Consider the following 1,153,433-nt stretch of genomic DNA (forward strand, 5'->3'; position numbering starts at 1 on the left):
AACCCCTTTGTGAGGGGATCTCCAGTGGACATAAATGGGCTTTGGGTCTCCACTCTGCACTTCCCCCTTCATTCACTATGATATATATATATATATATATATATATATATATATATATATATATATATATATATATATATATATACCATATATATGGTATATATATATTTTTTGCATAATACCTTATACCTGGTCCCTTTGGCACCATGTGATCGCACAGGCTGGTGTGCTTCTTCCATGTGGGCTTTTTTGCTTCTGAGCTAGATGGCCGCTTGTTCACCTTCAAGCCTTTAAGACCCCAGACACTATCTCTTTTGATAGCCAGGCACCATCAGCTTTCTTCGCCACATTTGCTTATGCACCCGTTTGTCTTCGCCAATCGTATCATGGAGGTGTGCAGCCAATACTGTGATTTTTTTTTTTTTTGATGCCTGATAACTGATCCCTTCGGGACCTCGTGATCACACAGGCTGGTGTGCTCTTCCATGTGGGCTTTGTTGCTTCTGAGCTAGATGGCCGCTTGTTTATCTTCAAGTCTGTAAGACCCCAGACACTATCTCTTTTGATAGCCGGGCACCATCAGCTTTCTTCACCACATTTACTTGTTCACCAGCTTTGGCTTCAGCAGTTGTGTCGGGAGGATGAGCACTGTAGAGTGCCAATTTAATAAAAGAAAGTATTCATGCATTGAGGGAGTGCTTGAGTTAAGGCCCAAGGTCCTGCCACCACCTTAATACTAAACCTATAATGATAGACACAGAGATCTATTTCCCCATACATATATATATAGATATATTTGCATGTACATGTCTTTGTCTAGACCTCTATAAATGCACTTTGACTCCTAGCTCTCTCCTCCATCTCCCTTGACTTTCCTCCTGTCCCACTACCATGCTCCGTCCCAACCTGGGTTACAGCTATACCTCTTCTTTACGTAATCTTACCCTTGATCATTCCCTACCAGGCCTGCCACTTCCCCCTCACTACCATTTTGAGTCCCATGTTGTTCCCTTGTCCCTGTGTTTGTTAACACCACTTCCTTGCCCCCCCCCCGCACCTCCCCCTATCCCAAGTGTCCCCGGAACTGTTGGTGCTGTTGTTTTTCCTCCAGATAGTTCATCCAGCCTGTCTTATTTAGACAGACCTGTGGAGACACTAACATGCACGAAAACAAGACAGAGGAAAACAGAGCAACAGTATACAACCAGACAACAAAACAACAAAAACAAACCACTGACAAAGAACAAAACAAAACACATCAAGAAAGAAGAGCTTATAGTTAGTTCAAGGATCATTTGTTGGACCTTAGGAGTGTTTTCCAATCCAGTCTGTTGAGGCACCACAACCTGGCCCCAAAGTCCACTTTCAGCATTCCCTGGGGACCTTGCCACTCCATTCCCTTGCTGTTCCACTGCACTCCACCACACTTTGCCTCGGTGTGGTGGAATCAGGTTCGGTGCAATTCGCACACTGTGTCTCCAGTGCTGTCCCCTGTATCACCCTTGGTCACTGAGGGGCATCATGTCTCATAGTGGGGCCAGCCATGTTGTTCTCTTTGTGGACTGGCTGCTCTGAGACTAGAACTCTTTAGGGGAGTAGAAAGCCTCATCTTTCTCCCTTGGAGTGGCTGGGGATTTCAAATTTGCCATTTCAGACATTGCGTTTAGCAGCCCAACACATAACCCCTATACCCCACCATAGCTACAGAAAACAATAAAGAAACAAAATCCAACAACACTCATTGCCATTGGGTGCATAACAATCCTATCGAGAGAAAATACTCCGGCCTCCTGGGTTTCCAAGGCTATAACTCTTTGTAAAAATAAAATTGTGTTATGTTTACAGTGAAAGTTTATATAACCGATTAGATTCTCATTTAACAAATTCTCTACTTGGTTAGTGACATTAGTTACTTTTTTCAATAAAAAGGAAAGCAGAATATTAAAAAAAGAACAAATGAAAACGTGTTAAGAGTAAAGACAAATGATAAGATGTTAATGTTTAACCTAATCATATCTGCAACAATACACTTTCTGATGTACTGACGGTGAGCAGGGTTTAATCCCATCCCTGGTGAATGGTCCCAGGGGATTTAATGGAGGCTTATTCTCTGTGGAATCTCTGCCAATGCATTTTGAGTTTTTATACTCATCTAAGGCTATAACTCTTTATGGGAGAAGAAAGCCTCATCTTTCTCCAAAGGAGCGACTGGTGAATTCCAACTGCTGACCTTGCAGTTAATAGCCCAACACATAACCCATTATGCCACCAGATGAGAGATTTGTCTCTGGGTGCCTTCCAATGCAAGCACTACAATTATGCAAGGAGGATATTTTTTTCTGTACTGGAGCCAGGTCAAGTCAGAACCAGTGTGTCCATGGTTTGCAGCGAAATCAGAGGAAGAAGAGGGTAGACTGTCTATAACTTCTCATAGTCCAGGGAAATGCTAGGCCTGGAAGGGGGCATGCTGGCTCAACCATGTTCAGAAAGTCTGCAAACTAACCTCCCCGGCTCAAATAATTACCAGCACCATGTCTCTGAATATCACCTAAAAGCAAAATAGTGAAAGCACCATTTCCATTTCATAATACTTTTATTAAAAGTAAAGTTCAATTCAGTGATGTGAAGAAGCTGGGAAAATTATCTTTTCATTTCTTTCTTTTTCTTTCCCTCCCTTTCCCCTTCTTCTCCACAGAACTGAGAGGCAGAGGGAATAAAGACAGCATGGCACCAACTGGAGGACACCGTGGGGTCAAGGTCACCATTTAAGTCATGCTTGTCCAGTTTGGAGGGGCAACTGGATGTCCTCATTTGTGAAATTGCTTGTTAATCTTTTTGAGTTAACAAGGTATGGTAAAAAATGATTGTTGGTGTTTTTGTTAGGAACCGTCTAGTCCAGTCCAACTCATAGTGACTCAATGCATCAGTGCAGAGCTCTCTAGACCAATGGTTCTCCACCTGTGGGACCCTTGCACAGTGTGACTGTAACAAAATTACAGTTATGAAGTAGCAATGAGAATATTTTTATGGTTGTGGAGGTCACCACAACATGAGGAACTGTATGAAAGGGTTGTGGCATTAGGAAGTTTGAGAACCACTGCTCTAGGCTTTTCTATGCTGTAATCTTTACAAGAATGAGTTGCCTGGCTTTTCTTCCAAGAACAGAGCCACTGGTGGTTTCAAACCTTCAACCTTTTGGATAGCAGCTGAGCACTTAACCATTGTGCCTCCAGGGCTCTTTGATAAACTCTATTAGAGGGTCTTAACCATTGCAACCCCATGGATCCTTTTTGCATTTAGGAAAGGCTATGGAACACCTGCCCACTCCCCAGAATAATATTTCCAAATACCTCCAATGAAATACAGAATCACAAAGGCACAAATTGTATTGAAATGCAGTGATAAAAATAAAAGACATTGGATTTGTGGCAAATATACATGTTAATAAAAACATTAAATATGATCTGATAGTGGGTCTAATAAACCAAACCAACACCATTGAGTTGATCCTGACTCACTGTGACCCTATATAAAATTCCTCAGGCTAAATCTTTACAGGAGCAGATCATCTCACCTTCCTCTCAGTGAACAACTGGTGCCGTTGAACTGCCAACCTTGAGGTTACCTGCCCAACGGCTCGCCCACAGCGTCACCGTGAGTTCTAGATAGTGATGAGCATGAACTGTACTCAACGATGGCTGCAACGACTAGCATGGGGTGTGAAAGCATGTAGAATTTCTCTCGGTGGTAATCGCATGGCTATTCTGAACACAGCTGTGGACATGCTAAACTGCCCTGCGAGCTTAGGGAAACTAACTCAACCAGGATTGTCCCTCATCCAATTTGACATTGCTCCCCAGCCTGCTGGGGCTCAGTGGCTCAGTGTTAGGGTCCCTTGTCTAGATACCAGGGCTGGCATGGAGAAAGTCATTCCTCTGCAGCCTTCTAGTGTGTGGGGGAAGATATTAGTGTTCAGCCTTGGCAGGAAATTGCTGGATTTTCCTGGCAGCCACATTCTTAATAACCATTTACTGGATACATATTATATTCTGAGGGTAAATTGGTGGTTCAGTTGTAGAATTCTCCTTTTTCATGTGGGAGATCTGGGTTTGAGTCCAAGACAATGAAACTCATGTGCATCCAACACTCATTTGTCAGGGGGATGCTTGGTTATTGCTGAGGTACTGAACTGATTCTGTGTTGCTATGATACTGAAATGGGGAAGCCTGGTTGGGTGCGGCTTTGAGACTGAACCTGTTTCTGTGATGTGTCCAGACTAAGATGAGCGATGAAGAAGAGCGTGGCTTTCTTCTTCTGAAAACCAGTTAACGAAAACCCCTGTGAATCACAATCTGATGCACAACCAAAGAGATGGTGCAGGACCAGAGAGAATATTGCCCATGGAGTCACTGGGAGCTGGTTGTCACAGTGAGTTGGAATGGAGGCTGACTCAACAGCAGCTAACAACCATTGTGTTCCAGGCACTCGATTTGCTTTAAAAATCTAGCTCAGCCTTCTGGTACAGGGAAGTGATTAATCATGCCTACTTTATAGCACACCGTGAACCCTGATCAATGTCAGGCCCTGCTTGTGTTTTGTCCCTCCTTTTCCACATTCACATCACTTCCATTCCCCTCTTCAGACTAATACCCTCTGCTGGGTGCTTGGTGTGTGTGTGTCCTTATAGGCATACAGCCATGTGCACTAGACCATGCTGCTTGGTGAATGGGCTTTCAGCTTCCATGAATGGTACTGCAATATAAATCTCATTCCGTTTCTGACCTTTTCAACTCCTTGCAATGTCATTAAGATTTATTGCCATGCTGCATATCAATTGTATGTGCTGCTGCGTGCCACTTGGTCATGAGCAATCATCATCTTTCTTTTGTTTCCTTCTTCAGTTGTCTGTTGATTGGCATCCAATTCAGCTCCAACTCTTCTCTACTGCAGGTATCAGTATGGTGACCATTCTTGTAAAAATGTCCCAAGGGCCCTGTGAATTGGATAAATAGCTTGGCCTATATACCCAGGAATTATGTGTTGGGCTGCTAACCCCAAGGTGAGCAGTTCCAACCCACCAGCTATTCCATGGAGCAAAGAGAGGCTGTCTGCTGTCGTAAGAATTTAGTTTTGTTAACCTAAAGCAGCAATTCTACTGTGGCTTGTAGGGTTGCTAATGAGGAAGAATCAACTGGGGTTTTGTTTGTTTTTCTACATCCAGGAGAGAGCTTTGATGGGGGAGATATTAAGTGCTTGGCTGCTAACCCAAAGGTCAGTAGTTTGAAGCCGTCTTCCACACACTGTGGGATAAAGGCATGGCTGTCTACTTCCCAATAGAAGCCTTGAAAACATCATGGGACCATTCAGCTTTGTTTGATAGGGTCACGAGGAATGAAAGTCAACTCAGTGACTGCGCTTCTTTGGTTGTACGTCAAGGAGGGGCTCACTAGGTCCTAGGGTCCATTCAATGGACTTTCACTAAGCTCTGCCAGATTGCTGTGCAGCAAACCTGAATCATTAGCAGTGTTTCTCTGCTTTCCCCAGATCTCCACTGACACTTGGTATGTTTGACTTTCTAACTGTTGCCCGTTTGATGGTTTTAAAAGGCCAAGCACAATAAACTCATCTATCCCAGGCACTTTCTGGTTCTGTAGCAGATTCTTAGGGTTGCCATGCCACATTCCTTTTACCCATCTCTGACACAATCTCACTGCCTTCCAGTCAATACCGACTCATAGCGATCCTGTGGGGCAGTGTACAACTACCCCCTGCGAGTTTCAAACACTACAACTCTTTATTGGTGTAGAAAACCCCATCTCTCTTCCTTGGAGCTAGTAGTTTTGAGCTGCTGACCTTGAAGTTAGCAAACCAACTTGTAACCACTGCACTTCCAGGGCTCCTCCTGATATCCATCATAGCAGTGGCGAACGGCTCTATGTAAGTGCAGGCTCCTGCTGAAATGGTGTCTTATCACAACTGTGCAGCACGCAGCTCTCCATGTCCTTCTGCCTCGAAGCCTTTTCAAAGGCATGGAAAGCCAAACCCAGGAAGGTAGGAGAGGTCACCTTACTAGGAGGAATGCTCAACACCACTACAGGCGAAGAAGAGCCCAGCCTCCTGTTTCTGGTAGACAATTCTAGGACAGAACCCATGTTCCTCAGAAGTCCTGGGGGAATCAAGCCCCTGTATCCTACATTAAAAGCCTCAACACCCCGTTCCCATTGTGATTGCTTCTCCCCCTAACTCAGTCTTGCGTCCGCTTTCCTATTCCCACTCCCTGCCATCAGATCTCAAATAGACTCCCTGCACCCAGGCCTGAGGAATAAGCTCGGCATGCACGGGCACTCAATCAAAGACACACATATTACTCTGAATCTCCAAAAGAACCCTGTGGGCTACGTGTGTAATCCCCAGTTCACAGATGAGAAATGGATTGAAAAACAGTGACACACCAATGATCACACAGGCAAGGGTTCAAGTCTGTGTCTATCAGTTATTCTTTTATTCAAGTATGCCTGAGAAGACTGGGTCTTAACACTTGAGGAATCTTCTTGGAAGAATAAGGCAAACTACAGAAAACACAAAATGAATATCGCTTTTGTTCGTTTACCCATTTGCAAAAGACATAATACCTATAGTGCTAAGAATAGTATTCAAAGTATCTATTACTACCCCCTCAAAGCTTACATACTAGTCACCAAACTCAAACAAATACAATGCTATCAAGTTGATTACAACTTATAGCAACCCCATATAGGGCTTCCAAGACTGTAAATCTTTACAGAAGCAGAGAGCTTCACTTTTCTCCCCCTGAGTGACTGGTGCATTTGAACTACTGACCTTGTGGTTACCAGCCCATTGCTAAATGATTAGTTCCATAATCATTACGCTTACTTAACTCTACATTCTTTTAATTATTTCTCTATCAGTCCAAATTGCATCTGGCTACATGGGAAAAACAAAAACAAACCGACTCTAGTGGTCTAATCACAAAAGCTTCATTTTTCTTATATTAACAGAAAAAATACCAAACCAGTTGCCACTGAATTGATTCTGATTTACAGTTACCCCATATGATTCAGGGTAGAACTGTGCTCCATGAAGTTTTCAAGGGCTGAATTTTTAAATGTAGATTGCCAGGTTTTTCTTCCAAGGCATCTTTGGCTTAGCAGTGAATTGTGTTAACCCTTTGCACCACACAGGGGTTTGTCTTATACAATAGTAAGTCTTGAAATAGGTAGCCTAGGTCTGGCGTATTTGCTCAGGGACTCATCTTGGATATAGGAGAATGCATGCTTTTTGGTCTGCCAAACTCATGTAGCCTATGTGACTCTCCCATCTTTCAATATTCTGACTAGGGAGCATGACAGCAGAAGAGCCAAGGACAAAAATGAAATGGGTTATGCCAGACAAGTGTTTTGCCTTAAACAACAACAAAAACTTTCTTGGGAGTCCTACTCAATATCTTTCACCTACACATATTTGGCCCAAACTGGGTCAAATGTTTATGCATAGCTGCAAGGCAGCCTAGGAGTGAGCGATTTAAGTAGGTACATTATCACCCTAAACAAAATTGAGCTTCTATTAGTAGTAAGAATGAGAAAAATGGATACTGTTTAGGCATATAGCAGGGTTGGGTAGAATTCTATTTTGTGTCTTAATTTATATTTTGAATGAACTCAGAAAAAGTCATAGAGAGTAGAACAAAGGGATGGATGTGCATCCAACCACCTCAACTACTCATTTCTTTTCATGCTCTCCCTCTAGCTTCCCTGAATAGTTCTTGGTTACACATTGGGCTGCTAATTGCACGGTCGGTATTTTGAAATCACCGGCTGCTCTTCGGGAGAAAGATGGGACTCTACTCTGTAAAGAGGTACAGTCTCAGAACCTCACAGGTACAATTTTACCCATGTCCTGTTGGGTCGATATGAGTTAGCATTGATTCAATGGCAGTGAGCTTGGTTTGGATAGATCTGTAGAATCTTAGCATGTAATAGTTTGAATACACAGAAAAAAATTCAGTGGAATCATAACCCTCTAAATAATTACCCTCTAAAGCCACAAAGATCAACTGTGTCCAGCATGGTGACAGTTTAGCATATGACATGGGGACATTGCTCATATCCCAGTGTTGTTAATCAACAAAAACTCACACACTGCCACTTATAGTGACCCTATGCACAATAGAATAAAAGCCTTTCTAGTCCTGTGACATCCTCACAATGGTCATATTTTAGCCTATTGTTACAGCCACTGTGTTGATCCATCTCATTCCGGGTTTACCTGTTTTTTGATGATGCTCTACCAAGTATTTTGTCCTTTTCTAGGGACTAATATCTCCTGATACCATGTTCAAAGTATATGAAATGAAGTTTTACCATCCTCACTTCTAAAACACATTCTGGCTGTACTTCTTCTGGGACAGACCTCTTTGTTCTGCTGGGCATTCGTGGTATATTCAATATTATTTGCAACATCATATTTTAAAGGCATCATATTTTCTTCAGTCTTCCTTAATTATGGTCCATATTTCACATGCATATGTCAAACATTACCATCAAGTCTATTGTTATTCATAGTGACCATATAGGGTTTCCAAGGCTGTAAATCTTTACATGGTCAAATAGCTTCCTCTTTCTTCTGTGGAGCAGCAAGTGGGTTGAACCACCAACCTTGCTGTGAGTCATTCAACCCATACCAGACACTTAAATTAAGAATCCTTTCACATGCATCTAAGGTGATTAAAAATATCAAGGCTAAAAGCAGGCATAACTTGCTAATCCCCAGAGTAAAACATTTGCTCTTTCACATTTTAAAGAGGTCTTTTACAACATATTTTTTCCAATGAAATACGTTGATTTATTGACTGCTGCTTCTGTGAGTATTGATTGTGGGTCCAAGTAAAATAGAGTTTAGCTACATTTCTCTATTTGTAATGATGTTGTGTGTTTATATTTGTCAAGTTGAGAAGACATTTGTATTCTTAGTGTTGAAGACTAATTTATATGAGCTTTATCAGTAAGTACTTCAAGGCCTATTGACTTTCAGCCAGTAAGATTGGGTCATCTGCATAACACAGGTTGTTAATGATTCTTCCTCCAATTCAGATGCCTCAACTTCTTCATACAGAGCAGCTTCTCAGATTATTTGAATAAGTATAGTGTGATAGATAGGTAGGTTTATAGTGCCAACCTGGCCAATAAGAACATGTGGGATTAATAAGTTCGCAGTTTGATTAGTGGGCAAAGAGATAAATGGCTCAGCAAGCCACACCTATCTCTCAGTTGCTCTCTGGTGATCAGACCAGTGTGTGGCTGCCTTACCTAGTTCTGCAGTTTGCTGCTTGGCTGTACTGCCATATTTACTGTTGCATGGAAGTGAGTTAAACTGAGTCCTCTGTACTGCTATGTGGACTAATTAGCTGTTATATTCCTTCGTGTTCTATCTATCAAATCATAAATGTCCTGGTTTTGTTTCTCTAGAGAACCCTGTCTAACACATATGGTGAAAGGATATAACCACAACACACACTCTCCTGATTTTAAACCACGCAGTATCCCCTTGTTCTATTCGAACCACTTCCTGTTGGTTTATGTACAGGTACCACAGGAGCACAATTAAATGTATGGGAATTCCCATTGTTCTCATATGTATTCATATGCTACCCAAAGTTTGTTATGATACACAGTAAAATCCTCTGAATAGTCAATAGTACATAAGTAAGCATTTTCCTTGTATCCTCTGTTTTCAGCCAAGGTCCATCTGAAATCAGCATTGATATACCTTGCCTCATGCCCTCTTTTAATACAGCCTGGATTTCTGGCAGCTTCCTGTTGACATATTGCTATAACTACTTTTAAAGTTATCTTCAATAAAGTTGTACTTGCATGTCATATTAATGTTACTTTAAATTAATTTGCAGATTTTGTTGCGTCATATTTCTTTAGAATGGACACAAATATTAATCACTTCCAGTTGGTTGGCCAGATAGCTATCTTCCAAATTTCTTGACATGGACTATCACTGCATGAGCGTGTTGAAATATTTCCATTCCTATCCCTTCCTTGCTTTTCACTAATGCTTACATTGCAGCTTCAACTTCTTCTTGGCCTTTTGAACTAGTAGAACCTCAACTAATTCTTGGGTACAGAGACTCTGTATACTCCTTCCATGTTCTTTGGATTCTCCCTGCATCATTCAGTAGTTTGATAAGTAATCCTTCAACATTTTAATCCAAGGCTTGGATTTTTTCTTCTGTTCTTTCAATTTATGATATGCTGACTGTACTCATTTCTTTTGCTTTCCTAATTCCAGGTCTTTACACGTTACAATATAATTCTTTACTTTATCTTCTCAAGCTGCCCTTTCAAATTTTTCTGTTCAACTCTTTTATTTCATCATTTCTTCCATTTGCTTTAGCTGCTTTAGGTTCAAGAGCAAGTTTCACAATCTCCTCTGATATCCACTGTAGTATTTTCTTTCTTTCCTGTATTATTAATGATCTTTTTGAGGAGCCCCCAATAAAATAATTTATGATAAATAAATAAATAGCCCCAGTTGACATGACAAAAAAAAAAAAAAAGATTGATGACCTTGATGCTATTTCACAAGTCTTCTGGTAGCTGATCATTAATGTTCAATATGTCCGAACCATTCTTGAGATAGGCTCTAAATTCAGGTGAGATATTGTGATAGTAAGGTTTGGTGTCAATTTAGCTTGACCAGGATCTTCAGAAGGTGCAGGTCACAGTCTCCTTGGGGGTGTGACCTATTTCATAGCTATAAGTAGACTGTGGAGAATGGGCTCACTCTTTTTCTTCCTGATGAAAAGACCCTGGACCCTACGTCTGGCTTCTTGGGATGGCAATCACCATGAGACCTGCTGACCCTAAGAGCTGTCTGTGGCCTGCCAACTGCCTGTTGACTTTGGATTCTCCCAACTCTGCCTCCACCAACCTGTGGTTTTCCTGTTTCTTGGGCTATTCCTCCAACAGCTTCATGAGTCTGGAAGGGCCTCTAGTTTGCATCTGATTTATGGGCTGGAGTTGGACTGGGGTTTCTTGTTGTGTGGACTTCTTAATGTAAAATTCTTTATTGATATAAATTTCCTTCTTCTACATGTATCAGTATCACTGGTTTGTTTCTCTAGAAACCCCAGCCGACCACAGATATAATGTAGGCTGTATTTGGGCTCTTTTGCGTTCTTATTTTAATTTTCTTCAGGTATGACTTGAACTTGCATATTAGTAATTGATAGTCTGTTACATAGTTGGCCCCTGTTCTTATTTTGTCTCAATGATATTGAGCTTCTCTATTATGTCTTCCCACAGATTTAATCAGTTCCATTCCTGTGTATTCCACATGTATATATGCCGCTCCTGTTGTTGAATAAAGATGTTTGCAATGAGGAAGTTATTGCTCTTGCAGAATTCTTTCATGCATTCTTCAGCTTCTTTTCGATCCCCCAAGCCATAGTTTCTAATTACTCTTCCTTCCTTTTTGTTTCCATGTGTGCATTCCAATTGTCAGCAATTATTAATGCATTTTCAGTACATGTGTGATCAATTTCAGACTAAAGAAGTTGGTACAATTCTTCATTGGCTTTAGTGGTTTGTGAGAAAATTTGAATAATGGTTCTATTAACCGGCCTTCCTTGTGTGTGAAGATAGATATTATTCTGTCACAGGCAGCATTGCATTTCAAGATAGATCTAGAAATGCTCTTTTTGAGGATGAAAGAGACATTCTTTTGAATTTGTCATTGTCAGCATAGTCATTCTTATCATTTTAAGATTCAAAGGGACTATTTCAACTCACCAATGCCTAGGATACTGATCTTTATAGGTCAGATTCCGTTTTTTATGATTTCCAATTTTCCTAGATTCTTATTTTTCACGTTTCATGTTCTGATTATTAATGAATGGTTGCAATGATTTTTCTCATTTTGAATTATAATCCATCAGCAAATGAAGGTGCCAGAAAGCTTTAGTACACTTTGTTGCTAGATGCCTTCAAGTCAGTTCTGTCTCATAATAATGCCTACACAACAGAATGAAACATTGCCTGGTCCTGCTCCATACTCAAAAATTTTGTTATGTTTGAGCCCATTGTTGTAGGAATTGTCTCGATCCATTTGATCGGGTGTCTTCCTCTTTTTGCAACCCCTCCACTGTAATGTGTATGATGTCCTCCAGGGACTGGTCTGTCCTGATAACATCTGCAAAGTACAGGAGATGAAGTCTCGCCATCCTATCTGCCAAGGAACATTTAGCTGCACTTCTTCTCAGACAGATTTGTTTGTTCTTCTCTCCACCCATGGTACTTTCAGTATTTTTTTGTCAGTACCTTAATTCAAATGCACCAGTTCTCCTTCAGTCGTTCTCATTCAATGTTCAAATTTCACATGCATAAGAAGTGGCAGAAAATACCATGCCTTGGGCCAGGCGCAACTTAATCCTAAGTGAAATTCTTGATCTTCCGTACTTTAAAGTGGTTATGTGCAGTAGATATGCCTAATGTAATATGTTATTTGGTTTCTTGATTGTTGTTTCCATGAGCATTAGTTGTGAATCTAAGCAACACCAAATTCTTGATAACTTCAATATTTTCTCCATTTATTATAATGTTATCTCCAGCTCCTGTTGTGAGGTTTTGAGTTATCATTAAGGTGGACTCTACTTTGAGGAAGCTCTCTTTCTCGGTGATATTTTGATTGTTTTGCAATCTGAGGGGCTCATTTTCTGGCATTATATCAGACAATATTTTACTGCTATGCAGAAAGTTTTCAATGGTGAATCCCTCAGAAGTGGACTGATTGTTTTGTCGTCCTGTCAGTTCTTAGTCTGGAAGCTGTGTTGAAATCTGTTCACCGTGGGTGATCCTGCCTGGTATTTGAAGTACTAGTGGACTAACTCCCAGCATTACAGCAAAGCAGAAGCTACCACAGTGCAGCAAATTGACAGATGGGGTGGGGGAGGGGAGTTGTCATTGTTAGACACTGTTAATTTGGCTCTAACTCATAGCACCCACATCCTGTTTCCTCACAGTGAATGTTGGAGACCGTTTTTGCAGCCAGTATGCCAATTCATCCCATTGAGGACCTTCTTCTTTTTTTCACCACTCCAATTTATCAAGTATGATATCCTTCTCTAGGGACTATGCTCAGCTGTTAACATGCCCAAAGTATGTGATATGAAGTCTTGCCATTCTCACGTCTAGGAAGCATTCTGGCTCTACTTCCGCCAAGAAAGATTTGTTCCTTCTTTTGAAAGTCCATGGAATATTCAATATTCTTCACCAGCATCATAATTCAAAGACATCAACTTTTATTTTACTTTTCATAATTATTGTCCATTTTCAAGTACATATGAGGTGATTGAAAATGCCATAGTATGATAGTTATATAATTTTATGTCAGTTTGAAGATATGTAAAAGTAAAGGTTGGTATCCAATCTGTCAATCACACCATAGCCTGATGGTGCCTCTTTGTGGCCATGGCCTTCTCATAAGGAGGGCCCTGGGAACCTCCCCTTCTTTTTGCATTCACCTGACTGCTCCCTGCCCACGTTGAGAGCTGCCAGAGTCTTGCCATGCTTCCATCGACCTTGGGTCCACAAGACATTGCAATCACTGGCCTTTGACATCCCTGCATTCTGCATCATTGCATGTAACTGCGTAAGTTGGAAAGGAACTTATGGGCTAGTGTGGACTTATGGACTTGAGTTGGACTGGCCTGGGATATTTCCTTGAAATAGAAATACTATAATGACTTCTTGATAGAAAACTATTTATTGCACATATATGAGTGGCACTTGATTTGTGTCTCTAGTCAGCCTGGCTTACATCCAGTTCACTGCCATCAAGTTGATTCCAACCCTTAGCAACTCTATAGGACAGGGGAGAGATATCCCTGTGGGTTTCCAATACTGGAACTTTGTATGGGAGCTGAACTGTTGATCTTGTGTTCAGCGACCCAACTGGGTTGGTTCTGACGCATTATATTTGTAACCACTATACCACTAGGGCTCAGCTGTGCCTTATTCTTCAAAGTGACATCTTTTAACACTGGAAATTGGTCTTCAGCAAGATCTACCAGTGTACTCGGTCATATGACTTATTTTCTTTTTACACTGTTTTGATTGTGATGTGAGGGAAAATCTACAGAGTAAATTGATTTTCCTTACAATTCATGCAATGTTTTATGATATTGATTGCAATACCTACAATGCAATACTACTTTTCCTATTCCCTCCCTTTGTTTGCCGTTTCCATTGGTCTTTCGTTCCCATTCCTTCCTGCCTTCTGAGTAACTCCCTGACAAATGCTGGGCTCTGAATTGTACATCGTTGACAGTATAGGTCTCCTATTTGGGGGCTGAAAGTTGAGCCATGGAGGTGAGGTCAGGTGTCAAATGGGAATTGCACTAGTGCCTATCATATCCTAAGGTTAGTCTTCTTATTTTGAGTTCTACATTTTCCCAAGTTGATCCAGGGCCTACTACTGTGAGTACCCTCAGAGCAATCTGCAGTGAGAACCCTATGCTATCTTGGTCTTCTGGACTCAGCCCTGTGGAGCCTGGGCTTCATGTGGTCAGTGAATCCCTTTCATCTTCTTTTGATGCTATCTGTGTAATCCTGTATTTTGAATTTCTCTTCCATTTTTTCAGCTAGTGAAATGCACATGCTTTTCATTTTTGCTGTCCTAATTCCAGGTCTTTGCACCTTTTCATATAATTCTTTATTCCATCTTTTTGAATTCCCCTTTGAAATTTTATGTTCAGCTTCTTTATTCAGCGTCTTTACTTCATCAATTATTTCTATATTTCTCTCTCTCTCTTTTTCGTACTTCATCATTTCTTTCATTGGCTTCAGCTACTCCACATTCAACGTGACATCCATTTTGTCTTTTCTTTAGTTTCTATCTTTTTAATTATCTTTGAATTTCTTTATTTATGATGTTCTTGATATTATTGCAGAACTCGTATCATCTCAGGTGATTTGTGTTCAATGTGTCAACTTTCTTCTTGAAGTATCCTCTAATTTAGATGAGATATACTCAAATTCATACTTTGACTCTTGGGGACTTGTTTTAATTTTATTTGAATTCGAGTTGAATTTGCCATTGATGGTTTGTTCCACAGTTGGTCTCCAGTCTCGTGACTGATGATATTGAACTTCTTTATACCGTAAATACTTGAGTATAAGCCGAGTTTTTTTCTGCACATTTTTTATGCTGAAAAAGCACCCCAGCTTTGGGGGGTAAAATTAGTTGCCTTGGGTTATACTCGAGTATATATAGTAGTTTATTTCAACAGATGTAGTTGATTTAATTCCTGTGTATTTCTATCCAATATACATGATCCATGTCTATGGTTACTGTTTACATCACTGAAAAATAAATGTTCAATCAATAAGCCATCCTTATTGGAATATTCTGTCATGAGATCTCCCATGTGGCTTCCATCCCCATGGCCATATTTTCTAACTAGTGATCCTCCTCCTTAGTTTCCAATTTTTGCATTCAAGTCATCAGTAATCTTGATTGCATGTTTCATCAATTTCAGACTGAAAAGGTTGGTAAAAATCCTCAATGGCTTTATTGTTAGCATTAGTGGTTGGTGTGTCAATTTGAATAAGAACTTTATTAATTATTCATCCTTGTAGGTGTAATATATCCTACACCTAACAATGGTGAACATTGGAATCGATGTTGAAACATTCTCTTTTTTAACATGAAAGTCATCCATTCCTTTCAAATTTGTTACTCTGGTATGTAAACCATATTATTATGACATTCAAAATGGCCAATACCAGTCTATTTCAGTTCAATAACACCTAGAGTGTTTGATCTTTATGTGTTTCATTTTTTCATGGCTTCCAATTTTTCTAGATCCATATTTCATGCATCCCATCTTCTTGTTAGTGGTTATTGCAGTACTGCTGTTTCTTCTCATTTTGAGTCATTGCCACATCAACAAATATAGGTCCTGAAAACTTTATATCACTAAGGTCAACTCTACTTTGAGGAGACAGCTCTTCCCCAATTATATTTTGAGTGTCTTCCAACTTGAGGGGTTCATCATCCTGCACTATATGAAAAAATATTCCACTGCTATCAATGTGCTCCACAAACACCACTATTTTTTTCAGATGTAGATTGGCAGGTTATTCTTTCTAGTCTATTTAGCTTGTAAGCTTTTCTGAAAATTTTCCACCACGGGTAACTATGCTTGTGTTTGAAATACCAGTGGTATATCTCACAAGTTATGATAGTGCAAGAACCTGACATGTCTGACAACTTGGCATGCTAGCCTAATTCCGAATGACCAGCATATCTCTCTTCCTGCTTTCTCTAGTTTCTGTAGACCACTGTACCTGAGCATGCATGGCTTAGGAGGTTGTGGAGTTAATTCTTGCTTCCTGGAGTAACCCTTAACCAATGACCCATAGGAGTTGTTGGACAAATAGCCACACTCCCTCACATTCTGGGCAGAATAACTAGTGGATTTTCTAGAGTGTCTCCAGTAAGATTAACCTCCAGTTGCTCACAATTTTAAATTGTTTGATAATGTACTTTTCTTTGGCTGCCTTCTTTCCCTTTTCTGTTTCCCATTTCCTTATTGATATCTCCCCCAAAAATGGCTTAATTAAAACATTTGACTCAGGATCTAATTCTATGGGGAACCAAAACTCAATCACACAAGACATTTGTCAAATCATGGACTTAGTGGTTATATCTATTATATGTGTAGGTCATGGAAGAGGAGAATTCATACCATCACTTTGAATAGTCATTCGGAGTGCCAACTGGGTCCCCAGCATAGATCCTGGACATCAAAACTCACTGTTTCCTGCATCATAACACTTCCTTTTAGACTTCTGTCATTCAAATAAACTCAACAAATAGCTTGCTGTCTCACTTCAAATTTTGTAGTGTGCAAATATGGCTATGTTTTCATTGTGTGTTTAGCACTGGACAAATCAGCTTTGACCAGGAAGGTGAAGTCATGTGGAGAAAAAAATCAAAAACACTAGCAGCTGTGTGTTGTGGAAGAAAACCCTGTGGATGAAGTGCAATTTTTAGGGAACAGAGACCAGCAAGATAAACCAATAAGTGTCCACTGTTCTGATGTTAAGGAGAACCCTGGTGAGGCAGTAATTAAGCACTTAAGGGCTAATCAATCAGCAGTTCAAAACCCCCATCTTCCCCAAGGAAGAGTTACGATGTGGCGGTCTGACCCCCTTAAGATTTACATTTATTACCACTACCAACTGATCTGAGAGGGATAGCATTAGGGAATCCTGGATAGCATTCTTAACGAGCTCTAATGGCAGAGTGGACTCCTCATTGAGCTCCTAACCACAAAGTAAGTGGTTCTAACCTATCAGGTGGTCCATGTAAGAAATATGAGTTTGTCTGCCCTGGTAAAGATTTAAGCCTTGGAAAATGAAAGGGTGAAGTTCTATTCTATCTTGTAGGGTCTCTATGAGTCAGCTTCAACACAATGATAATGAGTTTGCTTTGGAATTTTGGGATAGAAAGGAGAAATATGTGCAACAAAGTTTAAACTTATTTTAAAAGTTCAGGGGTATTGCTCAGAGAGAGATTCTTGGAACCCACAAGACTGTTGTCCTTAGGCACCTTCAGATCTGGAACTGAACTCACTCCCTTGGCTCAATCTTCAGCCAAACAATAGGTAGATCTATAAGGTAAAAAGTAACACTAATCAACTATTTGAATCAAAAGGATATAATTTATTCAAAAATAAAGTTCAGAAGGGTCAGGAAAGAAGGGGGAATGGAAACAGGATATACAAGGAGGAAGTGCGATAAGTGATATTACGTTGAGCAGACTGCAGTCAATATCATGAAGCAAAATATGTGTGAACTGTCACATGGAAAACGGATGTATTCTGTAAAGCTTCACCCATCTCACAATAAAGAGATTTTTTTTCAGCCTTGGAAACCTATGAGGCAATACTATTCTGTCCTATAGGGTACCCATGAGTTGAAATCAACTCAGTGGCAATGGGATATTGATGCTGATGCTTTCTTCCGATTCTAAAAAATAGGGTTATTAGCAATTATTGTGGAAATAGCATGAATGAGACTATGTAAATGGGGTTGGTTACAGATAAATTCTTGTAAATGTTAAAGGATAAGTGATTCAGGATGGACTTACCCAAAAAGAGAAAATTATTGTAAGATTTTGTTCCAGGGATAAAATAAAAATAGGCTTCCTGTGGGTAAGACTTAAGCCTATAGATATGGAATTTAAGGAACTGGTATTCCATGATGGTCACCTTCCCGACACAATCACTCAAGACAAAAAGTGGTTGTATAAACAAATGAGGTGAAGAAAGCTTATGGAGCCTATCTATCAAAAGATAGTCTAGGGTTTTAAAGACTAGAAGGTTCACAAGTGGCCATCTAACTCAGAAGCAATAAAGCGCACATGAAAGAAGCACATCAGCCTGTGTGATCACAAGATGTAGAAGGGATCAGGTATCAGGCATAAAGAACAAAAAGAATCATATCATTGTGAATGGGGGGGGGTACAGTTAGGGGATCCAAGATCTATCTGTAGGCAACTGGACAACCCCTTACAGAAGGGTCGCTGGGAGGAGATGAGCCAGTCAGGATGCAGTGTAGCAACGATGAAACATATAACTTTCCTCTCGTTCCTAAATGCTACCGCGCCCACTATCATGATCCCAATTCTACCTTACAAACCTGGCTAGACCAGAGAATATACACTGGTCCATATAGGAACTGGAAACACAGGGAAACCAGGACAGATCACCCCTTCAGGACTGGTGCTGAGAGTAGCAATAACAGGAGGGTGGAGGAAAGGTGGGGTAGAAAGAGGGATCTGATTACAAGGATCTACATATAACCTCCTCCATGAGGGAGGGACAACAAAAAAGTGGGTGAAGGTAGATGTCGGACAGTGTAAGATAGGACAGAATAATAATTTATAAATTATCAAGGGTCCATGAGGGAGGGGGAGGGGGAAGGAGGGGAAATGAGGAGCTAATACCAAGGGCTCAAGTAGAAAGCAAATGTTTTGAGAATGATGATGGCAACAAATGTACACAGTGGATGTATGTATAGATTGTGATAAGAGTTGTTGGAGCCCCCAATAAAATGATTCTTTTTAAAAACCTCAAAGAGCAAAACACACTATGGTTTATTGTACACCAATGATACTTAAATAAAATTACATAAAAGAGCGGAAAAAGAAATGGAATTTAAGGTAAAGAAAGTATTCCCTTTGAAGACCATATTGCAAATATATATTTAGGCAGGCAATTAGATAAAGACATTTTAAGTCTGGGCTTCTATACCTGCCATCTGTCTGTTATGAAAAGTATAATTAGCAACTAGAATCTCTCATACAAAATCAACTCAATATGGTCTTTCTGGTCTGACCTCCGTGGTGTTCTACTCTGCTTTGATGGAGCTCATCATATCATGACTCTATAACAAGATTGAGGAGTTATTTGCATTCTTATGTGGAAGGTAAATCTGTTTGGCCATTCTGTTAGACTAGTTCATTTTCTTTCCTACCATCCCATCTGCCATTTTAATTCAAAACAAGGAGAAAGGCATGTATGTGCCTTTTGAGGAAGGAGAAGATTTTGGTGTGGAAGAAATTCTCTTCTAGACTGCAAGGTAAGTATTTACCCCCTCTAGCCCTGTTGGAGGAGGGGAAAAGGAAGAGAGACAAGGCAAAGAGAACAACCTAGTTAGCTTCATGCCTCCTTACTTTACCTGGTGATTGAGGGGAATATCAGTGACTATGGACCTGTTGTGCTCCCCATTTGGAAGCATGAAGAATAGAGGCTGCCAGGCAGAGCAGCCCTATGGGAAGTCACTGAAGACAAACATATAGAGAGTGCCATCAAGTCTACTGTGATCCATGGAGACCTTATATGAAATGGAATGGAGTGCTGTCTTATCTGGCACCATTGTCACACATTCCTGAATGTTGAAGTCCATTATTGCAGCGATTAGGTCAATCTGCCTCAACAAGGATCTTCCCTGTCCCTCTATTTCATCAAATATGATGTCTTCCTCTAGCAATTGTCCACTGATAGTGTGTCCAAAACACATTAGTCAGTCAGTGTTCTCTTGTGATCCATAAGGTTTTCTTTCAGTAATTTTTGGAAGTGGACGGTCAGGACCCTCTTCCTTGTCTGTCTTAGTCTAGAAGCTTCACTGAAACCTGTCCACCATGGGCAATCCTGCTGGTATTTGAAATTCTGGGAACAGAGCTTCCAGCATCATAACAATACACAAACCATTATAGTACAACCAACTGACAGATGAGAAGAGGATATCTATATCTATATATCTCTATATCTCTATATATCTATTTCTATATCTCTATATCTCTATATATCTCTCTCTCTATCTCTCTCTCTATCTCTCTCTATCTCTCTATCTCTCTCTATCTATCTCTATCTCTATATCTATCTATCTATCTATCTATATATATATATATATATATATGGAGAGAGAGAGTAAAACTGGCAATGCGGTCTGATTAGGCAGTATTCTGATGATCTGCTGCAAACAGATAGTATCCCCACAAATAACATCTTAAAGTAATGATAACATCAATTTTGCTCACAAATCTGCAATCTGGGCAGAGCTCAGTGAGGACACTAGTTTTGGCTTCATCAAGCATTAGCTGGGGTAGCTCAAAGGACAGAGGCTGCAGCTGTCTTAAGACTCACTCCCTCACACAACTGATACTTCTATTGGTTGGAGCTCAAGAAGAACCCTATAGGTGACATTTTCATTTGGCTTGGTCTTCCTTGCAATATCCTGACAGGGTCCCAATGGTGAACAACCCAATACGACCAGGTGGAAGTCACAGAGCAACACTTCTGCCATAGTCAAAGGCCTGCCAAGATGCAAGGAAGAGGGAAAGCAGGCCCTATTTCTGGAAAAATGAACACAAATTCATCTTTTAACAAGAGAATGTGCGATGTGCAACATTAGGACAGTCATCTTTGAAGGACACAACCGGCCACGAGCCAAGATACAAAGACAGAATTCTACGAAAGCGGAAGGGCAGGACTTATACTTAAAGATAAAGCCACAGACTTCATAGGACAAGAGCAATAGGGAGACAAGCAAAGGAAAGCTCTAGGATGCAAGCCTAACATGGCTAAAGATAGGGACAATGTCAGGACTGAACTGGAAGCAAGCAGACACCTGTGCAAGGCAGAACCCGTGAAGTTGTGAGTGCCTTCAAAGCTAAGTCAAAGTACCTTGGGGCGTAAGAAGGGAAGGAGCAGGAGAAGGAATGAATGGGTAGGTTTATGGAATTTGTAAGTCTGGGGACAGAGCATCAGGAATAGCTGGGTTCTGGCACTCAGTTGATACCATCAGAGTTTGAACCTTATCCTTTCAGTGCTGTTTCCTTTTGAGTTTCACGCAGGCTTCCTGATGACAGCTGTAGTTTTATCTAGAAGCTCAGGAATTCTATTAGAGAGAGGCTCTTTTCCTTTCTAATCATTGGTGGTACTATCAGGTAAGCATTGGATTGCTAACTGCAAGGTTGGCAGTGCTACCCTACCAGCTACCTCATAGGGAAAAAGATGGAACTTTCTGCTCACATAAATATTTACAGTCTGAGAAACCCCACAGGGGCCTTCTATGATTCAAAATGGACTCATTGGCAATGGGGTAATTGTTTCTGGGGCATTTTTAGGGTTAGATATCATTAACCTAGCATGAGTCACATACTGAGTCTGACCAAGTCCCTTTGGACAGAGGAAAGTCATGCCCTGACTAGGCAGGCCTGGAGCTGGCAGATTGGGTCAATGCCAGCAGAAGCATGGAGATGGAGCATGGTGGAAGAGTGATCCCAAAGATACAAGCCATGTGCTGTGAGTGGAAGAAGGGCAAATGAATGCTGCATTAATTAACCAGTCATTGACAAAATGAGGTTGCATAACAAATGGCTCCAAAACCCAGCAGTTCAACAAACAGCCCAACCCCTTCCCTCCCATACACACAGTTCTTAAAATTCAGGATCAGGGAGATTAACTGGAACTTTGAACTTGGCACTTTGGGGCAGTAGAGATCTTGGTGTGACTGAAAGCCCAGAAGAAGACTAATTTGGGGGAGGTGAGATAATAGGAATGAAGTTTTCAGTGAGCATTTCCTTGAGAGCCTTCAAGCAAAAGCGATTTTTCTATATTCATGTTTTAGAAGTAGATCTCTACCCATTGGGTAAAGCTTTGGGTATTGGATTGGTGTCGGTATGCAGGGAAAAAATAAATGGGCTTGTTATGGATTAGGAGCCTGTGGTAGTCATCTAATCTTCTGTCAAGTTAAGGATTAGGAGTGTAGGCGTGGAGTCTAGGCTGCCAATCTGGAAATAGTCAGTGAGAATTTTATGTGGGCATAGCCTTCTCCTGAGAACTCTGAGAAATCTGGTACTTCCTCCTTGGAGGTGGAAGACATCGCTCTCTCTCTCTCTCTCTCTCTCTCTCTCTCTGGTACTCGTTGGGAGACATTGCAGAAGGCAAGCCAAGTGGATGCGACCAGACCTCTGAAGCCAAAGAAGCCTCAGAGAGATCGCTGCCAGCACTGAGATGCTTACAATGCCACTGGATCCACAAGACTTTCCACCCATTGGCCTGTGATTATCCTGCATTCAGCATCACGGCACATGTTTTATGGGTCTGAAAAGGAATTTATAGATTGGTATCAGACATATGGGCTAATATCAGAATTATGGATTTGATCTGCACTGGGCTGGGACGTTTGCTTAATGTACAATTACTGTTCGATATAAAACTCTCTCTCTGGATTTATAAGGTAGAATTAGACCAGAACATGTACTCTGGTACAGACAGGAGCTGGAAACAGGGAATTCACGACAGATGATCTCTTCAGGACCAGTGGTGAGAGTGGCAATACCAGGAGGGTGGAGGGAAGGTGGGGTAAAAGAGTGAACCGATTACAGGGATCTACATAAAACCTCTGCCCTGGGGGACGGACAACAGAAAAGTGGGGGAAGTGAGATGTTTGACGTGTAATATATGACAAAATAATTTATACATTATCAAGGATTTATGAGGGAGGGGGAGGAGGATGGAAGTGGGGAAATGAGGAGCTGATACCAAGGGATCAAGTAGAAAGCAAATGTTTTGAGAAGGATGAGGGCAACACATGTACAAATGTACTTGACACACAATGGGTGGATGGATGGATGGATGGATGGATGGATGGATGGATGGATGGATGGATGGATGGAATGAATGACTGTGATAAGAGTTGTATGAGCCCCCAATAAAATTATCAAGGGTTAATTAGGAGGGGGAGTGGGGAGGGAGGAGAAAAATGAGGAGCAGGTGCCAGGGGCTTATGTGGAGAGCAAATGTTTTGACAATGATGAGGGCAATGAATGTATAAATGTGCTTTATTATGGATGGATGGATGGATGGATTGTTTTAAGAGGTGTATGAATCCCTAATATAATGATTAAATAATAGGGAAATGATTTTTAAAAACCACCAACTCTCTTTCATACACATGAGTCTCCCTCGATTTTCCTCTAGCATACCCAGACTAATACACAGTTCACTCCTGTCCTATAGGGCCGCTATGAGTTGGCATGGACTTGAGGGCAGTGGGTTTGTTAGGGCTTTGGAGTTCAGCAGGCCTTTGTTGGTGTGTTTGAGTCTATTTTTGTAGCTGTTGTGTGCAGGTCAGTGGCTCATCTTCCAGCACTCTATAGGACCATATTTTGTTGTGACCCATAAGGCTTTCATTTGTTAATATTTGGAAGTAGATCACCAGGTCTTTCTTCCTAGTCTGCCTTAGGCTAGAGCAGTGGTTCTCAATCTGTGGGTTGTGACCCCTTTTGGGGTCCAGCGACCTTTTAACACGAGTCACCCGATTCATGGCAGTAGCAAAATTACAGTTATGAAGTAGCAAGGAAAATGATTTTATGGTTGGGGGTCACCACAACATGAGGAATTGTATTAAAGGAAGGTTGAGCACCACAGGGCTCGAGGTTCCACTGAAGCCTGCCCATCATTGCTGACCCTTCTGGGGTTTGTCATATCGGTGACACGGCTTCCAATTTCACAGCAACACTCTAGCTACCACGAACTGATAGACAGGTGGTTGACTGTTCTTAAAAGCCACCTGATTTACGATGCTTTGTTTTGACAGCCCTGGAAAATGGATACAGAATCTAGTTTCATAGTCAATGCAAGACACACCTTGGGGCAGTAGGGATGGCATGAAGTGAATAGATTCAAAGTATATGTTAGGGAGAGGAAGGATGACAGTTAATGCCTTGGGGGGGGTGTGCAAGTAGGAAGGAAGCAGAGACACCATTGATATTAAGTGCCTGAGTTAAGACAGGAATTTCCAGGGAAGCTGGTGAGTCATGATGGGAGAATTTCACACTCCCCGGGGACAGGGGGAGCATTGATTAGTTCACATGTCTGCGCAACTTCTCACACAATAGAGGCTTTGTCATCCTCAAATGAAACATCTAGTTGGAGCTCAGAGAGGGCATGCAGTGCAAATGAAGACTGGGTTGATTGAGATGGGTGGACCAGGACCACTAGTCAATTCTGAGGAGCTTCAGCAAACCTGCCCAGTGTCTCTTGGAGAGTGGGCATGTCTCATGGCCACAGAGGGCCTTTTAATGTTTCACCTCCCACTGCAGCAGCGAGAGGCTCTATCAGCTCATCCTGGAAAGGAAACATACTACCTGCGATCAGGTTCATTTCTTCAAAAAGGAAGGAAGAATACAAATGAAAGACTACAGTTTGAAGGGGTCTTAGGCAGACTATCAGGCTCATTAAAGCTTCATTTATTAAAACTTCATTATTCAGAGACATTCTCCCAGTAGGATGTATGCTGGGGTGGGGGTGGGTATGAGGAGGAAGGCTTGGAGCAGGGTAGGGGAACAACCCCACACCCCCAAAAAATACCTTCCCACGAAGCATTTCCAGTGGGCACAGATTAGATAGAAGTTTCATCCTCTGGTCACTTGATGTTTGTCCCTCTCTTTTATCTGAATGCTCTTTCCACATTGCTCAGATGAAGCATCAAATTTATATTAAAATGCAAGTTAGGAAGCATCATCCCCAACCAACCCTGTTCATCAAAATGGTAGTGCTCTCTCCGGGTACCCTGAGTTCAGTTTGTCAACAAGCTGAAGCAGTTGAGCTGGGGCTCTGTGAGGCCCAGGAGCATGAGTTCATTAATATCCGACCCATAATGCCTTGCTGGGTTTGTGCCAACAAAGCCGTGTCACTCCTTACCTTAGGATTTACTCGCTCCTTGAAACAGGCATTTATTTACACTCAGTTTGACCTCATGATGGTGTTCAGCAGATGTGGATCTTACTTATTTGCATTGTTCTGTGACAGTTGCAAAATTCGTTAGTGGCTCAGGGATCAATCCTCTATGTTCTTCCCCGAAGCTAGATAAAGCAAGCGGGTTCTCGCTGATTCATCCTCCCTCCTTAGCAATGCTTGCTAGTCAGGATAACATAGTGCCCATTAAAGAAACCGCCTGCATCAGTTTAAATTTGTGACCTGGGCGGGAGGGAGGGTCATGATCACAAGTGACAGAAACTGACGCTTGACTAACTTAGGGAAAAAGGCCTAATGGTGGATAAATGGTGGGAAGACAAGAAAATGTGGCAAATGCCTGGGCAATCTCAGAGCTGTGAAGCAGGTACTGGCGAAACACTCCTCCTGAGGCCAAAGCGTGCCCTCTGTAGTACATTAAATCACATTCACACACACCCATTAATGTTCACATGGAACCTGAGGCTATGGCCTTACTTGGAGAGGAGGTCCTGGCAGATGTGCTTAGTTAAGGATTTCAAGAGCTCCATCTTTCTGGGTTTAGATTTCAGATGGATGCTACATGCACTGATTGGTGTGTTCTTATAAGAAGAGGACTGGGCACACAGAGACCCCGTGTGAAGACACTGGCAGAGATTGGATCAGTGCATCTATAAGCCAAGAAATATCAAGGATTAGCAGCAGTGACCAAAAGCAGAGAGAGGATACTTTGATTCTCCTTCAGAGCTCTCAGAAGGAATGAATCTTGCCCACACCTTAATTTTAACCCTTTGCCCTTCAGAAAAGTGAGAGAACAAATGCCTGCTGTTTAAGTCACTCGATTGGTAGCCATTTGTTACAGCTACCCAAAAGAACCATTATGGATTGATCTGTAGCCCCCTCAAAATATGTGAGAAATTTGAACCTTGGTGGACATGATCCTGTTTGAAAAGAAGGGAGTTCTTTTGTAATATAAATGAGGCCGTATGGCCACTGGAAATCCCCTCATTGAGGGGTTTAGAAGAGGAGATGGTTCAGTCAGGGTGCGAGGTAGTACTGATGAAGAACACAGCTTTCCCCCAGATCTTGGATGCTTCCTCCCCCCAACTACCATGATCCAAATTCTACCTTGCAGGGCTGGATATGGCAGAGGTTGTACACTGGTGCATATGGGGGCTGGAGGCACAGGGAATCCAGGGTGGATGATACCTTCAGGACCAAAGGTGTGAGGGGCGATGCTGGGAGAGTGGAGGGTGAGTGGGTTGGAAAGGGGGAACTGATTACGAGGATCCACATGTGACCTCCTCCCTGGGAGATGGACAGCAGAGAAGGGGGGGAAGGGAGACTCCGGAGAGGGCAAGATATGACAAAATAACAATGTATAAATTACCAAGGGTACATGAGGGAGGGGGGAGCGGAGAGGGAGTGGAAAAAAAAGAGGACCTGATGCAAAGGGCTTAAGTGGAGAGCAAATGCTTTGAGAATGATTGGGGCAGGGAATGTGCGGGTGTGCTTTATACAATTGATGTATGTATATGTATGGATTGTGATAAGAGTTGTATGAGCCCCTAATAAAATGTTAAAAAAAGAAAATGATTAGGGCAAAAAATGTACAGATGTGCTTTATACAATTGATGCATGTATATGTATGGATTGTGATAAGAGTTGTATGAGTCCCTAATAAAATGTTAAAAAAATGAGGCCATATGAGAATAGGCTTGAGCCTAAACCTAAACACTTCTGAGTTAAAGGCCAGGATAGACCCAGTAACACACAGTACGGGGAGAAAGATAGCGAGGAATGCCAAGGAACTTTCTGGTATCGACAAAGAAGGACCCTGACCTAGAGTCGCACCCCAAATTTGAACCTGAAAGCTCCAAAGCAGGGGGAAAAGTGTTTTAAGGCTACTGACTTGTTGGATAATTTTTGGTTAAGGAGATTAAGACAAGAACTTAAGACATCCTCCAATCCTTCCTCTGGCTTCGTTCCATTTTTCTCACATTCAAGAGTCCTCCCAGAGGATTCAGTCAGGTGGTGGTTGTTGTTGTTGTTGTTCAGTGTCATAGGGAGGGTTTGGATTCATTGTGACCATACATACAACATAATCATACACTACCCGGTCCTGTACCATTCTCACAGTTGTTCTTAAGTTTGAGCCCATTGTTGCAGCCACTGTGTCAATCCCATTTGTTGAGGGCCTTCCCCTTTTTCATTGCCCCTCTACTTTCCAGTACATGATGTCCTGCTCCAGGGACTGATCTCTCCGGACAACATGTCAAAGTTAAGGCAAAGTCTCATTATCCTTGCCATGAGGAACATTCTGGCTGTACTTCATCCAAGTTAGATGGGTTTGTTCTTTTGGCAGTCCATGGTACATTCATTACTCTTTTACATCACTACTAATCAAATATATCTATTCTTCTTTGGTCTTCCTTATTCAGTGTTCAACTTTCACATGAATATGAGACAGTTGAAAATACCATGGCTTGGGTCAACCCGCCCCAGTCCTCAAAGTAATCTCTTGCTTTTCAACACTTTAAAGAGGTCTCGTGTAGCAGATTTGACTAGTGAAATGTGTCATTTGTTCTCTTCTCTGCTGCTTCCTTGAGAATTGATTGTGGATTCAAGCAAGACAAAATCCTTGACAATTTCGATCTTTCCTCCATTTATCATGATGTTATCAATAGGTCCAGTTGTGAGGGTCTGGGCTTTCTTTACATTGAGTCATAATCCAAACTGAAGGCTTTAATCCTTCATCTTCATCAGCAAGTGAATCAAGTCCTTCTCATTTTCAGCAAAATTGTGTCATCTGTATAATGCAGGTTGTTAATAAGCCTTCCTCCAACCTGATGCTCCATCAGGCACTTCCCCTTAATGAGTTTAGGTCATGAAGGATAGTCCTCCATAGGCACATTGATTATTACACTACCCCCCTCACATAATAAATTCAGAGAGAGAAAATTTCCCCAAAGCAATGGAAAGCTTACTAGAGAAGTGGAGGGTGCTCAAAGCCAAAGGTGACACAAACTGGAAATCAATACTAGTTTTCAATACCTGCAGTTATCTAATAGTTCACTGCACTATCTAAGGAAAGGTGAGGAGAACTGGGGCAATTCCATTAAATAAAGACAATGCAGGGTATATAAGTCCGTCATTCCTCTGGAGAAGAAAAACACATAGTTGGGTTATAGAGCTTTGTTTGCTAATCAACCGAATGAAGTTATAAGGCAGGTGTGTGTGTGCGCGCGAGTGTGTGCATGCGTGCGTGTGTGTGTTTGCATGTGTGTGTGTGTGTGTGTGTATGTGTGTGTGTGTGTGTGTTGAAGGGAAGGGCTTGCCATTCTATTTCATAGCCAGGAGAAAGATGAGCCTCTTCCCATATCTTTTGCTCTGTGGCAAGTTACTGATCTACAAGGAACTTTTATTTGACAAGGACATTGCCGAGAAAAAAACGGGAAGCTTGTGTTCATCTCTGCTGAGAGGTGGAGTCAAAGAGATGGGCTTTATGACAGACACCCTGATCGTGCAACCAAACTATGAAATGGCCTCATACATTCAACACACATTTGCTGCACCTTCCCAGTGTGCTGCCCACATATTACCAGGCAGAGTGTTTTATGGGCAGCATTTTAGAGTTAGGCAGGCAGAGGGAGTGTCTTTGTGGGTGTTGCCTTTACCAGTCCTTGGATTGTTCTGGGACAGGCATGCCTTTTTCCTCTAAAGTAACTGATCGCGTGTAAAGAAGGAGTATGTATATAATCAGTAAGACGGGTTAAACCAAACCCAACCTATGGCAATCATCTCAATTGGAACACATAGCGACCCTATACAAATACCCGTAGGGTTTCCAAGTTTGTAACTCTTTTGGGGGGTCAACTACCATATCCTTCTCTTGCAGAACCACTACAGAGTTGACCGTTGTGTTAGCAGCTGAATGCTTAATCACTGTGACCATTTTGTTTGCTGAGCCGCCCTCAAAACACTGAACAGGTTTTCTGGGTACCAAGTATGTCCACTTCTATGTCTGACATAGGGTGTTTGCTGAGCCGCCCTCAAAACACTGAACAGGTTTTCTGGGTACCAAGTATGTCCACTTCTATATCTGGCATAGGGTGTTTTCTCCAAGTTGATAGGAGGTGCAAATCAGTTACTAGGGGTTTGGCAGAGTCAGTATGGAAACTGCGAGGGTGTGTGAAATTTGAACCAGAGTAGAACAATTCCAAGACACTTCCTAGGGATTCCTGGCATATAATATGCAAATGATAGTCAAGATATATAACTGTGTCTCTGTTCTTGGTTCTGTCAGTACCTGGTGTGGCCACAAAGGAGAAACCTGTTCTCCTGCTATTTTGAGCATCTAGTGTGAATGACAGGAGATAAGTCACATGCTAATGAACCCTGGTGGTGTAGTAGTTAAGCACCATGGTGCCCGGCTATCAAAGGATATAGCGTCTGGGGTCTTAAAGACTGGAAGATAAACAGGGGGCCATCTAGCTAAGAAACAACAAAGCGCACATGGAAAAAGCACACCAGCCTACCCCGACATGATCGCTGAAGACAAAGCGGGTGCATAAGCACATGCGAGCATGTTTTTGTGATGTGCAATCACCCTTTACATGCAACTCTCTTATACATACGTGTTTCTGTGGATTTGTTTCTCGATTGCACCCAGACTAACATAAGCAGCGTGGAACACATTTAAGAAGCCTAGACAAGGGCAGGGCAGGATATTCGGAGGGACTGGATGCAGAATTAGAGAGGAAGGAGCCCTGGTTGCCAAACGGGCTGCTAGCTCCCTGTCCCAAGGGGGACAATGAGAATGCTGTCTCCCATTAAGATTTACAGTCTTGAAAACGCCATATAGGGTCACTGTGGTAGGAATCCCCTGGACGGCAGTGACCTTTTGGGATTGAAGGTGGAAGCCACCAATGACTTCCTGCCATTGAGCCAAGGAGCCTCCGGAGAGTGTGTGAACTTCTGGAATGCAGTGAACAACCTCTGCACATCTGCTTTTCATGCTGCAAAAAGTCATGCCTTTGCTTAAACATATTCATCCAGAAGTGAATCATCACAGCTGCTCCCTCGGGAAGCTGGGGCCTGAGCTCTCTGGTTCCACTCTGTCAGCATTTCTGGTCCGGGTACCTCCCCTCTGCCCCGGCACAGGCAATGTGCTTTTGGAAGCAGTGCTCCCTGGGTAGTGGGTGTGACTTGCCTCTTCTGGCCTAACATGATGAATGCTGAGAGGGGGTGGATGCTATGGGGTTAAACTCCCTGAACTTTACCTAGCCCAGGGGAAAACTTATTATTTAAAGTAAGTTTTAGACAGAATATTTAGAAAGATAAATTGTTAACTTTATGTACACAATTACTCCCCAACACATAGGCTCAACCTCATAGGCTGTGGATGACCTTGAACAGGTGCTCAGTCACAATGGGTTTCTATCAGGATTGAGAGTTCAGCTCTCTCAACTCTCCAACTGGTTATTAGCACCATAGTCGCGTTTCTATTTATGTGTTTACTTTGTTTTTAGGGGGAAATGACTGCCAATTCAACTATATTTTATTAGGAACTCCATTTCTAAGTTTTACACAAGAAAAAGGCACAAACTGCTGTTCTGGATGGAGGAGAGCATCCTCATGAGGCCACAATGGTGTCAGAAGGACCCACAGCCATAGTGACTTAAATAAAATGACACCCATTCTGTCCTGCTGACTCTGACTCATAGTGACTCTGTGTAGGGATCCTGAAGTTGTTACCTTTACAGGAAGCAATAACCTCATCTTTCTCCTGTGGAATGACTAGTGGCTTTGAACCAGCAACCTTGCTCTTCATAGTCCAACACTATCCAGCATTACCACCTGGGCTCCTGAAAACTTAAATAAGACATAGAAAACAAACAACTTTGTCACAAAAATTGTGACTGAAGACAGATCAATTCATGGTGTTTCAGGAGGGCCTGTGAGAGCATGAGTGGGACCTTCATTGGGATGTGCACACTACCGTATATTGTTGAGTCTGGCCCGGGGAGTGGACCCAAGCACACTGCCTGAGGGACAAGCTTTCCACTGCCAGTCAGCAGTAGGAAAGAACTCAATAGCAGCTGAATCTGTGGCCCCTCAAAATGGATGTAGGGTCTCCACATAGACTCTCACTGTGAGCCACAGCCTATTGCTCAAAATTTAAGCTCAAATACGACTTAAACGCCAAACATTCTGTTTCCTTAAAATAGGGTACTGCCAGGATCAGCTAGAAGTCTGCATGACCTATCAGATCTCAACGCCGATCTCAAATCACTTCACATGATCCCTTCTACCAGTCATGTCAAGGACAACTAGAGGTCTGCATGAGCGAGCCCAAATCGCCTCCTCACTTACCCATTCCAGAGGCTGTGCCTGTACAACCTATCGACTAACACATTCCCATATGCCGTGGTTATGAAACCAACCATCATGCTGGAATAAGGACCAATCACGATGCAAGGGTCAGGGTCAATGGGAAAGCAAATTAGGGGCTGAGGGGAGCTAAGAGGGGTCCCTTCACTCAATCCCTAAACCTGATCTAATGTCACTAGACTGGGGTCTTCCTCACATCTCAAGGGCACCCGATTCATGATTGAAGTGAATTGTGCTTATTCAATCTTTGTTCTGCTTGCTGTCCTGCTGTGCTGCATCCTCTTCTTGCTTTTTTGTGCATGGCTCCCTCTGTTGTGGTGACAAATGGCTCGAGAGGGATTTGGCATAGGGAGAAAGCCCACCCACATCAACTGTCACCAGAAGCAGACACTAAGTCCATTTCTCTCACCTCACAGAACTATGCACACCAGACACTGGTAGGGCTGCCTGGGAGGGGAACCCTTAGTGCAGTGGTTCACAACCTGCGGGTTGCAACCACTTTGGGAGTCATATGACCCTTTCACAGGGCTCACCCAATTCATAACTGTAGAAAAATTACAGTGATGAAGTAGCAAGAAAATCATTTAATGGTTGGGGGAGGGGGGCATCACCACAACAAGAGGACCTGTATTAGGAAGGTTGAGAACCACTGCCTGAGTGTGTTTAGGACTTTGCTGCCCTCAAGGTCATCAGACATTCCTGAAGGCAGAGCCACTGCAGGAAGCCCTTCTGGGAAATGCCCTGAAGACAGGTCTCAACCAACTCAACCCTCACCCTTCGAGATCCTAATCATAGGAGGCATGGAAATGCTCCCTGCCACTTCGAAGACTGTAAGTCCATGGGAGCAGAAAGTCTCCTCTTTGTCCCTTGGAGTGGTGGCTGGTGAGTTCAAACTGCTCACTTTCTGGCTAACATAACCCACAGACCAGCTCCCCCTGAGCTCAGTTTGGTTTGCCACACAGCACACATTGTTTGGAACCTTCTGAAATAGCTATGCACATGTGCAGGTTGGGGGGATTTCGCACAAGATGCAGTTTTCCACCCTCTCTTGGAAAAAATAATTTTTGCAAAAGGCTTGCATTCTCTTCTGGATCTGAGTAGCAGCTACTCTCATGAAGTCATAGCACATACATTCATGCTACAGTCCTCCCAACTCCCTAATGTCTTACGCCGAGTCTGCTCCATGCTTTTCTGTGTCCTACATGGCAGCTGTAGGCACCCAAGGCATGGGCTCTGCAGCCTGGGTCCAAATCTCTCCTTCCCACTTCCTCACTGTGTGGTCCTAGGCTCATGACTTTATCATCCTGTGCCACTGTTTTTTCATCTGTAAAATGAAGCCAGAATAGAGTCCACACATAGGCTTGTTAAGTGGAATAATTGAATTATTATACACAAAAAGCTTAGAACGGTGTTTGGCATCTTGCAAATACTATTAGGTGGTTTAGCATAGGGACTGGGCCATCCATTACATATGCTCAGGTTCAAACTTCCGGCCAGGAAGGGGTGGTACACCTAGGTGGGCATTACACCTGGATTGGCCCATTTGGGCCAGGTGAATTCAATCCAGCCATTGGGGTTGACCATGACCGTCAACCATGCCTCCCTATGGAGGAATTGAAAAGGCAGGATCTTGACCGCTCCGATGTCTCCCTTCACCCACTTTTCTGTTGTCCATCCCCCAGGGAGGAGGTCACATGTAGATACTTGTAATCAGTTCCCTCTTTCCAATCCACCCTCCCAAAACTCTCTCAGTATCACCACTCACAAATTATCAAGGTTTCTTGAGGGATGGGGGAGCGGGGAGGGAGGGGAAAAATGAGGACTTGATGCCAGGGGCTTAAGTGGAGAGCAAATGTTTTGAGAATAATGAGGGCAATGAATGTACAAATGTGTTTTACACAATTGATGTATATATGGATTGTGATAAGAGTTGTATATGCCCCGACAAATGCTGCGAGGAGCCCTGGGCACATCTTGGCTATGGTCCTGCTTAAGGCTGTTTCATTTGAATCCCAGTTTTACCTTTCCTCCTTTCTGGGTTCCGAAGCATCAGATGGGTGTCAAACGCTTCCACGGACAACTAAAGCTGAACAAGGTGGAGGCAGATGAAGAGCAACGGGAGGTTGGTGTTTGGTGTACCCTATCCTATAGTGTTGCCATGAGTCGGCATCAACTGGATGGCAGGAAGGACACATAATGATTCAGACCTGGGCTTAGTTTGGGTTCTCACTGAAGCAGACCCTGGCCAAAGACTTAAAGGCAATGAGCTTATTTAGGAAACTCTGAACATGCAGGTAATGATGTGGGGTTGTGAGCCAGTGGAGGGAAGGCCACCGATAACAAATAGATTGTGAATCCAATTACAAACCTGGGAACATGCTGCTTAATCACTTAGGAAGTCTCCAGGGGTAGGGTGTAGCACACGCCTCTCAGAGTTTTGCCATCCAAGGAGTGAGGGGCCTGGTCAGGGCTGTTCCCAGGGGCATATGTTCCTCAGCACATTCAGCCAGCACCAGCAAAGGGACCTTCAGAGCTGGCCCTCGGTGACTGAGGCGAGTACACGGAATCAGGAATTTGGGAGTGAAGAGATGGAGCACCGGGAGTGTCTGCTACAGATTGGAGACTGGAAAGTCAACTCGTTGCTCCTCAAGGGGACAGGCGCTCCCCTCTCTGGATCTCACTTTTAACATCAATACACAAAGGTCGATTCTGTGAGGGTCACAGACTTGGGACTCCCATAGCCAAATGAGGACCTGTGTGGACTCTGGTTGGCCTGCTTATTCACTGCCATCTAGAAGATTCCAACTCACCGTGAACCTGTAAGACCGAGCAGAACTGCCGCTGTGGGTTTCCGAGGCTGAATTTCTATATGGACTAGAAAGTCTCATCTCTGCACAGCCCCCCACCCTATCCCCCCCCTGCTCCCCCAGTGTGACTGGTGGTTTCAAACTACTGACCTTCTAGTTAGCTGCCCAACACATAACCCACTGTGCCACCAGGGCTCTTTGGCCTACCTGGCTTCTATCCAATGTTATTGAATCGCCTTTGAAAAAATCAGGAGGTTTTTAAGAAAACAGGAATTTTGACTTTCTCTAGAAAAATCGATCTGGCATCACTGGACCTAAACTAGAGGATCCGCAATTCCAAGTGGCTCTGGGAATCTCAACATTTCTTCCTCCTGCTCAAAGTAAAATGGTTTAAGGGGACCTTTCACAACTGGTGGGCTGTTCTCCTTTCTAGAAAGTTGCCTCTGTAAAGAAAATGCATCTTTCTTCCCTTTAACCTAGTTGGGGTTGGTGAGGGTAGCGGGAGCCATTGGGTTAAGAAAAAACAGTCGAGGTAGCTTCAGTCTGCCCTGCCAGGGCTTTAGAGTCCAAGCCTTTTTTGCTCCAGCTGACTGGCCTGCTGTTTCCAGGGCAGCCCCACCATCTGTTCCCAGATGCAGGGAGGGAGCCCACTTTCCTTCATCACACCTGCCCCAAACTCAGGCCCAGAACTACTGTCTAAACACAGAACAACTTTTGTCTGTGGCCAAATGTGGGACCCCAAATTTCTTCCCTCTTTCCCGATACTCCTTCAGTGACTTGATGATCTGGGCCAGGCTGAGATGAATTAGCTTGCTCCTCACAGCTGGCTGCTGGGTTCCAGTCAACTCCCAGAGGCCACTGGCTGTGCCCATAAGTAGAAGTGGGAGTTGAGAACCCTCAGCTCTTGGCTGAGCAGCTCTGTCAGTCTGTAGCTGTTGACTGTAGCTGCTTCTGACAGCCAGTCTAGCTGGTGCTTTAAGTCATTTCAGTCGCTCCACCTCAGCTGTGATTAGTCTAGTCTCTGTAGCCTCAGAGGGAGGGGAAAACAAAACACCTCAATTACTTTGAATCAGAGTGGGTTATCCTCTTTTAAAAGGCAGAAAGTCTGAATTGGAGGATATTTTGGGGGTCTCTTTTATGCATTTCACATTTACGAAATAAGAACTAACAATATTTGTTCCAGTAAGTGGATCAGAACCAACTAAGGGCCCACTCCTCCCACCAGGCCACGCCTCACTAAGAATAGAGGTCCATCACTTGTCTGGCATTTTGTGGTACTGTGGTGACTTTTGTTTTGTGTGATACTGGGAGCTATGTGATTGGCATTTCATATACCAGCAGGGTCACCCAAAGAACTTCCAGACAAAGAACAGACAATGAAGAAGGAATTGGCTGCCCGCATGGGAAGAATGAGCCATTGAAAACCCTATGGATAGCGGCAACACTGTCAGTTACTAGACCCCCCATGAACAACAGAAGAACATTGTCAGAACGTGTGCCAGAAGATGAGCTCTTCAACTTGGAAAGTACTCAAAATACGGCTGAGGAAGAGGAAGAGCTGACTTTTCATAGGCAAGTCGACCATAATGATGCAAATCGAGTATAGCCATCAGGACCTTCATTTGCTGATGGGGCACAACTCAAAATGAGGAGAAACAGTTCAAATCGTCATTAATAATTGAAACTTAGTGTGTATGAAATATGAATCTAGGGACATTGGAAGTCATTAAAAATGAAATGGAATACATAAAGATTGATATTGTAAGCATTAGTTAGCTGAAATGGACTGATATTGACCATTTTCAAACAGAAAATCTTATGGTTTACTCTGCTGGAAATGACACAATCAAGAGAAACAACATTGCATTCATCATCAAAAGGACATTTTCAGATCTATTTTAATGTACAATGCTATCTTTGATAGGATGCTATCTAGCCCCCTTCAAGGAGAACCAATCAATACAACTATTGTTCAAATTTATGCACCAACCACCCAAAGCTGGTGATGCAGAAATTGAATAATTCTACCACCATATTCAGTCCCAAATTTGTCAGACTTGCTATCAAAATGCTATTGGAATGCAAAAGTTGAAAACAAAGAGGAAGGATCAGTAGTTGAAAAATATGGTCTTGGTGATAGAAACCAAGCTGGAGATCGCATGACAGAGTTTGCAAGACCAATAAATTGCTGATAGCATATACTATATTTTCCAACTTCTGTTCTTTCCTTTTAGGCTCCTACATTTGCACTCCAATCACCAATAATTACCAATTTATCTTGATTGTATGTTAGAATTTTGCATGATTAATGATTTCTTCAAACATATGATCAAAAACAAAAAAGGTGACCATAAATGTGGACTTCTCCAGATGGAATACACAGAAATCAAATTGACTACACCTGTGGGAAGAGACAATAAAAGAAGCTCAATATCAGCAACTGAAACCAGTCCAGGGGCTGATTGTGGAACAGATCAGCAATTGTTCATATGTGAGCTCAAGTTGAAGTTCAAGAAAATGCAAACAAGTACACGAGAGTCAATATACAACCTTGATAATAACCCACCAAATTTTGAGAACATCTCTGAATAAAGCACAGTGTCATTTTTAAAAAAAGGAAATAAAGCAAAGATACAAGTGCTTGTCAGAAGAGACTGTGAAACTTACCCTTAATCAGAGAGTAGCTAAGGCAAATGGAAGAAATGATGAAGTAAAGAGCTAAAAAGAAAATTTCAAAGGACAACTCGAGAATACAAAGTAAAATATTATCACAAAATGTGCAAAGGCCTAGAGTTAGAAAACCAAAACAGATCATATTCAGCATATCTTAAACTGAAAGAACTGAAGAAAAATGTCAAGTCTCGAGGTGCAATATTAAAAAATTCTATGGGCAAAATATTGAATGATGAAGGAAACATCTGAGGAAGATGGAAACAATATGGAGTCACTGTATCAAAAAGAATAGACCAACATTCAACCATTTCAGGAGGTAACATATGAGCAAGAACCAATGGTCAGGAAAGAAGAAATCCAAGATGCATGGAAAGCACTAGCCCAAAACAAGATGCCAGGAATTGCTGGGATATCTGTTGAAATGTTTCCACAAGCTGATAAAGCACTGGCAGCACTCACTCATCTATGTCAGGAAATTTGGAATACAGCTACTTGGCTAACGGACTGGAAGAGATCCATATGTGTAAACATACCAAAGAAGGGAGACCAACGGAATGGTCAAATTATGTAACCCTATCATTGGCACCACATGTGAGTCAAATTGTACTGAAGCTAATACAACAACAGTTGCATTAATTCATTGACAGAAAGTTACCATATTCAGCATTCAAGAGCCATCGTGGCACAGTGGTTACAGGTTGGATTGCAAACCCCAAGGTCAGCAGTTCAAAAGCACCAGTCACTCCGTGGGAGAAAGGCAAGGTTTTCTACTCCCATAATGAGTTACAGTCTCAGAAACTCACAGGGGCAGTTAGTTCTACCCTATACTATAGGGTCAGGAAGAGTTGTCATCAACTACAAGGCAGTGAGTTTGGTTTCCCAGAGATTTAAGCCAGATTCAGAAGAGGATGTGGAACAAAGGATATCAGATATCAGATGGATCTTGCCTGAAAGCAGTGAATACCCAAAAGATGTTTACTTAAGTTTTATTAACACCCAAGGTATCTGACTGTGTGGATCATAACAAAACATGGATAGTTTAGAGAAGGGAATTCCAGAACACTTTGTCTTGCTCATGTGAAACTTGTACATGGATTAAGAAGCAGTAGCAAAAATAGAACAAGGGTAGATTGCATGGTTTAAGAATCAAGAAAGGTGTGCTTCCAGGTTGCACCCACTTATTATACTTTTTCAATTTGTATGGTGAGCAAATAATCAGAGAAGCCAAATTATATGAAGAAGAACACAGAATCAGATTTGTAGGAAATATTATTAACAACCTGCTATATGCAGACAACACTGTTTGGCTTGCTGACAAGGATGGGGGACTTGAAGCACTTGCTGGTGAAGATCAAGGATTGCAGCCTTCAATGTGGGATACAACTCAACACAAAGAAAACCAAAGTCCTCACAACTGAACCAATAGGTAACATGATGATAAATCGAGAGAAACTTGAAGTTGTCAAGGATTTTGTCTTGTCTGGATCCACAAGCAATGCTCCTGGAAGCAGCAGTCAAGAGATGAAAAGATACATTGCACTGGGTAGATCTGCTGCATAAGGGCTCTTTAGAATGTTGAAAAGTTAGGATGTTACTTTAAGCAGGAAGTGCACCTGATCCAAACCATGGTATTTTCATTTGCCTCCTCTGCATGTGAAAAGCTTGCCATAGAGTGAAGAAGACCCAGGTAAACTGTATGAATTTGAACCATGGTACTGGCAAAGAATATTGACAGTACCATGGACTGCCAAAAGAACAAACAAAATCTGTCTTGGAAGTACGGCCAGAATTCCCATTAGAAGTAAGGATGGTGAGACTTTGGACATGTTGTCAGTGGAGACCAGTCCCTGGAGAGGCATCATGCTTAGAAAAATGGAAGGGCTGTGAAAAAAGGTTGAAGGTCCTTGAAGAGCTGGATTGACACAGTGACTACAACAAGAGGACTGAGCATAGGAACACTTGGGTGGATGGAGGAGGAGCTCTTATTGTTACATTCTGCTGTGAATAGGTTTGCCATGGACCAGAACCAACTGGATGGCAAACTAACAACAACAACAACAACAACAACAACAACAACAGGGAGAGACATTAAAAAGCCAAACTCACTGCCATTGAGTTGACCTTGATTCAGAGCAACCCTGGAGAACAGGGTAGAACTGGCACCCGTGAGTTTCCAGAGAGTGTAACTTTTCACAGGAGGGGAAAGCCTGTTTAACCTACTACTTAGCAGCCCAGCCCATCACCAGGGCTCCACAAGGATAGAGAGAAGCACTGTTAGGGCTGGATAGGGTAGAGGCTGTACACTGGTACATATGAGGGCTGGAGGTACAGGGAATCCAGGGTGGACGATACCTTCAGGACCAAGGGTGTGAGGGGCGATGCTGGGAGAGTGGAGGGTGAGTGGGTTGGAAAGGGGGAACTGATTACAAGGATCCACATGTGACCTCTTCCCTGGCATAGGGACAGCAGAGAACCGGGGAAGGGAGACTCCGGATAGGGCATGATATGACAAAATAACGATGTATAAATTACCAAGGGCACATGAGGGAGGGGGGAAGGGGAGGGAGGGGAAAAAAATGAGGACCTGATGCAAAGGGCTTAAGTGGAGAGCAAATGCTTTGAGAATGATTGGGGCAGGGAATGTATGGATGTGCTTTATACAATTGATGTATGAATATGTATGGATTGTGATAAGAGTTGTATGAGTCCCTAATAAAATGTAAAAAAAGAAAAGAGGAGAAAAAAATGAGTAGGGCAAAGATTGATGTGCTTTATACAATTGATGTATGTATATGTATGAACTGTGATAAGAGTTGTATGAGCCCCTAATAAATTGTTAAAAAAATGATCCTCAATTCTATCTGAATCCTTGCCAGAGCTGCAAGTTGCCTTAATAAACACGAGCAAAAAAAGTACCTCTGGCAGCAGACCGCTCAGGTTCAAATCCAGGCTCTCTAACTTATTGACTATGTGACCTTGGGCAAACCTGGACCTCTCTGTGCTTACAAAGACTCACTTTCCAAAAGGGATGTCATAAGCCAACTTTTCTTATTCCTCACTGGGTTGCTTTGAAGATGAAATGAGACATCTGTCTAAAAATGCTTCTGACCATCCCTTGGTTCTCAAGATCCATAAATGTTATGGATTATTGTTTTAAGATTATGAATGATTTTTTCCAAGGGTAGTGCAAAGATTAACATCAGTGCTACTACTCTCTGACAAAATATAAATCCAAATTTCTAAATAGCAGGGTCTGAACGGATGCGCTGTTAACAGCATCTTTCTTTTCTCCCATCACTTGTCACAGTAAATCTGATAAGAAATGCTGGGCTAGGGCCTGCAGCCAAGCCCCTCACTGGCAGAGTGCAGGACCTCAGGTTGTTGGCAGGCCAAGGGGCATCACAATGGCAAGAGGAGACTCCACAAAGGGCCCCTGCTTCCTCCCCCACACCCCCCTTCCCCACGTTCAGGGTGAAACGTCAAAATACTATTTTTTTGTCACCTGGTGAAATAATGAGCCCCCATTCCCGTTGCCTTGGCATCATCAGAGTGCAACAGCCACGTGGGGTAATCTCTGTCTCCTTGTTAATGCTGCTCAGTTCAAACATTTTCACAGGCCCTGGCAAAATGAAACCCGTGCTTTCTACCTAGGTGGAGTTTGAGGCGATTCAGCCCATTTGCTTCTGCTGAAGAGGCTACCTCAGAAAAACAGGAAATAAAAACATAGAGGGTGCCATTGACATTAGGTTTCTCGTTTTCTTCCTTTCTTCCCTACCTTCCTTTCTTCTTCTTGCCCTCTCTTTCTCTTTTCTTCCTTCCCTCCCTTTGCTCACGTCTTCCTGCCTGACTTCACCTTCCATCTTCCCTCCCGCACTCCTCCATTTCTTCTTCGCTCCCCTCTACCCACCCCCACCTTTCTCCTTTCCTTCCCTGCCTTTTCCCTTCAGCCTCCCAGTCTCCCTCCTTCACTCTCTCCCTTTCCCCACCTTGTTTTGATCCAGTGATTTGTACTCCTTTCTTCCTCTCATCCCACCCCTCCCCATTGCTGGAGAAACATCAGTTCCTCGTGGCGCTGGTTTCTTGGCGCCAGACCCTGTTCTTTGGGTGTTCACAAGTCTGTGTCCTGTGTGCAAACATAAGACAGACGTATGATCAGGGTTGGACAGAAGATGGGATTTGACAGGTGTTCTGCACCCCACATCACCAGGAGGCAAAGGTAAAGTCAGGCTCCTGCCTTTAAGGTTATGTCTCCCATTGTAACTGATTCCCACAGAGGCTCCTGCCTCCTGGCCACCTGAGGCCTGCTGCCTGCCTTCCTCTAGCTCCTGGGGAATTGGGGCAGCAGTGGCAAGAACAACAAAAATCCCCAGGAGTTGACAAGAAGGGAGGCTGCCTGGCTTAAGAGATGGCCCCCTCACCCACCTGCATGTTGTTGAGATGCAGGTTCTCATCCCTGTGGCTGGGCAAGAAACGCCCCCTCCCCAAACGCAGTGGCTTCAAACAAAGACCATCATCGTGTGGTTGCTGGGAGGCCACTGGGTCGTGCTTGGAGTCTCCCATGAGTTGGCAGTCACATGGGAGCTGGGGCAGGGGCCTCTGGTGACTCCAGTGCCGACACGTGCACTCAGAGGGCTGGCAGCTGAAGTTGGCCGTTAGCTGGGTGCTTAGCTGGGTTGTTGGTTGGAGTGTCTCCACGTGGCCTTTCCAGGTGGGTCAGGCTCCTTTCAGCATAGTGTCCGGGAGCTGAGAAGTGTCCTGAGAGGTAGCACGTGGAGGCTGGACATTCTGAGGGTGAACACTCAAGAAGAAATCTTTGAAGGGATTTTTCAGAAGCTGTGAAGCACTTTGGGGGAGGGAAGGGGGTTGCCCAAACTAGATGTCACAGTGTCATCTTCTCCATAATCTATTGGTTACAGAGGTCATGAAACATCCCAATTTAAGGGGAAAGGGCATAGACTCTACCTTCCCATAGGTAGCCTGTCAAGGAATTTGGGGTTCACATACAAAGACTGTGAGACCCTGGGTGGCACAAATGGTTAAGGACTCAACGTATCAAGAGGTGGGCAGTTGCACCCCTCAGAAGAAATAACTAATGGCCTGCTTCTAGAAGCCCACAGGCTTGAGAATCCTGTGATGTGTAGTTTCTCCCTGGCACCCAGGGGGTCCTCGGGAGCCAGAACCAACATAACAGCAACGGGTTGGGTTTTTGTTGGTTTTGTTTGGGCTAATATTAAAACGACTAGTATGAAATTATATATGTATTGTGTTTAACTCTCAGGACTCTGATTATGCTGAAGTTGAACAAAACTGTCTGCCTCTTCTATGAAAGCCAGCCGATGGAGGCAATGGGTGAGAGTCTAGAGGAAGAATGAATGTCACATTCCCATCCTTATGTTTCAGTTGTCCTTAAAGGGCACAGGGGACAAACCAGATGTCTTTGATATGATTTTAACCTAATGATGTGCTAATATGATGATGAGCAGCCTGAAAAGTGGTTTTAACTAATGTGATCCAATATTTGAAAAGTTGACGATTTCACATCGAATTTTATATTCTCAGCATCTCAGTTACAAACAGAAAATCAGGCCTTAAAATCCTTGCATTTCCCCAAGGCAACAAAAGTCTGGAGCTAGAATTTGAATGTCCCCTGTGGATGAGCTGACACCTGCCTGTTAACCACAGTCCCCATCCTTCCCTATTGCCCCCAACACAGAGGTTGGCTACAAGTATCCTTTATCTATATGGCTAAATAGGTTAGTTGGTTTGGATTGGGTTGCTAGTTTTTCCTGTTTTGCTTTTGCTTACTCTTGATTTTTTGGGGGGCTAGGAAATGGTGTGTATTTTGGTACCATGTCTTCCAAAGCGAGAAAATAAAACCCAGTAAGCCAAGAAGGTCAAACAGTCTAGATTAATGATGAAAGGAGGAGCCCTGTTGGTGAAGTAGATTATGAGTTGGACTTCTAACTGCAAGATCAGAAGTTCGAAACTCCCCCCCCCCCACTCCACAAGAGAAAGATGAGATTTTCTACTCCTGTAAAGATTTACAGCCTTGGAAACCCACAGGGGCAGTTCTATACTCTGTCAAAAGGGTTGCTATATGTCAGAATTGATTCCAGAGTAGTGAGGTTTTCTTGATTGATATAAAATATTTTTTGGTGAGTATTGAAAAAACCAGTCAATATTATTTTTAATACACATCAAAGAAGGTCCACATTAATTGTTCACACAACCCTGCCACCTTCTTTCTTTATTCCCTTGCTTCCCACTCTCCTTTCTTCCTCCGTATGATCTTTTATCTAATTCTTTTTCTTTCAAGGGTTAGCCTAGGAGTGGGAAAGTCTGACTAATTCTTAACCAAAAGACTAAATTGGTTTTATTGTTGGTGTTATTACTTGGGTTAATTTTTTTTCTTTTCTCTTCTTCTATTGGTTTGTGTCATGTAACCCAGAGAATGAGGAAACATTTAGAACATCAAAACACTATCCTCTCTCAGTAGACTACAAGCATTAAAGGCAACAGAGATAAATACTCCAATAATAACAATAACATACAAGGATAGTTAGAGAGATAAATAGATAGATAGACAAACCACAAAATCTGAGCAGTTGTGGGAAGGAGAATGGGACTAAACCCATGAATAAATATAGGTTTGACAGAGAATAGTTCTATATACATATTAGCATATTCTACAAATATGTCCATGAATATAATAGTGCATCCAGGAGGCATAGTAATGAAAATGTCTTAGGTATAACGAAACCCCTTGAGGGAGCGTGTCCTAAATATGGGGGATCAGGAACATAGCTCTGAGAGACCTCAAGATCAATTGGTACAAACTAGCTCACAAAGACTATGTTCTGTATCCATCAGGGAAGTGACTGGGGTCTTCAAAAGCTAGTGAGTAGCAAACTAAAATCGGTTCTTGGTCTCACCCTATGTGTTGGACAGGGTTCGCTCGAGAGGAAAAACCATATTGCTAGTAATTATATATAAATATATTTATAAAGCTAGATATACAATACAAGAAATGAACCACTAAATTATGTACAGATAAGATAACACAAGAAACTAACAGTGAAATTATAAAACAGTGAGACACTAGCAGTCCTTTAAGGCTTGAGAGCCACCAGTTGCCAGTCCCTTTCTGTAGAGAGAGCTTGGCTATATATACCCAGGCAGCAAACAGCATGACAAGTTACCAACTGTCACCAACTGTCGGTCCCCAACTCCAGAGACGAACATACCAATCCTGTGGGATTAAATGGACCTCAACTTACAGCGACACAGTCCACAAGCTAGGCATCCCACAGGTAGAGTACCCCTTTAAATTGAGGCACAGAACAAGCAAGGCAAGGCACACGAAGCCATTTATCCCTCTGCCCTTCGATTAATCCTACTTGTGTTTATCGGCCAGGCTGGCACAATAAACTATGGCACCCTGTCTGGAGCAAATAACAGTGAATAAAATCAAGATGCCTGGCAACAATTAGTCCAAATCAGTAATGGACTATGCGTACCTCAGCCTCTATGATGCTAAGGTCAGAAGAACTAAATGGTGCCTGCCTATCACAAACAGCTGCTCTGAAAGGGATCATGGTACATGATCCTAGATAGAGTGGGGAGTAATGTGTAAGAAAACTGAAAGTCACACTACTACTACCAATAGTAATAATAATAATGATAAAAGATGTGGTTTATTGGTTAGATAGACTAGTGAGATCCCCACTACTATGGTTCTTCATCACCCTTCAGGTCTGGAACTGAATTCCACCCCCTGAAAAATAGACAGGTTTATAAAGTGAACCTTATGAGAATCAAAGGTTGCAGCCCTCAGTATGGATTACAACTCAATGTCAAGAAGACACACACCCTCACAACTTGATCAATAGGTACCATGATAAATGGAGAAGTTTGTTTTTTTTTTATTTGTTGAAGTTGTCACGGATTTTTGTCTTGATGAGGTCTATAATCAATGCTCTTGGAAGCTGCAATCATGAGATCAAATGACGCATTGCATATGGATACATTTGGTGCACAATACGTCTGTAGAGTGCTAAAAAGCAAGGATGTTACTTTGAGGACTAAGGTGCACCTTACCCAAGCCATAGTAACTTAAATTGCCTCATAAGTATGTGAAAGTTAGACATTGAATAAGGAAGGCTGAAGAAGAATTGATATGTTTGAATTGTTGTGCTGGTGAAGAATATTGAAAGTAACATGGACTGCCTAGGGAACAAACAGATCTGTCTTAGAAGAAGTATGGTCAGAGGGCTCCTTAAAGGCAAGGATGGTATGACTTCCTCTCACATACTTTGGTCATGTTATTAAGAGAGACTAGTCCCTGGAGAAGGACATCATGCCAGGTGAAGTAGAGGGACAGTGAAAGAGACGAAGCCCCTTAAGGAGATGGATTGACAGTGACTGAAACAAGGGGCTCAAGCTTGGGAACAATTAGGAGAATAATTCAGGGCTAGGTAGTGATTTTTTCTGTTTGACATAGGGTCAATGTGGGTTGCAACTGGCTCAATGGCACCTGATAAGAACAACTACACCAAAATGAATCATAGCACTGAGGAACACACATTCCTCAGAACCATCAACCATTCAAAAGCAAATAGGCAGTATTTGCCCAAGGCCAAATTCAAAAGGCAGGCAAGGTTAGGGGAGAAGGGTGAATGAAAACAGGAAGCAGAGTTTCAATGGCATGAGTGATATTACATTGCAGGAGATTGTCATCTATGTCACATAACAAACCGTGTATAAATTGTTATGTGCAAAGCTGACTTTCTCTGTAAATCTTAACCCACCTTACAATAAAAAGTTTCTTTTTAAAAAAAAAGACACCATAGTTCATATAATAGACACAGCCAAAGATCTCCTGGACAATCCTAAAATGATCTCCCAAATGATTTGGGTAGTTAGCCCTCCCCAGGGAGTTCTACCCATTGAAACGCTGGGCGGTTATGGCTGCAATTATATTTCAGGCCAGAAGAGGCAGCAGAGGCCTGGTTGTTCAAATGCTGCAAAACTACCAGACAATGGGCAAACAGTTTCTTTCCACGGACGACTAGCGGCTCTGTCATATCCATGTCTGGTGTTCAACACTTGGCGACAGAATACAGCCCGCTGGGTTTGGGTGGGGTCTGTTTCTCACCCATGCTTGGCTTGGGATTGTTCTATGGCATCCACTAAGTGGAGTCCTTTCCTTTCTGATGTCCCAAGAAAGCTGTTTTCTCCTTTTTCTCTCTCTGGCCCTCTTCCCAAGAACCCTGGGGTTCACTCTGCTTTCCTTTGGTTGATGTTTCTCAGGCAGTTACTTGACCTTGGTTCATCTACTGCAGGTGACCATTTGCAAGGAACTGTACCGTCCTTGGATGGTGTTGTTCATGAGCTAGGCTGCGAACTACGGGTTAAAGTTTTGAGTTCATCCAGAGGTGCCTTCCAAGAAGGGCCTGGTGATATGCCTCTGGAAAAAAACCCACACCAGCCATGGAAAATTCTAGGGACCGGACTTCTCTAACACACTTGGGCTCTACATGAGTCCGAGTTGACTCAATGGCAATTGGTTGCTGGAATTCCTGTAAGTAGAAGACAACAATCTTTAAGCAGTCCCTCTTGGATTCATGGGAGGAGGATGGCTTCCGCTGAGAGAACTTCTCAGGGCTCCAAGGGCTCAATGATCTTACATAAAATGAGAGAAACGATGAGCCTGATGACAGATGATATTGCTATGCAGGCCCCGTTTCAGGATGCTCAAGTTTCCAGGTCTTTCCTTGACTCACAGTGGAGCCCTGTGAGGTTCCAAATAGAAGGGCATCCTTGCTCCTAGGACCTGGAGCCTTGTAGCTGAGCAGAGCAGTCATGATGAGAAAGAGGACCCAAGGGGAAGTCAGGGGGCTGCTTCACTTGTCTCGTTGTCAAGCAAACAAATGTTTTGGCAGGAAATTTCTCTTCAAGAGTGTTCTGATTTCTTGAAGGAAATCTTCTTCTGAACCATTTCCTCAGGGGAAAACCACTCAACTACCTCTGGAAGGAAGATTTTTCTCCTTCCAAGCTTACCAGGCTGTGCTAACTCACAGGGGAGGTGTGACTAGCAGGCAATGAAACTGATTTCCAGACTCCTATGAAAACCAGCAAGTGCTCGGCTGCTAAGTGAAAGGCCGGCAGTTGGAAAACACCAGCTGCTGTGCAGGAGAAAGTCGTGGCTGACTGTGTCTGACAAGATGACAGCTTTGGAAACCCAATGGGGCAGTTCTTCTCTGTGCTCTACAGTTGCTTTGAGTTGGAGTGGACTTGACAGTGATAGATCTGATCTTTTTTTCCCCATGGAAATCAGCTTGCAGGAATACATGTGCATTCATGGATGTCTGTGTCTGCTTTGGCATGCATGTGCACATATGTGCCTATTTGCACGTGGATGGAGACGTCTGTGAATGTGGGCGTCTCTATTTACTTTGCCATGTGTGTGCACATGTCTGCCTTTGTCAGTATGCATGCAGGCTCAGGCAGCATAAAGAGATCACAGAGAAACTTGGAGAGAAAGAGAAAAGTAACCTATTTTCTCATGGGTCTCCCATACCTGACGGTCTACTGGCATCCACCGCCACGAAGACCAGAGATCACTTCATGCCATGTGTCCAGCTGCCCATTGCTGGTTGAGGTCAGTCAGCAGGGAGGCAAGTCAGACTGGCCTCGCCAACCTACCACCCACCTGCAGGAGTGATTCCCACCATCTGTCCTGGAGCCCTTCCCACCTTACTCAGCCTCCCTAGACATTGAGTGAAAGGCGTTTCCAACTTTTTACATAAAGATTTCTGAGATTGACTGAAGAAATGATTTCATTTGACAAAACATGAAGCTTTGAATTTAAAGATTTGAGGCAAGTGCCCTCCAGAGAGGGGGACACAGGACGGGGCCATGCTCCCTTCCAGTATGCACGGTGGTTGCTATGAGTTGGAACCAACTTGATGAGCACCTGCCAGCAACAACAACAACCAGAAATTGTCCAAACTTCTGTGGCCTCAACTCGGAAATGAGAATATTAACATTGCCTCCTAGAAATAACTCAAGGTATGTACAATTGGTTAATAGGCGTTTGGAAAGTGAGTACATTAAGTGGACTGATGACATTGATAAGGCAATAAGAAACTGAGAAGGCTTCACTAACAGGTGCTTTCACATCTGTAACCAGTAGATTCTTTCCTTCTTCATCTCTTGCCATCTTAATCAGCTCCCACACTTTCCAGGCAGCTTGAGGGATTAAATGTTCAGTCTGCTCCTATTATAAGCCTCAGCCTCAGAATCAGAGGCTTTACCTGAGTTTTGAGGAGCTATACTGGGAATGAGGGAGAGTAACCTGTCTTTTCTATTGCTCTCCTATCGCTCCCTCTTCCCTAGCCCTTCCCTGTCTCTTGGCCTGCCTTTCCTCCCTAGAGCATTGGCTTCTGGGAGAAGGGGATGGAAACAATGAGCACAATGAGCACATTCCTGACCAGGCCTCTTACCATGCTATCTTCCAACCCTCTCTTGGAAGGGCCTCCACGAAGTCCTCTTATGTCATCTCACAATAACTTGTTAGATACCATTGAGTGAGCTCCTGACTCATAGCAAAAGTACACACAAGAGATTGAAGCACCACATTGTCCTCACACTGATACTCATAACTTTGTAGAATTCCTAGAGGGCTTCTGACTTCCTGTCCTTTTTCACACACACACACATAGATGCATCCTTGCCGAATTTATGGATGGCTTCTGACTTTTTTCCTTTTTAAACACACACACACACACACACACACACACACACACACACACCCTTGCCGAATCTCTGGATGTCTTCTGACTTCATGTCCTTTTAACACAACAGACTCACCATTGCAGAATCACTAGAGGGCTTCTGATTTTGTGTCCTTTTTACACAATACACGTCCACACACACACACACATACACACACACACCCTTGAAGAATCGCTGGAGGCCTTCTGACTTCATAACTTTTTACACACACATACACACAACAAGCACCTTTGCAGAATCTCTGGAGTGCTTCTGACATATTGTCCTTTTTACACACACACATACACACACACACACACACATAGACCCTTGCAGAATTTCTACAAGGATTCTGACTTCATGTCCTTTTACACACACACACACAAACACACACACACACACTCCCTCACTCTCACACTCATACTTTTCCAGAAAACCTAGAGGGCTTCTGACTTCGTGTCCTTTTAACACAACACACTAACCCTTGCAGAATCTCTAGAGGGCTTCAGATATCCTGTTCTTTTGACACACACACACACACACACACCCTTGCAGAATCTCCAGACAGTTTATAACTTCGTGTTGTTTACACACACACACACACACACACACACACACACACACACACTGGCAGAATCTCTGGAGGGCTTCTAACTTGGTGTACTTATTACAAACACAACACACACGCACACACCTTTGCAGAATCAATAGTGGGCTTCTCACTTCGCGTGATTTTTGCACACACACACACACACACATACACCCTTGCAGAATCTCTGAAGGGCTTCTGACTTTGTGTCCTTTTTACACAAACACACACACATACAAACACTCTTGAAGAATCTCTAGAAGGCTTCTGATTTCGTGTCCTTATTACACACACACACACACACACACACACACACACTCACACCCCAAACTCATTCTCTTACAAAATCTCTGCAGTCCTTCTGACTTCGTGTCCTTTTTTAAACACACAAACACACATACACTTGTAGAATCTCAGGAGGGCTTCTGATTTCGTGTCCTTATTACACACGCACACACACACACACACACACACACACACACACACACTCCCTCACTCTCACACTCATACTTTTCCAGAAAACCTAGAGGGCTTCTGACTTCGTGTCCTTTTAACACAACACACTCACCCTTGCAGAATCTCTAGAGGGCTTCTGACATCCTGTCCTTTTGACACACACACATATATACACACACACACACCCTTGCAGAATATCCACATGTATTGTGACTTCGTGTCGTTTTCACACACACACACACACACACACACTCTTGCAGAATTACTGGAGGGCTTCTAACTTGGTGTACTTATTACAAACACAACACACACGCACACACCCTTGCTGAATCAATAGTGGGCTTCTGACTTCGTGTGATTTTTACACACACACACACACACACACACACACACACATACACCCTTGCAGAATCTCTGAAGGGCTTCTGACTTTGTGTCCTTTTTACACAAACACACACACACATACACACACCCTTGAAGAATCTCTAGAGGACTTCTGATTTCGTGTCCTTATTACAGACACACACACACACACACTCACACACATACACTCACAACCCAAACTCAATATCTTACAAAATCTCTGCAGTCCTTCTGACTTCGTGTCCTTTTGTAAAGACACACACAAACACACATACACTTGTAGAATCTCTGGAGGGCTTCTGATTTCGTTTCCTTATTACACGCGCGCGCACACACACACACGCACACAGTCCCTCACTCTCACACTCATACCTTTTCAGAAAACCTAGAGGGATTCTGACTTCGTGTCCTTTTAACACAACACACTCACCCTTGCAGAATCTCTAGAGGGCTTCTGACATCTTGTCCTTTTGACACACACACATACACACACACACACACACCCTTGCAGAATATCCACATGTATTGTGACTTCGTGTAGTTTTCACACACACACACACACACACACACTCTTGCAGAATCACTGAAGGGCTTCTAACTTGGTGTACTTATTACAAACACAACACACACGCACACACCCTTGCAGAATCAATAGTGGGCTTCTGACTTCGTGTGATTTTTACACACACACACACACACACACACCTACACCCTTGCAGAATCTCTGAATGGCTTCTGACTTTGTGTGCTTTTTACACAAACACACACACACACCCTTGAAGAATCTCTAGAGGGCTTCTGATTTCGTGTCCTTATTACACACACACACACACACACACACACTCACAACCCAAACTCATTCTCTTACAAAATCTCTGCAGTCCTTCTGACTTCGTGTCCTTTTTTAAACACACACACACAAACACACATACACATGTAGAATCTCTGGAGGGCTTCTGATTTCGTGTCCTTATTACACACACACACACACACACACACACACTCCCTCACTCTCACACTCATACCTTTTCAGAAAACTTAGAAGGTTTCTGACTTCGTGTCCTTTTAACACAACACACTCACTCTTGCAGAATCTCTAGAGGGGTTCTGATATCCTGTTCTTTTGAAACACACACACATACACACACACATACACACACACACTTGCAGAATCTCCAGACAGTTTATAACTTCGTGTTGTTTTCACACACACACACACACACACACACACACACACACACAGACACTCTTGCAGAATCTCTGGAGGGCTTCTAACTTGGTGTACTTATTACAAACACAACACACACGCACACACCCTTGCAGAATCAATAGTGGGCTTCAGACTTCGTGTGATTTTTACACACACACACACACACACACACACACTCACACACACACAATTGCAGAATCTCTGAAGGGCTACTGACTTTGTGTCCTTTTACACAAACACACACACACACACACACACACTCACAACCCAAACTCATTCTCTTACAAAATCTCTGCAGTCCTTCTGACTTCGTGTACTTTTTTAAACACACACACACAAACACACACACACACACTTGTAGAATCTCTGGAGGGCTTCTGATTTTGTGTCCTTATTACACACACACAAACACACATACACTTGTAGAATCTCTGGAGGGCTTCTGATTTCGTGTCCTTATTACTCACACACACACACTCACACACACACACCCTTGCAGAATCTCTGGAGGGCTTCTGACTTCCTGTCCATTTTACACACACACACACACACACACACACACAAACACACACACACCCTCCCTCACACTGATACTCATGCCTTTTCAGAATTCCTACAGGGCTTCTGACTTCCTGTCCTTTTTACACACACACACACACACACATCCTTGCAGAATTCCTGGATGGCTTCTTACTTGTGTCCTTTTTAAACACACACACACACACATACACACACACACACACACACACACCCTTGCAGAATCTCTAGAGGGCTTCTGACATCCTGTCCTTTTGACACACACACATACACACACACACACAGTTGCAGAATATCCACATGTATTGTGACTTCGTGTCGTTTTCACACACACACACACACACACTCTTGCAGAATCACTGGAGGGTTTCTAACTTGGTGTACTTATTACAAACACAACACACACGCACACACCCTTGCAGAATCAATAGTGGGCTTCTGACTTAGTGTGATTTTTACACACACACACACACACACACACACACCTACACCCTTGCAGAATCTCTGAAGGGCTTCTGACTTTGTGTCCTTTTTACACAAACACACACACACACACCCTTGAAGAATCTCTAGAGGGCTTCTGATTTCGTGTCCTTATTACACACACACACACACACACACTCACAACCCAAACTCATTCTCTTACAAAATCTCTGCAGTCCTTCTGACTTCGTGTCCTTTTTTAAACACACACACAAACACACATACACATGTAGAATCTCTGGAGGGCTTCTGATTTCGTGTCCTTATTACACACACACACATACACACACACACTCCCTCACTCTCACACTCATACCTTTTCAGAAAACTTAGAAGGTTTCTGACTTCGTGTCCTTTTAACACAACACACTCACTCTTGCAGAATCTCTAGAGGGGTTCTGATATCCTGTTCTTTTGAAACACACACACATACACACACACACACACACACACCCTTGCAGAATCTCCAGTTTATAACTTCGTGTTGTTTTCTCACACACACACACACACACACACACACACACACACACACACAGACACTCTTGCAGAATCTCTGGAGGGCTTCTAACTTGGTGTACTTATTACAAACACAACACACACGCACACACCCTTGCAGAATCAATAGTGGGCTTCAGACTTCGTGTGATTTTTACACACACACACACACACTCACACACACACAATTGCAGGATCTCTGAAGGGCCACTGACTTTGTGTCCTTTTACACAAACACACACACACACACACACTCACACCCCAAACTCATTCTCTTACAAAATCTCTGCAGTCCTTCTGACTTCGTGTCCTTTTTTAAACACACACACACAAACACACACACACACACTTGTAGAATCTCTGGAGGGCTTCTGATTTTGTGTCCTTATTACACACACACAAACACACATACACTTGTAGAATCTCTGGAGGGCTTCTGATTTCGTGTCCTTATTACTCACACACACACACTCACACACACACACCCTTGCAGAATCTCTGGAGGGCTTCTGACTTCCTGTCCATTTTACACACACACACACACACACACAAACACACACACACCCTCCCTCACACTGATACTCATGCCTTTTCAGAATTCCTACAGGGCTTCTGACTTCCTGTCCTTTTTACACACACACACACACACACACACACACACATCCTTGCAGAATTCCTGGATGGCTTCTTACTTGTGTCCTTTTTAAACACACACACACACACACACACACACACACACACACACCCTTGCAGAATCTCTAGAGGGCTTCTGACATCCTGTCCTTTTGACACACACACATACACACACACACACCGTTGCAGAATATCCACATGTATTGTGACTTCGTGTCGTTTTCACACACACACACACACACACACACACACACACACTCTCTTGCAGAATCACTGGAGGGTTTCTAACTTGGTGTACTGATTACAAACACAACACACACGCACACACCCTTGCAGAATCAAGAGTGGGCTTCTGACTTAGTGTGATTTTTACACACACACACACACACCTACACCCTTGCAGAATCTCTGAAGGGCTTCTGACTTTGTGTCCTTTTTACACAAACACACACACACACACCCTTGAAGAATCTCTAGAGGGCTTCTGATTTCGTGTCCTTATTACACACACACACACACACACACTCACAACCCAAACTCATTCTCTTACAAAATCTCTGCAGTCCTTCTGACTTCGTGTCCTTTTTTAAACACACACACAAACACACATACACATGTAGAATCTCTGGAGGGCTTCTGATTTCGTGTCCTTATTACACACACACACACACACACACACACACTCCCTCACTCTCACACTCATACCTTTTCAGAAAACTTAGAAGGTTTCTGACTTCGTGTCCTTTTAACACAACACACTCACTCTTGCAGAATCTCTAGAGGGGTTCTGATATCCTGTTCTTTTGAAACACACACACATACACACACACACACACACACACCCTTGCAGAATCTCCAGACAGTTTATAACTTCGTGTTGTTTTCTCACACACACACACACACACACACACAGACACTCTTGCAGAATCTCTGGAGGGCTTCTAACTTGGTGTACTTATTACAAACACAACACACACGCACACACCCTTGCAGAATCAATAGTGGGCTTCAGACTTCGTGTGATTTTTACACACACACACACACACACTCACACACACACAATTGCAGAATCTCTGAAGGGCTACTGACTTTGTGTCCTTTTACACAAACACACACACACACACACACACACTCACAACCCAAACTCATTCTCTTACAAAATCTCTGCAGTCCTTCTGACTTCGTGTCCTTTTTTAAACACACACACACAAACACACACACACACACACTTGTAGAATCTCTGGAGGGCTTCTGATTTTGTGTCCTTATTACACACACACACACACAAACACACATACAGTTGTAGAATCTCTGGAGGGCTTCTGATTTTGTGTCCTTATTACTCACACACACACACTGACACACACACACCCTTGCAGAATCTCTGGAGGGCTTCTGACTTCCTGTCCATTTTACACACACACACACACACACAAACACACACACACCCTCCCTCACACTGATACTCATGCCTTTTCAGAATTCCTACAGGGCTTCTGACTTCCTGTCCTTTTTACACACACACACACACACACACACACACATCCTTGCAGAATTCCTGGATGGCTTCTTACTTGTGTCCTTTTTAAACACACACACACACATACACACACACACACACACACACACACACACACACCCTTGCAGAATCTCTAGAGGGCTTTTGACATCCTGTCCTTTTGACACACACACATACACACACACACACACCGTTGCAGAATATCCACATGTATTGTGACTTCGTGTCGTTTTCACACACACACACACACACACACACACACACACACACACACACACTCTCTTGCAGAATCACTGGAGGGCTTCTAACTTGGTGTACTTATTACAAACACAACACACACGCACACACCCTTGCAGAATCAATAGTGGGCTTCAGACTTCGTGTGATTTTTACACACACACACACACACACTCACACCCCAAACTCATTCTCTTACAAAATCTCTGCAGTCCTTCTGACTTCGTGTCCTTTTTTAAACACACACACACAAACACACACACACTTGTAGAATCTCTGGAGGGCTTCTGATTTCGTGTCCTTATTACACACACACACACACACACACACACACACTCCCTCAGTCTCACACTCATACCTTTTCAGAAAACTTAGAAGGTTTCTGACTTCGTGTCCTTTTAACACAACACACTCACTCTTGCAGAATCTCTAGAGGGGTTCTGATATCCTGTTCTTTTGAAACACACACACATACACACACACACACACACCCTTGCAGAATCTCCAGACAGTTTATAACTTCGTGTTGTTTTCACACACACACACACACACACACACACACACACACAGACACTCTTGCAGAATCTCTGGAGGGCTTCTAACTTGGTGTACTTATTACAAACACAACACACACGCACACACCCTTGCAGAATCAATAGTGGGCTTCAGACTTCGTGTGATTTTTACACACACACACACACACACACTCACACACACACAATTGCAGAATCTCTGAAGGGCTACTGACTTTGTGTCCTTTTACACAACCACACACACACACTCACAACCCAAACTCATTCTCTTACAAAATCTCTGCAGTCCTTCTGACTTCGTGTCCTTTTTTAAACACACACACACAAACACACACACACACTTGTAGAATCTCTGGAGGGCTTCTGATTTTGTGTCCTTATTACACACACACAAACACACATACACTTGTAGAATCTCTGGAGGGCTTCTGATTTCGTGTCCTTATTACTCACACACACACACTCACACACACACACCCTTGCAGAATCTCTGGAGGGCTTCTGACTTCCTGTCCATTTTACACACACACACACAAACACACACACACCCTCCCTCACACTGATACTCATGCCTTTTCAGAATTCCTACAGGGCTTCTGACTTCCTGTCCTTTTTACACACACACACACAAACACACACACACATCCTTGCAGAATTCCTGGATGGCTTCTTACTTGTGTCCTTTTTAAACACACACACACACATACACACACACACACACACACACACACACCCTTGCAGAATCTCTAGAGGGCTTCTGACATCCTGTCCTTTTGACACACACATACACACACACACACCGTTGCAGAATATCCACATGTATTGTGACTTCGTGTCGTTTTCACACACACACACACACACACACACACATACACCCTTGCAGAATCTCTGAAGGGCTTCTGACTTTGTGTCCTTTTTACACAAACACACACACATACAAACACTCTTGAAGAATCTCTAGAAGGCTTCTGATTTCGTGTCCTTATTACACACACACACACACACACACACACACACACACTCACACCCCAAACTCATTCTCTTACAAAATCTCTGCAGTCCTTCTGACTTCGTGTCCCTTTTTAAACACACAAACACACATACACTTGTAGAATCTCAGGAGGGCTTCTGATTTCGTGTCCTTATTACACACGCACACACACACACACACACACACACACACACTCCCTCACTCTCACACTCATACTTTTCCAGAAAACCTAGAGGGCTTCTGACTTCGTGTCCTTTTAACACAACACACTCACCCTTGCAGAATCTCTAGAGGGCTTCTGACATCCTGTCCTTTTGACACACACACATATATACACACACACACACCCTTGCAGAATATCCACATGTATTGTGACTTCGTGTCGTTTTCACACACACACACACACACACACTCTTGCAGAATTACTGGAGGGCTTCTAACTTGGTGTACTTATTACAAACACAACACACACGCACACACCCTTGCTGAATCAATAGTGGGCTTATGACTTCGTGTGATTTTTACACACACACACACACACACACACACACACACATACACCCTTGCAGAATCTCTGAAGGGCTTCTGACTTTGTGTCCTTTTTACACAAACACACACACACATACACACACCCTTGAAGAATCTCTAGAGGACTTCTGATTTCGTGTCCTTATTACAGACACACACACACACACACTCACACACATACACTCACAACCCAAACTCAATATTTTACAAAATCTCTGCAGTCCTTCTGACTTCGTGTCCTTTTGTAAAGACACACACAAACACACATACACTTGTAGAATCTCTGGAGGGCTTCTGATTTCGTTTCCTTATTACACGCGCGCGCACACACACACACGCACACAGTCCCTCACTCTCACACTCATACCTTTTCAGAAAACCTAGAGGGATTCTGACTTCGTGTCCTTTTAACACAACACACTCACCCTTGCAGAATCTCTAGAGGGCTTCTGACATCTTGTCCTTTTGACACACACACATACACACACACACACACACCCTTGCAGAATATCCACATGTATTGTGACTTCGTGTCGTTTTCACACACACACACACACACACACACACACACACACTCTTGCAGAATCACTGAAGGGCTTCTAACTTGGTGTACTTATTACAAACACAACACACACGCACACACCCTTGCAGAATCAATAGTGGGCTTCTGACTTCGTGTGATTTTTACACACACACACACACACACACACCTACACCCTTGCAGAATCTCTGAATGGCTTCTGACTTTGTGTGCTTTTTACACAAACACACACACACACCCTTGAAGAATCTCTAGAGGGCTTCTGATTTCGTGTCCTTATTACACAAACACACACACACACACACACTCACAACCCAAACTCATTCTCTTACAAAATCTCTGCAGTCCTTCTGACTTTGTGTCCTTTTTTAAACACACACACACAAACACACATACACATGTAGAATCTCTGGAGGGCTTCTGATTTCGTGTCCTTATTACACACACACACACACACACACACACACACTCCCTCACTCTCACACTCATACCTTTTCAGAAAACTTAGAAGGTTTCTGACTTCGTGTCCTTTTAACACAACACACTCACTCTTGCAGAATCTCTAGAGGGGTTCTGATATCCTGTTCTTTTGAAACACACACACATACACACACACACACACACCCTTGCAGAATCTCCAGACAGTTTATAACTTCGTGTTGTTTTCACACACACACACACACACACACACACACACACACACACACACACAGACACTCTTGCAGAATCTCTGGAGGGCTTCTAACTTGGTGTACTTATTACAAACACAACACACACGCACACACCCTTGCAGAATCAATAGTGGGCTTCAGACTTCGTGTGATTTTTACACACACACACACACACACACACTCACACACACACAATTGCAGAATCTCTGAAGGGCTACTGACTTTGTGTCCTTTTACACAAACACACACACACACACACACACTCACAACCCAAACTCATTCTCTTACAAAATCTCTGCAGTCCTTCTGACTTCGTGTCCTTTTTTAAACACACACACACAAACACACACACACACACTTGTAGAATCTCTGGAGGGCTTCTGCTTTTGTGTCCTTATTACACACACACAAACACACATACACTTGTAGAATCTCTGGAGGGCTTCTGATTTCGTGTCCTTATTACTCACACACACACACTCACACACACACACCCTTGCAGAATCTCTGGAGGGCTTCTGACTTCCTGTCCATTTTACACACACACACACACACACACAAACACACACACACCCTCCCTCACACTGATACTCATGCCTTTTCAGAATTCCTACAGGGCTTCTGACTTCCTGTCCTTTTTACACACACACACACACACACACACACATCCTTGCAGAATTCCTGGATGGCTTCTTACTTGTGTCCTTTTTAAACACACACACACACACACACATACACACACACACACACACACACACACACCCTTGCAGAATCTCTAGAGGGCTTCTGACATCCTGTCCTTTTGACACACACACATACACACACACACACAGTTGCAGAATATCCACATGTATTGTGACTTCGTGTCGTTTTCACACACACACACACACACACACACACTCTTGCAGAATCACTGGAGGGTTTCTAACTTGGTGTACTTATTACAAACACAACACACACGCACACACCCTTGCAGAATCAATAGTGGGCTTCTGACTTAGTGTGATTTTTACACACACACACACACACACACACACACCTACACCCTTGCAGAATCTCTGAAGGGCTTCTGACTTTGTGTCCTTTTTACACAAACACACACACACACACCCTTGAAGAATCTCTAGAGGGCTTCTGATTTCGTGTCCTTATTACACACACACACACACACACACTCACAACCCAAACTCATTCTCTTACAAAATCTCTGCAGTCCTTCTGACTTCGTGTCCTTTTTTAAACACACACACAAACACACATACACATGTAGAATCTCTGGAGGGCTTCTGATTTCGTGTCCTTATTACACACACACACATACACACACACACACACTCCCTCACTCTCACACTCATACCTTTTCAGAAAACTTAGAAGGTTTCTGACTTCGTGTCCTTTTAACACAACACACTCACTCTTGCAGAATCTCTAGAGGGGTTCTGATATCCTGTTCTTTTGAAACACACACACATACACACACACACACACACACACCCTTGCAGAATCTCCAGACAGTTTATAACTTCGTGTTGTTTTCTCACACACACACACACACACACACACACACACAGACACTCTTGCAGAATCTCTGGAGGGCTTCTAACTTGGTGTACTTATTACAAACACAACACACACGCACACACCCTTGCAGAATCAATAGTGGGCTTCAGATTTCGTGTGATTTTTACACACACACACACACACACACTCACACACACACAATTGCAGAATCTCTGAAGGGCCACTGACTTTGTGTCCTTTTACACAAACACACACACACACACACTCACACCCCAAACTCATTCTCTTACAAAATCTCTGCAGTCCTTCTGACTTCGTGTCCTTTTTTAAACACACACACACAAACACACACACACACACTTGTAGAATCTCTGGAGGGCTTCTGATTTTGTGTCCTTATTACACACACACAAACACACATACACTTGTAGAATCTCTGGAGGGCTTCTGATTTCGTGTCCTTATTACTCACACACACACACTCACACACACACACCCTTGCAGAATCTCTGGAGGGCTTCTGACTTCCTGTCCATTTTACACACACACACACACACACACAAACACACACACACCCTCCCTCACACTGATACTCATGCCTTTTCAGAATTCCTACAGGGCTTCTGACTTCCTGTCCTTTTTACACACACACACACACACACACACACATCCTTGCAGAATTCCTGGATGGCTTCTTACTTGTGTCCTTTTTAAACACACACACACACACATACACACACACACACACACACACACCCTTGCAGAATCTCTAGAGGGCTTCTGACATCCTGTCCTTTTGACACACACACATACACACACACACACAGTTGCAGAATATCCACATGTATTGTGACTTCGTGTCGTTTTCACACACACACACACACACACACTCTTGCAGAATCACTGGAGGGTTTCTAACTTGGTGTACTTATTACAAACACAACACACACGCACACACCCTTGCAGAATCAATAGTGGGCTTCTGACTTAGTGTGATTTTTACACACACACACACACACACACACACACCTACACCCTTGCAGAATCTCTGAAGGGCTTCTGACTTTGTGTCCTTTTTACACAAACACACACACACACACCCTTGAAGAATCTCTAGAGGGCTTCTGATTTCGTGTCCTTATTACACACACACACACACACACACTCACAACCCAAACTCATTCTCTTACAAAATCTCTGCAGTCCTTCTGACTTCGTGTCCTTTTTTAAACACACACACAAACACACATACACATGTAGAATCTCTGGAGGGCTTCTGATTTCGTGTCCTTATTACACACACACACATACACACACACACACACTCCCTCACTCTCACACTCATACCTTTTCAGAAAACTTAGAAGGTTTCTGACTTCGTGTCCTTTTAACACAACACACTCACTCTTGCAGAATCTCTAGAGGGGTTCTGATATCCTGTTCTTTTGAAACACACACACATACACACACACACACACACACACCCTTGCAGAATCTCCAGACAGTTTATAACTTCGTGTTGTTTTCTCACACACACACACACACACACACACACACACAGACACTCTTGCAGAATCTCTGGAGGGCTTCTAACTTGGTGTACTTATTACAAACACAACACACACGCACACACCCTTGCAGAATCAATAGTGGGCTTCAGATTTCGTGTGATTTTTACACACACACACACACACACACTCACACACACACAATTGCAGAATCTCTGAAGGGCCACTGACTTTGTGTCCTTTTACACAAACACACACACACACACACACTCACACCCCAAACTCATTCTCTTACAAAATCTCTGCAGTCCTTCTGACTTCGTGTCCTTTTTTAAACACACACACACAAACACACACACACACACTTGTAGAATCTCTGGAGGGCTTCTGATTTTGTGTCCTTATTACACACACACAAACACACATACACTTGTAGAATCTCTGGAGGGCTTCTGATTTCGTGTCCTTATTACTCACACACACACACTCACACACACACACCCTTGCAGAATCTCTGGAGGGCTTCTGACTTCCTGTCCATTTTACACACACACACACACACACACAAACACACACACACCCTCCCTCACACTGATACTCATGCCTTTTCAGAATTCCTACAGGGCTTCTGACTTCCTGTCCTTTTTACACACACACACACAAACACACACACACATCCTTGCAGAATTCCTGGATGGCTTCTTACTTGTGTCCTTTTTAAACACACACACACACACACACACACACACACACACACACCCTTGCAGAATCTCTAGAGGGCTTCTGACATCCTGTCCTTTTGACACACACACATACACACACACACACCGTTGCAGAATATCCACATGTATTGTGACTTCGTGTCGTTTTCACACACACACACACACACACACACACACTCTCTTGCAGAATCACTGGAGGGTTTCTAACTTGGTGTACTGATTACAAACACAACACACACGCACACACCCTTGCAGAATCAAGAGTGGGCTTCTGACTTAGTGTGATTTTTACACACACACACACACACCTACACCCTTGCAGAATCTCTGAAGGGCTTCTGACTTTGTGTCCTTTTTACACAAACACACACACACACACCCTTGAAGAATCTCTAGAGGGCTTCTGATTTCGTGTCCTTATTACACACACACACACACACACACTCACAACCCAAACTCATTCTCTTACAAAATCTCTGCAGTCCTTCTGACTTCGTGTCCTTTTTTAAACACACACACAAACACACATACACATGTAGAATCTCTGGAGGGCTTCTGATTTCGTGTCCTTATTACACACACACACACACACACACACACTCCCTCACTCTCACACTCATACCTTTTCAGAAAACTTAGAAGGTTTCTGACTTCGTGTCCTTTTAACACAACACACTCACTCTTGCAGAATCTCTAGAGGGGTTCTGATATCCTGTTCTTTTGAAACACACACACATACACACACACACACCCTTGCAGAATCTCCAGACAGTTTATAACTTCGTGTTGTTTTCTCACACACACACACACACAGACAATCTTGCAGAATCTCTGGAGGGCTTCTAACTTGGTGTACTTATTACAAACACAACACACACGCACACACCCTTGCAGAATCAATAGTGGGCTTCAGACTTCGTGTGATTTTTACACACAGACACACACACACACACACACTCACACACACACACAATTGCAGAATCTCTGAAGGGCTACTGACTTTGTGTCCTTTTACACAAACACACACACACACACACACACTCACAACCCAAACTCATTCTCTTACAAAATCTCTGCAGTCCTTCTGACTTCGTGTCCTTTTTTAAACACACACACACAAACACACACACACACACACTTGTAGAATCTCTGGAGGGCTTCTGATTTTGTGTCCTTATTACACACACACACACACTCACACACACACACCCTTGCAGAATCTCTGGAGGGCTTCTGACTTCCTGTCCATTTTACACACACACACACACACACAAACACACACACACCCTCCCTCACACTGATACTCATGCCTTTTCAGAATTCCTACAGGGCTTCTGACTTCCTGTCCTTTTTACACACACACACACACACACACACACACATCCTTGCAGAATTCCTGGATGGCTTCTTACTTGTGTCCTTTTTAAACACACACACACACATACACACACACACACACACACACACACACACCCTTGCAGAATCTCTAGAGGGCTTTTGACATCCTGTCCTTTTGACACACACACATACACACACACACACACCGTTGCAGAATATCCACATGTATTGTGACTTCGTGTCGTTTTCACACACACACACACACACACACACACACACACACACACACTCTCTCTTGCAGAATCACTGGAGGGCTTCTAACTTGGTGTACTTATTACAAACACAACACACACGCACACACCCTTGCAGAATCAATAGTGGGCTTCAGACTTCGTGTGATTTTTACACACACACACACACACACACACTCACACACACACAATTGCAGAATCACTGAAGGGCCACTGACTTTGTGTCCTTTTACACAAACACACACACACACACACACACTCACACCCCAAACTCATTCTCTTACAAAATCTCTGCAGTCCTTCTGACTTCGTGTCCTTTTTTAAACACACACACACAAACACACACACACTTGTAGAATCTCTGGAGGGCTTCTGATTTCGTGTCCTAATTACACACACACACACACACTCCCTCAGTCTCACACTCATACCTTTTCAGAAAACTTAGAAGGTTTCTGACTTCGTGTCCTTTTAACACAACACACTCACTCTTGCAGAATATCTAGAGGGGTTCTGATATCCTGTTCTTTTGAAACACACACACATACACACACACACACCCTTGCAGAATCTCCAGACAGTTTATAACTTCGTGTTGTTTTCACACACACACACACACACACACACACACAGACACTCTTGCAGAATCTCTGGAGGGCTTCTAACTTGGTGTACTTATTACAAACACAACACACACGCACACACCCTTGCAGAATCAATAGTGGGCTTCAGACTTCGTGTGATTTTTACACACACACACACACACACACTCACACACACAATTGCAGAATCTCTGAAGGGCTACTGACTTTGTGTCCTTTTACACAACCACACACACACTCACAACCCAAACTCATTCTCTTACAAAATCTCTGCAGTCCTTCTGACTTCGTGTCCTTTTTTAAACACACACACACAAACACACACACACACTTGTAGAATCTCTGGAGGGCTTCTGATTTTGTGTCCTTATTACACACACACAAACACACATACACTTGTAGAATCTCTGGAGGGCTTCTGATTTCGTGTCCTTATTACTCACACACACACACTCACACACACCCTTGCAGAATCTCTGGAGGGCTTCTGACTTCCTGTCCATTTTACACACACACACACAAACACACACACACCCTCCCTCACACTGATACTCATGCCTTTTCAGAATTCCTACAGGGCTTCTGACTTCCTGTCCTTTTTACACACACACACACACACACACACATCCTTGCAGAATTCCTGGATGGCTTCTTACTTGTGTCCTTTTTAAACACACACACACACATACACACACACACACACACACACACCCTTGCAGAATCTCTAGAGGGCTTCTGACATCCTGTCCTTTTGACACACACATACACACACACACACCGTTGCAGAATATCCACATGTATTGTGACTTCGTGTCGTTTTCACACACACACACACACACACACACACACACACACATACACCCTTGCAGAATCTCTGAAGGGCTTCTGACTTTGTGTCCTTTTTACACAAACACACACACATACAAACACTTTTGAAGAATCTCTAGAGGGCTTCTGATTTCGTGTCCTTATTACACACACACACACACACACACACACGCACACCCCAAACTCATTCTCTTACAAAATCTCTGCAGTCCTTCTGACTTCGTGTCCTTTTTTAAACACACAAACACACATACACTTGTAGAATCTCAGGAGGGCTTCTGATTTCGTGTCCTTATTACACACGCACACACACACACACACACACACACTCCCTCACTCTCACACTCATACTTTTCCAGAAAACCTAGAGGGCTTCTGACTTCGTGTCCTTTTAACACAACACACTCACCCTTGCAGAATCTCTAGAGGGCTTCTGACATCCTGTCCTTTTGACACACACACATATATACACACACACACACACCCTTGCAGAATATCCACATGTATTGTGACTTCGTGTCGTTTTCACACACACACACACACACACACACACACACACACACACACACTCTTGCAGAATTACTGGAGGGCTTCTAACTTGGTGTACTTATTACAAACACAACACACACGCACACACCCTTGCAGAATCAATAGTGGGCTTCTGACTTCGTGTGATTTTTACACACACACACACACACACACACACACACACACACACACCCTTGCAGAATCTCTGAAGGGCTTCTGACTTTGTGTCCTTTTTACACAAACACACACACACATACACACACCCTTGAAGAATCTCTAGAGGACTTCTGATTTCGTGTCCTTATTACAGACACACACACACACACACACACACACACTCACACACATACACTCACAACCCAAACTCAATATCTTACAAAATCTCTGCAGTCCTTCTGACTTCGTGTCCTTTTGTAAAGACACACACAAACACACATACACTTGTAGAATCTCTGGAGGGCTTCTGATTTCGTTTCCTTATTACACGCGCGCGCACACACACACACGCTCACAGTCCCTCACTCTCACACTCATACCTTTTCAGAAAACCTAGAGGGATTCTGACTTCGTGTCCTTTTAACACAACACACTCACCCTTGCAGAATCTCTAGAGGGCTTCTGACATCTTGTCCTTTTGACACACACACATACACACACACACACACACCCTTGCAGAATATCCACATGTATTGTGACTTCGTGTCGTTTTCACACACACACACACGCACACACACACACACACACTCTTGCAGAATCACTGAAGGGCTTCTAACTTGGTGTACTTATTACAAACACAACACACACGCACACACCCTTGCAGAATCAATAGTGGGCTTCTGACTTCGTGTGATTTTTACACACACACACACACACACATACACCCTTGCAGAATCTCTGAATGGCTTCTGACTTTGTGTGCTTTTTACACAAACACACACACACACCCTTGAAGAATCTCTAGAGGGCTTCTGATTTCGTGTCCTTATTACACACACACACACACACACACACACACTCACAACCCAAACTCATTCTCTTACAAAATCTCTGCAGTCCTTCTGACTTCGTGTCCTTTTTGAAACACACACACAAACACACATACACATGTAGAATCTCTGGAGGGCTTCTGATTTCGTGTCCATATTACACACACACACACACACACAAACACACACACACACTCCCTCACTCTCACACTCATACCTTTTCAGAAAACTTAGAAGGTTTCTGACTTCGTGTCCTTTTAACACAACACACTCACTCTTGCAGAATCTCTAGAGGGGTTCTGATATCCTGTTCTTTTGAAACACACACACATACACACACACACACACACACACACCCTTGCAGAATCTCCAGACAGTTTATAACTTCGTGTTGTTTTCACACACACACACACACACACACACACACACACACAGACACTCTTGCAGAATCTCTGGAGGGCTTCTAACTTGGTGTACTTATTACAAACACAACACACACGCACACACCCTTGCAGAATCAATAGTGGGCTTCAGACTTCGTGTGATTTTTACACACACACACACACACTCACACACACACAATTGCAGAATCTCTGAAGGGCCACTGACTTTGTGTCCTTTTACACAAACACACACACACACACACTCACACCCCAAACTCATTCTCTTACAAAATCTCTGCAGTCCTTCTGACTTCGTGTCCTTTTTTAAACACACACACACAAACACACACACACACACTTGTAGAATCTCTGGAGGGCTTCTGATTTTGTGTCCTTATTACACACACACAAACACACATACACTTGTAGAATCTCTGGAGGGCTTCTGATTTCGTGTCCTTATTACTCACACACACACACACACACACACACTCACAACCCAAACTCATTCTCTTACAAAATCTCTGCAGTCCTTCTGACTTTGTGTCCTTTTTTAAACACACACACACAAACACACATACACATGTAGAATCTCTGGAGGGCTTCTGATTTCGTGTCCTTATTACACACACACACACACACACACACACTCCCTCACTCTCACACTCATACCTTTTCAGAAAACTTAGAAGGTTTCTGACTTCGTGTCCTTTTAACACAACACACTCACTCTTGCAGAATCTCTAGAGGGGTTCTGATATCCTGTTCTTTTGAAACACACACACATACACACACACACACACACTCTTGCAGAATCACTGAAGGGCTTCTAACTTGGTGTACTTATTACAAACACAACACACACGCACACACCCTTGCAGAATCAATAGTGGGCTTCAGACTTCGTGTGATTTTTACACACACACACACACACACACACACACCTACACCCTTGCAGAATCTCTGAATGGCTTCTGACTTTGTGTGCTTTTTACACAAACACACACACACACCCTTGAAGAATCTCTAGAGGGCTTCTGATTTCGTGTCCTTATTACACACACACACACACACACACACACACTCACAACCCAAACTCATTCTCTTACAAAATCTCTGCAGTCCTTCTGACTTTGTGTCCTTTTTTAAACACACACACACAAACACACATACACATGTAGAATCTCTGGAGGGCTTCTGATTTCGTGTCCTTATTACACACACACACACACACACACACACACTCCCTCACTCTCACACTCATACCTTTTCAGAAAACTTAGAAGGTTTCTGACTTCGTGTCCTTTTAACACAACACACTCACTCTTGCAGAATCTCTAGAGGGGTTCTGATATCCTGTTCTTTTGAAACACACACACATACACACACACACACACACCCTTGCAGAATCTCCAGACAGTTTATAACTTCGTGTTGTTTTCACACACACACACACACACACACACACACACACACACAGACACTCTTGCAGAATCTCTGGAGGGCTTCTAACTTGGTGTACTTATTACAAACACAACACACACGCACACACCCTTGCAGAATCAATAGTGGGCTTCAGACTTCGTGTGATTTTTACACAAACACACACACACACTCTCACACACACAATTGCAGAATCTCTGAAGGGCTACTGACTTTGTGTCCTTTTACACAAACACACACACACACACACACACTCACAACCCAAACTCATTCTCTTACAAAATCTCTGCAGTCCTTCTGACTTCGTGTCCTTTTTTAAACACACACACACAAACACACACACACACACTTGTAGAATCTCTGGAGGGCTTCTGATTTTGTGTCCTTATTACACACACACAAACACACATACACTTGTAGAATCTCTGGAGGGCTTCTGATTTCGTGTCCTTATTACTCACACACACACACTCACACACACACACCCTTGCAGAATCTCTGGAGGGCTTCTGACTTCCTGTCCATTTTACACACACACACACACACACACAAACACACACACACCCTCCCTCACACTGATACTCATGCCTTTTCAGAATTCCTACAGGGCTTCTGACTTCCTGTCCTTTTTACACACACACACACACACACACACACACACACACACACACATCCTTGCAGAATTCCTGGATGGCTTCTTACTTGTGTCCTTTTTAAACACACACACACACACACACATACACACACACACACACACACACACCCTTGCAGAATCTCTAGAGGGCTTCTGACATCCTGTCCTTTTGACACACACACATACACACACACACACCGTTGCAGAATATCCACATGTATTGTGACTTCGTGTCGTTTTCACACACACACACACACACACACACTCTTGCAGAATCACTGGAGGGTTTCTAACTTGGTGTACTTATTACAAACACAACACACACGCACACACCCTTGCAGAATCAATAGTGGGCTTCTGACTTCGTGTGATTTTTACACACACACACACACACACACACACACCTACACCCTTGCAGAATCTCTGAAGGGCTTCTGACTTTGTGTCCTTTTTACACAAACACACACACACACACCCTTGAAGAATCTCTAGAGGGCTTCTGATTTCGTGTCCTTATTACACACACACACACACACACACTCACAACCCAAACTCATTCTCTTACAAAATCTCTGCAGTCCTTCTGACTTCGTGTCCTTTTTTAAACACACACACAAACACACATACACATGTAGAATCTCTGGAGGGCTTCTGATTTCGTGTCCTTATTACACACACACACACACACACACACACACTCCCTCACTCTCACACTCATACCTTTTCAGAAAACTTAGAAGGTTTCTGACTTCGTGTCCTTTTAACACAACACACTCACTCTTGCAGAATCTCTAGAGGGGTTCTGATATCCTGTTCTTTTGAAACACACACACATACACACACACACACACACACACCCTTGCAGAATCTCCAGACAGTTTATAACTTCGTGTTGTTTTCTCACACACACACACACACACACACACACACACACAGACACTCTTGCAGAATCTCTGGAGGGCTTCTAACTTGGTGTACTTATTATAAACACAACACACACGCACACACCCTTGCAGAATCAATAGTGGGCTTCAGATTTCGTGTGATTTTTACACACACACACACACACACACTCACACACACACAATTGCAGAATCTCTGAAGGGCCACTGACTTTGTGTCCTTTTACACAAACACACACACACACACACTCACACCCCAAACTCATTCTCTTACAAAATCTCTGCAGTCCTTCTGACTTCGTGTCCTTTTTTAAACACACACACACAAACACACACACACACACTTGTAGAATCTCTGGAGGGCTTCTGATTTTGTGTCCTTATTACACACACACAAACACACATACACTTGTAGAATCTCTGGAGGGCTTCTGATTTCGTGTCCTTATTACTCACACACACACACTCACACACACACACCCTTGCAGAATCTCTGGAGGGCTTCTGACTTCCTGTCCATTTTACACACACACACACACACACACACAAACACACACACACCCTCCCTCACACTGATACTCATGCCTTTTCAGAATTCCTACAGGGCTTCTGACTTCCTGTCCTTTTTACACACACACACACACACACACACACACATCCTTGCAGAATTCCTGGATGGCTTCTTACTTGTGTCCTTTTTAAACACACACACACACACACACACACACACACACACACACACACCCTTGCAGAATCTCTAGAGGGCTTCTGACATCCTGTCCTTTTGACACACACACATACACACACACACACCGTTGCAGAATATCCACATGTATTGTGACTTCGTGTCGTTTTCACACACACACACACACACACACACTCTCTTGCAGAATCACTGGAGGGTTTCTAACTTGGTGTACTGATTACAAACACAACACACACGCACACACCCTTGCAGAATCAAGAGTGGGCTTCTGACTTAGTGTGATTTTTACACACACACACACACACCTACACCCTTGCAGAATCTCTGAAGGGCTTCTGACTTTGTGTCCTTTTTACACAAACACACACACACACACCCTTGAAGAATCTCTAGAGGGCTTCTGATTTCGTGTCCTTATTACACACACACACACACACACACTCAAAACCCAAACTCATTCTCTTACAAAATCTCTGCAGTCCTTCTGACTTCGTGTCCTTTTTTAAACACACACACAAACACACATACACATGTAGAATCTCTGGAGGGCTTCTGATTTCGTGTCCTTATTACACACACACACACACACACACACTCCCTCACTCTCACACTCATACCTTTTCAGAAAACTTAGAAGGTTTCTGACTTCGTGTCCTTTTAACACAACACACTCACTCTTGCAGAATCTCTAGAGGGGTTCTGATATCCTGTTCTTTTGAAACACACACACATACACACACACACACACACACACCCTTGCAGAATCTCCAGACAGTTTATAACTTCGTGTTGTTTTCTCACACACACACACACACAGACAATCTTGCAGAATCTCTGGAGGGCTTCTAACTTGGTGTACTTATTACAAACACAACACACACGCACACACCCTTGCAGAATCAATAGTGGGCTTCAGACTTCGTGTGATTTTTACACACAGACACACACACACACACACACTCACACACACACACAATTGCAGAATCTCTGAAGGGCTACTGACTTTGTGTCCTTTTACACAAACACACACACACACACACACACTCACAACCCAAACTCATTCTCTTACAAAATCTCTGCAGTCCTTCTGACTTCGTGTCCTTTTTTAAACACACACACACAAACACACACACACACACACTTGTAGAATCTCTGGAGGGCTTCTGATTTTGTGTCCTTATTACACACACACACACACTCACACACACACACCCTTGCAGAATCTCTGGAGGGCTTCTGACTTCCTGTCCATTTTACACACACACACACACACACAAACACACACACACCCTCCCTCACACTGATACTCATGCCTTTTCAGAATTCCTACAGGGCTTCTGACTTCCTGTCCTTTTTACACACACACACACACACACACACACACATCCTTGCAGAATTCCTGGATGGCTTCTTACTTGTGTCCTTTTTAAACACACACACACACATACACACACACACACACACACACACACACACCCTTGCAGAATCTCTAGAGGGCTTTTGACATCCTGTCCTTTTGACACACACACATACACACACACACACACCGTTGCAGAATATCCACATGTATTGTGACTTCGTGTCGTTTTCACACACACACACACACACACACACACACACTCTCTCTTGCAGAATCACTGGAGGGCTTCTAACTTGGTGTACTTATTACAAACACAACACACACGCACACACCCTTGCAGAATCAATAGTGGGCTTCAGACTTCGTGTGATTTTTACACACACACACACACACACACACTCACACACACACAATTGCAGAATCACTGAAGGGCCACTGACTTTGTGTCCTTTTACACAAACACACACACACACACACACTCACACCCCAAACTCATTCTCTTACAAAATCTCTGCAGTCCTTCTGACTTCGTGTCCTTTTTTAAACACACACACACAAACACACACACACTTGTAGAATCTCTGGAGGGCTTCTGATTTCGTGTCCTAATTACACACACACACACACACTCCCTCAGTCTCACACTCATACCTTTTCAGAAAACTTAGAAGGTTTCTGACTTCGTGTCCTTTTAACACAACACACTCACTCTTGCAGAATATCTAGAGGGGTTCTGATATCCTGTTCTTTTGAAACACACACACATACACACACACACACACACCCTTGCAGAATCTCCAGACAGTTTATAACTTCGTGTTGTTTTCACACACACACACACACACACACACACACACACACACACACAGACACTCTTGCAGAATCTCTGGAGGGCTTCTAACTTGGTGTACTTATTACAAACACAACACACACGCACACACCCTTGCAGAATCAATAGTGGGCTTCAGACTTCGTGTGATTTTTACACACACACACACACACACACACTCACACACACAATTGCAGAATCTCTGAAGGGCTACTGACTTTGTGTCCTTTTACACAACCACACACACACTCACAACCCAAACTCATTCTCTTACAAAATCTCTGCAGTCCTTCTGACTTCGTGTCCTTTTTTAAACACACACACACAAACACACACACACACTTGTAGAATCTCTGGAGGGCTTCTGATTTTGTGTCCTTATTACACACACACAAACACACATACACTTGTAGAATCTCTGGAGGGCTTCTGATTTCGTGTCCTTATTACTCACACACACACACTCACACACACCCTTGCAGAATCTCTGGAGGGCTTCTGACTTCCTGTCCATTTTACACACACACACACAAACACACACACACCCTCCCTCACACTGATACTCATGCCTTTTCAGAATTCCTACAGGGCTTCTGACTTCCTGTCCTTTTTACACACACACACACACACACACACATCCTTGCAGAATTCCTGGATGGCTTCTTACTTGTGTCCTTTTTAAACACACACACACACATACACACACACACACACACACACACCCTTGCAGAATCTCTAGAGGGCTTCTGACATCCTGTCCTTTTGACACACACATACACACACACACACCGTTGCAGAATATCCACATGTATTGTGACTTCGTGTCGTTTTCACACACACACACACACACACACACACACACACACATACACCCTTGCAGAATCTCTGAAGGGCTTCTGACTTTGTGTCCTTTTTACACAAACACACACACATACAAACACTTTTGAAGAATCTCTAGAGGGCTTCTGATTTCGTGTCCTTATTACACACACACACACACACACACGCACGCACACCCCAAACTCATTCTCTTACAAAATCTCTGCAGTCCTTCTGACTTCGTGTCCTTTTTTAAACACACAAACACACATACACTTGTAGAATCTCAGGAGGGCTTCTGATTTCGTGTCCTTATTACACACGCACACACACACACACACACACACACACACTCCCTCACTCTCACACTCATACTTTTCCAGAAAACCTAGAGGGCTTCTGACTTCGTGTCCTTTTAACACAACACACTCACCCTTGCAGAATCTCTAGAGGGCTTCTGACATCCTGTCCTTTTGACACACACACATATATACACACACACACACACCCTTGCAGAATATCCACATGTATTGTGACTTCGTGTCGTTTTCACACACACACACACACACACACACACACACTCTTGCAGAATTACTGGAGGGCTTCTAACTTGGTGTACTTATTACAAACACAACACACACGCACACACCCTTGCAGAATCAATAGTGGGCTTCTGACTTCGTGTGATTTTTACACACACACACACACACACACACACACACACACACACCCTTGCAGAATCTCTGAAGGGCTTCTGACTTTGTGTCCTTTTTACACAAACACACACACACATACACACACCCTTGAAGAATCTCTAGAGGACTTCTGATTTCGTGTCCTTATTACAGACACACACACACACACACACACACACACTCACACACATACACTCACAACCCAAACTCAATATCTTACAAAATCTCTGCAGTCCTTCTGACTTCGTGTCCTTTTGTAAAGACACACACAAACACACATACACTTGTAGAATCTCTGGAGGGCTTCTGATTTCGTTTCCTTATTACACGCGCGCGCACACACACACACGCTCACAGTCCCTCACTCTCACACTCATACCTTTTCAGAAAACCTAGAGGGATTCTGACTTCGTGTCCTTTTAACACAACACACTCACCCTTGCAGAATCTCTAGAGGGCTTCTGACATCTTGTCCTTTTGACACACACACATACACACACACACACACACCCTTGCAGAATATCCACATGTATTGTGACTTCGTGTCGTTTTCACACACACACACACGCACACACACACACACACACTCTTGCAGAATCACTGAAGGGCTTCTAACTTGGTGTACTTATTACAAACACAACACACACGCACACACCCTTGCAGAATCAATAGTGGGCTTCTGACTTCGTGTGATTTTTACACACACACACACACACACATACACCCTTGCAGAATCTCTGAATGGCTTCTGACTTTGTGTGCTTTTTACACAAACACACACACACACCCTTGAAGAATCTCTAGAGGGCTTCTGATTTCGTGTCCTTATTACACACACACACACACACACACACACACTCACAACCCAAACTCATTCTCTTACAAAATCTCTGCAGTCCTTCTGACTTCGTGTCCTTTTTGAAACACACACACAAACACACATACACATGTAGAATCTCTGGAGGGCTTCTGATTTCGTGTCCATATTACACACACACACACACACACACAAACACACACACACACTCCCTCACTCTCACACTCATACCTTTTCAGAAAACTTAGAAGGTTTCTGACTTCGTGTCCTTTTAACACAACACACTCACTCTTGCAGAATCTCTAGAGGGGTTCTGATATCCTGTTCTTTTGAAACACACACACATACACACACACACACACACACACACCCTTGCAGAATCTCCAGACAGTTTATAACTTCGTGTTGTTTTCACACACACACACACACACACACACACACACACACACACAGACACTCTTGCAGAATCTCTGGAGGGCTTCTAACTTGGTGTACTTATTACAAACACAACACACACGCACACACCCTTGCAGAATCAATAGTGGGCTTCAGACTTCGTGTGATTTTTACACACACACACACACACTCACACACACACAATTGCAGAATCTCTGAAGGGCCACTGACTTTGTGTCCTTTTACACAAACACACACACACACACACACTCACACCCCAAACTCATTCTCTTACAAAATCTCTGCAGTCCTTCTGACTTCGTGTCCTTTTTTAAACACACACACACAAACACACACACACACACTTGTAGAATCTCTGGAGGGCTTCTGATTTTGTGTCCTTATTACACACACACAAACACACATACACTTGTAGAATCTCTGGAGGGCTTCTGATTTCGTGTCCTTATTACTCACACACACACACTCACACACACACACCCTTGCAGAATCTCTGGAGGGCTTCTGACTTCCTGTCCATTTTACACACACACACACACACACACACACAAACACACACACACCCTCCCTCACACTGATACTCATGCCTTTTCAGAATTCCTACAGGGCTTCTGACTTCCTGTCCTTTTTACACACACACACACACACACACACACACACATCCTTGCAGAATTCCTGGATGGCTTCTTACTTGTGTCCTTTTTAAACACACACACACACACACACACACACACACACACACCCTTGCAGAATCTCTAGAGGACTTCTGACATCCTGTCCTTTTGACACACACACATACACACACACACACCGTTGCAGAATATCCACATGTATTGTGACTTCGTGTCGTTTTCACACACACACACACACACACACACACACTCTCTCTCTCTCTCTTGCAGAATCACTGGAGGGCTTCTAACTTGGTGTACTTATTACAAACACAACACACACGCACACACCCTTGCAGAATCAATAGTGGGCTTCTGACTTCGTGTGATTTTTACACACACACACACACACACACACACATACACCCTTGCAGAATCTCTGAAGGGCTTCTGACTTTGTGTCCTTTTTACACAAACACACACACCCTTGAAGAATCTCTAGAGGGCTTCTGATTTCGTGTCCTTATTACACACACACACACACACTCACAACCCAAACTCATTCTCTTACAAAATCTCTGCAGTCCTTCTGACTTCGTGTCCTTTTTTAAACACACACACAAACACACATACACATGTAGAATCTCTGGAGGGCTTCTGATTTCGTGTCCTTATTACACACACGCACACACACACACTCCCTCACTCTCACACTCATACCTTTTCAGAAAACTTAGAAGGTTTCTGACTTCGTGTCCTTTTAACACAACACACTCACTCTTGCAGAATCTCTAGAGGGGTTCTGATATCCTGTTCTTTTGAAACACACACACATACACACACACACACACACACACACACCCTTGCAGAATCTCCAGACAGTTTATAACTTCGTGTTGTTTTCACACACACACACACACACAGACACTCTTGCAGAATCTCTGGAGGGCTTCTAACTTGGTGTACTTATTACAAACACAACACACACGCACACACCCTTGCAGAATCAATAGTGGGTTTCAGACTTCGTGTGATTTTTACACACACACACACACACACACTCACACACACACAATTGCAGAATCTCTGAAGGGCCACTGACTTTGTGTCCTTTTACACAAACACACACACACACACACACTCACACCCCAAACTCATTCTCTTACAAAATCTCCGCAGTCCTTCTGACTTCGTGTCCTTTTTTAAACACACACACACAAACACACACACACTTGTAGAATCTCTGGAGGGCTTCTGATTTTGTGTCCTTATTACACACACACACACAAATACACATACACTTGTAGAATCTCTGGAGGGCTTCTGATTTCGTGTCCTTATTACTCACACACACACACTCACACACACACACCCTTGCAGAATCTCTGGAGGGCTTCTGACTTCCTGTCCATTTTACACACACACACACACACACACAAACACACACACACCCTCCCTCACACTGATACTCATGCCTTTTCAGAATTCCTACAGGGCTTCTGACTTCCTGTCCTTTTTACACACACACACACACACACACACACACACATCCTTGCAGAATTCCTGGATGGCTTCTTACTTGTGTCCTTTTTAAACACACACACACACACACACACACACACACACACACACACCCTTGCAGAATTTCTAGAGGGCTTCTGACATCCTGTCCTTTTGACACACACACATACACACACACACACCGTTGCAGAATATCCACATGTATTGTGACTTCGTGTCGTTTTCACACACACACACACACACACACACACACACTCTCTCTCTCTCTCTCTTGCAGAATCACTGGAGGGCTTCTAACTTGGTGTACTTATTACAAACACAACACACACGCACACACCCTTGCAGAATCAATAGTGGGCTTCTGACTTCGTGTGATTTTTACACACACACACACACACACACATACACCCTTGCAGAATCTCTGAAGGGCTTCTGACTTTGTGTCCTTTTTACACAAACACACACACCCTTGAAGAATCTCTAGAGGGCTTCTGATTTCGTGTCCTTATTACACACACACACACACACTCACAACCCAAACTCATTCTCTTACAAAATCTCTGCAGTCCTTCTGACTTCGTGTCCTTTTTTAAACACACACACAAACACACATACACATGTAGAATCTCTGGAGGGCTTCTGATTTCGTGTCCTTATTACACACACGCACACACACACACTCCCTCACTCTCACACTCATACCTTTTCAGAAAACTTAGAAGGTTTCTGACTTCGTGTCCTTTTAACACAACACACTCACTCTTGCAGAATCTCTAGAGGGGTTCTGATATCCTGTTCTTTTGAAACACACACACATACACACACACACACACACACACCCTTGCAGAATCTCCAGACAGTTTATAACTTCGTGTTGTTTTCACACACACACACACACACACACACAGACACTCTTGCAGAATCTCTGGAGGGCTTCTAACTTGGTGTACTTATTACAAACACAACACACACGCACACACCCTTGCAGAATCAATAGTGGGCTTCAGACTTCGTGTGATTTTTACACACACACACAAACACACACTCACACACACACAATTGCAGAATCTCTGAAGGGCCACTGACTTTGTGTCCTTTTACACAAACACACACACACACACTCACACCCCAAACTCATTCTCTTACAAAATCTCTGCAGTCCTTCTGACTTCGTGTCCTTTTTTAAACACACACACACAAACACACACACACACACTTGTAGAATCTCTGGAGGGCTTCTGATTTTGTGTCCTTATTACACACACACACACAAATACACATACACTTGTAGAATCTCTGGAGGGCTTCTGATTTCGTGTCCTTATTACTCACACACACACACTCACACACACACACCCTTGCAGAATCTCTGGAGGGCTTCTGACTTCCTGTCCATTTTACACACACACACACACACACACAAACACACACACACCCTCCCTCACACTGATACTCATGCCTTTTCAGAATTCCTACAGGGCTTCTGACTTCCTGTCCTTTTTACACACACACACACACACACACACACACACACACATCCTTGCAGAATTCCTGGATGGCTTCTTACTTGTGTCCTTTTTAAACACACACACACACACACACATACACACACACACACACACACCCTTGCAGAATCTCTGGAGGGCTTCTTACTTCGTGACCTTATTACACCCGCACACACACACACACACAAATCCTTGCGGAATCTCTTGAGAGCTTCGTACTTGGTGTCCTTTTTACAAACACACACACACATACTGGCAGAATCTCTGGAGGAATTCTGTCTTCATGACTTTTTTACACACACACACACACACACACATACACACACCCTTTTAGAATCTATGGAGTGTTGGGCGTGGCAGGCAGGTGGCAGGGGTGGTAGGTGGCAGAGTGTGTCTAAGTGCTCTGCCCACACCTGCGAACTTGACAGCGGTGATGGAGGAGGAGTGCTCGTCCAGCGTCTGCTGCAGGCTATACTCCCGCCCTGCGTCTAGCACATGGATCAGCCGGTCCCGGCTCGCTGAGGCCAGCAGCTTCAGACCTGGGATGGGATGAACTCCGTCAGCTGATGAGTGCCCAGCAAAGAGCACCCAGAGAAACTGAGCCCCACATCCTTAAGCCACATGAGCCATGGAGTCGGGCAGAGTTGAGATGCAGTCCTCCCCCAAAGCCTTCAGAGACATCAAGAAGGATCACTAACTCTTTTGGTAGCCAAAAGAACGATCAGCCCCATAGTCAAGAGGCAGGACAAGTATCAGTGGCTCTGGCCAGACTGGAGGGGCTCACTCAAGGCCATTCTAGGCCAGGGCCAGGTACCTGTGTCTGGCTTCGAGTACTCCAGGCACAGAATCTCTGACTCATGGGCCTCCTCCTTCAGCATTTCACTCAGGGACTGCAATTCATGGACCCTGCAAAATGAGAAGAGAGGAGAGGCCGTTCAGTGCCAGGCAGCGGGGGAAAGAATCATCACCCACCCCCTTCCACCTTTTCCTCTCCATCAAGAGCTGTTTTACTTTACCTTTTGGGTTGAACCTTTAGACTTAGAAAAATGAGTCAAGATATGTCACATTCAACTCTCTCACCTGGTCTCCCTTCGTATTAATGTTTTATGTACTACAGTACACAGTGATAAGGACCACGGAGGTCACACTGGTACAACATTATTAGACTTTATTTAAATGTCACCAGCGGGGGTTGCTCTGAGTTGGAATCAACCCAATGCCAATGAGTTTGTTTATCCCATGAATGTCCTTCTTCTGCTCCAGGATCCTAGGAGCCCCCACGGCACATGGGTGTCATCTGTCCCAGTCTAGAACGGCTTTCAGTCTTTGCTTGTCTTTCCTACCGTGACACCTGGGAGAGTATGATAAGTTACTCTGGCAGGTGTACCTCAAATGAAGTTTGCCTGATGTTTCCTCATGACTATCCTAAGTTCCTTATACATTTGGGTCAAGAATACCAGACACAATGCTAGGAGGAGGCTGCATGGAAAAACAGAACTAAAAGAAACTTTCCATCAACGTTGGTTGTTGTTCAACATTTTATTGGGAGTTCTTAAGAGTCATAACATTTTCTGGGAACATTTTGAAGCCTCTCAGTGTACCCTCTCACCAGATTCATGCTGCTGCCACGGGATGTTAACCTTAATGACTTGGCTAAGGGTGGGTTTTGCCGTTTCTTCATTGTCAAGTTAGTATCTTTCCCTTGAAGATAATAAATTTTGTCCCCAACCCTTTTGAGCTAAAGCCTCCTGAACCTCTGTCCTTGGGGGCCTAAAGTTCCCCCATCCTGTCCCCTGGAGGCAACGGGTTGCACTCCACATATGGCCTTACCTGAGCGTGCCCATACGGTCCCCTGATGCTAGATGCTGCCCGTTGGGGCTGATGCACATAGAGCGGATGCCCACATGGGGGTCCACCAGGGACCCATCAGCTTTGTCTCCCCCAGGCAGCTCGGTGTCCAGCAGGGCCAGCATGTTCCCATCCATATAGATGATCTTAATGAGGTACTAGTGAAACAGGTCAGGAGAAGAGGTGGGTGAGGAAGTCCTGACACAGGACACCTGTCAGGGAGAGATATGCGGGCCAAGAGGACATCCTTGTCAGAGTTTGTCCAAACAACATCTGGAACAGTCTGGTCTGGAGACCCAGATCCTGAGACTGTGGTGTGGGGGCACCAGGCTCACGTAGCTGAGGATGTTTCGGTGCAGGGTGGAGCCATGCACCCCAGAGCTCTCTGTATTCCACAGGCGGATGGTGCTTTCAGAAGAGCAGGTGATAAAGGAGCTCGGGGGCAGGCAGGCCTGTTGTCTGTCCTTCACCTCAGGGTAGACCTGGAGGAGCACAAGGACCAGAGGGACCCGGGTCAGACCTTGGCTGCCCACAGAGATGGGACAGAATGAGAGTAGAGAAAAGGCTGGTCAAGACTTAGCCCCAGGCTTATCCCATAGCAAGCAAGTCATAATCATTAGCTCTTGTCTTTAACAAGTAAAGGAATATATATTAACCAAGCATCTAGTAAGTACTAGGCATTCTAAATATCCCACTTACATTGTCTCCTTTTCATAAAACTCAAATGCATCAGGTATGTCATTTCACAATTGCAGAAACTAAGGTTTGGTCAAGTTCAGGAACATGTCCAAAGAGGCCAAGCTAAGACTGCACAGGGGCATACTGAAAAACGTCTGAGATGAGTCAGCACTAATATCCCCTCGCATCCTCAGAGCCAATTAACAGATACGAAGGGACCCAGGGGCACTGCTGGGGGAGCAAGGGTGCTGGAGGAAACAAATTCCACACTTGAGGAACCCCAGCTCCTAATGGTAGCCCAGGAAACACGGTCAGTCTCAGCAGACCTGGCCCACGTACCTCTACACTCCAGATGCAGGAGGAATGATACAGAGCTGAATACACCTTGCCCACTTTCTTGGGGTCCTTCACATCCCAGACATAAGTACTATGGTCATTGTACACACAAGACAGCCACTGATTTGCAGGATCAAAGGTCAAGGCGATGGTGTCCTGATACTTCGCATTGGCCACTCCAGCGAAAAGGCGACTGAGGAAAGAGGGGAGCGGGGTGTCCTGGGCAGACAGGGCAAACTGGTGAGTGAGCGCTAATGAAATGGGGCACTAAAGGGAGGAGCAGCAGGTTGGCCAGCAGTCACTGGAGAAAGAACGCAGCGGCTGGCCTGGCATTCCTTGCCATGGGGCTCTCCAAAAGAACACAAGCTATTTCATAGCCCCCAACGTCAGGCGGGGACAGTGTGTGGCCGTGATGCAGCCAAGCAGATGTCAGGCCCTTCTAGACTCACGTCAGAGGACAAGGAAGGGCACTGGGCAAACCACAATCATGGTCATATATCATTTCCTGCCAATTGCAGATTTAGCCCCCTCCTGCCCTGAAAGAGAAATTAATATACCCAACTGCAGAACCGCCCCGCTTCCTGACAGCACTGAAACCAGAGCAAAACTTCACTTCCTGCAATCACCCAACCCAAGGCCCGAGGCTACAATAAGACCCTCCTACCGCACCTGCTACCCAGGACCACCCTGAGGGAGAAAGGCCTGCTCCGTCAGGTTTCCAGTCTCTCTCAGAAACCCTAAGGAACTGCCCGTCTGTCCTAGCTGTGGTCTTTACAGGACAATGCATTACCACACTGCAGACTCAGATTACCACGGTTGCCCACAGTGAGCAACAAATGCTAAAGGACCCACCTGTGCTTGACTGCAAGGGTCTTCCCAGAGGTCTATGTGTGCCCTCCTCTCCTTGCAGCATGCCAGGGATGGCCTGGCACAGAGTGGGGCTCTGACAGGACTCAGGGGCCCACCCACACCGCTCACCTAGCCTCTGTGATGCTGGCAATGTCTGTCCCCAGGGCATGGGGCCGGGGCAGCGTGCTGAGGAAGTGCAGGTTGGAGGGGTTGAAAAGGCGCACAGTGCCATCAGCACAGCCACAGAAGATGTAGTCCTGGCTCACCGAGATGCAGTGGGCCACTGTGGTCTGTGAGCACAGAAGCCCCAGTCAGCAAGGGCGTCTGCCCACTCCTTCACCCGACACCTCAACAGCCATGAGCCAAGAGGCAAGGACAAGCGCAAGGCAGGCCAGCTGCCCTGGCTGGAGCCCCTCAATGCCCCTCCCTCTAACAGCAGCTGGCCAGAGGGCTCACAGCCCCGTGCAATTAGGGGGAAGGAGTCAGCAAGCCTTATAAGGCACCTGAGGTTTGGGCAAAGACACACCCAGAAAAGGCTGGCCAAGAGAAAGGCAGCAGAGGCAGCAGACAGGGCCAGCACACTTACTGTGATGCTGTCTGTGTGCTGAGCAGAAGAGGAAAGCAGAGGTAGAGGCAGAGACAGAGAACACGAGCGAGCAGAGAGGTTCCCAAACACCTTCCTCCGCCTGGGGCCTCCCCCAGCGTGCATGCAGACTCAGGTGCCCCGGAGCCCGGAGGTGACAGACAGGAGGGTGCCGACAAAGCATTCACTTACCCTCAGCTCCACCCACTTGTCCAACAGTCGCCGGTCACTGAACTCACACAGCTGCCCTGAGGATGTGATACAGAAGGTTCTGTCAGTCTTCTTCCCGCGGACACAGGCTACTTCAGTGAACAGGTTGTTCCGCAGGTTCCCCCAGCAGCCCAGAGCGGCCCAGCAGGGGCACAGTGGCATTCACCTGTGGAGACCCACCACAGGTGCCACCCACCCACTCTGCAGGCTATCCCCTGGAAAGCAGGCCCTGGGGAGAGAGGGAGAAGGCTTCCCTTGCAGATTGACATAGCACCTGGCCCAGCTGAGACTTCCAAGCGGCTTTTGAGCATGCAGAAGGGGGCGCAGGTGGAACAGATTTGAGCAGACCCCACCCTAGTGGCTACTTGCTGCCTCACCTTTGAGGTCTTGCTGTCATCGAGGTACCAGAATTTGATGTGCCGGTTGCCTGCAGTGACAAAGTAGCTGCAGTCCTCAGAGAAGGATACTGCTGTCACCCAACTGGACACCTTGTTGGAAGCCACTACAATGTTTTTCTGGAGAGAAAGTCAAGGGAAATCAAGGCTCTGCTTCTAGGAGCTGAGGGAAAAGAAACTTACACACTGAAGTAGGTTAGACAAGCTGTGAACTTGACCTCTCCTTCTGCCCCTTCTTCAGCATCCTAGATACCCAGTTGCTCCTTTCTGCTCAGAGTTCTCTAGAAAGGGACTGAGGCCAGCAGGCGGAAGTGAAGGCCACCGGTCAGCAATTTCTTGGCTCCCCTCCCGGCCCCGTCTGTCCTCAGGCCAGCAGCCCACTCACCTTCCAGGCCCAGACATTGACGATCATGTCATGCTGGTAGCCCACTGAGAAAATGTACTTGGCGCTGGGTGAGAAGGCCACACATGCCACGCCATACTTATGCTCCTGAAGCTCCACCACCTGGCTGCGCTCCGACACATCCCATACCCGCACAGCAGGCATGTGTCCACTCTGCAGGGACCTAAGACCCCGAAGTAAAGGCCAGAGGCAGCCAGCTACCTCCCCATCCACGGAGGCCTGGCCCTCCCAGCCACTGGACAAGAGCCTGCACATAAATGAAGGACACCTAACCTAATGCACCTGCACATGAATCAAGGACATCCCCGGAGGGAATGTGATCAGTGTTGGGGAACAGGGACTCTCAGGGACGGGCTCCTGGCGTGATTTGGATGGGCAAGAACCACCACTCCTGCGGTTTGCTCTCACAGCCTCACAGGGCAAGTCTATGGGAGGGCAGTCCTGTTCCACACTGTGACCAACAGGGGGACTCCAGGGATAAGGGATGTTTTAAGGAGGTGTTTTCCAAAATGTGGTTCCCAAATTGGCAGCTTCAGCCTCACCGGGAACTACTTGTTAGCATTGCAAACTGAAGAGAGCCACCCCAGACCAGCAGAACCCCAGAGGCAGCAGTCTGTACTAAGGGGTGACCATGGCACTTCTGATGCAGGCTACAGCCTAAGAACACTGCTCTAGGGCAGACCAAACACCCAAAGTGGACACCAGTACAGAAAGTCAAAATTGGCACCAGTCCTATGCGGGCCGCAGGCTGTCACTCTCTGCTAAGGCCAGGCCACCCCCTTTGCAGTGCCTGAGCTTCCTTCCTCACTCATCTCACCGGTGACCAGGTACTTGCCATCAGGAGAGAAAGCAAGGGCAGTGATGGTTTTCCTGAAAGGAATCGGGCAGGCTCAAGAGGGGCACTGGCAGCCTGGCCCAGGTCTGGCCTCTCACAGTCCCCTCTCAAAACAAGGGCAGCAAGCCCGCTGTCCCTGTGCTGCTTCCCTCGCATGCCTGGGGCCCAACAGGGCCCAATGCCACAGAGAAGCAGGTGGCACCCCTCTGGCCGTCCCTGGGGAAAGGTGGCACTCCCCAAAGCCCCAGAGCCCATTTACCTGGAGCTGTTGAGGATGTGGTGCTGCTTGTGTTTCTGGGGGCTGAAGAGCACAACCACACACCTGGGGAGAGGGAGAGGGAGAGGGAGAGGGAGAGGGAGAGTGGAGCACAGACTTAGCACCCCACCTCAGCGGCCCAGCCCAGAGGACCCCACCTTGCCAGAGTGCAGCTGGCTTCTGACAGCACTCTTCTGCCTTTCTCCCCTTCTGTAGCCCCACAAGGCGCAAGGTCCTGTAGGGAGCCCTGCTTGCCCAGTGCTCTGTGCACCAGCACCGTCGGGACATGCCCCATAGCGATGGGGTGGCCGGTCTTCCCAGAGCTCTTGTCCCTACCCCAGGGCAGAGGGCAGAGAGAAGGATGCACATGATTTGGGTAAGAACAGGTCTCAGCTGTGGCCTTGTTTACAGACCTGGTTTCCAGGAGAGAGTGGGATCTCTCATGTCTGCACCCATGTGTGTACTTGGCAAGAGCTAGCCCACCACATGTTGGATGAGGAAGCAAGTGGAAGGTCAGGGCCCAGGGCCAGGCCTGCAGGGAGACTAAGTGGGATGGAGGGGCAGAAAACTGCCTGAGGGAGGGAACTTCATGGAGTTGCTGGCCCACGTCAGACTCTTTAGCCCAAAGAGCCTGAGCAGCGCCATTCTAACAGCCTCCAGGCTCCCTCTCCAGTCAGGCAGCAAGGCTGGGTGAGATTGGATGGAGACTGAAATTCAAGAGTGAACTCGAGAGAGGGAGGCAGGTAAGAGTCAGGGACAAGGAGCTGGGAGCCAACAGCTCGCCAGTGTCTCAGGGGCCGTGGCGCTCAGCAGGTTTAGGCCCTCTGCCCAGCTGTCCCCTCTCTTCATTAGCGCTATGCCTACTAATTGCTATTAGCTGGCCACAGCAAGCCTGGAACCTGCTCCCCCAGGTAAGGGGGTCGACTGGGTAGATGGGGGAGAGACTCAGTAGAAGGCTACTTGTCCCAACCCTGCCTTTTACAACAGGAAGCAGACCGCAGGACCCGCATCTGGACCCCACTGCTTGCAGATGGGAGCAGGAGGTGCCGCACAGGGCTTGGTCTCTGCTGCAGACAGAGGCCTCCGGCTCGGCTCAATGAGCCAGTTCGCTATGCAAATTCCACTGTCAACTAGGGATTCTGGGATCTTGGAGGTACACCAGGTAAGCTCACAGCTGGCTACCAGGCTGATTGACAGCCTTAGAAGCCTGAGCAACACCCTCTTCTCCTCAGAGCCCCTCCCCTCCAATCCTTTTTCACCCTCTTTTTCTTTGTTCTCTTTTTTATCCCCTTTCTCTCTTTAAACCGATTTGAAGACCGCTGCTCTCCACATTCCTTGAATGAGAAAAACAAGATAACCTTAGAAACACGCAGACACACACCTGCCCAGTTGCTCTGAAGGAGAGTCTAATACATGGGACTGGCCTAACTCCTCTAAAACAGAGCTGCCTGCACAGAGGATGAAAGGAAGGTGTTCAAACACTCAACCACATTCACTGTCACTGAGTCGATTCTGACTCACAGTGACCCCGCAGAACACAGCAAAACTGCCCCTGTGGGTTTCCGATACGAACTATCTAGGGGACCAGAAAGTGTCATCTTTCTCCTTTGGAGTGCCTGGTGGGGTCTAGCTGCTGTCCTTGCCGTTAGAACCCCAACACAGAACCATGACACCCTCAGGTATCTGGGAGTCCAAAATTGAGAGATAAGGACCACTAAGGAACAGAGCCAGGGCTCACAAACAGGGCTTCTGATTTCGGGTCCTTTTTACACACACACACACACACACACACACACACACACACACACACACACACAGACAAACCTTTGCAGAATCTCTTGAGTGCTTCTGACGTCATGTCCTTGTTACACACACACACTCTTGCAGAATCTCTGGAGGGCTTCTGACTTCATGTCCTTTTTACACACACACACACACACACACACACACACACACACATGGATGCATCCTTGCAGAATTTCTGGATGGCTTCTGATTTTTGTCCTTTTTAAACACACACACACACACACATACACACCGTTGCAGAATCTCAAGAGGGCTTCTGATTTCGGGTCCTTTTTACACAGATATACACACACACACACACCCTTGCAGAAACTCCAGAGAGTTTTTGAATTCCTGTCCTTTTTAAACAAACAAAACCATACACACAAAACCTTTTAGTATCTATGGAGGGCTTCTGACTTCATGTCCTTTTTATACACACACACACACACACACCCTTGCAGAATCTCTAGAGGGTTTCTGAATTCTTTTCTTTTTTACACACACACGCACACACACTCACACCCTTGAAGAATCTCTGGAGGCCTTCTGACTTCATATCTTTTTACACACGCATACACACACACAAGCACCTTTGCACAATCTCTGGAGTGCTTCTGACTTCGTTTCCTCTTTACACACACACACACACACACACACACACACGCTTGCAGGATCTCTAGAGTGCTTCTGACTTGGTGTTCTTTTTACACACACACACACACACACACATACGCACACATACACCCTTGTAGAATCTCTACAAGGATTCTGAATTCATGTCCTTTTTACACACACACACACACACAACCTAAAGCCACTTTCTTGCAAAATCTCTGCAGTACTTCTGACTTCGTGTCCTTTTTAAACACACACACACCCACACACAGACACATACTTGTAGAATCTCTGGAGGGCTTCTGATTTCGTGTCCTTATTACACACACACACTCCCTCACTCTCACACTCATACCTTTTCAGAAAACCAAGAGGGCTTCTGACTTCGTGTCCTTTTAACACAATACACTCACCCTTGCAGAATCTCTAGAGGGCTTCTGACTTCGTGTCCTTTTGACACACATACACACACACACACAACCTTCCAGAATCTCCAGACGGTTTATGACTTCGTGTCATTTTCACACACACACACACACACACACACACACATACACACACTCTCTTGCAGAATCCCTGGAGGGCTTCTAACTTGGTGTAATTATTACAAACACAACGCACACACACACACACACACACACCCTTGCAGAATCAATAGTGGGCTTCTGATTACGTTTGATTTTTACACGCACACACTCACACCCACACACATAAACCCTTGCAGAATCTCTGGAGGGCTTCGAACTTTGTGTCCTTTTTACACATACACACACCCTTGAAGAATCTCTAGAGGGCTTCTGACTTCATGTCCTTATTACACACACACACTCCCTCACTCTCACACTCATACCTTTCCAGAAAACCTAGAGGGCTTCTGACTTCGTGTCCTTTTAACACAATACACACACCCTTGCAGAATCTCTAGAGGGCTTCTGACTTCTTGTCCTTTTGACACACATACACACATACACACACACACACACACACACACTTGCAGAATCTCCAGACGGTTTATGACTTTGTATCGTTTTCACACACACAAACATACACACACACACTCTCTTGCAGAATCTCTGGAGGGCTTCTAACTTGGTGTAATTATTACAAACACAACACACACATACACACACACACCCTTGCAGAATCAATAGTGGGCTTCTGACTTCGTGTGATTTTACATGCACACACACACACACACACACACACACGCATACACCTTGCAGAATCTATGGAGGGCTTCGAACTTTGTGTCCTTTTTACACAAACACACACACATACACACACCCTTGTAGAATCTCTAGAGGGCTTCTGACTTCGTGTCTTTTTACACAAACACACACACACACACAGACACACACACACACCCTGGTAGAATCTCTGGAGGGTGTCTTACTTGGTGTCTTTTTACACACACACACACACACACACACACACACACACACACACACACCAAGAACCGACTTTTAGTTTGCTACTCACTAGCTTTTGAAGACCCCAGTCACTTCCCTGATGGATACAGAACATTGTCTTTGTGAGCCAGTTTGTACGAATTGATTTTGAGGTCTCTCAGAGCTGTGTTCCTGATCCCCCATATTTAGGACACGCTCCCTCAAGGGGTTTTGTTATAGCTAAGACATTTTCATAACTATGCCTCCTGGATGCACTATTATAATCATGGACATATTTATAGTATATGCTAATATGTATATAGAACTACTCTCTGGCAAACCTATATTTATTCATGGGGCGTGTCCCATTCTCCTTCCCACAACTGCTCAGATTTTGTGGTTTGTCTATCTATCTATTTATCTCTCTAGCTATCCTTGTATGTTATTGTTATTATTGGAGTATTTATCTCTGTTGCTTTTAATGCTTGTAGTCTACTGAGAAAGGTTAGCGTTTAGATGTTCCAAATGTTTCCCCATTTTCTGGATTACATGACACAAACCAATAGAAGAAGGGAAAAGAAAAAAAATTAACCCAAGTAATAACACCAACAATAAAACCAATTTAGTCTTTTGGTTAAGAATTACTCAAACTTTCCCACTCCTAGGCTAATCCTTGAAAGAAAAAGAATGAGATAAAAGACCATAGGGAGGAAGAAAGGAGACTGAGAGGCAAGGGAATAAAGAAAGAAGGTGGCAGGGTTGTGTGAACAATTAATGTGGACCTTCTTTGATGTGTATTAAAAATAATATTGACTGTTTTTTTCAATACTCACCAAAAATTATTTATATCAATCAAGAAAACCTCACTACCCTGGAATCAATTCTGACATATAGCAACCCTTTGGACAGAGTATAGAACTGCCCCTGTGTGTTTCCAAGGCTGTAAATCTTTACAGGAGTAGAAAATCTCATCTTTCTCTTGTGGAGTGGGGGTGGGGAGGGGAGTTTCGAACTTCTGATCTTGCAGTTAGAAGTCCAACTCATACTCTACTTCACCAACCAGGCTCCTCCTTTCATCATTAATCTAGACTGTTTGACCTTCTTGGCTTACTGGGTTTTATTTTCTCGCTTTGGAAGACATGGTACCAAAATACACACCATTTCCTAGCCCCCCAAAGAATCAAAAGTAAGCAAAAACAAAACAGGAAAAACTAGCAACCCAATCCAAACCAACTAACCTATTTAGCCATATAGATAAAGGATACTTGTAGCCAACCTCTGTGTTGGGGGCAATAGGAATGGATGGGGACTGTGGTTAACAGGCACGTGGCAGCTCATCCACGGGGGACATTCAAATTCTAGCTCCAGACTGTTGTTGCCTTGGGTAAATGCAAGGATTTTAAGGCCTGCTTTTCTGTTTGTAACTGAGATGCTGAGAATATAAAATTCGATGTGAAATCGTCAACTTTTCAAATATTGGATGACATTAGTTAAAACAACTTTTCTGGCTGCTCATCATCATACTAGCACATCATTAGGTTAAAATCATATCAAAGACATCTGGTTTGTCCCCTGTGCCCTTTAAGGACAACTGAAACATAAGGACGGGAATGTGACATTCATTCTTCCTCCAGACCCTCACCCTTTGACTCCATCGGCTGGCGTTCATAGAAGAGGCAGACGGTTTTGTTCAACTTCAGCATAATAAGAGTCCTGAGAGTTAAACACAATACATATATAATTTCATACTAGTCGTTTTAATATTAGCCCAAACAAAACCAACAGAAACCCAACCCGTTGCTGTTATGTTGGTTCTGGCTCCCGAGGACCCCCTGGGTGCCAGGGAGAAACTACACATCACAGGATTCTCAAGCCTGTGGGCTTCTAGAAGAAGGCCATTAGTTATTTCTTCTGAGGGGTGCAACTGCCCACCTCTTGATACGTTGAGTCCTTAACCATTTGTGCAACCCAGGGTCTCCCAGTCTTCGTATGTGACCCCCAAATTCCTTGACAGGCTACCTATAGGAAGGTAGAGTCTATGCCCTTTCCCCTTAAATTGGGATGTTTCATGACCTCTGTGACCAATAGATTATGGAGAAGATGACGCTGTGACATCTAGTTTGGGCAACCCCCTTCCCTCCCCCAAAGTGCTTCACAGCTTCTGAAAAATCCCTTCAAAGACTTCTTCTTGAGTGCTCACCCTCAGAATGTCCAGCATCCACGTGCTACCTCTCAGGACACTTCTCATCACCCGGACACAATGCTGAAAGAAGCCTGAGCCACCTGGAAAGGCCACGTGGAGACACTCCAACCAACAACCCAGCTAAGGACCCAGCTAACGGCCAGCTTCAGCTGCCAGCCCTCTGAGTGCACGTGTAGGCACTGGAGTCACCAGAGGCCCCTGCCCCAGCTCCCATGTGACTGCCAACTCATGGGAGACTCCAAGCACGACCCAGTGGCCTCCCAGCAACCACACGATGATGGTCCTTGTTTGAAGCCACTGCGTTTGGGGAGGGGGCGTTTCTTGCCCATCCACAGGGATGAGAACCTGCATCTCAACAACATGCAGGTGGGTGAGGGGGTCGTCTCTTGAGCAAGGCAGCCTCCTTTCTTGTCAACTCCTGGGGATTTTTGTTATTCTTGCCACTGCTGCCCCAATTCCCCAGGAGCTAGAGGAAGGCAGGCAGCAGGCCTCAGGTGGCCAGGAGGCAGGAGCCTCTGTGGGATGCAGTTACAATGGGAGATATAACCTTAAAGGCAGGAGCCTGACTTTACCTTTGCCTCCTGGAGATTTGGGGTGCAGAACACCTGTCAAATCCCATCTTCTGTCCAACCCTGATCATATGTCTGTCTTATGTTTGCACACAGGACGCAGACTTGTGAGCACCCAAAGAATAGGGTCTGGCGCCAAAAAACCAGCGCCACAAGGAACTGATGTTTCTCCAGCAATGGGGAGGGGTGGGATGAGAGGAAGAAAGGAGTACAAATCACTGGATCAAAACAGGGTGGGGAAAGTAAGGAGGAAAGGGAGGGAGTGAAGGAGGGAGACTCTGAGGCTGAAGGGAAAAGGCAGGGAAGGAAAGGAGAAAGGTGGGGGTGGGGAGAGAGGAGCGAAGAAGAAATGGAGGAGTGCGGGAGGGAAGATGAAGGTGAAGGCAGGCAGGAAGACGTGAGCAAAGGGAGGGAAGGAAGAAAAGAGAAAGAGAAGGGCAAGAAGAAGAAAGGAAGGTAGGGAAGAAAGGAAGAAAACGAGAAACCTAATGTCAATGGCACCCTCTATGTTTTTATTTCCTGTTTTTCTGAGGTAGCCTCTTCAGCAGAAGCAAATGGGCTGAATCGCCTCAAACTCCACCTAGGTAGAAAGCACGGGTTTCATTTCGCCAGGGCCTGTGAAAATGTTTGAACTGAGCAGCATTAACACGGAGACAGCGATTACCCCACGTGGCTGTTGCGCTCTGATGATACCAAGGCAACGGGAATGGGGGCTCATTATTTCACCAGGTGACAAAAAAAATTGTATTTTGACGTTTCACCCTGAACGTGGGGAAGGGGGGCGTGGGGGAGGAATCAGGGGCCCTTTGTGGCGTCTCCTCTTGCCATTGTGATGCCCCTTGGCCTGCCAACAACCTGAGGTCCTGCACTCTGCCAGTGAGGGGCTTGGCTGCAGGCCCTAGCCCAGCATTTCTTATCAGATTTACTGTGACAAGTGATGGGAGAAAAGAAAGATGCTGTTAACAGCGCATCCGTTCAGACCCTGCTATTTAGAAATTTGGATTTATATTTTGTCAGAGAGAAGTAGCACTGATGTTAATCTTTGCACTACCCTTGGAAAAAAATCATTCATAATCTTAAAACAATAATCCATAGCATTTATGGAGCTCTGAGAACCAAGGGATGGTCAGAAGCATTTTTAGACAGATGCCTCATTTCATCTTCAAAGCAACCCAGTGAGGAATAAGAAAAGTTGGCTTATGACTTCCCTTTTGGAAAGTGAGTCTTTGGAAGCACAGAGAGGTCCAAGGTCACATAGTCAATAAGTTAGAGAGCCTGGATTTGAACCTGAGCTGTCTGCTGCCAGAGGTACTTTTTTTGCTCGTGTTTATTAAGGCAACTTGCAGCCCTGGCAAGGATTCAGATAGAATTGAGGATCATTTTTTTAACAATTTATTAGGGGCTCATACAACTCTTATCACAGTTCATACATATACATACATCAATTGTATAAAGCACATCTGTACAATCTTTGCCCTAATCATTTTTTTCTCCTCTTTTCTTTTCTTACATTTTAATAGGGACTCATTCAACTCTTATCACAATACACCCATATTCATACTTCAATTGTATAAAGTACATCCATACATTCCCTACCCAATCATTCTCAAAGCATTTGCTCTCCACTTAAGCCCTTTGCATTAGGTCCTCTTTTTTTCCCCCTTCCTCCCCTTCCCCCCCTCCCTCTTGTACCCTTGGTAATTTATACATCGTTATTTTGTCATATCTTGCCCTATCTGGAGTCTCCCTTCCCCGGTTCTCTGCTGTCCCTCTCCCAGGGAAGAGGTCACATGTGGATCCTTGTAATCAGTTCCCCCTTTCCAACCCACTCACCCTCCACTCTCCCAGCATCGCCCCTCACACCCTTGGTCCTGACGGTATCGTCCACCCTGGATTCCCTGTACCTCCAGCCCTCATATGTACCAGTGTACAGCCTCTACCCTATCCAGCCCTAACAGTACTTCTCTCTATCCTTGTGGAGCCCTGGTGATGGGCTGGGCTGCTAAGTAGTAGGTTAAACAGGCTTTCCCCTCCTGTGAAAAGTTACACTCACGGGAAACTCACGGGTTGCTCTGAATCAAGGTCAACTCAATGGCAGTGAGTTTGGCTTTTTAATGTCTCTCCCTGTTGTTGTTGTTGTTGTTGTTGTTGTTGTTGTTGTTGTTGTTGTTAGTTTGCCATCCAGTTGGTTCTGGTCCATGGCAAACCTATTCACAGCAGAATGTAACAATAACAGCTCCTCCTCCATCCACCCAAGTGTTCCTATGCTCAGTCCTCTTGTTGTAGTCACTGTGTCAATCCAGCTCTTCAAGGGCCTTCAACCTTTTTTCACAACCCTTCCATTTTTCTGAGCATGATGCCTCTCCAGGGACTGGTCTCCACTGACAACATGTCCAAAGTCTCACCATCCTTACTTCTAATGGGAATTCTGGCCGTACTTCCAGGACAGATTTTGTTTTTTCTTTTGGCAGTCCATGGTACTGTCAATATTCTTTGCCAGTACCATGGTTCAAATTCATACAGTTTACCTGGGTCTTCTTCACTCAATGGCAAGCTTTTCACATGCAGATGAGGCAAATTAAAATACCATGGTTTGGATCAGGTGCACTTCCTGCTTAAAGTAACATCCTAACTTTTCAACATTCTAAAGAGCTCTTATGCAGCTGATCTACCCAGAGCAATGTATCTTTTCATCTCTTGACTGCTGCTTCTAGGAGCATTGCTTGTGGATCCAGAGAAGATAAAATCCTTGACAACTTCAAGTTTTTCTCGATTTATCATCATGTTACCTATTGGTTCAGTTGTGAGGACTTGGGTTTTCTTTGTGTTGAGTTGTATCCCACATTGAAGGCTGCAATCCTTGATCTTCACCAGCAAGTGCTTCAAGTCCCCCATCCTTGTCAGCAAGCCAAACTGTGTCGTCTGCATATAGCAGGTTGTTAATAATATTTCCTACAAATCTGATTCTGTGTTCTTCTTCATATAATTTGGCTTCTCTGATTATTTGCTCACCATACAGATTGAAAAAGTATAATAAGTGGGTGCAACCTGGATGCACACCTTTCTTGATTCTTAAACCATGTAATCTACCCTTGTTCTATTTGTGCTACTGCTTATTAATCCATGTACAAGTTTCACACGAGCAAGACAAAGTGTTCTGGAATTCCCTTCTCTAAACTATCCATGTTTTGTTATGATCCACACAGTCAGATACCTTGGGTGTTAATAAAACTTAAGTAAACATCTTTTGGGTATTCACTGCTTTCAGGCAAGATCCATCTGATATCTGATATCCTTTGTTCCACATCCTCTTCTGAATCTGGCTTAAATCTCTGGGAAACCAAACTCACTGCCTTGTAGTTGATGACAACTCATCCTGACCCTATAGTATAGGGTAGAACTAACTGCCCCTGTGAGTTTCTGAGACTGTAACTCATTATGGGAGTAGAAAACCTTGCCTTTCTCCCACGGAGTGACTGGTGCTTTTGAACTGCTGACCTTGGGGTTTGCAATCCAACCTGTAACCACTGTGCCACGATGGCTCTTGAATGCTGAATATGGTAACTTTCTGTCAATGAATTAATGCAACTGTTGTTGTATTAGCTTCAGTACAATTTGACTCACATGTGATGCCAATGATAGGGTTACATAATTTGACCATTCCGTTGGTCTCCCTTCTTTGTTATGTATACACATAAGGATCTCTTCCAGTCCGTTAGCCAAGTAGCTGTATTCCAAATTTCCTGACATAGATGAGTGAGTGCTGCCAGTGCTTTATCGGCTTTTGGAAACATTTCAATAGATATCCCAGCAATTCCTGGCATCTTGTTTTGGGCTAGTGCTTTCCATGCATCTTGGATTTCTTCTTTCCTGACCATTGGTTCTTGCTCATATGTTACCTCCTGAAATGGTTGAATGTTGGTCTATTCTTTTTGATACAGTGACTCCATATTGTTTCCATCTTCCTCAGATGTTTCCTTCATCATTCAATATTTTGCCCATAGAATTTTTTAATATTGCACCTCGAGACTTGACATTTTTCTTCAGTTCTTTCAGTTTAAGATATGCTGAATATGATCTGTTTTGGTTTTCTAACTCTAGGCCTTTGCACATTTTGTGATAATATTTTACTTTGTATTCTCGAGTTGTCCTTTGAAATTTTCTTTTTAGCTCTTTACTTCATCATTTCTTCCATTTGCCTTAGCTACTCTCTGATTAAGAGTAAGTTTCACAGTCTCTTCTGACAAGCACTTGTATCTAATCTTTATTTCCTTTTTTTAAAAATGACATTGTGCTTTATTCAGAGATGTTCTCAAAATTTGGTGGGTTATTATCAAGGTTGTATATTGACTCTCGTGTACTTGTTTGCATTTTCTTGAACTTCAACTTGAGCTCACATATGAACAATTGCTGATCTGTTCCACAATCAGCCCCTGGACTGGTTTCAGTTGCTGATATTGAGCTTCTTTTATTGTCTCTTCCCACAGGTGTAGTCAATTTGATTTCTGTGTATTCCATCTGGAGAAGTCCACATTTATGGTCACCTTTGTTGTTGTTGATCATATGTTTGAAGAAATCATTACAAATGCAAAATTCTAACATACAATCAAGATAAATTGGTAATTATTGGTGATTGGAGTGCAAATGTAGGAGCCTAAGAGGAAAGAAGAGAAGTTGGAAAATATAGTATATGCTATCAGCAATTTACTGGTCTTGCAAACTCTGTCATGTGATCTCCAGCTTGGTTTCTATCACCAAGACCATATTTTTCAACTACTGATCCTTCCTCTTTGTTTTCAACTTTTGCATTCCAATAGCATTTTGATAGCAAGTCTGACAAATTTGGGACTGAATATGGTGGTAGAATTATTCAATTTCTGTGTCACCAGCTTTGGGTGGTTGGTGCATAAATTTGAACAATAGTTGTATTGATTGGTTCTCCTTGAAGGGGGCTACATAGCATCCTATCAAAGATAGCATTGTACATTAAAATAGATCTGAAAATGTCCTTTTGATGATGAATGCAATGTTGTTTCTCTTGATTGTGTCATTTCCAGCAGAGTAAACCATAAGATTTTCTGTTTCAAAATGGTCATTATCAGTCCATTTCAGCTAACTAATGCTTACAATATCAATCTTTATGTATTCCATTTCATTTTTAATGACTTCCAATGTCCCTAGATTCATATTTCATACATCCCAAGTTTCAATTATTAATGACGATTTGAACTGTTTCTCCTCATTTTGAGTTGTGCCCCATCAGCAAATGAAGGTCCTGATAGCTATACTCGATTTGCATCATTATGGTCGACTTGCCTATGAAAAGTCAGCTCTTCCTCTTCCTCAGCAGTATTTTGAGTACTTTCCAAGTTGAAGAGCTCATCTTCTGGCACACGTTCTGACAATGTTCTTCTGTTGTTCATGGGGGGTCTAGTAACTGACAGTGTTGCTGCTATCCATAGGGTTTTCAATGGCTCATTCTTCCCATGCGGGCAGCCAATTCCTTCTTCATTGTCTGTTCTTTGTCTGGAAGTTCTTTGGGTGACCCTGCTGGTATATGAAATGCCAATCACATAGCTCAGAGTATCACACAAAACAAAAGTCACCACAGTACCACAAAATGCCAGACAAGTGATGGACCTCTATTCTTAGTGAGGCGTGGCCTGGTGGGAGGAGTGTGCCCTTAGGTGGTTCTGATCCACTTACTGGAACAAATACTGTTAGTGCTTATTTCGTAAATGTGAAATGCATAAAAGAGACCCCCCAAAATATCCTCCAATTCAGACTTTCTGCCTTTTAAAAGAGGATAACCCACTCTGATTCAAAGTAATTGAGGTGTTTTGTTTTCCCCTCCCTCTGAGGCTACAGAGACTAGACTAATCACAGCTGAGGTGGAGCGACTGAAATGACTTAAAGCACCAGCTAGACTGGCTGTCAGAAGCAGCTACAGTCAACAGCTACAGACTGACAGAGCTGCTCAGCCAAGGGCTGAGGGTTCTCAACTCCCACTTCTACTGATGGTCACAGCCAGTGGCCTCTGGGAGTTGACTGGAACCCAGCAGACAGCTGTGAGGAGCAAGCTAATTCATCTCAGCCTGGCCCAGATCATCAAGTCACTGAAGGAGTATCGGGAAAGAGGGAAGAAATTTGGGGTCCCACATTTGGCCACAGACAAAAGTTGTTCTGTGTTTAGACAGTAGTTCTGGGCCTGAGTTTGGGGCAGGTGTGATGAAGGAAAGTGGGCTCCCTCCCTGCATCTGGGAACAGATGGTGGGGCTGCCCTGGAAACAGCAGGCCAGTCAGCTGGAGCAAAAAAGGCTTGGACTCTAAAGCCCTGGCAGGGCAGACTGAAGCTACCTCGACTGTTTTTTCTTAACCCAATGGCTCCCGCTACCCTCACCACCCCCAACTAGGTTAAAGGGAAGAAAGATGCATTTTCTTTACAGAGGCAACTTTCTAGAAAGGAGACCAGTCCACCAGCTGTGAAAGGTCCCCTTAAACCATTTTACTTTGAGCAGGAGAAAGAAATGTTGAGATTCCCAGAGCCACGTGGAATTGTGGATCCTCTAGTGTAGGTTCCAGTGATGCCAGATCGATTTTTCTAGAGAAAGTCAAAATTCCTGTTTTCTGAAAAACCTCCTGATTTTTTCAAAGGCGATTCAATAACATTGGATAGAAGCCAGGTAGGCCAAAGAGCCCTGGTGGCACAGTGGGTTATGTGTTGGGCAGCTAACTAGAAGGTCAGTAGTTTGAAACCACCAGTCACACTGGGGGAGTGGGGGGTGGGGGATAGGGTGGGGGTTGTGCAGAGATGAGACTTTCTAGTCCATATAGAATTTCAACCTCGGAAACCCACAGGGGCAGTTCTGCTCCGTCTTATAGGGTCACAGTGAGTTGGAATCTTCTAGATGGCAGTGAATAAGCAGGCCAACCAGAGTCCACACAGGTCCTCATTTGGCTATGGGAGTCCCCAATCTGTGACCCTCACAGAATCGACCTTTGTGTATCGATGTTAAAAGTGAGATCCAGAGAGGGGAGCGCCTGTCCCCTTGAGGAGCAACGAGTTGACTTTCCAGTCTCCAATCTGTAGCAGACACTCCCGGTGCTCCTTCTCTTCACTCCCAAATTCCTGATTCTGTGTACTCGCCTCAGTCACCAAGCGCCAGCTCTGAAGGTCCCTTTGCTGGTGCTGACTGAATGTGCTGAGGAACATATGCCAGTGGGAACAGCCCTGACCAGGCCCCTCACTCCTTGGATGGCAAAACTCTGAGAGGCGTGTGCTACACCCTATACCTGGAGACTTCCTAAGTGATTAAGCAGCAGGTTCCCAGGTTTGTAATTGGATTCACAATCTATTTGTTATCGGTGGCCTTCCCTCCACTGGCTCACAACCCCACATCATTACCTGCATGCTCAGAGTTTCCTAAATAAGCTCATTGCCTTTAAGTCTTTGGCCAGGGTCTGCTTCAGTGAGAACCCAAACTAAGCCCAGGTCTGAATCGTTATGTGTCCTTCCGGCCATCCAGTTGATGCCGACTCATGGCAACTCTATAGTTTGGGGTAGAACTGCACTTATGAGTTTCTGAGACTGGAACTCTTTTTTTTTAAAACATTTTATTAGGGGCTCATACAACTCTTATTACAATCGATACATATACATACATCAATTGTATAAAGCATATCCGTACATTTTTTGCCCTAATCACTCTCAAAGCATTTGATCTCCACTTAAGCCCTTTACATCAGGTCCTCTTTTTTTTAACCTCCCTCCCCGCTCCCCACTCCATCATGAGCCCTTGATAATCTACAGATTGTTATTTTGTCATATCTTGCCCTCTCCGGAGTCTCCCTCCCCACCTTCTCTGCCGTCTGTCTCCCAGGGAGGAGGTCACATGTGGATCCTTGTAATCTGTTCCCCGTTTCCAACCCACTCACCCTCTACTCTCCCAGTATCGCCCCTCACACTCCTGGTCCTGAAGGTATCATCCACCCTGGATTCCCTATGCCTCCAGCCCCTATATGTACCAGTGTACAACCTCTGCCCTATCCAGTCCTGCAAGGTAGAATACGGATCATGGTAGTTGTGGGGAGGAAGCATCCAGGATCTGGAGAAAAGCTGTGTTTTTCATCAGTACTACATCGCACCCTGACTGACCAATCTCCTCTCCTAAACCCCTTTGTGAGGGGATGTCCAGAGGCCAGCAAATGGGCTTTGGGTCTCCACTCTGCACTTCCCCCTTCATTCACTATTATATATATTATATATATATATATATATATATATATATATATATATATATATATATATATATATATTTTTTTTTTTTATTTATTTTTTTTTTGCATAATACCTTGTACCTGGTCCCTTTGGCACCATGTGATCGCACAGGCTGGTGTGCTTCTTCCATGTGGGCTTTTTTGCTTCTGAGCTAGATGGCCGCTTGTTCACCTTCAAGCCTTTAAGACCCCAGACACTATCTCTTTTGATAGCCAGGCACCATCAGCTTTCTTGCCACATTTGCTTATGCACCCGTTTGTCTTCGCCAATCGTATCATGGAGGTGTGCAGCCAATACTGTGATTTTTTTGTGTTTTGATGCCTGATAACTGATCCCTTCGGGACCACGTGATCACACAGGCTGGTGTGCTCTTCCATGTGGGCTTTGTTGCTTCTGAGCTAGATGGCCGCTTGTTTATCTTCAAGTCTTTAAGACCCCAGACAATATCTCTTTTGATAGCCGGGCACCATCAGCTTTCTTCACCACATTTACTTGTTCACCAGCTTTGGCTTCAGCAGTTGTGTCGGGAGGATGAGCACTGTAGAGTGCCAATTTAATAAAAGAAAGTATTCATGCATTGAGGGAGTGCTTGAGTTAAGGCCCAAGGTCCTGCCACCACCTTAATACTAAACCTATAAATATAGAAACAGAGACCTATCTCCATATATATATATATATATATATATATATATATATATATATATATATATATATATATATTTGCATGTACATGTCTTTGTCTAGACCTCTATAAATGCACTTTGACTCCTAGCTCTCTCCTCCATCTCCCTTGACTTTCCTCCTGTCCCACTACCATGCTCCGTCCCAACCTGGGTTACAGCTATACCTCTTCTTTACGTAATCTTATCCTTGATCATTCCCTACCAGGCCTGCCACTTCCCCCTCACTACCATTTTGAGTCCCATGTTGTTCCCTTGTCCCTGTGTTTGTTAACACCACTTCCTTACCCCCCCCCCCGCACCTCCCCCTATCCCAAGTGCCCCCGGAACTGTTGGTCCTGTTGTTTTTCCTCCAGATAGTTCATCCAGCCTGTCTTATTTAGACCTGTGGAGACACTAACATGCACGAAAACAAGACAGAGGAAAACAGAGCAACAGTATACAACCAGACAACAAAACAACAAAAACAAACCACTGACAAAGAACAAAACAAAACACATCAAGAAAGAAGAGCTTATAGTTAGTGCAAGGATCATTTGTTGGACCTTAGGAGTGTTTTCCAATCCAGTCTGTTGAGGCACCACAACCTGGCCCCAAAGTCCACTTTCAGCATTCCCTGGGGACCTTGCCACTCCATTCCCTTGCTGTTCCACTGCACTCCACCACACTTTGCCTCGGTGTGGTGGAATCAGGTTAGGTGCAATTCGCACACTGTGTCTCCAGTGCTGTCCCCTGTATCACCCTTGGTCACTGAGGGGCATCATGTCTCATAGTGGGGCCAGCCATGTTGTTCTCTTTGTGGACTGGCTGCTCTGAGACTAGAACTCTTTAGGGGAGTAGAAAGCCTCATCTTTCTCCCTTGGAGTGGCTGGGGATTTCAAATTTGCCATTTCAGACATTGCGTTTAGCAGCCCAACACATAAACCCTATACCCCACCATAGCTACAGAAAACAATAAAGAAACAAAATCCAACAACACTCATTGCCATTGGGTGCATAACAATCCTATCGAGAGAAAATACTCCGGCCTCCTGGGTTTCCAAGGCTATAATTCTTTGTAAAAATAAAATTGTGTTATGTTTACAGTGAAAGTTTACATAACCGATTAGATTCTCATTTAACAAATTCTCTACTTGGTTAGTGACATTAGTTACTTTTTTCAATAAAAAGGAAAGCAGAATATTAAAAAAAGAACAAATGAAAACGTGTTAAGAGTAAAGACAAATGATAAGATGTTAATGTTTAACCTAATCATATCTGCAACAATACACTTTCTGATGTACTGACGGTGAGCAGGGTTTAATCCCATCCCTGGTGAATGGTCCCAGGGGATTTTATGGAGGCTTATTCTCTGTGGAATCTCTGCCAATGCATTTTGAGTTTTTATACTCATCTAAGGCTATAACTCTTTATGGGAGAAGAAAGCTTCATCTTTCTCCAAAGGAGCGACTGGTGAATTCCAACTGCTGACCTTGCAGTTAATAGCCCAACACATAACCCATTATGCCACCAGATGAGAGATTTGTCTCTGGGTGCCTTCCAATGCAAGCACTACAATTATGCAAGGAGGATATTTTTTTCTGTACTGGAGCCAGGTCAAGTCAGAACCAGTGTGTCCATGGTTTGCAGCGAAGTCAGAGGAAGAAGAGGGTAGACTGTCTATAACTTCTCATAGTCCAGGGAAATGCTAGGCCTGGAAGGGGGCATGCTGGCTCAACCATATTCAGAAAGTCCATACATTAACCTCCCCGGCTCAAATAATTACCAGCACCATGTCTCTGAATATCACCTAAAAGCAAAATAGTGAAAGCACCATTTCCATTTCATAATACTTTTATTAAAGTAAAGTTCAATTCAGTGATGTGAAGAAGCTGGGAAAATTATCTTTTCATTTCTTTCTTTTTCTTTCCCTCCCTTTCCCCTTCTTCTCCACAGAACTGAGAGGCAGAGGGAATAAAGACAGCATGGCACCAACTGGAGGACACCGTGGTGTCAAGGTCACCATTTAACTCATGCTACTCCAGTTTGGAGGGGCAACTGGATGTCCTCATTTGTGAAATTGCTTGTTAATCTTTTTGAGTTAACAAGGTATGGTAAAAAATGATTGTTGGTGTTTTTGTTAGGAACCTTCTAGTCCAGTCCAACTCATAGTGACTCAATGCATCAGTGCAGAGCTCTCTAGACCAATGGTTCTCCACCTGTGGGACCCTTGCACAGGGTGACTGTAACAAAATTACAGTTATGAAGTAGCAATGAGAATATTTTTATGGTTGTGGAGGTCACCACAACATGAGGAACTGTATGAAAGGGTTGTGGCATTAGGAAGTTTGAGAACCACTGCTCTAGGCTTTTCTATGCTGTAATCTTTACAAGAATGAGTTGCCTGGCTTTTCTTCCAAGAACAGAGCCACTGGTGGGTTCAAACCTTCAACCTTTTGGATAGCAGCTGAGCACTTAACCATTGTGCCCCCAGGGCTCTTTGATAAACTCTATTAGAGGGTCTTAACCATTGCAACCCCATGGATCCTTTTGGCATTTAGGAAAGGTTATGGAACACCTGCCCACTCCCCAGAATAATATTTCCAAATACCTCCAATGAAATACAGAATCACAAAGGCACAAATTGTATTGAAATGCAGTGATAAAAATAAAAGACATTGGATTTGTGGCAAATATACATGTTAATAAAAACATTAAATATGATCTGATAGTGGGTCTAATAAACCAAACCAACACAATTGAGTTGATCCTGACTCACTGTGACCCTATATAAAATTCCTCAGGCTAAATCTTTACAGGAGCAGATCATCTCACCTTCCTCTCAGTGAACAACTGGTGTCTTTGAACTGCCAACCTTGAGGTTACCTGCCCAACGGCTCATCCACAGCGTCACCGTGAGTTCTAGATAGTGATGAGCATGAACTGTACTCAACGATGGCTGCAACGACTAGCATGGGGTGTGAAAGCATGTAGAATTTCTCTCGGTGGTAATCGCATGGCTATTCTGAACACAGCTGTGGACATGCTAAACTGCCCTGTGAGCTTAGGGAAACTAACTCAACCAGGATTGTCCCTCATCCAATTTGACATTGCTCCCCAGCCTGCTGGGGCTCAGTGGCTCAGTGTTAGGGTCCCTTGTCTAGATACCAGGGCTGGCATGGAGAAAGTCATTCCTCTGCAGCCTTCTAGTGTGTGGGGGAAGATATTAGTGTTCAGCCTTGGCAGGAAATTGCTGGATTTTCCTGGCAGCCACATTCTTAATAACCATTTACTGGATACATAATATATTCTGAGGGTAAATTGGTGGTTCAGTTGTAGAATTCTCCTTTTTCATGTGGGAGATCTGGGTTTGAGTCCAAGACAATGAAACTCATGTGAATCCAACACTCATTTGTCAGGGGGATGCTTGGTTATTGCTGAGGTACTGAACTGATTCTGTGTTGCTATGATACTGAAATGGGGAAGCTTGGTTGGGTGCGGCTTTGAGACTGAACCTGTTTCTGTGATGTGTCCAGACTAAGATGAGCGATGAAGAAGAGCGTGGCTTTCTTCTTCTGAAAACCAGTTAACGAAAACCCCTGTGAATCACAATCTGATGCACAACCAAAGAGATGGTGCAGGACCAGAGAGAATATTGCCCATGGAGTCACTGGGAGCTGGTTGTCACAGTGAGTTGGAATGGAGGCTGACTCAACAGCAGCTAACAACCATTGTGTTCCAGGCACTCGATTTGCTTTAAAAATCTAGCTCAGCCTTCTGGTACAGGGAAGTGATTAATCATGCCTACTTTATAGCACACCGTGAACCCTGATCAATGTCAGGCCCTGCTTGTGTTTTGTCCCTCCTTTTCCACATTCACATCACTTCCATTCCCCTCTTCAGACTAATACCCCCTGCTGGGTGCTAGGTGTGTGTGTGTCCTTATAGGCATACAGCCATGTGCACTAGACCATGCTGCTTGGTGAATGGGCTTTCAGCTTCCATGAATGGTACTGCAATATAAATCTCATTCCGTTTCTGACCTTTTCAACTCCTTGCAATGTCATTAAGAGTTATTGCCATGCTGCATATCAATTGTATGTGCTGCTGCGTGCCACTTGGTCATGAGCAATCATCATCTTTCTTTTGTTTCCTTCTTCAGTTGTCTGTTGATTGGCATCCAATTCAGCTCCAACTCTTCTCTACTGCAGGTATCAGTGTGGTGACCATTCTTGTAAAAATGTCCCAAGGGCCCTGTGAATTGGATAAATAGCTTGGCCTATATACCCAGGAATTATGTGTTGGGCTGCTAACCCCAAGGTGAGCAGTTCCAACCCACCAGCTATTCCATGGAGCAAAGAGAGGCTGTCTGCTGTCGTAAGAATTTAGTTTTGTTAACCTAAAGCAGCAATTCTACTGTGCCTTGTAGGGTTGCTAATGAGGAAGAATCAACTGGGGTTTTGTTTGTTTTTCTACACCCAGGAGAGAGCTTTGATGGGGGAGATATTAAGTGCTTGGCTGCTAACCCAAAGGTCAGTAGTTTGAAGCCGTCTTCCACACACTGTGGGATAAAGGCATGGCTGTCTACTTCCCAATAGAAGCCTTGAAAACATCATGGGACCATTCAGCTTTGTTTGATAGGGTCATGAGGAATGAAAGTCAACTCAGTGACTGCGCTTCTTTGGTTGTACGCCCAGGAGGGGCTCACTAGGTCCTAGGGTCCATTCAATGGACTTTCACTAAGCTCTGCCAGATTGCTGTGCAGCAAACCTGCATCATTAGCAGTGTTTCTCTGCTTTCCCCGGATCTCCAATGACACTTGGTATGTTTGACTTTCTAACTGTTGCCCGTTTGATGGTTTTAAAAGGCCAAGCACAATAAACCCATCTATCCCAGGCACTTTCTGGTTCTGTAGCAGATTCTTAGGGTTGCCATGCCACATTCCTTTTACCCATCTCTGACACCATCTCACTGCCTTCCAGTCAATACCGACTCATAGCGATCCTGTGGGGCAGTGTACAATTGCCCCCTGCGAGTTTCAAACACTACAACTCTTTATTGGGGTAGAAAACCCCATCTTTCTTCCTTGGAGCTAGTAGTTTTGACCTGCTGACCTTGAAGTTAGCAAACCAACTTGTAACCACTGCACTTCCAGGGCTCCTCCTGATATCCATCATAGCAGTGGCGAACGGCTCTATGTAAGTGCAGGCTCCTGCTGAAATGGTGTCTTATCACAACTGTGCAGCACGCAGCTCTCCATGTCCTTCTGCCTCGAAGCCTTTTCAAAGGCATGGAAAGCCAAACCCAGGAAGGTAGGAGAGGTCACCTTACTAGGAGGAATGCTCAACACCACTACAGGCGAAGAAGAGCCCAGCCTCCTGTTTCTGGTAGACAATTCTAGGACAGAACCCATGTTCCTCAGAAGTCCTGGGGGAATCAAGCCCCTGTATCCTATATTAAAAGCCTCAACACCCCGTTCCCATTGTGATTGCTTCTCCCCCTAACTCAGTCTTGCGTCCGCTTTCCTATTCCCACTCCCTGCCATCAGATCTCTAATAGACTCCCTGCACCCAGGCCTGAGGAATAAGCTCGGCATGCACGGGCACTCAATCAAAGACACACATATTACTCTGAATCTCCAAAAGAACCCTGTGGGCTACGTGTGTAATCCCCAGTTCACAGATGAGAAATGGATTGAAAAACAGTGACACACCAATGATCACACAGGCAAGGGTTCAAGTCTGTGTCTATCAGTTATTCTTTTATTCAAGTATGCCTGAGAAGACTGGGTCTTAACACTTGAGCAATCTTCTTGGAAGAATAAGGCAAACTACAGAAAACACAAAATGAATATCGCTTTTGTTCGTTTATCCATTTGCAAAAGACATAATACCTATAGTGCTAAGAATAGTATTCAAAGTATCTATTACTACCCCCTCAAAGCTTACATACTAGTCACCAAACTCAAACAAATACAATGCTATCAAGTTGATTACAACTTATAGCAACCCCATATAGGGCTTCCAAGACTGTAAATCTTTACAGAAGCAGAGAGCTTCACTTTTCTCCCCCTGAGTGACTGGTGCATTTGAACTACTGACCTTGTGGTTAGCAGCCCATTGCTAAATGATTAGTTCCATAATCATTACGCTTACTTAACTCTACATTCTTTTAATTATTTCTCTATCAGTCCAAATTGCATCTGGCTACATGGGAAAAAACAAACCGACTCTAGTGGTCTAATCACAAAAGCTTCATTTTTCTTATATTAACACCAAAAATACCAAACCAGTTGCCACTGAATTGATTCTGATTTACAGTTACCCCATATGATTCAGGGTAGAACAGTGCTCCATGAAGTTTTCAAGGGCTGAATTTTTAAATGTAGATTGCCAGGTTTTTCTTCCAAGGCATCTTTGGCTTAGCAGTGAATTGTGTTAACCCTTTGCACCACACAGGGGTTTGTCTTATACAATAGTAAGTCTTGAAATAGGTAGCCTAGGTCTGGCGTATTTGCTCAGGGACTCATCTTGGATATAGGAGAATGCATGCTTTTTGGTCTGCCAAACTCATGTAACCTATGTGACTCTCCCATCTTTCAATATTCTGACTAGGGAGCATGACAGCAGAAGAGCCAAGGACAAAAATGAAATGGGTTATGCCAGACAAGTGTTTTGCCTTAAACAACAACACTTTCTTGGGAGTCCTACTCAGTATCTTTCTCCTACACATATTTGGCCCAAACTGGGTCAAATGTTTATGCATAGCTGCAAGGCAGCCTAGGAGTGAGCGATTTAAGTAGGTACATTATCACCCTAAACAAAATTGAGCTTCTATTAGTAGTAAGAATGAGAAAAATGGATACTGTTTAGGCATATAGCAGGGTTGGGTAGAATTCTATTTTGTGTCTTAATTTACATTTTGAATGAACTCAGAAAAAGTCATAGAGAGTAGAACAAAGGGATGGATGTGCATCCAGCCACCTCAACTACTCATTTCTTTTCATGCTCTCCCTCTAGCTTCCCTGAATAGTTCTTGGTTACACATTGGGCTGCTAATTGCACGGTCGGTATTTTGAAAACACCGGCTGCTCTTCGGGAGAAAGATGGGACTCTACTCTGTAAAGAGGTACAGTCTCAGAACCTCACAGGTACAATTTTACCCATGTCCTGTAGGGTCGATATGAGTTAGCATTGATTCAATGGCAGTGAGCTTGGTTTGGATAGATCTGTAGAATCTTAGGATGGAATAGTTTGAATACACAGAAAAAAATTCAGTGGAATCATAACCCTCCAAATAATTACCCTCTAAAGCCACAAAGATCAACTGTGTCCAGCATGGTGACAGTTTAGCATATGACATGGGGACATTGCTCATATCCCAGTGTTGTTAATCAACAAAAACTCACACACTGCCACTTATAGTGACCCTATGCACAATAGAATAAAAGCCTTTCTAGTCCTGTGACATCCTCACAATGGTCATATTTTAGCCTATTGTTACAGCCACTGTGTTGATCCACCTCATTCCGGGTTTACCTGTTTTTTGATGATGCTCTACCAAGTATTTTGTCCTTTTCTAGGGATTAATATCTCCTGATACCATGTTCAAAGTATATGAAATGAAGTTTTACCATCCTCACTTCTAAAACACATTCTGGCTGTACTTCTTCTGGGACAGAGCTCTTTGTTCTGCTGGGCATTCGTGGTATATTCAATATTATTTGCAACATCATATTTTAAAGGCATCATATTTTCTTCAGTCTTCCTTAATTATGGTCCATCTTTCACATGCATATGTCAAACATTACCATCAAGTCTATTGTTATTCATAGTGACCATATAGGGTTTTCAGGCTGTAAATATTTACAGGGTCAAATAGCTTCCTCTTTCTTCTGTGGAGCAGCAAGTGGGTTGAACCACCAACCTTGCTGTGAGTCATTCAACCCATACCAGACACTGAAATTAAGACTCCTTTCACATGCATCTAAGGTGATTAAAAATATCAAGGCTAAAAGCAGGCATAACTTGCTAATCCCCAGAGTAAAACATTTGCTCTTTCACATTTTAAAGAGGTCTTTTACAACATATTTTTCCAATGAAATACGTTGATTTATTGACTGCTGCTTCTGTGAGTATTGATTGTGGGTCCAAGTAAAATAGAGTTTAGCTACATTTCTCTATTTGTAATGATGTTGTGTGTTTATATTTGTCAAGTTGAGAAGACATTTGTATTCTTAGTGTTGAAGACTAATTTATATGAACTTTATTAGTAAGTACTTCAAGGCCTATTGACTTTCAGCCAGTAAGATTGGGTATTTTGCATAACATAGGTTGTTAATGATTCTTCCTCCAATTCAGATGCCTCAACTTCTTCATACAGAGCAGCTTCTCAGATTATTTGAATAAGTATAGTGTGATAGATAGGTAGGTTTATAGTGCCAACCTGGCCAATAAGAACATGTGGGATTAATAAGTTCGCAGTTTGATTAGTGGGCAAAGAGATAAATGGCTCAGCAAGCCACACCTATCTCTCAGTTGCTCTCTGGTGATCAGACCAGTGTGTGGCTGCCTTACCTAGTTCTGCAGTTTGCTGCCTGACTGTACTGCCATATTTACTGTTGCATGGAAGTGAGTTAAACTGAGTCCTCTGTACTGCTATGTGGACTAATTAGCTGTTATATTCCTTCGTGTTCTATCTATCAAATCATAAATGTCCTGGTTTTGTTTCTCTAGAGAACCCTGTCTAACACATATGGTGAAAGGATATAACCACAACACACACTCTCCTGATTTTAAACCACGCAGTATCCCCTTGTTCTATTTGAACCACTTCCTGTTGGTTTATGTACAGGTACCACAGGAGCACAATTAAATGTACGGGAATTCCCATTGTTCTCATATGTATTCATATGCTACCCAAAGTTTGTTATGATACACAGTAAAATCCTCTGCATAGTCAATAGTACATAAGTAAGCATTTTCCTTGTATCCTCTGTTTTCAGCCAAGGTCCATCTGAAATCAGCATTGATATACCTTGCCTCATGCCCTCTTTTAATACAGCCTGGATTTCTGGCAGCTTCCTGTTGACATATTGCTATAACTACTTTTAAAGTTATCTTCAATAAAATTGTACTTGCATATCATATTAATGTTACTTTAAATTAATTTGCAGATTTTGTTGCGTCATATTTCTTTAGAATGGACACAAATATTAATCACTTCCAGTTGGTTGGCCAGATAGCTATCTTCCAAATTTCTTGACATGGACTATCACTGCATGAGCGTGTTGAAATATTTCCATTCCTATCCCTTCCTTGCTTTTCACTAATGCTTACATTGCAGCTTCAACTTCTTCTTGGCCTTTTGAACTAGTAGAACCTCAACTAATTCTTGGGTACAGAGACTCTGTATACTCCTTCCATGTTCTTTGGATTCTCCCTGCATCATTCACTAGTTTGATAAATAATCCTTCAACATTTTAGTCCAAGGCTTGGATTTTTTCTTCTGTTCTTTCAATTTATGATATGCTGACTGTACTCATTCCTTTTGCTTTCCTAATTCCAGGTCTTTACACATTACAATATAATTCTTTACTTTATCTTCTCAAGCTGGCCTTTCAAATTTTTCTGTTCAACTCTTTTATTTCATCATTTCTTCCATTTGCTTTAGCTGCTTTAGGTTCAAGAGCTAGTTTCACAGTCTCCTCTTTCTTTCCTGTATTATTAATGATCTTTTTGAGGAGCCCCCAATAAAATAATTTATGATAAATAAATAAATAGCCCCAGTTGACATGACAAAAAAAAAAGATTGATGACCTTGATGCTATTTCACAAGTCTTCTGGTAGCTGATCATTAATGTTCAATATGTCCGAACCATTCTTGAGATAGGCTCTAAATTCAGGTGAGATATTGTGATAGTAAGGTTTGGTGTCAATTTAGCTTGACCAGGATCTTCAGAAGGTGCAGGTCACAGTCTCCTTGGGGGTGTGACCTATTTCATAGCTATAAGTAGACTGTGGAGAATGGGCTCACTCTTTTTCTTCCTGATGAAAAGACCCTGGACCCTACGTCTGGCTTCTTGGGATGGCAATCACCATGAGACCTGCTGACCCTAAGAGCTGTCTGTGGCCTGCCAACTGCCTGTTGACTTTGGATTCTCCCAACTCTGCCTCCACCAACCTGTGGTTTTCCTGTTTCTTGGGCTATTCCTCCAACAGCTTCATGAGTCTGGAAGGGCCTCTAGTTTGCATCTGATTTATGGGCTGGAGTTGGACTGGGGTTTCTTGTTGTGTGGACTTCTTAATGTAAAATTCTTTATTGATATAAATTTCCTTCTTCTACATGTATCAGTATCACTGGTTTGTTTCTCTAGAAACCCCAGCCGACCACAGATATAATGTAGGCTGTATTTGGGCTCTTTTGCGTTCTTATTTTAATTTTCTTCAGGTATGACTTGAACTTGCATATTAGTAATTGATAGTCTGTTACATAGTTGGCCCCTGTTCTTATTTTGTCTCAATGATATTGAGCTTCTCTATTATGTCTTCCCACAGATTTAATCAGTTCCATTCCTGTGTATTCCACATGTATATATGCCGCTCCTGTTGTTGAATAAAGATGTTTGCAATGAGGAAGTTATTGCTCTTGCAGAATTCTTTCATGCATTCTTCAGCTTCTTTTCGATCCCCCAAGCCATAGTTTCTAATTACTCTTCCTTCCTTTTTGTTTCCATGTGTGCATTCCAATTGTCAGCAATTATTAATGCATTTTCAGTACATGTGTGATCAATTTCAGACTAAAGAAGTTGGTACAATTCTTCATTGGCTTTAGTGGTTTGTGAGAAAATTTGAATAATGGTTCTATTAACCGGCCTTCCTTGTGTGTGAAGATAGATATTATTCTGTCACAGGCAGCATTGCATTTCAAGATAGATCTAGAAATGCTCTTTTTGAGGATGAAAGAGACATTCTTTTGAATTTGTCATTGTCAGCATAGTCATTCTTATCATTTTAAGATTCAAAGGGACTATTTCAACTCACCAATGCCTAGGATACTGATCTTTATAGGTCAGATTCCGTTTTTTATGATTTCCAATTTTCCTAGATTCTTATTTTTCACGTTTCATGTTCTGATTATTAATGAATGGTTGCAATGATTTTTCTCATTTTGAATTATAATCCATCAGCAAATGAAGGTGCCAGAAAGCTTTAGTACACTTTGTTGCTAGATGCCTTCAAGTCAGTTCTGTCTCATAATAATGCCTACACAACAGAATGAAACATTGCCTGGTCCTGCTCCATACTCAAAAATTTTGTTATGTTTGAGCCCATTGTTGTAGGAATTGTCTCGATCCATTTGATCGGGTGTCTTCCTCTTTTTGCAACCCCTCCACTGTAATGTGTATGATGTCCTCCAGGGACTGGTCTGTCCTGATAACATCTGCAAAGTACAGGAGATGAAGTCTCGCCATCCTATCTGCCAAGGAACATTTAGCTGCACTTCTTCTCAGACAGATTTGTTTGTTCTTCTCTCCACCCATGGTACTTTCAGTATTTTTTTGTCAGTACCTTAATTCAAATGCACCAGTTCTCCTTCAGTCGTTCTCATTCAATGTTCAAATTTCTCATGCATAAGATGTGGCAGAAAATACCATGCCTTGGGCCAGGCGCAACTTAATCCTAAGTGAAATTCTTGATCTTCCGTACTTTAAAGTGGTTATGTGCAGTAGATATGCCTAATGTAATATGTTATTTGGTTTCTTGATTGTTGTTTCCATGAGCATTAGTTGTGAATCTAAGCAACACCAAATTTTTGATAACTTCAATATTTTCTCCATTTATTATAATGTTATCTCCAGCTCCTGTTGTGAGGTTTTGAGTTATCATTAAGGTGGACTCTACTTTGAGGAAGCTCTCTTTCTCGGTGATATTTTGATTGTTTTGCAATCTGAGGGGCTCATTTTCTGGCATTATATCAGACAATATTTTACTGCTATGCAGAAAGTTTTCAATGGTGAATCCCTCAGAAGTGGACTGATTGTTTTGTCGTCCTGTCAGTTCTTAGTCTGGAAGCTGTGTTGAAATCTGTTCACCGTGGGTGATCCTGCCTGGTATTTGAAGTACTAGTGGACTAACTCCCAGCATTACAGCAAAGCAGAAGCTACCACAGTGCAGCAAATTGACAGATGGGGCGGGGGAGGGGAGTTGTCATTGTTAGACACTGTTAATTTGGCTCTAACTCATAGCACCCACATCCTGTTTCCTCACAGTGAATGTTGGAGACCGTTTTTGCAGCCAGTATGCCAATTCATCCCATTGAGGACCTTCTTCTTTTTTTCACCACTCCAATTTATCAAGTATGATATCCTTCTCTAGGGACTATGCTCAGCTGTTAACATGCCCAAAGTGTGTGATATGAAGTCTTGCCATTCTCACGTCTAGGAAGCATTCTGGCTCTACTTCCGCCAAGAAAGATTTGTTCCTTCTTTTGAAAGTCCATGGAATATTCAATATTCTTCACCAGCATCATAATTCAAAGACATCAACTTTTATTTTACCTTTCATAATTATTGTCCATTTTCAAGTACATATGAGGTGATTGAAAATGCCATAGTATGATAGTTATATAATTTTATGTCAGTTTGAAGATATGTCAAAGTGTAAGGTTGGTATCCAATCTGTCAATCACACCATAGCCTGATGGTGCCTCTTTGTGGCCATGGCCTTCTCATAAGGAGGGCCCTGGGAACTTCCCCTTCTTTTTGCATTCACCTGACTGCTTCCTGCCCACGTTGAGAGCTGCCTGAGTCTTGCCATACTTCCATCGACCTTTGGTCCACAAGACATTGCAATCACTGGCCTTTGACATCCCTGCATTCTGCATCATTGCATGTAACTGCGTAAGTTGGAAAGGAACTTATGGGCTAGTGTTGGACTTATGGACTTGAGTTGGACTGGCCTGGGACATTTCCTTGAAATAGAAATACTATAATGACTTCTTGATAGAAAACTATTTATTGCACATATATGAGTGGCACTTAATTTGTGTCTCTAGTCAGCCTGGCTTACATCCAGTTCACTGCCATCAAGTTGATTCCAACCCTTAGCAACTCTATAGGACAGGGGAGAGATATCCCTGTGGGTTTCCAATACTGGAACTTTGTATGGGAGCTGAACTGTTGATCTTGTGTTCAGCGACCCAACTGGGTTGGTTCTGACGCATTATATTTGTAACCACTATACCACTAGGGCTCAGCTGTGCCTTATTCTTCAAAGTGACATCTTTTAACACTGGAAATTGGTCTTCAGCAAGATCTACCAGTGTACTCGGTCATATGACTTATTTTCTTTTTACACTGTTTTGATTGTGATGTGATGGAAAATCTACAGAGTAAATTGATTTTCCTTACAATTCATGCAATGTTTTATGATATTGATTGCAATACCTACAATGCAATACTACTTTTCCTATTCCCTCCCTTTGTTTGCCGTTTCCATTGGTCTTTCGTTCCCATTCCTTCCTGCCTTCTGAGTAACTCCCTGACAAATGCTGGGCTCTGAATTGTACATCGTTGACAGTATAGGTCTCCTAATTGGGGGCTGAAAGTTGAGCCATGGAGGTGAGGTCAGGTGTCAAATGGGAATTGCACTAGTGCCTATCATATCCTAAGGTTAGTCTTCTTATTTTGAGTTCTACATTTTCCCAAGTTGATCCAGGGCCTACTACTGTGAGTACCCTCAGAGCAATCTGCAGTGAGAACCCTATGCTATCTTGGTCTTCTGGACTCAGCCCTGTGGAGCCTGGGCTTCATGTGGTCAGTGAATCCCTTTCATCTTCTTTTGATGCTATCTGTGTAATCCTGTATTTTGAATTTCTCTTCCATTTTTTCAGCTAGTGAAATGCACATGCTTTTCATGTTTGCTGTCCTAATTCCAGGTCTTTGCACCTTTTCATATAATTCTTTATTCCATCTTTTTGAATTCCCCTTTGAAATTTTATGTTCAGCTTCTTTATTCAGCGTCTTTACTTCATCAATTATTTCTATATTTCTCTCTCTCTCTTTTTCGTACTTCATCATTTCTTTCATTGGCTTCAGCTACTCCACATTCAACGTGACATCCATTTTGTCTTTTCTTTAGTTTCTATCTTTTTAATTATCTTTGAATTTCTTTATTTATGATGTTCTTGATATTATTGCAGAACTCGTATCATCTCAGGTGATTTGTGTTCAATGTGTCAACTTTCTTCTTGAAGTATCCTCTAATTTAGATGAGATATACTCAAATTCATACTTTGACTCTTGGGGACTTGTTTTAATTTTATTTGAATTCGAGTTGAATTTGCCATTGATGGTTTGTTCCACAGTTGGTCTCCAGTCTCGTGACTGATGATATTGAACTTCTTTATACCGTAAATACTTGAGTATAAGCCGAGTTTTTTTCTGCACATTTTTTATGCTGAAAAAGCACCCCAGCTTTGGGGGGTAAAATTAGTTGCCTTGGGTTATACTCGAGTATATATAGTAGTTTATTTCAACAGATGTAGTTGATTTAATTCCTGTGTATTTCTATCCAATATACATGATCCATGTCTATGGTTACTGTTTACATCACTGAAAAATAAATGTTCAATCAATAAGCCATCCTTATAGGAATATTCTGTCATGAGATCTCCCATGTGGCTTCCATCCCCATGTCCATATTTTCTAACTAGTGATCCTCCTCCTTAGTTTCCAATTTTTGCATTCAAGTCATCAGTAATCTTGATTGCATGTTTCATCAATTTCAGACTGAAAAGGTTGGTAAAAATCCTCAATGGCTTTATTGTTAGCATTAGTGGTTGGTGTGTCAATTTGAATAATAACTTTATTAATTATTCATCCTTGTAGGTGTAATATATCCTACACCTAACAATGGTGAACATTGGAATCGATGTTGAAACATTCTCTTTTTTAATATGAAAGTCATCCATTCCTTTCAAATTTGTTACTCTGGTATGTAAACCATATTATTATGACATTCAAAATGGCCAATACCAGTCTATTTCAGTTCAATAACACCTAGAGTGTTTGATCTTTATGTGTTCCATTTTGTCATGGCTTCCAATTTTTCTAGATCCATATTTCATGCATCCCATCTTCTTGTTAGTGGTTATTGCAGTACTGCTGTTTCTTCTGATTTTGAGTCATTGCCACATCAACAAATATAGGTCCTGAAAACTTTATATCACTAAGGTCAACTCTACTTTGAGGAGACAGCTCTTCCCCAATTATATTTTGAGTGTCTTCCAACTTGAGGGGTTCATCATCCTGCACTATATGAAAAAATATTCCACTGCTATCAATGTGCTCCACAAACACCACTATTTTTTTCAGATGTAGATTGGCAGGTTATTCTTTCTAGTCTATTTAGCTTGTAAGCTTTTCTGAAAATTTTCCACCACGGGTAACTATGCTTGTGTTTGAAATACCAGTGGTATATCTCACAAGTTATGATAGTGCAAGAACCTGACATGTCTGACAACTTGGCATGCTAGCCTAATTCCGAATGGCCAGCATATCTCTCTTCCTGCTTTCTCTAGTTTCTGTAGACCACTGTACCTGAGCATGCATGGCTTAGGAGGTTGTGGAGTTAATTCTTGCTTCCTGGAGTAACCCTTAACCAATGACCCATAGGAGTTGATGGACAAATAGCCACACTCCCTCACATTCTGGGCAGAATAACTAGTGGATTTTCTAGAGTGTCTCCAGTAAGATTAACCTCCAGTTGCTCACAATTTTAAATTGTTTGATAATGTACTTTTCATTGGCTGCCTTCTTTCCCTTTTCTGTTTCCCATTTCCTTATTGATATCTCCCCCAAAAATGGCTTAATTAAAACCTTTGACTCAGGATCTAATCCTATGGGGAACCAAAACTCAATCACACAAGACATTTGTCAAATCATGGACTTAGTGGTTATATCTATTATATGTGTAGGTCATGGAAGAGGAGAATTCATACCATCACTTTGAATAGTCATTCGGAGTGCCAACTGGGTCCCCAGCATAGATCCTGGACATCAAAACTCACTGTTTCCTGCATCATAACACTTCCTTTTAGACTTCTGTCATTCAAATAAACTCAACAAATAGCTTGCTGTCTCACTTCAAATTTTGTAGTGTGCAAATATGGCTATGTTTTCATTGTGTGTTTAGCACTGGACAAATCAGCTTTGACCAGGAAGGTGAAGTCATGTGGAGAAAAAAACCAAAAACACTAGCAGCTGTGTGTTGTGGAAGAAAACCCTGTGGATGAAGTGCAATTTTTAGGGAACTGAGACCAGCAAGATAAACCAATAAGTGTCCACTGTTCTGATGTTAAGGAGAACCCTGGTGAGGCAGTAATTAAGCACTTAAGGGCTAATCAATCAGCAGTTCAAAACCCCCATCTTCCCCAAGGAAGAGTTACGATGTGGCAGTCTGACCCCCTTAAGATTTACATTTATTACCACTACCAACTGATCTGAGAGGGATAGCATTAGGGAATCCTGGATAGCATTCTTAACGAGCTCTAATGGCAGAGTGGACTCCTCATTGAGCTCCTAACCACAAAGTAAGTGGTTCTAACCTATCAGGTGGTCCATGTAAGAAATATGAGTTTGTCTGCCCTGGTAAAGATTTAAGCCTTGGAAAATGAAAGGGTGAAGTTCTATTCTATCTTGTAGGGTCTCTATGAGTCAGCTTCAACACAATGATAATGAGTTTGCTTTGGAATTTTGGGATAGAAAGGAGAAATATGTGCAACAAAGTTTAAACTTATTTTAAAAGTTCAGGGGTATTGCTCAGAGAGAGATTCTTGGAACCCACAAGACTGTTGTCCTTAGGCACCTTCAGATCTGGAACTGAACTCACTCCCTTGGCTCAATCTTCAGCCAAACAATAGGTAGATCTATAAGGTAAAAAGTAACACTAATCAACTATTTGAATCAAAAGGATATAATTTATTCAAAAATAAAGTTCAGAAGGGTCAGGAAAGAAGGGGAAATGGAAACAGGAAATACAAGGAGGAAGTGCGATAAGTGATATTACGTTGAGCAGACTGCAGTCAATATCATGAAGCAAAATATGTGTGAACTGTCACATGGAAAACGGATGTATTCTGTAAAGCTTCACCCATCTCACAATAAAGAGATTTTTTTTCAGCCTTGGAAACCTATGAGGCAATACTATTCTGTCCTATAGGGTACCCATGAGTTGAAATCAACTCAGTGGCAATGGGATATTGATGCTGATGCTTTCTTCCGATTCTAAAAAATAGGGTTATTAGCAATTATTGTGGAAATAGCATGAATGAGACTATGTAAATGGGGTTGGTTACAGATAAATTCTTGTAAATGTTAAAGGATAAGTGATTCAGGATGGACTTACCCAAAAAGAGAAAATTATTGTAAGATTTTGTTCCAGGGATAAAATAAAATAGGCTTCCTGTGGGTAAGACTTAAGCCTATAGATATGGAATTTAAGGAACTGGTATTCCATGATGGTCACCTTCCCGACACAATCACTCAAGACAAAAAGTGGGTGTATAAACAAATGAGGTGAAGAAAGCTTATGGAGCCTATCTATCAAAAGATAGTCTAGGGTTTTAAAGACTAGAAGGTTCACAAGTAGCCATCTAACTCAGAAGCAATAAAGCGCACATGAAAGAAGCACATCAGCCTGTGTGATCACAAGATGTAGAAGGGATCAGGTATCAGGCATAAAGAACAAAAAGAATCATATCATTGTGAATGGGGGGGGGTACAGTTAGGGGATCCAAGATCTATCTGTAGTCAACTGGACAACCCCTTACAGAAGGGTCGCTGGGAGGAGATGAGCCAGTCAGGATGCAGTGTAGCAACGATGAAACATATAACTTTCCTCTCGTTCCTAAATGCTACCGCGCCCACTATCATGATCCCAATTCTACCTTACAAACCTGGCTAGACCAGAGAATATACACTGGTCCATATAGGAACTGGAAACACAGGGAAACCAGGACAGATGACCCCTTCAGGACTGGTGCTGAGAGTAGCAATAACAGGAGGGTGGAGGAAAGGTGGGGTAGAAAGAGGGATCTGATTACAAGGATCTACATATAACCTCCTCCATGAGGGAGGGACAACAAAAAAGTGGGTGAAGGTAGATGTCGGACAGTGTAAGATAGGACAGAATAATAATTTATAAATTATCAAGGGTCCATGAGGGAGGGGGAGGGGGAAGGAGGGGAAATGAGGAGCTAATACCAAGGGCTCAAGTAGAAAGCAAATGTTTTGAGAATGATGATGGCAACAAATGTACACAGTGGATGTATGTATAGATTGTGATAAGAGTTGTTGGAGCCCCCAATAAAATGATTCTTTTTAAAAACCTCAAAGAGCAAAACACACTATGGTTTATTGTACACCAATGATACTTAAATAAAATTACATAAAAGAGCGGAAAAAGAAATGGAATTTAAGGTAAAGAAAGTATTCCCTTTGAAGACCATATTGCAAATATATATTTAGGCAGGCAATTAGATAAAGACATTTTAAGTCTGGGCTTCTATACCTGCCATCTGTCTGTTATGAAAAGTATAATTAGCAACTAGAATCTCTCATACAAAATCAACTCAATATGGTCTTTCTGGTCTGACCTCCGTGGTGTTCTACTCTGCTTTGATGGAGCTCATCATATCATGACTCTATAACAAGATTGAGGAGTTATTTGCATTCTTATGTGGAAGGTAAATCTGTTTGGCCATTCTGTTAGACTAGTTCATTTTCTTTCCTACCATCCCATCTGCCATTTTAATTCAAAACAAGGAGAAAGGCATGTATGTGCCTTTTGAGGAAGGAGAAGATTTTGGTGTGGAAGAAATTCTCTTCTAGACTGCAAGGTAAGTATTTACCCCCTCTAGCCCTGTTGGAGGAGGGGAAAAGGAAGAGAGACAAGGCAAAGAGAACAACCTAGTTAGCTTCATGCCTCCTTACTTTACCTGGTGATTGAGGGGAATATCAGTGACTATGGACCTGTTGTGCTCCCCATTTGGAAGCATGAAGAATAGAGGCTGCCAGGCAGAGCAGCCCTATGGGAAGTCACTGAAGACAAACATATAGAGAGTGCCATCAAGTCTACTGTGATCCATGGAGACCTTATATGAAATGGAATGGAGTGCTGTCTTATCTGGCACCATTGTCACACATTCCTGAATGTTGAAGTCCATTGTTGCAGCGATTAGGTCAATCTTCCTCAACAAGGATCTTCCCTGTCCCTCTATTTCATCAAATATGGTGTCTTCCTCTAGCAATTGTCCACTGATAGTGTGTCCAAAACACATTAGTCAGTCAGTGTTCTCTTGTGATCCATAAGGTTTTCTTTCAGTAATTTTTGGAAGTGGACTGTCAGGCCCCTCTTCCTTGTCTGTCTTAGTCTAGAAGCTTCACTGAAACCTGTCCACCATGGGCAATTCTGATGGTATTTGAAATTCTGGGAACAGAGCTTCCAGCATCATAACAATACACAAATCATTATAGTACAACCAACTGACAGATGAGAGGAGGATATCTATATCTCTATATCTCTCTATCTCTCTCTCTATCTCTCTCTCTATCTCTATCTCTCTCTCTCTATCTCTCTATCTCTCTCTATCTATCTCTATCTCTATATCTATCTATCTATCTATCTATCTATATATATATATATATATATATATCGAGAGAGAGAGAGTAAAACTGGCAATGCAGTCTGATTAGGCAGTATTCTGATGATCTGCTGCAAACAGATAGTATCCCCACAAATAACATCTTAAAGTAATGATAACATCAATTTTGCTCACAAATCTGCAATCTGGGCAGAGCTCAGTGAGGACACTAGTTTTGGCTTCATCAAGCATTAGCTGGGGTAGCTCAAAGGACAGAGGCTGCAGCTCTCTTAAGACTCACTCCCTCACACAACTGATACTTCTATTGGTTGGAGCTCAAGAAGAACCCTATAGGTGACATTTTCATTTGGCTTGGTCTTCCTTGCAATATCCTGACAGGGTCCCAATGGTGAACAACCCAATACGACCAGGTGGAAGTCACAGAGCAACACTTCTGCCATAGTCAAAGGCCTGCCAAGATGCAAGGAAGAGGGAAAGCAGGCCCTGTTTCTGGAAAAATGAACACAAACTCATCTTGTAACAAGAGAATGTGCGATGTGCAACATTAGGACAGTCATCTTTGAAGGACACAACCTGCCACGAGCCAAGATACAAAGACAGAATTCTACGAAAGCGGAAGGGCAGGACTTATATTAAAGATAAAGCCACAGACTTCATAGGACAAGAGCAATAGGGAGACAAGCAAAGAAAAGCTCTAGGATGCAAGCCTAACATGGCTAAAGATAGGGACAATGTCAGGACTGAACTGGAAGCAAGCAGACACCTGTGCAAGGCAGAACCCGTGAAGTTGTGAGTGCCTTCAAAGCTAAGTCAAAGTACCTTGGGGCGTGAGAAGGGAAGGAGCAGGAGAAGGAATGAATGGGTAGGTTTATGGAATTTGTAAGTCTGGGGACAGAGCATCAGGAATAGCTGGGTTCTGGCACTCAGTTGATACCATCAGAGTTTGAACCTTTTCCTTTCAGTGCTGTTTCCTTTTGAGTTTCACGCAGGCTTCCTGATGACAGCTGTAGTTTTATCTAGAAGCTCAGGAATTCTATTAGAGAGAGGCTCTTTTCCTTTCTAATCATTGGTGGTACTATCAGGTAAGCATTGGATTGCTAACTGCAAGGTTGGCAGTGCTACCCTACCAGCTACCTCATAGGGAAAAAGATGGAACTTTCTGCTCACATAAATATTTACAGTCTGAGAAACCACACAGGGGCCTTCTATGATTAAAAATGGACTCATTGGCAATGGGGTAATTGTTTCTGGGGCATTTTTAGGGTTAGATATCATTAACCTAGCATGAGTCACATACTGAGTCTGACCAAGTCCCTTTGGACAGAGGAAAGTCATGCCCTGACTAGGCAGGCCTGGAGCTGGCAGATTGGGTCAATGCCAGCAGAAGCATGGAGATGGAGCATGGTGGAAGAGTGATCCCAAAGATACAAGCCATGTGCTGTGAGTGGAAGAAGGGCAAATGAATGCTGCATTAATTAACCAGTCATTGACAAAATGAGGTTGCATAACAAATGGCTCCAAAACCCAGCAGTTCAACAAACAGCCCAAACCCCTTCCCTCCCACACACACAGTTCTTAAAATTCAGGATCAGGGAGATTAACTGGAACTTTGAACTTGGCACTTTGGGGCAGTAGAGATCTTGGTGTGACTGAAAGCCCAGAAGAAGACTAATTTAGGGGAGGTGAGATAATAGGAATGGAGTTTTCAGTGAGCATTTCCTTGAGAGCCTTCAAGCAAAAGCGATTTTTCTATATTCATGTTTTAGAAATAGATCTCTACCCATTGGTTAAAGCTATGGGTAATGGATTGGTGTCGGTATGCAGGGAAAAAATAAATGGGCTTGTTATGGATTAGGAGCCTGTGGTAGTCACCTAATCTTGTGTCAAGTTAAGGATTAGGAGTGTAGGCGTGGAGTCTAGGCTGCCAATCTGGAAATAGTCAGTGAGAATTTTATGTGGGCATAGCCTTCTCCTGAGAACTCTGAGAAATCTGGTACTTCCTCCTTGGAGGTGGAAGACACCTCTCTCTCTCTCTCTCTCTCTCTCTCTCTCTCTCTCTCTCTCTCTCTCTGTCTCTCTCTGTCTCTCTCTCTCTCCGCTACTCGTTGGGAGACATTGCAGAAGGCAAGCCAAGTGGATGCGACCAGACCTCTGAAGCCAAAGAAGCCTCAGAGAGATTGCTGCCAGCACTGAGATGCTTACAATGCCACTGGATCCACAAGACTTTCCACCCATTGGCCTGTGATTATCCTGCATTCAGCATCACGGCACATGTTTTATGGGTCTGAAAATGAATTTATAGATTGGTATCAGACATACGGGCTAATATCAGAATTATGGATTTGATCTGCACTGGGCTGGGACGTTTGCTTAATGTACAATTACTGTTCGATATAAAACTCTCTCTCTGGATTTATAAGGTAGAATTAGACCAGAACATGTACTCTGGTACAGACAGGAGCTGGAAACAGGGAATTCACGACAGATGAGCTCTTCAGGACCAGTGGTGAGAGTGGCAATACCAGGAGGGTGGAAGGAAGGTGGGGTAGAAAGAGTGAACCGATTACAGGGATCTACATAAAACCTCTGCCCTGGGGGACGGACAACAGAAAAGTGGGGGAAGTGAGATGTTTGACGTGTAATATATGACAAAATAATTTATACATTATCAAGGATTTATGAGGGAGGGGGAGGAGGATGGAAGTGGGGAAATGAGGAGCTGATACCAAGGGATCAAGTAGAAAGCAAATGTTTTGAGAAGGATGAGGGCAACACATGTACAAATGTACTTGACACACAATGGGTGGATGGATGGATGGATGGATGGATGGATGGATGGATGGATGGATGGATGGATGGATGGATGGATGGAATGAATGACTGTGATAAGAGTTGTATGAGCCCCCAATAAAATTATCAAGGGTTCATTAGGAGGGGGGAGTGGGGAGGGAGGAGAAAAATGAGGAGCAGGTGCCAGGGGCTTATGTGGAGAGCAAATGTTTTGACAATGATGAGGGCAATGAATGTATAAATGTGCTTTATTATGGATGGATGGATGGATGGATTGTTTTAAGAGGTGTATGAATCCCTAATATAATGATTAAATAATAGGGAAATGATTTTTAAAAACCACCAACTCTCTTTCATACACATGAGTCTCCCTCGATTTTCCTCTAGCATACCCAGACTAATACACAGTTCACTCCTGTCCTATAGGGCCGCTATGAGTTGGCATGGACTTGAGGGCAGTGGGTTTGTTAGGGCTTTGGAGTTCAGCAGGCCTTTGTTGGTGTGTTTGAGTCTATTTTTGTAGCTGTTGTGTGCAGGTCAGTGGCTCATCTTCCAGCACTCTATAGGACCATATTTTGTTGTGACCCATAAGGCTTTCATTTGTTAATATTTGGAAGTAGATCACCAGGTCTTTCTTCCTAGTCTGCCTTAGGCTAGAGCAGTGGTTCTCAATCTGTGGGTTGTGACCCCTTTTGGGGTCCAGCGACCTTTTAACACGAGTCACCCGATTCATGGCAGTAGCAAAATTACAGTTATGAAGTAGCAAGGAAAATGATTTTATGGTTGGGGGTCACCACAACATGAGGAATTGTATTAAAGGAAGGTTGAGCACCACAGGGCTCGAGGATCCACTGAAGCCTGCCCATCATTGCTGACCCTTCTGGGGTTTGTCATATCGGTGGCATGGCTTCCAATTTCACAGCAACACTCTAGCTATCACTGCACCACGAACTGATAGACAGGTGGTGGACTGTTCTTAAAAGCCACCTGATTTACGATGCTTTGTTTTGACAGCCCTGGAAAATGGATACAGAATCTAGTTTCATAGTCAATGCAAGACACACCTTGGGGCAGTAGGGATGGCATGAAGTGAATAGATTCAAAGTATATTTTAGGGAGAGGAAGGATGACAGTTAATGCCTGGGGGGGTGTGCAAGAAGGAAGGAAGCAGAGACACCATTGATATTAAGTGCCTGAGTTAAGACAGGAATTTCCAGGGAAGCTGGTGAGTCATGATGGGAGAATTTCACACTCCCCGGGGACAGGGGGAGCATTGATTAGTTCACATGTCTGCGCAACTTCTCACACAATAGAGGCTTTGTCATCCTCAAATGAAGCATGCATTTGGAGCTCAGAGAGGGCATGGAGAGCAAATGAAGACTGGGTTGGTTGAGATGGGTGGACCAGGGCCACTAGTCAATTCTGAGGAGCTTCAGCAAACCTGCCCAGTGTCTCTTGGATAGTGGGCATGTCTCATGGCCACAGAGGGCCTTTTAATGTTTCACCTCCCACTGCAGCAGCGAGAGGCTCTATCAGCTCATCCTGGAAAGGAAACATACTACCTGCGATCAGGTTCATTTCTTCAAAAAGGAAGGAAGAATACAAATGAAAGACTACAGTTTGAAGGGGTCTTAGGCAGACTATCAGGCTCATTAAAGCTTCATTTATTAAAACTTCATTATTCAGAGACATTCTCCCAGTAGGATGTATGCTGGGGTGGGGGTGGGGGTGGGCATGATGAGGAAGGCTTGGAGCAGGGTAGGGGAACAACCCCACACCCCCAAAAAATACCTTCCCACGAAGCAATTCCAGTGGGCACAGATTAGATAGAAGTTTCATCCTCTGGTCACTAGATGTTTGTCCCTCTCTTTTATCTGAATGCGCTTTCCACAATGCTCAGATGAAGCATCAAATTTATATTAAAATGCAAGTTAGGAAGCATCATCCCCAACCAACCCTGTTCATCAAAATGGTAGTGCTCTCTCCGGGTACCCTGAGTTCAGTTTGTCAACAAGCTGAAGCAGTTGAGCTCGGGCTCTGTGAGGCCCAGGAGCATGAGTTCATTAATATCCGACCCACAATGCCTTGCTGGGTTTGTGCCAACAAAGCCGTGTCACTCCTTACCTTAGGATTTACTCGCTCCTTGAAACAGGCATTTATTTACACACTGTGTGACCTCATGATGGTGTTCAGCAGATGTGGATCTTACTTATTTGCATTGTTCTGTGACAGTTGCAAAATTCGTTAGTGGCTCAGGGATCAATCCTCTGTGGACTGCCCCGAAGCTAGATGAAGCAAGCGGGTTCTCGCTGATTCATCCTCCCTCCTTAGCAATGCTTGCTAGTCAGGATAACATAGTGCCCATTAAAGAAACCGCCTGTATCAGTTTAAATTTGTGACCTGGGCGGGTCGGGAGGGTCATGATCACAAGTGACAGAAACTGACACTTGACTAACTTAGGGAAAAAGGCCTAATAGTGGATAAATGGTGGGAAGACAAGAAAATGTGGCAAATGACTGGGCAATCTCAGAGCTGTGAAACAGGTACTGGCGAAACACTCCTCCTGAGGCCAAAGCGTGCCCTCTGTAGTACATTAAATCACATTCACACACACCAATTCATGTTCACATGGAACCTGAGGCTATGGCCTTACTTGGAGAGGAGGTCCTGGCAGATGTGCTTAGTTAAGGATTTCAAGAGCTCCATCTTTCTGGGTTTAGATTTCAGATGGATGCTACATGCACTGATTGGTGTGTTCTTATAAGAAGAGGACTGGGCACACAGAGACCCCGTGTGAAGACACTGGCAGAGATTGGATCAGTGCATCTATAAGCCAAGAAAAATCAAGGATTAGCAGCAGTGACCAAAAGCAGAGAGAGGCTACTTTGATTCTCCTTCAGAGCTCTCAGAAGGAATGAATCTTGCCCACACCTTAATTTTAACCCTTTGCCCTTCAGAAAAGTGAGAGAACAAATGCCTGCTGTTTAAGTCACTCGATTGGTAGCCATTTGTTACAGCTACCCAAAAGAACCATTATGGATTGATCTGTAGCCCCCTCAAAATATGTGAGAATTTTGAACCTTGGTGGACATGATCCTGTTTGAAAAGAAGGGAGTTCTTTTGTAATATAAATGAGGCCGTATGACCACTGGAAATCCCCTCATTGAGGGGTTTAGAAGAGGAGATGGGTCAGTCAGGGTGCGAGGTAGTACCGATGAAGAACACAGCTTTCCCCCAGATCTTGGATGCTTCCTCCCCCCAATTACCATGATCCAAATTCTACCTTGCAGGGCTGGATATGGCAGAGGTTGTACACTGGTGCATATGGGGGCTGGAGGCACAGGGAATCCAGGGTGGATGATACCTTCAGGACCAAAGGTGTGAGGGGCGATGCTGGGAGAGTGGAGGGTGAGTGGGTTGGAAAGGGGGAACTGATTACGAGGATCCACATGTGACCTCCTCCCTGGGAGATGGACAGCAGAGAAGGGGGGGAAGGGAGACTCCGGAGAGGGCAAGATATGACAAAATAACAATGTATAAATTACCAAGGGTACATGAGGGAGGGGGGAGCGGAGAGGGTGTGGGAAAAAAAGAGGACCTGATGCAAAGGGCTTAAGTGGAGAGCAAATGCTTTGAGAATGATTGGGGCAGGGAATGTGCGGGTGTGCTTTATACAATTGATGTATGTATATGTATGGATTGTGATAAGAGTTGTATGAGCCCCTAATAAAATGTTAAAAAAAGAAAATGATTAGGGCAAAAAATGTACAGATGTGCTTTATACAATTGATGCATGTATATGTATGGATTGTGATAAGAGTTGTATGAGTCCCTAATAAAATGTTAAAAAAAATGAGGCCATATGAGAATAGGCTTGAGCCTAAACCTAAACACTTCTGAGTTAAAGGCCAGGATAGACTCAGTAACACACAGTACGGGGAGAAAGATAGCGAGGAATGCCAAGGAACTTTCTGGTATCGACAAAGAAGGACCCTGACCTAGAGTCGCACCCCAAATTTGAACCTGTAAGCTCCAAAGCAGGGGGAAAAGTGTTTTAAGGCTACTGACTTGTTGGATAATTTTTGGTTAAGGAGATTAAGACAAGAACTTAAGACATCCTCCAATCCTTCCTCTGGCTTCGTTCCATTTTTCTCACATTCAAGAGTCCTCCCAGAGGATTCAGTCAGGTGGTGGTTGTTGTTGTTGTTGTTCAGTGTCATAGGGAGGGTTTGGATTCATTGTGACCATACATACAACATAATCATACACTACCCGGTCCTGTACCATTCTCACAGTTGTTCTTAAGTTTGAGCCCATTGTTGCAGCCACTGTGTCAATCCCATTTGTTGAGGGCCTTCCCCTTTTTCATTGCCCCTCTACTTTCCAGAACACGATGTCCTGCTCCAGGGACTGATCTCTCCGGACAACATGTCAAAGTTAAGGCGAAGTCTCATTATCCTTGCCCTGAGGAACATTCTGGCTGTACTTCATCCAAGTTAGATGGGTTTGTTCTTTTGGCAGTCCATGGTACATTCATTACTCTTTTACATCACTAATAATCAAATATATCTATTCTTCTTTGGTCTTCCTTATTCAGTGTTCAACTTTCACATGAATATGAGACAGTTGAAAATTCCATGGCCTGGGTCAACCCGCCCCAGTCCTCAAAGTAATCTCTTGCTTTTCAACACTTTAAAGAGGTCTCGTGTAGCAGATTTGACTAGTGAAATGTGTCATTTGTTCTCTTCTCTGCTGCTTCCATGAGAATTGATTGTGGATTCAAGCAAGACAAAATCCTTGACAATTTCGATCTTTCCTCCATTTATCATGATGTTATCAATAGGTCCAGTTGTGAGGGTCTGGGCTTTCTTTACATTGAGTCATAATCCAAACTGAAGGCTTTAATCCTTCATCTTCGTCAGCAAGTGAATCAAGTCCTTCTCATTTTCAGCAAAATTGTGTCATCTGTATAATGCAGGTTGTTAATAAGCCTTCCTCCAACCTGATGCTCCATCAGGCACTGCCCCTTAGTGAGTTTAGGTCATGAAGGATAGTCCTCCATAGGCACATTGATTATTACACTACCCCCCTCACATAATAAATTCAGAGAGAGAAAATTTCCCCAAAGCAATGGAAAGCTTACTAGAGAAGTGGAGGGTGCTCAAAGCCAAAGGTGACACAAACTGGAAATCAATACTAGTTTTCAATACCTGCAGTTATCTAATAGTTCACTGCACTATCTAAGGAAAGGTGAGGAGAACTGGGGCAATTCCATTAAAAAAAGACAATGCAGGGTATATAAGTCCGTCATTCCTCTGGAGAAGAAAAACACATAGTTGGGTTGTAGAGCTTTGTTTGCTAATCAACCGAATGAAGTTATAAGTCAGGTGTGTGTGTGTGTGCATGCGTGCGTGTGTGAGTGTGTGCATGTGTGTGTGTGTGTGTGTGTGTGTGTGTGTGTGTGTGTGTTGAAGGGAAGGGCTTGCCATTCTATTTCATATCCAGGAGAAAGATGAGCCTCTTCCCATATCTTTTGCTCTGTGGCAAGTTACTGATCTACAAGGAACTTTTATTTGACAAGGACATTGCCGAGAAAAAAACGGGAAGCTTGTGTTCATCTCTGCTGAGAGGTGGAGTCAAAGAGATGGGCTTTATGACAGACACCCTGATCGTGCAACCAAACTATGAAATGGCCTCATACATTCAACACACATTTGCTGCACCTCCCCAGTGTGCTGCCCACATATTACCAGGCAGAGTGTTTTATGGGCAGCATTTTAGAGTTAGGCAGGCAGAGGGAGTGTCTTTGTGGGTGTTGCCTTTACCAGTCCTTGGATTGTTCTGGGACAGGCATGTCTTTTTCCTCTAAAGTAACTGATCGCGTGTAAAGAAGGAGTATGTATATAATCAGTAAGACGGGTTAAACCAAACCCAACCTATGGCAATCATCTCAATTGGAACACATAGCGACCCTATACAAATACCCGTAGGGTTTCCAAGTTTGTAACTCTTTTGGGGGGTCAACTACCATATCCTTCTCTTGCAGAACCACTACAGAGTTGACCGTTGTGTTAGCAGCTGAATGCTTAATCACTGTGCCCATTTTGTTTGCTGAGCCGCCCTCAAAACACTGAACAGGTTTTCTGGGTACCAAGTATGTCCACTTCTATGTCTGACATAGGGTGTTTGCTGAGCCGCCCTCAAAACACTGAACAGGTTTTCTGGGTACCAAGTATGTCCACTTCTATATCTGGCATAGGGTGTTTTCTCCAAGTTGATAGGAGGTGCAAATCAGTTACTAGGGGTTTGGCAGAGTCAGTATGGAAACTGCGAGGGTGTGTGAAATTTGAACCAGAGTAGAACAATTCCAAGACACTTCCTAGGGATTCCTGGCATATAATATGCAAATGAGAGTCAAGATATATAACTGTGTCTCTGTTCTTGGTTCTGTCAGTACCTGGTGTGGCCACAAAGGAGAAACCTGTTCTCCTGCTATTTTGAGCATCTAGTGTGAATGACAGGAGATAAGTCACATGCTAATGAACCCTGGTGGTGTAGTAGTTAAGCACCATGGTGCCCCGCTATCAAAGGATATAGCGTCTGGGGTCTTAAAGACTGGAAGATAAACAGGGTGCCATCTAGCTAAGAAACAACAAAGCCCACATGGAAAAAGCACACCAGACTACCCCGACATGATCGCTGAAGACAAAGCGGGTGCATAAGCACATGCGAGCATGTTTTCGTGATGTGCAATCACCCTTTACAAGCAACTCTCTTATATATACGTGTTTCTGTGGATTTGTTTCTCAAATGCACCCAGACTAACATAAGCAGTGTGGAACACATTTAAGAAGCCTAGACAAGGGCAGGGCAGGATATTCGGAGGGACTGGATGCAGAATTAGAGAGGAAGGAGCCCTGGTGGCAAAACGGGCTGCTAGCTCCCTGTCCCAAGGGGGACAATGAGACTGCTGGCTCCCATTAAGATTTACAGTCTTGAAAACTCCATATAGGGTCACTGTGGTTGGAATCCACTGGACGGCAGTGACCTTTGGGATTGAAGGTGGAAGCCACCAATGACTTCCTGCCATTGAGCCAAGGAGCCTCCGGAGAGTGTGTGAACTTCTGGAATGCAGTGAACAACCTCTGCACATCTGCTTTTCATGCTGCCCAAGTCATGCCCTTGGCCTTTGCTTAAACATATTCATCCAGAAGTGAATCATCACAGCTGCTCCCTCGGGAAGCTAGGGCCTGAGCTCTCTGGTTCCACTCTGTCAGCATTTCTGGTCCGGGTACCTCCCCTCTGCCCCGGCACAGGCAATGTGCTTTTGGAAGCAGTGCTCCCTGGGTAGTGGGTGTGACTTGCCTCCTCTGGCCTAACATGATGAATGCTGAGAGGGGGTGGATGCTAGGGGGTTAAACTCCCTGAACTTTACCTAGCCCAGGGGAAAACTTATTATTTAAAGTAAGTTTTAGACAGAATCTTTAGAAAGATAAATTGTTAACTTTATGTACACAATTACCCCCCAACACATAGGCTCAACCTCATAGGCTGTGGATGACCTTGAGCAGGTGCTCACTCACAATGGGTTTCTATCAGGATTAAGAGTTCAGCTCTCTCAACTCTCCAACTGGTTATTAGCACCATAGTCTCGTTTCTATTTATGTATTTACTTTGTTTTTAGGGGGAAATGACTCCCAATTCAACTATATTTTATTAGGAACTCCTTTGCTAAGTTTTACACAAGAAAAAGGCACACACTGCTGTTCTGGATGGAGGAGAGCATCCTCATGAGGCCACAATGGTGTCGGAAGGACCCACAGCCATAGTGACTTAAATAAAATGACACCCATTCTGTCCTGCTGACTCTGACTCATAGTGACTCTGTGTAGGGATCCTGAAGTTGTTACCTTTACAGGAAGCAATAACCTCATCTTTCTCCTGTGGAATGACTAGTGGCTTTGAACCAGCGACCTTGCTCTTCATAGTCCAACACTATCCAGCATTACCACCTGGGCTCATGAAAACTTAAATAAGACATAGAAAACAAACAACTTTGTCACAAAAATTGTGACTGAAGACAGATCAATTCATGGAGTTTCAGGAGGGCCTGTGAGAGCATGAGCGGGACCTTCATTGGGATGTGCACACTACCATATATTGTTGAGTCTGGCCCGGGGAGTGGACCCAAGCACACTGCCTGAGGGACAAGCTTTCCACTGCCAGTCAGCAGTAGGAAAGAACTCAATAGCGGCTGAATCTGTGGCCCCTCAAAATGGATGTAGGGTCTCCACATAGACTCTCACTGTGAGCCACAGCCTATTGCTCAAAATTTAAGCTCAAATACGACTTAAACGCCAAACATTCTGTTTCCTTAAAATAGGGTACTGCCAGGATCAGCTAGAAGTCTGCATGACCTATCAGATCTCAACGCCAATCTCAAATCACTTCACATGATCCCTTCTACCAGTCATGTCAAGGACAACTAGAGGTCTGCATGAGCGAGCCCAAATCGCCTCCTCACTTACCCATTCCAGAGGCTGTGCCTGTATAACCTATCGACTAACACATTCCCATATGCCGTGGTTATGAAACCAACCATCATGCTGGAATAAGGACCAATCACGATGCAAGGGTCAGGGTCAATGGGAAAGCAAATTAGGGGCTGAGGGGAGCTAAGAGGGGTCCCTTCACTCAATCCCTAAACCTGATCTAATGTCACTAGACTGGGGTCTTCCTCACATCTCAAGGGCAACCGATTCATGATTGAAGTGAATTGTGCTTATTCAATCTTTGTTCTGCTTGCTGTCCTGCTGTGCTGCATCCTCTTCTTGCTTTTTTGTGCATGGCTCCCTCTGTTGTGGTGACAAATGGCTCGAGAGGGATTTGGCATAGGGAGAAAGCCCACCCACATCAACTGTCACCAGAAGCAGACACTAAGTCCATTTCTCTCACCTCACAGAACTATGCACACCAGACATTGGTAGGGCTGCCTGGGAGGGGAACCCTTAGTGCAGTGGTTCACAACCTGTGGGTTGCAACCCCTTTGGGAGTCATATGACCCTTTCACAGGGCTCAACCAATTCATAACTGTAGCAAAATTACAGTGATGAAGTAGCAAGAAAATCATTTAATGGTTGGGGGAGGTGGGCATCACCACAACAAGAGGACCTGTATTAGGAAGGTTGAGAACCACTGCCTGAGTGTGTTTAGAACTTTGCTGCCCTCAAGGTCATCAGACATTCCTGAAGGCAGAGCCACTGCAGGAAGCCCTTCTGGGAAATGCCCTGAAGACAGGTCTCAACCAACTCAACCCTCACCCTACGAGATCCTAATCATAGGACGCATGGAAATGCGCCCTGCCACATCGAAGACTGTAAGTCCATGGGAACAGAAAGCCTCCTCTTTCTCCCTTGGAGTGGTGGCTGGTGAGTTCAAACTGCTCACTTTCTGGATAACATAACCCACAGACCAGCTCCCCCTGAGCTCAGTTTGGTTTGCCGCACAGCACACATTGTTTGGAACCTTCTGAAATAGCTATGCACATGTGCAGGTTGGGGGGATTTCGCACAAGATGCAGTTTTCCACCCTCTCTTGGAAAAAATAATTTTTGCAAAAGGCTTGCATTCTCTTCTGGATCTGAGTAGCAGCTACTCTCATGAAGTCATAGCACATACATTCATGCTACAGTCCTCCCAAATCCCTAATGTCTTACGCCGAGTCTGCTCCATGCTTTTCTGTGTCCTACATGGCAGCTGTAGGCACCCAAAGCATGGGCTCTGCAGCCTGGGTCCAAATCTCTCCTTCCCACTTCCTCACTGTGTGGTCCTAGGCTCATGACTTTATCATCCTGGGCCACTGTTTTTTCATCTGTAAAATGAGGCCAAAATAGAGTCCACACATAGGCTTGTTAAGTGGAATAATTGAATTATTATACACAAAAAGCTTAGAACGGTGTTTGGCATCTTGCAAATACTATTAGGTGGTTTAGCATAGGGACTGGGCCATCCATTACATATGCTCAGGTTCAAACTTCCAGCCAGGAAGGGGTGGTACACCTAGGTGGGCATTACACCTGGATTGGCCCATCTGGGCCAGGTGAATTCAATCCAGCCATTGGGGTTGACCATGACCGTCAACCATGCCTCCCTATGGAGGAATTGAAAAGGCAGGATCTTGACCGCTCCGATGTCTCCCTTCACCCACTTTTCTGTTGTCCGTCCCCCAGGGAGGAGGTCACATGTAGATACTTGTAATCAGTTCCCTCTTTCCAATCCACCCTCCCAAAACTCTCTCAGTATCACCACTCACAAATTATCAAGGTTTCTTGAGGGATGGGGGAGCGGGAAGGGAGGGGAAAAATGAGGACTTGATGCCAGGGGCTTAAGTGGAGAGCAAATGTTTTGAGAATAATGAGGGCAATGAATGTACAAATGTGTTTTACACAATTGATGTATATATGGAGTGACAAGAGTTGTATGAGCCCCGACAAATGCTGCGAGGAGCCCTGGGCACATCTTGGCTATGGTCCTGCTTAAGGCTGTTTCATTTGAATCCCAGTTTTACCTTTCCTCCTTTCTGGGTTCCGAAGCATTAGATGGGTGTCAAACACTTCCACGGACAACTAAAGCTGAACAAGGTGGAGGCAGATGAAGAGCAACGGGAGGTTGGTGTTTGGTGTACCCTATCCTATAGTGTTGCCATGAGTCGGCATCAACTGGATGCCAGGAAGGACACATAATGATTCAGACCAGGGCTTAGTTTGGGTTCTCACTGAAGCAGACCCTGGCCAAAGACTTAAAGGCAATGAGCTTATTTAGGAAACTCTGAGCATGCAGGTAATGATGTGGGGTTGTGAGCCAGTGGAGGGAAGGCCACCGATAACAAGTAGATTGTGAATCCAATTACAAACCTGGGAACCTGCTGCTTAATCACTTAGGAAGTCTCCAGGGGTTGGGTGTAGCACACGCCTCTCAGAGTTTTGCCATCCAAGGAGTGAGGGGCCTGGTCAGGGCTGTTCCGAGGGGCATATGTTCCTCAGCACATTCAGTCAGCACCAGCAAAGGGACCTTCAGAGCTGGCCCTCGGTGACTGAGGCGAGTACACGGAATCAGGAATTTGGGAGTGAAGAGAAGGAGCACCGGGAGTGTCTGCTACAGATTGGAGACTGGAAAGTCAACTCGTTGCTCCTCAAGGGGACAGCCGCTCCCCTCTCTGGATCTCACTTTTAACATCAATACACAAAGGTCGATTCTGTGAGGGTCACAGACTGGGGACTCCCATAGCCAAATGAGGACCTGTGTGGACTCTGGTTGTCCTGCTTATTCACTGCCATCTAGAAGATTCCAACTCACCGTGACCATGTAAGACCGAGCAGAACTGCAGCTGTGGGTTTCCAAGGCTGAAATTCTATATGGACTAGAAAGTCTCATCTCTGCACAGCCCCCCACCCTATCCCCCACCCCCTGCTCCACCAGTGTGACTGGTGGTTTCAAACTACTGACCTTCTAGTTAGCTCCCAACACATAACCCACTGTGCCACCAGGGCTCTTTGGCCTACCTGGCTTCTATCCAATGTTATTGAATCGCCTTTGAAAAAATCAGGAGGTTTTTAAGAAAACAGGAATTTTGACTTTCTCTAGAAAAATCGATCTGGCATCACTGGAACCTACACTAGAGGATCCACAATTCCACGTGGCTCTGGGAATCTCAACATTTCTTTCTCCTGCTCAAAGTAAAATGGTTTAAGGGGACCTTTCACAGCTGGTGGGCTGTTCTCCTTTCTAGAAAGTTGCCTCTGTAAAGAAAATGCATCTTTCTTCCCTTTAACCTAGTTGGGGGTGGTGAGGGTAGCGGGAGCCATTGGGTTAAGAAAAAACAGTCGAGGTAGCTTCAGTCTGCCCTGCCAGGGCTTTAGAGTCCAAGCCTTTTTTGCTCCAGCTGACTGGCCTGCTGTTTCCAGGGCAGCCCCACCATCTGTTCCCAGATGCAGGGAGGGAGCCCACTTTCCTTCATCACACCTGCCCCAAACTCAGGCCCAGAACTACTGTCTAAACACAGAACAACTTTTGTCTGTGGCCAAATGTGGGACCCCAAATTTCTTCCCTCTTTCCCGATACTCCTTCAGTGACTTGATGACCTGGGCCAGGCTGAGATGAATTAGCTTGCTCCTCACAGCTGTCTGCTGGGTTCCAGTCAACTCCCAGAGGCCACTGGCTGTGCCCATCAGTAGAAGTGGGAGTTGAGAACCCTCAGCTCTTGGCTGAGCAGCTCTGTCAGTCTGTAGCTGTTGACTGTAGCTGCTTCTGACAGCCAGTCTAGCTGGTGCTTTAAGTCATTTCAGTCGCTCCACCTCAGCTGTGATTAGTCAAGTCTCTGTAGCCTCAGAGGGAGGGGGAAACAAAACACCTCAATTATTTGAATCAGAGTGGGTTATCCTCTTTTAAAAGGCAGAAAGTCTGAATTGGAGGATATTTTGGGGGGTCTCTTTTATGCATTTCACATTTACGAAATAAGCACTTACAGTATTTGTTCCAGTAAGTGGATCAGAACCACCTAAGGGCACACTCCTCCCACCAGGCCACGCCTCACTAAGAATAGAGGTCCATCACTTGTCTGGCATTTTGTGGTACTGTGGTGACTTTTGTTTTGTGTGATACTGGGAGCTATGTGATTGGTATTTCATATACCAGCAGGGTCACCCAAAGAACTTCCAGACAAAGAACAGACAATGAAGAAGGAATTGGCTGCCCGCATAGGAAGAATGAGCCATTGAAAACCCTATGGATAGCAGCAACACTGTCAGTTACTAGACCCCCCCATGAACAACAGAAGAACATTGTCAGAACGTGTGCCAGAAGATGAGCTCTTCAACTTGGAAAGTACTCAAAATACGTCTGAGGAAGTGGAAGAGCTGACTTTTCATAGGCAAGTCGACCATAATGATGCAAATCGAGTATAGCCATCAGGACCTTCATTTGCTGATGGGGCACAACTCAAAATGAGGAGAAACAGTTCAAATCGTCATTAATAATTGAAACTTGGTGTGTATGAAATATGAATCTAGGGACATTGGAAGTCATTAAAAATGAAATGGAATACATAAAGATTGATATTGTAAGCATTAGTTAGCTGAAATGGACTGATATTGACCATTTTGAAACAGAAAATCTTATGGTTTACTCTGCTGGAAATGACACAATCAAGAGAAACAACATTGCATTCATCATCAAAAGGACATTTTCAGATCTATTTTAATGTACAATGCTATCTTTGATAGGATGCTATGTAGCCCCCTTCAAGGAGAACCAATCAATACAACTATTGTTCAAATTTATGCACCAACCACCCAAAGCTGGTGATGCAGAAATTGAATAATTCTACCACCATATTCAGTCCCAAATTTGTCAGACTTGCTATCAAAATGCTATTGGAATGCAAAAGTTGAAAACAAAGAGGAAGGATCAGTAGTTGAAAAATATGGTCTTGGTGATAGAAACCAAGCTGGAGATCGCATGACAGATTTTGCAAGACCAATAAATTGCTGATAGCATATACTATATTTTCCAACTTCTGCTCTTTCCTCTTTGGTTCCTACATTTGCACTCCAATCACCAATAATTACCAATTTATTTTGATTGTATGTTAGAATTTTGCATGATTAATGATTTCTTCAAACATATGATCAACAACAAAAAAGGTGACCATAAATGTGGACTTCTCCAGATGGAATACACAGAAATCAAATTGACTACACCTGTGGGAAGAGACAATAAAACAAACTCAATATCAGCAACTGAAACCAGTCCAGGGGCTGATTGTGGAACAGATCAGCAATTGTTCATATGTGAGCTCAAGTTGAAGTTCAAGAAAATGCAAACAAGTACACGAGAGTCAATATACAACCTTGATAATAACCCACCAAATTTTGAGAACATCTCTGAATAAAGCACAGTGTCGTTTTTAAAAAAAAAGGAAATAAAGATTAGATACAAGTGCTTGTCAGAAGAGACTCTGAAACTTACTCTTAATCAGAGAGTAGCTAAGGCAAATGGAAGAAATGATGAAGTAAAGAGCTAAAAAGAAAATTTCAAAGGACAACTCGAGAATACAAAGTAAAATATTATCACAAAATGTGCAAAGGCCTAGAGTTAGAAAACCAAAACAGATCATATTCAGCATATCTTAAACTGAAAGAACTGAAGAAAAATGTCAAGTCTCGAGGTGCAATATTAAAAAATTCTATGGGCAAAATATTGAATGATGAAGGAAACATCTGAGGAAGATGGAAACAATATGGAGTCACTGTATCAAAAAGAATAGACCAACATTCAACCATTTCAGGAGGTAACATATGAGCAAGAATCAATGGTCAGGAAAGAAGAAATCCAAGATGCATGGAAAGCACTAACCCAAAACAAGATGCCAGGAATTTCTGGAATATCTATTGAAATGTTTCCACAAGCCGATAAAGCACTGGCAGGACTCACTCATCTATGTCAGGAAATTTGGAATACAGCTACTTGGCTAACGGACTGGAAGAGATCCATATGTGTAAACATACCAAAGAAGGGAGACCAACGGAATGGTCAAATTATGTAACCCTATCATTGACATCACATGTGAGTCAAATTGTACTGAAGCTAATACAACAACAGTTGCATTAATTCATTGACAGAAAGTTACCATATTCAGCATTCAAGAGCCATCGTGGCACAGTGGTTACAGGTTGGATTGCAAACCCCAAGGTCAGCAGTTCAAAACCACCAGTCACTTCGTGGGTGAAGGGCAAGGTTTTCTACTCCCATAATGAGTTACAGTCTCAGAAACTCACAGGGGCAGTTAGTTCTACCCTATACTATAGGGTCAGGATGAGTTGTCATCAACTACAAGGCAGTGAGTTTGGTTTCCCAGAGATTTAAGCCAGATTCAGAAGAGGATGTGGAACAAAGGATATCAGATATCAGATGGATCTTGCCTGAAAGCAGTGAATACCCAAAAGATGTTTACTTAAGTTTTATTAACACCCAAGGTATCTGACTGTGTGGATCATAACAAAACATGGATAGTTTAGAGAAGGGAATTCCAGAACACTTTGTCTTGCTTATGTGAAACTTGTACATGGATTAAGAAGCAGTAGCACAAATAGAACAAGGGAAGATTGCATGGTTTAAGAATCAAGAAAGGTGTGCATCCAGGTTGCACCCACTTATTATACTTTTTCAATCTGTATGGTGAGCAAATAATCAGAGAAACCAAATTATATGAAGAAGAACACAGAATCAGATTTGGAGGAAATATTATTAACAACCTGCTATATGCAGACAACACAGTGTGGCTTGCTGACAAGGATGGGGGACTTGAAGCACTTGCTGGTGAAGATCAAGGATTGCAGCCTTCAATGTGGGATACAACTCAACACAAAGAAAACCAAAGTCCTCACAACTGAACCAATAGATAACATGATGATAAATCGAGAAAAACTTGAAGTTGTCAAGGATTTTGTCTTGTCTGGATCCACAAGCAATGCTCCTGGAAGCAGCAGTCAAGAGATGAAAAGATACATTGCTCTGGGTAGATCTGCTGCATAAGAGCTCTTTAGAATGTTGAAAAGTTAGGATGTTACTTTAAGCAGGAAGTACACCTGATCCAAACCATGGTATTTTCATTTGCCTCATCTGCATGTGAAAAGCTTGCCATTGAGTGAAGAAGACCCAGGTAAACTGTATGAATTTGAACCATGGTACTGGCAAAGAATATTGACAGTACCATGGACTGCCAAAAGAACAAACAAAATCTGTCTTGGAAGTACGGCCAGAATTCCCATTAGAAGTAAGGATGGTGAGACTTTGGACATGTTGTCAGTGGAGACCAGTCCCTGGAGAGGCATCATGCTTAGAAAAATGGAAGGGCTGTGAAAAAAGGTTGAAGGTCCTTGAAGAGCTGGATTGACACAGTGACTACAACAAGAGGACTGAGCATAGGAACACTTGTGTGGATGGAGGAGGAGCTGTTATTGTTACATTCTGCTGTGAATAGGTTTGCCATGGACCAGAACCAACAGGATGGCAAACTAACAACAACAACAACAAAAACAACAACAACAGGGAGAGACATTAAAAAGCCAAACTCACTGCCATTGAGATGACCTTGATTCAGAGCAACCCTGGAGGACAGGGTAGAACTGGCACCCGTGAGTTTCCCAAGAGTGTAACTTTTCACAGGAGGGGAAAGCCTGTTTAACCTACTACTTAGCAGCCCAGCCCATCACCAGGGCTCCACAAGGATAGAGAGAAGCACTGTTAGGGCTGGATAGGGTAGAGGCTGTACACTGGTACATATGAGGGCTGGAGGTACAGGGAATCCAGGGTGGATGATACCTTCAGGACCAAGGGTGTGAGGGGCGATGCTGGGAGAGTGGAGGGTGAGTGGGTTGGAAAGGGGGAACTGATTACAAGGATCCACATGTGACCTCTTCCCTGGGAGAGGGACAGCAGAGAACCGGGGAAGGGAGACTCCAGATAGGGCAAGATATGACAAAATAACGATGTATAAATTACCAAGGGCACATGAGGGAGGGGGGAAGGGGAGGGAGGGGGAAAAAAATGAGGACCTGATGCAAAGGGCTTAAGTGGAGAGCAAATGCTTTGAGAATGATTGGGGCAGGGAATGTATGGATGTGCTTTATACAATTGATGTATGAATATGTATGGATTGTGATAAGAGTTGTATGAGTCCCTAATAAAATGTAAAAAAAGAAAAGAGGAGAAAAAATGAGTAGGGCAAAGATTGATGTGCTTTATACAATTGATGTATGTATATGTATGAACTGTGATAAGAGTTGTATGAGCCCCTAATAAATTGTTAAAAAAATGATCCTCAATTCTATCTGAATCCTTGCCAGAGCTGCAAGTTGCCTTAATAAACACGAGCAAAAAAAGTACCTCTGGCAGCAGACCGCTCGGGTTCAAATCCAGGCTCTCTAACTTATTGACTATGTGACCTTGGGGAAACCTGGACCTCTCTGTGCTTACAAAGACTCACTTTCCAAAAGGGATGTCATAAGCCAACTTTTCTTATTCCTCACTGGGTTGCTTTGAAGATGAAATGAGACATCTGTCTAAAAATGCTTCTGACCATCCCTTGGTTCTCAGAGCTCCATAAATGCTATGGATTATTGTTTTAAGATTATGAATAATTTTTTTCCAAGGGTAGTGCAAAGATTAACATCAGTGCTACTACTCTCTGACAAAATATAAATCCAAATTTCTAAATAGCAGGGTCTGAACGGATGCGCTGTTAACAGCATCTTTCTTTTCTCCCATCACTTGTCACAGTAAATCTGATAAGAAATGCTGGGCTAGGGCCTGCAGCCAAGCCCCTCACTGGCAGCGTGCAGGACCTCAGGTTGTTGGCAGGCCAAGGGGCATCACAATGGCAAGAGGAGACTCCACAAAGGGCCCCTGCTTCCTCCCCCACACCCCCCTTCCCCACGTTCAGGGTGAAATGTCAAAATACTATTTTTTTGTCACCTGGTGAAATAATGAGCCCCCATTCCCGTTGCCTTGGCATCATCAGAGTGCAACAGCCACGTGGGGTAATCTCTGTCTCCTTGTTAATGCTGCTCAGTTCAAACATTTTCACAGGCCCTGGCAAAATGAAACCCGTGCTTTCTACCTAGGTGGAGTTTGAGGCGATTCAGCCCATTTGCTTCTGCTGAAGAGGCTACCTCAGAAAAACAGGAAATAAAAACATAGAGGGTGCCATTGACATTAGGTTTCTCGTTTTCTTCCGTTCTTCCCTACCTTCCTTTCTTTTTCTGCCCTTCTCTTTCTCTTTTCTTCCTTCCTCCCTTTGCTCACGTCTTCCTGCCTGCCTTCACCTTCCATCTTCCCTCCCACACTCCTCCATTTCTTCTTCGCTCCCCTCTCCCCACCCCCACCTTTCTCCTTTCCTTCCCTGCCTTTTCCCTTCAGCCTCCCAGTCTCCCTCCTTCACTCTCTCCCTTTCCCCACCTTGTTTTGATCCAGTGATTTGTACTCCTTTCTTCCTCTCATCCCACCCCTCCCCATTGCTGGAGAAACATCAGTTCCTTGTGGCGCTGGTTTATTGGCGCCAGACCCTGTTCTTTGGGTGTTCACAAGTCTGCGTCCTGTGTGCAAACATAAGACAGACGTATGATCAGGGTTGGACAGAAGATGGGATTTGACAGGTGTTCTGCACCCCAAATCTCCAGGAGGCAAAGGTAAAGTCAGGCTCCTGCCTTTAAGGTTATGTCTCCCATTGTAACTGCTTCCCACAGAGGCTCCTGCCTCCTGGCCACCTGAGGTCTGCTGCCTGCCATCCTCTAGCTCCTGGGGAATTGGGGCAGCAGTGGCAAGAACAATAATCCCCAGTTGACAAGAAGGGAGGCTGCCTGGCTCAAGAGTTGGCCCCCTCACCCACCTGCATGTTGTTGAGATGCAGGTTCTCATCCCTGTGGCTGGGCAAGAAACGCCCCCTCCCTAAACGCAGTGGCTTCAAACAAGGACCATCATCGTGTGGTTGCTGGGAGGCCACTGGGTCGTGCTTGGAGTCTCCCATGAGTTGGCAGTCACATGGGAGCTGGGGCAGGGGCCTCTGGTGACTCCAGTGCCTACACGTGCACTCAGAGGGCTGGCAGCAGAAGCTGGCCGTTAGCTGGGTGCTTAGCTGGGTTGTTGGTTGGAGTGTTTCCACGTGGCCTTAACAGGTGGCTCAGGCTCCTTTCAGCATAGTGTCCGGGAGCTGAGAAGTGTCCTGAGAGGTAGCACGTGGTGGCTGGACATTCTGAGGGTGAGCACTCAAGAAGAAATCTTTGAAGGGATTTTTCAGAAGCTGTGAAGCACTTTGGGGGAGGGAAGGGGTTGCCCAAACTAGATGTCACAGTGTCATCTTCTCCATAATCTATTGGTTACAGAGGTCATGAAACATCCCAATTTAAGGGGAAAGGGCATAGACTCTACCTTCCTATAGGTAGCCTGTCAAGGAATTTGGGGGTCACATACGAAGACTGGGAGACCCTGGGTGGCACAAATGGTTAAGGACTCAACGTATCAAGAGGTGGGCAGTTGCACCCCTCAGAAGAAATTACTAATGGCCTGCTTCTAGAAGCCCACAGGCTTGAGAATCCTGTGATGTGTAGTTTCTCCCTGGCACCCAGGGAGTCCTCGGGAGCCAGAACCAACATAACAGCAACGGGTTGCGTTTTTGTTGGTTTTGTTTGGGCTAATATTAAAACGACTAGTATGAAATTATATATGTATTGTGTTTAACTCTCAGGACTCTGATTATGCTGAAGTTGAACAAAACTGTCTGCCTCTTCTATGAACGCCAGCCGATGGAGGCAATGGGTGAGGGTCTAGAGGAAGAATGAATGTCACATTCCCATCCTTATGTTTCAGTTGTCCTTAAAGGGCACAGGGGACAAACCAGATGTTTTTGATATGATTTTACCCTAATGATGTGCTAGTAAGATGATGAGCAGCCAGAAAAGTGGTTTTAACTAATGTGATCCAATATTTGAAAAGTTGACGATTTCACATCGAATTTTATATTCTCAGCATCTCAGTTACAAACAGAAAATCAGGCCTTAAAATTCTTGCACTTCCCCAAGGCAACAACAGTCTGGAGCTAGAATTTGAATGTCCCCTGTGGATGAGCTGACACATGCCTGTTAACCACAGTCCCCATCCATCCCTATTGCCCCCAACACAGAGGTTGGCTACTAGTATCCTTTATCTATATGGCTAAAAGGTTAGTTGGTTTGGATTGGGTTGCTAGTTTTTCCTGTTTTGCTTTTGCTTACTCTTGATTTTTTGGGGGGCTAGGAAATGGTGTGTATTTTGGTACCATGTCTTCCAAAGCGAGAAAATAAAACCCAGTAAGCCAAGAAGGTCAAACAATCTAGATTAATGATGAAAGGAGGAGCCCTGTTGGTGAAGTAGATTATGAGTTGGACTTCTAACTGCAAGATCAGAAGTTCGAAACTCCCCCCCCCCCCACACTCCACAAGAGAAAGATGAGATTTTCTACTCCTGTAAAGATTTACAGCCTTGGAAACCCACAGGGGCAGTTCTATACTCTGTCCAAAGGGTTGCTATATGTCAGAATTGATTTCAGAGTAGTGAGGTTTTCTTGATTGATATAAAATATTTTTTGGTGAGTATTGAAAAAACAAGTCAATATTATTTTAATACACATCAAAGAAGGTCCACATTAATTGTTCACACAACCCTGCCACCTTCTTTCTTTATTCCCTTGCCTCCCACTCTCCTTTCTTCCTCCCTATGGTCTTTTATCTCAGTCTTTTTCTTTCAAGGGTTAGCCTAGGAGTGGGAAAGTCTGACTAATTCTTAACCAAAAGACTAAATTGGTTTTATTGTTGGTGTTATTACTTGGGTTAATTTTTTTCTTATCTCTTCTTCTATTGGTTTGTGTCATGTAACCCAGAAAATGAGGAAACATTTGGAACATCAAAACACTATCCTTTCTCAGTAGACTACAAGCATTAAAGGCAACAGAGATAAATACTCCAATAATAACAATAACATACAAGGATAGTTAGAGAGATAAATAGATACATAGAAAAACCACAAAATCTGAGCAGTTGTGGGAAGGAGAATGGGACTAACCCCATGAATAAATATAGGTTTGCCAGAGAATAGTTCTATATACATATTAGCATATACTACAAATATGTCCATGAATATAATAGTGCATCCAGGAGGCATAGTTATGAAAATGTCTTAGGTATAACGAAACCCCTTGAGGGAGCGTGTCCTAAATATGGGGGATCAGGAACATAGTTCTGAGAGACCTCAAGATCAATTGGTACAAACTAGCTCACAAAGACAATGTTCTATATCCATCAGGGAAGTGACTGGGGTCTTCAAAAGCTAGTGAGTAGCAAACTAAAAGTCGGTTCTTGGTCTCACCCTATGTGTTGGACAGGGTTCTCTAGAGAGACAAAACCATATTGCTAGTAATTATATATAAATATATTTATAAAGCTAGATATACAATACAAGAAATAAACCACTAAATTATGTACAGATAAGATAACACAAGAAACTAACAGTGAAATTATAAAACAGTGAGACACTAGCAGTCCTTTAAGGCTTGAGAGCCACCAGTTGCCAGTCCCTTTCTGTAGAGAGAGCTTGCCTATATATACCCAGGCAGCAAACAGCATGACAAGTCAACAACTGTCACCAACTGTCGGTCCCCAACTCCAGAGACGAACATACCAATCCTGTGGGATTAAATGGACCTCAACTTACAGCGACACAGTCCACAAGCTAGGCATCCCACAGGTAGTGTACCCCTTTAAATTGAGGCACAGAACAAGCAAGGCAAGGCTCACGAAGCCATTTATCCCTCTGCCCTTCGATTAATCCTACTTGTGTTTATCGGCCAGGCTGGCACAATAAACTATGGCACCCTGTCTGGAGCAAATAACAGTGAATAAAATCAAGATGCCTGGCAACAATTAGTCCAAATCAGTAATGGACTATGCGTACCTCAGCCTCTATGATGCTAAGGTCAGAAGAACTAAATGGTGCCTGCCTATCACAAACAGCTGCTCTGAAAGGGATCATGGTACATGATCCTAGATAGAGTGGGGAGTAATGTGTCAGAAAACTGAAAGTCATACTACTACTACCAATAGTAATAATAATAATGATAAAAGATAAGGTTTATTGGTTAGATAGACTAGTGAGATCCCCACTACTATGGTCCTTCATCACCCTTCAGGTCTGGAACTGAATTCCACCCCCTGAAAAATAGCAGGTTTATAAAGTGAACCTTATGAGAATCAAAGGTTGCAGCCCTCAGTATGGATTACAACTCAATGTCAAGAAGACACACATCCTCACAACTTGATTAATAGGTACCATGATAAATGGAGAAGTTTGTTGTTTTTTTATTTGTTGTTATTTGTTGAAGTTGTCACGGATTTTTGTCTTGATGAGGTCTATAATCAATGCTCTTGGAAGCTGCAATCATGAGATCAAATGACGCATTGCATATGGATACATTTGGTGCACAATACGTCTGTAGAGTGCTAAAAAGCAAGGATGTTACTTTGAGGACTAAGGTGCACCTTACCCAAGCCATAGTAACTTAAATTGCCTCATAAGTATGTGAAAGTTAGACATTGAATAAGGAAAGCTGAAGAAGAATTGATATGTTTGAATTGTGGTGCTGGTGAAGAATATTGAAAGTAACATGGACTGCCTAGGGAACAAACTGACCTGTCTTAGACGAAGTATGGTCAGAGGGCTCCTTAAAGGCAAGGATGGTATGACTTCCTCTCACATACTTTGGTCATGTTATTAAGAGAGACTAGTCCCTGGAGAAGGACATCATGCCAGGTGAAGTAGAGGGACAGTGAAAGAGAGGAAGCCCCTTAAGGAGATGGATTGACAGTGACTGAAACAAGCGGCTCAAGCTTGGGAACAAATAGGAGAATAATTCAGGGCTAGGTAGTGATTCTTTCTGTTTGACATAGGGTCAATGTGGGTTGCAACTGGCTCAATGGCACCTGATAAGAACAACTACACCAAAATGAATCATAGCACTGAGGAGCACACATTCCTCAGAACAATCAACCATTCAAAAGCAAATAGGCAGTATTTGCCCAAGGCCAAATTCAAAAGGCAGGCAAGGTTAGGGGAGAAGGGTGAATGAAAACAGGAAGCAGAGTTTCAATGGCATGAGTGATATTACATTGCAGGAGATTGTCATCTATGTCACATAACAAACCGTGTATAAATTGTTATGTGCAAAGCTGACTTTCTCTGTAAATCTTAACCCACCTTACAATAAAAAGTTTCTTTTTTAAAAAAAAGACACCATAGTTCATATAATAGACACAGCCAAAGATCTCCTGGACAATCCTAAAATGATCTCCCAAATGATTTGGGTAGTTAGCCCTCCCCAGGGAGTTCTACCCATTGAAACGCTGGGCAGTTATGGCTGCAATTATATTTCAGGCCAGAAGAGGCAGCAGAAGCCTGGTTGTTCAAATGCTGCAAAACTACCAGACAATGGGCAAACAGTTTCTTTCCACGGACGACTAGCGGCTCTGTCATATACATGTCTGGTGTTCAACACTTGGCGACAGAATCCAGCCCGCTGGGTTTGGGTGGGGTCTGTTTCTCACCCATGCTTGGCTTGGGATTGTTCTATGGCATCCACTAAGTGGAGTCCTTTCCTTTCTGATGTCCCAAGAAAGCTGTTTTCTCCTTTTTCTCTCTCTGGCCCTCTTCCCAAGAACCCTGGGGTTCACTCTGCTTTCCTTTGGTTGATGTTTCTCAGGCAGTTACTTGACCTTGGTTCATCTACTGCAGGTGACCATTTGCAAGGAACTGTACCGTCCTTGGATGGTGTTGTTCATGAGCTAGGCTGCGAACTACGGGTTAAAGGTTTGAGATCACCCAGAGGTGCCTTCCAAGAAGGGCCTGGTGATATGCCTCTGGAAAAAAACCCACCCCAGCCATGGAAAATTCTAGGGACCGGACTTCTCTAACACACTTGGGCTCTACATGAGTCCGAGTTGACTCAATGGCAATTAGTTGCTGGAATTCCTGTAAGTAGAAGACAACAATCTTTAAGCAGTCCCTCTTGGATTCATGGGAGGAGGATGGCTTCCGCTGAGAGAACTTCTCAGGGCTCCAAGGGCTCAATGATCTTACATAAAATGAGAGAAACGATGAGCCTGATGACAGATGATATTGCTATGCAGGCCCCATTTCAGGATGCTCAAGTTTCCAGGTCTTTCCCTGACTCACAGTGGAGCCCTGTGAGGTTCCAAATAGAAGGGCATCCTTGCTCCTAGGACCTGGAGCCTTGTAGCTGAGCAGAGCAGTCATGATGAGAAAGAGGACCCAAGGGGAAGTCAGGGGGCTGCTTCACTTGTCTCGTTGTCAAGCAAACAAATGTTTTGGCAGGAAATTTCTCTTCAAGAGTGTTCTGATTTCTTGAAGGAAATCTTCTTCTGAACCATTTCCTCAGGGGAAAACCACTCAACTACCTCTGGAAGGAAGATTTTTCTCCTTCCAAGCTTACCAGGCTGTGCTAACTCACAGGGGAGGTGTGACTAGCAGGCAATGAAACTGATTTCCAGACTCCTATGAAAACCAGCAAGTGCTCGGCTGCTAAGTGAAAGGCCGGCAGTTGGAAAACCCCAGCTGCTCTGCAGGAGAAAGTGGTGGCTGACTGTGTCTGACAAGATGACAGCTTTGGAAACCCAATGGGGCAGTTCTTCTCTGTGCTCTACAGTTGCTTTGAGTTGGAGTGGACTTGACAGTGATAGATCTGATCTTTTTTTCCCCATGGAAATCAGCTTGCAGGAATACATGTGCATTCATGGATGTCTGTGTCTGTTTTGGCATGCATGTGCACATATGTGCCTATTTGCACGTGGATGGAGACGTCTGTGAATGTGGGCGTCTCTATTTACTTTGCCATGTGTGTGCACATGTCTGCCTTTGTCAGTATGCATGCGGGCTCAGGCAGCAAAAAGAGATCACAGAGAAACTTGGAGAGAAAGAGAAAAGTGACCTATTTTCTCATGGGTCTCCCATACCTGACGGTCTACTGGCATCCACCGCCACGAAGACCAGAGATCACTTCATGCCATGTGTCCAGCTGCCCATTGCTGGCTGAGGTCAGTCAGCAGGGAGGCAAGTCAGACTGGCCTCGCCAACCTACCATCCACCTGCAGGAGTGATTCCCACCATCTTTCCTGGAGCCCCTCCCACCTTACTCAGCCTCCCTAGACCTTGAGTGAAAGGCGTTTCCAACGTTTTTACATAAAGATTTCTGAGATTGACTGAAGAAATGATTTCATTTGACAAAACATGAAGCTTTGAATTTAAAGATTTGAGGCAAGTGCCCTCCAGAGAGGGGGACACAGGACGGGGCTATGCTCCCTTCCAGTATGCACGGGGGTTGCTATAGTTGGAACCAACTTGATGAGCACCTGCCAGCAACAACAACAACCAGAAATTGTCCAAACTTCTGTGGCCTCAACTTGGAAATGAGAATATTAACATTGCCTCCTAGAAATAACTCAAGGTATGTACAATTGGTTAATAGGCGTTTGGAAAGTGAGTACATTAAGTGGACTGATGACATTGATAAGGCAATAAGAAACTGAGAAGGCTTCACTAACAGGTGCTTTCACATCTGTAACCAGTAGATTCCTTCCTTCTTCATCTCTTGCCATCTTAATCAGCTCCCACAATTTCCAGGCAGCTTGAGGGATTAAATGTTCAGTCTGCTCCTTTATAAGCCTCAGCCTCAGAATCAGAGGCTTTACCTGAGTTTTGAGGAGCTATACTGGGAATGAGGGAGAGTAACCTGTCTTTTCTATTGCTCTCCTATCGCTCCCTCTTCCCTAGCCCTTCCCTGTCTCTTGGCCTGCCTTTCCTCCCTAGAGCATTGGCTTCTGGGAGAAGGGGATGGAAACAATGAGCACAATGAGCACATTCCTGACCAGGCCTCTTACCATGCTATCTTCCAACCCTCTCTTGGAAGGGCCTCCACGAAGTCCTCTTATGTCATCTCACAATAACTTGTTAGATACCATTGAGTGAGCTCCTGACTCATAGCAAAAGTACACACAAGAGATTGAAGCACCACATTGTCCTCACACTGATACTCATAACTTTGTAGAATTCCTAGAGGGCTTCTGACTTCCTGTCCTTTTTCACACACACACACATAGATGCATCCTTGCCGAATTTATGGATGGCTTCTGACTTTTTTCCTTTTTAAACACACACACACACACACACACACACACACACACACCCTTGCCGAATCTCTGGATGACTTCTGACTTCATGTCCTTTTAACACAACAGACTCACCATTGCAGAATCTCTAGAGGGCTTCTGATTTTGTGTCCTTTTTACACAATACACGTCCACACACACACACACACACACATACACACACACACCCTTGAAGAATCGCTGGAGGCCTTCTGACTTCATAACTTTTTACACACACATACACACAACAAGCACCTTTGCAGAATCTCTGGAGTGCTTCTGACTTCGTGTCCTTTTTACACACACACACACACATACACACACCCTTGAAGAATCGCTGGAGGCCTTCTGACTTCATAACTTTTTACACACACATACACACAACAAGCACCTTTGCAGAATCTCTGGAGTGCTTCTGCCATCGTGTCCTTTTTACACACACACACACACACAAACATAGACCCTTGCAGAATTTCTACAAGGATTCTGACTTCATGTCCTTTTTAGACACACACACACACACACACACACACACACACATACACTTGTAGAATCTCTGGAAGGCTTCTGATTTCATGTCCTTATTACACACACACACACACACACACACTCACACCCCAAACTCATTCTCTTACAAAATCTCTGTAGTCCTTCTGACTTCGTGTCCTTTTTTAAACAAACACACACAAACACAGATACACACACACACACACTTGCAGAATCACTGGAGGGCTTCTAACTTGGTGTACTTATTACAAACACAACACACACGCACACACCCTTGCAGAATCAATAGTGGGCTTCTGACTTCGTTTGATTTTTACACACACACACACACACATACACCCTTGCAGAATCTCTGAAGGGCTTCTGATTTCGTGTCCTTATTACACACACACACACACACACACACACACACACACACTCACAACCCAAACTCATTCTCTTACAAAATCTCTGCAGTCCTTCTGACTTCGTGTCCTTTTTTAAACACACACACAAACACACATACACATGTAGAATCTCTGGAGGGCTTCTGATTTCGTGTCCTTATTACACACACACACACACTCCCTCACTCTTACACTCATACCTTTTCAGAAAACTTAGAGGGTTTCTGACTTCGTGTCCTTTTAACACAACACACTCACTCTTGCAGAATCCCTAGAGGGGTTCTGATATCCTGTTCTTTTGAAACACACACACATACACACACACACACACACACACCCTTGCAGAATTTCCACACAGTTTATAACTTCGTGTTGTTTTAACACACACACACACACAGACACTCTTGCAGAATCTCTGGAGGGCTTCTAACTTGGTGTACTTATTACAAACACAACACACACGCACACACCCTTGCAGAATCAATAGTGGGCTTCTGATTCGTGTGATTTTTACACACACACACACACACACACACTCACACACACACAATTGCAGAATCTCTGAAGGGCTACTGACTTTGTGTCCTTTTACACAAACACACACAAACACACACACACACACTCACACCCCAAACTCATTCTCTTACAAAATCTCTGCCGTCCTCTGACTAGTGTCCTTTTTAATACACACACACACACACACACACACAAACACACACACACACTTGTAGAATCTCTGGAGGGCTTCTGATTTTGTGTCCTTATTACAAACACACACACACAAACACACATACACTTGTAGAATCTCTGGAGGGCTTCTGATTTCGTGCCCTTATTACTCACACACACACACTCACACACACACACACATCCTTGCAGAATCTCTGTAGGGCTTCTGACTTCCTGTCCATTTTACACACACACACACACACACACAAACACACACACACCCTCACTCACACTGATACTCGTGCCTTTTCAGAATTCCTACAGGGCTTCTGACTTCCTGTCCTTTTTACACACACACACACACATACACACACACATCCTTGCAGAATTCCTGGATGGCTTCTTACTTGTGTCCTTTTTAAACACACACACACACACACACACATACACACACACACACACACACCCTTGCAGAATCTCTGGAGGGCTTCTTACTTCGTGACCTTATTACACCCGCACACACACACACACATAAATCCTTGCAGAATCTCTTGAGAGCTTCGTACTTGGTGTCCTTTTTACAAACACACACACACACACACATACTGGCAGAATCTCTGGAGGACTTCTGTCTTCATGACTTTTTTACACACACACACACACACACACATACACACACACATACACACACCCTTTCAGAATCTATGGAGTGTTGGGCGTGGCAGGCAGGTTGCAGGGGTGGTAGGTGGCAGAGTGTGTCTAAGTGCTCTGCCCACACCTGCGAACTTGACAGCGGTGATGGAGGAGGAGTGCTCGTCCAGCGTCTGCTGCAGGCTATACTCCCGCCCTGCGTCTAGCACATGGATCAGCCGGTCCCGGCTCGCTGAGGCCAGCAGCTTCAGACCTGGGATGGGATGAACTCCGTCAGCTGATGAGTGCCCAGCAAAGAGCACCCAGAGAAACTGAGCCCCACATCCTTAAGCCACATGAGCCATGGAGTCGGGCAGAGTTGAGATGCAGTCCTCCCCAAAGCCTTCAGAGACATCAAGAAGGATCACTAACTCTTTTGGTAGCCAAAAGAACGATCAGCCCCATAGTCAAGAGGCAGGACAAGTATCAGTGGCTCTGGCCAGACTGGAGGGGCTCACTCAAGGCCATTCTAGGCCAGGGCCAGGTACCTGTGTCTGGCTTCGAGTACTCCAGGCACAGAATCTCTGACTCATGGGCCTCCTCCTTCAGCGTTTCACTCAGGGACTGCAATTCATGGACCCTGCAAAATGAGAAGAGAGGAGAGGCCGTTCAGTGCCAGGCAGCGGGGGAAAGAATCATCACCCACACCCTTCCACCTTTTCCTCTCCATCAAGAGCTGTTTTACTTTACCTTTTGGGTTGAACCTTTAGACTTAGAAAAATGAGTCAAGATATGTCACATTCAACTCTCTCACCTGGTCTCCCTTCGTATTAATGTTTTATGTACTACAGTACACAGTGATAAGGACCACGGAGGTCACACTGGTACAACATTATTAGACTTTATTTAAATGTCACCAGCGGGGGTGGCTCTGAGTTGGAATCAACCCAATGCCAATGAGTTTGTTTATCCCATGAATGTCCTTCTTCTGCTCCAGGATCCTAGGAGCCCCCACGGCACATGGGTGTCATCTGTCCCAGTCTAGAACGGCTTTCAGTCTTTGCTTGTCTTTCCTACCGTGACACCTGGGAGAGTATGATAAGTTACTCTGGCAGGTGTACCTCAAATGAAGTTTGCCTGATGTTTCCTCATGACTATCCTAAGTTCCTTATACATTTGGGTCAAGAATACCAGACACAATGCTAGGAGGAGGCTGCATGGAAAAACAGAACTAAAAGAAACTTTCCATCAACGTTGGTTGTTGTTCAACATTTTATTGGGAGTTCTTAAGAGTCATAACATTTTCTGGGAACATTTTGAAGCCTCTCAGTGTACCCTCTCACCAGATTCATGCTGCTGCCACGGGATGTTAACCTTAATGACTTGGCTAAGGGTGGGTTTTGCCGTTTCTTCATTGTCAAGTTAGTATCTTTCCCTTGAAGATAATAAATTTTGTCCCCAACCCTTTTGAGCTAAAGCCTCCTGAACCTCTGTCTTTGGGGGCCTAAAGTTCCCCCATCCTGTCCCCTGGAGGCAACGGGTTGCACTCCACAAATGGCCTTACCTGAGCGTGCCCATACGGTCCCCTGATGCTAGATGCTGCCCGTTGGGGCTGATGCACATAGAGCGGATGCCCACATGGGGGTCCATCAGGGACCCATCGGCTTTGTCTCCCCCAGGCAGCTCGGTGTCCAGCAGGGCCAGCATGTTCCCATCCATATAGATGATCTTAATGAGGTACTAGTGAAACAGGTCAGGAGAAGAGGTGGGTGAGGAAGGCCTGACACAGGACACCTGTCAGGGAGAGCAATGCGGGCCAAGAGGACATCCTTGCCAGAGTTTGGCCAAACAACATCTGGAACAGTCTGGTCTGGAGACCCAGATCCTGAGACTGTGGTGTGGGGGCACCAGGCTCACGTGGCTGAGGATGTTTCGGTGCAGGGTGGAGCCATGCACCCCAGAGCTCTCTGTATTCCACAGGCGGATGGTGCTGTCAGAAGAGCAGGTGATAAAGGAGCTCGGGGGCAGGCAGGCCTGTTGACTGTCCTTCACCTCAGGGTAGACCTGGAGGAGCACAAGGACCAGAGGGACCCGGGTCAGACCTTGGCTGCCCACAGAGATGGGACGGAATGAGAGTAGAGAAAAGGCTGGTCAAGACGTAGCCCCAGGCTTATCCCATAGCAAGCAAGTCATAATGATTAGCTCTTGTCTTTAACAAGTAAAGGAATATACATTAACCAAGCACCTAGTAAGTACTAGGCATTCTAAATATCCCACTTACATTGTCTCCTTTTCGTAAAACTCAAATGCATCAGGTATGTCATTTCACAATTGCAGAAACTAAGGTTTGGTCAAGTTCAGGAACATGTCCAAAGAGGCCAAGCTAAGACTGCACAGGGGCATACTGAAAAACGTCTGAGATGAGTCAGCACTAATATCCCCTCGCATCCTCAGAGCCAATTAACAGATACGAAGGGACCCAGGGGCACTGCTGGGGGAGCAAGGGTGCTGGAGGAAACAAATTCTACACTTGAGGAACCCCAGCTCCTAATGGTAGCCCAGGAAACACGGTCAGTCTCAGCAGACCTGGCCCACGTACCTCTACACTCCAGATGCAGGAGGAATGATACAGAGCTGAATACACCTTGCCCACTTTCTTGGGGTCCTTCACATCCCAGACATAAGTACTATGGTCATTGTACACACAAGACAGCCACTGATTTGCAGGATCAAAGGTCAAGGCGATGGTGTCCCGATACTTCGCATTGGCCACTCCAGCGAAAAGGCGACTGAGGAAAGAGGGGAGCGGGGTGTCCTGGGCAGATAGGGCAAACTGGTGAGTGAGCACTAATGAAATGGGGCACTAAAGGGAGGAGCAGCAGGTTGGCCAGCAGTCACTGGAGAAAGAACGCAGCGGCTGGCCTGGCATTCCTTGCCATGGGGCTCTCCAAAAGAACACAAGCTATTTCATAGCCCCCAACGTCAGGCGGGGACAGTGTGTGGCCGTGATGCAGCCAAGCAGATGTCAGGCCCTTCTAGACTCACGTCAGAGGACAAGGAAGGGCACTGTGCAAACCACAATCATGGTCATATATCATTTCCTGCCAATTGCAGATTTAGCCCCATCCTGCCCTGAAAGAGAAATTAATATACCCTACTGCAGAACTGCCCCGCTTCCTGACAGCACTGAATCCAGAGCAAAACTTCACTTCCTGCAATCACCCAACCCAAGGCCCGAGGCTACAATAAGACCCTCCTACCGCAGCTGCTACCCAGGACCACCCTGAGGGAGAAAGGCCTGCTCCGTCAGGTTTCCAGTCTCTCTCAGAATCCCTAAGGAACTGCCCATCTGTCCTAGCTGTGGTCTTTACAGGACAATGCATTACCACACTGCAGACTCAGATTACCACGGTTGCCCACATTGAGCAACAAATGCTAAAGGACCCACCTGTGCTTGACTGCAAGGGTCTTCCCAGAGGTCTATGTGTGCCCTTCTCTCCTTGTAGCATGCCAGGGATGGCCTGGCACAGAGTGGGGCTCTGACAGGACTCAGGGGCCCACCCACACCGCTCACCTGGCCTCTGTGATGCTGGCAATGTCTGTCCCCAGGGCATGGGGCCGGGGCAGCGTGCTGAGGAAGTGCAGGTTGGAGGGGTTGAAAAGGCGCACGGTGCCATCAGCACAGCCACAGAAGATGTAGTCCTGGCTCACCGAGATGCAGTGGGCCACTGTGGTCTGTGATCACAGAAGCCGCAGTCAGCAAGGGCGTCTGCCCACTCCTTCACCCGACACCTCAACAGCCATGAGCCAAGAGGCAAGGACAAGCGCAAGGCAAGCCAGCTGCCCTGGCTGGAGCCCCTCAATGCCCCTCCCTCTAACAGCAGCTTGCCAGAGGGCTCACAGCCCCGTGCAATTAGGGGGAAGGAGTCAGCAAGCCTTATAAGGCACCTGAGGTTTGGACAAAGACACACCCAGAAAAGGCCGGCCAAGAGAAAGGCAGCAGAGGCAGCGGACAGGGCCAGCACACTTACTGTGATGCTGTCTGTGTGCTGAGCAGAAGAGGAATGCAGAGGAAGAGGCAGAGACAGAGAGCACGAGCGAGCAGAGAGGTTCCCAAACACCTTCCTCCGCCTGGGGCCTCCCCCAGCGTGCATGCAGACTCAGGTGCCCCGGAGCCCGGAGGTGACAGACGGGAGGGTGCCAACAAAGCATTCACTTACCCTTAGCTCCACCCACTTGTCCAACAGTCGCCGGTCACTGAACTCACATAGCTGCCCTGAGGATGTGATACACAGGCTACTTCAGTGAACAGGTTGTTCCGCAGGTTCCCCCAGCAGCCCAGAGCGGCCCAGCAGGGGCACAGTGGCATTCACCTCTGGAGACCCACCACAGGTGCCACCCACCCACCCTGCAGGCTATCCCCTGGAAAGCAGGCCCTGGGGAGAGAGGGAGAAGGCTTCCCTTGCAGATTGACATAGCACCTGGCCCAGCTGAGACTTCCAAGGGGCTTTTGAGCATGCAGAAGGGGGCGCAGGTGGAACAGATCTGAGCAGACCCCACCCTAGTGGCTACTTGCTGCCTCACCTTTGAGGTCTTGCTGTCATCGAGGTACCAGAATTTGATGTGCCGGTTGCCTGCAGTGACAAAGTAGCTTCAGTCCTCAGAGAAGGATACTGCTGTCACCCAACTAGACACCTTGTTGGAAGCCACTACAATGTTTTTCTGGAGAGAAAGTCAAGGGAAATCAAGGCTCTGCTTCTAGGAGCTGAGGGAAAAGAAACTTACACACTGAAGTAGGTTAGACAAGCTGTGAACTTGACCTCTCCTTCTGCCCCTTCTTCAGCATCCTAGATACCCAGTTGCTCCTTTCTGCTCAGAGTTCTCTAGAAAGGGACTGAGGCCAGCAGGCGGAAGTGAAGGTCACCGGTCAGCAATTTCTTGGCTCCCCTCCCGGCCCCGCCTGTCCTGAGGCCAGCAGCCCACTCACCTTCCAAGGCCAGACATTGACGATCATATGCTGGTAGCCCACTGAGAAAATGTACTTGGCGCTGGGTGAGAAGGCCACACATGCCACACCATACTTATGCTCCTGAAGCTCCACCACCTGGCTGCGCTCCGACACATCCCATACCCGCACAGCAGGCATGTGTCCACTCTGCAGGGACCTAAGACCCCGAAGTAAAGGCCAGAGGCAGCCAGCTCCCTCCCCATCCACGGAGGCCTGGCCCTCCCAGCCACTGGAAAAGAGCCTGCATAAAAATGAAGGACACCTAACCTAATGCGCCTGCACATGAATCAAGGACACCCCCGGAGGGAATGTGATCAGTGTTGGGGAACAGGGACTCTCAGGGACGGGCTCCTGGCGTGATTTGGATGGGCAAGAACCACCACTCCTGCGGTTTGCTCTCACAGCCTCACAGGGCAAGTCTATGGGAGGGCAGTCCAGTTCCACACTGTGACCAGCAGGGGGACGCCAGGGATAAGGAATGTTTTAAGGAGGTGTTTTCCAAAATGTGGTTCCCAAATTGGCAGCTTCAGCCTCACCTGGAATTACTTGTTAGCATTGCAAACTGAAGAGAGCCACCCAAGACCTGCAGAACCCCAGAGCCAGCAGTCTGTACTAAGGGGTGACCATGACACTTCTGATGCAGGCTACAGCCTAAGAACACTGCTCTAGGGCAGACCAAACACCCAAAGTGGACACCAGTACAGAAAGTCAAAATTGGCACCAGTCCTATGCGGGCCGCAGGCTGTCACTCTCTGCTAAGGCCAGGCCACCCCCTCTGCAGTGCCTGAGCGTCCTTCCTCACTCATCTCACCGGTGACCAGGTACTTGCCATCAGGAGAGAAGGCAAGGGCAGTGATGGTTTTCCTGAAAGGAATCGGGCAGGCTCAAGAGGGGCACTGGCAGCCTGGCCCAGGTCTGACCTCTCACAGTCCCCTCTCAAAACAAGGGCAGCAAACCCGCCGTCCCTGTGCTGCTTCCCTCGCATGCCTGGGGACCAACAGGGCCCAATGCCACAGAGAAGCAGGTGGCACCCCTCTGGCCATCCCTGGGGAAAGGTGGCACTCCCCAAAGCCCCAGAGCCCATTTACCTGGAGCTGTTGAGGATGTGGTGCTGCTTGTGTTTCTGGGGGCTGAAGAGCACAACCACACACCTGGGGAGAGGGAGAGGGAGAGGGAGAGGGAGAGGGAGAGTGGAGCACAGACTTAGCACCCCACCTCAGCGGCCCAGCCCAGAGGACCCCACGTTGCCAGAGTGCAGCTGGCTTCTGACAGCACTCTTCTGCCTTTCTCCCCTTCTGTAGCCCCACACGGCGCAAGGTCCTGTAGGGAGCCCTGCTTGCCCAGTGCTCTGTGCACCAGCACCGTCGGGACATGCCCCATAGCGATGGGGTGGCCGGTCTTCCCAGAGCTCTTGTCCCTACCCCAGGGCAGAGGGCAGAGAGAAGGATGCACATGATTTGGGTAAGAACAGGCCTCAGCTGTGGCCTTGTTTACAGACCTGGTTTCCAGGAGAGAGTGGGATCTCTCATGTCTGCACCCATGTGTGTACTTGGCAAGAGCTAGCCCACCACATGTTGGATGAGGAAGCAAGTGGAAGGTCAGGGCCCAGGGCCAGGCCTGCAGGGAGACTAAGTGGGATGGAGGGGCAGAAAACTGCCTGAGGGAGGGAACTTCATGGTGTTGCTGGCCCACGTCACACTCTTTAGCCCAAAGAGCCTGAGCAGCGCCATTCTAACAGCCTCCAGGCTCCCTCTCCAGTCAGGCAGCAAGGCTGGGTGAGATTGGATGGAGACTGAAATTCAAGAGTGAACTCGAGAGAGGGAGGCAGGTAAGAGTCAGGGACAAGGAGCTGGGAGCCAACAGCTCGCCAGTGTCTCAGGGGCCGTGGCGCTCAGCAGGTTTAGGCCCTCTGCCCAGCTGTCCCCTCTCTTCATTAGCGCTATGCCTACTAATTGCTATTAGCTGGCCACAGCAAGCCTGGAACCTGCTCCCCCAGGTAAGGGGGTCGACTGGGTAGATGGGGGAGAGACTCAGTAGAAGGCTACTTGTCCCAACCCTGCCTTTTACAACAGGAAGCAGACCGCAGGACCCGCATCTGGACCCCACTGCTTGCAGATGGGAGCAGGAGGTGCCGCACAGGGCTTGGTCTCTGCTGCAGACAGAGGCCTCCGGCTCGGCTCAATGAGCCAGTTCGCTATGCAAATTCCACTGTCAACTAGGGATTCTGGGATCTTGGAGGTACACCAGGTAAGCTCACAGCTGGCTACCAGGCTGATTGACAGCCTTAGAAGCCTGAGCAACACCCTCTTCTCCTCAGAGCCCCTCCCCTCCAATCCTTTTTCACCCTCTTTTTCTTTGTTCTCTTTTTTATCCCCTTTCTCTCTTTAAACCGATTTGAAGACCGCTGCTCTCCACATTCCTTGAATGAGAAAAACAAGATGACCTTAGAAACACGCAGACACACACCTGCCCAGTTGCTCTGAAGGAGAGTCTAGTACATGGGACTGGCCTAACTCCTCTAAAACAGAGCTGCCTGCACAGAGGATGAAAGGAAGGTGTTCAAACACTCAACCACATTCACTGTCACTGAGTCGATTCTGACTCACAGTGACCCCACAGAACACAGCAAAACCGCCCCTGTGGGTTTCCGATACGAACTATCTAGGGGACCAGAAAGTGTCATCTTTCTCCTTTGGAGTGCCTGGTGGGGCCTAGCTGCTGTCCTTGCCGTTAGAACCCCAACACAGAACCATGACACCCTCAGGTATCTGGGAGTCCAAATTTGAGAGATAAGGACCACTAAGGAACAGAGCCAGGGCTCACAAACAGGGCTTCTGATTTCGGGTCCTTTTTACACACACACACACACACACACACTCACACTCAAACGCATACCCATACCCTTGCAGAATCTCTGGAAGGCGTCTGACATCATGTCCTTTTTACACACACACACACACACACACACACACACACACACACACACCCTTGCAGAATCTCTGGAGGGCTTCTGAATTCGTGTCCTTTTTACACACAAACACACACACACACACACATACACCCACCTTTGCAGAATCTATAGAGGCTTCTGACTTGATGTCCTTTTTATACACACACATACACCCTTGCAAAATCTATGTAGAGCTTCTGACTTTGTGTCCTTTTTACACACACACACACACACACACACACATCCTTGCAGAATCTCTAGAGGGATTCTGACTTCGTGTCCTTTTTACACACACACACACACACACACACACACACACACTTGAAGAATCTCTGGAGGCCTTCTGACTTCATAACTTTTTACACACACATACACTCACACAAGCACCTTTGCAGATTCTCTGGAGTACTTCTGACTTCGTGTCCTTTTTAAACACACACACACACAAAGACACACCCTTGCAGGATCTCTAGAGTGCTTCTGACTTGGTGTCCTTTATACACACACACACACATACACCCTTCCAGAATCTCTACAAGGATTCTGACTTCATGTCCTTTTTACACACACACACACCAAATTCATTCTCTTGCAAAATCTCTGCAGGCCTTCTGACATCATGTCCTTTTAAAACACACACACACACACACACACATACACTTGTAGAATTCTGGGGCTACCTAAGCCTTAGAGCTAGGGCTCCCCAGGCCTGGGGCTCCCTAAGCCTTAGGGCTAGGGCTCCCCAGGCCTGGGGCTAAATAAGCCTTAAGGCTAGTGCTCCCCAGGCCTGGGGCTCCCTAGCCTATGGCTCCCTAGGCTTGGGGCTCCCTAAGCCTTAGGGCTAGGGCTCCCCAGGCCTGGGGCTCTTTAAGCTTATGGCTCCCCAGGCCTGGGACACCCTAAGCCTTAGGGCTACTGCTCCCCACACCTGGGGCTCCCTATTCCTTGGGCTCCCTAAGCCTTAGGGCTAGGGTTCCCCAGGCCGGGGGCTCCCTAAGCCGAGGGCTCCCCAGGCCTGGGGCTCCCTATGCCTAGGCTCCCAGGCCTGGGGCTCCCTTAGCCTAGGGCTTCCCAGGCCTGGGATTCCCCAAGCATAGGGCTCCCCAAGGCCTGGGGCCCCCTAAGCCTAGGGCTCCCCAGGCCTGGGGCTCCCTGAGTTTAGGGCTCCGCAGGCCTGGGGCTCCCTAAGCCTTAAGGCTAGGGCTCCCCTGGCCTGGGGCTCCCTGAACGTAGGGCTCCCCACGCCTGGGGCTCCCTAAGCCTTAGGGCTAGGGCTACCCTGGCCTGGGGCTACCTGAGACTAGGGCTCCCCACCTGGGGCTACCTAAGCCTTAGGGCTAGGGCTCCCCAGGCCTAGGGCTCCCTAAGACTAGGGCTCCCCAGGCCTGGGGCTCCCTAAGCCTTAGGGCTAGGGCTCCCCAGGTTGGGGATCCCTAAGCCTAGGGATCCCCAGGCCTGGGGCTCCCTAAGCCTAGGGCTCCCCAGGCCTGGGGCTCCCTAAGCCTAGGGCTCCTCCCTAAGCCTAGGGCTCCCCAGGCCTGGGGTTCCCTAAGCCTAGGGCTCCCCAGGCCTGGGGCTCCCTAAGCCTAGGGCTCCCCAGGCCTGGGACTCCCTAAGCTTAGGGCTCCCCAGGCCTGGAGCTCCCTAAGCCTAGAGCTCCCAGGTGTGGGGTTCCCTTAGCCTAGGGCTCCCCATCGCCTGGTACCCCCTAAGCCTGGGGCTCCCCAGGCCTGGAGCTCCCTGAGCCTAGGGCTCCCCAGGACTGGGGCTCCATAAGCCTTAGGGCTAGGGCTCCCCACGCCTGGAGCTCACTAAGCATAGGGCTCCACAGGCCTGGCGCTCCCTAAGCTTTAGGGCTAGGAATTCCCAGGCCCGGGGCTTCATAGCTTAGGGCTTCCCAGGCTTGGGGCTCCCTATGCTTTAGGGCTAGGGCTTCCCAGGCCTGGGGTTCCTTAAGCCTAAGGCTCCCCAGGCCTGGGGCTCCCTAGCTTTAGAGCTAGGGGTGCCCAGGCCTGGGGGTCCCTAAGCCTAGGGCTCCCCAAACCTGGAGCTCCCTAAGCCTAGGGCTCCCCAGGCCTGGTGCTCCCTAAGCCTAGGGCTCCCCAGGCCTGCGTCTCCCTTTGCCTAGGGCTCCTCAGGCCTGGGGCTCCCAAAGCCTAGGGCTCCCCAAGGCCTGGAGCCCCCTAAGCCTAGGGCTCCCCAGGCCTGGGGCTCGCTGCGCCTAGGGCTCCCCAGGACTGGGGCTCCCTAAGACATATGGCCAGGGCTCCCCAAGCTTGCGGCTCCCTGAACCTAGGTCTCCCCAAGCCTGGGGCACCATAAGCTTTTGGGCTAGGGATCCCCAGGCTGGGGCTCCCTGAGCCTAAGGCTCCCCATGCCTGGGGCTCCTTTAGCCGTAGGGCTATCGCTCCCCATGCTGGGGCTTCCAGAGCCTAGGTCTCCCCAGGCCTAGGCCTCCCTAAGCCTTAGGGCTAGGGCTCTCCAAGCCTGGGGCTCCCTAAGCCTTAGGGCTAGGGTTCCCCAGGCCTGGGGCTCACTAAGCCTAGGGCTCCCCAGGCCTGGGGCTCCCTAAGCCTAGGGATCCCCAGGTCTGCGTCTCCCTTAGCCTAGGGCTCCTCAGGCCTGTGGCTCCCTAAGCCTAGGGATCCCCAAGGCCTGGGGCCCCCTAAGCCTAGGGCTCCCCAGGCCTGGGGCTCCCTGAGCCTAGGGCTCCCCAAGACAGGGGCTCCCTAAGACATAGGGCTTGGGCTCCCCAGACCTGGGGCTACCTAAGCCTAGGGCTCCCCAGGTCTGGGGCTCCCTAAGCTTTAGGGCTAGGGCTCCCCAGTCTGGGGCTCCCCGAGCCTAAGGCTCCCCAGGCCTGGGGCTCCCTGAGCATAGGGCTCCCCAGGCCTGGGGCTCCCTAAGCCTAAGGGCTAGGGCTCCCCAGGCCAGGGGCTCCCTGAGCCTAGGGCTCCCCAGGCCTGGGGCTCATTGAACCTAGGGCTCCCAAAGACAGGGGCTCCCTAAGACATAGGGCTTGGGCTCCCCAGTCTGGGGCTCCCTGAGCCAAGGGCTACCCAGGCCTGGGGCTCCCAAAGCCTTAGGGCTAGGGCTCCCCTGGTCTGGGGATCACTGAGCCTAGGGCTCCCTAGTCCTGGGGCTCCCTGAGCCTAGGGCTCCCCAAGCCAGGGGCTCCCTAAGCCTAAGGGCTAGGGCTCCCCAGGCCAGGGGCTCCCTGAGCCTAGGGCTCCCCAGGCCTGGGGCTCCCTAAGACTTAGGGCTTCCCAAAATTGGGGCTTCCTAGGACTGGGGCTCCCTAAGCCTTAGGGATAGGTCTCCCCAGGGCTGGGGCTACCTAAGCCTAGGGCTACCCAGGCCTAGAGCTCCCCAAGGCTAGGGCTCCCCAGGCCTGTGTCTCCCTAAGCCTAAGGCTCCCCAGGCCTGGGGCTCCCTTAGCCTAGGGCTCCCCAGGCCTTGGGTTCCCAAAGCCTAGGGGTCCCCTGGCCTGGGGCTCCCTAAGCCTTAGGGCTAGTGCTCCCCAGGCCTGGGGCTCTCTAAGCATAGGGCTCCCCATGCCTGGGACTCAATAAACCTTAGGGCTAGGGCACCCCAGGCCTGGGGCACCCTAAGACTTAGGGCTAGGGCTCCCCATGCCTGGGGCTCCCTAAGCCTAGGGATCCCCAGGCCTGTGGCTCCCAATGGTTAGGGCTCCCCAGGCCTGTGGCTCCCAAAGGTTAGGGCTCCCCAGGCCTGGGGCTCCCTAAGCCTAGGGCTCCCCAGGCTTCGGCTCCCTAAGCCAAGGGCTCCCTAGGCCTGGGGCTCCCTAAGCCTAGGTCTACCTAAGCCTGGGGCTCCCCAGGCTTGGGGCTACCTAAGCCTAGGCTCCCTAGGCCAGGGGCTCCCTAAGCCTAGGGCTCCCCAGGCCTGGGGCTCCCTGAGCCTAGGGCTCCCCAGGCCTGTGGCGCCCTAAGCCTTAGGGCTAAGGCTCACCAGGCTTGGGGCTCCCTAATCTTAATGCTAGGGCTCCCGAGGTCTGGGGCTCCCTAAACCTGGGGCTCCCTAGCCTAGGGCTCCCAGGATTGGGGCTCACTAAGCCTTAGGGCTAGGGCTCCCCAGGCCTGGGGCTCCCTAAACCTAGGGCTCCCCTTGGCCTGGGGCCCCCTAAGCCTAGAGTTCCCCAGGCTGGGGTTCACAGAGCGTAGGGCTCCCCAGGCCTGGGGCCCCCTAAGCCTTAGGGCTAGGGCTCACCAAGTTTGGGGCTCCCTAAGATTTAGGGCTAGGGCTCCCCAGGCCTGGGGCTCCCTAAGCCTAGTGCTCCCCAGGCCTGGTGCTCCCTAAGCCTTAACGCTAGGGCTCCCCAGGCCTGGGGCTCACTAAGCCTTAGGGCTAGGGCTCCCCAGGCCTGGGGTTCCCTAAGCCTAGGGATCCCCAGGCCTGGGGCTCCCTAAGTCTAAGGCTCCTCAGGCCTGGGGCTCCCTAGGCCTAGGGCTCCCCAAGCTGGGTCTCCCTAAGCCAAGGGCTCCCCAGGCGTGGGGCTCCCTAAGCCTAGGGCTCCACAGGCTGGGGCTCCCTAAGCCTTGGGCTCCCCAGCCTGGGGCTCCCTAAGCCTTGGGGCTCCCCAGGCCCTAGGCTCCCAAAGCCTAAGGCTCCCCAGGCCTGGGGCTCCCTAAAACTTAGGGCTAGGTCTACCCTGGCCTGGGGCTCTCTAAGCCTAGGCCTCCCAGGCCTGGGGCTACCTAAGCCTAGGGCTCCCCAGGCCTGGGGCTCCCTAAACCTAGGGCTTCCCAGGCCTGGGGCCCCCTAAGCCTTAGGGCTAGGGCTCACCATGATTCGGGCTCCCTAAGCTTTAGGGCTAGGGCTCCCCAGGCCTGGGGCTCCCTAAGCCTAGGTCTCCCCAGGCCTGGTGCTCCCTAGCCTTAACGCTAGGGCTCCCCAGGCATGGGGCTCCCTAAGCCTTGGGCTCCCCAGGCCTGGGGCTCCCTAAGCTTAGGTCTCCCCCGGCCTGGGGCTCCCTAAGCCTAGGGCTAGCCAGGCCTGGGGCTCCCTGAGCCTAGGGCTCCCCAGGCCTGTGGTCCCCTAAGCCTTAGGGCTAGGGCTCACCAGGCTTGCGGCTCCCTAAGCTTTAGGGCTAGGGCTCCCCAGGCCTGGGGCTCCCTAAGCCTAGGGCTCCCCAGGCCTGGGGCTCCCTAAGCCTAGGGCTCCCCAGGCCTGGGGCTCCCTAAGCCTAAGGCTCCACAGGCCTGAGGCTCCCTAAGCCTAGGGCTCCCCAGCCTGGGGCTCCCTAAGCCAAGGGTTCCCCAGGCCTGGGGCCCCCTAAGCCTTAGGGCTAGGGCTCACCAGGTTTGGGGCTCCCTAAGCTTTAGGGCTAGGGCTCCCCAGGCCTGGGGCTGCCTAAGCCTAGGGCTCCCCAGGCCTGGTGCTCCCTAAGCCTTAACGCTAGGGCTCCCCAGGCCTGGGGCTCCCTAAGCCTTAGGGCTAGGGCTCACCAGGCTTGTGGCTCCCTAAGCTTTAGGGCTAGGTCTCCCCAGGCCTGTGCTCCCTAAGCCTAAGGCTCCACAGGCCTGGGGCTCCCTAAGCCTAGGGCTCCCCAGGTTGGGGCTCCCTAAGCCAAGGGTTCCCCAGGCCTGGGGCTCCCTAAGCCTAGGGCTTCCCAGACTGGGGCTCCCTAAACCATAGGGCTAGGGCTACCCTGGCCTGGGCCACCCTAAGCCTTAGGGCTAGGGCGCCGCAGACTTGGGGCTCTCTAAGCTTAGGGCCAACGAAGAATGGGGCTCACTAAGCCTTAGGGCTGGGGCTCCCCAAGCCTGGGGTTCCCAGAGCCTAGGGCTCCCCAGGCCTGGGGCCCCCTAAGCGTTTTTGCTAGGTCTCACCAGGTTTGGGGCTCCCTAAGCTTTAGGGCTAGGGCTCCCCAGGCCTGGTGCTCCCTAAGCCTTAACGCTAGGGCTCCCCAGGCCTGGGGCTCACTAAGCCTTAGGGCTAGGGCTCCCCAGTTCTGGGGCTCCCTAAGCCTAGGGCTCCCCAGGCCTGGGGCTCCCTAAGCCTAAGGCTCCTCAGGCCTGGGGCTCCCTAGGCCTAGGGCTCCCCAAGCTGGGTCTCCCTAAGCCAAGGGCTCCCCAGGCATGGGGCTCCCTAAGCCTAGGGCTCCACAGGCTGGGGCTCCCTAAGCCTTGGGCTCGCCAGCCTGGGGCTCCCTAAGCCTTGGGGCTCCCCAGGCCCTAGGCTTTCAAAGCCTAAGGCTCCCCAGGCCTGGGGCTCCCTAAAATTTAGGGTTAGGTCTACCCTGGCCTGGGGCTCTCTAAGCCTAGGCCTCCCAGGCCTGGGGCACCCTAAGCCTAAGTCTCCACAGGCCTGGGGCTCCCTAAACCTAGGGCTCCCCAGGCTGGGTCTCCCTAAGCCAAGGGCTCCCCAGGCGTGGGCCTCGCTAAGCCTAAGGATACCAGGGCCAGGGGCTCCCTAAACCTTTGGGCTAGGGCTACCCTGGACTGGGGCTCTCTAAGGCTAGGGCTCCCCAGGCCTGGGGCTCTAGAAGCCTAGGTCTCCCTAATCCTGGGGCTCCCCAGGCCTGGGGCTCCCTAAGCCTTTGGCTCCCCAGGCTTGTGGTTCCCTAAGCCTAAGTTCCCCAGGCCTGGGGCCCCCTAAGCCTTAGGGCTAGGGCTCACCAGGCTTGGGGCTCCCTAAGCTTTAGGGCTAGGGCTCCCCAGGCTTGGTGTTCCCTAAGCCTTAACGCTAGTGCTCCCCAGGACTGGGGCTCACTAAGCCTTAGGGCTAGGGCTCCCCAGGCCAGGGGCTCCATAAGCCTTGGGCTCCCCAGGCCTGGAACTCCCTAAGCCTAGTGCTCCCCCGGCCTGGGGCTCCCTAAGCCTAGGGAACACCAGGCCTGCGACGCCCTAAGCCTAGGGCTCCCCAGGCCTGGGGCTCCCAAAACCTAGGGTTCCCCAGGCTGGGTCTCCCTAGGCCAAGGGCTCCCCAGGCGTGGGGCTCCCTAAGACTAGGTCTCCAAAGGCTGGGGCTCCCTAAGCCTAAGCTCCCCAGGCCTGGGGCTACCTAAGCCTAGGGCTCCCCAGGCCTGGGGCTCCCTGAGCCTAGGGCTTCCCAGGCCTGGGTCCCCCTAAGCCTTAGGGCTAGGGCTCACCAGGCTTCGGGCTCCCTAAGCTTTAGGGCTAGGGCTCCCCAGGCCTGGGGCTCCCTAAGCCTAGGTCTCCCCAGGCCTGGTGCTCCCTAGCCTTAACGCTAGGGCTCCCCAGGCATGGGGCTCCCTAAGCCTTGGGCTCCCCAGGCCTGGGGCTCCCTAAGCTTAGGTCTCCCCCGGCCTGGGGCTCCCTAAGCCTAGGGCTCCCCAGGCCTGGGGTTCCCTGAGCCTAGGGCTCCCCAGGCCTGTCGCCCCCTAAGCCTTAGGGCTAGGGCTCACCAGGCTTGAGGCTCCCTAAGATTTAGGGCTAGGGCTCCCCAGGCCTGGGGCTCCCTAAGCCTAGGGCTCCCCAGGCCTTGGGCTCCCTAAGCCAAGGGCTCCCCAGGCCTGGGGCTCCCTAAGCCTAGGGATCCCCAGGCCTGGGACTCCCTAAGCCTAAGACTCCCCAGGCTGGGGCTCCCTAAGCCAAGGGTTCCCCAGGCCTGGGGCTCCCTAAGCCTAGGGCTCCCCAGGTTGGGGCTCCCTAAACCTTAGGGCTAGGGCTACCCTGTCCTGGGACACCCGAAGCCTTAGGGCTAGGGCGCCGCAGACTTGGGGCTCTCTAAGCCTAGGGCCCCCCAACACTGGGGCTCACTAAGCCAAGCCTTAGGGCTAGGGCTCCCCAAGCCTGGGGTTCCCAGAGCCTAGGGCTCCCCAGGCCTGGGGCCCCCTAAGCGTTTTTGCTAGGGCTCACCAGGTTTGGGGCTCCCTAAGCTTCAGGGCTAGGGCTCCATGGCCTGGGGCTCCCTAAGCCTAGGGCTCCCTAGGCCTGGTGCTCCCTAAGCCTTAACGCTAGGGCTCCCCAGGCCTGGGGCTCACTAAGCCTTGGGGCTAGGGCTCCCCAGGCCTGGAGCTCACTAATCCTAGGGCACCCCAGCCTGGGGCTCCCTAAGCCTAGGGCTCCCCAGGCCTGGGGCTCCCTAAGCCTAAGGCTCCTCAGGACAGGGGCTCCCTAGGTCTAGGGCTCCCCAAGCTGGGTCTCCCTAAGCCAAGGGCTCCCCAGGCGTGGGGCTCCCTTAGCCTAGGGCTCCACAGGCTGGGGCTCCCTAAGCCTTGGGCTCCCCAGCCTGGGGCTCCCTAAGCCTTAGGGCTCCCCAGGTCTTAGGCTCCCTAAACCTTAGGGCTAGGGCTACCCTGGCCTGGGGCCCTCTAAGCCTAGGGCTCCCCAGGCCTGGGTCTCACTAAGCATAGGTCTCCCTAATCCTGGGGCTTCCCAGGCCTGGGGCTCCCTAAGCCTTTGGCTACCCAGGCTTGTGGTTCCCTAAGCCTAAATTCCCCAGGCCTGGGGCTACCTAAGCCGAGGGCTCCCCAGGCTTGGGGCTCCCTGAGCCTAGGGCTTCCCAGGCCTGGGGCCCCCTAAGCCTTAGGGCTAGGGCTCACCAGGCTTGGGGCACCCTAAGCTTTAGGGCTAGGGCTCTCCTGGCCTGGTGTTCCCTAAGCCTTAACGCTAGTGCTCCCCAGGCCTGGGGCTCACTAAGCCTTAGGGCTAGGGCTCCGCAGGCCTGGGGCTCCCTAAGCCTTGGGCTCCCCAGGCCTGGGGCTCCCTAAGCCTAGTGCTCCCCGGCCTGGGGCTCCCTAAGCCTAGGGATCCCCAGGCCTGCGGCGCCCTAAGCCTAGGGCTCCCCAGGCCTGGGGCTCCCTAAGCCTAAGGCTCCACAGGCCTGGGGCTCCCTAAACCTAGGGCTCTCCAGGCTGGGTCTCCCTAAGCCAAGGGCTCCCCAGGCGTGGGGCTCCCTAAGCCTAGGGCTCCACAGGCTTTGGCTCCGTAAGCCTAGGGCTCCCCAGCCTGGGGTTCCCTAAGCCTAAGCTCCCCAGGCCTGGGGCTACCTAAGCCTAGGACTCCCCAGGCCTGGGGCTCCCTGAGCCTAGGGATTCTCAGGCCTGGGCCCCCTAAGCCTTAGGGCTAGGGCTCACCAGGCTTGGGGCTCCCAAAGCTTTAGGGCTAGGGCTCCCCAGGCCTGGGGCTCCCTAAGCCTAGGTCTCCCCAGGCCTGGTGCTCCCTAAGCCTAGGACTCCCTAGGCCTGGGGCTCCCTAAGCCTAGGGCTCCGCAGGCCTGGGACTCCTTAAGCCTAGGGCTCCCCAGGCCTGGGGCTCCATAAGCCTAGGGCTCCCCAGACCTGGGGCTCTCTAAGCCTAAGGCTCCACAGGCCCGGGGCTCCATAAGCCTAGGCCTCCCAAGGCTGGGGCTCCCTAAACCTAAGGGCTCCCCAGGCCTTAGATTCCCTAAGCCTAGGGCTTCCCAGGCCTGGGGCTCCCTAAACCTTAGGGCTACGGCTCCCCTGGCCTGGGGCTCTCTATGACCAGTGCTCCCCAGGCCTGGGGCTCCCTAGCCTAGGGCTCCCAGGATTGGGGCTCCCTAAGTCTTAGGGCTAGGGCTCCCCAGGCCTGGGCCACCCAAAGCCTTAGGGCTAGGGCGCCCCAGACTTGGGGCTCTCTAAGCCTAGGGCTCCCCGAGACGGGGGCTCACTAAGCCTTAGGGCTAGGGTTCCCCAGGCTTGGGGCTCCCTATACCTAGGGCTCCCCGTGGCATGGGGCCCCCTAAGCCTAGAGTTCCCCAGGCCTGGGGTTCCCTGAGCCTAGGTCTCCCCAGTCCTGGGGCTCCCTACGCCTTAGGGCTAGGGCTCCCCAAGCCTGGGGCTACCTAGCCTATGGCACCCTAGGCTTGGGGATCCCTAAGCCTTAGGACTAGGGCTCCCAGGCCTGGGGCTCCCTAAACCTTTGGGCTAGGGCTACCCTGGACTGGGGCTCTCTAAGCCTAGGGCTCCCCAGGCCTGGGGCTCCCTAAGCATAGGTCTCCCTAATCCTGGGGCTCCCCAGCCCTGGGGCTCCCTAAGACTTTGGCTCCCCAGGCTTGTGGTTCCCTAAGCCTAAGTTCCCCAGGCCTGGGGCTACCTAAGCCTAGGGCTCCCCAGGCCTGGGGCCCACTAAGCCTTAGGGCTAGGTCTCACCAGGCTTGGGGCTCCCTAAGCTTTAGGGCTAGGGCTCCCCATGCATGGTGTTCCCTAAGCCTTAACGCTAGTTCTCCCCAGGCCTTGGGCTCCCTAAACCTAGGGTTCCCCAGGCTGGGTCTCCCTAAGCCAAGGGCTCCCCAGGCGTGGGGCTCCCTAAGCCTAGGGCTCCAAAGGCTGGGGCTCCCTAAGCCTAAGCTCCCCAGGCCTGGGGCTACCTAAGCCTAGGGCTACCCAGGCCTGGGGCTCCCTGAGCCTAGGGCTTCCCAGACCTGGGGCCCCCTAAGCCTTAGGGCTAGGGCTCACCAGGCTTCGGGCTCCCTAAGCTTTAGGGCTAGGGCTCCCCAGGCCTGGGGTCCCTAGCCTTAACGGTAGGGCTCCCCAGGCATGGGGCTCCCTAAGCCTTGGGCTCCCCAGGCCTGGGGCTCCCTAAGCTTAGGTCTCCCCCGGCCTGGGGCTCCCTAAGCCTAGGGCTCCCCAGGCCTGGGGCTCCCTGAGCCTAGGGCTCCCCAGGCCTGTGGCCCCCTAAGCCTTAGGGCTAGGGCTCACCAGGCTTGCGGCTCCCTAAAATTTAGGGCTAGGGCTCCCCAGGCCTGGGGCTCATTAAGCCTAGGGCTCCCCAGGCCTGAGGCTCCCTAAGCCTAGGGATCCCCAGGCCTGGGGCTCACTAAGACTAGGGCTCCCCAGGCCTGGGGCTCCCTAAGCCTAGGGCTCCCCAAGCCTGGGGCTCCCTAAGCCTAGGGCTCCCCAGGCTGGGGCTCCCTAAACCTTAGGCCTAGGGCTACCCTGGCCTGGGCCACCCGAAGCCTTAGGGCTAGGGCGCCGCAGACTTTGGGCTCTCTAATCCTAGGGCCCCCCAACACTGTGGCTCACTAAGCCTTAGGGCTAGGGCTCCCCAAGCCTGGGGTTCCCAGAGTCTAGGGCTCCCCAGGCCTGGGGCCCCCTAAGCGTTTTTGCTAGGGCTCACCAGGTTTGGGGCTCCCTAAGCTTCAGGGCTAGGGCTCCCCAGGCCTGGGGCTCCCTAAGCCTAGGGCTCCCTAGGCCTGATGCTCCCTAAGCCTTAACGCTAGGGCTCCCCAGGCCTGGGACTCACTAAGCCTTGGGGCTAGGGCTCCCCAGGCCTGGGGCTCACTAAGGCTAGGGCTCCCCCTGCCTGGGGCTCCCTAAGCCTAGGGCTCCCCAGGCCTGGGGCTCCCTAAGCCTAAGGCTCCTCAGGACAGGGGCTCCCTAGGTCTAGGGCTCCCCATGCTGGGTCTCCCTAAGCCAAGGGCTCCCCAGGCGTGAGCTCCCTTAACCTAGGGCTCCACAGGCTGGGGCTCCCTAAGCCTTGGGCTCCCCAGCCTGGGGCTCCCTAAGCCTTAGGGCTCCCCAGGTCTTAGGCTCCCTAAACCTTAGGGCTAGGGCTACCCTGGCCTGGGGCCCTCTAAGCCTAGGGCTCCCCAGGCCTGGGTCTCCCTAAGCATAAGTCTCCCTAATCCTGGGGCTTCCCAGGCCTGGGGCTCCCTAAGCCTTTGGCTACCCAGGCTTGTGGTTCCCTAAGCCTAAGTTCCCCAGGCCTGGGGCTACCTAAGCCGAGGGCTCCCCAGTCCTGGGGCTCCCTGAGCCTAGGGCTTCCCAGGCCTGGGGCCCCCTAAGCCTTAGGGCTAGGGCTCACCAGGCTTGGGGCTCCCTAAGCTTTAGGGCTAGGGCTCCCCATGCCTGGTGTTCCCTAAGCCTTAACGCTAGTGCTCCTCAGGCCTTGGGCTCCCTAAACCTAGGGTTCCCCAGGCTGGGTCTCCCTAAGCCAAGGGCTCCCCAGTCGTGGGGCTCCCTAAGCCTAGGGCTCCAAAGACTGGGGCTCCCTAAGCCTAGGGCTCCCCAGCCTGGGGTTCCCTAAGCCTAATCTCCCCAGGCCTGGGGCTACCTAAGCCTAGGGCTCCCCAGGCCTGGGGCTGCCTGAGCCTAGGGCTTCCCAGGCCTGGGGCCCCCTAAGCCTTAGGGCTAGGGCTCACCAGGCTTCGGGCTCCCTAAGCTTTAGGGCTAGGGCTCCCCAGGCCTGGGGCTCCCTAAACCTAGGTCTCCCCAGGCCTGGTGCTCCCTAGCATTAACGCTAGGGCTCCCCAGGCATGGGGCTCCCTAAGCCTTGGGCTCCCCAGGCCTGGGGCTCCCTAAGCTTAGGTCTCCCCCGGCCTGGGGCTTCCTAAGCCTAGGGCTCCCCAGGCCTGTGGCACCCTAAGCCTTAGGACTAGGGCTCACCAGGCTTGCGGCTCCCTAAGCCAAGGGTTCCCCAGGCCTGGGGCTCCCTAAGCCTAGGGCTCCCCAGGCTTGGGCTCCCTAAGCCAAGGGCTCCCCAGGCCTGGGGCTCCCTAGCCTAGGGCTCCCCAGGTTGGGGCTCCCAAAGTCTTAGGGCCAGGGCTCCCCAGCTCTGGGCCACCCTAAGCCTTAGGGCTAGGGCGCCCCAGACTTGGGGCTCTCTAAGCCTAGGGCTCCACAAGACAGGGGCTCACTAAGCCTTACGGCTAGGGCTCCCCAGGCCTGGGGATCCCTAAACCTAGGGCTCCCCTTGGCCTGGGGCCCCCTAAGCCTAGAGTTCCCCAGGCCTGGGGTTCCCAGAGCCTAGGGCTCCCCAGGCCTGGGGCCCCCTAAGCCTTAGGGCTAGGGCTCACCAGGTTTGGGGCTCCCTAAGCTTTAGGGCTAGGGCTCCCCAGGCCTGGGGCTCCCTAAGCCTAGGGCTACCTAGGCCTGGTGCTCCCTAAGCCTTAACGCTAGGGCTCCCCAGGCCTGGGGCTCACTAAGCCTTAGGGTTGGGCTCCCTAGGCCTGGGGCTCCCTAAGCCTAGGGCTCCCCAGGCCTGGTGCTCCCTAAGTCTAAGGCTCCTCAGGCCTGGGGCTCCCTAGGCCTAGGGCTCCCCAAGCTGGGTCTCCCTAAGCCAAGTGCTCCCCAGGCGTGGGGCTCCCTAAGCCTAGGGCTCCACAGGCTGGGGCTCCCTAAGCCTTGGGCTCTCCAGCCTGGGGCTCCCTAAGCCTTAGGGCTCCCCAGGTCTTAGGCTCCCTAAGCCTAAGGCTCCCCAGGCCTGGGGCTCCCTAAACCTTAGGGCTAGCGCTACCCTGGCCTGGGGCTCCCTAAGCCTAAGTCTCCACAGGCCTGAGCTCCCTAAGCCTAGGGTCCCCAGGCTGGGTCTCCCTAAGCCAAGGGCTCCCCAGGCGTGGGGCTCCCTAAGCCTAGGGCTCCCAAGGCCTGGGGCTCCCTAAACCTTAGGGCTAGGGCTACCCTGGCCTGGGGCTCTCTAAGCCTAGGCCTCCCCAGGCCTGGGGCTGCCTAAGCATAGGTCTCCCTAATCCTGGGGCTCCCCAGGCCTGGGGCTCCCTAAGCCTTTGGCTCCCCAGGCTTGTGGTTCCCTAAGCCTTAGTTCCCCAGGCCTGGGACTACCTAAGCCAAGGGCTCCCCAGGCCTGGGGCTCCCTGAGCCTAGGGCTTCCCAGGCCTGGGGCCCCCTAAGACTTAGGGCTAGGGCTCACCAGGCTTGGGGCTCCCTAAGCTTTAGGGCTAGGGCTCCCCAGGCCTGGTGTTCCCTAAGCCTTAACGCTAGTGCTCCCCAGGCCTGGGGCTCACTAAGCCTTATGGCTAGGGCTCCGCAGGCCTGGGGCTCCCTATGCCTTGGGCTCCCCAGGCCTGGGGCTCCCTAAGCGTAGTGCTCCCCTGGCCTGGGGCTCCCTAAGCCTAGGGAATCCCAGGCCTGTGGCGCCCTAAGCCTAGGGCTCCCCAGGCCTTGGGTTCCCTAAGCCTAAGGCTCCACAGGCCTGGGGCTCCCTAAACCTAGGGCTCCCCAGGCTGGGTCTCCCTAAGCCAAGGGCTCCCCAGGCGTGGGGCTACCTAAGCCTCGGGCTCCACAGCCTGGGGCTCCCTCAGCCTAGGGCTCCCCAGCCTGGGGTTCCCTAAGCCTAAGCTCCCCAAGCCTGGGGCTACCTAAGCCTAGGGCTCCCCAGGTCTGGGGCTCCCTGAGCCTAGGGCTTCCCAGGCCTGGGGCCCCCTAAGCCTTAGGGCTAGGGCTTACCAGGCTTGGGGCTCCCTAAGATTTAGGGCTAGGGCTCCCCAGGCCTGGGGCTCCCTAAGCCTATGTCTCCCCAGGCCTGGTGCTCCCTAGCCTTAACGCTAGGGTTCCCCAGGCATGGGGCTCCCTAAGCCGTGGGCTCCCCAGGCCTGGGGCTCCCTAAGCTTAGGTCTCCCCCAGCCTGGGACTCCCTAAGCCTAGGACTCCTTAGGCCTGGGGCTCCCTAAGCCTAGGGCTCCCCAGGCCTGGAACTCCATATGCCTAGGGCTCCCCAGGCCTTGGGCTCCCTTAGCCTAAGGCTCCACAGGCCTGGGGCTCCATAAGCCTAGGCCTCCCCAGGCTGGGGCTCCCTAAGCCTAGGGCTTCCCAGGCCTGTTCCTCCCTAAACCTTAGGGCTAGGGCTAACCTGGCCTGGGGCTCTCTATGACTAGGGCTCCCCAGGCTTGGGGCTCCCTAGCCTAGGGCTCCCAGGATTGGGGCTCCCTAAGTCTTAGGGCTAGGGCTCCCCTGGCCTGGGCAACCCTAAGCCTTAGGGCTAGGGCGCCCCAGACTTGGGGCTCTCTAAGCCTAGGGCTCCCCAAGACTGGGGCTCACTAAGCCTTAGGGCTAGGGATCCCCAGGCTTGGGGCTCCCTATACCTATGGCTCCCCATGGCATGGGGCCCCCTAAGCCTAGAGTTCCTCAGGCCTGGGGTTCCCTGGACCTAGGGCTCCCCAGTCCTGGGGCTCCCTACGCCTTAGGGCTAGGGCTCCCCAGGCCTGGGGCTCCCTAAGCCTTAGGGCTAGGGCTCCCCAAGCCTGGGGCTACCTAGCCTATGGCTCCCTAGGCTTGGGACTCCCTAAGCCTTAGGACTAGGGCTCCCCAGGCCTGGGGCTCCCTAAGCATTAGGGCTAGGGCTCCCCAGACCTGGGGCTCCTTAAGCCTTAGGGCTAGGACTCCCGAAGCCTGGGGCTCCTTAAGCCTTAGGGCTAGGGCTCCCCAGGCCTGGGGCTCCCTAAGCCTATGTCCCCCTAAGCCTGGGGCTCCCCAGGCCTGGGGCTCCCTAAGCCTGGGGCTCCCTAGGCTTGGGGATCCCTAAACCTTAGGGCTAGGGCTGCCCAGGCCTGGGGCTCCTAAGCCTTAGGGCTAGGACTCCCGAGGCCTGGGTCTCCTTAAGCCTAGGGCTCCCCAGGCCTGGGGATCCCTGAGCCTTAAGGCTAGGACTCCCCAGGCCTGGGGCTCCCTAATACTACGGCTCCACAGGCCTGGGGCTCCCTGTCCTGGGGCTCCCTAAGCCTTAGGGCTAGGGCTTCCCAGGCCTAGGGCTCCCTAAGCCTATGTCTCCCTAAGCCTGGGGCTCCCCAGGCCTGGGCCTCCCTAAGCCTGGGGCTCCCCAGGCTTGGGGCTCCCTAAGCGTAGGCTCCCCAGGCCTGGTGCTCCCTAAGCCTAGGGCTCCCCAGGCCTGGGGCTCCCTGAGCCTAGGGCTCCCCAGGCCTGGGGCCCCCTAAGCCTTACGGCTAGGGCTCACCAGGCTTGGGGCTCCCTAAGCTTTAGGGCTAGGTCTCCCCAGGACTGGGGCTCCCTAAGCCTAGGGCTCCCTAGGCCTGGTGCTCCCTAAGCCTTAACGCTAGGGTTCCCCAGGCCTGGGGCTCACTAAGCCTTATGGCTAGGGCTCCCCAGGCCTGGGGCTTAGTAAGCCTTGGGCTCCCCAGGCCTGGGGCTCCCTATGCCTAGGTCTCCCCAGGCCTGGGGCTCCCTAAGCCTAGGGCTCCCCAGGCTGGGTCTCCCTAAGCCAAGGGCTCCCCAGGCCTGTGGCTCCCTAAGCCTAGGGCTCCCCAGGCTGGGTCTCCCTAAGCCTAGGGCTCCCCAGGCCTGGGGCTCCCTAAGCCTTAGGGCTCCCCAGGCCTTAGGCTTCCGAAGCGTAGGGCTCCCCAGGCATGGGGCTCCCTATGTCTTAGGGCTAGGGCTCCCCAGGCCAGGGGCTCCCTAAACCTAGGGCTACCCTTTGCCCGGGGCCCCCTAAGCCTAGTGTTCACGAGGCCTGGGGTTCCCTGGGCCTAGGGCTCCCCAGTTCTGGGGCTCCTTAAGCCTTAGGGCTAGGGCTCCCCAGACCTGGGGCTACCTGAGCCTAGAGCTCCACAGGCCTGGGGCTCCCTAATCCTTAGGGTTAGGGCTCCCCAGGCCTGGGGCTCCTAACCTATGGCTCCCTATGCCTTGCGCTCCCTAAGCCTTAGGACTAGGGGTCCCAAGGCCTGGGGCTCCCTTAGACTAGGGCTTCCCAGGCCTGGGATTCCCCATACATAGGGATCCCCATGGCCTGGGGTCGGCTAAGCCTACGGCTCCCCAGGCCTGGGGTTCCCTGAGTTTAGGGCTCCGCAGGCCTGGGGCTCCCTAAGCCTTAAGGCTAGGGCTCCCCTGGCCTGGGGCTCCCTGAACTTAGGGCTCCCCAGGCCTGGGGCTCCCTAAACCTTATGGCTCGGGCTCCCCTGTCCTGGGGCTACCTGAGCCTAGCGCTACCCAGCCTGGGGCTCCCTAAGCCTTAAGGCTAGGGCTCCCCAAGCCTGGGGCTCCTTGAGCCTAGGGCGCTCCAAGCCTGGGGCTCCCTGGGCCTTAGGGCTAGTGCTCCCCTGGCCTGGGGCTACCTGTGCCTAGGGCTCCCCAGTCCTGTGGCTCCCTAACCATTAGGGCTAGGGCTCCCTAGGCTTGGGCTCCCTGAGCCTAGGGATCCCAGGACCTGGGGCTCGCTAAGCCTTAAGGCTAGGGCAACCCAGGCCTGGAGCTCCCTGAGTCTAGGGCTCCCCAGGCCTGGGGTTCTCAAAGCCTTAGGGCTAGGGCTCCCCTGGCCTGGGGCTCCCTGAACCTAGGGCTCACCAGGCCTGGAGCTCCCTAAGCCTAGGTCTCCCCAAGCCTGGGGCTCCCTGAGCCTAGGGCTCCCCAGGCCTGGGGCTCCCTAAGCCTAGGTCTCCCCAGGCTTGGGGCTCCATAAGCCTAGGGCTCCCCAGGCCTGGGGCTCCATAAGAGTAGGGCTCCCCATGCTGCGGCTCCCTAAGAGTAGGGCTCCCCAGGCCTGGGGCTCACTAAGCCTTAGGGCTAGGGCTCCCCAGGCCTGGGGCTCCCTGATCTTAAGCTCCCCAGCCTTGGGATCCCTGAGCCTAGGTCTCCCCAGGCCTGGGGCTCCCTAAATCTAGGTCTCCCCAGGCCTGGGGCTCCCTATGCTTTAGGGCTAGGGTTCCCCAGGCCTGGGGTTCCCGAAGCTTTAAGCTAGGGCTCCCCAGGCCTGGGGCTCCCTAAGCCTAAGGGTCCCGAGGCCTGGGGCTCATTAAGCCTTAGGGCTATGGCTCCCCAGGCCTGGGGCTCCATAAGCCTAGGGCTCCCCAGGCCTGGTGCTCCCAAAGCCTAGAGCTCCCCAGGCCTGGGGCTCCCTAAGCCTAGGGCTCCCCAGGCCTTGGGCTCCCTAAACCTAGGGCTCCCCAGGCCTGGGACTCCCTAAGCCTAGGGCTCCCCATGCTGGACTCCCTAAGCCTAGGGCTCCCCAGGCCTGGGGCTCCCTAAGCCTAAGGCTCCACAGGCCTGGGGATCCAAAACATTAGGGCTAGGAATCACGAGGCCTGGGCCTCCTTAAGCCTAGGGCTCCCCATGCCTGGGGTTCCCAAAGCCTAGATCTCCCCAGGCCTGGGGCCCCCTAGCCTTAGGGCTAGGGCTCACCAGGCTTGGGGCACCCTAAGCCTAAGGGCTGGGTCGCCCCAAGCATCAGGCTCCCTAATGCTAAGTGCTGGGGCGCCCTAGGCCTGGGGCACCCTAACTCTAAGGCTGGGGAGCCCAAGGCCTGGGGCTCCCTAAGACTAAGTGCTGGAGAGCACCAAGCCTGGGGCTCCCTAAGCCTTAGGGCTAGGACTCCCGAGGCCGGGGCCTCCTTAAGCTAGGGCTCCCCATGCCTGGGGCTCCCTACGCCTAGAGCTCCCCAGGCCTGGGGGCCCCTAGCCTTAGGGCTAGGGCTCACCAGGCTTGGGGCTCCCTAAGCGTAAGGGCTGGGGCGCCCCAGGCCTGGGCTCCCAAAGCCTAAGGGCTGGGGTGCCCCAGGCCTGGGGCTCCCTAAGCTTAAGAATTGGGGAACCCGAGGACTGGGGTCCCAAAGCCTAAGGGCTGGGGCGCCCCAGGCCTTGGGCTCCCAAAGCCTCAGGGCAGGCGCGCCACAAGCCTGGGGCTCCATAAGCCTAAAGGCTGGGGCGCCCCAGACCAGGGGCTCCGAAAGTCTAAGGGCTGGGGCGCCCCAGGCCTGGGTCTCCCTAAGCCTAAGGGCTGGGGTGCCCCAGGATAGGGGCTCCCAAAGCCTAAGGGCTGGGGTGCCCCAGGCCTGGGGCTCCCTAAGCCTAAGAATTGGGGTGCCCCAGGACTGGGGTCCCAAAACCTATGGGCTGGGAAGCCCCAGGCCTTGGGCTCCCAAAGCCTAAGGCTGGGGCGCCCCAGGCCTGGGCTCCCAAAGCCTAAGGGCAGGGGCGCCCCAGGCCTGGCGCTCCCAAAGCCTAAAGGCAGGACCGCCACAGGCCTGGGGTTCCCTAAGCCTAAGTGCTGGGGCGCCCCAGGTCTGTGGCTCCGTAAGACTAAGGGCTGGGGCGTCCCAGGCCGTGGCTCCCAAAGCCTAAGGGCTGGGGCGCCCCAGGTCTGGTGTTTGCAAAGCTAAGGGCTGGGGAGTCCCAGGCCTGGGGCTCCCAAATCCTAAGGGCTGTGCCGCCCCAGTCATGGGGCTCCTTAGCCTAAGGGCTTGGGCGCCCCAGGCCTGGGGCTCCCAAGGCCTAATGGCTGGGGCGCCCCAGTCCTGGGGCTCTTTAGCCTACGGGCTGGGGCGCACCAGGCCTAGGGCTCCCTAAGCCTAAGGCCTGGGTCGCCCCAGGCCCGGGGCTAACTAAGCCTAATGGCTGGAGCGCCCCAGTGTGCAGCTATAAAAGCCTAAGGGCTGGGGCGCGGCAGGCCTCGGGCTCCCTAAGCCTAAGGGCTGGGGCGCCCAAGGCCTGGGGCTACCTAAGCCTAAGGGCAGGGGCGCCCCAGACCTGGGGGTCCCTAATCCTAATGGCTGGGGCACCCCAGGCCTGGGGCTCCCTAAGCCTAAGTGCTGGGGCGCCCCTGTCCAGTTTCTCCCTAATCCTAAGGGCTGGGGCGCCCAAGGCAGGAGGCTCCCTAAGCCCAAGGGCTGGGGAGTCCCAGGCCTGGGGTTCCTTAATCCTAAGGGCTGGGGCGCCCTAGGCCTGGGGCTCCCTAACTCTAAGGGCTGGGGTGCCCAAGGCCTGGGACTCCCTAAGCCTAAGTGCTGGGGCGCCCCAGGTCTGGGGCTCCGTAAGACTAAGGGCTGTGGCGTCCCAGGTCGTGGCTCCCAAAGCCTAAGGGCTGGGGCGCCCCAGGCCTGGGGCTCCCTAAGCCTGAGTTCTGGGGTGCCCCAGGCAAGGTGTTCCCTAAGCCTATGGGCTGGAGCGCCCCAGGCCTAGGGCTCCCTAAGCCTAAGGGCTGGAGCGCCCCAGGCCTGCGGCTCCCAAAGCTTAAGGGCTGGGGCGCCCCAGGCCTGGGGGTCCCTAAGCCTAATGGATGGGGCGCCCCAGGCCTGGGGCTCCGTAAGCCTTAGTGCTGGGGCGCCCTAGGCCTGGGGCTCCCTTAGCCGAAGGGCTGGGGCACCCCAGGCCTGGGGCTCCCTTTTCCTAAGGACTGCGGCACCCCAGGCCTGGGGCTCCCAAACCCTAAGGGCTGGGGCTCCCCAGGCCTTGGGCTCCTTTTCCTAAGGACTGGGGCACCCCAGGCCTGGGCTCCCAAAGCCTAAGGTCTGGGGTGCCCCAGGCCTGGGGCTCCGTAAGCCTAAGAATTGGGGTGCCCCAGGACTGGGGTCCCAAAGCCTAAGGACTGGGGCGTCCCAGGCCTTTGTCTCCCAAAGCCTAATGGCTGGGGCGTCCCAGGCCTGCGGCTCCCAAAGCCTAAGGGCAGGGGCGCCCCAGGCCTGGCGCTCCCAAAGCCTAAAGGCAGGGGCGCCACAGGTCTGGGGCTCCCTAAGCCTAAAGGCTGGGGCTCCCCAGACCAGGGGCTCCCAAAGTGTAAGGGCTGGGGCGCCCGAGGCCTGGGTCTCCCTACGCCGAAGGGCTGGGGTGCCCCAGGATAGAGGCTCCCTAAGCCTAAGGGCTGGGGCGCCACAAGCCTGGGGCTCCCAAAGCCTAAGGGCTGGGGTGCCCCAGGCCTGGGGCTCCTTAAGCCTAAGAATTGGGGTGCCCCAGGACTGGGGTCCCAAAGCCTAAGGGCTGCGGCGCCCCAGGCCATGGGCTCCCTAAGTCTAAGGGCTGGGGCGCCCCAGGCCTGGTGCTTGCAAAGCTAAGGGCTGGGGAGTCCCAGGCCTGGGGCTCCCAAATACTAAGGGCTGTGCCGCCCCAGTCCTGGGGCTCCTTAGCCTAAGGGCTGGGGCGCCCCATGCCTGGGGCTCCCAATGCCTAATGGTTGGGGCGCCCCAGGCCTGGGGCTCCCAAAGCCTAAGGGCTGTGCCGCCGCAGTCCTGGGGCTCCTTAGCCTAAGGGCTGGGGCGCCCCAGACCTGGGGGTACCTAATCCTAATGGCTGGGGCACCCCAGGCCTGGGGCTCCCTAAGCCAAAGTGCTGGGGCGCCCCTGTCCAGTTTCTCCCTAATCCTAAGGGCTGGGGCTCCCCAGGCATGAGGCTCCCTAAGCCCAAGGGCTGGGACGTCCCAGGCCTGGGGTTCCTTAATCCTAAGGGCTTGGGCGCCCCAGGCATGAGGCTTCCTAAGCCTAAGGGCTGGGGCGCCCTAGGCCTGGGGCTCCCTAACTCTAATGGCTGGGGCGCCCAAGGCCTGGGGCTCCCTAAGCCTAAGTGCTGGTGCGCCACAGGTCTGGGGCTCCGTAAGACTAAGGGCTGGGGCGTCCCAGGCCGTGGCTCCCAAAGCCTAAGGGCTGGGGCGCCCCAGACCTGGGGCTCCCAAAGCCTAAGGGCTGGGGGACCCCAAGCCTTGGACTCCCTAAGCCTAAGGGCTGGGGCGCCCCAGGCCTTGGGCTCCCAAAGCCTAATTGCTGGGGCGCCTGAGGCCTGGTGCTCCCTAAGCCTAAGAGCTGGGGCGCCCCGGACCTGGGGCTCCCAAAGCCTAAGGGCTGGGGAGCCCCGGGCCTGGGGCTTCCTATGCCTGAGGGCTGATGCGCCCCAGGCGTGGTGCTCCCTAAGCCTAAGGGCGGGGGCTCCCCAACCTGCGGCTTCCTAAGCCTAAGGGCTGGGGCACACCAAGCCTGGGGCTCCCTAATCCTAAGGGCAGGGGTGCCCCATGCCTGGGGCTCACGAAACCTAAATGCTGGGGCGCCTCAGTCCTGGGGCTCCATTGCCTAAGGGCTGGGGCGCCCCAGGTCTGTGGCTCCCTAAGCCTAAGGGCTGGGGCGACCCAGGCCTTGGGCTCCCAAAGCCAAAGGACTGGGTGGGCCCAGGCGTGGGGCTCCCTAAGCCTAAGGGCTGGGAAGCCCCAGGCCTGGGGCTCCCAAAGCCAAAGTGCTGGGGCGCCCCTGGCCAGGTTCTCCCTAAGCCTAAGGGCTGGGGCGCCCCAGGCCTGGGGTTCCTTAAGCCTAAAGGCTGGGGTGCCCCAGGCATTAGGCTCCCTATGCCTAAGGGCTGGGGCGTCCCAGGCCTGGGGTTTCTTAATCCTAAGGGCTGGGGAGCCCCAGGCATGAGGCTCCCTAAGCCTAAGTGCTGGGGCGCCCTAGGCCTGGGCCTCCCTAACTCTAAGGCCTGGGGCGCCCAAGACTTGGGCTCCCTAAGCCTAAGTGCTGGGCGCCCCAGGCCTGGGGCACCCTAAAACTAAGGGTTTGGGCGTCCCCGTCGGGGTTCCCAAAGCGTAAGGGCTGGGGCGCCCCAGGCCTGGGGCTCCCTAAGCCTATGGGATGGGTCGTCCCAGGCCTGGGGCTCCCTAAGCCTAAGTTCTGTGGCGCCCCAGTCCAGGTGCTCCCTAAGCCTAAGGGCTGGGGCGCACCAGGCCTAGGGCTCCCTAAGCCTAAGGGCTGGGGCGTCCCAGGCCTAGGGCTCCCTAAGCCTAAGGCCTAGGGCGCCCCAGGCCCGGTGCTCCCTAACCCTAAGGGCTGGAGCGCCCCAGGCCTGCGGCTCCCAAAGCCTAAGGGCTGGGGCGCCCCAGGCCTGGGGCTCCCTAAGCCTAAGGGCTGGGGCGCCCCAGGCTTAGGGCTCCCTAAGCCTAATGGGTGTAGCGCCCCAGGCCTGCGGCTCCCAAAGCCTAAGGGCTGGGGCGCCCCAGACCTGGGGTTCCCTAAGCCTTAGGGCTGGGGCGTCCCAGACCTGGGGCTACCTAAGCCTAAGGGCAGGGGCGCCCCAGGCCTGGGGCTACCTAAGCCTAAGGGCAGTTGTGCCCCAGGCCTGGGGGTCTCTAATCCTAATGGCTGGGGCACCCCAGGTCTGGGGCTCCCTAAGCCTAAGTGCAGGGGCGCCCCAGGCCTGCGGCTTCCTAATCCTAAGGGCTCGGGCGCCCCAGGCCTTGGGATCCCAAAGCCTGAGGGCTTGGAGGCCCCATGCGTGGAGCTCCCTAAGCCTAAGGGCTGGGAAGCCCCAGGCCTGGGGCTCCCAAAGCCTAAGTGCAGGGGCGCCCCTGGCCAGGTTCTCCCTAATCCTAAGGGCTGGGGCGCCCTAGGCCTGGGGCTCCCTAACTCTAAGGGCTGGGTCGCCCCAGGCCTGGGACTCCCTAAGCCTAAGGGCTGGGGCTCCCCAGGACTAGGGCTCCCTAAGCCTAAGTCCTGGAGCGCCCCAGGCCAGGGGCTCCCTAAGCCTAATTGCTGGAGCGCCCCAGGCCTGCGGCTCCCAAAGCCTAAGGGCTGGGGCTCCCTAAGCCTAAGGGCTGGGGCGTCCCAGGCCTGGGGCTACCTAAGCCTAAGCGCAGGGGCGCCCCAGGCCTGGGGGTCCCTACCTAATGGCTGGGGCAACCCAGGCCTGGGCTTCCCTAAGCCTAAGTGCAGGGGCACCCCTGGCCAGTTTCTCCCTAAGCCTAAGGGCTGGGTCTCCCCAGGCATGAAGCTCCCTAAGCCTAAGGGCTGGGCGCCCTAGGCCTGGGGCTCCCTAACTCTAAGGGCTTTGGCGCCCAAGACCTGGGGCTCCCTAAGCCTAAGGGCTGGGGCGTCCCAAGCCGGGGCTCCCAAACCTACGGCCTGGGGCGCCCCAGGCCTGGGGCTCCCAAATCCTAAGGACTGGGGCGCCCCAGCCCTGTGGCTTCCTAAGCTTAAGGGTTGAGGCGCAAAAGGCCTAGGGCTACCTAAGCCTAAAGGCTTTGGCTCCCCACCTGGGGCTCCCTAAGCCGAAGGGCTGGGGCGTCCTAGGCCTGGGCTCTCAAAGCCTAAGGGCTGGGGCGCCCCAGGCCTTGGGCTCCCAAAGCCTGAGTGCTGGGAGGCCCCATGCGTGGAGCTCCCTAAGCCTAAGGGCTGGGAAGCCCCAGGCCTGGGGTTCCCAAAGCCTAAGTGCTGGGGCGCCCCTGGCCAGGTTCTCCCTAATCCTAAGGGCTGGGGCGCCCTAGGCCTGGGGCTCCCTTACTATAAGGGCTGGGTCGCCCCAAGCCTGGGGCTCCCTAAACCTAAGGGCTGGGGCTCCCCAGGCCTAGGGCTCCCTAAGCCTAAGTCCTGGAGCGCCCAAGGCCAGGGGCTCCCTAAGCCTAATGGCTGGAGCGCCCCAGGCCTGCGGCTCCCAAAGCCTAAGGGCTGGGGCGCCCCAGGCCTTGGGCTCCCACAGCCTAAGGGCTGGGCCGCCCCAGCCATGGGGCTCCCTAAGCTTAAGGGCTGGGGCGCCCAAAGCCTGGGGCTCCCTAAGCCTAAAGGCTTTATCGCCCCAAATGGGGCTCCCTAAGCCTAAGTGCTGGGGCGCCCCAGGCCTGGGGTTCCCTAACCTAAGGGCTGGTGCGCCCCTGGCCTGGGGCTCCCTAAGCCAAAGGGCTGGGGCGCCCTAGGCCTGGGGCTCCCTAAGCATATGAGATGGGTTCCCCCAGGCCTGGGCCTCCCTAAGCCTAAGTTCTGGGCGCCCCAGGCCAGGTGCTCCCTAAGCCTAAGGGCTGGGGCGCCCCAGGCCTGGGCTCCCTAAGCCGAAGCGCTGGGGCGCCCCAGTCCTGGGGCACCCAATGCCTAAGGGCTGGGGCGCCCCAAGCCTGGGGCTCCCTTTTCCTAAGGACTGGGGCACCCCAGGCCTGGGGCTCCCAAAGCCGAAGCCTGGGGCACCCAATGCCTTGGGCTCCCAAAGCCTAAGGTCTGGGGCGCCCCAAGCCTGGGACTCCCTAAGCCTAAGGGCTTGGGCACCCCAGGCCTGGGGCTCTCAAAGCCTAAGGGCTGGTGCGTCCCGGGCCTGGGGCTTCCAATGCCTAAGGGCTGGTGCGCCCCAGGCGTGGGGCTCCCTAAGGGTAAGAGCTGGGGCGCCCCAGTCCTCGGGCTCCTTAGCCTAAGGGCTGGGGCGCCACAGGCCTGGGGTCCCAAAGCCTAAGGGCTGGTGCGCCCCGGGACTGGGGCTTTCTAAGCCTAAGGGCTGGGGCGCCACAGGCCTGGGGCTCCCTAAACCTAAAGGCTGGGGCGCCCCAGGCCTGGGGTCCCAATGCTTAACTGTTGGTGCGCCCAAGGCCTGGGGCTCCCTAAGCCTAAGGGTTTGGGCTCCCTAGGCTGGGGCTCCAAAAGCTTAAGGGCTGGGCCGTCCCAGGCCTGGGGCTCCCTAAGTCTAAGGGCTGGGCGCCCTAGGCCTGGGGCTCTCTAAATCTAAGGTCTTGGGCGCCCAAGGCCTGGGGCTCCCTAAGCCTAAGTCCTATGCGCCCCAGGACTGGGGCTCCCTTAGCCTAAGGGCTGGGGCGTCCCAGGCCGGGGCTCCCAAACCTATGGGCTGGGGCGCCCCAGGCCTGGGGCTCCCTAAGCCTATGGGATGGGTCGCCCCAGGCCTGAGGCTCCCTAAGCCTAAGTGCTTGGCGCCCCAGGCCTGGGGCTCCCTAAGCCTAAGTTCTGGGGCGCCCCAGGCCAGATGCTCCCTAAGCCTAAGTTCTGGGGCGCCCCAGGCCAGGTGCTCCCTAAGCCTAAGGGCTGGGGCGCCCCAGGCCCGGGCTCCCAAAGCCTAAGCGCTGGGGCGCCCCAGTCCTGGGGCTCGCTAAGCCTAAGGGCTGGGGCGCCACAGGTCTGGGGCTCCCAAAGCCTAAGTGCTGGGGCGTCCCAGGCCTGGGACTCTCAAAGCCTAAGGGCTGGGGCGCCCCAGGTCTGGGGCTTCCTAAGCATATGGGGTGGGTCGCCCCAGGCCCTGGTGCTCCCTAAACCTAAGTACAGGGGAGCCCCAGGACTGTGGCTCCCTAAGCCTAAATTCTGGGGCGCCCCAGGCGAGGTGCTCCCTAAGCCTAAGTGCTGGGGCGCCCTAGGCCTGTGGCTCCCTTTTCCTAAGGACTGGGGCACCCCAGGCCTGGGGCTCCCAAAGCCTAAGGGTTTGGGGCGCCACAGGCCTGGGGCTCCCTAAGCCTAAGGGCTGGGGCGCCCCAGGACTGGGTTCCCAAATACTAAGGGCTGGGGCGCCCCAGGCCTTGGGCTCCCAAAGCCTAAGGGCTGGGGTGCCCAGGTCTGAGGCTCCCAAAGCCTAAGAGCTGGGGCGCCCCAAGCCTGGGACTCCCTAAGCCTAAGGGCTGGGGCACGCATGGCCTTCGGCTACCAAAGCATAACTGCTGGTGCGCGCAAGGCATGGGGCTCCCTAAGCCTAAGGGCTGGGGCGCCCCAGGCCTGGGGCTCCTAAAGCATAAGGGCTGGGGAGCCCCGGGCCTGGGGCTTCCTATGCCTAAGGGCTGGGGCGCCCCAGACCTGGGGCTCCCAAAGCCTAAGGGCTTGGGCGCCCCAGTCCTGGGGCTCCCAAACCTAAGGGCTGGGGCACCCAGGGCTGGGGCTTCCTTTTCCTAAGGACTGGGGCAGCCCCAGGCCTGGGGCTCCCAAAGCCTAAGGGCTGGGACACCACAGGCCTGGGGCTCACTAATCCTAAGGACTGGGGCTCCCCAGGACTGGGGTCCCAAATCCTAAGAGCTGGGGCGCCCAAGGCCTTGGGCTCCCAAAGCCGAAGGGCTGGGGCGCCCCAGGCTTGGCGCTACCAAAGCCTAAGGGCTGGGGTGCCCCAGGCCTGGCGCTCCCAAAGCCTAAGGGCTGGGGCACCCCAAGCCTGGGACTCACTAAGCCTAAGGGCTGGGGCGCCCCAGGCCTTGGGTTCCCAAAGCCTAAGTGCTGGGGCACCCCAGGGCGGGGGCTTCCTAAGCATAAGGGCTGGGGCGCCCCAGGCCTGGTGCTCTCATAGCCTAAGGGCTGGGGCACCCCGGGCCTGGGGCTTCCTATGCCTAAGGGCTGGGGCGCCCCAGACCTGGGGCTCCCTAAGCGTAAGGACTGGGACGCCCCAGTCCTGTGGCTCCTTAGCCTTAGAACTGGGGCGCCCAGGCCTGGGGCTCCCAAAGCGAAAAGGCTGTCGCGTCCCAGGCCTGGTGCTCCCAAAGCCAAAGGGCTGGGCCGCCCGAGCCATGGGGCTCCCTAAGCTTAAGGGCAGGGGCGCCCAAAGCCTGGGGCTCCCTAAGCCTAAAGGCTTTATCGCCCCAATTGGGGCTCCCTAAGCCTAAGTGCGGGGGCGCCCCAGGCCTGGGGTTCCCTAAACCTAAGGGCTGGTGCGCCCCTGGCCTGGGGTTCCCTAAGTCTAAGAGCTGGGGCGCCCCAGGCCTGGGGCTCCATAAGAATATGGGATGGTTCCCCCCAGGCCTGGGCCTCCCTAAGCCTAAGTTCTGGGGCGCCCCAAGCCAGGTGCTCCCTAAGCCTAAGGGCTGGGGCGCCCCAGTCCTGGGGCACACAATGCTTAAGGGTTGGTGCGCCCAAGGCCTGGGGCTCCCTAAGCCTAAAGATAGGGGCTCCCTAGGCTGGGGCTCCAAAAGCCTAAGGGCTGGGCCGTCCCAGGCCTGGGGCTCCCTAAGCCTATGGGATGGGTCGCCCCAGGCCTGGGGCTCTCTAAGCCTAAGTGCTTGGCGCCCCAGGCCTGGGGAACCCAATGCCTAAGGGCTGGGGCGCCCCAGGCCTTGGGCTCCCTAAGCCTAAGAGCTGCGGCGTCCCAGGCCCGGGCTCCCTAAGCCTAAAGGCTGAGGCGCCTCAGTCCTGGTGCTCCCAAAGCCAAAGGGCTGGGCCGCCCGAGCCATGGGGCTCCCTAAGCTTAAGGGCAGGGGCGCCCAAAGCCTGGGGCTCCCTAAGCCTAAAGGCTTTATCGCCCCAATTGGGGCTCCCTAAGCCTAAGTGCGGGGGCGCCCCAGGCCTGGGGTTCCCTAAACCTAAGGGCTGGTGCGCCCCTGGCCTGGGGCTCCCTAAGTCTAAGGGCTGGGGCGCCCCAGGCCTGGGGCTCCCTAAGAATATGGGATGGTTCCCCCCAGGTCTGGGCCTCCCTAAGCCTAAGTTCTGGGGCGCCCCAGGCCAGGTGCTCCCTAAGCCTAAGGGCTGGGGCGCCCCAGTCCTGGGGCACACAATGCTTAAGGGTTGGTGCGCCCAAGGCCTGGGGCTCCCTAAGCCTAAAGATAGGGGCTCCCTAGGCTGGGGCTGCAAAAGCCTAAGGGCTGGGCCGTCCCAGGCCTGGGGCTCCCTAAGCCTATGGGATGGGTCGCCCCAGGCCTGGGGCTCTCTAAGCCTAAGTGCTTGGCGCCCCAGGCCTGGGGCTCCCTAAGCCTAAGTTCTGGGGCGCCCCAAACCAGGTGCTCCCTAAGCCTAAGGGCTGGGGTGCCCCAGGCCCGGGCTCCCTAAGCCTAAGCGCTGGGGCGCCCCAGTCCTGGGGAACCCAATGCCTAAGGGCTGGGGCGCCCCAGGCCTTGGGCACCCAATGCCGAAGGGCTGGGCGCCCCAAGCCTGGGACTCACTAAGCCTAAGGGCTGGGGCGCCCCAGGCCTAGGGCTCCCTAAGCCTAAGTGCTGCGGCGCCCCAGGCCCGGGCTCCCTAAGCCTAAAGGCTGGGGCGCCTCAGTCCTGGGGCACCAAAAGCCTAAGGGCTGGGGCGCCCCCGGCCTGGGGCTCCCTTTTCCTAAGGACTGGGGCACCCCAGGCCTGGGGCTCCCAAAGCGAAAAGGCTGGGGCGTCCCAGGCCTCGTGCTCCCAAAGCCAAAGGGCTGGGCCGCCCCAGCCATGGGGCTCCCTAAGCTTAAGGGCTGGGGCGCCCAAAGCCTGGGGCTCCCTAAGCCTAAAGGCTTTATCGCCCCAATTGGGGCTCCCTAAGCCTAAGTGCGGGGGCGCCACAGGCCTGGGGTTCCCTAAACCTAAGGGCTGGTGCGCCCCTGGCCTGGGGCTCCCTAAGTCTAAGGACTGGGGCGCCCCAAGCCTGTGGCACCCAATGCCGAAGGGCTGGGGCGCCCCAAGCCTGGGACTCACTAAGCCTAAGGGCTGGGGCGCCCCAGGCCCGGGCTCCCTAAGCCTAAACGCTGGGGCGCCTCAGTCCTGGGGCACCCAAAGCCTAAGGGCTGGGGCGCCCCCGGCCTGGGGCTCCCTTTTCCTAAGGACTGGGGCACCCCAGGCCTGGGGCTCCCAAAGCAAAAAGGCTGGGGCGTCCCAGGCCTGGTGCTCCCAAAGCCAAAAGGATGGGCCGCCCCAGCCATCGGGCTCCCTAAGCTTAAGGTCTGGGGCGCCCAAAGCCTGGGGTTCCCTAAGTCTAAAGGCTTTATCGCCCCAATTGGGGCTCCCTAAGCCTAAGTGCGGGGGCGCCCCAGGCCTGGGGTTCCCTAAACCTAAGGGCTGGGGCGCCCCTGGCCTGGGGCTCCCTAGGTCTAAGGGCTGGGGCGCCCCAGGCCCGGGCTCCCTAAGCCTAAGCGCTGGGGCGCACCAGGCCCGGGCTCCCTAAGCCTAAGGGCTGGGGCGCCCCAGTCCTGGGACACACAATGCTTAAGGGTTGGTGCGCCCAAGGCCTGGGGCTCCCTAAGCCTAAAGATAGGGGCTCCCTAGGCTGGGGCTCCAAAAGCCTAAGGGCTGGGCCGTCCCAGGCCTGGGGCTCCCTAAGCCTAAGGGCTGGGGCGCCCCAAATCTGGTGCTCCCTAATCCTAATGTTGGGGCACCCCAGACTGGGGTTCCCTAAGCCTAAGTGCTGGGGCGCCCCTGGCCAGTTTCTCCCTAAGCCTAAGGGCTGGGGCGCCCCAGGCATGAGGCTCCCTAAGCCTAAGGGCTGGGAGCCCTATGCCTGCGGCTCTCTGACTCTAAGGTCTTGGGCACCCAAGGCCTGGGGCTCCCTAAGCCTAAGTGCTAGGGCGCCCCAGGCCTGGGGCTCCCTTAGCCTAAGGGCTAGGGCGTCCCAGGCCGGGTATCCCAAACCTACGGGCTGGGGCGCCCCAGGCCTGGGGCTCCCTAAGCCTATGGGATGGGTCGCCCCAGGCCTGGGGCTCTCTAAGCCTAAGTGCTTGGCGCCCCAGGCCTGGGGCTCCCTAAGCCTAAGTTCTGGGGCGCCCCAGGCCAGGTGCTCCCTAAGCCTAAGGGCTGGGGTGCCCCAGGCCCGGGCTCCCTAAGCCTAAGCGCTGGGGCGCCCCAGTCCTGGGGCACCCAATGCCTAAGGGCTGGGGCGCCCCAGGCCTTGGGCACCCATTGGCGAAGGGCAGGGGCGCCCCAAGCCTGGGACTCACTAAGCCTAAGGGCTGGGGCGCCAAGGCCTAGGGCTCCCTAAGCCTAAGGGCTGGGGTGCCCCAGGCCCGGACTCCCTAAGCCTAAACGCTGGGGCGCCTCAGTCCTGGGGCACCCAAAGCCTAAGGGCTGGGGCGTCCCCGGCCTGGGGCTCCCTTTTCCTAAGGACTGGGGCACCCCAGGCCTGGTGCTCCCAAAGCGAAAAGGCTGTGGCGTCCCAGGCCTGGTGCTCCCAAAGCCAAAGGGCTGGGCCACCCCAGCCATGGGGCTCCCTAAGCTTAAGGGCTGGGGCGCCCAAAGCCTGGGGCTCCCTAAGCCTAAAGGCTTTATCGCCCCCATTGGGGCTCCCTAAGCCTAAGTGCGGGGGCCCCCCAGGCCTGGGGTTCCCTAAACCTAAGGGCTGTTGAGCCCCTGGCCTGGGGCTCCCTAAGTCTAAGGGCTGGGGCACCCCAGGCCTGGGGCTCCCTAAGCATATGGGATGGTTCCCCCCAGGCCTGGGCCTCCCTAAGCCTAAGTTCTGGGGCGCCCCAGGCCAGGTGCTCCCTAAGCCTAAGGGCTGGGGCGCCCCAGGCCCGGGCTCCCTAAGCCTAAGCGCTGGGGCGCCCCAGTCCTGGGGCACACAATGCTTAAGGGTTGGTGCGCCCAAGGCCTGGGGCTCCCTAAGCCTAAAGATAGGGGCTCCCTAGGCTGGGGCTCCAAAAGCCTAAGGGCTTGTCCGTCCCAGGCCTGGGGCTCCCTAAGCCTAAGGACTAGGGCGCCCCAAATCTGGTGCTCCCTAATCCTAATGTTGGGGCACCCCAGCACTGGGGTTCCCTAAGCCTAAGTGCTGGGGCGCCCCTGGCCTGTTTCTCCCTAAGCCTAAGGGCTGGGGCGCCCCAGGCATGAGGCTCCCTAAGCCTAAGGGCTGGGAGCCCTAGGCCTGCGGCTCTCTGACTCTAAGGTCTTGGGCGCCTAAGGCCTGGGGCTCCCTAAGCCTAAGTCCTAGGGCGCCCCAGGCCTGGGGCTCCCATAGCCTAAAGGCTGGGGCTTCCCAGGCCTGGGGCTCCCTAAGCCTATGGGATGGGTCGCCACAGGCTTGGGGCTCTCTAAGATTAAGTGCTTGGCGCCCCAGGCCTGGGGCTCCCTAAGCCTAAGTTCTGGGGTGCCCCAGGCCAGGTGCTCCCTAAGCCTAGGGGCTTGGGCGCCCCAGGCCTAGGGCGCCATAAGACTTAAGGCTGGTGCGCCCCAGGCCCGGGCTCCCTAAGCCTAAGCGCTGGGGCGCCCCTGTACTGGGACTCCCTAAGCCTAAGGGCTGGGGCGCCACAGGTCTGGGGCTCCCAAAGCCTAAGGGCTGGGGCGTCCCAGGCTTGGGGCTCCCTAAACCTAAAAGTTGGGGCGCCCCAGGCCTGGGGTCCCAATGCTTAAGGGTTGGTGCGCCCAAGGCCTGGGGCTCCCTAAGCCTAAAGATTGGGGCTCCCTAGCCTGGGGCTCCAAAAGCCTAAAGGCTGGGTCGTCCCAGGCCTGGGGCTCCCTAAGCCTAAGGGCTGGGGCGTCGCAAATCTAGTGCTCCCTAATCCTAATGTTGGGGCACCCCAGCACTGGGGTTCCCTAAGCCTAAGCGCTGGGGCGCCCCAGTCCTGGGGCACCCAATGCCTAAGGGCTGGGGCCTCCCAGGCCGGGTATCCCAAACCTACGAGATGGGGCGCCCAGGCCTGGGGCTCCCTAAGCCTATGGGATGGGTCGCCCCAGGCCTGGGGCTCTCTAAGCCTAAGTGCTTGGCGCCCCAGGCCTGAGGGGCCCTAAGCCTAAGTTCTGGGGCGCCCCAGGCCAGGTGCTCCCTAACCTAAGGGCTGGGGTGCCCCAGACCAGGGCTCCCTAAGCCTAAGCGCTGGGGCGCCCCAGTCCTGGGGCACCCAATGCCTAAGGGCTGGGGCGCCCCAGGCCTTGGGCACCCAATGCCGAAGGGCTGGGGCGCCCCAAGCCTGGGACTCACTAAGCCTAAGGGCTGGGGCGCCCCAGGCCTAGGGCTCCCTAAGCCTAAGGGCTGGGGTGCCCCAGGCCCGGGCTCCCTAAGCCTAAACGCTGGGGCGCCTCAGTCCTGGGGCACCCAAAGCCTAAGGGCTGGGGCGACCCCGGCCTGGGGCTCCCTTTTCCTAAGGACTGGGGCACCCCAGGCCTGGGGCTCCCAAAGCGAAAAGGCTGTGGCGTCCCAGGCCTGGTGCTCCCAAAGCCAAAGGGCTGGGCCACCCCAGCCATGGGGCTCCCTAAGCTTAAGGGCTAGGGCGCCCAAAGCCTGGGGCTCCCTAAGCCTAAAGGCTTTATCGCCCCAATTGGGGCTCCCTAAGCCTAAGTGCGGGGGCGCCCCAGGCCTGGGGTTCCCTAAACCTAAGGGCTGGTGCGCCCCTGGCCTGGGGCTCCCTAAGTCTAAGGGCTGGGGCGCCCCAGGCCTGGGGCTCCCTAAGCATATGGGATGGGTCCCCCCAGGCCTGGGGCTCCCTAAGCCTAAGTTCTGGGGCGCCCCAGGCCAGGTGCTCTCTAAGCCTAAGGGCTGGGGCGCCCCAGGCCCGGGCTCCCTAAGCCTAAGCGCTGGGGCCCCCCAGTCCTGGGGCACCCAATGCCTAAGGGCTGGGGCGCCCAAGGCCTGGGGCTCCCTTTTTCTAAGGACTGGGGCACCCTAGGCCTGGGGCTCCCAAAGCCGAAGGGCTGGGGCACCCTATGCCTTGGGCTCCCAAAGCCTAAGGTCTGGGGCGCCCCAAGCCTGTGACTCCCTAAGCCTAAGGGCTGGGGCGCCACAGGCCTGGGGTCCCAAAGCCTACGGGCTGGTGCGCCCCGGGACTGGGGCTTCCTAAGCCTAAGGGCTGGGGCGGCCCAGGCCTGGGGCTCCCTAAACCTAAAAGCTGGGTCGCCCCAGGCCTGGGGTCCCAATGCTTAAGGGTTGGTGCGCCCAAGGCCTGGGGCTCCCTAAGCCTAAAGATTGGGGCTCCCTAGGCTGGGGCTCCAAAAACCTAAGGGCTGGGCAGTCCCAGGCTGGGGCTCCCTAAGCCTAAGGGCTGGGGCGCCGCAAATCTGGTGCTCCCTATCCTAATGTTGGGGCACCCCAGCACTGGGGTTCCCTAAGCCTAAGTGCTGGGGCGCCCCTGGCCAGTTTCTCCCCAAGCCTAAGGGCTGGGGCGCCCCAGGCATGAGGCTCCCTAAGCCTAAGGGCTGGGAGCCCTAGGCCTGCGGCTCTCTGACTCTAAGGTCTTGGGGGCCCAAGGCCTGGGGCTCCCTAAGCCTAAGTGCTAGGGCGCCCCAGGCCTGGGGCTCACTTAGCCTAAGGGCTAGGGCGTCCCAGGCCGGGTATCCCAAACCTACGTGCTGGGGTGCCCCAGGCCTGGGGCTCCCTAAGCCTATGGGATGGGTCGCCCCAGGCCTGGGGCTCTCTAAGCCTAAGGGCTGGGAGCCCCAGGCCTGGGGCTCCCTTAGCCTAAAGGCTGGGGCATCCCAGGCCGGGGCTCCCAAACCTACGGGCTGGGGCGCCCCAGGCCTGGGGCTCCCTAAGCCTAAGTCCTAGGGCGCCCCAGGCCTGGGGCTCCCTTAGCCTAAAGGCTGGGGCTTCCCAGGCCTGGGGCTCCCTAAGCCTATGGGATGGGTCGCCACAGGCTTGGGGCTCTCTAAGATTAAGTGCTTGGCGCCCCAGGCCTGGGGCTCCCTAAGCCTAAGTTCTGGGGTGCCCCAGGCCAGGTGCTCCCTAAGCCTAGGGGCTTGGGCGCCCCAGGCCTAGGGCGCCATAAGACTAAGGGCTGGTGCGCCGCAGGCCCGGGCTCCCTAAGCCTAAGCGCTGGGGCGCCCCTGTACTGGGGCTCCCTAAGCCTAAGGGCTGGGGCGCCACAGGTCTGGGGCTCCCAAAGCCTAAGGGCTGGGGCGTCCCAGGCTTGGGGCTCCCTAAACCTAAAAGCTGGGGCGCCCCAGGCCTGGGGTCCCAATGCTTAAGGGTTGGTGCGCCCAAGGCCTGGGGCTCCCTAAGCCTAAAGATTGGGGCTCCCTAGCCTGGGGCTCCAAAAGCCTAATGGCTGGGTCGTCCCAGGCCTGGGGCTCCCTAAGCCTAAGGGCTGGGGCGTCGCAAATCTAGTGCTCCCTAATCCTAATGTTGGGGCACCCCAGCACTGGGGTTCCCTAAGCCTAAGCGCTGGGGCGCCCCAGTACTGGGGCACCCAATGCCTAAGGGCTGGGGCGCCCCAGGCCTTGGGCACCCAATGCCGAAGGGCTGGGGCGCCCCAAGCCTGGGACTCACTAAGCCTAAGGGCTGGGGCGCCCCAGGCCTAGGGCTCCCTAAGCCTAAGGGCTGGGGTGCCCCAGGCCTGGGCTCCCTAAGCCTAAACGCTGGGGCGCCTCAGTCCTGGGGCACCCAAAGCCTAAGGGCTGGGGCGCCCCCGGCCTGGGGCTCCCTTTTCCTAAGGACTGGGGCACCCCAGGCCTGGGGCTCCCAAAGCGAAAAGGCTGTGGCGTCCCAGGCCTGGTGCTCCCAAAGCCAAAGGGCTGGGCCACCCCAGCCATGGGGCTCCCTAAGCTTAAGGGCTGGGGCGCCCAAAGCCTGGGGCTCCCTAAGCCTAAAGGCTTTATCGCCCCAATTGGGGCTCCCTAAGCCTAAGTGCGGGGGCGCCCCAGGCCTGGGGTTCCCTAAACCTAAGGGCTGGTGCGCCCCTGGCCTGGGGCTCCCTAAGTCTAAGGGCTGGGCCCCCCAGGCCTGGGGCTCCCTAAGCATATGGGATGGGTCCCCCCAGGCCTGGGGCTCCCTAAGCCTAAGTTCTGGGTTGCCCCAGGCCAGGTGCTCCCTAAGCCTAAGAGCTGGGGCGCCCCAGGCCCGGGCTCCCTAAGCCTAAGCGCTGGGGCGCCCCAGTCCTGGGGCACCCAATGCCTAAGGGCTGGGGCGCCCAAGGCCTGGGGCTCCCTTTTTCTAAGGACTGGGGCACCCTAGGCCTGGGGCTCCCAAAGCCGAAGGGCTGGGGCACCCTATGCCTTGGGCTCCCAAAACCTAAGGTCTGGGGCGCCCCAAGCCTGTGACTCCCTAAGCCTAAGGGCTGGGGCGCCACAGGCCTGGGGTCCCAAAGCCTACGGGCTGGTGCGCCCCGGGACTGGGGCTTCCTAAACCTAAGGGCTGGGGCGGCCCAGGCCTGGGGCTCCCTAAACCTAAAAGCTGGGTCGCCCCAGGCCTGGGGTCCCAATGCTTAAGGGTTGGTGCGCCCAAGGCCTGGGGCTCCCTAAGCCTAAAGATTGGGGCTCCCTAGGCTGGGGCTCCAAAAGCCTAAGGGCTGGGCAGTCCCAGGCTGGGGCTCCCTAAGCCTAAGGGCTGGGGCGCCGCAAATCTGGTGCTCCCTAATCCTAATGTTGGGGCACCCCAGCACTGGGGTTCCCTAAGCCTAAGTGCTGGGGCGCCCCTGGCCAGTTTCTCCCTAAGCCTAAGGGCTGGGGCGCCCCAGGCATGAGGCTCCCTAAGCCTAAGGGCTGGGAGCCCTAGGCCTGCGGCTCTCTGACTCTAAGGTCTTGGGGGCCCAAGGCCTGGGGCTCCCTAAGCCTAAGTGCTAGGGCGCCCCAGGCCTGGGGCTCACTTAGCCTAAGGGCTAGGGCGTCCCAGGCCGGGTATCCCAAACCTACGGGCTGGGGCGCCCCAGGCCTGGGGCTCCCTAAGCCTATGGGATGGGTCGCCCCAGGCCTGGGGCTCTCTAAGCCTAAGGGCTGGGAGCCCCAGGCCTGGGGCTCCCTTAGCCTAAAGGCTGGGGCGTCCCAGGCCGGGGCTCCCAAACCTACGGGCTGGGGTGCCCCAGGCCTAGGGCTCCCTAAGCCTAAGTCCTAGGGCGCCCCAGGCCTGGGGCTCCCTTAGCCTAAAGGCTGGGGCGTCCCAGGTCGGGGCTCCCAAAACTACGGGCTGGGGCGCCCCAGGCCTGGGGCTCCCTAAGCCTAAGTCCTAGGGCGCCCCAGGCCTGGGGCTCGCTTAGCCTAAAGGCTGGGGCTTCCCAGGCCTGTGGCTCCCTAAGCCTATGGGATCGGTCGCCACAGGCTTGGGGCTCTCTAAGATTAAGTGCTTGGCGCCCCAGGCCTGGGGCTCCCTAAGCCTAAGTTCTGGGGCGCCCCAGGCCAGGTGCTCCCTAAGCCTAGGGGCTTGGGCGCCCCAGGCCTAGGGCGCCATAAGACTAAGGGCTGGTGCGCCCCAGGCCCGGGCTCCCTAAGCCTAAGCGCTGGGGCACCCCTGTCCTGGGGCTCCCTAAGCCTAAGGGCTGGGGCGCCACAGGTCTGGGGCTCCCAAAGCCTAAGGGCTGGGGCGTCCCAGGCTTGGGGCTCCCTAAACCTAAAAGCTGGGGCGCCCTAGGCCTGGGGTCCCAATGCTTAAGGGTTGGTGCGCCCAAGGCCTGGGGCTCCCTAAGCCTAAAGATTGGGGCTCCCTTGGCTGGAGCTCCAAAAGCCTAAAGGCTGGGCCGTCCCAGGCCTGGGGCTCCCTAAGCCTAAGGGCTGGGGCACCGCAAATCTAGTGCTCCCTAATCCTAATGTTGGGGCACCCCAGCACTGGGGTTCCCTAAGCCTAAGTGCTGGGGCGCCCCTGGCCAGTTTCTCCCTAAGCCTAAGTGCTGGGGCGCCCCAGGCATGAGGCTCCCTAATCCTAAGGGCTGGGAGCCCTAGGCCTGCAGCTCTCTTACTCTAAGGTCTTGGGCGCCCAAGGCCTGGGGCTCCCTAAGCCTAAGTCCTAGGGCGCCCCAGGCCTGGGGCTCCCTTAGCCTATGGGCTTGGGCGTCCCAGGCCGGGTATCCCAAACCTACGGGCTGGGGCGCCCCAGGCCTGGGGCTCCCTAAGCCTATGGGATGGGTCGCCCCAGGCCTGGGGCTCTCTAAGCCTAAGTGCTTGGCGCCCCAGGTGTGGGGCTCCCTTAGCCTAAAGGCTGGGGCGTCCCAGGCCGGGGCTCCCAAACCTACGGGCTGGGGCGCCCCAGGCCTGGGGCTCCCTAAGCCTAAGTCCTAGGGCGCCCCAGTCCTGGGCTCCCTTAGCCTAAAGGCTGGGGCGTCCCAGGCCGGGGCTCCCAAACCTACGGGCTGGGGCGCCCCAGTCCTGGGGCTCCCTTAGCCTAAAGGCTGGGGCGTCCCAGGCCGGGGCTCCCTAAGCCTAAGTTCTGGGGCGCCCCAGGCCAGGTGCTCCCTAAGCCTAAGGGCTGGGGCGACCCAGGCCTAGGGCGCCCTAAGACTAAAGGCTGGTGCGCCCCTGGCCCGGGCTCCCTAAGCCTAAGCGCTGGGGCGCCCCAGTCTTGGGGCTCCCTAAGCCTAAGGGCTGGGGCGCCACAGGTCTGGGGCTCCCAAAGCCTAAGGGCTGGGGCGTCCCAGACTTGGGGCTCTCAAAGCCTAAGGGCTGGGGCGCCCCAAGTCTGGGGCTCCCTAAGCATATGGGGTGGGTCGCCCCAGGCCCTGGGGCTCCCTAAACCTAAGTACAGGGGAGCCCCAGGACTGGGGCTCCCTAAGCCTAAATTCGGGGGCGCCCCAGGCGAGGTGCTCCCTAAGCCTAAGTGCTGGGGCGCCCTAGGCCTGTGGCTCCCTTTTCCTAAGGACTGGGGCACCCCAGGCCTGGGGCTCCCAAAGCCTAAGGGTTTGGGGCGCCACAGGCCTGGGCTCCCTAAGCCTAAGGGCTGGGGGGCCCCAGGACTGGGGTCCCAAATACTAAGGGCTGGGGCGCCCCAGGCCTTGGGCTCCCAAAGCCTAAGGGCTGGGACGCCCAGGTCTGGGGCTCCCAAAGCCTAAGGGCTGGGGCGCCCCAAGCCTGGGACTCCCTAAGCATAAGGGCTGGGGCACGCCAAGCCTTGGGCTACCAAAGCATAAGTGCTGGTTCGCGCAAGGCCTGGGGCTCCCTAAGCCTAAGGGCTGGGGCGCCCCACTTCTGGGGCTCCTAAAGCATAAGGGCTGGGGAGCCCCGGGCCTGGGGCTTCCTATGCCTAAGGGCTGGGGCGCTCCAGGCGTGGGGTTCCCAAAGCCTAAGGGCTGGGGCTCCCAGGGCCTGGGGCTTCCTAAGCCTAAGGGCTGGGGCGCCCCAGTTCTGGGGCTCCTTAACCTAAGGGCTGTGGCGCCCCAGGCCTGGGGCTCCCAAGGCCTAAGGGCTGGGGCGCACCAGACCTGGGGCTCCCAAAGCCTAAGGGCTTGGGCGCCGCAGTCCTGGGGCCCCCAAAGCTAAGGGCTGGGGCGCCCAGGCCTGGGGCTCCCTAAGCCTAAGGACTGGGGCTCCACAGGACTGGGGTCCCAAATCCTAAGGGCTGGGGCGCCCCAGGCCTTGGGCTCCCAAACCCGAAGGGCTGGGGCGCCCCAGGCTTGGCGCTCCCAAAGCCTAAGGGCTGGGGCGCCCAAGGACTGGCGCTCCCAAAGCCTAAGGGCTGGGGCGCCCCAAGCCTGGGACTCACTAAGCCTAAGGGCTGGGGCGCCCCAGGCCTTGGGTTCCCAAATCCTAAGTGCTGGGGCACCCCAGGGCGGGGGCTTCCTAAGCATAAGGGATGGAGCGCCCCAGGCCTGGGGCTCTCATTGTCTAAGGGCTGGGGCGCCCCGGGCCTGGGGCTTCCTATGCCTAAGGGCTGGGGGGCCCCAGGCCTGGGGCTCCCTAAGCGTAAGGACTGGGGCGCCCCAGTCCTGGGGCTCCTTAGCCTTAGAGCTGGGGCGCCCAGGTCTGGGGTCCCAAAGCCTAAAGGCTGGTGGCCCCAGGCCTGGGACTCCCTAAGCCTAAGGACTGGGGAGCCCCAGGCCTGGGGCTCCCTAAGCATATGGATGGGTCCCCCCAGGCCTGGACATCCCTAAGCCTAAGTTCTGTGGCGCCCCCGGCCAGGTGCTCCCTAAGCCTAAGGGCTGGTGAACCCAGGCCTAGGGCTCCCTAAGCCTAAGGCCTGGGGCGCCCCAGAGCCGGGCTCCTTAAGCCTAAGTGCTGGGGCACCCCAGGCCTGGGGCTCCCTTTTCCTGAGGACTGGGGCACCCCAGGCCTGGGGCTCCCAAAGCCAAAGGGCTGGGGCGCCCCAGGCCTGGTGCACCCAAAGCCAAAGGGCTGGGGTGCCCCAGCCATGGGGCTCCCTAAGCTTAAGGGCTGGGGCGCCCAAAGCCTAGCGCTCCCTAAGCCTAAAGGTTTTATCGCCCCACCTGGTGCTCCCTAAGCCTTAGTGCTGGGGTGCCCCTGGCCTGGGGCTCCCTAAGCCTAAGGTCTGGGGCGCCCCAGGCCTAGGGCTCCCTAAGCCTAAGGGCTGGGCGCCCCAGGCCCGGGCTCCCTAAGCCTAAGCACTGGGGCGCCTCAGTCCTGGGGCACCCAAAGCCTAAGGGCTGGGGCGCCCCAGGCCTGGGGCTCCCTTTTCCTAAGGACTGGGGCACCCCAGGCCTGGGGCTCCCAAAGCCAAAGGGCTGGGGCATCCCAGGCCTGGTGCTCCCAAAGCTAAAGGGCTGGGGCGCCCCAGCCATGGGGCTCCCTAAGCTTAAGGGCTGGGGCGCCCAAAGCCTGGAGCTCCCTAAGCCTAAAGGTTTTATCGCCCCACCTGGGGCTCCCTAAGCCTAAGTGCTGGGGCGCCCTAGGTCTGTGGCTCCCTTTTCCTAAGAACTGGGGCACCCCAGGCCTGGGGCTCCCAAAGCCTAAGGGTTTGGGGCGCCACAGGCCTGGGGCTCCCTAAGCCTAAGGGCTGGGACGCCCCAGGACTGGGGTCCCAAATCCTAAGGGCTGGGGCACCCCAGGCCTTGGACTCCCAAAGTCCAAGGGCTGGGGGGCCCAGGTCTAGGGCTCCCAAAGCCTAAGGGCTGTGCCGCCCCAGGCCCGGGCTCCCTAAGCCTAAACGCTGGGGCGCCTCAGTCCTGGGGCACCCAAAGCCTAAAGGCTGGGGCGCCCCCGGCCTGGGGTTCACTAAACTTAAGGGCTGGTGCGCCCCTGGCCTGGGGTTCCCTAAGTGTAAGGGCTGGGGCGCCCCAGGCCTGGGGCTCCCTAAGCATATGGGATGGGTCACCCCAGGCCTGGGCCTCCCTAAGCCTAAGTTTTGGGGCGCCCCAGGCCAGGTGCTCCCTAAGCCTAAGGGCTGGTGCGCCCCTGGCCTGGGGCTCCCTAAGTCTAAGGGCTGGGGCGCCCCAGGCCTGGGGCTCCCTAAGCATATGGGATGGGTCTCCCCAGGCCTGGGCCTCCCTAAGCCTAAGTTCTGGGGCGCCCCAGGCCAGGTGCTCCCTAAGCCTAAGTTCTGGGGCGCCCCAGGCCCGGGCTCCCTAAGCCTAAGCGCTGGGGCGCACCAGTCCTGGGGCACACAATGCTTAAGGGTTGGTGCGCCCAAGGCCTGGGGCTCCCTAAGCCTAAAGATTGGGGCTCCCTAGGCTGGGGCTCCAAAAGTCTAAGGGCTGGGCCGTACCAGGCCTGGGGCTCCCTAAGCCTAAGTGCGGGGGCGCCCCAGGCCTGGGGTTCCCTAAACCTAAGGGCTGGTGCGCCCCTGGCCTGGGGCTCCCTAAGTCTAAGGGCTGGGCCGCCCCAGGCCTGGGGCTCCCTAAGCATATGGGATGGGTCTCCCCAGGCCCGGGCCTCCCTAAGCCTAAGTTCTGGGGTGCCCCAGGCCAGGTGCTCCCTAAGCCTAAGTTCTGGGGCGCCCCAGGCCCGGGCTCCCTAAGCCTAAGCGCTGGGGTGCCCCAGTCCTGGGGCACACAATGCTTAAGGGTTGGTGCGCCCAAGGCCTGGGGCTCCCTAAGCCTAAAGATTGGGGCTCCCTAGGCTGGGGCTCCAAAAGCCTAAGGGCTGGGCCGTCCCAGGCCTGGGGCTCCCTAAGCCTAAGGGCTGGGGCGCCCCAAATCTGGTGCTCCCTAATCCTAATGTTGGGGCACCCCAGCACTGGGGTTCCCTAAGCCTAAGTGCTGGGGCGCCCCTGGCCAGTTTCTCCCTAAGCCTAAGGGCTGGGGCGCCCCAGGCATGAGGCTCCCTAAGCCTAAGGGCTGGGAGCCCTAGGCCTGCGGCTCTCTGACTCTAAGGTCTTGGGCGCCCAAGGCCTGGGGCTCCCTAAGCCTAAGTCCTAGGGCGGCCCATGCCTGGGGCTCCCTTAGCCTAAGGGCCAGGGCGTCCCAGGCCGGGTATCCCAAACCTACGTGCTGGGGTGCCCCAGGCCTGGGGTTCCCTAAACCTAAGGGCTGGTGCGCCCCTGGCCTGGGGCTCCCTAAGTCTAAGGGCTGGGGCGCCCCAGGCTGGGGCTCCCTAAGCATATGGGATGGGTCCCCCCAGGCCTGGGGCTCCCTAAGCCTAAGTTCTGGGGCGCCCCAGGCCAGGTGCTCCCTAAGCCTAAGGGCTGGTGCGCCCCAGGCCCGGGCTCCCTAAGCCTAAGCGCTGGGGCGCCCCAGTCCTGGGGCACCCAATGCCTAAGGGCTGGGGCGCCCAAGGCCTGGGGCTCCCTTTTTCTAAGGACTGGGGCACCCTAGGCCTGGGGCTCCCAAAGCCGAAGGGCTGGGGCACCCTATGCCTTGGGCTCCCAAAGCCTAAGGTCTGGGGCGCCCCAAGCCTGTGACTCCCTAAGCCTAAGGGCTGGGGCGCCACAGGCCTGGGGTCCCAAAGCCTACGGGCTTGTGCGCCCCGGGACTGGGGCTTCCTAAGCCTAAGGGCTGGGGCGGCCCAGGCCTGGGGCTCCCTAAACCTAAAAGCTGGGTCGCCCCAGGCCTGGGGTCCCAATGCTTAAGGGTTGGTGCGCCCAAGGTCTGGGGCTCCCTAAGCCTAAAGATTAGGGCTCCCTAGGCTGGGGCTCCAAAAGCCTAAGGGCTGGGCAGTCCCAGGCTGGGGCTCCCTAAGCCTAAGGGCTGGGGCGCCGCAAATCTGGTGCTCCCTAATCCTAATGTTGGGGCACCCCAGCACTGGGGTTCCCTAAGCCTAAGTGCTGGGGCGCCCCTGGCCAGTTTCTCCCTAAGCCTAAGGGCTGGGGCGCCCCAGGCATGAGGCTCCCTAAGCCTAAGGGCTGGGAGCCCTAGGCCTGCGGCTCTCTGACTCTAAGGTCTTGGGCGCCCAAGGCCTGGGGCTCCCTAAGCCTAAGTCCTAGGGCGGCCCATGCCTGGGGCTCCCTTAGCCTAAGGGCCAGGGCGTCCCAGGCCGGGTATCCCAAACCTACGTGCTGGGGTGCCCCAGTCCTGGGATTCCCTAAACCTAAGGGCTGGTGCGCCCCTGGCCTGGGGCTCCCTAAGTCTAAGGGCTGGGGCGCCCCAGGCCTGGGGCTCCCTAAGCATATGGGATGGGTCCCCCCAGGCCTGGGGCTCCCTAAGCCTAAGTTCTGGGGCGCCCCAGGCCAGGTGCTCCCTAAGCCTAAGGGCTGGTGCGCCCCAGGCCCGGGCTCCCTAAGCCTAAGCGCTGGGGCGCCCCAGTCCTGGGGCACCCAATGCCTAAGGGCTGGGGCGCCCAAGGCCTGGGGCTCCCTTTTTCTAAGGACTGGGGCACCCTAGGCCTGGGGCTCCCAAAGCCGAAGGGCTGGGGCACCCTATGCCTTGGGCTCCCAAAACCTAAGGTCTGGGGCGCCCCAAGCCTGTGACTCCCTAAGCCTAAGGCCTGGGGCGCCACAGGCCTGGGGTCCCAAAGCCTACGGGCTTGTGCGCCCCGGGACTGGGGCTTCCTAAGCCTAAGGGCTGGGGCGGCCCAGGCCTGGGGCTCCCTAAACCTAAAAGCTGGGTCGCCCCAGGCCTGGGGTCCCACTGCTTAAGGGTTGGTGGGCCCAAGGTCTGGGGCTCCCTAAGCCTAAAGATTGGGGCTCCCTAGGCTGGGGCTCCAAAAGCCTAAGGGCTGGGCAGTCCCAGGCTGGGGCTCCCTAAGCCTAAGGGCTGGGGCGCCGCAAATCTGGTGCTCCCTAATCCTAATGTTGGGGCACCCCAGCACTGGGGTTCCCTAAGCCTAAGTGCTGGGGCGCCCCTGGCCAGTTTCTCCCTAAGCCTAAGGGCTGGGGTGCCCCAGGCATGAGGCTCCCTAAGCCTAAGGGCTGGGAGCCCTAGGCCTGCGGCTCTCTGACTCTAAGGTCTTGGGGGCCCAAGGCCTGGGGCTCCCTAAGCCTAAGTGCTAGGGCGCCCCAGGCCTGGGGCTCACTTAGCCTAAGGGCTAGGGCGTCCCAGGCCGGGTATCCCAAACCTACGGGCTGGGGCGCCCCAGGCCTGGGGCTCCCTAAGCCTATGGGATGGGTCGCCCCAGGCCTGGGGCTCTCTAAGCCTAAGGGCTGGGAGCCCCAGGCCTGGGGCTCCCTTAGCCTAAAGGCTGGGGCGTCCCAGGCCGGGGCTCCCAAACCTACGGGCTAGGGCGCCCCAGGCCTGGGGCTCCCTAAGCCTAAGTCCTAGGGCGCCCCAGGCCTGGGGCTCCCTTAGCCTAAAGGCTGGGGCGTCCCAGGCCGGGGCTCCCAAAACTACGGGCTGGGGCGCCCCAGGCCTGGGGCTCCCTAAGCCTAAAGATTGGGGCTCCCTAGGCTGGGGCTCCAAAAGCCTAAAGGCTGGGCCGTCCCAGGCCTGGGGCTCCCTAAGCCTAAGGGCTGGGGCCCCGCAAATCTAGTGCTCCCTAATCCTAATGTTGGGGCACCCCAGCACTGGGGTTCCCTAAGCCTAAGTGCTGGGGCGCCCCTGGCCAGTTTCTCCCTAAGCCTAAGTGCTGGGGCGCCCCAGGCATGAGGCTCCCTAAGCCTAAGGGCTGGGAGCCCTAGGCCTGCAGCTCTCTTACTCTAAGGTCTTGGGCGCCCAAGGCCTGGGGCTCCCTAAGCCTAAGTCCTAGGGCGCCCCAGGCCTGGGGCTCCCTTAGCCTATGGGCTAGGGCGTCCCAGGCCGGGTATCCCAAACCTACGGGCTGGGGCGCCCCAGTCCTGGGGCTCCCTTAGCCTAAAGGCTGGGGCGTCCCAGGCCGGGGCTCCCTAAGCCTAAGTTCTGGGGCGCCCCAGGCCAGGTGCTCCCTAAGCCTAAGGGCTGGGGCGACCCAGGCCTAGGGCACCCTAAGACTAAGGGCTGGTGCGCCCCTGGCCCAGGCTCCCTAAGCCTAAGCGCTGGGGCGCCCCAGTCCTGGGGCTCCCTAAGCCTAAGGGCTGGGGCGCCACAGGTCTGGGGCTCCCAAAGCCTAAGGGCTGGGGCGTCCCAGACCTGGGGCTCTCAAAGCCTAAGGGCTGGGGCGCCCCAAGTCTGGGGCTCCCTAAGCATATGGGGTGGGTCGCCCCAGGCCCTGGGGCTCCCTAAACCTAAGTACAGGGGAGCCCCAGGACTGGGGCTCCCTAAGCCTAAATTTGGGGGCGCCCCAGGCGAGGTGCTCCCTAAGCCTAAGTGCTGGGGCGCCCTAGGCCTGTGGCTCCCTTTTCCTAAGGACTGGGGCACCCCAGGCCTGGGGCTCCCAAAGCCTAAGGGTTTGGGGCGCCACAGGCCTGGGCTCCCTAAGCCTAAGGGCTGGGGGGGCCCAGGACTGGGGTCCCAAATACTAAGGGCTGGGGCGCCCCAGGCCTTGGGCTCCCAAAGCCTAAGGGCTGGGGCGCCCAGGTCTGGGGCTCCCAAAGCCTAAGGGCTGGGGCGCCCCAAGCCTGGGACTCCCTAAGCATAAGGGCTGGGGCACGCCAAGCCTTGGGCTACCAAAGCATAAGTGCTGGTTCGCGCAAGGCCTGGGGCTCCCTAAGCCTAAGGGCTGGGGCGCCCCACTCCTGGGGCTCCTAAAGCATAAGGGCTGGGGAGCCCCGGGCCTGGGGCTTCCTATGCCTAAGGGCTGGGGCGCTCCAGGCGTGGGGTTCCCAAAGCCTAAGGGCTGGGGCTCCCAGGGCCTGGGGCTTCCTAAGCCTAAGGGCTGGGGCGCCCCAGTTCTGGGGCTCCTTAACCTAAGGGCTGTGGCGCCCCAGGCCTGGGGCTCCCAAGGCCTAAGGGCTGGGGCGCACCAGACCTGGGGCTCCCAAAGCCTAAGGGCTTGGGCGCCGCAGTCCTGGGGCCCCCAAAGCTAAGGGCTGGGGCGCCCAGGCCTGGGGCTCCCTAAGCCTAAGGACTGGGGCTCCACAGGACTGGGGTCCCAAATCCTAAGGGCTGGGGCGCCCCAGGCCTTGGGCTCCCAAACCCGAAGGGCTGGGGCGCCCCAGGCTTGGCGCTCCCAAAGCCTAAGGGCTGGGGCGCCCAAGGCCTGGCGCTCCCAAAGCCTAAGGGCTGGGGCGCCCCAAGCCTGGGACTCACTAAGCCTAAGGGCTGGGGCGCCCCAGGCCTTGGGTTCCCAAATCCTAAGTGCTGGGCACCCCAGGGCGGGGGCTTCCTAAGCATAAGGGCTGGGGCGCCCCAGGCCTGGGGCTCTCATTGCCTAAGGGCTGGGGCGCCCCGGGCCTGGGGCTTCCTATGCCTAAGGGCTGGGGGGCCCCAGGCCTGGGGCTCCCTAAGCGTAAGGACTGGGGCGCCCCAGTCCTGGGGCTCCTTAGCCTTAGAGCTGGGGAGCCCAGGTCTGGGGTCCCAAAGCCTAAAGGCTGGTGGCCCCAGGCCGGGGACTCCCTAAGCCTAAGGACTGGGGAGCCCCAGGCCTGGGGCTCCCTAAGCATATGGATGGGTCCCCCCAGGCCTGGACCTCCCTAAGCCTAAGTTCTGTGGCGCCCCCGGCCAGGTGCTCCCTAAGCCTAAGGGCTGGTGAACCCAGGCCTAGGGCTCCCTAAGCCTAAGGCCTGGGGCGCCCCAGAGCCGGGCTCCTTAAGCCTAAGTGCTGGGGCACCCCAGGCCTGGGGCTCCCTTTTCCTTAGGACTGGGGCACCCCAGGCCTGGGGCTCCCTAAGCCAAAGGTCTGGGGCGCCCCAGGCCTGGTGCACCCAAAGCCAAAAGGCTGGGGTGCCCCAGCCATGGGGCTCCCTAAGCTTAAGGGCTGGGGCGCCCAAAGCCTGGCGCTCCCTAAGCCTAAAGGTTTTATCGCCCCACCTGGTGCTCCCTAAGCCTTAGTGCTGGGGTGCCCCTGGCCTGGGGCTCCCTAAGCCTAAGGTCTGGGGCGCCCCAGGCCTAGGGCTCCCTAAGGCTAAGGGCTGGGCGCCCCAGGCCCGGGCTCCCTAAGCCTAAGCACTGGGGCGCCTCAGTCCTGGGGCACCCAAAGGCTAAGGGCTGGGGCGCCCCAGGCCTGGTGCTCCCTTTTCCTAAGGACTGGGGCACCCCAGGCCTGGGGCTCCCAAAGCCAAAGGGCTGGGGCATCCCAGGCCTGGTGCTCCCAAAGCTAAAGGGCTGGGGCGCCCCAGCCATGGGGCTCCCTAAGCTTAAGGGCTGGGGCGCCCAAAGCCTGGAGCTCCCTAAGCCTAAAGGTTTTATCGCCCCACCTGGGGCTCCCTAAGCCTAAGTGCTGGGGCGCCCTAGGTCTGTGGCTCCCTTTTCCTAAGAACTGGGGCACCCCAGGCCTGGGGCACCCAAAGCCTAAGGGTTTGGGGCGCCACAGGCCTGGGGCTCCCTAAGCCTAAGGGCTGGGACGCCCCAGGACTGGGGTCACAAATCCTAAGGGCTGGGGCACCCCAGGCCTTGGACTCCCAAAGTCCAAGGGCTGGGGGGCCCAGGTCTAGGGCTCCCAAAGCCTAAGGGCTGGCCGCCCCAGGCCCGGGCTCCCTATGCATAAACGCTGGGGCGCCTCAGTCCTGGGGCACCCAAAGCCTAAAGGCTGGGGCGCCCCCGGCCTGGGGTTCACTAAACTTAAGGGCTGGTGCGCCCCTGGCCTGGGGTTCCCTAAGTGTAAGGGCTGGGGCGCCCCAGGCCTGGGGCTCCCTAAGCATATGGGATGGGTCACCCCAGGCCTGGGCCTCCCTAAGCCTAAGTTCTGGGGCGCCCCAGGCCAGGTGCTCCCTAAGCCTAAGGGCTGGTGCGCCCCTGGCCTGGGGCTCCCTAAGTCTAAGGGCTGGGGCGCCCCAGGCCTGGGGCTCCCTAAGCATATGGGATGGGTCTCCCCAGGCCTGGGCCTCCCTAAGCCTAAGTTCTGGGGCGCCCCAGGCCAGGTGCTCCCAAAGCCTAAGTTCAGGGGCGCCCCAGGCCCGGGCTCCCTAAGCCTAAGCGCTGGGGCGCCCCAGTCCTGGGGCACACAATGCTTAAGGGTTGGTGCGCCCAAGGCCTGGGGCTCCCTAAGCCTAAAGATTGGGGCTCCCTAGGCTGGGGCTCCAAAAGTCTAAGGGCTGGGCCGTACCAGGCCTGGGGCTCCCTAAGCCTAAGTGCGGGGGCGCCCCAGGCCTGGGGTTCCCTAAACCTAAGGGCTGGTGCGCCCCTGGCCTGGGGCTCCCTAAGTCTAAGGGCTGGGGCGCCCCAGGCCTGGGGCTCCCTAAGCATATGGGATGGGTCTCCCCAGGCCTGGGCCTCCCTAAGCCTAAGTTCTGGGGTGCCCCAGGCCAGGTGCTCCCTAAGCCTAAGTTCTGGGGCGCCCCAGGCCCGGGCACCCTAAGCCTAAGCGCTGGGGTGCCCCAGTCCTGGGGCACACAATGCTTAAGGGTTGGTGCGCCCAAGGCCTGGGGCTCCCTAAGCCTAAAGATTGGGGCTCCCTAGGCTGGGGCTCCAAAAGCCTAAGGGCTGGGCCGTCCCAGGCCTGGGGCTCCCTAAGCCTAAGGGCTGGGGCGCCCCAAATCTGGTGCTCCCTAATCCTAATGTTGGGGCACCCCAGCACTGGGGTTCCCTAAGCCTAAGTGCTGGGGCGCCCCTGGCCAGTTTCTCCCTAAGCCTAAGGGCTGGGGCGCCCCAGGCATGAGGCTCCCTAAGCCTAAGGGCTGGGAGCCCTAGGCATGCGGCTCTCTGACTCTAAGGTCTTGGGCGCCCAAGGCCTGGGGCTCCCTAAGCCTAAGTCCTAGGGCGGCCCATGCCTGGGGCTCCCTTAGCTTAAGGGCCAGGGCGTCCCAGGCCGGGTATCCCAAACCTACGTGGTGGGGTGCCCCAAGCCTGGGGCTCCCTAAGCTTATGGGATGGGTCGCCCCAGGCCTGGGGCTCTCTAAGCCTAAGTGCTTGGCGCCCCAGGCCTGGGGCTCCCTAAGCCTAAGTTCTCGGGCGCCCCAGGTCAGGTGCTCCCTAAGCCTAAGGGCTGGGGTGCCCCAGGCCCGGGCTCCCTAAGCCTAAGCGCTGGGGCGCCCCAGTCCTGGGGCACCCAATGCCTATGGGCTGGGGCGCCCCAGGTGTTGGGCACCCAATGCCGAAAGGCTGGGGCGCCCCAAGCCTGGGAATCACTAAGCCTAGGGCTGGGGCGCCCCAGGCCTAGGGCTCCCTAAGCCTAAGGGCTGGGGTGCCCCAGGCCCGGGCTCCCTAAGCCTAAGCGATGGGGCGCCCCAGTCCTGGGGCACCCAATGCTTAAGGGCTGGGGCGCCCCAGGCCTTGGGCACCCAATGCCTAAGGGCTGGGGCGCCACAGGCCTGGGGCTCCCAAAGCCTAAGGGCTGGGGCGTCCCAGGCCTGGGGCTCCCAAAGCCTAAGGGCTGGGGCGCCCAGGCCTGGGGCTCAATTTTCCTAAGGACTGGGGCAGCCCCAGGCCTGGGGCTCCCAAAGCCTAAGGGCTGGGGCACCACAGGCCTGGGGCTCACTAAGCCTAAGGACTGGAGGCCCCAGGACTGGGGTCCCAAATACTAAGAGCTGGGGCGCCCCAGGCCTTGGGCACCCAATGCCGAAGGCCTGGGGCGCCCCAGGCCAGGGGCTCCCAAAGCCTAAGGGCTGGGGCGCCCCAAGCCTGGGACACACTAAGCCTAAGGGCTGGGGCGCCCCAGGCCTTGGGTTCCCAAAGCCTAAGTGCTGGGGCACCCCAGGCCTGGGGCTCCCTAAACTTAAGGGCTGGGGCGCCCCAGGCCTGGGGCTCTCATAGCCTAAGGGCTAGGGCGCCCCGGGCCTGGGGCTTCCTATGCCTAAGGGCTGGGGCACCCCAGGCGTGGGGCTCCCTAAGCGTAAGGACTGGGGCGCCCCAGTCCTGGGGCTCCTTAGCCCAAGAGCTGGGGCGCCCAGGAATGGGGTCCCAAAGCCTAAAGGCTGGTGGCCCAAGGCCTTGGGCTCCCTAAGCCTAAGGGCTGGGGCGCCCCAGGCCAGGTGCTCCCTAAGCCTAAGGGCTGGGGCGCCCCAGGCCTAGGGCTCCCTAAGCCTAAGGGCTGGGGCACCCCAGGCCGGGGCTCCCTAAGCCTAAGCGCTGGGGCGCCCCAGGCTTGGGGCTCCCTTTTCCTAAGGACTGGGGCACCCCAGGCCTGGTGCTCCCAAAGCCAAAGGGCTGGGGCGCCCCAGGCCTGGTGCTCCCAAAGCCAAAAGGCTGGGGCGCCCCAGCCATGGGGCTCCCTAAGCTTAAGGGCTGGGGCGCCCAAAGCCTGGGACTCCCTAAGCCTAAAGGTTTTATCGCCCCACCTGGGGCTCCCTAAGCCTTAGTGCTACGGTGCCCCTGGCCTGGGGTTCCCTAAGCCTAACGGCTGGTGCGCCCCTGGCCTAGGGTTCCCTAAGCTTAAGGACTTGGGCCCCCCAGGCCTGGGGCTCCCTAAGCATATGGGATGGGTCCCCCCAAGACTGGACCTCCCTAAGCCTAAGGGCTGGGGCTCCCCAGACCTAGGGCTCCCTAAGCCTAAGGGTTGGGGCGTCCCAGGCCCGGGCTCCCTAAGCCTAAGCGCTGTTAGCCTCAGTCCTGGGGCACCCAAAGCCTAAGGGCTGGGGCGTCCCAAGCCTGGGGCTCCCTTTCCCTAAGGACTGGGGCACCCCAGGCCTTGGGCTCCCAAAGCCAAAGGGCTGGGGCGTCCCAGGCCTGGTGCTCCCAATCTATAGGGCTGGGGCGCCCCAGCCATGGGGCTCCCTAAGCTTAAGGGCTGGGTCGCCCAAAGCCTGGAGCTCCCTAAGCCTAAAGGTATTATCGCCCCACCTGGGGCTCCCTAAGCCTAAGTGCTGGAGCGCCCCAGGCCAGGTGCTCCCTAAGCCTAAGGGCTGGGGCGCCCTAGGCCCGGGCTCCCTAAACCTAAGCGCTGGGGCGCCCCAGTCCTGGGGCACACAATGCTTAAGGGTTGGTGCGCCCAAGGCCTGGGGCTCCCTAAGCCTAAAGATAGGGGCTCCCTAGGCTGGGGCTCCAAAAGCCTAAGGGCTGGGCCGTCCCAGGCCTGGGGCTCCCTAAGCCTAAGGGCTGGGGTGCCCCAAATCTGGTGCTCCCTAATCCTAATGTTGGGGCACCCCAGACTGGGGTTCCCTAAGCCTAAGTGCTGGGGCGCCCCTGGCCAGTTTCTCCCTAAGCCTAAGGGCTGGGGCGCCCCAGGCATGAGGCTCCCTAAGCCTAAGGGCTGGGAGCCCTAGGCCTGCGGCTCTCTGACTCTAAGGTCTTGGGCGCCCAAGGCCTGGGGCTCCCTAAGCCTAAGTCCTAGGGCGCCCCAGGCCTGGGGCTCCCTTAGCCTAAGGGCTAGGGCGTCCCAGGCCGGGTATCCCAAACCTACGGGCTGGGGCGCCCCAGGCCTGGGGCTCCCTAAGCCTATGGGATGGGTCGCCCCAGGCCTGGGGCTCTCTAAGCCTAAGTGCTTGGCGCCCCAGGCCTGGGGCGCCCTAAGCCTAAGTTCTGGCGCGCCCCAGGCCAGGTGCTCCCTAAGCCTAAGGGCTGGGGTGCCCCAGGCCCGGGCTCCCTAAGCCTAAGCGCTGGGGCGCCCCAGGCCTGGGGCTCCCTTAGCCTAAAGGCTGGGGCGTCCCAGGCCGGGGCTCCCAAACCTACGGGCTGGGGCTCCCCAGGCTAGGGGCTCCCTAAGCCTATGGGATGGTTCGCCACAGGCTTGGGGCTCTCTAAGATTAAGTGCTTGGCGCCCCAGGCCTGGTGCTCCCTAAGCCTAAGTTCTGGGGCACCCCAGGCCAGGTGCTCAATAAGCCTAGGGGCTTGAGCGCCCTGACCTAGGGCGCCATAAGACTAAGGGCTGGTGCGCCCCAGGCCCGGGCTCCCTAAGCCTAAGCGCTGGGCGCCCCTGTCCTGGGGCTCCCTAAGCCTAAGGGCTGGGGCGCCACAGGTCTGGGGCTCCCAAAGCCTAAGGGCTGGGGCGTCCCAGGCTTGGGGCTCCCTAAACCTAAAAGCTGGGGCGCCCTAGGCCTGGCGTCCCAATGCTTAAGGGTTGGTGCGCCCAAGGCCTGGGGCTCCCTAAGCCTAAAGTTTGGGGCTCCCTAGGCTGGGGCTCCAAAAGCCTAAGGGCTGGGCCATCCCAGGCCTGGGGCTCCCTAAGCCTAAGGGCTAGGGCGCCGCAAATCTGGTGCTCCCTAATCCTAATGTAGGGGCACCCCAGCACTGGGGTTCCCTAAGCCTAAGTGCTGGGGCGCCCCTGGCCAGTTTCTCCCTAAGCCTAAGGGCTGGGGCGCCCCAGGCATGAGGCTCCCTAAGCCTAAGGGCTGGGAGCCCTAGGCCTGCGACTCTCTGACTCTAAGGTCTTGGGCGCCCCAGGCCTGGGGCTCCCTTAGCCTAAGGGCTAGGGCGTCCCAGGCCGGGTATCCCAAACCTACGGGCTGGGGCGCCCCAGGCCTGGGGCTCCCTAAGCCTATGGGATGGGTCGCCCCAGGCCTGGGGCTCTCTAAGCCTAAGTGCCTGGCGCCCCAGGTCTGGGGCTCCCTTAGCCTATAGGCTGGGGCGTCCCAGGCCGGGGCTCCCAAAACTACGGGCTGGGGCGCCCTAGGCCTGGGGCTCCCTAAGCCTAAGTCCTAGGGCGCCCCAGTCCTGGGGCTCCCTTAGCCTAAAGGCTGGGGCGTCCCAGGCCGGGGCTCCCAAACCTACGGGCTGGGGTGCCCCAGGCCTGGGGCTCCCTAAGCCTATGGGATGGGTCGCCACAGGCCTGGGGCTCTCTAAGACTAAGTGCTTGGCGCCCCAGGCCTGGGGCTCCCTAAGCCTAAGTTCTGGGGCGCCCCAGGCCAGGTGCTCCCTAAGCCTAAGGGCTGGGGCGCACCAGGCCTAGGGTGCCCTAAGACTAAGGGCTGGTGCGCCCCAGGCCCGGGCTCCCTAAGCCTAAGCGCTGGGGCGCCCCAGTTCTGGGGCTCCCTAAGCCTAAGGGCTGGGGCGCCCCAGGTCTGGGGCTCCCTAAGCATATGGGGTGGGTCGCCCCAGGCCCTGGGGCTCCCTAAACCTAAGTACAGGGGAGCCCCAGGACTGGGGCTCCCTAAGCCTAAATTCTGTGGCGCCCCAGGCGAGGTGCTCCCTAAGCCTAAGTGCAGGGGCACCCTAGGCCTGTGGCTCCCTTTTCCTAAGGACTGGGGCACCCCAGGCCTGGGGCTTCCAAAGCCTAAGGGTTTGGGGCGCCACAGGCCTGGGGCTCCCTAAGCCTAAGGGCTGGGGGGCCCCAGGACTGGGGTCCCAAATACTAAGGGCTGGGGCGCCCCAGGCCTTGGGCTCCCAAAGCCTAAGGGGCTGGGGCGCCCCAGGCCTGGGGCTCCTAAACATAAGGGCTGGGGAGCCCCGGGCCTGGGGCTTCCTATGCCTAAGGGCTGGGGCGCTCCAGGCGTGGGGTTCCCAAAGACTAAGGGCTGGGGCTCCCAGGACCTGGGGCTTCCTAAGCCTAAGGGCTGGGGCGCCCCAGTTCTGGGGCTCCTTAACCTAAGGGCTGTGGCGCACCAGGCCTAGGGCTCACTTTTCCTAAGGACTGGGACACCCCAGGCCTGGGGCTCTCAAAGCCAAAGGGCTGGGGCGCCCCAGGCCTGGTGCGCCCAAAGCCAAAGGGCTGGGGTGCCCCAGCCATGGGGCTCCCTAAGCTTAAGGGCTTGGGCGCCCAAAGCCTGGCGCTCCCTAAGCCTAAAGGTTTTATCGCCCCACCTGGGGCTCCCTAAGCCTTAGTGCTGGGGTTCCCCTGGCCTGGGCCTCCCTAAGCCTAAGGTCTGGGGCGCCCCAGGCCTAGGGCTCCCTAAGCCTAAGGGCTGGGGCGCCCCAGGCCCGGGCTCCCTAAGCCTAAGCACTGGGGCGCCTCAGTCCTGGGGCACCCAAAGCCTAAGGGCTGGGGCGCCCCAGGCCTGGGGCTCCCTTTTCCTAAGGACTGGGGCACCCCAGGCCTGGGGCTCCCAAAGCCAAAGGGCTGGGACGTCCCAGGCCTGGTGCTCCCAAAGCTAAAGGGCTGGGGCACCCCAGCCATGGGGCTCCCTAAGCTTAAGGGCTGGGGCGCCCAAAGCCTGGAGCTCCCTAAGCCTAAAGGTTTTATCGCCCCACCTGGGGCTCCCCAAGCCTAAGTGCTGGGGCGCCCTAGGTCTGTGGCTCCCTTTTCCTAAGAACTGGGGCACCCCAGGCCTGGGGATCCCAAAGCCTAAGGGTTTGGGGCGCCCAGGCCTGGGGCTCCCTAAGCCTAAGGGCTGGGACGCCCCAGGACTGGGGTCCCAAATCCTAAGGGCTGGGGCGCCCCAGGCCTTGGGCTCCCAAAGTCCAAGGGCTGGGGCGCCCAGGTCTAGGGCTCCCAAAGCCTAAGGGCTGGGCCGCCCCAGGCCCGGGCTGCCTAAGCCTAAATGCTGGGGCGCCTCAGTCCTGGGGCACCCAAAGCCTAAAGGCTGGGGCGCCCCCGGCCTGGGGTTCCCTAAACCTAAGGGCTGGTGCGCCCCTGGCCTGGGGCTCCCTAAGTCTAAGGGCTGGGGCGCCCCAGGCCTGGGGCTCCCTAAGCATATGGGATGGGTCTCCCCAGGCCTGGGCCTACCTAAGCCTAAGTTCTGGGGCGCCCCAGGCCAGGTGCTCCCTAAGCCTAAGGGCTGGTGCGCCCCTGGCCTGGGGCTCCCTAAGTCTAAGTGCGGGGGCGCCCCAGGCCTGGGGCTCCCTAAGCATATGGGATGGGTCTCCCCAGGCCTGGGCCTACCTAAGCCTAAGTTCTGGGGCGCCCCAGGCCAGGTGCTCCCTAAGCCTAAGTTCTGGGGCGCCCCAGGCCCGGGCTCCCTAAGCCTAAGCGCTGGGGCGCCCCAGTCCTGGGGCACACAATGCTTAAGTGTTGGTGCGCCCAAGGCCTGGGGCTCCCTAAGCCTAAAGATTGGGGCTCCCTAGGCTGGGGCTCCAAAAGCCTAAGGGCTGGGCCGTCCCAGGCCTGGGGCTCCCTAAGCCTAAGGGCTGGGCGCCCCAAATCTGGTGCTCCCTAATCCTAATGTTGGGGCACCCCAGCACTGGGGTTCCCTAAGCCTAAGTGCTGGGGCGCCCCTGGCCAGTTTCTCACTAAGCCTAAGGGCTGGGGCGCCCCAGGCATGAGGCTCCCTAAGCCTAAGGGCTGGGAGCCCTAGGCCTGCGGCTCTCTGACTCTAAGGTCTTGGGCGCCCAAGGCCTGGGGCTCCCTAAGCCTAAGTCCTAGGGCGCCCCAGGCCTGGGGCTCCCTTACCCTAAGGGCTAGGGCGTCCCAGGCCGGGTATCCCAAACCTACGTGCTGGGGTGCCCCAGGCCTGGGACTCCCTAAGCCTATGGGATGTGTCCCTCAGGCCTGGGGCTCTCTAAGCCTAAGTGCTTGGCGCCCCAGGCCTGGGGCTCCCTAAGCTTAAGTTCTGGCGCGCCCCAGGCCAGGTGCTCCCTAAGCCTATGGGCTCGGGTGCCCCTGGCCCGGGCTCCCTAAGCCTAAGCGCTGGGGCGCCCCAGTCCTGGGGCACCCAATACCTAAGGGCTGGGGCGCCCCAGGCCTTGGGCACCCAATGCCGAAGGGCTGGGTTGCCCCAAGCCTGGGACACACTAAGCCTAAGGGCTGGGGCGCCCCAGGCCTAGGGCTCCCTAAGCCTAAGGGCTAGGGCGCCCCAGGCCCGGGCTCCCTAAGCCTAAACGCTGGGGCGCCTCAATCCTGGGGCACCCAAAGCCTAAGGGCTGGGGCGCCCCCGGCCTGGGGCTCCCTTTTCCTAAGGACTGGGCCACCCCAGGCCTGGGGCTCCCAAAGCGAAAAGGCTGTGGCGTCCCAGGCCTGGTGCTCCCAAAACCAAAGGGCTGGGGCGCCCCAGCCATGGGGCTCCGTAAGCTTAAGGGCTGGGGTGCCCCAGGCCCGGGCTCCCTAAGCCTAAGCACTGGGGCGCCCCAGTCCTGGGGCACCCAATGCCTAAGGGCTGGGGCGCCACAGGCCTGGGGCTCCCAAAGCCTAAGGGCTGGGGCGTCCCAGGCCTGGGGCTCCCAAAGCCTAAGGGCTGGGGCGCCCCATGTCTGGGGCTCCCTAAGCATATGGGGTGGGTCGCCCCAGGCCCTGGGGCTCCCTAAACCTAAGTGCAGTGAAGCCCCAGGACTGGGGCTCCCTAAGCCTAAGTTCTGGGGCGCCCCAGGCGAGGTGCTCCCTAAGCCTAAGTGCTGGGGTGCCCTAGGCCTGTGGCTCCCTTTTCCTAAGGACTGGGTCACCCCAGGCCTGGGGCTCCCAAAGCCTAAGGGTTTGGGGCCCACAGGCCTGAGGCTCCCTAAGGCTAAGGGCTGGGGCGCCCCAGGACTGGGGTCCCAAATCCTAAGGGCTGGGGCGCCCCAGGCCTTGGGCTCCCAAAGCATAAGTGCTGGTACGTGCAATGCCTGGGGCTCCCTAAGCCTAAGGGCTGGGGCGCCCCAGGCCTTGGGCTCCCAAAGCCTAAGGGCTGGGGCGCCCAGGTCTGGGGCTCCCAAAGCCTAAGGGCTGGGGCGCCCCAAGCCTGGGACTCCCTAAGCCTTAGGGCTGGGGCACCCTAGGCCTTGGGCTACCAAAGCATAAGTGCTGGTGCGCGCAATGCCTGGGGCTCCCTAAGCCTAAGGGCTGGGGCGCCCCAGGCCTGGGGCTCCTAAAGCATAAGGGCTGGGGAGCCCCGGGCCTGGGGCTTCCTATGCCTAAGGGCTGGGGCACTCCAGTCGAGGGGTTCCCAAAGCCTAAGGGCTGGGGCTCCCTGTGCCGGGGGCTTCCTAAGCCTAAGGGCTGGGGCGGCCCAAGCCTGGGGCTCCCTAATCCTAAGTGCTGGGGTGCCCCAGGCCTGGGGCTCCCTAAACCAAATGCTGGGGTGCCCCAGTTCTGGGGCTCCTTAACCTAAGGGCTGTGGCGCCCCAGGCCTGGGGCTCCCAAGGCCTAAGCGCTGGGGCGCCCCAGACCTGGGGCTCCCATTGCCTAAGGGCTGGGGCGCCCAGGCCTGGGGCTCAATTTTCCTAAGGACTGGGGCAGCCCCAGGCCTGGGGCTCCCAAAGCCTAAGGGCTGGGGCACCACAGGCCTGGGGCTCACTAAGCCTAAGGACTGGAGGCCCCAGGACTGGGGTCCCAAATCCTAAGAGCTGGGGCGCCCCAGGCATTGGGCACCCAATGCCGAAGGGCTGGGGTGCCCCAGGCCTGGGGCTCCCAAAGCCTAAGGGCTGGGGCGCCCCAAGCCTGGGACACACTAAGCCTAAGGGCTGGGGCGCCCCAGGCCTTGGGTTCCCAAAGCCTAAGTGCTGGGGCACCCCAGGCCTGGGGCTCCCTAAACTTAAGGGCTGGGGCGCCCCAGGCCTGGGGCTCTCATAGCCTAAGGACTAGGGTGCCCCGGGCCTGGGGCTTCCTATTCCTAAGGGCTGGGGCACCCCAGGCATGGGGCTCCCTAAGCGTAAGGACTGGGGCGCCCCAGTCCTGGGGCTCCTTAGCCCAAGAGCTCGGGCGCCCAGGCCTGGGGTCCCAAAGCCTAAAGGCTGGTGGCCCAAGGCCTTGGGCTCCCTAAGCCTAAGGGCTGGGGCGCACCAGGCCTTGGGTTCCCAAAGCCTAAGTGCTGGGGCACCCCAGGCCTGGGGCTCCCTAAACTTAAGGGCTGGGATGCCCCAGGCCAGGTGCTCCCTAAGCCTAAGGGCTGGGGCGCCCCAGGCCTAGGGCTCCCTAAGCCTAAGGGCTGGGGCGCCCCAGGCCCGGGCTCCCTAAGCCTAAGCGCTGGGGCGCCACAGGCTTGGGGCTCCCTTTTCCTAAGGATTGGGGCACCCCAGGCCTGGTGCTCCCAAAGCCAAAGGGCTGGGGCGCCCCAGGCCTGGTGCTCCCAAAGCCAAAGGGCTGGGGCGCCCCAGGCCTGGTGCTCCCAAAGCTAAAGGGCTGGGGCGCCCCAGCCATGGGGCTCCCTAAGCTTAAGGGCTGGGGCGCCCAAAGCCTGGGACTCCCTAAGCCTAAAGGTTTTATCGCCCCACCTGGGGCTACCTAAGCCTTAGTGCTGCGGTGCCCATGGCCTGGGGTTCCCTAAGCCTAACGGCTGGTGCGCCCCTGGCCTAGGGTTCCCTAAGCCTAAGGACATGGGCGCCACAGGCCTGGGGCTCCCTAAGCATATGGGATGGGTCCCCTAAAGCCTGGGCCTCCCTAAGCCTAAGGGCTGGGGCTCCCCAGGCCTAGGGCTCCCTAAGCCTAAGGGTTGGTGCGTCCCAGGCCTGGGCTCCCTAAGCCTAAGCACTGGGGCGCCTCAATCCTGGGGCACCCAAAGCCTAAGGGCTGGGGCGCCCCAAGCCTGGGGCTCCCTTTTACTAAGGACTGGGGCACCCCAGGCCTGGGGCTCCCAAAGCCAAAGGGCTGGGGCGTCCCAGGCCTGGTGCTCCCAATCTAAAGGGCTGGGGCGCCCCAGCCATGGGGCTCCCTAAGCTTAAGGGCTGGGTCGCCCAAAGCCTGGAGCTCCCTAAGCCTAAAGGTATTATCGCCCGACCTGGGGCTCCCTAAGCCTAAGTGCTGGGGCGCCCTAGGCCAGGTGCTCCCTAAGCCTAAGGGTCGGGGCGCCCCAGGCCTAGGCCTCCCTAAGCCTAAGTCCTGGGGCGCCCCAGGCCAGGTGCTCCCTAAGCCTAAGGGCCGGGGCGCCCCAGGCCTAGGCCTCCCTAAGTCTAAGGGCTGGGGCGCCCCAGGCCCGGTCTCCCTAAGCCTAAGCGCTGGGGGGCCCCAGGCCAGATGCTCCCTAAGCCTAAGGCCTGGGGCGCCCCAGGCCCGGGCTCCCTAAGCCTAAGCGCTGGGGCGCCTCAGTCCTGGGGCACCCAAAGCCAAAGGGCTGGGGCGCCCCCGGCCTTGGTCTCCCTTTTCCTAAGGACTGGGGCACCCCAGGCCTGGGGCTCCAAAAGCCAAAGGGCTGGGGCGTCCCAGGCCTGGTGCCCCCAATCTAAAGGGCTGGGGCGCCCCAGCCATGGGGCTCCCTAAGCTTAAGGGCTGGGTCGCCCAAAGCCTGGAGCTCCCTAAGCCTAAAGGTATTATCGCCCCACCTGGGGCTCCCTAAGCCTAAGTGCTGGGGCGCCCTAGGCCAGGTGCTCCCTAAGCCTAAGGGCCGGGGCGCCCCAGGCCTTGGCCTCCCTAAGCCTAAGTCCTGGGGCGTCCCAGGCCTGGTGCTCCCAATCTAAAGGGCTGGGGCGCCCAAGCCATGGGGCTCCCTAAGCTTAAGGGCAGGGGCGCCCAAAGCCTGGGGCTCCCTAAGCCGAAAGGCTTTATTGCCCCAATTGGGGCTCCCTAAGCCTAAGTGCGGGGACGCCCCAGGCCTGGGGTTCCCTAAACCTAAGGGCTGGTGCGCCCCTGGCCTTGGGCTCCCTAAGTCTAAGGGCTGGGGTGCCCCAGGCTTGGGGCTCCCTAAGCATATGGGATGGGTCCCCCCAGGCCTGGGCCTCCCTAAGCCTAAATTCTGGAGCGCCACAGGCCAGGTGCTCCCTAAGCCTAAGGGCTGGGGCGCCCCAGGCCCGGGCTCCCTAAGCCTAAGCGCTGGGGCGTCCCAGTCCTGGGGCACCCAATGTCTAAGGGCTGGGGTGCCCCAGGCCTGGGGCTCCCTTTTCCTAAGGACTGGGGCACCCCAGGCCTGGAGCTCCCAAAACCGAAGGGCTGGGGCACCCCATGCCTTGGGCTCCCAAAGCCTAAGGTTTGGGGCGCGGCAAATCTGGTGCTCCCTAATCCTAATGTTGGGGCACCCCAGGACTGGGGTTCCCTAAGCCTACGTGCTGGGGCGCCCCTGGCCAGTTTCTCCCTAAGCCTAAGGGCTGGGGCGCCCCAGGCATGAGGCTCCCTAAGCCTAAGGGCTGGGAGCCCTAGGCCTGCGGCTCTCTGACTCTAAGGTCTTAGGCGCCCAAGGCCTGGGGCTCGCTAAGCCTAAGTCCTAGGGCGCCCCAGGCCGGGGGCTCCCTTAGCCTAAGGGCTAGGGCGTCCCAGGCCAGGGCTCCCAAACCTATGGGCTGGAGCGCCCCAGGCCTGGGGCCCCTAAGCCTATGGGATGGGTCGCCCCAGGCCTGGGGCTCTCTAAGCCTAAGTGCTTGGCGCCCCAGGCCTGTGGCTCCCTAAGCCTAAGTTCTGGGGCGCCCCAGGCCAGGTGCTCCCTAAGCCTAAGGGCTGGGGCGCCCCAGGCTCGGGCTCCCTAAGCCTAAGCGCTGGGGGGCCCCAGGCCTTGGGCTACCAAAGCATAAGTGCTGGTGTGCGCAATGCCTGGGGCTCCCTAAGCCTAAGGGCTGGGGCGCCCCAGGCCTCGGGCTCCTAAAGCATAAGGGCTGGGGAGCCCTGGGCCTGGGGCTTCCTATGCCTAAGGGCTGGGGCACTCCAGGCATGGGGTTCCCAAAGCCTAAGGGCTGGGGCCCCGTGGGCCGGGGGCTTCCTAAGCCTAAGGGCTGGGGCGCCCCAAGCCTGGGGCTCCCTTTTCCTAAGGACTGGGGCACACCAGGCCTGGGGCTCCCAAAGCCTAAGGGCTGGGGAACCACAGGCCTAGGGCTCACTAAGCCTAAGGACTGGGGTGCCCCAGGCCTTGGGCACCCAATGCCGAAGGGCTTGGGCGCCCCAAGCCTGGGACTCACTAAGCCTAAGGGCTGGGGCGCCCCAGGCCTAGGGCTCCCTAAGCCTAATGGCTGGGGCGCCCCAGGCCCGGGCTCCCTAAGCCTAAACGCTGGGGCGCCTCAGTCCTGGGGCACCCAAAGCCTAAGGGTTGGGGCGCCCCCGGCCTGGGGCTCCCTTTTCCTAAGGACTGGGGCACCCCAGGCCTGGGGCTCCCAAAGCAAAAAGGCTGGGGCGTCCCAGGCCTGGTGCTCCCAAAGCCAAAGGGCTGGGCCGCCCCAGCCATGGGCCTCCCTAAGCTTAAGGGCTGGGGCGCCCAAAGCCTGGGGCTCCCTAAGCCTAAAGGATTTATCGCCCCAATTGGGGATCCCTAAGCCTAAGTGCGGGGGCGCCCCAGGCCTGAGGTTCCCTAAACCTAAGGGCTGGTGCGCCCCTGGCCTGGGGCTCCCTAAGTCTAAGGGCTGGGGAGCCCCAGGCCTGGGGCTCCCTAAGCTTATGGGATGGGTCCCCCCAGGCCTGGGCCTCCCTAAGCCTAATTTCTGGGGAGCCCCAGGCCGGACTCCCTAAGCCTAAGCGCTGGGGCGCCCCAGTCCTGGGGCACCCAATGCCTAAGGACTGGGGCACCCCAGGCCTGGGGCTCCCACAGCCGAAGGGCTGGGGCACCCTATGCCTAGGCTCCCAAAGCCTAAGGTCTGGGGTGCCCCAAGCCTGTGACTCCCTAAGCCTAAGGGCTGGGGCGCCACAGGCCTGGGGTCCCAAAGCCTAAGGGCTGGTGCACCCCGGGCCTGGGGCTTCCTAAGCCTAAGGGCTGGGGCGCCCCAGGCCTGGGGCTCCCTAAACCTAAAATCTGGGGCGCCCCAGGCCTGGGGTCCCAATGCTTAAGGGTTGGTGCGCCCAAGGCCTGGGGCTCCCTAAGCCTAAAGATTGTGGCTCCCTAGGCTAGGCTCCAAAAGCCTAAGGGCTGGGCCGTCCCAGGCCTGGGGCTCCCTAAGCCTAAGGGCTTGTGCGCCCCTGGCCTGGGGTTCCCTAAGTCTAAGGGCTGGGGCGCCCCAGGCCCGGGCTCCCTAAGCCTAAGCGCTGGGGCGCCCCAGTCCTGGGTCACCCAATGCCTAAGGGCTGGGGCGCCCGAGGCCTTGGGCACCCAATGCCGAATGGCTGGGGCGCCCCAAGCCTGGGACTCACTAAGCCTAATGGCTGGGGCGCCCCAGGCCTAGGGCTCCCTAAGCCTAAGGGCTGGGGCGCCCAAGGCCCGGGCTCCCCAAGCCTAAACGCTGGGGCGCCTCAGTCCTGGGGCACCCAAAGCCTAAGGGCTGGGCCCCCCCCCGGCCTGGGGCTCCCTTTTCCTAAGGACTGGGGCACCCCAGGTCTGGGGCTCCCAAAGCGAAAAGGCTGGGCCGTCTCAGGCCTGGTGCTCCCAAAGCCAAAGTGCTGGGCCGCCCCAGCCATGGGGCTCCCTAAGTCTAAGGGCTGGGGAGCCCCAGGCCTGGGGCTCCCTAAGCATATGGGATGGGTCCCCCCAGGCCTGGGCCTCCCTAAGCCTAATTTCTGGGGCGCCCCAGGCCAGGTGCTCCCTAAGCCTAAGGGCTGGGGCGCCCCAGGCTGGACTCCCTAAGCCTAAGCGCTGGGGCGCCCCAGTCCTGGGGCACCCAATGCCTAAGGACTGGGGCACCCCAGGCCTGGGGCTCCCACAGCCGAAGGGCTGGGGCACCCTATGCCTTGGGCTCCCAAAGCCTAAGGTCTGGGGTGCCCCAAGCCTGTGACTCCCTAAGCCTAAGGGCTGGGGCGCCACAGGCCTGGGTTCCCAAAGCCTAAGGGCTGGTGCGCCCCGGGCCTGGGGCTTCCTAAGCCTAAGGGCTTGGGCGCCCCAGGCCTGGGGCTCCCTAAACCTAAAATCTGGGGCGCCCCAGGCCTGGGGTCCCAATGCTTAAGGGTTGGTGCGCCCAAGGCCTGGGGCTCCCTAAGCCTAAAGATTGTGGCTCCCTAGGCTGGGGCTCCAAAAGCCTAAGGGCTGGGCCGTCCCAGGCCTGGGGCTCCCTAAGCCTAAGGACTTGTGCGCCCCTGGCCTGGGGTTCCCTAAGTCTAAGGGCTGGGGCGCCCCAGGCCCGGGCTCCCTAAGCCTAAGCGCTGGGGCGCCCCAGTCCTGGGTCACCCAATGCCTAAGGGCTGGGGCGCCCGTGGCCTTGGGCACCCAATGCCGAATGGCTGGGGCGCCCCAAGCCTGGGACTCACTAAGCCTAAGGGCTGGGGCGCCCCAGTCCTAGGGCTCCCTAAGCCTAAGGGCTGGGGCGCCCAAGGCCCGGGCTCCCCAAGCCTAAACACTGGGGCGCCTCAGTCCTGGGGCACCCAAAGCCTAAGGGCTGGACCCCCCCCCCGGCCTGGGGCTCCCTTTTCCTAAGGACTGGGGCACCCCAGGTCTGGGGCTCCCAAAGCGAAAAGGCTGGGCCGTCCCAGGCCTGGTGCTCCCAAAGCCAAAGTGCTGGGCCGCCCCAGCCATGGGGCTCCCTAAGTCTAAGGGCTGGGGAGCCCCAGGCCTGGGGCTCCCTAAGTATATGGGATGGGTCCCCCCAGGCCTGGGCCTCCCTAAGCCTAATTTCTGGGGCGCCCCAGGCCAGGTGCTCCCTAAGCCTAAGGGCTGGGACGCCCCAGGCCGGACTCCCTAAGCCTAAGCGCTGGGGCGCCCCAGTCCTGGGGCACCCAATGCCTAAGGACTGGGGCACCCCAGGCCTGGGGCTCCCACAGCCGAAGGGCTGGGGCACCCTATGCCTTGGGCTCCCAAAGCCTAAGGTCTGGGGTGCCCCAAGCCTGTGACTCCCTAAGCCTATGGGCTGGGGCGCCACAGGCCTGGGGTCCCAAAGCCTAAGGGCTGGTGCTCCCCGGGCCTGGGGCTTCCTAAGCCTAAGGGCTGGGGCGCCCCAGGCCTGGGGCTCCCTCAACCTAAAATCTGGGGCGCCCCAGGCCTGGGGTCCCAATGCTTAAGGGTTGGTGCGCTCAAGGCCTGGGGCTCCCTAAGCCTAAAGATTGTGGCTCCCTAAGCTGGGGCTCCAACAGCCTAAGGGCTGGGCCGTCCCAGGCCTGGGGCTCCCTAAGCCTAAGGGCTGGGGCGCCCCAGGCCCGGGCTCCCTAAGCCTAAGCGCTGGGGCGCCCCAGTCCTGGGGCTCCCTAAGCCTAAGGGCTGGGGCGCCACAGGCCTGGGGCTCCCAAAGCCTAAGGGCTGGGGCGTCCCAGGCCTGGGGCTCCCAAAGCCTAAGGGCTGGGGCGCCCCAGGTCTGGGGCTCCCTAAGCATATGGCGTGGGTCGCCCCAGGCCCTGGGGCTCCCTAAACCTACGTGCAGTGGAGCCCCAGGACTGGGGCTCCCTATGCGTAAGTTCTGGGGCGCCCCAGGCGAGGTACTCCCTAAGCCTAAGTGCTGGGGCGCCCTAGGCCTGTGGCTCCCTTTTCCTAAGGACTGGGGCACCCCAGGCCTGGGGCTCCCAAAGCCTAAGGGTTTGGGGCCCACAGGCCTGAGGCTCCCTAAGGCTAAGGGCTGGGGCGCCCCAGTACTGGGGTCCCAAATCCTAAGGGCTGGGGTGCCCCAGGCCTTGGGCTCCCAAAGCCTAAGGGCTGGGGTGTCCAGGTCTGGGGCTCCCAAAACCTAAGGTCTGGGGCGCCCCAAGGCTGTGACTCCCTAATCCTAAGGGCTGGGGCGCCACAGGCCTGGGGTCCCAAAGCTTAAGGGCTGGTCTGCCCCGGGCCTGGGGCTTCCTAAGCCTAAGGGCTGAGGCGCCCCAGGCCTGGGGCTCCCTAAACCTAAAAGCTGGGGCGCCCCAGGCCTGGGGTCCCAATGCTTAAGGGTTGGTGCGCCCAAGGCCTGGGGCTCCCTAAGCCTAAAGATTGGGGCTCCCTAGGCTGAGGCTCCAAAAGCCTAAGGGCAGGGCCTTCCCAGGCCTGGGGCTCCCTAAGCCTAAGGGCTGGGGTGCCCCAAATCTGGTGCTCCCTAATCCTAATGTTGGGGCACCCCAGGATTGTGGTTCCCTCAGCCTAAGTGCTGGGGCGCCCCTGGCCAGTTTCTACCTAAGCCTAAGGGCTGGGGCGCCCCAGGCATGAGGCTCCCTAAGACTAAGGACTGGGAGCCCTAGGCCTGCGGCTCTCTGACTCTAAGGCCTAGGGCGCCCCAGGCCTGGGGCTCCCTTAGCCTAAGGGCTAGGGCGTCCCAGGCCGGGGCTCCCAAACCTATGGGCTGGGGCTCCCCAGGCCTGGGGCTCCCTAAGCCTATGGGATTGGTCGCCCCAGGCCTAGGGCTCTATAAGCCTAAGTGCTTGGCGCCCCAGGCCTGGGGCTCCCTAAGCCTACGTTCTGGGGCGCCCCAGGCCGGGTGCTCCCTAAGCCTAAGGGCTGGGGTGCCCCAGTCCTGGGGCTCCCTAAGCCTAAGGGCTGGGGCGCCACAGGCTAGGGGCTCCCAAAGCCTAAGGGCAGGGGCGTCCCAGGCCTGGGGCTCCCAAAGCCTAAGGGCTGGGGCGCCCCAGGTCTGGGGCTCCCTAAGCATATGGGGTGGGTCGCCCCAGGCCCTGGGGCTCCCTAAACCTAAGTGCAGTGGAGCCCCAGGACTGGGGATCCCTAAGCCTAAGTTCTGGGGCGCACCAGGCTAGGTGCTCCCTAAGCCTAAGTGCTGGGGCACCCTAGGCCTGTGGCTCCCTTTTCCTAAGGACTGGGGCACCCCAGGCCTTTGGCTCCCAAAGCCTAAGCGTTTGGGGCCCACAGGCCTGAGGCTCCCTAAGGCTAAGGGCTGGGGCGCCCCAGGACTGGGGTCCCAAATCCTAAGGGCTGGGGCGATCCAGGCCTTGGGCTCCCAAAGCCTAAGGGCTGGGGTGCCCATGTCTGGGGCTCCCAAAGCCTAAGGGCTGGGGCGCCCCAAGCCTGGGACTCCCTAAGCCTATGGCCTGGGGCACCCCAGGCCTTGGGCTACCAAAGCATAAGTGCTGGTGCGCGCAATGCCTGGGGCTCCCTAACCCTAAGGGCTGGGGCGCCCCAGGCCTTGGGCTCCCAAAGCCTAAGGGCTGGGGCGCCCAGGTCTGGGGCTCCCAAAGCCTAAGGGCTGGGGCGCCCCAAGCCTGGGACTCCCTAAGTCTATGGGCTAGGGCAGCCCAGACCTTGGGCTACCAAAGAATAAGTGCTGGTGCGCGCAATGCCTGGGGCTCCCTAAGCCTAAGGGCTGGGGCCCCCCAGGCCTGGGGCTCCTAAAGCATAAGGGCTGGGGAGCCCCGGGCCTGGGTCTTCCTATGCCTAAGGGTTGGGGCACTACAGAGTGGGGTTCCCAAAGTCTAAGGGCTGGGGCTCCCTGGGCCGGGGGCTTCCTAAGCCTAAGGGCTGGGGCGCCCCATGCCTGGGGCTCCCTAATCCTAAGGGATGGGGCGCCCCAGGCCTGGGGCTCCCTAAACCTAAATGCTGGGGTGCCCCAGTTCTGGGGCTCCGTAACCTAAGGGCTGTGGCGCCTCAGGCCTGGGGCTCCCAAGGCCTAAGCGCTGGCGCGCCCCAGACCTGTGGCTCCCATAGCCTAAGGGCTTGGGCGCCCCAGTCCTGGGGCTCCCAATGCTAAGGGCTGGGGCGCCCAGGCCTGGGGCTCCATTTTCCTAAGGATTGGGGCAGCCCCAGGCCTGGGGCTCCCAAAGCCTAAGGGCTGGAGTACCACAGGCCTGGGGCTCACTAAGCCTAAGGACTGGGGGCCCCAGGACTGCGTTCCCAAATCCTAAGACCTGGGGCACCCCAGGCCTTGGGCACCCAATGCCGAAGGGCTGGGGTGCCCCAAGCCTGGGACTCACTAAGCCTAAGGGCTGGGGCGCCCCAGGCTTTGGGTTCCCAAAGCCTAAGTGCTGGGGCACCCCAGGCCTGGGGCTCCCTAAACTTAAGGGCTGGGGCGCCCCGGGCCTGGGGCTTCCTATGCCTAAGGGCTGGGGCACCCCAGGCGTGGGGCTCCCTAAGCGTAAGGACTAGGGCGCCCCAGTCCTATGGCTCCTTAGCCTAAGAGCTGGGGCGCCCAGGCCTGGGGTCCCAAAGCCTAAAGACTGGTGGCCCCAGGCCTGGGGCTCCCTAAGCCTAAGGGCTGGGGCGCCCCAGGCCTGGGGCTCCCTAAGGCTAAGGGCTTTGGCGCCCCAGGCCTGGGGCTCCCTAAGCATATGCATGGGTCCCCCAAGGCCTGGACCTCCCTAAGCCTAAGTTCTGAGGCGCCCCAGGCCAGGTGCTCCCTAAGCCTAAGGGCTGGGGTGCCCCAGGCCTAGGGCTCCCTAAGCCTAAGGGCTGGGGCGCCCCAGGTCCGGGCTCCCTAAGCCTAAGGGCTGGGGCGCCCCAGGCCTGGGGCTCCCTTTTCCTAAGGACTGGGGCACCCCAGGCCTGGCGCTCCCAAAGCCAAAGGGATGGGGCGCCCCAGGCCTGGTGCTCCCAAATCCAAAGGCTAGGGCGCCCCAGCCATGGGGCTCCCTAAGCTTAAGGGCTGGGGCGCCCAAAGCCTGGGGCTCCCTAAGCCTAAAGGTTTTATCGCCCCACCTTGGGCTCCCTAAGCCTTAGTGCTGCGGTGCCCCTGACCTGGGGTTCCCTAAGCCTAACGGCTGGTGCGCCCCTGGCCTAGGGCTCCCTAAGCCTAAGGACTTGGGCGCCACAGGCCTGGGGCTCCCTAAGCATATGGGATGGGTCCCCCCAAGCCTGGGCCTCCCTAAGCCTAAGGGCTGGGGCGCCCCCGGCCTGGGGCTCCCTTTTCTATGGACTGGGGCACCCCAGGACTGGGGCACCCAAAGCCAAAGGGCTGGGGCATCCCAGGTCTGGTGCTCCCAAAGCTAAAGGGCTGGGGCTCCCCTGCCATGGGGCTCCCTAAGCTTAAGGGCTGGGGCGCCCAAAGCCTGGAGCTCCCTAAGCCTAAAGGTTTTATCGCCCCACCTGGGGCTCCCTAAGCCTAAGTGCTGGGGCCCCCTAGGCCTGTGGCTCCCTTTTCCTAAGGACTGGGGCACCCCAGGCTGGGGCTCCCAAAGCCTAAGGGTTTGGGGTGCCACAGGCCTGGGGCTCCCTAAGCCAAAGGGCTGGGGCGCCCCAGGACTGGGGTCCCAAATCCTAAGGGCTGGGGTGCCCCAGGCCTTGGGCTCCCAAAGCCTAAGGGCTGGAGCGCCCAGGTCTAGGGCTCCCAAAGCCTAAGGGCTGGGCCGCTCCAAGCCTGGGACTCCCTAAGCCTAAGGGCTGGGGCACCCCAGGCCTTGGGATACCAAAGCATAAGTGCTGGGGCGCGCAAGGCCTGGGGCTCCCAAAGCTAAGGGCTGGGGCGCCCAGGCCTGGGGCTCCCTTTCCTAAGGACTGGGGCAGTCCCAGGCCTGGGGCTCTCAAAGCCTAAGGGCTGGGGCACCACAGACCTGGGGTTCCCAAAGCCTAAGGGCTGGGGCACCACAGGCCTGGGGCTCACTAAGCCTAAGGACTGGGGTGCCCCAGGACTGGGGTCCCAAATCCTAAGAGCTGGGGCGCCCCAGGCCTTGGGCACCCAATGCCGAAGCGCAGGGGCGCCCCAGACCTGGGGCTCCCAAAGCCTAAGGGCTGGGGCGCCCCAAGCATGGGACTCACTAAGCCTAAGGGCTGGTGCGCCCCAGGCCTTGGGTTCCCAAAGCCTAAGTGCTGGGGCACCCCAGGCCTGGGGCTCCCTAAACTTAAGGGCTGGGGCGCCCCAGGCCTGGGGCTCTCATAGCCTAAGGGCTGGGGCGCCCCGGGCCTGGGGTTTCCTATGCCTAAGGGCTGGGGCACCCCATGCGTGGGGCTCCCTAAGCGTAAGGACTGGGTCGCCCCAGTCCTGGGGCTCCTTAGCCTAAGAGCTGGGGCACTCAGGCCTGGGGTCCCAAAGCCTAAAGGCTGGTGGCCCCAGACCTGGGGCTCCCTAAGCCTAAGGGCTGGGGCGCCCCAGGCCTGGGTCTCCCTAAGGCTAAGGTCTTTGGCGCCCCAGGCCTGGGGCTCCCTAAGCATATGGATGGGTCCCCCCAGGCCTGGACCTCCCTAAGCCTAAGTTCTGAGGCGCCCCAAGCCAGGTGCTCCCTAAGCCTAAGGGCTGGGGCGCCCCAGGCCTAGGGCTCCCTAAGCCTAAGGGCTGGGGCGCCCCAGGTCAGGGCTCCCTAAGCCTAAGCGCTGGGGCGCCCCAGGCCTGGGGCTCCCTTTTACTAAGGACTGGGGCACCCCAGGCCTGGCGCTCCCAAAGCCAAAGGGCTGGGACGCCCCAGCCATGGGGCTCCATAAGCTTAAGGGCTGGGGCGCCCAAAGCCTTAGGGCTCCCTAAGCCTAAAGGTTTTATCGCCCCACCTGGGGCTCCGTAAGCCTTTGTGCTTCGGTGCCCCTGGCCTGGGGTTCCCTAAGCTTAACGGCTGGTGCGCCCCTGGCCTAGGGCTCCCTAAGCCTAAGGACTTGGGCGCCACAGGCCTGGGGCTCCCTAAGCATATGGGATGGGTCCCCCCAAGCCTGGGCTTCCCTAAGCCTAAGGGTTGGGGCGTCCCAGGCCCGGGCTCCCTAAGCCTAAGCGCTGGGGCGCCTCAGTCCTGGGGCTCCCTTTTCCTAAGGACTGGGGCACCCCAGGCCTGGGGCTCCCAAAGCCAAAGGGCTGGGGCGTCCCAGGCCTGGTGCTCCCAAAGCTAATGGCTGGGGCGCCCCAGCCATGGGGATCCCTAAGCTTAAGGGCTGGGTCGCCCAAAGCCTGGAGCTCCCTAAGCCTAAAGGTTTTATCGCCCCACCTGGGGCTCCCTAAGCCTAAGTGCTGGGGCGCCCTAGGCCAGGTGCTCCCTAAGCCTAAGGGCCAGGGCGCCCCAGGCCTAGGCCTCCCGAAGCCTAAGTCCTGGGGCGCCCCAGGCCAGGTGCTCCCTAAGCCTAAGGGCCGGGGCGCCCCAGGCCTAGGCCTCCCTAAGCCTAAGTGCAGGGGCGCCCCAGGCCCGGTCTCCCTAAGCCTAAGCGCTGGGGGGCCCGAGGCCAGATGCTCCCTAAGCCTAAGGGCTGGGGCGCCCCAGGCCTAGGGCTCCCTAAGCCTAAGGGCTGGGGCACCCCAGGCCCGGGCTCCCTAAGCCTAAGCGCTGGGGCGCCTCAGTCCTGGGGCGCCCAAAGCCTAAGGGCTGGGGCGCCCCCGGCCTGGGGCTCCCTTTTCCTAAGGACTGGGGCACCCCTGGCCTTGGGCTCCCAAAGCGAAAAGGCTGGGGCGTCCCAGGCCTGGTGCTCCCAAAGCCAAAGGGCTGGGCCGCCCCAGCCATGGGGCTCCCTAAGCTTAAGGGCTGGGGCGCCCAAAACCTGGGGCTCCCTAAGCCTAAAGGCTTTATCGCCCCAATTGGGGCTCCCTAAGCCTAAGTGTGGGGGCGCCCCAGGCCTGGGGTTCCCTAAACCTAAGGGCTGGTGCGCCCCTGGCCTGGGGCTCCCTAAGTCTAAGGGCTGGGGCGCCCCAGGCCTCAGGCTCTAAGCATATGGGATGGGTCCCCCCAGGCCTGGGCCTCCCTAAGCCTAAGTTCTGGGGCGCCCCAGGCCAGGTGCTCCCTAAGCCTAAGGGCTGGGGCGCCCCAGGCCCGGGCTCCCTAAGCCTAAGCGCTGGGGCACCCCAGTCCTGGGGCACCCAATGCCTAAGGGCTGGGGCGCCCCAGGCCTGGGGCTCCCTTTTCCTAAGGACTGGGGCACCCCAGGCCTGGGGCTCCCAAAGCCGAAGGGCTGGGGCACCCCATGCCTTGGGCTCCCAAAGCCTAAGGTCTGGGGCGCCCCAAGCCTGTGACTCCCTAAGCCTAAGGGCTGGGGCGCCACAAGCCTGGGGTCCCAAAGCCTAAGGGCTGGTGTGCCACGGGCCTGGGGCTTCCAAAGCCTAAGGCCTGGGGCGCCCCAGGCCTGGGGCTCCCTAAACCTAAAAGCTGGGGCGCCCCAGGCCTGGGGTCCCAATGCTTAAAGGTTGGTGCGCCCAAGGCCTAGGGCTCCCTAAGCCTAAAGATTGGGGGTCCCTAGGCTGGGGCTCCAAAAGCCCAAGGGCTGGGCCGTCCCAGGCCTGGGGCTCCCTAAGCCTAAGGGCTGGGGCGCCCCAAATCTGGTGCTCCCTAATCCTAATGTTGGGGCACCCCAGGACTGGGGTTCCCTAAGCCTAAGAGCTGGGGCGCCCCTGGCCAGTTTCTCCCTAACCCTAAGGGCTGGGGCGCCCCAGGCATGAGGCTCCCTAAGCCTAAGGGCTGGGAGCCCTAGGCCTGCGGCTCTCTGACTCTAAGGTCTTGGGCGCCCAAGGCCTGGGGCTCCCTAAGCCTAAGTCCTAGGGCGCCCCAGGCCTGGGGCTCCCTTAGCCTAAGGGTTAGGGCGTCCCAGGCCGGGGTTCCCAAACCTACGGGCTGGGGCGCCCCAGGCATGGGGCTCCCTAAGCCTATGGGGTGGGTCGCCCCAGGCCTGGGGCTCTCTAAGCCTAAGTGCTTGGCGCCCCAGGCCTGGGGATCCCTAATCCTAAGTTCTGGGGCGCCCCGGGCCAGGTGCTCCCTAAGCCTAAGGGCTGGGGCGCCCCAGGCCCGGGCTCCCTAAGCCTAAGCGCTGGGGCGCCCCAGTCCTGGGGCTCCCTAACCCTAAGGTCTGGGGCGCCACAGGCCTGGGGCTCCCAAAGCCTAAGGGCTGGGGTGTCCAGGTCTGGGGCTCCCAAAGCCTAAGGTCTGGGGCGCCCCAAGCCTGTGACTCCCTAATCCTAAGGGCTGGGGCGCCACAGGCCTGGGGTCCCAAAGCCTAAGGGCTGGTGCGCCCCGGGCCTGGGGCTTCCTATGCCTAATGGCTGGGGCACCCCAGGCGTGGGGCTCCCTAAGAGTAAGGACTGGGGCGCCCCAGTCCTGGGGCTCCTTAGCCTAAGAGCTGGGGCACTCAGGCCTGGGGTCCCAAAGCCTAAAGGCTGGTGGCCCCAGGCCTGGTGCGCCCTAAGCCTAAGTGCTGGGCCGCCCCAGGCCTGGGTCTCCCTAAGGCTAAGGTTTTTGGCGCCCCATGCCTGGGCTCCCTAAGCATATGGATTTGTCCCCCCAGGCCTGGACCTCCCTAAGCCTAAGTTCTGAGGCGCCCCAGGCCAGGTGCTCCCTAAGCCTAAGGGCTGGGGCGCCCCAGGCCTAGGGCTCGTTAAGCCTAAGGGCTGGGGCGCCCCAGGTCCGGGCTCCCTAAGCCTAAGCGCTGGGGTGCCCCAGGCCTGGGGCTCCCTTTTCCTAAGGACTGGGGCACCCCAGGCCTGGCGCTCCCAAAGCCAAAGGGCTGTGGCGCCCCAGGCCTGGTGCTCCCAAAGCCAAAGGGCTGGGGCGCCCCAGCCATGGGGCTCCCTAAGCTTAAGGGCTGGGGCGCCCAAAGCCTGGGGCTCCCTAAGCCTAAAGGTTTTATCGCCCCACCTTGGGCTCCCTAAGCCTTAGTGCTGCGGTGCCCCTGGCCTGGGGCTCCCTAAGCCTAACGGCTGGTGTACCCTGGCCTAGGGCTCCCTAAGCCTAAGGACTGCGGCGCCCCAGGCCTAGGGCTCCCTAAGCCTAAGGGTTGGGGCGTCCCAGGCGCGGGCTCCCTAAGCCTAAGCGCTGTGGTGCCTCAGTCCTGGGGCACCCAAAGCCTAAGGGCTGGGGCGCCCCAGGCCTGGGGCTCCCTTTTCCTAAGGTCTGGGGCACCCCAGGATTGAGGCTCCCAAAGCGAAAGGGCTGGGGCATCCCAGGTCTGGTGCTCCCAAAGCTAAAGGGCTGGCGCTCCCCAGCCATGGGGCTCCCTAAGCTTAAGGGCTGGGTCGCCCAAAGCCTGGAGCTCCCTAAGCCTAAAGGTTTTATCGCCCCACCTGGGGCTCCCTAAGCCTAAGTGCTGGGGCGCCCTAGGCCTGTGACTCCCTTTTCCTAAGAACTGGGGCACCCCAGGCCTGGGGCTCCCAAAGCCTAAGGGTTTGGGGCGCCACAGGCCTGGGGCTCCCTAAGCCGAAGGGCTGGGGCGCCCCAGGACTGGGGTCCCAAATCCTAAGTGCTGGGGCGCCCCAGGCCTTGGGCTCCCAAAGCCTAAGGGCTGGAGCGCCAAGGTCTAGGGCTCCCAAAGCATAAGGGCTGGGCCGCTCCAAGCCTGGGACTCCCTAAGCCTAAGGGCTGGGGCACCCCAGGCCTTGGGCTACCAAAGCATAAGTGCTGGTGCGCGCAAGGCCTGGGGTTCCCAAAGCTAAGGGCTGGGGCGCCCAGGCCTGGGTCTCCCTTTTCCTAAGGACTGGGGCAGCCCCAGGCCTGGGGCTCTCAAAGCCTAAGGGCTGGGGCGCCATAGGCCTGGTGCTCCCTAAGTCTAAGGACTGGGGCGCCCCAGGACTGGGGTCCCAAATCCTAAGAGCTGGGGCGCCCCAGGCCTCGGGCTCCCAAAGCCGAAGGGCTGGGGCGCCCCAGGCCTGGTGCTCCCAAAGCCTAAGGGCTGGGGCGCCCCAGGCCTTGGGTTCCCAAAGCCTAAGTGCTGGGGCACCCCAGGCCTGGGTCTCCCTAAGCCTAAGGGCTGGGGAGCCCCAGGCCTGGGGCTCTCATAGCCTAAGGGCTGGGGCAACCCGGGCCTGGGGTTAACTATGCCTAAGGGCTGGGGCGCCCCAGGCGTGGGGGTCCCTAAGCGTAAGGACTGGGGCGCCCCAGTCCTGGGGCTCCTTAGCCTAAGAGCTGGGGCGCCCAGGCCTGGGGTCCCAAAGCCTAAAGGCTGGTGGCCCCACGACTGGGGCTCCCTAAGCCTAAGGGCTGGTGCGCCCCAGGCCTGGGGCTCCCTAAGCCTAAGGGCTGGGGCGCCCCAGGCCTGGGGCTCCCTAAGCATATGGATGGGTCCCCACAGGCCTGGACCTCCCTAAGCCTAAGTTCTGTGGCGCTCCAGGCCAGGTGCTCCCTAAGCCTAAGGGCTGGGGTGTCCCATGCCCGGGCTCCCTAAGCCAAAGGGCTGGGGCGCCCCAGCCATGGTGCTCCCTAAGCCTAAGGGCTGGGGCGTCCCAGGCCTGGTGCTCCCAAAGCCAAAGGGCTGGGGCGCCCCAGCCATGGGGCTCCCTAAGCTTAGGGCTGGGGCGCCGAAAGCCTGGAGCTCCCTAAGCCTACAGGTTTTATCGCCCCACAAGGGGCTCCCTAAGCCTAAGTGCTGGGGTGCCCCAGGCCTGGGGTTCCCTAAACCTAAGGGCTAGTGCGCCCCTGGACTGGGGCTCCCTAAGCCTAAGGGCTGGGGCGCCCCAGGCCTGGGGCTCCCTAAGCATATGGGATGGGTCTCCCCAGGCCTGGGCCTCCCTAAGCCTAAATACTGGGGCGCCCCAGGCCAGGTGCGCCCTAAGCCTAAGGGCTGGGGCGCCCCAGGCCCGGGCTCCCTAAGCCTAAGCGCTGGGGCGCCCCAGTCCTGGGGCACCCAATGCCTAAGGGCTGGGGCGCCCCAGGCCCGGGCTCCCTAAGCCTAAGCGCTGCGGCGCCCCAGTCCTGGGGCACCCAATGCCAAAGGGCAGGGGCGCCCCAGGCCTGGGGTTCCGTTTTCCTAAGGACTGGGGCGCCCCATGCCTGGGGCTCCCAAAGCCTAAGGTCTGTGGAGCCCCTAGCCTGGGAGTCCCAAGCCTAAGGGCTGGGGCGCCCCAAGCCTGGGGCTCCTTAGCCTAAGGGCTGGTGCGCCCCAGGCGTGGGGCTCCCTAAGCGTAAGGGCTGGTTCGCCCCAGTCCTGGGGCTCCTTAGCCTAAGGGCTGGTGCGCCCCAGGCGTGGGACTCCCTAAGCGTAAGGGCTGGTTCGCCCCAGTCCTGGGGCTCCTTAGGCTAAGGGCTGGGGCGCCCCAGGCCTGGGGTCCCAAATCCTAAGGGCTGGTTCGCCTCAGGCCTGGGGTCCCAAAGCCTAAGGGCTGGGGCGCCCCGGGTTTGGGGCTTCCTAAGCCTAAGTGATGGGGCGCCCCAGGCCTGGGGCTCCCTAAACCTAAAGGCTGGGGCACCCCAACCTGGGGCTCCTTAGCCTAAGGGTAGGGGCACCCCAGGCCTGGGGCTCCCAAGGCCTAATGGCTGGGGCGCCCAGGCCTGGGGCTCCCAAAGCCAAAGGGCTGGGCTCCCCCGTCTGGGGACCCAATGCTTAAGGTCTGGTGCGCCCAAGGCCTGGGGTCCCAAATTCTAGGGGCTGGGGCGCACCAGGCCTGGGGTCCCAAATCCTAAGGGCTGGGGCGCCCCAGGCCTGGGGGTCCCAAAGCCAAAGAGCTGGGGCGCCCCAGGACTGCTGCTCCCAAAGCCAAAGGGCTGGGGCGCCCCAGCCATGGGGCTCCCTAAGCTTAAGGGCTGGGGCTCCCAAAGCCTGAGCTCCCTAAGCCTAAAGGCTTTATCGCCCCACCTGGGGCTCCCTAAGCCTAAGGGCTGGGGCGCCCCAGGCCTGGGGCTACCTAAACCTAAGGGCTGGGGCACCCCAGGCCTGGGGGTCCCTAAGCCTAAGGGATCGGGCTCCCCAGGCCTGGGGCTCCCAAATCCTAAGGGCTGGGGCGTCCCAGAACTGGGACTTCTGAAGCCTAAGGGCTGGGGTGCCCCAGGCATGAGGCTCCCTAATCCTATGGGCTGGGGCGCCCTAGGCCTGGGGCTCCCTAACTCTAAGGGCTGGGGCGCCCAAGGACTGGGGCTCCCTAAGCCTAAGTGCTGGGGCACCAGGCCTGGGGCTCCCTAAGCCTAAGGGCAGGGGCGCCCTAGGCCTGGGGTTCCCAAAGCCTAAGGGATGGGGCGCCAAGGCCTGAGGCTCCCAAAGCCTAAGGGCTGGGGACCCCCAGGCCTGGGGCTCCCTAAGCCTAAGGGCTGGGGCGCCCCAGGCCCTGGGCTCCCTAAGCCTAAGGACTAGGGCGTCACAGTCCTGGGGCACCCAAAGCCTAAGGGCTGGAGCGCCCCAAGCCTGCGGCTCCCAAAACCTAAGGGCTGAGGCGCCACAGGCCTCGGCCTCCCTAAGCCTAAGGGCTGGGGCGCGCCAGGCCTGGGGCTCCCTAAGCCTAAGTTCTGGGGCGCCCCAGGCCAGGTGTTCCCTAAGCCTAAGCGCTGGGGCGCCCAAATCCTGGGGCACCCAAAGCCTAAGGGCTGGGGCGCCCCAGGCCTGTGGCTCCCTTTTCCTAAGGACTGGGGTACCCCAGTCCTGGGGCTCCCAAAGCCGAAGGGCTGGGGCGCCCCAGGCCTGGGGCTCCCAAAGCCTAAGGTCTGGGATCGCCCCTAGCGAGGGACTCCCTAAGTCTAAGGGCTGGGGCGCCCCAGGCCTGGGGCTCTCTAAACCTAAGGGCTGGGGCGCCCCGGGCCTGGGGCTTCCTATGCCTAAGGGCTTGAGCGCCCCAGGAGTGGGGCTCCCTAAGCGTAAGGGCTGGGGCGCCCCAGTCCTGGGGCTCCTTAGCCTAAGGCTGGGGCGCCCGAGGCCTGGGGTCCCAAAGCCTTAGGGCTGGTGCGCCCCAGGCCTGGGGTCCCAAAGCCTAACTGCTGGGGCGCCCCAGGCCTGGGTCTCCCAAAGCCAAAGGGCTGGGGCTCCCCAGGCCTGGGGTCCCAATGCTTAAGGGATGGTGAGCCCAAGGCCTGGGGCTCCCTAAGTCTAAGGGTTGGGGCTCCCTAGGCTGGGCCTCCAAAAGCCTAAGGGCTGGGGCGTCCCAGTCCTGTGGCTCCCTAAGCCTAAGGGCTGGGGCGCCCCATGTCTGGTGCTCCCTAATCCTAATGGTTGGGGCACCCCAGGCCTGGGGTTCCCTAAGCCTAAGTGCTGGGCGCCCCTGGCCAGTTTCTCCCTAAGCCTAAGGGCTGGGGCGCCCCAGGCATGTGGCTCCCTAAGCCTAAGGGCTGGGCGCCCTAGGCCTGGGGCTCCCTAACTCTAAGGGCTTGGGCGCCCAAGGCCTGGGGCTCCCTAACCGTAATTCCTAGAGCGCCTCAGGCCTGGAGCTCCCTAAGCCTATGGGCTGGGGCGCCCCAGGCCCGGGCTCCCTAAGCCTAAGCGCTGGGGCGCCCCAGTCCTGGGGCACCCAATGCCTAAGGGCTGGGGCGCCCCAGGCCTGTGGCTCCCTTTTCCTAAGGACTGGGACTCCCCATACCTGGGGCTCCCAAAGCCTAAGGGCTGGGGCGCCCCAAGCCTGGGACTGCCTAAGCCTAAGGGCTGGTGCGCCCGAGGCCTTGGGTTCCCAAAGCCTAAGTGCTGGGGCACCCCAGGCCTGGGTCTCCCTAAGCCTAAATTCTGGGGCGCCCCAGGCCAGGTGCTCCCTAAGCCTAAAGGCTGGGGCACCCCAGGCACGGGCTCCCTAAGCCTAAGCGCTGGGGCGCCCCAGCCCTGGGGCACCCAATGCCTAAGGGCAGGGGCGCCCCAGGCCTGGGGCTCCGTTTTCCTAAGGACTGGGTCGCCCCATGCCTGGAGCTCCCAAAGCCTAAGGTCTGGGGAGCCCCAATCCTGGGACTCCCAAGCCTAAGGGCTGGGGCGCCCCAGGCCTGGGGCTCCCTAAGCGTAAGGGCTGGTTCGCCCCAGTCCTGGGGCTCTCATAGCCTAAGGGCTGGGGCACACCGGGCCTGGGGCTTCCTATGCCTAAAGGCTGGTGGCCCCACGCGTGGGGCTCCCTAAGCCTAAGGGCTGGGGCGCCCCAGGCCTGGGGCTCCCTAAGCCTAAGGGCTGGGGCGCCCCAGGCCTCGGGCTCCCTAAGCATATGGGTGGGTCCCCCCAGGCCTGGACCTCCCTAAGCCTAAGTTCTGTGGCGCCCGAAGCCAGGTGCTCCCTAAGCCTAAGGGCTGGGGTGTCCCAGGCCCGGGCTCCCTAAGCCAAAGGGCTGGGGCGCCCCAGCCATGGTGCTCCCTAAGCCTAAGGACTGGGGCGTCCCAGGCCTGGTGCTCCCAAAGCCAAAGGGCTGGGGCGCCCCAGCCATGGGGCTCCCTAAGCTTAGGGCTGGGGCGCCCAAAGCCTGGAGATCCCTAAGCCTAAAGGTTTTATCGCCCCACAAGGGGCTCCCTTAGCCTAAGTGCTGGGGTGCCCCAGGCCTGGGGTCCCCTAAACCTAAGGGCTTGTGCGCCCCTGGCCTGGGGCTCCCTAAGCCTAAGGGCTGGGGTGCCCCAGGCCTGGGGCTCCCTAAGCATATGGGATGGGTCCCCCCAGGCCTGGGCCTCCCTAAGCCTAAATTCTGGGGCGCCCCAGGCCAGGTGCTCCCTAAGCCTAAAGGCTGGGGCACCCCAGGCCCGGGCTCCCTAAGCCTAAGCGCTGGGGCGCCCCAGTCCTGGGGCACCCAATGCCTAAGGGCAGGGGCGCCCCAGGCCTGGGGCTCCGTTTTCCTAAGGACTGGGTCGCCCCATGCCTGGGGCTCCCAAAGCCTAAGGTCTGGGGAGCCCCAATCCTGGGACTCCCAAGCCTAAGGGCTGGGGCGCCCCAGGCCTGGGGCTCCCTAAGCGTAAGGGCTGGTTCGCCCCAGTCCTGGGGCTCCTTAGCCTAAGGGCTGGTGCGCCCCAGGCGTGGGGCTCCCTAAGCGTAAGGGCTGGTTCGCCCCAGTCCTGGGGCTCCTTAGCCTAAGGGCTAGGGCGCCCCAGGCCTGGGGTCCCAAAGCCTAAGGGCTGGTTCGCCTCAGGCCTGGAGTCCCAAAGCCTAACTGCTTGGGCGCCCCAGGCCTGGGCTCCCAAAGCCTAAGGGCTGGGGCGCCCCGGGTTTGGGGCTTCCTAAGCCTAAGGGCTGGGGCTACCCAGGCCTGGGGCTCCCTAAACCTAAAGGCTGGGGCACCCCAACCTGGGGCTCCTTAGCCTAAGGGTTGGGGCGCCCAGGCCTGGGGCTCCCAAAGCCAAAGGGCTGGGGCTCCCCAGGTCTGGGGTCCCAATGCTTAAGGGCTGGTGCGCCCAAGGCCTGGGGTCCCAAAGCCAAAGAGCTGGGGCTCCCCAGGTCTGGGGTCCCAATGCTTAAGGGCTGGTGCGCCCAAGGCCTGGGGTCCCAAATTCTAGGGGCTGGGGCGTACCAGGCCTGGGGTCCCAAAGCCAAAGGGCTGGGGCGCCCCAGCCATGGGGCTCCCTAAGCTTAAGGGCTGGGGCGCCCAAAGCCTGGGGCTCCCTAAACCTAAAGGCTTTATCGCCCCACCTGGGGCTCCCTAAGCCTAAGGGCTGGGGCGCCCCAGGCCTGGGGCTACCTAAACCTAAGGGCTGGGGCACCCCAGGCCTGGGGGTCCCTAAGCCTAAAGGATCGGGCGCCCCAGGCCTGGGGCTCCCAAATCCTAAGGGCTAGGGCATCCCAGAACTGGGACTCCTTAAGCCTAAAGGCTGGGGTGCCCCAGGCATGAGGCTCCCTAATCCTAAGGGCTGGGGCGCCCTAGGCTTGGGGCTCCCTAACTCTAAGGGCTGGGGCACCCAAGGAGTGGGGCTCCCTAAGACTAAGTGCTGGGGCACACCAGGCCTGGGGCTCCCTAAGCCTAAGGGCAGGGGCGCCCCAGGCCTGGGGTTCCTAAAGCCTAAGGGATGGGGCGCCAAGGCCTGAGGCTCCCAAAGCCTAAGGGCTGGGGACCCCCAGGCCTGGGGCTCCCGAAGCCTAAGGGCTGGGGCGCCCCAGGCCCTGGGCTCCCTAAGCCTAAGGACTAGGGCGTCACAGTCCTGGGGCACCCAAAGCCTAAGGGCTGGAGCGCCCCAAGCCTGCGGCTCCCAAAACCTAAGGGCTGAGGCGCCACAGGCCTCGGCCTCCCTAAGCCTAAGGGCTGGGGCGCGCCAGGCCTGGGGCTCCCTAAGCCTAAGTTCTGGGGCGCCCCAGGCCAGGTGTTCCCTAAGCCTAAGCGCTGGGGCGCCCAAATCCTGGGGCACCCAAAGCCTAAGGGCTGGGTCGCCCCAGGCCTGTGGCTCCCTTTTCCTAAGGACTGGGGTACCCCAGTCCTGGGGCTCCCAAAGCCGAAGGGCTGGGGCGCCCCAGGCCTGGGGCTCCCAAAGCCTAAGGTCTGGGTCGCCCCTAGCGAGGGACTCCCTAAGTCTAAGGGCTGGGGCGCCCCAGGCCTGGGGCTCTCTAAACCTAAGGGCTGGGGCGCCCCGGGCCTGGGGCTTCCTATGCCTAAGGGCTTGAGCGCCCCAGGAGTGGGGCTCCCTAAGCGTAAGGGCTGGGGCGCCCCAGTCCTGGGGCTCCTTAGCCTAAGGCTGGGGCGCCCGAGGCCTGGGGTCCCAAAGCCTTAGGGCTGGTGCGCCCCAGGCCTGGGGTCCCAAAGCCTAACTGCTGGGGCGCCCCAGGCCTGGGTCTCCCAAAGCCAAAGGGCTGGGGCTCCCCAGGCCTGGGGTCCCAATGCTTAAGGGATGGTGAGCCCAAGGCCTGGGGCTCCCTAAGTCTAAGGGTTGGGGCTCCCTAGGCTGGGCCTCCAAAAGCCTAAGGGCTGGGGCGTCCCAGTCCTGTGGCTCCCTAAGCCTAAGGGCTGGGGCGCCCCATGTCTGGTGCTCCCTAATCCTAATGGTTGGGGCACCCCAGGCCTGGGGTTCCCTAAGCCTAAGTGCTAGGAGCCCCTGGCCAGTTTCTCCCTAAGCCTAAGGGCTGGGGCGCCCCAGGCATGAGGCTCCCTAAGCCTAAGGGCTGGGCGCCCTAGGCCTGGGGCTCCCTAACTCTAAGGGCTTGGGCGCCCAAGGCCTGGGGCTCCCTAACCGTAATTCCTAGAGCGCCTCAGGCCTGGAGCTCCCTAAGCCTAAGCGCTGGGGCGCCCCAGTCCTGGGGCACCCAATGCCTAAGGGCTGGGGCGCCCCAGGCCTGTGGCTCCCTTTTCCTAAGGACTGGGACTCCCCATACCTGGGGCTCCCAAAGCCTAAGGGCTGGGGCGCCCCAAGCCTGGGACTGCCTAAGCCTAAGGGCTGGTGCGCCCGAGGCCTTGGGTTCCCAAAGCCTAAGTGCTGGGGCACCCCAGGCCTGGGTCTCCCTAAGCCTAAGGGCTGGGGAGCCCCAGGCCTGGGGCTCTCATAGCCTAAGGGCTGGGGCACACCGGGCCTGGGGCTTCCTATGCCTAAGGGCTGGGGTGCCCCAGGCGTGGGGGTCCCTAAGCGTAAGGACTGGGGCGCCCCAGTCCTGGGGCTCCTTAGCCTAAGAGCTGGGGCGCCCAGGCCTGGGGTCCCAAAGCCTAAAGGCTGGTGGCCCCACGCGTGGGGCTCCCTAAGCCTAAGGGCTGGGGCGCCCCAGGCCTGGGGCTCCCTAAGCCTAAGGGCTGGGGCGCCCCAGGCCTCGGGCTCCCTAAGCATATGGGTGGGTCCCCCCAGGCCTGGACCTCCCTAAGCCTAAGTTCTGTGGCGCCCGAAGCCAGGTGCTCCCTAAGCCTAAGGGCTGGGGTGTCCCAGGCCCGGGCTCCCTAAGCCAAAGGGCTGGGGCGCCCCAGCCATGGTGCTCCCTAAGCCTAAGGACTGGGGCGTCCCAGGCCTGGTGCTCCCAAAGCCAAAGGGCTGGGGCGCCCCAGCCATGGGGCTCCCTAAGCTTAGGGCTGGGGCGCCCAAAGCCTGGAGATCCCTAAGCCTAAAGGTTTTATCGCCCCACAAGGGGCTCCCTAAGCCTAAGTGCTGGGGTGCCCCAGGCCTGGGGTCCCCTAAACCTAAGGGCTGGTGCGCGCCAGGCCTGGGGCTCCCTAAGCATATGGGATGGGTCCCCCCATGCCTGGGCCTCCCTAAGCCTAAATTTGGGGTGCCCCAGGCCAGGTGCTCCCTAAGCCTAAGGGCTGGGGCACCCCAGGCCCGGGCTCCCTAAGCCTAAGCGCTGGGGCGCCCCAGTCCTGGGGCACCCAATGCCTAAGGGCAGGGGCGCCCCAGGCCTGGGGCTCCGTTTTCCTAAGGACTGGGTCGCCCCATGCCTGGGGCTCCCAAAGCCTAAGGTCTGGGGTGCCCCAAGCCTGGGACTCCCAAGCCTAAGGGCTGGGGCGCCCCAGGCCTGGGGCTCCCTAAGCGTAAGGGCTGGTTCGCCCCAGTCCTGGGGCTCCTTAGCCTAAGGGCAGGTGCGCCCCAGGCGTGGGGCTCCCTAAGCGTAAGGGCTGGTTCGCCCCAGTCCTGGGGCTCCTTAGCCTAAGGGCTAGGGCGCCCCAGGCCTGGGGTCCCAAAGCCTAAGGGCTGGTTCGCCTCAGGCCTGGAGTCCCAAAGCCTAACTGCTGGGGCGCCCCAGGCCTGGGCTCCCAAAGCCTAAGGGCTGGGGCGCCCCGGGTTTGGGGCTTCCTAAGCCTAAGGGCTGGGGCTACCCAGGCCTGGGGCTCCCTAAACCTAAAGGCTGGGGCACCCCAACCTGGGGCTCCTTAGCCTAAGGGTTGGGGCGCCCAGGCCTGGGGCTCCCAAAGCCAAAGGGCTGGGGCTCCCCAGGTCTGGGGTCCCAATGCTTAAGGGCTGGTGCGCCCAAGGCCTGGGGTCCCAAATTCTAGGGGCTGGGGCGTACCAGGCCTGGGGTCCCAAAGCCTAAGGGCTGGGGCGCCCCGGACTTGTGCTCCCAAAGCCAAAGGGCTGGGGCGCCCCAGCCATGGGGCACCCTAAGCTTAAGGGCTGGGGCGCCCAAAGCCTGGGGCTCCCTAAACCTAAAGGCTTTATCGCCCCACCTGGGGCTCCCTAAGCCTAAGGGCTGGGGCGCCCCAGGCCTGGGGCTACCTAAACCTAAGGGCTGGGGCACCCCAGGCCTGGGGGTCCCTAAGCCTAAAGGATCGGGCGCCCCAGGCCTGGGGCTCCCAAATCCTAAGGGCTAGGGCATCCCAGAACTGGGACTCCTTAAGTCTAAGGGCTGGGGTGCCCCAGGCATGAGGCTCCCTAATCCTAAGGGCTGGGGCGCCCTAGGCTTGGGGCTCCCTAACTCTAAGGGCTGGGGCACCCAAGGAGTGGGGCTCCCTAAGCCTAAGTGCTGGGGCACACCAGGCCTGGGGCTCCCTAAGCCTAAGGGCAGGGGCGCCCCATGCCTGGGGTTCCCAAAGCCTAAGGGATGGGGCGCCAAGGCCTGAGGCTCCCAAAGCCTAAGGGCTGGGGACCCCCAGGCCTGGGGCTCCCGAAGCCTAAGGGCTGGGGCGCCCCAGGCCCTGGGCTCCCTAAGCCTAAGGACTAGGGCGCCACAGTCCTGGGGCACCCAAAGCCCAAGGGCTGGAGCGCCCCAAGCCTGCGGCTCCCAAAACCTAAGGGCTGAGGCGCCACAGCCTCGGCCTACCTAAACCTAAGGGCTGGGGCGCGCCAGGCCTGGGGCTCCCTAAGCCTAAGTTCTGGGGCGCCCCAGGCCAGGTGCTCCCTAAGCCTAAGCGCTGGGGCACCCCTATCCTGGGTTACCCAAAGCCTAAGGGCTGGGGCGCCCCAGGCCTGTGGCTCCCTTTTCCTAAGGACTGGGGTACACCAGTCCTGGGGCTCCCAAAGCCGAAGGGCTGGGGCGCCCCAGGCCTGGGGCTCCCAAAGCCTAAGGTCTGGGGCGCCCCTAGCCACGGACTCCCTAAGTCTAAGGGCTGGGGCGCCCCGGGCCTGGGGCTTCCTATGACTAAGGGCTTGAGCGCCCCAGGAGTGGGGCTCCCTAAGCGTAAGGGCTGGAGCGCCCCCGTCCTGGGGCTCCTTAGCCTAAGGCTGGGGCGCCCGAGGCCTGAGGTCCCAAAGCCTTAGGGCTGGTGTGCCCCAGGCCTGGGGTCCCAAAGCCTAACTGCTGGGGCGCCCCAGGACTGGGTCTCCCAAAGCCTAAGGGCTGGGGCACCCTGGGGCTGGGGCTTCCTAATCCTAAGGGCTGGGGCGACCCTGGCCTGGGGATCTTTAGCCTAATGGTAGGGGCTACCCAGGCCTGAGCCTCCAAAGGCCTAATGGCTGGGGCGCCCCAGGCCTGGGGCTCCCAAAGCCAACGGGCTGGGGCGCCCCAGGCCTGGGGTCCCAATGCTTAAGGGATGGTGAGCCCAAGGCCTGGGGCTCCCTAAGCCTAAGGGCTGGGGGCCCTATTCCTGGGGCTCCCTAACTCTAAGGTCTTGGGCGCCCAAGTCCTGGGGCTCTCTAAGCCTAAGTCCTAGAGCGCCCCAGGCCTGGGGCTCCCTAAGCCTAAGGGCTGGGGCGCCCCAGGCCCGGGCTCCCTAAGCCTAAGCGCTGGGGGGCCCCAGTCCTGGGGCACCCAATGCCTAAGGGCTGGGGCGCCCCAGGCCTGGGGCTCCCTTTTTCTAATGGCTAGGGGCGCCCCAGGCCTGGGGCTCCCAAAGCCTAAGGTCAGGGGAGCCCAAGCCTGGGACTCCCAAGCCTAAGGGCTGGGGCGCCCCAGGCTGGGGTCCCAAAGGCTAAGGGCTGGTGTGCCCCAGGCCTGGGGTCCCAGAGCCTAACTGCTTGGGCGCCCCAGGCCTGGGGCTCCCAAAGCCTAAGGGCTGGGAGCCCCAGGCCTGGTAGGGCCCAGCCCTTAGGCTTAGGGAGCCCCTGGCCGGGGCGCCGCAGCCCTTAGGCTTTGGGAGGCCCTGGCCAGGGACACCCCAGCCCTTAGGATTTGGGAGCCTCAGGCCTGGGGCGCCACCGCCCTTGGGCTTTGGGAGCCCCAGGGATGGGGCGCACCAGCCCTTATGCTTTGGAAGCCCCAGGCCTGGGGTGCCCCAGCCCTTAGGCTTTGGGAGCCCCAGGCTTGGGGTGCCCAGCCCTTAGTATTTGGGAGCCCCAGGCTGGCACGCCCCAGCCCATAGATTTTGGGAGCCCCAGGCCTGGGGTGCCCCAGCTCGTAGGCTCTGGGAGCCACAGGCCTGGGGCGCCCCAGACCTTAGGCTTAAAGAGCCCCAGACCTGGGGAGACCCAGCTCTTCGGCTTAGGGAGCCCAAGGCCTGGGGCATCCCTGCCCTTAGGCTTAGGGATTCCCAGGCCTGGGGCACCCCAGGCCTTAGGCTTGGGAGTTCCATTCCTGGGCGCCCCAGCCCTTAGGCTTTGGAAGCCACAGGCCTGGTACGCCCCAGCCCTTTGGCTTAGGGAGCCCCTGACCTGGGGCGCCCCAGCTCTTAGGCCTTGGGAGCCCCAGGCCTGGGGCGCCCTTCCCTTGGCTTAGGGAGCCCCAGGCCTGGGTCGCCCCAGCCGTTAGGCTAAGGGAGCCTCTGGCCTGGGGAGCCACAGCCCTTTTTCTTAGGGAGCCCCAGGCCTGGGGCGCCCCAACCCTTAGGTTTTGGGAGCCACTGGTGGGGCGTCCCAGCCCTTAGGCTTTGGGTGCCTCAGGCCTGGGTCGCCCCAGCGCTTAGGCTATGGGAGCGCCAGGCCTGTGGCGCCCCAGCCCTTAGGCTTTGGGAGCCCCAGGCCTGAGGGCACCCAGCACTTCGGCTTAGGGAGCCCCAGGCCTGGGCGTCCCAGCCCTTCGGCTTAGGGAGCCCCAGGCCTGGGGGGCCCACGCCCTTAGGTTTAGGGAGCCCCTGGCCTGGGGCGCCCAAAACCTTAGGCTTTGGGAGCCCCAGGCCGGGGCGCCCCAGCCCTTAGGCTTTTGGAGCCACAGGCCTGGGGCGCCCCTGCCCTTGGCTTAGGGAGCCCCAGGCTTGGGTCACCCCAGCCGTTAGGCAAAGGGAGCCTCTGGCCTTGGGAGCCACAGCCCTTTTTCTTAGGGAGCCCCAGGCCTGGGGCGCCCCAACCCTTAGGATTTGGGAGCCCCAGGCTGGGGCGCCCCAGCCCTTAGGCTTTGGTTGCCCCAGACATGGGGCGCCCCAGCCCTTAGGCTTTGGGATCCCCAGGCCTGGGGGCACACAGCACTTCGGTTTAGGGAGCCCCAGGCCTGGGCGTCCCAGCCCTTCGACTTAGGGAGCCCCACGCCTGGGGCACCCCCGCCCTTAGGTTTAGTGAGCCCCTGGCCTGGGGCGCCCCAGACCTTAGGCTTTGGGAGCCCCAGGCTGGGGCGCCACAGCCCTTAGGCTTTGGGAGACCCAGGCCTGGGGCGCCCCAGCGCTTATGCTTTGGGAGCCCCAGGCCTGGGTTCGCCCCATCCCTTAGGCTTAGGGAGCCCTAGGCCTGGAGACACCCAGCCCTTCGGCTTAGGAAGCCACAGGCTTTGGGCGCCCCAGCCCTTAGGCTTGGGAGGCCCCGGCCAGGGGCGCTCCAGCCCTTAGGCTTTGGGAGCCCCAGGCCTCGGGCGCCCCCGCCTTAGGCTTTGTGAGCCCCAGGCCTGGGGCCCCCCGCCCTTAAGCTTTGGGAGCCCCAGGCCTGGGGCGCACCAGCCCTTAGGCTTTGGGAGCCCCAGGCCTGGGGCGCCCCAGCCCTTAGGCTTTGGGAGCACGAGGCGTGGAGCGCCCCAGGCCTTAGGCTTTGGAAGCCCGAGGCCTGGGGCGCACCAGCCCTTAGGCTTTGGGAGTCCCTGGCCTGGGGCGCCCCAGCCCTTAGGCTTTGGGAGCCCCAGTCCTGGTACGCCCCAGCCCTTAGGCTTAGGGAGCCCCTGGCCTGGGGCATCCCAGGATTTAGGCTTTGGGAGCCCCAGGTCTGGAGCGCCCCAGGCCTTAGGCTTTGGGAGCCCCAGGCCTGGGGTGCCCCAGCCCTTAGGCTTTGGGAGCCCCAGGCCTGGTACGGCCCACCCCTTAGGCTTTGGGAGCCCCAGGCCTGGGGCACCCCAGCCGTTAGGCTTTGGGAGTCCCAGGCCTGGGGCGCCCCAGTCCTTAGACTTTGGGAGCCCCAGGCCTGGAGCGCCCCAGGCCTTAGGCTTTGTGAGTCCCAGGCCAGGGGCGCCCCAGCCCTTAGGCTTTGGGAGCCCCAGGCCTGGTAGGGCCCAGCCCTTAGGCTTAGGGAGCCCCTGGCCTGGGGTGCCCCAGCCCTTAGGCTTTGGGAGGCCCAGGCCAGGGGCACCCCAGCCCTTAGGATTTGGGAGCCTCAGGCCTGGGGCGCCACCGGCCTTAGGCTTTGGGAGCCCCAGGGCTGGGGCGCACCAGCCCTTATGCTTTGGATGCCCCAGGCCTGGGGTGCCCCAGCCCTTAGGCTTTGGGAGCCCCAGGACTGGGGTGCCCCAGCCCTTAAGATTTGGGAGCCCCAGGCTAGGACGCCCCAGCCCATAGATTTTGGGAGCCCCAGGCCTGGGGCGCCCCAGCTCGTAGGCTCTGGGAGCCACAGGCCTGGGGCGCCCCAGACCTTAGGCTTAAGGAGCCCCAGACCTGGGGGGACCCAGCTCTTCGGCTTAGGGAGCCCCAGGTCTGGGGCATCCCTGCCCTTAGGCTTAGGGAGTCCCACGCCTGGGGAACCCCAGCCCTTAGGTTTGGGAGTTCCATTCCTGGGCGCCCCAGCCCTTAGGCTTTGGAAGCCACAGGCCTGGTACGCCCCAGCCCTTTGGCTTAGGGAGCCCCTGACCTGGGGCGCCCCAGCTCTTAGGCTTTGGGCGCCAGGCCTGGGGCGCCCCAGCCCTTAGGCTTAGGGAGCCTCTGGCCTGGGGCGCCACAGCTCTTTGTCTTAGGAAGCCCAAGGCCTGGGGCGCCCCAACCCTTAGGCTTTGGGAGCCCCAGGCCTGGGGCGCCCCAGCCCTTAGGCTTTGGGCGCCAGGCCTGGGTCGCCCCAGCCCTTAGGCTTTGGGAGCTCCAGGCCTGTGGCACCCCAGCCCTTATGCTTTGGGAGACCCAGGCCTAGGAGCACCCAGCCCTTCGGCTTAGGGAGCCCCAGACCTGGGCGTCACAGCCCTTTGGCTTAGGGAGCCCCAGTCCTGGGGCGCCCCCACCCATAGGTTTAGGGAGCCCCTGACCTGGGGCGCCCCAGCCCTTAGGCTTTGGGAGCCCCTGGCCGGGGCGCCCCAGCCCTTAGGCTTAGGGAGCCTATGGCCTGGGATGCCCCAGCCCTTAGGCTTTGGGAGCCCCAGGCCAGGTACGCCCCAGCCCTTAGGATTAGGGACCCCCTGGCCTGGGGTGCCCAAGCCCTTAGGCTTTGGGAGCCAAAGCCTGGGGCGCCCCCTTCTTGGGCTTTGGGAGCCCCAGGCCTGGGGCGCCCCAGCCCTTAGGCTTTGGAAGCCCCAGTCATGGGGCGCTCCAACCCTTAGGATTTGGGAGCCCCAGGCTGGGACGCCCCAGCCCATAGATTTTGGGAGCCCCAGGCCTGGGGCGCCCAGCCCTTAGGGTTTGAGAGCCCAAGGCTTGGGGCGCCCCAGCTCTTAGGCTTTGGGACCCACAGGCCTGGGGCTCCCCAGAGCTTAGGCTTAGGGAACTCCAGGCCTGGGGGCGCCCAGCCCTTCAGCTTAGGGAGGCCCGGCCTGTGGCGTCCCAGCCCTTAGGCTTAGGGAGCCCCAGGCCTGGGGCACCCCAGCTATTAGGCTTAGGGAGCCTATAGCCTGGGACGCCCCGGCCCTTCGGCTAAGGGTGCAACAGACCTAGAGTGCCCCAGCCCTCAGCCTTTGGGAGCCCCAGGCCTGGGGCATGCCAGCCCTTAGGCTTTGGGAGTCCCAGGCCTGGGGCCCCAAGCCCTTAGGCTTTGGGAGCCCCAGGCCAGGTACGCCCCAGCCCTTAGGATTAGGGAACCCCTGGTCTGGGGCGCCCCAGCCCTTTGGCTTTTGGAGCCACAGTCCTGGTACGCCCCATTCCTTAGGCTTAGGGAGCCCCTGACCTGGGGCGCCCTAGCACTAGGGCTTTGGGAGCCCCAGGGCTGAGGCGCCCCAGCCCTTAGGTTTTGTGATCCCTAGGCCTGGGGCCCTCCTGCCCTTGGATTTGGGAGCCCCAGGCCTGGGGTGCCCCAGCCCTTAGGCTTAGGGAGCCCCAGGCCTGGGTCGCCCCAGCGGTTCGGCTTAGGGAGCCTCTGGCCTGGGGCGCCACAGCCCTTTTTCTTAGGGAGCCCCAGGCCTGGGGCGCCCCAACCCTTAGGCTTTGAGAGCCCCAGGCCTGGGGCGCCCCAGCTCTTAGGTTTAGGGAGCCACTTGCCTGGGGGGCCCGAGCCCTTAGGCTTTGGGAGCCCCAGGCCGGGGTGCCCCAGCCCTTAGGCTTAGGGAGCCCCATGCCTGGGCGTCCCAGCCCTTCGGGTAGGGAGCCCCAGGCCTGGGGCGCGCCCCGCCCTTAGGTTTTGGGAGCAACTGGCCTGGGGCGCCCCAGGCCTTAGGCTTTGGGAGCCCCAGGCCTGGGGCCCCCGCCCTTAAGCTTTGGGAGCCCAAGGCCTGGGGCACCCCAGCCCTTAGGCTTTGGGAGCCCCAGGCCTGGGGCGCCCCAGCCCTTAGGCTTTGGGAGCCCCAGGCCTGGGGCGTCCCAGCCCTTAGGCTTTGGGAGCCCGAGGCGTGGAGCGTCCCAGACCTTAGGCTTTGGAAGCCCGAGGCCTGGGGCGCCCCAGCCCTTAGGCTTTGGAAGTCCCTGCCCTGGGGCGCCCCAGCCCTTAGGCTTTGGGAGCCCCAAGCCTGGTATGCCCCAGCCCTTAGGCTTAGGGAACCCCTGGCCTGGGGTGTCCCAGGATTTAGGCTTTGGGAGCCCCAGGCCTGGAGCGCCCCAGACCTTAGGCTTTGGGAGCCCCAGGCCTGGGGTGCCCCAGCCCTTAGGCTTTGGGAGCCCCAGGCCTAGTACAGCCCACCCCTTAGGCTTAGGGAGCCCCTGGCTTGGGCGCCCCAGCCCTTAGGCTTTGGGAGCCCCAGACCTGGGGGGCAACTGCCCTTAGGCTTTGTGAGCCCCAGGCCTGGGGCACCCCAGCCCTTAGGCTTTGGGAGCCCCAGGCCTGGGGCACCCCAGCCGTTAGGCTTTGGCAGTCCCAGGCCTGGGGTGCCCCAGTCCTTAGGCTTTGTGATCCCCAGGCCTGGAGCACCCCAGGCCTTATGTTTTGTGAGCCCCAGGCCTGGGGCGCCCCAGCCCTTAGGCTTTGGGAGCCCCAGGCCTGGTAGGGCCCAGCCCTTAGGCTTAGGGAGCCCCTGGCCTGGGGCGCCCCAGCCCTTAGGCTTTGCAAAGCCCAGGCCAGGGGCACCCCAGCCCTTAGGATTTGGGAGCCCCAGGCCTTGGGCGCCCCCGCCCTTAGGTTTTGGGAGCCCCAGGCCTGGGGCGCACCAGCCCTTATGCTTTGGAAGCCCATGGCCTGGTGTGCCCCAGCCCTTAGGCTTTGGGAGCCCCAGGCCTGGGGTGCCCCAGCCCTTAGGATTTGGGAGCCCCAGGCTGGGACGCCCCAGCCCATAGATTTTGGGAGCCCCAGGCCTGGGGAGCCCCAGCTCGTAGGCTCTGGGAGCCACAGGCCTGGGGCGCCCCAGACGTTACTCTTAAGGAGCCCCAGACCTGGGGGGATCCAGCTCTTCGGCTTAGGGAGCCCCAGGCCTGGGGCATCCCTACCCTTAGGCTTAGGGAGTCCCAGGCCTGGGGCACCCCAGCCCTTAGGTTTGGGAGTTCCTTTCCTGGGCGCCCCAGCCCTTAGGCTTTGGAAGCCACAGGCCTGGTACGCCCAAGCCCTTTGGCTTAGGGAGCCCCTGACCTGCGGCGCCCCAGCACTTACGCTTTGGGAGCCCCAGGCCTGGGGCGCCCCTGCACTTGGCTTAGGGAGCCCCAGGCCTGGGGTGCCCCAGCCCTTGGGCTTAGGGAGCCCCAGGCCTGGGTCACCCCAGCCGTTAGGCTAAGGGAGCCACTGGCCTTGGAAGCCACAGCCCTTTTTCTTAGGGAGCCCCAGGCCTGGGGCGCCCCAAACCTTAGGTTTTGGGAGCCCCAGGCTGGGGCATCCCACCCCTTAGGCTTTGGGTGCCTCAGGCCTGGGGCTCCCCAGCCCTTAGGCTTTGGGAGCTCCAGGCCTGTGGCTCCCCAGCCCTTAGGCTTTGGGAGCCCCAGGCCTGGGGGCACCCAGCACTTCGGCTTAGGGATCCCCAGGCCTGGGCGTCCCAGCCCTTCGGCTTAGGGAGCCCCAGACCTGGGGCGCCCACGCCCTTAGGTTTAGGGAGCCCCTGGCCTGGGGCGCCCCAAACCTTAGGCTTTGGGAGCCCCAGGCCGGGGCGCCCAAGCCCTTAGGCTTTGGGAGCCCCAGGCCTGGGGCGCCCCATCGCTTATGCTTTGGGAGCCCCAGGCCAGGGGTCGCCCCATCCAATAGGCTTAGGGAGCCCTAGGCCTGGGAACACCCAGCCCTTCGGCTTAGGGAGCCCCAGGCCTTGGGCGCCCCAGCCCTTAGGCTTTTGGAGCCCCAGGCTGGGACGCCCCAGCCCATAGGATTTGGGAGCCCCAGGCCTGGGGCGCCAGCCCTTAGGCATTGGGAGCCCCAGGCTTGGGGCGCCCCAACTCGTAGGCTCTGGGAGCCACAGGCCTGGGGCGCCCCAGCTCGTAGGCTCTGGGAGCCACAGGCCTGGGGCGCCCCAGCTCGTAGGCTCTGGGAGCCACAGGCCTGGGGCGCCCCAGACCTTAGGCTTAGGGAGCCCCAGACCTGGTGAGACCCAGGTCTTCGGCTTAGGGAGCCCCAGGCCTGGGGCGCCCCCGCCCTTAGGTTTTGGGAGCCCCAGGCCTGGTAGGGCCCAGCCCTTAGGCTTAGGGAGCCCCTGGCCTGGGGCGCCCCAGCCCTTAGGCTTTGCAAAGCCCAGGCCAGGGGCACCCCAGCCCTTAGGATTTGGGAGCCCCAGGCCTTGGGCGCCCCCGCCCTTAGGTTTTGGGAGCCCCAGGCCTGGGGCGCACCAGCCCTTATGCTTTGGAAGCCCATGGCCTGGTGTGCCCCAGCCCTTAGGCTTTGGGAGCCCCAGGCCTGGGGTGCCCCAGCCCTTAGGATTTGGGAGCCCCAGGCTGGGACGCCCCAGCCCATAGATTTTGGGAGCCCCAGGCCTGGGGCGCCCCAGCTCGTAGGCTCTGGGAGCCACAGGCCTGGGGCGCCCCAGACGTTACTCTTAAGGAGCCCCAGACCTGGGGGGATCCAGCTCTTCGGCTTAGGGAGCCCCAGGCCTGGGGCATCCCTACCCTTAGGCTTAGGGAGTCCCAGGCCTGGGGCACCCCAGCCCTTAGGTTTGGGAGTTCCTTTCCTGGGCGCCCCAGCCCTTAGGCTTTGGAAGCCACAGGCCTGGTACGCCCAAGCCCTTTGGCTTAGGGAGCCCCTGACCTGCGGCGCCCCAGCACTTACGCTTTGGGAGCCCCAGGCCTGGGGCGCCCCTGCACTTGGCTTAGGGAGCCCCAGGCCTGGGGTGCCCCAGCCCTTGGGCTTAGGGAGCCCCAGGCCTGGGTCACCCCAGCCGTTAGGCTAAGGGAGCCACTGGCCTTGGAAGCCACAGCCCTTTTTCTTAGGGAGCCCCAGGCCTGGGGCGCCCCAAACCTTAGGTTTTGGGAGCCCCAGGCTGGGGCATCCCACCCCTTAGGCTTTGGGTGCCTCAGGCCTGGGGCTCCCCAGCCCTTAGGCTAAGGGAGCCACTGGCCTTGGAAGCCACAGCCCTTTTTCTTAGGGAGCCCCAGGCCTGGGGCGCCCCAAACCTTAGGTTTTGGGAGCCCCAGGCTGGGGCATCCCACCCCTTAGGCTTTGGGTGCCTCAGGCCTGGGGCTCCCCAGCCCTTAGGCTTTGGGAGCTCCAGGCCTGTGGCTCCCCAGCCCTTAGGCTTTGGGAGCCCCAGGCCTGGGGGCACCCAGCACTTCGGCTTAGGGATCCCCAGGCCTGGGCGTCCCAGCCCTTCGGCTTAGGGAGCCCCAGACCTGGGGCGCCCACGCCCTTAGGTTTAGGGAGCCCCTGGCCTGGGGCGCCCCAAACCTTAGGCTTTGGGAGCCCCAGGCCGGGGCGCCCAAGCCCTTAGGCTTTGGGAGCCCCAGGCCTGGGGCGCCCCATCGCTTATGCTTTGGGAGCCCCAGGCCAGGGGTCGCCCCATCCAATAGGCTTAGGGAGCCCTAGGCCTGGGAACACCCAGCCCTTCGGCTTAGGGAGCCCCAGGCCTTGGGCGCCCCAGCCCTTAGGCTTTTGGAGCCCCAGGCTGGGACGCCCCAGCCCATAGGATTTGGGAGCCCCAGGCCTGGGGCGCCAGCCCTTAGGCATTGGGAGCCCCAGGCTTGGGGCGCCCCAACTCGTAGGCTCTGGGAGCCACAGGCCTGGGGCGCCCCAGCTCGTAGGCTCTGGGAGCCACAGGCCTGGGGCGCCCCAGCTCGTAGGCTCTGGGAGCCACAGGCCTGGGGCGCCCCAGACCTTAGGCTTAGGGAGCCCCAGACCTGGTGAGACCCAGGTCTTCGGCTTAGGGAGCCCCAGGCCTGGGGCGCCCCCGCCCTTAGGTTTTGGGAGCCCCAGGACTGGGGCGCATCATCCCTTATGCTTTGGAAGCCCCAATCCTGGGGTGCCCCAGCCCTTAGGCTTAGCGAGTCCCAGGTCTGGGGCACCCCAGCCCTTAGGCTTTGGGAGTCCCATTCCTGTGCGCCCCAGCCCTTAGGCTTTGGAAGCCACAGGCCTGGTACGCCCCAGCCCTTTGGCTTAGGGAGCCCCTGACATGGGGCGCCACAGCCCTAAGGCTTTGGGAGCCCCGGGCCTGGGGGCACCCAGCACTTCGGCTTAGGGAGCCCCAGGCCTGGGCGTCCCAGCCCTTCGGCTTAGGGAGCCCCACGCCTGGGGCGCCCCCGCACTTAGATTTAGGGAGCCCCTGGCCTGGTGCGCCCCAGACCTTAGGCTTTGGGAGCCCCAGGCCGGCGCGCCCAAGCCCTTAGGCTTTGGGAGACCCAGGCCTGGGGCGCCCCAGCACTTATGCTTTAGGAGCCCCAGGTCTGGGGTCGCCCCATCCCTTAGGCTTAGGGAGCCCTAGGCCTGGGGACACCCAGCCCTTCGGCTTAGGGAGCCCCAGGCCTTGGGCGCCCCAGCCCTTAGGCTTTTGGAGCCCCAGGCTGGGACGCCCCAGCCCATAGGCTTAGGGAGCCCCTGGCCTGGGGCGCCCCAGCCCTTAGGCTTATGGAGCCCCAGGCCTGGGAGGACCCAGCTCTTCGGCTTAGGGAGCCCCAGGCCTGGGGCGTCCCTGCCCTTAGGCTTAAAGAGCCCCAGGCTCGGGGCGCCACAGCCCTTAGGCTTTGGGAGTCCCAGACCTAGGCTCCCCAGACCTTAGACTTTGGGAGTCCCAGGCCTGGTACGCCCCAGCCCTTAGGCTTAGGGAGCACCTAGCCTGGGGCGCCCCAGCCCTTTGGTTTTGGGAGCCCTAGGCCTGGGGCGCCTCTTCCCTTAGGCTTAGGGAGCCTCTGGCCTGGGGCGCCACAGCTCTTTGTCTTAGGAAGCCCAAGGCCTGGGGCGCCCCAACCCTTAGGCTTTGGGAGCCCCAGGCCTGGGGCGCCCCAGCCCTTAGGCTTTGGGCGCCAGGCCTGGGTCGCCCCAGCCCTTAGGCTTTGGGAGCTCCAGGCCTGTGGCACCCCAGCCCTTATGCTTTGGGAGACCCAGGCCTAGGAGCACCCAGCCCTTCGGCTTAGGGAGCCCCAGACCTGGGCGTCACAGCCCTTTGGCTTAGGGAGCCCCAGTCCTGGGGCGCCCCCGCCCTTAGGTTTAGGGAGCCCCTGACCTGGGGCGCCCCAGCCCTTAGGCTTTGGGAGCCCCTGCCCGGGGCGCCCCAGCCCTTAGGCTTTGGGAGCCCCAGGCCTGGGGCGCCCCAGCGCTTAGGTTTTGGGAGCCCCAGGCCTGGGGCGCCCCAGCGCTTAGGTTTTGGGAGCCCCAGGCCTGGGGCGCCCCAGCCCTTAGGCTTAGGGTGCCCCAGGCCTGGGGGCACCCAGCCCTTCGGCTTAGGGAGCCCCAGGCCTGGGGCGTCCCAGCCCTTAGGCTTAGGGAGCCCCAGGCCAGGGGCGCCCCAGCCCTTAGGCTTAGGGAGCCTATGGCCTGGGACGCCCCAGCCCTTAGGCTTTGGGAGCCCCAGGCCAGGTACGCCCCAGCCCTTAGGATTAGGGACCCCCTAGCCTGGGGCGCCCAAGCCCTTAGGATTAGGGACTCCCTGGCCTGGGGTGCCCCCGCCCTAAGGATTTGGGAGCCCCAGGCCTGGGGCACCCCAGCCCTTAGGCTTACGGAGCCCCAGGCCTGGGGCACCACAGCCTTCAGGCTTGGGGCGCCCCAGACCTAGGGCGCACCAGCCCTTTGGCTTAGGGAGCCCCTGGCCTGGGGCGCCCCAGCGCTTAGTCTTTGGGTGCCCCAGGCCGGGGGTGCCCCAGCCGTTAGGCTTTGGAAGCTCAAGCTGGTGCGACCCAGCCCTTAGGTTTTGGGAGCCAAAGCCTGGGGCGCCCCAGCAATTGGGCTTTGGGAGCCCCAGGGCTGGGGTGCCTCAGCCCTTAGGCTTTGGAAGCCCCAGTCATGGGGCGCCCCAACCCTTAGGATTTGGGAGCACCAGGCCGGGACGCCCCAGCCCATAGGTTTTGGGAGCCCCAGGCCTGGGGCGCCCAGCCCTTAGGGTTTGAGAGCCCAAGGCTTGGGGCGCCCCAGCTCTTAGGTTTTGGGAGCCACAAGCCTGGGGCTCCCCAGAGCTTAGGCTTAGGGAACTCCAGGCCTGGGGTGCCCTAGCCCTTAAGCTTTGGGAGCCCCAGGCCTGGGGCGCCCCAGCCCTTAGGTTTTGGGAGCCCCAGGCCTGGGGTGCCCCAGCCCTTAGGCTTTGGGAGCCCCAGGCCTGGGGCGCCCCCGCCCTTAGGCTTAGGGAGCCCCAGGCCTGGGGCGCCCCAGCTATTAGGCTTAGGGAGCCTATAGCCTGGGACGCCCCAGCCCTTCGGCTTAGGGTGCAACAGACCTAGAGCGCCCCAGCCCTCAGGCTTTGGGAGCCCCAGGCCTGGGGCACGCCAGCCCTTAGGCTTTGGGAGTCCCAGGCCTGGGGCCCCAAGCCCTTAGGCTATGGGAGGCCCAGGCCAGGTACGCCCCAGCCCTTAGAATTAGGGAACCCCTGGTCTGGGGATCCCCAGCCCTTTGGCTTTGGGAGCCACAGGCCTGGTACGCCCCATCCCTTAGGCTTAGGGAGCCCCTGACCTGGGGCGCCCTAGCACTTAGGCTTTCGGAGCCCCAGGGCTGAGGCGCCCCAGCCCTTAGGTTTTGTGAGCCCTAGGCCTGGGGCGCCCCTGCCCTTGGCTTTGGGAGCCCCAGGCCTGGGGTGCCCCAGCCCTTAGGCTTAGGTAGCCCCAGGCCTGGGTCGCCCCAACGGTTAGGCTTAGGGAGCCTTTGGCCTGGGGCGTCACAGCCCTTTTTCTTAGGTAGCCCCAGGCCTGGGGCGCCCCAACCCTTAGGCTTTGAGAGCCCCAGGCCTGGGGCGCCCCAGCTCTTAGGTTTAGGGAGCCACTTGCCTGGGGGGCCACAGCCCTTAGGCTTTGGGAGCCCCAGGCCGGGGTGCCCCAGCACTTAGGCTTAGGGAGCCCCATGCCTGGGCGTCCCAGCCCTTCGGGTAGGGAGCCCCAGGCCTGGTGCGCCCCCGCCTTTAGGTTTTGGGAGCAACAGGCCTGGGGCGCCCCAGCCCTTAGGCTTTGGGAGCCCCAGGCCGGGGTGCCCCAGGCCTTAGGCTTTGGGAGCCCCAGGCCTGGGACGGCCCAGCGCTTATGCTTTGGGAGCCCCAGTCCTGGGGCGCCCCATTCCTTAGGCTTAGGGAGCCCTAGGCCTGAGGACACCCAGCCCTTCGGCTTAGGGAGCCCCAGGCCTGGGGTGCCCTAGCCCTTAAGCTTTGGGAGCCCCAGTCCTGGGGCGCCCCAGCCCTTAGGTTTTGGGAGCCCCAGGCCTGGGGTGCCCCAGCCCTTACGCTTTGGGAGCCCCAGGCCTGGGGCGCCCCCGCCCTTAGGCTTTGGGAGCCCCAGGCCTGGGGTGCCCCAGCCCTTAGGCTTTGGGAGTCCCAGGCCTGGGGCGCCCCAGCCCTTAGGCTTTGAGAGCCCCCGGCCTGGTACGCCCCAGCCCTTAGGCTTAGGGAGCCCCTGGCCTAGGGCGCCCCAAGCCTTAGGCTTTGGGAGCCCCAGGCATGGGGCTCCCCAACACTTAGGTTTTTGGAGCCCAGGCCTGGTACGGCCCAGCCCTTAGGCTTAGGGAGCCCCTGACCTGGGGCGCCCCAGCCTTTCGACTTCGGGAGCCCCAGGCCAGGGACGCCCCAGCCCTTAGGTTTTGGGAGCCCCAGGCCTGGTACGGCCCAGCCCTTAGGCTTAGGGACCCCAGGCCTGGTACGGCCCAGCCCTTAGGCTTAGGGAGCCCCTGGCCAGAAGCGCCCCAGCCCTTAGGCTTTGTGAGCCCCAGGCCTGGGGCCCCCCGCCCTTAAGCTTTGGGAGCCCCAGGCCTGGGGCGCCCCAGCCTTAGGCTTTGGGAGCCCCAGGCGTGGAGCGCCCCAGGCCTTAGGCTTTGGAAGCCTGAGGCCTGGGGCGCCCCAGCCCTTAGGCTTTGGGATTCCCTGGCCTGGGGTGCCCCAGCCCTTAGGCTTTGGGAGCCCCAGGCCTGGTACGTCCCAGCCCTTAGGCTTAGGGAGCCCCTGGCCTGGGGCGTCCCAGGATTTAGGCTTTGGCAGCCCCAGGCCTGGAGCGCCCCAGGCCTTAGGCTTTGGGAGCCCCAGGACTGGGGTGCCCCAGCCCTTAGGCTTTGGGAGCCCCAGGCCTGGTACGGCCCACCCCTTAGGCTTAGGGAGCCCCTGGCTTGGGGCGACCCAGCCCTTAGGCTTTGTGAGCCCCAGGCCTGGGGTACCCCAGCCCTTAGGCTTTGGGAGCCTCAGGCATGGGCACCCCAGCCGTTAGGCTTTGGGAGTCCCAGGCCTGGGGTGCCCCAGTCCTTAGGCTTTGCGATCCCCAGGCCTGGAGCGCCCCAGGCCTTAAGCTTTGTGAGCCCTAGGCCTGGGGCGCCCCAGCCCTTAGGCTTTGAGAGCCCCAAGCCTGGTAGGGCCCAGCCCTTAGGCTTAGGGATCCCCTGGCCTGGGGCGCCCCAGCCCTTAGGCTTTGCAAAGCCCAGGCCAGGGGCACCACAGCCCTTAGGATTTGGGAGCACCAGGCCTAGGGCGCCCCCGCCCTTAGACTTTGGGAGCCCCAGGCCTGGGGCGCACCAGCCCTTATGCTTTGGAAGCCCCAGGCCTGGGGTGCCCCAGCCCTTAGGCTTTGGGAGCCCCAGGCCTGGGGTGCCCCAGCCCTTAGGATTTGGGAGCCCCAGGCTGGGACGCCCCAGCCCATAGATTTTGGGAGCCCCAGCACTGGGGCGCCCCAGCTTATAGGCTCTGGGAGCCACAGGCCTGGGGCGGCCCAGGCCTTAGGCTTAAGGAGCTCCAGACCTGGGGGGACCCAGTCTTCGGCTTAGGGAGCCCCAGGCCTGGGGCATCCTTGCCCTTAGGCTTAGGGAGTCCCAGGCCTGGGGCACCCCAGCCCTTAGGTTTGGGAGTTCCATTCCTGGGCGCCCCAGCCCTTAGGTTTTGGAAGCCACAGGCCTGGTAGGCCCCAGCCCTTTGGCTTAGGGAGCCCCTGACCTGGGGCGCCCCAGCACTTAGGCTTTGGGAGCCCCAGGCCTGGGGCGCCCCTGCCCTTGGCTTAGGGAGCCCCAGGCGTGGGTCGCCCCAGCAGTTAGGCTAAGGGAGCCTCTGGCCTGGGGAGCCACAGCCCTTTTTCTTAGGGAGCCCCAGGCCTGGGGCGCCCCAACCCTTAGGTTTTGGGAGCCCCAGGCTGGGGCGCCCCAGCCCTTAGGCTTTGGGAGCTCCAGGCCTGTGGCGCCCCAGCCCTTAGGCTTTGGGAGCCCCAGGCCAGGGGGCACCCAGCCCTTCGGCTTAGGGAGCCCCAGGCCTGGGGCGCCCACGCCCTTAGGTTTAGGGAGCCCCTGGCCTGAGGCGCCCCAGACCTTAGGATTTGGTAGCCCCAGACCGGGGCGCCCCTGCCCTTAGGCTTTGGGAGACCCAGGCCTGGGGCGCCCCAGCGCTTATGCTTTGGGAGCCCCAGGCCTGGTGTCGCCCCATCCAATAGGCTTAGGGAGCCCTAGGCTTGGGGACACCCAGCCCTTCGGCTTAGGGAGCCCCAGGCCTAGGGCGCCGCAGCCCTTAGGCTTAGGGAGCCCCAGGCCTGGTACGTCCCAGCCCTTAGTCTTAGGGAGCCCCAGGCCTTGGGCGCCCCAGCCCTTAGGCTTTTGGAGCCCCAGGCTGGGACGCCCCAGCCCATAGGATTTGGGAGTCCCAGGCCCGGGGCGCCAGCCCTTAGGCTTTGGGAGCCCCAGGCTTGGGGTGCCCCAACTCTTAGGCTTTTGGAGCCACAGGCCTGGGGCGCCCCAGCTCGTAGGCTCTGGGAGCCACAGGCCTGGGGCGCCCCAGCTCGTAGGCTCTGGGAGCCACAGGCCTGGGGCGCCCCAGCTCGTAGGCTCTGGGAGCCACAGGCCTGAGGCGCCCCAGACCTTAGGCTTAGGGAGCCCCAGACCTGGTGGGACCCAGGTCTTCGGCTTAGGGAGCCCCGGGCCTGGGGCGTCCCTGCCCTTAGGCTTAGGGAGCCCCAGGCCTGGGGCGTCCTTGCCCTTAGGCTTAGGGAGCCCCAGGCCTGGGACGTCCCTGCCCTTAGGCTTAGGTAGTCCCAGGCCTGGGGCACCCCAGCCCTTAGGCTTTGGGAGTCCCATTCCTGGGTGCCCCAGCCGATAGGATTTGGGAGCCCCAGGCCTGGGGCGCCCAGCCCTCAGGCTTTGGGAGCCCCAGGCCTGGGGCGCCCCCGCCCTTAGGCTTTGGGAGCCCCAGGCCTGGGGTGCCCCAGACCTTAGGCTTTGGGAGTCCCAGGCCTGGGGCGCCCCAGCCCTTAGGCTTTGAGAGCCCCCGGCCTGGTACGCCCCAGCCCTTAGGCTTAGGGAGCCCCTGGCCTAGGGCGCCCCAAGCCTTAGGCTTTGGGAGCCCCAGGCCAGGGACGCCCCAGCCCTTAGGTTTTGGGAGCCCCAGGCCTGGTACGGCCCAGCCCTTAGGCTTAGGGACCCCAGGCCTGGTACGGCCCAGCCCTTAGGCTTAGGGAGCCCCTGGCCAGAAGCGCCCCAGCCCTTAGGCTTTGTGAGCCCCAGGCCTGGGGCCCCCCGCCCTTAAGCTTTGGGAGCCCCAGGCCTGGGGCGCCCCAGCCTTAGGCTTTGGGAGCCCCAGGCGTGGAGCGCCCCAGGCCTTAGGCTTTGGAAGCCTGAGGCCTGGGGCGCCCCAGCCCTTAGGCTTTGGGATTCCCTGGCCTGGGGTGCCCCAGCCCTTAGGCTTTGGGAGCCCCAGGCCTGGTACGTCCCAGCCCTTAGGCTTAGGGAGCCCCTGGCCTGGGGCGTCCCAGGATTTAGGCTTTGGCAGCCCCAGGCCTGGAGCGCCCCAGGCCTTAGGCTTTGGGAGCCCCAGGACTGGGGTGCCCCAGCCCTTAGGCTTTGGGAGCCCCAGGCCTGGTACGGCCCACCCCTTAGGCTTAGGGAGCCCCTGGCTTGGGGCGACCCAGCCCTTAGGCTTTGTGAGCCCCAGGCCTGGGGTACCCCAGCCCTTAGGCTTTGGGAGCCTCAGGCATGGGCACCCCAGCCGTTAGGCTTTGGGAGTCCCAGGCCTGGGGTGCCCCAGTCCTTAGGCTTTGCGATCCCCAGGCCTGGAGCGCCCCAGGCCTTAAGCTTTGTGAGCCCTAGGCCTGGGGCGCCCCAGCCCTTAGGCTTTGAGAGCCCCAAGCCTGGTAGGGCCCAGCCCTTAGGCTTAGGGATCCCCTGGCCTGGGGCGCCCCAGCCCTTAGGCTTTGCAAAGCCCAGGCCAGGGGCACCACAGCCCTTAGGATTTGGGAGCACCAGGCCTAGGGCGCCCCCGCCCTTAGACTTTGGGAGCCCCAGGCCTGGGGCGCACCAGCCCTTATGCTTTGGAAGCCCCAGGCCTGGGGTGCCCCAGCCCTTAGGCTTTGGGAGCCCCAGGCCTGGGGTGCCCCAGCCCTTAGGATTTGGGAGCCCCAGGCTGGGACGCCCCAGCCCATAGATTTTGGGAGCCCCAGCACTGGGGCGCCCCAGCTTATAGGCTCTGGGAGCCACAGGCCTGGGGCGGCCCAGGCCTTAGGCTTAAGGAGCTCCAGACCTGGGGGGACCCAGTCTTCGGCTTAGGGAGCCCCAGGCCTGGGGCATCCTTGCCCTTAGGCTTAGGGAGTCCCAGGCCTGGGGCACCCCAGCCCTTAGGTTTGGGAGTTCCATTCCTGGGCGCCCCAGCCCTTAGGTTTTGGAAGCCACAGGCCTGGTAGGCCCCAGCCCTTTGGCTTAGGGAGCCCCTGACCTGGGGCGCCCCAGCACTTAGGCTTTGGGAGCCCCAGGCCTGGGGCGCCCCTGCCCTTGGCTTAGGGAGCCCCAGGCGTGGGTCGCCCCAGCAGTTAGGCTAAGGGAGCCTCTGGCCTGGGGAGCCACAGCCCTTTTTCTTAGGGAGCCCCAGGCCTGGGGCGCCCCAACCCTTAGGTTTTGGGAGCCCCAGGCTGGGGCGCCCCAGCCCTTAGGCTTTGGGAGCTCCAGGCCTGTGGCGCCCCAGCCCTTAGGCTTTGGGAGCCCCAGGCCAGGGGGCACCCAGCCCTTCGGCTTAGGGAGCCCCAGGCCTGGGGCGCCCACGCCCTTAGGTTTAGGGAGCCCCTGGCCTGAGGCGCCCCAGACCTTAGGATTTGGTAGCCCCAGACCGGGGCGCCCCTGCCCTTAGGCTTTGGGAGACCCAGGCCTGGGGCGCCCCAGCGCTTATGCTTTGGGAGCCCCAGGCCTGGTGTCGCCCCATCCAATAGGCTTAGGGAGCCCTAGGCTTGGGGACACCCAGCCCTTCGGCTTAGGGAGCCCCAGGCCTAGGGCGCCGCAGCCCTTAGGCTTAGGGAGCCCCAGGCCTGGTACGTCCCAGCCCTTAGTCTTAGGGAGCCCCAGGCCTTGGGCGCCCCAGCCCTTAGGCTTTTGGAGCCCCAGGCTGGGACGCCCCAGCCCATAGGATTTGGGAGTCCCAGGCCCGGGGCGCCAGCCCTTAGGCTTTGGGAGCCCCAGGCTTGGGGTGCCCCAACTCTTAGGCTTTTGGAGCCACAGGCCTGGGGCGCCCCAGCTCGTAGGCTCTGGGAGCCACAGGCCTGGGGCGCCCCAGCTCGTAGGCTCTGGGAGCCACAGGCCTGGGGCGCCCCAGCTCGTAGGCTCTGGGAGCCACAGGCCTGAGGCGCCCCAGACCTTAGGCTTAGGGAGCCCCAGACCTGGTGGGACCCAGGTCTTCGGCTTAGGGAGCCCCGGGCCTGGGGCGTCCCTGCCCTTAGGCTTAGGGAGCCCCAGGCCTGGGGCGTCCTTGCCCTTAGGCTTAGGGAGCCCCAGGCCTGGGACGTCCCTGCCCTTAGGCTTAGGTAGTCCCAGGCCTGGGGCACCCCAGCCCTTAGGCTTTGGGAGTCCCATTCCTGGGTGCCCCAGCCGATAGGATTTGGGAGCCCCAGGCCTGGGGCGCCCAGCCCTCAGGCTTTGGGAGCCCCAGGCCTGGGGCGCCCCCGCCCTTAGGCTTTGGGAGCCCCAGGCCTGGGGTGCCCCAGACCTTAGGCTTTGGGAGTCCCAGGCCTGGGGCGCCCCAGCCCTTAGGCTTTGAGAGCCCCCGGCCTGGTACGCCCCAGCCCTTAGGCTTAGGGAGCCCCTGGCCTAGGGCGCCCCAAGCCTTAGGCTTTGGGAGCCCCAGGCATGGGGCTCCCCAACACTTAGGTTTTTGGAGCCCAGGCCTGGTACGGCCCAGCCCTTAGGCTTAGGGAGCCCCTGACCTGGGGCGCCCCAGCCTTTCGACTTCGGGAGCCCCAGGCCAGGGACGCCCCAGCCCTTAGGTTTTGGGAGCCCCAGGCCTGGTACGACCCAGCCCTTAGGCTTAGGGACCCCAGGCCTGGTACGGCCCAGCCCTTAGGCTTAGGGAGCCCCTGACCAGAAGCGCCCCAGCCCTTAGGCTTTGTGAGCCCCAGGCCTGGGGCCCCCCGCCCTTAATCTTTGGGAGCCCCAGGCCTGGGGCGCCCCAGCCTTAGGCTTTGGGAGCCCCAGGCGTGGAGCGCCCCAGACCTTAGGCTTTGGAAGCCTGAGGCCTGGGGCACCCCAGCCCTTAGGCTTTGGGATTCCCTGGCCTGGGGTGCCCCAGCCCTTAGGCTTTGGGAGCCCCAGGCCTGGTACGTCCCAGCCCTTAGGCTTAGGGAGCCCCTGGCCTGGGGCGTCCCAGGATTTAGGCTTTGGCAGCCCCAGGCCTTGAGCGCCCCAGGCCTTAGGCTTAGGGAGCCCCAGGACTGGGGTGCCCCAGCCCTTAGGCTTTGGGAGCCCCAGGCCTGGTACGGCCCACCCCTTAGGCTTAGGGAGCCCCTGGCTTGGGGCGACCCAGCCCTTAGGCTTTGGGAGCCCCAAACCTGGGGGGCAACTGCCCTTAGGCTTTGTGAGCCCCAGGCCTGGGGTACCCCAGCCCTTAGGCTTTGGGAGCCTCAGACATGGGCACCCCAGCCGTTAGGCTTTGGGAGTCCCAGGCCTGGGGTGCCCCAGTCCTTAGGCTTTGGGATCCCCAGGCCTGGAGCGCCCCAGGCCTTAAGCTTTGTGAGCCCCAGGCCTGGGGCGCCCCAGCCCTTAGGCTTTGAGAGCCCCAGGCCTGGTAGGGCCCAGCCCTTAGGCTTAGGGATCCCCTGGCCTGGGGCGCCCCAGCCCTTAGGCTTTGCAAAGCCCAGGCCAGGGGCACCACAGCCCTTAGGATTTGGGAGCCCCAGGCCAAGGGCGCCCCCGCCCTTAGACTTTGGGAGCCCCAGGCCTGGGGCGCACCAGCCCTTATGCTTTGGAAGCCCCAGGCCTGGGGTGCCCCAGCCCTTAGGCTTTGGGAGCCCCAGGCCTGGGGTGCCCCAGCCCTTAGGATTTGGGAGCCCCAGGCTGGGACGCCCCAGCCCATAGATTTTGGGAGCCCCAGCACTGGGGCGCCCCAGCTTATAGGCTCTGGGAGCCACAGGCCTGGGGCGGCCCAGGCCTTAGGCTTAAGGAGCTCCAGACCTGGGGGGACCCAGTCTTCGGCTTAGGGAGCCCCAGGCCTGGGGCATCCCTGCCCTTAGGCTTAGGGAGTCCCAGGCCTGGGGCGCACCAGCCCTTATGCTTTGGAAGCCCCAGGCCTGGGGTGCCCCAGCCCTTAGGCTTTGGGAGCCCCAGGCCTGGGGTGCCCCAGCCCTTAGGATTTGGGAGCCCCAGGCTGGGACGCCCCAGCCCATAGATTTTGGGAGCCCCAGCACTGGGGCGCCCCAGCTTATAGGCTCTGGGAGCCACAGGCCTGGGGCGGCCCAGGCCTTAGGCTTAAGGAGCTCCAGACCTGGGGGGACCCAGTCTTCGGCTTAGGGAGCCCCAGGCCTGGGGCATCCTTGCCCTTAGGCTTAGGGAGTCCCAGGCCTGGGGCACCCCAGCCCTTAGGTTTGGGAGTTCCATTCCTGGGCGCCCCAGCCCTTAGGCTTTGGAAGCCACAGGCCTGGTAGGCCCCAGCCCTTTGGCTTAGGGAGCCCCTGACCTGGGGCGCCCCAGCACTTAGGCTTTGGGAGCCCCAGGCCTGGGGCGCCCCTGCCCTTGGCTTAGGGAGCCCCAGGCCTGGGTCGCCCCAGCAGTTAGGCTAAGGGAGCCTCTGGCCTGGGGAGCCACAGCCCTTTTTCTTAGGGAGCCCCAGGCCTGGGGCGCCCCAACCCTTAGGTTTTGGGAGCCCCAGGCTGGGGCGCCCCAGCCCTTAGGCTTTGGGAGCTCCAGGCCTGTGGCGCCCCAGCCCTTAGGCTTTGGGAGCCCCAGGCCAGGGGGCACCCAGCCCTTCGGCTTAGGGAGCCCCAGGCCTGGGGCGCCCACGCCCTTAGGTTTAGGGAGCCCCTGGCCTGAGGCGCCCCAGACCTTAGGATTTGGTAGCCCCAGACCGGGGCGCCCCTGCCCTTAGGCTTTGGGAGACCCAGGCCTGGGGCGCCCCAGCGCTTATGCTTTGGGAGCCCCAGGCCTGGTGTCGCCCCATCCAATAGGCTTAGGGAGCCCTAGGCTTGGGGACACCCAGCCCTTCGGCTTAGGGAGCCCCAGGCCTAGGGCGCCGCAGCCCTTAGGCTTAGGGAGCCCCAGGCCTGGTACGTCCCAGCCCTTAGTCTTAGGGAGCCCCAGGCCTTGGGCGCCCCAGCCCTTAGGCTTTTGGAGCCCCAGGCTGGGACGCCCCAGCCCATAGGATTTGGGAGCCCCAGGCCCGGGGCGCCAGCCCTTAGGCTTTGGGAGCCCCAGGCTTGGGGCGCCCCAACTCTTAGGCTTTTGGAGCCACAGGCCTGGGGCGCCCCAGCTCGTAGGCTCTGGGAGCCACAGGCCTGGGGCGCCCCAGCTCATAGGCTCTGGGAGCCACAGGCCTGGGGCGCCCCAGCTCGTAGGCTCTGGGAGCCACAGGCCTGAGGCGCCCCAGACCTTAGGCTTAGGGAGCCCCAGACCTGGTGGGACCCAGGTCTTCGGCTTAGGGAGCCCCGGGCCTGGGGCGTCCCTGCCCTTAGGCTTAGGGAGCCCCAGGCCTGGGGCGTCCTTGCCCTTAGGCTTAGGGATCCCCAGGCCTGGGACGTCCCTGCCCTTAGGCTTAGGTAGTCCCAGGCCTGGGGCACCCCAGGCCTTAGGCTTTGGGAGTCCCATTCCTGGGCGCCCCAGCCCATAGGATTTGGGAGCCCCAGGCCTGGGGCGCCCAGCCCTTAGGCTTTGGGAGCCCCAGGCTTGGGGCGCCCCAACTCTTAGGCTTTTGGAGCCACAGGCCTGGGGCGCCCCAGCCCTTAGGCTTATGGAGCCCCAGGCCTGGGAAGACCCAGCTCTTCGGCTTAGGGAGCCCCAGGCCTGGGGTGTCCCTGCCCTTAGGCTTAGAGAGCCCCAGGCTCGAGGCGCCACTGCCCTTAGGCTTTGGGAGTCCCAGACCTAGGCGCCCCAGACCTTAGGCTTTGGGAGACCCAGGCCTGGTACGCCCCAGCCCTTAGGCTTAGGGAGCACCTGGCCTGGGGCGCCCCAGCCCTTAGGCCTCGGAGCCCCAGGCCTGGGGCGACCCAGCCTTTAGGTTTTGGGAGCCCTAGGCTTGGGGCGCCTCTTCCCTTAGGCTTAGGGAGCCTCTGGCCTGGGGTGCCACAGCCCTTTGTCTTAGGAAGCCCAAGGCCTGGGGCGCCCCAACCCTTAGGCTTTGGGAGCTCCAAGCTTGGGGCGCCCCAGCCCTTAGGCTTTGGGAGCCAGGCCTGGGTCGCCCCAGCCGTTAGGCTTTGGGAGCTCCAGGTCTGTGGCACCCCAGCCCTTATGCTTTGGGAGACCCAGGCCTAGGAGCACCCAGCCCTTCGGCTTAGGGAGCCCCAGACCTGGGCGTCAAAGCCCTTCGGCTTAGGGAGCCCCAGTCCTGGGGCGCCCCGCCCTTCGGCTTAGGGAGCCCCAGACCTAGGGCGCACCAGCCCTTCGGCTTAAGGAGCCCCTGGCCTGGGGCGCCCCAACGCTTAGGCATTGGGAGCCCCAGGCCGGGGGTGCCCCAGCCGTTAGGCTTTGGGAGCTAAAGCCTGGTACGACCCAGCTCTTAGGCTTTGGAAGCCCCAGGCATGGGGCGCCCCAACCCTTAGGATTTGGGAGCCCCAGGCAGGGACGCCCCAGCCCATAGGTTTTGGGAGCCCCAGGCCTGGGGCGCCCAGCCCTTAGGGTTTGAGAGCCCAAGGCTTGGGGCGCCCCAGCTCTTAGGCTTTGGGAGCCACAGACCTGGGGCTCCCCAGAGCTTAGGCTTAGGGAACCCCAGGCCTGGGGGCGCCCAGCCCTTCGGCTTAGGGTGCAACAGACCTAGAGCTCCCCAGCCCTCAGGCTTTGGGAGCCCCAGGCCTGGGGCGCCAAGCCCTTAGGCTTTGGGAGCCCCAGGCCAGGTACGACCCAGCCCTTAGGATTAGGGAACCCCTGGCCTGGGGCGCCCCAGCCCTTTGGCTTTGGGAGCCACAGGCCTGGTACGCCCCATCCCTTAGGCTTAGGGAGCCCCTGACCTGGGGCGCCCTAGCACTTAGGCTTTGGGAGCCCCAGGGCTGAGGTGCCCCAGCCCTTAGGTTTTCTGAGCCCTAGGCCTGGGGCGCCCCTGCCCTCGGCTTTGGGAGCCCCAGGCCTGGGGTGCCCCAGCCCTTAGGCTTAGGGAGCCCCAGGCCTGGGTCGCCCCAACCGTTATGCTTAGGGAGCCTCTGGTCTGGGGCGCCACAGCCCTTTTTCTTAGGGAGCCCCATGCCTGGGGCGCCCCAACCCTTAGGCTTTGAGAGCCCCAGGCCTGGGGCGCCCCAGCTCTTTGGTTTAGGGAGCCTATGGCCTGGGACGCCCCAGCCCTTCGGCTTAGGGCGCGACAGACCTAGGGCACCCCAGCCCTTAGGCTTTGGAAGCCCCAGGCCTGTGGCACGCCAGCCATTAGGCTTTGGGAGTCCCAGGCCTGGGGCGCTCAAACCCTTAGGCTTTGGGAGCCCCAGGCTAGGACGCCCCAGCCCATAGGTTTTGGGAGCCCCAGGCCTGGGGCCCCCAGCCCTTAGGGTTTGAGAGCCCCAGGCTTGGGGCGCCCAAGCTCTTAGGCTTTGGGAGCCACAGGCCTTGGGCACCCCAGCGTTTAGTCTTAGGGAGCCCCAGGCCTGGGGGCACCCAGCAGTTCGGCTTAGGGAGCCCCAGGCCTGGTACGTCCCAGCCCTTAGGCTTAGGGAGCCCCTGGCCTTGGGCGTCCCAGGATTTAGGCTTTGGCAGCCCCAGGCCTGGAGCGCCCCAGGCCTTAGGCTTTGGGAGCCCCAGGACTGGGGTGCCCCAGCCCTTAGGCTTTGGGAGCCCCAGGCCTGGTACGGCCCACCCCTTAGGCTTAGGGAGCCCCTGGCTTGGGGCGACCCAGCCATTAGGCTTTGGGAGCCCCAGACCTGGGTGGCAACTGCCCTTAGGCTTTGTGAGCCCCAGGCCTGGGGTACCCCAGCCCTTAGGCTTTGGGAGCCTCAGGCATGGGCACCCCAGCCGTTAGGCTTTGGGAGTCCCAGGCCTGGGGTGCCCCAGTCCTTAGGCTTTGGGATCCCCAGGCCTGGAGCGCCCCAGGCCTTAAGCTTTGTGAGCCCCAGGCCTGGGGCGCCCCAGCCCTTAGGCTTTGAGAGCCCCAGGCCTGGTAGGGCCCAGCCCTTAGGCTTAGGGAGCCCCTGGCCTGGAGCGCCCCAGCCCTTAGGCTTTGCAAAGCCCAGGCCAGGGGCACCACAGCCCTTAGGATTTGGGAGCCCCAGGCCTAGGGCGCCCCCGCCCTTAGACTTTGGGAGCCCCAGGCCTGGGGCGCACCAGCCCTTATGCTTTGGAAGCCCCAGGCCTGGGGTGCCCCAGCCCTTAGGCTTTGGGAGCCCCAGGCCTGGGGTGCCCCAGCCCTTAGGATTTGGGAGCCCCAGGCTGGGACGCCCCAGCCCATAGATTTTGGGAGCCCCAGCACTGGGGCGCCCCAGCTTATAGGCTCTGGGAGCCACAGGCCTGGGGCGGCCCAGGCCTTAGGCTTAAGGAGCTCCAGACCTGGGGGGACCCAGTCTTCGGCTTAGGGAGCCCCAGGCCTGGGGCATCCCTGCCCTTAGGCTTAGGGAGTCCCAGGCCTGGGGCACCCCAGCCCTTAGGTTTGGGAGTTCCATTCCTGGGCGCCCCAGCCCTTAGGCTTTGGAAGCCACAGGCCTGGTAGTCCCCAGCCCTTTGGCTTAGGGAGCCCCTGACCTGGGGCGCCCCAGCACTTAGGCTTTGGGAGCCCCAGGCCTGGGGCGCCCCTGCCCTTGGCTTAGGGAGCCCCAGGCCTGGGTCGCCCCAGCAGTTAGGCTAAGGGAGCCTCTGGCCTGGGGAGCCACAGCCCTTTTTCTTAGGGAGCCCCAGGCCTGGGGCGCCCCAACCCTTAGGTTTTGGGAGCCCCAGGCTGGGGCGCCCCAGCCCTTAGGCTTGGGAGCTCCAGGCCTGTGGCGCCCCAGCCCTTAGGCTTTGGGAGCCCCAGGCCAGGGGGCACCCAGCCCTTCGGCTTAGGGAGCCCCAGGCCTGGGGCGCCCACGCCCTTAGGTTTAGGGAGCCCCTGGCCTGAGGCGCCCCAGACCTTAGGATTTGGTAGCCCCAGACCGGGGCGCCCCTGCCCTTAGGCTTTGGGAGACCCAGGCCTGGGGCGCCCCAGCGCTTATGCTTTGGGAGCCCCAGGCCTGGTGTCGCCCCATCCAATAGGCTTAGGGAGCCCTAGGCTTGGGGACACCCAGCCCTTCGGCTTAGGGAGCCCCAGGCCTAGGGCGCCGCAGCCCTTAGGCTTAGGGAGCCCCAGGCCTGGTACGTCCCAGCCCTTAGTCTTAGGGAGCCCCAGGCCTTGGGCGCCCCAGCCCTTAGGCTTTTGGAGCCCCAGGCTGGGACGCCCCAGCCCATAGGATTTGGGAGCCCCAGGCCCGGGGCGCCAGCCCTTAGGCTTTGGGAGCCCCAGGCTTGGGGCGCCCCAACTCTTAGGCTTTTGGAGCCACAGGCCTGGGGCGCCCCAGCTCGTAGGCTCTGGGAGCCACAGGCCTGGGGCGCCCCAGCTCGTAGGCTCTGGGAGCCACAGGCCTGGGGCGCCCCAGCTCGTAGGCTCTGGGAGCCACAGGCCTGAGGCGCCCCAGACCTTAGGCTTAGGGAGCCCCAGACCTGGTGGGACCCAGGTCTTTGGCTTAGGGAGCCCCGGGCCTGGGGCGTCCCTGCCCTTAGGCTTAGGGAGCCCCAGGCCTGGGGCGTCCTTGCCCTTAGGCTTAGGGAGCCCCAGGCCTGGGACGTCCCTGCCCTTAGGCTTAGGTAGTCCCAGGCCTGGGGCACCCCAGCCCTTAGGCTTTGGGAGTCCCATTCCTGGGCGCCCCAGCCCATAGGATTTGGGAGCCCCAGGCCTGGGGCGCCCAGCCCTTAGGCTTTGGGAGCCCCAGGCTTGGGGCGCCCCAACTCTTAGGCTTTTGGAGCCACAGGCCTGGGGCGCCCCAGCCCTTAGGCTTATGGAGCCCCAGGCCTGGGAAGACCCAGCTCTTCGGCTTAGGGAGCCCCAGGCCTGGTGCGCCCTAGCCCTTAGGCTTCGGAGCCCCAGGCCTGGGGCGACCCAGCCTTTAGGTTTTGGGAGCCCTAGGCTTGGGGCGCCTCTTCCCTTAGGCTTAGGGAGCCTCTGGCCTGGGGTGCCACAGCCCTTTGTCTTAGGAAGCCCAAGGCCTGGGGCGCCCCAACCCTTAGGCTTTGGGAGCCCCAAGCTTGGGGCGCCCCAGCCCTTAGGCTTTGTGCGCCAGGCCTGGGTCGCCCCAGCCGTTAGGCTTTGGGAGCTCCACGTCTGTGGCACCCCAGCCCTTATGCTTTGGGAGACCCAGGCCTAGGAGCACCCAGCCCTTCGGCTTAGGGAGCCCCAGACCTGGGCGTCAAAGCCCTTCGGCTTAGGGAGCCCCAGTCCTGGGGCGCCCCGCCCTTCGGCTTAGGGAGCCCCAGACCTAGGGCGCACCAGCCCTTCGGCTTAAGGAGCCCCTGGCCTGGGGCGCCCCATCGCTTAGGCATTGGGAGCCCCAGGCCGGGGGTGCCCCAGCCGTTAGGCTTTGGGAGCTAAAGCCTGGTACGACCCAGCTCTTAGGCTTTGGAAGCCCCAGGCATGGGGCGCCCCAACCCTTAGGATTTGGGAGCCCCAGGCAGGGACGCCCCAGCCCATAGGTTTTGGGAGCCCCAGGCCTGGGGCGCCCAGCCCTTAGGGTTTGAGAGCCCAAGGCTTGGGGCGCCCCAGCTCTTAGGCTTTGGGAGCCACAGACCTGGGGCTCCCCAGAGCTTAGGCTTAGGGAACCCCAGGCCTGGGGGCGCCCAGCCCTTCGGCTTAGGGTGCAACAGACCTAGAGCTCCCCAGCCCTCAGGCTTTGGGAGCCCCAGGCCTGGGGCGCCAAGCCCTTAGGCTTTGGGAGCCCCAGGCCAGGTACGACCCAGCCCTTAGGATTAGGGAACCCCTGGCCTGGGGCGCCCCAGCCCTTTGGCTTTGGGAGCCACAGGCCTGGTACGCCCCATCCCTTAGGCTTAGGGAGCCCCTGACCTGGGGCGCCCTAGCACTTAGGCTTTGGGAGCCCCAGGGCTGAGGCGCCCCAGCCCTTAGGTTTTCTGAGCCCTAGGCCTGGGGCGCCCCTGCCCTTGGCTTTGGGAGCCCCAGGCCTGGGGTGCCCCAGCCCTTAGGCTTAGGGAGCCCCAGGCCTGGGTCGCCCCAACCGTTATGCTTAGGGAGCCTCTGGTCTGGGGCGCCACAGCCCTTTTTCTTAGGGAGCCCCATGCCTGGGGCGCCCCAACCCTTAGGCTTTGAGAGCCCCAGGCCTGGGGCGCCCCAGCTCTTTGGTTTAGGGAGCCTATGGCCTGGGACGCCCCAGCCCTTCGGCTTAGGGCGCGACAGACCTAGGGCACCCCAGCCCTTAGGCTTTGGAAGCCCCAGGCCTGTGGCACGCCAGCCATTAGGCTTTGGGAGTCCCAGGCCTGGGGCGCTCAAACCCTTAGGCTTTGGGAGCCCCAGGCTAGGACGCCCCAGCCCATAGGTTTTGGGAGCCCCAGGCCTGGGGCCCCCAGCCCTTAGGGTTTGAGAGCCCCAGGCTTGGGGCGCCCAAGCTCTTAGGCTTTGGGAGCCACAGGCCTTGGGCACCCCAGCGTTTAGCCTTAGGGAGCCCCAGGCCTGGGGGCACCCAGCAGTTCGGCTTAGGGAGCCCCAGGCCTGGGGAGTCCCAGCCCTTAGGCTTAGTGAGCCTATAACCTGGGATGCCCCAGCCCTTCGGCTTAGAGCGCGACAGACCTAGGGCGCCCCAGCCCTCAGGCTTTGGGAGCCCCAGGCCTGAGGCACGCCAGCCCTTAGGCTTTGGGAGTCCCAGGCCTTGGGCGCCCAAGCCCTTAGGATTAGGGAGCTCCTGGCCTGGGGGGGCCCAGCCCTTAGGTTTTGGGGGCCGCAGGCCTGGGGTGCCCCCACCGTTAGGATTTGGGAGCCCCAGGCCTGGGGTACTCCAGCCCTTAGGCTTACGGAGCCCCAGGCCTAGGGCGCCACAGCCCATAGGCTTTGGGCGCCCCAGACCTAGGGCGCCCCAGCCCTTTGCCTTAGGGAGCCCCAGCCTGGGGGCGCCCCAGCCGTTAGGCTTTGGCAGCCCAAGCCTGGTGCGACCCAGCCCTTAGGTTTTGGGAGCCAAAGCCTGGGGCGCCCTAGCCCTTAGGCTTGGGAGCCCCAGGCCTGAGGCGCCCGAGCCCTTAGGCTTTGAGAGCCCCACGCTTGGGGCGCCCCAGCTCTTAGGCTTAGGGAACCCCTGGCCTGGGGCACCCAAGCCCTTAGGCTTCGGGAGCCCCAGGCCTGGGGCGCCCAGCTCTTCGGCTTAAGGAGCCCCAGGCCAGGGGCGTCCCAGCCCTTAGGCTTAGGGAGCCCCAGGCCTGGTGCGCACCAGCCCTTAGGCTTAGGGAGCCCATGGCCAGGGACCACCCAGCCCTTCGGAATAGGGCGCGCCAGGCCTAGGGCGCCCCAACCCTTAGGCTTTGGGAGCTCCAGGCCTGGTATGCCCCAGCCCTTAGGCTTAGGGAGCCCCAGCCTTAGGCTTAGGGAGCCCCTGGCCTGGGGCGCCCCAGCCCTTAGAATTTGGGAGCCCCAGGCTGGGACGCCCCAGCCCTTCGGCTTAGGGCGCGACAGACCTAGGGCGCCCCAGCCCTCAGGTTTTGGGAGCCCCTGGCTTGGGGCGCCCACCCCTGAGACTTAGGGAGCCCCAGGCCAGTGGCGCCCCAGCCCTTAGGCTTTGGGAGCTCCAGGCCTGGGGCGTCCCCGCCCTTAGGCTTTGGGCGCCTCAGGCCTGGGGCGCCCCAGCCCTTAAGATTTGGGAGCCCCAGGCTGGGACGCCCCAGCCCTTCGGCTTAGGGCGCGACAGAACTAGGGCGCCCTATCCCTCAGGTTTGGGAGCCCCAGGCCTGTGGCACGCCAGCCCTTAGACTTTGGGAGTCCCAGTCCTGGGGCGCCCAAGCCCTTAGGCTTTGGGGGCCCCAGGCCAGGTACACCCCAGCCCTTAGGATTAGGGACCCCCTGGCCTGGGGCGCCCCCGCCCTTAGGATTTGGGAGCCCCAGGCCTGGGGCACCCCAGCCCTTAGGATTACGGAGCCCCAGTCCTGGGGCACCATAGCCCTTAGGCTTTGGGCGCCCCAGACCTAGGGCGCCCCAGCCCTTCGGCTTAGGGAGCCCCTGGCCTGGGTAGCCCCAGCCCTTAGACTTTGGGAGCCCCAGGCCGGGGGCGCCCCAGCCGTTAGGCTTTCGTAGCCCAAGCCTGGTGCGACCCAGCCCTTAGGTTTTGGGAGCCAAAGCCTGGGGTGCCCTAGCCCTTAGGTTTTGGAGCCCCAGGCCTGGGGCGCCCCAGCCCTTAGGCTTTGGGAGTCCCAGGCCTGGTATGCCCTAGCCCTTAGGCTTAGGGAGCCCCAGGCCTTAGGCTTACGGAGCCCCTGGCCTGGGGCGCCCCAGCCCTTAGACTTTGGGAGCCCCTGGCCTGGGGCGCCCCACCCCTTAGAATTTGGGAGCCCCAGGCAGGGGCGCCCCAGCCCTTAGGCTTTGGGAGCTCCAGGCCTGGGGCGCCCCAGCGCTTAGGGTTAGGGAGACCCAGGCCTTGGGGCACCCAGCCCTTCGGCTTAGGGAGCCCCAGGCCTGGGGAGTCCCAGCCCTTAAGCTTAGGGAGCCTATAGCATGGGACGCCCCAGCTCTTCGGCTTAGGGCGCGACAGACTTAGGGCGCCCCAGCCCTCAGGCTTTGGGAGCCCCAGGCCTGGGGCACGCCAGCCCTTAGGCTTTGGGAGTCCCAGGCCTGGGGCGCCCACGCTCTTAGGCTTTGGAAGTCCCAGGCCAGGTACGCCCCAGCCCTTAGGATTAGGGAGCCCCTTGCCTGGGGTGCCCCAGCCCTTAGGCTTTGGGAGCTCCAGGCCTGGGGCGCCCCCGCCCTTAGGATTTGGGAGCCCCAGGCCTGGGGTGCCCCAGCCCTTAGGCTTACGGAGCCCTAGACCTGGGGCGCCACAGCCCTTAGGCTTTGGGCGCCCCAGACCTAGGGCGCCCCAGCCCTTTGGCTTAGGGAGCCCCTGGCCTGGGGCCTCCCAGCCCTTATGCTTTGGGAGCACCATCCCGGGGGCGCCCCAGCCATTAAGCTTTGGCAGCCCAAGCCTGGTACGACACAGCCCCTAAGTTTTGGGAGCCAAAGCCTGGGGCGCCCTAGCCCTTAGGCTTTTGGAGCCCCAGGTCTGGGGCGCCCCAACCCTTAGGCTTTGGGAGCCCCAGGCCTGGGGCGCCCCCGCCCTTAGACTTGGGGAGCCCCGGCCTGGGTTGCCCCCTCCCTTAGGCTTTGGGAGCCCCAGGCCTGGGGCGCCCAAGCCTTTAGGCTTTGGCAGCCCCAGGGCTGGGGCGCCCCAGCCCTTAGGGTTTGGGAGCCCCAGGCCTGGGGGGCCCCAGCCCTTAGGATTTGGGAGCCCCAGGCTGGGACACCCCAGCCCATAGGTTATGGGAGCCCCAAGCCTGCGGCGCCCAGCCCTTAGGCTGTGGGAGCCGCAGGCTTGGTATGCCCCAGCCCTTCGGCTTAGGGAGCCCCTGGCCTGGGGCGCCCGAGCCCTTAGGCTTTGGGAGCCCCAGGCATGGGGCGCCCCAACCCATAGGTTTAGGAAGCCCTAGGACTGGGGCGCCACGGCCCTTCTGCTTTGCGAGCCCCAGGCCTGGGGCGCCCCAGCCATTAGGCTTTGGTAGCCCCAGGCCTGGGGCGCCCCAGCCATTAGGCTTTGGGAGCCCCAGGCCTGGGGCGCCCCAACGCTTAGGCTTTGGGAGCTCCAGGCCTGTGGCGCCCCAGTCATTATTCTTTGGGAGCCCCAGGCCTGGGGGCACCCAGGCCTTCGGCTTAGGGAGCCCCAGGCCTGGGCCTCCCAGCCCTTAGGCTTTGGGAGCCCAAATCCTGGGTTGCCCCAGCCCTTAGGTTTTGGGAGCCCCAGGCCTGGGACTCGCCATCCCTTAGGCTTAGGGTGCCCAAGGCCTGCGACGCACCAGCCCTTAGGCTTAGGGAGCCTCAGGTCTGGGGGCACCCAGCCCTTCGACTTAGGGTGCCCCAGGCCTGGGGCGTCCCAGCCCTTAGGCTTAGGGAGCCCCAGGCCGGGGCTCACCAGCCTTAGGCTTTGGGAGCCCCAGGCCTGGGGCGCCCCAGCGCTTAGGTTTGGGAGCCCCAGGCCTGGGGCGCCCCAGCCCTTAGACTTAGGGAGCCCCAGGCCTGGGGGCACCCAGCCCTTCGGCTTAGGGAGCCACAGGCCTGGGGCGTCCCAGCCCTTAGGCTTTGGGAGCCACAGGCCTGGGGCGCCCCAGCCCTTAGGCTTAGGGAGCCTATGGCCTGGGACGCCCCAGCCCTTCGGCTTAGGGCGCGACAGACCTAGGGCGCCCCAGCCCTTAGGCTTTGGAAGCCCCAGGCCTGTGGCACGCCAGCCCTTAGGCTTTGGGAGTCCCAGGCCTGGGGCGCTCAAACCCTTAGGCTTTGGGAACCCCAGGCTGGGACGCCCCAGCCCATAGGTTTTGGGAGCCCCAGGCCTAGGGCCCCCAGCCCTTAGGGTTTGAGAGCCCCAGGCTTGGGGCGCCCCAGCTCTTAGGCTTTGGGAGCCACAGGCCTGGGGCACCCCAGCGCTTAGGCTTAGGGAGCCCCAAGCCTGGGGGCACCCAGCCGTTCGGCTTAGGGAGCCCCAGGCCTGGGGCGTCCCAGCCCTTTGGCTTAGTGAGCCTATAGCCTGGGATGCCCCAGCCCTTCGGCTTAGGGCGCGACAGACCTAGGGCACCCCAGCCCTCAGGCTTTGGGAGCCCCAGGCCTGGTGCACGCCCGCCCTTAGGCTATGGGAGTCCCAGGCCTGGGGCGCCCAAGCCCTTAGTCTTTGGGAGCCCCAGGCTAGGTATGCCCCAGCACTTAGGCTTAGGGAGCCCCAGCCTTAGGCTTAGGGAGCCCCTGGCCTGGGGCGCCCCAGCCCTTAGAATTTGGGAGCCCCAGGCTGGGACGCCCCAGCCCTTCGGCTTAGGGCGCGACAGACCTAGGGCGCCCCAGCCCTCAGGTTTTGGGAGCCCCTGGCTTGGGGCGCCCACCCCTGAGACTTAGGGAGCCCCAGGCCAGTGGCGCCCCAGCCCTTAGGCTTTGGGAGCTCCAGGCCTGGGGCGTCCCCGCCCTTAGGCTTTGGGCGCCTCAGGCCTGGGGCGCCCCAGCCCTTAAGATTTGGGAGCCCCAGGCTGGGACGCCCCAGCCCTTCGGCTTAGGGCGCGACAGAACTAGGGCGCCCTATCCCTCAGGTTTGGGAGCCCCAGGCCTGTGGCACGCCAGCCCTTAGACTTTGGGAGTCCCAGTCCTGGGGCGCCCAAGCCCTTAGGCTTTGGGGGCCCCAGGCCAGGTACACCCCAGCCCTTAGGATTAGGGACCCCCTGGCCTGGGGCGCCCCCGCCCTTAGGATTTGGGAGCCCCAGGCCTGGGGCACCCCAGCCCTTAGGATTACGGAGCCCCAGTCCTGGGGCACCATAGCCCTTAGGCTTTGGGCGCCCCAGACCTAGGGCGCCCCAGCCCTTCGGCTTAGGGAGCCCCTGGCCTGGGTAGCCCCAGCCCTTAGACTTTGGGAGCCCCAGGCCGGGGGCGCCCCAGCCGTTAGGCTTTCGTAGCCCAAGCCTGGTGCGACCCAGCCCTTAGGTTTTGGGAGCCAAAGCCTGGGGTGCCCTAGCCCTTAGGTTTTGGAGCCCCAGGCCTGGGGCGCCCCAGCCCTTAGGCTTTGGGAGTCCCAGGCCTGGTATGCCCTAGCCCTTAGGCTTAGGGAGCCCCAGGCCTTAGGCTTACGGAGCCCCTGGCCTGGGGCGCCCCAGCCCTTAGACTTTGGGAGCCCCTGGCCTGGGGCGCCCCACCCCTTAGAATTTGGGAGCCCCAGGCAGGGGCGCCCCAGCCCTTAGGCTTTGGGAGCTCCAGGCCTGGGGCGCCCCAGCGCTTAGGGTTAGGGAGACCCAGGCCTTGGGGCACCCAGCCCTTCGGCTTAGGGAGCCCCAGGCCTGGGGAGTCCCAGCCCTTAAGCTTAGGGAGCCTATAGCATGGGACGCCCCAGCTCTTCGGCTTAGGGCGCGACAGACTTAGGGCGCCCCAGCCCTCAGGCTTTGGGAGCCCCAGGCCTGGGGCACGCCAGCCCTTAGGCTTTGGGAGTCCCAGGCCTGGGGCGCCCACGCTCTTAGGCTTTGGAAGTCCCAGGCCAGGTACGCCCCAGCCCTTAGGATTAGGGAGCCCCTTGCCTGGGGTGCCCCAGCCCTTAGGCTTTGGGAGCTCCAGGCCTGGGGCGCCCCCGCCCTTAGGATTTGGGAGCCCCAGGCCTGGGGTGCCCCAGCCCTTAGGCTTACGGAGCCCTAGACCTGGGGCGCCACAGCCCTTAGGCTTTGGGCGCCCCAGACCTAGGGCGCCCCAGCCCTTTGGCTTAGGGAGCCCCTGGCCTGGGGCCTCCCAGCCCTTATGCTTTGGGAGCACCATCCCGGGGGCGCCCCAGCCATTAAGCTTTGGCAGCCCAAGCCTGGTACGACACAGCCCCTAAGTTTTGGGAGCCAAAGCCTGGGGCGCCCTAGCCCTTAGGCTTTTGGAGCCCCAGGTCTGGGGCGCCCCAACCCTTAGGCTTTGGGAGCCCCAGGCCTGGGGCGCCCCCGCCCTTAGACTTGGGGAGCCCCGGCCTGGGTTGCCCCCTCCCTTAGGCTTTGGGAGCCCCAGGCCTGGGGCGCCCAAGCCTTTAGGCTTTGGCAGCCCCAGGGCTGGGGCGCCCCAGCCCTTAGGGTTTGGGAGCCCCAGGCCTGGGGGGCCCCAGCCCTTAGGATTTGGGAGCCCCAGGCTGGGACACCCCAGCCCATAGGTTATGGGAGCCCCAAGCCTGCGGCGCCCAGCCCTTAGGCTGTGGGAGCCGCAGGCTTGGTATGCCCCAGCCCTTCGGCTTAGGGAGCCCCTGGCCTGGGGCGCCCGAGCCCTTAGGCTTTGGGAGCCCCAGGCATGGGGCGCCCCAACCCATAGGTTTAGGAAGCCCTAGGACTGGGGCGCCACGGCCCTTCTGCTTTGCGAGCCCCAGGCCTGGGGCGCCCCAGCCATTAGGCTTTGGTAGCCCCAGGCCTGGGGCGCCCCAGCCATTAGGCTTTGGGAGCCCCAGGCCTGGGGCGCCCCAACGCTTAGGCTTTGGGAGCTCCAGGCCTGTGGCGCCCCAGTCATTATTCTTTGGGAGCCCCAGGCCTGGGGGCACCCAGGCCTTCGGCTTAGGGAGCCCCAGGCCTGGGCCTCCCAGCCCTTAGGCTTTGGGAGCCCAAATCCTGGGTTGCCCCAGCCCTTAGGTTTTGGGAGCCCCAGGCCTGGGACTCGCCATCCCTTAGGCTTAGGGTGCCCAAGGCCTGCGACGCACCAGCCCTTAGGCTTAGGGAGCCTCAGGTCTGGGGGCACCCAGCCCTTCGACTTAGGGTGCCCCAGGCCTGGGGCGTCCCAGCCCTTAGGCTTAGGGAGCCCCAGGCCGGGGCTCACCAGCCTTAGGCTTTGGGAGCCCCAGGCCTGGGGCGCCCCAGCGCTTAGGTTTGGGAGCCCCAGGCCTGGGGCGCCCCAGCCCTTAGACTTAGGGAGCCCCAGGCCTGGGGGCACCCAGCCCTTCGGCTTAGGGAGCCACAGGCCTGGGGCGTCCCAGCCCTTAGGCTTTGGGAGCCACAGGCCTGGGGCGCCCCAGCCCTTAGGCTTAGGGAGCCTATGGCCTGGGACGCCCCAGCCCTTCGGCTTAGGGCGCGACAGACCTAGGGCGCCCCAGCCCTTAGGCTTTGGAAGCCCCAGGCCTGTGGCACGCCAGCCCTTAGGCTTTGGGAGTCCCAGGCCTGGGGCGCTCAAACCCTTAGGCTTTGGGAACCCCAGGCTGGGACGCCCCAGCCCATAGGTTTTGGGAGCCCCAGGCCTAGGGCCCCCAGCCCTTAGGGTTTGAGAGCCCCAGGCTTGGGGCGCCCCAGCTCTTAGGCTTTGGGAGCCACAGGCCTGGGGCACCCCAGCGCTTAGGCTTAGGGAGCCCCAAGCCTGGGGGCACCCAGCCGTTCGGCTTAGGGAGCCCCAGGCCTGGGGCGTCCCAGCCCTTTGGCTTAGTGAGCCTATAGCCTGGGATGCCCCAGCCCTTCGGCTTAGGGCGCGACAGACCTAGGGCACCCCAGCCCTCAGGCTTTGGGAGCCCCAGGCCTGGTGCACGCCCGCCCTTAGGCTATGGGAGTCCCAGGCCTGGGGCGCCCAAGCCCTTAGTCTTTGGGAGCCCCAGGCTAGGTATGCCCCAGCACTTAGGATTAGGGAACCCCTGGCCTGGGGGGGCCCAGCCCTTAGGTTTTGGGAGCCGCAGGCCTGGGGAGCCCCCACCCTTAGGATTTGGGAGCCCCAGGCCTGGGGTGCCCCAGCCCTTACGCTTACGGAGCCCCAGGCCTAGGGTGCCACAGCCCTTAGTCTTTGGGCGCCCCAGACCTAGGGCGCCCCAGCCCTTTGGCTTAGGGAGCCCCTGGCCTGGGGCGTCCCAGCCCTTAGGCTTTGGGAGCCCCAGCCCGGGGGCGCCCCAGCCGTTAGGCTTTGGCAGCCCAAACCTGGTGCGACCAGCCCTTAGGTTTTGGGAGCCAAAGCCTGGGGGCCCTAGCCCTTAGGCTTTGGGAGCCCCAGGCCTGAGGCGCCCAAGCCCTTAGGCTTTGAGAGCCCCACGCTTGGGGCGCCCCAGCTCTTACGCTTAGGGAACCCCTGGCCTGGGGCACCCAAGCCCATAGGCTTTGGGAGCCCCAAGCCTGGGGCGCCCAGCTCTTCGGTTTAAGGAGCCCCAAGCCAGGGGTGTCCCAGCCCTTAGGCTTAGGGAGCCCCAGGCCTGGGGCGCACCAGCCCTTAGGCTTAGGTAGCCCCAGCCTTAGGCTTAGGGAGCCCCTGGCCTGGGGCGCCCCAACCCTTAGGCTTTGGGTGCCCCAGGCCTGGGGCGCCCCAGCCCTTAGAATTTGGGAGCCCCAAGCTGGAACGCCCCAGCCCTTCGGCTTAGGGCGCGACAGACCTAGGGTGCCCCAGCCCTCAGGCTTTGGGAGCCCCAGGCCTGTGGCACGCCAGCCCTTAGGCTTTGGGAGTCCAAGGCCTGGGGCGCCTCAGCCCTTAGGCTTTGAGAGCCCCAGGCCTGGTATGCCCCAGCCCTTAGGCTTTGGGAGCCCCAGGCCAGGTACGCCCCAGCCCTTAGGATTAGGGACCCCCTGGCCTGGGGCACCCCCGCCCTTAGGAGTTGCGAGCCCCAGGCCTGGGGCGCACCAGCCCTTAGGCTTACGGAGCCCCAGGCCTGGGGCACCACAGCCCTTAGCCTTTGGGCGCCCCAGACCTAGGGCGCCCCAGCCCTTCGGCTTAGGGAGCCCCTGGCCTGGGGCGCCCCTGCCCTTAGGCTTTGGGAGCCCAGGCCAGGGGTTCCCCATACGTTAGACTTTGGGAGCCCAAGCCTGGTGCGACCCAGCCCTTAGGTTTTAGGAGCCAAAGCCTGGGGCGCCCCAGCACATAGGCTTTATGAGCCCCAGGCCTGGGACGGCCCAGCCCTTAGGCTTTGGAAGCCCCAGACCTGGGGCGCCCCAACCCTTAGGATTGGGGAGCCCCAGGCTGGGACACCACAGCCCTTAGGTTTTGGGAGCCCCAGGCTTGGGGCGCCCAGCCTTTATGGTTTGAGAGCCCAGGTTGGGGCGCCCCAGCTCTTAGGTTTTGGGAGCCACAGGCCTGGGGCGCCCCAGCGCTTAGGCTTAGGGAGGCCCAGGCCTGGGGGCACCAAGCCCTTCGGCTTAGGGAGCCCCAGGCCTGGGGAATCCCAGCCCTTAAGCTTAGGGAGCCTATAGCCTCGGACCCCCCAGCCCTTCGGCTTAAGGCGCGACAGACCTAGGGCGCCCCAGCCCTCAGGTTTGGGAGCCCCAGGCCTGGGACACGCCAGCCCTTAGGCTTTGGGAGTCCCAGGCCTGGGGCGCCCACGCCCTCAGGCTTTGGGAACCCCAGGCCAGGTACGCCCCAGCCCTTAGGATTAGGGAGCCCCTGGCCTGGGGCGCCCCAGCCCTTGGGTTTTGGGGGCTCCAGGCCTGGTGCGCGCCCGCCCTTAGGCTTTGGGCACCCCAGACCTAGGGCGCCCCAGCCCTTCGGCTTAGGGAGCCCCTGGCCTGGGGCGCCCCAGCTCTTAGTCTTTGGGAGCCACAGGCCTGGGGCGCCCCAGCGCTTAGGCTTAGGGAGCCCCAGGCCTGGGGGCACCCAGCCCTTCGGCTTAGGGAGCCCCAGGCCTGGGGGCACCCAGCCCTTCGGCTTAGGGAGCCCCAGGCCTGGGGCGTCCCAGCCCTTAGGCTTAGGGAGCCCCTGACCTGGGGCGCCCCCGCCCTTAGGATTTGGGAGTCCGAGGCCTGGGGTGGCCCAGCCCTTAGGCTTAAAGAGCCCCAGGCCTGGGGCACCACAGCCCTTAGGCTTTGGGCGCCCCAGACCTAGGGCGCCCCAGCCCTTCGGCTTAGTGAGGCCCTGGCCTGGGGCGCCCCAGCTCTTAGTCTTTGGGAGCCACAGGCCTGGGGCGCCCCAGCGCTTAGGCTTAGGGAGCCCCAGGCCTGGGGGCACCCAGCCCTTCGGCTTAGGGAGCCCCAGGCCTGGGGCGTCCCAGCCCTTAGGCTTAGGGAGCCCCTGACCTGGGGCGCCCCAGCCCTTAGGCTTAGGGAGCCTATAGCCTGGGACGCCCCAACCCTTCGGCTTAGGGCGCGACAGACCTAGGGCGCCCCAGCCCTCAGGCTTTGGGAGCCCCTGGCCTGGGGGACGCCAGCCCTTAGGCTTTGGGAGTCCCAGGCCTGGGACGCCACAGCCCTTAGGTTTTGGGAGCCCCAGGCTTGGGGCGCCCAGCCCTTATGGTTTGAGAGCCCAGGTTGGGGCGCCCCAGCTCTTAGGTTTTGGGAGCCACAGGCCTGGGGCGCCCCAGCGCTTAGGCTTAGGGAGGCCCAGGCCTGGGGGCACCAAGCCCTTCGGCTTAGGGAGCCCCAGGCCTGGGGAGTCCCAGCCCTTAAGCTTAGGGAGCCTATAGCCTCGGACCCCCCAGCCCTTCGGCTTAAGGCGCGACAGACCTAGGGCGCCCCAGCCCTCAGGTTTGGGAGCCCCAGGCCTGGGACACGCCAGCCCTTAGGCTTTGGGAGTCCCAGGCCTGGGGCGCCCACGCCCTTAGGCTTTGGGAGCCCCAGGCCAGGTACGCCCCAGCCCTTAGGATTAGGGAGCCCCTGGCCTGGGGCGCCCCAGCCCTTAGGTTTTGGGAGCCCCAGGCCTGGTGCGCGCCCGCCCTTAGGAATTGGGAGCCCCAGGCCTGGGGTGCCCCAGCACTTAGGCTTACGGAGCCCCTGGCCTGGGGCGCCCCAACCCTTAGGGTTTGAGAGCCCCAGGCTTCGGGCGCCCCAGCTCTTAGACTTTGGGAGCCCCATGCCTGTGGTGCCCCCGCCCTTAGGATTTGGGAGTCCGAGGCCTGGGGTGCCCCAGCCCTTAGGCTTAAAGAGCCCCAGGCCTGGGGCACCACAGCCCTTAGGCTTTGGGCGCCCCAGACCTAGGGCGCCCCAGCCCTTCGGCTTAGGGAGCCCCTGGCCTGGGGCGCCCCAGCTCTTAGTCTTTGGGAGCCACAGGCCTGGGGCGCCCCAGCGCTTAGGCTTAGGGAGCCCCAGGCCTGGGGGCACCCAGCCCTTCGGCTTAGGGAGCCCCAGGCCTGGGGCGTCCCAGCCCTTAGGCTTAGGGAGCCCCTGACCTGGGGCGCCCCAGCCCTTAGGCTTAGGGAGCCTATAGCCTGGGACGCCCCAACCCTTTGGCTTAGGGCGCGACAAACCTAGGGCGCCCCAGCCCTCAGGCTTTGGGAGCCCCTGGCCTGGGGCACGCCAGCCCTTAGGCTTTGGGTGTCCCAGGCCTGGGGCGCCCAAGCCCTTAGGCTTTGGGAGCCCCAGGCCAGGTACGCCCCAGCCCTTAGGATTAGGGTGTCCCTGGCCTGGGGCGCCCCAGTCCTTAGACATTGGGAGCCCCATGCCTGGGGCGCCCCCGCCCTTAGGATTAGGGAGTCCCAGGCCTGGGGTGCCCCAGCCCTTATGCTTAAAGAGCCCCAGGCCTGGGGCGCCACAGCCCTTAGGCTTTGGGCGCCCCAGACCTAGGGCGCCCCAGCCCTTCGGCTTAGGGAGCCCCTGGCCTGGGGCGCCCCAGCCCTTAGGCTTTGGGAGCCCCAGGCCGGGGGCTCCCCAGCCGTTAGGCTTTCGCAGCCCAAGCCTGGTGCGACCCAGCCCTTAGGTTTTGGGAGCCAAAGCCTGGGGTGCCCTAGCCCTTAGGCTTTTGGAGCCTCAGGCCTGGGGCGCCCCAGCCCTTAGGCTTTGGAAGCCCCAGGCCTGGGGATCCCCAGCCCTTAGGCTTTGGGATTCCCAGGCCTGGTATGCCCTAGCCCTTAGGCTTAGGGAGCCCCAGGCCTTAGGCTTACGGAGCCCCTGGCCTGGAGCGCCCCAGCCCTTAGACTTTGGGAGCCCCTGGCCTGGGGCGCCCCACCCCTTAGACTTTGGGAGCCCCAGGCCAGGGGCGCCCCAGCCCTTAGGCTTTGGGAGCTCCAGGCCTGGGGCGCCCCCGCCCTTACGATTTGGGAGCCCCAGGCTGGGACGCCCCTGCCCTTCGGCTTAGGGCGCGACAGACCTAGGGCGCCCCATCCCTCAGGTTTTGGGAGCCCCAGGCCTGTGGGACACCAGCCCTTAGCCTTTGGGAGTCCCAGGCCTGGGGCGCCCAAGCCCTTAGGCTTTGGGAGCCCCAGGCCAGGTACACCCCAGCCCTTAGGATTAGGGGCCCCCTGGCCTGGGGCGCCCCCGCCCTTAGGATTTGGGGGCCCCAGGCCTGGGGCACCACAGCCCTTAGGCTTTGGCGCCCCAGAACTAGGGCGCCCAAGCCCTTTGGCTTAGGGAGCCCCAGGCCTGGGGCGCCCCAGCACTTAGGCTTTGGAAGCCCCAGGCCTGGGGCGCCCCAACCCTTAGGATTTGGGAGCCCAAGGCTGGGACGCCCCAGCCCATAGGTTTTGGGAGCCACAGGCCTGGGGCGCCCAGCCCTTAGGGTTTGAAAGCCCCTGGCTTGGGGCGCCCCAGCTCTTAGTCTTTGGGAGCCACAGGCCTGGGGCGCCCCAGTGCTTAGGCTTAGGGAGCCCCAAGCCTGGGGGCACCCAGACCTTCGGCTTAGGGAGCCCCAGGCCTGGGACGTCCCAGTCCTTAGGCTTAGGGAGCCCCAGGCCTGGGGCGCCCCAGCCCTTAGGCTTAGGGAGCCTATAGCCTGGGACGCCCCAACCCTTCGGCTTAGGGCGCGACAGACCTAGGGCGCCCCAGCCCTCAGGCTTTGGGAGCCCCTGGCCTGGGGCACGCCAGCCCTTAGGCTTTGGGAGTCCCAGGCCTGGGGCGCCCAAGCCCTTAGGCTTTGGGAGCCCCAGGCCAGGTACGCCCCAGCCCTTAGGATTAGGGTGTCCCTGGCCTGGGGCGCCCCAGCCCTTAGACTTTGGGAGCCCCATGCCTGGGGCGTCCCCGCCCTTAGGATTTGGGAGTCCCAGGCCTGGGGTGCCCCAGCCCTTATGCTTAAAGAGCCCCAGGCCTGGGGCGCCACAGCCCTTAGGCTTTGGGCCACCCAGACCTAGGGCGCCCCAGCTCTTTGGCTTAGGGAGCCCCTGGCCTGGGGGGTCCCAGCCCTTAGGCTTTGGGAGCCCCAGCACGGGGGCGCCCCAGCCGTTAGGCTTTGGCAGCCCAAGCCTGGTGCGACCCAGCCCTTAGGTTTTGGGAGCCAAAGCCTGGGGCGCCCTAGCCCTTAGGCTTTGGGAGCCCCAGGCCTGGTAAGCCCTAGCCCTTAGGCTTAGGGAGCCCCAGGCCTTAGGCTTACGGAGCCCCTGGCCTGGGGCACCCCAGCCCTTAGACTTTGGGAGCCCCTGGCCTGGGGCGCCACACCCCTTAGACTTTGGGAGCCCCAGGCCAGGGGCGCCCCAGCCCTTAGGCTTTGGGAGCTCCAGGCCTGGGGCGCCCCCGCCCTTATGCTTTGGGCGCCCCAGGCGTGGGGCTCCCCAGCCCTTAAGATTTGGGAGCCCCAGGCTGGGACGCCCCAGCCCTTCGGCTTAGGGCACGACAGACCTAGGGCGCCCCATCCCTCAGGTTTTGGGAGCCCCAGGCCTGTGGCACGCCAGCCCTTAGGCTTTGGGAGTCCCAGGCCTGGGGCGCCCAAGCCCTTAAGCTTTGGGAGCCCCAGGCCAGGTATACCCCATCCCTTAGGATTAGGGACCCCCTGGCCTGGGGCGCCCCCGCCCTTAGGATTTGGGAGCCCCAGGCCTGGGGAGCCCCAGTCCTTAGGCTTACGGAGCCCCAGGCCTGGGGCACCACAGCCCTTAGACTTTGGGCGCCCCAGACCTAGGGCGCCCCAGCCCTTCGGCTTAGGGAGCCCCTGGCCTGGGGCGCCACAACCCTTAGGCTTTGGGAGCCCCAGGCCGGGGGCGCCCCAGCCGTTAGGCTTTGGGAGCCCAAGCCTGGTGCGACCCAGCCCTTAGGTTTTGGGAGCCCCAGGCTTGGGGCTCCCCAGCCCTTAGGCTTTGGGAGGCCCATGCCTGGGGCGCCCCAGCACTTAGGCTTTGGAAGCCCCAGGCCTGGGGCGCCCCAACACTTAGGATTTGGGAGCCCAAGGCTGGGACGCCCCAGTCCATAGGTTTTGGGAGCCCCAGGCCTGGGGCGCCCAGCCCTTAGGGTTTGAGAGCCCCAGGCTTGGGGCGCCCCAGCTCTTAGACTTTGGGAGCCCCATGCCTGTGGCGCCCCCGCCCTTAGGATTTGGGAGTCCGAGGCCTGGGGTGCCCCAGCCCTTAGGCTTAAAGAGCCCCTGGCCTGGGGCGCACCAGCCCTTAGGCTTTGGGAGCCCCAGGCCGGGGGCGCCCCAGCCGTTAGGCTTTCGCAGCCCAAGCCTGGTGCGACCCAGCCCTTAGGTTTTGGGAGCCAAAGCCTGGGGTGCCCTAGCCCTTAGGCTTTTGGAGCCCCAGGCCAGGGGCGCCCCAGCCCTTAGGCTTTGGTAGCCCCAGGCCTGGGGCTCCCCAGCCCTTAGGCTTTGGGAATCCCAGGCCTGGTATGCCCTAGCCCTTAGGCTTAGGGAGCCCCAGGCCTTAGGCTTACGGAGCCCCTGGCCTGGAGCGCCCCAGCCCTTAGACTTTGGGAGCCTCTGGCCTGGGGCGCCCCACCCCTTAGACTTTGGGAGCCCCAGGCCAGGGGCGCCCCAGCCCTTAGGATTTGGGAGCTCCAGGCCTGGGGCGCCCCCGCCCTTACGATTTGGGAGCCCCAGGCTGGGACGCCCCAGCCCTTCGGCTTAGGGCGCGACAGACCTACGGCGCCCCATCCCTCAGGTTTTGGGAGCCCCAGGCCTGTGGCACACCAGCCCTTAGGCTTTGGGAGTCCCAGGCCTGGGGCGCCCAAGCCCTTAGGCTTTGGGAGCCCCAGGCCAGGTACACCCCAGCCCTTAGGATTAGGGACCCCCTGGCCTGGGGCGCCCCCGCCCTTAGGATTTGGGGGCTCCAGGCCTGGGGCGCCCCAGCCCTTAGGCTTACGGAGCCCCAGGCCTGGGGCACCACAGCCCTTAGGCTTTGGGCGCCCCAGACCTAGGGTGCCCAAGCCCTTCGGCTTAGGGAGCCCCTGGCCTGGGGCGCCCTAGCCCTTAGGCTTTGGGAGCCCCAGGTCGGGGGCGCCCCAGCCGTTAGGCTTTGGGAGCCCAAGCCTGGTGCGACCCAGCCCTTAGGTTTTGGGAGCCCCAGGCTTGGGGCGCCCCAGCCCTTAGGCTTTGGGAGCCCCAGGCCTGGGGCGCCCCAGCACTTAGGCTTTGGAAGCCCCAGGCCTGGGGCGCCCCAACCCTTAGGATTTGGGAGCCCAAGGCTGGGACGCCCCAGCCCATAGGTTTTGGGAGCCCCAGGCCTGGGGTGCCCAGCCCTTAGGGTTTGAGAGCCCCAGGCTTGGGGCGCCCCAGCTCTTAGTCTTTGGGAGCCACAGGCCTGGGGCGCCCCAGCGCTTAGGCTTAGGGAGCCCCAGGCCTGGGGGCACCCAGCCCTTCGGCTTAGGGAGCCCCAGGCCTGGGGGCACCCAGCCCTTCGGCTTAGGGAGCCCCAGGCCTGGGGCGCCCCAGCCCTTAGGCTTAGGGAGCCTATAGCCTGAGACGCCCCAACCCTTCGGCTTAGGGCGCGACAGACCAAGGGCGCCCCAGCCCTCAGGCTTTGGGAGCCCCTGGCCTGGGGCACGCCAGCCCTTAGGCTTTGGGAGTCCCAGGCCTGGGGAGCCCAAGCCCTTAGGCTTTGGGAGCCCCAGGCCAGGTACGCCCCAGCCCTTAGGATTAGGGTGTCCCTGGCCTGGGGATCCCCAGCCCTTAGACTTTGGGAGCCCCATGCCTGGGGCGCCCCCGCCCTTAGGATTTTGGAGTCCCAGGCCTGGGGTGCCCCAGCCCTTATGCTTAAAGAGCCCCAGGCCTGGGTCGCCACAGCCCTTAGGCTTTGGGCGCCCCAGACCTAGGGCGCCCCAGCCCTTTGGCTTAGGGAGCCCCTGGCCTGGGGCGTCCCAGCCCTTAGGCTTTGGGAGCCCCAGCACGGGGGCGCCCCAGCCGTTAGGCTTTGGCAGCCAAAGCCTGGTGCGACCCAGCCCTTAGGTTTTGGGAGCCAAAGCCTGGGGCGCCCTAGCCCTTAGGCTTTGGGAGCACCAGGCCTGGGGCGGCCCAGCCCTTAGGCTTTGGAAGCCCCAGGCCTGGGGCGCGCCAACCCTTAGGATTTGGGGGCCCAAGGCTGGGACGCCCCAGCCTATAGGTTTTGGGAGCCCCAGGCCTGGGGCGCCCAGCCCTTAGGGTTTGAGAGTCCCAGGCTTGGGGTGCCCCAGCTCTTAGTCTTTGTGAGCCACAGGCCTGGGGCGTCCCAGCGCTTAGGCTTAGGAAGCCCCAGGCCTGGGGGCACCCAGCCCTTCGGCTTAGGGAGCCCCAGGCCTGGGGCGCCCCAGCCCTTAAGCTTAGGGAGCCTATAGCCTGGGACGCCCCAACCCTTCGGCTTAGGGCGCGACAGACCTAGGGCGCCCCAGCCCTCAGGCTTTGGGAGCCCCTGGCCTGGGCACGCCAGCCCTTAGGCTTTGGGAGTCCCAGGCCTGGGACGCCCAAGCCCTTAGGCTTTGGGAGCCCCAGGCCAGGTACGCCCCAGCCCTTAGGATTAGAGTGTCCCTGGCCTGGGGCGCCCCAGCCCTTAGACTTTGGGAGCCCCATGCCTGGGGCGTCCCCGCCCTTAGGATTTGGGAGTCCCAGGCCTGGGGTGCCCCAGCCCTTATGCTTACAGAGCCCCAGGCCTGGGGCGCCACAGCCCTTAGGCTTTGGGCCACCCAGACCTAGTTCACCCCAGCCCTTTGGCTTAGGGAGCCCCTGGCCTGGGGCGTCCCAGCCCTTAGGCTTTGGGAGCCCCAGCCCGGGGGCGCCCCAGCCGTTAGGCTTTGGCAGCCCAAGCCTGGTGCGACCCAGCCCTTAGGCTTTGGGAGCCCCAGGCCTGGGGCCCCCAGCCCTTAGGCTTTGGAAGCCCCAGGCCTGGGGCGCCCCAGCCCTTAGGATTTGGGAGCCCAAAGCCTGGGGCACCGAGCCCTTAGGCTTTGAGAGCCCCACGCTTGGGGCGCCCCAGCTCTTAGGTTTAGGGAGCCCCGGGCCTGCGGTGCCCAGCTCTTCGGCTTAGGGAGCCCCAGGCCAGGGGCGTCCCAGCCCTTAGGCTTAGGGAGCCCCAGGCCTGGGGCGCACCAGCCCTTATGCTGAGGGAGCCCATGGACAGGGACACCCCAGCCCTTCGGTTTAGGGCGTGCCATGCCTAGGGCGCCCCAACCCTTAGGCTTTGGGAGCCCCAGGCCTGGTATGCCCCAGCCCTTAGGCTTAGGGAGCCCCAGGCCTTAGGCTTAGGGAGTCCCTGGCCTGGGGCGCCCCAGCCCTTAGACTTTGGGAGCTCCTGGCCTGGGGCGCCCCAGCCCTTAGACTTTGGGAACCCCAGGACAGGAGCGCCCCAGCCCTTAGGCTTTGGGAGCTCCAGGCCTGGGGCGCCCCCGCCCTTAGGCTTTGGGAGCCCCTGGTCTGGGGCGCCCCAACCCTTAGACTTTGGGAGCTCCTGGCCTGGGGCGCCCCAGCCCTTAGACTTTGGGAACCCCAGGACAGGAGCGCCCCAGCCCTTAGGCTTTGGGAGCTCCTGGCCTGGGGCGCCCCAGCCCTTAGACTTTGGGAACCCCAGGACAGGAGCGCCCCAGCCCTTAGGCTTTGGGAGCCCCAGGCCTGGGGCGCCCAGCCCTTAGGCTTTGGGAGCCCCTGGTCTGGGGCGCCCCAACCCTTAGGCTTTTGGAGCCCCACTCTTGGGGCGCCCCAGCCCTTAGGTTTTGTGAGCCCTAGGTCTGGGGCGTCCCTGCCCTTAGGCTTTGGGAGCCCCAGGCCTGGGGCGCCGTAGCCCTTAGGCTTAGGGAGCCCCGGCCTGGGTCGCCCCAGCCCTTTGGCTTTGGAAGGTCGAGTCCTGGGGCTCCCCAGCCCTTAGGATTAGGGAGCCCCAGGCCTGGTACGCCCCAGCCCTTTGTCGTAGGGAGCCCCTGGCATGGGGCGCCCCAGCCCTTAGGCTTTGGGAGCCCCAGGCCTGGGGAGCCCCCACCCTTAGACTTGGGGAGCCCCGGCCTGGGGCGCCCCGTCCCTTAGGCTTTGGGAGCCCTAGGCCTGGGGCGCCCCAGCCCTTAGGGTTTGGCAGCCCCAGGCCTGGGGGGCCCCAGCCCTTAGGATTTGGGAGCCCCAAGTTGGGACGCCCCAGCCCATAGGTTATGGGAGCCCCAAGCCTGCGGCGCCCAGCCCTTAAGCTGTGGGAGCCCCAGGCCTGGTACGCCCCAGCCCTTAGGCTTAGGGAGCCCCTGGCCTGGGGCGCCAGATTCCTTAGGCTTTGGGAGCCCCAGGCATGGGGCGCCCCAACCCATAGGTTTAGGGAGCCCTAGGACTGGGGCGCCTCTGCCCTTCGGTTTGCGAGCCCGAGGCCTGGGGCGCCCCAGCCATTAGGCTTTGGGAGCCCCAGGCCTGGGGGCTCCCAGGACTTCGGCTTAGGGAGCCCCAGGCCTGGGCGTCCCAGCCCTTAGGATTTGGGAGCCCCAATCCTGGGTTGCCCCAGCCCTTAGGCTTTGGGAGCCCCAGGCCTGGGACTCCCCAGCCCTTAGGCTTAGGGAGCCCAAGGCCTGCGACGCCCCAGCCCATAGGCTTAGGGAGCCTCAGGCCTGGGGGCACCCAGCCCTTCGACTTAGGGTGCCCCAGGCCTGGGGCGTCCCAGCCCTTAGGATTAGGAAGCCCCAGGTTGGGGCTCCCTAGCCCTTAGGCTTAGGGATCCCATACCCTGGGATGCCCTAGCCCTTAGGATAAGGGAGCCCCAGGCTTGTGGCACCCCAGCCCTTAGGCTTTGGGAGTCCCAAGCCTGGGGCGCCCCAGCCCTTAGGCTTTGGGATCCCAGGGCCAGGTACGCCCCAGCCCTTAGTGTAAGGGAGCCCCTGGCCTGGGGCGCCCCAGCCCTTAGGCTTTGGGTGCCCCAGGCCTGGGGCGCCCCTGCCCTCAGGCTTTGGTAGCCCTAGGCCTGGGGCGTACACGCCTTAGGATTTGGGAACCCCAGGCCTGGGGCGCCCCAGCCCTTAAGCTTAGGGAGCCCAATCCTGCGATGCCAGAGACCTTAGGCTTAGGGAGCCCCAGGCCGGTGCGCCCCAGTCCTTAGGCTTGTGAGACCCAGGCCGGTGCGCCCCAGCCCTGAGGCTTTGGGAGCCACAGGCCTGGGGCGCCCCAGCCATTAGGCTTAGGGAGCCCCAGGCTGGGGGGACGCAGCTCTTCGGCTTAGGGAGCCCCAGGACTGGGGCGTCCCAGCCCTAAGGCTTAGGGAGCCCCAGGCGTGTGGTGCCCCAGCTGTTAGGTATGGGGTTTCCCAGACCTGGGGTGCCCCAACCCTTAAGTTTTGGGAGCCCCAAGCCTGGACGCCCCAGCCCTTAGGCTTAGGGAGCCCCTGGCCTGGGGCGCCCCAGCCCTTAGGCTTTGGGAGCCCCAATCCTGGGTTGCCCCAGCCCTTAGGATTAGGGAGCCCAAGGACTGCGACGCCCCAGCCCTTAGGCTTTGGGAGCCCCAAGCCTCAAGCGCCCTAGCCCTTCGGCTTAGGGAGCCCCAGGCTGGGGCGCCATAGCCCTTAGGCTTTGGGAGCCCAAACCTTGGGGCGCACCAACCCTTAGACTTTGGGAGCCCCAGGCCTGGGGCGCCCCAGCCGTTAGGCTTTGGGAGCCCCAGGCCTGAGGCACCCTAAACCTTTGGCTTTGGGAGCCCCAGGCCTAGGGCTCCCCAGCCCTTTGGCATAGGGAGCCCCAGGCCTGGGGCGCCCTAGCACTTAGGTTTTGGGAGCACCAGGCCTGGGGCACCCCAGGCCTTAGTCTTTGGGATCCCCAGCCTGGGGCGCCCCAGCCCTTAGGCTTAGGGAGCCCCAGGCCTTGGGTGCCCCAACCCTTAGACATAGGGAGCCTCTGGCCTGGGGCGCCACAGCCCTTTGTCTTAGGGAGCCCCAGGCCTGGGGCGCCCCAGCCCTTAGGCTTGCGGAGCCCAAGGTCGGCGACGCCCCAGCCCTTAGGCTTTTGGAGCCCAAGGTCGGCGATGCCCCAGGCCTTAGGCTTTTGGAGCCCCAGGCCTGGGGCGCCCCAGCCCTTAGGCTTACGGAGCCCCAGGCCTGGGGCGCCACAGCCCTTAGGCTTTGGGTGCCCCAGGCCTAGGGCGCCCCAGCCCTTCGGCTTAGGGAGCCCCAGGCCTGGGGCGCCCCAGCCTTTAGGTTTAGGGAGCCCCAGGCCTAGGGTGCCTCAGCCCTTAGGCTTTTGGAGCCCCAGCCGGGGCTCCACAGCCCTTAGGCTTTGGGAGCCCCAGGCCTGGGGCACCCCAGCGCTTAGGCTTTGGGAGCCCCACGCCTGGGGCACCCCAGCCCTTAGCCTTAGGGGGCCCCAGGCCTGGGGCACCCAGCCTTTCAGAGCCCCAGGCCTGGGGCTTCCCAGCCCTTAGTCATAGGGAGCCCCAGGCCTGGGGCGCCCCAGCCCTTAGGCTTAGGGAGTCCATGGCCTGAAACGCCCCAGCCCTTTGGCTAGGGCGCGACAGGCCTAGGGCGCCCCAGCCCTTAGACTTTGGGAGCCCCAGCAATGGGGTACCCCAGCCCTTAGGTTTTGGGAGCCCCAGGCCTGGGGCGCCCCAGCACTTAGGCTTTGGGAGACCCAGGCTTGGGGCGCCCCCGCCCTTAGGATTTGGGAGCCCCAGGCCTGGGGCGCTCCAGCCCTTAGGCTTAGGGAGCTCAAGGCCTGCGACGCCCCAGCCCTTAGGCTTCGGGAGCCCAAGGCCTGCGACGACCCAGCCCTTAGGCTTTGGGAGCCCCAGGCCTGGGGGGACGCAGATCTTCGGCTTAGGGAGCCCCAGGCCTGGGGCGTCCCAGCCCTAAGGCTTAGGGAGCCCCAGGCGTGTGGCGCCCCAGCCGTTAGGTATTGTGTTTCCCAGACCTGGGGCGCCCCAACCCTTAAATTTTGGGAGCCCCAAGTCTGGATGCCCCAGCCCTTAGGCTTAGGGAGCCCCTGGACTGGGGCGCCCCAGCCCTTAGGCTTTGGGAGCCCCAATCCTGGGTTGCCCCAGCCCTTAGGCTTTGGGAGCCCCAGGCCTGGGACTCCCCAGCCCTTAGGCTTAGGGAGCCCAAGGCCTGCGACGACCCAGCCCTTAGGTTTTGGGAGCCCCAAGCCTCAAGCGCCCCAGCCCTTAGGCTTAGGGAGCCCCAGGCTGGGGCGCCATAGCCCTTAAGCATTGGGATCCCTGGCCTGGGGCGCCCCAGCCCTTAGGCTTTTGGAGCCCCTGGCCGGGGCTTCCCAGCCCTTAGACTTTGGGAGCCCCAGGCCTGGGGCTCCCCAGCCCTTAGGCTTTGGGAGCCCGAGCCTGGGGCGCCCCCGCCCTTAGGCTTTGGGAGCCCAAGCCTGGGGCGCCCCAGCCCTTATGCTTTGGGAGCCCAAACCTTGGGGCGCACCAGCCCTTAGACTTTGTGAGCCCCAGTCATGGGGCGCCCCAGCCCTTAGTCTTACAGAGCCCCAGGCCTGGGGCGCCACAGCCCTTAGGCTTTGGGTGCCCCAGGCCTAGGGCGCCCCACCCTTCGGCTTAGGGAGCCCCAGGCCTGGGGCGCCCCAGCCCTTAGGTTTAGGGTGCCCCTGGCATGGGGCGCCTCGGCCCTTAGGCTTTGCGAGCCCCACCGGGGCGACACAGCCCTTAGGCTTTGGGAGCCCCAGGCCTAGGGCGCCCCAGCGCTTAGGCTTTGGGAGCCCCAAGCCTGGGGCGCCCCAGCCCTTAGGCTTAGGGAGCTCCAGGCCTGGGGGCACCCAGCCTTTCGGAGCCTCAGGCCTGGGGCTTCCCAGCCCTTAGGCATAGGGAGCCCCAGGCCTGGAGCGCCCAACCCTTAGGCTTAGGGAACCCATGGCCTGGGACGCCCCATGCCTTCCGCTTAAGGCGCGACAGGCTTAGGTTGCCCCAGCCCTTAGGCTTTGGGAGCCCCAGGAATGGGGCACCCCAGCCCTTAAGTTTGGGAGTCCCAAGCCTGGTATGCCCCAGCCCTTAGGTTTAGGGAGCCCCTGGCCTGGGGCACCCCAGCCCTTAGGCTTTGGGAGCCCCAGGCCTGTGGCGCCCCAGCCCTTAGGCTTTGGGAGTCCCACGCCTGGGGCGCCCTAGCCCTTAGACTTAGGGAGCCCCAGCCTGGGGATACCCAGCACGTCGGCTTAGGAAGCCCCAGGCCTGAGTCGTCCCTACCCTGAGGCTTAGGGAGCCCATGGCCTGGGACGACCCAGCCCTTCGGCTTAGGGCGCGACAGTCCTAGGGTGTCCCAGGCCTTCGGCATAGGGGCCCCAGGCCTGGTACGCCCCAGACCTTAGGCTTAGGGAGCCCCAGGCCTGGGGCGCCCCAGCCCTTAGACTGGGAGCCCTAGCCCTGGGGCACCCCAGCCCTTAGGCTTTGGGAGCCCAAGCCCTGGGCGCCCCAGCACTTAGGCTTTGGAAATCCCAGGTCTGGGACGCCCCAGCCCTTAGGCTTAGGTAGCCCAAGCCCTGGGGCACCCCAGCTCTTAGGCTTTGGAAGGCCCAGGTCTGCGGCCCCCCCAGCCCTTAGGTTTTGGGAGCCCCAGGCCTGGGGTGCCCTGCCCTTAGGCTTAGGAAGCCCCAGGCCTGGGGCGGCCCAACCTTTAGGCTTAGGGAGCCCCAGCCCTGGGCGCCCCAGCTCTTAGGCTTAGGTAACCCCAGGCCTGGGGTACCCCAGCTCTTGGGCTTTGGGAGTTCCAGACCTGGGGCACTCCAGCCTTTTGGCTTAGGGAGCCCCAGGACTGGGAAGCCCCAGCCCTTAGGCTTTGGGAGCCCCAGGCCTGTGGCGCCCCGGCCCTTAGGCTTAGGGAGCCCCAGGTTGGGGCGCTACATCCTTTAGGCTTAAGGAGGCCCAGGCTTGGGGCACCGCAGCCCTTAGGATTTGGGAGCTCCAACCCTGGGACACCCCAGCCATTAGGCTTAGGGAGCCCCACGCCTTGGGCGCCCAGCCCTTAGGCTTAGGGAGCCTCGGCTTGGGGCACCACAGCCCTTAGGATTTGGGAACCCCAGGCCTGGGGCGCCCCAGCCTTAGGATTTAGGTGCCCCAGGCTTGGGGCGCCCCAACCCTTAGGCTTTGGGAGCTTCAGTCCTGTGGCGCCCAAGCCCTTAGGCTTGGGAGCCCCAGGCCTGGGGGCACCCAGCCCTTAGGCTTAGGGAGCCCATGGCCTGGGACGCCCCAGCCCTTCGGCTTAGGGCGCGACTGGCCTAGTGCGCTCCAGGCCTTAGGCTTTGGGAGTCCCAGGCCTGGGGAGCCCCAGCCCTTAGGTTTTGGGAGCCCATTGCCTGGTATACCCCAGCCCTTAGGCTTAGGGAGCCCCTGGCCTGGGGAGCCGCAGCCCTTAGGCTTTGGGAGCCCCAGGCCTGGGACACACCCGCCTTAGGCTTTGGGAGCCCCAGGCCAGGTGCGCCCCAACACTTAGGCTTAGGGAGCCCAAGGCCTGCGACGTCCCAGCCCTTCGGCTTAGGGAGCCCCAGGCCTGGGGCGCCCCAGCTCTTAGGTTTAGGGAGCCCCCAGCCTGGGGCGCCCCAGCCCTTAGGCTTTAGGAACACCAGGCCTGTGGCGCCCCAGCCCTTAGGCTTTGGGAACCCCAGGCCTGGAGCGCTCCAGCCCTTATGCTTTTGGAGCCCCAAGCCTGGGGCGCCACAGCTCTTAGGATTTGGGAGCCCCAGGCTGGGACGCCCCAGCCCATAGGTTTTGGGAGCACCAAGCCTGTGGCGCCCAGCTATTAGACTTTGGGAGCCACAGGCCTGGGGCGCCCCAGCCCTTAGGTTTAGGGAGCCCCAGGCCTGGGGGGACCCAGGTCTTCGGCTTAGGGAGCCCCAGGCCTGGGGTGTCCCAGCCCTTAGGCTTAGGGAGCCCCAGGCCTGGGGTGCCCCAGCCCTTAGGCTTAGGGAGCCACAGGCTGGGGCGCCATAGCCCTTAGGCTTTGGGCGCCCCAGGCCTAGGGCGCCCGAGCCCTTCCGCATAGGGAGTACCAGGCCTGGGGTGCCCCAGCCCTTAGGTTTAGGGATCCCTGGCCTGGGGCGCCCCAGCACTTAGGATTTTGGAGCCCCTGGCCGGGGAGCCCCAGCCCTTAGATTTTGGGAGCCCCAGGCCTGGGGCGCCCCAGCCCTTAGGCTTTGGGAGCCCAAGCCTGGGGCGCCCCAGCCCTTAGGTTTTGGGAGCACCAGGCCTGGGGAACCCCAGCACTTAGGCTTTGGGAGCCCCAGCCTGGGGCGCCCCAGCCCTTAGTCTTAGGGAGCCCCAGGCCTGGGGCACCCCAACCCATAGACTTAGGGAGCCTTTGGCCTGGGGCGCCACAGCCCTTTATTCTTAGGGAGCACCAGGCCTTGGGCGCCCCAGCCCTTAGGCTTTGGGAGCCCCAGGACAGGGGCGCCCCAGCCCTTAGGCTTTGGGTGCCCCAGGCCTGGGGCCCCCAGCCCTTAGGCTGTGGGAGCTCCAGGCCTGTGGCGCCCCAGCCCTGAGGCTTTGGGAGCCCCAGGCCTGGGGGCATCCAGCCCTAAGGCATAGGGAGCCCATGGCCTGTGACCCCCCAGCCCTTAGGCTTCGGGAGCCCAAGGCCTGCGACGCCCCAGCCCTTAGGCTTTGGGAGCCCCAGGCCTGGGGCACCCCAGCCCTTAGGCTTACGGAGCCCCAGGCCTGGGGCGCCACAGCCCTTAGGCTTTGAGTGCCCCAGGCCTAGGGCGCCCCAGCCCTTCGGCTTAGGGAGCCCCAGGCCTGGGGCGCCCCAGCCCTTAGGTTTAGGGACCGCCTGGCCTGGGGCGCCTCAGCCCTTAGGCTTTGGGTGCCCCAGCCGGGGCGCCACAGCCCTTAGGCTTTGGGAGACCCAGGCCTGGGGCGCCCCAGCGCTTAGGCTTTGGGAGCCCCACGCCTGGGGCGCCCCAGCCCTTAGGTATAGGGAGTCCCAGGCCTGGGGCGCCCCAGCCCTTAGGCTTAGGGAGTCCCTGGCCTGAAACGCCCCAGCCCTTTGGCTTAGGGCGCGACAGGCCTAGTGCGCCCCAGCCCTTAGGCTTTGGGAGCCCCAGGAATGGGGCGCCCCAGCCCTTAGGCTTAGGGAGTTCAAGGCCTGCGATGCCCCAGCCCTTAAGCTTCGGGAGCCCAAGGCCTGAGACGCCCCAGCCCTTATGCTTGGGGAGCCCCAGGCCTGGGGCGCCGCAGCCCTTAGGCTTCCAGAGCCCAAGGCCTGGGGCGCCCCAGCGCTTAGGCTTAGGGAGCCCCAGGCCTGGGGGCACCCAGCCTTTCGGAGCCCCAGGCCTGGGGCTTCCCAGCCCTTAGGCATAGGGAGCCCCAGGCTTGTGGTGCCCCAGCCCTTAGGCTTAGGGAGCTCATTGCCTGAAACGCCCCAGCCCTTCGGCTTAGGGCACGACAGGCCTAGGTTACCCCAGCCCTTAAGTTTTGGTAGCCCCAGGCCTGGGTCACCCCAGCCATTAGGTTTGGGAGTCCCAGGCCTGGTACGCCCCAGCTCTTAGGTTTAGGGAGTCCCTGGCCTGTGGCGCCCCAGCCCTTAGGTTTTGGGAGCCCCAGGCCTGGGGCGCCCCAGCCCTTAGGGTTTGGGCGCCCCAGGCCAGGGGCGCCCCAGCCCTTAGGCTTCGGGAGCCCAAGGCCTGCGACGCCCCAGCCCTTAGGCTTTCGGGGCAACAGGGCTGGGGCGCCCCAGCCCTTAGGCTTACGGAGCCCCAGGCCTGGGGCGCCCCAGCCCTTAGACTTTGGGAGCCCTAGGCCAGGGGCGCCCCAGCCCTTAGGCTTAGGGAGCCCCAGGCCTGGGGGCACCCAGCCTTTCGGAGCCCCAGGCCTGGGGCTTCCCAGCCCTTAGCCATAGGGGGCCCCAGGCTTGTGGTGCCCCAGCCCTTAGGCTTAGGGAGCTCATGGTCTGAAACGCCCCAGCCCTTCGGCTTAGGGCACGACAGGCCTAGGTTACCCCAGCCCTTAAGTTTTGGTAGCCCCAGGCCTGGGTCACCCCAGCCATTAGGTTTGGGAGTCCCAGGCCTGGTACGCCCCAGCTCTTAGGTTTAGGGAGCCCCTGGCCTGGGGCGCCCCAGCCCTTAGGTTTTGGGAGCCCCAGGCCTGGGGCGCCCCAGCCCTTAGGCTTTCGGGGCCCCAGGGTTGGGCGCCCCAGCCCTTAGGCTTTCGGGGCCCCAGGCCTGGGGCGCCCCAGCCCTTAGACTTTGGGAGCCCTAGGCCAGGGGCGCCCCAGCCCTTAGGCTTCGGGAGCCCAAGGCCTGCGACGCCCCAGCCCTTCGGCTTAGGGAACCCCAGGCCTGAGGCACCCCAGCCCTTAGGTTTAGGGAGCCCCTGGCCTGGAGCGCCTCAGCCCGTAGGCTTTGGGAGCCCCATCGGGGCGCCCCAGCTCTTAGGCTTTGGGAGCTCCAGGCCTGTGGCGCCCCAGCGCTTAGGCTTTGGGAGCCCCACGCCTGGGGCGCCCCAGCCCTTAGGCTTAGGGAGCCCCAGGCCAGGGGGGACCAGCTCTTAGGCTTAGGGAGCCCCAGACCTGAGTCGTCCCTGCCCGTAGGCTTAGGGAGTCCATGGCCTGGGAAGCCCCAGCCCTTCGGCTTAGGGCGCGACAGTCCTAGGGCGCCCCAGCCCTTCGGCATAGGGAGCCCCAGTTCTGGTACGCCCCAGCAATTAGGCTTAGGGAGCCCCAGGCCTGGGGCGCCCCAGCCCTTAGGCTTTGGGACCCCACGCCTAGGGCGCCCAAGCCCTTAGGCTTTGAGAGGCCCAGGTCTGCGGTGCCCCAGCCCTTAGACTGGGAGTCCTAGCCCTGGGGCACCCCAGCCCTTAGGCTTTGGGAGCCCAAGCCCTGGGCGCCCCGGCACTTAGGCTTTGGAAGTCCCAGGCCTGGGGCGCCCCAGCCCTTAGGCTTAGGTAGCCCCAGCCCTGGGGCACCCCAGCTCTTAGGCTTTCAGAGCCCCAGGCATGGGGCGCCACAGCCCTTAGGCTTTGGGCGCCCCAGTCTTGGGGTGCCCCAGCCCTTATGCTTTGGAAGGCCCAGGTGTGCGGCGCCCCATCCCTTAGGCTTTGGGAGCCCCAGGCCTGGGTTGCCCTGCCTTAGGCTTAGGGAGCCCAAGGCCTGGGGCGGCCCGACCCTTAGGCTTAGGGAGCCCCAGCCCTGGGCACCCCAGCACTTAGGCTTAGGGAACCCCAGGCCTGGGACGCCCCAGCCATTGGGCTTTGGGAGCTCCAGACCTGGTGCACCCCAGCCTTTTGGCTTAGGGAGCCCCAGGACTGGGTAGCACCAGCCCTTAGGCTTTGGGAGCCCCAGGCCTGTGGTGCCCCAGCCCTTAGGCTTAGGGAGCCCCAGGTCTTGGGCGCTCCAGCCCTAGGCTTAGGGAGCCCCAGGTTGGGGCGCTACATCCTTTAGGCTTAAGGAGGCCCAGGCTTGGGGCGCCGCAGCCCTTAGGATTTGGGAGCTCCAACCCTGCGGCACCCCAGCCATTAGGCTTAGGGAGCCCCACGCTTTGGGCGCCCCAGCCCTTAGGCTTAGGGAGCCTCTGGCCTGGGCCGCCACAGCCCTTAGGATGTGGGAGCCCCAGGCCTGGGGCGCCCCAGCCTTTAAGCTTTAGGTGCCCCAGGCTTGGGGCGCCCCAACCCTTAGGCTTTGGGAGCTTCAGGCCTGGGGGCACCCAGCCCTTAGGCTTTGGGAGCCCCAGGCCTGGGGGCACCCAGCCCTTAGGCTTAGGGAGCCCATGGGCTGGGACGCCCCAGCCCTTCGGCTTAGGGCGCGACAGGCCTAGTGCGCCCCAGGCCTTAGGCTTTGGGAGTCCCAGGCCTGGGGAGCCCCAGCCCTTAGGTTTTGGGAGCCCATGGCCTGGTATACCCCAGCCCTTAGGTTTGGGAGCCCCAGGCCTGGGACGCCCCCGCCCTTAAGCTTTGGGAGCCCCAGGCCAGGTGCGCCCCAGCCCTTAGGCTTAGGGAGCCCCTGGCCTGGGGCGCCCCAGCCCTTAGGTTTGGGAGCCCCAGGCCTGGGAAGCCCCCGCCCTTAAGCTTTGGGAGCCCCAGGCCAGGTGCGCCCCAGCCCTTAGGCTTAGGGAGCCCAAGGCCTGCGACGCCCCAGCCCTTCGGCTTAGGGAGCCCCAGACATGGGGCGCCCCAGCTCTTAGGTTAATGGACCCACTGGCCTGGGGCGCCCCAGCCCTTAGGCTTTGGGAGCCCCAGGCCGGGGCGCCCCAACCATTAGGCTTTGGGAGCCCCAGGCCTGGGGCGCCCCAGCCCTTAGGCTTTGGGAACCCCAGGCCTGGTGCGCTCCAGCTCTTAGGCTTTGGGAGCCCGAGGCCTGGGGCGCCACAGCCCTTAGGATTTGGGAGCCCCAAGCTGGGACTCCCCAGGCCATAGGTTTTGGGAGCCCCAGGCCTGTCGCGCCCAGCCCTTACGCTTTGAAAGCCCCAGGCGTGGGGCGCCCCAGGTCTTAGGCTTTGGGAGCCACAGGCCTGGGGCGCCCCAGCCCTTAGGCTTTGGGAGCTCCAGACCTGGGGCGACCCAGCCTTTAGGCTTAGGGAGCCCCAGGCCTGGGAAGCCCCAGCCCTTAGGCTTAGGGAGCCCCAGGCCTGGGCGCCCCAGCCCTTAGGCTTAGGGAGCCCCAGGCCTGTGGCGCCCCAGCCCTTAGGCTTAGGGAGCCCCAGGTTGGGGCGCTACAGCACTTAGGCTTAAGGAGGCCCAGGCTTGGGGCGCCGCAGCCCTTAGGATTTGGGAGCTCCAACACTGGAGCACCCCAGCCCTTATGCTTTGGGAGCCCCAGGCCAGGGGCGCCCCAGCACTTAGGCTTAGGGAACCCCAGGCCTGGGGCGCCCCAGTATTTAGGCTTAGGGAGCACAAGGCCTGGGGCGCCCCAGCACTTAGGCTTAGGGAGCCTCAGGTGGGGCGCCAAAGCCTTTAGGCTTAGGGAGCCTCAGGCCTTGGGCGCCCTAGCCCTTAAGATTAGGGAGCCCCAGGGCTGGGGTGCCCCATCCCTTAGGTTGTGCGAGCCCCAAGCCTGGGGCGCACCAGCACTGAGGCTTTGAGAGCCCCAGGATTGGGGCGCCCCAGCCCTTAGGCTTTGGGACTCCAGGCCTGGTGTGCCCCAGCACTTAGGCTTAGGGAGCCCCAGTCCTTGGGCGCCCCAGCCCTTAGTGTTAGGGAGCCCCAGGCCTAGTGTGCCCCAGCCCTTAGGCTTAGGGAGCCTCATGCCTGGGGGCCCTACCCCTTAGGCTAAGGAGCCCTGGACTGGGGCGCCCCAGGCCTTAGACTTTGGGAGCCCAAGGCCTCGGGCGCCCCAGCCCTTAGGCTTAGGGAGCCCCAGGATTTGGAAGCCCCAGCCATTAGGCTTTGGGAGCCACAGGCCTGGGGCTCCCCAGCCCTTAGGCTTTGGGACCCCAGTGCTGGGGCACCCCAACCCTTAGGCTTAAGGAGCCCCAGGCCTGGGGCGCCCCAATCCTTAGGAAAAGGGAGTCCCAGCCCTTAGGTTTTGGGAGCCCCAAGCCTGGGGCACTCCAGCCCTTAGGCTTTGGGTGCCCCAGAACTGGGGCGCCCCAGCCCTTAGGTTTAGGGAGAACCTGGCCAGGGGCGCCACAGCCATTAGGCTTAGGGACCCCCAGGCTTGGGGTGCCCCTGCCCTTAGGCTAAGAGAGCCCCAGGCCTGGTGCGCCCCAGCCCTTAGGCTTAGGGAGGCCCAGGCCTGTGGTTCCCCAGCCCTTAGGCTTTGGGAGCCCCAGGCCTGGAGTGCCCCAGTCCTTAGGAAAAGGGAGCCCCAGGTCTGGGGCGCCCCAGCCCTTAGGTTTTGGGAGCCGCAGGCTTGGGGCGCTCCAACACTTAGGCTTTGGGTGCCCCAGGACTGGGGGGGCCCCAGCCCTTAGGCTTTGTGAGCCTCAGGCCTTGGTGCCCCTCCCTTAGGCTTTGGGAACCACAGGTTGTGGCGCCCCTGCCCTTAGGCTTAGGGAGCCCCAGGCCTGGTGTGCCCCAGCACTTAGGCTTAGGGAGCCACAGTCCTTGGGCGCCCCAGCCCTTAGAGTTAGGGAGCCCCAGGCCTAGGGCGACCCAGCCCTTAGGCTTAGGGAGCCTCATGCCTGGGGCGCCCCAGCCCTTAGGCTTAAGGAGCCCCAGTCCTGGGACGTCCCAGCCCTTAGGATTTGGGAGCCCCAGGCCTGGCGCGCCCGATCCCTTAGGCTTAGGGACCCCGAGGCCTGGGGCGCCCCAGCCCTTAGCCTTAGGGAGCCCCAGGCCTGGGGAGCCCCAGCCCTTAGGCTTAGGCAGCCCCAGGCCAGGGGCGCACCAGCCCTTAGGCTTAGGGAACCCCAGGCCTGGGGCGCCCCAGCACTTAGGCTTAGGGAACCCCAGGTGGGGCGATAAAGCCTTTAGGCTTAGTGAGCCCCAGGCTTTGGGCGCCCCAGTCCTTAAGCTTAGGGAGCCCCATGGCTGGGGCGCCCCAGCCCTTTGGCTTTGGGAGCACCAGGCCTGGGGCGTCCCTGCCCTTTGGCTTTGGGACCTCCAGGCCTGGGGCGCCCCAGCCCTTAGGCTTTGGGACCCCAGGCCTGGGACGCCCCAGCCCTTAGAATTTGGGACCCCAGGCCTGCGGCGTCCCAGCCCTTAAGTTTTGGGTCCCCGGGCTGGGGCGCCCCAGCCCTTAGGCTTAGGGAGCCCCAGGCCTGAGGAGCCCCAGTCCTTAGGCTTACGGAGCCCCAGGCCTGGGGCGCCTCAGCCCTTAGGCTTTTGGAACCTCAGCCTAGGGAGCCCCAACCCTTAGGCTTAGTGAGCCCCAGGCCTTGGGCGCTCCAGCCCTTAAGCATTGGGACCCCAGGCCTGGGGCGACCCAGCCCTTTGGTTTGGGAGCCCTAGGCCTGGGGCGACCCAGCCATTAGGCCTTGGGAGCCTCAGGCCTGGGGCGCTCCTACCCTTAGGCTAAGGAGCCCCAGGACTGGGGCGCCCCAGCCTTTATGTTTAGGTAGCCCCAGGCCTGGGGCGCCACAGCCCTTAGGCATAGGAAGCCCCAGGCCCGGGGCGCCCCAGCCCTTAGGCTTTGGGAGCCCCAGGCCTGGGGCGCCTCAGCCCTTCGGCTTTGGGAGCCCCAGGCCTGGGGTGCCCCAGTCCTTAGGAAAAGGGAGCCTCAGGGCTGGGGCGCCCCAGCCCTTAGGTTTTGGGAGCCGCAGGCTTGGGGCGATAAAGCCTTTAGGCTTAGGGAGCCCCACCTGGGGCGCCCCAGCCCTTAAGCTTAGGGAGCCCCATGGCTGGGGCCCCCCAGCCCTTTGGTTTTGGGAGCACCAGGCCTGGGACGCCGCAGCACTTTGGTTTTTGGGAGCCCCAGGCCTGGGGTTCCCCAGTCCTTAGGAAAAGGGAGCCCCAGGCGAGGTCGCCCCAGCCCTTAGGCTTTGGGTGCCCTAGGCCTGGGGCGCCCCAGTCCTTAGGCTTAGGGATGCCCAGGCCTGTGGTGCCCCAGGCCTTAGGCTTTGGGAGCCCCAGGCCTGGAGTGCCCCAGTCCTTAGGAAAATGGAGCCCCAGGCCTGGGGCTCCACAGCCCTTAGGTTATGGGAGCCGCAGGCTTGGGGCGCTCCAGCCCTTACGCTTTGGGTGCCCCCGAACTGTGGCGCCCTAATCCTAAGGATTAGGGAGCACCAGGCCTGGTGTGCCCCAGCACTTAGGCTTAGGGAGCCCCAGTCCTTGGGTGCCCCAGCCCTTAGGTTTAGGGAGCCCCAGGTTTTGGGAGCTCCAGCCATTAGGCTTTGGGAGCCACAGGCCTGGGGCGCCCCAGCCCTTAGGCTTTGGGACCCCAGTCCTGGGGCGCCCCAGCCCTTAGGCTGAAGGAGCCCCAGGCCTCGGGGGCCCCAATCCTTAGGAAAAGGGAGCCCCAGCCCTTAGGTTTTGGGAGTCCCAGGCCTGGGGCACTCCAGCCCTTAGGCTTTGGGTGCCCCAGAACTGGGGCGCCCCAGCCCTTAGGCTTAGGGAGCCCTAGGACTGGGGCGCACCAATCCTTAGACTTAGGGAGAACCTGGCCAGGGGCGCACCAGCCATTAGGCTTAGGGACCCCCAGGCTTGGGGCGCCCCTGCCCTTAGGCTTAGGGAGCCCCAGGCCTGTTGCGCCCCACCCTTAGGCTTAGGGAGGCCCAGGCCTGTGGCGCCCCAGCCCTTAGGCTTTGGGAGCCCCAGGCCTGGAGTGCCCCAGTCCTTAGGAAAAGGGAGCCCCAGGTCTGGGGCGCCCCAGCCCTTAGGTTTTGGGAGCCGCAGGCTTGGGGCGCTCCAGCCCTTAGGCTTTGGGTGCCCCAGGACTGGGGTGGCCCAAACCCTTAGGTTTTGTGAGCCTCAGACTTGGTGCCCTTTCCTTAGGCTTTGGGAACCCGAGGTTGGGGCGCCCCTGCCCTTAGGCTTAGGGAGCCCCAGGCCTGGTGTGCCCCAGCACTTAGGCTTAGGAAGCCCCAGTCCTTGGGCGCCCCAGGCCTTTGAGTTAGGAAGCCCCTGGCCTGGGGCGCCCCAGCCCTTAGGATTAGGGAGCCCCAGGCCAGGGGCGCACCAGCCCTTAGGCTTAGGGAACCCCAGGCCTGGGGCGCCCCAGCATTTAGGCTTAGGGAGCACAAGGCCTGGGGCGCCCCAGCACTTAGGCTTAGGGAGCCCCAGGTGGGGCACCAAAGCCTTTAGGCTTAGGGAGCCTCAGGCCTTGGGCGCCCTAGCCCTTAAGATTAGGGAGCCCCAGGGCTGGGGCGCCCCATCCCTTACGCTTTTGGAGCCCCAAGCCTGGGGCGCACCAGCCCTGAGGCTTTGGGAGCCCCAGGATTGGGGCGCCCCAGCCCTTAGGCTTTGGGACTCCAGGCCTGGTGTGCCCCAGCACTTAGGCTTAGGGAGCCCCAGTCCTTGGGCGCCCCAGCCCTTAGAGTTAGGGAGCCCCAGGCCTAGGGCACCCTAGCCCTTAGGCTTAGGGAGCCTCATGCCTGGGGGCCCTACTCCTTAGGCTTAAGGAGCCCCAGTCCTGGGACGCCCCAGCCCTTAGGATTTGGGAGCCCCAGGCCGGGCGCGCCCGATCCCTTAGGCTTAGAGACCCCCAGGCCTGGGGCATCCCAGCCCTTAGGCTTAGGGAGGCCCAGGCCTGGGGCGCCCCAGCCCTTAGGCTTAGGCAGCCCCAGGCCAGGGGCGCACCAGCCCTTAGGTTTAGGGAACCCCAGGCCTGGGAAGCCCCAGCACTTAGGCTTAGGGAGCCCCAGGTGGGGCGATAAAGCCTTTAGGCTTAGGGAACCCCAGGCTTTTGGCGCCCCAGTCCTTAAGCTCAGGGAGCCCCATGGCTGGGGCGCCCCAGCCCTTTGGCTTTGGGAGCACCAGGCCTGTGGCGTCCCAGCCCTTTGGCTTTGGGACCTCCAGGCCTGGGGCGCCCCAGCCCTTAGGCTTTGGGACCCCAGCGCTGGGGCGCCCCAGCCCTTACGCTTGGGGAGCCCCAGGCATGGTGCGCCCCAGCACTTAGGCTTAGGGAGCCCCAGACCTTGGGCGCCCCAGCCCTTATAGTTAGGGAGCCCCAGGCCTAGGGCGCCACAGCCCTTAGGCTTAGGGAACCTCATGCCTTGGGCGCCCCAGCACTTAGGCTTAAGGAGCCCAGGCCTGGGACGCCCCAGCTCTTAGTCTTTGGGAGGCCCAGGCCTGGGGCTCACCAGCCCTTAGGATTAGGGAGCTCCTGGCCAGGGGCGCCCCAGCACTTAGGCTTAGGGAGCCCCAGGCCTGGGGTGCCCCAGCCCTTAGGCGTAGGGACCCCCCAGACTGGGGCGTCCCTGCATTTAGGTTTAAGGAGCCCAAGGCCTGGGGCACCCCAGCACTTAGGCTTAGGGAGCCCCAGGTGGGGTGCCAAAGCCTTTTGGCATAGGGAGCCCCAGGCCTTGGGCGCCTCAGGCCCTAAGCTTACTGAGCCATAGGGCTGGGGCGCCCCAGCACTTTGGCTTTGTGAGCCCCAGGCCTCGGGTCCCCAGCCCTTTGGCTTTGGGAGCCCCAGGCCTGGGGCGCCTCAGCCCTTAGGATTTGGGAGCCTAGGCCTGGGGCGCCCCAGCCCATAGGTTTTGGGACGCCAGGCCTGGGGCGCCCCAGTCCTTAGGCTTGGGGAGCCCCAGGCCTGGCGAGCCCCAGCCCTTAATCTTAGGGAGCCCCAGGCCTGGGGCGCCCCAGCCCTTAGGCATAGGGAGCTCCAGGACTGGGGCGCCCAGCCCTTAGGCTTAGGGAGCCCCAGGCCTGGGGCGCCCCATCCCTTAGGCTTTGGGAGCCCCAGGCCTGGGTGCCCCAGCCATTAGATCTTGGGAGCCCCAGGCCTGGGGCGCCCCAGCCCTTAGTCTAAGGAGCCCCCGGACTGGGGTGTCCCAACCCTTAGGCTTAGGGAGCCCCACGCCTGGGGCGCACCAGCCCTTAGGCTTTGGGAGTCCCAGGCTTGGGGTGCCCCAGCCCTTAGGCTTAGGAAGCCCCAGACCCGGGGCGCCCCAGCCCTTACGCTTAGGGAGCCCCAGGCTTTGGGTGCCACAGCCCTTAGGCTTTGGGAGCTCCAGGCCTGGGGCGCCCCAGGCCTTAGGCTTTGGGACTCCATTCCTAGGGTGCCCCAGCCCTTAGGCTTAGGGAGCCCCAGGTGGGGCGCCCCAGCCCTTAGGCTTTGGGAGCCCCAGGCCTGGGGCACCCCAGCACTTATGCTTAGGGAGCCCCAGGTGGGGCGCCAAAGCCTTTTGGCATAGGGAGCCCCAGGCCTTGGGTGCCCCAGGCCCTAAACTTAGGAAGCCCCAGGCCCTGGGCACCCCAGCCCTTACGCTTAGGGAGCCCCAGGCTTTGGGCGCCACAGCCCTTAGGCTTTGTGAGCTCCAGGCCTGGGGCGCCCCAGCCCTTAGAATTTGGGACCTCAGGCCTGGGGCGCCCCAGCCCTTAGGTTTTGCTACGCCAGGCCTGGGGCGCCCCAGCCCTTAGGCTTAGGGATCCCCAGGCCTTGGGCGCCCCAGCCCTTAGGCTTTGGGAGCCACAGGCCTGGGGTGCCCCAGCCATTAAGTCTTGGGAGCCCCAGGCCTGGGGCGCCCCAGCCCTTAGGTTTTGCTACGCCAGGCCTGGGGCGTCCCAGCCCTTAGGCTTAGGGAGCCCCAGGCCTGGGGTGCCCCAGCCCTTAGGCATAGGGAGCCCCAGCCTTGGGTGCCACAGCCCTTAGGCTTAGGAAGCCCCAGGCCCTGGGCGCCCCAGCCCTTATGCTTAGGGAGCCCCAGGCTTTGGGCGCCACAGCCCTTAGGCTTTGTGAGCTCCAGGCCTGGGGCGCCCCAGCCCTTAGGCTTTGGGAGCCCCAGGCATGGGGCGCCCCAGCTTTAGGATTTGGGCGCACCAGGCCTGGGGCTCCCCTGGCCTTAGGCTTTGGGATCCCCAGGCCTGGGGCGCCCTAGCCCTTAGGCTTTGGGATCTCCGGTCCTGGGGCAGCCCAACCCTTAGTTCTTGGGACTCCATTCCTAGGGCGCCCCATCCCTTAGGCTTTGCGAGCCCCAGGCCTGGCGTGCCCCAATCCTTAGTCTTAGGGAACCCCAGGCCTGGGGCGCCCCAGCATTTAGGCTTAGGGAGCCCCAGGTGGGGCGCCAAAGCCTTTAGGCTTAGCGAGCCTCAGGCCTTGGGCGCCCCATCCCTTAGGCTTAGGGAGCCTCATGCCTGGGTTCCCACCCCTTAGGCTTAAGGAGCCCCAGTCCTGGGATGCCCCAGCCCTTAGGTTTTGGGAGCCCCAGGCCTGGCGCGCCCGATCCCTTAGGCTTAGGAAGCCCCAGGCCTGGGGCGCCCAGCCCTTAGGCTTAGGGAGCCCCAGGCCTGGGGCGCACCAGCCCTTAGGCTTAGGGAGCCCCAGGCCTGGGGCGCCCCAGCCCTTAGGCTTAGGCAGCCCCAGGCCAGGGGCGCACCAGCCCTTAGGTTTAGGGAACCCCAGGCCTGGGGCGCCCCAGCACTTAGGCTTAGGGAGCCCCAGGTGAGGCGATAAAGCCTTTAGGCTTTGGGAACCCCAGGCTTTTGGCGCCCCAGTCCTTAAGCTCAGGGAGCCCCATGGCTGGGGCGCCCCAGCCCGTTGGCTTTGGGAGCACCAGGCCTGGGGCGCCCCAGCCCTTTGACTTTGGAACCTCCAGGCCTGGGGCGCCCCAGCCCTTAGGCTTTGGGACCCCAGGGCTGGGGCGCCCCAGCCCTTACGCTTAGGGAGCCCCAGGCATGGTGCGCCCCAGCACTTAGGCTTAGGGAGCCGAGACCTTGGGCGCCCCAGCCCTTATAGTTAGGGAGCCCCAGGTCTAGGGCGCCACAGCCCTTAGGCTTAGGGAACCTCATGCCTGGGGCGCCCCAGCACTTAGGCTTAAGGAGCCCAGGCCTGGGACGCCCCAGCTCTTAGTCTTTGGGAGGCCCAGGCCTGGGCTCCCCAGCCCATAGGCTTAGGGAGCTCCTGGCCAGGGGCGCCCCAGCACTTAGGCTTAGGGAGCCCCAGGCCTGGGGCGCCCCAGCCCTTAGGCGTAGGGACCCCCCAGACTAGGGCGTCCCTGCACTTAGGCTTAAGGAGCCCAAGGCCTGGGGCAACCCAGCAATTAGGCTTAGGGAGCCCCAGGTGGGGCGCCAATGCCTTTTGGCATAGGGAGCCCCAGGCCTTGGGCACTTCAGGCCCTAAGCTTACTGAGACACAGCGCTGGGGGGCCCCAGCACTTTGGTTTTGTGAGCCCCAGGCCTGGGGCGCCCCAGCCCTTTGGCTTTGGGAGCCCCAGGCCTGGGGCGCCTCAGCCCTTAGGATTTGGGACCCCAGGCCTGGGGCGCCCCAGCCCATAGGTTTTGGGACGCCAGGCCTGGGGCGCCCCAGCCCTTAGGCCTGGGGAGCCACAGGCCTGGCGAGCCCCAGCCCTTAGGCTTAGTGAGCCCCAGGCCTGGGGCGCCCCAGCCCTTAGGCATAGGGAGCTCCAGGACTGGGGCGCCCAGCCCTTAGGCTTAGGGAGCCCCAGGCCTGGGGCGCCCCATACCTTAGGCTTTGGGAGCCCCAGGCCTGGGTGCCCCAGCCATTAGTCTAAGGAGCCCCGGACTGGGGTGCCCCAACCCTTAGGCTTAGGGAGCCCCACGCCTGGGGCGCCCCAGCCCTTAGGCTTTGGGAGTCCCAGGCTTGGGGTGCCTAAGCCATTAGGCTTAGGAAGCCCCAGACCCGGGGCGCCCCAGCCCTTACGCTTAGGGTGCCCCAGGCTTTGGGTGCCACAACCCTTAGGCTTAGGGAGCCCCAGGCCTGGGGCGCCCCAGCCCTTAGGCTTAGGCAGCCCCAGGCCTGGGGCGCCCCAGCACTTAGGCTTAGGGAGCCCCAGGTGGGGCGATAAAGCCTTTAGGCTTAGTGAGCCCCAGGCTCTGGGCGCCCCAGTCCTTAAGATTAGGGAGCCCCATGGCTGGGGCGCCCCAGCCCTTTGGCTTTGGGAGCACCAGGCCTGGGGCGCCCCAGCCCTTTGGCTTTGGGACCTCCAGGCCTGGGGCGCCCCAGCACTTAGGCTTTGGGACCCCAGGCCTGGGGTGCCCCAGCCCTTAGAATTTGGGACCCCAGGCCTGCGGCGTCCCAGCCCTTAGGTTTTGGGTCCCCGGTCTGGGGCGCCCCAGCCCTTAGGCTTAGGAAGCCCCATCCCTGAGGAGTCCCAGCCCTTAGGCTTAGGGAGCCCCAGGCCTGGGGCGCCCCAGCGCTTAGGCTTTTGGAACCCCAGCCTAGGGAGCCCCAACCCTTAGGCTTAGGGAGCCCCAGGCCTGTGGCGACCCAGCCCTTTGGTTTGGGAGCCCTAGGCATGGGGCGACCCAGCCATTAGGCCTTGAGAGCCCCAGGCCTGGGGAGCCCCTACCCTTAGGCTAAGGAGCCCCAGGACTGGGGCGCCCCAGCCTTTATGTTTAGGTAGCCCCAGGCCTGGGGCGCCCCAGCCCTTAGGCATAGGAAGCCCCAGGACGGGGCGCTCCAGCCCTTAGGCTTTGAGAGCCCCAGGCCTGGGGCGCCCCAGCCCTTAGGCTTAGGGAGTCCCTGGCTTGCGGCGCCCCAGACCTTAGTCTTTGGAAGCCCCAGGCCTGGGGCGTTCCAGCCCTTCGGCTTTGGGAGCCCCAGGCCTGGGGTGCCCCAGTCCTTAGGAAATGGGAGCCCCAGGGCTGGGGCGCCCCAGCCCGTAGGCTTTGGGTGCCCCAGGACTGGGGCACCCCAGCGCTTAGGCTTAGGGAGCATCTGGCCTGGGGCGCCCCAGAACTTAGGCTTAGGGAGGCCCATGCCTGGGGGGACCCATCCCATATGCTTAGGGAGCCCCAGTCCTTGGGCGCCCCAGCCCTTAGGCTTAGGGAGCCCCAGGCCAGAGGCACACCAGCCCTTAGGTTTAGGGAACCCCAGGCCTGGGGCGCCCCAGCACTTAGGCTTAGGGAGCCCCAAGTGGGGCGATAAAGCCTTTAGGCTTAGGGAGCCCCACCTGGGGCGCCCCAGCCCTTAAGCTTAGGGAACCCCATGGCTGGGGCACCCCTGCCTTTTGGTTTTGCGAGCACCAGGCCTGTGACGCCGCAGCCCTTTGGTGTTTGTGATCCCAAGGCATGGGGTTCCCCAGTCCTTAGGAAAAGGGAGCCCCAGGCCTGGGGCGCCCCAGCCCTTAGGTTTTGGGAGCCGCAGGCTTGGGGCGCTCCAGCCCTTGGGGTTTGGGTGCCCCCGGACTGGGGGGGCCCCAAACCTTAGGCTTTGTGAGCCTCAGACCTTGGTGCCCTTCCCTTAGGCTTTGGGAACCCGAGGTTGGGGCGCCCGTGCCCTTAGGCTTAGAGAGCCCCAGGCCTGGTGTGCCCCAGCACTTAGGCTTAGGGAACCCCAGGCCTGGGGCGCCCCAGCATTTAGGCTTAGGGAGCACAAGGCCTGGGGCGCCCCAGCACTTAGTCTTAGGGAGCCCCAGGTGGGGGGCCAAAGCCTTTAGGCTTAGGGAGCCTCAGGCCTTGGGCGCCGTAGCCCTTAATATTAGGGAGCCCCAGTGCTGGGGCGCACCAGCCCTTAGGCTTTGGGAGCCCCAAGCATTGGGCGCACCAGCCTTGAGGCTTTGGGAGCCCCAGGATTGGGGCGCCCCAGCCCTTAGTCTTTGGGACTCCAGGCCTGGTGTGCCCCAGCACTTAGGCTTAGGGAGCCCCAGGTGGGGAGATAAAGCCTTTAGGCTTAGGGAATCCCAGGCTTTTGGCGCCCCAGTCCTTAAGCTCAGGGAGCCCCATGGCTGGGTCGCCCCAGCCCTTAGGCTTAGGGAGCCCCAAGCCTGAGGAGCCCCAGCCCTTAGGCTTAGGGAGCCCCAGGCCTGGGGCGCCCCAGCCCTTAGGCTTTTGGAACCCCAGCCTAGGGAGCCCCAACCCTTAGGCTTAGGGAGCCCCAGGCCTTGGGCGCACCAGCCCTTAAGCATTGGGACCCCAGGCCTGTGGCGCCCCAGCCCTTTGGCTTGGGAGCCCCAGGCCTGGGGCGACCCAGCCATTGGGCCTTGGGAGCCCAAGGCCTGGGGCGCCCCTACACTTAGGCTAAGGAGCCCCAGGACTGGGGCACCCCAGCCTTTATGTTTAGGGAGCCCCATGCCTGGGGCGCCCCAGCTCTTAGGCATAGGAAGACCCAGGCCCGGGGCGCCCCAGCCTTTAGGGTTTGAGAGCCCCAAACCTGGGGCGCCCCAGGCCTTAGGCTTAGGGAGCCCCAGGCCTGGGGTGCCCGAGTCCTTAGGAAAAGGGAGCACCAGGCCTGGGGTGCCCCTGCCCTTTGGCTTTGGGTGCCCTAGGCCTGGGGCCCCCCTGCCCTTAGGCTTAGGGAGCCCCAGGCCTGGGGCCCCCCAGCCCTTATGCTTAGGGAGTCCCTGGCCTGTGGCGCCCCAGCCCTTAGGATTTGGGAGCCCCAGGCCTTCAGTGCCCCAGTCCTTAGGAAAAGGGAGCCCCAGGTCTGGGGCGCCCCAGCCCTTAGGTTTTGGGAGCCGAAGGCTTGGGGCGCTCCAACACTTAGGCTTTGGGTGCCCCAGGACTGGGGGGCCCCAGCCCTTAGGCTTTGTGAGCCTCAGGCCTTGGGGCCCCTCCCTTAGGCTTTGGGAACCCCAGGTTGGGGCGCCCCTGCCCTTAGGCTTAGGGAGCCCCAGGCCTGGTGTGCCCCAGCACTTAGGCTTAGGGAGCCACAGTCCTTGGGCGCCCCAGCCCTTAGAGTTAGGGAGCCCCAGGCCTAGGGCGCCCCAGCCCTTAGGCTTAGGGAGCCTCATGCCTGGGGCGCCCCAGCCCTTAGGCTTAAGGAGCCCCAGTACTGGGACGCCCCAGCCCTTAGGATTTGGGATCCCCAGGCCTGGTGCGCCGAATCCCTTAGGCTTAGGAACCCCAGGCCTGGGGCGCCCCAGCCTTTAGACTTAGGGAGCCCCAGGCCTCGGGTGCCCCAGCCCTTAGGCTTAGGCAGCCCCAGGCCTGGGGCGCCCCAACACTTAGGCTTAGGGAGCCCCAGGTGGGGCGATAAAGCTTTTAGGCTTAGTGAGCAACAGGCTTGGGCGCCCCAGTCCTTAAGCTTAGGGAGCCCCATGGCTGGGGCACCACAGCCCTTTGGCTTTGGGAGCACCAGGCCTGGGGCGCCCCAGCCTTTTGGCTTTGGGACCTCCAGGCCTGGGGCGCCCGAGCACTTAGGCTTTGGGACCCCAGGCCTGGGGCGCCCCAGCCCTTAGGATTAGGGAGCCCCAGGCCTGAGGAGCCCCAGCCCTTAGGCTTAGGGAGCCCCAGGCCTGGGGCGCCCCAGCCCTTTGGCTTTGGGACCTCCAGGCCTGGGGCGCCCCAGCACTTAGGCTTTGGGACCCCAGGCCTGGGGCGCCCTAGCCCTTAGAATTTGGGACCCCAGGCCTGCGGCGTCCCAGCCCTTAGGTTTTGGGTCCCCGGGCTGGGGCACCACAGCCCTTAGGCTTAGGGAGCCCCAGGCCTGAGGAGCCCCACCCCTTAGGCTTAGGGAGCCCCAGGCCTGGGACGCCCCAGCCCTTAAGCTTTTGGAACCCCAGCCTAGGGAGCCCCAACCCTTAGGCTTAGGGAGCCCCAGGCCTTGGGCGCACCAGCCCTTAAGCATTGGGACCCCAGGCCTGTGGTGACCCAGCCCTTTGGTTTTGGAGCCCTAGGCCTGGGGCGACCCAGCCATTAGGCCTTGGGAGCCCCAGGCCTGGGGAGCCCCTACCCTTAGGCTAAGGAGCCCCAGGACTGGGGCACCCCAGCCTTTATGTTTAGGTAGCCCCAGGCCTGGGGCGCCCCAGCCCTTAGGCATAGGAAGTCCCAGGACGGGGAGTCCCAGCCCTTAGGCTTTGAGAGCCCCAGGCCTGGGGCGCCCCAGCCCTTAGGCTTAGGTAGTCCCTGGCTTGGGGCGCCCCAGACCTTAGGCTTTGGGAGCCCCAGGCCTGGGGCGGCCCAGCCCTTCGGCTTTGGGAGCCCCAGGCCTGGGGTGCCCCAGTCTTTGGAAAAGGGAGACCCAGGGCTGGGGCGCCCCAGACCTTAGGCTTTGGGTGCCCCAGGACTGGGGCGCCCCAGCGCTTAGGCTTAGGGAGCACCTGGCCTGGGGCGCCCCAGAACTTAGGCTTAGGGAGGCCCAGGCCTGGGGGGACCCATCCCATATGCTTAGGGAGCCCCAGTCCTTGGGCGCCCCAGCCCTTAGGCTTAGGGAGCCCCAGGCCAGAGGCGCACCAGCCCTTAGGTTTAGGGAACCCCATGCCTGGGGCGCCCCAGCACTTAGGCTTAGGGAGCCCCAAGTGGGGCGATAAAGCCTTTAGGCTTAGGGAGCCCCACCTGGGGCGCCCCAGCCCTTAAGCTTAGGGAGCCCCATGGCTGGGGCGCCCCAGCCTTTTGGTTTTGGGAGCACCAGGCCTGGGGCGCCCCAGCCCTTAGGCTTAAGGAGCCCCAGGCTTGGGACGCCCCAATCCTTAGGAAAAGGGAGCCCCAGCCCTTAGGTTTTCGGAGCCCCAGGCCTGGGGCACTCCAGCCCTTAGGCTTAGGGAGCCCTAGGACTGGGGCGCCCCAACCCTTAAGCTTAGGGAGAACTTGGCCAGGGGCGCCCCAGCCATTAGGCTTAGGGACCCCCAGGCTTGGGGCGCCCCTGCCCTTAGGATTAGGGAGCCCCAGGCCTGGGGCGCCCCAGCCCTTAGGCTTAGGGTGGCCCAGGCCTGTGGCGCCCCAGCCCTTAGGCTTTGGGAGCCCCAGGCCTGGAGTGCCCCAGTCCTTAGGAAAAGGCAGCCCCAGGTCTGGGGCGCCCCAGCCCTTAGGTTTTGGGAGCCGCAGACTTGGGGTGCTCCAGCCCTTAGGCTTTGGGTGCCCCAGGACTGGGGGGGCCCCAACCTTTAGGCTTTGTGAGCCTCAGACCTTGGTGCCCTTCCCTTAGGCTTTGGGAACCCGAGGTTGGGGCGCCCGTGCTCTTAGTCTTAGGGAGCCACAGGTTGGTGTGCCCCATCACTTAGGCTTAGGGAGCACAAGGCCTGGGGCGCACCAGCCCTTAGGCTTAGGGAACCCCAGGCTGGGCGCCCCAGCATTTAGGCTTAGGGAGCACAAGGCCTGGGGCGCCCCAGCACTTAGTCTTAGGGAGCCCCAGGTGGGGCGCCAAAGCCTTTAGGTTTAGGGAGCCTCAGGCCTTGGGCGCCCTAGCCCTTAAGATTAGGGAGCCCCAGGGCTGGGGCGCCCCATCCCTTAGGGTTTGGGAACCCCAAGCCTGGGGCGCACCAGCCCTGAGGCTTTGGGAGCCCCAGGATTGGGGCGCCCCAGCCCTTAGGCTTTGGGACTCCAGGCCTGGTGTGCCCCTGCACTTAGGCTTAGGGAGCCCCAGTCTTTGGGCGCCCCAGCCCTTACAGTGAGGGAGCCCCAGGTCTAGGGCGCCCCAGCCCTTTGGCTTAGGGAGCCTCAGGCCTGGGGCGGCCCACCCCTTAGGCTTAAGGAGCCCCAGTCCTGGGATGCCCAAGCCCTTAGGATTTGGGAGCCCCAGGCCTGGCGCGCCCGATCCCTTAGGCTTAGGGACCCCCAGGCCTGGGGCGCCCCAGCCCTTAGGCTTAGGCAGCCCCAGGCCAGGGGCACTACAGCCCTTAGGTTTAGGGAACCCCAGGCCTGGGGCGCCCCAGCACTTAGTCTTAGGGAGCCCCAGGTGGGGCGATAAAGCCTTTAGGCTTAGGGAACCCCAGGCTTTTGGCGCCCCAGTCCTAAAGCTCTGGGAGCCCCAGGCCTAAGGCGCCCCAGCCCTTTGGCTTTGGGAGCACCAGGCCTGGGGCGCCCCAGCCCTTTGGCTTTGGGACCTCCAGGCCTGTGGCGCCCCAGCTCTTAGGCTTTGGGACCCCAGGCCTGGGGAGCCCCAGCACTTAGAATTTGGGACCCCAGGCCTGCCGCGTCCCAGCCCTTAGGTTTTTGGGAACACGGGTTGGGGCGCCCCAGCCCTTAGGCTTAGGGAGCCCCAGGCCTGAGGAGCCCCAGCCATTAGGCTTAGGGAGCCCCAGGCCTGGGGCACCCCAGCGCTTAGGCTTTTGGAACCCCAGCCTAGGGAGCCCCAACCCTTAGGCTTAGGGAGCCCCAGGCCTTGGGCGCACCAGCCCTTAAGCATTGGGACCCCAGGCCTCTGGTGCCCCAGCCCATTGGCTTTGGGAGCCCCAGGCCTGGGGCGACCCAGCCATTAGGCCTTGGGAGCCCAAGGCCTGGGGCGCCCCTACACTTAGGCTAAGGAGCCCCAGTACTGGGGCACCCCAGCCTTTATGTATAGGGAGCCCAGGCCTGGGGCACCCCAGCCCTTAGGCATAGGAAGCCCCAGGCCCGGGGCACCCCAGCCCTTAGGCTTTGAGAGCCCCAGGCCTGGGGCGCCCCAGCCCTTAGGCTTAGGGAGTCCCTGGCTTGGGGCGCCACAGACCTTAGGCTTAGGGAGCCCCAGGCCTGGAGCACCCCAGCCCTTCGGCTTTGGGAGCCCCAGGCCTGGGGTGCCCCAGTCCTTAGGAAAAGGGAGCCCCAGGCCTGTGGCGCCCCTGCCCTTAGGCTTTGGGTGCCCTAGGCCTTGGGCGCCCCTGCCCTTAGGCTTAGGGAGCCCCAGGCCTGGGGCGCCCCAGCCCTTAGGCTTAGGGAGTCCCAGTCCAGTGGCGCCCCATCCTTTAGGCTCTGGGAGCACCAGGCCTTGAGTGCCCCAGTCCTTAGGAAAAGGGAGCCCCAGGCCTGGGGCGCCCCAGCTCTTAGGTTTTGGGAGCCGCAGGCTTGGGGCGCTCCATCCCTTAGGCTTTTGGTGCCCCAGGACTGGGGGGGCCCCAGCCATTAGGCTTTGTGAGCGTTAGTCCTTGGTGCCCCTCCCTTAGGATTTGGGAACCCCAGGTTGGGGCGCCCCTGCCCTTAGGCTTAGGGAGCCCCAGGCCTGGTGTGCCCCAGCACTTAGGTTTAGGGAGCCCCAGTCCTTGGGCGCCCCAGCCCTTAGAGTTAGGGAGCCCCAGGCCTAGGGCGCCCCAGCCCTTAGGCTTAGGGAGCCCCAGTCCTGGGACGCCCCAGCCTTTAGGATTTGGGAGCCCCAGCCCTGGCGCGCCCGATCCCTTAGGCATACGGACCCCCAGGCCTGGGGCGCCCCAGCCCTAAGGCTTAGGGAGCCCCAGGCCTGGGGCTCCCCAGCCCTTCGGCTTAGGCAGCCCCAGACCAGGGGCGCACCAGCCCTTAGGCTTAGGGAACCCCAGGCCTGGGGCGCCCCAGCACTTAGGCTTAGGGAGCCCCAGGTGGGGCCATAAAACTTTTAGACTTAGGAAGCCCCAGGCTTTGGGCGCCCCAGTAGTTAAGCTTAGGGAGCCCCATGGCTGGGCTGCCCCAGCCCTTTGGCTTTGGGAGCACCAGGCATGGGGCGCCCCAGCCCTTTGGCTTTGGGACCTCCAGGCCTGGGGCGCCCCAGCCGTTAGGCTTTGGGACCCCAGGTCTGGGGTTCCCCAGTCCTTAGAATTTGGGACCCCGGGCCTGCCGCGTCCCAGCCCTTAGGTTTTGGGACCCCGGGCTGGGGAGCCCCAGCCCTTAGGCTTAGGGAGCCCCAGGCCTGAGGAGCCCCAGCCCTTAGGCTTAGGGAGCCCAAGGCCTGGGGCGCCCCAGCCCTTAGGCTTTTGGAACCCCAGCCTAGGGAGCCCCAACCCTTAGGCTTAGGGAGCCGCAGGCCTGGGGCGACCCAGCCATTAGGCCTTGGGAGCCCAAGGCCTGGGGCGCCCCTACACTTAGGCTAAGGAGCCCCAGGACTGGGGCACCCCAGCCTTTATGTATAGGGAGCCCCAGGCCTGGGGCGCCCCAGCCCTTAGGCATAGGAAGCCCCAGGCCCGGGGCGCCCCAGGCCTTAGGCTTTGAGAGCCCCAGGCCTGGGGCGCCCAGCCCTTAGGCTTAGGGAGTCCCTGGCTTTGGGCGCCACAGACCTTAGGCTTAGGGAGCCCCAGGCCTGGAGCACCCCAGCCCTTCGGCTTTGGGAGCCCCAGGCCTGGGGTGCCCCAGTCCTTAGGAAAAGGGAGCCCCAGGCCTGGGGCGCCCCTGCCCTTAGGCTTTGGGTGCCCTAGGCCTGGGGCGCCCCTGCCCTTAGGCTTAGGGAGCCCCAGGTCTGGGGCGCCCCAGCCCTTAGGCTTAGGGAGTCTCAGGCCGGTGGCGCCCCAGCCCTTTGGCTTTGGGACCTCCAGGCCTGGGGCGCCCCAGCCTTTAGGCTTTGGGACCCCAGGCTAGGGTTCCCCAGTCCTTAGGAAAAGGGAGCACCAGGCCCGGGGTACCCCAGCCCTTAGGCTTTGTGTGCCCTAGGCCTGGGGCGCCCCTGCCCTTAGGCTTAGGGAGCCCCAGGCCTGTGGCGCCCCAGCCATTAGGTTTTGGGTGCCCTAGGCCTCGGGCGCCCCTGCCCTTAGGCTTAGGGAGCCCCAGACCTGGGGCGCCCAGCCCTTAGGCTTAGGGAGGCCCAGGCCTGTTGCGCCCCAGCCCTTAGGCTTTGGGTGCCCCCGGACTGGGGCGCCCTAGTCCTTAGGATTAGGTAGCCCTAGGCCTGGTGTGCCCCAGCACTTATGCTTAGGGAGGCCCAGGCCTGTGGCGCCCCAGCCCTTAGGCTTTGGGTGCCCTAGGCTTCGGGCGCCCCTGCCCTTAGGCTTAGGGAGCCCCAGGCCTGTGGCTCCCAGCCCTTAGGCTTAGGGAGCCCCTGGCCTGGGGCGCCCGATCCCTTAGGCTTAGGGACCCCCAGGCCTGGCGCGCCCCAGCCCTTAGGCTTAGGCAGCCCTAGGGCTCAGGCGCCCCTGCCCTTAGGCTTAGGGAGCCCCAGGCCTGTGGCTCCCAGCCCTTAGGCTTTGGGTGCCCTAGGCCTCGGGCGCCCCTGCCCTTAGGCTTAGGGAGCCCCAGGCCTGTGGCTCCCAGCCCTTAGGCTTAGGCAGCCCTAGGCCAGGGGCGCACCAGCCCTTAGGCTTAGGGAACCCCAGTTCTGGGGCGCCCCAGCACTTAGGCTTAGGGAGCCCCAGGTGGGACGATAAAGCCTTTAGGCTTAGGGAGCCCGAGGCTTTGGGCGCCCCAGCCCTTAAGCTTAGGGAGCTCCAAGGCTGGGGCACCCCGGTCCTTTGGCTTTGGGAGCACCAGGCCTGGGGCGCCCCAGCCCTTTGGCTTTGGGACCCCCTGGCCTGGGGCGCCCCAGCCCTTAGGCTTTGGGACCCCAGGCCTGGGGCGCCCCAGCCCCTAGAATTTGGGACCCTAGGCCTGCGGCGTCCCAGCCCTTAGGTTTTGGGACCCCGGGCTGGGGCACCCCAGCCCTTAAGCTTAGGGAGCCCCATGGCATGGGCGCCCCAGCCCTTTGGTTTTGGAGCACCAGGCCTGGTACGCCCCAGCCCTTTGGCTTTGGGAACCCCAGGCTTGGGGTTCCCCAGTCCTTAGGAAAAGGGAGCCTCAGGCCTGGGGCGCCCCTGCCCTTAGGCTTTGGGTGCCCTAGGCCTGGGGCGCCCCTGCCCTTAGGCTTAGGGAGCCCCAGGCTTGGGGCGCCCAAGCCCTTATGCTTCGGGAGGCCCAGTCCTGTGGCGCCCCAGCCCTTAGGATTTGGGAGCCCCAGGCCTTGAGTGCCCCAGTCCTTAGGAAAAGGGAGCCCCAGGCCTGGGGCGCCCCAGCTCTTAGGTTTTGTGAGCCGCAGGCTTGGGTCGCTCCAGCCCTTAGGCTTTGGGAGCCCCAGGCCTGGGGGGGCCCCAGCCCTTAGGCTTTGTGTGCCTCAGGCCTTGGCGCCCCATCCTTTAGGCTTTGGGAACCCCAGGCCTGGGGTGCCCCTGCCCTTAGGCTTTGTGTGCCTCAGGCCTTGGCACCCCATACTTTAGTCTTAGGGACCCTCAGGCCTGGGGTGCCCCAGCCCTTAGGCTTAGGGAGCCCCAGGCCTGGGGCGCCCCAGCCCTTAGGCTTAGGCAGCCCCAGGCCAGGGGCGCACCAGGCCTTAGGCTTACGGAACCCCAGGCCTGGGGCGTCCCAGCACTTAGGCTTAGGGAGCACCTGGTGGGGCGATAAAGCCTTTAGGCTTAGGGAGCCCCGGGCTTTGGGCGCCCCAGCCCTTAAGCTTAGGGAGCCCCATGGCTGGGGCGCCACAGCCCTTTGGCTTTGGGAGCACCAGGCCTCGGGCGTCCCAGCCCTTTGGCTTTGGGACCCCCAGGCCTTGGGCGCCCCAGCCCTTAGACTTTGGGAGCCCCACGCCTGGAGCGCCCCAGCCCTTAGGCATAGGAAGCCCCAGGCCCGGGATTCCCCAGCCCTTATGCTTTAGGAGCCCCAGGCCTGGGGCGCCCCAGCCCTTAGGCTTAGGGAGCCCCAGGTCTGGCGCGCCCCAGCACTTATGCTTTGGGAGCCCAAGGCCTGGGGTGCCCCAGCCCTTAGGTTTAGGGAGTCCCAGGCTTGGGGCGCCCCAGCCCTTTGGCTTTGGGAGCCCCAGACCTGGGCGCCCCAGCCCTTAGGCTTTGGGAACCCAAGGCCTGGGGCGCCCCAGCCCTTAGGATTTGGGATGCCAGTCCTGGGGCGCCCCAGCCCTTAGGCTTAGGGAGCCCCAGGTCTGTGGCGCCCCAAACCCTTAGCCTTTGGGACCCCTAGGCATGGGGTGCCCCAGTCCTTAGGAAAAGGGAGCCACAGGCCTAGTGCGCCCCAGCATTAAGGCTTAGGGAGCACCTCACCTGGGGCGCCCCAGAAGTAGGCTCAGGGAGCCCCAGGCCTGGGGCTCCCCTGCACTTAGGTTTAGGGAGCCCCAGGCCTGGGGCACCCCTGCACTTATGTTTGGGAGCCCCAGGCCTGGGACGCCCTAGCCCTTAGGCTTTGGGAGCCCCAGGAATGTGGCGCCCCAGCCCTTAGGCTTAGGGAGCCCGAGGCCTGGGGCGCCCCAGCGCTTAGGCTTAGGGAGTCCGGGCCTGGGGCACACCAGCCCTTAGGCTTAGGGAGCCCCAGGCCTGGGGCACCCCTGCACTTATGCTTAGGGATCCCCAGGCCTTGGGCGCCCCAGCCCTTATAGTTAGGGAGCCCCAGGCCTAGGGAGCCCAGCCCATAGGCTTAGGGAGCCTCATGCCTGGGGCGCCCCAGCCCTTAGGATTAAGGAACCCCAGGCCTAGGACGCCACAGCACTTAGGCTTAGGGAGCATCAAGCCTTGTGCGCCACAGCCCTTAGACTTAGGAAGAAACTGGCCAAGGGCACCCCAGCCCTTAGGCTTTGGGAGTCGCAGGCCTGGGGCGCTCCAGCCATTAGGCTTATGGAGCCCTAGGCCTGTGGCGCCCCAGCCCTTAGGCTTAGGGAGCACATGGCCTGGGGCGCCCCAGGACTTAGGCTTAGGGAGCCCCAGGCCTGGGGCGCCAAGCACTTAAGCTTAGGGAGCCCCAGCCCTGGGGCGCTCTAGGACTTAGGCTTAGGGAGCCCCAGGCCTTGGGCGCCCAAGCCCTTAGAGTTAGGGAGCCCCAGGCCTAGGGCACCCAGCCCTTAGGCTTAGGGAGCCTCATACCTGGGGCGCCCCAGCCCTTAGGCTTAGGGAGAAACTGGCCAGGGGCTACCCAGCACTTAGGCTTAGGGAACCCCAGGCCTGGGGTGCCCCAGCCATTAGGATTAGGGAGCACCAGACCTGGGGCGCCCCAGCCCTTAGGCTTAGGGAGCCCCAGGCCTGGGTCGCCTCAGCCCTTAGGCTTTTGGAGCACCAGCCTAGGGAGCCCCAACCCTTCGGCTTAGGGAGCCCCAGGCCTTGGGCTCACCAGCCCTTAAGCATTGGGACCCCAGGCCTGGGGCGCCCCAGCCCTTTGGCGTTGGGAGCCCCAGGCCTGGGGCGCCCCAGCCATTAGGCCTTGGGAGGCTCAGGCCTGGGGAGCCCCTACCATTAGGCTAATGAGCCCCAGGCCTGGGGCGCCCCAGCCCTTAGGCTTAGGAAGCCCCAGGCCCGGGGCGCCCCAGCCTTTAGGCTTTGGGAGACCCAGGCCTGGGGCGACCCAGCAGTTAAGCTTTGCGACCCCAGGCCTGGGGCGCCCCAGCCCTTAGGCTTTGGGACCCCAGCCCTCGGGCACCCCAGCCTTAGGCTAAGGAGCCCCAGGACTGGGGCGCCCCAGCCCTTACGCTTAGGAAGCCCCACTCCTGGGGCGCCCCAGCCCTTAGGCTTTGGGAGCCCCGGGACTGGGGTGCCCCAGTCCTTAGGAAAAGGGAGCCCCAGGCCTGGGGCGCCCCAGCCCTTAGGCTTTGGATGCCCCAGGATTGGGGTGCCCAAGCTCTTAGGCTTAGGGAGTCCCTGGCTAGGGGCGCCCCAGCCCTTAGGCTTTGGATGCCCCAGGATTGGGGTGCCCAAGCGCTTAGGCTTAGGGAGCACCTGGCCTGGGGCGCCCCAGAACTTAGGCTTAGGGAGCCCCAGGCCTGGGGCAACCCCAGCCCTTAGGTTTTGGGAGCCGCAGGCTTGGGGCGCTCCAACCCTTAGGCTTTGGGTGTCCCAGGACTGTGGCGTCCTAGTCCTGAGGCTTAGGGAGCCCAGGCCTGGGGCGCCCCAGCCCTTTAGGCTTCGGGAGCCCCAGGCCTGGGAGGGCCCCAGCCCTTAGGCTTTGGGAGCCTCAAGCCTTTGCGCCCCATCCCTTAGGCTTTGGGAACCCCAGGCCTGGGGAGCCCCTGGACTTAGGCTTAGGGAGCCCCAGGCCTGGTGTAGCACAGCACTTAGGCTTAGGGAGCCCCAGTCCTTGGGCGCCCCAGCCCTTAGAGTTAGGGAGCCCCAGGCCTAAGGCGCCCCAGCCCTTAGGCTTAGGGAGCCTCATGCCTGGGGCGCCCCAGGCCTTAGGCTTAAGGACCCCCAGTCCTGGGACGCCCCAGCCCTTAGGCTTAGGGAACCCCAGGTCTGGGGCGCCCTAGCACTTAGTCTTAGGGTGCCCCAAGTGGGGCGATAAAGCCTTTAGGCTTAGGGAGCCCCAGGCTTTGGGCGCCCAAGCCCTTAAGCTTAGGGAGCTCCATGGCTGGGGCGCCCCAGCCTTTTGGCTTTGGGACCCCTAGGCCTGGGGCGCCCCAGCCCTTAGGCTTTGGGACCCCAGGCCTGGGGCGCCCCAATCCCGAGAATTTGGGACCCCAGGCCTTGGGCGCACCAGCCCTTTAGCATTAGGACACCAGACCTGGGGCGCCCCAGGCATTAGGCCTTGGGAGCCCCAGGCCTGGGGCACCCCTACCCTTAGGCTAAGGAGCCCCAGGACTGGTGCGCCCCAGTCTTTAGGTTTAGGGAGCCCCAGGCCTGGGGTGCCCCAGCCATTAGGCTTAGGAAGCCCCAAACCCGGGGCATCCCAGCCCTTAGGCTTAGGGAGCCCCAGGCCTGGTGTACCCCAGCACTTAGGCTTAGGGAGCCACAGCTTGGGGCGCCGATCCCTTAGGCTTAGGGACCCCCAGGCCTGGGGTGCCCCAGCCCTTAGACTTAGGGAGCCCCAGGCCTGGGGCACCCCAGCCCTTAGGCTTAGGCAGCCCCAGGCCAGGGGCGCACCAGCCCTTAGGCTTAGGGAACCCCAGGTCTGGGGTGCCCTAGCACTTAGTCTTAGGGTGCCCCAGGTGGGGCGATAAAGCCTTTAAGCTTAGGGAGCCCCATGGCTGGTGCGCCCCAGCCCTATGGCTTTGGGAGCACCAGGCCTTGGGAGCCCCAGCTCTTTGACTTTGGGCCCTACCAGGCCTGGGGCTCCCAAAGCATAAGGGCTGGGGTGCCCCAGGCCTGGGGCTCACAAAGCCTAAGGCCTGCGGCACTCCAGGCCTGGGGCTCCCAAAGCCTAAGGACTGGGGCGCCCCAGGCCTGGGACTCCCAAAGCCTAACGGCTGGGGTGCCCCATGCCTGGGGCTCCCCAAGCCTAAGGGGTGGGGTGCCCAGGCCTGGGGCTCACAAAACCTAAGGGCAGTTGCCCCCCAGGTCTGGGGCTCCCAAAGCCTAAGGGCTGGGGCACCCCAGGCCTGGGGCTCCCAAAGCCTAAATCCTGTGACGCCCCAGGCCAGGGTGTCCCAAAGCCTAAGGGCTGGGGCACCCCTTGTCTGGGGCTCCCAAAGCCTAAATCCTGGGACGCCACAGGCCAGGGGCTCCCAAAGCCTAAGGGATGGGGCATAGCAGGCCTGGGGCTCCCAAAGCCTAAGGGCTGGGGCGCCCCAGGCCAGGGGCTCACAAAGCCAAAGGACTGGGGCGCCCCAGGCCTGGGACTCCCAAAGCCTAACGGCTGGGGTGCCCCAGGCCTGGGGCTCCAAAAGCCTAAGGGTTGGGGTGACCAGGCCTGGGGCTCCCAAAGCCTAAGGGCTGGGGTGACCAGGCCTGGGGCTCACAAAACCTAAGGGCAGTTGCCCCCCAGGCCTGGGACTCCCAAAGCGTAACGGCTGGGGCGCCCCAGGCCAGGGACTCTCAAAGCCTAAGGGCTGGGGCGCCCCAGGCCTCGGGCTTCCAAAGCCTAAGGCCTGGGGCGCTCCACGCCTCGGGCTCCAAAAGCCTAAGGGCTGGGACGCCCCAGGCCTGGGGCTCCCAAAGCCTACGGGCTGGGGCACCCCAGGCCTGGGGCTCCCAAAGCCTAAGGGCTGGTGCGCCCCAGGCCTGGGGCTCCCAAAGCTTAAGGGCGGGGGGCCCCAGGCCTGGGGCTCACAAAGCCTAAGGCGGGGGCGCCCGAGGCCTGGTGCTCCCAAAGCCTAAGGGCTGGGGAGCCCCTGGCCGGGGCCTCCCAAAGCCTAAGGGCTGGGGCGCTCCTGGCCAGGGGCTCCCTAAGCCTAAGGCCTGGGCCGTACCAGGCCTGGGGCTCCCTAAGCCTAAGGGCTGGGGCATACCAGGCCTGGGCCTCCCAAATCCTAAGGGCGGGGGTGCCCCAGACCTGGGGCTCACAACGCTTAAGGGCTGGGGCACCCCAGGCCCGGGGCTCCCAAAACCTAAGGGCTGGGGCGCACCTGGCCTGGGGCTCCCATGTCTAAAGGCTGGGCCATACCAGGACTGGGCCTCCAAAAACCTAAGGGTTGTGGAGCCCCATGCCTGGGGCTCCCAAAGCCTAAGGCCTGGGGCGCCCTAGGCCAGGGACTCCCTAAGCCTGAGGGCTGGGGCGTACCAGGCCTGGGGCTCTCAAAGCCTAAGGGCTGGGGCGCCCCATGCCTAGGACTCCCAAAGCCTAAGGGCAGGGGCACCCCAGGCGTGGGGCTCCCATAGCCTAAGGGCGGGGGCGCCCCAGGCCTGGGGCTCCCAAAGCCTAAGGGCTGGGGCGCCCCAGGCATGGGGCTCCCAAAGTTTAAGGGCGGGGGCGCCCCAGGCCTGGGGCTCCCTAAGCCTAAGGGCTGGGGCACCCCAGGCCTGGGGCTCCCTAAGCCAAGGCAGGGGCGCCCCAGGCCTGGGGCTCCCAAAGCCTAAGTTCTGGGGCGCCCCAGGTCAGGGGCTCCCTAAGCCAAAGGGCTGGGGCGTACCAGGCCTGTGGCTTCCAAAGCCTAAGGGCTGGGGCGCCCAGGAATGGGACTCCCAAAGCCTAAGGGCTGGGGTGCCCCAGGCCTGGGACTCCCTAAGCCTAAGGGCAGGGACGCCCCAGGCCTGGGGCTCCCTAAGCGGAAGACCTGGGTCCCACCAGGTCTGGGGCTCCCTAAGCCTAAGGTCTGGTGCGCCCCAGGCCTGTGGCTACCAGAGCCTACGAGCTGGGGCGCCCCAGGCCTGTGGCTCCCAAAGCCTAAGGACTGGGGCGCCCCAGGCCTGGGACTCCCAAAGCATAACGGCTGGGGTGCCCCTGGCCTGGGGCTCCCAAAGCCTAAGGGCTGGGTGCCCAGGCCTGGGGCTCACAAAACCTAAGGGCAGTTGCCCCCCAGGTCTGGGGCTCCCAAAGCCTAAGGGCTGGGGCACCCCAGGCCTGGGGCTCCCAAAGCCTAAGGGGTGGGCCGTACCAGGCCTGGGGCTCCCAAAGCCTAAGGGCTGGGGCACCCCAGGCCTGGGGCTCCCAAAGCCTAAGGCCTGGGGCGCTCCAGGCCTGGGGCTCCCAAAGCCTAAATCCTGGGACGCCCCAGGCAGGGGCTCCCTAAGCCTAAGGGCTGGGGCGTACCAGGCCTGAGGCTCCCAAAGCCTAAGGACTGGGGCGCCCCAGGCATGGGACTCCCAAAGCCTAAGGGCTGGGGCACCACAGGCCTCGGGCTTCAAAAGCCTAAGCCCTGGGGCGCTCCACGCCTCGGGCTCCCAAAGCCTAAAGGCTGGGACGCCCCAGGACTGGTGCTCCCAAAGCCTAAGGGCTGGGGCGCCCCAGGCCTGGGGCTCCCAAAGCCTAAGGGCTGGTGCGCCCCAGGCCTGGGGCTCCCAAAGCTTAAGGGCGGGGCCCCCAGGCCTGGGGCTCACAAAGCCTAAGGCGGGGGCGCCCGAGGCCTGGGGCTCCCAAAGCCTAAGGGCTGGGGCGCCCCTGGCCGGGGCCTCCCAAAGCCTAAGGGCTGGGACACTCCTGGCCAGGGGCTCCCTAAGCCTAAGGGCTGGGCCGTACCAGGCCTTGGGCAACCTAAGCCTAAGGGCTGGGGCATACCAGGCCTGGGGCTCCCAAATCCTAAGGGCGGGGGCGCCCCAGGCCTGGGGCTCACAACGCCTAAGGGCTGGGGCTCCCCAGGCCTGGGGCTCCCAAAACCTAAAGGCTGGGGCGCCGCTGGCCTGGGGCTCCCAAAGTCTAAAGGCTGCGGCGCCCCAGGCCAGGGGCTCCCTAAGCCTAAGGGCTGGGCCGTACCAGGCCTGGGGTTCCAAAAACCTAAGGGTTGGGGAGCCCCATGCATGGGGCTCCCAAAGCCTAAGGCCTGGGGCGCCCTAGGCCAGGGGCTCCCTAAGCCTTAGGGCTGGGGCGTACCAGGCCTGGGGCTCTCAAAACCTAAGGGCTGGGACGCCACAGCCCTGGCACTCCCAAAGCCTAAGGGCAGGGGCACCCCAGGCCTGGGGCTCCCATAGCCTAAGGGAGGGGGCGCCCCAGGCCTGGGCTCCCAAAGCCTAAGGGCTGGGGCACCCCAGGCCTGGGGCTCCCAAATCCTAAGTGCTGGGGCGCCCCAGGTCAGGGGCTCCCTAAGCCAAAGGGCTGGGGCGTACCAGGCCTGTGGCTTCCAAAGCCTAAGGGCGGGGGCGCCCAGGAATGGGACTCCCAAAACCTAAGGGCTGGGGTGCCCCAGGCCTGGGACTCCCTAAGCCTAAGGGCAGGGAAGCCCCAGGCCTGGGGCTCCCTAAGCCGAAGACCTGGGTCCCACCAGGTCTGGGGCTCCCTAAGCCTAATGTCTGGGGTGCCCCAGGCCTGTGGCTACCAGAGCCTACGATCTGGGGCGCCCCAGGCCTGTGGCTTCCAGATTCTACGAGCTGGGGCGCCCCAGGCCTGTGGCTCCAAAAGCCTAAGAGTTGGGGCGCCCCAAGCCTGGGGCTCCCAAAGCCTAAGGGCTGGCGCCACAGGCCTGGGGCTCCCAAATCCTATGGGCTGGGGCGTCCCAGCCTGGGGTTCCAAAAGCCCAAGGGCTGGGGCGCCCAAGGCCTGGGGCTCCCTAAGGCTAAGGGCTGGGACGTACCAGGCCTGGGGCTCCCTAAGCCTAAGGGCTGCGGCGCCCTAGGCCTGGAGCTCCCTAAGCCGAAGGGCTGGGTGTCCCCAGGCCTAGGGCTCCCTAAGCCTATTGGATGGGGGGACCCCAGGCCTGGGGCTCCCAAAGCATAAGCGCTGGGGCGCCCCCGGCCTGGGTCTCCCAAAGCCTAAGGGCTGACGCGCCCCGGCCTGGGGCTCCCAAAGCCTAAGGTCTGGAGCGCCCCAGGCCAGGGGCTCCCTAAACCTAAGGGAGTGGGCGCCCAAGGCCTGGGGCTCCCAAAGCCTAAGGGCTGGGGCGCCCCAGGCCTGGGGCACCCAAAACCTAGAGGCTGGGGCACCCAAGCCTGGGGCTCCCAAAACCTAAGGGATGGGGCGCCCCAGGCCTGGGGCTCCCTAAGAAAAAGGGCTGCGGCTCCCCAGGCCAGAGGCTCCCTTAGCCTAACGGCTGGGCCGACCCAGACCTGGGGCTCCCAAAGCCTAAGGGCTGGGGCACCCCAGGCCTGGGGCTCCCTAAACCAAAGGGCTGGGGCGTACCAGGCCTGTGGCTTCCAAAGCCTAAGGGCTGGGGCACCCAGGAATGGAACTCCCAAACCTATGGGCTGGGGTGCCCCAGGCCTGGGACTCCCTAAGCCTAAGGGCAGGGATGCCCCAGGCCTGGGGCTCCCTAAGCCGAAGAGCTGGGTCCCCCGAGGTCTGGGGCTCCTTAAGCCTAAGGTCTGGGGCGCCCCAGGCCTGTGGCTCCCAGAGCCTACGAGCTGGGGTGCCCCAGGCCTGGGGCTCCCAAATCCTAAGGGCTGGGGCTCCCCAGGCCTGGGGCTCCCAAAGCCTAAGGGCTGGGGCACCCCAGGCCTGGGGCTTCCAAAGCATAAGGGCTGGTGCGCCCCAGGCCTGGGGCTCCCAAACTCTAAGGGCGGGGGCGCCCCAGGCCTGGGGCTCCCAAATCCTAAGGGCTGGGGTGCCCCTGGCCTGGGCCTCCCAAAGCCTAAGGGCTGGGGCGCCTATGCCCGGGGCTCCCTAAGCCTAAGGGCTAGGCCCTACCAGGCCTGGGGCTCCCAAAGCCTAAGGGCTGGGGCACCCCAGGCCTGGGGCTCACAAAGCCTAAGGCCTACAGCGCTCCAGGCCTGTGGCTCCCAAAGCCTAAGGATTGGGGAGCCCCAGGCCTGGGAGTCCCAAAGCCTAACGGCTGGGGTGCCCCTGGCCTGGGGCTCCCAAAGCCTAAAGGCTGGGATGCCCCAGGCCTGGGCCTCACAAAGCCTATTGGCAGTTGCACCCCAGGTCTGGGGCTCCCAAAGCATAAGGGCTGGGGCGCCCAAGCCAGGGGCTCCCTAAACCTAAGGGGTGGGCCGTACCAGGCCTGGGGCTCCCAAAGCCTAAGGGCTGGGGCACCCCAGGCCTGGGGCTCCCAAAGCCTAAGGCCTGGGGCGCTCCAGGCCTGGGGCTCCCAAAGCCTAAATCCTGGGACGCCCCAGGCCAGGGGCTCCCTAAGCCTAAGGGCTGGGGCGTACCAGGCCTGAGGCTCCCAAAGCCTAAGGGCTGGGGCGCCCCAGGCATGGGACTCCCAAAGCCTAAGGGCTGGTGCGCCCCAGGCCTGGGGCTCCCAAAGCTTAAGGGCGGGGGGCCCCAAGCCTGGGGCTCACAAAGCCTAAGGCGGGGGCGCCCGAGGCCTGGGGCTCCCAAAGCCTAAGGGCTGGGGCGCCCGTGGCCGGGGCCTCCCAAAGCCTAAGGGCTGGGGCGCTCCTGGCCAGGGGCTCCCTAAGCCTAAGGGCTGGTCCGTACCAGGCCTGGGGCAACCTAAACCTAAGGGCTGGGGCATACCTGGCCTGGGGCTCCCAAATCCTAAGGCGGGGGCGCCCCAGGCCTGGGGCTCCCAAAACCTAAGGGCTGGGGCGCCCCTGGCCTGGGGCTCCCAAAGTCTAAAGGCTGCGGCGCCCCAGGCCAGGGGCTCCCTAAGCCTAAGGGCTGGGCCGTACCAGGCCTGGGGCTCCAAAAACCTAAGGGTTGGGGAGCCCCATCCCTGGGGCTCCCAAAGCCTGAGGCCTGGGGCGCCCTAGGCCAGGGGCTCCCTAAGCCTAAGGGCTGGGGCGTACCAGGCCTGGGACTCCCAAAGCCTAAGGGCAGGGGCACCCCAGGCCTGGGGCTCCCATATCCTAAGGGCGGGGGCGCCCCAGGTCTGGGGCTCCCAAAGCTAAAGGGCGTGGGAGCCCCGGCCTGGGGATCCTTAAGCCTAAGGGCTGGGGCACCTCAGGCCTGGGGCTCCCTAAGCCAAGGGCTTTGGCGCCCCAGGCCTGGGGCTCCCAAAGCCTAAGTGCTGGGGCGCCCCAGGTCAGGGGCTCCCTAAGCCAAAGGGCTGGGCGTACCAGGCCTGTGGCTTCCAAAGCCTAAGGGCTGGGGCGCCCAGGAATGGGACTCCCAAACCAAAGGGCTGGGGTGCCCCAGGCCTGGGACTCCCTAAGCCTAAGGGCAGGGATGCCCCAGACCTTGGGCTCCCTAAGCCGAAGAGCTGGGTCCCCCCAGGTCTGGGGCTCCTTAAGCCTAAGGTCTGGGGCGCCCCAGGCCTGTGGCTCCCAGATCCTACGATCTGGGGCGCCCCAGGCCTGGGGCTCCCAAAATCTATGGGCTGGGGCGTCCCAGCCTGGGGCTCCCAAATCCTAAGGGCTGGGGCACCCCAGGCCTGGGGCTCCCAAAGCCTAAGGGCTGGGGTACCCCAGGCCTGGGGCTTCCAAAGCATAAGGGCTGGTGCGCCCCAGGCCTGGGGCTCCCAAAGTCTAAGGGCGGGGGTGTTGCAGGCCTGGGGCTCCCAAATCCTAAGGGCTGGGGTGCCCCTGGCCTGGGCCTCCCAAAGACTAAGGGCTGGGGCGCCCCAGGCCTGGGGCTCACAAAGCCTAAGGCCTGCGGCGCTCCAGGCCTGGGGCTCCCAAAGCCTAAGGACTGGGGCGCCCCAGGCCTGGGACTCCCAAAGCCGAACGGCTGGGGTGCCCCAGGCCTGGGGCTCCCAAAGCCTAAGGGCTGGGGTGCTCCAGGCCTGGGGCTCACAAAGCCTAAGGGCAGTTGCCCCCCAGGTCTGGGGCTCCCAAAGCTTAAGGGCTGGGGTGCCCCAAGGCAGGGGCTCCCTAAGCCTAAGGGGTGGGCCGTACGAGGCTTGGGGCTCCCAAAGCCTAAGGACTGGGGCGCCCCAGGCCTGGGACTCCCAAAGCCTAACGGCTGGGGTGCCCCAGGCCTGGGGCTCCCAAAGCCTAAGGGCTGGGGTGCTCCAGGCCTGGGGCTCACAAAGCCTAAGGGCAGTTGCCCCCCAGGTCTGGGGCTCCCAAAGCCTAAGGGCTGGGGTGCCCCAAGGCAGGGGCTCCCTAAGCCTAAGGGGTGGGCCGTACGAGGCTTGGGGCTCCCAAAGCCTAAGGGCTGGGGCACCCCAGGCCTGGGGCTCCCAAAGCCTAAGGCCTGGGGCGCTCCAGGCCTGGGGCTCCCAAACCCTAAATCCTGGGACGCCCCAGGCCAGGGGCTCCCTAAGCCTAAGGGCTGGTGCGTACCAGCCCTGGGGCTCCCAAAGCCTAAGGGCTTGGGCGCACAAGGCCAGGGACTCCCAAAGCCTAAGGGCTTCGGCGCCCCAGGCCTGGGACTCCCTAAGCCTAAGGGCTGGGGTGCCCCATGCCAGGGGCTCCCTAAGACTTAGGGCTGGGGCACCCCAGGCCTGAGGCTCCCTAAGTCTAAGGGCTGGGGCACCCTAGGCCTGGGGCTAACTATGAATAAGGGCTGGGGCGCCCCAGGACTGGGGCTAACTAAGAATAAGGGCTGGGCGCCCCAGGCCTGGGGCTCCCTAAGGCTAAAGGCTGTGGCACCCCAGGTCTGGGGCTCCCTAAGCCTAAGGGCTGCGGCGTCCCAGGCCTCGGGCTCCCAAAGCCTAAGGGCTGCGGCGCCCCAGGCCTGGGGCTCCTAAAGCGTAAGGGCTGGGGCGCCTCAGGCCTGGGGCTCCCTAAGCCTAATTGCTGGGGCGGCGCATGTCTGGGGCTCTATAAGCCTAAGGGCTGGGGCGACCCAGGCCTAGTGCTCCCTAAGCCTAATTGCTGGGGTGCACCAGGTCTGGGGCTCTCCAAGTCTAAGGGCTGGGGCGACCCAGGCCTGAGGCTCCCAAAGCCTAAGTGCTGGGACGCCTCAGGCCACGGGTTTCCTAAGTCTAAGAGCTGGGGCTCACCAGGCCTGGGGCTCCCAAAGCCTAAATGCAGGGTCGCCCCAGGCCTGGGGCTCCCAATGTACAAGGGATGAGGCGTCCCAGGCCTGGGGCACCCTAAGCCTAAGGGCTGGGACGCCCCAGGCATGGGGCTCCCTAAGCCTAATTTCTAGGGCGCCCCAGGTCTGGGGCTCTCTAAGCCTAAGGGCTGGGGCGCCCCAGACCTGGGGCTCTCAAAGCCTAATGGCTGGGGCGCCTCAGGCCTGGGGCTCCCAAAGCCTAAGGGCTGGCGCGACCCAGGCCTGGGACTCCCTAAGCCTAAGGGTTGGGGGGCCCCAGGCCTCGGGCTCCCTAATCCTAAGGGCTGGGGCGCCCCAGGCCTGGGGCTCCCTAAGCTTAAGGGCTGGGGCGTCCCAGGACTGGGGCTCCCTAAGCATAAGGGCTGGGGCCTCCCAGGCCTGGTTCTCCCTAAGTCTAAGGGCTGGGTGCAAGAGGCCGGGGCCTCCCTAAGCCTAAGGACTGGGGCGTACCAGGCCTGGGGCTCTCAAAACGTAAGGGCTGGGGCGCCCCAGCCCTGGGACTCCCAAAGCCTAAGGGCAGGGGCACCCCAGGCCTGGGGCTCCCATAGCCTAAGGGCGGGGGCACCCCAGGCCTGGGGCTCCCAAAGCCTAAGGGCTGGGGAGCCCCGGGCCTGGGGCTCCCAAAGCTTAAGGGCGGGGGCGCCCCAGGCCTGGGGCTCCCTAAGCCTAAGGCTGGGGCACCCCAGGCCTGGGGCTCCCTAAGCCAAGGGCAGGGGCCCCCCAGGCCTGGGGCTCCCAAAGCCTAAGTGCTGGGGCGCCCCAGGTCAGGGGCTCCCTAAGCCAAAGGGCTGGGGCATACCAGGCCTGTGGCTTCCAAAGCCTAAGGGCTGGGGCGTCCAGGAATGGGACTCCCAAAACCTAAGGGCTGGGGTGCCCCAGGCCTGGGACTCCCTAAGCCTAAGGGCAGGGACGCCCCAGGGCTGGGGCTCCCGAAGCCGAAGACCTGGGTCCCACCAGGTCTGGTGCTCCCTAAGCCTAATGTCTGGGGTGCCCCAGGCTTGTGGCTACCAGAGCCTTCGAGCTGGGGCGCCCCAGGCCTGTGGCTTCCAGATCCTACGAGCTGGGGCGCCCCAGGACTGTGGCTCCAAAAGCCTAAGAGTTGGGGCGCCCCAAGCCTGGGACTCCCAAAGCCTAAGGGCTGGTGCCACAGGCCTGGGGCTCCCAAATCCTATGGGCTGGGGCGTCCCAGCCTGGGGCTCCAAAAGCCCAAGGGCTGGGGCGCCCAAGGCCTGGGGCTCCCTAAGGCTAAGGGCTGGGGCGCCCCAGGCCTGGGGCACCCAAAGCCTAAGGGCTGGGGCATCCCAGCCTGGGGCTCCCAAAACCTAAGGGATGGGGCGCCCCAGGCCTGGGGCTCCCTAAGAAAAAGGGCTGCGGCTCCCCAGGCCAGAGGCTCCCTTAGCCTAACGGCTGGGGCGACCCAGGCCTGGGGCTCCATAAGCCTAAGGGCTGGGGCACCCCAGGCCTGGGGCTCCCTAAGCCAAAGGGCTGGGGCGTACCAGGCCTGTGGCTTCCAAAGCCTAAGGGCTGGGGCACCCAGGAATGGAACTCCCAAACCTATGGGCTGGGGTGCCCCAGGCCTGGGACTCCCTAAGCCTAAGGGCAGCGATGCCCCAGGCCTGGGGCTCCCTAAGCCGAAGAGCTGGGTCCCCCGAGGTCTGGGGCTCCTTAAGCCTAAGGTCTGGGGCGCCCCAGGCCTGTGACTCCCAGAGCCTACGAGCTGGGGCGCCCCAGGCCTGGGGCTCCCAAAATCTATGGGCTGGGGCGTCCCAGCCTGGGGCTCCCAAATCCTAAGGGCTGGGGCTCCCCAGGCCTGGGGCTCCCAAATCCTAAGGGCTGGGGTGCCCCTGGCCTGGGCCTCCCAAAGCCTAAGGGCTGGGGCGCCTAGGCCAGGGGCTCCCTAAGCCTAAGGGCTGGGCCCTACCAGGCCTGGGGCTCCCAAAGCCTAAGGGCTGGGGCGCCCCAGGCCTGGGACTCACAAAGCCTAAGGCCTGCAGCGCTCCAGGCCTGGGGCTCCCAAAGCCTAAGGACTGGGGCGCCCCAGGCCTGGGAATCCCAAAGCCTAAGGGCTGGGGCGCCCGTGGCCGGGGCCTCCCAAAGCCTAAGGGCTGGGGCGCTCCTGGCCAGGGGCTCCCTAAGCCTAAGGGCTGGGCCGTACCAGGCCTGGGGCAACCTAAGCCTAAGGGCTGGGGCATACCAGGCCTGTGGCTCCCAAATCCTAATAGCGGGGGCGCCCCAGGCCTGGGGCTCCCAAAACCTAAGGGCTGGGGCGCCCTTGGCCTGGGGCTCCCAAAGTCTAAAGGCTGCGGCGCCCCAGGCCAGGGGCTCCCTAAGCCTAAGGGCTGTGCCGTACCAGGCCTGGGGCTCCAAAAACCTAAGGGTTGGGGAGCCCCATGCCTGGGGCTCCCAAAGCATAAGGCCTGGGGCGCCCTAGGCCAGGGGCTCCCTAAGCCTAAGGGCTGGGGCGTACCAGGCCTGGGGCTCCTTAAGCCTAAGGGCTGGGGCACCCCAGGCCTGGGGCTCCCTAAGCCAAGGGCAGTGGCGCCCCAGGCCTGGGGCTCCCAAAGCCTAAGTGCTGGGGCGCCCCAGGTCAGGGGCTCCCTAAGCCAAAGGGCTGGGGCGTACCAGGCCTGTGGCTTCCAAAGCCTAAGGGCTGGGGCGCCCAGGAATGGGACTCCCAAACCTAAGGGCTGGGGTGCCCCAGGCCTGGGATTCCCTAAGCCTAAGGGCAGGGATGCCCTAGGCCTTGGGCTCCCTAAGCCGAAGAGCTGGGTCCCCCCAGGTCTGGGGCTCCTTAAGCCTAAAGTCTGGGGCGCCCCAGGCCTGTGGCTCCCAGATCCTACGAGCTGGGGCACCCAGGCCTGGGGCTCCCAAAATCTATGGGCTGGGGCGTCCCAGCCTGTGGCTCCCAAATCCTAAGGGCTGGGGCACCCCAGGCCTGGGGCTCCCAAAGCTTAAGGGCTGGGGTACCCCAGGCCAGGGGCTTCCAAAGCATAAGGGCTGGTGCGCCCCAGGCCTGGGGCTCCCAAAGTCTAAGGGCGGGGGCGCTGCAGGCCTGGGGCTCCCAAATCCTAAGGGCTGGGGTGCCCCTGGCCTGGGCCTCCCAAAGACTAAGGGCTGGGGCGCCCCAGGCCTGGGGCTCACAAAGCCTAAGGCCTGCGGCGCTCCAGGCCTGGGGCTCCCAAAGCCTAAGGACTGGGGCGCCCCAGGCCTGGGACTCCCAAAGCCTAACGGCTGGGGTGCCCCAGGCCTGGGGCTCCCAAAGCCTAAGGGCTGGGGTGCTCCAGGCCTGGGGCTCACAAAGCCTAAGGGCAGTTGCCCCCCAGGTCTGGGGCTCCCAAAGCCTAAGGGCTGGGGTGCCCCAAGGCAGGGGCTCCCTAAGCCTAAGGTGTGGGCCGTACGAGGCCTGGGGCTACCAAAGCCTAAGGGCTGGGGCACCCCAGGCCTGGGGCTCCCAAAGCCTAAGGCCTGGGGCGCTCCAGGCCTGGGGCTCCCAAACCCTAAATCCTGGGACGCCCCAGGCCAGGGGCTCCCTAAGCCTAAGGGCTGGGGCGTACCAGGCCTGGGGCTCCCAAAGCCTAAGGGCTTGGGCGCCCAAGGCCAGGGACTCCCAAAGCCTAAGGGCTTGGGCGCCCCAGGCCTGGGGTTCCCTAAGCCTAAGGGCTGGGGTGCCCCATGCCAGGGGCTCCCTAAGCCTAAGGGCTGCGGCGTCCCAGGCCTCGGGCTCCCAAAGCCTAAGGGCTGCGGCGCCCCAGGCCTGGGGCTCCTAAAGCGTAAGGGCTGGGGCGCCTCAGGCCTGGGGCTCCCTAAGCCTAATTGCTGGGGCGGCGCATGTCTGGGGCTCTATAAGCCTAAGGGCTGGGGCGACCCAGGCCTAGTGCTCCCTAAGCCTAATTGCTGGGGTGCACCAGGTCTGGGGCTCTCCAAGTCTAAGGGCTGGGGCGACCCAGGCCTGGGGCTCCCAAAGCCTAAGTGCTGGGACGCCTCAGGCCACGGGTTCCCTAAGTCTAAGAGCTGGGGCTCACCAGGCCTGGGGCTCCCAAAGCCTAAATGCAGGGGCGCCCCAGGCCTGGGGCTCCCAATGCACAAGGGCTGAGGCGTCCCAGGCCTGGGGCACCCTAAGCCTAAGGGCTGGGACGCCCCAGGCATGGGGCTCCCTAAGCCTAATTTCTAGGGCGCTCCAGGTCTGGGGCTCTCTAAGCCTAAGGGCTGGGGCGCCCCAGACCTGGGGCTCTCAAAGCCTAATGGCTGGGGCGCCTCAGGCCTGGGGCTACCAAAGCCTAAGGACTGGCGCGACCCAGGCCTGGGACTCCCTAAGCCTAAGGGCTGGGGGGCCCCAGGCCTCGGGCTCCCTAATCCTAAGGGCTGGGGCGCCCCAGGCCTGGGGCTCCCTAAGCTTAAGGGCTGGGGCGTCCTAGGACTGGGGCTCCCTAAGCATAAGGGCTGGGGCTTCCCAGGCCTGGTTCTCCCTAAGTCTAAGGGCTGGGTGCAAGAGGCCGGGGCCTCCCAAAGCTTAAGGGCTGGGGCGCCCCATGCCTGGGGTTCCAAAGCCTAAGGGTTGGGGCGCCGCAGGCCTGGGGCTCCCAAAATCTATGGTCAGGGGCGTCCCAGGCCTGGGCCTCCCAAAGCCTAAGGGCTGAGGCACCCCAGGCCTGGGGCTCCCAAAGCCTAAGGGCTGGGGCGCACCAGGTCTGGGGCTCCCAAAGACTAAGGGCTGGGGCGACCTGGCCTCAGGCTCCCAAAATCTAAGGGCTAGGGCGCCCCAGGTCTGGGGCTCCCTTAGCGTTAGGGCTGGGGCGCCCCAGACCTGGGGCTCCCAAAGCCTAAGGGCTGGGGTACCCCAGGCCTGGGGCTAACTAAGACTAAGGGCTGGGACGCCCCAGACCTGGAGCTATCAAAGCCTAAGGACTGGGGCGTCCCAGGCCTTGGGCTTCTTAAGCCTAAGGGCTGGGGCGCCCCAGGCCTGGGTCTCCCTAACTAAGGGCTGGGGTGACCCAGGCCTGGGGCTCCCTAAGACTAATTGCTGGGGCGCCCCAGGTCTGGCCATACCAAATACTGAGGGCTGGGATGCCCCAGGCCTTGGGCTCCCTAAGCCTAATTGCTGGGGGGCCCCAGTTCTGGGGCTCTCTAAGCCTTAGGGCTGGGGCGACCCTGGCCTGGCGCTCCCTAAGCCTAAGGGCTGGGGCCCCCCAGGCCTGGGGCTCCCAAAGCCTAAGGGCTGGGGCACCCCAGGCCTGGGGCTCCCTAAGCCTAAGGGCTGGGTCGTCCCAGGCCTGGGGCTCCCTAAACTTAAGGGCTGGGGCGCCCCTGGCCTGGGGCTCCCAAAGCCTAAAGGCTGGGGCGCCCCATGCCTGGGGTTCCAAAGCCTAAGGCCTGGGGCGCCACAGGCCTGGCGCTCCCAAAGCCTAAGGGCTGTGGCGCCCCAGGTCTGGGGCTCCCAAAGCCTAAGGGCTGGGGCGCCCCATGCCTGGGGTTCCAAAGCCTAAGGGTTGGGGCGCCGCAGGTCTGGGGCTCCCAAAACTTATGGTCAGGGGCGTCCCAGGCCTGGGCCTCCCAAAGCCTAAGGGCTGGGGCGCCCCAGGCCTGGGGCTCCCAAAGCCTAAGGAATGGGGCGCCTCAGGCCTGGGGCTCCCTAAGCTTAAGGTTTGGGGAGCCTCAGGCCGAGGGCTTCCTAAGCCTAAGTGTGGGGGCGCCCCAGGCCTGGCGCTCCCAAAGCCTAAGGGCTGGGGCGCCCCAGGTCTGGGGCTCCCAAAGCCTAAGGGTTGGGGCGCCCCAGGCCTGGGGCTTCCTAAGCCTAAGGGCTGTGTCGTCCCAGGCCTGGGGCTCCCTAAGCTTAAGGGCTGGGGCGCCCCAGGCCTGGGGCTCCCAAACCCTAAGGGCTGGTGCGCCCCATGCCTGGGGTTCCAAAGCCTAAGGGCTGGGGCGCCACAGGCCTGGGGCTCCCAAAACCTATGGGCTGGGGCGTCCCATGCCTGGGGCTCCCAAAGACTAAGGGCTGAGGCGCACCAGGCCTGGGGCTCCCGAAGACTAAGGTCTGGGGCGACCCGGCCTCAGGCTCCCAAAACCTAAGGGTTGGGGCGCCCCAGGCCTGGGGCTCCCAAAACCTATGGGCTGGGGCGTCCCAGTCCTGGTGCTCCAAAAGCCTAAGGGCTTGGGCGCCACGGCATCGGGCTCCCAAAAACTAAGGGCTGGGATGCCCCAGCCCTGGGGCTCCAAAGCGTAACGGCGGCGGCGCCCCAGGCCTGGGGCTCCCTAAGCCTAAAGGCTGGGGCGCCCCAAGCCTTGGGCTCCCCCAGCCTAAGGGCTCTGGTGCCCCATGCCAGGGGCTCACTAAGCCTTAGGGCTGGGGCGCCCCAGCCCTGAGGCTCCCTAAGCCTAAGGGCTGGGGCGCCCTAGGCCTGGGGCTCCCAAAGCCTAAGGGCTGGGGTGCCCCAGGACTGGGGCTAACTTAGCCTAAGGGCTGGGTGCCCCAGGCCTGGGGCTCCCTAATGCTAAGTGCTGGGGCGACCCAGGGCTGGTGCGCCCCAGTTCTGGGGGTCCCTAAGCTTTAGGGCTACGGGGCCCCAGGCCTGGGTCTCTCAAAGCCCAAGGGCTGCGGCGCCCCAGGCCTGGGGCTACCAAAGCCTAAGGGCTGGGGCACCCCAGGCCTGGGACTCTCTAAGCCCAAGGGCTGGGGCGCCCCCGGCCTGGTGCTCCCTAAGCCTAATTGCTTGGGGCCACATGTCTGGGGCTCTCTAAGCCTAAGGGCAGGGGCGACCCAGGCCTGGGGCTCCCTAAGCCTATTTGCTGGGGCGCACCAGGCCTGTGGCTCCCTAAGCCTAAGGGCTGGGGTGCCCCATGATAGGGGCTCCCTAATCTGAGAGCTGGGGCTCACCAGGCCTGGGCCTCCCAAAGCCTAAGGGCTGGGGCGCCCCAGGCCAGGGGCTCCCAAAGCCCAACGGCTGAGGCGTCCCAGACCTGGGGCACCCTAAGCCTAAGGGCTGCGGCGACCCAGGCCTTGGTCTCCCACAGCCTAAGGGATGGGGTACCCCATGCCAGGGGCTCCCTAAGCCTTAGGGCTGGGGCGCCCCATGCCTGAGGCTCCCTAAGCCTAAGGGCTGGGGCACCCTAGGCTTGGGCCTCCCAAAGCCTAAGGGCTGGGGAGCCCCTGGACTGGGGCTCCCAAAGCCTAAGTGTTGTTGCGCCCCTAGCCAGGGGCTCCCTAAGTTAAAGAGCTGGGGCTCAAAAGTCTTGGGGCTTCCTAAGCCAAAGGGCTGGGGCGCCCCAAGCCTGGGGTTCCAAAAGCCTAAGGGATGGGGCGCAACAGGCCTGGGCCTCCCAAGCTGAAGTGCTCGGGCGCCCCAGGCCTGGGGCTCCCTAAGCCTTAGGGCTGGGGCGACGCAGGCCTGAGGCTCCCTAAGCCTAAGGGCTGGGGCGCCCTAGGCCTGGGGCTCCCAAAAGCCTAAGGGCTGTGGCGCCCCAAGACTGGGGCTAGCTAAGCCCAAGGGCTGGGCGCCCCACGCCGGGGCTCCCTAAGCCTAATTGATGGGGCGCACCAGGCCTGGGGCTCCCTAAGCCTAAGTGCTGGGGCGCCTCAGGCCAGGGGCTCCTTAATCTAAGAGCTGGGGCTCACCAGGCCTGGGGCTCCCAAAGCCTAAGTGCTGGGGCCCCCCAGGCCTGGGGCTCCCAAAGCCCACGGGCTGAGGCGTCCCAGGCCTGGGGCACCCTAAGCCTAAGGGCTGGGGCGCCCCCTGCATGGGGCTCCCTAAGCCTAAGGGCTGGGGCGCCCCAGGTCTGGGGCTACTTAAGCCTAAGGGCTGGGGCGCCCCAGGCCTGGGGCTCAAAAAACCTATGGGCTGGGGCGTCCCAGTCCTGGTGCTCCCAAAGCCTAAGGGCTGGGGCGCCCCAGGCTTGGGGCTCCCAAGCTTAAGGGCTGGGGTGCCCCAGGCCTTGGGCTCCCTAAGCCTAAGGGCTGTGGTGCCCCATGCCAGGGGCTCCCGAAACCTTAGGGCTGGGGCGCCCCAGGCCTGAGGCTCCCAAAGCCTAAGGGCTGGGGCGCCCCAGGACTGGGGCTAACTAAGCCTAAGGGCTAGGCGCCCGAGGCCTAGGGCTCCCTAAGGCTAAAGGCTGGGGCGCCCCAGGCCTGGGGCTCCCTAACCCTAAGGGCTGTGGTGCCCCTGGCCTGGGGCTCCCTAAGCCTAAGAGCTTGGGAGCCCCAGACCTGGGGCTCCCTAACCCTAAGAGCTGGGGCGCCCAAGGCCTAGGTCTCCCTAAAGCTAAGGTCTGGGGCTCCCAAAGCCTAAGGGCTTGGGTGCCCCAGGCCTGGGGCTCCCTAAGCCTATGGGCTGGGGCGCCCCATTCCTGGGGCCCCTTAAGCCTAAGGGCTGATGCGTCCCAGGCCTGGGTCTCCCTAAGCCTAAGGGCTGGGGCGCAACAGACCTGAGGCTTCCAAAGACTAAGGGCTGGGGCGCAACAGACCTGAGGCTTCCAAAGACTAAGGGCAGGGGCGCCCCAGGCCTGGGGCTCCCTATGCCTAAGGGCTGGGGCGTCCCAGGCCAGGTGCTCCCTAAGCCTAAGTTATGGAGCGCCCCAGGCCTGGGGTTCCCTAAGCCTCAGGGATGTGGTGCCCTGGGCCTGGGGCTCCCTAAGCCTAAGGGCTGGGGCTCCCCAGGCCTGGGGCTCCCTATGCTTAAGGGTTGGAGGACCCCAGCCTGGGGCTCCCTAAGCCTAAGGGCTGGGGCGCCAAAGGCCTGGGGCACCCTAAGACTAGGGCTGGGGCGCGCCTGGCCTGGGGCTCCCAAAACCTAAGGGCAGGGGCGCCCCACGCCTGGGGCTCCGTAAGCCTAAGGGCTGGGGCACCTCAGGCCAGGAGCTTCCTAAGTTTAAGGGCTGGGGCGCCCCAGGCCTGGGGCTCCCTAAGCGTAAGGGCTGTGGCGCCCCAGGCCAGGGGCTCCCTAAGCCTAAGGGCTGGGGCGCCCCTGGCGTGGGGCTCCCTAAGCCTAAGGGCTGTGGTGCCCCAGGCCAGGGGCTCCCTAAACCTAAGGCTGTGCGGCAAACCAAACTGAGCTCAGGGGGAGCTGGTCTGTGGGTTATGTTAGCCATAAAGTGAGCAGTTTGAACTCACCAGCCACCACTCAAAGGGAGAAAGAGGAGGCTTTCTGCTCCCATGGACTTACAGTCTACGAAGTGGCAGGGAGCATTTCTATGCCTCCTATGATTAGGATCTAGGAGGGTGAGGGTGCAGTTGGTTTGGACCTGTCTTCAGGCCATTTCCCAGATGGGCTGCCAGCAGTGGCTCTGCCTTCAGGAATGTCTGATGACCTTGAGGGCAGCAAAGTCCTAAACAGACTCTGGCAGTGGTTCTCAACCTTCCTAATACAGGTCCTCTTGTTGTGGTGATGCCCCCCTCCCCCAACCATTAAATGTAATTTTGCTACAGTTATGAATTGGGTGAGCCCTGTGAAAGGGTCATATGACTCCCAAAGGGGTCGCAACCCACAAGTTGAGAACCACTGCACTAAGTGTTCCCCTCCCAGGCAGCCCTACCAGTGTCTGGTGTGCATAGTTCTGTGAGGTGAGAGAAATGGACTTAGTGTCTGCTTCTGGTGACAGTTGATGTGGGTGGGCTTTCTCCCTATATCAAATCCCTCTCAGGCCATTTGTCACCACAACAGAGGGAGCCATGCACAAAAAAGCAAGAAGAGGATGCAGCACAGCAGGACAGCAAGCAGAACAAAGATTGAATAAGCACAATTTACTTCAATCATGAATCGGGTGCCCTTGAGATGTGAAGAAGACCCCAGTCTAGTGACATTAGATCAGGTTTAGGGATTGAGTGAAGGGACCCCTCTTGGCTCCCCACAGTCCCTATTTTGCTTTCCCATTGACCCTGACCCTTGCATCGTGATTGGTCCTTATTCCAGCATGATGGTTGGTTTCATAACCACGGCATATGGGAATGTGTTAGTCGATAGATTATACAGGCACAGCCTCTGGAATGGGTAAGTGAGGAGGCGATTTGGGCTCTCTCATGCAGACCTCTAGTTGTCCTTGACATGACTGGTAGAAGGGATCATGTGAAGTGATTTGAGATCGGCGTTGAGATCTGATAGGTCATGCAGACTTCTAGCTGATCCTGGAAGTACCCTATTTTAAGGAAACACAATGTTTGCCGTTTAAGTCTTACTTGAGCTTAAATTTTGAGCAATAGGCTGTGGCTCACAGTGAGAGTCTATGTGGAGACCCTACATCCATTTTGAGGGGCCACAGATTCAGCCGCCATTGAGTTCTTTCCTACTGCTGACTGGCAGTGGAAAGCTTGTCCCTCAGGCAGTGTGCTTGCGTCCACTCCCCGGGCCAGACTCAACGATATACGGTAGTGTGCACATCCCAATGAAGGTCCCGCTCATGCTCTCACAGGCCCTCCTGAAACTCCATGATTTGATCTGTCTTCAGTCACAATTTTGTGACAAAGTTGTTTGTATTCTATGTTTTGTTTAAATTTTCAGGAGCCCAGGTGGTAATGCTGGATAGTGTTGGACTATTAAGAGCAAGGTCGCTGGTTCAAAGCCACTAGTCATTCCACAGGAGAAAGATGAGGTTATTGCTTCCTGGAAAGGTAGCAACTTCAGGATCCCTACACAGAGTCATTATGAGTCAGAGTCAGCAGGGCAGAATGGGTGTCATTTTATTTAAGTCACTGTGGCTGTGGGTCCTTCCGACACCATTTTGGCCTTATGCGGATGCTCTCCTTCATCCAGAACAGCAGTGTGTGCCTTTGTCTTGTGTAAAACTTAGCAAAGTAGTTCCTAATAAAATATAGTTGAATTGGGAGTCTTTTCCCCCTTAAAACAAAGTAATTACATAAATAGAAACGCGACTATGGTGCTAATAACCAGTTGGAGAGTTGATAGAGCTGAACTCTCAATCCTGATAGAAACCCATTGTGACTGAGCACCTGCTCAAGGTCATCCACAGCGTATGAGGTTGAGCCTATGTGTTGGGGAGTAATTGTGTACATAAAGTTAACAATTTATCTTTCTAAAGATTCTGTCTAAAACTTACTTTAAATAATAAGTTTTCCCCTGGGCTAGGTAAAGTTCAGAGAGTTTAACCCCCTAGGATCCACCCCCTCTCAGCATTCATCATGTTAGGCCAGAGGAGGCAAATCACACCCACTACCCAGGGAGCATTGCTTCCAAAAGCACATTGCCTGTGCCGGGGCAGAGGGGAGGTACCCGTACCAGAAATGCTGACAGAGTGGAACCAGAGAGCTCAGCCCCCAGCTTCCCGAGGGAGCAGCTGTGATGGTTCACTTCTGGATGAATATGTTTAAGCAAAGGCCAAGGGCATGACTTGGGCAGCACGAAAAGCAGATGTGCAGAGGTTGTTCACTACATTCCAGAAATTCACACAGTCTCCGGAGGCTCCTTGGCTCAATGGCAGGAAGTCATTGGTGGCTTCCACCTTCAATCCCAAAAGGTCACTGCTGTCCAGTAGATTCCAACCACAGTGACCCTATATGGAGTTTTCAAGACTGTAAATCTTCATGGGAGCCAGTAGTCTCATTGTCCCCCTTGGGACAGGGAGCTAGCAGCCCGTTTTGCAACCAGGGCTCCTTCCTCTCTAATTCTGGATCTAGTCCCTCCGAATATCCTTCCCTGCCCTTGTGTAGGCTTCTTAAATGCGTTCCACGCTGCTTTTGTTAGTCTGGGTGCATTTGAGAAACAAATCCACAGAAACACGTATGTATAAGAGAGTTGCATGTAAAGGGTGATTGCACATCAAGAAAACATGCTCGCATGTGCTTATGCACCCGCTTTGTCTTCAGCGATCATGTTGGGGTAGGCTGGTGTGCTTTTTCTATGTGGGCTTTGTTGTTTCTTAGCTAGATGGTCCCCTGTTTATCTTCCAGTCTTTAAGACCCCAGACGCTATATCCTTTGATAGCGGGGCACCATGGTGCTTAACTACTACACCACCAGGGTTCATTAGCATGTGACTTATCTCCTGTCATTCACACTAGATGCTCAAAATAGCAGGAGAACAGGTTTCTCCTTTGTGGCCACACCAGGTACTGACAGAACCAAGAACAGAGACACAGTTATATATCTTGACTCTCATTTGCATATTATATGCCAGGAATCCCTAGGAAGTGTCTTGGAATTGTTCTACTCTGGTTCAAATTTCACACACCCTCGCAGTTTCCATACTGACTCTGCCAAACCCCTAGTAACTGATTTGCACCTCCTATCAACTTGGAGAAAACACCCTATGCCAGATATAGAAGTGGACATACTTGGTACCCAGAAAACCTGTACAGTGATTTGAGGGCGGCTCAGCAAACACCCTATGTCAGACATAGAAGTGGACATACTTGGTACCCAGAAAACCTGTTCAGTGTTTTGAGGGCGGCTCAGCAAACAAAATGGTCACAGTGATTAAGCATTCAGCTGCTAACACAACGGTCAACTCTGTAGTGGTTCTGCAAGAGAAGGATATGGTAGTTGACCCCCCAAAAGAGTTACAAACTTGGAAACCCTACGGGTATTTGTATAGGGTCGCTATGTGTTCCAATTGAGATGATTGTCATAGGTTGGGTTTGGTTTAACCCGTCTTACTGAGTATATACATACTCCTTCTTTACACGCGATCAGTTACTTTAGAGGAAAAAGACATGCCTGTCCCAGAACAATCCAAGGACTGGTAAAGGCAACACCCACAAAGACACTCCCTCTGCCTGCCTAACTCTAAAATGCTGCCCATAAAACACTCTTCCTGGTAATATGTGGGCAGCACACTGGGGAGGTGCAGCAAATGTGTGTTGAATGTATGAGGCCATTTCATAGTTTGGTTGCACGATCAGGGTGTCTGTCATAAAGCCCATCTCTTTGACTCCACCTCTCAGCAGAGATGAACACAAGCTCCCCGTTTTTTTTCTCGGCAATGTCCTTGTCAAATAAAAGTTCCTTGTAGATCAGTAACTTGCCACAGAGCAAAAGATATGGGAAGAGGCTCATCTTTCTCCTGGCTATGAAATAGAATGGCAAGCCCTTCCCTTCAACACACACACACACACACACACACACACACGCACACACATGCGTGCACACACACCCCTGCCTTACAACTACATTCGGTTGATTAGCAAACAAAGCTCTACAACCCAACTATGTGTTTTTCTTCTCCAGAGGAATGACGGACTTATATACCCTGCATTGTCTTTTTTTAATGGAATTGCCCCAGTTCTTCTCACCTTTTCGTAGATAGTGCAGTGAACTATTAGGTAACTGCAAGTATTGAAAACTAGTATTGACTTCCAGTTTGTGTCACCTTTGGCTTTGAGCACCCTCCACTTCTCTAGTAAGCTTTCCATTGCTTTGGGGAAATTTTCTCTCTCTGAATTTATTATGTGAGGGGGGTAGTGTAATAATCAATGTGCCTATGGAGGACTATCCTTCATGACCTAAACTCATTAAGGGGTAGTGCCTGATGGAGCATCAGGTTGGAGGAAGGCTTATTAACAACCTGCATTATACAGATGACACAATTTTGCTGAAAATGAGAAGGACTTGATTCACTTGCTGTTGAAGATGAAGGATTAAAGCCTTCAGTTTGGATTATGACTCAATGTAAAGAAAGCCCAGACCCTCACAACTGGACCTATTGATAACATCATGATAAATGGAGGAAAGATCGAAATTGTCAAGGATTTTGTCTTGCTTGAATCCACAATCAATTCTCATGGAAGCAGCAGAGAAGAGAACAAATGACACATTTCACTAGTCAAATCTGCTACATGAGACCTCTTTAAAGTGTTGAAAAGCAAGAGATTACTTTGAGGACTGGGGCGGGTTGACCCAGGCTATGGTATTTTCAACTGTCTCATATTCATGTGAAAGTTGAACACTGAATAAGGAAGACCAAAGAAGAATAGATATATTTGATTAGTAGTGATGTAAAAGAGTAATGAATGTACCATGGACTGCCAAAAGAACAAACCCATCTAACTTGGATGAAGTACAGCCAGAATGTTCCTCAGGGCAAGGATAATGAGACTTCGCCTTAACTTTGACATGTTGTCCGGAGAGATCAGTCCCTGGAGCAGGTCATCGTGTTCTGGAAAGTAGAGGGGCAATGAAAAAGAGGAAGGCCCTCAACAAAAGGGATTGACACAGTGGCTGCAACAATGGGCTCAAACTTAAGAACAACTGTGAGAATGGTACAGGACCGGGTAGTGTATGATTATGTTGTATGTATGGTCACAATGAATCCAAACCCTCCCTATGACACTGAACAACAACAACAACCACCACCTGACTGAATCCTCTGGGAGGACTCTTGAATGTGAGAAAAATGGAACGAAGCCAGAGGAAGGATTGGAGGATGTCTTAAGTTCTTGTCTTAATCTCCTTAACCAAAAATTATCCAACAAGTCAGTAGCCTTAAAACACTTTTCCCCCTGCTTTGGAGCTTACAGGTTCAAATTTGGGGTGCGACTCTAGGTCAGGGTCCTTCTTTGTGGATACCAGAAAGTTCCTTGGCATTCCTCGCTATTTTTCTCCCCGTACTGTGTGTTACTGGGTCTATCCTGGCCTTTAACTCAGAAGTGTTTAGGTTTAGGCTCAAGCCTATTCTCATATAGCCTCATTTTTTTTAACATTTTATTAGGGACTCATACAACTCTTTTCACAATCCATACATATACATACACCAATTGTATAAAGCACATCTGTACATTCTTTGCCCTAATCATTTTCTATTTTTTACATTTTATTAGGGGCTCATACAACTCTTATCACAATTCATACATATACATACATCAACTGTATAAAGCACATCCGCACATTCCCTGCCCCAATCCTTCTCAAAGCATTTGCTCTCCACTTAAGCCCTTTGCATCAGTTCTCCTTTTTTTTCCTCTCGCTCCCTGCTTCCCCCTCCCTCATGTACCCTTGGTAATTTATACATTGTTATTTTGTCATATCTTGCCCTATCCCGAGTCTTCCTTCCCCCTCTTTTCTGCTGTCAATCTCCCAGGGAGGAGGTCACATGTGGATCCTCGTAATCAGTTCCCCCTTTCCAACCCACTCACCCTCCACTCTCCCAGCATCGCCCCTCAACCTTTGGTCCTGAAGGTATCATCCACCCTGGATTCCCTGTGCCTCCCGCCCCCGTATGCACCAGTGTACAACCTCTGCCATATCCAGCCCTGCAAGGTAGAATTTGGATCATGGTATTTGGGGGCAGGAAGCATCCAGGATCTGGGGGAAAGCTGTGTTCTTCATCGGTACTACCTCGCACCCTGACTGACCCATCTCCTCTTCTAAACCCCTCTATGAGGGGATCTCCAGTGGCCATAGGGCCTCATTTATATTACAAAAGAACTCCATTCTTTTCAAACAGGATCATGTCCACCAAGGTTCAAATTTCTCACATATTTTGAGGGGGCTACAGATCAATCCATAATGGTTCTTTTGGGTAGCTGTAACAAATGGCTACCAATCGAGTGACTTAAACAGCAGGCATTTGTTCTCTCACTTTTCTGAAGGGCAAAGGGTTAAAATTAAGGTGTGGGCAAGATTCATTCCTTCTGAGAGCTCTGAAGGAGAATGAAAGTAGCCTCTCTCTGCTTCTGGTCACTGCTGCTAATCCTTGATATTTCTTGGCTTGTAGATGCACTGATCCAATCTCTGCCAGTGTCTTCACACGGGGTCTCTGTGTGCCCAGTCCTCTTCTTGTAAGAACACACCAATCAGTGCATGTAGCATCCATCTGAAATCTAAACCCAGAAAGATGGAGCTCTTGAAATCCTTAACTAAGCACATCTGCCAAGACCTCCTCTCCAAGTAAGGCCATAGCCTCAGGTTCCATGTGAACATGAATGGGTGTGTGTGAATGTGATTTAATGTACTACAGAGGGCACGCTTTGGCCTCAGGAGGAGTGTTTCGCCAGTACCTGCTTCACAGCCCTGAGATTGCCCAGGCATTTGCCACATGTTCTTGTCTTCCCACCATTTATCCACCATTAGGCCTTTTCCCCTAAGTCAGTCAAGCGTCAGTTTCTGTCACTTGTGATCATGACCCTCCCTCCCCCCCAGGTCACAAATTTAAACTGATACAGGCAGTTTCTTTAATGGGCACTATGTTATTCTGACTAGCAAGCAATCCTAAGGAGGGAGGATGAATCAGCAAGAACCCGCTTGCTTCATCTAGCTTCAGGGCAGTCCACAGAGGATTGATCCCTGAGCCACTAACGAATTTTGCAACTGTCACAGAACAATGCAAATAAGTAAGATCCACATCTGCTGAACACCATCATGAGGTCAAACTGTGTGTAAATAAATGCCTGTTTCAAGGAGTGAGTAAATCCTTAGGTAAGGAGTGACAGGTGTTTGTTGGCACAAACCCAGCAAGGCATTATGGGTCGGATATTAATGAACTCATGCTCCTGGGCCTCACAGAGCCCCAGCTCAACTGCTTCAGCTTGTTGACAAACTGAACTCAGGGTACCCGGAGAGAGCACTACCATTTTGATGAACAGGGTTGGTTGGGGATGATGCTTCCTAACTTGCATTTTAATATAAATTTGATGCTTCATCTGAGCAATGTGGAAAGAGCATTCAGATAAAAGAGAGGGACAAACATCAAGTGACCAGAGGATGAAACTTCTATCTAATCTGTGCCCACTGGAAATGCTTCGTGGGAAGGTATTTTTTGGGGGTGTGGGGTTGTTCACCTACCCTGCTCCAAGCCTTCCTCCTCATGCCCAACCCCACCCCAGCATACATCCTACTGGGAGAATGTCTCTGAATAATGAAGTTTTAATAAATGAAGCTTTAATGAGCCTGATAGTCTGCCTAAGACCCCTTAAAATTGTAGTCTTTCATTTGTATTCTTCCATCCTTTTTGAAGAAATGAACCTGATGGCAGGTAGTATGTTTCCTTTCCAGGATGAGCTGATAGAGCCTCACGCTGCTGCAGTGGGAGGTAAAACATTAAAAGGCCCTTTGTGGCTATGAGACATGCCCACTCTCCAAGAGACACTGGGCAGGTTTGCTGAAGCTCCTCAGAATTGACTAGTGGCCCTGGTCCAACCATCTCAACCAACCCAGTCTTCATTTGCACTGCATGCCGTCTCTGAGCTCCAACTGCATGCTTCATTTGAGGATGACAAAGCCTCTATTGTCTGAGAAGATGCGCAGACATATAAACTAATCAATGCTCCCCCTGTCCCCGGGGAGTGTGAAATTCTCCCATCATGACTCACCAGCTTCCCTGGAAATTCCTGTCTTAACTCAGGCACTTAATATCAATGGTGTCTCTGCTTCCTTCCTTCTTGCACACCCCCCCAGGCATTAACTGTCAACCTTCCTCTCCCTAAAATATACTTTGAATCTATTCACTTCATGACATCCCTACTGCCCCAAGGTGTGTCTTGCATTGACTATGAAACTAGATTCTGTATCCATTTTCCAGGGCTGTCAAAACAAAGCATCGTAACTCAGGTGGCTTTTAAGAACAGTCCACCACCTGTCTATCAGTTCGTGGTGCAGTGGTAGCTAGAGTGTTGCTGTGAAATTGGAAGCCGTGCCACCGATATGACAAACCCCATAAGGGTCAGCAATGATGGGCAGGCTTCAGTGGAACCTCGAGCCCTGTGGTGCTCAACCTTACTTTAATACAATTCCTCATGTTGTGGTGACCCCCAACCATAAAATCATTTTCCTTGCTACTTCATAACTGTAATTTTGCTACTGCCATGAATCGGGTGACTCGTGTTAAAAGGTCGCTGGACCCCAAAAGGGGTCAAAACCCACAGATTGAGAACCACTGCTCTAGCCTAAGGCAGACTAGGAAGAAAGACCTGGTGATCTACTTCCAAATATTAACAAATGAAAGCCTTATGGGTCACAACAAAATATGGTCCTATAGAGTGCTGGAAGATGAGCCACTGACCTGCACACAACAGCTACAAAAATAGACTCAAACACACCAACAAACGCCTGCTGAACTCCAAAGCCCTAACAAACCCACTGCCTTCAAGTCCATGCCAACTCATAGACGCCCTATAGGACAGGGGCGAACTGTGTATTAGTCTGGGTATGCTAGAGAAAATCGAGGGAGACTCATGTGTATGAGAGAGAGTTGGTGGTTTTTAAAAATCATTTCCCTATTATTTAATCATTATATTAGGGATTCATACAACTCTTATCACAATCCATCCATCCATCCATTATAAAGCACATTTATACATTCATTGCCCTCATCATTGTCAAAACATTTGCTCTCCACATAAGCCCCTGGCACCTGCTCCTCATTTTTCTCCTCCCTCCCCACTCCCCCCTCCTTATGAACCCTTGATAATTTTATTGGGGGCTCATACAGTTCTTATCACAGTCATTCCATCCATCCATCCATCCATCCATCCATCCATCCATCCATCCATCCACCCATTGTGTGTCAAGTGCATTTGTACATGTGTTGCCCTCATCCTTCTCAAAATATTTGCTTTCTACTTGAGCCCTTGGTATCAGCTCCTCATTTCCCCACTTCCATCCTCCTCCCCCTCCCTCATAAATCCTTGATAATATATAAATTATTTTGGCATATCTTACACGTCAAACATCTCACTTCCCCCACTTTTCTGTTGTCCGTCCCCCAGGGCAGAGGTTTTATGTAGATCCTTGTAATTGGTTCACTCTTTCTACCCCACCTTCCCTCCACCCTCCTGGTATTGCCACTCTCACCACTAGTCCTGAAGGGATCATCTGTCGAGGATTCCCTGTGTTTCCAGCTCCTGTCTGTACCAGAGTACATGTTCTGGTCTAATTCTACCTTATAAGTCCAGAGAGAGAGTTTTATATCAATAAGTAATTGTACATTAAGCAAACGTCCCAGCCCAGTGCAGATCAAATCCATAAGTCTGATATTAGCCCATATGTCTGATACCAATCTATAAATTCCTTTTCAGACCCATAAAACCTGTGCAGTGATGCTGAATGCAGGATAATCACAGGCCAATGGGTGGAAAGTCTTGTGGATCCAGTGGCATTGTAAGCATCTCAGTGCTGGCAGCGATCTCTCTGAGGCTTCTTTGGCTTCAGAGGTCTGGTCGCATCCATTTGGCTTGCCTTCTGTGATGTCTCCCAACTAGTAGCACAGAGAGAGAGAGAGAGAGAGAGAGAGAGAGAGAGAGAGAGAGAGAGAGAGAGAGAGAGAGAGAGAGGTGTCTTCCACCTCCAAGGAGGAAGTACCAGATTTCTCAGAGTTCTCAGGAGAAGGCTATGCCCACATAAAAATCTAACTGACTATCTCCAGATTGGCAGCCTACACTCCACGCCTACACTCCTAATCCTTAACTCGACACAAGATTAGGTGACTACCACAGGCTCCTAATCCATAACAAGCCCATTTATTTTTTCCCTGCATACCGACACCAATCCATTACCCAAAGCTTTACCCAATGGGTGGAGATCTACTTCTAAAACATGAATATAGAAAAATCGCCTTTGCTTGAAGGCTCTCAAGGAAATGCTCACTGAAAACTCCATCCTATTATCTCACCTCCCCCAAATTAGTCTTCTTCTGGGCTTTCAGTCACACCAAGATCTCTCCTGCCCCAAGGCCTTTACATGCACTGTCATCTCTTCCAAGCCCTGAAGTGCCAAGTTCACAGTTCCAGTTAATCTCCCTGATGCTGAATTTTAAGAACTGTGTGTGTGGTAGGGAAGGGGTTGGGCTGTTTGTTGAACTGCTGGGTTTTGGAGCCATTTCTTATGCAACCTCATTTTGTCAATAACTGGTTAATTAATGCAGCATTCATTTGCCCTTCTTCCACTCACAGCACATGGCTTGTATCTTTGGGATCACTCTTCCACCATGCTCCATCTCCATGCTTCTGCTGGCATTGTTCCAATCTGCCAGCTCCAGGCCTGCCTAGTCAGGGCATGACTTTCCTCTGTCCAAAGGGACTGGGTCAGACTCAGTATGTGACTCATGCTAGGTTAATGATATCTAACCCTAAAAATGCCCCAGAAACAATTACCCCATTGCCAATGAGTCCATTTTGAATCATAGAAGGCCCCTGTGGGGTTTCTCAGACTGTAAATATTTATATGAGCAGAAAGTTCCATCTTTTTCCCTATGAGGTAGCTGGTAGGGTAGCACTGCCAACCTTGCAGTTAGCAATCCAATGATTACCTGATAGTACCACCAATGATTAGAAAGGAAAAGAGCCTCTCTCTAATAGAATTCCTAAGCTTCTAGATAAAACTACAGCTGTCATCAGGAAGCCTGCGTGAAACTCAAAAGGAAACAGCACTGAAAGGAAAAGGTTCAAACTCTGATGGTATCAACTGAGTGCCAGAATCCAGCTATTCCTGATGCTCTGTCCCCAGACTTACAAATTCCATAAACCTACCCATTCATTCCTTCTCCTGTTCCTTCCCTTCTCACGCCCCAAGGTACTTTGACTTAGCTTTGAAGGCACTCACAACTTCACGGGTTCTGCCTTGCACAGGTGTCTGCTTGCTTCCAGTTCAGTCCTGACATTGTCCCTATCTTTAGCCATGTTAGGCTTGCGTCCTAGAGCTTTCCTTTGCTTGTCTCCCTATTGCTCTTGTCCTATGAAGTCTGTGGCTTTATCTTTAAGTCTAAGTCCTGCCCTTCCGCTTTCATAGAAATCTGTCTCTGTATCTTGGCTCGTGGCAGGTTGTGTCCTTCAAAGATGACTGTCCTAATGTTGCACATCGCACATTCTCTTGTTACAAGATGAGTTTGTGTTCATTTTTCCAGAAACAGGGCCTGCTTTCCCACTTCCTTGCATCTTGGCAGGCCTCTGACTATGGCAGAAGTGTTGCTCTGTGACTTCCACCTGGTCGTATTGGGTTGTTCACCATTGGGACCCTGTCAGGATATTGCAAGGAAGACCAAGCCAAATGAAAATGTCACATATAGGGTTCTTCTTGAGCTCCAACCAATAGAAGTATCAGTCGTGTGAGGGAATGAGTCTTAAGAGAGCTGCAGCCTCTGTCTTTGAGCTACCCCAGCTAATGCTTGATGAAGCCAAAACTAGTGTCCTCACTGAGCTCTGCCCAGATTGCAGATTTGTGAGCAAAATTGATATTATCATTACTTTAAGATCTTAATTGTGGGGATACTTTCTGTTAGCAGCAGATCATCAGAATACTGCCTAATCAGACTGCATTGCCAGTTTTACTCTCTCCCTCCATATATCTATCTATCTATAGATATAGATATAGATATAGATAGATAGAGATAGAGATAGAGATAGAGATAGAGATAGATATAGATATAGATTTAGATTTAGATATAGATTTAGATATAGATTTAGATATAGATTTAGATATAGATTTAGATATAGATATAGATATCCTCCACTCATCTGAAAGTTGGTTGTACTATAATGGTTTGTGTATTGTTATGATGCTGGAAGCTCTGTTCCCAGAATTTCAAATACCAGCAGGATTGCCCATGGTGGACAGGTTTCAGTGAAGCTTCTAGACTAAGACAGACAAGGAAGAGGGGCCTGACCGTCCACTTCCAAAAATTACTGAAAGAAAACCTTATGGATCACAAGAGAACACTGACTGACTAATGTGTTTTGGACACACTATCAGTGGACAATTGCTAGAGGAAGACATCATATTTGATGAAATAGAGGGACAGGGAAGATCCTTGTTGAGGCAGATTGACCTAATCGCTGCAACAATGGACTTCAACATTCAGGAATGTGTGACAATGGTGCCAGATAAGACAGCACTCCATTCCATTTCATATAAGGTCTCCATGGATCACAGTAGACTTGATGGCACTCTCTATATGTTTGTCTTCAGTGACTTCCCATAGGGCTGCTCTGCCTGGCAGCCTCTATTCTTCATGCTTCCAAATGGGGAGCACAACAGGTCCATAGTCACTGATATTCCCCTCACTCACCAGGTAAAGTAAGGAGGCATGAAGCTAACTAGGTTGTTCTCTTTGCCTTGTCTCTCTTCCTTTTCCCCTCCTCCAACAGGGCTAGAGGGGGTAAATACTTACCTTGCAGTCTAGAAGAGAATTTCTTCCACACCAAAATCTTCTCCTTCCTCAAAAGGCACATACATGCCTTTCTCCTTGTTTTGAATTAAAATGGCAGATGGGATGGTAGGAAAGAAAATGAACTAGTCTAACAGAATGGCCAAACAGATTTACCTTCCACATAAGAATGCAAATAACTCCTCAATCTTGTTATAGAGTCATGATATGATGAGCTCCATCAAAGCACAGTAGAACACCACGGAAGTCAGACCAGAAAGACAATATTGAGTTGATTTTGTATGAGAGATTCTAGTTGCTAATTACACTTTTCATAACAGACAGATGGCAGGTATAGAAGCCCAGACTTAAAATGTCTTTATCTAATTGCCTGCCTAAATATATATTTGCAATATGGTCTTCAAAGGGAATAATTTCTTTACCTTAAATTCCATTTCTTTTTCCGCTCTTTTATGTAATTTTATTTAAGTATCATTGGTGTACAATAAACCATAGTGTGTTTTGCTCTTTGAGGTTTTTAAAAAGAATCATTTTATTGGGGGCTCCTACAACTCTTAGTACAATCTATACATAAATCCACTGTGTACATTTGTTGCCATCATCATTCTCAAAACATTTGCTTTCTACTTGAGCCCTTGGTATTAGCTCCTCATTTCCCCTCCTTCCCCCTCCCCCTCCCTCATGGACCCTTGATAATTTATAAATTATTATTCTGTCCTATCTTACACTGTCCGACATCTACCGTCACCCACTTTTTTGTTGTCCCTCCCTCATGGAGGAGGTTATATGTAGATCCTTGTAATCAGATCCCTCTTTCTACCCCACCTTTCCTCCACCCTCCTGTTATTGCTACTCTCAGCACCAGTTCTGAAGGGGTCATCTGTCCTGGTTTCCCTGTGTTTCCAGTTCCTATATGGACCAGTGTATATTCTCTGGTCTAGCCAGGTTTGTAAGGTAGAATTGGGATCATGATAGTGGGCGCGGTAGCATTTAGGAACGAGAGGAAAGTTATATGTTTCATCGTTGCTACACTGCATCCTGACTGGCTCATCTCCTCCCAGCGACCCTTCTGTAAGGGGTTGTCCAGTTGCCTACAGATAGATCTTGGATCCCCTAACTGTACCCCCCCCCATTCACAATGATATGATTCTTTTTGTTCTTTATGCCTGATACCTGATCCCTTCTACATCTTGTGATCACACAGGCTGGTGTGCTTCTTTCATGTGCGCTTTATTGCTTCTGAGTTAGATGGCCACTTGTGAACCTTCTAGTCTTTAAAACTCTAGACTATCTTTTGATAGATAGGCTCCATAAGCTTTCTTCACCTCATTTGTTTATACACCCACTTTTTGTCTTGAGTGATTGTGTCGGGAAGGTGACCATCATGGAATACCAGTTCCTTAAATTCCATATCTATAGGCTTAAGTCTTACCCACAGGAAGCCTATTTTATTTTATCCCTGGAACAAAATCTTACAATAATTTTCTCTTTTTGGGTAAGTCCATCCTGAATCACTTATCCTTTAACATTTACAAGAATTTATCTGTAACCAACCCCATTTACATAGTCTCATTCATGCTATTTCCACAATAATTGCTAATAACCCTATTTTTTAGAATCGGAAGAAAGCATCAGCATCAATATCCCATTGCCACTGAGTTGATTTCAACTCATGGGTACCCTATAGGACAGAATAGTATTGCCTCATAGGTTTCCAAGGCTGAAAAAAAATCTCTTTATTGTGAGATGGGTGAAGCTTTACAGAATACATCCGTTTTCCATGTGACAGTTCACACATATTTTGCTTCATGATATTGACTGCAGTCTGCTCAACGTAATATCACTTATCGCACTTCCTCCTTGTATTTCCTGTTTCCATTTCCCCTTCTTTCCTGACCCTTCTGAACTTTATCTTTGAATAAATTATATCCTTTTGATTCAAATAGTTGATTAGTGTTACTTTTTACTTTATAGATCTACCTATTGTTTGGCTGAAGATTGAGCCAAGGGAGTGAGTTCAGTTCCAGATCTGAAGGTGCCTAAGGACAATAGTCTTGTGGGTTCCAAGAATCTCTCTCTGAGCAATACCCCTGAACTTTTAAAATAAGTTTAAACTTTGTTGCACATATTTCTCCTTTCTATCCCAAAATTCCAAAGCAAACTCATTATCATTGTGTTGAAGCTGACTCATAGAGACCCTACAAGATAGAATAGAACTTCACCCTTTCATTTTCCAAGGCTTAAATCTTTACCAGGGCAGACAAACTCATATTTCTTACATGGAACACCTGATAGGTTAGAACCACTTACTTTGTGGTTAGGAGCTCAATGAGGAGTCCACTCTGCCATTAGAGCTCGTTAAGAATGCTATCCAGGATTCCCTAATGCTATCCCTCTCAGATCAGTTGGTAGTGGTAATAAATGTAAATCTTAAGGGGGTCAGACTGCCACATCGTAACTCTTCCTTGGGGAAGATGGGGGTTTTGAACTGCTGATTGATTAGCCCTTAAGTGCTTAATTACTGCCTCACCAGGGTTCTCCTTAACATCAGAACAGTGGACACTTATTGGTTTATCTTGCTGGTCTCTGTTCCCTAAAAATTGCACTTCATCCACAGGGTTTTCTTCCACAACACACAGCTGCTAGTGTTTTTGGTTTTTTTCTCCACATGACTTCACCTTCCTGGTCAAAGCTGATTTGTCCAGTGCTAAACACACAATGAAAACATAGCCATATTTGCACACTACAAAATTTGAAGTGAGACAGCAAGCTATTTGTTGAGTTTATTTGAATGACAGAAGTCTAAAAGGAAGAGTTATGATGCAGGAAACAGTGAGTTTTGATGTCCAGGATCTATGCTGGGGACCCAGTTGGCACTCCGAATGACTATTCAAAGTGATGGTATGAATCCTCCTCTTCCATGACCTACACATATAATAGATATAACCACTAAGTCCATGATTTGTCAAATGTCTTGTGTGATTGAGTTTTGGTTCCCCATAGGATTAGATCCTGAGACAAAGGTTTTAATTAAGCCATTTTTGGGGGAGATATCAATAAGGAAATGGGAAACAGAAAAGGGAAAGAAGGCAGCCAATGAAAAGTACATTATCAAACAATTTAAAATTGTGAGCAACTGGAGGTTAATCTTACTGGAGACACTCTAGAAAATCCACTAGTTATTCTGCCCAGAATGTGAGGGAGTGTGGCTATTTGTCCAACAACTCCTATGGGTCATTGGTTAAGGGTTACTCCAGGAAGCAAGAATTAACTCCACAACCTCCTAAGCCATGCATGCTCAGGTACAGTGGTCTACAGAAACTAGAGAAAGCAGGAAGAGAGATATGCTGGTCATTCGGAATTAGGCTAGCATGCCAAGTTGTCAGACATGTCAGGTTCTTGCACTATCATAACTTGTGAGATATACCACTGGTATTTCAAACACAAGCATAGTTACCCGTGGTGGAAAATTTTCAGAAAAGCTTACAAGCTAAATAGACTAGAAAGAATAACCTGCCAATCTACATCTGAAAAAAATAGTGGTGTTTGTGGAGCAAATTGATAGCAGTGGAATATTTTTTCATATAGTGCAGGATGATGAACCCTTCAAGTTGGAAGACACTCAAAATATAATTGGGGAAGAGCTGTCTCCTCAAAGTAGAGTTGACCTTAGTGATATAAAGTTTTCAGGACCTATATTTGTTGATGTGGCAATGACTCAAAATGAGAAGAAACAGCAGTACTGCAATAACCACTAACAAGAAGATGGGATGCATGAAATATGGATCTAGAAAAATTGGAAGCCATGAAAAAATGGAACACATAAAGATCAAACACTCTAGGTGTTATTGAACTGAAATAGACTGGTATTGGCCATTTTGAATGTCATAATAATATGGTTTACATACCAGAGTAACAAATTTGAAAGGAATGGATGACTTTCATGTTAAAAAAGAGAATGTTTCAACATCGATTCCAATGTTCACCATTGTTAGGTGTAGGATATATTACACCTACAAGGATGAATAATTAATAAAGTTATTATTCAAATTGACACACCAACCACTAATGCTAACAATAAAGCCATTGAGGATTTTTACCAACCTTTTCAGTCTGAAATTGATGAAACATGCAATCAAGATTACTGATGACTTGAATGCAAAAATTGGAAACTAAGGAGGAGGATCACTAGTTAGAAAATATGGCCATGGGGATGGAAGCCACATGGGAGATCTCATGACAGAATATTCCAATAAGGATGGCTTATTGATTGAACATTTATTTTTCAGTGATGTAAACAGTAACCATAGACATGGATCATGTATATTGGATAGAAATACACAGGAATTAAATCAACTACATCTGTTGAAATAAACTACTATATATACTCGAGTATAACCCAAGGCAACTAATTTTACCCCCCAAAGCTGGGGTGCTTTTTCAGCATAAAAAATGTGCAGAAAAAAACTCGGCTTATACTCAAGTATTTACGGTATAAAGAAGTTCAATATCATCAGTCACGAGACTGGAGACCAACTGTGGAACAAACCATCAATGGCAAATTCAACTCGAATTCAAATAAAATTAAAACAAGTCCCCAAGAGTCAAAGTATGAATTTGAGTATATCTCATCTAAATTAGAGGATACTTCAAGAAGAAAGTTGACACATTGAACACAAATCCCTGAGATGATACGAGTTCTGCAATAATATCAAGAACATCATAAATAAAGAAATTCAAAGATAATTAAAAAGATAGAAACTAAAGAAAAGACAAAATGGATGTCACGTTGAATGTGGAGTAGCTGAAGCCAATGAAAGAAATGATGAAGTACGAAAAAGAGAGAGAGAGAAATATAGAAATAATTGATGACGTAAAGACGCTGAATAAAGAAGCTGAACATAAAATTTCAAAGGGGAATTCAAAAAGATGGAATAAAGAATTATATTAAAAGGTGCAAAGACCTGGAATTAGGACAGCAAAAATGAAAAGCATGTGCATTTCACTAGCTGAAAAAATTGAAGAGATTCAAAATACAGAATTACACAGATAGCATCAAAAGAAGATGAAAGGGATTCACTGACCACATGAAGCCCAGGCTCCACAGCGCTGAGTCCAGAAGACCAAGATAGCATAGGGTTCTCACTGCAGATTGCTCTGAGGGTACTCACAGTAGTAGGCCCTGGATCAACTTGGGAAAATGTAGAACTCAAAATAAGAAGACTAACCTTAGGATATGATAGGCACTAGTGGAATTCCCATTTGACACCTGACCTCACCTCCATGGCTCAACTTTCAGCCCCCAAATAGGAGACCTATACTGTCAACGATGTACAATTCAGAGCCCAGCATTTGTCAGGGAGTTACTCAGAAGGCAGGAAGGAATGGGAACGAAAGACCAATGGAAACGGCAAACAAAGGGAGGGAATAGGAAAAGTAGTATTGCATTGTAGGTATTGCAATCAATATCATAAAACATTGCATGAATTGTAAGGAAAATCAATTTACTCTGTAGATTTTCCCTCACATCACAATCAAAACAGTGTAAAAAGAAAATTAGTCATATGACCGAGTACACTGGTAGATCTTGCTGAAGACCAATTTCCAGTGTTAAAAGATGTCACTTTGAAGAATAAGGCACAGCTGAGCCCTAGTGGTATAGTGGTTACAAATATAATGCGTCAGAACCAACCCAGTTGGGTCGCTCAACACAAGATCAACAGTTCAGCTCCCATACAAAGTTCCAGTATTGGAAACCCACAGGGATATCTCTCCCCTGTCCTATAGAGTTGCTAAGGGTTGGAATCAACTTGATGGCAGTGAACTGGATGTAAGCCAGGCTGACTAGAGACACAAATCAAGTGCCACTCATATATGTGCAATAAATAGTTTTCTATCAAGAAGTCATTATAGTATTTCTATTTCAAGGAAATATCCCAGGCCAGTCCAACTCAAGTCCATAAGTCCAACACTAGCCCATAAGTTCCTTTCCAACTTACGCAGTTACATGCAATGATGCAGAATGCAGGGATGTCAAAGGCCAGTGATTGCAATGTCTTGTGGACCCAAGGTCGATGGAAGCATGGCAAGACTCTGGCAGCTCTAACGTGGGCAGGGAGCAGTCAGGTGAATGCAAAAAGAAGGGGAGGTTCCCAGGGCCCTCCTTATGAGAAGGCCATGGCCACAAAGAGGCACCATCAGGCTATGGTGTGATTGACAGATTGGATACCAACCTTACACTTTTACATATCTTCAAACTGACATAAAATTATATAACTATCATACTATGGCATTTTCAATCACCTCATATGTACTTGAAAATGGACAATAATTATGAAAGGTAAAATAAAAGTTGATGTCTTTGAATTATGATGCTGGTGAAGAATATTGAATATTCCATGGACTTTCAGAAGAAGGAACAAATCTTTCTTGGCGGAAGTAGAGCCAGAATGCTTCCTAGACGTGAGAATGGCAAGACTTCATATCACATACTTTGGGCATGTTAACAGCTGAGCATAGTCCCTAGAGAAGGATATCATACTTGATAAATTGGAGTGGTGAAAAAAAGAAGAAGGTCCTCAATGGGATGAATTGGCATACTGGCTGCAAAAACGGTCTCCAACATTAACTGTGAGGAAACAGGCTGTGGGTGCTATGAGTTAGAGCCAAATTAACAGTGTCTAACAATGACAACTCCCCTCCCCCGCCCCATCTGTCAATTTGCTGCACTGTGGTAGCTTGTGCTTTGTTGTAATGCTGGGAGTTAGTCCACTAGTACTTCAAATACCAGGCAGGATCACCCACGGTGAACAGATTTCAACACAGCTTCCAGACTAAGAACTGACAGGACGACAAAACAATCAGTCCACTTCTGAGGGATTCACCATTGAAAACTTTCTGCATAGCAGTAAAATATTGTCTGATATAATGCCAGAAAATGAGCCCCTCAGATTGCAAAACAATCAAAATATCACCGAGAAAGAGAGCTTCCTCAAAGTAGAGTCCACCTTAATGATAACTCAAAACCTCACAACAGGAGCTGGCGATAACACTATAATAAATGGAGAAAATATTGAAGTTATCAAGAATTTGGTGTTTCTTAGATTCACAACTAATGCTCATGGAAACAACAATCAAGAAACCAAATAACATATTGCATTAGGCAAATCTACTGCACATAACCACTTTAAAGTACGGAAGATCAAGAATTTCACGTAGGATTAAGTTGCGCCTGGCCCAAGGCATGGTATTTTCTGCCACATCTTATGCATGTGAAATTTGAACATTGAATGAGAACGACTGAAGGAGAACTGGTGCATTTGAATTAAGGTACTGACAAAAAAATACTGAAAGTACCATGGGTGGAGAGAAGAACAAACAAATCTGTCTGAGAAGAAGTGCAGCTAAATGTTCCTTGGCAGATAGGATGGCGAGACTTCATCTCCTGTACTTTGCAGATGTTATCAGGACAGACCAGTCCCTGGAGGACATCATACACATTACAGTGGAGGGGTTGCAAAAAGAGGAAGACACCCGATCAAATGGATCGAGACAATTCCTACAACAATGGGCTCAAACATAACAAAATTTTTGAGTATGGAGCAGGACCAGGCAATGTTTCATTCTGTTGTGTAGGTATTATTATGAGACAGAACTGACTTGAAGGCATCTAGCAACAAAGTGTACTAAAGCTTTCTGGCACCTTCATTTGCTGATGGATTATAATTCAAAATGAGAAAAATCATTGCAACCATTCATTAATAATCAGAACATGAAACGTGAAAAATAAGAATCTAGGAAAATTGGAAATCATAAAAAACGGAATCTGACCTATAAAGATCAGTATCCTAGGCATTGGTGAGTTGAAATAGTCCCTTTGAATCTTAAAATGATAAGAATGACTATGCTGACAATGACAAATTCAAAAGAATGTCTCTTTCATCCTCAAAAAGAGCATTTCTAGATCTATCTTGAAATGCAATGCTGCCTGTGACAGAATAATATCTATCTTCACACACAAGGAAGGCCGGTTAATAGAACCATTATTCAAATTTTCTCACAAACCACTAAAGCCAATGAAGAATTGTACCAACTTCTTTAGTCTGAAATTGATCACACATGTACTGAAAATGCATTAATAATTGCTGACAATTGGAATGCACACATGGAAACAAAAAGGAAGGAAGAGTAATTAGAAACTATGGCTTGGGGGATCGAAAAGAAGCTGAAGAATGCATGAAAGAATTCTGCAAGAGCAATAACTTCCTCATTGCAAACATCTTTATTCAACAACAGGAGCGGCATATATACATGTGGAATACACAGGAATGGAACTGATTAAATCTGTGGGAAGACATAATAGAGAAGCTCAATATCATTGAGACAAAATAAGAACAGGGGCCAACTATGTAACAGACTATCAATTACTAATATGCAAGTTCAAGTCATACCTGAAGAAAATTAAAATAAGAACGCAAAAGAGCCCAAATACAGTCTACATTATATCTGTGGTCGGCTGGGGTTTCTAGAGAAACAAACCAGTGATACTGATACATGTAGAAGAAGGAAATTTATATCAATAAAGAATTTTACATTAAGAAGTACACACAACAAGAAACCCCAGTCCAACTCCAGCCCATAAATCAGATGCAAACTAGAGGCCCTTCCAGACTCATGAAGCTGTTGGAGGAATAGCCCAAGAAACAGGAAAACCACAGGTTGGTGGAGGCAGAGTTGGGAGAATCCAAAGTCAACAGGCAGTTGGCAGGCCACAGACAGCTCTTAGGGTCAGCAGGTCTCATGGTGATTGCCATCCCAAGAAGCCAGACGTAGGGTCCAGGGTCTTTTCATCAGGAAGAAAAAGAGTGAGCCCATTCTCCACAGTCTACTTATAGCTATGAAATAGGTCACACCCCCAAGGAGACTGTGACCTGCACCTTCTGAAGATCCTGGTAAAGCTAAATTGACACCAAACCTTACTATCACAATATCTCACCTGAATTTAGAGCCTATCTCAAGAATGGTTCGGACATATTGAACATTAATGATCAACTACCAGAAGACTTGTGAAATAGCATCAAGGTCATCAATCTTTTTTTTTTTTGTCATGTCAACTGGGGCTATTTATTTATTTATCATAAATTATTTTATTGGGGGCTCCTCAAAAAGATCATTAATAATACAGGAAAGAAAGAAAATACTACAGTGGATATCAGAGGAGATTGTGAAACTTGCTCTTGAACCTAAAGCAGCTAAAGCAAATGGAAGAAATGATGAAATAAAAGAGTTGAACAGAAAAATTTGAAAGGCCAGCTTGAGAAGATAAAGTAAAGAATTATATTGTAACGTGTAAAGACCTGGAATTAGGAAAGCAAAAGGAATGAGTACAGTCAGCATATCATAAATTGAAAGAACAGAAGAAAAAATCCAAGCCTTGGATTAAAATGTTGAAGGATTAATTATCAAACTATTGAATGATGCAGGGAGAATCCAAAGAACATGGAAGGAGTATACAGAGTCTCTGTACCCAAGAATTAGTTGAGGTTCTACTAGTTCAAAAGGCCAAGAAGAAGTTGAAGCTGCAATGTAAGCATTAGTGAAAAGCAAGGAAGGGATAGGAATGGAAATATTTCAACACGCTCATGCAGTGATAGTCCATGTCAAGAAATTTGGAAGATAGCTATCTGGCCAACCAACTGGAAGTGATTAATATTTGTGTCCATTCTAAAGAAATATGACGCAACAAAATCTGCAAATTAATTTAAAGTAACATTAATATGACATGCAAGTACAATTTTATTGAAGATAACTTTAAAAGTAGTTATAGCAATATGTCAACAGGAAGCTGCCAGAAATCCAGGCTGTATTAAAAGAGGGCATGAGGCAAGGTATATCAATGCTGATTTCAGATGGACCTTGGCTGAAAACAGAGGATACAAGGAAAATGCTTACTTATGTACTATTGACTATGCAGAGGATTTTACTGTGTATCATAACAAACTTTGGGTAGCATATGAATACATATGAGAACAATGGGAATTCCCATACATTTAATTGTGCTCCTGTGGTACCTGTACATAAACCAACAGGAAGTGGTTCGAATAGAACAAGGGGATACTGCGTGGTTTAAAATCAGGAGAGTGTGTGTTGTGGTTATATCCTTTCACCATATGTGTTAGACAGGGTTCTCTAGAGAAACAAAACCAGGACATTTATGATTTGATAGATAGATAGAACACGAAGGAATATAACAGCTAATTAGTCCACATAGCAGTACAGAGGACTCAGTTTAACTCACTTCCATGCAACAGTAAATATGGCAGTACAGCCAGGCAGCAAACTGCAGAACTAGGTAAGGCAGCCACACACTGGTCTGATCACCAGAGAGCAACTGAGAGATAGGTGTGGCTTGCTGAGCCATTTATCTCTTTGCCCACTAATCGAACTGCGAACTTATTAATCCCACATGTTCTTATTGGCCAGGTTGGCACTATAAACCTACCTATCTATCACACTATACTTATTCAAATAATCTGAGAAGCTGCTCTGTATGAAGAAGTTGAGGCATCTGAATTGGAGGAAGAATCATTAACAACCTGTGTTATGCAGATGACCCAATCTTACTGGCTGAAAGTCAATAGGCCTTGAAGTACTTACTGATAAAGCTCATATAAATTAGTCTTCAACACTAAGAATACAAATGTCTTCTCAACTTGACAAATATAAACACACAACATCATTACAAATAGAGAAATGTAGCTAAACTCTATTTTACTTGGACCCACAATCAATACTCACAGAAGCAGCAGTCAATAAATCAACGTATTTCATTGGAAAAATATGTTGTAAAAGACCTCTTTAAAATGTGAAAGAGCAAATGTTTTACTCTGGGGATTAGCAAGTTATGCCTGCTTTTAGCCTTGATATTTTTAATCACCTTAGATGCATGTGAAAGGAGTCTTAATTTCAGTGTCTGGTATGGGTTGAATGACTCACAGCAAGGTTGGTGGTTCAACCCACTTGCTGCTCCACAGAAGAAAGAGGAAGCTATTTGACCCTGTAAAGATTTACAGCCTTGGAAACCCTATATGGTCACTATGAATAACAATAGACTTGATGGTAATGTTTGACATATGCATGTGAAATATGGACCATAATTAAGGAAGACTGAAGAAAATATGATGCCTTTAAAATATGATGTTGCAAATAATATTGAATATACCACGAATGCCCAGCAGAACAAAGAGGTCTGTCCCAGAAGAAGTACAGCCAGAATGTGTTTTAGAAGTGAGGATGGTACAACTTCATTTCATATACTTTGAACATGGTATCAGGAGAAATTAGTCCCTAGAAAATGACAAAATACTTGGTAGAGCATCATCAAAAAACAGGTAAACCCGGAATGAGATGGACCAACACAGTGGCTGTAACAATAGGCTAAAATATGACCATTGTGAGGATGTCACAGGACTAGAAAGGCTTTTATTCTATTGTGCATAGGGTCACTATAAGTGGCAGTGTGTGAGTTTTTGTTGATTAACAACACTGGGATATGAGCAATGTCCCCATGTCATATGCTAAACTGTCACCATGCTGGACACAGTTGATCTTTGTGGCTTTAGAGGGTAATTATTTAGAGGGTTATGATTCCACTGAATTTTTTTCTGTGTATTCAAACTATTACATCCTAAGATTCTACAGATCTATCCAAACCAAGCTCACTGCCATTGAATCAATGCTAACTCATATCGACCCTACAGGACATGGGTAAAATTGTACCTGTGAGGTTCTGAGACTGTACCTCTTTACAGAGTAGAGTCCCATCTTTCTCCCGAAGAGCAGCCGGTGATTTCAAAATACCGACCGTGCAATTAGCAGCCCAATGTGTAACCAAGAACTATTCAGGGAAGCTAGAGGGAGAGCATGAAAAGAAATGAGTAGTTGAGGTGGTTGGATGCACATCCATCCCTTTGTTCTACTCTCTATGACTTTTTCTGAGTTCATTCAAAATATAAATTAAGACACAAAATAGAATTCTACCCAACCCTGCTATATGCCTAAACAGTATCCATTTTTCTCATTCTTACTACTAATAGAAGCTCAATTTTGTTTAGGGTGATAATGTACCTACTTAAATCGCTCACTCCTAGGCTGCCTTGCAGCTATGCATAAACATTTGACCCAGTTTGGGCCAAATATGTGTAGGTGAAAGATACTGAGTAGGACTCCCAAGAAAGTTTTTGTTGTTGTTTAAGGCAAAACACTTGTCTGGCATAACCCATTTCATTTTTGTCCTTGGCTCTTCTGCTGTCATGCTCCCTAGTCAGAATATTGAAAGATGGGAGAGTCACATAGGCTACATGAGTTTGGCAGACCAAAAAGCATGCATTCTCCTATATCCAAGATGAGTCCCTGAGCAAATACGCCAGACCCAGGCTACCTATTTCAAGACTTACTATTGTATAAGACAAACCCCTGTGTGGTGCAAAGGGTTAACATAATTCACTGCTACGACAAAGATGCCTTGGAAGAAAAACCTGGCAATCTACATTTAAAAATTCAGCCCTTGAAAACTTCATGGAGCACAGTTCTACCCTGAATCATATGGGGTAACTGTAAATCAGAATCAATTCAGTGGCAACTGGTTTGGTATTTTTTCTGTTAATATAAGAAAAATGAAGCTTTTGTGATTAGACCACTAGAGTCGGTTTGTTTTTTTTTCCCATGTAGCCAGATGCAATTTGGACTGATAGAGAAATAATTAAAAGAATGTAGAGTTAAGTAAGCGTAATGATTATGGAACTAATCATTTAGCAATGGGCTGCTAACCACAAGGTCAGTAGTTCAAATGCACCAGTCACTCAGGGGGAGAAAAGTGAAGCTCTCTGCTTCTGTAAAGATTTACAGTCTTGGAAGCCCTATATGGGGTTGCTATAAGTTGTAATCAACTTGATAGCATTGTATTTGTTTGAGTTTGGTGACTAGTATGTAAGCTTTGAGGGGGTAGTAATAGATACTTTGAATACAATTCTTAGCACTATAGGTATTATGTCTTTTGCAAATGGGTAAACGAACAAAAGCGATATTCATTTTGTGTTTTCTGTAGTTTGCCTTATTCTTCCAAGAAGATTGCTCAAGTGTTAAGACCCAGTCTTCTCAGGCATACTTGAATAAAAGAATAACTGATAGACACAGACTTGAACCCTTGCCTGTGTGATCATTGGTGTGTCACTGTTTTTCAATCCATTTCTCATCTGTGAACTGGGGATTACACACGTAGCCCACAGGGTTCTTTTGGAGATTCAGAGTAATATGTGTGTCTTTGATTGAGTGCCCGTGCATGCCGAGCTTATTCCTCAGGCCTGGGTGCAGGGAGTCTATTTGAGATCTGATGGCAGGGAGTGGGAATAGGAAAGCGGACGCAAGACTGAGTTAGGGGGAGAAGCAATCACAATGGGAACGGGGTGTTGAGGCTTTTAATGTAGGATACAGGGGCTTGATTCTCCCAGGACTTCTGAGGAACATGGGTTCTGTCCTAGAATTGTCTACCAGAAACAGGAGGCTGGGCTCTTCTTCGCCTGTAGTGGTGTTGAGCATTCCTCCTAGTAAGGTGACCTCTCCTACCTTCCTGGGTTTGGCTTTCCATGCCTTTGAAAAGGCTTCGAGGCAGAAGGACATGGAGAGCTGCGTGCTGCACAGTTGTGATAAGACACCATTTCAGCAGGAGCCTGCACTTACATAGAGCCGTTCGCCACTGCTATGATGGATATCAGGAGGAGCCCTGGAAGTGCAGTGGTTACAAGTTGGTTTGCTAACTTCAAGGTCAGCAGGTCAAAACTACTAGCTCCAAGGAAGAAAGATGGGGTTTTCTACTCCAATAAAGAGTTGTAGTGTTTGAAACTCGCAGGGGGCAATTGTACACTGCCCCACAGGATCGCTATGAGTCGGTATTGACTGGAAGGCAGTGAGATGGTGTCAGAGATGGGTAAAAGGAATGTGGCATGGCAACCCTAAGAATCTGCTACAGAACCAGAAAGTGCCTGGGATAGATGAGTTTATTGTGCTTGGCCTTTTAAAACCATCAAACGGGCAACAGTTAGAAAGTCAAACATACCAAGTGTCATTGGAGATCTGGGGAAAGCAGAGAAACACTGCTAATGATTCAGGTTTGCTGCACAGCAATCTGGCAGAGCTTAGTGAAAGTCCATTGAATGGACCCTAGGACCTAGTGAGCCCCTCCTGGGCGTACAACCAAAGAAGCGCAGTCACTGAGTTGATTTTCATTCCTCGTGACCATATCAAACAAAGCTGAATGGTCCCATGATATTTTCAAGGCTTCTATTGGGAAGAAGACAGCCGTGCCTTTATCCCACAGTGTGTGGAAGACGGCTTCAAACTACTGACCTTTGGGTTAGCAGCCAAGCACTTAATATGTCCCCCATCAAAGCTCTCTCCTGGATGTAGAAAAACAAACAAAACCCCAGTTGATTCTTCCTCATTAGCAACCCTACAAGCCACAGTAGAATTGCTGCTTTAGGTTTACAAAACTAAATTCTTACGACAGCAGACAGCCTCTCTTTGCTCCATGGAATAGCTGGTGGGTTGGAACTGCTCACCTTGGGGTTAGCAGCCCAACGCATAATTCCTGGGTATATAGGCCAAGCTTTTTATCCAATTCACAGGGCCCTTGAGGCATTTTTACAAGAATGGTCACCACACTGATACCTGCAGTAGAGAAGAGTTGGAGCCGAATTGGATGCCAATCAACAGACAACTGAAGAAGGAAACAAAAGAAAGATGATGATTGCTCATGACCAAGTGGCACGCAGCAGCACATGCAATTGATATGCAGCATGGCAATAACTCTTAATGACATTGCAAGGAGTTGAAAAGGTCAGAAGCTGAATGAGATTTATATTGCAGTACCATTCATGGAAGCTGAAAGCCCGTTCACCAAGCAGCATGGTCTAGTGCACATGGCTGTATGCTTATAAGGACACACACACACCAAGCACCCAGCAGGGGGTATTAGTCTGAAGAGGGGAATGGAAGTGATGTGAATGTGGAAAAGGAGGGACAAAACACAAGCAGGGCCTGACATTGATCAGGGTTCACGGTGTGCTATAAAGTAGGCATGATTAATCACTTCCCTGTACCAGAAGGCTGAGCTAGATTTTTAAAGCAAATCGAGTGCCTGGAACACAATCATTGTTAGCTGCTGTTGAGTCAGCCTCCAGTCCAACTCACTGTGACAACCAGCTCCCAGTGACTCCATGGGCAATATTCTCCCTGGTCCTGCACCATCTCTTTGGTTGTGCATCAGATTGTGATTCACAGGGGTTTTCGTTAACTGGTTTTCAGAAGAAGAAAGCCACGCTCTTCTTCATCGCTCATCTTAGTCTGGACACATCACAGAAACAGGTTCAGTCTCATAGCCGCACCCAACCAAGCTTCCCCATTTCAGTATCACAGCAACACAGAATCAGTTCAGTACCTCAGCAATAACCAAGCATCCCCCTGACAAATGAGTGTTGGATGCACATGAGTTTCATTGTCTTGGACTCAAACCCAGATCTCCCACATGGAAAAGGAGAATTCTACAACTGAACCACCAATTTACCCTCAGAATATAATATGTATCCAGTAAATGGTTATTAAGAATGTGGCTGCCAGGAAAATCCAGCAATTTCCTGCCAATGCTTAACACTAATATCTTCCCCCACACACTAGAAGGCTTCAGAGGAATGACTTTCTCCATGCCAGCCCTGGTATCTAGACAAGGGACCCTAACACTGAGCCACTGAGCCCCAGCAGGCTGGGGAGCAATGTCAAATTGGATGAGGTCAATCCTGGTTGAGTTAGTTTCCCTAAGCTCGCAGGGCAGTTTAGCATGTCCACAGCTGTGTTCTGAATAGCCATGCGATTACCACCGAGAGAAATTCTACATGCTTTCACACCCCATGCTAGTCGTTGCAGCCATCATTGAGTACAGTTCATGCTCATCACTATCTAGAACTCACGGTGACGCTGTGGGTGAGCCATTGGGCAGGTAACCTCAAGGTTGGCAGTTCAAAGACACCAGTTGTTCTCTGAGAGGAAGGTTAGACGATCTGCTCCTGTCAAGATTTAGCCTGAGGAATTTTATATAGGGTCACAGTGAGTCAGGATCAACTCAATGGTGTGGGTTTGGTATATTAGACCCACCATCAGATCATATTTAATGTATTTATTAACATGTATATTTGCCACAAATCCAATGTCTTTTATTTTTATCACTGCATTTCAATACAATTTGTGCCTTTGTGATTCTGTATTTCATTGGAGGTATTTGGAAATATTATTCTGGGGAGTGGACAGGTGTTCCATAGCCTTTCCTAAATGCCAAAAGGATCCATGGGGTTGCAATCGTTAAGACCCTCTAATAGAGTTTATCAAAGAGCCCTGGAGGCACAATGGTTAAGTGCTCAGCTGCTATCCAAAAGGTTGAAGGTTTGAACCCACCAGTGGCTCTGTTCTTGGAAGAAAAACCAGGCAACTCATTCTTGTAAAGATTACAGCATAGAGAAGCCTAGAGCAGTGGTTCTCAAACTTCCTAATGCCACAACCCTTTCATACAGTTCCTCATGTTGTGGTGACCTCCACAACCATAAAAATATTCTCATTGCTGCTTCATAACTGTAATTTTGTTACAGTCACCCTGTGCAAGGGTCCCACAGGTTGAGAACCATTGGTCTAGAGAGCTCTGCACTGATGCATTGAGTCACTATGAGTTGGACTGGACTAGAAGGTTCCTAACAAAAACACCAACAATCCTTTTTTACCATGACCTTGTTAACTCAAAAAGATTAATAAGCAAATTCACAAATGAGGACATCCAGTTGCCCCTCCAAACTGGAGAAGCATAAGTTAAATGGTGACCCTGACCACACGGTGTCCTCCAGCTGGTGCCATGATGCCTTTATTCCTTCTTCCTCTCAGTTCTGTGGAGAAGGGGAAAGGGAGGGAAAGAAAAAGAAAGAAATGAAAAGATAATTTTCCCAGCTTCTTCACATCACTGAATTGAACTTTACTTTTAGTAAAATTATTATGAAATGGAAATGGTGCTTTCACTATTTTGCTTTTAGGTGAATTCAGAGACATGGTACTGGTCATTATTTGAGCCGGGGAGGTTAGTGTGCAGATTTTCTGAATATGGTTGAGCCAGCATGCCCGCTTCCAGGCCTAGCATTTCCCTGGGCTATGAGAAGTTATAGACAGTCTACCCTCTTCTTCCTCTGACTTCGCTGCAAACCATGGACACACTGGTTCTGACTTGACCTGGCTCCAGTACAGAAAAAAAATATCCTCCTTGCATAATTGTAGTGCTTGCATTGGAAGGCACCCAGAGACAAATCTCTCATCTGGTGGCATAATGGGTTATGTGTTGGGCTATTAACTGCAAGGTCAGCAGTTGGAATTCACCAGTCGCTCCTTTGGAGAAAGATGAGGCTTTCCTCTCCCATAAAGAATTATAGCCTTAGATGAGTATAAAAACTCAAAATGCATTGGCAGAGATTCCACAGAGAATAAGCCTCCATTAAATCCCCTGGGACCATTCACCAAGGATGGGATTAAACCCTGCTCACCGTCAGTACATCAGAAAGTGTATTGTTGCAGATATGATTAGGTTAAAAATTAACATCTTATCATTTGTCTTTACTCTTAACACGTTTTTCATTTGTTCTTTTTTAAATTTTCTGCTTTCCTTTTTATTGAAAAAAGTAACTAATGTCACTAAACAAGTAGAGAATTTGTTAAATGAAAATCTAATCGGTTATGTAAACTTTCACTGAAAACATTACACACTTTTATTTTTACAAAGAGTTATAGCCTTGGAAACCCAGGAAGCCGGAGTATTTTCTCTCGATTGGATAGTTATGCACCCAATGGCAATGAGTGTTGTTGGATTTTGTTTCTTTATTGTTTTCTGTAGCTATGGTGGGGTATAGGGTTTATGTGTTGGGCTGCTGAACGCAATGTCTGAAATGGCAAATTTGAAATCCCCAGCCACTCCAAGGGAGAAAGATGAGGCTTTCTACTCCCCTAAAGAGTTCCAGTCTCAGAGCAGCCAGTCCACAAAAAGAACAACATGGCTGGCCCCACTATGAGACATGATGCCCCTCAGTGACCAAGGGTGATACAGGGGACAGCACTGGAGACACAGTGTGCGAATTGCACCGAACCTGATTCCACCACACCGAGGCAAAGTGTGGTGGAGTGCAGTGGAACATCAAGGGAATGGAGTGGCAAGGTCCCCAGGAAATGCTGAAAGTGGACTTTGGGGCCAGGTTGTGGTGCCTCAACAGACTGGATTGGAAAACACTCCTAAGGTCCAACAAATGATCCTTGAACTAACCATAAGCTCTTCTTTCTTGATGTGTTTTGTTTTGTTCTTTGTCAGTGGTTTGTTTTTGTTGTTTTGTTGTCTGGTTGTATACTGTTGCTTTGTTTTCCTCTGTCTTGTTTTTGTGCATGATAGTGGCTCCACAGGTCTCTCTAAATAAGACTGTCTGGATGAACTATCTGGAAGAAAAACAACAGGACCGACAGTTCCGGGGGCACTTGGGATAGGGGGAGGTGCGGGGTGGTAAGGAAGTGGTGTTAACAAACACAGTGACAAGGGAACAACATGGGACTCAAAATGGTAGTGAGGGGAAGTGGCAGGCCTGGTAGGGAATGATCAAGGGTAAGGTTACGTAAAGAAGAGGTATAGCTGTAACCCAGGTGGGGACGGAGCATAGTAGTGGGAGAGGAGGAAAGTCAAGGGAGATGGAGGAAAGAGCTAGGAGTCAAAGTGCATTTATAGAGGTCTAGACAAAGACATGTACATGCAAATATAAATATCATACAGTTTCCTTTGTAGTGGTAGACCCCCAATCATAAATTTATATTCTTTGCTACTTCGTAACTCTCATTTTGTTACAAGTTATGGATAGTGCCACCCTGTAAAGGGTTCGTCTAAGCCCCAAAGGGGTCACGACCCACATGGTGAGAACCGCTGCTCTAAATTTAGAGGAGTTTCTCATAAGGTCTATTTCACCATACTGTTAGAAGCTCAAGTCCATTTGTTGTTGTTGTTGGGTGCCGTCGAGTGGGTATGTCTCATAGCAACTCTTCGCACAATATAATGAAACGCCGCCCTGTCTTGTGACATCCTCACAGTGGTTCTATGCTTGCGCTCATTGTTGCAGCCACTGTGCTAATGCATCTTGTTGGGGACCGCCTCCCTTTTCCTGCCCTTTCATACCAAGATTTGGGACTTCCTCTAGAGCAGTGGTTCTCAACTTTCCTTATGCCATATTTTCATATCGATTCTCATTTAGTGGTGACCCCCCCAACCATAAAAATGATTTCATTGCAGCTTCATAACTGTAATTTTGTTACTGTTATGAGTCACGACACCCCTGTGAAATTTTCATTCCATACCCACAAAGGGGTCGCGACACACAGGTGAAGATCCCCTGCTCTAAACTAAGAGGAGATTCTCTTAAGATAGAATTCAGCATACTGGTAGATGCACAAGTTCTGTTGTTATTGGTGTTAGGTACCATCGAGTGGGTTTTGGCTCATAGTAACTCTATGCACAATATAATGAAATGCTTTCCCATCCTATGCCATCCTCACAGTGGTTCTTTTGCTTGTGCTCATTGTTGCAGCCACTGTGCTAATCCAACTTTTGGGTAGCTGCCTCTTTTTTGTGGCCTTTCAACTGTACCAAGACTTGTGTCTTCCTCTAGGGCAGTGGTTGTCAAATTTCCTAATGCCATGACCCTTTCACACAGTTCCTCATGTAGTGGTGACCCCCATCATAACATTATTGTTACTTCGTAACTGTAATTTTCCTACAGTTATGAATCATTTCACACCTGTGAAAGGGTCATTCGATCGCCAAAAGTGGTCGCAAACCACAGGATAAAAACCGCTGGTCTAAACTAAGAGGAGTTTCTCTTAATATCTACTTCACCCTATTGTCAGAAGCACAAATCCTATAGTTATTGTTAGATTCTGTTGTGTAGCTTTCGACGCCTAGCAACTCTAAGCACAATATGATGGAAAGGTGTCCTCTCCTGCGCCATCCTCCCAGTGGTTCTTTTGCTTGTGCGGATTGTTGCAGCCACTGTTGTATTCCACCGTGCTGTGGGCTGCCTCTTTTTGCTGCCCTTCTACTGTACCTAGATCTATGCCTCCCTCTAGGGCAGTGGTTCTCAACCTTCCTAATGTCATGACTCTTTCACCCCATTTCTCATGTACTAGTGACCCCCCCCAATCATAAAATTATTTTCCTTGTTACACCATAACTATAAATTTGCTATTGTTATGAATCAGGTCACCCATGTGAAATGCTCATTGTTCCCTCCTAAGACGTCGTGACCCACAGTTAGAGAACTGTTACTCTACACTAAGAGTTTCTTTTAAAGTCTTCTTCAGCATATTGTTAGAGGCACAAATCCTGTTGTTTGGTGCCTTCAAATGGGTTTAGGCTCATGCCAACTCTATGCACCATGTAATGAAATGCTTTCCCGTCCTGTGCCTTCCATACAGTGGTTCCTTTGCTCACACTCATTTTTGCAGCCACTGTGCTAATCCATCTTGTTGGGCACTGCCTCTCTTTTCCTGCCCTTCTGTACCGAGATATGTGTCTTCCTCTAGAGCAGTGGTTCTCAACTTTCCAAATGCCACAACCACTTCACACCATTCCTCATGTAGTGGTGACATCCAACCATAAAATATTTGCATTGCTACATCATCATTGTAATTTTGCTTCTGTTATGGATCAGGCCACCCATGTGAAAGGTTCGTTAGTCTCCTCAAAGGCGTCTCGACACACAGTTGGAGAACCAATGGTCTAAACGAATAGGAGTTTCTCGTAAGGTCTACTTCAGAATATTCTTAGAAGCCCAAGTTCTTTTTATTATTGTTTGGTGCCTTTGAGTGTGTGTTGGCTCATAGCAACTGTATGCACAATATAATGAAACTCGGCCCCATCTCGTGCCATCTCACTGTGGTCCTTTGCTTGCGCTCACTGCTGCATCTATTCCATCTTGTAGGGGCTGCCTGACTTTTGCAGCCCTTCTGCTGTACCAACATTTGTGTCTTCCTCTAGGACAATGTTTCTCATACATCCTAATTCTGCGGCCCTTTCGTACAGTTCCCAATGTAGTGGTGGACCCCAAACATAAAATTATAAAATTATATTCATTGATATTTCATAACTGTACTTTTGCTACTGTTATGAATCAGGCCATCACTGTGAAGGGGTGTTTCGAAACACCCCCCACCTGAAAGTGTTCACGACCCAATGTTGAAAACCCTGCTGTAAACTAAAAAGAGTTGCTCTTAAGATTTACTTCAGCATATTGTTAAACACACAAGCCCTGTTGTTATTGTTGTTAAGTTCCGCAGAGGGGGTTTTGGCTCATCGCATCTCTGCACAATATCATGAAATGCTTCCCAGGCCTGTGCCATCCTGACAGTGGTTGTTTGCTAGTGCTCATTGTTGGAGCCATATTGGGGGGGGGGGCTGGCTATTTTTTGTTGCCCTTCTGCTCTACCAAGATTTATGTCTTCCTTTAGGGCAGTGGTTCTCAACCTTCCTAATGCCACAACATTTTCATACCGTTCCTCATATAGTGCTGACTGCCAAATCATAAAATTATTTTCATTGCAACTTTGTAACTCTAATTTTTCTACTGTTATGACTGGGCGACCACTATGAAAGGTTCATTCATCCCCCAACAGGGCTCGTGACCCAAAAGTTGAGAACCGCTGCACTAAACTAATAGAAGTTTCTCTTAAGGTCTACTTCAGCACATTATAAGAAACACAAGTCCTGTTGTTTTGTTGTCAGGTGCAGTCGAGTGGGTTCTGACTCATAGCAACTCTATGCTCCATATAATGTAACGCTGCCCCATCTTATGCCATCCTCACAGTGTTCCCTTAGCTTGAGCTCATTGCTGCAGCCACTATGCTATTCCATCTATTTGGGGGCTGACTCTATATTGTGGCCCTTCAACTGTATCAAGACTTGTGTCTTCCTGTAGGACTGTGGTTTTCAGCAATCCTAATGCCACGACCCTTTCATACAGTGCCTCGTGTAGTAATGACCCCCCACCCAAAAAAATTATACTGTTGCTACTTCATTACTGTAATTTTGCTACTGTTACGTATCGGCCCACGCCTATGGGAGGGTCATTTGAACACCCCCAAAGGATTTACCACTCACAAGTTGAGAACGGCTGCTCTAAACTAAGAGCAGTTTCTCTCAAGGTTTAGTTGAGCATACTGTTAGATGTATGATTCCTCCTGTTATTGATGTTCGGGCCGTGGAGAGGGTTTCGGCTCATAGCAACCCTGTGCACAATATAATACAGGCCTGCCCAGACTTGCATCATCCTCACAGTGGTTCTTTGCTTGCGCTCATTGTTGCAGCCACCGTGCAAATCCGTCTTGTAGGGACTTCCTCTCTTCTGCTGCCCTTCTACTGTATTTGCGTCTTCCTCTAGGACAGTGTTTCTCACCTTTCCTATTTCTATGACCTTTCCATACACTTCCCAATGTGTAGTGGTGGTCCCCAAAGCATTAAGGTTTTTTTCTACTGTTTTTCCATAACTGTAATTTTGCAAGTCTTATGAATCTAGTCACCCTGTGAAAGGGTTGTTAACCAACCAAAGTGGTCACAAATCACAGGTTGAGAACCGCTGTTCTAAATTAAGAGCAGTTTCTCCTGAGGTCTAGCTCAGTATATTATTACACGCACGAGTCCTGTTCTTATTGTTGTTAGGGGCTGTCGAGTGGGTTTGGCTCATAGTTGGCTCATAACAACTCTATGCACAGTATCATGAAACACTGTTCCATCCTCTAATACCCTCACACTTTTCTTTTGCTTTCGCTCATTGTTGCAGTCTCTGTGCTAATCCATCTTTTGGGGGACTGCCTCTCATTTGCTGACCTTCTACTCTACCCAGATTTGTGTCTTCCTCTAGGGCAGTGGTTCTCAAACTTCCTAATGCACGACTCTCTCACACCATTCCTCATGTATTGGTGACCCCCCCCTAATCATAAAATTACTTTCCTTGTTACTTTATAACTAAAATTATGCTACTGTTATGAATCAGGCCACCATGTGATATAGTCATTCTCTCCCCCACCCCCCAAAAGGCATCACGACCCACAGTTTGAGAACTGCTATTCTACACTAAGAGGAGTTTCTTTTTAAGGTATGTTTCAGCATATTGTTAGAAGCACAAATCCTGTTCTTGTTTTTGACTGCCTTCGAGTGGGTTTTGGCTCATACCAACTCTATGCACAATGGAATGAAACGTTGTCCTGCCCTGTGGATCCTCACAGTGGTTCTTCTGTTTGCGCTCATTGTTGCGGCCACTGTGGTAATCCATCTTGTTAGGGACTACCTCTCTTTTCCTGCCCTTCCGTACCAAGATTTGTGTCTTCCTCAAGAATAGTGGTTCTCAACTTTCTGAATGCCACTACTATTTCATACCAGTCATCATGTAGTGGTGACACCCCAACCATAAAATATTTTCATTGCTACATCATAACTGTAATTTCGCTTCTGTTATGGATCAGGCCACCCATGTGAAAGGTTCATTAGTCTTCTAAAGGCACTGTGACACAGTTTGAGAACCACTGGTCTAAACTAAGGGGAGTTTCTCTTAAGGTCTACTTCAGCATATTCATAGAAGCACAGTCCTGTTGTTTTTGTTTGGTGCCTTTGAGTGTGTGCTGGCTCATAGCAACTCTATACACAAGATAATGAAACGTGACCCCGTCTCGGGCCACCCTCACAGTGGTTATTTTGCTTGTTGTCATTGTTGCAGCCATGGGCTAATCCAACTTTTGGGGGGCTCCCTCTCTTTTGCTGCCCCTCTACTGCCCTTTCATTCATTTTCTCAGGTAGTGATGAACCCCCAATCATAAAATTATTTTCATTGCTACTTCGTAACTTTAATTTTGCTACAGTTATGAATCAGGCCTCCACTGTGAAAGGGTCATTTGACCCCCCCAAAGGGCTAGCGACCCACAGGTTGAGAACCACTGCTCTATACTAAGAGGAGTTTCTCTTAGGATCTACAGCACCATATTGTGAAAAGCATGAGTCCTACAGTGATTGTTGTTAGGTGTTGCCCAGTGGGTTTCAACTCTCAGCAACTCTACGCACAAGATAATGAAACGCTGCCCCGTCCTGTGCCATCCTCACAGTGGTTTCTTGTCTGCACTCATTGTTGCAGCCACTGCGCTAATCTATCATCTGGGGGTCTGCCTCTCATTTTCTGCCTTTCTGCTCTGCCAAGATTTCTGTCTTGCTCGAGGACAGTGGCTCTCAACCTTCCTATAATGCCACAGGCCTTTTATACCACTCCTCATGTAATGGGTACAATCCCAGTCATAAATTTATCTTCATTGCTACTTCATAACTGTAATGAAGCTACTGCTATGAATTGGGCGACCCCTGTGCAAGGGTAGTTCATCACCCAAATGGAGTCGTGACCCACAGGTTGAGAATTTCTGCTCCAAACTATGAAGAATGTCTCTTAAGATATATTTCAGCACATTGTTAGAAGCAAAAGTCCTGTGGTTATTGTATTTAGGTGCCTTCAAGTGGGTTTTGGCTCATAGCAACTCTATGCAAAATATAACGAAACGCTCCCCCATCCTGTGCATTCCTCACAGTGGTTCTTTGCTTGCGCTGGTTGTTTCAGCCACTGAGCTATTCCAACTTGGAGGGGCTGCCTCTCCTTTGCTGCCCTTCTACTCTACCAACATTTGTGTCTTCCTCTCGGACAGTGGTTCTCAATCTTCCTAATTCCACGACCCTTTCATGCAGTTCCCAATATAGTGGTGGACCCCCAGTCATACAAAATTTTCGCTGATATTTCATTACTGTAATTTTGCTAATCTTATGAATCAGGCAACCCTTGTGAAAGGGTCATTCAACCCACTCACTCCCCAAAAGGGTTCGTGATTCATAGATTGAGAACCCTGCTCTAAACTAAGAGGATTTCTCTTAAGATCTACATCAGCATATTGTTAGAAGTTCAAGTCCTTTTTGTGTTGCTGTTAGTTGCCATCGAGTGGGTTTTGACTCTCAGCAACTCTATGCACAATATAATGAAACGCTGCCCCGTCCTGTGCCGTCCTCACAGTGGTTTGTTGATGGCACTCATTGTTGCAGCCACTGAGCTATTCCATCTTGTAGGGTCTGCCTCTCACTTGCTGCCCTTCTGCAGTACCACGTTTTGTGTATTCCTCTTGGGCAGTGTTTCTGAACCTTCTTAATGGCATGGCTCCTTTATACAATTCTTAATGTTTTGGTGATCCTCCAACAGTAATTTTTTTTCATTGTTACTCCATTACTGTGATTTTTCTACTGTTATGAATTGGGCAACACCTGTGAGAGGCTCGTCTGAAACCCCATAGGGGTCGCGACCCACAAGTTAAGAACCACTACTCTAAATTTAGAGGATTTTCTCTGAAGATCTAGTTCAGCATATTGTTAGAAGTACACGTCCTGTAGTTATTGTCGTTAAGTTCCGTCGAGTGGGTTTTGACTCTTAGCAACTCTATGCACAATATAATGAAACGCTGCCCTGTCCTGTGCCACCCTCACCGTGCTTGTGTGCTTGGCCTCAGTGTTGCAGCCACTGTGCTAATCCAACTTGTTGGAGACTGCCGCTCTCTTCCTTCCCATCTGTACCAAATTTGTGTCTTGCCCTAGAGAAGTGGTTCTTAACCTTCCTAATGCCACTACCCTTTCATATCGATTCTCATTTAGTGGGGACCAGCAACCATAAAATTATTTTCATTGGTACTTTGTCACTGTAATTGTACTACAGTTATGAATTGGGCCACCCCTGTGAAAGGGTCATTCTACCCTCCCAAGGGGCGCGACCCACAGGTTGAGAACTGCTGCTCTAAAGTTAAAGGACTTTCTCTTAAGTCCTACTTCACCATATTGTTAGAAGCACAAGTCCTGTAGTTATTTTTGTTGAGTGCTGTTGAGTGGGTTTCTGGTCACAAGAACTCTATGCACAATATAATGAAATGCTGCCCAGTCCAATGCCATGCTCATAGTTGTTCATTTGCTTGTGCTCATTGTTGCAGCCACTGGGTTAATCAATCTTGTAGGGGCTGCCTCTCCTTTGCTGCCCTTCTACTCTACCAAGAATTCTGTCTTCCTCTAGGGAAGTGGTTCTCAACCTTCCTAATGCTACGACTCTTTCATACCATTCCTCATGTAGTGGTGACTGCCAAATCATGAAATTATTTTCATTGCTACATCATAACTCTAATTTTTCCACTTTAATGAACGGCCCACTGCCATGAAAGGGTCATTCGTTCCCCAAAAGGGGTCACAACCCTCAGTTTGAGGACCGCTGCGCTAAACTAATAGGAGATTCTCTTAAGGTCTACTTAGGTACATTGTTAGAAAAACAAGTTCTATTTTTTTTCTTGTGGATTTTGACACATAGCAACTCTATGTCAATATAATGAAACACTGTCCCGTCTTGTGCCATCCTTGCAGTGTTTCTTTGGCTTGTGTTTATTGTTGCAGCCACTGTGCTATCCCATCTATATTGGGGCTGACTCTATTTTGTTGCCCTTCAACTGTATCAAGAATTGAGTCTTCCTCTTGGACAGTGGTTTTCAACATTCTTACTCACGACCCTTTCATCCAGTTCCTCATGTAGTCATGACCAACCAACCATAAAATTATTTTTGTTGCTACATCATAGCTGTAATTTTGCTACTGCTATAATTAAGGCCACCCCATGAAAGGGCTGTTTGACCCCCTAAGTAGACACGACCCACAGGTCGAGAGCCGCTGCTCTAAACGAAGGGGAGATTCTCTTAAGGTCTTCTTCAGCATATTGTTAGAAGCACAAGTCCTGTTGTTATTGTTGTTGGGTGCAGTCGAGTGGGTTTGGCTCATAGCCACTCTCTGCACATTATAATGAAACTCTGGGGGTCTTAAAGGCTTGAAGGCAAACAGGCTGAAATCTAGCTCAGAAGCAACAAAGCCCACAGAGAAGAAGCACACAAGCCTAAGTGAACACGAGGTGTTGAAGGGATCAGGTAGCAGACACCAAAGAACAAAAACCATTATTGTGTGATCACCTTCCCCACATAAACGCTGAAGATGAATGTGTGCATAAGTAAGTGTGGTGAAGAAGGCTGATGGTGCCCGGCTATCAAGCGATATAGCGTCCCGGGTCTTAAAGGCTTGAAAGTAAACAAGCAGGCCCAGAAGCAACAAAGCCCACATGGAAGCATCACACCAACATGTGTGATCATGAAGTGCTGAGGGGACCAGTTTTCAAGCAACAAAGGCGGGAGTGGGGATTATATCATCGTGAATGAGGGGAGTGCATGACGGGGGACCAATGCCCACCTGTAGACAACTGGACATCCCTTGCGGAGGGGTAGTGGGAAGGAGATGAGTCACTCAGGGTTCAGTGTAGCAATAATGAAACCCACAACCTTCCTCTAGTTATTAAACACTTCCTCCCCCCACCTCTCATGATCCCAATTCTACCTTGCAAACCTGGTTAGACCAGAAGATACACAGCGGTACAGATGGGAACTGGAAACACAGGGAATCCAGGACAGATGAACCCCCCAGGACCAGCGGTGAGAGTGGCGATACTGGGAGGGAAGTGGGTGTAGAAATGGGAAACCGATCACAAAGATCTACATATAACTTCCCCCCTGGGAGATGGGCAACAGGATATTGGGTGAAGGGAGACGCCGCGCAGTGTAAGATAAGAGGAAATAATAATTTATAAATTATTAAGGGTTCATGAAGGAAGAGGAGCAGGGTGAGAGGGGGAGAGGGGGAAGGGGAAATGAGCTGATTCCAGGAACCCAAGAGGAAAGCAAATTTTGAGAATGATGAAGGCAACGAATGTATAAGTGTGCTTTACACAATTGGTGTATGTATGGATTGTGATGAGTTGTATGAGCCCCAATAAAATGATTTTAAAAAAGAAAAAGAAAGAAATGTCTATAAATGAATGAAGGCAACATATGTACAAAATGCCTGATGCAATCAATATGGATTGCAACAAAAGTTGTAAGAGTCTCCAATAAAAGATTTTTAATAAAAATGTATATATAATAAATATTTTCCTAACTTATATAAATGATTAATAAGAACAAAATTAAGCAGCCTGGGTTTTTTATAGGAAAAAATAATGATAAAAGAACAAATGAGAGATTCAGCAGGAAGCAATGGATAGGAAAATATTATAAGGAAAGTTTTCTCTTATATGGAATGTACATTCTCTTACATGACAACAATCAGAATATGCCGTAAGAACCTCAGACCAAATACTAGAATAAAATAGAGGAAAACATTCCCAACCCTTCAATAAAATGCTATATGCTTTCGATGATTTTCACAAAAGGTCAAATTCTTTAACAAAATATTTTGTTCATTGAAATTTTTAATTATGCATAAATTTATGTCTACTTGCATTACATCTCATAAAAAGGCATAAGAATTGTTTTTTCACTATCTAAAACTAAATAGAAGATAGTGAAGGTGAAAAAATAGCTTTCGTGAATGTTGCTTTGAAATACAAATGGCATTGTCCTTAGAAATTATAATGATTTAATTTTTAAAAATCATTTTATTAGGGGCACATACAACTCTTATCACAATCCATACATACATCAGTTGTGTAAAGCACATCCGTACATTCATTGCCCTCATCATTCTCAAAACATTTGCTCTCCACTTAAGGCCCTGGCATCATGTCCTCATTTTTCTCCGCCCTCCCTGTTCCCCCCTCACTCATGAACCCTTGATAATTTGTCAGATCTTACATATTTTGTCTCCCTTCACCCACTTTTCCGTTGTCCATCCCCCAGGGAGGAAGTTATACGTAGATCCTTGTAACTGAGGTCTCAGAGCAGCTGGGTGTGATGCAGGGGAAGCTCTGGAAGCAGCTGCAGACACTGCGGGAGTTGGCAGCCCAACAGTGAGGGTCACTGCATCCGTGGGTACCAGAAACCTGGCTGGGGTTGCTTATTCCCCTAGATGCTACTCCTGCCTTGAAGAGAACCGTGACAGAGGCCATGTTGACATTGTCAGGAAAAGATGAGTCCTTCACTGTTTCCTCTTCCCACAAACTTTTGAGGAGAGCTTGCAGGGCAGGGGCTCAGCTCCCTGGCTCCAGTCAAATGCCCTTCCCCACAGCCACACCCTCGCCAGCCCCAACTCCCCATGCCCTGGGTTTGCTTCTTGAATCCAGAGGAGCAGCCTGGGCAAAGACCATGAAGAACCTTGTCCTTCAGGCAGCCCCTTTGATTGGGTCCCTTGACCTCCAGAGTGTGGACACATGTACACTAACTGTTGGGGGACTCAGGCTGTCACCACAGGGGCCAGGATCTGAAGAGGATGCTGGCACTGCAGGGCTTCCTGAGGGAAGCCGAGGACTTGCAGAGCTGGCTGAGCAGCCAGCAGCAGGTGGCCAGAGGAGAGAGGACTATGAGCACACCCTAGTGAGGAAGGGGCTAGGGGCAAGGAAGGTGCCCTGGAGCCGAATGAAGACGGGTAGTGGAGGGGGGCTGCATGCACAAGGGGCTGATGTGGAACATCAGTCTGGACTGAGGACAGCTGTGGCTTCCTATTCCCCTCTCTGCGTAGAGGGGCAAATTCTGTGGCTGTTCAGTCCTGCCCTGCCCAGTCACTCACTGAGGTGTCTCACAGCCCACCAGCCAGGGCCCCCTGGGACCCCTCTCCTCTCTTCTCAGCTCCTCTTAACCAAGTTTGCAATGTTTCGGCACCAAGTGAAGATGGGTGGCCACCAGGGGGCAGCCTGCCCCACTAGCGGAGAGCCTGCTGGAGTGGCGGCCCAGCACTGCCCCCAGGGCCCAGCAGTGGTGACAGGACCTACAGTGAGTACCAGCAACCTGGAGCAGGGGTGAGTTTGGGAGGAGGTGCTGGGCATGGGATGAAGAGGCTTCCAGGGAGACCCTTGCTGTGCTGCGGCTCTGCCAAACCACTGTCTCTGGAGAGGGCCCGAGTTCAGGGAACCCAGGGCAGCCCCTGCTGTCTGCGGCCTGTGGAGTAGGCAAAGCTGGGTCGGTGGATCAGGGAGCCTGGTCACAAAGCCCACTTAGCAGGGTCACATTCCCAAGCCACGGGCTCACTGCACCTGCAGGGGCGTTCTGGGAAGAGTTGAGCTGGGCTGAGGATGCCCTGCACAGCCCCAGGCTGACCCAGGTCACAGTACAAGCTACTGCGTTTCCAGCCCAGATGGAGCTTAGGCGAGATCCCGATTTGCCCATGATCCTAGCCCAGAGGCTGGCCCGGAGTTCAGGGGCCCGGCATTTGCTGCATGCAAGAACCATGGAGGGGTGCAGCTTCTACCTTTGAAGGGTGTGCAGTCTCCTCCAAACACACAGCATGCCTGGGTGGCACACAACGTGGCTACCTGCCGTGTGCTGGGCTTTAGAATGACCCTACCTGCTGACTCATGGGGATCCTCCAGAGGGTTTGCAAGTCAGTAAATCTTTCCAGGAGCAGGGAACCTCTTATTTATCCTGAGGAGCAGTTAGTGGGACTGAACCAGGCAACAGCCCAACACTTCCCAAGCAGGCCTCCTAGAGCATCGTTAGAGCAAGGGGTAAACTGCTAGTGATAATGGGCTCCTGGGAGGAGAGTTTGCAGAAAGGCCTAAAGCGCCGAGCAAGATTTCAGGACGGTGGCCCGTTGGGAGCTTAGGACAAATTCTAAACCCAGCCAGGAAACTGAAGGGTTGACCAGACAGAAGCTGAGGGGGAGGAATGAGCATGCTGGGATAACTGCTGACCCCCGCCTGGGGGCAGGGCTGCCTGATTGGAGCTGTGGGAGCTGACTCAGGCCAGACCCTACCTGCTCTGAGACGCTGAGGCCACCCTCAAAGTTCACAGCCAACTGTCTCACGTGCTCGTCCGTATCCAGGTGGGTGCCTGGGGGAGGGGGTGGCTTCTGCAAGTGCTGCCACCCCAGGCCCAGAGTCCCACACTCAATGCTCGGGCCCTTGGCCACCATGCTGTCTCAGGAGAAAGCCACAAGCCTCCCAGATGCTGTGTCCCACTGGGTGGAGGCCCCCCTGAGGAGACATGGATCGCACCAATGAATCACACAATCTGCCTCTGACAACTTGAGGCCTCCTCACCCCCCACTATCATCACCCCAGTGCCGCTTCCCACTCTGGACTAGAGTGAATAGGTATTAGCAAGAGATAAAACTCATGACACATGGAACCCAGGAACAGGAATGGGAATAGAGATACCAAAAGGGTAGGGGGAAGGGAGGTAGAGGATGGGAGGAACGGGAACCGATAGCAATGAATGACATATAACCACACACCCCTCGCAGGGAGAGCAACAGAAACCTGAGGATAAAAGAGACAATGGTCGATGTGAGATATGAAAATAATAACAATCTATAATCTACCAAGGAACCATGATTGGGGGAGGAGGAAAAAAAGAGGAGCTGATCCCAAGGGCTCAATAGAAAGTAAATGTCTAGAAAAGAATGATGGCAATATACGTATGACTATGTCAGATACAATTGGTGTATGGATTGTAACAAGAGTTGTAAGAGCCCCCAATAAAATAAATAAATTTAAATTTTAAAAAAAACCACCAAAAACCTCCATCTGCACAGTGAGGCAGTGAAGGGACAAGAGTCCTGAGTCCCTCGGCTCTCACACAAGGCCACCAAAGGCTACCTCTAAGTGGGGGTCTGGAAAAGTTGTGGATGGGTGGGCAAAGCTATCAAGCGGCCCATGAGGGACTTCATTGGCCCTGGAGAACTGGGTGGGAAGGAGGGGTGGCGGGCAGAGCTGAGGCCGAGTAGACACTTGGTAAGGCTGTGGGATTGAGCGGCAGAGACATGGAGGTTTGGACATGAGTGGTGGTGGAATCAGGCCGGCTGTGACGCTGCCTCGGTACCAGGTCCCCTCACCCCGTGCTCTCCCATGCTCTCCCAGGCTCCAGGTGCAAGACTATGCCTCCTGGGCAGCCAGTGTGCAGTGAGATTTGCAGGTGGTGGAGGAGCCCCAAGACCCCGGCAGTGGAGCCCAAAGCTTCAGTGTCCACCAAGAGCTGCGGGCCAAGCTGGAGGCCCAGAAGGAGCTGCATCAGTGCGCCACCCAGCGGGGACAGCAGGTGCTCCAGGCTACAGGGCCGTCCGCCGTGGAGGTCGGCTCCCCTTTCTGGCCCTCCCCCAGCCCACTGGACCACCGCACCCTGGCCCCACAGGGCCAAGCACCTTTCTTTTCTATTTTTTTAATCATTTTATTGGGGGCTCGTGCAATTCTTATCACAATTCATACATACATGCATTGTGTCAAGAACATATGTATAGGCTCTTCCTCTAACTGTAGCGGCCTGAGGTGACCTGCTAAAATGGTTCGCTACTCATTTGATCCAGAAAACCCTACAAAATCCTGAAAATACAGAGGGTCGAATCTCCGGGTCCACTTCAAAAACACCCGTGAAACTGCCCGGGCCATCAAAGGCATGCACATCTGGAAAGCCACCAAATACTTGAAAGACGTCACTCTGCATAAGCAGTGTGTGCCTTTCCGACGGGACAATGATGGTGTTGGTAGATGTGCCCAGGCCAAACAGTGGGGTGGGACCCAGAGTTGGTAGCCCAAAAAGAGTGCTGAATTTTTGGTTCACATGCTTAAAAATGCAGAAAGTCATGCTGAACTTAAGGGTTTAGATGTGGATTCTCAGGTCATCGAGCACATCCAGGTGAACAAAGCCCCCAAGATGCACCACCGGACTTACAGAGCTCTTGGCTAGATTAATCCACACAGGAGCTCCCCCTGCCACATTGAAATGATCCTGACTGAGAAGGAACAAATCGTTCCCAAGCCAGAAGAGGAGGTTGCACTGAAGAAAAAGATTTCCCAGAAGAAACTGAAGAAGCAAAAACTCATGGCTTGGGAATAAATTAAGCTTAAATAATAAAAGGGTTTTTTTTTAAAAGAACATATGTACATTTGTTGCCACCATCATTCTCAAAACATTTGCCTTCTACTTGAGCCCTTAATATCTGCTGTTCATTTTCCCCCTCCCTCCCCATTCCCCCCTACCTCACGAAACCTTCATCATTCATAAATTAATATTATTTTATCATATGTTGCACTGTCCAAAGTCTCCCCCTTCCTTCTTCTCTGCTGTCCCTCCCCCAGGGAGGAGGCTATTTGTAGATTCTTGTAATCAATTTCCCCTTTCCACCCCACATTCTCTCCACCCTCCAGGCATCGCCACTCTCACCACTGGTCCTGAAGGAGTCATCTGTCCTGCGTTCCCTGTGTTTCCAGTTCCTATCTGTACCTATGTACACCCTCTTATCTAGCCAGATTTGTAAGGTAGAATTGGGATCATGAGAGTGGGGGGAAGAAGCATTTTAGAACTAGAGGAAAGTTATATGTTTCATCGTTGCTACTCTGCACCCTGACTGGCTCATCTCCTCCCTACAACCCTTCAGTAAAGGGTGTCCGGTTGGCTACCAATGGGCTTTGAGTCTCCACTCTGCACTCACCCACATTTTCAATGATATGATTTTTTGTTCTTTGATTCTTGATACCTCATGATCCCTTCGACAGCTCGTGGTCACACAGGCTGGTGTGTTTCTTCCATGTGGGCTTTGTTGCTTCTGAACTAGGTGGCCACTTGTTTATCTTTGAGCCTTAAAGATCCCAGATGCTATATCTTTTGACAGCCAGGCACCATCAGCTTTCTTCACCACATTTGCTTATGCACACGTTTGTCTTCACTGATCGTATCAGGAAGGTGGGCACCCACTGATACGATTTTTAGTTCTTTGATGTCTGATAACTGGTCCCTTCTACACCTCGTGGTCAGCCAGGCTGGTGGTCTTCTTCCATGTGGGCTTTGATACTTCTCAGCTAGATGGCCGCTTATTTATCTTCAAGCCTTTAACACCCCAGACGCTATATCTTTTGATAGCCGGGCACCGTCAACTTCCTTCACCACATTTGCTTATGCACACATTTTTCTTCAGCAATCGTGTCGGGAAGGTGTGAATCCTGGAATGCCAATTTAATAGAACAACGTGCTCTTGCATTGAGTAAGTGCTTGAGTGGAGGCCCAATGTCCATCTGCTGCCTTAGTACTAAACCTATAAATATATGCACATAGATCTGTTTTCCTACACTCATATAAATATATTTACATATGTACATTACAGTCTTTGGACCTCTATAAATACCCTTTGTCACCTAGTTCTCTCCTCTATTTCCTTTTACTTTCCTCTTGTCCCACTATCATGCTCAGCCTTCATTTGGGTTTCAGTAATTTCTCTCGGTTACCTTGCCCTTGCTGAATCCCTACCAGACCACTCACACCCTCCTTGCTACTGATTTTGGATAACTTATTGCTCCCCTGTCCCTGGGTTGGTCAGCACTACCCCTTTGCCCCCTTCTCTCCCACTCCCCTATTCCCCCGGAACTATTGGTCCCCTTGTTTTCTCCTCCAAACTATTCATGCAGTCTATCGTATCTAGATAGGTCTGTAGAGATAATAATATGCACCAAAAATCAAGTCATTGCAAGATAGGCAATGAGTGAGAACACAGCAATGACAACAAAAAGGAAACCAATTACCCATAGAAGAATAAATTAATTTTGGAAGGCAAATGCTTTGAAAATGATGAGGGCAAGGAATGTACAGATGTTCTTTATACAACTGATGTAAGTATGGATTGTGATAAGAGTTTTATGAGTCCCTAATAAAATGCTTTTTTAAGAATAAAATAAAAGAAAAAAATTTTAAAGAAAGAAAAACCTATTCATAGATGAAGGTCTGATTTTTAATCTCTAGGTGTGTCCTTCAGTCAGGTCCAATGGGGTACCATGCTTTGGCCCCAGAGTCTGTCCTTTGTACTACCTCAGGGGCTCCCTGCTCTGCTCCCACGGTTGCTCTGCCACACACTTTTAGAGGTTTGCCTCAGTGTCATAGGATCAGTCTGGGCCAGTTCTAACCCTGAGTCTCCAGTGTTGTCCCACTTAGGGCCCTGGGCCATCAATGGACGGTGTGTCTCATAGTGGGATCAGCCACATTGTCCACTCTGTCCATTGGCTGTTCAGAGCCGGGATATCGTCCTCCAGGCTTGATGGGCCAGGATGTGCTCCACTCTCTCTTCCTCCCCCTTCTTTGCTCCCATTTGCTCTGATCAAACATGCCCCTCTCTCCTAGATGCAGCTTCAGTGCTGTCCTCTGAAGTAAATTCTTCTTGGGGCAGGGGCAGTTGTCCACATAGCTGGTATGGGAGTCCAGCCCTCAGGCCCCTCCACTGGCTCCCCACTCCGTGCGGGCACACTGCATTCATCTGGCACTGGCTTTATATCTGGTCCCTCTTTCCCTGTGGAAACACAAACAATACCCTCCCCTTGGGTGGAACAGCCAGGCACCTTTTCTCTGGAGCTTCCCTCAGCACCACCTTCGGTTGTGTCCATGCCCATGCCCAGGTCCAGGAAAGGCTATGCGCCATGCAGGATGCTTGGGAGCAGGTCTTTCAGGCCTGGGAATGGAAGCAAGGGAGACGGCAGGCCATGCACCGCAAGCAGCTCTTCCTCAGACATTGTGGCATCTGGACAAGATCCTGCAGGCCCAGGAGACAGCTCCCCTCACCACACACAGACACACTGACCCCAGGACCTCCAGTCCTCCTGTAGTACCACCCCAATCCCCCTTGCTTCCTGGATCACTGGCTGCTATTCTGATACGGAGCTAGATAGTGTGTCTTCCCAAGTGGCCAAGGGGACACCTGAGCCTCAGGTCACTCAGGGCCATCTCCTCCCCACACCTGGCCCCGGCCAGCCAATCCCTACACGGTTTGGTTGGAAATTGATGGGGCTCCTCCCCACCTCGTCAGAAGTTGGCATGTTCCTAATGGCCCCCAGGTTGGAGTGCTCTTCTTCCTCAGGTTCCTTCCGCTCCTGCTCAGCACCCACCTCCCCACCCCCAGCCGCAGGCCCCTTGATGCACCCCCAGAGAGCCCAGGCTGTAAACCAAGGTTCTGGCAGATGTTGCTGTCTAGGGTTCCCTTTGAACCACCATCTGTGCCCCCGATCCCCCCCCACACCTCTGTGTCACCTCCATGGCTGCCCCAGGTCTCCCAGGAAGCCAGTGCCCTGGAGGGCTCTGTGGAAGAGGTGGAGCGGCTGATCCAGAAGCATGGCACCTTCCAGAGGTGCTGAGCACACAGGACAGGGAGGTGATGGCCGGGACAGTCATGGGCGTGACCCTGATAAGGCCAGGGTATCCAGACTGTTGGGGGCACACGGGTGAGGTGTGTATGCACACCGAACCTGTGCTGGTGGGTGAGGGATTACCAAGGAGCCAGGGGCTCCAATCCAGGGCTGGTGACCAAGCCGAGGTTCCCATGCACCCAGAAGTGCATGGGGATGGGTTAGGCCACACTCTGGGGACCACAGAGGGCATTTGGATCTGCCCATATCACATGGCCCCTGCTTCCTTCTGCCCAGGAGCCTGGCCAACCCTCAACTGCAGAGCTGTTAGTGAGAGTTAGAGACTTATAGTGAGGGCTATGGGCTGTGAGCCAGCCCCAGCAGGGGTACACTCGGTACTCAGGGCTGGGTCCACCTCCCACCTCCCACCTCCCACTACGCAGGAGGCTGCGCTGAGAGAGCAGGCCAGGGTGCTGCCAGGCCCCTGGGTTCAGGGCCTGCTGGACACGATACGAGAGCGGCCGGCTTGAGTGGAAGCCCTGGGAGAAGGTCAGCGACACAAGCTTCACACCTCTCTGATTACTGCTGGCTTTCTCATGGCTGCTAGCCATGTCAGAGGGCACCCCACCTGAACCCCATTTTACCTTTACAAGTGACCTTCAGCCCCACTAGGGGCCAAGGGGCGGCCTGCGGTGGAACAGGATGTGGAGAGTTTAATGGCTTTTCCAGGGGCAAAGCTAGGACTGATTCTCAGACCCGTGTGGACACCTGTCATCCTGATGGGCAGAGTAGACAGTGCCCCAGGGTTGGGTGAGGGGCACCCTCCACATGAGAACCCACCCATGGCCCCTGCCCAGCCACTTCCTAGATCTGAATACTAATGGGCCTGGGCCCTGTCATCTTGGGTGAAAGAAAAATTATTGTGCTGTCCCTGAGCCTGGTCAGCATTTCACTCCTTGGCACAGCCCGAGGGGTAGACGGGGTCACCGCTTGGGGCGAAGGCAGTATGAACATCAGGGCACTCATGTCCCCACCATCACACAGGACGGCGACTGGATCCAGGGGTGGGGCCAGCAGCTGGAATAGCCTGTCCCTCTTGGGGACCACAAAGAGAAGCTGATGCGGTTTCAGAAACACCTGGCCTATGAGACAGAGACCCCATGGAAGGGAGGCAGGAAGGGAATTGACAGGAAGACCTGGGACCCCTGCTAGGTACTGGTTTTCCATCCAGCAGCCTTGTCCCCAACACCCGCAGTGTCACTGTGCAGACACTAATCAGACTCTGTCACCTGCCCGAGGCCAAGGCCAAGACCAGCCAGGAAGAAAGGATCGAAGAGAACCCTGGGCAGAAGGGCAGAGGCCAAGCCTGTAATGTGCCCGTCCTCCACAGGGTGCCCTTGCTAGAGTCCTGGACCTTGGGAAGGATCTGGAGAGCATGGAGAGGCTGCTGCACAGACACGAGGCCTTGGAGCAGGAGATGGGCCTCCTCCAAGTTCAGGGGCAGGTATGCCACTGGGTCTAGCATCGGGGCCAGGCCAGGGGACCTCTTCTGTGGGACCCTGCAGAGGAAGAGCTGAGCCAGTATACTCCCATGCCAGGGGCCTCTTGAGCACAACCTGATCCCCTTCCTCAGCCTCCGGACATCCCCCATATCCCGGAGCAGAAGGCAGCCCTCCTCTGCCAGAGAAGCCTGGGGTCAGCCCGCAGCCTCGGCCACAGGTGCCAACAGTTTATGGACAGCTGGCAACAGCTCCAGAGCAGAGCCCAGAAGTGGTATGGACACCCTTTGGGTCCATTTCTTCACTCCTGCCCCCCTTCAGCAATCAAGTCCCATGCATCTCCTTGACTCCTTGTTTTAGGGTACAAAAGAGACCTTCAGGACAAACAATGTAAAGAAAACATCGATCAAGTTTTAAAAGAGACCACGACCACACAATGACACAGACACATCATACGTGAAACAAATCCAGGGAGACTCATATGTGTGTAAGAAAGAGGTCTACTGGCGATATCTAAAACAGATGGAAATAGAGTTACCATATGACCCAGCAACCCCCCCCCCCACCACCTTACTGGGCAAGAAACAAACCAAGGTCAGACATCTGTGCTCCAAAGTTCATTGGCACAGTTCACAATTGCAAGGAATTGGAAACAACCCAAATTTCCATCACCTGACAATTGGATTAAAAAGCTGGGGTACCTCTACCAGCGGGGATCAACGATGTAATGTCACACCGGAAGTTCTCGGCGCCCCAGCATGGGTCTCTGGGCTTCCTGCCTCGGAAGCGCCGCAGCTGGCACGGCGGGAAGGTGAAGAGCTTCCCCAAGGATGACGCCTCCAAGCCGGTCCACCTGACGGCCTTCCTGGGCTACAAGGCCGGCATGACCCACATTGTGCGCGAGGTCGACAGGCCAGGCTCCAAGGTGAACAAGAAGGAAGTGGTGGAGGCCGTGACCATCATGGAGACCCCTCCCATGGTGGTGGTGGGCATCGTGGGCTATGTGGAGACACCTCGCGGCCTCCGGACCTTCAAGACGGTCTTTGCGGAACACATCAGTGACGACGAGTGCAAGCGGTGGTTCTACAAGAACTGGCACTAGTCGAAGAAGAAGGCTTTCACCAAGTACTGCAAGAAGTGGCAGGATGACAAGGGTAAGAAGCAGCTCGAGAAAGACTTTAGCAGCATGAAGAAGTCCTGCCCGGTCATGCGCGCCATCACCCACACCCAGACGCGCCTGCTCCCCCTGCGCCAGGAGAAGGCGCACCTGACGGAGATGCAGGTGAACGGGGGCTCCGTGGCTGAGAAGCTGGACTGGGCCCAAGAGAAGCTGGTGCCAGTGAACCAGGTGTTTGGCCAGGATGAAATGATCGACATCACGGGGGTGACCAAGGGCAAAGGCTACAAAGGGGTCACCAGTCGTTGGTACACCAAGAAGCTGCCCCGAAAGATCCACCGAGGGTTGCGCAAGGTGGCTTGTATCGGGGCCTGGCATCCCTCCCGTGTGGCCTTCTCGATGGCCCGCGCTGGGCAGAAAGGCTACCACCACTGCACAGAGATCAACAAGAAGATCTATAAGATTGGCCAGGGCTACCTCGTCAAGGACGGCAAGCTTATCAAGAACAACGCCTCCACCGACTACGATCTCTCTGACAAGAGCATCAACCCCCTGGGCGACTTTGTCCACTATGGGGAAGTGATCAATGATTTTGTATGCTGAAGGGCGGCATGGTGGGCACCAAGAAGCGAGTGCTGACTCTGCACAAGTCCCTGCTGTTGCAGACCAAGCGCCGTGCCCTGGAGAAGATCGACCTCAAGTTCATCGACACCACCTCCAAGTTGGGCCATGGCCGTTTCCAGACCGTGGAAGAGAAAAAAGCTTTCATGGGACCACTCAAGAAAGACCGGATTGCCAAGGAGGAAGGCGCATAACAGATGGTACAGCTGGTGGGATCAGAATAATGACTTCTTTTTCAGTGGGGGGAAAAAAACTGTGGTACATACATACAATGGAGTACTACGCATCGCTAAAAAGTAGTGATGAAAGTTTGAAGCACATCACTGCATGGGAAGAACTGGAGGAAAGCATGCTAAGCGAAGTAAACCAAGCACAAAAGGACAAGTACACATTGAGTCCACGGAGGTAAGCTTTAAAAAAATGCAAAAGAGACATAGGGGAAAAGCTACTGTATGAACATTCCTGGGGTGAGGACCAGGTAATATGGCAGGGACCAGACCAAATTCAGGGATACACATGGTAGACAGATAAAAAAGAGGCGGGGAAAGGAAAAGTAATAATAATAATAAATAAATGGGTAGCGGGGTCACAAGGCACTAACCCGCCCAAGGGTGCCACCGTGAACCCGTATATCTCCGATCTGCCTGCCTCTGTGCCTTTGCCTGTGCTCACCCTTTCTCTACTTGGCTCGGTCCTACACCTGTTCTTTTGTGTCTGGCTTATGTCATTACCAGCAGCCCTGCTGGCGTAGTGGTTACGAATTGGACTGTGATCTGCAAGACCGGCAGTGCAAGTCCACCAGCTGCGCCTTGCGAGAAAGATGAAGCTTTCTATGTCTGTAAAAGAGTTACCATCCCCGGAACCCGTGGGGGCAGTTCCACTCTGCCCATTAGGGTTACCATGAGTCAGAGTTGACTGGATGGCAGTGAGTTGGGAATTTTATTTATTTCATTCCCAGCATGTCTTTTCAAGGTTCATTTGTGACCTGACATTTATCCCCCTATTTTAATGAAAGGACACCACTCCGTTCTAGAACTCGAACTCACTGACTTGGTCCATCCATCTGTCCACGGACTCAAAGGCAGCTTCCACCTTTGGCTGTCGTAACTATAATGCAGTGATGTCCATAATTTAAAAGAAAACGTTTTGACATGATGTTTTTAGGGGACACAGTGAGACCAGAGCATTTGTCCCTGCCGGTGAAGTGACTGGAGGTCAATCCTTTTTTTTTCCCTTCTTTTTTAAGTGTCTCTATTCCCATCTACAAAAGATGGACCCCACTCAGGACTGTATATGGTTTCTCTCCTTGAAATAAAAAAATCCATTGTTGTGCCCATTACATAGAGGGGGAACGAAGCTTACAAGCTAGTGCCAAAACCAACACCCACAAGACTGGTGGCTGGAGGAGGTCTGTGTGCCCACTGTGGCTGGAGGAGGGACAGAGGGGCCTACAGGGGGGCCACTGGGCCTCAGAGACCTTCTAGGCGAGGCTACAGGAACTGCAGCAGCTCTGGGGCGAGCTGAGGGCCAACTGTAGGAGGAAAGAGACCACGCTCCAGGAGGCCTGCAAGGTGGGACTGTGCACGCCCTGGGCCAGGTTGGATGGGACCCCAGGTTGCCCAGTGCCCACTGCTCACCCCACGTCCTGCCCCAGGCCCTGCATACGGGGGAGCATCTGGGAGCTGGAGAGCTGGCTGCATACTGTGGAGGGGGAGCTGCGAGTCCCTGGCAGTGGATAGGACCGTCCTGGGGTGGATGAGCTCCAACTGGGGGCAAACAAGACTCGTTTCAAACACCAGCTCTGTCTCCTCTAAGGGCCCGTGTACAACTGCGACAACACAACAGTGGGTCCATTAGCATCTGGGAGGAAGGCTATTTATTACAGGGAATCCTACCTTTGTCCCTTGGTGTTAATTGCAGACTCACTGGGTGACGGATTGTATCTGACACTGACACGCACCACATTTGCCGCAGCAAACACCAACACTTTGTCAAACTCCGTTTGGTATTGCTCCATCCCTCCATTATTCTCCCTAATGACAAAAATAATTAACACATTCATATAAAAGCACAGGATGAGGAAAGCTTTAATTTATGCATCTAGTTCAGGGTCATCCCTCTTATCAATATATGACAATCTAATGAGGCTTAATAAAAAAGTAGCAGTGAAGCAATTTAGGAAACTGAGGGATTGTCACGAGTCCTGGTTGTGACAGCATGTTTTGTGCACCATGGAAGATAACAGATTTGTCTTCTGTGGTATCTCATATCCATCATCCCCAAACTACCTGCTCTTAAGGGTAGAGAGAGCGAGCTTGTCTTTGAAAAAAGTGCCTGGGTTTGGTAGCTGCTCACAGGATGGCAGGTGTAATGTATTATGAGAATTTAACAAGGCTCTGAGAAGATGGCTATTGGAATGTCTGGCTGGAGGGCAAGGTCATGGCCCTGAAGGATTCAGGATCCAGAAGTCAAGTCAGAACTGGATGCCAGAGACTTTCTCAATCCAGCCCTCTTTGCCCCTCCCCTAAGGCCAATACATTTCTAAGGGTTATGGATTCTACTTCAGAATCTTTCTCAAACCCAGGGCCCTCTTCACCATTATTGTCTACCTGGTCACCTCTTGCCTTATAAATAAAAATATGGGTTTATTGTAAGTCTGGGTCTGTTAGGTTTCTCGGGTGGGAAATGTCTCGGTCCTTGGCTACACACTGGAAAGAAATTCACACCAAAGCCTGGTTGGTAATCCGAGTGGGTTTATATACATGAGAGAAGAAGGTTCCGGCGTTACACTAAACTGAACACGGGCACCCTCATCACACTGCACACCCAGCCCTGCTGAGTGGAAGGCAGAGAAGCAGCTGAAGGGAAGGGGCGGTGGTCTCCAGATTCCAGCCTTTTAAGGGCTTTCAGCTGGGAGGCGTCAATTAAGCTCTCCTGGCTTGGGTTTAGCCCGCATTGGCTTCCAACCTCCCGTAGGGGGCCCCCTAAGCATGGAGAGGAACAACCCCTCCTCTTGCTACCTAACCGGTCTACATTCCTGCATGGCTACATTGAGATGGAACTAGCCCCTTTAGACAGCCTGTGTGGTTCACCAGGAGACACGGGCCCCAGTGTTCCCTGTGACCACCTTAAACCTTAAACTACTGTTGGAGTTTATATTACCTGTGTGGGTCTGTGGGCATGGGACGTTTCCATGCCAGAGACCTGAAGTTACACAAATAGGCATCCAGAACAGAACTCATACAGGCTTTAATAAGATGCTCAGATGCTTCTCGCTAGGATGAGAATTTAACGAAGTGTATGAGCAGTTCAGATCTTGTAAGGGAGAACAGGTCAGTAGGGTATCCAGAGAAGAGAGCAAAGGTCAGGGGAAAGGGAGGGGGCCCACAGTCATCTGTGCTCTGTGTTTGGCCACATGACAAGAAACCGGGTCTCCTTGCAAAAGAAAGCAGAACAGCAAGTCCCTCAGAACTACGACATTTTTAAACATGACCTATACAACACTCGGCTCTGGGAGGCGCCTTGGAAAACCATAAAAGCCCTAAAAGAGGGGCAAGGAGGAAGCCCAAGTCTTTGATTTTCCCTGCTGTGCTTTCAGTGTTGAAATGTCTGTGCACGGAGCCTTTGAAATTTCAGAATCAGAGAGTGGATTCACAAGCCAAGCTCCTGCTTTATTCTTCAATGCATTTTGGCCCAGCTTCTCCTTGGTGAGACATGTAACAGAAATTCTGGACTTAGGAGCCACTTGGTCCTTGGACACTAGGAGATTTCAGTGGAATCTGAAACAGGGCTCTAACCACCAGCTGGACTGGCCTAGGAAGCCCAAGTATTCAGTCTCCCAAACACCAACCTCCCGTTGCTCTTCATTTGCCTCCACCTTGTTCAGCTTTAGTTGTCCGTGGAAGCGTTTGGCACCCATCTGATGCTTCGGAACCCAGAAAGGAGGAAAGGTAAAACTGGGATTCAAATGAAACAGACTTAAGCAGGACCATAGCCAAGATGTGTCCAGGGCTCCTCGCAGCATTTGTCACCTTCATTTCCCTCTTCGGACTCAGACGTGGCAAGGTTCAGAAACAAGCTTTACCAGAAAGAACAGCTGTGAACCCAGCCTGCTTCCAAGTGAGAAAAAGCCCTTTACCCATGAGTTCCTGAGGTCAGCCCAGCCCTGTGCGTCCCCACCCCTCCCAGAGTCCCTGGCTCTCTGGCGAAGCATTAAAGCAAGTGGAAGCAGAGATTTGCTCAGAATAAAAAAAATCGTTTTTCACAACAGCACGGCACGTTCTGGATGGCAATCACGGCTGCACAAACCATATCCGTCCTCCAGTCATAATGTTGGTGCCAAATGACCACACACATACATTGTGTGGCGAGACTCAGAGCCTATTCCATTTGTGGTCAATTGTTTCCTCCCTCTCCTTACTTTGCACTTAGGAGACATGCTCTCTGGAGGTGGTTGAGGCTTGTCTTGTCACCAATAATCATCTCCTACACCTTCCTTTACAGTCACTAATTTGATGTGTTCACTCAAAGAAATGCCAATAATATGAGGTTTCAGAGGAGAGCTCTTAGAGCTCCCCCAGACAACAAGGAGGCCGAGTGTCACCATCATTATCCTGAGCTGGGAGGGGGCACAAGTGTTCCGGAAGCTGGGGATCCGTCACTGCCTGCCCACCGCACAGACAGAGCAGGTGCTGGTTATAATTGCTTCTAGACGTCCTGCCATGCTGAGTTGAAAGTCAAACCCGTAAACGCTGCCTGACTACAATAAAACTGGAGTACACAGACATTTCTGCATCATTGCTGGGTGAAAATATACTGAGTGGAGTTGGATGAGATGGCAGCAAGTGCCTAAGGAGGGGATGCTGTGGGAACACCAACAAGATGACTGTCAGTCGCCGTTTTCTCTTCTCGTCTGCTTCCCCCTCCCTATATTTCAGGACCAAAAGACATGACAAATATGTAAGGAAACAAATTTGTTCATTTTTAGAGGAGTCTCCCACCCCACCCCATCCCACCCCCATCCCTTCTGGCCTCCTTTGAGCAAGTCAGTAGAACTTTTTTTTTTTTTAAACCTGGCTTCTACTATGGCACTTTCCGGAGTTGCTATGTGGCTGTGTTTAAAAGTCGCCTTTGGGATCCAGAGCACAATCCTTGTCACAAAGGCATTCTCCCAGTCCCAAATAGCAATGCGACCTCATTTCAGAAGGTTGTTCTTGTTTCTGTAGACCCAGAAAGGAGTTCAAGCTGTTGTACTTGACCGTGGTTGTCGAGTCAGCCTCTCATGGGCACCTCATGGGAAGCGGAGCAAACTATGCCAGTCTGTGCTATCACCAGGGCTGGGAGGGGAAGCCAACCGTGGCGGGCCATAGGTCAATGTGTGGATGGAGATAATCAGGTCTTTCGTCCTTATTCTATTTCAGTCTGGAAACATCACTGAAGCCTGCTCAGTGTCATAGCAACACACAAACTTTCACTGACAGTCTGGGGCACATTGGCTGCAAATCGAACCCGGGTCTTCCCGGTGAAAGACAATGAGAGATCTACCACTGAAGCACCATGGCCCTCACCTCAAACCAGGGCAGTCATTTCCCACAGATCTACCAGAGTTCAAACCAGACCACAATGCAGGAAGACTGAGATTGCCACCAGAATCTGATACTGATGCAGAAAAAAACCTAACTACCATTTTATTGACTCCCACTCATACCGGCCCAATAGGACAAAGAACTGCCCCTTTGGGGTTTTGAGACTTTAAATCCTTACAGTAGCGGTTCTCAACCTGTGGGTCGCGACCCCTCTGGGGATCAAATAACCCTTTCACAGGGGTCAACCAATTCATAATAATACCAAAATTACAGTTATGAAGTAGCAATGAAAATAATTTTATGGTTGCAGGTGTCCACAACATGAAATGTATTAAAGGGTGGGGGCATTATGAAGGTTGAGAACCACTGCCTTACAGAAATAGACAACCTCATATTTCTCCCACGGACGGGCTAGTCAGTTCAAACCCCCGACCTTGCGATTAGCAGCTTAGCGCGAGAAAGAATTCACTTCGAAGCCTGGATTGTGATCCAAGTGAGTTTTTTGAGAGAAGAAGTTTCAGGCTTACACAGGCACCTCAGGGCCCCTCACGGGGCACAGCCTACCTAGAAGCTGCTGGAGAGAAAGTCACTCAGTGGGCTCCGGGATCCTGCCTTTTTTCTTTTTAAAAAAATCGTTTTATTAGGGGCTCATACAACTCTTATCACAATCCATATATACATCAATTATGTAAAGCACATTTGTACATTTATTGCCCTCGTTATTCTCAAAACATTTGCTCTCCACTTAAGCCCCTGGCATCAAGTCCTCATTTTTCCCCTCCCTCCCCGCTACCCCATCCATCAAGAAACCTTGATAATTTGTGAGTGGTGATACTGAGAGGGTTGTGGGAGGGTGGATTGGAAAGAGGGAACTGATTACAAGTATCTACATGTGACCTCCTCCCTGGGGGACGGACAACAGAAAAGTGGGCGAAGGGAGACATCGGAGCGGTCAAGATCCTGCCTTTTCAATTCCTCCATAGGGAGGCATGGTTGACGGTCATGGTCAACCCCAATGGCTGGATTGAATTCACCTGGCCCAGATGGGCCAATCCAGGTGAAATGCCCACCTAGGTGTACCACCCCTTCCTGGCCGGAAGTTTGAACCTGAGCATATGTAATGGATGACCCAGTCCCTATGCTAAACCACCTAATAGTATTTGCAAGATGCCAAGCACCATTCTAAGCTTTTTGTGTATAATAATTCAATTATTCCACTTAACAAGCCTATGTGTGGACTCTATTCTGGCCTCATTTTACAAATGAAAAATCAGTGGCACAGGATGATAAAGTCATGAGCCTAGGACCACACAGTGAGGAAGTGGGAAGGAGATATTTGGACCCAGGCTGCAGAGCCCATGCCTTGGGTGCCTACAGCTGCCATGTAGGACACAGAAAAGCATGGAGCAGACTCGGCGTAAGACATTAGGGAGTTGGGAGGACTGTAGCATGAATGTATGTGCTATGACTTCATGAGAGTAGCTGCTACTCAGATCCAGAAGAGAATGCAAGCCTTTTGCAAAAATTATTTTTTCCAAGAGAGGGTGGAAAACTGCATCTTGTGCGAAATCCCCCCAACCTGCACATGTGCATAGCTATTTCAGAAGGTTCCAAACAATGTGTGCTGTGCGGCAAACCAAACTGAGCTCAGGGGGAGCTGGTCTGTGGGTTATGTTAGCCAGAAAGTGAGCAGTTTGAACTCACCAGCCACCACTCCAAGGGAGAAAGAGGAGGCTTTCTGCTCCCATGGACTTACAGTCTTCGAAGTGGCAGGGAGCATTTCCATGCCTCCTATGATTAGGATCTCGAAGGGTGAGGGTTGAGTTGGTTGAGACCTGTCTTCAGGGCATTTCCCAGAAGGGCTTCCTGCAGTGGCTCTGCCTTCAGGAATGTCTGATGACCTTGAGGGCAGCAAAGTCCTAAACACACTCAGGCAGTGGTTCTCAACCTTCCTAATACAGGTCCTCTTGTTGTGGTGATGCCCCCCTCCCCCAACCATTAAATGATTTTCTTGCTACTTCATCACTGTAATTTTGCTACAGTTATGAATTGGGTGAGCCCTGTGAAAGGGTCATATGACTCCCAAAGGGGTCGCAACCCACAGGTTGAGAACCACTGCACTAAGGGTTCCCCTCCCAGGAAGCCCTACCAGTGTCTGGTGTGCATAGTTCTGTGAGGTGAGAGAAATGGACTTAGTGTCTGCTTCTGGTGACAGTTGATGCGGGTGGGCTTTCTCCCTATGTCAAATCCCTCTCGAGCCATTTGTCACCACAACAGAGGGAGCCATGCACAAAAAAGCAAGAAGAGGATGCAGCACAGCAGGACAGCAAGCGGAACAATGATTGAATAAGCACAATTCACTTCAATCATGAATCGGGTGCCCTTGAGATGTGAGGAAGACCCCAGTCTAGTGACATTAGATCAGGTTTAGGGATTGAGTGAAGGGACCCCTCTTAGCTCCCCTCAGCCCCTAATTTGCTTTCCCATTGACCCTGACCCTTGCATCGTGATTGGTCCTTATTTCAGCATGATGGTTGGTTTCATAACCACGGCATATGGAAATGTGTTAGTCGATAGGTTATACAGGCACAGCCTCTGGAATGGGTAAGTGAGGAGGCGATTTGGGCTCGCTCATGCAGACCTCTAGTTGTCCTTGACATGACTGGTCGAATGGATCATGTGAAGTGATTTGAGATCGGCGTTGAGATCTGATAGGTCATGCAGACTTCTAGCTGATCCTGGCAGTACCCTATTTTAAGGAAACAGAATGTTTGGCGTTTAAGTCGTATTTGAGCTTAAATTTTGAGCAATAGGCTGTGGCTCACAGTTAGAGTCTATGTGGAGACCCTACATCCATTTTGAGGGGCCACAGATTCAGCCACCATTGAGTTCTTTCCTACTGCTGACTGGCAGTGGAAAGTTTGTCCCTCAGGCAGTGTGCTTGCGTCCACTCCCCGGGCCAGACTCAACGATATACGGTAGTGTGCACATCGTAATGAAGGTCCCGCTCATGCTCTCACAGGCCCTCCTGAATCCATGAATTGATCTGTCTTCAGTCACAATTTTGTGACAAAGTTGTTTGTTTTCTATGTCTTATTTAAGTTTTCAGGAGCCCAGGTGGTAATGCTGGATAGTGTTGGACTATTAAGAGCAAGGTCGCTGGTTTAAAGCCACTAGTCATTCCACAGGAAAAAAGATGAGGTTATTGCTCCCTGTAAAGGTAGCAACTTCAGGATCCCTACACAGAGTCACTATGAGTCAGAGTCAGCAGGAAAGAATGGGTGTCATTTTATTTAAGTAACTGTGGCTGTGGGTCCTTCTGACACCATTGTGGCCTCATGAGGATGCTCTCCTTCATCCAGAACAGCGGTTTGGGCCTTTTTCTTGTGTAAAACTTAGCAAAGGAGTTCCTAATAAAATATAGTTGAATTGGGAGTCTTTTCCCTCTAAAAACAAAGTAAATACATAAATAGAAACGAGACTATGGTACTAATAACCAGTTGGAGAGTTGAGAGAGCTGAACTCTCAATCCTGATAGAAACCCATTGTGACTGAGCACCTGCTCAAGGTCATACACAGCCTATGAGGTTGAGCCTGTGTGTTGGGGAGTGATTGTGTACATAAAGTTAACAATTTATCTTTCTAAAGATTTTGTCTAAAACTTACTTTAAATAATAAGTTTTCCCCTGGGCTAGGTAAAGTTCAGGGAGTTTAACCCCCTAGTATCCACCCCCTCTCAGCATTCATCATGTTAGGCCAGAGGAGGCAAATCACACCCACTACACAGGGAGCACTGCTTCCAAAACACAATGCCTGTGCCGGGGCAGAGGGGAGGTACCCGGACCAGAAATGCTGACAGAGTGTAACCAGAGAGCTCAGCCCCCAGCTTCCCAAGGGAGCAGATGTGATGGTTCACTTCTGGATGAACATGTTTAAGCAAAGGCCAAGGGCATGACTTGGGCAGCACAAAAAGCAGATGTGCAGAGGTTGTTTACTGCATTCCAGAAGTTCACACACTCTCCGGAGGCTCCTTGGCTGAATGGCAGGAAGTCATTGGTGGCTTCCACCTTCAATCTCAAAAGGTCACTGCCGTCCAGTAGATTCCAACCACAGTGACCCTATAAGGAGTTTTCAAGACTGTAAATCTTCATGGGAGCCAGCAGTCTCATTGTCCCCCTTGGGACAGGGAGCTAGCAGCCCGTTTTGCCACCAGGGCTCCTTCCTCTCTAATTCTGGATCCAGTCCCTCCGAATATCCTGCCCTGCCCTTGTCTAGGCTTCTTAAATGCGTTCCACGCAGCTTATGTTACTCTGGGTGCATTCGAGAAACAAATCCACAGAAACACATATGTATAAGAGAGTTGTATGTAAAGGGTGAGTGCACATCAAGAAAACATGCTCGTATGTGCTTATGCACCCGCTTTGTCGGGGTAGGCTGGTGTGCTTTTTCCATGTGGGCTTTGTTGTTTCTTAGCTAGATGGCCCCCTGTTTATCTTCCAGCCTTTAAGACCCCAGACGCTATATCCTTTGATAGCCGGGAACCATGGTGCTTAACTACTACACCACCAGGGTTCATTAGCATGTGACTTATCTCCTGTCATTCACACTAGATGCTCAAAATAGCAGGAGAACAGGTTTCTCCTTTGTGGCCACACCAGGTACTGACAGAACCAAGAACAGAGACACAGTTATATATCTTGACTATCATTTGCATATTATATGCCAGGAATCCCTAGGAAGTGTCTTGGAATTGTTCTACTCTGGTTCAAATTTCACACACCCTCCCAGTTTCCATACTGACTCTGCCAAAACCCTAGTAACTGATTTGCACCTCCTATCAACTTGGGGAAAAGACCCTATGCCAGATATAGAAGTGGACATACTTGGTACCCAGAAAACCTGTTCTGTGTTTTGAGGGTGGCACAGCAAACACCCTATGTCAGACATAGAAGTGGACACACTTGGTACCCAGAAAACCTGTTCAGTGTTTTGAGGGCGGCTCAGCAAACAAAATGGGCACAGTGATTAAGCATTCAGCTGCTAACACAACGGTCAACTCTGTAGTGGTTCTGAAAGAGAAGGACATGGTAGTTGGCCCCCCAAAAGAGTTACAAACTTGGAAACCCTACGGGTATTTGTATAGGGTCGCTATGTGTTCCAATTGAGATGATTGTCATAGGTTGGGTTTGGTTTAACCCGTCTTACTGAGGAGACTCCTTCTTTACACGCGATCAGTTACTTTAGAGGAAAAAGACATGCCTGTCCCAGAACAATCCAAGGACTGGTAAAGGCAACACCCACAAAGACACTCCCTCTGCCTGCCTAACTCTAAAATGCTGCCCATAAAACACTCTGCCTGGTAATATGTGGGCAGCACACTGGGGAGGTGCAGCAAATGTGTGTTGAATGTATGAGGCCATTTCATAGTTTGGTTGCACGATCAGGGTGTCTGTCATAAAGCCCATCTCTTTGACTCCACCTCTCAGCAGAGACGAACATAAGCTTCCCATTTTTTTCTCGGCAATGTCCTTGTCAAATAAAAGTTCCTTGTAGATCAGTAACTTGCCACAGAGCAAAAGATATGGGAAGAAGCTCATCTTTCTCCTGGCTATGAAATAGAATGGCAAGCCCCTCCCTTCAACACACGCACGCACGCACACACACGCGTGCACACACACCCCTGCCTTACAACTACATTCGGTTGATTAGCAAACAAAGCTCTACAACCCAACTATGTGTTTTTCTTCTCCAGAGGAATGACGGACTTACATACCCTGCACTGTCTTTTTTTAATGGAATTGCCCCAGTTCTCCTCACCTTTCCTTAGATAGTGCAGTGAACTATTAGATGACTGCAGGTATTTAAAACTAGTACTGATTTCCAGTTTGTGTCACCTTTGGCTTTGAGCACCCTCCACTTCTCTAGTAAGCTTTCTATTGCTTTGGGGAAATGTTCTCTCTCTGAATTTATTATGTGAGGGGGGTAGGTAATAATCAATGTGCCTATGGAGGACTACCCTTCATGACCTAAACTCATTAAGGGGCAGTACCTGATGGAGCATCAGGTTGGAGGAAGGCTTATTAACAACCTGCATTATACAGATGACACAATTTTGCTGAAAATGAGAAGGACTTGATTCACTTGCTGATGAAGATGAAGGATTAAAGCCTTCAGTTTGGATTATGACTCAATGTAAAGAAAGCCCAGACCCTCACAACTGGACCTATTGACAACATCATGATAAATGGAGGAAAGATCGAAATTGTCAAGGATTTTGTCTTGCTTGAATCCACAATCAATTCTCATGGAAGCAGCAGAGAAGAGAACAAATTATACATTTCACTAGTCAAATCTGCTACACGAGACCTCTTTAAAGTGTTGAAAAGCAAGACATTACTTTGAGGACTGGGGCGGGTTGACCCCCTTGCTCATGTACCCTTGGTAATTTATACATTGTTATTTTGTCATATCTTGCCCTATCCCGAGTCTCCCTTCCCCCCCTTCTCTGCTGTCCACCTCCCAGGGAGGAGGTCACATGTGGATCCTCATAATCAGTTCCCCCTTTCCAACCCACTCACCCTCCACTCTCCCAGCATCGCCTCTCTGACTCACCCATCTCCTCTTCTAAACCCCTCTATGAGGGGATCTCCAGTGGCCATACAACTTCATTTATATTACAAAAGAACTCCCTTCTTTTCAAACAGGATCATGTCCACCAAGGTTCAAATTTCTCACATATTTTGAGGGGGCTACAGATCAATCCATAATGGTTCTTTTGGGTAGCTGTAACACATGGCTACCAATCGAGTGACTTAAACAGCAGGCATTTGTTCTCTCACTTTTCTGAAGGGCAAAGGGTTAAAATTAAGGTGTGGGCAAGATTCATTCCTTCTGAGAGCTCTGAAGGAGAATCAAAGTAGCCTCTCTCTGCTTCTGGTCACTGCTGCTAATCCTTGATATTTCTTGGCTTATAGATGCACTGATCCAATCTCTGCCAGTGTCTTCACACGGGGTCTCTTTGTGCCCAGTCCTCTTCTTATAAGAACACACCAATCAGTGCATGTAGCATCCATCTGAAATCTAAACCCAGAAAGATGGAGCTCTTGAAATCCTTAACTAAGCACATCTGCCAAGACCTCCTCTCCAAGTAAGGCCATAGCCTCAGGTTCCATGTGAACATGAATGGGTGTGTGTGAATGTGATTTAATGTACTACAGAGGGCACGCTTTGGCCTCAGGAGGAGTGTTTCGCCAGTACCTGCTTCACAGCCCTGAGATTGCCCAGGCATTTGCCACATTTTCTTGTCTTCCCACCATTTATCCACCATTAGGCCTTTTCCCCTAAGTTAGTCAAGTGTCAGTTTCTGTCACTTGTGATCATGACACTCCCTCCCGCCCAGGTCACAAATTTAAACTGATACAGGCAGTTTCTTTAATGAGCACTATGTTATCCTGACTAGCAAGCATTGCTAAGGAGGGAGGATGAATCAGCGAGAACCCGCTTGCTTCATCTAGCTTCGGGGAAGTCCACAGAGGATTGATCCCTGAGCCACTAACGAATTTTGCAACTGTCACAGAACAATGCAAATAAGTAAGATCCACATCTGCTGAACACCATCATGAGGTCAAACTGTGTGTAAATAAATGCCTGTTTCAAAGAGTGAGTAAATCCTAAGGTAAGGAGTGACAGGGCTTTGTTGGCATAAACCCAGCAAGGCATTATGGGTCGGATATTAATGAACTCATGCTCCTGGGCCTCACAGAGCCCCAGCTCAACTGCTTCAGCTTGTTGACAAACTGAACTCAGGGTACCCGGAGAGAGCACTACCATTTTGATGAACAAGGTTGGGTGGGGATGATGCTTCCTAACTTGCATTTTAATATAAATTTGATGCTTCATCTGAGCAATGTGGAAAGAGCATTCAGATAAAAGAGAGGGACAAACATCAAGTGACCAGAGGATGAAACTTCTATCTAATCTGTGCCCACTGGAATTGCTTCGTGGGAAGGTATTTTTTGGTGGTGTGGGTTGATCCCCTACCCTGCTCCAAGCCTTCCTCCTCATGCCCACCCCCACCCCAGCATACATCCTACTGGGAGAATGTCTCTGAATAATGAAGTTTTAATAAATGAAGCTTTAATGAGCCTGATAGTCTGCCTAAGACCCCTTCAAACTGTAGTCTTTCATTTGTATTCTTCCATCCTTTTGGAAGAAAAGAACCTGATGGCAGGTAGTATGTTTCCTTTCCAGGATGAGCTGATAGAGCCTCTCGCTGCTGCAGTGGGAGGTGAAACATTAAAAGGCCCTCTGTGGCCATGAGACATGCCCACTCTCCAAGAGACACTGGGCAGGTTTGCTGAAGCTCCTCAGAATAGACTAGTAGCCCTGGTCCACCCATCTCAACCAACCCAGTCCTCATTTGCACTGCATTCCCTCTCTGAGCTCCAACTGCATGCTTCATTTGAGGATGACAAAGCCTCTATTGTCTGAGAAGATGCGTAGACATATGAACTAATCAATGCTCCCCCTGTCCCCGGGGAGTGTGAAATTCTCCCGTTATGACCCACCAGCTTCCCTGGAAATTCCTGTCTTAACTCAGGCACTTAATATCATTGGCGTCTCTGCTTCCTTCCTTCTTGCACAGCCCCCAGGCATTAACTGTCATCCTTCCTCTCCCTAAAATATACTTTGAATCTATTCACTTCATGCCATCCCTACTGCCCCAAGGTGTGTCTTGCATTGACTATGAAACTAGATTCTGTATCCATTTTCCAGGGCTGTCAAAACAAAGCATCGTAAATCAGGTGGCTTTTAAGAACAGTCCACCACCTGTCTATCAGTTCGTGGTGCAGTGGTAGCAAGAGTGTTGCTGTGAAATTGGAAGCCGTGCCGCCAATATGACAATCCCCAGAAGGGTCAGCAATGATGGGCAGTCTTCAGTGGAACCTCGAACCCTGTGGTGCTCAACCTTCCTTTAATATAATTCCTCATGTTGTGGTGACCCCCAACCATAAAATCATTTTCCTTGCTACTTCATAACTGTAATTTTGCTACTGCCATGAATCGGGAGACTCGTGTTAAAAGGTCACTGGACCCCAAAAGGGGTCACAACCCACAGATTGAGAACCACTGCTCTAGCCTAAGGCAGACTAGGAAGAAAGACCTGGTGATCTACTTCCAAATATTAACAAATGAAAGCCTTATGGGTCACAACAAAATATGGTCCTATAGAGTGCTGGAAGATGAGCCACTGACCTGCACACAACAGCTACAAAAATGGACTCAAACACACCAACAAAGGCCTGCTGAACTCCAAAGTCCTAACAAACCCACTGCCCTCAAGTCCATGCCAACTCATAGCGGCCCTATAGGACAGGGGCGATCTGTGTATTAGTCTGGGTATGCTAGAGAAAACTCGAGGGAGACTCATGTGTATGACAGAGAGTTGGTGGTTTTTAAAAATCATTTCCCTATTATTTAATCATTATATTAGGGATTCATACAACTCTTATCACAATCCACCAATTCATCCATTATAAAGCACATTTATACATTCATTGCCCTCATCATTGTCAAACATTTGCTCTCCACATAAGCCCCTGGCACCTGCTCCTCATTTTTCTCCTCCCTCCCCACACCCCCCTCCTTATGAACCCTTGATAATTTTATTGGGGGCTCATACAACTCTTATCACAGTCATTCCATCCATCCATCCATCCATCCATCCATCCATCCATCCATCCATCCACCCATTGTGTGTCAAGTACATTTGTACATGTGTTGCCCTCATCATTCTCAAAACATTTGCTTTCTACTTGAGCCCTTGGTATCACCTCCTCATTTCCCCACTTCCATCCTCCCCCTCCCTCCCTCATAATTCCTTGATAATATACAAATTATTTTGTCATCTCTTACATGTCAAACATCTCACTTCCCCCACTTTTCTGTTGTCCATCCCCCAGGGCAGAGGTTTTATGTAGATTCTTGTAATCGGTTCACCCTTTCTACCCCACCTTCCCTCCACCCTCCTGGTATTGCCACTCTCACCACTGGTCCTGAAGGGATCATCTGTCGTGGATTCCCTGTGTTTCCAGCTCCTGTCTGTACCAGAGTACATGTTCTGGTCTAATTCTACCTTATAAATCCAGAGAGATAGTTTTATATCAAACAGTAATTGTACATTAAGCAAACATCCCAGCCCAGTGCAGATCAAATCCATAAGTCTGATATTAGCCCATATGTCTGATACCAATCTATAAATTCCTTTTCAGACCCATAAAACCTGTGCAGTGATGCTGAATGCAGGATAATCACAGGCCAATGGGTGGAAAGTCTTGTGGATCCAGTGGCATTGTAAGCATCTCAGTGCTGGCAGCGATCTCTCTGAGGCTTCTTTGGCTTCAGAGGTCTGGTCGCATCCATTTGGCTTGCCTTCTGCAATGTCTCCCAAGGAGTAGCAGAGAGAGAGAGAGAGAGAGAGAGGTGTCTTCCACCTCCAAGGAGGAAGTACCAGATTTCTCAGAGTTCTCAGGAGAAGGCTATGCCCACATAAAAATCTCACTGACTATCTCCAGATTGGCAGCCTACACTCCACGCCTACACTCCTAATCCTTAACTTGACACAAGATTAGGTGACTACCACAGGCTCCTAATCCATAACAAGCCCATTTATTTTTTCCCTGCATACCGACACCAATCCAATACCCAAAGCTTTATCCAATGGGTAGAGATCTACTTCTAAAACATGAATATAGAAAAATCGCTTTTGCTTGAAGGCTCTCAAGAAATGCTCAATGAAAACTCCATTCCTATTATCTCACCTCCCCCAAATTAGGCTTCTTCTGGGCTTTCAGTCACACCAAGATCTCTACTGCTCCAAAGTGCCAAGTTCAAAGTTCCAGTTAATCTCCCTGATCCTGAATTTTAAGAACTGTGTGTGTGGGAGGGAAGGGGTTGGGCTGTTTGTTGAACTGCTGGGTTTTGGAGCCATTTGTTATGCAACCTCATTTTGTCAATGACTGGTTAATTAATGCAGCATTCATTTGCCCTTCTTCCACGCACAGCACATGGCTTGTATCTTTGGGATCACTCTTCCACCATGCCCCATCTCCATGCTTCTGCTGGCATTGACCCAATCTGCCAGCTCCAGGCCTGGCTAGTCAGGGCATGACTTTCCTCTGTCCAAAGGGACTGTGTCAGACTCAGTATGTGACTCATGCTAGGTTAATGATATCTAACCCTAAAAAATGCCCCAGAAACAATGGCCCCATTGCCAATGAGTCCATTTTGAATCATAAAAGGTCCCTGTGGGGTTTCTCAGACTGTAAATATTTATGTGAGCAGAAAGTTCCATCTTTTTCCCTATGAGGTAGCTGGTAGGGTAGCACTGCCAACCTTGCAGTTAGCAATCCAATGCTTACCTGATAGTACCACCAATGATTAGAAAGGGAATGAGCCTCTCTCTAATAGAATTCCTGAGCTTCTAGATAAAACTACAGCTGTCATCAGGAAGCCTGCGTGAAACTCAAAAGGAAACAGCACTGAAAGGAAAAGGTTCAAACTCTGATGGTATCAACTGAGTGCCAGAACCCAGCTATTCCTGATGCTCTGTCCCCAGACTTAAAAATTCCATGAACCTACCCATTAATTTCTTCTCCTGTTCCTTGCCTTCTCACGCCCCAAGGTACTTTGACTTAGCTTTGAAGGCACTCACAACTTCATGGGTTCTGCCTTGCACAGGTGTCTGCTTGCTTCCAGTTCAGTCCTGACATTGTCCCTATCTTTAGCCATGTTAGGCTTGCGTTCTAGAGCTTTCCTTTGCTTGTCTCCCCATTGCTCTTGTCCTATGAAGTCTGTGGCTTTATCTTTAAGTCTAAGTCCTGCCCTTTCGCTTTCGTAGAAATCTGTATCTTGGCTCGTGGCAGGTTGTGTCCTTCAAAGATGACTGTCCTAATGTTGCACATCGCACATTCTCTTGTTACAAGATGAGTTTGTGTTCCCTTTTCCAGAAACAGGGCCTGCTTTCCCTCTTCCTTGCATCTTGGCAGGCCTTTGACTATGGCAGAAGTGTTGCTCTGTGACTTCCACCTGGTCGTATTGGGTTGTTCACCATTGGGACCCTGTCAGGATGTTGCAAGGAAGACCAGGCCAAATGAAAATGTCACATATAGGGTTCTTCTTGAGCTCCAACAAATAGAAGTATCAGTCGTGTGAGGGAGTGAGTCTTAAGAGAGCTGCAGCCTCTGTCCTTTGAGCTACCCCAGCTAATGCTTGATGAAGTCAAAACTAGTGTCCTCACTGAGCTCTGCCCAGATTGCAGATTTGTGAGCAAAATTGATATTATCATTACTTTAAGATGTTATTTGTGGGGATGCTTTCTGTTAGCAGCAGATCATCAGAATATTGCCTAATCAGACTGCATTGCCAGTTTTTCTCTATCTCTCCATATATAGATAGATAGATAGATAGATAGATAGATAGATAGATAGATAGATATCCTCCACTCATCTGTCAGTTGGTTGTACTATAATGGTTTGTGTATTGTTATGATGTTGGAAGCTCTGTTCCCAGGATTTCAAATACCAGCAGGATTGCCCATGGTGGACAGGTTTCAGTGAAGCTTCTAGACTAAGACAGACAAGGAAGAGGGGCCTGACAGTACACTTCCAAAAATTACTGAAAGAAAACCTTATGGATCACAAGAGAACACTGACTGACTAATGTGTTTTGGACACACTATCAGTGGACAATTGCTAGAGGAAGACATCATATTTGATGAAATAGAGGGACATGGAAGATCCATATTGAGGCAGATTGACCTAATCGCTGCAACAATGGACTTCAACATTCAGGAATGTGTGACAATGGTGCAAGATCAGACAGCACTCCATTCCATTTCATATAAGGTCTCCATGGATCACAGTAGACTTGATGGTACTCTCTATATGTTTGTCTTCAGTGACTTCCCATAGGGCTGCTCTGCCTGGCAGCCTCTATTCTTCATGCTTCCAAATGGGGAGCACAACAGGTCCATAGTCACTGATATTCCCCTCAATCCCCAGGTCAAGTAAGGAGGCATGAAAATAACTATGTTGTTCTCTTTGCCTTGTCTCTCTTCGTTTTACCCTCCTCCAACAGGGCTAGAGGGGTAAATACTTACCTTGCAGTCTAGAAGAGAATTTCTTCCACACCAAAATCTTCTCCTTCCTCAAAAGGCACATACATGCTTTTCTCCTTGTTTTGAATTAAAATGGCAGATGGGATGGTAGGAAAGAAAATGAACTAGTCTAACAGAATGGCCAAACAGATTTAACTTCCACATAAGAATGCAAATAACTGCTCAATCTTGTTATAGAGTCATGATATGATGAGCTCCATCAAAGCAGAGTAGAACACCATGGAGGTCAGACCAGAAAGACCATATTGAGTTGATTTTGTATGAGAGATTCTAGTTGTTAATTATACTTTTCATAACAGACAGATGGCAGGTATAGAAGCCCAGACTTAGAATATATTTATCTAATTGCCTGCCTAAATATATATTTGCAATATGGTCTTCAAAGGGAATACTTTCTTTACCTTAAATACCATTTCTTTTTCCCCTCTTTTATGTAATTTTATTGAAGTATCATTGATGTACAATAAACCATAGTGTGTTTTGCTCTTTGAGGTTTTTAAAAAGAATCATTTTATTGGGGGCTCCAACAACTCTTATCACAATCTATACATACATCCACTGTGTACATTTGTTGCCATCATCATTCTCAAAACATTTGCTTTCTACTTGAGTCCTTGGTATTAGCTCCTCATTTCCCCTCCTTCCCCCTTCCCCCTCATGGACCCTTGATAATTTATAAATTATTATTCTGTCCTATCTTACACTGTCTGACATCTACCTTCACCCACTTTTTTGTTGTCACTCCCTCATGGAGGAGGTTATATGTAGATCCTTGTAATCAGATCCCTCTTTCTACCCCACCTTTCCTCCATCCTCCTGTTATTGCTACTCTCAGCACTGGTCCTGAAGGGGTCATCTGTCCTGGTTTCCCTGTGTTTCCAGTTCCTATATGGACCAGTGTATATTCTCTGGTCTAGCCAGGTTTGTAAGGTAGAATTGGGATCATGATAGTGGGCGCGGTAGAATTTAGGAACGAGAGGAAAGTTATATGTTTCATCGTTGCTACACTGCATCCTGACTGGCTCATCTCCTCCCAGCGACCCTTCTGTAAGGGGTTGTCCAGTTGACTACAGATAGATCTTGGATCCCCTAACTGTACCCCCCACCCTCATTCACAATTATATGATTTTTTTGTTCTTTGATGCCTGAAACCTGATCCCTTCTACATCTTGTGATCACACAGGCTGGTGTGCATCTTTCATGTGCACTTTATTGGTTCTGAGTTAGATGGCCACTTGTTAACCTTCTAGTCTTTAAAACCCTAGACTCTTTATCTTTTGATAGCTAGGCTCCATAAGCTTTCTTCACCTCATTTGTTTATACACCCACCTTTTGTCTTGAGTGATTGTGTCGGGAAGGTGACCATCATGGAATACCAGTTCCTTAAATTCCATATCTATAGGCTTAAGTCTTATCCACAGGAAGCCTATTTTTATTTTATCCCTTGAACAAAATCTTGCAATAATTTTCTCTTTTTGGGTAAGTCCATCCTCAATCACTTATCCTTTAACATTTACAAGAATTTATCTGTAACCAACCACATTTACATATTCTCATTCATGCTATTTCCACAATAATTGCTAATAACCCTATTTTTTAGAATCGGCAGAAAGCATCAGCTTCAATATCCCATTGCCACTGAGTTGATTTAAACTCATGAGTACCCTATAGGACAGAATAGTATTGCCTCATGGGTTTCCAAGGCTGAAAAAAAATCTCTTTATTGTGAGTTGGGTGAAGGTTTACAGAATACATCCGTTTTCCATTTGACAGTTCACACATATTTTGCTTCATGATAATGACTGCAATCTGCTCAACGTAATATCACTTATCGCACTTCCTCCTTGTATTTCCTGTTTCCATTCCACCTTCTTTCCTGACCCTTCTGAACTTTATCTTTGAATAAATTATATCCTTTTGATTCAAATAGTTGATTAGTGTTACTTTTTACCTTATAGATCTACCTATTGTTTGGCTGAAGATTGAGCCAAGGGAGTGAGTTCAGTTCCAGATCTGAAGGTGCCTAAGGACAACAGTCTTGTGGGTTCCAAGAACCTCTCTCTGAGCAATACCCCTGAACTTTTAAAATAAGTTTAAACTTTGCTGCACATATTTCTCCTATTCTATCCCAAAATTCCAAAGCAAACTCATTATCATTGTGTTGAAGCTGACACATAGAGACCCTACAATATAGAATAGAACTTCACCCTTTGATTTTCCAAGGCTTAAATCTTTACCAGAGCAGACAAACTCATATTTCTCACATGGAGCAACTGATAGGGTAGTACCACTTACTTTGTGGTTAGGAGCTCAATGAGGAGTCCACTCTGCAATTAGAGCTCGTTTGGAATGCTATCCAGGATTCCCTAATGCTATCCCTCTCAGATCAGTTGGTAGTGGTAATAAATGTAAATCTTAAGGGGGTCAGACTTCCACATCGTAACTCTTCCTTGGGGAAGATGGTGGGTTTGAACTGCTGATTGATTAGCCCTTAAGTGCTTAATTACTGCCTCACCAGCGTTCTCCTTAACATCAGAACAGTGGGCACTTATTGGTTTATCTTGCTGGTCTCTGTTCCCTAAAAATTGCACTTCATCCACAGCGTTTTCTTCCACAACACACAGCTGCTAGTGTTTTTGGTTTGTTTTTCCACATGACTTCACCTTCCTGGTCAAAGCTGATTTGTCCAGGGCTAAACACACAATGAAAACATAGCCATATTTGCACACTACAAAATTTGAAGTGAGACAGCAAGCTATTGGTTGAGTTTTTTGAATGACAGAAGTCTAAAAGGAAGTGTTGTGATACAGGAAACACTGAGTTTTGATGTCCAGGATTTATGCTGGGGACCCAGTTGGCACTCCGAATGACTATTCAAAGTGATGGTATGAATCCTCCTCTTCCATGACCTACACATATAATAGATATAACCACTAAGTCCATGATTTGACAAATGTCTTGTGTGATTGAGTTTTGGTTCCCCATAGGATTAGATCCTGAGACAAAGGTTTTAATTAAGCCATTTTTGGGGGAGATATCAATAAGGAAATGGGAAATAGAAAAGGGAAAGAAGGCAGCCAATGAAAAGTACATTATGAAACAATTTAAAATTGTGAGCAACTGGAGGTTAATCTTACTGGAGACACTGTAGACAATCTACTAGTTATTCTGCCCAGAATGTGAGGGAGTGTGGCTATTTGTCCAACAACTCCTATGGGTTATTGGTTAAGGGTTACTCCAGGAAGCAAGAATTAACTCCACAACCTCCTAAGCCATGCATGCTTAGGTACAGTGGTCTACAGAAACTAGAGAAAGCAAGAAGAGAGATGTGCTTGCCATTCGGAATTAGGCTAGCATGCCAAGTTGTCAGACATGTCAGGTTCTTGAACTATCATAACTTGAAAGTCACCATGATCCTGTGAGATATACCACTGGTATTTCAAACACAAGCATAGTTACCCGTGGTGGAAAATTTTCAGAAAAGCTTACAAGCTAAATAGACTAGAAAGAATAAGCTGCCAATCTACATATGAAAAAAATAGTGGTGTTTGTGGAGCACATTGATAGCAGTGGAATATTGTTTGATATAGTGCAGGATGATGAACCCCTCAAGTTGGAAGACACTCAAAATATAATTGGGGAAGAGCTGTCTCCTCAAAGTAGAGTTGACCTTAGTGATATAAAGTTTTCAGGACCTATATTTGTTGATGTGGCAATGACTCAAAATGAGAAGAAACAGCAGTACTGCAATAACCACTAACAAGAAGATGGGATGCATGAAATATGGATCTAGAAAAATTGGAAGCCATGAAAAAATGGAACACATAAAGCTCAAACACTCTAGGTGTTATTGAACTGAAATAGACTGGTATTGGCCATTTTGAATGTCACAATAATATGGTTTACCTACCAGAGTAACAAATTTGAAAGGAATGGATGACTTTCATGTTAAAAAAGAGAATGTTTCAACATCGATTCCAATGTTCACCATTGTTAGGTGTAGGATATATTACACCTACAAGGATGAATAATTAATAAAGTTATTATTCAAATTGACACACCAACCACTAATGCTAACAATAAAGCCATTGAGGATTTTTACCGACCTTTTCAGTCTGAAATTGATGAAACATGCAATCAAGATTACTGATGACTTGAATGCAAAATTTGGAAACTAAGGAGGAGGATCACTAGTTAGAAAATATGGCCATGGGGATGGAAGCCACATGGGAGATCTCATGATAGAATTTTCCAATAAGGGTGGCTTATTGATTGAAGATTTATTTTTCAGGGATGTAAACAGTAACCATAGACATGGATCATGTATATTGGATAGAAATACACAAGAATTAAATCAACTATATCTGTTGAAATAAACTACTATACATACTCGAGTATAACCCAAGGCAACTAATTTTACCCCCCAAAGCTGGGGTGCTTTTTCAGCATAAAAAATGTGCTGAAAAAAACTAGGCTTATACTCAAGTATTTACGGTATAAAGAAGTTTAATATCATCAGTCACGAGACTGGAGACCAACTGTGGAAAAAACCATCAATGGCAAATTCAACTCGAATTCAAATAAAATTAAAACAAGTCCCCAAGAGTCAAAGTATGAATTTGAGTACATCTCATCTAAATTAGAGGATACTTCAAGAAGAAAGTTGACACATTGAACACAAATCACCTGAGATGACACGAGTTCTGCAATAATATCAAGAACATCATAAATAAAGAAATTCAAAGATAATTAAAAAGATAGAAACTAAAGAAAAGACAAAACGGATGTCACCTTGAATGTGGAGTAGCTGAAGCCAATGAAAGAAATGATGAAGTACGAAAAAGAGAGAGAGAAATATAGAAATAGTTGATGAAGTAAAGACGCTGAATAAAGAAGCTGAACATAAAATTTCAAAGGGGAATTCAAAAAGATGGAATAAAGAATTATATTAAAAGGTGCAAAGACCTGGAATTAGGACAGCAAAAATGAAAAGCATGTGCATTTCACTAGCTGAAAAAATGGAAGAGAAATTCAAAATACAGGATTACACAGATAGCATCAAAAGAAGATGAAAGGGATTCACTGACCACATGAAGCCCAGGCTCCACAGGGCTGAGTCCAGAAGACCAAGATAGCATAGGGTTCTCACTGCAGATTGCTCTGAGGGTACTCACAGTAGTAGGCCCTGGATCAACTTGGGAAAATGTAGAACTCAAAATAAGAAGACTAACCTTAGGATATGATAGGCACTAGTGCAATTCCCATTTGACACCTGACCTCACCTCCATGGCTCAACTTTCAGCCCCCAAATAGGAGACCTATACTGTCAACGATGTACAATTCAGAGCCCAGCATTTGTCAGGGAGTTACTCAGAAGGCAGGAAGGAATGGGAACGAAAGACCAATGGAAACGGCAAAAAAAGGGAGGGAATAGAAAAAGTAGTATTGCATTGTAGGTATTGCAATCAATATCATAAACCATTGCATGAATTGTAAGGAAAATCAATATACTCTGTAGATTTTCCCTCACATCACAATCAAAACAGTGTAAAAAGAAAATAAGTCATATGACCGAGTACACTGGTAGATCTTGCTGAAGACCAATTTCCAGTGTTAAAAGATGTCACTTTGAGGAATAAGGCACAGCTGAGCCCTAGTGGTATAGTGGTTACAAACATAATGCGTCAGAACCAACCCAGTTGGGTTGCTCAACACAAGATCAACAGTTCTGCTCCCATACAAAGTTCCAGTACTGGAAACCCACAGGGATATCTCTCCCCTGTCCTATAGAGTTGCTAAGGGTTGGAATCAGCTTGATGGCAGTGAACTGGATGTAAGCCAGGCTGACTAGAGACACAAATCAAGTGCCACTCATATATGTGCAATAAATAGTTTTCTATCAAGAAGTCACTGTAGTATTTCTATTTCAAGGAAATATCCCAGGCCAGTCCAACTCAAGTCCATAAGTCCAACACTAGCCCATAAGTTCCTTTCAAACTTACACAGTTACATGCAATGATGCAGAATGCAGGGATGTCAAAGGCCAGTGATTGCAATGTCGTGTGGACCCAAGGTCGATGGAAGCATGGCAAGACTCTGGCAGCTCTCAACGTGGGCAGGAAGCAGTCAGGTGAATGCAAAAAGAAGGGGAGGTTCCCAGGGCCCTCCTTATGAGAAGGCCATGGCCACAAAGAGGCACCATCAGGCTATGGTGTGATTGACAGATTGGATACCAACCTTACACTTTTACATATCTTCAAACTGACATAAAATTATATAACTATCATACTATGGCATTTTCAATCACCTCATATGTACTTGAAAATGGACAATAATTATGAAAGATAAAACAAAAGTTGATGTCTTTGAATTATGATGCTGGTGAAGAATACTGAATATTCCATGGACTTTCAGAAGAAGGAACAAATCTTTCTTGGCGGAAGTAGAGCCAGAATGCTTCCTAGACGTGAGAATGGCAAGACTCCATATCACATACTTTGGACATGTTAACAGCTGAGCATAGTCCCTAGAGAAGGATATCACACTTGGTAAAGTGGAGTGGTGAAAAAAAGAAGAAGGTCCTCAATGGGATGAATTGAAATACTGGCTGCAAAAACGGTCTCCAACATTAACTGTGAGGAAACAGGCTGTGGGTGCTATGAGTTAGAGCCAAATTAACAGTGTCTAACAATGACAACTCCCCTCCCGCGCCCCATCTGTCAATTTGCTGCACTGTGGTAGCTTGTGCTTTGCTGTGATGCTGGGAGTTAGTCCACTAGTACTTCAAATACCAGGCAGGATCACCCACGGTGAACAGATTTCAACACAGCTTCCAGACTAAGAACTGACAGGACGACAAAACAATCAGTCCACTTCTGAGGGATTCACCATTGAAAACTTTATGCATAGCAGTAAAATATTGTCTGATATAATGCCAGAAAATGAGCCCCTCAGATTGCAAAACAATCAAAATATCACCGAGAAAGAGAGCTTCCTCAAAGTAGAGTCCACCTTAATGATAACTCAAAACCTCACAACAGGAGCTGGAGATAACATCATAATAAATGGAGAAAATATTGAAGTTATCAAGGATTTCGTCTTGCTTAGATTCACAACTAATGCTCATGGAAACAACAATCAAGAAACCAAATAACATATTGCATTAGGCAAATCTACTGCACATAACCACTTTAAAGTACTGAAGATCAAGAATTTCACGTAGGATTAAGTTGCGCCTGGCCCAAGGCATGGTATTTTCTGCCACATCTTATGCATGTGAAATTTGAACATTGAATGAGAACGACTGAAGGAGAACTGGTGCATTTGAATTAAGGTACTGACAAAAAAATACTGAAAGTACCATGGGTGGAGAGAAGAACAAACAAATCTGTCTGAGAAGAAATGCAGCTAAATGTTCCTTGGCAGATAGGGTGGCGAGACTTCATCTCCTGTACTTTGCAGATATTATCAGGACAGACCAGTCCCTGGAGGACATCATACAGATTACAGTGGAGGGGTTGCAAAAAGAGGAAGACACCCGATCAAATGGATCGAGACAATTCCTACAACAATGGGCTCAAACATAACAAAAAAATTGAGTATGGGGCAGGACCAGGCAATGTTTCATTCTGTTGTGTAGGCATTATTATGAGACAGAACTGACATGAAGGCATCTAGCAACAAAGTGTACTAAAGCTTCTGGCACCTTCATTTGCTGATGGATTATAATTCAAAATGAGAAAAATCATTGCACCCATTCATTAATAATCAGAACATGAAACGTGCAAAATAAGAATCTAGGAAAATTGGAAATCATAAAAAACGGAATCTGACCTTAAAGATCAATATCCTAGGCATTGGTGAGTTGAAATAGTACCTTTGAATCTTAAAATGATAAGAATGACTACGCTGACAATGACAAATTCAAAAGAATGTCTCTTTCATCCTCAAAAAGAGCATTTCTAGATCTATCTTGAAGTGCAATGCTGCCTGTGACAGAATAATATCTATCTTCATACACAAGGAAGGCCAGTTAATAGAACCATTATTCAAATTTTCTTACAAACCACTAAAGCCAATGAAGAATTGTACCAACTTCTTTAGTCTGAAATTGATCACACATGTACTGAAAATGCATTAATAATTGTTGACAATTGGAATGCACACATGGAAACAAAAAGGAAGGAAGAGTAATTAGAAACTATGGCTTTGGGGATCGAAATGAAGCTGAAGACTGCATGAAAGAATTCTGCTAGAGCAACAACTTCCTCATTGCAAACACCTTTATTCAACAACAGGAGCGGCATATATACATGTGGAACACACAGGAATGGAATTGACTAAATCTGTGGGAAGACATGATAGAGAAGCTCAATATCATTGAGACAAAATAAGACCAGGGGTTAACTATGTAACAGACTATCAATTACTAATATGCAAGTTCAAGTCAAACCTGAAGAAAATTAAAGTAAGAACGCAAAAGAGCCCAAATACAGCCTATATTATATCTGTGGTCGGCTGGGGTTTCTAGAGAAACAAACCAGTGATATTGATACATGTAGAAGAAGGAAATTCATATCAATAAAGAATTTTACATTAAGAAGTCCACACAACAAGAAACCCCAGTCCAACTCCAGCCCATAAATCAGATGCAAACTAGAGGCCCTTCCAGACTCATGAAGCTGTTGGAGGAATACCCCAAGAAACAGGAAAACCACAGGTTGGTGGAGGCAGAGTTGGGAGAATCCAAAGTGAACAGGCAGTTGGCAGGCCACAGACAGCTCTTAGGGTCAGCAGGTCTCATGGTGATTGCCATCCCTAGAAGCCAGACGTAGGGTCCAGGGTCTTTTCATCAGGAAGAAAAAGAGTGAGCCCATTCTCCACAGTCTACTTATAGCTATGAAATAGGTCACAACCCCAAGGAGACTGTGACCTGCACCTTCTGAAGATCCTGGTCAAGCTATATTGACACCAAACCTTACTATCACAATATCTCACCTGAATTTAGAGCCTATCTCAAGAATGGTTTGGACATATTGAACATTAATGATCAGCTACCAGAAGACTTGTGAAATAGCATCAAGGTCATCAATCTTTTTTTTTTTGTCATGTCAACTGGGGCTATTTATTTATTTATCATAAATTATTTTATTGGGGGCTCCTCAAAAAGATCATTATAATACAGTAAAGAAAGAAAAGACTACAGTGGATATCAGAGGAGACTGTGAAACTTGCTCTTGAACCTAAAGCAGCTAAAGCAAATGGAAGAAATGATGAAATAAAAGAGTTGAACAGAAAAATTTGAAAGGCCAGCTTGAGAAGATAAAGTAAAGAATTATATTGTAACGTGTAAAGACCTGGAATTAGGAAAGCAAAAGGAATGAGTACAGTCAGCATATCATAAATTGAAAGAACAGAAGAAAAAAATCCAATTCTTTGATTAAAATGTTCAAGGATTATTTATCAAACTATTGAATGATGCAGGGAGAATCCAAAGAATATGGAAGGAGTATACAAAGTCTCTGTACCCAAGAATTAGTTGAGGTTCTACTAGTTCAAAAGGCCAAGAGGAAGTTGAAGCTGCAATGTAAGCATTAGTGCAAAGCAAGAAAGGGATAGGAATGGAAATATTTCAACACGCTCATGCAGTGATAGTCCATGTCAAGAAATTTGGAAGATAGCTATCTGGCCAACCAACTGGAAGTGATTAATATTTGTGTCCATTATAAAGAAATATGACGCAACAAAATCTGCAAATTAATTTAAAATAACATTAATATGACATGCAAGTACAATTTTATTGACGATAACTTTAAAAGTAGTTATAGCAATATGTCAACAGGAAGCTGCCAGAAATCCAGGCTGTATTAAAAGAGGGCATGAGACAAGGTATATCAATGCTGATTTCAGATGGACCTTGGCTGAAAACAGAGGATACAAGGAAAATGCTTACTTATGTACTATTGACTATGCAGAGGATTTTACTGTGTATCATAACAAACTTTGGGTAGCATATGAATACATATGAGAACAATGGGAATTCCCATACATTTAATTGTGCTCCTGTGGTACCTGTACATAAACCAACAGGAAGTGGTTCGAATAGAACAAGGGGATAGTGCGTGGTTTAAAATCAGGAGAGTGTGTGTTGTGGTTATATCCTTTCACCATATGTGTTAGACAGGGTTCTCTAGAGAAACAAAACCAGGACATTTATGATTTGATAGATAGATAGAACACGAAGGAATATAACAGCTAATTAGTCCACATAGCAGTACAGAGGACTCAGTTTAACTCACTTCCATGCAACAGTAAATATGGCAGTACAGCCAGGCAGCAAACTGCAGAACTAGGTAAGGCAGCCACACACTGGTCTGGTCACCAGAGAGCAACTGAGAGATAGGTGTGGCTTGCTGAGCCATTTATCTCTTTGCCCACTAATCAAACTGCAAACTTATTAATCCCACATGTGCTTATTGGCCAGGTTGGCACTATAAACCTACCTATCTATCACAATATACTTATTTAAATAATCTGAGAAGCTGCTCTGTATGAAGAAGTTGAGACATCTGGATTGGAGGAAGAATCATTAACAACCTGTGTTATGCAGATGACCCAATCTTGCTGGCTGAAAGTCAATAGGCCTTGAAGTACTTACTGATAAAGCTCATATAGTACACCTTCAGTATATATTAGTCTTCAACACTAAGAATACAAATGTCTTCTCAACTTGACAAATATAAACCCACAACATCATTACAAATAGAGAAATGTAGCTAAACTCTATTTTACTTGGACCCACAATCAATACTCACAGAAGCAGCAGTCAATAAATCAACGTATTTCATTTGAAAAATCTGTTGTAAAAGACCTCTTTAAAATGTGAAAGAGCAAATGTTTTACTCTGGGGATTAGCAAGTTATGCCTGCTTTTAGCCTTGATATTTTTAATCACCTTAGATGCATGTGAAAGGAGTCTTAATTTCAGTGTCTGGTATGGGTTGAATGACTCACAGCAAGTTTGGTGGTTCAACCCACTTGCTGCTCCACAGAAGAAAGAGGAAGCTATTTGACCCTGTAAAGATTTACAGCCTTGGAATCCCTATATGGTCACTATGAATAAGAATAGACTTGATGGTAATGTGTGACATATGCATGTGAAAGATGGACCATAAATAAGGAAGACTGAAGAAAATATGATGCCTTTAAAATATGATGTTGCAAATAATATTGAATTTACCATGAATGCCCAGCAGAACAAAGAGGTCTGTCCCGGAAGAAGTACAGCCAGAATGTATTTTAGAAGTGAGGATGGTAAAACTCCATTTCATATACTTTGAACATGGTATCTGGAGAAATTAGTCCCTAGAAAATGACAAAATACTTGGTAGAGCATCATCAAAAAACAGGTAAACCCTGAATGAGATGGATCAACACAGTGGCTGTAACAATAGGCTAAAATATGACCATTGTGAGGATGTCACAGGACTAGAAAGGCTTTTATTCTATTGTGCATAGGGTCACTATAAGAGGCAGTGCGTGAGATTTTGTTGATTAACAACACTGGGATATGAGCAATGTCCCCATGGCAAATGCTAAACTGTCACCATGCTGGACACAGTTGATCTTTGTGGCTTTAGAGGGTAATTATTTAGAGGGTTATGATAACACTGAATTTTTTTCTGTGTATTCAAACTATTCCATCCTAAGTTTCCACAGATCTATCCAAACCAAGCTCACTGCCATTGAATCAATGCTAACTCATATCGACCCTACAGGACATGGGTAAAATTGTACCTGTGAGGTTCTGAGACTGTACCTCTTTACAGAGTAGAGTCCCATCTTTCTCCCGAAGAGCAGCCGGTGATTTCAAAATACCGACCGTGCAATTAGCAGCCCAATGTGTAACCAAGAACTATTCAGGGAAGCTAGAGGGAGAGCATGAAAAGAAATGAGTAGTTGAGGTGGCTGGATGCACATCCATCCCTTTGTTCTACTCTCTATGACTTTTTCTGAGTTCATTCAAAATGTAAATTAAGACACAAAATAGAATTCTACCCAACCCTGCTATATGCCTAAACAGTATCCATTTTTCTCATTCTTACTACTAATAGAAGCTCAATTTTGTTTAGGGTGATAATGTACCTACTTAAATCGCTCACTCCTAGGCTCCCTTGCAGCTATGCATGAGCATTTGACCCAGTTTGGGCTAAATATGTGTAGGTGAAAGATACTGAGTAGGACTCCCAAGAAAGTTTTTGTTGTTGTTTAAGGCAAAACACTTGTCTGGCATAACCCATTTCATTTTTGTCCTTGGCTCTTCTGCTGTCATGCTCCCTAGTCAGAATATTGAAAGATGGGAGAGTCACATAGGTTACATAAGTTTGGCAGACCAAAAAGCATGCATTTTCCTATATCCAAGATGAGTCCCTGAGCAAATACGCCAGACCTAGGCTACCTATTTCAAGACTTACTATTGTATAAGACAAAACCCCTGTGTGGTGCAAAGGGTTAACACAATTCACTGCTAAGCCAAAGATGCCTTGGAAGAAAAACCTGGCAATCTACATTTAAAAATTCAGCCCTTGAAAACCTCATGGAGCACAGTTCTACCTGAATCATATGGGGTAACTGTAAATCAGAATCAATTCAGTGGCAACTGGTTTGGTATTTTTGGTGTTAATATAAGAAAAATGAAGCTTTTGTGATTAGACCACTAGTGTCGGTTTGTTTTTTCCCATGTAGCCAGATGCAATTTGGACTGATAGAGAAATAATTAAAAGAATATAGAGTTAAGTAAGCGTAATGATTATGGAACTAATCATTTAGCAATGGGCTGCTCAGTAGTTCAAATGCACCAGTCACTCAGGGGGAGAAAAGTGAAGCTCTCTGCTTCTGTAAAGATTTACAGTCTTGGAAGCCCTATATGGGGTTGCTATAAGTTGTAATCACCTTGATAGCATTGTATTTGAATTTGGTGACTAGTATGTAAGCTTTGAGGGGGTAGTAATAGATACTTTGAATACTATTCTTAGCACTATAGGTATTATGTCCTTTGCAAATGGGTAAACGAACAAAAGCGATATTCATTTTGTGTTTTCTGTAGTTTGCCTTATTCTTCCAAGAAGATTCCTCAAGTGTTAAGACCCAGTCTTCTCTGGCATACTTGAATAAAGAATAACTGATAGACACAGACTTGAAACCTGGCCTGTGTGATCTTGGGTGTGTCACTGTTTTTCAATCCATTTCTCATCTGTGAACTGGGGATTACACACGTAGCCCACATGGTTGTTTTGGAGATTCAGAGTAATGTGTGTGTCTTGGATTGAGTGTCCTTGCATGCCGAGCTTATTCCTCAGGCCTGGGTGCAGGGAGTCTATTTGAGATCTGATGGCAGGGAGTGGGAATAGGAAAGCGGACGCAAGACTGAGTTAGGGGGAGAAGCAATCACAATGGGAACGGGGTGTTGAGGCTTTTAATGTAGGATACAGGGGCTTGATTCTCCCAGGACTTCTGAGGAACATGGGTTCTGTCCTAGAATTGCTTACCAGAAACAGGAGGCTGGGTTCTTCTTCGCCTGTAGTGGTGTTGAGCATTCCTCCTAGTACGGTGACCTCTCCTACCTTCCTGGGTTTGGCTTTCCATGCCTTTGAAAAGGCTTCGAGGCAGAAGGACATGGAGAGCTGCCTGCTGCACAGTTGTGATAAGACACCATTTCAGCAGGAGCCTGCACTTACATAGAGCCGTTCGCCACTGCTATGATGGATATCAGGAGGAGCCCTGGAAGTGCAGTGGTTACAAGTTGGTTTGCTAACTTCAAGGTCAGCAGTTCAAAACTACTAGCTCCAAGGAAGAAAGATGGGGTTTTCTACTCCAATAAAGAGTTGTAGTGTTTGAAACTCGCAGGGTCCAATTGTACACTGCCCCACAGGATCGCTATGAGTCGGTATTGACTGGAAGGCAGTGAGATGGTGTCAGAGATGGGTCAAAGAATGTGGCATGGCAACCCTAAGAATCTGCTACAGAACCAGAAAGTTCCTGGGATAGATGAGTTTATTGTGCTTGGCCTTTTAAAACCATCAAACGGGCAACAGTTAGAAAGACAAACATACCAAGTGTCATTGGAGATCCGGGGAAAGCAGAGAAACACTGCTAATAATGCAGGTTTGCTGCACATCAATCTAGCAGAGCTTAGTGAAAGCCCATTGAATGGACCCTAGGACCTAGTGAGCCCCTCCTGGGCGTACAACCAAAGAAGCGCAGTCACTGAGTTGACTTTCATTCCTCGTGACCCTATCAAACAAAGCTGAATGGTCCCATGATGTTTTCAAGGCTTCTATTGGGAAGAAGACAGCCGTGCCTTTATCCCACAGTGTGTGGAAGACGGCTTCAAACTACTGACCTTTGGGTTAGCAGCCAAGCACTTAATATCTCCCCCATCAAAGCTCTCTCCTGGATGTAGAAAAACAAACAAAACCCCAGTTGATTCTTCCTCATTAGCAACCCTACAAGGCACAGTAGAATTAATGCTTTAGGTTTACAAAACTAAATTCTTACGACAGCAGACAGCCTCTCTTTGCTCCATGGAATAGCTGGTGGGTTGGAACTGCTCACCTTGGGGTTAGCAGCCCAACGCATAATTCCTGGGTATATAGGCCAAGCTTTTTATCCAATTCACAGGGCCCCTGGGGCATTTTTACAAGAATGGTCACCACACTGATACCTGCAGTAGAGAAGAGTTGGAGCCGAATTGGATGCCAATCAACAGACAACTGAAGAAGGAAACAAAAGAAAGATGATGATTGCTCATGACCAAGTGGCACGCAGCAGCACATGCAATTGATATGCAGCATGGGAATAACTCTTAATGACATTGCAAGGAGTTGAAAAGGTCAGAAACTGAATGAGATTTATATTGCAGTACCATTCATGGAAGCTGAAAGCCCATTCACCAAGCAGCATGGTCTAGTGCACATGGCTGTATGCCTATAAGGACACACACACACCAAGCACCCAGCAGGGGGTATTAGTCTGAAGAGGGGAATGGATGTGATGTGAATGTGGAAAAGGAGGGACAAAACACAAGCAGGGCCTGACATTGATCAGGGTTCACGGTGTGCTATAAAGTAGGCATGATTAATCACTTCCTTGTACCAGAAGGCTGAGCTAGATTTTTAAAGCAAATCAAGTGCCTGGAACACAATGGTTGTTAGCTGCTGTTGAGTCAGCCTCCATTCCAACTCACTGTGACAACCAGCTCCCAGTGACTCCATGAGCAATATTCTCCCTGGTCCTGCACCATCTCTTTGGTTGTGCATCACATTGTGATTCAGAGGGGTTTTCATTAACTGGTTTTCAGAAGTAGAATGCCAGGCTCTTCTTCATCGCTCATCTTAGTCTGGACACATCACAGAAACAGGTTCAGTCTCATGGCCGCACCCAACCAAGCTTCCCAATTTCAGTATCATAGAAACACAGAAATCAGTCCAGTACCACAGCAATAACCAAGCATCCCCCTGACAAATGAGTGTTGGATGCACCTGAGTTGCATTGTCTTGGACTCAAACCCAGATCTCCCACATGGAAAAGGAGAATTCTACAACTGAACCACCAATTTACCCTCAGAATATAATAAGTATCCAGTAAATGTTTATTAAGAATGTGGCTGCCAGGAAAATCCAGCAATTTCCTGCCAAGGCTTAACACTAATATCTTCCCACACACACTAGAAGGCTGCAGAGGAATGACTTTCTCCATGCCAGCCCTGGTATCTAGACAAGGGACCCTAACACTGAGCCCCAGCAGGCTGGGGAGCAATGTCAAATTGGATGAGGGACAATCCTGGTTGAGTTAGTTTCCCTAAGCTTGCAGGGCAGTTTAGCATGTCCACAGCTGTGTTCAGAATAGCCATGCGATTACCACCGAGAGAAATTCTACATGCTTTCACACCCCATGCTAGTCGTTGCAGCCATCGTTGAGTACAGTTCATGCTCATCACTATCTAGAACTCACGGTGACGCTGTGGGTGAGCCATTGGGCAGGTAACCTCAAGGTTGGCAGTTCAAAGACATCAGTTGTTCTCTGAGAGGAAGGTGAGATGATCTGCTCCTGTAAAGATTTAGCCTGAGGAATTTTATATAGGGTCACAGTGAGTCAGGATCAACTCAATGGTGTGGGTTTGGTTTAGTAGACCCGCCATCAGATCATATTTAATGTATTTATTAACATGTATATTTGCCACAAATCCAATGTCTTTTATTTTTATCACTGCATTTCAATACAATTTGTGCCTTTGTGATTCTGTATTTCATTGGAGGTATTTGGAAATATTATTCTGGGGAGTGGGCAGGTGTTCCATAGCCTTTCCTAAATGCCAAAAGGATCCATGGGGTTGCAATCGTTAAGACCCTCTAATAGAGTTTATCAAAGAGCCCTGGAGGCACAATGGTTAAGTGCTCAGCTGCTATCCAAAAGGTTGAAGGTTTGAACTCACCAGTGGCTCTGTTCTTGGAAGAAAAACCAGGCAACTCATTCTTGTAAAGATTACAGCATAGAGAAGCCTAGAGCAGTGGTTCTCAAACTTCCTAATGCCACAACCCTTTCATACAGTTCCTCATGTTGTGGTGACCTCCACAACCATAAAAATATTCTCATTGCTGCTTCATAACTGTAATTTTGTTACAGTCACCCTGTGCAAGGGTCCCACAGGTTGAGAACCATTGGTCTAGAGAGCTCTGCACTGATGCATTGAGTCACTATGAGTTGGACTGGACTAGAAGGTTCCTAACAAAAACACCAACAATCCTTTTTTACCATGACCTTGTTAACTCAAAAAGATTAATAAGCAAATTCACAAATGAGGACATCCAGTTGCCCCTCCAAACTGGAGAAGCATGAGTTAAATGGTGACCCTGACCCCACGGTGTCCTCCAGCTGGTGCCATGCTGCCTTTATTCCTTCTGCCTCTCAGGTTTGTGGAGAATAAGGGGAAAGGGAGGGAAAGAAAAAGAAAGAAATGAAAAGATAATTTTCCCAGCTTCTTCACATCACTGAATTGAACTTTACTTTTAATAAAAGTATTATGAAATGAAAATGGTGCTTTCACTATTTTGCTTTCAGGTGATATTCAGAGACATGGTGCTGGTCATTATTTGAGCCGGGGAGGTTAGTGTGCAGATTTTCTGAATATGGTTGAGCCAGCATGCCCGCTTCCAGGCCTAGCATTTCCCTGGGCTATGAGAAGTTATAGACAGTCTACCCTCTTCTTCCTCTGACTTCGCTGCAAACCATGGACACACTGGTTCTGACTTGACCTGGCTCCAGTACAGAAAAAAATATGCTCCTTGAATAATTGTAGTGCTTGCATTGGAAGGCACCCAGAGACAAATCTCTCTTCTGGTGGCATAATGGGTTATGTGTTGGGCTATTAACTGCAAGGTCAGCAGTTAGAATTCACCAGTCGCTCCTTTGGAGAAAGATGAGGCTTTCTTCTCCCATAAAGAGTTATAGCCTTAGATGAGTATAAAAACTCAAAATGCATTGGCAGAGATTCCACAGAGAATAAGCCTCCATTAAATCCCCTGGGACCATTCACCAGGGATGGGATTAAACCCTGCTCACCGTCAGTACATCAGAAAGTGTATTGTTGCAGATATGATTAGGTTAAAAATTAACATCTTATCATTTGTCTTTACTCTTAACACGTTTTTCATTTGTTATTTTTTTAATTTTCTGCTTTCCTTTTTATTGAAAGAAGTAACTAATGTCACTAAACAAGTAGAGAATTTGTTAAATGAAAATCTAATCGGTTATGTAAACTTTCACTGAAAACATAACACACTTTTATTTTTACAAAGAGTTACAGCCTTAGAAACCCAGGAAGCCGGAGTATTTTCTCTCGATAGGATTGTTATGCACCCAATGGCAATGAGTGTTGTTGGATTTTGTTTCTTTATTGTTTTCTGTAGCTATGGAGGGGTATAGGGGTTATGTGTTGGGCTGCTAAACGCAATGTCTGAAATGGCAAATTTGAAATCCCCAGCCACTCCAAGGGAGAAAGATGAGGCTTTCTACTCCCCTAAAGAGTTCCAGTCTCAGAGCAGCCAGTCCACAAAAAGAACAACATGGCTGGCCCCACTATGAGGCATGATGCCCCTCAGTGACCAAGGGTGATACAGGGGACAGCACTGGAGACACAGTGTGCGAATTGCACCTAACCTGATTCCACCACACCGAGGCAAAGTGTGGTGGGGTGCAGTGGAACATCAAGGGAATGGAGTGTCAAGGTCCCCAGGGAATGCTGAAAGTGGACTTTGGGACCAGGTTGTGGTGCCTCAACAGACTGGATTGGAAAACACTCCTAAGGTCCAACAAATGATCCTCGAACTAACTACAAGCTCTTCTTTCTTGATGTGTTTTGTTTTGTTCTTTGTCAGTGTTTTTGTTGTTTTGTTGTCTGGTTCTATACTGTTGCTTTGTTTTCCTCTGTCTTGTTTTCATGCATGTTAGTGTCTCCACAGGTCTATCTAAATAAGAAAGGCTGGATGAACTATCTGCAGGAAAAACAACAGGACCGACAGTTCTGGGGGCACTTGGGACAGGTGGAGGTGCAGGGGGGTAAGGAAGTGGTGTTAACAAACACAGGGACAAGGGAACAACATGGGACTCAAAATGGTAGTGAGGGCGAAGTGGCAGGCCTGGTAGGGAATGATCAAGGGTAAGGTTACGTAAAGAAGAGGTATAGCTGTAACCCAGGTGGGGATAGAGCATGGTAGTGGGAGAGGAGGAAAGTCAAGGGAGATGGAGGAAAGAGCTAGGAGTCAAAGTGCATTTATAGAGGTCTAGACAAAGACATGTGCATGCAAATATATATATATATATATATATATATATATATATATATATATATATATATATATATATATATATATGGAAATAGATCTATGTGTCTATATTTATAGGTTTAGTATTAAGGTGGTGGCAGGACCTTGGACCTTTACTCAAGCACTCCCTCAATGCATGAATACTTTCTTTTATTAAATTGACACTCTACAATGCTCATCCTTCCGACACAACTGCTGAAGCCAAAGCTGGTGAACAAGTAAATGTGGTGAAGAAAGCTGGTGGTGCCTGGTTATCAAAAGAGATACTGTCTGGGATCTTAAAGACTTGAAGATAAACAAGCGGCCATCTAGCTCAGAAGCAACAAAGCCCACATGGAAGAGCACACCAGCCTGTGTGATCACGAGGTCCCAAAGGGATCAGTTATCAGGCATCAAAGAACAAAAAATCACAGCATTGGCTGCACACCTCCATGATATGATTGCCGAAGACAAACGGGTGCATAAACAAATGTGGCGAAGAAAACTGATGGTGCCCGGCTATCAAAAGAGATAGTGTCTGGGGTCTTAAAGGCTTGAAGGTGAACAAGCGGCCATCTAGCTCAGAAGCAAAAAAGCCCACATGGAAGAAGCACACCAGCCTGTGCAATCACAAGGTGCCAAAGGGACCAGTATAAGGCATTATGCAAAAAATATATATATACCATATATATGGTATATATATATATATATATATATACATAATAGTGAATGAAGGGGGAAGTGCAGAGTGGCGACCCAAAGCCCATTTGCTGGCCACTGGAGATCCCCTCACAGAGGGGTTTAGGAGAGGAGATGGGTCAGTCAGGGGGGTGAGATGTAGTACCGATGAAAAACACAGCTTTCCCCCAGATCCTGGATGCTTCCTCCCACCAACTACCATGATCCGTATTCTACCTTGCAGGACTGGATAGGGCAGAGGTTGTACACTGGTACATTTAGGAGCTGGAGGCACAGGGAATCCACGGTGGATGATACCTTCAGGACCAGGAGTGTGAGGGGCGATACTGAGAGAGTGGAGGGTGAGTGGGTTGGAAACAGGGAACAGATTACAAGGATCCACATGTAACCTCCTCCCTGGGAGACAGACGGCAGAGAAGGGGGGGAGGGAGACTCCGGATAGGGCAAGATATGACAAAATAACAATCTGTGGATTATCAAGGGCTCATGAGGGAGTGGAGAGCGGAGGGAGGGTAAAAAAAAAGAGGACCTAATGCAAAGGGTTTAAGTGGAGAGCAAATGCTTTGAGAGTGATTAGGGCAAAGAATGTACAGATATGCTTTATACAATTGATGTATGTATATGTATGGATTGTAATAAGAGTTGTATGAGCCCCTAATAAAATGTTTTAAAAAAAAGAGTTCCAGTCTCAGAAACTCACAGGTGCAGTTCTACCTATCCTATAGAGTCGCCATGAGTCGGCATCAACTGGATGGCAGGAAGGACACATAACGATTCAGACCTGGGCTTAGTTTGGGTTCTCACTGAAGCAGACCCTGGCCAAAGACTTAAAGGCAATGAGCTTATTTAGGAAACTCTGAGCATGCAGGTAATGATGTGGGGTTGTGAGCCAGTGGAGGGAAGGCCACTGATAACAAATAGATTTTGAATCCAATTACAAACCTGGGAACCTGCTGCTTAATCACTTAGGAAGTCTCCAGGGGTAGGTGTAGCACACGCCTCTCAGAGTTTTGCCATCCAAGGAGTGAGGGGCCTGGTCAGGGCTGTTCCCAGGGGCATATGTTCCTCAGCACATTCAGCCAGCACCAGCAAAGGGACCTTCAGAGCTGGCCCTTGGTGACTGAGGCGAGTACACGGAATCAGGCATTTGGGAGTGAAGAGAAGGAGCACCGGGAGTGTCTGCTACAGATTGGAGACTGGAAGGTCAACTCGGTGTTCCTCAAGGGGACAGGCACTCCCTTCTCTGGATCTCACTTTTAACATCGATACACAAAGGTCGATTCTGTGAGGGTCAAAGACTGGGGACTCCCATGTCCAAATGAGGACCTGTGTGGACTCTGGTTGGCCTGCTTATTCACTGCCATCTAGAAGATTCCAATTCACAGTGACTCTGTAAGACCGAGCAGAACTGCCCCTGTGGGTTTTCGAGGCTGAAATTCTATATGGACTAGAAAGTCTCATCTCTGCACAGCCCCCCATATTATCCCCCACCCCCCGCTCCCCCAGTGTGACTGGTGGTTTCAAATTACTGACCTTCTAGTTAGCTGCCCAACACATAACCCACTGTGCCATCAAGGCTCTTTGGCCTACCTGGCTTCTATCCAATGTTATTGAATCGCCTTTGAAAAAATCAGGAGGTTTTTCAGAAAACAGGAATTTTGACTTTCTCTTGAAAAATCGATCTGGCATCACTGGAACCTAAACTAGAGGATCCACAATTCCACGTGGCTCTGGGAATCTCAACATTTCTTCCTCCTGCTCAAAGTAAAATGGTTTAAGGGGACCTTTCACAGCTGGTGGGCTGTTCTCCTTTCTAGAAAGTTGCCTCTGTAAAGAAAATGCATCTTTCTTCCCTTTTACCTAGTTGGGGGTGGTGAGGGTAGCAGGAGCCATTGGGTTAAGAAAAAACAGTCCAGGTAGCTTCAGTCTGCCCTGCCAGGGCTTTAGAGTCCAAGCCTTTTTTGCTCCAGCTGACTGGCCTGCTGTTTCCAGGGCAGACCCACCATCTGTTCCCAGATGCAGGGAGGGAGTTGACTTTCCTTCATCACACCTGCCCCAAACTCCGGCCCAGAACTACTGTCTGAACACAGAACAACTTTTGTCTGTGGCCAAATGTGGGACCCCAAATTTCTTCCCTCTTTCCTGATACTCCTTCAGTGACTTGATGACCTGGGCCAGGCTGAGATGAATTAGCTTGCTCCTCACAGCTGGCTGCTGGGTTCCAGTCAACTCCCAGAGGCCACTGGCTGTGCCCATCAGTAGAAGTGGGAGTTGAGAACCCTCAGATCTTGGCTGAGCAGCTCTGTCAGTCTATAGCTGTTGACTATAGCTGGTTCTGACAGCCAGTCTAGCTGGTGCTTTAAGTCATTTCAGTCGCTCCACCTCAGCTGTGATTAATCTAGTCTCTGTAGCCTCAGAGGGAGGGGAAAACAAAACACCTCAATGACTTTGAATCAGAGTGGGTTATCCTTTTTTAAAAGGCAGAAAGTCTGAATTGGAGGATATTTTGGGGGGTCTCTTTTATGCATTTCACATTTATGAAATAAGAACTAACAGTATTTGTTCCAGTAAGTGGATCAGAACCACCTAAGGGCCCACTCCTCCCACCAGGCCACGCCTCACTAAGAATAGAGGTCCATCACTTGTCTGGCATTTTGTGGTACTGTGGTGACTTTTGTTTTGTGTGATACTGCGAGCTATGTGATTGGCATTTCATATACCAGCAGGGTCACCCAAAGAGCTTCCAGACAAAGAACAGACAATGAAGAAGGAATTGGCTGCCCGCATGGGAAGAATGAGCCATTGAAAACCCTATGGATAGCAGCAACACTGTCAGTTACTAGACCCCCCATGAACAACAGAAGAACATTGTCAGAACGTGTGCCAGAAGATGAGCTCTTCAACTTGGAAAGTACTCAAAATACGGCTGAGGAAGAGGAAGAGCTGACTTTTCATAGGCAAGTCGACCATAATGATGCAAATCGAGAATAGCCATCAGGACCTTCATTTGCTGATGGGGCACAACTCAAAATGAGGAGAAACAGTTCATATCGTCATTAATAATTGAAACTTGGGATGTATGAAATATGAATCTAGGGACATTGGAAGTCATTAAAAATGAAATGGAATACATAAAGATTGATATTGTAAGCATTAGTTAGCTGAAATGGACTGATATTGACCATTTTGAAACAGAAAATCTTATGGTTTACTCTGCTGGAAATGACACAATCAAGAGAAACAACATTGCATTCATCATCAAAAGGACATTTTCAGATCTATTTTAATGTACAATGCTATCTTTGATAGGATGCTATGTAGCCCCCTTCAAGGAGAACCAATCAATACAACTATTGTTCAAATTTATGCACCAAACACCCAAAGCTGGTGATGCAGAAATTGAATAATTCTACCACCATATTCAGTCCCAAATTGTCAGACTTGCTATCAAAATGCTATTGGAATGCAAAAGTTGAAAACAAAGAGGAAAGATCAGTAGTTGAAAAATATGGTCTTGGTGATAGAAACCAAGCTGGAGATCGCATGACAGAGTATGCAAGACCAATAAATTGCTGATAGCATATACTATATTTTCCAACTTCTGTTCTTTCCTCTTTGATTCCAACATTTGCACTCCAATCACCAATAATTAACAATTTATCTTGATTGTATGTTAGAATTTTGCATGATTAATGATTTCTTCAAACATGTGATCAACAACAAAAAAGGTGACCATAAATGTGGACTTCTCCAGATGGAATACACAGAATTTACATTGACTACACCTGTGGGAAGAGACAATAAAAGAAGCTCAATATCAGCAACTGAAACCAGTCCAGGGGCTGATTGTGGAACAGATCAGCAATTGTTCATATGTGAGCTCAAGTTGAAGTTCAAGAAAATGCAAACAAGTACACGAGAGTCAATATACAACCTTCATAATAACCCACCAAATTTTGAGAACATCTCTGAATAAAGCACAGTGTCATTTTTTAAAAAAAGGAAATAAAGAAAAGATACAAGTGCTTGTCAGAAGAGACTCTGAAACTTACTCTTAATCAGAGAGTAGCTAAGGCAAATGGAAGAAATGATGAAGTAAAGAGCTAAAAAGAAAATTTCAAAGGACAACTCGAGAATACAAAGTAAAATATTATCACAAAATGTGCAAAGGCCTAGAGTTAGAAAACCAGAACAGATCATATTCAGCATATCTTAAACTGAAAGAACTGAAGAAAAATGTCAAGTCTCGAAGTGCAATATTAAAAAATTCTATGGGAAAAATATTGAATGATGAAGGAAACATCTGAGGAAGATGGAAACAATATGGGGTCACTGTATCAAAAATAATAGACCAACATTCAACCATTTCAGGAGGTAACATATGAGCAAGAACCAATGGTCAGGAAAGAAGAAATTCAAGATGCATGGAAAGCACTAGCCCAAAACAAGATGCCAGGAATTGCTGGAATATCTAGTGAAATGTTTCCACAAGCTGATAATGCACTGGCAGCACTCACTCATCTATGTCAGGAAATTTGGAATGCAGCTACTTGGCTAACGGACTGGAAGAGATCCATATGTGTATACATACCAAAGAAGGGAGACCAACGGAATGGTCAAATTATGTAACACTATCATTGGCATCACATGTGAGTCAAATTGTACTGAAGTTAATACAACAACAGTTGCATTAATTCATTGACAGAAAGTTACCATATTCAGCATTCAAGAGCCATCGTGGCACAGTGGTTACAGGTTGGATTGCAAACCCCAAGGTCAGCAGTTCAAAAGCACCAGTCACTCCGTGGGAGAAAGGCAAGGTTTTCTACTCCCGTAATGAGTTACAGTCTCAGAAACTCACAGGGGCAGTTAGTTCTACCCTATACTATAGGGTCAGGATGAGTTGTCATCAACTACAAGGCAGTGTGTTTGGTTTCCCAGAGATTTAAGCCAGATTCAGAAGAGGATGTGGAACAAAGCATATCAGATATCAGATGGATCTTGCCTGAAAGCAGTGAATACCCAAAAGATGTTTACTTATGTTTTATTAACACCCAAGGTATCTGACTGTGTGGATCATAACAAAACATGGATAGTTTTGAGAAGGGAATTCCAGAACACTTTGTCTTGCTCATGTGAAACTTGTACATGGATTAAGAAGCAGCAGCACAAATAGAACAAGGGTACATTGCAAGGTTTAAGAATCAAGAAAGGTGTGCATCCAGGTTGCACCCACTTATTATACTTTTTCAATCTGTATGGTGAGCAAATAATCAGAGAAGCCAAATTATATGAAGAAGAACACAGAATCAGATTTGGAGGAAATATTATTAACAACCTGCTATATGCAGACAACACTGTTTGGCTTGCTGACAAGGATGGGGGACTTGAAGCACTTGCTGGTGAAGATCAAGGATTGCAGCCTTCAATGTGGGATACAACTCAACACAAAGAAAACCAAAATCCTCACAACTGAACCAATAGGTAACATGATGATAAATCGAGAAAAATTTGAAGTTGTCAAGAATTTTGTCTTCTCTGGATCCACAAGCAATGCTCCTGGAAGCAGCAGTCAAGAGATGAAAAGATACATTGCATTGGGTAGATCTGCTGCATAAGACCTCTTTAGAATGTTGAAAAGTTAGGATGTAACTTTAAGCAGGAAGTGCACATGATCCAAACCATGGTATTTTCATTTGCCTCATCTGCATGTGAAAAGCTTGCCATTGAGTGAAGAAGACCCAGGTAAACTGTATGAATTTGAACCATGGTACTGGCAAAGAATATTGACAGTACCATGGACTGCCAAAAGAACAAACAAAATCTGTCTTGGAAGTACGGCCAGAATTCCCATTAGAAGTAAGGATGGTGAGATTTTGGACATGTTGTCAGTGGAGACCAGTCCCTGGAGAGGCATCATGCTTAGAAAAATGGAAGGGCTGTGAAAAAAGGTTGAAGGCCCTTGAAGAGCTGGATTGACACAGTGACTACAACAAGAGGACTGAGCATAGGAATACGGGTGGATGGAGGAGGAGCTGTTATTGTTAATATTCTGCTGTGAATAGGTTTTCCATGGACCAGAACCAACTGGATGGCAAACTAACAACAACAACAGGGAGAGACATTAAAAAAGCGTGATTCAAAGCAACCCTGGAGGACAGTGTAGAACTGGCACTCGTGAGTTTCCCGAGAGAGTAACTTTTCACAGGAGGGGAAAGCCTGTTTAACCTACTACTTGGAAGCCCAGCCCATCACCAGGGCTCCACAAGGATAGAGAGAAGCACTGTTAGGTCTGGATATGGCAGAGGCTGTATACTGGTACATATGAGGGCTGGAGGTACAGGGAATCCAGGGTGGACGATACCTTCAGGACCAAGGGTGTGAGGGACGATGCTGGGAGAGAGGAGGGTGAGTGGGTTGGAAAGGGGGAACTGATTACAAGGATCCACATGTGACCTCTTCCCTGGGAGAGGGACAGCAGAGAACCGGGGAAGGGAGACTCTGGATAGGGCAAGATATGACAAAATAACGATGTATAAATTACCAAGGGCACATGAGGGAGTGGGGAATGGGAGGGAGGGGAAAAGAAAAAAGAGGACCTGATGCAAAGGGCTTAAGTGGAGAGCAAATGCTTTGAGAATGATTGGGGTAGGGAATGTATGGATGTGCTTTATACAATTGATGTATATATATGTAAGAACTGTGATAAGGGTTGTATGAGCCCCTAATAAATTGTTTAAAAAAATGATCCTCAATTCTATCTGAATCCTTGCCAGAGCTGCAAGTTGCCTTAATAAACACGAGCAAAAAAAGTACCTCTGGCAGCAGACCGCTCAGGTTCAAATCCAGGCTCTCTAACGTATTGACTATGTGACCTTGTGCAAACCTGGACCTCTCTGTGCTTCCAAAGACTCACTTTCCAAAAGGGAAGTCATAAGCCAACTTTTCTTATTCCTCACTGGGTTGGTTTGAAGATGAAATGAGACATCAGTCTAAAAATGCTAACTTATTGACTATGTGACCTTGGGAAAACCTGGACCTCTCTGTGCTTCCAAAGACTCGCTTTCCAAAAGGGAAGTCATAAGCCAACTTTTCTTATTCCTCACTGGGTTGCTTTGAAGATGAAATGAGACATCTGTCTAAAATTGCTTCTGACCATCCCTTGGTTCTCAGAGCTGCACAAATGCTATGGATTATTGTTATAAGATTATGAATGATTTTTTCCATGGTAGTGCAAAGATTAACATCAGTGCTACTTCTCTCTGACAAAATATAAATCCAAATTTCTAAATAGTAGGGTCTCAACGGATGCGCTGTTAACAGCATCTTGCTTTTCTCCGATCACTTGTCACAGTAAATCTGATAAGAAATGCTTGGCTAGGGCCTGCAGCCAAGCCCCTCACTAGCAGCGTGCAGAACCTTAGGTTGTTGGCAGGCCAAGGGGCATCACAATGGCAAGAGGACACTCCACAAAGGGCCCCTGCTTCCTCCCCCACACCCCCCTTCCCCACGTTCAGGGTGAAACGTCAAAATACAATTTTTTTGTCACCTGGTGAAATAATGAGCACCCATTCCCGTTGCCTTGGTATCATCAGAGCGCAACAGCCACGTGGGGTAATCACTGTTTCCGTGTTAAAGCTGCTCAGTTCAAACATTTTCTCAGGCCCTGGCGAAATGAAACCCGTGCTTTCTGCCTAGGTGGAGTTTGAGGCGATTCAGCCCATTTGCTTCTGCTGAAGAGGCTACCTCAGAAAAACAGGAAATAAAAACATAGAGGGTGCCATTGACATTAGGTTTCTCGTTTTCTTCCTTTCTTCCCTACCTTCCTTTTTTCTTCTTGCCCTTCTCTTCCTCTTTTCTTCCTTACCTCCCTTTGCTCCCGTCTTCCTGTCTGTTTAAAAAACAAGAGCAAATAGATGAATGCTTGTTTGACCCAAAAACTGGGCACCATAGCCTCGCCACATTGATATGCAAAAGGAGCCATCACAGGGAGCTCTGTAACTGGGACCTGGCCAAGTGGTGACCAGTAGCCTGGGACTTTGTAGCCTAATACGTTGCAGCGAATTGCTTACTAGTTCTCCTCTAGCTATAGTCTTTTTTTTTTAACAATTTATTGGGGCTGATACAATTCTTTTTACAGTTCATACCTATACATACATCAATTGTATAAAGCACATCTGTACAGTCTTTGCCCTAATCATTTTTTTTCTCTTTTCTTCTTTTACATTTTATTAGGGACTCAAACAACTCTTACCACAATCCATACATATACATACATCAATTGTATAAAGCACATCCATACATTCCCTGCCCCAATCATTCTCAAGGCATTTGCTCTCCACTTAAGCCCCTTGCATCAGGTCCTTTTTTTTTCTCCCCCTCCCTCCCCTTTCCCCTCTCCCTCATATGCCCTTGGTAATTTATACCTCGTTATTTTGTCATATCTTGCCCTATCCGGGGTCTCCCTTCCCCCCTTCTCTGCTGTCCCTCTCCCAGGGAAGAGGTCACATGTGGATCCTTGTAATCAGTTCCCCCTTTCCAACCCACTCACCCTCCACTCTCCCAGCATCGTCCCTCACACCCTTGGTCCTGAAGGTATCATCCACCCTGGATTCCCTGTACCTCCAGCCCTCATATGTACCAGTGTACAACCTCTGTCCTATCCAGCCCTGCAAGGTAGAATTCGGATCATGGTAGTTGGGGGGTGGAAGCATCCAGGATCTGGGGGAAAGCTGTGTTCTTCATCGATACTACCTCACACCCTAATTAACCCATCTCCTCTCCTAAGCCCCTCTATGAGGGGATCTCCATTGGCAGACACTTGGGCCTTGGGTCTCCACTCTGCACTTCCCCCTTCCTTTAATATAATATATATATACACATACATATATACTTACACACATATATACACATACATACACACACTTATATCTTTTTTTTTTTTTGCATGATGCCTTATATCTGGTCCCTTGGGCACCTCGTGATCGCACTGGCCGGTGTGCTTCTTCCATGTGGGCTTATTTGCTTCTGAGCGAGATGGCCGCTTGTTCACCTTCAAGCCTTTAAGACCCCAGACACTATCTCTTTTGATAGCTATAGTCTTTGTAACTCCTACCAATGACAGGGTGGAACTATGCCACCGAGGGAAGTAGACAGCATGCTAATAATATCACTAAGGTGCATGGCATCCTCGAAGAGGTGAGACCATTCAAGTAAGACCTATAGAGCCCTAATGTAGGGATTGGTCGGTTTGGTCATCCTGGGTGAGTTTACTCAGAAACAGAAAGTGGAGTTTCAAGAGCACCGAGAAAGACGAGCCAGCAGTGGAGTGTGCTCTTTGGACCCAGGATCATTACTCTGAGCACCACCTCTGTCCAGGAGACAGAGATCCCTGACACTGGATGCACCAGGAGACAATGAAAAACAGTGGCAGATAAATAGCTCATGGAAGCAGAGGCAGCAGCACCAAGACCCCAGAACAGGGAGCTGACCAGCACACAGAATGAGAAAGCTGAGTGTCTTTGGGCCAAGGCTTCCAGACAAAGCGGGCTGCCTCAACGCACTTATCAGCAGAGCTGAAAGAACTTTGTACATGGTCCCAAGCAGAGCAGAGGTCAAGGAGCTGCAGGGCAGAGGCCAAGGACCAGAAAAAGTTCTGCCTCTGGGCACCACTGGGAAGAGACTGTCCTGACTGAAGAACTATATCCCCAGTCATTTCTGATCCTGAATTGTCACCTGCTAGGTCCCCAATTAACCCCAGAAACATAAGTATTGTTTGCGAGTTCTGTGTGGCCATTGCCACTTAAGGATTATCAAACCCAGCAGAGAAGAAGAGAGTGTCATGGTAGGGATGGTTGGTGTCAGAAACTGTGAAAAGAAACGAGGGTGGAGGCATTTTGATCTCTGTCTCATAGGAATCAGCCTTGGGCTGTTTATCTTGATTTTCCTCCATTGCCTTTTGTGAAGTTACAGGGGGGTCAAATGCCTCCACTATGCCATTTATACCCCTACATTGACAAGTCGTTGGATGAAGGTTAGTCTGGGGAAGGAGCAGACCTTGGATGAGCTCTCATCAGCTGAGGCAATCCTAAAAGGGGCCAGACAGCTGGGACCTTTTCTATCAGTGGCTCTCTCAGCAGCTGGGGAAATCAATCTCTTCGCCCTGAGAGGAATCTGGGTGACACACTCATCTATGACAATACCCTGAAGAACAAGCTCCCACAAAAACCTGGCTGAGAACTCTCGCCTAGAAAACAGGAGTGCATGCCTAGCTAATAATAGCCATTTACTGAAGGCCCTATGATTGGAACTGTGCCTCATTTACAGATGGAAAACTAGAGGAAGGGATTTAAGGTGGCTAAGTTAATAAGTGACAGAGACAAGATTCAAACACAAGTTTGAAGCTGGTACTGTTAGCCTTTTTTCCAGGGCTGGGTTTTAGATGAGGCAAATGAGACACTTGTCAGGCACACAAGGTAAAGAGGCCTTCCCTCTCCTGTGTGACTTTCCCCATAAGTCTGAATCATGGGCCTGGTGTGTCTTATTTGCCTTCCTTGAGTCTCAGAACCTGGTCTAGTCTGATTTGCTATTTGAAGGAATAAGCCAGAATGCTCAAGTACTCGGAGTCAAGACCCATTCTCCACTGGAATTGTTCAGTGGGACTTACCAGCCTCTTCCTTCGTGTTTCACTTTTCTAGAAACCTCCATGGAGGACTAGCTCTCATGAAGAGAGCTTCAAAAAGCTCATGGCAAAATTCCATTATTTTTTCGTATCACTTTTCCACACGCTTTTGAAAGCTCCCTCCTCATCCCTTTCCACAGTCTTTCTCAAGGAAAGAGACTGTTGCTGGTTGATGTCAGATGCCCCTGAGTGTTTTCTACTCAGAATGCTCTGCACAAACTCTATCAACAAATGACGTAGAGTCAAACGTGCTGTGTGTCTTTAAGTTGATATCAGCTCATAGTGACCCTACAGGACAGAGTAGAACTGCCCCCCAAAGGTGTCCTAGGCTGAGATCGTTATGGGACCAGCTCGTCAGGTCTTTTCCCCTTTAGAGCCCATGAGTAGGTTCAAACTACCAGCCTTTTGTTTAGCCACCCAGTCCTTAGCTATTGTACCACCAGGGCTCTTTAAAACAGGGATTAGGTTGATTAATTGTATAATCTCCAGGCACATTTGAAAGCTGATTCCCAGAACACCCTTCCCCAGATTGTTGATTAAGACGGGCATTTGGGGACTCATTTCTTTCTCATTTGTGTAAGTGCACTCTATGAGAGGGGTTTCCCTTCATAGATAGGTGATCACATACTATTTTTCCAAATTGAACCACTCTTGGTGGTATATTGGGTTAAGAGTTGGGCTGCTGCTAATGGCAAAGTTAATGGTTCAAACCCACCAGCTACTCCTTGGGAGAAAGATGAGGGTTTTCTGCTCCCGTAAAGATGTGCAGTTCTGAAAATCAGCAGAGCCAGTCTATTGTGCCATATATGAGGTCAACCCCATGGCAGTGGATTTGGTTTTGGTTTGGGTCTGTGGGGGAAGTCCTTAAGTCATTCTTTAGTCACATGGAGGAGTCCCTGGGTGGTGCAGTTGGTTAACATACTGGGCTACTAACTCATAGGTTGGAGCTTCAAGCCCAGCCAGAAGTGTCTCTGAAGAAAGGCCTGGTGCTGCATTTCAAACAACAACAACAAAATCAGTTATAGAAAAAAAACAACAGAATGTCATTCTACTCTGGCCCAAAGGAGTCCCTATGAATCAGAGTTAACTTCATGGCAACTGGCATGGGTTTGGTCCATGGGAAAAAAGAACCCTTCATAATTGCCTCCATGCCCAATAGTTCCTTTCCTGTATCCCTAGACCACCCCAGCACCCTCAGCATCTTGCCTTATAATTGCCATGGGTCCGTCTCTCTTCCAAATGGGCCAGGCCGTGATGCAGCCGTGCTGATACAGAGGGATTGTGCAGTCCCTGCATGATCTACAGTCCTCATGACATATATCTTGAATGAAGATTAAGTGATCCTCTCTAGAGCTTAGCTCAGGGGAATCCACTACCTCAGCTGGAACCGAAGTGGTGCCAGACCAATATCTGTTTTGAAAAGATAGAAGGGCATTCCTAATCTTTGTGGAGAAACAGAGGATTTAGTGAAATGTTTCTGCAGTTGAGGTTACAGATGATCTGTTGACATGGTCTAAAAGGTTGTAGGTGGTTTAATGTCTCTCGGTACCATCAATTTTGCATTTTGTCCTGACTTAGCAAATTGGTTGGGATTTCGGCTTACTGCCAAGGACCTTCAGAAAGAATGTGGTTGCAGGAGCAAGTTTAAGAAAGGAAGGAGCTTTGAAGCAGCCCTCACTGAGTGCCAATCCAAAGCTCTGTAACCCAGCACCTCAGAGGGCTTGATCTGGGATGGACTATGGCAGCATCACCATGAGCCACTTCCTCCAGTGGCCCTGACTGAAGGCTCAGAACCTGCCTCTGATTGGCAGCTGAGAGATACTAGGACCGTCACCTGCCACATCGCCTGTATTTCTCCTGGCAGTAAAAATCCCCAAAGTACACTATGTTCGGGCAATCTTTCCAGCCTACAAGCAGTTGTTGCTTATCTCTGTCAGCTTTTTGCAGGGGAACAATCAGGTTTTGAAATTGAAAGACTTGCATGTGTGTGACTCATGAGGTTAAGAGACAACGCATAACAACTATATTACCAGGTTTCCTTCCTCTTGAAGGATAGGTAAGCAACAAAAGGACCATTTCTCTTAAAACCTCTGATCGAGCGTGGCACACAACTCCTTCCACTTTTATTCTATTGGCCAAGCCCTTCGCTGGCAGGGCAGGGAAGTTTACTCTTTCCTTGGATGACTAGGAAGTGAGTGAAATTTTGTCATCTCATACAAAGGGAAAAGGAAAACATGCTCTATGATCAAATAAGTTTTAAAAAAAAGTCAAAATATTCATAGAATCTGCCGAGTGTGGCAAAAGCATGAGCACTCCCATTGTAGAAGAAACACTGCTCTCAGAAACCACACTGTGCCTGGCAAGGGAGGCTAGAAGGATTTATGCTTGCTCACTTTGGCCAAGTCATTAAGCATGGCTGATCAGTAGAAAAGGAAATCGGGTTTGGTGCGGGGATGTGTCATTGGATATGCAGGCGATTCTCCTTGAGATGTATTGGCCCACAACTTTGGACTCACATACAGCAGTGACCATGAAGATGGCATCGGACCTGGCAACATTTCATTTTTGTATATAGAAAGTTGACACAAGCATCTCCTGGTGGTGTAGTGGGTTACACATTGTGTCCCTAACCTTAAACTCAGCAGTTCGAAAACAGCAGCACTCAGTGAGGGAAAGATGAGGCTTTCTACTCCTGTCAAGAGTTACAGGCTCAGAAACCCATGGGGGCAATTCTCCCCTGTCCTACAAGGTCGCTATGCATCAGCAGTGACTCGATGGCAGGGAGATTAAGTTGATATTACCTATTTTAGAAAACGGTTCTGGTTATTCAATTAAGTAAGGCAGGTGCAGCCCTGTCACACAGGGTTTGTTTAGATAGCACAATAGTGTCCACTCACTCATTAGCTCAGTGTGTCTGGAAACCCAATGTGTATTTCCACATGGGACAAGTCAGGTTGAAGACACTGGGGATTCGTGCTTTGTTGAGCAAGCCCTGGAATTGCAAGAGTTCTAAAAAGAGGTCAAAGTTCCTGTTTTTATAGCTCTCTCTCACACACACAGACACACACACACACACACGGAGAAAGTGGTGAACTTCACAGAACGTAGTGGGGACTTCACAGAAAGGGGGGTTAATAGCTGTGAACAGGGTTGGGATGGGTCTTGTTCTATCCATTTGAAAGTCTCTAGGCTAAACAGAAATGTCCTGGTGGTATAGTAGGTTCGGTGTTGGCCTGCGAACCACCAGGTCAGCAGTTCTGAATCCACCAGTTCCTCCATGGAAAAAAGATGAGGCTTTCTATTTGAGTAAAGAATTATAGTCTCAGAGACTCATTGGGGCATGTTTATTCTTCCCTATAGGGGCGCTGCCAGTCAGAATGAACTCAGTACAGTATGCAAATAACAAGCTGTGCTAATACCATTCCAGAGAGACAGTGGTGTTCCAGGGACTTTGGTTTCGCCTGGCCCCTGACCCTGAGGAAACATGAGGTCTTCAGGTCCTCTCCTGCTGCTCTTCTTTACCATCCTCCCATATCCTCCTCTGCACTCCCAAGTGGTGGGCATGATTTATAAACACAGAAATCCACTTACTCCTTTGGAAAAGTGGTTTACTTCACCCAAAAATTCGGAGAACTGTGTCGTCTCCCTTTCAAAGTAAATTATACGATGAACATACAATATTGATTGCAGGCATGTGGATTCTTAATCCTCAAGTTCCCATGAAACCCTGCTTTCCATGGCAAATCAGCCCGCCATTTCAGCACACCAGTATTGCCAGGAGAAAGGAGCCTCAGCAGCCACCACTGCTCCACAGCCTGCTTTTCACGGTCACACGGGGATGTCAGAGTGCCCCACACCTCGTGCACTTGACTCAGTGCTTGCTTGCAGGGGTTGCATTTCGTTAGAGCTCAACAACTTCCGAGCATTGGCAAATTCCCTCAACCAAAGGTGGGCAGCGGCCTCAAAATGTCACCAGTCATTAACCACCAGCAGGGTTGCGTTATGCTCGTCAGTGCCGTCATGTGCAAGGGGAAAGACAATTCCCACAGGCTGCCCGCTGTGTTTGGGGAGGGAATGCCAAGTGGGGAAGCTGGGGGTCCTCACCCCAGCAGCCACAGTTCCTGGCTCCAGGCCCTGCCCCAGGCTGTGCCAGGACGAAGAGCCTGGACTCTCAGAGACTCCATAGCTCGATTTCCACTCAGGTTGTGTTGTGTTGATCATTCCTTCCCTAGGCTGCCACCCATCTGTCAGTTTGTCATCATGTTGTCATTTGTCTATAGCTTTGATTGCTGTAAGTGGTGGCACCAGCTACAATTATAACCAGAGCAAGCCACTCTGGACACGCTTCACCAGAGCATCCAAGCTAGGACACACTGGGAAGAAAGACCTGATGATGTACTACTGAAAATGAGTCCATGGAACCCTATGGATCAAAAGAGAATACCGTCCAAACAAGTACTGGAAGAGGAGCACCCTAGGTGGGAATACACTCACACTATTCAGTGGGAGGACTCCCTGGGTATTGTTTGACTAGCACCCAGGAGGTCGGCAGTTAAATCTCACCCAGAATCCAAGAGGTGCCTAAGGAAGGTAGGCCTGAAAATCTGCTTCCAAAAGGTCACAGCCTTAAAAACCCTATGGAACAGTTCTACTCTGAAATGTATGGGAGTCGCTATGAGTCAAAATGGACAGAAAAGCAGCTAATAACAACAACACTGTATAAAGAACAACACTGCAAGACCTTAGGACAAAATACAGAGCAGGCACAATAGCCTCGACCCCACAGGATAGGGCAAGTTATTTTCCTTTGTACCAGAGACCGGAACTGTACAACGGAATGAAACCCTGCCTGCTCTTGTGTCATCACCACAGTCGTTGGTCCATGTTGAGTCCATTGCTGTAGCCACTGTGGACATCCATCTTATCAAGGGTCTTCTTCCCTCTTGCTGCCCCTGTACTTTAACAAGCATTATGTCCTTTCTTAAGAACCAGTCTCTCCTGATAGCATGTCCAATGGATGTGAGATGAAGACTTGCCATCCTCACTTCTAAGGGGCATTCTGGCCGTGCTTTCTCCAAGAGGGATTTGCTTGTTCTTCTGACAGCCCAGACGACTTTCGGTATTGTTTGCACATCATTCACATGCATTGATTCTTCTTCAGTTTTCCTTACTCACTGTCCAGCTCTCACATGCAATTGACCATTGAAACTACTTACCTTGAATTCAGAGCTTAGGGTACACTACCCAAAGCCACATACCTTGTGAGCGGCTGAAACATGTCTGCTGCCAGGATCTGTCCAATTCATTTTATTGAAACATCATACTCAAAAGGTGCTTTAGGCAAACATATTTTGTCTTTTGACTACATGTCCCAATAATATAACCAGGCTCAGACCCTCACATTGTAATGATTCAACTATATGTCTGAGAGGAAAAAGACTGCCAACCATAAAACTGATGGGAGAATAGGTACTGACTGTCACCTGCAATGCCATTCCTTCAACAAATATTTATTGAGTGTTATTCAAATGACAACATTTTGCAAAGCTTTAAGAAGACCCAGATGTAGAGAACACAGTCCCTGCTCACAGGAGACTCACAGATACTGCATCAGGGCATTCAGATCAGGGACACCACAGATAGATGCTGAAAGAAAAATCATTAAAAAAATATAGCAACCACGCACGGAATCCAGGACAGATAAAATCCTCAGGAACAGCAATGGGAGTAGCGATACAGTGGTAGCTTTTTAATCTCCCATCATCTTGCATAGGGGTGGAGTCCAGTCTGTTACTCAGGCCATAGCCAGTGAGGTCTCAATGTGGGCATGGCCTTCTCTTGAGGATTCTGGCAACTTCTGTATTCTTTCCTGGGGGTGAGAGACACCCATGACTTGATATTCCTGCTGACAAGATACATGGATCTACATTGACGGCAGCCAGAGCCTTGAACGGGGAGGAGTCATGTGGAGAGCCATGCCACTTTCCACCTCCACTGGGTCCATAAGACATTCCACCGACTGCCCTGTGATCTTCCAGCACTTGGTGTCATTGCATGTGTTGCATAAGTCTGAAAAAAATTTACACAATGTTATTTGATATATGGGTTAATTTCGTACTTATGGACGTGGTCTGGACTGGGCTGGGATGTTTTCTTAATATACAATTATTCTCCTATATAAAGCTTTTTTAGGACACATGAGTGTTTATGAATGTGCTTCTCTGGTCAACTCGAACTGACTCAGATACCATGAGGGCACAGGGTGGCTGTGTAGGGAAGGGGAGGAAAAGGGAACTGATAACAATGATGGATTTAGAACACACACACACACAGCCTAGGGGCCGAATAACATTAATATGGGTAGAGGGACACAGAAGACAGTGTGTATAAAGATATTAATTTATATATAATTTAGTACGGGTGTGAGGGTTGAGGAGAGAGGGAAAAAACAGGAGCTGATATCAAAGGGGTCAAGTAGAATGATAGTGTTTAGAAAATGATGGTGGCAGCATATGTACAAACTCGCTTGATCTAATTGATTTATGGATTGTTATATTACCTGTCAGAGCCCCCATTAAAATGTGTTCTTTTTTCGATAACAACATAAACTCACTGCCATGGAGTCAATTTTGACTCAGTATAGAACACCCCCTGTGGTTTCCTCGCTTGCTATTCTTTAAGGAAACAGAAAGCCTTTGCTTTCCCCTGCAGAGTGGCTGGTGGTTTCAACTATTGACTTTGAGGTTAGCAGGCACCATAGCACCATGATTCCTAAGGATGCTGGTAGAAAGGGAGAACCTTGTGGAACATAATTTAAAATTCTTTAATTATCTAGACTTACTTAACTGGAAGAGTCCCAGAGACTATGACCCTGAGTTACTCTTCAAACCTTGAATTGAAACTGTCCCCTGAAGTCATCTTTAAACTAAATAACAATTTAGCTCTTAAAGGATTGCATCCTTGAGTATTGCAGTCTTTAAAAAATCAGCACAAAACTAAATGGGCTACAGATAAGTCAAAATATATGTGAGAGGGTTGTGGCAGAGAGATTAAGTAAAAAGAAACACCTAGAATAGAAAGAAAAAGAATGTTAATTCAATATGAAGAGTGTGACCAATGTCACTGAACATTGTGTCCAGAAAGGGTTGAAATGGAACAGATTTTTCTTTGTATGTTTTCACATATCAAAATTAAATATTAGTAGAAAAAGAGAGAGACTCGCATCTGTTTGAGGCAGACTACCAAATACTGGGTTATATATAATGCTAAGTATTGAAATATTATCCCATTTTCATATGGCAAGTATGGAAAGCCAAGGATGGAGTGAGGCATTCACAGGGGAGATGGCATTTGAATGATCCAGGAATATGGCTAAAGAAGATGCTCATTCCCGGGTGTTTCCACTGGGTTCGCAAACACATCAGCAAATGAATGTCAAATAACGCGTCTCACCCTCTAACTCAGAGCTGTGCAACCGAACTCTCTTCTATGATGAAAATGTTCCAGAGCAGTGATTCTCAACCTGTGGGTCGCGACCCCCATGGGGAGGGGGGTCGAACAATGCTTTCACAGGGGTCATCCGATTCATCACAGTAGCAATATTATAGTTATGAAGTAGCAACAAAAATAATTTTATAGTTGGGGGGAGCACCACATATGAGGAACTATATGAAAGTGTCACAACATTAGGAAGGTTGAGAACCACTGTTCTAAAGGCATGACATCCAACCTGGTAGCTACTACATTTTATCAGGAAAGACCAGTCCATGGAAAGGGACATCATGCTTGGTAAAACTGAAGGTCCACAAGAAAAGAGACTGACCATCAAGGAGATGGGCTGACACCATGGCTGCAACAATGGACTCCAACCTAACAACCAAGGCGAGATTTGGCACAAGATCAGGCAGTGTCCTCAAAGTAACATCCTTGATCTTCAGTCTTTTTAAAAGATCTGGTGTAGCATATTTAGCCAATGCAACGTGTCATTTGATGTCTTGACTGATGCTTCCTTGAGCATTGATCTGGCTTAGGGTTTAAAAATTCCCCTTGGCTTCTCAATCATACAGGAGGCCCACACAGTGATCATCTTTCCTCACTACACAGAGTGTCATGCCCCACTCACATTGGTCTCCTTGCTGTTCCAGGAAGAAGCTTGGAGAACCCAATCACAAGGCCTTTTGCACTGACTGTCTCCTACCTGGAACACTTTCCCCACCGCCACATGGCCACTCCTGTGTCTTCCTGCCTTATTCAAGTACTGCACTATCAATGAGATCTTCCTTGGCTGTGATGCACTACTTGCCCCAAGTTTCCCATCCAGCGCAGTTTAGTGAGAAAAATCTCACTGCTACCTGCAGGGGGGGAGCCTCGGCACTGGCATCTCAGAAAATGGAGCATAATCAGAACAGAAATGTGACCCTACCTCTCATGCTAAAAGGCTGCTAACTGCAAGATCTAAACCACCACACAACCAGCCACTTCTCAGGAGAAAGGCTGAAAGTTAGTCTCAGAAACCTACAGGGGAAGTTCTACCCTGTCTTATAGGGTCATTATGAGTCAGTATCAACTCTATGGCAGTAAATTTGCATTTAGGGGGGGGCGCGTTCTAAGGAGCTCTGGGTCACATACCCTGATCAATCCAACTGGCAGCTGCATCAGCTGGCTAAGGCTTCAAAAGACTGAGTAGGTAACCCAGAGCTCAGTGCTGTTGGCAGAAACTTGTGGGGGTTCAGAAGGACTTGAGGTGATGGTGTCCTTCTCAGTGGCCTCAGATAATCTTCTCCCCAGTCTGGGCATCAGCATCTTCTTTGCAAAATGGGATGATTGCATTAGAGAACCACTAAACTCCTACATACCTGAGCAACCAGGAAGCAATTGTGAATCCTGGAGAGGAGCAAAGACTATGCTGGTGGCTCTGCAAATCTTGGGAAGCCTGGATCCGATGCGGCTGGAACTGTCCACAGCGAGACACCAAGAATCCCGAGAGCTGTAGTTCAGGTCTCCCCCTTGCCTGTGTACCATGGAAGATTTAATAAATGTTCTCCTCATGCTAGGATCCTTGGTGGCAAAGTGGCAAAATCCCTTCACATTGGCCTGTTAACTGCAGGGTTGGCAGTTCAAACGCACCTGCTGCATTCCTGTAGGAAGGGCAGCTTTCAACTCCCACAAAGAATTGTTGTTTCAGAAATCCACAAGGACAGTTGTATCCTGTAACTATGAGTCAGAACTGGCACAATAGCAGTGCGTGAGTGAGCTTTAAACTACATTTGAGACTGTGGTCTAATTTGAATTCCCCTACCTGTCCATTGGGTGTCATGGGAAGAGAGTAGATAGGAGAAAAAAGGGTAGGAGGCAGTGAGGGAGGAGGGTAGAATGTACTGGAGTAACACATTCTGGCAGAAAATTGTGTGTATGTGTGTGTGTGCGTGTTCTACTGTAATTCACACAGATTATGGGTGGGGGAGGGAACTGAAAAAGTAAATATCCATGAAAAAGAAAATTTTTTTTCTTTGGTGATTTTCCTTTTGTTGAGCTAAGGGATGGAGAATGTACTGCATGGGCGTGACCAGCCACTGGACCGGTGTGCTGGTAACACACCCTCCTGCCTTTGCATGCTGGGGGCCTCTCTGTAAACAGAAGTGACTTGTGACTTCTGATTTCCTGGGGCTCTAATGAGAACCCGAGAATAGAAGTTCTAAATCATGAACAAAGGAGATACAAAGGGTTAATGAGAGGACAGAAGTTTGAAGTTTCATTGGATGAACACAGCGCCAGCATCCAACAAACATGCCAAAGGCTGAACTCTGCCCGGAAGTAATGAATGAGCACTGCCTTTAGCCCGTGTCCTCACTCTCCCCGTTTCCTGCACTCCAAGCCAGCCTCACTAAGAGTAGTCAAAGGTGACATGGTGGTCCTTTCATCTCTCTCTGACCCCTCACGCTGCCTTCACCTCTATCCAAGTTGCTTCATCCTTCCCCCTTCTCCCTAATCTTCCTCGTGGAAAGATCTAATTCATACTAACTGGTAAAAGTCAGTTAGCACACAAGAAAGAAGACATCTCCTTCCTCAGCCTATGCTGCAGAAAAGGAAACTCGGGCTTGAGCTCATTTGCCCAACTGTCAAAGGTCCCATCACGGGCAGGGCCATGATGTGAAAATTCAAGCAAGCAGCCCCAGAGCCAGAGCTCCCAACCCTCATCCACTACAGTTCACGTTCATGGGGTGAAGTGGTGAAAAGGTAACCAGAAACTGAGAGTCAATGTAGATACCCAAGGCTTACTTGCCAGGGCACTCACTCACTGCCATTGAGTCAATGCTGACTCATAACAACCCTATAGGACAGGGTAGAATTCCCCTGTGAGTTACTGAGGATGTATCTCTTTATAGGAATAGAAAGCCCCATCTTTCCCTTGTGGAGTGGCTAGTGGTTTTAAACTGTTGCACAAAGCATAACCATGACACCATCAGGACTCCAAAACATGCCAAGGCAATCAATGGTTCTGTGAGATCTCTCAGGATAGAGATATACCTTGCTCCTTGGCTACACACGAGAAAGCATTCACCTCCAAGCCTAATTTGTGATCCAAGTGAGTTTTATGAGAATTAGAAGAAGTTTCAGGTTTATAAAGGCACCTGCAGGGCTCTTCAGAAATGTGCATCTCCTTAGAAGCTTCCCTGAAAGTCACGAGGTTTGATCTGTGCTCCTGCCTTTTAAATCACTCCCAGAGGTGGGGCGTGCTGGTGACCCTGGTTGAACTCATTGGCTGAACTGAATTCACCTGGCCTTGTTGGGCCAATTCAGGTGCAGAACACAGCCAGGTGTACCTCCCCTTCCTGGCTGGGAACCTGAGCCTTTGAGCATGCGCAGTGTACCACTCGTTCATGGGACAAAGGCTCAGACTGCTGACCATGCGTAATGGATGCCTCAGTCCCTAAGGTAAACTACCTAGCAGTTCCAAAACCCCACTGCTGTGTAGTGTTCGTGAACTTTGGCAGGAACACATCCTTACCACGAAGAATCCTGGTGGCCCAATGGCTAAGCACTTGGGCTTTAGACCGCGGTCAGTAGCAACACATGAGAAAAAGGTCTTGCCATTGTAAACATTCCACCCCACTGCCATCAAACGCAAAGGACCTCTGGTGACATAGCGGGCTACTCACAGAGCTACTAAATGCAAAGTCAACAGTTCTAACCCACCAGCTTCACTGTGGGAGAAAGATGAAGCTATCTATTCCTATAGAGACATAATATCTCAGAAACCTATAGGGAAAATTCTACCCTGCCATGGACTACTAAACGAACAACCTAATCTGACTTGGAAGAAGTCAGGCCAGAGTGCCCTTGACAGCATATATGGCAAGATTTTGCCTCCCAAATATGTTGGACATATTGCCTGGAGAAGGACATCCTGCTTGGTAAAGTGGAGGGGCAGCACAAAAGAGGAAGGCCCTCAATGAGCTGGATTGACACCGTGGCTGCATCAATGGACTCAGGCAGAGAACAAATGTGATGATGGTGCAGGACCTGGAAGTGTTTGGTTCTGTTGTGCATAGGGTCACTTTGGGTCAGAAACCACTCAATGGCACCCGACAGCAACAACAGTATATAAGATCACCATGAGTTGGAATCAACTCGATAGAAAGTGGGCTTTGGGTCTGTCATGGAACCAACCCTGGCTCATAGCGACCAAATCATGGGATTCTGAGGCTGTAAATCTTCATGGGAGCAGAGGGCCTCATCTGTCTCCTGCGGAGCAGCTGGTAGGTGTGAACCCCTGACTTTGCAGTTGACAGTCTAACACTTCCCTTAAAGTATCCCCCGGGGCTCCTTTGGTAACGATGACAGACTACGAAACCCAATAGGGACATTTCTACTCTGTCACATGAAGGCATCCTGTGCAGAATGGGCTCAACGGGAACTAACACCAAACCCACCACTTTTAACACCATCCCAACCTTACAGACTGTGCTAGGCTCTTGAAGGAATTGACTTTTTGCACTCCCACTGAGCGAGCTATGAGCATGCATGCCAACACGTAACTTCCGGTCCTGAACTAGGGATCAGCTGCACATGTAAGGTTGTGCTTCTAATGTGGAAGGAAGTAAAGAGAGGGGATCTGGAAGCAGGAAAAGCCAGGAAGCAGGAGTCACTTAGGCAGACCCCTTTCCTAAATCAACTTAATTAGCATATCACAGATCCTGGCTCAGAGGTGATGTTCAAAGAAGAATTGTTGACTGAATATACAAGGGAAGGAACAGAATAAGTGAACACAGAAATGTGCTAATGACCAAATTGACTCACAGTTCCGACCCTGCTCTTCTTCTTCCAGGTTCTTCTCTAGTTACTAATGGTATTTGCTTGACCTCTCACAAGCACAAAAGGAGCCCTGGTGGCCTAGCGGTTAGGCAGTGGGCTGCTAACCACCAAACTAGCAGTTCTAAATTAGCAGGCATTCTGAAGGAGAACAACAAGCTGTCTGCTCCTTTAAAGAATTACAGTCTTGGGAATGCACAGTGGTAGCTCTACCCTGGCCCATAGGGCTGCTCTGAGTCTGACTCGACTGGACAGCAGTGAGTATGGGTTTGGTTTGGTTTTCACAGGTACCCCGATCCATTGGTGGTCTTGGTAAATTGCAAACGCTGGTTCAGTGGACTTTGTGTAGGGCTTGAGAATTTGCACTTCTAACAAGCTCCTGATGTTGCTAGTCTGTGACCATATTTAGGGTGGCAAGGCTCTGGACTCCCGGGGTCTTCCTGGTGGCTGCTGTCACAGCACAAGTTCCCAAGAGTGCACCGCTACTCATTTCTTTGGAATGATTTGGACTGAGTTTTCCCAGCCATTTCATCAAGGTTTTTGGCTATTTGTTCCATGACACTGAAAAGTTTGGACCTGACATATGCAGCTCAGGCTGTATTATCTATCTTCTCTGCCCTCTTGGATTGGAGATGGATCACCTATGAAGCGATGAGGGTAAGAAGGGTTGGGTGTCCCCGGGTAATGTGAACAGTTAGCGCGCTCAACCACTGCTGATTAAAAGGTTTGCGGTTCAAATCCAAGGCCCCTCAGGAGAAAGGCCTGCTGATTGACTTCTGAACGACCAGCCTTTGAAAGCTCTGTGGGGTCCCGTGGTGCTGACCCACACGGCGTCACCGTGAGTTGGAATGGACTCCTCAGAAACGGGTTTAGTAAGCAGCACAAAGAGGAAACTCCTTGGTGAACTGGAGGACACGGTAGCTGAAACCATGGGCTCCAACATACTACTCCTGAGGCTGGCAAAGGACCGGACAGTGCTGCCTTGTGTTGCAAAGAAGGTCCCTGTGATGTCAGAATGACTGGACAGCACTAACAACAACAAAGGATGTCAGGGCCCTTCACTTCCCCAGACCACTGACCAGGTTCAAAGACCCGCATGCGAGTATAGTTTCACAGTTAGACGTGTTTAGAAAAAATAATGTTTGCAAAAGTAAAATCTTGGTTTACATTTTACAGAGCATGCACAATGAGTAGAACTCTTAAGGTCCACCGGAACCTGTTTAGGGTCCCCTCCACTTGCTCACCACCGATAAGTCGATTCTGACTCATATTGATCCTACAGGAGAGGTTAAAATTTCCCCTGTGGGTATTTCAGAAACTGTAGCTCCTTATGGGAATAGAAAGCCTCCTCTTTCTCTGCAGCTGGTGGGTTCAAACTGCCAACCTTGTCTTTAGCAGCTCAGGACTGACTTGTATCTCTATGAAACCAAAATCTACCTCACTGCCAGGGAGGTGATGCTGACTCATAGTGACCCTGTGAGGCAGAGTAGATCTGTCCCTGTGAGTTTCTGAGACTGTAACTCTTTATAGGAGTAGACAGACTCTTCTTCCCACGGAGTGGCTGGTGGTTTCAAAGTGCTGACTTTGGTGTTAGCAGCCCAACATGCAAACACTATGCCACCAAAGCTCCTTTTGTACTCCTATAAGTAGATAAATATTTCTCTTATATCTGTGTTTCAACCAAAGGCATGGCTATAAAGGAAAAAAGGCCATGAGTGTCAAGAATGATTTGAAAATGTGGAGTTCTTTTGGGAAAGGATATATATATATATATATATATACTTGTGTATATAAATAGAATTCTGACGGCGGCAAGAGTGGTCAGGAGTTGGACTGTTAATCTCAAGGTCAGCAGTTTGAATGACCAACCGCTCCTCTGGAGAAAGAGGAGATTTTCTACTCCTCTAAAGAATCACAGTCTCAGAAACCCACGGGGGCCATTTTACTCAGTCCCATGGGCCTGTGAGTTGGAATGGACTTGATGGCAGTGAGGGCATGTAAATATGCAAACACCCACCTCGGACTTAGGATTTGACCTGCTCCCTCAGCCCCGTGAGCATCTGCATCCGAAGCCATGGACTTGGCCTTCTGTGAAGAACCCATTAGTGCACCGCCACAAAGAGAATGAGTTTCCTCTGTGTCAGTCCATTACCCTGCCAACGTTCAGGATGGAGCCAACACCCTTGGTTTCCCAGAGAAATTGGCTCAACATCCCCGATGTGGTTGCATGACATAGGCCACTCATGCAATGCACTGCATGTGCTCTATTTAATGCACTATCACCAACAAGTCTACATGGGTGGTAACTCTGAAAACCTTGCCCAAACAGCTGGCTTCACCAAAGTATATGGAACCATGTGGAGTCGTCGACCATTTCAACTCTGCACTGGCTGTACGTTGGCATTGCCAAGGGGGCTTTCTCACTGACCGTGACCTGAATCCTGCTTCCACTAAGCCTTGCTTCATTGGTCTGGGATGGGGCCAGGCCAATGGGAGGCTTGAAAGCTCCTAAGGGATTCTAAAGTATGACCAAGGGTGAACACTACTGTTTTTGGCCATCACATCCGGGAAGGCCCTTGGGACTTTGCCACTCAAAGTATGATAGGTCAAGGAAACAGCAACATCAGCATTAGCTTCTCCCATGCTAATGCCATCGAGTTGATGCTGACTCATATAGACCCTACAGGACAGGGCAGAACTGCCCTTGTGGGTTTCCCAGACTGTCACTCTTGCCCGGAGTCTACAGCCTCATATTTCTCCCAAGGAGTGGCTGGTGGTTTAGGACTACTCTCCTTGTGGTTAACAGCCCAAGAGTACCAGGGCCTCTAGAACTGCTGGATCCTAGACCCCACCCTGAACCCACAAAATCAGAATCTGCCCCCCAGCCCGATTTCCAGGAACCTGGGTAAGTGCATGCATGTGAAAGTTTAAGAAATACTTCCTTAGAAACCATTACTTTCCAGAACAAACTCCTCCTGCCAGAGGTGCAGAAATGGAAGCCCATTAGGCCATGCTCGCCTAGAAGCAATTTGAGGTCTCAGTGCTCCTATATCCTGGCTGTCATCCAGATTTCCTTATTCTCACCTGGACTGTTGTCACTGCAGCAGGTATTGGTGAGTCCTCAGCACGAACAGCCCCAAATTCGGTCTAGAGACACAGCTCCCATTTCAGAGTAGTACAATCCACAGTTTCCTGTAGAGTTTCTGGCTTTTACTGGCTTGGGGTAGGGTCTAGTGGGAAACGCATCTTAGCAAGAGCCATTATGTATTCTTGATGTGCACAATGAGTTTGTCTTGAGGCATATTTATGTCTGATGTTGTTATGTATTCTCTTTCTATCCCATGCAATGTTATTTTTTTTTGAAAATTTATATTTGCTTTTAATTACCCAGACATATAAGTGATTTATAACTAGGTCTGATCGATTGGAATCAGATGACCACGCCTGGATTAACCATGGGTCCTGGTGACCATTAGGCACTTCTTTCCATGAATGATATTTTCACCTGAGTGAATGCATTCACGACTTTTCTTCTCTTAAGATAAATAAGCAGGTGGGTATCATTTTGCTCTGCTGGCACTTCCTTGTGCTGTTTTAAGTTCACCCAGCAATTTTTAAAAAGAGAAACATATTACAACTGTCACACACTTTATAATTCATGTGGAAAAATTTGGGGGAGAGCTAAATAGAGGTGACCCGTGGTGCAGTCTTACTTACTGCTTGTTAGAAGGTACTGAAATCTTATATACATAAACACTAGAAACCAGGAGAGAGGAAATGGTGGTTCCATGGCAGAATTCTCACTAGCCATGCAGGAAATTTGGGTTTGATTCTTGGCCAGTGCGCCTCCTGTTACAGCTACCACCTAACTGCTTGTGGAGGCTGGCATATTGCTATGATGCTGAACAGATTTTAGCGATGTTTTCTGCCTACAGACAGACTAGGAGGAAAGGCCTGGTGAACTCCTTCAAGCCATCAGCCACTGAAAACCCCCCAGCTGACAAGGGGTCAAATCTACAACCCATTGAAGGAATGGGGTAGGACCAGTGGGCATTGAGTTCTGTAGCGCATGGAGTCCGCATGAGTCAGCTGGCTGACTTGAAGGCAATTGTCCACAGCACTCTCTAGGAAGGCAGTGGTTGGAGCACATAGGCGTCCTTCATGTGGCCCCATGATCATCAGGCCTTAAGTCATGCAACCAACTCTGGGAAATGAGAGATGCCCGGGGTACCAGGAATATTTGAAAGACCTGGTGTAAATTGGTTCAGCCCAGGGGAGTTCTGGAAACCACCGAGGTAAGCTTCCTGCTGAAACCACTAACTTAGCTCCAGTGCGAGTGGATGGGTGTCTGCACATGTACCCAGCCACCATTAGTGCGTTTGTTGTTGTTGTTGTTGCCGTTCACGTCCGTAGAGTCGATGCCGATTCACAGTGACCCTATATGACAGGGTAGAATTCCCCCTGTGACTTTCTGACACTGTGACTCTTTACAGGAGTAAAAAAGCCTCATCTTTCTCTTGAGGAGTGGCTGGTGGTTTTGAATGGTTGATCTTGCCATTAGTCCATTGCGTAACCAGGTGCTGTCAATTTGGTTCCAATTCATGGCCACTCTATGTACAGCAGAACAAAACAACACGCTGCCCTGCGCATTTCTCACAGCCATTCCTACATTTGAGCCACTGTGTCAACTCATCTTGTGGAGGTTTGTCCTCCTTTTGTCTTGACCAAGCATGCTGTCCAACTCCAGGGACTGGTCCCTCCTGATAACACCCAAAGTACATGAAGCCAAATGTCACCATCCTCACTTCTAAGAATCAATCTGGCTGTAGTTCTTTCAACATGGATTTGTTTGTTCTCCTAGAAGTTCCTTGGTGTATTCAATATTCCTCACCAGGACCATATTTCAAATGCATCAATTCTTCTCATGGGACTTCCTTATGCATTTTCCAGCTTCCACATGAAAATAATCATGCCTTGGGATAGGATACTCCTGAGTTTTTAAGGTGACAAAGTCACCTTGGTTCAAAAAAAATGTTTAAAAGGCCTTTTGCAGCAAATTCACTGAAAGCAATTTATCCAGTGATTTCTTTACAGATATTTCTATGAGCGTTGGTTGTGGATGGGTCCAAGTAAGATGAAATGCTTCATCATTTAAATCTTTTCTCTGTTTATCATGTTGCTTATTGGTTCAGTGGTGAGGATTCTTGTTCTTTTAACCTCGAGTTGTAATCCATACTGAAGACTATCATCTTTGAACTTCATCAGTAAGTGCTTCAACTCCTCTTCCCTTGCAGCAAGCAAGGCTGGTCGCCTGCATATCTCAGGCTGTTCTCAAATCTTCCTGCAATCCTGAAGTCTCCAATTCAGCCATTCAAAACTCAAAACAGCTCAATGCCATGGAAGTCAAGTCAATTCTGACTCGAGCAACCCTGTAGGCCAGGAAAGAACCTCCCGGAAGGTTTCCAAGGCTGTAATCTTTGTGGCAGCACATGGTCACATCTTTCTCACTCGGGATAGCTGGTGAATTCCAAGTGTTGCTCTTTCGGTTAACAGTGAAGTGCTTAAACATTGCCCTACCTGGATTCCAAGTGTGAGCTAGCAGCCACAATTTTCTTCTGAGACCAAAGGGGTTGTTAGCTGTGAATTCTCGACCAAGGGTGGTCCAGCAGACCTGCTCAGTATTTGCCCAGGTGCAAAATCCATCAAGAGGATGCATTGTCATTATTTTTAATCACATAACACACCCAGGTGTAGCAGCAACCCAGCTTTGTAATATCACCCTGGTTTTGATAAATATGTACCATTCCTTGATAACGCTTCCAAATCCTTTAATATCCTGCAGCTCAGTCCCTGATGTCTGGCTGTAACAAAAGGTGTGAAGGGAGACCATATGTCAATAAACTCTCCCCGTCTGCCACAACTCAGCGCATAATCAGCTCCACGGTAAAATGCATGGTAAGTCAGTTATGCGCTGGCGGGGAGGGCAAGGGGCCCCTTTCAGGTTTGTCTTCTGATGAAGTTGACCAAAATGACTTCTTATTTCAGCCTATTAGGAGAGTGAGAGTTGCCCCCCCTCCCTCGCCATTTTTCTTTTCCCTTTTTGTCCCTTTCCCCTTGGAGGGACAGCCTGCTCTGCTATTCTGAAAGGGTTGTCTGTTTTATGCTGCGCTCTCCACTCCATTAAATCACCTTTCCTCACATTAAATACAGGTCTTCAGGGTGGTCAGAGAGCTTTGCTGTGAGGGATAATGATATAATTAGGATGACATGCATGAAAAATCATTTTTCAGCTCAATCCCAGGCAGACCACGGGGAAGCATGAAATGGGAAGGGGGAGAGGTGTACCTCACTTTAGACAAGAGCCAGGCTTCTGAGGGGGCCAGTCTCGACCTGGAAGGCTGCTGAAGGCTTCTTTACCTCACTCACTCATTCACTCATTCATTCAACCAGCTTGCTACTTACTTATTAAATGCCAGACCTTGGGGCTCTCTCACTGAACAAAAGAGATAAAAATCCCCCTTCTGTCAAGAAGCTTCCATAAACAGAGGCATTCAAACACTTCCTAGAGAATGTGTTTAAAGTCCAATTTACACAAAAGCAGAAGAAGAGACTGATGCGAGGGGTTTCACACACACACATGTTCATATATGACTCCCATTGCAGCGACAAAGTGTAGGACTCTTCCAGGAGACACTCTTCATTGGAGTTAAATTGCTCCCCCCAACCCCCTGAGCTCTCTCTCTCTCTCTCTTTTTTTTCTTTCTTTCTGAGAGCAATTGCCCTTGGAAGGGATTAGCTGTTATCACTCTCTAGCACCTTAGTGTGAACTTATTTATTGGCTCCTTTTCCTGCCTAGATAGGAGGGGCCTCCAGGGCTGCTAAAAGCCAGAAAAATCCCAAAAAAGGCAGTAGCAAGAGAGGCAGAGGACAATTGGCGCCAGTGTTTCTCATTTGAGTGGGGGGGGGGCATTTGTTAAAGATGCAGATTACACACGCATACAGCACACACACACTTCCCTGCCGCCCCACCCAATATGGCCCTACTAAATAAGGATCCTACCCCACCATCTGTCCGGGAGCCCCTGAACTGGCCCTTCCCATGAAACAAGCCAGGGCCATTGAAAGTGACTCTTTAGGCAAAAGACCAGTGACTTAGGTTTTCCAAACCACGATAAAGCCCATTTGTTAAGCACTTGCATATTAACCAAAAGGTTGATGCTTCAAACCCACCCACAGGTTCCTAGGAAAGCAGGCCTGGTGATCTGTTTCTGAAAGGGAACAGTCTTGAAAAGGATCCCTGGTAACATATTGTCCTGCTAGCCATAAGGTCAGCAGTTCAATACTACCAGCTGCTCTGAGAGAGAAAGCTGAAGCTTTCTACTGTACAGATGTATAGTCTCAGAAACCTACCAGGGCAAGTATACTCTGCTGCCATGAGTCAGAATTGACTCAATGGCAGCAAGTGAGTGGATGGGCTGGGATTGATTGGGCACCAACTAACACTAAGAGCAACTATTTTAGGTGGCAGTGACATTCTTCTGCTTTATCTAGAATCTGAACTCTCAGCGTCATTAACAATGGAGGCAACAGACAAATAATTATAAACTACAGAAGGGTAAAGAAAAGCTAAAGAAGTTACTTCTGTTTGGGGTTTAGTTGTGTGCTTTTTTTAGCAGAAAATATGAACTGTGAAGGAGCAGGGACTTGCTGGACTTAAATATGAACTGTAAGATCTCTCTCCGGGCTAGAGTTACATCTCAGTTCTTGGCTCTGCATGAGAAAGAATTCACGCCAAAGCCTGGCTCGTGATCCAAGTGAGTTTAATGAAAGTTAAAAGAAGTTTCAGGTTTTACGCGCCACCCCTAGGATTGCTCCCCACCATGCAGCCTGGCAGAGACTGCTCGAGGTCACGCAAAGATCTCTCTCCTAAGTTTCCCTCCAAAAAAAGACCTGTCTCATGTTCTTTCTCAAGTTCTCTCTCCAGTTCCTGTCCCCAGTTTTTCCTTTCTCCCCCTCGCTCCTGCCTTTTCAAGGATTCCCGGGGGGGAGGCATGGTGAATGACCCCAGGTCGATCCCATTGGCTGAATTGCAATCACCTGGCCCAGGTGGGCTGATCCAGGTTTAACGCCCATCCGTACCCACCAGCTGAAAACCTAGGCTTTTGTTCTATGCTTGGTTCTCCTGGGCATGCGTCAATGGACATCTCATTCCTGCCTATCTGCCTAACAAAACCTATTTTTCAACCCCAAGTCGTTCTTGCCAAAAAATAATGTCCCATAATAGGAATGGCATGAGCAGGGCTTCTGCGTTGGATCAGATCAAGAAGATAGCTTTCATGCCCTGTACTAAGATCACAAAAGAATGTAATCCAGTGCCTTGTAGACAGTCTCGTGTACACAAAAGTTTTTCTAAGAGTCTCCAGAAGGCTGTGCTACAGCCTAAATAGGCTGAATTGCAACCTAAAACAGAGAGGGACCCATTTCAAAGAGATGTGGGGACATGGCTTTCATAAAATTGAATGCATCATGTAATCCAGTGCAAGGGAAACCCAGTAACTTTGGGAAGGAACTGCATTGGCTTGGACTAAACAGCCAGAGATAGTGCTACATAAAAAGAAAGAAGATGATTGATAAAGCAACCCAGACATTATTGTGGAAAAGGAAAAGGGACTTAGAAGACAATCAAAAGCTACAAGGAACCTCTCTTAGGGAGAAGTCTTGTGGTTTCAACTTGTGTGCTCTGGGGGATATTTGGCAGTCACGTATTAAATTATGCATTCAATTTAATCCCTTTAAGGGATTTTGTCACTGGGCCTACAGCCCAACTATCCTGACAAAAAAATCTATCTTGAAAATCACCCTGCTGTGAGGAAGCTAAAGGCAAGCACATGATACGATCACATGGAGGGAAATTGGGGAGCCAATGCAACAGCAAGAACCCAGGCCCTAGACCTATGAACCAAAGCAAACCCATCTTGCCGGGTCTCGCTGCTTGAGCTGGTTTGGCCAATGCCACGTGGAGTGGAGATGTGCTGCCCCAGCCAAACCTTCCTCAAATTACAAAATTATGAGCAAATAATACACTGAGTGGGATTGAAAGTCACTATGCAGCAATAGGTAAGTAAAACATATGGGCCTACCATTACCTATCTGTAAAGAGTCTTTGGCAATGGTTTATGGAAGACGCAGGCCCTGATTACCTCCCATAACATGTATTCTTTATCATAGCCACGGACACTCATGGAAACATTAAAGTTGTGCTTGAGAGAGGAAAAGGTGAGTTAAGAACTGAGAAAGATGGTCATGTGGCCTGGATATTGCTCAAACACTCCATTCTCCTTGGTCTCTTGGAAGAAGGAGAGGGATGAGATCCCAAAGCTGTAAACATTGTGTGGATTAGAAACGTGTTAAGTTTGGCGTGAGGGCTGAAGGCCCAGGTTGGTAAAATTATTTCTGTGGGATTTTCTAGAACCAGAGCTGCTCTGAGGCCCACACTGGAGAGAATGCCATTGTCATTACCCTTGTATGTTTTATTTTGGCTGAGTCCCTCCACCACCATGTGTCAGGGCTTACTCAGTGCCCCTTCTCAGCCCTGATACACGGTGTTGCCAAAAGGGCTCAGAGATGTTAAGCAATCTGATCAAGGTCATGAGGCTTAAGGTCAGGTACAGAGCCAGACACTGAAATGCAAGAAGACTGACTCCTATGCCCAGACCTGGGACAAATCTCTCTGACAGAGCTGGGTAGATGCCCCTAAACATCTGTCTTGTGTGTGTGTATTTGTGTGTGTGTGTGTATGTGTGTATCCACATATATATGTTTGGTTTATTTGTCATCAACATAATTAGAGTATTTCTATCCAATTAAAAAATGAATTAAGCCAAGGTTGGTGGTTTACAATTTACACAAGTGCCTTTATGAACTATCATGGTTTACTTTCTTTCATTGGGAGGCAGCTCCAAGCTTCAGACCTCTTCACTCCCCAGGTGAGGTGCTACATTCAGACCAGAGTCAGAGGAAAGGATTGACCAGAAAGAGTCAGTTCACTGAATGAGGTTCCTTTTAAAAGGAAGCCAAAATTGCCCTCTAAACTCATGGCCATCAAGTCAATACTAGCTCATACTGAGGTACCCTGTTGAACAGGATCCTATGGTACAGGGTAGCTCTGTCCCTGTGACTCTCCAAGACTAACTCCATGGAAGCAGAAAGCACCAGGTTTCTGCCACAGGGCTGATGGTGGTATCAAATTACTGGCCTTTGTGATGTCAGCTCAACTTGTAACCACTATGCAAAAGGGCACTTAGTCAATCTAACAGGTCTGGCAAAATGTAGAGCCAGACATTATATACTGAAAAGGGCTCACCACCACCACCACCACCAAAGGCTGGCTTTCTGGTGGGGTCTTCTGAAGGGTAAGGGTAAGGGTAAGGGTAAGGGTAAGGGTAAGGGTTAGGGTTAGGGTTAGGGTTAGGGTTAGGGTTAGGGTTAGGGTTAGGGTTAGATAAAATTGATGTGTGACTTGATAGGGCCACTAGTAAGCCAGCATATATAAATGACTTACTCCCTCCCCCAACAGAATGGGTTCTTTTCTCCAAGATTTCACGAAACATGGCATGACCAGGAAAGACAACCGGTCCAAATTCCTAAAGCCACCAAAGTGGAGGCCGTCCCTCTCCTCCCCTCCCCATCCCCGTCCTCTTTATCCCACTTTGCAGGACGACTCAGGAGCGGGAGAGCTGGCTTAAGACCCATTGTGACCGCTGCCTGCCTATCAGTTCATGGGGGCAAAAGGAAGAGAAATACCACTTCTTTTAAAGTCACCCCCCAACACGTGCACTAGGGCTGGCATGTCCTCTCCACCCCCCAAGGAGGATCACTGGTCAGCAGCATTCTCTGCTTAAGGCAAGCAGCCCAAACACCTGGGGAAACCCCAAGAGTCCCTCTTTGGGTCTATGTCCCATTTTTTCCCCCAGGATTGCATAATTGGAATAAACAAAACCCCCTGTCTGAGAAACCACAAGGTCTGATTTCTTTGCTAGACTACCTTTTCCACATGCAGCAGCCCACCTCAGACAAGTGCCAGCCACTTCTGCAGGTGCTGTTCACAGCAGAGGAAGGGGAGCCCTTCCAGAGAGAGGCCCAGAAAGCAGTCAATAGAACTGATGGTCAGCCAGCGGGCACTCCCCAGTGGAGAGAAACTCTTTTTACCACTCCACGAATAATGTGGGACCCAAACTCCCAGTAAGGCCCCGAGGGCTTAGCCAGGTATCACCAGTCTCTCTTGCAGGGCCTCCGCGGGACAACTAGGAAACCTATGAATTTATCTAAGGTCAGTGAGAATTTTCAGGCGCCTACAAGCGAATGTCTGTCTGCCTGCCTGCCTGCCTTTTTAGAGTGGCTGATGGAAGCCTGCGTTCTTTGTACCCCCAATGACCCAGAGGCCCCCGAAAACAAGAGGGAAATAAGTATTGCCTTTATTACTCAGCCCGCCTCAGACATGAAAAAGAAATGGGAAGCATTTGAAGGGAACAATCTTCGTGATTTGGTAGAAGTGTCTTATTGGGTGTATCACAACACAGATGACCCTACCACGACAGAGACAAAGAAATAGCTAAAATACTAGGAATTGCCATGAGACACAACAGAGACTCAGAAAAAGAGATCATGGCCCACTCATGGAGAGACTGACCTGTGGCACCGCCAAGCCCTGAGGAAGGAAGGATCCAGGTGCCTACTACAGAAGAGACAGACATTGGAAAAAACATTGCATTGAAAACTCCAGGAGAGACGGACAAACCTCCACTAGAGAGGACGGGCCTCGTCCTCGCCTAGAAAAACCCAAGTGAGAGACAATAACGCTTGAGGAAGCTGAAGGAATGTCTCAGGGCTCTGTTTCACTGGCCCCCAGGTTCTCGTGCTAACTGTCCAAGTTGGGGGCCAGCCAGGAAATATCTTGGAGGACACAGGGGCCATCTTCTCAGGTTCAAAAAAGAGAACGGACACATGGTCAAAGGAAAGATTGGAATTACTGTCAGCCTATGATTGCTTCCAAAGTATTCACACCAGAAGGTTTGCATGGAGATTGGGGGGGCTTCCCAAGCCATCAAGGTAAAAAATGTCTCTCTGCCCTATGTCCCAGTTAGCCACATGGTTTTCATGGCACTGGCTCCCGGCTCGGCTGTTGAGCCAGTGAAACTCTTTTAGCAGGAGTTGAAGTGGCCATCAGCGGAAGGACAAAATCTCCACAGTGGGCTTCCCGTTTCAATACAAAGCCACCTATATCACCTCTTGGACATTATCATTGTCCTGGATTCTGAATCGTCACCCCAGATCTAGAATGCGCCTGACATGTCCACATGGTTTGAATCAGGTTCGGGTTAACCCCTCTCGATCACTTAGTGACATGGGACACTAGACCCTGGAATACCTTTACTTTCCAGATGAGAAAACTCACTCAAAAAGACACAGGTACTGACCAACAGGAACACAACTGGTTAACAACAAAGCCACATTCCCAACCAGTGTCTGGAGCCAGAGCTCAGAGCCCCATATGCCTGTGCCCAGCTGAGCAGTCACCCTCTCCTGGACCCTCGAAAGATCTGAGCAGATCCTCCCCCACCAGGCCCCCCTCCCACGCCCAAATATGTTTTTTCATAGGATGGCACTGAATCTGCAGCTCTGGGAGAGGGACATATCTGATGGAGAATACGGAGCAGACAAAGGGGGAGGAGGGGAGAGTGGAGCACATCCTGGCTCACAAGGCCTTGAGGATGATGATCCCACTAAGAGAAGACAGTCCACACAGAAGACCACATGGCCAGCCCAAGATGAGACACGACGTCCCTCAAAGACCCATAGCCCTAGAAGGGACAACACTGGAGAGACAATGCAGGAACGGATCCCGCCACACCGAGGCATAGCACTAAGGGGGTGCAGCAGAAGAGCAAGGAGGTGGAGCAACAAGGTGCCCAGGGAATACCAAAGGAGGACTTTGGGGGCAGGACTTGGTGCCCACAGAGACTGGACTGGAACACACTGCTAAGGGCCAACAAACAGTCCGTGAACTAACTACGAGCTTTCCTTTCTTGAGAAGTTGTGTTTTCTTTGATGGTCATTGGATTTTGGCTGTTTTCTTTCTTTTGGTGCTTGCTTTCGCTCTGTCTTGTGTTTGTGCATGTTATTACCTCTACTGTATGTCTAAAAAGAGATGCTGGATGCACAATCTGCAGGAGAGAAAAAGGGGACCAACGCTTCGCGGGAGGGCCACAGGAAAGAGGGAGTTGCGGGGAAAGGGAGTGATGTCAAGAAACCCAGAGACAAGGGAAAAACAAGTGGATGCAAATCCGTGGTGAGGGTGATGTAGGAATCCTGGTAGGGCGTGATCAAGGGTGAAGAAACCAAGAGGATTTACTGAAACCCAAATGAAGACTGAGCATGGCAGTGGGCACAAGAGGGAAATGAAAGGGAATAGCAGAGCGACCTAGGAAGCACGGGCCAGTTATAGAGGTCTAAAGAAAGGCACGCACAGATGTAAATATATTTATCTGTGAGCATGGGGAAATACATCTATGTCCATATCTTTATAGGTGTCCTATTAAGGTAGCAGATGGCCTTTGGGCCTCCACTCAAGGACTCTCTCATTGCAAGAATACCTTGTTCTATTACATTGGCATTCTATGATGCTCACCTTCCCGACACGTTCCCTGAAGTCTAAGCGGTTGCATAAGCAAATGTGGTCAAGAAAGCTGATGGTGCCCTACTATCAAAAGATATGGCGTCTGAGGTCTTAAAGGCCTGAAGGGTAAGCCAGCGGCCATGTAGCTCAGAAACAACAGAGCCCACATGGAATAAGCCTACCAGCCTGTGCGATCACGAGGTATCAAAGGGATCAGGCATCATCAGCACAAAAAAATCTCATTGCGAATGAGCAGGGAATACTGGGTAGAGGGCCAAAGCCCATTTGCAGTACACTGGACATTCCCTTAAGTAAGGTCTTGGGGAAGAGACAAGCCTACACAGGGTACTAGACAGCAACGGTGAAACACAACTAGCTCCTCAATGCTTCCTCTAGCTCCTCAATGCTTCTTCTCCCCTCATTTTCAAGATCCAAATTATAACTTACAGTTCTGACTAGACCAGAGAATGTACACTTGGACAGATAGGAACTAGAAACACAGGGAATTCAAGGTGGATGAGCCCTTTAGGACCAGTGTTATGAATGGGGATGCTGGGAGGATGGAGGGAGGGTAGGCTGGCACCAGGGAACCGATGACAAGGATCTACATAACCTCAAAAGAAAAGGGGGTGAAGGGGGACATCAGACAGTGCAAGTTATGACCAAATAATAATTAGTAAATGATGAAGGATTTATGAGGAGGGGTAGTGAGAATGGGGGAGGGGGAATGAGGAGCTGAGGCCAAGGGCTTGGGTGGAGAGAAGATATTTTGAGAATCATGAGGGCAATGAATTTAGAAATATGCCTTATATCAGTGATGTTTGCACGTATTGTGGTTATTGTTGTACGAGCCACTATAAAAGGAGAGAAAAAAAAGACCCTGGCAGAGACATGATGCTAGGATGATCTCAGGCTGGATTAGACCAGCAAAAGCAGGTGCGGCAGTCGCCTCACCCTGTGTCTATTCCTATGTGAGGCATGAAGCTTAGGGTCCACAGCCCCGGCAGCTGGACAGTGAGAGAGGTGGGGCTCTGAGGTCATTCCACAGGGGGAATGGCCCTCCGGTTCCTGCAGGGCCCACCCTCCTGGGTAGTCCTGCTGTCTGGGGCACCTCTTTCACGGAGCCCACACCAGGGGAGCTCTTCAACTCATGGGGGATTGGCAGGAAGCCTCTGCTCATGCACACACACCACCACCTAGCTGGAGGACCTCGGTGAACAAAGCCTGAGGCAGACAACAAGCCCACTACCTGATCCTGTGAGAGATATAATCAGGATCCAGAAACCGGCAACTGGGAGCAAGGGGCAGCATACCTGGGTCCCAGCCCCTCCCACTGCCCTCTGCAAGGGGTGACATTCCAAAGCACAGTGTTTTCCAAAAGCACTGTCAGGACTTTAGAATGGGCAGCTCATTTGTGGACATGGATACTATGTGATCCAGACATACTACCTCCTCTGATCCTGTCAGCCGAAACTAAAAACCCTTCCAAGCAGAAAGCCATGCATCTGAACAGTATCCACCAGCCACTCACATCCACTCCTGCTGCCTCCAGAGAGCTTTCCTGGGTTGGTCAGATCTCTCTGGGTACAGATATCCCTCGGTCCTTGGTTCTGCGTGAGAAAGAATTCACGCCAAGGCCTGGTTTGTGATCTAAGTGAGGTTTAGGAGAGTTAGGGAGGTGTGGTGGGCAACCCTGGTCGATCCTAGTGGCTGAATTGAATATACTTGGCCTAGGTTGGTCGATGCAGGTGCAGCGCCCACCCAGGTGGACCTGCCCTTCCTGGCCGGAAACCTGGACCTCTGAGCACGCAGTGTGCCACTCCTTCCTGGGCCGTTAACTGGGCCCTCTGAGCATGTGTAATGTACACCCCAAGCCCTATGCTAGCTTCCTAACATTTCCACCCTGAAGAGATGTGGACCCAAATCTTTGGGGTAATGGGCGATGACATCTCTAGCTACTTCCTGCTGGCATAAGGGGCGAGGTGGGGCTTTGGGTCCACACCCTTCCTGCTCTGCTGGGAGGGGTTGTCCATTCAGCGCTAGGATGGATAAGGTTGAAGTGGTCCAGGAGATGGTGGTCCTGGAGCTGGCACACTTGGATTAGGGGCTTTGGTAACTTGAGAACTTCTGAAAAAACCAACAAACGCACAAATGGGTGAACAGTTTAACTGAGACAAGGCTAGGATTGTGAGGTGGGAGTGCCCTTGAAAGTAGATGAGTATCACAGGAAGTAAGTAAAAATCTTAGGATTATCATGCGTGTGTGTTTGTTCATTCTAAGTACCGGCACGGGGGTAAAAGCATTCACAATTTCCCCTAGGGGAGTCCAGGGTTTGGGCACTACTGGGTGCAGTGGGATCACCGCTTCACTTATGATCCTAAGGCATTGGCCCCTCTGATAAGAACCATCCTTCTTTTTAACCCTATAACGCCTCACTTTTAAATTTTGGGGCAAAAAAAATTTCGTTTTGATTCATTACTTTCATAGTTATCAATATATATACATTTATATACATTTCATTAAATGTTAGGGAAAGGTCATGCTCGGCGTTATAGGGTTAAATTGTAATATTGGGATGCTACAGGCGGAATCAACAGGGATCAAAAGTAGAGTAACTGCCTGTGTCATTTCTAATTTTCTCGGGTTCCATTTGAGTAAAAGGCTTGTAAGTTACCCGCGGACCAAATGCCCCTGGTGCCTCTATTAGGGGTAGAATGTTCAGGGAGGGTTCAGGGCTGGGACAATAGTGACCTGAAGTCCAGGATCCCTTAGGGCAGGGGTCCTCAATTTGTTTACACAGGGGGCCAGTTCATTGTCTCTCCGACCGTTGGAGGGCCAGACTATGGTTTTCAAAAAACCTACGGACCAATTCCTATGCACACTGCACGAGTCGGCTGCTAAGCATGACAGGCAGTGGCAGCAAAAACACCCCGAGGGTGGGATAAATGGCATTGCGCCACATGTGCCCCATGGACCACAGTTTGAGGACGCCTGCCTTAGGGGTTCCTGGGTGCACTGGGGATGAAGGTCTCCTACTGCTCCTCGAGAGGAGAAATGCTCTAAGTTCTGGCATCTCCGCCCACTTTCCTGGCACTCTACCGAACTGTTCCCGGTGAATCACGGTTGGAAGGGAAAGCGTACCATTCTCTGCCCATCATTCTCCTTTCTCAAAACGATACTGTGGCCAAATAGATTTGCAACGTGAATCTATCAGCTTTTCTTTGCACAGCCTCTCTGTATCAACTCTATCCCAATTGGACACGATTCATGCAAGGGGGCAATTCCTGAGCATCAAGATGCTAAGTCCCATCTAGAAAGCACAAAACAAGGAGGCGATTGACAGCTTGCTGCCTCCAGGTCAATAACCCCCACTTGAGAGCGCACCCCTGGGTTGCCCTGAATCTCATGCCTCAGCCCAAGGGAAGGGGTCAAGGACTAGTCGCCAAGGGCGACCATTAGGTCCTACCATTTTCTGGATAACAGGCTAGGAGGACCACTGCTTAGGATGGCGCCAAGGTCCTCCAAGGTGCCTGCTGGCGGGGCTGATGCTCAAATCTCTGAAGGGAACCTTAAGGGAAATTGGAATTTCTGGCTGGAACATCATGGCAGAGGAGCTGTGTATTAAGTAAGAGCTGTCCCCAAAAGTGCCTGAAGCAGCATCGCTGAAAGCCTAAAGGTAACAGTGACCCCGCCTAGGCTTACGAACGCCATTGGCCTAAGCCTGGGCCACGGAAAACCAGCCTGTAAGAAGGAACAAACCAAATCTGGAAGAACACTAGCCCTATAACGCCTCAAGTTTTAAATTTAGGAAATATTTTTGGGGGGTTTTATTCTTTACTTTCATAGTTATCAATATATATGACATTCAAAATATATTTTAAAAGCATAAAATTTTCAGTGTTTTTGAAATGTGACCAAATTGTCACATTTATAATTTGGGTACCAGATACGTTTTCATTAAGAATTATGACAATTTTGTGCTTGGCGTTATAGGGCTAGAGCAGCTTGTTTGAAAAACCAGGAGAAAGGCAAAGGGAATAGAGGGGAAAAGGGAAACTTTTGGCTCCCGGGACCAGGCAGGGCTAACTCCCAGGCCTCTTCACCCAGCTCCCTAGGCAGCGCCCTTCCACATGTTTGGACTGGTGGGTGCCATCTTGGCCATGGTCACAGATCCTGTTACCTCTCGGCTACAATGGAGACTGTGTAGGATCTCTGGGAAAAGCTGAAACAGCTTTGACAAGAGTGAAGCCATTTGGGGCTGACAGAAGCCACCATGAAAAGAAAATAAAGTAGCTAGGAAGTGTAAATGAACTAGCTGATATTGGGGAGGTAGGCTGTGCAGACGTCGCCCAAGGGAATGTCATGAAGGAAATGGGTGTTCAGAAGGCTTGCGAGAACGACCAGAGCAGTTTTGGTTCAACTAAGAATGGCTAACCCTAATACCCCGCTTCTCACTCGCCTAGTCCTGAGGAAGTATCCATGTACCTACTATAGAAAACAGTGACATTGGAAAAATCAGTGCCTTGAAAAGCCCAGGAGAGGCGGATGAGCCACCACTAGACAGAACGGGCCTAGTCCTCGCCTAGAAAAATCGAGGCTACAGACAATAATGCTCAAAGCTGAATAAAGGTGTCCAGGCTCTGTTTCACTTGACCCAAAGAGCCCATGCTCACTCTCCATGTAGGGAGCCAGCCAGTAAATTTCTAGGTGGACAAAGGGGTCACCTTCTTGGTTTCAGAAAAGACTACAGGTGCCTTGTCAAAAGGAAAGGCTTTCATTACAGGGGCCCCAGGGCAGACACAAGCACACCCATTGACAACGGCCAGAATAATAGATTTAGCACAAGAGACAGTTACACGCTCCTTCCTGGTAATGCCTCAATGTCCCTTTCCCCTAATTGATCGTGACTTATTATGAAAAATGGCAGCCATAATTACTTTCTCATCTGCTACAACCACCTTAACCCTTGAACGTGAAAAGCCAAAAGTTTTGCTCACCGCTCCAATGTCAGAGTGATATGTGTTTTATCAAGGAGCAGAAGAGACCTCCTCAAAGGAACTTCTTGATAAATCGCTAAAAGATATTCCTTTTGTTTGGGCAGAGAACAACCTGCCAGACCTTTCTGAACTTCAGGTGCCTGGGGTCGTACAACTTCTGAGCTCAGCTACACTGGTGTGTCAAGCTAACCCTACTCCCTGGATAGCAAAGGTGGGTATTTCTGTTCCCACTTGCAGACTAAAGAGGACAGGCATTTGGGTCCTCTGCAAGTCCACATGGAATGCTCCCCTGCTGCCCATGCAGAAGCCGGGAACTGAGGACTTCCAACCGGTGCAGGATCTCAGAGAGGCAAATGAGAGGATAGAAACTGGCCACCCCACGTGCCAAACCCTGAGACCCTCCGGAGTACAATCCCGTCAAACTGAATTTGTTATACTGTTTTGGACTTAAAGGATGCTTTGTTTTCCATACCCGTGTCCCCTGCACATCAACCCAGTGAAGACTTAGAGGGATACAAGGAGGAACACCCCCAAACCACCTTGCTCCAATATGCAGATGACCTCCTCCTGGCCTCCGAAACCCTGGAGGAATGCCAACGGACTACCAAGGACCTGATAATAGTCCTTGGCCCATTGGGGTACAGGGTATCTGCAAGAAAGGCTCAACTGTGTGTCCATAAAGCTGTATACCTAGGCTACCAACTGGAGGAGGGAAAACGGACCTTGTCCCCCAGCCGCACTGAGGCGATCCTCAAAATCCCAGTCCCTGAGACTAAGAGGCAGTTGCAAGAGTTTCTAGGAGCTGTGGGGTACTGTCCCTTGTGGAATTTGGGATTTGCAAAAACAATGAAACCCCTATATGCCAGTACTGGGGAAAGGAAAAAGAACTTAAATGGTCTGAAGTAGAACAACAAGCGTTTGAATCCTTTAAAAATTCGCTCATATGGGCAACCTCTCTTGCCCTACTAGACATAGTAAAGCCCTTCCAATTGTCTATGTGAGGCCAGAGGCACAGCAAAAGAAGTGCTAACTGAGAACTTGCGGCCATGGAAGAGACCTGTGGCCTATCTTTCAAAGAAACTGGACTCTGTAGCTGCAGGATGGCTGAGCTGCATGCGAGCTGAGGCTGCCACGGCCATCCTAGTCATAGAAGCTAGGAAGCTTACACTGGGACAGGATATTGCTGTGGTAGGGGGACCTATGGTTGAACCACTCCTAACCAGTCCGCCGGACCGGTGGATCTCGAATGCCAGGACTATACCACAAATCCCCAAGGTAGTGGCTGTGACCATGCCATCCCCAGTGTTACAGACACAACCTACATACTCAGAAAATGATCTAAAGATAAGGCAAGAGCTGGCCTGCCAAAGAGACTGGGAGCATCCAGGGTGGCTGCTCCATCCTGATGGAAGAAGATTCATGCCAGAAGCTCTGGGAGAGATCTGATTCAAGGACTACATGAAGGTATGCATTTGGGATCCTCTCTAAACTGTCTCAGTTGCTTCTCAGGCACTTTTACATACCCAGGCTTGGACACTGGGTGGCAGATGTCACCCACCGTTGATTGCACTGTGCTCGGGTAAACAACCCCAGAAAGAAAAGGAGCAACCCCAACCACGAGCTCGAGGTAGCAGTCCTGGAGAGTTCTGGGAGGTGGACTTTATGGATATCAAACTTAGAAAGTATGGCTACCGATATTTGCTGGTGTTCGTAGACACCTGTTCTGGATGGGTGGAAGCCTTCCCAACAAAGAAGGAAACTGCTGTCACTGTGTGTAAATTATTAGTAACTAAAATTGTCCCTAGATTTGGCCTTCCCACCACCTTGGGGTCCAACAATGGCCCAACATTTATTGCTCAAATTACTAAAGTCTTAGAAATGCTTATAAATATTAACTGGAAGCTCTTCAGGGCAAGTAGAAAAAATAAACAGAACCCTAAAGGAATTGTTCGTTAAGTTGCATTTAGGACCTGGCGAGAACTGGGTTGATCCTTACTTTACCTTTTGCCCTACTTCAAGTCCGATGCACTCCCTATGTGAAAAGCATGACCCCATTTGAATTTATGTTTGGCAGACCTTCCCCAAATCCTCCCAAGATTGAAGGAAGTAGAAATAATGGAAGTCACTAATCGTTCCCTCATCGAGTGCCTGCAGGCTGTGCAACAGGTGAGAGACAAATCATCTGCTCTGACACCTTCATTTTGGGCCTAACCAAGGGAAAGGGAACAGTCAGCCAACAACGTGCAACAAGGAAACTGGACATGGGTAAAGAAGCACCAACCTTACACCTTAGAACCTAGGTGAACTGGCCCATACCAAGTTATACTTACAACACCAACTGCTGTTAAAATAGTGGGGAGGGGGCCGTGGATTCATCAGTCATAAGGTAAAAAAAAAAGCCCTCCCTGAGCATATCCTGAAAAAATGGACACCCAGAAAGACGGAAAATCCCTCAAAATTAAGGCTTTACAGAACTTAATTGTTTTTCTCCGAGTATTGCTGACAGCACCCACTGTTTCCCCCAAGCACAAACACACCTGTGGACTGTTATTCTAACATCCAGCAGTCTCAGGTTTACACAGGCCCCTCAGGGCCCCTCTTGGGGCACAGCCTACCTAGAAGCTGCTGGAGAGAAAGTCACTCAGTTTCCTCCGGGATCCTGCCTTGAGGATGATGTTCCCACTCAGAGAAGACAGTCCACACAGAAGACCACATGGCCAGCCCAAGATGAGACACGACGTCCCTCAAAGACCCATAGCCCTAGAAGGGACAACACTGGAGACACAGTGCGGGAACGGATCCCGCCATACCGAGGCATAGCACTAAGGGGGTGCAGCAGAAGAGCAAGGAAGTGGAGCAACAAGGTCCCCAGGGAATGCCAAAGGAGGACTTTGGGGGCAGGACTTGGTGCTGGCACAGACTGGACTGAAAAACACTGCTAAGGGCCAACAAACAGTCCCTGAACTAAATATGAGCTTTCCTTTCTTGAGGAGTTGTGTTTTCTTTGATGGTCATTGGATTTTGGCTGTTTCCTTTCATTTGGTGCTTGCTTTTGCTCTGTCTTGTGTTTGTGCATGTTATTACCTCTACTGTATGTCTAAAAAGAGATGCTGGATGCACAATCTGCAGGAGAGAAAAAGGGGACCAACGCTTCGGGGGAGGGCCACGGGAAAGAGGGAGTTGGGGGGAAAGGGAGTGATGTCAAGAAACCCAGAGACAAGGGAACAACAAGTGGATGCAAATCCGTGGTGAGGGCGATGTAGGAATCCTGGTAGGGCGTGATCAAGGGTGAAGGAACCAAGAGGATTTACTGAAACCCAAATGAAGACTGAGCATGGCAGTGGGCACAAGAGGGAAATGAAAGGGAATAGCAGAGCGACCTAGGAAGCACGGGACAGTTATAGAGGTCTAAAGAAAGGCACGCACAGATGTAAATATATTTATCTGTGAGCATGGGGGAATACACCTATGTCCATATCTTTATAGGTGTCCTATTAAGGTAGCAGATGGCCTTTGGGCCTCCACTCAAGGACTCTCTCATTGCAAGAATACCTTGTTCTATTACATTGGCATCCTATGATGCTCACCTTCCCGACACGTTCCCTGAAGTCTAAGCGGATGCCTAAGCAAATGTGGTCAAGAAAGCTGATGGTGCCCTGCTATCAAAAGATATGGCGTCTGAGGTCTTAAAGGCCTGAAGGGTAAGCAAGCGGCCATGTAGCTCAGAAACAACAGAGCCCACATGGAATAAGCCTACCAGCCTGTGCGATCACGAGGTATCAAAGGGATCAGGCATCATCAGCACAAAAAAATCTCATTGCGAATGAGCAGGGAATGCTGGGTAGAGAGCCAAAGCCCATTTGCAGTACACTGGACATTCCCTTAAGTAAGGTCTTGGGGAAGAGACAAGTCTACACAGGGTACTAGACAGCAATGGTGAAACACAACTTTCCTCTAGCTCCTCAATGCTTCCTCTCCCCTCACTATCAAGATCCCAATTATAACCTTCAAATCTGACTAGGTCAGAGAATGTACACTTGGACAGATAGGAACTAGAAACACAGGGAATTCAAGGTGGATGAGCCCTTTAGGACCAGTTTTATGAATGGGGATGCTGGGAGGATGGAGGGAGGGTAGGCTGGCACCAGGGAACCGATGACAAGGATCTACATAAAATCTCAAAAGAAAAGGGGGTGAAGGGGGACATCAGACACTGCAAGATATGACAAAATAATAATTAGTAAATGATGAAGGATTTATGAGGAGGGGTAGTGAGAATGGGGGCGGGGGGAATGAGGAGCTGAGGCCAGGGGCTTGGGTGGGAGAAGATATTTTGAGAATAATGAGGGCAATGAATGTACAAATGTGCCTTATATCAGTGATGTTTGCACGTATTATGGTTATTGTTGAATGAGCCCCTATAAAAGGAGAGAAAAAAAAAAGACCCTGGCAGAGGACTGATGCTAGGAATATCTCAGGCTGGATTAGACCAGCAAAAGCAGGTGCTGCAGTCGCCTCACCCTGTGTCTATTCCTATGTGAGGCATGAAGCTTAGGGTCCACAGCCCCGGCAGCTGGACAGTGAGAGAGGCGGGGCTCTGAGGTCATTCCACAGGGGGAAAGGCCCTCCGGTTCCTGCAGGGTCCACCCTCCTGGGTAGTCCTGCTGTCTGGGGCACCTCTTTCACGGAGCCCACACCAGGGGAGCTCTTCAACTCATGGGGGATTGGCAGGAAGCCTCTGCTCATGCACACACACCACCACCTAGCTGGAGGACCTCGGTGAACAAAGCCTGAGGCAGACAACAAGCCCACTAACTGATCCTGTGAGAGATATAATCAGGATCCAGAAACCGGCAATTGGGAGCAAGGGGCAGCAGACCTGGGTCCCAGGCCCACCCAATGCCCTCTGCAAGGAGTGACATTCCAAAGCACAGTGTTTTCCAAAGGCACTGTCAGGACTTTGGAATGGGCAGCTCATTTGTGGACATGGATACTATGTGATCCAGACATACTACCTCCTCTGATCCTGTCAGCCGAGACTAAAAACCCTTCCAAGCAGAAAGCCATGCATCTGAACAGTATCCACCAGCCACTCACGTCCACTCCTGCTGCCTCCAAAGAGCTTTCCTGGGTTGGTCAGATCTCTCAGGGGACAGATATCCCTCGGTCCTTGGTTCTGCGTGCGAAAGAATTCACGCCAAGCCTGGTTTGTGATCCAAGTGAGGTTTAGGAGAGTTAGAGAGGTGTGGTGGGCAACCCTGGTCGATCCTAGTGGCTGAATTGAATATACTTGGCCTAGGTGGGTCGATGCAGGTGCAGCGCCCACCCAGGTGGACCTGCCCTTCCTGGCCGGAAACCTGGACCTCTGAGCATGCACAGTGTGCCTCTCCTTCCTGGGCCGCTAACTGGGCCCTCTGAGCATGTGTAATGGACGCCCCAGTCCCTATGCTAGCTACCTAACATTTCCACCCTGAAGAGATGTGGACCCAAATCTTTGGGGTACTGGGCGACGACATCTCTAGCTACTTCCTGCTGGCATAAGGGGCGAGGTGGGGCTTTGGGTCCACACCCTTCCTACTCTGCTGGGAGGGGTTGTCCATTCAGCGCTAGGATGGATAAGGTTGAAGTGGTCCAGTAGATGGTGGTCTTGGAGCTGGCACACTTGGATTAGGCACTTTGGTAACTTGAGAACTTCTGGAAAAACCAAGAAACGCACAAAAGGGTGAACAGTTTAACTGAGACAAGGCTAGGATTGTGAGGTGGGAGTGCCCTTGAAAGTAAATGAGTATCACAGGAAGTAAGTAAAAATCTTAGGATTATCAGGCGTGTGTGTTTGTTCATTCTAAGTACCGGCACGTGGAAAAGCATTCACGATTTCCCCTAGGGGGGTCCAGGGTTTGGGCACTACTGGGTGCAGTGGGATCACCGCTTCACTTATGATCCTAAGGCATTGGCCCCTCTGATAAGAACCATCCTTCTTTTTAACCCTATAATGCCTCACTTTTAAATTTTGGGGCAAAAAAAAATTCGTTTTGATTCATTACTTTCATAGTTATCAATATACATACATTTATATTCATTTCATTAAATGTTAGGGAAAGGTCATGCTCGGCGTTATAGGTTTAAATTGTAATTTTGGGATGCTACAGGCGGATTCAACAGGGATCAGAAGTAGAGTAACGGCCTGTGTCATTTTTAATTTTCTCGGGTTCCATTTGAGTAAAAGGCTTGTAAGTTACCCGCGGACCAAATGCCCCTGTTGCCTCTACTAGGGGTAGAATGTTCAGGGAGGGTTCAGGGCTGGGACAAGAGTGACCTGAAGTCCAGGATCCCTTAGGGCAGGGTCCTCAAATTGTTTACACAGGTGGCCTGTTCATTGTCTCTCCGACCGTTGGAGGGCCAGACTATGGTTTTCAAAAAACCTATGGACAAATTCCTATGCACACTGCACGAGTCGGCTGCTAAGAAGGACAGGCAGTGGCAGCAAAAACACCCCGACGGTGGGATAAATGGCATCGCGCCACATGTGCCCCATGGACCACAGTTTGAGGACGCCTGCCTTAGGGCTTCCTGGGTGCACTGGGGATGAAGGTCTCCTACTGCTCCTCGAGAGGAGAAATGCTCTAAGTTCTGGCATCTCCACCCACTTTCCCGGCACTCTACCGAACTGTTCCCGGTGAATCACGGTTGGAAGGGAAAGCGTACCATTCTCTGCCCATCATTCTCCTTTCTCAAAACGATACTGTGGCCAAATAGAGTTGCAAAGAGAATCTATCAGCTTTTGTTTGCCCAGCCTCTCTGTATCAACTCTATCCCAATGGACACGATTCATGCAAGGGGGCAATTCCTGAGCATCAAGCTGCTAAGTCCCATCTAGAAAGCACAAAACGAGGAGGCGATTGACAGCTTGCTGCCTCCAGGTCAATAACCCCCACTTGAGAGCGCACCCCTGGGTTGCCCTGAATCTCATGACTCAGCCCGAGGGAAGGGGTCAAGGACTAGTCGCCGAGGGCGACCTTTAGGTCCAACCATTTTTCTCGACAACAGGCTAGGAGGACCACTGCTTGGGGTCGCCCCAAGGCCCTCCAAGATGCCTGCTGGCGGGGCTGATGCTCAAATCTCTGAAGGGAAGGGACACGTGGCAGCTGAGGGAACCTTAAGGGAAATTGGAATTTCTGGCTGGAACATCATGGCAGAGGAGCTGTGTTTTAAATAAGAGCTGTCCCCAAAAGTGCCTGAAGCAGAATCGCTGAAAGCTTAAAGATAACAGTGACTCCGCCTAGGCTTCCGAACGCCATTGGCCTATGCCTGGGCCACGGAAAATCAGCCTGTAAGAAGGAACAAACCAAATCTGGAAGAACACTAGCCCTATAACCCCTCAAGTTTGAAATTTAGAAAATATTTTTTTTGGTTTTTATTCTTTACTTTCATAGTTATCAATATATATGGAATTCAAAATATATTTTAAAAGCATAAAATTTTCAGTGTTTTTGAAATGTGACCAAATTGTCACATTTATAATTTGGGTACAGATACGTTTTCATTAAGAATTATGACAATTTTGTGCTTGGCGTTATAGGGCTAGAGCAGCTTGTTTGAAAAACCAGGAGAAAGGCAAAGGGAATGGAAGGGAAAAGGGAAACTTTTGGCTCCCGGGACCAGGCAGGGCTAACTCCCAGGCCTCTTCACCCAGCTCCCTAGGCAGCGCCCTTCCACATGTTTGGACTGGTGGGTGCCATCTTGGCCATGGTCACAGATGCTGTTACCTCTCGGCTACAATGGCGACTGTGTAGGATCTCTGGGAAAAGCTGAAACAGCTTTGACAAGAGTGAAGCCATTTGGGGCTGACAGAAGCCACCATGAAAAGAAAATAAAGTAGCTAGGAAGTGTAAATGAACTAGCTGATATTGGGGAGGTAGGCTGTGCAGACGTCGCCCAAGGGAATGTCATGAAGGAAATGGGTGTTCAGAAGGCTTGCGAGAACGACCAGAGCAGTTTTGGTTCAACTAAGAATGGCTAACCCTAATACCCTGCTTCTCACTCGCCTAGTCCTGAGGAAATATCCATGTACCTACTATAGAAAACAGTGACATTGGAAAAATCAGTGCCTTGAAAAGCCCAGGAGAGGCGGACGAGCCACCACTAGAGAGAACGGGCCTAATCCTCGCCTAGAAAAATCGAAGCTACAGACAATAATGCTCGAAGCTGAATAAAGGTGTCCAGGCTCTGTTTCACTTGACCCCAAAGAGCCCATGCTCACTCTCCATGTAGGGAGCCAGCCAGTAAATTTCTAGGTGGACAAAGGGGTCACCTTCTTAGTTTCAGAAAAGACTACAGGTGCCTTGTCAAAAGGAAAGGCTTTCATTACAGGGGCCCCAGGGCAGACCCAAGCACACACATGGACAACGGTCAGAATAACAGATTTAGCACAAGAGACAGTTACACACACTCTCCTTCCTGGTAATGCCTCAATGCCCCTTTCCCCTAATTGATCGTGACTTATTATGAAAATAGCAGCCATAATTACTTTCTCATCTGCTACAACCACCTTAACCCTTGAACTTGAAAAGCCAAAAGTTTTGCTCACTGCTCCAATGTCAGAGTGATATGTGTTTTATCAAGGAGCAGAAAAGAACTCCTCAAAGGAACTTCTTGATACATCGCTAAATGATATTCCTTTTGTTTGGGCAGAGAACAACCTGCCAGACCTTTCTAAACTTCAGGTGCCTGGGGTCGTACAACTTCTGAGCTCAGCTACACTGGTGTGTCAAGCTAACCCTACTCCCTGGATAGCAAAAGTGGGTATTTCTGTTCCCATTTGCAGACTAAAGAGGACAGGCATTTGGGTCCTCTGCAAGTCCACATGGAAAGCTCCCCTGCTGCCCATGCAGAAGCCGGGAACTGAGGACTTCCAACCGGTGCAGGATCTCAGAGAGGCAAATGAGAGGATAGAAACTGGCCACCCCACGTGCCAAACCCCGAGACCCTCCTGAGTACAATCCCGTCAAATGAATTTGTTATACTGTTTTGGACTTAAAGGATGCTTTGTTCTCCATACCCGTGTCCCCTGCACATCAACCCAGTGAAGACTTACAGGGGCACAAGGAGTAACACCCCCAAACCACCTTGCTCCAGTATGCAGATGACCTCCTCATGGCCTCCGAAACACTGGAGGAATGCCAACGGGCTACCTAGGACCTGATAATAGTCCTTGGCCCATTGGGGTACAAGGTATCTGCAAGAAAGGCTCAACTGTGTGTCCATAAAGCCGTATACCTAGGCTACCAACTGGAGGAGGGAAAACGGACCTTGTCCCCCAGCCGCACTGAGGCGATCCTCAAAATCCCAGTCCCTGAGACTAAGAGGCAGTTGCAAGAGTTTCTAGGAGCTGTGGGGTACTGTCCATTGTGGAATTTGGGATTTGCAAAAACAACAAAACCCCTATATGCAAGTACTGGGGAAAGGAAAAAGAACTTAAATGGACTGAAGTAGAACAACAAGCGTTTGAATCCTTTAAAAAGTCGCTCATATGGGCAACCTCTCTTGCCCTACTAGACATAGTAAAGCCCTTCCAATTGTCTATGTGAGGCCAGAGGCACAGCAAAAGAAGTGCTAACTGAGAACTTGCGGCCATGGAAGAGACCTGTGGCCTATCTTTCAAAGAAACTGGACTCTGTAGCTGCAGGATGGCTGAGCTGCATGCGAGCTGAGGCTGCCACGGCCATCCTAGTCATAGAAGCTAGGAAGCTTACACTGGGACAGGATATTGCTGTGGTAGGGGGACCTATGGTTGAACCACTCCTAACCAGTCCGCCGGACCGGTGGATCTCGAATGCCAGGACTATACCAAAAATCCCCAAGGTAGTGGCTGTGACCATGCCATCCCCAGTGTTACAGCCACAACCTACATACTCAGAAAATGATCTAAAGATAAGGCAAGAGCTGGCCTGCCAAAAAGACTGGGAGCATCCAGGGTGGCTGCTCCATCCTGATGGAAGAAGATTCATGCCAGAAGCTCTGGGAGAGATCTGATTCAAGGACTACATGAAGGTATGCATTTGGGATCCTCTCTAAACTGTCTCAGTTGCTTCTCAGGCACTTTTACATACCCAGGCTTGGACACTGGGTGGCAGATGTCACCCACCGTTGATTGCACTGTGCTCGGGTAAACAACCCCAGAAAGAAAAGGAGCAACCCCAACCACGAGCTCGAGGTAGTAGTCCTGGAGAATTCTGGGAGGTGGACTTTATGGATATCAAACTTAGAAAGTATGGCTACCGATATTTGCTGGTGTTCGTAGACACCTGTTCTGGATGGGTGGAAGCCTTCCCAACAAAGAAAGAAACTGCTGTCACTGTGTGTAAATTATTAGTAACTAAAATTGTCCCTAGATTTGGCCTTCCCACCACCTTGGGGTCCAACAATGGCCCAACATTTATTGCTCAAATTACTAAAGTCTTAGAAATGCTTATAAATATTAACTGGAAGCTCTTCAGGGCAAGTAGAAAAAATAAACAGAACCCTAAAGGAATTGTTCGTTAAGTTGCATTTAGGACCTGGCGAGAACTGGGTTGATCCTTACTTTACCTTTTGCCCTACTTCAAGTCCGATGCACTCCCTATGTGAAAAGCATGACCCCATTTGAATTTATGTTTGGCAGACCTTCCCCAAATCCTCCCAAGATTGAAGGAAGTAGAAATAATGGAAGTCACTAATCGTTCCCTCATCGAGTGCCTGCAGGCTGTGCAACAGGTGAGAGACAAATCATCTGCTCTGACACCTTCATTTTGGGCCTAACCAAGGGAAAGGGAACAGTCAGCCAACAACGTGCAACAAGGAAACTGGACATGGGTAAAGAAGCACCAACCTTACACCTTAGAACCTAGGTGAACTGGCCCATACCAAGTTATACTTACAACACCAACTGCTGTTAAAATAGTGGGGAGGGGGCCGTGGATTCATCAGTCATAAGGTAAAAAAAAAAAAGCCCTCCCTGAGCATATCCTGAAAAAATGGACACCCAGAAAGACGGAAAATCCCTCAAAATTAAGGCTTTACAGAACTTAATTGTTTTTCTCCGAGTATTGCTGACAGCACCCACTGTTTCCCCCAAGCACAAACACACCTGTGGACTGTTATTCTAACATCCAGCAGTCTCAGGTTTACACAGGCCCCTCAGGGCCCCTCTTGGGGCACAGCCTACCTAGAAGCTGCTGGAGAGAAAGTCACTCAGTTTCCTCCGGGATCCTGCCTTGAGGATGATGTTCCCACTCAGAGAAGACAGTCCACACAGAAGACCACATGGCCAGCCCAAGATGAGACACGACGTCCCTCAAAGACCCATAGCCCTAGAAGGGACAACACTGGAGACACAGTGCGGGAACGGATCCCGCCATACCGAGGCATAGCACTAAGGGGGTGCAGCAGAAGAGCAAGGAAGTGGAGCAACAAGGTCCCCAGGGAATGCCAAAGGAGGACTTTGGGGGCAGGACTTGGTGCTGGCACAGACTGGACTGGAAAACACTGCTAAGGGCCAACAAACAGTCCGTGAACTAAATATGAGCTTTCCTTTCTTGAGGAGTTGTGTTTTCTTTGATGGTCATTGGATTTTGGCTGTTTCCTTTCATTTGGTGCTTGCTTTTGCTCTGTCTTGTGTTTGTGCATGTTATTACCTCTACTGTATGTCTAAAAAGAGATGCTGGATGCACAATCTGCAGGAGAGAAAAAGGGGACCAACGCTTCGGGGGAGGGCCACGGGAAAGAGGGAGTTGGGGGGAAAGGGAGTGATGTCAAGAAACCCAGAGACAAGGGAACAACAAGTGGATGCAAATCCGTGGTGAGGGCGATGTAGGAATCCTGGTAGGGCGTGATCAAGGGTGAAGGAACCAAGAGGATTTACTGAAACCCAAATGAAGAATGAGCATGGCAGTGGGCACAAGAGGGAAATGAAAGGGAATAGCAGAGCGACCTAGGAAGCACGGGACAGTTATAGAGGTCTAAAGAAAGGCACGCACAGATGTAAATATATTTATCTGTGAGCATGGGGGAATACACCTATGTCCATATCTTTATAGGTGTCCTATTAAGGTAGCAGATGGCCTTTGGGCCTCCACTCAAGGACTCTCTCATTGCAAGAATACCTTGTTCTATTACATTGGCATTCTATGATGCTCACCTTCCCGACACGTTCCCTGAAGTCTAAGCGGTTGCAAAAGTAAATGTGGTCAAGAAAGCTGATGGTGCCCTGCTATCAAAAGATATGGCGTCTGAGGTCTTAAAGGCCTGAAGGGTAAGCAAGCGGCCATGTAGCTCAGAAACAACAGAGCCCACATGGAATAAGCCTACCAGCCTGTGCGATCACGAGGTATCAAAGGGATCAGGCATCATCAGCACAAAAAAATCTCATTGCGAATGAGCAGGGAATGCTGGGTAGAGAGCCAAAGCCCATTTGCAGTACACTGGACATTCCCTTAAGTAAGGTCTTGGGGAAGAGACAAGTCTACACAGGGTACTAGACAGCAATGGTGAAACACAACTTTCCTCTAGCTCCTCAATGCTTCCTCTCCCCTCACTATCAAGATCCCAATTATAACCTTCAAATCTGACTAGATCAGAGAATGTACACTTGGACAGATAGGAACTAGAAACACAGGGAATTCAAGGTGGATGAGCCCTTTAGGACCAGTTTTATGAATGGGGATGCTGGGAGGATGGAGGGAGGGTAGGCTGGCACCAGGGAACCGATGACAAGGATCTACATAAAATCTCAAAAGAAAAGGGGGTGAAGGGGGACATCAGACAGTGCAAGATATGACAAAATAATAATTAGTAAATGATGAAGGATTTATGAGGAGGGGTAGTGAGAATGGGGGCGGGGGGAATGAGGAGCTGAGGCCAGGGGCTTGGGTGGGAGAAGATATTTTGAGAATAATGAGGGCAATGAATGTACAAATGTGCCTTATATCAGTGATGTTTGCACGTATTATGGTTATTGTTGTATGAGCCCCTATAAAAGGAGAGAAAAAAAAAAGACCCTGGCAGAGGACTGATGCTAGGAATATCTCAGGCTGGATTAGACCAGCAAAAGCAGGTGCTGCAGTCGCCTCACCCTGTGTCTATTCCTATGTGAGGCATGAAGCTTAGGGTCCACTGCCCAGGCAGCTGGACAGTGAGAAAGGCGGGGCTCTGAGGTCATTCCACAGGGGGAAAGGCCCTCCGGTTCCTGCAGGGTCCACCCTCCTGGGTAGTCCTGCTGTCTGGGGCACCTCTTTCACGGAGCCAACACCAGGGGAGCTCTTCAACTCATGGGGGACTGGCAGGAAGCCTCTGCTCATGCACACACACCACCACCTAGCTGGAGGACCTCGGTGAACAAAGCCTGAGGCAGACAACAAGCCCACTAACTGATCCTGTGAGAGATATAATCAGGATCCAGAAACCGGCAAATGGGAGCAAGGGGCAGCAGACCTGGGTCCCAGGCCCACCCAATGCCCTCTGCAAGGAGTGACATTCCAAAGCACAGTGTTTTCCAAAGGCACTGTCAGGACTTTGGAATGGGCAGCTCATTTGTGGACATGGATACTATGTGATCCAGACATACTACCTCCTCTGATCCTGTCAGCCGAGACTAAAAACCCTTCCAAGCAGTAAGCCATGCATCTGAACAGTATCCACCAGCCACTCACGTCCACTCCTGCTGCCTCCAAAGAGCTTTCCTGGGTTGGTCAAATCTCTCTGGGGACAGATATCCCTCGGTCCTTGGTTCTGCGTGCGAAAGAATTCTCGCCAAGCCTGGTTTGTGATCCAAGTGAGGTTTAGGAGAGTTAGGGAGGTGTGGTGGGCAACCCTGGTCGATCCTAGTGGCTGAATTGAATATACTTGGCCTAGGTTGGTCGATGCAGGTGCAGCGCCCACCCAGGTGGACCTGCCCTTCCTGGCCGGAAACCTGGACCTCTGAGCAAGCACAGTGTGCCTCTCTTTCCTGGGCCGCTCACTGGGCCCTCTGAGCATGTGTAATGGACGCCCCAGTCCCTATGCTAGCTACGTAACATTTCCACCCTGAAGAGAAGTGAACCCAAATCTTTGGGGTACTGGGCGACGACATCTCTAGCTACTTCCTACTGGCAAAAGGGGCGATGTGGGGCTTTCGGTCCACACCCTTCCTACTCTGCTGGGAGGGGTTGTCCATTCAGCGTTAGGATGGATAAGGTTGAAGTGGTCCAGGAGATGGTGGTCCTGGAGCTGGCACACTTGGATTAGGCGCTTTGGTAACTTGAGAACTTCTGGAAAAACCAACAAACGCACAAAAGGGTGAACAGTTTAACTGAGACAAGGCTAGGATTGTGAGGTGGGAGTGCCCTTGAAAGTAGATGAGTATCACAGGAAGTAAGTAAAAATCTTAGGATTATCAGGCGTGTGTGTTTGTTCATTCTAAGTACCGGCACGGGGGTAAAAGCATTCACGATTTCCCCTAGGGGGGTCCAGGGTTTGGGCACTACTGGGTGCAGTGGGATCACCGCTTCACTTATGATCCTACGGCATTGGCCCCTCTGATAAGAACCATCCTTCTTTTTAACCCTATAATGCCTCACTTTTAAATTTTGGGGCAAAAAAAATTTCGTTTTGATTCATTACTTTCATAGTTATCAATATACATACATTTATATTCATTTCATTAAATGTTAGGGAAAGGTCATGCTCGGCGTTATAGGGTTAAATTGTAATTTTGGGATGCTACAGGCGGATTCAACAGGGATCAAAAGTAGAGTAACGGCCTGTATCATTTTTAATTTTCTCGTGTTCCATTTGAGTAAAAGGCTTGTAAGTTACCCGCGGACCAAATGCCCCTGTTGCCTCTACTAGGGGTAGAATGTTCAGGGAGGGTTCAGGGCTGGGACAGTAGTGACCTGAAGTCCAGGATCCCTTAGGGCAGGGGTCCTCAATTTGTTTACACAGGTGGCCAGTTCATTGTCTCTCCGACCGTTGGAGGGCCAGACTATGGTTTTCAAAAAACCTATGGACAAATTCCTATGCACACTGCACGAGTCGGCTGCTAAGCAGGACAGGCAGTGGCAGCAAAAACACCCCGAGGGTGGGATAAATGGCATCGCGCCACATGTGCCCCATGGACCACAGTTTGAGGACGCCTGCCTTAGGGGTTCCTGGGTGCACTGGGGATGAAGGTCTCCTACTGCTCCTCGAGAGGAGAAATGCTCTAAGTTCTGGCATCTCCACCCACTTTCCGGCACTCAACCGAACTGTTCCCGGTGAATCACGGTTGGAAGGGAAAGCGTACCATTCTCTGCCCATCATTCTCCTTTCTCAAAACGATACTGTGGCCAAATAGAGTTGCAAAGTGAATCTATCAGCTTTTGTTTGCCCAGCCTCTCTGTATCAACTCTATCCCAATTGGACACGATTCATGCAAGGGGGCATTTCCTGAGCATCAAGCTGCTAAGTCCCATCTAGAAAGCACAAAACGAGGAGGCGATTGACCGCTTGCTGCCTCCAGGTCAATAACCCCCACTTGAGAGCGCACCCCTGGGTTACCCTGAATCTCATGCCTCAGCCCGAGGGAAGGGGTCAAGGACTAGTCGCCGAGGGCGACCTTTAGGTCCAACCATTTTTCTCGACAACAGGCTAGGAGGACCACTGCTTGGGATCGCCCCAAGGCCCTCCAAGATGACTGCTGGCGGGGCTGACGCTCAAATCTCTGAAGGGAAGGGACACGTGGCAGCTGAGGGAACCTTAAGAGAAATTGGAATTTCTGGCTGGAACATCATGGCAGAGGAGCTGTGTTTTAAGTAAGAGCTGTCCCCAAAAGTGCCTGAAGCAGCATCGCTGAAAGCCTAAAGGTAACAGTGACTCCGCCTAGGCTTCCGAACGCCATTGGCCTAAGCCTGGGCCACGGAAAATCAGCCTGTAAGAAGGAACAAACCAAATCTGGAAGAACACTAGCCCTATAACCCCTCAAGTTTGAAATTTAGAAAATATTTTTTTGGGTTTTTATTCTTTACTTTCATAGTTATCAATATATATGGAATTCAAAATATATTTTAAAAGCATAAAATTTTCAGTGTTTTTGAAATGTGACCAAATTGTCACATTTATAATTTGGGTACCAGATACGTTTTCATTAAGAATTATGACAATTTTGTGCTTGGCGTTATAGGGCTAGAGCAGCTTGTTTGAAAAACCAGGAGAAAGGCAAAGGGAATGGAAGGGAAAAGGGAAACTTTTGGCTCCCGGGACCAGGCAGGGCTAACTCCCAGGCCTCTTCACCCTGCTCCCTAAGCAGCGCCCTTCCACATGTTTGGACTGGTGGGTGCCATCTTGGCCATGGTCACAGATCCTGTTACCTCTCGGCTACAATGGCGACTGTGTAGGATCTCTGGGAAAAGCTGAAACAGCTTTGACAAGAGTGAAGCCATTTGGGGCTGACAGAAGCCACCATGAAAAGAAAATAAAGTAGCTAGGAAGTGTAAATGAACTAGCTGATATTGGGGAGGTAGGCTGTGCAGACGTCGCCCAAGGGAATGTCATGAAGGAAATGGGTGTTCAGAAGGCTTGCGAGAACGACCAGAGCAGTTTTGGTTCAACTAAGAATGGCTAACCCTAATACCCTGCTTCTCACTCGCCTAGTCCCGAGGAAATATCCATGTACCTACTATAGAAAACAGTGACATTGGAAAAATCAGTGCCTTGAAAAGCCCAGGAGAGGCGGACGAGCCACCACTAGAGAGAACGGGCCTAATCCTCGCCTAGAAAAATCGAAGCTACAGACAATAATGCTCGAAGCTGAATAAAGGTGTCCAGGCTCTGTTTCACTTGACCCCAAAGAGCCCATGCTCACTCTCCATGTAGGGAGCCAGCCAGTAAATTTCTAGGTGGACAAAGGGGTCACCTTCTTAGTTTCAGAAAAGACTACAGGTGCCTTGTCAAAAGGAAAGGCTTTCATTACAGGGGCCCCAGGGCAGACCCAAGCACACACATGGACAACGGCGAGAATAACAGATTTAGCACAAGAGACAGTTAAACACACTCTCCTTCCTGGTAATGCCTCAATGCCCCTTTCCCCTAATTGATCATGACTTATTATGAAAATGGCAGCCATAATTACTTTCTCATCTGCTACAACCACCTTAACCGTTGAACTTGAAAAGCCAAAAGTTTTGCTCACTGCTCCAATGTCAGAGTGATATGTGTTTTATCAAGGAGCAGAAAAGAACTCCTCAAAGGAACTTCTTGATAAATTGCTAAATGATATTCCTTTTGTTTGGGCAGAGAACAACCTGCCAGACCTTTCTGAACTTCAGGTGCCTGAGGTCGTACAACTTCTGAGCTCAGCTACACTGGTGTGTCAAGCTAACCCTACTCCCTGGATAGCAAAAGTGGGTATTTCTGTTACCATTTGCAGACTAAAGAGGACAGGCATTTGGGTCCTCTGCAAGTCCACATGGAAAGCTCCACTGCTGCCCATGCAGAAGCCGGGAACTGAGGACTTCCAACCGGTGCAGGATCTCAGAGAGGCAAATGAGAGGATAGAAACTAGCCACCCCACGTGCCAAACCCCGAGACCCTCCTGAGTACAATCCCGTCAAACTTAATTTGTTATACTGTTTTGGACTTAAAGGATGCTTTGTTCTCCATACCCGTGTCCCCTGCACATCAACCCAGTGAAGACTTACAGGGACACAAGGAGTAACACCCCCAAACCACCTTGCTCCAGTATGCAGATGATCTCCTCCTGGCCTCTGAAACACTGCAGGAATGCCAACGGGCTACCTAGGACCTGATAATAGTCCTTGGCCCATTGGGGTACAAGGTATCTGCAAGAAAGTCTCAACTGTGTGTCCATAAAGCTGTATACCTAGGCTACCAACTGGAGGAGGGAAAACGGACCTTGTCCCCCAGCCGCACTGAGGCGATCCTCAAAATCCCAGTCCCTGAGACTAAGAGGCAGTTGCAAGAGTTTCTAGGAGCTGTGGGGTACTGTCCATTGTGGAATTTGGGATTTGCAAAAACAACAAAACCCCTATATGCAAGTACTGGGGAAAGGAAAAAGAACTTAAATGGACTGAAGTAGAACAACAAGCGTTTGAATCCTTTAAAAAGTCGCTCATATGGGCAACCTTTCTTGCCCTACTAGACATAGTAAAGCCCTTCCAATTGTCTATGTGAGGCCAGAGGCACAGCAAAAGAAGTGCTAACTGAGAACTTGCGGCCATGGAAGAGACCTGTGGCCTATCTTTCAAAGAAACTGGACTCTGTAGCTGCAGGATGGCTGAGCTGCATGCGAGCTGAGGCTGCCACGGCCATCCTAGTCATAGAAGCTAGGAAGCTTACACTGGGACAGGATATTGCTGTGGTAGGGGGACCTATGGTTGAACCACTCCTAACCAGTCCGCCGGACCGGTGGATCTCGAATGCCAGGACTATACCACAAATCCCCAAGGTAGTGGCTGTGACCATGCCATCCCCAGTGTTACAGCCACAACCTACATACTCAGAAAATGATCTAAAGATAAGGCAAGAGCTGGCCTGCCAAAAAGACTGGGAGCATCCAGGGTGGCTGCTCCATCCTGATGGAAGAAGATTCATGCCAGAAGCTCTGGGAGAGATCTGATTCAAGGACTACATGAAGGTATGCATTTGGGATCCTCTCTAAACTGTCTCAGTTGCTTCTCAGGCACTTTTACATACCCAGGCTTGGACACTGGGTGGCAGATGTCACCCACCGTTGATTGCACTGTGCTCGGGTAAACAACCCCAGAAAGAAAAGGAGCAACCCCAACCACGAGCTCGAGGTAGTAGTCCTGGAGAATTCTGGGAGGTGGACTTTATGGATATCAAACTTAGAAAGTATGGCTACCGATATTTGCTGGTGTTCGTAGACACCTGTTCTGGATGGGTGGAAGCCTTCCCAACAAAGAAGGAAACTGCTGTCACTGTGTGTAAATTATTAGTAACTAAAATTGTCCCTAGATTTGGCCTTCCCACCACCTTGGGGTCCAACAATGGCCCAACATTTATTGCTCAAATTACTAAAGTCTTAGAAATGCTTATAAATATTAACTGGAAGCTCTTCAGGGCAAGTAGAAAAAATAAACAGAACCCTAAAGGAATTGTTCGTTAAGTTGCATTTAGGACCTGGCGAGAACTGGGTTGATCCTTACTTTACCTTTTGCCCTACTTCAAGTCCGATGCACTCCCTATGTGAAAAGCATGACCCCATTTGAATTTATGTTTGCCAGACCTTCCCCAAATCCTCCCAAGATTGAAGGAAGTAGAAATAATGGAAGTCACTAATCGTTCCCTCATCGAGTGCCTGCAGGCTGTGCAACAGGTGAGAGACAAATCATCTGCTCTGACACCTTCATTTTGGGCCTAACCAAGGGAAAGGGAACAGTCAGCCAACAACGTGCAACAAGGAAACTGCACATGGGTAAAGAAGCACCAACCTTACACCTTAGAACCTAGGTGAACTGGCCCATACCAAGTTATACTTACAACACCAACTGCAGTTAAAATAGTGGGGAGGGGGCCGTGGATTCATCAGTCATAAGGCAAAAAAAAAAGCCCTCCCTGAGCATATCCTGAAAAAATGGACACCCAGAAAGACGGAAAATCCCTCAAAATTAAGGCTTTACAGAACTTAATTGTTTTTCTCCGAGTATTGCTGACAGCACCCACTGTTTCCCCCAAGCACAAACACACGTGTGGACTGTTATTCTAACATCCAGCAGTCTCAGGTTTACACAGGCACCTCAGGGCTCCTCATGGGGCACAGCCTACCTAGAAGCTGCTGGAGAGAAAGTCACTCAGTTTCCTCCGGGATCCTGCCTTGAGGATGATGTTCCCACTCAGAGAAGACAGTCCACACAGAAGACCACATGGCCAGCCCAAGATGAGACAAGACGACCCTCAAAGACCCATAGCCCTAGAAGGGACAACACTGGAGACACAGTGCGGGAACGGATACTGCCACACCGAGGCGTAGCACTAAGGGGGTGCAGCAGAAGAGCAAGGAAGTGGAGCAACAAGGTCCCCAAGGAATGCCAAAGGAGGACTTTGGGGGCAGGACTTGGTGCTGGCACAGACTGGACTGGAAAACACTGCTAAGGGCCAACAAACAGTCCGTGAACTAAATATGAGCTTTCCTTTCTTGAGGAGTTGTGTTTTCTTTGATGGTCATTGGATTTTGGCTGTTTTCTTTCTTTTGGTGCTTGCTTTTGCTCAGTCTTGTGTTTGTGCATGTTATTACCTCTACTGTATGTCTAAAAAGAGATGCTGGATGCACAATCTGCAGGAGAGAAAAAGGGGACCAACGCTTCGCGGGAGGGCCACGGGAAAGAGGGAGTTGCGGGGAAAGGGAGTGATGTCAAGAAACCCAGAGACAAGGGAACAACAAGTGGATGCAAATCCGTGGTGAGGGCGATGTAGGAATCCGGGTAGGGCGTGATCAAGGTTGAAGGAACCAAGAGGATTTACTGAAACCCAAATGAAGACTGAGCATGGCAGTGGGCACAAGAGGGAAATGAAAGGGAATAGCGGAGCGACCTAGGAAGCACGGGCCAGTTATAGAGGTCTAAAGAAAGGCACGCACAGATGTAAATATATTTATCTGTGAGCATGGGGAAATACACCTATGTCCATATCTTTATAGGTGTCCTATTAAGGTAGCAGATGGCCTTTGGGCCTCCACTCAAGGACTCTCTCATTGCAAGAATACCTTGTTCTATTACATTGGCATTCTATGATGCTCACCTTCCCGACACGTTCCCTGAAGTCTAAGCGGTTGCATAAGTAAATGTGGTCAAGAGAGCTGATGGTGCCCTGCTATCAAAAGATATGGCGTCTGAGGTCTTAAAGGCCTGAAGGGTAAGCAAGCGGCCATGTAGCTCAGAAACAACAGGGCCCACATGGAATAAGCCTACCAGCCTGTGCGATCACGAGGTATCAAAGGGATCAGGCATCATCAGCACAAAAAAATCTCATTGCGAATGAGCAGGGAATGCTGGGTAGAGAGCCAAAGCCCATTTGCTGTACACTGGACATTCCCTTAAGTAAGGTCTTGGGAAAGATACAAGCCTACACAGGGTACTAGACAGCAATGGTGAAACACAACTTTCCTCTAGCTCCTCAATGCTTCCTCTCCCCTCACAATCAAGATCCCAATTATAACTTTCAAATCTGACTAGATCAGAGAATGTACACTTGGACAGATAGGAACTAGAAACACAGGGAATTCAAGGTGGATGAGCCCTTTAGGACCAGTGTTATGAATGGGGATGCTGGGAGGATGGAGGGAGGGTAGGCTGGCACCAGGGATCCGATGACAAGGATCTACATAACCTCAAAAGAAAAGGGGGAGAAGGGGGACATCAGACAGTGCAAGTTATGACAAAATAATAATTAGTAAATGATGAAGGATTTATGAGGAGGGGTAGTGAGTATGGGGGAGGGGGAATGAGGAGCTGAGGCCAAGGGCTTGAGTGGAGAGAAGATATTTTGAGAATCATGAGGGCAATGAATTTAGAAATATGCCTTATATCAGTGATGTTTGCACGTATTGTGGTTATTGTTGTACGAGCCACTATAAAAGGAGAGAAAAAAAAGACCCTGGCAGAGACATGATGCTAGGATGATCTCAGGCTGGATTAGACCAGCAAAAGCATGTGCTGCAGTCGCCTCACCCCGTGTCTATTCCTATGTGAGGCATGAAGCTTAGGGTCCACAGCCCCGGCAGCTGGACAGTGAGAGAGGTGGGGCTCTGAGGTCATTCCACAGGGGGAAAGGCCCTCCGGTTCCTGCAGGGTCCACCCTCCTGGGTAGTCCTGCTGTCTGGGGCACCTCTTTCACGGAGCCCACACCAGGGGAGCTCTTCAACTCATGGGGGATTGGCAGGAAGCCTCTGCTCATGCACACACACCACCACCTAGCTGGAGGACCTCGGTGAACAAAGCCTGAGGCAGACAACAAGCCCACTAACTGATCCTGTGAGAGATATAATCTGGATCCAGAAACCGGCAACTGGGAGCAAGGGGCAGCAGACCTGGGTCCCAGCCCCTCCCACTGCCCTCTGCAAGGGGTGACATTCCAAAGCACAGTGTTTTCCAAAAGCACTGTCAGGACTTTAGAATGGGCAGCTCATTTGTGGACATGGATACTGTGTGATCCAGACATACTACCTCCTCTGATCCTGTCAGCCGAGAGTAAAAACCCTTCCAAGCAGAAAGCCATGCATCTGAACAGTATCCACCAGCCACTCACATCCACTCCTGCTGCCTCCAGAGAGCTTTCCTGGGTTGGTCAGACCTCTCTGGGTACAGATATCCCTCGGTCCTTGGTTCTGCGTGAGAAAGAATTCACGCCAAGGCATGGTTTGTGATCCAAGTGAGGTTTAGGAGAGTTAGGGAGGTGTGGTGGGCAACCCTGGTCGATCCTAGTGGCTGAATTGAATATACTTGGCCTAGGTTGGTCGATGCAGGTGCAGCGCCCACCCAGGTGGGCCTGCCCTTCCTGGCCGGAAACCTGGACCTCTGAGCACGCACAGTGTGCCACTCCTTCCTGGGCCGTTAACTGGGCCCTCTGAGCATGTGTAATGTACACCCCAAGCCCTATGCTAGCTTCCTAACATTTCCACCCTGAAGAGATGTGGACCCAAATCTTTGGGGTAATGGGCGATGACATCTCTAGCTACTTCCTGCTGTCATAAGGGGCGAAGTGGGGCTTTGGGTCCACACCCTTCCTGCTCTGCTGGGAGGGATTGTCCATTCAGCGCTAGGATGGATAAGGTTGAAGTGGTCCAGGAGATGGTGGTCCTGGAGCTGGCACACTTGGATTAGGGGCTTTGGTATCTTGAGAACTTCTGGAAAAACCAACAAACGCACAAAAGGTTGAACAGTTTAACTGAGTCAAGGCTAGGATTGTGAGGTGGGAGTGCCCTTGAAAGTAGGTGAGTATAACAGGAAGTAAGTAAAAATCTTAGGATTATCAGGCGTGTGTGTTTGTTCATTCTAAGTACCGGCACGGGGGTAAAAGCATTCACAATTTCCCCTAGGGGGGTCCAGGGTGTGGGCACTACTGGGTGCAGTGGGATCACCGCTTCACTTATGATCCTAAGGCATTGGCCCCTCTGATAAGAACCATCCTTCTTTTTAACCCTATAACGCCTCACTTTTAAATTTTGGGGCAAAAAAAATTTCGTTTTGATTCATTACTTTCATAGTTATCAATATATATACATTTATATACATTTCATTAAATGTTAGGGAAAGGTCATGCTCGGCGTTATAGGGTTAAATTGTAATATTGGGATGCTACAGGTGGATTCAACAGGGATCAAAAGTAGAGTAACTGCCTGTGTCATTTCTAATTTTCTCGGGTTCCATTTGAGTAAAAGGCTTGTAAGTTACCCGCGGACCAAATGCCCCTGGTGCCTCTACTAGGGGTAGAATGTTCAGGGAGGGTTCAGGGCTGGGACAATAGTGACCTGAAGTCCAGGATCCCTTAGGGCAGGGGTCCTCAATTTGTTCACACAGGGGGCCAGTTCATTGTCTCTCCGACCGTTGGAGGGCCAGACTATGGTTTTCAAAATACCTACGGACAAATTCCTATGCACACTGCAAGAGTCGGCTGCTAAGCAGGACAGGCAGTGGCAGCAAAAACACCCCGACGGTGGGATAAATGGCATTGCGCCACATATGCCCCATGGACCACAGTTTGAGGACGCCTGCCTAAGGGGTTCCTGGGTGCACTGGGGATGAAGGTCTCCTACTGCTCCTCGAGAGGAGAAATGCTCTAAGTTCTGGCATCTCCGCCCACTTTCCCGGCACTCTACCGAACTGTTCCCGGTGAATCACGGTTGGAAGGGAAAGCATACCATTCTCTGCCCATCATTCTCCTTTCTCAAAATGATACTGTGGCCAAATAGATTTGCAAAGTGAATCTATCAGCTTTTGTTTGCCCAGGCTCTCTGTATCAACTCTATCCCAATTGGACACGATTCATGCAAGGGGGCAATTCCTGAGCATCAAGCTGCTAAGTCCCATCTAGAAAGCACAAAACAAGGAGGCGATTGACAGCTTGCTGCCTCCAGGTCAATAACCCCCACTTGAGAGCGCACCCCTGGGTTGCCCTGAATCTCATGCCTCAGCCCAAGGGAAGGGGTCAAGGACTAGTCGCCAAGGGCGACCATTAGGTCCTATCATTTTCTGGATAACAGGCTAGGAGGACCACTGCTTAGGATGGCGCCAAGGCCCTCCAAGGTGCCTGCTGGCGGGGCTGATGCTCAAATCTCTGAAGGGAACCTTAAGGGAAATTGGAATTTCTGGCTGGAACATCATGGCAGAGGAGCTGTGTATTAAGTAAGAGCTGTCCCCAAAAGTGCCTGAAGCAGCATCGCTGAAAGCCTAAAGGTAACAGTGACTCCGCCTAGGCTTCCGAACGCCATTGGCCTAAGCCTGGGCCATGGAAAAACAGCCTGTAAGAAGGAACAAACCAAATCTGGAAGAACACTAGCCCTATAACGCCTCAAGTTTTAAATTTAGGAAATATTTTTTTTGGTTTTTATTCTTTACTTTCATAGTTATCAATATATATGACATTCAAAATATATTTTAAAAGCATAAAATTTTCAGTGTTTTTGAAATGTGACCAAATTGTCACATTTGTAATTTGGGTACCAGATACGTTTTCATTAAGAATTATGACAATTTTGTGCTTGGCGTTATAGGGCTAGAGCAGCTTGTTTGAAAAACCAGGAGAAAGGCAAAGGGAATGGAAGAGAAAAGGGAAACTTTTGGCTCCCGGGAGCAGGCAGGGCTAACTCCCAGGCCTCTTCACCCAGCTCCCTAGGCAGCGCCCTTCCACATGTTTGGACTGGTGGGTGCCATCTTGGCCATGGTCACAGATCCTGTTACCTCTCGGCTACAATGGAGACTGTGTAGGATCTCTGGGAAAAGCTGAAACAGCTTTGACAAGAGTGAAGCCATTTGGGGCTGACAGAAGCCACCATGAAAAGAAAATAAAGTAGCTAGGAAGTGTAAATGAACTAGCTGATATTGGGGAGGTAGGCTGTGCAGACGTCGCCCAAGGGAATGTCATGAAGGAAATGGGTGTTCAGAAGGCTTGCGAGAACGACCAGAGCAGTTTTGGTTCAACTAAGAATGGCTAACCCTAATACCCCGCTTCTCACTCGCCTAGTCCTGAGGAAGTATCCAGGTACCTACTATACAAAACAGTGACATTGGAAAAATCAGTGCCTTGAAAAGCCCAGGAGAGGCGGATGAGCCACCACTAGACAGAACGGGCCTAGTCCTCGCCTAGAAAAATCGAGGCTACAGACAATAATGCTCAAAGCTGAATAAAGGTGTCCAGGCTCTGTTTCACTTGACCCAAAGAGCCCATGCTCACTCTCCATGTAGGGAGCCAACCAGTAAATTTCTAGGTGGACAAAGGGGTCACCTTCTTGGTTTCAGAAAAGACTACAGGTGCCTTGTCAAAAGGAAAGGCTTTCATTACAGGGGCCCCAGGGCAGACACAAGCACACCCATTGACAACGGCCAGAATAATAGATTTAGCACAAGAGACAGTTACACGCTCCTTCCTGGTAATGCCTCAATGTCCCTTTCCCCTAATTGATCGTGACTTATTATGAAAAATGGCAGCCATAATTACTTTCTCATCTGCTACAACCACCTTAACCCTTGAACTTGAAAAGCCAAAAGTTTTGCTCACCGCTCCAATGTCAGAGTGATATGTGTTTTATCAAGGAGCAGAAGAGACCTCCTCAAAGGAACTTCTTGATAAATCGCTAAAAGATATTCCTTTTGTTTGGGCAGAGAACAACCTGCCAGACCTTTCTGAACTTCAGGTGCCTGGGGTCGTACAACTTCTGAGCTCAGCTACACTGGTGTGTCAAGCTAACCCTACTCCCTGGATAGCAAAGGTGGGTATTTCTGTTCCCACTTGCAGACCAAAGAGGACAGGCATTTGGGTCCTCTGCAAGTCCACATGGAATGCTCCCCTGCTGCCCATGCAGAAGCCGGGAACTGAGGACTTCCAACCGGTGCAGGATCTCAGAGAGGCAAATGAGAGAATAGAAACTGGCCACACCACGTGCCAAACCCTGAGACCCTCCGGAGTACAATCCCGTCAAACTGAATTTGTTATAGTGTTTTGGACTTAAAGGATGCTTTGTTATCCATACCCGTGTCCCCTGCACATCAACCCAGTGAAGACTTAGAGGGATACAAGGAGGAACACCCCCAAACCACCTTGCTCCAATATGCAGATGACCTCCTCCTGGCCTCCGAAACCCTGGAGGAATGCCAACGGACTACCAAGGACCTGATAATAGTCCTTGGCCCATTGGGGTACAGGGTATCTGCAAGAAAGGCTCAACTGTGTGTCCATAAAGCTGTATACCTAGGCTACCAACTGGAGGAGGGAAAACGGACCTTGTCCCCCAGCCGCACTGAGGCGATCCTCAAAATCCCAGTCCCTGAGACTAAGAGGTAGTTGCAAGAGTTTCTAGGAGCTGTGGGGTACTGTCCATTGTGGAATTTGGGATTTGCAAAAACAACGAAACCCCTATATGCAAGTACTGGGGAAAGGAAAAAGAACTTAAATGGTCTGAAGTAGAACAACAAGCGTTTGAATCCTTTAAAAATTCGCTCATATGGGCAACCTCTCTTGCCCTACTAGACATAGTAAAGCCCTTCCAATTGTCTATGTGAGGCCAGAGGCACAGCAAAAGAAGTGCTAACTGAGAACTTGCGGCCATGGAAGAGACCTGTGGCCTATCTTTCAAAGAAACTGGACTCTGTAGCTGCAGGATGGCTGAGCTGCATGCGAGCTGAGGCTGCCACGGCCATACTAGTCATAGAAGCTAGGAAGCTTACCTTGGGACAGGATATTGCTGTGGTAGGGGGACCTATGGTTGAACCACTCCTAACCAGTCCCCCGGACCGGTGGATCTCGAATGCAAGGACTATACCACAAATCCCCAAGGTAGTGGCTGTGACCATGCCATCCCCAGTGTTACAGCCACAACCTACATACTCAAAAAATGATCTAAAGATAAGCCAAGAGCTGGCCTGCCAAAAAGACTGGGAGCATCCAGGGTGGCTGCTCCATTCTAATGGAAGAAGATTCATGCCAGAAGCTCTGGGAGAGATCTGATTCAAGGACTACATGAAGGTATGCATTTGGGATCCTCTCTAAACTGTCTCAGTTGCTTCTCAGGCACTTTTACATACCCAGGCTTGGACACTGGGTGGCAGATGTCACCCACCGTTGATTGCACTGTGCTCGGGTAAACAACCCCAGAAAGAAAAGGAGCAACCCCAACCACGAGCTCGAGGTAGTAGTCCTGGAGAATTCTGGGAGGTGGACTTTATGGATATCAAACTTAGAAAGTATGGCTACCGATATTTGCTGGTGTTCGTAGACACCTGTTCTGGATGGGTGGAAGCCTTCCCAACAAAGAAGGAAACTGCTGTCACTGTGTGTAAATTATTAGTAACTAAAATTGTCCCTAGATTTGGCCTTCCCACCACCTTGGGGTCCAACAATGGCCCAACATTTATTGCTCAAATTACTAAAGTCTTAGAAATGCTTATAAATATTAACTGGAAGCTCTTCAGGGCAAGTAGAAAAAATAAACAGAACCCTAAAGGAATTGTTCGTTAAGTTGCATTTAGGACCTGGCGAGAACTGGGTTGATCCTTACTTTACCTTTTGCCCTACTTCAAGTCCGATGCACTCCCTATGTGAAAAGCATGACCCCATTTGAATTTATGTTTGGCAGACCTTTCCCAAATCCTCCCAAGATTGAAGGAAGTAGAAATAATGGAAGTCACTAATCGTTCCCTCATCGAGTGCCTGCAGGCTGTGCAACAGGTGAGAGACAAATCATCTGCTCTGACACCTTCATTTTGGGCCTAACCAAGGGAAAGGGAACAGTCAGCCAACAACGTGCAACAAGGAAACTGGACATGGGTAAAGAAGCACCAACCTTACACCTTAGAACCTAGGTGAACTGGCCCATACCAAGTTATACTTACAACACCAACTGTGGTTAAAATAGTGGGGAGGGGGCCGTGGATTCATCAGTCATAAGGTAAAAAAAAAGCCCTCCCTGAGCATATCCTGAAAAGATGGACACCCAGAAAGATGGAAAATCCCTCAAAATTAAGGCTTTACAGAACTTAATTGTTTTTCTCCGAGTATTGCTGACAGCACCCACTGTTTCCCCCAAGCACAAACACACGTGTGGACTGTTATTCTAACATCCAGCAGTCTCAGGTTTACACAGGCACCTCAGGGCTCCTCATGGGGCACAGCCTACCTAGAAGCTGCTGGAGAGAAAGTCACTCAGTTTCCTCCGGGATCCTGCCTTGAGGATGATGTTCCCACTCAGAGAAGACAGTCCACACAGAAGACCACATGGCCAGCCCAAGATGAGACAAGACGACCCTCAAAGACCCATAGCCCTAGAAGGGACAACACTGGAGACACAGTGCGGGAACGGATCCTGCCACACCGAGGCGTAGCACTAAGGGTGTGCAGCAGAAGAGCAAGGAAGTGGAGCAACAAGGTCCCCAGGGAATGCCAAAGGAGGACTTTGGGGGCAGGACTTGGTGCTGGCACAGACTGGACTGGAAAACACTGCTAAGGGCCAACAAACAGTCCGTGAACTAAATATGAGCTTTCCTTTCTTGAGGAGTTGTGTTTTCTTTGATGGTCATTGGATTTTGGCTGTTTTCTTTCTTTTGGTGCTTGCTTTTGCTCAGTCTTGTGTTTGTGCATGTTATTACCTCTACTGTATGTCTAAAAAGAGATGCTGGATGCACAATCTGCAGGAGAGAAAAAGGGGACCAACGCTTCGCGGGAGGGCCACGGGAAAGAGGGAGTTGCGGGGAAAGGGAGTGATGTCAAGAAACCCAGAGACAAGGGAACAACAAGTGGATGCAAATCCGTGGTGAGGGCGATGTAGGAATCCTGGTAGGGCGTGATCAAGGGTGAAGGAACCAAGAGGATTTACTGAAACCCAAATGAAGACTGAGCATGGCAGTGGGCACAAGAGGGAAATGAAAGGGAATAGCGGAGCGACCTAGGAAGCACGGGCCAGTTATAGAGGTCTAAAGAAAGGCACGCACAGATGTAAATATATTTATCTGTGAGCATGGGGAAATACACCTATGTCCATATCTTTATAGGTGTCCTATTAAGGTAGCAGATGGCCTTTGGGCCTCCACTCAAGGACTCTCTCATTGCAAGAATACCTTGTTCTATTACATTGGCATTCTATGATGCTCACCTTCCCGACACGTTCCCTGAAGTCTAAGCGGTTGCATAAGTAAATGTGGTCAAGAGAGCTGATGGTGCCCTGCTATCAAAAGATATGGCGTCTGAGGTCTTAAAGGCCTGAAGGGTAAGCAAGCGGCCATGTAGCTCAGAAACAACAGGGCCCACATGGAATAAGCCTACCAGCCTGTGCGATCACGAGGTATCAAAGGGATCAGGCATCATCAGCACAAAAAAATCTCATTGCGAATGAGCAGGGAATGCTGGGTAGAGAGCCAAAGCCCATTTGCTGTACACTGGACATTCCCTTAAGTAAGGTCTTGGGAAAGATACAAGCCTACACAGGGTACTAGACAGCAATGGTGAAACACAACTTTCCTCTAGCTCCTCAATGCTTCCTCTCCCCTCACAATCAAGATCCCAATTATAACTTTCAAATCTGACTAGATCAGAGAATGTACACTTGGACAGATAGGAACTAGAAACACAGGGAATTCAAGGTGGATGAGCCCTTTAGGACCAGTGTTATGAATGGGGATGCTGGGAGGATGGAGGGAGGGTAGGCTGGCACCAGGGATCCGATGACAAGGATCTACATAACCTCAAAAGAAAAGGGGGAGAAGGGGGACATCAGACAGTGCAAGTTATGACCAAATAATAATTAGTAAATGATGAAGGATTTATGAGGAGGGGTAGTGAGTATGGGGGAGGGGGAATGAGGAGCTGAGGCCAAGGGCTTGAGTGGAGAGAAGATATTTTGAGAATCATGAGGGCAATGAATTTACAAATATGCCTTATATCAGTGATGTTTGCACGTATTGTGGTTATTGTTGTACGAGCCACTATAAAAGGAGAGAAAAAAAAGACCCTCGCAGAGACATGATGCTAGGATGATCTCAGGCTGGATTAGACCAGCAAAAGCAGGTGCTGCAGTCGCCTCACCCCGTGTCTATTCCTATGTGAGGCATGAAGCTTAGGGTCCACAGCCCCGGCAGCTGGACAGTGAGAGAGGCGGGGCTCTGAGGTCATTCCACAGGGGGAATGGCCCTCCGGTTCCTGCAGGGTCCACCCTCCTGGGTAGTCCTGCAGTCTTGGGCACCTCTTTCACGGAGCCCACACCAGGGGAGCTCTTCAACTCATGGGGGATTGGCAGGAAGCCTCTGCTCATGCACACACACCACCACCTAGCTGGAGGACCTCGGTGAACAAAGCCTGAGGCAGACAACAAGCCCACTAACTGATCCTGTGAGAGATATAATCAGGATCCAGAAACCGGCAACTGGGAGCAAGGGGCAGCAGACCTGGGTCCCAGCCCCTCCCACTGCCCTCTGCAAGGGGTGACATTCCAAAGCACAGTGTTTTCCAAAAGCACTGTCAGGACTTTAGAATGGGCAGCTCATTTGTGGACATGGATACTGTGTGATCCAGACATACTACCTCCTCTGATCCTGTCAGCCGAGAGTAAAAACCCTTCCAAGCAGAAAGCCATGCATCTGAACAGTATCCACCAGCCACTCACATCCACTCCTGCTGCCTCCAGAGAGCTTTCCTGGGTTGGTCAGATCTCTCTGGGTACAGATATCCCTCGGTCCTTGGTTCTGCGTGAGAAAGAATTCACGCCAAGGCCTGGTTTGTGATCCAAGTGAGGTTTAGGAGAGTTAGGGAGGTGTGGTGGGCAACCCTGGTCGATCCTAGTGGCTGAATTGAATATACTTGGCCTAGGTTGGTCGATGCAGGTGCAGCGCCCACCCAGGTGGGCCTGCCCTTCCTGGCCGGAAACCTGGACCTCTGAGCACGCACAGTGTGCCACTCCTTCCTGGGCCGTTAACTGGGCCCTCTGAGCATGTGTAATGTACACCCCAAGCCCTATGCTAGCTTCCTAACATTTCCACCCTGAAGAGATGTGGACCCAAATCTTTGGGGTAATGGGCGATGACATCTCTAGCTACTTCCTGCTGGCATAAAGGGCGAAGTGGGGCTTTGGGTCCACACCCTTCCTGCTCTGCTGGGAGGGGTTGTCCATTCAGCGCTAGGATGGATAAGGTTGAAGTGGTCCAGGAGATGGTGGTCCTGGAGCTGGCACACTTGGATTAGGGGCTTTGGTATCTTGAGAACTTCTGGAAAAACCAACAAACGCACAAAAGGGTGAACAGTTTAACTGAGACAAGGCTAGGATTGTGAGGTGGGAGTGCCCTTGAAAGTAGGTGAGTATCACAGGAAGTAAGTAAAAATCTTAGGATTATCAGGCGTGTGTGTTTGTTCATTCTAAGTACCGGCACGGGGGTAAAAGCATTCACAATTTCCCCTAGGGGGGTCCAGGGTTTGGGCACTACTGGGTGCAGTGGGATCACCGCTTCACTTATGATCCTAAGGCATTGGCCCCTCTGATAAGAACCATCCTTCTTTTTAACCCTATAACGCCTCACTTTTAAATTTTGGGGCAAAAAAAATTTCGTTTTGATTCATTACTTTCATAGTTATCAATATATATACATTTATATACATTTCATTAAATGTTAGGGAAAGGTCATGCTCGGCGTTATAGGGTTAAATTGTAATATTGGGATGCTACAGGCGGATTCAACAGGGATCAAAAGTAGAGTAACTGCCTGTGTCATTTCTAATTTTCTCGGGTTCCATTTGAGTAAAAGGCTTGTAAGTTACCCGCGGACCAAATGCCCCTGGTGCCTCTACTAGGGGTAGAATGTTCAGGGAGGGTTCAGGGCTGGGACAATAGTGACCTGAAGTCCAGGATCCCTTAGGGCAGGGGTCCTCAATTTGTTCACACAGGTGGCCAGTTCATTGTCTCTCCGACCGTTGGAGGGCCAGACTATGGTTTTCAAAATACCTACGGACAAATTCCTATGCACACTGCACGAGTCGGCTGCTAAGCAGGACAGGCAGTGGCAGCAAAAACACCCCGACGGTGGGATAAATGGCACTGCGCCACATATGCCCCATGGACCACAGTTTGAGGACGCCTGCCTAAGGGGTTCCTGGGTGCACTGGGGATGAAGGTCTCCTACTGCTCCTCGAGAGGAGAAATGCTCTAAGTTCTGGCATCTCCGCCCACTTTCCCGGCACTCTACCGAACTGTTCCCGGTGAATCACGGTTGGAAGGGAAAGCATACCATTCTCTGCCCATCATTCTCCTTTCTCAAAACGATACTGTGGCCAAATAGATTTGCAAAGTGAATCTATCAGCTTTTGTTTGCCCAGGCTCTCTGTATCAACTCTATCCCAATTGGACACGATTCATGCAAGGGGGCAATTCCTGAGCATCAAGCTGCTAAGTCCCATCTAGAAAGCACAAAACAAGGAGGCGATTGACAGCTTGCTGCCTCCAGGTCAATAACCCCCACTTGAGAGCGCACCCCTGGGTTGCCCTGAATCTCATGCCTCAGCCCAAGGGAAGGGGTCAAGGACTAGTCGCCAAGGGCGACCATTAGGTCCTATCATTTTCTGGATAACAGGCTAGGAGGACCACTGCTTCGGATGGCGCCAAGGCCCTCCAAGGTGCCTGCTGGCGGGGCTGATGCTCAAATCTCTGAAGGGAACCTTAAGGGAAATTGGAATTTCTGGCTGGAACATCATGGCAGAGGAGCTGTGTATTAAGTAAGAGCTGTCCCCAAAAGTGCCTGAAGCAGCATCGCTGAAAGCCTAAAGGTAACAGTGACTCCGCCTAGGCTTCCGAACGCCATTGGCCTAAGCCTGGGCCACGGAAAACCAGCCTGTAAGAAGGAACAAACCAAATCTGGAAGAACACTAGCCCTATAACGCCTCAAGTTTTAAATTTAGGAAATATTTTTTTTGGTTTTTATTCTTTACTTTCATAGTTATCAATATATATGACATTCAAAATATATTTTAAAAGCATAAAATTTTCAGTGTTTTTGAAATGTGACCAAATTGTCACATTTGTAATTTGGGTACCAGATACGTTTTCATTAAGAATTATGACAATTTTGTGCTTGGCGTTATAGGGCTAGAGCAGCTTGTTTGAAAAACCAGGAGAAAGGCAAAGGGAATGGAAGGGAAAAGGGAAACTTTTGGCTCCCGGGACCAGGCAGGGCTAACTCCCAGGCCTCTTCACCCAGCTCCCTAGGCAGCGCCCTTCCACATGTTTGGACTGGTGGGTGCCATCTTGGCCATGGTCACAGATCCTGTTACCTCTCGGCTACAATGGCGACTGTGTAGGATCTCTGGGAAAAGCTGAAACAGCTTTGACAAGAGTGAAGCCATTTGGGGCTGACAGAAGCCACCATGAAAAGAAAATAAAGTAGCTAGGAAGTGTAAATGAACTAGCTGATATTGGGGAGGTAGGCTGTGCAGACGTCGCCCAAGGGAATGTCATGAAGGAAATGGGTGTTCAGAAGGCTTGCGAGAACGACCAGAGCAGTTTTGGTTCAACTAAGAATGGCTAACCCTAATACCCCGCTTCGCACTCGCCTAGTCCTGAGGAAGTATCCAGGTACCTACTATACAAAACAGTGACATTGGAAAAATCAGTGCCTTGAAAAGCCCAGGAGAGGCGGATGAGCCACCACTAGACAGAACGGGCCTAGTCCTCGCCTAGAAAAATCGAGGCTACAGACAATAATGCTCAAAGCTGAATAAAGGTGTCCAGGCTCTGTTTCACTTGACCCAAAGAGCCCATGCTCACTCTCCATGTAGGGAGCCAGCCAGTAAATTTCTAGGTGGACAAAGGGGTCACCTTCTTGGTTTCAGAAAAGACTACAGGTGCCTTGTCAAAAGGAAAGGCTTTCATTACAGGGGCCCCAGGGCAGACACAAGCACACCCATTGACAACGGCCAGAATAATAGATTTAGCACAAGAGACAGTTACACGCTCCTTCCTGGTAATGCCTCAATGTCCCTTTCCCCTAATTGATCGTGACTTATTATGAAAAATGGCAGCCATAATTACTTTCTCATCTGCTACAACCACCTTAACGCTTGAACTTGAAAAGCCAAAAGTTTTGCTCACCGCTCCAATGTCAGAGTGATATGTGTTTTATCAAGGAGCAGAAGAGACCTCCTCAAAGGAACTTCTTGATAAATCGCTAAAAGATATTCCTTTTGTTTGGGCAGAGAACAACCTGCCAGACCTTTCTGAACTTCAGGTGCCTGGGGTCGTACAACTTCTGAGCTCAGCTACACTGGTGTGTCAAGCTAACCCTACTCCCTGGATAGCAAAGGTGGGTATTTCTGTTCCCACTTGCAGACTAAAGAGGACAGGCATTTGGGTCCTCTGCAAGTCCACATGGAATGCTCCCCTGCTGCCCATGCAGAAGCCGGGAACTGAGGACTTCCAACCGGTGCAGGATCTCAGAGAGGCAAATGAGAGGATAGAAACTGGCCACCCCACGTGCCAAACCCCGAGACCATCCTGAGTACTATCCCGTCAAACTGAATTTGTTATAGTGTTTTGGACTTAAAGGATGCTTTGTTCTCCATACCCGTGTCCCCTGCACATCAACCCAGTGAAGACTTAGAGGGATACAAGGAGGAACACCCCCAAACCACCTTGCTCCAATATGCAGATGACCTCCTCCTGGCCTCCGAAACCCTGGAGGAATGCCAACGGACTACCAAGGACCTGATAATAGTCCTTGGCCCATTGGGGTACAGGGTATCTGCAAGAAAGGCTCAACTGTGTGTCCATAAAGCTGTATACCTAGGCTACCAACTGGAGGAGGGAAAACGGACCTTGTCCCCCAGCCGCACTGAGGCGATCCTCAAAATCCCAGTCCCTGAGACTAAGAGGTAGTTGCAAGAGTTTCTAGGAGCTGTGGGGTACTGTCCATTGTGGAATTTGGGATTTGCAAAAACAACGAAACCCCTATATGCAAGTACTGGGGAAAGGAAAAAGAACTTAAATGGTCTGAAGTAGAACAACAAGCGTTTGAATCCTTTAAAAATTCGCTCATATGGGCAACCTCTCTTGCCCTACTAGACATAGTAAAGCCCTTCCAATTGTCTATGTGATGCCAGAGGCACAGCAAAAGAAGTGCTAACTGAGAACTTGCGGCCATGGAAGAGACCTGTGGCCTATCTTTCAAAGAAACTGGACTCTGTAGCTGCAGGATGGCTGAGCTGCATGCGAGCTGAGGCTGCCACGGCCATACTAGTCATAGAAGCTAGGAAGCTTACCTTGGGACAGGATATTGCTGTGGTAGGGGGACCTATGGTTGAACCACTCCTAACCAGTCCCCCGGACCGGTGGATCTCGAATGCAAGGACTATACCACAAATCCCCAAGGTAGTGGCTGTGACCATGCCATCCCCAGTGTTACAGCCACAACCTACATACTCAAAAAATGATCTAAAGATAAGCCAAGAGCTGGCCTGCCAAAAAGACTGGGAGCATCCAGGGTGGCTGCTCCATTCTAATGGAAGAAGATTCATGCCAGAAGCTCTGGGAGAGATCTGATTCAAGGACTACATGAAGGTATGCATTTGGGATCCTCTCTAAACTGTCTCAGTTGCTTCTCAGGCACTTTACATACCCAGGCTTGGACACTGGGTGGCAGATGTCACCCACCGTTGATTGCACTGTGCTCGGGTAAACAACCCCAGAAAGAAAAGGAGCAACCCCAACCACGAGCTCGAGGTAGTAGTCCTGGAGAATTCTGGGAGGTGGACTTTATGGATATCAAACTTAGAAAGTATGGCTACCGATATTTGCTGGTGTTCGTAGACACCTGTTCTGGATGGGTGGAAGCCTTCCCAACAAAGAAGGAAACTGCTGCCACTGTGTGTAAATTATTAGTAACTAAAATTGTCCCTAGATTTGGCCTTCCCACCACCTTGGGGTCCAACAATGGCCCAACATTTATTGCTCAAATTACTAAAGTCTTAGAAATGCTTATAAATATTAACTGGAAGCTCTTCAGGGCAAGTAGAAAAAATAAACAGAAGCCTAAAGGAATTGTTCGTTAAGTTGCATTTAGGACCTGGCGAGAACTGGGTTGATCCTTACTTTACCTTTTGCCCTACTTCAAGTCCGATGCACTCCCTATGTGAAAAGCATGACCCCATTTGAATTTATGTTTGGCAGACCTTCCCCAAATCCTCCCAAGTTTGAAGGAAGTAGAAATAATGGAAGTCACTAATCGTTCCCTCATCGAGTGCCTGCAGGCTGTGCAACAGGTGAGAGACAAATCATCTGCTCTGACACCTTCATTTTGGGCCTAACCAAGGGAAAGGGAACAGTCAGCCAACAACGTGCAACAAGGAAACTGGACATGGGTAAAGAAGCACCAACCTTACACCTTAGAACCTAGGTGAACTGGCCCATACCAAGTTATACTTACAACACCAACTGTGGTTAAAATAGTGGGGAGGGGGCCGTGGATTCATCAGTCATAAGGTAAAAAAAAAGCCCTCCCTGAGCATATCCTGAAAAGATGGACACCCAGAAAGATGGAAAATCCCTCAAAATTAAGGCTTTACAGAACTTAATTGTTTTTCTCCGAGTATTGCTGACAGCACCCACTGTTTCCCCCAAGCACAAACACACGTGTGGACTGTTATTCTAACATCCAGCAGTCTCAGGTTTACACAGGCACCTCAGGGCTCCTCATGGGGCACAGCCTACCTAGAAGCTGCTGGAGAGAAAGTCACTCAGTTTCCTCCGGGATCCTGCCTTGAGGATGATGTTCCCACTCAGAGAAGACAGTCCACACAGAAGACCACATGGCCAGCCCAAGATGAGACAAGACGACCCTCAAAGACCCATAGCCCTAGAAGGGACAACACTGGAGACACAGTGCGGGAACGGATCCTGCCACACCGAGGCGTAGCACTAAGGGTGTGCAGCAGAAGAGCAAGGAAGTGGAGCAACAAGGTCCCCAGGGAATGCCAAAGGAGGACTTTGGGGGCAGGACTTGGTGCTGGCACAGACTGGACTGGAAAACACTGCTAAGGGCCAACAAACAGTCCGTGAACTAAATATGAGCTTTCCTTTCTTGAGGAGTTGTGTTTTCTTTGATGGTCATTGGATTTTGGCTGTTTTCTTTCTTTTGGTGCTTGCTTTTGCTCAGTCTTGTGTTTGTGCATGTTATTACCTCTACTGTATGTCTAAAAAGAGATGCTGGATGCACAATCTGCAGGAGAGAAAAAGGGGACCAACGCTTCGCGGGAGGGCCACGGGAAAGAGGGAGTTGTGGGGAAAGGGAGTGATGTCAAGAAACCCAGAGACAAGGGAACAACAAGTGGATGCAAATCCGTGGTGAGGGCGATGTAGGAATCCGGGTAGGGCGTGATCAAGGGTGAAGGAACCAAGAGGATTTACTGAAACCCAAATGAAGACTGAGCATGGCAGTGGGCACAAGAGGGAAATGAAAGGGAATAGCGGAGCGACCTAGGAAGCACGGGCCAGTTATAGAGGTCTAAAGAAAGGCACGCACAGATGTAAATATATTTATCTGTGAGCATGGGGAAATACACCTATGTCCATATCTTTATAGGTGTCCTATTAAGGTAGCAGATGGCCTTTGGGCCTCCACTCAAGGACTCTCTCATTGCAAGAATACCTTGTTCTATTACATTGGCATTCTATGATGCTCACCTTCCCGACACGTTCCCTGAAGTCTAAGCGGTTGCATAAGTAAATGTGGTCAAGAGAGCTGATGGTGCCCTGCTATCAAAAGATATGGCGTCTGAGGTCTTAAAGGCCTGAAGGGTAAGCAAGCGGCCATGTAGCTCAGAAACAACAGGGCCCACATGGAATAAGCCTACCAGCCTGTGCGATCACGAGGTATCAAAGGGATCAGGCATCATCAGCACAAAAAAATCTCATTGCGAATGAGCAGGGAATGCTGGGTAGAGAGCCAAAGCCCATTTGCTGTACACTGGACATTCCCTTAAGTAAGGTCTTGGGAAAGATACAAGCCTACACAGGGTACTAGACAGCAATGGTGAAACACAACTTTCCTCTAGCTCCTCAATGCTTCCTCTCCCCTCACAATCAAGATCCCAATTATAACTTTCAAATCTGACTAGATCAGAGAATGTACACTTGGACAGATAGGAACTAGAAACACAGGGAATTCAAGGTGGATGAGCCCTTTAGGACCAGTGTTATGAATGGGGATGCTGGGAGGATGGAGGGAGGGTAGGCTGGCACCAGGGATCCGATGACAAGGATCTACATAACCTCAAAAGAAAAGGGGGAGAAGGGGGACATCAGACAGTGCAAGTTATGACCAAATAATAATTAGTAAATGATGAAGGATTTATGAGGAGGGGTAGTGAGTATGGGGGAGGGGGAATGAGGAGCTGAGGCCAAGGGCTTGAGTGGAGAGAAGATATTTTGAGAATCATGAGGGCAATGAATTTACAAATATGCCTTATATCAGTGATGTTTGCACGTATTGTGGTTATTGTTGTACGAGCCACTATAAAAGGCGAGAAAAAAAAGACCCTCGCAGAGACATGATGCTAGGATGATCTCAGGCTGGATTAGACCAGCAAAAGCAGGTGCTGCAGTCGCCTCACCCCGTGTCTATTCCTATGTGAGGCATGAAGCTTAGGGTCCACAGCCCCGGCAGCTGGACAGTGAGAGAGGCGGGGCTCTGAGGTCATTCCACAGGGGGAATGGCCCTCCGGTTCCTGCAGGGTCCACCCTCCTGGGTAGTCCTGCAGTCTTGGGCACCTCTTTCACGGAGCCCACACCAGGGGAGCTCTTCAACTCATGGGGGATTGGCAGGAAGCCTCTGCTCATGCACACACACCACCACCTAGCTGGAGGACCTCGGTGAACAAAGCCTGAGGCAGACAACAAGCCCACTAACTGATCCTGTGAGAGATATAATCAGGATCCAGAAACCGGCAACTGGGAGCAAGGGGCAGCAGACCTGGGTCCCAGCCCCTCCCACTGCCCTCTGCAAGGGGTGACATTCCAAAGCACAGTGTTTTCCAAAAGCACTGTCAGGACTTTAGAATGGGCAGCTCATTTGTGGACATGGATACTGTGTGATCCAGACATACTACCTCCTCTGATCCTGTCAGCCGAGAGTAAAAACCCTTCCAAGCAGAAAGCCATGCATCTGAACAGTATCCACCAGCCACTCACATCCACTCCTGCTGCCTCCAGAGAGCTTTCCTGGGTTGGTCAGACCTCTCTGGGTACAGATATCCCTCGGTCCTTGGTTCTGCGTGAGAAAGAATTCACGCCAAGGCATGGTTTGTGATCCAAGTGAGGTTTAGGAGAGTTAGGGAGGTGTGGTGGGCAACCCTGGTCGATCCTAGTGGCTGAATTGAATATACTTGGCCTAGGTTGGTCGATGCAGGTGCAGCGCCCACCCAGGTGGGCCTGCCCTTCCTGGCCGGAAACCTGGACCTCTGAGCACGCACAGTGTGCCACTCCTTCCTGGGCCGTTAACTGGGCCCTCTGAGCATGTGTAATGTACACCCCAAGCCCTATGCTAGCTTCCTAACATTTCCACCCTGAAGAGATGTGGACCCAAATCTTTGGGGTAATGGGCGATGACATCTCTAGCTACTTCCTGCTGGCATAAAGGGCGAAGTGGGGCTTTGGGTCCACACCCTTCCTGCTCTGCTGGGAGGGGTTGTCCATTCAGCGCTAGGATGGATAAGGTTGAAGTGGTCCAGGAGATGGTGGTCCTGGAGCTGGCACACTTGGATTAGGGGCTTTGGTATCTTGAGAACTTCTGGAAAAACCAACAAACGCACAAAAGGGTGAACAGTTTAACTGAGACAAGGCTAGGATTGTGAGGTGGGAGTGCCCTTGAAAGTAGGTGAGTATCACAGGAAGTAAGTAAAAATCTTAGGATTATCAGGCGTGTGTGTTTGTTCATTCTAAGTACCGGCACGGGGGTAAAAGCATTCACAATTTCCCCTAGGGGGGTCCAGGGTTTGGGCACTACTGGGTGCAGTGGGATCACCGCTTCACTTATGATCCTAAGGCATTGGCCCCTCTGATAAGAACCATCCTTCTTTTTAACCCTATAACGCCTCACTTTTAAATTTTGGGGCAAAAAAAATTTCGTTTTGATTCATTACTTTCATAGTTATCAAATATATACATTTATATACATTTCATTAAATGTTAGGGAAAGGTCATGCTCGGCGTTATAGGGTTAAATTGTAATATTGGGATGCTACAGGCGGATTCAACAGGGATCAAAAGTAGAGTAACTGCCTGTGTCATTTCTAATTTTCTCGGGTTCCATTTGAGTAAAAGGCTTGTAAGTTACCCGCGGACCAAATGCCCCTGGTGCCTCTACTAGGGGTAGAATGTTCAGGGAGGGTTCAGGGCTGGGACAATAGTGACCTGAAGTCCAGGATCCCTTAGGGCAGGGGTCCTCAATTTGTTCACACATGTGGCCAGTTCATTGTCTCTCCGACCGTTGGAGGGCCAGACTATGGTTTTCAAAATACCTACGGACAAATTCCTATGCACACTGCACGAGTCGGCTGCTAAGCAGGACAGGCAGTGGCAGCAAAAACACCCCGACGGTGGGATAAATGGCACTGCGCCACATATGCCCCATGGACCACAGTTTGAGGACGCCTGCCTAAGGGGTTCCTGGGTGCACTGGGGATGAAGGTCTCCTACTGCTCCTCGAGAGGAGAAATGCTCTAAGTTCTGGCATCTCCGCCCACTTTCCCGGCACTCTACCGAACTGTTCCCGGTGAATCACGGTTGGAAGGGAAAGCATACCATTCTCTGCCCATCATTCTCCTTTCTCAAAACGATACTGTGGCCAAATAGATTTGCAAAGTGAATCTATCAGCTTTTGTTTGCCCAGGCTCTCTGTATCAACTCTATCCCAATTGGACACGATTCATGCAAGGGGGCAATTCCTGAGCATCAAGCTGCTAAGTCCCATCTAGAAAGCACAAAACAAGGAGGCGATTGACAGCTTGCTGCCTCCAGGTCAATAACCCCCACTTGAGAGCGCACCCCTGGGTTGCCCTGAATCTCATGCCTCAGCCCAAGGGAAGGGGTCAAGGACTAGTCGCCAAGGGCGACCATTAGGTCCTATCATTTTCTGGATAACAGGCAAGGAGGACCACTGCTTCGGATGGCGCCAAGGCCCTCCAAGGTGCCTGCTGGCGGGGCTGATGCTCAAATCTCTGAAGGGAACCTTAAGGGAAATTGGAATTTCTGGCTGGAACATCATGGCAGAGGAGCTGTGTATTAAGTAAGAGCTGTCCCCAAAAGTGCCTGAAGCAGCATCGCTGAAAGCCTAAAGGTAACAGTGACTCCGCCTAGGCTTCCGAACGCCATTGGCCTAAGCCTGGGCCACGGAAAAACAGCCTGTAAGAAGGAACAAACCAAATCTGGAAGAACACTAGCCCTATAACGCCTCAAGTTTTAAATTTAGGAAATATTTTTTTTTGTTTTTATTCTTTACTTTCATAGTTATCAATATATATGACATTCAAAATATATTTTAAAAGCATAAAATTTTCAGTGTTTTTGAAATGTGACCAAATTGTCACATTTGTAATTTGGGTACCAGATACGTTTTCATTAAGAATTATGACAATTTTGTGCTTGGCGTTATAGGGCTAGAGCAGCTTGTTTGAAAAACCAGGAGAAAGGCAAAGGGAATGGAAGGGAAAAGGGAAACTTTTGGCTCCCGGGACCAGGCAGGGCTAACTCCCAGGCCTCTTCACCCAGCTCCCTAGGCAGCGCCCTTCCACATGTTTGGACTGGTGGGTGCCATCTTGGCCATGGTCACAGATCCTGTTACCTCTCGGCTACAATGGCGACTGTGTAGGATCTCTGGGAAAAGCTGAAACAGCTTTGACAAGAGTGAAGCCATTTGGGGCTGACAGAAGCCACCATGAAAAGAAAATAAAGTAGCTAGGAAGTGTAAATGAACTAGCTGATATTGGGGAGGTAGGCTGTGCAGACGTCGCCCAAGGGAATGTCATGAAGGAAATGGGTGTTCAGAAGGCTTGCGAGAACGACCAGAGCAGTTTTGGTTCAACTAAGAATGGCTAACCCTAAAACCCCGCTTCTCACTCGCCTAGTCCTGAGGAAGTATCCAGGTACCTACTATACAAAACAGTGACATTGGAAAAATCAGTGCCTTGAAAAGCCCAGGAGAGGCGGATGAGCCACCACTAGACAGAACGGGCCTAGTCCTCGCCTAGAAAAATCGAGGCTACAGACAATAATGCTCAAAGCTGAATAAAGGTGTCCAGGCTCTGTTTCACTTGACCCAAAGAGCCCATGCTCACTCTCCATGTAGGGAGCCAGCCAGTAAATTTCTAGGTGGACAAAGGGGTCACCTTCTTGGTTTCAGAAAAGACTACAGGTGCCTTGTCAAAAGGAAAGGCTTTCATTACAGGGGCCCCAGGGCAGACACAAGCACACCCATTGACAACGGCCAGAATAATAGATTTAGCACAAGAGACAGTTACACGCTCCTTCCTGGTAATGCCTCAATGTCCCTTTCCCCTAATTGATCGTGACTTATTATGAAAAATGGCAGCCAAAATTACTTTCTCATCTGCTACAACCACCTTAACCCTTGAACTTGAAAAGCCAAAAGTTTTGCTCACCGCTCCAATGTCAGAGTGATATGTGTTTTATCAAGGAGCAGAAGAGACCTCCTCAAAGGAACTTCTTGATAAATCGCTAAAAGATATTCCTTTTGTTTGGGCAGAGAACAACCTGCCAGACCTTTCTGAACTTCAGGTGCCTGGGGTCGTACAACTTCTGAGCTCAGCTACACTGGTGTGTCAAGCTAACCCTACTCCCTGGATAGCAAAGGTGGGTATTTCTGTTCCCACTTGCAGACTAAAGAGGACAGGCATTTGGGTCCTCTGCAAGTCCACATGGAATGCTCCCCTGCTGCCCATGCAGAAGCCGGGAACTGAGGACTTCCAACCGGTGCAGGATCTCAGAGAGGCAAATGAGAGAATAGAAACTGGCCACACCACGTGCCAAACCCTGAGACCCTCCGGAGTACAATCCCGTCAAACTGAATTTGTTATACTGTTTTGGACTTAAAGGATGCTTTGTTCTCCATACCCGTGTCCCCTGCACATCAACCCAGTGAAGACTTAGAGGGATACAAGGAGGAACACCCCCAAACCACCTTGCTCCAATATGCAGATGACCTCCTCCTGGCCTCCGAAACCCTGGAGGAATGCCAACGGACTACCAAGGACCTGATAATAGTCCTTGGCCCATTGGGGTACAGGGTATCTGCAAGAAAGGCTCAACTGTGTGTCCATAAAGCTGTATACCTAGGCTACCAACTGGAGGAGGGAAAACGGACCTTGTCCCCCAGCCGCACTGAGGCGATCCTCAAAATCCCAGTCCCTGAGACTAAGAGGTAGTTGCAAGAGTTTCTAGGAGCTGTGGGGTACTGTCCATTGTGGAATTTGGGATTTGCAAAAACAACGAAACCCCTATATGCAAGTACTGGGGAAAGGAAAAAGAACTTAAATGGTCTGAAGTAGAACAACAAGCGTTTGAATCCTTTAAAAATTCGCTCATATGGGCAACCTCTCTTGCCCTACTAGACATAGTAAAGCCCTTCCAATTGTCTATGTGAGGCCAGAGGCACAGCAAAAGAAGTGCTAACTGAGAACTTGCGGCCATGGAAGAGACCTGTGGCCTATCTTTCAAAGAAACTGGACTCTGTAGCTGCAGGATGGCTGAGCTGCATGCGAGCTGAGGCTGCCACGGCCATACTAGTCATAGAAGCTAGGAAGCTTACCTTGGGACAGGATATTGCTGTGGTAGGGGGACCTATGGTTGAACCACTCCTAACCAGTCCCCCGGACCGGTGGATCTCGAATGCAAGGACTATACCACAAATCCCCAAGGTAGTGGCTGTGACCATGCCATCCCCAGTGTTACAGCCACAACCTACATACTCAAAAAATGATCTAAAGATAAGCCAAGAGCTGGCCTGCCAAAAAGACTGGGAGCATCCAGGGTGGCTGCTCCATTCTAATGGAAGAAGATTCATGCCAGAAGCTCTGGGAGAGATCTGATTCAAGGACTACATGAAGGTATGCATTTGGGATCCTCTCTAAACTGTCTCAGTTGCTTCTCAGGCACTTTTACATACCCAGGCTTGGACACTGGGTGGCAGATGTCACCCACCGTTGATTGCACTGTGCTCGGGTAAACAACCCCAGAAAGAAAAGGAGCAACCCCAACCACGAGCTCGAGGTAGTAGTCCTGGAGAATTCTGGGAGGTGGACTTTATGGATATCAAACTTAGAAAGTATGGCTACCTATATTTGCTGGTGTTCGTAGACACCTGTTCTGGATGGGTGGAAGCCTTCCCAACCAAGAAGGAAACTGCTGCCACTGTGTGTAAATTATTAGTAACTAAAATTGTCCCTAGATTTGGCCTTCCCACCACCTTGGGGTCCAACAATGGCCCAACATTTATTGCTCAAATTACTAAAGTCTTAGAAATGCTTATAAATATTAACTGGAAGCTCTTCAGGGCAAGTAGAAAAAATAAACAGAAGCCTAAAGGAATTGTTCGTTAAGTTGCATTTAGGACCTGGCGAGAACTGGGTTGATCCTTACTTTACCTTTTGCCCTACTTCAAGTCCGATGCACTCCCTATGTGAAAAGCATGACCCCATTTGAATTTATGTTTGGCAGACCTTCCCCAAATCCTCCCAAGTTTGAAGGAAGTAGAAATAATGGAAGTCACTAATCGTTCCCTCATCGAGTGCCTGCAGGCTGTGCAACAGGTGAGAGACAAATCATCTGCTCTGACACCTTCATTTTGGGCCTAACCAAGGGAAAGGGAACAGTCAGCCAACAACGTGCAACAAGGAAACTGGACATGGGTAAAGAAGCACCAACCTTACACCTTAGAACCTAGGTGAACTGGCCCATACCAAGTTATACTTACAACACCAACTGTGGTTAAAATAGTGGGGAGGGGGCCGTGGATTCATCAGTCATAAGGTAAAAAACAAGCCCTCCCTGAGCATATCCTGAAAAGATGGACACCCAGAAAGAAGGAAAATCCCTCAAAATTAAGGCTTTACAGAACTTAATTGTTTTTCTCCGAGTATTGCTGACAGCACCCAGTGTTTCCCCCAAGCACAAACACATCTGTGGACTGCTATTCTAACCTCCAGCAGTGAATATGTAACCTCTTATACTGGGTATGACCCCCTGTTTTCATTTTGATTTGTTTGATTTGCTAGGAAAAATTGGCATGCTGGATCCTTTAAAGGTAAAGGGCACAATGGGACCTATACTGGAATCCCGTCCTATGGGTGCGGAATACCCTCTATAGAAAGAAGGCTCCACACAAACCATGTCTATATATGCCCGGCTCATGGACTCCCTAACTGCCAAGGGGAGGGACATTATCATTGTGCAGCTTGGGGTTGTGAAACTATCATTTTCATGGTGGAAGCTTGTTAAAGATGACCCTATTATTTTTACAAGAATGAGACTCAAGTCGGAAGGGTTTGATCCCACTACGTGTATGGTTTCCAAATGTAACCCAATAAGAATTGGATTCAAGCGTTATTGGGTTCACTGGGAAAACATGGGTAATTCAACATTATGTAAATGATAGAGATCCCGGGACAACCTTTTCTATCCAGCAAAGTAAAATATGGCAACCTGCCATCCGTACAAAGGCCCAAACCTCGGGATAAATCCTGAAGAGCCACAGCTGGTGTCATTAAGATTCCTTTGCCGCACCCTCCAGACTCTCCAGTAACTTTCTGTTCACTGCCAGCCCAACTCACAGGGCCCTTCTCATTCAGGAGCCACCTCAAGGTTCTGTGTTTGATTCTCGGGATGCTGTATTCCAATGTACGAACTCAAATCCTCACCTCACAGCTGATTGTTGGCTTTGTCTGAACCCTGCTTCCCCTTACTATGTAGGCACAGGTACAAATAGCACTATTGGTACAGAGTGTAATCCAATTAGAAATGTTAGTGAAAAGGATTACACGAAGGAGCAGTCTATAGGTGATGTTAGTATGGACTCAAGTCTAAGCTCACTTTAAAAGATTTGCAAGGGCAAGGACTGTGTTTTTATTCATTTAAGTATCCCTTTAATATATCAAGATATCGAGATTTTTGCCTTCAAGCTGTTCCCATTGAACCAAATGGTGATCCTAATTTGTTATCTGCTCCAATGAGTACTTGCTTTACTTGTTCCACAGGACGAACACCCTGTCTCTTTTCCCCAGTATTAGTAGCGGACCCGGGTATTTGTGTGCTAGTGCATGTTAGTCCTCAAGTGTACCTGTGTTCTGGTGAAGGAGGTGTAGGGATAACTTTGGAATTTCCGGATGAGTTCAAAGAGCCCCAGTATTGGTCCCACTGGTAACAGGGCTTGGGATTATGGGATTAGCTGCAGTCGGGTCAGTTGCTTTAATACAAGGAAACTTAAACTATCAGACTCTTAGTCAGCAAATTGTTTTAGATCTACAGGGATAAAAAAAAAAACCTGTCTCCCATTTAGAAAGATCCCTAGACTCCCTTTTAGCAGTTGTGTTGCAAACCCGCCGAGGGCTTGACTTGCTCTTTTGGAAACAAGGAATGCTGTACACAGCATTGGGAGAAACTAATTCTATGCAAAGCATTCGGGAATCAATAAAGATAGATGAGCCCTGGTTAGGAAAGGATTAGAACAAAGAGTCAAGAAAAGAAATGGAGGAACCAATTGGTTTGAAAAGCTACTTAATTGGTCAGCCTGGCTAACTACCCTATGAACGGCCCTATACAGCCCCTAATCCTCTTCCAGCTAAGCCTCACATTTGGCCCAGTAATAACCAATAAGCTAGTGGCATTCCTTACACAGAAAGTACAAGCCACAAAACTCTTAGTGCTGAGTCCACCATACACTGGGCTGGCTACCGAAGATTCAATGATTTGAACTTGGCTAAGAACAGGAGAGAATGTAGCAGCTCTGGGCAAAGCTTAAATAGCCTTGACAAGAGAAGTCATTTTGAGCTTTCAGAAGCCATTATGAATGGTAAATAAACTAGCTATGAACTGCCAATGAACTGGCTGATACTGGGGAGTTAGGCTGTGCAGACGTAGCCCAAGGGAACGTACAGAAGGAAATGGATGTTCAGAAGGCTTGCGAGAAGGACCAGAGCAGTTTTGGTTCAACTAAGAATGGCTAACCACAATACCCCGCTTCTGAGCTCTGCCTGCTTGCACACCTGCACATTGCAAAAGTATAAAACCCTTTGGAAAATTAGACTGGGGGGCCGCTCAGTCTCCCCTCAAGAGAGCTGATGGTCTGGTCCCTGCGCAGGAAATGAAACTTGTTCTGCTGAACTTTCCGGCAGTCTGGGCAGTTTGCTGTCTGGGAATGGAGTGTAGCTACAACAGACACAGGTGGTGCCATTCTGCCTGAGAGTGGAGTCACGTGGCTGGGAAAATGGAGGCCACAGGTTGCAGCCTAGCCAAAAGCCAGCCTGGAGCCGGCCATCCAGCCAGAGTCCTGCCCAAACCAACAGGGTGGACGCAGGCGCCCCCAGGCCTGCTGCTTGCCGGAGCCGCGGCACAACACTGTGTCCCAGTCTTGGCACAACAGACTCCATTTTGAGTCCTGCACCTCCATCTTAGCTCTCAAGGCTGAACCCTAACCGACCTGACCTCCCCTCCCCTGCTCAACCCCAAATTCCTGGAACCAGCTCGTCCCAAAGCCAGAATGTTTTCTGAAGATATGGTCACTCCATCCTTCCTTGACATATAGATAAGATTAACGACCTTCTCCCTTCTGAAGCACCTGTGTGTGCAGATCCTCCCCAGCTTTGATCCTCCCCAGCTTGCCTGCCAACAGTGGGCATAAAAACACCGCCAGGATTCTTTCCCCCGGCGCAGCTTCAATAGCTCAATATCCTGAGTTGCTGAACCCGCCCGCAAGCTTCTCAATAAAGCCTGCTTCTAAAACTTCGTTAATTGGGTCTTTCATTCTGTTTTCACATCCAAATAGACCTTGTGTTTTGGTGCCAAAAACCCGGGATAGGTGTGTGGCTCCCCCCTTCTTTTGGGGTCCCCTAAGAGCCACCCATCTTCCCCAAATCTCCAGAACCTTTAGGCGCGGCGCTTGCCTACGTTCAAAATCAGTCTATGGCTGCCCTGATGAGTCTCTCCCTCTCACTCAGACCTTGTGAAAGAAAAGACTTGTTTTTCTCTCCCAAGTTGCCTGGCCCCAGTCCCAGCTTAACAACCACGCACATTGGCTTCCGACGGGCATTTTTGATTTCAACGTTCTACAGGACCTGGACAATTTCTGCAGGAGGACTGGTAAGGATTCTGAAGTACCCTATGTGCAGGCTTTTTGGGACTTGCCTTCCCGCCCTGACCTCTGTAGCCATTGTTCCGCCCGCCAAATACGGCTAGCTCTATCTCCTCAGCAGAAAGAACCTGCCATTCAAACCCCAGAAGAGCCAGCCAAGCTCCTCAGCGCGCCTCTCCCGCTGCCCTATCAGTCTCCCCCGCCCGCTGCGCCACCCCATCGCTCTCTCCTGTCCTCACCGCTTGCCTTTCATACCCGCTCCCACAACCCTCCAGCTGCCCTTTGTCCATTAAGAGAGGTTGCAGGTGTATAGGGACTCGTTCAAGTCCACGTCCCTTTTTCCTTAAAGGACCTGTCGCAGATAGAGACCCGCCTGGGCTCTTTCTCAGCAGACCCCTCTAAGTTTATTAAAGAATTTACCTACATTTCCCAAACGTATGATTTAACCTGGCATGGCATCCAAATTATCCTTGCTTCTACCCTTACTGCCGAGGAACGTACACAGACAAAAACCACGCTATCGACCCAAATGTCCCCTTGGGGGCGCATGCCATCCCAATAGAGGACCCCAGTTGGAGTTACCAGCCCGGCCGGGCGTCTGATCTTCCTTATAGAAACCTCATGCTCAGGTACCTCATTAGAGGTCTGGAAACAGTCTCCAACAAGGTTGTCAACTATGACAAACTGAGAGAAGTTACTGCTCTTTTTCTTAACCGCCTCCAGGAGGCACTCACAAAGTACACTCGTTTAGACCCAGGGTCTAAAAAGTGGGGCCTCTATTTTGGCCTCTCACTTCACCTTCCAGTCAGTCCCTGACATCAGAAAGAAAAGCTAAAGAAGGCTGAGGAGGGCCCTGAAACCCCTATACAGGATCTGGTAAAAATGGCATTTAAAGTTTTCAACGCTTGGGAGGAGCCAGCTGAGGCCACATGCCAGGTGAGGGTCCAACAGATGGTTAGCCTCCATTCCCAAGCCCTGGTAGCAGCCCTAAGGCCGGCAGGCAATCCCGTCCATCGCCACGCTCCCCAGGGGAGCCGGCACCTACCGCCAGGAGCCTGCTTCAAATGTGGCCGGGTAGGCCACTGGGCAAAAGTTTGCCCCAATCCCAAGCCTCCTACCAAGCCCTGCCTGCAGTGCAAACAGCCAGGCCACTGGAAGTCGAACTGCCCGACCCTGGCTCTGCCACCGGCTCTGCAAAGCCGAGGTGCCGAGATCCTGGAAACTCCAGACACATAGCTGCAAGGTATGGAGCTGCTGGGGTTCATGGACTGAAGAGGCCCTGGCTCCTCGACTCTGGTAACCCTCTCCGAGCCCAGGGTTGTGCTCCAGGTAGCGGACTACCTTCTCCATTTCGCCCTCTCACTCAGGCCCTACTTCCCCTTCCCTGGTCTCGGTTATGGGAATAGACAGGCCCCCCTCCCACTCTGCAGATCCTGTTACTGACTTAGCCCAACAACTTTCCCGCTCCTAGCTCAGTATGCTTTTTACCTCCCACTTACACTCCAACTTACACTGATCAGGAAAACACCCAGTATTGCTCTCTTCCTCAACAAAAATGGTGGGTACACAAATAGAACTTACTCATTCTCCCAAAGTTACAAGAGGAAACAATCATCACCAATATTCACAATTCTCCACACATCGGGCCAAAAGCTCTCTACACGTTTCTAACCCCATATTTCACCCCACTGGACTATGGAGTACTATCAACACAGTACATGCAAAATGCAACATCGGTGCCCTCTCCAATAGCCAGAAAGCTCAACACCCTCATAAACAGCTCCACCAGATGTAAGGGCACCTACTGGGACAGGACTGGCAGATAAACGTTACCCACATGCCAAAGCATACGCGGTTTAAATATCTCCTCACTATGGTGAACACATTTTCAGGATGGATCAAAACCTTTCCCACCTCCTCTGAGAGTGCAAGCATAGTCGCCACTCACCTTCTTCAAGACATCATTACTCGTTTTGGCCAGCCTGCTTCAATTCAGTTGGACAATGGTCCAGACTTCATATCTATGGTGCAGCAGGCAGTTTGTGCCTCACTGGGCATCTGCTGGAAAGTCCACGCAGCCTACCACCCCCAGTCTTCTGGTAAGGTTGAACGAGCTAACGGTCTCATAAAACAACAGCTCACCAAACTCTCCCTAGAACTGCAACTTTCTTGGCCTCAACTATTACCCTTTGCTCTTATACTCGCCTTGACGCAGCCCCTCAGGAGCCGTCCGGCCTCAGTCCTTTCAAAATACTCTACAGACAACCTTTCCTTTTCTCGCCTCTTCCTGCAACCGATTGCCCTCTGCTAGCTTTTTACCTTCCATACTTGTGCTTGCTCCACAACCTTCTTAGACAACACGCCAACTCTGCCATCCCTGAACCCTCTCTGACCTCTGCTGATCACCAAAAACCAGTGCATCCTGGAGATGCTGTGTTAATTAAATCCCTTGCACCCAAACCCTTAGCACCCCGGTGGAAAGGCCCTTACACTGTCCCTTACCACTCCCTCCGCAATCAAGGTTCTTAGACTAGATTCCTGGGTACATTTGTCCCGAGTCCAGATGGCAGTAAACCCTGACCATGGTTCCCAGTGGTCTGCTCAGTCTACTGGTCCTATGTCTCTCTGCCTCACTCACCTCACCAAGCCAGCCAGCTAAACCTAGTATAATTTCCCCTTTTGCCTGGCGATTTTACTTGACTGAAAACTATACCAATTACGCCTGCACTAAGTGTTATGATTATTTGCTGGCCACCGCTAACTGCCCACCCACAGGGGGCAGAGCACACATATACTTAAATTTCACTGATTTTAAAACGCTTCCTGTATGACCAGAAGGCAACTACCCAATGTGCAAAAAAGTGAATGCAGAAAAATGTAGGGTGTCCTTGGTCTTCCTGCCAGATACATTACCTTTCCCTTCGTCCCCAGGGATGATTCTACTACCATCAATCTAAATACACTCTCACAATCCCAGACCCCTGGGATAGCCGGTGGACATCTCCGGTTCCAGGAGCCTAGTGCACCACTCGCCGAGAGAAATTTCTGGACGCCAAACTGTATGTATGGAGGTCGCTACTCCAGGTCCAATCCACCATCCACCGTAATATTCAGATCCAAGACCTTCAACTCACTAACTAAATTTCTAAACCTTCTGAGTCTCCCTTCTCCTGGCTCACCCTCCTTCAGCAGGGACTGGCCATCGCCACTTTGCTGGACTAGGCAACCTCTCCACCTGCTTCATGTGTGCGGCCCTAGAACACCCTCCTCTGGTAGCAGTATCAGGTCCTGCCCTGTCATTTTCATCCAACGTAAAGACCACAAAAGCCATAACCATCCCCAACGTCCCTCTGTACATCCAACCAGAAAACACTCAAGTGCCCTTTTGCTACTCCAATCCATCGACACAGACATGTAATGTCACCCAAATCCCCTCCAAACCACTAACAGGGCCAGAAAAAATTTTCTTTTGGTGCAACCATACACTCACTATGCATATAAACATCAGTTCTACCTCTACCCGTCACTCTGGTTCCACAGCTCCCTATATACACTCCGGCTGAGTTCCAGGACAAATACATCCAAGTATATAGTCGTCAAACTAAAAGAGCAGTTTTTCTCCTGATAGCAGTGAGAATCTCCTTCGCCTCAGCAGCAATTGCAGTAGGACTCAGCGGCGGAGCCCTTGAACACTATCATCACAGCAGACAAGTTAACCGCATGCTTCCAGCTGGCAGTCGATGCCTCTGCCAAGTCTCTAGCCTCCCTGCAAAGACAAATAACCTCTCTTGCCCAAGTTGCCTTGCAGAACCACCACGCTTTACACCTCATCACGGCTGAAAAAGGAGGAACCTGCCTCTTCCTCCAGGAGGAAGGCTGTTATTATATTAATAAACTGGGGATTGTGGATACTAGAGTCCAGACCCTCAACAAGCTAAACCGAGTGCTGCAAAACAACAGATTCAGAACAGATGGATCTTCCTCCTGGTGGAACTCTTCTCTGTACTCCTTCCTAGCCCCCATACTAGGACCCATAATTTTAGTTATAATTTTGCTTTTAATTGCTCCTTGTCTCATCCAGCTCCGGCAAAGTCGACTCCGCGAAATTGCCCGTATAGCAGTTCACCAGCAATACCAACTTCTCCACCCTGTGCTAGGCCGCAACTGTCAGTACTCTGCCTGAAAAGCCCCTCCCCTTGCTTTTTACCCACTACCCACAGGAAGCAGTTACAGAAACGGTTACATCCCTTTTCCCTATAGGGCACAGTCTAAAATGTCCGGTCTTGGCACAACAGACTCCATTTTGAGTCCTGCACCTCCATCTTAGCTCTCAAGGCTGACCCCTAACCGACCTCCCCTCCCCTGCTCAACCCCAAATTCCTGGAACCAGCTCGTCCCAAAGCCAGAATGTTTTCTGAAGATATGGTCACTCCACGCGTCCCTGACATATAGGTAAGATTAACGACCTTCTCCCTTCTGAAGCACCTGTGTGCGCAGATCCTCCCCAGCTTTGATCCTCCCCAGCTGTGCCTGCCAGCAGTGGGCATAAAAACGCTGCCAGGATTTTTTTTCCCCCTGCGCGGCTTCAATAGCTCAATACCCTGAGTTGCTGAACCCGCCCGCAAGCTTCTCAATAAAGCCTGCTTCTAAAACTTTGTTAATTGCATCTTTGATTCTGTTTTCACGTCCAAATAAACCTTATACACTGAGCCTCGAGAAGGCTTTGGGAGTCAAAATCCTCCCAGCCTCCAGGGAGCAGCGTCCCAGCCCCCTCACAAATGCAGCCCGGGAAGGCAGGAGAGTTCCCGGGAAAGCAGGCACGTCATGTCCCGCACACCAGCAAGAAACGGCGCAAAGACGGACACCAGCAAGAAACGGCGCAAAGACGGACACCAGCAAGAAACGGCACAAAGACGGACACCAGCAAGAAACGGCGCAAAGACGGACACCAGCAAGAAACGGCGCAAAGACGGACACCGTGAATTCAACCCAACAATTCTCCCGAGGGTGGTGAGGTAAAAGGAGCCCAGAGGGGCCCCCAATCCGTGAGACCAACATGGGAGGGCCCACTCCTGGGGCCGGCTTACCTCATAGCTCCGAATCACACAGCACCGCTTCTTTTCGACCTCTCCGGGGACAGGTGTGCCTCGGTCCTCGGCTCCACGCGAGAAACAGCTCACGCTGAGGCCTGGTTTGGGATCCCCGTGAGTTTTATGAGCGGTTAGGGAGGCGTGGTCGATGACGTGGGTCGACCCCATTGGCTGAATTGTTGAATTGAATTCACCTGGCCTAGGTGAGCCAATGCAGGTACAGCCCCACCCAGGTATAGCTCCCCCTCCTGGCTGGAAACCTGAACTTCTGAGCATGCAGTGAGCCACTGCTTCATGAGCCGGTAGCTCGGAACTCTGAGCATGTGTAATAGGCCTGCCAGTCCCTATGCTAGCTCCCTAACAGGTTTTCCAGCCAAAGGTCTGCCTTCTGGAGCTGTTCTACAGAAAGCACTTAGTTCCTGACCCCTACGCATTCGGGGTAATGGATGCCCTCGCTTCCGTGCTTGCTTCTATGTCATTCTGGAATGGTCCTTGTTTCACAGGTCGGCAAGGTCAGGAATTCTGGGCTGGTTGGCTACCAAGCACAAAATAAATAGCCAACAGATTGAAATCTCAACCCCTATATTGGTTTATTATCGACCACACAAACTTGTCTTCTGGAACTTCCCTCCTAAATTTCTGAACCCTTGAACTCCTTGACACATGTACTTGGAAAGCAAGGATTCCAAACTCTGATAACCATATCTGACTGCTCCCCCAGTCCCTCTGCACTGTCAACCAGCAAAGTCGGGCCTCTCCATTTCTCAGAAGCTGCAGATTGTTATGTGACATCACCCTGTGTTTAAATGTTAGTGATTATGCCATTTAAAAAACAAATGTGTGAGCCAACTGGGGGTAAACAAGACTCGTTTCAAACACCAGCTCTGTCTCCTCTAAGGGCCGGTGTACAACTGCGACAACACAACAGTGGGTCCTGCTGGGTCTCCATTAGCATCTGGGAGGAAGGTTATTTATTACAGGGAATCCTACCTTTGTCCCTTGGTGTTAATTGCAGACTCACTGGGTGACGGATTGTATCTGACACGCACCACGTTTGGCGCAGCAAACACCAACACTTTGTCAAACTCCGTTTGGTATTGCTCCATCCCTCCATTATTCTCCCTAATGACAAAAATAATTAACACATTCATATAAAAGCACAGGATGAGGAAAGCTTTAATTTATGCATCTAGTTGAGGGTTATCCCTCTTATCAATATATGACAATCTAATGAGGCTTAATTAAAAAGTAGCAGTGAAGCAAATTAGGAAACTGAGGGATTGTCACGAGTCCTGGTTGTGACAGCATGTTTTGTGCACCATGGAAGATAACAGATTTGTCTTCTGTGGTATCTCATATCCATCATCCCCAAACTACCTTCTCTTAGGGGTAGAGAGAGCGAGCTTGTCTTTGAAAAATGTGCCTGGGTTTGGTAGCCGCTCACAGGATGGCAGGTGTAATGTATTATGAGAACTTAACAAGGCTCTGAGAAGACAGCTATTGGAAGGTCTGGCAGGAGGGCAAGGTAATGGCCCTGAAGCATTCAGGATCCAGAAGTCAAGTCAGAACTGGATGCCAGAGACTTTCTCAATCCAGCCCTCTTTGCCCCTCCCCAAGGCCAATACATTTCTAAGGGTTATGGATTCTACTTCAGAATCTTTCTCAAACCCAGGGCCCTCTTCACCATTATTGTCTAGACCTGGTCACCTCTTGCCTTATAAATAAAAATATAGGTTTATTGTAAGTCTGGGTCTGTTAGGTTTCTCGGGTGGGAAATGTCTCGGTCCTTGGCTACACACTGGAAAGAAATTCACACCAAAGTCTGGTTGGTAATCCGAGTGGGTTTATGTACATGAGAGAAGAAGGTTCCGGCGTTACACTAAACTGAACACGGGCACCCTCATGACACTGCACACTCAGCCCTGCTGAGTGGAAGGCAGAGAAGCAGCTGAAGGGAAGGGGCGGTGGTCTCCAGTTTCCAGCCTTTTAAGGGCTTTCAGCTGGGAGGCGTCAAGTAAGCTCTCCTGGCTTGGGCTTAGCCCGCATTGGCTTCCAACCTCCTGTAGGGGGGCCCCTAAGCATGGAGAGGAACAACCCCTTGTCTTGCTACCTAACCGGTCTACATTCCTGCATGGCTGCATTGAGATGGAACTAGCCCCTTTAGACAGCCTGAGGGGTTCACCAGGAGACACGGGCCCCAGTGTTCCCTGTGACCACCTTAAACCTTAAACTACTGTTGGAGTTTATATTACCTGTGTGGGTATGTGGGCATGGGACGTTTCCATGCCAGAGACCTGAAGTTACACAAATAGGCATCCAGAACAGAACTCATACAGGCTCTAATAAGATGCTCAGATGCTTCTCGCTAGGATGAGAATTTAACGAATTGTGTGTGAGCAGTTCAGATCTTGTAAGGGAGAACAGGTCAGTAGTGTATCCAGAGAAGAGAGCAAAAGTCAGGGGAAAGGGAGGGGGCCCACAGACATCTGTGCTCTGTGTTTGGCCACATGACAAGAAACCGGGTCTCCTTGCAAAAGAAAGCAGAACAGCAAGTCCCTCAGAACTACGACATTTTTAAACATGACCTATACAACACTCGGCTCTGGGAGGCACCTTGGAAAACCATAAAAGCCCTAAAAGAGGGGCAAGGAGGAAGCCCAAGTCTTTGATTTTCCCTGCTGTGCTTTCAGTGTTGAAATGTCTGTGCACGGAGTCTTTGAAATTTCAGAATCAGAGAGTGGATTCACAAGCCAAGCTCCTGCTTTATTCTTCAATGTATTTTGGCCCAGCTTCTCCTTGGTGAGACATGTAACAGAAATTCTGGACTTAGGAGCCACTTGGTCCTTGGACACTAGGAGATTTCAGTTGAATCTGAAACAGGGCTCTAACCACCAGCTGGACTGGCCTAGGAAGCCCAAGTATTCAGTCTCCCAAACACCAACCTCCCGTTGCTCTTCATTTGCCTCCACCTTGTTCAGCTTTAGTTGTCCGTGGAAGCGTTTGGCACCCATCTGATGCTTCGGAACCCAGAAAGGAGGAAAGGTAAAACTGGGATTCAAATGAAACAGACTTAAGCAGGACCATAGCCAAGATGTGTCCAGGGCTCCTCGCAGCATTTGTCACCTTCATTTCCCTCTTCGGACTCAGACGTGGCAAGGTTCAGAAACAAGCTTTACCAGAAAGAACAGCTGTGAACCCAGCCTGCTTCCAAGTGAGAAAAAGCCCTTTACCCATGAGTTCCTGAGGTCAGCCCAGCCCTGTGCGTCCCCACCCCTCCCAGAGTCCCTGGCTCTCTGGCGAAGCATTAAAGCAAGTGGAAGCAGAGATTTGCTCAGAATAAAAAAATCGTTTTTCACAATAGCACGGCACGTTCTGGATGGCAATCACGGCTGCACAAACCATATCCGTCCTCCAGTCATAATGTTGGTGCCAAATGACCACGCACATACATTGTGTGGCGAGACTCAGAGCCTATTCCATTTGTGGTCAATTGTTTCCTCCCTCTCCATACTTTGCACTTAGGAGACATGCTCTCTGGAGGTGGTTGAGGCTTGTCTTGTCACCAATAATCATCTCCTACACCTTCCTTTACAGTCACTAATTTGATGTGTTCACTCAAAGAAATGCCAATAATATGAGGTTTCAGAGGAGAGCTCCTAGAGCTCCCCCAGACAACAAGGAGGCCGAGTGTCACCGTCATTATCCTGAGCTGGGAGGGGGCACTAGTGTTCTGGAAGCTGGGGATCCGTCACTGCCTTCCCACCGCACAGACAGAGCAGGTGCTGGTTATAATTGTCTAGACGTCCTGCCATGCTGAGTTGAAAGTCAAACCCATAAACGCTGCCCGACTACAATAACACTGGAGTACACAGACATTTCTAGATCATTGCTGGGTGAAAATATACTGAGTGGAGTTGGATGAGATGGCAGCAAGTGCCTAAGGAGGGGATGCTGTGGGAATACCAACAAGATGAATGTCAGTCGCCGTTTCCTCCTCTCGTCTGCTTTTTCCCCCCTTTCTTTCAGGACCAAAAGACATGACAAATATGTAAGGAAACAAATTTGTTCATTTTTAGAGGAGTCTCCCACCCCACCCCACCCCCATCCAACTCTGGCCTCCTTTGAGCAAGCCAGTAGAACTTTTTTTTTTTAAAACCTGGCTTCTACTATGGCAATTTCCGGAGTTGCTATGTGGCTGTGTTTAAAAGTCGCCTTTGGGATCCAGAGCACAATCCTTGTATCAAAGGCATTCTCCCAGTCCCAAATAGCAATGCGACCTCCTCTCAGAAGGTTGTTCTTGTTTCTGTAGACCCATAAAGGAGTTCAAGCTGTTGATCTTGACCGTGGTTGTCGAGTCAGCCTCTCATGGGCACCTCATGGGAAGCAGAGCAAACTATGCCAGTCTGTGCTATCACCAGGTCTGGGAGGGGAAGCCAACTGTGGCGGGCCAGAGGTCGATGTGTGGATGGAGATGATCAGGTCTTTCGTCCTTATTCTATTTCAGTCTGGAAACACCACATTTGTGAGTGGTGATACTGAGAGGGTTGTGGGAGGGTGGATTGGAAAGAGGGAACTGATTACAAGTATCTACATGTGACCTCCTCCCTGGGGGACGGACAACAGAAAAGTGGGTGAAGGGAGACATCGGAGCGGTCAAGAACCTGCCTTTTCAATTCCTCCATAGGGAGGCATGGTTGACGGTCATGGTCAACCCCAATGGCTGGATTGAATTCACCTGGCCCAGATGGGCCAATCCAGGTGTAATGCCCACCTAGGTGTACCACCCCTTCCTGGCCGGAAGTTTGAACCTGAGCATATGTAATGGATGACCCAGTCCCTATGCTAAACCACCTAATAGTATTTGCAAGATGCCAAGCACCGTTCTAAGCTTTTTGTGTATAATAATTCAATTATTCCACTAAACAAGCCTATGTGTGGACTCTATTTGGCCTCCTTTTACAGATGAAAAATCAGTGGCACAGGATGATAAAGTCATGAGCCTAGGACCACACAGTGAGGAAGTGGGAAGGAGATATTTGGACCCAGGCTGCAGAGCCCATGCCTTGGGTGCCTACAGCTGCCATGTAGGACACAGAAAAGCATGGAGCAGACTCGGCGTAAGACATTAGGGAGTTGGGAGGACTGTAGCATGAATGTATGTGCTATGACTTCATGAGAGTAGCTGCTACTCAGATCCAGAAGAGAATACAAGCCTTTTGCAAAAAATATTTTTTCCAAGAGAGGGTGGAAAACTGCATCTTGTGCGAAATCCCCCCAACCTGCACATGTGCATAGCTATTTCAGAAGGTTCCAAACAATGTGTGCTGTGCGGCAAACCAAACTGAGCTCAGGAGGAGCTGGTCTGTGGGTTATGTTAGCCAGAAAGTGAGCAGTTTGAACTCACCAGCCACCACTCCAAGGGAGAAAGAGGAGGCTTTCTGCTCCCATGGACTTACATCCTTCGAAGTTGCAGGGAGCATTTCCATGCGTCCTATGATTAGGATCTCAGAGAGTGAGGGTGGAGTTGGTTGAGACCTGTCTTCAGGGCATTTCCCAGAAGGGCTTCCTGCAGTGGCTCTGCCTTCAGGAATGTCTGATGACCTTGAGGGCAGCAAAGTCCTAAACACACTCGGGCAGTGGTTCTCAACCTTCCTAATACAGGTCCTCTTGTTGTGGTGATGCCCCCCTCCCCCAACCATTAAATGATTTTCTTGCTACTTCATCACTGTAATTTTCCTACAGTTATGAATTGGGTGAGCCCTGTGAAAGGGTCATATGACTCCCAAAGGGGTCGCAACCCACAGGTTGAGAACCACTGCACTAAGGGTTCCCCTCCCGGGCAGCCCTACCAGTGTCTGGTGTGCATAGTTCTGTGAGGTGAGGGAAATGGACTTAGTGTCTGCTTCTGGGGACAGTTGATGCAGGTGGGCTTTCTCCCTATGTCAAATCCCTCTCGAGCCATTTGTCACCACAACAGAGGGAGCCATGCACAAAAAAGCAAGAAGAGGATGCAGCACAGCAGGACAGCAAGCAGAACAATGATTGAATAAGCACAATTCACTTCAATCATGAATCGGGTGCCCTTGAGATGTGAAGAAGACCCCAGTCTAGTGACATTAGATCAGGTTTAGGGATTGAGTGAAGGGACCCCTCTTGGCTCCCCTCAGCCCCTATTTTGCTTTCCCATTGACCCTGACCCTTGCATCGTGATTGGTCCTTATTCCAGCATGATGGTTGGTTTCATAACCACGGCATATGGGAATGTGTTAGTCGATAGGTTATACAGGCACAGCCTCTGGAATGGGTAAGTGAGGAGGTGATTTGGGCTCGCTCATGCAGACCTCTAGTTGTCCTTGACATGACTGGTAGAAGGGATCATGTGAAGTGATTTGAGATCGGCGTTGAGATCTGATAGGTCATGCAGACTTCTAGCTGATCCTGGCAGTACCCTATTTTAAGGAAACAGAATGTTTGGCGTTTAAGTCGTATTTGAGCTTAAATTTTGAGCAATAGGCTGTGGCTCACAGTTAGAGTCTATGTGGAGACCCTACATCCATTTTGAGGGGCCACAGATTCAGCCACCATTGAGTTCTTTCCTACTGCTGACTGGCAGTGGAAAGTTTGTCCCTCAGGCAGTGTGCTTGCGTCCACTCCCCGGGCCAGACTCAACGATATATGGTAGTGTGCACATCCCAATGAAGGTCCCGCTCATGCTCTCACAGGCCCTCCTGAAACTCCATGAATTGATCTGTCTTCAGTCACAATTTTGTGACAAAGTTGTTTGTTTTCTATGTCTTATTTAAGTTTTCAGGAGCCCAGGTGGTAATGCTGGATAGTGTTGGACTATTAAGAGCAAGGTCGCTGGGTCAAAGCCACTAGTCATTCCACAGGAAAAAGATGAGGTTATTGCTTCCTGTAAAGGTAGCAAGTTCAGGATCCCTACACAGAGTCACTATGAGTCAGAGTCAGCAGGACAGAATGGGTGTCATTTTATTTAAGTCACTGTGGCTGTGGGTCCTTCCGACACCATTGTGGTCTCATGCGGATGCTGTCCTTCATCCAGAACAGCAGTTTGTGCCTTTGTCTTGTGTAAAATTTAGCAAAGGAGTTCCTAATAAAATATAGTTGAATTGGGAGTCATTTTCCCCTAAAAACAAAGTAAATACATAAATAGAAACGAGACTATGGTGCTAATAACCAGTTGGAGAGTTGAGAGAGCTGAACTCTCAATCCTGATAGAAACCCATTGTGACTGAGCACCTGCTCAAGGTCATCCACAGCCTATGAGGTTGAGCCTATGTGTTGGGGAGTACTTGTGTACATAAAGTTAACAATTTATCTTTCTAAAGCTTCTGTCTAAAACTTACTTTAAATAATAAGTTTTCCCCTGGGATAGGTAAAGTTCAGGGAGTTTAACACCCTAGCATCCACCCCCTATCAGCAATCATCATGTTAGGGCAGAGGAGGCAAATCACACCCACTACCCAGGGAGCACTGCTTCCAAAAGCACATTGCCTGTGCCGGGGCAGAGGGGAGGTACCCGGACCAGAAATGCTGACAGAGTGGAACCAGAGAACTCAGCCCCCAACTTCCCGAGGGAGCAGCTGTGATGGTTCACTTCTGGATGAATATGTTTAAGCAAAGGCCAAGGGCATGACTTGGGCAGCACGAAAAGCAGATGTGCAGAGGTTGTTCACTGCATTCCAGAAGTTCACACACTCTCCGGAGGCTCCTTGGCTCAATGGCAGGAAGTCATTGGTGGCTTCCACCTTCAATCCCAAAAGGTCACTGCCGTCCAGTGGATTCCAACCACAGTGACCCTATATGGAGTTTTCAAGACTGTAAATCTTCATGGGAGCCAGCAGTCTCATTGTCCCCCTTGGGACAGGGAGCTAGCAGCCCGTTTTGCCACCAGGGCTCCTTCCTCTCTAATTCTGGATCCAGTCCCTCCGAATATCCTGCCCTGCACTTTTCTAGGCTTCTTAAATGCGTTCCACGCAGCTTATTTTAGTCTGGGTGCATTCGAGAAACAAATCCACAGAAAAACTTATGTATAAGAGAGTTGTGTGTAAAGGGTGAGTGCACATCAAGAAAACATGCTCGTATGTGCTTATGCACCCGCTTTGTCTTCAGCGATCATGTCGGGGTAGGCTGGTGTGCTTTTTCCATGTGGGCTTTGTTGTTTCTTAGCTAGATGGCCCCCTGTTTATCTTCCAGCCTTTAAGACCCCAGACGCTATATCCTTTGATAGCCGGGAACCATGGTGCTTAACTACTACACCACCAGGGTTCATTAGCATGTGACTTATCACCTGTCAAAATAGCAGGAGACCAGGTTTCTCCTTTGTGGCCACACCAGGTACTGACAGAACCAAGAACAGAGACACATTTATATATCTTGATTATCATTTGCATATTATATGCCAGGAATCCTTGGAAGTGTCTTGGAATTGTTCTACTCTGGTTCAAATTTCACACACCCTCCCAGTTTCCATACTTACTCTGCCAAACCCCTAGTAACTGATTTGCACCTCCTATCAACTTGGGGAAAAGACCCTATGCCAGATATAGAAGTGGACATACTTGGTACCCAGAAAACCTGTTCAGTGTTTTGAGGGCGGCTCAGCAAACAAAATGGGCACAGTGATTAAGCATTCAGCTGCTAACACAACGGTCAACTCTCTAGTGGTTCTGAAAGAGAAGGGTATGGTAGTTGACCCCCCAAAAAAGTTACAAACTTGGAAACCCTACGGGTATTTGTATAGGGTCGCTATGTGTTCCAATTGAGATGATTGTCATAGGTTGGGTTTGGTTTAACCCGTCTTACTGAGGAGACTCCTTCTTTACACGCGATCAGTTACTTTAGAGGAAAAAGACATGCCTGTCCCAGAACAATCCAAGGACTGGTAAAGGCAACACCCACAAAGACACTCCCTCTGCCTGCCTAACTCTAAAATGCTGCCCATAAAACACTCTGCCTGGTAATATCTGGGCAGCACACTGGGGAGGTGCAGCAAATGTGTGTTGAATGTATGAGGCCATTTCATAGTTTGGCTGCACGATCAGGGTGTCTGTCATAAAGCCGATCTCTTTGACTCCACCTCTCAGCAGAGATGAACACAGGCTTCCCGTTTTTTTTCTCGACAGTCCTTGTCAAATAAAAGTTCCTTGTAGATCAGTAACTTGCCACAGAGCAAAAGATATGGGAAGAGGCTCATCTTTCTCCTGGCTGTGAAATAGAATGGCAAGCCCCTCCCTTCAACACACACACACACACACACACACGCACGCACACACACGCGCGCACACACACCCCTGCCTTACAACTACATTCGGTTGATTAGCAAACAAAGCTCTACAACCCAACTATGTGTTTTTCTTCTCCAGAGGAATGACGGACTTACATACCCTGCATTGTCTTTTTTTAATGGAATTGCCCCAGTTCTCCTCACCTTTCCTTAGATAGTGCAGTGAACTATTAGATGACTGCAGGTATTGAAAACTAGTACTGATTTCCAGTTTGTGTCACCTTTGGCTTTGAGCACCCTCCACTTCTCTAGTAAGCTTTCCATTGCTTTGGGGAAAAATTTCTCTTTCTGAATTTATTAAGTGAGGGGGGAAGGGTAATAATTAATGTGCCTATGGAGGACTACCCTTCATGACCTAAACTCATTAAGGGGCAGTGCCTGATGGAGCATCAGGTTGGAGGAAGGCTTATTAACAACCTGCATTATACAGATGACACAATTTTGCTGAAAATGAGAAGGACTTGATTCACTTGCTGATGAAGATGAAGGATTAAAGCCTTCAGTTTGGATTATGACTCAATGTAAAGAAAGCCCAGACCCTCACAACTGGACCTATTGATAACATCATGATAAATGGAGGAAAGATCGAAATTGTCAAGGATTTTGTCTTGCTTGAATCCACAATCAATTCTCATGGAAGCAGCAGAGAAGAGAACAAATGACACATTTCACTAGTCAAATCTGCTAACGAGACCTCTTTAAAGTGTTGAAAAGCAAGAGATTACTTTGAGGACTCGGGCGGGTTGACCCAGGCCATGGTATTTTCAACTGTCTCATATTTATGTGAAAGTTGAACACTGAATAAGGAAGACCAAAGAAGAATAGATATATTTGATTAATAGTGATGTAAAAGAGTAATGAATGTACCATGGACTGCCAAAAGAACAAACCCATCTAACTTGGATGAAGGACAGCCAGAATGTTCCTCAGGGCAAGGATAATGTGACTTCGCTTTAACTTTGACATGTTGTCCGGAGAGATCAGTCCCTGGAGCAGGACATCGTGTTCTGGAAAGTAGAGGGGCAATGAAAAAGAGGAAGGCCTTCAACAAAAGGGATTGACACAGTGGCTGCAACAATGGGCTCAAACTTAAGAACAACTGTGAGAATGGTACAGTACCTGGCAGTGTATGATTATGTTGTATGTATGGTCACAATGAATCCAAACCCTCCCTATGACACTGAACAACAACAACAACAACATGACTGAATCCTCTGGGAGGACTCTTGAATGTGAGAAAAATGGAACGAAGCCAGAGGAAGGATTGGAGGATGTCTTAAGTTCCTGTCTTAATCTCCTTAACCAAAAATTATCCAACAAGTCAGTAGCCTTAAAACACTTTTCCCACTGCTTTGGAGCTTACAGGTTCAAATTTGGGGTGCGACTCTAGGTCAGGGTCCTTCTTTGTGGATACCAGAAAGTTCCTTGGTATTCCTCGCTATCTTTCTCCCCGTACTGTGTGTTACTGGGTCTATCCTGGCCTTTAACTCAGAAGTGTTTAGGTTTAGGCTCAAGCCTATTCTCGTATGGCCTCATTTTTTTTTAACATTTTATTAGGGACTCATACAACTCTTGTCACAATCCATACATATACATACATCAATTGTATAAAGCACATCTGTACATTCTTTGCCCTAATCATTTTCTTTTTTTACATTTTATTAGGGGCTCATACAACTTTTATCACAATCCATACATATTCATACATCAAATGTATAAAGCACATCCGCACATTCCCTGCCCCAATCATTCTCAAAGCATTTGCTCTCCACTTAAGCCCTTTGCATCAGGTCCTCTTTTTTTTCCCTCTCCCTCCCCGCTCCCCCCTTGCTCATGTACCCTTGGTAATTTATACATTGTTATTTTGTCATATCTTGCCCTATCCCGAGTCTCCCTTCCCCCCCTTCTCTGCTGTCCATCTCCCAGGGAGGAGGTCACATGTGGATCCTCGTAATCAGTTCCCCCTTTCCAACCCACTCACCCTCCACTCTCCAGCATCGCCCCTCTGACTGACCCATCTCCTCTTCTAAACCCCTCTATGAGGGGATCTCCAGTGGCCATATGGCCTCATTTATATTACAAAAGAACTCCCTTCTTTTCAAACAGGATCATGTCCACCAAGGCTCAAATTTCTCACATATTTTGAGGGGGCTACAGATCAATCCATAATGGTTCTTTTGGGTAGCTGTAACAAATGGCTACCAATCGAGTGACTTAAACAGCAGGCATCTGTTCTCTCACTTTTCTGAAGGGCAAAGGGTTAAAATTAAGGTGTGGGCAAGATTCATTCCTTCTGAGAGCTCTGAAGGAGAATCAAAGTAGCCTCTCTCTGCTTCTGGTCACTGCTGCTAATCCTTGATATTTCTTGGCTTATAGATGCACTGATCCAATCTCTGCCAGTGTCTTCACACGGGGTCTCTGTGTGCCCACTCCTCTTCTTATAAGAACACACCAATCAGTGCATGTAGCATCCATCTGAAATCTAAACCCAGAAAGATGGAGCTCTTGAAATCCTTAACTAAGCACATCTGTCAAGACCTCCTCTCCAAGTAAGGCCATAGCCTCAGGTTCCATGTGAACATGAATGTGTGTTTGTGAATGTGATTTAATGTACTACAGAGGGCACGCTTTGGCCTCACGAGGAGTATTTCGCCAGTACCGGCTTCACAGCCCTGAGACTTCCCAGGCATTTGCCACATTTTCTTGTCTTCCCACCATTTATCCATCATTAGGCCTTTTCCCCTAAGTTAGTCAAGCATCAGTTTCTGTCACTTGTGATCATGACCCTCCCTCCCGCCCAGGTCACAAATTTAAACTGATACAGGCAGTTTCTTTAATGAGCACTATGTTATCCTGATTAGCAAGCATTGCTAAGGAGGGAGGATGAATCAGTGAGAACCCGCTTGCTTCATCTAGCTTTGGGGGCAGTCCACAGAGGATTGATCCCTGAGCCACTAACGAATTTTGCAACTCTCACAGAACAATGCAAATAAGTAAGATCCACATCTGCTGAACACCATCATGAGGTCAAACTGTGTGTAAATAAATGCCTGTTTCAAGGAGCGAGTAAATCCTAAGGTAAGGAGTGACACGGCTTTGTTGGCATAAACCCAGCAAGGCATTATGGGTCGGATATTAATGAACTCATGCTCCTGGGCCTCACAGAGCCCCAGCTCAACTGCTTCAGCTTGTTGACAAACAAGCACTACCCGGAGAGAGCACTACCATTTCGATGAACAGGGTTGGTTGGGGATGATGCTTCCTAACTTGCATTTTAATACAAATTTGATGCTTCATCTGAGCAATGTGGAAAGAGCATTCAGATAAAAGAGAGGGACAAACATCAAGTGACCAGAGGATGAAACTTCTATCTAATCTGTGCCCACTGGAATTACTTCGTGGGAAGGTATTTTTTGGTGGTGTTGGGTTGTTCCCCTACCTTGCTCCAAGCCTTCCTCCTCATGCCCACCCCCACCCCAGCATACATCCTACTGGGAGAATGTCTCTGAATAATGAAGTTTTAATAAATGAAACTTTAATGAGCCTGATAGTCTGCCTAAGACCCCTTCAAACTGTAGTCTTTCATTTGTATTCTTCCATCCTTTTGGAAGAAATGAACCTGATGGCAGGTAGTATGTTTCCTTTCCAGGATGAGCTGATAGAGCCTCTCGCTGCTGCAGTGGGAGGTGAAACATTAAAAGGCCCTTTGTGGCCATGAGACATGCCCACTATCCAAGAGACACTGGGCAGGTTTGCTGAAGCTCCTCAGAATTGACTAGTGGCCCTGGTCCACCCATCTCAACCAACCCAGTCTTCATTTGCACTCCATGCCCTCTCTGAGCTCCAAATGCATGCTTCATTTGAGGATGACAAAGCCTCTATTTTCTGAGAAGATGCGCAGACATGTGAACTAATCAATGCTCCCCCTGTCCCCATGGAGTGTGAAATTCTCCCATCATGACCCACCAGCTTCCCTGGAAATTCCTGTCTTAACTCAGGCACTTAATATCATTGGTGTCTCGGCTTCCTTCCTTCTTGCACATCCCCCAGGCATTAACTGTCATCCTTCCTCTCCCTAAAATATACTTTGAATCTATTCACTTCATGCCATCCCTACTGCCCCAAGGTGTGTCTTGCATTGACTATGAAACTAGATTCTGTATCCATTTTCCAGGCTGTCAAAACAAAGCATCGTAAATCAGGTGGCTTTTAAGAACAGTCCACCACCTGTCTATCAGTTCGTGGTGCAGTGGTAGCTAGAGTGTTGCTGTGAAATTGGAAGCCGTGCCACCGATATGACAAACCCCAGAAGGGTCAGCAACGATGGGCAGGCTTCAGTTGAACCTCGACCCTGTGGTGCTCAACCTTCCTTTAATACAATTCCTCATGTTGTGGTGACCCCCAACCATAAAATCATTTTCCTTGCTACTTCATAACTGTAATTTTGCTACTGCCATGAATCGGGTGACTCCTGTTAAAAGGTCGCTGGACCCCAAAAGGGGTCACAACCCACAGATTGAGAACCACTGCTCTAGCCTAAGGCAGACTAGGAAGAAAGACCTGGTGATCTACTTCCAAATATTAACAAATGAAAGCCTTATGGGTCACAACAAAATATGGTCCTATAGAGTGCTGGAAGATGAGCCACTGACCTGCACACAACAGCTACAAAAATAGACTCAAACACACCAACAAAGGCCTGCTGAACTCCAAAGCCCTAACAAACCCACTGCCCTCAAGTCCATGCAAACTCATAGCGGCCCTATAGGCCAGGGGCGAACTGTGTATTAGTCTGGGTATGCTAGAGAAAACTCGAGGGAGACTCATGTGTATGACAGAGAGTTGGTTGTTTTTAAAAATCATTTCCCTATTATTTAATCATTTTATTAGGGATTCATACAACTCTTATCACAATCCATCCATCCATCCATTATAAAGCACATTTATACATTCATTGCCCTCATCATTGTCAAAACATTTGCTCTCCACATAAGCCCCTGGCACCTGCTCCTCGTTTTTCTCCTCCCTCCCCACTCCCCCCTCCTTATGAACCCTTGATAATTTTATTGGGGGCTCATACAACTCTTATCACAGTCATTCCATCCATCCATCCATCCATCCATCCACCCATTGTGTGTCAAGTACATTTGTACATGTGTTGCCCTCATCATTCTCAAAACATTTGCTTTCTACTTGAGCCCTTGGTATCAGCTCCTCATTTCCCCACTTCCATCCTCCCCCCCTCATAAATTCTTGATAATATATAAATTATTTTGTCATCTCTTACACATCAAACATCTCACTTCCCCCACTTTTCTGTTGTCCGTCCCCCAGGGCAGAGGTTTTATGTAGATCCTTGTAATCGGTTCACCCTTTCTACCCCACCTTCCCTCCACCCTCCTGGTATTGCCACACTCACCACTGGTCCTGAAGGGATCATCTCTCGTGGATTCCCTGTGTTTCCAGCTCCTGTCTGTACCAGAGTACATGTTCTGGTCTAATTCTACCTTATAAATCCAGAGAGATAGTTTTATATCAAACAGTAATTGTACATTAAGAAAACGTCCCAGCCCAGTGCAGATCAAATCCATAAGTCTGATATTAGCCCATATGTCTGATACCAATCTATACATTCCTTTTCAGACCCATAAAACATGTGCAGTGATGCTGAATGCAGGATAATCACAGGCCAATGGGTGGAAAGTCTTGTGGATCCAGTGGCATTGTAAGCATCTCAGTGCTGGCAGCGATCTCTCTGAGGCTTCTTTGGCTTCAGAGGTCTGGTCGCATCCATTTGGCTTGCCTTCTGCAATGTCTCCCAAGGAGTAGCAGAGAGAGAGAGAGAGAGAGAGAGGTGTCTTCCACCTCCAAGGAGGAAGTACCAGATTTCTCAGAGTTCTCAGGAGAAGGCTATGCCCACATAAAAATCTCACTGACTATCTCCAGATTGGCAGCCTACACTCCACGCCTACACTCCTAATCCTTAACTTGACACAAGATTAGGTGACTACCACAGGCTCCTAATCCATAACAAGCCCATTTATTTTTTCCCTGCATACCGACACCAATCCAATACCCAAAGCTTTATCCAATGGGTAGAGATCTACTTCTAAAACATGAATATAGAAAAATCGCTTTTGCTTGAAGGCTCTCAAGAAATGCTCAATGAAAACTCCATTCCTATTATCTCACCTCCCCCAAATTAGTCTTCTTCTGGGCTTTTAGTCACACCAAGGTCTCTCCTTCCCCAAGGACTTTACATGCACTGTCATCTCTTCCAAGCCCTGAAGTGCCAAGTTCAAAGTTCCAGTTAATCTCCCTGATCCTGAATTTTAAGAACTGTGTGTGTGGGAGGGAAGGGGTTGGGCTGTTTGTTGAACTGCTGGGTTTTGGAGCCATTTGTTATGCAACCTCATTTTGTCAATGACTGGTTAATTAATGCAGCATTCATTTGCCCTTCTTCCACATACAGCACATGGCTTCTATCTTTGGGATCACTCTTCCACCATGCTCCATCTCCATGCTTCTGCTGGCATTGACCCAATCTGCCAGCTCCAGGCCTGGCTAGTCAGGGCATGACTTTCCTCTGTCCAAAGGGACTGGGTCAGACTCAGTATGTGACTCATGCTAGGTTAATGATATCTAACCCTAAAAGTGCCCCAGAAGCAATTACCCCATTGCTAATGAGTCCATTTTGAATCATAGAAGGCCCCTGTGGGGTTTCTCAGACTGTAAATATTTATGTGAGCAGAAAGTTCCATCTTTTTCCCTATGAAGTAGCTGGTAGGGTAGCACTGCCAACCTTGCAGTTAGCAATCCAATGCTTACCTGATAGTACCACCAATGATTAGAAAGGAAAAGAGCCTCTCTCTAATAGAATTCCTGAGCTTCTAGATAAAACTACAGCTGTCATCAGGAAGCCTGCGTGAAACTCAAAAGGAAACAGCACTGAAAGGAAAAGGTTCAAACTCTGATGGTATCAACTGAGTGCCAGAACCCAGCTATTCTTGATGCTCTGTCCCCAGACCTACAAATTCCATAAACCTACCCATTAATTCCTTCTCCTGTTCCTTCCCTTCTCATGCCCCAAGGTACTTTGACTTAGCTTTGAAGGCACTCACAACTTCACGGGTTCTGCCTTGCACAGGTGTCTGCTTGCTTCCAGATCAGTCCTGACATTGTCCCTATCTTTAGCCATGTTAGGCTTGAGTCCTAGAGCTTTCCTTTGCTTGTCTCCCCATTGCTCTTGTCCTATGAAGTCTGTGGCTTTATCTTTAAGTCTAAGTCCTGCCCTTTCGCTTTCGTAGAATTCTGTCTCTGTATCTTGGCTCGTGGCAGGTTGTGTCCTTCAAAGATGACTGTCCTAATGTTTCACATCGCACATTCTCTTGTTACGAGTTTGTGTTCACTTTTCCAGAAACAGGGCCCACTTTCCCTCTTCCTTGCATCTTGGCAGGCCTTTGACTATGGCAGAAGTGTTGCTCTGTGACTTCCACCTGGTCGTATTGGGTTGTTCACCATTGGGACCCTGTCAGGATGTTGCAAGGAAGACCAGGCCAAATGAAAATGTCACATATAGGGTTCTTCTTGAGCTCCAACCAATAGAAGTATCAGTCGTGTGAAGGAGTGAGTCTTAGGAGAGCTGCAGCCTCTGTCCTTTGAGCTACCCCAGCTAATGCTTGATGAAGCCAAAACTAGTGTTCTCACTGTGCTCTGCCCAGATTGCAGATTTGTGAGCAAAATTGATATTATCATTACTTTAAGATGTTATTTGTGGGGATACTTTCTGTTAGCAGCAGATCATCAGAATACTGCCTAATCAGACTGCATTGCCAGTTTTACTCTCTCTCTCCATATATATATATATACACACACATATATATCTATATATCTATATACAGATATATATATATATATATGTATATATATCTCCTCCACTCTTCTGTCAGTTGGTTGTCCTATAATGGTTTGTGTATTGTTATGATGCTGGAAGCTCTGTTACCAGAATTTCAAATACCAGCAGGATTGCCCATGGTGGACAGGTTTCAGTGAAGCTTCTAGACTAAGACAGACAAGGAAGAGGGGCCTGCCCGTCCACTTCCAAAAATTACTGAAAGAAAACCTTATGGAGCACAAGAGAACACTGACTGACTAATGTGTTTTGGACACACTATCAGTGGACAATTGCTAGAGGAAGACATCATATTTGTTGATATAGAGGGACATGGAAGATCCTTATTGAGGCAGATTGACCTAATCGCTGCAACAATGGACTTCAACATTCAGGAATGTGTGACAATGGTGCAAGATCAGACAGCACTCCATTCCATTTCATATAAGGTCTCCATGGATCACAGTAGACTTGATGGCACTCTCTATATGTTTGTCTTCAGTGACTTCCCATAGGGCTGCTCTGCCTGGCAGCCTCTATTCTTCATGCTTCCAAATGGGGAGCACAACAGGTCCATAGTCACTGATATTCCCCTCAATCCCCAGGTCAAGTAAGGAGGCATGAAACTAACTATGTTGTTCTCTTTGCCTTGTCTCTCTTCGTTTTACCCTCCTCCAACAGGGCTAGAGGGGTAAATACTTACCTTGCAGTCTAGAAGAGAATTTCTTCCACACCAAAATCTTCTCCTTCCTCAAAAGGCACATACATGCTTTTCTCCTTGTTTTGAATTAAAATGGCAGATGGGATGGTAGGAAAGAAAATGAACTACTCTAACAGAATGGCCAAACAGATTTACCTTCCACATAAGAACGCAAATAACTCCTCAATCTTGTTATAGAGTCATGATATGATGAGCTCCATCAAAGCAGAGTAGAACACCACGGAGGTCAGACCAGAAAGACCATATTGAGTTGATTTTGTATGAGAGATTCTAGTTGCTAATTATACTTTTCATAACAGACAGATGGCAGGTTTAGAAGCCCAGACTTAAAATATCTTTATCTAATTGCCTGCCTAAATATATATTTGCAATATGGTCCTCAAAGGGAATACTTTCTTTACCTTAAATTCCCTTTCTTTTTCCCCTCTTTTATGTAATTTTATTGAAGTATCATTGATGTACAATAAACCATATTGTGTTTTGCTCTTTGAGGTTTTTAAAAAGAATCATTTTATTGGGGGCTCCTACAACTCTTATCACAATCTATACATACATCCACTGTGTACATTTGTTGCCATCATCATTCTCAAAACATTTGCTTTCTACTTGAGCCCTTGGTATTAGCTCCTCATTTCCCCTCCTTCCCCCTTCCCCCTCATGGACCCTTGATAATTTATAAATTATTATTCTGTCCTATCTTACACTGTCTGACATCTACCTTCACCCACTTTTTTGTTGTCACTCCCTCATGGAGGAGGTTATATGTAGATCCTTGTAGTCAGATCCCTCTTTCTACCCCACCTTTCCTCCATCCTCCTGTTATTGCTACTCTCAGCACTGGTCCTGAAGGGGTCATCTGTCCTGGTTTCCCTGTGTTTCCAGTTCCTATATGGACCAGTGTATATTCTCTGCTCGAGCCAGGTTTGTAAGGTAGAATTGGGATCATGATAGTGGGCGCGGTAGCATTTAGGAATGAGAGGAAAGTTATATGTTTCATCGTTGCTACACTGCATCCTGACTGGCTCATCTCCTCCCAGCGACCCTTCTGTAAGGGATTGTCCAGTTGCCTACAGATAGATCTTGGATCCCCTAACTGTATGCCCCCTCATTCACAATGATATGATTTTTTTGTTCTTTGATGCCTGATCCCTGATCCCTTCTACATCTTGTGATCACACAGGCTGGTGTGCTTCTTTCATGTTCACTTTATTGGTTCTGAGTTAGATGGCCACTTGTGAACCTTCTAGTCTTTAAAACCCTAGACTCTTTATCTTTTGATAGCTAGGCTCCATAAGCTTTCTTCACCTCATTTGTTTATACACCCACTTTTTGTCTTGAGTGATTGTGTCGGGAAGGTGACCATCATGGAATACCAGTTCCTTAAATTCCATATCTATAGGCTTAAGTCTTACCCACAGGAAACCTATTTTTATTTTATCCCTGGAACAAAATCTTGCAATAATTTTCTCTTTTTGGGTAAGTCCATCCTCAATCACCTATCCTTTAACATTTACAAGAATTTATCTGTAACCAACCCCATTTACATAATCTCATTCATGCTATTTCCACAATATGCTAATAACCCTATTTTTTAGAATTGGCAGAAAGCATCAGCATCAATATCCCATTGCCACTGAGTTGATTTCAACTCATGGGTACCCTATAGGACAGAATAGTATTGCCTCATAGGTTTCCAAGGCTGAAAAAAAAATCTCTTTATTGTGAGTTGGGTGAAGGTTTACAGAATACATCCGTTTTCCATTTGACAGTTCACACATATTTTGCTTCATGATATTGACTGCAATCAGCTCAACGTAATATCACTTATCGCACTTCCTCCTTGTATTTCCTGTTTCCATTCCACCTTCTTTCCTGACCCTTCTGAACTTTATCTTTGAATAAATTATATCCTTTTGATTCAAATGGGTGATTAGTGTTACTTTTTACCTTATAGATCTACCTATTGTTTGGCTGAAGATTGAGCCAAGGGAGTGAGTTCAGTTCCAGATCTGAAGGTGCCCAAGGACAACAGTCTTGTGGGTTCCAAGAATCTCTCTCTGAGCAATACCCCTGAACTTTTAAAATAAGTTTAAACTTTGTTGCACATATTTCTCCTATTCTATCCCAAAATTCCAAAGCAAACTCATTATCATTGTGTTGAAGCTGACTCATAGAGACCCTACAAGATAGAATAGAACTTCACCCTTTCATTTTCCAAGGCTTAAATCTTTACCAGAGCAGACAAACTCATATTTCTCACATGGACCAACTGATAGGTTAGAACCACTTTCTTTGTGGTTATGAGATCAATGAGGAGTCCACTCTGCCATTAGAGCTCGTTAAGAATGCGATCCAGGATCCCCTAATGCTATCCCTCTCAGATCAGTTGGTAGTGGTAATTAATGTAAATCTTAAGGGGGTCAGACTGCCACATCGTAACTCTTCCTTGGGGAAGATGGTGGGTTTGAACTGCTGATTGATTAGCCCTTAAGTGCTTAATTACTGCCTAACCAGGGTTCTCCTTAACATCAGAACAGTGGACATTTATTGGTTTATCTTACTGGTCTCTGTTCCCTAAAAATTGCACTTCATCCACAGGGTTTTCTTCCACAACACACAGCTGCTAGTGTTTTTGGTTTGTTTTTCCACATGACTTCACCTTCCTGGTCAAAGCTGATTTGTCCATGGCTAAACACACAATGAAAACATAGCCATATTTGCACACTACAAAATTTGAAGTGAGACAGCAAGCTATTTGTTGAGTTTTTTGAATGACTGAAGTCTAAAAGGAAGTGTTATGATACAGGAAACAGTGAGTTTTGATGCCCAGGATCTATGCTGGGGACCCAGTTGGCACTCCGAATGACTATTCAAAGTGATGGTATGAATTCTCCTCTTCCATGACCTACACATATAATAGATATAACCACTAAGTCCATGATTTGAGAAATGTCTTGTGTGATTGAGTTTGGGTTCCCCATAGGATTAGATCCTGAGACAAAGGTTTTAATTAAGCCATTTTTGGGGGAGATATCAATAAGGAAATGGGAAATAGAAAAGGGAAAGAAGGCAGCCAATGAAAAGTACATTATCAAACAATTTAAAATTGTGAGCAACTGGAGGTTAATCTTACTGGAGACACTGTAGAAAATCCACTAGTTATTCTGCCCAGAATGTGAGGGAGTGTGGCTATTTGTCCAACAACTCCTATGGGTCATTGGTTAAGGGTTACTCCAGGAAGCAAGAATTAACTCCACAACCTCCTAAGCCATGCATGCTCAGGTACAGTGGTCTACAGAAACTAGAGAAAGCAAGAAGAGAGATGTGCTGCCCATTCGGAATTAGGCTAGCATGCCAAGTTGTCAGACATGTCAGGTTCTTGAACTATCAGAACTTGAAAGTCATCATGATCCTGTGAGATATACCACTGGTATTTCAAACACAAGCATAGTTACCCGTGGTGGAAAATTTTCAGAAAAGCTTACAAGCTAAATAGACTAGAAAGAATAACCTGCCAATCTACATCTGAAAAAAATAGTGGTGTTTGTGGAGCACATTGATAGCAGTGGAATATTGTTTCATATAGTGCAGGATGATGAACCCCTCAAGTTGGAAGACACTCAAAATATAATTGGGGAAGAGCTGTCTCCTCAAAGTAGAGTTGACCTTAGTGATATAAAGTTTTCAGGACCTATATTTGTTGATGTGGCAATGACTCAACATGAGAAGAAACAGCAGTACTGCAATAACCACTAACAAGAAGATGGGATGCATGAAATATGGATCTAGAAAAATTGGAAGCCATGAAAAAATGGAACACATAAAGCTCAAACACTCTAGGTGTTATTGAACTGAAATAGACTGGTATTGGCCATTTTGAATGTCACAATAATATGGTTTACATACCAGAGTAACAAATTTGAAAGGAATGGATGACTTTCATGTTAAAAAAGAGAATGTTTCAACATCGATTCCAATGGTCACCATTGTTAGGTGTAGGATATATTAAACTTACAAGGATGAATAATTAATAAAGTTATTATTCAAATTTACACACCAACCACTAATGCTAACAATAAAGCCATTGAGGATTTTTACCAACCTTTTCAGTCTGAAATTGATGAAACATGCAATCAAGATTACTGATGACTTGAATGCAAAAACTGGAAACTAAGGAGGAGGATCACTAGTTAGAAAATATGGCCATGGGGATGGAAGCCACATGGGAGATCTCATGATAGAATTTTCCAATAAGGGTGGCTTATTGATTGAAGATTTATTTTTCAGGGATGTAAACAGTAACCATAGACATGGATCATGTATATTGGATAGAAATACACAGGAATTAAATCAACTATATCTGTTGAAATAAACTACTATACATACTCGAGTATAACCCAAGGCAACTAATTTTACCCCCCAAAGCTGGGGTGCTTTTTCAGCATAAAAAATGTGCAGAAAAAAACTAGGCTTATACTCAAGTATTTACGGTATAAAGAAGTTTAATATCATCAGTCACGAGACTGGAGACCAACTGTGGAAAAAACCATCAATGGCAAATTCAACTCGAATTCAAATAAAATTAAAACAAGTCCCCAAGAGTCAAAGTATGAATTTGAGTATATCTCATCTAAATTAGAGGATACTTCAAGAAGAAAGTTGACACATTGAACACAAATCACCTGAGATGATACGAGTTCTGCAATAATATCAAGAACATCATAAATAAAGAAATTCAAAGATAATTAAAAAGATAGAAACTAAAGAAAAGACAAAACGGATGTCACCTTGAATGTGGAGTAGCTGAAGCCAATGAAAGAAATGATGAAGTACGAAAAAGAGAGGGAGAAATATAGAAATAGTTGATGAAGTAAAGACGCTGAATAAAGAAGCTGAACATAAAATTTCAAAGGGGAATTCAAAAAGATGGAATAAAGAATTATATTAAAAGGTGCAAAGACCTGGAATTAGGACAGCAAAAATGAAAAGCATGTGCATTTCACTAGCTGAAAAAATTGAAGAGATTCAAAATACAGAATTACACAGATAGCATCAAAAGAAGATGAAAGGGATTCACTGACCACATGAAGCCCAGGCTCCACAGCGCTGAGTCCAGAAGACCAAGATAGCATAGGGTTCTCACTGCAGATTGCTCTGAAAGTGCTCACAGTAGTAGGCCCTGGATCAACTGGGGAAAATGTAGAACTCAAAATAAGAAGACTAACATTAGGATATGACCTCACCTCCATGGCTCAACTTTCAGCCCCCAAATAGGAGACCTATACTGTCAACGATGTACAATTCAGAGCCCAGCATTTGTCAGGGAGTTACTCAGAAGGCAGGAAGGAATGGGAACGAAAGACCAATGGAAACGGCAAAAAAAGGGAGGGAATAGAAAAAGTAGTATTGCATTGTAGGTATTGCAATCAATATCATAAACCATTGCATGAATTGTAAAGAAAATCAATATACTCTGTAGATTTTCCCTCACATCACAATCAAAACAGTGTAAAAAGAAAATAAGTCATATGACCGAGTACACTGGTAGATCTTGCTGAAGACCAATTTCCAGTGTTAAAAGATGTCACTTTGAGGAATAAGGCACAGCTGAGCCCTAGTGGTATAGTGGTTACAAACATAATGCGTCAGAACCAACCCAGTTGGGTTGCTCAACACAAGATCAGCAGTTCTGCTCCCATAAAAAGTTCCGTAATTGGAAACCCACAGGGATATCTCTCCCCTGTCCTATAGAGTTGCTAAGGGTTGGAATCAACTTGATGGCAGTGAACTGGATGTAAGCCAGGCTGACTAGAGACACAAATCAAGTGACACTCATATATGTGCAATAAATAGTTTTCAATCAAGAAGTCATTATAGTATTTCTGTTTCAAGGAAATATCCCAGGCCAGTCCAACTCAAGTCCATAAGTCCAACACTAGCCCATAAGTTCCTTTCCAACTTACACAGTTACATGCAATGATGCAGAATGCAGGGATGTCAAAGGCCAGTGATTGCAATGTCGTGTGGACCCAAGGTCGATGGAAGCATGGCAAGACTCTGGCAGCTCTCAACGTGGGCAGGAAGCAGTCAGGTGAATGCAAAAAGAAGGGGAGGTTCCCAGGGCCCTCCTTATGAGAAGGCCATGGCCACAAAGAGGCACCATCAGGCTATGGTGTGATTGACAGATTGGATACCAACCTTACACTTTTACATATCTTCAAACTGACATAAAATTATATAACTATCATACTATGGCATTTTCAATCACTTCATATGTACTTGAAAATGGACAATAATTATGAGAGATAAAATAAAAGTTGATGCCTTTGAATTATGATGCTGGTGAAGAATATTGAATATTCCATGGACTTTCAGAAGAAGGAACAAATCTTTCTTGGCGGAAGTAGAGCCAGAATGCTTCCTAGACGTGAGAATGGCAAGACTTCATACCACATACTTTGGACATGTTAACAGCTGAGCATAGTCCCTAGAGAAGGGTATCATACTTGGTAAAGTGGAGTGGTGAAAAAAAGAAGAAGGTCCTCAATGGGATGAACTGGCATACTGGCTGCAAAAATGGTCTCCAACTTTAACTGTGAGGAAACAGGCTGTGGGTGCTATGAGTTAGAGCCAAATTAACAGTGTCTAACAATGACAACTCCCCTCCCGCGCCCCATCTGTCAATTTGCTGCACTGTGGTAGCTTGTGCTTTGCTGTGATGCTGGGAGTTAGTCCACTAGTACTTCAAATACCAGGCAGGATCACCCACGGTGAACAGATTTCAACACAGCTTCCAGACTAAGAACTGACAGGACGACAAAACAATCAGTCCACTTCTGAGGGATTCACCATTGAAAACTTTATGCATAGCAGTAAAATATTGTCTGATATAATGCCAGAAAATGAGCCCCTCAGATTGCAAAACAATCAAAATATCACCGAGAAAGAGAGCTTCCTCAAAGTAGAGTACACCTTAATGATAACTCAAAACCTCACAACAGGAGCTGGAGATAACATCATAATAAATGGAGAAAATATTGAAGTTATCAAGGATTTCGTGTTGCTTAGATTCACAACTAATGCTCATGGAAACAACAATCAAGAAACCAAATACCATATTGCATTAGGCAAATCTACTGCACATAACCACTTTAAAGTACTGAAGATCAAGAATTTCACTTAGGATTAAGTTGCGCCTGGCCCAAGGCATGGCATTTTCCGCCACACCTTATGCATGTGAAATTTGAACATTGAATGAGAACGACTGAAGGAGAACTGGTGCATTTGAATTAAGGTACTGACAAAAAAAATACTGAAAGTACCATGGGTGGAGAGAAGAACAAACAAATCTGTCTGAGAAGAAGTGCAGCTAAATGTTCCTTAGCAGATAGGATGGCGAGACTTCATCTCATGTACTTTGCAGATGTTATTAGGACAGACCAGTCCCTGGAGGACATCATACACATTACAGTGGATGGGTTGCAAAAAGAGGAAGACACCCGATCAAATGGATCGAGACAATTCCTACAACAATGGGCTCAAACATAACAAAAATTTTGAGTATGGGGCAGGACCAGGCAATGTTTCATTCTGTTGTGTAGGCATTATTATGAGACAGAACTGACATGAAGGCATCTAGCAATAAAGTGTACTAAAGCTTCTGGCACCTTCATTTGCTGATGGATTATAATTCAAAATGAGAAAAATCATTGCAACCATTCATTAATAATCAGAACATGAAACGTGCAAAATAAGAATCTAAGAAAATTGGAAATCATAAAAAACGGAATCTGACCTATAAAGATCAATATCCTAGGCATTGGTGAGTTGAAATAGTCCCTTTGAATCTTAAAATGATAAGAATGACTACGCTGACAATGACAAATTCAAAAGAATGTCTCTTTCATCCTCAAAAAGAGCATTTCTAGATCTATCTTGAAGTGCAATGCTGCCTGTGACAGAATAATATCTATCTTCATACACAAGGAAGGCCGGTTAATAGAACCATTATTCAAATTTTCTCACAATCCACTAAAGCCAATGAAGAATTGTACCAACTTCTTCGGTCTGAAATTGATCACACATGTACTGAAAATGCATTAATAATTGCTGACAATTGGAATGCACACATGGAAACAAAAAGGAAGGAAGAGTAATTAGAAACTATGGCTTTGGGGATCGAAAAGAAGCTGAAGACTGCATGAAAGAATTCTGCAAGAGCAATGACTTCCTCATTGCAAACACCTTTATTCAACAACAGGAGCGGCATATATACATGTGGAATACACAGGAATGGAATTGATTAAATCTGTGGGAAGACATGATAGAGAAGCTCAATATCATTGAGACAAAACAAGACCGGGGGCCAACTATGTAACAGACTATCAATTACTAATATGCAAGTTCAAGTCAAACCTGAAGAAAATTAATGTAAGAACGCAAAAGAGCCCAAATACAGCCTATATTATATCTGTGGTCGGCTGGGGTTTCTAGAGAAACAAACCAGTGATACTGATACATGTAGAAGAAGGAAATTTATATCAATAAAGAATTTTACATTAAGAAGTCCACACAACAAGACACCCCAGTCCAACTCCAGCCCATAAATCAGATGCAAACTAGAGGCCCTTCCAGACTCATGAAGCTGTTGGAGGAATAGCCCAAGAAACAGGAAAACCACAGGTTGGTGGAGGCAGAGTTGTGAGAATCCAAAGTCAACAGGCATTTGGCAGGCCACAGACAGCTCTTAGGGTCAGCAGGTCTCATGGTGATTGCCATCCCAAGAAGCCAGATGTAGGATCCAGGGTCTTTTCATCAGGAAGAAAAAGAGTGAGCCCATTCTCCACAGTCTACTTATAGCTATGAAATAGGTCACACCCCCAAAGAGACAGTGACCTGCACCTTCTGAAGATCCTGGTAAAGCTAAATTGACACCAAACCTTACTATCACAATATCTCACCTGAATTTAGAGCCTATCTCAAGAATGGTTCGGACATATTGAACATTAATGATCAGCTACCAGAAGACTTGTGAAATAGCATCAAGGTCATCAATCTTTTTTTGTCATGTCACCTGTGGCTATTTATTTATTTATCATAAATCATTTTATTGGGGGCTCCTCAAAAAATCATTAATAATACAGGAAAGAAAGAAAATACTACAGTGCATATCAGAGGAGACTGTGAAACTTGCTCTTGAACCTAAAGCAGCTAAAGCAAATGGAAGAAATGATGAAATAAAAGAGTTGAACAGAAAAATTTGAAAGGCCAGCTTGAGAAGATAAAGTAAAGAATTATATTGTAACGTGTAAAGACCTGGAATTAGGAAAGCAAAAGGAATGAGTACAGTCAGCATATCATAAATTGAAAGAACAGAAGAAAAAATCCAAGCCTTGGATTAAAATGTTCAAGGATTATTTATCACACTATTGAATGATGCAGGGAGAATCCAAAGAATATGGAAGGAGTGTACAGAGTTTCTGTTCCCAAGAATTAGTTGAGGTTCTACTAGTTCAAAAGGCCAAGAGGAAGTTGAAGCTGCCATGTAAGCATTAGTGAAAAGCAAGGAAGGGATAGGAATGGAAATATTTCAACACGCTCATGCAGTGATAGTCCATGTCAAGAAATTTGGAAGATAGCTATCTGGCCAACCAACTGGAAGAGATTAATATTTCTGTCCATTCTAAAGAAATATGACGCAACAAAATCTGCAAATTAATTTAAAATAACATTAATATGACATGCAAGTACAATTTTATTGACGATACCTTTAAAAGTAGTTATAGCAATATGTCAACAGGAAGCTGCCAGAAATCCAGGCTGTATTAAAAGAGGGCATGAGGCAAGGTATATCAATGCTGATTTCAGATGGACCTTGGCTGAAAACAGAGGATACAAGGAAAATGCTTACTTATGTACTATTGACTATGCAGAGGATTTTACTGTGTATCATAACAAACTTTGGGTAGCATATGAATACATATGAGAACAATGGGAATTCCCGTACATTTAATTGTGCTCCTGTGGTACCTGTACATAAACCAACAGGAAGTGGTTCGAATAGAACAAGGGGATAGTGCGTGGTTTAAAATCAGGAGAGTGTGTGTTGTGGTTATATCCTTTCACCATATGTGTTAGACAGGGTTCTCTAGAAAAACAAAACCAGGACATTTATGATTTGATAGATAGATAGAACACGAAGGAATATAACAGCTAATTAGTCCACATAGCAGTACAGAGGACTCAGTTTAACTCACTTCCATGCAACAGTAAATATGGCAGTACAGCCAGGCAGCAAACTGCAGAACTAGGTAAGGCAGTCACACACTGGTCTGATCACCAGAGAGCAACTGAGAGATAGGTGTGGCTTGCTGAGCCATTTATCTCTTTGCCCACGAATCAAACTGTGAACTTATTAATCCCACATGTTCTTATTGGCCAGGTTGGCACTATAAACCTACCTATCTATGACACTGTACTTATTCAAATAATCTGAGAAGCTGCTCTGTATGAAGAAGTTGAGGCATCTGGATTGGAGGAAGAATCATTAACAATCTGTGTTATGCAGATGACCCAATCTTGCTGGCTGAAAGTCAATAGGCCTTGAAGTACTTACTGATAAAGCTCATATAGTACACCTTCAGTATAAATTAGTCTTCAACAGTAAGAATACAAATGTCTTCTCAACTTGACAAATATAAAGCCACAACATCATTACAAATAGAGAAATGTAGCTAAACTCTATTTTCATTGGACCCACAATCAATACTCACAGAAGCAGCAGTCAATAAATCAACGTATTTCATTGGAAAAATCTGTTGTAAAAGACCTCTTTAAAATGTGAAAGAGCAAATGTTTTCTCTGGGGATTAGCAAGTTATGCCTGCTTTTAGCCTTGATATTTTTAATCACCTTAGATGCATGTGAAAGGAGTCTTAATTTCAGTGTCTGGTGGGGTTGAATGACTAACAGCAAGGTTGGTGGTTCAACCCACTTGCTGCTCCACAGAAGAAAGAGGAAGCTATTTGACCCTGTAAAGATTTACAGCCTTGGAAACCCTATATGGTCACTATGAATAAGAATAGACTTGATGGTAATGTGTGACATATGCATGTGAAAGATGGACCATAAATAAGGAAGACTGAAGAAAATATGATGCCTTTAAAATATGATGTTGCAAATAATATTGAATATACCATGAATGCCCAGCAGAACAAAGAGGTCTGTCCCGGAAGAAGTACAGCCAGAATGTATTTTAGAAGTGAGGATGGTAAAACTCCATTTCATATACATTGAACATTGTATCAGGAGAAATTAGTCCCTAGAAAAGGACAAAATACTTGGTAGAGCATCATCAAAAAACAGGTAAACCCTGAATGAGATGGATCAACACAGTGGCTGTAACAATAGGCTAAAATATGACCATTGTGAGGATGTCACAGGACTAGAAAGGCTTTTATTCTATTGTGCATAGGGTCACTATAAGTGGCAGTGCGTGAGTTTTTGTTGATTAACAACACTGGGATATGAGCAATGTCCCCATGGCATATGCTAAATTGTCACCATGCTGGACACAGTTGATCTTTGTGGCTTTCGAGGGTAATTATTTAGAGGGTTATGATAACACTGAATTTTTTTCTGTGTATTCAAACTATTCCATCCTAAGGTTCCACAGATCTATCCAAACCAAGCTCACTGCCATTGAATCAATGCTAACTCATATCGACCCTACAGCACATGGGTAAAATTGTACCTGTGAGGTTCTGAGACTGTACCTCTTTACAGAGTAGAGTCCCATCTTTCTCCCAAAGAGCAGCCGATGATTTCAAAATACCGACCGTGCAATTAGCAGCCCAATGTGTAACCAAGAACTATTCAGGGAAGCTAGAGGGAGAGCATGAAAAGAAATGAGTAGTTGAGGTGGTTGGATGCACATCCATCCCTTTGTTCTACTCTCTATGACTTTTTCTGAGTTCATTCAAAATGTAAATTAAGACACAAAATAGAATTCTACCCAACCCTGCTATATGCCTAAACAGTATCCATTTTTCTCATTCTTACTACTAATAGAAGCTCAATTTTGTTTAGGGTGATAATGTACCTACTTAAATCGCTCACTCCTAGGCTGCCTTGCAGCTATGCATAAACATTTGACCCAGTTTGGGCCAAATATGTGTAGGTGAAAGATACTGAGTAGGACTCCCAAGAAAGTTTTTGTTGTTGTTTAAGGCAAAACACTTGTCTGGCATAACCCATTTCATTTTTGTCCTTGGCTCTTCTGCTGTCATGCTCCCTAGTCAGAATATTGAAAGATGGGAGAGTCACATAGGCTACATGAGTTTGGCAGACCAAAAAGCATGCATTCTCCTATATCCAAGATGAGTCCCTGAGCAAATACGCCAGACCCAGGCTACCTATTTCAAGACTTACTATTGTATAAGACAAACCCCTGTGTGGTACAAAGGGTTAACACAATTCACTGCTACGACAAAGATGCCTTGGAAGAAAAACCTGGCAATCTACATTTAAAAATTCAGCCCTTGAAAACCTCATGCAGCACAGTTCTACCCTGAATCATATGGGGTAACTGTAAATCAGAATCAATTCAGTGGCAACTGGTTTGGTATTTTTGGTGTTAATATAAGAAAAAATAAGCTTTTGTGATTAGACCACTAGAGTCGGTTTGTTTTTTCCCATGTAGCCAGATGCAATTTGGACTGATAGAGAAATAATTAAAAGAATGTAGAGTTAAGTAAGCGTAATGATTATGGAACTAAACATTTAGCAATGGGCTGCTAACCTCAAGGTCAGTAGTTCAAATGCACCAGTCACTCAGGGGGAGAAAAGTGAAGCTCTCTGCTTCTGTAAAGATTTACAGTCTTGGAAGCCCTATATGGGGTTGCTATAAGTTGTAATCAACTTGATAGCATTGTATTTGTTTGAGTTTGGTGACTAGTATGTAAGCTTTGAGGGGGTAGTAATAGATACTTTGAATACTATTCTTAGCACTATAGGTATTATGTCTTTTGCAAATGGGTAAACGAACAAAAGCGATATTCATTTTGTGTTTTCTGTAGTTTGCCTTATTCTTCCAAGAAGATTCCTCAAGTGTTAAGACCCAGTCTTCTCTGGCATACTTGAATAAAAGAATAACTGATAGACACAGACTTGAACCCTTGCCTGTGTGATCTTGGGTGTGTCACTGTTTTTCAATCCATTTCTCATCTGTGAACTGGGGATTAAACACGTAGCCCACAGGGTTGTTTTGGAGATTCAGAGTAATGTGTGTGTCTTGGATTGAGTGCCCTTGCATGCCGAGATTATTCCTCAGGCCTGGGTGCAGGGAGTCTATTTGAGATCTGATGGCAGGGAGTGGGAATAGGAAAGCAGACGCAAGACTGAGTTAGGGGGAGAAGCAATCACAATGGGAACGGGGTGTTGAGGCTTTTAATGTAGGATACAGGGGCTTGATTCCCCCAGGACTTCTGAGCAACATGGGTTCTGTCCTAGAATTGTCTACCAGAAACAGGAGGCTGGGCTCTTCTTCGCCTGTAGTGGTGTTGAGCATTCCTCCTAGTAAGGTGACCTCTCCTACCTTCCTGGGTTTGGCTTTCCATGCCTTTGAAAAGGCTTCGAGGCAGAAGGACATGCAGAGCTGCGTGCTGCACAGTTGTGATAAGACACCATTTCAGCAGGAGCCTGCACTTACATAGAGATGTTCGCCACTGCTATGATGGATATCAGGAGGAGCCCTGGAAGTGCAGTGGTTACAAGTTGGTTTGCTAACTTCAAGGTCAGCAGTTCAAAACTACTAGCTCCAAGGAAGAAAGATGGGGTTTTCTACTCCAATAAAGAGTTGTAGTGTTTGAAACTCGCAGGGTGCAATTGTACACTGCCCCACAGGATCGCTATGAGTCGGTATTGACTGGAAGGCAGTGAGATGGTGTCAGAGATGGGTCAAAGGAATGTGGCATGGCAACCCTAAGAATCTGCTACAGAACCATAAAGTGCCTGGGATAGATGAGTTTATTGTGCTTGACCTTTTAAAACCATCAAACTGGAAACAGTTAGAAAGACAAACATACCAAGTGTCATTGGAGATCCGGGGAAAGCAGAGAAACACTGCTAATGATGCAGGTTTGCTGTACATCGATCTGGCAGAGATTAGTGAAAGCCCATTGATTGTACCCTAGGACCTAGTGAGCCCCTCCTGGGCGTACAACCAAAGAAGCACAGGGAGCCATTGATCCCTCCGCCCTTCATTTAACTGCACGTGTGTATCACCCAGGTTGGCACAATCCACGAACTAAATCCACATTTGTGAACCTGGCACCCGTTCAAAATTCTTTAACCCCAACATGGAATTAAGTAACATCAGGACCTTAATTCAAAGCCTTATGGAATGTTCCCCCATTCCGAAAGTTTGTAAGCCAACTGCTCTGTGCCTTTATACCCCTAATTTTAGCTATTCACTTTATGTATGGCCCACTAATATAAAACCAGTGCTCAGAGGAAACAATCATTGCTCGCCATGAAGAAATCTTCATTCTAATAGGAACCTTTCACAGTCTGTGTCCATCGGCAAAATCAAAGCCGGACAGGCCGTGCATAACGTCAGCACTCTTAGGCACCAGTTCACAGTCTCCAATATCGCCCTCTGGTGGGCTTCTGGTCGACCCGTGCCGGCTACCTCACTCAGCCTCCACGGGGTGTCCACCGGTCACCTTGCTTGTAGACCATGGGCTCTCGCCACTATTCAACAAGTTGGGCTCCTGTTGCGACGTGGTGAACATTCCTCGAGTCACCCTTGTGTTCCCCTTTACAGGTAAACAAATCCACAGGTATCCGTGCCCATACGCAAGCAATCCTGTTATTGCTGCATTTCTCCGACCTCCACACCATATGTAGATCCACGGGGACACCCAGCAAGCAATTCAGCCTGCTCACAGGCTCTCTTTAACACACACTCCCAGGGAGATGTTTTCTCCCTACTCCCAGATTTTTTTTTTTTACTTCTGGCCAAGTCTTATGATTCCTGAGTACACCAAAGAACTGGTGGGCATCTATTTCACTGCATACCTGTCTTCCCAGAGGTGGTCAAAACCCAGCTAAAGATCACCCCGTTTTGGTGGCTCAAGCAAATGGGCTTACAAACTTTCATTTTTCCCCCTTACCCTAGTTTCCCCAGAAAACAACCGAGTAAAGGGTGGCTTTGTCTGACCTCTGGATCGACAAGGAAGAAGAATTACCATGAGGGCAAGGTCAAACATATAGTTACTCTCCATCTTAAGATGAGTTTTTCCATTGCCCCACTGCTGGGTATCCTATTTGTGACTCTGGCTGTCGTAGAGAAACAGGGGCACAGAAACACATGTCTAAGTGAGACTCATATATAAAGGTTAAGTATTCATCAAGCAGACATCCGAAAGCAGTGTGGTCCAAACCCCCAAGTCCGACATTAACCCACATGTCTAACAACAATTGCAGTGTCCTCCTCCATGTTTCAAAACAGATGACATGTTGCTGGCTGAAGGAGGAGAGACGAGGCAGTGAATGTGTAAGCAGAAGAGCGTGGGCAGTGGATATGTCAGCATATCTCTACACGGCTACTCCAACAGCCCGGGCTTCCTCTGGGTAGGTGCATGTGTCTTCGGCTCAGGGACGTCTGGCCGGAAAGGAGCCTTGTCAGCTAAAGCAGGGAACAAGGTGAGGCAGCTGCACCCTGCTCCCATGTTCAGAAATGAAGAGACCCAACAAGAATGGCAATGCTCAAGGAGCCATTGATCCCTCCGCCCTTGATTTAACCGCACGTGTGTATCGCCCAGGTTGGCACAATCCACGAACTAAATCCACATTTGCGAACCTGGCACCCGTTCAAAATTCTTTAACCACAACATGGAATTAAGTAACACCAGGACCTTAATTCTAAAACTTATGGAATGTTTCCCCACTCAGAAAGATTGTAAGCCAACTACTCTGTGCCATCATACGCCAAATTTTAGCTATTCACTTTATCTATGGCCCAAAATATAAAACAAGTGCTCGGAGGAAATATCATTGCTCGCCATGAAGAAATCTTCATTCCAATAGGAACCATTCAAAGTCTGTGTCCATCGGCAAAATCAAAGCCGGACACGCCGTGCATAAAGTCAGCACTCTTAGGCACCAGTTCACAGTCTCCAATATCGTCCTCTGGTGTGCTTCTTGTCGACCCTTACCGGGGACCTCGCTCAACCTTCATGGGGTATCCACCGGTCACCTTGCTTGTAGACCATGGGCTCTCGCCACTATTCAACAAGCCTGGGGTCCTGATGCACATGGTGAACTTTACTCGAGTCACCCTCGTGTTCTCCTTTTCAGGTAAACCAAATCCACAGGTATCCGTGCCCATACGCAAGCAGTCCTTTTATTGCTGCATTTCTCCGACCTCCACTCCATATGTAGATCCCCGAGGTCACCCAGAAAGCAATTCAGCCTGCTCACAGTCTCTCTTTAACACACAATCCCTGGGAGATGTTTTCTCCCTACTCCCAGATGTTTTTTTAACTTCTGGCAAAGGCTTATGGTTCCTGAGTTCACGAAAGCACTGGTGGGCATCTAATTCACTGATTAGCTGTCTACCCAGAGGTGGTCTAAACCCAGCTAAAGATAACCCCATTTTAGTGGTTCAAAGCAAGTGGGCTTACAAACTTTCGTTTTTCCACCTTTCCATAGTTTCCCCAGAAAACAACCGAGTACAGGGTAGCTTTGTCTGACTTCTGGATAGACAAGGAAGTAGAATTACCATAAGGCAAGGTCAAACAAATAGCTACTCTCCATCTTAAGATGAGTTCTTCCATTGCCCCACTGCTAAGTATCATATTTGTGACTCTGGCTCTCGTAGAGAAACAGGGACACAGACATGAGTTTCTAAGTGAAACTCATATATCAAGGTTAAGTGTTCATCAAGCAGACATCCGAAAGCAGTGTGGTCCAAACCCACAAGTCCGACAATAACCCATTAACCCACATGTCCAACACCAATTGCAATGTCCTCCTCCATCTTTCAAAACATTCGACATGTTGCTGGCTGAAGGAGGAGAGCCCAGGCAGTGAATGTGGAAGCAGAGCAGCCTGGGCAGTGGATATGTCAGCATATCTCTGCATGGCTACTCCAGCAGCCCGGGTTTCCTCTTTGTAGGTCCATGTGTTTTCGGCTCTTGGACGTCTTGCCAGAAAGGAGCCTTGACAGCTAAAGCAGGGAACAAGCTGAGTCAGCTGCACCCTGCTCCCACATTCAGAAATGAAGAGACCCAACTAGAATGGCAATGATCAAGGAGCCATTGATCCCTCCGCCCTTCATTTAACCACACGTGTGTACCGCCCAGGTTGGCACAATCCACGAACTAAATTCACATTTGCGAACCAGGCACCCGTTCAAAATTCTTTAAACCCAACATGGAATTAAGTTACATCAGACCTTAATTTTAAAACTTATGGAATGTTCCCCCACTCGGAAAGTTTGTAAGGCAACTACTCTGTGCCTTTATACGCCAAATTTTAGCTATCCACTTTATCTATGGCCCACTAATATAAAACCAGTGCTCAGAGGAAACAATCATTGCTCGCTATGAAGAAATCTTCATTCCAATAGGAACCTTTCAAAGTCTGTGTCCATCGGCAAAATCAAAGCCGGACAGGCCGTGAATAAAGTCAGCACTCTTAGGCACCAGTTCACAGTCTCCAATATCGCCCTATGGTGGGCTTCTGGTCGACCCATGCCAGCTACCTCACTCAGCCTCCACGGGGTGTCCACCGGTCTCCTTGCTTGTAGACCATGGGCTCTCGCTAATGTTCAACAAGCCTGGGCTCCTGATGCGACGTGGTGAACTTTAGTCGAATCACCCTCTTTTTCTCCTTTTCAGGTAAACCAAATCCACAGGTATCTGGGCCCATACACAAGCAGTTCTTTTATTGCTGCAGTTCTCCGACCTCCACCCATATGAAGATCCACGTGGTCACCCAGCAAGATTTCAGCCTGCTCACAGGCTCTCTTTAACACACAGTCCAGGGAGATGTTTTCTCCCTACTCTCAGATTTTATTTTAACTTCTGGCAAAGGCTTATGGTTCCTGAGTACACGAAAGCACTGGTGGGCATCTAATTCACTGCACAGCAGTCTTCCCAGAGGTAGCTTAACCCAACTAAAGACCACCCAATTTTGGTGGCTCTAAGCATGTGGGCTTACAAACTTTCATTTTTCCCACTTCCCATATTTTCCCCAGAAAACAACCGAGTAAAGGGTGGCTTTGTCTGACCTCTGGATAGACAAGGAAGAAGAATTACCAGGAGGGCAAAGTCAAACAAACAGCTACTCTCCATCTTAAGATGAGTTTTTCCATTGCCCCACTGCTAGGTATCCTATTTGTGACTCTGGCTCTCGTAGAGAAACAGGGGCACAGAAACTCATGTCTAAGTGAGACTCATATATAAAGGTTAAGTGTTCATCAAGCAGACATCTGAAAGCAGTGTGGTCCAAACCCACAAGTCCGACATTAACCCATTAAACCACAAGTCGAAACCAATTGCAATGTCTTCCTCCATCTTTCAAAACAGACGACATGTTGCAGGCTGAAGGAGGGGGGCCGAGACAGTGAATGTGTAAGCAGAGCCGCGTGGTCTGTGGATATATCAGCATATCTCTGCACGGCTACTCCAACAACCCGGGCTTCCTTTGGGTAAGTACATGTGTCTTCGGCTCAGGGACGTCTTGCCGGAAAGGAGCCTTGACAGCTAAAGCAGGGAACAAGCTGAGGCAGCTGCAGCCTGCTCCCACGTTCAGAAATGAAGAGACCCAACTAGAATGGCAATGCTCAAGGAGCCATTGATCCCTCCGCCCTTCATTTAACTGCACGTGTGTATCACCCAGGTGGGCACAATCCACGAACTAAATCCACATTTGTGAACCTGGCACCCGTTCAGAATTCTTTAACCCCAACATGGAATTAAGTAACATCAGGACCTTAATTCAAAGCCTTATGCAATGTACCCACACTCAGAAAGTTTGTAAGCCAACTGCTCTGTGCCTTTATACCCCTAATTTTAGCTATTCACTTTATGTATGGCCCACTAATATAAAACCAGTGCTCAGAGGAAACAATCATTGCTCGCCATGAAGAAATCTTCATTCTAATAGGAACCTTTCACAGTCTGTGTCCATCGGCAAAATCAAAGCCGGACAGGCCGTGCATAACGTCAGCACTCTTAGGCACCAGTTCACAGTATCCAATATCGCCCTCTGGTGGGCTTCTTGTCGACCCGTGCCGGCTACCTCACTCAGCCTCCACGGGGTGTCCACCGGTCACCTTGCTTGTAGACCATGGGCTCTCGCCACTATTCAACAAGTTGGGCTCCTGATGCGACGTGGTGAACATTCGAGTCACCCTTGTGTTCCCCTTTACAGGTAAACAAATCCACAAGTATCCGTGCCCATACGCAAGCAATCCTGTTATTGCTGCATTTCTCCGACCTCCACACCATATGTAGATCCACGGGGACACCCAGCAAGCAATTCAGCCTGCTCACAGGCTCTCTTTAACACACACTCCCAGGGAGATGTTTTCTCCCTACTCCCAGATTTTTTTTTTTTTACTTCTGGCCAAGTCTCATGATTCCTGAGTACACCAAAGAACTGGTTGGCATCTATTTCACTGCATACCTGTCTTCCCAGAGGTGGTCAAAACCCAGCTAAAGATCACGCCATTTTGGTGGCTCAAGCAAATGGGCTTACAAACTTTCATTTTTCCCCCTTACCCTAGTTTCCCCAGAAAACAACCGAGTAAAGGGTGGCTTTGTCTGACCTCTGGATCGACAAGGAAGAAGAATTACCATGACGGCAAGGTCAAACATATAGTTACTCTCCATCTTAAGATGAGTTTTTCCATTACCCCACTGCTAGGTATCCTATTTGTGACTCTGGCTGTCGTAGAGAAACAGGGGCACAGAAACTCATGTCTAAGTGAGACTCATATATAAAGGTTAAGTGTTCATCAAGCAGACATCCGAAAGCAGTGTGGTCCAAACCCCCAAGTCCGACATTAACCCATTAACCCACATGTCTAACAACAATTGCAGTGTCCTCCTCCATGTTTCAAAACAGATGACATGTTGCTGGCTGAAGGAGGAGAGACGAGGCAGTGAATGTGTAAGCAGAAGAGCGTGGGCAGTGGATATGTCAGCATATCTCTACACGGCTACTCCAACAGCCCGGGCTTCCTCTGGGTAGGTGCATGTGTCTTCGGCTCAGGGACGTCTTGCCGGAAAGGAGCCTTGTCAGCTAAAGCAGGGAACAAGGTGAGGCAGCTGCACCCTGCTCCCATGTTCAGAAATGAAGAGACCCAACAAGAATGGCAATGCTCAAGGAGCCATTGATCCCTCCGCCCTTGATTTAACCGCACGTGTGTATCGCCCAGGTTGGCACAATCCACGAACTAAATCCACATTTGCGAACCTGGCACCCGTTCAAAATTCTTTAACCACAACATGGAATTAAGTAACACCAGGACCTTAATTCTAAAACTTATGGAATGTTTCCCCACTCAGAAAGATTGTAAGCCAACTACTCTGTGCCATCATACGCCAAATTTTAGCTATTCACTTTATCTATGGCCCAAAATATAAAACAAGTGCTCGGAGGAAATATCATTGCTCGCCATGAAGAAATCTTCATTCCAATAGGAACCATTCAAAGTCTGTGTCCATCGGCAAAATCAAAGCCGGACACGCCGTGCATGAAGTCAGCACTCTTAGGCACCAGTTCACAGTCTTCAATATCGTCCTCTGGTGTGCTTCTTGACGACCCGTACCGGGGACCTCGCTCAGCCTTCATGGGGTATCCACCGGTCACCTTGCTTGTAGACCATGGGCTCTCGCCACTATTCAACAAGCCTGGGGTCCTGATGCACATGGTGAACTTTACTCGAGTCACCCCAGTGTTCTCCTTTTCAGGTAAACCAAATCCACAGGTATCCGTGCCCATACGCAAGCAGTCCTTTTATTGCTGCATTTCTCCGACCTCCACTCCATATGTAGATCCCCGAGGTCACCCAGAAAGCAATTCAGCCTGCCACAGGCTCTCTTTAACACACAGTCCAGGGAGATGTTTTCTCCCTACTCTCAGATTTTATTTTAACTTCTGGCAAAGGCTTTTGGTTCCTGAGTACACGAAAGCACTGGTGGGCATCTAATTCACTGCACAGCAGTCTTCCCAGAGGTAGCTTAACCCAGCTAAAGATAACCCCATTTTAGTGGTGCAAAGCAAGTGGGCTTACAAACTTTCATTTTTCCACCTTTCCATAGTTTCCCCAGAAATCAACCGAGTACAGGGTAACTTTGTCTGATTTCTGGATAGACAAGGAAGTAGAATTACCATGAGGCAAGGTCAAACAAATAGCTACTCTCCATGTTAAGATGAGTTCTTCCATTGCCCCACTCCTAGGTATCCTATTTGTGACTCCGGCTCTCGTAGAGAAACAGGGACACAGACATGAGTTTCTAAGTGAAATTCATATATCAAGGTTAAGTGCTCATCAAGCAGACATCTGAAAGCAGTGTGGTCCAAACCCACAAGTCCGACAATAACCCATTAACCCACATGTCCAACACCAATTGCAATGTCCTCCTCCATCTTTCAAAACATTCGACATGTTGCTGGCTGAAGGAGGAGAGCCCAGGCAGTGAATGTGTAAGCAGAGCAGCCTGGGCAGTGGATATGTCAGCATATCTCTGCATGGCTACTCCAGCAGCCCGGGTTTCCTCTTTGTAGGTCCATGTGTTTTCGGCTCTTGGACGTCTTGCCAGAAAGGAGCCTTGACAGCTAAAGCAGGGAACAAGCTGAGTCAGCTGCACCCTGCTTCCACATTCAGAAATGAAGAGACCCAACTAGAATGGCAATGATCAAGGAGCCATTGATCCCTCCGCCCTTCATTTAACCTCACGTGTGTATCGCCCATGTTGGCACAATCCACGAACTAAATTCACATTTGCGAACCAGGCACCCGTTCAAAATTCTTTAAACCCAACATGGAATTAAGTTACATCAGACCTTAATTCTAAAACTTATGGAATGTTCCCCCACTCGGAAAGTTTGTAAGCCAACTACTCTGTGCCTTTAAACGCCAAATTTTAGCTATCCACTTTATCTATGGCCCACTAATATAAAACCAGTGCTCAGAGGAAACAATCATTGCTCGCTATGAAGAAATCTTCATTCCAATAGGAACCTTTCAAAGTCTGTGTCCATCGGCAAAATCAAAGCCGGACAGGCCGTGCATAAAGTCAGCACTCTTAGGCACCAGTTCACAGTCTCCAATATCGCCCTATGGTGGGCTTCTGGTCGACCCATGCCAGCTACCTCACTCAGCCTCCATGGGGTGTCCACCGGTCTCCTTGCTTGTAGACCATGGGCTCTCGCTAATGTTCAACAAGCCTGGGCTCCTGATGCGACGTGGTGAACTTTAGTCGAATCACCCTCTCTTTCTCCTTTTCAGGTAAACCAAATCCACAGGTATCTGGGCCCATACACAAGCAGTTCTTTTATTGCTGCAGTTCTCCGACCTCCACTCCATATGAAGATCCACGTGGTCACCCAGCAAGAAATTCAGCCTGCTCACAGGCTCTCTTTAACACACAGTCCAGGGAGATGTTTTCTCCCTACTCTCAGATTTTATTTTAACTTCTGGCAAAGGCTTATGGTTCCTGAGTACACGAAAGCACTGGTGGGCATCTAATTCACTGCACAGCAGTCTTCCCAGAGGTAGCTTAACCCAGCTAAAGATCACGCAATTTTGGTGGCTCTAAGCATGTGGGCTTACAAACTTTCATTTTTCCCACTTCCCATATTTTCCCCAGAAAACAACCGAGTAAAGGGTGGCTTTGTCTGACCTCTAGATACACAAGGAAGAAGAATTACCAGGAGGGCAAAGTCAAACAAATAGCTACTCTCCATCTTAAGGTGAGTTTTTCCATTGCCCCACGGCTAGGTATCCTATTTGTGACTCTGGCTCTCGTAGAGAAACAGGGGCACAGAAACTCATGTCTAAGTGAGACTCATATATAAAGGTTAAGTGTTCATCAAGCAGACATCTGAAAGCAGTGTGGTCCAAACCCACAAGTCCGACATTAACCCATTAAACCACAAGTCGAAACCAATTGCAATGTCTTCCTCCATCTTTCAAAACAGACGACATGTTGAAGGCTGAAGGAGGGGGGCCGAGACAGTGAATGTGTAAGCAGAGCCGCGTGGTCTGTGGATATATAAGCATATCTCTGCACGGCTACTCCAACAACCCGGGCTTCCTTTGGGTAAGTACATGTGTCTTCGGCTCAGGGACGTCTTGCCGGAAAGGAGCCTTGACAGCTAAAGCAGGGAACAAGCTGAGGCAGCTGCAGCCTGCTCCCACGTTCAGAAATGAAGAGACCCAACTAGAATGGCAATGCTCAAGGAGCCATTGATCCCTCCTCCCTTCATTTAACTGCACATGTGTATCACCCAGGTGGGCACAATCCACGAACTAAATCCACATTTGTGAACCTGGCACCCGTTCAAAATTCTTTAACCCCAACATGGAATTAAGTAACATCAGGACCTTAATTCAAAGCCTTATGCAATGTTCCCCCACTCAGAAAGTTTGTAAGCCAACTGCTCTCTGCCTTTATACCCCTAATTTTAGCTATTCACTTTATGTATGGCCCACTAATATAAAACCAGTGCTCAGAGGAAACAATCATTGCTCGCCATGAAGAAATCTTCATTCTAATAGGAACCTTTCACAGTCTGTGTCCATCGGCAAAATCAAAGCCGGACAGGCCGTGCATAACGTCAGCACTCTTAGGCACCAGTTCACAGTCTCCAATATCGCCCTCTGGTGGGCTTCTGGTCGACCCGTGCCGGCTACCTCACTCAGCCTCCACGGGGTGTCCACCGGTCACCTTGCTTGTAGACCATGGGCTCTCGCCACTATTCAACAAGTTGGGCTCCTGTTGCGACGTGGTGAACATTCCTCGAGTCACCCTTGTGTTCCCCTTTACAGGTAAACAAATCCACAGGTATCCGTGCCCATACGCAAGCAATCCTGTTATTGCTGCATTTCTCCGACCTCCACACCATATGTAGATCCACGGGGACACCCAGCAAGCAATTCAGCCTGCTCACAGGCTCTCTTTAACACACACTCCCAGGGAAATGTTTTCTCCCTACTCCCAGATTTTTTTTTTTACTTCTGGCCAAGTCTTATGATTCCTGAGTACACCAAAGAACTGGTGGGCATCTATTTCACTGCATACCTGTCTTCCCAGAGGTGGTCAAAACCCAGCTAAAGATCACCCCGTTTTGGTGGCTCAAGCAAATGGGCTTACAAACTTTCATTTTTCCCCCTTACCCTAGTTTCCCCAGAAAACAACCGAGTAAAGGGTGGCTTTGTCTGACCTCTGGATCGACAAGGAAGAAGAATTACCATGACGGCAAGGTCAAACATATAGTTACTCTCCATCTTAAGATGAGTTTTTCCATTGCCCCACTGCTAGGTATCCTATTTGTGACTCTGGCTGTCGTAGAGAAACAGGGGCACAGAAACACATGTCTAAGTGAGACTCATATATAAAGGTTAAGTATTCATCAAGCAGACATCCGAAAGCAGTGTGGTCCAAACCCCCAAGTCCGACATTAACCCACATGTCTAACAACAATTGCAGTGTCCTCCTCCATGTTTCAAAACAGATGACATGTTGCTGGCTGAAGGAGGAGAGACGAGGCAGTGAATGTGTAAGCAGAAGAGCGTGGGCAGTGGATATGTCAGCATATCTCTACACGGCTACTCCAACAGCCCGGGCTTCCTCTGGGTAGGTGCATGTGTCTTCGGCTCAGGGACGTCTGGCCGGAAAGGAGCCTTGTCAGCTAAAGCAGGGAACAAGGTGAGGCAGCTGCACCCTGCTCCCATGTTCAGAAATGAAGAGACCCAACAAGAATGGCAATGCTCAAGGAGCCATTGATCCCTCCGCCCTTGATTTAACCGCACGTGTGTATCGCCCAGGTTGGCACAATCCACGAACTAAATCCACATTTGCGAACCTGGCACCCGTTCAAAATTCTTTAACCACAACATGGAATTAAGTAACACCAGGACCTTAATTCTAAAACTTATGGAATGTTTCCCCACTCAGAAAGATTGTAAGCCAACTACTCTGTGCCATCATACGTCAAATTTTAGCTATTCACTTTATCTATGGCCCAAAATATAAAACAAGTGCTCGGAGGAAATATCATTGCTCGCCATGAAGAAATCTTCATTCCAATAGGAACCATTCAAAGTATGTGTCCATCGGCAAAATCAAAGCCGGACACGCCGTGCATGAAGTCAGCACTGTTAGGCACCAGTTCACAGTCTCCAATATCGTCCTCTGGTGTGCTTCTTGTCGACCCGTACCGGGGACCTCGCTCAGCCTTCATGGGGTATCCACCGGTCACCTTGCTTGTAGACCATGGGCTCTCGCCACTATTCAACAAGCCTGGGGTCCTGATGCACATGGTGAACTTTACTCGAGTCACCCTCGTGTTCTCCTTTTCAGGTAAACCAAATCCACAGGTATCCGTGCCCATACGCAAGCAGTCCTCTTATTGCTGCATTTCTCCGACCTCCACTCCATATGTAGATCCCCGAGGTCACCCAGAAAGCAATTCAGCCTGCTCACAGTCTCTCTTTAACACACAGTCCCTGGGAGATGTTTTCTCCCTACTCCCAGATGTTTTTTTAACTTCTGGCAAAGGCTTATGGTTCCTGAGTTCACGAAAGCACTGGTGGGCATCTATTTCACTGATTAGCTGTCTACCCAGAGGTGGTCTAAACCCAGCTAAAGATAACCCCATTTTAGTGGTTCAAAGCAAGTGGGCTTACAAACTTTCGTTTTTCCACCTTTCCATAGTTTCCCCAGAAAACAACCGAGTACAGGGTAGCTTTGTCTGACTTCTGGATAGACAAGGAAGTAGAATTTCCATAAGGCAAGGTCAAACAAATAGCTACTCTCCATCTTAAGATGAGTTCTTCCATTGCCCCACTGCTAGGTATCCTATTTGTGACTCTGGCTCTCGTAGAGAAACAGGGACACAGACATGAGGTTCTAAGTGAGACTCATATATAAAGGTTAAGTGTTCATCAAGCAGACATCCGAAAGCAGTGTGGTCCAAACCCACAAGTCCGACAATAACCCATTAACCCACATGTCCAACACCAATTGCAATGTCCTCCTCCATCTTTCAAAACATTCGACATGTTGCTGGCTGAAGGAGGAGAGCCCAGGCAGTGAATGTGTAAGCAGAGCAGCCTGGGCAGTGGATATGTCAGCATATCTCTGCATGGCTACTCCAGCAGCCCGGGTTTCCTCTTGGTAGGTCCATGTGTTTTCGGCTCTTGGACGTCTTGCCAGAAAGGAGCCTTGACAGCTAAAGCAGGGAACAAGCTGAGTCAGCTGCACCCTGCTCCCACATTCAGAAATGAAGAGACCCAACTAGAATGGCAATGATCAAGGAGCCATTGATCCCTCCGCCCTTCATTTAACCTCACGTGTGTATCGCCCATGTTGGCACAATGCACGAACTAAATTCACATTTGCGAACCAGGCACCCGTTCAAAATTCTTTAAACCCAACATGGAATTAAGTTACATCAGACCTTAATTCTAAAACTTATGGAATGTTCCCCCACTCGGAAAGTTTGTAAGCCAACTACTCTGTGCTTTTAAACGCCAAATTTTAGCTATCCACTTTATCTATGGCCCACTAATATAAAACCAGTGCTCAGAGGAAACAATCATTGCTCGCTATGAAGAAATCTTCATTCCAATAGGAACCTTTCAAAGTCTGTGTCCATCGGCAAAATCAAAGCCGGACAGGCCGTGCATAAAGTCAGCACTCTTAGGCACCAGTTCACAGTCTCCAATATCGCCCTATGGTGGGCTTCTGTTCGACCCATGCCAGCTACCTCACTCAGCCTCCACGGGGTGTCCACCGGTCTCCTTGCTTGTAGACCATGGGCTCTCGCTAATGTTCAACAAGCCTGGGCTCCTGATGCAACGTGGTGAACTTTAGTCGAATCACCCTCTTTTTCTCCTTTTCAGGTAAACCAAATCCACAGGTATCTGGGCCCATACACAAGCAGTTCTTTTATTGCTGCAGTTCTCCGACCTCCACTCCATATGAAGATCCACGTGGTCACCCAGCAAGAAATTCAGCCTGCTCACAGGCTCTCTTTAACACACAGTCCAGGGAGATGTTTTCTCCCTACTCTCAGATTTTATTTTAACTTCTGGCAAAGGCTTATGGTTCCTGAGTACACGAAAGCACTGGTGGGCATCTAATTCACTGCACAGCAGTCTTCCCAGAGGTAGCTTAACCCAGCTAAAGATCACGCAATTTTGGTGGCTCTAAGCATGTGGGCTTACAAACTTTCATTTTTCCCACTTCCCATATTTTCCCCAGAAAACAACCGAGTAAAGGGTGGCTTTGTCTGACCTCTAGATACACAAGGAAGAAGAATTACCAGGAGGGCAAAGTCAAACAAATAGCTACTCTCCATCTTAAGGTGAGTTTTTCCATTGCCCCACGGCTAGGTATCCTATTTGTGACTCTGGCTCTCGTAGAGAAACAGGGGCACAGAAACTCATGTCTAAGTGAGACTCATATATAAAGGTTAAGTGTTCATCAAGCAGACATCTGAAAGCAGTGTGGTCCAAACCCACAAGTCCGACATTAACCCATTAAACCACAAGTCGAAACCAATTGCAATGTCTTCCTCCATCTTTCAAAACAGACGACATGTTGCAGGCTGAAGGAGGGGGGCCGAGACAGTGAATGTGTAAGCAGAGCCGCGTGGTCTGTGGATATATAAGCATATCTCTGCACGGCTACTCCAACAACCCGGGCTTCCTTTGGGTAAGTACATGTGTCTTCGGCTCAGGGACGTCTTGCCGGAAAGGAGCCTTGACAGCTAAAGCAGGGAACAAGCTGAGGCAGCTGCAGCCTGCTCCCACGTTCAGAAATGAAGAGACCCAACTAGAATGGCAATGCTCAAGGAGCCATTGATCCCTCCGCCCTTCATTTAACTGCACGTGTGTATCACCCAGGTGGGCACAATCCACGAACTAAATCCACATTTGTGAACCTGGCACCCGTTCAAAATTCTTTAACCCCAACATGGAATTAAGTAACATCAGGACCTTAATTCAAAGCCTTATGCAATGTTCCCCCACTCAGAAAGTTTGTAAGCCAACTGCTCTCTGCCTTTATACCCCTAATTTTAGCTATTCACTTTATGTATGGCCCACTAATATAAAACCAGTGCTCAGAGGAAACAATCATTGCTCGCCATGAAGAAATCTTCATTCTAATAGGAACCTTTCACAGTCTGTGTCCATCGGCAAAATCAAAGCCGGACATGCCGTGCATAACGTCAGCACTCTTAGGCACCAGTTCACAGTCTCCAATATCGCCCTCTGGTGGGCTTCTGGTCGACCCGTGCCGGCTACCTCACTCAGCCTCCACGGGGTGTCCACCGGTCACCTTGCTTGTAGACCATGGGCTCTCGCCACTATTCAACAAGTTGGGCTCCTGTTGCGACGTGGTGAACATTCCTCGAGTCACCCTTGTGTTCCCCTTTACAGGTAAACAAATCCACAGGTATCCGTGCCCATACGCAAGCAATCCTGTTATTGCTGCATTTCTCCGACCTCCACACCATATGTAGATCCACGGGGACACCCAGCAAGCAATTCAGCCTGCTCACAGGCTCTCTTTAACACACACTCCCAGGGAGATGTTTTCTCCCTACTCCCAGATTTTTTTTTTTACTTCTGGCCAAGTCTTATGATTCCTGAGTACACCAAAGAACTGGTGGGCATCTATTTCACTGCATACCTGTCTTCCCAGAGGTGGTCAAAACCCAGCTAAAGATCACCCCGTTTTGGTGGCTCAAGCAAATGGGCTTACAAACTTTCATTTTTCCCCCATACCCTAGTTTCCCCAGAAAACAACCGAGTAAAGGGTGGCTTTGTATGACCTCTGGATCGACAAGGAAGAAGAATTACCATGAGGGCAAGGTCAAACATATAGTTACTCTCCATCTTAAGATGAGTTTTTCCATTGCCCCACTGCTAGGTATCCTATTTGTGACTCTGGCTGTCGTAGAGAAACAGGGGCACAGAAACACATGTCTAAGTGAGACTCATATATAAAGGTTAAGTATTCATCAAGCAGACATCCGAAAGCAGTGTGGTCCAAACCCCCAAGTCCGACATTAACCCACATGTCTAACAACAATTGCAGTGTCCTCCTCCATGTTTCAAAACAGATGACATGTTGCTGGCTGAAGGAGGAGAGACGAGGCAGTGAATGTGTAAGCAGAAGAGCGTGGGCAGTGGATATGTCAGCATATCTCTACACGGCTACTCCAACAGCCCGGGCTTCCTCTGGGTAGGTGCATGTGTCTTCGGCTCAGGGACGTCTGGCCGGAAAGGAGCCTTGTCAGCTAAAACAGGGAACAAGGTGAGGCAGCTGCACCCTGCTCCCATGTTCAGAAATGAAGAGACCCAACAAGAATGGCAATGCTCAAGGAGCCATTGATCCCTCCGCCCTTGATTTAACCGCACGTGTGTATCGCCCAGGTGGGCACAATCCACGAACTAAATCCACATTTGCGAACCTGGCACCCGTTCAAAATTCTTTAACCACAACATGGAATTAAGTAACACCAGGACCTTAATTCTAAAACTTATGGAATGTTTCCCCACTCAGAAAGATTGTAAGCCAACTACTCTGTGCCATCATACGCCAAATTTTAGCTATTCACTTTATCTATGGCCCAAAATATAAAACAAGTGCTCGGAGGAAATATCATTGCTCGCCATGAAGAAATCTTCATTCCAATAGGAACCATTCAAAGTCTGTGTCCATCGGCAAAATCAAAGCCGGACACGCCGTGCATAAAGTCAGCACTGTTAGGCACCAGTTCACAGTCTCCAATATCGTCCTCTGGTGTGCTTCTTGTCGACCCGTACCGGGGACCTCGCTCAGCCTTCATGGGGTATCCACCGGTCACCTTGCTTGTAGACCATGGGCTCTCGCCACTATTCAACAAGCCTGGGGTCCTGATGCACATGGTGAACTTTACTCGAGTCACCCTCGTGTTCTCCTTTTCAGGTAAACCAAATCCACAGGTATCCGTGCCCATAGGCAAGCAGTCCTTTTATTGCTGCATTTCTCCGACCTCCACTCCATATGTAGATCCCCGAGGTCACCCAGAAAGCAATTCAGCCTGCTCACAGTCTCTCTTTAACACACAGTCCCTGGGAGATGTTTTCTCCCTACTCCCAGATGTTTTTTTAACTTCTGGCAAAGGCTTATGGTTCCTGAGTTCACGAAAGCACTGGTGGGCATCTATTTCACTGATTAGCTGTCTACCCAGAGGTGGTCTAAACCCAGCTAAAGATAACCCCATTTTAGTGGTTCAAAGCAAGTGGGCTTACAAACTTTCGTTTTTCCACCTTTCCATAGTTTCCCCAGAAAACAACCGAGTACAGGGTAGCTTTGTCTGACTTCTGGATAGACAAGGAAGTAGAATTACCATAAGGCAAGGTCAAACAAATAGCTACTCTCCATCTTAAGATGAGTTCTTCCATTGCCCCACTGCTAGGTATCCTATTTGTGACTCTGGCTCTCGTAGAGAAACAGGAACACAGACATGAGTTTCTAAGTGAAACTCATATATCAAGGTTAAGTGTTCATCAAGCAGACATCCGAAAGCAGTGTGGTCCAAACCCACAAGTCCGACAATAACCCATTAACCCACATGTCCAACACCAATTGCAATGTCCTCCTCCATCTTTCAAAACATTCGACATGTTGCTGGCTGAAGGAGGAGAGCCCAGGCAGTGAATGTGTAAGCAGAGCAGCCTGGGCAGTGGATATGTCAGCATATCTCTGCATGGCTACTCCAGCAGCCCGGGTTTCCTCTTTGTAGGTCCATGTGTTTTCGGCTCTTGGACGTCTTGCCAGAAAGGAGCCTTGACAGCTAAAGCAGGGAACAAGCTGAGTCAGCTGCACCCTGCTCCCACATTCAGAAATGAAGAGACCCAACTAGAATGGCAATGATCAAGGAGCCATTGATCCCTCCGCCCTTCATTTAACCACACGTGTGTACCGCCCAGGTTGGCACAATCCACGAACTAAATTCACATTTGCGAACCAGGCACCCGTTCAAAATTCTTTAAACCCAACATGGAATTAAGTTACATCAGACCTTAATTCTAAAACTTATGGAATGTTCCCCCACTCGGAAAGTTTGTAAGCCAACTACTCTGTGCCTTTATACGCCAAATTTTAGCTATCCACTTTATCTATGGCCCACTAATATAAAACCAGTGCTCAGAGGAAACAATCATTGCTCGCTATGAAGAAATCTTCATTCCAATAGGAACCTTTCAAAGTCTGTGTCCATCGGAAAAATCAAAGCCGGACAGGCCGTGCATAAAGTCAGCACTCTTAGGCACCAGTTCACAGTCTCCAATATCGCCCTATGGTGGGCTTCTGGTCGACCCATGCCAGCTACCTCACTCAGCCTCCACGGGGTGTCCACCGGTCTCCTTGCTTGTAGACCATGGGCTCTCGCTAATGTTCAACAAGCCTGGGCTCCTGATGCGACGTGGTGAACTTTAGTCGAATCACCCTCTTTTTCTCCTTTTCAGGTAAACCAAATCCACAGGTATCTGGGCCCATACACAAGCAGTTCTTTTATTGCTGCAGTTCTCCGAACTCCACCCATATGAAGATCCACGTGGTCACCCAGCAAGATTTCAGCCTGCTCACAGGCTCTCTTTAACACACAGTCCAGGGAGATGTTTTCTCCCTACTCTCAGATTTTATTTTAACTTCTGGCAAAGGCTTATGGTTCCTGAGTACACGAAAGCACTGGTGGGCATCTAATTCACTGCACAGCAGTCTTCCCAGAGGTAGCATAACCCAACTAAAGACCACCCAATTTTGGTGGCTCTAAGCATGTGGGCTTACAAACTTTCATTTTTCCCACTTCCCATATTTTCCCCAGAAAACAACCGAGTAAACGGTGGCTTTGTCTGACCTCTGGATAGACAAGGAAGAAGAATTACGAGGAGGGCAAAGTCAAACAAACAGCTACTCTCCATCTTAAGATGAGTTTTTCCATTGCCCCACTGCTAGGTATCCTATTTGTGACTCTGGCTCTCGTAGAGAAACAGGGGCACAGAAACTCATGTCTAAGTGAGACTCATATATAAAGGTTAAGTGTTCATCAAGCAGACATCCGAAAGCAGTGTGGTCCAAACCCCCAAGTCCGACATTAACCCATTAACCCACATGTCTAACAACAATTGCAGTATCCTCCTCCATCTTTCAAAACAGATGACATGTTGCTGGCTGAAGGAGGAGAGACGAGGCAGTGAATGTGTAAGCAGAAGAGCGTGGGCAGTGGATATGTCAGCATATCTCTACACGGCTACTCCAACAGCCCGGGCTTCCTCTGGGTAGGTGCATGTGTCTTCGGCTCAGGGACGTCTTGCCGGAAAGGAGCCTTGTCAGCTAAAGCAGGGAACAAGGTGAGGCAGCTGCACCCTGCTCCCATGTTCAGAAATGAAGAGACCCAACAAGAATGGCAATGCTCAAGGAGCCATTGATCCTTCCGCCCTTGATTTAACCGCACGTGTGTATCGCCCAGGTTGGCACAATCCACGAACTAAATCCACATTTGCGAACCTGGCACCCGTTCAAAATTCTTTAACCACAACATGGAATTAAGTAACACCAGGACCTTAATTCTAAAACTTATGGAATGTTTCCCCACTCAGAAAGATTGTAAGCCAACTACTCTGTGCCATCATATGCCAAATTTTAGCTATTCACTTTATCTATGGCCCAAAATATAAAACAAGTGCTCGGAGGAAATATCATTGCTCGCCATGAAGAAATCTTCATTCCAATAGGAACCATTCAAAGTCTGTGTCCATCGGCAAAATCAAAGCCGGACACGCCGTGCATGAAGTCAGCACTCTTAGGCACCAGTTCACAGTCTCCAATATCGTCCTCTGGTGTGCTTCTTGACGACCCGTACCGGGGACCTCGCTCAGCCTTCATGGGGTATCCACCGGTCACCTTGCTTGTAGACCATGGGCTCTCGCCACTATTCAACAAGCCTGGGGTCCTGATGCACATGGTGAACTTTACTCGAGTCACCCCAGTGTTCTCCTTTTCAGGTAAACCAAATCCACAGGTATCCGTGCCCATACGCAAGCAGTCCTTTTATTGCTGCATTTCTCCGACCTCCACTCCATATGTAGATCCCCGAGGTCACCCAGAAAGCAATTCAGCCTGCCACAGGCTCTCTTTAACACACAGTCCAGGGAGATGTTTTCTCCCTACTCTCAGATTTTATTTTAACTTCTGGCAAAGGCTTTTGGTTCCTGAGTACACGAAAGCACTGGTGGGCATCTAATTCACTGCACAGCAGTCTTCCCAGAGGTAGCTTAACCCAGCTAAAGATAACCCCATTTTAGTGGTTCAAAGCAAGTGGGCTTACAAACTTTCATTTTTCCACCTTTCCATAGTTTCCCCAGAAATCAACCGAGTACAGGGTAACTTTGTCTGATTTCTGGATAGACAAGGAAGTAGAATTACCATGAGGCAAGGTCAAACAAATAGCTACTCTCCATCTTAAGATGAGTTCTTCCATTGCCCCACTCCTAGGTATCCTATTTGTGACTCTGGCTCTCGTAGAGAAACAGGGACACAGACATGAGTTTCTAAGTGAAATTCATATATCAAGGTTAAGTGTTCATCAAGCAGACATCCGAAAGCAGTGTGGTCCAAACCCACAAGTCCGACAATAACCCATTAACCCACATGTCCAACACCAATTGCAATGTCCTCCTCCATCTTTCAAAACATTCGACATGTTGCTGGCTGAAGGAGGAGAGCCCAGGCAGTGAATGTGTAAGCAGAGCAGCCTGGGCAGTGGATATGTCAGCATATCTCTGCATGGCTACTCCAGCAGCCCGGGTTTCCTCTTTGTAGGTCCATGTGTTTTCGGCTCTTGGACGTCTTGCCAGAAAGGAGCCTTGACAGCTAAAGCAGGGAACAAGCTGAGTCAGCTGCACCCTGCTCCCACATTCAGAAATGAAGAGACCCAACTAGAATGGCAATGATCAAGGAGCCATTGATCCCTCCGCCCTTCATTTAACCTCACGTGTGTATCGCCCATGTTGGCACAATGCACGAACTAAATTCACATTTGCGAACCAGGCACCCGTTCAAAATTCTTTAAACCCAACATGGAATTAAGTTACATCAGACCTTAATTCTAAAACTTATGGAATGTTCCCCCACTCGGAAAGTTTGTAAGCCAACTACTCTGTGCCTTTAAACGCCAAATTTTAGCTATCCACTTTATCTATGGCCCACTAATATAAAACCAGTGCTCAGAGGAAACAATCATTGCTCACTATGAAGAAATCTTCATTCCAATAGGAACCTTTCAAAGTCTGTGTCCATCGGCAAAATCAAAGCCGGACAGGCCGTGCATAAAGTCAGCACTCTTAGGCACCAGTTCACAGTCTCCAATATCGCCCTATGGTGGGCTTCTGGTCGACCCATGCCAGCTACCTCACTCAGCCTCCACGGGGTGTCCACCGGTCTCCTTGCTTGTAGACCATGGGCTCTCGCTAATGTTCAACAAGCCTGGGCTCCTGATGCAACGTGGTGAACTTTAGTCGAATCACCCTCTTTTTCTCCTTTTCAGGTAAACCAAATCCACAGGTATCTGGGCCCATACACAAGCAGTTCTTTTATTGCTGCAGTTCTCCGACCTCCACTCCATATGAAGATCCACGTGGTCACCCAGCAAGAAATTCAGCCTGCTCACAGGCTCTCTTTAACACACAGTCCAGGGAGATGTTTTCTCCATACTCTCAGATTTTATTTTAACTTCTGGCAAAGGCTTATGGTTCCTGAGTACACGAAAGCACTGGTGGGCATCTAATTCACTGCACAGCAGTCTTCCCAGAGGTAGCTTAACCCAGCTAAAGATCACGCAATTTTGGTGGCTCTAAGCATGTGGGCTTACAAACTTTCATTTTTCCCACTTCCCATATTTTCCCCAGAAAACAACCGAGTAAAGGGTGGCTTTGTCTGACCTCTAGATACACAAGGAAGAAGAATTACCAGGAGGGCAAAGTCAAACAAATAGCTACTCTCCATCTTAAGGTGAGTTTTTCCATTGCCCCACGGCTAGGTATCCTATTTGTGACTCTGGCTCTCGTAGAGAAACAGGGGCACAGAAACTCATGTCTAAGTGAGACTCATATATAAAGGTTAAGTGTTCATCAAGCAGACATCTGAAAGCAGTGTGGTCCAAACCCACAAGTCCGACATTAACCCATTAAACCACAAGTCGAAACCAATTGCAATGTCTTCCTCCATCTTTCAAAACAGACGACATGTTGCAGGCTGAAGGAGGGGGACGAGACAGTGAATGTGTAAGCAGAGCCGCGTGGTCTGTGGATATATAAGCATATCTCTGCACGGCTACTCCAACAACCCGGGCTTCCTTTGGGTAAGTACATGTGTCTTCGGCTCAGGGACGTCTTGCCGGAAAGGAGCCTTGACAGCTAAAGCAGGGAACAAGCTGAGGCAGCTGCAGCCTGCTCCCACGTTCAGAAATGAAGAGACCCAACTAGAATGGCAATGCTCAAGGAGCCATTGATCCCTCCGCCCTTCATTTAACTGCACGTGTGTATCACCCAGGTGGGCACAATCCACGAACTAAATCCACATTTGTGAACCTGGCACCCGTTCAAAATTCTTTAACCCCAACATAGAATTAAGTAACATCAGGACCTTAATTCAAAGCCTTATGCAATGTTCCCCCACTCAGAAAGTTTGTAAGCCAACTGCTCTGTGCCTTTATACCCCTAATTTTAGCTATTCACTTTATGTATGGCCCACTAATATAAAACCAGTGCTCAGAGGAAACAATCATTGCTCGCCATGAAGAAATCTTCATTCTAATAGGAACCTTTCACAGTCTGTGTCCATCGGCAAAATCAAAGCCGGACATGCCGTGCATAACGTCAGCACTCTTAGGCACCAGTTCACAGTCTCCAATATCGCCCTCTGGTGGGCTTCTGGTCGACCCGTGCCGGCTACCTCACTCAGCCTCCACGGGGTGTCCACCGGTCACCTTGCTTGTAGACCATGGGCTCTCGCCACTATTCAACAAGTTGGGCTCCTGTTGCGACGTGGTGAACATTCCTCGAGTCACCCTTGTGTTCCCCTTTACAGGTAAACAAATCCACAGGTATCCGTGCCCATACGCAAGCAATCCTGTTATTGCTGCATTTCTCCGACCTCCACACCATATGTAGATCTACGGGGACACCCAGCAAGCAATTCAGCCTGCTCACAGGCTCTCTTTAACACACACTCCCAGGGAGATGTTTTCTCCCTACTCCCAGATTTTTTTTTTTACTTCTGGCCAAGTCTTATGATTCCTGAGTACACCAAAGAACTGGTGGGCATCTATTTCACTGCATACCTGTCTTCCCAGAGGTGGTCAAAACCCAGCTAAAGATCACCCCGTTTTGGTGGCTCAAGCAAATGGGCTTACAAACTTTCATTTTTCCCCCTTACCCTAGTTTCCCCAGAAAACAACCGAGTAAAGGGTGGCTTTGTCTGACCTCTGGATCGACAAGGAAGAAGAATTACCATGAGGGCAAGGTCAAACATATAGTTACTCTCCATCTTAAGATGAGTTTTTCCATTGCCCCACTGCTAGGTATCCTATTTGTGACTCTGGCTGTCGTAGAGAAACAGGGGCACAGAAACACATGTCTAAGTGAGACTCATATATAAAGGTTAAGTATTCATCAAGCAGACATCCGAAAGCAGTGTGGTCCAAACCCCCAAGTCCGACATTAACCCACATTTCTAACAACAATTGCAGTGTCCTCCTCCATGTTTCAAAACAGATGACATGTTGCTGGCTGAAGGAGGAGAGACGAGGCAGTGAATGTGTAAGCAGAAGAGCGTGGGCAGTGGATATGTCAGCATATCTCTACACGGCTACTCCAACAGCCCGGGCTTCCTCTGGGTAGGTGCATGTGTCTTCGGCTCAGGGACGTCTGGCCGGAAAGGAGCCTTGTCAGCTAAAGCAGGGAACAAGGTGAGGCAGCTGCACCCTGCTCCCATGTTCAGAAATGAAGAGACCCAACAAGAATGGCAATGCTCAAGGAGCCATTGATCCCTCCGCCCTTGATTTAACCGCACGTGTGTATCGCCCAGGTTGGCACAATCCACGAACTAAATCCACATTTGCGAACCTGGCACCCGTTCAAAATTCTTTAACCACAACATGGAATTAAGTAACACCAGGACCTTAATTCTAAAACTTATGGAATGTTTCCCCACTCAGAAAGATTGTAAGCCAACTACTCTGTGCCATCATACGCCAAATTTTAGCTATTCACTTTATCTATGGCCCAAAATATAAAACAAGTGCTCGGAGGAAATATCATTGCTCGCCATGAAGAAATCTTCATTCCAATAGGAACCATTCAAAGTATGTGTCCATCGGCAAAATCAAAGCCGGACAGGCCGTGCATAAAGTCAGCACTCTTAGGCACCAGTTCACAGTCTCCAGTATCGCCCTATGGTGGGCTTCTGGTCGACCCATGCCAGCTACCTCACTCAGCCTCCACGGGGTGTCCACCGGTCTCCTTGCTTGTAGACCATGGGCTCTCGCTAATGTTCAACAAGCCTGGGCTCCTGATGCAACGTGGTGAACTTTAGTCGAATCACCCTCTTTTTCTCCTTTTCAGGTAAACCAAATCCACAGGTATCTGGGCCCATACACAAGCAGTTCTTTTATTGCTGCAGTTCTCTGACCTCCACTCCATATGAAGATCCACGTGGTCACCCAGCAAGAAATTCAGCCTGCTCACAGGCTCTCTTTAACACACAGTCCAGGGAGATGTTTTCTCCCTACTCTCAGATTTTATTTTAACTTCTGGCAAAGGCTTATGGTTCCTGAGTACACGAAAGCACTGGTGGGCATCTAATTCACTGCACAGCAGTCTTCCCAGAGGTAGCTTAACCCAGCTAAAGATCACGCAATTTTGGTGGCTCTAAGCATGTGGGCTTACAAACTTTCATTTTTCCCACTTCCCATATTTTCCCCAGAAAACAACCGAGTAAAGGGTGGCTTTGTCTGACCTCTAGATACACAAGGAAGAAGAATTACCAGGAGGGCAAAGTCAAACAAATAGCTACTCTCCATCTAAAGGTGAGTTTTTCCATTGCCCCACGGCTAGGTAGCCTATTTGTGACTCTGGCTCTCGTAGAGAAACAGGGGCACAGAAACTCATGTCTAAGTGAGACTCATATATCAAGGTTAAGTGTTCATCAAGCAGACATCTGAAAGCAGTGTGGTCCAAACCCACAAGTCCGACATTAACCCATTAAACCACAAGTCGAAACCAATTGCAATGTCTTCCTCCATCTTTCAAAACAGACGACATGTTGCAGGCTGAAGGAGGGGGGCCGAGACAGTGAATGTGTAAGCAGAGCCGCGTGGTCTGTGGATATATAAGCATATCTCTGCACGGCTACTCCAACAACCCGGGCTTCCTTTGGGTAAGTACATGTGTCTTCGGCTCAGGGACGTCTTGCCGGAAAGGAGCCTTGACAGCTAAAGCAGGGAACAAGCTGAGGCAGCTGCAGCCTGCTCCCACGTTCAGAAATGAAGAGACCCAACTAGAATGGCAATGCTCAAGGAGCCATTGATCCCTCAGCCCTTCATTTAACTGCACGTGTGTATCACCCAGGTGGGCACAATCCACGAACTAAATCCACATTTGTGAACCTGGCACCCGTTCAAAATTCTTTAACCCCAACATGGAATTAAGTAACACCAGGACCTTAATTCTAAAACTTATGGAATGTTTCCCCACTCAGAAAGATTGTAAGCCAACTACTCTGTGCCATCATACGCCAAATTTTAGCTATTCACTTTATCTATGGCCCAAAATATAAAACAAGTGCTCGGAGGAAATATCATTGCTCGCCATGAAGAAATCTTCATTCCAATAGGAACCATTCATAGTCTGTGTCCATCGGCAAAATCAAAGCCGGACACGCCGTGCATAAAGTCAGCACTGTTAGGCACCAGTTCACAGTCTCCAATATCGTCCTCTGGTGTGCTTCTTGTCGACCCGTACCGGGGACCTCGCTCAGCCTTCATGGGGTATCCACCGGTCACCTTGCTTGTAGACCATGGGCTCTCGCCACTATTCAACAAGCCTGGGGTCCTGATGCACATGGTGAACTTTACTCGAGTCACCCTCGTGTTCTCCTTTTCAGGTAAACCAAATCCACAGGTATCCGTGCCCATACGCAAGGAGTCCTTTTATTGCTGCATTTCTCCGACCTCCACTCCATATGTAGATCCCCGAGGTCACCCAGAAACAATTCAGCCTGCTCACAGTCTCTCTTTAACACACAGTCCCTGGGAGATGTTTTCTCCCTACTCCCAGATGTTTTTTTAACTTCTGGCAAAGGCTTATGGTTCCTGAGTTCACGAAAGCACTGGTGGGCATCTATTTCACTGATTAGCTGTCTACCCAGAGGTGGTCTAAACCCAGCTAAAGATAACCCCATTTTAGTGGTTCAAAGCAAGTGGGCTTACAAACTTTCGTTTTTCCACCTTTCCATAGTTTCCCCAGAAAACAACCGAGTACAGGGTAGCTTTGTCTGACTTCTGGATAGACGAGGAAGTAGAATTACCATAAGGCAAGGTCAAACAAATAGCTACTCTCCATCTTAAGATGAGTTCTTCCATTGCCCCACTGCTAGGTATCCTATTTGTGACTCTGGCTCTCGTAGAGAAACAGGGACACAGACATGAGTTTCTAAGTTAAACTCATATATCAAGGTTAAGTGTTCATCAAGCAGACATCCGAAAGCAGTGTGGTCCAAACCCACAAGTCCGACAATAACCCATTAACCCACATGTCCAACACCAATTGCAATGTCCTCCTCCATCTTTCAAAACATTCGACATGTTGCTGGCTGAAGGAGGAGAGCCCAGGCAGTGAATGTGTAAGCAGAGCAGCCTGGGCAGTGGATATGTCAGCATATCTCTGCATGGCTACTCCAGCAGCCCGGGTTTCCTCTTTGTAGGTCCATGTGTTTTCGGCTCTTGGACGTCTTGCCAGAAAGGAGCCTTGACAGCTAAAGCAGGGAACAAGCTGAGTCAGCTGCACCCTACTCCCACATTCAGAAATGAAGAGACCCAACTAGAATGGCAATGATCAAGGAGCCATTGATCCCTCCGCCCTTCATTTAACCACACGTGTGTATCGCCCAGGTTGGCACAATCCACGAACTAAATTCACATTTGCGAACCAGGCACCCGTTCAAAATTCTTTAAACCCAACATGGAATTAAGTTACATCAGACCTTAATTCTAAAACTTATGGAATGTTCCCCCACTCGGAAAGTTTGTAAGCCAACTACTCTGTGCCTTTATACGCCAAATTTTAGCTATCCACTTTATCTATGGCCCACTAATATAAAACCAGTGCTCAGAGGAAACAATCATTGCTCGCTATGAAGAAATCTTCATTCCAATAGGAACCTTTCAAAGTCTGTGTCCATCGGCAAAATCAAAGCCGGACAGGCCGTGCATAAAGTCAGCACTCTTAGGCACCAGTTCACAGTCTCCAATATCGCCCTATGGTGGGCTTCTGGTCGACCCATGCCAGCTACCTGACTCAGCCTCCATGGCGTGTCCACCGGTCTCCTTGCTTGTAGACCATGGGCTCTCGCTAATGTTCAACAAGCCTGGGCTCCTGATGCGACGTGGTGAACTTTAGTCGAATCACCCTCTTTTTCTCCTTTTCAGGTAAACCAAATCCACAGGTATCTGGGCCCATACACAAGCAGTTCTTTTATTGCTGCAGTTCTCCGACCTCCACCCATATAAAGATCCACGTGGTCACCCAGCAAGATTTCAGCCTGCTCACAGGCTCTCTTTAACACACAGTCCAGGGAGATGTTTTCTCCCTACTCTCAGATTTTATTTTAACTTCTGGCAAAGGCTTATGGTTCCTGGGTACACGAAAGCACTGGTGGGCATCTAATTCACTGCACAGCAGTCTTCCCAGAGGTAGCTTAACCCAACTAAAGACCACCCAATTTTGGTGGCTCTAAGCATGTGGGCTTACAAACTTTCATTTTTCCCACTTCCCATATTTTCCCCAGAAAACAACCGAGTAAAGGGTGGCTTTGTCTGACCTCTGGATAGACAAGGAAGAAGAATTGCCCGGAGGGCAAAGTCAAACAAATAGCTACTCTCCATCTTAAGATGAGTTTTTCCATTGCCCCACTGCTAGGTATCCTATTTGTGACTCTGGCTCTCGTAGAGAAACAGGGGCACAGAAACTCATGTCTAAGTGAGACTCATATATAAAGGTTAAGTGTTCATCAAGCAGACATCTGAAAGCAGTGTGGTCCAAACCCACAAGTCCGACATTAACCCATTAAACCACAAGTCGAAACCAATTGCAATGTCTTCCTCCATCTTTCAAAACAGACGACATGTTGTAGGCTGAAGGAGGGGGGCCGAGACAGTGAATGTGTAAGCAGAGCCGCGTGGTCTGTGGATATATAAGCATATCTCTGCACGGCTACTCCAACAACCCGGGCTTCCTTTGGGTAAGTACATGTGTCTTCGGCTCAGGGACGTCTTGCCGGAAAGGAGCCTTGACAGCTAAAGCAGGGAACAAGCTGAGGCAGCTGCAGCCTGCTCCCACGTTCAGAAATGAAGAGACCCAACTAGAATGGCAATGCTCAAGGAGCCATTGATCCCTCAGCCCTTCATTTAACTGCACGTGTGTATCACCCAGGTGGGCACAATCCACGAACTAAATCCACATTTGTGAACCTGGCACCCGTTCAAAATTCTTTAACCCCAACATGGAATTAAGTAACACCAGGACCTTAATTCTAAAACTTATGGAATGTTTCCCCACTCAGAAAGATTGTAAGCCAACTACTCTGTGCCATCATACGCCAAATTTTAGCTATTCACTTTATCTATGGCCCAAAATATAAAACAAGTGCTCGGAGGAAATATCATTGCTCGCCATGAAGAAATCTTCATTCCAATAGGAACCATTCAAAGTATGTGTCCATCGGCAAAATCAAAGCCGGACACGCCGTGCATAAAGTCAGCACTCTTAGGCACCAGTTCACAGTCTCCAATATCGTCCTCTGGTGTGCTTCTTGTCGACCCGTACCGGGGACCTCGCTCAGCCTTCATGGGGTATCCACCGGTCACCTTGCTTGTAGACCATGGGCTCTCGCCACTATTCAACAAGCCTGGGGTCCTGATGCACATGGTGAACTTTACTCGAGTCACCCTCGTGTTCTCCTTTTCAGGTAAACCAAATCCACAGGTATCGTGCCCATACGCAAGCAGTCCTTTTATTGCTGCATTTCTCTGACCTCCACTCCATATGTAGATCCCCGAGGTCACCCAGAAAGCAATTCAGCCTGCTCACAGTCTCTCTTTAACACACAGTTCCTGGGAGATGTTTTCTCCCTACTCCCAGATGTTTTTTTTAACATCTGGCAAAGGCTTATGGTTCCTGAGTTCACGAAAGCACTGGTGGGCATCTATTTCACTGATTAGCTGTCTACCGAGAGGTGGTCTAAACCCAGCTAAAGATAACCCCATTTTAGTGGTTCAAAGCAAGTCGGCTCACAATCATTCATTTTTCCCACTACCCATAGTTTCCCCAGAAAACAACCGAGTAAAGGGTGGCTTTGTCTTACCTCTGGATAGACAAGGAAGAAGAATTACCACAAGGGCAAGGTCGAACAAATAGCTACTCTCCATCTTAAAATGAGTTTTTCCATTGCGCCAATGCTAGGTATCCTATTTGTGACTGGCTCTCATAGAGAAACAGGGGCACAGAAACTCATGTCTAAGTGAGACTCATATATAAAGGTTAAGTGTTCATCAAGCAGACATCCGAAAGCAGTGTGGTCCAAACCCACAAGTCCGACAATAACCCATTAACCCACATGTCCAACACCAATTGCAATGTCCTCCTCCATCTTTCAAAACATTCGACATGTTGCTGGCTGAAGGAGGAGAGCCCAGGCAGTGAATGTGTAAGCAGAGCAGCATGGGCAGTGGATATGTCAGCAAATCTCTGCATGGCTACTCCAGCAGCCCGGGTTTCCTCTTGGTAGGTCCATGTGTCTTCGGCTCAGGGACGTCTTGCCAGAAAGGAGCCTTGACAGCTAAAGCAGGGAACAAGCTGAGTCAGCTGCACCCTGCTCCCACATTCAGAAATGAAGAGACCCAACTAGAATGGCAATGATCAAGGAGCCATTGATCCCTCCGCCCTTCATTTAACCGCACGTGTGTATCGCCCAGGTTGGCACAGTCCACGAACTAAATCCACATTTGTGAACCAGGCACCCGTCCAAAATTCTTTAACCCCAACATGGAATAAAGTTATATCAGACCTTAATTCTAAAACTTATGGAATGTTCCCCCACTCGGAAAGTTTGTAAGCCAACTACTCTGTGCCTTTAAACGCCAAATTTTAGCTATCCACTTTATCTATGGCCCACTAATATAAAACCAGTGCTCAGAGGAAACAATCATTGCTCGCTATGAAGAAATCTTCATTCCAATAGGAACCTTTCAAAGTCTGTGTCCATCGGCAAAATGAAAGCCGGACAGGCCGTGCATAAAGTCAGCACTCTTAGGCACCAGTTCACAGTCTCCAATATCGCCCTATGGTCTGCTTCTGGTCGACCCGTGCCAGCTACCTCACTCAGCCTCCACGGGGTGTCCACCGGTCTCCTTGCTTGTAGACCATGGGCTCTCGCCAATGTTCAACAAGTCTGGGCTCCTGATGCAACGTGGTGAACTTTACTCGAGTCACCCTCGTGTTCCCCTTTTCAGGTAAACCAAATCCACAGGTATCTGGGCCCATACACAAGCAGTTCTTTTATTGCTGCAGTTCTCCGACCTCCACTCCATATGAAGATCCACGTGGTCACCCAGCAAGAAATTCAGCCTGCTCAAAGGCTCTCTTTAACACACAGTCCAGGGAGATGTTTTCTCCCTACTCTCAGATTTTATTTTAACTTCTGGCAAAGGCTTATGGTTCCTGAGTACACGAAAGCACTGGTGGGCATCTAATTCACTGCACAGCAGTCTTCCCAGAGGTAGCTTAACCCAGCTAAAGATCACGCAATTTTGGTGGCTCTAAGCATGTGGGCTTACAAACTTTCATTTTTCCCACTTCCCATATTTTCCCCAGAAAACAACCGAGTAAAGGGTGGCTTTGTCTGACCTCTAGATACACAAGGAAGAAGAATTACCAGGAGGGCAAAGTCAAACAAATAGCTACTCTCCATCTTAAGGTGAGTTTTTCCATTGCCCCACGGCTAGGTATCCTATTTGTGACTCTGGCTCTCGTAGAGAAACAGGGGCACAGAAACTCATGTCTAAGTGAGACTCATATATAAAGGTTAAGTGTTCATCAAGCAGACATCCGAAAGCAGTGTGGTCCAAACCCACAAGTCCGACAATAACCCATTAACCCACATGTCCAACACCAATTGCAATGTCCTCCTCCATCTTTCAAAACATTCGACATGTTGCTGGCTGAAGGAGGAGAGCCCAGGCAGTGAATGTGTAAGCAGAGCAGCATGGGCAGTGGATATGTCAGCAAATCTCTGCATGGCTACTCCAGCAGCCCGGGTTTCCTCTTGGTAGGTCCATGTGTCTTCGGCTCAGGGACGTCTTGCCAGAAAGGAGCCTTGACAGCTAAAGCAGGGAACAAGATGAGTCAGCTGCACCCTGCTCCCACATTCAGAAATGAAGAGACCCAACTAGAATGGCAATGATCAAGGAGCCATTGATCCCTCCGCCCTTCATTTAACCGCACGTGTGTATCGCCCAGGTTGGCACAGTCCACGAACTAAATCCACATTTGTGAACCAGGCACCCGTCCAAAATTCTTTAACCCCAACATGGAATAAAGTTATATCAGACCTTAATTCTAAAACTTATGGAATGTTCCCCCACTCGGAAAGTTTGTAAGCCAACTACTCTGTGCCTTTAAACGCCAAATTTTAGCTATCCACTTTATCTATGGCCCACTAATATAAAACCAGTGCTCAGAGGAAACAATCATTGCTCGCTATGAAGAAATCTTCATTCCAATAGGAACCTTTCAAAGTCTGTGTCCATCGGCAAAATGAAAGCCGGACAGGCCGTGCATAAAGTCAGCACTCTTAGGCACCAGTTCACAGTCTCCAATATCGCCCTATGGTCTGCTTCTGGTCGACCCGTGCCAGCTACCTCACTCAGCCTCCACGGGGTGTCCACCGGTCTCCTTGCTTGTAGACCATGGGCTCTCGCCAATGTTCAACAAGTCTGGGCTCCTGATGCAACGTGGTGAACTTTACTCGAGTCACCCTCGTGTTCTCCTTTTCAGGTAAACCAAATCCACAGGTATCTGGGCCCATACACAAGCAGTTCTTTTATTGCTGCAGTTCTCCGACCTCCACCCATATGAAGATCCACGTGGTCACCCAGCAAGATTTCAGCCTGCTCACAGGCTCTCTTTAACACACAGTCCAGGGAGATGTTTTCTCCCTACTCTCAGATTTTATTTTAACTTCTGGCAAAGGCTTATGGTTCCTGAGTACACGAAAGCACTGGTGGGCATCTAATTCACTGCACAGCAGTCTTCCCAGAGGTAGCTTAACCCAACTAAAGACCACCCAATTTTGGTGGCTCTAAGCATGTGGGCTTACAAACTTTCATTTTTCCCACTTCCCATATTTTCCCCAGAAAACAACAGAGTAAAGGGTGGCTTTGTCTGACCTCTGGATAGACAAGGAAGAAGAATTGCCCGGAGGGCAAAGTCAAACAAATAGCTACTCTCCATCTTAAGATGAGTTTTTCCATTGCCCCACTGCTAGGTATCCTATTTGTGACTCTGGCTCTCGTAGAGAAACAGGGGCACAGAAACTCATGTCTAAGTGAGACTCATATATAAAGGTTAAGTGTTCATCAAGCAGACATCTGAAAGCAGTGTGATCCAAACCCACAAGTCCGACATTAACCCATTAAACCACAAGTCGAAACCAATTGCAATGTCTTCCTCCATCTTTCAAAACAGACGACATGTTGCAGGCTGAAGGAGGGGGGCCGAGACAGTGAATGTGTAAGCAGAGCCGCGTGGTCTGTGGATATATAAGCATATCTCTGCACGGCTACTCCAACAACCCGGGCTTCCTTTGGGTAAGTACATGTGTCTTCGGCTCAGGGACGTCTTGCCGGAAAGGAGCCTTGACAGCTAAAGCAGGGAACAAGCTGAGGCAGCTGCAGCCTGCTCCCACGTTCAGAAATGAAGAGACCCAACTAGAATGGCAATGCTCAAGGAGCCATTGATCCCTCAGCCCTTCATTTAACTGCACGTGTGTATCACCCAGGTGGGCACAATCCACGAACTAAATCCACATTTGTGAACCTGGCACCCGTTCAAAATTCTTTAAACCCAACATGGAATTAAGTAACACCAGGACCTTAATTCTAAAACTTATGGAATGTTTCCCCACTCAGAAAGATTGTAAGCCAACTACTCTGTGCCTTTAAACGCCAAATTTTAGCTATCCACTTTATCTATGGCCCACTAATATAAAACCAGTGCTCAGAGGAAACAATCATTGCTCGCTATGAAGAAATCTTCATTCCAATAGGAACCTTTCAAAGTCTGTGTCCATCGGCAAAATGAAAGCCGGACAGGCCGTGCATAAAGTCAGCACTCTTAGGCACCAGTTCACAGTCTCCAATATCGCCCTATGGTCTGCTTCTGGTCGACCCGTGCCAGCTACCTCACTCAGCCTCCACGGGGTGTCCACCGGTCTCCTTGCTTGTAGACCATGGGTTCTCGCCAATGTTCAACAAGTCTGGGCTCCTGATGCAACGTGGTGAACTTTACTCGAGTCACCCTCGTGTTCTCCTTTTCAGGTAAACCAAATCCACAGGTATCTGGGCCCATACACAAGCAGTACTTTTATTGCTGCAGTTCTCCGACGTCCACTCCATCTGAAGATTCACGTGGTCACCCAGCAAGCAATTCAGCCTGCCACAGGCTCTCTTTAACACACAGTCCAGGGAGATGTTTTCTCCCTACACTCAGATTTTATTTTAACTTCTGGCAAAGGCTTTTGGTTCCTGAGTACACGAAAGCACTGGTGGGCATCTAATTCACTGCACAGCAGTCTTCCCAGAGGAAGCTTAACCCAGCTAAATATCACCCAATTTTGGTGGCTCTAAGCATGTGGGCTTACAAACTTTCATTTTTCCCACTTCCCATATTCCCCCAGAAAACAACCGAGTAAAGGGTGGCTTTGTCTGACCTCTGGATCGACAAGGAAGAAGAATTACCATGAGGGCAAAGTCAAACAAATAGCTACTCTCCATCTTAAGATGAGTTTTTCCATTGCCCCACTGCTAGGTATCCTATTTGTGACTCTGGCTCTCGTAGAGAAACAGGGGCACAGAAACTCATGTCTAAGTGAGACTCATATATCAAGGTTAAGTGTTCATCAAGCAGACATCTGAAAGCAGTGTGGTCCAAACCCACAAGTCCGACATTAACCCATTAACCCACATGTCGAAACCAATTGCAATGTCCTCCTCCATCTTTCAAAACAGACGACATGTTGCAGGCTGAAGGAGGGGCGCCGAGACAGTGAATGTGTAAGCAGAGCCGCGTGGTCTGTGGATATATCAGCATATTTCTGCACGGCTACTCCAGCAACCCGGGCTTCCTTTGGGTAAGTACATGTGTCTTCGGCTCAGGGACGTCTTGCCGGAAAGGAGCCTTGACAGCTGAAGCAGGGAACAAGCTGAGGCAGCTGCACCCTGCTCCCACGTTCAGAAAAGAAGAGACCCAACCAGAATGGCAATGCTCAAGGAGCCATTGATCCCTCCGCCCTTCATTTAACTGCACGTGTGTATCACCCAGGTGGGCAGAATCCACGAACTAAATCCACATTTGTGAACCTGGCACCCGTTCAAAATTCTTTAACCCCAACATGGAATTAAGTAACATCAGGACCTTAATTCAAAGCCTTATGGAATGTTCCCCCACTCCGAAAGTTTGTAAGCCAACTGCTCTGTGCCTTTATACCCTTAATTTTAGCTATTCACTTTATCTATGGCCCACTAATATAAAACCAGGGCTCAGAGGAAACAATCATTGCTCGCCATGAAGAAATCTTCATTCTAATAGGAACCTTTCACAGTCTGTGTCCATCGGCAAAACCAAAGCCGGACAGGCCGTGCATAACGTCAGCACTCTTAGGCACCAGTTCACAGTCTCCAATATCGCCCTCTGGTGGGCTTCTGGTCGACCCGTGCCGGCTACCTCACTCAGCCTCCACGGGGTGTCCACCGGTCACCTTGCTTGTAGACCATGGGCTCTCGCCACTATTCAACAAGTTGGGCTCCTGATGCGACGTGGTGAACATTCCTCGAGTCACCCTTGTGTTCCCCTTTACAGGTAAACAAATCCACAGGTATCCGTGCCCATACGCAAGCAATCCTGTTATTGCTGCATTTCTCCGACCTACACACCATATGTAGATCCTCGTGGAAACCCAGCAAGCAATTCAGCCTGCTCACAGGCTCTCTTTAAGACACACTCCCAGGGAGATGTTTTCTCCCTACTCCCAGATTTTTTTTTTTACTTCTGGTCAAGTCTTATAATTCCTGAGCACACCAAAGAACTGGTGGGCATCTATTTCACTGCATACCTGTCTTCCCAGAGGTGGTCAAAACCCAGCTAAAGATCACCCCATTTTGGTGGCTCAAGCAAATGGGCTTACAAACTTTCATTTTTCCCCCTTACCCTAGTTTCCCCAGAAAACAACCGAGTAAAGGGTGGCTTTGTCTGACCTCTGGATCGACAAGGAAGAAGAATTACCATGAGGGCAAGGTCAAACATATAGTTACTCTCCATCTTAAGATGAGTTTTTCCATTGCCCCACTGCTAGGTATCCTATTTGTGACTCTGGCTCTCGTAGAGAAACAGGGGCACAGAAACTCATGTCTAAGTGAGACTCATATATAAAGGTTAAGTGTTCATCAAGCAGACATCTGAAAGCAGTGTGGTCCAAACCCCCAAGTCCGACATTAACCCATTAACCCACATGTCTAACAACAATTGCAGTGTCCTCCTCCATCTTTCAAAACAGATGACATGTTGCTGGCTGGAGGAGGAGAGACGAGGCAGTGAATGTGTAAGCAGAGCAGCGTGGGCAGTGGATATGTCAGCATATCTCTACACGGCTACTCCAACAGCCCGGGCTTCCTCTGGGTAGGTGCATGTGTCTTCGGCTCAGGGACGTCTTGCCAGAAAGGAGCCTTGTCAGCTAAAGCAGGGAACAAGGTGAGGCAGCTGCACCCTGCTCCCATGTTCAGAAATGAAGAGACCCAACAAGAATGGCAATGCTCAAGGAGCCATTGATCCCTCCGCCCTTGATTTAACCGCACGTGTGTATCGCCCAGGTGGGCACAATCCACGAACTAAATCCACATTTGCGAACCTGGCACCCGTTCAAAATTCTTTAACCCCAACATGGAATTAAGTAACACCAGGACCTTAATTCTAAAACTTATGGAATGTTTCCCCACTCAGAAAGATTGTAAGCCAACTACTCTGTGCCATCATACGCCAAATTTTAGCTATTCACTTTATCTATGGCCCAAAATATAAAACAAGTGCTCGGAGGAAATATCATTGCTCGCCATGAAGAAATCTTCATTCCAATAGGAACCATTCATAGTCTGTGTCCATCGGCAAAATCAAAGCCGGACACGCCGTGCATAAAGTCAGCACTGTTAGGCACCAGTTCACAGTCTCCAATATCGTCCTCTGGTGTGCTTCTTGTCGACCCGTACCGGGGACCTCGCTCAGCCTTCATGGGGTATCCACCGGTCACCTTGCTTGTAGACCATGGGCTCTCGCCACTATTCAACAAGCCTGGGGTCCTGATGCACATGGTGAACTTTACTCGAGTCACCCTCGTGTTCTCCTTTTCAGGTAAACCAAATCCACAGGTATCCGTGCCCATACGCAAGGAGTCCTTTTATTGCTGCATTTCTCCGACCTCCACTCCATATGTAGATCCCCGAGGTCACCCAGAAACAATTCAGCCTGCTCACAGTCTCTCTTTAACACACAGTCCCTGGGAGATGTTTTCTCCCTACTCCCAGATGTTTTTTTAACTTCTGGCAAAGGCTTATGGTTCCTGAGTTCACGAAAGCACTGGTGGGCATCTATTTCACTGATTAGCTGTCTACCCAGAGGTGGTCTAAACCCAGCTAAAGATAACCCCATTTTAGTGGTTCAAAGCAAGTGGGCTTACAAACTTTCGTTTTTCCACCTTTCCATAGTTTCCCCAGAAAACAACCGAGTACAGGGTAGCTTTGTCTGACTTCTGGATAGACAAGGAAGTAGAATTACCATAAGGCAAGGTCAAACAAATAGCTACTCTCCATCTTAAGATGAGTTCTTCCATTGCCCCACTGCTAGGTATCCTATTTGTGACTCTGGCTCTCGTAGAGAAACAGGGACACAGACATGAGTTTCTAAGTTAAACTCATATATCAAGGTTAAGTGTTCATCAAGCAGACATCCGAAAGCAGTGTGGTCCAAACCCACAAGTCCGACAATAACCCATTAACCCACATGTCCAACACCAATTGCAATGTCCTCCTCCATCTTTCAAAACATTCGACATGTTGCTGGCTGAAGGAGGAGAGCCCAGGCAGTGAATGTGTAAGCAGAGCAGCCTGGGCAGTGGATATGTCAGCATATCTCTGCATGGCTACTCCAGCAGCCCGGGTTTCCTCTTTGTAGGTCCATGTGTTTTCGGCTCTTGGACGTCTTGCCAGAAAGGAGCCTTGACAGCTAAAGCAGGGAACAAGCTGAGTCAGCTGCACCCTACTCCCACATTCAGAAATGAAGAGACCCAACTAGAATGGCAATGATCAAGGAGCCATTGATCCCTCCGCCCTTCATTTAACCACACGTGTGTATCGCCCAGGTTGGCACAATCCACGAACTAAATTCACATTTGCGAACCAGGCACCCGTTCAAAATTCTTTAAACCCAACATGGAATTAAGTTACATCAGACCTTAATTCTAAAACTTATGGAATGTTCCCCCACTCGGAAAGTTTGTAAGCCAACTACTCTGTGCCTTTATACGCCAAATTTTAGCTATCCACTTTATCTATGGCCCACTAATATAAAACCAGTGCTCAGAGGAAACAATCATTGCTCGCTATGAAGAAATCTTCATTCCAATAGGAACCTTTCAAAGTCTGTGTCCATCGGCAAAATCAAAGCCGGACAGGCCGTGCATAAAGTCAGCACTCTTAGGCACCAGTTCACAGTCTCCAATATCGCCCTATGGTGGGCTTCTGGTCGACCCATGCCAGCTACCTGACTCAGCCTCCATGGCGTGTCCACCGGTCTCCTTGCTTGTAGACCATGGGCTCTCGCTAATGTTCAACAAGCCTGGGCTCCTGATGCGACGTGGTGAACTTTAGTCGAATCACCCTCTTTTTCTCCTTTTCAGGTAAACCAAATCCACAGGTATCTGGGCCCATACACAAGCAGTTCTTTTATTGCTGCAGTTCTCCGACCTCCACCCATATAAAGATCCACGTGGTCACCCAGCAAGATTTCAGCCTGCTCACAGGCTCTCTTTAACACACAGTCCAGGGAGATGTTTTCTCCCTACTCTCAGATTTTATTTTAACTTCTGGCAAAGGCTTATGGTTCCTGGGTACACGAAAGCACTGGTGGGCATCTAATTCACTGCACAGCAGTCTTCCCAGAGGTAGCTTAACCCAACTAAAGACCACCCAATTTTGGTGGCTCTAAGCATGTGGGCTTACAAACTTTCATTTTTCCCACTTCCCATATTTTCCCCAGAAAACAACCGAGTAAAGGGTGGCTTTGTCTGACCTCTGGATAGACAAGGAAGAAGAATTGCCCGGAGGGCAAAGTCAAACAAATAGCTACTCTCCATCTTAAGATGAGTTTTTCCATTGCCCCACTGCTAGGTATCCTATTTGTGACTCTGGCTCTCGTAGAGAAACAGGGGCACAGAAACTCATGTCTAAGTGAGACTCATATATAAAGGTTAAGTGTTCATCAAGCAGACATCTGAAAGCAGTGTGGTCCAAACCCACAAGTCCGACATTAACCCATTAAACCACAAGTCGAAACCAATTGCAATGTCTTCCTCCATCTTTCAAAACAGACGACATGTTGTAGGCTGAAGGAGGGGGGCCGAGACAGTGAATGTGTAAGCAGAGCCGCGTGGTCTGTGGATATATAAGCATATCTCTGCACGGCTACTCCAACAACCCGGGCTTCCTTTGGGTAAGTACATGTGTCTTCGGCTCAGGGACGTCTTGCCGGAAAGGAGCCTTGACAGCTAAAGCAGGGAACAAGCTGAGGCAGCTGCAGCCTGCTCCCACGTTCAGAAATGAAGAGACCCAACTAGAATGGCAATGCTCAAGGAGCCATTGATCCCTCAGCCCTTCATTTAACTGCACGTGTGTATCACCCAGGTGGGCACAATCCACGAACTAAATCCACATTTGTGAACCTGGCACCCGTTCAAAATTCTTTAACCCCAACATGGAATTAAGTAACACCAGGACCTTAATTCTAAAACTTATGGAATGTTTCCCCACTCAGAAAGATTGTAAGCCAACTACTCTGTGCCATCATACGCCAAATTTTAGCTATTCACTTTATCTATGGCCCAAAATATAAAACAAGTGCTCGGAGGAAATATCATTGCTCGCCATGAAGAAATCTTCATTCCAATAGGAACCATTCAAAGTATGTGTCCATCGGCAAAATCAAAGCCGGACACGCCGTGCATAAAGTCAGCACTCTTAGGCACCAGTTCACAGTCTCCAATATCGTCCTCTGGTGTGCTTCTTGTCGACCCGTACCGGGGACCTCGCTCAGCCTTCATGGGGTATCCACCGGTCACCTTGCTTGTAGACCATGGGCTCTCGCCACTATTCAACAAGCCTGGGGTCCTGATGCACATGGTGAACTTTACTCGAGTCACCCTCGTGTTCTCCTTTTCAGGTAAACCAAATCCACAGGTATCGTGCCCATACGCAAGCAGTCCTTTTATTGCTGCATTTCTCTGACCTCCACTCCATATGTAGATCCCCGAGGTCACCCAGAAAGCAATTCAGCCTGCTCACAGTCTCTCTTTAACACACAGTTCCTGGGAGATGTTTTCTCCCTACTCCCAGATGTTTTTTTTAACATCTGGCAAAGGCTTATGGTTCCTGAGTTCACGAAAGCACTGGTGGGCATCTATTTCACTGATTAGCTGTCTACCGAGAGGTGGTCTAAACCCAGCTAAAGATAACCCCATTTTAGTGGTTCAAAGCAAGTCGGCTCACAATCATTCATTTTTCCCACTACCCATAGTTTCCCCAGAAAACAACCGAGTAAAGGGTGGCTTTGTCTTACCTCTGGATAGACAAGGAAGAAGAATTACCACAAGGGCAAGGTCGAACAAATAGCTACTCTCCATCTTAAAATGATTTTTTCCATTGCGCCAATGCTAGGTATCCTATTTGTGACTGGCTCTCATAGAGAAACAGGGGCACAGAAACTCATGTCTAAGTGAGACTCATATATAAAGGTTAAGTGTTCATCAAGCAGACATCCGAAAGCAGTGTGGTCCAAACCCACAAGTCCGACAATAACCCATTAACCCACATGTCCAACACCAATTGCAATGTCCTCCTCCATCTTTCAAAACATTCGACATGTTGCTGGCTGAAGGAGGAGAGCCCAGGCAGTGAATGTGTAAGCAGAGCAGCATGGGCAGTGGATATGTCAGCAAATCTCTGCATGGCTACTCCAGCAGCCCGGGTTTCCTCTTGGTAGGTCCATGTGTCTTCGGCTCAGGGACGTCTTGCCAGAAAGGAGCCTTGACAGCTAAAGCAGGGAACAAGCTGAGTCAGCTGCACCCTGCTCCCACATTCAGAAATGAAGAGACCCAACTAGAATGGCAATGATCAAGGAGCCATTGATCCCTCCGCCCTTCATTTAACCGCACGTGTGTATCGCCCAGGTTGGCACAGTCCACGAACTAAATCCACATTTGTGAACCAGGCACCCGTCCAAAATTCTTTAACCCCAACATGGAATAAAGTTATATCAGACCTTAATTCTAAAACTTATGGAATGTTCCCCCACTCGGAAAGTTTGTAAGCCAACTACTCTGTGCCTTTAAACGCCAAATTTTAGCTATCCACTTTATCTATGGCCCACTAATATAAAACCAGTGCTCAGAGGAAACAATCATTGCTCGCTATGAAGAAATCTTCATTCCAATAGGAACCTTTCAAAGTCTGTGTCCATCGGCAAAATGAAAGCCGGACAGGCCGTGCATAAAGTCAGCACTCTTAGGCACCAGTTCACAGTCTCCAATATCGCCCTATGGTCTGCTTCTGGTCGACCCGTGCCAGCTACCTCACTCAGCCTCCACGGGGTGTCCACCGGTCTCCTTGCTTGTAGACCATGGGCTCTCGCCAATGTTCAACAAGTCTGGGCTCCTGATGCAACGTGGTGAACTTTACTCGAGTCACCCTCGTGTTCCCCTTTTCAGGTAAACCAAATCCACAGGTATCTGGGCCCATACACAAGCAGTTCTTTTATTGCTGCAGTTCTCCGACCTCCACTCCATATGAAGATCCACGTGGTCACCCAGCAAGAAATTCAGCCTGCTCAAAGGCTCTCTTTAACACACAGTCCAGGGAGATGTTTTCTCCCTACTCTCAGATTTTATTTTAACTTCTGGCAAAGGCTTATGGTTCCTGAGTACACGAAAGCACTGGTGGGCATCTAATTCACTGCACAGCAGTCTTCCCAGAGGTAGCTTAACCCAGCTAAAGATCACGCAATTTTGGTGGCTCTAAGCATGTGGGCTTACAAACTTTCATTTTTCCCACTTCCCATATTTTCCCCAGAAAACAACCGAGTAAAGGGTGGCTTTGTCTGACCTCTAGATACACAAGGAAGAAGAATTACCAGGAGGGCAAAGTCAAACAAATAGCTACTCTCCATCTTAAGGTGAGTTTTTCCATTGCCCCACGGCTAGGTATCCTATTTGTGACTCTGGCTCTCGTAGAGAAACAGGGGCACAGAAACTCATGTCTAAGTGAGACTCATATATAAAGGTTAAGTGTTCATCAAGCAGACATCCGAAAGCAGTGTGGTCCAAACCCACAAGTCCGACAATAACCCATTAACCCACATGTCCAACACCAATTGCAATGTCCTCCTCCATCTTTCAAAACATTCGACATGTTGCTGGCTGAAGGAGGAGAGCCCAGGCAGTGAATGTGTAAGCAGAGCAGCATGGGCAGTGGATATGTCAGCAAATCTCTGCATGGCTACTCCAGCAGCCCGGGTTTCCTCTTGGTAGGTCCATGTGTCTTCGGCTCAGGGACGTCTTGCCAGAAAGGAGCCTTGACAGCTAAAGCAGGGAACAAGATGAGTCAGCTGCACCCTGCTCCCACATTCAGAAATGAAGAGACCCAACTAGAATGGCAATGATCAAGGAGCCATTGATCCCTCCGCCCTTCATTTAACCGCACGTGTGTATCGCCCAGGTTGGCACAGTCCACGAACTAAATCCACATTTGTGAACCAGGCACCCGTCCAAAATTCTTTAACCCCAACATGGAATAAAGTTATATCAGACCTTAATTCTAAAACTTATGGAATGTTCCCCCACTCGGAAAGTTTGTAAGCCAACTACTCTGTGCCTTTAAACGCCAAATTTTAGCTATCCACTTTATCTATGGCCCACTAATATAAAACCAGTGCTCAGAGGAAACAATCATTGCTCGCTATGAAGAAATCTTCATTCCAATAGGAACCTTTCAAAGTCTGTGTCCATCGGCAAAATGAAAGCCGGACAGGCCGTGCATAAAGTCAGCACTCTTAGGCACCAGTTCACAGTCTCCAATATCGCCCTATGGTCTGCTTCTGGTCGACCCGTGCCAGCTACCTCACTCAGCCTCCACGGGGTGTCCACCGGTCTCCTTGCTTGTAGACCATGGGCTCTCGCCAATGTTCAACAAGTCTGGGCTCCTGATGCAACGTGGTGAACTTTACTCGAGTCACCCTCGTGTTCTCCTTTTCAGGTAAACCAAATCCACAGGTATCTGGGCCCATACACAAGCAGTTCTTTTATTGCTGCAGTTCTCCGACCTCCACCCATATGAAGATCCACGTGGTCACCCAGCAAGATTTCAGCCTGCTCACAGGCTCTCTTTAACACACAGTCCAGGGAGATGTTTTCTCCCTACTCTCAGATTTTATTTTAACTTCTGGCAAAGGCTTATGGTTCCTGAGTACACGAAAGCACTGGTGGGCATCTAATTCACTGCACAGCAGTCTTCCCAGAGGAAGCTTAACCCAGCTAAATATCACCCAATTTTGGTGGCTCTAAGCATGTGGGCTTACAAACTTTCATTTTTCCCACTTCCCATATTCCCCCAGAAAACAACCGAGTAAAGGGTGGCTTTGTCTGACCTCTGGATCGACAAGGAAGAAGAATTACCATGAGGGCAAAGTCAAACAAATAGCTACTCTCCATCTTAAGATGAGTTTTTCCATTGCCCCACTGCTAGGTATCCTATTTGTGACTCTGGCTCTCGTAGAGAAACAGGGGCACAGAAACTCATGTCTAAGTGAGACTCATATATCAAGGTTAAGTGTTCATCAAGCAGACATCTGAAAGCAGTGTGGTCCAAACCCACAAGTCCGACATTAACCCATTAACCCACATGTCGAAACCAATTGCAATGTCCTCCTCCATCTTTCAAAACAGACGACATGTTGCAGGCTGAAGGAGGGGCGCCGAGACAGTGAATGTGTAAGCAGAGCCGCGTGGTCTGTGGATATATCAGCATATTTCTGCACGGCTACTCCAGCAACCCGGGCTTCCTTTGGGTAAGTACATGTGTCTTCGGCTCAGGGACGTCTTGCCGGAAAGGAGCCTTGACAGCTGAAGCAGGGAACAAGCTGAGGCAGCTGCACCCTGCTCCCACGTTCAGAAAAGAAGAGACCCAACCAGAATGGCAATGCTCAAGGAGCCATTGATCCCTCCGCCCTTCATTTAACTGCACGTGTGTATCACCCAGGTGGGCAGAATCCACGAACTAAATCCACATTTGTGAACCTGGCACCCGTTCAAAATTCTTTAACCCCAACATGGAATTAAGTAACATCAGGACCTTAATTCAAAGCCTTATGGAATGTTCCCCCACTCCGAAAGTTTGTAAGCCAACTGCTCTGTGCCTTTATACCCTTAATTTTAGCTATTCACTTTATCTATGGCCCACTAATATAAAACCAGGGCTCAGAGGAAACAATCATTGCTCGCCATGAAGAAATCTTCATTCTAATAGGAACCTTTCACAGTCTGTGTCCATCGGCAAAACCAAAGCCGGACAGGCCGTGCATAACGTCAGCACTCTTAGGCACCAGTTCACAGTCTCCAATATCGCCCTCTGGTGGGCTTCTGGTCGACCCGTGCCGGCTACCTCACTCAGCCTCCACGGGGTGTCCACCGGTCACCTTGCTTGTAGACCATGGGCTCTCGCCACTATTCAACAAGTTGGGCTCCTGATGCGACGTGGTGAACATTCCTCGAGTCACCCTTGTGTTCCCCTTTACAGGTAAACAAATCCACAGGTATCCGTGCCCATACGCAAGCAATCCTGTTATTGCTGCATTTCTCCGACCTACACACCATATGTAGATCCTCGTGGAAACCCAGCAAGCAATTCAGCCTGCTCACAGGCTCTCTTTAAGACACACTCCCAGGGAGATGTTTTCTCCCTACTCCCAGATTTTTTTTTTTACTTCTGGTCAAGTCTTATAATTCCTGAGCACACCAAAGAACTGGTGGGCATCTATTTCACTGCATACCTGTCTTCCCAGAGGTGGTCAAAACCCAGCTAAAGATCACCCCATTTTGGTGGCTCAAGCAAATGGGCTTACAAACTTTCATTTTTCCCCCTTACCCTAGTTTCCCCAGAAAACAACCGAGTAAAGGGTGGCTTTGTCTGACCTCTGGATCGACAAGGAAGAAGAATTACCATGAGGGCAAGGTCAAACATATAGTTACTCTCCATCTTAAGATGAGTTTTTCCATTGCCCCACTGCTAGGTATCCTATTTGTGACTCTGGCTCTCGTAGAGAAACAGGGGCACAGAAACTCATGTCTAAGTGAGACTCATATATAAAGGTTAAGTGTTCATCAAGCAGACATCTGAAAGCAGTGTGGTCCAAACCCCCAAGTCCGACATTAACCCATTAACCCACATGTCTAACAACAATTGCAGTGTCCTCCTCCATCTTTCAAAACAGATGACATGTTGCTGGCTGGAGGAGGAGAGACGAGGCAGTGAATGTGTAAGCAGAGCAGCGTGGGCAGTGGATATGTCAGCATATCTCTACACGGCTACTCCAACAGCCCGGGCTTCCTCTGGGTAGGTGCATGTGTCTTCGGCTCAGGGACGTCTTGCCAGAAAGGAGCCTTGTCAGCTAAAGCAGGGAACAAGGTGAGGCAGCTGCACCCTGCTCCCATGTTCAGAAATGAAGAGACCCAACAAGAATGGCAATGCTCAAGGAGCCATTGATCCCTCCGCCCTTGATTTAACCGCACGTGTGTATCGCCCAGGTGGGCACAATCCACGAACTAAATCCACATTTGCGAACCTGGCACCCGTTCAAAATTCTTTAACCACAACATGGAATTAAGTAACACCAGGACCTTAATTCTAAAACTTATGGAATGTGTCCCCACTCAGAAAGATTGTAAGCCAACTTTTAGCTATTTTAGCTATTCACTTTATCTATGGCCCAAAATATAAAACAAGTGCTCAGAGGAAATATCATTGCTCGCCATGAAGAAATCTTCATTCCAATAGGAACCATTCAAAGTCTGTGTCCATCGGCAAAATCAAAGCCGGACAGGCCGTGCATAAAGTCAGCACTCTTAGGCACCAATTCACAGTCTCCAATATCGTCCTCTGGTGTGCTTCTTGACGATCCGTACCGGGGACCTCGCTCAGCCTTCATGGGGTATCCACCGGTCACCTTGCTTGTAGACCATGGGCTCTCGCCACTATTCAACAAGCCTGGGGTCCTGATGCACATGGTGAACTTTACTCGAGTCACCCTCGTGTTCTCCTTTTCAGGTAAACCAAATCCCAGGTATCCGTGCCCATACGCAAGCAGTCCTTTTATTGCTGCATTTCTCCGACCTCCCCTCCATATGTAGATCCCCGAGGTCACCCAGAAAGCAATTCAGCCTGCTCACAGTCTCTCTTTAACACACAGTCCCTGGGAGATGTTTTCTCCCTACTCCCAGATGTTTTTTTAACTTCTGGCAAAGGCTTATGGTTCCTGAGTTCACGAAAGCACTGGTGGGCATCTATTTCACTGCATAGCTGTCTACCCAGAGGTGGTCTAAACCCAGCTAAAGATAACCCCATTTTAGTGGTTCAAAGCAAGTGGGCTTACAAACTTTCGTTTTTCCACCTTTCCATAGTTTCCCCAGAAAACAACCGAGTACAGGGTAGCTTTGTCTGACTTCTGGATAGACAAGGAAGTAGAATTACCATGAGGCAAGGTCAAACAAATAGCTACCCTCCATCTTAAGATGAGTTTTTCCATTGCCCCACTGCTAGGTATCCTATTTGTGACTCTGGCTCTCGTAGAGAAACAGGGACACAGACATGAGTTTCTAAGTGAGACTCATATCAAGGTTAAGTGTTCATCAAGCAGACATCCGAAAGCAGTGTGGTCCAAACCCACAAGTCCGACAATAACCCATTAACCCACATGTCCAACACCAATTGCAATGTCCTCCTCCATCTTTCAAAACATTCGACATGTTGCTGGCTGAAGGAGGAGAGCCCAGGCAGTGAATGTGTAAGCAGAGCAGCCTGGGCAGTGGATATGTCAGCATATCTCTGCATGGCTACTCCAGCAGCCCGGGTTTCCTCTTTGTAGGTCCATGTGTCTTCGGCTCTTGGACGTCTTGCCAGAAAGGAGCCTTGACAGCTAAAGCAGGGAACAAGCTGAGTCAGCTGCACCCTGCTCCCACATTCAGAAATGAAGAGACCCAACTAGAATGGCAATGATCAAGGAGCCATTGATCCCTCCGCCCTTCATTTAACCTCACGTGTGTATCGCCCATGTTGGCACAATCCACGAACTAAATTCACATTTGCGAACCAGGCACCCGTTCAAAATTCTTTAAACCCAACATGGAATTAAGTAACATCAGGACCTTAATTCTAAAACTTATGGAATGTTCCCCCACTCAGAAAGTTTGTAAGCCAACTACTCTGTGCCTTTAAACGCCAAATTTTAGCTATCCACTTTATCTATGGCCCACTAATATAAAACCAGTGCTCAGAGGAAACAATCATTGCTCGCTATGAAGAAATCTTCATTCCAATAGGAACCTTTCACAGTCTGTGTCAATCGGCAAAATCAAAGCCGGACAGGCCGTGCATAAAGTCAGCACTCTTAGGCACCAGTTCACAGTCTCCAATATCGTCCTCTGTTGGGCTTCGGGTCGACCCGTGCCAGCTACCTCGCTCAGCCTTCACGGGGTATCCACCGGTCACCTTGCTTGTAGACCATGGGCTCTCGCTAATGTTCAACAAGCCTGGGCTCCTGATGCGACGTGGTGAACTTTAGTAGAATCACCCTCTTTTTCTCCTTTTCAGGTAAACCAAATCCACAGGTATCTGGGCCCATACACAAGCAGTCCTTTTATTGCTGCAGTTCTCCAACCTCCACTCCATATGAAGATCCATATGGTCACCCAGCTAGCAATTCCGCCTGCTCACAGGCTCTCTTTAACACACAGTCCAGGGAGATGTTTTCTCCCTACTCTCAGATTTTATTTTAACTTCTGGCAAAGGCTTATGGTTCCTGAGTACACGAAAGCACTGTTGGGCATCTAATTCACTGCACAGCAGTCTTCCCAGAGGTAGCTTAACCCAGCTAAAGATCACCCAATTTTGGTGGCTCTATGCATGTGGGCTTACAAACTTTCATTTTTCCCACTTCCCATATTTTCCCCAGAAAACAACCGAGTAAAGGGTAGCTTTGTCTGACCTCTACATAGACAAGGAAGAAGAATTACCATGAGGGCAAGGTCAAACAAATAGCTACTCTCCATCTTAAGATGAGTTTTTCCATTGCCCCACTGCTAGGTATCCTATTTGTGACTCTGGCTCTCGTAGAGAAACAGGGGCACAGAAACTCATGTCTAAGTGAGACTCATATATCAAGGTTAAGTGTTCATCAAGCAGACATCCGAAAGCAGTGTGGTCCAAACCCACAAGTCCGACAATAACCCATTAACCCACATGTCCAACACCAATTGCAATGTCCTCCTCCATCTTTCAAAACAGACGACATGTTGCTGGCTGAGGGAGGAGAGCTGAGGCATTGAATGTGTAAGCAGAGCAGCGTGGGCATTGGATATGTCAGCATATCTGCACGGCTACTCCAACAGCCCGGGCTTCCTCTGGGTAGGTCCATGTGTCTTCGGCCCAGGGACGTTTTGCCGGAAAGGAGCCTTGACAGCTAAAGCAGGTAAGAAGCTGAGGCAGCTGCACCCTGCTCCCACATTCAGAAATGAAGAGACCCAACTAGAATGGCAATGCTCAAGGAGCCATTGATCCCTCCGCCCTTCATTTAACCGCATGTGTGTATCGCCCAGGTTGGCATAATCCACGAACTATATCCAAACTTGCCATCCTGGCACCCATTCAGAATTGAAATTACGTGACACCAATAACTTAATTCTATAAGCCTCTGATTATGTTTCTCCCTCTGGAATGTTTTTAAGCCATCTACTCCGTGCACTTGTACCTCATATTTTCGCTGTTTGCTTAATCTACGGCCCTCTTAGATCAAACCTTTTCTCAGAGGAAAAAATCATGTTCGACCTGAATAAATCTTCATTCCAATAGGAACCTATTGAATTTTGCGTCCATCAACAAAGTCAAAACCGAAGAAGCCATTCATAAAGTCAGCCATGATCCACACCAGTTCACAGCCTCGAAAATCCGCCATCTGTTAGGGTTCTGGTCAACCCATGCCTTCCTCAGCTCTACGGTGTCCACCGATCACCTTGCTTGTAGACCATGAGCTCTCTCCAATATTCAAGAAGCTTGGGTTACTCATGCTAGATCATGAATTTTTGTTGATTCACTCTCATATTCTCCATTTCTCCTGTAAACCAAATACACAAGTGTCAGAGGCCAAACTCAATTAGTGTTTTTATTACTACATTTCTCCAACTTCTACTGAGCAAGTAGATTCACGTGGTCACCTTGCAAACCGTCAGCCTGCTCATAAGCTCCCTTTTACACCCATTCCCTGGGAGGTATTTTCTTTGTACTCCCAGATTTTTTTAGTGTTGGCAAAGACTTGTGGTTCCTGAGTACAGGAAAGCACTGTTTCGCATATAAATCAATTCTCTGCATAGCTGTCTTCTAAGGTGTTTCCTAAGCCCATGTAAAGATCAAATTTTGTTGGCTCAAAGCAAGTGGGCTTACAAACTTTCTGCTCTCATACTTCCCATAGTTTCCCCAGTAATCTATTGAATATAGGGTGGCTTTGTCTGACCACTGGCTAGACAGAGAAGGAAAACTACCATGAGGGAGAGGTCAGACAAACATCTACTCTCCATCTTATGGCTAGTTTCTCCAGTACACCACTGCTAAGGTACCACAATGTGTTAGTCAGGGTACTTTAGGGAAAGAACTACAGTGAAACTCATGTCTAAGGGAGAGTTTTATATAGTTTAGATAAAGTGCTTTATATAGTTTATATATAGTGTGCATCAAGCAAAAATCCCAAACCTGTCCTGCCAAAACCCACAAGTCCAAAATTAATCCCTCAACCCCTTTATCCAGTATCAAACCACAAAGTCCTCCTCCATCTCACAAACCAGACACCATGATGTTGACTGGAGGAGGAAAGCCGATTCAGTGAATGTGTAAGCATCTCTGCACCGGCATCGTGTCTACTAGGTCCATGTGGCTTCTCCTCAGGGATGTCTTTCAGGAAATTATTCTTGGGAGCTAAAGCAGGGAACTGGCTAAGGGAGCTGCATCCGGATCTGACCATCATAAAGCAAGGCACCCCAGCATTAGAAAGGCGTGGATCCCTGAACCACTTATCCCTCTCCCTTTCAATTCGCCCCACATGTGTTTATCGGCCAGCTTGTCACAGCAAACTAACTACCTCACAGCTCTTCTAACAGTCCATGACATCAATTGTATCAAGCTCATTTATACCACTATCATTTGTTGCCATCATTTTCTAAACAGTTACTTTCTTTTTGAACTCTTGGTTCAATTCTTCTCTTTTCCTACACTCCCACTCTCGTGACCCCTTGATTTCCTATCTTATACTGAGTGCTGTGTCCCTTCACCACATTTATGTTGTTTACCCCCCTGGGGAGCAGTATTATACAGCAATCATTGTGATCGGTTTCCCCTTTCTACCCCTACCTTCCATCTACCCTCCTGGTACCCTTCGGTTTCTGTTCCTGAGGGGTTGGTCTGACCTTGATTCTGTGTGTCATGATCCTTTATCTGTACCTGTATACATGCTCTTGCCTACGCACAACTGATTGGCAGAACTGGGATCATGATAGAGGGGGGTGAGGAAGCCTTAAAGATACAGAGGTATGTTGTACATTTCATTAGTGTTATACTGTGCTCTGGTTGCCTCATCCTTTTGTTGTGACCCTTCTGTGAGGGTATGTCCTCCCGTCTACAGATGGGTTTTGGGGCTCTGCTCCAACCCCTTTATCCTAAACAATATGGGGGTTTTTGTTTGTTTGCAGTCTTCTGGTGCCTACCTGATTCTGTCAACACCTCATGATCTTACAGGCTAGGGCCCTTTCATATGGGATTTGTTGCTTCTTTGCTAGATGGCTGCAAGTTTACCATCAGTTTTTTAAGAACCCAGATGTTTTATCTTTTTATAGCTGGGCATCATCAGCTTTCTTTACCTCATTTGCTTATGCATTCATTTTGCCTTCAGCTATTATGCTGGGAGGGTGAGCATCACTGAATGCTGGGTTGTTAGAACAAAGTGTTCTTGTGTTGAGGGAGGGCTTAAGCAGAGGCCCAAAGTCCATCCACTTCCTTAATTTATCGCTATGTAAATATATGTACATAGGCCAATACCTCGATTTTTATTAATATATTTTCATAAGTGCACACCTATGTTTATTCCTGTATCCTTAGATTTGCTTCCTAGATCGTTCCTGTTTTCTTTTTACCTTTCTCCTTTCCCAACATCATGCGTGCCCTTCTTCTCTCAGCTAGATTGCCGTTGCTCCACCACCACCACCAGGATCTCTATGTCCTCCTTGTTGTTCCTTTTAATTCCCTAGTTGTTTCCTGTCTATGGCATCGTTTGCTCACCACTCCTTTCCTCCCACTGTCTCCTCTCCCAAGTGCCTCCAGAAATGCCGGTCCCTTTACTTTCTCCTTGGGCTTTCTTCCCAAACCTATCTTATATTGGTAGGCAAAGCAATAAAAGAGACAAAGCAAAAAGAAAACAAAAGACTGAATAAAAAGGGAAAACAAAAAAAGGGGGGAAACCTAGAAAACCCCCCTGAAAACACATACAAAATTCCAAATCTGTCTGCTGACCTTTATGATTATCTCCCCACCAGTCTAGAGGGGTTCTGAGAACTGCCCCTCCTAGCCTGAAATCTATTGTGGGGACACTTCAAGGGCTTCGTGGCTTGGCAATGCTCCCATTGCTGATCTGTTCTGTTTCCTTCCTGGTTCATCCCATTGTGGGGCTGGTCAGGCCCGACTCACTCCCTGCTGGGTGTCCCGAGTATTGTCCTCATTCACAATATGTTCCAGTGAGGGGACACCATGTCTCAAGCTGTTGTCAGCCCTACAGTCCTCTCTGTGCCTTAGCAGCAGCATGCAGGGCCGTCCTCCTCAGGACTTGGTGTGCCAGTATCCAGTCTAAACCCTCACTCCCTTTTTCCTTTGGGTTTACACTTCCATATGGGCATGGCGGGCCAGCCCCTCTCCCCAACCTGTAGGCTAAGTGTTGTCCTCTGTAGCGCATACTTCTAGGGGAAATGGAGGCGGGGTTGTCAGTTTGGCTTTGATTGGGGATGGCCCCGTAGACCCCTCAGTGATCTACATATAACCTCCTCCCTGGAGGATGGGCAACAGGAAAGTGGGTGAAAACTTGGATCTCCATCTGCAGAAGAATGAAACAGGACCCATACCTCACTCCATGTACAAAAACAAACTTAAACTGGATTACAGACCTAAATGTAAACCCCAGAGCTATCAGGATCATCAATTAGAAACTTAAGGGGTCTATTGCAGGGCATACATGGACTAGCAAATCTAATAAAGGAAGCACACAGAGCAAAAGACAACACAGATGCCTGGGACCTACTAAAATAAAACACTTATGCACCTCAAAAAATTTCATCAAAATAGTAAAATGAGAACTCACAGATTGGGGTGGTGGGGTAACAATGACACAACTAACGAGAGACTTGTTACCAAGATCTATGGAATATTTCTAAGAAAAAAATTAGTCCAATTGAAAGGTGGGCAAAGGACATAAAATAGACATTCACCAAAGCTGGCTTGTGAATGACTAACACATACATGAAGATATGCTCACCATTTCCTAGCCACCCAGGAAATGCAAATCAAAACAACAATGAGTTATTACCGTACACTCCTCACAATAGCAATTGAAACACACAACAGAGAATGACAAATGCTAGAGAGGGCGTGGAGCATTTGAAACTCTTATACATGGCTGGTAGTCTTGTAAACGTTTACAACCAGTGGGGAACGCTATGAGACTACCTGAAGCAAGTAGCATTAGACCCAGCAACACCTCTGCTTGTCATATACCCCAAAGAAGTAAGAGACAGACCCCAGACATGTGTTCTCCTACATTCACCGTAGCACTGTTCACAATAGCAAGAGGCTGGAAAGAGCCCAAATGCCCATCAGTAAAAGAATGGAGGAAGAAACTCTGGTACACATGGAAATTATGTGCCCCTGAAAAACAGTGATGAAACCATGAAACACCCCATTACATAGATGGGCCTGGAAATGATTATGCTTCGTAAAGTTAGTCAATCACAAAAGGACTGGCACACTACTATAAGGATAAACACCAAGATAAAGGCAGAATTCTGCTCTTGGGTCATGTAATCATCTTTTTGTCATGAAATCTGGCCTCCCAAACAAGGTAGTGAGCCAGTATAGTACCCGTGCACTATATATTGCCCTCTTTACAATTGCATCTTACAAACCACTTCAACGGAAGACACGTCCCCTCCACTGGGATCAATTTCTCAAGATGGGAAGGGAGGAAGGAGGGAGACGACCAATCAGTTGCTGCCATACAACATTGTCCTACGGTCACCCAAATTCAACAGATACTCCTACGAGAGTGATTAGCAAACCATCCTGGAAACTCAAGTCAAGACATGAGGGGGAGACGGGTCTGTCTTGGAAAAGGCAATTACACTTTCGTTGATGGGTAAACTGGGTAGAGCAAGATGCCATCTGGGGGGAAACATGCTTAACGGTACTTATAGAACCCAAGGAGAGAATACGCCTGGTATTACATTCCTAACTGGACACTTTTGACCTGGTTTCTATCCAGTCCTTGGTGATCCAGACTGGATGCTGTAGTCATCTAGGATTTTAGACTCTGTTCTTTCCAGGCTCACAACATCCTCCATGGGCCACATCAGAAGGATCCGATTTGGAAAGTCACTAAGGAGCTGATAAGATAAAGCCCACTAGACCTTATTAGCTCCTTAGTGGCTTTCCAAATCAGTGGGATTTACCTTAGATTCGCCTGAAACAGGTTTAAGAAAGTGCTTTAAAACATACTCCCTTGGACTTAGGGCAAAGTGCTCTAGTGTCCAAAGATGCAGATGACTGCTATCTTAATACTCTGGAATTTGAGTTTGTTGGATTTCAGTCTGGATCTCTTGCTTTGGGAATACCCTGTGAATGGTGTCCCAGGACTATCATATAGTTACTGTTTGTATTCTCTCTTTGCTTTTTTGTCACATATGTTAATCTGGAAGGTATAGTCCTGGCTTTGTGAATGAATGTTATTGAAAATTTTATCCTATTCCCAGTGTATGTGTAGTGACCAGTCACTTAATCTTTTTTTTAATCATTTTACTGGGAGCTCATACAATTCTTATCACAATCTATACATCCATCCATTGTGTCAAGCACATATGTACATTTGTTGCCATCATCATTCTCAAAAAATTTGCCTTCTACTTCAGTCCTTAATATTGGCTCCTCCTTTTGTGCCCCTCCTGCCTCCTTCCCCTCCCTCATGAATCCTTCATAATTCATAAATTATTATGTCATATGTTACACTGTCTGACATCTCCCCCTGCCCACTTCTCTGCTGTCCATCCCCAAGGGAGGAGGCTATTCGTAGATTCTTGTAGTCGGTTCCCCCTTTCCACCCCACATTCCTTCTACCCTCCAGGCATCGCCACTCTCACCATTGGTCCTGAAGGGGTCATCTACCCTTGATTCCCTGTGTTTCCAGTTTCTATCTGTACCAATGTACATCCTCTGGTCTAGCCAGCTTTGTAAGGTGGGATTGGGATTATGATATTGTGGGAAGGAAGCATTAAGAACTAGAGGAAAGTTATATGTTTCATCGTTGCTACCCTGAACCCAGACTGGCTCATCTACTTTCCACAACCCTTCAGTAAGGGGGTGTCCAGGAGGCAAAGGGCACTTACAGAGGTCTAAATACAGGCATGGACATATGTAAATATATTTATATATGACAATGGGAAAATAGATCTATGTGCACATATTATAGGTTTAGTATTAAGTTAGCAAATGGACATTGGGCTTCCACTCAAGTACTCCCTCAATGCAAGAACATTTTGTTCTGTTAAATTGGCATTCCATGATGCTCACCTTCCTGACATGATCACTGAAGAAAAATGTGTGCATAAGCAAATGTGGTGAAGAAAGCTGATAGTGCTCGACTATCAAAAGATATAGCATCTGAAGTCATAAAGTCTTGAAGGTATAAAAGTGGCCCTGTAGCTCAGAAACAACAAAGCCCACATGGAAAAAGCACAGCAGCCTGTGTGATCAGGTTTAAGGTATCAAAGAACAAAAAATCAAATCATTGTGAATGAGGCGGAGTACAGATTGGGAACGCCTTACAGAAGGGTCACAGGGAGGAGAAGAGCCAGTCAACGATGAAACATACAACTTTCCTCTAGTTCTTAAATGCTTCCTCTCCCCGACCCCCACCCCCACTATCATGATTCCAATTCTACCTTACAAATCCAGCTAGACCCACAGGATATACACTGATACAGACAGGAACTGGAAACACAGGGAATCCCTTCAGGACCAGTGATGAGAGTGGCAAAACCAGGAGGGTAGAAGGAAGATGGGGTAAAAAGGGGGAACCAGTAACAAGAATCTACATATAACACCCCTCCCTGCAGGATGGACAAGAGAAAAGTCAGTGAAGGCAGATAGATGTTGGACAGTGCTAAATTATCAAGTGTTCATGAGGGAGGGTGTGGCGGGAGGGAGGGAAAACATGTGGAGCAGATACCATAGGCTCAAGTAGAAAGAACATGTTTTGAGATTGATGAAGGAAACAAACATAAAAATGTGCTTGAAACAATAGATTTATGTATGGATTGTGATAAGAGTTGTATGAGCCCCCAATAAAATCATTTAAATAAAGATGGAAAGAATACACAGAGTTATGGTATCAAAAGAATAGGTTGACATTCAACCATTTCCAGAGGTGGCATCGGACCAAGAACCAATAGTACTGAAGGAAGAAGCCCAAGCTGCATTAAAGGCACTAGAGAAACACCAGGCTCTGGGAACTGACAAAATACAGGAAACACTCACTCACCAAGAAATCTGGAAGACAGCTGCCCGGTCAACCCACTGGAAGAAATCCATACTTCTGGCCATTCCAAAGAAAAATGAAGTGATGCAACAGAATGGAAATGATAAAATTTTCACTGATAACACATGCCGGTAAAATTTTGATGAAAATATTTCAAAAATGGTTACAACAGGACATCAACGGTGAGCTGCCAGAAATTCAAGCTGGATTCAGAAGCAGATATGATACAAAGAGAATTCTTGCTGACATGAGATAGATGGTGGATGAAACTATAAAATGGCAGAGAGATGCTTATTTGTGTTTTATTGACTACGCAAAAGCACCAGAAAAGAGAGAGCCTAACAATGTGCTGGTTTTCAAATAATCCTCAGCAAGTACAGAAGAATTCACCAAATTCTGGGAGATTTGCTCAAGCAGGGAGCTTTTCTGAAGTTGAGTTTTGGTCTGTTTCTGAGACCCTCAATGCTAATCTTTCTTTATATGTTGTAAGATACTCCCTAGTATTGGTTTATTAAGCCTTAGGAACCACCAAAACACATACATAACAGAAAGCAAAACTGACCCGCTGGAGCTTTTATGTAAACTGAACTAAACAAGCATCAACAGCAACAGAGAACGCTCAGATAAAGGGGCAAGGAAGTTTAAAAATAAAAACACGGCATGATTAAGAAAGCCTGGGTATTATGTAGCAACACATGGAAGTGAACGTGTTGGGCAATAATGGAGATGCAAGGAGAACACTGTGGTCATTCTGGGAGATCTGCTGTGAAGCACCAGATCACCAGCACGTGAAGATGATCCAGCCTTTTATTGCTTTCCCACCACAGAAGAGGACGCAGCAAGAACGAGGGAGGGAGGCAGAACCCTTGGCAAATAGCAGGTGGAAAAACGATGAAAAGTGAGGCCAAACAGGATCCCAGTGGTGAGGATTGGTCCAACCCTGGGAACCAGGTAGACTGTATCTGGGAGCTCGTGCTGGGACCCTGGACTCCTCCTCATGAGTGGAATGTTGGGGATACTGTTGTGGATATTACTCACAATTTAGGCACAGATCTGGGTGTGTAAACTATTAGATCCAGTAGCTGGAAGCTAGAAATAACAAACTGCACGGAAATGAAGTAGTCAATGACACCACTCATAAACTGAGTAAATATGCAAATGATGGGCTCAAAAACAGGCCTCAGGAGAAAGGAAAAATATAATTCTGGAAGTGGAAGAGGAAAGGTTGATGAGAAACAAAAGGTCTCCTGGAGAATGAATGACCAGGTATCCTAAAGAGAGTCTTCATTAAGGGTAATGCCAGCAATTTTACTGACTAAGATAAAATTGAGAGATCTTGTTCTACCCCATTGCCATTGAGTCAAATCCAAGCAAGTCTTGATAAATTTTTAAAAATTGAAATCATATGAAGTATTTTCTCTGATCACAAGTGAGTGAAACCAGAAATCAGTAACAGAAAAAACCCTGAAAATATGGAAATTAATTAACATACTATGAAACTAATAGTGGGTCACGGTAAATATCAAAAGAGAAATCACACATTTTAAAAATCTGATGAAAATGAAAGCACAACATACAATATTCAGAGAAGACAGTGTGCAGAGGGAAACTTCCAGCAATAAACAGGAAGGAGAGGGTGAAGGGATCTCCAATTAACAGCCTAACTTGATAATTCTAGAAACTAGAAAGAGGAGACCAAAAAGAAGCCTTAATGTACCAGAAAAAGGGAAATAGCAAAGATCACCCAGAAATAAAATTAAAAACAGAAAGATAATAGAACCAATAAAATCAGAAGTTGTTTCTTTGAAACAATCATTAAGAATAACAAAACTCTAGCTAGTGACAAAGAAAACAACCAAAAATAGAGAACTAACTGTCATAGTTAGGTTTTGTATCACCTTGACCAGATCAGAATTCTCAGGGGGTTGGTAACTGAGGCCTAGTAATCCCTATGATGTTGTATAACACAATGTATCCCATAATGGGATCTGCTGTGATCAGCTAATCAGATTAAGGTGGAGTACAATCCTCTTACTCAGGTAACAGCACCAATACACCTGAGAGGAAGTTTACTCAGAGTGGGGCCTAATTCATATTTAAGCGGAGGTTGAGGAGACACTTGCTGGCTTTTTTGCGTCTGAGTCCTGTATCTGACTTGTCTGTCTCTTATTCTTTGTACTTGAACCAGCGGCCTGCCATAATGGCTGCCGATCCATAGAGCAATCAGCAACCTGCTATCTGACCTGCCAACCTTGACTTCGTTTCTCTCTCCTGTCACAGCCTGATTTGCTGACCCGAGATTCATCTACTTCTACAGCCTGTGGTATAGAAGCTGAAGCTACTCAAGTCAGGAGAAGCTTCCAGTTTAAAATCTGACTGGCTGACTTAAAGCCACACTGTCCTTACCTACTTCTACAGCTGTATGAGCTCTGTTATGTATGTACACACACACACACACACACACACACACACACAGAGATTTATATCAAGAACGTGCTGTGTATGTATATATACACATATAAATGCATGCATATATATAGAACCCCCATAAAGAAACAAAAATTTTCCAAAGCTGTGTACTTAATTTTTTGACAAGACACCTATCACTTTCAAAGTACTTTCCATTATACTTAATACATTTGACAAATCTGCCATTCCTTCCTTGGAAACCCTTTTCAAACTCCTATTTGGGTGGCTGACAGCACTTCCTTAGTTTTTTCTTCATTTCTTCTACATCATCAAATTGCTGGCCTTTCATGCCCCTTTTCATTCGTGGAAATGAAAAGAAGTCGCTCAGAGTGAGGTCAGGTGAGCCAGGTGCATGGGGCAAGAGAGGCATGCTCTTTTAGCTAAAAACTGGTGCACTGAGATGGCTGCATGAGCAGGTACATTATCGTGGTGGCAAAACCCATCCCCCATCTGCCACAAATCAGGCCTTTTTTGTTGCACACTGTTATGCAATCTTTTCAGAACCTCTAAATAGAAAGCTTAGTCAACAGTGTGAGCTGGTGAAACGAACACCAAATGCCCCACAATTTGGCATTTTTGTCTCTTTCAGAAGTTGATGGACATGCAGAACAAGGTTTGTCATCAGTCAACATTTCACCTTTTTTGAAACGAGCAAACCACTTGTACACGAGTTTTTCCCATAGTGCTCTCCGTATAAGCTGTGTGCAACATCACAACAGTGTCTGCCGCATTTTTCCCCAAGGAGGAAACAAATTTCACAGCCACACACTGTTCTCTTAAACCAGCCATCACACACAAAAAAGAAAGAAAACGAGATTAGAGCAAAACAGCTTTATGAAAAAAATTCACTGTGATCAGAGAGAAGCTTCCCAAGAGATGCTACTGGGTGCACTAACTCAGAACAAGTAGATGCTGTCCTAGCAGGGGGAAAAGCCTACTACGAAAGGTCTGCCCAGAGGAGCTTTTTCCTGTGATGTACTTTTTGTACCCCCTCATACAGGAATACTACTCAGCCTTTAGGAGAAGTCTTAATACATGCTACGTATGCGTGGAACTTGAGGAACTAAGCTGAGCAAAATAAGCCAATTACAGGATAAATACTGTATGACTTCACTTACAAGAAAGAAAAGGCAAATATATAAACACCAAAGTTTACTAGTGGCTACCAGAGGCAGGAAGGAGGGGGGAAGGATTGAATAAAACAATAGAATTGATTACGGGTACGTTGCACACCCAATTATTGTAATTGCTGTCAATGATTTATATAGCTGTAAAAGTAGAATTGGCAAACGTTGTACAAGAAGTATGTTTACAATAACAAGTTAAATAAGAGTAGCTGCTGACCCTGCTTATATTCAATCAAAACTGATATTTGGTTCCTTAGTTTGGAGGTTTAGGGACAGGGTTTCATGGAACATCCCAGTAGTTGTTGTTGTTCATTTTGCCTGGTAAAGTGTGCAGAGCTACTGATTTACTTCCTGCTTCACTGAATACCCTCTGGACTCTTTAAAGCTTGCAAGCAGTCATCCAAGGCACGATAATGTAGCTCTATTGACCCAGAGAAACAGAGGGAGAGAAAGAACTGGACGTAGGCTGATATGAAGGGTCTGGCTAATTACCTCTCTAAACAACTGCCTCCCTTTGAGGCCAGAAACTGGGCTGGTGCCCCCCTCTCATTACTGCACAATTTGGTCATGGATTTTATAGAAGAATCCTGTCCTACAACTCAATAAAACAAAACAAAAACCAAGCAGAATTTCAAACTCTCCTAGAGTCTAGTCTTTCTGGAGCCAAGAAGAGGGATAAAGCTCTGGAACCATTGCCCTGAGATAATTTTAAAGACTGAAACCAAAGTATCCCCGAGCACCATCTTAAAATCTCCTTGTAGTGAGCTTCATGAACTTGAGCATGATGCTCTTTTGAGAACGACCTATATGGAATCACATTGCGAACAGTAACTACAAAGATTAAGTAGAAAAGTTCGAGGGGAGTGGGTGTGTATTACTAAGGAAGGAACAACTCAGAAAAGAAGGGTGCTAATGCTCCCACAGCTGGAAGCATGTCATCAGTTTCTCTACATGTAGAGGCTCTCATACATGTAGAAACTGTCATACATGTAGAAACCCAACAGTATATGGTTTGCTGTGTGTCTTCTCAAGAACCACAAAACCATAAACACAATTTAGAAGGAAAAAGCGCAGGCACTGTTACAGACATTGTCTAGGCATCTCCACACACCTTTCAGAATTGAACAAATCCTTGGTTAAATTGTTCAGTTAAAAACTACGGGACCGATTACAAGGATCTACATGTGACCTCCTCCCTGGGGGATGGACAACAGAAAAGTGGGTGAACTTGGGAGACGTCGGACAGGGCAAGATATAACAAAATAATAATTTATAAATTATCAAGGGTTCATGAGGGAGGGGGAGGGGAAGCAGGGAGGGAGGGGGAAAATGAGGACCTGATGCCAGGAGCTTAAGTAGAGATCACATGTTTTGAGAATGATGAGGGCAATGAATATACAGATGTGTTTTACAAAACTGATGTATGTGTGGATTATGATAAGAGTTGTATGAGCCCCTAATAAAGCGATTTAAAAAACTATGGGACCATAGTTCTGTGGGACAACTTAGTCAATTGACATACATAGTTCTTGAAGTTAATTGTCTCCCTCCTAGTTTGGTGAGTAGCACCTGTCCTTTAAAAGCTTCCAAGAATCCAACTCAGACACCAGAGAATTAAAGAAACCAAAGACTCAAAGAAGAAACTAGTCCACAGTCTAATTGTCCACAGGAACCATCACTTCATTTATCCTGAGCTCAGAACTAAATGATGCCTTATACTGACCTACCGTTCCATCCAAGTAGATGTCATATAAAACGGGAGAAAAAGGAAGAACAAAATTCAAATTCCTTTATTGGACTGATCGCCTAAAGGAACTCCATTTGACCTTGAAGCAGAAGTCACTCCTGGAGGCCACGTTTCATCAATCAATACATTCTCTAATAACAAACAATCTCACCCCTGAGTGCTGAGCTCCCGTACGTAATCAACCAAATGATAAACATTTACCCTAAAGCAAAAATCAGATGGTAGGAAGACGCAAGGAAGTTCAATTAATTGAAAAAGAACAAACAGAATAGAAATAACAAAAATGTTGATATTTTGTGAAAAATATAACCAATGTTATGGAACAATTTGCATTAAAAATATTAACTGGGAACCTAATTTACTTTGTAAACTTTCACATAAACCCAATAAAGTATTATTTCACTAAACAAATTTCAAAGAAATCTGAGAGGTTCAGATTATTTCCACATTAATACATGGACACACAATAAGAACCAATTTCAGAACAATAAACCAATGCAATTGATAGGCCCCTGTGTACTGTTTCCCGATTTGAGGTGTGGGGCCTGAGGAGTGGGGAGAGACAGCCTGGTGCTTTGGTAAAGGAGTGGCACCTGGTGGGGAATAAGCTGCCGACCGCGGAGGTGCCGAAGCAGAGTGGCATGACATTTAACACAGGTAGTAGACACCGTTTGCCATCCCACAAGAATAACAGCTCCACTACAAACAGAAAAGGTGAATTTCTCCCTTTTTTGTTTCCATATCTTACACCATCCACTGTATCCCCTTCACCCGCATTTCCATTATTTGCCCCCATCCGAGGTGGGGTGGAAACATCCATCGTTGCTATCAGTTCCCCTCAAAAATTTCTTGAGAATACAAAATCATTTGGATAAAAATATTCTGGTAACTTTTTGGGATACGAATATATTTTCAGATAACAATCATATACTTTGTCAGGGAATTACATAACTGAGTTTTATAATCCCTATTTTTAGACAAGTATGCAAATTATAAGTAAAACCTATGAGTTATTGACTGAAGGAAATGATTTTCAGTATAAATCAGAGAATCAAAATCATCTAGACATAACCCCTTACTTTAGGGAGCTTTAATATGGTGATATAATCTATCCACTGACATAGTTTAATATAGACTATTAATGTTCACAGTGCACCTGAGGCAGGAGTTCTCAGTTCACAGGACAACCACAAGTCCTAGTTAACTGACCTCTGACCCAAATGATTCAGATTCACTGCTCAGGATTGAGTTAACAATCTGCATTCTTATGAAGCACACTAAATTGTTCTAGTGTAGGTGGTCTCTTGATAGGCTTGAGAACCAATGGGAAGCACAGAAAACTGTCCCCGGAGCTGGTGCTGTCAAGCAAGCACTGGGCTGCTAACCACAAGGTCAACTCCGTGTGGCTGCCTCACTCCGCCTCCACAGGGGGCCCATATGGTCATTCTGTCTTTAAGACCATAGGCTCTCACCAATACTCAGCAAGCCTAGCCCCCTCGTGCTAGGTCATGAACTTTAGACCAGTCAACCCGTTCTCTTCTCCCCTTTTTCCTGTAAACCGAGTCCACAGGTGTCAGTGGTCAAGCTCAACCCGTCTCTTTATTGCTGCCTTTCTCCCACTTCCACTCAACTAGTAGATTCAGCTGGTCCCCTAGCAAGCCTTTCGGCCTTCTCTCAGGCTCCCTTTAACATTCTGTCCCAGAGAGGAGTTTTCTTCATGGCTCCAGATTTTATCCAGCTTCTAACAAAAACCATTGGTTCCTGAATCCTCCAAAGCACTGGGTGGGGCATATATTTTCAAAGTTTTCTTTACAGGCATGGGCTAAATCTACCTAAAGATCAAATTTTAATGGCTCAAATCAAGTGGACTTACAAACTTTCTATTTTCATACTTCCCATATTTTCCCCAGAAAACAACCGAGTAAAGGGTGGCTTTGTCTGGCCTCTGGCTAGACAAGGAAGAAGAACTACCATGAGGGAGAGGTCAAACATCTACTCTCTATCTTAGGATTTGTTTCTCCAGTACCCCACTCCCAAGGTACCATTATGTGTTAATCTGGGCACATTAGAGAAACAAATCCAGAGAGAGGGGGAGTTTTATATAAAGGATATAAGAGAGAGTTTTATATAAAGGGTAAGTGCACATCAAGAAAACAATCCCAACTCAGTGCTGCCCAAGCCTGTAAGTTCAACATTAACCCATATGTCCAACAACAATCCACAAAGTCCTCCTCGATTTCACAAAACACACCTATGTGGCCGACTGCAGGAGGAAAGTTGAATCAGTGAGCGTGTAAGCATCTCAGCGCTGGCAGGGGTCACCACGCGGCTGCTCCAGCACCCAGGGCTGCATCGGGGTAGGTCCATACGGCTTCTCCTCAGCAATGTCTTGAAGGAAGTGAGCCCGGCTAGGTGAACAGGGAGCTAGTTAAGGCAGCTGCACCCTGCTCCAACCATCAGAAAGCAAGAGACCCGAGAACTAGAAACGCCAGGCTCACGGAACTATTTATCCCTCTGCTCTTCAATTAACCGCACATGTGTTAATCAGCCAGGTCGGCACAATAAATGTTAACTATCGCAGGCACCATAAGTTGGTGATGACGAGGGGCAATTAACAACAACAACATGACAGACACTGTTCTAGGTCCTTGGATGAAACAGTAGACCGAACAAAGAGCTTCGATTTCAGTGGGAAAAGACAAGTAGACTAATTTCAAATGTTGATGAGAATTCTGAAGAAGACAGCCTAAGAGTATTGATGGCGGACCATGTGAAAATCATCTGAGCTGAGGCCTGAATGTTGGAGGCAAGATCTCGGGGAAGGACATTTCAGGATGCAGCAAACTAAAAGAGGCTCGGAAATTAGTTGCCTTCCTTCCCAGTGAGAGCTGGAAGGAGTCTAAGCACTTTGAAGTAGCTGGCCTCCCTGAGGGCCTTGATCAATAGAATACAGCAGAGTTGACACAGTGCCCGTATCCAGTCTGTAAGAAACTGGCTGCTTCCACTTCCTGACTCTGAAGAGTCCTCACTCAGAACTGTTAGCTGCCAGGTAAGAAGCCTGTGTGCCCTGCTGCAGAGCCCATGTGGAGAAGCCTTGAGAACACACAGACAAGGAGAGGCGCCCAGCTGAGCCCAACCTTCTCATCATCTTTGGCAATGAGGAACATTTAGCAAAACCGTCGTAGACCCTCCAGACTAGCTGTCAAGTGCATACCAGCATGTGACCCTAGTCAATGCCATTTGGAACAAAAGATGTATAGTTGAGTTCTGCCTGACTTAGTCTTCCAGGGCTATGATAACAAGATAGCACAGAAATGTATTCCTCACAGTTCTGGAAGCTAAAAGTAAAATTCAGAGTGTCTGCCATGCTGTCTCCTGAGACGTTTGAGAGAAGAGTTGTTTCCTGTGTCTCCCTTAGTTCCTGGTGACTCTGAGCAACCATCGGCATCCCTTGGCTTTAGAAGGATGTGCCATGCTGTCCTCACGCGGAGTGTGACTTTCTGTTCGTCCTCTTCTTTTTATAAGATGCTCATCATGAAGCAAATCCCACCCAACTTTGATAGGATCTCATTTGACTTAGCTGTTTAGCCAAAGAAACCCCCACTTTCAAAACAGGATCACAATCACGGGCTCAGGGACTTCGACTTCAACATATCTTTAGGGAGAACACAAGCAATCCATCACACTGACCTACAACACTGACGGATGGTAAAAGGGTTGCTGTTTGAAGCCATTCAATGTTAAGGCATTGAATGATGTGCAACCATGGAATACTAGAAAACAGTCCAAGAAAAGGATCGGTGCAAAATGAGATAGGAAATGAGTGTAGAGTGTTCAAGAGACCAAAATTGGGTCATCATTAAAAGCTGGTGCTTTGATAAATGAGCAGAGAAGAGAGGAGATGAACGAAGAGAGTTGAGTAAGGGTCTGTTGTGTGGTGCTGGGGGGCCCATGCAGAGAATGGCCAGTGAAACCTTCTAAATCGATAGTGGATATTATCTGAACTTTGAAAGGTCTTCCAGCAGCCGTGTGGCAAACGCACTGTCATGGGGCAAGAGTGGAAAAGGAACAACCAAGTAAGAGACTGTTGCAATCGGTGGTTTTTCCTGATTGGGAATTTAGCCTACTAGGAGAAACTTACCTTGCACCACTGTCATTAACTTCCTGTCTTTTGTTCCAGTTCCCGTAACTGGACCTCCTGCTTGTCTCCTTGCTTACCCCTAACTGTGCTTCTTGGTCTCAGCAATTTTCTCTCCACCTTGTGCCCCAGTGTCCTGTGTTATCAGGAGCAGGAAGAAGGAAAGTTTCCGCCTCATTTCTGCTGCTCGTCGTATGTGGACAAGCTCCACTTTAGGGACGTGGGTAACTTCTTTGGGGATAATATACCTCTGAACCTACCTACCTCAGCTCTCTGTCAGTTCTTGGGAGCCCCCTGCCTGAAGACAATAGGATTTCTGCTCCACTTTCTTACTTACACCAAACTGTCCCTCTCCCCCTGGAAGAGGCCGATGGTGGCCCAGGACTGCTATGACTACGGGGTACACCTGCCTTATTCTAGGTTTCACTATTAGAAAGCTTCATCTGCAGAGCGAAGGCTTATTCTTCTATCTCTATTAAACTATATTTTAAACTATCTGCCTGATTTCTATCTGTCTCACAAGGAAATTCAAGCTCAGGTGGGAAATAAGGAATTAGTTTGGGGCTTCACATCCATAACAACTGAAATTTAGTGTCAATAATCTGCCTGTCAGTCTAGTTCTTCTAAGGGCTTTTGCTTTGCTCATAGGTCTTTCCAGACCTCTCTGTTGGTGGTCCATGTGGATTTTCACATATGGCCTTTTCCTTGACTTTTCCTTTGTCATATGACAGCATCTCTGAGTGGACTTCCCTAGGTGGCCTAACTCTGAAACTAGGAATTGGCCTTCCATTCACATCCTTCCTTCCATTACCTTTAGTCTGTCCCCTCCTGGGCTGAAGTAAGTGTTTTCAATCTACATGGCTAAGTCCCTCCCACTGACCAGCCCCAGAGGCTATTGAGCTATGAACGGCCTTCCTTGGAATGCAGAAAGAAAGAGCAACATGGCATGGTGGTTTCTAGAGTCCTACTTGGTCTCAACCATGCATCCTTTATCTGGTTCTAGTTTCTCAGCCTCTCTGTGCTTCTGTTTCCTCACATACCAAATGAGGGTAGAGGCAACAGCGCCTACCTCAGGTTTACATGGGAATGAAAATAATACCTAAACAACACTCAGCACAGTACCTCGCATATAATTGAAAGCTCGATAAATATTAGGTAACATTGGACAGGCCCTGTCCTCATGCACTTTCAGAGTTGAATTTGAATGTGGGTGGAAAGCGGTAGCAGGAGAGCAAGGAGGTCAAGAACTCCTCAAGAAGAAAGCCCATTTGTAGGCCACTGGACATCCCCTTACAGAAGGATCTTGGGGAGGAGATGAGCCAGTCAGGGTGTCGTGTAGCAATGATGGAACATACAACTTTCCTCTAGTTCCTAAATGCTTCCTCCCTCTTCCTCCCACTATCATGATCCCAATTCTGCCTTACAAATCTGGCTAGACCAGAGGATGTACACTGGCACAGATAGGAACTGGAAACACAGGGAATCCAGGGAAGATGATCCCTTCAGGACCAGTGGTGTGAGTGGCGATACTGGGAGAGTGGAGGGAGGGTGGGGTGGAAAGGAGGAACCGATTACAAGCATCTACATATAACCTCCTCCCTGGGGGATGGACAACAGGAAATTAGGTGAAGGGAGGTGTTGCACAGGGCAAGATATGACAAAATAATAATTTCTAAATTATCAAGCGTTCATGAAGGAGGGGAAAAAATGAGGAGCTGATGCTAGGGGCTTAGGTGGAGGGCAGATTTTAAACCAGAATGAATACATTTTTCTTTGTCTTGCTCATTAAAAACTTTTCCCCAGAGGTGAGGTGCTGTTTTCACAGACCTGCTTGGAAGCACAATGCAGCTGTTCTATGTGTGCCCCTAATTCCAGGCGCAACTCAGAAAGGCTTTCCTCCGGCATGTCTTTGATGACCGCTTCTATTTCAGCTCGAGCTTCAGGGGCTCCTGTGCACCTTGGCACACCCAGGGCACTGTCTCTCAACATCCCTCATGGCTGTCTTCTCCTTGACACGTTTCAAGAACGTCTCAGTTTTTTCGATTATGCGTTGTGCTGGCTCCCTCCTTCACAGCTCCAATTTTAATTTTGCAACTGTTATAATTATCTTTCTTCTGCTAAACTGTCACTGAAGACAGTGAACAGAAAACTCGGCTCAACTCAATGGAGACAATAAGGATAGCTATCATATCACATCAGCAAGGATTTCTCAGGGGCTATTAGCACAAGGTGTAAGGCCACTGACCCAACCTCCGCCATCTAAAAGAGTGATTCTCGACCTTCCTAATGCTGCGGCCCTTTCCTAGTTCCTCCTGTTGTGGTGACCCCGCAACCATACAATTATTTTCATTGCTACTTCATCACAACCCACAGGTTGAGAGCCGCTGCTCAAAAACTGGGTCATCTACTCTGTCTTTGCTGGGCGTTGGATTTATTTCCCATCTTCCCCTCCATCCTTTTTGATTGAATTAGTCATGGAAATACATGAAAAAATATAAGCTGGGGTCTTGTCACTAGGGTTCTGACTGTCTCCATACTCTAGCGAAGGTATTTCACTTTTGGAGACTGCTAGTACTTTCCAGGGAGCAATGTAGTTCTCCCCACCTGCACTCGTTCAGGAGCCCCGGCCGCATACTGGTTACACCCTGGGCTGCTAGCCGTATGGTCGATAGTTCAAAACCACCAATGGCCCCAGGGCAGAAAGGCAGTGCTTCCTTCTCCTGCTCCCCGGAGCTAGCATGGACTTGATGGCAGTGAGGTTGGGTGTTCTGCTCTCCCCGCATGCACCCACTCTCTGTCCCTGTCCCCGTCCCTGTCACCGTCCCTGTCCCTCACACGTGCACATCTCTGGGAGCTGCAGTCATTCCGTAGATGAGGGTGCTTCAGGACGTTCACAGACACACGAAATTGAAAGACCAAAGAAATTGTCCACCAACTCTTGGAAGGCTGCTCATATGTACGAATAGCAGGTGAAAGGTGAGGGGATGGAATAAATGGTGGGTGCCGTGCAGTGGTGACACGGAGTAGCTGTCCCTGGGAAGGCACAACCATAAAGCTTAAAACATTTCTGGGTTGAGGGACCAAGCTTAGAAGCTCCTGGAAAACATACAGGAGGAGACAGCCATGAGGAATAATGAGCAGGAGAGACAGGGGTGATGGCTTGTCAAGCTTTACCAGGCTTCTAAAGAGCTGGAACTGAAATAGAAGTCGCCAGCGAAGACAAACCAGAGGAAAGACAGTTTCACTATCGTTTGGTTGATTCAAATCTTGAGCTTTTAATCCAGGGGAAGGACTTGGAGCAGCAGTTCTCAACCTGTGGGTCGTGACCCCTTTGGGGGTCAAACAACCCTTTCACAGAGGTCGCTCAAGACCATCAGAAAACACATGGTTATAGGAACTGAGACACAGCTCTGTCTCCAGGCAGGTCCGCCCGCATAGACTGTTACCCATGCTACACCATGCTTCACGACAAAGTTTCATTTAATTGTTATTAGAAATAAATATTTCACAATCTATAATTACATATTGTTTTGTGATTATCACTATGCTTTAATTATATTCAATTTTTACCCATGAAAATACATCCTGCATATCAGATATTTACATTATGATTCATAACAGAAGAAAAATAAGTGATGAAGTAGCAACGAAAATAATGTTGTGGTTGGAGATCACCACAACATGAGGACCTGTATTAAAGGGTCGCGGCATGAGGAAGGCTGAGAACCACTACCTCAGAGGCATTCCACTGAATTCCAACCTGGCCTCGCACTGAGCACGTTGCTTACATATTCAGTGTAAGTCCAGTGGTCTTACTTATAGCAGAAATTTCTGACAAATCCAGACGATTTACTAACTGCCAGTACCAGTTTATGGTATGCTACAGGCGGATTCAACAGGGATCAAAAGTAGAGTAACTGCCTGTGTCGTTTTTAATTTTCTCGGGTTCCATTTGAGTAAAAGGCTTGTAAGTTACCAGGGACCAAATGCCCCTGGTGCCTCTACTAGGGGTAGAATGTTCAGGGAGGGTTCAGGGCTGGGACAAGAGTGACCTGAAGTCCAGGATCCCTTAGGGCAGGGGTCCTCAAATTGTTTACACAGGGGGCCAGTTCATTGTCTCTCCGACCGTTGGAGGGCCAGACTATGGTTTTCAAAAAACCTATGGTCAAATTCCTATGCACACTGCACGAGTCGGCTGCTAAGCAGGACAGGCAGTGGCAGCAAAAACACCCCGAGGGTGGGATAAATGGCATCGCGCCACATGTGCCCCATGGACCACAGTTTGAGGACGCCTGCCTTAGGGGTTCCTGGGTGCACTGGGGATGAAGGTCACCTACTGCTCCTCGAGAGGAGAAATGCTCTAAGTCCTGGCATCTCCGCCCACTTTCCCGGCACTCTACCGAACTGTTCCCGGTGAATCACGGTTGGAAGGGAAAGCGTACCATTCTCTGCCCACCATTCTCCTTTCTCAAAATGATACTGTGGCCAAATAGAGTTGCAAAGTGAATCTATCAGCTTTTGTTTGCCCAGCCTCTCTGTATCAACTCTATCCCAATTGCACACGATTCATGCAAGGGGGCAATTCCTGAGCATCAAGCTGCTAAGTCCCATCTAGAAAGCACAAAACAAGGAGACGATTGACAGCTTGCTGCCTCCAGGTTAATAACCCCCACTTGAGAGCGCACCCCTGGGTTGCCCTGAATCTCATGCCTCAGCCCGAGGGAAGGCGTCAAGGACTAGTCGCCGAGGGCGACCTTTAGGTCCAACCATTTTTCTGGACAACAGGCTAGGAGGACCACTGCTTGGGATGGCCCCAAGGCCCTCCAAGACGCCTGCTGGCGGGGCTGATGCTCAAATCTCTGAAGGGAAGGGACACGTGGCAGCTCAGGGAACCTTAAGGGAAATTGGAATTTCTGGCTGGAACATCATGGCAGAGGAGCTGTGTATTAAGTAAGAGCTGTCCCCAAAAGTGCCTGAAGCAGCATAGCTGAAAGCCTAAAGGTAACAGTGATTCCACCTAGGCTTCTGAACGCCATTGGCCTAAGCCTGGGCCACGGAAAACCAGCCTGTAAGAAGGAACAAACCAAAGCTGGAAGAACACAAGCCCTATAATGCCTCAAGTTTTAAATTTAGGAAGTAATTTTTTTTTGATTTTTATTCTTTACTTTCATAGTTATCAATATATATGGCCTTCAAAATATATTTTAAAAGCATAAAATTTTCAGTGTTTTTGAAATGTGACCAAATTGTCACATTTATAATTTGGGTACCAGATACGTTTTCATTAAGAATTATGACAATTTTGTGCTTGGCGTTATAGGGCTAGAGCAGCTTGTTTGAAAAACCAGGAGAAAGGCAAAGGGAATGGAGGGGAAAAGGGAAACGATGGCTCCCGGGACCAGGCAGGGCTAACTCCCAGGCCTCTTCACCCAGCTCCCTAGGCAGCGCCCTTCCACATGTTTGGACTGGTGGGTGCCATCTTGGCCATGGTCACAGATCCTGTTACCTCTCGGCTACAATGGCGACTGTGTAGGATCTCTGGGAAAAGCTGAAACAGCTTTGACAAGAGTGAAGCCATTTGGGGCTGACAGAAGCCACCATGAAAAGAAAATAAAGTAGCTAGGAAGTGTAAATGAACTAGCTGATATTGGGGAGGTAGGCTGTGCAGACGTCGCCCAAGGGAATGTCATGAAGGAAATGGGTGTTCAGAAGGCTTGCGAGAACGACCAGAGCAGTTTTGGTTCAACTAAGAATGGCTAACCCTAATATCCTGCTTCTCTCTCGCCTAGTCCTGAGGAAGTATCCAGGTACCTACTGTACAAAACAGTGACATTGGAAAAATCAGTGCCTCGAGAACCCCAGGAGAGGCAGACGAGCCACCACTAGAGAGAACGGGCCTAGTCCTTGCCTAGAAAAATCGAAGCTACAGACAATAATGCTCGAAGCTGAATAAAGGTGTCCAGGCTCTGTTTCACTTGACCCCAAAGAGCCCATGCTCACTCTCCATGTAGGGAGCCAGCCAGTAAATTTCTAGGTGGACAAAGGGGTCACCTTCTTGGTTTCAGAAAAGACTACAGGTGCCTTGTCAAAAGGAAAGGCCATTACAGGGGCCCCAGGGCAGACCCAAGCACACCCATGGACAACGGCCAGAATAACAGATTTAACACAAGAGACAGTTACACACACTCTCCTTCCTGGTAATGCCTCAATGCCCCTTTCCCCTAATTGATCGTTACTTATTATGAAAAATGGCAGCCATAATTACTTTCTCATCTGCTACAACCACCTTAACACTTGAACTTGAAAAGCCAAAAGTTTTGCTCACCGCTCCAATGTCAGAGTGATATGTGTTTTATCAAGGAGCAGAAGAGACCTCCTCAAAGGAACTTCTTGATAAATCGCTAAAAGATATTCCTTTTATTTGGGCAGAGAACAACCTGCCAGACCTTTCTGAACTTCAGGTGCCTGGGGTCGTACAACTTCTGAGCTCAGCTACACTGGTGTGTCAAGCTAACCCTACTCCCTGTATAGCAAAGGTGGGTATTTCTGTTCCCATTTGCAGACTAAAGAGGACAGGCATTTGGGTCCTCTGCAAGTCCACATGGAATGCTCCCCTGCTGCCCATGCAGAAGCCGGGAACTGAGGACTTTCAACTGGTGCAGGTTCTCAGAGAGGCAAATGAGAGGATAGAAACTGGCCACCCCACGTGCCAAACCCCGAGACCCTCCTGAGTACTATTCCGTCAAACTGAATTTGTTATACTGTTTTGGACTTAAATGATGCTTTGTTCTCCATACCCGTGTCCCCTGCACATCAACCCAGTGAAGACTTACAGGGACACAAGGAGATACACCCCCAAACCACCTTGCTCCAGTATGCAGATGACCTCCTCCTGGCCTCCGAAACCCTGGAGGAATGCCAACGGGCTACTAAGGACCTGATAATAGTCCTTGGCCCATTGGGGTACAGGGTATCTGCAAGAAAGGCTCAACTGTGTGTCCATAAAGCTGTATACCTAGGCTACCAACTGGAGGAGGGAAAACGGACCTTGTCCCCCAGCCGCACTGAGGCGATCCTCAAAAGCCCAGTCCCTGAGACTAAGAGGCAGTTGCAAGAGTTTCTAGGAGCTGTGGGGTACTGTCCATTGTGGAATTTGGCATTTGCAAAAACAACGAAACCCCTATATGCAAGTACTGGGGAAAGGAAAAAGAACTTAAATGGACTGAAGTAGAACAACAAGCGTTTGAATCCTTTAAAAATTCGCTCATATGGGCAACCTCTCTTGCCCTACTAGACATAGTAAAGCCCTTCCAATTGTCTATGTGAGGCCAGAGGCACAGCAAAAGAAGTGCTAACTGAGAACTTGCGGCCATGGAAGAGACCTGTGGCCTATCTTTCAAAGAAACTGGACTCTGTAGCTGCAGGATGGCTGAGCTGCATGCGAGCTGAGGCTGCCACGGCCATCCTAGTCATAGAAGCTAGGAAGCTTACACTGGGACAGGATATTGCTGTGGTAGGGGGACCTATGGTTGAACCACTCCTAACCAGTCCCCCGGACCCGGTGGATCTCGAATGCCAGGACTATACCACAAATCCCCAAGGTAGTGGCTGTGACCATGCCATCCCCAGTGTTACAGCCACAACCTACATACTCAGAAAATGATCTAAAGATAAGGCAAGAGCTGGCCTGCCAAAAAGACTGGGAGCATCCAGGGTGGCTGCTCCATCCTGATGGAAGAAGATTCATGCCAGAAGCTCTGGGAGAGATCTGATTCAAGGACTACATGAAGGTATGCATTTGGGATCCTCTCTAAACTGTCTTAGTTGCTTCTCAGGCCCTTTTACATACCCAGGCTTGGACACTGGGTGGCAGATGTCACCCACCGTTGATTGCACTGTGCCCGGGTAAACAATCCCAGAAAGAAAAGGAGCAACCCCAACCACGAGCTCGAGGTAGTAGGCCATGGAGAATTCTGGGAGGTGGAGTTTATGGATATCAAACTTAGAAAGTATGGCTACCGATATTTGCTGGTGTTCGTAGACACCTATTCTGGATGGGTGGAAGCCTTCCCAACCAAGAAGGAAACTGCTGCCACTGTGTGTAAATTATTAGTAACTAAAATCATCCCTAGATTTGGCCTTCCCACCACCTTGGGGTCCAACAATGGCCGAACATTTATTACTCAAATTACTAAAGTCTTAGCAATGCTCTTCAGGGCAAGTAGAAAAAAATAAACAGAACCCTAAAGGAATTGTTCGTTAAGTTGCATTTAGGACCTGGCGAGAACTGGGTTGATCCTTACTTTACCTTTTGCCCTACTTCAAGTCCGATGCACTCCCTATGTGAAAAGCATGTCCCCATTTGAATTTATGTTTGGCAGACCTTCCCCAAATCCTCCCTACATTGAAGGAAGTAGAAATAATGGAAGTCACTAATCGTTCCCTCATCGAGTGCCTGCAGGCTGTGCAACAGGTGAGAGACAAATCATCTGCTCTGACACCTTCATTTTGGGCCTAACCAAGGGAAAGGGAACAGGCAGCCAACAACGTGCAACCAGGAAACTGGACATGGGTAAAGAAGCACCAACCTGACACCTTAGAACCTAGGTGGACTGACCCATACCAGGTGATACTTACAACACCAACTGCTGTTAAAATAGTGGGGAGGGGGCCGTGGATTCATCAGTCATAAGTTAAAAAAAAAAGCCCTCCCTGAGCATATCCTGAATAGATGGACACCCAGAAAGACGGAAAATCCCTCAAAATTAAGGCTTTACAGAACTTAATTGTTTTTCTCCGAGTATTGCTGATAGCACCCAGTGTTTCCCCCAAGTACAAACACATCTGTGGACTGCTATTCTAACCTCCAGCAGTGAATATGTAACCTCTTATACTGGGTATGACCCCCTGTTTTCATTTTGATTTGTTTGATTTGCTAGGAAAGAATTGGCATTCTGGATCCTTTAAAGGTAAAGGGCACAATGGGACCTATACTGGAATCCCGTCCTATGGGTGCGGAATACCCTCTATAGAAAGAAGGCTCCACACAAACCATGTCTATATATGCCCGGCTCATGGACTCCCTAACTGCCAAGGGGAGGGACATTACCATTGTGCAGCTTGGGGTTGTGAAACTATCATTTTCAGGGTGGAAACTTGTTAAAGATGACCCTATTATTTTTACAAGAATGAGACTCAAGTCGGAAGGGTTGATCCCACTACGTGTATGGTTTCCAAATGTAGCCCAATAAGAATTGGATTCAAGCGTTATTGGGTTCACTGGGAAAACATGGGGAATTCAACATTATGTAAATGACAGAGATCCCGGGACAACCTTTTCTATCCAGCAAAGTAAAATATGGCAACCTGTCATCCGTACAAAGGCCCAAACCTCGGGATAAATCCTGAAGAGCCACAGCTGGTGTCATTAAGATTCCTTTGCCGCACCCTCCAGACTCTCCAGTAACTTTCCCGTTTACTGCCAGCCCAACTCACAGGGCCCTTCTCATTCAGGAGCCACCTCAAGGTTCTGTGTTTGATTCTCGGGATGCTATATTCCAATTTATGAACTCAAATCCTCACCTCACAGCTGATTGTTGGCTTTGTCTGAACCCAGCTTCCCCTTACTATGTAGGCACAGGTACAAATAGCACTATTGGTACAGAGTGTAATCCAATTAGAAATGTTAGTGAAAAGGATTACACGAAGCAGCAGTCTATAGGTGATGTTAGTATGGACTCAAGTCTAAGCTCACTTTAAAAGATTTGCAAGGGCAAGGACTGTGTTTTTATTCATCTAAGTATCCCTTTAATATATCAAGATATCGAGATTTTTGCCTTCAAGCTGTTCCCATTGAACCAAATGGTGATCCTAATTTGTTATCTGCTCCAATGAGTACTTGCTTTACTTGTTCCACAGGACGAACACCCTGTCTCTTTTCCCCAGTATTAGTAGCGGACCCGGGTATTTGTGTGCTAGTGCATGTTAGTCCTCAAGTGTACCTGTGTTCTGGTGAAGGAGGTGTAGGGATAACTTTGGAATTTCCGGATGAGTTCAAAGAGCCCCAGTATTGGTCCCACTGGTAACAGGGCTTGGGATTATGGGATTAGCTGCAGTCGGGTCAGTTGCTTTAATACAAGGAAACTTAAACTATCAGACTCTTAGTCAGCAAATTGCTTTAGATCTACAGGGATTAAAAAAAACCTGTCTCCCATTTATCTTATCCCACATATCTTCCATCTAGGTCTATACACTCCTGAAAGAAATGTTCCTATCGCTATAACACTTCCTGAAAGAATTCTGCACTCTGCTTTACACAATATCAAACTGGCAGTTTTGGTAATTTTGAGGGACTCAATTTGTATTCCTTTTCAAAGTTCTCTGAGTTTTGGAAATAAAATGAAATCTAAAATATCAAGATCAGGCCTATAGAGTGGATAGGGTAAGGGCTCCCAGATGAAATTCACATAGGGCAGACCCTGATGTCATTGAAAACAAACAATAATAATATTACTGACACGGAAAAAAATTACTTCGTGCACCTTTTTCTTGGATGTTTTCTTATCAATTAAGTTTTTCATCATTTTGGACTATCTTCATAATAAGTACCTATGCTTATCCTGCATGTTTTGGGAAAGCTTATCAAGACAATCCTTTAGGACTGCCAAAGTAGCAGTGATTTCCTATGGAGCTCACTACACTGACTTGAAGTTAACGGGCTCAACAGATCCCCTGGGAAGCCACTGCTTTCACCGGATCTTGCTCTCTGGATCACACTGTTCAATGATCTTCATGAACTATTGGTGGATTTTGAGGTCTTCTTGATATTCCTAAAAATGATTGATCCATGTGAAAAAATTGTTTTTGTCGGGGTTCATTCCCACGAATGTGTTGCACGGATTCAATGATTTGGGAAGATATCTATATAAACTTTATTAAATATTTGCTATTAGTCGATTTCAAAGTCATGACTTTCCATGGCATCTGTCTCCTATTTTTGAAGACACTAATAAAACTATCGCAAGTGCATTACTGAGAGAACTTGTCTGCAGCTCTCCACCGATTACAGAAATGTGTGCTGTTTGGAATAAACTCAGGCATATATGGGCTAATTCCTTGTAGGAATACTTTTTGATTTATCCGGTGTTATGTCAATTATATTTCATTGGTTTTGCATCATTTCTATAAACAGATTCACAGTGTTTAATAACTTATGCTCTGTGGGAAATATAACCACAAATCAAAAGTGCATAAATCCTGTACAAAAAGAAACATTCACTTGAAGAGTATAGACCACATCTCCCACCTATACTCTGTAAAATAAAACAAATAAATCGCATCCTAATTTTTGTTAAGATTGAAATAAGAATATAGAACTGCAAGATATCCTTTTGGCTTCCCCATTTTCCTCTAAGTAACATATTCATGTGACAGTGCTTCGAATCTGTGGGGAGATGAGCAGTTCTTTGTTGTCTGTTCTTGGTCTGGAAGTTCCTCTGAAACCCTTTCCCATTGAGTGATTGCTGGCATCTGAAATGCCAGTGACACAGCACCCAACATCACAGCAACCCAAGCACCACCTCGATATGACACGCTGATAGCCAAACTGGACAATCTGAAGAAGAGTGTGGCATCAAGAGTGGAGGAAGGTACTAACACCCGGGGGTATGTAGCCATCACAACCTTGCTGACAGTGGAAAGGACTTGGAACACGTGTGGAGAAAGAGCGAGGAGTGCAGTCTTCACCCTCTATGGAAGCAAGCCCCAAATCCTCATCGCTGGACCCACAAAGAGCATCATGATAAAGGCAGAAAAGATTGAAGTGGTCAAGGATTTTGTCTTACTTGGATCCACAATGAATACTGTGGCACCTAACGACATCATATCTATAATGTAGTAGGCTGAGAAATTCTGAGGACACACAAGCTCGTTGTTTGTTGTTAGTACTTGCACTTGAGTTGGTTTTGACAGATCACGACCCTCTGTCCATCAGAACAAAACACCTCCCGGACCTGTGCTAGTCTAATGGTTGTTGCTTTGTTTAACCTCATGCTGCATCCATTGTGTCATTCCATCCTACTAAGGGTCTTCTCCTTTACCGAGCATGCGCTCCTCCTGCGGGGGCAAGCCTCTGCTTAAAATAGTCTAAAGTATGTGAGGCAAAGCCGTGCCAGCCTTGGCTCTAATACGCATTCTAGCTTTCCTTCCTCCAAGACAGACTGGCTTCTCTTTTTGGCCATCCGTGAAACTCTCAGTATTCTTCACCAACACCATAATTCCAATGCATCGATTTCTTCGGTGTTTTTTATTCCGTGTGCAACTTTCACATGGATATGACGTAACAGAAAATACCATAGGTTAGGTGAGACCGACCTTAGTCCTGAAAGTAACATCCTTGATTTTCAACACTTTAAAGATGTCTTGTGCAGCAGAGTTACCCAAAGCAATACCTTAACTGCTGCTAAGATGAGAATGGATTTTGGATCCAAACAAGATGGAAATCTTTGACAACTTCAATCTTTCCTTCATTTCTCATGATGTTATTTCTTGGTCAGGTTGTTAGGATTTGGGTTTCCTTTATAATGAATTGTAATCCACAATGGAGATTGCAATCCTTCTTCATCAGGAAGTGCTTCAAGTCCTCCTCACTTTCAGCAAGCAAGATTGTGACATCTGTGTATTGCAGGTTATTAATAAGTCTCCCTACAGCCCTAATGTATAACATAATGATAAATTCTACTGTTACCCAGAGGTTTTAATTGGCCAATATTAAGATTTCCAGGTCTTTCTTTATTGTCTTAGCCTGAAAGATCTGTCCAAACCTGTCATGCTCATATATTCCTTTTGGTGTTTGAAATGGTGGTGACATAGCTTCTAGCTTCGTAACAATGTACAAGTCATCAAAGCAGGGCAACTGACAGGTGATGGCCCCTGGTAGTCATGTGTGGTCTCATGTCGAAGATTTAGCAAGTAGAACATAACTGTGCCTTACCCCTAGTTTATCTCATAGAAAACTTCAAGAGTGTCTCTAAGTTGTTTTTCCCTGGAATGAACCTTCCACGGTGACCTTGGAAATTTTATCTCGAAGGTTCCAGGGAGTCTACTGCCTTGGGTCCTGGTTGCATGGCCGAGTACCAGTTAGTACACTCCATTCTGCTATGAGAGCGGGGCATATACTTCTGTGATGTTTGCTCCACATACATGTTTGGGTCTATTTTTAAAAGCAGTTAACCTTCCCGAGTGCAGTTCTCAAATAGAATCAGAAACAGATTACACTCAAATTGCCCTCATTTGGCCTTGTTACAAACATATGCAAGTAATTACCCACTACATAATTCAATATACTTGCATTTAAGCCTACTCGATGAAACTATGTAGTTACACTTAATTGGACAAGGAGATGATAAGCTTCATTACAAAATTAAGAATCGTAAGAGATTATGTTAGTGAATAAGTCACCTAGCTTAGATATGTGTATGTGTAATTGGTTGGTAATGGTATCTGTGATTACTACTACTGATAATGTAATCAATATAAGCAAACTGTGGGTTCCACTGAATGGAGCACTCCATTAGCTCAAGTCATTAGCACGGTAGGGAGTACACTTAAGGTCCGGATGTGGAAATGCAGTTTTCCTAAATTTTCATCATTACAGGAAAACGTTGCTAACAAAATGAAAAACAAACAAACAACAAACTTAAAGAATATTTCATGTACTATTAAATGTGTTATTAATATATTATGAAAAGGTTGTAGATGATATCTCCTATTTTCTATACTGTTCAGGTGGGATGAGCAGAAGAATTATTTAGGAATTAAAGAAAATACAATAATGAAGGGAAGCAAATGTAGACTGTTAAAGAAACAGAGAAAAACTGTCAAATACAACTGTATCTCTTCCCAAGCCAATGTTCCATCACTTACCTTCTTTCTTCCCTAATTCACCAGAACTTGCAAAGAAATATATATTTAATGGTTAAAATATATATATTTCAAAAGATGATTTAAATTAGATGATATATGCTGATATTGAAATACATTAATCTTATGAGCTTTGTTTTCATCTCAGATCCCAAACCACTGTTTTAAAACCATTATGAAATTCTGCAAATGTGAACACTTGAATCTCCTGAGATCCACGGCTTATAAACAAATAAGTATATTTTCTGTACTATTTTTTAAACAATTGATTTCTGAGTGCATGAAACTTGGGGAGAAAAATAATAATCCTTATACTTTTCTGACCAGACTCTTTCCAGTTTTCATTAATTGATTGTACATTTAAAAACTAATGAACATCCTATTAAATATTGTACAATATATGCAGAAAACATTATCATTGTCCCTTAGGGTACAGCTTTTTTTTTTTAAGCATTTGCTAAATGTTTAATTAAAGGCTTACCAACTTTTATCTGTAAATCGTTACTATTCATTATTAAAAGCTATTTATAGGTTCTTTATGGAAAAATACTACGCTATAGGATGGAAACCCAAATAGTTCTCTGAAAACCATAGAACAAAAAAGAAAATACAGCAAGGATGTATTGTTGCCAGCCATCCACACGGCAATTTTCTAGATAAAGAAGAATCTGACCGGCAGTGCTGAGCTGTCAAAGGCTCCTGTCCCCTGAAGCTGGCCGCGTGCACGCTGCAGAGGCCACGCAGCTTCCCCTCTTTCTCCTCCACTATTGGGCCTCCCCATTTCTTTTCGTTTGTTTCTCCTCCAGAAACATTTTATGGAGAAACAGACTTGGTGCTTCTTTTTGGACTCAGATAATAACTTTATAACACATTTACTCATGATGTTTAACAATCATAATTCTATCATAATATTAACTTTCCACCTCATTGGATGCAGGGTCTTGAAGAGAATGATGCAAACTTTATCTCTTTATCCTCAAAGTTTAAAGCAGAATCTAGCACAAAATAGGCACCTCATGCATGGGTTTCAATCTAAATTAAACTGTGGATATAATCTCAAAGTTATTTTAAAACAAAGTACATTTGCTAGGTATATTAAACATAGAAATAATGACTTTTTAAAATGTTGAGCATTTTGTAAGGTTAAAAGACAACAGCAGGATTGAAAAAAATTATTAGAGCTATATTCATAACATTTTTTCTAATTTCATTTATTCATCGGAGTGTAAAAGAAAAGGTTAATGCTGCGTAATCAATAGTTTTGAATAGCCAGGTGGCTGCCAAAAAGAAATAGTTGTAAAGTGAGTAAGATAGTAGGGACATTATGCAAACATCTCTGTTCTTTATTCTCTGACTGGTAAAAGACCTACCTAAAAGTAATACTGTGGTTTCCTTTGATACTAGAAGGCAAGAATAGTGTCAGTTGCTCTACCTCCAACAGTCTTCTCCTTGGAGTTTTTGCCCATCTAATTTTCTCCTTTTTTCCCTCACGTTTCATCAAATTTTTTACTTTCTTCATTTGGTGGTTACATAATTTAGTGTCAACTTTAGACTCTTAAGCGTGAAGGGGTGGAGTTTAGCCTGTCAAACAGGTCACATCTTGATGACCTCATTTGAAGGCGCTATGGAGATAAATAGCTCCATGGAGGAGGACCCACACTCCTGGCGAGACATGCCTGTTGGCAAGCCAGATGGAGCTACACTGATGCAGCCATAGCCCTGGAGCTGCAGTAACCATGTGGAGGCCCACACCAGCATTGAGATGCTTCCACTGCCACTGGATCCACAAGACTTCCCACCTACTGACCTGTGACCTTCCTTCATTTGGTGTCAGTGCATGTGTCGCATGAGTCAGAAGAGGAATTTATAGACTGGTATTGGAAATATAGGCTAATATTGGACGTATGGACTTGATCTGGACTGGGATGGGATGTTTTCTTAATATATAATTACTCTATTATATAAAGCTCTTTCTTACCTCTATATGAGTGTCCATGGATTTGTTTCTCTAGTCAACCCAGACTAACACATTATGGTACCAGGAGTGGGGTACTAGAGAAACGAATTGTAAAGATAGAGAGTGGATGCTTGTTTGACCTTTGCCTCATGGTAGTGTTTCTTCTTTGTGCTTTTCTTCTTTATGCTTTCATTTTATTTTTTTCTTCTTTTCTACTTCTATTTTCTTTTCCCCTTACTTTTCTTTACTATTCTATTTTCTTTTTCCTACCTTCCCTAGTTTAACAATGACCCACACCAGCCAAATCCACCATCAGCTGTGATATACAAGCAGAAAACAGAGGGGCCTGGACACATTCCTATTATCTGTTATTCCCACAGAGATACTGGTGCTGAGTGCTTAAGAGCACACTAGCACACAATCACCAGTTAAATAGGCGGACACCAGCATCACAATTTCTCAAAAGCAAACAACAACAAGACAAACACATTCTTTCAATTCACAATATTAAATAGCTTAAGCAAACAAAACAAAACAAAAATAGCTTAAATATGTGCCCAAAATATAGAACTAAGGAACATTTCTAAGAAGAACTGTCAATGAAACTAACTAAGAAGGAATTCAAATAACATGACATTTAGGTATTTACAAAGGCTTGAGGGGAAAAAAATCAATAAAGCTGAAGAAGAAATCAAATAAAACATAAAATATTAGAAGAATGCAGGAAAACACAAAATCAAATTTGAAAAATATAAAAAGTGAGCAAACATACGAAAGTAGTAAATGGAAATTGAGAATTGCATTATGATTTCTGAAAAAGTAGACTGAAAGGATAAGTAAGATGCAGCAATAGAAGGCTGTATTTGTAAGCATAAATAAACATTTCTCCATACTAATATGTTAGAAAAATAGAGAAGAAAAAGAAAGTAGAAAGAAAAAAACTAAAGAAAGCCAAAGAATTATGCAGGATACCATCAAAAGGAATAACTTTGTAAGATCAGAATTTCAGAGCAAGCAGATACAACAAAAAGCACAGAGAAAAGTGTTAAAGAGTTATGGGAAGAAAATGTCCCCAGTAGCTGAGAGAACAAAAAGGTATGCCTTCAAGAAGCTGACTGAACTCCAATCAGATAGTTTGCTGCAGGGCCAGTGAATTTCTTAACATGACTTTTCTAATGAAAGCTATTGTACCTCCCCTAAAACCTTTCCCTGCCTTGGACTGGGTCAGAAAAGGGGGATGCACTGAGTGGATGCATCTTTGAGAAACTGCTGAAAGGATACTTTCGCTAACCATCCTGTTGGGTATAAGATATGACCCCTTAGGTCAAGCAGGAAAGGGGAACTCATTAGCTGTAAGAGCCGTGAGTGGAGTGCCCTCTGGACGCCGGGATCTCTGCATAGTGAAGCTCCTTGTTTCAGAAGGAGGTTGTCCCATCGAGGAGAAGCAGTACCACCAGAAGCTAGAGCATAGAGCAGCGTGGCAGATTTCCCAGGCCCCGGAGAAACTAACACGGAAGGCTTTGAGGCTGGAGCCTGGTTGTGAAGTGGGTTCCCTCTGGGTCCTTAATGTGGGAAGGTGGATTTGCTGAACCAGGGAATTGAGCTGAAGGCCTGTGAGTTGAGGCTTACAGGAGAGTAGCGTGCCTTTGGGGTATTTATTAGAAGACCTGAAAGAACTGTGTAATGTGTCCTGATGAACAACTCTCTCCTGAACATTTCTTGTATTGCAACCTGTTAACTTGCATTATATACCCTTTAATCATGAAAAAGTTTTGTGAGTCCTGTGTAGCCACTGCAACAAATATTAGAACCCAGATATAAACGTAGATAATGCTGTCTGAATGCCAAACCTACTGCTAAATAAAATTACCAAATATATTATAATCACACTTGGTTAAACCAAAGATAAGGAAAGAATCTGGAAAGAAACTCAGGGGAACTGAAAACTTAACTAAAAGAAAAATCATGAAATTAAGCTCTGATTTCTTGGTAGATACTGCACAAGCATGAAGGCATTGCTATAATGTATATAAAACTTTAAAAGAAAAAAAATCAAATTGCCAACCAATAATTTCAAATACAACAGCAAAACTGGGACACTTACAGAAAAACAGAAATGAAAAGAATGTGCAAAACCCATTTTACAGGAAATACTAAAGGGACTTCTTTGGAAAGAGCTAACCATGCCAGGCAACGACCGGATGTCAGCACACAAGTCAGCATACCCGCAGGGCAATACAGGAGTGTCCTGGGTAAGGCAAACAGCCAAGACTAAAATTAGGGAGCCCTGGGTATCAATTTAAATGAGAGAATTATAAAGTAAAAGAGAAGGAATATATTTTGTACTTATAGAAAGTCCAACTGGAGATGGCATATCTATTTTAAATTATATTGCTCTAAACTTGGAAAAATTAATTAATAACAAGATAACATAAAGAAAATTAATAAAAATTAATAAACTTCCTCAAAACAATGGCAAAAGGAAAACCATAACAATAGAAGTGAAGAAAGATCAACAATTTAAAAATTAACAAAGTCCAGAAAATTATATGCAAGAAACTAGTAGCATCACATACACACAATAACAGCAATAAATTAATACCCATTGTTAATTACACTCTACAGAAATAGATTAAATGCAATATGTAAGGGATAAAGAGTAACTAAATAGATAAGAAAACGGGGCCTATCAGATACTGTCTTCAAGGAACACACGTTGGATACAAAGACAAAAATAGATTAAAAATCAAGAGATAAAAAATTTCAAGCTAATAAGAATAAAAAAGAACAGGGGATGGGCAATATTAATTTCTGATAAAACATACAAGGGACAAAGCAGCATAAGAGGCAAGCCATTGATTGTATGATGATGAAAGAATCAATTGAACAAGAAGATATTGTCATAATAATTGTCTAGGTCATAAAAAAGTCAATGAAAAAGCCTCAAGAGACATAAATCAAACTCTTAACAGAATTGAAGAGATAAACAGAAAACTTGCAAATAGTAGCAAGAGACTTTAATACACCACTTTTAATGAAGACTAGAACAGCTACATAGGAACTCAACAAAGACGCAACAAAACTGAATGCATCAATCAACATGATTTCATACACACATACAGATCACTTCACTCAACAACATACTATACATTCTTTTCCAACACATATGGATCATTCTACAGAATAGATCACATGCTAGGCCACAAAGCTAAATCACAATAATTTAAGAAAAACATCAAATACTATAATGCATCTTTTAAGAGCAAAGTGCTCTAAAATTAGAAATCAGCAATAGAAAGATCAATAAACAATCAACTACACCAAAGTTAAATAATAGCTTTAAATAAAAAACTATCAAATAATAGATATTTTTTAAAACTCCTTAAAGCAAACAAGAATAAAACCTCAATACTCACAGAAAAAGTACTGCTCAGAAAAACAATCTAGCAATAAACACACACACACACACACACACAAATAACAAAGAACCCAATCACCACTTTAACCCAACATCTCTAATAATTAGAAAAGGAGCTCTATAAAAGGCCTACAATCAACAGAAGAAAAGAAGCAACAGATCAGAGCAGATACTAATGAAACATTAAAATAATAGACTCAACAATGTAGACCTTGTTTCTTTGAAAAGATACACAAATCATTGGAAATGTAACAAAGAAAAAGAAGGAAAAAGACTAGTGAAATGGATAACACCACAAGAGTCAGGTAAAATAAAAGGGATACCCAAAATATGCACAACTGTGCTCCAAAAATGTTTTAAACTATAAAATGTACATATTTATAGAAACACACAACTTACCTAAAGTAATAAAGAATGAAGTAGATATTTTGAACAGAGCCATCATTAAGCAGAAATGAATCCTATTATTAAACTCACAACAGCAGCAGAACAAAAGTCTGTGCACACAAAGTTTCATTGTAGAATCTTACCAACTCTTCAAAGAAGAGCTGACTCTAATCCTACTTGGGCTATTCCAGAGTACAGAAAAAGATGAAATACTTGCAAACACACTTAATGAAGCAAACATACCCATGATATTAAAACCAGGCAAAAGCATCACTAAAGAGGGAAAATCATAGACACATATCCTTGATAAGCATAGATATTAACATTCTCAACAAAGTTTATTCAACAGTACACAAGAACATATTTAAAAATACATCAAGACCAAGTGGGATCCATAATGTTTATTTAAGAATGGTTCAATATTAGGGGGGGGAAATCAGTTCAATAACTACATTAAAAAATTTTCATTTCCAGAAAATTAATTTTCCTAAATATAACACACACTCTTGATAAAATAGTAATAGATGGGTAATTCCCATCAAAATCTAGGACACATATACAAATCAATGGCCAACATTAGTCACAATGAAGAATCACTGTAAGTATCACACTGTGCACAGGTACTGCACAAGAATGCCCTGAAGGGTCACTTCTATTCACTGTTGTGCTGGGAGTCTTAGTTAGAGCTCCGGTGCAAAAAAGGGAAAATTTAAATCATCCAAATTGAAAAAGTATAAATAAACTCTATTTTCAGATGTTATTATCAATTTGCAACAATAAGTCAAGATTCGTTTCCACCAATAAGCAGAAATCTGAAAAGAAACTCAGGAAAACACTGATCATTTACAATGCTGTTCTTCGTTGCTCTGAGACCATTCTGACACATAGGGAGCCGACGCACAACAGAACGAAACCCTGAGAGTCCTGCGCCGTCCTTACAAGTGTCCCCATGCCTGAGCCCATTCTTGTAGACACGTGCCAATGACTCGTTGATGTGCCTTCTTGTTTGCTGGTCTTCCATTTTACCAAGAATGATGTCCTTCTTCAAGGACTGGTCTCTCCTGATAATACGTCCAAAGTATGAGAGACAAAGTCTTGCCATCCTTGTCTAGAAGAAGCGCTCTGGCTAAACTTCTTTCATTGTACTAGTCAGTCATCAGCTGCAGTCATCATTGTACCAGTTTTTCATTGTACCAGTCATCAGTACTTTCAATATTTTTCTTTAGTACCACAACTCATTTGGATTAATTCTTCTTCGTTCATCCTTATTCAGTGTCCAACAGTCATATGTTTGTAAGGCAACTGAAAATACTATGGCTTGTAACATCAAAGCCTTTCAAAACTCCAGAAGCCTCGTGCAACAAATTTACCCAAAGTATTATGCCTTCTGATCTCTTGACAGCAGCTTCCATGAGCATTAATTGTGGATCAAAGCAAGACAGATTTTTGACAAATTCAATCTTTTCTCCCTTTACCACGATGGTCCAGTTGTGAAGATTTTCGTTGTCTTGAATTGACTCATAATCCAGAATGAAGACCGCAATCCTTGTTCTTCAAGTGCATCGAGACCTCCTCATCTTCACCAAGCAAGGTTGTGTCATCTTCATACACTAGGTTGTTAATAAGCCTACCTCCAAACCTGATGCTACATTCTCCTTCATAAAAGCCAGCCTCTCTGATTCTTTCCTTAGCATACGGACTGCACCAGTACAGTGAGAGGCTACAACCATTTACAAGAACTACTCAAAGGAAATACTTAAGAGTAAATCTAACCAGAGAAACAAAAGGCCTATACAAAGAAAACTAAGAACACAAATAAAATCAACCCAAAGAAAAATAAATAAATGATAGAGTGCACCATGTTCATTATACAGAAAGACACAGCATTGTGGAAATATCAATAACACCCCAAAAGATCAATAGATATAATGCAAACCTGACCTAGTTTCCAATATAACTCTTTAAAGAGAGGTAAAAACCAATTACCAGCTTTATATGGAAAGAAAAGAGACACTCTAGAGTAAGAACAATACTAAGGAAAAACAAGGTAGGATACATTATACTTCTCAATCTCAAAACCTACTGAACAGCCACTGGAGTGGAAAAAAAACAGAAGGGGAAGAAGAAAAGAAAAAGCCTTTTAGTGTTTCAATAGACTCATAATCAATGGAATGGAATAAAAAAATCCAGAGGTAAATCCATCCGACTATGGATAGCTGGTCCTTGTAAAGGGTCAAAATGCATTATCTAGGAAAAAATAATATTAAAGTGGTACTGACCATGCTGGATACTCATTTATAGAAAAATTAAACTGGGTATATATCTCATATCATACATAAAAGAAATTCAAGATGAATTACAGATGTGAAACCTAGAGCTAGAGAGGTTATCACTGATACCACAGGGACACACATGAGAGCCGTAACACAGAGCTAAATACACGATCAAATGTAAGTGAGAACACTTCAAGAGCAGGAGACACGCTGGATCACTGGGGTCTTCCTAAGAGCAGGCACTGCTGTGCACCCAAGGTGCCACCCAAACATGGAAAGGGAAGCCACAGCCCGGGGAAATGTGTTTGCCAGTACCAACGCAGCAAGGGAACTGATCTATAGAATTTATGGAGAACTTGAACACAAGAAAAAGATAAATAATCCAATAAAAATTAAGAAACCATAAATGGAATTTCATAATGTCAACCAGGAGGCCAACAACCATATGAAGTAATTCTTATGATTATAAGATATTTAAGAAATTAAATCAACACAACAAAGGGATGACTATACTTCAGCATTAATAGCAAAGTTTATAGAAAAAAAATGTAAAACAGCATACAAAAAAGGCTAGCAAGACTCCATATAAATCTGGTGGCACGGTAAAGTGATGCTGTCACTGTGAAAAATGGCGTAGCACTTCCTTAAATGTGGAAATAGAAATACCATGCGACCCAGCAAGCCATCTCCTTGGAAAATAAAAGCTGTCACACAATAAGAGCTGTGACACACACAGATACATGCACACTCGTGTTCCTGTAGCCCTCTTCAAAATAGCAAAAGCGATGGAGACAATCTAATGGTCAGCAACGGGAGAAAGGCTTCTCTAAGGTACATGCGCACAGTTGAATACTACACAAACTAAACCGTGAACTTGTAAAACACCTGGAGCATGAATAAACCTAGAGGATATTTTGCTGAGTAAAATTAATCAGTTGTAACAGGACAGGTAAAGTATGAAACCACTACTCTAAAAAGTAAAAAAAAAATCCACATTGAAAGAAATATTCTTTGATAATGATCAGAGGTTGAGGGCAAGGGAAGGTAGATTACGGACCAGAGGCAGGCATATTAACTACAGTAGAGAGGAAGGCAATGCATAAGAGCAGGGAGAGCAAAAATGACGAACGCTAGCCGGAGTCCCACAGCCAAAGTGAGCAGGTGTAAATACTGTTAATACCCAACCTTGCAATTAGGATGATTTCCAAGTAGATTCAGGATAAGCATGACGGCTGTAAGGTGTGGAAGGGAGACTGGGAGTATACCCGTTAAGTATACTTGTTTGAAAACTGATTACTTGTACAGGCATGTTTACTATTGCCAAAAATACATCCACGAATGTAGTCAAGCATATAGGGGCCAAGTTCTGAAACCTTCTTAGATATAACCAAAAACCTTGAGGGAAGACGTTGCTAGAGCTGCGGGCTCAGGGTCATGGTCAACTGTCACACCAGAGTCCACGAAGGCAATGCTGTACATCCCACCTAAAGGAGTAGTGTCTTGTTCTTAAACGCTTTTGAGGGGTCATCCAAGTGAACTACTGGCTTTCCCCCTCTGGAAGAGTGAGGAAGAAATTTGAAGCCATATGGGAATAATTGGATCAATGAACTAGGGGTCACGCAAACACCTGTCTCTGTCACGCTGAGACCAGAAGAACTAGGCCGGCTCTACTACCACTATCGGCTGCTCTGAAAGGGGTCGCATCAGAATATTCCCAATAGAGCAGACGTATGAGGAACACTCAAAATAACAGAAACCACCAGGCTTCCTAATCAGACACAGGTGATTCTGATCATGGCCCTCGGTCACCTGTTAGATCCGGAAATGAACTCACTCCCATGGCGCTCAAGTTTCAGCCAGGCAAGAGACTGTTTTTTTTAAGGAGTACAATAATCCTAGAGATATACGTCCACCTTGAGACTCTAAAAGAGCAGCATCTTCCCAAGGACAACAGCCAGTGGGATTAGGAATGAGGTAGGAATGGGAACAGGCAACAGACGGAGGAAGTAATCTTAGATCGTGGGAAATGCAATGAATGACATAAAATGTGTACGAACTCTTTAATGAAAAACTGATTTGCTCCGTAAACAATGGCAAAGTAAAAGGCTGAAGTTAAAAGAATTACAATTGTATAAAGAATTGTTAGCAGCAGGGCCTAGTCCTTAAAGAAGGACTTCAGACTTGATAAAACAGTCAGCGTAGAGGAAACACACCCTCAGGGTGATGGAGTGAACCAGTCGCTGCAAAACTTGGCTGAGCCACTGCAGTGATTGTAAAGGAGCGCCCTGCTGGGCAGCATTTCATTCAGTTCTACCTGATGACACGAGGAGCTGGAAGCGATGCAACAGCACCTACCCACTGACTACTCCCTGTATGGCCGCTATGTTGTTAGGTACCCTCACACTGGTTCCACCATCCCTATGCATAACAGAGTAAAGCACCTCCCATCCTGCTCCATCCTCACACTTGGTCTTCTGTTTGAGCCCTTTGCCGCAGTCACTTCACTGTGTCAATACATCTCATCAAGGGCCTTCCTCTTTTTCACCGCCCCCCTACTTTACCAAGCATTCTGCCCTTCTCCAGGGTCTGGTCTCTCCTGACAACATGCCCAAGGTACATGAGATGAAGTCTTGCCAGCCTTGCCTCTAAGGTGCTCTCTAGCGGCACTTCTTCCAGGACAGATCAGTCTGGTTGCTTTTTGAGAAGGGTATGTCACGTCCAATATTCTTCACCAACACCACAGTCAGAATACATGGATTCCCCCCCTTACTCATTGTCCAACTTTACACGCATAGGAGGCAATTGAAAACACCATGGCTTAACTGGAGATCCCCTCATAGAGGGGCTTAGGAGAGGAGATGGGTCAGTCAGGGTGCAAGGTAGTACCGACGAAGAGCACAGCTTTCCCCCAGATCCTGGATGCTTCCTCCCCCCAACTACCATGATCCGAATTCTACCTTGCAGGGCTGGATAGGGCAGAGGTTGTACACTGGTACATATGAGGGCTGGAGGCACAGGGAACCCAGGGTGGATGATACCTTCAGGACCAGGGGTGTGAGGGGCGAGGCTGGGAGAGTGGAGGGTGAGTGGGTTGGAAAGGGGGAACTAATTACAAGGATCTACATGTGACCTCCTCCCTGGGAGAGGGACGGCAGAGAAGGGGGGGAAGGGAGACTCCGGATAGAGCAAGATATGACAAAATAACGATGAATAAATTACCAAGGGCACATGAGGGAGGGGGGAGTGGGGAGGGAGGGGGAAAAAAAGAGGACCTGATGCAAAGGGCTTAAGTGGAGAGCAAATGCTTTGACAATGATTGGTGCGGGGAATGTATGGATGTGCTTTATACAATTGATGTATGTATATGTATGGATTGTGATAAGAGTTGTATGATTCCCTAATAAAATGTAAAAAAAGGAAAAGGGAAAAGAAAGAAAGAAAAGAAAATGATTAGGGCAAAGAATGTACAGATGTGCTTTATACAATTGATGTATGTATATGTATGGACTGTGATAAGAGTTGTATGAGCCCCTAATAAAACGTTTAAAACAAAACAAAAACAAACAAACAAACAAAACAACAACAACAAAAAAGAAAACACCACGGCTTGGGTCGAGCACACCTTAGTCCTCACAGCGACATTTTATAGTTATTGTGTTACCTAGAGATGTGTTAATTCATTTCAGACTACTATCTTTAAGAAACTTCAAGGTTAATACTAGTACGTCAATTTTAGAAATAGACATAGGTTTATTACAATTAAACAAATTGCCAAACTCGCCTTGTTAAAAAGTCAAAGAATGAAAGCCAGGATAGGCGAGAAAGCCCTTATAATATTGCCAAGAAAGCTCCCACACACTGGCCTCCTCTAGTATCACTCGTACCATTCCCTAACACCTGTCCACATGTCACTGTCTTAGAACTTACGACACTCTATTCCACACGCAACTAAACATAGAGCATAATTCCAGATGCTGTGAAATTAAAGCAAGTAAGTTTAGGGAAGGAGAATTATGAGAGAATAGCTTGAATCCTCACTAAACAAAACTGTATTAAGTTAAGGAACAGGTTGAACAACCATAGCAGAACACATCTCAGAATATGGCTGAGAAGAGCAGCAACCTCAGAAGTCCTGAGCAGGAACACATGCGGGAGTTGGAAAAGTAGCAAGAAGACCTTCCTGGGTGGAATGGGAATGAGGTAGGACAGAGGGTGATGGCTACAGAACAAAGAACCTTAAGTAATAAGGCTCGAGTTTGCTTTCTACGTGGGACACAAGGCCACTGCAAGTCTTGTTGGAGAAGGGCGTGGTCAGATTTATTACTGGGAAGGGTGACTCTGGCTGCTGCAGAAAACACACTCAAGTCTGTCACACAGTTTTTCAAGATGAGAGCAAAATGAAATATGATTCCAACTTGATCTCCTCTCTCACTATATGGACTATGCTCATGAGAAAAATAGATAACTAGTGAATGAAGTGGATGTCATGAAAACACAGAACACGATATTTTAAGATAGACATTGCATGATATATCTTTTTGAAATCTTTTTTTAAAGGTGCAGACATTAAACATTTTCCAAAAGCTTATCTACACATTATTTATTGTTGTTCAACTGTGTAATCTAACAAGATATTGAGAAGGTTACTTAGAAGTTGTTTAATAGTGAAGATATTTTAAAAGCATACCCTTAGAAAATTATATATTCTACCTTTAGTTAATCAGCAGAGCTATCCGATGGTTTAAATATGGGAAAATATTTAAAGGAAACTGGGGAAATTATCCATGCAGTGTACTATTCCCAGGCAAAAGGTGATGGAATTCTGCTTATTGGTGAATTTACTGATGTTCTACAAAGCTACCTGGATAAAAAATGGACAAAAAATTCCAGCAGGATTTTGCGGAGGTTGAGTTTAATGCCATCCAGATTCAAATCATTAACCTAAAGATCCATAAGTCATAGGAGACTTTAATTTCCTTTTAAAAACTGCTTTATAGAGAAATGTGTGGAAAACATGAAACTAAAGGAGGGAAAGATATTACTCAAACCAAACCAGTTAAAAATAACTAGGAATATTTCTCCTTGTATAACATTTGAGTGTTGCATTTTTATAGAGATTTTGTTATACGATATATAAAAAATTATATATCATATTAACATCCTAATTTTTTTACATTACTATGAGCTGTTCAAAATTCCCTCATGGATTGAATCTTGGCTACATAAGTTTCCATGAAAAAAAGTAACAGGGCTATTGGCATCTTTATTACTCTTCTACATGTTCTAAATAAATTTCTATGCATGAAATCTCCAAGTTGAGTTTTGAAAATTGGCATTTGGCTTCTGTGATCCCTGAAAAAATCTCTAAGTTTGTGTTTTCAGTCTTTGTCCACCATCATGCGGTGGGGATAGTCACAGTGATGGCCCACAGGAATTCAACCCTCGGTGTGTGTCGAGTTGGAATGAAGTCCTTGAAATCTGAACTTGTAAGCGTTAAGAATTAGGATCAGCATAAATGTGTTTCCCATACACAGGTTATTAGTTGACCCTCTTCCATGGTTTCTCTGACAGCAGTCATTCCTTAATGGAAATCTTTACTTCTCTACTGGATTTGATCAGAAATAAATAACATGATAAGTAAAGGTGTAAGCACAGGCTCATGGAATCAACAAAACGGGTAGCAGATGTCCAAAGCATATAACATGTGCAAGCCAAGCAGATAAGATATAGGGAAAAGAGAACATCAGAGTGGAAGGGAACTGGGAGCGACTAAATGAAACTAACATTTAAAAAAATGTTGAATGCAATAACAGTTATATTTTCTGGTTCATTTTGGACCCATCAGTTATAACTTCACAATCAGCTCTTATTGACCACATGAGAATGGTAGTCATCTGCACTATAATCAGGTGGCTCATGACATTATCCGATCCTGTACAAAGTTAACTTACACTTAGCGTCATGTTGAGCATACCCTTGAAATTGTACTATGGTATTTAGAACAGCCCTCGCTCCAGCTGGGAACCAACAGCAGTGGTTCAATGAACTAAGAAGATGCAGGATCACAGGACAGAAAGTGAATATGGACATTTTAAAGTATGATTTTAAGAAACAAGGATCATGGATATCTGGGAAGGGCTCACCACCAAACATTACAAAACAAAATAGTGAAATCTTTCCAAGTGACTTAAAAGTACTATTTCTTTTGACTACCTCAGGCCTTAATTTTTTTAGCTACCAATTTCCAAATAAAATGTTTGTGCTAATGCCTAAATTCAAATGTAAATTGCATTTGACAAATGCTAGTTTTTAATAAATTGCCTTTATTTTTGATTATTCAAATGCACTTGCTATGATAAAACCAAATTTTAAAAGCAACATAATTTAGCATCTTGGTAAATGAAATGAAAACAACTAAGTGGAGTACAAAGATAAAAGTTCACAGAATATAAAACAAAAAGGATTTGTGAACCCATATAAAAAACAATTCCAAAATTAAGTTCCTTCTTCAAATTAAATGAAGAGATTTATTTCATTATACACTCAGGCTTAATGGGTTCAAATCATTGGACTAGTATAGCTAGTGCTAAAGTTATTAATAGAAATACATCATAATCTGTTCCAAATGCTACATACAGTCCTGGCTGTAGTAAAATAATAGTAATAATGTTGAAGAAAGTGCAACTATTTCAGTATCTGAAATAGCCACCTCCGCAGATTCCATTAGAACAGAAACACGGCTCTTACTTGTGGAATCATTTTCCTTCTAATGATGCAAACTATTTGACTGATCAAGGGCCAACTTATGGCAGTATCACAGTGAGCCATTGAAAATGTGTCCGAAACTTCTGGATAATAAACAAACAAGTTTCACTAGTCAGGATCTATTTTTAGAGACAAAGCAAATGGTAAAAATGATAAGGCATGGCTACTGTATTCTCCATGGCTTTGCATATTGTTTTATTTGCAAAGCAGTCAGTTTTAAGCCATCCAATTCTCAATTTTCTATGGGCAGATTTAGCAATCGGTGAGACTCAAATAGGAATGAGAAACAGGGGAAGAGTTCAATGAACAGAGATCATATTTTGGGTCTTAGCATAACTCACAAACTGAAAACATGGGGTGGGGGTGTCATGAAGTACATATTTATTTTAGAAATATATATATAGTGAAAATTGCTCTGATGGAATGAATGATGCCTCAAATGGGCTTCCACACAGAAGGAATGGGTACAGAGGGTGGTGGATTAAAGGAGGCACACCTGAGTTAACTATTACTGATGCAGAGGGATGGATGCAAAAGAGTTCACTACATCTTCTGTCAGCTTTTTCATATATTTGAAATTCTTCATAATAAAATGTTAGACTGTCAAGTGGGAAGTAGTTCTAAGCTTTCTGTGTATGCCGGGAGTAGGCATCATGATGTCATCCTAAGGCATATGTTTAAAAGTATTTGATGAATATTATCTTCAAGAAAGTCAATCATTTCAATCTTGCTTTCCTCCTTGACAAAATGGGCAAATGATATTTAGCTCTCATGGTCATTCTAAGGGTTAAAAAATCACAAACAGAGGAGTATTTCTTATATAAACTGTACAGCGCCTTAAGGCTGAAGGAGCAGAACTAGAACTTCTGCGACCATGTGCTCTCCATCTGCATTCTGACCTTGATTTGTTCCCTGCACTGAGCTACTAAACTCGTGGGTAGATCCCAGCACATCCATTCCCTGCTTAGGGACAAATTACCAAATGGTAGTGTAATTGCCATGGGAAAATTATGACTCTGTTCTGAATTATCTCCATCATAAATCCAAAACCAGTCAAACAAGCTCTGTCACCAGAGCGACAGGCCTGCTCTATAGTGACAAGAGTCCCACATACAAGTGCCCATAAATCCGTGAGTACCACCGCCCTCCAACGTCATCCTGAAGCAGGCGTTCACGTCAGATGCGGAAAGCCAGGCTGGCAGCATGTTGGGCACCACTGTGGAAACAATGCAAATGAGGTGATAGACAGCCGTCAGCAAGAGAAAGCCCCTTCATCTGCCTCTTGTCGACTGTACACGTGGCTGCAGGAAGCTGTTTGTTTGCTTCTGCATATTTTTCTACTGCATTGAAGGGGGAGGGGAGAGGGCGTATTACAATTAAGAAGCTTAATAGGCACTCGGGTCTCTTTCTTTTAACTTGAATCATTTCTGTTACTAGAGGTATAAAAGCCTGTCGAAGAAATAAACTTCTCTCAAGCAATCACAGTGAGGGACATGACAAGGACCAGAGAAGGACACATCTTTGTGCGAGTCCTTATTTTCTTCTCTAGTCTTGGGGGAATGTTCATCTTGACTTAACAGAGAGATGAAACATCGACTATAATTCCTCATGATGTACAGAGGTATTTTCCTGCCTCTCAGAATGTTATACTCTATTTCAAATTAGAGTTAAAAGCCACCCAATCCCATTGCAGATGAAATGTGGGCAGTAAAAAAGATTTTTTCTATGGGAGAGCGAGGCGGGACATCAACTAAAAGGCGGGTTCTGTTGAAAAGCTAGCTGGGCTACCCTGAATTCAGCGGTGAGGAGGAAGGTATGCTGGGTAGTTTTTGTTTGTTTTGACACTTTGCTCTCTTTCTTCAGGGGTTCAAGTACAGAGAAAGGGTAAAGGTACACCCATGGCTGAGCTGTGACATGTACACAGTAGACGCTGCACTGAAACAATGCTATGAAGTTACTTGAGAACTTACACCTGCAAAGGACTTTGTATTTATACCTCACCATTTTATATTCTTAGAATTATTATACACTGGAATAGTGTTTAAATCAAATCAAATTAAGCAAAAAATACATGAAGTTTCTCTATCACCTGGAGATTTTTTTTCTAGGTAACAGTAACTAAGAGACAATTTATAAATCTCTCCAGGCAAAGAGGGATGAAGGGAAATTGCTTTCTCTAGCAAGAGTTTGCACTAGACTACAAAACTAACGGTTGATATTTCAACCCACTCAGCACAGCCATGAAGAAAACTACGGCGACCTGTTTTTGTACCATCGATGGAGGTGAGAAAATTGCTCTCTGACCAGCGGAATGGCAACATCTCTACTGTATCTCAATTTAACATACAATTTTGTTTCTGAAAATACACTATTTATATAGAAATTTTATTAAATTGGGGATCTTTAGGTTAGGAATATAAACCATAAGCTTTCTTTGATTTTTCTTTAATGCTGATGATATTCAAATAAAGTTTAGGAAAGAGTAATGATTATGATGTTCTAACTCAATGATGAATAACAATTCAAGGACATTAATGGTATGGATTTACTATTTTCTATCAGTGACACTCATTAATTAAAATAATCATCCTTCGTTACTATCTGAAAATTATCCCTCATTACCATTTGTAAGAGGTAATTTTCTAAATTAGAAGCATCAATAAAATAACAAAGAATGACAAAAATACAATCTAACAACAGTGATATGTGCTCATATTCTAAATATGAAAATCCAAATAAGTATATATCTTTTTAAAATTATCAAAATATCTTATATTTTCCTGAAATAATGGTATATAATTCAAGATTATTAATGAAGTTGCAAGTCACATGAAATTGAAAAGATGAGGGGGTGTAGGGAGGGAGGGGAAAAACGAGGACATGATGCCAGGGGCTTAAGTGGAGAGCAAATATTTTAAGAATGATGAGGGCAATGAATGTACAAATGTGCTTTACCAATTGATGTATGCATGGATTTTGATAAGAATTTTATGAGTCCCTAATAAAACGATTAATAAAAAAAAGAAATTGAAAAGGTGAGAAAATACCGTCAAGTTAACTGAATCATATTTATAAAAGGTCTAAAATATAAATTTAAAACAAAACAATATCATTATTATTTAACACACAACACTGGAAAAACAATAATTTTTATAAGACTCATATAGTAATAAGAAAAAAGATGACTGATAAAATAGTTCATTAAAAATTATAGTTTTAAGAAAAAAATGCAAAATTCATAGAACCTAAGTGGCTAAAAATCACCATAACACGTAGACTCACTGTTATTTTGTTCTAAAAGAAAATATCTCAATTAAAATATTATAAAAGAATCAATTTATTCTTTCTTACCTAATTTATCAGTAGTTTAACCAGTATCCACTGAATCCTACAAGCATTATGAATAAGCCAGGTATTTACACTTTCTATAATATCTCTTGTCTTTATGGAGCTTTATTTATTGACTTTTAAATTTCTTTCTTGGTATAAAATTTTATTTTCATTGTTCCAAAGGACAGCATTGATTCTGCAGCTCCGGGAGATGCACATATCTGATCAGAGCACACAGGAGCAGATGAAGGGGCAGGAGGAGAGAGTGGAACACAGCCTGGCCCACCAGGCCGTGAGGATGATATTCCTGAGTAGAGCAGCCAATCCACAGAGAGGACAACATGGCTAGCCCCACTACGAGACATAATGCCCCTCAGTGACCAAGGGTGATACAGGGGACAGCACCGGAGACACAGTGTGTGAATTGCACCTGACCTGATCCCACCACACTGAGGCAAAGCACTGGGGGAGTGCAGCAGAACAGCAAGAGAATGGAGAGGCAAGGTCCCCAGGGAATGCTGAAAGTGGACTTTGGGGCCAGGGCGTGGTGCCCCAACAGACTGGACTGGAAAACGCTCCTAAGGGCCAGCAAACGATCCCTGAACTAACTACAACCTTTTCTCTTGAGAACTGTTTTGTTCTGTTCTTTGTCAGTGTTTTTTTTTGTTTTGTTTTGTTGTTTTGTCTGGTTGTATACTGTTGCTCTGTTTTCCTCTTTCTTGTTTTCGTGCACGTTAGAGTCTCCACAGGTCTGTCTGAATAGGACAGGCAGGATGAACTATCTGGAGGAAAAACAACGGGACCGACAGTTCCGGGGGGACTTGGAGTAGGGGGGTAGGGGGGTAAGGAAGTGGTGTTCACAAACACAGGGACAAGGGAACAGCATGGGACCCAAAATGGTAGCAGGGGGGGGGGGGAGTGGCAGGCCTGGTGGGTAATGATCAAGGGTAAGGTTGCGTAGAGAAGAGGTATACTCTAACCCAGGTGGTGACGAAGCATGGTAGTAGGGTAGGAGGAAAGTCAAGGGAGATGGAGGAAAGAGCTAGGAGTCAAAGGGCATTTATGGAGGTCTAGACAAAGACATGTACATGCAAATATATATAGGAGGATAGGGAAATAGATCTATGTGTCTATATTTATAGGTTAAGTATTAAGGTGGCGGAAGGACCTTGGGCCTCTACTCAAACACTCCCTCAATGCATGAATATTTTCTTTTATTAAATTGGAACTCTATGATGCTCACTCTCCCGACACAACTGCTGGAGCCAAAGTCGGTGAACAAGTAAATGTGGTGAAGAAAGCTGATGGTACCCGGCTATCAAAAGAGATAGTGGCTGGGGTCTTAAAGGCTTGAAGATAAACAAGCGGCCATCTAGCTCAGAAGTAACAAAGTCCACATGGAAGAACACACCAGCCTGTGTGATCAAGTGGTCCCAAGGGATCAGTTAACAGGCATCAAAGAACAAAAAATCATATCATTGGCTGCACACCTCCATGATAGGATCGCTGAAGACAAATGGGTGCATAAGCAAATGTGGTGAAGAAAGCGGATGGTGCCCAGCTATCAAAAGAGATAGTGTCTGGGGTCTTAAAGGCTTGAAGGTGAACAAGCGGCCATCTAGCTCAGAAGCAAAAAAGCCCACATGGAAGAAGCACACCAGCCAGTGCAATCACGAGGTGCCAAAGGGACGAGGTCTAAGGCATCATGCAAAAAAAAAATGATGTGTGTGTATATGTATATATATGTGTGTGTATGTATGTATGTATATACATACCATATTGAATGAAGGGGGAAGTGGAGACCCAAGGCCCAAGTGTCGGCCAATGGAGATCCCCTTATGGAGGGGTTTAGGAGAGTAGATGGGTCAATCAGGATGCGAGGTAGTACCGATGAAGAACACAGCTTTCCCCCAGATCCTGGGTGCTTCTTCCCCCCAACTACCATGATCTGAATTCTACCTTGCAGGGCTGGATAGGGCAGAGGTTGTACACAGGTACATATGAGGGCTGGAGGCACAGGGAATCCAGGGTGGATGATACCTTCAGGACCAAGGGTGTGAGGGGCGATGCTGGGAGAGTGGAGGGTGAGTGGGTTGGAAAGGGGGAACTTATTACAAGGATCCACATGTGACCTCCTCCCTGGGAGAGGGACGGCAGAGAAGGGGGGTAAGGGAGACTCCGGACAGGGCAATATATGACAAAATAACAATGTATAAATTACCAAGGGCACATTAGGGAAGGGGGAGCGGGGAGGGAGGGGAAAAAAAAAAAAGGACCTGATGCAAAGGGCTTAAGTGGAGAGCAAATGCTTTGAGAATGATTGGGGCAGGGAATGTATGGATGTGCTTTATACAATTGTATGTATATCTATGGATTGTGATAAGAATTGTATGAGCCCCTAATAAAATGTAAAAATAAATAAAGACTTAAAGAAATAAATTTTAAAAATTTATTTTCATTGTAAGCTTTAAATTGGAGTTTCATAATTCAATGACTCAAGGATGCCATCAGTTTTTCTGGTATGTGATAATGTGATTACACGTATGATCATGTATCTACTGGAATTTTTTTGCTAATAAACATCTGAGTAAGCCTGAATGTTCCTTTTTCTTCATCCTAAAATCCAGTGTGTTCAACAGAAAATATCTTAATTTTAATCCTCTTGTTTTGTTTTCTAAAACACCTGGTACCCTTTCAATATACATATGTACATACTTATTGTAAGAACACTGAGCTTCCAGGTATTAAATGTCTTTACCATTTGTATCTCCTCTTCATCTGACATTTCCAGAATTATCAAGTGTGTTGCACACACACAAATGATGCCTCTTTACATAGTCATTGCATAATGATGATTACCTATTTCCTACTTAATTTATCTCAACTATCGGAGACATACTCTATATATCCTTTTGGTGTTCCTTGTGCTTATAGTATTCTTAGATTTTATATGATTCTCTTCTAATGCTAGATCAATTTTATTCTCCTTATCAGAGTATTTAATTTTTCTATCCTTGCTTCAAACTCTCATTTTTGCTTTTTTAAATAGTTTTATTAGGGGCTCATACAACTCTTATCTCAATCCATACATACATCAATTGTGTAAAGCACATTTGTACATTCATTGCCCTCATCATTCTCAAAACATTTGCTCTCCACTTAAGCCCCTGGCATCAGGTCATCTTTTCCCACCCTCCCCACTACCCCCTCCCTCATGAACACTTGATAATTTATAAATTATTATTTTCTCATATCTTGCCCTGTCTGACGTTTCCCTTCACCCACTTTTCTGTTGTCTATCCCCCAGGGAGGAGGTCACATGTAGATCCTTGAAATCGGTTCCCCCTTTACAACCCACCCTCCCTCTACGGTCCCAGTATTACCACTCATACCACTGGTCCTGCAGGGATCATTTGCCCTGAATTCCCTGTGCTTCCAGTTCCTATCTGTGCCAGTGTACAACCTCTGGTCTAGCCAGACAGACTTGCAAGGGAGAATTTGGATCATGATAGTTGGCGGGGGGGGTGGGGGGGCAGGGAGGGAGGAAGTATTTAGGAACTAGAGGAAAGTTGTATTTTTCATCAGTTCTACATTACACCTTGACTGGCTCGTCTTCCCCCCTCCCCCCAAACTCCTCTGCAAGTGGATGTCCAGTGGCCGACAAATGGGTTTTGGGTCTCCACTCCGTGCTCCCCACCTCATTCACTATGGTAAAATTTTTGTTCTGATGATGCCTGATCCCTTCAACACCTCGTGATTGCACAGGCTGGTGTGCTTCTTCCATGTGGGCTTTGTTGCTTCTGAGCTAGATGGCCACTTGTTTACCTTCAAGCCTTTAAGACACCAGATGCTATATCTTTTGATAGCTGGGCACCATCAGCTTTCTTGCCACATTTGCTTATGTACCCATTTTTCTTCAGCGATGGTACCATGGAGGTGAGCACACAATGATATGATTGTTTGTTCTTTGATGCCTGATACCTGATCCCTTCAGCACCTCGTGATCACACAGGCTGGTGTGCTTTTCCATGTGGGTTTTTTTTGCTTTTGAGCTAGATGGCCCCATGTTTACCTTCAAGCTTTTAAGACCCCAGACGCTATATCTTTTGATAGCTGGGCACCACAAACTCTCATTTTAATCTCTTAGAATTAAGAGAGGGATACTTTTAACATGTTCTGCATGACATTTGTAGTTGTGCTGAATCATGATTTTAGCTCTCCTTGTTAATAATTTTCCCCATAGTTGCTAGGTTTTTATGCTAGTTTATGCTTAAATATCCTTTGTATTTGACGGGGAAAGTCTTCTTCAATAGAAGTGGTTGCTGAACAATTATGGCTAAAGAGCAATCATGTAGAATAGTTTTAAGCCAATGCAGTTTACATCAAGGGTGTTATTTCAGACCTAGTTCTAATCAAATCAACGGTTCCATCTGTTTAGAGGCATATTTCTGCTCCATAGACCCATTTCAGAATATGCTGGAAAGCTGTGTGATTCACAGTTCAACCCTGTGTATTGCAGGTTATCACGGTGGTGATTTAGCATGTAATTGTTTCTCTCCAGCTGTCTCAATTAATGGTTGCCAAGTCAATTGCCATATACACACTTCTTCCACATTCCACCATTTTTGCACCCTTTTTCTTGTAAAAATATGGGGTTTGTAAATCTCTTACAGGCTTGACTGCTTCCTGCTCTTCCATGTGTAGAAAGATTTCACCATGTAGTCCATCAAGATTTCATTCTTCCACACAAGGCCTTCTACTCCTAGAGACCTCGGTGCTCAGTAAACTATAGAGAGGAGACCCATAGATTCTTGTATATATTCTCAGAATCCTTTTGACATTTTGACTAGAATTCACTGTATTTTCAGTCGTTCTCCTTTTTTTGGTCTGTTTTGATAGCTTATAGTTTTTGGTGCCTGTGTATGAGCGTAGCAAAAATATTTGTTTTATCTTTTCCATTTATTTTGTCACTAACGGTGAGTCATGGGGTAAGTAGAAGAGAACAAAATCATGTAGCATTTCACTTCCCATAACTGAAGTCCTTAAAAGGCAAATAATCAAACCACTACATATATTTTAAAAGTGAAGCTAATAATAATTCTATGAAATTTGTACCAAAATTAGCACACTCATATATTCTGGTAGCACATTCAGTTGGTATGAATCAGCTGACTCTTTACCAAAAATCATTTCTCTTTTCATCGGGAGGAAATAATGAAACTTCAGTTTTAAAACTTCCTTTAAAATAAATGATACCATGTGATTATTGCCTACATGAGTCTTTACCATGTGATTTCTGTGTATTGTTTTTTGTTTTGTTTTAACTACATGACTGTTCTCATGTGAGACTTTGGGTCTCTGCTCAAGCCCTGCCTCAACACAAGAACACTTTGTTCTAACAACCTGGAATTCTGTGAGGCTCACCCTCCTGGTGTAAAGCTGAAGTCAAAATGGGTGCATAAGCAAATATGGTGAAAAAAAGCTGACGGTGATCAGCTATCAAAAGATAAAGCATCTGTGGTCTTAAAGGCTTGAAGTTAAACAAGCAGCCATCTAGCAGAGAAGTAACCAATCCACATGGAAAAAGCACACCAGCCTGTGTGATCACGAGGTGTCAATAGGATCAGGTAACAAGTATCAAAAGACCCAAAATAAGCAACAAAAAATGTGTTGAGAACAAAGGGGGTCAGAGCAGAGACCCAAAACCTATCTGTAGACAATAGGACAGATCCTCACAATAGGGTCCCAAGAAAGGGAGGAGTCAACAAAGGGGTAGGAGAGCACTGGTGAAACACACAATATTCTTCTGGTTCCTTGAGGCTTACTTATCCCCAACTATCATGACCCCAGTCCTGCCTTTCACTGTGGGCCAGATCACAGCATGAACACAGGTACAGATAAGACCTCATGACACACTGGATCCAGGTCAGATGAAACCATCAGAGACAGAAATGAGAGTAGCGATACCAGGGTGGTAGGGAGAACATGAGGAGAGGTGGGAGGTAGGGGGGACCAGTCACAATGATTGATACATAAACCCTCACCCCCAGGGGAATAAACAGCAGAAACCATTGGTGTAAGATATAAAAATAATAATTATTTATAATTTATCAAGGGTCATGAGAGGGGAAGAGGGGGAAGGAGGGAAAAAAGAGGAGCTGATACCAAGGGTTGTAATAGAAACTAAATGTTTAGAAAATGATGATGGCAACATACGTACAAATATGCTTGATACAATTCATGTACGGATTGTTATAAGAGCTGTGAGAGCTTCCAATAAAATGATCTTAAAACAACAACAGCATAAAAACCCCACATGCTTGTTCTCATGTGAGTCTCTTTTAAGCTGCTGTATTAACAACTACCAGATGTTTCTTCGTGTCTGATGTCCTTCTAGCTGGTTGGAATGGAGACAATACATCCCAACGAACTTTTGGAGTGACTTGTTAGCAGTCATTCCTGGAAGAAAGTCTACATGATCCATAAATAGATCCAAGAATGGATATGGAGCTCCCCCTTAATCCTAGCTCTAATCTAAGATCAATTAGTTCTCATGACATGACCCTGTAAGATACTTGTCCTAAAGAAGAAAGCAAAGAAGATATGGTGCTATACCAAAGTGTGGTGAAGAAATTTGATAGTGCCTGGCTATCAGCTAGAATGGCATCTGGGGTCTTAAAGGCTTGTTTCCAAACAAGCAGCCATCTAAGTGAGATGTCAACTAAATCCACAAGGACGAAGCACACCAACACCCGTGCCCTAAGGACTGTAAATTATATAATCCAAAGCAAAAGGAGGGAATGATATCAGAACTTACATTGTGAGATTCAGGTTTGCAGAAGGCGACAGATGACAACATATTTTTGAGATCTATAACTAAGCCTCCAGTGAATTCCCTCTAACCATAATAAACTGGATACAAAGAGAGAGTACTGGAGAGGTGACATAGCAGATTAAACTGACAAACCTCACTTGAATGATTAAAACCTTATCACTTGATCTGGTTTCAATATTTTCTGTTTATTTGTTTGCATATTGAAGTTTATCTCTGAAGTATTCTGTTATCATGGGTAGCCTTAAGGAACCTTTGTAATATGTTTTTCAGTATATGAAACCAGGATTGATGAACCTGTAGAAACAAAATTAGAATAAGGGTCCCTGGGGTAAACAGTGGGGAAGTTGGGGTAAAGGGGAAGCAAATATCAAGAGGTTCATGAAGGACAAAAGTGTTTTGAAACTGATGGTGGTAGCAATTGCATAATACTGCTTGATGTGACTAAACTATGGAATGGTATAATGTCTGGATTAGTTACTAATAAAATGGTTTTGGGGAAAATAAACAAAAATCTAAACAATAGTTTACCTTGACTAGTAAATAATTTATGCTTTCAATAATGTGTTCTTTTGAGACATATATGAGATCAAGCTGACAAGTGCAGCATGGAAAATTAGATAGGAATCTTAGGGTAAGTGGACTCCAGTTCGTGGGGGAAGAATAACTTGTGTGAGTGCAGAAGAGAAACACCACACCCAAAGCACGGGTGAAAACTTCATGCAACATGGAAACTAGATTGGAGAACCAGAGGACAACTAACGACAACATGGGTACCATATTAAATAGAATGTGACCAAACAATGCCATTGCTCAATTTGTGTGGAAAGTCTCAGAATGTAACCAAGCTTCTTTTGTAAATTTTCTTCAAGAACCCAATAAAATAGCAAAAAATGGACTCAAATGATAAAACATGGGTATACATTACAAAGAAATACACCCTAAGAAATTTACACTGAAGTAAACTAAAGTATAATGGTATAATATGAACTAACTATTTACCTGGCCTCCAAACCTGAGCTCAGTGTTATGGTGTACCTCCCCAGCATGCCATGCTTGACTGAGGATGTAGTTTGGTCATACATATATTCCTTAATATGCTTTACTAAAAAAAAATAGATTGAGCACTTATAGTGGCTGGGATGTAGTGAATGTTTTGAATTAAACAAACTTATGGCATAGATACTGTATTAGCGATATATTATAGACAGAGGAATTTAGGATCAAAGAATTCAATAACTTGCTCACAGTCACATGTTACTGGAGCTGAGAATTAATACTCCTATTTAATTATGGAGCTTGTGCTCTTCACGAATATAATTTCTCAAAACTAAAAATTAAAACACAAGAGCAGTTATGAGGGCAGGAACTTTGGTTGTTTTACTGGCTGTTTTATTCTTTGCTATTTACTCTTGTGTCTATACTAATTTCTGGCACATAGTGTTTATTAAATATTTGGTGAACATATGAAATGTAACACTGTTGAAAGAACATTTTGAAGCAAAATTTCATCCTATCCTATATGTATTTTCAACCCGCATGTATTTCCAGTTGTACAGGCTAAAACTACCATATAGTTGCAATATACTGCTAACGAACTTTGTATTACAGAATTCAGTATTTGTAAATTATTCTTAGTAACAAGCATCAAACACTAAAATTAAAAAGGTCAACACACTAAAACCATTTGGAGAACTTCTAATGCTTCCCACTATTTTCATTTTGCCTGTTTGTAAAGAAGCTCTCATATTACTTATTTGTGAGAATACACAATTTATTTCAAACTCACTATTTACATTGGTAAACTGAATAATACATATATATCACAAGGTAATAGTAAATACAGACTAATTACATGAATATAAAATACTTTATTAGCTTATATGCTTTTTATAGTTTCATAATGATTAATAAAGGACACATTTTTACTTTACCTTTGACATATAGTTGAAGTTGGAAAATTTCTTAATATTTCTGCTTCAAACATTTGTAACTTCATATTGTTGGATGTGATAATTATTTAATACAGAATTTATAGAATTCACATGTTTTCAATACTTATCTTCAGTGACATTTTCCTCCATTAGGAAAACAACTTAAATTTATGTACTAAACATCAGCTTTTGTGCTCAAATTTTAAATTTCTCTATCTGTGCTCATATGACAACAGTATGTCAAAACTAATCTTCCTGAGACTAAATATGGTAATTTCATCATGGCATGAACTAAGTACCATGACTCTGTTATATATCTACTTTTATCATTCTACATTCAAATACCATGACTCTGTTATATATCTACTTTTATCATTCTACATTCCACCTATCATCCATCTATCTATCTATCCAGCTACTTCCCTACCAAACCTACCCACATATGTACACACTTACCTACCTACCAACTCCCTAATATTTACACTACATATATAATTTATTGAAAACCACAGGTGCCTGGGTCTAATGAAGCTCAAATTTTTATGTGTATTTCTCCGCTCGTCACCCTTATAAGAAATAATAATCTATTAATATCAAGATCCAACAGAAGCCAGGAACATTTAAAAAATGGAATCAGGCACCTTAAGAAAGTAAAAGCAGAGTGGGCTGGGAATGCAGCTCGCGAGTTGCTCTGCTCAGTGACCACATGCCTGTAATAGCATTCACTACCCACTGAAAGAGGAGAAGGAGCAGCTTTTTCCATAGACCATGGATAAAATTCATGATCTGCCCTAGGCGTCTGCAATTAACTTCCAATACATTGGTGACTTGGAATGCAGAGTCAACTAATCTTCGCCTGTTCTTTCTTTCTGCTTGGCATTTCTGACAGTCTTCCCAAGAACGTCCCGCTAATGGCGAGTGTGTTCAGCGAGCAAACGGAACACCTTCTGACGCTCAAGCGTGGTTCTCCTCGGGGACCATTAGCCTGGCCTGCAGTTGCCCGATCAAGACTGCAGTCCTAACATATGTTCTACCTTACTGAAATCTATTTTCCCCCTTTTGGGCAGCCCAGACTCCAACCTAAGTGACATGGAAATTTGATGCCGAACTTCCGTTAATCCTAAACTCTAATGGGGTGAAGCACCTGAGCAGCCACGGCTCGCTGCCTCCCTTCACTCAGATGCCTGAATCAACTCCATTCCAGATCAGTCTCAGTCTAGAAAGGAAGAATCCAATCTGCTAATCAAATGTGGTTTGATTCTGGAGGGCACGGTGCTATTTCGTAACTCCTGAGTCGGCCTGCACTTTTATCTTTAAACAATATCCAATAGGCTTTGGCAAAATTCCACTCAGTCCGATTTTCCTAATCTGATGTTTTCTTACCACCAGAACAGTGAGAGCCTTTTCACTGACACTCCATTCCCTATGAGAATATTTCAAGCATTCCACACAGGGTAGTCCAAATCGAATGCAATTAACAGCGTACATGATGTATTTAAAATCATCTCCCAAGATGTGAAGATTTACCACCCAAGCCAAAGTTTGGCTTAGTTTGAATTGATCCCTCCCCTTGTTTTCCTTTCCTCTCACTTCAAAACATCACCTCTTCAAACTGAAAAACGTAACCTTCTATAGTTTCACTGCAAGCAAAAACTATCATAAGCTGTTAATTATCGATCATGTTCCAATTATCTTTGAACCTCTTAAACAAGATAGCACTGCTACCTTGGATAAATAAGAGACCAAAAGTAGATTTGATAAATTCTGGAAGAAAATTATGAGTAGATCCTTTTGTTGTTGTTATTGGATATTTGTTTGTTAAGGAAAATGATTATCATAAGGGGCTCTATGAATCTCCATTTTGAGCTAGAGATATATTACAAGACAATATAAAGTAATGCATAATTACTTTTAATAACTCCTGTATTGATTTCTATATCCATATATTCCTTATTTTAAATATGCCTTTCTAATTCATTGCAATAGAATTGAAAGGAGATTTTTTGTGTATCCTTCAAAGTGATTTTTTTTCAAAGCTATGTATTTAATTTTTTTTTCACAACACAAACTTATCACCTTCAAAGTGTTCTACATTATACGTAATACATTTTTCAAATCTGTGATTCCATTCTTGGAAACATTTTCCAACTCATCTGTTTGGATAGTTTATAGCACTTCCCTCATTTTTGTTCCCTCACCTCTTCTATGTCATCAAATCACTGTCCTTTCATGTCCCTCTAAATTCTCAGAAACAAAAAGTAGTCACAGGGAGTGAGGTCAGGTGAGTTAGGTGCATGGGGCAAGAGAGGCATGTTGTTTTTGCCCAAAACCAGCACACTGAGATGACTGTATGAGCAGGTGCATTGTTGTGGTGGAAAAACCAGTCCCCCGTCTGCCACAAATAAAGCCGTTTTTGGTCACCTTTTATGGTTACGTTTTATGCCACCTTTTCAGAATCTCTAAGTAGAAAGTTTGATTAGCAGTCTGACCTGGTGGAAGGAACTCCAAAGGTACTAGGAGTCGACATTTGCATCCATTTGGGATGTTAAAAGACATCCAGAATGGGGTTTGTCATCATTCAATACTCCACCTTCTTTGAAATGAGAAACCCACTCAGACACTTGAGTTTTTCCCATAGCGCTGCCGTTGGAAGCTGTGTTCAACGTCACAACAGTTTCTGTGGCATTTTTACAAAGCAGGAAACAGAATTTCACACCCGCCTGCTGTTCTCTTAAATCAACCATCACGAAAAAGAGGTCCAAGAGCAGCGCTTCTCCACCTTCCTGACGCCGAGACCCTGTCACACAGGTCCCCGTGTGGTGGTGGCCCCCAACCATAACATTTTCATTGCTACTTCATCACTGTCATTTTGCTACTGTTATGAATTGGGTGCCCCTGTGAAAGGATCGTCCAAACCCAAAGTAGGTCACGGCCCAGTTTGAGAACCCTTGCTCTATAGGGATCCAGAGGAGGGCTGGTGGGTGTTACCCACTGACCTTCAAATTAGCAACACAACACTTTTCACGCAGTGTCTGGATGCTTGTGTGAAAGAAATCGATGAATGTGTTGAATTGTGAGATGATAGACAGGAAATAAATATGATGTCTAGTGATTGTGAAGTGGCTGTCAGTACAGGCTGGGCAGGCGTGCATACTAACAACCACAGCCATGGAACATGTGCTGAGACCGATGAAGGGTGTTGACTAGACCAATATGCTGTGGCTTGTTTTTATCCCTAAAACCAATTCATGGAGTGATAATTCCAATTCTTCCTCGCTTTATAGCCAAGGCTCTTATCAATCAGGAAAGTAAAAGGCATTCAGTAGACTGAGGTAAGTGCTCCTTGTACAAAGAAAAGGAAAGCTAGACAGCAGTGAACTTCTAGAAAATAGTGAGGATCAACAGAGTGACTGTCAAAATTAAAGTAAAATGAAGAAACAAAAGTGGATTTGAGAATTTATAATCACAAACAACCTATATAATTCCAAACAATTTGCACCCAATTGCAATGACCATTCTCTTTGGGGCAATAACCAGTCGTGTTCAGACATGACCGCAGTGGTGTTCAGGTGAATGCTAGGAATCACACAGAGGCAGAACTTCTCCCAGGAAGTAGTGAAAACAGATTTTATCTAAGAGCCACATTTTTACAACTACCTCATTCTACTTTGGCTGAATAAATAACTAGGGGATTACAGACCATATTGTTTTTTTTAATATTCAGTACTGTGGCTGGCAAACAGCAGAGTTCTTGGATACTCTTGCACAAGTAAATGATTAGTTATATTTATTTTCCAATCTGCCAAATATCTATTGACCATTGATAAGATTATGGAATTCCCAAACTAAGGAATAATAACATTGAAAATTCTCATAACAGTGCTTTTAAATAAAGATGCAATATAATGGTATAGAACAAAAAGAGATCAGAGAGATGGATTTTCCACAGAGAATGCGAAGTAAGCATAGACTACAAGTGGATTAATTCCTGCTCTGATCACCATGTACTTGCCATTTCTGCGGTCAAACTGGAAGACAGGATTAGTCTGCATTTCTTTCAAGGATATGTTAAGAAAATGGTCAACCTATATGCTGTGAGTTCACACTGAATTAAAACATTAAGGAGAACGCTAGAGTATATGGATTAGATATCATGAACGACTACACTCTGAGTCTCTAGGAAACCCAAGGAGACAAACACAAGTGGGTACTTTTCAAAGAAAGTGGATCAGTCTCACAGAATGATGTTAAATGATGTCACCATTCTCACACATTTAGACGTAACATTAAGATATTTCACCCTTATAACTGCTGATGTCAACATTTGGCAGCAGAGTCTACAAATCTGCTGGCTTTGAAGCCACACTACCTACAAGAGCAGTTCTCAACCTGAGATGCAACCCCTTTGGAGGTCAAATGACCCTTTCACAGGGGTCGCCTGATTTAAAACAGTAGCAAAATTATAGTTATGAAGTCACAACAAAAATAATTTTAAGGTTAGGGGGTCACCACAACATGAGGAAGTGTATTAAAGGGTCCCCGCATTAGGAAGAATGAGAAGCAATGATGTATGGGTCTCCAAAAGAGCTTACCATCCTCAAAAGCCACAGAGTACTTGAAATAGTTGGACTTTTTAGAACTACTTAGTAGGGTGGCATTGGCTAGTTGCCTTGGGGCAGCTCTGGCCCTGTGACCCTGGGTACAAAAGAATGTAACATTGCCCAGCCTGCACCGTGCGTACCAGAGTGCCTATGAGCTCCCTGAGGCACGCACTGTGGCAGCCTGCCCTTGAGGCCTTCCTCTTTTACTGCCCATCACTGTCCCAGGCATGACGTGCTTCTCCAGGGACTGGTCTCTCAGATGGTCTGTGCAAAGGATGTGAGGCAAGGCCTCGTCATCTTCTGTAAGGAGAACTCTGACTGTACTCACTTCAAGACAGATGTGTTTGTCCTTTCAGTCCCTGGTACTGTCAATACTCTCCCACACCATGGCTCAAGTGCATCACTTTTCTTTGGTCTTCCTTATTCAATGTCGAACGTCACTGCATAGGAGGTGATTGAAGAGACAATGCTTTGGGCCTCTACATAATACCCTTGCTTTGCAACACTCTAAAGAGGTCTTGTGCAGCAGATTGACCTAATATAATACATATCCTTAGATCTTGATTGTGGCTTCCATGATCAAAGCAAGGAAAAGGGCAATATGAAATCCTTCATAACTTCAATCTTTTCTCCATTTATCATGATATTATGTATTAGTGCAGTTTTAAGACTTTGGGTTTTTGTTTTTTTTAATGAATTGAAATCCATACTGAAGTCTGCCATCCTTGATCTTCATCAGCAGGTGCTTCAAGTTCTCCTCGCTTTCAGCAAGCAAGGTGGGGTTGTTGTCTGTCGTTGTCGACGGTATTGTTCTGTGCCATCAGTCCACTGTGACACATAGTGAGCCTGTGCACAGCGGAACAAAACACTGCATGGTTCAGCACCACCCTCCCGATGGTTCCTGCGCCTGAGCCCATTGATGAAGCCATGGTGTCAACCAATCCACTTGGCTGAACCCCTTCCTCTTTTTTGCCACCCTTCCACTTTAGTCTTGTGACTACATGTCCAGAGCATGTAAGAGGAAGTCTTGTCATCCTTGCCTCTAAGGAGCACTCTGGTCTTACTGATTTCAATACAGAGCAGTTTGTCCTTCTCCAGCACCCCAGTTCAAATGCAAATTCAATTCAAATGCACCACTTGTCTGCCAGTTTGTCATGCTGTGGGCTCTTCTGTGTTGTTGTGATGCTGGAAGCTATGTCTTTGGTGTTTCAAATGCCAGCAGGGCCACCCCAAGCACAACTAAGGAGGGACTAGACTCCCACTCTTGAGGAAGAAGCTGCTTAAAACCTTGGACAGAGCTTCAAAGCAGGCTCACATGTTGAAAGCCTGAACAAAGGAAGCAGAACACTGTCAGATAAACTGCATGTGGATGGACCCCTCAGGTGGGAGGGCCCTCAAAATGTGACTGCAGAGGAGCTGCTTTCTTGGAGGGGAGTCCACTACGTGGAAGTGAATTGAGGAAAGCCGGCAAGAGCGGAGCATTTGCTGTCTTCATTTGCTCATGGCGCAGGACTCAAGGTAAAGCGAAACAGCTGCAACAGTCTTCTATGATTGGAACTTGGAATATGTGAAGCATAAATGTAAGAAAAGTGGAAGTGCTCAAAAATGAACTGGAATGCATGTACAACAATGCTCTAAGCATTAGTAAATGGAAATGGACTGGTATTGGCAATTTAAAATCAGAAGGTCATTTCATTTTCTACACCAGGAAAAACACAATCAAGAGGAATGGTGTGGTATTCATTGTCAGAAAGGATCTCACTACATCCATCATGAAGTACAATGCTGTTAATTACAGGATTATATCTATCCAGCTTCAAGGAAATCCAATCAATAAGCAATTATTCAAATGTATGGACCAACCACAAAAGCTAGTGATGAAGAAATTGAAGAATTCTACCACAAACTTCATTTGGAAATTGATCGCATGCGATCAGGATGCATTGATAATTAGTGTTGATTGGAATGCAAATGTTGGAGACTGGTGGAAGAACAGTAGTTGGTAAATGAGCTGGAGATTTCATGATAGGATTTTACAAAACTAACAACTTGTTCACAGCAGGTACTTTTTTCCACAACACAAAAGGCAAGTACTGACAGCAGACCTGGTGAGCTGTGGTTGAACCTCAAGACCATCACTCAAGAGGAAAGCAGAAAGTCTTTTTAAAAGACAGGCAAGAAACAAAGGTCAAAGTGGAGGCCAGAAGGTCGGGTGGTCCCCTCGATAGCGATAGCCTCATTTCAAGGAGAACACACTCAACAAATTTCTAAATAAAGCTGAAAGGCACTTGTTAACTGTCTGCACTTGAACCAGCCAGCTTATGCCTGCAGGGACAGGTCAGTGTGAAAATTCTAGTCTCGAGGCTCTTTCTGGGTTATCATAGAAAGGCAGCTAACGGCTCACAGCTCTTTACAGTAGAACATCCTGAAAATGTGTCTCAGGCTATTTTTAACATTTCTCTGTCATAACGTGTTGCACACACCCAGGCTAATTTAGAAGCCTTCGGAATATGAATTCTTAAGCAATTGCATACAGAAAAATGATTTAAAAGGAAAGGATTTCATGGTGGCTCTTTTGAATATCCGAAGATAGGCATTTACAGTTATGACAAATAGATCATTAGAATCACCAGGCTCAACGATGTGAGAAATGTTGTGAGCCTTTGAGGGTGGCCATGAAGTTCCTGTGTGTGCTCCCTCCCTATGAATCACCACTGATAGCACCCAACAACCTGCACTGGCCACAGGGCTGAGCAGATAGCTACGATACAAATTAATTTTAATCACTTTTGGTCCATGGCAGAAGACTGGAAGCATATAGCCAACAATGAATCTTACTTTGCAATAAACAATTTTATCACTTTTGGGATTTCATTAATATATAATGCTAATTCTTTTTCACACACATTCTGTTGTCTTAACAGAAGATAGCTAAGAGCATAATCATATAGGAATATTTCTCCCAAATGAGTACAATACAAGTAGCTAGAGAATTATCTTTCACTTCCTGCCTACTGGGTAAAAAAAACACATTTGAATTAGTGCTCTATTATTATTAATACTACTCATGATTCTAGAAGAAAACACAACTAAGAAAGAATAATGTTTAGGCTTTGGCCATCTAGGAAAGGGCAGGGATTGAAGAGAGAACTCCAGAATTAAATGTTTTCCATAAAATTTGCATTTGCAAAGCACTAAGAAGTGTCAGAAGGATGCAGTAATCCCAGAGTTGTCTTTGGACAATCCTACTTAACTGCGGTGAAGTGTCTGCTGCAATGATTGCAAACTGAGGAAACTGGGAAAGATTTCGACCTGGCAGTGTTTTGTACAAAATGTGTCTAAGCCATCTATTCTCAATTTCATTCCTGAAAGGGCAGCATTTCTACAAAGTTAAGCAGTCACCTATCAACCTAAAACCAGTGGCTGTTCCTCTGATCTGGCTCAGAGTTTTGTGTTTTCAAGCACATCCTCTGACTTTTCACTTTTGCAATACGTAAAGAGATGATCACCACATGTTTCATCTGGCAAACTTTAAACCAAAGACTGGAGACCCATCAGAAAACAAAGAAGACCCTTTAATAAAATACATGTTGGTAAAAACCCAATAAGGAGATTTAAAGCAGATTCAGTGAGATTATTATAATCCAGTTTGCAAAAATATTAAGGCTATATTTGCAATGCTGTTACAATTCCTGAAACCAGGATTTAGATAAAAAATAAAATAAAACTGAGAGGCAGATTTTGAATGTTCTCAAAATGTGCTTCTTTATGAGCCATTTTATTGTCAGTGTCTAATTCACTGAATTTCCAGTTTCTCTAATATGACACAAATTTATAAGCGATGAAACAAGACAATAAAACTATAGTTATTAATTTTTAAATTATACATTCATCAAACATGTATTAAACACTACTGATGACTGCTAGCTAATATTTAGGGCACTACTAAGAGTGGCAGGAATAATCTCTAGACACATGTCCTTGTGTGTTACTACTGAAACAACTACTCTCAAAACCAAACTCAATGTCACAGAGCCATTTTTAATTTATAATGACCTTATACAATGGGGTAGAATTGCCTCCTTGGGTTTCCCAGGCTGTTGCCCTCGTCTTTCTCCAGAAGAGCAGCTAGGAGTTTCAAACTGATAGCTTTGTGGTTAGCAGCCAAACATGTAGCCACTATACCAGAGGGTTCTCTTCATCTTTAATTAAGTTTGCAGATTAAAGATTAATCATGGCCTAACAAAAGTTGAGAAAGCACGTTGTGCTGAAAAAAAAATCATAGCATTGTGAATGAGGGGGAGTGCAGAGTGGGGACCCAGGGCCCATCTGGGGGAGATTGGATGTCTCCTAGCAGAAGGGCTGTGGGGACGTGATGAGCCAGTCAGAGTGTAGTATAGCAAAGGTGAAACATACAATTTTCCTTTAATTCTTAAATGCTTCCCCTCCCCCCACTATCATGATCCCAATTTTACCTTACCTGGATCGGAGAATGTATACTGTCACAGATAGGAACTGAAAATACAGGGAATCCAGGACAGATGACCCCCTTAGGATCAGTGGTAAGAGTGGCAATATTGGCAGGATAAAGGGAAGATGAGGGAGAAGTGGGGAAGAGATGACAAGGTCTACCTATAACCTCCTCCCTAGAGGACGGACAGCGGAGAACTAGGTGAGGGAGATGTGGGATGGTGTAAGATAAGATAAACTATTAATTATTTATAAATTATCAAGGGTTCAGGGGGAGGGGAAGCAGGGAGGACGGGGAAAAATGAGGAGCTGATACCAAGGGCTCAACTAGAAAGCAGATGTTTTGAGAATGATGATGGCAACATATGTACGAATGTGTTGGACACAAATGATGTATGTACGGATTGTGAAAAGAGTTGTATGAGCCCCTAATAAAATGATTTTAAAAAATTAAAAACAGCTATCCCTTGGAAAACTAATGTATGTAATGAGAGTTTCTAACATCCAATAAAAGTATCACTGTTACTCTCTAAAAGTGTTATAATATTAAAAGTTGCTATAAATTATGTATTCTGCATAATCGAAATATGTATCTAGGCAGTGACTAAATGCTGGCAGCCCATGGGTTATGAAGGAGACCATCTCTTAATGGTGTCTTTAAAATTCCCAGGTCAGTCGGAGCAGGCGCACCGGTCTGTATTTAGCTGTCCAAGGGAAAGCTATAAGCTTCCTTCATGATTAAAGAGCTGCCAGTGCAACAAGTGAAGGCGATGAGATAAAGCATTTCAGTGCAATTGGGGCTGGTTTACTCGTTTCAAAATGAGGGCATTTACGTAGTTAAAGGGCAAGGAGTTGTTTTACAGGCTGGATGATCATAATCGAGGGTCTTCCTGTATATCAATAAACTAACTGCTCATGGTGAAGATGATGATGGCAACAACAGTGAGGATTACAATGAAGACAATTAGGGAGATTTACCTCGGGATCTTCCAGCATCTCAACATACATGACACCCAAAGCAATATACATGAAGAAAGCAGGAGGTGAGTAAGAAGCCAGGAAAGAAAAGCTGCTGACAGTTATGGCTGGGTAGTTCACATACCAGCAGCATCATTCAAGGTGAACAGTTTTCAGTGGAGCTTCCAGACTAAGACCAATTAAGAACAAAGTGAAGGCTATTCACTTCAGAGTTATTAGGAACGTAAAATGTCATGAACAGTCATGGAACACTGGCAACTATGCGGAAAAACGATGAACAGCAAGAGATCATGGTGAGCTATAGTGCAGGAAGGTAAGCCCCTCAAGTCAGAAGGCAATCCGTACACAGCTGATGGAGAGCTGCCACCTCAACTTAGAGCTGCACATGAGGAGGGGGAGGTAAACACGAGTGAGGACTACGGGGCACGTCGCTGTGCTCTTGGGAAAGCCGCACGCGGACCAATGGCCATCATCTGAACAGAACGAGAGAAGACGGAATCATTTAGAATCAGGGCAGGTGAGCACAAGGGCTGTAATCTTTCAGCATCCTTGTTGAATCTGCGTGCTGGGAGATAACAGGAGAAAGTGGATTGCATACAGAGGAATGAAGTATTTGGATTGGAGGAAAGCTTGCTAGCAACCTATGATCGGCGGTTGACACAACCTTGCTTGCTGCAAGTGAGGAGGATGGGAGCACTTGCTGATGAAGATTAAGGACTGCAGTCTTTTGTGTGGATGACAAATTAATGTAAAGAAAAAACAAACCATCACAATTGGACCAATAGACATTATCCTGATAAATGTAGAGATGGTGATTTTGTTAAGAATTTCATCTTGCTTGGATCCACAGCAATTTTTATGGAAGCAGCAGTCAAAACAAGTAAAACATTGTACTGCACTGGGCGAATCTCCTGTCCCTAGTCCCCTTAAAATGGTGGACATGCAAGGCCATCGCGTTCAGGGCTAAGGTGTTCCTAACTGAAGCTGTGGCAATTTCAACAGATTCTTATGCAGGTGAGAGTTATCTACCCAGTAATAAATAATATAGAAGAATAGATACATTTGAATACAGTGCTGGTGAGGACTATTGAAAAGTGCGATGGACTGCCAAGAGAACCAACACATCAATCTTAAAAGTATGCCCTCTAGATGCAAGCATGATCAGACTTCATTGTACATACTTTGAACATGTGATCAGGATAAACCAATTTGTGGAGAAGGACATCTATTTGGTGAAGTCTGAGGGCACTGACAAAGATGAGAAGCCCGATGGAGTGACAAAGTGGCAGCAACAAAAGGTCCCAACCTAACAAGCACTGTGAGTCTGGTGCACAGTGTCGCTGTGAGCAGGAAGCAATTCGATTGTACCGAGCAACAACTAAAAGCGATCTCTGGATGGCTTTAGACTATGAACAAATTTTCCAAATAATTTTCATGTATTTTAAAATATGTTATTAAATACCATAGGTCAATGAAGCATTAATATACACATATTTTTGAAAACTGTGCTCAGAGCATGTGAATAAGTTTAAATAGCCAGCCCTTTTGTTATTACTGATTCCTATTTCATTTTCTTCTAATTTTCAGTTTTTATCAAACACTAAGCTCAAAAATATTTTTTAATAAATCACTTTATTGGATGCTCATACAACTCTTATCCGAATCCATCCATCCATCCATCCATCCATTGTGTCAAGCACATTTGTACATGTGTTGCTATCATCATTCTCAAAACATTTTCTTTCTACTTGAGCCCTTGGTATCAGCTTCTTGTTTTTTTCGCCTCCCTCCCCCCACTCTCCCTTCCATACCCTTCATAATATATATTTTTTCATGTCTTACACTGTCCCATGTCTCCCTTCACTCACTTTTTCAGTTGTCCATGCCCTAGGGAGGGGGTTATATTTAGATCAGCTATCTAGACACCACTTCCATTTCTAAGAAATTTTAAATCTCCACTTTACACAAGGGATAGCATGAATCACTCTCCTGCCACAAGCCATCTACTTTATAAATGTGTTTGCTCCCACTTACCTGTGTTTAATCTTTTAATGGATCCCCATGGTAAACTTTTATTCTCTTAATATGCTATCTTCCTTAAACTTTGCAGACCAAACTATATATTATGTATTTTAAAAGAACGTCTCATTAAGAGTGCCATAAGTTATCACTGTCTGTGCAGAAATAAGTGACATTTACTCAATGATTTTGTAATACTTATCCAAAGCATTTCTATATTGAATATTCTACTTAGCTACTGAATATCTTCCCTAGTAGACTGTGAGTTGAGCGTCTTGAGAAGAGTGAATCTGTCTTACTCGTTGGCATACCTTCCCAATCTAAAATATTGCCTCCAAAAATAAAAGAAACTAAACCAAATAAAACAATGATCAAAATATTTAGGTATTTTATCACTGATTTCAAAGATCGAGACATAATATAATCTGATTTGGAAGTAACTGAGTAATTGTTTACCTATACACAAGCAAGCACAACTGGGCTGTGATAAGTGTGTAAAGAGAACAATTCCCTCTGTAACATATCGAAATAAGAACGTTACTCTCCATACAGTATTTCATACATCCCATGCATATTCAGTCAAAGTCAAAATAGAGTTTTAATGTAATATGCCAAACTGATTACAAAATTGCTAATAAGAGAAAAACTGTCAGGTTTCAAAGAAGAGCAACAGGAAATGCTTACCAATGATGCCATCCTATACAGTAATGTAAAGAGAACCACACAGTATGGGAGCCAAACAACAACAAAAACAAAGCCCAAAAGAATACCAACAGACCAATGACAATCCCCTGTAAATAGTAAGATATTATATAAAATTACCAAATAAAAGTGCTTAAAATTAATTAAAATAACTGGTTATGAGTGTGTTAATGCTAAAGGAAATTAGATCTACATTTTATCCCGTATAATAAAAGAGAAGAAACAGTTGACGAATTGTATTGCAAACTAAAGTAACAACTGAAGTACAAAGATATTCTAAATTCTTAGGGGAGCCTTCTATGGACAGTAGACCTAGAGAGCCACAAAAGGAATAGTTTGACAATTTTGAACATTCTTTGAATGTAAACTACCCAACAAAGTTAAAATAAAGAAATCAACATAGTACTGTGAAAACATCCAATAAAATGTAGCCTAGAAAAAGGATTAACATCCCAGATACCCACAACAATGAAAATAAAGTAGGATAAAAGAAAAAACCCTTTGTTGATTTTCTATTATGCTTTAATCCTTCATTAATCAGAAAACACTTCACAGAATAAAAATCAAAATTCACAAATACATTTGGAAGGATGCATAATCACATTTGCTAAACGTTAAAAACTTAAAAGTATTTATACTACCTATTGTATTCGCTTTGAGTTGTGAGGGAATTGGAATTTTTAGGTGCGTGGTTGATGAACCTTTACACTGGTAGAATCTCTTGGAATGTATCAAAGTATTTATACATTTTGTATCAAATATTCCACTTACAATAACAAATTAATAAGTCATTTTTATAATAAAAGATTGTTCAAAATATTCACTGCAGTCATGATTATAGTACTGAAAAATTAGAATCAAACTCTCCAGACATATTTTTACAAATGAGAGTAGAGAACGAATGCTTTCATATGTAAATATTAAACCCTGTGAAAATACAAAGAATGAATGAGCATATAGTATTAGTACTTTCACATCTGAGGAGGGTTAAATGAGTATGGAGCAAGAGCAAAAGAAGGTTTTCATACTATATTTATGTTTTGTTTTAGTCTTGACAATTAGAAAGCGTTCAGTGGTTACTTATATATTTTAATATAGCCATAAATAAGAATACCTAGAGCAGTTTACTGAAAAGAGTTGCATAGAAGTCGATCCTTTCAACAATCAATGACTGATTAATTCAACAACACACACAAATACAACATTGCACTATGGATTGGAGTAGCAAGCAGTAGTATAAGGATGAGATAATGCACTATCCTCAGGATAAGGCTACACTCATCTAACTCACTCTAACCCACTGCAACCCAGTCAATGCAGACCCACAGCGAGTCTATAGGGCAGCGTAGAACGGTCCCTTTGAGTTTCAAAGACTGTAACTTTTTTTTAATTACTTTTATTGGGGGCTCTTACATCTCTGATCACAATCCATACAATCATCTATTGTGTCGAGCCCATTTGCACAGATGCTGCCATCCTCATTTTCAAAGCATTTTCTTTCTACTTGAGCCCTTCATATCAGCTCCTCATTTTTCTCCCTCCCCCCTTACCCACCACCCTCCTGAACTCTTGATGAGTTATATATTATTATTTTCATATCTTAAATCTTCCTCTGTTGCCCCTCACCCAGTTTTCTGTTGTTTGTCCCCATGGGAGGGGGTTTATGTTGATCCTTGTGATCGATTTCTCCTTTCTCCCCTCACCTTCCCCTTATCCTCCTGGTATCTCTATTCTCATTGTTGGCCCAGAGGGGTTTATGGATTCCCTGTGTTGCAGGCTCTTATATGTAGCACTGTGCATGTTTTGGTCTAATCCGATTTGTAAGGTAGAATTGAGGTCATGATAGTGTGGGGGAAGGAAGCATTAAAGAATTAGAGGAAAGTTGTGTGTTTCAATGGTGCTCTACTGCACTGGCTCATCTCTTCCTTGTGACCCTTCTGTGAGGGGATGTCCAATTGTCTACCTACGGGCTTTGGGTCTCTACTTCTCCCCCCAACCCCCCACTCCCATTCACATTGAGTATAATTTTGTTCTGGGTCTTAGATGCCTAATACCTGATCCTTTTGACACATCATGATCGCACAGGCTGGTGTGTTTCTTCCATGTGGGCTTTGTGGCTTCTCAACTATATGACCACTTGTTTATCTTCAAGCTTTTAAGACCCCAGATGGTATATCATTTGATACCCGGGCACCATCAGCTTTCTTCACCACATTTGCTTATGCACTCATTTTGTCTTCAGTGATTTTGTTGGGAAGGTGAGCATCACAGAATGCCAGATTATTAGAAAAAAAATGTTCCTGTATTGAGGGAGTACTTGAGTCGAGGCCCGATGTCCATCTACAACCTTAATTCTTAACATATAGATATATGTACATAGATCTATTCCCCTCTCATTATATATTTACATATGTACATGCCTGTATTTAGACATCTATAAATGTTCTTTGCGCCTCCTGGTTCTTTCCTCTATTTCCTTTTACGTTCCTCTTGTCCCACCATCATGTTCATGTTAGGCCTTCATTTGGGTTTAGTAATCCTTGCTGCTACATTGCCCTTGGTTAGGGCCCACTAGGCATCTGAAGTCTTTCTCTCCATTGATTTTAGTTCACTTCTTGTTCTCTTATCCCTGGGTTGGTATCTCATCCCCTTCCTTTCTCCCACCTCCCTTTCTCCAGTATCCCTCCAGAATCATCAGTCCATTCTTATCTTCTCTGAATTGTTTATCCCACCTATCTTATTTAGATAGAAGACATGCAGAGACATTAATAAGCACAAAAACCAGGCAAAGCCAAAAGAGACAACAAAGGAAGTCAAAATCAACAAAACAATAAAATAACCAAAACCAAAAAGAAAGCCACTGATAAAAGTGGAAAAGCCTCTAAATAGTTCAAGGTCTCTTTGCTAGCCTTTAAGAGTGCTTTCTAATCAAGTCTGATGGGGTCTCACATTCTGTCTCCAAAGTCTATTTTTTGTATTCACTGGAGATTTCACCACTTTGTTCCCCTTGCTACTCTGTTGCATGCCTTCGGTGTTTCCCTCCAGGGTGATGGGGTCAGACTGGCACATGCACTGTGTCTGCAGTGTTGTCCCCCTTAGCGCTATGGCTCAGTGAGGGACGTTGTGCCTCATAGTGGGGCCAGCCCTATGGTCCTCTCTGTGCATTGTCTGATCTGTGCAGAAATATCGTCCTTGGGGCTTGCTGGGCCAGGATGAGTTCCCCTCCCTCTCCATCCCTTTTCCTTTCTCCTGTGTGCTCTAATCAGATGTGCCCCTCTCCCCAGGCTGTAGGAGAGAGACCAGTCTTCAACCCCATGTGCCAAGATGTGACTACAACATACCGGCATGTACCAGGGAACCGATAGACAGGTGTGCGGGGTCAGCCCCAAACCCAACTATGTGGACACCCCCACCCCTTCGCTAGAAGAATGCACTTCAGAGGACAGCACTGAGACTGTAACTCTTGACAGGAATTGAAAGCCTCATCTTTCAATCCTGTGTAGAAGTTGGTGATTTCAAACTGCTGACCTTTCAGATTTCAGACCAACAGGTAAGCACTATGTCATCAGTGCTCCTCTACCAAGCATGTTGCCAGTTCACACGAAGTATATAGAACAATACAGAATTACCCCCTAGGATTTCCAATTGGCAAATCTGTCTGTCTGTCTCTCTCTCTCTCTCTCTCTCTCTCTCTCTCTCTCTCTCTCTCTCTCTCTCTCTCTCTCTCTCTCACACACACACACACACACACACACACACACACAAACACACACTGGACTTGCTAAAAAAAATACCTATTCTTGCTGGGGAGGGTAGACAAGGCTTTTTTTTTAAGTAGAACCATTTTTTAAATGAATACTTATATCTTCAATTGACTAAGCAAACGGGGATTTAAGAATTTTCAAATACTGGGCAAAATTCCTATGATTTGGGGTCAGAACAACTGCTGCTCAATTGTTTGAGGTTATCCCCCATCCCTAACTTAAGAGCTGCCCAATTTTTGCTGAGCTGAGTGACTTTTAACCTTGATTTCTCAGCTATACAATTTTGATAGTGACCAGTTCATGAAGTGCTTTTACTGAGAAGTATGAATGAGATCCTTCGAGAATTTCATGAATATTTGCTATCTTCTACTCAGTCTCTTTGAACATGCTTAATGGAGCAGGATGTAGTCAGACTCCAAAGGTTGACAATAGATTAAATAACATAATTAGAGAATTTACTAGCATATACTAAAATATGTATGTCCTGCAAGTCCAAGTAAATGCAAAACATTTCCCCAATTAAATCTGAGTTTGGATTTCTTGTGGTTAGTGCCTCAGAGTTAATTCCAACTCGTAGTGACAAGCACAACAGAAAGAAACACTGCGCACTCTTACAACCTTTCCTGTGTGGGATCATTGCAACCATTTTGGCAATGAAACCCCACACCAAACTCACTGCCATCGAGTTGATGGCGACTCAGAGCAACCCTATAGGACAAGATGGAACCGTGCCTGGAGGTTTCTGAGACTCGAACACAGTGGTGCTCCACCTTCCTAATGCTGTGATCCTGTCACACAGTTCCTCATGGGGGAGTGACCCCCCAACCACAGAATTCTTTTCTTTTCTTTTAAAAAAAAAAACCAACATTTTATTAGGGGCTCATACAACTCTTTTTAAAATTTTTCTCAGTTTTATTTATTGATCTTTCTTTTTTTCTTTTTTTACATTTTATTAGGGACTCATACAACTCTTATCACAATCCATACATATACATACATCAATTGTATAAAGCACATTCATACATTCCCTGCCCCAATCATTCTCAAAGCATTTGCTCTCCACTTAAGCCCTTTGCATCAGGTCCTCTCATAGAATTATTTTCATTGCCACTTCATCACTGTCATTTTGCTACTGTTTTGAATCAGGAGACCTCTGTGAAAGGGCCGTTCCACCCCCACAGGAGTTGCGACCCACAGGTTGAGAACCACTGCTTTAATTCTTCTTGGGAGTATTAAGTCCCAGCTTTCACTCCAGGAGCAGATGGTGATTTCTGGCTGCTGGCTTTACCATTAGCAGGCTGATGAGTGATTACTATGCCACCAGGGCTCCTCGGAGGAGACATTTTGTTCCTGCCAAAGCACTAGCTACTTTGGATTGAAGGTCAGTAATTCTCCCAGATAATCTCAGCGGTGGGCAACTGTGAAATGTTCTAGCAGCTCCTCTGATGCCAGACAGGAACTTGGGTTCATTTTCACAGTTGGAGTTCCCACCTGTAGAAGAGTAAGTACCCAAGTGGTGCAAATAGGAAGCGTTCAGCTACTAACCCAAAGGTTGGTGGATCAAATTTATCCGGAACTTTCTGAGAAGAAGGTCTGGCTATCTGCTTTCCAATGGTACCAGCCTTGAAATATTGATGGAGTAATTTCACTCTGCACATGAGTACCTTTTTCTTTTTCACTCACTCTCAACTGTGGACTAGCCCCTCCTGATGACACGTTCAAAGTACTTGACGTAAGTCTCACCAGCCTTACCTTGAAGAAGCATTTGGTCTGTACTGTTTCAAAGACAGTCTGGTCACTTTTTCTGGCAACCCAGGTAAATACAATATTCTTTGTCAATACCATATTCAAATGACTCATTATTCTCCAGTCTGTGTCCATCTTTCTCATGCACATGAAGAGATTGAAAATATCATGACTTTGATAAGGCACACTTTAATCCTGCAAGTGACATCTTTGCTCTTTAACATATTAAATAATCCTTTTACAGATTTAATTGATGTCTCGATTGCTTCTTTGCATGAGTGTAATTGTGGTATCAAATAAAACAAAATGATTCACAATTTCAATTCTCCCCACCACCGCCTTCCATTTATCATGATGTCCCTATTAGTTCAGTTGTATTTATTTTTCATTAGGCAGAATTGTGAGGATTTATTTTTTCCTTAGGGAGAAGTACAATCCATGCTGAATGCTGTAGCCTTTTATCTTAATCAGTAAATGCTTCAGGTCCTCTTGACTGCTGGCAAGCAAGGTGTGCCATCTGCATATGGAAAGTTGTTTATGAGCCTTTTTACAATCATGATGGTGCGTTCTTCTTGCAGTCTGGCTTCTGGGATCATTTTTCTCAGCATCCCCTTGATTGCCCAGTGACTGCTTCTGGGTCTTTCTATAGGCTCTGCATGAGAGCTATTAAGTATTCTTCGTAGAGTAATCCATAGGTTGTTTTGGGATACACAATCAAATGCCTGTGCATTGTCAACAAAACGCATCCATCTGATATCTACAATCATATAGTTCATCTCACATCCTCTTCTCAATCCAGCTTGAATTTCTGTCTTTTCTCTATGTATTGTTATAACTATTTTAAACTTATTATCAGCAAAAATTTACTTTCATGTGATATTATGATTTTGTTTTAATAATTTACACAACATATTAGGCCACTTTTCTTTGGAATGAGCAAATACATGAATTTCTTCCAGTTGGTTGATGGGGTAGCTGTTTCCTATAATACTTGACATGGATGAGGGAGTGTTTCCAGCTTATGGCTAGTATTGAAATATCTCAATTGCTATTCTGTCCGTTCCTGAATCTTTTTTTTTCTTCAATATTTTCAGTGAAGCTTGGGCTTCTTCCTGTTATACTATAGGTTCTTGATTAAGATGCTACCTCTAAAATGGTTGAATGTGACCAAATTTTTGGGTACAGTAACTATGATTCTTTCATTCTTATTTTAATACTTCCTGCATTATTAAGCATATTTTCCATAGAATCCTTTGGTATTTTCGCTCAAGGTTTGAGTTTTTTCCTTATTTATTTCATTTTGAAAAATGCTGCATGTTGTTCTGTGTAGGATTTCTAACTGAATGTTCATGCATATTCATCATAATGCTTCACTTGTCTTCTTGAGCGAGCCTATAAAACTTTCAAGTCAGCTTTTACTTTGTCTTTAATTTTTCCATTTGCTTTAGTTGCTCTATGATCAATAAATAGCAAGGTTCAGAGTCCCTTCTGACATCTACTTTGATGTCTTCTATCTTTCCTGTCTTTTTAATGACCTTTTGCTCCCTTCATCTATGATGCTCATGATGTCATCCCAGAATCATCTAGTCTTTTATCATTAATGATCAGGCAATGCTGCAAGGCTATTATTGAGATATTCTCTAAATTCAGGTGGGATATACTCACCTGAATACTCTTATATTTTTATCCTACTAGACTTGTTCTCATCTTTTTCAGTTTCAATTTGAACTTGCACAATAGCAATTGATGGTCTGTTCCATAGTTTGCCTTGTTCTAATTCTGGATAAGGATACGGAGCTTCCCTATCTGCCTTTCCACACATTGAGGAGATTTGATTCTTGGGTGTTACATCCATGTGGCTTTGTTTACAACTACATATGTTAAAATGAAGGTATCTCATGATCATTTTAAAAATTCATAATTATTGCTCTAATAACATTTGCATATTCCCTGGTGAATTTTAATAAATGAGAATAAAATGGTTTGTTTCAAGTGTTTAAGACTTCCAAAATTAAAATGGAAAGCAATGTTCTGACTCAGTCAACAAGGAATATAAATTAGGGGATATATTTCTAATAATATTCTAACAGACAGACAAAGGTTATAAATATTTTAAATATTACATTTAAAATTAACATGTTAATGTGAATGAGTGAAACATATTCACATATTTTCCATTTTCTTTTGCTCTCTGTCTTTAAAATATCACTACTTGTTTTCTCATAAGCATTCTAAAACTTTCAGAATACGAGAAGGTACCCACTAAAGGGAAAAAATAAATGGAATTTATTTTTCAAAACTATAAATTTAAAATTTTTAAATAAAACAACCTTTATCACCTTCAAAGTACTCTCCATTACCCTTAACACATTTGTCATATTTGTGATTCTATTCTTGGAAACATTAAAAGTCATCTGTTCGGATGGCTGACAGTACCTCCCTCATTATTTTCTTCACCTTCTGTGTCATCAAATTGCTGTCCTTTCATGTCCCTCTGGATTCACGGACATAAAAAGAAGGTGCACAGAGTGAGGTCAGGTGAGTTAAGATGCATGGGGCCAGAGGGGCATGCTGTTTTTTCACCCCAAATTGGCACACTGAGATGGCTACCTGAGCAGGTGCATTGTTGTGGTGGCAGAACCAGAGTCCCATCTGCCACAAATAAGGTCTTTTTTGTGGCACAGTTACTCTATCATTTCAGAACCTCTAAATAGAAAGCTTGATTAATAATCTGACCTGGTGGAAGGAACTCCAAGTGGATTATGAGTCAACATTTTTGTCTTTTTGAGATGTCGACGGATGTCTAGAATGAGTTTTATCATCAATCGGCATTTTACCTTTCTTGAAATAAGAAAAGCATTCATACACTTGAGTTTCTGAAGCATATTTTCCAGGCAGGAAATAAAATTTCACAACTGCATCCTGGTCTCTTAAATTGGCCAAAAGAAAAACTGATTTCCAGTGATATTACTTCTACAAAAAAAAAAAAAAATTCACTGAGACCAGAAAGTACTTTCCCAGGTGACGCCACTGGGTGCGCTAAGAGCAAGTTACTCACCTACCAAGAAAAATGCATAGTGTGAAAGTTATGCCCAGTGGGGCTTTTTTCTCCATTTGGGGGGCGGGGGTTCCCCCTCTTTATAGAAATGTCTTTTTAAAGTCCTTCAGTTTTCTAAAGTAAACTTCCCTTTTATTAAAATAAATGGCATTGCTGTTGAAGTGTAGACTCTTGTCCTTTTTAACAGTATGGGTTCGACCGTCCTACAAGTTGGATGTACACACGTGCCCTGTTAATTGCTAGCAGCGTTACGTGGTCAGGTTCAACGACTTCTCTGATCCTCAGCTTCCTTATTTATAAAACAGTAACAGGATCATTCGACATATAAAAAACAAACTTTTGAAAGGCAAGGATGTTACTTTGAGGACTAAGGTGCCATGGTCTTTTCAATTACCTCACACGCATGTGACCATGATAAGTTGGACACTGAATAAGGAAGACTGAAGAAGAGTCAACACATTTGAATCATGGTGCTGGCAAGAAAATATTGAGAATACAATGCATGTGAAGTGAATAAACCAATCTGTCTCAGAAGATGGGCAGCCATAATGCTGCTTGAACTTCATCTCATTTACTATGGGCATGATGGAGACCCGCCCCTAGAAAGGAATAGCACACTTGGTAAAGCAGAGGAGCAGAGACAAAGACGTCTTGACGCTGTGGTGCAACAATAGGATTGGACATAAGAACAGAGGGGGAGCGCGGCACGGGACTGGCATGTTGTGTCCTGTTTTACATGGGGTAACTGTACGTCAGAACAGACATAAGGGCACCGACAGCAGCAACAACCAATCCTACATATTTCATAAGGCTTTATCAATTATTCATTAAATGAATAACTGTACACAGATTTGTGTCTGGTGCCTTTTAAGTTTCAGGTAATTGTTAGTTCATGATATAAGTTTTCTTCTAGCTACTTTAACTTTCTGTGGTAATCTATTGCACTACTTGCTTGTCTTGATTTTCTCTGGGTGAAATATTGGAGTAAGTGTATGCTCATTGACTTTCTGGATTTTTTGGAACTTCTATGTCGACTTAATCTTTCCACTGTATCTAAAACATACTTTAAAGTCTTTACATCATACTTTCAAGCAAAAAATACCTCTTAATCATTATTTTCACACATCGGTATCTAAGGAGATCCTCTCAATCTCTATTATTTCTAAATGTTTGCCCAATAAGTTGATGTTGTAATATGGAATAATTCTTAATTACCTGGTTGTAAGCAAAAAATGCTTCTAATTAAACAACTGTTTTGAATAAATACAACTGTATTAGACATTTTATTGCTGCTAAATGATCCTTAGTCTTAGCATTCTGTGAGCAGCTATTTTTGAACCTGAAGTTCCACCCAAAATGAGGCACTGACATCAAGTAACAGAAAATATTGATACTGGTTCTTGGCTTCTTTAACAAGGAAACAGCAAAGGCCAGATATAAATTTCTTTTAAAAGAACCACTGAAAGTCCTTTACCTTTTTTTAAATGAGGTTTTCCTTATATATATTATTATTTATTTAATGAGTGCTGTTTTCTGAAACCTGATTCCAAGCTTTGATTTTGCCTCTATCAAAGTAATTATCTGGGATCGATATTTAGACTCATTGGTTTTGATTAAATACAAAGCTCTAGGGAACTATATGCTTTTTAACATGCAGAAGAAAGTTGCTATGTGATGGGATGTGCACACTGTGAAAGCAGTTTAATGCCCCGTTATGAGACAGTGCCTAATGCACGAGACATCTCTAGGTGGTTTTCACAGTATCATAGGAGAATTAACATAACGAATAATGACAAACACTTAAGTTAAAAGAACCACTGTGTCCTAATCTGTAGCTTGTAAAATCAAATTAGTAAATTAAAATTTGCATGTGAAGCAGTACAAACAATTCAGAACTGAGCTGTTTTACTAGTTCGTCTCCAAACTGAATAAATCACTTGGGTTTATTTTCAAATTATTTAATTTAAATAATTTTATTTAATTATGCAAAGCATAATTTACTTTAATAGTATAACAAATTATGAAAAATATCAATGAAAATGCTACTATAAGATTGTTATGACTCTTTTCTTGAGATGTTTAATCTGCATTTTTAATCAAAATTTGGAACTACCTGTTTCTGAAAGCAATAGCTTTTCATAATGCACCACATTTTAAAAAGATATACTAATCTATGTAAGAGAAAAAAACTGCTAACACTGAAAAGTGTAGTCTATCAAACATTAAATATGGTGCAATGGCCATTTTGTAGAGTTAATTAGTGAAATGGTGAAGCAATTATTAATCTCCAGAGTGGTCAATCGAATTTTCAGTAGAAATTGATCAAGCTTCTTCTGACTCAGAAACACCCTATGGCTAACTATTGATCAAGATTATATGATTATAATTCATATCCCACCCCCAGAGCACATGAAACAAATTATTTCAAAAGATTACTCAAAACATACACGCGATTGAGTTTAATAGAGAAAGTCTCACTAGTGTGAGTCTTGATTGGGTAGTTGCATAGGAAAACACACCTACCTGGCTAGGCTGAAGGCATCGTCGATCAAACCTGCTCGGTTACTGACTGAGAGAACCTATGAGGCCAACCAGAAAAATATTGTCCTGGTTAGAAATTTAGAATTAAAATCCAGGGTTCACATCTGAAAACGGATCTTAAAGAGAAAATCCAGAATTTACCTCATGGTTCCTTATTAACTGTTCGATTAATAATCTCCAATTCCTTAGGTCATAGTTGACCCTAAAGTATCTGGTTTGATTGATGTTCCCCAACAACCAGCTTCCTTTGCCCAGAGAAGTGATCCTGTGGTGCTCTACAAACAGCATGTTTTTCAGGATGAAATAGATTTAGATGTTAATGATATATAAAGTATATTTTCTTAATACCAAGTGTAAAGTTACTAATAATTATTATTGCTCAATTAAAAGCTAATCTTTCACGTAATCATTTGCATCTAGGATATACTAGTAAATGTTTAGTAGGTTATAACTAGCCTCTATTCCTGATAAAATCCCTATCCCCTACACATAATTGTTTTTTCAACATACATGTGACCTAACATGTACTTGTGTCTGTGTGACATAGACTATATATGCATATAGTATGATTAGAATGAAGGGAAAAGTTTTGAGAACTACATTCTCTTAACGCGTTCAGTAAGAAAGTTATTAAAACAATCGAGCTCATTTATTTCAGAGTCATGGGTGTTCCTTGCCTCTTCCTTGTGCTTTCTTGGAAATACTATAAATAACAGATGATGCAGCATCATCAATAACGCCGGAAAAAGAAACTGCATTTACTTAAGACTCTAATATTTCTACACATAATTAAAAACAAAGATAATAAATTCTGCTTATTGGAATCACCTTGGAAAATAGTAACTTGATTATATTAGCCAGGTAATTCAATTAAAGAAAGCGAGCTGGTAAAAACAATCTTATAACTTCTTACACATTTAACTCCTTCAAATATGGTACATATGGAGAATGCTATTCATTTTCAATTGTTTCCTTATTTATTTACAAACCATAGGTCACAATTCCAATGATTTTGTACTTCATTGTGGATGCTTTCAGACCTTGTGTGTCCTAGAACCTGCATACTCTTTAAATAAAATATTTTTAATCTTTGTGCATAAATGTAAGGAAATATATGTAAGTGTACACGTATACATGTATAAAACCACTGCCATGGAGTCAGTTCTAACTCACAGTGACCCTATCGGGAAGAACGGAACTGCTGCTCCTGGTTATGAGGTCAGCTAGCCTCATCTTTCTCTGAAGGAACAGCTGGCTAGTTTGAACCAGCTTGCAGTCCAAATGCTTAGCTTGCTATGCCACCGTTTACTATAGCATGTGTTCATGTTCTCTATCTACAAAGCCTCCAGGATTCAGCAGAGCTTATGCTAAAACAGTGTCTCATGCCCAAGGGAAAAATAAATCATTTCCATGATAGCTCACACCAGAAAATGTATCACAGAGACCATGTGCAGCCCATTGGAGTCAGCTTCAGTCCATTGTCAATGTTTTTACATCTCAGACTCCAAATCAGGTTTTCCTATTATTTCCCCAAGGACGCATTCAAACATATAGTTTTTGAATGGAATCTCTTTACATAGAGTCCATCAGAAAATAATTCTACTACCACAAAAGGTATCGTGGACAAAAGTGGTCATTAATTGCTCAAAACTGGAATGAAGTGGAAGATTTAGTCCAAACATGCCAGCAAGATGAAGAGGCACCTATTACAGTCCACTAAAATATAATCCCAAACTATTGAAAAAAATCTAATATTTAATGTTTCAAAGCACTGTACTTTGGCCACATTTATATGTAGTACCCGTGCAAACGATGTTCAGACAGTTGTAATTCAATTGTCCAACACAGCTGAAAATAGTCCATCTCAGGTCTTCCACCATCTAGGCTTCTTTCTAGTCTGGTCTATGCTCCTGACACAACGTGGTATAGTTCTTTTACTATCATAAAATACACATTTTCACATTCCTTCTCTCTTTTTAATTTGAAAGGAGAAATATGACAGTTAAAATAAACTAGAATAGGGGCAAGAAAGTCATGCCCGACTATACATCTATATACATAAATTTTTAAACTTCGATAGCATATTCCTTTTTTAAAACCACTTTACCTATAACCTGATGGACAAACAATGGCCTATAAGGTCCCTTTCAATGCTACAATTCAATGGAAAAGAAATGGTATACATTCTCTTAGGCTGACAATTGATCTCTAGTTTAATAGTGGTATGCAGAAGGAAAAGTCTATCAAGTTCTATTTTAGAGTATGAATGATTTTCTCTACCTATGAGACTTTATCATCTCCTTTTCTTCAAAACTTCAATGTTTATCCACACAATTGCTATAAAGAAGCTTTAGAATATCATCCCCATTTTATGGATGCAATGATGACAAGAGATATAGTTAACAAGAAAATGTGGCAAGTATAAAAAATAAAATTGAAACATTAAGGATACTGTTTCTGTTGATCAACTTTGACTTTATTTTCATGCATCTGTAAGTTCACAATGATCTATTCCTTATAAAATATTAAAATCATGTCTGAATTCACAGAATAAATTGGATCGCCCCACTCCTTAAGTAGTCACTTTATAGGTGATAATATTTAAAATTCAAGCCTCATATCTGATCATATAATTTAGGGTTTTACAGGTTTCAAATTGTCATGATTTATAATTATTAAATATAATTTAAAAGTTATTTCATGCTCATCTTTTATATAAATCTCATGTGATATAATTGGCTCTTGTTTTTAAATCAATTTTATTCAAAAATTTAAATCTATACTCAAATTAAAATAATATGTATGTATAAATGATAAAAGCAATTCTTACCCCTTTTATGTAGTCTGGTCAGTAAAAAAGAAGGAAAGGAAATAAAAGGCAACCATCTCCTGCTTTTAAGTTTGCCATTATTAAACTGATAACTAAAACCTGAAGGTTATTACTGTTCGTGAATAATTTTATGTCTCTGGTATAAGTGAAATCTGTAGAGAAATAATCCCTGGCAAGATATAGTAATACATTCTTAAATACCTTTTCAGTTCTAGTTAATTATATCCCTAAAATATTCTTCAAATTAACTAATGGCAAGCAATGAATTTTGAAGTGTTCTTTTTCCATGGCCTCGTGATGTACAGTGCATGATGAGAACCATAAAAAATTATGGAAGCTATATTTTGAGGGTCGGTAATAATAATTAAAATTTCTATTTGGAATGTTCCCAAAATGACACAAGTCTTAGGCCATATCAAAACACAGAGCAGTTAATACTTTAAAATATTTTAGTTCTTATCATTCATTTACCACCACCACACACCCAACACACACCCAACACACACACCCAACACACACACCCAACACACACACCCAACACACACACCCCAGGACCAAAAGAAGAAGGTGATATATTCTTTACAAACTTGGCTGGCTCCAGATGAGAAGAAATGTCAACCAGGATAACAAAACTGGAAATACACAATAAACTCTGTGATAACTTAGGTGGACTTCCTCCCTAAACTTGTAAGAGAATTAAATGAGATAATGTTCTGTAGCTCTTTAAGAGTCACTGGCATACACCCAATGACAAAGTGTTACATAACTAAGAGATCGCACAGACAGCCTAACAAAACTTTACAATTTTATCCACGGTAAATAAGGGTGTGCTCATGAGAGAAGTATTAAAAATAACAGAAGAAAATCACAGCCCTAGACCTAGCTCTTTACCTAATTTGCCAACGGACTTGATCCAAGTTACCATCAAATTGTAATAAACTCATTTAGAAGATGGGGATTAAAATCATATTGCTTCTAAGGGCTTCTGAGTCTCAAGTAAGCCAATGCTGAAGGCAAAGGTGAGAGCACTTCAGCACTAGTTTAGTGTTTACTGACCTTTCAGAGCCAGTGTCTACTCTATTCTGACTGTGTTCTTTCCTAAAATGTAACTGAATGTATTGCCTTCCACTCTTGGGTAAGCAAATATCCAGTAAATATGCAAGCTATTACATTTATAATGCCTAGATTGTTGGTATTTTCTCAGTGAAAATGAAAGAGAGAAAAAATTTTGGCTGTTTCTAATAACTTAAAAATTGACTTAATACTTTAGGTAGCGTTTTATGTCATCTTTAGAAATAATTATATATTTATCCAAAGGGCTTCAAAAATTTAACTCTCAAGAAAATATGATGATGATAATCAAATTTAAACTTTATAATTAACTATGGCCTTGTGTGAATATATGTGAAATAAAATCTTTACTGACCATGAAAAATTACAAAACATTGATCTGGTTGTTGTCATTAAAATTTGGCATTTTTTTACATGTGTTTATAACAATTGACCAATGCGTTTTTCTCCCTGGCTTAATGCAGATACTTTTCATGTACATTAGTTGTTTGTTTTGAATAAAATAGGAGATAACATATAAAAGAAGTTGAGGTTAACCAATCTTTTCTTTTTATCTAATTATAGTGTGGTGTCAGGTTTTTACTAGGCCGCATCGAAGTTCAGGACTTCAAGAGAAGACGGTGCATAGGTAAAATGACACTGAAAAAGGCAAACTAGAAAGATGACTTTTATTTTTAGCTTCACTGGGAATCGGTCACCCCAATTTGTGCATTTATAAAGCATTTATAAGGCCTTCAAGTGACATGTGGAAAACTTACTTGCTATTGAGTAAACACTTGACGGTATTGAGCAACCTTAAGTATTAAGTGTTACCATGTTCGTGTCAAATAGAGAACACTGCTGGGATTGAAACAAAAGGACACCTTACACTCTGATATGTGTGCAGTGCCTGACTGTGGGGTGGGGATGTGCCACTCACAATACCCCCTTCATAAATAGCATCCCCTAGAGTTTTAAAGCGTATACCTGTGCAGTTGTTCATAGCAGTTCTTCATATTAACATTGGTGATATTTAAGGCAAACATGTTGAAAGAATGGACTGTCATTATCCTGATTAATAACTCAAGATGAAGCAATCTCTCAAGTACAACCTGTATTGGTCAAGGGAAGGCTTATGGTCTTCCCAAAAAGGAGAAAGTAAAGGATAAAGAGGAAATACCTTCTCCAGCAGGTTTCCAGTAAGAACAGACTCCCTATAGCCCTCACCTTCTAAGCTGAGTGTTTAGGCTGATTCAAATATATAATCAGTAAGTACTTCTACATTTCTTTAACTTTCTCATTTCCACTCTACATTTCAAAGGGATATGTCGTAGTTTATTTCTGAAGATTATTATGTCTCATGTTTCTAAGAAATGTATGGAGGGATGGCATAATTCAAATCGTTGGACAATTACAACTCCCTAGTTTCATTCACCATGTAATAACATATTATGTATTCAAGTAAAGGTGCTTCATGGGGATAAAAGAGAATTATAAAGGAAAATAAGATAGTAAGTGTGAATTCAGAATCACGAAATAAACGCTAACTCAAAGCAATTAAAAGAACAAATTGTAATGAGTTATTTTAAAGGAGAAGAAACCAATAAATGTTACAGTCAGCATTTCAACGTACCACCACATTACATGTGAATGTCTTATATGCAATAAACGTGAATGGAATTGTAACTCTTTATAATATGCAGTTTCATATTAAAATTACATTAACACGAAATTATGAGTAACCTTCACCCCTGGGAATTACAAGTGTTTATGTTTCTGATAGTCAGATTACATTCTGGATTCAGTACATTTTGCCTATATGTAGCCATGCACCTATTTTGAGTACTTAACTGTGCCATGTATGAAATGAAACAAACATTTGTTTATTTACTTAAAACAAAAGATATATGCTCAAAATGATGTTTATAGCATAAAGAATTAAAATACACTAACAGCATTGGTGAAAGCAGCAAGGGGAAAAAGGTAGAAAAATGTGACCTTCTTAGTGCCACTGAAGTGTTAATAGAAGATGATCATCGCCTTTTCTCCAACTCGCTGGGAAGCGGAGCAAAAGGAACCCTCATGTGGACCCTGCTGTCCATGAAGGACTTAGAAGGGACTCAAGTACTCTTCTGTGAGTGATTGCAAATAGGCCCCTCTCCTGTTTGGCGCCATTTACACAGACAATAAGGAGCCCTGGTGGTGCTGGGGTCAAAGAGCAACAGCTGCTAACTAAGCGTCCCTGGTTCAGTCTCACAGCTCCTCTGGGGGTGAAAGAGGACACCGGTGTCCTGTGCGTGCAGGTACAGCCTGGGACACCCTAAGGGGCAGTGCTCCCGTGTCCGAGGACTGCTGGGAGTTGGAATCTATTTGATAGCACTGGGTCTGTGGGTAGAAAGACAATGAACTGGCTCTTCTCCCTGCACCTTGAGGTTTGACCCCCAAAGGGTGCACTTTTAGGACAACTCTAATCCTCTCCCTTCAAATCCAATAATTATAATTATCTAATCCCATGAAGGATATTGCTTCTCTGGTCTCTAAAAGAGATAGTCTGAAAATGCAAAGAAAGACAGTGGAATGGGATTAAATCTGTTGCCTCAGTTTCAGTTTGAGACAATGCTCTAATGGGAGTTCTGCTTACATTTTAATTAAATGTGTGATTATGAAATTATACAGTTTAAAACAGCTACGATGAGATCTACAAAAGCATTTAAATGTTTTCTCTTCACCATGAAAGGAACGAATAAACAAGAATTATATAGGCAGGGTGAAAGTGGATGAGTCAGAAATTATACCGAAGAGATCCTCTTATGCTTTCTTATCTTGTAGAGGTGATTATCATTCTTCCATCTTCTCTTTCTAGTTTGTCTTTATGCACATTTTTATAACCCCAGAAACCAGAGGTTAAGTTGCTGAACAATTATCTGAAACCAATTGTCCACAGGGACAGGGGAGAATATATATCTTACCTGATTTGTTAGACACCCAAATAATTGCTTCTGAAGACACATGGCTTCTATTTCCTACCACAATGGTTAATGGAATCTGCCACAGGTAGCTGCAAAATAGAAGAGTAGCTTTAAAAATACAAATTGGTGTTCATTTGAAAAACATGCATCTTCAGAGGGATTTTTATTAATGCTTTTTAGGGAAGCTACCAAAAACAACAATAAAAAAAGCACTCAGACATCAAAGTAGATTCTAATTCATTGTTTCTATCTCACCAAGAAGACTGTGCACTCAGAAGTTTTCTGTCAATGTAGAAGAGATCTCCTAATAATATACTTTGCCAAAAAAACCCAAAATGTTTGCATTAGGAGTTAAAAGTGGCTAAATACTACAGTATATATTGATTTGAATCTTAAAATAATTCATTTCTATTGTTTTAATATTAAACACTAGTGATTTTATGTATTCACATTTCACCAATTTCTCCTTATTTATTTTATAACTGTTCAGAGAGATATTTTATTATATTTCCATAAGGTTAATATGGCACACATAAGGTGATTCAGGCAAAGAGAATAAAACAAGACTGACAAGATCCCCCTAAAATCCATATAAACACAATGCACCCGACAGGGCACACCTAATGTCCTGCTGATTTAAATGAAATTTCCAAATGGATTGGCCAAGCACCACCGATACTTAATGTTCAAATGTGGGTCAGAGTTATAAAAGAGAAACATTTGATAAGGTTTGCCTTTTATAGTAATAAAAATCAAGGCCTATATGTTTACATAAAGTATCTATTTAATCTGAAAGGCTAACCAGTTAATGATAGATGATTTTACATTGCGTTCAAGCATTATATTTTATTTTCTTGAAATATAACCTGATTCCTTCAACTAATCATTGTGCTATTGCTAAACAGCTGGAAGTTCAAAGCTAAGAACTGTCCCACGGGAGGAAAGTGGGGCAATCAGCAACTGTACACGTTTACAGGGTCAGGAACCCTATGCAGGGTCATGACGAGTCAGAATGGACTTGCTGACGTGGGCCTGTCTTGTTGTTTTAGTTTGCTTTTATCATTGTGTCATTGGCAAGACTTCACAACAAGCGAGCAATGAGTATTAAAGTCATATATTTTGTTTGTGATATAAGAAGCTATACTGTGTCAGCTTCATAACTGGAGAGCGACTGAAGAACTGAGAACCAGTGGAGACGCCGAGTGACTGATCATAAAATGGGCGTCTTTCTGGAGATTTGGGAAGAGCAGTGCTGAATCGGTCCCTCGACACATAATTGCTTTACGTGTCACAGAGTTCATTTCTCACACTCACAATTAATACATGGGAATTCATCAAGAGTAATATGTCAGATGGAAAAGAGGAAAATTCATTATGTCATAACAACTGCTATCCCCAAAGTCAAAAGTCAAAAGGCCATCCTTGACATTCTGAATTTTAAATGATAAGCTGAACTTCATCAGAGAAACATTTCTGAGTGCCAACCATGTGAAGGTACCCTGTTACACTGTAATTGACTCCACATAATCCATCATGAAAGAACCAATTTATTGTTGCCTAACCTGGTTCTTTGGATAGAAGTTAGTGAACAAAACAATTTATGTTCCTTAAGAGAGGCCTCGACGCATGCAATGAAAAACATGTGATAAATATATGACAATGGACACACCGTGGGAACATCACAGCCAGATTATTTTATTATTTTTTAAACAGCATCCCTCACCAAAGATAATTAATCTATTTTGGTTAATTGGAAAAATAAGTTAAGAGGCAATAGTACCTGGATCTAATCTAAATGCTGGATCTAATTTTCAATTTAAAACACAAGTTTATTTTTTGTGTGTACTTGCAAACAATAGATATTGGAGACATTCAATTAATTACTCTCTGTAATTAGACCGAAAGGAACTGGGTGGAGTATAAGTAAAATGAAAGACCAAATCAATTTCTCTGTAAGACATAGACTAACTTTATGAACAAGACTTTATAGGTGTATATCTTCCACATTGAATTGACGATCTAAATTGTGAAGCCAAACAGATATTAATTAAAAAGCAAACAATATATACGACTAAAAACATCTAAAGACCCTCTAAATAAGTCTAAGACTCTAGTAGTATGTAATATTTTAAAAAGTGATTAGAAAAAATTAATGTGTGTAGTTAGATTATGTTCTTGTTGTTTCTGTTTAACTGATCATATGGATATCATATTTTAAGTAACAATAGAAAATTTTCAAAAAATATATCCCTTTCTTCAGTAGTTCTTAAGAATTCTGATTGTACTAACATGGAAAAGAATTGGTACGTTTTAAAAAGTGGAATGAGAAAAATCACACCCAGGAGTTGCTATTAACATTCACGAAGCATTGATGCACACAGGGAAACCCTCCGGAGACTGCTGCAGGCGGGGCCCATAAGGAAAGGGTGAGTGTGCGGACACACAGAATGCCCTGTCGCCCAAGACTCCCAGGAGGTGCCCCATGCTTCAGGTGGTATTAGTTAACAGTGAAATGTATTAAATTTATAATGAAATGAAGGAAAAACAAACTATGAAAATTCACAACTTCCTGTGTACCAAAGTCCTACCAAGGATTTTATGCACTTAAACACATTACTAAATATATGCAATTGTTAGAAATAGCAAAGATTCATTCTTCCTCTACTTAACAGCTAGGATGTACATTTATTACATATGGAAAAATAATTACATTACACATTTAAAATGTTCCAGGTAAGAGGTAATGATAATTGTCCCACAGAACAGTCATGGCAAAGCGAAAGTCATGATCAGTAAAGCTGGGTGCTTTGGGACCTACGGCTGGCCTGTAGAGTGGGGGGCCTTTGGCCACTTAACTGGGTTTGCTGATGCACAGAGCTGGAGCTAAGTGCTTTGGGCTGAACCTTACACAGGAGTGCCATGCTTGCTGGGTCTTTGTTATCACCTGGAAGAGAACTTGGTGACTTCTCCTGACAGGACAACCATGTCCTATGTATTTTTCACCTTGATTGTATGTAACCTGTAAACTTCCTTAAATAAAACCCTTTAATCTCAAATATTGTCTGTGAGTTCCCAGTTGCCCCTCCAATGAACGATCCAAGTCAGTAGCTGAAAAGTCGAGAGCCGTGGGAAACATTTATTTTAGCACGTCAGCAATGTCTCTTCTAGAGACCTCGGAAGGCTTGTACAAGGAGCACACAGACTTGATTTTCAAGCTTTAACTGAACATTAATATAAATTAAGCAATAATCTAAGTGGGGAATAGTAAATTCTCATCTAGAGATGGATTCTGTCCTACTAGGAAAATTATTTTAAATAATAGAATGTCATGTATATATTTTTTTTGCTCTGTTTGCCATTAAATGGATTCTGACGCATGGTCCTCCAACAGGTCGGGGTACAACTGCCTTAGGGTTGTCCCGGTCTGCTCTCTTAATGGGAGCACACTGCTCCCCCTTTCTGCCAGGGAGTGGCTGGCAGCTTCGACATGCCATCTTTGCTGGCGGCTGAGCACTTTAACACTACGCCACCAAGGGGATTTTAATTTTCCTCAACATTTTTATATACCAATTTCTCAGATTCAGAACCATCCAGGTGGTTTTATAATGCCAGCAGAAGCTAAGCGCTCTGTGCTAAAACTGCTTACTCATGCTGAGAGACTTTCCCCCGTGAAGAGCCAGGCTCCTGGCTGACACCTCTGATGCAGGTTATGGGCTGGCAGAGAATTTTTGTTCAATATTTGTTCTGTCATCTGGGTGTCCTTTCTGTTTTTCTGCATCGGGGAGGCCTGTGTCAGACTGTTCATTCTCAAAGGCATGGCCCCAATCTGGCTTCGCCACAGTCAAGTCGTTTTTGTGTACTTCGTGGTCCATGCCGAAGCGTGTTTCGCCTGGGGCCAGACGGTGGGTGATCAGGGCAGCCTTTGACAGCTGTGGGGACCCAGAGAAGGGGACGAAGCAGTGACAGGCAGATCCCGACAGGGTGAAGGGAGGAGTGTTATTCTGCGTGTTCGAGCAGTTTAATTGCAAAAGGCAACTCCTCATACCTGGTGAAGGCCTCTCTCTACTTGAGCCTTTAACCTCCATGTGCCCCCATCTTGACGAGAGTAGAGCAAACTGCAAAGTCAGCAGTTTGAAGCCTCCAGCTCTTCTGCTGGAGAAAGAAGGGGGTCCTACTCCCAGCCCCAGCTACAGTCTCAGAAACTCCCAGGCTAGTTCAACCCTGTGTTTAGGGGGGCTAGGAGTCGCCATCAACCTGATGGCGCAGAATTGGGTTTTCATCTGTATGGCAGCAGACCTGCAAGTCTGTCCCCGGCAGCATGGCTGGGTGAGAACCCAGGGCCAATCTTTCCATTCTAACTGCTGTGGAGCCCAGCTCCTTCCTACACCTATAGTATCGTATCGTATACTATAGTATCGTATCGTATTGTATAGTATAGCTGCTGTACCAGTATTTATCTCAATACAACAGTGAAGACTTCATGTTTTCTTAAATGGAGTTCCAATATCAGCCACCAGAAAATGTTCATGAATCTCCCTAACACTTTTATTCACATCAAGCTAACTTGGAGATGCTATTCATTCATGTAAGTTTAAAATATTCCCCACCAATCCTACATAATAATGGATGATGAAGTCCAGCATCCTAATTTCCCAAGGTGATAGGACACAGCATGAGTAAACTAATATGAGCACTTCTATTTACTTATTACTTTTGATCTCTATACTTGCCCTCCCTTCACCCCTCCAATCCCTTACCAGGGCATTCTATATATAAATTTAAAAACTGCCTGATTTGAAGTGTACTTTCTTACATTGACTCAGTCTTTACTGAAACAAAGTAGTAAAAATAAACTAGAAAAATTGGATAGAATGTTTATATTCTGAATTTTAAGTAATTAAATGGGTTCCCCAATGTTAAATTTATAGCAAATCAAAATTCAGGTGTGTTTTCTATAGTTTTAAACACCACATTTGAGGGAAAGAGAATATATTTTCATATTGCCACTTCTACTTAAGATCACCTTAAGGTATTTATTTAGTTTTTGAGTTTTGTTAACTAGGATAATATTTATTATCTAAATACTTTTGATTTGGTTTTCTAGATTGATCCCATTCAATTCACAACACACCTTAACTTTCTTAAAGATGATTAAAAAATATTATAACAAAAAGTAAAATATCATATCTCACATTTAAAATGATTAGAATAATTTAAAATAGTCTTCAATGAAATACCATAAGTGTGCTCATCAATCAGGGGTTAAAATATGTAAGGTATCGGCAGTAAAAGGAATCAAAAATACCATATGGAAATAAAGAAATAAAAAGAGTCTTAACTTATATTTCAAAATTATGTTGTCAAAATTATCTTAAAATATTAAAATTAAAAGGTGAATGGCAAAAAGAAAAGTTCCTATATTCATGTTAAATTAAAAGAGAGTCAGTGGTACCTGCTGTTTCGATGTTCAAAGGTTTTGGTCTTAGCACTTATATCATAAATGAAGCGTTGCTGGGTAATGGTTACCCTCTTTCGGCTGTTGCATTTCCCAAGATGGTGATAACAGGATAGCCCTTCTGGAGCGTCCACTGATCCATGACTTCTTGTATATTTACATATTTTCCATTCCTCTTCAAAGCCTTTAGAACCCAAATTGGATAAATGAGCTTTATAAGCATGAATTATACATATAATTATATTAAATCATTTTCACTTTTACCTTTAATATTTACCTAAATATGAAACATTTCAAGATCAGTGAAGCTAATATAATGTGTTACTAAAATTAATTTTCTCACCTTAAGTTAGGCTTCATGCATATATATATGGAAGTTTCATTAGCATTAATTTTTTTTACATAATGGAGAATAAAATACATTTTACTGGTAAAGTAAATACATGCAGCATCATTAAATATCCCCAGTGTGTCTAGTTGGTATATTTAAATATTTGTCATGCACACAAGAAAACATATTTCCTTAAAAACTTGCAGTATTTCTCACTTTAGCATGACTCACTTCCCAAATATATTAAAATTGTATTCCATAATTATTATCTTTTTAAAGTATGAAAGGCATCAATAACATTAAGTACATTTAAATCCCATTGTATTTTTAGTACATTTTATATAGCTCATTACTATACATTTATAAATAATATGCGACAAAGGAAATAAAAGCTCAAAATGAAAACATACTGTCAGCGTCAATAAAAGTTACCAATGGTTTGGGTTCTTTTTCTTCCTATACTTTACCTCTGAGAAGGCATTCCAGAGATCATTTCTGGCTGCGTTGCCATACTTATGAATGGTTAAATAATCCTACAAAGAAAATAAGATTTGAATTACAATTTAACTGCTAAGCAATTACCAGTTAATATAATCATTTCTCAAATCAAATAAACAATTCTATTTGCTGTGCTTATATTGATACAAAGAGAAATACTCATAAAGGTTTATAAGAATTAAACTATTCAAAAAAACTTAAGCATAGCATATTTTCTAATTAAGTATCAAATAACTTTAATCTTTAAAAATTATTTTTGAGAGTTGAATCATTTATAGATTTGGGGGGGTCAAAAAACATCCCTTCATTTATCATGTCAACCTTGGCTTTTTGAATTAAATTACCTCCCCAGTGTAATATTTTGGGAAACCTTGCCCATCAGGATTTTAGACTGGAATCTAAAAAAATATTTCATGGGATAAGAACAACTCTGACAATAACAAATCTTTACTGCGGTGGATGTCTTTCGAGTTCAGATTCCATGGAAGAGTATAAAATGAAAGCAATGTGTGGTTTTGTGTGACCCTTATCAGAAGGCCTAACTAAGAAAGATTTGGTCAAGTGGGACTGGCTGATTTTTGTCTACGTAGCCAGTGTAAATGAGTCCCAATGGCCTTCTGTTAGTCAAACAGGTAAGAGGTATCACTTTGCCCAAAGAGGACTGTTGTCACAGGCTTTCTAGTGTGAAGGTGCCTATTATCACAGAGATAAACATTGCTTTTCATTGACTTGATGAAAAAGTATTATTAAAAAGAAATTTTATCCTGGTCTAATATTTTTTTAATTTAGGAATTCCCAACTATTAGTTAAACCTACACACTCTCTTTCTAATTTAAGCCTTCCTCCTCTCTGGGAGGCATGGATGCATCGCGGTGAATGCGTCCTCAGTTATGACGACTGGGCACTTCGTTTTCCGATGTCGAAGTGGGAGAAGGAGAAGAACATAGATGATGTTAAGCAAAGTGTCTCATTTGAGATCCTTTCAGCCCTAGAACTTGGAGGTAACAGGCAAATGCTTAATTTACATGCCAGTTCTGAAACTGGGGGGAAAATGCTGACTCCATTGAGAACTTTATGTAAAGTGGGATGCTTTGGAGATAATTAAAGTTGTAGAAGCAGATTTTCTGAAATACAAATTGTAGCACCTGTGACAGATTGAGCTTTTGTGGGCAACTCACATGTTCAGATGGCACCTCCCACTTAATCAGACGCCTGGAGAAGCAACATCCACACTGACTTAGCAATGACAGATTTCTCATCAAGATGCTCTGGACAACTTTACTGCGAATTTAGATCTCCAAAGAACTAATCTGAACCTGGAGTTTAGCTTTGGGTAGGAGAGCTATATGAAGCACTCTCTATTTGAACCCTGGGACTAGGATTTAAATCATTTTCTGATTAGGTGTTAAAATTATTAGAAATTTTGCTTTTAATTTGTTTGTGTGTGTATCTTGGGGGAATCTCTTGAATACACTGAAAAACAATGGACATTGAAACTTATAAATGTATGTGAAACATCTATTTAAATGAGAACTATTATTGTTGAGTTCTGTTTATGCAGAGGTATTGGGATAATAAAAGAGAGGCAGCAAAGGGACACCGACGGATCTGGAAAGGACCGATGCAGGAATACAGGTTTCCCCTTGGGGTGGATCAGAATATCTACAGTCAGTCTACCATGAGATCGGTTGGATCTTAGCTTGATTTTGATCATTAGCTCAATGTCTTTTTTACTCTCCCAATTCTGTATAAGGCTCCAATTTGTTTCTAACAAGCTGAAATGGCAATCAGTCAGGATTAAGAAGGGGGTCTTCATATGCCAGGCTGGATATTCAGGATAGAAATGGTATGTTTTTGTTGGAATCCCATCAGCTTCAATATTCATGGCATTGGAATTCTTCAGATTTCAACTGTCTTTCCTCCCCAAACACATATTCTTTAGTTATCCCAGCCTTTCTCTTATACAACAACGATATACATATGGAAATATATTCTTAGTCTTTGGAGAATTACAAAGAAAATGTGAGGATCATGCCTATTAAAAACCATATCATCTATTTATTCTTTTATTTCCATGAATTGTATAATGCACTTAGTATAGACCAGGAAGGTTTCGTGGGAATGGAGGAACAGTGATGGGCAAAAGGTCGTTGAGAAAAAAATGTAAATAACAAGATGCAATTTGAGTAGGTCCCTGTGACTGAAGCTGTGAAAGTCTTGGACCAAAAATTACAGAGCCAAAGCAATTCCAATGGTTGGTGCATGTTTACATCGAACGACTTTAAGTTCTATTCTAACCTACCAGTAAATGAATATGACAATGATTGGATAAGAAATTTATTAATAAATATAGACACATATATGAAAATCCAACATTAGATATGACATTACAATATAAATGTATAAAGTATAATGCTTTGACATCCACTGTAAGAACAGTGATGGGCTGTCTATACTAGATATTTCAGAAATGAAAGAAGTTGAAAATAATGAAGATGATTAGTTGAATATACTTATGAGACCTATCTAGCAATATAAACTGATTACAAGTTAAAAAGGGATTAACCGAAAGCATATTCTGATATATCTACCTATGGGAAAGCCAACATGCATAGTAGTTAAAAGTGAAGTGAACTACTTTAAAATGTAGTTAAAAGGAAGGTTCAATATTATATAACCCAAACCTCTCTGCCATCAAGTCAATGCTGACTCATAGTGACCCTCCGAGGGTTTCTGAACTGTAACTGTTTGCGGGAGTAGATAGCCCTGTCTTCCTCCCATGTACCTGCTGGTGGGTTTGAACTGCCAGCCATGTGGATCACAGTCCCACACGTAACTACTACACCACCAATAGTGATTGAGGTGATATTAGCTACAATAATCTTCTTAATAAGCTCAGGCTACTGAATAGGAAACTGAATTACGTAACCAACCAAAGGGTAGCATCACTAATAATTAAGGAATGTTTCACATAAAAAACTATAATGTCATTTGCCTCTCTTAACACTGAATTGCTTTATATTCCTTCACTTAATTCACATAACATTGGGATAGGTAATATAATCATTTAAGATATCAGGAAATTTGAAATCACAGACCCTGGTCCATATCCAAACCCCATACACATGTCTACAGCCCAATATCCACTAGATTCCCCAAAGATAATTAAGGGTCATATTCAAAGAAAGCTAAACTCACTCTCCTCCCCCAAACTGTCTCTTCTTGAGGGCTTTTCCCCAATGATGAATATGAACCAAAGAGTCATCTTTCACGCCTTCCTGTCCTTCCCGTCACATTACTGCTCTGATATCCTGAATCTTCCTCTAAGGTGCCACGCTACACATTACAGCTTCTCACCTGGACACAGCGCCTGCCACTGCTTCTTCTCTCTTTCAACCCTACCACACACCACTGTGCTAGTCAGCCAATACGGTGTGCTCAGAAAACACTACACCTTGAGCTCCCTCATGGACTAGCCCCGCTGTACTTCCTCAAGCCTCTTAGCACTTGTTGCCCAGTCTCAGATTAGCTACTTTATTTGAAGATGCCTAATACAATATTTTCTCTATTTCCTAGTTCTCCACTCAAACTTTACCTTTCTCCTTTACTGTGCAAATTCACTTTAATAGTCAAGTCTCAATTTTAATGCATTTTCCCTGAGAATCTTTGCCCACTTCTGCCTCCTTTCTAATTCTGAGCCAAGTACCTTGTACCCTATCAGAAGACATATTACTCTGTGTTTCAATTGCCTGCTCATTAATTTAACTGCCCACATAATCTAAAAACTCCCTAAGTAAATCCCACCCAAACCATTGGCATCCAGCTGTTTCCACTGCATGGTCGTCCTGTAGGAGGGAGTCACACTTCCGGTAGCATTTCCTAGAATTTTGCTTCTTTTGTTTTACAGAGATCTGCCATGTTTGGTTAAAACTACTTTGCTTTTGGTTAGCACAGAACACTTCCCCACTACAGGACTAGCGCCTCTCGCCATAAGGTCAAAAACAAAATGGTACTGGTATCCAAATGATTATGATGTATACCACAAAGTAGAATTGCCCCCTTTGGGTGTCTAAAGTTATAAATCTTTACAGGAGCAGAAATCATATAGAGCAGCTGGTACTTTTGAACTATTGACCTTGCACTTAGCAGTTCAATAAGTGATCTAATATACCACCAGGGCTCTATTGTGTAAGGTAAGGACCTGGTTGTTTTGGCTTATCACTGTTTAACCAAACTGTGTTCCCAATATAGTACGCAATAAATGCTCAATCTGCGTGTGTTTTCTGAGGTTCCTTAGTCAATATGCTTTTCTATTACTAATTTGCAATGAAGTAAAAGATTTATTACACTGATAAAAGCAAGAAAACCAAACCCAGTGCCACTGAGTTCATTCTGACTCATAGCAACTCTGTATAGGCTTTCCCAACCACATCTGGACAGGCATGCACAGGCTCATCTTTCTTCTGTGGCTGTTGGGTTTGAACAACTGACCTTGAGATTAGCAGCTCACACACCAACAGTGCTCCTTACTATTCACACCAGATTCGCTCAAATACTCAAACTCATTTTTCTCAGTGTTTATTTGTTATATATAATTTACATTAATACATATGCAGTTCCATATCAAAAGATTTTGAATGATTGAATATAATACCATTTTTGGTTTTCCACTTTTGGCTAACAAGTAGTACAGTTCATAACGTTTCATATATAAAAGCCAGTGGGACTAAGAAAGGCCAGAGGGAAAGTAAAATGTTGAGCTGAGGAAGTAAAGGCCTATTATCTTTCAAGGTTTACATGCAAATAGTTATGGAATGCTTACTCTCTTATTAATGAGTCTTTCCGCGTGTTAGGGCAGCAGATTAGCTGCATGAGTAGTCTATCCCTCAGGTTACAGAGGGACCATTCAATAAAAACCAAAGATGCATGACGTACTTTAGATGTGTTTAGCTGAAAGTAAAACGAAAATTTACCCTATGATGACTTTTCTTTATTTTTTTCCCCAGGATGACTTTCAAAGTGATAAAAACGTGTCCCGTCCTCTAAGAAAAGGAAGATTACAGTAGAGGTGCAGCCCCTCCCTCCGGAGCACTTCACTGAGCCCCCTTAGTGGAATCTTTCCTCCAGTTTGGGCTCTTAGCAGCTGAGGCCCAAGCACAAGATTCAGATATCACAGTCGGCAGAGACAGAATTGTTCCTTCCATCAGATGTTAAAGACTCAAGAGACCTTTGCTTCAGATCCTGCAGCCAATACCTCAAATTTCTCCTTTATCAGAATTTTATGATGTCATGAATTATACATATTAGGATTATTTAGTATATAATTTAACCAACCTAGCTAAAACATGCTTCTGATGCACTAAGCAGTACCATTTGGATCTTGCAAAAGGCAGAATCCAGTCCTTAGCAGGATATGGCTGCCTAGAGTAGGTGAAGGTGAGACGTTGAACAAAGTCAGAATTCAGTTCATGAGTAAAAGGGAAGACTCGCTCATGAGCACACCACGAACAATGCTTTCTACAGTGAGACCAGGCCCCATGTTGCACGCAGTGACTCTGCTATGAGGATGTCATCTACTTGCACGACTAGTTTGAGAAATGATAAATAAATTCAGGCATTGATTTTTTTTCCTGACTGTATGGCAGGAAGGTTGAAACAGGTTTAAAACATTATTTCTTTCTATCACGATAAAATGTGCCTTGAACAATTGATACCAAAATATGTCAGTGTTTGGCTTTCTGACATTTAAACAGCACTTTTCGATGGGGGCAATAATTCAATACGGACTTTTATAAGAGAGCAAGGAGAGGGACACAATACTACAGGCACACTTGCCACTCTCTCTGGTAAGAGAGGATGGGCGTGCCCCCTGTCCTCAGACAACCCCATGCTCCCTTCGAGGTCTGTGAATGCCCGTGGAGTAGAGCAAAGAAGGGAAGGAAGATCATTGAAATGTATGTCCTGTCTTGGTGACAGGAGCTGGGTGGGGGCCATGTCAGCAACTGGATCTGAGAGTTCTGTAGCTCGACTCTGGCTGCCTCTCTGTATTTCACAGAACCCTTTAGTTACTACTCTATTTCCAAAGCCCAGCTATTTAGACTTTCTTTTGACCCAATGCGCTACCTTTGAACCCTGCACTAAATTTGTTCTGGATAATACAGCTGGAATTTGCTTCTGTGGCTTGCAACTCCAAACCCTAACTGATAGAATACTAAAAGGTGCCGTAAGCTGAACAAACAAAACAAAGATATGGCTAAATTTCCCTAATAACCCACCAGCTTTTGTGTGTGTTATAAAATGGACTCACTGTCAACGAGTGGATGACTCCTCACAGTAACCCAGTAGCACGGGGGACCTGCCCCTGTGAGTCTCTGAGACTGTAACTCTGTGAGTCACAGCCAACACAGAACCCCTCCACCACCAGGGCTCCGCATAATAAGTATCGGGGAAAGTTTTCAAAAGAGGCAGACCAGAAGGTTAAAGTCCACACACACAAACCTGTACACACACAGAAACTGAAAGGGATGCAGCCTGTGCAGAAGCTCTTAGACGGAGGTGCACATAAAGCGACAGCGACGACAGTGCATAATTATAATAAGCTACTTTCTTGTCTTTACAAAAGCTTCCACAGCCGGGGTCCATAAGCAGAGGAAGGACCACGAGCTCCGGACTCCAATCTGTGCCAGTGTGTGCACTGTGAGAGTGTGGTAACCTGAAGGGGTCCATGAACACCACCACCACAGATTACAAACTGCCAGGTCACAGCAATGTCACCGAGAGTGGGATAAAATCTATTGGAATGCTGGCCTGTGCCAGCATTCAGAGGATGTCTCTACAATCCCTGACCTTGAACGAAAGCAGCAAGGAGACTCACACAGTGACAGATGACAAAGTAAAATACCACAAAGCTGGAGTATAGACCAGATGCTATTTTAGGTAATATGAGAAGACTAGTTAGAGATTATGAGATTATGTAAAATGAGCATCAAAGCAGTGACAAAGCATAAAACAAAATAAAAGCAGTAAAGTTCACATTTTGATTATCAGAGAGAAGAACAGAGGAGGAAACAGAGGCACAGGTATTAATTGTCCCTATTTACCATTCAACTGTGGTCAAGCTTCCCAGAAGAACATTTGATCTCTTGGAACCCTTACTCACTTGTCAAGATCTGGAGGTTTCCAGCCACCATAAAACAGCAAGGTGCCATTTAAGAACAAAGCTATTTAAATATGCAGAACAATCGCTGAAAAGTACTTTATTGTTGATATGTCATTCTGATTCTGTGGGTTTTTTTTAATGTGTGTTTATGCCAAAAGTTATCTCCCTAAGTAGTTTGATTGGCTATAGGAGGATCCAGATATTTCTCCAGGAGCAAAATGCAATTTTGCACGTTTAAAAATTTCATCATTCTACTTAATGAGTATTTTAAAACTCATACTTTCATGATAAGCTACTCAGTATGGCAGACGATTTTCACTCAAAATAAACTGTAAGTCCATGAAGATTTTTAGTCGTCTATTCATTTGATTTTTAATTAAAGACAGCGAAACATTCTTATACCAGGTTTGTTTTTATATGTATTTTATGTATTAATTATAGATCAGACTCCAACATGCAGGCACACCAGCAGAAAGGCAGTTATTTCTATTTTGGGATGTGTACTGTGTTCCAGAACAACCTGACAGGGTCCTACACCTGTAAGTGAAATAGTGTGAAAGTAATAGTCTGTTGGGGTGCTCTGGAGTACTAAAATAGCCCTACTTCTCACTTTCATTGCGAGAGTGAAATATTACTCAGACATAAAATGTATCTATTGGTAAAACTGAAGCTTGGGAACTGCCTTTGCTGAATGCCCTGGTAAAGGACTTAGACCACTACAAGCTTACCAAACAGACATATTTGGTCTTGGCTGGCAAAATGCACTATTTCCTAGGAAACAAGAGGGCACTGACGTTAAGTCACGTCTATGACCATCACCGCCCCCACCCTACTCTTGCTCAGCACCCAGTGCAGGAGACTACAGGAAACGAAAATGCATTTTAATTGAGAGATATTGGATGTGCACAGCAAGGAAATCCTTGGTAAGATAAATATATATGGTGGCACAAATATAACAATTGTGAGTTTATCTCAGGACTAAGCAGTGTGGTGTTTGTTTGTTTGTCAGTTTCACAAAGACTCACTACGAGTCAAATTCAACTCAATGACAACACACTCAGAAGAACTGGGTAAGGAATTTGGCCCTTACCAGTCATCTGATAATATTAATGTATACCTTACAAGCATGTGCTCAGAAAACAGTATAAATCTTTAGAAAAATATACATGATGCAAAAAAGATCAGGATACATTAGAAACTTTATGAGCAAGCTCAAAAAAATACTATCTGGGTTGAACCTCTCTCTGTTCAACTTTACTTCCAAGAGAAGTCAAAATGTTCCAGAGGGCCAATGAAAGGAAATTATACGAATTAACCTAAAGGAGAAAAATGCTTGGATAAAAAAAAATCACATCAATGTCAATGAGGGGAAGGGCAGAGTTGAGACCCAAAGCCCGTCTGTAGACAATTGGACTTCCCCTCACAGAAGGGTCACGAGGAAGAGATGAGCCAGTCAGTGTGCACATACTTTTTCTCTAGTTCTTTAATGCTTCCTCCGTGACCCCCACTCCCCACTATTATGACCCCAATTCTACCTTACAAATCTGGCTAGACCAGAGCATGTACACTGGTACAGATAGGAGCTTGCAACACAGGGAAATCAGGACAGCTAACCCCCTCAGGACCAATAATGAGAGTAGTGATACCAGGAAGGCAAGGGGAAGGTGGGGGAGAAAGGGGGAACCGATCACAATGGTCAACATATAACCCTCTCCCAGGGGGACAGACAACAAACAGAAAAGCAGGTGAAAGGAGATTGGTGTAAGACCTGAAAAAAAATGACAAATTATCAAAGGTTCATGAGGTAGGGCGCGTGGGAGAGGGAGGGAGGAAAATGAGCTGTTACCAAGGGCTCAAGTAGAAAGATAATGTTTTGAAAATGATGAAGGTAACTTATGTACTAATGTGCTTGACACAATGGATGCATGTGTGGATTGTGATAAGAGTTGTAAGAGCCCCCAGTAAAACTATTAAAATAACAACAAATTAAACACAAAAAGCACGGAGGAAAAAGTTGAAGTCGAAACTTTATACCTGAAAAAAACTAATTCCCCTCTGAGTTTAAGAGATTTCCTGAAGTTGTAAGGCCTAGCACATGTAGTTATGCAGCCATTTACTGAGATGCCAGGTTTGCTAGCAGCTAGCCCAGAAAATGGGCATACGACATTCATTCTCGCCATACCTCTATGTACAGACACTGACCTCAAGAGGAGAGGTTTGGAAAGACGTACAGGTAACACTTAAAAATACGCACTATCTCCACTTCTCTCCAATACCTACACATTCCATGACATCAGGACCTACGACTGCCTAGCAATGTAATCGAGACCAGAAGGTTCCGCCCCACATGTTCTAGATTGGTAAGGTTTCCTTGAACATTTTTACATTTATGGGCTTAAGGACACTTCTATAAGGACATTAAATTTCTTATATTCTCAGAGGCAATTTCTTTTCTTCAGTGCTAAAATCATACACACTATACTAGTTTATTATTTGTGTTCGTATTGTTAATGTGTGTGAGATACTTTCTGTCTTCTTTTTCCTTAGATTTCATAGTTCATCTTAATCAATTCTTGGCAAATAGCCACCTCAACTTTTCAGTTCTGTTCTTCAATTATACTAGCTTGGCAAAAAAACAATTCCAGATGAATTCAAGTATTTTTCTTCTCTAAACCCGCACTCGTGCAGCTGAACGTCACTGGAGAAAATCCTGTAATTAAGCAGATTCAGTCTATGATACGTTCATAATCACCCAGCTCAAAGAGGCAGTCAGTAGTTAGTAGGTGTGCCTCTTTATTCTCAGACCTACATGCTGACATTTCACCTCTCATCCTCAGCTTTCCACTACAGACCCTTGCTCAAACAACACTGAAAAAAAGCACAATTAGAAAGGAGCTCCCTCATCTCCCCACTACCAGATTTTCAAGTTTATTGAAAGCATCTTTCTACTATAAAAATTAGTCCCTTCACCACCGCAAGGACCGAGATGCCAGTTTTCTCTTCTTGAGCACTACCAAATTCCTTTTCTTGTTAGTACAACGGGCTCCCATATTGAAGTAGTCAATAAAACAAAAGCTTTCTGTGAGTCCTTATATCCTTTATAGCAAATTACTTCACTTTTCTAATATCCTTCTTTTGCAATTTTTAAAAAGTATGCGCTTATACCCATTCCACTCAACCTAATAAAATTGCAGTCTTCCAAAAGAATACGTTTCCATTTTTCCCCTACTCCACATGTATCTTACATTTAACCTTGCTGCTCGCTTTCTTGTTGTTGAAACGTGTTTCTCTCCAGGCACTGGCGACACTGCACACTTGGTACTCTGCCTGCCTTGGCAGCTGCTCCATTTGGATCTGAGGTGGCCCTCCCTCTTCTCGGAACCCCCAACCGGTACAGTCCTTCCCGGTTGGTCCCAGGCCCTCAGACAGGAAACCGCAGAGGCGTCCTTGACTCTGTTCTCTCCCTCAGCTCCCACACCTCACTCTTCGTCCAATGTACGCCAAGTCCCCGCTAATTGTACCTTCAAAATACATTTTGAATATGTCCCTGCCTCTGCATACCTAATTATGCCATATCCAACCTTTCATCCTCTTTTACCAGATACTTAAATTCCCTTCTAATTTTATTAGCCAGTTACCGTAATGGTAGGCTGATTCTTTCAAGGCCACTGCAATATTTGCAGAAAGATAGAGAACATCCCAGTTTAAAACCCTTTAAGAACACCCCACTATACTTAGGATAAAATCCAATTTTCTCCACAAAGTCTATTTGGATACCCCATGACGGGCTCCTACCCGTACCTCTCCGACCTTGTCTTTTGTCCTTCCAACTTTTCTCAAGCACCTTAGCTTGCTTCCTTTGACATGCTCAATTTTTCTTACCTTTTGCACAAGCTCTTTCCTCTTCCTGATGATCTCCCCTCAGCCCTTTTATATCCCTCAGAACTTTGTGTATCATCCATTTTCTGAAGAAAGATCTTCTAAATACCCGATAAAGTTACCTCCTCTCACTCCCTCGTAGCATTTAACACAGTTAGCACCATATATTTGTCTTTGAATCCTTTATCATATTTTATGATTCATGGAAATGTATACTATACCTGCTCTATACAGCATGCACTAAATACTCACTACTTACCGTAAGTACATAACAAGAATGTATAGAATAAATGATATTTAATGGGTCATAAATATGGGCTGTAGAAATAACTAAGTATAGCTTTTAGTATAGGAAGAAAAACTATAATTTTGTTCTGTTAGCACAAAGTATTAACAGGCAATTTTTATATTTAAATGGTTAGTGTTCTTAAATGTTTTTAAAAATCACAGGTGGAGGCCTTGAGCCAACAAACAGATGGTGGCTATTGGAGATTGCTTACAAATGGAATCATATTGAGGAAAGCAAGTGATGCCACCATTTTTTGTCTTTAAAATATTTATTATGATTTACATGAAAGTTTCCAGAGCAAATTCATTTCTAATCCAGCAATGCATGCATGGGGAGTTCCCTGGCCCGGGGTTACAATTCTCACAAGGTGTCAGCACTTCACACATTCCTGCCTTGGTTTTCCTGTTTTCATTAGCCATGGTTTGCCCCCTTTCTGTTAGTTTACTGGAAACAATTCTGCTTGATTTTGCTTTTAGATAAATACTATCTGTTCAGGTGTATATACTTGATTTTTATGAGGGGCATGTTAGTTTCACCCATGTGTTATTGTTCACACACCAGCTGAAAGGTGGTCTCAGGCTTGGCTTCAGGTCTGAGTTAAAAGAATGTCTGAAGGCCATAGCTTGCAGGACCCACACTCTCTTTGTTCAGCCAAGGTGAAGTTGTGTCTTTCTCAAGACAGACTTAGAAGGTAGAGGAGAGCTAAAGCACGATTACCATTGACCGAAAAGAGGTCTTTCAACACATTCGATCTTACTGTAAGTTTTCAAACACGTGACCAGGAGCAGTATTTACAGATTTCTTTTAAGTCACCAACTTACAAAATGTCATCTTTCATATGATTTTAGATATTTGATATCCCAGGGGAGAAGGATATTTTCAATATAAATGTTAATGTTCAGTATCTGTAGTGCATATGCATTTGTACAAAGTTTTGAAAAGGAGAGTAAAAGCTGCAATTTTAAGTGTATAAAACACAAGGCTAAAATCTTCATAAAAGTATAAATAAAATGAATGTGTTGTTTCTATTAGGTGCCATCAAATCAGTGCCAACCAATAGCGACCCGATTCACATACAATGAAACACTGCCCTGTCCTGGACCGTGCTCACCATTTCGCCTTGGTTTGTACCCAATGTTGCAGCCACTGAGTCAGTGCATCTCCTTGAGGACCTTCCTCTTTCCACCGGCCCTCTACTTTACCAAACATGATGTCAGTTTGTTTGTAAAAAGTATGTAAGGATCTAGGATGAACGCTTGAAGTCCTCATCTCTAAGGAGTACTTTGGGCGTACTTCTTGCAAAACAGACTTTTTAGTCCTTTTGGGAGCCTGTGGAACTTTCAAAAATGTTCTCACCATAATTCAGATGCATCAATTCTTTTTTGGTCTTACTTAAGCAATGTCCAAATTAAAAAAAGGAGAGAAAAGGGTGCATCTTTAATAGTAAAGGCTTTTTGGTTGATTACAAATAATTGTATCCTTACACAGAAACGCATTGCTACTGTATGGATTCCAATACCTAGCGACCGTCGGTGGGCACTGACGCCCTGTCCCGGTCAGTCTCATGGCTGCACTCCCTACAGGGGCAGACGGCCTTTCTTTCTCCTGAGAAGAAACTACGAGGTTTGAACTTTGGACTCTTCAGTTAGCACCGAAATGCTTAAGGCATGGCTCCATCCATATAGCTGCAGAGGTCACAGGAAAGCTTGCAGTTCAGAAGCACATGGTAAGGATTCCGTGTGTAAGCCTTCCAATAAACAAATTCAGTGACAAAAAGTAATCCCTTTTTATTTAGAGATATAAATAGCCATGGCTATTTAAGTTTTAAAAGTATTTGTTACACATGAAACTATTTTCACATCAAGCAATCTTTCAATAAAAATCAAATGTTTTTCTCTTTTACATGTTCATTAATCTTGCCTTTGTAATTTAACTTGTTAATAAATGCTAATTTGGTAAAGTCCAAATGGCTAGAACCAGTTGTGATGAATCGGTTTTGTAAGACTATCATAAGTATCATCACAAACAATGATTACCAAGCGGTAACTCTTTTCCCTATCACATATATAAAACTGTGCCGTATTTTAAATGAAACAGAGAGACATTTGAGCAGAAACTGTCCATGGCCATTCATTTTAGATTAAGTGTGACTGAGTCACCATCTGGACGGCAGCACAAACCATCTCCACAGAAAGGACCTTAACTTTGACACACTGTGTCTGCTCTTCTATTACTATCTGAGTTTTCATTTTCGTGAAAACCCACATGCAGGGAGCAGTCTTTCACAACTGTAAGCCTGCAGGTCTCAAACAAAAGTCCTGCATACACATGCTAACAGACAGCAGCATCTCCCTGGAACACAAGTTACTGAGCATGCTTTGCTGCTAATACTCCCTGTAGCATCGTGCCTGTCATTACTTCAGGCCATCAGAATTTTATGAGCACAAACCAATAATAATGATATTTCATTTTTGCTTTTTATCCACACCTCATTGCCTTACATTGATTTGCATAAGCAATTTTCACCTTGATAATTGGACCCAAACACTGTGTTGTAGGTTACCTTATGGAAAAGAGCAGTTAAATACTAATCAAGAGAAATCTTTCTCTATTCAACCATATTTTAGATGATATTAAATTACTCTCTCTGGTTCAGCAGGAAGGTGACCCACTTTCTGACATAGATTTTAGGGCTTGGGTTTATATCAAGCTTACAATGATCTTTCTTCACAATTTTAATTCCCTCATGTGGACTCATAACAACATGAAGAATGGTACAACCAGGCCCAAATCATTAAAACATTATTGTTTTGTTTGAAAGGAAAAAGCAATAGTATTACATACTAATTATTTTTGTAATAGCTACTGGGCCAATCAATGTTATCTAAGGATCCTATAATTATAGCTTTACTATTTTATTACTGGGCGAAAAACAAGAGAAAATGTAATTAGGGAGATTAAAACAAATATAAATGAAGTTAAAAGGACTCGTGTAATTTTAAAAGTCCAAAGAATCAGCACCTGAATTGGTTACTTTAAAAGTAATCCTGCGAGTTCTTCTAGAACTAGGATCTGAACTAAACGGACTCAAATTAGGAAGAAAGAATGGCACAAAGGCAGTAGATCCCAGTTCGTTTGTCCTGCTTTGTTGATCGTCCCCCATCCCACCCCCACGTTAACCTCATACACTGCTTCCTCTGCGTAACGATGAAGGCGTGTGCATGGAAACCGCACAGACTCTGGCAAATTAGAGATGTAACTATTACCAAAGGATGTTGTTTGATAATATTTGTAATGGATTTGAAGGTTTGAGTTGCAAGAGACATTGCAGAGGGACATGTCCAATCACCAAGAATTTATAGAGAGGCGAAAGAGGAGCACACTTACATTACATTTATAGTTCCAGTTACCCCGGGGAAAGAAAGGAAAACAGCACTGAGCACGGAAACTTGTCCACGCGCGGAAAGGGTAGTAATGAGGTTACGGCACGAGTTTGGGGTATTGTGATCGGTAGAGAACGAATACAGACCTCCCAAAGTGATGCTTCGAGTTTCTCTTCACAGACTGGTCTAGGAAGCTGTTTGATATATGCATAACACAGTCAAAAATGAGGCCTCAAAGGTAGCATTATATGATGCATAACTTGTTCCCGACGTGCAAGGAGACTTTCTAGTTATTGCTAATTCTTTACTGCGTTTTCACTAACTCTATTTAAGTCTCCATTGGGAACACAGCCTGCAGTAATTTTTTTTAACAACAATTCTCACTGGACAGACACTTACAGTGAGGAAGACATACAGGTTGGGACGCCATACTGGCTCACTTTCCAGATGGGCTTTTTGTCCCGTGCATATTTGATTTTAAATTAAATGTAATTTAGAAAAACTGCTGCTTAATTCCTTCTCCATATATTTATCATATCCTAGTAGGAGGGGGGTGAAGGGAGTAGACTGAAGAGCCAACAGTTTCGATCGCGTAAACCAGAAGTATAAAATATTAAGTTAATTAAAAACAGAAAACTTTTATAATAGTCAATTCCCCTGTCTTTTTTCGTCAGCGCTTATTTTAGAAGTGTCATAATTAGATAGTTGGAAATTTCAGACATATCATACCAGTACTGATTCACCCTGACACCACCAAGCCAGTCCAGTCCCTCCCCAGAGGGGCCTGGAGATTACAAACCCGGTGGAAACGGGAACATGTTTCTGCAGTAAGTAATACAATGATTAGGGAAGGAACAAAAATAATGGAGCTATCACTAAAGTAACAAAAGAAAATAAAAAAGCTCTGTATCGTAATACAAAAAGCTACATATATAGTACAAATAATAATAAAATCACTAAAGTAAAACAACAACAAAATGGATCGATTACGTTTGTTCAATTGTCTGTCATCAGCTCACCTGTCCCCTTGCTACCTTCTATACCCTGTTGAGCACTGTGCAGGCTGGAGGCCTGGGTGCCACATTTCTCAGAATCCCTTGCTAATTGGCTCCAAGGCAAATGTCTGTCAGGTGAGAAGCAGGCACAAGCTATCGGGAAGGCACTAAGAAAGAAACACTTCCCTTAGTCAAGTGCAGAAGAAGGTACTGCTGGTGGCTTCCAGGTGTACGGCTGGCAACTAAGCAAATGAGTGTTATTTTATAGTGTTTCCTGAATGTTTTGATTTTATGAAGTCTTCCCCATTTTTACTCTTTTATCCCTCCCAACTGTTTTATAAAACCCATATTCTCTATGCTAAATCCCTTTGTGCTTGAAATATTAGAATGATATTGCTATGCTTTGCTACTGCATTATATACCAGCTATGGTTTCCTGAAGCAAACCTTCAAAGATGGGTACTTAAGAAGGTGTCCTGTCAGGTTAAAAAGGAATATCATTGAGATAGAATATCCAGTAAAATTCACCAAGCACTGTTTAGTTTTTCGAAAACATAATTTAAGACAGATAAAGTCTTAACTATGAAAATGTAAATTATCCATAGCAAATCATGAAATGATTTTAGGTAACTAAAATCAAACAAATATATATGTCAAATATTGACAAAAAGAAATAAGTCACTATCAAAACTCTCCATAACAATAAATGCTGGTCTGATGGACTAAAATTAAGGTATTATATGCCCTAGAAGTCAAATGGAGTTAATATTCAGAACCTAAATCAAGCTTCAAGAAGAGCAGTGGCATATTTTTGCCCATCTATTCACATTTCTCCACATCAAATTATGAACACTAGTTTCACATGAAAGTCAAGTTGTCTAACTAGCAAATCAAATTAAATAAAATTTGGATTCAGAGATGATGAAACATGGAAAGGCTCTTAGAGATTATCTAGTTCAACTTTTGAATTGTAAACTTTGGAACCAGAGGATAAGGGAGATTTAGTGTTTTGCAGAAATCCCACCAATATTTTTTAAATAAATAAGACTATCATTTTTGCTCTGTATTCATTTCATTGTGTCATGCTTTCTGAAATATGTTTGCTATTATTTTGGGAAATGCAATCTTAAGAACAATATAGAGAGTGCACATTTGGAAAAATATAAGCAACCTACTTTAAATATATGTATGTTGTTTATAAGTGGTATATTAACTCAACAACAAAAGGATTCAATGTTTCTTCTCTCAAAATTTTACTGTCAAATATTACACGAAACTTCCAGAAAAGAAAAATTTAGGTATATAGAAAATTAACAGAAAATATCATTGTAATGTTTTTCATGTGTGGACCATGAAGACAAAGCTGCAAATACAAAAAATAAAACAACAGAGAATAAATAGAAGAGATAGACAGATAGACCGGCAGGCAGACAGATGGCAGAACAAGCTTGAGCATGCTCGAGTGAGACCAGAAGAGTAGGGAGGTGGAACGAAAAAAAAAAAAGGAAAAAACATACAATTTTAAATTTTATATTGCCTATAACTGTTAACATAATCTAGTGTCTATTTGCAAATGAAAAAATTCTATTTGTCAACAGAAAATAGTCATAGTTATTATGAAAAGAATTCATCGTTTGTCCAGCCGAGGTAAACCCTGACAGCCAGGCTTGGCTGTCTCAACAACATGCAAACCAATACTCCCCTGAGCCCCTTTGGAAAGGAAGCATATTAATATCAACTCTGACCCGTCAGCATCATGACATGAAGTGTCTGTTCAGGAGGTCATCTTCAAAATGTATCCCATACATCTTCATGCTAAGGAGATGATAATTTATCACCACGACATAGAGATCTACTGTACACTAATCCAAACTGCTGGTGATACACTAAATCAGTTTGAGTGATGAGTATAAATAAAGCTGAAAGTGAAGTACTGAAGGATACAAATCTATCTGACCAATGAGATGTCACAATGCAAATAAAATGCAATGTGGACAAACATAGAGCCCCTTACTTGAAAATTAAAGCCAAATCAAGTTTCAGAGGATAAGTAACACATTAAAACAAGTTTTATATCCAAGTTTAATGTAATGAGAATCAGATGAATAGTTTTTTTCAGATATACTTGATCTGAAGTCTATTAAATATACTTCAATATAAAAGGATATATTTAAAATGTACACATTTTGCATACTAAGGAAAATATGACAAAATAAAGCAAAAAAGGTTGCAAAATAATAATCCTTTCCAAATAAAATAACTATGATTATTCAATCTGCTGAGCAAATCTATACAGACAGATGAGAAAAAGAACAAAAACTGTACTCAGAAAATGATTTCACATCAACTAGCTACCAAGAAATCAAATTCAATTTGTATTGCTCTTATACAAGTTTAGATTTTTTCAAGAACTGTCATGCTACAACATCAATGGGGAAAACAAAGAAATGGCGGTAGAGAAGGACATTCCTCTGATATTCTTGGAGGGCGCTCCTCGAGAGGAGGGAGAAATCCAACTATGTGATCAGAACAGACCCTTTCTCCCCAACAAAATAGGTTCCATGGATTCAGCTCTTCTGAAGGTTTCCCTAATGGAAGGAGCTGAGTAAAGTAACTTCCAACCACTGCTGGAACAAATCTGTGAAAATATTTTCTAAGGGAAATTATTCTTCAGGAAATTTATAGTTTTGCTTTGTTGTGCTACGTATAACTAGCCTTGTCAAAACATAGTTAACTCTTGCTTTGTATTTTACCTTTACAAATTGTGGGGGGTAAACATAGAATTATACTACTAAAATATGACCTGATCTCAGATGTAGTTTATTAAAATTTTAAAATGAAAGCTTACTAAGAACAGATAAGATTGATAGCTCTCTCTGTCTTAGCATAATTGTATTTCAGGTGAACATCAATTTACTTTAAAGGACACTTCTAAGTAGCAGAATGCATCATAAATAATTCATCAATCACAGCTGCTAGGAACATGATTTGCTCTAGCAGATTTCAATGGAGTAAAAGTTTTATTTTTCTGTATTTGTATTTACTTTAAAAGCCATTAAGAAGCCTCTTTTTCTAAGAAATTTACTCCTAAATCTCATACTTCCTACTGCAAATACATTTTGATAAAATTGTTTATATTCCTTTAATTTGTACAGCACTGTATTTTCTAATTAAAAAGAAAAATTTAAATGATCATCAGATAAATAACAATCTCTATCTATCTATCTATCTATCTATCTATATATATATATATATATATATATATATATATCAACAGCGGAGCAACAGAAACACAAAATACACGTAGCTGAAAATACTATTAAGATTTTTCTTCACAATATAATTTTCCTAAGGTTATTATCACTTCTTACCTTACATAAACTTATCAGTGGAGAAAAAAGAGAGAAGTAGGCATTCTAAATATTTTATATCAATTATTTGGGCTCTTACAATTTTAATTTAAAATGAAAATTAAACATATTCTCAATCACACAATACTTCAAGCTTATTCTGGTGCTATTGAGAACATGGTATTTATAAGTTTCATTTCTCATATTGAAAGATGATGCTAACCTTATACATCTTAAACTTTTCCATACCATTTAGTAATCTTATATCAGTAATTTCTTAAACTGTAAAACATCTGCATAGCATAAAATAAGAAAAATTTTGAGAGAAAACAAAGCAATTTACTTACTTGCAAACCCCTTTGAAACACTGAATGGCCCATAAAATTAGCCAGCATTCGAATTAAAGCAGCACCCTGTAGAAAACATATTTAAAAAATAAAAGAATTTGAACCTAGTGATATGATTCCAAAATTTTCTGACACCAATAAAACACAGTGTATTCTTGTAATTTATTTTAAAATATGCCTTAAACAAAAGCAAGAACACGTATACCACTTGGAAGAACTTTATTTGTTTTGTAGATCTGAAAGTTTTATGGATGCAATACTGATCGTTGCAGAATAGAAAATTCTTGGAAAGAATATCTCAGAACAATAATAAGCTATAATTTGGGTGAAATAAAAATCATACTGAGCCATCTACAAAGTAAATAAAAATTAGTTCCACTATAAGTTTATAAACTAATAAGGAAGATATGACATTAATAAGCATAATAAAGTATAAATGTAGAGTGACATAGCTACTGAATGCACCCCTGGCTCCATGCGGAATAGAATTGTTGTGGGACTGGAGACTTTGGAATACTGGCTAACAGTTCAAACTCTGCACCAGACTGCTGGCCTCAAACAGTGTGTCTGCCAATTACTGTCCAGGTATCCCTGGGACAACGATCTCAGTGCTCCTCTCATCTCACATTCCTTGTGTGCATATTTCATATGGCTGCTCCCAAGATTAAATTAATTAACAAATGCAAATTGTTTGAACAGAATCTTAAAAATACTAAGCACCATGTGTTAGGAACCCCGATAACTCCATGGTTAAGAGTTCAGCTAGTGATCAAAAGGTCAGTAGTTCAAACCTACTGGCTGCTCCATAGAGCACAGCCCTGCGCTCTGCTCACATCAGTATTGCCCATGGCTGTCAATTCAAACCAATTCAGAGCAACTCTGCAGGCTGGGGCAGAGCTGCCGCACAGGGTTTCCAATGTTAAGAATTTCACGGAAGTAGATTGATGCCTCTTTGCTGCATTAAGCAGCTGGTGAGTTCACACTGCTGATTTTTCAGTTAACATTCAAGCAGCCTAAGAAACCCAATGGGACAAGTCTGCGTTGTTCTCAGAGTCGCTATGAGTAAGAATCCACTGCATGACACGTATAAACAACGTATATGGGTGTTAGTTATTAATATTATATCACCTCACTACATAAGTTTTGTGCTAGATCTTTGAGAAGCAATGTTTACTCAAATACAGATAAAACAATGTAAGTATAACTAATGTGGTTAATATGAATACTTAGCAAGTCAGGGAAAATACTACGGGTGTCTGCCTACTCACATTAAGTATCATTACTATAACAGAACAAAATCTGGACAAAAAGGTAGGCACGTAGTCAACGTGATGTTGCAAGTAATGATGGATGGCTAAAGCCAGATGAACAGAAACCAACAACAGAAACAAAAGTAGAAAGGGAAAATAGTAAATTAGCTACAGCATTCAAATTGCTTTGAGCTAACAATCTTTGTAAATCAAAGAAATACTTGTCCACCAATGTCCATTGCAGTGTTATCCACAATAACCAAAAGATAGAAACAAGGAAAACGGATATGTCCATCAACAGAGAAATAGACAAATACCATGTGATACAGACATTCATTGAGTTGTAACTCATAAAGAAAAAGTCCTGATGTGTGCTATGATATGTATGAAACATGAAAAGACTTGCTATATGGATTACATGAATAAAAAGAATATGTATAAACAAGTTATATAAAATATCAAGGAGATGGGTTAATTAGGAGGCCCAATGTTCATCTGCTACTGTAATACTTTATAAATAAATATACGTGTAGAGCTCTAGTACCCTGTCATTGCATATAAATGTAATTATATATATACATGCCTGTATAGCTATCCAAGTTTTCAAAGCTAGTAAGTGATAGAGCTAGGGACCCAGGAAGTCTGATCTAGTCTAAATATCTACATAGGAAAACACTAAAGACCCGGCTATTGACAGCTAACATTACCTATATGGAGTCATCTAGTAAATAGCAAAAAAATTATTCACCATAACTTTCACACAAAAAAGCAGAGACTAGATAAGTGGATATTAATTCATGCGTTACTTGTAAAGCTTTCTGCTATCAGAAAGCACAAGATCATTGTTTACAATAATTTCATAAAACAACAAATTATTTCAGTTATTTTGAAATGAAATATATATATATATATAAAATGCTGCTCAGGTCACAGGTAATATATAAGAAAATTAGTTTACATATCTTTTATCCCCCCCTGGCCTTTCCTTCCCTCTGTTAAAGAGTCATTTCGTACTGAATAGGCCTTCGGCTCACACAGAGGTAACAAAGAATGTACAAATGGTTAACAGGGCTAGAATTGAAGACAACATTCTTACTGTAGATTTTGGAAACAGCAAATAAATTCATAGAAAACCTCCTAGTTTCCTCAAAATGTATCTTATACTGAACATTTTTCTACCCCAGCAACGAATGGTTACATTCAGCGATTTAACACACATCATTTGAGAAAGATTGTGAAGCAGGGAGGTACAGAGCCATGCGAGTCCTGATATTACGTTACTTTACCGTATGTTTTACACTTTGATAAGAAATGGGAGGCATATTATATTACTTTAGTAGATAAAATGATAAATTGATAAAATACATGAAAAGAACCACCCACATACAGGGCTTCAAATTAAGGTACACCTGCGATATCACTGTAGGCTTGTCTACCTCTTTTAGAGACCATTCATTCAAGCATTAGGTTTAAAATTAAGTAATCACTTTGTCAATACTGCTAGCTGTCAGTTTCTTGTACTGTGGTAGATTGCAGGTTGCTGTACTGCTAGAAGATGGGTCAAATACCAGTAGGATCACCTGAGGTGAGAAGTTTTCAACAGTTTCCAGACTAGGAATAGGCTATAAAGAAGAAATCAGCTCTCAACTTCTAAGGGATTCGCTGTGGAATACCTTATAAATAGTAGCAGAGCATTGTGAGATACACTGAAAACCTTATGATTAGTAGGGGGATATTCACAGATATAGCACAAGATGATGAGCCACTCAAGTTAGAAGTCACTCAAAATATGCCTTGAAGAGCTGCCTTCTCAAAAGTACAGCTGAGCATAATAATGGAGATGGAGTGCAGCCTGCAAGACTAGTAGCTGCTGAAGCGTGACTCACAATGAGGAGCAGAAGCTGCAAATATGTATTAATAACCCTAATATGAGATGTGTGATGTTGTTTGAATCTAGGAAAATTGTGAGTTCTCAGAAATCAAATGGAAAGCAAAAGGATGGATATCCTAGCCATTAGTCACCAGAAATGGTTTAGCATTGACCATTCTGAATCAATCCTACAATTTACCACGTTAAGATGTCAAATTCAAAGGCAATGACATGTATATTGTAAAAAGAGGATTTTTACATCATGACCAAGTGGGATTCATACCAGGGATGATGGGATGGTTCAATATTTGAAAAATAATGCATGTAAAGCACCATGTTAACAAGAAAAAGGATAAGAAGCATGTGATTAAATCAGCTGATTCAGAAAAAGCATTTGATAATATAATATCCAACACCCATTCCTAATAAAAACTTTCAAGAAGACAGAGGGGAAAAGTCTCAATATAGTAAAAGCCATATACAAAAATCCTATAGCCAATACTACACTCAATAGAGAAAAGCTGAAAATATTTCCTCTGAATATGGGAACCTGACAAGGATGTCCTTTATCGCCACTTTTATTCAACACTGTGCTAGACATCCTAGCCTATTAATACCCTAAGACAACAGCGAGAAATAAGGGAGTGCACGTGGCTAAACTAGAAGTGAAACTGTCGCTATTTATAGATAATGTGATTTTATATATTGAGAATCACAAGAGTCCACAATAGGATATTGAAAACAACAGAGCAGTTTAGTGGTATAGCAGGATACAAGATTAACAAGCAGAAATCAATGGGATTCCTATATTCCAGTGGGGGCAACACCAAGAAAGATTTCAGGGCAACAATATCATTCACAGTAGCCGCACAGAACCTGGTTACCTAGCAATAAATCTAATAAAAAAATAAAAGATCTGTATGAAGAAAACTACAGATTACTCCAAAGGACTAAAGGGGATCTACAAAAATGGAAGGATACCCATATTCATGGATTGGAAGACTCAATATTGTGAAAATATCAGTATTACCTAAAGCAATCTACAGATTCAGTGCAATCCCGATCCAAATCCCAGCATCATTCTTCAAAGAAATGGAAAAAAATTATTACCAACTTCATTTGGAGAGGAAAACAGCCCAGGATAAGCTAAGAAGTCCAAAAAAAAAAAAAGAAATTAGGTGGTCTTGAATTCCCTGACCTCAAAACCAGTACCAGCTGTCAAAGCAGTCTGGTACTGGTATAATGACAGAAACACCCACCAAAGATCAGGACAGAAAACACAGAAGTAAAAACATTTGCATACAGGCAACTGATTTTTGACAATGGTCCAAAGGCTTTAATTGGGAAGCTGATACCCTCTTGAATAAACAGTGCTGAAACATTGGCTATGCACCTGCAGAGAATGAAACAAGGCCCATATCTCACCACATGCACAAGGATAAGCTCAAGGTTGATAAAAGACCTGAATGTAAATCCCAAAGCTATCAGGGTCATTCAGGAGACAATTGGAGGCAATTGTAAAGTGCCCTAGGGTAGGGAATATATGGGCTATCAGAGATAACAAACCAATCACAATCCATGGAAGACAAAATAGATGAGTGGGACCTATTAACAATTAAACACTTATGTACATCAAAAGACTTCCTTAAGAGAAGGGGGAAGGGAGACTCCAGATAGGGCAAGATATGACAAAATAACAATCTATAAATTATCAAGGGCTCATGAGGGAGGGGAGAGCAGGGAGGGAGGGGGAAAAAAAGAGGACCTGATGCAAAGGGCTTAAGTGGAGAGCAAATGCTTTGAGAATGATTGGGGCAGGGAATGTATGGATGTGCTTTATACAATTGATGTATGTATATGTATGGATTGTGATAAGAGTTCTATGAGCCCCTAATAAAATGTTAAAAAAAAAACTTCCTTAAAAGAGTAAAGAGAGAGCCCACATACTGGGAAAAGATATTTAGTAATGACGCAACAAACAAATGACTAATTACTAAAATCTACAGTATGTAAAAATCTACAACAATAAAAAAACAACAACTAATGATCCCCTGTGAAGGTGAGCAAGAACCAAGGATGACATTCAAAAGGCTAATAAACACCTGAGGAATGCTCTCGGGTCACTAGCCATCAGATCCCCCAATAAAGTAAGTAAAAACAAACAAACAAATAAAACAAAGCCAAAACAATCATAAGATACCACCTAACACCCAAAACTACTGACCAATTAAAAAAAAAAAAGAACAAAAAGACTTAGAACAACAAATGCTGGAGAGAGTGTGGTGAGATTGGAACTCTGATCCACTGCTGGTGGGCTTGTAGATAAGTACAGCCACTGTCAAGGTGATATGATGACACCTAACACAGATGATTAACAGACAACACATAGCAATAGCAAATACATTCTAGTAATATGTCATTGTGGTAAGGTGTAGACAATGTAACTCATCATAAAAGTGTCTGAATTGTTTCTTTGAAGTAACTTACCATATTCATACCTGCTATTACTTCTGCATCATAATTATGTGATATGATAAACCATAATGAATAAAAACCAATTGTGAAAAAACCAAACAAGTGAAAAATGATATGATCCAGCAATACCATTACTGGGCATATACCCAACGCAAACAAGAAGCAGATTACAACAGACGTTTGGGCCCCCGTTTCCATGGCAGCATAGTTCACTATAGCAAGAATCTGGAAACAGCTAAATTCCTACCAGTAGATGATTGGATAAAGAAACACGGGTATATACAAACAATGGAACCATACACATCCCAAAAAAACAGCTGTGAATCCATGACACACCTTCAGATGTGGAAGGAGCTGGAAGTCAGTCTGCTGAGTGAAATTAGTCTGCACGCATGGACGAGCCTTTTATGAGACCGCGGCTGGAGGAAAAAGCATCAAAGTTCACACTTGTGGGACTCTCATCTATTGGCTGAGGGCCATACAGTCTGGTAGAGAGGCTGACCGGTGCCAACGAACCGTACACCCTCTGTTCTAGATTTCCTAAGGTCACCAGGCTTGAGGCTGCCTCACCTCAGCTGGGATCAACGGGTCAAGAGGGTAGAGATGTCTAATAAGAAGCTGACATGTTCATCTTTGATGAGGTCCCCCTCCCCCCCAGGGCCGGGTAGACAGCCCTATCAGAGAGAGCAGACATACACATGGGAAAACAATGTAAGGGAACAAACAACGCAAGGGAAAGGGAGCAAACATAACCCGGGAACACAAGCCATACCTGTCGGTAGGGAAAGCGAGAGGCCTGACTTCCCGGTGTGGGAAAGAATGAGTGGAAATGCTTTGGGGGACAGTCGGCAGGGTGGGGGGGGGAGGGGGGAAGTGCCTTTGCCAGTATGCACTGGATGGACCACATTGACCAGGGTTCTGAATGCATCTCGGGACCCTGGCCAAGGCCTGAGGTGCACGGGACACTGAATCCTGGATCTTTCAAGTAGATAAAACCATGATAAATGAAGAAAAGATGGAAGTGGTCAAGGATTTCATCTTCCTTAGATCAATGTTCATGGAACTGCTGTCAAGAAGTGAAGAGACATACTACACAGGACAAACTTGCGGCAGAAACCTCTTCAAATGGGGATGAGTAAGAACATCACTTTGAAAATCAAGGGCACCTGACTCCAGTTCTGGTATTTCCAGTGGCCTCATAGGCAGGGGAAGTTCGGCGCTGAGTAAGGAAAGCCAAAGCACGGGGGCACTTGAGAGAGGCTGTGGAAGGTAGCCCGCAGTACCAGAAAAAGGAGGAGGGATCGCTTAGAAGAAGTGCATTGAAAATGTTCCAAAGAAGTGAGGTTGGCAAGACATTTCTAATGGACTTTGATCTTGCTATCAAGAGCTAAGTCCTGGAAGAGGTCACCGTATGCATGGTAGAAAGGCAAAACCAAACAGACGGAAAGACCCTTGCCAACCAGGATGCAGACTGCCTGCAACCATGGGCTCCAACCTCCGAATGGTGGCTGGGCGACGTCCAGGCTGGGGGTAAGTACGATAGACTCTATTCCATGGCGCCTAACACGGACAATAACAGTAATAACCGCCTACCTGATGCTTTACAAATAGCACCCAAAACAGAAACTGCTGCCATCAACATGCTTCACCGGGGAAAAGGTTAAAATCTATCTACAGTAGAACCCGGTACTCGACTGCATCAGTGAGCGACATAATTGGATTTTGATGCGAAATGTAGAGAGCATTTTGCATCAGAGCTCAAACAAAACATCAGAACCTGACCCGACGCACGTGATTTTTGTAAAGGAAGCAGTTCGTGGTTCGGTCACGTGCGTTAGCTGGCATTGTCAGTCTAGGCCTTGTTTAAACCTTTTGCGGCTGCGTTCCAAGCGTTTTTGCTATTCTTTTCTTAGTTTTCGTGGCTTTCTGTACTGTTTTTAGATAATAAAAAAAACATGGGTTCAAAAAAAAGAGTATTTTGAAAAGAATTATCATGATAAGGAACTGGTTAACCTTGTTATTGATATTGTTGATGATAATTTAGTAAACCCTTTTAGAAAACAGATAAGGAAATGCCAACCACAGACCATATTAAACAGAATATGTTTTTCTTTTTTTAAGAAAGCCAGCCAGGTCCTAGTAAAAAAAAAGGCAAAGAAGGGAAAACACCTCAAAAGCAGCTCCCAGTTGATTTGCCCAAACAGTGACTCTCTCTCCACATCCGTGTCCACAGATCCAGATCCTCATCAATCTCAAGGTGTGGGTCAGACTGTAGTTGTTAGAAACTTTTAAATGTTGTGTTTCTTGTTTAAATTATATAATTTAACTCTGAACGCATTCACTTTGAAATTTCTGTGTAATGTTTGATATAAAAAGGTAAGGTTAAGGTAAACACTTGGTGGTCAAGAACAGATTAATCCATGCTCAGTTGTCTCCTGTGGGAAAAACTGAATCAGAGCTCGACTGCATCGCATCTTGATGCTCCTCCTATAACTGATTAGCGTCAAGGTCCGGGGTTCTACTGTACAGAGATAGGTACGACTGGGAAGAAAGGAGTTATTTTCCTTTTTTTAATCCAAGGCCTTGGGTTTCACCAAAATAATATCAAAACCCTTCAAATCATTGAAGGTTGTCAGTTGCCAGGAACCATCCTGTTTGTCTTTTTAACTTTGTTACAAATGCTTGATGGTTCATCTGCTTGAATTAGTCTGTGTAAACTAACTCCAATAAATGTAAATATGTGCCTCTATAAATATTTTGCCCATTAAAAGTCACTGATAAAAAGATAGTTTTGAAAGTAAAATATCCACTAATATCCTATAGTTGAATATGTAATATCTACTGTTATATATGGAACCCTGGTGGCATAGAGGTTTTGTGTTTGGCTGTTAACTGCATAGTTAACAGTTCAAAACCACTAATTACTGCTCAGAGTCAAAATGAGGCTTTCTGCTCCAATAAAGTGTTACAGCTTCAGAAGCCACATGAGCAGTTCCACCCTGTCCTACACAGTTGCTGTGAGTCTGAACCAACTCAATGGGAGTGAGCCTATATAGAGATTTGATTGTATACGTATAATAGATTATCTTCTAAGTGAGATAAATTCAAGGCTTGATTTGCAATCATTGGCTTTCAGAGTACAAGGTTGGCAGTTCAAACCCAGCAGCCATTCCCCAGGAGACAGATGAGGTTACCTGCTCCTGTAAAAATTCATAGCCTGGGAAACTCAATAGAGGGTGCCCCTGTTGCAATTAACTTAATAACATGGATTTATTTTTTCTGGACAGAATATCAAATGATACAGGAAGCATAAAAAGAAGATAGAAGGTACACAGACTCAACATAAGAGAAATAATGGTTTGGTTTCAATCATTTAGAGGTAGAGTATGACCAAGAACTGATTGTACTGAAGGCAGAAGCACTGAAGACACGGGTGAAACCCAGGCTCCTGGGAGCTGAAAAGACACCGATCAAAATATGTTTGCAAATCACCTAACTCTGGAAGTCCTTACTGCATATACTCGTGTAGAAGCCGAGCTTCTCAGCACATTTTTAATGCCGTTTTTGTGGTAAAATTAGGTACCTTGCTGGATATTCAGGTCAGCTTATACTTGCGTATATACGGTTCCAGTCTGTGCCAAGAATCTGGTAGTGAGCTAACTAGCCAAAGTACAGGAAGAAATATGTATCTGCCATAAGAGTAAACAATTCTAAAGAATGTAAAATTGAATGTAGAATGTAGAAATTAACAAAAAATATAATTAATATCACTTTCAAGAAAATGGTTGCCAAAGATCATTTGAAAATAGAGGTTTACATTGACAGGGGGCTACCAGAAATTCAAGCCAGCTTCAGAAGACGATTGGGGAACCAGGCCTATTGTTGCTGATAATATATGGATCTTGGGCTGGAAACAGAAGACCAGAAAGATGTTTACATGTAGCAAAGATGGCTAGGTGGATCATAGAAAACTACAGATGACATTGTGAAGAAGGAGCCTGAAAACATTTATTGGTGCTCATGCAGAACCAGTACAAGGACCAAAAGGCAGCATTCATAAAGAACAAGGGAGTATGGGTTGATTTCAACAGGAGCGGCATATGTTGGGTGCGCAACCTTTTACTGGATTTATTCAATCTGTATGTTGCGCAAATAATCTGAGAAGATGGACTAGATGGAAGAAAATTTCAGCATCAGGATTAGAGAAAGGCAGATTAACCACCCACGGTATGCACACAGTCTAGCTTCAGGAAGTGATGGGGACTTGAGTCACTTGCTAATGAATATTAACCACTGCGACCTTCAGTAGTACAGACTGCAACTGAATGCAAAAGAAACAAGAACCCTTACAGTAGTACCAATAAACCACATCACAATAAACGAAAAGACGATCAGTGTTATCAATGATCTTATTTTCCTGGGATACCAAATCAAAGCTCATAGAAAGGGAAGTCAAGAAATTAAATAATAAACCAAATGAGGCAAATCTGATTCAAAGTTTGCATTAAAATGAGAAAGAGCCAAGATGTCAGTTAGAGGACTAAGACAAACCTCCCTTAAGCCACGGTGTTTCAGTCGGCTCGTGTGCCTGTGGAAGGTGGACAATGAATAGAGAAAGCAGAAGAACAATGGCTGGATTGGGGTTATGATGATGAAAAATGTTGACGGTATCATGAAATTCCAGAAGAAAAGACTCTCTTAGATCAAGTACAGCCAGATGCTCTTTAGAATTGAGAGCGGCAAGCGAAATCTGCTACACTTTGGACCTGTTGTCAGGAGACAGAAGTGTCTGGAAAAGGACACGATGCTGGTAAAGGGGAGGGACAGTTGTAAAGGATGGATTGACCTGTGGCTGCAAGAGGGAGCTCAAACAGAACAGCGGGGAGGCTGGCGCAGGGCTCCTGAGTCTTTCATTCTGTTGTTCCGGAGTTGCTGTGACTAGGAAGGGTCTCAATAGAAGCTAACAACAACCAGGGACTTGAACAAATATAAATAAGCCTTCAAGAAGGCATCTATATCCATGCAAAATTCTCGGCCTGTGGCGCTCTGGATTGTGAACAGTTACCCCCAGCCACACATATTGCCCTGGACTCGGTCTATTCACCGCAACACAAGCTTAAATACAATGGTAGCCTGGTCCTCCGAGGAAGGCATCCCCTCTATAAGTCATCTCCTACCAGTTGCGATTTTGACAAGAGAACTGTAAGAACTGCCTACATCCTCAGCCTGCCCGGGACAGACTGCTGTAGCCGATCACGAGAAGCAAGAAAGTATTTCTATTCCTTGTGATGCAGATTGTTTCCCGTACAACGAGAATTTTAAAGCCATGCCACACTCAGCTCCCAGGATATCCACTGAAGATGTGTCTGGGAAAAGTTTCTTTTACCACCAAAATTCTTCAAAATTTTATTCACAAATCAATAAATGATGAGCCGGACAAGTCAGAAATTTTATGAGTCTTCTGATATATTTTTCCTCCCACAAGTTTGACCATTTTTTCCCTTTCTTTTGTGCCCTCCTCCTTATTTCTGCACACTTGTGTAAGCTCATGAAATGTAAGCATTTATGATTCAATCTTGGGACCAGGTTAGAATTCCCTTTAGGACCTATCATTTCTGCTCCTTGAATTTCCTTGACAAGCTTCCCTCCTATACATTTCCAATCTAATCGGCCCACCCCAAGGCTGTAAACTGTCAGCTTTGCGGCACATCTCACCAGGCCATCTGGGGAGCGGGACTTAAAATATCCAGCAGTCAACTCAAACTTCCCTTCAGAGCAGAATCCCCGTCTTCAGATGATTTAAGTGTTTCCCTCCAGGTAATGACGACTTGGTCTCTTGACAAGCTATAAAAACGATCAATTTCCCATCATCTAATGATGAAGAAAATCCTTTCTAATCATAAGGAATGTGCTCCTTTTCTGTCTGGGTTGTTGGAGCCCTGTTCTAACAGGAAATAGAGACTAGAAATATCAATATTTTAAAAGTTACATACTATCACCACTCCGTTAATTGTGGCTTAATTAACTTCTAGACCACATGTCTACATTGCGCACTTGGGCATTTTAACGTCTCCAGAGTAGCATGCACTCTTCTATATTTAATGTAACCTTTTCTTTCCAACGCAAAAATGTAAACATCCCTATTTCATAGAGTTTTATACCCCGATAGGCTCGCCAACTGTCTCAGGAGGCCAGCACGTGATCAGCACCCGCTATGAGGAGCTACTGGGAGCGTTTATTAACCACCACAGTCTTTGTCACGATTGCATAAAGCGTGTGTTCACCAAGGAAGTAGTGTTTACACACTGTACTTTATATTCAGAAGCCAAGTTCCTGCCCCAACATTAGAAAGTGAACCTTTAGGAAGCCTAAGAAGCTCAGGGGGATAATGTACTTGTTTCTGTAAGATTCTTGAAAGCTTCCAATTAATTCGTGCACATTCACCACTGTGTTAGCTAAACACAGGTTCAGGGAAATAGTGGGGGGCGGGAAATGACTTTTATGGGTTCTTTTTTTTCCAGGTTTCAAAAAGAATAATATACAACACTTTGCTTATGAAATATTGATCATGTAGTAATTTTTATACCTTGAGTATTCCTTTTCAGATGTCTTCATAAAATTAATTTTATTCCACATTATACAAAATTGCATGCATGTCAGTCTTGCAGGCATTCAATAATTCCAGGGAAGGCGCTGTGTCCTCGTGCCCCCATTGCCCCCATCCCCAGCGCCTACTCAGTAAGGCTGCGCTCCCTTAGGGTATTAATTAGGGGAGAGAGAAAGAACCAGTACCTATGGACATCGCCACTACTCTGAGCTCTTGCAAACTGGATACTCAGCTGAGCTACAGAGTTTATTTCTTCACTGGTATACTTCGGTGTTAAGAGAGAGCTTCTCATTTATTCTTTTAGTGATGCTTATTAAGCAAGGTAGTATGCCTATTATCCTGTAGAATATAAATGAAGATGTCACAAGTCTCTGTCCTCATGGTTCTCAGGAGCCTATGTCAAAAAAAGAGAAGCTGCAAAACAGTATGAGGACCAGGTAATATGGCAGGAACCAGATCAAATACAGGGATACACATGGTATACAACTAAAAAGGAGGTGGATCAAGGAAAAAAATAACAATAATAATAAAAAGAAATGGGTAGCTGGGGCACAGGGTACTAACCTACCCAAGGGGAGGGTATTGCTTATATCTCCACAGGGAAAGAAGGACCACACTTCAACCCAAGCTGCAAGATGTGAATGCAACATGCCAGCATGGAGTAGGGAACCAGTGGAGAGGACTGGGGGGCCGGCCCCAATCCCAACTACTAAGTGGACACCTGCCCCTCCCCCAGAAGAATTTATTTCAAAAGACAGCATTGAATATGCAGCTCCTTGAGATGGACATATCTGGTCAGAGCACACAGAAGCAGATGAAAGGGGAGGAAGAGAGAGTGGAGCACATCCTGAGCCACCAGGCCTTGAGGATGATGACCCCAATTAGAGCAGAATGTTCACAGAGAGGACCACATGGCCAGCCCCACTATGAGACATGACGCCCCTCACTGACCCATGGCCCTACAGGGCACAACACCGGAGACACAGTGTGTGAATTGCACCCGAACTGATCCCTCCATACCGAGGCAAAACACTAAGGAGGTGTAACAGAACATCAAGGTAATGGAGTGGCGAGATCCCCAGTGAATGGTGGACTTTGGGGCCAGGGCGCGGTGCCCCAACAGACTGGACTGGAAAACACTCGTAAAGGCCAACAAATGATCCTTGAACTAACTACAAGCTTTTTTTTGTTGTGTTTTGTTTGTCATTGTTTTGTTGTATATTGTTGCTTGGTTTTGCTCTGTCTTGTTTTTGTGCATGTTATTATCTCTGAAGGTCTGTCTAAGATAGGCTGGATGAACAATCTGGAGGAGAAAACAATGGGACCGACAGTTCCAGGGGACATGGGAGAGGGGAAGGGGCAGGGAAGGAAGTGATGTTAACAAACCCAAGGGCAAGGGAACAACAAGTAATCCAAATTGGTGGTGAGGAGGGTGTGGGAGGCCTGGTAAGGCATGATCAAGGGTAATGTAACAAAGAGGAATTGCTGAAACCCTGATGGGGTCTGAGCATGATAGTGGGACAGGAGGAAAGTCAAGGGAAATAGAGGAAACAGCTGGGGGTCAAAGGGCATTTATAGAGGTCTAGTTAAATACATGTGTATATGCAAATATATTTATGTATGAGGATGGGGAAATAGATCTATATGCATATATTCACAGGTTTAGTATTATGGTAGAAGAAGGACATTGGACCTCCACTCAAGTACTCCCTCAATGCAAGAATACTTTCTTCTATTAAATTGGCATTCTATGATGCTCACCTTCCCGACACAACCGCTGAAGACAAAGAGGGTAAACAAGCAAATATGGTGAAGAAAGCTGATGGTGGCCAGCTATCAAAAGATAAAGCGTCTGGAGTCTTAAAGGCTTGAAGGTAAACAAGCAGTCATCTAGCTCAGAAGCAACAAAGCCCACATGGAAGCACAGCAGCCTGTACGATCATGAGGTGTCAAAGGGATCAGGTATAAGGCATCATCAGAACAAAAAATCTTACCATAGTGAATGAGGGGGGGGTGGAGTGCAGAGTGGAGACCCAAAACACATTTGTAGGCCACTGGACATTCCCTTGCAGAGGGGTCTCAGAGAGGAAACAAGTCAGTCAGGGTGCGATGTAGCAAGATGAAACATACAACTTTCCTCAAGTTCCTAAATGTTTCCTCCCCCGCACTATCATGATCTGAATTCTCCCTTGCAAGTCTGGCTTGACCAGAGGATGTACACTGGTACAAATAGGAACTGGAAACACAGGGAATCCAGGGTGGATGGTCCCTTCAGGACCAGTGGTGTGAGTGGTGATACTGGGAGTGTAGAGGGAGGGTGAGTTGGAAAGAGGGAACCAATTACTAGGATCTACATGTTACCTCCTCCCTGGGGGATGGACAACAGAAAAGTGTGTGAAGGGAGACATCGGACAGGGCAAGATATGACAAAAATAATAATTTATAAATTATCAAGGTTTCATGAGGGAGGGCGGAGTGGGGATGGACGGGAAAAATGAGGACCTGATGTCAGGGACTTAAGTGGAGAACAAATGTTTTGAGAATGATGAGGGCAATGAATGTACAAATGTGTTTTACACAATTGATGTATGTATGGATTGTGATAAGATATGTATGAGCCCCTAATAAAAATATTTTTAAAAAGTTTAATCTCCCCCCCCCAAATAAAGCACTGCTTGTTCTAACAACTATAGAAAGGCATTTTAACCATCCTCTTCTCTATACCTTAAAAACTCAAGGAATCACCTGTGATAGTTTTAAATTTTAAAAATTCACCAGAGGCTATTCAAAGACATTAATAATAGAAGATCTTAATGCCCCAGGGGATGGTCCATAAGACTCTCTACCACAAAATCACATGAAGATTCTGCATGGCACCCAAAAGCTGATTTGTAAAAACAACAAACATAGATCCAGGAATGAGTTTTGGGTTTATATTAAATATTGGATCCAACTTAAGTACAATTAATTCTTACTTCATGACCCTGCCCAATGGAAGAAAACCCAGAAGTTATGGTAGCTATAGAAGAGTATGGTGAAGAAATTATATGGTGCCTGGGTGTCATATGAAAATGCTTCTTAAAGGCTTGTTTCCACAGAGGCATCCATCTAAGTGAGATGTCACTAAGAGAACATGGAAGAAGCACACCACCACCAGTGGCTGATGGATTTAAAAATCATATAATCCAAAGTCAAAGGGAGGAATAGTATCAGAGCCTAAATTGTGAGAATCAGGTTTGCAGAAGGCTGTGGATGTCAGAAGGAGTCCAAGATACATTTGTGGGATCTACATAGAAAATAAGCCTCAGGTTATTTCCTTTTATCCACATTAGAGGGACAGGTCAAAGATAAAAGAGAGGGTTTTCTGTTTGTTCATATTTTGGTTTAAGATGTGTTTTGTCATTGGAGGTGTCCCTCTTGAATATTTGTCATTATGGTCATTGTTTTTCAGTACACAGAACTTACAGGGACAGAAAGTATAATAAGGGTTTATGGGGGTAGAGTGGTAATGGGGGTGGGAGGATACAAGGAGTTCAAGAAAAAAAAGGATGCTTTGAAACTGTGGTAGCATTTGTACAATATTGCTTGATGTAACTGAACTATGGAATGATATGATATCTGTAATAATGACCAATATAATTGCCTATATAAAAGAATATAAGTATATAAAAACTTTTAAAACAATGCTCATAAGAACTTTATTTATATTGCTTTGTACTGGAAACAACCCAAGTACTCACTAACAGATGAATAAATAATAACAGGGTGATATTTCCATCCAACTAAATACTACATAACAATAAATGGAATTAACAGGATGATACTTCCATACAACTAAATACTATACAACAATAAATGGAATTAACAATCAATATGTACAAAAGTATATGTAAATCTAGACAGTTGTACTTAAAATAAAAGAATGTATGCTGCATGATTTCATTTATATACAAGTGTAGATAATGAAAACTAATATATAGCGATGAATAGAATTAAAAATAATAGGGTGGGAGGAAATTACAATGAAGCAATAGAAATTTTTTGAAGATAATCGATTCATTTTCTTAGTTATGATATGCACATGACTTTATACAATGTTAAAACATCAAATTCTACATTTTAAATATTTCAGTAACAAATATTCCTTTGCTCCATTCTCAAGAAGAAAATATTAATTCACAATATCTGAAATTAATTTAATTTAAAAATTGAATTTTAATGAGGCTGCGTCAATTAAAATATGCAAGCACAATTTTTCAATGCCTTGAAAACAGAAAAATATTCAAATATTTTGGAAGCTAATTTACTTGGGAATTCTAAGAAAATCCTGGATTGTCTGCATAGTAATCTAATACCAAAAACTTAATTATCAGAAGCTGATAGGGAACGTTTATTTTAGACTAATGTGATGGTTATTTTTGTATGTCAGTTTAACTAGTCTATAGCGCCTGAGTCAACCAATAATCTTATTTTGTACAAAAGTATTTTGTAGCTGTGGTTAATACAATAATCCATTGACTTTATATCATTTTAGATTCCCAACCTTATCTGGCCTGTCACCTTGTTTCAGAAAATAAAATACTCAGCACTCCCTTGACTATTAAAAACTTTTGTACTGTAGCCCATAATCCACGATAAAGTGTAGGTATCTGTTTTTGCAGCTTCCTTGGATCATTCCAGTGTCCCCCATGGAGTGATGTTGCCTGATTTTGGAAACACTGCTTTAAAAAAAGGAGACTAGCCTTGAAAATGTAGAGAGCCTTGTTCAGTAAAGTAAAACACCTTGAGTAAAGCTGAGGATCCCAAAAGAAAAAATTCAGTCCCCAAACTGCAGCACCAATTTCTGCTTCAGATTATAGACTGCTTACTTATCCTACAAACTTGAGGTTTTCCAGTGCCTACGCATGTGCAAGGCAAATCATTTAAATACATACCATAAACCAGGATACATTTTTAAAAACACTGTTTTAGCATCAGATAACGAGAAGATAAAAATATGAAACTGTTGTTTCTCCACATATTTTCCATCTAGGTCTATACATTTCTGACGATGATGTTTCTCTTTCTAAACCTTCCCATAGGCTTGGGTGCTCTTTGTTTGTTTTCAATTTCGATACCATTTTAATATTTTTCAAATTTACATTCCATAAAATTGTATTAAAATTAAATTTGTAATTTACCAACTGCAAAGCTATTTATTTGTTTTACAAAGCCAGTTTATTTGGGGAAAATAGAAATATATTATTCCATAGGTCAATGCCATCAAACAGGATTGCACACGTTGACTTACACAATTTGTATAAAATTGTAGTTTTAGCATCCTCAGGGGACTCAAACCATGTTCCTTTTAAATGTTTTTGGAGTTTTAGGACATTCTACAGAGGGAACGGGAGTCTAAAGGAGCATAGACCGTAGAGTGGATGGATATGTTCAACAGGGTGCTCTGGAGACGCAAAATCATTGGCACTTGTAGGTGTACATATATAAAGTCAAAAGTCATTCTACTGAGTCAATTCCAACTCACAGAAACACCACAGAACAAGGTGTTTCAAACAAACACACGATGTTTCATAGAACTGCCTTTTGGAGTTTTTGAAACTATAACTCCTTATGGGGGAAAGAAAGCCTCATCTTTCTCCCTCTGGCTGGTGGTTTTAAACTGCTGACCTTGGCATTAGCAGTTCAGTGTGTATTGATACAGATTTATAACAAGAAATGGCTCACATAATCGTAAAAGTGAGCAAGTCAATTCTGGCTCAAGTATGTGTATCAGATGCAAGCAGAAGACTTCTCTTGACTCTTTAACTACATAGGTTGATTAACAGGATGCTAGGAAATGAAGTAGGAAGAGCAAAGATTGATGCATGCCATGCTGATGAATCTGAGATAGGCTGAATGGATTCAAAGTCGTCAGTCTGCTGATGACTCCTGGAATGGACAGACAATAAAATAGGAGGCTGACACACCAGTTGCAGGATCCAAATTCAGCAATAGACGTGAGCTAGTTCCCACACACTGTCAATTTATAAGACAGGCCAAACTCTGAATGAAAACTCCCATAATTGTATCAAGATTATGATCAAATTAAGGAGTCTTTTCTCCACAAACTGGTTTGATGCTTCACAGAAGATCCTCTCACAGAGTTGATTACACTATGTTAGATAGTATCATAAGAGAGTCCTGGCAAACTTAACACAAACCTATCACAGTTCACCCCTTTGTCAGCTTAGTATCTCCTTAAATAATACATCAGCATTTTTCAACCTGTGGGTTGCAACCGCTTTTGGGGGGTCTAATGACCTGTTCACAGGGGCCCCCCAATTCATAACAGTAGCAAAATTATAGTTATGAAGTAGCAACGAAAATAATTTTGTGGTTGGAGGGTCACCACAACATGAGGAACTGTATCAAATGGTCGCAGCATTAGGAAAGCTGAGAACCACTGCTATATAGTCTACAAACAAAGACAGTAATAAAGTCATACTTGCAGCTAATATTATATAACTAATATGCACAGAACCAAAAAATGCACTCACCCCATTTAAATTTTATATTTTATAACTAAACAAAATAAAACTATTTAATACACATATACAAAGAAAACATTTCCAACAAATCGCTATTTCTGTAACTGATCACATGGCTGTCGGTGGTATTAAGAACTACCATCTTCGACTACTCATTCTTTATTTCCTTTACTCTTGGCTAGTAAATTCCCTTTACTCTCAGCTGATCATGTTGTTCGTTCGCCTGATGGGGTGACCCAATCCTAATGTCAGAATCAGGTTACTACAGTCTACTCTTGACTTAAATCACAGGACAGAGTAATATTAAGGAGACAGTCTAAGGGATATCCTGGTTCTACACATACCCTGCTATACCTCCATTAGGCAATGCCAACCCAATTCTCCCTTGGCAATCAGGATCAATCATCCCACTCAGAACATTAACACTCTCCTTTGGCTGTTGATCCATGAGGTATCCAAAATGGCCAGGAGGCATTCATAACTCACGGTTCAATGGAATCAATGCTTTATCTCCAGTGGAGTATTCCTCCCTAAGATTTCCAGACCATAAGAGCATATGGCTACAGGAAAAGGAAGCACAAGTATTATGAATAGGTCATTGGAAATAATAGTGAGTAATGTCACTCACATTTAAACTTTTGGTTCCTGGACTCCATGGACCCTGGCTATTGGAGAAAAAGAACCACATACTGGGTGCTGATTTAGGACATATACAGCCTCCTGGAGTACATTCCCCAGCCCAGCAACAACTCACCACTTAGCTGGCATCGTAATTGTGTCTTTAGAAATCTAGTCCATCCTCCCATCAACTCAACAGCTTCAGGACAGTGGAACATGGGGAGACCAGTGGAATCTATCGTCATGGGCCCATTGCCACAGTTCTTTGCTGTGAAATGGTCTGTGTAAGCTTCTCATGGATAAGACATTCTGTAAGTTTATGAGTGGTAGTATTGACAGAAGGATTGTGTGCAGGGAAAGCAAAGCTAAATCCAGAGTAAGTATCTATTTCAGTTGGAATAAAATACTGTCATTTCTATGAAGGAAGATCTGTAATCAACCTGTCACCAGGTTTCAAGTTGATCTCTCCAAGGAATGGTCCCATATCTTGGGCTCAGTGTTGTTCTCTGCTGTCAGCACATCAGACACTCGGCAGTGGCAGTAGCCAAATCAGCCTTGATGAGTGGGAGTCTGTGTTGCTGAGCACACACTTAACCTTCATCCTTGCCACCATGGATATTTTGTCACTTTGGGCAATGACAGGAATTGTTGAGGAAAGAGAATGACTGATTTCTACAGAACATGACATCCTATCCACTTGATTCTTAACATCCTCCTCTGCATGGGAAGGTAACCCTCTTTTGAGCATTCAAATGAGACATTCAGATAGGCCTTTTCACATACTTCTTCCCCACAACATCTTTGTCATCAATTTTCCAATCATACTCCTTTCAAGTCCCTGACTCTCCAGCTAAACCATTAGCAATAGTCATGAATCAATATAAAGTTGTGCATTTGCCCATGTTTCCTTCTAAGCAAGCTCCAAGATGCACTGCTCAAAATTCTGCCCACTAGGAGGAACTCCCTTCACCAGTTCCTTCAGCAAGGTCCCAGAGAGGGGCTACACAGTGTTGCTGCTGTGCACTTTTGAAGGATGCATGCACGCCATGCAGAACCATCAGTAAATCAAGCCTGCATTTCCTGTTTCTCAGTCAGCTGATCATAAGGCACTCCACATGAAATCATAAGTTAAGATTGGGGAAAAAGATAGTATGCTGGCAGGAGTGGAGACCATAGGACTTTAGCCTACTTCTTCATGCCGTTTGTTTGTACCGTCAGATCCTGCTCTAGCCTGGTCTTGTATATACCACTTCCATTTAATGACAGAGTGCTGCCGTGCATGTCCAACTTCGTTATTCTGGACCAGGCAGCGCTCAGGGCATGCTGAAAAACTCTCAGGCTACATGGTGATTGTTGGTGTATGTTGAGGTGTTCACTCTCCACTCTCCACTGAGGCCCAGTAGCCCAGTAGGTTAAAGGCTGTTTTTCTGCAGAGCATAGCAGAGCTTACCTTGAATATTCCAGGGTAGGGGTTTTCTCTGTTACTCACCAATAAGGGTCTGCGTCTGTCAAAGACCCCAACTGCATCTGTATCTACCACTGATACCTCAAGCATTAAACGTTTGAATTATAGTGTTGGAGAAGAATATTGAAAGTACCAAGGACTTCTAAAAGCACAAACCAATCTGTCATGGAAGAGGTACAGCTAGACTGCTACTTAGAAATATGACTTCATCTCACATTCTTTGGGCGTGTTATCAGGTGAGATCTGTCCTTAGAAAAGAATAGTATGCTTAGTCTCATCCATGGGCGCAGTTGTCAGGATGGGGCAGGACTGGGCTGGGTTTTATGATGTTGTACATAGGTCACTGTGAGTCCTAACCAACTGATAGCACCTAACAACAACAGGTTATAAAATGCTAAGGGTTTTTGTTTTGTTTTGTTTTGTTTTACAATTCTTCTTCTTAGCCAAGCTCCCAGCCCTTCCTCTCACTGGTTCTCATTATCTCAACATGTGATCCATTGACCTCTGCGGTGCTCTGGGAACCAGTGTACCCAGTGGCCTGCCTCACAGGCTCAGTGCTGCTCCTCTGCACTACATAGTGGTCTCAAAGCTGCTCCTGTTCTCTGTCTCATGGTCTGGGTGGCAGGACCTCTGTTGCCTCCATCGCCTCAGAGGTAGGGATCTTGCGCAAGTTCCCTATGTGGCTTGTCTTTCTAAATTGGGTCTTGATTATCTCTCTTTCTGCTCATTTACATATCCAAAGGAATTTTAAAGCCAATCAATCCCTTCTATTAGTGTTTTAGACACCCTTTTTGCATGGCTCCAACCAATCATTGGGTAAGAGTTACAAGGGCATGGATAGAAGAACCATATCAAGTAACTTCACTTCACCACAAAGTTAATTAACATACTTTGTTTGAAATAAATGCACATTTGTATGAACAAGAAGCCCAGTTGCCAAACCTTTCTGACTTACCCTTACATTGCAAAGGAGTTACATTGTTGGAATTATAGTCAATGCCACAACAGAGGTGAATGGAAAACTAGTTTTCTCTGTAAATTTGTATCCAAATTACAAGAAAAATAAATAAATTGAAAGAGATGTATGTTAGAAATAGAAAAGAATGCAAAGAGTGCGTGATATCTTTAGGAACGATTGCTCATTCAACATGGTTGTAGCATGAAGCTGCAGCCCTGTTTCTTACATGCTGAGTTTGAGCTGCATCTGCAACATCACCTTAGAGCTGTCTAGTCTAGTAAGCAAGAAGCTTGGTGGTGCTGCGGGCTAAGAGCTGAGGTGCTAGCTACCAGGCTAGCCATTCAGACCCAGTAGCTGATCCAAAAGAGAACGATGAAGCTACCTTCTCCTATAGTGATTTCCCAGCTTGGAAAACCAAAGGGACAGCTCTCCTCTGTCCCATAAGGTCACGCTGAGTCAGTATCAACTCATTAGCTATAGGCTTTAGTCTACTAAGAGACTGACTGCGGAACTCCAATAGACTGAGGAAATTTGGGATGGGGAAGTAATTGAAGATATGGTTAACAGATTAAGTTGTAGGAGACTGTGAAAAGCACTTACTAGAAGACTCAACCTCATTGCCATTGAGGGAATGCTGATTCAGAGCAACCCTGCAGGACAAGGCAGAACTGGTTCTGTATGTTTCTGAGACTGTTGTTCCTCTTTATAGGAGGACATTTATATATCTGAGGAGAATAAAGATTTAGGAGACATAGAAGTGGAAAAATAGGTACAAAGTACAAAAAAGATATTGAGATTGTGCTGTCATAAAGACAGGAAGAAAACTAAGAGCACGTGACATCACGTTAGTCAAGAATAGTGAGCTATCCAGAAAGAAGGAGAGGTGAGGTGACAGTGTCAGTGAATAGCTTCAGTAAATTTATAAAATACATATAATATAAACTTAAGCAGCTAAATTTTATTAATACTTTTTAGAGAATACTAATTTTCCATGATCATCCTTCCAACTTCATTACTAACAGAATTTCAAATGAGTTATAAAATATTTTAACACATAACACAAAGTCTAATCATATACACTGGTATCATCATGTCAAAGGAAAAACAACACTGTGTTACGGGCAGTCAATAATTACGGATGACGGTTGATAGAGTTGCCAGTTGTAAGAACAGAAGGGAATATTGCATCGTTCAAGACCCAGAAATGGTGACATAGTCGCATTATATTTATTTAACCTTTAGGCTGAATAAACAATCAAAGAAGATGGACTTTATGAAGAAGGATGGAGGATCAGGATTGGAGGAAGGCTGACTGACAATCTTCTGGAGGCAGAGGACACAATCTTGCTTTCTGAAAGTGAGGAGGGCTTGAAGCAAAAATCTTGCGAAGATTAAGGATTAAACCTAATTCAAAGAAAGCAAACATCCTCACAAAAATAAAGCATCATGGTACACAGAGAAGCAGTGAAAGCTGTCAGGGCTTCACCTCGCTTGGAACCACAACCAATGCTCATGGAAGCAGCAGTGAAGAGTTCCAATGGCATGTTACATTGGGTAAATCTCAATGTAAAGTATTGAAAAGCAAGTATGTTATTTGGATGATTAAGATGTGCATGACTCAAGGTTGGGGTACAGAGGAAGCAACTGGGGTCCTTAGGAGTGACTTTGCTTTTGGGGGCTCTTACAGCTCCTATAACATTCTATACATTGATTGTATCAAGCATATTTACACATATATTGCCATCATTTCCAAAACATTTTCTACTGGAGCCCTTTGTATAAATCCCTATTTTCCCCTCCCACCTTCATGAATCCTTGATATATTTTATATTGTTATTATTATTTTGTATCTTAAGCTGTCTATTGTTTCCCTTGACCTACATCTCTGTAATTCATTGCCTTTGGAAGGGCCTATATATCCAACCTTGTGATGTGTTCCCCCTTTCTCCCCATGCCCCTTCCCCAACCATCCCCCTACCATGATATCGCTATTCCTACTACTGTTCCTGAGGCGTTTATCTGTCATGAAAACCATGAGCTCTTATATGTACCTATGTATGTTCTCCGGTCTAGACAGATCTGTAAGGTTGAACTGGGTCATGGTAGTGTTGGGGAGGAAGCAGTCAGGAACTAGAGGAATGATGTGTGTTTCGTCACTGCTGTACTGAACCTTGGCTTAATCATCCCTTCCTTATAACCCTTCTGTGGGGGGGATATCCAATGGTCTACAGATGGGCTTTGTTTCTCCACTCCAACCCCCTTGTTCACATCGATATAGCTGTTTGTTTTGGATCTTTTGATACCTGATACCTGGTCCAGTCGACACCTCGTGATCACACAGGCTGGTGTGCTTGTCCATGTGGGCTTATTTGCTTCCCTGCTAGATGGCTGCTTGTTTAACTTCAAGCCTTTAGGACCCCAGATGCTGTATCTTTTGATAGCCAGGCACCACCCACTGTCTTCACCACATTTGCTTATGCAGCCATTTTTTCTTCGGCAACCATGTTGGAAAGGTGTTGGAAAGGTGAGTATCAAAGAATGTCAGGTTATTAGACAAGTGTCCTTGTGTTAAGGGGGCCTTGAGAAGAGGTACAAAGCCCATCTACTATCTTAAAACATAAAATATAAATATATTTACATTGGCCTCTATCTCTTTCCTCTATAAATAGCTTTGCCTCCTATTTCTTTCCTCTATTTACTTTCCCCTTCCTCCCAACCCACTATCTTGTTCACTCTCCATTCAGCTCTCCATAATTCCTTTAGGATACATTAAACCCCACCAGGCTTTATACCCCTCCCTCACCATCAATTTTAGATCTCTGTTGTTATCTTATCCCTGAGTGTATAGGCTTTCCATCCCCCCTCCTCTCCCAGTCTCCCCTGGAACAGCCAGTCCTTTTCTTCTCTCCTCAGGATTGTCTGACCTGCCAATCTTATCTAGATAGACATAGGGTGAAAGAAAAAGAAACAAAAATAATAAAAATAAGTAGGTAGTTGCAGGTCTGTCTGCTGACCCCTATGTAGGTTTTCTGACCAAGTCTGATGAGGTTTCTAACACTGTCCCCCACATCAGAAGTCCGGAAACCTCAGGGACTGGGTTATTTTGTTCCCCTTGCTGCCCTGCTGCTCTCCCTATGTGTTTCACCCCACTGTGCGAGGGGCAGACGGGCACACTTTCTGCACGGTGGAGATTGTTCATCTAAGTAGAATTGGATTTCCCAGCCCCTGGTTGTGAGGGTAGAAATAAGGCCACATCCACTCTTCTAAGCCCTCAGTTTTCTCCAACCCAAACCATGGTATTTTCATTCGCCTCAGATTCATGGGAAAGTTAGACATCGAATAAGGAAGGCCGAAGAAGAATGAATACACTTGAGCTATTGGGCTGTGAAAATGATTGAAAGTATCATGGACTGTCAAGATAACACACATTTGTCTTAGAAGAAGTGAGGAGGCCAGAATGCATCTCACAGGCCAGGATGGTGAGACTTCATCTCACGTACTTTGGACACATTCTTAAGAAGGAACAGTCCCTGGAAATGGACATTTACTTGGTAAAGTGGCGGTGGCAGTGAAAAAGATGAAGACCTTTGACTAGATGGATTGCCGCCGTGGCTGCAATAATGGGTTCAAAAATAAAAACCATGGTGAGGAAGGTGCAGGACCGGGTATTTGTCATTCTTCTGTACATCAGAACTGACTCATTTCACCCGACAATAACAGCAGATTAGGGCTGCCCCACAATCTAGAATTCAAGAGTTGGTTATTTTAAAATTCTGATACAGCCGCCGTCATTTTTGAGATTTGGGGTAGCTTCATACACTATTAAATTGACAGATACACATCTGCATGCCGTATAAAAGTATGAAAAATGAGCACCCTTAAGTTTTGAAATTAGAGTTCTCAGCAAAATGGATTCCCAAATTCATATGCACTTTAAACAGAAGTTATCTCAAAAAGGAATTATTTATGTAAATGCAGCAAGTGGAAATAAAGGAACCAATGTTAGGTTCTTATCTTAAAACTATGTAGCATTAATTTCAAATAAAATAAAATATTTGTTGATGTCAAAATAACAAAATTACTAACAGCCAGTGGCTTTTTCATCACTTCACATTGCAGTATAAAGTATTACCTAATTCTAACTGGCATCTAGGCAATCAGAGTGCTAGTAGTATAAACAGGGATACTGGAATTCACTGTGAATTTAGAGGCTTCTAGGGAAACCTCTGAGCGTATTTGGGGTAATGAAAGCAGAGAGACAAGAAATATAAAGGAAATCAAATTTTTAAAGTACAATTATAAGAAAATAAAATGTGGTAACTTTATATTACTTTAAGATATTCTAACCTTATCATACAGCCAATTTTCCTTTAAAGGAAAAGAATAACTCTTCTCAATTAGTCCGTGACATGCAAAACGTTTTTCTTTCTATAATCCAAGCCGATAAATTTACCATTTCGATGTAGTATCAAGTCACTCAATGTAGTGAAGAAAAATGAATGTCATGTCCCATTCAGTCTGAACTATGTATCAGTTGGGAGGTATTGATCAAAATATGAACGATGTTTTTCATTACTGAAGGTACCCGATGCTTTGTTATAAATATCTTCTTGAGAATATAAAGAATCCACCTTTTCCACTTTTCTTCACAGAACAGTTTCTAAAGGCTTTTATTCAATGATTTTCTCCCCTCAAAACCCATTACTAGTGTTCCAAATATTTCCCAGTTCAATTTACATTAGATCAAGAAATGAAAAACAGAAAGAACTAATAATGAGCCAGAGACTGAACTGAACCTTTTACCTCTCCAATCTCCAGTATCTAATGTGCATCACTAAGTTATAGTTCTAAAGTATATTATATAAAAAGGACAACATTTTATATGCCTAATGGGAAAATGCAAAGAAGAGAAAATTTTTGTACCTATCATAAAAATGTAGCTTCCTAATGGAATTGACAAGATGGAAATTTGCCAGCAGCCATTTTCCTAGCACCGCGGTTAATTGAGCATGAGCACACCATAGGTCAAAGCCACAGGTAACTGATCCTATGGCAGGGAGACTACTAAGAACAAAATAGTATTGGCCAGCTCACTTGAGATAAAGTTTATTGTGTCAACCTGGTCGATAAACACAGGTGGGGTTAATTGAAGGGCAGAGAGATAAATAGCTCAGTGAGCCTTGCCTTTCTAGTTCTGGAGTCTCTTGCTTTGTGATGGTCAGACCAGGGTGCAGCTGCCTTAGCCAATTTCCTGCTTCAGCTTGCAAGGCTCACTTCCTGCAAGACGTGCCATGAGGAAAAGCCACATGGACTTACCCTGGTGCAGCCCTGGGTGCTGGAGCACCCATGTGGAGACCCCTGCCAGTGCTGAGATGCTTACACATTCACTGATTTGGCTTTCCTCCTGCAGTCGGCATCATAGTGTGTGTTTTGTGAGATGGAGGAGGACTTTGTGGATTGGTTTTGGACCTATGGGCTAATGTTGGACTGTGGGCTTGGGCAGCAGTGGGTTGGGATGTTTTCTTGATGTGAATTTAACCTTTACATAAAACTGTCTTATACATATGAGTTTCTGTGGATTTGTTTCTCTAATGTACCCAGACTAACAGATCACTATTTGTTTATTTTTCCTTCACATCCTAATATACTACGCAAATTTTCTACTGTTATACCTGAAGTCTGTTTGAATAGTAATTAAAATGGGAACCAGTATTCTAATATAAACAACATGAACTGCTGCACTAAAATGCTTAGGTCCAAGAACAATAGAACATCTGCTCATGTTTGACTATAGCAGTTGGTATAGCCAGGCCATACATGGGGGATGGCACCCATATAGTTTAGCCATCCTTATGGCCTGGGAAGGAAGCATTTGAAAATATTTGTCACATTTTACCTCAAGGAGAATTATTATTGTTATTGGGAGCTCTTCCAATTAAACAACCCATCATTCAATTAGATCATTATATCAGATAGTATAACAACCCATACTCCAATTAGATTAAGCATAGTTATACAACTGCTGCCACCATCATTTTAAAAACATTTTATTTCTTCTTGAACTTTTTGATATCAACTCTTCTTTATCCCCCCTGCCCTCCCCTAGCCAGGAACCCTAACTATTTTATTATTATGATGATGATGATTATCTTGCCATATCTTACACCACCCAATGTTGCCATTTCACCTACACTTCTGCTATTCATTCCCCGTAAGTGGGGCTATCCGGTCATCATTGTATCAGTTCCCCTGTCCCTGCCTCCCCCCCCCCCCCCCCGCCCTCTTCTAGTACCCTCAGGGAATTCTTACTCCAATTACTATTTCTGAAGTGTTTAGCTATCTTGGATTTAATGTATCAAATGATTTTAGTTATGCAAATGAACATATGCAGGTGCAACATGATTAATGAGGTAAAACTAAGACCATAAGAGTAAGGGGAGGAAATATTGGATAGTTACGTGTTTCATCAATGCTATACTGCCTCCTAGAGATTTTTGTGTGTCTACATCTCTGGGTCTCAACACATAACCCACCCACTTGCCTTGAATAGATTCTGATTCATAATGATCCTATATGATTGCGTAGAACTGCTCCACAGAGTTTTATGCATAAGGTGTTAATTGAACTAAATTTAGACAATGAATAAGGAAAACCATAGAAGAATTGATGAATCTGCATTGTGGTGCTGGAGAAGAATATTAAAAGTACCATGGAATGTTAAAAGGACTAACCAATCTGTATTAGAAATAGTAAGGCCAAAGTGTTCCTTAGAGACAAACATCTTAAAACTTCGTCTTACATACTTTGGACGTATCGTAGAGACCAGTCACTGGAGAAGGACATCAGGATTGGTAAAGGGGAGGGGTGGAGAAAAGGGGGAAGGCCCTCAGTGAGAGGTACTCACATAGTGACTGCCTCAAGGGGCTCAGGAATAGGAACAATTGCCAATATGGCTCTGGACCATGCAGTGTTTCTGTTGTTCACAGGGTCCTTATGAGTCAGAGGTGACTGGAGGGCTCCTAGCAATACCAACATAGGTTCCAAGACTGTAGCCCACATGCCCACTCTCCACCCACCCCAAGCTAGAACTTTACAGAAGCTGACTGCTGTATTTTCTTCCCTCGGAGCAACTGGTCAATTCACACCAGCCTTTCAGTTAACAGCCTAACACTTCAACCACTGTGCCACCAAGGTTTCTTCAGTAAATAATAGATTACTTCCCATTAAGTTTCACAATATGTATCTATTAGTACACAAATAATAAATTTTACTTATTACATATTGTGTATATTTAAATTTTATGTGTTTTATATATATATAACACTCATACAAATCATTTCCAGATCAAATGTATGTTTGCATATGGATGTGTGTGTGTGTGAGTAAACCATTGTTTCTGAATTGATTCCAACTCAGAGAGACCTGAAGGATGCAGGAAAACTGCCCCCACAGGGTTCTCAGTGCTGTAAATCTATGCAAGCTGACTGACACATCCCTCTCTCCCAGAGCAGCTAGTAAGTGTACAGCTAGAAAGTTTGAAATACCACCCTTTCTGTTGAAAGTTGAACTTTAAACCACTATGCCAGATGGGCTTCCATATAAATAAACCAAAAACCAGTATGTACACACAGAGACACATAGAGGCATATATACACTAAAGTTAACTGAATTTAAGCATATAAAATTCTATGAATCCATGATTCTAATTCACACTGGGCATAGCTGTATCTCTGTATGAGTGTGTGTGTGTGTGTGTGTGTGTGTGTTGTGTTGTGTGTGTTGTATGCCCTCAAATCAATTCCAACCCACAGAGATCCTCTGGGGCTTGCTTTCTTAGACTGTGATCTTCCAGGGTCAGAGCATCAAGCTGTCACTGCTGTGGAGACACTGGGTGAGTTCAAACCACTAACCATTTGGTTAGCAGGTCGGGGCTTTGTCATTGTGCCGCTGGGCTCTTTTCTATCAGTCAAGCGCTGTGTAACTTACAACAGATCTAAGCATTAAAGACCGGTTTTCAGGACAAGAGATCCATTTTGATAACAGCAGGTACTAATATTCTTCAAAAATAATTTCCAAGGTCTCCGAGGTGGCTACAGAAATACTTAGAAGTTTTGCTTTTGACACTTCTAAAAACTCAGCGTGTTTGGTTCCTGCCCTCCTGAACACTACCACCCCTAAATTCCCATCAATTGCTGAGCACTCAGTGTGTCCTCATATATTAATGTAATTGCTGGATCTAACACTGCCATGTGTTACTCAAAACAAATAAACTATGAAAAAATTAATGATGTGGTATGCAATTCAGAAGTAGAGTATAGAAGTATTTCAGAAAGGTGTTTGAATCTATACAGGATAATACAAAAATCATATTAAATAATCAAAAGCTGAAAATTGACCTTTGCAAAAGTATTTGTCAATATTTCAAAATATTTTATTCATAAAATGTTTTTAAATGTTATTATAAAACACTTGAAAATTCTCAAGATTTTGAGTCATACCACATGTGTTGTGGTTATCATTATATTACAAAGATACATCATTTGTTTATTGCCTCTATTAAGGAAAATAACTCTGAGTAGTTAAAAGAAACTATTACAGTGATTAATTAGAAAATTTTGGCATTTTCCAATTCTGTGAATGGTGTAAGGCATTAAATTTCTAAATATGAGATAGCCATTAACTTTCAGATCCTAATTAAGTAGCCTCCTTTCCCTAGTCTTAACTCCACACTCTCTTAAAGAGCTCTTCAAAGTGACGAGCGAAAAAACAATGTATCCACTAGATGGGTCAGAGTGCTCAGCATTGAGAATACCAAGTGTATGAATGGAAATGGCAAGTGGAAAGTTAGAAGGCAAACAAATAAAATGGGAAGAATATGTATAACTTTATATGCCCTGATTCAAGTTTGGGAGAACCTAGAAAAGTATGTGTTTAAGAGATAACTCTTTTCTCGAGTCATGAGCATCACCTGGGAATTTTTTAAAAAGTAGAATCTCCCACGGAGCTTCAGACCTACAGAATTTGAATCTGCATTTTAACAATATACTCAGCAGATTCATATGTACATTTAAGCTTCAGAAGCAAACCGTCCCAACGTGGGGGTGTCTTTCACAACTTTCATAAGGCCATCCACTAAGGTGTGAGAGTAAATTAGAAGTTGTTCTCTTTATATTTATTTCTGCTTAATGTAAACGTAAATAGACTAATCGTTTCTATCATTCAACAGATGAGCTGATGTCCCTCCTTGGTTTGTTTATCAAAGAACCCAAAGCGAGAACAGGCACTCCATACTGCAGCAATGGCATGGGCCCCCTCCCTCGGGGCTCCTCCAACTTTACTTGAGGGGAGAAGGGTCTCATTCCACATCTGGCCAAGTATGATTCATAGCCATCCTCCAATCTTCTTTATCCTACCATTACACTACTGTCCATCCCACCATACTCTACATCTTGGCTTGGTTTAATAATTATTACCCACACAAAACTCGTAAATAATACAATTATGGGGCTTATCAGGAAAGTTAACAGTCTAATAGTCAGAATTAAAAATGCTAAGGATACAGTTCAATTGACCAGTATTTCTTTTTAGCCATGTAGTAGAAAGCTCTCTACCTCTTGACTTTAGCCTTTGGCTCATTGTCCTCTGAAGCAGTTGGGTTAGTGTTTCATAGCTTCCTTGATGCTGATAAATTCCCAAAGACCACGGTACTCTACCAGCCAGGCTTCTTCCCAGAGTCACTCAGCTTTACTTGTCTGCTGGGTCAAGAATTCCACCATGCTGTCTCATGCTGCCACCACCACCACCACCACTTCTCAATGCCAAGATATTAGTCCAGATAACAAAGTTCACTTTGTTTGTGGCTCTTCTTTATTAATGGTCATGGAATTCGCCATTCCTGCTTCTCAGATTCCCACTGGAATGGCAAAATTCTCTAAACATACAGTCCTATAGACCCTATTTGCATTCTCCTATCCAATCATTTGGTGGGGATTAACAATACTCTGGAGAGTAGATCCTTACCAAGATGCCATACCTTGGCAGCACTGCCCTTCTCATTAGTTCACCCTGAAGGAGTTAGGATACGTGGAGGATATGAATGCCCAATTAATGGGTTTATGAGTTATATTATCTAATTAGATAATTAGCATGTTATACCAGCCACTCCTTTGTCAGATTATGTTGTGTACTGGCTTGCATGTTGCGATAAAAACTGAAGCTATATCGCAAGTGTATCAAATATAAGCAGTCACCCACAGTGGAAAATTTTCAATGGAGCTTTCAGATTAAAGCAAACTTGAAAGTTAAGACCCGACTAGCTGTTTCTGGGTGGAAAAAAGGCCAGGGGAACCTTATAGATTGTGGCTTGACATTGCGGGAGATAGTGGCGGCAGATAAGCCCCTCGGTCTGGGAAGCAATAAAAATACAACTGGGAAGAGCTGCTTCTTAAAGGTACTGTCAGCTTTGATGACATGAATGGAGCAAAGCTTTGAAGACCTTCATTTACTACTGTAACACGATTCAAATGGGAACAAGTGCGACATTAACTAAAAATCAGAAACTGAAATATATAAAATATGGATAAAAGAAAACTGGAAGTTGTAAAACATGATGGATTGTTTACTAATCCACGGCATTGGTGAACCGACACGAACTGGTCCTGGACATTTGAACCGGACCATCATATGGTCTAATATCCCAAGAATGACAAATTGAAGAAGAACGGAGTCACAGCCAACATCAAAAAGAACAGTGCAGATATGACCTGAAATATAATGCAGTCAATGATAGAATAACACCCAGACACCCAAAAGGAAGGCCAGTTGATATGACGATTACGCTCATACTTACATAGGAGTCGCGATGCCAAAAATGAAGAAATTGAGGACTTTCATCAACTCTGCCTTCTAAAATTGATTAACCAAGTGACTGTAATGCAATATTTGGAAACTAAGAAGAATTAATGGTTGTAAAACATGGCTTTAGTGATAGAAATAATGCAGAGATTGCATGATAGATTTTTACAAGAAGAATAATTTAATCATAAATACCATTTTAAATAGCATAAAGGGCAACTGTGCACATGGATCCCTCCAGAGCGAATGCCGGCATGCCTTGTTTTACTGCACTTCACTTTATGAGCTCAGGGGAATATCCATGGAAGCCATTTTTCTAGGAGCATGTGAACATGTTGTGACTATGTAACATCTAATCCTTAAAATATTTCAAACTCCTTCACAATGCTACTGCATTGATAGACTACCAGACAGAGAGTCAGACACATTGTCCATGCACTAGTTCCAACTCATAGCAAAGCTACAGGGCACAGTAGAACAGCCTTGTGGGGTTTTGCGACTACAAATCTTCACTGGATCCTCATCTTTCTCCCTGCGATCAGGTGGTTTTTTTCAAATTGCTGACCTTGTGGTTTTCCGCCCAGTACAGAACTCACTACATGACCAAGCTTCCAACAGTATTTAATGTAAACATAATTTTATATGGACTAAGAAATAAAAAAAGTATGGCTTACTATACGGCAATATCTATGAGGGCATATCCTCCCCCCCAACCCAGAAGTTTTGTTTTCAAAGCTATGTATTTAAATTTTTTTTCAAAACAACCTTATCACCTTCAAGGTATACTTCATTACACTTTAATACCTTTGATAAATATGCAATTTCATTCTTGAAAACGTTTCTCAAACTCATCTGTATGGACATCTGACAGTAACTCCTTCATTTTTTCTTCAGTCCTATGTTGTCAAAACGCTGGCCTTTCTGTCCCTCTTCATTTGTGTAAACAAAAAAAACCCCACAAAACGAGGTCAGGTGAGTAAGGTGCATGGGGCAAGAAAAGTATTCTGGTTTTTTTGCCCCAAACTGGTACACTGAGATGACTGTAAGCAGGCACATTTTTTTTATGGTGACAAAACCAGCCCCCTGTCTGCCACAAATCAGGTCTTTTTTTTGTTATACTATGTTACACAATCTTTTTAGAACCTCTAAATAGAAAGCTTGATTAACAGTCTGACCTGGTGGAATGGACTCCAAATGCACTATCTCCCTCACATCAGCAGAGCTTTTTACAGTTTTTCTTAGGGGGGGGCACCTCCTCATCTATTATTGTGGTAGTCTATCCCCAAATATGTTATATCTCTGAAGCATCACTATCTACAGACTTCATATCTGCATCAGAATAATCAGTCAGAACAAAGCCAGGGGCCAAATAGAGAATAGACCAACAGGTTCTCATATGTAAGTTCAAAATGAAGCTAATAAATTAAAACAAGTCCATAAAAGCCACAATAGACCTTGAGAATAGTGTACCTGAATTCAGAGATCATTTCAAGAACAGGTTTGACACATTGTGGACTAATTACATAAAACAACAGGAGTTGTGGAAAGATAGCTAAGGGAGCGCACGTGAAGAAAACAAAGAAGATTAAATAAAAATCAGGAAATAAAGAACAAACCAAAATGGAGTCACAAATAACTGCAAAACTGCACTGACCATAGAGTATACAAAGCAAAGAGATAATTGTTGTTAGGGGCCATTGAGTAGGTTGTAATCTTGTCTTCTTTCCTGTCTTTTTTAATACCTTTTGCTTTTTCATGAATGATGTTCTCGAGTCCTCCAACAGATCATCTGGACTTCGGTGACTTAAGTGTTCATCAAATCAGTCCAGATGTGCTCAAATGCTGGTGGGGTAGACGCATGGCCATATTTCCACTCTGGGGGACTTGTTTTATTTTCCATCAACTTCAAACTTAACTTACATATGAACAACTGGTGGTTCATCCCACTGTCGTTTCCTGGCTTCGTTTTAGTGCTTCTCTATCGTTTCTTCCCAGGGATGTAGTCGATTTGATTTCTATGTATTCCATCCGGAGAAGTCAGTGTGTATAGCAGACTTTTGTGTTGTTGAAAAACTGTATTTGCTATGACTAAGTCGTTGGTCTTTCAAATTCAATCATGGACTTTTCAGCTTTGTTTCTAGCCTCATGTCCCCCTTTCCCCAGCTACTGTTCCCTCTTGGCTTCCTACTTGTACATTTCAACTTTCAATAAGTACAAATGCAACTTAATGTTTGATCAAATTCAGACCGAAGACATTCGTAGAACTAGCCAGTTTTTCAGCACTGGTTTTTGTGGCAGGTGCATACATTTGAATAATAGTATTGGTTGGATTTCCTCAAAGGTGGACAGAGATAACCATATCACAGACAGCATTATACATCAGAGTAGATCGTGAAATGTGCCTTTGGACCATGAAGGCATGCCATTCCTCTTGACTATTTCATTCCCGGCATAGTAAATCACAGGCTTTTCTGATTCAAAAAAGCTAATGACAGTTCATTTCTGCTTACTAATGCCTAAGATATTAATCTTTATATATTCCCCTTTATTTTTGATTAGTTCCAATTTTCCCAAATTCATACTTTGCACATTCCGAGTTCCAAACAGTATCAGATTTTTCAGCTCTTTCTTCCCCCATAGCCCATCAACAAAGGAAGACTCCAAAGCCTACACACCATTCATGCCAGCATGGTTGACTCTCCTCCAAGAAAGTAGCTCCTCCTCAGTCACAGTTGAGTGCCCCTGACCCGAAGGGCTCATCTCCAGCACTATCTCCCACGCAGCCTTCCTCCCATTCATCAAGCCATCAAAAGCTGGCAATGTTTTGAAGCTAAGCATAAGGTTTTCAGCAGCTACTTCCCTGAAGTGGGCAGCCAATTCTTTCTTCGTTGTTCTTAGTCTGGAAGCTCTGCTGAAACCTGTTCCCTTTGGGTCATTGTGCTGACGTTTGAAACAGTGGCATAGCTTCTGAAATCATAGCAAGACACAAGCCGCCACAGTAAGACAGGCTGACTGACAAGTGGGGAAAGCAAGCAGAAGATGTGCTTAAATAAAAAGTTGAACAGAAGATGCCAAGGGTGGCTTTCAGAAACAAAGTAAAGCGTTGTAATGAAATGTGCAAAACCCTAAAACTAAATGAGGTGAACAAAGCCATCATTTCTAAAACTAATGAAGAATCATCTGATTAACTAAAGAAGAAACCCAAGCCTATTTTGCAATATGAAAAGATTCAAAGACTCTGGAAGTATCCAAAGAAGATAGTTATGCAGAGTCAGGATAGCAAAAAGAACGGGCAACTGTCAAACATTTCAGCAGGTAGCATGGGATCCCAAGATGCCAAAGCCCCTCCATGAGATCCGCTATGAGGTATCAAGCAGTTGTAAGAAGATGAGGCTGCATTTGAACACCTCCAACTTCCACTCGTCTGGTCTTCATTTGGTGTGTTGCTTGCCTGCCAAGCCTGCTTACCTTGATTCACTTGTCTCTGCAGACAGAATATGTTGATCCTGGGAGACATCCGAAGTTCCTTCCAACAAACATTATGAACGAAACCAGTTGAGGGGAGTACATTCTGATGAATGGCAACTCCATGACTGTCCAAATGGAATGGTTCTCCATAGGTCTTTTTGGTTTGGTTTTGTTTTTTAATACTTTTACTGGGTGCTCTTATGTCTCTTATCACAATCCATACATTCATCCAGTGTGTCAACCATATTTGCACACATGCCTCCATCATCATTTTTTTTTATGTTTGAAATGAGCTTGCAGGTCATTCAAGACTCCAAGTCCACTTCAGCTTTACTTTTCCTCCTTTTATCGCCACTCAGACCAATACATAGACCAATACATAGAGGGACAGGAATCTGGAGGGTACCATCATCATTTTCAAAGTATGCTCTTGAAACCTGAGACCTGATATCAGCTCCCCATTTCTTCCCCTTCCTCTCCCACTTTCCCTCCCTCACAAACCCTTTATAAGTTATAGATTATTATTCCCATAACTTACTCCATCCTCTGTCGCCCCTCACCCACTTTTCCATTATTCATCCCCCTGGGAGGGGATTCCAATAGATGCCTATGATCGAGTCTTCCTTTCTCCCCCCTAATCCTACAGGTATCTCAACTCTCATTGTTGGCCTGGGGGAGTTATCTTTCCTGGATTCCCTGTGTTGGGGGCTCTTATCTGTAGCAGTGTGCATGCTCTAGTCTAACCCAATTTGTAAGGTAGAATTGAGGTCATGAAAGTGGGGTGAAGGAAGCATCAAGAACAAGAAAGTTGTGTGTTTCATCAGTGCTATTCCCTGAGACCTCTTTGTGAGGGGATGTCCAACTGTCTACAGATGGGCATTGGGCCTCCACTCCATGGCACCCCTCCCATTCACCTTGGGTATGGTTTTATTCTGGGTCTTAGATGCCTGATACCTGATCCTATTGACACCTCCTGCTCACAGGCTGGTGTGCTTCTTCCATGTGGGTTTTGTTGCTTCTGAGCTAGATGGCCACTTGTTTATCTTCAAGCCTTTAAGACCCCAGATGCTATATCTTTTGATAGCCAGACACCATCAGCTTTCTTCACCACATTTGCTTAATCACCTGCCTTGTCTTCGGCGATCATGTCAGAAAGGTGAGCATCACAGGGTGCCTGAGAGCTGGTTTTTACTTTTTTGAAAGAGAGGTACCAAACATTTATTCTGAGACATTGCTGGATGGAACCAAACCTTCAACCTTTCCATAAGTAGCTAAGAGTGTTAACCATTGGCACCACCGAGGGACTATTACCATATATACCTTAAATTTTTTTTCAGGTACTTAAAATCTAGGCTACTTTGCTTGAGAAGCTATGTCATTAATCTCGATGCATCTGTTCTTTAGCTAATGTTTATGAAAAAGATATTCATTTAAAGGTCAAATATGTCAAAAATAGGTGGGATTAGCATTTAAATGTGAAAAAAACTGTGGTTAACCTCAATCTATCTTTTTATTCTTTACTATACTACATAGCCTGAAGTGAAACTTATTATTTAAAAAATCTTTTTCAAAAAAAAAAAATCTACCTACCCCCTCCACTATCATGATCCCAATTCTACTTTACAAATTCGGCTGGACCAGAGGATGTACACTGGCACATATAGGAACAGGGAATCCAGGACAGATGATCCCTTCAGGACCAGGGGTGAGAGTGGCGATACCAGGAAGGTGGAGGGAGGGTGGGGTGAAAAGAGGGAAGTGATTACAGGGATCTACATATGACTTCCTCCCTGGGGGATGAACAACAGAAAAGTGGGTGATGGGAGACGTTGCACAGTGCAAAATATGACAAAATAATAATTTATAAATTATCAAGGGTTTATGAGGGAGGGGGAGCAGAAAGGGAAGGGAAAAATGATCAGATGCCAGGGGCTTAGATGGAGAGCAAATGTTTTGAGAATGGTAATGGCAATGAATGTACAAATGTGCCTGACACAATGGATGGATGTATGGCTTGTGATAAGAGTTGTATGAGCCTCCAATAAAATGATAAAAAAGAAAAATAATAAAGGCAGTTCGTAACATGGACAAAAGAATTGAAAATGCTGATCACATAGACATCTTCTGTTACTATATAGAAAAAAATAAACAAACAAAAATCTCCAGGTTTATTATATGGGATGCTGGCGATGAGTTCTGCACAAGCCGTCCTTGTAGAATTGTATTGTACCAGGGCTCTCAGTAGACTTCCTATAAATTCATTTGCCCATGTTCCAATGAGTTCATGCACATGTTCAGCTAGATTACTATTTTATAAATGTCATTGCTCCTTACTAAGTGAGAGCTTGTATTCAGTAGGATGGCATATTATCTGGTGTTAATGAAAAACATCACAACCGTCTTCTCTCATACATAAATACTCTATATTAAGAAGTAGGAAATTTCAAACCTTCAAGTAAAAGGGAAAATTTGAGATTAGATGCAAACCATGCTCTGTTGGCACTCTTAAATTAAGAAAATACATAGGACACAGCTCTGGTGGCTCCACTCTAACAAAGTGACGCTTCCACTCTGTGCATAACAGCAGGTGGTAAAGTGGCATTATAAGCCAGTCACTTACACTTCAAGCACAAAGGCAAAGGATCCATTTTACTTTTAGAGTTAGCTTAAATCATTGTGTTACACTTGTCTACATATATTAAAAGACAATAGTAAAAATTTTAAAGTTTGCTTATCTCCAAAGGCAAACACATATGAGATATAACAATGCTCATATTGTTTTTCTTTTCTTTATCTTTCTTTGAATTTTCTTCCAAAACTGCTTTCTTATAATTGGACTAACCCATGATAGCACACTGCATTCTCTAAAATATTTTTAAGATAATAGATATTGTTTTCTTATAATCCCATATTTAAGAATATCATCTATAATAGGCAAGGTGTAGAAAATTGTATGCTTCCTTGAAAGATAGGAAGAGAAATACCATATGATCCAACAATCTCTACAGCTGGGATGTCCTAAAATCAAAAAACAAGATATGTAAGATTAACAGATTTTTATACACTCATTTTCACGTTATAATAGCAAAAAGATAGAAACAATGTAAATGGCCATCAATCAAAACTGGATAAGCAAATTATGGAACATATACACAATGAGTACTGGACAACACGAAGGAACAAGGATGAATCTGCAGACGTCTTCGTAACATAGAAGGACCTGGAGTCTATGCTGATGAGTGAAATAAGTCAATCATAAAAGGTGAAATATTCTGAGACCCCTACTATTAAGTGCCATGAAAATTTTTTCACACTCAAATTGAAAATCTTTGATGATTACCCTGGATAGAAGGGAAAAGGAGGGTAAATTACTGGTGGGAAGTTATACAGGTATTCACTTGGGTGCAAAGAAAGGCAATTTACACTAAGAGGGGAGTTTTCAAAAATATTGGAGTTCAGGGAAGACATTGGGGAATCTTCAGAGTTAAAGGAAGGAGAGGTAGTGCTATTATGTCCACTTCCTGCAATAATAATATTAAAGAGATCTATAGATGGGCACATGGCTGATGGATATGGGAGGGAAAGTGGAAGTATAGCCACAACTTTATACGGGCTTGACACAGGATACTGTCTCTCACAAGGAGACCTAATAGTCCTCTGGCTAAATGTTGGACCGCTCATCACAAGGTTGGAGGCTCAACCTCCCAGCTGCTCCATAGGATATAGAGGAAGCTGCCTGCCCTGGCGACGGTTTACAGTCTTCAATTACTATCAGTCTCATGGACTTGGAAGCTGCGTGTTTGATTATATATCTTTGCTGTAAATATAGTTAGAAATGCAGTAAAGTGGACAGGGTTCTGAAATGTCTTAGACATAATCACACACCGAACACCTTGAGTCACAGGTCTAGTATCTTAGGCCCATCATCTCAAGGGGCATCAAGATCAACTGGCATGACACAGTCCTTGTGGCATACTTCGGCGATTGCTGACAATGATTTAAAAAGTTGGTATGCAGCCATGTAAGGTGCAAATATTGGTTTCCCCAGAGGAAAAAGCTTGAAGAAATTGAAATCAGTTATTCCATTAGACTAAAGGTCATGACAACATCAATCTCTACAATCATGACACAAGGAGAACTAGACTGTGCTCTGCCTCCACAGCCACCTGCTGCTAAAAGGGTCACATTAGTGGGTTCCACATAGATGGGGAGGAAAATTAAAAATCATAAAGAAGCTTAGTAGCTGACTAGAGACTGGTGGAAACTACTGCCCCCACCTGCCTCCAGACTATGGTCTTCAGTTCCCTTCAAGTCTAGAAATGAACTCAGCGCAGACTCCATTTTTTAGCTAAATCGATCTCTAAGGAAAATAGGAACGCCATGGAGGCACACACTCCTTAGAGGAATCAAGCAGTTGATGTCCAAAGGGCACCATTGAGCCAAAAACAAAGCTCACACACATTGAGAAAGGAGGAGGAAGGATAACAGAGAGCACAGGGAGAAAGTGAGATGAGTGATGTTACACTGTCGGGATCGCAACCAATGGGATGAAACAAAATGTGTATAAAATTATTAAATGGAACATTGATTAACTCTATAAACATTTGGCCCATGCGCAACACAAAGGCTTTTTTAGACATTCTAAAGTAGTTAAACCAATTAGAAATCATTACCTGAACTTTAAATAAATTGTACTGGTATACTACTACCCTAAATTTAATGGACCATTAGAAAATGAAAACACTTAACTTCTTAGCCTTAAAATTCTATTGAACCAATTCTTATTTTCAAAGAAATTGATTTCTTAGCATGCATCTTCATGTAAGGAAAATATTTTTATCGTGAATTTATAATGGTGTTATCAGTGCAATTATATATACCCTATTGCTATCCCAAATAGCATCATTGTACAATTTAGAAAACATCACCTCTCCCTCCGAGCACTGTTCTGCTTGTTATCTGAAACCAGTATCAGTACACACACACAAAAAATCTATGCTTATGAACATGATTTCTAGTGTTGCACAATGTATAACTTAACCTATTAGATTATGCCAAAACTTTGTAGAAGATAAATTTTCCAATCCATTCAGATCAAATGTTTAATGCACTCTCCACAAATAGTTGAGGTAACACTCAAAGAAGCTGGATTGTAGGAAAAAAAGCAGCAGAAGCAGAATTTGAAAATGGCTTAGTAGTAGCCTGGTTTTTTGGTTGCTGTTTTTTAAATCATTTTATTGGGGGGCTCGTACAACTCTTATCATAATCCATACATCCATCCATTGTGTCAAGCACATTTGTACATATGTTGCCATCATCATGCTCAAAACATTTGCTCTCTACTTGAGCCCTTGGTATCAGCTGCTCAATTTTCCCCTCCCTCCCCACACCCACCTCCCCCATGAACCCTTGGGATGAAGCACTTGCTAATGAAGATTAAGGACTGCAGCCTTTAGTATAGATCACTCAAAGTAAAGAAGATGAAAATCCTCATGTTTGGACCAACAGGTAACATGATAAGTGGAGAAAAGTTTAAAATTGTCTAGCATTTCATCCTGCTTGGAAGCACAATCAATGCTTATGGAAGCCCCAATATCGAGCTCAAAGGATGTGTTGCCTTGGGTAAATCTGCTGTACTCAACCTCTTTAAAGAACTGAATAAACAAAGATGCACCTGAACCTGCAACAAAGATGCACCTGAACCTGAAACAAAGATGCACCTGAACCTGCAACAAAGATGCACCTGAACCTGCAACAAAGATGCACCTGTACTAAACCTCTTTAGAGAGAACTGAGTAAACAATAAAGTGGACCTGACTCAAGTCAGGGTATTTTCAATACCCTGACATGCACTTGAAAGTGGGACATTAGATATGGAAGACTACAGATGAATTGATTCATCTGAATTGTGAAAAGAATATTGAAAGTATCAGTAACTGTCTAAAGAACAAACTGATCTGCCTTGGAAGATGTATGACCAGAGTGCTCCACAGAGGCAAGGATGCCAAAACATTGCCTTCACATACTTAGAACATGTTGTCAGAAGAGATCAGTCCCTGGAGGAGACCATCATGTTTGGGAAGTTAGGTGGCAATGAAAATGAGGAAGGCCCTCAACAAGATGGATTGACACAGTGGATCCAACAGTGTGCCCAAGCAAAGGAACACATGTGACCACGGCACAGGACTAGGCGGCATTTCCTTCCATTGTTTGTGAGTTTGCTATGGGTGGAAGCTAATTCGCTGGCACTTAACAACAATGACAACCCAGAGGTTTTGAGATAGGTTTTCAAGTCAATAAAGCACACACACATACGTACACACGTTAACTTGGGAACTATCCTATTTTGATCAAACAACATGATAATCATCAAGCACATAATTGGAAACTAGTTACATTTTGCTTGAGAACAAATATAACAAAACACAAATGGACATAAGCTATAAATATAAATTTCTGACGAGAGCTATTGAATGTCAGGTAATGTGTCAGGACAGCCTTGTTATTTAGCCATGGTTCTTAGCTTTGCTGAGTAGTAGGATCAATTACAGCATTTAAAAAATATATTGATGCCTTACCCCAGGCCAGTTTAATCAGAATCTCTGAATCTAAGCATCAGTGGTTTTGAAGCTTCCCCAAATGGTTCCTGATACCAACTCAGAGATTAGAAACTCTTCAATAGATGGTTTTAGGTTTAATACTCTATCCTGAAAGAGCCCAGAAGATTGGTCTTTACATTTTAGTGTCATCAGAATGCCTTGTTGTTACGTGGCATCTAATTGGTTCTGTCCCAGAGTGACCCCATGCACAACAGGGACACTACCTGCCTGGTCCTGCACCAGCCTCACAATTGCTCCTATGCTTGAGCCCATTGTTGGAGCCACCGTGTCACTCCATCTCATTGAGGGCCCTCCTCTATTTTGAGGCCCTCTCCTTTACCTAGTCCGATATCCTTCTCCAGGGACTGGTCTCTTCCGACAATATATACAACACACATAAGGAAGTCTCGCCAAGCTGGTCTCTGACCCAAACAGGCTTGGTCGACCTTTTGGCAGTCCATGGTACTTTCAATATTCTTCTTTAGCATCACAATTCAAATGTATGTACTCTTTTTCAGTCTCCCTTATTCAATGTCCGACTTTCACATGCATATGAGGCCACTGAAAATACCATGGCTTGGGTCTGGCGCACCTCAGTACTCAGAGTAATGTTCTTGATTTTCATTTCTCTAAAAAGATCTTGTCCAGCAGATTTACCCAAACGAATGTGTCTTTTTATCTCTTGATGGCTGCTTCCATGAGCACTGATGGACTGTGCTTATGAGCAAGAAGAAATCTTTGGCAACTTCAAACTTTTCTCCACGTATCATGACACCACCTAGTGATCCAATTGTGAGGAGGATTCTGACCTTCTTTCCATCAACTTGCCATCCATACTAAAGGCTGCAATCCTTGATCATAAGAAACACTAGGAGGGTACAATAAAACTGTACTTCCTGGGCCTCCTCCCAAATGCATGAGTCTGTAGATGCTGAGGCTGCTGGTCTGAGCCCGACTCTTGAGCAACCAGTTACTCAAATGTCGGGGACAGCCACACTGACCTCCCACAGAGCTTTGAAGGAACGCAGAATCTCAAGCCACAGCACAGAACAATTGGATCAGAATCTGAATTTTCACAAAACCCTCTGGTGATTCGTAGAGAAATTAACATTTCAGAAAGCGTGGTGTAAATTATACCCCTACTTTGGCCAAGAGGACTAGGAATGGGATGGAACAGGATCTGGAACTGCCGGTAACTTGAGCGCTAACCTTCGAAACCCTTCAGCACTAACAGTGTCGTGCAGAAATTCAAGCCTCGTGTTGCCAGGTATTCCAATATCTCAAAAAATGTGAATCTGGATGCTTATGTGAAATCTCCCAACTGTAAAATATTGGCAATTAATTCAAAGGTCTCATAACGTCTTCTAGGCTAAATAAAACATGCCCGTGGGCCATAGTTCGCCCACCGCCTTAATGTAACCCCTAACCTAAAAAAAGTCGATCGTAACTTAAGTTAGTTTGGGGGAAAATGTTGGAGATGCCTTTAGAACACTCTCTTTAAAAGCTTTAGATAAATGGTATCTTTGGTAACATAATTATTTTCCATTGGGCATAGTTTGTCTGACAAGAACTCAGCAAAGCAGCAGAAATGAATGTTAGACAGGGCAGCTTTGAAATATAAGTTATGGGAGAAAATTTATGCAGCTTTAAGGCAGGAAGCAAGAGAGGCTGCCCAATGCCTCGGGAGGGCCTTTGAGAACATGAGATGTGAGAGCAATCCATCTCAAATGGGAAGGTTTGAGGCATTTGATTATGTTTACTAATAAATACAACCATGGGCATGGAAAATATTTTAGTCACAAGCCTTTAGGAATGAAAGAACAGCCGCCTTATGGATGTAGAATTTATACTCACTTATTAAGTAAGTATATCAGTTCCAAAGTAATATCAGTTCCATAGTATCTCTCCATCTTTATATAAAATTATTGAATTTTATCATTTCCTTTTAAGAAAAAGTAGTTTAGGGGGTGGAAAAACTACAATCGAGATATACAAATAGGCTCAAAGCACTATATTGTGAGGATCTTGGGCCGTCATCATGCCATCCCTTTTTAAAGATACCTTAGAAACTTGTAAACCATCTAGAAAATAACAAGAAGGGATCTTTCAGCAAGGTCAGTTAGGACTAGAAAGTGCACAGCAGGCAGCTAAGCCGCCGAAAAGAACCATGAAAGTCAAATGATGTGTCTGAGAAGGAGAAAGGCGAACAGGAAAGTGATGAGAACTGCTTATTACTTCCCTGGAACAGGAGTAAACAAGCAAAGTTTCCTAAACACATGGAATGAAACAGAAAAGGCTCAGGAAACTTTCCAGTCACCTCTCAGTAGGCTCTGCTTGTGACTATATCTCCTTTAAGAAATGACCCTAAAAATGTTTTTTTTTTTTTTTTTTTTTTAAAGAAGTGACCCTTTACTCCATAATCTCCAATGACACTCCCGGATCACAAGCCCATTTCTTAGTCTGTCATAAAAGGTGTTCACGATACAAGGACAGTTTAGCTCTAATCCTCTTAAATCAGAAAGCATTAACTCATCTCTTTCCAAAGCCCTCCAATTAGCCCAGCAATTAAGACAATAGGTCCTTGTCTGCACGCTACAGACATATCTTTAAAACGGGCAAGTGTCTGCCATTGGAGTAATGAAGTAAACCTTAAAGTTTAGCAGGATGATTTGGGGTCAACATTTGAAGAACTACTATTATCTCATAGTTGATTCTAACACCAATATGTTTTCATTATTTTTCAAGTTGAATATTCAAGACACACGCATGAGGCAAACATATACTAGATGACATTATTTCCTTTAGCAAGGAAGACGCACATCATATAGAATAGTAAATAGGAGAAGACAGATAGGCTTTGACAGTTCTACAAACATAAAGGGAGTTTCACTTGATGCTGCCATGATTAGCGGCTTCAAGTGTAAATGATCCTACAACCTCACAGGTTCCAACACTTATTTGTCCTACTGCCCCACTCTCAGGAAAAACCCTTCCTTAACGCCTCCCCTGAAAATGAAATCTTAGGTATAGATCCAGATCTAGCTATCAGTGCCCTTACCCAGAACAAAGTATAGCCATCTACTTTTATACCCCACACCGCCCTCTGGACACTTTCAGTGCCCCCGGGGCAGTCTTCCCACTGTGGAAAATACGGATTCTAAGATAAGCATTCACTTTGGGAGTCTTTTTATAAAGGGCCAAATTGAGTGCATGATGTGTAGATTATTGTTCTGAAAATCCGAAGTCCATTGTGTTTACCTGTGCCTGTGAGAAGCCACAATACACAGTACAACACATTAAAGACACTCTATATTAAAATGCCTTCACTTTTTCAGTTATTCTATGTCAGTGGTTCTCAAACTTCCTCATGTTGTGACCCTTTCATACAGTTCCTCGTGTGGTGATGACCCCCCCAACCATAAAATTATTTTCCTTGCTACTTCGTACGTGTAATTTTGCTACTGTTATGATTCGGGCAGACCCCTGTGAAAGGGTCATTCGATCCCCATAAGGGCCGTGACCCACAGGTTGAGAACGGCTGCTCTAGATGAAAATGCACTCACCTCTTATGTTTCTTTATAAGCAAGAAGAAGAAAGACAGTAACATTTAATCATGGCCTAAAATCTCTCAGGCCCTGTGCTTAACAAAATCACCAGTCTGATGGGATGTTGAAGGAGACAAGCTTTATGGTCTCTTTAATTAAAACTCTCTCTTTTCTGTGGAATATTTGAGCAATTTGATATGTAAATCCTAACCACAGTAAGTCACAGAATTAATTGTGACTTAGAATTAATTGCCTGTCAATTATAGCCTTATTATTCTACAAAAAGAAACTCCTTTACCTATGGGTTAATCTTAAATCCAAAACTACAGAAAGGATATGCAGTAGAAAAACAACAATTGTCTCATCCTGACTATGTTGACATAGTACATGATAAAAATAGAACCTAAGAGAGGAGAGAAACAGAGGAGGAAAATAGTATTTTATGTTCATACACAGAGCTTAATGCAAAATGTTTCACTTCACATATTCTTCATTTTTTATCACAAATTCAAAAAATATTATTTTAATAGTTCAGTCATTAGCCACTGTTGTGTTCATACCCAGCTACCATGCTACATATCTAGTTATATGGGAAGAAATAAAATGCAGGGCTTTCTGGTTTGTGAAAGTCATTAATATGCATGAGAGTGCAGCTTGCCCCTTGTGGAGATGTAGAAGGTTCTTGTTAGCAACCTCCCAGACGTCTCCATATGTAGCTGTCTCTTCATTTGGAACTTGCCTTGGCCAGTGAATTTCCGAAGGCAAGAAAAAATATGATTGAGCATCCAGGCTTTCCTGATATCTCTTTGCCATCGCCATCAGAAGATTATGCTCCAAGAGGAGAACAAGAAACACCGAGTGGTTTCTCCCCCCCCCACACCCCTATGCTGGGGTAGGGTGGTATGCTGGGATGGCACCATCCCAGAAACCCCAAGCATGATTTGCCAAGACAAAATCAAAAAGGGTGAAATAGATGCATCTCACAGCTCCATATTGCCCTCTTAATAGCTCTATCATCACACTTACCATATCACATCATCTTGTTCATTATTTTCTATTTTTTACTAGGATAATTTTCTATGGAACTGAAATTGCATTTTTAACCTTGGGGGCAGATGGTTTGAGGGAGCAAAGGCTTCCTAAAAAGCAAATAAATATTGAAGAATTAAGCAACATAAAGAAATAGCAAATATTCTATTCAAACCCTTGCTTGTTATTCAAATGATTATCAAATAGCTGAAGTACATAAGTGAAAAATGTCCAGCATGATAAGAAAACATAAAGTTTGAGCTCTGCCCCATAAGAGAGTGGAACAAAGGCTTCTTGTAGTAGATGATGCTTGAGTAAGCTAGCATCAGGCCTTGAGTAGACAACTAACTCCATGTGTTGGAGAACCTTGTTTAATGGGTTTCAATGGCGGATTTTTTCAGAAGCACTTGAGGAAGTTTCTCTACAGATGAAGCAGGAGTAAGAGCCACTGGAGAACGTTGGAATGGGTTAAGCTAAGCAGATGGAATGCGGCAAACCAGGACACGGTGGGTGAAATGGCACAGTCTTTGTGGGAAACAAGCTATCGATTGCTATCTTAGTCTGGACTTGGAAGCCAGGAGCATGAGAGTCCAAGGCTGAAGGAATGAATGTCCATGGTTCATCACAGGGGTCAGTGTCTTCCACGGAAAGAGCTTGGATTTGATTTCAGGGGCAATGGGAAGCAAAGAAATGATGCAGAAGATCAACATGACCAGCTTTGTAGCTTTGAGGTTTGAAACAAATCTCTGATGAAAGTGGCAGGAGGAATAAAATCAGTGACTAGATGAAGAAGTGTTTTAAAATATGTGAACCTGAAGGAGCGTTATGAAGAGCTGCAACATGGAAGAATGTAAAAGGCTCCTCCTGTGTTTATTGTCCGCAGACAAGTTTTTACGTGGGCGCGCAAACAACTGATACTGAATGAATAAGAAGAGGCAAACAACGGAAAGCAATGTTTTGTTTGCTGTTGCAAAAACATGAGTCACAATCCATGAGTGGCCAGCCAACAGGCATTCATCAAAAAGGTAGAGGGAGAATCGACAGATAGTGCAGTCAGAGGAAATAAAATCCCAAGAATAAAGAAAGGATCAATAATCCAAATGCAGCACAGAGGTGCAGTTAGATAGGACTGAGAAAGCAATTATTGTCTTTGGTCATTTTGCCTTTCCCAGGCAGTTTGAATAGACTACTGGGGGTGAGAGCCAGACAAACACTAGCCTGAAGAATGACGCAGTAGAGAAGAACAAGCAGCACATCCTCCTGAGGCTGCAAACCCACGTGGATGGGGTAGATTTGCCCTAATCTAATTGTCCTATTTTTATGGAGCAGAAATAGCCTTTATGCTTTTAGCACATATCACTGACGATCTTTATCAAAATGGCTCAAAGATAGAGTCATCTTCCTCAGCCTGAGTATAGAACTTCAATCACAGTAAAAAAGGCATTATGGATGAGAAGTACCTCCATAGGTCTCCTAAATGAATGTGCTTGGGACACATGCCTGAGTGGTGCGATCATTAAGCGCTCAACTACTAACCAAAGGTTGGCAGCTCAAACCAGGATTTTGAACCAGTTTGAAAAGTTTGGTCAAGGCTCACAGACACAAGGGTTGCATACATACTGTTTAACAGCCAAATAAATACCTCTGTGCCCAATGCTTTGACCTGAACTGAAGAAAGGTGGCTTTGCCCAGCTCAGACAGGAGCCAGCCCAGACATTCAAAGTTGTGAGGTCTGAGTGGGCCATTGCGTTCCATTTCCACTCTGGTCAAAATCTGACACCTTGAGAGATTTGGTGGCTCTGCGATCTGTATACTGTCCTTATTTTCATGGGTCATGAACAGGCCATTTGAAATTAGTCTTAGACCCTGCTTTAAACCCAGTTAGAGGCCCCTCCACAGACAAGCCGGTAAACCCCGTAGAGCAGGGCTACCCCACATGTAAAGACCCCTGAACCCAAACTGGCTGAACGGCAACCAACAATCACTTCAGAAATGACAAGATCTTTGTGGGGATGGAATGCTATCCTACACATATGTCAAAGAGTAAAAAGACACGACTGTAAAACGACCTAAAGCTTTATTTGGGCCACCCCATCACATCATTAGTATTTACAAGAATGTGTTAGGTATGTCTAACACTATATTTAACCCATGTGTATTAAAAAAACCACAAATGAAATAGAAGACATGGGGAGGAGTCTCATCCAAACCCACTTCTTTTTTTAAATTTCAAGCATTGCCTCGAAAATAACTTACCTTTCTATTGGTCACACGCATTGGCTTTACTATCTTGCTTATACCTACATGTTAGGGCTGATATTTAACTAACACTCATGTCCTGTGTTTGCCCCACTGACAGCCAGAGGAACGAAATAGCTGCGGGTTGTCTGGAAATGAGACTGCATCTGTAACATCTGTCTTCATTCAATCAAAACCCAGTGCTACTTACATTTTACGAGTTTACCTGCAACAGGAAACCACTTTAAGAGTTTTAAGACATTCTCCTCCAGGAGGATTAACAGGAAGCTGTACTTTTCATCAAACTTTTCCAACACCTTCTGCCATTTCCCCCATCCTAGCTGTCCAGCTGGATGTCACCACCTTGCGTGCAGCAATGATGGAGTGTCTTATCCAGAGATACTCATTAGAAGAGGTTTTGCTGGAAAGTGAAAATCAGTCATTATGGGAGTAGGGGTGAGGCGAGCAAAAATGTACTGTTTGAACCAAGTTCTGCTCCTAAATCTCTTTAAGTCTAAGTTATATAAAAGTTATGTTCATTTATCATCAAACATTAGTACTTTAAATGATTGTATTCTTATATAGAAACACAAAAGAAACTTTCCAGATACACTACAACATCTTGAACATATTAGTAAATTAATAAAACAAAGAATGCTCTGATGAGCATCACAAAGCAGTGGCCATTTGTCACCAAGAACTATTGTATGTAAGTCAAAAATTTAAATCCACTGGCTTTATAGTCTGTTAGTGACTGCAGGTTGCACAGTAAGTTGGTGTTCGTATTCTGAGGACTGCCTTTCCCAGGTAATCTGAAAAGCTATTATCAAGCGGCTTTATTCCTCCTTCATCCAAACAACAAATTATCTCTTTCCACCAAAATGACGACATGCCGTAACTTCAGTTACATAGAAGTAAAGCCAGTTATTTGGGGAAAGGAGCAGTACCAATTGAGAAACTAAACAAAATAGCCGCGAAAGTCAAGGAGAAAGAAGCCCAGCATAACACAGCCCTTGTTCAATAGATACAATTTGGCCATCATTTTTTTTTTTTTACTAAGTTCAGAGCCCTCTTGTAAAGTATAAATATCTAACAATAACATAGCATTTTGATGCTTCTTTATTCATTTTGAATTTTTCTCATTTCAGAGATTAGTAACAGCCATGAATATCCTCACCCCTTCACAATCACTAAGTGTATATAATTTACTGGTTTAAATAATTTCTATTAGTTCCTTGATTAAATCTGTGTCATATGTACACTTCTGTGCTTTACAGACGCCGTGAAGGCATAACATCGGAGTGCCAGTAACATGTCCTGCTTGCTCCCACTTACAAACATGAAGCAACAATCTGAGATACACTTAACCCTGCATGAGACCGCCTCCTAATGGTACAACGGCACCCAGTAGCTGTGCCAAGTAAATAGACAAAGCTGCATCTCTGGATCCTAGAGTCAGGCCGCCCAGAACGGAAACTGAATCCACCTCTTATTGCTGCTACTTTCTCTCTCTATGTCTTAGTTCCCATATTTAGTAGCTATGTTGTATATGTATAGTATATATATATTAAAATTATCTTTATATATATGTACATTATATGCATGTTGTAGAGTGGTTATGAAGATTAAGTCGATACATGTGATAGCATATAATGGATGCTCCATACAGCTTAGTTGGCAGTATTAACATGACTGTAGAGAGGTAAATGTATTTCTGGCCCCTCTAAAAGGGAAAAAAAATGTTACAAAAAAAGTCAAGTCATGTCAGATATCAGCTTACTCTCAAAAACATGTATGTGAAAAGTGAATACAGTACCATCCAAGGCAGGGGTGGCAAGGCCAAAAGCAACCAGAAGAGGTAGGCTGTGAAGTACGCATGTAAGGATCCATTAGGATTTAAGCTGTGGAGATGTCCAACATCCCGTTAGTCCATACAAATTTTGAAACCACATAATGACCTAAAAGTGACAATCATAGTTGAAAGCTTGATGGATTCTGATTTCTAAGGAGTTCTTTCCAACAATCTATAATGTGAAACACTTACATGACAAGTCGTATGACTGGATTAAACCTGGAGAGTCCGGAGGGTAGGAGAATAGGGGTAGAATTACAGACCTCTTTCAACAGCCTGAAACTGTCCATGATGAATAAAGTTGAATTACCACGAGAGACACAATGGAGAAATGGGTGACAAATGAACAGGGAAGCATCTACTTTGATGTGACATAAGAATAAGTCTACAAGGCACAATAATAATTATGGAGTGCTTATTTTCCATTAGACAGTATTTTAAGTGAGTGACTGACTCATATTAACTTGTTTAACTCTCATAATAACTCTAATTGTAGAAAACAAACCCAGTTCTGTTGAGAATTGCAAAGTATAACAATACAAAATTTATCACCTATTACTTAACCAAAGTTAATACATGTCTACTTTCTAGTGATTTCCCTCCTTCCTTTTTCCATCCCTGGTAATTATTAAAGAACGTTTCTTTCTGTGTAGAAACTTTTTCCTGAAATTTTATAATAGTGGTCTTATACAATATTTGTCCTTTGGTGAATGATGTCCTCCAGGTTGATGTGTGTTATGAGGTGTTTCATGGATTCATCAATCTTAGAGTTGTGTGTACGTATCACAATTGTTTATCCATTCATCCATTAAGGGGCACTTAGGTTGTTTCCATCTTTGCTACTGTGAATAACACAGTGAGTATTAGCATGCATATATCAATTCATGTCTCCGGTATATAAATCTAGTGGCAAGATTGCTAGATCATCTGATATTTCTACTTCTTTTGAAGGAAAATTCAGACCTTTTCCACAGTGCTCGCACCATTGTATAGTCTCACCACCAGGCTGTGAGGAGCTCCAATCTCCCCGTACTCTGACCAGTACTTGTTGCTTTTCGTTTTGAACTTTGCTATAATTGCTTGTGGGAGATAGATCTCATTATTTTGATTCTCAGCTCTCTAATGACTAATGGCCACATAGCACATAGCTTGCTCACTGCCGACATAACAATATCAAAAGACTAGTTTCTGCCAAAGGAAGTCATGTGTGGTAAACAGAGGGTCACTGAAACAAGGGAAACCAACACAGAAAGAATTGACACAATTGCTAATCAATGAGCTCAGCTATATCAATGATCAAGAAGATGGCATAAAACCCGGAACTGCTTCAATCGTTCATGTTTACGTATCATTCTGTTATACCTTGACTCAATGGGAAATAACAGCAACTCTTATTTTAATTCCCATTTTAGAGAGGAACAAAGAGCCTAAGCAACTTCCGCAAGGATACAGCTAGGAAGTCTACAGCTATTAAGGGCTGTAGAGAGGAATTGTGCACAATCTGACTTTTATTCCCTCTACTACCTTTCTTCCTTCCAATGTCAAGTGGCTTAAGGAATTAACCAGATAAGGTTGTATACAAGCTTAATTCAGAAATATTTGAAAATAGATAATGGAGTGTGTGTTTCAGGGTAGAGTCAAGCAGATATTAATAGAGAGTTAATTTGATACTGCACAGGAAGCATATGGATAGGTTAACTACACTATAAATTCCCTTCTTGCCTGTGTAGTATCAAACAGGATATGCTTAGAGAAGTCACACAGCAAAAGAATTAGATAAATTACTATGCTCATCGATACCTCAACCTTACAGAAGGTTCATGTGTTCTAAATTATAGGCAGCAGAATGGGCTGATTGCCTTGGAATCTTTTTTTTTATATTATTACTTTTAGTCAGTCATTATCTTACCATTGGGTTTAACCTCATAAGACTACAAAACCCAACAGGGGGTACGTGCTTGAATAAGTAAAACAAAGCACTGTTGTTTTCTAATAGGGTCACAAGTAATGCCGGTAAATTAGTAATTAGGAGACTACCTTTATATAAAGAAAATTTTAAAATTTTAATGGGTTTGAATTACTATAATTAAATAAAGCTCAAACCCAGCAATATAAAAAGGATGAATGAATGACTTCCCAAGTGAAATAAACTGGTGAGTTATCAGGATTAGGACTAAATCTAGTCATCCCCCAAATCTTTATTAATGACCAGGAAAAGCCTACAATATGCTAATTAAATCTATAAATGCAACTGAGCTCACACGATCTTTCCAAAGGTTAAGCTAGGACAAAAGTTAAAGAGAAACATCTTCACCTTAAGGAAAATATTTTTAATAAGTAGAAGTACTGTCATAAACTCTCACTCAAAGCACCATCAATTATCATTCAACAGAGATGCTCTTTAAATAAAGGTCAAATTCCACATAATCAAACTATGGGAACAGACACATGAAGCTGGCTTTAAGAAAGCTTCACCATTTACATTTTCATTTAGTGTAAAAAACCTCCTGCTTATTTTTTATTGGTCAAGGGGGAAAAAGACATGAACAATGAAAAAATAAATTTTTCACCTTTATCATTTATACTTTTTTCCCCTTTCTAACTTAATGAACCAGAAACTCTCTGTTTGCAAGTAATAACATAATTATGTCCTTGGGAACTTGTTTTTTATAATGTAGCTATTTATTCTTTAGCTCTCAGGTCATTAGTTCAGAATTATATGTTTTTCTCATAACAACTGATAATAATAAATTCTTATATTACATCCCAAAAGAACTATGAAAAAATGCCTACTAGTCAATTCATTCAAAACATATACAATGCAACAGTAGAATGGGGGAGATTTTGACCAAGAAAAGAAGCTCAACATTGAGTATATTTTTATTCAGATATTTTATCCACAATATTGAATTTAGTGTATTATAAATGATTGTCCAAGAAAGCACAATAGAATTACTTGTATCATAAAGTTCATTTTTAGTATTCAAATCAAGCCTGTAACAACCTAATTTAGAAAAACGTAAGACAATCCTTCAGTTCTGTACAGCTTTCCACCCCAGTTTCCAAAACAACCTCAAACCTCACTACCCTGAAGTCAATTCCAATCCAGAGCAACCCTAACAACAGAGTAGACTTGCCCCTGGGGGTTCTGAGGTCACAGATCTTGACAGGAGCAGAAAGGCTCCTGGTTGCCCCTAGCAGCAGTGGGTTCTACGGTTGACCTTGTGCTTAGTGGCCCAATAGGGAACCTATCTTCCCACCCCGGTTTATAGAGGCTTCCTGAGTTCATGCAAGCTATCCACTTGTTGCCCACTGAAAGATGATTTCCCTCCTTTGAGGAAGACATATTATTAAATTACATCTTCAACTTATCTCCTGGGCAGACAAAAAGACAAGCATGCTGTGCTAAACCTCAAGCATTTGGAAAGTTTTATTTATTTTTTAAAGTTTGCTGACAATAGCTAAAAATTTAGGTGTTTTCATCTGAAAAATACATCGTGTCTTAAAATGCCAAGCAATAACAATGGTAGACATTCTCATCTGGAAATGACCAGCTACTGCCAAAAAAGAATCTAACTCTTTCATCCCTAAGTCTCCAGGTCCCAGTTCATGCCTAAAAGGGTGGGATTAATATGGATCACAATGATTGACATAAAATCACCCCCTCCACCCCCAGAGCGGGAGGAACAACAGAAACAGTGGGGAAGGGAAATATTGGTCATTGTAAGGTATAAAAATACTTATAATCTATAATTTATCAAGCGGTCACAAGGGTGGGGGGTGCGAAGCAGAACTCATACCAAGGGCTCAAATAGAAAATGTTTAGAAAAGAATGATGTACAAATATGCTTGATACAATCGATGTACGGATTGTTATAAGAACTATAAGAGCCCCCAATAAAATTATCTTTAAAAAAAGACTCGACTTTAGTACAGGGTATGAATCCACATCTTTTGTTTCCTTGGCATTCCTGTAAGCATATTTAAATATATACTAGTCCTTTACATAGCATGGAGATTAATGTTCATGTTTCCACTACTCATGAGGGATTCCTGTCTAATTAAAGAGCAACATGTAAGCTCATCAAACTGAAAGCAAGTACCCCCAAAAGTGTGAAGGTGTGCTGAGATTAAGAGTAATTAGGTAGGTAGGGTTCAATATTGCTTCCTTTTGCTGTTGTTGTTGTGTTGTTTGCCTGGGTGCTAGTTCTCCCCATGGTTTCCTTAGTATGGAAATAAATAACCTATAAGGTTACTGAGTCCAAGTCCCCACCAAACAGGGTGAGTTGTAGTCAATTAAGATGGTAACTTCTAGCCACGATTCCCACTTCTGGACTTTATATGCCTGTGGTCATGGTCCCTTGTTGGAGGTCTTCTCTCTACCAGGGGGCAGTACTATAGTGGGAGTTAGACTTGGCTTTTTGTTGAAGGGGTGAATCAAGCCATGCCCTTGGTTTCCTTGAGCCCTACTCTACCTTGATGGAGAGTGTGATTTTAAAAACATCCTTTGTTTTCCTTGGATATTTAACCATAAAACACAAGAATTTTTAATTTCAGGAAAAAATTTTGTTTTTATTCTTTACTTTCATAGTTTATCTATCTATCTATCTATCTATCTATCTATCTATCTATATATATATATATATATATACATTTAATTAAAGGTTACGAAAATGTCACACTTGGCGTTATAGGGATACTGGTTCCATCATACAGTTATAACACACATAGCCTCACCTGCAAAATCAGACCTTTATTTGCTGGCTGAGCTTTGGTAGAAGCAAGAAACCTGTGGTGAGTTTTGGACATCTTTGGTTTCTGGCTCTGGACCCTGCCTGTGGCTCACTACTGCCTGACCTTCAGATTTGGACTAAATGCCACCCACCAACCACATGAGACACGTGCTCAAAGATCTAAAAGGCTCTGTGGGCATTGCAGCAAATGGGAGGCCCCAGGGACATTAAGGAATTATTCAAAGGAGGAGGCGGAGGAAAATGGAATAGATCAGCATCTCAGAAGAGTTGGCTATTAGGCACACCAATGATTTCCACCTCATTTGGACTAGTCTAGTGTAAATTCTTCTGAAAGAAATTATTACCACACCAGGCTATTATCAGATTCAGAATCATTGATAAACTTTCATTAAGGACTGAAAATCTAGTTCAGAAATTCCATTTCTGATATGGCAGCTTGAGCAGTTCTATGGAACCCCGAGCAAAAAAAAAAAACCCATAAAAATAATTATATATAAACCTAACCTAACTAATTAACATAAATTAGTGCTGACTCATTGTCATTTTAGTGAGTACATATATGATTGTGTGTCGAAGAGTTTACCCTCAATGATTTTTCAAAAGTAGATAGGCAGGCTTTCCTTAGGAGGAGATGATGTCGTTAGCTTGTTATGTGCAGTGAGGTTGTCCAACTTCTAATGACCCACATACAACAGTGCATTCGATGATCCGGTCCTCCCCAACCTCACACTTGCTCCTACATCTGAGTGCATTCCTTCAGCCACCGTGTCTATCCATTTCCCGGGTTTGCCTTTCTCCCACTGCTCCTCCTCTGTAACCAGCACGACATCCTTCTCCAGGGACTGGTCTCTCCTGATAGCATGTGCACGGGATGTGAGACAGAGTCTTAGCATTGATTGCAAGGAGCATTCTGATTTAAGACAGAGTTATTCGCTCTTCAGAAAGACAATAGTACTTTAATATTCTTCACCACCACCATAATTGAAATATATCAATTCTTCTTCAGCCTTTCTTATTTCACATGCACATGAGGCAACCGAAAAAACCACGGCTTGAGGAAGGTACACCTTACTCCACCAGGTGACATCCTAGCTTCTCGACACTTTAAAGAGCTCTTGGGCAGCAGAGTTTCCCAATGCAATACACAATTGGATCTCCTGAGTGCTGCTTTCATGGATATTGATTGTAGATCCAAGCAATAGGAAATGTTTGACAGCTTCAATCTTTCCTCCTTTATCATAGTATTGTCTATTGCTGCCATTGTGAGGATTTGGGTATTATTTACATAGAATTAAATTCTGTACTGAAGGATCCAGTCCTTGAGCCTTATCAGCAAGTACTTCAAGTCCTCTTTTAGTTCAGCAAGCAAGGTTTTGTCATCTACATCTCAAAGGTTGTTAATAAGTGTTCCTCCGATCTAGGTGTCTCATTCTTTTTCATATCATCCAGCTTCTTGGTTGAATAGGTACAGTGATGGGATATAAATCAGAGAAGCAAAACCAATGATGCTTATTTTTGTGTATATAAAAAAAGAAATTTATATCAAGAAGGTGGCTCATACAGTTATAGAAGCAGGTAGGTCCTGTGCAGTTCAAGCTCATGGGTCAGATCTTAAGCTTAATTAATGGGGAAAAAGTTTACTTTATTCTTCCCACAACTGCTTGGCTGTTCACGTAAGACTCCATCAGGAAGGTTATTACATTATGTTATCACATCATGGGAGGATCCTGCCCCAGCCAACTTAACAGCAAACAGAAATTCTCATAGTATATAACCCTCGCGCATACTTTTCCTGATATTAAAACACATAATATATCCTTGTTCTATTCAAACAATTGTCTCTTGGTCAATTTGCAGATTATACAGAAGCGTGTTGAAGTGCTATGGAATTTCTATTCTTGGAAATATTATCCATAGATTGTTACAATCCATCCAGTTTGTTATGATGCACTATTGTATAGTCAATAAAATATAAGTTAAAATTTTTGCTGATCTCTTCATTCAATCAAATCCATCTGCTGTTAGCAATGATATCCCTAAGTCCAGGTCCTCTTTTGAATGGACTTGAATTTCTGGTAGCTCCCTCACAATGCTTTTCTACAACTGTTAATGATATTGTTCACTGATTTGTGCATTCTGCTAAATAACCTTTCTTTGGAATGGACACAAATACAGATCTCTTCCCATAACTTGTCTAAGACACTGTTTTTCAGATTTCTTGGCATAGGCCAGAGATTGATTCCAGTGCTTCTTTAGTTTGTTGAGACATTTGTTTCAATATTCCATCAATTCCTGGATCTTTGTTTTTGGCTAATGCCTTCAGTAGAACTTGGACTGTTTCCTTCAGTATCATTGAAATGGTTTAATATTGACCAGTTCTTCTTGATACATTAAATGTGTATTCCTTCCACATTTTTTATAAAACCATTTTATTGGGGGAATCCTACAGCTTTTATCACAATACACACATACATCCATTGTGTCAAGTACATTTGTACATTTGTTGCCATCATCATTCTCAAAATATCTGGTTTCTGCTTGAGTCCTTGGTTTCAGCTCCTCATTTTCCCCTCCCTCCCTGCTCCCCACTCCCTCATGAACCCTTGATAATTTATAAATTATTATTATTTTGTCTTATCTTACACTGTCCAATGTCTCCCTTCACCCACTTTTCTGTTATCTGTCCCCCAGGGAGGAGGTTATATATAGATCCTTGTAATTGGTTCCCCCTTTCTACCCCACCCTCCCTCCACTGTCCCCGTATAGCCACTCTCACTACTGGTCCTGAAGGGATCATTGTCCTGGATTCCCTGTGTTTCCAGTTCCTATCAGTACCAGTGTACATCCTCTGGTCTAGCCAGGTTTGTAAGGTAGAATAGGGATCATGATAGTGGAGGGTAGGGGGGGAAGGAAGCACTTAGGAACTAAAGGAAAGTTGTATGTTTCATCCTTGCTACACTGCACCCTGACTGGCTTGCCTCCTCCCTGCAACCCTTCTATAAGGGGATGTCCAGTTGCCTACAGATGGGTCTTGGGTCCCCAAACTGCACTCCCCACATTCACAATGATTTGATTTTTTTGTTCTTTGATGCATGCCTGATAACTGTTCCCTTTGACACCTTGTGATTACACAGACTGGTATGTTTCTTCCATGTGGGCTTTGTTGCTTCTCAGCTAGATGGCCATTTGTTTACCTTCAAGTCTTTAAGACCCCAAATGCTATATTTTTTGATAGCTGGGCTCCATCAGCTTTCTTCACATTTGCTTATGCACCACTTTGTCTTTAGTGGTCACGTTGGGAAGGTGAGCATCATGAAATGCCTGTTTCATAGAACAAAGCATTCTTGCATTGAGGGAGTACTTGAGCCTTCCTCATTCTTTTGATGTTTTTTTCCCCCATAGAATATTTTAATATTAAAACTCAAGATGTGAGTTTTTTCCATTTCATAGAGATATGCTAAGCATATTTTTCCATTTTGTTTTCTAATTTCTTGTCTTTGCTCATTTAATTATAATACTTTGTATTCTCTTATCAATGGAGCATTGGTGGTGTAGTGATTACGCAATGGGCTGTAATCTACATGGTTGAGAGTTCAAAGTAACCAGCAGATCCAAAGGAAAAAGACTGGGCTTTCTACTCCCATAAATAGTTACAGTCTCAGAAATCCACAGGGATTGCTATGAGTCAGCATTGACTCGATGGTAGTGAGTTTGAGAGTGAGACTCTTCTATCAGGAGCCAGTCCCAGAGCCCCTTCTGACATCCACTTTGATCTTTTCTCTTTATCCTGTCTTTTTAATGAAATTTGCTTTCTTCATGTTTGATGTTGTTGATGCCATCCCACAGTTTACCAGGTCATTAGTGTTCAATGAGTCAATTCTGTATTAGAGATGGTCCCTAAATTCAGGTGGGATATACTCACAGTTGAATTTTGGCTGTCATGGACTTGTTTTCATTGTTTTTTCAATGCCAATGTGAGCTAACATATAAATACAGTTAGCACTTGTTCTCATCTTGGCTGTTCATATTAAGCTTAATCCATTATCTCTTCCCACAGATGTAGTTAATTTGATACCTGTGTATTCCATCTGGTGAGGCCTACATGAATAATAACCATTTAAGTTGCTGGAAATGAAGAAATTGATGGTTTTGCAAAATTCCATCATTCAATCTGTTCACCAGCTAATTGTCTATCATCAAAAGGAGGTTTTCTTTTATTACGTCAGTGAGATTATATCAGAATAGCATGGATCCTAAGCCTAATCACATTGGAGTCATGTTTTACATAACAAACAGAATAGCCAGGAGCACAAATAGAAAGGAATGAAGCACAGATGCATTGGAAGCACACAGGAAAACCAGAGAATGCTGGCAGTTACCAGAAGTCAGAAGGGAGGCCTACAGAAGTCATCAACCAGGAACTTAATTTAGATTTTTCACCTCTGGAATAGTGAGAAAATAAATTGCTACTCTTTAAAGCTACACACTTATATTTTTATTATGACAGCAGTAGATAACTGAGATGTAGTTCCAAGTTTCACTAATTAGCACATCTGTGGCATACTCAAAAGGATAGTCAAATATATATATGGATAAATTAAAAATCACATTTACTTTTATATTTTTTTTTTATTTTCCAACAAGAGTGCAAAATCCAATGGGGAAACAGAATAATAAAAAAATCAATCCTTAAAAAACTGAATATTCACGTGCAAAAGAATGAAGTTGGATCACTTTCTCGCGGTATACAGGCAACCCCATTAATATTGCTTCTTTTAGAATTTGTAGGTCAGTTGAAACAGGTGTATATAGTTCTTATTCAACCTTAGAGCAAGGAAAAGCTAGAAGCATTTTCAATATTTTAAAAGCTGCATTCATAGCAACTGAAGGTGATTGTGGTAATGAATGTACTGTGCTTAGAGGTTGGTCCAATGATTTCAAAGTGATGGTATTGACATGACACTGAAGCAGAGCTTCAAACAAGGCAGTGCCCTACTCAAAGATCTCAATAGACAGTGATGCTTCCTATGTGTGGTTCTCTTCTAGAAGGCCTCCCTATACCTCTTCCAAGTCTCCCACTCCAGGGCTTCCACCTGTAATGTTTCCTGTTCTGGTCACCTTGACTAGTCATGCATGCTATAAAAAGTCTGATCTTTTCCTGTTTAACTCCTACAGCAATGACAAAGCAAGTTTAAAGCCCTGGATTAAATTTTTCTGTATGTTTATGACAATTTGTAGACTGTCTGTACCAAAAATTCAAAATGAATTATATGTAGGAGCTAAAAGTATAAATCTCTTGGAAAATAAAAAAGGAGTAAATCCTAATAGTGTACTTGAATTAGGCAAAGCTTTATCACTATAGTAATAAAAGCAAAAACAACAAAATAAAAATATAGATAAAATTAGGCCTGATCAAACTTTAAAAAAATGTTATTTTTAAAGGGTGCCACCAAATAAATGAAAATATAACCCACAGGACAGAAGAACATATTTGCAAATCCTGTATCTGATAAGGAATTTGTAACTAGAGTATGCCAAAACTATTACAAGTTCTTGGTAAAAATGAAAAATAACCTAATTTTAAAACAAACCGTATTTGAATAGGTACTTCTTAAATGAGCATACAAAAAGGTTAATAATTACATGAAAATATTCTCCAAATCATGAGTCATCAGGGATATATGTAAATCACATTCCATTTCACAACTCCTCCACTGCCATCTAGGAGATTCCAACTCATGGTGACCCTAAAGGATAGGGTGAAACTTCCCTGTGGGTCCCTCGGATTGTAAATCTTTACGGAAGTAGAAAGCCTCATCTTTCCCTCATAAGGCAGCTGTTGGTTTCAAACAACTGACCCTGAGGTTAGCAGGACCCTTTCCCACTAAACAGAAGCTCTATAATAGAAAGGGTAGGTAATCAGTGTTGGCAAAGATGGGAAGAAATTTGGCTCTCATACATACACTGCTGAGGAGAACGGAAAATGTTGAAACCAATTTAGAAACATCCTCGGAGTTCTTCAAAAAACGTTCAAGATAGAGCGATCATGTTTCCCAGAAAGTCGACCTCCAGCTATAGACCAAGAGAAAGAAATGGATTTCCACACAAAATGTGTGCAGAAGTGTTGAGGCAGCATCGTTGATAGCACCAAAAAGAGTGGAAATAGCCAAAATACCTATCCCCAAAGGTATGGACAGATAAAATATGCTATGTCCACAGTGCAGAATATTATTTAGCAATAAAAAATAATCAAGTACTCATTCTTGCTACACATGGGGGAATCATAAACTTTATGTTAAATGAAAGAAGTCAGACACCAAAAATGTATGTCTATATGAAATATCTAAAATGGGAAAATCTCATAAAAAATTAAGGAACAGATAGGTAGTTGCCTGAGGTGAAGAGAAAATGCTTGGGCAAAATGGAAAATGACTTCTGCATTGGCTGAAAATATGATAAACTTTACCATGACAACATCTGCATAACTTTTCGATATACTAAAATACATTTTATCATACACTTTAAATAGATGAAATGAATGATACAGAACCTGTATCCTAATAGTGTTACATTAACATTTACATGGGCCACCAGCCTCAGAAGCAGGAAGGAGATGGGCAAGAGAGAGGGATGTGGTATCCACAGGGTCTCTTATAAATAGGACACATTGTCAAAGAGAAATCATTAGTCTATGACTTGATTGACAGGTTAGACATTACCCATATCTTTTCACAGGTGTGTCACCATGGCAGAAAACATTAGTACCACAGTATCCACGAGGATTGAATTGTACTCTCTTTCAATATTCTGCAGTTTGAGGAATAAAAAAGACTGAAAGAGCAAAATCAAGGCTGAGGGTATATGGCGAAAGATTTTCCAGTGCAAAAAAACGATTATTCAAGAAAGCTTTTTACAGCCACAAAGAATGAACAGGTGAATAATGCTATTGGAAAATAAATTACTGATAGATTGTTTAGCCTTTAACTTGCTAATGTTGCCATTAGGTGACATCAAGTCAGCTCCAACCCAGAGCAACAGAATGAGGCACTGCAAGGTCCTGCGTCATCCTCACCATTGTTCCTCTGCCTGAGCGCATTGACTCCGCCACTGCGTCACGCCATCTTCTTAAAGGTCTTCCTCTTTCTAGCCACCCCTCTACTTTACTAAAAAAGATGTTCTTCTCCAGGGATGTACCTCTTCTGACAACATGGCCACAGTTTGCAAGACTTGACTTGCCATCTTTGCCTCTCAGGAGCACTCTGGCCTTTCTTCTTCCAAGACTGATCTGTTTGACTGGCTTGGAGTCCATGACACTTTCAGCAGTATTCTTAAGTACCATATTTCAAATGCATCTGCTCTTCTATGGGCTTCCTTATTCATTGTCCAACTCTCACATGCATATGAGGCAATGGACAATCATGGCTTGGGTCAGTCCTCAAAGTAACATCCTTGTTGTTCAATATTCTAAAGAGGTCTGTGTAGCAGATTTGCCTTGTGTAACACATCTTTTGATTTCTTGATTGCTGCTGCCATGAGAACTGATTATGGATCAAAGTCAAATCAATCCTCGGCAACTTTGACCTTTCCCCCATTTACCATGATGTTAACAATTCATCCAGCTGTGAGGATTTTGGTCTGCCTTACATTGAATTGCAATCCGTAATGAAGGCTACAGTCCTTAATTTTTATCAGCAAGTGCTTCAATTCCTCCTCATTTTCAATCTTCCAATCATATAATCCAGCTTGTCTGGCTAGCTCATGCAATATTTTATTTTCCTAAAACGTCTTTAAAATATGTTCCTTTGGTCACTTTGGAGTCCCAAAATATCATTGTTGTTGGGATTCTGACAGCTATGCCACTTTTATTTCTACTGCCAATTGGATCATACATGGTGGAAGGTTTCAATAGAGCTTCTAGACTGAGACAGACGAGGAAGTAAGATATAATGGTCTACTCTGAAAATGTGACCAATTGAAACATATAATAAGCAGTACAGCATTGTCTGATGTTTTGTCAGAAGATACATTTCTCAGGTTGAAAAGCATTCACCATGTAACTGGGGAAGAGATGCTTCCTCACAGCTCAGCCACACATAACAAACAATAGGATGGAGGACAGCCTTGGGGCCATTCCCTGATGTGGCACAACTCAAAATAACAAAAAAATCTCTTCTAAAATCCATGAGCAATTGGAAGGTGGGAAATAGAATGTATGAATCCGGGAAAACTAGAACTTGTCAAAAGATAAAAGAGCATTCTTAACGATCAATAGTCTAAGCTTAAATGAACTGATAATGAGTATTTTCAATCATACAGTCTCATGGTCTACTGTGCCTGGGATGCAAAATTGAAGCAGAATTGTACCACAATCATGGACAAACTGAACACGTCAAGATCTGTTTGAAGTACAGCCATGGTAGTCACAGGACAATGCTCATACACCTGCAGGCAATGAGGTAAGATACCACTACTCAAATGAATGCGCCGACCACTAATGTTAAAGGTGAAGCAGTTGGAAGTTTTTATCAAGTTCTGCCGTCTGAAATTAATCAAACATGCAATCAAGATGCATTAATAATCATTGATGGCTGGAATGAAAAAGTGGAAATAAAAAGATCAGTAAGTAGCAAACATCATGTTAGTGGTAGGAACAAGGCCAGAAATTGCATGATAGGATTTTTTCAAAATGAATGACATAAAACATTGGAAACTTCTTTTCAAATACATGAGTGATGACCATACATATGGACCACACCAGATACACATGGAATACACAAAATAAAATCAGTTCTATCTGTCACAAGAGACCATAGAAAATCTTAATACATCCGTCCAAACAAAGCCAAAGGCCTACTACAACAGAGACCACACATAGTTCACATGCAAGTTCTAGTTGAAGCTAATGAAAATCAAAATAAATCTAGATAACCAAACAGAGCCCTTAATATATCCTACCTGAATTTCATGTCCAGACACAAAATAACTCTGACATGATGAGTAATCTTGACTGATGACCAAATAAACATTGAGGACATACTACAGAAAGGAAGGAAATAATCACTAACGAGCAAAGAAAGAAAAGAACAAATGGAAGTTAAGAAAATGCCTCCATACTTGCTCCTGGCTATAGACTCGCTAAACTAACTGGAGGACATGAGCTAAACAGAGATTCCAAAGAGAAAATACAAAAGAAAAAGCAGAGTATTATAGCAAAATGTTAAAGAGCTGTATATAGAAATCAAGGGTAAAGAAACATTCATTCAGATTTTCTGAAGCAGAAAAAAATACTCAAGCCTCAAGGGGCAATATTGAAAATAATGTGGGCAAAATATTGATGGGCACACAAACCATCACAAGAAAATAGGGAAATTGTAATAGATTTTATTTTACCTGGATCCACTACCAACCCCACCAAAGAAGACTGAAAGAATCATCAACTGCCAAAAGAACCAATAAATCTGTCTTGGAAGAAGTACAGCCAGAATGCTCCTTTGAGTCAAGGATGGCTAGACTTTGTCTCATGTACTTTGTTTTTTTCAAGGTTACTCTTCTTTTTTTATCACTCTATTGGGTTCTCTTACAGCTCTTATAGCAAACCATACATCAATTGTATCAAGCATTTTGTACATATGTTGCCATCAACATTTTCAAAACATTTTCTTTCTACTTGAGCTCTTGGTATCAGCTAGTTTTCTTTCTCTTCCTCCCCCAACCTTCAACCCCGGTGAACCCTTTCATAAATTATAAATTATTATTCTTTTCATATCTTACACCATCTACTACCCATGTTTCTGTTGTTTATCCCCACCCCCGGGGGGTGTTATATGTTGATTGTTGTGATTATTCCCCTTTCTCCCCATTCTCCCCCAACCTTCCCCCTAGCCTCATGGTATTGATACTCCCATTAATGTCTCTGTGAGATTTATCTGTCCTGGATTCCATGTCTTGAAAACACTTATCTATACCAGTGAACACACTCTGGTCTAGCCAGATTAGTAGGTAGAGTTGGGGTCATGACAGTGGGAAGGGAGGAAGCATTAAAGCACTAGAGGAATGTTGTGTGTTTCCTCAGTGCTATAGGGCACCCTGGTTGACTCGTCCTAGACATGTTTTCAAGAGAGACCAGTCCCTGGAGAAGGGTATCATGCGTGGTAAAGTAGAGATGCAGCAAAACAGAGGTAGTCCCTCAGCAAGATGGACTGTCACAATGGCAGAAACAATGGGGTCAAACATAGCAGTGATGTAGGAATAGTGCAGGACCCAGAAATGTGTCCTTCTGTTGTCCAGTTCTCATTCAGTGTCCTCCCCCTCCATGGATTGGTTACAGTATACCTGCAGATGCAAAAAGCTGTGGCTGTTCAAGTTCCTGATATAAAATGGCATAGTGCTTACATATAACCCATGCACATCTTCCTGTATTCTTCAAATCATCACTAGCTTACTTATATAATATAGCATAAATACTACTACTAATAAGCATAGAACTTTAAACTCCCTCTTAGCTTTTGAGGGATTGTTTTGATCATTTATTTGTTTTTATTTTTCTGCTCCTCCTTTTTATTTCTTTTGCTTTATGTGATTGATCACTGATTTCTAGAGTTCATGGACATAAAACCCATTGGTCCACAGGGCTGACAGTACACAGGGTCTTTACAAATCAGAGCCAACTTGATTACATCAAGTAACAAGAAAAGCCCACTGCCCTAAAAAATTATTGTGAGAATAAATTGCGATGATATATGTAGATTATTTATAATAGTGTTTGGAACATTGTAGTGCATCTGTTTTCTTGTGTCCTGAAAATCTTCAAGGAAAATATTCAAGGACTATGACTACTGTTAGGTTTTGTGTCGACTTGGCTGCACCATGATTTGGCAGTAAGGCTTTTCCATGTTACCTAACATAATGTAATCAACTCTATTATGAGATCTGCAGTGAGCAGCAAAGTAGCTATGAGATGAGAGTAGATTGCAACCCCTGACTTGGGTTACAGGACCAAATGTTGTTTCCTCAGGGGTATAGTCTACTTGATATATAAATAGAAGCTATGCTAAGCACATTCATTTTTTCTGCTGAGCCTACATCTTGCATTTTATCTGTTGCTCTTGGGTTCTTTGGACTTTAGGCAAGGGTCTGCCATATTGCCTGATGATCCCAGGAGCTATGAGTGATGTGCCATTTGATCTCTTATCTGATCTACCAACTTTGGATTTACTTGCCTCTGCAAGCACAAGCCTGACCTGCTGACATCCAACAGACTGTGATTACTTCATCTTCCTACTTCCTGGTTCATCATCATCACTTGCAACGATATGAGTAATCAAAAGTCTCTAGCTTAGCATTGGGTCTACGAACTTGAGTCAACTGGATTTTCCACTTCTACACTGTGTGAGTCATTTCCTTGATATAAATTTTTCTTTCTATATTTCTTTCTATCTACCTATCATATATCTATGTCACTGGTTCTGCTTCTTTATTGAACCCTGCCTAACACAACTACTAAAATGGGTGTATTTTTCCCTAGAAATATTGAAACTTTCCTCTTCAATCTCTTTCACAGATTTTAAAGTTTACAGTTTATAAAATTATAGAGCAGTAAAACTCAAAACAGTACTCATTCTTCTGAAGATATTTTACCATTTTGCCTGTTAAAAAATGTATTAAACAGCGAGAATATATATTGCCAATCTGGCTGTTTCTTTTACCAAACTAAAATAAATTTAGTTATCACCCATAGCACTTTACCTGTACCTATAAAAACAAGTGTATCCTTAATTATTCAGGAAAGATGCACACTACATGTGACTGCTGTGTAATTGCTTTTACTTCACCCTATTAGCAAGATTCCTTAGAAACAATAGCTTTCATCCTAACCACTAGCTCAATTGATAGTGACTGTCACAAATGCTTATTGGCATGAACACTTAGTATCTTGTTTCTCCTTTACAGCGCCTCTATTATATAATGGAAATATATATTTATTGTTGATGTTATTAGTCACATCAATGAGTATGGTTGTCACAGAGCCATAGTAAAGGGGAAAAATGACAATAATAATAATAATTAGTCCATTAAATGATCTCATCAATCATATGATACAGTATCATGGCTTATTCTTTAAGTACCTTAAGATAATTACTGTCAACTGGTATTAGAAATAGAAAAATTAAACAAAATTTTCAAATTTAAAAAAGGTATTGTGCAGACTTGATAAAAATACTGATTTTCAAGTCATATTCAATCTTGTCTTGTAATAAAAAATCACTCAAGGGCTATCCATCAGTTGTCACTATGAGGAATCTAAAGTGAACATAAATTACAGAAACTCAACTGATTTGATAACTTAAAGTGTGATTTTAAACTAAATGGAGCCAACACACATACAGGCAATCTGGGTCACAAATCTTTCAAATTCTGCTATAAATAAGAACTTTAAAATATCTAAATGTACCACAGAATATTTGACAACTATAAAACAAAATTATTGGCATTAACTGTCTTAGTTACAATAGTGGTACCTTGAATATCATAAGTCAGGTAGCTGCAAAGACTAGACTTTCAGTTTCCACAGTTTAGGACACTGGCAGCTGAATTCCAGGTATGACTCTAACACAAGTTCGTTCCCGGTCTATATGAGTTTCTAATTGCTTCCAGCAAACATTGGATTCCGAGACTTTTAAATGCACCTAGCTCAGCCGGATATCTTCTTCTCCTCTTCCATATGTGTACGTGTGTGTGTCTTTCTATTTTTATTCTGCTCTGATATAACTCAAAATTGATTAGATTTAGGTCCAGCATGACTCTCGTACGATCTCTTTGATAAATAAAGCCTATTTCCAAATAGGTCATACTTATGGTTCAGAGATCAGGATTTTAATACACATTTTAGGTGGACACAATTCAATCCACAGCATTATATACTTTAAGCATATTTGATCAAGAATATATTAACTGAAGAACTCAAACAGAAAAACAAAGCTGGCCCATAGTAGCTTTTCAAACAGAAAGAGAAAGAGTTTGGCTGGCTAACAGGGCAGAAACCCTTTGGGGCCACACTTGAAAAGCACTCTTGGTCTAGACAAAAATGTTTTAACAGCTCTAAACACACTGTCATCTAGTTCATTCCGACTCAAAGCAGCTCCATACAATAGAGGGGACCTGCTCCAGGGGGGTTCCGAGGCTCGAAATCTTTAGGGGAGTAGAAAACCTGATCTTTCTCGTTCACACAGGCCGGTGGATTTGAAATGCTGACCTTTTGATTACCAAGCCAATGCAAGACCCACTATGCCAGAAAGCTCTCTTTAACCACAATAGCAGTAGCAAAATGCATATGCGATTGCCCTTTATTTTGTCAAGTATCCACAACCCACGATCAAATTTAATGTAAAACACAAGGCTAATATTGCCTTCAGTTCTCTTATAGGAATAAAGATTTTATAGTTGCTTTAAAAGTTACTATAAAAGGCCTTTTCAGTTAAGTTTTAAGGGAAGTTTTCCTTTCTTCATTTTTTGTTTCTATTTTACTTTAGTTTTAAAGTAGCTACTATTTGGAAAGAATGACTTCACACTCTGACAAAGGAAATTATGCTCTACAAAAGAATTAGTCTTTAAATAAGAATTTAACACTCTTTCACTACGTATTTATTGAATGGCTATTAGCTATTGCTATTGCTGGCTATTGGAGCAGGTATAAAAACTAAGAACAAAATGCCTCCTCGCTACAAAAATTTAGTATTAATGCAATACAAACTATAACAAATGATTCGTGGTTATTAGAGAAGTATAAACAAATTAATACTGGGAGCTGGAATTTAATAAGGGAAGATAAAGAACTTTTATAAGGGCGATTGTACTTGTTTAGTGCATATATTAGCTTTCTATGAAGAGTGTAACAAATTGTTACAAATTTCGTAGTTAAAAGCCTCACAGATTCCTTTTCCTTCAGTCTGGAGATTAAAGGAGTAATGAGGGTGGCTTTCAGTATAAATTTTGTGGGAAAGCCCTTCCTTTTTCAGCTTCTAGAGACCACCGGGTGGCTTGGTGGGCAGCAGGTCCACAGGAGAGAGATGAGGCTTTCTACTCCTGCAGAGAGTTACAATCTTGCAAACACGCGGGGCAGGTTGACCCCGTCGTCCTACAGGGTGGTGACAAGTGGAACCACTTTGGTGGCAGCGAATGAGGGTGGCCTCCTGCCTTTCTTGGTGAATAGCCCTTTTCCTCCAACTCCAAGCCAGTGGACTATGTCTTCTCACATCAAATCACTTGGATTTCTGCTTCTATCAGCACAGGCTGTGAGTTCTTCAGTGAGCAAATAAACCCATGCTTACCGTCTTCACTGGGTACCCAGTCCCTGTCAGGAATTGGACATTTGAAGACACATTAATTCTGTAAGATGGTCCTGTGGACTGGGAGAGAGACAGATGCCAGCCAGTCATCAACGCAGAATCTTTGATGTGGTTGTGTGTGTGTGTGTTTCTTTTTTATAAATCATTTTATTGGAGCTCATACAACTCTTATCACAATCCATACATACATCAATTGAGTAAAGCACATTTATACATTTGTTGCCCTCATCGTTCTCAAAATTCGCCTTCCGCTTGGGTTCCTGGAATCAGCTCCTCATTTTCCTTTTTCCCTCCCCCTCCCTTCCCACTCCCACCTCCCTCACAAACCCTTAATAACTTATAAATTATTACTCTATCCTATCCTACACTCCCCTCACCCACTATCCTGTTGCCCATCCTGCAGAAAGGAGGTTACATGTAGATCCCCGAGATTGGTTCCCCCTTTCTATAACCCCTTCCTTCCCGCTGTCGCCAAGGTATGACATTTATTCCCTAGATACACACACACACATACACACACACACACACACACACACACACACGTCGTGTTTATCTTGTCTATTGGTAACTTGCCCCATCATCACATGTCCTTCTCTGACTCTCAAATCTTTACAGTGTCCCTCTGGAACTTTCAGAGATGAATTTTTCCTTAATCTTTTAAAACAGATAATCTATGGTAATCTTTTTATATCCAGGTCAACAGCAAACATTTCATTTTCAAAATAATTCTTCTCTGTTATTTAGTGTAACATATTCACTAGTCCTGAAGATTAGGATAGGGATCTCTTTGGGGTGTCTATTACTTTGCCTGAAAAAGTTCATAAACCAGTATTTTGCAAAACGTGGTATCCAGACTGCTTTGATTATAAATTGTTTAGTAGCTGTCAAAAAAGAGTTGTTTATCTCCCTTGGTACAGAAACACCACCTACCTTAAGAGTTGAGTGAGATTTTTGACCTTGAGAGAGGACTATGTCCCAAATGGAAGGGGCAGCTCAAGTCTATGTACAGAAATAAGGAAGTGAGGATTATGGTTATAGAAATGTACATGGTGTAATTCCACTATAGCAAAGGTTAGCTTCAAAGATATTCATAAAAATAAGTTTGGAAATAAGATTAGGAATAGAGTCTAAAGAACATTGATGACCACTCTAAGTAAATTTAACTTTACTTGAAAGGTCAAGAAATCAAACACATTATAGAAATAGAGTCCTCTATTTCTTAGACCTGGAGAATTGTATAGGGAATGCCAAATTCACTTGTAGATGTTGTAATATATGATAGCCCTTTCCATTTCAGGATACGAGCTGCTTCTTAACCAATTTTGAAACTCTTCCCATTTTAAGATGCACTTTTAAATTGGCAATGTTTCCACACTCTAATCTTTATTTCTAAGAACCTTAAAATTCCAACTGAAAAAGGAACTATTTCTAGAGATAAAAATTTAATATAAGAGATTGAACAGCAGTAGCTCTGGAGTATTTTAAGTAGTTGCTTAAGAATGAAAAATAATGAATCATAGCTATGAACAAGGTAAAAAATACTCTATATTAGAGAGTGTAAAACAACAAATCTATGTCAGTATTATTAAGGAATACATGTAGACATACATAAGTATCACCTCTGGGCCATACAAATATTTGGCATTCTGGTTTACATTTCTATATAATTAACCGGTGGGCCCCACCAGACTATAGCCCCTAGCCATCTTTTACATCTGGAATTGAACTCACTCCTATGGTAAAATAAGAATATATAGGATTAAATTTAAAATAATTTTTAAAATATAGTTACTTTAAACAATCAAATTAATTCATAAACTAACTTTAAAATATGTTCATATAATTATGTACCTACTTGCTGTGTTTTTAAGCAATATGTATATAATAATTTTAATATAATTTTAAATTATTTTTTTAGATTTTTAACATAATGTGTAAGAAAAGAGGATGCAAATTCAACAATGATCTAAGAAGTAAGTTTCCTTTTATTAGAAATACCAAAAGTGATTACATGGTAGAGTGTGAGAAATGTAATGGTGAATTTTCTATTTTGCAGGCGGAAAGAATGATATTTCAAAGCACTTGGAGAACAGAAAGATAAAAGATATTTAAATACTGCTGCATCTTCCTCCAAAATACAGGAATTTTTTTTCAAAAACAACTTGTGGAGACAAAGAAAAGAAATTAGCATTAGCAGAAGGACTTATGTCTTTTCATGCTATTAATCACAATTATTCCTTCAGATCTATGGACTGTACATCACAAGTTGTCAAAGTGTTAATCAACAAAAGTTTGCCTATGCTAGAACAAAATCTGAAGCAATTGTGTGTAATGTGCTTTCTCCAAATGCATTTTCAGAATTAAACAAAAATCTAGAAAAAAATTAATTTTATATACATATATTCTGATGCATCGAATCATAACGATTTAAAGTTATTTCTAACCATTATTAGATTTTTTTATTCAGAAACTGGAATAAAAATTAGAATTTTAGATTTCATTTCTGTGGCGGGCAAAACTTCTGAAATAATTTTCAGTTCCATTATTAATATTTTGGGAAAAATTTTAAACATAAAATGATTGCATATTGTGCAGACAACACGGATGCAAATTTTGGAGGAAAAGCAAGAAGAGGTACAAATAATATTTTTAATAAATTAAACAAAAACCTTGATCAAACTTTTTTGGTGTTGGTTGTGCAGTGCACATAATACATAATACTTTTCAAACAGCGGCTGATTTGTTGCCCGAAGATGTGGGAAATATTGTTATTAAAATATATTTTTATTTCTATATATACACTGTGCACGTTGAAATGCTTAAAGAATTTTGTGAAACTACGGAAGTCTAATATTAGAAAATACTTGGGCACAGTAAAACGCGCTGGTTTGCTCTTTGGCCAGCCATCAAAAGAATTTTGAAAATATACGATCCTTCAAAATCCTACTTTCTATCACAGAATAAATGTCCTAGAATTTTAAAAGAGTTTTTTGAAAAAGAATCTTCAAAAATTTGGCTAGAGTTTGTACACAATCAAGCTGCTCTTTTTCAAAATGCAATAAAACTTATTGAAGGTGACAAAATTTTGGTAATCGAAGTAGCAAATGAAGTTAATAATTTAAAATTTCAGTGTCATGAGCAATTAGAAAATAATTTTCTTCCATTAACTATCCATAATAGTATAAGCCAGCTAGAAGAACAAGGTACAATAAATCATGCAGAAATCATGAATCACATTAAAAAGTTCTATAGTATCTACATAGATTATTTAGAAGAGTGGACGGTACATTACAATGATATTGAACACTTTTATTGGGTTACATTAAAACAAGAACTTAATTGGAATGATTTGCAAAAACTCAATCGATCATATTACTAAAAAATTTCCAAAAAGTAATATTTCCTAAAATGATCTTTTTAATGAGGTATCATTATTTTAAAAAATATTGATAAGGAAAAGGTTAAATCTTGGGCATCAGCAAAAGTCACAATAGAGAACAAATGGTTAGAAATGTTTCATCATTTTGAAACAAACCATGTGCCATACAATAATGCACTAAAAATTGTGGAATGCGCGCTGTCCTTACCAGGAACTAATGCTGCGACTGAACGCATTTTTCTACGGTAAATAAAGTGTAAACATCAGAAAAAATCACAATTAAGTGTTGAGACATTGAAAGTTATTTTATGTGTTAAATATAATTTAACAAATTCTTGTGAAAAATTTCATGACCTTTTAAACAACGACAGCAATCTACTAAAAAAAATTCACTCAAATGAGAAATATGCGAAAGAATAAAATAATACTATACATAATTTTAATGTATTACATTTGTAAATTGTACTTACATTGAAATTTAAAAAATATATTACAATACTATTTTTGCATTCTATGAAAATTTTTGTTGCTCCATATAAACTAAATTTTTAATCAAGAACCCCCCTCCTCCCCCCCATCAATGGTGTCCTGCTTTACTAATGTTAAAATCTGGTCACCTTACCCTAGACTCAATATAGTAGCCTAACCTTAGTCATCATTGAGTGGTCCTGGGATTGCCTTCAAGCCCTCCTTCGAGAATAATATCAGAAGGGAGTGGGCCCTACTTAGAGAGGGGGCAGATTATACAGTCTGGGTGCTCTAGATACCCTTAAGGAGAATAACCCCTGACCTACTTTCACTGACCTCCTAGTGTACTGTCATTTACCATATGTAGCAAGCAAAGTCTTGGGTTTGCATATATTTGGGGAAGACAACTTGGGAAAAATCTTTGTTTCCCACAGACTGGTGTCCTCTGACATGTCCACGGTATGTAAGAGTCTTAAATCCAGTATCCTTGCCTCTAAGGAATACTCTGGCCTTGCTTCTTCCGAGACAGATCTGTATTCCTTTCAGTGCTCTGTGGTGCTTTGAATATTCTTCCCCAGCACCGCAATTCAAATGACTTCTTCAGTCTCCCTTATTTCATACCCAACTGTCACGTAATATGGAGCAAAGGAAAATGCCACAGCTTGAGGCTGCTGGACCTTGGTCCCTAAAGAAACATCCTTGCTTTTCAACACTCTAAAGAGAGTTACCTGATCAGACACATTTTTTAATCTCTTGACTGATGTTTCCACAAGCACTGATTGTGGTTCCAAGCAAAACAAAATCCTTGACGATTGCAATCTCTTCTTCACTGATCATGATTTTACCTGGTGGTCGTTTTGAGGACCTTGGTCTTCGCAATGAGTGGTAATTGATAGTGAACGCTGTAATCCTGGATCTGTGTGTACACAGGCCTCTAAACGACTTTCCAACCATTCAGGAATCACTTCCAGCTCTCTGGTTTCTCAACCAGCCTCAACTAGCATTAAGGAGATAACAACCGTCCCCACAAAACCCAGGAGCATAATACAATGGTTGGTTGTTGAGTGCTTTCTTCAGCATCATATAATTAGACTACATTATCTATTCCCTACTCGGTGTAGAGACTGCAATAATATCCAAATCAACGCACGTACTAAGGAAGGTGTACTACCTACGTATGAAGGGGCAGTGAATTGTTCAATGTGACTTTTTTAGTCGAAGTTTCTAACTCCCACTTTTTCCTGCATGAGTCTAGAAAGAAGACGGGGGAAGATACCGATAGGATTCACATGTAATTGTGAACAGATGCACTGAAATGCTTTTTTGCTGCACATAAAATGAGCCCTCTGAGACAGAGAAGGGGAGAACCTCACCACTAGCAAGAAGCAAGAGAGCAGTGTCCTCTGGCCCCTAGACCCCTGTGGAGCGAACCTTCTGGATTCAGCAGGCAGCTGTACCATCAGAGCAGAGCAGTAGCAGTAGCAGCAGCAGCAACAAAGCCAGAAGCCACAGCACGAGTGAGCGGTGGACTTCCTAGCCCATGGAGCATGCAAAGGTTAGGGCAGGAGACTGGATTGTAGAGTGGGGGGGGGGTCTCTGTTATTTGGGGGAGCTGGGCTTGCTGACATAATAAAGTAGAGCTGAGTCCCTTTGTGCTGAGGCTTACAGGAGTAGACTGCCTCTGGATACTTAATTCAGGGACTGGGTTGGCTGACCCACAGAACTTGAGCTGAACGTTTTTGGGTTGAGGCAGCAGCCCAGAACAAACTTTGTAACATGTCCTGATGGAAGACTTTGTGTCTTGGACATTTCTCACTTGCTTTATCACATAGCATGGTCACGTCCTTTAAAAAAAATCTTTGAATCTGTGAGTTCTATATAGCTCTTCCATGCAATGAGTACTAGAACCCAGAATACCAGTTAATATAGCACACAGGCTCAGAGCCATGGCTAGCCCATAGATTGGGTTTGAGAGCCTAGCCTGAGATTTTAGAGATTTCCTCCCCTCCTAAATAGTGAGATCTCCTCATCTGATAACTTAAATGTGTAATCTATCTCAGTATATGTGAAATTGAGCTATAAATCCGCTATATACATTTTGTCCTGGCTAGTCCCTGATTGGCTCTATGCCCTAATCTCTGGTACCCAACCAATCTGCGGGACTCTTTTCAGGACCCATTTTCTAGGGCTGAACTCTGCCCAAGAAGGCATTCGAGTGCCCTCATCTATGACAATAAATAGCCCACTGAATGAAAGAAAATTGATACTATAATGTACTTTGTCCTAGCATGGACTGCGATCCTAGCTCTGGCTAAAAAGGTCCTAAATCTATCAGACTTGCTTATGGCAACAGGTTGCACATTCCAGAGACTGTGACCATTCCCTTTCAAGATTTCCCCCGAGCTAGCTTTGTCCCCTCGTTCTGTGAGTCTCCTTGGTTGTCACTCTTTATGAGAGCCCTGTCTTTCTCCAGTGGGCAGCTGGTGGCTAGGAACTGATGGCCTGCTCGATGGCAGCCCAAATTGTAAGCACCATGCCACCAGGGGCCCTAATGGACAATTAAGTACATTCAAAAGTGGCAGTCTTTTAGACACTGTAGAATTTTACCTATTTTTGTAAGCATTTCTATGTTAGCTGGTGACATCCTCTTCAATTCACTGGGATGCTGGCATTGTGGCTTAGACAGTGGGATGCTAACCACAAGGACAGCAGTTCAAACCCACCAGCTGCTGCACCCAAGAAAGATGAGGCTTTCCATACTCTTAAATATTTACAGCCACAGAAGCCCACAGGAGTAGTTCCACTCTGTCCAGTAGGGTGGCAATGAGTTGGAATCAATCAATAGCAGTGAGTTAATTGTTTAGAAAGAAATATACATAAATATTAGCACCCCTGGTGGCATTGTGTTTACATTTCAGGTTGTGATCTATAAGGTCATCAGTTCAAAACCTTACCAGCTGCTCCACTGGGAGAAAGATAGGGCTCTCATAAAGAGTGGCAATCAGGGAGACTCACAAGGGCAATTCCAACTTGTCTTCTGGGGTGTCTCTAAGTTGGAATCCACTCAATGGCGATGAGTTTGGTTAGACAGAAATATTAAGGAGCCACTATTGGCCAGGTCCTTTATAACAGTTAAGGATCACTGGTGACACTGTGAAGTAGATAAGCTCAGCTGATCAAACCAACCAGCTGCCCATTCCTGTACAAATTGACATAGGGTGGCTAGTCCAAATTAGATAACAATAGGTTGGATTTAGTTTTATATCAGTTATCTATCTGATTCCCTTAGCTCAGGTTAAGAACTTCCTTTTTTTAATTCCATCTTCCCAAAAAGATTTGGCCATTCTCTTTCTCTTCTTTCTCCACATGATTTGCCTTTTTGATTATTAGTACTTCTTTTATTTATTAAAAATCTGGACAGCTTCTGAACTTTATCTTTCAGAAATAGTTCTCATAAGTTCATACTATCTTTCTACATATGATTAACTTGACTAACATGATTAACACATAATTAATTAAGTTGCTTAACTTCCCTGTGGCTCAGCTGTCTCATCTCTAAAATATAAGTAGCAATAGTAACCAATTTACTGTGTGCAATGAGATATTAGCCAGGTTGTAGCTCTACTAAGGTGAAACGAACGCCATCGAGTATTTCTACTGTCATCATCGGTCATCCCCATCTCTTTTCAGCATATGTATATATCCAATTCATCTATTTGCAAACAAATTCATCAGGGAGCTTTCCAAACAGACACATTAATTTCTTCAAACACTGATAGATTCTCTACTTCATTACAATCCTTTATGATTATCTTGTCAAATATTTGAGTATTTTCCACTTCTCCAGATTTATCTCATGCCTAAAGTCTCCATCAAAATAATTCTAAGTATTTTTCTTGTATAATTTTTATTGTAATGTACCCAAAGATCTCATGTTTGATTAACTCTTGGATGCCACTGTGATCTGCTCCTACAGTTCCTTCCTCTTTACTTGTGGGGGCTCCTTTGCCAAGGTTAAGTCTTGTCCCTTTGACTCCATGGAAGCCAAAAGTTAGCATTACTGTCCTTGTGTTTCCTTGATAACTTCTTAATAATCAGTGACTGTTCCGAAGACCTCTCTCTTACTTTGATATCAGAATGACCAGGTGACAGCAATGCTCGTTGGCAACAGAAACAAAAGACAAAATTCTATGATAGACTTGATCGCTGAGTTAGCACGTGATTTGAAACAAGATCTCTTGATTTTTGTCTCACTTGAAATACTGGGACATTAATGTTTCCCCATTATTGGTATAAGGATTAATGAGGCAATGTTTATAAGGTGCTTTATATGTCGCCAAAGAAAGTTGTTCATTGTCAGTCTGATTTCCCCTTAAAGGATGGAGAAATCAATTCACTAGTATCTTTGGAACGTTAAAAAATCCACTTTACTTGGGAAAAAACAGAGCTAAAGGATAAAGGAAACACATAGAAAATGATACAGAATAAAAATGAAAGGGGGTTATGCCTCAACCATGCACAAAACGAACTCAGGATGAATTAGAGACCTAAACACTAACCCCAGAGCTATAGGGCTGGCTTGTCAGTGAGAAAATTGGGATGAATTTAAGGTCCCTATTGCAGGAATACATATACTACTAAATATAAAAGATGCAGCACACAGAACGGAAAACAGATGTGATGATTGGGACCTATTGGGGAAAAATGCACATCAAATGACTTCATCAAAGAGTGAAATTAGAGCCAACAGAATGGGAAAAAAAATCTTTAGCGATGACAAAACAGACAAGGGAATAATTTCTAAAATCTATAAAATTCTGCATCACTTGAAGAAAGAAAATAATCCAATTTAAAGGAGGTGAAATACATGAATTGACAATTCACAAAAGTGACACATGGGAGCATGGTCACAATCACTAGTCATCCAGATGATGCAAATCAGAACAATAATACCACCTTACACCCACAATGAAAGCCCAATTTTAAAAAAAAACAAAAAACTTTACAGCAAATGCTGGGGAGGGTTGAGAGGGATTGAAACTTTTTTTTGCTTCTTGTGGGCTTGCAAATACGTATAAATAACCATTGTGAAAAGTATTATAAGTGGTACCTAAAGCAACTAGGAAGAGAAATACCAGAAGACCGCCATACCTCTACTGGGAATATACTCCAAAGAGGTAAAAGACAACACAGATGTATGCTCTCCCAGGTCCATAGCAACACCGTTTACATTTCCAAGGAAGTGGGAATATCCCAAATGCCCATCGGTAGAATAAAGAAACTCTGATACATACACACAATGGCATCCTCTGTATTCCTTAAAAATACAAACAAAAAAAATCAATGAAACACCCCGTGACAAGAAAGGACATAGAAACCTTTATGCTGAATGAAATCAATGAATTGCAAAATGTCAAATGACTTATGAGTTCCCTACTGTAAGAATAAACACCAAGACCAAGGCAGGCTTTTGGTCTTAGGTCGTATGATCTTCTAATCCTGTCTCCTAAGCAACAAGTAAGGAACCTGCCTATTGACCACGAAGTCCCCTTTATTTGTCCATCTTAATCTCCCTTTATTTGTACATCTTTATTTGTACACCGCCTTTATTTGTACATCTTAAAAAAATCACTTGATCACGGGAGATTTTGCCTCAGCGGGGGTCAGTTTCTCAAAGTAGAGGGAGAAGGAGAATGCCAATCAGTTGCTGTCATACATTATTCTGAGGTTATGCCAAATCACCAATTCTTTTAAAAGAATGATTACTGGCATTCAAGTCAAGGCATGTTGGAGGTGGACAAGTCTGTCTCAGAGAAGGTGATTACAATTCTGTTGGTGCAAAGACTGGGTGGGACCACCTGACATTGTGAAAAATGCGTAACAATGATTATATAGAACCCCAAGGGGAGAATTTACCCAGTATTATATAACCAATGGGACACTTTCCATCTAGTTTTTCTCCAAACCTTGGAGACCCAAGTTGAATGTTATAGACAAGTAGGACTCTAGAGTCTGTTCTTTCCAGGCTCACAGCATCCTTGATGGGCCACACCAGAAGGACTCAATGGGGAAATCCACTAAGCGAACTGAGCTTTCACTTAAAATAACCTGTAGTACATTGAAGAACCTGACATCCTCCCTAGGTTGAAGGCTGGACTGCCTTAGTGTAAGAAGCAGACCACTAGCTCAAGAATTTAGAATTGCTGCTCACTGGACTTTAGTTAGGATCCCTTGCTTGTTTTGAAGGTGCTCCAGGAAGGCAGTCTGGAATCACCATGTATTTACTATTGTTGTACTTTCTTTGTTTTTTTATGATGTGTTAGTCTGGCAGGCTGGGTTCTGCTCTTGCAAATGGGTGTTATTGAAAACTTTGCCCTTTATCCAACAGTTATTGGTTGTGTCCCGTAACTCATGCTTTTAATCGGTACAAGTCAACAATTCATGTATTGCGGTATGAAAGGCAGGCCTGTACATGTAAAATTTCCTTTCTCAACAGTGCTTTATATTCTATATCAGTGGCTAAATTAATGACACTTTCAATAGAATTGCTTTATGCCCCATGTGGATGATTTATAATTGTTCTCAATTATAAAATGATATCTCTACAATGAACCAGATATATATACATATAAACCATAGTTATATGAATGTACTTGCGGTTCTCTCTTAATTCTAGCCCTAATCTAAGAACAATCCATTTTTATGACATTGCCTTACTGGATACCACCCTCAAGAAGGAATCACTGAAGATGTGGGTGCTACAGAAAAGTGTGAGGAAGAAAGCAAATGGTGCCCAGCTATCAGAAAGAACAGCATCTGAGGTCTTAAAGGCTTGTTTTAAAACAAAAAATCTAAGTGAAAGACAAACTAAATCCACATGGAAGGTGTACACCAGGCTGTGTGATCCAAGGGTTACAAATAATAATATTGAAATCCAGAGGCAGGGAGATATAAGAGCTTAAATTCTGACTACCCAGTTGCAGAAGATTATGGATGACATTGGATGCCAAAATCCATTTGCAAGGATTAAGCCTTCTATGAAAACCCGCTGACCATAGCCTTATTATCAGACACATAGAACCTAAAGTCAATTATTGTAGATGTAGTTAGGTTAAACGTAACACTTTATCATTTGATCTCCCTTTTGACCCATTTTAAGGTTGTTTCAGTTTTTAATAGTTTCTGCTTTTTTGGATCAAAATTTTTCCCTCTTTTGTCATGGTTGTTTGCATTTGTTATTGTTTGTCTTTTATTTTTATTTTGTATGATTTTCTGTATATAAAACCCAGGACAGGTAAATCTATAGAGAGAGTAACTACATTAATAATTATGTAGGGTCATAGCGGGAGGGTCAGTGGGAATGTGGGGCCTAACAACGATGAATACAAGAAAGAAGAAAATGTTCTGAATTGATTGTGGTGGTGATTACACCACTATTCTTTAATATGATTGAATTATTAAACTGTGTGACACGTGAATTATGTGGCAGTAAAACTGCTAAGAAATGACAACCTCAATGACATTGTACTTACCATATGTTGTCATTAAACCACCGAACATATTGGATCTACTTATAAATTCTGCATGCAATTGAAAGCTTTTAAACATGTTAAATATGCATTTACCTTATTATGTAAATATTCTATATAAGCAAGCATTCGCTAGTAAATATTATATATTTTTAATTTATTCATGAAAATATTTGTCATATTTTGCCACTAAAATCTAATACAAAATACTCAAGTGATATAAACGTTAAGCCATGCCTTAATAAGTGTGAGAATTAACATTTTCTCTTGAGAATCATTTTTGATTTATATCTTTATGCCCTAAAGAAAGTGAGCAATACTCTCTCCATGATAGTTGCCTTTTTAGAACAAGAGTTAATAAAGTAGGAATTATGAAGATAAACTAGAAATTTTAACTATAGCATAAGTTCTAAAGTAACATTTAAAAAATACCTAGGGACTTAGGGAAAAAAATCCTTCAAGCTTCTTGCATCTACTTCTAACATTTAGCCACTGAGAACTGGTGCACATGACTGCTAACCAAAAGAAAGGTTGGAAGTTCCTATCTACCAGCTATTCCACAGGTGGAAAAGGTGGTATCATGTTTCCCTAAAGGTTTACAGCATAGGACACCCTAGGGGACAGTTTTACTCTGTCCTGTAAGGTCGCTATCAGTTGCAATCAACTTGACAGTGAAGCCAGCTCAGATAGGTTTAAACTCACTTTATCCAAGTTGTTTGGTGAAACAGTGGCTATTAGGACCAGCTCAAATTGGCTCTATCCATTCCTTGCCCAGCAAGCCTGCACAGTTGGAACGAGCTATGTTTTAACGATGACTTTAAGATATATCCCCTATGAAAACTTCCCTACTGATCATGCAAGATGCCATTTTTCTGAACATGGGACAAGATCAATGCATGCATACCAAATCATAGTGTGAAAAGTAAGTCATCCCTCTGTTCAGGAGAAACAGGTGAGTTTTCCATCTGAAAATGAGGCAGTCTACAGTCTGAAACACAACATGTTTTGAGAATCCAAAACTAGCCTGAATAAAGATGACTTTTGGTGTGTCAGTCTGGGTTGACTAGAAAAACAAATCCATAGAAACTCGTATGTGTATAAGAGTGAGTTTTATATAAAGGGTAATTAGACATTGAGAAAGTATCCCAACTCAGTTCAGTCCAAGTCCATAAGTCTGATATTAGTCCATATTGCCCAATACCAATCTATAAAATCCTTTTCAAACTCACAAAACACATGCAATGATGTCGGATGCATGATGATCACAGGCCAGTGGATAGAAAGTCTTTGAATCCAGTAGCATTGCAAGCATCTCAGCGCTGGCGGGGTCTCCACGTAGCTCCTCCATTTCCCAAGGCAGCATCAGGGTAGGTCCATTTGGCTTCTTCAATTCCCAGGGTGTATCACCATGCATCTTCTCAGTAGAGTATCTCCAAGGGAGTGAGTAGCGAGAGAAAGTCTCCCGCCTCCAAGAAGGAAACACAGGAGTTCCTAGAATTCTCAGGGGAAGGTCATGCCCACACAGAGGCCTCATTGGCTATGATCCAATTGACGGACAGACTAGACTCCACCCCTTCACTCTTAATCCTCTCAAGTCTCAAACTGACACCAGATGATATAACTACCACATTTGGGTAAGTCATTTTGTCTTAAGAGTCACCCATTTAAAATCTCATAGGGATTCATGGTGCTGCAAAAGACGTGACTGTGATGCCAGGGATGTAGTTCATTCAGCCAGTCCACACCACTCCAGGAGGACCGGTCCCCATTTGTTGCTGCCGTTGAGTTGTGGAACTGGTTTTTAAATGGCATGTGCGATCAGGGGTCTCTCGAAGAGAAAAACTTGTAATCTGTCACTCGATGCGGAAATCACACATTTATTTTCTCCTTCTGCTCATTCCATCCATACTTATAAAAAATAGACAGAACTATGCTTGTAACATTTGTTTATTCATTGTATAAAACTCATTATGCTTTTGATAAAATGCTGCATTTTTTATTCCCTTGTGTTTCTTACTTCAGCAAACATGTAGCATAAAGAGAAACAAACCAACCAGAGGGCGACACGTGGTCCTTCATTTCAGCATTATGTTACACCTCTAATTCCCATGAGACATTGTGAGGGAATTATGCAATTCCTGAAAGGGTTCACAGAGCAAAATATATTGTCACAATAATTGCTGTGAGCTCAGCAGAAACAGGTAGCTTTTCGAAGATGAACATAATGTTTAGAAAACAGAAGTTGCCTGTTTATAGTATATCAATTAAAACGACTATTGTCTAATTGGCCTACCATTAACGGAATGGAACCCTATCTCTACAGTGAAAAGACGGTTAAGGATAAATCACACAGCTGATGATGGTTGTATAAAAGTGAAGAATATTGCAAATGAGGACGCTATTAAAGAAGCAATATGAAAATATCTTAAATTACAATTTAATTATTTGTCAGGTACTATTTAATATTTTTCAATAATACTTTCAAAATTTTATAACAACCTAGCTCTGTGTGCCTCTTTTATTGTTCTTATGTAAGTATTAACTGTATGAAATAATGAACTATCTTTCATTAAATAGATTTTGTATAATTAAAAGTCATTAGGGCAGTGCACTAATTGTTAGTTTACTTGAATCCCACCATTTATGTGATACATTGGAGATTTATCCTTGACTAGACTATAGACATCTCCTTGAACCCATTTTTGAGTTGGAGCCCAAGAAGGATATCCATTATCTCTTTCACCCCAGACAGACGTGGCTTGAGTCCTGATCAGGTTCTATATTTGGAAATAATTCTTGTTTTCTGGTTTTGACCTAGCTTTGATTAAATGTGTGCTGCTTAAAGAATGGGTAATCAAACAAGTAAAGAATTAAACCCCTTGGAATGCATCCAGAAAATTCTGGTATATTTTAGTTATTCAGGAAATATATCACAAGCACCACTTATTAAAGTTGAATCAAGATCAGGCCTTCAGAATTGTAGTAGAAGGGGACTTAGTATGAAGAAATCTCAACTTGTAGAAATCGCTTTCAAGATTTTCAATAACCACCATTAGGCACAGTGTGACAGTTAAGGTTTTATATCAGCTCTGCCAGGTCATGAATGTGTGTTTTGACAGTAAAATAGAAATCCTCTCTGAAGAGATGTCAAGTCTCTGGCCTGTACCCAACGTAAGTAGACACGTGGGAGAGTTTGCTTAGTTCTTGTTGGATCTGGGTCCTGATTTTGGCTCATTAATAAACAGTTCTTTGGTTTTGAGCCAGAGCTTTTCTGTAATGCCTAACAATTATGGGAGAAATCAGTACCCAGTCATCCACCTTTCAATCTTGGATTCGTCCACACCTGCAGACCAAAGTCTGCTCTTTGACCTGCTGATCGTAGGCTTTCAGATGTGTGAATCAGCAGAAGACTACAACCTGACTGTGTTAGTCTGGGTAGACTAGAGAGACAAAGCCATAGAAACTCAAATGCATATAAGAAAGAGGTTTATATACAAGAGGAATTGAACATTGAGAAAATATCCCAGCCCTGTCCGGAAAAAGTCCATAAGTTCGATATTAGCCCATATGTCCAAAACCAAGCTATAAAGTCTTCTTCTAACTCACAAAACACATGCAATGATGCCGAATGCAGGATGATCACAGGCCAGTGGGTAGAAAGTCTTTGGATCCAGGGGTGGTGTGAGCATCTCAGCGCTGGCAGGGGTCTTCACATGGGTTCTCCTGCACCAGGGCTGCATCAGAGTAGGTCCATGTGGCTTATCCTCAGGGATGTCTCACAGGAAGTCAGCCTTGACAGCAGAGAGTCTCTCAGGGAGTGAGCCAAGAGAGAGTCTCCAAAGGAGTGAGCAGAGAGAAAGTGTGTCTCCTGCCTCCAGGGAAGAAATACAGGGGTTCCCAGAATCCTTAGGAAAAGGCCATGCCCACAGAGGCCTCATTGGCTATGACCTGATTGACAAACTAGTCCCACCCCTTCACTCTTAATCCTCTCAAGTCCCAAACTGACAGCAGATAATGTCCCTACCGTATATACTCGAGTATAAGCCGACCCAAATATCAGCCAAGGCACCTAATTTTACCATTAAAACCGCATTTAAAATGTGCTGGAACACTCAGTTTATACATGAGTATATACGGTACCACACTGACATCTCACCCACAGACTTGGAACTTATCCACCTCTACAGTCTCATCTGGCCATGTCTTATAAATGACCTTAACGTATACATCCAGTATAAAATCCACCACCAATAGAGTTAGACTGGTATTTGGGGGACACAAGGTGTGCCACTGCTACACATGGTCCCTGTTGTTGTTCTTAGGGACCACCCGGACACTTCTGATTCATAGCAAACATACGGACCACAGAAACACCACCTGGTCCTGTGCCATCCCCACAATTGTTTGAGCCCTGGCTGCAGCCATGTGTCAGTCTGTTTCACTGTCTTTATATCAAGACTTATGCCTTTCTCAGAGGACTTCTCTCTCACAAACATATCCAAGTATGTGAGATGAAGTCTATCCATCCTTGCCTCTAAGGAGCATTCTGGCTGTATTTCATGCAAAACAGGTCTGTTTCTTCTTTGGCGGTCTATGGTACTTTCAAGATTCTTAGCCAACACCAGAACACACATGTTCCCCCCCCCAAAAAGAAAGAAATCCTCAAACTCACCTGCCATGGAGTCAATGGCAACTCAGAGTGACCTGATAGGACAGGGCAGAGAACTCCCCTTATGAGTATCTGCGATTATAACTCTCGATGGGAACAGACAGCAGGTAACCCTTTTTCTAGCAGGTAACCTCAGAGCTTGTGGTTTAGCAGCCAATGCATAACCATGACACCCCAAGGTCTCAATCCTCCCTGTCACCTCAATGCATAACACAGAGATTTCTAGAAAAAGGATGTCTGACCACGTACAGCTTCCCATTTTGACCAGCCCACAAGAGTGCCAAAGCCCAGTATGGTAGTTACATAATTTCATGTCACCTTGATAGAATCCTCATGAGAAGGTCACAACCAAATGAAGTGACCTTCTCATGAGGATTCTGGGAACGCCCTCTCTTCCTCTCTGCCCTCATCTTCCTGTGAACAAGCCATGTGCAGTTAAGCTGAAATCTGAGTGAGCCATCCAATGGAGACCTGCAGAGACACACTGGCACCGCATCCACAAGAGTCGTCACCCACTGGCCTGGGACCTGCCTGCACTCGGCATCACTGCAAGTAGCAATGTGAGTCTGAAGAGAAGTTTATGGACGAGTATCAGACATATGAGCTAATATTCGATTTATGGACTTGATCTGGAATGGCTAGGATGTTTTCTCGGTGTACAATTACCCTTTGATATAAAGCTCTGTCTTACACACATGTGAGTGTCTCTGGATTTGTTTCTCTGGTCCAACACACCCAGTTATTCACAAAGATCTCAGGAACTGCCCTCTCCCAACTCCTTGCTTAGCAGTTTGAAATAAATATACTTTCTCGTAAAGACGTGTGTCCAGAGATTGGATTATTGGGCATACCAGGCAGGGTTCCTCCTCTTGATTTCATTTTCTGTGGCAAAGGGTTCTCTTAGTCAAATAATCAGCAACTGCCAAACATGAAATATCCATTTTCTGCTGTATTTGGTAAACAATTAACATACACGTTGATTTGCTTGATTGAGAAATATAAATTCAAGAAAATATATAAGAAAGATTGTTACAATTGGTAGACTTTTACAGTTGGTAGATGACTCAAAAGAAATAAAATATGTTACATCCTAATATTTGTTCAAAGGAAATTATAGGAATCTGGAAATATGAAGTTTATGTATAGGATTAGTCACAGAAGGGGACATAGTTATCTAGGAAACTCAGGAAATAATTTTAATAACAATTGAAATTATATATACCAAATAGAACCTCACAGCCTAGTGACTTTATAAAATGTATAAACCCATCACAGAGTGCTGATGTAAATAAAACTGTAAAAAAATAGTAAAACTCCATACTTCTGGTACAATATTTTCTCCAGAAAACAATTTCAAACTCAAATTCATAAGTTGTATATTACTGCAGATGATATCAGTTGCTTACAAGAACCCAATATGGAAAATACACTTTTTTGTTTTACAAGAGAGTCACTGAGGTCTTGGCTTGCCTCATTCTGTACAGGGCATAAAAGAAAACTAGAGTAATCAGATAAGCCAGATATATCTGAATTACAAGAATAATAAGTGCCTGATTCTGTAATCTTCACCAATGCTAAACTCCCCCTGATTCCCATTATCTTACTATTGAAAAAATACAATTGAAACTTAAGGCTATCAAAGTTATGTCCCAGTCCCCTTGTAGTTACTACCTCACTTTTACACTTTTGTGGCAGAAACAAAAGAATTAAGAACTAAGGAATAGATTAATGAACTATAGTTGTGATTTCTATGTAAAGTTTTGAATCTGGACAATATAAAGCAGTGCTATGCTATGCTGTTTTTATTTATTTAGAAGTAATGATTCATAAATGAACATAACAGTAGGAGACACGTACATAGAGGCAGCTACACCAACTTCAGAATCAGAAGTAACTAAATTTAAATCTTTGTCCATAACCTTAATAACTGTTAGGCTTTGAACAATTCACTTGTTTCTTTAGTCTCAATTTTGTAATTACAAGTAAAAGCATATTAATACCTCCTTCATGGAGATGTTTTAACAATGAAATATTTTAACGTATGTAAAAGAACCATCAAAGAGTAGTAAATTAATATATTATGTTTTACCCCCACCTGCCACCTCAGATTATAAATAGAGTCAAATTAATGCTTCCCTAGGCTTCTATATGTTATACATATTAAAGACTTGGAAAGAAAGCAATTTTACAGCCAAGCATCGCTACTAGATTATCGTCGTGATTAACACACTCACTGACAAGATGCCTGTCCCTACTGCTTTCATAACTGCAAATTAAGTCACTTTCTTCTTGACCTTATTCAATTATCACACTCCATTCTTAATTTGAGGCTCTAGACAGAGAAAAATTTACAACAAAACTCTTAGCCTTTTAAAATTCTTCATTTTAAACGAGTTTCTAAGAATGTCTTTAACTTTTCATTGCTCTTTTTCTTACTTTGTTTCCTTGATGGCATCTTTAAGAACCCACCTTAATACAGGGCGAAAACCCATCCACACCCATTGTTGTCCTTGTAGTTAATGGGGCTACCAAGGAGTTCTAAGACATATTACCTCACCTGGAACGCCAGACCTCTAGATCCGGACTGAACTTCGGTAGAAGTAAGAAGGCCTGCCATGACTTTTGAACATTTTTGGCTTTCGAATCTGGACCCTTTATTTGTCCCACCTCTACCAGGCCTTCATAGGTCAAACTGAACAGCACCTTACCACCGACTCTCAGGCACTGGTGGTATTGGCTGGCCTGGTTTGTGGTCCTCAGAAGGGTTTGGGAAACAAGCGGAAACATGCATTTTTCTGGTCCCCACCGGCTGATTTGTGCACTCATGCTGTGGGCAAAGTGGATTACCAGGTTGCTATCTCTGTCAGAACGTGACTGGCATGAGTTCAAAGTAGCCATGTGGTGTCTTGCCAGCTGACAATTCACCTGTTCCTTAGGTCTTCTGACGCGCCATTTAGTTCAGCTTCTTCTGCTCATTGGTCTTCACACCACTTCTCTATCTTTTCTTCTGAAGCTCAGGGCTCCGGAAGCATCATCCCTAACTTCTTCAGTTAGTCTCGCCTCTCTCTGCAATACACGGTCTGGGAAGCATGTCTACCCAGTCTGACACCTTGTCAGAAATCCACTGCTGAATGGTTTCTGTGGTCAGTATCAGCAAGTTTATTTTTCTGCGAATGTATCCATTTATATAAAAGGTCAAAAGTAGGTGCATAAAATATTAATAAAACCTTTATATTATTTTCAAACAAAACTTCTCTCTCTCTCTACACACACACACACACACACACACACACACACACACACACACACAGACACATATGTCCCCCATGGACAATCCAGCCTAATATGGTGTATATGTTCTAAAATAATACGAAGGTTTTATTCACATTTTATACACATAATGCACATATATATGTATATATAAAAGCTTTAAATCCAAAAGAGGTTCCCCAGCCTACTGCAGTTCCAGACACGGGCCTGATGCTAGCCAGAGCCCTCTTCAGATTCAAGTAGCTGCAGGTCAATGACCTAGAAGGATGAAGCGGGATTCAGGACAATCACAGGATAATCATGATGCTCATGAGTGTAATTATGTGGATCCAAGTTGAGTAGAAACATGGAAGGGTTCTCACATCTCTCAGGGTCAAGCAGCTCACATGGGGCTGCTCCTAATGGCAGGCATAGAGACCGGGCAAGCAGGAAGGTGAAAATACAGACAGGGGGAGGGGTCCCCAGTAACCCTCTTATAAAAATATCACACTTCTCAGTAGGCACCATCTGGTTTTGACCTGATTGACCAGGTGGAATCTGCCCCTATACAAGTGCAGGTAGACAGAAAGCTAACTGCCACAGACTACCTCTTGTCAACCTGACACCTGGAAGCAATGCTTTAATCATACATAATAGTTAAACACAATTAATGATAAAATCATGTTTATGCCTAACAAGGTAAAACTAAACCATACACACAAAAATGCACCATCCCTATTTAAATATATTACATGAATGAACAAAACAAAAATATTCTATGCCTAATTATTGCAGGTTTGTGAACACCTACACCTTAATCCTAGTCTTATTAACATTTCCCACCCATCAAAATGTGTAAGCCAGTCACTTCATGACTTTACTTTCCCCCATTCTGATATCTAATTGCTACACTATCCATTCTATCCTGCCCTGGAGAAGACAAAGGTGTTCTTTGATGTGAAGAATCTTCACTCCAGTTGGAACCTTGTGCTTGCATCCATAAACAAAGTCAAATCTAGAGTAGACCATCCATCAAGTCAGCAAGCAATGGTCAAACATCTTCTTCTGCTCCACTCTGTCCTAGCCCTTCCATGCTAGGTCAATGGGTACCATATCAAGTCAGGGAGTTCCCCACACAAGTGCCCCTCACTTCAGACCACTGTCTCCTCCACAAGTTCTCAACAACCTCAGCCCCCTCAGGCTAGGTCCTATCATAGACTCAGGGCACACACAACTCTTAATCCATAGGCCAGGCAGCCAGTTCTCATTTCTCCTCTAGTCCCTATGTCATTCCACGGGATTCATGTGGCCACATTTGACCTCTTCTGGCTATCCAAAGATAGGGTCTCTACCTGTCTCTCCATTGCGGCGTTTCCCCCACTTCCACTCCACAGGTGAACTCAAGAGGTCATCTAGCGAGCATCCCTGGCTGTCCACAAGCTCCCTTTAATTGTCAGCCCTAAGAGAGGAGTGCTGATAGGCACTGATTTTTCCAAGCTAGGTATAGTCACAAGAAAATCACTTGCTCAATTTTTTTTAAAAAGTCACTTTTTATTTCTTCCTCCAGTGTCCAAACTGAAGTTCTAGTTGCATGAATTTTCAAACGCAAATGGCTTGGCTCTTAAGGCCCTGAGAGGAGGTTACCTTTTCTAAGCCTTCAACCTTGGCACCAAACAAAACAAAACAAAAATCCTCTCTCTGGTCATTAATTTCAAATATTCATTTCTATCATATTATGTCAATAACTGTAAGTAAGGGGAAGTAAATATAATCCCAGGATAGTCAGATCCTAAACATAATTCTTTAAAAAATATTCTAATTCAATCCTTTCTTGTCGAAACTATTCTATTCATATGCAACATGGTGTTAGGGTCCAGAACCTGACCTGCTAAAGGTCTTTCTGTCTAAGCAGCAAAGCTTTTACCTCATTAAGCCAAATGGTGCTATACTTTCCCAGCTTCAGTTAACATTCGTTACATTCCTTTGTTTCATTTCAGGAATCACCAAAGAGAGCAACTAAGAATTTTCCATCCCCATGCCTTTCCTAAAATAAACTGAATACAACAGTGGCCATATGTGACCTCCTCGGCGTATCCGAAGGAGAAGGAAAATCCAATTCCACCCAATTGCCATGAGGCTGAGGTCCGAAAGTCTCCACTCTTCTTCATCATTTATTTCCCTAAAGGCCCATTCCCGTGGTATGAATTTGTGTTAGGCTGGATTCTCTAGAGAATCAAAACCAATGGCAATCATATATGTATAGGAAAGAGCTTTATATCAAAAAGTAATCTGATATCAGGAAGGTAATTCAACCCAGTCCAACTTAAATGCCTGGGTTTGAAGCTAGCAAGAAACCTCTTCAAACTCACATAGCTGCAGCCAATGACAAAAAAAGTTGAAGTGGGACGTGGGAAGATTATAGATTGGTAGGTGTGGGTATGTAAATCCAGTCTGAGTGGAAATATAGCATGGCTTGACAGTTGTCGAGGTTGGGTATGGGCTACCCCTTAAGGCAGGTACAGAGCCCCAGCAGTAGGAAGACTGAGGGGCAGAAAGAGGAATCCCAATGTCTTTTTTTAAATCGTTTTATTAGGGGCTCATACAATTCTTATCACAAATCCATGCATACATCAATTGTGTAAAGCACACTTGTACATTCATTGCCCTCATCATTCTCAAAACATTTGCTCTCCACTTAAGCCCCTGGCATCAGCTCCTCATTTTTCCCCTCCTACCCCACTCCCCGCTCCCTCATGAACCCTTGATAATTTATAAATTATTATTTTGTCATATCTTGCCCTGTCTGATGTCTCCCTTCACCCACGTTTCTGTTGTGCATCCCTCAGGGAGGAGGTCACATGTAGATCCTTGTAACTCGGTCCCCCTTTCCAACCCACCCACCCTCCACGTTCCCAGTATGGCCACTCACACCACTGGTCCTGAAGGTATCATCTACCCTGGATTCCCTGTGTTTCCAGTTCCTATATGTACCAGTGTCCATCCTCTCTTTTATAAAATGTCACACCTCCCAGGAAACATCATCAGGCTAGGACCTGACTGGCAGATTGTTTTCAATCACTACATACCATATATACTTGAGCACAAGCCAACCCGAATATTTTCCAAGGCACCTAATTTTACCCAAAAAACTGCATTAAAATGGACTGAAAAGCTTGGTTTATACTTGAGTATATATGGTAAATGCAATTTGACATAAATTCTAACTTCCACACACAATATCTGTACTGATAAGCTTTTTATTTCTCATATTGAAAAATTATTCATTCTTTTTTATGCCTTTCCTTATTTCATAATACTTTTTAAATCACATCTTTTAGATTCATAATTATTTGTTTATGAAAGACCTTAAAATGCTATAATCCCATTTACATATATAAAATAACTGCCAGTTTTCTTCTTTTATTGGAAATTTTATACTACATAATTATTGTTCTTTAAGACAATTGATGTTATGCCACAGTTGATAGAATTATTTTTTTCCCCTTTGTCATTCCATCTTGTATTTAAGACTTTCCATCTGGGATCATTTTCCTCCAGTCTGAATGACATCTGTATCAATAACGTAAGCCAAATTATACTGCAATAACAAATGATTCCAAAATTCTACTGGCATACAATAAAGGTTTATTACTTTCTCAAATCTATGTTCATAGTAGAGTTACCATAGACCCATTCAATGCATTCTTTATTTTAGAATCTAGGTTGTAGAAGTAACCCCTATCTGGGACAATAGCTTTAAAATTTCTGATCAGAATTATTTTATGTCACTTCCACTCACATTGTATTGGGAAATAAAGTGATATGTTCATTCTGATGGCAGTAAGGCAAGGGTTCCCTGTTATAAAGATCCAGAAACCAACTGACATTAATATTCTCTACTGGAACATTCTTTGACATTTTCATTAGACAAGGTTTGTGGATGACAAACTCAATTATTTGTTTGTCGGGAAAATGTGTTTTATTTACTGACACTCTTGAAATGTAACTTCTCAACGTATATATTCACTAGATTTCCTTTCAGAATAGCAATGATAACATCCTACTTTCATCTCGTACCATTTTTATTATTAACAGAGATTATCACTCTTTAATTTCTGGCTGCCTCTAAGATCTTCATTTGTATTGGGTGTACTGCAGTTTCAGTAGGATATACCTAGATATGTCTCTCGCTCTAATTATAAATCTTGAATTTTTTTGGACATCTTGAACGTATAGATAGGAATCTTTTTTCTATTGTGTAAAATTTGCAGCTAGCATCTTCTCAAGAATTCCCTCTGCCCCGTTGCTCTCTAGATTTTTTCTGGAACTCCAATTACACATCTATTAGTTTCATAGACTAGAATCTCTCTTTCTGTTCTCTGTGGTGTTTAATGTCTCGTTTGTGCATTTTTTCTATCATTGCTTCCTAGTATTCTAGCCTTGAAAATTACTCTAACGGCCCTTCTATACAGTTGTTCTCATTGACTTGTTGATTTTTTTTATTTTTGTCATGGACTTTCTCATTTATAAAGTTCCTTTCTCTCCCTTTCCATACTCAGTAGGACATACTTACAATGCCATTATATCAGGCTATTTTGTTCAGCATCCTTAACTTTAATTTTATATCTTTCACTCATTATTCCAAAATGGAATTCTTTTAATGTATGTTGACAGTTAATGTTTTACTTTCATGGATTACTTTACATTGTGGATTCAGTGAGTGTTCCCTGAAGAGACAGATTGATTTCTCTTTCTTTTGATCATTTGAAAAATTTTTTTTAAATTTTGCTCATTGGTGATATACCTCCAGTCTCCGTTCTCTGAGCGTGACCACTGAACTAAACCTCAGGTAATTACAAACTAGTCGATCATGTTTGGGGGATATGTAGACTAAAGGAAATGCTTCCCTTCCCTTGACCCCAGAAAACTCTGGAATTACGGGTCAATCAAAATCCATAACCAGGTGATTATATTTTGCAAAGCAATTGCCACCTTGTTATCACCTCCAGAGTTCTCACACAGGCAGCACACCTCACGTGAAAGTCACATGTGTTGTCTATGAGTATTCTAGAATGTTCAGATGCACGAAACACATTGAAACCTCTCCACATTCTCTCATGGGAACTCTTCCTAATTAACTTTTGAAAATGAATAGACCATCTATCAATCCAATGAAACAGACTAGGAACTCATCCTGTGGCAAGAGTTCTCTAATGGAAACTATGTTGGCAGTCAATTCGCCTGCCATTTCAAGTGTCTGATTGTGCTTAGTTGTGCAAGAGTCATATCATGAGTTTTCCATTCATCTTCTATAAATTCTATAGCAGCAATAGCACATCTACTCTTGTTTGGTATCATTGTATCTACTATTTTAGCACATCAGTCAAAAATAAAGTATCATCCTAGACTCTGATGTTATATTTCATAATGATAAAATGATCCTTAATTAAAAAAAATTAATCCTACATTTAACCACAATCTCTGCTCTTAGTGGTGAGAGAGTGTGGTCAATTCTAATTGTTTCGCTAATTTTTCAATAGAAGTAAAACAGAATGATGTCATCACCTGTAATAGACAACATATTTTAAATTGCTAACTTGCAACCATGCCTCATCTGTCAGTTTGCCTTACCCTGGTGAATTCCATGTTGAAGTGAAAACAGAAGATAGGTGACTAGTGTTTCCTATTGCCACAGGGTCACCCATGAGGATCAGAGTTCAACTGAGTTTACAAATAGACTCAAGAACAGACCGACAAGGCAGATATAAAATGTAATCTACTTCTTAACTATTAACCATGAAAGTCTTATGAATAGCGGTAGAACATTGTCAGATATAGTTCATGCTACTCTAAATATTATTGATGAAGAGCTGCTTCCTCAAAATACAAAGGTGTGACTAGAACAAAGGTCTCAGGACCTTCATTACTTGGTGGTGACTGTGTCAGGCTGGGTCTGTAGAACGTAAAAACCAGTGTGTGTGGACACACACACACACACACACACACAATGAGTTATAGTCCATTAATATGGCCTTTTTAGCCATGGTTCCTTGCATGATACATTATGATTCTCACCTTTATATATCTGCGTCTATGGGCCTATTACAGTGAGAATTCTCTATCATGTTTATGGACAGAAGGGGGGTGGTATTCAGATCTAACCTTAGGGTGTGGCCACACCCTTTGTTTCCTTGGGGTTATCTTTAAGACCCCATTTCAGTAACGGATGTGTCCTAGGATCTTCATTTCTTTGGGAGTATCTTTAAGACCTTTAGGAGAAGTTGTGAAAAAGGCCACACCCTTTGTTTCTTTGGGATCATCTTTGACTGTTACCTTGGTAGGGGTTGTGACTTAAGGCACTATTTTTGGAAGAGCATAAAATGCTGGTTCTAACATACATAACCCTACCTAGAAAACAAGACCTCTACCTTCTGACTCAGTCATGGCAGATACAAGAAGACCTGCTGTGACTTTTGGAAATGTTTGGCTTCTGCTCTGGATCCTGCACTTGGATTAGACCTGCCCGACCTTTGACTTTGGGACTGAGCACTACCTTTCACAGTGTGAGACAGTTCCACAAAATGGTGTGCATTTGTGGGGCGTTATAGTGATTTTCAAAACCCACGAACACAAGGGAATACACCCAAGGGAAGAACAGGAGAGAATGGAGCCGAATAGCATCATGGAAGATGGCCATCTTGGAAATTGGGGACATCATTAATCTCCAAAGAATTCTTCTAAAAGAAATTGTTACCACACACATAAATGTATATCAAGAAAATGCCTCACATACTTATAGAAGCCAGTAAAATGAATCTTTTTCAATTTCTCAGGCCAGATGTTAAGCTGGACTCTATTCTGCTGGGGCTGATGAACCAAGCAGCAGGAAAACAGCACACAAAAATCATGGCTGTTGGATCCAGATGTGGATGAATCCAAGTTCCACAGGACTGAAGGCAGATTCTAGTGGCTCTAAGGTTCAGCAGGTCATTCCCTAGCTTTGGGCTCAAGTCCAAAGAACCAGAGGTTGGTGAGACAGATGGAGGATACAAATTAATAAGGCGCAAGCTAGCTTTGCCACAGTGTCAACTTACATATTAAGTAGGCCACACCAGAAGGAAACGTCACTGGCTGTGGCTTGGGTATAGAGCCGCCTTCTGCCCACAATGGTTCCTCCCAAAACTGCTTGGCTGTTTGATTGGATATGTGAGACCACATCTAACCCTAGACCACATGTGGGAGGCCTCAACAATCTACGAGAATCCTGACCTAGCCACGCTATCACAGGTCCCAACTCAAGATGAGGGGAAACAGTTGAAAACATCCCACTTGTAATGGGAAAGTAGAAAAAATAAAGTCTAAATTTATGGAAATTGGGTTGTGAAAAAGAAAACGAGCCACAGAAAGTTCTATATCGTGAGCCTGAGGACACTGAGAAAGACTGGAGTGGTCACTTTGAACTGAAGTCACACTGTTTCTTATGCCTGGACTGAAACATACGAGAATATCAGCCCCACGTTCTTCCATTCTTCACCAAAATATATTTCAAGATCAATTTGAAGTATCAATTTGAAGTGTCGTGATAGAGCAATATCTATATGAGTATAAGTCAGGTTAATACAACTGTATTCAAATTTATGTACCACTATTAAACTCACTAATGAAGATATTGAAGAAATCTCCCAACTTCTCCAGTTTGAATTTGATTAAAAACACAAACAATTGCTTTGATAATTACTGGTATTTATAAATTATAAATTAATAGGAAGGGTAAGTAGTTGCAAAAAGAAAAAAACAACCCATTACCTGGCAATAGATATGAAGGTGGAAATTTGAATGACAGTTTTGAATTCACATACTTGCCTTTTCCAACAATGTAAAAAAATGACTGTACATATGAACCCAATCAGACAAAATCCATTGAGATCAAATTGACTACATCTGTGAGAAAAGAGTATGGAACTCTATCACTGACCACAATAAGGCCAAGCTTAAGTGAAACAGACCATTATCTGCTCATAAGCAAGTTCAGGATGACATGGAAGCAAATTTTTAAAAGTCAATTAGAATTAAAATATTATACCCTACCTGAATTTAGACACACCATCTCAGAAGCAGATTTGGCATGTGAAAAAGTAATGACTGAAGAGGAATTGTGGGGTCAAATTAAGGACATCACACATGAAGAAAGCAAAAGGTACTTAAAAATACAAGAAAAAAATGAAAGACCAAAATGGGTATCAGAAGGGATTCTGAAACAGCTCTTGAATTGAGAAAACCAAAACTAATGAAAGCAATTACGGCATAAAAGTGCTGAAGAGAAAGTCTCAAAGTAAAGCATTATTATGAAACATGAAAAGATTTAGAGTTAGCACACCAAAATGGAAGGATCTGCTCAGCATGTCTCAAGACCTGAAAGGAAAAGCAGTACTGAAGGCTCTATGTCAGTTTATTGCACTATGCTGGCTTACGTGCTTCTGCGACAGGATGATATCTATCCACACACAGGAAATCCAGGCAATACAACCATATTAAGATCTGCACACTAACTACTAATGCTAGCAATGAAATAACCAAAGAAATCTACCAATTTCTTCAGGCTGAAATAGATCAAACTGACAAAAAGATGATTTGATAATGACTGATGGTTGGGATATGAAAGTGGAAAACAAAGGAAAAACCAATTGTTGGAAAATATGACCTGGGTGAAAGAAAGGTAGAGATTACGTGATAGAGTTTTGCAAGACCAAAGACTTCTTCATTGAACATACTTTTTTCAACAACATAAATGGTGATTCTACACATGGACTTCACCAAATGGAATAGAGAAGAATCAAACAGATTATATCTCTGGGAAAGACAATGGAGAAGCTTTATAGCTTCAGCCGAAACAAGGCTAGGATTTGACTGTGGAACAGACCATCAATTGCTGATATGGAAGTTCAGGTTGAAGGTGAAGAAAACGAAAACAGTGCACCAACAAGAAAACAAAATACAACCTTCAATAAGTTGTTCTTTTTAAGTACCATCAAGCCAGTTGTGACTCATAGAGACCAAATGTACAACAAAATGACCCACTGTCAGCACAGTGCCATTCTCTCCACATTTTTTCCATATTTGAGCCTATCAATATAGCCATTGTGGCAAGACATCTTGTCAAAGGGTATCCTGATATTTGCTGTACCCTACTTTGTTAAGAATGATACTTTTCTCCAGGAAATGGTGTCTCATGACGTGACCAAAATACATGAGGTGAAGTCTCATCATCCTTGCTGCCAAGAGGCATTCTGACTTGATCTTTCCCAAGACAGGTCCATTTGTTCTTTTGAGAGTTCATGCTATTGTTTTTAGGTGCCATGGAGTAGTTGGCTCCAACCCATAGTGACCATCTGAACAAGAGAACGAGACACTGCACAATTCTGATTAATCCTAACAATTACTCCTATGCCTGAGCCCATTGATGCAGCCACTGTGTCACTCCATCCCACTGAGGGCCTTCCTTGTATACAGCACCCCTCCACTCTGCCGAACATGATGTACTTCTCCAACACTGGTCTCTCCTGACAACATGTCCAGTGTACGTAAGATGCAGTCTTGCCATCCTTGCCTCAAATGAACTCTCTGGCCTTACTTCTTCCAACACAGATCGGTTGTCCATTTAGTAGTCCATGGTACTCTCAATATTCTTCTCCAGCACCACAATCCAAGTGCATCTTTTCCTCTATGGTCTTTCATATTCAATGTCTGACTTTCACATACTGTCATGCAATGGAGAATACCATGGCTTGGATCAGGCAAACCCGAGTCCTCAAAGTAACATCATTTCTCTTCAGTACTCTAAAAAGATGTCTTACGCAGAAGATTTACCTAATGCGACACGTCGTTTGATCTCTTAAGTGTTGAATCCATCATATGATCCAGCTTCTTTGATTATTTGCTGAACATAATGACTGACCAAGTATGGTGCGAAGACACAACCTTGATGCACACCTTTCCTGACACCACGCAGTAGCCCTGCTCTGTTCGCACAACGACCTCTTGAGTCGAAGCCCACTTGAAATCCAATGACAATCATTTAGGAAAACATCCAAATTCCAGTGGTTAAAAAGAAGGTAATCACTCTATATATTATAAAGGGACAATAAAAGGAGAAAGCTTCAATGTTTTCTCAAAGATAGGAAAGGTTGTTTTTACAGTTCCCCGTAGATGTTTTTTCAAGGTGGAAAAATTCTATTTACAATATTTTTTAAAATGTGTAACCACTGAACAATTATATATGTGACAACTAAATGTTAAGTTGAAAAATTATAATTTTATATGATTAAATGATGTAGTTGAGGTTAATTTTCTTTTTTAATAATTTTATGGAGGGCTCATACAACTCTTATCACAATCCATACATACATCCATGTGTCAAGTACATTTGTATATATGTCGCCATCATCATTCTCAAAACATTTGCTTTCTACTTGAGCCCTTGGTATCAACTCATTTTTCTCCTCCCTCCCCACTCTCCCCTCCCCAATGAGCCTTTTACAATTTATATATAACTTCCTCCCTGGGGGACAGACAGCAGAGAAGTGGGTGAAGGGAGATGTTAGATGGTGTAAGATACGACAAAATAAGAAGTAGATATTTTAATGTCTTCTCTGGGAACACTTTCACCCTTAGCAAAGATACCCACTCATTTCCTAGTAAGACAATTCATACCTACTAGCAAACCCCCTATTTCCTGTCAAAGTTATGTGCCTGTGCACCAGGGGAAGCCTGAAGATCTTGGCCTTGCTCAAATGCTGCAGTATTACAGACTGAAGTGTGGCTGGACTTTGCTGGACTTCCACTGGGAGCTCCCCGGGAAACAGTAATCTGTTGACATTACATGGAGCACTATACAATGCCCTGGGTAGTTCTAATTCTCGTAAATCAAAAGCTTTACTTGAATGCAACTGATCTCTTTTGGAGGAGGCAATCCTGCTCAAAATCCGATTTGTCACGGCACATTCCTTTAATCCTCAGCCCTGTAAACTCTGTAAATGCAGTATTTGAAATAATATAACACGTTATTTTATACACAAGTCTTCAGAGTCCCGCATCCCTGAATGATTTCCAGTAAAACAGCCAAGTTACTTACTTAAGCTGCTGCTGCTTCCTTTTTTTTTTTTTTTCTTACGCAGGAAAGTAAAAGTCTTATGGGCCAGTGAGCAAAGAAATGTTTGAATATTGAGGGGAGTTAATGAGACAGAGAAAGAGCTGTTTCCGTTCCTAAGGTCCACAAAGCAAAGATTCCTGCAAAGGTACTAGTGCTATGGATTAAAGAGACACTGCCATCTATTTCACTGTCCTCAGGAACTGATGCAAAACTGCCAGCGTGCTTCCAGCTGTGACCCTCAGTGTGGTCTGTTTCCTGTCCCAGGCCCAACACTCACCTTTCAGACACATCACAAAGGACCCTAGAGGCCAGGCTTTAAATAAATCTACAGAAAACCTCATCCAAATTAGTAGAGTGTTTTCTTTTTGAATTTGTTTGTCTTGTTTTTAATTTTCCCTTCTAAGGCGCAAGCACTTGGAGAACAGATGTGAGAGAAGACTTTGGATAGAGAAAGCGAGAAATAACAGAAGCCTTCAACCAAAGCTGCCTGAATAAGGGATGACTTTGGGGAAAAGTGTAATTACAGATTAGCCCAATATTAGAGACCAAACTCGCTACTGAAGAATTAACTCAAATCACAGTTGGGAACCATTGGAGACATTTCTAACACAGAAACTCTAGTGGTAATCTCTGGAGAGATCACTTTAAATGAATATAAACAAGCAAGCAGAATACAATTTCTAAAATTCAACAAAGGAAATATTAAACATCATCTTATCCAAAAGGCCACTAACACGGACTAGTACCCTTGTGCTGTTCTCAGCGGGTGCTCTACCACACACATATATTGCTCTCTTGGTCTCAGTTTTACATTTTTTGTAAATAATTATTTTTAAAACTAACATGTAAAGGACGGAATAAAATGGCTCCTGAAAGGTCTTGGTATATGCTTTAAACACAGTGAGGATTTAATAATAAATCATTTCATTATGGTTATGCGGTTTGTTTGTTTTCTTTTGTTGAAATCTCCTGAAGTATTCATAACTTATCATAGCTAATTATATATTTTTTTTTATCTGAAAACTGACTATACACTGGACTCTGGTCTATGTGCTTTGTTAGTAGGTACCAGTGGTACCTTGGAGTGAAGGGAAATTAATTGCTATTAATCTTCTATCCGTAGTCATTGTAACAAGCACCAAATGACCAGGTGGAAACATTCCAGGAAAGTATGAAGGGCTCTGAGGAGGGAATCAGTCAGTTTTGTCATCTGCCTGAGTATAAGGTGAGTCACATCAGAAGCAGGAAGAAAGAATCTTTTGAGCCCCGTGGCAGAGGAGCAAAATGTATCTGAGGCTTCTGCATGGAGAAGCCTTAGTGGCACTGCATGAGACAGAGCAGTAGGCCTCCTGCCGGCCCAAGAATGAATAAAGCTACATCTCTTTGGGCAAGTGGCTGGCTTGCAGAGTGGGGTACCCTGTGGGATATATCAGTACTCCAGGAGCTTTGCAATGCTGTCCTGAGACCAGAGCAGAGACCAACAGGCCACAAGACAGAAAAGTTGAGGGCCAGAGAGAGACTTACAACTATGGGGCATGGCTTAGAAAAAAAAATATTGCAGACAAACCTTAATATTTCTGACCCTGACATGTAACCTTTTTGTTTCCCCAATAAATCCCACAACCATGGGTATTTTATTGAATTCTGTCAAGCACAGACAGGGTGCACACTATCACGGCAGAGAGTAGAGTATCTTGGGAAGGGAGACTGGGAGGTGAGACAGGTGTCAGAGCAGGGTCAACACATTTGGAAGGTGGAAGCATGTCTGACTTCCACCCACCAGAAATCAACTTTGTGTGGATGTGAAGTCAGCTTCTTTTTCCCCTTTGGGGAGTCAGGCATGGTCACCAGACCCTTTCCTCAACCCTTCATTGCTATGGATACACCTTTTAATTTAGGCAGTCCAGCTCCTAACAAGGAAACCAAAGTTGAGTACTGACATTATAGAAGTACACAGACATACTTTTGTGTACATTGCCTAGCTCTAAAGAAAATATACTTGAGTGTCTGAGTCAACTTGATATCTTCAAATTATGCTTTCTTCTCAGAGTAGTCCACATGAGAAATACCTACTAAAGTCATCTCCCGAGAACCCCACCTTTCCACTCCATCCCCCAAGCTCTCCATGCTCTTGCAGGATATGTATTTAGGTTCCCCTCCTATTTCATTCTGCCTATCTGACTCATCTTCAGATTAAAGTCTTAACAGGTAACATGTTAGGCCTTCAGCCAAATGGTTCATGGTTCAAATACACCCAGAGACACTTCCGAAGAAAAGCTTCGTGATATATTTCTAAACTAAACTAACATTGAAAACACAATGAAGTATAGTTCTATTGTTAAATAGTTAGGGTTAACTTGAGATGAAACAGCCTCAGGTTGGTTAGCAAAGCAAACTTTCAAATTTTGGTTAGTCTTCGGGCTCAGTTTCTCTTGTTCCGGGGTCTGACTCACCCTACTCCAGTATTCCATGTAGTTCCCCGGGATTCTACTCTAAGCCCTACATAGAATTCATTTTTCCTTGAAGTCTAGTATGAATATTTAGAGTGAATTCAACTTGGAACTAAAGGTCAAAGATAGTAGGCATATTGTAATCTCTCAGCCTATTTCTTACGGGAAAAATATTCGGACTTGCTTGATAGAATTTCTTTGAAAATGAAATAATGTAGGGACACACTTAGAATGATGCTTGATACATAGCAAATGAAGCGAAGGTTTGTTGAATGAATGAATGTTGGGTAATAGATAATTCAGGTTGCTATGTCATCTTGTCTAACTGTCCTTCCAATTTTTACATCACTTAAATTATTCAAGATTCAGCTTAAACATCATCTCTTAAAGAAAAGATTCCTCCTCCTTTCTGTTTTCACAACATCTAAACCAGGTGTTCTCAACCTGTGGGCCACAACCCCTTTGGGGGATCAAAGGACCTTTTAACAGGGTCACCCAATTCATGCCAGTAGCAAAATTACAGTGATGAAGTAGCAGTGGTTGAGAAACTCTGGTCTTGAGGGTCTCACCTGATTTGTTTCATTCAAGTTTCATTCTACACTTTCTTCCACTCTACCTAGGACCCTAATGTGATCCTTTAGAAAACTGGGCAATGGTGGTTGGGCATCATCTCATTCTTCTGGCCTCAAGTTTGGAAACTAATATTTGCAAGGTTCATGGTTTCCTTAAGACTTTTGATTACACTAATTTATTTCCTCCAGATAAGAAGAGATCAATAGTAATAGTTGAACCTTAGGTGTCTACTCATGAGTTTTTAGGACTCTAGTCACTATTCAGAAAAACCGAATGTAGAAGTGTCTTTCGAGCCAGTCAGGGTGTGGTATAACACCGATGAAACATACAACTTTCCTCTAGTTCTTCAATGCTTCCTCCCCACAACTATCATGACCCCAATTCTACCTTACAAATCTGTATAGACTAGAGCATGTACATGGGTACACATAGGCGCTGGAAACACCCCTTATGACCAATAATGAGAGTAGCCATACCAGGAGGGTAGGGTGAAAGTGGGGGGAGAAAGAGGGAACTGATTACAATGATCTACATAGAACCCCCTCCCAGGGGGATGGACAACAGAAAAGTGGGTAAAGGGAGACATTGGTCAGTGTAAGACATGAAAATAATAATAATAATAATTTTTAAATTATCAAGGGTTCATGAGGGAGGGAGGGAGGGGGTGGAGGAGGAAAATGAGAAGCTGATACCAAGGGCTCAAGTAGAAAGAAAAATGTTTTGAGAATGATGATGGCAACAAATGTACAAATGTGCTTGACACAATGGATGGATGGATGGATGGATGGATGGATGGATGGATGGATGGATGGATGGATGGATGGTGATAAGAATTGTATGAGCTCCTAATAAAATGATTTTTGTTTTTAAAGAGAACAGTGTCTTCGGGAATGATGTTCTTCAAATTGAGATAGGTGTTCCCAGAGACCTTGGTACCCTGAATCCCTACACCCAGTGACTCGCTCCCTCAGGTGTTTGCCTGCTTATGTCTAAGAAGGTTTCCTAAGTTTGCCCCCTGCATATTCAACATTAATGGATAGAGTATAGACCTGAGTATAAGCCGAGGCACTTAATTCTACCACAAAAAAAACTGGGGGGCTTTCTACTGGAGTTTATGTGGTATATTTTCTGCAAAGGTGAAAGCACATTCAGAAATATGCTGCCAAACCTAACAATTTGTTGGTACACTTCCTTCTCCCCCCTACAACGGTTCAGCCTGCGTATCTATCCAAGTATCTTCCATAGGACATTTTTAAAATAAATCATTTATCACAATCCATCCATCCATTGTTTCAAGCACATTTGTACATGTGTAGCCCCCATCCATAGACTTCTGATGTCTGATATTTTGGAAGCAGATCATCAGGCCTCTCACTGGGTGGACTCAATTCTTTCGCCTTTTGATTAGTAGTCAAGTGCGTACCTGTTTGTGGCACCCAGGCATTCTTCCACCAGCATAGGCACCAGTTTTTTGTTTTTGTTTTTTTAAATTAATAAATCTTTTTATTGGGGTTCATAAAGCTCTTATCACAATCTGTACATACATCAATTGGGCAAAGCACCCTTATACATTCGTTGCACTCGTCATTCTCATAATTCATCTTCCACATGGGTTCCTGGAATCAGCTTGGCTTCCCTTTATTTCCCCCTCCCCCCCTCCCCACTCCCCCCTTCCCCTTGGTCCCTTGATAGTTTATAAATAATTATTATATCTTATCTTACACTCCCCGGCATCTCCCCTCACCCACATCCCCATTGCCCATCTCCCAGAGAGGAGGTTACACATAGATCTCCGAGATCGGTTCTCCCTTTCTACAGTCCCTTCCATCCTAGTGTCGCCACGCCTACCGCGGGTGTTGAGGGGTTCGTCTGTCCTAGATTCCCTGTGTTTCCAGATCCCTATTGCACCGCTGTACATCCTCTGGTATAAAAAGGTCCACAAGGTAGAATTGGGGTCGTGATAATTGGGAGGGGAGGAAGCGTTCAGGAACTAGAGGAAGGTTTTGAGTTTTATTGTTGCTATACTGAACCCTGAGTGACTCATCTCCTCCCCATACCCCTCTGGAAGGGATGTCCAGCTGTCTACAGACGGGCATTGGGTCCCTATCACACACTCCCCCTCTTTCACGGTGATGTGATTCTCACCACCAAGCACACAGCCTAAGCAAATAAAAGGTGTTGAATGGACCATGTAGCAGACACCAAGGAACAAAAACAATCATTGTGTGATCACCTTCCTCACATAACGCTGAAGATGAAAGTGTGCATAAGCAAATGTGGTGAAGAAGGCTGATGGTGCCCGGCTACTGAGAAATACAGAGTCTGGGGACTTAAAGGCTTGAAAGCAAACAAGCGGCCATCTAGCCCAGAAGCAACAAAGCCCACATGGATGCAGCACACCAACATAGGTGATCGTGAAGGGCAGAGGAGACCAGGTCTCAAGCAACAAAGGCACCAGTTTTGGTTTTTTTTTACTGATTTTAATTAATCTGAATAGGTCATCTTATGCCTATACCACCTAATGATGATGTGGTAAGTGACTAAATCATAGGGTTAGGCAAAGCACAGGATGATGGCTGAGGAAGAGACCATCATCTTATAACACAGCCTCTCCTCTCCAAGGACAGAGTTACCCGACACCTCCACCCTTATCAAGTCAGGTCAGCTCTCCAACATGAATCAACTTCCTTCTAGCATAGGAAGTAATGGTGGAAACTGCATGTTCTACTGAGAGGAAGTCAGTGGGACTATTTCATAAGAAGTAAAAGTTTGCAATAATTGAAATGAAATGATCAGTAAACAGAGAAATTTTAAAAAGCAGTAGGTATAAAATAACTCAGTCAAAAAGATAAATGTAATCAGTTTAACCTTTATTCAAACCCAATACCAGTGACTTTACCCATGAATGATACATCGGAAGGTGAAGGAATCTTTGGATTATAGAAAAAGATGTTCCCCATCTCTGGCCAATAATATCAACGATAAGCTCATTTTTCACCTCTGAATAGGCTAGCATCCTCATCTTCCATCATTCCAGTGCTCTTTGTAAATATCCAGTTCATTTTCACTGACCTATTCCTACTCTTTTAACTAAAATTGAGGAGACCTTTTAAGTCCCATGGTTTATTAAAAGGTAGAATAGGTAATGACGCATGTAGTTTTACAATTTGTGTTTTTTCAGTGACGCTGCATTTAAGGTTCAAGATTTCTTATTAATAATGTTCTTCAATGTTTTGTAAAACAATTTTAAAAACTGTTATTAGTGTGAACTCGATCATTCTTGTCACATGTTCAAACGGTCTGCAGGAGCACTGAACTGTTGAATGTGGCTTTTAGGGCCCAAGTCCATAACTCTGACCTAACTGCTTTTTTCCTGCCTGGGTCTGGGGCAGAAGGTGGAAGAAGGGACTGATAGAATTCATCTGTGAGTAATCGTGAGTAGGATTTATTGGAATACCATCCAGGTAGGATAAAAAAGCTTCTGAGGAGGGATGCGGTTGTCCACAAGAGTCCGGAACAGAGTGAATCCTGTAGACCCCAACACCCCTGTGCACTAAACCTCGTGGTTCCAGAAGATAGTTGTTACTTCAGAAGAGCACAAGGAGAACCAGGAGCCACAATGTGAAACAGAGTGATGGATGGGCAGCCCTCAGAGAAAGTAAAGCTGAATGCTTTTGTATGACAGACTGCCTTGGGGAGTGGAGTGCCTCTGGCCACTTAATTGGAAAAGCAGGCCTTTCATCACCACAAAAGTAGAGCCAAGTGCCTTTGTGCTGAGGCTTACTAGAGTGAGGTGCCTGGGACACTCAATTCAGGGAGCTGGGCTTGCTGACCCACAGACCTTGAGCTGAGGCTTACAGGGGAGTGGCATGACCTTTGCACATTATTAGCAGTCCTGAAAAAAATTTCCAACACGTCACGATGAGAAAAGTATATCACTTGTGTTATAACTTTTTTAACTTCTTCAATAAGCCTTGTAATCATTAAAATTGTATGTGAGATTGCTGTGTAGCAACTGTAATTACTATTAGAACCTAAATGTAAAAGTAGGTAGCGTTTGAGACAACTGACTACCAATCGTTCGCTTAAAAATTTGACTTCTGTCTGTATAAGGATGGACTGAAGGTTCTGGAGCATCCCAATTTGGTTTCAACCCTTATGAGTTTTCTTTGAGCATGACCTTACGTGGCTTAATCTTGTAAAGGCATAGTTCTCATACGTTAAATGTGGATAATATCAATGTCAGGATTAGATGAGATAGTGGATGCAAAATGCTTAGTAACTACTTCATATTCGAGAGCAAATTGTATCACCCCACAATCCATGTTGCAGTCCAATCTCATGGAATTTGTGAATGTGACTCAGCTCCAAAAGAGGATTGTCTTTTGTTATGTTAATAAGATGTCAGCTAGGTCCTAATGGCAATGCTAGGAAACTAAGGCACTTTATATAGAGCAAGTTTTCAGTGAGTTTCAGCCGCGGGTGATGTATCATTTGTATAGATATGTGTTAATATCCTTGTGAGAAATTTAAAAGGTAAAAAGTGTTACAGCAGTCTGCTTTCAAAAAGGATGATCATTTCAAAAGCCAGAAATCACTTAAAAATAAAATAATAGAATTATTCCTCTGATTTTAAACCAAGTGAAACAGAGTATATAACATTAACCATAATGTAAAAGAATGAAAATATGTGAATAGGACTTTCTTAAAATACTTTATAATAATGACTTGCTAAACAACAAACTGGTGGTATAGTGATTATGTATTGGGCTTCTAGGTGCAAGGTCAGCAGTTTGAAACCACTAAGTGCTCTGAGGGAGAAAGATGAGACTTTCGACGCTAGTAAAGGTTTAGTCTCAGAAACCCAGAAGGAGAGTTCTAGCCTGTCCTATAAGTCTCTATGAGTCAGAAATAATTCTAGACCAGTGAGTTTGGCTTGGTTTTTATAATTAACAACAGCGTCCATATAGAACACAGGTCTAGTCAAGAATACATGGGGCTATCTATAATCACAGTCTCAATTTAATCTGACAGGTTTTGTTTTGGGGGTTTTTATTTAATCTCATTTGTACAGGACATATAATTCATGGGAAAAGATAGTGCAGTGCATTAGAATAATTTTCTAATTGAAAATCGCTTCCTTCAAGCAAGGTAATAAAATATTCTAGACAAGAAGATAGGAGAGTTGTGTGACTTGGCAGCAAAGTGTCTTAGTAGTTATAACTTCCTTGAGGAAAAAAAAATCTCAAAGCGAATTGCACATAATGCACGCTGCAGCACAAATGTGAAATTTAACAAAATATATGTCATTTAAATCCAGTCTTATATGAATTCCCTTAAAATCTTCTCTATAAACTTGGTATACAGCTTAGTTAAGCAGCTTACCAATGCATGCTAAACCCTAAGGGATTTTTGCCACTATCCTCCCCAAAGTTTTATCTCTTCCAAAGTTTGGAGTCACTGCATTATCTGTCAATAGAAGCTTCCCCACCACACAGCTCGCAACTGTCTCACTGCCAACTGCGTCAATTTCCATCTCACCGTGACCTGAAGGTGTGCATGCCAAACACTGACTTAAACTGAAAATTTTACTCCCAAAGTGTAAAATATGATTTGGTTATACCGTGATATTAAATAAATTTTCAAGTTGTAGAGAATGTATTTATCCTTTCAGCAAAATAATTCTTCATACCAATAGCAGTTAATACCACTGTCTAGTTTTCTCCATTGCCATGAGAAAAAAACTCTCCCAAATCAACAAGTGACTTTAATATTAATAGAACATCAACTATGTGTCCTATCAGTGGATTTTCACTGTAAAAATATTTATTTCTATTAATACACAAGAAAACACACTAATCTGATTTAACTGAAGTATTCACAAATCTATATAGGTATTTAATGTACATTCACCAAAAAGTCATTTTGATACAAATAGCTTCATACCTGTCTGTCAATAATCTGGACAAAAATTAATATGACATAGAGTAAGATCCCCATTTATTAGATTAAGAAACTAAGGTCCATAGAGATTTTTGCCCAAGATTAAACAGTGAGTTAGTGGCAGTATGGGAAATTAAATCTAGAATCATTGCACCAACTTTTTCCCTTGATAGCCTATTCATCTACATTTTAAAATAGACGACAGACAATTGAGATACCGAGGCAATAAAGAATCTAGAAATTTGTCAGTCATCTGTCTTTGAGAGTTTACATTTTTCTAAAAAAAGTAGTCTTCGTAACAAGTCATCAAAATAACTACACTTTAATAAAGTATCAGAAGAAAAGAGTGGTTTTAATTAAACTTGTGCAGAAATCTTCTAAAATCTTGTGGAAGTAAGTTATGTTTGCAGTTTAAATGTCTCATCAATTACAAAGTGGGTTTCATGTGAACTTTCTGCATCCAAATTTGAGTGTTTACCAAGAGCTATAGGGTTGATCAGGATAAAAAACTCTTTCTTGGTGAAAAATGTTATTGCAACATTGACAGTTATGTTACTGTAATAAATAAATCATCTAAATATTCTGTATGGTTATAAGAAACACAGAAATATTTTTAAATTATTAAACAAAAATAGTTAAGTTCAAGCTTGTATTATTCAGAAATTGATAACATTTGCTGTCCAAAATGGCTTATATTTTTCACAGTAAGATTTAGGAATGCTTCTCTTGTGAATTAAATGTCATGATCTAATTTTGGGGGGAAACCTTTCTAAATTATTTTGTAAAGATTTTTTTCACTATGATTTTTGGTAATGCCCAGAGGATTTGGGGGTTTTGTGTTTTGTTTTTTTCTATTAACCTGTAAATACTCGAGTGGACTAGAGAAAATGTTTTTGATAACATTAAACATATAGTATTTTAATATTCATCTGCTGACGATGGGTAGAGTAAGGGCAGTTCAACCTCCCCTCCTCTCCACATTAAACACATAAGGACTACTTTCATTCATTTTCTATATTGGGACTTAAAAAAAGATTTTTTAAATGGATTCTGTTGATTAAAATTAATGGACAATGTATTCAAATTTTAAAAGTAGTAAAAAATAATAGGGAGGAAAGTTAATTTACAATAAAACACTGGCATTTCAATAATTCATTTACCAAATCCATGTTGAGTCAGCATTTATTATAAACCAAACACTGTTGTAACAGAGACTACCATGCATGGTTAATCCAGTAAAAATCCCTCTCCCGGCAAACCTTACACATGTAATAAACTGTTGCTGTGGTGAGCTGCCACCAAGTCCGTTTCAAACAGAACCACCTTATGCACAGGACAGAACTCTACCCAGAGCTGTGCCACCCCCATTGCTGCAGCCACTGTGTCGTTTCTTCACCTCCAGGTTATTTCTCGATTCCCGGCCGCTCCCCTTCACCAAGCTGGATGCCCTTCTCCAGGGACTGCTCTCTCCTGACAGCTTCAAGTGATCTAAGACGGAATCTGGCTAGCCTTGCTTCCAAAGGCACGCTTCCCATGCTTCTTCTGAGACGGGTCTGTTTGTCCCTGAATCAGTACACGTTACTTTCAATATTCTTTGGCAGCACAATTCCAACGTGCCAGTTTCTCTTCGATCTTCCTTAATCAATTTCCAACTCTCCCCTGCATACGAAGCAACTGAAAATACCACATTTGAGGTCAGGATGACCAGAGTCCTCCCAGTAACATCCTTGCTTTTCAATAATCTAAAGAGGTCTTGTGCAGCAGATTTGCCCAATACAATGGGTCTTGATCTGCTCACGGCTGCTTCCATGATCACTGATTGCAGATCCAGGAAGGACAAATCCTTAACAGCTACAATCTTTTGCCCTTTTTAGTGATGCTATCTGTTGGTCTAGCTATAAGGGTTTGGATCTTTCTTGACATTGAATCATAATCCATACTGAAAGCTACAATGCTTGATCTTGATCAACAAGTTCGCCAAGTTCTCATTTTCAGCAAGCAAGGTGTGTCATCTGCATATTGCAGGTTGTTAATAACCCTTTTTTCCAATCTTGATGCCACATTCTTCTTCATATAAGCAGTTTCTCTATTTTTTCAACATATAGCTTGAATAATTATCGTGACGTACACCTTTTCTGATTTTAAACCATACAGTAGTCCCGTGTTCAATTCACACAACTGCCTCTTGATGCATGTATACATTCCTAGTGAGCACAATGAAGTGTTCGGGAATTCCCATTTTCCTCAAAGTTATACACGGTATTCTATGATCTACACAATTGAATGCCTTGTCAAATCAATACAACACAAGTTTTATTGATACTAGAATCATTCTAGTATTCTCTGCTTTAGTTGACATAGGAAAAATTTAAAGAATTGCGGTTTTACACAATCTTTTTAAAGACCCTTCATATAAATAAAATGGCATATAATTCAGTGAAACTCAAAACCAAACTCACTGTCATTGAGTCAGTTCTGTCTCATAGTGAACCTATAGCCCAGTGTAGAACTGCCTCTGTGAGTTTCCAAAACTTTTAACAGGAGTCGAAAACCTCATATCTCTCCCACAAAACGGCTGGTGGTTTCCAACCGCTAACCTTGCAATTAGCAGTCCAATGCTTAACCACTACTCCATGTAATTCAAGAGCACAGAATAACGAATACTGCATAGAAAACCAATATAAAACTCAAAACTCACTGCCATCAAGTTGATGTCAACTCAAAACAACCGCAGGTGACAGGGAAGAACTACAGCTGCGGGTTTCTGAGACTGTAACTCTTTACAAGAGTCAAAAGCCCTGACTTTCTCCCGAGGAGCTGCTGGTGGTTTCAAACTGCTAACTTTGCAGTAAGCAGCCCAACTCAGAACTACTATGCTACCAGGGCTCCTCTGAAAAACTATATAGGACAAGGCAATAGAGTCTAAGTTTAGCTGTATTTGATAAGTAATCAGGGAAGATTGGTTATAGGAAGGTCCCTTTTAGGAAGTGTTATTTGAGTATATTACCAAAATAAATCTCTAATGAAAAAGTACTTCAGATCGAGGGAAAGAGAACAAAAAGCTTCGGAGAAGGAACTGAGACTGGTGTCATATTATGTTATAATACGGTGGCTGTGTATTTTTCTGATGCTGTAAGTTGTGCCATTAGCATTGCAGATAGCAGCAAGGTCACCAGAGACTTAAGCAGACCTTTCAAACTGTGTTAGACAGGGTTCGCTAGAAAAAAACAAAACCAGGACACTTATGATTTGAAAGCTAGATACAGCACAAAGGAATATAACAGCTAATTAGTCCGTGCAGCAGTATAAAGGGCTCAGTTCAACTCACTTCCATGGAATAGTTAATATACTGGAAGTCCTCCAACTCATGAGCACTGCTCAGTCCAAGGTTAAGGAACAGACAGCTGATCAGGCAGAAAACAGCAGGACGGGTCACCAATAGTCAGCAGCTCAGGAGCTTAGTGAAGCAGGCCCAGATGGGACATCAAACTCAAGCAGTGCAAGACACAGGATCCAACAGCCTCAAGCTCAAGCCCTGTATACACCAGCTCCGTGGTGAAGCAGGTCTTGCAGGAACTTCAAGTTCTAGCTACAAGATCCACAGGTTGGCTGTCCCACAGGTAGTGTAGCTCACAAGTTGAGAGCTAGCTAAAGCAGCCTTATGCTGGTCCAATCACCAGAGAGCAAGAGAGAGGGGCCAGGGTTTGGCGAGCCATTTATCTATTTGCCCTCCAAACAAACTGCAACTTTATTAATCCCACATGTTCTCATTGGCCATGTTGACACAATACCTAACTATCACACAAACTAAGATAAATTAGGGAAAAAGTCTGGTGAGCTAACTCCATATATTAGCCATTGAAAACACTATGGGTCACAACACAATATTTTCTGATATACTGCCAGAACTTTACCTCCCTGCATGTAGACTAGAAAACACTACATAATGGCCACAAATTATGGAATCAACCATACCAACAATAATGACTATGATGAAAGACCAGGCAAAGGAGTCAAAGACAAAAGCCAGAGGAGTGATTACAGTGCGACATCACATAATCTCACCTGGGTGAAATGGGAAGTTGAAAGTGATGTCTTCATAATCTATTACCTAGACTACTAATAAAGTTCTAGTGAATATATGTGTATGGATATTCAAGACCATGAAAATCCTCACAACTGAGTTCATTGAAAGCATCGTGATAAACGGAGAAAAGATTGGCATTGTCAAGCGTTCCATTTGACTTAAATGCACATCTATGTATGTTGACGGAGCAGCACTCAACATGCTCCGTGATGCACTGCGCTGGTACCTCTGTTGCGCGGGAGTTCTTTAGAGTGTTGAAGAACAAATAAGTCACTTTCGAGGCTAATCTGCACCTGACCCGAGCTATGGTATTTGCAATTACCTCATATGCGTATAATATTTGGACATTAAATAAGGAAGATTGGAGAACCAATGCATTTGAATTAAGGTGGCAGCAAAGAATATTGAAAATATCATGGACTACCAAATAAGCCAACAAATTTTGAAAGAAATACAGCCAGAATGCTCCTCAGAAGCAAATGGTTAGACTTCGTCTCATATACTCTGGACATGTTATTAGGCAATACCAGTGCCCGAAAGAGGGCATATGCTTGTGACAGCAGAAGATTGTCAATGCGAGGGACTGACACTGTGGTTGCAGCAATATGGACTTGTCAGTACGATGGACTTTGTATTGGACAGGGTTCTCTAGAGAGACAAACCAGATTGCTAGTAATTATATAAAAATATATTTATAAAGATAGACATATAATTCAAGAAATGAACCGTTAAATTATATACAGCTATATAATACAAGAAATTAACAGTTAAATTATAAAGCAGTGAGACACTAGCAGTCCTTTAAGGTTTGAGAGCTGTCAGTTGCCAGTCCTCTTCTGTAGAGAGAGCTGGGCTACATATATCCAGGCAGCAAACAGCAAGGCCTGTCCCGAACTGTCATCAACTGTCAGTCCCCCGCTCCAGAGATGAACATTCCAATCGTGTGGGCTTAAAGGGACCTCAACTTACAGCGACACAGTCCACAGGCTAGGCATCCCACAGGTAGTGTACCCCTTTAAACTGAGGCACAGAACAACCAAAGTGAGGGTCACCGAGCCATTTATCCCTCTGCCCTTCAGTTAATCCTACTTGTGTTTATCAGCCAGGCTGGCACAATAAACTATAGCAGACTTGTCGATGCAATGGACTTGATGATGCAATTTGTCGATGCAATGGACTGATACAGTGGATGTAGCAATATGGACTTGCTATGTGATGGACTTGTCGATGCAATGAACTTGTCGATGCGATGGACTTGTCAATGCGATGGACTTGTCAATGAGAGGACTGACACAGTGGTTGCAGCAATATGGACTTGTCGATGCGATGCACTTGTCGATGCGATGCACTTCTCGATGCGATGGACTGACATTGGTTGCAGCAATACGGCTCAAACATAAGGACAAATGTGAGAACGGCACAGGCCTGAGCAGTGTTTTGTTCTGTTGAGCGTAGGGTTGCTATGAAGCAGAACCGAATTGAAGGCACTTAAGAACAATAACATACAGACATTCAGATAAATATCTTTAGGTTTTTTCTCGCTCTAGAGCAGTGATTCTCAACCTGTGGGTCGTGACCCCTTTGGGAATTGAACGACCCTTTCACAGGGTCATCCGATTCATAACAGTAGCAAAATTACAGTAATGAAATAGCAATAAAATAATGTTATGGGTGGTGGGTCACCACAACATGAGGAACTGTCTGAAAGAGTCGCAGCATTAGAAAGTTGTGAACCACTGGTATAGGACATGTATCAGGACCACATCATCTGACTTCTAATTCTTTGGATGTGAACCAGAGGCCTATTGTATTGCTTGTTGCTCTTAAGACTCATCTGCTTCCAATAGATGTCAGCAGTATGTTTGACCTGCCAATCTTAGGTTCATCAACCCTGTAGCTTCATGAGTAAAGAGAAGCCGCCATACTGACTTTTCACCCATGACTTGGGAATTCCAAGCCTCTCAACTATGTACCTAAGGTACACCTGACCCAAGCCCTGGTAATTTTAATTACCTCATATGCACTGTTGGGCAGTGAATAAGAAGATTAAGGAAGACTTGATGCATTTGAACTATGATGCTGGCTCAGAATACTGAATGTACCATGAACTGCCAAAAGAACCAACAAATCTGTCTTGGAAAAAGTACAGCCAGCAGGCTCCTCAGAGGCAAGGATGGTGAGATTTCTCTCACATAATTTGGACATGTTTTCAGGAGAGACAAGTCCTTGGAGAAGGACATCATGCTTGGTGTAAAGTAGCAAGGCAGAAAGAAAGAGGAAGACCTTCAGCAAGAGGATTGACACAGTGGCTGCATCAATGGGCTTAAGCAGAAGACAATAGGGAGGATGGCGCAGCACCAGGCGGCGGAGCTATGAGCTGGGCCCAACTCGATGGCCCCTAACAGCTAACAGCAACACTATGAATCATTCCCTTAAGATTAAAAAAAAAAGTCTCTTTCTTTATTTAGACACATATATAAATTTTACTGCTTTTGCAACTATCTACCTTAACATTTTAAAAATTTTACCAGTCTCAGTACAGATAACTAAATATCACGCCTGAGTGTGTTCACTTAAGAAAGGAGTGCACATTTATTATTTTTACTCCAAACCCTTTTCATTGTCTTCAAAAGAATTTTAGAAACACATGCATGAAAGATACATTGCAATATTAACTTTGATTCTACTATATCCTGAAGGGCACAAAAAGACTAATAAATAGAAAACTTTAATATTTTTGTGAAGTTTAAAGTAATATCTTCATTATATTTCTAACACTTCACACATGACATCAACCATAAAGATTCACTTTCTAGGCTCACTATATAAAACAAAAACACAAAATACAACAGCATTATATCAGCCCAAATAAATCAACTGCCATCAAAAAATGAGGATCAGTACATTTTCTTTATTGTGATCATTTATTTGTAGGGTTTTTTAATCTTAAATTTCAAATGACTGATATGTTTGACAACATATATATAAAAGATGACACTGGGTACAGATCCTCAATTTTTATATCCTCTAGCTTTGAAAAATAGAATTCATTCTGAAACATGTTATGTTCTCTCTAAGATTGTTGCATTAAAGACATCCCTTGCCTACTCTGACCTCACTTCACCCGCACTTCGCAGGGGTAAATCCATTGCCATGTGGGGAAGAACTCTATTCTTCCTATGGCCAAGTTCTGAAGCAGGGGCGTTACATGCCTAAGCGTGAGCCTTAGTGAACTTAAACTTTTAAGAAAGATTGAACCAATAAAAATAAAAATAGACAGCACATATTATAAAGTCTCCGGGTAGCTCAAATAGTTAAAATCTTGAGTGCTAGCCAAAAGGCTGCTGGTTAGAACCCACCCAAAGCTATTTTGGAAGAGAAACCTAGCACTCTCGTTCTGAACTCTTAAATATCTTTAAAAATTTAAAAGGGTTTTTAACTCTGAAAATATGCAGTAGCCATGCACCAAAACTGTCTTGATAGCAACTAACAATAAAAATACTGTATTAGTTCGGGTAGACTAGAGAAACATATTCACAAACATGTATATGTATATAAGAGACAGGTTTCTGTACAAGAGCAATTGAACATGGAGAAAACATCCCAGCCCAGTCCAGATCAAGTCCGTAGTCTGATATAAGCCCATATGTCTGATATCAATCTATAAAGTCCTCTTCAGAATCACGAAACACATGCAATGAAGCCAAATGCAGGATGATCACAAGCCAGTGGGTAGAAAGTCTCCGGGTCCAGTGGCGTTGTAAGCATCTCAGCGCTGGCAGGGGTTTCTCTGTGGCTTCTCCAGCTTCCGAGGTCTGGTTGCGTCCATGTAACTTGTCTTCTGCAATGTCTCCCAGGGAATGGGAGAGAGAGAGGTGTCTTCCAGCTCTCCAAGGAGGAAGTACCAGATTTCCCAGAATTCTCAGGAGAAGCCCATGCCCACACAGAAGTCTCATTGGCTATCTCCAGATTGACAACCTAGACTTAACCCGTACACTCTCAATCCTTAAATTGACACCAGATTAGGTGACTACCACAAACACATATTAAAATACTTACAACCTACAAAAAGAAAAACAAAAACCAAACTCACTGCAATTGAGTCACTTCTGACTCACGGCAACTCTGTAAGACAGGGTAGCACTGCCCCTGTGAGTCTCCGGGTCTGTAACTCTTCATGGGAGTAGAAAGCCTCATCTCCCTCTCCAGGAGGGGCTGGTAGTTTTCAACTACCCAACGTGTAATCACTACACCACAGGGCTCCTTGAAACATACCATGGACACAGTAAATCTGTGAACTTGGAAACATTCCCATTTATAGATTTAAATATCTGAATGCCAGAGATCTCACAGACACTGAGTAGCAGACCTGAAATTTAAATCCAGTTCCCTGAGTCAGCAGTATAGAATCAGTCATTATGCTTTACTACCGCTCTTCTTAATTTTCAGCATTATTCAAAGTGGTGAGAAAAATGGGTTTATCGATCCTGAAGTTTCCAGATATTATTCATTCCAGGTGAGAATGTTAAATAAATTAGACAAAAGTATCAACATAAGTCTTTAGATGAATATGCAATATTGATTTTTAATATACTGTACATAAATATGTTTAATATGGTACATACAAATAAATTAATTTACCCATACATATAATTTAAACTTTTCAAAAGTTATATAGAAACAAATATAGTCATTTATCATATACAAATAATATAGCATATGATTATAATTTTGATACATATGTATACTCAATTAATGTGGGTACCATTATATATATTTATAGACAAATTGATTATCTTAATAAAAACTAAATGTATCAGTTCTTTTTAATGTGACAGTTGAGTTTTATTTTTAAGCATATATAGAAATGTAGAAAGAAAATACATCCCTGATTATAACCTCTTAGTTTAAAGAAACTATAGGTTTTTGTGTTGTTGAATGAAGGAGGCAATCAAGTAGAGTCCGTGGCCAAATCCACATGCCTACCTGTTTTTGTGTAAAATTTTACTGGGACGCCTATCCTCATTCACTTATAAATTATTTATGGCTGCTTTCTTGCCACCTCTACGAAGTTGAGTAGTTGCCGATGTCATGTTATGGCTCCCAAACTGTAAAATATTTATCTAGTGTCTGATCTGTTACAGTGAATGTCCTCTAATCACTATCATATTGATTTTGGAGATTTATTTCCTTGATTGAAATTTATTCTTATAAATTGTCTCAATACAGATGCCAGGAAAGGGTAAGGTAGTTTAACAGATATTAAGATGATAACCCAATTAAATCTCTTAAATGATTAAATAATTAATATAAAGTGAAACTGTGAAAGGGAAGCCTTATACACTTTATGGCTGTCATATCTACATTTGGGCCATATAGTCTTTGACAATCCCTCAAATCTCAGCAAGTAGCACTGAATGTGACCCAAGTCCATGCATAAGTATAGAAGTATAACCAAACTTCTGCTACAGCTACAGAGTGTTGGTTTCGTCCACTGGAGAAGTTTGGCTCACCAGGATTCATACCACTCACTATCTAGTTTTATTAATATTAATAAAAACTTGCAGGGTCTATCTACATGTACTTAAGCTAAATGATCCTAAACATTATAAACCTACCAATTATTTTACAGTCAAGTGAATGTTTTTCCAGTCTGTAAAATAGAAGAAAATGCTAAACAATTTAAAAGCTAAAAAACATGCTATTCTATCTTATTGAAGAGATACTTTAGGTCATTCATGAATTATTTCTCATAAGGAGACTAAACCCATAGGAGAAAATAAAGCCAATAAAGAATAAATCTAAACTATAAACCATTAAAATTCCTCCAGTTGAAAAATGGCATTTGGAACTCACTCCTTCTTTCAAAATTAGACTCCCTAAAGCTTTAGAGATGCCCCAGGGGCATCATTTACGACTGCCATATTGGATCCGCTCTGCTTATGTATGGCAACCTCCCATGCAGGCCACCTCTCTTTTTTACACTTCAGTCTGTTTTACATTTACATGTGCTGCAGCTGCATCACAGTTCTCAAAGATCGTGAAAGAGGTTGTAAGGCTAAAACTGACGTAGTAATATATTTTCCATTTGAAAATCATAATGTTTCAATCTCAATCTCAGATACTGCAGTGGTACAGTCAATCAAGTAAAAATGTAGTTTGCAAAAATCTTATTTTATAAATATAATTCACTCCAATATGGATTTCAACTCAATCTGAAAAAAGAAACAAAAACCCCAAGTGCTTAAAATTGGATCAATACATAACATCATGTGAAACAGAGAGAAGATTGAAGTGCTCAAGAACAGAATGCTCCTCAGCAGCGAAGATGGTGAGACATCTCACATACTCTGGACATGTTACCTGGAGAGACTGGCCCCTGGAAAAGGGCTTCATGTTTGCTAAAGAAGAAGGAAGCACAAAAATATTACTACCCTCATCAAGATGGATTGACCCTGGCTTCAACATTAAGCTCAAGATAACAAAAACTGATAGGAGGATGTAGCTAGGCAGTGTTTCCTTCTGCTCTCTCTATAAAGAAAGTTATGCGTCTGGGTTGTATCCTCTTACCATACTTGTTTAATATATATGCTGTGAAAATCATGAGAGGCTGGCTTATAAGGAGAAGAATGTGGCATGAGAATTGGAGGAAGGCTTATTAACCCCTGCGATAAGTAGAGGAAGGCTTCGAGCACCTGCAACATGCAGATGGCACAACCTAGATTGCTGGAAATGAGGAGGACTTGAAGTATTTGCTGTTGATGATCAAGAACTGCAGTCTATGGTATGGATTACAACTCAATGTCAAGAAGACCAAGATCCTGACAACTGAACTGACGGGTATCAACATGGTAAATGTAGAAACTGAAGTTGCCAAGGATTCCATCTTGCTTGGATCCACAATCGCTACTCATGGAAGCAACTGATGCATTGCATTTGGTAAATCTGCTGCACGAGACCTGTTTAGAGTCTTGAAAAGCGGGGTGTTACCTTGAGGACTAAAGTGTGCCTGACCCATGCAATGGTATTTTTCATTGCCTCATATGCATGTGAAAGTTGGATATGCAATAAGGAAGGCCAAAAAAGAATTGATCCATTTGAACTGTGGTGCTGGTCAAGAATATTGAAAGTACTTGGACTGCCCAAAGGAGAAATAAATATCTGTTGAGGAAGAAATATGGCCAAGAGTGGTCCTTAGAGGCAAGGAAGGAGAGACTTCATCTTACATATTTGTACATATTATCAAAAGAAACAAGTCCCTTGAGAATGACACCAAACTTGGTTAAGTGGAGGAGCATCAATATAAAAGGAAAGTCTTTAGGGAGATGGACGGACACTGTGGCTGAAACAATGGGCTCAAGGGTAGGAACTATTGTGCAGATGGCACAGGGCCGTGCGGTGTAGCATTCTGATGTGTATAGTGGTCACTATGGGTGGTCACTGACTCCATGTACCTAACAGCATACTTGCACTCTCTCTGAGTTAGTGTCAACTTAATGACTCCTAATGATGACAGCATCGATCACTATTTAGAAGACTGTACCTTTGTTATTAACTGGAAAAATATTTCAATTTATTTTTCTTGTGATAATTTCCTCATATCCATCCCAGTTTAATTTTTATATGGTTTGAGAGACAATCCCCTCTGAGATTACAGAAAATAAAAAGTAAACAAAGTATACCTCACTCAGGTGAGAGAGGGACATCTGCTTTTCGCTCCACAAGATTGGGAGTGAATATTCCATGGTTTACAACAAAGATCTTTGTTACTCTTCTTTATTGTATCAGATCAGACAGCCTAAATGCTGAAGGTAAAGGAAAGCCATGATCATGGTCATTCGAAGCCCCTAAACCGCAGAAAGGATCATCAATCAACAAGTAGTCCCTGTCTTTTTTCTGAGAAGCTCAGAACTGGATAAAGAATGCTTAAAATAACACTGGGAAAAGGGAGACAAAAATATATTTTGACTATTTCTCTCTTAGAGAGCTTTCTGCCTTTATTGGCTTTTAGAAGGGTAACCTTAATTTACATAACGACCCCTCAGTCTCAGTTTCTTGTAATGAAGCTATTTTGAAAAACCTACTGATCTCAATATAAGCTATTTTAGCTCTCAAGTTTATAGGAATGGTCACCTTTCTTTTCAAATTGCCTGATTGGCAGTGCTTCTGTCAGCAGTACTCCCCAGCCTAGACTTTAATGAAATGTTGCGCTTGTCCTCTGAGGCTTAGGATAGCTATTTGGTTATAATTAACTCCGGATTGACCAATGGCCAGTGAAAGAGCAATTTACTCCAAGAAAAGATTATTACAACCATCATTTTGTTCCAAGTACAGCTGCTCTGTTTGGACAAAACTGAAAATACAAATGACTCATCCCACTATGTTAATTTCAAACAACCACGAGGGAATAAGGAAGCATGAAAAGATTGCGCCCCTTCACTGTAGCTATGCAGAAGTGTAAGCTACAAGGGAAAGAAGAAAGAGCATCGTTTTTCAAACTAGTTGCCACCAAATTACACTAAAAAGCAGTTCAGAGAAAGAGGCACCCAACTTCCTTTTTTCCAGATGTAATGCAGCAAACTGTGGTGGGTCTCCTCTCAAAATCCATCCAAAATAAGTTCACTCTGTCAACCTCTACTGCTAGCACTCTTGTAGAAAATTCCATTCTTTCTCAGATTAATGCAGGAGCCTCTCAGCTTCTGCCCTTGATTCTCCTCTATCCCCCAAAGCCATATTATATGAAGCAGCTAAAAACTGAAACTCACTGCTATTGAGTCTATGCTGATTCACAATGACCCTAGAAAACACAGTAGAACTGCCCCTGCGAGTTTCTGAGACTGGACCTATTTATGGGAGTAGAAAGCCCTATATTTCTCAAACCAAGTTTCTAGTGGTTTTGAACTGCTGACCTAGCAATTAGGCAGCCCAATGCGTAACAACCATGCTATCAGGGTTATTTAAGTGACCACTTAATATTAACTCAAAGCAGAGTTCAATTGCTCCTCTGCTCAAAATGAAAGTGAGCCTTTCATTAACCATGGAAGATCTTTGATTGTCAGCAACAGTTAGTTTACAAATCCTACTCTCAGGTCCATGCAGTCTGACCCGGTCCCCCGACTTTTCTCCAAGGAGTCAGACAATGTTCTCCTTCAGGCTTCTCTCAGGTGCCATTGAGTCCATGTCAATTCACAGTAATGCCATGTGACCAAGTAAAATTATCCTCTAGAGCAGCGGTTCTCAACACATTTCCAATGGTCTTAGGAACCGAGACCCTTCTCTATCTGTCTCCAGGCAGGTCCGCCCACATGCAGATACACCCACATACAAGTACTGGGCATGAAGACTGTTACCCATGCTACACCATGCTTCAAGACCAAATTTCTTTTATTTGTCATTAAAAATAAATGTTTCACAATATATAATTACTACAGTGATTATCCCTATGCTTTAAATATGTTCAATTTGTTTAACAATGAAAATACATCCTGTATATAAGATATTTACATTATGATTCATAACAGTATCAAAATTACAGTTATGAAGTAGCAACAAAAATAATTTTATGGTTGGGGGTCTGTATCAAACATGAGGACCTGTATTAAAGGGTCATGGCATTAGAAAGATCGAGAACCCCTGCACTAGAATGATCTTAGCTGCAATCAAATGATCTCCAGTTTTTGCTTCTACCGAATGAATGGGTGGGTTCCGTCTGCCAACCAGTTGGTAGGGAGCTGAATAATGAACCATTTCACCATTAGGCCTTTGAGATAGCATCAATGAATATGGTCCTTTGGCCACAATCCTTACATGATGTACTAAAACTGCTGGCCTCTGCGCTGCTGGCTCGAATTCCGTTTTGGAGAGAGCTCTCTACTGCACTGACAGTAGATAAGGGGGATGAAGTCTCCACTGCAGCAGAGGGGGTAAACCAAGCCAGCACCCTGTTTCCTTGGGGCTATGGTCTGCTGAAAGATTAAACACCACACCTCAAAATCATTTTTTCTATATAAGAGACACTTCAAAAGCAGGAGCAGAGAGAGAAGTCCCAGGATCACCCATCAGAAGAACAACTACCAAAGGAGTATATTTGAAATCCCTTTCTAAAGTAGCACAAGCCAAGAGCAAAGACACCAGATACACCAGAAGATATGATGTAGACACCATGGGACTTAGCAAAGAAACCAACCCAACATCAGAGGCTGAAGCAGAGAGATCATGAGAGAGAGAGCAGACACTGAGACTGCGAGGCAGAGCAGCAGGTCAGCTTCTTGGCCGCAAGAGCCAGAGGCCAAGAGATCATGTGGCGAGAGGCTGATACTATAGAGAGAGCTGGCTATTGGCTATGAAGATGCTGCTGTGGACTAATGACCATAACTGTATTGTTTGCTGATCCTGACTTGGGATTACCTCCCAATTCCCCTAATACACAATTGTGGGTCCTATGTGTGACTTCTGCCTCAGCATGAAACGCAGCATGAACGTAGAGTGTCATGGCAGGAATGGTCCGTGTCAGCATAGGATAGAGAAGGGCGGAAGGTCGAGGCATGGCTGACGTCTGCCTCATGTCAACAGGCAGGCCAGGGGTCAGGTGGGGCCTCCTCCATGCCTTTTGAGCAGCTTTCTCTCCTGACCACACACCTTGTTTAAAACTACAGCCCGACCTGCCAACATTTTATTTTTCGTATATAAGTTATCACTTTCTAACATCATAAATGTTTTGTTTTCGACCTGTCTTTTCCCATTAAAAAGTATGCTCCAGGAGAACAGGAATATCTGTTTCATTAACTGCTGATTTTCCACCAGTTGGCAGAATAGTATCTAGTAAACAGCCAATAAACATATGTCAAATCCATTAATTAATGTGGTTCTAATGCCCAAGAAAAGCGAGATTCTGCATTTTCAGAAGAAAAAAGCATTTCATGCAAAACCACCCTTCTTAACAGCTCCACCCTCACACTGCTCTGATGGTAAACAAAGCTCAATGCACTTGCCCCCAGTCTTCACAGCAAACTCTACTTGGGGGCCCTAATGGCAGGGCTGTTGCAAATAGAGATACCACATCTTTAGTCTCGTTGACATCTTATTTACCGAAAAGGCACAGCTTTGGCAATTATGAGGAAAACCGTCATCATTTTCTCAAACAAGATGAACCACGAGAACTAGATGGTAGCCAGCTACCATTACTGAACATCTTGACCAAAGCTTCTGTGGAATAACTGGACCAAACGGGAGAAAAGTGTGTACCAGCGTTTCAAATGCTCATAGGCTTCACACTACCTGGAGCCCTTGAAACTGCATGAGATCAAGCTGACCAAAGCAACATGAAATATTAACTAGAAACCTCAGGGGCAAAACGTTCAAGTTCCTGGAGGGGAATGACTCGGCAAAGGAGAATGAGGAAGGTTGCAGACCTGGGGTATGTACTCACTAGCATTAAGGTCAACATGGGGAATTGGTATATACTTTCAACAACAGTAAAAGAAAAGGTTTGCTTCTTATCTTCCACATAATACAAAGGGTTAAAATGGAAGATGGGAAAACACTGAAAGATTTGTTAAGTACCTCCCTTGGGTCAGGCACGGCACTCGGCAGTGGAAATCGAGCTGCAAACAAGAAAATAAAACCATCTCTTCTTGTATCGCCTATCTTGAGGTCACATTCCTAACACCCAAAACCAAACTCTTAAAAAAACACAGAGTGAAAACCCCTAAAGTCATATATAATTGGCCCCTTCTGATCTCATCTCTTGCTACCCCTTTCCCCACTGACTTTAGTCCAACCTCACTGGCCTTGTTGCTGTTAATCAGACTAAAACATTGCACACCTCAAAGCCTTGGCAATGGATCTTCCCTCCGACTAAGACACTCTTCTCCCCGCCGTCCAAGTGCCTGCTGTGGGACAAGGGCTAGAGACCAAGATTTAATAAGGGAAATGATAACCTTAATGCTGCATGAAATGAGGGAAAGGGAGAGGAGTAAAACAAAGAAGGAAGATAAGGAGTGACCGCAAGGCTATAATATAAAAAGCGGAAGTCAGAAAACACAACTCTGAAAAACAGATTATTTTAAGTACGCATACATCTGAAGGAAGGGGGGCTTTAGGCTGAAAGAAGGGCAAGTGAAAACACCCAAGTAAGGAGCCTGCGTAGTGCTTGTAAGAAACAGTAGGCTGGCAGTGTAACCAGAACAGGTGTGCACAAGGAGGAGAGGAATCGGAGACGAGGATGGAGCGGCAGCCACACCATCCAGGGTCTTGAAACACCAAAGAATCCCTGAATGGGCACTAGGTGCCAAGGCAAGGTGTGAACAGGAGAGCAGCAGCAGCAGCTAAATCTAACATCTGTCCAACAGAATCTTAAAATTCAGGACATATCACATTCACATACCACTTAACATCAGAATCCATTTCAGTTAAAAGGTGCACAAAGACAAAGAAAGCGGGGCGAGTCAGATAACAGTATGAGCTGTTACAATGGTAAATGGCTAGAAGTGATCAGATTTCCAAGATATTTATAATATAGAACCAAAAAGATGCATTATGACTTGGGTGTGTGACATGAGAGACAAAGAGTTTAAATCTAAGGTTGCTACTTTGTTTGTGTGTTTTCTAAACAATGTAGGGGTTCTCTAGCTAGCACACTTCAGTGCTTGGCTCCTAGCTGAGAAGCTAACGATTCATTTCCCCTCAGAGATACCAGCGAAGACAGGGCTAGCGATCTACTTCCAAAAGTTCACAACAACGAAAAGCAAACGGAGTCGTATTCTAGTCTACACACACACAGGACCACCGTGAGAATGAATCACCAGACAGCAGCCAGCAAGAACACCAAACAACTTTTGGAGGAATGGATCTGCCCTGTTCTGAGATAGGCAAAACTTCAGAAGGAAAAAGAAAGTGATTTACAATGTGTACCTCAAATTTGAACATGGTAATTTTCATATACGCTTTAGACACTCAAACAGATGCCAAATAGTACAAAGTAGACATCTGAAATTGAGAGCGAACTCAATTGGAAAGATCAAATTTGGGAGTTGTTAGCTATCAGCAGATAGTAATTAAAGAAGCTAGGTGAAGTCAATAAGTGACTAAAGTTGGTAGTTAAGAAAAGAGCTACGCAACTTGAGACCCGGACACTTCGAGAGAAAATGTGAAGAGAGACGGAAAGGAAAGTAAATACATAGGAAGAGAATTCCCAATGAGCAGCAGGAGGGATGGCAGGCAGGGAAGAGAAATGTGTTGTCTGAAAAGACAAATGAAAAAAAAGTATCTTAAGGAGTTGAGAGAACAACTGTGTCAGAATCTGCTGGCAGTTCAAGATGAAAACTGGGAATTGACCACTGAAGTTCACAATGGAGAGGCATTCTTGCACTTGACAAGCACAGTTTTAGTGGCGTGTAGGGGGCAAAAGCCTGGTGTTAAGTGCATTCAAAAGACAAAGGAGAGAGAAAAATTGGAGTCAGTACAGACAGCTAACCTCTTAAAGGCTATAAAAGTAAGGAGAGAAATTGTCCAGTGGCTGGAATGAGTGGGAGTGGAAGTGTGTGGGTCTGTGTGTTTAAGTGAAGAGAAACAGTTCCCCATTTTTAGTGCCAACAGAAAAGGACCCAATAAAAGGGGAAAATCAAGGATTTAGGGCAGGGACAGAACTCCGAGAGATGTCTGGGAGCAGGCGAGCGAGGCTGGGCTCGGGTGATCCTGAGAGAAGGTCCCATCACTGGCGTGGCATCATTAAAGCCATGGGAATAGGGGTGGGGGGGAAGAATACAGAGCATGAGACTTTAGCAATGATTCAAGTCAACATAGTGGAGCCAGTCCGTTCTCTCACTTCACTGCAGAGCTGTCAGGACCGGATACTGCTGCTGGAGTCTGTAAACAACGCCTTGGGGGGCTCCTTACAAACACACCCGAGCAAGTTAAGCACTTTCTGAAATTGCATGTAGTTTCAGGAGGAGAAGCACTCTTTCACAAGACTAATACTAAATTAATGAAAATATGCTTGGGCACAAACCCAACGTTGTAAAGGCCAGACACTCTTAAAAACGAACGCATAGGGGAGGGTGGTAAGCAAACTGAACATCAAACAATGCTGGCAAGCTGCACAGTCATAAAAATCAACTAGGTTTTAGGTTCCTAATGGAAGAGACCATTTATTATCATCGCTGAGGACAACGTTATCTGGTCACTACTCAATAAATACTAGTTGAATTAGTTAATTCAATTCTGTTGTGTTGCATTACATGCTCCTCTCAATGAACTCATGGTTTGCTGGTTTATAGCCGTAATAATCTCATGCAGCGTCCCCACTAAAATGCATTGTTTTCATTGATTTCTCTCATTGTCACAGTGCTATTTTTTGGCTTTGCATTTTTAGTGTAGTCTTGGAAATGTACACTATGCGGTAAATGCAAAATATCTTAACAAGGACTGCTAAATGATCATATTATAATTAATGAAGGGAAAATTGCCTTGCTGGATTGTTGTAAAATGGCTGATAAATCCTGAAGTGACTTGGATTTGGTATTGTTTTAGCATAAGGCAGTGGGGGTAGGAAACGCATAAAAATATTTGCCATTGAAATTAATGGGAACTGCCTTTCTTTTTCCTTAGAAAAATCACCCTATGAAGGACTTTGACGAAATAAATTAGCTCCATGAGGCAGGAGGCGTCTACATTTACTTGATTCCAAATGGGGAGCAAGGATAGTCATTTGCACAAAAGTATTTCCCGGTGGTACTTAGAAAACTGAAACGAGATGGACTGCCTCACCTGTTTCCCTGAGAGCCCACCGAGACAGCTTATGTTAGTTTCCACCAATAACCCACTAGATTAAATAGCTCTATTGTAAGTTTGAAGAGCTCTAGTTGAAATAAAGTGTTTTGAGGATGAAGTCAGAATTAGACTAGGCTATACAGACCTCCCAGAAATTTTATTCCCCCCGACAAAAAAAGTGTTACTTGATCAACTTAAGAAAACACACACCCCCATATACTCAAATATAAGCCGACACGAATATCAGCTGAGGCACATAATTTTATCATAAAAACTGCATTAAAAATGTGCTGACATATTATTATATCTGCAGGTCCCCCTAGATAAGATAGGCGGGACAAACAATGTAAGAAGAAAATAACGGGACCAAAGGTCCCGGAGGGAAATGAGAGTGTGGGAGGTGGGGGAAAGGAGGAGGTATTGGCCAACTCAGGGACAAGGGAACAAGGAGTGGTTCAAAACCAGTGCCAGGGAGGGGATGGGAGGACTGGTAGGGAGTGACCAAGGGCAAGGTACTGAGAGGAATTACTGAAACCAGAAAGAAGGCTGAACATGGTAGTGGGACAGGAGGAAGGAGTAAGGAAATAGAGGGAAGGAGTAGGAGGAAAAGGGCATACCCAGAAGCCTAAATACAGACATGTACATATGTAAATATATTTATGATTATGGGGGAAATAGACCTAAGTGCATATATTTATAGGTTTAGTAGTAAGGTAGCAGGTGGACATTTGGCCTCCTCACGTGCATTCCCTTAATACAAGAGCACCTTGCTCAGCTAAATGGTCATTTCATGATTCCCACCTTCCCAGCATGATCGCTAAAGATAGACGTATGCATAAGCAAATGTGGTGGGAAAAGCTGATGGTGCCCGGCTATCAAAAGATATAGCATCTGGGGTCTTAAAGGCTAGAAGACAAATAAGCGGTCATCTAGCTCGGAAGCCACAAAGCCCACAGAGAAGAAGCACACAAGCCTATGTGAACACGAGGTATTGAAGGGATCAGGTAGCAGACACCAAAGAACAAAAACCATCATTGTGTGATCACCTTCCCCACATAAACGCTGAAGATGAATGTGTGCATAAGCAAGTGTGGTGAAGAAGGCTGATGGTGTCCGGCTATCGAGAGATATAGTGTCTGGGGTCTTAAAGACTTGAAAGTAAACTAGCGGCCATCTAGCCCAGAAGCAACAAAGCCCACATGGAAGCAGCACACCAACATGTGTGATCATGAAGGGCCGAGGGGACCAGGTTTCAAGCAACAAAGACAGGTGGGGAAAAAATCATATCATTGTGAAAGAGAGGAGCGTGTGACGGGGACCCAATGCCCATCTGTAGACAACTGGACATCCCTTGCAGAGGGGTAGTGGGGAGGAGATGAGTCACTCAGTGTTCACTGTAGCAATAATGAAACTTTCCTCTAGTTCTTAAATGCTCCCTCTTCCCAACTATCATGAGCCAAATTCTACCTTGCAGACCTGGTTAGACCAGAGGATGCACAGTGGTACAGATGGGATCTGGAAACACAGGGAATCCAGGACAGATGAACCCCTCAGGACCATTGGTGAGAGTGGCCATACCAGGAGGGATGGGGGTTAAAAACGGGGAACCGATCACAAGGATCTACATATAACTTCCTCCCTGGGGGATGGGCAACAGAAGAGTGGGTGAAGGGAGACACTGGGCAGTGTAAGATAGGATAAAATAATAATTTATAAATTATTAAGGGTTCATGAGGGAGAGGGGGGCAGGGAGGGATTGGGAGGGAAAAAAGGAAAATGAGTTGCTGATTCCAGGAACCCAAATGGAAAGCGAATTTTGAGAATGATGAGGGCAACGAATGTATAAGTGTGCTTTGCACAATTGATGTATGTATGGATTGTGATAAGAGTTATATGAGCCCCAATAAAATTGGTTTTTTTAATGTGCTGAAAAACTCGGCTTATACACAAGTATATATGGTAAATGGTATTCAGTATTTGTACATTCCAATAGCTAAGCAAAAGCAGAAAAAATATATACGGAGGAAGAAAAAACACACTGAAAGGATCACAAATAATCACTATAATATGCATAATCAAGTATTATAAATCTATTACCTCCAATTAAAAACAACAATACAGCCACTGATACAGGGAGAAGACCCAATCACAGAGTAAGTATGGAACTGTAACCACGCTACCGGATGAGAGACAGTAAGCGTGCCTACCTTCAAGGAGAAGGACTGTCGTTGTCATCAGTGCTGTCAGCATGAAGACATAGATACATCTGTGACAACTTGAGAAACTACACAAGCTAACCTCTCTCATTTACAAAAATTCAAAAGGTACTATATCTCATAATTTGTCTATTATAGGAAAGTAAATCGATCAACATACTATATAAAACCAAATGTATAAAGTGAAATCTATGAGCTTTCCCTAGTACACAACATGAAAACTGATCTCCCATCTACTTCTATCTCTTCTTCTCATTCAATTCCCCTCTCTTTTTCTGGACTTAAGTAAAATGAAGGCTGCTTTTAATAGGTATTTCATGTTCTGGATATATAGTACAATGAGTCACTGTTCATAGCCTGGCTAGCAGGTAATTGTACCGTACATTTGTACCGTACACGTTGGTACTTAATTACATCCCATATTGTGTAAGTCTCTAATTCACACATTCCTATAAATATCTCATTGCTTCCTCATCAAAACCACAATCTCCCTGAAGGCAGATATTCTTGTTACAAAATACCAGTTCTTCCTCTAAGATGGCACCTCTGTGCCAGGTGGGTAATGGATCTTCATAAAAGCATAAAGTGTTGAAAAGAAGTAATCGAGCATACGCTTTAGAGAACTTCTTGATATACAGATTTTGAGCAGCACCAAAAGGAAACTGAAAACTATCAGTCTATAATTAATTGAAATTTAAACAGGGTGAATAACAAAATATTCCAATAAAATTCTGACTCACTTTATCTATCACTGAATTAATTATGAAATGTCCATGAAGAAATCACACTTGAAATACTCAAATATATCTTCGGAGATAAAATTAGGAGCTATCATATGTGCACTTTTAGCTAGTTAAGTTTCCAGTTTTTCTATAAAGAACATGTATTGCCTTTAAGGAACTAAAACAACAATAACAACAAAGGAAAAAGTCTTGTATTATTCCTGAGAACAGATCATGGAGTTTGAAATTCCAGATCCAAGTGTGTAATCTGAGTACTTTACTTCATCACCAAATGCCTAGTTTTCTTCATCTGGAAAATGAGAATATAAGAGGGACTATCTCCTAAGGCCATAGTAAAACACTAAATGGGTCAAAATGTTCCATGTCCTAAGGAGTGACTCATATATAGTAAAAGTGATATAAGTATTTGTTGTTGTTATTTTTAGTATGTCTTTGGGATAGGAGGAAAGAGGACAATTTCATTCTTCAAATTTCTACAACACATCCTTTTAAGAAGCACTCCATGCCTCTGAGGGTTCTCATGAAGATAAAATATAAATAAGATAGCTTGCTGTATTGTATCAAGTAGATGATACACTTTTAATTATAATTGAACAGCTAGAAATAGAAAAGATCTGCCAATCTCATATAAATAGATTACCTACAGATAGGTTAATTATCAAATTTAGAGATTTAAAACCAAATCCTCACATGGTGAACACCAATTACATAATTCTCCTCTGGGGTCTCTCCTGGATAAACCGCATGAGGAGAAAATTCAAACCCTTGGGGGTATGTTAACAGATGAGACCACAATAGAAAAACAGACTGCTCAGTACTACAATTGAAAAAGAACTTGGGAAAGAAGGAAAAGAGAGGAGAGAAGGCATTGCAGAGTTTATAATCGAGAAATAAAAATTACTTTTAAGATTTTTAAAATTTTAATATTTATTAATAGAAAATTTTATTTTAAGGTCATTGGTCATATAATACCCTTACATGCACATTTCGCCTCCATAGCTTAAGTAAAATCAGGTCAACTAGTAGTTTATTATTGGCTCAATTGGTCTAAAATTTGACTTTCTAATGGAAAGTAGCAAGCTCCTTATTCCTCTGGGATTTGGTTGGGGAAAGCAAGTTAAGGCAGCTCTCAGCTCTCAGCTCTGCAGAAGCAGCCTTTGTCCACCAGAGATAAGTATTATCAGAACATAAGCCTTTCTTCCCCTCCTCCTCTTAGAAAATCACTGGGAATTCCTAGAAACCCATTGTCTATAGCCATGCCCCACATCCATTGTCTCTTCAACACATCTATCAGGTATTTGTTGCCAACATCCCCTGCAACTTGTCAAAGTCACTGTGACAGGTAAGTCGCGCCTCATCTTGGCTGGGTCAGGATTCTCAATACGTTCCCAGTAATCCTCCACGATGTGATCTAACACAGCACAACAATTCCCATCTTGGGGTCTGCTTGTGAGTAGACAAGCACAGGTGAGAACATAAAGGCGGGATGCAACCTCCTGACTTAGGTCACAGCCCTCATGCAATGGGAAGGAGGTTTCTTTGGGGAATGTGTCCTACTACTCATGTACTGGTCAGTTGAGGCTGTGGGAAACTGCCTCGCTTTTTGATGGTGGGGATCCTACATCTGGCTCATCAACCCCTGGGGTTCTTTGGACTTCAACCAAAGACCCACTATCTACATTAATGACCCTCGACGTCACCAATAGTTTGCCATTTGGCCTTCTGTGCATGGATTTTATGAACTCTGCAGCCACAAGCCTGACCTCGGACCTCAGACTCATCCTCCTCTGTAGTCATTGACCTTTCTGTCTTCTTTCTTTCTGTGTAATCAGTCACTATAGTTAGGCAAGTCAGGAGAAGCCCCCAGCTTAACATCTGATCCATGCACTTGAGCTAGACTGAACTTACCCATGTCTACAATTGTATGAGGCATTGTCTTGATATCAATTTATCTCTTTATAAGTGTCCCTAGTTTTGCTTCTTTATCTGTAACACAGTCAGTAATTACCTTAACATTGCTAAAGTTAATTCTCAGTCAGTCCGCCTGTAACATGATGTGTCAGAATTGTCTGCTCCTATTTGAGATACTCTCTAGACATTGTCTATTCCTGGTTTCCTCAGCACCTCTATTAGCAGCTTTGCAGTTGCTGGAATCCACTCAAGGGCATGTAGATGATAGCCTCAGATGACTGATCTCTGTCAGTGCTGCCTTGTCCCATTCTCTTTTCTACCTTCTTTCACCACCAGGGTGAGTGCACGAAGCTTCACATTTCATTAGATACTGACAAATGTATATCTCAAGCCAAACCACTCAGTCAACTCCAGTTTCAAATCCAACATCTGTTTAAATTTCTAGCAGATATAAAATGTCTACCTAAATGTTTAATAGATATGTCAGTCTCTAAGTGATCTCCTTCTTGGACAGACGATCTTTTGTCTCAGCAAATGGAAATTCCACCCTTCTCATTCTTCAGCCCTGGTGCCAAAGTGACTTGCTTGTGGAGCTAACCACAAAATCAGCAGTTCTAATCCATCACCCACACCGAGGAGAAAGGATGACGTTTTCTGCTCCCACAAAGGTTTACAGCCTCAGACACCCAAAGGGACAGTTACACTCTATCCTACAGAGTCACTGAATTGGAATTGAATCAGGGTCAGTGAGTTTATTGATATATTTATGGTTCTTTCCTCAAAACCTTAGAGTTGGTGCCTTGATTTCTCTCTCTTTCACACCTCATACATCTTCGTCAACAAATTCCAAATGGTTCTGCTACCAACCAGAATTGTTCTACTCCTGTCTATGCCACTGTTAACAGCCTACACTAAGTGGCCATCATTTTGGGCCTGAATTTTAACTGCTTTTCATGCCTCTGCCCTTTCCACCTACAACAAAGTTCTTTTATGTGAACCACTGCTGACATTTTCAGATGAACAGTTGGCCTCACGATGTAAAATGTTTAGCAGCACCTCTGGCTTCTAAATGTCAATATCATCTCTCCGCATTTGGGACCATTGCAAATGTCCCCAATACCTCCGAATGTTTTGGTTTTTGGATGGGGCAACAAATTTACCCATGATTAAGAACCAATACTATATAGCATGTCTTATCCAAGCCATGGGTCACCTCAAATACACATGAAAGTTGGATAGTGAATAAAGCCACAGAAGAATCGATGCAATTGAACAATGATGCTGGCAAACAATATGGAAAGTACCATGAGCTGCCAGAAGAACAAACAAAGCTCTCTTCTAAGAGATGGACAGCAATGATGACTGTGTCCCATTTGAGGGGATCAAATAACAAAACTGTAGTAAGCAGAAACATTTGATGGTGTAAGATATGGCAATTTAATAATAATAATATATAATAAGGTTTCCTGGGGGGTAGGGAGGGCTAAGGAGGGGATAAAGGGGATCTGATATCAACAAGTTCACGGAGAACATGTTTTGAAAATGATGATGGCAGCAACTGTACAAATATGCTTGATCTAATTGAAATATAAATTTTTATAATATCTATAAGAGCTACCAATTTTTAAAAAATAGAATACAGCTAGAATGCTGCTCAGAAGTGTGTGAGGCAAGACTTCATCTCATGTACTTTGGACATGCTACCAGGAGAGATTAACCCATGCCAAAGGAAATTATGTTTAATAGAGGGTCAAAGAAAAGGAGGAAGACCCCCCAACATCATGGACTGACATAGTGTCTGTAACAACGGGCTCAAAAATAATAAATGATGGCGAGGATGACATAGGAATGGGCCGTGATTCACTTTGTTGTCCAGTAGAATAAAATAACGAGGGAGGTGCTCTCAGCCATCCAAACAGATGAGTTTGAAAATGTTTCCAAGAATGGAATCACAGATTTGACTAATGTATTAAGTATAATGGATAATACTTTGAAGGTTAAAAGGTTGTTTTGTAAAAAAATTTAAATGCATAGCTTAGAAAAAAAAACCTGGGTTATTTTTGGATACCCGCTTGAATGTTGTCATCAAGTCGGTGCTGCACAGTAACCCTATGCACATTGGAACAAAGCACTCGTCTCCATCCCAGCGTCACGCCTGTCCTTCACTTTGAGCTCACTGTTGCAGTCACTGCCAATCCCTCTCTCTCATTGAGGGCCTTCCTTCTTTACATTGCTGCTCCACTTTACCAAGCATGATGGACTTCTCCAGGGACCGGTCTCTGCTGATAATAAGTTCCAAGTATGTGAGACAAGGTCTTACCATCTTTCCTCTAAAGAGCGTCTGGCCGTCCTTCACCAAGATAGACCAGTTTGCTCTTTTGGCAGTCCGTGGGACTTTCATTCTTCTTTGCCAACACCGTAGCTCAAATGCAGAGAATCTTCTTCTGCTTCCTTATCCAATATCCAACTTTCACACGCACAAAAAGTCACTGAAATACCATGGTTTCTGTCCGCTGTACCTCAGTCCTCAAAGTGACCTTCTTACTTTCCAATACTTGAAAGAAATTTTATGCAACAGATTTACATAATTCAATGTGTTGCTTCATTTCTTGAGTGCTGTTTCCATGAGTGTTGATGATGAATCCCAGCAAGACGAAATGCTTGCCAACTACAATCTTTCTGTTTTTCCTAATGTTACCTATTAGTCCAGTTTTGAGAATCTTGGTTTTCTTTACATTGAGTTGTAATCCATACTGAGGCTGAAATCCTTGATTTTTAACAACTAGAGCTTTAAGTCCTCCTGTCTTTCAGCCAGCAAGGTGTGTCATCTGCATATTGAAGGTTGTTAATAAGCCTGCCTCCCAATCCTGATGCTGAGTTCTTCACATAATCCCGTTTCTCTGATGATTTGCTGTGCAAACAAATTGAGTAAGTAGGACAAGAGGATTCAATTCTGACACACGCTTTTACTGAATTTTAAACCAAGTAGTAGTCCCTTGCTCTGTGCACACAATGTCCTCTGGATCCATGTACAGGTTTCACATGAGCATAATAGGTAGTTCCTGTTCTTCTCAAGGTAATCCATAGTTTGCAGTGATTCATACAGTGGAATCCCTTCACATAGTGAATGAAACACGCTGCACAACAGCTGGTCTTCTCTGTGTTAAGCCAAATCCATCTGATTTCAGCAATGATATCTTTTGTTCAATATCCTCTATTGAATCTGGCCTGAACCTCTGGCAGCTCCAAATCAATGAACTACTGCAACTGTTGTTTACTACTTCAGCAAAATATTGCTTGCATCTGATATCAAGGATAATTTTCTTATTCTGTTGAGTCACATTTATTTGGAATGATTATAAATATGGATTTCTTCCAGTCAGTTGACAAAGCAGCCATCTTCCAAATTTCTAGAGGAGTGCTACCAGTGGTTCATCACTTTGTTGAAACATTTCAATTGATATTCTATCGATTCCTGAAACCTTGTTTTTGGCTAATACTTTCAGGACAGCTTGGATCTATTCCTTCAGTGTCATTAGTTCTTAGTCACATGCTACATCTTGAAATGGACAAATGTTGATTAGTGTGGTTCAATGACTGTGTATTCCTTCTTTCAATGCTTTCTCCATCATTCAATATTTTGCAGATAGAATCTTTCAAGATTGAAACTGAAGGCTTGACTTTTTTAATAATGAGTTATTTCAGTTAAAGATATGCCAACTATGTTCTTTCTTTTTGGTGTTCTAACTCTAAGTCTTTGCACATTTAATCATAATAATTTATTTTGTCTTCTCAAGCTGTCCTTTGAAATTTTCTGTTCATCTCTTTGTGTCCATCATTTCTTCCATGTATTGGGCTAATTTTTCTACTACCCTAAGTCCTTTGCTCAAAAACCATTTTCCCAATGGTGTCTTCTGTGATTTCCCATTTAAAAACCTCAACACCTTATTAGACATAACCAAACACTTATTAGCAATGGTTAGGGTGACATAGGTAATTCATGAAGGCGATGTTCTAAGGCCTACTTTGGTGAGTAGAGATTGAGGCCTGAAAAACTCATGTGGCCATCTAGGGTACAATTACTGGTCTCCTTTGCTCCCCCACTGGGAGGAGAGAAGACTGATAAAAATAGAAACTCTCATGGAAACAATTAGTCTAATAGTTGTATGGGGCATGCACACATCAGCCTTCACATCCATGAAACACAAAGCACTAGGTGGCGCCTGGCTACCACTTCCACCTGCTATGGAAAGGCTTACACAGAAGGCTCGGGTAGAGCAGAGGAGAATACAGTACAGATTCCAGAATCACAAAAGAGACCGGGCTCACAGGCTGGAGAGAGACTGGTGGCACCCTGAAGTCTATGATCCTTAGTCACTCCTCAGGTCTGTAACTGGACTCACCCTTGTAGTTCACGTTTCAGTCACACATCAGACAGGTCTCAAAGAGGGATAACAGCGCTAGTGTGGTAGGCACACCTGAGTATAATCAACCAATTAAGACCCAAAGGGCAGCATTTCCCCAAGGACAAATTTCAGAGCATTCGAAAAGAAGCATGGATGGGAACGGGTAACAGAAAGGAAGTACATATGTGATGGTACATGAGATGAAACAAAATGTGTTTAATTGTTGAAAAAAACTGATGATCTGCTCTGTAAACCGTCACCCAATTCACAACAAAATCAATTTACAAAAAGAAAAAAGTAAAACAAGTAAAAATATGAGCTTCATCTACAGTGCCACACACACACACTTTCTATTCATCCTTTCTGCCTTTGCTAACCCCAAGGTCAGCAGTTCAAAATCACCAGCCACTCCATGGGAAAAAGATGAGGTTTTCCATTCCTGTAAGGAGCTCCAGTCTAGGAAACCCACAGGGGCATTCTACCCTATCCTACAAGGTCGCTGTGAGTCTGCATCAATCTTATGGCATTGAGTTGTTTTTGTTTTGTCTTTTAATCTGTAGCTGATAGGCTATATATTTTACTTAATGATTTAACTTGCCTCAAATTAATAGGTTTTAAATATTAGTATAGAATGAAGTTTTGCATTTTTTATCCACAACTCTATGGCTATCAGAAAGTTAAGTGTCTACAACAGGTGAGTGACCCAACGAACACCTGCAGAGGAAATGAGAGGAGGAGGGAAGGTCGAAGAGAGGGCAGGAAGGGAAGATAGGTAAGGGAAGAGAGGATGGGTGAAATAGACTCTATAGTAAGACAGCCACAGCGAATACCCAAAACGAGTCTGCCTGGGTCATTCATAAAAACCGAGTTGATTCCAAAATATTCCTTTTTTGAAAATACAATTCACAATGTATAACAAAAGCTAAGACTTTGTCAAACTACTTCTGCTTTTACCAAACTTTATGTAGGATTTTATATAGAAAATGTACTTATAATGTCATTAACAGACATATGAAAATATCTATAGAATGCATAGAAACTGAGAGAAATTTTACAAAGCACATGGGCTGTGATATCTTCCCAAGATAACACTGACTGTGCCGGGGTAAAGTCAAATCATTCCATGCCATACACCCTAAAGTATGTTAGCGAGTCACCATCACAGTGAACAGCGTCCATTTCTACAGAGAAAGCGTACATGGTTCGGCTGGGAGTGAAGCAGAGGAGCAGAAATGCTCCCTGCTGCAAGCTGACAGTTACATGGGACCCCTGAAGTTTTAAATTGAGTTCCTCTGCTAATTACCGGCCTGAAAGAGACAAAGAATGATCCACATTTTATTCTCTGCTGAACTTGCAACAAGCACTCGTGAATGGGACATTAGGGTCAAGCTGGGAAGCTCCAGTTTGTTTGACCGAGTACAGAGCATGGTGTCACCTCCCGCGCAAATAAGGTCAGGTACACCTCCCTGCCTTGGGTTCCCACCAGGGAGATGTCAGTGTAACCGGGGCTAACTGAGGACTTGAGAGAGAGGATAAAACAAAAACGCAAACAAAACAGAAAACAAAAAATCACGTTGCCTATGGATTTGAAGTTCTGTGTTTTAAAATGAATTCAAATGTGTACAATCTCATTCTTTTCCATCACATGCTACACCTAGTGGTAAGAGTGTCAACTATTCTGTCTATTTTCTAAACAGCTCATTGTATGACCAGTAAAGCTACACAGCAGGCAGGTACTTTAATGAAACAGGCCTATTCTCTGGGGACAAGAACCTGTGGTTGAAACGCTAGCACTGTGATCATGAAAGCACTTTGTTCTTGCCAATGAGCAATACTTTTGATGTGGATCCTGATCAAAAATCCCCTTGGGAAGGAAAAACGTGTAGCGGTGGGGAGGGGGGAACAAAGGAGTGTTGTGATGTGAGATTTCAAAACAGATTTTCTCAGAAGAAAAAATACCTTCAGCATTCAAAATGGGTATGCATTCTACCTTTCTGGAAAGTCATAGAATGACGTTGCCAAAGCAGCCTCATTGAAGTTAAAGTAATAAAAGTAATTAATTTATTCATTCAACCAACAGTGTTGAGTATACTACTTTCGTGCATGGAAGAAACATAAGAACACTCGAGAACACAATCCCATGACCAGTGCAATTTCTTTCTCTCTTCTCTTTATTTAACTTACTATAACTCGGCATCCAACATGTGGCTGAATGAAAAAAACCTAGGGGCAGCTTACACACTGTAGCCCGGCATGTGAGAGTTAGGAAACAAGCACTAATCAATGGGCACCTCCTCATAGTGTCACAGTGAAGACTTTGGGGAATCACAGAGAATGTGTTTGACATCCCAGCTCCTTCATTTAATGGCTGTCTGCAGGAATAGGAAACTTCATGGTCTCAATTTCCTTAATATAAAAAATAATCGTGTAGCAGTGCCTACTGTACACAGTAGTTAAGAACATGAAGTGTGACACTGCCAAGAACCTTTTACGCATGTTTTTAACAAAGTAGAATTATTTTGGCTATCTTTTAAAATGCTAAACCTACATCAGTTCTTAAATAATTATACACATACTTTGTGGCAAGAATCCAGAAGCACCAAACTTTATTTTACCTCTTGTGAAATCATAGCCTCTAAAAATATAACCCTTAGACTGTTCATGCGTCCTAAGCATCTTAACCAATAAACTCCACCTTCAAGGAGCCCTTCTGAAAAAATAAACAAGAAAATTCTTACCGAGTTTTGGCAAAGAATAGGGCACTTTAAAGTAGTCTTCATAAAACTCAATTAGTCTCTTTGTTATATGGAGGGCGTAGTGCCCGGATCCTCTTCTGATGGCGTCGGGTCTTGCATACAACCGCACCTAAAACATATGCAGACGCAGCACTTTAGCCTTTTGGTCTCAAGTTGTATCTATCGTGCAAATATGAACCTACACAAATTACTTCAAGGACTACAAAAATTAAACAATATCCTTTGTCCATTATATCAAGGCACTTTGTAATTGAAAGAATCAAACTACAACAATTGAAGTAACCAAGGTGAGCAAGTTACAATTTCCTCCCTTTGCAAGACGACAAAGAGAACAATTCTATACCTTGCTTCAAAATAAATATTCAAAGTGATCACTTATGTGCGCCTGTTAGAGATTTGAAGGTATGGTGGATTAATATAATGGGTCCCTAACGATGCTGAAAATACTCAGGATACGGTGGCTCAGCAGGAGAGAAAATTCATGGTTTGTTAAAGACATATTATAACAAACTTTGAAAGTATTACTGAGCAGGGCAGAAATATAATTTATGCCCCCTTCTTTTCTTTGGAAAAAACCTGTCTTGTTCCCAATCTGCAAACCAGGGATAGAAAATTCTTGCCTGGACATCAACAATCCTCATTCTGGTGGGCACTCTGCAAGTGCTCCTGGCTCAAACCCAGCTGAACATCATTCATATTCCAGCACAATCTGGACCCTTAATATGGATTTTAAATCAAGCACTGTATATTATCTAGTCCTCAGCCAAGAAGGATCCTAAGGCAAGTAACATAAAACTGAACAAAACTAACAATTGTACAGAAAAGGCTAAAATGAGATTAGTTTCCCTAAAGCTTTCATAAAGCTATCCAGCATCCTTCTTTCCAAAGGCTAAGTCTATTTTTCACAGATGTGGTCCCTAATCCTCATATCAATTGTGTGAATAAGAAATGTGTATTTTGTACAGCAGTGGAGAGCAGTGTCCTGGGAGTTGGATTTTAGTCCAACTCTGCCACTAAGAACGTGGGATGCTGGTGAGCAAATTACTTAACCTGCTTGGGTCTCAAATGTTCTCATTTATAAAATAAAGGTGTTTGCCACCAGATAGTTCTACAGTGTTTTTCAATTCTAAAACACCTATTCCCAATCCCATTTTACAGATAAAAGGATTTATTATTTTCTTACTGGTGATTTTCCCAAATCAGTATAAAATATTTTATTTAGTATATGTAAATGGATATTTATGTTCATAAAGACTACAAAGGAAAACTGTAGTCCATGTGTAATGGTTAGATCTTATACTAACTTGGTACTTTTGTGGAGGCAGGGGTGGAGTCAAACCTGTCAATCATGTAGTCGCCTAGTGACGCCTCCTTGGGGGCGTGGCTTTTTATAAGCGAACAGCAAGAACTTCTTTCTCAAGCCCGCCGCCTTCCCTGCTTGCCAAGATTGTGTCTGCCTCTAGCGTCAGCCCCATGTGGACTGCAGACCCTGCATGTTTCAACACCCTGCCATTTCCCACCAACCCTGGATCCACAGGACTCTGCGCCCACCTGTGATCCCCCTGCTTCCGCTAAAGGTACTTGTTCTGTTTCATCCGCCTGCCTCAGCTGGGATGCATTCTTGATGTGAAATTGTTTCTTGATATCAAGGGTTTTTTTTTTTCTGATTTCAAATCCATAAACAATCTATGTCATTGGTTTTGTTTCTTTAGACACCCTAGCCTACCCCATCGCAATATAACACATGATTGTACAGGTGACTCTTTACCATCTATATTAAAAGGAGAGAGAAGGGAAAACCAAAGCAGCTGCTCTTAAGTCAATTCTGAAGCAGCAGCTCGATATGTCCCAGAGCAGACCCGCTCCATAGAAGTGTATCACGGTAATTCGTCTGGAAGTCGTTCCTCGGGACTTCCTTCAACAGAATTTCTGGGTAGGGGTGAGCCAATCGCAAACTATCTGTACAGTCAAGATATAAGTACCTCAGGCACTTCCTGTTCTTGAGACAGCTGGGCAAGGAGCTCCCCTAGTCAATTGCTCTTGTTTTGGGACTCTCAGGTGTGAGCAGTTAGGAGTAAAATCACTAAAACGGAGCAATAGGGACATCAAATAGGGAAGGGGATCTAGCCTATACAACAGCAACTGTCATAGAAACTAATTCACTGTCAACAGATATTTAATTAGCACGTGCTCGGTGCCATAATAATCCGAGAAGTGGTGGACTGCTCACAAAAAGGTCAGTGGTTCAAAGCCACCAGCTAACTGAGAGGTCACCACTTCAAACTCACACTTCAGGAGCAGCATGAGGCCATCTGTTTCCATTGAGGTTTACAGCCTCGGAAATTCTAAGGGACACTGCCTGCCTCTCTGTCCCGCAGGGTCACTATGAATCAGAATTACTCAATGGCAGTTGGTTTAGTTTTTTGATTATTTTTAATAGGGATGAAAAAGACTACAGGAGGAGCAGGTGTGCATGTGTGTGTGAGAGATTGAGAGAGAGAAATGACTCAATGGCAGTGGGTGTTTTGTTCTTTGGGGGGAATTTTGTACCATGGTCAAGGCTAAGTATTTTTTATTTAATGATGAAGAAAACATGGTCTCTAGTTAAATGAGGTACAAAGCATTAAGGTACAAAGATCAGAGATAATATAATCATCATTATTAAAAAGCTTAACATATATTCAGTAATTTAGTATTTGTATTTTTTAGTTACATTATTTTCATATCAACTTGAAGATATGAAAATGTAGGGGTGGAGTCCAGTCTGTCAATCAGGTCACAGCCTGATGATGCCTCCTGTTGGGCATGGTCTTCTCATATGAAGGATCCTGGGCGCTCTCTCTCTCTCTCTCTCTCTCTCTCTCTCTCTCTCGCTCGCTCTCGCTCTTGCTCTCGCTCTCTCTCGCTCTCTCTTTTTCTCTTCCCTCTGCCTTTACCCTCCTGCTGGCAAGCCACTCAGAGACCTTCCAGAGCCCTGTGATGCTTCTACCACCATTTGATCCACAAGACTTGTCACCTACCAGCCTGTGATCTTCCTGCATTTTGCATCATGGCTTGCAGCTGTGTGAGTCTGAAGAGGAATTTATGGACTAAGATCAGACTTACAGACTAGTATTGGACATAAGGACTTTATCAGGACTATACTGGGATATTTTATTTATGCAGAATTACTTCTTGATATAAAGCTCTCTCTTACACATATATGAGTGTCCTTGGAATCCACTCTGTCCAGCAAACACATTGTACAAGTAACATTTTCCTGTGATATAAATGGCAAATGTATCATGAGAAAAATATATAGCTTTCAGAAGGTTTGAAATGAAGTAACTAATAAATTCAAGTTAAAACTATAACTAGGACCACTACAAAATGACAGAGTAAGGGTCACTGATTTTAATCTTAAGCACCATCACCAATTTTGGTAAAAATGCAGCTATTTCTATCAATCAACTCCACCAGTCTGTCAAGCTATCTGCAGGACCAGACAAGAAACGCATGATTGAGTCAATCTGGTTGTTAAGAATTGATGGAAATGATCCAATTCCAGGTGAGGAAATAAGACATAGAAGCAGTGTCTTCATTTATTCATTCCAACATGTATTGCATGCCTGCTGTGTACCAGGCACTTTACGGGAGCCTACAAATAAAACAAGACCACAGAGTGCGTAGCCCTCGAGGTCTGAAGTTTGAACTCACCAGCCGCTCCAATGGAAAAAAGATAAGTTTTTGGTTCCTGTAAAGATTTACAGCCTTGGAAACCAAAAGTGGCAATTCTGCTCTGTCCTATAAGGTCAGTGTGAGTCAGAATTGACTAGATTCATACCATGCACTTCATAGCAGTGCCTAGATGTTGATAAGTAATGGCATGGATTAAGTTGTGTATCCTCAAAAGATGGGTGAGCTTGGCTGGATCATGATTTCCTGTATTGTGATTTTATTACTCCCCCACTTCGTGATCTTCTATGTATAGCTGAAGCTGGACTAGGTCATGGTGATGAGGATTATGTTATGTTTGTTGTGTCACCGAGGCAGGATTCAGTGGGAGGCAACAGCCCTAGTCAAGATAAGGCCCCTCGTCCAGTGTCAGGAGAATCCTCCGGGGAGATAAGAAGAGAGAGAGAGAGGACCCTCCCCACCACAGTGAAAGAAAAGCCAGCAGAGTGTGTCTTTTTCACCGGGATCCCTGCCCTGAGAGCCTAGATTCAGGGAAAGAGGGATGTCCATACAGATGGAAATCTCCAAGGAATGCCAAGCCCACAGATGCTGAGGGCAGACAAGGACTTTGTCTTAGAGTCAACAGAGGAAGAAAGCCTTCCCCTAGATCTGGCATTTTGAGTTCTGACTTCTAGCCCTGAAACCATGAGAAAATAAACGAACTTGTCAAAGCCATCCCGGTGCTTAAGCTGTGTTGTAGCACCACTACTCTTCACGGCATCTTAAATGACACACAGATTAACAGCAAAAGGACAATATGAACATCAAAAGGGCATCTTTTGCTTTTCCTCTCATTCCAACAGATCAACTGATTAATCTCTTGTCCAAGGCCAAGTCCTTATTCCATCCCCTTTTACTTGAACAAAGACGTCACTGCCAAAATGCCTTCCCCGTTTCCTGCATCACCAACTGATGCCTGCCTCCTGGATCATTCTCCTCGGTAGGCACATACTCTGTTTTGTCTCCTTTGTTAAAATTAAAAACCGAAAAACCCTTAACCTCTGTTCCTCCAATTATTGTCCCATATTTCCATTCCCTTTTATATCAATGATACTCAAAAGAGTTTCCTATATTATAATAAACAACATAAAATGTAATATGAACCAGCATGAAAGTGGGCATATAATATAGAGACAATTATAAATGGGGTGTTTTGAAACGTATATCCCCTGCTTTTAAGTTGCTCATGAACTACAACCAGGCTTTTTTTTTTTTTTAATTTTAACAATTTATTGGGGCTCATACAATTCTTTTCACAGTTCATTAACCAGGCTTTTATACCCAGAAAACCAACACTAAATCCAATGTCACTGAGTTGATTCCAACTCCATGTTGGGTTTCCAAGGCTGTAAATCTTCAAGGGTGCAGAAAGCCTCAACTTGCCTCCATGAAGCAGTTGATGCATTTGAAGCCCTGACACTGTGGTTGGTAGTCAGCCCAAAGCACCACCTGGGCCCCCAACAGTCTACCAGAACTAGACGCACCAAAAGTACCCTACTAATGACTTCACAATGCATGCTTGCCCTGTCAGCAGTGCTTGGGACAGGCGATCATGTGTTCTCTTTGAAACACTTTTGTTATTTGACTTCTATTCCCACTTAAGCACTCCCAAGTTTGGCTGGCTCCTCCTCTTTCTTCCCTCAATGGTAGAGAGATCCGGATTGCAAGCCATAGGCTCCTTCCACAGGCTGTCTACACTTAAGATCTTGCTAATCATATATCATATCTAGTTTTCAGATATTAAAACTGAAGACTTTCCCTACAATTTCAGATTTGTAAATGCAGCTGCCAACTGATACCTCCACTCAAATATCTATCAGTCATATTAAAACCAAACCTTGATACCTTGATATCTGTCTCTCTCTCTCTCTCTCTCTCTCTCTCTCTCTCTCTCTCTCTCTCTCTCTCTCTCTCACACACACACACACACACACACACACACACACACACACATCCTGCTTCTCCTATAGTCTGTTTCATCCTGTTTAAAACTAATCCAAAAAACAAAGCAGCCACTGTTGAATCAATTCTGACTCATCGTGACACTGTAGGACAGAGTCAAACTACTTCCAGGATCTCCAAGACTGTGAACTGTACATGCTGACAGAAAAAAAACGCATCTCCTCTGTCCCTGGGAGTAGCAGGTCAGCTCCCACTGCAGACCTACCTAAAAGGCTTATTAGTGTTGTGCTTAACCATAGTTAAGTGCATGCAGCAGGACAATGGTACACTTACCCACTCTATGACATTTCAAAGTTTGCATAGACTGGCAATAGAAAATAATAAAAGAAATCTGCATGCAACTTTCAGATATGTCTCTTATGAAAGGCATTTAAAACAATCAGGCAGATAGCCGTGAATCTAAACCAGCCAAAGACCATAAGCTGGAGCTCTTCTGACCCCAGCACTTTAGTAACAATGAAGATAAATCACAGCGTCAGTAAAGGGAGATAGAATGCATGTCAGTCTTGGCTCCATGGAAAAGACATATGAGACACACTCGGGGAAACTAAATTTACACAGTCTCCAGAATGAGCATCAAGGAGGGAAGCTGATCACACTCTATAAATACCACCAAGGTAACACCATAAATAATTAAGGAGAGGAAATATTCGTCATCTCTGAAGGAGCTCTAAAAATGAAGTTTTAGATTTACTTCTCTATTCCCACTTCTTGGCATCAAAACAGCTTTGTGTTGAGAGTTGGTTGCTCCTGCCCAGGACATATTGGCGCAGAAGAGTTGACATGTGGCTATAGTTACTCAGCCCTGCATAAGAAGAAGGACTCTCCTTTGTCCCACAGACCATACAGCTCAGACCCCCCAGCAGTGGAGGGATTAGACCTCTGCCAATCAACACTTCTGAAGCATGCCTCTAACCACCCCAGGGAGCCAGTGTCCAACCCTCCTAAACACAAGAAAAAGAAATTGGATTTGTGGCTTCTCAAAAAGTTAAAAATGAGGGGTCATAGGGAAGAGATGAGTCAGTCAGGGTGCAGTGTGGCACCAATGAAACACACAACTTTTCTCTAGTTCTTTGGTGTTTCCTTCACCCCACTATCATGACCTCAATTCTACCTTACAAATTGGATTAGACCAGAGCATGCCAACTGCTATAGATAAAAGCCCCAAACACAGGGAATCCAGGATAGATAAACCCTCAGGGCCAACAATGAGAGTGGCGATACCAGGAGGATTAGGGGATAGTGGGGGAAGAAAGGGGGAATCAATCACAATGATCAACAAGAACCCCCTCCAAGGGGGACAAATAATGGAAAAGTGGGTGAGGAATGATGGGGGACAAGGTAAGATATGGAAATAATAATCTATAACTTATCAAGGGTTTGTGAGGGTGGGTGCGGAGGGGAGGTAGGGGAAGAAATGGGGAGCTGATATCAGGGGTTCAATTGGGAATAGAATGCCTTGAGAATGATGGTGGCGGCATATGTGCAAATGTGCTTGGCACACTGGATGAATGTATGGATCGTGATAAGGGATGTAAGAGTCCCCAATAAAAGTATTTTAAAAAATGCAATGACCACATAAGACAGCAATTCCACTCCTAGGCATATGTTCAAAAAATTAAAAGCAGGACACTGATACTTATATACCAATGTTCATTGTAGCATTAGTCATAATAGTAAAAACTCGAAACAACCAAAATGCCTGTCAACAAATGAATGGATAAGCAAAATGTCTGTGCATACCTATGAAATCTGCTGTCATCTACGCTGGCTCATGGGGACCCCGTGGATGTCAGAGGGGAAGTTTGTTCCATAGAGTTTTCCATGGCTGAAATTTTACAGAAATAGACTGGCAGGGTTTTCTTCTGCAGAGTTTCTTGATAATTTCAGACAGCCAGCCTTGTAATTATTAACTGACAACTATGTGTCTCACCCAAAGAAGGTACACACATACGATGGAATATTACTTACTCCATACACATAAATGAAGTTAACATACACATACTACAATAGATGAACTTAGAAAGCATTCTGCAAAGTGAAATAACCCAGAGAGAAAATGACAGGTGTTGCACAATCCCACCTAAATAAGCAATAAAGTAGGCAAATGTACAGCGTAGAATGTATATCAGTGGTCCTCAGGCTCAGAGGGGGGGGAAGGAAAGTAAGGACTTAATGTGCACTGAGCTCCAGGTGACCAACGTTTTAGAATAGCACTGCCCACAACTATCCAAAGGAAGAAACACAGTAACAGTGGGTCTACTGCATGTATGTATGTATGTATATATATGTATATATGTATATATATTCTATTTGCTCAAATGAGTGCTCACCATGTAATAACATGGCATTTAGCAACCTGTAAAGTATAGGTAAAACATCTAGAGATTTCATTAAAGTGCAATTCTAAGTAGGTCTGAGGGGATTAGATGTGAAAGTTGAGAACAAAGAAAAATCAGTTTAAAAATATGACTTTGGTCATAGAAAAAATGCTGAATATTGTTTGATAAAACATTTCAAGACCAATTACCTATTCATTGAAATGCCTTTTTTAAACAGAATAAACTACACACATGGAAATGGTTGGTTAGAATACACAAGAATCAATCAACTTTATCTGTGTAAAGACAAGATGGAAAAAGTTCAATTTCATTAGACAAAACAACGTCAAGGAACAGCCATGAAAAGAGATCATCAATGGCTCATATGCAAGTTCAAGTTGAAGCTGAAAAAAGAAATCCATGAAAGCCAAAATAGAGCGTGGATTTAAAAGGCCATCTCAAAAATAGATAGGACACATTAGACCAGATGAGTTGTGGGATCATATCAAGGATACCATACATTGAGTCTCTCTCGGCCCGCTGAGGGCCGCTCTGGCCGGTGCTTCGCCCCGGCGCCTCCGTGCGCTCGGCCAACGGCCTCCGAGAGCGCCCCCCCGAGCGCCCCGGGAGCCAGCGGGCGGCGGCCCTCGCCGGGGACCCTCCAGCGGGCCCAGGGCCCCTTTTGTTCCCCGTAGGACTTTTTGGAAAAGAACTTAAACGAATGGTTTCCATGAGGGGGCTTCAGAAAAGTCGTAAGCTTGAATTCAGAGATGATGGAGTTTTTCCATTTTTTTTAAGCACCCTCATGTACATAAAAACCTTGAACTAAGACCACACCATATATGCTAAAAAAAAAAAACAACAAAACTGGAGGGTGTTTTTTGGGAACCAAGTGGCTCTAAATCCAACACATGCCCTTTGAAGCAAGTTAAAGGATTTACTATGAAGCCCAGAAGCAGATAGTGCCAAGTAGCAGGCAGTAGTAGTTACCCATTTGGTGAGTGGGGCAGCATTTCCTTCCCCCACTGCTGCTGAGATGGCGGAAATCAGTCGCATCCAGTATGAGATGGAATACACCGAAGGTATCAGTCAGCGAATGAGGGTCCCAGAGAAGTTAAAAGTAGCACCGCCGAATTCTGACCTAGAACAAGGATTTCAAGACGGCTCTCCAAATGCTAGTGTGATAATGCAGGTCCCAGAGAGGATTGTTGTGGCAGGAAATAATGAAGACATTCCATTTTCAAGACCAGCAGATCTTGACCTTATTCAATCAACTCCCTTTAAGCCTCTGGCACTGAAAACACCACCGCGTGTTCTTACACTAAGTGAAAGACCGCTAGACTTCCTAGACTTAGAAAGACCTGTACCAACGCCTCAAAATGAAGAAGTGAAATGTCGATTGATGACAAACCTCGTCCTGGATGTGTGTCAGCTTCCCAAACAGACGAAAATGATGACAAAATCTGTGCACTTGTGCTCAAAGACTAATGACAGACCATTGAAGAGATGGGGACGTTATCTGAGCTCAGTTCAGCAAATTGTAACGGAAGATTTAGGAATGAGAAGGGACGCTGCAAAGTTTGTTCCATGGGTTCTGACTGACCAGGGAAAAGAGCCGTGGAAACATGCCTGTGCTCTGAAAGAACAACTCTGAAATGCCCCCAACATTTTTCTCCAAGGTCATTACTGGTAAACAGACATGGTGCTATTCTTTATACCCCGAAACCAAACACCAGTCAAGCCAATGGAAGACGCATTGTCACCTTGCCCAAAAAAAAGTTCATCAAGTGAAATCAAAGATCAAGACGATTCTCATTTGTTTTTGTTTTTTGGATATAATGGGGGATAGTGCATTTGGAGTTCATTCCACTACGTCAAACTGTTAATCACACTTTCTGTTTAGAGGTTGTGAAAGATCTCGTAATGTTGTGTGACAGAAGTCTGATCTGTGGCAGAAGGGACACTGCTTTTGCCACCATGACAATACACTTGCTCATGTAGCCATCTCATTGTGCCAGGTTTTGCCAAAAAGGGCATGCCTCTCTTCCCCACACACCTTACTCACCTGACTTTGCTCCGGGCAACTTCTTTTTGTTTCTGTGAATGCAGAGGGACATGAATGGACAGTAATTTGATGACATAGAGAGGTGAGGACAAAAGCGAGGGAGGCGCTATCAGCCATCCAAATAGATGGGTTTGAAAAATGTTTCCAAGAATGGAATCGCAGATTTTACAAATGTGTTAAGTGTAATGGAGAGTACTCTGAAGGTGATAGAGTTGCTTTGTAAAAATATTTGAATACATAGCTTTGAAAAAAAAAAAAAAAAGGATACCATACATTAAAAAGGCAAAGTCAGAAAAATTTTTAAAAATTAAAAACAGAGGGGACCCGGAAATGTGCTTTGGGGCACAGAATGGTAGCTAAAGCCAATAGAGAGATGCTGAATCAAAAGAGTTACACAGAAGGTTTCAAAACCTAGAGGTTGTTATCATGAAAAATTCAAACACCTGGAAATAAACAACTAAGAAGGAAAAACATACCCAATATTTTTCAAGTTGAAAGAACTGAAAAGGAAAGGGTTCAGTCATAATATTGAAAGATTCGGCAAAACAAGAGGGAAACCCTACAAAAGATGGCTTTCCAGAATGGCTGTTACAATGGGCTCATCCATGACAATTATGGAGATGGTGCAAGACCAGATAGTGTTCTGCTACATATAGTGTTGTAATAAATCAAAGATGACCTGGCAATATCACACCAACATCATAGACCAGATACTGAACAACAAAAATATAATCAAGAACTGACAGCACTAAGAAACTAATGACACACCCATTCAGAAGTTTCAATAAATGGCTCCAACCCTGGACACACTCACACATCTGTTTAGAAGATGGCTATCTGTTTGGAAGATAGTAACCAGACTACAGCCTGAAAAGATGCCTATTTGTTCCCATTCCAAAGAAAGGTGAGCCAATTGAATACCAGGCTTTTCAAAAGTTTGTGAAAAAGAAAAGAGATTAGGAAAATGAATTTCCACTAACTTTTTAAAGCCCCCTTGTACCTACATTATCAAACAATATCTTTAATATTGAATTGTCTTAGCGTTCTCTATTTTACTTCTCTAGATTCCAATATCCATTGAAGTGGCTACACAGCAACTCAGAGACCAAATCCACGATTAAATGATTTATTAAAGAAGTTAACAAATTGTAATGCCCATAAGAGGTGCTCAGGGTAGTTGCTAACCAGGACATGTGTGTGACAAAGTCACAGGTCTGTTAATACGGCCAAATTGGCGTACCCTTTTGCTGTAACCCTCAATCCAAAGGCAGTCAGCTCAAGCTCTATGGATCAGCAACCCAGCTCTTTTAAGAACCCAGAGGTGCCCCACTGGAGAAGTCTGCCTCCTGAACAACAGCCCTAATCTCAGCTCGGAAACCCAGCCCTCCCCTCTCATGCTCTAGCTCCTGGTGTGACAGCTGCCCCTCTGCTGCGATAACTGTCATCTGGATCCAGAAGGACCCTATGCAGTCATCTCTGGTCCACTCTTGCGTCCTGCTGATAAGGACATCCCTACTCTTCCTTCTCAGGTGATACACAGCAGGATGGCACTCCCAGGAATCCTGTTTTCAATGACTCACAAGTGAATCTGATCAGTATTATCCCCACCTTCTTACCAGACCCATGCATGGAAAGGTTGTTTATGGGAGTTAGAGACTTTGGCCAGAAGAACCACATTAAATCATTCAGTGCCCCTTCGAGTATCACATGCAGTTAAAGCTTTACTGAAGATAATTCAACCATGGCTGCAGCAGTGAGTGGACAGAAAGCTGCCAAAGCTCAAGCTGCGTCCCAAAGACGATGCTGAATTAGAGACGCCATTGGGGGAGTCGGGGGATCCTGGCAAGAAGCAGAGAAGACCAGAAGCTTATTTACCTGTATTTTATTGACTACACAGAAGCATTTGACTGTGAGCATCCTAACAAATTATGGAGAACACTGCAAACAATGACCACTGCAGAACACTTCACTGAAGGCATGCAGAAGCTGTCAGAGACCACAAGGCAACTGTTAGAACAGAACAACGGAATGCTGTGAGGTTTAGAGCAGAAGGGAAATGTGTCTGGGTTGTGTCTATTCCATCTGTGTCCTGAGCAAGTAATCTGAGATTCTGGATGTTTTAAAGAATATGGCGTCAGGACTGGAAGTAGATTGACAACCTGCAATATATAAATGAGATAAGCTTGCTTGCTGAAAGTGAAGAGGACTTGGAACACTTCCTAATGAAGATCAGAGTGTAGCCTTCAGCAGACTGCAAATCCATGTGAAGAAAACAATGGACCCAAGTCAACATCATGATAAACTGAGAAAAGATTCATGTTCTCAAGGCTTTCATTTTATTTGTACCGATAATCAATGTCCATCGGAGCATCAATCAAAAAATCAAATGATCTATTACATTGGGGCAATCTTTTGCAAAAAGAGTTCTTTAAAGTGCTAAAGAGCTAACTTTGAGGACTAAGGTGTGCCTGACTCAAGCCATATTCTTTTCCATTAGCTCGTGTATGTAAAAACCGAGCAATAAATAAGAATTGATGCCTATAAATCATGGTGTTGGTGAAGGATACTGAAAGAACCATGGACTTCCAGAACAAAAACAAGTTTGCCTCAGAAGAAGTACAGGCAGAATGCTCTTTAGATGCAAGGATGAAAAGGCTTTGTCTCGCGTACTCTGGACATGTGATCCAGAAGGTCCGGTCCCTGGTCAACACAGACCGATTCTCACAGAAGTCTACACAGTGGGTTCCAAGATAACAGTGTTTCAGGGTAACCCAGAACTGGACTGCGTTTCACCTGTTGTACATAGGTTGCTCTGTGCTCCATTAAATTGGCAACCCACAATACCAACAACAGATCCGGGAAAGACTTTGAGAGTCTGTTTTTCTTAGTGCTCCTAAATGATCCTGAGGCTGCCGTGTTATGGGCCACTCTTTAATAGTAAGCATCGGAGGAGTTGAGAGTTTTGTGGGAGAGACAGGCACAGAGAGATAAAACTAATCTAACGACACGGCAACAAATAATAGAATTCGCCCTAGTAATGAAAAGAGTGAGGGGTTTGGTTGCTAACTGAAAGGGCGGTAGTTTGAACCCACCCCATTGTTCCACAAAAGAACTACCAGGCCATTTGCTCTATAAAGACGACAGACAACGCTGTATGGACAGCTTTACGGGGTCCCGTGAGGTCCTTGTGGGTCACAATTGACTCAGTAGCACATAACAAGCACAGCAACAACATATTATAGGTCACTAACTAAGCCTGAGGAAGTGCAGTTTCCCAGAGAAGAAAACTCTTCATTCAGTTCTGAAAAATGATGTTATTAAAGATCTTGAAAGGACGCTCAAGAAATTCTCGTGACATTTCCATTCACAGATAGTTAATATGACTAAGTTGAGGAATAAGAGGGATTCAATTAGATCCTGATTGACGTTGGTTGGCCTGGGATTTTACAGTGACTGAACAGAAGACAGTATGGAGCAGAACAGCACGGGCTTTCAAATCAGGTAACATCTCTGAACGAATGTTTCCCATGGGGAAATGGGCACAATAAAACCTGTCTCTGGGGTTGTAGAAGGTATAACAAATGTGAGCTCTTAACATGTGTCACGCTCTCTCCCCTTTTATTGGCATCTAAAATCAATGGCAACTCCAACCTCACCATAAATGCTCTCCCCACCCTCCATCCTTTATAGTTACTTTCATTTCTGATTGCTCTAAATGTGCTTATGTCTCTAAAAAAACACTGAATTTGCAAATTTTCTGTCTTCTAGGGAAAAATGAGTTAAATGTATTATTCCACTTGCTCACTGTTATTATTCTTTAAATAATAGTTCATAAGCCTATTCCTCAAAATAAGTAAAGATGTGGTCATCGTATATCTGCCTTAAGTTTTTCAAGGGAGCTTGGATTTCAAATATTCTGCCCACTCATTAAATAATGATCACCAATTTTTGGTTTAAAAAATGGCTACCACTGACATAAAACAGAGCATAATAAATTGCCACCATGGGTCCGCGGAAGGGTTTTACTAAAAAAAATTTTTTTTAATAATCTCATTCTAATGTTTGTCTTCAATTCCTAACATATAAGGTATGATGGGGCAAACCTCCATGATTACCATATTATCCCTGTACTCAGATTGTGTATAATCTGGGGGTTGGGGGGTGAGTCTGCAAAACCGGTTGCCACAATGTTGGAATTGGTCTGCATAATACCAAACCCAAAACCAAACTCACTGCTATTGAGTCTATTCCAGCTCACAGTGACCCTACAAGGACAGGGTAGAACTGTCACTGTGCATTTCACAGACCCTAACTCTTTATGGGAGAAGGAAGCCCCTTCTTTCGCTTACAGAGTGGCTGTTGGTTTCAAACTGCTGACCTGGTAGTTAGCAACAAATGGATTACCCTTATGCCACCAGGGCACCTTCTTGTGTGCTGAAGGCAGTTATTTCTTCCAGTGACCCACAGACAACACTTGACTCTCTTATTTTGGTTTCCATCTTCTGCTTGCCAGCCAAACAAAGAAAGTCTAGGCATTCTGCTCCCCATTTCTCTCCCATTCTACATGGAACAAAGTATTGTGATCCTAGTTAGAAGTTTGTTTCATGTTGCCTCTTGCAGTGCATAAATCCAGGCAATTATGTGATGGCCTTGCTGTTCCCTTGGTGCATTCTCTTCATACTTGCAGCGTTGGCCTGGTAGTGGCGAATTCCCAGAGCATTTGGTTGCGGAAAATATCGTGATTTTCCACACTTGTTTTTAAGTGACATCTTTCTGGGTAGAGGATTCTTAGTTAGAGATCATTTTTGTTTAATAATTTATACATTTTGTTCCATTGTCTAAAATTGCTGGGGGGTATGTACACTGATTCTATGAATGCTTCTCAGTAAGTTACACTGATCTTTGTCTCTTGCTGCTTTCCGAATTCTTTTGCTTTGGTTTTGAAGAGTTTTATTAGAAGACGGCTGGGAGTTAATCTTTGTCTCTTTTGGTTGACATCCATGGATTGTGTTTGGTTGCAGTTGGTTTGGGCGGGGTGACTGGTTGTGGTTGGGTAGTTGGGCGGTTGTGGCTGTTGGTTGTTGTTGTTGGCTGTGGTGTAAATTCCACTCAGAGTGACCTGTGTACAACAGAAGGACACACTGCCTGGTCTTCCACTGTCCTCACAATTGTTCTTTTCAAGGTCATTGTTGCAGTCACTGTGTCAGTTAATCTCTGTGAGGGCCTTCTGCTTTTTCACTGTGCCGACACGAGTCCGTAAGTCCCTCATTGGACTCATGCAGTCACATGCCATGATGCAGAATGCAAGAAGATCACAGGCCGGTGGGTGCAAAGTCTCGTGGTTCCAATGGCCGTGGATCCGAGAGTTCTCATAGTGACTCACCAGCAGGAAGGTGAAAGGAAAGAGAAAGAGGCGCCGGTCTCCAGGCAGCCATTTATTTCATCGCACCGCCTAAGGAGGTCATCAAGTTGCAACCTGGCTGGCAGGCTATCCTCCACCCACATCTTCTTACAGGAGCCAGGTACAAACAAAAAAAAACCCCCCTAACTATCACATTGTGCTTTTTCAGGAACCAGTCTCTACTGGTGACATGTTCAGAGTACACAAAACTAAGTCTCGCCATTCTCACATCAATAAAACACAAGTAAACTACTGGTAAGGATGTTTTCTTTCATCTAAGATCCAGCAACATCAATGTCATCCCTCCTCTGATTCCTGCTCAAAGTTCTGCTCATGTAGCTTCTCGTATTTGTTTCTCTGTTCAGTTCTGATCATCTCTATGGTTATCGCTTGAAAAATAATATCTATGTCTTTACTATTACTATAGAGTTCTGGAATGTCTATATTAGACTGATTCCTAATTAAATCAAATATTACCTTTTCTTTTGTTTCTTGTTCTTGAGGCTTGTTATTTTGTCTTTTAATTCACTCATTCTACAGTTTGTCTGTTGACCTCTACTATGGTCTCTCTCCTATTATATTACTACTTTGCCTTGTTTTCCAATTTTCTTTCTTTTTTAAGTTTCAGTTTCCTTGTTGAATCTCTCATTTTGTTCCTCCATTTTCTTTTTTAACCATTTCACTAGCATATAATTCACATATAATACAATAATTCAATCATATTTTTTAAAAGTAATACAATCATCACCACAATCAATTTCAGAACATTTACCTCGTGTATCCATTGTCATTAGCTCGCCATTTCCCTACAACCTCCCCCACTGTGCCATGAGGAAACCATTCATCCAATTACTTACTTGATATATTTCTATCTCAGTCGAAATATTAAAAAACCTTGTTGTACTTAGTTTAGTTTAAATTTGTTCTAATTTTAAAAGGCTCAAAAGAGAGATCAAGTGGTAAGGTGATACATTTTTAACCTAATTGTATCTTTAATAATCCACTTTCCAATACACTCCTTCCATTGTTTTCTGTGACTTTTGCTTCCTCCAAACACATTTAGCACCACGGTCTGAAAGTGATTGATTCTTCGCAGTAGTCTGACCTCATAGGATAAAATCTCTCTCCTCCATGCTTTTCTTTTGATTGATCCTTCTCTTGTAATTCTGCGTGCTTTACTATTTTTAGTTAAACCTTGGTCATTTTCCTATTTCTTTTTTAACTTTAAATGTCATACTCTAGTTTTCGGTGGGAACTGTCTCTGATTGACTGACCTGGTAGCACCAAGGTCAAATAACCAGGTGCCAATCAAAAGACTGGGGTCCACACTCAACAGCCTCTGCGTGGGGAAAGACCCCTGCCTTGGAAACCAGCGGGGTGCTGCACTCTGTCCACAGGTCCCTGTGTATCCGAATCAAGAGAGCAGCCATGGACTAGCTATCTTTTCCTGAAAGAAGTCATTATTCAGTGCTGATTCAGTTCCGGATGCTTGAATTCAGAAAGACAACAGGTATATATGGAAATGGCGGGAATATTTAGCTGCCTGGACTGTGATGTAAGCAACAGGGCTTGACTTTCCAGGGCAAAGACTAGAGGGCTCTTTCTTTCCCTCATGGGTGCCCCTTTACCCTCCTGAGTACCCCTTTACAGGCTCTCCGATGGTGTCTCACAGTAGACCAAAAGCTGGCTCCTTCTCTCTGTGTCAGTAACGGTGTGGACTCTTCCCCCGACCCTGCTGCTTGCAGTTCCTCCCTGTCCTGCTGTCCATTTGTCTCGAACCTCAGCAAGATTCAAGTGTTCTCTCGTAGCGGCACAGCCTCCTGTTAACCCCTCTCAGGTTCAAGGCCTATGAATTCCTATCACCAATCCACACTGCTTTAACATACCAGGTGACAGCTTATTCAGGTGAGTTTCTCTTTGATGTCCCTTCTCTGGAGGACTGCCCAATCCCAGCTCAAAATGGCTGTGAAGAAGGAGTCATACAACGTTAGTGGGAAGGTTCTCTCGGCTGCTTTGCCATCGCTGGTCCTCATCGTCCCTGCTGCTGGAGTCACCCCAACTCCCAGGTTCTTAGCTGCAGCCCAGAATTCTGGGGCTTCCATCCATGCTGTATTTATTCACTGTTCGTTGAACAGGGTCACATTAGAGTTAGCCTGCCACCAACAAGGTTGGCAGTTCAAACCCACCAGATCTCCACAGGAGAAAGTTGAGACCGTTTCTATAAAGATTGACAGCCTCAGAAAACCTACATAAGATTGAGTCAGAGCGACTCAAGGGCGGTGGGTGGGTGGTTGCACTGAGCCGGTTTCTGGGGAATGAACAGGGGCACGCGCGCACTGCTTCTTCCTCCTCATTCTCTTTGCACTCGCTCTGCTTTTATGCTTCTTAACTCAATTCAATGAACAGTTTTAATTTTCTAAAAGCCGAACTATAGATAATGGTTACATAGGTGCTGTTATCATGAAACCCCAAAAGTTATTATACTTTCAAAATTTTGCAATTTTTCACAAAAGACTTCAAAATACCAACAAAAAAGGCGCTGAAATAAAATATCTCTAGATGCCAGAATCATTTCATATGTATATGTGCTCATCAGTTTATCTGGATTTCATATCTGTAGTCCAAAAAATTAATTCCTCATAAAGTAAATATAAAATGTCATTTAGGGCTGTGCAGTCTTAATGTTCCCTAAACTTTCTTGCCAGAGCACAGATGTCGTCCTCGGCAGAATATAAAGTCAACACTCTATGACTGGCAAGCTCTAAGCAACACATAGTCACAATAACAGAATCTGAGTGGGAGTGGATTTGGAAATACACAGTTCTTGTACCTGTTCTATCATGAAGAATCAGAGTGAACCTTATAACTACACCCTAAGTCATTTTTACTAAGGCAAAATTCTGGCAAGAAAGGAAAAATCTACAAATGAGCAAAGTGCCGACTGAGGCAATCAGGATGACGAATGATTTGCTGAACAACAAACGTTACAGAGATTTCTGCTCTCTGTGAGCATCGGAATGTGATTATTTTATACCAGACCCCTTGAGATACAATCCACGCTGGAGAGGCGGAGCGAACGACCTCAGTTCTCCTTCTCCTTTACAAAGATTAGAAGAAGAGAAAATAATTAGGAAAACCGTCCAGAGGCCTCTGTAAACCCAGAATTGTACCCATTCCACTAGATAAAAAAATCAAAGGTTGACTTTAGTCTCCAAACAACTGAACCATAAAACACTATTTCTCTATGTGCATCAACACTTGTGTTTGAATTATCCAATGTAATATTTTCATTTTTTTATTTATAAAAAAACCTGTTCCTAAAGGAAAATTTTTCCAATATTGTCTATTCAAAATATGATGTAAATAAACAATGAACAAGATACATTTCAGCTATACCTCAGTGCAAAATCACTGACCCTAAAAAATGGTATGAAGATATTTTTATCCCTATTTCCCATCACTTGAAGTATATTTAGGCTACATGGACAAGAGGGTCAGACATGGTTCACTAAGGACACAAACGGAGCTAATCATTAATGCTTGTGAATTTCCCCATTACCTGGGCCCTTCAATCTATATCCTTCTGCTTTTAATGCCTAGAGCAAGAATGCTTTAGTACCACACTACTGTTTTAACCTTCTTAATGTCACAAATTCCAGAGACTTTCCAAATTGCCTTGTTTCCTAAGTGGATCTGAATTATGTTCACTCTGATTCTCATTCACTGCCACTGAGTCGACTCCAACACATAATGGCATTCTAGGACAGGGTGGAGCTGTCCCTGTCCCTGGGAGTTTCTAGGACTGAAGCCTTCACGGGAATAGTAACTTTCAGCTTTCTCCTGTGGACCTGCAGCCCTTGTGGTTAGCATCCCAATGTGTAATCATCTTTGATTCATTCTCTTCTAATTCAAATTCCTATGATTTAACATTCTCTCATTCAGATAACTTTCTATCTGCTAAAACTTTCTTTCTGATAAACACAGAGCAAAACTCAACCTGGGGCTATTGATTCGGACTAACAGTGATGGAGGACAGTTGCTCCACGGGGTTTCCAAGGTGGAAAGATTTACAGAAACAGACTGCTTCGTCTTTCTCCTGTGGAGCAACTGCATGGCTTGAACTATAAGCGCCACCAATGTGCCGCCAGGTTCAGGACAGCACCAATATATTTGGTAAATATTCAGACAATCTACAGTTTCTGGTGTAATTTGTATTAGGTGTATCCGTGATTCCAATAATCTTCATTCTGCTCAGAGTTCAACTAAAATGCTTTGCTCTGAAGTAGGTGCTGAGGAAGAGATAAAAAAGGAAGGTGTGTAATTAACGGTGGTCCAAGACTACCGCATACTTACTATTTTAATGTCCTCTTTTCATGATTATGACATGCATTAATCTGGTAGCCCTGGTTATGCTGTGAGGAATGAATATTATTGAAAATTTACCCTGGTGCCAACCTCCATTGAGTATGTAGTGTCCAGTCACTTAAGAGTTCAACATGTGCAAATCAACAATTTATGTACTGTTGGTCTTAGCTAGCCTATACTTGAGTAATTTCCTTTGCTCGATGGTGTTTTTGATTCTAGTGAACAAATGAATGACACTATTAATAGATTTGTCTGATGCCCCTGTTCTGTATCATAAAATGATAACGATGTCTCTAAGGTGAACCAGAGACATGTATTAACCATAGAGACATGAATGGATCTGGAGCTTGCACTTAATGCCAGCCCGGATCTAAGAACAATTAGCTTTTATGACATGGCCCCGCTGGATGCTCATCCACATGAAGAGATCACTGAAGATAAGGATGTAAGAGCAAAGTGTGGTAAAAACGAAAAAACTAGATAGTGTCTGGCAATCAGAAAGACTCACATCTGGAGTCTTAAAGGCTTGTCTTCAAACAAGCAGCCATGTAAGTAAGTGGCCAACGAAGTCCACATAGAAGAAGCAAACCAGACTGTGTGATTCAAAAAAATGGTAAGCAATAAAACTCAAATCTTTCTAAAGGTGTTCCCTCCCCTCCTGGTCTCAGAGCCAAGTTCTGAACACCTGCCTGGTTTGCAGAAGGCTGTGCTGAGAGTAGAAGTCCAAATCCACTTGCAGAGCCCACGTGTGGAATAAGCTTCTCCTGAGTCCCCTCTGACCATAGTCGAGGGATATGAATAGACTTGTTATCCGACAAAGAGCATCGTAAGGTTGATTATGGTGGGTATATTTAGGTTAAAATGTAATATCTTATCATTTGATTACCCTTTTGACACATTGTCCAGTTTTTTCAGTTTGTTTTTTTTTTTTAAGTGAAGAGACAATATTCATGGACAGAGCTGCCAGTGAATCCTCTCAGAGCACAGATCAGGGCTGTGAACAGCCTTATTCTCATCCAGAGTGCAATGGGAAATAGGTCAGCGCAGATGAAGCTCACTTAAAATGGTCATTTAAAACACCTTATCATTTGAGCTCCTTTGTGTTCTAGTTCTATTTTCTATCCCCTTTTCAACTGAAGTTTTTCTCTGTTTTCCTTTGTTATTGTTGTTAGCTTTGGCGGTGTTGTTTTGTATGTTTTTCTGCATATGAAATCTAGGATATACAAATCTATAGACACAGTATTAATAGTTTCTTGAGGGTACGGCTGGAGAGGCTGGGGCAAATGGGAAGCTAATGACAATGAGTACAACAAAAAAGAAAATATTTTAAAACGGTGATGAGGATTGTACAACTCCTCTTAAGATGGCTGAATTACTGAAGGGTATGATATGTGCATTATATGCCAATAAAACTGTTCAAAAAAAATTAAAAACAGATAAAGCAAATTATTTAAAGGAAAAAAAGATAATTGACGTGCTCCCCTAGAACTAGCAAAGTAAACAGAAACAAATGCGGCTGTGAAGAAAGTAAAGCCTTTGACTACGGTCATTACTTCCTTGAACCGAACATCTCCAGGAACAGATCAAGTCTTTTTACCTGCAGACCACATGGTGGGTTCAGTCTGTGACCTTTGGTTAACAGTGAGCACTTAACCACTACACCACCAGGGCTCTTTCCTGTGTGTGCTGCTGCTAGACGCTGCTGAGGCAACTCTACACCCAACAGAACGGAACACTGCCCAGTCTTGTTCCATCGTCGCGTGTTTGCTGTTTGAGCCCATTGATGCAGTCACTGTGTAAATCCACCTTGTTCGGGTCGTCCTCTTTGCCACTGACTCACTGCTTTACAAAAACGATGCCCTTTTCCAGGGACTGGTCTCTTCTGATAACATGCCCAACGTCCATGAGATGAAGGCCTAAGGAGGATTATGGCTACTCTTCTTCCAGGACAAACGTGTACGTTCTTCTGGCCGTCCATGGTACTCTCAATATTCTTCAGCAATATCAAAAGTCAAAGGCATCAATCTTCTGTCCTCATCATTCAGCTTTCACATGCATGGGACCCACCTGAAATGACCATCGCTTAGACCGCAAAGTCACGCCTTAGACCTCAAAATGAAACTTTAAAGTGGTCGTGTGCAGATTCACCAATGCAAGCAATATGTCATTAGATTTCTTGATTGTTGCTTCCATGAATATTAATTGTGTATCCAAGTAAAATGAAATCCTTGACAACTTCTTTCTTTTCTCTACTTATGATTTTTCCTGTTTGTGAGTATTTTTGTCTTTCTTTTTTATAATTTCATTTCATTATAATTAACGTACAGTTCAATAACTCAGCCACGTGAAGGTTTGTGCAGTCCTGACAACAGTCAATTTTGGAACCTTTCCTTCCTTCTCGTTCCCATTGTTGTTGACTCCCTATTCCATCCCACAGCCCCTTCCCTTGCCCCCGGCAACCATCAGTCTACTGCAGGGCGTTGTCTTCCTTTACCAGTGAACATTTTCAAGTCCTCTTCGCTCTCAGCAAGCAATGTTGCGTCATCTGCATATCAAGAGTTGTTCATGAGTCTTCCTCCAATCCTGATGGCAAGTTTTTCTTCTTAGAGTCCAGGTTCTCAACTTATTTGCTCAGCATACAGATTGAAACTTGAGGGTTGATCAAATCATTTCTGCATCCAATTTCCCATGCTGGCCATCAAGGTCACCCACATTTAACTCCGCATCCCTATCCCCTTGCATTGTTCTACACCATTCCCTTAGCTGGGGCCATGTTTCTCACCGCACTTATCTATTGAACTGCCCGTTCATCTCTCGAGCATTTCACACCTGCTCCCTTTCCCACTTACACTCGCTCAAGTCCTACCTCCTCCATAAAGTCTTGCCCAGTTTCTTCAGTCATACCAGACATTATTCTGCCCCTCAGGAAATGTGTACCTCATCAGTCTTTGAGGGCACTCTAAGAGAGCAAAATGCATGGGAAGCATCTCAGATCAGAGACATTTAGTCTATTTAGGAGCAAAGTCATGAAATGCGCTCTATTGGTGTAAAAAGTTCCCTGCGAGTTCAATGTCTTGTATTTGCACTGTCCATGCAGAGTACAGAAATGTAACCATCCGAGCGTTTTTCATTCCTTGCGTGGGCTATACGGGCAGGTGAACTCTTTTAAGTATTTTCTTTTTTATTTTAAAAGACACTCAAAATTCTGAGGTGTGGTACTTACAACAAGGGTTTTAGAGACCAGCACTTAAAGATCAATCGGCTTCCTACTTATTAGATCGATAGCTTTGGCCAAGTCCTATAGCTTCTGTAAAGCCAAGAGGCTCTGTTGAAAGGAGCACATGATACCTCACAAAGCCATTATAAATAGTAAATGAGATAAAATACATGCGAGCTGCCTACAGAATACATGCTGCATATAAACTCCTCAAATGTTAACCTGGCTACGACAACCACAGACAAGTTTATGTAGGCAATGGTTCTCCACATACACTCCTGAGAGATGCAGTGGCAGCATCACCTGGGAACCATCTAAAAAGGCAAACCCCCAGGCCCCATCCCAGACTTTCTGAATTAAAAGCCCTGGGAGTGGAACCAAAGAATCTATGTTGGGAAAAGCCCTCCAGATAAATCTACTACACACTAAATACTGCCCCAGAAAATCACCAAGTTGTAAGAATTAGATCATATGTGTAAACCGCTTCGCTTAGTGACAAGCAAAGAGATACTAGCTAAATGGTTCCTATTATTTTTATTAAGATATATTTAATCTAAAAGTGCTTTCACTCTACTTCTGAACACATGTCCTGGCCTGTATATCAGTAACTCTCTAGTTGATTCAGTTACCTCGCTGCCTAATTACCAACCTTTGAGGCTGCTCCAAACTGCTGCTCACAAACGATATCCAATTGCCTGCCTAGGAACACCCCTGGGTCTAATTACAGCACCTGACCTCTGGCTGTAGGCGCATGACCATCAGCTAGCCCATCACAGGGGCGAGCACCAGTGGCCTCAGAATGGTGCTCACGCAGCTCCAGGCTGGACACCTCCTCTCGTACCCTTAATGTCACCACCCTACGTACACGACATGCAGGGTTCTGGATTGCTCGGATTTGTTGAGGTTTAGATTTTATTTTGTCTTTGCTTTTATTTTTTGAGGATTAGGGGCCTGAGTTGGGGAGAGTTGCTTTTGTTTCCTTAACAGCCGAATAGTAAAACTTTTCCATAAAAACTGTGTATTGCTCAAGGCCAGACCGTTAAGCAGCTGGGGCATTTTTGGGCACTGCCTGTTACTGATTTTATTTCTTTTTCACTGCACTTGCAAGCAAGTCATTTATCTTTAAGTTAGCAAGCAAGAAATGGGAAATAAAAGAAATATGTTTTATTTAAAGCAGTGTTTGGGGTTTGGAATGATGGGGGAAATGACATGGCCTACGCTGATTTCATTTTCATTCCACTGCACTGACAGCAAAACCATTTATCTTTTCTACAGCCCCACTTCCATCTCTCCTCTTTCCCTCCTGTTTCCCTTGTCTGTCCCCTCCACACCCTACTCTTGTCGCACCAGTGTTCTTGAATTTTGATGAGACCAAACTGGGGGAAAGCAGGACAAGTGATTCCTTTGGGTAACAAGCCCCAAGCTATCCGTCTCCTCTGTGATAAACAGATGGAATAAATAAAACATTATTTCAAGGCATAAATCAGAAGAGAACTTCCTTTTTCCATCCAAATGGAACAAATGATAATCAGAGAGACTGTTCCACTCACTCCCACTACTTATTTTCCTTTAAAATGGAGATGCAACATGCTACCAACTAGCGCTGCACCCTATGATGTAGCTGTAAAGCACAACAGAAACAACGTACAATAGCCACAAAAACTGATGTTCTTTGATAAGTTCTATATGCTTTGTTTTAATGTAATACACTTTCTTATCATGGAATTGGTAGGTAAAGGTAGGCATTACCAACCTGTAAGGAAAAATGGGTTCAATGTTTTACTATAATTACAGTCACTCTGATTTCCCACTCTGCTTGAGTCATACCCAATATGTATTTCTAAATCAAATGGTATTTTCATAATTTTAAAAACTTGAATATCTTTATTTTTATTAATTGAAGCCTCTAAGGATTTATCTGACCTAGATGGACTCTGTCCTTGTTTTTTATTTAACCTTTAACCTCCCATAATCCCCTCTGCTGGCTTCAGCAGAGTTGACAACGGTGGTCTCTAGTTTCCTATCAGACTTCCAATCAGTCAACTGTGAGTAGGGAAATATGGGCTAGCACCTCAAAGCCTAACAAAAGACAAGAATCTGGTGAGCTTTCCATAAATATTTTTGAAATGTGAACTTTATAAAAGAACTTTGAAACTAGTATTCATATTTTCATATATATTTCCAGTGACATAAAATTAGGATGTCAGAAATTATATATATGATATAAATATATATACATACATACATTTCTTACTGTCAGTTGATTATGACTCATATATAGATGCATATATAATTAAGGTTTTAAAATACACTAGATATTATTAAACATGCTCATACAAATTATAAGCTACATCAATAGCAAAAACTCTAGAGATTGTGCCATTTGAAAAACCGTAGTATAGCAATGCAAGCAAGTCAGAAAGAAGGACAATTTTCCTCTCTGTAAAATTACTTCATCCCACTTACAATCTCATCTTGCCTGGTTAAACTATTTCAACAAATTTATCTCTCACCCAGACCACTTATGATTCATGTGTAGTACCATTTCTCTCTAAAATATAACATGGTGAAAATTTAATAAAATTTCACAAGTATCTAGGGTAAAGATTGTCTGTTTGCCTATGAAAGTCTCCAGGTCATAAAAGTAAAAAGTATTCTCCTATTGTGTCTGTCCATGATTACAATGAACTAAATCACTGATAATCTAAAAGAAAATATACAAATATCTCTGTAACAACACTTTAGTGCCAGCATTTGCAAAGAAAATGAGTGGAACGTTGTTTCTGAAAAGAATATCGATCAAACTTAAATTTGACCCATTAATGTGTAATAAGTGACCCTACTTCAGAAAAGAAATTCCAAATTAGGAAATTACTTGGAACGCGTCAGTAACACTCAGCTTCTATTTTAAATCTCCTTGAGTCTGCACCCCACCCAATCAGTGACTGCCTTCACAGGAATTTAATTTTAGTAGGTGTCCATATGAGGTGATCCAAGAAGTTCATGGAAATTTTATATTATTTTTCACTTCCATTTTGTCAAAAAACTTTTTGAAGCCTCCTTATACACAGCATCACAAAAGCATACTATAATCATATCAAATTCAGAATGGAATTTGCGAGATTGGGTTGGAGTATTTCGGCTTCGAATGATATAATTCATAACCTGACATTGTTCAAACCTAGTAGAGCAGTTTTTTCCTCTCTGATACCCCTGGGTAATTTACAATGTATGTCAATATGCAAAAACCAGAGTGCCTGGTGTTGATTAGGCAAAAGCCAAAACACGCACAATTACTAAAACTGGGCTGCTTGCCCTGCATACACTCCTAGCAAGAAAACTGATGAGAAAACGTGTGGGAGACAAGCAGAAAGGGAAGTCTGAGCAGAACGAATTCCCCAAACAATCTTTTGAAAGTCAAAGCTATATCTTTTATATTTCACCCTGATAGGTAATCAAATAGCTTAGGTGTTAATTTTATGTGTTACATTTTCTTTCTTTCTACTATTAATCCGATAAAAGAGAATAACTGCTAAAAGCTAGCTTCATCTTGGATTTAAGGAGCTTTAAAAGGAAAATAAATAGTGTTAACAATGGCAAGGGGGTGGAGATTGTACGATATGTCTTCATTGTGGTCTCAGCAGTTTCCCACACTGGCAATTTCATGATGGGTAGACGTTGAATTCTGAGAAGAAATATCTCTGGTAAGTGTGTTCTAATAGGTGATCAAAAAAATAATGACAATTTCCCAAAGACTAATAATTTTAGAATATCACTCGTGCACATAACCTAATTACTTTTGTTAACAGCACGGGTTAATGGTATAAGAACAATCGTTCATTCTTTCACTCACTCACTTGCCTGACCAGCACTACTTATTTTTTCAGAAACTCTCCTACCCCTGTGAGGGTCCCACCCTCAAGTTCACATCATATTCTCACTTCCTCAATAGAAGTCTTAATGTGAATTAAGGAGAAATACGGACACTGCCCCTGACTCCCTCCCCTCCGAACTCTATTCCCTCTAATTAAAATCTGTTTCTTTAAGGTCTCCACCTTCTTGCACCTCCTCTCACTGGACACATCTGGTCAGTGCACATTATGAAACATCTTTGCCTCTGTAAGCGGGGAAATGAATAAGGCTCCTCCGAAGGAGCGATCCCACCCCTCGCGTGTCAGTTTGAGATAATGGACGACTCACCGGTGGCTGTGACGCTGTACTTTAAATGCAGCCAGGGCCACCAAAGGAAACGCATTTCAGCGAGCGTTCCCACACAGAGACCCCAAAGCAGAAATCAGGTATTAGCCACTGACCACTATAACGAGGGGAACACTGTTAGCTGCGTACCTGAAGGGGACCAGGCTCCCACTGCTGAGGGATTAAGAACACTGCTCGCTAAAGTGCCAGAAGCTGAGCCCCTCACCTTGGAAGGCCCTCAAAATAAGATAAGGAAGAGCTGCCTTCTCAAGGCAGAGTCCACCATAATAATGTGGATAGAGGAAAGCTTTGGGAAACTTCATTTACAGACAGAGCATCAAAATAAGAAGGAGCTACAAATATCAATTAATAACTAGAACATAGAATGTACAGAGTGTGGGATATAAAAAAGACTTCTCCCCAGCTTTGTCTCCCCCAAAGATATGCCAGACATTAGAGGCTGTTTGCAGGCACATGGTGGGAGGTCAGATGCTTAAGAGATATCCGCCCTGAAGGCATTCAGCCATCAGACTACTGTCTGGTCCCACCACAGGTGGGGCTCACTCCCTGCTGTTAGGGACAATGGAATGCTTCCCCTGAAAGCTTGGAGTCTGCAGCTCAAGGGCAATCAAGGTTAGCCCACCATCATGAGTCTAGGATCTGCCCATCTTGTCACATGTGTACCCCCAATAACTCCCCTTCCTATTGTGCGTATACCCCTAGATTGTCTCCCTCATTACTGTAGTACCTATAGTACAACCCTTTCCTGTGACATATGTCTTTACCTGTAATTAGGGGGCTTGCACACCCCCAAAAGATATATAAGCCTTGGTTAGTAATAAATCTTCCTCCTGCCCTCTCTGCCCGCGCTGTGCATGGACCTGGCTGTTGAGATCATGGCCATCCAGGAGGTGAGCATGCTACCAAGAAATGTGTCTGATTTCTTTATTTTACTCTCTCCCATCTCTCCCATTTCTCTATGACTTTATTATAATCTTTATATAGCTCAACAGTACAACTGTGCTTACTGAACCCATGATTATTTGTGGGGAGCTGGCTTCCCCCACAACAGAGTATGAATCTAGTAAAGTTGAAAGTCACCAAAAATGAAATGGAACACACAGAGATCAATATCCTACATATTCGTGAGCTGAATGGAATGGTTTTGATCAGTTTGAATCAGGTAGTGATTTGGCTATGGGAAGTGGGATAGTGTCAAACTCATCATCAAAGAGAATACTTGAAGCGCTCCCTTGAAGAACAATGTTGTCCGTGATAAAATATTATCTATACATCTACAGGAAGTCCTGTTAATACAACTTGTATCCAAATTTACAAACTAACACTAAAGCTACTGGTGAAGACATTGAAGAACTGTACCAATTTCTTCAGTATGAAACTGAACAAATATGCTATCAAGATGCCATCACAGTTATTGGCAATTGCAATGCAAAAGCTGGCAACAAAGAAAAAGGGGCAGTCATTGGGAACTATGACCCTGCTGACAGAAACAGTAACAGAATTTTGCAAGAACAATGACTCCTTAAGGATCTCTGTAGGCATGGTGGGCTATGCATTGAGCTTCAAACCACAAGGTCAGTGGTTCAAACACACCAGCAGCCCTGAAAGATAAAGATGAAGTTGTCTTACTCCTATAGAGATTTAGTCTCAGAAATCCAAAGGGGCAGTTCTACTCTATCCTACAGGGTTACTATGGACTTGAGTTAACAAATTCTGCAATGCAAATACCTTGTTCAACAACATAAACTGTGACTTGTACACATGGATCTCAACAGGTAGAGTACACAGGGATCAAAGGGACCACATTTTGAAGTTGGAGAAATGCAATATCAGCAGCCAAAGTGAAGCCATGAGCCAACTGTGGAACAGATCACCAATTGCTCACACACAAGTTCAAGTTGAAACTAAAGAAAATGAAAACAAATTGACATCGCTAAAATACAACTTTGAGTATATCCCATCTGAATTTCAAGAATACCTGTGGAACAGATATGCTCCATAGAAAACTAATGAGAGAAAATCTGTCATCTGTAGGTTGACATGAAGCTCATACATGAAGAAAACAAAAGGTGTTTAAAAGACAGGAAGCAAAAAGAGATCAAAATCCATATCAGAATAGACTCTAAAGCTAACTCCTGAACATATACAGCTATAGAAAACTGCAGAGAGGATAAAGTAAGAGCTTAAGGTGACCAAAATGAAGATGGAAGTTATCAAATAAAACCATAAGTACCACATGGAAGTAAAACTTTGCCAAAGATAATTCAACAATAGTCAATGCAGCATATTGACAGGTACCAGGCAGAATTTCAAGCTGGATTCAGAAGAGGACATGCAACAAGACTAACAATGACAGAAGATCCCAGAAAGATGTTTACTTGTGTTTTATTGATGGACTATGCAGAGTCATGAAGCTGTGTGCATCATAACAAACTCTGGGTAACATTGAGAATAACGGGAATTCCAAAATACTGATATCATAGTGCTTATGCAAAGCCTGTACATGGACTAAGAGGCAGCCATAGGAACATGAATGGATGTACACATTGGTTTAAAATCAAACAAGGTGTGTGTTAGGGTTGTATCCTTCACTATACTTATGCAATAGCATGCTGATCAAAAGATCTGTGAAGCTGCATGATATAAAGAAAAAATTGGCATCAAGATTGTAGGAAGGCATACTAAGAACCTGTGATATGCAGATTATACAACCTTACCTGCTGAAGGTGAGGAGGAGGAAGAATTTGCTGATTAAGATGAAGGACAGTCGCTTTTTAGTATAGGTTGCAATTCAATGCAAAGAAAACAAAAATACTCACAACTGGACCAATGGGTAACATCACAATAAACAGGGGAAAGATCAGTGTTTGCAAAAATTTTATTTTGTTGGTTTTTTCCCCAAAAAACCATTTTATTGGGGGCTAATATATTGTCATCCCATAGTTCAATCACATGGCGCAATATTGTACAACTGCTACCACAATCAGGTTCAAAACATTCGCTTCCTTCTTGAACTCTGACATCATCTCTCTCTCTTCTCCCATCACCCTCAATCATACTCCCAGAAACCCTTATTCTGCCTGCTGTCTCTATAGGTTCATCATTCCTGGATCTGATCAACAGAAAAATGTAACAAAAATTCAAGATAATTACCCCCAAAGACAAATTGCATCTAAAATAAAACCCAGTATAAAAACACAGACGCACACACAACACAGAAAATATTGAAAACCAGATCAGGCCCAACATTCATCACAGGAGCTTACCCTCAATGATAAAATACATCGAAGATAAACCCCGTAATGAAAAAAAGAAAGAAACTACAGAAAATGATGAAAACCAGATCAGGCTTAACAGAGGGGAAATCAGCTGCCAAGGTTTTCACTGCTCAAGTTAGGTTATCATTTTGATCTCCCTAGAGTCATCTTGCCATGCACTTGGTTTGGCAACCAGTTTCGTCCCATCCCTCAATTATGGATCTAGGGAATCAAGGAAGACTTATTTCCTATGTAGAACTCACAAACGTATCTTGGGCGCCCCCCATCACTCATAGCCTTCTGCAAACTAATGTCTCACAATTTAGGTTCTGATATTGTTGACCTCCTTTGGCTTCAGATGATATGGTTTATAATCCTTTGGTGGTCACTGATATTGGTGTACTTCTAAGTGGATTTAGTTGACATCTCACTTAGATGGCTGCTTATTTGGAAACAATCCTTTAAGACTTCTGATGTTATCTTTTTTCTGATAGTAAAGCACCATCTAATTTCTTCACCACACTTTGATATAGCATTCATATATCCTCGGTTCCCTATCAAGCAGGGCCATGATGTAAGCACTAATTGTTCTCTATAGGATATCGTATGAACCCAAAATCTATTTCTGGATGTATGGATTTTTATCTGCATTTGGCTCCCTTTAGAGACCGCATTGTCAATTTATGTTAGAGAGTCTTATTGATCACCTCCTTGAGGCAAAAAGATCTTCTGTTAATATTGTCATTGATTAGCCCCTGGTACCTAATTTTTTTTTAAATAGAGATATCGGTCCAATGTAGACTAACTCCCTATCGCAGGACCTGAATTATTCGCTTGTACAGAATCAATCGTTTCATGGCTGGACGCTACTTATACAAACAATGGGAGTTGGCTGCCAGGGAAAACTTAAAATAATACTCACTGAGAATGTCAGTCACAGGTTTGCTAGAATGATATATATCTTCCTATAGCATATGGGGCATTGATGTGGTAAGAAAATGATTGTCAGCCTACTGACTGTTCAATAATCTTGGTATAGCTGCCTTCTGTTTAGTAACCAGGAAATTTAGTGAAATATTTCATTAGGCAAATCTGCCACACAAAACTACTTTAAGGTGTCGAAGAGCAAGCAGGTCACTTTGAAGACTAAGGTGTGCCTGACCAGGCCCTGGTGTTTTCAATTTCCTCATATGCAAGTGAAAATTCGACAATGAATAAGGGAGATGGAAGAATTGATGCATTTTAATTAATATGTTGGAGAAGAATACTGAAAGTATTGTGGACTGTGAGAAGAACAAATAAATATGTATTCAAAGAAGTACAGCCAAATTGTTCCTTAGATACTCTAGTGGTCTTCTACTTGACCAGAAGTGCTGTTCTATTCCATAACTCGACCAGTTCAAATCAAACTAGTCTTAAAATGATCAGTTCATATCACTAAGGTCTTCATTGGTTAATGTTTGTATCGGGCCTTTCTTCCTACTCTGTCTTAGTCTACAAGCGCTGCTAAACCTATTCACTGCGGATGACCCAGTTGGTACTTGAAAGACCAGAGGCATAGCTTCTAGGATCACTGCAACACGCAGCCATCAGAGCACAGCAAACTAACAATCGGGTGGAGGTCTAAATCAGGGTGTTTACATCGGGAATTCCAGTTCAACCCACTGCTGATAATTTCAACATCCATCTCACGTACACTGAATCAGAATCTACATTTTAATAGGGTCTAAAAGAATCACATGAATATCTTGTCCAACTATAGAGTCAGTTTCAATTTATCTGGAGAAAAAAAGGAAATTTTCAACAGGAGGTTAACCAGAAAAAATAGGTTGGAAGATTTTATTTAAATTACATCCATATACACTTCACATAACAATATTAATAAAGATGGCTTTCATCAGTAACAAGGAACAATTTGACACCCAGACTGACATTTGTTTTTAATGGTCAGCAAGAATACATTTTCTCCCTCCAAAACTAGACAATTATTTTCTTGTATGCACTGCATCCAATATTGAGCCTGTAGTCCCATAACCAAGAATCAAATATTCTGTAAATGGCAAAATGCATGTTACAATAATTAGTTATATACTCGTGTATAAACCAAATTTTTCAGCACATTTTTTATACAGTTTTTGTGGTAAAATTAGGTGCCTCAGTTGTTAATCAGGTCAGCTTATACTCAAGTATATACGGTAGTTAAGGCAAATAAAATGTACCATTAAAAAGAACTGGCAGTCATATTTTCAATTTCACTAAATAATCCTTCATTTCAAAGTAATTACATTTATCCTTATAGAACCTCGACATCGGAGGTTCTCAAACTGTGGGTTGCGACCCATTTGGAGGTCGAATGACCCTTTACAGGGTTCGCCCGATTCATAAGAGTAGCAAAATTACAGTTATGAAGTAGCAACAAAAATAATGAGGAACTACATCAAAGGGCCGTGGCGTTAGGAAGGTTGAGAACCACTGCTCTAAATAGAAAGATTGACTTGACTAACAGTCTGACGTGGTGGAATGAACTCCAAATGCACTACAAGTCAATGTTTCAATCTGTTTGGGAAGTTAATGGATGTCCAGAATGAGTTTTGTCATCAATAGACATTTCACCTTTTTTTTGAAACAAGGAAAACACTCATACGCTTGAGTTTTTCCCATAGTGCTATCCTGTAAGCTGTGTTCAACATCGCAACAGTTTCTGTGTCATTTTTCCCGAGCAGGAAACAAAACTTCACAGCCACAAGCTGTTCACTTAAATCAACCATCACAAGAAATGAGGTTTGAGAGAAACTGGTTTTATGAAAAAAATCCACTGAGACCATAGAGAACCTCCCCAGGTGACACCACTGGATACACTAACTCAGAGAGAGTTGCTCAATGCTTGCCCAGTGGGGAAAACACATACTAAGAAAGCTCTGCCAGCCCAATTCTGGTTTTAGGGGGTATCCCTTTGTATATGACATGATTTGAAATCAAGAAAGGTGTGTGTCAAGAGTTGGGTCTTCTCACCTCACTTGTTCAATCTGTAAACTGAGCAAATAATTAAGGCCCCTGGATTGCATGGAGAAGAATATGGCATCAGGATTGGAGAAAGGCTTATTAACACCTATGATATTCAGATGATACAACCTTGCATACTGAAAATGAAGTCCAAGGACTGCAGCCTACACTATGCATTACAACTCAGTGTCAAGGAAACAGAAATCCTCACATCTAGTCCAATAGGCAACATCATGATAAAAGAACATTGAAGTTGCCAGGGGTTTCATCTTGCTTGGATCCATAATCAACATTGAGGGCAGCTTAGTCAAGAGATCAAATGCCACATTGCATTGAGTAAATACGCAGCTCAAGTTCTATTTAAAGTGTGAAAAGCAAGGCTGCTATTTTGAAGAATAAGGTGCCCCAGCGCCATGCCATGATCTTCTTCATTTGCTTCATAGGCATGTGAATGTTGAACAATGAATAAGGAAGACTGAAGAAGAATCTGCACATTGGAATTGTAGTGCTGGGGAAGAATATTGAAGGTACCGTGGACTGCTAACTGGACAAACAAATCTGCCTTGGAAGAAGCACAGCCAGAGTGCTCTTTAGAGGCAGGGATGGTCAGACTTCGTCTCAAGTATTTTGGCTATGTTATCAGGAAAGACAAGATCCTGCCACAGGGCATCCTACTCAGTAGAGATGCATAAATAAATTAATTAAATAAAGCCCTCAATAAGATGGATTGGCACAGTGGCTGGCAACAATGGGCACACAAAGGAACGGCGGTGAGGCTGGAGCAGGACCCGGTAGTGTGTCGTTCTGTTGTACAAACCGTTGCTCTGAGTCAAAACTGGCCTCATTTCATGTAACAACATCAGGCCTCTTCTGAGACTTGCCATTCCAATGCTTTGACCATGTTTTTACCAATGCCTGTTCGCATTCTAGATCCCACTAAATTTTAAAAGTCGAGTATCTTTTACTTCATCACCAAGTTTGGACCCATCCAAAACAGTGCGAAAGGCACTACAAGTGATATAAGTAAAACATTCTTCTCTATTACTTTTTCCTCTCCAGCAAAAAAGGATTGTTGATTGCTGTACTTTTCTTATTAGCATAGTTACTCTACTCTTAAAAATACAAAATTCTGTTTACAAAAACAAAATCACCCTTGTTTTCTTTCTTCACAAAAGTTATTTGATCAACAGAAATGTTCATTTGTTTTACAGGCTTTCTTTCCTATTTTCCCCCTGAGATTTGAGTAGAAACATACAGATATATAAATCTCTCAAGATGAAGTCTAAATCTCTTTAGTGGACAGTACTTGAAATTATGTAAAAAAAATAGTTTGGAGAAAAAATGGTGACTATGTGCAAATAAAACTGGATAAACAGGCTTAAATGGAAAAAGATAACATTTAAATTGGAATTAAACCATTTTTATAACAATGTGATGTTGTGAAGTCAACATAAAAATAGGTGTGAAAATTTCTTTGTTTATTTTTTGTACCAAAGACTGGTAAAATGACTATGGGCAATGTGTGATCTGGGAAAAACAAAATCAGTGGCAGAGATGAGTCATGGGGTCTGCGGTAAATACCCTGCCGCCAGTGTGACTCGCCCACTCTGTCTATTCTCTCATCCTCTGTCAACCAGACTCCCCACCACCCTCATTTTTCTGTGTTTATGTTTTTCTGATAAATTTTTTCTTGCAGAATACCCATCATAACAAACCCAACCTCTCTCAACACCATGACGCCTTTTAGCTGCAACTCCATGTGGCTTATTTAAAATTTACGATGAAGCAATGTGATTGGCCCAGTACACTTTTTTGACCCATGTCATGCTATTAGCCATCATAGTCAATTATTTTAAAATGGTTTCCTTTGGGTCAGATTTTGACAGATAGCTCAGTTATTTATTTGTGTACCTGGGCAATAGGATGGGTTTGGGATCACCTGGAACAAACCTGTTTGTAGTTTGTATAAGCACAGCGCCTTCAGAACCGACAGCAAGTAAGTTGTTGTTTTGTTCTAGCAATTCATACAATATTCATTACAAATGGTTTTCAACCTTATTCAAACCCAACATAAAGAGTCGACAGGAGCGGTGTGTGTTTTTAATGCGAAAAATTCTGCTTCTCACCAGATGACTCTAACAAGCTACTCTCTGCCCTCCTCCTCCTCTAGGCTGGAAAGCACGGCTCCATAGGCTCTAATTGATCTCGTTACATCATCTCCGATCTTTGTGTTTCAATTTCAGTATGTTCTCTTACAACTGGTGGTGACCTTCCTCACTATAAGTACTATGCTTTCTATAGAAACATTTTTGTAACCGAATTTCTTTTTCCCTTCTCCTAGCGCATGGGGAAACACAAGTGGTAATATTTTCACAGACAAATATAATTGTAAGAATAGAACTCTGAAAATCTTCATTTACGCCATCCTTTTAAAGATTAAAAATGAAACCTGAGAAACTGACAATGGCTAATTTGTTAGGAGGCAAAGATTAGCACTAGGTCGGCAAGGGCTCCAAACAGTGCTCGTGTATTTCCAGCATCCATTGCTGATGGTACCAGCCCTGGAGAACCCAGGTCCTAGAGCTCACTTAAAGGAGTGCTAGGGACACAGGTTAATGCTCTCAGGTGGTGACCGAAACACAGAATCCATCAGCTTCTTTGCAGGAGAGATGTGGCAATCAGCTTCCATAAAGAGCACAGGATTGGAGACACAAAGGTGCAATTCTACTCTGTCCTAACGGGTCATGTGAGTCGGAATCAACTCAAGGGCAACAGGTTTTTAAAACTCACTCCCAGCTTAGTGTGTGGCGATTACAGAAAATCTTGATCTACTTTTTTTTTTGAGACATACCTGATAAATTCAAGCTCAAAAGCTCATTTATAATTTATCATATGGTGATTACTGACGTTTTCAGATATCCCTTTTAATTCTAAAGTAGTGATAACAAGTCTAATACATGGTGGAAATTAGTCTATTATCTGGTGTTCATATATTTATATATAATCTGGGTAATGTGCTAGTTTCTCAATTTCATTTTTTGATATCTTACCCCGGGGACCTACTATAATAAGATAAGCAGCCAACAGTCCTTTGATGTTCCTGGAATACAGTCCCTAGGAATACCTGTTGTTTGATATCAGCATGTTACCACAACTAGGCAGAAGACAGCAACACCTAACAAAACTGTACATTATTCACAAATAATTATTTATAAATACTGCTTCCTTTGTATGCTGCATGAATATATTAATTGTGCATTTAAAAATATACCTTTGTAATGCATTCATAGTAAAAAGTGCCTTTTAGAAACAAATTTGAATATTTTTAGAACACCATGTATAGAATTTAATGAATATTCACCAGAGAAATGCTTTGTAACACTTAAAAAATAGATGTGCGTTTGCTTTCTACAAAGAACTTAAAAATTTATTCCTTTTTGGGTCCGTGTTGCCTCACACATGAGCCGAATTTCAGAAATACTTTCTGTAACTGAGGTCATGACCTAGTAACCACAACTTATCCTGTCCTCCCTGAACAGTGTTCACCAATATATGTATTTTTAAAATTTTGAATTAATTACCAAAAACTATATTGGGAAGACTTTTTTAAAGGTTTTTTTTCTGCCTTCTCTTTAAAAACAAAACCATTCCCATGTATGCCTGGTAACCACGAGGAGTCACTGACTCGTGGCTGCTGGCTGTATCTGACATTAACCCACCTCCTGCCACTGTGCTGACTTAGACTTACAGTCATCCTCCAGTCAGTTTCCAAGATTGTGTGTGTGTTTATGCGACAAGATGACCTCAGCTGTCTTTGGCTGGTAGGTTTGAACTCAGAAGCTGGAAGTTAGCAGTCCAATGCTTACCTACCGGCCCCACTTGCGCTCCTTGTACAGGACATACAGAAACACGCATCAACGATCTTCCACTGAGTTGACTCCCTCTCACGGCAAGCCTCCCTGTGTGTGCTATAGTGGAATGATGTCCCACAAGTTTATTTCAAGGGTAGATTGCTAGCCCTTTCATCGGGGGTGTTACTTGGTGGACCTTCACTGCCAACCTTGTGGTTGGCAGCCAAGATCATTAACTATTTGCTTTACCCAGGAACTCCTACAGAACAGGGCAGATGGTTCTTCTAAGTATTGTTTCTCTGCTACTTGCTGTTACCCCTGATGTTGCAGTGAGTTTTCTATTCTAATATTGAGAGAAGTACTTCTTTTACTAATGCCTCCATCGATGATGAGAAAAAGGCAGAGAATCACAGGATTCGTTTTCTTGACCCCTGATCGTTCACATTGGTGTTAAGTTGGTGGCTCCTGTTCTAACGCTGTGACAGATACTCTTCTAAGAAGTGAAAATCAAAACTTGGATAACAATATTACCTCTAGCTCTTTGCAGTTTACAGAGGATTATGCATTATCCAGTGTAATCTTTGCAATAAAGGAAAAGTAGGTAGAACAGATATTTTTATTCTCATTCTACCGAGAAATTCAAAGCTCACACAGATTAAGTAGCTGTGTAAGGCCACACAGCTATTAAAAGACCAAGAAGGATGAAATCCTTCTGATTTCAAATCCATAGCTTTTCCTAACACAATCTACACATGAGTTACACAGCTAACTCATTTTTCTTGCATATAGCATTTTAAAATACTTTTTTACTGTTCATGAGATGGAGATTTACAGCAGAAATCGGTTTTATACTCAATTCTTACACACTTTGTTGCAATTCCCCCCAAGGTACTCTCACGTACACCATTGTCTTCCTGTGTGTCCTATTTCCATTCCTCTTCATTCCCCGTCAGCTAAGCTTTGCCTTGAGTATTTCCTGTTGCTCTTAAATGGTTGATGATTCTAACAAAGGAGTTCAGTTCAAAACACACAGAAGGACTAAGGGCCATAATCACGGGGGTTCCACCTGTATCTATCCAACCATTAGAAAGCCTGATCTTTTTTTATGATTTTTAGTTTTGTTCGACATTTTTCTCCTGCTCCATCCAGGACCAAACATAATCCTTTTCAGGGCAGTTGGCAGTGGTGGTGGGCAACATCTAGTTCTGCTCTCAGAATTATAGTGACTGATGTCTGCATGGTTCGTTAGTCCATTGGACTAATGGTTTCTCTTGATTTTCATCACTCTTCTTTCCTCAGGTGAGGAGACCCCAAGATTTGCACCTTAGATGGATGCTGATAGTGTTTATGACCCCAGTCACTACTCACCTTAGTAGGATGTAGAACATTGTCTTTGTCATGCCAATTGACCATGGTATCTCCCAAGACTACCTTCTTGAGAGAGCAGGTCCATTCCCTGAGGTTGTTTGGTTATGTCTAAAAAGTTTTGATAGCTTGATCCCCTGTACACTCAGCCACATTCATTTCTGTCATTGAATTCAAGGTAAAATCACATATACAAATAACCTCTGTCAAATCTCTGTATGTACATGGGCTTACTTCCCCCTCCACCTCCCATAGCTGTTCAGCCTTTGTGTCTACACAAGCATGTACTTGTAGATCTCCATGATTGCACGATGGTGTCTATAGTAGTATTTGCCTCTGGTTCCTTTTAACTCTAGAAAACCTCTTACCCTGCTTCCATTATTCTTTAATATATATATATCTTTGTAATAAAGATAAAACTCCCATCTTATGAAATTAGGATGTTTCTTACATATGCCACACAAAAGAGCCCATTTCAGTGGAATAAAGAGACGGTTTGTCAGGTCCTTGTTAGTGCTTTTACAATGACATGTGTGTAAGCCTGTGCAAAGGAGCCCTGGTGGCACAATGGTTTCCAGCTTAGCTTCCAACGAAAATATCTGTAGCATGCAATACTCCCCGGTCCCCACAGTGGCTCCACGGAAGAAAACGCCAGATATCTGCTTCCATACAGATTGAGCCTACGAGACAGCTCTACTCTGTCACGTGGAACACACAACACCTATAAGTAGCAACAAAACTGTTGTGTAGGTACACATACACACTCAGGTATTTATAGGACAAACAAGAATGTAAGCGCCTTACCATCTTCCGAGTACCTTACTCGAGTAATGAGACTAAAGAGAACTGAGAAAAGGTGTGTAACAGGAAGTAAAAAGAGGAGAGAATAAAGCCAGAATTTTGATTAGCACTATAATTACTGTTATTGGTAACAGATACTTCATTCAGAACCATATGCTTTCCTCTGAGTTTCCCAGTGACTAACTCAAAGAAGGAAATAACAGCAGCTACATAATTCACCATCAAGGGAGGGGGGCGGTGAATATTCAAGAGAAGTAGAGCACTTCCTGTCATTGATCACTGGAAGTTACTTTTCTCCCAGAGTCCTCATGTAGTCTACCTAGTACACTATCGAGAACCAGATTATTCACAAAACCAAAAGTGAATTAAAAAATAAACCATGGTTCCTTGCCAGTTCCTTATAACATCTCTCAGTAAAAATTGGTTGCACCCTGCCAAATCATGGTTTGTAGAAGCAACCTTATTAAGAACCAAAGTAATACGGTCCATTACTCAGCAAACCTGATGGCCATAGATGGATGGAAGGACAGATGTGTAGACAGATATATAAAATTATCTAAGGGACTATCTAGAAGAACACCTTATGTTTTTCCATCTAAGCATTTGTGAAAGTATCATGCAGAATTATTCAAAGTTAAAAGCCCCAGACAAGATTTTCTTGGCATAAGAATGTTCTGTTTTGCATCCCTTGCAGAGGGGTAGTGGGGAGGAGATGAGTCACTCAGGGTTCAATGTAGCAACAATGAAACTCACAACCTTCCTCTAGTTCTTAAACGCTTCCTCCCCCCAACTATCATGATCCCAATTCTACCTTGCAAACCTGGTTAGACCAAAGGATGCACAGCGGTACAGATGGGAACTGGAAACACAGGAAATCCAGGACAGATTAACCCCTCAGGACCAAGGGTGAGAGAGGCGATACTAGGAGAAAAGGGGGTAGAAAGGGGGAACCAATCACAGGGATCTACATATAACCTCCTCTCTGGGCGATGGGCAACAGAAAAGTGGGTGAAGGGAGACACCAGGCAGTGTAAGATAAAATAAAACAATAATTTATATATTATTAAGGGTTCATGAAGGTGGGGGAAGCGGGGGAAGGGAAAGAGAAGGAGAAAAAGGAAAATGAGGAACTGATTCTAGGAACCCAAGCGGAAAGCAAATGTTGAGAATGATGAGGGCAATGAGTGTATAAGTGTGCTTTGCACAATTGATGTATGTGTGGATTGTGATAAGAGTTGTATGAGCCCCAATAAAATGATTTTTTTTAAAAAAAGAATGTTCCATTTTGTTGACAAAAAGCAAATCCATCATTTTTGACAGTCTGCTGATTGTTTGGTATTATATATGAGATCATGGAAACCTCCTCCCTCAGACCTGCAGAGAGCAAAGGGGGGAGGGGGGCAAGGATGAAATGAGTGGCACTTCTCACCTGTGGACAGTTAGGCCCTCTCTAAGACAGCAGAAAGCACAGTGGTTAGCACGCCTGGCCTGTCCCTGAGTTTCGGTTATGTATCACCAGCAGCTGCTGAACATCTCCAGCTGGCTATCATTCTTGCCCTTTAATCTTCCTTGCGATTCCTGTGTTCCAGATCTATTGTGAGAATCTCACCTCCCACCGCACATTCGGGGATAAACATAGGGAGACTGTCGTATAGCCTCTTCTTGTCTTCGCGCCACCATCTGAGGCCGAGTCTTGTCTAACGTCCGTTTGGATTGCCTCTCTCAGAGCCTACTTCTAGCACCCTGGCCGAGCAGTCAACCAGCTCTCCTAAGCATTTCCTTCCTCATGCCTTTGGTTCCAATTCTGATGGAGTAATATTTCCAAAATAATAGAAACGATTATAATTACTGAAATTTTACTATCTCCCAGACATGATTCTAACTACATATATTATCATCCCATATATTCCATCATAACTCCATGAACTAATCCTATTTTCAGAAAAGGAAACGGAGGCATAATGAGTCTAAATAGCTTGCCAAAGCTCACTCAGCTAAGACAGTGGAGTCTGAATACATAGCTTGCACCACTAAAATCTGGCTGAAGAGACACCCCGGACTGGCCCTCACAGCACAGCTGCAGTGTTGTCCTGTGGGCACAAACAGTCCCAGGGAACACCAACATCACCCAAGGTCACTATGACTTTGATGAAGGGAGAGCAAAGCCAAGTCTACTTCATAATCCTGCCTAAGCATATAAAAAAACAGATGTATCGTGTACTCCGTTAAAAAATGCCAACCACACCCTCTCCCAGCTAATATGAATAATTTCTGCTTTTTCTGAGACCAATCACAGTGTCAGATTTCTTTCAGCACTCCTACTAAATCCAATTTATAAAATTACCAAATTACAGAATTACCTCTGGTTCCTGATAACATCCTTTGACCTACCCTGAATCACCAAATCATATCTTAACTTTTTCTAACATACTCTACAGTAAGAATAAGTCCAGGTTATTCCATTGCAGACGCATTATTTATGGGCTTTGGTTAAAGGATATTGGTGTCACTGTGCAGTACTGATTCTCCTGTTTCCCCCCTGATAAAAGTCCTATAATCACTACAAATTACCTATATGGAAAAGCTCACACTCATTAGCAGGAAAACCCCGTCCTCCTCGTTCTTGTCCATGCCTCACGTCCTTTATTTTTATTCCCCCTTTAAAATCATTTTATTTGGGGCTCTAACAATTCTTATCACAATCCATACATACAACCATCGTGTCAAGCACATTTGCACATTTGTTGCCATCATCATTCTCAAAACATTTGCTTTCTACTTGAGTCCTTGATATCAGCTCATTTTCTTTTTCTCCTTCCCCATCCCCCTCCCTCATGAACCTTTGATAATTTTTTTTCATGTCTTACACTCTCCAACATCTCCCTTTACCCACTTTTCTGTTGCCCATCCCCCAGGAAGGAGGTTATATGTAGATCCTAATGATTCGTCCACCCTTTCTACCCCACCTTACCCTTCCCCTCCTGATATCACTACTCTCATTATTAGACCTGAGGGGTTTATCTATTCTGAATTCCCTGTGTTTCCAGTTACCAGTGTACATCCTCTGGTCTAGCCAGATTTATAAGGTAGAATTTGGATCATGATAGGGACGGGGGGAGGAAGCATTAAGAACTAGAGGACGGGAGCCATTAGAGGGGCCCGAGGGCTCGGTCCCCCATACCAGCTACGTGGACAACTGCCATTCCCCCCAGAAGAATTTACTTTATTTCCCCATTGTCATATAGAAATATATTTATATATGTACATGCTTTTATTGAGACCTTTATAAATGCCCTTTGCCTTCTAGCTCTTTCCTCTATTTCCTTTACTTTCCACTTGTCCCACTATCATGCTCAGCCTTCATTTGGGTTTCAGTAATACCTCTGGGTTACATTGCCTTTGATCAAGCCCTACCAGGCCGCCTACACTTTCCTTGCCATTGATTTTTGATCACTTGTTGTTCCCTTGTCCTTGGTTTGTTAACACCCACTTCCTTTCCCCCACCTCCTCCTTTCCCATGTCCCACCCCCACCCCACCGGAACCCTGGATCCTGTTGTTTTCTCCTCCGGATTGTTCATCCCACCTATCTTATCTAGATAGACCTATAGAGATAATATGCACAAAAAATAAGAACAACAAAAAACCCAATGACCAAAAAGACAAAAGCCTATAAATAGTTCAAGGTCTGTGTTTTGGTACCCCCTCTGGACTTCCTTGCTCTGCTCACCTTGCTGTTCTGTTGCACACCCTTAGTGTTTTGCCTCGGTGTGGTGGGGTCAGGTTAGGCACAATTCCCACACTGTGTCTCCAGTGTTGCCCCCCGTAGAGCTATGTGTCAGTGAGGGATGTCGTGTGTCATAGTGGGCCCGGCCATATGTTCCTCTCTGTGCATTGGCTGCTCTGAGCAGGAATATTGTCCTCGGGGCTTGGTGGGTCAGGATGTGCTCCCCATTCTTTTCCTCCCCCTCCGTTTACTCCCTCCGTTTACTCCCTCCGTTTACTCCCTCTCCCTGAGCTGTAGATCCAATAGAGAGGTCTGAAGGACCAGCCCCAATCCCAACTAGGTGGGCAGCCCTCCCTCTCCCCAGAAGAATTTCCTTCAGAGGCCAGCACTGAAGGCTCAGTTCTACCATGTGCTTTCTCCTGCTATCCTACCCCATGCCCATCTTGAGCTGTAGCTGTGCTCCCCACATCGTGCCATGCCTCCGCAAAAGCACCTGTTCTACTTTGCATGGTTCTTGCACATTCGACCTACAACTGTCTCACTACCCTGAAGACTTACATGCACTGATTGCTCCCATGCTTCCATTACAATGTACAGCCATTGTACAAAAGTTCACATTTAAGCAGTCACTTTCTCTGTTTGTATCTCTAGTGCCACAGAATACAAGCTACAGGAAGGCTGAGGTTATGCCTTAGCATGTTTTAAGAAAGTAGAGTTGAACACACATGGAACTTGAAGATAAGAAAGCAGCCTAAATTTTGCTTTACCACTTAGAAGTTGCATTGTAGGCAACTAGCTTCAGCTTTCTGAGGCTCAATTTCCTCACACTAAGGAATGACAATACCTTCTAGGATTGTTCTGAAGACCAGAGTACATAGTAGTGTCAACACTCAAGGTGTGTTTAATGAATTTAATAGGATAGGACATGTCATAACTGCACACACTTCTTTTAATGTCTGCTATACACAAATATTTTCATTAAAAATAAATGAATACATCCTACCCTGTCAGAAGTGAGTCTTGATCCTGTATGAACGATCCAAGAAAAGCATGTAGCTTGCATGTGAGAAACTTGAACGATCACTGACTTAGAAATGCACACTACACAACTAGCGCGAAGCTACTTGATGCCACGCACTCTTGCTTCGTTAATGAGCTGTGGTATGTTCGTAATAAAAGGAGACTTGCTGGCACACTGATTGAGGCATTCATTGTTGCTAACCAAAAGGTCAGGGATTCGAACAGCCAGCTGTTCTTCAGAGGAAAGAGGGGCCATCGTCTGCCATAAGGTTTCTCAAAGAATTTCCCCTAGAGCAACCCTTGCTAGTCTCGAGCAGGGGCAGAATCCTGGGAGGCAAAACGTCCCGCTCATTCTTCGAGGGTGGCAAAGGTATTCCTTGAGAATTTACTGAGAAATCTTTACCTCATTCACCCAACAGCCTGAGCTTGCCTCTTCAGGCTTCCTTTTGTTCAACAGGGAAATTCATCTGAGTCCCTGGAGGATGGCAAATCTGCCATTTGGGCATGGTGTAAAGCAAGAGTGCAGAATTTTTCAGGAATGGGTTACAGAGAGGAAAACCAAAGCCCGCATGGAAGAAGCACACCAGCCTGTGTGATCACTAGGTGTCAAAGAGATCAGGTATCAGGCATCATCAGAACAAAAAATTATATCATAATAAATACGGGGGGGTTGTGCGGGTTGGAGCCCCAAAGTCCATGTTTAGGCCACTGGACATCCCCTTACCAAAGGGTTTCAGGGAGGAGACGAGCCAGTCAGGGTGCAATGTAGCAACAATGAAACATACAACTTTCCTCTAGTTCCTAAATGCTTCCCCCACAACCCACCCCCCACTATCATGATCCCAATTCTACCTTACAAATCCGGCTAGACCAGAGGATGTACACTGGTACAGATAGGAAGTGGAAACACAGGGAATCCAGGGCGGATGATCCCTTCAGGACCAGTGGTGTGAGTGGCGATACAGGGAGGGCATTGGGAGGGTGAGTTGGAAAGGGAGAACCGATTACAAGGATGTGTACATTACCTCCTCCCTGGGGAACAGACAACAGAAAAGTGGGTGAAGGGAGACGTTGGACAAGGCAAGACATGACAAAATAATAATTTATAAATTTTCAAGGGTTCATGAGGGACAGGGGAGTAAGGAGGGAGGGAGAAAAGGAGGAACCGATACCAGGGGCTTAGGTGGAGAGCAAATGTTTTGAGAATGATGAGGACAATGAATGTACAAATGTTCTTTACACAATTGATGTATGTGTGGATTATGATAAGAGCTGTATGAGCCCCTAATAAAATGATTAAAAAAGGAAAAGAAAGTATGTAGACCTAGATGGAGAATCTGTTGAAAAGTAATACCTGCACCTTTAGATTTTTTTAAGAAAGGCCACTATTAATTTTAGCAATACTTTTTGACTTAATAATACTTCAAAAAATAGTTTATTTTGAAAATTGGTATCCCCAAGTGCCTTGTGGTCTTTCCAGGCCCCATTAATCCAGCAAAGTCATATAACAAACCCATGACTCAGAATTAAAGCCCAGAAGCCTTATCTCCATGCCAGGGTTCTGGATTTATGTGTGTATAAGGCTATTCAAAAAACATATATACCAGTGTCTTCTCAAGGAAAAAGTTCCTTGGATCTGTACATTGAGAAGCTGGGATGGAAAGTGTTCAGTGGAGCTTGGTTTTGGCCCTATCCCAGCTTTTGCGCTGGCTCGCTGGCAGAACATCCTCCGAATCTGCGAAAATTTGCAAATCAAGGCCAGGCTTCAATCTGCAGCTGGCACAACGCATTTCTGTTTGAAATGGATTTCAGTTGCAGTTTTTTCTGACTAAACTACACATCAAAGGGGGAAAAATGAATGCTTATCCGTTAAAATGACCATGGTGCCAAAGCCACACAATGCAATTAAAACCCTGCGGGCAAGGAGGCTGCATGGCAACAACATGGCAGCACCAGCTCCCGTTTTCCGCCAGCGCCGAAAGCCTACTCAGAGACAGCCATGGGTAAAATGGTGCCATGCTGCCCTCCCTAACTAGAGCACCCAAGGCTGACCAGCAGGAAGGCCAGGCCCCTTGGCAGCCACAGACCCAGTCCCTGCTTCCTGCTGCCAACCGCACTCCAGCAGTTCAGCAGCTGTGCCTCCGAGAGGCCTTGGTTCGCAGATCATCTGCTCAGGTACAGGGAGGCAAAGCAGGAAGTAGTTTTCCAGCTACATGCCCTATATCCCACAGCTCTTTGCTGTTTTAAGTATTTAGGTAGCAGGAAGGCTAGGACTGTGCATAACTAGACGCTGATTAAAATGCACAAGACATCATAAATTATGGTGCAGATGGCTACCTAAACACAGCACACGCACACACACAGCACACACCACACACACACCACACACACACACACTCCATAAAAATCTAAAGTATATGTGGACTTTACAAAATCTAAACTACTCATTCCATAAAACATTACCACCTTGAGGAACTTGTGGAACACCTATAAATTTGCTTATTTTTTCCCGAGAAAATTAGTAGGAAGCAGCCAGTAGCTATCATATTGAAATACTTCCTAACAGCACCAAAGTTGAAGGTAGAAGTTTATCTTGCTCGTGTAGAATATACAAATGAAAGATCTGGGAGTTAGTTGCTGAGAATAACTTGTCACTTAAAAAATATATAAAAGTAAAATGCAGTTTTCCTTTAAATATAACTAAAGTTATTCTTTACTAAAGCTAAAAGCAAAATACCCTATATAAAATTTAAGGCTCTATCTCAATATAAATCTATCAATATGCCTGCTGTCTTCTATGTCTAGCACTACTACAATAGAAATATCACAAGTGGGTGGCCACGGCAAACAGAAATTGTGTGAAAATTCACAGGTTAAGAGGTGAGGAGTCAGCGCTGGAGGAGGGATTTTCTTTGTGTTGGTTCTGTGGACGGCCCTGTCCCTTCAGCTAGCCTCCTGGTTTCTTGCAGATCTCCACGTGGCTCAGCTTCAGTCTAGTCCCATCTCTACTAGCTTGCTTCTTTAATTGCGTCTGTATATCAAAAGAGACTGACTGAAATACCACCTACATAAAGCCCTCGTCATAAACATCGTAACAGAGACAGCCCGCCCCCAAGTGGAATTACACCTACAGGCATGGAGGTTAGGAATTACAGCATATGTTTTGGAGAGACGTCATTCAATCCATAACACCTGCCTGAGCATTTCACTTTTATCTAGGGCGCACCAAATTAATTTGGTAAACTTGCGATGAATACATCACTTATATTAACAGGTATTTGTGGTTCATTGACTGCAAACTTGCCACCAAGCTAAGCATGGGCATTCAATGCAACGTCTTTAGTAGCTTTTCAAAAAGTAGCCCCATTTCTAATCCCAATTCTCAATTCCCGTATCAGTTGCGCCACATCTGAAGAAAGAACACAACACCAAAGGGGAAAAAAATTAAGATCACAGTTACCAGGCATCTTGATATATTAAATCTCTTGCATGTGTTTTATTCATTTGCTAGAACTCAGATATAAGTGCCACCTGCTGCTCCTTTGAGGGCCAAACACTTAAACTGCACAGAACTACACACCATGGACACATCAAGCCTCGAACTATCAGTACTGCTTAGCATTTGAAGCAGTGTGAGTTTATGCAAGTAAAATTAATTTCATATTCATACTCTTGTCTCTGCAATAAATGCTGCCATAAGTTGAAGTTTTATACGGCAAATAGTATATATGAATGCTTCATTCCCAGTGCATTTAGTTTGAGAAATAAGTGCAATTTATAAGGCAGTTGTATTCCTTTTTTTTCTCTTTTTTAAAAGGAAGGCCTGGTGTTCTAATGTTTAGCTACATGTGATAAAAAAAAAAAATCAAGCACTGTGAAGGGACTGAGAACTCTATCTGGCTGTCAAACTCCCCTGTTCGCCTGTCACAATTCCATAAACGCTGACGTCCCAGTCACAGACACTCTCACTCACGGGGGGTGCTGTACTCACAGTGTCTGTGTCACACCGGAAGAATCCCAAATTTAGGAAGTCCCCAATTTTATAGAGAGCTGCACACAAACCTGCTAACCTCTCTGCACAGAATCTATTTGGATCAAGGAAAAAATCTCCCCTGTGCCTCAAAGGCAGAACTGTTCCTAGCTTCTAAAGCTGTTTGCTGGGCAAACACCCCTGAAAAGATAGTCCAGAACAACAATGGTCACAAGACGTGGAGAATTCCCATGGGAACTGTCACCCGACCCCCACACTAGCAGTTCTCAGCTACATGCTATATACTTTCTGAAATATGTTTTTTCTAAAATCTTCCACGCTTTACCTAAAAATAAAGGTTTGAACTAGCGCTGGAAGCACATTTTTTCCCCCAGTGATAAAATGGAACAAAGTTTGCTGTTGACAAAAAATAAAAAATTCCCCTTTGATGATAGAATTAATAACCTTACCACTATTATAGTTTATTTGCCTAATACCATTCTTAAAATGTTCACTTCAACATCTAATGTACATTACATTTTTTCCCAAAATACGCATCTATATTAGTAGTCACTTCATCAGGTGTTCTATAAGGCAAATAAAATATGAAAATTCTAAGAAGCAGCCAAATGGTTTGGCCATTGGAAAGAACAGATACATTGCCTTGTTCCCTGATACAGTTGTTTGAAATTATACATATATCCTGCCAGAAATAATACAATTGTCAAGCTGAACAGCTAAGTCCAAAGTTGAATGCTTCTAATCTAATAAAATTAACCAATGGCTTACATCACAGGAGTGAAACATTCCAAGGGGATAAAACAAGAAAGGAGAGATAGAGGGAGGGAAAACACTTCTTCCTTCTCAAAATTTAAGAAAAGTTTGTTTCAAGACCCACAAAAACGTCCTACAAATCCCTTCAGGTATGTAGGCAGTCTCCAGGTCACCCAGGTCTGACTTGGCTGCAGCCTGTACTGAAGGGCCAGCCCTGTGTTGCCTACTAAAAATGAGAGGAAATGGATTGTAGTCACAAGGGATGGTACTTTGCAATGCACATCAAAACATTATTATTAAGTATTATTGTATTGTGTTAAGGATGTTTTAATATATCCCAGGGTACTTCTTTAATGATTTTTATTCATAGAAATATTACACACACACACACAAAGGCAAACATTTGACCGACCTAACTATTGTAACTTACAAAAGAAAAGAAAGAAGCAGGATTGAAAATCTTTCATAAGTCAAGGCCTGCCCAGAATGACAAGAGAAGGAGGAAGGTGGGGAGCGGGTCTTTAAAATAAATTTTAAAATTTTTAAAGAGAGAGAAGGAGGAAGAAGAAAAATAATGCAGAAAAAAATACTTCACAATATTCCTGGACCCAATCTTTCTTCATTTGCTTAAAAAACGGAATGGTCACCTCATAGATTTTCAATGACATAACCATAGAAAGTTAACAGACTGATAACCTTCTTGAGACTTTATTAAAGTTTAAGTGGGTAATAAAGCCCAAGCTGGTACATTTGCGACCTACCGGAAAATGAGTTCACCTGCTCTTGTGAGTGAAGTTACGGGAAATAGTCATAGGCCAACAAAATTACCTTTTTAACACCCACCACACTGTTACATAACAACCAAAGCATCATTTGTTGTATTCTTTATTTTTTTATTATTTTTAAAGCAATGGCTGAGTGCTCTTGGATCATAATTAATAGTAGGCTGCAGAAGTTCTGGTCATTACTTTACAGGAAATGTCTGACCTAAGGTCATCATATTCATTATGAGTTGTTCTAACCTCCTAAATATAGAAAATGAAAAAGCAATTCCTGTTATTTGCTGAACACTTGTACATAATCATAAAGTTGATGCTCTGTGAACAATATCAATGCATTTAGCTAGTAGATAAATGGACCAAAGGAATGACACTGAAGCGTCACCACACAGCATACAGGGAAATCAACGAGGGGAGGCACATTGACTGTGGTCTTTGAAGGTGGTATCTGGCTTGACTGGCTGCATGGCCCTCGAAAGGCTCTGCTTACTTTATGTATGTAGAAAATAGGAATCACAAAGCCCCCTTTAAGGGTTTCTGTCCGGCTTGTAAGATGTATTTAAAGCATCCATAAGTGCGCATGTGGCAGAAACTTAAATACTTGTTAGTATTGTCTTTCCACCTATTTGCATCTATGATAATGCTACAATCTAAAATAGAAGATTATATAATTATCCCAATTTATCAGGATATGAAACTTCCTAGGATGGAGGTACTAAGTGATTTGAAGCTCTACTCGTAAGGAGGTAAGTAATGAGTTTCCTTCTCACCCATGTGTGTGGGAAGAATTTCTATTGCCCATCAATTGACCCTTTTGTAGTCAATTTAGTGTTCTCCAGCTGTATTGCTGGCCATCTACCAAAATGTGTGGAGCAACAGTAGCACTCCAAATTGGTCAGTGTAACAGATACAACAGCACTGATGCTGATGTTATTATTATTCTCCTTTTCATACAGATCAACTGACTTCTCCCCAGCAGTAAAGCTATTTCCTTAGTTCCATTACCATGTCAGCAGTCAACAGGGTTGACTGAGAGGCAACTGAGAAAAGAAACCTCCTCCTTTCTCTGATTTTCAGCAACTGTGCTGCCCTCTAAAAATCCCATCCCATCAGCCTCTCGGGCGATAAATGAGGCCTGGGCCCTGGGGCTCATTAGCACCATCCTTTACCACCTGCCTCGAACCACTCACAAACATGGACACAGCACTCATACACCCACGCATGCCTCCATGGGTAAATTTGGACATACAGGCAGTACCAGGTAACAAAATTCCCACGTAGCGACGAATCCTACTGACCCTTTAATGCAGTGGTTCTCAACCTTCTTAATGCCACAACCCTTTAACACAGTTCTGCATGTGGTAGTGAGCCCCAAAACAAAACTATTTTCATTGCTGCTTTATAATTGTCATTTTGCTACTGTTATGAATCAGGCAACCCGTGTGAAAGGGTCATTCAACACCCACTCCCAAAGGAGTATGACCCACAGGTTGAGAACCACTGCTTTCATGTTATGTGAATTCATCCTAACTTTGAAACAATTGAACCAACCACTACATGCAATTAATTAGCCATCACAACCACTTCAACTTTCAAATCAATGAAAATAATAAGAAGAATTTCTTGCACTTGAAAAAAAAATCCAAGATCATCAAGTCAATTCCAACTCATCAGAAAGAGTAGAACTCTGCATTTGGGTTCCCAAGTCTTTGCAGGAATAAAGTCTCATCTTTCTCCAGTGGACCGATGGGGGGGTTGAGCTGCTAACGTTGTGGTGATCAGCTCAACATGTCACCCATTCTGCCACCAGGGCAGGGCTCTTCTTGCACTGAAGTAAGAGGACACAAGAACTACACCACTTGTTCTGACAAACTTACAAACTTCACAGAACTTCACATATTTGATATAAATGGAATCCTGGAACAAATAAAAGGGCAGGGAAAGAAAAAAGATCCGTGGTTCCCATGGCCTGAGCGTTGGGCAAAGAGACGAAGCGCAGAGGCACGAAGGCCCGTTGGGGAGTGATGAGCTTGTGCTATATCTTGATTGTGTTAGTGGATACATGATTGCTCACATTTTTCAAAATCCAGAGAACTTTCACCTTAAAAGGATAAATATGATGATATGCAAATTACATATGAATAAATCTGACTTAAAAATAAAACAGCTCACTGGAGAAAGGAAAAGAAAGTAGGGGAACCCACACTAACAGCAAATGCTATAATTTATCCTCCAATGGTGCTCCATGAAGTTAATACACAGAGTTACCACAAATCTTTAAAAGAACTTGCAACATTTTGTACCTGAATGAATTCTTGGGCTGTATGCTATTAGAGGTTGGGATCGACTGAAATTGGTATTGCCGAGGCACTGTCAAATTCCAACGCCACGTGCTGAAGGAAAGAAAGGGACTGAGCACCACAAGAACAGCAAAACTATCTGTTAATGAGAAATTTAAACGGTTGCCTTCTTTTCTTGCCAATAAAATATTTCTTCGAGGCTGCAGGTTAAAAATATAATTGCATAAATACATAATCAATATTGGTTCACTGCCATCGAGTCAATTCTGACTCATAATGATTCCAGAAGACAGGGTCGAACCTGCCCCCTGTGGTTTCCTAACCTGTAACTCTTCACAGTAGTAGAAAGCCTCATCTTTCTCCCAAGGAGCAGCTGGTGGTTTCATACCACTGATCTTGCATTTAGCAGCCCAACTCCTAACCCACCATGCTATCAGTTGCCTTGAAGTCAGTTATGACTCATGCTGAGCCCATGTATGTCAGTAGAGCTGTTCTCTAATGAATGTCCATTGGCTGATTTTTTCCAGAAGTGAATTGTCTGGTCTCTCTTTCGAGGAGCTTCTAGGTAGACACAAACCTCCAACCTTTCTGTAAACAACTGAGCTCTCGATCATTTGGAAAACCCAGGGACCACATGATCATAATAAAAATCTACAGACTATTTTTAATCTCAACACTGCTCTACATTTATAGCCTTGCCTAGCCTATAACATGTTCATATTCATTACTTTACAGAATTCCTGTGTAATCGGACACACAATTAACACTAAAAATTGTGTTATTATTTGTATATACCACAAGCATATATAGTATATCATTCCATTGTCACTCAACTACGTTCAGGTAAGTTAATTTAACCTACAACACAGCTGACGTAAGCAAATAGCACTGAATGGACAGCTTTCACACTGGCTTTGAATTTAGATATGAGATTTGAACTCAAGTTTTCTGACTCTTAATGGTAATAGAACCCCCGTGGCACAATTCACCACAGAATATTTGTGTAAACAGCATATCCCATATGTGATAGGCATACATGCTACTCCAACCAATGTACGCATTTTATCCATTTTTAAAAGGATACTGGAGCGTATTGCACATGAACTAGAATAAGGTCACCTCTTTTACAGTCAGTTAATAGCTGACTTTAAGCAATGCTTCTATCTTGAAAGAAAAATAATCAAGGCAGTATGGTTTATGTAAAACAGTAGACAAATAGATCAGTAAAATAGCATTTAAATAGACCAACACAAATCTAGTCTATTGATCTTTCAAAAGTGTGCAAAGACAATCCAATAAAGAAATGACGGGCTGTATAATAAATGCACTGGATTAACAAAACAACAGCATGCCCCAAATATCTGAACACTAGCCTTACATCCTTCAAAAAACTACTTTAAAACAGAGCACTGACCAAATTGCAAAATGTAAAATTATAAAAGTTCGAGAAGAAAATGGGAAAATCTATAAGATGTACACCTGATAAAGGATTTATATCCAAAATACACAAGAATTACTAAAATTCAACAATAAGAACTCAAACGGCCCAATTACAAAATGGGTTAAAATATCTGAGAAGGCACTTCACCGGAAAGGGACACAGGGCATAAGGAAAACGCTCAGTATCAAATGTCAATTGTTGCTGGGTGTCGTGGGTCAGACCTGATACACAGGACAACAGAACAAAGCACTGTTGTGTCCTGAATCCAGGAGATTCGCTGCACAGGGATCTCACATCCAAACAATAGGCTCAGCTCCATCCTTCCTCCTGCCTTTCAGAGGGCTCATTTTAAATGCAGCAGGATGGCATTCCAGGGAATCCTGCTCACAGTTACAGGGAATTCTCAGTCTCTTCCCTCACCTTCATACGAGAGCCATGCAGAAAAGGGTCCTTAGAAACTTTGGGGTTTTGTTTTCTTAACATTGAGGTGTAATCCTTGTTGAAGAGGAGTCTAGCCCATAGCTTCCCAGATTGATTTGGCCTGCCACTGGCTTTTAAAAAAATTACTCAGCACCATCCTCGCAATTAAAAACTTACTTATAGAGCCCATACTCCAGCATGTCTGGATTGTTACAAAGCCCTTCAGGGACATATCACCCACTTGCTGTCAGCAAGTGAGCCTGTGTCACCTGAATCCCACAGGTGTGACTGGCTCTTCCTACCATCTTGAGGCCACAGTTGTCTTCATAAACTCCAGCTGCTCAGCTTCTTTGCACAACGCGAAGACTGGATAAGCATGAAGAAAGGACACAACCCTGACACACCCTTTCCTGGATCTGAAACCACGCAGGACCCTGTGCGTTCAAATGACCACCTTTATGTCTACATACAACCTTGGCTTGACTAAAACGGAGAGTACAAGAAATCCCATGTTTCTAAATCACATACATTATTTATTACGATTCTAATGAATCATGGTTTAATGCCTTTGCATATTTAATAAAACACAAATAATCATCGTTCTGGTGATTTCTGCTTTCTGTAAATACCCACCTGACACTAGCAATGATACCTCAGAGTCTACAACCACATCCTCTTCTGAGTCCAGCTAGAAATTCTAGCAGCGCCCTGTCAGTGTAAAATGATCTTCAGCAAAATCTCACCTGCATGGAATATTAATGATATTGTTCAATATTTGCTGTGTTCCTTGGATTCACCATTCTTTGGAATGGCACTGACACGTATCTCTTTGCGTTCCAAATTACTTGGCACAGAGTCGTAAGTGCTTCAGCATAGTATCCGCTAGTTGACACATTTCAATTGGTACTTCCTCAATTCCCAGAGCCTTGTTTGTCACAGTGCCTTCACTGCAGCTTGCATTTCTCCCAGTAATACCACCGATTCTTGGTCACACGCTGTCTCTTGAAATAGGTCAACTAATTCCTTCGGTCCGGTGATGCCATGTGTTCCTTCGATCTTCTTTTGAGGCTCACTGCATCACTGAATAGTTCGCCCTTAATGGGTGCAGGGTGTTGGTAAGTGCCCCCATGTGAGTTCCAAATCACAGCCACCTTATTTACAAGAGAAGGCCCCACTGCCCGGTCCTTCACATCACCACACTGGTTGACTTGAGCAAATCCATCTTGCTAAAGATCTTCCTCTTTTCAACTAACTTCACCAAGTATGACGCCCTTCTCCAGGGCTGGTTTCCCCTGATTATACGTCCAAAGCATGAGAGATCAGGTCTTAACCCCTAGCTTCCAAGAAGCATTATAATGTACTTTATTGGACAAATGGGCTGGGGGTGGTGCTGGGGGGGACCTCTGACCCAGTATTTTCAATGATATCATGTGAAAGGAAATGTTGGACAGTAAATAAGGAAAACTGAGAAATGATATCTATGATTATGGTGTTGGTGAAGAATACTGAATAGCTTCTGGACTGCCAAAAAATTGAAAAAAAAAAAAAAAAAGGTCTTAGCGGAAGTACAACGTGACTGATCCTTGGAGGAAAGGACTGTGAGCTGTCTCCCATACTTCGCACAGGCTGTGCAGGCACAGCAGTCCCAAGAGAAGGACATGACACTGCAGGGGAAGTTGAGGGCTGCAGATGCAATGACAGGAAAGGGGCAGGGGCTACAGCACCTGCCTCAAACAGCAGCAGTTGTGAGAAGGATGCAGAGTGGGGCAGCATTTCACTCTCGTGTACATAGGCTTGCTACGTTGGGGCTGAGTCAATGGCACGCAAGAACCTAACAACATGCCTTGTAGTTGGTGACTGGATGAACTATGGAACATAAAGTCAATTTCAACATGTGGCAACTCAGAGCTCAACCCCTTCTGAGGGTTTTCACGCCTGTTACCCTTCTTTGGAGGGGCTGTTGGGTAAGTTCCAGAAACAACTCTTCCAGTTAAGAGTTTAGGATTTAACTCTTTGTGCTACACAAAAACTCCAGTCCAGCCACGAGACGGAATATTATTCAGCAATACAAAGAAATGATCTAGCAAGCTATGGAAATATATGGGTGGACCTAAAATGCATATGAACTGTATGATTCCAACTCTATGACACCCTAGAGAAGTCTAGTCTCTAGAACCAGTTTAAAAAAAAATAGTGGTTTCTAGGGACTCAAGGGGAAGAAGAAAGGAAATAGGCAAAAGGAGTGTTAGGGCAGTGAGACTATTCTGCAGGTGATTTTGCTGGCAGTCATATGACACTGTGCATTTGTCAAAATCCATAGAACTACACAGCACAGAGTAGGAGCCTTATGTAAATGAGGTACTATACTTAATAATAATGCTGCTGTATTGGTTCTCCAGTGGTAGCAATTCTAATGCACAATGCAAGTATTAATGAAAGGAAAAACTGTATCCAAGAGACAGAAAGGGTACATGGGAGCCCTTTGTACTTCATCATTTTGCTATAAATTGAAAATGATTATAAAAATGGTATATTACAAAGATAGTTTATCATACATAAATTTCTCCATAAGATTGATTTAAAAATAAGCTGATTAAGAAAACAAAGAAAGAATGAATTGCAAAGAAGTGAATTACACTGATCAAAAGGGGTGAGAACATGAACTATGTGGCTAGACACCAAACTGAGAGGTGAGTTTCTCCATAACAAAGTCAGAAAGGGATTAATATGAAATTAGAGAAATGTTTTGTGTTACCAGAATTCAAAGAAGATGGTATCACTTAGTCCTTGTAGATGAAGTTTTTAGGTAAAAATAATAAAAATTCAGAAATATTTTAGTGAATATTTTATGCATCACTTCTATTTTAAAAGATGAGACATAACATTAAAAATTACTTGATCTACTCCCTCAATACAAGAATACTTGCTCTATTAAACTGACATTCCATGATCCTCACCTTCCCAACACAATCACAGCAGACAAAGTAGGTGCATAAGCAAATGTGGTGAAGAAAGCTGATGGTGCCCGGCTATCAAAAGATATAGGATCTAGGCAGGGGTCCTCAAACTTTTAAAACAGAGGGCCAGTTCACTGTCCCTCAGACCCGTTGGAGGGCCAGACTATAGTCTAAAAAAAACTATGAACATATTCCTATGCATACTGCACATATCTTATTTTGAAGTAAAAAAGAGGGGGGGCGGTCAAAAACACCCAGTGGGCCGGATAAATGTCCTCAGTGGACCACATGTGACCCCACGGGCCGTAGTTTGGGGATGTCTGGTCTTGGGTCTTAAAGACTAGAAGGTAAACAAGCAGCCATCTAGCTCAGAAACAACAAAGCCCACATGGAAGAAGCACACCAGCCTGTGTGATCACAAGGTGCGGAAGGGATCACGTTATAAGGCACCAAAGAACAAAAAATCATATCATTGTGTGTTTACCTTCCTGATATGATTGCTGAAGACAAAAGGGTGCAAAAGTGGTACAGAAAGCTGATGATGCCCGCTATCAAAAGATACAGCATTTGGGGTCTTAATTTGAAGGTAAACAGCGGCCATCTAACTCAGAGGCAACAAAGGCCACATGAAAGAAGCACATCAGCCTGTGTGATCAACAGGTGTTGAAAGAATCAGATATCAGCCATCAAAGAAAAAAAATAAAATTATTGTGAATGAGAGGAAGTACAGATTGGGGGCCCAAGACACATCTGTAAGCAACTGGACATCCCCTTACAGAAGGGTCGTTGGAAGGAGATGAGCCAGTCAGGGTACAGTGTAGCAACAATGAAACACACAACTTTCCTCTACTTTCTAAATGCTTCCTCCCTCCCCTCCCCCTACCCGACTATCATGATCCCAATTCTACCTTACAAATCCGGCTAGACCAGATTTGTACACTGTACACTGGTACAGATAGGAACTGGAAACACAGGGAATCCAGGACAGATGAGGGTGGAGTAGAAAGGTGGAACCACAAGTATCTACATATAACCTCCTCCCGGGGGGATGGAAAACAGAAAAGTGGGTGAAGGGAGACGTTGGGCAGTGTAAGATATGAAAAAATAATAAAAATTATAAATTATCAAGGGTTCATGAGGGAGGAGGGAGCAGGAAGAGGGAACAAAAGAGGAGCTGATACCAAGGGCTCAAGTAGAAAGCAAATGTTTGAGAATGATGAGGGCAACAAATGTACAAATGTGCTTGAAACAATGGATGTATGAATGGATTGTGATAACAGTTGTACGAGCCCCTAATAAAATGTTTTAAAAAATCTTTTAAAAATAATTACTTGATTAAAAAACTGCAACAGCTACTAAGATAACCTGGACAGTGGCTGCTGCTTTTTGACAATACACCCCAGTGATAGCAAAGAACTGAAGACAAAGCAGCTTCTCTATTCCAGGCATTTTAGATATGTAATCTTATTTTACCTGACATGCATAAAAATGTGTTAGATGAAATGAAATTATTTATTTAACATAGTTAAGTAACACGGCTAATATGTAATTATAGCAGAATCAGTTCCAGAAAATGTCAAGCTTTAAAATCATCCTGTATGCCATACACAGCCACTAATCTAAACAAGTAGTTTGTCAGTTTACTGATGACATGATCTTTCTCAGATACCAATTGTCTGAAGAAATCATTGACAAATGCTGGACCACGCGCAATCTGTCCTTCCATTCACTGGCATGTGCATGGAGGAAAATGACCGTCAGCGTATTGCAGCCAGTACTAGAAGGGGGAGTGGGAATTGCCCTGCTCCGAGAGCCTAACCATATTCTTAACCAGCTTTCTCTCCACAGTGATGAAGATCTTCAGGAACGAAAGCAAAAAACAGAATTAGTAGAATCAGCCTTGATTCTGTTAATACCTTCAGATAGTTATTGTTAAATCTCAGAGTCGACACCATATAGAATTGAAAGCATGACAAAATGACTATGTAGGCGATAAAGAATCTGATTTTATTAATAAATACTCTGTTGTGGGTGTGCATACAATATGCAATCTGTAAAATTAATTCTCAACTGTTCAATTAATTACTGTGTTGAGCAGAGTAATTTAGTACTGTCCACTTACAGACTAAATGATCCCAATGTTAATTCAGTTGAGCTTGTTTAGACCTGTGCTCTCTGACAATGAACAACTAGCTCAGCTGTTTCCTATGTATCCCCACATTCTAAATATCTTTTTTTTTAACAATTTATTAGGGGCTCATACAACTCTTATCACAGTCCATACATATACATACATCAATTGTATAAAGCACATCTGTACATTCTTTGCCCTGGTCATTTTTTTCTCCTCTTTTCTTTTTTTACATTTTATTAGGGACTCATACAACTTTTATCACAATCCATACGTATACATACATCAATTGTATAAAGCACATCCATACATTCCCTGCCCCAATCATTCTCAAAGCATTTGCTCTCCACTTAAGCCCTTTGCATCAGGTCCTCTTTTTTTTTTCCCCTCCCACCCCTCTCCCCCCTCCCTCATGTGCCCTTGGTAATTTATACATCGTTATTTTGTCATTTCTAAATATCTTTTAAGTACAAAACAAACCTTAGAACCTTGCATTCTCAAATTTTCTTACAAACCACACGCAATATCTTATATAGACAAGTTTTAAATTCCGCCGCCTGTCTAAGTTCTGCTATCAGAGGCTGCAAAAATCACTTAGAAGACCACTCAGCTTCTATGTTTTGCCCCCCTATAGGAGGGGTTCCAAAAAGCTCATGGAAATTTTTTATTACTTTTCAACTCAATTTGTCCTTGAACTTTTCAAAGTCCTCATAGAGAGGCCCTTTCAAATGTAAACCTGGTGGGTCCCTCCTTTGTTTTTCTAAAAGCCTGAGAATTCCCATCTCCTGCAGGCTGAATAGGAAGTCCTTGCAGTAAACCTACAAGGGCCTCTCCACAGCACACGCAATCCCCCAAATCATCCTTTCCTTTGCGTCAATGCTTTCTAGTAGCACCTGAAGAACTCCAGGCAGCGTTCTGTCTGAGCCCTGTGCATATGCTGTCCCTCTGCCTGGAATCCTCTCGCCTCAGCTATCCGAAGGCTCACACCTGCAGTTCATGAAACCTTTGTTCAAGCGTTCATTCACAGTTCATTGTGATAACCACCCTATTTTAAATGGCATTGTTTTTCTTCTCAGCACACATCACCATTGAACTTACCATGTATTTTCTGTTTTGTCAATCTTCCTCGACCAGAAGACATGTAAGGTCTGTGAAGTTTTATCTGTTTATTTCACCGCTGTGTCCCCAGTGCCAGGAGAAGTGGCTGGCACGTGCTAAGATTCAAAAGGGGGTATTTGTCAAGTGAGCATGATTGTGTGATGAATAAATGACTGACAAAAACACAGAGAAGAACGCTTGCGTTCATGTCTACAACAGCTGAAATGTAAATCTAAAATAAATAAGAAACTAGGGCAAAAGTCAGCTTTACAGTTTAGTACTAGAATTTTATCTTACATGGTTTCTGCCCTGTAAAATCACTGATTTTAAAATGGTAGTATTATGCAGATTTCTAAGAAAGGGTTACTATCCTGTGACTTATACAGGTACTATTCTTAGTCCATGATGACTTTCTGACACGAAATCAAAAACAGATAGAAAAATGAATGAGTACTGTCATTCAATGTAGTCTCAGAAAATACATAAACATGGGAGTGTCAAAATCCTCCTCATTCTTCCTGAAAAACATTAAATTAAGACATTAGATTTAGTTGTCTAGTTTTGCTTTAACAGAAATACTATGACTGACTGGTTCGAGGAAACGAGAATGTATTCTCTCCTAGTTTAGAAACTAAAAGTCCAAATTCAGGGTGTCAGCCCTAGGATGAAGTTCTTACCTCCCTTCAATATCTGTAGACATGGCATCTCCGGGAGATCTCCATGTGTCTTGGCATGAATGTTTCCCTGAGCACAGGTAGCATGTTTACCAGCGTAAAGCTCAGTAGACAGAAAGGGATAGTAAAGAAGGACAAATGGAAAGAGTAAACCTAAGAAGGGTGTGGAAAGGGTGTTGTTACACTGTACACATTGCAGTCAATGTCATGCACCAAAAGGTATATGAACTATGGAAGGAAAATCCAAATTTCTCTGTAAACTGGAAGCCAAATTACAATAAAGCATCTTAGTTTTTTCTCTAAAAATAAAAGATAGTAAATTCAAAATAAATAGTACTATGGTTCTAATAAAATCTTAAACATAAAGGCTTATTGATACTCCTGTTACCAACAGAGGCCAAATTGGCTTTACATATAAATCTAAAGACTCTAAACACTGTAACTAAATTGTCCTGGGCAACTGAGGTAAGTGATAGAATTCAATAGCCTCGTCGCAAATGCCGATAGAATAGAGAGAAACTGTTTTAGCATTTCAGCACAATATTCAGCAACTATGTCCCCATAAACAAGTTGTTCAGGCCTTGAAGATTCCATTTCCTCATCTATAAAACAAGGATGCTCAAAGCAGGGACATCATGTAGTGGCTTTGCCTCTTCCTGGCACCCGTTCAGTGCTCAATAAATTACCCCCTATTATAATAATTGAATGTGCTAAGGACTGCTAACAGTCCATCAATGTCTGTTCTCTTTTGTTACTGAGCCGTAGAACCCCTCATTTTTAGCTGGACATGTGACCTTCCTAACTACAATTTACATTTCCCAACATCCCTTGAACTTCGATATGACAGAGAAGTTCTAGACAATAAGAATTAAACAGAACTGCTCTTTGTGAATTGGGGGATAGTCCTTTGGTCACAATAGGTCACTGCAGACCAAGAGGCAGGGAAAAAAGACTGTCGATGCCTCTCAATCAGAGTGTGCTTCAGAGCTTTCTAACTCAAAGGAAGCTTCAAAAAGTTCAGTCCTAAAACTTCTGTTATCTTTTGAACCTTCTTAGTGAATTGAGTAGAAGGTTACTGGGCAGATCAGTCCTCTACTCCACAAACCATGCTGCAAACCTCACAATGCATCCTGCTTCTCCCGCTTCCTCCAGACTTCCCTGTGTCCTGCTTCTCTCACCCGCTGAGCCGTGTTCTTCGCACACACTGCCCCTGAGCCCTGAGTGTCGGGTCTTCTCCCTCTCTAGTGTGACTGCTCCCCCTATGGTTCTAGCTCAACATTAAGCGTGAGAGTGAATTCATGTCCACACCTGAGGGTTACCAAGGGTCATCGGCTCATACGTTCCATCAGTCGCTATCTGACTAGTAAGCCTGGTCATACTTTTCTTTTTAGTTTTGTTCCAAAAATAAAATTACGTTATTTTCATTACATTTCCCATGAATTTCTGGAGCCCCCTTGTATGCTGTCAAAGCATATGCTCTCCTGCATCTAAAGACTCCAACGCAGCAGGTTTGGAGCTGCATCTATACGTATGAATTTGAGAGAAAAATGTCCTCAGTTTATTCTGATATATATATATGACCACCACTGTAGGGCTACTAAAACATAAGGAGGACCGAAGGCTAATCAATCATGCATTAAAAACATTGTTAAATGCAAGTTCAGACTATTCCAAAATACACCAGCAACCCCCAGAAGCAAACCAGGGTACTCTGAAAATGACAAAAGCCAGATTCGTGTACGGTAGAAGCCTGTCAGAAAAGGGAAACTCAAATCTTTTCCATTAAAATAAGACAAAAGAAAAGCTTACAGGCGTGCAGTCGATGCTAACTCCTAGCAACCCTACAGGAGAGGGCAGAGCTGCCCCTGTGAGTTTCCAAGGCTGAGACTAACTCTTTCCTCCCCAGCAACTGGTTTCAAACTGCTGACCTTGCAGTTAGCTGAGTTTCTGAGACTGTAATTTTTTACAGGAGTAGAAAGCCCTGTCTTTCTGCCACAGAGCAACTGGTGGTTTCAAGCTGCTGACCTTGCGATTAGTGGCCCAATGCATAACCACTACAGTACCAGGGCTCCTTCCGCTCAAACAAGTGACAGAAAGGTCCTAAGATTTTTCCCTGTAAAAGGAAAATACTTGTGAGACTTGGAAAAAGCAAAGCAGTAGTGTTGAGTCCCAACTCTCATGGGTTTCGCTCATAAAATGTTTACTTCTCACTTCCTTTTACTTGTATTTTCTCTTCATTTAAAATAACTATCCAATGAAAATCTGAAAACCTTTCCCTTTTAATCACTCAATTGGTTACGCCAAGCCCTTAAGTCTCTCGCGCTGTAGTCCAGATGTCCTGCCTGCAGCGCCATTTGAGTTCAAGTTTTTCTGCAGACAAAGAAGATTACCAAGGAGTAAGGTGAGTCTCGCCAACCCCTCTGTCACCTCCGAATATAGGCTGGCTGCACACATCCACACTTTTGCAATTTAAATTCACCAAGAGCCAACGCATTTTTCTAGACTCGGGAGGGTCCTCCCGGCACATGTGGCCATCTCTGAATACACTGCTGATTATCACAGCTGCTGGCGCTGCTGGCATCTAGTGGGCAAGGAAATGCTGATCCACAGCCGGTAACGCGCCGGACAGGCCATCACAACAGCAACCACAGAATCAGTCAGGTCAACATGAGCATGGTCCTGAGATGGAGAAACTGTGTTCCAAAGAGTGCTTAAGGGTCCCTCCCCTCGACAGCTGGAGTTAGAATGCTCAGAGAATTTCATCTCTGCCTCGGAATTAACTCCATGCAGACAGACAGAAAGGGCTTGCCCTGCTTCCCGCTGCGCCTGCCTTGCAGACCTCCTACCGCAACCCGTGGGGGAGGGCAGAAGGAGCAGAAGGGACTCTGCAGACCATCCCAGCTGGAGTCTCAGCCCCACAAGTTAGAGTCACGTGGCAATGGGAACATCACTCCAATCTCCCGGAGCTTCTGTGCCCTCCTCCATAAAATATTGTAAAATAATGTGACAGAAATTTCTTCCTAATTGTTATGAAGATGAAATGAGATAACTGATGCATAATAATCAATAAAGCAAACACTAGGTATTATTTGATTAATGAAACATAAGTATTAGCCATTATTTGGTGAATAAATGATTTATTTTTGTACAGCCCCAACAGTGCAGACAATCTCTTTTCCAGCTTTCGAACTTGCTGTACAGCCCCCCACCCCCACCCCTTCTTTCAGGACAGCCGGACAACTAGCAGGATATCACTCTGCTTTACATACGGCTACTTGTCACAGGCACCTGTGCATGACTAATGCAATCATTTACCTGCTTTATTTTTGTTGTTGAAAATAAACACGGTAAAACAGCTAACTGTAAGTCAAAAAGTATTGATACTACCGTTTCCGTTCATTTGCGCATGGGTTTATTCCAAACAAAATGTATGTAAGCATGTCCTTGGATCCGTGGATGGGTACGGACAAACCCTGTCAGCAATGTCCTTGTGCTGGTCTGATCAGGGCGCCTTCATAAAGGAAAGGGAATAGAAGGTGGGGCGCTGCAAGACAGCGGCGCCCCACAGGATCTGCCGGGCCAATTAAACTCCAGACAACAAAGCCAGCTCCGAAAGTTACAGCCACTGTTTGTAAGGATCCCAGTGGGATAATCTTCATAGGTTTTCTCAAAGAAAAATGCACAATTAATTAGAGTTTACTGGGGGGGGGGAGAAAAATGAAAACCGTATAGGTGAGAAAGGGCCAGGAAAGTTGTGCCAAGAATTTTCCCATCAAAATACACCTGCTCGGTCCTAAGAGCAGCTATTCGGGAAATCCTAGCCCATTCATCCCACAACCTCGGTCCTGGGCCTCACACTTCCCTTTGTCCTGAAAACTCACAGAACATTTGAAAGAAACCCAATTTGTATCCCTTGCGGATGCCAAAATTATCATTGACATGGTCTAAATCCAAGAGGGCAAAGGAATGCCCCTTCCTCAGGGCAGGCGAGATAGGTACAAACACTGCCTTTGGAAGTATAGATGTAGACAGAAGATATGTCAGGAAGCAATAGCTTCGCATTTTGTAAAGGTTTAATAGAGGTTTCTATGATTTTGTAGCATTACTTTTTTACGTATCCTTACATGCCACTTCCACAGTTAAAAATTACAATTCAGTGACACTGACTATATTCTTCAGGTTGCACAACCACGTTCAGCCTGCCTTTCACTGTTCCCGAAGCTTCCCATGCCACATCTCAAGGTGTGATGAGCTATTGGACCTGTCTACATAGTTCGCTGAGAGAGTGCAGTGCTCGCGGCAGTTATTCCACATTAATTAAGCTACACTGAGGCCTGGACTGAAGAAGGATTCAGAAACAATTCTTTTCATGTAAAGTTGAAATGTTATCCCAGGGCGCATTTCATTTCTTCCTCCTAATCCTGACTCTCCTTCTTCCTCTGCTGTTCTTCATGAACCCCATGGCCACCAAGTCAATTCCAACCCATAGCGAGTCTATACTGCAGAACAGAGTAGCCCCTGTGGGCCTCCGAGGCTGTAAGCCTTTGGGATGGGAAGAAAGCCTACTTTTCCTGTCTTGAAGTCACTAGTGGCTGTGAGCCCCATGCTGTGATTATCAGCCCAATTCTTAGCCCACTCCAGCATCAGAGTTCCCATGGTAGGTACGTCGAAACCAGTTATTGTCACTTAGATGCCTGCTTGCAAGCTGTTTAGCACCCTGTGACAAATCAGGGACAAAACAGAAGTACCAGAACCAATGATAAGCCAATTAATTGAATGTCCTATGAAATCGTGACCCCTAAACCTTCAAATCAAAAATCAAACCCCTTGAGGTGTCTGACTCTATATAAGCAGCCTTTACGACGATTCTCCTCTTTCTCTCCTCTCTGTTCCTTTACTGCTGCTGCTATTAAAAAACAGATATACATGCATGTATCACACAACATTTGCTAATTCAACTTCTTACAAATCTCCATCTCTTTAAATACTTCGTCTCTAGTATATTACTGAGAACAAAGTGCCTTGAACCTAAGAAGATCTGATCATCCAACATATGACAGAACTTAGCTCATTTGCTCCAATAACGAGGTTGATTATCATAGGAATAATAAGCACTATGCATTTTTACAGCATTATCCACAGATGCATTATGCTGGGTATATTGTCCTCTCAATCTATGCCTCCTTCCCTTTTGCAAACTCCATCTTTAAACCTGCTCCCACAAAGCTCCCCATTTGAGCCTCCTGTGCACTTTCTCCCCTATTCCATGCACAGCTCTACCCTGTTCACTCACAAGACACACACGCACTCTGGTCTGTATAGTTGCTACACATTGAGAAAGAGCCCTTACATATCAGGCACTTGGATGGGTGCTTCGCTTCCTTGGTCTCTCTTTAAGCCTCTCAGCTGCATTACAGAGTACTTATTGTTATCCTCATCTTCGTAAGAGAAAACTAAGGTTCTAGTCCTGGTTTGGGGCTGCAAATCACAAGGTCAGTCATTCAAAACTATCAGCTGTTCCAAGAGAGAAAGATGAGGCTTTCAACTCGCTAAAGATTTACAGTCTCAGAAACTGACACGGGCAGTCCTACTTTGTCCTCTAGTACCACTCTGAGTCAAAATATACTCAATGGCAGTGAGTGAGTTTCTGGTGTCTGAGACCCAATGCTGGTTCATGGTAGAATCTGAAGTCCAACCCCACTGTGCCAAAAGCCAACGCTATTTCCACGAGCCTCTCACCAATCTACACTGGAACCTCCATGGCCCCCAGAAACCCCACAGCACTGAACAGACTCACTGTATGCTCAGTTGATTCTTTTACAGAGGACTCTTTCAGAGCCACATACTGAGCCTGGACATTGCATCTTCTGTTTCTTTGTCTCCACCACACACTTCTCCTATGTTCATATAAAGGCCTTTCTGGTAGAATTTTTCATTGTCTAATGAACTACTGAATAAATATGTAAATAAAACTCACTCTGGAAAAATAATCTGATTTTGAACAGTTAGTGTGTGTTTGCGCGCGTATGTGTATATATATATTATATACATATATGAAATTCTGTGAGAGACTTCGGCATTAATTCTAGGCATGTGTGGAAATAACCTAACTTTCAGCCTGACTTGGCATTTGAAAGATTTACATTTGATCAGAGACACATATTATAAGTTTTCCATATTAAAGAAAACCTGCCATACTTCTTCATTTTCTTTCACTGGCATGACAGGATTGCGCTGTGTTAAATTGGAAGTGGAGAGAGAGAGAAAGGAGTATCGCATCCTGACCGGCCCTCTACCTGAGGCTTCACAGACAAGAGTAGTAAGAAAAAGTATGAGATAAGGGAGGCAGGGGAAGCAAAAGGGAAAAAAATAAACCTAACGTGCAGGGACAGTAATAATTTGCCATCCTCTCAGGAAAAATGGTCTAAAATCTGTAAGTTCTCTTTGATTCCCTTTTTACCCCTTTGTCACCGAAATCAAGGCACTCATCACGTCCACATGACTTCCCTTCAAATCGTACCTGGCCCCATTCCTAAGCGCTCTGGATGCCTCCTGAGAGACAGCGAGGGCATGGCACTGGGCTAGGGACCATGCGGTGAGTAGTAGCTAGTTTGTATACCATTTCTGGGACTGGGAATATTATCGCATGTAACAGCGCATATCTTCAAACTACAAAATGAATAAACCGGGATAACTATCCAATGAGAATCATTCCTGAAGAGAAAAATTATGAATAAAAAGAGAAGAATCAAAATGGGAAAAATCACAAGGCTTCAAGGAGGAAGTGAAACTGAAAATTTTCCCTCGAAGTTCTTGTGCCAGAATAATTCTTCCTTGTTAGAGCATTTTTTAAGAAGTCTCTGCCTCTTTAACACAGTGTTTCCTGGAACTGTGGGGCATCATGAGCTGAAGCCAACGTGACAGTAAACAGCAGTGACAGTGTGTTCTTGTGATTTTTTTAGAAGACTAATGGAACAAACTGGAGACGTCAGAAGTAAACACAACCACCTATGAACAGCTGATGTTTGGCAAAGGCTGAACTACATTCAGTGGGGAAGAGGTCATCTCTTCATTAAATGGTGCTGGCAAAGCTGGGTTTCTATTTTCAGAATAATGAAACAGGACCCGTATCTCATATCACACAGAAAACCAAAACTCAAGACAGAGCAAAGACCTAAATGTAATACCTACACACTATCATACATAAATAAAAATGCACAAACACCAGACTATAAACTAGAAAACTTTAACCTCCCAAAGATTAAATATTTATGCTCATCAATAACTTTCCCCAAAAGAATAAAAAGAGAATCTAAGGTCGGGTACTATTTTTTGGCAATAACGTATCTGAAAAAATGGTCTGATCGCTAATGTTTTCAATAGAACACTTCAATCCAAAAGAAGCAAAAAGACAACCCATTTTAAAGTGAACAAGACATGTCACCAAACAAGACATCCAGGTGGCTAGCAAACATCAGAAGATGCTCAGGATCACTGGCCAGAAGGAAGATGCAGATTGAAACTACAATGACATATCATCTCACTCCAGTCAGAATAGCACTGGTAAAAAAGGAGAACAATAACAAAAACAGCAACACAGAACAACAAATGCTGGAGCGGTTTGGGGAGACGGGGACTTTCAGACACTGTCAGTATGACGGGGCACAAATCAGCACACCCACTGTGAAAAAGGGAATCCACACTTCTCCGAAAGCCAGGACGAGAAATGCCATAAGAGTTAGCAATCTAACTCCTAGATGTAGATCCTAAATAAGAGGCATTACATCAATAGACAAAAGCACATCCATGTTCCCTGCAGCATCAGTCACAATAACCAAAGATGGAAACAACAAAAGAGCCCACCGAGGACGAAACATAAATAAGCAGTGGCACATACATACAACGGAATATTCTGCAATGATAATGACGAATCCACTAAACACGGGTGAATCTTGAAGAGATCATGTGAGTGAAATAAGTCAAACTCCAAAGTACAAATATTGTATGAGACTGCCATGATAAAATGTCCAGAACAGATTTAGAAACATCATTTGATCATTACCAAGGAAAGAAGGGGAATCACTTACTAGACAGCAAACAGGATGATTCTGGTGAAGAAAAAGCAATATACAACATGGAGGAAGTCGGCGCAATGTGACCAAGGCAAAGGGAGACACTGAGAACATCGTAAGCAGAAAGGACAACGGTGGTAAATGCTATGGGGCTCTAGGGGCTTCATGGGTACAAGTCGGGCTGCTGCCCCAAGGTCAGCCGTAGGCTTTCTATGGGGCAATTCGATCCTGTCCAATAGGGTGCTCTGTGGCAGTTAATTTGGCTTGGGTATGTAAATGCTGTAACATATACAATTCTGGAAGAACAGTAATATTGACCAAACATCTGTGAGTGGTTACCTTCTTAACATGTATACTAGCTAAGTGTGGGAGGGCATCTGAGAGTACACATGCATGCACGTGTAGATATCATTAGGGAAATTGGGCGTATGTATACAAATAGGGGCACTTTTGGGGAAACGTCTTAGACCTATCCAAACACCTCAGAGGACTGAGCTATTGGGTTTGAATGTTAAGGACCATCGTCTCGAGGGACATCTGGGTTAATTGGCATAACATACCTCATAAAGATAATTTTCTACATCCTCATTTGAAGAGAAGCTACTGGAGTCTGCAAAGCTTGAGACTGGCCATCACAGAAGCCTGGAGCACCAGATGGGTCACCCTGACGCAGGCTGCTGGCTGTATCCTGGGGACTCAGGCTGGGTGTCACGGGGCCTTGGGACACTGAATCCTGGACCTTTACGTCGTACGGCATGCCCCAGAGGCAGAATCAAAGAGATCCCTTGCAGGAATCCCACCTCAGACGCACCTAGAACTTGTGGACTTAAACCGGAAAATACATGTGTTCAAGGAAGCAGAAAACAGCTGTATCAATTTTGGAGAATTGTTGGCAGGTAGACAAATAAGGTCTTGCTACATCAATGCCTCATAGATTGTGCTAAGATCAAATATTGTTCTGGCAAATATGTGATGATCGTTCTGCTATATTTGGTTTTTGTTTGTTCATAGCAGGGCATACCTCAGGTGCTATGGAGTAGGGAATTAGCCTTCAGAAGAAGTGAAATAAGTTTTTCCTTTTTTTTGGTAAATGAAACCCAGGAAAGTGGGGAAGGGGGATAGCAATAAAAGGGAGATAATGTCAGAGTACCCAGGAGAAATCCAATGTTTGGGAACTGATTATGGAAGCAATGGTAAAATTCTGCTTGATGAGATTAAGTGGTATGATATTTGGGTTAATTCCAAAGTAAGAATAAATTGAAAGACCACGTCAAACAAACATACATCCAGGACTGGTTTGGGCATACACTAAATCCCAGTTCCAACTTAAAAATAATTAGTTCGTACATCATGGCCATGCTCAATACTCCAATACTCGTCTCCAGGAAAGGAACATGGAGGAGATGGGTGCTATCGCAAAATGTGGTAAAGAAATTAGATGGTGCCACCTATCAGATAAAATAGCATCTGGGGTCTTAAATCTTGTCTCCAAACAAGCAGCGATCTAAGTGAGATGTCAACCAAGTCCACATGGAAGAAGCACACCATCACCAGTCACCAAAGGATTGTGAAGCATATAATCCAAATTGAAGGGAGGGCTCAGTATCAGAGCCTAAAGCCCAAGAATCTGGTTTGCCAGACGCTACGGATGACATGGGAGCCCGAGATTCATTGGTGGAACTATGCAGGAAATAAGACTCTATCCAGAATCGAGGGACAGGAGGAAAGTGGTCACTAAACGGAGGGCATTGGTGAGTTGAGTATAGAAGGTCAAAGGCAGAAGCCTGCCTGAAAAAGTTAAAACTTGTCAACAGATTCCCCCTAGGATGCACGCTGGACCTGATCTGGTCTCCAAAATCGTATGCATTGGGGATTGTATTGTTTGGCTGGGTTTCTGACTGTGCATATTCAGGGGTATCTTGGGAGTGCAGTATCATTGCAGTCACCCTCTGGAAGCTGCAGTATATGTCTTTTTCATTTTTCAGGTTATGAAAACCAGGACAGATGAACCTATATCGTCAGCAGTAGGATATGAGTTTTGTGGGGGAGGGGGCCACAGATTAGGTAAAGGGAGGCTGTTATCAAGGGGGTCCATACAGAAAAAGATTGTGTGGAAAATGACCGTGGCAGCAAGTGTACAATTCTGCTAGATGTGATTGAACTGTGGCCTGGTTTGATAGGTGTATTAATCACAATTAGTTTAGAAAGAAGACGAAAACTGAAGACTCAAGGAAGCAATTAGTAGTCCAGTCCAAAGGATGCACGGCCCACATGAGCCATAATGTGCGACCAGAGAACCAGGTGGTGCCCAGCCACCACAGTTGGCGCTGACTAGGAGCACGGAAGATGACCCTGATTAAAATGATTAAAAAGTAGGGCAAATTCAAAAACAAAAATAGAAAATACCAGCTTACTGCTCTGAAAGGTATTGGAAGACACCGCAAGGCTAGTTCCCTAAGACAGTGGTTCTCAACCTGTGGGTCCCGACCCCTTTGGGGGGTCTAACGACCCTTTCACAGGGGTTGTCCAATTCACGACAGTAGCAAAATTACAGCTATGGTTATAGTTATGAAGTAGCAATGAAAATAAGTTTTATGGTTGGGGTTCCCCACAACATGAGGAACTGTATTAAAGGGCCCCAGCATTAAGAAGGTTGAGAACCACTGCCCGAAGGCAATCTTCCAACTTGAAACTCAATACGGGGCTATAAAATAAATAACAGCCATGAAGAGCATGCTCTATATTGAGACTAATGGGGCAAAGAAGGATGGAACAGAAAAGCCAGATCAATGGAAAGGAGTACCCAAGGGGAAATTAGGAGATTTCAATTAATGTCACAGAACAATGTGTGTATGAATTAATGATTAGGAGATTATTTTGCTATGTTAATTTTCACTTAAATTAAAGTGTGTTAAAAATAATTCATTGCCATGTTAAAAAGGTATACAGGCATTCAATGAATTTGCCTTCACTCGGCCATGGGCTTTCAGGACTACAGACTTTAGTTTCTCCATATTATTTGACACTCTACTTAGATAAAAAATAACATTTTTAAGTATTTATCTTTTTTCTTCTATGATGATCATTTCCTCCCACTTCAATATAAAAGTGTGTTTTTGGCTCCTCTACGTACTCAACTTTATTTTCTGAGTCTCCATTCTGCAACTTCTTCAGCATAGTCAAAAGTACACACCTTGGAGCTCAACTACCTGGGCCGGAACCTCACCCCTGCCACTTATGGACCACGTAACCAGGACCAAGTACCCTCACCAATCTCTCAGCGTCTTACTGTCCTCGTCTAGCAAACAGATAACGCAGGTCCTGACACAACCTTTTCACCCTCTGAGGAAAGCCTTATGATCCTTCCTCCCTTTCCTGACCCTTTCTTCTTCTCAAACACCATTCTCTGACTCGCTTTTTAACACCTCATGTTCACTCACTTCCCAGGCTTCAAGACTCTTCAGTAATCATACCGCACTCATTGACTTTCTTCTCTGTTCTTCATCATCTAGCAGTCTACTGACTTTACCTTTCTACGTGCCTTGTAAAGAAAGCCCCATGAGTGGCAGCGTGCCTATCGTGTCTTCAACTACTTCCTGAACCAATAAACATAAAATCTATATTGTCCTGCTGGTCTACACATAGTACACTCAGAGAAGACACTGGTGTCTGCTAGTCAACTGATTAAGGTTAATCAAAATTATTCCATTTCTTATCATTCAAATTCCTATATGTATGTGAACAGCTTATGAATTCTTCCCAAGCTGTTCTCTTTTTAATATGCTTAATTAAGCTAAAGTATTCCAAATATCTCAGTTCATCATTGGTTATAGTTGTTCAACTTATGTTTGTGAATAAATTAATAGCTCTCTGTGGTTTTAATATATAGGGTCAGCAATATATAATTTTATTTTAATGTCAACAGTACACATGAATAATGATTAGTTTCAAACACTGGCCAGTTCCTCCCTAAATTAAATCTAATCAGAGAACAGCAGCATCTCACAGAGCCAGTAAGTTTCCAGCCTGCCATCTGGTCTGATAAGGACATGCAGAAACATTAGTAAGTGGCAACGGCTGAGGACAGGCAGAACTGTCAGTACTTCTGATGGCTTCTTCCACACTGAATGTGCAGCTTTGTTTATCTGCTGAAATAGAAAGGCCTTCCAGGAAGATAATTCCTTGATCTTTCAGCAAATGGTTTTTCTCTTTTCTCCCCTTGGAAATTCCAGACCCAGAAATATTAAACAACCTTCCACCAAATATACTTGTAAGTCTTCCTAAAAATTAATATCCAATCCTCTAGGAATCTTTTGAACCTAGGTAATATTGAACTTTAGACTATGACTTTGCCTCATCATACACTTTATAGGATACTTACCAGAAAATTTTCTCTGTAACACAATTTGTGTCTGAGATCAGATGCAAAACTTTGGCTTTGTTTTCATGTCAGCTTTGACATGAAAGTCCACAAGGCCAATAAATCTTTTTCTTGAGCCTTAAACTAGATTAATCTAGTAGCCTTAACCAAATAGGAAAACAGATACTGGTCAGTAAGAATGGAGAAAATGAACTATTGCAAGTATGTGGGCAAAGGTGATAAGACATTGTCTATTATTCCTGTGCTTCTCCAGAAAGCTCCAGATATGATCTGAATGCCTCTCGGCACAGCCTTTTAATGGTTCCTCTCTGCTTAAAGATAAAATCCAAACTCCTTATATGACCTACAAATCCCTTTGCAATCCCGACCGTGCAGAAATAATCAACCTCATCTCTCCTCACACCCTTCTCTCTACCTGTCTCAACCCGCTGCCGTGAAGTGGAGACCAACTCCTGGCAACTGCATGTCTTGCTGAGCTCCACAGTCCACCCATCCCAGGCAGGGATGAAAAAAGACGTGGCCAAACAATCCTTTAAAGCGAAAATCTTAAAGAACTTAAAGGTAAAAAAGAAGAAAAATAAATCTGAAATTAGGAAAATAAACGCAACTGCAAAGGAAAGAAAATCAAGTCTATGAGGAGGTACTCTGAAAAAGTGAATTTTGTTTTCAAAGCTAGGTATTTAATTTTTTTACAAAACAACCTTATCACATTCTAAGTATTCTCCATTACACTTAATACATTGGCCAAATCTGCAATTCCATTCTTGGAAACATTTTTCAAGCTCATCTGTTTGGATGGCTGACAGCACCTCCTTGATTATCTTCTTCACCTTCCTACATCAGCAAATTGCTGTCCTTTCATGTCCCTCTTCATTTGCAGAAAGAAAAAGGAGTTGCACAGAGTGAGGCCCGGTGAATAAGGGGCACGAGACAAGACAGACATGCTGTTTTGTTGCCCAAAACTGGCACATTGAGATAGCTCTGTAAGTAGGAGCATTGGCATGGTGGCAAAACCGGTCCCCTTCTGCCACAAATCAGGCCTTTTCTGTTGCACCCTGCTATGCAATCTTTTCAGACCTCTAAATAGAAAGCTTGATTAACAGTCTGATCTGGTGAAATGAACTCCCAATGCACTAGCAGTCAACATTTTCATCCATTCAGGAAGTTGACAGACATCCAGAATGAGGTTTGTCATCAACTGACATTTCATCTTTTTTTTGAAATGAGAAAACAACTCATACACTTGAGTATTTCCCATAACACTGTCCTTATGAGCTGTGCTCAACATCAGAACAGCTTCTGTGTCATTTTTCCCAAGCAGGAAACAAAATTTCACAGCCGTACACTGTTCTCTTAAATCAACCGTCACAAAAAAAAAAAAATCCGAGGTTTGAGCTAAATTGCTTTTAAGAAAAAATTCCCTGTAACCAAAGAGAGCCTTCCCAGGGGACACCACTGGGTAAACTCGCTCAGAGCGAGTTGCTCCATGCTCTCCTAGCAGGAACAATGCAGACTACACGAGCTGCCCTCTGCCCAGCGCCGTTCCAGCTTTGGTACCCCTCACATTTAGATGAGCACGCGATTGCCATTAAATCATTATTTCCTGATCTAGCCAGCATGTACCCAACAAGACACAGTCGCGCTGCCCGGATAGGGCAAGATATGACAAAATAACGAGGTATAAATTACCAAGGGCACATGAGGGAGGGGAAAAAAAAAAGAGGACCTGATGCAAGGGGCTTAAGTGGAGAGCAAATGCTTTGAGAATGATTGGGGCAGGGAATGTATGGATGTGCTTTATACAATTGATGTATGTATATGTATGGATGGTGATAAGAGTTGTATGGGTCCCTAATAAAATGTAAAAAGAGAAAAGAGGAGAAAAAAATGATTAGGGCAGGGACTGTACAGATGTGCTTTATAAAATTGATGTATGTATATGCATGAACTGTGATAAGAATTGTATGAGCCCCTAATAAATTGTTAAAATTTTAAAAAAATTAAAAAAGAAAATGATTAGGGCAAAGAATGTACAGATGTGTTTTATACAATTGATGTATGTATATGTATGGATTGTGAGAAGAGTTGTATGAGCCCCTAATAAAATGTTTTTTAATAAAATAAAATAAAATACAAAAAAAGAAGCAGAGGGGCACATTTTCCACCCCAGAGTAATTGGTGGGTTCAAATTGCTGACCATGTTAGTATGTAGCCGAGTACCTAACAGTGGGCAACCAAGACTCTTTTTTTAAAACTGATCAGGATTCAAGCGAGGAGAATAATGCAGCTTTCTACTCCCATGAAGATTTACAGTCTCAGAAACCCACAGGAGCTATCTGACTCTGTCCCAAAGAGTCGCTAGGAGTTGGACTCAACTGGATGGCAGTGAGTGAGAGGGAGGACACAAACTATTCTTTAGTCTAGATATGCCGAGACTACACTAGAAGACAAGGGAACTGATGGTCCCCTCTGTAAACACCTGAAATCCTGCTGGAAGACCCCAAGGATCATTTCCCAGTTTGTACAAGGAAGGAGAATAACCTGGTTGTGCGCTATACAATCTAGCACACGCGTTATCGCGTTATCATATCTAAACACACCATAAACATGAATGCTCTACACTAATTGAACTCTTCTGTTTTGTACGTTTGATTTTCAATTCAAGCTCTTTCCCTTAGTTTCTATTCTGCTCCTCAATATATATGCTTCTAAGCCTTAAGGCTGTTGATAAATTGTGGATTATATAACAAAACCCATTATCGTTCATCACTGAAGCCACCATCAGCCGAGGCCCGCCACCAGGGGATGGCGATTTGCGGAGGCACACTCCATTACACCGATATCCCGATGGAAACCTTGGGGCTTGATGCTTGTGTCAGCGCCTCCATTAACGAAATGTTGCCTGCTTACTCCTCCCCTGTTCTGCAAATATGTCCCTCTAGTCTACCATTCCGACAGTTCTCATCCTCTGACTCCTCTTCCTTTCTGTGCCCACTGAAAACAGCTTGTTCACCTACCCTCAGAGACAGACAGGGGTGGGCACATTCCCAGCTCCCTCAATTGCTGCTTTATGCTATTCCTCTTCTACTTCATGGAAAACCTTCTCTCTTATTGGATGGAGTTCACGGCATTCACAAATCCTTTCTGCGCCAGCCCCCTGGCCGTGCATTTCTTCAAGGAGCTGAAGTCTAGCTTACAGATTTCTTATCAATCCCTTCTCAATAATACTGTCTGTTCTAATCTGACCTCTCCATGTACACTCCAGAACTCTTATCTTCATTGCCCCAATTCACCCAATTTGCAGTAGAACTTAAAATCCCTCCAGCTTACTTAGAAATCTGCTTACCTTACCTAGAAAACTCTCTATAACAATCTTCCTACCTTATCCACTTCATCTCTCTATTTCATGAAACTACAGTTTAGTCTCATGTTGACTTATATTCTTCAATCCCACCCAATCCATTTTTCACTTATGTCCCTATAGGCTCCCACTGAAGGTTGGCTTCCCTCTTTATCGTTCTTGACATTAGGACTAATTATTTCTACAACACTAATATGTTGTACTAGAAATCTTGTCCTCTAGACAACTGGCTCTGTATGTCTTGTGAATCCCCAAGGTTGAAAATCTGCATCTCCTCTCTCTCTATTTCTGGGTTAATAAAACTTGCAAATAGGCACAAGAGTGTGCTGGGTATTTCTCTCAGAAAGATGAGTTGTTAAGCATTAGGTGACCCGTGACTGCTATCTGAAAATGTCTTATAAATACAGCTCTCCCATTATCTAAATCATTTTAACTATGCTATGCATGAATACATTTTCCTACCCCTTCAAGGATAAGGGATACTTTTGAAGTCACGTTACTGTTTACACTGATGTTCCAATCAGTCTTGATCCATCGTGACCGTGCGTACAACAAAACAACACTGCCCAGTCCTGTGCCGACCTCACAGTTGCTCGTGTGTCTACACCTACTGTTGCAGCCACTGTGTCCGTCCACCTGCCCCTCCACTCAAACAAGCATGGGGCACCTTTCCAAGAACTGAGCTCTCCTGACAGCACGTCCAAAGTATGGGACTTCTCTCCGTCCTTGCCTCTAAGGGGCATTCTGGCTGTAATTCTTCCAAAACAAATCTATCTGTTCCTTTGGAAGCTCATGGTATTTTAAATATTCCTTGACAACACCACAATTCAAATGCACAGATTCTTCTTCAGTTTTCCTTTTTCAATGTCCAATTTTCACATGCATAGAAGTCGATTAAAAATCCCAATGCTTGGTTCTGGAGCACCTTCGTCACCAGAGTAACATCTTTGCTTTTCACCAATTTAAAGAGGTCTCGTGCAGCAGAGTTACTGACCACAATGCATTTCTGCTGGCTGCTTCCATAAACATCGATTGCGGAGTCGACCAACATGAAATCCTTGACAATTCGATCTTTCCTCTACTTATCAGGATGTTGCCTATTGCTCCAGTGGGAGGGTTTCGGTTGTCTTTACATCGAGTTGTGATCCAGACTGAAGGGGACAATCCATGATCTTCATCAGCAAGTGCTTCAGGTTCCCCTCCCTTTCAGCCAGCAAGGTGTGTGTCATCTGCAAGTCACAAGTCGCTAACAAGCCTTCCTCCAATGGTGATACCGCATTCTTCCTCAGCGTCTCCGTTCTTCTCCTTGGCATGCAGACTGTAAAGGTACGATGGGAGGATACAACCTTGGGGCACAACTTTCTTGATGTCAAAGCATGCAGTGTGCCCCTGTTCGTGGTCCCATGTGCTATGATCCACACAGCCAAACACTTTTGCACAGTCAACAAAACACAAGTAAACATCTTTGTGGTGTTTTCTGATTTCAGGCAAGATCCATTGACATCAGCAATGATAACCCTGGCGCTAAATCCTCTTGACAGAATTTCCAGAATTCCTGACAGAATTCCAGACAGAACTTATGGAATTCCTGGAATTTCTGGAACTCTCTGTCAATGTCCTGCTGCAACACTGTTGAATGATCTTCAACAAAATTTCACATGTAGGTGATATCAATTTTATTGCTGTATAATTTTCACATTCTGTTGGGTCTCAGTTCTTAAGAATGGGTAGAAAGATGGATTGATTCCAGTTAGTTTGCCAAGAAGCTGTCTTCCAAAATTCTCAGCATAAAGGACTAAGTGCTTCCTGTTCTTCATCAGCTTGTTGAAACATTCCAATTGGTACTCCATCAATTCCTGAAGTCTTTCAGTGCTTTCTGTGTAGCTTAAACTTCTTCCTTCAGTACCACTGGTTCTTGCTTATATACCACCTCTTGACATGATTCACTATTGACGAGTTATTTTTGGTAAAGGATTCTGCATATTATTTCCATCTTCTTTTGATGCTTCCTGTAACGTTCTGTATTTTGTCAATGGAATCTTTCAATATGACAAGTTGAGGCTTGAATTTTTCTTTAGTTATTTCAGTCTAAGATATGCTGAGGGTGTCTTTCTTTTCGGATTTCATATTTTATATTTTCTTCTCAAGTTGTCTCCTGAAAAATTCTATTTAGTTATTATACTTCTTCATTTCTTCCATTTGCTTTAGTTACTCTACAAATAGAGCAAATTTGTATGTCTCTCCAGACATCCACTTTGATTTTTTTTTCCTTCTTAGATTTTTAATGACGTTTTGTTTCTTTATAGATTTTTCTTGATGCCATTCCACTACTCATCTGGTCTTCTGCAATTAAGGGGGCACAGCGTCAAATCTGTTGGGATATTCTCAAAATTCAGCTGCAATATACTCAAGGTCATACTTTGACTTGGGGGGACTTCTTTCAATTTTCTTCTGCTTCAACCTAAACTTAAATATGAGCAATTGATGGTCTGTTCCACAATCAGCCTCTGGCCTGGTTTAGCTGCTGATAGTCAATCAACTTTGCCATTGTCTCTTTCCACATCTATCCACAGATGTAGTCAACTTGATTTCTGTGTATTTCATCTAGAGAAGTCTACATGTCTTCAACCTTTTGTGTGTTGAAAAGAAGTTATTTTCTATTAACAAGTCTTGCAAAATTCTATCATGCGATCTCCAGTTTAGTTCTATCACCAAGACTATATTTTCCAACTACTAATCCTTCCTCTCTTTCCAACTTTTCCATTCTAATTACCATTAATTGCCATTGCATCTGGATTGCATTCTTTAATTTATTCATCACTACCTTTTGAGGTTGGTGCATAAATTTGAAAAATAGTGGTATTGGTGGGATTTGTGTGAATGTGGATCGATAGAGTCCTATCACAGACAGCACTGCACTGCACGCTATATCTTGATGTTCCTTTGGATGATGAAAGCAATGCCTTCCTTTCCTTTCGATTTTGCTGGTGGGAAATAAAATACATAATTTTCTGATTCAAAACAGCCAATATCAGACTATTTCAGCTGAACAGTGCCTAGAATATCAATCTTTTGTGCTTTTCACTTTTAATGACTTCCAATTTTCCTAGATGCATTCTTTGTACAAACCACGTTCCAAGTACTCATTTACATTCGCAACACCTTCTTCCTGTTTTGAGTGAAATGCCCCATCAGAAAACGAAGGGCCTGCAGGCTTTACTTCATCCAGGCCTGATGGTCCCCTCTACTCTGAGAAGGCAGTTCTTCACAAGTAATAGTTTTACTTCCAATGTGAGGGGCTTATCTTCCAGCATAATCTTTTGCTTTTGATTTGCTTCTGTTACTTGGGTTTTTAGTAACTGACAATGTTTTCTGCTATCCATAGTCTTTCCAGAGGCTAATCGCTCTGAAGTGGACGACAGACTAGTCCTTCAGAGTCCATTCTCAGTCTGGATGCTCTCCTGAAACTTGTTCACGCCGAGTTACCCTGCTGGTATCTGAGATGTCAGTGGCACAGCTTCCACATCACAGCCATACACAAGCCACCACAGAATGACAGACAGACAGCGAAATGGTGGCTGGAAGACAGAGTCAGCAATAGCTGGAACCATTTCTCCATTAGACATTCTATCCATCACAGAACCTGTCCTTTTCTCACCACATCCGTGAAATATACTGAGGTTTTCATAGTATGTGTGTTCTTTTTATATTCTCTAATTCCTGGACCCAGTAACCCTGGCCTTGTCATCTCACCTGTTGATAGCAATGCTGATCTCACTTGGAGCGCTAACCCTGACTCGGCACATCTCCCGCACATCCGAGGCAAGTTACTGATGATGACCCAAGGCAGGCACCCACCTCACAGATCTCTGCCTGCCAGCTCAGTGCCTATTTGGCATGACCAGCCTGTCAACAATTCTTAGAGACGATGCTCAAAAAGAACCAAACCCAAACGTATTGCCATCTGGTGAGCTCTGACAGACAGCAACCCTGCGTAGTTTCTGAGACTGGAAATCTTTAGATAGCAGTACCCTCGTGTTTCTCCTGCAGAGCAGCTGGTGGGTTTGAACTACCAGCCTTATAGTTGGCAGCAAGGTAGTGACCCACCCCACAGGACCACACAGAGTCCTTTCCTAAAAAGAAAACAAAGATGATTTATGCTTCTTGATAGTGACGTCTTCAGTGTCTAGACTTTGCTGGTTCCATTTTTCCATTTGACAGTCTCCTCAGTATTCTCTCTGGAATCTCATTTCACCTACATCTTCCTGGAAAATTCCTTAGAGGCAATAATAATGAAAGTATCTGTCCTACATATTAACTACCCCAAACAGTTAGAAGCTCCTGAAATTGGGACCTCTCTGAAAGGAACTCCCCCATTCAAACACCAAGTGGACTCTCCCTAAGTACCTACCATTTTTTATACACTACGAACAACCGAACCTACAAACCTGGGTAAGCAAAGGAGCCTGCCTCAAAGTGTGCAGACTTTGGCGCTCCAAAGAGGCCAGCCAAACAGCCGATGGACAGCTGTACATCTGTGGAAAAATGCATGCTCCACGTACTTTAAGAGGATCTCGGAAGATGACTAACTCTTTCTGGGTTTGTCAGGAAGTCTCTGCTTACATTCCAAGACAGGCTGCAAGCTAACACATTTCTTACTGTTTGCTTTCTTTTTCTCTCTGCGGTCATTGTTACATGTGCAATATAATCAAAACAGAAAGGCTAATGACAGAGAGACTTTTGTTATCAAACATAGATTTTTTTTCTATGACAACTGAAAAATAAGTCTAACCATATACTAACCTATTTCTCTTATTAAAATAAGACCTAAGTTCTGCTTCCAATGGGAAATAACACAGAATAATTCAATTTTTAAAAATGTACACATTATTTCTTCACTAAAACTGGCCATCAGAATGTGCCTTACAGATCATTTAAAAATGTAAACATATCACACGCAACCTCATCCCTGGGGGATGGACAACAGAAACGTGGATAAAGGGAGACGTCGGACAGTGTAAGATAAGACAAAATAATAATAATTTACAAATTATCAAGGGTTCGTGAGGTAGGAGGGAGTGGAGAGGGAGGGAAACAAATAATGAGCTGATACCAAGGGCTCAAGCAGACAGCAAATGTTTTGAGAATGATGATGGCAACAAATATAAAAATGTGCTTGACACAATGGATGGATGCATGGATTGTGAAGAGTTGTACGAGCCCCCAATAAAATGATTAAAATGTGTGCATATATATATGTATATATATAAACATAAAAAAGAAATGTGCCTTACATTCGTGTGTGAATGTGCAAGTGTACACTTTCCAGGGGGTGTATTGTATACATACTACCACTGCATATTTGGTTTATGGTTTCTGTTGTAGTCAATCCAAAGTGAAAATATGTAAAATGCAAGCTTTAGGACTTGCGTTTTCTTCCTGAAGTCCTTCTTTAGAAATGTATTTCTTGAAACACCCACTCCCGTTTGCAAGGATGCAGGAAAAGATATCATGTTCTGAAAATCTCCCTTCACGTGTGTACTTTCCAGACCTAGCAACCATGGATGATCAGTAGTTCAAACACAGGCAATCAATACTCTTGTTATTAATTGGGGACTTTATAAAGGTCACTTCCTCTCTTGGAGTGTGCACAGCAATATGTAAAGCCTGAAAATATGGGCAGTCATAGTTCACTGTCTGCATCGAGGAACAGAGGAAGAATGCCACCGTAAGAGAGAGAAAATGAACCAGAAACAGCATTTAGAAGGGCCTATTCTGTGAGCTAAAGTATGTCCCCAGAAAGCGATCATCAAGTCTTTTCCTCAGTATCTGTGAATGTGACCTTACTTAGAAACAGGGTCTTTGCAGATGTAATTAGTTAAAAATCCACCGCCATCCAATCAATTCTGACTGATGGTGCCCAATGGGGCAGGGTAGAGCTGCCCCCTTTGCAGTTTCAATACATTACCTCTTGACCGCAGCAGGAAGGCACGTCGTGCTCTCAGGCAACAGCTGGTGGCTCGAACTGCTGACCATGTGGTTGACAACCCAATGTGTAGCCACTAAGCCACCAGGGCTCCTTGCAATTATTCAGATCACAACGAAGTGGGTCATAATCCATTCTAAATGAATGGTGTCCTTGAAAAAGGAGAAGCGAAGAGAAACAGAGACACACACCCAGAACTTGAAGGCAGACTGGAGTAATGTATCTTTATGAATCGGTGGAAGGACAAGGACTATTGGAAGGGAAAAAAACTAGAAGAGCCCCCCCCCCCCGCCCCCCCAAAAAAACACAGACTTTCCCTAGAGTCTTTGAAGGGGTATAACCTGGGGAAAGTGTAATTTCAAACTTCTAGTCTCCAGAACGGTGAGAAAGCAAATTCCTATTATTTTAGGCCACTCAGTTTAATGACCACTTGCTGCAATGGCCTAGGAAACTAACACATGCTGAAATAGGAATCATAAGTTCCCACAGCGCCCCGAGCACTAAGTTCATCCTTGATGTGGACTTCAATCACTTTCTAAAATAAATTCTCTTTTTCTTTAGCTTTGATGGAGTTTTGTTAGCTACTAATAAAAAATGTGACTAATAAAATTCTGTATAATAAGTTACAATGCAACAAATGGGTTATTTGGGTAGTGTGCTTTATGTGCCCAATGGATTGGCCAGGAAGAATGAAAACCCACATTGCCTGTGAATAGTTGGTTCAAAATGCACAACAAATGCTGATAGGAAAAAAAAAAGTGGTTTTGCTTTAAACAGGAGGCCTGGTGTGCTGTTGGGTAAGCATTACGCTCCTAACCTCAAAGTCAGCAATTCAAACCCACCAGCTGCTCAGAAGGACAAAGGTGAGGCTGTATGTTCCTGTAAAGATTTATAAAACCTATGAAACTCCACAGAAGGTTTCTATAGTCAGAACTGACTCACTGGCAGCAAATTTGGTGTTGGTAATTACTTTAAATTTTAAAGCCAATCTTTGCTTTCTCAACTTTTTATTTCCCTATCCAAATCCTATCAATTCCTCCTTTAAAATCCCTTCCATATCCACTTTGTTCTATGCATTTTAAGTTATAATGACTTTAGTAGTGATAATACTTAGTCTTACCTATGTGAACTCTCCTCGTGCCATAAAAGCTGCACCAGATTATCAAGAGTATAAATAAACACATGCAGCTTTGAAGGTACCCCAGTGGCACGGCAGTTAAGTGCTTAGCAGCTGGCCAACAGGTTGCCATTGGAAGCCACCACCTGCTCCACGGGAGAAAGGTGTGGCAGTCAATGCCCAGGACACTTACAGCAACAGCCTGTCCTGGTTTGACTTCGCTCGTGGATGCAGACTCACTAGCTCCCAACTGGAACGCAGAGTTTTCACACCAAAGAACACACTGGTCTCCTGAGAGCACTGGGTTGATCTAAGAGGGAAGTATAGAAATTGGATACCCAAAAAGGGAGGACAAAGTAATGACATGGCTGGCTTACAAACTTCCATGGGTATGGGAATATGTTCATAAGAATATTTTGATAGGAAACTTTTTTTGAAAAGAATATTTTGATAGGATTATGATGTAGATATTCACATACTGCAATTATTACGCATAGAATAGTTTTGTTTCTATGAGTGTATAGAATATTATGTTTAAAAAGCCTGGAATATTTTGAATTTTCTGAATTTTAGTTTTTTCCTTTTAAGCACAAATATGATTTTACTATTGTCCTTTTTAAAAAAATTATATTTGACTAAAGAATGGTATATATGTGCCAAGTTGAGGACTGTGATAGTTAGGTTTTCTTGTGTCCACATGGTTCTTGTAGGAACCTGGAGTTTAGTGTATTAATGAGGTCACAGCTTGAATGGAGGACCGAGATAAATGGCTCTGTGAGGCCAGCCTCTTCCTGTCTCTTTCTCCTTGAAGGCAGGCCATACACACTCTCCGTTTCATCTTCCTGTTGACAAGCCACTTCAAGTCATGCTGATGGCAGCCAGAGCCCAGAATGTGTCTACCACTATTGACCTACAAGACTGCACCCACCCCCACCGGCCCGTGATCTTCCTCCATTCTGCCTCACTGCATGTGGCTGCACGACTCTGAAGGGGTATTTATGGACTAGTATTCGACTTATGGTGTAGAATCAGATTTATGGACTTGATCTGTACTAGGCTGGGATGTTAGCTGGAAATATAATTACGTCTTGATATAAAGCTCTCTCTTACACTTAAAAAAATGACAGCATTGGAAATCCTAAGACAGTCTGTCTTACAAGATTGCTCTCAGTTGGAATCAACTCAAAGCAATGAGTTTGTATTAGCTTTCTATGTAGCTTTAAATTATTCAGTGAATAAAACAAATACTCGAGTGGTCTGATATCAAGATCCTCTATAATCTAGTTTACATCTAAACTCTTAAATGTATATATCACAAATTCATTAAAGAATTTCTGAACAGATTGATTTATAATCATCAGTGTATTATGTGCCAAATGCTGTGCTTCCGATTTCATATCCATATAACTGAAATAAATTCATTTTTGTCAAGTCGATTCAGACTCACAGCGACCCTGTAGCATTACTCCATAGGTTTCAAAGGCTGTAAATATTGACAGAAGGAGTTGATGGGTTAGTTAGCAACCAAGACTTAAACACTGAGCCACCAGGACTCCCTTTATTTATGTAATCTCTTCTAATATTTAGAAAAACTTTTGGTAGTTTGAGAAAATTTATACAACTTCTTTGACTCTATTCTCACTGAGAGATGGAGTTTATGCCTCATCCATTGATCATGAGTCACCCTAAGCTTGAAATTAATAAAGTAATACTGACACATGGCTGCATTAGAAATGGTAATACCTTCCTAACAAGAGAGAAAAATATAGTGACAAATGCAATTCTCCATAACTATTTTATAATGCAAGGAACAAATGATGTAAATCTCTTTATACTTGTGTCTTTGGAAAATGAAATCAATAGCTAAGAAGACCAACTACCATGTGAATACCATGTGATCCCCATGCTTCAAAGACGCTCAAGTGACGGAGAGAGGCCACATGTAAACCCCTCGGCTGCCAGCCCCAGGTGAAGTCCTAATGGCATCACCCATTAGACAGTGGATGATGGGGCCGCTGGACAGCTCGGGCCCTCCAGCTATAGATTATCTTGATATCCCAACACTGACACTTCCCAGCTAAGGCCCCAGACATCATGTAGCAGAGATAAATTGCTCCGTTCCAAAAACGATCTGAGTCCCTCACACAAAGAACCTGTGTGTGCCATAAAAAGTATATTATATTGTCAAGTGGTTTGCTCTACAGCAGAATCAGCCAAAGCAAATTTGTATCCATGGAGCATTGCTGTAACAAGGGCTTTTAATTAAAACATGGCCGTAGCTTCAGACATAAGAAGACTATGAGTGGAAACTGTTGATGAGGGCTTCGAGGCTAATACGATAAATGTGGGTAGAAACATAATAAAAGACAAACTTTTTGTGTGGTCACAGAAAGTTTAGCTCTACAGTTGTCTGCAGTATGCGAAAGGAGAAGAAACCCATTCCACTCTTCTTTTCTAGCCAAGGAGCTTCCAGAAAGAGTACTGACAGTGCTACCTGGCTGATCGTCAGCAGCTCTGGTAGTGTAGCGGTGACCCACTGGGGTGCTAATCACAAAGTGAGCAGTCAAAACCACTAAGCACTCTGCAGGAGACACGTGGAGCTTTCTGCTCTTCTGAAGCGTTACGGTCTCAGAAGCTCACGGGGCCAGTTCCACCCTGTCCGCAGCTGCTATGGGTCTTCATCACCTCGATAGCAGAGAGCCTGTCTGGACCTGGCTTATCACTCACTAGCCATGAAACACACACACACACACACACACACACACACACACACACGTTAAGAACAATCTCTACAGTTTTCAAGTAAAATGTAGCTAAACCATAAACGAGCAGGACTTTCTAGGTTTTAAATTAAAATTGTGTTTCCTTCCCAGACTACAGAGGGCTTAAGATCCTTAAAGTAAAAGCAGCCTCCGAAAAAAAATATTCAAATCAAAGGGTTAGAAAACATGATCTAGTTGGGTGAGCGGGGAGAGAAGCATTAAAGAACTAGAAGAAAGTTGTAGGTTTCATCGGTGCTGTACTGCACCCTGGCGGGCTCATCTCTTCCTTGTGAGCCTTTAATGCTTCCTCCCCTCCACTATCATGACTTCAATTCTACCTTACAAATCTGACTAGACCAGAACATATACACTGCTACAGATAAGAGCCCATAACACAGGGAATCCAGGGCAGGTAAACCCCTCAGAACCAATAATGAGACTAGAGATACCAGTTGAATACGGGGTGTGTAGGGGAGAAAAGGGAATTGATCACAAGAATCAACATACAATCCCATCCCAGGAGGACAACCAACAGAAAAGTGGGTGAAGGGAGACAGAGGACTATGTAATATATGAAAATAATAAACTATAATTTATCAAGGGTTCATGAGGGAGGGAGGGCGGGAAAAAATGAGGAGCTGATATCAAAGGCTCAAGTAGAAAGAAAATGCTTTGAAAATGATGATGGCAACATATGTACAAATGTGCTTGACACAATGGATGGATGGATGGATTGTGATAAGAGCTGTAAGAGCCCCAATGAAAGTACTTAATAATTTTTTTTAAGTTGGCAAATTCACATTTTCCTCTTCAAAAGCAAGACTCTTTTGTAATAGATACTGCATTGAATTTAATTCCCAAACAAACAAATAAAAAAGAAAAGCTTGATCTAAAGATAATGCTAGAGTATGACTTTATTAAGACCCTAACGGGCCTTTTCAACGTGACAACAGGCTGTTGGAGTCTTTCGATTAAGCCTCTTCCAAGCCTTGTCTTTTAAATAATAGGATAGGTAAGAATTATAAGGGTCTTGTTCTACAGACCCCGAAGGTAAAGAAAGGCTCATCTCAAAGAGATTTGTGCATGTAATTTTGTCTAATCGAGTGGATACCAGTTGATACATAAAAAACCCACCATTTTTAAAAGAATTACAACTGCTTGAATTCCCAGCAATAGAAACGAAACAATAAAACAGAAGCCTTGCTTCCCAACCCTGCACTGAAACAAACTGAGAAGGTTATTCAACACCAACCACAATCTACTGGTTGTTGTCTGCATAAGTTTTCCTGAGTTTACTGACAAATCATCAAATGGTAAACAACTTTTTTGGAGAATCAACTGAATGTTTTACAATGATCAAAGTTTTAGTACCTGAATTATATACTCATATTCTTTCATGATGTGTAAGTCAATCATAAACCTATGCTCTATCTTTCAAAATGCCACAGTTTGGATTAATAGAAATGTGGCAGTCTCTCCTGCTGACATTTATACGTCCTGCTCACAGCTCATCTTTTGCGGATAAGTAACAGTTTGATTCATTCCAACATACAACACAGTGGAATTTTAATAAAAGAAGAAAACATCTAAAGGGGAAATTATGGTCCAAATGTAAATTAAATTGCAATCAATCACATGAGGCTTATTAATTAATTCAAGAAACTCTCCTCAACAGAGGAGACCATGAGCTCTCTATTACCCCTTGTTACAAGTTCAGCTTAATTAGCAATGTGTGCCTTGAGCACTGCTCTCAGGCATTTGGATCGAATCAACAACAGCATCCAGAAAGATCAGGCAAGAAACTTAAGGAGCAGTAAGTTTATATAAATAGTGGTGGAGTGATTATGAAAAAAATAGTGAGACTGGTTATACAACTGAAGAATAAAGCCGATGTCAATGAATTGAGCAAACTGCCTTTTAAATGTAGAGAAAGGAAGATTTAGAATGAAATATAAAGGCCCCAGCAAGGAAGGTCACGTATCAGGGAGAACAACTCTCAAGGAGTCGAAAAGAGCCATAATAAAGGAATTGGCGGCAGGGGCTCAACTGAATTGGAGAACTGCCATCGGCCAGTGACGTCTGTATCCTCCTATTTTCTCCGTATTTTCATGAAAATGGCTGCTGTAATCACCGTATGCCTGTTTTATTACTGCACACTGGATGTGCAGGGGGAAACAACTTGTCTTCTGACTTGATGGTCTTCAGAGTAGAGGAAGTACACATAAGAGACAAACCCCGAGTGGCAGCTGGGCAGGGTAAGATCCTGGACCTCAAGCTTGAGCTTGAGTTGTAATAGGAGGAGGCCTATTGGTGGTTTGCTCTCTCTGAAGGGTCAGCGGAAATTCGTACAGGGGTGGATAAAATTCTTTAGGACCAGAGAGCAAATAATATACATTTAAAACACTTCCATAAGCTGTTGACTCTTTTCCTATCAAGAGGTGAGGTACACTTTCTCTTCTAATGAATCAGGGCCATCCTTAATGACCCACTTATAATTAGGAGATATTATGTATGTGATACTGAGCAACCCGTAAGGATGCCGGTAAAGGCCACAGTCTCCACCTAGTTCTTTCAGAACACCCCCCTTCGGAGCCCTGAAGTACCATGTAAGAACACAGGCCTGAAGTACCATGTAAGAACTCCCCTACAGAGCCCTGAAGTACCGTGTAAGAAAACCAGCCATTCGGAGATCACCACGTGAGTTAGAAGGCCAGGCCACACTGCGTTCCAAAGAGAGTACCCACAATGAGCAGCAGGTGAGTTCCACGAGCGTGCCAGCACCAATCCCACAGACACAACAAAAGAACCTACACGGAGTCACCTCTCATCATAGAGTGCAGGCTAGCCTGCCTCTTTCCTGTCCAAAATTCCTGATCCATTAAAGGAGAGCTTCAGTATAGCAAAGTGGTTTCTATCTGCCACTAAGCTTTGGGATGGTTTGTTTTATCACAATAGTAACCAGGAAAACAATGTAAATGAAGAATTTGTATTTCTAGTTTTAAAAATGTGAATTAAAGAGAGGTTAAGTAATTAACCCATGTTACACAGAGAAACGAAATCTAAATTCTCAGATCTATTTATAACAAGAATACTATACTTTCTCCCACAGACCTCCCCATTTCTATGACTTTTCTTTATAATATTATTTAAGTGAATACCAAATCATGTTTCTTTTATAAAGTAGATCTCTAGACTCTAACTCACAGAAATTTCTCCCTCTTCTAAACTCTCTTGGACTCATTATGTACAAGAAACTTATTCTCTACAGGTTACACTTGACAGTTAGTGAATGCTACTGTCATTAATTCACAATTAGTGAACTTGTTGATTTTCTTATTCATATTCCTCTTTTTCCTGGTCCTTATTATTGGCCTCCCTGGTGAATTATGGCCCAAGCAAGGGTTGAAAATCCAAATAGCCACTTGATTGAAAAAGGTGAAGTAGACTAGGTACAAAGATGCAGAAGTGGTCTAGATTAAGTTACACATGGAAGCAAATGTCACTTGTAAATGGGTCAATCACAAACTTAAGAAGTATAAAAGCTTCCTGACAATGTGATTTTGTTCACTTTATTTCTAGACCCTAGAGCCTATGAAACTGCCTGACTCTCACAGAGGACATTCAATAAATAACTGTTGAAGTAATAAATGAAGACAAATACTGCCAAGCTAGAATGTAAGCCCAGTGGTACAAGATTTTCCAATTTTCCAAAAGGCCAGAAATAAATACTTTTCTATGTAATCCCTCAATTTCTAAACTTTTACAGCTAATCAGAAAAATAACATTAAGCTGTTTGGGGGTTAGGTAAACAAATCGTGTCTGCAGGCTTGAAGTCTATCTGAAGGCTGCATGTCCGATCTCTGTACCAGTGGGACCTTGGACTGCTTTTTATCTTTCCGATTACTCAGGGCAGTGCCTGGTGGGGGGGGGGAGGGAGGGAGTAGGTAGCTTAATAAGCAGGTACTGAGGATATGGCTGATGTCTCAAACGTGCCACCTTGAGGCGCTGCTGTCATTCAGCTGGGGTTTACAAAGACACTACTCAACTTCATCGCTCTCATCCCAAAGGAAGGAGTTTCATCTTCGGCTCTGTAATGGCCACCTGGATTTCACATGACTATCCCCCACTCAAGATTCTGAAGCTAAACTTTCACTCCTTCCAGCTGGTAAGGGTTGATAAATGTCATTCCTATCTGTTTCCAGTAATAAAAAAAGAAAGGCAGGAGAAAGAAAACAGATTGAATTTTCAAAGGGTGACAGAAGAAGCGAGACTGGTTTTGAAATCAGATTTCCACAGTATTAAATAAGAACTCCCTATGGCAATTTTGTTTTCCGTTTTACTGATCTTGGCATTTTTAGATTATACAAACTAAAAGTTTTTTCCAATTGACCTTTGATACTCTCTGATAGTGTGCTATTTTATTTTTCTACATAAAAATTATGAAGTCAAATTTTCAAATGTTTACTAATTACTTAGATTCTTAACTCATAAAAAGTCACATCTAAATAATTGGTGTGTCTGATTTTAAACCTTTAGCAACAAGTACAGATGAGTGGGACTGAGAACAATTTTAAGATACTTTATAGCAGTGGTTCTCAACCTGTGGGGGTCAAAGGAACCTTTCACAGGGGTCGCCCAATTCATAACGGTAGCAAACTATGATTATGAAGTAGCAACGAAAATATTGTTATGGTTGGGGGGTCACCACCAGATGAGGAACTGTCGGAAGGTGAGAACCACCGCTGCAAGGGAGCATGCCCGAAGAAAGCACCTCCGGTACCTGCCCCACGTGCTAAGTGACTCAAATCAAATCAAACACCAAATTTTGAAGACAGAGAGAAAACGAGGTGTCTTGGATTTCCTTTCACGAAATGATCTAACCTGTATAGCCTTGAAATGGCCATAAGAACATCAAAAAGCATCTAAAGATTTCTATAAAATGATTATAGATGCAAAAGAAGAACATGTTCCTCTATATCCAAAATAAAATCCCTGATGGTCCACTGCTTAAACTGCTCTGCTGCAAAGCGAGACGTCAGTGGTTCGAACCCACCAACTGCCCCGTGGAAATAAAAGACGTGGCAGTCTGCTTCTGTGAAGAGTTCAGCTTTGGAAACCTCTCGGGCGGTTCTGTTCTGTCCCATAGGGTCACTGCGAGCCAAAACCTACTCGATGGCAGTGGGCTGGGAGTAGGTATGGCCAGTATCCACTGCACTTAGAACAGTAACTACGGTCACATAGACTAGGCCACTATACTTTGATAATGGCATTAATTTCCTTTGCAACCATATTTATTTTAAACCAGGTTTCCCAGAGCTTGCCCCTGTGTCCTTTTGGAGAATGGGGTTTTTAAATGTTATTTACACTGCATTTAGGTGATAAAATTATTACTAACAAAAGTCCAACTTTGACTGAGTTCCTGCTATTAGTCTAAGTAGCCATAGTAACAGCAACAACAACAACAAGAGTTAATATCTGGAACGCTGGTATGATTTTTTTATAATAATTTACTACATTTTCATTGTCTTATCAACTCTAGCATAAACATCCAATACATGATCAAATTAACATGGCCTTAAAGAAAAAGGAACAGAACTCTTAGGAACACAGAATCCTGTAGTTCCGGGGGGGGGGGGGGGCAAGAGGAGAGTTTAGCTGCATGGGCACTAGGTTAAACTTTCAACTGAGCCCTTTACATCTGTAGGGAGAACTGAAGGAGTGCATTGAAATGCAAATATGTACCAGGGGTATAAGAAATCAGTTATGGGTCAAGCAGAAACATCTGGTCTTTTTAGGAGTCCTGTTAATTTGAAAGCACTGACCAAAACAAACTCAGTTCCACCAAATATATTTTGGCATGGCTCAAAAACCAGCATTAGTTGGAGGTATTTATTTTACCGCAGCAAGATTTATCAGTAGTGATGTGCAATTTACAGTATTGATATTTTGATATAATAAGCTTTTTTCTCAGCATATGAAGATATACCTTCTATGCCTTTCCCCATATTTGATGATAGTGGGGTTTTTAATGGTTAATCTATATTCTTTATAATATATGGGAAAATGATGGAAAGGGGTTTAAATTATCCATACCTAATGCTACGATTTATCAAGTGACTAATTTATGGGAGACCTTAACTATCATGCAACTATTGAGGCATTTCGGTATTTTATTTATATAACGTGACCTCATAAAACAGAACTTTGGTGAAGTTCCCGTCTCTGAGAGACTAGCAGTTTCTCTTGAGAGTTTCCAGGCACCATAAGCTCAGGTCTAGGGATCAGAAAACCAGAGTTCAAACTCAGCTCTTCACTGACAAGCCTGGGGATCCCAAGTGCGCTGGACTGCTGAGCCTTCGTTTTTGCCGTTGTGAGAATCACTGGGGATCTCCCATCAGTCATTTCCAGCACACCTTTAATCAAGTTGTTTGCATTTTTAAGTTTGTTATGTTTCTACTACTTTGTTATTTTTTAACTCTCACCTGTTCTAGTCATTTAAGTAATCATTTGCTTTAAACGCAATGAGTCAGGGGAAGAGCAAGAATCTTATTCTTTCATTAAAATATACCTAAGAACCTCGTACTACCAGACACTTATTTATGGTAGATTATATTCCCCGCACGTGGTCGAGTGTTGTTTAACACATTTACTCATAGGCACCTAGGAGCCCTGGTGGCATGGTACTCACTCATTGGTCTGCTAAACACTAGGTCAACGGTTCGAATCAGTGCTCTGAGGAGACAGACAGACAGGGCTTTCTACTCTGGTACACAGTTACAGTCTCATGAACTCATGAACTCACAGGAGCAGTTCTACTCCGTCTACTCTGTCCTGCAGGGTCTCTGTGAGTCAGACTTGAGTCTCTGGAAGTGAATGAGTCATGGGCACCTGATGCAATACTGTGAGAGTATGGTATCATTATGGATTTATTATTGTTATTATTCCCAAGTCAGGGGATATATATGGGCTCTACCAAGCCTTGCTGCCTGAACTCAAATCCCTGCTTTGTCGGTTCATCATGTAATCACAGTCAAGATACCTGACTTCCCGATGCTCCCCTTTTCCCATCTGTCAAACTCGGGATATCAGCTCCTATCCTACAGGGCTGCTGTGGGGTTGATAGAACTTAGATAGAGGTCATCAGGTTCAGAAATATTGGCTTAGCTAAATTAAACAACTTCACCAAACCATAAAGTTTTGGAGGAACTGGTGCAATTCGCACCTGTTCTGTTGGATTCTTAAGCACAAACTCTAAACAAGTGAAGGAAAGTTTTTTAAGGCACTAATAAGTAGAATACTGACCAATCTAAAAGGCATCAAAGGCACTCGGCTTTGAAGACTAACTAGCCGTGTTTTCTCCCCCTTCACCACTAGAGACATCTCCAGAGGCAATAACTCTAGGAAAAGCCACTGGAATGACCATGCCTTGATCCTCAAACTGCAGCTCCCGGCGGCGGGGCACTCTTGGCAGCGTGTACCATGCCAACCACCCCTCCAGCCTCTCCGGCCTTGAGCTGTACTAGGCAGGGCTGTGAACTTGACGTTCTACTTTTAGAAAACTTTACGCAGCCAAAGCCCATCTTCTGCCAAGCGTTTGCCAGGGGACGAAGAGTCAGACAGGGTGGACCTGGTAAGAGGAATTTGCCAATACCTTAACGGAGAGGCTCTGCTATGTTGGCCTTAAGCGCTCAGTCATTTTCTTTAGAGGATAACTTGTTAGCCTTTTACTGTCAATCTGGCATCGCTCAAATTACACATACCCCTTAGAAAAGCAGCAGCACTGGGAGTGGGAATCTATTCTAAGGCCCAGCAAGCTTACCCCAGGAGAAGGTCCCAACTATGCAAGGGGGGCGGAATTCCCTGTTTGGCACTGAGTGAGTGAGTGAGTTTGCGGAGCAGACGGGCTTTGGGGACGGGCTTTGGGCTTTGGGGAGTAGAGGGTTTGGGCTGGTGACTTTACGCCGCCACCCCTTGCTTCCCAGAGGGAATGGGACCGAGTCTGGGGGGTGGGTGGCAGGCAGCCCAGAGGGTCCTGAGGGTCCCGCGCCGCGGGGCCCCGCCCCTCCCTACCTTCTCTCCCCGTGGAGCACATAGGAGCTGCGGAAGAAGCCCAGGAGCTCGTTTTCAATGAGGGCATTGTAGATGATCTTCAGGTTGTAATTCCTCTGGGCGTCCAAGGTCCGGTTCAGCACCACCACCAAGACCTGGGTCTGTGGGTAGAGGAAAAAGCCGGCCACGGGCACGGCCCCAGCCACGCGGTCCTCGGCCACCTGCACCTTCTCGACGGCCACCCGGGAGGCGTGCAGCACGACGTAGCGGGTGGCGTTCCGGCACGCTATCTCCACGTTCACCTCGCCGGCGAAGGTGAAGTTCTCCATGAAGGCGGTGAGCATCAGATTGTAGTGCAGCGGCTTGAGGTGGCCCGACAAGCGCAACTGGGTCCAGGGGCGCCGCGGCTCGCGCTCCTCCTCCGATGGTGGCCGGGCGGACGGGGTCGCCGGCGTCGCCTGGCCGGCCGCTTCGGACGGCGCCGAGCCCTCGCCCGCGGGGTGGTTGCGCGGGGCGGCTCCCGGGAGGCTGGCGTTGCGGTCACGCGCGGGGGAGCCCGCGGGGCCGCCGTCGGCGCCGGGCGCGCCGCACTCGTCGAACCGCAAGCTGAGCAGCACGGCGAGCATGGTGACGGCGAGCAGCGCCACGAGGGACACGGCGAAGGCCAGCACGAGCCGTTTGTGCACCGTGATGTGGCGCTCCGTGGTGCGGGGTCGCACGCCCACCGAGTCCGCCCACGGGTCCGAGGGCCCCCTGCCGCCCGGCCGGGGCGCGGCGGCGGCGGCCTCCCCCATGGTGGCCTGCGAAGGTGAGCGGCTCTCCGCGGCCCCCTCCTCTGCCCTCTTCTTCTTCCTCCTCTTCTTTTTCTTCTTCTTCTTTTCCTTCTCCTCCTCCTGCTCCCCCCGCTCGCCGTCCAGGGCCATCACGCCGCCTCCTCCGCCTCCTCCCCCGCCCTCCCCAGCACCCCCCGCGGGCGGGCGCCCCGAGCCCCTCCGGCGCGGGCATCCGGCAGCGCACGCGGGCCCGCGGCGCGACGCCGCCTGGCAGCCGGGAGCCTCCGGCCCGCGCTCTCGCAGGACGGGCGCCGGCCCGGGGCGCGGGCCGCCCCGACTGCCCCCGGGAGCCCCGCCTCCCCCCCCCGGGCCGGGCCGCCCGGGGCGGGCTCGCGGACGCGCCCAACTTGGAAGGCGCCGCCGCCGGCCGCCGGCGCGCTACTTCCTGGGCGGGGTCCGGGCGCCCCCTGCGCGGCCGCCGCTCCCGCCGGGCCCTCCCCTGCGCCGCGCTCTCCGCGGGAGCCCGTCCGCCGGCCCCGGGCTGCGAGCCACTGCGAGGCGGACGCCGAGCGAGGGTCCCGCGGGGGGAAGTTAGGGCTCCCGCTTTCGCCCCCCACTCCGGTGTCGCCGGGGCGTTCAGTGCTCCTCCGGGTGGGCTGCGCTGGCGGCGGCGGCGGCGGCCCCGGGGCGCCCCAGACCAGCACCCCGCAGAAGGGCCCGAGAGGATGGCCAGGAGGGACCGACTGGAGCGCCGCCGCCGGAGGAAGTCCGGGAGCTTCGGAGCCCTTCCGGGAATCTGCCCTGGAGACTCCTTCTTCGCCACCCTGGACACTTTAAGCCGCGGTGGCGGCCAACGTCTCCAGCTTGCCAACCGGACAGCCAACCGCCCTCCCTGGTTTGGATGTGGCTCTGCCCTCCGCAGATGGCAAGTAAGCGCTGAGCGCCCGGCCGGGCCACCCCCTGCAGGTAGCTGGAGCTTCGGGCTGGCTTGGTATCCCCGTGGGGAGAGCTGGAGTGAGTGAGTGAGTGTGTGTGTGTGTGTGTGTGTGTGTGTGTGTGTGTGTGTGTGTGTGTGTGCGTGTGTGTGTGTGTGTGCGCGCGCACACACAGGCTCGGGTCTATATTGCCAAAGCTACTCTAGCTGCCTTCAGGGACTGAACACCTATTACCCCACCCCCACCCCACCCGAATATCCCCCCCCTCCCCTAGAAAGGCAAAGGAGGCGAGAGCGCTGGGCGGCAGGGAAGGCAGGAGAGGGGAGCGGCTGAAAGGCAGAGGCAGGCACGGGAGATTAGAGAGCTTTTCCCCGCTCTGTCACAGCAGACACCCACGGCCACAGAGGGGGTTGCTGAGCCGCCTGCAAGAACTACATTGTAAATCTTCAGCGAAACAAGCCCCGCAGCCACTCCTCTCACGGAATCTCGAGCCCCACCGCGCTGTCCAAGGATCTGTATTGCCTTAGGAGGTGAACCCCCTGGAGGAAAAGAAGATCCTGTTGGGGAGATTTGGCCTGTCTCAGATTTCACATCAGGCTCACCAGAGGATTTGGAGAGCTGTATGTAAATTGAGATAAATTCTCCATAGACTGTCGACATATATTATACAGTATGATGTGTGCAGGTGTGCAGTACTAAATTGTGGTTAGCAAGGAAGCATTGGAGTCCTCTGGCTGTACAAGCTAGAGAGAGAATTTCCCTCCCGTATCTTTAGAGTTGAGAAATGATAAAAACATAATACCTAAACATAACATCCAGGACCATATACTTGAGACAGAACAACAGGGTTCAGAGCCCCAATACTTCAGACTTGCTGGAGGAGTAAACAAAGCAATGCTATAATTGGTCGGCATTTTTTCCCCGCTTCACCCAGTCAAGATGACTCTTGTGCAGTTTTTCGGTGTTATCTTGAAGATTGTTACAAAAATGTGTTTGGAAATAAACTTTGTTAAGAATGGTTATAATAGGCCAATATTTATCAAGGCACGGAGCGGCGTTGGCTGGCTGTGGACACATGTCTGCACGGGGAAGTTCTGAACGGTGGTGCAGAGTTTCTATGAGTGTGCATGGGCTGTGCAGGAATAGCTCGAATTGGAAGAATATTCAGAGGACAGCCCCAATAAAATTAACATCCAGGAGGCAGGGGACTGGTGTTTAATAAAGCGAAGTGTTACTGGCTTTAGAGTCCATAAAAATAGTTTTCACAATATAAAGAGAATGAGAGAATTCCTCTTATATGTGTCTTTCAAGTCTTCAAATCCTCAAGGCATTTAAAATGAATCGATATTTATAATTAAATATAAAGTGTACTGATTATGTTCAAAATTATTTTCCTTACAAAAAGCAACATGTAGTGCTACTGCAGAGCTGAAAAGGTACGATGACCTTAAAATATGACCAAAAGACAAGAGATCAAGTACACATCAACTTTGTCCTAACAACAATTATAGAAATGCAGCCCATCGTGCTAAATCTCTTTTCCATTTTTCCCAGATGGAATATATGCCCAGTGCTATACATTCTAAATGTCCATTTAAGCTGCTTGAAAATGATGAAGAGAAAATGTTCTAGGGTGGCTTTTTAAAAGCATGTTGTATGTGGGCCGTTAGCAAAACCAAGGGAAAATGCCACATTCTGTTCAAGTTACTTTTTTCTGCTCTGTTTTTACATCGCTGTGCTCTTGCTGCCCATATGTATCTGGCTAAATGCATTGGAAGAAGCAAGGCGCAGCGTTACCTATTTTGCTTTCATAGCATCACACAGCAGGGGAACGGAATGGTGGGACCCTTCTCAGATCACCTGACCTCAGGTTTTAATCTGCCAATTCAGGTTATTGATCTGAAGTCCATGGATTCATCACACGTTGATGATCAGAAAGGTCTGGAACCATTCGCTGGGGTCTGACAGCCGCCACCTAATGAAGAAGTTTACACACTCAGTATTGCTAGTCGTCATGAAAAGATGGGGCACATTTCCGTTCTTTATGCCTTTTCAATGTGTTCATGTTCTTTTCAGTGCTACAACAAGGAAACTCTCAGATATTTTGAGATAAAGAATATATATGTACCAATTAGTAAAGGCTTTACTAAATGTGACTGAATTAATAAATGATTTTTTTGAAATTCAAGTAGACTGGACATGACCTCTTAATGCACTGATTCCCCAAATGTAGCCTCACTCAATAAATTGACTATCAAGGTCAAGTGTATGGATATTTCTGCCTTTCATATCAATGTTATAAAAGCATCCAAGTGAGGTTTTGTTTGATTTTATGGTGTTGTGTTTTCTGAAAGTGTTTTAGCACCCTCACCCTCAGAAGCAGGGTCTTTGGAAAAATAGTAATATCTTCTTAGAACCTGCTATTTCTATCCTGTGTTTCTGTTAGATTGTGTGTCCAACAAAAATATCAAGAAATAATACCCTGATATTTCTACCAAGGAATATTGGTGTTATGGGCCTTCTGTGTTGTGAGCCACTGGGATAAAGACACTTTTGACTGGGCCAGTTCTGGAGCCATGCATTTCCCTAGGGAAATATCGAGCTTTCCAAGTACATGATGTTTTTTCTCAGAAACACATTTATTTGTTTGAATAATATTATGATTTTTCCAGTGAAGTCAATTTTGTGGCCCTAGTTGACTTGTAAAAATGGAAACAGTCTGAATATTTAATATTCATGAGTCCAAAGAGAAGTTATTTTTAATTAAATTTATACTTCACCTTGTCCCTGTAAATGATCAAAATGAACTGCCTTTCGTGAATGTGCTGGCTTCAGAGCAGAGACTTTATGCTTTAATTGTTTACACCTGAGCTCTTTTTGCTCTCCTTTGGAAACTGGTTTGTATGGTGAGGTGCAATTTAAGTGCCCTTGGATTCTCAGCCCCTTCAAGTGCGATTACTGCTTCTCATCCAGAAGCAGCTGTTGCTCAGGAGAAAGAGCTAGATAGAGCCCGAGTCAGCCCCAGCTGCTTACACAACCTAAGTCCAGTGACTGAATGAGCTCAGTTTTGGGGGTGACTGACTGTGGAGAATTGGGACTAGGCAAACGCTACTAGTTCTTAACTTTTATGAAAGACTTAGAAACTGATATATTACCCTCTCTGCTTTCAATAGATTTCTCAATTATCTCCATTGAGAAATGTTTAATTTTTACCTTTTTAATGGGTAAAGAGACACTATAAAATGTTTAATAGCAAATATGATATGGATTGAATTGTGCCCCCTCAAAAGAAAAGGTGGAAGCCCTCATCCTTGTATCGAAATGTGACCCTGTTTGGAAATGAGGTTTGTCACTTAGGAATGAGAGAGGACTCTGATTCCATCTGAGAGACGGTTTCTAAAAGAGGAGAGCAGGCGAGAGGATAAAGTCACTGGAGGAAGAGGGCCACCATGTAAAGATGCATTTCAAAGCCCAGTCACTGAGAAGCGCCCAGAGCCTGCGGAAACTGGAAGAGGAAAGGAAAGATCTTGCTCTAGAGCTGAGGGAGCATGGTTCTTCCAATACCCTGGATTTGAACTCCTAACCTCCACAACTAACTTCAAGACAATCTCTGTTCTTTAAGCCATCTATGTAATGGAGTAGTGGAGCAGAGAGGAAGGATCAAACCTTCCCCAAACTGGCAGTCAAACAGGGTCAATGCGTGTGCTGTGAGGGCTGAGTTCCTGCAGACCACACGCAATTGGGGACCATGCTGACATGAATATGGAGAAGCTGGTTACCGCCATGTGACAACAGAAAAATGAAAACACAAATTTGTTTGAATAATATTATGATTTTTCCGTGAAGTCAATTTTGTGGCCCTAGTTGACTTGTAAAAATGGAAACAGTCTGAATATTTAATATTCATGAGTCCAAAGAGAAGTTGTTTTTAATTAAATTTATACTTCACCTTGTCCCTGTAAATGATCAAAATGAACTGCCTTTTGTGAAATTGTGATGAAATTTTTATTTTGGAAAAATTCATATTATTGTCTGGTTTATTAATCTTTTCATATTGCACAACTTGTTGATTTCACATGTGGCGCCACTGCACCTGTCAGCAGTGGTGAGGGATTTCCACAAGAACGACCCTGGTGGGTAGAACGTTCCTCACCATCTTGAGGATGGAAAGAGAATTGGTTAAAATTAGCCCTAATATGGAAACATGGAAATGTCCATGATGTGAGTAGTTTGTCACTATAGATAAGGCCTTTGATTTAACTGGGAGTTGTCTGACTTCTGTTTGTTTTTAAAGATCTATGTGAATAGAAATTACATCTAAATGTCATTGTCTTTTGTTCCTCACATAAACATTGGTGAAACTATGGAATTGTCCCTTAATCCCTTAATGCATTAATATATTTACTTGTTGTAGGCCATTGAATCAATCTCAAGTCAAGTCAAAGCAACTCCATGGAGCCAAGTAGAACACGTGGTCGGGGTCCCTAAGCTATAATCTCTGGGGAAGCAAATCTGATTGCCAGGTCTTTTGTGGAGCAGAAGGTAGGTTTGAACTTTTCAAATAACTTTCAAGCTGTCATTACCCCACCCCCACTAGCATTGCTATAGAATTATTGAAAGTCTTCTGATTATTCTTACATCAAAACAAGGTTAAGTCTAAGCAGAAAATAGATGGGAAATGTAAGGAAAAATCTGACCAAATATCCAGGGTATTTCCCAATCAAGCATTGAAAACTATACGCACAGAAGAGATAACTGGGATCTCTGGAAAGTTATGTTTCCACCAAGGTGGGGTGTTGGGGGGTCCTAATCAAGGAGGCCTGGTGGCACAACAATTAAATGCTTCACTGCTAACAGCAAGCTCTTTGGTTCAAACCCATCCAGTAACACCACAGAAGAAAAGACCTAGGAATCTGCTCCAGTAATGCATCCGGCCTAGCAAGCCCTATCGGGCAGTTCTGCTCTGGCTTACAGGATCACTATGAGTTGGAATCAACTCAGTAACACACACAGTTGGCTATAGTCCCTGGGTAGTGCAGTTACAGATACAGCTGCTAACCAAATCACTGACAGCGAATCCTCCAGAGGCATAGCAGAAGAAAGGCCTGTTAATGTATACTACCCCCTCCACCACCACCATCCCCCCAAAAAAACATTGATGAAGCACTGTGGAGCTCAGTTCCACTCTGACACTGGATCAATGACAACGTAAAACTTCAGTGTTTGCTCTGGGTTCTTTGTTTTATAAGCTCAGGAGGCAAACTCTATAAAAAGGCAAAGTATGTATTGTGGAAATCTTATATATTTATAAAGCTTGCAAGCATAATAGGCACCAGATTTTACACACAGAACAGAAATTGGGTCATTTTCTAGGGATACATTATGTTGAACTAGTCTGAACTAACTAGTCTACTAGCTGAAGAAAGGAAAACTATAAGATACCAACATATTTTTGTCATGAACTTAAGTTGTTCAAATACATAACTATGACAAGAATTAATTATATAAGAATTAGGTAATGGTAAAGGTTTATCGAGGACTTTCTCAAGCTGAAAGAACATTTCAGGCCTCCAACTGCAATGTTGAAAGATTGAATGGACAAAAATTCAACAAAACAAAGTAACAAAATGATAAGGAAGGAATCGAGAGCCAAAAAAAAGATCAACCAATGTTCAGTTCACACCAGGAGAGAACAGCTGATCAAGAACTGACAGTACTGAAAAAAGAAGTCCAAGTTACACTGAAGGCATCAGCGAAAACAAGGCTCTGGGAATTGTGCAGTTAACAGATAGCAATTGAGCTGTTTTGTCAAACAGATAATACTGTAAGCACACATTCACCTACAGCAAGAAATGGGAAAGACAGACACCTGCTCCACTGACTGGGAAAGACTCACATCTGTGCCAGTTCCCAAGAAAGGTAATTCGGCTCACTCTGGCAACTATCCACCAATATATTAGTACAAGTAAGCTTTCACTGGAAATATCCTTAAGTGGGCATAGCAGTACATTGACAGACAACTGCCAGAGATTCAAGCTAGATTTAGAGAAAGGTGGAGAATGATGGATATTATGGCTGATGGCAGATGGAGCTTACAGAAAAGCAGAAAATACAAATAAGAAGTCAACCTGTGTTTTATTGATTACACAAAGGCATTCAACTGTGTGGATCATAACAAATTATGGATAACTTTGCGAAGAATGGAAATTCCAAAAGACTTCATATTGCTCCTATTGAGCCTGTGTGCAGACAAAGAGGCTGTACCAGAACAAGAGGATAGCGCATCGTTTAAAATCAGGACTAAGTTACTGGAAGGGCTGTATGCTTTCATCATCCTTACTCCATCTGTGTGCTCAGCCAGTAACCTGAGAAACTGAACTCAGGATTACAGGAAGGCACGTTAACAGCCTGCTATGTGCAGATCATGTACCCTAGCTGGTTAAAAGTAAAGAAGATTGAAAGCACGTACTGATGACTAACAAAGAACGCAGCCTTCAATGTGGATTTCCCTTCGGCATCAAGAAAACACAGGCCCTCGCAGCATAAGCAACACCATGATAAAGAGAGCAGTATGGGAGTGCCAACGATCTCATTTTAACTGAGTGCACCGTCAATGTCCACGGAAGCAGCAGGCAGGGAGCCAAACGACATACCGAACTGGGAATAGCTGTTGCAAAAGACCTATGAAAGGTGTTCAAAAGGCGGGTTCCTCTTTGATGACTAAGGGGAGCCTGACCACAGCCATGGTATTTTCAGTCCCTTGTGGTCAATGAATAAAGAAAACCGAAGGAAAATTGTTACCTTTGATTGCGGTCTTGGTGAAGATCATACTGTGGCCTATAAGAAGAAGCACACCGGTCCTGGAAGAAGTGCAGCCAGAAGGCTCCCTAGAGGCAAGCATGGTGAAATGTCACCTGACGCACATTGGACATGGTATCAGGAGAGACCCGATCAATGGTAACTTCGAACTTCAGTGTAAACTAGAGAGGCAGCAAGACAATGGGAAGAACCTCAGATAAAGCGGCGCCCCAGCCGCAGCACTAATGTGAAACAGAGCAATGCTGTGAGGTGGTGCGGCATTGCTGTACATGCAGTCCCTGTGTGTCAGAACCAGCTCCGCAACTAACAACACCGAGAACTTGCCACGTGCCCTATGGTTGTTGAGCGACTTTAGAATATCTCATTTATCGTGAAAATGACCCCAACAGGATCATTGCTACCATGATCCCTATTTGAAAAAAATGAGACTGAAAGAAATTAATGTGCCTAAACTAATTTAATTAGTTGGTGACTGTCTTAGGTTTCTAAGGCTCAGATCACATCATAAACTGTGGTTAACATATTAGTACAGAAATGTTATGCCATAATTCTAGAAGCTAGAAGTCTAATTCAATGTGTAGACCAGGCCATAGCCCTTCCCCCCCACTCCAAGTCTCTAAGACAGTGGTTCTCAACCTTCCTAAGGCTGCGACCTTTTAATACAGTCCCTCACATGTGAACCCCTCCCAACCACATAATTATTTCTGTTGCTACTTCATGGCTGTAATGTTGATACTGTTACGAACCAGGCAACCCCTTTGAAAGGGCCCTTTGATCCCCAAAAAGGTCACGACCCACAGGTTGCGAACTGCTACTCTTAAGATCTTTTGTTAAGAACCATATGGTCATATCGTTTGATGCAGAAAAGGCATTTGACAACATCCACCCCTTATTCCTGATGAAAACAATCAACAAAATGGGAATTAGATGGGAAATTTCTCAACACAATTAAGGCCATAGATTATAAACCAAAGGCCACTCTCTTCGTCAATGTAGGAAAGCGGCAAAGATCCCCGCCTAGTGAGTGGGAATCGGACAGAGACTCATCACTCTTATTATTCAACCTTGTGCTGGAATGATTAGCCAGAGCTATTGGACAGTCAAAGGAAATCAAAGAATGTGGATTGGCAAGGAAGAAGTCAAAGTCTCACTACTTGAAGATTATATGATTTTATACATAGAAAATCCCCCAAACATTCAGAAAATTGTTAGAAACAATCTGAGGAGACTCAGCAACGTGGCAGGATACAAGATTAACATACACATAATCTGATCCCTGTGTGCTAATGAGAGCAATACGGGAAGAATATGAGAAAAAGGAATCAAGTAAACAATACTAGTTACAATATCCACACAAACAATGAGACGTACTTAGGAATAAAGGATAAGCCTCACCAGAAAAACCTAGGACGTGTACAGCGAAACTATGCTTCTACAAGAAGCCGAAAGAGAACCACTTAAAGAATATTTATGAATACAATTGCAATTCAGATCCGGACTCCACATGCGTTCTTTAACGACATGAAGAAGACACTACTAACTTCATGTGGTAAGGAAAGATACCCAGGAGGTATAAAAATAAAAAATACTTAAGAAAAGCAAAGGAGGAGGCTTCGCCCTTCTGGACCTCACAACCCATTGTACAGCCACATTATCGAAAACGTCCTGGTACTGGCACAATGACACTGGTACATAGACTAGTTGAACCAAATAGAGATGCCAGAAATAAATCCTTCCACCTAAAGAAAATTTATCTTCAAAAAAGGTCCTAAAACCATCAAATGGCATTAGATAAATTAGATTTCCATTTTGTAGAAGAATGAAACAAGACCTGTCACCCCATGAACAGAAACATACTTAAGATGGATCAAAGACCTAAAAGTAAAACCCAGAGCCATAAAGTCATCGGTAAGAAATCAAGCTGAGAATAAAAATTCCATAGGACCTGGTAATCTCGCTGCTGGGTGTAAATCATAAAGAAGTAAGAGCCGTACCAGGAGCAGACATAAGCACATCCATGTTCAATGCAACACTGTAAGCTGGAACAAGAAGATGGAAAAAACCTAAGTGTAGAAGAACGGATAAAGAAACTGACACAAACACACAATAGAATAGTATGCATCACTAAAACTACCAACACCAAACCACAAATCATGTCCTGGCATATGGAACTAGAGAATATGATGATGCATGAAATTAGCCGTCACAGACGGAGAAGTGTGATATGAGACCACTCTTATAACGAGGGGGGAAACCAAGACGAGGACTTCCATGCTAAAGGGAACAGGCTTTGGAATTTGGGAGGCCATGGAGGAAAGACAAAGCAATGGGCTAGGCTGTTAACAGGTGTTTCATTAGGTGAAATGGAATAAGGCGGTCCACAAGAGGGAGAAGAGAAATCGAGTGGATGAAGGGTGAACTATTGGGACTTTGATTAGTAGTTTAAATTGTTGAATACAAAGTTAGTGATCTGAAAATTAAACACGCACCTAATTTACAATAAATATTGTTTCATGAGTTTTCAAAATTTTTAAAAAATTTAACATTTTTAAAATTGAAAAATTCACGGGTTGTCAGATGCATCCTCACATGGCTGCCCTAAGTCCGTGCTGCTCCTCTTTTACGAGAACACCAGCCACACAGGATTAGAACCCACGCTGCTCCAGGATGACCTCATGCCAACCGAGGGCGTCTGCAAGAATCCTATGTGCTAAAAAGCTACCGTCATACCTAGCAAGGGTTAGAACTGCAACATACCTTTGTGAGAGCCCTTTTCAATCAACAGCTGTGGCAATGCTCAGATTCCAAATCAGGTCATGTTGTTCTGTAACTTCTACAGGTAACCATAATGCTATCCTGTTCTCAGAAAGGTAAGCAACTGTAACAAGTCTGAGTGCATAGCTGAAACTCTTTATATAAGTTATGAAGTTGGTGAGACACTGAACTAGGAGTGTAGGGCAGAACCAGACAGCTCTGAGCTCTACTCTTACTAGCGTACAGAAGTGCTACCTGGGTGTTTGTTACGTGAAGTGAATAAATAGAGAATAGTGTAGTGTGACCCTCCGCAGAATAATTATAATTTTATAAAATAATGATTATAGAAAGCACAGCATTATCCATCCTGGATTGAGAACTAAGTAGTTGAAAGAGTTGACGATAGCTTATTTTCATACTGCAGAACAAGCAGTTTATGTGCTTTACAAATCTTAACTTGTGGATGCATTAAAAATATTCCCCTTTGACCCAAGATGGTTTGACAGATCAAATTTACACGATTTGAACGGCGCCTCACCACTTTCAAACCACAGTCAGTATCTGCATAAAAGACATACTGAGTGTAAACGCACATAAAGGTGAAACACATCCTGCTTTAGTGCCTCCACGTACTCTAATCTGTAAATGTTAATCTTTCTTACAGTAATTTATCCCATCTCTTTACATTAAGAGAAAAAAATCATCACAGCCCCTTATTTGATATATAAATATAACTATACTAAGTAGAATATTAAATCTAGCTATCAGATGATCATTGTGGATAAATTGACAAAAATATGGTGAATTAGTGTAGTATTAAAATACAGCTAACATGGAAGTCATATGCCTAGGTGTGATTTTTTTAAAAGCTGATTTTGGCACACGGTGTCTTATTTTTAATATTGTAATATTAAACCCTGTTCTTGCATAGTCAGCTTCCTGGTCAAGGACATTTTAATGTCTGTGTCAGAAGCAGACTTTCTGCTAGAAAATAGTTCATGATGAACATGCAAAATAATGCTAAAAATTTAAATCACATTGTCAACTACACTAAATTCCTACCGGGATACTAGGCAAAGGAGTTGTACTTAGATGTCAGTCCACTATGTCTGTGTGAAGGTGCAGAGGTGGAGTCCAACCTATCCCTCAGGTCACAGCCTGAGGATGCCTCATTAGGGTATGGCCTTTTGCAAGCGAGGCAGGAAGAACTCCCTCTCTTGCCCTTGACTGGCCTCCTTGCTGGGACTCTGCCTGCCACCAAGGGCAGCACCCTGTGGTTCTCCAGAGAACTGTTGGCGCCCCACCTTGCTTCCGTCGACCTTGGATCCCAGTGTTCACAGGCTGATGTCCCTGCGTCCCGCTTCACTTTTCGGTGTCATCAGTCTTGGGCTACCAGAGTCTGAAGAGGACCACGGACGTTGGTTGGACTGGGCTGGAATGATTTCTTAATATATAATTTTATCTTGATAGAAAGTTCTTTTTATAAATATCTGAGTGTCACTGGTTTTGTTTCTCTAGACAACTCAGCCTAACACAGGAATGAATTATTGTGTTTTTTCCCTCTTCAAGTTTTAGGTCTGTGTGCAAATAGCATAGTTCCTTCCCTCGGAACTGAAGAGCAGCTTCTGGTTCACTCCATCTCTTTGCGCATAGTCAGTAAAGCTTGTGCATAGTCAGTAAAGGGAAACTCTTCCTTTCAGCTCATGATACCCTAATTCAGAACCCATCTTCAGTCTCAGGATTGGATACTAAGACTACACCAAATTTGTTTGAGACACACATTGTTTTCTGAGAACATTTCCACACACCCAGAAGGCACTTTTCAATGGCTTAAAAAGAAAGTAGGAATTTGGGAATGCAGAAATATTCCTGAAACTCGAACATTTAGACTTTTGGCTATGGGGTATTATTACAAATATTAAAAATCTCACTAAAAGGATCTTCAAAAAGTTCATGAAAAAATGGACTTGAGAAATAATGGAATTTTCCCAGGAATGTTTGAAAGGCCCCCAGCTCATATAATATGTTGTTACACTGATTGCCTTTTATATTAAGAAACTAAGTGCTGGGGACTATACAAAACGTAAAAGTGCAATGATCATCATTTATATGCCAAACAGTTGACCAGTTTATATCTGTACAAAGTCGTCCCTGCAAAAGGGATCCACAGAAAATGCAAACTGCTGACTCTTGAAAAATAACCAACTGTGTCATAAAATGAAGCATTTTTCCTCTCAACAGTTTGTGGGAGGGGAAAAGCAATGCACCTGAAGGAGATGATTTGTGAATTATTAAATAAAAGTTGACCCTTTCATAAAATTGGTTAATTCTCAGTATAGGATTTATTATGTAAGTCTTCCTTGTATATTCACTTTAGTCATTTTTCTCTTTAGTGCCACCTTGTGGGTTCGCCAGTAACAATAAATACGTAGTTTTTAGTCTCTGGGGTTTGGGGGAAGTTTTTGTCTTCTGCTGTGTTTAAGCTAGTCTTCATCGTGGTGTGGTAAACTCGGCCATTCGTGTCCTCAGACAGCCTCTGCACCAGAAGGTATGTGCCATACCTCTGCAACTGGCCCTTCTGGAGACCAGGATGATTTCTCAGAGATCGGCAATATTGGAGTCTATACAAAAATCGATGTTAATTTACAGGATAATCACCAAACTTATCTTGGATAACATAACTGGCCAGCTCGGACGTGATTTTTCCATAAGAAAAGTGTTTTCTCAATTCAGTATCATGATGTTTCCAACAGTGTCCCATGAGAATTGATTCTAGGTAATTCGCAGCGCTGCTTAATCCTGTTGTAGAAAAGCTCTGGTATCTGATTTCGTCGCTAAGGCAGCTTACTTCTAACATGAGATTGCATTTGCATTGAGTTATCATACTCAGGTTTTTTTTTTCAATTATGCTGCTGCTATGAGAGAAGAAGGAAAAATTCCACACAATATATTGAATGTCTTTTTTCAGACATACAGGAAATATATATTCCCTAACACGACGGTCCTCAACCTGTGGGTTGTGACCCCTTTGGGGGGTCAAACGGCCCTTTCACAGGGGTCGCCCAATTCATAACAGTAGCAAAATAACAGTGATGAAGTAGTAACGGAAATAATTTTGTGGTTGGGGGTCACCACAATGTGGAACTGTATGAAAGGGTCGCGGCATGAGGAAGGTTGAGGGCATAACATTTTCTACATATTATAATAATCTTTTAAATTGTCAAAGAAAAATCCATGGCTTATCCTCTTTAAAAAGTGAATGTAATCCACATGTGACCTCCTCCCTGGGAGATGGACAGCAGAGAAGGGGGGAAGGGAGACTCCGGATAGGGCAAGATATGACAAAATAACAATCTGTGTATTATCAAGGGCTCCTGAGGGAGGGGGGAGCGGGGAGGGAGGGGGAAAAAAAGAGGACCTAATGCAGAGGGCTTAAGTGGAGAGCAAATGCTTTGAAAATGATTAGGGCAAAGAATGTACCGATGTGCTTTATACAATGGATGTATGTATATGTGTGGATTGTGATAAGAGTTGTATGAGCCCCTAATAAAATGTAAAAAAAAGAAAAAAAAAAGACAAACGTAAAAAAAAGTGAATGTGTCTGAACTTACTGCTGTGGGTGTATGTGGACACTTTTTGAAATTGTATTTTTGGAGTCATTTAAGAGAAAGTAAAAATCATGTATAGTCTGGTTACTTGGAATGTGTAAATGCTCAGAGTTGAACTCCTCCTAACCTATTAACATTTGAAGGTTGGGCCATGTATTATTCAAAAAGTAATTTTCCCTGGATCTGCAATAAGGCCTCGGACCTGACCTATAACCGGAATGTCTTAAGCTACTGGTTATCAATGCTGGAAGCACACCAACAAAACAAGAAAATGTAAGTATTTTTCTAGGCTTGCTAAAGTCTAATTACAGAACTAGGACACAGTCCAGTCAAACACTATCAGTAAGACTGCAAACCCTTCGAATATAACTCCCTACTCACCTTTGATCTTGATCAAGTCTCACACTGTGCTTCCAGAATTAATACATTGTGTTTTCAATTTCAGGAACTTTAATTGTTCCATTTTGCCCTCATTGTTTCCCACAGATTTCGTACAGGAACAAATTTAAAGATACCTTCAAATGATGTCAGTTACGTTGTTCTCGATTTATCCTGTGCTCGGAAAGTTGCTTTGAAATCCAAACCTAAAATCAAAAACCCCGGAGCTAGACTCCTATACCTTGGACCAAGAAGAGTGCTGAGCAGTTTTTCCTTCATGCTTCAACTTCAGCATTGACATTAGAAGCCTATCTTCTTTCTCGCCCTTACGACCAGCTAGGAACAGATATAAATCTCTCAGCAAATTATACCCTAAGCTTCAGAAACTGCTATGTAAGCCATCTAGAAAACCCATTGAGCAGATAGGGACTGCTGAACTGCAGTGATGAAGTTCTATTTTATTTATGGTAAATAGATACAGGAAACATATTTCATATCTTCTCTGTTACAGATTTCAAGTTGGACAGATCCTAATTGGATTACATTATAGACCAACAGACTTCTACTTTAAAGTCAAATGGCATGTATGGTCTCTGTTCAGTTCCTCTTAAAGTCTGGCTGCACAAAATATATTCCTGACATTCTTTAGCATCTTGGTTCCTTTAATCTTCCAAAGTGGAAAGTGATGAATTTTGACTTGTTCTTAAAAGCGCTAACATTCAACTAGGAAAACTCAGTAAGTGACACCTATTAATGTTCCCTTTTGTCTTCTAGACAGAAAATCAAAGCTATTTAAAGTAAAAGATACACTTAAAATCAATGTGTGCCCACAAGTTAGCATCAATGCTTACAAACCCTCTCTGTGATCATTGTGTCTTATTTGCGTATATATTACTTTATGTATCTAAATCTATGAATAAGAGAGAGGTATCATTTGATGAGAAAGGAATACATGTTTCCATAGGGTCTGAATAGAGACTCTGCTGACCTGTAGTATTATAAAATACTGCGCCACTCTTCCATTTTCAGTTTTTGCCAAGATAGCCAAATTAAACTGATGTGATAATCATCCAAATATATAATTGTAAAACCATGATTGTAGAATCATTTCTTTCTAGCTCCATGAGATTTACCTCTGGTAATTCTGTTTAATGTTCAGAATTCTATAGCAGTTCTCTTGAAATATTCTAAGCAGAAGCTATACCTTTTAGGGTATGCAAATAGTTGCTTCCCAGCAACATTATAATCTATAACCTGTATTATGACTTGAGCAGAATGAGCCCTCCGTTTTGATTGCCTATGGCTCAAAGTGTTAATGTTCTTGAACTGCCTTGTCTGTTATTAGCTAGTTGAAATTGCACTAACCATGAGAATTAATTATGGTCTGCATCTCCCCTCTCTTCAGTAGGCTTTGTCTGCACCTTCCTAGCTGAGAGGGGAGCTTCTGCTACGAAGAATGACAGACTCCCACTGCACACCTTCCCTACTGTCTGCTCCCCAACTCCAACAGTAATCCGGCCTGAGGACCTTTATATTCCGGTGTTACTTCTGAGTTCCTTAATTACTTTCCCCCAAACTGCTATGTTCTCCAGTGTTTTCTCTAGAGGGAAAAATGAAGATACATAGGCACAGGTGTAAATGTCAGACTTCATCATTTATTTATTGAAGATCACTTAAGAGCAATCTGTAATTTCTTCCATAACCTCAAAATGGGTTTCTCTCAGCCACGTAATCTCTCAGGGAAGCGTTTGTTATGAAATGATCACCTGCTTTTGCAAAGTCCCGGGAGCTTTAAGCTGAATGCCTCTCATGTACCAGTCGCTGAACAATTGACGGCATGATGACTGAGTTGGGCAGCTGCCCGTTAGGTTAGCCATTTGACACCAGCAGCCACTCCATCCAGGAAGCTGAGGCTGTCTACTGTAGCGAGTTGACGTCTCATGAACCCAGAGGACCAGTTGTATCCTACTCTACACAGGGCCACTATGACTTGGAATTGACTCGATGGTTTGGGATATAGTTAATAGGCAATAAACAGGCCAACAACCCAATAGTGATTTGACTAGAACGAGTCAGCAAACTGCGCCTCTCAAACCATATGTCGTTTTATGAGTAGGCATGTGTGGCTCTGAAGTAACAGAAAATTGTAAAGGATTTTGGATAGGGTTCAGATAATTGTGATTTCATTTGTTTGTAAAAGTATCTTTTTGGCTCTTTGATTTTTAATGGTGTGGAACAGGATTGGCTGTTCTGTCTCCACAGTTTACCAACCTCTGGACAAGAAGATCATTTCCATACCCCTTGGAGTTCAGTCCTGTACCGTCAACATCTAGAAAAATGTAGCCACTAGCCACTGTTTCTCAGAAAAGCATTACCACTTCCCTGGTACCTGTTAAGCAACTCGGAAGAAGAAGAAAATGTGCAGGGAAAAAATGTCCTGAGGAAGTCTAAAATTGTTAACAAAACCCTTCTTCCACTTTGCCTTCCCAATACACAAGATCCTGTGTGGAGTGGGGATTTTAAGTAATATTTAGAAATTACTTTTCCAACTCTCATTATAGAGTGATGTAAACCTTATGGAAAGTAGTTTGGCAAATGCTTGTCAAATTCGCCAAAGTAAACAGCTGCAGTGAGATGTTTGAGACACCTTGTATCATAAATGTTAACAGAAACCTCACTTACTAGACTGCAGGCTGTTCAGGGGTGAGGAATATGTCAAAGGGGCTTCAGGGGTTCGTAGGAAAATGGAATAAAGAGGCATGTTTATTTATGTATGCACAAAGCAAGCACTCCAGGGCATCCCAAGCCCTTAGTACATATACGTTACATGAGTGAAGTCAGTAGTGCTTATCATCAGTTCCCTTGGCCTTCTGGCTCCTTCACTGCCTTTGCTTTGCCACATCCTCTCGGGATGCGTGCCTGCTGCAGGCGCTCTTCACCTCGGACGTCTACCGCCCGTCCCAAGGAACCGCCTTTGGGGGGCGATCTCATCACTAAGGTGCCTCTTCTCCAACCCCGTCAGAGATTTGGCACCAGAATATTTATTGAAAGCAGTTCCACCTATTTTGGGAGGAGACAAGCTAACAGAAATGACAGCATTGTCCCTGAATGAGCCAGTAAGTCAGTAGGATCTAAATTAGTATCAGATCCTCGAAGTTTCAAATTTTGAAACCAAAGTGAATGTGTTTTCCCACATGGAGGATGTGACTAGATGTTGGAACACGTTAGGCATTACAAAATGAGCTACACTTCACACGGGACTTAAACTCTGAAATAAAGACTATAAGGTAACAGGCACCTGCGGTGCAATTTACTCCTAAACAGTACCTCAGACTTACTACAATAATTGGTAAGTCAGCTTTGTGTGCCTGTTTCATTATACCAATATGTATGTTTAAATGCCACATGTAATACATAAACAATATTTTTAATTACGTTAAAATTGGGTCAATAAAACACTCAAGTAATTTGACTACCTTTCCCCCACCCCGCCATATGCTTGAAATGAACTTGTATGTCACTGAAGACTTCAAGTTCGCTTCAATGTTCATTGTTTAGCCACTCAGACCAATGTTTATTACATCTAAAGACTGGGGAGTCTGGAGGGGTTTTGTGCGTTTATTTTCTCTAATGGAAACTTTTTTTTTTAACCTGCCCTCTCCTATGTATCCCCTCCCCCTTTCCCCATGCCTGTTGCTGGCCTCCTCGCGGGCATCAAGTCGTTTTTTGGTGCCCAAGCCACATTGCTCCTTTAGTTTTGCATATAACAATGGAGATTAAATATGTCAATTTGTAATATCGACAGCCTAAGATCTCTAGATTTGTCCATGTCTTTCTGTGCGTAAGAGTGTTACTGCTCCTTGTTGATGTATAAGATTCCATCGTATGAATGTACCAGAACTTGTTTAGCCATGGCTCTGGGGTTCGGGGGTTGGTTCTTTGTTTTTGCTATTGCAGAAATCGCGGCAAGAAGCATGGGTGTACTTATGTCTGTTTGTGTTTTCCTCTTAATTTCTTCGTAGAAGTTGGAGAGAGGAGAGAGATTGCTAGGTCAGGTCATAAGGGACTTGGCTTTGCGTGTGCTGATGGCCGCACGCGTCGCGCTGGCTTCCGGCACGGCGCCCCCCTCCCACCAGCAGGGTTACAGCGTTCCTCTTGCTCTGCATCCTCTGCAGCACTTCTTAATTTCTAGTTTATTGAATTTTTTGAAAAGTGATGGTGTGCGATGGAAACTCATTGCTTTCATTTGTATTTCTCTCATTGCTAATGAGCTTAACAATTCTTCATATGGTTCTTGGCCACCTCTGGGTCATCTTTGGTAATGTTTGGGGTCATGGGATGAAGTTTGGCTCTTGTTTCATTCTCCTGCAGGTGAAGATCCAGTTTTCCAGCATGATTCGTTGAAAAGCTGTCTCTCACTCATTTAATAGGTTGTAGTTTTTATTTAAAAATGGAGGTGTCTGTATATACGTGGTTCTTCTTCTGAGGTGTCTATTATCATCCATTGGTCTTCCTGCCATTGTGCCAGTCCCAGGCTGCGTGTTAGCATGGCAATAAAGTAGGTTTGAAAGGCTGGGAGTGAAAGACCCACTTAGCTTTGTGAAAAATTTGAATAGTGTCTGTGGGTGTGTGTGTTTGTCCTAGGTTCCTTTCTCTCTCATATAAATTTGGTAATTAGTTTTTCCACTTCTTTGAAAATTTGTGATGGAATTTGGATCACAAGTGCACTGACTTTGTAAAGTATTTTGAAAATGTTGATATTTTCACAACATTTAGTCTGCCTCCCTTTTTAAATAACACTGCTGCTAATTTACTATTGTAGTTGTATGATGTCAAAATAACTTGCTAATACAGAAAGCTTAATTTAAAAATATGCTCACTGGCTTACTAACCTAGGATTCATGGACTACTTCTACTTACATTTTAATGTTACATAATTTTGCTATTGCTTTGAAACCGTTGAGCCAACCTCTCCAATAAAACAAATCGCCAGACTCACTTCCATCGAGTCAACTGCTACTCGTACCAACCCTTGAGATTCTGAACCTATAAATCTTTAAGGAAGTAGAAAACCTCATCTTTCTTCCACAGATTGGTACCTTTAACTGCTGACGCGGTTAACAACCTGACACAAAGCCAACTACACAGACCTCTAACAAATTCTTCATCACAGTCGCTTGCATTTGCTGCATGTGCCACTTGAAGGCATTGGAAAGATAGCAAGCCTTTTGTTGCATTAAATCTGTGTTTCCCGAAGTAGGTAGTACATCCCCTGGGGATGCTGGACTGCTGCAAGTGATTGGAAAAGTCAGACACCTGCGCTTTATCCTGGATTGTGTGCTATTGTGGCAGGAGTTGTTTGCTTTGGTTTTGGGGGTGCTGTTTTTGGTTTGTTTTTTCCTGAACACAGGGCAGTAGGCCAAAGAAGTTTGGGAACCTATCCTTTAAACTCACTTGCCTGGAGTCTTCTCTGACTTCTAGGACCCTGTAGAACTGAAACCAGAGGGTTGCCTAGGTTGAAAATCCTTTAAAAAATAAAAAAGCAGGCTGCCGTATGTGCGTTAACATCACTGTATTTCTACTTAGGAGCCGAGCACTTTAGTCACTGCACTACCAGGGCTCCTATAGTAAACCCTTAGCCATCAAGTCTATTCCTACTCATGGTGACTATCCAGAGGGAGTAGAACTGCTCCTATGGGTTTCCAAGGGTGTAAATCTACACAGGAACCCAGTGCCTCACCTGCTCCTAGAGAATAACTGGCAGGTTAAAACGGCTGACTTGAGGGTAACAGCCCAATACACAACATATTAGGCCACCAGGCCTCTTCTTCTTGCGATAAAGTAAGGGTAAATTTTAAAAACCATATGCATCTGTTCTGAGTTGTCTACAAATGCTTAAAGATACAGAGTCTACCTGTAGTCGTAATGCCTTCCTCTCTGTCCCGCAGGAAAAGCAGTCCAGTGCTTGTCTGGGCTTGCCTAAAGAGTGCATCGGAGCTGACAAGAAGGCAATCTGGCAAAGTTCAGGACTCTAAGGAGGGATGCCTGAGCAGATCAGAGGACCAACAGCATCAGATGAATGATGACGTATGAGGACAAGGAACCAAGTCTCTTAGGAAGACACAAATATGCAAAGGGAGGACTTCAAATTAACTTTGTGGAGTCAAGCTGTAAGTGGAGGTAAAGATGTAATTTCATAGTTTTTAACAAATATAGATACAAACTCCAGATCACTAGCATCGAGTTAATTCTGATTCATAGCAACCCTAGATGACAGAGTAGAACTGCCCCTTGGGGTTTCTGAGCCTGACAATCTTTGCTGGAGCATACAGCTTCGTCTCCCTGGAGCTGCTGGTGGAGTGGAACTGCTGACCTTGTGCTTAGCAGCTCGACATGAAGCCTACTCTGCCACATGTAACTAAGACACACACCGAGAGATGGTGCGTACATCCACTAAAATAACCTGGAAGCAGCAACATTGCCGAAGCAATGAGAAGAGTTAATGGCCAAATCCTGGTTTCTAAATATCTCTCCGTACTAAAGAAATCAAGATCACTGGAGGTTCCAACGGTGGGTCAAAGCAGGAATGAAGTGAGATTTTAACATCTTGGTATGCCACGGAGTCAGTGAGCTCAAAGAACGATGTGAACATGGCCAAAGAACACAGGAGCCACCTGGAAGGTAAGACAATTGATGCAGCACAATGAAGCGAGTAATGGATAATAAATTCATGAATAAAAGAGAAATCTGTTTGTCCACACTGATATATACAAATAGAAAAGGAAATGCTTTCTTAGCTTAGAATGCCAGCTAATCAAGGTACCGGGAACTCAGCAAGAAACAACAATGATGCGAAATCTAGTGCTTTAAAGTGAGACACAACTTTACTCCGTCTTAAAGTATCTTCAGACAAAATTGTTACCAATTGCAAAAAAGAAGAAAACTTCATAGTGGAGAACCCTAATTTAAAAACACCATTTGAATCAAATGATAAAAATGAACACTTGTTCATTGTCATCAAATTGATTCCACTTGTGGGGGCCCCATGGATGCGATGGGCTCTAGGGCCTCTCAGACACAGGTTGTCCGGCCTGTTCCTCTGTGGTACTATTAGGTGGTTTTGAACCGCCAACTCTGGTTAACAGTCAGTGCAAGCCAAACCATTAAAACTCACCTAATGAGATGCAGTAAGAATGCATCCTAATTCTGGTATTCCAGGTAAAACTGCATTACCTTGACCTAACAGAATACACATCAAACAAAACTGGAGGGGGTTTCTATAATATCACTGGCCTTCACAAACGTCAGGGCCATGAACGTCAGAGAGACAGAGGAGCTACTTCAGACTGACGGAGGCTGAGAAGACATGACACCTGAGAGTAATGCGATCCTGAAGTGACCATTGTTGCTGCAAGCACATTACTGGAATAATTGGCATATTTTGAATTTGGTCTCTGGGAGAAGGTTACTGAGTTAGTTTATTGTGCCAGCCTGGCCTATAAACACATGTGGGGTTAATTGAAGGACAGAGGGATAAATGGCTCGGTGAACCTTGCCTTTAGAGTTCTCGAGTCTCTTGCTTTCTAATGGTCAGACCAATATGTAGCTGCCTTAGCCAATTCCCTGCTTCAGCTGGCAAGGCTCACTTCCTGCAAGACATCCCCAAGAAGAAGCCACATGGATCTACCCCAATGCAGCCCTGGGTGCTGGAGCACCCGTGTAGAGACCCCTGCCAGTGCTGAGACGCTTACACATTCACTGACTCCGCTTTCCTCCTGCAGTCGGCGTCATAGTGTGTGTTCTGTGAGATGGAGGAGGACTTTGTGGATTGGTATTGGACATCTGGGTTAGTGGGTTAACGTTGGACTTGTGGACTTGGGCAGCACTGGGCTGGGATGTTCTCTTGATGTGCACTTAACCTGTATATGAAACTCTGTCTTATGCATGGTTGCTATGGCTTTGTTTCGCTGAAGCACCCAGACTAACGCGGTTACTGGGCAGATCATCATGCTGTGCTATTCATACAACGCTTCTATCAGGATGGAATTATTGAAAATAAAAGTCTGTTTGGCAAGCCTCTCTGCTTGCTCATCAGTATTATTTTTAGGTGCCCCTGTGCTGCTAGGAACAGAACATTGGTAGAGCAGCAGTAAGGAAAGCGGGAGTAAAGTGGGGGAAAAGGTGAAGCGGTCATGTGGCAGCCATCCACCGACTAATTCACAGTCAAGTTTTTGCTTTCACTCACTTTCCTGGTGTCTTGCAAGTACATTTCCACCATAAGAAAGCCTGTGTAACCATTTTAAACACCGAAAAAGACTTATTTTGAGAGTATGTTTTCCTTCCTGTTCTTCACGAATTTATTTTTAGAGACATCGTTTATTATTCTGGAAGAGGCCACGCTAAGCAGCAAATTGCTAGACCACTCTCCCAGCCCCATGAATCACCTGCGAGCACCGACGGAGGAAGGGGTAACTTGGGGCGTTAGCGTTAGCTGCTAACTACCAAGTCGGTAGTTTAAAACCACCAGCGGTTCATAGGAGAAAGATGAGCGATTCTATTCCCACAGTTACATTCCCAGAAATCCACATGGGCAGTTCTATATTGTCCTATAGGATCATTGTGAGTCACAATGAACTTAGTCACTGAATTATGAGACAGGGAGTTTAGTTTGGTCTTCCTAGCTTTCTTCATCCCATTCATTTACCTCACAGGCCTCTTCTTCTTTATCCGTCGTTTCCTCCTCTCTTCTCTTCACCAAAACCAAAACTCACCTGCATTGAGTTGATGCTGACTCAGTGTCCAGACAGGACAGAGTAGAACTGAGAACTGAATTTTTGAGACCAACTCTTTATGGGAGTAGAAAGCTCCACCCTCCTCCCACAGAGACTGATGGTTTTGAACTGCTGACAATGCAATTAGCCCCCATCTCATAACCACTACACCACCAGGCCTCCTTTTCCCTTGACCAGAGATGTAAAAATGCTTCTGAGACTCATTCAAAGAGAGAGGCCCACCATCAACATTTCTTGACCTATACTCTATTCCAAACCCTCCCTTAAAGCTGTGAGAAGAAAGGAAATCAGGGTGGTAAGCATCCCCCCTCCTTTTCGTTCTCTTTTGTTCGGTTTTCTAAATTTTCTCCCCTTGCAATTCAAGTCAGGGCTATAAAACAGCCTGCCACTCTGAAACACCACTTGTCAAGAATGTGAGAAATTGTTGAAAGAAAACTTTAGAAGATCTAAATTCAAACCACCTTGACTGCAATTAAAATCGCCACCATTCTTTAGTAATGACAGGTGGAGTACAAAGGAAGCAGCAATGACAGCCACAGAGCTTTCTAAGACCTGGAACAATATCCACAAATCAGGAGAAACAATAGACTCACAGTCTATCTGGTGAGATATTTTAGTTCTCGTGTTCATCTGCCTCACAGAGACTAATGGAATACACGGTTAGATAACCTGGGGCTCTCACCTGCAATCACCAACTGCCTCATCTCCATTATGGTCATGATCACCTCACATTCTCCTTAATTCCGTCTCGGTGTTAATGGCGAGAAGGAAAATGGCCATAGAAGAAGAATGGAAATCACAAATCAGGTAAGTAGTATTTGGGGCATTCTAAGAATCCCTGCCCAAGCGATCATCCCCCTGATAACTACTTGTAACCAGACCTGTTAACCGCTTTTATTGGACATTTCCTATGATGCAGTGTTCAAACCCAGCTACTACAAGCTTATACTGTGTGACTTCATCCAGAACAGCCCCTTGGTAAGTCACACTCTGTGCTGCTGCGAATCCTGGGTCTAGTTCTTCTAGGCCAGGATCTGCAGCCCTCCTTGGGTACTCTCTGCCACAATAAAGGGGCTGGGACATGTGGCCCCATTTAAACCAATCTCTTCTCAGCATAACCTCTCTTATATTAGATCATGGGTCTTGAAACTTGTCCCAAAGTTGTCCTTCCTGGTATTTATTTACTAACTCACTCACCATATGCTTATAAGAACTTTGTGCAAAGTACTTCTCTGGGCACCGTGAACAAAACAAAAACAAAAATTTTCCCGTGTGGAGATTTCATTCTAATAGACAAAATTTTAGAATTAAAATAAATAAGTATATTATAAATGGAGCTAGACCCAGGATTTAAACTGACAGGGAAGGCCTTATATGTGAATAAACACCAGTGGTAAGTAAGGTGTGTACTTGAGGGAGTGGACAAAGCAAAAGCTTTATGACAAATTCTTCTTGTAATTGATGTAAATTTACAAAACCCAAAAAGTGACAGTGTGGAAACTATCCAAAATAATACAGGCTATCTAATGTTCAACATATGTTTCTCCCTGTCCAGAGGAAAGCATGCAGAAAATCAAAAGCACGTGGACGCAATTAGTCTGATGGACTAACAGGCCATGCAAACATCATTCTCCATGACCCTGAAACCAGAACAAGTAGAGAGCACCCAGCTAGCACTGGCAACGGCTCTAAAAGGGATCGCATTAGAAGCACCTGAGTAGAGTGGAGATGTGGAACAAAACCTGGGGTCACAGAAAGACCAGGCTTACTGGTCAGATAGAGACTAATGGAACCTCCAACACTTTCACCTTAATCACGCTTCAGGTCTGGAAACAACTCCTGCCCAGGGCTCACTATTCAGCCAAACAATAGGTCTATACAGGAACAGTAGCAGTAGAGGGGTATCCTTATCTTAGAGCAGTGGTTCTCAACTTAGCTAACTACGGGACTCTTTCATACAGGTCCTCATGTCGTGGTGACCTCCCCCCCGCACACCACCATAAAATGATTTTCGTTGCTACTTCATCACTGTAATTGTGCTACTGTGATTAATCAGGTGACTCCTGTGAAAGGGTCGTTGGATCCTCAAAGGGGTCGCCACCCACAGGTTGAGAACCGCCCAGTGAGAGCCATCAACCATCTGAGCTATAAAAGGGCAGCATTGACCCAAAGACAAGCTTCAGATGGGTTAGGAAAGACTCGAAATAGGAAACAGAGGAAGTGGATAAGTGATGTCACGTGTGGAGATTACAATCAGTGAGATGAAAATCTTTGTGAATTGTTGAAGAGAAAATTGATCAGCTCTGTAAACCATCCAATTCACAATACAAAGTTGAAAAATAATAATAAGCCAAGCAAAAGCCAGCTGTGATTTGGACTAGAGTGGCAGCATTTCAAGTGGTGAAAAGTAACTGAATTTTGCTAAAGAATTTCTATTGTTGCCTGTGAGGGACCTCAAGAATAATGTCAGGATATTTGGCCTGAGCAATAAGGAGGCAGAACTTAGTTACTGAAGTAGAGAAGACTGAAGGAGGACCAAGATTGAGAAAAATACAAAAATTTTGGGGTTACTCTTGTTGGTAATCAATTGATATGCGGTCTGATGGTTGCTCTTATTTGCCAGTCTGAAGAACATGGGTGAGCACAACATGAACACGGGCAGTGGAGACAGTGCGAGTGAATGAAAAATAAAAGTGGTGGGAGTAGACAAGTGGTCGAGAGAGCACAGAAACGTTTTCTTTCCGTATCGCATGGTGACATTTCTAGACGCTTAAGTAATCAACAAAAGAATTGTAACAAGACCTAACTAATGAAGATCCGTGGGACAAACAAACCAAACAAATGCAAAAAAATCCTTGATTAATGTCAAATACGAAAGAAAGGGAAGAAAAGGTTATTTAAGCAAATATGGAAGACTAGTGATGAGATGGTAACTTTTCCTTCATTGTACCAGCAGCTGCATGAAGTGGAAAGACATTGAACACTTTAAGATAAGCATTATGAACTGAGTTTTAAAAATTGCACTACTCATCTTGAATGCAAAGATAGAGGAAGAGATAAGCATAAAAGAATAGGAAAAGATAACAGTAAATATGAACTCAAAGAATTTACATGGAATTGCATTACTAATAGCAGACAAAGTATGCTGGAAAACAAGAAGGGTTTACTAACTAAAAACTTTCACTAAAAAATATTTTCCATAATAGAAGATTCAAGAACATATGAAGACAAAATCTAAATTTGCGTGAAATTGGTAACATAGCCTGAAAATACATAAAGCAAGATTTGACGGAAATAAAAAGTCAAATGGACAAACTCACAGTTCACAATGTTACATATATCTTTCAGTAATTCCAAAATAAGCAGGGAAAATATCAAGACTGCATAAGATTTAAAAGCATAATCCACAAACTTAGCCAGAAAATGGAGAACTCAGCATCCGAAGAATGCATGTCGTTCATGCCTTTCAGTACACGTGGACCAATTTGCAGAATTATGCACGCGTGGGGCCGCGAACAAGTCTCCGTCAGTCAAGAGAACTGCAAAGATACGAAACAGGCAATCTCTGGATTATGACGAGTTCTGTTGCCAAATTTGTCTTGACGTCAAATGTGCATATAAGTTGAAACAGGTCTGACGTAATTATCAGTCAAGCGTCTGTCTTCGCATACAGTCTAGCGTGTGTGCATCAAAAGCCGTGGTGGCACAGGGCTCGGTGCTGCCCGGAAGACTTAGAAATCCGCTTCCATCATTATTGATGGTCTTAGAAGCCTAGTTCTACAGGGTCTCCGAGTCAAACCAAATTGACAGCAAGAGACATGTTTGGAGGCTTCTTTGTATGCATCAAAGAAATACTTCCAGACACCCTAAAACATCCTTAGCCCAAAACAATAAATAATACTAATGGTTTGGTAGGAATCATGAAGTAGCACTGATTCATTACTGAAAACCATTGTATGTACTTCAAAAGGTTAATATAATACACTTTATGAGGGATAAGTCATACTATGAGTTGTATCTAAACATACATAGTACATATTAATACAGTTAACTAACTGACATTAGATTCTTGGAAAATGCCGATAACACTTATAAAATCCTAACAAGATTAATCAAGACAAAAGACAAGGCACAAATTACAAATGTTAATATTAAATTACATCAAATGATACAATGGAAAAAACGTAAGTCAAAACATTTATAAGTTTAGATATAAAGAAAAGTCCTAAGAAAATAAAATTTATCAGATCTGACACTAAAAACCTTATATATTTACTTAAAAATCTTTGTAATAAAAAATTTCCCATAATAAATTCTTCCAAATAGCTCACGAAAAAATAAATCCAACCTTACACAAACTCAGAAAACAGATAAAAAGAGAATGCTTTCCAATTCACTTATGAGGTCAGCATAACTGTCATAATAAAATGACATGAATGTAATTTAAAAGGAAGATTATAGACCATTCTCTTTCATAAAAATAAATGCAAAAATCCTAAATCATATATTAGGCACTGTGGTGGTTATACAATCTTGTGTCAACTTGAGGGTATTCAGAGTGAAAGGGTGGAGTCTAGTCTGTCCATCAGGTCACAGACTGATGATGCCTCCTTGTGGGCAAGGCCTCAGGAGGATTTGGGAACTTCCTCTCTCTGCTTCTCTTTCCTGTTGGGAGCCACATGGCTGAGACCAACTAGCACCTCAAGATACATCCACCACCACTGGGTTCACAGACTTTTCACCCACTGGCCTGTGATCTTCCTGCATTCTGCATCATTGCATGTGGCTGTGTGAGTCTGAAGAAAGACATATGGATTGGTATTGGACTTATTGTTTGAAATTGGACTAAAAGATGATCTGGACTGGAATGTTTTCTTGGTATACATTACTCTTTGATACAAAACTCTTTCAGATAGATAGATAGATAGATAGATAGATAGATAGATAGATAGATAGATAGATAGATAGTCTCTAGATTTGTTTCTCCAGTCAACCCGGCATAACACTTTAATCCAGTATTTTTGGTTTTTTAAAGCATCATGATCCTAAATGGTATATTCCAGGAATGCAGTGGCGGTTTAACATTTAAAAATCAATCAACATAAAGTATCCTATCATCAGGATAAAGAAAAACAATCAGTTTAAGAAAATAATTATAGAAAAAGCATTCTACAAAACTCTAGTACTCCGAATAAAAAAAAATTTTAAACCCTTAACAAACTAGGAGTAGAAAGATACTTGTTAAACACACCAACACATATCCAGAAAAAGTGTGTGTGTGTGGGGGGAGGAATCCTACAGCAGAAATCATAATTAATGGTGATCTATAAGAATATGCCTTTCACAATTGTGAACAATAAAAGTCATCTGTCACTCCTATAGAGTACATTGCTCTGAAGGTCCTACCCAGTGCACAACCACAATAAAAATTCATTTTAAAATTAAGGATTGGTGGAAGTACAAAGGATAAACTCGATAAAGAGCGTGGCACCCCATCAGACTTGACTGGAGGCCATGCCTAGAGGTCAAAATTCAGACCTTTATCTATTTACAGGTTTTCTTTCTTTTTAAATTTTTTTCTTTTTAAATTAATTTATTCTTTTGTGGGTCATTGGTTTTCTTTTTTGTTGTCATTGTTGGGTTCTCTTTTGTTGCTTTGTCTTGCTATGCCATGTTTCTTGGTGTCTATTATTATCTCTACAGATCTATCTAGATAAGATAGGCTGGATGAACCGTCTGGAGGAGAAAACAATTGGACCGATGGTTCCAGGGGGACATGGGCGAGGGGGAGGTGGGGATAAGTAGGTGGTATGGACCGACCCAAGTTCTCCAAAATTAGTGGTGGTATGGACCGACCCAAGTTCTCCAAAATTAGTGGTAAGGAGGGTGTGAGAGGCCTGGTAGGGATTCAGCAATGGCAATGTAACCAAGAGAAATTACTGAAACCCAAATGAAGGCTGAGCATGATAGTGGGACAGGAGGAAAGCAAAAGGAAATAGAGGAAAGAACTAGGAGACAAAGGGTATTTATAGAGGCCCAAATACAGGCATGTACATATGTAAATATATATAAGATGATGGGGAAATATATCTACGTGCATATACTTATAGGTTTAGTATTAAGACAGCAGATGGACATTGGACCTCCACTCAAGTAATTACTCAATGCAAGAACACTTTTTTCCTATTAAATTGGGATTCCATGATGCACACCTACCCGACACAATCACTGAAGACAAATTTGTGCATAAGCAAATGTGGTGAAGAAAGCTGATGGTGCCTGGCTATCAAAAGATATAGCGTCTGGGGTCTTAAAGGCTTGAAGGTGAACAAGCGGCCATCTAGCACAGAAGCAACAAAGCCCACATAGAAGAAGTACATCAGCCTGTGTGACCATGAGGTGTCTAAGGGATCAGGTATAAGGCATCAAAGAACAAAAAATCATATCATTGTAAATGAGGGTGAATGCAGAGTGGAGACCCAAAACCCATCCATAGGCAACTGGACACCCCCTAACTGAAGGGTTGTGGGGAGGAGATGAGCCACTCGGGGTGCAGGGTAGCAATGATGAAACATACAACTTTTCCTTTAATTCTTAAATGCTTCTTCCCCCCACTATCATGATCCAAATTCTACCTTACAAATCTGGATAGACCAGAGGATGTACACTGGTACAGATAGGAACTGGAAACACAGGGAATCCAGGGCAGATGATCCCTTCAGGACCAGTGCTGAGAGTGGCGATACCGGGAGGGTGGAGTGGAAATGGGCAACCAATTACAAGGATCTACATATAACCTCCTCCCTGGGGGATGGATAACAGAAAAGTGGGTGAAGGGAGACGGTGGACAGTGTAAGACATGACAAAATAATAGTAATTTATAACTTATCAAGGGTTCATGAAAGAGCAGGGAGCAGGGAGGGAGGGGGAAAATGAGCTGATATTAAGGGCTCACGTAGAAAGCAAATTTTTGAGAATGATGAGGGCAACAAATGTACAAATGTGATTGACACAATGGATGGATGTATGGATTGTGATAAGGATTGTATGAGCCCCAAATAAAATGATAAAAACATTAAGGATTGGTAAAGAGGAAATGAAAGCTTCATTGGCCACATATAGCATAACTATGTATGGACGAAATACAAATAAACCATGACAGTAAGGAAATTGAGCAATGTCACTAGAAACAAGTCAGAATTTAAAAATTCATTCAGATAATATTTAATAAAAATATATACATATATACCAATTATATATATTTCTGCAGCATGTTATATGACAGGTGAACTAGTTTGAGGTATGAAATGACATTTGGAGAAACACTTAAAATTGGTTAAAGTAACTAGAATGTAATTGAGCTGGAAGTTTTTATTAGAGTGACAGAAAAGAAATTATTGATAAATATGATTATAAAGATGGAAACATACTGTTTCGTGTAAGGTATCATCTTTCTTTTTAGCCATGATGTTAGCCATGGTCTTGGGTGGCACAGTATTACATCACAAAATGCACATATTGGATAGATAGGTCAAATATTAGGAAATATTTTAAAGTTGTATAATTCAGTATTTTAAGTTTAAAATGCTGATATTCTTATCTTAAAAAACATACACTATTAAGTAAATTTTTGTCAATTTTCTACATCAAATATATAAAACCAAAACATTCCTTTGAAATCTGCACTTCTATAGAAGGGTCTTTAAGAACAGCAAGGGCTCTATTTCTCAGTCTAGACTATGGTATTCTCTAGGAGCCAGGAGCCCCTGGAGACCTAGAGACCTGGTGTTGGGCTGTGAGCCCCATAGACCTGGTGTTGGGCTGCTAAGGACGAGGTTGGCAATTCAGATGCACTTCCCATCAGAAAGAGGAAGTGATCTGTTCCAGGAAAGATTTACGCCTCAAAAATCCAGATCGGCTCACAGTGAGGCCATATTGACTGGATGGTAGTGAGTTGTTTTGGGGGATTATTCTCTTATCGTCTCCATTGACCTTATAAGGTTCAGTGTATGTCTAATATACTCTTAAGAAAATAGGTGTATCCTAAATGATATTCTGCAATAAAATACCATGAAATTCTGGATGAAACATAACAAAACTACTTTAAAGTGATCCTTTACAATTCTAGCAGGGCTCTTTAAAAAAAACACACACACAACAAAAATACCTCCATACAATAAAAAGAAAGAGAAGGTAGAAACCAATACAGGTACATTCTTGAGCAGACAGGTACCTGGGAATAGTGCCACTTTAAAAACAAAAGTAGGTGGTGTTTAATTACCTTGCAAAACTATAGTCAATACCTGAGTATCCAACAAATGAAGTTGGAGTGGTAAACTTTATATTGAACATATGTCTTCAATGAACAGATGAATAAGATAAAATCGCTTCCACCAGAAAAAGCAAACAATGCGGCAGCTTATTCTGGGCTAGGCTTAAGTGCTGTGTGGAGGGAATGGAGATATTTTTTTCCTTAAGAATTCATAATTAAAGCCATCGTTTTATGTATGCTTGGCACAGTGCATTGAATAATGACTCCCCAGATGCCCATATCCTAATCCCAGGAAGATATGCCTATATTACTTTACATGACAAAGAGACTTTTCAGATACGATTAACCTTAAAATTATATGGGTGCATATATGTACTTGTGAAATTACTTAATCTACAAAATATTATGTGTGTCATTTATGAGTACAGGACATGGTTCTCAACTTTTATCTCTGCAATAGAAGGGTCATGGATGGAAACAGATAAGGTGAGACTCAGACATCAAATCTTCTAATCAAATAACTTCTATTTACATACTGGTTAATTATTAAAGCTAAATAACAGAAATCAAAATAATAGAAAGAATTCTGGTGAAGATAGCATTCTGTATTTTTTGACAGGATGTTTATTTCCCTGACAGATACTAAGCAACCTGGATAAAGTGCTACCAAGTAGACAGATGTAATAATTCTGAAAGAATGATCTATTTCTTAATACATGATGCAATGATTTATTGGGGATTTTGGGGGACAACTGGAGGGAGAGAGAACAAACAGTAAATTCGGGAGTGGGCAAGGAGCATTAGAACGGATTGTGATCACGTGTATACAACTCTTTTTAAAATCAATTTAAATATAGGAGTGTATGATATGTGAATACTATATTAAGAAAACTGAGGGGGGGAAATGAAACCAAACTTGACTAATGGTTAACATGGGTAAAGGAGGAAGAATTGTTGCTTAGAAGTCATTGAGTTTATGTTAATGTTAGGGGAATAGTTTATGTTAATAGTTAGGGGAAGAGTTAATGTTAATGTTGGGAAAGGATATTGTGATAGTTATGCCAAACTGGCCAATGAACACCTGGGGTTAATTGAAGGGGAGAGAGATAAATGGGTCAGCGAGCCTCGCCTGTGTTGTCGCTTGCTCTCTGATAGTGGGACCAGTGTGCAGCCATAGCTAGTTCCGTGCCTCAGCTGGCAAGGCTCACTTCCTGCGAGACACCCCTGAGGAGAAGCCACATGGACCTACCCTGATGCAGCCCTGGGTGCTGGAGCAACCACGTGGAGACCCCTGCCAGCACTGAGATGCTTCCAGGCTGACTGATTTGGCTTTCCTCCTACAGTCAGCGTCATTGCATGTGTTTTGTGAGATTGAGGAGGACTTTGTAGATCAGTGTTGGACATATGGGCTAATGTCAGACTTAAGGGCTTGGACAGCACTGGGTTGGGATGCTTCCTTAATGTACATTTACCTCTTATATAAAACTCTCTTATACATATATGAGTTTCTGTGGATTTGTTTTCCCTAGTCTACCTAAACTAACTCAGATATTAATAATGATTATATAGCATGAAGAGTATAACCAATGGCACTTGATTATACACATAGAAATTGTCAAATTGGAGAATGTTTTGTAATGCATATTTTTGCCAAGGTTAAAAAAATAATTGCATGAATACCAATGAGTACAAGGAGGAAGAATATGTTTAAAATTGAATGAAGTGGTAATTCTACAACTCTTCTTGGTATGATTGGATTATTGAATTGTATGACATGTGGATAAAGAAATTACCAATAAAACTTTTAAAAGAAGAGTCTATTTCTGAGATAAAATAGAAAAAGTAGCTTTCTTCTACTCCCTCCCTCTAAGCAAAACTAAATACCCTGCAAAACACTCAAAATCATAGGAGAACTCTGAAGGTGGAAAGAAGATTATTTGGCTAGGCATCTTAGGGCTTAAAGAATAAGGTTATAATGACTTCTTAGACTTCATTATAAGTTGCTGCTGGTGTTTAATTTTTCCTGTAGCCCAGGCTGGACATTGGAAAGCCCTGCAATGCAGAACTCTCGACAGGCATAAACAAGAAAAAGATGAAAGAGGGAGAAATGTCCTGTTGCTTTGACTAATGAACTAAAATAACAAAGGGAGACAGTAGCCCAGCAGAGACAAGCCACACTCTGGCAGCAGCAGCTGATCTGTCAACAATAGGGTTGTCAGCAAGTGACTAAGCAATCCTGTCCACCCCTTGATTCACACTGGGTGACAGTAATGGGCGCAATTGCCAGTCACTTGCCACCCAGAGGGTTAATTCATCCCTTGCCTCACAAACATGATCTACCATCATCAGTATCCAGTGCGCTAACAGCTGTCCTTCCCTAAGCCAGCACGCCCATTCTGCCAAATGACAATCCCAGCAGAGACGGGGAAGGCCTGCCAGACCTCTGCCAAACCAGCATCAGAAAGTATCAAGTTAACATAGAAGATCTAAATAAACTTGAGCCTCTAAACATAATATCTAAAATGTCCACACTACAATCAAAGATTACTCATTATAGCAAAAACCTTTAAAAATCACAGCTCAACTGAGAAAATACTGACATTTCAGCAGGCACAAATTCTGAGAGGAATCAAATATTGAAACCATCTGACAAAGAATATAAGGTTGCCACCATAAATTAGACACAACAATAAAGGTTTGCTTTCTTCCAAATGAATGAAATGGAAGTTTTAAAAAGAAATTATAGAATTGAAAATTGAAATAAAATGGAGCCATCTAGTTAGTTTCAACCCATACCAACCCTATGTACAACAGAGCAAAGCAATGCCTGGTCCGGCCCCCACAATTGTTATGGTCAAGAACATCCTTGCAGCCACTGTAACAATCCATTTGGTCAAGGATCTCCCTCTTGTTTGCTGCCCCTCTACATTAAGAAGCATGTTCTTTTACAGGCAATGGTCTCTCCTGATCCAAAGAATGAGAGAAAGAGTCTCGCTATCCTCTCTTCCAAGGCACATGCTAGCTCTACTTCATCTGCTTATTCCGGTGGTAGATTATGGTACTCTCAGTATACTTTGATGGCACCATAATTAAAATGCCTGAATTCTTCTTCATTCTTCATTATTCAATGTCCAGTATTTGCATTTAAGGTGATTGAAAATACCATGGTGATTGAAAATACCATGGCTTGAGTCAGGAGCACCTTAATCCTCATAGTAACATCAATGATCTTCAACACATTAAAAAAAATCTTGTGAAACAAATTACCCATATAATGCCTTATTTTATTTCTTGACTACATCACAGATGAAGAAAACAAAAGGTCATTAAAAGATAAGAAAGAAAGAGTCGGCCAAAGTGGACGTCAGAAGAGACTGAAATTTGCTTTTGAACATAAATCACTTGAATGAAATAACAAAGTGAAACAGCTGAAAACATTTCAAAGAGCAGCTTAAGAAGATAAAATATTACGATGAAATATTTGTGCAAAACCTTGAGAAAGGCAACCCAAGAGAATTCTGAAATTTTAGAACAATGTCATTAATAATAAATACAAGTAAATTTTAAGAAGATTATTTAACAATGGTTGCAGCAATGCATAGACAGGGTGTCGCCAGGAATTCAAGACAGATACAGAGAAGGACATAGAAGAGTGACTGATCATTGCTTTCATCAGCTGGCGCTTGGCTGAAAGCAGTGAACACCAGAAAGAGACTTATCTGTGTTTTATTGACTGTATGGATCATAAAGAAATAACATTTAGAACAATGGGAATTTCAAAGCATGCCATTGGGTCCATGAGGTACCGGTAAATGGAACAAGAAGCAGTTGTTTGAACAGAACAAGGAAATACTGAATGGTTTAAAATTAGAAAAATTTATATCAAGGTTGTATGCTTTCACTATATTTGTTTCATCTATATGTTGAACAAATCTTCTGAGAACTGGATATATGAAAAAGAATCCAGCATCAGGATTATAAGAAGGCTTGTTAACCTTTAATATACAAATGACACCATCTTGTTTGCTGAAAGTGAGGAAGACGTGAAACACTTGCTGATGAAGATCAAGGTTTACAGACTTCAATATGGATTATAAGTGAATGCAAAGGAAACCAAAATCCTCACCACTATACCAGTAGATAACATGATGATAAAGAAAAATGATAGATGGGTTCAGTTATAGAGTTAGAACCAGTGGAGTAGATAAGAGCTGATTAGAATTTAGTAAACCTGTAAAGCAGAGAGAAAATATTCTGCGGGGAATGGGGGGCAGGGATGGTGGTGGCACAGAACAGACCACCAGAGTCCTGTGGGACAATAACAGATCCAACATTCACATCATCAGAGTCCCAAGAGAAAAGGAGAGCAAATACAGGACTGAAAAAGTATTCAAAGAAATAATGGTTGAAAACTCTCTAACTTTGGTAAAAGATAAATGTATGACTATATATAATAAAAGAGTAAAAATATCAAATCAATAATCTAGGATATGCTTCTCACCTAAAGAATTTTTAAAAAGAGAAAAATAAATTCAAATAGTCAGAAAGAAGGATATGATAAGGAAGATAAATCAATGAAATTGAAAACAGTAAACAATAGGGAAAATCAACAATACCAAAGACTGCTTTCTTAGAAATACAAGTAAAATAGCTAATTAACATTTAGCAAGAACAATAAAGTTTAAAAGAGTGTGCTGTAGTGTATTGCTTATTATAGCTCTTCTAGCTATCATCTGTGTAACTTTCACCAAAAGACTGGGTCTCCAACCCACAACCCGGAATAACACTCGGTCTTTGGGTTTCTGAGACTTTAAATCGTAATGGGATCAGACAAGCTCATCTTGTTCCCATGGAGACACTAGTGGGTTCCAGCTGCTGATCTTGCAATTAGCAATTCACGGAGTGACTCCCTATACCACCAGGGCTCCTTCATGATGAGGTGTAGTCTCACTGCCATCAAGGCAATGTTGACTACTAGCAACTCCCTGTGGGTTTCTGAGACGGTAACTCTTCACTGGAGTTGAAAGTCTCTCCCGTGGAGTTGCTCATGGTTTTGAACTGCTGCCTATGTGGACCAGGTAGATTGCAGCCTAAAGTATAACCACTACACCACCATGGCTCCACAAATTTAAGGTGTTTGTTATCCACCCAAGGGATTTATTAGTTGTTTTGTTTGTTTTTTATTACTAAATGTTTTTATTGGGGCTCATACAGCTCTTATCACAATCCATACATACATCAATTGAGCAAAGCACCCTTATACATTCGTTGCACTCATCATTCTCAAAATTCGCCTTCCACTTGGGTTCCTGGAATCAGCTCAGTTTCCTAACCCCCTCTCCCCACTCCCCCCTTCTCCCTGCTCTCTTAATAGTTTATAAATAATTATTTTATCTTATCTTACACTGCCCGGCGTCTCCCCTCACCCACCTTCCCATTGCCCATCTCCCAGAGAGGAGGTTACACATAGATCTCCAAGATCGGTTCTCCCTTTCTACACCCCCTTCCCTCCCGGTGTCGCCACTCCCACCGCTGGTGTTGAGGGGTTCGTCAGTCCTAGATTCCCTGTGTTTCCAGATCCCTACTGCACCACTGTACATCCTCTGGTCTAACCAGGTCCGCAAGGTAGAATTGGGGTCATGATAATTGGGAGGGGAGGGAGCATTCAAGAACTAGAGAAAGGTTTTGAGTTTCATTGCTGCTACACTGAATTAGTATGTTAACAGTGTAAATAAGAAACATGAAACCATTGTGTGGGACCTTGCAAATAAGGAGGATGGGACCTTGACAAAGGGATTGGTTAGTTACACCATCCTGCTAAACTGAAAATGAACCACTCCAGAGATGCCACGTGGGTCCAACCACCATCAAGAAAGAAGAGCTAGGAGGGGAGGCTGACCTAGAAATCCCTGCACAGATCCACAGGGCTGTGACACCACAAATGGCAGAGCGACAGCCAAGAAAGGGCAGCAGCTGAGCTAGGGGACTGGCAGCAGACAGTGCAGTGAGCTTCCCAGCCGATAGAGCAAGAATGTTAAGGGGTTTCAAGGAGAAAGCTTGTTGGCAGAGTCTGGTGCCTCTGGACATTTATCGACAGAGCTAAAATAATTTCTAAACGTCATCTGCCAAAAGAAGTGGCTAAGAGATCAAGGAAAAGAGAGAGTTATGTCCGTGGACATGGCCGAAAAGGTGCTGTCCTGAGCATTTCTGACCCTGAACTGTATCTGTTAACTTTACTAATAAATCCCTTCATGGTGAATGTTGCCTGTGAGTTCTGTGTGGCTTTCAAAACGAACTACTGAACATAGTAGAGAAGCATAGTGTGTCTTGGGAGAGGCGATTGGTGTCAGAATTGGTAAGAAATGTGGAGGGTAGAAGCATTCCTGAACTTTATCTTATAGACATCAGTGCTGGGCTGCTACCAATGGCAATTCTTCTCTTTCCTCTTCATGAAATTAGGGGAGGTCAGATACCACCCCCAAAACATGATGAATGAAGAGAAAGCCATAAAATACCAAGAGTATGTATGAAAAAGGGATATCACCACATATCTTGCAGTAATTAAATGGGATATATTTATATTTTTACAGGAAGTTTTATCCTCCTAAATATGAACTAATTCCCTGAAAATCACAAACTACCAAAAACTCAACCAAGACTTAATAACAACCTAAGTAGTTTTATAAACATTAAGGAAATTGAGTATGTATTTGTAAAAGTACCTAAAAGAAAGACATTAAGGCCCAGATAACTTCACTAGGCAATTTTAGCAGAGAGAAAAAGTAAAAATAATTTATTCAATATCTTCAAACCGTAGAAGAAAAGGTATTGATTCTCAATTCATTTTATGAGGATAATATTACCCTAAATTAGCAAAGACAGAACAAAAATGATACATCAATGTTTCTCATGAACTTAAATGCAAAAAAATATCCGGAAAATCTTAGCAAAACATGTTTGGCAAAAGTCAAGGAAATAAAAGCAGCATATACATTGTGAGAGCTAATGTCAACCTATTAGAGTCAAACTACCTCTGGCCAAGAAGAAAGACACCTTCAAAGTCCTTCTCCTGCCCTTTTTACTGTGAAAGCCTCGGACGCTTTTTCAAAGCAGCTTGGTGTCAAAAATTCTTTCAGTATCATCTAAAAGCCTGTTTATAACTTGTTAGAATTTTTTTTGTGTTGTTTGCTGACCATATAAAATGAGCTCTCTTTTATCTGGTTCCTGATTGTTTTCTGACCTTTAGCATAATGGAGAAACATCTTTTAGCCCTTTAAAATTTGTGACAACAAAATTTGGATATGAGAAACATCTTCAAAGCTGGATTATCTGACTCACAGTGTGATCTTCCTACCATTTAGATCCCCTTTCAGAGAGTTTTGCCAGCCTGACATTTCTACAACTGAAACTGCCAGGCCCTAATGAGTTTGCTCATTTCTGAATTTCTCTAACCCTTATTACCTATATTAACATATTTATTTTAAATTAAGTCATCATTAATATGTGGTAAAAAGCACTCATTTTACATGTACATCCAGTGTATGGTGACAAATAGATTCAGTCCTGTGGAACCATCATCACAATCAAGTTATGAAACATTTTGAACATCCCAAATTGACTTGTCCCCTTTTTCCAAACCCCAGATCTAGGCAACCACTAGTTTGCTTTTCATCAATATAGATTAAGTTCGCCTCTTTCATAATTTTACTGAAGTACATAGCATGTATGTTTTGGGGTCTGACTTGTTTCACTCGGGATGAGAGTCTTGAGATTTATCTAAGCAGTTGCTTTGTTGCTGCTGCTGTTTCTGAGGCATGTTCCATGTTATGACCAGAGGTGTCCTTAGCCATTCACTTGATGAAGGATATCGGGGATGCTTGTCGTTTGGGACTATTACCAATAAAGTTGCTAAGAGCATTCATGTACAAGTCTCTATGGGCTATCTAAAGACTCCTGAGCAAACAGCTGGCCGTGGAATGGCAGAATCAAAAGGCAGACATGTGTTCCACTTAACCAAGAAAGCCAGACCCTCAAATGCATAAAGAAAAGATTCCCATCAGCAATGTGTGAGAGTTCCACTAGTTCTGCATCGTTGATAAGATCGGGGCTTTTTCGGTTGTTGTGAAATCATTAAAATGTTTACCATTCTAGTAGGTAGAATGCCATGTGGTTCTAAGGTATATGTCGCTGGTGATTACTAATGCTGAACAGATTTTTGTGCTTGTTGGCCTTCACACATCTTCTTTGATTGAAATTTTCACATTTTGGCCCATTTTCTAATTGGGTTCTTTTTCTTATTATTATGGAATTTATATATAACAGATAAAAACTCTTTGTCAGGTGTGCATACATTGTGAATATTATCTCCCAATATGTTTCTTACTTTAATACTTTTTCTTAAGAGTATAATAAATTGTCAGAAGTTTTCATTCTAACAAGATCTTAATTAGGACATAAAATGTTGATAGCTAATTCCTTTTGTTTCTTGCCTCAAGAAATCTATTCCTCTCAATGTCATAAAGATCTTAACCACTGTTGTTTGTCTAAAGGATCCTTTGTTTGATATTTTACATCAAGTCTATGATACATTCCAACTAGCTTTGGAATAAAATTTTAAAAAATAATAAAATCCAGAGCTAAATTCAATTTTTCTCAGGTAGTATTAAACTTAAGTGCTTAAGTTAGTTAGTATTAAACTTAGTTCTTAACTACTTAGTATTAAAGTATTCAGTATTAAACTTAAGTATTTCCCATCAGCATGCTCTCCTCTCTTCTGCCTCTTTGTAGTTCCTCTCAGCTAGATTGTTGTTGCTCCAGCAACCCCAGGATTTCTACGTCCCCCTCGTTGTTGATTTTAATTCCCTAGTTGTTCCCCTGTCTATGGAGTTGTTTCCTCACCATTTCCTTCTGCCTCCTCTGGAACCTTAGGTCCTTTGGCTTGCTTCCCATGCCTATCGTATATAGGTAGGCAACCCAAACAACAATGCAGACAATACAAAAAGAAAACAATATATGAATAAAAAGAGAGAAAAAAGAGATAGAAAATATATATATAATAATAATAACTAGCAAAACAAATAAAAACCCTGAACAAGCATAAATAATTCCAGGGCTGCCTGCTGACCATATTGATTATATTCCCACGGGTCTTTGGGGGTTCCGGGAACTGCCCCTCCTAGCCGGAAGTCTATTTTGGGGGCTCTTCAGTGGTTTTGTGGCTTGGCTTTGCTCCCATTGTGGATCTGTTATGTTCCCTTCTTGGGTCGCCCTATTGCGGGGGTTCAGACTGGACGCACTCCCCACCATGTATCCCCAGCACTGACCTCTGTCATGGTATGCTCCAGCGAGGGGTCATCATGGTGGGAAAGTAGGAAGGTAAAAGGAAACTGGAAAGACCTAGAAAGCAGAGCTATGGATAGAGGCCTAAACATAGGTGTGCACTTATGTAAATATATCAATTCATAAAAATAGGGTTATTGGCATAGGTACATACATTTCTATGACAATACATTGAGGAAGTGGACAGATGTTGGGCCTCTGCTCAAGCCCTCCCACGATGTAAGAACACTTTGTTCCAACAACCTGGCCTTCTGTGATGATCACCCTTCTGACACGATCACTGAAGACAAATGGGTGCACAAGCAAATGTGGTGAAGAAAAAAGATATCGTGTCTGGGGTCTTAAATGCTTGAAGTTAAACAAGTGGCCACCTAGCAGAGAAGCAACAAGCCCACGTGGAAGAAGCACAACAGTCTGTGCGATCATGAGATATTGATGGGATCAGATAACAGGCACCAGAAGGCCCAAACCAAACAAACAAACAAAAATATATTTCAGAGGACCAGGGAAGTCAGAGCAGACACTCAAACTCTGTCTGTAGAAAATGGGACATCCCTTCACAGAAGGGTCACAAGGAAGACACGAGTAAGCCAGGGTGAATATAGCACTGATGAAACACATAATAGTCCTTGGTTCCTTGAGGTTTCCTCACCCCCCACCTCCCCACTATCATGACCCCAGTCCTTTCTTTCACTGTGGGTTAGGCCACAGCATGTGCACAGGTACAGATACAGATCAGGACACATGGAATCCAGATCAGATAAACCCCTCAGGAACAGAAATGGGAGTAGCAATATCAGGAGGGTAGGGGGAAGGTGGGGAGAAGACAGGGAAGAAACTTCAGGGGAAGGAAGACAGTAGTGGGTATAAGAGAGACAACTGGACATCCCTTGCAGAGGAGTAGTGGGGAGGAGATTAGTCACTTAGGGTTCAGTATTGCAATAATGAAACTCACAACCTTCCTCTAGTTCTTAAACGCTTCTTCCCGTCCCCCCCCTTGCCCCCAACTATCATGATCCCAATTCTACCTTGCAAACCTGGTTAGACCAGAGGATGCATAGTAGCACAGTTGGGATCTGGAAACACAGGGAATCTAGGACAGATGAACCCCTCAAGACCAACGGTGAGAGTGGCAATACCGGGAAGGAAGGGGGTGGTAGAAAGGGGGAACCGATCTCGGGTATCTACATATAACCTCCTCTCTGGGGGATGGGCAACAGAAAAGGAGGTGAAGGGAGACACCGGGCAGTGTAAGATAAGATAAAATAATAATTTATAAATAATTAAGGGTTCATGAGGGAGGGGGGAGCTGCGAGGGAGGGGGAGGGAAAAAAGGAAAATGAGCTGATTCCAGGAACCCAAGCAGAAGATGAAATTTGAGAATGATGAGGAGGGCAATGAACCTATAAGGGTGCTTTACTCAATTGATGTATGTATGGATTGTGATAAGAGTTGTATGAGTCCCAATAAAATTATTAAAAATATATGAAATTAATAATGATTTATCATGTATCAAGGGGTCACAAGGTTGGGGGAGGGAGAGTAAAATGAGGAGCTGATACCAGAGACAGAGTAGAATGTAAATATTTAGAAAATAATGATGGCAACATATTTACAATTATGCTTGATACAACTGATGTAAGGATTGCTTTAAGGACCGTAAGAACCTAATAAAATGATATTTAAAATAGAAAATAAAGAAACTGATGGTCGGTCTACAGCCAGTACCTGCCTTTGTTTTGAACAATAAAATAAAATTAAAAATAAACAAGTATTTAATTTAATGTATTAGAAATTCAATATTTTACTTTTAAAACCTAAAACTTCCCATCAATGGAATAAATAAGAAAGCTGATATCTACTAATATGGACTCCAAACTTATAAGCAACATAGTTTCTTAACAAAATATCCATATTTCAGATACACCAAGGCAAGTGCCTTAAATAAAAATGTTCTGATTCTCCTGGAGTGACTAAAGGAGACCAACAATTCTACCCCCTCCCATACTCAAGAAGAGTCAGGGCAGCTACTGCTTCGTTAGTGAACCCTAAATCTTATGCCTTCACTCTACTTTCTGTTCCCTAACATTCTAACATATTTAGAATGATTTACCCTCTGAAATAAGTTGGCTTCAGGAGCCAAAAAAGGGAAATTGTATGAAGACTTAGCAAAGGTATCTTTTAAGAGCAATTCAATTGTATATAAATATGAAAAGGCATTAAATAAAAATTTCACTTTTTGATTTATAGTTTGTTTTCCATTTGTCTACATTGGTGTGGTGCTGTGGGTAAGATGTTGGACTTCTAATTTCAGTGTCGGTGATTCAAATGTACCAGCTGCTTCCAGGGAGAAGGGTGAGACTGTCCATCTCCATAAAGATTTCCAGTCTCAGAAACCCCAGACAGGGTCATTTTGAGTCATAAGGAACTCACTGGCAGTGGACTTGGTTTGGGGTATCTAAATATTCTATACCTAATATAAATGAAGTTCCAAAATATTTTCAATTCTCTGTAAGTCTGAGAAAGAGATTCTTGAAATTGCTTTGGCCCATATTCTGCACAAAGTACCATAGTTATATAAGGTGATTTAATTTTTTAAAAAGTTTATGTACTTGTAGGTTTCCCAATATAATCCCAGCATGTAATCTGAGGGCCTGCAATGTGAAAGACACTGTCACATGCAGCCAGGATTGAGAACCATTTTTTTTTAGTGTGGGGTGTCAAAACTTGGTCCATGGACCACGGGAAGCCCCTTGTACATTTTCAGGGGTCCACAAGGTCAAAAGTTAAAAGGCTAAAGCAGAGATGTCATTTTTTTAAAACGTTAAGACGACATTTTTATTAATGCTTAGTAAAGTTTCTGGAGTCGCAGCATGAATTAAGAAAGTGGGACAAGCTACCCCAGTTGTTGAACTTTTCACTACCACATGATTAAGACCTGCTATGTTCAATTACCTTGTATGCATGTGAAAGTTTGACAACGAATAAGGAAAACCGAAGAAGATGTGATGCATTTATTTCAATTATGGTATTGGCAAAAAATATTGAAAGTACCATGGGCAGTTGGAAGAACAAACAAATCTTTCATGGGAGAAACCCAGCCAGAAGGCTCCTTAGAAGTGTGTATGGTGAAACGATGTCTCATGTACTTTGGGCATATGACCAACCAGTCCCTGGAAAGGACTTCAAGCTTAGTCAAGTAGAAGATCAACAACAAAGAGGAAGACTGTCAAGGAGATGGACCAATGCTGCTGGTTGATGACTGCAAGGATGGACTCAAACCATGGCACTGGGCCAGTGCTGGGCATTGTTTTATTCTGTAGGACATGGGGTTGTAAGCATCAGAACCTACTCCACGGCAACTTACAACCATCGCACACCAACACGTGGTAAGAGAACACCCCCCAAAATTAAATAATGTCCATTATTTAATTAGAAAAAGATGAATGTTATTAAATATTAACTCTTAGAAACATCCCTTTACTCTTCTATGCACCAAGATGAAAGAAACACATCCAGGACTTTTACACTGTTGTATAAAATGACTTGTCTCCAAGAGAGGGATTTGTGTGATTGCTTAGGTCCTGAATGAAACTAATCACTCTAGCATGAACATAATTTTTGTTTGAATTAAAGACTGAAAAATAATTATTTCTACAGGAGCATTTGGCAGAAATTTTCTCAACAAACCAAATTAGCTGTCACTTTAAGGAAAACAATACACTAACAGTTGCCAATGATCAAATGTGAACTTGAAGTGAAAAATTAGAAATTTGCAAAGTGTGTTCCTGCCACAGTGAAACTGCTGCCTATAAAAAGGCTTAATGATTTTTCTAAAGAAATTTATACTTAGGCTAAAAAGTTTTTTATATGGTACAAAGCAGTGTAGCAACATTTGGAAACCCTACATGACTCAGAAAATCAATCATTTACAAGTGGCCATGCATAGTGTTACAAGGTCATGCGTGGGTAAAAGATCTAGTAAAAGAACAGGATGGATCAATAGCACATAATATAATAGATTACAAAAACATTGACAAACTGTAGATTTCACATTATAACTAACCTTCAAGAAACCACCACTTGTTTTCAACCTTCCTCATGCCACAACCTTCAATACAGTGCCTCAGGTTGTAGTGACCACCAACCATAAAACTATTTTCATTGTTACTCATAACTGCAATTTTGCTACTGTTATGAATCATAATGTAAATATATGATATACCGGGTATATTTTCATTGTTACAAATTGAACATAATTAAAGTATAGTGATTAATCACAAAAACAACATATATTTATATTTTGTGACATATTTCTAATTACAAATAAATGAAATTTTGTCTTGAAGCATGGTACAGCATGGGTAACAGTCTTCTTGCTGGGTGCTCGTATGTGGGCGTATCTGCATGTGGGTGGACTCGCCTGGAGATGGATAGAGGAGCGGTGTCTCAGTTCCTAAGACCATTGGAAATATATGTTTTCCGATGGTCTTTGGCTACCCCTGCGAAAGAGTCATACTCCCAAAAGGGTCACAACCCACAGGCTGAGAACTGCTGGTTAAGGTATGTTTTTTAATGCAGTATCTGTGGAATTTTTTTTAAGTCGCTACATTGTTCACAAAAGCAGACAGATTGGGTACAGGTATCTCCTGAAAGGGCCAGATAGTGCTGAGTCTTCTCATGACCCTCAGGCTGAGAACTACTGATCTAAAAGGACTTCTAAAGTATCCTTTTCTTTTATATTTATATAACTATGTAAAAGATTAAATTTCATTTATATTCTCAATTTAAGCATATATTGCAACGATAGACAGCAGATACAAAGATGAGAATACACCTGTTTTCTCTTGAGTCACACATTTTAGAGATTTTCAAAAGGGTAAAAAAATGGCATTCTTCTCATTTAATGTCATCTTTAATTGGAGAACTATTATTTTTCAATAAAATACAAATAATTTATATTAATATAAATGAATCGTTTTTTACATTAATTAACATATTTTATAAATACATTTTAATCTCATAGTTTACATGGATAACTATAACTCACAAAGACAAAAGTACTTTGAGGCCCTCAATAACTTTTGATAATATAAAAATTTGAGAAGTGCTGATCTACATGTTTCTTTTTTAAATAATTTTATTGGATATAATTCACATGCCATACCATTAATAGAGCATATTGAGAAGGATTGTTCAATCAGCACCATGGTCAATTTCAGAACATTGTCTTTTTTCTCATGCCCATTGTTGTTAGCATCCTACCCCAGCAGCCAACATCTCCTGCCATGCCCGCGGATGATTATTAATGCAGTCACTGTCAATAGAGTTACCCACTCTGGATTTCATAAAGAGAAAATCATACAAAACACAAACAGAAACAATGACAAAATGAGACAGAGGAAAAAATCTTAATAGAAAAGAAAGTATTAAAAATGGAAACAGCTTTCAAATGGATCATATAGGGATCAAATGATAAGGTATTAACTACATCTGTCATAATTGATCTTATACTACTCTCTGTGGGGAAGCAATGTTCCATTGGTGCAGTGCCATCAGAGGGAATTCAAGGATGCCTCACTCGGCGTGGGGACCCTGTAAATGGATTTTGGGCGTCCATTCTCCTCCATAGCTTTTTAAGCCCAGGTGTTCACAATTTAAGATCTGATATGGTCCCCTCCTTTAGATTTGGATTTGATTATTTGCAATCCTTGGATCGCACAGATTAATGCACTTCTTTCATGTGGACTTAGTTGACCCATCACTTAGATGCTTGCTTGCTTGGAGACGAGAATTTAAAACCCAAGATAGTATTCATTCGTATGCCAGGCACCATCGGGTTTCTTCCCCATACTCTGCAGTAGCGCCCTTATCCGCAGGGCTCTCCTCAAGAAGGCTAGTATTACATCATGAGACCTAGGTGTTCTTAGACTGTGACTATGCTTAAGTGTGCGTCCAAAATCCATTAATAATACAGGTCTCTGGTCACTTTGGGGCCATCATTATTTTTGATAGAGAATATGATAAATCATCTCCATGGACAGGAGGCAATCCTATTGATAGTCTCATTAGTTTAGCCAGAGGTATAGACTTTGAAAACTGTTGAGAAAAGGATATTGTTCACGTACAGGTCAGCTTTTCAGACAGCAATACATGAATTGTTGATCTGTCAAGTTCAGTGCGTAAGTGACCGGCCACTATTCACAGGAGCAGCGAGGATTGCGGATAGGGCAACACTTTCAATAACACTCACTCACCAAAGGCAAAACCATGACTGCCAGGCTAACACATGTCATAAATAAGCAGAGTGTATTCACATAGTAAATATCTGGTAGTCCCAGGCCACCCATTATTCACTGGGCACCCTTAAAGCAAGAAATTGGAAGCAAAGGCCAACAAGCACAAAGTCTACAATCTTGGAACAGCGGTCATCTGCTCCCCATTGCTCCTGCTTCCTTTTCTGAACTTCCCAAACAAGTAGAATTTAGTGTGTCAAATACAAACGTGTGTAACACTGAAAAAGTCAGTTTCCTCTTCACTCACCTCAATTCACTGGTTCTTAACTCCAATATTCTGTGTCCAACATAAAAAAAGAATTAATAATATTATGGGTTAAATTATGTTACCCTGAAATATATGTTGTAAATTTAACCTCTAAACCTGTAGATGTAAATCCTGTTTGGAGACAAGGAATCATTTGTTATGCTAATTATACTATACTCCCAGAATCAGCCATCAAGTTGATTCCGACTCAGTGAAAGCCTATAGGACAGAGTAGAACTTCCCCTTTGGGTTTAAGAGACTGCACATTTTCGCAGATGCAGACGCATTCATTTTTCTCCCGTGGAACTGTTGATGGGTTCAAACCGCTGACCCACTAAGCCACCAGAGCTCCTGAAGATGAAAATAGAAAGGAGGAAATGATCCAAAAAGAAAGCAGGAAAATATGTTTCTCTGGAGACAGAGGGGAATCAAAATCCATATCCAACTGATATTGTGCAGATAAACATGGCCTAAGGGGGAGAAAAAGTAACTCAGCATTACTGAAACTTAAATTATAGACATGCCACTTCTCTCTGCAGAGCAATATGCTACAGAGAAATGCCAATGTCCACATGAAGTCACACTTCTTGCAGCTTCTCACACCTACTTGCTTGGCAAAAAGTTTTAAAAGTTGAAAATATGCATTTTTGCAGAAGGTGTAAGAAACCTTTTTTCCACTGTTATCTAAATGTAAAATAGTTTTGTTTGGGGAGACAATATCTTTGAAACATTAGCATGTAAAATCATTGACCAAGTCACCCCACTTTAGGAATCTATATTTGAGAAATAATCAAACACACGCAGTGATATTTTCACCAGGACGCTCTTTGTCACACTGCATGTGATTAAGAGAAAGACTTTGAAAACATCTTGCGGAAAAACCATTAGGGTGTGGTTAAATACATCATGGCATTTTAGACTTTATTGTTGTGAAAAATATTTGTTTAAACTTAACCTAATATATTATATGCTTCTCCTAAAATTAAATATATATGTGCATATCAATTTTAATCAACTTATCTGTACCTGTGTAAATTTAAATAATGACCAAAAATTTTAACAATAATTTCCTTACTAGAAGAATGCAATGTAAAAAAATGTAATTTGTAAAGTCATATGCTTCATTTACTTAATCATTTTTTGAAATGTTGAAAGAGTAGTAAATTAAATTGTTTTAAGGTTTACAGATAGGTAAACATATCCATAGGAGTAAAAGTTTATTTTTTGCAAGGAAAAGTATATCCTGCGAATACTTGTAGGAATCAGAACATAGTGTTTTCATAGAAGAGACTTGGGAAACTTCTAGCAGCACTAGGATATCTCAGATGAAAAATTGAATAATGTGTAGCCTTCAAGGTGTGTGAGAATAGAGTGATTTAATTTTTTCCCACTAAAGTTGAGATTTGGGGAGAAAAGTAGGATCAGCGACATGAGTGGCTGATTACATATAAATACAAAGTAAGTACAAAGTTATTGCTACGAGAGTTCCAGTTGATTCACATGCATGATATATTCCAAATTAAATATTTAAATATGTCTGTGATCAGTGTGTGACTGCAGGCAAGTTCTCTCAGTAATGTGTTTATCTTAGCCTCATTAGAGTACCTTAAAAAAAATCCAATCGGCTAGTGGGTGGAATAGGGGGGAGGGGAAGGGAAAAAAAGTCCAATCAAAACTGACTTTTGAAGGCATCTACTGACCAGTAAAATACAAGTCATCTTAGGGGGTCATGCCGTTGTTTTCTGTTATTCCAAAGGGATAATTTTGACAGATTTTCTTGAGGTACAGAGTACCCAGTAAGTTTTGGTGATTCCTGGAACTTAATATGAAGTTTTAAGAAAACTGTACACCTAAATTAGTGAAAAAATGGCCAGAAGTAACCAGACCCATGTCCATCTTAATGGTGCCCCTGCTCGTTCTTTAGGAGTAGCAAGGGCTCTCCTTAGAGAAATTCACTGGGAAACCACATCCTAGCTGTCCCATATCCCTAACTGTGTTGAGACTCTCCTTTTGGGCTGACCTTCGAGTTCACTATGCCTGCTGTCCTTTTGCAAGGCCTGGTTGCTCCTAAGAGCATTTCCAAAGTATGAAATCTCACCATCCTGGCTTCGAAGGAGCATTCTGATTGTACTTAGGCAATATAGATTTGTTTGCTCTTTGGGCAGACAATGGTACTTTCAATATTCTTCGCCAACACCATAATTCCACACATCATTCAGTCTTCATTATCCCTTGCCCAACTTTTTGATAGATGTGAGGTGACTGGAAATACCATAACTTGGGTCAGATGTACTTTGGTGCTCAGAGTGAGAGCCTTCCTGTTCCAGACTGAAAAACAGGCTTGTGCAGCAGATTTCTCCAGTGCAACGCACTGTTTGACTCCCTGTTGCTGCTTCCAGAGCATTGAAAGTGAATATGAGCAGAATGAAATCCTGAGCACTTCATTTTTTCCCCATTTATCATGATGCTGACTTTCATCCAGTGGTGAACATATTTGGTTTTGGTTTTTGACATTGAGTTGCAATCCACACCGCAAGCTGAGCTCCTTGGTATTGTGTCTCAGCGAATCTTTCCAGTCCTTCTTACTTTCAACAAGCGAGTGTGTTATCTTCAAATGACAGCTTGTTAATAAGACTTTCTCCCACACTGATTCTAGTCTTATTGATATCCAGCTTCTCAGATTATTCAGCAGGCATGAATATGTAGGGTGAAAGGCTATAACCTGGACATGCTACTTTCCTGTTTTTAAGCTACACCGCATTCCCCTTTTCTGTTTGAATACTGCCTCTTGTCCACATACAGGTTATGCGGGGGCACAATGAAGAGTTCTGGAATTCCCATTCTTCTCAAGGCTATCCATTGTTTGTTATGAGCCACTCAGACAAATGTATCTACATAGTTAATCAACCACAAGTCAGCCTCTTTTTGATATTCTCTGTTTTCAGCCACAATGAAATTGCTCTCAGCAATAATATCTTTCATTTTGCGTCCTTTTCTCAATCCAGCTTGAATTTCTGGCAATGTACTAATGCAACCATGGTTGAATTGTTTCTGCACAAGTTTACTTGTGTGCAATATTGATTATATTGTTCAATAACGTCTCCACTCTTTTGGGTCGCCTTTCTCTGGAATAGACACATATATGAATAGCTTCCAATTGGTTAGCCAAATTCCTTGGCAAGGAAGCGTGAGGGTTTCCAAGGCTTCAACAGTTTATTAAAACATGTCAGTTGGTAGTCTATCCATTCCAGGAGCCTTATTTGTCACTGATGACTTCCGGAAGCTTAGACTTCTTTCTATACCATTGGTTCTTGATCACATGCCATCTCTTGAAAGGATTGAATATCCATCAGTTATTTTTGGTGCACTAACTGTGTGTTTCTTCCATCATAATGTGTGCCTCCTGTATTGTTGTAAGACAAGGCGGGCTACTTCTTTAAAGATTTAAAGTCTCAGAAACCCAAAGAGGCAGTTATATTCTATCTATAGGATTACTGTCAGTTGGAATTTACATGATGGAAAGAAGGCTTGGGGTTTTTTTATGTTTAATATTTTGTCCATATAATCTTTTAATATTCTAACTACAGACTTTAATTGTTTGCCTTCAGTTCTATCAGATTAACATCATACATGTATATAGAACATCCTACCTAACAACACCACAATATACATTCTTCTCTAGAATACATGGAACATTCTCCAGAAAGGAGCTTAATTTAGGCCACAATGCAAGCCTTGAGAAATTCTTAAAAATAGGAAAACAACATAGCATCTTTTCAGCTCACAGTGTTATAAAATTAAAAGTAAACAATTGGAAGATTGAGGGTAGTGGGAGTAAAATACATGGAAACTGAATAACAACTTGCTTAAAAACTGGGTAATAGAAGAAATGAAAATTTAAGATTTACTGAATCAGGTGATAGTGAAAATACAACATATCAGAATGTTTTGGGATCACAACAAAAAGAGTGCTCAGAGGCAATTTAAAGCAATGAGTACCACATCGAATGAATAAAATCAACATCGTAACCCAATATCTACAACAATTAGGATAAGAACAGCAAAATAGGCCTATAATTACTGAAAGAAAAAGAAGTTTAGAACAGAAATAAATGAAACAGCAAAGCATCAATAAAACAAGCTGTTGACTGTGTCACTGGGGCTCCAAACACTCCAGAAGAGCTGCCTCAGATGGAACTTGGTCTCTCTATGAATGGATGAGAGGAGTGAAGAAAACGGAGGATGCATGGAAACAATTGAGTCCATTGTAATGATAAATCATAGACAACCTCTGTGGCCCTAAGAGGAGAAGAACTACATGGTACTGGAATACTAGAAACAACTGTTCTGAAAGAGATCTCAAAATCATAACGAGAAGCCTTACTGGTGGTGCAGAGAGTAGTGGAACCCAAGACTACGGCCCTTAGTCACCTTCCACGTCTGGAAATGAACTTACCTCCGTGGCTCAGTATTTTAGCCAAGCGGTTGTGAGGTCAATAAGGAGAACACTGACCCTAAAGAGATATGCACACCTTAAATAAGCCACCACTTGTAGTGAAAAGGGCAGCGGCAGAGTTCAAAAGGGTGAGAAAAAAAGGAATTGAAACGGGAAATATGAAAGTGGGGTAAATGATGTTACATTATTGAAATTAATGCTATGTACCAAAACATTAATAAATTCTTTGATGGAAAACTGGTGTGCTTTTATATCTGCCCAATTTATAATAAATTATAAAGTAATAAATTAGCCTAATATAGATAATTTAATGTTGAAAGAGTCATTTTCTGTGTTTCCACTCAAATATTAAAAGGTACCTTTTAAGGAATCTGATAGATATTTTGTTTGCTTGTTTATTTTTTGAATGAATGGCAAAAAACAAAACTAAGCTATCTCTCAAGGGTAAAATAATTGTTCAAAGACTGTTTGTCTCATTCCTATATCCCTACTTGTTTTCCAAGCACTTTTTCACTTTTATGATTAATGATTTAAGGGATATAAAATAAATTGTTTTTCAATTAAAAATCCCATTTCATTATGTTTAATATAAGCCAATGGCCTAAACACCACAGAAATATAAATATAAAGCTCCTCTTTGGTAGTCAGAAAATTTCTACCATTCTTTTTCCTCTTTAAAATTATATTGTTAGTCCTCTGTCCCCAAAGAATTTGATCTTGCAGTCATATGCCACATAACATCTACTCAGAACATCTGACACATGTACATGTACTAGTGCAGAGTGCAAAAATCCAATTGAAGAATGGTACGTAGAGAACACAACGCTTCCCACAGGTAAGACAAGGGGAATCTAATTCCTCTTGGGTACAAGGGATCGCACTGCCCGGTCAAAATATAAAACTAAAATATGTATGCCTGGCTAGGCATAATAACCATTTATATTAATGGTACGGTTTGTTCTATTTTTAAATGTACAAAGTAACAAATATGTTTCAACTCATAGGCAGCAACATGCAATATCATGTAAGAGCACAACTCTCAAGAGTTTTAGCATTATCTCTCTGCAATTTTCCTTAGAAAATATTTCCATGATGTGCTTCATGGCTCCCGAGGAAGGCAGAATCGCTGACACTGTTAGCAGCTACATACAAAGGAAAGGCAGAAATATTGATTCAGAAGTGAAGCAAGGTTATGAACAAGAGTAAAGTGGAAAATGAGTGAATGTTATCGCTCACGATTTAGGCTTGTCCCACATGGCAATTAGGATACTCAGAAAAGGAAAAGAAATGCTCTACATTGTAAAAGATTGGCTCCACTGAAAGCAACAGGGCTAATGAATGTGCCGGGGGATCTATAGTAGATATGGAAAAACTGCTAATAATATAATTTGAAAATGAAACATAAAGCGAATCCCTCTCGGCACACTCACGATCACCACTAAGCGCTAACATATTCCAGAGCCAGGCCCGGACTATTAGCTCGTGCAACATCGAAATCATCAGAAACCAAACCTGCCATTGAGTTGATGCAGAAGGACTAGGTAGAGATGACTTGGGATTTTCCGTTTTGTCACTTCTGATGGGCATAGGAAGGCCCCGAGGCCTCTGGCAGAGTGGCTGGTGATTTCCAACCGTGCCCTTCTGGTTAGCAGCCCAACCACTATGCCACCAAGGCTCCTATGTAAATCATATAACCTCTTAGTTCTCAGAACACTATCTTGAATATTGTTCTTGGAAGTCTTTTATTGACCCCCTATCACATTTTCATCAGTAAAATATGTATGTAACGTTTATTTTTACTTTGCAAATAATTATGGACCCATCAAGTACAGTGAGTTTCCTTTTGAATCGGTGCAGGGCCAGTGGTGCTACCTTCCGTTGTACACAGTCGTTAGGAGTTAGAACTGATTCAACAACACCTTACAGCAACAAAATTACTTTTAGTATCTAATCCATCAAAAACATATCGAAATCATTATAATTAGAAACATAAAGTAATATTTAATTGCGAAATTGATTTCTTAATGAGATGGTGATGCCTTTTTAGCAATTCGTGTATATATTTATAGAAAATAGTTATTTTCATCTATTTTAAGAAAACAAAATGACTTCTGTAGGCGAGTCAGTTGGTCATAGAGCAGCCCCATATTTGGCAGGGTGTAATATTTATGGAAGAAGCCGGCCACATCTTTCCTCTGTGGAGTAACTTGTGGGTTCAAACAGCCAATCTTTCATTTAGTCGTTGAGCATTTAACCAGGAATGCTTACTTCTATCATTAATGAAGGGAAATTAATAGCCAAAAGAAGAGTATGTTAAGGTATGTTAAGTGACGGCTAAGAGCTGAATTTTCAAATGTATTGTTAAATATATTATTTACAATAGAATCTAAAATACATTTCTGTAAAATTTCCCATTCTAATATCAAACCTATAGAGTAGCTTCATTGACCTCCAAGTTTATGGTTACTGCAGTTTCGAGATCATGGTATAGCAAGAGGACATAATTGACAGTGGTATTCCATGAGGAAGTTGCTACGAACGGAGTTAGTAACATCATAGACTTGAACATGTGTGCATCAATGGGCCAAAAAAGGATAATAAATGTAGTAACATCAAATGATAAATAGAGCCTCATAACTGAACGTAAGGGCTTAATAAGCATGTGGAGAAATCAGAACCTTCCTCTATTACTGAGGGGAATGCAAAAATGGTATAGCCCCTGTGGAAAAGTCACTTGTTCTTGTCCAAGATTTTGTCTTACCAGGCCCAAATCTCCCAGGATCAAAGTGAGTAAACGGAGTTAAACCACCTCCATTGTCTCTCCAGAAAAGAAGTATCGGTCGCAGAGAAGCTGCATTCATCATTTACGTAGCTCATGACACCAACAAAGGGGCAACAGAGAATATCAATTATGGATTAACCAACCTGTTCTCATCATTAATAAATTTCCTGAAAGGTTCGTAATTGTGTGTGCTAATATTTGCAATCCCTAGAAAGAAAATAAACTGTGAGAGAAACTACTCTGTAGTTATTACTTCTTTATCCTCTTTTAATATAAAATCCTTTGAAGTCTACAGTAAAAGCATCAGAATCTAAAGATATCAAGAGGTAAAATGTGAGAGTAAAGCCCGATAAAACTTTAATAAAAGAGGAAGGAATGACTTAGTTTGGATGTGAAATGAGTTTCCTGTGCAGACACTGTTCTAGATCCGGGTCAGCTGATATGCCATATGCAGTTCCTTCAGAAGGCACCCAGGGATCTGAAGTAAAATTGAAAATGAAAATGAAACGAACATCATTTCCTTTAATGGATACTATTCAGATAGTACTAGTTTCATTTGTTTGTGAAAATATACTTATGGCTCTTGAATAATTTGTAAATTGCTGTGAGGAACAGGAGTGGCTTCTCCATCTCAAAAGGTTGCTGATTCCTGCTCCAGATACTTGAGACAGAGCAATGAATGATAGAGAAAACTGCCAAGCTCAGATGGAGTTTGTATTCTAGGAGGGGCAGGAAAGGGAGGAGGAAGACAGAATACACATATGTATATGCATACATATTTATATACATGTACATATATGCACATGTATGTGTTTGTGATAAGGACAATGGAAAGACCACAATAAAACCAGCTAAGGAAGACTGGATATCATGGGAGTGGGCACATGGTCTCACATACATTTAAGTAGCGATACAAAAAAAGTGAGCAAGCAAACCTTATATCTCTCCAGAAAAAGCACATGATAGGTAGTGGACTAGGAAGAGTAAAGACTCTTCGGGAGCTTCGTTGGCATGTGTAAGTTCACATGACGGCAGCGAAATGAGAGCGAGCAGGAGTAGGAAGCAATGAGGTTAATGAAGTAGCAGGGACCGTCTTATCCCTTTCACCCTGAGTGATGAGTTTCACCACTGAAGGACTGTGAACAGAGGAAGGAAATAACCTTACTTCTCAAGAGGGTTATTTGTGTTTATTATACACATTGTTACAATAATATAAACAATACTTGATGATGGCTTGAAATAGAGTATAAATGATGGGGTGATGGACTTGGGTTAAGGATAGTATTTGAATGATGCAAGGTGAGAAATACAGCAGACAGAACAGGGGAAAGAAGAAGAAAGTAACAATTATAGATAAAGGTATAAATATACATATATAATGTAAATATATAAAGATATAAAAATAACTGTATCTGTCTATGTATGTATACATGTGTCAACTCAATAAATAAGCAGATGAACTTTGGGCCTCTACTTAAACCTTACCTCAGTATGAGAATGATTTATTCTAATAATGTGACAATGTGTGATACTCACCTTCCCAACACGATCGCTGAAGACAAAGCAGGTGCATAAGCAAATGTAGTGAAGAAAGCTGATGGTGCCCGGCTATCAAAAGATATAGTGCCTGGGACCTTAAAGGCTTGAAGATAAACAAGTGGCTATCTATCTGAGAAGTAACAAAGTCCACATGGAAGAAGCACACCAGCCTGTGTGATCATGAGGTGTCAATGGGAATGGGTATCAGATGTTCAAAAGCAAGCTATCAAATTGAAGGGAAGAGCATGGACAAAGTTGAGACCCAAAACCCACCTCTAAGATAATTAGATAGTACTTCATAGAAGGGCCACACGGTAGGAATGTTAAATCTAGGGAGCAGGATAACACTGATGAAACACATAACTATCCTCTAATTCTGTAACATTTCTTCCCCTTACTATTATGGTCTTTGATTTGCCTCATTAAACTTGTAGGCCTGCATATGTTCATCTGTACAATTAAGAGCGCTCCATGCATGAAAGCTAAGTAGATAACCCTTCTGTAACAGTAATGAGAGTAAAGATTCCCTGAGTGTCTGGAAGACTGGCGAGGGGGGTGGGAGGGATAATTGGGATCTGATAGTAATGATGACTGTATAACCCCACTTGAGGAGAAGGAATAACAGAATTGCTGGTCAATGGATTCACTGGATGGTGTAAGATACAGCAAATAATAATATGTAATAAAACAGGGTCTCTGGGGGTAGGGTGGGGAAGGGGGAATAAAGGGAAGCTGATATCAAAGAGTTTAAGAAGAAAGAAAATATATTGAAACTGATCGTGGTAGCATTTGTACAATTATGCTTATTTTAATTGAAATATGGATTGTTCCAATATCTGTAAGAGCTCCCAAGCTTCTTTTTTTAAAAGGAAAATATAAAAAATTTAATCTATGCAATTTGAAGTATGGAGTTGTCATTTACTATGATGAGAAAGGCTACAGAAAGAGTAGATTGGGAGATAATTTTAGGAATTTTATTTTGGACATATTACATTTAAATACCTATGAGATTTCTAAGTGGAACTGTTGAAAAGTTAGATATGTAAGTCCTGAATTCAGAGGAGGCATCTGGGATGAAGATACACATGTGAGAATCATTAGCATGGATAGGACATATGGAGAGCCTCCAGAGAAGGTTGCAGATACAAACAGAACACGAGGAATGAGGTCTAAGTGATTAGGAGCAAAAATCAAGGACAATGACAGGGATCAGCCAGTGAGACCATAGGGAAGAAACAAAAGCAACTGGTGTCCTGGAATCCAAACGAAGAATTCCACATTGGAAGAATTTCACTATAGATTAAACTGTGCCAAATAGCACAGGATTTGGAATTGCCTGTTACAGTTATGTGAAAATCATTGGTCACCTTCTGAAAGGCCTGTGTCAGTAGAATCTTGGGGCAAAAACCTAGAGTAAAGAGAGAAATTGAAGCATTTGAAGAAAATGGCAACATGTGAGTTCATGTGCACATAGTCAGACATATTAATCTATAGTAAGGATTCTAGAATACTGAAACCAATGATTACTAAAAATACAGGGTTATGGTTTTTACTTTTACCTATTGAATCAGAATCTATGAGACTGGAGCTAGAAAATATATTTGTGGTCATTTTAATATTAATCCAAAAATGAGAAAAATCTTGTGCTTAGAGAGAATTAAAATAAATTAGTAAAACCAAAAATGTCTCCAGAACCCCATTTCACTGGTATATATCAGTGAAATATATCAACCTTTTAATGAAGACTATCACCAGTTCTACACAACTTTCCAAATTATAGGGGCAATGGGAACACTTCTCTGTTCATCTTATGATGCCAACATTCCCCTGCTAGCAAACGAGCAAAGAGTTCAAGAGAACTGAAACAGATAAACAGACCTCATGAACATAAATACAAACACTCTCAGAAATATCCATATACCAATTTCAGCAATATATAAACTGACGAATAGGAAAGTCAGGTGGAGTGCATCAGAGAATGCAAATGCAGTTCAACATTCAGAAATCAATCAATAGAATACATCTGATTAGCAGCCTTAAAGAAAACAGCAGATGATTCGATCAATTAGTGCAGAGCAGCATTTTTTAAAATTCAACAGGCATTCTAGATAAAAATTCTTAATAAAATAGGAACATATAACAATTCCCTTAGCCTGATAAGAGTTATATACAAAAATCTGTAGCTAACATTGTATTTAATGATGCAAACCTAAATGCTTCATCCCAAAAGTTGGGGAAAGGATAAGAATTTCTACTTTAATCAGCCCTAGACAGAAAATATGGCAAAGAAAGGAAGGAGAAATTTTTTTTAAAAAACATAAAAACACAGCAGGAGGCATAAAACCAACCCTTTTCAGAGGTGAAATATTTTTAATGTAAAAATATCTCAAAGAATCTACAAAGGACCTGTTAGAACTGGTGTTTAGCAAAGTTACAGGCCACATGATCAATTAAAAGAATGTATTTTTATGAACTAGTAATAATGAATTGGAATAAAAAATATCAAAATTAGTTCATGTAAAATATCTAAAACAACAAAATAGGAAATAATAATTATGATAATAAACCATGTATAGAGTCTGTATTCTCAGAATTATATAATACTAATTCAATAAATCAATGAAGAGACATCTAATGTTTTAATATCAAAAGTTTCAACCAATAATCATGTCAATTCTCCAAAAATTGACCTATAGAATTAAAACAATACCAATCAAAATTCCAGAAGACTGTTTTCTGGATATGAGTAAGCTCATTATAATATATGTTTGGAAAGGGGAAGGATCCTGAAGAGTCAAAGCAAGTGTGACAAATGAGAATAAAGCAGGAGGAATTATTTCACTTAATTGTAAGACTTCCTACATAGCCAGTGTAATTAAGATGACATGTTGCAGACACAGAGAAAGATATCAAGATCAATAAAGAACCCAGAAACAGAATGCTATAAAAATGACTAATTGATTTTGACAGATGTTGGAAAATATTTAATAGTTAAATAATGGATTGAAATGAAAATGTATAAAAACAGTACTAGGATAATGGGCCATTGAATTAGAAGAAAATAGTAACATCAACAAAAAAGAAGAATCTTGCCCTAAACCTCATACACAGTGCAAAAAAACAACTCAAAATGTAGCGGAGAAGTAAATAGAAACTATAAAACTATGAAAATTTTAATAGGAAAAATATAGGAGAAGTAGCTCATGACACAAGATGTTCTTAGAGATTACAGGTAAATAACAGGGGGGAAATGGTCCAGGCTTGAATCACGTGCATTGTTCATAGAAAAGGTGAATCACTAGGCTTAGTTCACGGGGTGAGCTACTCTTCTGACAGTAGCCACTGACGTCAGAAATGCCAGCGGCACTCCCCAATAGCAAAGACCCTGAACATACAGATGAAAGGGAACGAGGAGAGAGCATTTCTCCAAAGGAAACAGTCATTTTCCCCAGAGGTATTAAGAAGAAAAATCAATAGAAGCCTAGTGATACCTCTTCATATTTTTTAAAATGTTACATGGTGTTACAACCTATTTCAGAGATTAATAAACAGCGAAATCTTCTCCACTCCTAAATTCATATAATTTTGAGTCTCTACAATTCAACACTTTGATAACCTCTTTGCAATTTTACCATCCAGTAGCCAATTTACTTTGCTTTAATAAGACATATTACCAAAATACTGTACTTTCAAAGCCATAGATGCTCTCGCCCTCTCCCTCATTGCACCATGTTAAATAATGATATACATTTTCAATCTATCTATGGTGGATGTTAGAATATGGCAGCTGTATTTGTTTTGCACGATGTAAAGTGAATGATAACATCTCACAGGCTGATTTATTTCCTTCTTTTCTAGCCGCAATGCTCTTACGGTGCTATTTCAGCTTAAAAATATGGATATTGAAGCCCCAGCTGTTTCAACTCTGGAGACTAGTTCTTCCTAGGAACCAACACGTTACTTAAAATAGAAAGAAAAATACAAGACTACTTTGCAGGGCTACCTAAACCTAATAAACACCCAAAAAGAAAGAAAAACACGTAAATTGGGTTTTTTTAACATTGCAAGATTTCTTTTGGTAGGAACAAAATACGGGCATTCCCATGAAAATAACAAAATCGATTAAAGCAGGGATTCTTATTAGTGTTGTCCTTGTTATTCTCACAGACACAAAAAGACCTCATCCAAAGTTCAATTATATTTGTGGCATAACCAGTAGGTAAAGCAAATTATATATATCAAGCTAAATGTTTAGGATGTGAAGTAACAGACATTTCTTTTTAAAAATTGTTGTGTTTTATGGTTTTTTTAACTTTAAAAGAATATAACAGATTTTATCTCCATTAAGAAAATAATGCATGCAGAGGTTGAAGCAGTGATTTATACTGTGACATAATCTGTTTTTGACACAAAAAGTACTTGTCAAAAATGAGAGACAAAAAAGCAATATGCTAAGTGTTTTCAGGGGAGCAAGGAATAACTGGATTTATCAGTCGATAATACCTCTGACATAAATAATTATTGAAAAGTGACAGCTACATGATGTGATTTAGGTGCTCCAACCTCCTGCAACTAACGAGACCAGAAATATCCATTTTGTGTTTCGGAGTCATTTTGCTGTAACGTAATTGAACTCGTAGTCATTGCAACAAGTGCTATAGTAATTGCATTAGTAATGGGCCAGTCATATCGTGAATAACTTCCTTCATTGAATACTTGTGTTCACTGTGTAGCTGGTGCTCTGACTCAAAATGGGGTTCAATTTGGCAGTAGAGAAGCATAGATTTAATCCTTAATCTTCCATCTGTCTCGTATGAATAATTTTATTTTTCTGAATACAAAAAAGGAAAAGAAAAACCATGAGGTTAAATAATGATATGGAGTGTTAACTGGTCACGATTGACAAAAAAAATGGTGGAAGATTAATTTTGGAAGATGTGATGTAGTTGAGAGTCTGCAGAAAGGCAGTGTACTTTCATAAAAACCAAAGATCAATGTCTGTTTCTTATGGCTCTAGGAAAAAACAATGTCTTCTCAAAATATTTTTCTCAGAAGACACAAACTGCTTTGAGACTTCAAAAACTCACATTTACACATTTTTAACTGTTTCACTCTGGTGCAAACTATGGATTTTCATACTCCAAGTTCATTTTTACATGATAGTGTGAACTAGGGATTCAAAGAGGTGGCTGGTGACTTCTTACTTTTATAAGACCACCCTGCCCACCCAACTACCAACAAAAAACCCCTAGTAGTTTGTTGAATTTATTATCCTAAAGATTTGATTTTATGCTAATATTCTGTCTTCATTTTAGTAAGGGATTTAAGGTACCTCTCTAATGCACTTAATGCTGCTATAGCATGAAGAACAAGTGTAGACAGATATCTGCTCATTGTTGTATAATCACGTGATTCGTTTTGCATGTTCAAAATTGGCTAGATGCTAACTAAACCCAATACCCTCTTGGAGCACAAACTCTAGTTCATTTTCCTTTCTCCCTCAGAGTTAGGAACGATGTGTCTGAGTTCTAGCCAATGTAATACAGAGAATTAAAGGATGCTACCGTCAGGGCCAAATCCCATTCTTTCTGTACCTTCCCTTATGACGGAACAATGTCTGATTGCTAGAGGAAGGAATAGCCAGGATACATGGAGGCCTAGCTGAATCCACAAATACGCTTGAGGAAGTCTGCTCATATGGCGTGCTGCGGAGCAACAAGCTCTTCTTGTATTAAACAAATGTAGAGTGAGAATGTCTCTAATTCACTAGCGTAAAGTCGTGTTAGCTAATACATGCCTCACTCTAAAGGCGAGTTAATGTACTTATTAAGTTTAGCTTGGTCCTCTGGTGATCTACCTGAGAAGAGCTTGCCCTTGTTTCTGCTCCTCGTGGGCGTGAACCTCTCTGCACACACATATGGAATAGACTGGGCCCTAGCTGAGAGTCTGGTGAGGAGCCTGGATTAGAACTGAAAGCAGAGCCATCAGCTGCGCCCGTCTGAAGTCATGTAAACCTGACTGAAACGGAAGATCTGTAAACAAGAAGAGAGCATCCTTGTGCTGAATCGTGACGTTTGGAGGTGGTTTGCCAAATGCAACAATGTAGCAATAGTGGGGTGATACAGAGAATCCTAATGTAGTGTGGTTAAGAGTACAGATTGTGAATGCAACCCGTTTTCTGTCCAATCTCTACCATTCACCGGTTACGTTTTATGGGAGCAAGTTATTTAAGCTATGCTTCAGTCATCTTAATCATAAAATGAGACAATAATAGAATTTATCTCAAAAATCGAATATGTCAAAGTTCCTACAACAGTAGCTAGCACACAGTTACTACGTTACTAGTGTGTTTGATAAATAAAATAAACCAATCAATGTGTTGAGAAAGCACTTCTATCAAGAACGTAACCACGTTATGAAGTTGTCTTATTCGAGCCCGAGAAATGTGTCCAAAGTGTGATTCTTGATTGTTGACAATAAGTGGCCTTGGAGAGAATGTTAAGCACAATTGCAATGTGCATAGGACTCCACAAGCAAGCTAAAATTAGTTTGGAAAATAACTAGAACTGTTATCCCTCTACCTGTAATTTTTGCTTCTTCTTCTTGAGTATAATTAAACCACATTTTTAGGTCTCCCTGGTAAAAAACATGGCCATTTCTACATTGGCTTCTTCGGCCGGTCGGTTCTTGGTGTGGGTTTGGCAAACGTGCTTCCCTGCTGGAGGAGAGCAACTCTAATTAATTTAGGGTTCTTAATGTAGGAGGGTGACTCTGGTAAGGTCAAGGCTAACAATTCTGTTTCAAATCAAATATAACCTCTGCACCAGGAAGGAAGTGTTTCATTCCTGTAATTTCTATTCTATCTTGAGAAAATCACTCAGTAAGCAACTTCAGATCTTAATTCTCCATTACTTACTGAAAAGTTTTGTTTGCCGCTTAGGAAGCAATGTCCAAAACACTTCTCAGAAAAGATGCTTACCCAAAAGAAACTTTAGAATTATGTATGTCCACCCTGCAGCCATGCAGGCAGGGGAAGTTCTCATGATTGAAGGCCAAATGTACCCAATGCAATGATCACTTTGTAAAAAGAAAAAAACAGCAACAACAAAAAAAAAAACACTTTAGAAACTGTGTATAATCTTCCAATCAGATACACTATCACCCAATTTTGTAACTATTACTTAAATATCTACCAATTGTTGAATTTTTATTAAAACTCCATATATAAACACTGTGAATTGTCTCCCCCTTGTCTCAGTTAAGAATCCTCTGTAAATTGACGCCTCTCTCAATAAAAGCTCTTTTCTTTTCATTTCAATCAGACTCTCCCAGTTTTTTCTAAGACACTGTAGTCAAAGCCAGTATAATAAAATGTTTAAGGGTTATGTTTGTTCAATTATTCCTTCAGATGAGTCAAAATCCTGTTTTTTAATTCTGGATTTAAAAACCTAGGTTTTAACAACCTAGGACTTGGACCCTGGCCCAGACACTGGATTTCACTTTTCTCATCAATGACATAGAACCAATAATAGTGCTTAGGAACCCCGATGCTATCATGGTAAAGTAGTCTGATCTCTGCTGCTAACTGAAAGCTCGGTGGTTCAGCCCACCAGAGGCTCCGTAGAAGAAAAGACCAGCTGTTCTGTTCCCATAAAGGTTACAGCCCAGGAGGGTGGCACAGTTTTACTCTCACATGACTCTGTAAGTCAGAATCATCAGTACGCAATAGTATTTAGCTCCAAAAAGTTCTTTCCAGAACTGTTAGCTGCTGTATAGAAAATATTTTCATACAGTATGTAATTTACACTTGTAATTTACTATAAATCGAAACAGATTAATTATTATTAATTTGGGCAAACAATTTTATGATCTATAAGGTCAGTTTTAGCGTACTGTAGTTTGTAACTTCAAAGTATTATTTATGCAAATTCACCAAAAGGTAACCTTCTTTGTTTGATTTAGGCAAAGTGGATTTTTAAAAAAGAGAATGTAAAACCAACAAAAAACAAAACTGTAATATTTCTCTCCTGAAATACCACAAATTTCTTCAGCTTTTATGGTCATATTTTATTGGCATATCATTATAATATAAATCATAAAAAGGATTCTTTTCATTATGTCTATGTTATCTTCTATTTTATTCTTATGTAAATGTCTCTACCTTGTATTTGTTAACAATATTTATGTTATTAATCAAAAGAGCCCTCAAGTCACATTTATTTCAATAGCCAATTAATTTTAAAAGTACTGGGTGTGGATTATTTGAACCAGTAAGCCACAGTGTTTTGATCTTTTACATGAAAATAACTGTAATGCCCCAGCTTGACTGAGAAAAGATATAAAAAGAATGATTGCTATAAATCAGAAAACATTCATGACTTGCTGGAGGTGTAACAACTGTTGATTTAAAGTTTGCATCTTTGATAACATGATGCTGCTGGGAAGATAACATCTTTTTGACAAAGCGGTGAACATAAAAATTACAAGGATTTACTCAATATTTAGATATTTTCTCTGTATCACTTACAGGAATAAACTATTGTATGCACTTACACCAAAATTGAATTATACTATACCTCATCAAGAAATTTTACAATAAATTCAGTATTTCCTTGTTACAGAGGTATACTGCAGATGTGTCACATCACAAATACAAATAACTTAAATAACCCTCAGTTTAGAGAAATGGTCTACTATCGTTATGTACAAGTAGTTTCTACTATTGCAATACAAACACAGAATCTAGCACACACCTGGAGTATTATTCATTCTCTTCTATTATCAGCTGGAAGTCAGTGATTGAAAAATTAGGTGACAAAACAGAAAAGGTATTGCATTGACTGGGGAAGAAAACACATCTCAAAAGTTAAATTTTGAAAATGTATACAAGAGAATAACGTTACCAAGCAGTATGAAATAATAATAGTGTTTTTATGTATCTAAAAGTTGCTGCATTATGTACCTATCCTTCACTGTTGACTCACAAACTAGGAAATTTTATGCTGAAGTTTTGTGTTTCTCATATATCAGTGAAGTGCACACAGAACATCATCAAGGAAGAGCCATAGAATAAAATTCCAATCCTCTATTCAGAGTAAAACTAAGAGGTCAAAAGGGAAATAGAGAGCCCAGGAAAAGAAACTCAATGTTCTGACATTCTGAGAGAGAGATGAACAGTTATATAGAAAAGTGGGGTAAGAAGAAGGTGAGCGCGATGGCAGGATTAGGGATTATGTATAGGAAAACAGCAAATTGAACAGTGCAAGGTTAGCTAATCCACCCTCCAACCTAGAAAGTGATCCTCTGAAACATCTCCCTGGATAACCGTGCTGAGGCATGCTGCTCAAATACTCCTGCAAGACCACTCTGGCAAACACACATTTTGTTGCAAATAGCATCCTTGACTCCTCCATTGTTGGCTATTCAGGTTCTAAATGTTCCAGGAATGTCAGAAGGCTCCAAACAGCAGGCAGTACACTTCTGAAGGCAAAATAGAAAACAAAGTAGATAGTAGTCAAAAAGTAAATAGGTAGCTAAATAGTAATCAATGAAGCCTCGATTCAGACTCAGGTGAGTTATTTCAATCATGCCAATCACCCCAGTTTTGAGAAACTATCACACAGTAATATTGAGAATGACACAAGTAGTGATATAATATGTCTCTTCCCTTAAACGAAACTCATTTTGCTTCCTTTTTTCCTGTGAATTTCACTTAACTTATTAACAGTTTTGCTTTTTATTGAATATTTTAAAAATATTTTTTTCTCTTTACCCAAGACTTTCTTGCAATATCATTGTGCTACATACGCACTCCACTGCCCTACCCAATTGGAATATATTTTAATACTCAAATATATTTTTAATACTCAAATAAAATTATTTGAATTTTATTAAAATTAATACTCAATAATTAAAATTAATACTCAAATAAAATTATTTGAATCCCAAGCCAGGTGCTCAGGAAATTCCAAACCCCAGTTGCCTTACCTCCTAAGAACTAGATTGAGGTTGCCTACATTCCTTCTAGATAACGCTCACCCTGTAGTTTTATCCTGCGTTTCTGCCTTCATTCCTCAAGCTGTGTGTGCAAAAAAAAGTTATTGAAGGTTTCAAAAGAACAGAAAGCAGCTTTAAGTTGAACATCAGACATCATGGTTCATTAAGGGATGTTTTCAACAAATATTTAGTAGGCATCTACCGTGTGCCATCATTGTTCAAAACCATGGAGAAACGGTAGTAAACACAACAGATGAAACTCCCTGCTTTAATCAAGCTTGCAGTTTCATGAGGGAGACAGATAATAAGCAAAGTACACAAGCAAAATGTATAAATTATAGAATGATAGGTGTTATTAAAAGAGACTCTGTGGAAGAAAACAGATTTATATGAGACAGCGGGAAAGAAGATTGACTGAAGGTATTATTTTGGTAATAGAATCAAGAAAATAAGGGGGGAACCTAGATATATGCTGATAAAGTATGTCTTAGAAATAAGAAAAAAAAGACTTTGATATAGGTGTTCCACCTTGAACTTGAGCTAGGCCTTCCCCTTGGAAGTTAGTGTTCTGGTAAGGAAGATGATAGGACTATGGTTCTTAATACCTCCTTCCCAGAATTTCTCTCAGGTAGCAGATGAGCAACTCAGAAATTATTTTTATTTCATTAGAAAATAATGGTGGTTCTCTTTATTATAACGGAATATTATAATATTCAAAATTCTGTCTTAGAGTCTAGCTCGGTATAACTGAAAATTATTACATACATACATACACATACACAAAACCAATCTTTGTTACAACACACAAATCCAATTCCAACCTCTGGTTATAAGATCATAGCCAATTAGAGTTGTGTTAGGGCTAGGATGAGGGTGAGGGTTAGGGTTAGGGTTAGGTTAGGGATTAAAACAAGATCATAACCATCTGCCCTCACTTTGACTCTCTAGTTGTACTCCAATTGTCCACCGCCCTTGAACTCTTTAATAGAAGTGGTGCCTCCTAATTCAGAACGATTCCAGCATCTTAATTGTGAACAATGTGTTTACATTGAACCAAATTCAAAACAAAAAAAGAGTGATAAAAATAAAAACACAGAAATAATTCATCTGATGGACTAATGGATCATGTAAACATTCTAAGACCAAAACACGTAGATGGTGCATGTTTGTTGACCACTATCAACTGCTCTGAGCAGCATCACAGTAGGATGTCATGAACATGACGAGTGGAAAATGTGGAACATAATTCAAAAGCATTAAAAAGATCATATTAGATGGCATGGAAACCTGGTCATCCAAGCCAAGACATGAAAATGGAACCAAAAAGATGTCCCATCACCGGCTAAGCAGCATGACACTGCAAAGGAGGCACAAGAGGAATACATAGACCATATCCCAGGCCCTGTCAGCAAGGGCAAGTGGAAGAATAAGGATCAAGTTCTCATCTATTCTTCCAGAGGAGTAAATTTCAGAACAAGATGCTTAATGCAAGATTTAAGAATGGTGATGCCTCGTTCAAAAGCAGATACTAAAATAGATCATAAAGATAAGTTATTCGTGATTAATGAGGCCTACTAAATGAAAAACTAATAAGTGCATCTATTTTGAGGCCAAGAAAAAGCAGCATCTTTATATGTGGCTTTCAAATTCACCTCACGGACCATCTGCTAAATTCCTTGTTCAGAATAATCATACCCTAGCTGAACTCAAGTTGACTGGAAGCTGTTTGCAGGTTTCTCGGCCCCTTTTGTGTCTTGACCCTGTATTGGATGAATCCCACAGGATACTTTGTTAAAAGACTGCTAAATTCAGATCTTCTGGATGCCCCACTGTCGCCCCAGCTGACCTCCTTGTCAGCCCTTTATGAATCATGTGTTTGCTTTCAGCATTGTGGATAATCGGTTATGGGTGCAGAATTTCCAGATTATAGAGGAAGATGCTGCTCTGGTAGAGATAGGGAACGTTTTGTCTTAAACTTTATCCAGATTTTCCAGGGAAGGCTCAGAGCACCAACTTCATAGGAAAACCCTATTCAGTCACCAAACACGCAGCCGTATCAAGAAATCCATCACAGCTGCAAAATACAAAGCACGACAGCAAGGGAGGAGGTGCAGAAACGGAGAAAGAAAGAGCCCACGACTGAGCTGCCCATGGTCCCCTGCAGATGTGCTCAACCCCCAGCCGAGGAAAAGTCCATCAAAATTGAGTGGGTGAAATCAGAGCCCCGGGTGGGATTGAAAACCAGGAAGAAAAAGATCTACAAAAGGCAACGAAAAATGCCACAGAAGATGAGCAGTGGGGGTGCGAAAGGAGTCCAGTTGTTTTGTATTTAATTTACATTCAGAGTGTTAATATTTCCATTATCCAGAGCTGTGTAACTCATGCAATTTTAAAGAAAAAAATGAAATACCAGAATCATTTTGTATGGATTTAATGGTGTCGGTATGTTTCTAAATAAAATGGTATCACAACTCAAAAACAAACAAACAGGTTAACCTCTTGGAAAGATCAGGTGGGATCCCCACGAAAGCTTCAGCTCTGAGTCTGAACAGGGGATATGGGATACATGATGAAATACTGAGGGGATTGGAGTGGATTATTTTAATCATAAGGTGTATGACTCATTGTATGTAAAACTATGACCATCTCTGTAAACCTTCACCTAATTCACAGTAATTTTTAATAAAAAAGTTAAAAATATTCTATTCAGAATATTCAAAAGTAACCCCAAAGCCTTACGTTCTTAGTGGTGACAACATTCCAATCATAATAAACTGGGTTCCTGGAGGTACTGTTTGCATTGTCTAGACATAAAAACAAAGCGAACAGAAAAGCATGGGTCTGGTTTGATGAGACCAAAAGAGTGAAGGGGAGAAGAGATCTCCCGGGCCACGTCTAACTCCCGTTGGGGGCTTTCCGAAGTGTTGTACAGCAGCAGCAGACTGTCATCAGCTGGAAGGTCCTCAAAAGGAATAGGGAGAGGTGTTTTTGGGTAAGGAAAAGATGGTACCCATCCCATGGTGTGCACCACCTCCACAACTTCTTCTAGGCCAGTAGGCTGAAATAGCCGCGTCATTTACATAAGAAGGAAAAGAAGGAAGTGAATAAATGCTGAAAAGAGTCACAACTCTCTGGAATATCAAAGACTCAGATTAGTGCTAGGGGACATCACATTGGTTCCAGCGCATGGAAACATTATGGACAGAAGACGGAAACACTGCCAGGGTCAGGCTGCATTCACAATCACTTCTATGAGTCATCCCAGTGATGCAGCCTCGGTGTGGTGCCAATGCAGGGTCATGAGGCCCTGGCTTCTCAAAGCAGGGTGGGTCATCATGACACGGATGGAGAAAAGGCTTACAGGAGCAAAGCCTTTGGGACTTGGACTTGCTGATGGGCTCTGACCCAAAATGAGAAGGAAGCACCGCAAATGCCATTGGTCATCATCAGAACTTGGAATGCATAGACTACGACGCTAGGAAATTCAGAAGTTGTGAAAAATGAAAGGAAACACATAAAGATTGATGGTCTAGGCTTTAGTGAGCTGAAATGGACTGGTATTAGCCATTTTGAATGAAAAAATCTTATGAATTATGATGCTGGGAATGATAGATTCAAGAGGAATGGTGTCTGATTTATTGTCAAAAAGGACATTTCACTGCTGTTTGTGATAGCATAATATCTATCCAAATGCAAGTTAATAAGTCAATATACTATATATACTTCAGTATAAGCTGACCCGAATATCAGCCGAGGCACCTAATTTTACCACAAAAATGGCATTAAAATGTGCCGAAAAACTCCACTTATACACAAATATTTATGATAATTATTATTCAAATTTATACACCAATCACTAATGCTACTGATGCAGAAATTAAAGATTTCTACCAACTCTTCATTCTGAACTTGGTTAATTATGCAATCAAGATGCATTGATTATTATTGGAAATTGGATCACAAAAGTTAGAAGCCGAGAAGAAGGAACAGTATAGAAATGATGCTAGAGATTGCATTAGAGACTTTTGCAAGACCAATGCAAATATATTTTTTTCAAAGCAAATACCATTGTTCAATATAAAAAGTGACTGTCCACATAGACTTCTCCATATGGAATATGTAGGAAACAAAATTGATTCCATCTGTAAGAAGAAACAAGGAGGAAGCTCAATATTAGCAGGTAAGCCAGACCAGGGAATGACTGTAAAACAGGACATCATTTGTTTATATGTAATTTGACTGTGAAGCAGAAATTAAACAAGTCCACCAGAGCCAAAATAGGACTTGAGTAGATCCCACCTGAGAATATCGCAAGGACAGATTTGATACATTGAACACAACATGAACGATGAGACCTGAGTTGCTGAGACAACATCAAGAACATCATTCATCATCGTGCCTATCTATCTCCTGGAGGGTTTGTGCTCTTTCATTGCACTATTCTTTACCAAGCATGGTGTTCGTTTCCAAAGACTGCTCACCCCTGATGATATAACCAAAGTATGGGAGGTGAAGCCTTGTCACTCGCACATCCAAGGAGTATTCTGACTGGACTTCCTCCAAAAGAGATCCGAGGGTTCTTATAGGACTGCATATTACGCTCAATATGCTTCACCAACACTATAATTCAAAGCCAGGAATTCTGCTCTGAGTTTTCTTCATTGCCTGATTTTCAGCTGGGTATAAATCAATGAAAATATAATGACTTTGTGAGTCAGGAGCACTTTAGTCCTCAAGGTGATTTACTTATCTCGTTTAACATGTAAAGAGGACTTCTGCAGCAGATTTGCGCAAAGCAATATTGTAGTTGACTTCTTGACTACTGCTTCCATGGGTGTTGATTGTGGAGTCAAGTAAAAACATCTTTGTCAACTTCAAAAAAATAAAAGAAAACAACATCATTCATGAAGAAAGCAAAAGATCATTAAAAGCATAGGAAAGAAGAAAAGATCAAAGTGAATGTCAGAAGAGACTCTGAAATTTGCTCTTAATCCTAGAGTAGCTAAAGCAAATGGGGGCGGGGCTTAGAAAGTCAAAGAGTTAAACAGAACATTTCAAATGGCAGATTGAGAAGACAAAGTAAAATATTATAATGAAATATACAAAATGAATAACACATTCAGCATATCTTAAATGGAAAGAACTCAAGAAAAAAAATCAAGCCTCAAGATGAAATTCTAAAAGATTCTATGGCCAAAATATTGAGTGATACAGTCGCTGTACCAAAAAGAACTAGTTGACACGCAACCATTTCAAGAGGTAGCATATAAACAAGAATCAAAGTTACTAGAGAAAGAAGTTCAAGCTACACTGAGAGCCTTAACCAAAAACAAGGCTCCAGGATAGTCAATAGAATAGCAATTAAAATGTTTCAACAAGCTCACGAAGCATAGAAGCACTCACTGGTCTATGCCAGGAAATTTAGTAAACAGCTACTTGGTCAACTGACTGGAAGAGATCCATATTTGTACCCATTCCAAAGAAAGGCGACATGCTCATATTATAGAACCAGATCATTGATATAACATACAAGTAAAATTTTGCTGAATATCGTCCAACAACAGTTGCAGCAGAATATCAACAGGGAGCTTCAGGTCCAACTTGGAAGAGAGCATGTAACGAGTAATATCATTGCTGATATCAGATGAATCTTGGATGAAATGAGAGATTTCCAAAAAGATGTTTACTTGCGTTTTATTGACTATGGAAAGGCGTTCAACTATTTAGATCTCAACAAACTAAGGATAGACTTAAAAAGAATAGGAATTCCAGAGCACTTTGTCATGCGCCTGTGGAACTTGTACCTGGATCAAGGAGCTCTTTTACAAACAGATCAAGAGAATACCGCATAACTAAAAGTGAGGATAGATGTGCATTGGGGTTGTGTCCACCAGCCATATTTACTCAATTTGTATGCTAAGCAAATCATCAGAGGAGCTGGATTACAGGAAGAAGGCGGTGGCTTATTAACAATCTGTGATGTACAGATGACACCACTTTGCTTGCTGAAAGTGAGGAGCACTTGCTGATGAAGATCAAGTCAGCCTTCAGTAGGGATTACAATTCAATGTGAAGAAGACCAAACTCCTCATGATGGGACCAATAGGTAGCATCATGATAAATAAAGAAAAGGTTGTCTAGAATTTTATCTTGCTTGAATCTGCAAACAATGCTCATGGAAACAGCAATTAAGAAATCAAAGGACACGTGCATTAGGTCAATCTGCTGCACAAAACCTCTTTAAAGTGTTGCAAAGCAAGGGTGTTACTTTGTGGACTAAGGTGCGCCTGACTCGTCATATTTTCAGTCATCTCATATAATAGTGAAAGTTTGGTGTTCAATAAGGAAGACCAAAGAATAAACATTGGATATGAATTATGATGCTGGCAAAGATTGAAAGTGGCAAAAGAACAAAGAGATTTATCATGGAAGAAGTAGAGCCAGAACTCTCCTTAGAGGCAAGGATGATTAAACTTTGTCTCAAGTACGTTAGACAAGTTGTCAGGAGAGACCAGTTCCCAGAGAACAGCCCGTCTCCTAAAGTAGAGGGCCAGTGAAAAAGAAGGCCTTGCTCAAGATGGATCAACACAGTGGCTGCAACAGCAGGTTCAAGTGTAAGAACAATTATGAGCATGGTGCAAGACCAGGCAGTGTTTTGTTCGGATTTATGTAGCAAAGAGTTGGAACTGGCGATTTTGATTTCAGGTTCTCATCCATATAGTTCAATTTTCAAAAATTGTATGTTGAGCATAGAGTTTGAAAAAGTATACGGAAATAACAAAACCCCAACCACATCTGTTCCGGTTTTAAACCACGCAGTATCCCTCTGGGCTGTCTTATCCACTGGCAATGTCCGTGCATAGAGTATTATAGACGCTGATGCAGGAGGACAGGTTTGACCCCATTTGACTCAAAATGTATCACTGGTATTACAAAATTCTATCATATGATCTCCAACATTGTTTCCATCACCACAGCCATCTTTTCCAAACTCAAAATCATCTTTTTATCCAAATTTCTAACCACTAGTAATTGACAATACATCTTGATAGCACATCTCATCAAATTGAGAATGCAGAACACGGTCAAACTCTTTAAGTCCCTCATCTTTGGCATTAGTGGCCAAAGTGTACATTTGAATAATAGTCATATTAGTTGGTCTTCCTTGAAGACGTCTGGTCATTATCCTACCTCTGCTCATCTTGTACTTCAATTACTGTTGCCACCAGTGCTGTGAAGTCAGCTCCAACTCAGAGAAGGAAATCTCACAGCCCCTGAATCCATGCCGACTCCCAGAAACTCCAGAGAACAAGAACTGCCCCCAGGAAGTTCAGGCGCCATCTTTCCCCTCAGGAGTGCTGGTGGTTTCACTCTGCTGACCTTGGGGTTAGCAGCCCCAGAGTGAAACACTGTCTTGTCCTGCAACACTTCCACAAATGTTACGTTGGAGTCCTCTGTCGCAGCCATTGTGGCAAGCTGTCTTCTGGAAAGTTACTCTTTTTTTGCTGCCTGTCTACTTGACCAAGCACAGTGTGCTTTTTCAGGAACTGGTCTCTCCTGAGAACATATCCAAAGTATGTGAGACAATGTCTTGCCATCTTTGCTTCTAAGGAGCATTCTGGTTGTACTTCTGTCCAAGACAGGTTTGTTTGTTCTTCCGTTAGGCCGTGGTACTTGCACTATTCATCCCCAGCACCATAATTCAAATACATCACTCTTTAGCGAAGACCCTGATTTAGGCCGAGCACACGTGAGTCCTCGATATAGCATCCATGGTCCTCATTTCAAAGAACCCTGTGCAGCAGAGTGTCCAATAGAATGCCTTGTTTGAGTTCTTGACTAGTGCTGTAATGAGCATTGATTATGGGTGCAAGCAAGATACAGTCCTGGGAAATGTCAATATTTGCTCCATTTATCATGATGTGATGAGGATCTCAGTCTTCACACTGAGTTGCAGTCCATACAGAAGGCGGCAGTCACTCGTCTTCATTAACAAGAGCTTCCCATCTTCTCTTTCAGCCACCAAGGCTGTGTTATCTGCAGATTGTTAATAAACCTGATGTACTGCGGTATCGATGTTGAAATGTTCGTTTCTAATGATGAATGCCTGACACTGTGACATTGCAGCAATACTAAACCAATGACTGGATTCAAAGCGGCTAGGATCAGTGCATTTCGCCTCACAAAAGTGTAGGATGTGGCTTTGTATGCCTTCCATTTCATTTTTGATGACTTCCAATTTTCCTAGATTTGTACTTTATACATTCCAACTTCTGAATAGCAATGGATGTTTGCCAGTGTCTCTTCTCATCTTGCGTCATGTCACACCCGCAGATGAAGGTCTCAAAAGCCGCCGTCCACTACGGCGTTCACCTCTGCTCTGAGGAGATGGCTTCTCCAGCCTTATCTGGAATACCTTCTAACCTGAGGGGCCCACCTTCGGCACCAAAAGTTAAGTTAAAAAATATTGCCAAAAACATCACAGAAATCTTTACTAAACAAAAATTTCAAAATATGAAGCTATTGTTCTCTAGCTAGGTCTATAGACTTCTGAAGGTGGTTTCCATCTCTGTAATCCTTCCTGAAGAATGTGCTCTTTGATTTAGACTAAATCAAAACTTTGGGCATCCTCGGGAGCCTACAACAATATTCTGTCTAAATATTCTTTGAATTTTGTCAATATCACAATGACTGAAGGGGTGATATCAGGGCTGTAGGGCAGATGGGATAAGGTTTCCTATTAAGTTCTTGTAGGATAATTTGCTTCCCACAAAGAATGAGCAGGTGCACTGTTGTGATGGGAAAATTCCTTGACACAATTTTACTGGACCTTTCCTCACCGAATGATTGTGCTATGCCCTTATAGAAAATCTATCAAGATTAGTCCTTTGCACCCTCCAGGCATCGCCACTCTCACCACTGGTCATGAAGGGGTCATCTGTCCTGGGTTCCCTGTGTTTCCAACTCCTATCTGTACCTATGTACATCCTCTGGTCTAGCCACATTTGTAAGGTACAATTGGGATCATGATAGTGGGGGGGAGGAAGCATTTAAGAACTAGAGGAAAGTTGTATGTTCATCTTTGCTACCCTACACACTGACTGGTCATCTCTTCCCCACAACCCTTCAGTAAGGGGGTGTCTGGTTGGCTGCCAATGGGCTTTGAGTCTCCACTCTGCACTCACCCACATTTTCAATGGTATGAGTTTTTGTTCCTTGATGCTTGATACCCGATCCCTTCGACAGCTTGTGGTCACACAGGCTGGTGTGTTTCTTCCATGTGGGCTTTGTTGCTTCTAGATGGGCACTTGTTTATCTTTGAGCCTTTAAGACCCCAGGCATTACATCTTTTGATAGCCTGGCACCATCAGCTTTCTTCACCACATTTTCTTATGCACACGTTTGTCTTCAGTGATTGTATCAGGAAGGTGGGCACCCACTGATGTGATTTTTAGTTCTTTGATGTCTAATAACTGGTCCCTTGTACACCTCATGGTCACACAGGCTAGTGTGCTTCTTCCCTGTGGGCTTTGATGCTTCTCAGCTAGATGGCCGCTTGTTTATCTTCAAGCCTTTAAGACCCCAGACGCTATGTGGTAGAAAGGGGGAGCTGATTACAAGAATCTACGTATAGCCTCCTCCCTGGGAGAGGGACAGCAGAGAAGAAGGTAGGGCAAAACATCAGACAGTGTAATAGATGACAAAATAATAATAATTTATGAATTATGAAGGGTTCGTGAGTTAAGGGGTAGTGGGGAGGAAGGGGGAAAATGAGCAGCAGACATTAAGGGCTCAAGTAGAAGGCAAGTGTTTGGAGAATGATGATGGCAACAAATGTATATATGTTCTTGACACAATGGATGTATGTCTGGATTGTGATAAGAATTGTATGAGTCCCCAATCAAATGATTAAATTTTAAAAAAGACAATAAAATGAAAAAAAGATTTGTCCTTTGAAGTCTGCCCATGCCCCCAAGTGATCAAAATCTTCTGAACTGACCTTTCTGCCTTTCCTTTAACTTGTCCTTGGAAGCGACTACTTGAGTAGACCTTGTTGGAAGTGTTCCAATGGACTGACACGAGAGTATCACTGAACTACCTTGTTGGCAGCCAGTCGCTGATGGCTGAGCCAGGTATAAACCAGTTTGTTTGGAAGGAACTCATTCGTGTCTGAACTGGAACCATAGCAGCAATACTTTTGTTTTTTTTTTTTCTGATTCTAGTATGTAAAATGATGTCCCCTGCTCTTCATAAGATTTTTAGTGGTTAATTTTTCAGTAGTGAAATGCCTCTTCCTTCTTCTTAGCTTCTCTTAGGCTGGAAGCTCCACTACAGCCTGTCTACCGTCAGTCACCTTTCTGGGATTTAAAATCCTGGTGACTTCGTCAAGCCCCACAGCCATACATGAGCCAGGGCCTGACAGAGCAGTGGGGGATCAATGTAGTGAAATATAAGTGTTCTGTAGGATTTTAAAATATTTCTCTTTTTTGTTTTCATGTTCTTTCTTCATTGTCAAATAAACATGTCTTATGTTTGTTTATTTTTTCTCAAAAAATAGCAAAACTTAATCAGTTAAAATTCTGCCTCGTATGTGAATTAATTCTATGGGTATAACACAGCTCTGACTTTAAGTGTTGATGAATGTCCAAAGTCAAAAAATGACAATATCATTTCTGTTACCCATTTTCTTTTCACAGTTTATGCTAATTTCTGGTCCTAAAATAATCCCAGTGTGTTATTTTTCAATTACATTTCTATCGAGTGATGAAAACAGAATTATGATTCATAGTAACAACGTTTGACTTAAAAAGAGCTTGTGCTACAGTTGGGGGAAGACTACATATCTGTTGAACACATCACCGTATTTTCTCATTTATAAGCTTTGGCAGCTTATAAGACACAGCCAACTTTTATAAGCATATGTTGCACGGGGAAATTTTTACCACAAGTAGAGTGGAGGGAAAATGTATCTCCCAACCCTGTCAAAGCTGATGGGTTTTTCTGCTAAGGTGCCCTGAGAGCTTTTGCAATCAGCCACCCTGGGGAATGCTTGGTTTTCCGAGTGGGGAGCTCTAGACTTTATTAAAAATCAGTATATTAGCTAGTTCCACTATCTAGTGACAGTAACTGCAAATTACAATAATATTATAATTACCTAGTTACCCAGAATGAGATTCAGTTTTGATGTGTGTCTATAAACAGTATTTGCTTGAAAGTGTAAATTTTCACATTCTGGATTGGTTATGATGTGATTGATTAATTAGAAAGTATAGTATTCAGACTACATATTATGCAATATATTGGTATCAGGTACATGAATGTCAGGAGGGGAAATATAAGAAAAAGAATGAAACAATTACTACAATAACTACTTTGTTTATTATAATAGGGATAATATGGATGATAATAACATGAAATCACTATGCTAATTATATACTTAAAGTCTATGAGTAAACAAAGATGATTATTAATTGGTGTTACAGATTGACTTGTCTTTGAAAAAGATATGAAGTACCAACTGCTGGTACCTGTAATTGTGAACTTATTTGGTAATAGGGTCTTTGAAGATGTTGTCATCTGTTAACGTCTGTTAACATTTGGTCATACTGGAGTAGGTACTAATAAAATCTGCGCGAAGTCCTTATAAAAGAAGAGAAGAGATACAGAAAAACAGACAAGGGAAGAACAGTCATGTAATGATACATCTACTAGCCCAAGAATGCCTCAGGCTAACAGTTGAGAGACACAAGACAGGCTCTGTCTGCCCCCAGAGGGTTTGGAGGGAGCCTGGCCTGTCTGACATGTTGATTTGTACTTTAGTCAATAACTCCTGTTGTGATAAGCCACCTTCCTGTTAGTGTGTTGATAGAACAGCCCTGGAAAATTAATAGTGACCCAAAACTAGAAAGGATCTCAGATAATACTTATCAAGATGTATACAGGAAATACAAGTTTATTGTTACAAATTTTACACTCTTTAGGACGTAAGGCCCTTTGCTTTATTGACATAATAATTTTAATAGGGCAGATTTCAATCACTCAAGGTTCTCTAGAAAGAAAACCATCTGCCAGTGATAAACTAGATATCCTCCTGCTAGCACATCTATAAACTATTGATATCTGCTTCATATATCAGGTTGCGAAAGAATTCATTTTTCCTAAGCTCCTTAAAATGAATATTGAATTATAATATTTGAAAAACCTTGAAATTTCTAACACGACATTAGCATCTCACCCCTCTATGCTTTTAACAGTTCTCATTGTCCTTAGCATACAATTGTTCCTTCTACATCTCGTGCCATCGGGGGACTTTCCACAGCCCTTTTCCTCAGTGCAGATACGGCTGCAAAGTCTCATTTCTCTTTATCTATTTGTGAGTTTACTTCAGTCTATGGGACAGTGTAAATAGTTAAGCTAATTTTAATTAAAATTTTAAGTAGGTTTTCATAAAGCATAAAGCAAATGATTTAGTAAAGCCCAGATATATTGCATCTACTAAATTCCCTTCATCCACTTGGTAATTTGATCAAAGGAATGCAATTGAATATCTCTGGCATGATCTGTTCTTTATATGCTCATGCTGTTTATCATACAAGCTTTCATTTCTCTCTTGATGCATGTATACATTTCCCTTTAATATCTGCCTTGGAATTTTACTGAGAATTTAAATACTAATGGCCAGAGGATCTTTTCTTGCTTTCTTTCTGAACTCTTTTTAACTAGTTTATTGTTCCCATTGTTTTTTAAATGTTTTCATTACCCCAATCCCAAGAAACATTTCCCAGTGAAAACACAAACACAGTGGGTAATATTCCTGGCAACTAAAGGTGCTTTATTTAAACCAAATGTGCTTAATTGCTATGTTCGATGTATTCCTTTTTTAGCCTATTGAGTTCAAACAGCTTATTGATGTTATCATTAATCTTCGGTACCATTCTCATCTTTTCAGTTAATTACTCCCTGATGAAATCATGAGGAAATGTGTAGTTTCTGAAGCACATGCCATCTTAACTAGAAGTTGTGTTTGTTTGTTGTCCATTTTAAAGTACTTTAAATACCTTATCCCAGCCTCATAGCACATTCAATGATGCAAGCCTCAGCATATTAAAATGATGATTCTATTTGTCACTTGGCTGCATTCTCTATGACAGAAAGTCAAACAATTACTAGTAGGTCTCTGAAAGTTCACAAATTGGCAATGAGGCTTAAAGTCTATTTATAAGATAAACTGAAGTCTCTAACTGGAATTTATACTAATCAAAATAATTTCTATTTTATTAAAGTGACATTTTTATGAACTGTTTGTCAGTTAGACTAAAGACACTATAGTCAAAATCAATTGTCTTTTCTACAGAGTGGCCACATAAGTAAAGACAGAGCATTTCCACACTCTTACATCTCTGAGAAGTTGAAAAGGAATGAGGAGTCTGTAAGCGGTAAAGCATCAGACTGCTGGGGAATTCAAGTCTACCAAGAGGTGCCTTGGAAGAGTCTGGTGCCCTGCTTCCAAACGGCCTCAGCCTTGAAGACCTTAGGGAGCAGATCTACTCTGGAAACATGGAAGCCGATCAAATTGCCATGGAGAACACCAAAACAGAGGGCAGGGCCAGCAAGAGACAAGATGTGTATGCCAATGCGATCTGTTGTTCCACATGCTCAACGTGGTAGACAAGTTCACCTACCACATACACTTCTGGACTCCCCTTGGCCATGCGTAACAACCGTTGTGATTTTATTGATTGATTGATTTTTCAACTCCAATTGTTGAATCATATTAAAGAGTTGTGCAGTCATAACCACAATCAACTTTGGAATAGTTCTACTTTCTTGTTCTCTTTAGTAGCTCCCCATTTCCCTCAAACTTCCCCATTAACCCTAAGAAACTGTCTCTATAGATTTACTTATCCTAGATTTCACACGCAGAAAAAAAACCCAAACTAAAAGCAAACACAAAAAGCCCAACAATGAAATAAATCAGAGAAAAATCTCAATTGAAAGGAAAGCAGAAAATATTAAAACCTAGAACAAATTTAAAATTGGTCCAACAGGAAACAAAGCATAGGGTGTTAACTTTTAACCCAACTTTGCCTGTATTTCAATCTGGCTGCTGAGAAATAATCAGAGAAGCTGGGCTCTATGAAGAAGACTGGAGAAAGGCTTATTAAAATGTGCGATAGCCAGAGGACAGCACCTTCCTTGCTGCAAATGAGCAGGACTTGAAGCACTTGCTGGTGAAGATCAAGAATTGCTGGCTTAAGTATGAGTTACAACTCAATGTGAAGAAAAGCCAATAGGTAACACCATCATGATAAATAGACAAAAGATTGAAGTTATCTAGGATTCTCCCTTGCTTGGATTCGCAATCATGTTCTTAGAAGCATCGGTGAACAGATCAAAGGATACAATGCATTGGGTAAATATGCAGCACAGATCCTCTTTAAAGAGCTGAAAAGCAAGGATGCTACTTTGAGGACTAAGGTGTGCCTGATTCAAACCCTGGAATTTTCAATTGCCTCATGCTCATGTGAAGCTTGTACATGGAATATGGATGATCAAAGAAAAAGTTATGCATTTGAATTATGGGGCTGGCAAGGAATATTGAAAGTACAATGGACTGTCAAAAGAACACATAAATAAGTCTTGGAAGAAGTAAGTCAAATTGCTCCTTATAAGCAAGGATGACAGAACTTCATCTCCCATGCTGTGGACATGTTATCAGCGGGAAGCAGTGGAGGGACAGAAAAAGGGGTTTGTCTTATGTCATTTGGACGTGTTATCAAGAGAGACCAGTCTCAAAAAGGACATCAAGACTCGTAAATTAGAGGAGCAGTAAAAGAGAAAAAGATCCTTGACCAGATGGACTGACACGGTGCCCATGACAATGGGCTCATACATATGAACAATTGTGAGGATGGCCCATGGCCAGGCAGTGTTTCGTTCTGCTCTACATAGCGTTGCTATGAAATGGAACAGACTTGATGATACCAACAACAGCAATACATCTACATTGATCCAATTCCAATGCAATCTGTCTGATAGGAAGGCCATTCCCATTCATGGCCAATAGCCAGAGGGAATTCCCTCAAGGCTTAATCCAGGTTGGTAACCTGACAATGTATTGGGACTTTCCCTGTCCTTCGCAGCCTTATGCAAACTGGATGCACAGAAGGTAAGCTCTAATGCCATTCCCTTCTCTCGTCTTGGCTTTCATTAGTTACAAAAATTGGATCAAGACAAGCCTTTAAGGCCCCACACATTATCCTTTGCAATAGGCGAGTGCCATCTGATGTTTCGCCACACTTTACAATAGCACCATATTTTCAGTGATCATATGACCAAGTCACAAGAACGGTTATAATTAAGTGAATGTTCAAAATGTATTCATAAGTCTATAGTTTACACAGGCCCCTGATTCATAGTAACTGTATCTTTACCATCTTAAGAGAGAAGGTCATAAATCATCCATATAGGTAACACAAGGGGTACCCCAAAATGGAAGAAAAAAAAGTCTCCACTTGGCAGAGCCTTCATAATATGCATTTTTCCCATTAGGTGAGCATGGAGTAACCTGCTCTGAGTTAGTGCATTGTGTTAATCTGGGTAGACTAGAAAAACAAATCCATGGACACACATATGTGTATAAGAAAGAGTTTTATATACAAGAGGAGTTGAACATTGAGAAAGCATCCCAACCCAGTCCAATCCAGGGCCATAAGTCTGATATTAGCCTATATGTCCGATACCAAACACATGCAATGAAGCCAAATACAGGAAGATCATAAGCCAGTGGGTAGAAAGTCTTTAGATCTAGTGGCATTGTAAGCATCTCAGTGCTGGCAGGGGTCTCTCTGTGGCTTCTCCGGCTTCTGAGATATGGTTATGTCCATGTAGCTTGCCTTCTGCAATGTCCCCTAGGAAGTAGCAGAGAGAGGTGTCTCTTGCCTCCAAGGAGGAAGTACTGGATTTCCCAGAATTCTCAGGAGAAGGCCATACCCACACAGAGGTCACATTGGCTATCTTCAGATTGACAGACTAGACTCCACCCCTAAACCCTTAAGACTCAAATTGACAGCAGATTAGGTGACTACCACATGCACCAAGTGGCATCACCTGGGAAAGTTCTCTTTGGTCACAGTGATTTTTTTCATAAAAGCAGTTTTGCTTGACTCTCGTTTTTCGTGATGGCTGATTTAAGAGAACAGTGTGTGACTGAAATTGTGTGTCCTGCTTGGGGAAAATACTGCAAAAGTTGTGATGTTGAACACAGTTTATTCAACTCAGGTGCACGAGTGGTTTTCTCATTTCAAAAAAAAAGGTGAAGTTTCCATTGATGACAAATCTTCTGGATGTCTGTCCTAAATGGACAAAAATGTCAACATAATTTGTGCACTTGTGCTCAAAGACCATGTCAGATGATTGAAGAGATGGAGAAGTTATAGGGACTATCTTGGAGCTTGGTTCAGCAAATTTTAACGGAAAATTTGGGAATGAGGTTGCTGGAAAATGTGCGCCCTCAGGTTCTGACTGAACAAGAAAAATAACACTGAGTGGAAACATGCCATGCTTTGAAATAATAGTTCTGAAGCGACCCAGACTTTTTGTAACCAAGTTCGTTACTGGTAATGAGACATGACGCTGAAAGCAAACATCAATCACACTAGTGGAAGACCCCATTGTCACTTCACCCTCCAAAAACTCAACAAGTGAAATCTGAGATCAAGATGATGCTTATTTGTTGTTGTTGTTGTTGTTTTTAATGTGAGGGGAATAGTCCATTTCACCAGGTTGGACTTTTCATCAGGTCTTTCATCTAGAGATTCTGACAAGATTGTGTAACAGTGTGTGACCAAAAAGGCCTGATTTGTGGCAGACGGGGGACCAGTTTTGCCACCATGACAATACACCTGCTCATGCAGCCATCTCAGTGTGCCAGTTTTTGACAAAAAACAGCCTGCTTCTCTTGCCCCACACACCTCTCACCTGACCTTGCTCCATGAGATTTCTTTTTGTTTCCACGAATGAAGAGGGACATGAAAGGACAATGATTTGACGACTTAGAAGAGGTGAAGAGAAAAAAGAGGGAGAAGCTGTCAGCCATCCAAACAGATGTGTTTTTAAAATGTTTCCAAGAATGGAAATGCAGATTTGACAAGTATATTAACTGTAATGGAGAGTACTTTGAAGCTAATAAGGTTGTTTTGTTAAAAAAATTAAATATATAGCTTTGAAAAAATTCCAGACTTTTTGGGGTACCCTCTCATATAGTAATCCTATTGATCTTGTTAGGTGCCATCAAGTCAGCTCTGATTCATAGCAATTCCATGCACGACAAAGAGAAACACTGCTCAGTCCTCTGCCATCCTCCCAACTGTGGGTACTCTTGAGTTCATTGTTGCAGACACTTTGTCAATCCATCTATTTGAGGGAGTTCCTCTTATTCAGTGCCCTCTACTTTATCAGCCATGATGTTGTTCTCCAGGGACTGGTCTCTCCTGACAACATGTCCAAAGTATGTAAGATCAAGTCTCACCATCCTTGCCACTAAGAAACACTCTGGCTGAACTTCTTCCAAAACAGATTTGTTTGTCCATTTAGCAGTTCATGGTACATTCTTCAAAAGTACCACAATTCTAAAGCATGGATTCTTCTTCCCTCTTCCTTATTCAATGTTCAAGTTTCACATGCCTACACGGCAATTGAAAATACTAATCCAGCATCAGACTTACAGACTTGAGTTGGACTGGGCTGGGAGCCTTCTTGATATGAAGTTAATTGATATAAAAATTCTTTCTTGTACATATAAGAGTGTCGTTGGTCTTCTTTGTCTAAATAACCCAACTTAACACATGTGGCTATTGTAAATGGTATTATTTTCTGGATGTCATTTTTGAGTTCTCTTTGCTAGTATACAGGAATCTGATTTATTTCTGCTGGATAATTTTATACCCCTCTACTTTACCAAATTCCTCAATTGTTTCTAACAATCTTTTCTGGTTTTGTATTTATCAAATTATATCATCTGATAATAGTGAGAATTTAGCTTTTTCTTTTCCCAATTATATGTCCTTGATTTCCCTTTTTTGTCTAATGGCTCTGGCTAAGACTTCCAGCACATTGTTGAGTAAGAGTAATGATATGCAGAATCATTGTCTGGTTCCTGTTCTCAGAGAAAATGTTTTCAGTTTATCCCCCAATGACCATGATATTGGCAGTTGAATTTTTTATATAGGGCCTTTATTCTGCAGAGGAATTTCCTTTTCTGTTTTTTTCTTGGGTTTTTTTAAAATTAGAAATAGCTGTTGGATAATGTCATTTACATTTTCTCTGTTGATATGCTCATGTGGTTCTTATTCTTGTCTTGCTTATGTGGTTATTTACATTAATTACTTTTCTAATGTTCAGCCATCCTTGAACCCCTGGTATGAATTCCACTTGGTGATGGCAAGTTGTCTTTTTGATATGTTATTGGATTCTATGAGTCAGAATTTTGATGAGAATTTTTGTGTCTTTTTCTTGAGGGATATTGGTCTGCAGTTCACTTTCTTTGCGGGGTCTTTGCCTGGCTTTGGTATCGGGCATATGCTCATTGCATAGAATGAGTGTGGGGGTCTGTTGGCCCTTTCTGTATTCTGTGTCGGAATAGTGACGGATCGTCAATGAGGACTTGGTAGAATTCCCCCTGTGAAACCAGCTGTCTCGGCCTTTTCTGGTTTAGGAGCTACTTGATAACCTTCTCTGTTTCTTTTTTCTTATAGGTCTCTTCAGGTTTTCGAAACGCATCAGCATTAATTTATGTAGATGATGTATTTCTAGGTATTTGTCCACTTCCAGGATCAAACTTATTGTCTTTTGCAGTAGTGAGCTCTTCTTCTTTTTATTTCATTTGAATCTGTTGTCACATTTTTCTTTTTCATCTCTAATTCTAGATATTTGCATCTTCTCTGTCTTTTCCTTTGTTAAATTTATCAGCAGTTTGTCGATTCTATTGATCCTTTCTAAACACCAATTTCCAGTCTTATTGAGCTTTTCCATTGTTTTTCTGTTTTTTAGTTCATTTATTTCTGGTTTATTTTGTTGGCTGAGCGTTTATGTCACTGCCCTTGTTCCAGTTGATGCATGTGTTATGTTAAGGTGTAGATTGTGGATTTTCCCTCATTTTTTTCATGTGTGTCTTGATTGCTATAATTTCCTCTCTGATAAATGCCTTCCCTGTGTTATATTGTGCTACCATTTTCATTCATTTCTCAATTTCATCTCTTATTTGATATTTGAGCCCTGGTGATGTAAGGCTTATATGTTGGGTTGCTAACCTGAAGGTAAGCAATTCAAAAATTTCAGAAACTCCTGGGGGAAAGATGAGGCTTTCTACTCCCATAAAGAATTATAGTCTGGAAACCTACAGAGACAGTTTTATTCTGTCCTGTAGGGTCACTATGAGTCAGAATTGACTCAATGGTAGTAAAGTGTTTTATTTAATTATTATTTGATCTCTTACCAGTCCTTTTTAAGTATTATGTTGTTCATTGTACTTGTGTTTAGTTTTATGTTCCTCTTCCTTACTTTGTTGATTTCCAGTTTTGTTTTGTTTTTTAACAATTTATTAGGGGCTCATACAACTCCTATCACAGTCCATACATATACATACATCAATTGTATAAAGCACATCTGTACATTCTTTTCCCTAATCATTTTTTCTCCTCTTTTCTTTTTTTACATTTTATTAGGGACTCATAGAACTCTTATCACAATCCATACATATACATACATCAATTGTGATTTCCAGTTTTATAGCATTGTGATCTGAGAAACAGACTGTAGGATCTCAATGTTGGTTTGTTTTTTAATTAGTAAGGCTGGCTGTGTGGTCTAGCAGGTGGTCTATTCTAGAGTACATACTGAGTGTCCTGGAGAAGAATGGATGCCATGCTGCTGTTAGTGGAGTGCTCTGGGTATGTGTAGGAGCCCAAGCTAGCTGATTGTGTTGTTTAGCTTTTCTGTTTCTTTGCTGAATTTCTGCCTTGATGATCTGTCTTTCTTTGATATTGGTATAAATTAAGTCTCCAATTAGTCAAGCCATTTATTTCTCTCTTCAACCCTATGAGGGTTTAATTGATTTATTTGAGGATCTTTCATTGGGGGCATATATTTATTATAAGGAGCCCTGGTGGTGTATTGTTTACCAGTTGGGCTGCAATCGCATGGTTGCCAGTTCAAAACTACCAGCAACTCCGAGGGAGGAAGGCTGGGCTTTCTATTCAAGTAAACAGTTACAGTTTCAGAAACCAATACTAGGGTTGTTATGAGTCAGCATGAATTTGATAGCAGTTAGTTTGATTTGACTTTGCATGTTTATTATGGTATGTCTTGTTCTTGTATTCCTTTAATCATTATATGATGTTCAATCTTATCTCAAATTATGCTATTTACTTTGAAGTCTATTTTATCAGAGATTAATATTGCCATTCCTTTTTAAAAAATCATTTTATTGGGAGCTCATACAATTCTTATCACAATCCATATCACATCCATTGTGTCAAGCACATTTGTACTCTTGTTGCCAGAATCATTTTCAAAACATTTTTTTTTCTATTTGAGCCCTTGGTATCAGCTTCTCATTTTCCCCATCTCTCTCCACCTTCCCTCCCTCATGAACCCTTGATAATTTATAAATTATTATTATTTTTCCATGTCTTACATTGGCCGATATCTCCCTTCACTCGCTTTTCTGTTGTCCATGCCCCTGGAAGTGGGTAATAGGTAGAGCATTTTGACCAGTTCCTCCTTTCTCCCCCCACCTTCCCCTTACCCTCCTGATATGGCTACTCTCAATATTGGCCCTGAGAGCTTCCAGGTCTTATCTCCACCTATGTAGATGCTCTGACCTAGCCAGATTTGTAAAGTAGAATTGGGGTCATGAGAGTGGCGGGGAGGAAACACCCTCCTGTAAGGGGATATCCAGTTCCCTACAGATGGGCTTTGGGTCTCTACTCCACATGCCCCCTCATTCACCTTGATATGATTTTTTGTTCTGGGTCTTTGGTGCCTGATAACTGATCCTGTTGACCTGTTGTGATCACGCAGGCTGGTGTGTTTCTTCCATGTGGGCTTTGCTGCTTCTCAGCTAAATGGCCGCTTGTTTATCTTCAAGTCTTTAAGATCCCAGATGCTATATCTTTTGACAGCCGGGCACCATCAGCTTTCTTCACCACATTTGCTTATGCACCTGCTTTGTCTTCAGCGATTGTGTCTGGAAGGTGAGCATCATGGAGCCATTCCTGCTTTTTTATGGTTGCCAAAGTCTTGGTAAATTTTTCTTCAGTATTTTATTTGGGGCCAATTTTTGTCTTTGAGTTTTAGGTTTGTCTCTTGTAGGCACCTTATAGGTGAGCCTTGCTTTCTAATCCAGTCTGCTACCCTGTGTCTCTTGCTTGGTGCATTCAATGCATTGACATTCAGTTTCATTATTGATATATGTGTGTTTGACATTATAATTTTGCTGTGTTTGTCTTTGTTGTTGGTCTTTATTTATTGCTGTGATTTTATTGGTGTCCTGTGTTGGTCTGAATACTGCTTTCATTGTATTGTTTTCTGGGTGCTGTTACCTGTCTGATGATCTCAGGTTTGTCTGCTGTTATTGATTCTCTGTCAATAGTGATCCTCGTTTTGTAATGCTGGTCTTGTCTTTCTGAATTCCTTTAATTGTTCTTTATCTGTAAATACCTTTACTTCTCTCTCATATTTGAGGAATTATTTTGTAGGGCACAAGATTCTTGGTCAATCTTCTTTCTTCTTTCAGAACATGACACGAGTCACTTTGTTGTTTTCTCGCCTGCATATGTTTTCTGAGACATCCAAGCTTATCTTTATCATTTTTCTCTGTAGATGACTTTTTTCCCCAAGCTGCATTCATGATTCTTCTCTTTACCTTGGAATTGGATCATTTGGCTACCATATATCACAAAGCATTTCTCATTGGATTCTGTCCTGTTTGGGTTTTCTTAGATTTTAAATAGTTATTTTCTCCTGCTTTGTGATGTTAGGGAAGTTTTCTTGCATGATTTCTCTTACTATTTTCTTTGTAGATATTTTCGATTGTTTCTTCTTACTCTGGATTCCAATGAGATGTAGGATGTTACTTTTTACACACCACATTGGAGTGTTTCTTCTTACCCAATGAGATGTAGGATATTACTTTTTCCCCACCACATTCTCAGGCTTTCTTTGGATTTCATTGCTCTGCTTTTTTATTGTTTCTCTCCAAGCTGGTAGTCAGAATATTTTCTTTGAGTTCACTGATTCAATTCTCCTTTTCTTCTGTCATAGAACTCAGGTCTTTTGCCATGCTGCCTGGTTCTATAACATTATTGCTTATCATCTGATAGTTACTTGGTATCGGTTGATGTAAGACTTCTCGTTTTTTAGTTCTTTCCATTGTTCTCATGAAAAAACCCCACTTCTCATGACAGCACCTCAACACATTTTGTTTGAATTCAATTTCAGATACAGTAACGCATTGTATTTAGGTGATTACCAGTGGTTAGTGACTGTTTTCTTGATTTGTAGAGTGTGCTCTGGTTGACTGCTCCCTGGCATCAAGGTGAAGCTATTAATAGTGTGTGAGCTGCTGTGTCGAGTTGGGGGAGTTGGTTTTGTCAAGTTATGGGGGAAGAGTGAAATAGGAGCTAGAGAAAATTTAGTGGAAAATGGAAGGAGATGGGCAAATGGGGAAGGTAAAATGAAAGAAGAGAGAGGATAAAATTAAGTTAATAGTAATAATAATAATAATAAGGGGGATATCTTAATAGAGCAAAGGGTCTATAAAAATAAAGAAAATACATTTTAAGATAGGTCATAAGATTTAAAGGTGTCCTAGGAAAGGAGATAGAGAAGAGAGAGTCCATGAGGCAGGAGAACATTGTAAGTAAATAGTCAGACCAGAAGAAGTGCACTAATATGCATTTACATGGAGAAGGGAGCTCTGTTCGGGTCGGGGTTACAAATTGGGCTGTGATCTGAAAGGTTGGCTCTTTGAAGCCATCAACCACTGCACTATAAAAAGATGGGGATTTCTAATTCCTTAAAGAAGTACAGCTTCAGAAACCCACAGGGGACCATTCTATCTGTGTAGATTTTTTTTGTTTGTTGGGGTCATTATGAGGATTGACTCAATGACAGTGAGTTTGGTTTTTTGTTTGTATTTAGAATAAGTAGAATTAAAGAACAAGAAAGAAAATGAAGGTGGAATGGAAGAAAAAATCGAAGGAAGGGGAAAGAGAGAAGGCAAATATGATAAAAGAAGAAAGAAAAAAGTAAAATTTAACTGTGCTGAGAAGAGATTGAAAAACAAACAAATAAACACTTAGACCTGGCTTGGGTATGAGTATGGAGTTCTGTTACTATGGTGATGTGAACATGGGTGAGTCTACCCTCAGGGCAATAAGCAAAAAAGAAAAAAACAAACCCAATCTAGTTTTAAAAACCTTGTTTGATTCCTGGGGTGAGAACCAGGTAGTATGGCAGAGGCCAGACCAAATACAAGGATACATATGGTAGCCAACTAAAAAGGATGTGGGGGAAGAAAAAATAATGGGTAGGGGGAGTCAGGGCTCTAACCCACCCAGGGGGAGGGTAATGTTTATATCTCCACAGGGAAAAAGGGACCAGACTTCAACCCAATGTAAATGCAACATGCCGGCATGGACTAGGGAACCAGTGGAGAGTGCTGAGGGGCCAGCCTCAATCCCAACTATGTGGACAGCTGCCCCTCCCCCCCATAAGGATTTATTTCAAAGGACAACACTGTATCTGCAGCTCCAGGAGAGACACATGTCTGATCAGAGCACATGGGAGCAGATAAAGGGAGAGGAAGAGAGAGTGGAGCACAGCCTGTCCTGCGAGCCTTGAAGAAGATGATATTCCCACTCAGAGCAGTCGCTACAGAGAAGACAACACGGTCAGTCCCACTATGAGATACGAAATCCCTCACTGACCCATAGCCCTACAGGGGACAACACTGGAAACAAAGTGTGGGAATTGCACCTGATCTGATCCCACCACACCAAGGCAAAGCACTAAGGGTGTGGAACAGAACAACAAGGGGAACAGAGCAAGGAAGTTCCCAGAGAATAGACTTTGGGGCCAGGGCTTGGTGCCCCAACAGATTCAATCAGAAAACACTCCTAAAGGCCAACAGCCCTTGAACTAACTACAAGCTTTTCTTTCTTGTTGTTGTGCTTTGTTTTGATTTTTGCCATTGGCTTGTTGGTGTTGCTCTTGTTGTTTTGTTTTAGTTTGTTGCTTGGTTTTGCTCTGTCTTGTTTTTGTGCATGTTATTATCTCTGCAGGTCTGTCTAAATAAGATAGGCTGGATGAGCAATCTGGAGGAGAAAACAATGAAACCGACAGTTCTGGGGGGATATGGGGAGGTGGGGGGTGGGAAGGAAGTGATGTTAATAAACTCAGGGACAAGGGAACAACAAGTGGTCCAAACTGGTGGTAAGGAGGGTGTAGGAGGCCTGGCAGGGCATGATCAAGGGTAATGTATCCGAGAGGAATTACTGAAACCCTAAAGAAGGCTGAACATGATAGCAGGACAAGAGGAAAGGAAAAGGAAAAAGAGGAAAGAAGAGCTAGGAGGTCAAGGGAATTCATAGAGGTCTAAATAAAGGCAGGTACATATGTAAATATATTTATATGTGAGGATGTGGAAATAGATCTATGTGCATATATGTATAGATTTAGTATTAAGGTAGCAGATGGACATTGGGCCTCCATTCAAGTACTCCCTCAAAGCAAGAATACTTTGTTCTATTAAACTGGCATTCCATGATGCTCAACTTCCCGACACAATCACTGAAGACAACGCGGGTACATAAGCAAATGTGGTGAAGAAAGCTGATGGTGCCAGACTATCAAAAGATATAGCGTCTGGGGGTCTTAAAGGCTTGAATGTAAACAATTGGCCATCCAGCTTAGAAGTAACAAAGACCACATGGAAGAACCACACTAGCCTGTGTGATCACGAGGTACAGAAGGGATCACTTATCAGGCATCAAATAAAAAATCATATCATTGTGTGCTCACCTCCCCAGTATAATCACTGAAAACAAATGGGTGCATTAGCAAATGTGGCAAAGAAAGCTGATGGTGCCTGGCTATCAAAAGATATAGTATCTGGGGTCTTAAATGCTTGAAGATAAACAAGCGGCCATCTGGCTCAGAAGCAACAAAGTGCACATGGAAGAAGCACACCAGCCTTTGTGATCACGAAGTGTCGAAGGGATCAGGTATCAGGCATCATCAGAACAAAAAAACCTTGTTTGGGTAACTGTATCAAACTGTCTGCAGGTTTGTAAATCTTCTTAGGAAGCATGCATATCTTCACAGTTCAGAGGACACATGGGAAGAAGTAAGAGTTAACCAGGATAAAAGAAAAAATTAAATAAAACAAGTCAAAAATAGAAAAAGCAAAAAGTAGAAAATAAAACCATAATTTGGGTGGGGATTCTGAATCCTTTAGTTGCTTTGGTGTGCTCCCTTGACTGCTGCATGGTGAAGAGGTGGTGGCATGTGGGGGAGGGGTGCAAAAGATGGAGGAAATAAGAAAAAAATATTAATGGGTAAAAGTATTGTTTGGGTAGTTAGGATGCCTACCCAAGCTACCCACACAGTCTGTTGTCCACACAGGGCCCACAGAGGCCAGCAAGGCAAGAGGTTTAGTGTGCAGGTTGGAACAGAGACAGGGAAAGTTCCACTTGTACAAGGGAGGGGGAGCACACATAAACAACCTGGGTGCCAGTCAATGGGAAAGGTGAGTCAGTCACAATCCAAAGGTGGTGCTAAGTTCCAACTTTAAGAATTTTTGGTGCATTTAGGTGTTTAGTTGTTTTTCTGCCTTCCCAGGAGTGCAGGATTTCCCTACTAGTGGGACCTCTCTACTACTTGCTAAGGAGATCTTCCTGTGATTGTTACCTGACAGCCATATCCCCAAGAATCTTGTTTGTCATTTTAAATGATTCCTTTAAATGGCTCTCAAGAGAGGAAAATGTTTGAGCTTACAGATTTCAGAGGAAATAAAGAATAAGTTTGTTGCAGCATTTATCATGCCCATACCCATAGTAAAAGTGTTTTTGGTTTTTTTATCTTTTAGGTACCATTCATATAACTACCACACAACTTAACGACTATCCCACCATGAAAACACTGAGTATTACACCCTCTCTAGTACAAACATCGATACGATTTGAAGTTCATGACACATCTTAGATTTCTAGTGAGATCCTTGTCTACAACACCAAAGAGATAGTCAGACTCTGGTTCTTCCCTGAGAAATCCTACTGCCCCCGGTCAAAGCTTCATTCTCAGGCTCCTAGAAATATCACCCAGTCTCTTTCCCTGGGGCTTTCCTTCCAGGAACATCATGAAGAACAAAGCAGTCAGACATGCAAGCTTCCAACCTCAAGACCAAAAGAAAATTTCATTTCCATCATTCCTGTAGGAATTCAATAACTAGTCTCCCACCTCCTAATGAGAAATGGTGCCTCCTATAAGCATAAGAAAAGAAGTCCTGTAGTTGACCTCCCATATGTAATCACATTAAATGCTTAGAAGCTCTGGACATCAATATAATTGTTTTATTTACAAACCTGGTGAAAGTGGCTTTGAATAAATGTGTATCCCTTGTTTCAACCACCTTACACTTTATCCTGTTTCACGTTTTTATCTCCTAGATTTCTTCTTTCCACTGACTTTTCCCTAACTTTAAAGACCTTTGAAGAAAATTTAACTATATGCAGAAAAAATTTAAGTGAGACTTTTAACAAACCACAGATGGTTATATGTCACAGTAGTAAATATTACTAAAGCAATTCTTTGGTTAGAGTGTGATAGTATGTTGCTTATGAGGCTAAGATTGCATATTCATTCCTTATTTGAGTCAGTTAACTTTACAGAGAGGGGAAAAAAATCTTTCCACAAAAAAGACTGTCTCTCTAACTACAGCCAATAGAGTAATTTAGCAGGATCCCTGGGAAAAAAATTCAGAGAGCATTTCCTGACAGCTGGTCAATTGCATCATTTTAGTATATGACAGACAGTATACTCATATTCTTATTCACAAGGAGGAGGTATATTTCTTTGCAGAATTTTTTGCAGAATCAGGATTTACCAATTCATCTAGCATAGGGAAATTTATTTAAGTTCAGTAGGCATGGGTTTAAGCCATTGGTTCCAAAGTAAACTGAAAATTACTTACTTGAAATCCTAATAAATAAAATAGAATAAGCTCAAGAATTAAATATGCAAAATTGAATGAGCTTACAAGAATTAAGGGCGGAGGAAGATGATTAAAATGTAGCCATGTTTGCATATGTGTACTAATGGAGAGTTATGATTAAAATTCAAACCACTGATATTTTCCCCAACCTACTTTAATGTTAAGGTGGTTTATGAGACATATGGCTAAGCTCTGGCTAATTATGGAAAGGTTAACAATTCCAGCCAGATATCAATTTAGAAGAAAGGTCTGGGAATCAGCTTCCCACAGATCACAGCCTTGGAAACCTTATGGAGCAGCTCCAGCCTATTCCCCTCGCATTGCCAGCGAGAACAGGTCTATGGCATCTGACAGCCAACACATGGAAAACATTGCACTGCACAATACTCATGCATGAATTTTTGTAACAGGAATGAACGTCATTGTTACTGGACCATAGCTGCTCATTTTTTCTTGACCTGAGTATGTGATGTAAATCTAGTGAGAATCCCACTCATACTGAGGACTCAGAATTCCTTGTTACACTTAGAAAGTTATAGCTTTCCTCTGGGTAACCTGGTGTGCCCTCATAACCAAGTCCCAAGCAACATTGATACAGTCCAATAAGAATAAAATCTATCAGGTTAAGTGGAGATCTTCAGTATGAAACGATATGATATTAAAGTATTAATATGCTTTGCTTTCCTCCAAACTGCACCGTGCGCATTGCCCCTTGGTTTCTAGACCTTAGTTGTTTTTTTCTTGTATAGCCATTACCTGATGAAATATAAGAGTCCAGTAATTTTTATTAGCTTTCCATTCCCTCATCAAAGGAATTCTTCTTATTTGCAACCATATGGTTGAATGGCCCCCTTTTATAGCCCATGGGGGATATGTGTGTGTGTGTGTGTGTGTGTGTGTGTACTTCCTAGGATGCTTGATGTAAACAGGGGAAGATGATAGTTAAAGCTACAGTTTATACTTACAATATCTGCTCAGTCTGAAATCTTAAAAACTAGAATTATTGAGTTATTTTGACTCAACAAGGAAAAAAATAATCGTTGTAAAAACAGTTGCTTGCATGAAATGACAAAAGCAGAATGGAAATGGAAACAAGAGGAGAAAAAATGTTTTTAAAAATCTGCCTTCAAGATACAGAACACAAATTTGACCCGTGACTTATTTGACCAACACACACAGAGAAGCATAAATACGTCTCAAAGTCAGAAGAGTCGAGAGAAGCTTCGCTATCCTATTATGGCGTCAGGGATACATTTCTTCCATTAGTCTGCATAGAAAAAGAAATAAGCACACAGGTCTGATGTTGAGAATAGCATCATCGACATTATCCATAATTTTAGAAAATACAGTGTTGAGATAGAGTCAGGGCAGACCAGCAGCACCACGCTAGTATTGAATTCAACAAAAGCAGGTCTCACTGGAGAGCAACCATAAAAACGGTCTAATGAAAAAAACACAGCAAAGAAACCATTTTAAGATCTGTTGCTTCCTCTAGGGGAGGAGCTATCCTCTAGGCAGCACTGTGAAAACGTTGAATGCGTTGTTGTTCTTCTTACAGTTTTAGGGGCACTTACAGGCATTTGGCTGCCGTACTGGTGTCATAGGGGGTTAATCTTTGGTCCGCTAACCTTACGTTAATGTTCAAACACGCCAGCAGCTCCTCAGGAAAACATTTAGGCTGTCTGCTTCCATAAAGATGTATTTGAATTTCTAAGAACTCGTTCTGTTCTATCCGGCGGGGTAGGAGTGAGTTGGAATCCACTTGATAGCAGTGGATGATAGGCAACTGATTTAGTAGTTAAATGCTCTCCTACTAACGAAAAGGTCAGTTGTTTTTGCCCACCAGTAACCCCAGAGAGGAAAAGAACTTCCCGTCTTTCCCAGTAAAGATCACAGCCTAAGAAATCCATGGGACAGTTCTACTCTGCCATAGGAGAGGACATTCCATCCACAGCACACACAACAACAAAGACAGTCGGTTGACAAGCATGAGCCCATGCTGCTAGCCATCCTGCAGTGGGTACATGCCACACAGCATGAGTGAGGGAAACAGAAAGGGAGATAGAAACCCAGTCCGTGAAGATGTGTGTTCCAAGCTCTGTGCCACATAGTATCCGTATGTCTCTTAAGACATTAAGATCCTGAATATGTACTTCGACTTGTGGACTTCAGAGTGGTTTCTGTTATTTTAACAATAATCTATCTTAGGGCAAAGAATAGAAACCATTTTCTCACTGTGGTTATAAATAAGACTAACATATTTGTTAGGATTTTTTTTTTGTTTTTATTGTTTCCTCCATTTTGACAGTTTGTAATTTGTGTCTTTGTTTTCTCTACCTCACTTTATATTCTCTCTAGCCTCTATTTTTTCCATCCTGCGTGTTTATTACACTTTTTACAAGCCCCTCCTCAATCCCTCTATGGCTTTGATTTGTCCCTCCCAAGGGCATTTTTATTTTTATTTATTTATTTATTTATTTTTTAATGATTAAAAAAATTTTTTAATAGGGAAAAATGTCAATAGAAAAGAGAAAATATTAAAAGCTGAAACTTCAAAGTGGGTCAAAAGGGAGATCAAGTGATAAGGTACTGGATTTTAACTTAACTACATCTACCACAAATAATTTTACCATGCTGTCTATCTGATAGCAAAGCTTTCCCAAAGGATTGGGCCCTTTTAATAATATGTCCCAAGTATTGAGAAGGAGCCTCATGACCTCACTAAGGAGCATCCTGCCTGTTCATCTTCTGAGTCAGATGTGTCCATTTCTTGGCAGTTCCCGGTATTTTCCACAGTCTTCACCAAATGCAAATGCTTCAATTCTTCTTTGATGTTTCTTATTCATGATCCAGTTTTCCCATGCACACGAGGTTTTTGAAAATATTATGGTTTGGGTCAGCAGCACCGTGGTCATCAAAGTGATAGCTTTGCTTTTTAACAGTTTGAAGAGGTATTTTTTTTTTTAACAATTTATTGGGGCTGATACAATTCTTTACACAGTTCATACATATACATACATCAATTGTATAAAGCACATCTGTACAGTCTTTGCCCTAATCATTTTTTTTTCTCTTTTCTTCTTTTACATTTTATTAGGGACTCCAACAACTCTTACCACAATCCATACATATACGTACATCAATTGTATAAAGCACATCCATACATTCCCTGCCCCAATCATTCTCAAGGCATTTGCTCTCCACTTAAGCCCCTTGCATCAGGTCCTCTTTTTTTCCCCTTCCTCCCCATTCCCCCCTCCCTCATATGCCCCAAGGGCATTTTTAAAAATCATTTTATCGTGGGCTCATACAACTCTTATCACAATCCAAAAATACATCAATCATATGAAGCATATTTGTACATTTATTACCTTCATCATTCTCAAAACATTTGCTCTCCACCTAAGTGCCTGGCATCAGCTCCTCATTTTCCCCCTCCTCACTCCTATCTCCCTCATGAACCCTTGATAATTTATAAATTATTAGTTTGTAGTATGTTACACTGTCCAGTGTCTCCCTTCACCCACTTTTCTGTACATCTGTTCCCCAGGGAGGAGGTTTTATGTAGATCCCTGTAATCATTTCCCCCTTTCTACCCCGCCCTCCCTCCACCCTCCCAATATTGCCACTTTCACCACTGGTCATGAAGGGATTATCCATCATGGATTCCCTGTGTTTCCAGTTCCTATTTGTACCTGTGTACGTCCTCTGTTCTAGCCAGATTTGTAAGGTAGAATTTGGATCATGATAGTGGGGCGGGGGTTGGGGGAAAGCATTTAGGCACTAGAAGAAAATTGCGTGTTTCATCGTTGCTATACTGCACCCTGACTGGCTCGTCTTTTCCCTGTGACCCTTCTGTAAAGGGATGTCCAGTTGCCTACAGATGGGCTTTGGGTCCATTCAGCACTCCCCCTCATTCAAAATGATATGATTTCTTGTTCTTTGATGCCTGATGCCTGATCCCTTCAACACCTTGTGATCACACAGGCTGGTGTGCTTCCTCCATGTGGGCTTTGTTGCTTCTGTGCTAGATGGCCACTTCTTTACCTTCAAGCCTTTAAGACCCTAGATGCTATATCTTTTGATAGCCTGGCACTATCAGCTTTCTTCACCACATTGGTTTATGCACCTGCTTTGTCTTTAGTAATTGTGTCAGGAAGGTGAGTGAGATAGTTTATTGTGCCAACCTGGCCGATAAACATAAGTGGGATTAATTGAAGGGAGGAGAGATAAGTGGCTCGGTTAGCCTCGCCTTTCTTATCTCTCACTCTTTAATCATCGGACCAGGGTGCAGCTGCCTTGCTTGTTCTGTGCCTCAGTTTAAAGGACACACTACCTGTGAGACGCCTAGCCTGTGGACTGTGTCTCTGTAAGTTGTGTGGTCCCTTTAAGACCACACAAATGAAATTTACATCTCCAGAGCTGAGAACTGACAGTTGGTGACCTGGCTGACAGTTGGTGACCTGCCTTGCTGTTTGCTGACTGTGCTGGGAGAGCCTAGCTCGCTCTCTCTACAGAGGACTACCTGACGGCCCTCAAGACTTGAAAGACTGACAGTGTATCACCACTCTCTCATGGGAGTGAGTCGCCCTGAGCCATTTGTACTGCTTTATAATTTAACTGTTCATTTCTTGTATTATATATCAATCTGTTTATAACTTAACTGTTCATTTCTTGTACTATATATCTCTTTATAAATATATATGTATATATATATATAATTATCAGCAATAGGTTTTATCTCTCTAGAGAACCCTGTCTAACACAATTGTGTCAGGAAGGTGAGCATCATGGAATGCCAGTTTAATAGAACAAAGTATTCTTGTATTGAGGGAGTACTTGAGTGGAGACCCAATGTATATCTACTACCTTAATACTAAATCTATAAATATATGCACATGAATCTATTTCTCAATCCTCGTATATAAATATATTTACATATGTACATGCCTTTATTTAGACCTCTGTAAATGCTCTTTGCCTCCTAGTTCTTTCCTCTATTTCCTTTGACTTTCTTCTTGTCCCACTATCATGCTCTGCCTTCATTTGGGTTTCAGTAATTCCTCTTGGCTACATTACCCTTGATCACAACCTACCAAACCTCTGACACCCTCCTCACCACCCATTTGGATCACTTGTTGTTCCCTTGTTCTCTTTTTCATCTTATCATTTACAAATAAATATTTTAAAATTATTTATCTGTCCACTAATTTTAATTAGGATTCACCCACATCTCTAGCCTTTGAATGTTCTCCCTATTCAGAATAGCTTCTTTCTAAATAACCTTAACTCTAAGTATTCATTCATCTAAGTAATTAGCTGCCAGCATCTGAATTTTTCATTTGTTTTCTAGTATCACTATGTGAGCACTTACATACGAAAGTACTTATTCCTTTATTGTAAATTCTATTTCTTTTCTCTCTCCTTTATCTTATACAGTGCTTTATTGTTCTGCTATAAAATTATGAGTACATTTTATACTTGCCACCCATGAATTTCATTTCAGGATTTAATATGAGACTTTGCCAAATACTTGTTTTCAAAGAGAGTCGTGAGTGTGATATAGTTGAGAGAGACTTGGGGGGATTAGGGAAGAGGGACTTACACAGAAAATTGGATAGTCACCTCTGAAGCATATTGCCTAATCTCCATCCTGAGCCTGAGTAAGAAGAGGGAAAGAAATCTGAGTGAAATAGTCAGTGGACTAGCCGGATCCTTCATCATTTTGAATGGCAATGATGCCACAGACGATAGCTGGGTAAGAGCCCAAAGAGTCCTGGCAGTGAGAAACCAACGTGGATATGTCTTACAGGAACATAGCTCCAATATTCAGCATATGATTCAGTGGAGTACATCCAATGGACCCCAGAAAATCTGTCATATGCTCCCTAAATTAAAGCCAGTCTTTGAATTATACAGAGCCATAAATGACCAAGCCAGGCTGGTTAAATGGGAGACATTTCATCTTTCCCACTTCATATCGCCTGCCAGATTTCACCATTATAAATTAAGTATAAACCCAGAAAACAGGAGGTACAAAGGACAGTAAAAGGATAGACGATGTCCTTGTCCCTAATCGAGATTTCTCCCTGATGGAGGATGAGTTAGAGGATTAAAAGACAACACCAAAAAAGACCCTCCACCACGATGGAGTCAATTCTGACACACAGTTACTCTGTGCAAAGTTTCCAAGACTTCGTAAATATGCTATTGACTCTGACTCACTTTGTAAATCATCTACTGGCCCTGCTCTCCAAACACCACCCCCAGGATTCCTCGACTTAGAGAATTGGTGGTGCTTTATCCTGTAAGGAACTCTTAGACTAGCACCTGCATGGGACTAGAAGACAACAAAAGAGTTGCAAGATCACTTACTGACGCAATGAAAAAGGCAATTCAACTGAATGTCTTTGAAGTCAATCAGAGAAAAACTTAGATCATTGATGTCTATATCTGTAGGTAAGTATTAATGCTCCAAAAATGGCCCATGCTTCAGCTACGTAGGCACACCCCAAGTGTCCTTGGTCCTGATACTGCTCCCCTAAAGATAGCCAGGTGCCACAGCATTGCCAGAGGTGCTGTGGATGATCTCTTCGTCCTCTCCCTACCAGAAGAGCATGGACCTCGCAGTGGGATTCCGGTTCAGGGTAGGTTAGTTTCGGTAGCGCCCCCTATTCCAACTCTAGAAGGATTTCCCAGAGCAATCCCTCTCAGACGAAACGTTCCCATCCAGCCTCACTAGAAGCAAAGCTACTCCCTATCCCATTCCTTAGGAACCCTTCCTCCCCACCCCACCCCAATGCAAATCAAATGATTTCTCTCACTTGGTTCTCCATCTGTCCTTGGCTCTCTGGGGACCTGTGTACGGAGGGTCTCTTCTTCTCTTGGGGTTGAATCCAGACAGTATGCTACACAGTTCATACTGCTGCAGATGCTGATTAATACAGATGGATACCAGGTAGACAAATTAATTTCTATTAAGCTACGAGGTCTATAATTTTAAGTTAGAGATAGCTCATTCTTTTAAAAAGTTGAACAAAGAACATTCTGTGTCCAACCAGATATGTCTGTAATCCTAGATTAATAATATGAACAAATGGACAGAGATCTGAGTCCAATATTCAGCATTGTCCTTGAACAGTAATGGGGACAGATGCTCTTCTTTGCCTGCTTTGACTGGAGCTTTTAAATCAACTGTGAACAAGCCTTAGTAGCCAGAGTGTCGTGGTTTCTGCAAAACTCAGTTTTGTTAACCTTGCACTGTAGAACCTGAATAATGCACCCCCTGATGCTCAGGCTCCATGACGTCATCACCACGTCCATATCCCCGAAGATCAGATTGTACAGTCTGCCTTTGTTTCTGATCTAACAGCCAAATTCATGTTCTTTCATATAGATTAATTTCACCAACAACTTTAAACTTATCAAAGGAAATTATAAGAATACTTAAATATTTAAGACCCCAGATTGCGCCATTGTAATTTGTGTTTCCATTCACTATATTGATTTTGTGAATTTTTGTTTTTTACAAAGCAGTAGCCCAAAGAGGGTGAATCATACGTTTCATAAGGCATTGTGTGGACAGAACATGCTTAAGGGTGCCGACAGTGTCTGCCAGAGAACAAGGGAGGCATCTGAGACCTTTAAAAAAAAAGTGGTCAGAAAGCAACACGTTATCTTCATTGTGTCCAAACTAGAGTAGATTTGCATCGTACCCACTCCAGAGTTAGAGGTGCCACTCTAAGGGAGCAGGACTCACAAACCTGAAGCCTTCTTGTATTCTTCTCAGTTTACTCGTTTCCCTCCATCAACCTTGAAGGCAGATAGGTCCAAAATAAAGTATGGAGACGGATCACATACATGGAAAAGAGGTCTGTCTCGACGTGGCCCATGCAGGGGCGGGTGCAAAGAACAAAAGGAACAAATGAACAAGGGGAAGGCGTGAGTAACGCGCCCTCGTGGATCAACAGTTAAGTGTTCAGCTTCTCAGTTCACAGGGATTGGGCAATCTGCTCCTGTGAGGGTATAGCTTAGACAAGCCCGGGGGTAGGTCTACTTTGTCACACTGGTTACTCTGAGGTAACCAGAGTCCCTGGTGGCACAGATGGTTAAGCACTCAACTACTAAACAAAGCAAATGCAGAAGAAACCTGGAGATCTAGTTCCGAAAAAATCAACCCCCAAATGCTATGAATCAAGTTAATTTTGCATCATAGTGACTCCGTGCATCACTACAATGTGGAATTAACCTGATGAAAATTGAAGCAAGTTGTGTCACCTTACATGCAGGTGTTTTACCTGGCAATTCACCCGCTCCACATCAGAGGCAGAAAGAGAAATTTTTGTTTTTACTGAGCAGGTATACCAGTGAGGAGACCACAGCAGTTCAGAACAGACTGTCTTTGTGGTGTGCTGGGTGGAATCAGAATACATGGAAAATACATGCCTTTGGCTTTGGAATGTACACTTTGGGGAGTCATGTATAGCAGCTTTACATTAACTCAGGATTCAAGATAACCAAGGGAAACAGCTCTTGACCATGAGCAAACAAGCAGATGAGAAAATGCTTTAAGTCTTAGGCCTGTCTCCGGATGTCTTTGTTGACCAACTAGGTGGCAGGGCCTGGTTTTTAATTACGAATAGGTGTGTTAGTCTGGGTAGACTAGAGAAACAAATTCATAGAACTCACATGCATATACAAAAGAGCTTTATATGCAAGAACAGTTGAATATTGAGAAACATCCCAGCCCAGTCCAAATCAAGTTCATAATTCCGACATTAGCCCATATATCTGATAACAATCTATAAAGTCCTGATGCCGAATGCAGGAAGATCACAGGCCAGGTGGTGGAAGGTCTTATGGATCCAGTGGTGTTGTAAGCAAAGCAGCAAGGTCAGGGGTCTCCATGTGGCTTCTCCAGCTCCAAGGGTCTGGCTGCCATCAGCCCGTCTCCATGTGGCTTGCCAAGGAGAATGTCTCACAGGGACTATCTGCAGTCTGCCTCCAGTGAGCTATTTATCTTCTTAATGCCTCCAAGTGAGGTCATCAAGCTGTTACCTGAATGACAGGCTAAACTCCAACCCTTCACTCATATCCTCTCAAATTTACAACAGATTTTGTAACTAACCACAACAGTAAATAAGAGAAGACTCTCCGCATTATCTGGCCCTTTTAGGAGATACCTGCATCTAACCTGTCTGCTTTTCGGCAATGTAGCCACTTATAAAATTCCACAGATACTGCATTAAGAAATAACACTGTAGGCCAGTGGTTCTCAGCCTGTGGGTCACAACCCCTTTGAGGGTCAAATGACCCTTTCAGAGGGATCACCTAAGACCATCAGAGAACATGTTTCTGATGGTCTTAAGAACTGAGACATCGCTCCTTTATCCATCCATCTCCAGGCAGGTCGACAAATACTCCCGCATACGAGTACCTGGCATGAAGACTTACCTGTGCTACACCATGCTTCAAGATGAAACTTCATTTATTTGTAATTAGAAATAAATATTTCATAATACATAATTACATATTGTTTTTGTGATTAATTACTATGCTTTAATTATGTTCAATTTATAACAATGAAAACACATCCTGCATATCAGATATTTACATTATGCTTCATAAGATTAGCAAGATTACAGTGATGAAGTATCAACAAAAATAATGTTATGGTTGGGGTCACTACAACATGAGGAACTGTATTAAAGGGTCGCAGCCTGAGGAAGGTTGAGAACCACTGACTTCAGCTTACTACATTTTGTAAGGGAGATTTTTTCTGGCTACATTAAGTAAAACAATGGGTTACAATAGTAAACAAAGAATGACTTAGTATCTGGAGGAGAGGTTCATACAGTAGAATCTTCAGATATGTAGCTTCAACATCTTCTCAAAGTTAATTAGAAATGCAATTCTCATCACCCCACTCCATACATTATTAATCAAAAGCCCTGGAGATTCCGAAATCTGTATTTCAAGAAGCCCTCAAGTGATTGACTGATTCGTGGTGAAGTTTGAAAATCATTGATTTCTGATATGGGATATCAGGGTAAAGAGATGAGAATTTCCCCCTCAAATTATCCTCTTCCTCACCACTCAGTTTAGATCACTAATGTTTTTAATATTCCTACACTCCTTACCCAGCAGCTGAAACCCAGGGAGGAGCTGGTGGGTTTGAACCGCCAACTTTGTGATTATCAGTACAATACTTAACCAATGTTCCCGTAAGGCTTCCTTACCACTGAAAAGATTGGATTTTAATTCGGTTTTCTGCTTTTTGTTTTCTGTTCCTCTCCTGGTCCATGAGTGCCTATCACAGGAACGACAACTACGTCTACTTCCCAAAAGTAAGGGAGTAGGTTATACATTCTTTTTGTCACTGCTGTTGGAAGACCTCAAAGATGAGCCAAGGGAAGAAAGATCATCAACATCACAAATGATGAAATTGCCTGAGGTTCAGAAACCAGTGGGAAAAAAACCATCGAGTTAGTGTTAATGTGATAGCTAGGGAGTTGGGATATCACATGATTCCACATTTATAATTTTAAGCAAACACCTTGTCCTCAGAAATCTTTTAAGGTAATCGGCAGTGCAAAGGTAAACTAGCTCACTTTCCACCAGTCTTTTACGCAAGATAAAAGCTATAAAGTGATTCTGTGGAACAAATTATAAGTGGGGATGAGTCTTCCAGTTACCAATATGGTCCAGCACAAGGAAAAATCTAAACAGTGGTTCTCCGAGGAGACCTGCTATGTCAACTAAATCCAACAGAGAGATGAGTTCAGCAACTGGTTTTGGAGCTCCTCAAAGGCACCATCTGGATAGAAGTTCTTAAAATCAGAGGATGATCATGGGACTTATGAAGAAGACATTTTAAGAAAGTTGAAAATTGCATTGGTGAGAAAAAGACCAGGAAAATTACAGCGAGATGTTTTTTTGTTTGTTTCTATCATGACCCTGTAGCTGCTCATCCTGTGAGGGTAGAAGGAGATATCCTATGAAAATTTCATTCAGAAAATTTACCCTATCTACCCGACGGCCCTGATCTTGACTGTAGAATTATTTGTTCCCCAAACTCAACATTTATAAGGAACTCAACTTTAAGTCCCCTGAGGATGCCAGAACTATTGTTTTGACTGCATGTTAATTATAGAAAGCAGATTCTTCAGGGAAAGGTTAGAGAGATAGAATCCCTCCTTCAGAAATGTATAGACCTAGATGAAGGAATACCTTCATAGACCAAGAAATAGACTGAAAAACAAAACCTTCACATTGTGTTATTTTTGTTTAATAACAGTTTCTTTGATTTTGATTGTATCTTCGTATATGATGCACAAATTAATCCTCATCTGCCTGACAATAATAATCTCCAAATACCATTGCATATACCACATGTTAGTAATTGTTTTATACCCTTTTCTAGCATTAACTTACCTAATTCTCATCGAAACATCATTAATTAGGAACTAATATTGTCATCCCCATTTGGTAGATAAGGAAATTGAGGCACTGGAAAGTTAAATAGCTTGCCGAAAGCCACATAGCTAATAATTGAGATGGTCAGAATCTAACAGGTGGCCTTGACAGTTTGAGTCCTTAGCTACCATGCTACAATGCATCAAAGAGAAACTTTTCTAATGTGTGAGTTAATATTTTTATTCTTGCATTTTAAATCACATACCCTTAAGGATCATTTACTGACTCACTGTTGTCAAGATTTCCGCTTAGAAATCTATATGATTGTTCTCCACCTTTGGTTTCTACCTTTGTTCTTTTATTTCCTGGTCTCCTAGGAACGGGCTGTGTACCTCCTCTATCTAACTTGTGGCTGTCTTGAACAAGATCAAAAGTCAGTAGTTCAATGTACTTTGTAAATCTGAACAAAGTTTGGAATTTGGATTTTTTGTTTTTTAGGTTTGTTTTCATCTGTCACTATCATTATAATGACACAAAAGAAGCAAGGAGTTGTTTGTTTTGGGTTTTTTGTTGTTGTTAACTGTCTTCTAATCCACCAAACTCATGGTGGATCCAGGCACATCCCCTTAACGGACTACAGATCAAATGAGTGTGATCTACAGCTCAGCATCACAACAGCACCCAGCTTCCCTAACAGATAGGTAGGGACGTGAAGTATCCTTTCCCTAACAGATAGGTAGGGACGTGAAGTATCCTTTCCCTAACAGATAGGTAGGGACATGAAGTATCCTTTCCCTAACAGATAGGTAGGGACATGAAGTATCCTTTCCCTAACAGATAGGTAGGGACATGAAGTATCCTTTCCCTAACAGATAGGTAGGGACATGAAGTATCCTTTCCCTAACAGATAGGTAGGGACATGAAGTATCCTTTCCCTAACAGATAGGTAGGGACATGAAGTATCCTTTCCCTAACAGATAGGTAGGGGACATGAAGTATCCTTCCTGGGAATTGAGCCCAGACCTACCACTTGAAAGAATAGAAATCTACACTGAGCCACCACTGTCTCACAGAAATAAGGAGTAGTGGGATCATATTTGTTCAGATGCAAAGCAGCCAACTTAGTTTCAATGATCAATAATCTGCTTATAAAGAGACTGGGAGGAGATCCTCTAAGGGGAGTAGCTATTATGGGCAAATAGAAGAACCTTACAATATACTTCATACATGTAAGGGGGCTTCAAAAGTTCATGGGAAATGTAATTAAAAGATAAAATTTTTCTACAAACTTTTTGAAGTCACTTTGCGGATCATCAGTCTAGTCAGGGAGCTAGACCGGTCCTGAGAGCACTGAAATGTGTTCTTATGACCCAGCTCCAAGTCTGCATTGGAAATGATGATCCGTGGCATCAGCAAAGCATAGATCCTGAGAGAAGAGCAAAGTATGAATACTTTGGGGGGTTATTTCCTAAGCTTTGATTAAACAAAACTTAATTCTGATGAAAAATAAGTTTGGAAAAATATTTTCCATTTTGAGGAGCTCTGGTGGCCTCATGGATACGCTTTGGGCTGCTCATTGCAAAGTCAACAGTTTGAGACTACCAAGCTTTCTGTGGAAAACGGGGCTTTCTTTCTCTGTAAAGATTTATAGTCTTGGAAACTCACAGGGGCAGTTCTGCTCTATCCTGTAGTGTAGCTAGGAGTCAGAATCGACTCCATGGCAGTGCATTTCACTTGGTTTTTGGTGGTCTAGTGGTTACGCATCGGGCATAAAGGTCAGCAATACTAAATCACCTGCTGCAGGAAAAAGCAAAGGCTTTGTACCCTCATTTCTCAGGCTTTCCCTGTAGACTATTGATCTGCCTCTCAGCGTGCACCTTCTCTGCCCTGTTTTAAACACAGCTACGCAATGTAATTTAATTGCAAGTAGGACTATTCCCATTTCAAAATGCTTTTTTTTCATAAAAGTTGTCCCTATTATGTTGGATAATTTTTAGAACAATTTTCAAGATCTAAAGATAAATAAGTAACAGAAATGTGGTAGTTACATAATTTCGTGCCAACTTGTATGGTGAAGTCTAGCCTGTCTTTCAGGTGACAGCCTCATAGTGACTGCTTGTGGGAGTGGCCTTTTACAAAGGAGGCACCTGCGAGCCTCCCTACCCTATTTCTCTGCCTTCACCTTCCTGCTGATGCCCCGTGGAGACCTGCTCAATCCCTGTGCTGAGCCACAGGATCCATGGATCCCTGCAAACGTGACCCACCAGACTGTGATCTTCCTGCTTCTGCATCATTATGTGTGACTGCATGAGTCTGAGAGGGCCTTATGGACTGGTATCAGACTTATAGACTTTAGTTGAACTGGGCTGGGATGTTTTCTCGATGTATAATTCGTTCTTGATATAAAACTCAGTCTTACACATATATGAGTGTCACTCAATTTGTTTCTCTAGTCATCCCAGCCTAACCCAAAAACCTACTGGAATTTTCCATTTGTCTCAGTTGATATATGAGCTTGTTTTATAATTTTCAGATGTCCTAAATAACTTTCTGATGTTATTCATTAATTCTTGCATTTGTTTTGACATTGTCCTGAGCATCTCTAGTAAGTTTGTTCTCAAGTATTTTCTAATTATAAAGTATAAAGGTATACTTAAAAAATAATAACAGATGATTTTGAAAGTAGAGCAAGTACAGAGTAGAACAATGCCAGGCTAGCAACACAAGCAACAAGAGTACTGATCTTGAGTCTGTCACTGGTCTTAACCCTTAACACATAATACATCTATTAACTACCGACCTAGACTACATATTTTACATCATGGACATCTATATGAGTTGTTTATTTGTTTGTTTTTATGCAGGAAATGATATGACCAAGGCCAAATTTGTGAAGAATGCCTTAACAGTTTATAGGATTGGAGAAGAGAGAGCCTGGAAAACAAAGAAGCAGTTAGAATGTTTGCTGAACACTTAATCCAGGGAGGGTGGAGGGAAGGCGGAGTAGAAAGGAGAACAGATTACAAGGATCTACATATAACCTCCTCCCTGGGGGACGGACAATGGAGAAGTGAGTGAAGGGAGACGTTGGACAGTGTAAGATATGACAAAATAATAATAATTTATAAATTATCAAGGGTTTGTGGGGGAGGGTGGTATAGGGAGGGAGGGGAAAAATGAGGAGCTGATCCCAAGGGCTCAAGTAGAAAGCAATGGTTTGAGAATGATGATGGCAACAAATGTATAAATGCACTTGACACAATGGATGTGTGGATTGTGAAAGAGCCCCCAGTAAAATGATTTTTTTAAATGACTATGGGGGAAAAGTGACGATGCCTAAATCTTCCTGAGCAGGTGAGTTCATTGCAGCTTCCAGAGAAGCTCTGCAGCACATGGAGCAGTCACTCTTGCGCTCCTCCACTTCTTTAAATGATCCGAAAGGCAATGCGAGGCTCACATCTCCTGCAAAACTTCAAATCCAACCAGAATCTAACGAACTCAGTCTGAGTTAAGCAGTGTAATAAGTATGAGAATAAATGTACAATTTTAGTGTCACATCAGATTGGTTAATGTAGATGTGTAACTCTAATTTCGAGATTAAACCACTATAAAATCCATACAAAAATTTTTAAAAGTCATAATCCAAGGCACACCCTAGAGGCCTCATTTCCCACACTCAGCACACAGTCTTGGGAAGATTGATCTACCAATGTGCTGCACCCCGTCAAACATCTACTTCTTTTCATATTCCATTATCTGTGGCTGGAAGGCCATTCCACACTTTCCTTTGCAGCTCTTAACCAATTCCAGGTATGAATGAACACTAAAAACACTGTTACGTGAAATAAATCAGGCACAAAACAACAAATACAAATGTGAACTAGCCCAATTATATTTAAGAAAATAATTATAGGCAACTTTTGTAAATGAACAGTGGTGACAGTTGCATATCATAGTGAATGTAATTACTATCACTTAATTGTATACTTAAAAGTGGTTAAATGGCAAATATTTTGTTGTATTTCATGACTTCTTTTCCAAATTGTTATCATCATCACTATATTTAAAAAGAAGAAACTAGGAAGGGCATCGAAGGCCTGGTGGCATAGTGGATTACATGTTGGGCTGCGAACCACAGGGTCTGTGTTCAAAAGCACCAGCCTCCACCCCCACCCTGACAGCAAGCCCAAAGACGAGCCGGACTACTTCCATAAAGAGTGATAGCCTAGACACCGCAGGGACAATTCTACTCACTCTTACAGGGTTCCTCTGAGTCAGCGTCCACTTGATGGCAGTGAGTTTGCAGTTGTGAAGAAAGGGGGAAAAAAGAACCTCACTGCCATCTAGTCGATGCTGATTCAGAGCTTCCTTCCCCTGTGAGCTTCTGAGACTAAAACTCTTCACAGGAGAAGAAAGCCCCATCTTTCTCTTGCAGAGTGGCTGGTGGTTTTGACATGTGGCATGTGAAGCCAACCACCCAGTGTGTAACCACTACATAACCACAGAAATAAACATTGTTTTCTACATTTGATTCCGTTTGGTTGTATGAAAAATTCACTTCATTTTAATTGCTGTATCTTTTCCCTGCTAACTGGTAAAACTTCTGAAGGCGATGCCATTCTTCGAAATCTCTACAGAGTTATTCTCTGAACTTCAATTTATACCCTGTCAAGATGGCAGTTTGTCATCTTCAAGGGATTCAAATTGTGTTCCTTTTAAGTGTTCTTTGAGTTTGTGGAACAAAAAGAAATTTGAAGGGGTAAGAAAAAGGCTGTTGGTGTGTGAAGTTTTCCAGTTGAACCAATTCGCAGAACTCAGGTCTGAGAGAGTATAGTAGGTTGAATCGTGACACTCTCATACTCTCTGTCTCTGTCTCTGTCTCAGTCTCTGTGTGTGTGTGTGTCTGTCTGTGTGTGTGTGTGTATGTGTACCTTAAAAAAAAGTGGGAAGAAAGCTCCGCTGGGCAAAGCTTTTGTAGTACAGATTTTTCCCACTAGGCAAGCATTGAACAACTGGCTCTGAGTTAGTGCACCCAATGGCATCAGCAGGGAAGGTTATCTCTGGTCATAGTGAATAATTTCTTAAAATCAGTTTTACTTGAACCTCATGTTTTTGTGATGTCTGATTGAAGAGAACAGTATGCAGCTGTGACATTTTGTTTCCTGCTCAAGAAAAATGCCACAGAAACTGTTATAATGTTAAACACAGCTTACAAGGACAGCATTATAGTTAAATCTCACGTGTAAAAGTGATTTTCTCATTTCAAAAAAGGTGAAATGTCAACTGATGACTAACCTCATTCTGGACATGCATCAACTTCCTGAATGTATGAAAATGTTGACTTGTAGTGCACTAGGAGTTCGTTCCACCAGGCCAGACTGTTAATCAAGCTTTCTATTTAGAAGTTCTTCAAAGATTATGTAACAGTGTGTGACCAAAAAGCCTGGTTTATGGCAGGTGGGGGACTTGTTTAGCCACCACAATGTACCAGTTCACGCATTCATCTCAGTGCGCCAGGTTTTTGGCAAAAAACAGCATGCTCCTCTTGCCCCTGCACACCTTACTCACCTGACCTCACTCTGTGAGACTTCTTTTTGTTTACAAAAATGAAGAGGATCATGAAAGGACAGCAATTTGATGATATAGAAAAGGTGTGAAGAAAAAAAATGAGGGTGATGCTGTCAGCCATCCAACAGATGAGTTTGTTAAATGTTTCCAAGAAAGGAATCGCAGATTTGATCAGCACCTATAAATGTGACCATACTTGGGGAAAGAGATGGTGAATCTTTGCAAATGTCATTAAATTAAAGATACTAAAAGTAGACCATCTTGTATTTAGATTGGAGCCTGTAATAGATCATTTTGTCAGATTGCAGATATATAAAAGTATAGGGATGATATCCAAATTCTCAATCAAGTCTCAGCCTGATGGTGCCTCCTTGTAAACGTGGCCTTCTCATAAGGCATGCCCTGGGGAACCCCCTCCCTCTGCTTTCATTCTCCTGCTTGCTGGCCAACTTGAGAGCTGCTGAAGCCCTGCCATGTTACCACTGACCTTGGATCCACATGAGCTTGCCCCCCACAGCCTGTGATCTTCCTGCATTCTGCATTCTTGCATGTGGCCCCATGAGTCTTACGAGGGACTTATAGACTAGTGTAGGACTTGTGGACTTGAGTTGCAATGGGCTGAAGTTGTAAGATCTCTCCTTCTGGGCTAGAGTTACACCTCCGTCCTTGGCGCTACACGAGAAAGAATTCATGCCGAAGCCTGGCTCGTGATCCAAGTGAATTTAATGAGATTTAAAAGAAGTTTCAGGCTTTACGCAGCACCCATAAGATTCCTTTCGACCATGCAGCCTGGCAGAGACTGCTCGGGGTCACGCAAAGATCTCTCTCCCAAGTTTTCCTCCAAAAGGACTATCTCAAGTTCCTTCCCCAGTTCCTCTCTCTCTCTCCCCCTGGCTCCTGCCTTTTCAAGGATTCCAGGGCGAGGCATGGTGGACGACCCCAGATTGACCTCACTGGCTGGATTGAATTCACCTGGCCCAGGTGGGCTGATCCAAGTTAACGCCCACCAGCCCACCATGCCCACCAAGGGGAAAACCTAGGCCTTTGTTCTATGCTTGGCTCTCCTGGGCATGCGTCAATGGACATCCCATCCCTGCCTATCTGCCTAACAAAGTGTCTTGATATAAATTACTTCTTGATATAAAGTTCTTTCACCACCTGATAATAGCAATGGATGTGGAAAAAAAGCATTCAAAAACATCAAACACAGATTCCTGTTTAAGAAACTCAAGAATATAGGAAGGGAAGGAAAATTCCTCAATATAGTACAAGATAATATATAAAAAACCAACAGCCATTGTGGTGGTCAATGGAGAAAACATGAAAACAATCCCACTGAAAAAGGGGACCAGACAAGGATGCCCCTTGTACCCACTTTTATTTGACATTGTACTAAAAGTCCTAGCTAAAATAAGGCAAAGAAAAAAACATAAAAGGTATTCATCTCCAAAAGGAAGAGGTGAAACTATCGTTATTCGCAGATGATATGATTTTATATATGGAAAATCCCAAAGCTCCACAAAGAGAGTGCTGGAAATGATAGAGGAATATGGCAGAGTGGCAGGATACAAGATCAACAACCAAAAGTCTATCAGACTGCTATACAAATCTGAGAAGATCATAGAAGAGGCGATCAGAAAAGTAGTACCCTTCACAATAGCTAAGCACAAATTGAAATATCTAGGGATATAGCTGACTAAAAATAAAAAACCCAAAAGATTTGTATAAGGAAAACTACAGAATGCTATTACAAGAAACCAAGAGTGACCTCAACAAATAAAATAATATCCCATGCTCATGGATTAGAAAACTCAATATAGTAAAGATGTCAATTCTTCCCAAGGCACTATATAAGTTCAATGCTATCTGTATACACATACCATCATCTTTCTTCAAAGAATTGGAAAAACTGACCACCAATTTCATATGGAGAGGGAAGAAGCCCAGAATTAGCAGAGAACTCCTCAAGAAGAAGGACACAGTGGAAGGGCTTGCCTTACCTGACTTTAGCACATATTATACAGCCACAATTATCAAATCTGCATGGTATTGGTACAATGACAGATACACAGACCAATGATAAAGAACTGAAAACCCAGAAATAAAATTATCAGCATACAGACATGTGATCTTTGATAAGGGCCCCCAAAACAAAAATAGGAAGCAGATGCGCTCTTCAACAAGTGGTACTGGAAAAAAATTGATGTCTACCTGCAGGAAAATGAAGCAAGACCCTTACCTCATTCCATTCACAAGAATAAACTCAAGGTTGATCACAGACCTCTAGGTATAACCCTAAACTATTGGAGTCATCAGTGAGGGAATTGGTACAAACTTGAGAACTTGGGCACAGGGAATACATAGGCTATCGGAAATAGAGACGGACTCAAACACAGAAGATGCACAAATTACAAGTGCAATACGCTGAAGATAAAATACCTGTGTACATTGAGAGATTTTGCGAAGAGAGAAATAAGAGAGCTCATAGACAGGGAAAACATCTTTAGCAATGACACATCAGAAAAAGATTTTATTACTAAAATCTAGAGTGCTCTGCTACCTTCCAAAAAGAAAAAAAAAACTAATTGCCCATTGAGGATGTGGACAAAGGACCTGAACAGAATTTTCACAATGGTAGAAATCCGAATGGCCAATAAACATTTGAGAAAATGTTCCCAATTCATTAATCATAAGAGAAATGCAAATTATAACAACTATGAGATACCACCTAACACCCTCAAAGATAACTCAAATAAAAAAAATCAGAAAGTAACAAGTGTTGGAGGGGCTTCAGTGAGATAGGAACACTCACCCACTGCTGGTGAACCTGTAGGTATGTACAGCCATTAGGGAAATTGATTTGGTGATATCTAAAACAGATGGCAATTGAACTACCTTATGACCCAGCAATCCCCCTACTGGGCATATACCCAGAAGAGGCAAGAAACAAACCACGGCCAGACATCTGTGCTCCAATGTTCATCACGGCACAGTTCACAATCAAGGAGTTGGAAACAACCCAAATGTCCATCAACAGATGAATGGAATAAAAACCTGTGGTACACACATAAAATGGAGTACTAGGTATCGCTAAAAAACAGTGATGAACGCATGAAGCACATCGCCACATGGGGAGAATTGCAGGAAATTATGCTAAGCAAAGCAAACCAAGCACAAAAGAACAAGTGCAACATGAGTCCGCTGGGGTAAACTTAAAAATGCAAAAGGGGCATAGGGGGAAAGCTACTATATACATACATTGCTGATAACATTTCACAGTTATCACTATATCTTAATATATACATTTAATTAAATGTTATGAAAACGTCACGCTTGGCATTACAGAGTTAAAGAAAGGTCACAAGGAAGAGACGAGCCCGTCAGGGTGCAGTACAGCAACGATGAAAGATACAACTTTCCTCTAGCTCTTTAATGTTTTCTCTCTCCTCTCCCACTATCATGGTCTCAATTCTACCTAAGAAATCCAGCTAGATCAGAGCATGTACACTGGTACAGATAAGAACTGGAAACACCGGGAATCCAAGACAGATAAACCCCTCAGGACCAATAATGAGAGTAGCAATACCAGGAGGGTAGGGAAAGGTGAGGTCAGAAAGGGGGGACCGATCACAATGATCTACATATAACCCCCTCCCAGGGGGATGGACAACAGAAAAGTGGGTGAAGGGAGACAGTGGATGATGTAAGATATAAGAAAATAATAATAATTTTTAGTTTATCAAGGGTTTGTGATGTAGGGAGAGGAATATATGAGGCACTGATACCAAGGGCTCAAGTAGAAAGAAAATCTTTTGGAAATGATAATGGCAACAAATGTAGAAAAGTGCTTGACACAATGGATGGATGGATTGTGATAAGAGCTGGAAGAGATGTGATAAAAAATAAGATAAAATAAGAACTGGAAGAGATAAAATGATAAAAAAGCTCTTTCACATATATATATGAAAGTCTCTGGAATTGTTGCACTAGCCAACCCAGTCTAACACTGGGTCTAGCTACAATGATGGATCTCAACACAGAGGGGACGTTACGCCACAAAGAGGCAGAGAGGAAAGTCATGGGGTGATGGTTTTAGATACTGATGTGATGCAGCTATGGGCCAAGGAAGAAAGATTGCCAGCAGGCACATGAAGCCTGGAGAGATGAATGGAAAGGATTCTTCCTCAGAGCCGCCAGAAGGAGCCAGTCCCTTCAACACCTGGGTTTTTGACTTCTAGCCTCTAGGACTGTGGGAGACAATTTTCTGGCGTTTGAAGCCACTCAATGTGTGCTAAATTTGTTAGTGCAGGTCTAGAGAACTAAGGAGGAATTGTTTCAGGGTAAGATTTACAAAAACATCATGAAATTAAAGAAACTGGAGGAGCCTGTGGTTTAAGAAATGTTTGACAGCTCATGGTACAAGCATCAGAGTGATAGTATTAGCTGAGCGCTGGTAATCATATGTAGTCAGATGCTTGTCTGGCCAAATTAGCACCAGTCTCAGAAACCACAACAATAACGCTTTCCATCAATTGCTTTCAAAATCTCATGGAAATGAAATCATGATGATTGTGAAGGTAATCACATTTTTCCCCCTGGACTTTATAACCCAACATTGGTGGGTGTCTTTATTTGAGCAGATAGGTAATATCATTTTATTACTGATGTATGAATGAAAGTAAAATACATGGCTACTGATGGAGGCTACAATTCTGCCACTGCAAAATGAGCTCCCCTGGCTGAGAATCATCTGCACATTCCCTGTTGGAGACAAAGGAAATGAACATTTAAAGACAATTTTAAAGTTTATTTTAATACTATGCAGAAGTAAATGATTATATCTGACTCTGGGTTTCTGTGAGAAAGTCCAATATTTTGTTCTAACATTTTCCCATCAAACATAGTAAAAAAAGTTGGGTTGATGTGTTCTGCAATCTGACATTTAAGGTTATGTTTTTAAATTTTTCATGTTTCTCATGTTTCTGATTCATGATATTGTGCAACGAAAGCATCTCTATTTCACTTAGTATTCTGTTGAATCTGCAGAGATCTTGCTACTTTAAATGTATATGCACCGTTCTACCAGCATAAAAATCAGCCATTAAATTGGAATGATGAAGTAGTTATTTCTGGGTGTGAAAGAGATTAACCAGGCTTACTTCCTCCCGCAGAGACTACCTAGCTGACATGCTGCACGTTGACAACCAAATAAGAGATTGACAGATGCAAAGAACGCTCATGTCCTGTCAGACATCCATTGGATTTTTCCAAATATAGTAAACGATCTTTGGCGTTTTAAGATGCAGTGCAGTAATGCTACCAATCCATTAATTACTAAAGGCACAAAGGAAGGTCCTTAACCATGATGTGGATGGATAGCTATTTAGGAAACTAAGGGCTAGAAAGAGAGCTATTTAGTATTAATGAGGTTATAGAGTAACTTGATTCATTATGGCAAGTAGCTGAAATTGAATGGAACAAAGTTCATTACTAGATCTGATTTCCAGAGTGAGAAACAGTGAAGATGTTGTGTACAAAAATACCTCCCTCACAGCGTCACTTGTATTTATTTCCTTAAGATTTCTTATCAGTAAACGTTATCCTCTTCCTAAATGCTTTTCTTAAGGCAGTATACAGATATTTGAAAAGAAATCATTTATGAGCTACACAATGAAACAGAAAACTATATTTATTTTAATAATTCCTGTAATACAATTGTGAAAATGGTGTGAAAAGGGTTGGGGAAAGTAGAAAATCACCATTAACATCAGCCAAAGAATATGACTATGATGTAGATCTCAGATAAGCCTCTATCCTCCGACCCGATTGCCAATTCTGACATGACCTCTGTCTCTCACGGCGCTCTGCTTCTCTGCTGTATTCCAGCATTCGTGAAAGTGGCCACTGAGCACTCCCAGACAGCATTTTGGTTTATTAGGGAGGTAACAAGTTACAATTCCTGATCAGGAAAGCTCCCGATACAATTCTTCAATCAGGACAGCCTTTTCTCAGCCACGGCTCCAGAGACACCACTCTCTGCTCCTGCGCCCTCAGCCTGGCCCCTAACCTGCTCTGGCAAGTGGTACCAACTCTTGAACTGTGTCAACAACAGCTCAGAGGTACCCCACTTCTCCAACCCGCCTCTTGCCAAAGGCATTCCGATATCTCACTCTGTGGGCTGGGAAGTCCACCGCACCATTTCCTTGCAGTCACTTGGCTCTGCGTCTGCTGCTGCTATTTCTGTCACTGGTCCTCACTGCTGCTCCTTGTCTCCCGTGTCATAGGTGTCTATCTCCTGGCTCCAGGAAGTTCAGCATAGAAAGGTCAGCTCCAAAGGATGCACTAACTCTTCCTTCTTGATTATAGTACGATCCTTCTTTCTAACTCTGGGGTGGCTCATTTTTATCCTGCACTGTAGGCCCTGCAGGCTGGCATAAGTTACCAACCCCCATATTACCATATCATGCACCTATTTGCATGGTCCGACCCCTAGAAGTCATCTTATCAACAAGCTATCCAACCCTTTTGGTGTACCACAGACACCTCATAATTGCATAATCATGCTCAGTCATTTAGTACGATTAATAAAGAATATAGCTGGAAGGGCCGTGTTAAGTAATTCACTGAACTGCAACCATCTTACTTCTTTAAAAAAACAAAAAACTGACCTTACCTTAAAATTCTTTCAATGACAAGATGCAAAAATCTCATCAAGCTCGTTGCTGTTTACTTTCCACGACCAATATCATTAAAATGAAATGCCGAGAATTCAATTCATGTAAATTTTTTTCAGTTAAATTATTTATAATAGGAAATTCACCTTTCTGAAGTGAAATAAATGCAAATTTATGTTGGTATATGGCTAGAGTGGTAAAAAGTCTTCAAGGAAATGTAAAATGTAATTGGAAAATATAGGAATGATGTTTGGGTGATGCAACAAACCAATCAGCATAAATTGTCTCGCTTCCAAAATGATCACTAATATTGATTCTGTATTGTCCATAAGAGTCATATTTTTCTATTTAAGACACATACTCTAAAGGAAATTAAGATCAGCAAGAACCATGGGCTCAAGCTAATCTGAATAATGTGGACATTACAACTTTACTACGTCCCCACCCCTCAGGAGAGATCTTTAATGACATACTGAACACGGAAGACACGTTATTTAGCTTCCCTAACTGGCAATCTTGTGACTTTGGCTGTTATGTTAACACTCTGAATATCATCCCCCTCATCTTTACTAAAACAAAAATTTCAAATTCACAGCCATCAAGGTGACTGTGACTCATTGAGACCCTGCATCTTTAATTAGTCAGAGTTTACATAGACCACATATTAAGTATAAGGCCTGAGACTATCGTAAGCCTTTTAAAAGTATCAGGTGAAAGAGTGTATTGAGAATTCTTGGTACATTAAAAGTATTACAGGGTGGCCTTGCTTTCCTATAAACATGAATTCAAGATCGCCTACGGAGAATTCATATCGATTCAAATGCAAAGGCTACTCAAGCCGGGCTGCTGTGACTGCTCCTAGTCAGTGGATTTCTCAGAAGCATGGAACCGACTAACATTTCTGAGTTCCTCCTACCTAGGCCTTTATATGTTGTGGGTGTGCGCCATGGAGAAGTTCTGGCTCACTGCAGCTCCGTGGGTAAAGTCCTGTGACATCTTCACAGCTGCTGCTGCGTTTGAGTCCACTTTTACAGCCGTCTTCCAGAGGTCCTTCCTGTTTCTTCTGATGCTCTTCTTCAATGAGCAGGGTGCCCTTTTCCAGGGGTGGGTCCCTCCTGAGGACATGTCTGAAGAATATAAGGGAAGTTTTTGTTTGTTCTGGAATTCCATAGTCTGTTAAACATTGTTCGAAAACACCACAATTCAAAGCTGTCAGCCCTGCGCCAGCCCTGGTTCCTCATGGTCCCACTTTCCCAGGCGTACGAGGGGACTGAACAAATCCCAGCGTGAGTCAGGTGCACCTTAGTTCGCAAAGCAACATCCTTGCTCTTTGATACATTGTATGGGCTGACTTAATCCTCTAAATAATTCATAGAAATACATTTTGATAGCCACATTTTATAAATGAGACATGAGATTGCGCGGCTTGAGGAGTCCGGAACAGTTGAGTGTCCTTTGGCAGTTTCTGTCCTCCCGGAGCCTCATTCTGCACATACAAAACAAGTAGCTATCTAATCGACAGCTGGAGAAGCAAAGAGAAGTGAGGTCACACTCAGGAATCAAGCGCAGGAAGGCACTCGATAAACAACAGCTTGGGCGAAGTGAAGCAGCGAAAAGATACAACTTTTTCATGGTTCCTTCAACGCGTTCAGAGATTTAGAACAATTGGTGCTGTCAGTCGCACAGTAGAACGTACATGTAGAATTAAAAAAGGTTTTGTTCTTAAACAGGATGAGCATGCAGAAAAAAAGTGTCTGAGGGGAGAAAATAGATGTGAAATATGTCTTTCAATAACAGTCTGATTGTTTTCCTAACAGATTCTACCAGTGCATTCAACATAAGATGAGCATGTGTCCTTGGGTCTTCTGCTTGTTTGTCTTTATTGTTTTCAATGGTCCTCATAGAATAATTTTCAAATGTGTAAAAACCCCATTAAATGTAAAACACTGAATTCTTTATTAGAAAGTCATGGAAACCATATCATTAGCTTTACTTGCTATTTAGAAATTGAGTAAGGAAGCAATTTTAAATATCTAGAAAACCAAATTCATGACCTCAGAAAAGGCAATAATTGTGTAAATTAAAATGCTTTCCCCCACTCCAGTCGGTACCTTAATCTTCGGGTGTAACTGCTGTTTGCAATATGAGTAACCTGAAGGAAGAATCACACATCATTTTACCTTAGTGCCAGCAAACTCTCTCCAGTTGGCAGCTATTAATTTCTAGTCAAATTATCCTGGAATAGGGTCACAGAGAACTGATGGTTTTATTTTACATTCTAGGCAGTGCTGTGTCCCCACTGAAAGCAGTACTTTGTAAAGAAACTGCAGCCAAACATGCTGCGTGTCCTCTCGGGAAATCGTAGCCAGCTCATTTCCTGTACGGACCCCTCGCCTGCTCTCACTTCCCCCGAACGACAGTAAAATCATCACCGCTTTGTTTAGATATTTGTGGCAAGGAGTGAAATGTTGTATTCTTATTGTTTTGAATCACTGTGACCTCGGGTACAAAAGAAGAATGTCATCGCCAGGCCTGTGCCATCTCCACCATCATCGCTAGCTTTGAGTCAATTGGGGCAGCCACTGTGCCCGTCTATCTTGTTGAAGGTCTCCCTTTATTCAGTGACCTTCTACTTAGCATGGCATCAAGGAAGTGGTCCCTCCTACTGTCATACTCATAGGACCTGGGAAGAATTCTCGCTGAAAGTGCAACCAGAATGCTCCTGCCGAGCATACTCTGCGCTTCTTTCAGGACAGGGGTAGTCCTTATTTTGGTATGCAATATTCATTGCCAACACCAGAGTTCCTTATTTCCCTCACTCGTGGTTCCACATTCATGAGTATTTTATGCAATTGACAGTACCCTGGGTCGAGTCAGGTGGCCCTTAATCCTCAAAAAGGCATCTTGGCTCCTTATCGCTTTCAAAGGCCTTTTGCAATTGATTAACTCAATGCAATATGTTGTTTGCGTTCTTGACTGGTTCCCAATAAAATGAAATCCTTCACAGCTTCAATAGTTTCTTCATTTAGCATGTATCATGATGTTTATTGGTCCAGTTGCGAGAGCATGGGCTTTCTTTATGTTGAGGTACATCTCTTACTGAAGACTGCAGTCTTTGAGCTTCATCAAGGTGCTTGAAATCCTTTCTGCTTCAGCATGTAATGTGGCATCACCTGCGTATTTCAGATTATTAATTAGTTTCCTTCCAGTCCTGATATGGCCTTCTTCTTATAGCTCAATTTCTGAAATAATTTGCTCAGTTTATAGATAGAATAATTACAGTGAAATTACGCAACCCTGACCCACACCTCTCTTAATTGCAACCATACAGTGTCATCTTGTCCCATTGGTCTGTGTCCAGGGCATACATGAGTGAGAGGTCAACATTGAGACACTGACGGAGATAGGATTGGGACAAAGAATGTGAGGTTAAGAGCGGCTTTATTAGGGCAGGGAAAGAGCTGCCGGGCTGGAAGGGAGAGCAGAGAAAGGGACAGGAGCATCTTGAGCTCCTGGGAGGTTCCAAGACCCAACGAGTTGGTTCAGGGAAATCACAGCTTGTCGGTGAGGCCGTGGGAGATATACATGCAGGGCTCGAGATAGGGAGGTAGACGTTGACAAAAAGAAGAGAGATTTTTTTCCTTGCAGCTGCAGGTCCTTGAGTCAAGATGCGATCCATGGGAAGTGCCTTTATTGTTTACCGACCCACCTACTCCCTGGAGTGTTGGGACAGGGGCTGCACAACCTTGGTGGAGAGACAAGCTCCTTGGAATGTTGGGGCAGAAGATGCATACTTCAATAGGTCATTTATCCTCCTGAGAGGCTGGCAATGGGGGCCTTGAATTTCTATCCTCCTGAGGAGCTGGAGGCAGCTGCCTAATCTGGACCCGGCCCAAACAATGAGCACAATTAAGTGTCTGGAATTCCTACCTTTCACAATGTTATGCATAATTCGTTATAATCCACAGTCAAATGCCTTTGCAAATGCCTTCACTGGTATTAAAATACAGGTAAGCATCTTTCTGGGATTCTCTTCTATCATGACATGATAACGATATCCCTAGCATTTCTGGCAGTATCTCCTTGTTGTATTTACTACAATCGTTTTCAATTATTTTCAGCAAAATTTTACTTGTGTGTGGTATTAATGATACTGCTTGATAATTTCAACTACACAATTAAGGATCTCTTCCAGTTCCTCGGCCAGGTTGCTGTCATTGAAATGTCTTGGCAAATAATGCAGTGTTGCATCATTCAAAAAACATCTCAATTGATATTCTGTCAATTTCTGGAAAAGCTTGCTGCTCGCCATTGCTTGGGCTTCGTCCTTCAATACCATCAGTTCATGATCATATGCTACCTCCTAAAATGGCTGACTGTATGATAAATCATTTTGGTACCATCTTTGGATTTCTCTCTTCTTTTTATGCTTTCTATATCACTCAATGTTTTGTCCACAGAATCCTTAAAAATTGCAAGATGAGCCAGTCAGTTTTCAGGGTAGCAATGATGAAACATACAACTTTCCTCTACTTCTTAAATTTCTTCCTCCACCCATTATCATGATCCCAATTCTACCGTATAAATCTGGCTAGACCATAGGATGTACACTGGTACTGGAAACATAGGGAATCCAGGACAGATGATCCTTTCTGGACCAGTGGTGAGGGTGGCGATACCTGGAGGGTGGAGGGAAGGTTGGGTAGAATGGAGGAGCTGATTACAAGGATCTACATATAACCTCCTCCCTGAAGGACGGACAACAGAAAAGTGGGTGAAGGGGGACATCGGACAGTGTAAGATATGACAAAATAATAGTAATTTATAAATTATCAAGTGTTCATGAGGGAGGGGGGAGTAGGGAAGGAGGGGAGAAAATGACGAGCTGATATTAAGGGCTCAAGTAGAAAGCAAATGCTTTGAGAATGATGATGGCAAAAAATGGACAAATGTGCTTGACACAATGGATGGATGTATGGATTGTGATAAGAGTTATATGAGTCCCTAATAAAATGATTTTTTTAATTGCAACTGAAGGCTTGAATTTTTTTCTTCTTCAATTCTTTTCAGATATGTCAAGTGTGGTGTGTTCTTCTCATCTAGCTTTCCAACACTAAGTCTTTGTTCATTTTATAATACTTTTCCTTATCAGCCACCATTTGAAATCTTCTGTTTAGCTCTTTTGGTATCAGCTGGTATCAGCTCTTTTGCTTCATCATTTCTTACATTTGCTTTAGCTCTTCTATGTTTAAGAGTTCTTCTGACATTCATTTTAGCCCTTTCTTTTTAATGAAATTTTTAATTTCCTCGTGTGCAATGTCCTTGATGCCATCTGAAAATTCTTATTGCTTTTTTCACTAGTGTTCAATTAGTATCAAATCTATGCTTGAGATAGTCTCTCATTTCAGGTGGGAGCTACTCAAAGTTGTACTTTGGCTCTCATGACTTGTTTTAATTTTCTTCAGCTTTGACTCAAATTTCCATAGGAAAGTGGGTGGTCCTATCTGCCTGATGGCATTGATTTTTCCATTGTCTCTTTCCTCAGAGGAAGTCAGTTTGATTCCTGTGCGTTTCATGCAACGAGGGCCCTTTGTGTAGTTGTCAGTGTTATTAAAAAGGTCATTTTCCAATGAATAAATTATTGATTTTGTAAAAGTCTATTATATGATTTTTTGCATCAGTTCTACCATGAAATTAATATTTTCCTACTTCTAATCATTCTGTGTTTCCAGATTTTGCATTCTAATCACCAGTAAAGATCAATGCATCGCCATTGCATATTTGCCCAATTTTAAATTGTGCAAATTGTTAAACATTTTAAATTTCTTCATCTTTGGCCTTAGTAGTTGGTTTATAATTTTTATAACTGTCATAATAACTCATCTTTCTTGTAGATGAAGGAATATTATCCTAACACTGACAGCATTGTACTTCAGGATAAATTCTGAAATGTTCTTTCTGACAGTGCATGGTTGCCATCCCTCTTCAATTCGTCATGTTTGCATAGTAGTCAGCTAAAAGGGACTGGCATATGACAATTTGAATCAGACAATCACCTGACCTACTGTGCATCCAAGTGTATCTTTCATGTTTTACTATTTCCGATTTTTCTAGATTCATAGTTTGTCCCTTCCACACTCTAATCACTAATGAAAGTTTGCAAATTTTTCTTCTCATCAGCAAATGTAGGTCCTGAAAGCTTGACGGCATCTATGTTTTTGTTGTTGACTCTACTTTGAAGAGGCAGTTCTTCTTTCCTATTTGGAGTGCCTTCCAACCAAAAGGACTCTTCTTTCAGCACAGTGTAAGCTATGTCAGACTGTGATTCAGAAGGTTTTCACTGGGCTAGTTTTCAGAAGTGAAGCTTCTTCCCAGTTTTGCTTAGTGTGGAAGCTCCACTGCAACCTGTCCACTATGGGCATTTGCTGGCAGGTGAAATATCAGTGGCCTGGCATCCAGGATCATAGTAACATGCAAGTCATGTTATAAGACACAAACTGACAGACAAAGGCTGGGAGTGAGATGTATAAAAAATTGAACTTAGCTAAAATTACATGTCTGGTTATATGTCTGCACCAGGAACTTAGGCTGTAACTCTTTTTCTTCGCTCTTCAGTCCGCCGTGTGCTATCGTCTGGGCGCTGTAGCATATGGAGATGCATAAGGAGCTCTGACTATACAGTGACAACAGTGCTGTGCTCCCCAACAAAAGGTCAGTGGTGGGAAGCCAGGAATTACTAAAGAGTTTTGTTAGCGAAAGGCATTTTTTCCTCAGTTCCAGATAGTTGATCCTTGTAATATGGGATATATCATGGTTGAATTAATAACGTTAGTCAACTAATAGGCAATTCTTTCACTTGACTCACAGAAAATTTAGCCAAATTCCGTTTTATCCTGTGGCCTGTGTATAATGCCAAGCAATTCTTTTTAGATTTTGCAAAAATTGTGGTGCTCATTCATGTGCACAAATTAGATTAAGTATAAGAAGCTTGTTGGAATTTAATAGCTGCAGGATGAATTTAAAGAGCACCACAGTATAACGGAAACAGCATGATGTTTGCATTCTGAAGACCTAGTATCCATGTGGCCATGAAGCAAAGTGTGTTGCTTTGTCCTGCGTTTGGATCCTGGAGCCACCAGCAGCCTGCCTTCTGGCTTGTGCCAGCCTTGGATTTATTCACTTTTGCCAGTCACAAACCTGACCTGCTGACCTTGAATCTGTCTGAATCTGCAGCCTGTGGTGCTCCTGCTGATGCTTGGTTTATCAGCTGTTGAAGCTATGTGAGTTAGGAGAAGCCTCCAACTTAACATCTGACTTGAAACTAACTTGGGCTTACCCATTTCTGCGGCTAAGTGAACCATGTGCCTGATGTAAAGTTATGCCTACATACACATGCAGAAACATCTCTAGTTTGCTTCTCTAGAGAACGTCACCTGACACATGGACTACAAAGCACCAACATATCATGATAATTTTAGCAACTTTATTGAGACATAATTTGAATACTAGTCTAAAAGTATGTATTTCCATGGTTTTTAGTATATTGACAGTTTTGAGCAACAATCTCCATAATCTAAATTTAGAACATCCTCAACTCCCTAAAAAGTAGCCCACACCAATTAGCAGTTACTCTCAATGTCCCCTACTTTTCCCACTTCCATTTGCAAACACAACCTAATTAATTTTTATTGCTATTGATTCAGCTATTCTGGATATTTTGTATAAACATAATTAGATAATATGTAGTCTTTGGGATTGCTTTCTTTCCATTAGGATAATGCTTTGAAAAATCATCCATACTCTATTTTATGTCAATGTTTAATTTCTTTTAATTGTCGAAAGAAACTTCACTGTATGGCTTACCATTACGTACATAGACTCTCAATTCAAGAACCCACCCAGTATAATATTGCTAATCATGCATTTTTTTGACCAAGTTTATTTTAGCACTCAGTGACCCTGGCTGAATGGTACAGACCACCTGGATTTTAGATTTTGTCTTTCAAGGTGGACAGCACTTTTCATAATCCACATCAGAATTATGTGATTTGAAAACCCCACTATGGGACAGGACTTTACCTTAAACATAACTCTTGCAAAGAAAGGAACGTAAACACTCCATTGGAGTTAAAGCTGAAACACCCCAGTGTGAGAAGCAGCAGAACCCTGCAGCCTGAAGTAGGACATTTGGATGCTCGTGGACGTTGGCTCAAATCTCTGGCTTTTGAGGTTTCCCATTAATTGGCAACTGAAGACTGCCATGTACTGGCCAATTTCACCCCACCTTGTCTTCTGTGACATGTGTTAGTCCTGCAGACGTGATTTTCCATTTGTGAATCAATGTGGCTGAAATTGTTGCCCTGTGTCTAGCCCTCATTTTTTTCTTAAGCAGCTTTAAATTACTGAAGTTTATATCCTGTACAAGTGAACATCCCATGTATTTAAGTGTAAAAAGCATTCCCACATATGTATATTTTTCCTTTAAAGTGCTTTAAAGTTTGTGCCATTGCCTAGATAAATTATGCTATTATGAGAATTACCCAATGTCTCATGCAGGTTACTTAAATTATTTCACAGATGGTGATGATTTTGCCTCTAGAGTGGGAACTAGGGTTAGAAATGTAAACATTAGATACACAAATGGATTTTGAACTCACAATCATAAGCATTAATCAAAGGACAAATAGTTTTGATGATGTGGCCCTTTCTCAATACTTGCCTCATGAAGAGCACACTGAAGACAGTGGTGCCATAGCAAATGGTAATGAAGAAATCAGATGGTGCCCAGCTATCAGAAAGAAAAGAGTCTTGGATCTTAAAGGCTTGTCATAAAACAAGCAGCCATTTAAACGAGGAGATGCTCTGTTCACAGTGAAGGCACACACCAGCCCATGTAATCCAAGGATTGTAAATAATAAAATTCAAGCTCAGAAGAGAAGATTGTACTAGAGCTTAACATCTGAGCACGTGGTTTGTGCAAGATGGTGGATAAAAATTAAAGATTAAAAGGTATTTTCAGAGCCTACACAGAATTAGACCTCCATAGAATTCCCTTGGAAAATTGACCAGCTATATAAATACTCTTCTGCTCAGAGTGCATTGGAGAGTAGACTACTTCAGTACTAGTTAAGTTAAATTTGAATATATTATCATTTGTTTTCCCTTAGACTATTTTAATAGGTTCTAGTTTCTATTAACTTCTGCTTTCTCTTGAATTGAGGTTTTTCTGTGTTGCACTTTGTTGTCATTATCAATTTCTTATGTATGATTTTCTCTATATGAAATATAAGATAGGTAAATCGATAGAGACAGTAAATACATTTATAGTTCTTTAGGGTTATAGCAGAGGAAACAGGGTGGTAACACCGAGCTAACAACAAGGGACACAAGAATGATGAAAATGTTCTAAAACTGATTATGGTGATAAGTGAACAATCTTTGGAAAATATATTAAACCATTAGATTGTATGGTACATGATTGATATGTTAACTAATTTGTTAAAAATATGCAGTTGTACAGATACGTTGTTGTTGTTAGGTGACATCAAGTCAGTTCTGACATACTGCGACCCTCTGCGCCATTCTCACAATGGCTGCTGTGTTCGGCCCATTACTGCTGCCACTCTGTCCCCTCTGGCACGCTCCTTCTCCTGACCACCGGTCCAAGGTATGTCAGACGGTCACCCTTACCTCTAAGTAGCACTCTGGTCCCATTTCTTCCGAGACAGATTTGCTTTCCCTTTCAGCAGCCCATGGTGCTTCCAGTATTCTTCTTTGGCATCACAATTAACATGTATCAATTCTTCTTTGGTCTTCCATCTTCAGGGTCCAATTTCACATGCACAAGGCAATTCAAAATACCATGGCTTGAGTCAGCCACACCTTAGTCCTCAAAATGACATCCTTTCCAATACCCTAAAGAAGCCTTCTGCAGCGGATTTACCCAGTGCAATGCGTCCTCTGACCCCCTGACTGCTGCTTCTGTGAGCTTGATTGTGGACCTAAGCAAGACAAAATTCTTGGCAACTTCACTATTTTCTCCATTTATCATGACGTTACCTACGGGTGCGGTTGTGAGGATTTTGCTGTTCTTTGTATTGAGTTGTAATTCAGAAAGAAAATTGCATATTCGTCAGCAAGTGCCACAGATCCTCCTCACTTTCAGCAAACAAGGTTGTGTCATCTGCACATCTCAGGTTGTTAGTAAGCCTCCCTCCAAGCCTGACGCTGCACGTTTTCTCATGTAATCCAGCGTCTCTGATGATTTGCTCAGTAGACAGATCGAATACATATGGACATATGGTGATAGGATGCAACCCTGATGTCCACCTTTCCTGATTTAAACCACACAGCATGCCCTTATTCTATTTGCACAACTGCCTCTGGATCCATGTACAAGTTCTGCATAAACATAAGACGTGTTCTGGAATGCCCATTGTTCCCAAGGCTCTCCATAGTTTTTTTGTGATACACTCAATGAAACACAAGTAATCTTTTTTCTGATATTCTCTGCTTTTAGACAAGACACAACTGACATAAGCAAAGATATCCCTTGATCAATATCCTCTTCTGAATTGTTGGATCATCTTCAGCAACATTTTACTTCATGTGATATTAATGATATTATCTATAATTTGAGTATTCTGCTTGGTCACCTTGTTTTGGAGTGGATACAAATGTGGCTCTCTTCCATTCAGTTGTCCAGGTAGCTGTCTTCCATAGACCAATGAATGCTTCCAATACTGCATAAGCTTGTTTAAGCATTTCAACTGATATTCCATCATCTCCTGGATCCTTCTTTGGGGCTAATACCTTCAGTGCAACTTGGACTTCTTCCTTCAGTACTGCTGGTTCTTGCTCGTATGTTGCCTCCTGAAGCAGTTGATGATGACTAGTTCTTTTTGGTACAGGGACTCTGTATATTCTTTCTTTTGATGCCTCCTGTTTAAGACAATATTTTTTCCAAAGAATTCTTCAATATTGCAACTTGAGGCTTTAATTTTTTTCTTTAGTTCTTTCAGTTTGATATCCTGAGTGCATTATTCCTTTAGATTTTATAACCCCAGGTCTTTTCACATTGCATTATAATATTTTACTTTGTCTTCTCAAGCTGCCTTTCAAATTTTCTGTTGGGCCCTTTGGTTTTAATATTTCTTCCATGTGCCTTAGCTACACTGTGATTAAGAACAAGTCTCAGAGTCTCTTCTGACACCCACATAGACACCCTCTTCTGACACCCTCTTTCCTACCTTTTTAATGACCTTTGCTTTCTTCATGAATGATGTTCTCGATGTCTTCCCACAGCTCATCAGGTCTTCTGTCATTATTGCTCAATGCCAAACCTATAATTGAGATGTGCTAAAAGTTCAGGTGGAGTGAACTCAAGATCCTATTTGGGGTGTCATGGACTCAATTTTCTTCAACTTCAACCTGAACTTAAATATGAGCAATTGATGGTCTTTTCCAATAATCAGTCCCTGGCCTCATGTTAGCTGCTGATATTGAGGTTCTCTATAGTCTTTTCCCACAGATACAGTCAACTAGATTTCTGTGTGTTCCATCTAGAGAAGTCCATGTGTAGAGTCACCATTTGTGTTGTTGAAAAAAGTATATGCTATTAAGAAGCCATTGGTCATATAAGACTCTATCATCTGATCTTTAGTTTCATTTTTTCACAAAACTCATATTTTCCAATTATTTCTTTTTCTTTGTTTCCAACTTTTACATTCCAATCACCAATAATTATGAATGCATCTTAGTTCCATTTCAGAATGATGTTGATAAAATTCTTCAATGTCTTTATCATTAGTTTTTGTGATCGCTGCATACATTTGAATAATAGTATTTATTGGATTTACTTGCCTGCAGATAAATATTACCCTATCACAGACAGCATTGCACTTCAAGATAGATCTTAAAATATCCTTTTTGATGATGAATGAGACACTATGCCTCTTGAATCTCTCATTTCCAGCATTGTAAACTATATGATTTTCTGATTCAATAAGGCCAGTATCAGTTAATTTCAGCTCACTAATACCTAGCAAATCCATCCTTAGAAGTTCTATTTCATTTTAGACAAATTCCAGTTTTCCTAGATTCATACTTGTTACATTTCATCTTCCAATTATTCTTGGTGTTTGCAAGTGTTTCTTCTCCTTTTCAGCGGCGCCTCATCAGCAAAGGAAGGTCACAAAAGCTTTACTCCAGCTGCATCACTGTGGTCCATTCTGCTCTGAGAAGGCAGTCTTCCCCAAGTACTTCAGCTATAATGTGAGGGCCGTGCCCTCTGACCTGGGAGACTCTTTCTCTGGAACTGTCTCTGACCATGTTCTGTTGATGTTAATGGGTTTTCCGTATGTGACAGTGCTGTGCTTCAATATATAAGGTATTCAGTGGTTCACTCCACAGAAGCGGACAGCATCTTCCTTCTTGATAGTCTGTGCTTAGTCAGGAAGCTCTGCTGAACTCTGTTTATTGTAGGTGACCTTGTTGGTTTTTGAAATACCACTGACATGGCTTCAAGAATCACAGCAACACAGAACCACAACAGTAGGACAAACTGACGGACAGGTGATGGAGAAAAATGTATAAGCACATAAAATATCTTCTTGAACTTACACTCTTTGTGGTTCTAAATAAGTTAATGTTTCTGATAGGTTTTGTGTCAACTTGGCTGGAGCAAGATTCCCAGTGGTTTGGTAGTTATGATTTATCATGTGATCTAACACAGTGTAGTTAACTCCATAATGGAATCTACTACGAGCAGCCAGTCTTTGAAACAAGATTAACGTGTTATGCAACATCTTTACTAAGGTCACAGATGGATGCAATGGAAAGGATGTTTCCTAGGGTGTGTGTCCTACGTCCAATATAAATGGGACATTGTGGGAAAGTTTGCTTTGCTTTCTGCTGAATCTGTCTCCTGTATCTGGCTCATCAACCTCTGGTTCTGTGGACTTGAGCCAATTTTCTGCCCTATTGCCTACTGATCCTGGGAGTATTCTGGGCCCCGTCATCTGACCTGCTGACTGTGAATTAATTTGCTTCTGCAGCCACAAGCCTGAACTACTAATCTTGGATTTGTCTGTCTCAGCAGCAACTCAGAAGACCATCATGTGGTCTTCCTACTGATCTTGGAATTACTATTCCCTGAAGCTACATGAGTCAGGAGAAACCTCTAGCCTAGCGTCTGGTTCACAGACTTGAATCCTGCTTGAACTTGGACATGCTCACGTCTATAATTGTTAGGCATTTTCTTAATATAAATACCTTTATAAGTGTCACCAGGTTTGCTTGCCTAGTGAACCCGACCTACACCAATGTTTAACAGATTAAGATTAGAAGACTTTATATTTGGGATTTCTTAATTCTTTGAAAAATCTTCCATAAGTGATTCCTTTTACAGGGATTACAAATGACTAGATATGTTTTAAATAAAGCCATATTATTTTTAAACTTTAAAAATGTCTATCCTTCAACTCTGGGACATTGGCTCCAGGTTTTCTTACTCTAATGTTCAGGGATAGTAGGCATTCAAGCAACATGAAGACTTTAATCAGGGCTTGCACAGATGCATCCGGAAAACGATAGAGGCAGAGATGAATTCAAGCAAATGTGTACTGTTCTTGAAGCCGTAATTTGGTTGAAAGTAGGTTACTTCCAGAATACAAGGTAGAAGAGCTGTTTTAACCTTAGGGGAAAGCAACTTGCTTCCATCTTACCAAGGTGAACCTAACCTATACATTTATCTTTACATAATAAATTCAGTTGCCTCCATTTTAATGTAGCCAGAGTGCATTAAACAGAAGTAAGATACACAGAGTAAAAATCTAATACATTAGATGATTCAAAGATATCTTTATTCTTTTCCAACAGCAAAAACAAATTAATTTGGTTTCTTGCTTTGGCATTTATGAATGCTAATTTAATCACACAAATTTAGACTTCCTGTGAGAGAATTTAAAACCACGTTGTGAACATCATTTTCACATAAGGTTTGTTCCTTTTTCCTGAATTAAGAGGACAAAAAATAAATAAAACTCCATGCCTGTATTAAACCCCAGGCAAAATGAGCACAGCCCTGCCATCTCCTGTTCGGTTGATTCAGGACTCTGGGGAAGCAAGTCGCCATCTGGACGAGCGTATGCATGGTCAAAGGGAGGCCGGGAGGGTGTCCTCAAGGAGACCCCAGTTGACGGAGCAGCCACCTGTTACCGAACGAGTGTAGGCACATGAGATGGTATTCATCACAACCCATCTGCTTCTCGTCTCGGGAAAGCGGGTACAGTTGACAATAGGAGAGGACTGGCGCAGGGAGGCTAAGCAGACACGTCCAGAAGCAGACCATGGCTGGACGATAAAGAAAGCAGGTGAGAAGGACAATTCGGAAAAATCCCAAGGGGAGTGGCGGCGGATTGGGAGGAGTGGGAGAGCAGGAAAGCCGTAAGAGCAGCTAACCCCAAATCAAACTCCCTGCCATCGAGGCCGTTCGGACGGGTTTCCAGCACTAAATCTACACGTCAGTAGAAACCTCATCTTACCTCCATGGAGCAGTTGGTGGTTTCAAAGTGATCACCTTGTGGCTAGCAGTCTAACCCATGCCCCAGTGGGCGGAGGGCCAGTGTCGAGGATCGGTCTCACGGCGGCAGAATGGGCTGTTCTACGGACCCATTGAACTCGAGGGCCTGGATCCCGAGATGGTGTCTGTGGCTTCAAGATAGCCAGAGAAGCGTGGAGTAATTCAACTCTGGAGTAAAGCATGAATATAAAATTCAAAGATAATTTTGTAGCCTCAATAACAAATGGTAATAATATCCAATGTTCACTAGCACTGAATAAATACTTTGCAAATGGTAACTAATTCAATCCTCTGTCATAACCCTCTGAACGAGTCCCGGTGGCATAGTGGTTACTTGTTGGGCTGCTCATCCCAAGATCAGCAGTTTGAAACCGCCAACCCCTCCTTGGGTGAAAGACAGACCTTCTACTCCTGTAAAACGTCACAGTGTCAGAGACCCACAGGAGCAGGTCTCCCCTGTCCGGTTGGGTAGCTGTGAGTCAACATCGAGCTGTGGCAGTGAGTTTGCTTTGCATTATAACTCTTTAAAATAGATATTCTTATCAATCCCCACTTGCAGAAGAGTCAGAGTAGGCTCAGTGAGTTTTAGTAACTTATTCTGAGTCGCAGAAGAAGTGGTGAGGTTGGTTCTGCGCGCCTGGCCATGACCAAGCCACTTTCCTTTCCTGCTCCCTCCCCCCTCTGAAGGCAGAAACGGGGGGGCCCTTGGTTAGAGCACCCTGATATTTGGGTTTACACAGACTGGACAGCTTCAGTGATGAAATGTGAAATAATTAGGAAGAGGGCGACAGAAGGAACTTAGGCACAGTAACGTGCTGACAACAGTGACAATGGTGAGACACTTCCCTTAGTGACTCACAGGCAACAGACATCGAAGAGACAAAAGTAGATTAATGTTGTTGATCAAGAGATCTCATGAGACTACTCCTAGAGATGCTTAGAAATAAATGTTGGAGAAATAAGATGTTTGAGATGGGGACAGGAAGGAACTGAGGCCTCACAGTGGTACAGGTAAATGTCAGCGTGCAGCAAAAGCAGGCGTGAATGTTAATGTGGCCTCATTGCTAGCAGACTGGGGAGGCCTGAGGCCACCTCGTGTGCTAGATACACGGGACTACGGGAGAGCAAAATGAGAGCAACAAAGCGTCCCCTTCAATCATGTCAAGCACAGCTGCCAATACGTTTTGCTAGGATAGTTTGTAATCTTCCAATGCCTTTTGGATCCAGGTTTAATTTTATAAATATTAACATAAATATTGAACTTTAAACATACCAGTATATTCAGGGGGCTTAGCCTTTTTGCTACGGATCATGCTCACCATGTGCCAAGTTGTCTACCTTTTTCTGCATTAGAACTGACATTTGTGAACCATGCTTGTTCTCCAGACACGGTTCGATTCAAGCCCTAAGAAGTTGGACCGTGGCCTTTTACGTGTCCCAAAGAGGTTGTTCTTCCTAGGCTTCCTGAGTAAAGTAAGATTCCAATGAGGATCAGGTGACACCAGGGGTAAAAACAGAATAACACTTTCGATCTAAGTTAATATGACTGAGTCATAGGTAACATCCCTGCTCTCCTCATCTTTTTTGGTCATCAGCTGTACCAGGAGATCCTGGGGAGAGGGGCTATAAAAGAGTCTCAAAGGACGAAGTATGAGCAGATGTCCAAGAGAACGATAAAGTAGCACGGAAAGTAAAATGTAGAGATTTATTGACGCATTTTAGCGAGCTGTAATAGAAAATGTGGAAGACCTTAGAGTACTACACTAAAAGAGAAAAGGTAAAAAGTCTTATTTTCATTCAGTTGTGTTCAGTAAATCATGTAGTTTCCATTGCTTTCAACAAGTTCAGTTCCTATAAGTTATTAGTTGTCAAGTGTAATTCATTGCATGCAAAAAAATGTTTTCCTTTACATGTGTAGAAAAATATGTCACATGTATGTAATGTTGTATTATAGTATAGCATATAATCCTATATTTTAAAGTAAAGTTATTTCATAAAAGTAATATAGTTGCTTTGTGTTTATATTTTTATCTTCATTTGAAAGGTTAACAGACTAATTCTATCAACAATCAAACAATGAAATTACATAGGGAAAAAGAATAATATGGAGAGACATCTCATGTTCTTCTAGCTTTAAAGGTAGAGGATATGATTTGAGTGGGAAAAAAATCAACTCTTTTTGTACCTGCTGCAAAAGTATAAAGAAAAAGTTGTAGAATATTATTTATCTGCTAATAGGGATTAAATTCATAATATGCATTTGGCACCTAAAATGAGCTAGGTACAGCGAAGCTACAAAGAGTAGACAATTACCTGCTATATAATTCATGAAGAAATATATATATATATATATATATATATATATGTATATATATATATAAAACTAAAATACAAGAAAAAATAAACAAGATTCAACAGTAGGGATCAAATTGCCTATGAACAAATAAAGCACAAGACAAAATTCAACAAAAAAACAGTGCTTTATTAACACAAAGGAAGCAATAATTAATTCTAATTCAGAGTAGCATCGCTCCACAGCAGCGGCAGCATTTGACCTGAACTGTAAGGAGTGAGCAGAATGCTGATGTGCAGGGCATTGCAGAAAAGCACAGGCTGGGAGAAATGAAGAACAAATATTCCCATGCGGGAACCAGGGCAGTCCATTGATCCAAAAAGTTCCTTTAAAGAATTGTTTGATGATAACAATTTACAGTTATTTTATTAGAATAAAATATTATCTTATGTCCTTATTTTAAAAATTCTGTACATCATAACTTATTTAGTACTCCTAGAAAGAATGAATCTAAATGAAGATTCTGAGTTCAGAATCCTTTGTCTTATACTTTGTACAGCTGTTTTCCATGAATTGGAAAGGGTCAAAGTACCCCAATGTAAGAAACACAGACATTGGAAATACTATTGAAAAGAAAAGTGCATGTGTACATAAGAAATGTGATCCAGATACAAAGAGATAGATATGTATAATTGGGTAAAGTCTATGTCTTTGACTCTGAGATGCTCATCCACATTGCTGGCCAAATTCAACTCCTAATTTGACAGTAAGATGGATAATTAAAACAAAGTGAATGAGAATTGGAAGTAAAGTAATGAACGTAAGCATATACACGCCGACTTTGTGATCCTATTGGGCATCCAGATGAAAATGTTGAATAATTAATTAAAATAGATTAGAGAGTAGGAGATACTCAAATGAAGAGTTTGGGAAGCATCAAGTAAAAGTTGATATTTGTTACTGTCGCTGTTAGGTGCTATTGAGTTGGTTCTGACTCATAGCAGCCTTAACTACAACAGAAAGAAACGCCTCCCTCTTCTGCACCATCCTCACAATTGTTCTTATGTGTGTGCCCATGTTGTGGCCACTGTGTTAATCCATCTCGAGGACCTTCTTCTTTTTCACTGCCGCTCCACTTTGCCATGCAAGATGTCCTTCTCCAGGGACTGGTCTTTCCCGCTAACATGTCCAAAGTTGATAGTTCATGTAATTCCTTAGGGAGAGTGAATTCGGCTGGGTTCTCTAGAGAAGCAAAACCAATGAAGCTCGCATGCATATAGAAAGAGGTTCTTATCAAGAAGTCTCATACCATTGTAGAAGGGCATCAAGTTCAGTTCAGTTCATGAACATGGGCCAGATGTAAGCTAACCTCCAAAGCTGAAAGAGCTAATGAACAAGAAGCAAGATGATGAAACAAGAAGACCACAGACTGGTGGATGCCCAGGTGAATGAATCTGAGATCAGCCAAATGAATCCACGTTTCAAATGAATCTAATGATTGCTCCTTTGATGGGCAGGATTTTTTTAAATAGGAGGTTGATGAAGCAATGCAGGATCCAAATTCAGCAGTAAGAATAAGCTAACTTCCATCCACTGTCAACTTATACTAAGCACAGGCCACATTCTAAGTGAAACTTCCCTGAGCCATATCAAGTCTGTGACCAGATTAAGTGGTTGCACTTACAGCTACTGTCTGAAAGGTCAGCTGTTCAAAACCATAAGCCACACGGGGAGAAAGACAACGCTTTCTACTCCTGTAAAGAGTTACACTCTCAGAAACTCCCAGGAGAAGTTCTATCTTGTTCTATAGGGTTGCTAAAAGCCTGCATCCACTCCATGGAAGTGAGTTGGGCTTTTAATTTTATTCTCCCCACAGCTGCTTAAGTGCTTTGTCAAAAATTGAATCGTGGAATTGACCACACTATGTTAGATGGCATCATGGGAGAATCCTGTCCTACTCAACTTGACATAAACCTAACTAGCACAGAGACTACATAAGAGAAAATGACTACAGACAAATCCCAGGAAGCACAGAGTGGAGGAGTTAATAGGGAAAAAGTCACAGGCAGCAATAGCTAACGGTGACTCAGGGGTGGGTGGTGCCGTCTAACTATAAGCAAAGAGAAGAGGACATAAGCTGACTGAAAAGGGGAGAGAGTGTGTCAACTATCAAGCAGCAAAGCATAAGAAAAACTGAAATAGGCCAATTGAACTCATCAATTAAGAGGTAATTTCGTTGAGAAATCTGAGTAAAATAGTGAACAAATTCAAGAGTATGTTATTCCAAAAATATGAAAACTAGATAATTATTTATAGCAAATCCTAAAAAAATGGCTTTCATTTACCTCCTTGGAATGCACTGCTAAACCAAAAATAGTAAGTAGCTAAAATGACATCCCCTGACTTCAAACAAGAAAGACGTATCAAAAGCACTGTGGCAATGAACTTAGAAAGTGGGTTCAAAGAGATACATTCAAAAGTATATTGATTGCAGATTGGTTCATAGTTTTAATGGAAGTAAATCAGTAGAAGACTATATAAATAAACTATAGTCTGTTCAACAATAGCATATAGTTGGGAAAATTAATGAACTTGTTCAACACTTATCAACAAAGATATATCACAAAACAGTGTAGATTACAAAAAGAAATTTCAAATGATTCATATATATGAATGATTTCAAAAATGTCTTCAATGTGTTATCAATATTCATTTTTTCATAAATATAGAGTATGGTGGTAACATTTGAATAAGTACATGAATCTGAGAAAATGCAAGCCTGTAACAATCAGGACAGAAAATCAAACAGATTAAAAATACTATGTTAATCAGGGTATATTCCACAAAATCTAGGGAATGTTTCAAATGAAGAGGATTAAATACAGAGAATTAGCTCATTGATGTTAGTAATCTAAGAGAGGAAAACCAGGCTAAACCAGAGCTTAATAAATACAGAAAAGAGAAGTGGCCATTAACTGAAATAGAGGTCAAATTGGGAGCTGTTAGATAAAGGTAGGGGACAAAAGAAACCCCAGATCTCAAATATCATTGGTAAAGACACATTTATTATTTCTTAAACAGGACAACAAAGGAAACAATTCATCCCGATGAAGGAGACCATGAGTGGGAGGTCGTAATGATGCCTAAGGATTTGTAAGAAAATATGAGTGAGCATCAACTTCATGGTAGTGAGCTTGCCTGCTTAAGCAGGACATGGGAGTACAGGGCAAATGGACACAAAAGCATGATTGGCAACACATCAATACATCTGCAGGTGGGAATACAGAAGCAGCAGTAAGACCATGATTGGGAAGCATGCAAAATGCTAGACAGAATTGCTTTTGAGGGCCTCTGACCAGGACGCTCAGAGTATGACTCATGACCATGAGACTCTAGTACCCCATTACACCAAAGACACAGCTAGGAAAGCCCTTGAGGGAAGGCCTTCCCCCTGTTCCTTGGCTAGGGGAGTGTAGGAATTCACTTTCAATGTACCCTGGGAGGAGCCCTGGTAGCTTGGTGGTTATGCCTTGGACTGAGATTTTTCTCAAAACCACCAGCAATTCCTAGGGAGGAAGATAGGACTTTCTATTCTTGTAAACAGATAGTCTTTGGAACTCAAAATGGCAGTTCAACCCTTTCCCTGTATGGTCACTATGAGTCTACACCTACTGGATGGCAGTGAGTTTGATTTTGTGATAATGTACTTTGTCTCAGAGCAAAGATATATACTTTGCTAGTTAAAGGTCAGAAAGAAATTCAATGGCACCTTAATCTCCCTAGAGACTCAGATGGAGTTGGGGCTTTCACTGTAATGGTAGCCTTCTGAAACCCTAGTGCTCAAAATTTAAGCTCTATACACCTACGCTTATACCTCTCTCCATAGCGTTGTTTCCTAGATCATTCCTGTGTTTCCTTTTACCTTCCTCCTGCCCCACCATCATGCTCACCCTTCTTTTTCCTCTTAGTAATTCCTCTCAGCTAGATTGCTGTTGCTCCAAACCCTGCAGGATCTCTATGTCCTTCTCATTGTTGATTTTAATTCCCTAGTTGTTCCCCTCTCTATGGTGTGGTTTGCTCACTGCTCCCTTCCCCTGCCTCCTTCTCTCCCCCACTTAGCCCACCCAAGTCCTTCCTGAACTATCAGTCCTGTTGCTTTCTCCTCGAACTTTCTTCCCATGCCTATCTTATATATGTAGGCAAACCAACAATATCAGAGACCAAACAAAGAGAAAAAAAATTGAATAAAAAGATAAAAGGAAAAAGATAATAGTAATTAGCAAAAAAGAAACCAAAAAAATACATGATTCCAGGTCTGTCTGTTGACCTTTATGACTATTTCCCCTTTGGTCCTGGGGGAATTCCAGGATCTGCCCCTCCTAGCCTGAAGTCTATTTGAGGGGCTCCTAAACAGACTTCGGGCCTCTGCTCAAGTCCTCCCTCAATACGAGAACACTTTGTTCTAACAACCTGGCACCCTGTGATGCTCACTCTCCCAGCGCAATCACTGAAAACAAAATGCGTGCGTAAGCAAATGTGGCGAAGAAAGGAGACCCAAACCCATCTGTAGACAATGGGACATGCCCTTACAGAGGGTCACAAGGAAGGGATGCGGCAACCAGGGCGCAGTATAGCACCCATGAAACACACAATATTCCTCCGGTTCCTTGAGCCTTCCTCACCCCCCACTATCATGACCCCAGTCCTTCCTTTCACTGCAGCCTAGACCAGAGTATGTGCACAAGTACAGATGAGAGGTAAAAGCTCAGAACAAAAGGAATCCAGTAACAGAAATGAGAGTAGCAATACCAGGATGGTAGAGAGAAGGCAGGGAAAGCAGGGAAGGAAGGGGGAACCAGTTGCAATGATCAACACATAGACACACACGAGGGGGACTGTGGTAGTTACATAATCTGGTGTCAAGGGGTGGAGTCTAGCCTGTCAATCAGGCAGTAGCTTGATGACCTCATTTGGAGATGCTAAGGAGATAAATAGTTCACTGGTGGCGGTGGCGGGACTCATGCTCACTCCCTGTGAGACTTTTCTGAGAAGCCGCATGGACCTACCCTGATGCAACCAGAACCCTGGGAGCTGCAGAAGCCACATGGAGACCCCTGCCAGCGCTAAGATGCTTACAATGCCACTGGATCCACAAGACTTTCTACCCACTGGCCTGTGATCTTCCTGCATTCTATGTCATTGCATGTGTTTTGTGAGTCAGAAGAGGGCATTATAGATTGGTACCAGACATATGGACTAATATTGGGCTTATGGACTTGATGTGGACTGGGCTACAATGTTTCCTCACTGTTCAATTATTCTTGTATATAAAGCTCTTTCCTATATATACATGAGTGTCTATGAATTTGTTTCTCTAGTCTACCCAGACGAACACAGGAACGAACTACAGAAACCATGGGGAAAGGGAGACAGTGGTTGGTGTAAGATATAAAAATAACAATAATGTATAATTTATCAAGGGATCATGAGGGTGGGGTTGGTGAAGAGGAGTCCATACCAAGGGTTCAATAGAAAGTGAATGTTTAGAAAATAATGATGAAAACATATATACAAATATACTTTATATAATTGATGTATGGATTGTTATAAGAGTTGTAAGAGCCCCCCGATAGAATGATCTTTCAATTTAAAATGTTTTAATTAAAACTTTAATATGGAGCAAGTTACAAGGTAAATTTAAGGGGAGTGGCAAATGAAGAGTTCTATTTTGTACATGGTAAGTTTCAATATATGAAACATCAAATTCGAGTTGCCAAATGAAGAAATCGATGTCTGGCATTTGTCCAAGGGCTTACCATGGATAAATGTGGCCATCTCTGTGCATAGATATTAAAGTCAAGACAATGGATAGGATTACTCCTAAGATGTCTAGATGGAGAAAGTAGCCACAGGTAGAGTGCGAGAGCACCCCAAGATTGGGGAAATCTCAGAGGGCATGAGCTATCAAAGAAGTTCATGAAAAGCAGATGAGGGAGTAGGCAGAATATTAAGAACTTGTTATGAAAAAGCAAGGAAAGAAAGTACTGCAAGAAGGAGGAATTAATCAACTGAATACAACTCCCCTTGATGTGATTGAACGATTGAACTGTTCGATTGTATGATATGAGAATTGTGTGCCAATAAAAGTGTTGGGCGCGTGGGAGACTCCTAAGAGGTAAACTGAGATGGAAACAGAGATGTAACCACTGCTTTTTGTGACTTGAGCGGTCGTTTGTGTCAAAGGATTGCTGAGAAGAAAGGCCTGAATGAACAGAACAGAAAGGGATGCACAACTCAGGAGGTAGCTTTGCTTAAGAATAGGCCCCTCACCAGGTTTGCCCTCGGAGAACTTCGAGGGTCTGATGGGGCAGTTTCTCAGAGGCCTTGATGTCCTGCGTGCCAATTGCAACCTGAGGCCGGAGAACATTCTGGTGACAAGTAATGGGACGGTCAAGCCGGCTGCCTTTGGCGTGACCAGAATCTCCAGCTCCCAGATGGCCCTTACACCTGTGGCTGTTACACTCTGGTGCAGGGCTCCCAAAGTCCCTCCGCAAGCTGCATAAGCAACTCCGGTGGCCACAAGCAGTGCTGGCTGATCTCTGCAGAGATGGTTTGTCGGAAGCCTCTCTTCTGTGCACTCTGAAGCTGACCAGCTAGGCAACAATTTTTATCTGTTCGGCTTGCCCCCAGAGGAAGCCTGGCCCGAGACGTATCTCTGCCCCGGGAGCCTTTTCCCCCAAAGGGCCCTGCCCAGAGGAGTCAGTGGTCCCCGAGGTGGAGAGTTCGGAGCACAGCTGCTGCTGGAAATGCTGGTTTTTAACCCACAAAAACGAATCTCTGTCTTCCGGGCCCTGAAGGACCCTTATCTAGATAAGGGAGAAGGATTAGGCATTGGAGTGGCTGGACCGGGACGAAGACCCAGAGATGGAAGAGAACCTACCAATTCCCTTCCTCTGGACACTTGAGTGGAGAGGACCGCGCCCCCTCCTCACTGAGGAGGCATGCTGTGCCTTAGCCTCTGCGCTCATCTCTGTGGCTTGTAGCTACCCCTCCCCTCAGCTTTTGACAGAGAATATTTTCCTGCCTTAATGATACACCTCTTCCCCTCCTTTAGAGACATATTCTCCTTTCTACCTCCTCCCCCAATTTTCCTACCCCAGGGGCTCTGCACTGTCTTCCCTTCGCACCTACTTTGATACAGGAAAAAAGCAAACAAACAGGGAAGTATGGTCTCTTAAAAATGAGGGGGGGTATGGGGGGGAGAATAGGGCTCCAGCTCCAGCTGTGATTGGAGAGGCAAGGACTGATGAAGAGAGAGTTCTGGTCACGGTTCAAAGAGAGTTAAATTGAAGATGTTGATTCCGTGCATAGTAATTATTTGGGAGCCATTTATTTAGAACGGAAGTAGCATATTCAGAACTGCGTGTTGAACTGGTTCTGGTAGAAACGAGCCTGGAGACGGCAAGCGTGCGCGCAAGAGAGGCAGTTGCCCCAAGCCCTGGCACACTCACGGAGTTCTGGCCGTTGTCAGTGAGCCATTTCTGTGAACGCAGTCTCGCCTTTGCCAAGTAGAACTCTGCAGACCTTGCAGAAGCAAAATGCCAGGCCTTTTCCTCTCCAGATGTATTCCAACCACTGCCCTTTGTTTTGTGGCCAAGCACAGGACCATTTGTGCCACCAAGAAATGGGATATTTCTAGGACAGTTTACTTTTAAAAGAAATTCACGTTCTCCGTCATGAGTAGGGACAGAGAAGCAAAAGGACTAGTTCAGGAACCGGGAACTGGAAGCGATGTTTGTACCTCATTGCATGGATAATTTTGTTCAGCGGGATCAGGACAAAGCTCTTCCTTACGATACGGCATTTAATGATGTCCTAAACGCCAACTTTTCCAAAATACTGCACCATGCCATCCCCTCTGAGATGACCCCCTACTCCCCTGGGTGCTCTCCCTCACTATTTCCTGGTGGAAATTTGGTAATCGCTCGCATAGTTCTATGACCCTAATTACACAAATGATGGGAAGTAGCTGGGATATAAGCAAAGGCTATAGAAAAGTTAATTCGTTGTCAATATTTTCAAAAGCAGAAACGTGTGGCTCCCGTGGGGCTGAGTGACTGCGTGGCAGCAAGTGGGCTGTCGGAAGGCACCCCCTCGTTCATGCCATGACATTCCCTTCTCTGATCCACATAGAGAGTGGGTATGAGTCAGAATTGACTCGATGGCCATGAGTTTGGTTTGAGACTTTAAATTTTCCTTATAAACTTTGATGTACTCTCTATTATAATCCACGTGTCTCCGAATTCTCTATCACTGGAGATGGTCCACAGAATTGGTGGGCTAGAAATTTAACAGAATTGGGTTTAACTGGGGGCAAATCGAACTTCAAAGTCTTAGGCTAAAATATTGACCGTTCTCTCCCTTTCTTTAGCCTTCATTCTTTTGATCATTTTCTGCTCTCTAAAGTTGTTTTCTAAAAACACTCATTGTAAGAGCTTGCTGCTGGATTTGGATTTCACAGACTCTTTCGATTGTTGTTTATAGCTGTGTCTTTTGCTTTTTTTTGCGTTATTTCTGTGTCACTGACTAAAATCTCCTAACCTGCTTTATGAGACCCTTCATGATGCATCTGCTGCCTACTGCTTCAGCTTCACCACTTTCCATTACTCTCTACTTTCCTTCCCACACTGACTCCCTCCACTTTCCCACCCGCAATACATCATGCAGAGAGAGAGAGATCAATTCCAGAAACAATAAATTATTGCAACTGATAGCAGATTACTACATAACCTACATTTCCCTACATTCTGGTAGGGAAATTTTTTATTGCCGTCCTATTAAAAACTCCCTGCTAAAATTAATTTTTCTTTTAAACAAACAAAGAAGCAAAAACTAAGTAACAAATTGTTATGGAGCTGATTATAGTTCATCGGTATCCTGCAGAAAGTTGATGAAACTATAAAGCTTTAGAGGAGCAGACAGCCTCATCTTTCTCCTGTGGGGCAGCTGGTGAGTTAGAACTGCCTACTTTGGGGTTAGTAGCTCAAAACCTCACTCATGGCACTGCAGGGGCTCCTGCTCATCAGCATCTGTACATGCAGTCCCTAGAACACTGGATTATAAACTCAGATGCAATCTACTCTTGTCTCATAACAACCCTATATGGGATTTCTGTACGTCTTTATAAAAGCAGGGAACCTCATTCCCCGCCCCCCTCCCCAGTAGCTCATAAGTCTGAATTGCCAACCTTGCAGTTATAGCTACACGATGTCTAACCACAGCACCACCAGCCCTCTTCTTATGTGGGTATACAACAAAAGACATTGCTGTGTAGGAACGTCTTTATCTTTCTGTCTTCACTGGATAACCAGAACCTTGCAAGCAGCACAAGCAACACAAGTGGCTAAATTAAATAATATCTAAAGTTTAATCCAGGTTGATGGTTTTCACAACTGCATCTCTCCACTGTTGTACATTATACATTACTGCACATTAACTACACAACTTGGACCCTGAAAATTACGGCTCCATTTCATGTCTTTTGATTTTCTGCACTGCTTCGTCTCAAGTCAAAAGTAAATTTTCTAATTATCTCTCTCCCCACCCCCACCCCAGTAGGCACTATCCCCATTTCTGCTCTGGAAATACATTTTCTGATTCCACAATGTGATATAAACTATGATCACAAATGATACTTTTGTAGGAAGCATCATTCAAAAGGAGACTACCGTTTTCTCAGGCAGCACACCTGGATGCTAACACGCCTCTCCTGGGCCCTTACTAAATGGAGCCCGCTCGTGACAGAGTTCAAAGTCCTCAAACACCGAGCTTCCAATGAGTTGTAGACAATCTTCCCTCCTCACAGTCTCCCCCCACCCCTATCTTCTCTCTCCTTGACACACACAAGTCCACAAGCAATTCTTATTACACAAACTTGGTCGGACATCAATTATAAGAGATGTCAGATTAATGGATTGGGGGTGACACTGTTCCTTTTCCATCCAAGGAACATAGTCAATAGGACATAAATCTCCATCCATCAATGTGCTAGCAAGCAGAGGTTTCTCGGGTCACCTAGGAATACCTTGGAACGCTGTGAGATTATTCAGTGGCACCCTTTATTCGCTTGAGACACAAACGCTACTCTACACTCAAAGCAAAACAAAAAGTCCAGACATGAACAGAACTAAGGAGCTCAAGTTTAATTTCACCACAATTGACCAAATTTAGAGCAACAGAAAAGAAATCTCAAACAAGCCAGTCCTGTAGAATTTAAATTTATCCTGGGCTCTGAACTCTTAAGTCGTGTGAGCTCCCTAATCAGAATGCACCGGTGTGCAGAGACCAGACGAATCCTCACATAATCCAAGAAATAAACGGCAAACCCCTAATTCGCTGAATGAATCATAAACATAGTAATTTAATCAAATTACCTGCCTCTTGAAGGCTTATCTTCATTCCTGGAGTGGAATGCTAGTATGCTATGTCTTTATCGTCCTGAAAAAGAAAAGAGAAAAAAATGAAAAAAAAAAAAAGAAAAAAGAAGAAGAATACAGCTGTCCTCCAGTTCCTAAATACTTCCTCCCCACCCCCACCCCTCCACTACCATGAACCAATTCTACCTTGCAAGTCTGGATAAAGCAGCGGTTGTACACTGGTGCAGATAGGAGCTGGAGGCACAGGGAATCCAGGGTGGATGATACCTTCAGGACCAGGGGTGTGAGGGGCGATACTGGGTGGGGGGGGGATAAGAGGGTGAGTGGGTTGGAAAAGCTGAACCAATTACAAGTATCTACATGTGACCTCCTCCCTGGGGGACAGACAACAGAAAAGGGGGTGAAAGGAGACACTGGATAGGGCGAGATATGAGAAAATAATAATTTATAAATTATCAAGGGCTCATGAGGGAGAGGGGAGCAGGGAGGGAGGGGGAAAAAGAGGACTTGATGCAAAGGGCTTAAGTGGAAAGCAAATGCTTTGAAAATGATTAGGGCAAAGAATGTACAGATGTGCTTTATACAATTGATGTATGTATATGTATGGATTGTGATCAAGAGTTGTATGAGCCCCTAATAAAATATTTAAAAAAAAAAAGCCATTTTTATCATGTCACTGCTTAAACCAGAGAAGTGGCTGCTTAATATCTGCAGGAGGTTGCAGGCACAAGCGTCCTTCCACATCTAAGGCCCTTCCACGATCGAAGTCCAATGGGCATCCATCTTCATCCTCCTTGTTCTATTTTCTTTGTTCCTCCAACACACTGTCACAACTTGTCACACCAGTTTCCAATCAGTTCCACCAGCCCAGTAGTCACCGTCCAGTCTGAGAATTCTTCTCCCGGTCCCTGACACTCTGTGAATCCCTCTTTCCTTTAATTTTCAAATGCACTTAGAAACATACAGAGAGCCAAGAGCAACTATTTACACACCATCCCATCTGTTTAGGGCTTTAAGTTGTTCATTTGTAGAACACAGAAACATCTCCCATGACCATCTTTGAACAGTCGTGTGCTGTGGCGGTTGCTGTTGTAGGTGCTGGGGAGCTGGTTCTGAGTCGTACGTGGAACCTGATGGTGCTCAGAAGTCTACAGAACGGGAGCCACCCTTGATAAGCATGGTAACAGCGTCTGAGACACTGCACACACGTCACCATAGGATATGTTAGGAAAACATAGGATCTAGATCAAGCTCTCCATTTGACAGAAGAGAATCACAGATATTAAGAACTTGCCTAAAATGAGAAATGGAGTCGAGAGAAAAAGACGTTTTTAACCAGAGGCCCTTGCTCGGAATCCAATATCCTCACACTATTCAAGTCAACATCAGGGGTTAGCCAACACACTGAACTGTGAATTGAAAATGAAAGCACATGTGATTATACAACCCTGTACCTGTAAGTTTTATTACTCAACAAATTTATCTTGTGTACTTGCTCTATACCAAGAACTATGCTAGGTGGTAGAGATTTAGAAAAGAATAAAAAATGGCTCCTGGAGCCCCGGTGGAGTTGTGATGATGCATTGGGCTGCTAACTCCAAGGTCAGCAGTTCAAAACTACCAGCTGCTTGATGAGAGAAAGATGAGGCTTTCTAGCGCTGTTGAGAGTTACAGCCTTAGATTCACAGGGGTAGTTCTCCTCTGTCCTGTGGGTCACTCTGAGGCAGCCTGGACGTGGTGCTAGGAAGAGTTTTGGTTTTGCTCTTGCGGAGCATATCCTTGGTTAGATATTGGAAATTAACATTTTTCAATTAAAATAAAAAGGAAGCAAGAAATTAATAACAAGAGGGAAGTTCGGGTTGAAATACAAAACTGAGAGGGGAATGATGACGATGCTAGGGAAGGAGGAGAAGGTCCCTGCAGTGATAGCCTTCCATCGGGGAGGCAGACGGCTTCTTAGGGACAAGTGGATCTTACACAGAAGAATGGAGAGTCCATACCGAATATTGGTGGATCAGGTAGGTAGATAGATATGGAGTTACTATGAATAAAATAGGAGTTAAATTTTGAAAGTTCATTATAGGCAAAGAGCCTAAGAAGAAAGCTGGTATGCAGATAAAAAAATCTTAGTGATGCACTAAATTAATGACAGTGCAAATGAAGTTTTATTAAACAAGCATTTAGTTTACTTCATGGGTAAACCTTACCACACGGATGTGTGTTTATGTATTTATATAGAAAATAGTTACCCAGCCCTTCGGTTTAGGGAGCCCCTGGCCTGGGGCGCCCCAGGCCTTAGGCTTTGGGAGCCCCAGGCAGGGGCGCCCCAGCCGTTAGGCTTTGGGAGCCCCAGGCCTGGGGCGTCCCAGCCCTTAGGATTTGGGAGCCCCAGGCCTGGGGCGTCCCAGCCCTTAGGATTTGGGAGCCCCAGGCCTGGGGCGTTCCAGCCCTTAGACTTTGGGAGCCCCAGGCCTGGTACGGCCCAGCCCTTAGGCTTAGGGAGCCCCTGGCCTGGGGCGCCCCAGCCCTTAGGCTTTGGGAGCCCCAGACCTGGGGCGCACCCGCCCTTAGGCTTTGTGAGCCCCAGGCCTGGGGTGCCCCTGCCCTTAGGCTTTGGGAGACCCAGGCCTGGGGCACCACAGCCCTTAGTCTTTGGGAGTCCCAGGCCTGGGGAGCCCCAGTCCTTAGGCTTTGGGAGCCCCAGGCCTGGAGCGCCCCAGGCCTTAGGCTTTGGGAGCCCCTGCCTGGTAGGGCCCAGCCCTTAGGCTCAGGGAGCCCCAGGCCTGGTAGGGCCCAGCCCTTAGGCTCAGGGAGCCCCTGGCCTGGGGCGCCCCAGCCCTTAGGCTTTGGGAGGCCCAGGCCAGGGGCACCCAAGCCCTTAGGATTTGAGAGCCCCAGGCCTGGGGCGCCCCAGCCCTTAGGCTTTGGGAGCCCCAGGCCTGGGGTGCCCCAACCGTTAGTCTTAGGGAGCCCCAGGCCTGGGGGGACCCAGCTCTTCGGCTTAGGGAGCCCCAGGCCTGGGGCGTCCCTTCCCTTAGGCCTTGGGAGTCCCATTCCTGGGCGCCCCAGCCCTTAGGCTTTGGGAGCCCCAGGTCTGGGGCGAACCAGCCCTTAGGTTTTGTGAGCCCTAGGCCTGGGGCGCCCCTGCCCTTGGCTTTGGGAGCCCCAGGCCTGGGGTGCCCCAGCCCTTAGGCTTAGGGAGCCCCAGGCCTGGGTCGCCCCAGCCGTTAGGCTTAGGGAGCCTCTGGCCTGGGGCGCCACAACCCTTTTTCTTAGGGAGCACCAGGCCTGGGGCGCCCCAACCCTTAGGCTTTGGGAGCCCCAGGCCTGGGGCGCCCCAGCCCTTAGGCTTTGGGTGCCGCAGGCCTGGGGCGTTCCAGCCCGTAGGCTTTGGGAGCTCAAGGCCTGTGGCGCCCCAGACCTTAGGCTTTGGGAGCCCCAGGCCTGGGGGCACCCAGCCCTTCGGCTTAGGGAGCCCCAGGCCAGGGGGCACCCAGCCCTTCGGCTTAGGGAGCCCCAGGTCTGGGCATCCCAGCCCTTCGGCTTAGGGAGCCACAGGCCTGGGGCGCCCCAGCGCTTATGCTTTGGGAGCCCCAGGCCTGGGGCGCCCCATTCCTTAGGCTTAGGGAGCCCTAGGCCTGGGGACACCCAGCCCTTCGGCATAGGGAGCCCCAGGCCTAGGGCGCTGCAGCCCTTAGGCTTAGGGAGCCCAGGCCTGGTATGGCCCAGCCCTTAGTCTTAGGGAGCCCCAGGCCTTGGGCGCCCCAGCCCTTAGGCTTTTGGAGCACCAGGCTGGGACGCCCCAGACCATAGGTTTTGGGAACCCCAAGCCTGGGGCGCCCAGCCCTTAGGCTTTGGGAGTCCCAGGCTTGGGGCGCCCCAACTCTTAGGCTTTTGGAGCCACAGGCCTGGGGCGCCCCCGCCTTAGGCTTATGGAGCCCCAGGCCTGGGGGGACCCAGCTCTTCGGCTTAGGGAGCCCCAGGCCAGGGGCGTCCCTGCCTTTAGGTTTAGGGAGCCCCAGGTTCGGGGCGCCCCAAACCTTAGGCTTTGGGAGTCCCAGACCTAGGCACCCCAGCCCTTAGGCTTTGGGAGTCCCAGGCCTGGTACGCCCCAGCCCTTAGACTTAGGGAGCACCTGGCCTGGGGCGCCCCAGCCCTTAGGCTTTGGGAGCCCCAGGCCTGGGGCGCTCCAGCCCTTAGGTTTTGGGAGCCATAGGCCTGGGGTGCGCCAGCCCTTAGGCTTTGGGAGCCCCAGGCCTAGGGCACCCGAGCCCTTAGGCTTAGGGAGCCCCAGGCCTGGGGCGCCCCAGCCCCTAGGCTTAGGGAGCCTCTGGCTTGGGGCGGCACAGCCCTTTGTCTTAGGAAGCCCAAGGCTTGGGGCGCCCCGACCCTTAGGCTTTGGGAGCCCCAGACCTGGGGCGTCCCAGCCCTTAGGATTTGGGAGCCCCAGTCCGGGGGCGCCACAGCCGTTAGGCTTTGGCAGCCCAAGCCTGGTGCGACCCAGCCCTTAGGTTTTGGGAGCCAAAGCCTGGGGCGCCCTAGCCCTTAGGCTTTGGGAGCCCCAGGCCTGGGGCGCCCCAGCCCTTAGGCTTTGGAAGCCCCAGGCCTGGGGCACCCCAGCCCTTAGGATTTGGAAGCCCCAGGCCTGGGGCGCCCCAGCCCATATGTTTTGGGAGCCCCAGGCCTGGGGCTCTGAGCCCTTAGGCTTTGAGAGCCCCACGCTTGGGGCGCCCCAGCTCTTAGGCTTAGGGAACCCCTGGCCTGGGGCGCCCAGCTCTTCAGCTTAGGGAGCCCCAGGCCAGGGGCGTCCCAGCCCTTAGGCTTAGGAAGCCCATGGCCAGGGACCCCCAGCCCTTAGGATTTGGGAGCCCCAGGCTGGGACGCCCCAGCCCATAGGTTTTGGGAGCCCCAGGCCTGGGACGCCAAGCCCTTAGGCTTTGGGAGCCCCAGGCCTGGGGCGCCCCAGTCCTTAGGCTTTGGGAGCCCCAGACATGGGGCGTCCCAGCCCTTAGGCGTTGGGAGTCCCAGACCTGGACGCCCCAGCCCTTAGGCTTTGGGAGCCCCAGGCCTGGTACGCCTCAGCCCTTAGACATAGGGAGCCCCTGGCCTGGGGCACCCCAGCCCTTTGGCTTTGGGAGCCACAGGCCTAGGGCGCCTCAGCCTTTCGGCATAGGCAGCCCCAGGCCTGGGGCGCCCCAGCCCATAGGATTTGGGAGCCCCAGACCTGGCCGCCCCAGCCCTTAGGCTTTGGGAGCCCCAGGCCTGGTACGCCCCAGCCCTTAGACTTAGGGAGCCCCAGGCCTGGGGCGCCCAGCCCTTAGGCTTTAGGAGCCCCAGGCTTGGGGCGCCCCAGCTCTTAGGCTTTGGGAGCCACAGGCCTGGGGCCCCCCAGCCCTTAGGCTTAGGGAGCCCCAGGCCTGGTACGCCCCAGCCTTTAGGCTTATGGAGCCCCTCGCCTGGGGCGCCCCAACATTTAGGCTTTGGGAGCCCAACGCCTGGGACGCCCCAGCCCTTAGGTTTTGTAAGCCCTAGGCCTGGGGCGTCCCTGCCCTTAGGCTTTGGGAGCCCCAGGCCTGGGGCGCCCAGCCCTTAGGCTTTGGGAGCCCCAGGCTTGGGGCGCCCCAACTCTTAGGCTTTTGGAGCCACAGGCCTGGGGCGCCCCTGCCTTAGGCTTATGGAGCCCCAAGTTCGGGGCGCCCCAACCCTTAGGCTTTGGGAGTCCCAGACCTAGGCCCCCCAGACCTTAGGCTTTGGGAGTCCCAGGCCTGGTACGCCCCAGCCCTTAGCCTTAGGGAGCACCTGGCCTGGGGCGCCCCAGCCCTTAGGCTTTGGGAGCCCCAGGCCTGGGGCGCCCCAGCCCTTAGGTTTTGGGAGCCATAGGCCTGGGGCGCCTCTGCCCTTAGGCTTTGGGAGCCCCAGGCCTAGGGCACCCCAGTCCTTAGGCTTAGGGAGCCCCAGGCCTGGGGCGCCCCAGCCCCTAGGCTTAGGGAGCCTCTGGCCTGGGGCGGCACAGCCCTTTGTCTTAGGAAGCCCAAGGCCTGGGGCGCCCCGACCCTTAGGCTTTGGGAGCCCCAGACCTGGGGCGTCCCAGCCCTTATGATTTGGGAGCCCCTGCCCGGGGGTGCCCCAGCCGTTAGGCTTTGGCAGCCCAAGCCTGGTGCGTACCAGCCCTTAGGTTTTGGGAGCCAAAGCCTGGGGCACCCTAGCCCTTAGGCTTTGGAAGCCCCAGGCCTGGGGCGCCCCAGCCCTTAGGCTTTGGAAGCCCCAGGCCTGGGGCGCCCCACCCCTTAGGATTTGGTAGCCCCAGGCCTGGGGCGCCAGAGCCCATATGTTTTGGGAGCCCCAGGCCTGGGGCTCCCAGCCCTTAGGCTTTGAGAGCCCCACGCTTGGGTCGCCCCAGCTCTTAGGCTTAGGGAACCCCTGGCCTGGGGCGCCCCAGCCCTTAGGCTTTGGGAGCCCTAGGCCTGGGGTGCCCCAGCCCTTAGGGTTTGAGAGCCCCAGGCCTGGGGCGCCCAAGCCTTTCGGCTTTGGGACCCACAGGGCTGGGGCGCCCCAGCCCTTAGGGTTTGGGAGCCCCAGGCCTGGGGACCCCAGGCCTTCGGATTTGGGAGCCCCAGGCTGGGACGCCCCAGCCCTTAGGCTTTGGGAGCCCCAGGCCTGGGGCGCCCCAGCCCTTAGGATTTGGGAGCCCCAGGCTGGGACGCCCCAGCCCATAGGTTTTGGGAGCCCCAGGCCTGGGACGCCAAGCCCTTAGGCTTTGGGAGCCCCAGGCCTGGGGCGCCCCAGCCCTTAGGCTTTGGGAGCCCCAGACATGGGGCGTCCCAGCCCTTAGGCTTTGGGAGTCCCAGACCTGGGCGCCCCAGCCCTTAGGTTTTGGGAGCCCCAGGCCTGGTACGCCCCAGCCCTTAGACTTAGGGAGCCCCTGGCCTGGGGTACCCCAGCCCTTTGGCTTTGGGAGCCACAGGCCTAGGGCGCCCTAGCCTTTCGTCATAGGGAGCCCCAGGCCTGGGGCGCCCCAACCCTTAGGATTTGGGAGCCCCAGGCTGGGACGCCCCAGCCCATAGGTTTTGGGAGCCCCAGGCCTGGGGCGCCTAGCCCTTATGCTTTAGGAGCCCCAGGCTTGCGGCACCCCAGCTCTTAGGCTTAGGGAACCCCTGGCCTGGGGCGCCCAAGCCCTTAGGCTTTGGGAGCCCCAGGCCTGGGGCGTCCAGCTCTTCGGCTTAGGGCGCCCCAGGCCAGGGGCGTCCCAGCCCTTAGGCTTAGGAAGCCCATGGCCAGGGACCCACCAGCCCTTAGGATTTGGGAGCCCCAGGCTGGGACGCCCCAGCCCATAGGTTTTGGGAGCCCCAGGCCTGGGACGCCAAGCCCTTAGGCTTTGGGAGCCCCAGCCCTTAGGCTTTGGGAGCCCCAGACATGGGGCGTCCCAGCCCTTAGGCTTTGGGAGTCCCAGACCTGGGCGCCCCAGCCCTTAGGCTTTGAGAGCCCCAGGCCTGGTACGCCCCAGCCCTTAGACTTAGGGAGTCCCTGGCCTGGGGCACCCCAGCCCTTTGCCTTTGGGAGCCACAGGCCTAGGGCGCCTCAGCCTTTCGGCATAGGGAGCCCCAGGCCTGGGGCGCCACAGCCCTTAGGATTTGGGAGCCCCAGGCTGGGACGCCCGATCCCATAGGTTTTCGGAGCCCCAGGCCTGGGGCGCCAGGCCTTAGGCTTTAGGAGCCCCAGGCTTGTGGCGCCCCAGCTCTTAGGCTTTGGGAGCCACAGGCCTGGGGCCCCCAGCTCTTAGGCTTAGGGAGCACCAGGCCTGGGGGGACACAGCTCTTCGGCTTAGGGAGCCCCAGGCCTGGGGCGTCCCTGCCCTTAGGCTTTGGGAGTCCTAGACCTGGGCGCCCCAGCCCTTATGCTTTGGGAGTCCCAGGCCTGGTACGCCCCAGCCCTTAGGCTTATGGAGCCCCTAACCTGGGGCGCCCCAACCCTTAGGCTTTGGGAGCCCCACGCCTGGGACGCCCCAGCCCTTAGGTTTTGTAAGCCCTAGGCCTGGGGCGTCCCTGCCCTTAGGCTTTGGGAGCCCCAGGCCTGGGGGGCCCAGCCCTTAGGCGCTAGGAGCCCCAGGCTTGGGGCGCCCCAGCTCTTAGGCTTTGGGAGCCACAGGCCTGGGGCCCCCCAGCCCTTAGGCTTAGGGAGCACCAGGCCTGGGGGACAAAGCTCTTCGGCTTAGGGAGCCCCAGGTCTGGGGCGTCCCTGCCCTTAGGCTTTGGAAGTCCTAGACCTGGGCGCCCCAGCACTTAGGCTTTGGGAGCCCTAGGCCTGGTATGCCCCAGCCCTTAGGATTTGTGAGCACTAGGCCTGGGGCGTCCCTGCCTTTAGGCTTTGGGAGCCCAAGGCCTGGGGTACCCCAGCCCTTAGGCTTAGGGAGCCCAAGAACGGGGTCGCCCCAGCCCTTAGACTTTGGGACCCCCAGGCCCGGGGCGCCCCAGCGCTTAGGCTTTGGGATGCCCAGGCCTGGGGCGCCCCAGCCCTTTGGATTAGGGAGCCCCAGGCCTCGGGGCACCCAGCCCTTAGGCTTATGGAGCCCCAGGCCTGAGGCGTCCCAGCCCTTAGGCTTAGGGAGCCCCAGGCCTGGTACACCCCAGCCCTTAGGCGTAGGGAGCCCCTGGCATGGGGCGCCCCAGCCCTTAGGCTTTGGGTGCCCTAGGCCTGGGGTGCCCCAGCCCTTAGGGTTTGGGAGCCCCAGGCCGGGGGCGCCCAAGCCTTTCGGCTTTGGGACCCACAGGGCTGGGGCGCCCCAGCCCTTAGGGTTTGGGAGCCCCAGGCCTGGGGACCCCAGGCCTTAGGATTTGGGAGCCCCAGTCTGGGACGCCCCAGCCCTTAGGCTTTGGGAGCCCCAGGCCTGGGGCGCCCCAGCCCTTAGGATTTGGGAGCCCCAGGCTGGGACGCCCCAGCCCATAGGTTTTGGGAGCCCCAGGCCTGGGATTCCAAGCCCTTAGGCTTTGGGAGCCCCAGGCCTGGGGCGCCCCAGCCCTTAGGCTTTGGGAGCCGCAGACATGGGGCGTCCCAGCCCTTAGGCTTTGGGAGTCCCAGACCTGGGCGCCCCAGCCCTTAGGTTTTGGGAGCCCCAGGCCTGGTACACCCCAGCCCTTAGACTTAGGGAGCCCCTGGCCTGGAGCACCCCAGCCCTTTGGCTTTGGGAGCCACAGGCCTAGGGCGCCCCAGCCTTTCGGCATAGGGAGCCCCAGGCCTGGGGCGCCCCAACCCTTAGGATTTGGGAGCCCCAGGCTGGGACGCCCCAGCCCATAGGTTTTGGGAGCCCCAGGCCTGGGGCGCCCAGCCCTCATGCTTTAGGAGCCCCAGCCTTGGGGCACCCGAGCTATTAGGCTTTGGGAGCCACAGGCCTGGGGCCCCCCAGCCCTTAGGCTTAGGGAGCACCACGCCTGGGGGGCCACAGCTCTTCGGCTTAGGGAGCCCCAGGCCTGGGGCGTCCCTGCTGTTAGGCTTTGGGAGTCCTAGGCCTGGGGCGTCCCTGCCCTTAGGCTTTGGGAGCCCCAGGCCTGGGGCGCCCAGCCCTTAGGCTTTAGGAGCCCCAGGCTTGGGGCGCCCCAGCTCTTAGGCTTTGTGAGCCCTAGGCCTGGGGCGCCCCTGCCCTTGGCTTTGGGAGCCCCAGGCCTGGGGTCACCCAGCCTTTCGGAGAACCAGGCCTGGGGCGCCCCAGCCCTTAAGCTTAGGGAGCCCATTGCCTGAAACGCCCCAGCCCTTCGGATTAGGGCGCGACAGGACTAGGTTGCCCTAGCCCGTAGGTTTTGGGAGCCCCAGGCCATGGGCACCCCAACCCTTAGGTTTGGTAGTCCCAGGCCTGGTACGCCCCAGCCCTTAGGTTTAGGGAGCCCGTGGCCTGGGGCGCCCCAGCCCTTAGGCTTTGTGAGTCCCAGTCCTGGTACGCCCCAGCCCTTAGGTTTAGGGAGCCCCTGGCCTGGGGCGCCCCAGCCCTTAGGCTTTGGGAGCCCCAGGCCAGGGGCGCCCCAGCCCTTAGGCTTCGGGAGCCCAAAGCCTGCGACGCCCCAGCCTTTAGGCTTTGGGGGCCCCAGGGCTGGGGCGCCCCAGCCCTTAGGCTTACGGAGCCCCAGGCCTGGGACGCCCCAGTCCTTCGGCTTAGGGAGCCCCAGGCCTGGGGTGCCCCAGCCCTTAGGTTTAGGGAGCCCCTGGCCTGGGGCGCCTCAGCCCTTAGGCTTTGGGAGCCCCATCGGGGCGCCCCAGCCCTTAGCCTTTGGGAGCCCCAGACCTGTTGCGCCCCAGCGCTTAGGCTTTGGGAGCCCCACGCTTGTGGCGCCCCAGCCCTTAGGCTTAGGGAGCCCCAGGCCTGGGGGTACCCAGCTCTTCGGCTTAGGGAGCCCCAGGCCTGAGTCGTCCCTGCCCTTAGGCTTAGGGAGCCCATGGCCTGGGACGCCCCAGCCCTTCAGCTTAGGGCGCGACAGTCCTAGGGTGCCCCAGCCCTTCGGCATAGGGAGCTCCAGGCCTGGTACGCCCCAGCCCTTAGGCTTAGGGAGCCCCAGTCCTGGCGCGCCCCAGCCCTTAGGCTTTGGGAGCCCAAGCCTGGGGCACCCAAGCCCTTAGGCTTTGGGAGGCCCAGGTCTGAGGTGCCCCAGCCCTTAGACTGGGAGCCCTAACACTGGGGCACCCCAGCCCTTAGGTTTTGGGAGCCCTAGCCCTAGACGTCCCTTCACTTAGGCTTTGCAAGTCCCAGGCCTGGGGCGCCCCAGCCCTTAGGCTTCGGTAGCCCCAGCCCTGGGGCACCGCAGCTCATAGGCTTTGGGAGCCCCAGTCTTGGGGCGCCCCAGCCCTTAGGCTTTGGGAGCCCCAGGCCTGGTGCGCCCTGCCCTTAGGCTTAGGGAGCCCCAGGCCTGGGGCGGCCCAACCCTTAGGCTTAGGGAGCCCCAGCCCTGGGCGCCCCAGCTTTAGGCTTAGGGAGCCCCAGGCCAGGGGCACCCCAGCCCTTGGGCTTTGGGAGCTCCAGACCTGGGGCACTCCAGCCTTTTGGCTTAGGGAGCCCCAGGACTGGGAAGCACCAGCCCTTAGGCTTTGGGAGCCCCAGGCCTGTGGCGCCCCAGCCCTTAGGCTTAGGGAGCCCCAGGTCTTGGGCGCTCCAGGCCTAGGCTTAGGGAGCCCCAGGTTGGGGCGCTACAGCCTTTAGGCTTAAGGAGGCCAAGGCTTGGGGCGCCGCAGCCCTTAGGATTTGGGAGTTCCCACCCTGGGGCACTCCAGCCCTTAGGCTTAGGGAGCCCCACGCCTTGGGCGCCCCAGCCCTTAGGCTTAGGGAGCCTCTGGCCTGGGGTGCCACAGCCGTTAGGATTTGGGAGCCCCAGGCCTGGGGCGCCCCAGCCATTAGGCTTTAGGTGCCCCAGGCTTTGGGCGCCCCAACCCTTAGGCTTTGGGAGCTTCAGGCCTGTGGCGCCCCAGCCCTTAGGCTTAGGGAGCCCCAGGCCTGGGGTCACCTAGCCCTTAGGTTTAGGGAGCCTATGGCCTGGGACGCGCCAGCCCTTCGGCTTAGGGCGCGACAGGCCTAGGGCGCCCCAGCCCTTAGGCTTTGGGAGTCCCAGGCCTGGGACGCCCCAGCCCTTCCGCTTAAGGCGCGAGAGGCCTAGGTTGCCCGAACCATTAGATTTTGGAGACCCAAGCCTGTGGCACCCCAGCCCTTAGGTTTGGGAGTCCCAGGCCTGGTACGCCCCAGCCCTTAGGTTTAGGGAGCCCCTGGCCTGGGGCACTCCAGCCCTTAGGCTTTGGGAGCCCCAGGCCTGGGGCGCCCCAGCCTTAACTTTGGGAGCCCCAGGCCTGGGGCGCCCCAGCCCTTAGGCTTTGGGAGCCCCAGGCCCCGGGCGCCCCAGCCATTAGGCTTGGGAAGCCCAAGGCCTGCGACGCCCCAGCCCTTTGGCTTTGGGGGCTCAAGGGCTGGGGCGCCCCATACCTTAGGCTTACGGAGCCCCAGGCCTGGGGCGCCCCAGCCCTTAGGCTTTGGGGGCCCCAGTCCAGGGGCGCCCCAGTCCTTAGGCTTCGGGAGCCGAAGGCCTGTGACGCCCCAGCCCTTCGGCTTAGGGAGCCCCAGGCCTGTGGCGCCCAGCCCTTAGGCTTTGGGAGCCCCAGACCTGGAACGCCCCAGCCCTTAGGCTTAGGGAGCCCCAGGCCTGGCGCGCCCCAGCCCTTAGGCTTTGGGAGCCCAAGTCTGGGGTGCCCAAGCCCTTAGGCTTTGGGAGGCCCAGGTCTGCGGCGCCCCAACCCTTAGACTGGGAGCCCTAGCCCTGGGGCACCCCAGCCCTTAGGCTTTGGGAGCCCAAGCCCTGGGCGCCCCAGCACTTAGGCTTTGGAAGTCTCAGGCCTGGGGCGCCCCAGCCCTTAGGCTTAGGTAGCCCCAGGCAGGGGGCGCCCCAGCCCTTAGGCTTTGGAAGGCCCAGGTCTGCGGCGCTCCGGCCCTTAGGCTTTGGGAGCCCGAGGCCTGGGGCGCCCTGCCCTTAGGCTTAGGAAGCCCCAGGCCTGGGGCGGCCCAACCCTTAGGCTTAGGGTGCCCCAGCCCTGGGCGCCCCAGCTCTTAGGCTTAGGGAGCCACAGGCCTGGGGCGCACCAGCCCTTGGGCTTTGGGAGCTCCAGACCTGGGGCACTCCAGTCTTTTGGCTTGGGGAGCCCCAGGACTGGGAAGCACCAGCCCTTAGGCTTTGGGAGCCCCAGGCCTGGGAGCACCCAGCCCTTAGGCTTAGGGATCCCATGGCCTGGGACGCGCCAGCCCTTAGGCTTTGGGAGTCCCAGGCCTGCGACGCCCCAGCCCTTAGGCTTTGGGAGCCCCAAGCCTCAAGCGCCCCAGTCCTTAGGCTTAGGGATCCCCAGGCTGGGGCGCCATAGCCCTTAGGCTTTGAGAGCCGAAGCCTGGGGCGCACAAGTCCTTAGGCTTTGGGAGCCCAATCCTGAAGCGCCCCAGCCCTTAGGCTTAAGGAGCCCCAGGCTGTGGCGCCACAGCCATTAGGCTTTGGGCGCCCCAGGCCTAGGGCGCCCAAGCCCTTCGGCATAGGGAGTACCAGGACTGGGGCGCCCCAGCCCTTAGGCTTTTGGAGCACCTGGCCGGGGCGCCCCAGCCCTTAGACTTTGGGAGCTCCAGGCCTGGGGCTCCCCAGCCCTTAGGTTTTGGGAGCCCAAGCCTGGGGCGCCGAAGCCTTTAGGCTTTGGGAGCCCAAACCTGGGGCGCACCAGCCCTTAGACTTTGGGAGTCCCAGGCCTGGTACGCCCCAGCCATTAGGTTTAGGGAGTCCCTGGCCTGGGGCACCCCAGCCCTTAGGCTTTGGGAGCCCCAGGCCTGGGGCGCTCCAGCCCTTACCTTTGGGAGCCCCAGGCCTGGGGCGCCCCAGCCCTTAGGCTTTGGGAACCCCAGGCCAGGGACGCCCCAGCCCTTAGGCTTGGGAAGCCCAAGGCCTGCGACGCCCCAGCCCTTTGGCTTTGGGGGCTCAAGGCCTGTGACGCCCCAGCCCTTCGGCTTAGGGAGCCCCTGGCCTGGGGCGCCTCACCCCTTAGGCTTTGGGAGCCCCATCAGGGCGCCCCAGCCCTTAGGCTTCGGGAGCTCAAGGCCTGTGACGCCCCAGTCCTTCGGCTTAGGGAGCCCCTGGCCTGGGGCGCCTCACCCCTTAGGCTTTGGGAGCCCCATCAGGGCGCCCCAGCCCTTAGGCTTTGGGAGCCCCAGGCCTGTGGTGCCCCAGCCCTTAGGCTTAGGGAGCCCCAGGCCTGGGGGGACCCAGCTCTTCGGCTTAGGGACCCCAGGCCTGAGTCGTCCCTGCCCTTAGGCTTAGAGATCCCATGGCCTGGGACGCCCCAGCCCTTCGGCTTAGGGCGGGACAGTCCTAGGGCGCCCCAGCCCTTAGGATTTGGGAGCCCCATGCTGGGACGCCCCAGCCCATAGGTTTTGTGAGCCCCAGTCCTGTGGCGCCCAGCCCTTAGGCTTTGGGAGCCACAGGCCTGGGGCGCCCCAGCCCTTAGGCTTAGGGAGCCCCAGGCCTGGGGGGACCCAGCTCTTCGGATTAGGGAGCCCCAGGCCTGGGGTGTCCCAGCCCTTAAGCTTAGGGAGCCCCAGGCCTGGGGCGCCCCAGCCATTAGGTTTTGAGTTTCCCAAACCTGGGGCGCCCCAACCCTTAGGTTTTGGGAGCCCCAGACCTGGAACGCCCCAGCCCTTAGGCTTAGGGAGCCCCAGGCCTGGCGCGCCCCAACCCTTAGGCTTTGGGAGCCAAAGCCTGGGGTGCCCAAGCCCTTAGGCTCTGGGAGGCCCAGGTCTGCGGCGCCCCAGCCCTTAGACTGGGAGCCCTAGCCCTGGGGCACCCCAGCCCTTAGGCTTTGGGAGCCCAAGCCCTGGGCGCCCCAGCACTTAGGCTTTGGAAGTCCCAGGCCTTGGGCGCCCCAGCCCTTAGGCTTTGGAAGGCCCAGGTCTGCGGCGCCCCGGCCCTTAGGCTTTGGGAGCCCGAGGCCTGGGGCGCCCTGCCCTTAGGCTTAGGAAGCCCCAGGCCTGGGGCGGCCCAACCCTTAGGCTTAGGGAGCCCCAGCCCTGGGCGCTCCAGCTCTTAGGCTTAGGGAGCCACAGGCCTGGGGCGCACCTGCCCTTGGGCTTTGGGAGCTCCAAACCTGGGGCACTCCAGTCTTTTGGCTTGGGGAGCCCCAGGACTGGGAAGCACCAGCCCTTAGGCTTTGGGAGCCCCAGGCCTGGGAGCACCCAGCCCTTAGGCTTAGGGAGCCCTTGGCCCGGGACGCGCCAGCCCTTCGGCTTAGGGCGCGACAGGCCTAGGGCGCCCCAGCCCTTAGGCTTTGGGAGTCCCAGGCCTGGGACGCCCCAGCCCTTCCGCTTAAGGCGCGACAGGCCTAGGTTGCCCGAGCCCTTAGGTTTTGGGAGCCCCAGGCCTGTGGCACCCCAGCCCTTAGGTTTGGGAGTCCCAGGCCTGGTACGCCCCAGCCCTTAGGTTTAGGGAGCCCCTGGCCTGGGGCACCCCAGCCCTTAGGCTTTGGGAGCCCCAGGCCTGGGGCGCCCCAGCCCTTAGCTTTGGGGGCCTCAGGCCTTGGGCGCCCCAGCCCTTAGGCTTTGGGAGCCCCAGGCCAGGGGCGCCCCAGCCCTTAGGCTTGGGAAGCCCAAAGCCAGCGACGCCCCAGCCCTTAGGCTTTGGGGGCCCAAGGGCTGGGGCGCCCCATCCCTTAGGCTTACGGAGCCCCAGGCCTAGGGCGCCCCAGCCCTTAGGCTTTGGGAGCCCCAGGCCAGGGGCGCCCCAGCCCTTAGGCTTAGGGAGCCCAAGGCCTGTGACGCCCCAGCCCTTCGGCTTAGGGAGCCCCTGGCCTGGGGCGCCTCACCCCTTAGGCTTTGGGAGCCCCATCGGGGCGCCCCAGCCCTTAGGCTTAGGGAGCCCCAGGCCTGAGTCGTCCCTGCCCTTAGGCTTAGGCATCCCATGGCCTGGGACGCCCCAGCCCTTCGGCTTAGGGCGCGAAAGTCCTAGGGCGCCCCTGCCCTTAGGATTTGGGAGCCCCATGCTGGGACGCCCCAGCCCATAGGTTTTGGGAGCCCCAGGCCTGTGGCGCCCCAGCCCTTCGGCTTAGGGCGCGAAAGTCCTAGGGCGCCCCTGCCCTTAGGATTTGGGAGCCCCATGCTGGGACGCCCCAGCCCATAGGTTTTGGGAGCCCCAGGCCTGTGGCGCCCCAGCCCTTAGGCTTAGGGAGCCCCAGGCCTGGGGGGACCCAGCTCTTCGGCTTAAGGAGCCCCAGGCCTGAGTCGTCCCTGCCCTTAGGCTTAGGGATGCCATGGACTGGGACGCCCCAGCCCTTCGGCTTAGGGCGCGACAGTCCTAGGGCGCCCCAGCCCTTCGGCTTAGGTAGCCCCAGGCAGGGGGCGCATAAGCCCTTAGGCTTTGGGAGCCCCAGTCTAGGGGTTCCCCAGCCCTTAGGCTTTGGAAGGCCCAGGTCGGCGGCGCCCCGGCCCTTAGGCTTTGGGAGCCCCAGGCCTGGGGCGCCCTGCCCTTACGCTTAGGAAGCCCCAGGCCTGGGGCGGCCTAACTCTTAGGCTTAGGGAGCCCCAGCCCTGGGCGCCCTAGCTCTTAGGCTTAGGGAGCCCCAGGCCTGGGGCGCCCCAGCCCTTGGGCTTTGGGAGCTCCAGACCTGGGGCACTCCAGTCTTTTGGCTTAGGGAGCCCCAGGACTGGGAAGCACCAGCCATTAGGCTTAGGGAACCCCCGGTCCTGGGCGCCCCAACCCTAGGCTTAGGGAGCCCCAGGTTGGGGCGCTACAGCCTTTAGGCTTAAGGAGGCCCAGGCTTGGGGCGCCGCAGCCCTTAGGATTTCGGAGCTCCAACCCTGGGGAACCCCAGCCCTTAGGCTTAGGGATCCCCATGCCTTGGGCGCCCCAGTCCTTAGGCTTAGGGAGCCTCTGGCCTGGGGTGCCAGAGCCCTTAGGATTTGGGAGCCCCAGGCCTGGGGCGCCCCAGCCTTTAGGCTTTAGGTGCCCCAGGCTTGGGGCGCCCCAACCCTTAGGCTTTGGGAGCTTCAGGCCTGTGGCGCCCCAGCCCTTAGGCTTTGGGAGCCCCAGGCCTGGGGCGCCCCAGCCCTTAGGTTTTGGGAGCCCCTGGCCTGGGGACCCCCAGCCCTTAGGCTTTGGGAGCCCCAGGCCTGGGGGCACCAAGCCCTTAGGCTTAGGGAGCCCATGGCCTGGGACGCACCAGCCCTTCGGCTTAGGACGCGACAGGCCTAGGGCGCCCCAGCCCTTAGGCTTAGGGAGCCCCAGGCCTGGCGTGCCCCAACCCTTAGGCTTTGGGAGCCAAAGCCTGGGGTGCCCAAGCCCTTAGGCTTTGGGAGGCCCAGGTCTGCGGCGCCCCAGCCCTTAGACTGGGAGCCCTAGCCCTGGGGCACCCCAGCCCTTAGGCTTTGGGAGCCCAAGCCCTGGGCGCCCCAGCACTTAGGCTTTGGAAGTCCCAGGCCTTGGGCGCCCCAGCCCTTAGGCTTTGGAAGGCCCAGGTCTGCGGCGCCCCGGCCCTTAGGCTTTGGGAGCCCGAGGCCTGGGGCGCCCTGCCCTTAGGCTTAGGAAGCCCCAGGCCTGGGGCGGCCCAACCCTTAGGCTTAGGGAGCCCCAGCCCTGGGCGCTCCAGCTCTTAGGCTTAGGGAGCCACAGGCCTGGGGCGCACCTGCCCTTGGGCTTTGGGAGCTCCAAACCTGGGGCACTCCAGTCTTTTGGCTTGGGGAGCCCCAGGACTGGGAAGCACCAGCCCTTAGGCTTTGGGAGCCCCAGGCCTGGGAGCACCCAGCCCTTAGGCTTAGGGAGCCCTTGGCCCGGGACGCGCCAGCCCTTCGGCTTAGGGCGCGACAGGCCTAGGGCGCCCCAGCCCTTAGGCTTTGGGAGTCCCAGGCCTGGGACGCCCCAGCCCTTCCGCTTAAGGCGCGACAGGCCTAGGTTGCCCGAGCCCTTAGGTTTTGGGAGCCCCAGGCCTGTGGCACCCCAGCCCTTAGGTTTGGGAGTCCCAGGCCTGGTACGCCCCAGCCCTTAGGTTTAGGGAGCCCCTGGCCTGGGGCACCCCAGCCCTTAGGCTTTGGGAGCCCCAGGCCTGGGGCGCCCCAGCCCTTAGCTTTGGGGGCCTCAGGCCTTGGGCGCCCCAGCCTTTAGGCTTTGGGAGCCCCAGGCCAGGGGCGCCCCAGCCCTTAGGCTTGGGAAGCCCAAAGCCAGCGACGCCCCAGCCCTTAGGCTTTGGGGGCCCAAGGGCTGGGGCGCCCCATCCCTTAGGCTTACGGAGCCCCAGGCCTAGGGCGCCCCAGCCCTTAGGCTTTGGGAGCCCCAGGCCAGGGGCGCCCCAGCCCTTAGGCTTCGGGAGCCCAAGGCCTGTGACGCCCCAGCCCTTCGGCTTAGGGAGCCCCTGGCCTGGGGCGCCTCACCCCTTAGGCTTTGGGAGCCCCATCGGGGTGCCCCAGCCCTTAGGCTTAGGGAGCCCCAGGCCTGAGTCGTCCCTGCCCTTAGGCTTAGGCATCCCATGGCCTGGGACGCCCCAGCCCTTCGGCTTAGGGCGCGAAAGTCCTAGGGCGCCCCTGCCCTTAGGATTTGGGAGCCCCATGCTGGGACGCCCCAGCCCATAGGTTTTGGGAGCCCCAGGCCTGTGGCGCCCCAGCCCTTCGGCTTAGGGCGCGAAAGTCCTAGGGCGCCCCTGCCCTTAGGATTTGGGAGCCCCATGCTGGGACGCCCCAGCCCATAGGTTTTGGGAGCCCCAGGCCTGTGGCGCCCCAGCCCTTAGGCTTAGGGAGCCCCAGGCCTGGGGGGACCCAGCTCTTCGGCTTAAGGAGCCCCAGGCCTGAGTCGTCCCTGCCCTTAGGCTTAGGGATGCCATGGACTGGGACGCCCCAGCCCTTCGGCTTAGGGCGCGACAGTCCTAGGGCGCCCCAGCCCTTCGGCTTAGGTAGCCCCAGGCAGGGGGCGCATAAGCCCTTAGGCTTTGGGAGCCCCAGTCTAGGGGTTCCCCAGCCCTTAGGCTTTGGAAGGCCCAGGTCGGCGGCGCCCCGGCCCTTAGGCTTTGGGAGCCCCAGGCCTGGGGCGCCCTGCCCTTACGCTTAGGAAGCCCCAGGCCTGGGGCGGCCTAACTCTTAGGCTTAGGGAGCCCCAGCCCTGGGCGCCCTAGCTCTTAGGCTTAGGGAGCCCCAGGCCTGGGGCGCCCCAGCCCTTGGGCTTTGGGAGCTCCAGACCTGGGGCACTCCAGTCTTTTGGCTTAGGGAGCCCCAGGACTGGGAAGCACCAGCCATTAGGCTTAGGGAACCCCCGGTCCTGGGCGCCCCAACCCTAGGCTTAGGGAGCCCCAGGTTGGGGCGCTACAGCCTTTAGGCTTAAGGAGGCCCAGGCTTGGGGCGCCGCAGCCCTTAGGATTTCGGAGCTCCAACCCTGGGGAACCCCAGCCCTTAGGCTTAGGGATCCCCATGCCTTGGGCGCCCCAGTCCTTAGGCTTAGGGAGCCTCTGGCCTGGGGTGCCAGAGCCCTTAGGATTTGGGAGCCCCAGGCCTGGGGCGCCCCAGCCTTTAGGCTTTAGGTGCCCCAGGCTTGGGGCGCCCCAACCCTTAGGCTTTGGGAGCTTCAGGCCTGTGGCGCCCCAGCCCTTAGGCTTTGGGAGCCCCAGGCCTGGGGCGCCCCAGCCCTTAGGCTTTGGGAGCCCCTGGCCTGGGGACCCCCAGCCCTTAGGCTTTGGGAGCCCCAGGCCTGGGGGCACCCAGCCCTTAGGCTTAGGGAGCCCATGGCCTGGGACGCACCAGCCCTTCGGCTTAGGACGCGACAGGCCTAGGGCGCCCCAGCCCTTAGGCTTTGGGAGTCTCAGGCCTGGGGAGCCCCAGCCCTTAGGTTTTGGGAGCCCATGGCCTGGTATACCGCAGCCCTTAGGATTAGGGAGCCCCTGGCCTGGGGCGCCCCAGCACTTAGGCTTTGGGAGCCCCAGGCCTGGGACGCACCCGCCCTTAGGCTTTGGGAGCCCCAGGCCCGGTGCGCCCCAGCACTTAGGCTTAGGGAGCCCAAGGCCTGCGACGCCCCAGCCCTTCGGCTTAGGGAGCACCAGGCCTGGGGCACCCCAGCTCTTAGGTTTAGGGAGCCCCTGGCCTGGGGCGCCCCAGTCCTTAGGCTTTGGGAGCCCCAGGCCTGGGGCGTCCCAGCCCTTAGGCTTAGGGGGCCCGAGGCCTGGGGCTCCCCAGCCCTTAGGCTTAGGGATCCCATACCCTGGGACGCCCCAGCCCTTCGGCTTAGAGCGGGACAGGACTAGGGCGCCCCAGCCCTTAGGCTTTGGGAGCCCCAGGCTTGGGGCACCCCAGCCCTTAGGCTTCGGGAGTCCCAGGCCTGGGGCGCCCCAGCCCTTAGGCTTTGGGTGCCCCAGGCCTGGGGCGCCCCTACCCTTAGATTTTGGTAGCCCCAGTCCTGGGGCGTCCCCGCCCTTAGTATTTGCGAGCCCCAGGCCTGAGGCGCCCCAGCACTTAGGTTTATGGAGCCCAATCCTGCGATGCCCCAGCCCTTAGGTTTTGGGAGCCCCAGGCTTGGGGCACCCCAGCCCTTAGGCTTCGGGAGTCCCAGGCCTGGGGCGCCCCAGCCCTTAGGCTTTGGGTGCCCCAGGCCTGGGGCGCCCCAGCCCTTAGGCTTTGGGTGCCCCAGGCCTGGGGCGCCCCTGCCCTTAGATTTTGGTAGCCCCAGGCCGGTGCGCCCCAGCCCTTAAGCTTGGGAGCCCCATGCCGGTGCGCTCCAGCCCTTACGCTTTTGGAGCCTCAGGCCTGGGGCGCCACAGCCCTTAGGATTTGGGAGCCCCAGGCTGGGACGCCCCAGCCCATAGGTTTTGGGAGCCCCAGGCCTGTGGCGCCCAGCCCTTAGGCTTTGGAAGCCACAGTCCTGGGGCGCCCCAGCCCTTAGGCTTAGGGAGCCCCAGGCCTGGGGGGACCTAGCTCTTCGGCTTAGGGATCCCCAGGCCTGGGGCGTCCCAGCCCTTAAGCTTAGGGAGCCCCAGGCCTGGGGCGCCCCAGCCGTTAGGTTTTGGGTTTCCCAAACCTGGGGCGCCCCAACCCTTAGGTTTTGGGAGCCCCAGACCTGGAATGCCCCAGACCTTAGGCTTAGGGAGCCCCTTGCCTGGGGCGCCCCAGCCCTTAGGCTTTGGGAGCCCCAATCCTTGGGTGCCCCAGCCCTTAGGCGTTGGGAGCCCCTGGCCTGGGACTCCCCAGCCCTTAGGCTTAGGGAGCCCAAGGACTGCGACGCCCGAGCCCTTAGGCTTTGGGAGCCCCAACCTCAAGCGCCCCAGCCCTTAGGCTTAGGGATCCCCAGGCTGGGGCGCCATAGCCCTTAGGCTTTGGGAGCCGAAGCCTCGGGCGCACAAGTCCTTAGGCTTTGGGAGCCCAATCCTGAAGAGCCCCAGCCCTTAGGCTTAAGGAGCCCCAGGCTGTGGCGCCACAGCCATTAGTCTTTGGGCGCCCCAGGCCTAGGGCGTCCGAGACCTTCGGCATAGGGAGTACCAGGACTGGGGCGCCCCAGCCCTTAGACTTTTGCTGCACCTGGCCGGGGCGCCCCAGCCCTTAGACTTTGGGAGCTCCAGGCCTGGGGCGCCCCAGCCCTTAGGCTTTGGGAGCCCCAGCCTGGGGCCCCCCAGCCCTTAGTCTTAGGGAGCCTGAGGCCTGGGGTGCCCCAACCCTTAGATTTAGGCAGCCTCTGGCCTGGGACGCCACAGCCCTTTGTCTTAGGGAGCCCCAGGCATGGGGCCACCCAGCCCTTAGGCTTTGGGTGCAGCAGGCCTGGGGCGCCCCAGCCCTTAGGCTTTGGGTGCTCCAGGCCTGGGGCGCCCCAGCCCTTAGGCTGTGGGAGCTCCAGGCCTGTGGTGCCCCAGCCCTGAGTCTTTGGGAGCCCCAGGCCTGGGGGCACCCAGCCCTAAGGCATAGGGAGCCCATGGCCTGTGACGCTCCAACCCTTAAGCTTTGGGAGCCCCAGGCCTGGGGCGCCCCAGCGTTTAGGCTTACGGAGTCCCAGGCCTGGGGCGTCCCAGCCCTTAGGTTTAGGGAGCCCCTGGCCTTGGGCGCCTCAGCCCTTAGGCTTTGGGAGCCCCAGCCGGGGCGCCACAGCCCTTAGGCTGTGGGAGCCCCAGGCCTGGGCCGCTTCAGCGCTTAGGCTTTGGGAGCCCCACGCCTGGGGTGCCCCAGCCCTTAGGCTTAGGGAGCCCCAGGCCTGGGGGCGCCCAGCCTTTCAGAGCCCCAGGCCTGGGGCTTCTCAGCCCTTAGGCATAGGGAGCCCCAGGCCTGGGGCGCCTCAGCGCTTGGGCTTTGGGAGCCCCACGCCTGGGGCGCCCCAGCCCTTAGGCTTAGGGAGCCCCAGGCCTGGGGGCACCCAGCCTTTCAGAGCCCCAGGCCTGGGGCTTCTCAGTCCTTACGCATAGGGAGCACCAGGCCTGGGGCGCCCCAGCCCTTAGGCTTAGGGCGTCCATGGCCTGCAAAGCCCCAGCCCTTTGGCTTAGGGCGCAACAGGCCTAGGGCGCCCACGCCCTTAGGATTTGGGAGCCCCAGGCCTGGGGCGCCCCAGCCCTTCGGCTTAGGGATCTCAAGGCCTGCGTCGCCCCAGCCCTTAGGCTTCGGGAGCCCAAGGCCTGCGACGCCCCAGCCCTTAGGCTTTGGGAGCCTCAGGCCTGGGCGCCCCAGCCTTAGGCTTACGGAGCCCCAGACCTGGGGCGCCACAGCCCTTAGGCTTTCGGCGCCCCAGGCCTAAGGCGCCCCAGCCCTTCGGCTTAGGGAGCCCCAGGCCTGGGGCCTCCCAGCCCTAAGGCTTTGCGAGCCCCAGCCGGGGCGCCACAGCCCTTAGGCTTTGGGAGCCCCAGGCCTGAGGCGCCCCAGCGCTTAGGCTTTGGGAGCCCCACACCTGGGGCGCCCCAGCCCTTAGGCTTTGGGAGCCCCAGGCCTGGGGTCACCCAGCCTTTCGGAGAACCAGGCCTGGGGCGCCCCAGCCCTTAAGCTTAGGGAGCCCATGGCCTGAAACGCCCCAGCCCTTCGGATTAGGGCGCGACAGGACTAGGTTGCCCTAGCCCGTAGGTTTTGGGAGCCCCAGGCCATGGGCACCTCAACCCTTAGGTTTGGTAGTCCCAGGCCTGGTACGCCCCAGCCCTTAGGTTTAGGGAGCCCGTGGCCTGGGGCGCCCCAGCCCTTAGGCTTTGTGAGTCCCAGTCCTGGTACGCCCCAGCCCTTAGGTTTAGGGAGCCCCTGGCCTGGGGCGCCCCAGCCCTTAGGCTTTGGGAGCCCCAGGCCAGGGGCGCCCCAGCCCTTAGGCTTCGGGAGCCCAAAGCCTGCGACGCCCCAGCCTTTAGGCTTTGGGGGCCCCAGGGCTGGGGCGCCCCAGCCCTTAGGCTTACGGAGCCCCAGTCCTGGGACGCCCCAGCCCTTAGGTTTTGGGCGCCCCAGGCCAGGGGCGACACAGCCCTTAGGCTTCGGGAGCCCAATGCCTGCGACGCCCCAGTCCTTCGGCTTAGGGAGCCCCAGGCCTGGGGTGCCCTAGCCCTTAGGTTTAGGGAGCCCCTGGCCTGGGGCGCCTCAGCCCTTAGGCTTTGGGAGCCCCATCGGGGCGCCCCAGCCCTTAGCCTTTGGGAGCCCCAGACCTGTTGCGCCCCAGCGCTTAGGCTTTGGGAGCCCCACGCCTGTGGCGACCCAGCCCTTAGGCTTAGGGAGCCCCAGGCCTGGGGGTACCCAGCTCTTCGGCTTAGGGAGCCCCAGGCCTGAGTCGTCCCTGCCCTTAGGCTTAGGGAGCCCATGGCCTGGGACGCCCCAGCCCTTCAGCTTAGGGCGCGACAGTCCTAGGGTGCCCCAGCCCTTCGGCATAGGGAGCTCCAGGCCTGGTACGCTCCAGCCCTTAGGCTTAGGGAGCCCCAGTCCTGGCGCGCCCCAGCCCTTAGGCTTTGGGAGCCCAAGCCTGGGGCACCCAAGCCCTTAGGCTTTGGGAGGCCCAGGTCTGAGGTGCCCCAGCCCTTAGACTGGGAGCCCTAACACTGGGGCACCCCAGCCCTTAGGTTTTGGGAGCCCTAGCCCTAGGCGTCCCAGCACTTAGGCTTTGCAAGTCCCAGGCCTGGGGCGCCCCAGCCCTTAGGCTTCGGTAGCCCCAGCCCTGGGGCACCGCAGCTCTTAGGCTTTGGGAGCCCCAGTCTTGGGGCGCCCCAGCCCTTAGGCTGTGGGAGCCCCAGGCCTGGTGCGCCCTGCCCTTAGGCTTAGGGAGCCCCAGGCCTGGGGCGGCCCAACCCTTAGGCTTAGGGAGCCCCAGCCCTGGGCGCCCCAGCTTTAGGCTTAGGGAGCCCCAGGCCAGGGGCACCCCAGCCCTTGGGCTTTGGGAGCTCCAGACCTGGGGCACCCCAGCCTTTTGGCTTAGGGAGCCCCAGGACCTGGAAGCACCAGCCCTTAGACTTTGGGAGCCCCAGGCCTGTGGCGCCCCAGCCCTTAGGCTTAGGGAGCCTCAGGTCTTGGGCACCCCAGGCGTAGGCTTAGGGAGCCCCAGCTTGGGGCGCTACAGCCTTTAGGTCTAAGGAAGCCCAGGCTTGGGGCGCCGCAGCCCTTAGGATTTGGGAGCTCCAACCCTGGGGCACCCCAGCGCTTAGGCTTAGGGAGCCCCACGCCTTGGGCGCCCCAGCCCTTAGGCTTAGGGAGCCTCTGCCCTGGGGTGCCACAGCCCTTAGGATTTGGGAGCCCCAGACTTGGGGCGCCCCAACCCTTAGGCTTTGGGAGCTTCAGGCCTGTGGCGCCCCAGCCCTTAGGCTTTGGGAGCCCTAGGACTGGGGAGCCCCAGCCTTAGGATTTGGGAGCCCCAGGCTTGAGGCACCCTAAACCTTTGGCTTTGGGTGCCCCAGGCCTAGGGCTCCCTAGCCCTTTGGCATAGGGAGCCCCAGGCCTGGGGAGCCCCAGCCCTTAGGTTTTGGGAGCACCAGGCCTGGGGCAGCCCAGCCCTTAGGCTTTGGGAGCCGCAGCCTGGGGCGCCCCAGCCCTTAGTCTTAGGGAGCCCGAGGCCTGGGGTGCCCCACCCTTAGACTTAGGGAGCCTCTGGCCTGGGACGCCACAGCCCTTTGTCCTAGGGAGCCCCAGGCATGGGGCCCCCCAGCCCTTAGGCTTTGGGTGCAGCAGGCCTGGGGCGCCCCAGCCCTTAGGCTTTGGGTGCTCCAGGCCTGGGGCGCCCCAGCCCTTAGGCTGTGGGAGCTCCAGGCCTGTGGTGCCCCAGCCCTGAGTCTTTGGGAGCCCCAGGCCTGGGGGCACCCAGCCCTAAGGCATAGGGAGCCCATGGCCTGTGACGCCCCAGCCCTTAGGTTTCGGGAGCCCAAGACCTGCGACGCTCCAACCCTTAAGCTTTGGGAGCCCCAGGCCTGGGGCGCCCCAGCCTTTAGGCTTACGGAGTGCGAGGCCTGGGGCGCCACAGCACTTAGGCTTTGGGTGCCCCAGGCTTAGGGCGCCCCAGCCTTCGGCTTAGGGAGCCCCAGGCCTGGGGCGCCCCAGCCCTTAGGTTTAGGGAGCCCCTGGCCTGGGGCCCCTCAGCCCTCAGGCTTTGGGAGCCCCAACCGGGGCGCCACAGCCCTTAGGCTTTGGGAGCCCCAGGCCTGGGGCACCCCAGCGCTTAGGCTTTGGGAGCCCCACGCCTGGGGCGCCCCAGCCCTTAGGCTTCGGGAACCCAAGGCCTGCGACGCCCCAGCCCTTAGGCTTTGGGGGCCCCAGGCCTGGGCGCCCCAGCCCTTAGGCTTACGGAGCCCCAGACCTGGGGCGCCACAGCCCTTAGGCTTTCGGTGCCCCAGGCCTAAGGCGCCCCAGCCCTTCGGCTTAGGGAGCCCCAGGCCAGGGGCGCCCCAGCCCTTAGGCTTTGCGAGCCCCAGCCGGGGCGTCACAGCCCTTAACTTTGGGAGCCCCAGGCCTGAGGCGCCCCAGCGCTTAGGCTTTGGGAGCCCCACACCTGGGGTGCCCCAGCCCTTAGGCTTTGGGAGCCCCAGGCCTGGGGTCACCCAGCCTTTCGGAGAACCAGGCCTGGGGCGCCCCAGCCCTTAAGCTTAGGGAGCGCATGGCCTGAAACGCCCCAGCCCTTCGGATTAGGGTGCGACAGGACTAGGTTGCCCTAGCCCGTAGGTTTTGGGAGCCCCAGGCCATGGGCACCCCAACCCTTAGGTTTGGGAGTCCCAGGCCTGGTACGCCCCAGCCCTTAGGTTTAGGGAGCCCGTGGCCTGGGGCGCCCCAGCCCTTAGGCTTTGTGAGTCCCAGTCCTGGTACGCCCCAGCCCTTAGGTTTAGGGAGCCCCTGGCCTGGGGCGCCCCAGCCCTTAGGCTTTGGGAGCCTCATCGTGGCGCCCCAGCCCTTAGCCTTTGGGAGCCCCAGACCTGTGGCGCCCCAGCGCTTAGGCTTTGGGAGCCCCACGCCTGTGGCGCCCCAGCCCTTAGGCTTAGGGAGCCCCAGGTCTAGGGGGACCCAGCTCTTCGGCTTAGGGAGCCCCAGGCCTGAGTCGTCCCTGCTTTAGGCTTAGGGAGCCCATGGCCTGGGACGCCCCAGCCCTTCAGCTTAGGGCGCGACAGTCCTAGTGTGCCCCAGCCCTTCGGCATAGGGAGCTCCAGGCCTGGTACGCCCCAGCCCTTCGGCTTAGGGAGCCCCAGTCCTGGCGCGCCCCAGCCCTTAGGCTTTGGGAGCCCAAGCCTGGGCACCCAAGCCCTTAGGCTTTGGGAGGCGCAGGTCTGAGGCGCCCCAGCCCTTAGACTGGGAGCCCTAACACTGGGGCACCCCAGTCCTTAGGTTTTGGGAGCCCTAGCCCTAGGCGTCCCAGCACTTAGGCTTTGCAAGTCCCAGGCCTGGGGCGCCCCAGCCCTTAGGCTTCGGTAGCCCCAGCCCTGGGGCACCGCAGCTCTTAGGCTTTGGGAGCCCCAGTCTTGGGGCGCCCCAGCCCTTAGGCTTTGGGAGCCCCAGGCCTGGGGCGCCCTGCCCTTAGGCTTAGGGAGCCCCAGGCCTGGGGCGGCCCAACCCTTAGGCTTAGGGAGCCCCAGCCCTGGGCGCCCCAGCTTTAGGCTTAGGGAGCCCCAGGCCAGGGGCACCCCAGCCCTTGGGCTTTGGGAGCTCCAGACCTGGGGCACCCCAGCCTTTTGGCTTAGGGAGCCCCAGGACCTGGAAGCACCAGCCCTTAGACTTTGGGAGCCCCAGGCCTGTGGCGCCCCAGCCCTTAGGCTTAGGGAGCCTCAGGTCTTGGGCGCCCCAGGCGTAGGCTTAGGGAGCCCCAGCTTGGGGCGCTACAGCCTTTAGGCCTTAGGAAGCCAAGGCTTGGGGCGCCGCAGCCCTTAGGATTTGGGAGCTCCAACCCTGGGGCACCCCAGCGCTTAGGCTTAGGGAGCCCCACGCCTTGGGCGCCCCAGCCCTTAGGCTTAGGGAGCCTCTGTCCTGGGGCGCCACAGCCCTTACGATTTGGGAGCCCCAGGCTTGGGGCGCCTCAACCCTTAGGCTTTGGGAGCTTCAGGCCTGTGGCGCCCCAGCCCTTAGGCTTTGGGAGCCCCAGGACTGGGGGCACCCAGCCCTTATGCTTAGGGAGCCCATGGCCTGGGACGCCCCAGCCCTTCGGCTTAGGGCGCGACAGGCCTAGGGCGGCCCAGCCCTTAGGCTTTGGGAATCCCAGGCCTGGGGAGCCCCAGCCCTTAGGTTTTGGGAACCCATGGCCTGGTATACCCCAGCCCTTAGGCTTAGGGAGCCCCTGGCCTGGGGCGCCCCAGCCCTTAGGCTTTGGGAGCCCCAGGCCTGGGACGCCCCCACCCTTAGGCTTTGGGAGCCCCAGGCCTGTGGTGCCCAGACCTTATGCTTTGATAGCCCCAGGCTTGGGACGCCCCAGGTCTTAGGCTTTGGGAGCCCCAGGCCTGGGGCGCCACAGCCCTTAGGCTTAGGGAGCCCATGGCCTGGGACGCCCCAGCCCTTCGGCTTTGGGCCCGACAGGCCTATGGCGTCCAAGCCCTTCGTGTTAGGGAGCCCCAGGCCTGGGGCACCCCAGCCCTTAGGCTTTGAGGGTCCCAGACCTGGGGCGCCCCATCCCTTAGGTTTTGGGAGCCCCAGGCCTGCTACGCCCCAGCCCTTAGGCTTAGGGAGCCCCAGGCCTGGGGCGCCCCAGCCCTTAGGCTTTGGGAGCCCAAGCCTGGGGCGCCCCAGCCCTTAGGCTTAGGGAGCCCCAGGCCTTGGCGCCCAAGCCCTTAGATTTTGGGAGCCCCAGGCCTAGGCGCCGCAGCCCTTAGGCCTTGGGAGCCCAAGCCTGGGATGCCCCAGCCCTTAGGCTTTGGGAGGCCAAGCCTGGGATGCCCCATCCCTTAGGTTTGGGAGCACAAGCCTGGAGCGCCCCAGCACGTAGGCTTTGGGAGTCCCAGGCTTGGGGCGCCCCAGCCCTTAGGCTTAGGTAGCCCCAGCCCTGGGGCACCCCAGCTCTTAGGCTTTGGGAGAGCCAGGCATGGGGCGCCCCAGTCCTTAGTTTTAGGGAGCCCCAGTCTTGGGGTGCTCAGCACATAGGCTTGGGGAGGCCCAGGTCTGCGGCGTCCCAGCCTTTAGGCTTTGGGAGCCCCAGGCCTGGGGCGCCCTGCCCTTATGCTTTGGGAGCCCCAGGCCTGGGGCGGCCCCGCCCTTAGGCATAGGGAGCCCCAGGCCTGGGGCGCCCCAGCCCTTAGGCTTAGGGAGCCTCTGGGCTGGGGCGCTACAACCCTTTGTCTTAGGGAGCCCCAGGACTGGGGCACCCCAGCCCTTAGGCTTTTGGAGCCCCAGGCCTGGGGCGCCCCAGCCCTTATGCTTTGGGTGCCCCTGGCCTGGGGCGCCCCAGCCCTTAGGCTTTGGGAGCCCCAGGCCTGGGGGCACCCTGCCCTTAGGGTTAGGGAGTCCATGGCCTGGGACGCCCCAGCCCTTCGGCTTAGGTCGCGACAGGCCTAGGGCGACCCAGCCCTTAGGCTTTGGGAGCCCCAGGCCTGGGGCACTCCTGCCCTTAGGTTTTGGGAGTCCCAGGCCTGGGGCGCCACCGCCCTTAGGATTTGGGGGCCCCAGCCCAGTTGCGCCCCAGCCCTTAGGCTTAGGGAGCCCAAGGCCTGCGATGCCCCAGCCCTTAGGCTTTGCGAGCCCCAGCCGGGGCGCCACAGCCCTTAGGCTTTGGGAGCCCCAGGCCTGAGGCGCCCCAGCGCTTAGGCTTTGGGAGCCCCACACCTGGGGCGCCCCAGCCCTTAGGCTTTGGGAGCCCCAGGCCTGGGGTCACCCAGCCTTTCGGAGAACCAGGCCTGGGGCGCCCCAGCCCTTAGGCTTTTGGAGCCCCAGGCATGGGGCTCCCCAGCACTTAGGCTTTGGGAGCCCCAGTCTTGGGGCGCCCCAGCCCTTAGGCTTTGGTAGCCCCAGGCCTGGGGCGCCCTGCCCTTAGGCTTAGGGAGCCCCAGGCCTGGGGCGGCCCAACCCTTAGGCTTAGGGAGCCCCAGCCCTGGGCGCCCCAGCTTTAGGCTTAGGGAGCCCCAGGCCAGGGGCACCCCAGCCCTTGGGCTTTGGGAGCTCCAGACCTGGGGCACCCCAGCCTTTTGGCTTAGGGAGCCCCAGGACCTGGAAGCACCAGCCCTTAGACTTTGGGAGCCCCAGGCCTGTGGCGCCCCAGCCCTTAGGCTTAGGGAGCCTCAGGTCTTGGGCGCCCCAGGCGTAGGCTTAGGGAGCCCCAGCTTGGGGCGCTACAGCCTTTAGGCCTTAGGAAGCCAAGGCTTGGGGCGCCGCAGCCCTTAGGATTTGGGAGCTCCAACCCTGGGGCACCCCAGCGCTTAGGCTTAGGGAGCCCCACGCCTTGGGCGCCCCAGCCCTTAGGCTTAGGGAGCCTCTGTCCTGGGGCGCCACAGCCCTTACGATTTGGGAGCCCCAGGCTTGGGGCGCCTCAACCCTTAGGCTTTGGGAGCTTCAGGCCTGTGGCGCCCCAGCCCTTAGGCTTTGGGAGCCCCAGGACTGGGGGCACCCAGCCCTTATGCTTAGGGAGCCCATGGCCTGGGACGCCCCAGCCCTTCGGCTTAGGGCGCGACAGGCCTAGGGCGGCCCAGCCCTTAGGCTTTGGGAATCCCAGGCCTGGGGAGCCCCAGCCCTTAGGTTTTGGGAACCCATGGCCTGGTATACCCCAGCCCTTAGGCTTAGGGAGCCCCTGGCCTGGGGCGCCCCAGCCCTTAGGCTTTGGGAGCCCCAGGCCTGGGACGCCCCCACCCTTAGGCTTTGGGAGCCCCAGGCCTGTGGTGCCCAGACCTTATGCTTTGATAGCCCCAGGCTTGGGACGCCCCAGGTCTTAGGCTTTGGGAGCCCCAGGCCTGGGGCGCCACAGCCCTTAGGCTTAGGGAGCCCATGGCCTGGGACGCCCCAGCCCTTCGGCTTTGGGCCCGACAGGCCTATGGCGTCCAAGCCCTTCGTGTTAGGGAGCCCCAGGCCTGGGGCACCCCAGCCCTTAGGCTTTGAGGGTCCTAGACCTGGGGCGCCCCATCCCTTAGGTTTTGGGAGCCCCAGGCCTGCTACGCCCCAGCCCTTAGGCTTAGGGAGCCCCAGGCCTGGGGCGCCCCAGCCCTTAGGCTTTGGGAGCCCAAGCCTGGGGCGCCCCAGCCCTTAGGCTTAGGGAGCCCCAGGCCTTGGCGCCCAAGCCCTTAGATTTTGGGAGCCCCAGGCCTAGGCGCCGCAGCCCTTAGGCCTTGGGAGCCCAAGCCTGGGATGCCCCAGCCCTTAGGCTTTGGGAGGCCAAGCCTGGGATGCCCCATCCCTTAGGTTTGGGAGCACAAGCCTGGGGCGCCCCAGCACGTAGGCTTTGGGAGTCCCAGGCCTGGGGCGCCCCAGCCCTTAGGCTTAGGTAGCCCCAGCCCTGGGGCACCCCAGCTCTTAGGCTTTGGGAGAGCCAGGCATGGGGCGCCCCAGTCCTTAGTTTTAGGGAGCCCCAGTCTTGGGGTGCTCAGCACATAGGCTTGGGGAGGCCCAGGTCTGCGGCGTCCCAGCCTTTAGGCTTTGGGAGCCCCAGGCCTGGGGCGCCCTGCCCTTATGCTTTGGGAGCCCCAGGCCTGGGGCGGCCCCGCCCTTAGGCATAGGGAGCCCCAGGCCTGGGGCGCCCCAGCCCTTAGGCTTAGGGAGCCTCTGGGCTGGGGCGCTACAACCCTTTGTCTTAGGGAGCCCCAGGACTGGGGCACCCCAGCCCTTAGGCTTTTGGAGCCCCAGGCCTGGGGCGCCCCAGCCCTTATGCTTTGGGTGCCCCTGGCCTGGGGCGCCCCAGCCCTTAGGCTTTGGGAGCCCCAGGCCTGGGGGCACCCTGCCCTTAGGGTTAGGGAGTCCATGGCCTGGGACGCCCCAGCCCTTCGGCTTAGGTCGCGACAGGCCTAGGGCGACCCAGCCCTTAGGCTGTGGGAGCTCCAGGCCTGTGGTGCCCCAGCCCTGAGTCTTTGGGAGCCCCAGGCCTGGGGGCACCCAGCCCTAAGGCATAGGGAGCCCATGGCCTGTGACGCTCCAACCCTTAAGCTTTGGGAGCCCCAGGCCTGGGGCGCCCCAGCGTTTAGGCTTACGGAGTCCCAGGCCTGGGGCGCCCCAGCCCTTAGGTTTAGGGAGCTCCTGGCCTTGGGCGCCTCAGCCCTTAGGCTTTGGGAGCCCCAGCCGGGGCGCCACAGCCCTTAGGCTGTGGGAGCCCCAGGCCTGGGCCGCTTCAGCGCTTAGGCTTTGGGAGCCCCACGCCTGGGGTGCCCCAGCCCTTAGGCTTAGGGAGCCCCAGGCCTGGGGGCGCCCAGCCTTTCAGAGCCCCAGGCCTGGGGCTTCTCAGCCCTTAGGCATAGGGAGCCCCAGGCCTGGGGCGCCTCAGCGCTTAGGCTTTGGGAGCCCCACGCCTGGGGCGCCCCAGCCCTTAGGCTTAGGGAGCCCCAGGCCTGGGGGCACCCAGCCTTTCAGAGCCCCAGGCCTGGGGCTTCTCAGCCCTTAGGCATAGGGAGCACCAGGCCTGGGGCGCCCCAGCCCTTAGGCTTAGGGCGTCCATGGCCTGCAAAGCCCCAGCCCTTTGGCTTAGGGCGCAACAGGCCTAGGGCGCCCACGCCCTTAGGATTTGGGAGCCCCAGGCCTGGGGCGCCCCAGCCCTTCGGCTTAGGGATCTCAAGGCCTGTGTCGCCCCAGCCCTTAGGCTTCGGGAGCCCAAGGCCTGCGACGCCCCAGCCCTTAGGCTTTGGGAGCCTCAGGCCTGGGCGCCCCAGCCCTTAGGCTTACGGAGCCCCAGACCTGGGGCGCCACAGCCCTTAGGCTTTCGGTGCCCCAGGCCTAAGGCGCCCCAGCCCTTCGGCTTAGGGAGCCCCAGGCCTGGGGCCTCCCAGCCCTAAGGCTTTGCGAGCCCCAGCCGGGGCGCCACAGCCCTTAGGCTTTGGGAGCCCCAGGCCTGAGGCGCCCCAGCGCTTAGGCTTTGGGAGCCCCACACCTGGGGCGCCCCAGCCCTTAGGCTTTGGGAGCCCCAGGCCTGGGGTCACCCAGCCTTTCGGAGAACCAGGCCTGGGGCGCCCCAACCCTTAAGCTTAGGGAGCCCATGGCCTGAAACGCCCCAGCCCTTCGGATTAGGGCGCGACAGGACTAGGTTGCCCTAGCCCGTAGGTTTTGGGAGCCCCAGGCCATGGGCACCTCAACCCTTAGGTTTGGTAGTCCCAGGCCTGGTACGCCCCAGCCCTTAGGTTTAGGGAGCCCGTGGCCTGGGGCGCCCCAGCCCTTAGGCTTTGTGAGTCCCAGTCCTGGTACGCCCCAGCCCTTAGGTTTAGGGAGCCCCTGGCCTGGGGCGCCCCAGCCCTTAGGCTTTTGGAGCCCCAGGCATGGGGCTCCCCAGCACTTAGGCTTTGGGAGCCCCAGTCTTGGGGCGCCCCAGCCCTTAGGCTTTGGTAGCCCCAGGCCTGGGGCGCCCTGCCCTTAGGCTTAGGGAGCCCCAGGCCTGGGGCGGCCCAACCCTTAGGCTTAGGGAGCCCCAGCCCTGGGCGCCCCAGCTTTAGGCTTAGGGAGCCCCAGGCCAGGGGCACCCCAGCCCTTGGGCTTTGGGAGCTCCAAACCTGGGGCACCCCAGCCTTTTGGCTTAGGGAGCCCCAGGACCTGGAAGCACCAGCCCTTAGACTTTGGGAGCCCCAGGCCTGTGGCGCCCCAGCCCTTAGGCTTAGGGAGCCTCAGGTCTTGGGCGCCCCAGGCGTAGGCTTAGGGAGCCCCAGCTTGGGGCGCTACAGCCTTTAGGCCTTAGGAAGCCAAGGCTTGGGGCGCCGCAGCCCTTAGGATTTGGGAGCTCCAACCCTGGGGCACCCCAGCGCTTAGGCTTAGGGAGCCCCACGCCTTGGGCGCCCCAGCCCTTAGGCTTAGGGAGCCTCTGTCCTGGGGCGCCACAGCCCTTACGATTTGGGAGCCCCAGGCTTGGGGCACCTCAACCCTTAGGCTTTGGGAGCTTCAGGCCTGTGGCGCCCCAGCCCTTAGGCTTTGGGAGCCCCAGGACTGGGGGCACCCAGCCCTTATGCTTAGGGAGCCCATGGCCTGGGACGCCCCAGCCCTTCGGCTTAGGGCGCGACAGGCCTAGGGCGGCCCAGCCCTTAGGCTTTGGGAATCCCAGGCCTGGGGAGCCCCAGCCCTTAGGTTTTGGGAACCCATGGCCTGGTATACCCCAGCCCTTAGGCTTTGGGAGCCCCAGGCCTGGGACGCCCCCACCCTTAGGCTTTGGGAGCCCCAGGCCTGTGGTGCCCAGACCTTATGCTTTGATAGCCCCAGGCTTGGGACGCCCCAGGTCTTAGGCTTTGGGAGCCCCAGGCCTGGGGCGCCACAGCCCTTAGGCTTAGGGAGCCCATGGCCTGGGACGCCCCAGCCCTTCGGCTTTGGGCCCGACAGGCCTATGGCGTCCAAGCCCTTCGTGTTAGGGAGCCCCAGGCCTGGGGCACCCCAGCCCTTAGGCTTTGAGGGTCCCAGACCTGGGGCGCCCCATCCCTTAGGTTTTGGGAGCCCCAGGCCTGCTACGCCCCAGCCCTTAGGCTTAGGGAGCCCCAGGCCTGGGGCGCCCCAGCCCTTAGGCTTTGGGAGCCCAAGCCTGGGGCGCCCCAGCCCTTAGGCTTAGGGAGCCCCAGGCCTTGGCGCCCAAGCCCTTAGATTTTGGGAGCCCCAGGCCTAGGCGCCGCAGCCCTTAGGCCTTGGGAGCCCAAGCCTGGGATGCCCCAGCCCTTAGGCTTTGGGAGGCCAAGCCTGGGATGCCCCATCCCTTAGGTTTGGGAGCACAAGCCTGGGGCGCCCCAGCACGTAGGCTTTGGGAGTCCCAGGCCTGGGGCGCCCCAGCCCTTAGGCTTAGGTAGCCCCAGCCCTGGGGCACCCCAGCTCTTAGGCTTTGGGAGAGCCAGGCATGGGGCGCCCCAGTCCTTAGTTTTAGGGAGCCCCAGTCTTGGGGTGCTCAGCACATAGGCTTGGGGAGGCCCAGGTCTGCGGCGTCCCAGCCTTTAGGCTTTGGGAGCCCCAGGCCTGGGGCGCCCTGCCCTTATGCTTTGGGAGCCCCAGGCCTGGGGCGGCCCCGCCCTTAGGCATAGGGAGCCCCAGGCCTGGGGCGCCCCAGCCCTTAGGCTTAGGGAGCCTCTGGGCTGGGGCGCTACAACCCTTTGTCTTAGGGAGCCCCAGGACTGGGGCACCCCAGCCCTTAGGCTTTTGGAGCCCCAGGCCTGGGGCGCCCCAGCCCTTATGCTTTGGGTGCCCCTGGCCTGGGGCGCCCCAGCCCTTAGGCTTTGGGAGCCCCAGGCCTGGGGGCACCCTGCCCTTAGGGTTAGGGAGTCCATGGCCTGGGACGCCCCAGCCCTTCGGCTTAGGTCGCGACAGGCCTAGGGCGACCCAGCCCTTAGGCTGTGGGAGCTCCAGGCCTGTGGTGCCCCAGCCCTGAGTCTTTGGGAGCCCCAGGCCTGGGGGCACCCAGCCCTAAGGCATAGGGAGCCCATGGCCTGTGACGCTCCAACCCTTAAGCTTTGGGAGCCCCAGGCCTGGGGCGCCCCAGCGTTTAGGCTTAGGGAGTCCCAGGCCTGGGGCGCCCCAGCCCTTAGGTTTAGGGAGCTCCTGGCCTTGGGCGCCTCAGCCCTTAGGCTTTGGGAGCCCCAGCCGGGGCGCCACAGCCCTTAGGCTTTCGGTGCCCCAGGCCTAAGGCGCCCCAGCCCTTCGGCTTAGGGAGCCCCAGGCCTGGGGCCTCCCAGCCCTAAGGCTTTGCGAGCCCCAGCCGGGGCGCCACAGCCCTTAGGCTTTGGGAGCCCCAGGCCTGAGGCGCCCCAGCGCTTAGGCTTTGGGAGCCCCACACCTGGGGCGCCCCAGCCCTTAGGCTTTGGGAGCCCCAGGCCTGGGGTCACCCAGCCTTTCGGAGAACCAGGCCTGGGGCGCCCCAACCCTTAAGCTTAGGGAGCCCATGGCCTGAAACGCCCCAGCCCTTCGGATTAGGGCGCGACAGGACTAGGTTGCCCTAGCCCGTAGGTTTTGGGAGCCCCAGGCCATGGGCACCTCAACCCTTAGGTTTGGTAGTCCCAGGCCTGGTACGCCCCAGCCCTTAGGTTTAGGGAGCCCGTGGCCTGGGGCGCCCCAGCCCTTAGGCTTTGTGAGTCCCAGTCCTGGTACGCCCCAGCCCTTAGGTTTAGGGAGCCCCTGGCCTGGGGCGCCCCAGCCCTTAGGCTTTTGGAGCCCCAGGCATGGGGCTCCCCAGCACTTAGGCTTTGGGAGCCCCAGTCTTGGGGCGCCCCAGCCCTTAGGCTTTGGTAGCCCCAGGCCTGGGGCGCCCTGCCCTTAGGCTTAGGGAGCCCCAGGCCTGGGGCGGCCCAACCCTTAGGCTTAGGGAGCCCCAGCCCTGGGCGCCCCAGCTTTAGGCTTAGGGAGCCCCAGGCCAGGGGCACCCCAGCCCTTGGGCTTTGGGAGCTCCAAACCTGGGGCACCCCAGCCTTTTGGCTTAGGGAGCCCCAGGACCTGGAAGCACCAGCCCTTAGACTTTGGGAGCCCCAGGCCTGTGGCGCCCCAGCCCTTAGGCTTAGGGAGCCTCAGGTCTTGGGCGCCCCAGGCGTAGGCTTAGGGAGCCCCAGCTTGGGGCGCTACAGCCTTTAGGCCTTAGGAAGCCAAGGCTTGGGGCGCCGCAGCCCTTAGGATTTGGGAGCTCCAACCCTGGGGCACCCCAGCGCTTAGGCTTAGGGAGCCCCACGCCTTGGGCGCCCCAGCCCTTAGGCTTAGGGAGCCTCTGTCCTGGGGCGCCACAGCCCTTACGATTTGGGAGCCCCAGGCTTGGGGCACCTCAACCCTTAGGCTTTGGGAGCTTCAGGCCTGTGGCGCCCCAGCCCTTAGGCTTTGGGAGCCCCAGGACTGGGGGCACCCAGCCCTTATGCTTAGGGAGCCCATGGCCTGGGACGCCCCAGCCCTTCGGCTTAGGGCGCGACAGGCCTAGGGCGGCCCAGCCCTTAGGCTTTGGGAATCCCAGGCCTGGGGAGCCCCAGCCCTTAGGTTTTGGGAACCCATGGCCTGGTATACCCCAGCCCTTAGGCTTTGGGAGCCCCAGGCCTGGGACGCCCCCACCCTTAGGCTTTGGGAGCCCCAGGCCTGTGGTGCCCAGACCTTATGCTTTGATAGCCCCAGGCTTGGGACGCCCCAGGTCTTAGGCTTTGGGAGCCCCAGGCCTGGGGCGCCACAGCCCTTAGGCTTAGGGAGCCCATGGCCTGGGACGCCCCAGCCCTTCGGCTTTGGGCCCGACAGGCCTATGGCGTCCAAGCCCTTCGTGTTAGGGAGCCCCAGGCCTGGGGCACCCCAGCCCTTAGGCTTTGAGGGTCCCAGACCTGGGGCGCCCCATCCCTTAGGTTTTGGGAGCCCCAGGCCTGCTACGCCCCAGCCCTTAGGCTTAGGGAGCCCCAGGCCTGGGGCGCCCCAGCCCTTAGGCTTTGGGAGCCCAAGCCTGGGGCGCCCCAGCCCTTAGGCTTAGGGAGCCCCAGGCCTTGGCGCCCAAGCCCTTAGATTTTGGGAGCCCCAGGCCTAGGCGCCGCAGCCCTTAGGCCTTGGGAGCCCAAGCCTGGGATGCCCCAGCCCTTAGGCTTTGGGAGGCCAAGCCTGGGATGCCCCATCCCTTAGGTTTGGGAGCACAAGCCTGGGGCGCCCCAGCACGTAGGCTTTGGGAGTCCCAGGCCTGGGGCGCCCCAGCCCTTAGGCTTAGGTAGCCCCAGCCCTGGGGCACCCCAGCTCTTAGGCTTTGGGAGAGCCAGGCATGGGGCGCCCCAGTCCTTAGTTTTAGGGAGCCCCAGTCTTGGGGTGCTCAGCACATAGGCTTGGGGAGGCCCAGGTCTGCGGCGTCCCAGCCTTTAGGCTTTGGGAGCCCCAGGCCTGGGGCGCCCTGCCCTTATGCTTTGGGAGCCCCAGGCCTGGGGCGGCCCCGCCCTTAGGCATAGGGAGCCCCAGGCCTGGGGCGCCCCAGCCCTTAGGCTTAGGGAGCCTCTGGGCTGGGGCGCTACAACCCTTTGTCTTAGGGAGCCCCAGGACTGGGGCACCCCAGCCCTTAGGCTTTTGGAGCCCCAGGCCTGGGGCGCCCCAGCCCTTATGCTTTGGGTGCCCCTGGCCTGGGGCGCCCCAGCCCTTAGGCTTTGGGAGCCCCAGGCCTGGGGGCACCCTGCCCTTAGGGTTAGGGAGTCCATGGCCTGGGACGCCCCAGCCCTTCGGCTTAGGTCGCGACAGGCCTAGGGCGACCCAGCCCTTAGGCTGTGGGAGCTCCAGGCCTGTGGTGCCCCAGCCCTGAGTCTTTGGGAGCCCCAGGCCTGGGGGCACCCAGCCCTAAGGCATAGGGAGCCCATGGCCTGTGACGCTCCAACCCTTAAGCTTTGGGAGCCCCAGGCCTGGGGCGCCCCAGCGTTTAGGCTTAGGGAGTCCCAGGCCTGGGGCGCCCCAGCCCTTAGGTTTAGGGAGCTCCTGGCCTTGGGCGCCTCAGCCCTTAGGCTTTGGGAGCCCCAGCCGGGGCGCCACAGCCCTTAGGCTGTGGGAGCCCCAGGCCTGGGCCGCTTCAGCGCTTAGGCTTTGGGAGCCCCACGCCTGGGGTGCCCCAGCCCTTAGGCTTAGGGAGCCCCAGGCCTGGGGGCGCCCAGCCTTTCAGAGCCCCAGGCCTGGGGCTTCTCAGCCCTTAGGCATAGGGAGCCCCAGGCCTGGGGCGCCTCAGCGCTTAGGCTTTGGGAGCCCCACGCCTGGGGCGCCCCAGCCCTTAGGCTTAGGGAGCCCCAGGCCTGGGGGCACCCAGCCTTTTAGAGCCCCAGGCCTGGGGCTTCTCAGCCCTTAGGCATAGGGAGCACCAGGCCTGGGGCGCCCCAGCCCTTAGGCTTAGGGCGTCCATGGCCTGCAAAGCCCCAGCCCTTTGGCTTAGGGCGCAACAGGCCTAGGGCGCCCACGCCCTTAGGATTTGGGAGCCCCAGGCCTGGGGCGCCCCAGCCCTTCGGCTTAGGGATCTCAAGGCCTGTGTCGCCCCAGCCCTTAGGCTTCGGGAGCCCAAGGCCTGCGACGCCCCAGCCCTTAGGCTTTGGGAGCCTCAGGCCTGGGCGCCCCAGCCCTTAGGCTTACGGAGCCCCAGACCTGGGGCGCCACAGCCCTTAGGCTTTCGGTGCCCCAGGCCTAAGGCGCCCCAGCCCTTCGGCTTAGGGAGCCCCAGGCCTGGGGCCTCCCAGCCCTAAGGCTTTGCGAGCCCCAGCCGGGGCGCCACAGCCCTTAGGCTTTGGGAGCCCCAGGCCTGAGGCGCCCCAGCGCTTAGGCTTTGGGAGCCCCACACCTGGGGCGCCCCAGCCCTTAGGCTTTGGGAGCCCCAGGCCTGGGGTCACCCAGCCTTTCGGAGAACCAGGCCTGGGGCGCCCCAACCCTTAAGCTTAGGGAGCCCATGGCCTGAAACGCCCCAGCCCTTCGGATTAGGGCGCGACAGGACTAGGTTGCCCTAGCCCGTAGGTTTTGGGAGCCCCAGGCCATGGGCACCTCAACCCTTAGGTTTGGTAGTCCCAGGCCTGGTACGCCCCAGCCCTTAGGTTTAGGGAGCCCGTGGCCTGGGGCGCCCCAGCCCTTAGGCTTTGTGAGTCCCAGTCCTGGTACGCCCCAGCCCTTAGGTTTAGGGAGCCCCTGGCCTGGGGCGCCCCAGCCCTTAGGCTTTTGGAGCCCCAGGCATGGGGCTCCCCAGCACTTAGGCTTTGGGAGCCCCAGTCTTGGGGCGCCCCAGCCCTTAGGCTTTGGTAGCCCCAGGCCTGGGGCGCCCTGCCCTTAGGCTTAGGGAGCCCCAGGCCTGGGGCGGCCCAACCCTTAGGCTTAGGGAGCCCCAGCCCTGGGCGCCCCAGCTTTAGGCTTAGGGAGCCCCAGGCCAGGGGCACCCCAGCCCTTGGGCTTTGGGAGCTCCAAACCTGGGGCACCCCAGCCTTTTGGCTTAGGGAGCCCCAGGACCTGGAAGCACCAGCCCTTAGACTTTGGGAGCCCCAGGCCTGTGGCGCCCCAGCCCTTAGGCTTAGGGAGCCTCAGGTCTTGGGCGCCCCAGGCGTAGGCTTAGGGAGCCCCAGCTTGGGGCGCTACAGCCTTTAGGCCTTAGGAAGCCAAGGCTTGGGGCGCCGCAGCCCTTAGGATTTGGGAGCTCCAACCCTGGGGCACCCCAGCGCTTAGGCTTAGGGAGCCCCACGCCTTGGGCGCCCCAGCCCTTAGGCTTAGGGAGCCTCTGTCCTGGGGCGCCACAGCCCTTACGATTTGGGAGCCCCAGGCTTGGGGCACCTCAACCCTTAGGCTTTGGGAGCTTCAGGCCTGTGGCGCCCCAGCCCTTAGGCTTTGGGAGCCCCAGGACTGGGGGCACCCAGCCCTTATGCTTAGGGAGCCCATGGCCTGGGACGCCCCAGCCCTTCGGCTTAGGGCGCGACAGGCCTAGGGCGGCCCAGCCCTTAGGCTTTGGGAATCCCAGGCCTGGGGAGCCCCAGCCCTTAGGTTTTGGGAACCCATGGCCTGGTATACCCCAGCCCTTAGGCTTTGGGAGCCCCAGGCCTGGGACGCCCCCACCCTTAGGCTTTGGGAGCCCCAGGCCTGTGGTGCCCAGACCTTATGCTTTGATAGCCCCAGGCTTGGGACGCCCCAGGTCTTAGGCTTTGGGAGCCCCAGGCCTGGGGCGCCACAGCCCTTAGGCTTAGGGAGCCCATGGCCTGGGACGCCCCAGCCCTTCGGCTTTGGGCCCGACAGGCCTATGGCGTCCAAGCCCTTCGTGTTAGGGAGCCCCAGGCCTGGGGCACCCCAGCCCTTAGGCTTTGAGGGTCCCAGACCTGGGGCGCCCCATCCCTTAGGTTTTGGGAGCCCCAGGCCTGCTACGCCCCAGCCCTTAGGCTTAGGGAGCCCCAGGCCTGGGGCGCCCCAGCCCTTAGGCTTTGGGAGCCCAAGCCTGGGGCGCCCCAGCCCTTAGGCTTAGGGAGCCCCAGGCCTTGGCGCCCAAGCCCTTAGATTTTGGGAGCCCCAGGCCTAGGCGCCGCAGCCCTTAGGCCTTGGGAGCCCAAGCCTGGGATGCCCCAGCCCTTAGGCTTTGGGAGGCCAAGCCTGGGATGCCCCATCCCTTAGGTTTGGGAGCACAAGCCTGGGGCGCCCCAGCACGTAGGCTTTGGGAGTCCCAGGCCTGGGGCGCCCCAGCCCTTAGGCTTAGGTAGCCCCAGCCCTGGGGCACCCCAGCTCTTAGGCTTTGGGAGAGCCAGGCATGGGGCGCCCCAGTCCTTAGTTTTAGGGAGCCCCAGTCTTGGGGTGCTCAGCACATAGGCTTGGGGAGGCCCAGGTCTGCGGCGTCCCAGCCTTTAGGCTTTGGGAGCCCCAGGCCTGGGGCGCCCTGCCCTTATGCTTTGGGAGCCCCAGGCCTGGGGCGGCCCCGCCCTTAGGCATAGGGAGCCCCAGGCCTGGGGCGCCCCAGCCCTTAGGCTTAGGGAGCCTCTGGGCTGGGGCGCTACAACCCTTTGTCTTAGGGAGCCCCAGGACTGGGGCACCCCAGCCCTTAGGCTTTTGGAGCCCCAGGCCTGGGGCGCCCCAGCCCTTATGCTTTGGGTGCCCCTGGCCTGGGGCGCCCCAGCCCTTAGGCTTTGGGAGCCCCAGGCCTGGGGGCACCCTGCCCTTAGGGTTAGGGAGTCCATGGCCTGGGACGCCCCAGCCCTTCGGCTTAGGTCGCGACAGGCCTAGGGCGACCCAGCCCTTAGGCTGTGGGAGCTCCAGGCCTGTGGTGCCCCAGCCCTGAGTCTTTGGGAGCCCCAGGCCTGGGGGCACCCAGCCCTAAGGCATAGGGAGCCCATGGCCTGTGACGCTCCAACCCTTAAGCTTTGGGAGCCCCAGGCCTGGGGCGCCCCAGCGTTTAGGCTTAGGGAGTCCCAGGCCTGGGGCGCCCCAGCCCTTAGGTTTAGGGAGCTCCTGGCCTTGGGCGCCTCAGCCCTTAGGCTTTGGGAGCCCCAGCCGGGGCGCCACAGCCCTTAGGCTGTGGGAGCCCCAGGCCTGGGCCGCTTCAGCGCTTAGGCTTTGGGAGCCCCACGCCTGGGGTGCCCCAGCCCTTAGGCTTAGGGAGCCCCAGGCCTGGGGGCGCCCAGCCTTTCAGAGCCCCAGGCCTGGGGCTTCTCAGCCCTTAGGCATAGGGAGCCCCAGGCCTGGGGCGCCTCAGCGCTTAGGCTTTGGGAGCCCCACGCCTGGGGCGCCCCAGCCCTTAGGCTTAGGGAGCCCCAGGCCTGGGGGCACCCAGCCTTTTAGAGCCCCAGGCCTGGGGCTTCTCAGCCCTTAGGCATAGGGAGCACCAGGCCTGGGGCGCCCCAGCCCTTAGGCTTAGGGCGTCCATGGCCTGCAAAGCCCCAGCCCTTTGGCTTAGGGCGCAACAGGCCTAGGGCGCCCACGCCCTTAGGATTTGGGAGCCCCAGGCCTGGGGCGCCCCAGCCCTTCGGCTTAGGGATCTCAAGGCCTGTGTCGCCCCAGCCCTTAGGCTTCGGGAGCCCAAGGCCTGCGACGCCCCAGCCCTTAGGCTTTGGGAGCCTCAGGCCTGGGCGCCCCAGCCCTTAGGCTTACGGAGCCCCAGACCTGGGGCGCCACAGCCCTTAGGCTTTCGGTGCCCCAGGCCTAAGGCGCCCCAGCCCTTCGGCTTAGGGAGCCCCAGGCCTGGGGCCTCCCAGCCCTAAGGCTTTGCGAGCCCCAGCCGGGGCGCCACAGCCCTTAGGCTTTGGGAGCCCCAGGCCTGAGGCGCCCCAGCGCTTAGGCTTTGGGAGCCCCACACCTGGGGCGCCCCAGCCCTTAGGCTTTGGGAGCCCCAGGCCTGGGGTCACCCAGCCTTTCGGAGAACCAGGCCTGGGGCGCCCCAGCCCTTAAGCTTAGGGAGCCCATGGCCTGAAACGCCCCAGCCCTTCGGATTAGGGCGCGACAGGACTAGGTTGCCCTAGCCCGTAGGTTTTGGGAGCCCCAGGCCATGGGCACCTCAACCCTTAGGTTTGGTAGTCCCAGGCCTGGTACGCCCCAGCCCTTAGGTTTAGGGAGCCCGTGGCCTGGGGCGCCCCAGCCCTTAGGCTTTGTGAGTCCCAGTCCTGGTACGCCCCAGCCCTTAGGTTTAGGGAGCCCCTGGCCTGGGGCGCCCCAGCCCTTAGGCTTTGGGAGCCCCAGGCCAGGGGCGCCCCAGCCCTTAGGCTTCGGGAGCCCAAAGCCTGCGACGCCCCAGCCTTTAGGCTTTGGGGGCCCCAGGGCTGGGGCGCCCCAGCCCTTAGGCTTACGGAGCCCCAGTCCTGGGACGCCCCAGCCCTTAGGTTTTGGGCGCCCCAGGCCAGGGGCGACACAGCCCTTAGGCTTCGGGAGCCCAATGCCTGCGACGCCCCAGTCCTTCGGCTTAGGGAGCCCCAGGCCTGGGGTGCCCCAGCCCTTAGGTTTAGGGAGCCCCTGGCCTGGGGCGCCTCAGCCCTTAGGCTTTGGGAGCCCCATCGGGGCGCCCCAGCCCTTAGCCTTTGGGAGCCCCAGACCTGTTGCGCCCCAGCGCTTAGGCTTTGGGAGCCCCACGCCTGTGGCGCCCCAGCCCTTAGGCTTAGGGAGCCCCAGGCCTGGGGGTACCCAGCTCTTCGGCTTAGGGAGCCCCAGGCCTGAGTCGTCCCTTCCCTTAGGCTTAGGGAGCCCATGGCCTGGGACGCCCCAGCCCTTCAGCTTAGGGCGCGACAGTCCTAGGGTGCCCCAGCCCTTCGGCATAGGGAGCTCCAGGCCTTGTACGCTCCAGCCCTTAGGCTTAGGGAGCCCCAGTCCTGGCGCGCCCCAGCCCTTAGGCTTTGGGAGCCCAAGCCTGGGGCACCCAAGCCCTTAGGCTTTGGGAGGCCCAGGTCTGAGGTGCCCCAGCCCTTAGACTGGGAGCCCTAACACTGGGGCACCCCAGCCCTTAGGTTTTGGGAGCCCTAGCCCTAGGCGTCCCAGCACTTAGGCTTTGCAAGTCCCAGGCCTGGGGCGCCCCAGCCCTTAGGCTTCGGTAGCCCCAGCCCTGGGGCACCGCAGCTCTTAGGCTTTGGGAGCCCCAGTCTTGGGGCGCCCCAGCCCTTAGGCTGTGGGAGCCCCAGGCCTGGTGCGCCCTGCCCTTAGGCTTAGGGAGCCCCAGGCCTGGGGCGGCCCAACCCTTAGGCTTAGGGAGCCCCAGCCCTGGGCGCCCCAGCTTTAGGCTTAGGGAGCCCCAGGCCAGGGGCACCCCAGCCCTTGGGCTTTGGGAGCTCCAGACCTGGGGCACCCCAGCCTTTTGGCTTAGGGAGCCCCAGGACCTGGAAGCACCAGCCCTTAGACTTTGGGAGCCCCAGGCCTGTGGCGCCCCAGCCCTTAGGCTTAGGGAGCCTCAGGTCTTGGGCACCCCAGGCGTAGGCTTAGGGAGCCCCAGCTTGGGGCGCTACAGCCTTTAGGTCTAAGGAAGCCCAGGCTTGGGGCGCCGCAGCCCTTAGGATTTGGGAGCTCCAACCCTGGGGCACCCCAGCGCTTAGGCTTAGGGAGCCCCACGCCTTGGGCGCCCCAGCCCTTAGGCTTAGGGAGCCTCTGCCCTGGGGTGCCACAGCCCTTAGGATTTGGGAGCCCCAGACTTGGGGCGCCCCAACCCTTAGGCTTTGGGAGCTTCAGGCCTGTGGCGCCCCAGCCCTTAGGCTTTGGGAGCCCCAGGACTGGGGAGCCCCAGCCTTAGGATTTGGGAGCCCCAGGCTTGAGGCACCCTAAACCTTTGGCTTTGGGTGCCCCAGGCCTAGGGCTCCCTAGCCCTTTGGCATAGGGAGCCCCAGGCCTGGGGAGCCCCAGCCCTTAGGTTTTGGGAGCACCAGGCCTGGGGCAGCCCAGCCCTTAGGCTTTGGGAGCCGCAGCTTGGGGCGCCCCAGCCCTTAGTCTTAGGGAGCCCGAGGCCTGGGGTGCCCCACCCTTAGACTTAGGGAGCCTCTGGCCTGGGACGCCACAGCCCTTTGTCCTAGGGAGCCCCAGGCATGGGGCCCCCCAGCCCTTAGGCTTTGGGTGCAGCAGGCCTGGGGCGCCCCAGCCCTTAGGCTTTGGGTGCTCCAGGCCTGGGGCGCCCCAGCCCTTAGGCTGTGGGAGCTCCAGGCCTGTGGTGCCCCAGCCCTGAGTCTTTGGGAGCCCCAGGCCTGGGGGCACCCAGCCCTAAGGCATAGGGAGCCCATGGCCTGTGACGCCCCAGCCCTTAGGTTTCGGGAGCCCCAGGCCTGGGGCTCCCCAGCGCTTAGGCTTTGGGAGCCCCACGCCTGGGGCGCCCCAGCCCTTAGGCTTAGGGCGCCCCAGGCCTGGGGGCACCCAGCGCTTAGGCTTTGGGAGCCCCACGCCTGGGGCGCCCCAGCCCTTAGGCTTAGGGAGCCCCAGGCCTGGGGGCACCCAGCCTTTCAGAGCCCCAGGCCTGGGGCTTCCCAGCCCTTAGGCATAGGGAGCCCCAGGCCTGGGGCGCCCCAGCCCTTAGGCTTAGGGCGTCCATGGCCTGCAACGCCCCAGCCCTTTGGCTTAGGGCGCGACAGGCCTAGGGCGCCTCCGCCCTTAGGATTTGGGAGCCCCAGGCCTGGGGCGCCCCAGCCCTTAGGCTTTGCGAGCCCCAGCCGGGGCGCCACAGCCCTTAGGCTTTGGGAGCCCCAGTCTTGAGGCGCCCCAGCGCGTAGGCTTTGGGAGCCCCACACCTGGGGCGCCCCACCCTTAGGCTTTGGGAGCCCCAGGCCTGGGGTCACCCAGCCTTTCGGAGAACCAGGCCTGGGGCGCCCCAGCCCTTAAGCTTAGGGAGCGCATGGCCTAAAACGCCCCAGCCCTTCGGATTAGGGCACCACAGGACTAGGTTGCCCTAGCCCGTAGGTTTTGGGAGCCCCAGGCCATGGGCACCCCAACCCTTAGGTTTGGTAGTCCCAGGCCTGGTACGCCCCAGCCCTTAGGCTTAGGGCGTCCATGGCCTGCAAGGCCCCACCCCTTTGGCTTAGGGCGCGACAGGCCTAGGGCGCCCCAGCCCTTAGGATTTGGGAGCCCCAGGCCTGGGGTGCCCCAGCCCTTCGGCTTAGGGATCTCAAGGCCTGCGTCGCCCCAGCCCTTAGGCTTCGGGAGCCCAAGGCCTGCGACGCCCCAGCCCTTAGGCTTTGGGAGCCCCAGGCCTGGGCGCCCCAGCCCTTTGGCTTACGGAGCCCCAGACCTGGGGCGCCACAGCCCTTAGGCTTTCGGTGCCCCAGGCCTAAGGCGCCCCAGCCCTTCGGCTTAGGGAGCCCCAGGCCTGGGGCGCCCCAGCCCTTAGGCTTTGCGAGCCCCAGCTGGGGCGTCACAGCCCTTAGGCTTTGGGAGCCCCAGGCCTGAGGCGCCCCAGCGCTTAGGCTTTGGGAGCCCCACACCTGGGGCGCCCCAGCCCTTAGGCTTTGGGAGCCCCAGGCCTGGGGTCAACCAGCCTTTCGGAGAACCAGGCCTGGGGCGCCCCAGCCCTTAAGCTTAGGGAGCCCATGGCCTGAAACGCCCCAGCCCTTCGGATTAGGGCGCGACAGGACTAGGTTGCCCTAGCCCGTAGGTTTTGGGAGCCCCAGGCCATGGGCACCCCAACCCTTAGCTTTGGGAGTCCCATGCCTGGTACGCCCCAGCCCTTAGGTTTAGGGAGCCCGTGGCCTGGGGCGCCCCAGCCCTTAGGCTTTGTGAGTCCCAGTCCTGGTACGCCCCAGCCCTTAGGTTTAGGGAGCCCCTGGCCTGGGGCGCCCCAGCCATTAGCCTTTGGGAGCCCCAGGCCAGGGGCGCCCCAGCCCTTAGGCTTCGGGAGCCCAAAGCCTGCGACGCCCCAGCCTTTAGGCTTTGGGGGCCCCAGGGCTGGGGCGCCCCAGCCCTTAGGCTTACGGAGCCCCAGGCCTGGGACGCCCCAGCCCTTAGGCTTTGGGCGCCCCAGGCCAGGGGCGCCCCAGCCCTTAGGCTTCGGGAGCCCAAGGCCTGCGACGCCCCAGTCCTTCGGCTTAGGGAGCCCCAGGCCTGGGGTGCCCCAGCCCTTAGGTTTAGGGAGCCCCTGGCCTGGGGCGCCTTAGCCCTTAGGCTTTGGGAGCCTCATCGGGGCGCCCCAGCCCTTAGCCTTTGGGAGCCCCAGACCTGTGGCGCCCCAGCCCTTAGGCTTAGGGAGCCCCAGGCCTGGGGGGACCCAGCTCTTCGGCTTAGGGAGCCCCAGGCCTGAGTCGTCCCTGCCCTTAGGCTTAGGGAGCCCATGGCCTGGGACGCCCCAGCCCTTCAGCTTAGGGCGCGACAGTCCTAGGGTGCCCCAGCCCTTCGGCATAGGGAGCTCCAGGCCTGGTACGCTCCAGCCCTTAGGCTTAGGGAGCCCCAGTCCTGGCGCGCCCCAGCCCTTAGGCTTTGGGAGCCCAAGCCTGGGGCACCCAAGCCCTTAGGCTTTGGGAGGCCCAGGTCTGAGGTGCCCCAGCCCTTAGACTGGGAGCCCTAACACTGGGGCACCCCAGCCCTTAGGTTTTGGGAGCCCTAGCCCTAGGCGTCCCAGCACTTAGGCTTTGCAAGTCCCAGGCCTGGGGCGCCCCAGCCCTTAGGCTTCGGTAGCCCCAGCCCTGGGGCACCGCAGCTCTTAGGCTTTGGGAGCCCCAGGCATGGGGCGCCCCAGCACTTAGGCTTTGGGAGCCCCAGGCCTGGGGCGCCCTGCCCTTAGGCTTAGGGAGCCCCAGGCCTGGGGCGGCCCAACCCTTAGGCTTTGGGAGCCCCACGGCTGGGGCGCCCCAGCCCTTAGGCTTAGGGAGCCCCAGGCTTGGGGGCACCCAGCCTTTCAGAGCCCCAGGCCTGGGGCTTCCCAGCCCTTAGGCATAGGGAGCCCCAGGCCTGGGGCGCCCCAGCCCTTAGGCTTAGGGCGTCCATGGCCTGCAACGCCCCAGCCCTTTGGCTTAGGGCGCGACAGGCCTAGGGCGCCCCCGCCCTTAGGATTTTGGAGCCCCAGGCCTGGGGCGCCCCAGGCCTTCGGCTTAGGGATCTCAAGGCCTGCGTCGCCCCAGCCCTTAGGCTTCGGGAGCCCAAGGCCTGCGAAGCCCCAGCCCTTAGGCTTTGGGAGCCCCAGGCCTGGGCGCCCCAGCCCTTAGGCTCACGGAGCCCCAGACCTGGGGCGCCACAGCCCTTAGGTTTTGGGTGCCCCAGGCCTAAGGCGCCCCAGCCCTTCGGCTTAGGGAGCCCCAGGCCTGGGGCGCCCCAGCCCTTAGGCTTTGCGAGCCCCAGCCTGGGCGCCACAGCCCCTAGGCTTTGGGAGCCCCAGTCCTGAGGCGCCCCAGCGCGTAGGCTTTGGGAGCCCCACACCTGGGGCGCCCCAGCCCTTAGGCTTTGGGAGCCCCAGGCCTGGGGTGCCCCAGCCCTTAAGCTTAGGGAGCGCATGGCCTGAAACGCCCCAGCCCTTCGGATTAGGGCGCGACAGGACTAGGTTGCCCTAGCCCGTAGGTTTTGGGAGCCCCAGGCCATGGGCACCCCAACCCTTAGGTTTGGGAGTCCCAGGCCTGGTACGCCCCAGCCCTTAGGTTTAGGGCGTCCATGGCCTGCAACGCCCCAGCCCTTTGGCTTAGGGCGCGACAGGCCTAGGGCGCCCCAGCCCTTAGGATTTGGGAGCCCCAGGCCTGGGGCGCCCCAGCCCTTCGGCTTAGGGATCTCAAGGCCTGCGTCGCCCCAGCCCTTAGGCTTCGGGAACCCAAGGCCTGCGACGCCCCAGCCCTTAGGCTTTGGGGGCCCCAGGCCTGGGCGCCCCAGCCCTTAGGCTTACGGAGCCCCAGACCTGGGGCGCCACAGCCCTTAGGCTTTCGGTGCCCCAGGCCTAAGGCGCCCCAGCCCTTCGGCTTAGGGAGCCCCAGGCCAGGGGCGCCCCAGCCCTTAGGCTTTGCGAGCCCCAGCCGGGGCGCCACAGCCCTTAACTTTGGGAGCCCCAGGCCTGAGGCGCCCCAGCGCTTAGGCTTTGGGAGCCCCACACCTGGGGTGCCCCAGCCCTTAGGCTTTGGGAGCCCCAGGCCTGGGGTCACCCAGCCTTTCGGAGAACCAGGCCTGGGGCGCCCCAGCCCTTAAGCTTAGGGAGCGCATGGCCTGAAACGCCCCAGCCCTTCGGATTAGGGCGCGACAGGACTAGGTTGCCCTAGCCCGTAGGTTTTGGGAGCCCCAGGCCATGGGCACCCCAACCCTTAGGTTTGGGAGTCCCAGGCCTGGTACGCCCCAGCCCTTAGGTTTAGGGAGCCCGTGGCCTGGGGCGCCCCAGCCCTTAGGCTTTGTGAGTCCCAGTCCTGGTACGCCCCAGCCCTTAGGTTTAGGGAGCCCCTGGCCTGGGGCGCCCCAGCCCTTAGGCTTTGGGAGCCTCATCGTGGCGCCCCAGCCCTTAGCCTTTGGGAGCCCCAGACCTGTGGCGCCCCAGCGCTTAGGCTTTGGGAGCCCCACGCCTGTGGCGCCCCAGCCCTTAGGCTTAGGGAGCCCCAGGTCTGGGGGGACCCAGCTCTTCGGCTTAGGGAGCCCCAGGCCTGAGTCGTCCCTGCCCTTAGGCTTAGGGAGCCCATGGCCTGGGACGCCCCAGCCCTTCAGCTTAGGGCGCGACAGTCCTAGTGTGCCCCAGCCCTTCGGCATAGGGAGCTCCAGGCCTGGTACGCCCCAGCCCTTAGGCTTAGGGAGCCCCAGTCCTGGCGCGCCCCAGCCCTTAGGCTTTGGGAGCCCAAGCCTGGGGCACCCAAGCCCTTAGGCTTTGGGAGGCGCAGGTCTGAGGCGCCCCAGCCCTTAGACTGGGAGCCCTAACACTGGGGCACCCCAGTCCTTAGGTTTTGGGAGCCCTAGCCCTAGGCGTCCCAGCACTTAGGCTTTGCAAGTCCCAGGCCTGGGGCGCCCCAGCCCTTAGGCTTCGGTAGCCCCAGCCCTGGGGCACCGCAGCTCTTAGGCTTTGGGAGCCCCAGTCTTGGGGCGCCCCAGCCCTTAGGCTTTGGGAGCCCCAGGCCTGGTGCGCCCTGCCCTTAGGCTTAGGGAGCCCCAGGCCTGGGGCGGCCCAACCCTTAGGCTTAGGGAGCCCCAGCCCTGGGCGCCCCAGCTTTAGGCTTAGGGAGCCCCAGGCCAGGGGCACCCCAGCCCTTGGGCTTTGGGAGCTCCAGACCTGGGGCACCCCAGCCTTTTGGCTTAGGGAGCCCCAGGACCTGGAAGCACCAGCCCTTAGACTTTGGGAGCCCCAGGCCTGTGGCGCCCCAGCCCTTAGGCTTAGGGAGCCTCAGGTCTTGGGCACCCCAGGCGTAGGCTTAGGGAGCCCCAGCTTGGGGCGCTACAGCCTTTAGGCCTTAGGAAGCCAAGGCTTGGGGCGCCGCAGCCCTTAGGATTTGGGAGCTCCAACCCTGGGGCACCCCAGCGCTTAGGCTTAGGGAGCCCCACGCCTTGGGCGCCCCAGCCCTTAGGCTTAGGGAGCCTCTGTCCTGGGGCGCCACAGCCCTTACGATTTGGGAGCCCCAGGCTTGGGGCGCCTCAACCCTTAGGCTTTGGGAGCTTCAGGCCTGTGGCGCCCCAGCCCTTAGGCTTTGGGAGCCCCAGGACTGGGGGCACCCAGCCCTTATGCTTAGGGAGCCCATGGCCTGGGACGCCCCAGCCCTTCGGCTTAGGGCGCGACAGGCCTAGGGCGGCCCAGCCCTTAGGCTTTGGGAATCCCAGGCCTGGGGAGCCCCAGCCCTTAGGTTTTGGGAACCCATGGCCTGGTATACCCCAGCCCTTAGGCTTAGGGAGCCCCTGGCCTGGGGCGCCCCAGCCCTTAGGCTTTGGGAGCCCCAGGCCTGGGACGCCCCCACCCTTAGGCTTTGGGAGCCCCAGGCCTGTGGTGCCCAGACCTTATGCTTTGATAGCCCCAGGCTTGGGACGCCCCAGGTCTTAGGCTTTGGGAGCCCCAGGCCTGGGGCGCCACAGCCCTTAGGCTTAGGGAGCCCATGGCCTGGGACGCCCCAGCCCTTCGGCTTTGGGCCCGACAGGCCTATGGCGTCCAAGCCCTTCGTGTTAGGGAGCCCCAGGCCTGGGGCACCCCAGCCCTTAGGCTTTGAGGGTCCCAGACCTGGGGCGCCCCATCCCTTAGGTTTTGGGAGCCCCAGGCCTGCTACGCCCCAGCCCTTAGGCTTAGGGAGCCCCAGGCCTGGGGCGCCCCAGCCCTTAGGCTTTGGGAGCCCAAGCCTGGGGCGCCCCAGCCCTTAGGCTTAGGGAGCCCCAGGCCTTGGCGCCCAAGCCCTTAGATTTTGGGAGCCCCAGGCCTAGGCGCCGCAGCCCTTAGGCCTTGGGAGCCCAAGCCTGGGATGCCCCAGCCCTTAGGCTTTGGGAGGCCAAGCCTGGGATGCCCCATCCCTTAGGTTTGGGAGCACAAGCCTGGGGCGCCCCAGCACGTAGGCTTTGGGAGTCCCAGGCCTGGGGCGCCCCAGCCCTTAGGCTTAGGTAGCCCCAGCCCTGGGGCACCCCAGCTCTTAGGCTTTGGGAGAGCCAGGCATGGGGCGCCCCAGTCCTTAGTTTTAGGGAGCCCCAGTCTTGGGGTGCTCAGCACATAGGCTTGGGGAGGCCCAGGTCTGCGGCGTCCCAGCCTTTAGGCTTTGGGAGCCCCAGGCCTGGGGCGCCCTGCCCTTATGCTTTGGGAGCCCCAGGCCTGGGGCGGCCCCGCCCTTAGGCATAGGGAGCCCCAGGCCTGGGGCGCCCCAGCCCTTAGGCTTAGGGAGCCTCTGGGCTGGGGCGCTACAACCCTTTGTCTTAGGGAGCCCCAGGACTGGGGCACCCCAGCCCTTAGGCTTTTGGAGCCCCAGGCCTGGGGCGCCCCAGCCCTTATGCTTTGGGTGCCCCTGGCCTGGGGCGCCCCAGCCCTTAGGCTTTGGGAGCCCCAGGCCTGGGGGCACCCTGCCCTTAGGGTTAGGGAGTCCATGGCCTGGGACGCCCCAGCCCTTCGGCTTAGGTCGCGACAGGCCTAGGGCGACCCAGCCCTTAGGCTTTGGGAGCCCCAGGCCTGGGGCACTCCTGCCCTTAGGTTTTGGGAGTCCCAGGCCTGGGGCGCCACCGCCCTTAGGATTTGGGGGCCCCAGCCCAGTTGCGCCCCAGCCCTTAGGCTTAGGGAGCCCAAGGCCTGCGATGCCCCAGCCCTTAGGCTTTGCGAGCCCCAGCCGGGGCGCCACAGCCCTTAGGCTTTGGGAGCCCCAGGCCTGAGGCGCCCCAGCGCTTAGGCTTTGGGAGCCCCACACCTGGGGCGCCCCAGCCCTTAGGCTTTTGGAGCCCCAGGCATGGGGCTCCCCAGCACTTAGGCTTTGGGAGCCCCAGTCTTGGGGCGCCCCAGCCCTTAGGCTTTGGTAGGCCCAGGCCTGGGGCGCCCTGCCCTTAGGCTTAGGGAGCCCCAGGCCTGGGGCGGCCCAACCCTTAGGCTTAGGGAGCCCCAGCCCTGGGCGCCCCAGCTTTAGGCTTAGGGATCCCCAGGCCAGGGGCACCCCAGCCATGGGCTTTGGGAGCTCCAGACCTGGGGCACCCCAGCCTTTTGGCGTAGGGAGCCCCAGGACTGGGAAAAACCAGCCCTTAGACTTTGGGAGCCCCAGGCCTGTGGCGCCCCAGCCCTTAGGCTTAGGGAGCCTCAGGTCTTGGGCGCCCCAGGCGTAGGCTTAGGGATCCCCAGCTTGGGGCGCTACAGCCTTTAGGCCTAAGGAAGCCCAGGCTTGGGGCGCCGCAGCCCTTAGGATTTGGGAGCTCCAACCCTGGGGCACCCCAGCGCTTAGGCTTAGGGAGCTCCACGCCTTGGGCGCCCCAGCCCTTAGGGTTAGGGAGCCTCTGTCCTGGGGCGCCACAGCCCTTAGGATTTGGGAGCCCCAGGCCTGGGGAGCCCCAGCTCTTATGTTTAGGGTGCCCCTGGCCTGTGGCGCCCAGCCCTTAGGCTTTCGGAACCCCAGGCCTGGGGCGCTCCAGCCCTTAGGATTTGGGAGCCCCAGCCTGTGGCACCAAAGCCCTTAGGATTTGGGAGTGCCAGGCTGGGACGCCCCAGGCCATAGGTTTTGGGAGCTCCAGGCCTGTGGTGCCCAGCCCTTATGCTTTGAGAGCCCCAGGCTTGGGGCGCCCCAGGTCTTAGGCTTTGGGAGCCCCAGGCCTGGGGCGCCACAGCCCTTAGGCTTAGGGAGCCCATGGCCTGGGACGCCCCAGCCATTCGGCTTTGGGCCCGACAGGCCTATGGCGTCCCAGCCCTTCGTGTTAGGGAGCCCCAGGCCTGGGGCACCCCAGCCCTTAGGCTTTGAGGGTCCCAGACTTGGGGCGCCCCATCCCTTAGGTTTTGGGAGCCCCAGGCCTGGTACGCCCCAGCCCTTAGGCTTAGGGAGCCCCAGGCCTGGGGCACCCCAGCCCTTAAGCTTTGGGAGCCCAAGCCTGGGGCGCCCCAGCCCTTAGGCTTAGGGAGCCCCAGGCCTGGGCGCCCAAGCCCTTAGATTTTGGGAGCCCCAGGCCTAGGCGCCGCAGCCCTTAGGCCTTGGGAGCCCAAGCCAGGGATGCCCCAGTCCTTAGGCTTTGGGAGGCCAAGCCTGGGATGCCCCAGCCCTTAGGTTTGGGAGCACAAGCCTGCGGCGCCCCAGCACGTAGTCTTTGGGAGTCCTAGGCCTGGGGCGCCCCAGCCCTTAGGCTTAGGTAGCCCCAGCCCTGGGGCACCCCAGCTCTTAGGCTTTGGGAGAGCCAGGCATGGGGCGCCCCAGCCCTTAGTTTTAGGGAGCCCCAGTCTTGGGGTGCTCAGCACATAGGCTTGGGGAGGCCCTGGTCTGCGGCGTCCCAGCCTTTAGGCTTAGGGAGCCCCAGGCCTGGGAAGCCCCAGCCCTTAAGCTTTGGGAGCCCCAGGCCTGTGGCGCCCCAGCCCTTAGACTTCGGGAGCCCCAGGTCTTGGGCGCCCCATCCCTAGCCTTAGGGAGCCACAGGTTGGGGCGCTACAGCACTTAGGCTTAAGGAGGCCCAGGCTTCGGGCGCCGCAGCCCTTAGGATTAGGGAGCTCCAACCCTGGGGCACCCCAGCCCTTATGCTTTGGGAGCCCCAGGCCTGGGGCGGCGCCGCCCTTAGGCATAGGGAGCCCCAGGCCTGGGGCGCCCCAGCCCTTAGGCTTAGGGAGCCTCTGGGCTGGGGCGCTACAACCCTTTGTCTTAGGGAGCCCCAGGACTGGGGCACCCCAGCCCTTAGGCTTTGGGAGCCCCAGGCCTGGGGCGCCCCAGCCCTTATGCTTTGGGTGCCCCTGGCCTTGGGCGCCCCAGCCCTTAGGCTTTGGGAGCCCCAGGCCTGGGGGCACCCAGCCCTTAGGCTTAGGGAGTCCATGGCCTGGGACGCCCCAGCCCTTCGGCTTAGGGCGCGACAGGCCTAGGGCGCCCCAGCCCTTAGGCTTTGGGAGCCCCAGGCCTGGGGCACTCCTGCCATTAGGTTTTGGGAGTCCCAGGCCTGGGGCGCCACCGCCCTTAGGATTTGGGAGCCCCAGCCCAGTTGCGCCCCAGCCCTTAGGCTTAGGGAGCCCAAGGCCTGCGATGCCCCAGCCCTTAGGCTTTGGGAGCCCCAGGCCTGGGGCGCCCCAGCCCTTAGGCTTTGGGAGTCCCAGGCCTGGGGCGCCCCCGCCCTTAGGATTTGGAAGCCCCAGGGCAGTTGCGCCCCAGCCCTTAGGCTTTGGGAGCCCAAGCCCTGCGACGCCCCAGCCCTTAGGCTTTGGGAGCCCCAGTCCTGGGACGCACCAGCTTTTAGGCTTACGGAGCCCCAGGCCTGGGGCGCCACATCCCTTAGGAATTGGGCGCCCCAGGCCTAGGGCGCCCCAGCCCTTTGGCTTAGGGAGCCCCAGGTCTGGGGCGCCCCAGCCCTTAGTTTTAGGGAGCCCCAGGCCAGTTGCGCCCCAGCCCATAGGCTTTGGGAGCCCCAGGCCTGGGGGGCCCCAGCCCTTAGGCTTTGGGAGTCCCAGGCCAGGGGCGCCCCCGCTCTTAGGATTTGGGAGCCCCAGGCCACTTGCGCCCCAGCCCTTAGGCTGTGGGAGCCCAAGGCCTGCGACGCCCCAGCCCTTAGTCTTTGGGAGCCCCAGGCCTGGGACGCCCCAGCCTTTAGGCTTACGGAGCCCCAGGCCTGGGGCGCCACATCCCTTAGGAATTGGGCGCTCCAGGCCTAGGGCGCCCCAGCCCTTTGGCTTAGGGAGCCCCAGGCCTGGGGCACCCCAGCCCTTAGTTTTAGGGAGCCCTGGCCTGGGGCGCCGCAGCCCTTAGGCTTTGGCAGCCCCTGCCAGGGCGCCCCAGCCTTTAGGCTTTGGGAGCCCCTGCCTGAGGCGCCCAAGCGCTTAGGCTTTGGGAGCCCCACGCCTGGGGCGCCCCAGCCCTTAGGCTTAGGGAGCCTCAGGCCTGGGGGCACCCAGCCCTTCGACATAGGGAGCCCCAGGCCTGGGGGCACCCAGCCCTTCGACTTAGGGTGCCCCAGGCCTGGGGCGTCCCAGCCCTTAGGCTTAGGGAGCCCCAGGCCTGCGGCGCCCCAGCCCTCAGGCTTAGGGAGCCCATGGCCTGCGACGCCCCAGCCCTTCGGCTTAGGGCGCGACAGGACTAGGGCGCCCCAGCCCTTAGGCTTTGGGAGTCCCAGGCCTGGGGCGGCTCCGCCCTTAAGCATAGGGAGCCCCAGGCCTGGGGCGCCCCAGCCCTTAGGCTTAGGGAGCCTCTGGCCTGGGGCGCTACAACCCTTTGTCTTAGGGAGCCCCAGGACTGGGGCACCCCAACCCTTAGGTTTTGGGAGGCCCAGGCCTTTGGCGCCCCAGCCCTTAGGCTTTGGGTGCCCCAGGCCTGGGGCGCCCCAGCCCTTAGGCTTTGGGAGCCCCAGGCCTGGGGGCACCCAGCCCTTAGGTTTAGGGAGTCCATGGCCTGGGACGCCCCAGCCCTTCGTCTTAGGGCGCGACAGGCCTAGGGCGCCCCAGCCCTTAGGCTTTGGGAGCCCCAGGCCTGGGGTACTCCTGCCCTTCGGTTTTGGGAGTCCCAGGCCTGGGGCGCCACCTCCCTTAGGATTTGGAGCCCCAGCCCAGTTGCGCCCCAGCCCTTAGGCTTAGGGAGCCCAAGGCCTGCGACGCCCCAGCCCTTAGGCTTTGGGAGCCCCAGGCCTGGGGCGCCACAGCCCTTAGGCTTAGGGAACCCCAGGCTTCCGACGCCCCATCCCTTAGGCTTAGGGAGCCCATCGCCGGCGACGCCCCAGCCCTTCGGCTTAGGGCGCGACAGGACTAGGGCGCCCCAGCCCTTAGGCTTTGGGACCCACAGGCCTGGGGCACCCCAGCCCTTAGGCTTTGGGAGTCCCAGGCCTGGGGCGCCCCAGCCCTTAAGGTTAGGGAGCCCAATCCTGCGATGCCCCAGCCCTTAGGCTTTGGGAGCCCCAGGCCTGGGTCGCGCCAGCCCTTAGGTTTACGCAGCACCAGGCCTGGGGCGCCTCAGCTCTTTGGCTTTGGGCAGCCCCGGACTAGGTCGCCCCAGCCCTTCGGCTTAGAGAGCCCCAGCCTGGGGCGCCCCAGCTCTTAGGTTGATGGAGCCCCTGGC

At 47.4% G+C, this 1,153,433-nt stretch overlaps 1 protein-coding gene across 9 annotated transcripts; it reads right to left on the reverse strand.

Annotated features, from left to right (window-relative positions):
• Positions 1-444,768: 444,768 nt before the first annotated feature.
• On the reverse strand, positions 444,769-953,738 carry LOC142436679 (thyrotropin-releasing hormone-degrading ectoenzyme-like). Of its 9 annotated transcripts, none has more exons than XM_075540180.1 (9): positions 952,821-953,738; positions 858,225-858,351; positions 717,492-717,557; positions 698,060-698,125; positions 697,259-697,445; positions 691,807-691,895; positions 685,099-685,232; positions 684,940-684,995; positions 444,769-445,030 (listed from the first exon to the last, which is right to left on the reverse strand). In XM_075540180.1, exons 1-2 carry the CDS (start codon positions 953,720-953,722, stop codon positions 858,288-858,290), a joined length of 966 nt encoding a protein of 321 aa, XP_075396295.1. In that variant the 5' UTR covers positions 953,723-953,738; the 3' UTR covers positions 444,769-445,030; positions 684,940-684,995; positions 685,099-685,232; positions 691,807-691,895; positions 697,259-697,445; positions 698,060-698,125; positions 717,492-717,557; positions 858,225-858,287. The 9 variants fall into 9 exon arrangements, 8 of the variants coding, with proteins under 8 accessions (XP_075396295.1, XP_075396294.1, XP_075396299.1 ...); XM_075540179.1 differs by lacking the exon at positions 444,769-445,030 and adding an exon at positions 524,648-524,717; XR_012782058.1 differs by lacking the exons at positions 444,769-445,030; positions 858,225-858,351; positions 952,821-953,738 and adding exons at positions 603,550-604,058; positions 767,206-767,415; positions 769,039-769,150.
• Positions 953,739-1,153,433: the final 199,695 nt, after the last annotated feature.

The sequence above is a fragment of the Tenrec ecaudatus genome, unplaced genomic scaffold (assembly GCF_050624435.1).
Source record: "Tenrec ecaudatus isolate mTenEca1 unplaced genomic scaffold, mTenEca1.hap1 Scaffold_540, whole genome shotgun sequence".
NCBI lineage: Eukaryota > Metazoa > Chordata > Mammalia > Afrosoricida > Tenrecidae > Tenrec > Tenrec ecaudatus.

What these genes read in the sequence shown, in the direction of transcription:
- LOC142436679 (XM_075540180.1), bottom strand. Translation starts at nt 953,722, where the DNA reads ATGGCCCTGGACGGCGAGCGGGGGGAGCAGGAGGAGGAGAAGGAAAAG. An exon ending in GTGCTCCACGGGGAGAGAAG is followed by an intron (nt 858,352 to 952,820) that starts GTAGGGAGGGGC and finishes CATATGTTTTAG; the next exon opens with GTGCGGTTGTATGCAAGACC.